Below are 1,153,433 nucleotides of genomic sequence, written 5' to 3'. Positions count from 1 at the left end.
TTTCCGGTGACTGTCACCAGATGAGCAGGGATGTATGCTTGGTAGTAATTGTCTTCGGCGTTCATTTTTTGCACCAACAAGTTGGCCTTGAGGAAGTTGTTGAGGAGTACGATGATCTTGAAGCGGCTGACATACTTCATGTCAATTATGTGGCCCCTGAGTCCCTGCATTTTGCGGATGGTTGCACCCAACGCGTACTTGTTGATCTTCGCATCTGGTTTCTTCTTGTCTGCCAACTCGACGTAAACTCGGTTTGGCGGAGCATCGGAAAATGTGTAGAGGATGTCATCAAACTGCTTTTTGGTGGAATTGTGTCCACCGTGTTGCTGGTTGTTGATTGTATTTGCCGGGTTTACATCCGTAATCATTTCATCGCTTGCCGCCGGGAGTGGTGTACCCCCAACAGCACCTTCGGAACCGTCAGGTTCCTCCATACTTCGTCGTCACACCTAACCTCACTTTTTAGTTTTCACTCCCTTCTTCGTAAAAACAAAATGGCTGCCTTAGGCAGGTGGCGTCTTTTTCGCAAAAACTGACGATTAATCACTTATTACTTTCACAGGCTGCTTATTTTCTCAAGTTTCCCCTACAACCTTCCCTCGGGAACACACCCACGTAATTCCGGCGACGATACCGCACTTGAAACTGTTAAAATTAGAAATCACTCCGTAGAAAAAAAAAAATTTTAACCGCACGCTACCGCTTTGCAATCGGGAATGATCCTGTAAGCTTCTGGCGGACCTGAACAAAAAAAGAAGGAAACAATTCAAGTGAAATGAGTCTCTTTCTAAGTTCTGTATGAAAAGTTTCACAATAAAACAACGCTCATCGAGCGACATTGCTAGCAGCACTGTCCATCGAGCAGCGCATTCTCTCTAAATGCTCTAGAAATCTCTCTCAGAAGAGAAAAAGAGAAACTTCTCTGTTGAGTTTTGGTTTTGAAAGTTTGAAAGAACACATTAGAATTGGGAATGTCTGTTAAATAAAATCGATACGAGAAATTTTTCACTATCACCCTATAGGGTCCTAAAATGTTTTTGTTCGATAACAAGAAGAGCGTGTTTTCGACACAACTTTGGCCTTGTTGGCTCAAATAACGGCTATTTTGTACATCCGAGTAAACTATACTACAGTATACACTGTAATACCAGAGTACTCTTTAATGGGTTAAAAAGCAATTACTATGAACGAAACTAGTTAAACTCAGAGTACAGCCCGCATAGAAAAATACAATTCGGCATACTTTCCGCACAGTATATTTCTTGTATCTGGTAATGTTAGTGTATCACAAACAGTTGGTTGTATGCTAAACAATATGAATCCGAAAGATTTTTACCGATTAGATTAATGTAATACAAATTGTGACAATACACTGAATGGTCTTTAATATGTTGAAATATATAAGAATGAAAAATCCTTAGAAATAGTAGCAATGTATGATCACCCTCTGCCAAATGATTCATGCATATTTTTAGGCAAAACAAATACACATGTATATTTTACTATATATTACCATTTTTAAACAGTTTGGTAAATATGAACACCAATCGGTATTTGTGCGATGGATTTCTACACGTCCATAACATACATGCTGAATAATTTTCACGCAACAATAAACCCAACATAAAACATTATTTTGTCTTATTACACAACTTCATTTAAATATTATTTTGGTTCATATATACAAATTCAAAAGAATTTATTATATATTCTGGTGGAGAAACGCGAAAAAATGTGTATATTGTTTGAAATAAATTCAGTCTCATAGCATTTTTTTAGCGTGTTTGTATCCGCACGCCCAATCTGACTGTCACTGAAGTCTGAAAAATAATAACAGAAATTCATAAGTTAAGCTAAGTATGCTGTTCCGCTCAAGAAAAGTAAAAATTTCTGCGCAAGAAATGGTGTGGTGGTCCACAGAGAGCTCCATTTGAATTGACATTTCTTTTCAACTGCATACTGCGATCAAAGAAAAATGCTTTTCTTGAGCATTTCTTGCAAGAAATTTCCCATGCATCGAGATAGGCGATTACTTTTCTGTAGAAGTGCATACTTCCCATTAGAGAAAACAGGTGAAAACCTAGGACGTAAAAACTTTTAACGTGATCCTGTTAACCGGTTTGCTTGTGCGATTACAAATTCTTGATTGATGACAATAAGTGCAACTCGCCACCCCAGCTGCCTCCAATAGCACGCTTTGGATTTCCTGCTGAGCGGACGGGACTGCAAATTGGAATATGATGGCCGGATCCGGAGCAACCGAACTCATCTTCGCTGCCGCCTTTACGTGCAACAAATTAGGTAGGTAAGCTACAAACAATTATGATCAAGACTCGACGTTTTTGTTCGCCGTTGTGTTCCTTTGGTATCCTGTAGGTTGTACTGGTCATCCCTCCCAGAATCGTGGCAGTAAGAACGCGTATCTGAAGTGAGAAGTCGCGAAGCTACTGGGATTTAACGGATTTAATCCATCAACAGAAATGTCGACGGTGGCCCATACAGTGCAACCTTCGTAAGTCGATATTTATAGGAATTATCGGAAAATTGTGCGAAGAAAAAAACAACAATAAAATTTATTTATGAATAAAAATAATTTACCTTTTGATAACGCGACACAATTGTTTTTTTTTGTTTCTAATAAAAGAAAAGAGCTACAATATAGGATTTGAATACCATACTGCACCGTAAATCAACAATTCAATAAACATTATTTGTTCTCTTTGTAATTTTATAGTTCACCTTTTTTTTGACAGTTTCTTCTATTGTGAATTAGGCAAACAATGGATAGTTTGCCAACTGTTTTGTAAATTGTAAACGAAAAATATTGTTCGGGAAAATCAGAGCTTTTTTATGGTTGCATAACTTAACCGCCTATTCCCCACATTGTTATTTTCCCAAATACAATTTATGGAACGGTCAAAACCGTTCCCGGTACGGTGGGTTTATTGTTAATTTTAATGTTAAATGAATCTGTTATGGTATTGTCGCATATGGTTGTGATTGTGAATAGTACAGGAAACAGTACAGATATAGTTCACGGGTATGCGGGAGGACTTTTAGTTATTAAAGATTAAAGGGCTTGTACGTCAGATCACCGAGTATTTTCATCCACTTTCCAAATAATATTTAATGGGAAAAAAGCATAAAATTTACCTTATTTTTAATACAACAAAAGATTAAATTCAATGTTATATAATCATAAAGAATAAAAATGCTTCAATTTGAAAACATTTGATAACCATTAGACCAATAATTAGACTTATTTATGATTTTGTTTTATGTCTTCTACGCACGTCCCACAGTGGCGCGCCGTCATATAAAGGTCGGACAAAATCTCAAATGCGTACCAAAGCGCTTGAAAATTATAATATTTTAACTTTCTTCGATAACCGATATCATCCCGATGGAAATAACCGATGGACAGGGCATGTTGCAAGAATGCCAAACAGCAACCCTGCAAAGATGATGTTTGCTTCGGATCCGGTTGGTACAAGAAGGCTTGGAGTGCAACGAGCTAGATGGGCGGATCAAATGCGTATCAATTTGGTGAGCGTAGGGCAGAACCGAGAACGCGATGCGACCACGAACCGAGTATTGTTGATGAATCAGTGTTATCTGTTTAGATGTTAATAATTGGGTCCTAAAATTTGTAATGAAATCTTGTTTTTATTTAATAACACGAAAAAGCATGTTACTGTAATTACTTTAGCAATTTTTCCCGCTCAAATAATGGCTATATCATGTTTAAACTTTAATTTAAAAATTTGGTCCATAAATGAACCTTGACACTTTTGATCATGTTTGACGTTCGCTTAGTCGACAAAAACACAACAGGGGTTTTAGTTCGACCACTGGGGTTGTTCCTATCTGACATTTCGTAAGGGACACGGAAAACAAAATACACCCAAAATTTGAGTTTAAGCCAAAGGATGTGACAAAATCTAATAAATTTTTTTTGGGCTTAAACCAACGGAAAACATTAGAAAATTGAGTAAACATGTGTTTTTGGCCTAAACTTAAGCGTTTGGCACTAAAATTGGGACAGGGCTTTAGGACCCAATTAAATGAATGAATAGCTGTTAGAAGTTTGATTTGTAAACTATACCCGCATAAATCCAAACCGTATCACAACACCACGAAAAATGGTTTATGGTCCTTATTTTACCATATTCAAAATGGTTGGGACAACCATAACCGAACCATTGTGGGGTAAAGTTTCGACCATTCCGTTTGAAGTTTTCACGAATCGGACAGTATCAACAACGGGTTGTTAAGAATGTTTACCGTTCCAAAACAGGCAACTTTCCATACGGATTTTCAGAGCCAACCACAATAAGAACATATTCGGTATGGTTAAAAATATTGCTACAGAAAAATTTGCGCAATAGTTAAACTAATGTTTTACCACAGAGCAGTACCCCAACTAACATTTAGTGCAATTTTAAACATTCTCCAGACCCTCTTTATACGGCTTTATGCTGAGTAAAGGCGCTGTACATACGAACGAAAGCTTCTATGCGATCCTTTTACCAACAAATCTGGCGAATCTACTCAGCTACTTTAAAGCTGTGTTGGCAGCTCTTATTCATACCGATGATTGCTCTATCTTGACAGTTATACGACAAGTAGCTGTGTAACATCTTCGGAAGGCGCTTTCTCATCTATTTCGCAACTGTTGAATAATTATTAAACAGCTTCGCTGTATTATCGATTAAATATTGTTTTCAAGCTGTTTCACAGCTTCCGGAATCCATATAATAAGTCAAGCCTAATTTTTCAAATCGGCGTATCTAACACTCGGATGGTTTCGAGAAAAATGCGATGCAACATATTGTAAAGAATTTTAAATCCTGTTTAAAATGTTTTGCATTTTTTCTATTGCTGTGTCTACTAGAAGTTGAAAAAAAGCACACTGTTTCGAACCACTATCAAACAATTCCGATTTGTTTTGAATTACATTGAAAAGCTGGTAAAATTATCGAATAAACCCTTTTGCTTTGTGCTGCTCACATACACCATGGATGGTTCGTCGATACCATACTTTGATTGATACATACACCTTGCTTGATGCGTCGATTTGACAGTTCGTTTTTCACTTGCGTCACGTCATATACACCAGTATTGTTTTGAAGTTGCACATACACCGGTTTGAAAATTCCCATGAAACTTAATAAAGTTAGTCAATAATTCGTCAGTTTCAACTTTCAACGACAACGAATGTTGGTTTACGAATGTTTCCAATTTCAACTAGACCAACAGGAGCACCGGACGGAGCCGTGAGTAACAAAAGTAGAAGGAGAACAGTTCTTGTGAGAAATTTTGTGAAAAATATTGGCTAAAACCGGATACTGATGATGTTCCACATCAGTTTGCCGATCCGTCAGCTAGCTGCAGCTGTGGAAATCCGAATCTCTCGATTTCCAACATGTTTAGTGATTCGGAAACAGTATGACGTATCTGATGTTTATAATTTTAGGTTTTGATTCTGCATATAGGTCGCTTTGCTATTAGCATATGTACGGTGTATGTGGTAGCATGAAAAATGTTGACAGTTGAGTCGCTGTGCAAACGAAGGGTGTACGTAGCCAAATTAAAAACACTGAGTAAAGTTGCACATAGGGCATAATTTAAATTTATTTTTAAAAATCAAAAAAATGATTGTAGGAATACTTTTTTAGACTCAGTACAGGTCCGTCACACTCGGACTCAGATTGGGTACCACTTCTAGTACTGCATTTGGTCCCTCGGTAGTGCAAAAGGTATCCAAGTTTGACAGATCGCAGTACACTTTTCACGGCATTCTAGATTACCTTACGAGCCATAAAATTTTGGGCAACTGCAAGGGACATGGAAGTCTTTAATTTGTCTTTGCTCAGTACGTAGAATATGCGTTTGTCAAGCCCACGCAAAGCAAATCTCGATTTGTTTATTTTTGCAGATACGTCGGATTGAAGAATTATGCTTGAAGTATCTGAATTTAATGTTCCCAACATTACAAATGGTAAACACTGAGCCGGCCGAAGAAAACTGTCATGACCATCAGGGTAATTGCATGGGCGACGGTGATCGAAAAGGGGCAGCGAAATTGAAGGCGAAATCTGAGAAAGATGAAATTCAGATCACTTAAGTCTAAGTGGTGAAAAAAATCGCAATATTTTTCACATTTTATAGGGTAATGCCGAGTTTACAGCGTTGAATGCTAGACTTTTTCTAGTAATGGAAAGTATGCACTTCAACAGAAGAGTAAACGCCTATCTCGATGCGTGGGAAATTTTTTGCAAGAAATCCTCAAGAAAAGCATTTTTCTTTGATTGCAGTACGCAGTTGAAAAGAAATGTCATTTCAAATGGAGGTCACTGTAGAAAATTTCTTGACCATTTCTACTGCAGAAATTTTTACTTTTCTTGAGCGGAACATATACTTACTTTCTGAGTGTTAGTCGTGTGACGTCTGTTTGTCTGTGCATAAACTTTAGTAATTCTGTGACTATTCTATTTCTGAGTGTAGCTTAAGATTTGCGGTTCCGTGTAGAAACTCGAAACATAATCGACAGCATCGCTCAATACTAACGTCAAAACTGCGTTCGGCTCTCTTTATGTTTCTCCTGCTCCCCGATTTCCGCACCACCCACCGCCCACACGTCTTTCCCATTCATCCATCATAATTTTCCACTCTCGCTCGCTCGCCCAAAACAGTTCGAGTGTAAAATCCGAACAGTGCGGTTCGTTCTCCGGGGCTGTTGAATGGTTGAATCATCCGCGCCGCGCGACTAAGCGTCGTCCAAAAAAAAAACGATCCAAATGCGCTTCCTTCGTCGCTAAAAAGCGCCCGCAGTCGGTGTTCAGGTTGGTTGGGGTGAATTTGAAATAGTGCGTGAAAATTCCTTCGCGAATTGCTGTGAACCCTCTCCATTTTGTGTCTGATGTGGGAGGAGGTGTCAAAAATCCGGAGGAATAAAAACGGGAAACACCCCTCAACAATGAGAGCAAAAACAGAAACATCACGACGACGACGACGATGATTCTCCGTTGCTTCCTTTCATTCCCTCGGCCAGTCCCCGCGGATTGTGCCACTGCCAGTTATTGTTGTTGCTTTTGTTTGGGTTCTTTTCATCTTGCTGTTCGCTGATGATGATTTTCGTTTGCTTCCAAGCTTGATATGGTGAAGGATTTTTGGTGTCGATGTCAAATTTTGAAAAATGTGGTCCGATTTTCTCGGGAAAGTGAAAATTCGATGCGATAGATTACGTAAAAACAATGAATATGGGTCGGCCGAGGGTTTGAGAGTGAAGGAAATTTTGGAGGAACACAGAAACAAAACTGCCATTCTTGCTTCATATTCTTCCATGGGCCTTTGTTACTGCAGTGACTCAATTTCATATTCGTACAGGCCACTGATTTCATATTAAGTTGGAAAATAAATTCAAAATGCTATACAGTACACTCTCCATAACTCGATATTGAAGGTACCATCGAGTTAAGGAGCTATCGACTTATAGAACACAAAACCAGAGCAAATGCAATGCAAGAGACTATCTAGGTAGCCAATTTTCTCTGACTCGATATCAAGGTATCGGATATCGAGCTAGGGAGAGTTGACTGTATTGAATTCAAAATACTTTGTCAATAATAAAAGTTATAGGTAAGTGTTATCTTGTTTTCGACAATCATAAATTTCTTCGGTTTATTTTCATCTTTAGAATAATGGAAAAGTATTGAATTTGAGTCCAAAATGGACTCAATTCCATATTCGTACACCTATATCAACTTTCAAACGTACACCGTTTGGAACGATTACATTTTAATGCTCTAAGTCCTTCATTATGTTGTTGAGATGTAGTAGAATGCATTCGGACAATTTATAAGCGAACATTTATGAAACTTAAGTTACATTATGAAAAATATGTATGACTTTCTCAATAATTTTTGCTAAAAAATCAAAAAAGTACATGTACTTGTACTGTTAAGGAACGTTAATTTTTGTTGATTGATCCATTGTAATGATGATATTCGTGAGCGCTGTTAGTTGAAATGTTTTCATTTTACAGAATTCCAAGGCTGCGAGTCACTTTTTATTGACTTGGTCGCTTTTTTCGACCATGTCACTTAAAAATCGCTATTTGCAACAAAAAGTCACTTATGTCAGTAAAATATTCACTAAAAATACTATTTTCGTAATCTGATGATAAAGACGCTATAGGCTTTTATCTTATAGAACTCGAACAGCAAGATAATAATATTTAACAGATTTATGTTATGCAAAAGTTTAATTTTGTTGTGATTTGGAAATTATATAAAAATAAATGAATTAGGGATTTCAGGCTAACTATTTTTCCAAATTTTTTTTTGCGGAATGTGGAAAACATTTTTGGAGGAAAATCCTTCAAAAAAAAAAAAAAACTATTTTGCGCTGAATTTTCAAGCTAAAATATTTGAAAAAAAATGGGGAAAATATTTGGCGGTTTTCGAAAACCATTGCAAGCGTACTTTCTACAAAAAGTTGTAATATACTTGTTGAAAGAATGCCAACAAAATATGTAGGGAAGGTATGATTAGGCGTCCGAGTAATTCCAACTAAAAATTATTGAAAGATTCCGTCAGAAACTCTTTCAGGGGTCACGCTTAAATTTTTTATACAAAAAAATGTCTATATAACGAGGGTATGAGCATACAATGTTGTATAATTAAAATTAAAATTGTTAGGTAATCAAAAGTGATATGATTTTTTTAACAGTTCAACTTTTGAAATGTTCAGTTGACATGCATTGCATATGTAAAAGTATACCGCAGTAGTAGAAACAAATTAAGCAATCGTGTCTCTTAACTTTTATGGAATTTCGTGTTCATAATTTTAACAGAAGCTAAACAAATTGATGATCCGCCGGTTTCTTTTTGGGCGGCCTATACGTTAGGTCACTTAAAGTTCTTAATAAACGTGAGCAAAATCAATGAACATTGTGAAATTAGCGAAATAATATGATGTGGCCCACAACAGAACATCAGTAAAACAAAATGTATCCGTTACATGACTGAGTTTTACCATCTCAAGGATATTTGTAATCAAGGATACGAGCCACACAAAATAATCAAAAAGGTTTCTCACGAGATCCTGGCGATCTTAAGTTCTAGTCCAGGAGTTTCCTAGCTGCATTCTAGATCCCTTTAGCATTACAGCTTTTTCTAGTGAGCTTCTGGGACTTTCGGAGACTGCCTTTTGAATGAAAAATAATAATAATTTGTATTCAGAGTAACAAATCCCAAACCATCCCTCCCCCCATAATCTCTTACGTAATTAATGAACAGCTCCTTACTAGGGATGCTGCGTGAAACCTAGGGATTCCACTTAAACTTCTGAGATTGATAGCATAATCTGTGAATATCTACCTGGATACTCTGAATTTCTAGTTATATCTAGTGTATTTCTAGCACAATCTTGAAGATTCTTAACAGGTGTCCATCAGAATTTTGGGATTTGAACATTTCCATTGGAGACTTGAGAATTTTCAGCAATATCGCAGCAGAATCTTAAGAATCTAAGCCAGTGATTCCCAAAAAGGGCGAATTCGCCCCCCTGGGGTCTATTTTCAAGCTCAAGGGGGCGAAAATTTGTAAAACAGAATTTGGGGGGCGAAAATCCAGAAACGGGGCGAAAAAGATAACATGGAAGCATTTGAAAATAATTACTTACAACCTTTGGAGAACACGCATCAGGTTAATAAATTCCAAACTTACCTAATTCCAGGACTATTTTACCTTGATCGTTATATCTCTTACTATGGTCATTTTAAAGAGTTGACAACATATGATGATTGTCAGACACAAAATGATAGTTTTATGAATTCAGGTGTTTTAATATCAAGTGAGTTTTGAGAATGGTCGGTATTTGAGATTCCAACGAAAAAACCGTTCGATGACGAAGACAAAAAAACAACACTATTTAAAAACAGATTTGGAGAATTATCAGAGAGGCGTCGAATTAGAACCTTCGGAGCATCAGAAAAGAATGAGTCGAAGCCTCCTAAATACGCACAATTGCAAATCAAATCAATGCAGTTCACCCAAATATGACATACCCATGTGATCAGAAGTGTGTTTGCTCGGAAAACATTCAATTTGGTTTAATTTTAGAGGGCATCCTCGCCAACTTCGTCAGAAGCTGGCGCCTATGCATTACAATCAAATAGTTGAAAATGGGCCGAGCTTGTATCAAAAACTGATTCATCAGCATGTAGGGCAAGTCGCCTAATGTTGAACGGCTAAAAACGTCGCCTATTGTTGAACAGCCCGTGTTTTCCTTATGGCGTGTTCAACAATTAGCGAGCATTTTGACCGTTCAACAATTGGCGATTTACCCTAATACACGCAAGATATTGTTCTAATTGAATTATAGTTCAGTAAACCATACAAAATAATTGTGGTTTATCGATACCCAAGAAAATATTTCCAAACGCACATAATATTTATTGTATTATGATTGTACAGATATGCGATTCGAATACATTTTTTAACGTACAACACTTAAAACAAATATTAGAATTACATATCAGAGGGGCGATTCTAGATAAATATTGCCCTCGAGTGGGCGAAAGTTAAAAAAGTTTGGGAAGCACTGATCTAAGCGATATTTTAAATTTCATAAGAACAGCTCGAGCCGCATCGACTGCAGTTCAAGCCACATGCACTTCGGCTCAGGTAATCAAACCACTAATATATCAGACGTGCTATTCTTTTGGACATTATAGGGCAAACGCGGACATCAAGCTTAATAGGGGGAGATCCCCCAGTGCCGGACAGCACCCAATACCGGACAAAGTTGAAACATTGAGAAATCATGGTCCAATCAAGATGGTGTATTAGTAGAAAAGAAAGCTATTATGTAGACTAATGTTTGGGTAGAATAACACATCCTTGAAATATGCATCCCTTTTTAAAAAAGTAGAAAAGTTTGAAAATCTTTAAAAAAATTACGTATCTTCTTAATTTTGAGCCTATTTAGTAATTATTTTGAATATGAAAAAAATACTTTGGATCCCGCAAGCATGATCGAACATAATCCTAATTTGATAGTATGAATGTATTTTGTACCATAATTGAAGTAAATATGGACAAATTACAATTTTGGTTAAGCACCTCCTGTCCCTCAGTTTCGGACAGCTTGATTTGTTATATGATATCTTTGTAATTATCGCATCAGTGTCTCAAAATACTTTCATTTTTCATGGGTTCCGTCGACCATGGTATCAAACATGCAATAAGATTAAGAAGAATGAACATTCATAACAACATCGTAAAATGTGCTATTTTTCATCATATATGAAAGAGGTTTTTGATAGGCATCTTGGAAACTAAGAAAAACTCAATATATTTTTGTAAATGTTGCAATTGCATTGAATTGGTAATTATAAACTATTTCTATAGTGTACACATTCAATGACGTTCAAATTTACAGAATTCGAGGCATTTCCAGATCGTGTCCGGTATCGGGTGCCACCTTTCAAGATCGATCAATTTGGTACTAAATTACATCATCAAAACACAATGTCAAAATTCATATTTATATTTTCAAATTTATTTTTGTACACTATAAAAATGATAATATTTATCATAAATGGGTAACACAAGCCCATAATATCAATATTTTTCGAATTATGAATTTAGTGGCTTAAGTGTCCGGTACTGGGGGATCTCCCCCTACATATTTATATTTTATTGTGTGTTGATATGGTTTTAATTAAAATTAAACGAATTTTACATGCTACAACACAGAAGTCCGGATTTCGATTCAAGTGTCCGGATTTAAAGACATCATTTGCATCAGGTGTCCTGATTTATAGACAAGACATGCTCTAATATTGGAATGATTTTCATGTTAAAATCATGTTTTTTACCAAAAAATCATCACTTTCGTGAAGATCTTATTTGAAATAATGTTTCGAACAATATTACATTAGGGCTTAAATAACTAAGCTAAAATAACACACTCATGTTCGAATTTGAACATTTGTGTCGACTTACGCGTTCGGGTATAGATGCATCACGGTATCATGTGATAGATTTTTTTACCGACTTGATGTGAAAACTGTCCCCAAATGAATATGGGTTTGAGTCACTGTACGTCTATTGCTTCTTATTCTGGGCCTTGTTATCCTGAATTTGTCAGTCAGTGTCCTTTTCCAGGGTACTCCGTGAGGATTATCAATGTGTGTCATTATTGATTCTTTCTAGTGTTAGAAAACCAAGAGAAAATACATAAAATTACTAGTGGAATAATTGAGAGCAGCTGCCGTCCAGCTTGCACAGTTTGGGCAGTTTGGGGATTGCATCGGTGGTGAACATATCCGGACAAACAGTAAAGAGAGAGAGGGGACACCGGAGGCGGAGGGCTCCACCAGTTGGGGAGCAGGGTGTAAAAAGCCTGTCTTCGAGGGAGCACAACAAGCAACAACCATGCAACAAATAGCCAACATCATTGGCTCCAATGTCTACTACGATGGCAGCCGGGTCTTCGCCTGGCTCGCAGATCTGTGCGGACTGTCGGTCGATTTGGTGAGTATTCAGCTATTTATAGATTTTAGAATAATTCTTGTACCTATTATATGTAATCCCTGTCTGTCAATGATTTCCTCCTACAAAGCATGGAGCAAAGTTTCCATTTATGAAAACGGATCGTGATATAAAACCTAACAATTAAAATATTTATTGTAACTCAAGCTTTATATGGATTCCCAGAGAATTTTTCAGCAGTTTATTCAGAGACTTCAGAGGATTACAGGATTCCTTCCAGATTCCTCCAGAATGACTAACAACAAATCCAAAACGCATAACTTCTCGGTAGGACAAGTTATTGGTTTGGATCACTCGATTGAAATCAGGCTGAATCGATTGGTGGCGAATTTCATTAACAAGAAACATCGCTCTGGCTAGCTGAAAGAAAGTTCCAAATCAATCAGAGTTGGGTATGGCAAGCGATTGTTGTATATATAAAGCGCACTTCTAGAGAGTTGGTCTCTGTTTTTAACGGAAAGTCTCTATTTTAACGCGACTGTTTGAAAGGTTTACTTATCTTCTCAGATTACTCGAACATAAGCTTCAGGAATTCTGCTAGAGATATCTTTAGATTTCTTCTGGCTTACTTTCAGCGACTTCTTCAGAGATCTCTTCAGCAAATCTTCAAGTACTTCCCCTATCAATTCTCATATAAATTCATCCAGCGGTATTTCAAGGGATGCTTGAAGGAATTTCTTCAAAATTTGCTCCATGAAATCCTACAGCACTCCAAGGGTTTTACCTTTAGAAATTTCATGAAGACTAACTTAGGATTTCCTCCACACATTTCATGACTAATTCTTCCGATTTCTCCAATAAAGGAAGATCATACACACATATTTATTTTGGAGCTTTTGAAACAATTTGTTTCGGGATTTTTTCAGGAAGATCCACCAAAATTCCTCCGCACATTTTTTCAGTTATGCTTTCAGGTATTTTCATACAAGAATTCATTCACATTTACTCCCAGGAATTGCTTCAAAAAATCCTCCAGTGAATATTTCGAGGAAATATATTAAAAACGCTTCCAAGGACTTCTTAATGTTTTCGACGAGGGATTCCTCTTGAAGTTGCTCTAGGAATTTCATTAGCATTTCATTCAAGCATTACTTCAGCAGTTCTTCAATACAATTTGTCGGTAATTTCTCAGACAAAATCTTCATGGATTCTTCAAAAGTTCTCTCAAGGCTTCACGCCAGCTAATATTACAGAAATCATTCCAGTAAATCGTCCGATCATTTCTACAGAGATTTTGTTATCTATCTAACCAATTGATTTAGGAAATCCTCCAAGATTTCCTCGAGAGTTTAGGATTAATATGGGGCTCAATCAAATGTAACTTTAGACCTCATCAGTTGTTGTTTTTGGATTTCTTTTTTAAAAAACTTAAAGAAAAAAATCAATAATTACTGAAAAAAAATCTTAGGCATTTTCCTGGAGACATATCTGTAAAATGACTAATAAATTATTAAAAGGCATCCTTAGGAAATTACTTAAATAATACCTGAAGGAAACTCTGACGTACTTCCTGGAGGTATTCTTAGAGAAGCTTCTGATGTAGATCTTGATGAAATCCTGAACGACAATTTTGTAGGAAATCCTATAAAATCATAAATCAAGATGAAATTTCTGAAAAATGCTTGCACAGAATGCTGGTGTAAATCCAAAAGATTCCAGAGATTCCTACATGACTCTCCCACTTTAAGAATTCCTTCACAGATTCCCCGAGGAAACGCTTCAGGAATGCTTTCGGATATTGTGCCAGTGATTCCTTCAAATATACTCTCAGGGACAAACCCAGGGATTCTTCTAACAGTTATTCGTAGACAAGTTCGGAGTTATCGCTTGGAATTTTTTTTTACTGGGTCACAGGTCAGGCATCTTTGGAGGAATTCCAAGGGGAATTCATGAAGTTAAACAAGGCAGAATCTTAGATAAATCAAATCTAAGAACTATATAAGAAAACAAAAAAAAATGTGTGTGAATACTTCATATTGGAATAATCAGTAGCTCTGCTGGCAGAATTCAGGCTTCTCGTTGTTCTCTTCCAATGGTGAAATTACTACGAAGGATTGAATATGCTACTGGTATCTTAATATTTTAAGCTGGCATTGGTCGTTTTTTTTGCAGTTTCTATCAAAATTATTCAAGCGACATCTTAAAAATATAAGTAGCGTTGACCTGTAACAAGATAATAGAACGGAATGATTCGTTACAGGTATCAAAATTATCAAGATCTAAGCTATGAAACGTAAACCTCTAAAACTTATGTTAGTACATGCATTGCACCACTGCCCATTATCTACTCGGCAACGCAAAGAAACGGCAGAATGGAACTTGTTCTCCTTGAGATCCGCTGTGTCTTGCGGTGGTGCCTGCAAACTGCTGCACTTCCTACCGTGATCCCCATATCGGTTCTCGCTCTAGCGCAGCAGCTGTGTTTTAAGTCAATCTCTTTTATAAAACAACGAAGAAGAAGGAGGTTATTGCCATTCTCAACGACACCGGCACATAGTGGTCCAATTTTGTAAAAAGCAGACAAAAAACAATTTCCAAAAAAGATTTTAGTTGAAAAACAAAGTCAAACATCAAAATCCCAGATAGTTAAGAACACACAAGAAAATTTTATACTTCTCGGACTTCGATGTTCATGTTCAAAAACCATTTATTGTTGCTATAAAATTCACTATCTTATGTTCATTCACCAAAATTCGTACATATTTAGATTTCAGCATAAGTTTCTCTGATCGGGAACTCTTCTTTTCCTATATTCAGCATTACGTCTAAGGAATCACTGAGAGAAGGATCCTCTAAAGAGTGTATCGAAAAGTAGTCGCAAACATTCAAAACGGTATATCTCAAAGCATAGTTCATCTTTTTAAATGCTTTTTTCACGCAAATCTTCATCATGTCATCAAATATTGAAGCAACTAAAAAAATATTGAATAATATGCAGTCTTAATATAAATATAACAAGGTTTATAAAGCATAGAAAATAAAATCTTGCACAAAATTACATTTTTGAAGTGTCTTCTGAAGATTCGATGACTTGTATTGAACAAAATGTATATTAAACAAAATAGGATGAAAAGCTTATTCTATCGGAAAACATGTTTATTTCACACAGCACGTAAAACGGATTTCAAAAAAAAAAAAAAAAAATAATTGCTCTAAGAAAATCCAATTATTGGAATAAGGTCGGTTTTAGAAAGCCACTTTTGTTTAATCAACTTTTGAAGCTCTGTCATATACAGCGGTAATTATATAGAGTACCATTTCTTGCTTACGTTACTTCATAAATATGCAAAGAAATTTTTCCAATCAAAAAACTATGTTTTATTCGTTACAATCGTTCGATATTACCATTATCGTGAAGAAATAAAAAATCAATAACCGAGGTCCTTAAAAATCGACTTTTTTAGATTTTTGCATTTGCTCTCAAATGCTTTTTAATGTATTTTTCAAAGTATTTTTTAGTTGAGAGTTGTGGCACAGAATATAGTAGCATAAACAAAAACCATTTTTTTTTTCTTAAAATTTAACACATTTATCAACATATAAATTTTTTCAGAGGTATGCAAGATTTTCATCGACATCTGTTAGTAATTTGCAAAATTATCATACAAAATGCCACTTTATTGAAACAATATCCCCGCATCATAATTTTTAAATACATTGTAAACCATTCCTGATCAAAAATTTTTTTGTAGATTCAGCCCAATATTTTTCAGACTGTTTTGAAAGTTTGCGACTACTTTTCGATACATTCCTTAGCCCAAGTTTGCCTAAAAATTCGATTTTTGAACAAATGAGAGCATCAAAATGCATTGAAAACAGCAATTTTGTTTAAAAAATGAAATCCAAAAGATGGTGACTATTCCTACAATAAGGTATGCAACTCTAAAAAATGTTTTACAACACTTGTCATATAGAGAGGCTGATCCAGTGGTACTGCGGTTTATAGCGTGTTACATGTAATTTTGATTTTTGTGTGTATTTTTATAGCAGGGCCCCTATCTAAATTAAATGGACGTGTAAAAAAAATCTTGGTATTTGGTAAGGAAATAGTTAAAACAATTAAAATCTTAACTGTGTTGCTCCTTTGAAAATATCACTATGTAAGACTGGAACATTTTCCAATAATATCACTATTACTGGAACATGTTCCAATAATGTAAGTAGTGCTTTTTTGAAAGATTCAATGATTTTATCATTCTAAAACTAGTTTTTACATGAAATGGAATAGAAAAGCTTTCGAATGACATGTTCAGATATGAAAAACGAGCTTCCGTTATCTTTCTATCGATTTTTTATTCCTCATCCCGTTACTACTGCCTCTCTGGCACAGACGCGTTATTGAGAATGCGTATTTTTTATATATTGTTTGTTGATCTGAACCACTGTATCACTACGCAACCTAACCGGTCATCGGCAGTTTAGTCATCGCTCGGTTTAAGGTGCGACTATCGAAGCTGACTCATTGTGATCTCAGCTGGTCGTTGCGATGAAGTCGGTTCTCCACGGACTGCACAAATTCAGTTATTGCGCATCGTTTTCAATTTGATCTTTTGCTTTTGAGCAAAGCTGGTTGATGCGATCCAACTTGTTGGTTGCTTGCAAGTTTCTACATAGCGACAGTTGACTTTTTGCACCGGTTCAAAACTTATTTCATTGTTTGCCCTTGAAATTTACGTGTATATTCAATACCCTCTTGTTGCATGTTCAGATGGTAATATAAATAAGTAAGCAACTCAGGGAAGCAACTTTTTTTTTTTTGCTGAAGATGTTCTTGTGATACAGCAATGATCATCGTTTAAAAATAAACTCTATTTTTAGAAAAGTAAAGGATTTCTAAAGTAATAGGCGGAAAACAAAGAGGTTGATAAATTTTCGAAGCAATGCAAATCATAATTTTGAACATCCCTTCGATTCAAATACCCTTCACAAAGTTCACCTTACACATTAAATAGATAAATAACGCGAGACAGCAGTTTTGCATATCACTTCATACAACTGTGAACCGTCAGAATTTGAATACAAAACACATTTTACGACGGTGATATCAATGGCAATGCCGGTTGGTGTGAATTAGTCGAGCTACCTAATTCCGTGCTTACCATTTATTGATGGAATTTTTGTTCAATAGCTTTGATTGTTTGGAGCAGACACCTGCAGAATGTTCATCAAAAAATCAATTACAAATGCTGTTTGAGGGAACATTCTGCAGTTATCAGCCGAAACAAAGATAATGACTGTATTTCTGAATGCTCAGAAATGGATCGATCCAAACATAACTCAGGACAATTGAATCCTTTCTCATCATATTCCAATAAAGCAGATCTGTCGGAACACAAAGTCACGGCTGTATAAATGAGTTAAGTTGACTTTACCATTCCATGCGGGTTGGATTTTTTTTCTTCCATTCGATACCTTTGTTTGTAGAGTAGTACCATACTTATGGCCTAGAGCGAACAAAAGCAGTAAACGCGAACAAAACCTTCGAAATGGTACACCGGTCGTGTATACATGTGGGGTTTTCACGGCCAATCAATCTGATTTCGTTCCGAAACCGATGATGAAAATACCGTGAAAAGAAGGTAACTTGCATATTGTTTTCGGAACAGTGCGAATTTCTTCTTTGTGATGTTACGTCCCACCTGGGACAGAAATTGGTTCTTTGCTTATTGTTCTTAAGAGTACCCGAGCAGAAGAAAAGTGATACTGAATACCAAACTGAGGTATTCCATACCAGATAATTTTCAATACTAACAACCTGAATGGGGTATGAATGAGCCCTGCATAAGAGGTAAAATACCTCAAATAATATCTCAAGCATGTTCTACTGGGGCCTTCCTTAGCCGAGTGGTTAGAGTCCGTGGCTACAAAGCAAAGCCATGCTGAAGGTGTCTGGGTTCGATTCCCGGTCGATTCATTTTGTCGATAGAATGTCTGCTGATCTTCTTCTTCTTCTTCTTCTTCTTGGTATTAAGTCCTCACTGGGACATAGCTTTTTTCTCAGCTTAGTGTTCCTATGTTATTAGCTTAGAGCTCAGTTTCCAAGGTTGCCATTTTCGCATTCGTATATCGTGTGGCAGGTACGATGATACTCTATGCCCAGGGAAGTCAAGGAAATTTCCATTACGAATAGATCCTGGACCGACCGGAAATCGAACTTAGACATGGCTTTGCTTTGTAGCCGCAGATTTCAATCACTTGGTCCCCGATAGCTACAGGCTTGATATCAAACCTGAGTTTCTTACAGTATGCGGTTGCTAGATTATAAAAGGTTCACACTTATCAGACATTATCCGAGGATTTCTCAAAGAATATTTCCAAACATTCTTCCAATTTTGCCCATAGCGTTCTACTAAATATTCCTCTAGGTTTTGATACAAGGAAACCTCCGAAAGCTCATGTGTAGATCCTTACGGAAATTTTGAAAGGGTATTGTTTGAATAACTCCTCGCCAAATATTCTTGGAAGAATGGAAAACATTTATATAGTAATCCATACGGATGTTATAAGCTGAATTTACGAAACAAGACCGGGACAAAGCAAATTAACTGTTATTCTTTTTTCTCGAGAAATCCTTCAAGAGTTCAAATGAATACTTAATTATAATAATTTTTCAAATATGAATCAAGGAATTTCACGTAAAAAAAAGTTTGTTGATGAAGATCCAGGAAATCTGAACACATCATTTCATAAAAGAAATTGTTTCGAATTCTGAAAGAATTCAATTGCCATACCTGATAATGAGTGACCAAGAGAAAATTTCTGCATGGATGTATGAAAGAATCATTGCACAGAATTATGGTTTAAATTATAGAAGCTCCAGCGATTCCTACGTGACGTGGAAGAATTCATGGATAACTCATCGGAAGATTTCCTAAAGATTGGAGAAATCCCTGAAGTAATTTAGAAAATTTCCTGAATGTATGGTATACTAAAAATCATGAACGAATTGCTCTGAAAGGTTGTGAAAGATTTCCGACTTATTGTGAGCAATATCTAAAGCAAACCATAAAAAAATACTAAGGGCAGGAATCACGATAAATGCCCAAAGAATTTGTTAGACATGGTCTTAGATAAATGCCTGAGGGTCGTGGGTTCGAATCCCGCTGGTCGAGGATCTTTTCGTAAAGGAAATTTTCTCGATTCCCAGGGTATAGAGTATCTTCGTACCTGCCACACGATATACACATGCAAAAATGGTCAATCGGCAAAGAAAGCTCTCAGTTAATAACTGTGGAAAAGCTCATAAGAACACTTAACTGAGAAACAGGCATTGTTCCAGTTGGGACGTAATGCCAGACAGGGCTGGTAGCAAGTCAGGGTGTCTACTCGTTTAGCAAAATGAAATTCCCTGATATTTCCAGGTTTTTTCCAGGTTTTATAAAAATAATTCCAGGTTCAAGAAATACTGTAATTTTAGTGCATCAGTATGTGTCTTCTTGAAAGTATTTTTTGTACAGATTATGTACCATTCATTTCTATCGGTCGTTTGGATAACTTAGACAGCTTCATGGGCGCTAAATTAAACTTTATTTGGATATGTGACAATATATCTACAATCTAAATTAACATAAATAATTCGTAAAACTTTTGGATCCCGGATCCATTTTTTTATGATAGAAACACGGATTATCAAGCCCCTGGGTAATCGCGTTCGACCGTATAACATTTGACTGTGGTAATATGATTAAATTATAAATGTTTGCATTTCATTCGAAAAAGTTCTAAATTAGTCATGATTGTTAAGAAATTTCGAATTGATTGTTGTTCAAGTTCCAGTTTACTTTAAAAAAAAAATTTGGCGTTAAATATTTTCCAATAATTTTAAAAATGAATGAGTTTCTTGAAAATATGAACTTTAGAAACCTCTTTCCAGGAAAGAAGAGATTAAAAAGTAACCAAAAAGAGACCGAAAAGAGACAAAACAGTAATCAAAAACCGAAACCTAACAGGAACCATGACAACATAGTTTAATCAGACCAGACATTTCTCTGAAAATATTTTCGAAACTTTTTTTTTTCAAATATTTTTTTTTGCGACATTACGACGACATACCAGCACATCTGGTATATGCCAGTAAAGGACAAACATTCATTGATGTATTATGACGACATTACGAAAGGGATGGATTCATATCTATATTAAAAATATTCACTCTCCAAAACTTTTCCTATGGAATTCCTCTAAAAATTTTGTTTTTTATATCTCAAAATAGAATCAAGATTTTTCCAAACATTATCACAAAAAATACCACATGTGAAAAAACCAGAAACTTCTCCAGATGCCTCCAAGGATTTCTCAGGATTTTCTACAAAATTGTTCTTTAGAATTTTTATAAGATTTTGACTACAAATTTCTCTGAGGATACCTTCAGGATTGCTCCTAGGATTTCTTCTCGGAAATTCTTCTATTAATTCTAAGATATTTCTCAAGGAAGTTTTCAAAACCTTTTTCTCAAGCATTCTTCCAGGAGTTTTCACCAAGCAAATTTGAATGTAATTTCCCAGAAAGCTGAGAAATTTAAAAAAAAAATCCCTGATGTAAATGTATGGGTATCTTCTGTTACAGTTACGTATGTAATTTCTTAGGCCACCCTTGATTAAAGAGGATTTTCAGGAAGACTTACTCTTGAAGAACTTTTAGAAGATTTCCAAGATTATTGCTACGATAATAAAAAAAAGAAAAATCATAATATCTCGCAGGATATTGCGCAGGATCTCCTGGAATACAGGACGAAATTACTAGAAAATTGTGTAGGAATAATCATTCCTACAGTCGAAGGATTTCCTAAAAAAAATTGCTGTGGTGTTAAATTGTGTGGAACCTTAAAAGAACTTTTCAATATTCCATGGGGATTTTTTGAGAAATTCATTGAAAAATGTTTGGATGAACTCCAGTGATCCTTGGATAAAATGCTGGAGAAATTCCTAGAAAAAAAACTCTAAAGAAACTTAATGAAACACAGATCGAATTGAGGGAATTATTTGAAATGTTCTCAATATATTGACTCGAATAACCCCTCGAGGAGCTTTTGGATCTATTCTTAGGAATAACCGTAGACAAAATGGCTTTGAACTTCTTGTCAAGTTTTCTTGAGAGAAATTCTGTTGGAAACTTTGGATATCTTTTTGATTAACGACTGTAGAATTCGGTTGGATAGTTAGTGAAAAAATATCTGGAAGAAGTTCTAAGATAGTCTTTGTTCAAAGTACTGCCTGAGAAAAATTTCTAGAGGTATTAACGTTGAAATGTTCAAGGATTTCCTGAAGCAAATTATGGAGGAACTCCTGTAAGCATCCTATGAAAAAAATGCTGAAGCTATTTCTTGAAGAATTCCACAAGGATATTTCCTGAGGCTGTTCTCGAGAAATACGAGAAGAAATTTTGCATCTCAGTTATCTGCAAGCAAGATAAGGAAAGAAAAGAGACTTTAGATACTATTTTTGGTTAAAATAGAGACTTCAGACACCTTTTATCAAAAATAGAGACTTTTTAGAGACTTGCAAAAAAATGGTACCTAAAAAGAAACCTGCTACCAGCCCTAGATATGTTAATCCTTTACCGAATAAATTTAGATACATTAAAAACATCAATCAAAAGCTGATGAAATTTCATACTCGAAAGAATTCTCACTGAACAGCTCATAAAGTTTTTGGAGAGCGGCGCAGCCGAATTTTTTTCGAATGAAGATAGTTTTCTGGCAATTAATGACAGCTCTGGGTTATAACGCAAAAATCCTTTGTCGTGAACATATTCTATAATTAATTACTGCTTCAAAATAATTTCCCTGATTGTGATCGAAATTCCCTGAGAATTCCAGGTTTTTTCCAGGTTGAATAAAATTCCCTGATAATTCCAGGTTTTCCAGGTTTTTCCAGGTAGTAGACACCCTGCAAGTCACTTGTCAGTGACTTGATCACTTTTTGGACCTGATCACTAAAAAGTCACTATTTTTAACAAAAAATCCCTAAAGTCACATTTTTCAGAAAATTGGTATTAAAATTTTGGGTACACAGATAAAAATATTTAAATTCCAATGTAGTGTAAACTGAGTCATAGAGTAAAAATAAACTAAATTCATTTATTGTTACGGCATTCCGTTTAATTTTCAACTCAAAATGCTTGTATGCTTGTAAAGTGCATTTGATTGAAGAATAAACGATTTATCGTTGACATTTCAGTTTATTTTGATACTCCAATATGTGCATTTACTTAAATTTACAACATAGTTTTAGCTGTGTAACTTATCAAACGATCCTATCTAACATTGAGAGATTATCTCCTCTCTCACTCTCTTTCGATTATAACAATGCAATAGTAAAGCTTTTGGGAAATTGTTCACTGTAGATCGAAATACAATGTCCTTGGCTAGCGATTTATACAAAAACGCAACAGAAGAGGTTGTTGTGGCTCAAGTTATTGATTATAGAAAAAGTAAACAAAAAGAGCCTCTAAATGTTAGATAGGTCAATTTGGAAGGTTACGCGTGAAGTCATTATTTTCGTGATTTTATGATAATGAAGTTTATGTCTGGTTTAGCTGTTCAAACACAAAGAGCAAGAAATATATATTTGTTATCATAATGACAAATACATGTAGTGTGATTTGGAAAATGTGAAGAAAAATAAGGTCTTCCGGCTAACTTTCCGGAAGAATTTATGTGAATATTTCGTATACATATCCAACGGATAAGGAAGAATTTTCTGAGAAAAGTTTTGGAGAAGATTCAGGCAAAATTTAAAAAATGACAGTAAGATACTTTTTGGGCCGAAATGTTTTATAAATTTTGGCGAAAACCAGGATCAATATTTGACAGATCTGCTGAATAAATTACTAGGGAACTTTCTGCAGCAAGCTAGGGGTATAGAAGCAATTATAAACCTGCCTTCTGATAGAACCTTTAGCCAGGCGGTTGGGAATAACAACCAAAGAGCTTGTCAGACACTCGTCCAGGACTTCTATAACATGTACTAATTTTGCTATAAATCATTTCAGAAAATACATTGGAACTTCCTACAAACTATACATTTTTCCATTGAATAACCTTTCATACTGTTTTTACACGCCTTTGGTCAACTATTTCTATACAAAAAAAAATCGCTTCTCTAATGAATGTTTGAACATTGTTGAACAATAATAATTAATCAATAGTGGTATCAGTTGCTATTCCCTAACGTCAAATCCACCTGTTCATTAATTTCAGAAACAAATATGCGATTTCATCGTTTACTGTTTGCTTTATAATCTAAGTATGCAAAATTAGCCATTTTCAGGGTCGCAGATGAAACGTGAGGTTACGAGTCGCTATTGAGTGATATGATTGTTTTCAATTATTAATTTATTGAAACGTTCAGTTGAAGTACCTATAGATATTTTAAGAACACATGTAATCATTTTCTTATTCCGTATCCCCAACATTCATCTAATTCAATTTGTCAAGTTGTGTTGTTTTCTGAAGTTATTGTTTATTTGGAAGAAAGGGTTTAATTTTACAGAAATTTTACCAACAAATTTAGTTTGTTTGGTTTTTGAATTTTGAATTCCCCCCAATTTTTTTTCAGAATGTTCTGAAATTCATTTTCGATTTTCGCCACAGTTTTGTCCACAATTAAAAAAAAAATACTCGATTTATTCCAGAGATTTGTTAACAAATGCTTCAAAGAATTCGTTTTGTACCTCTACCTAAATAATTACCCCCCTTAATCCCGGACAAATAACAGCTGAGAAATATTTCAAATTACTGTAGTTATTCACATTCTATATTTACACAGATCACTTTTTGGTAATTATTTAGTCACTATGTTAATCGTTTTGTTCAATAAAGTCACTATTATTTTGCTGCTGATCGCTACTAGCCCTGCTAACACGTTAAAAAGAGAGAGGCGATATAACATAACCATATAGATTTCGTCGTCTGAGTACCCCCATCACTCCAGCTTGCCAACTTCACTATACATTGGGCAAAGTTGACCCTGTTTTCACTTATACGTCAGCTATAAAGTATTCCAAATATTCCAGAATTATCAATTGGGTCAATTGGGCATACGGGTAGTCAACTTATCCAAGTATAATTTTCTTAGTGATAACAAATCACCCTCGTCTGCTGTACCGATGTAGCCACGCATCTTTAGATTTAGTAGCTTAGCTAACTTTGAGTGCATCTACTTGACTTTTTAGTAGACACTGCACCGTTTTGCAGGCGTTGTTATGTGTGGAATTATATGCTATAAACATCACAACAGTATACAATGAATGAAGTAATATAGTCAGTAAGCTTTCAGATCAGGTCCCGTCGCATTGCTCTATTCCGGGCAATGAGAAAGCGGGCGCACTCACTAAGATGGGCGCCATGGAAGACGAGGTTTATGACCGCCAAATCGCCTTTAATGAATTTTTCGCAATTGCCTGTCAGCAGTCCTTATTCATTTGGCAACAAAAATGGAAAAAGGGGATTTGCGCAGGTGATTACATTCCATTCTCCCTCAGGTATAAAAGAAGTCCTGGTTTAAAGATATGAATATGAGTCGTGACTTTCAAGATAATGTGTCGGCTGATGTCTAACCACTACTCGTTAGGCTCGCATTTCTATCGAATAGGGCTCGCAGATAGTAATCGATGTGGTTGTGGAGCAGGTTACCTAGCCATCAAACATGTTGTGTGGTGCTGTCCCAAATACGGAATTGCCAGATCAAGTCTAGGTACATCCCTCTGGGCCCGAGAAAGACATTACAGATGTAGATTGGACTTTGACTACATGTACCCTTTTTACAAGTTTTTGAAGCAAATTGACATTTCTGTTCGAAAACATGCTGTTTTGTTCCGTCCGCTTGTCCACTTCGTATACCACTTCCCGTTTTGGATGTCCAACTTGTTTCCTTCGACATCCGTTCGTTTGTACCGTTACAGGTTGTCGTCATGTCCACTTGATCAGCACCAATAACGCCTGCTGCTGTTGAAGATCAACGAGTGAACCCAAAACTCCCAACTCTTCCAAAAATGATTGTACTCCTTAACCTCGATCAAACAGCTAGTTTTACCGTTCCCCAAAACTAAACTAGTTCCATAAGAAGCAAATATGGTTTTGTAAATTAAATCGATAGATGCCGGCTCCGTAATGCCTAGGAGCGCTTGAGCCTGCTTAATAAATTATAAGATAAAAAAGCTTTTGGAGGCTTTGCTTCAAGTAATTCAAGGCAAGGACAGTTATCAGATGTCAAACTAAACTGCACTTCAAACTGTGTAGCTCAGAGCCAGCTCTTTCAGTATCCGAAGTGTTGGATGAAACTAACTTCAGGCACTTAAAACAATAGAATTCCTAATCCGTTGTGGTATGAAGGTACATGCTCTATTTTTACTCATAAGATTTTCCCTTTTAGGGAACCCTTCACGCAGTACTTTTGATCTCTCTTAAAAAGCCATTAGTAACAAGTGTAACTCGTTTTTTAAAGCAGATGAATGGACCAAGATAAATACTATCACCACTTATAGATAGAGGAGGATCTTTTCTTCATCATAGTATTTAATAACGTTTAATAACGTGGAAATCCATTCGTTAGCTCAATAACAAAAAAAATACACATTTGGCTACCAATTACTTTTAGCGTGAGATTATGAATTTAGCGAGTCATTCCTATTTCCTTTCATCTTTCCTTTTCATTCTGTATCCCAGAAAGATTATAAAATTTGTTTGATGGTGATGGCTCAAATCTCTCAAATACCGTAAAACGTGCCTTTGCAGCCGGCTCTCTGATATCTGACACCAAAAAAAAAACTATCTGTATTATGAATTTAAAAAAAGCATCGGCAAACGTCCAGGCAAAGCATAATGGTAAACTGGTTTGATTTGTTTGCAACCACAACACCGAACCATACCAGTTATTCCAAGTATGGCCGTTAGATTTGATAGGGTACGATTACGTAACGAATCGCCGGCTGGTATGGAAAACCAGTAAACTGGCCATGCAACTTTCGCCAATGTCAGCCACCTTGAAACAAACAGAAAAAACGTTGCATTTGATGGCCTTGACTGACTAACTGACTGCCTGTTACCGGCACAAAAATAGCATGGTTATTTTAACTGGGTTACTAATTCACTATTTGTCAAGCTACGTGGTAGAAAGAATTTGTAAACTTTGACATTGGAGCCTTTTTCAAACTTCAATTCGAGTGCATGACATGCGCCGAGAGCCGGTACCAAGGCTTCGAAGAACCGGTTTCAATACATAGATTAAGCTATTGGAACCGACGTTGGAGCCGGCTTATTGGGTCACATCTCGATTCATGCAATTATTGCAGAGCAGACGCCGGTTTTTTATTTCTCTATTTTTTTGCATTTTCACGTGTACCTGAGCGGAAAAACATGGCAAACGAATACCATATTTTGGTATTAAAATTAAATACCGGTATACTATAGTATGTTTTTTTCATAAGGTGGCAATGAGAGGCAAAATACCAAAAATCAATTCCATAAATTTCTATCAATAACACCTACATTATAACAACCTGAATTGATTCAATACTGAACGCATATCAGAAATGGGATCTTCCTTAGCCGAGTGGTTAGAGTCCGCGGCTACAAAGCAAAGCCATGCTGAAGGTATCTGGGTTCAATTCCCTGTCGGTCCAGGATCTTTTCGTAATGGAAATGTCCTTGACTTCCCTGGGAATAGAGTATCATCGTACTTGCGACACGAACTACGAATGCGAAAAATTGCAACTTTGGCAAGGAATGCTCTCAGTTAAAAACTGTGAAAGTGCTCATTGAACACTAAGCTGAGAATCAGGCTCTGTCCCAGTGAGGGCGTAATACCAAGAAGAAGAAAAAGAAGAAGATAGAAGAAATTTGTGTAAAATTTTCTAGAACCTAACGAGTTGTTGAGTATTCAATAACAAATTGATAGCAAAGCGTGTATATGAGATATTATATTCAATAACAAACTGTAAATTTTCAAGACCAAAAAATCAACAAAAAAAGTTTATTAGTAGCTAAATTTGTTTTAATAGCATAATATAGTCTTCATCGGATCTACATGCTTATCCATATAATAACTAGTCAAAAAGAAGTCAAGGTATTATACCTCTATTTGGTACGTGATTGGTATAGGCTTGCTATTTTTTCTGATCGGGTATGTAGAGCAAAATCATCTACAAAATGAAAAAATAGATTGCGTGGTTCTTAAAAGTGTGTTAAATATAACGCTGTGTAAGCATATTAGCGACTAACATGACACCCTTTTGTACAGTCGTGATTTCAGTATACGTGGTAGCTTCACGTCGTTACTTGAATCATTGCTGGACTTTTGTGTGTGTCACCGCGTGATCAAACGAGCGTCTATTTCACCATCACGTCATCGTCATGCATCACAACATCCGAATATTGTCAGTGATTCTACTTGCTGATGACATAAACACAACAAATCATTTCATTTCATCCACAGCTGTATTCGAAGATAACCCCAGATAGGTCGCATCGTGATTGATTGTTCCTTATTTTTTGATAGATTGAACAGAATACAATTTGGCCTACCTGGAAATTTGTTTGAAGATCAAGGACTTGTTCTTAATTCCAAAGTTTTGATTTTTTTTAAATACTATATAATATATTTGTCCATTTGGTTTGTTTACCCTCAATGCGATTTTTGAAAGTTTAATTTTTATCTAACATGAGCCCTAGATACTTAACTTCATCTGGTTATGGGTTTCAATAACCCCTCTCATCGTGACAACATGGCTTCTAGCAGGTTTTAGGCTTTTGGTTTTTGTGGGAATATTATAAGTTCAGTTTTGGAAGCGTCAGGAGAAATCTTCCATTTTATGGAAGTAAACTATCCAAACTATTTTGCACTACTACTACTACTACAGAATGCGTAGTCATTCTTTGTCCTTTGGCTGATGTTTAACTTTATTTTCACTGTATGGCAAATGTTTGATTTTTGTCGTATGTATTTTTTTCGAATCTTAGCGTGCACCGCTGTTTTGGTCACTATTGTCCACGTACTAAATTGATGGTGCACAGTGTGTGCGTGAGAGACCGTGGGACATCAAGGTTGGGTGAGCTTTCCGATTTTTGTTTTCGCTTTCCATATTTTGGTTCACCGCGTTGTTGTCGTCGCGTGTTGGCGTGAGCCCAGGAATTTAATTGAAGTGCGGCTTATGTTTGTGTTGCATGATGATTGCTTTGGGTTTGAAGCATTGAAGGATTATTAATTTGAACTGTACACCTTCTGACACTAAGGGTGTTAACTCGGTTAAAAAAAATAAATACATATGAAGTAATTACATTATTTGATGGAAAAGGCGATATGCACTAGTATTGACACAAGAATTTTGGAACTACTATGTCAATTAAGCCATCACGTAGGATCTGATCAAAGGTTGATGCTTTTACGGTTTTTTGACAATTTCAGACATCATATCATGCTGAGCTTTGGTGAAAATACATTTTCGAAAGTACTAGTCGTACTACTTATTAAGTTATGGAATCATACTTGAGATTCAAGGATTCATGTACTTAAAGAAATATTTCCTAGAACTGAACACCTTTAGCAGTTAAAATTAAAACTCCGAAGCTATTGGTATTATGCTAACTTATTTCCCATTCATGATAAATATTACAATCGCACGATCTCAAATGTTCATTGACTCCAATATACAACAATTTTTGACATCCACTTTTGAGTGATTGTTCACAATGTTTACGAGATTTATTTGACGTTAATATTTGTTTTTTTTTACATGTGATGTGATATGGTATGTAATAGATTTCGTCCTTTTATTAGTATGTTAGTCGTAATAAGTTTATGTAGACCATGAAGTCCGATAAACAAGAAAAAGAATAAATAAATAAATAAATAAAAGAAAGAAAGCTAACACTATAAACCGTTTGAAATGTTCCCAATAATTTCTCCGGGATAGCTATAGAAATTCTTTTCAGGTACCGTAAATCGGTGGCAAATTGATCACTATTTAACGACTTTTTTTGTATTGTCCTTAGCAATTAAGGTGTTGTCAACTTCATTTCTGTAGAGTCAGTCTTTCGTTGATTTCTATAAGTAAACGTAATCGCCGATGAGAGGAGACGTTTATCGCGCAGCTGGGGCAGATATATGACGAATGCTCGCCGCGTGATGTGAAAATCGTTGTTGTTGACATAAACGCACAGGTAGGACGAGAGGAGATGTACGACAACTGCCAAGCAAAATCCTTGTGAAAAATCATTTGAGGTTTGTAATAGATTTTTGACGGCTTACCTGACATATGCTGGAGCCTAACTTTGAAAACACAAACGTAAGAATAATCTTCGTAAATGTAGTTGGATCAACCCCTCCCACTCTTTGTTGCGGTTCCTATTGAAATTCCTCTTTATACTCAATAGAATGATATCATCGAATCATTTTTTCATTAAATGCCGTAGGCGCAAACAATAATCTAATCGACATTTTTCTTCTCTTTTCATCTTTCAGGTAAGTGCATCAGTTGATTGGTTTGAGAAATTAAATTTTGTCCTCTCGACGTCGTAAACCCAACGAATTGGCTCCACTTGGTGAATTGCCCATACGTACGTACATCGATTGCCGCGCCATCATCAGCGTCACCACGCCACGACCGAGGACCTGCAAATTGTAATTCTACTTGATTGTTTATTTATTTGGCGTTCGATTCGTTTCAACCCACACCACCGACTGCAGTACTTCAGCCCCAGCGCACACCAATTATGAATGCAACGGGCATCAGTCACCGCAAAAGTGGGTCCCGGTCACCAGTGTGAGTGTGTGTCTATTTATTCAAGCACACCTTTTATGTGGATTGGTTCATTTACTTTCTCCAAATGGAGCAACTAACGATTTCGGACATTTCTAGGATAAGCTGTTGGATAAGGGCCTAACTGCCAAACTTAAACATTTAAACAAAAATTCGCTTCAAAAGGTTGTTTTGAATACTCGAAAATCTTACTTGAAAGTGGCGAACTCGCCATGGGCAAAAAGGCACATAAATGAAAATGAATAATAATAAAAAATCCTATTTGAACGTTAGTTACTTGCTTTACATTGCTCCTACTAGTTGTCTAACGGAAACTGCTATTTTAAAGAAGTGAAACCAAGTTAGATTTCAAGCTTTTGTACTACCTAGTTGTAGAGAAATTATTGAAGTTCAAGTCATATTTATTGAAAATATATTTAAAAAAAACCTAATGTTCCATCCAAAAGTTCTAGTTAGTTTCTTTGGATTCAAGTTAGGCCCAGTTGATGATCTGATTCCAAACAGACTCTTTGATTAATAAAACAAAACATTTCAAGTGTGGATCACGGTAGAAATGATTATATAACAATGCTTTTGTCAACAACATCATGAAGTCTCATTGGCTTACATTTTGCAGTTAGGTCCTTGTCACATGTTACGCCAAGATTTTTTTTTGCCCAGTCGCTAATAGATGTTTTGAAATGGTAATCCTAATAGGTCAGAATTGGCGCTGGATGCAAATTAAGTACCCCTCGATGTACCTATTTGTTTTATTAGATGTATTAGTTAGAACCAACCGGCAAACGTTGGCTCCAATGATCGCACATCGTGCGCAAGAAACTAGTTTAACGCATGGAGCCGTCGCGTTCGGGTTGGTACCGATTAGCGTGTGCGCGCACGTTCTAATCTTGTTTGTTCAAAAACGTGACTTCTACGGATTTGCTCTCGTGATTCATATAGTGCATTCATTTGTTCGCTGCTGATAGCCGCCCCAACAGTGATATGGAACAAAGCATTCAGTCAATTTGTGAAACTAATTTGATATGACACGATTGTTTGAACAGTTTATTTGCACCAATAATTCGATTTGAATGATACGAATTCCATTCACTAGTTGAACGATTCTACTGTGCAGTGTGTGTTTCCAATTACCTATAAGAAGAGATCGATGAAATTTGAAAATGGAAACAGGTGTGTCGCTTGCGATCACATTATTTCGGTGGCATCTTGTGACTCACCATATCTTGGATTGTAGTGACCTTGTGTGTTGGTTGTGGTATTCGTCGAGAAACAAAAATAAATACAACGTAATTCCGACCAGGTTGGGGCAAAAGTAATCAAAACAAAACCTTGAGGAAGGGGAACCAAAACAGAGCGATTAAGAATTCGCGCTCGTGAGTGTGTTTGGTTTGTTAGAGGCATGTGCGTTGATTGGATTCAGACATTCTGGAAAGGGTTTCTGGAAAGAATTTTAATCATTTGGCTGTTATCAAGTTCGGTTTATGCTATTGTTATTTTTAAACTAAACTTAACGTGAGATTAATCATTATAGAAACTATTTTGTCTGGCTTTATCGTATCTAACTAATATAAGTCTAAGTCTCTTTCCAAGACTACTTAAAATGTTTATGCGAGATGAGATACTATCTTGCAAAGTGTCACATCTTACACAAACATTTTGACTTATCTTATAAAGAGGGTGTTAAAAAGGGTCTATCTTCCGCTTTCTTGAAAAACTCGACTAAGTTGAATTTCTCGGCTGAAACATTCTCGATTAGAAGAGGTGGTCGGATCTATATAGGTATATATTTCTGATGATATTTGATGGTTTACAACGATATTAAGAATTCCTTAAGGAATCATCCAGAAGCTTTACCAGTATTTTGATGACTTTTACTGAAAAAGCCCCCAATGATTTCTCTAGACATACCGCTTGAAAATGTTTAGAAAAGTCTTGCAAGAAACCTCTATCAAAAGTTATTCCAGACATTCCTCCAGATACTTCTTTCAGGTCTCTTCTAAAAAATTTACAAATTTGACAAAGTGTATTTTTAACGCTAGATTTTTTTTTAGATTTGACAGGGTTTTTCAGGAAATGTTTGTAAACGTGCTCAGATCGATTTTATATAGCAAAAAATAATACTTAGATCGAAAACAAAAGAAATGGGTCTTGGAGGGTTTAAAATGATGCTGCTTAGAAGACCACAGACCAAGCTCTTAAACCTCGGAAATGCTCTTTTTTGCGCACTTCTGTTTACTTGGGACGTTTTGTTAATATTTTGTTGTGTATAATGAAATAATTATTTAGAAACAATAAAACATTTAAAACTCCGCATTTTGTTTGCAGCTTCAACCGTTTTGCTGTCCTTATCATGAACATAACCTCTCAGCTGTTTAATCAATCCAAACGTTCAACTACCATGACAATTTGCGCTCATGCATCACAACGTCCTTATACCCATCCTCATCGGACGGGGGCGTAAATAGATGCAAAATAATCACAGATAATTGAACGGATAACGTCACATCCCATCAGTACACTCCGCCTTCCTCATTTCTACTTCCGTTAACCTGATTTTCCACATTCTAGTGCTGACCAGTGCGAGGGAAAAATTACTTTCCGCTTTTTAGCCTGCGCTAGTAGGTGAACTGGGTGTAAAATGCGCCGTTTGAGGTAAAACGCGCCATCGAAATATCTCCAAGATAAATGGTGTCTTAGTCAAATTAGATCATTCTATACGATGTCTCTATCAATTAAGAGGCTTTAAGGCTGAAGAAAAAAAACAAATACGTTTTTTTTTAGCATAGTATCTTTTGTAGAATTTGGATAAAAGCTAGATTTTTCTACACAAAAATTCCTTTTTTATCTGGGTTATACCTCGCTGTTTTGAAAATTGGACTGATTGCTTCAATCCAATGACTGTTTTTAGTAATTGCGAGCTTTCTTATGCGACTTCCCAGTGGGTTTAATTTCGACGACATTCACAATTAAAATTAAACTTTTCCTTAAAAGTCGCATATTACCCCATCCTTTCTCACTGGATAACTCAAAGCATGGTGGTAAAAAGTGTGAAAATTCAACATTCACAGTTGATACTAATGGTCGGCTGCTGGTGAAAAATTGAAATCGGGGGCTGAGCGGCTGATCGCCCGTCACCGTTGATTGATTTATGTGCTTGCTTTCGCTTGCCTACTAACTGCCACCAGCGGGTGCCAAAAAAAACCTGCTGGATACACCAAATTGATATCAACATGATGAACGGAGAGCCCATGATGCAGTACATGAAAAACAGGTAACTAATGGACCATTATCGCTTTAGTGTGGACAGTGAGCAATGGGATGTTGTTACCGCCGGAACGCAAAGCCAAATAAAGTAATTGTGTACGATGAAAAACTAAAAATGTAAATGAGACGTATAAAAAGTAGCACAACAGAAGAAAGCAAAAAGTATTCTAAACAAGGGCAACGAGGTCAGATTGCACCGTTTATTCAAATTAATTACTCACTTGCACAAAGAACACCGATTCCGGTAGTCATTCGGAATCTGTCAGACAACTTTATTGTTTTTGGTAATACAGTTAATGTGTTAATCTAAGCAAAAAAAATCTGATTTGCACATTCAATTTAATCTAGATATTACAGGGATTCCTTTGAAGATTTCTACTGCCGTGGGTTCAAAGATTTCTCCAAAAAGTCTTCCAGAGATAGCTCGAAGTGTTCCTCTAGATTTAGAAGATGTTCGATGAATCCCAGTGGGCATTTCTCAACGAATTATTCAAAGAGTTTATAAGAAAATTTCAAGAGATTCACCAGTTTTTTTCAGAAATTGCTGAAATTATTCAGAGTGTTCATTTATAGATATTCTTCAATCGAATGGATTAGTGAAAGAAATTTTCTGTAGTTGATCTACAAACATGATTGTTGAAACAAATAAATAAATAAATGTTTTTTCCTCACCAAATTTATAAGAATTTAATTTACGAATTCTTCTAGAAATCAGAGTTGCTTATTATCAATCATATCAGCTGATGGCTGATGGTCTAAAACTATCACTATCACTTGCGAGCTATCAATATCACTTTGATTTGACAACCAACAGCAGTGATGCGACATCGCACTCTAGATCAAAATCACTGCAGAATGAGTGATCACGTGGTTATTATCCATGCTATTAATATTTTTCAGTGACCAACACATAGATTCAATCTATTTGCAACCCTGTCAAAAATATCGTACTGAAAAAAGGCCATTTTATCTGCTTAATTTAAAGCTAAACTTAACCCATCAGTGATATTCATAGTCTATCGCCATCAATGCACTGGTGATGGAGTAGACAACATGATGGTGATGTGATGTGGAATGATTCGATTTGTATCGCAGTCGGCCTGTACAAATCAGTAAATTCTAAGCATTTATAGTGACATCGAGCAACTCTGCTAGAAATACAGGATTTTTTCCTATATTTTTTCTGGAAGTCTCCTATTGGAAAATTTTACATGAAGTTTTGAAGAGGTCTTTTCAAGAGTTCTTTGAAAGGTTTTTCCAAAATTTCTCCAGGAATATATCCAGCATTGCGCAAAGAATATGTCTAAAAAATCTTCGCCAAATATATTTTTAAAGTGATTTCTCCAAATTGTTCGAGAAATTTCCTTGCAAAGTCTTCTTTATATCCATGACATGAACGAAAAGTTGAAGGCACTAGGATGAAACGTTATAATGTGAAATGCATTTATGTGTTTTTGTATTTTTGTTAATTATAAATTTAGAATGCTCATTTTCAAAAAAAAGTTCATTTTTACATTTTTCATAAAACCGTTCGTATGAAAATATTCAGCGATACTGGGGCAATGGAGATTATGGTTTATCGAATTCTCCAGTAGTTTGTTTAGCAAATCTTCCAAAGATACTTTAAAAAATTCAAAGCGTCGTTTTAGAGCTATTGAAGAAATTCGTTACGGGATTTTTCCATAGATTCGTACAAGAATTCCTACACAGATTTTGTTCATAACACTGTGCGATCAAAATCTTTTTAGGAATGGTTCTTTGAGGTATCCAAAACTAGTCTACTTAGCTTATGAACAGCAATTTATAACCTCGTAAAAATGTGAATGTGAATGTGAAACATAATGCCGGCATTCACCTTTAAACATACCTCAAGGGATTTTCCTATAAATCTAGGACCGATCACTCGATGAAACATGGTAGCATAATGACTGGAAGCATAATCTGCAATATCTCAGAAAATATTGGGAATACTGATATATTGATAATCAGTTGTGGAAATATTCGCATCACGAGGCACCTCACGAGTGTAAACAAACGCAAAACTAAAATGACATGCTCGGTGTGAGTAAGTTCGCACTCGCCTGTCGAAGAAATAGAAAAAAAATCTTGAACATTTACTAGCTAGTAACCAAACAAGGTGTGATATAATATAGTTTTGACAGACAAATTAATTGTGTATTCATCAAATCGACAGTAAACTGTGCTTTAAAACTGATGAAATATCACTCAAATTGCTAAAACTTTTCCGCCTTGCATCAATAGTTGCGGTAAAGTGTTCCTGTAGTGGAGGACCCCATAAGAAAACCACGGATACCGCAACTATAGGAACACAAATAAAAAATATACCGCAACTAAAGGAACATTGTACCAATAGTGGAGGTATTATTTTTCACTGACATGCCGTGGGTTACTGCGATAAAATCATTTTTCTCATTGAGTCGATGGTCGTTGCTTCCCGTTACAACATTAACATGTGCATTAATTACGCTTCTTGAATTTAGGCGGTTAAATGAAGCTCAACCGTGCTTAGTACCTCCACTATTGGTACATCTACCCTACAATTTAAATTATAATGAAAGACTGCAATGAGCAGGAAAACCAATATGGAGATTGTAGGGCTGGTAGAGTATTGGTTTCTATTTTAATGTAAGTTTCTATTTTTAATGGAAGGTTTTCAAAGTGTCATTTAACATATAACATGCCCACACAGTTACGGATCACCTACAGTGACGGATCACTTTGGCGTTCAACATCGGATAACTCGCTCAAAACATAAACGTTGACGTAAAACATATTTTTCCCATGTTATACTATTTGTCTTCTACCATTTGTAATGTTAAGCACAACATTCAATCACTAAATAACGGTGTATTTGTCAAATGTTTAGCTGGTACCACACAGCTATCATTATATGGTCGTTTTCTGTAAGAAGTACCGTCAGCATTCATAAGCTCCCACAGGTGGTAAAATTCAAATGTTATAGCATATAACATGCCCAGATAGCCGTAGCGGTAAACGCACAGCTATTCAGCATGACCAAGCTGAGGGTCGTGGGTTTCATCCCACCGGTCGAGGATCTTTTCGGGTAGGAAATTTTCTCAACTTCCCAGTGCATAGAGTATCTTCGTACTTGCCACACGATATACACATGCAAAAATGGTCATTGGCATAGTAAGCTCTCAGTTAATAACTTTGGAAGTGCTCATAAGAACACTAAGCTGAGAAGCAGGCTCTGTCCCAGTGGGGACGTAACACCAGAAAGAAGAAGCATATAACAAGCTTGTTCGCTTCGATTTAGTATAAATTCATCTTTGGAAAACATGTTTCTTGATTGTTTATTCTAAACACCGAATATTAGCACTTCTAACCAGTGATCCATAATATGGATCAGGAAATGATTGTTTACCACGGTTATGGATCACTTCCAAAGAATGTAGATTTCTGCTAGTTCAAGCATTGGATTCGACATTTTCAGACAATAGCACTAAGGATAAAACTAATAAAACTTCAAGGTTTGTAAATTTCATTTTATAGCAGACAAAAATGGATGGGAAACTTGGTGTGGAGCGAAAACAGTCCATGTCTCAGTTACTACAATGCAGTATCACCAAAAGGGCATTTTACCCTTGTTTCCAGCTCTAATACTGTTATTTTTTGCAGTAATATGTGACACATTGTTAGCTTTCGCCAAATCATGCAATACAGATGTATTGAATGAAAAACCTCTTGATTTTTCGCACTGATCCGTAATATGTCACAATTTGATCCATAATATGAAAATTGATCCATAAAATGGTTTTCAGAAACCGATACAATTTTTAATTTTTATGCAATTCTATGCAAATATTACACTCAAAACAGTTTACTAACCGAAGCTCCAATTTGAAACGATTCAATTCGTGCTTTTAAATTACAATTTTACGTTTTCCATGTCGTTTTATTGAATTTTATAGGTTGGACTCCACACTATTTGATCCATAACTGTGCGGTCATGGTAGTCACTATTTCTCCTTGCAGTCAATCCTGATGCATAATTCTGGAGGTTCCAGAGAAACCTTCAGAGACTCTTATGTGATTATTCTTCAGGAGTTTATTTTCAAATTTCTCAGGAGAAGCTTCAGGAATTCTTTCACAGATCTCACACAAACTCTAATAGGAATTCTTCCAGATTTTTTTCCATATTTTTTTTTAGGAATTTAAGAAAATTTATTTAGAATTTCTTCACGAAATCCAACGCAACTACTTCCAATTATTTCTACAGGAACTACTTTGACAATTGTCCCAGACTTCCTCCAGAGACTTTCTCCAGAGATTTCCATCGTATTCTCCAGTAGTTAGTCTAACAAATGTTTCAAAGATACTTATTTTTTTTTATGTTTCATTTTAGATCATTTGAAGAAATTTGTTAAGGGATTTTTCCAGGAACCCCAACAAGAATTCCTCATGAGCTCTTCCAGAAATTTTTTATTAAATTAGACGAGGGATTCCTTATTAAGCTTGTCCTGCATTTATTCTAAAAAAATCATTTCAGCATTACGTCCATAAATTACTTTTGCACTTCTTCCAAACATTTCCGTAGTGATTTTTTCAAATGCAATCTTCACGTATTCTTCCAAATTGGTTTCAAGGTTTCACAACAGTAAATACTACAGCAACCGATCATTCCTATACAAATTTCTTCCGGTATTGCGTAGCAGAAATTCTTTCCGAGAATTCTGCACGATATTGTGCAAGAATTCGATTGATTATGTTTGCAGTAGTTTTTTGTAGTAATTCAAAAAGAAAATCCACCAAGACTATCGCAGGAATTAGAGAGTTCTGTCAGGGATCATTTCAAGAGTTCATCAGGAATTCTTACAGAAATTTCATCAGAAATTACTGTTGAATTTGGACAATTTCAAAAAAGAGACATGTTCGTATCAGTGGCGACTCGTAACCTCACTTTTTACCTGTTCTACGACTCTAAAAATGACTATTTTGGCAAATTTAGATTATAAATCTGAAAGTTAATGATTGAAATCATCCTTTCTAACAAATCTCTATCCATTAAATGCAAATTTGTTGCTGCAATTCAAGAATTTCTATTCGTGGAACAGGTAGATTTGAGGTTAGGGAATCGCCACTGGTTCGTATACATTTTGGATAAATTCTTTAAGTACTTTCCTGGGAAATTTATCAAATATTTTCTGAAGGAATTTTGAAAGGAGTCTCTAGAGTAGTTTCTGAATATTATTCACGGATTAAAGTCGATGCAAATATCACTTCATGAGCTCATGGAAGACCTAGAAATTTTTTAAAGAAATTATATATCTGGAGGAATTAGTTACAAAATTAATGAAGAAATTTCTGAAGTAATTTATGGCATAGCATAGCATACTGGACATGTCAATGGTTGCTACTCCGTGATTGATCGGAACCGGTAAGAATTGCACTTCGATCCAAATGAATAAGGGATGGACCTTCCGCTTACACTCGAAGTGCACATTTTAGCAGCTCTCATTTTGTTGATAAATAACGGCGCCATCCAAGTCCTTAAAGTCAGTTGGGATGGGGAAGGAATGTTAGTGAGTAATTGTTGCTTCTATATACCGAGAATACCTCTGCATGTACACAATCACCACGGGAAGGGTGTAAATTAGTGAAGGAGGAAAAAGATATGGGAGTTACCTTTGGTCGGTGATCCGATCCATGGAGGAAACATACGGCTCTTACTTAAAACTAATTTTGAATTTTTACCTCGCGGTGAAAATACGCGGTGAAGAAAGCTAGACTGCTAGTAGATTGAAAAAGTACGTCGACAATCATAAAATCGAACTATTCAAAGGTTATTTAAGGAATGACGAAAAAAGAGAAATATGTGTATATTTGGACTATATGAAACAAAAATAATGGTTTATGTCGAAATTTGTAGTGACAAACCATCCATAGTTTGTGTAGAAATTGAATTAACGTAACGTTCCACGATAAAAACGTGTTATTATAAGCATGAAATGAGCTCACTAGTTGCCAATCTATCCTCGATTGAATGTGAAGAAAGATATGTTGAATGAAACTCACGAAGGATCTCTACAAGAAGGCTGCTAAGCAATCAATAAATGAATTCCTGAAGAAATCTTCGAAGTAATACCTGACAAAACTTTAGGCAAATACCTGAATAAGTTTCTGATGAAATTCCTTGAAGAAATTTTGGAAGCGCTTGTATGGAAGAAAGTATGAAAGTGCTCGTAAGACAACTAGAGAATCAGGCTCTGTCCCAGTTTGGACGTAACGTCAAAAAGAAAAACATACAAATTGTCTGACCTAGTCATAAGGCCAAACGCATTAACAGAAGAAAAACTGAAGCATAGCAGGATCAATACGAAACAAAACAACCCCCACGTCCAATGGCGAGTGCTTTGCAAATACGGCTCAGGCCAAATAGCGCCAAAGGCCACCTTAACAACGTATGGTTGAATCCTTGTTCGAAAAATTCATTTCGCTACGAACGGAAATCAAGCACGATAAATGGTTTTCCGATCGCCGCTTTGTGCACCATTTTCCGGGCCCAGTCTGGTTCGGTACGGACCTTACCCTGTCAGGTTACCCGGTTGATGATGGCTATCGTTTCCTTCGGGCAACAACCAACACCACGCAGTTAAAATCATTTCGATTGCTGGCAAGATCGATAGTTAGCAATATCGGATGCAGTGGACGTTGTTTGCGAAGCAGACGGTACGGCTAATAGCTGATGGGACCGGTTAAGTGGAAGAAATTGAAGGTTCCTATTCCGGACTGAAAAGGAGCACGGAATTTCGTGCAATTTGGTATGGTAATAGAATCGTCCTTACGTAAACGAAATTACTGCATTTGGAATTCTTGTTTTGCTTCCACTTTTTTTTTTCTGTCGGCCTATAGCTATTGTCAAACTTATTCCTACGCCAATCGTTTCTGAGAAACCAGAAACGTTGTCAAATCACGCAAGCTATTCATTGGTTCTACCCTTTTAGGATAATCTCCACAATTCTGAATACAATAAAAATAGAGTTGTACATTACCCATCTTCCGGAATAAAACTGAACAACGGAATCGATTCAGTCAGCTTCAACCATCACCACCGGTTGATCATTTAACTAGCTCATGGCACGCGCTTGCCTCGTGTGGTCTGCTTAGAGGTTATACACGGTGTGTCCTAGCATGCTTTCTGTGAATTTGAACATGTCATCGTGAAAACCGTTTCGAACGAACATTTTTTAGCTCTAAATAAACAAATAATAAGCTGTAGAATGTTTTTATATATTGTAGTTCAGCATATGTGAATTTGGAATGCTTTAAAAAAATATGATTTAATTTGTATTTCGTTTGAATAAGCAGCCCCGGTTGTAGCCAGCCCGGGCGATCCGTCTTAAAGCACGTAGCTTAAGCGCCACTCCACAAGGGAGACCACATGCCCAATTTTAATTTGCCCGGTTGAGACTCTCCTGAGGGCGAGTCCATTTAATTATCCCGAAAGGAATTTTACAGATCGCTTCAGCTGACTTACGAACCAAACGACCGAACGGGGTTCACCTATTATCGCTACGCAACCACACAATCAAGAAGGCACTCAGAGACTCCGGTAAGAGAATCACTCATTCTCAATACGAGCCAACATATGCTGCCGCTCGCTCTTTCTCATCACGGGCAGACTCGTCGTTCGACGCGCTACGCATCAACAACTAGGAAGCGGACTGAGTACCCAACGATCACACTCCATAAGGAGGACGGGGACGATAAGGAAACGCGAAGTGACGGTTTACACATGAAAACAATTAAACATTTGGAATTACGGTTACAAACTAATCAGTGTTTATTGATTTAAGGACCACATGGTTGACGAACGAATAATTTATTTTCAATACACTAATTCATGATTTCCTTAATGCTAGCATTTTATTTCAACGTTTGTGTGTGTTCGTTCTCTCTATCTCCCTATCATGTGTGCGATTTCTCTCCCTATCTCTATCTGTTCTGTGCTCATGTGCTCTATGTGTTCTACGTCACCGTCGATGGCAGTGCATCTGCAGGCTAGTCTGCACTCCTGGTGACAATCGGATCTGGCGGCGGCAATTCGTCACGCACGCATCGTGATCCTCACTTCTCCCACTAGTAAGGCTTTAGTAGCGCATACTCTTCAGTCTAAGACTGGACAAAAAAAACACTCCGAGGCGCCCTCACCGGACGCCCCACTTCACTCCAAGAAAAGGTTCAAATTGGCTTGACTCACCGAGTTCGTTGGCTTGCCTTACGCTGTCGTTGACCTGTGACCCAGGTCAGTGTCCTCGTCTAGACGAGCGGCGATCTCCAATGGCGGTACTGTTGAATGACGCGTTCTTCACCGGAGCCGGGGTCTCGCAATGGCGGCGACAATAATCGAGCTTCGCAGTCGGTTGGATGGATTGGCCGACCTGCGAATCCTAGAGGTCCCCTGAACCTCACTCGGTCGATTTGGTGACGGATCGGCCGACTTCCAGCCGGTTGGGGGTCTGCTGGGAAGGTTTTCGTCCGTGAAGGGGGAAGACCACGCGCTTGGGTGCGGGTGTATTTGCTGCGAATAAACCAGCCTTACGGCTAAAACGAACACTGAGCACGACACTACATGGCACATATCGAGCACAATTACCTTGGATATTTGGCTATCACGCTAATTCGCACACAAATCCTAACTACGCACACTTTTCACGAACTAGAGAACGAATAAATATTTAATTAATTAACATGTACTTAACGTCACTAAAAGTAGCTTACTTCACTACGGAAAACGAATAGATTACAAACGCGCACACTTCTTGTTTGCTGGGTAGTCACGAACGAAATGAACGAATCTGTGACTCCTCAGATTAAGGAAAGTGAATCTCGGACAAACCGGAAATTCGTCATTTCCCGAAAACTTCCTCGTACACATTCGTGACCATACAGTCACGAAGGATAACTCGGCACGATGGTTATGCAGCTGTCCCTTTCCAACCTTTCGAACAAACCGATAAGCCCGCCCTAGGAGAGATTCAGCAAAGAGTTCGCAATTCGCGATTGCCTACGCTAAGGGATTTCTTATAATTTGAATTTACTTATTCTACTGTACATTTACTATATTAACATCTTAATTCATATCCGCATTTGGACATTATTTACAAATATTATAACGGAATATAATTACAAAATATATACAAAACTCCTGACCGCTACATTGCACCAGGGCTGTTTTACGAAAATTTGGTTTAAGGATTTAAACCAAATTTTCGTAGTGGTAAATTTTACTATTTATGTACAGAATTCATTCAATTCCTATTAGCTTTTAAATATTTCAAATTCCAACCGGGTCCTAACCTATTTTCCATATACATACTTCAAAAAAATAACAAAATCAAATAATTCATCTATATATTACACTCTAACTTTATTTACAAACATATTTACAAAACCTAGGTTCACCCCAAAGGAAGATTGAGCTGTTTGACGTTATCAATGTAGGGGAAATACCTAAACCAACAAAATCTCAAACCACAAAGAAATCCCAAACTGCATTACTGCTGGCAACTTTCATTCTCAGCAGAAGCATCGTCCCATCAACACGTCATTGATTAACAAATAACTGTCTTTCAATGAACTTAACCCAACACATAACAGGAGCACATCGAGAAATCAAACACTAAACCTAAACGTTGGTCTATTACATTCCTCCGATGTGACCACATATACATACACATACAGAACTGGATCATTCAGATTCGCAACTACACCAATCCTCATCGTTGGTAAAACTTTCTCCTCTGAAATCACCGCAACGATTCTGTCTCACAGAGAGCCACCGAGCCTGCTACCCGGCTTACACGTCTCTGTGTAGGACAAAACGTAAACATAAACCACACAACAAAAATTCGCGCCACAACACATGTTAACCCGCCACAGTTTTCTGTGCCCTACGCTAAAACGTGAGTGCGCACCCTTAATTTCACTCAAACAACATTTCAACAACATTTCAAACGCCAGAACTCCTCTCCGGCTCTCTTGAAGCATTATCAAATGAAAAATACACAAACCAACTCACTACTACGTCACTCAGAGAGTATTTTCTCCGGACACTCACGACACCCATACAGTGATACACCCACCCACATTGATAAACGTCAAACTAAAAGTAAACATTAAAAAGTGCAGTGAAACCGAAAATAGTGAAAGTTTTTAGGTAAATTCTACATTAAATACGGACGGAGAATGGCTTCGAATATTGAAAAACTAAAGACAAAGATACTATTGAACTGTAAGTAATGAAATTTTCTTTTAATTTGTGGTTTAGATTGGCTAACGATAGAAAAAGGGACTGGCTGACGGAGGCTCGAGGACACCGACGAAGGATATTCTCTTGCTGGCTGGAGTTATTTAAGATATCGGACGACCTATTTTTGAAGACCACCCCACCGGCCGGATGAGGCATCTTCCAAAGGATCGCATGACAGGGAAGTGTAATTCCAATCACCTCACAACATTTTTACCGTATTTTAATCTGATTTTTCTATTTTTAGGTACTACCGGACGAAAGAAGAAAACTTGAGACGAAATATGCATGAAGACGATACAGAGAGGGGTGGCCTAATTCGAGCAGAGGCCGAAAATTCAATTCATGTATATATTTTGTATTATGAAATTAAAGATATATAATTTAAGTACTAAACTAGATGTAAGAATTACTTTTGTGAACTACTTTACTAACATTATTTATACATTGCGGAAATTCTCCTTGATCGTCTTAATTAAGCGAAAATTTTTGAATTCATGAGGTGTAACCTCGCCCCTCCCACTTTCGGGCAGTACTTTCTTGGTACTTCCAAACTAGGACCATTTTTCGAAGTTGTTGTAGCTATCGCTCGATTGACTCGGGTTGCTCAACATCGTTTTTCCTTCCAGAAAACTTCTGAGTCTTTCTTTTCGATCAGCATCTGATACTCCCCAACATCAGACTCACGAATTCCACTTCCTTGGACAGTACTGCTCGTCATAACCCTTCGGCTCTGAGCTTTTGGCTTTGAGATCATCGCTCGGGAAGACTCCCAGAGCTCTCTCTGACTTCTGGTCGAGGGGATCATGAATAGCCACAACTACTTCTTCTTAATTGGTTCTATTTGAAAGAACCACCAAAATTCCTTTTTCCAGCACATTGCAAAGCTTCTTCTTGGACCGATTAACAGTCCAAGGATGCCCCTAGTAAGTAAAAAGGTTTTGTAGGGGCGGCAACTGATCCGAAGATCAGTGCTAAGCTTTGCAAAGGCGAAAATGTGTTTTATTTACCCGGGGCACAGCTTCAACGGAGTAATCGTAACTCTTGGGTTTAACTCCAAGAGTGTCATAGCTGGAAAAAGGTTCACTTCAAGTATTTTTGTGAGACCAGGCCTAGCACTGGTTCATCGTCGCTGTCCAAGACAGGTACATAGCTGAAGGTCATTCAGGTCAAATTATGGAGAGCCTGGCTTGGCAAGCTTTTTCAAGAACTTGCAATGGAAAATGCCAAGTCTTTTTCCATCCAAACCCTCCAAATCGTAACAATGACTGCTCACTACTCTCTTAACGACTGCCTCAATGTATTTCGGTGCCAGCTTGGCTGAAACACCTTTCCCCTTGTCCGATAGTATGGTGTTCTTCTTGAGGACAGACTCACCGACGGAATAAGTTGGGCAGTTCGCATTCGACCTCAGATTGTAGTAGGACGAATGTTTTTGGTAGGCGTCCTTCAAATTCCTACGCACCTCTTCCTGCAACTCCTCTTTTTCTTCGGGTGTGAGACCCACCTCATCTGCTGACCTCGTATCCCGCATCCGCCTATATTCCCTTCCATCGGATACTTGATTTCTTCTTGGTGCTGCTCAGCTTTTTGCTGAAGTAAGCAATAACCCGGGACTGCCCATCTTGCAGCTGGATCAATGCTGCTCCTACAGCGAGATCGGAGGCATCAGATTCTATGGTGAACGGCATAGAGAAATCTGGATTGCCTAGAATAGGCGCAGCAATCAACGCTGCCTTCAATTCTCCGAATGCTACTTCCGCTGAGTCCGTCCAGACGAACCTCTGTCTCGACTTCTTGAGAAGGTCGGAAATCGGTGCTACTATCCTGCTATAGTTTCCTATGAAGCGTTGATAGAAGCCCGCTAGACCTAACAACCGCCTTACATCCTTCACGTTCTTCGGTCGAGCGTAGTCCAAAATCGGTGCAATCCGAGAGTTGTCTATGGACACTCCCTCCTCGGTCAACAAGTAACCTAGATAGGACACTTTCTTCCGGCAAAATCTGCTTTTGTCCAACGAAATCGTCAGATTGGCCTTCGCGAGTCTTTCCCCTACAATACGCAACAGTCGAACATGTTCGCTGAACGTATTTGTCGCAATCACAATGTCGTCCAGGTATACAAATACATAGGGTTCAAGATCGAACCCTATAACTTTGTCCATAAGACGACACATTGTAAAGGGGGCATTCGTCAACCCGAAAGGACAGACCTTAAAACGATACAAACCCTTCGGTGTTCGAAATGCCGTGAAATCTCTACACTCTTCTTTCAGGGGGATCTGAAAGTATGCATCTTTCAGATCGACCACCGAGTAGTATTTCGCTTTCCCCAATCGATGAAATATTTCTCCCATATTCCTCATTGGGTACGAATCCTTTTTCGTAAGAGCGTTGATCCTTCGAGAATCGAGGCACACACGTAGCTTCCCATTCGCCTTACGAACTGGAACTAGTGCGCTCGCCCATTCACTGGCACATTCCTCAATGGCATCCATCTGCTTGTATCGCTCCAACTCGGCATCCATTTCGGCTTGTATCGCTGGGGAGCACCGATACAGTGGTTGGCGCCTCGGTTTTACTTCCTCGTTGAGTACGATTTCGTGTTGAATCACCGATGTCCTTCCCAGACGATGCTCCGTCGTACACGGAAATGCCTTTATGGCCTCTGACAACTCTTTTCTCTGCTCCGGAGACAATAGATGCTCAGTCTCTACGGTTTCTGGCGTAGCCTTCGAAGGTTCTGGCAGTTCTAAAGCTGGAATATCCAACGACTCGTCTGGATCAGCTCCCTTGAACACCGGCAGTGATTCAATCGGTAATACAGCCAGCTCAACTGTTCGACTCAAATCGGCTCGCTGCCTAATATCCACCGTGGCAACTTGTTCGAAACCATCTGTACCCTTGATCATCGGTTGAATTCCGAAAGTTTTCCAAAAGTTGTACCCCAGAATCAAGGTTCTTGCTACTTGTGGAACTATTAAGGTTGGGATCACTTTCGTTATTCCCCGAAATTCCATTGGCAAGTTAACGTACCCCAAGCTTTTGTGCACCGTTTTGTCCGCGGTCACAATTTTGACCGGACTTTGATGTACCTGAAGACCATTTTCTTCTGCCAAATGCTTCAAGCTCGTTACGCTCATGCTTGCCCCTGAATCCAAAAGAGCGTCAAAATTCTTGTCGAAAATCTTCACAACTACGTGTGGACACATGTCCGTGTGAATTTTCACTTCGTATACGTCTTGATACGGATCTACGAAAGGAACATCTGTATCGTTGGGAACTGTAGAGATTGGAATGCTGTCGTTCCCCAACTGGCATTCCAGATCTAGTTTCCCGAGTTCTCTACCTGATTTGTTCTTCCGTCCCCCGAATGTTTTTCGCAAGTAGTTACCGTTTTGCCTTGCGCACCACACAGGTAGCAAAACAACTTCTTTTCCTCCGGACAGTTTCTCCACAAGTGACCGCACTTCCTGCAGTTCCAACACAACGGAGTTTGTGTGGAACTTGAAGTCTCTCGCGTATTCCCTGTACCTCTTCCGTTAGTCCCTCCTGACCTTTGGTCTCTGAATCTCTTCTCCTTGTCGAATTTACTTCCTATCGCGTTTACGTTCTCCGACTCTGACTCTGAGCTATACGATTCCTCATCCTTTTGCTCCACTTCGATGTTGTGAATCGCTCTACTCGGTCCTTCTCGAGTGTTCCTAAAAATCGGATCGTTAGCATCGATTCTGTACGCATAGTACTCCAGCTTACGCAAACTATCTACCGTCTTGCACGCCAGTTTTGAACGGTAATGAGGGCGCATGTTGTCCCAAATTACCTCGAAGATTCGCTGAGGATCCAACGGAGTGCTCAATAGTTTATTCAGCCGCTCTATTTCCATCTTGAAACTCAAAAATGTTTCATTTCTGTTCTGCTTCCTTTCGTAAATTTTCTGACGATTCCCTTGGTCCTTATTGGGGTTGCCGTACATGTACCGGATTCTCTCTTCGAACTGCTTCCAATCATGAAACTCATCCGCATAACAGAGGTACCAGTCGTAGGCTTCCCCTCGCAGAATCGTGTGAATCCTCTGCATAAGAACATCGTCAGCGATTCGATCCATCGCCGCAAGACGACGCACCTTCAGTAAGAAATCTTCCAGCGATCTGCTCCGCGCGTCCCCGCTGAAACTCAAGTGCCATTTCTCCATTCTACGGTCAGCGTCTCTTATCTCCGCCTCGGTGATTCTTCTGAAGTTGCGCCTCGGTCTGAACTGCCTTCTAGTCCATCCATCTTCATCGTCCGAAAACTCATCTGAACTGAAGTCCAATTGCGCTCTCGCGTTGACTCCAGAAGATCGTCTAACTCGTTCGCCTCGATCCCAAACTCGCGCTCCATTTCCTTCGAACCGACGCTGTGCAAAGTCTGCCTGCAAACTCGGTCGATGCCTCCATGTTCGGTCTAGTCGATTTCCCTCGTACGGATTTCTAAACTGTTCGTTACGGAACGCAGAACTGTCTCGTTGTTCTTCGTAGCTGTCCCTGCCATCGTACTCCTCTGCTCTACGCGGCACACCACCTGGTGCTCGAACTACGTATTCCGAAAATCGCTGCTGTTCGAAGCCCACATCTACGCCTCGTTGACGCCGCATCTGTCCACCTTGACGTTGCCTTTCGTCCACTCCACCGTAGCGGTCCTCATCGAGTCTGTCGCAGTTCCACTGATCACGCCGCCTATCCCAGTCCTCGTACCCCTCATTTCCTCGATATCTACTCCCTCTGTGCGTGTTTGGGTTGGCAGTTGCCCTATAGTTTCTGCTCTTGCGCTGGTAGTAACAATCTCTCTCATAGCTTTCTCGATCTCTATTGTACGCTCCGCCTTCCCGTTCAACATTCCTATTGACCACATTCTCTTTTGAGCTTTGACCGCTTAATGAAGCCCTACAGTCCCTGTCTACCTTCTCTCGCTGATCCCGACTCTCATTATGGCTCACCAAACCCGCGTATCCTTTGCTACCATCATTTGCATCCGCCAATTTTTCGCTCTCCATGCCGCTACTCTCGTTTCCACCTGTGGCTCCCTTAGATGCATTCAACAAAATTTCTAACTTCCGTTGCAATTCCTCTACCTGCGCTTCCAAAGCCTTCTCCCTCTCACTTACTACGCGCTCTGCCTCTTCCTGATTACCATTCTTATTGACCTGCTCCTTCTGCTTTGTGCCCGTCTGTATTGATTTATCCGCACCTTCAAAGTCAAACGGATCTGGCCGTTTCTCATACTCCTTTCGTCCTTCAAATCTACTCAACTCTGCCCTTATGTCTTTCAACAGTTCTCTCCGCATCCGTTCCGACTCCCCATCTTTCGTCATTATCCGGTAAACCCTACCCCAATAGTGCTTCAACCGGGATAATAATCTATCATCCAAACCATTCGCCAATTTATTACGCAACTCCGAAATTCTAGAGCAAATTAAATCATACTCTTGATCGATCGTGAACGGAGATTCATACACTCTGCCTTCCTTTTCGTCCTCTTTAAACAAGTATCTCAACAGCCGATATTTTGCCTCAACGTCATTTTTAGTCTCTTCAAACTTCCCTCGTATAGTAAGCTCATAGTCTACTTCATCATTTATCAAATGGTCCGCATATGGAAGTTTGACAGCCATGTTAATAGAAAAATGTAATCTTAAATCAAAGGAAAAATATAAGAAGAAAACAAAACAACAAATAAACTAATTCTATATATAACCAATATATTTCACTGTACTAATTCAATATTTCCCAAATCTCAAAACCTTCCAAAATCTTATAATTTACCAAATTCACTATATCACTCAAAGAATCCACACAAAACCCAAAATTACGGAAGAAACATTACTCCGAAACTATCAATATGTGAACCTAAAATTATCCATAAATATAACGCAAATATTTTCCGAAAAATAATTCCACATCAGAAATTTCATAAATTCTCAAAATATTCCGAAGACCTTAGTTGGGCGCCAATTTGTAGCTAGCTCAGTCGGTAGAGCATGAGACTCTTAATCTCAGGGTCGTGGGTTCGGGCCCCACGTTGGGCGCCAATTTGTAGCCAGCCCGGGCGATCCGTCTTAAAGCACGTAGCTTAAGCGCCACTCCACAAGGGAGACCACATGCCCAATTTTAATTTGCCCGGTTGAGACTCTCCTGAGGGCGAGTCCATTTAATTATCCCGAAAGGAATTTTACAGATCGCTTCAGCTGACTTACGAACCAAACGACCGAACGGGGTTCACCTATTATCGCTACGCAACCACACAATCAAGAAGGCACTCAGAGACTCCGGTAAGAGAATCACTCATTCTCAATACGAGCCAACATATGCTGCCGCTCGCTCTTTCTCATCACGGGCAGACTCGTCGTTCGACGCGCTACGCATCAACAACTAGGAAGCGGACTGAGTACCCAACGATCACACTCCATAAGGAGGACGGGGACGATAAGGAAACGCGAAGTGACGGTTTACACATGAAAACAATTAAACATTTGGAATTACGGTTACAAACTAATCAGTGTTTATTGATTTAAGGACCACATGGTTGACGAACGAATAATTTATTTTCAATACACTAATTCATGATTTCCTTAATGCTAGCATTTTATTTCAACGTTTGTGTGTGTTCGTTCTCTCTATCTCCCTATCATGTGTGCGATTTCTCTCCCTATCTCTATCTGTTCTGTGCTCATGTGCTCTATGTGTTCTACGTCACCGTCGATGGCAGTGCATCTGCAGGCTAGTCTGCACTCCTGGTGACAATCGGATCTGGCGGCGGCAATTCGTCACGCACGCATCGTGATCCTCACTTCTCCCACTAGTAAGGCTTTAGTAGCGCATACTCTTCAGTCTAAGACTGGACAAAAAAAACACTCCGAGGCGCCCTCACCGGACGCCCCACTTCACTCCAAGAAAAGGTTCAAATTGGCTTGACTCACCGAGTTCGTTGGCTTGCCTTACGCTGTCGTTGACCTGTGACCCAGGTCAGTGTCCTCGTCTAGACGAGCGGCGATCTCCAATGGCGGTACTGTTGAATGACGCGTTCTTCACCGGAGCCGGGGTCTCGCAATGGCGGCGACAATAATCGAGCTTCGCAGTCGGTTGGATGGATTGGCCGACCTGCGAATCCTAGAGGTCCCCTGAACCTCACTCGGTCGATTTGGTGACGGATCGGCCGACTTCCAGCCGGTTGGGGGTCTGCTGGGAAGGTTTTCGTCCGTGAAGGGGGAAGACCACGCGCTTGGGTGCGGGTGTATTTGCTGCGAATAAACCAGCCTTACGGCTAAAACGAACACTGAGCACGACACTACATGGCACATATCGAGCACAATTACCTTGGATATTTGGCTATCACGCTAATTCGCACACAAATCCTAACTACGCACACTTTTCACGAACTAGAGAACGAATAAATATTTAATTAATTAACATGTACTTAACGTCACTAAAAGTAGCTTACTTCACTACGGAAAACGAATAGATTACAAACGCGCACACTTCTTGTTTGCTGGGTAGTCACGAACGAAATGAACGAATCTGTGACTCCTCAGATTAAGGAAAGTGAATCTCGGACAAACCGGAAATTCGTCATTTCCCGAAAACTTCCTCGTACACATTCGTGACCATACAGTCACGAAGGATAACTCGGCACGATGGTTATGCAGCTGTCCCTTTCCAACCTTTCGAACAAACCGATAAGCCCGCCCTAGGAGAGATTCAGCAAAGAGTTCGCAATTCGCGATTGCCTACGCTAAGGGATTTCTTATAATTTGAATTTACTTATTCTACTGTACATTTACTATATTAACATCTTAATTCATATCCGCATTTGGACATTATTTACAAATATTATAACGGAATATAATTACAAAATATATACAAAACTCCTGACCGCTACACGGTATATTCCGTAAAAATGATTAACTTTGCTTACTACATCGCTAACTACGTTTCGATATATTTTTTTAATCTTTCCTCTACTTTTCGAACGTTTCACTAACTGATTTTATTCAAAGTTTTTAATCAAAGGTTTATAAATTCTTTTGGATGATTTTGGCACTCAAACATATTGTATTGAACATTTTCTTTAGTTACTGAACATTTATACCACATTTAATCCGGATATGTATTCTTGAATACAGTCCTTTATTTGTTTAGAGTCTCTAGTGTTATTCGAGTCTTTAGTATGTCATTTTTCATTTGCTTTAGTGCAATGGTTCCCAATCTTTTTTTTTTTTGAGTTCTTCAAACATCCCTAAATAGATGGCCAGTTAAAAATTAAGTCTTGGTACTTTGGAACAATCCAATAAATTTCTTTACTTTACTTGATGGAACATTTCCAAGTTCACGGATGGCATTATGGGATATCATAACTTTCGAGTAGTGTGTGCAGAATTTGACGATCATTTTTTTTCGTTAATCACGGTCTCAGATACACCATGTTTTACCATGAGTGGTAGCGGGTGGCGAAAGCCCAATTATAGAAACACCGGACGACGACGGCGAGCGACTCACTGAAATAACTTCAATCATCAATGAGCAAATGCCCCCGCCAAGGTCGAAACAATGAGCGCGACTTCTTGCAACGCGAGCTTCTGCTGCCTGTAGCCGCGAGAAATTGAAGACATTCAACATTTGCCCTCTTGGCGTGCGGTGAAGTTGGTGGGCAAACAGAGTATGTATGAGCGATGATAAAAGCTTCGGTTCGCCACGCACCGGTAGCCATGAAAAGCTTTAAATTCACTTGACTTTCACGACTCAACGACGTCACTCTGTCCCTTATCGCTTTCAATGGAAATATGAAGAGGTGTGATTGAAAACCATCGATAGATTGTAGAGAATTTTCTTCTGAGCTATTTCTCAGAAAGCTGACGGTACAATAGGAACACGGTTCTTGTATGGGACTTACAATGTGAAAAGAGGACGCTTAAACGAAAGTGCAAGCTTTGATTAATGAACTTCGCTTGTACAGACTACAATACATTTTATAAACACTTTCTCTTGACCATGATTAATGTTTCCTGATTAGATACATTTAAAACGACGGCGTTAAATTGATGCAACTATTTGAGTTTTTGCAGTCCTAATGCTTGAACGGTAGACCCTAGAACCCTTTTCTCAAAATGCTGTTCCCTAGTGTGTACTGTTTCTCAGAGATCCGTTTATCAGAATGACCCATTTCCAAGAATAGGATATTTCCCAGATCGCTTTGAAATATCTCGTGCATGCGATTTTGAAGTTACTTTAAGGTGGCATGATCTACTATTGTCAGACTATTGAAGGATTCGAAAATCGTCGTTCTTGAATAGAAATTTGGTTTTCTAGTACATTTAACCAACTAGAGCTCCCAGATACTACCTGAATTCTTCATATAACATAAGAAAATAATTCCAACTTTTTCGTGGTCTGGTCACTTCGATTCATGTCACCTATTTATTATTTCGTAAGCTTTGTCTCTCTTTCGTTTCTGCTTTCGTACTTTTCATGATCGAAAAGTTGCTCTGAATACAATTATGCATAGCTTCTGAAGAGCTTCGATTCCGACTATGCTCCACTACCAAAGTTTGACGACACTCACGGCATAGCAAACATCCGTTCCCGAATCCAATCGCCTCCGTGTTTACTTGTTTGCCAATCTCGTTTCGCAACAGTCCAATAGTTTTCCGTCGCTGCTGAGCAAAAGCTCAACAGATGTTACTTCATAAAACCACCATACTAATGATGGTATTAGTTTAGTCGTGCGGTGGTCACAGCATAACCACCACAATCTGTTGCGTGGATTTTGGCTTTTCCATGCAATCCCAAAACCATGACACAAACCCCCCAACAGGGGCCGAGAATCCTCGAGTGGGGCTGTCACGTGTATGTTGTTCACGCGTTGTATAATCTACGCCGTAATGCATATTAATAAATTGTTGACTCAAGTGGTGTCCCTTCGGTAGTGACTTCTCCAGCTCCAACATATCCAGCTTGTTGCATTCGTTGAGGTTTGATTGCTGCTTTTATTTATTCTGACCGGGGACCATTTCAATTGGTTGTAATTGATGGTGAAATGAATTAATTTCGCTCAGCAGTGTTGCACCGCTGACCACTTCATGAATTGGGAAACAGTTCCCTTGGGTTCCCCGGGTACGGTTGTAATCGGAGCACCTAAATTGTGCAACTGGCCAAATCCGTACATTCATACGCCACCTGTACATCAAAAAGGGATATTCATGTGTTTTTTTTTGTTTTTGCTTCGTTTACGATGCCGAGAGTACCGTCAGTATGGTGTGCAGTAAACTAAATGGGCTGTAGAATGTTCATATATACCTAACTACACATATTTGAATAAAGTTAAAACGACCGGAACTGGGTTTAGGATTTATAATCCAGTCGGTACTGGTTGTGGCTTGGTAGCACATTCACTATAATAGTGACAGAAAAAAATGATGGCACTCGAGGGAAAGCAACAATAACTGTCTATTCGTAGCCAATTTTAGCGTATCGTGGAAAGTTGATAAAAAATGTTTGGTCCCTATCCCGTTTTTCATATCGTGACTTATTGGTGTATTTCGTGGAACCTTGTTCATCGTAGTGATAGTTGAAGGTAGCATAGCGAACTGTGTGCGCGTTTAGGGAAATTAAACTACTGCTTTATTCGGAATGGAGCGTGGATGGCATGAGAAAACTACAATGAAAATGAAGCAATTCATCATGATTAAAGTTTATTTGGTGCTGACCACAAGAATGCCAATGTTAAAACCAAGAATGCTGAAAGCATGCCATTCTGCATCGGGAGTTACATTGTACCGGTTATGGTACTACGTTCATGTAAAACTTTCTTGAAAGGATTGAACAGCTATCGCTGATGGAATATGAAATTACTAGCTCGAAAGGCAGAGCTGGTCCAACAAGTGAATTCTAGAGTTTTAGTAAGAAATTTACATGTAACAAGTAGAGAATTACTAGAAAAGCCAAATCGAATTGTTTACTGTATCCTTGATAATTTTAACCCCTCTACTGGCAGCTTCATTTTTTACCACCAAAAAAATATTCAAATCGCGATAACTTTTTTGTTTCTCGATATTTTTGCACCATTTTTTTACAAGATCCTTAAAATCTCGTCTAGTTTAAAAAGCCGTGTCGATATTAATCATTGGTGATCTGGCTTTGAAGATATTCTGATGTTCCTTGGGGGACCGACCTTTTTTATATAAAATGTCTTTGGCGGCCATTTTGTTTTTGGTCAATTTATCAAAAAAATAAAATGCGTACTATATTATACCAGGTAATATGGAACTACTCTGAAAAAATCATACAAATCGGTTCAGTATTCGTGAAAAATCTGAAAATTGCTGTATGAGGTTTTTTTGAGTTTTCAAGATCTTTATTTGTCCAGGGTGGTACCTGAAACATAAATGCTCATTACTCAAAGACGGCTGCTCCAAATTGCTTCATATTTTCACAACATACTCACATTAATGTATCATTTCGAGAAGTTAATATCCAAATACGATACAAATTCCGCAGCCTGAGATATTTACGTGAGCTATGCGTCGGTCCCTCAGGAATTTTGGAATATCACTGGATTTCGATGACCAATTATCAATATCGACACATATTCAAAACCCAGAAGAGTTTTTTGAGAACTTGTGAAAGAATGGTGCAAAAATATCGGAAAACAAAAAAAGTTATCGCGATTTGAATATTTTGTAGTGGAAAATGAAGCTGCCGGTAGAGGGGTTAATATCACAAAGTTGCAATATTTAGATTTGTTGAACAAGTAGTGAAGTTACGAGTCGCTACTGATTCCTCCACAAAGAAAAGCTTCAGTGATTCTCCAGATATTGTCCAGGAATCCGACCAGAGATCTCTGTAGATTTCTTCCACTGGTTGGTTTTGAAATCACTGTAGTGATTTCTCGAGCGATGCTTACATGATTGCCTCCAGAATTTGTTCTAAGGAATCTTTCAGCTGATTTCAAAGGTTTGATTTTTCCAGGATTTCCTTCAGAGATTATTTTCAGTAATTCTTCCTCCAGAAATTCCTGCATAAAATCTCTCTTTACAAACGCTTCTCAAATTAATTTTTGATGGCTTCTTTAAAAGTACATTTATGATTTCACACCAGAAAAATACTACAGGCATTATTCTTGGAATTGCTCTGGTTATTTCCACATAAATTGCCTCAAGATAATCACCCTAGGGTTTTAAGGGATTACTTCAGAAAACTCTGCAGGGTAACGTTATGGTATTCTTTTGGTTATTTTTAAAACTTTTATTTTAGCATTTTTTCTAGAGAATCATCCGAGGGTTTCGTACAAACATGAGATTCGCAACATGATTTTCAATTTTCAACAACAATCAAAAGTTTCCTCCTAAAATTCCGTCAACTTTTTGATAGTTTCCCTTTGCCCAATCCATGTCAAAGTGCCACAAATGTGTAACAATACAGACATTCATGTTAGGAGCACATACTTTCCAGAAATTTCAAAGTTGTTTCTACTAGAATTCATATTGCGACATCTGCCCCTAAATAACAGACTCTCGGTATACTTTTGAGTAAATGATAGTTTCTGCTGCCTTTCGTCTTTCTTTCGATTGCGTGTTTCGGCTTTTCTGGTTATCGTTTTGTGGTTTTGTAATTTTTTTGTAACATACTCTATAGAGAACTTTAGAAGATTAAATATGTCAAATGTATTTCCCCATGCACTCTACGACTCTGAAATTTGAAAGGACTATGACCCTATGATCCTTTTTGTTAATACGATTTATTCCTGATTATCGGTATATATGAAAACTAATAACAAACTTTGAAAAAATACCATTTTTTCTCCCTAAAACAACATCAGTTTGACGGTCTTTTCGATCTATTGACAATAGAGCTGATAGCGAAACACTATTTAGGCTTGGCCACTATTTTCGAGCAAGTCACTTTTCGAGTAAAATAATCACTAATGTCATTTAGTGATTTATCACCGCTTCGTAGAACAAATGGAATCACTGTGCACTGCACACAAATACTTAGTGCTCGATTTTACAGAATAAACGGATCATGATTTATCTGTTGTTCTAAGAGATTTCTATTTCTCTCAATATCGAATGAATTTCTAGAATGGTTCTTCAGACTGTTTTCAGATATTTCTCCAGAAATTTATCGATAAGTTCCGTTAGCAATTTATGCAAGATTTTCTCCAGGATCAGGAGCTCCTCAAGGAGTTTATTTTTTCCAGAAATTTCTTCGACTGATTTCTACATAAATTTTTCTACCGATTCTTTTGGAAATTCTTCCGGGAAATTCTACAGAGATTTCTTTAGGAACGTGCATTTCATTAGAAATTGCTCATCAAACGCAACAAACTCGAAGTGTAAAGGTGCATTAGTTTTAAAGTAATCATTATTTGAATTTTACAAATCAAGTTCGTCACGACGGGGTTGGTGGTCTAATGGCTACCACTTCTGCCTCATATGCAGAAGGTCGTGGGTTCAATCTCAGGCCCGTTCCATTACTCGTATTTTGTAGTTGTATCTTTCACTTGCTTCTATGTCCACTCTCAATCTATCTCACTCACACCCTATTCGTTCATAGCAAACGCTAGAACCAGAGACGGACAAGAAACTGTTTCCCTACGCTTCCACTCTATCAGCATTATAGCACGCCTTTCCTTACGCCTGATACATAGGCAGTCTGCTAACCGAAGAGCAAACCTCTCTGCCATGCCTTTCCCCCAACCCATACACTCCCGCATGAACTGGCGTAGACGCAGTGGTATATACGGTCTACTGTGGGAGCCTTTCCCTTCCCCTCATTGGCATGCATTCTGACGTGGCAGGCGCCATTGTTGCCTAAAAATAGAAGATCACTAGCACTTATACACTGAGGGTGTCTGTTAGTCCCAAGCAGTCATTCAGTTGGTTCCTTGTGTAAGTGCAGCTGATCTAGCGATACTGGAGTAGCAACCACGGGCGGCCAATCAAGCTCAAGCAAAATCAATTTCGTCACAGTCCATACTTGCAGAATTTTTCTTCTTAATTTGGGATCTGCTATAGAAAAACCTCCTGGATCCCGAGATCCCAATAATTTCAGGCAAATTTATTTGGCAATTCCCAGTTTATATTATTGAAGAATTTTTAATTCTTCGAGCACATCTTTGGAATATTTGTGAAAGAATCTGACGAGTTTTCGTCCTACACAGAATGCTGAGGACATTTTTGAGAGATTTATGGATTTTTATAAGAAAACCTGAACGTATCTCTGAAAAAATGTCCGAAAAAAAAATATTTCCTAATTAACTATAATCTGGTAGGAATTACTCCAAAGAATCGCAAAAAAAAATGCTTAGTAGCTAGAAAGGGGAAATATCTGTCTGTTGGTGAAGAATGTACTAGTTAACCCCATCTACTATATCAGTTTTAAACCAGTACATTTTTACCAGACATCCAAGGCATCGAGAGAAAGGGGAAACACGAATTATGCTGACTATAGTGCAACTACAATAATTTTCTACACAGTTTCCTTAGATTTAATCTATTCCAATTTATAAATAATTTAACTTATTTCAAAGTATAATGTTAGGAATTAGCCCGTGATGGTCATGTACACGGTGACATTGAAATTGACGCTGCAAGCGTGCCGAAAATTACATTAGCGCCAATGATGGAACAGAAAGCTTTTGGTTTGTAAATTGGTGGTAGCAGCCTGATTCAATTCGGCAAATTGTGAATTCAATTACCTGCATATTGCATGACGAGCCCAAAGTGTACAATAGCGTGAGCTGAACTTCTTAGCGAAGTGCTTCCATGCGGGCTCGGAAAACGTCTGTAACAATGAACCACCTTTTCCGTCGTCCTTTGTCCTGATCATTTACCTTTCCCTTTCGAACTTAGTCTGTGTGAGAAATACAGTCACGCGTAGTTGACTCCCACGAGGCATATAGTTTATTTTCCATCGCATCTTGACTGGGGTTGGGAGGCAATGAATCTCAAATATATTTCATTCCCAATAGTGGCATTAGCACGACGATGACTACGGCAACGTCTGCAGCAGAACGATTGTAGTCAGTGCTCGGAGCAATACCGTGCGGGTTCGAAATCTGTACCCATGTGGAATAGGTCAAAATCGTATACTTCTTCTTGCGAGCGCTACGTCTCAACTGGGACAGGGACTGCTTTTCAGCATAGTTTTCTGTCGTAAATCGATAGCTTTTATTCACCAATTGACCATTTTCGCATTCGTATATCATTTGGCAGGTACGAAGATACTATATACCCTGGGAAGTCTAGAAAGTTTCCTTTACGAAAAAAAAATCTTCGACAGGCAGGATTGGAACCCACGATCCTCATCTTGGTCTTGCTTTATGCGTTTACAGCTATGGCTATTGCCTATCTGGGCAACAAAACATCTTACAAACCACCTACTTGTTAGTGTGTACGAATTTCGGTCCTCCACACTCTGCCGGCGAATGATTCTTTTGGAATTTTCGCACGGCGTACCATCTCGCACATAGTTTTCTACACAGAAATTTTATTTCGGGTGCCGCAATAGCGACAGAGATGGCAGTAATAAAAACCTTTGGCAGCTGAGTAAAAACACCATTAGCAGATCTTACCGAAAATGTCCATCGCGCGACAGCGCCTGCAAGAGGCATATGACGGCAAACGTTGAACTTGTCGAAAACATCCGAAAGAAGGATGCACCGTACCGTGACCGTTGCGATGGCAGTAGGTAGTAGCAACAACGGAGATAAATCTTCATGTTGTTCTTTTTTCATTATTTATTTCTATTACGTTTGGGTTCCGACTGTGACTGTCTGGGAAGAGACGCTTTTCGACATAAAAGCAGTTCAGAATGTGAATACAGTTTGTATATCCCAACGTATTCATAGTTTCGTGAAGTTCTAAGCCAGCTTGTCAAACCGTAATATTGTTTTAAATAAGACTTTGAATTTGGTGGATCTCTTACCGACGTTGATGTCTTCTTAGAATTATACCAGCACTGAAATAGATCCTGCTTCTTAGCTTCTGAGAGCATTTCCACAATTATTACCTGCAAGCTTTCTTTGTTAAATTTACCATTGTCACTTTTGTATATCGTGTCCAATCAAGTCAAGTCAGCAATGATACTGGATCATACTGTGTATCACTTTGACTGTCTGGCATGAGAAGTAACCACTATCCCGCGTATTCGCCTTTTTAGAATTAAAGGGCCATTATACGGCTAATATAGGACATGTCAGCTGTATAATAGCTCTATATTATCACGAAGCACGAATAAAAGTCCTATTTGGTTCATTGGGTAGTTTAGACTTTCATCAAATTGAAATTTCAATCGAAAAAAAAGCTCTCATTCAATAACTATAGAAGTGCTCATAAGTACATTAAGCTGAGGAGCAAGCTCTGTCCCAGTAAGGACGTTATGTCAAAAAGGAGAAGAAGAAGGTTTAATTTTGATACCTACGTTTACAAAATAAGTTCAACAAATAATCAATTATAATCGACTAAACTTACGATTTTCATGGTGGAAACCATTTATCAAATCTAAAACATTTTTATCTCGGAAATATTCCACCATATTTTGTTAATGTAGTTTTGTGCAATAATCCATCATATTTACAGAAACTTATTCAACAATGCAATTTATTTTATTAAACAATCATTCAAACGAAACATTAATTTTTAAACTTGGCCGTAAATGAGAAGATATATGAGCTTTTAGAGTTAGCATGTTTTTTAAGAGAATACCCAAAACTTTGAATCGGGAGTATATATTTGGCAATACCAATGCGGTATCTCATCACCACGTGAGAAAATTCAATGCTATCAATTCAAGCTACGTCATGACGTGAAACTGATAATTTTAGCCATTTTATTGCGAGCGGTATAATTTCAGCGATTGCATGTCAACGATTCAACGATAGGCGCTGATTGTGAATTATAAATTACCTTTATCTGCACGAAGATAAACGTGTTTGTGCTGCTTATTCGGATTTCAAATATACCTGACTTAAAGCTTTGTTCCATTATATTATTGTTCAAAAATGTTTTTTTTTTTATATTTTGAATCGAAAAAAAAATCCGCAAACAGGAGCAGCATCACGAAACAGCGATTTTCAATGGGAATTCCATCTCGGATATCATAAAACTCAAGCCGCAGTCTCGCATTCTGCACTAGATAACGCCAACTACCGTCGATCCTTTAGAGTGATTCAGCGAAACTCGTATTGTATTGTGTTTGGAGGTAAAAGTTCGCCCCGATGAGCACATCCCCATCCGTGTCTATCTCAAAACCATCATAATAATAGCCCCGAAAAACGGTACTTTGTCAAACATGATTGACTTTCTATCGAATTGCCCCAAAGAAGAACAGTGACTCGGTAGATATTGCGTCTATCTGTCGTCATGCTCTCTCTTCCTTTATTGCGAGGATTGAGATAGATGGTTTGTTGGTTTTACGATCCTGGTGTCTACATCTATCTCCCACACAACGTCGGGTTTTCCCTATTCCACGTAATTGTATACAGATATGTACTCACCTTACCCAAATGTCATTATAATTTGAAATGGAATTTAGCTGGGACTGTATTTGGTTACATTCTAGGAAAAGGCTTCATTCGTTGTTCGCTTTGTTTGACTCGATTCGACTAGGTTTGTTACTGTTTTTGTGAAAAATGCTAGAATTCTGAGCAATGGATTAGTCACTAGGTTCCCAAACATTTTCTGTACGTGACTCAGATAGCCGTCTGGCTGATATTTCGCAAGGTTTTACGTTTACCCAATGCCATAGTTCTCAATTTTACAAATGCCGCGATTTTCAGTATTTGAAGTCATCTTTTTTTACTTACTCTCCCAAAATAAAGAATTACTACCCACCAAAGGCATGGAATCGTAGCAATACCGAGTATTGCAGCACTTTTATGTTTAGCATCTCCTAAAAAATAAAAGTAATAAAAGTAATAAAAGTTTTTTCAACAAAAATGAAAATCGCGGGGGCTCAAAGACGTATTTTTAAAGATGACCTCAAAAATACATTGATCTAGCACCTCAGAATCACGAAATAATATTCATTTTAGGTGATGCTAAACTTTTCAAGATGCTGCAATATTCAGTATGAGTGTTACAATACGTTATTCCATACTTATGATGGGTAATGTATTTAGACGTGCTCCTTTCTGAGGAGGATTAAACTCTGATAACTAGTAGTTTATTTTCAGGAACAATCTATAATTCACGTTGATCACCAATACTTGAACAAATTAAATAATAACCAATGTTGCAGTTGAAAGAGAGTTCAGGAAAATCTTAAACATTTCAATACTGAACTTTCTCGATAAAAGAAGGAAGTAGGGAATTAAACTTTAAGCATATCTTTTATGTAGCTATCTATATAAATAAAAATGAAATGGAGTTTGTATGTCACGAAATGGCTTGAGAACGAGTCAGCGGATATACCTGATTCTTTCACAGCAATTTTTTCCACCTGATTCATTCATTATTCAAGTCAAGAAATTTGCCACCAGGTGACGCTAGTAAGCATGAAACTCTTGTTTTGCTGGATCTCAAGAACCTGACCACTTAGAGGGATGGCGTCTTCGGTAGAGTTGTTCAGTAGCTCAAGGGTTATCATTAGTCTAGCCAACAGATTCGAGATTTGACTACCAGGCGGTGCTAGTGTGCATGAATCTTTTGTTTTGCAGGTATCTCAGAATCCTGGCCATGTTCCAGAGTTGTTATGTAGTTTAAAAGCTATATTTATTTAAACTTTGAAACTCTAGATTGGCTTAAAAAATGATAGCATTTGACCTACTGAACAACTTTGCGCAAGATACCATCTTTCTAAAGGATCCTGAGATATCCGCCAAATAAAATTGTCATGCTCACTGACGCTGCCTGGTGGCAAAATCTTGAATTTCTTGGCTGACATAATGATAGCTACTGAACAACTTTGCCGAAGATGTCATTTTTTTCTGATCATGAGTGGTCGTGAGATCTGCAAAACAAAACTTTCATCCTCACTAGTGCCGCATGGTGACAAATTTATGAATCAACTGGCTAAAACAATGGCAGTCCTTAACTTACTGAGCAATTTTGCCGTCAACACCATCCTCCTAAATATTCACAAAACAAAATGCTTACAAGCGTCATCTGGTGGCGAAATCTCGAATTTCTTGGCTCTAACAACATAAACAACTGTGCCAAAGACGCCAAATTTCTAAATGGACAGCGTCCTGAGATATCTGCCTAACAAAAGTAAAAGTTTCATGCTCACTAGTGCCATCTAGCCATCAGTAGCACTCCAGAACCTCCATCGATTAGAAAATGTACTTAAGATTTGAAAATCAACGAAGAACTTTGAAACATTTGAAGTATAGTGTCAGAAATGTCAAAATACATTGTAAGGCAAAATATTCAATATTCATTGGCAGATCAATAGTTCAAGAATAGGAACAGTCATAAGCCAAAAACAAATAAGAACAAAATACACATTGGCTATTTTTCCTATAAAACGGTAAAGTTTGTAAGCACAAAAGTTTGATTCTCATCGAGAAGACGCGAAACTTTTTAGCCAATTTTACATCAATTTGTCCATCTAATCCAATTGCAAAATATATGTAATGTTTAGTTTTTCGGTAGTTGTTAAATCTTAAGTTGTTTCAGAGCTGCGATAAAAAATTCTAGGTCAATCGGATTTCTAAAAGCCGAGAACCAAACCTTCAAAATTCATCGAGGAGTTTTTACCTAGCATTGCTCGATTACTTTTTCAAATCAACGTATGTAACTTTTACACGGCTTTGAGAAGAAATAATACACTATTTCTATATACATTTTTATAGTGACATTTTTTCTTCATGAGGATACAAAATGTTACATGGAAACATCACACCTCGAAAAATTTTTCTATCATTTTCTTACAGAATCCAAATGACACAATAATACATCGCTTTGTTCAATTACTTACAACATTTTTGTACCAGTGTAAGATCCTCTCCATATAGTAAACAGAGCGCTGAAAGCAGTAGTTAGGTTGTGAAAGTTTAAAATCTTACTTTTGTCGTTTTGTAAATCCGAAAATCAAACGTCATATATGAGAAAATCGAATTGGTTCAGAGTGAAATGTGTACAATTTCGCCTATGATAAAACAGGTTTGTTTACTCTTCTGACTCAACATACGGAACTAGTAAGGCAAGAGAAGAATTCATGAGAATTTAGAATAAATACTCCTGAAGAAAAAGATCTAAACGATTCTATGACATTTCCCGGAAAACCATTTCCCGGAATGCCGTTTCCCGGAATCCATTTCCCGGAATGACCAATTTCCCGGAATATACCAAAAATAAACTTTCGCGGTTTTTTTTTTGCTATGGGAATGTCAGAACTGAACAGCTTACAAGAGCCCTACACGCAGCGAACGGGACTATGGGAAGTCATATATTTTGCCTTATGAAAGATGAAACAATTATTGAAATACGAACACTTTATGTCTTTATGTATACTGAATAGAGTGTCCATACCGGGACATCCCAGGACAAAAAATCCCGGGATTTGTCAAATTTCGGGATTTCCCGTTTCCCGGGATTTTATTTCTGGCATCCCGGGAATCCCGGTATTCCCGAAATGTACGTAGAATTTGATGAAAACCACTAAATTTCAATGAAAAACAATGTCATTTTTCCTCACTATCAACCTTATTTGATAAAGTAGTAATGCATAATGGGAAAGAGAATAAACGAACAAGTGTTTTCATGAAAAGATTAATTTACCAACTGGTCAGTGTTCAGACAGACCGGACTAAATGATATTTTGGCCTTGTAAAGATATGCCAGGAACTCCGCCGATTCTCATTTGCCCGATGCTATTTTGATACATATGTTTTATCAAACAGATAAGTTCCATTATTATAGCAAAAAATGCGAATATATTGTTATTCTGGACGCTTGGGGTACGTTTTCCTGAAATCATTTAAAAACCGACCAAGTAAGAAACACATATTTTTATTTGTCTAGTTGCAAAGTTTTAATGCTTTTCTTTCCAACATTAGCCGTTTTTATAAGCGTATGCTGAGATAAAAAATTGGAAGTACACCTAAATCGCATGTCAATATCATCTGTAAGAAGTAGACATTGCGAAAATTAACTGAGAAGTTTTTAATCTCGTTTTCCATACAAATATTCAAAAAATTCCGGGAGATTGAAACATGTTTCGATCTCAATGAAACTTTTCCAAATCTTTCCAAGAAAAATATAAAGATGACCAAATAACGATTCATTTTTGTGTAATACGATGCGAAAATCTGCAGTGGTACTAACATGCGTTTACTTTTCATTATGGGACAATTCGACTTGGTGTTTTTCCTAATTTTACTGAACAAAAAGTGATTTCTCGTTAGTGCAGTTGAAAGATCATTAGAAGATATAATGAAAACTATAATGAAATATCAACTCAGTTTTGACCAAAATGCAGATAGGACTGACTTGCGATTCACAGCAGTGAACTTCAGTCAATAATTTTCAGTAATTAACTTTTAGCATGATCTAAAATACCTTCAATGATCTTTAATCGCTTCTTTTGTTTTAAAGTTTTTATGACTTTTCAAATGTTTGAAGCAAATTGCTTTAAAATTGTGACTTTTGTTTTGTTATTATCATACTTCTATTCATATGTGTTATGAATAATTTAAAAAAATCCATAGAAAATCCGTAATTAGTCAAGCTAAGTTTTGATTTGTGTTAGATTATTTCATCAGAATAAAAAAGTCTCTGAAATGTGGTTTGCTATAATTAACATATTATTTTGAAAAGTTACATTATCTGTTTATTTCATTGAAAAAATATTTTATTGTTAAATTTGTACTTCCATTTCAACCAAAATGCTAGTTTTATTGAAAATTTGATAAATCCCGGGATCCCGGGATTTCCCGGGACGAGCATAGATTTTTGTCCCGAATCCCGGGACGAGCAAATTGGCCGGGAAATGGACACTCTAATACTGAACATCGCTCCATATCAAGGCGTCACGACACACAGACCTATCATTCGCAAGGTCCTTGAGTCGATTCCTGGATATCGCGAAATCATTTTTTGTTTTCAAATCTTGTATTGATAGGGCAAATGTATTAATTTCAAGCCGATATCTCGAGGCGAATTTTCCTAAGGGGTTAGTATGTATTTCGGTAGTCCATATGCCTGAGTGTGATATTTGTATAAATTTACGCACAAGACACAGACCACAGATAATAGTCACGGGTTCCGATCTCATCGATCGAGAATCTTTTCGAGTTGGAAAATTCTTCTACTTTCGAGGGCATAGAGTTTCCCAATTGGAGTAGAATATTCTCAATATAATCACTATGGGAGCACTAATATGAACATTGCAATACATTGAACCGAGAAGCAGACTCTGTCCCAGTTAGAACGTCATACCAGAACAGAAATAGAAAGATGATACCAGTTAAAAACCCACATAACAGCATAAATTTCATGCTAATATCTCATTCCAAAAGTTAGGAAGGAGTTGTGGGAAGCGTCACAAGCCTTACAAAATTGCGGCGGTTGGGGGGGGGGGGGGGAGAGGAGGCTTTGGTCGAATATGTCAAATTTTTGCAAAAATAATTTGTTTATAATCCAATGACTCGACGGAACAACCTTAGTTTGAAAGAAGGGAACATTTATGATGGTTAATATAAACATCCTTCTGGCCAAACATTTTTCCGTAGGTAAATACCGGAAGAACGGCAAATGTTCAAAAGAAGGGTGATTCTCTGTGAAAAGGCAGTAGCTATACTTGGAGTTCATGTTAATGGATTTGTTTATCAGTTTGAACATTGCTATACCAGGCCTGGTAGCGAGTCACTTTTTCGTGGCTTGGTCATTTTTTTCGACCTGGTCACTAAAAAGTCACTATTTGCAGCAAAAAGTCACTAAAGCCCCTTTTTTCGTGATCTAAAGCGAATATTTTTCAACAGCTATAAAGTGTATAGAGAGGTAAATATTCTTTGGAAGATTTCAGTTAAAAATTGCACAAACATATCTGGCAGAATATCTGGAATATATTTGTTAGGTTTCGTGATAAAAGTTCTGGAGATGTTTTGATACTCTTTTACGCTTTAGTTCCCTCTGAGCAAAATCTGAATAACGAGAATCAAAAAAGAATGTTTGAGTATTATACCTTTTTATTCCGCCCTAATTAATGTGAACCTTCCTGAGTTTATTTAGATGAAATTCTGGATAAATCAACTAAGAATAGCTTGATGGGACCTTTACCCTACCTTTAGAAGAAAGCTAAACCAAAGTCTTTCAAGAAAGTAGCCTGATATTTAACTATAATTTTACCCAAAAATTATTTATTAAATTTGTCAGAAACTTGTGTAACCCATGATATTTTATCAAGAAACAAGTTTAGAAATTTATTAAGAAACGAATTGCAAAATTTTACAAGAATTTCTACAAATCCGTTGATTTAGCCTACCCTTTTATTCTTTAAGATATTTAATACGCGCTTTGGAATAGAAATAGTCGTTGGGTGCATGTGCTAATTAATCAGAAATTAGTTTATTTATTTATTATTTATATAAGTCTTTGGTAATATGATTGTTTTGGATACTTCGAGCTCTAAGTAATTACTAATTACTTTTCAGTTTGTCTCGAGTTCATCGAAAACAGATAATGCTTCGAAGCTACCTTGTGAGTTATTACCCAGATAACATTAGTAGCTCAATAACAGTGACATTAATGAAAAAGAGTTTTTCCATAATGTCTTTCTTCAGAGTAGAGAAAAACCTCCCGGAAATTCAAAATGCATCAATTTTGAATTTCTGGGAGGTTTTTCTCTACTGACTGGAATCAAGATTTAAAGTTGTTGCGTATGCCTAGCTCTGCAGCCAACATTTTATGCGCCTTACAAGATTCGCCAGATTTTATATTGCACACTATGTCCCTCAATAATGTTTTATATCTATTGTAATTCGGTGAAGTTATCTGTATATGTTAAAAGCAATTATCTGTTAAGACATATTTCGAAATACTAATGGTAATTTCATTTTAAATGATGTGTAGACTTGTTAATATGTTTAATTATAAAGACCTATGAAGACCATATTTTTGATTCTGAACTTTTATGCTTGTAGTCATTATTATTTTACTGTTTGACTGCTACCAGCCCTGCTATATGTTTTCATGGCATTACATCAAAGAACAGCCCATGTTTGAAAGAAGTGCAATTATCCTATGAAAATATAGACAGTATGAACAATAGTAAACGGAATAAATTCCTCACAGACTGCATGTAATACTATAGTAGAGGTTTAACATGTCATGAGATTATTTAGTCTTAAGGTAAGTCTACAATTGGGAGGGATTTGAGATCTAGAAATTTGGTCTACATGACAAATAAATAGACTAAACTATGCTTGCAATCGGATTGTTTGGAAAAAAATCCTACCGTTCAAATTCTCGATCTAATAACAAATCTAGCCCAATCCTTAAGCCCAATCAAAAATATGGCGGATAGAGTCCTTATAACTGCAAATATATAATAATGGTAAACAAGAATAAGATCCGTAAACTTTAAATAAACTATCTTTAAGGCTATGTAGCCCGTCATTCGTTTTGGCAACAATGATGACTTTTCAGCTTGCATTTCAAAGTGATAAAACTCAGTCTTGATAGTTTATATTGACCTGAAAATGTATCACTGTACGCGCTATCATGCATAAAGTATGTTGATACTTTTTCATCAGTGTCAGTGCAAAACCAACTTATTTTCTTTGATTCGAAATCGTGAGATGAATTAGCAACAATCATCAACGACGCGTACAAATTTCAATGATGGCCTACTTCGCCTTAAATCTACTTTCTAAAGACACATAAATACGTAATACAACAAATAAATGTTTAAAGCTTACATTAGCAAAAGTGTGAAAAATACCAAATAAGATTTTCCTCCAGACCTCCCTGAATGGTATTGCAGCATCCCCTTAAGGCCCAAGTCAGTGGCGCGTCTGAAATGCGCGCGGGCTACTTTGATCGCAATTTTAACAAATTTGACCACTTTTTTCAAAATTCTAAACTCACTTGTCTCTTCGAAATTAAATGGAGATTATTTCTTGTGAAGAAACCATGTTCATAAAGTTATTAGATTTAGCTGGAATGTCTTTTGAGTGGTAAATGAAATGCCGAAAATATAAGACATTGCTTGCTATTTCATCTGATAGAAGCTGTTTGGGGGCATATTTTGAAAATTGGAAAACATCCATCGATAGATATTTCCTCAAGGATTATTCCTGTAAAAAAATATTTCCAATAAAATTAGGCAGGAATACGGGAATGTCTTTTAAACGCGATTTAAAAATCATCATTTTTCTCATAAAATTAGCCATCAAATTGCCAACGATAGCCATGCAACGATCGATGAATCAGACATAGTTCATCCAAGTGGGCAAAATGAATTCTAGGAGTAATCCACGTTGCAGCTAATGGGAAACTTTCTGGTGGTTGATGAGTTTTGATGATAGAGATATTTTGATTCCTGGATAAGTACAATTTCATGGTGAAAGTTCATAATGATACTTATTTCACTACTGGACTATCGCAAAAGTTTTTACAAGTGCGGGAACGCTAATGAAAGTGCGCGATGGCATCAAATCGAGTCAGTTACTTCAGCGGGATTATTCATCGCAGTCCAAAGAATAAATGATCTGAAGACACCACTTTGAATCGAAGCAATCTCGCACTTTTATTCCCAGTTCAGCAGTGAAAAATATATACAACAACTTGATAAAACTTTTGCGCGAGTTAGAATTGATTTGACGCTTCCACACTAATTATGATTTGCATGAGGGAACATATGTCAACAATATATAAAATTATGTTTGATAAAACCTGATAAGGAGGTGTTGTTATGTTCCATGCTTATTTGAAAATGATGAGTAAACTACCTATCTACCTGATGCTTTTCTGAAATAAATTTGACTGCTCCAATTGCAATATTGAAATTATATGAAAATTCGCATGCCCACCCTAGCCGTTGAAGAAATGAACCGTTACTCTTTGAACGTGGCAAAGGATGGTATTACCATGGATGGTGGGTGCGCTCGTAAGACATGCAGTTGTTTGCCCCAAGATTATTTGGTTTTCTAATATGAAAGCATACATTTTTTTATATACCAATGAATTGCTGAGAAAATTTGCAATCTATTGGTGCTAATTATAAGGCTGAAAAATAAAATTCATAGCATACTTTTTCAATTTCCATTTCATGCGCAAACGATTTCCGCTGCAACAGCAGCGGGCCGTGGGAAGAAGGAATACGAAAAACCGACCAACAAGCGATAAATGAAATGTGTTCATCTAACTGTGAGTCATTTTGCTAATGATGTAGGATGGGTGATCTGTTGATATTGATATTGGTATCACGTGTTGATTACTTCGAGCCTCGAATTCTTGGATCAATTTTAATTTTATCTGCAAATTGTTCTGAACAAATCTTCTTAATTTTGTTGAATAAAATATATTGGGGGATTAGAGTTTTCTAAATTAGTAAATAATACGTCATAAGTCATTTTTAATTTCAGAGCGGTCGGTTCTCAGCTTGCTCCTGGCGATCAACATGCTCGTGCTGTATGTATCAAGCGAGCGTGCTTGTGCGGAATGTACTAAGTATACGATGCAACTGATCTTGAAATAAATATTTCATATTACAATTGGCATTGGAAATTCCAAGTAAATATTTGTATCTCATGGCTTTCTAAGTGGGATGCCCGAAATTCATTGAAAATTGTTTGTTATGTCTAATTGTTTGTGGCTGAGAACTTTGGACAGACAATTTGAATGTGATTATTGGGAATTTGTTGAATATTTTCCAATTACTGGTAGACACTGAAAAAGGCTGCAATATGAAAAGATGATTGCTTAAAAAGTCTTTGATAAAGTGTACAATATTTTGAAATACATCGAGTTGAAAACAAACAAAGCTATGACAAGAACACTATTTGTATGACATGTTAGTTTATTAAAATAAATCCTAATAATATTTGAGATTTTTATGGAATAATTTGAATATTTCCGAATACCTGATGACAAATGGGTATTCCAGACAAATATTTGAATGAGATGAGGAGCTTTACCAACATTTTGAGTAATACATTACATTCAAATGAAATAAGGGTTTCTAAAAAAACGGTTCAATGTATAAACGAAATGAGTATTTTCTAGTAAACTCTCGAATATTTGAATGCTCTCTCGAAACATTCGCATTTTTTCAGCAACTTAGAAATACTTGTGTTTTGTGGAATTCTTTAAATTATTCTGAATATTTGATGGCGATTGAGAATTTCTGACTTATATTTGAATGAGATTAGAATATTAGAAAATTTCTGAAAAAATAGAGTATCTCGTCAGTGATATTTGCATAAAAGGAATGTTTTAGAAGAAATTCTGAAGTATGCATGATTGAGATAAGTATTTTTTTAATGCAATTTTAAATAAGACGTCTCAATATTATATGAATATAATTAAATAAATTATTTAAACAATATATGCTCCTTTTTTAAGAATTACCGCTGAATGTTTGACTGAGATGAGAATATTTTGAATGACTCCGGAATAATTCAGTTATTTATGAAAATTTTGAATATTTCTGAATATTCGATGTTATTTGAGAACTTCTGGCAAATATTTTAATGCGATGAGGATTTTGAAAAAAAATTAAGTATGACAAAATATTTAAATGAAATGAGTTTCTCGTGAATAATATTCATATATGGTTTCTGAATGAAATTTTGATAAATGTATGAATAAGATGAGTATTTTTATTTCACTTCAATATTTGAAATATCATGGAGTTCTTTGGAAAAAATCCGAATTATCGATGGCAATATAAAATTTCTGACAAATATTTTAATGAGATGAGGATTTTTACGAAAATTCTGAGAAATATAAGAATGCGATAAGTATCTCGTAAACAACATTCGAATAAGACTGAAATTCTAAAATAAATACGGTATCTTGCATGAATGATACGAGTGTTTTCTAAATAACTCTCGACTATTTGAATGATCTCTGGAATCTTCCGCATATTTTCGAATATCTGCGAATTTCAAAGATTCTGACAACTTTTTCAATAAGATAAGAATATAAGAAAATTTCTGAATAATAGGAGATAAACATCTCGAAAGTAATATTTGCATATAAAGAAGTGTTTCAAAAGAAATTCTGACGAGAATGGGATAGATATTTTCTCAATATAATTTCAAATGATATGAGTGTCAGAAAATTTCTTAATAATATATGAATAAGATGAGTATCTCATGAATGACAATTGAGTTATATGCTTTTTACAGGAATTCCGCTAAATGTATGACTAAGATGAGTAATTTTTTAATTACTCCGGAATACTCGAATAATTTATGAAATACTTTGAACAGTCACGAATTATCGATGCCATCATGCCAATCGAGAATTTCTGACAAATATTTTAATGAGAAGAGGATTCCAAAATATTTCTGAAAAATATATAAATGTGATAGGAATCTGTAAATGATATTAAAATTATAGAAAGGTTTCTTGAAGAAATTCTGAGAAATGTGTAAATGCGCTGAGTATTTTTTCAGTAACTTCTAAATTCTTGAGTGTTTTGTGGAATTCTTCATATTACTCTGAATACTTGATGGTGATTGAGAATTTCTGGCATATATTTGAATAGAATATTAGACAATTTCTGAAAAAAAAATTAGAGTATCTCGTCAGCGATATTTGCATAAAAGGAGTGTTTTTAAAGAAATTTTTGAAGAAAGCATGAATGAGATAAGTAGAGTATTTTTATAAATCAATTCTAAATAAGACGAGGATACTAGAAAATATCCATATAATATATGAATAACATGAACATCTTGTGAATGATATTCAAACAATATAAGTGTTAAATAACTTCCGCTGAATGTGTGACTGAAATGAGAATCTTTAAATTGACTCCGCAATATTTTTGTAATTTATGAAAACTTTGAATATTTCCGAATACTCCATGCCTGTTTAGTACTTCTGTTAAATATTTTAATAAGATCAGGATTCCAGATAATTTCAGAAAAAAATATATGAGTGAAGGGGCCTAGATAGCCGTAGCGGTAAACGCGCAGCTATTCAGCAAGACCAAGCTGAGGGTCGGTAGTTCGAGGATCTTTTCGGGTCGGAAATTTTCTCGACTTCCCAGGACATCAAGTATCTTCGTACCTGCCACACGATATACGCATGCAAAAATGGTCATTGGCATAGTAAGCTCTCAGTTAATAACTGTGGAAGTGCTCATTAGAACACTAAGCTGAGAAGCAGGCACTGTCCCAGTGGGGACGTAACGCCAGAAAGAAGAAGAATATGAGTGAAATTTCTCGTGAATGTTATTTATATACGATAAGGGTTTCCTGATGAAATTCTGATGAATGTATGAATGAGATGAGTATTTTTAATTGACTGTAATATTTGAATAATAATAAAATTTGTTGAAAAATCCGGTCTTGATAGCAATTGAGAATTTCTTACAAGCATTTGAATAAGATGAGGATTCCAATATCTGAATAACATATAAATGAAATGCGTGTCTTGTTATTTGAATTACATAATGGTATCCTAAAGAAATCCTGAAAAATACATGAATGAGATGAGAATTTTATCAATGACTCTGGAATACTTGAGTGTTTTATGAAATTCTTTCAAGTGTTCCGAATACTTGATGCCAATTGAGAAATTCTGGCATATGTTTGAATGATATTAGGATATTATAAAACTTTTATTTTATGCATAAAAAAAGTGTTTGACAAGAAGTTTTGAAGAATGCATGCATGAGATAAGTATTTTTTGTTTCATTTAATTTAAAAAAAATTCTAGAAAATGTATTGATACTATAATAAAATAAATATCTCGTGAAAGATATTCAAACAATATAAGTACTTTTTTTTAGAATTTCCGCTAAATATGACTGGGACGAGAATCTTTTCAATGACTCCGGAATATTTCAGTAATTTATGAAAACTTTGAATATTTCTAAATTTTTGATGCCAATTGAGAACTTCTGGCAAATATTTTAATGAGATGAGGATTCTAGAAAATTTTAGAATACAAGATATATAAATGAGATCGTGAATGATACTTATATACGATAAGGGTTTCTGAATGAAATTTTAAATTAACTTAAATATTTAAAATGTTCTGGAATTCTTTAAAAAAATTAGAATTCCAGATGGCAATTGAAAATTTCTGACAAATATTTGATTGAGAAATGTAAGAATAAGATGAGTATTTCGTAAATTGCATTTGAATAAGATAGAATTTCTGAATTAAATACGAAAGAAAATATTCTAAATAACTCTTGAATATTTCAATGCTCTCTGGAATCTTTCGCATATTTTTGAATACCTGGGCAGTTTTTGAAAATTTTCTGAATAAGACTATGACATGAGATAATTTCTAATAAGCATTATTAAGTAATATTTGCACACGGGAAATGCAAATTCTGAAGAATGTATGAATTAAATAAATATTTTTTTAGTTTAAATTAAATTGAACCGAGGATACTAGAAAGTCTCTGTTCAATATATGTATATGATAAAAATCTCGTAAATGACATTTGAACAATATAAGTGGTTTTTTAAAGAATTTCCGCTAAAATATATGACTGGGATGAGAATCTTTAAAATGACTCCGGAATATTTGAGTAATTTATAAAATGCTTTGAATATTTCCGAATACTCGATGCTAATTGAGGGCTTCTGACAAATATTTAATAAGATGAGGATTCAAGAAAATTTTAGAAAGAAAAAACAATAAATGAGTTGAGTATCTCGTGAATGATATTCATATCGACAGGTGTATCTGGTTGAAATACTAATGAATGTATAAATGATTTAAGTATTTTTAAATTACTTTAATATAAGAAATATGGAATTCTTTGAAAAATCCGAATTATAGTTAGCAATTGAAAATTTCTGACAACTATTTGAATGAGATAAGGATTCCAAAATATTTCTAATATATAAAAAATGAGACAGAGACGAGCCTACCAACGACTGAAAGCCTTTTTAATAAAGATAGATAATGAAAGTCGAAATGAGGTTTCCACCTTATAAATTATATTTGAATTATATAATGATTTCTCATAGAAATTCTGAAAATTGTATGAATTATTAGTGTTTTTTCATTGACTTCGGAATACTTGAGTGTTTAGTGCAATTCATTGAATTATTCTAAATACTTGATGGCAATTGAGAAATTCATGTTTTGAATAAGATTAGGATTCTAGAAAATATCTGAAAAATTGGAGATAAGTGTGAGTGATATTTGCATAAAATAAGTGATATAAAACAAATTCTGCAGAATGCATGAATATGACAACTTTTACCTTAATTTAATTTCAAATAATACGGGGACACTACACAACATTTTAATAATATATTAATAAGATGAGTGAATGACATTTAAATAACATAAATACTTTTTTTAAAGTAATTCCGCTGAACGTATAACTGAGATTAGTAATGATTCCGCAATATTTAAGTAAATTATTAACTACTGTCAATATTTCCAAATATGCCTGACGCCAATTGAGAACTTCTGAAAAATATTTGAATAAGATGAGGATGAAAGAAAATTTGAGAAAATTATTATTGAGATAAGTATCTCGTGAATGTTATTTGAAGAGTTTCTAAAAGAGAATATGACAAATGTATGGATGCGATTATTTTTTTAAGACTATGCAATGCTTAAAATGTTATGGAACTTTTTGAAAAATCTAAATTCTCGATGGCAATTGCGAATTTATGACAAATTTTGAATGAGTTGAGGATTCCAAATAATATTTCAATGAAATGTGTATTTTGTTAATGACATTTGAGTGATATAATTGTTTCTAAACGAAATTCTAAAGAATGTATGAATGAGATGCAATATGTTTCAACGACTTCGAAATACTTGAGTATTTCATGTTTTTTTTTTTCAAATTTCGTACAATTTTTAGCAATTGAGACATTAGAACATATATTTGTATGAATAACTATTGTCTTAATTCAATGTCTATGAGAAATCATTATATAATTTTTTGTTTTCTTTATTAACGAGATTTTTAGCCCTGGGCTAGTTCATCTCGGGACCAACGGCTTTACTTCCCTTCCGAAGGAAGTCGTCACTATAACTTTTATGTCATAAGTGACTATCTCGGGGATGGGATTCGATCCCAGGTCCTCGGCGTGAGAGGCGAGTGTTCTAACCGCTACACCAGGTCCGTCCCCTACAACATCATTATATAATTCAAATGAAATTTATAAGGTGGAAACCTCATTTCGACTTTCATTATCTATCTTTATTAAAGAGACTTTCAGTCGTTGGTAGGCTCGTCTCTGTCTCATTTTTTATACATTAGAAATATTTTGGAATCCTTATCTCATTCAAATAGTTGTCAGAAATTTTCAATTGCTATCGATAATTCCGATTTTTCAAAGAATTCCATAATGATTCTTATATGAAAGTAATTTAAAAATACTTAAATCATTCATACATTCATTAGTATTTCAACTAGATATACCAATCGTATATGAATATCATTCACGAGATGCTCAATTCATTTATTTTTTTTTCTTTCTAAAATTTTCTTGAATCCTCATCTTATTAAATATTTGTCAGAAGCACTCAATTAGCGTCGAGTATTCGGAAATATTCAAAGCATTTAATAAATTACTCATATATTCCGGAGTCATTTTAAAGATTCTCATCCCAGTCATATATTTTAGCGAAAATTCTTTAAAAACCACTTATATTGTTCAAATGTCATTAACGAGATTTTTGTCATATACATATGGGGATTTTTTTAATTACCGTACGGGTTTGGGCCGAAGGGTCTCAGATTTTCATGAAACTTTTTCCACAGGCAGGGCTCATGGATATATGAATAAAAAAAATTTGAGAAAAATTCAGGGTCGCCTATTTTTCCGGAAAACTCAGGTGGAAATTTTTTGTTTTCCCTTGACACTACTTACTTTGAAAAATCATAACTCAAGAACGAAGCATCGTAGAAACAAAGTTTTTAAATTGAAAATTTAAACAAATTTTCTCAAAAATCCAAAAAAAAATATGAACTGGAAAAAGTTCTCCACAAAATTTTCCACCGTTGGGAAAATTTGTAAAGAAAAGCCGGAAATTTTTGGAATGCACTTTTTTTTCGTTTTTGAGTTATGGCCAATTTTGTGAAAAATGTCCAGATGTGCCATAGGGTAATTTGCCCATTATTGCGGTATTCCCTATTATTGCGGTATAAGAATTAAACCCTCATTATTAATCGAAAACTCTATTTTCTATGGATATTATTGATGATGATGAAAGCTTATAGTATTCCCAAGCTGTACCAGATGAATGCTTCAAAAATTAAACGATTTTGATCGTTGGAAGAACAGTTTTAGATGATGCATCAAGCAAAGCCTATATCTTTAACCAGTCTTTCTATCTACGGGCCTGTTTTCATAAGCTTAATTTTTTTAAGTTTATAACCAAAACAATTATATGTAGCGGGTATATCAGTTCAGTATAGATGTAGTTACATGATAGATATTGGATTTTGAATAAAAGTTCTATATTTTTGAGAAAAAGCATATACCGCAATAATAGGACAATGAAAATAGCTTTTTGTCTATTATTGCGGTATCTGTAAATCTCATTAAAAAATTCGACATTTCAATGGTCATTTTAAATGTAATTGCTGGAAACATTAATTATATTATTAGGATACTAATTTGGGACATAATTTTGAGTTATTCATACATTTATTTAGTCAAACAAAATGTTTATGTTTATTTTTACCCTGTAATTCCTCTTATTTACAAATATTTTGCAAATAAATACAATGTTTTACCAAAAAATCACGTAAACTGGCTGAAAATCGGAACAAATGCCAAAAATATGTTAAAAAACTAAGATATAAGATGATCGCAAGGAAGCAATTCTTTAAAATTGTGTTGCTAGTGGAAAATACTTTTAAAAGCATCAAAATTATAGGTTATATTTAATTCAACAAATTCATTTCTTATATAGCGACTAGTGGTCTCAGATGGAAGAACCTTGTCTATTCAGTTTAACATTGTCCACCTACGACGAAAGAGGAGACGAAACCGGCAGAAAATCATTCAATTCTGTTGATTTGTTTTCGAATCGTGACATAAAGTAATGAATTAGTTTTCCTCATAGATATGTCCAAAGTCACACAAACCGACAGTACCGTGCAGTGTCATTAACATGGAGGGAGCATAATTTCAATGCTCGAACATTGTGTGGTATTGAATGTATCTTGAATGTAATAAAATCTATGATTTTTGGTATACCGCAATAATAGGACGGCACTACCGCAATAATAGGACAAAATACCGCAATAATAGGACAGAGGAAGAGCTTCAGATTCATGTCAAAAAAATGTATATATGATTCCAAAAATTACTTTTTTACTTCACTATACTCCACATAAAGGATAGTTTTACCACTTAACATTGCAAAATACTATAAAAATTAGATTTTGGACACTGAAATACGATTTTAATTTCAACACCGTGCTTAAGTCCTCCATAATAGGACGGATACCCTATAAGACTTTTCTTTGAAAAATCATAACTCAAGAACGAAACATTGTAGAAACAAAGTTTTTATATGAAAATTTAAGAAAATTTTCTTAGAAATCCAAAAAAAATATGAACTGGAAACAGTTTTCCACAAAATTTTCCACCGTTGGGAAAATTCGTAAAGAAATGCCTGAAAAACTATGCCCGAACTCGTGGAAAATTTTCAAAAAAATATTTTCGAGAAGGTAATTTTATAAGCTTTAACTACTGGAATTTTTTGAATGCACTTTTTTTTCGTTTTTGTGTTATGGCCAATTTTGTGAAAAATGTCCAGATGTGCCATATAAGACCTTTCTTTGAAAAACCATAACTCAAGAACGAAACATTGTAGAAACAAAGTTTTTATATGAAAATTTAAGCTAATTTTCTCAGAAATCAAAAAAAAATATGAACTGGAAAAAGTTTTCCACAACATTTTCCACCGTTGGGGAAATTCATAAAGAAAAGCTGGAAAATCTATGCCCGAACTCGCGGAAATTTTTTAATAAAATATTTTTAAGAAAGAAACTTTATAAACTTCAATTCTGGTGACTTTTAGGATGTACTTTTCTTTAGTTCCTGATCTATGGACAATTTTGTGAAAAATAACCATATTAGCCTTTTCTTTGAAAACCCATATATATATAGTTCAATTTGCTTGTCAGGTTCGGCTTTTGTAACAGCTGGGTTCAAATTTAAATGCACGAAAAAAAAGTGCATTCCAAAAATTTCAGTGATTAAAGCTTATAAAATTACCTTCTCGAAAATATTTTTTTGAAAATTTTCCACGAGTTCGGGCATAGTTTTTCCGACTTTTCTTTACGAATTTTCCCAACGGTGGAAAATTTTGTGGAGAACTTTTTCCAGTTCATATTTTTTTTGGATTTTTGAGAAAATTTGCTTAAATTTTCAATTTAAAAACTTTGTTTCTACGATGCTTCGTTCTTGAGTTATGATTTTTCAAAGTAAATAGTGTCAAGGGAAAACAAAAAATTTCCACCTGAGTTTTCCGGAAAAATAGGCGACCCTGAATTTTTCTCAATTTTTTTTTATTCATATATCCATGAGCCCTGCCTGTGGAAAAAGTTTCATGAAAATCTGAGACCCTTCGGCCCAATTTGTACGATAATAAAAAAAATCCCCATATATTAAAAAGAGACTTTCTAGTATCCTCGGTTCAATTTAATTTAAACTAAAAAAATATTTATCTAATTCATACATTCTTCAGAATTTCTTTAAAAACACTTCCCGTATGCAAATATTACTTACGAAATGCTTATCTCCTATTTTTCAGAAATTATCTAATAGCTTAGTCTTATTCAGAAAATATTCAAAAATATGCGAAAGATTCCAGAGAGCATTGAAATATTCAAGAGTTATTTAGAATATTTTCTTTCGTATTTAATTCAGAAATTCTATCTCAATCAAATGCAATTTACGAAATACTCATCTTATTCTTACATTTCTCAATAATATTCAAATGTCACAAATTTTCAATTGCCATCTGGAATTTTAATTTTTTTTAAAGAATTCCAGAACATTTTAAATATTTAAGTCAATTTAAAATTTCATTCAGAAACCCTTATCGTATATAAGTATCATTCACGATCTCATTTATATATCTTGTATTCTGAAATTTTCTAGAATCCTCATCTCATTAAAATATTTGCCAGAAGTTCTCAATTGGCATCAAAAATTTAGAAATATTCAAAGTTTTCATAAATTACTGAAATATTCTGGAATCATTTAAAAGATTCTCGTCTCAGTCGTACTTAGCGGAGATTCTAAAAAAAAGTACTTATATGCTACTTGTTTTTAATTATGAATCGTGGTTTACGGCTAACCAGCCGAGTGGAAGTTTAATAACTACCGAAAAGCTAAACATTACATATAATTTACAATTGGATTAGATGGACAAATTGATGTGAAGATTTACGAAAAAGTTACACGTCTTCTTATTTTGTTTGAATATCTTTCACGAGATATTAATTGTATTCATATAATATCAATACATTTTCTAGAATTATTTTTAAATTAAATGAAACAAAAAATACTTATCTTATGAATGCATTCTTCAAAACTTCTTATCAAACACTTCTTTTATGCATAAAATAGAAGTTTTATAATATCCTTATATCAGATCAAACATATGTCAGAATTTCTCAATTGGCATCAAGTATTCGGAACACTTGAAAGAATTTCATAAAACACCCAAGTTTTCCAGAGTCATTGATAAAATTCTCATCTCATTCATGTATTTTTCAGAATTTCTTTACTAAACCATTATGTAATTCAAATAACAAGACACGCATTTCATTTATATGTTATTCAGATATATTTTGGAATCCTCATCTTATTCAAATGCTTGTTAGAAAATCTCAATTGCTATCAAGATCGGATTTTTCAACAAATTCCATTACATTTCAATTAAATATTACAGTCAATTAAAAAAACTCATCTCATTCATACATTCATCAGAATTTCATCAAGAAACCCTTATCGTATATAAATAACATTCACGAGAAATTTCACTCATATATTTTTTTCTGAAATTATCTGGAATCCTCATCTTATTAAAATATTTAACAGAAGTACTAAATAGGCATGGAGTATTCGGAAATATTCAAAGTTTTCATAAATTACTAAAATATTGCGGAGTCAATTTAAAGATTCTCATTTCAGTCACACATTCAGCGGAAGTTATTTAACACTTATATTGTTTGAATATCATTCACAAGATGTTCATGTTATTCATATATTATATGGATATTTTCTAGTATCCTCGTCTTATTTAGAATTGATTTATAAAAATACTCTACTTATCTCATTCATGCTTTCTTCAAAAATTTCTTTTAAAACACTCCTTTTATGCAAATATCGCTGACGAGATACTCCAATTTTTTTCAGAAATTGTCTAATATTCTATTCAAATATATGCCAGAAATTCTCAATCACCATCAAGTATTCAGAATAATTTGAAGAATTCCACAAAACACTCAAGAATTTAGAAGTTACTGAAAAATAAATTAAATAAATTAAATTAAATAAATTCATAAATTATTCGAGTATTCCGGAGTAATTAAAAAATTACTCATCTTAGTCATACATTTAGCGGAATTCCTGTAAAAAGCATATAACTCAATTGTCATTCATGAGATACTCATCTTATTCATATATTATTAAGAAATTTTCTGACACTCATATCATTTGAAATTATATTGAGAAAATATCTATCCCATTCTCGTCAGAATTTCTTTTGAAACACTTCTTTATATGCAAATATTACTTTCGAGATGTTTATCTCCTATTATTCAGAAATTTTCTTATATTCTTATCTTATTGAAAAAGTTGTCAGAATCTTTGAAATTCGCAGATATTCGAAAATATGCGGAAGATTCCAGAGATCATTCAAATAGTCGAGAGTTATTTAGAAAACACTCGTATCATTCATGCAAGATACCGTATTTATTTTAGAAATTCAGTCTTATTCGAATGTTGTTTACGAGATACTTATCGCATTCTTATATTTCTCAGAATTTTCGTAAAAATCCTCATCTCATTAAAATATTTGTCAGAAATTTTATATTGCCATCGATAATTCGGATTTTTTCCAAAGAACTCCATGATATTTCAAATATTGAAGTGAAATAAAAATACTCATCTTATTCATACATTAATCAAAATTTCATTCAGAAACCATATATGAATATTATTCACGAGAAACTCATTTCATTTAAATATTTTGTCATACTTAATTTTTTTTCAAAATCCTCATCGCATTAAAATATTTGCCAGAAGTTCTCAAATAACATCGAATATTCAGAAATATTCAAAATTTTCATAAATAACTGAATTATTCCGGAGTCATTCAAAATATTCTCATCTCAGTCAAACATTCAGCGGTAATTCTTAAAAAAGGAGCATATATTGTTTAAATAATTTATTTAATTATATTCATATAATATTGAGACGTCTTATTTAAAATTGCATTAAAAAAATACTTATCTCAATCATGCATACTTCAGAATTTCTTCTAAAACATTCCTTTTATGCAAATATCACTGACGAGATACTCTATTTTTTCAGAAATTTTCTAATATTCTAATCTCATTCAAATATAAGTCAGAAATTCTCAATCGCCATCAAATATTCAGAATAATTTAAAGAATTCCACAAAACACAAGTATTTCTAAGTTGCTGAAAAAATGCGAATGTTTCGAGAGAGCATTCAAATATTCGAGAGTTTACTAGAAAATACTCATTTCGTTTATACATTGAACCGTTTTTTTAGAAACCCTTATTTCATTTGAATGTAATGTATTACTCAAAATGTTGGTAAAGCTCCTCATCTCATTCAAATATTTGTGTGGAATACCCATTTGTCATCAGGTATTCGGAAATATTCAAATTATTCCATAAAAATCTCAAATATTATTAGGATTTATTTTAATAAACCAATATGTCATAGTGTTCTTGTCATAGCTTTGTTTGTTTTCAACTCGATGTATTTCAAAATATTGTACACTTTATCAAAGACTTTTTAAGCAATTATCTTTTCATATTGCAGCCTTTTTCAGTGTCTACCAGTAATTGGAAAATATTCAACAAATTCCCAATAATCACATTCAAATTGTCTGTCCAAAGTTCTCAGCCACAAACAATTAGACATAACAAACAATTTTCAATGAATTTCGGGCATCCCACTTAGAAAGCCATGAGATACAAATATTTACTTGGAATTTCCAATGCCAATTGTAATATGAAATATTTTTATTTTATTTCAAGATCAGTTGCATCGTATACTTAGTACATTCCGCACAAGCACGCTCGCTTGATACATACAGCACGAGCATGTTGATCGCCAGGAGCAAGCTGAGAACCGACCGCTCTGAAATTAAAAATGACTTATGACGTATTATTTACTAATTTAGAAAACTCTAATCCCCCAATATATTTTATTCAACAAAATTAAGAAGATTTGTTCAGAACAATTTGCAGATCAAATTAAAATTGATCCAAGAATTCGAGGCTCGAAGTAATCAACACGTGATACCAATATCAATATCAACAGATCACCCATCCTACATCATTAGCAAAATGACTCACAGTTAGATGAACACATTTCATTTATCGCTTGTTGGTCGGTTTTTCGTATTCCTTCTTCCCACGGCCCGCTGCTGTTGCAGCGGAAATCGTTTGCGCATGAAATGGAAATTGAAAAAGTATGCTATGAATTTTATTTTTCAGCCTTATAATTAGCACCAATAGATTGCAAATTTTCTCAGCAATTCATTGGTATATAAAAAAATGTATGCTTTCATATTAGAAAACCAAATAATCTTGGGGCAAACAACTGCATGTCTTACGAGCGCACCCACCATCCATGGTAATACCATCCTTTGCCACGTTCAAAGAGTAACGGTTCATTTCTTCAACGGCTAGGGTGGGCATGCGAATTTTCATATAATTTCAATATTGCAATTGGAGCAGTCAAATTTATTTCAGAAAAGCATCAGTTAGATAGGTAGTTTACTCATCATTTTCAAATAAGCATGGAACATAACAACACTTCCTTATCAGGTTTTATCAAACATAATTTTATATATTGTTGACATCTATTCCCTTGTGATAATATTGCTAATAGTGGGAGTTCATACCCGGAGGACAGCGAGATCTCTCTGTCTCTGGAAGTTGGTATTGAACTGTGGTGGTCGTGCATCAATTTTGTATTCGTTGGAAATTTGCAATAGAATTATTTACTGAATATTTTTGAATCCTTGTAATGCAATTATGAAGTGGCATTATCCTATATTTGCATTCTTTATATGATAAACCATATCATGCATGGTGACTTGGATTGCTATATAGAGGGATTATAAATAACGAAAAGTTTATTATTTTTAAAGCTAAGTGGTACTGGTAGATTTTTAAATATTGTGGATAAACATTCATAATATTATCGCATTTTCTCATGTGGAGGATAACAATACTTTTTCCGGTAGAGAAATATTCCCTTGCGCATGTGGTAGTAATTAGTTCATTTCGGTAAAGATGTTCATTCAATAAATTTCAAATTGTCGGTTGATTCCAGATCCTCCACTGACTTGGGCCTTAAGTACACGGCCAAGGCGACCGCCACGCTTTAAGTGGATGAATTTCAATTTCCTCCCACGCTTCGGCTCTTTTTGCATAACTAGACCATGCTCTAGGCATTGGATACAGTAGTGTATTGGCAATTCGTTCATGTACGAGCTTCTACTACTGAAGAAGGCTTCCACTCTCGCTCTCTCCAGTTGTACCTACCTATACGATTTCAATGGAGGCTCTTGGTACCCTGTCTGTGAAGCAGGGTGGTTTCGGACCGGCCAATGATGGTGATGCTGTAGCCACATAGAAACGAGACATATTGGGCCGTATGAATAAAATGTAGTAAAGTTGAGTTTACTACATTCTCGGTAGTAAACGCTATATGTGGAACACGAGTGGAACATGTTTGTGTCATTTTCCTTTCTACACCTTTCGAACATACTACAAACAACGCATTGCTATGAATAAAGGTAGCATTTACTACAAAGCTACTGGTAGTTAGCTTCAGAGGTTGCTACACATGCTTTGAATTTGCGGAATTGAATGGAATAATTTACTTTTGAGTAAAAATCATGGGAAAACGATATGAGTTTTGATATATTGGAAGGTATTTTGAGTTTTGCAAAGGAATTCTGAGGTTACGAAAACTTTCGCTTCGCCAATTCTGAGATTCCGGTAAGATTACCGGCAGTAGCAATTTGTAATATCCGTGTGAATTCTGGCATTACGATAATTATGTTATTTTCTAGGAATTTTAGGATGTCGGTAGGAATTCAGATATTGATAAAGTAATTCTGAATTTTACGTGTAAATTCTGACATCTCAGATTTCCTTTTGAATTCCGGAATTCCTGTAGGAACTTTGAGATTCCGATAGGGATGTCGTTTTTTTTTATGATAATTCTGAAAATTTAAATACCATTCTAGGAATATTGCGGAAATATTAGGAATCTGGTAAAAACTCTAGAATTGGGGTGGGAATGGGATTCCGAATATTAATCTCTTGGAATTCTGTGGGTATCTTTGAGACGGTATTTCTGTAAGAATCTATGAGATTGCGGTGGGATTCCTGCGAATTATTGTGTGAATATGTGTAATTCCGAAAATCAATCTTTGTAATTATTGTAAAAACCTTTAAGATTCCGTTGATCTCCAGTTCCGTTGGAATTTCAAAGTAAAGCTTTAATATAAACGTTTTGAATGTCGGTAAATATTTTATAGATTTCAATGGGATTTTTGTGGAATCGTTAAGGGGACACGGGAGACCGTGTTATTTTCCCTATCTTTTGTCTCACTCTAACAATTATCATCAAAACTTTGCCGAAGCAAATCTCGAGTTTTAGTGAACCGATGAAGCTGAAAATTTAATCGATTGTGCACCACATATATAGAATATAGTGATAAATTTTTCACATCCATATATGGAGTGGTACTTGAGATCTGCTTCTTCAAATGGATAGGATGATTATAATGACGTCCCGTGCGGCCTTAAGAATTTTAATAATTTCAAAGGGAACCCTGGTGTTTTAGGGGAGATCCTCATTGAATTCTAACGACTACCAATGGAATCACTACAATTCTCATAAAAATCTCTACATTCTAAGTTCTAGACATTCCAAGGATACTATCAGAAACCCCACCAAAATAACGAGAATATCACAGAAACACTTAGAACATCGGAATTCAACATGCTGTTAAGAAAACACACGAGGAGCATCAAAATTCTACCGCAATTTCACCAGAATCTCAGTACTGGTGCTAGAAAATATGTGGTTCCAAATTTGATAGCTGTAATCTCAAAATCTCTTCATAAATGTTAAGCTAGTATTCAAAAAATCATCGGCGTTGGCGAAGGCCGAAAACCACCCAGAAAATTCTTTGATGTACCATCATCATAAAATCATAGACATAGAGAGAATACCAGACTAATCGCAAAATTACACTACAAATCTTGTCAAATAACAGCACCTTCATGATTTGTGCAAATTGTCGCGTAATCGATTAGATTCCATGCATTTTCTTCATATGCATGATTGTATTAATTTTAAGCGTCACTCTGAATAGATTATTCTTTACGTGCAGAATCACCCTGCACTCTGAATGGAAATTTCTTAACGTGCAGCTTCAGTCACTGCTCATGTTCGAAAGTAGTAAGTACTACATGTTCGAAAAGTTTTTTATTCATACCAAAAGTGTAGTAAACTTTGTGGATTTTGTTTTTGAGTAGATGCTACATGTAGTAAAGTTCAAAGTTTTTTATTCATATCACCCATTGCGTCGCCCAAGGACTTTTTACCGCCTTCAACTTCATCGGCCAAGTTTTCAAGCGGAAAACGACAACGGCGAGCGAACGTGAATCGATTGACCTATTTAGTTAATCGATTAGATGCTACTAGTTGGCCGGTTTTCCCCCTTCATCATGTTTCGGGTGCTATAAGCGGTAGGATTATAAGTGGTCAAAGCCGCTCCGGGGTGGTCTTGAGAAGATTAGCTCTATCCCCAGTCCGTTTGTGGTCGAATACAACAAAGTTCGTTCAAGAGTTGCAAAAGAAGATTACAAGTGTGGAAGTTTTGCTGGCAAAACTTGGATGAAAAGGATTCCAACCCATCCGGTCTTGGCACATGTTCGAGGATTGTTTCATCCAGTTAGGACAGCTTGAGATGGATGACGATTCTTGCGGATGGCCGGTCAAGGCTTTGGCTGCCAACGATGTGGCAATAATTTGAAAACTACTAATTGGTTCGTTTGCTTCAATTAGCTTGTAGTAACACTCTCTTCGCAATGGAAGCATGGGGTGTAACTGAAGCAGGAGTGTACGGGATGCTGGTAATTGGAAGTTATCTTCGCCGGACAAGTAGGGTCTCACCCATCACTTATCTTCCGTCTGACGGTAATCCACTCGATGTTGATCCTTTTGTGGAACGAAGTACACATATTTCGTGCTTTGTTCTTTGAAGAGGTTGTGGTTTAGGTATAAGAAGAGGTTTTTCTATTATCTTTCTAGAATTTTATTCTTGAAGGAATCAACCATGTTGACAAATTCTCAGCTTCGTTTACATAACAGAATCAACACTATATAGATAAACATATAGCTTCTTCTTCTTGGCATTACGTCCTCACTGGGACAGAGCTTGCTTCTCAGCTTAGTATTCAATGAGCACTTCCACAGTTTTAAACTTAGAGCTTACCAAAGTTGCCATTTTCGCATTTGTATATCGTGTGGCAGGTACGATGATATTATATACCCAGGGAAGTCAAGAAAAAGATCCTGTATTGACCGTGGTAATCAACCCAGACAAAAACTCGAACCTAATCCCGATGATGTGTTATCACAAGGATTGTATTCAGAGCAGTGGATGAAAGAAGTACTTTGGTGAGGAGCTGTACCAAATCAGAGGTATGATTATCATTCACGTTTACACAACCTGTCTCGTGCAATCTTCAACATTTTGAATAATTAATGTCTTCGCTCAAAAATGTTTTCTTACATTTACATCACAACCCTACCAACGCACATACTTGAAATTCTGCCCGAAAATGGGTCTGACGCTAGGCTACTTTACAATGCTAAACAAAATTCTGAAAACTACGCTTTCATTCCACTGCAGTGTTCGAGGAAAATCCATCCCCAGAGCCACCTACACAAGTCACGCAGTCCGCCGCATGAAAACAACATTATGCTCGAATAACAACTGCGGGACATTGCCATCCACATGGTGGTAGATGGTAGAAACAGCAAAAAACGTAAACCAAAACCCATAGACTCGAAGCGAAATGAGAGCACTGGGAGGTCGTGCGTGCGTGAACTGTGAATATATGCTGTAGTCATTTCATGTTTTATTCGCAACCTTCTCTGAAAGTCGGTGGGAGCCATATGCTTTTTTGTTTGTTTCGGAAGATATCAACAGACAGGTAAGGCGACCATCGTGTCTTTTGATTTTCTTCGTCGTCATTCGACATGGGAAACTTCGAAAACTTTGGACGGGGATCCGAGGGAGACTTTGGAAGTGGGGCTTGGAAAGCACTATTCTGCGATTATTGCATAGCATCATGTGCTTTGGTTGGGGGGATTGAGAGGTTCTGTAATACGCTGTACTTTGTAATCAAGACTTTTTCTACGACTTTTTGTTATTGTCATCTATATCGCTACATGCGTGAGTTCAACAAAATTAGCATCAGGTGAGGGAAAATCGATTGCGCTTGGGTTTATAGTTAGGAATTTTCCTTCTGGAGACCTTTTTCTATTCTGGAATCAGAACGTATATATTTTATTTAGCCATTCCTTTCCGTGAGTTTCGATCTACGATGCACATTGAACCCAGCTTAATTTTATATTCAAATTAATGTGCCATCATTACCAGCAGACCGCTTTGTCCTAACTGGTTCAGAGAGAAAAAAAGAAATGCGCAATAATAAACGTTCAATTTACCCATCCGAACGGCAATGGCGACGTGCTCGGATGCCTTTTAAAACGGACGAGCTTTTCGCCTGCCATTGATGCTTGCGCGGAAAAAACTGGCAAGCAAATGGCAGAAATTAAATTCGCTTATCGTGTCTTACTGCTTCCCTGGGCAATAACAATAACAGGAGATATGCGCGCTCCTTTTGCCATAATCCTCTCAAACCGGGCTCGGGTTACACCCGTTGCGTCGTGGTGTATCCTTTCGTTGCCGTTTTTCTTCTTCTTGACATTACGTCCCCACTGGGTCAGAGCCTGCTACTAAGCTTAGTGTTCTAAGAGCATTTCCACTGTTATTACCCGAGAGCTTTCTTTGACAAAGTTGCCTTTTTCGCACTCGTGTATCGTGAGGCAGGTACGATGATACTCTATGCCCAGGGAAGCGAAGAAAATTCCCATTACAAAAAGATCAGGGAATCGAACCCAGACAGCATGGTTTTGCTTTGTAGCTCCGGAGGTCACCACTAGTCTAAGGAAGGTCCCTTCATTGTGCTAGCATTAAATCATTTTTCATCGCCATGAGACCCGGGCACAAAGTCAACGAATCGATTCGAAATTGACGACAGTTTTAGACTGTGAGGAGTGATACGTCGAGTGCCCTTCGGGACGGTTCACATAAGAGATTAAGTAAGTACTTTGATTGATTGAATTTTCAGCTGTGAATCATTCTCTATACCAGTGAGCACAATAGCTCTTGGCAGTATGGTGATTTCAGCTGGCGTAGTGAGTAACGTTTGGAAAGCAGGGTTCTGAATTTTCGTATCAATGATGCGAAATCTACGATTTTTCGCACGTAAGGAGAATGCTTTTTTCGCTTCCTCACGTGAAAATCTTTTATCGCTCACACTAATTTTCCCTGGAGCTACGATGGTGGATAACCGAAAATCACTCCACTCCGGGGATAATATATTTTTCACTCCATCATATTTTCGCTCACCAACTGCTCCCGAGAATTATCACTATGTGGATAAACAAAAACTAGTGCCGGCGACGGGATTCGAACCTAGAACATTGCTAAAAACAACCGCGATGCGTGCACGCTAACCATGCTACCACACCAACTTGACGAAAGGAGTGGTTAATTTGGTGCATAAAAGCAACTGCTGCTTGTGGCGATGCATACAGGAAAAGTTCTCCATGGATCGGAGAAAGAGAAAACAAACTTCTCACAGCTGCGGAAATGTGCAATTATCTATTTTCGCTTTGTTTTGTGGACGGATAAAATCGCAAGGCAGCTAATCGCTGAAAATTGCTGTGAGGGATAAATCCATTATCGTGAGAGTGAGTGAGAATTCGAAAGCCTGTTGGAAAGTAAAACTTTCTTTACACTTCCCTTTCTAAAATTTCTTCTGGAAATGTCAAGTGTTCGCTGAAAAGTACTTATTCAGGTATTTACCAAGACGATTATGAAACATCAACAATCTCAATGGGATAATGGGAATCTGTCGAGGATTTACTCTAGAACCCAATACAGCATTATATTCTACTTACAAAGAAACTTACCAGAAATCTGCCAGAAAGTCCCCAAGGATTTCATAGAAAATTAACAATCCTTATCTCAAGGACAAATTCGGGTAAAAAGTTAGGCCCTTTTGAAATGATAGTCTAGGTAAATTTTGTGAAAACTAATAGGCTAAGGCCTACACAAAAATTTCATTGAAATCTTAGAGGGTGCTGCCAACATCTGTTCAAGTTGGTGCAAAATGCATCTTGGGTAGTGGCCGGGCTGGTAGCGTATGTCTGGAAAATAGTATTTTTAGAGATCTGAGGAGGCAAAAAGAGATCTGAGGAGGCAAAAAGTCGCGTAGCTATTTAGCAAGACCATGCAGGATCGTTGGCTAAATTCCCTTCGTCGAGAATCTTTCTGGATGTGAAATTTCCTTGGCTTGGCATAGAGTATCGTCGTATTTTACACCACGATTCCCAAGGCATTCCTCCAAGACTTGCGCACAGGATACCTTCAAGAATTTATCCACAAAATTTTTTAACGACACATCCAGATGTTACTCCATATATTCCATCAGATTTTTCTTCAGTAATTCTTCCACAGATTATGCCAGGTTCCCGAGGAGGAAAGAATAACTCGCAATAACTTATGCATACCATATTTTGGTATCATACCATAATTAGGTATTGTTCAGTTGGCAATACCTCATTTTGGTATTATAACGGTATTTGAAAAAATGTTTAAAACAATTAAAAATACTTCATTTTGGTATTCGATAGCTATTGAGGACTGCTGGAGGCATTGAAAAAAATCACTTTTATATGAAAATCTATCAAGTATTATTTAGGTATTCAGCCATTCCATGAAAAACCGATCTAGTGGGTCACCGAATTCCGTGAAAATTTGCTATTTTGTTCCTTATCCAAAATAAAGATACACGTGCTTTTGGATTTTTTGATTAGGGTGACCATTTCCGAAATAGGGTAACCAGAAAAATCGCGATTTTACGTTTTATGTTTCTTCGTGTTTTGAAGGTCTCGGGACCAAAGGGGCTATTGCTGTTCTCATTTTTTCTTGAAAGTTCAGAAAATTTTAAGTTTACTGTCAAATTTTCAGCGATGTATGTTTTTTAGTTTTTGAGATATATTTTTTTGAAAATAAAAAATCAGTCATTTTTCATCGGCACACACTGTAAGTCTCGACGCATTAGATTTTTTATTTTTCAAAAAATTATAACTTTTGAACAGCTAAACCGATTTTCAATATTTTTTTATGTAATGAAAGATTTCTGAAAGAGCTGAAAGCTGAAAGAGTTTCTCACAAACACCTTATGGATTCGCAATAGTTTATTTAAGGTTCCACACTTGTTGATATCTTAATATATTTGAAGGAATTCCAGATGAAATGTTAAGGTTATTTAAGCATTAGCATAAGCATAAGCATAGATGACCGTACTATTCGTAGTTGCTACACCGTGATTGACTAGAACAATCGAAGTTGCACAGTGATTTAATGAATGGGATTAGCTTTCCATTCTTCAATGTACACAAATCGAGAGTTCAAATTTTATGAGTCAATATCGGCGCCGGCCACGTCCTTACGGTCATCGGGGAAGGGAAGGAATGTTAGTTCGACCGTTGTTACTAGAGATCGAGATCACCTCTGCATCTCCATAGTTGTCATGGAAAGGATAATGGGATGGTGGGATAAGGTAAAGATCTGGGAGTCACCAATGTTTGGTGATGCGATCCATGATATAATCACGCCTAACCGGATTCGCGAAATAGTTCAATAATCGCATTTTACGGAAATCTATGGTTAATAATCACCAAATGAACTCCTGAAGGAATCTTCGGAGTAATATCTAAATCTTTGGGCAAATACCTAAATTAATTTGTGATGGAATTCTTAGAGAAAATCATTGAAAATGCACACAGTAATACGGTCAGTATTATTTGTCGTTACGTCACGAAGAATTCCCAAACAAGGTTTTAGAAATGTTGTTTGAGAAATATCTTATCAGATTCTATTAGGAATCAAACTCTTATCTCCTGGTCCCTTTTGGGTTTTCAGGCAAGAGGTCTCCAAAGTTCTTATTATCAAGACACTTAGTCGGTATCAGCCCTGGAAGTTGTAAAACGATATTTTTTTTCAATTTTCTAAACCTTTGCTTTATTTAATTGATAACAGGCTTGTACACACATAGGTAAGATTACCGGGGTCGGTAAAATTTTAATTCCGAAATAGTCAGCAAAGCTTAGCTTAGCTTAGACTGACTTAGGCTTACCAGATGGTATCCCTTGGGAGGACATGTCCTCCTTTTCACTCATATGTCCTCCCGTCCTCCTTTGGACTGAAAATGTCCTCCTTTTTCAAAGTGAGCGAATTTTGTATTTAATTTGCTTCCCTTTTTCGTGACAATATCTTGACATATCTGTTTGCAATTATGCTCTTTTGAAGTTCGATTAGTATGATTTAAATTCAAACGATTTTTCGGTAAGTTTTTTAAACCCTTGTGCTGTAGGTATATTGTTTGAATCGCTTACATTAATTTTGAATCAAAATTGTCAAGATGTTTTCAGCCTCAAAGGATTGTGCATTGGTTTGAAAATATTATTATATTTTTTACGACTAAATTATCCCGAACTATAATTCATCAAACATTCTTTACCTAATATACAGTTATCCTAGATTTTATTATATCTGGAGTACTATTACCCTGTATGACATTATACAGAAGTAGTAAAATTTCCAATAATGGGTAATTTTAGCTTATATTTAAGTCAAAGAGCTGGAATTTGGTACGGGCCCAAATAGCGGTAAACGCTTAGCTATTTATCAAGACCCAGCTCAGGGTCATGGGTTCGAATACCACCTGTGGAGGAACTATTCGGGTTGAACATTTTCTGGAATTTGGTACGATAACATTAAGATTTGAAACGGACTGGCGTTCGTGGTTTTAGAGAAGAATCAATGTTAAATGTATCAGCTAACTAAACGTAAGCCCATGAATTTAACCCTAGGATTCGACATTTACGAAAAAAACGTAATTGTTTACCAAACTTATTCTAAAGCCAGCTGTCGCAAGGGCGTGGCCAGAGCACCTGTTGATTTTGTACAAATTTAAATGTCCTCCTTTTCCAGTGCCAGTCACTCGAAATGTCCTCCTTTCCAAAAATTTTATCTGGTAAGCCTAGACTGACTACACATATCAAAGGTTGCTATTCCGTGATTGACCAAAGTCAGTGAAGATGCACAAAGAATCAACTAGAAGTTCGGTTTGGATTTGCCATAATCTTCTTCAGTGTGCACAATTCAGTGCCTCTATTTATACATGGTCAATAACGGCGCCGGCCACGTCCTTGCAGTCAGGTGGGATTGAGGGAAGAAATGTTAGTGTGTAACCTTTGCTATTTGGAGACCGTGTTTTCCTCTGCATCTCCACAAAGGCTACTGGGAGGGATGGTTGTTAATGGGGAGGATCGTTGGGTCACAGGATTCACTTTGATAAGCGATTAGACCATGATAAACGATTATTTGTGAGATATAAACATGCTTAGGAATATAATATTTTCAATTGACATGGAAAATTTCCAAATATTATTTAAATGTCGTTACTTGAAGTGACGAACCATTAAAAATGAACAAATAGCTAAAAGCAACATTCCTACAGCTGTTAGGACGAAAGCATGTGTAATAATATTTTACTCAAATTGAAAAAATAAATCGATTAGCTGGACCTTCACATAATATTCTTATGCCAACACTTACAGTGGCGAACCATTCAAAGTGTTTTGAATAAAATGAACGTTTTGCAAGTCTATACTTCTAGCACAGACAAACAGACCGAACCATTCAAAGCTTTTTTTTATAAAAATAAAGGTAAAAGGCAAGCGATTTTATATGAAAACATAAAACAAAAAAAATGAATTAGAGTTTATGCCGACACTTACAGTGACGAACCATTCATAGTTTGTTGAATAATCATATTTATGTTCCACCGTTGTAACGATTAAATGTGCGGTCATATATATTTTATAGATTAAAAAAAGCATAAAACGAGCTCACCAATTGATCCTTTATCCTCGATTGAGCAGCCACAATTTTCAGTTTTATATGAAGCATACATACTAACTGAGAAACGCGAATCTTTCTTCGCACTCGCGCCACGCGGACCGAAAACAATTAGTCTTGATTCCGTCGCTCGCCCTGCAAGAGCACGCCATGGAATCGGAAGACCACATACTACTCTTTACTTCCGAAATAGTCAGCAAAATGGAAATAATCGCCATGAGTTAGTAAATCGCCACACTCTTGAAAATAATGTAAATTACTGTGGACGTATTTCTCGTTATGACTAAGTGCCACATGATGTAATGATTGAACAAAAAATTTAACTTCACATTTTATAGGACTTGAAAACCGATGGAACTGTGATCGACATTTCCTGAATCACACACTAACGTATTTATAATGCGACACAAATTTACGTCATTCAGCTTGCTTCTTTTATGTGCATCCGAAAGATGTAAAATCATATATTTTTGGGAGTGTGCCAAATAAACATGTTTTATTTTTATCTGTACACAATATTTATTGTGTAATTGTCAATGTGAAATCATTGTTTAGTGATGTTTAATATTTTTTCACAGTCTACTAACAATTGCGGTAGTCCAAGAACCCAGTAAATTTAATCGAACAGTTGAAGTATGTATTGTTTTCAAAACCAAATGACCGAACATGGTGTTGCTTTGAATGCTTTACTGTGACTAAGAATAGTCCAAATTTATGAGTATAAAATCATTTTGCGCCAATTTTCACCATGTACGCTTTATCTCACAGTGTTCATCTCCACTGAAGATAAGAAGACTGTATTTCTATTGCTATAGAATCACTTACTTATTCATGCTTTCTAAAAATGCTTCTTAAGATGTTTCATTTCCAGATCTTTCAAAACCATTCAAATGATGAACAATTTTTTCCTCCTCTCCATGTGAAAAATGCATTTTCGCTTTCTCTAAGGCTGCTGGAAAAGCATACTACTTTGTTGCAAAACACACCGAGACTCTGTTTGATGTTTCCTCCGGTCCAGTCCTCACATAGCATGTTGGGAACTCCAGTCACCAGTCGTTTGTGAAGTACTCTCGCTTTGTCATGCACATGGGACGGACAGGAATGTGATTATCATCATTTATCATCGTGTCGCCCCCGCGTATTCATTGCAACCACAAACTCGAGACGCGAAAGCTCTTGTATACATACGGGCCATTTATTCCAGTGGCAGCCGTATCTAGATTGAGACTGCACTATGCCATTTGGTCCCCGTGATGGCGCCACCATCGACAAACACCCTCCCTCTCGAAGGAGAAATGCTCCATTCAAAGGACCGGAACCTCGATTTGCGTCCATAAGCTCGAACCGATCCTGTTGATTCAACCCTGACGAGCAATGGCACCGTTCCGAATCAGTAAGGATTTCTTCAGTCTGCCATAATGAACACAAAGTCTGGTGTTTTCCATCCTTGCCGATTTCCTGCCACTTTGCCACTGGAAAGAGGGGGGACCCCTGCAAACCCAATATCTCATCCAAAAAGTCAATTTACTTCACCGTCATTTGTCTATTATGTGCTGCTTCTGCCCGTGGGTGGTAATGGTATTAAACTGTAACCGAAGAGACGACACGACAATGGCGTGAAAATGGGATGCCTCATAAAACTATCCTAGCGTAGATTTTCTCTGGGACTCCGTGGAATTTCTTTGTTCAAAGTTGTCGCTGACGGGGTAGATAGCATTACGGTGAAATTATTCAGGAGGAAAGTGATGGCATTACGTTGGATTTTCCAAATGAAAAAGTGGGAACATCTACCTGTGTTCCATCTACTTTCTACTTATAAATCTTAGTTGAGGTTGATTCTTAGCAAATCATAGATTTTGCTGTCCACAATCAGAAAGATGAGTAAAATGTTCTGCAAAATCGCCTGATACTAATTCGTTTTGCAAAAAAGTCATTCGCAGTTAATCAAACTCAAGATTGGCCAAAACATGCAAGTAATGACACTTCATATCAATTGTTGCGCAAGCTTATTGCCCCAATCTTCGTCATCGGTCAAAGCCAATTTCATTCATGAAGAATCACCCGTGCGCTGACTCTTCGCCACGAGATGGATGTTGGGATTAAAAATAAATTTGCGCATTCACTGAACTGTGGTGACAGAAAGGCATCCACTGCTCCTCATGAATCTAGGTGAATGACATTCGCTACTTGGTACCAACGGGATATTTTGTCAGTAGTGTTACAGATAGCACGTGGTACATTCAGACTTTCAGTGTTACTGTTATTCAATTACATTCGCATATAAATGTGACAAGATTTCGAATTTTATAGAACAAATTTCATTTATTTATTTATTTTTAACTTGAAATTTTGGAAAAGGGAAAACCCCTTTGAGTGATTACTTACCGAAATCTTTCTCAAAAAGGCACAAAACCTCTTCATCTTTTCTAGAACAAATTTCATTACAAATGCTAAATGCATTCATGATTCGGTGACTCTTAGGATTTAATTCGAAATAGACAAAAATGCAAATGTTACACTTATGCGGTATTGGCAGTATATTGCTTATTCAAAAAGAAATATATTGATAAACTCTGTAAAACAGATGTTGAATAACTGCAGATTAGAATTTGAAGCGGCCCATAGATGTTCAAAGTTGAAAAAATCGATTTTGCATCTATTGAAATTTAGCAGTTTATCTCTCAAGAAATGCACATTTTCAATAACGTTTAACTAATTCAGGTTTAGTCAACTATGTGTAATGTAATCTTCATTTTAAATTTAAAAACCTACGATTTCCACAGCTAACGGAATCGCAAATACCAAACAAAATCAGGTCTGTATCGAAGAAAAGCACTTTTAAAACATTATCGTCGTCAGGAACAATGGCGTTAATATCGCCTCACTGACCGCTACCTAGTAATGGTTAAATTCCACCCAAAACATTCTGTCGTTGACAACGTACGGTACCGACGCCAAGACAGATATCAAGGTTCTTTTTCAGAGAATTTGTCACTATTCTAATGCTAGTCTCTAGAAAGTATCTATTTTTAATTAAGAGTCTCTAAAGTCTAAGTAGATGAAAAAACCGAATTTAGTACTATACCATTTAATTCCACTAGAGTTTGTATCCTTTGACAGATACGCGTATTTCGACCTCAACTGTAAGACTAAGTCGAGTCTAGTACACGACACTGAAGACGGCTTTACAGTTGAGGTCGAAATACGCGTATCTGTCAAAGGATACAAACTCTAGTGGAATTAAATGGTATAGTACTAAATTCGGTTTTTTCATCTACGTCTCTCGATTTTTCCATCAGCTACTACAGGAGATTTCACAATGATGTCAACAGGAACGTTTCAAGTAAATTCTATATGAATTCATCAAGGATTTTTTTTTCGACTAAGGATTTCTCATGAAACTTCTGCAGGAAATTTATCCAGAGATTGCTCCAAGAATTTCATCAGTGTTTTAATGAAAGTTTACTCCAACAGACTCTTACGAATGTTTTTTTCCTAATTATTTCATATATTAGGTTTCCATATAAATGCTCGTACATATTGTTTTCATAAATCCTTGCGATTACTCCTACACAAATTTATCCAGGAGTTTTGCCCCAATTTCTTCAGAATTTCTCCAGAAATCCCTGCATATTGTATTTGGAGTTTCGTTTGTAAATTTTGCTAATGATTATTCCAACAATTTGACTATAAAACTGTCTAAGGGCCAATTTCTTCACCTTCGCTTAAGTCTTAAACCACGTTTACCCATACGATTAAACCAGGCTTAAGGCCTAAGCTGTGGTGAAGAAACCGCTTATAAGAGATATATAAGTTATAGTAATTTAAGAGACTCTTGCAAAAGTTAGAGAAGCTGGAAAGCTTCTCTTCCAGAATGCTGGAAAGCTTCTCTTCCAGAAGCTGGAAAGCTTCTCTTCCAGAAGCTGGAAAGCTTCTCTTCCAGAAGCTGGAAAGCTTCTCTTCCAGAAGCTGGAAAGCTTCTCTTCCAGAAGCTGGAAGGCTTCTCTTCCAAATGGAAAGCTTCTCTTCCAGATGGAAATATTCTCTTTCAGAAGCTGGAATGCTTATCTTCCAGAAGCTGGAAGCTTTTCTTCCAGAAGCTGGAAAGCTCCTTTTCCAGAAGCTGGAAAGCTGCTTTACAAGAATCTGGAAGGCTTTTATAGAATATAGAAAGCTTTTCTTCCAGATGGAAATATTCTCTTCCAGAAGCTGAAAAGCTTGTCTGCCAGAAGCTGGAAGGCTTCTCTTCCAGAAGCTGGAAAGCTTCTTCTTCAGATGCAGGAAAGCTTCTCTTCCTGATGCTGGAAAGCTTCTCTCTCAGAAGCCTTAAGGCTTCTCTTCCTTTCTCCTCCCAGATTTATTCTGGAATTCCTCCAAAAAAAAACCTTGTTCAATCCATGGAAGTTTTCCGTAATAATACTAGAAGAATTTCTTAGGAATTTCAGAAATCTCTAGTTTAATTTCTGGAGGTTTCTTTAGAGAGATTTCTTGTTAAATTTTAAATTAGTAATGATGATAATAAATCTTCGAGCTGTTTAGTGGAATACTTGTAAATAAATCAAATAAATGAAAACCCGAAATTGGTACTTTACTTATTATCATCATGGCTACCAAGCGGACAGTATTTTAAAGTAATCCTAAGTGAAAATTTTGATGGAAATATTAATGTAGCTCATGAAAATTTCGCCCAGAAAATCGATAAATGTCTGGGTGTATTCCTAGATATCTCTGGAGTGACTTCTGAAGGTATCTTCAATCCTGGTTTAATTCATGAAGGAATCATGAACAAAACTTCAAAAGGAATTCCACCATGCAAATTCTCTGGAAGCATCCATACGAAAAATTCTAAAAGCATCCCTTTTCGAAAGTTTCGTATAAAATCCTAGGATAATCTAACAAAGTATTAACGAATGAATTCCTGAAGAAATCTTCAGGGTAATACCAGACGTAAACTTTGGTATAATGTCTGAAATTAATGTGCAAAAAAATCATGAAAAAATACTTAGCCAAAACCCTCAGCGTCTGGCGGGATATCTGATCGTATTTTCCAAGGAATCCTTATACAATCGTTCTGAAAGAAAGTTCTTGGTATATTTTCTGATTATTGCATGCGGAGTGTGAATAAATATAGTTTCTCTTCCAAAACCAAGCAATGCAGAAGCTTAATGCATTTTCGTGCCTCAATTCAAAATATGCAGGAAAAATGGGAGCATTTTGTTGAACGGAAGTAAAGTGATTGGAAGGTGGAAGCAGCATTTCAACGAACATCTGAATAGTGATGAGGGCGCAGACAAGTTTAAGGCAACAAACGAGCTCCCACTTTCCGGGAAGTCGAGGATGATCAAGATCAACAATCGGTCATGATGGTATCGGACCGGAACTCATCAAGGGGTCTGTAGAAATGGGTCGCTTGTCTGCATTGGCTGGAAGAGAAAATCTGAGAGACAGCACAGCTTCCGAAGAAGTGGAAGCAGGAAGATATGTGTCATATCTACAAAAAGAGCGGCAAACTGTAATTTAAGAATTATCTAGTCACTACTATTTCAAGGATATCTATCCAGAAATTTCATTTGCACACTTGAATGCAGCTAAAATATAATTTGAAAAACAATCTATTTTAGTTTGAAATGTAGTGCTAGGAAAAGAAAAACACAGTACCGTATTAATGATTTTACATGGTTTTAATTTATTATTATTTAATGGTATTAATGATTTTACATGGTTCTTTGTCACATTAGCTTACTTGGCTTACTGGATAAGAATCTAACCATAACTGTAAATAAACACAAACAGTGACTGACTGAGTGCCGAGTTCGAATGAATCTTTCTAACAATGTTTTTAGTTCTCAGACTACATGTAGCCTGGTGAACAGTTATTGTACGCTTTCACCCCCTGACAAACAACCATCCCACTATTTGAACAAAGTTTTCCCGGTGCAGTACATTCACCGACACAGTTTGACCGTCTATGACTCGCGCTTTTGTAGTTTTAGCTTGCTGTTGCAGTCGTCCTGCCAGTTGGTAGCTTATTCGAAAACTGTTTCCCCGACGCGAATTGAGTGTTTTCGTTAAGGCTTCGCCGAGTAATTGCTATTTGTTCTAGCACTAGCCAGCACAACTCAATTACGGTCAAAAGCTTATCGAGGATCGAGGCGAGGCTAATTTTTCCGACAACTGTGCGTTATTGATGAATGGTTCCTATAGATTTTCCATTGAAACGGAAAAACGGAAGATATTGAGATCAGTGAACCGCACAATTTGTCCGGAGTTTTTTTTTGCTGCCTGACGGGTCCAATTACCCTTCGGGATCAAAACAATCTAATCAAGTCGGATGGGATGCGTTCAAACGTGATTGAAAGCTTTGCTTTTTTTTCGGGTTAGTGTCTGTTGGTGGAATGAAATCAATTTCCCGGCAAAATGATTTGCGTTTGGTAAACCCTGATAAGGGTTGTTTTGTTTTAATTTATCCCAGGGAGGAGATTGACAGCAATCCAAATTTGAGATTTTGAAGATGCTTCACTTTAAGGGATAGCGTGTGATTCATCGGATAACAATTTACCTGAATATGTCTAGGAATGCAGTTTTGTTCCAATTTCTCTTATCTAGTTATGGGGCTTATTTAGATCTATTTTCTCGATGTGATAGAGAAAAAAGTTTATAATATGCTCAACCTTGACATGTTGTAACCTCATTTCCATGTGAGCAATCTACATGCAATTTTGACAAAGAACAACAAATATGCTATCACAAAAAGTTTTTTGAAGTACCTGTTTAAAAGTTAAGCTCCAGATGAAAACTATGGAAGCAAATAGTCTATGACCGGTAATTATGGTTCGCATGAAGCTGATTAGCAGAATACTCACACATAGCAAAATTCGAATCCACGACTTGTGTTTGCTAGATAAGTTTGAATTCGTAGATGCTAGATGATTTTGAATTCGAATTTATGTAAATTTAACTTGTTTGGTCGGCAATACGATCATAAGGTGAAGATGAAACGAAGCCAAACCTCAAATTTGCAAGAGCACACATCTGGAGAACCAAACATCCGTTTGAACTGAAAACTGAATTGCTTGGTTACTAGCTGGTGGTGACCAATCGATTATGTTTTCAGCTCAAACGGGTGTTCGGTTCTCCAGATTTGTGCTCTTGAAAATTTGAAGTTTGGCTTCAATTCATCTTCACCTTGAAGACGGCAATTTTTCAACACGTTTATAACACACAACAGCATTGGATTCTTCCAGAAGCTCATCTAGAGATTCATCAAATAATTCTCCCATGAATTAACCCAATTATTCCTTCATCGATTTCTTAAGAGATGCTCAAAGGTAATCTTAGATTACTCCAAAATTTCCTCCAGAAGTGATTCCCTTCAGAGATTCTTTCAGTAATTCTATTCCTAGGTATATTCTAGGAAGTTGAAACAAATTCGTTTAAAGATTTTTCCAGTAAATCCTATAAAACATTCTTAAGAGTTTCTCATTTTTTTCTACCAGAGAATCCTCACTCCTGCAGGAAATTTATTCAGAGATCGCTCCAAGCATTTCATCAGTGTTTTTGTAAAAGTTTACTCCAACATACTTCAGAAGGTTTCTGGAATTATTTCTCATGTAAAGTTTCCATGGACATGCTCCTGAAAAAACTACAGATTCTTGTTTTCAGAAATAACTGAGATTACTTTTACACCAACTTATCCAGGAGCTCCGCCCAAATTTCTTCACAAAATCCTGCATATTGTATCTGAAGATTCGTTCGTGAATTTTCCCAATATTTATTCCAACAATTCTCCAAGTGACCTACATGTTATAGTTAATTATGAAACTCTTGCAGAAGTTATTCAGGTATTTCTCAAAGAAATACCCCCTAGATTGGTTTCAGGAACTCCTCCCTCAAATCCTTGTCTAATTCCTGGAAGATTTCCTAAATGAATTATTTGAATAATTCTAGAGGAAAATTCAAGAAAAAATCCGTAAAGAATTTTCTGGAGTAATTGCTGGAGGTTTCCTTAGAGAATTTCCTGGTTAAAGTGGTTCTGATTGAAAATTTTATAGGAAATCCTAAAATAGTCCATGAAATCTCAGGAAGACTGCCTTAAAAATTCACTTAAAAAGTTTCGATAAATTTGTGGAATCTCTGAATGAATTCCTAGATATATCTGAAAAGGATCTCTATATATATCTAGAGGTACCTCTAATCATGGTTAAATTCTTGAAGAAATCATCATGGTTTCTAAATGAATTCCGAAATAAATGTCAGGGTGTCGACTACCTGGAAAAACCTGGAAAGTCAGGGAATGTCAGGGAATTTAATTTTTGACCTGGAAAGTCAGGGAAAATCAGGGAATTTCACTAGAGGTCAGGGAAAAATGTAATTACTATAACATCAATCAAGTTGATTGTCTGCAATTTAAAACGAATAATGGAAAAAGATGGTAATCCATCTTTCAAAAATGCAGTGCATCATAGAGCAAATGCTTAAATGCATTGTAGAGTGAACTGTACTTTACTACTTATACTTATCCTCAAAATCTAAATTTTTCTAAAATGAAAAGCATCAACAGTACTCTTCGAAGTTGGCGTGGACCGCTCCAAAAATATTTAGTTCTAAAGTTTCCTAAATCAACTCGTTGCCTAGTTTCGCTTATTTTTCTCAAAATCTTGAGAAAAAATGGAGTTCACTTCATGAAATCATGTCAATTTTGACGAGTTTGCTCAATATTTTAGTAAAACTGGTAAAACCATAAATAGAGGAAAAACAATAAAGCATCTCATTTGAAGAGAACAAATCTGTAGAACAGGATATTTACTGTTTTTTTTTCTATCAGGTTGTTGCTGGAAATAGTACGTATTAAGATAATATCGCAAAGTGCTCTTATACTGATATTTTTTCATTTGGCTATCTCTTTCAATTTCAATTTTTCCTTTTTGCTATATTTCAAATTTCCAAATTTTTTTTTAAATTTCCTGAATTAGAATTCAAACGTTACTTCAGGATTTTTACAGCTTACTAACAAATATGTCCAGTTTGTTTTTTTTTTTCTAGGATACTCATGAAATTATCCAGATATTCTTAAGATCCTTCTTCAACCGAAATTCTTATGAAATTCCAGAAAATGCTTGAAAGCTAAAATTTGCGGAATTTGTTTTCAAGGAATATGTGTCTTGACAGTTTGACAGATTACGTGGAGATACTCATAGAAAAATTCTTAGAGGAGTTTCTCCGAGCTTTGCTAAAGATACGACAAACTCAAGAAGAGTATCTGAAAACTTATTATTGGAGCGTTATTCAATCCCAAAATGCATTCTGTTAGAAATGTCTTGATGAATTCTTCAGGGAAAAAAAATCCGATATGATATGATCCGATCCTAAAATATTAGGTAAAATAAATAACCTGTAACGAACCATCGTGAAATGCTGTTGGCAGTATTCTATGAAAAAATGAAAACATTATCCAAAAAATTCTTTGCGGCTCCTGAAAAAAAAAATCTTTTGACGTATTCTTGTAATAAACCTAAAAGATTAATAATGATTCATTTTTCAAATTCAGAAATCCTCGGCTAGTGTTCAAAATTTATATAAGTACGACGTGCTGCTTTCATTCACGGTAATGATAGTCACACTAAATGTCTGAAAAACTAGTTCGAAAATGGATCATTGAAGGTAGATTTTGCAAGTGCTCACCGCACAAAACAAAGGCGCCACTGTATATGGAATTTAACATTCTGACAGCATTGATGTTCTGTCAAACACACGAGGCTACGGTGGCGCTATCTATACTTTCCATAGCGGCCGTTTTAGTTATTTCAATGATCCATTGGGACGAAATAGTATCAGGCAACATGAACACTTTCGTGAAATCTAGTGAATTTTGAATGGCTGACAATCGTTCTGATATGTAAAAGGACTCTTCCTTGATCACACTAACAAGAAAAAACTTCTCTGGTTTTGTTACATTGTACAAAAATTAGATTCTTCCACCAAAAAAAAAAATAAGGAGTTTATGGGAGAAGTGAAGAAAAGTCCCTGAAGAAGTATATTTTTATATGAAGACACAGAGACCGTCTTCAGTTATTTAGCTGGACAGACTGTAACTTAACACTAGACAACGGACAAGCAAGCTCCAGTAGTAGTTTAGTATCGGAGTACTTCTTTTTTACAATTTTAAATGTATATTTTGCGCTTGAAAGTTCCAAATGATATGGTCAATACGTGACTCAGAATTTTCTGAGCTTATACTTAACTTTTACTGCTATGAATTACAGTGGTCCAATTTCATATTCGTACAGGATACTGTTTCCACATCAAGTTAGTAAAAAACTATTAAATGAAGTATTGAGCTAGAAATACTTTATCCACATTGAAGGTAACAGGTGTTATCTATTGTTTGCCAATCACAAAATGTTTCCATTTACATTCATCTTTGGATTAATAGAAAAGTATTGAATTGATGTCTAAAATTCACCCAATTCCATATTCGTACACCTACCAAAATTCATACGCACAACGTTCAAAACTAAATTAAGAAGCTCTATTTGATTACTGAAATGCTTTATTATGATGTTCAGATGTAGTGAAATACATTTGGACAATTTATTAGTGGACATATATGAAATTTAGGTAAAGTTATGAAAAATGCCAGTTTTCGAATGATTTTTGCTATTAAATCCTACAATTCGAACAATAACGTTTATTTTTGTCATTGGATCCAATCTATAGATTATACTCGTAAGCTCTGATAGAAATTTAGTTGAAATATATATAGTTTACAGAAATCATAAACAGTTTTTATCCCTTTTGAGTTCAAAAAAATGTTGTGCCATAAGTTCAAAACTCTTCTAAAATGATATTTTTAATCAATGTAAACCAAATGTTCATTCTAAACAACAGGTAAATGTTAATTTTAAATTTGCCTGTAAAAATAATTTGAACTACGAACTTCGTTTTACAATAAAGTACCCTAAACTACGCTGTACATACCTCCACATAATTGATGTCATCGTAATATTCAATTATCTTTGAAATAATATTCAAATTATATTCAAAATAGCACCCTATTTTGCAATTTATTGATTTTATAAGAAAAATACAAAATAACTTGAATGAGCAGAGAGCATTGATATACTATTTAATAGAATATATCCTGTTGTTTTCATCATTTTAAAAAACGTTTGTGTTGCGGTTATGGCAATAATATTTATTCTTTAAATCTCTATAATCATGTTTGGTAGTAAAATGTAAATTAAAAATGATAATTACGCAATGTTTTGATTGGAACATTAACTATGGATTATGTATATACATTTAGGAGCCAAACATAAAGAAATTGACTAAAATTTTTGGTTTTGGATTTGTTATAAATGTTATACTACCTAAGATTCAAAAGTATAAGTTGTCGATATCCACTCCTAGCTACTCTAAAACTGATTATAATTTTTTGAAACTTGTTCAATATTCGCAGTTATCCATATTAAGGAAGTGATGTTGAAAAAAATGCAATTTATTGTTCGACTTATCGAATATTTTAGCAAAAAACATGGGAAAACCGGTATTTTTCTTAAATTTACTTAAGTTTAAAATATGTCCGCTTTTAAATTTTCCAAATGTATTCTACTGCATCTGAACAACACAACGAAGAGCTTAAGTAATCATCTAGTCCATTAAAAATTAGTTTTGAGTGCTGTATATTTCTGTTTTGTTAGGTGTACGAATATGGAATTGGGTCAATTATAGACACAATCTCAAAACTTTTCCATTATTCCAAAGATTTATGCAAATGAATATAGTTTGTCATTGCCAAACAATAGATGGCACCTATAACCTTCATTATTGATAAAGTATATCGAAGTCCATGCACCATTTAATAGATTTTTACCAACTTGATATGAAAACAGTGCCCCGTACGAAAATGAGATTGAGCCACTGTATGAAGTTTAAAAGTAAATAATCAATTATCATATCATCTTGAATAAACGCACGAGAAAGTTATCTGACATGTGTATTTAAGTAAAAGCTTTTTCTCAGTTTCATACGATCTAAAACATACCAAACCAACAAATCAGCATGGTCTGGAATTTTTCTGGAAAACGACTGGAAAGTCAGGGAAAGTCAGGGAATTTTATTTTCAAAATTGAGTCGACACCCTGAATGTGATTTTTGTTTTGAAGGAGTTTATAGAACAATTTCTGAAAGTATCCATAGGGAAATTTCTAAAAGTATTCCTAACCCTCGATTTGTGTTTGTTAGACGAGTACTGAGCCACTTGGTGACTCAATATCTCAGAATATTACAAATTTTGAAAATGAATTTATGTAAATATATTATCATAGTTTACTCCATTTTCATTTACACGTCCTCATAGGTTCAAAGGCATAACGTAATTTCTGAACGATCTCCTAGTGCAAAAATGCGCCCACTTGCTTATCGATTGAATAAAAAATCAGATAACTCAACCTTTTTTCTTTTGTTTGGAACAGTCAGCCCGATTTCCGCTTATCAAATGTTATCTTGTTATTGTTTTTCGTTATCGAATTCACCGATATCAGTCTCATCACCCCATTTCAACTTCCGTCAAAACTCTTTTGCTGCATTTTTTCGCTATCTAGCTCTAGTCGATCAGTCGCCCTTTGCTGACATGCAAGCAAAACTATAGTGCAGTTTTCGGTTTCCATTTGCAACCTGCCGTTCCAACATTGTTTAGTGTGCCTGGTGCCGAAAGGTTCTCTAATTTTGAATCTTGTCAAAACTACCAATGTGAGTTACCGCTTGATGGTGCAACGACAGCAAAACCAGTGATGTGATGACGTTCTGGAAAATGCCAAAATGTGCGCAAAGACCGCGCGACCAATTCGCGGTTTGATGATGGGGATGTGCTTCACACTCGTGCCACATAACTGTTTGCCCCGTAAATGAATGCACATTCGAAATTTAGTGTGTGATGTGCATATTAAAAATAAATCATGCCAGGAAAAATTAGCCAAAGTTGTACGATATGTCAAATGAATCAACGTTCGAACTGCATTTCCCCAATGGTTTGGAAGGTGTGGAAATTGCTCTCATTGGAATTTCAAAGCATCGAACCGTGAACCGACCGTGAATCCTGATTAGGTATATAAATTTTACCGAGGCATGCTTGAATCAATAAAAGGTCGTTTCCAATCATGAACGGTGCTAGTGATATCACTTCCAGCAATCGCGTGCAAAAATAGATAGATTGTTTTAGATGTACATAATCCATCTACGTTGGACCGTTATGATTTTCGGTAATCCGTTTAGCAGTTTGAATTCTTTAGTAGGAAAATTGGTTCATTAACAAAACATTTCTAATTCCAGTAAAATGTTGTTTTCATATTTCCATGCACTTCATTTGCGTAGGAATCATGAAACATATAGTATTATTACAGTACTATACCGTTTTTGGTACTCTCTAATTTTTGCAACTGAACATTTATCTTAAAAAACAAAATTTGGATTTCGTTGTAAATATCATCATGATTATTGTTATTGTCATTTGAATAACAGCTCAGCTCACCACGATTATATCTCAGAGCCCCATGTCTGTTAATATTCTCTCGAACATTTTAGAATCTCTTTACGTAGTTTTCATTTACGTTTTCTGCAACTGAAATTTTCTATGTTTTTGCCAAAAACGGAATCCCACTGTACTGATAATTATTTCCCGGAAGCCATCGTGTTTATACCGGAATTTGCTTTATCCGGCCAAGCAAAAACTAATCTCTACCTGAGAAAGAGGAGACAGCTGGCTTAGATTGCATGCTCCCAAAAGTCATGGGAACCTGTCATCAACTGTCACTGGAAAACCGCACATTCGAAGGGCAGAACGTGAAAAACCGTCAAAATTTAACCAAACATAAACTGAATGTGATTGAAAATTTAGGTTGTTTCCATGTGCTATCGCATATTAAATAGTTGAATATTTAAATATTGTCGATTGGACTCCAATTGCTATTGAATTTTTTTTTAATTTTATGATCTTTTTGATAACAAATGGGATGTGAAAATGATTTTGACCCAGTTTGTGCTCTCTGAACCATTGTGCACAACCCAAACATGAGAAGAAGAAATCAAAGAAGCCAAGAAAACAAGCCAGTTGTCAGTGAGCTGTCTCCTCTCTCTCAGATCTCTACGAAAGGGACACATTTACAAGCAGCTCAGCCAAAACCAGTAGGCTGTGAATTTGCCCTGCTTTACTATGTATGTATTAGGCTAGGCACTCTTATTTCGTCGTAATCTATCAAAATTTTGTATCCGTTTTGTTCCAGTTAAAAACTAATCGCGATGTATTACCCGTATGTTAAATTGGCTGCTGCACTCATGATCAACATACGATGTTTTGCCAATTAACATGGTTTGTTTATTTTTACCCCAATCGCGTCCGGAGAAAAATAGATTTTCGCTTTACAAACCCGCAGGTGGCTTGTGTTTATCATGATCTAAAATAGTCATACGGTACCAGCATTAATGTGTGATATTCCCTCTAAAGGCAGAAACGGAACATAAAACATCTGTTAGCCGACAACTGGTGAAAATGACTCGATGAGTTCAAGTGACAGTAAACAGTTATGAAAAAAGCATCTAAGTGCTAGCACAAGAATAAAAGCAGCTAAATCAAGCCGGAAATGGATTACCTGTCGGATATTTCGCACAAGGCCCGTGGCTATCTGGTTGACATCGGAGCAATCAAATATGTAAGTAAGAAGGCCACGTTCGACGACCTGGCCCGGTCATAAACATTCCAAGTGGGCACACTTCCATCTTCCGTTAAGCTTCAGTAATCCTCTTGAGAAGTCTGATGACGACATGAAGTTCTTTGAAAACCGTTCTTCTCTAAAGGAAAATCCACCGACAAAGCACTCCATCCCTTCCACATTCATAAATTGTCCCTTTCGGTTCCATTTATCAACAGTCAAGCACGTTTCTATGTAATATGTATGGACGGATCTGCTTTACAGCGTTTCCCAGCCGGTAGAAGTCATACATAAATTACGTCACATCGTCGAGAGTTGTTGGTGAGCGGCTTGAAAAATGTGTCTCCTGATGGGAGCCAAAGCTCATCCACAAAGAATCAGTAAAGCCAATGTTTATTTGATGAGATTACTCTTCCAGACCGTCGCATCTACCGAAATGTCTGTGCGGCCTTTGAAGAAATAAGACATTTCTTTTCGTTACCGATGGCGGAAATATTGTCCAGTCATATTGCACTCTATCTCTTTTAGTTTGTGTTCGTATTTACGTTTATTGCCAGAAACCCCGAAAACCCCGACAAGAGAAACTGTCTTGCTGAGCGACTATTTTCTTTGACAGTGTCGTAGGTGGCGATTAATGTCGTGTTTAGACAATCGTGCTTTCCTCTGGCCTGTGTCAGATAAATGATTCACGATTAATCAACCACTTGAGCAAAGTCTGGTCCTGCGATGGAAAGGGATGATTGATGTCACGATTTCACGGGCTTTCCTATTAGCCTAGTGTCTAGAGTGTCAAAAGACCCCATTTAGAACAAAAAATGAACAACCATGCGTTTCCATGGATTGGTCTTACGTCTTATGAAGTGAAGAAATGCAAACTTGTCGTTATACATTTTCCAATTCCAAACCAGGGAAACAAATGAAAACTTAACCTATATTTATTCCCTTTTCACAAGTATCACATCATATCAAGGGACAAATGTGTTCAAACAATTTGACGGGATATGAAATGAAAATAAATCAAATAAGGGGAACCTATAAAGTAGTTCCGTTTTGAAACATTCCTATTTATTGTTTTTCTCGCCAAAAATTGGTTTGTCGATATACAGGCGGTATTGGTGGTCTAATGGCTATCGCTTCTGCTTTACATGCAGAAAGTCATAGGTTCAATCCCAGGTCCGTCCCTTTCCTTGTACTTTGTAATTGTTTATGGACAAAATGTCGAAAGTCAAAACGTCGAAAAGACTAAAGGTCGAAAATGATTTACTTAATGGGATTTTTTTCCTTCTTTGATAAAAGATTTTCGACTTTTTATCATTTTGATTTTTTATCAATCGACCTTTTGTCATAGATTCATCACCACAACCAGAGACGGACAAGAAACTGGTTCCATTTTTCATCATTATTTCTAACGCTTGATTCATAGGCAGTCTGCTAACCAAAAGCAAATCTTTCTGCCATAAAATTGCCTTACCCCATCTGGCGTAGATGCAGTCGGACTCCGCGGTCTGCAGTGGGCCAGTATAAGTACACATCTATTCCTCCCCTCCCTCTCAATGGTCTGCAACCTGACGTGGCAGACGCCACTGTTGCCTAAAAATACAAGATTACCAGCACTTTACACACTGAGGATGCCTTTTAGTCCCAAGCAATAGTCTAGTCGGTTGCTTGTGTAAGTGAAGCTGATCTGGCGATACTGGAGTAGCAACCACGAGCGGCTAATCAAGCTCAAGCTCAAAAGTTGGTTCTGTTATGGTTATGGGATTGGTCATCATAACGTAAGACGGTTTTGATAAAAATGAGGATTGTTAGTTTTCATTGTTTAAAAATCGAAAGACGATACTATTCGTGAAGGAATTGTTACACTTGTATATCCTCATGATTATCCTTGTTACAAACGAATGGCCCTTCTCTATATATTTGACTTCTTTACTCTTGATAAAATTATTAATAATTCTTATTTCTTTCATTTCCAGGTACGTATCAAATTACTCAAATAAGCTGGAGGAGGTCGTAAGTAGGTTAGATAATAATAAAGAAATGTTGCTAAGTTTTTGAACACACAAATTAATTTGATAAATTCTCGCATAACTTATGATCTCGCCCTGAATGCTATTGATAATCGAGTGTGTAGCTCGTTGTTTTTAAGCAAATGACCACATTCAAAAATAAAGATAAAAAACTATCACCATTGGGAGATAGAGGAGGATCTTCTCTTCATCGTAGCAATGTTGAATAACGCGTAAATTCATTCCGTCCGCTTAGCTACAACACTCCGCTTCCGTACAATAAGCTACACTCTTGGTTACCAATGGTTTTTAGGGCGAGATCATAAATCAAATCAGAGTTATTCGTCAAATGGCCTCGTTGAGTTCAGAATGCCTGAGCAGGATTCTCACACAACTAATCATCATTCCCTTTTTATTTTTAAAAGATTTTTTTTAAAGTCCAAGTTTTTGGTAGAATTTTAAACTCTTAATAAAAGCATTCTTACAGAGACTTGGGCTGAGTGTTTTCAAAAAACCATGTGCATCGTAATCGTGGACATAATTTTCACATAATATTTTTTGATTTTGTTTCCTGAGTGGTCGGCGTTAAGTCAGATTATTCTCTCATTAGATGCGAAATTACCTTACCTCTATTTCACTTTGATCAGATTTGATGAATGTTGTAAACTGCGAGAGATATGTAACAAATTTACTTTGGATTATCAATAAAAATCGATAAAAGTATGCAGTCAGAGTAGACCAAGTGTTTATTACCATTACAGCGAAAATAATCAGCGCGCTGAGAATTGCCAGGAAACGAAAGACATTTCAAGAGATTTGTCCGATTTTTCTACTCATCCAGCAATAGAAATTCATAAATATTACTTAATTCGATGCATTTGATTTTGATTTTTGACCATTTACCATATTTGCATGGGTGGTCAGAAATTGCAACAATGTCGCTGCAAACAGAGCGGACCAAGTGTCAAAAAGCAATAAACTGGTTGATTATTACATTTTTGAATAGATTTCATAGTCCGATAAGAGGTTTATGGTAGTTCTATGGTGTATGTATGTAATGTCCTAGAACCCGCTTATTGGACCAGTATATTTTGGTCGGTACTCAAGATTTTCACTTGGTCCACTCTGACTGAATGCATATTTGAATATTTCCGGTCTTCAATGACCTAATTCTTCAAAAACTTAATTTTTTAAGCTATCGCAATGCCACTAATTTCGGAATAAAAGATATGAATTATTGACAAATTTTCGATATTGATATAAAAGGGTCTTGGCAATCTGTTTATGTTTGAGTTATGCACCCAGTTTGACCATGAAATTAATAAATGATTGTTATTTTTCTAGAAATTATTCAGTCAAAGTGAACCAAATAACTGAACGTAGATGTTTAGTGCAGTGCAGTGGACCAAGTGCACATAGTCCATCAAAAATTGGAGGCCCAAGTAAAAATGGTGCAAAAGTCAAATATGAAAAAGCAGTTTTCTCGAAGAAAATAAAAACACAGCTCTTTTATTTCCCAAATAAAAAGAATGTGTGTTTTTTTTTTATCAATTTGTTGTTTTAAAAAGAGAAAACTGCTTTTTCAGTTCTGACTTTTGTGCTATTTTCTCTTGCGCCTTAACCCCTCTACCGGCAGCTTCATTTTTTACCGCAAAATTGAAATTCAAATCGTTATAACTCTTTTGTTTTTTAATATTTTTGCACCATTTTTTCACAAGCTCTCAAAAAACTCTTCTAGTTTTAGGATCTGTGTCGATATTGATCATTGGTCATCTGGTTTTGTAGATATTCAAAAATTCCTTGGGGGACCGACCCGTAACTAGAACCCCCCGTTAATTTCTCAGGCTACAGAATTTTAATCGTATTCGGATACTCACTCTTCGGAACAATACATTAATGAGAGTATGTTGTGAAAAAATTAAGCAATTTGGTGTAGCCGTAGATCGTAGATTATTATGTATGGTTGGATGAAATACTTTACCTAAACATCTAAAAGTAAACTTTGAACCCATTTCGGATTGAATTAAGAATTTACTTTCAAAAAATAACCCTAGACTCCATTTTCAACCGGAATGATGCAACAGGAATGATGCATTTACATATCTACTTTTGAGGAAAAATATTCAAGGGATCAATTTGGACTTTCATGCTAGAATTATCAAGGGGGTCTCCTGGGTCAAACCGGGGCAAAATCGATCAACTTCCTCTTAATCGCTGATAATTGAAGCAGATTATACTTATAACTTGATGCGACAGTCATCTTCATCAACTTCTCCTCAAGTCAAAAAAGTAAACAAACTTACTAATCAATCCAACGTGTTTCGCAAACTATACGTGCCGCTCTTAATAAACTCCATTTTTCACTTATAAAACGTTTAATTTCCAGATTTCTAAAACGATATAAGTCAGATTTTTTACTTTCGCAACCTAACTTTCAGCGCTTCGTTGTATGGTGGACAAAGTGACAAAACGTCGTAAGTAACTGATTGAACGGGTTATCATCTTCTTTCTGGCGTTACGTCCCCACTGGGACAGAGCCAGCTTCTCAGCTTAGTGTTCTTATGAGCACATCCACAGTTATTAACTGAGAGCTTACTATGCCAATGACCATTTTTGCATGTGTATATCGTGTGGCAGGTACGAAGATACTCTATGCCCTGGGAAGTCGAGAAAATTTCCAACCCGAAAAGATCCTCGACCGGTGGGATTCTAACCCCTGACCCTCAGCTTGGTCTTGCTGAATAGCTGCGCGTTTACCGCTACGGCTATATGGGCCCCGTGAACGGTTATCGTTTTGTCATAAAATTGTTGTGGGAAACGATACAAACTCCCTAGTTTTTGAAAGCGAGCTGACTGTATGCAAAAAATGTTAAAAAGGTATTTCATTTTAAAACAATTTTAGCAGACACAATTTTCTTATCAATTACAATGAATATGATGGAGATTTACCTTTACAGTACCGGGTGTCTACATCGATGTTTAAAAATACTGTAATTTCGTAATTGTTTGATCGATTTTGATTATACTTTCAGGAAAAATTACAAAGGATTTTTAATTCAGGCTTTGAAAATTTTGATTTTGGTGATGGTTTCTGATTTAGGTCCGAATTCGTTGGGATACCTAGGGTATTTCATAATGAAACCCGGGCAGACGGAAAAATCAAAATCACATCTCGAAACGAACAAATTATGATCGCATTTTTCAGTTTAAAGATGTTCGGAAATATTATAAATATCAGCCCTATAGCTCAACATCTGAAAATATGTAAACAAGATCAAAATTAGTTCTTTGACATGAAACAAAACACATTCAACAGCAAATGGCGGGACTGAACAGTGTGACGTAAGGACAACCTCTAGAAGCAAAAAGTAGTATCAGAAATCGAAGAAAATGTTGCTCCTATTTCCTTGATCTTCCATCTGATAGGCATAACCGAATATTATGCATATCTGTGTATAGATTTGAAGGTCGAGGGTTCGATCATGGTTGCCAGCTTTTCAATTATTTTTATTGTTTGCCATCTGTCAGATCATATTTTGATATTAATTTGTTGGTCAATCAGTAAACTTGCCAGATATTGTATTGATCTTATAGTATCTTAACAAGATATTGTTTAATATCTCTCAATATTATTTTTTGATATTATTGTTGATATTTTATCTCTTATCTCCAACAAACCAATAGCTGGTTATGATCGTAAGATTATGGTTACCGTAATCCGGGGTAACATTGATCATTTTTTGGATATTTCTTAAAAATTTCATTTGAAAGTGCATATGTTACACGTTTTATATATTTAAAACAAGTACTGACACCCAATGCTCGTGTCTATATAATGTATTTTGTTTTCTGAAAGTTTAAAGTAGCTGATATGGGGTAACATTGATCACCCATGAAAATAACGTTCTGTAATATTGAAAATATCATTACTTACTAAAACCATGGTCCCTGAAGCCGAATATGAAGGCCAACCTCTTACAAGTCATTTACTTTTTGAGTTATTTCAAAATTCAAAACACCTTTAATTGTGAAATACGCCTAAATATAGACAATATCCTAAGAAATTTATGCATTCTTTAAAGTACTTTGTGAATTATGCTTAACTGAACATATTTATAAAAGTTTTGGCAACTGAATCGATTTCAGCGATGTCATTTTTAGTAATAACTGCATTTCTTCTGCTCATATCGTTTTCAGACTTCACGTGAGGCATGATTCTTTGAGCGTGTCATCCATTATCATGAAAATCATTGTTTCCAAAAGTTGAAAATTTTACACATAAACACAACTCAGATTTTGCAAAAACTTCAAACTTCATTAGGTCAAGAATAGAAGGAAGGGAATCACGATTCAAGCATTGAAAATATCTTATCAATAAATGTTGAATTAAACTTTATACAAGGAGGGTCATTGCGTTCAATGTTGCCCCGCCGATTAATGTTACCCCAAATTACGGTACTTTAGAACAACAAATTATGATCTTGGTCAGCTTTTTCCAGGAATAGGATAGGAACTGACGCCTTTCGACGGCTCAAAGTTCATGATTTTCTACCCAGAAGTGAATAAATGTTCACTTTTGGCATCTCTAGTGCAGTTAACGTGTGACGGCTTGTATAGCATGATTTTTCACACATTAATTGATATTATCTCTCTCATATGCTTCCTTTTCTGTTTGGCCTTATGATCCAACCGGAATAGAGCCTTCTTCTCAACTTGGTGTTTTATTAGCTTTTTACATTAATGACCTTAGAGCTTTCTTTGCCAATTCACCATTTGTCATATTTATATACAATATTCTCCAAACTCCAAATAGTTGATGAAATTCTGCAAAGCAGATAAACTTTACACTAATTTAATTGATAATGTTTCTTGAATTTCCACATACCAATACCCCAAAAAATTTGGACCCAAGTCAAAAAACCATCACCGCACTCGAAATTTTCAATGCATTAATCAAAAATATAACTCATTTCTGTTTTTTTTTCCTGAAAATTTCATTAAAATCGATCGAACAATTACGAAGTTACACAATTTTTTAACCTTGATGTGGACATCCAGTACTGTAAAGGTTAATGTACATTTTTAAAATAGTATTTACCCTTTTAAAAGTGTGATGTTCTACAGTGACCGGTGTTAAAAAAGATCATTTTACCGTTTTCAATCCAAAATGGCCAAGTTTGGAAACTTGGGTCTTGAATCCTAGTGCTCCGATTGATCTGAAATTTCTACCGCCACTAGGAAATAATTTGAAATTTGTGCAATAAAAAACTCGCACCATTTTGATCATTGAAGTTATCGCAAATGTCCCATATTGAAAGAAATGTGAAAATTTTGTTTTTGATATATTTTGAAAAGTATTAATGTTACAGAAAAATTTTGTTCTACATATTTGTTTTTCTAGTTAAATCAAACATTTTTGCTAAGGGGTATATTGCTTTGAAACCTTTCGTTTCAAATATAGTTCAAAATAAAAAAATAGCATCATACTGTTTACAAACTATTGATATTTCCAGAAAACCATTCGCCATACATAAACCATGCCCCAAAGATATTCGTTAGAATAACATCTGCCAGAAAACTTTTAACCGGAATGTACCATTTGCCAGAATGTATTTATTATTCCTCTTTTTCCAAACCAATCAAGTTTTATATCGCTGTATATTGTTAGTAAAACAACTAGTAACTATCAAACTTTGGCAAATGATTTTGGTAAACGATGCTTCCTGACGAAAATCTTGGTAAATGTCATTCTAGTGATCTCATTTGATCTCATGTGATCTCATTTTGGTGCTTAGAACAAACAAATGTTCCGCTGTGTAATTATTTCTCTATAGGATGATCAAAATTAAAATTAAAAAACTATAGAACAATTAGATGATGTGAAACGCAACTAACTAAACAAAAGGAGCTAACATATACTGCTATCATAGAGTTGTTAAATTTGGTACAACACTGGTTGAAAAATCTCGTTTGTCGTACACAGCATCAACGGGATGATTCTGGCGTTGATGACACGCGCGACAGCCGAATGGTTAATTACTGTACAAGTGTTTTAGAACACTAAGCTGAGAAGCAGGTTCTGTCTAAGTGGGACTTAATGCCAACAAAAAGAAGAACAATATCATCACCAAAGCACCAGCTCTACATTTTAATAGCATGCTTTCGTGACCGTAGCTTCGAGACCTATTTGAGTCGTTTTGCTCTCTACTTGGATGCAGATCGCTATGATAAATTAAGATCGATGCTTATCTGAATTTTATTTCCTCAAACAATTTGTCACCGGAACGCCGAACCAAACAGCAAACATACTCACTCGGACAGTTTATAGATAGTCGTCGATTTCAATATGTGGTATCGTACAACAGGCTTGTACTGCACACATCAGACATCTCAGCTGACAGTCAGGGCCACGGTCATGACTAGGCGGTAGTACCGAGGGCACGTGTAGAGCTTGTACTTGCGGTTGCGTTGCATCACTTGATCCGCCGCGGTACCGGTTCGTTGTCTAGCAGCCAGATATCTACCAGTTTGTGCGCAGTACCTAGTCTCTACACTTGATTCGAAACCAATTAAAGGTGAGGTTCACCGTGAACACATGCAAAAGTGGTCATGCATATCCCCGTGCCTTCTAGGTGCGAATAGTGGATGCACAGTAGGGCGGTTCAAAACTCAGCAAAGTTTGAGAATCCGATCTCTCACATCTTACTGTCCTTACGACAAAAATAGTGTTGTGTGAAATTTTCAGCTTTTTCAGTGGTGATTTTAAGGTGGTTCAAAGATGATGTAGGTTTATTGGAAAATTACTATTGAGTTTTTTTTTTAAATATTCCAAACACGTTAGTACTGTAATGTAAGTACGTATAATCTAATAGTAAAAACTCATTCCTCAAACCTTAACAAGAAGAAGAAACAAATCCTTTTTGAGGTATTTTTTTTTTGTTTTTGGTTGAAGTTTTGCAGGGGATATAATCCCATGCTCCATGAGATGATATGTTTATACTTACATTACAATACTACCTTTAAATCATCAACGAAAAAGCTGAAGGTTTTACAGAACACTATACATAGCGTAAGAATTGCGATCAAATCTCCCATATCTGATTTGATTTTCAAACTTTATGAAATTTTGAACCGCCCTATTGTACATACACATATGATTACATCTAGCAATTTGGATTTTTTTATATCTCTACTAAAACAGCACTTCAAGCGTGACTCTTTCAGAGCAGTCTACGTTCTCGCAGCACCTGCACGTGCACCTGAAGTGCCCTTCTCCAAGTCCAATATGGCTTAACATTGCTGCAAGTGTTTCCGCTTATTCAATTTAGAAAATTCTACCAACAATGGAATTCCGGCACCTGCTGATGTTGTTGTTATTCCTTGGGGTGCACATCATGGATTTTTTCACCAACCAAAAAGACGAAGCGCGCTTTCACTTGCCCGAGCAATTTGAAACTGTCAAACTGCCAACAAAGTTGTTCACTGAAACCTGACTCGAGGAGCGACCACTGCTGACGTGTTGTTGAGCTTTATTTTCTTCCCCTGATGATTTGCCCAATCTCGAAAGCACTTTGCCATCTCCAGAACACGGTCAGGGAGCCAGAGAACAAAGCACGGTATTTGACACATAGCCTTCCAATTTTGGTGAAAAGTTACACCACATGTTTGGAGATTTTTATTGCCACCCTCTAACCTTTGTCGGTGCTCTTTTGGTGCTGCGAGTTGAGAGGAACATAGTTCACCGTAGTCCACACACAGCTATTCATCATGACTTAGTATGGTGGTCGGTTCGAATCCCGTCGATCGAGGATCTTTTCGAGTTGGAAATTCTCTCGATTCATGACCTGTCCCAGTTGTGCCGTATCGCCAGAAATAGAAAAATTTCAGTAGTTCCAGTATGGCGCTTAATCTGGAGACTAAATTGCTTTTACTAGCATAATCCATGTGCTGCAAAATACATATAAACGTACTGTATTAGACAATATATTAGCAACCTTTTTTTGTTTTCTATACAAACATTCAAAATAGATCTGAGTTATTTATGAATCAATTTTAATGATTTTTTATGTTTTTAGATATAATTTTCAAATCCAACATATATTTTTGAGTGTTTGTTTTAATCACCAATTAAAAGTAACAATGATTTGTCTGAAGACTACCTATATTTTTAGACAAATTTTAATAAATGATATAAGGTTAAACAAATTGAAATATTGGCTTCATGGTATTTTCAGTAAAGTTGCTGTTTTAGATGCGACGAACAAGTTGTCAAAATCAGTTTTTGTGTAAGGCTTCTATATTTTCAAATAAATCTTTTAATAATTTTCGTCAAAAATGACTCTTTACTCAAATCATTATTATTTTTAAAGTCGTGGTTGGAAAAAATACTCAAACATATATATTGAAACTCAAGTTATGTCTGACGTTCCGTGAACACTGCATTCAAATCGATTCATAAATAACCGAAAGTGTATTGTTCAATACTGTAGTGTAGGTGATTGAATCAATCCTTCCTTTAACGTGAGTTTGCCCTTTTATCGGTTCAATTGAAAGACGTGTAGGCGTGATGGTTGTTCACAGGCGTCATATATTGAGGCTGATTGAACTCTACCTCTGTTGACTCCTCCAGCAATCCTACAGCACTCCCTTGTGAGAAGCACAAGCAGCCGTAAAGAACCAAGCCCGGAAAATAAACAATCGAGCTGAGAAGCGAAATTTTTAATCCACTCTTTGCTGGTTTCGAGCAAGTTACAATCCAATTATGGTGGGCTCAGAACAGAGCTGTGAGATTGGGCCAAGTAATTTAATTTTCTGCACCGTACGTAAAACAGAATTTTATGAGAGGTCTTGCGCTGCGGCAATTGATTTGAGGAGTGCATGAAGTATGAACCATCTGGAGGACGTTGCAGCAATAAAGAAGAGCTTCGACAAAAACGTCGTAAATCGTTAATCATTTATCATTTGTTCATGTAGAACTTGATTAGTTCAAGGGATGTATTCTACCTTGCTCAATTTCAAGTAGGATTGAAATATCTTTTAAAAGCGTTTTAAGTGGTATTTCGTAAGTTTCGAGTTGAAAACACTATCAGTGTTGGTTGCATATCGTTGTTCATAGATTTACAGGATATAGATATTTTCATCAGTATCGGTGGCACATCACAAGTGTTCAGAAGCAATCACATTTTTCAACGATTTTTAAAATATCTTAATTTTTTGTAGGATTCGTCTGTAGAGTCGTACTCTAGCTTTCAATTAGAGTGTCCACCCGGGATTCCCGTTTCCCGGGATATTAGTTTTGACATCCCGGGTAACCCGGGATACCCGAAATATACGTTGAAATTTAATGAAAACCACTTAATTTCAATAAAAAAAAAAACAATGACGTTTTTTCTTATTATAAAGCCTTATTTGCATTAAAAAGCATCATGAAAAAAAGGTCAAACGAGTAATTATTTTTACGAGATTCTGAAGCTGGATCAGAAATAACAGAAAGCTACAGAAACCCAAAGAAAACCAATTGGGATCTCTATCGTATTTATGTAACGTACAAGAATTCGTATAACGGCGAACAGGTCACGACTGTTTTACAGCTGGAAAATTCCTCTCATTGACCAAATGGTATCATCTTATCATGCTAGCTGTCCTATTCAACAAAGATCATCTAACAGGGATGTTCCTTGGTGGAATGGCAAGCTGGCAGGATTGAGGGAGAAATCCAGGTGGTTGTTCAATAGAGCGAAGATCACTTTAGATTGGGTTGAATACACAAAAGTCCCAACAGAATACAACAGAGAACTAAGGCACGCCAAACGTAGGGACTGGAAACGGGTATGTGAAAGCATCAACAACGCTCCTGAAGCTGCGAGACCATTCAAATGGTCTAGGTAGCCTTGAGAAAGAATGCGAACAGTTTTACCACAGATAACAGATGTAACCTGTGTAAATATTCAAATTTAAACTCCTTGTAATAACTAGCGCCACCACACAGCGGATTGCGTCAATCAGTGGTGAATATCAGTATCTTGAAATATTTCATATTCACCACTGACATCGTCATGGGATCTTCGCCGATTGTCCCGGTTCGTATTCTCTCGTTGATTATTCGTTGCTCGATTTTTTTACGGCTGGCTTGCAGGGCCTGACACCAACCCCCTAGATTTCCGGAGGACCATTCCCCCTAAATGTTCGGAGGACCATAGTGCGCAGTTTAGCTTAGAGTCCTTCTCTGGCACTCGGACGATGATCAGCCGCCCCTGACATGGGGAACAGACGCTCAAGGTTTGCAGAAGCAAAAGCAAAAGCAAACCCCCCCTTCCCTGTCAGCATACGACCAAAGTTCCCACCGGGGGTTGGTTACCCGATCTTCCCTAAGGTTACTCGTACCCCGGCCAGTACCGCGAGGAGGTAGGGATAGGAGTTGCTGGGCAAGAGGCTAAGGACCGCACAAAGAGGTCTATTTTATTCCTTCAGCTACGCGAGGTACCAATGGTACGCCATGCCCAGCCATTTACCAACCTTTCCCGGGAAGCTCACGAGACTGATAAGAGCGACGATGGAAGGTGTGCAAAATTGTGTGAAGGTTTCAGGCGAACACTCCAGTTCGTTTGGATCCCACCGGGGACTACGACAAGGTGATGGACTTTCGTGCCTGTTGTTCAATATTGCGCTAGAAGGTGTTATGCGGAGAGCCGGGCTTAACAGCCGGGGTACGATTTTTACGAGATCCAGTCAATTTGTTTGCTTCGCGGATGATATGGACATCGTCGGCCGAACATTTGAAAAGGTGGCAGACCTGTACACCCGCCTGAAACGCGAGGCAGCAAAAGTTGGACTGGTGGTGAATGCGGCCAAGACAAAGTACATGCTAGCTGGTGGGGCCGAGCGCGACAGGGCTCGCCTAGGTAGCAGTGTTACGATAGACGGGGATACGTTCGAGGTGGTCGACGAGTTCGTCTACCTTGGATCCCTGCTGACGGCTGACAATAACGTTAGCCGTGAAATACGGAGGCGCATCATCAGTGGAAGTCGGGCCTACTATGGCCTCCAGAAGAAACTGCGGTCAAAAAAGATTCACGCCCGCACCAAATGTACCATGTACAAAACGCTCATAAGGCCGGTTGTCCTCTACGGGCATGAAACGTGGACGATACTCGAGGAGGACTTGCAAGCCCTTGGAGTCTTCGAACGTCGGGTGCTTAGGACGATCTTCGGCGGTGTGCAGGAGAACGGTGTGTGGCGGCGAAGTATGAACCACGAGCTCGCCCAACTCTACGGCGAACCCAGTATCCAGAAGGTGGCCAAAGCTGGAAGGATACGATGGGCAGGGCATGTTGCAAGAATGCCGGACAGCAACCCTGCAAAGATGGTATTCGCTTCAGATCCGGTTGGTACAAGAAGGCGTGGAGCGCAGCGAGCTAGGTGGGCGGATCAAGTGCGTATCGATTTGGCGAGCGTGGGGCAGAACCGAGGATGGAGAGATGCGGCCACGAACCGAGTATTGTGGCGTGAAATTGTTGATTCAGTGTTATCTGTGTAGATGTTAACTAAATAAATGAATGAATCGTCATGGGAACTTAGCGATGACAGCGCCACCACGATGTTGCTACTTGTGTTGCCATTCAAAATTACAGTTAATTGTCTTACACAGTTTTACAATCGGACTTCAACGTCTGTTATCTGTAGTTTTACTGTTGACTCTTTTGAAACACTGGAAGTAATGATGAGAAATCATTTCCCTGAATCGATCCCATTTCGGGTGAAGAACAGGTCTTAGATGAGGCAAGACATGTATGGTCGATAACCCAAGTAGCAAAATTAATGTTATGCTATTTTTGAAGTGTTCTCTAACATTAATTCTATAAAACCATTAATTCTTCAAACCTACGCCAACTCAATCATAAACCTCCCATAAGACTGAAGAGGCCCATACTTAAGACGGTGTTGGAGAGCAACTTTCAAGTATCTCTTAAAACTTGTAATCATGCCCCTATGCAGTACTAGTTTACGATATTGTCTATCATAAATAACAAAATGCATATAAAATCATCTTTGATGATAACTTTTCGTTTTTTTTCGATACCGTCGTGCGGGGTGACATTGGTCCATAAGGGTGACTTTGGGCCAATATTTTCTCAGCAAGCTAATGGAATAATAATGAAAACAATGTGCCAAGCTTCAAGATTACGTTACAAATAGTCAATAGATGGTCATAGATTGGTTTGTTGGCGTTCCTACTAGTCATGAGATGCATCGAAAGAGGCGGTCAAAGTCACCCCCTAGGCCCAATGTCACCCCGCACGGCGGTACCTGTGTGTTTACGATTATCATGCTTATTGTTATTACATCGTGATGATATTCACGAAAAAACACCCAAAACGTGCAATGCGCTGCATTACCAGGGAAACAATTTCATTAATTTGGGGCCCGTTAATGTTGAACATTGCAGCATACGTGGATTCTCCCATCATGGCTTTCATTCTTATCGATTCTAGTAGGAACGAATTTACATTGTACTGAGTGCCCGGCCATTGTGGAATTGAAGAGAATGAAATCGCCAACAATCGCCAACAGGGTGCAGCTTCTAGCTTTGTCGGCCCTGAACCGTTCTTTGGTGTTCCTGAGTGCACTCTCAGGATAATACTGAAAAACTGGGGAATGTCTATAGTAGAACCCATTTGGAACGTCTCGGATACATCCAAGCAAGCGAAAAGATTCATAAAACCCGGTTTTGCAAAATCCCGGGCTATACTGAATCTTAATAAAGAAAATCTTAGGGTAATAATCAAGGATGGAATTTCTTCCATCGTCTCTAGCGACAAATAACACAGTATTCGGATGATCTAAGAGGGCCGTCGTTCTTGCAAAAGCATGATTGCGATACATTATTCCGCGCGCGTTGAACCGATATATGGAGCATCAGATGAACTGTTTGTCGTAGGACAAACTGTTTTTTCGGATGTTGTAACATGTTGCGATTAACGTGCATCAGAACGCATTTACGATGTTAATTTTTACTCAAACCATTCCCGATTGACTGTTGGATCAGATATGGTATGCTAGAAGTCATATCACAAAGTGAAAGCGAGAAAATCCTCCAAAACATATGAATTTGGTTTGCTAACAATTGATCGCTAGCACACATGCTGAGCGATTCATTTTTCGCGGAGCGGTGTTTGTTGTGAGGACTTGACGACCAATGGTTTATCGTTGTTGCTTATGATCGCATGATAAAGAACAATCGCGATACATCATGGATTTTGTCATGATCACTAGATTTCCATCCTTGTTAATAACTGTTCTTATGACCGGTCACTGCCCAAGTAGGTATTATTCTAAAAAATATAGGAAAAATCCAATCTTTTGAATGTCGTTTTTGCCAAGCTAAAAACGAAACTGCTGAGCATTTACTCTGCAACTGCAAAGCAGTGCCTTATCAAAAAATGATAACATTTGCAGAAGCCCTTGGAAATTTGGCAAGGGTAATAGACTTCATAAAATTAGTTGTGCCCAGTTGAGACAGTGTGTCACAGCAACCAATGTCTTTTTTTTTTCCTTCTAAGCAATGGGGGGATAATCTGCTCAACAGACTCCGGACCGAGGTCCGGGAGTGTGGGGTTGGGGACCATTTACTACGTACAAGCAGTAAACAGGACTACACCCCCGACCCACTAAACCATTTCCATTGCCGCCAAACCCTTCGTCTCTCCGGGACCACCAAGAAGGCATTGCTTCGGAGAGGGGCTATTGCACATCGCATCCTCCAGGTTAGCTGCGTAGCCATGCAGCAACGAACATCGATGACACGCTTATGGGGGTCCACCAAGGTAGCATGCTGGCGCATTGCCAGCTTCCCGGGTGGTCCTCACCTCCCGTTGTCCGCTGAAGGCGGGCAGGGTCGACCACTAAGCCCGCGCCCAGCTGCACCGCAGGTATCAAGAACTGATACTGCGGGCTTCGCAATTTGACCTACTGAAGGCTCAGGCCCTATCAGCTAGCACCAGCTGGAATTGCTGACGAAGGGGCCTCCACCTGCCCCGAACAACCAGAGGCTCGTATCCACCCAGTAGGCCGGCGCCACGACAGCAGCGCTACCAGGATGTTCTCCCGCGGCCACTTAATCGCTGTAAGGGTCGATCTCGACCGTAGGGCACCGGTATGACCTACGTAGCCGACTGCGAACCCTTGGACCACCTGTTGATTAGCGTCTGCACTAGTCACTCCTCGAGTCCACACGCCACCTCCTTTGGAGTTCCGAGACGATGTGGGTGATAGCCGATGAAACGGCATTCCAGCCAAACTCGTCTGCACACATCCTCTGGACCAAATTGTCCGGAGTCGTGTCCCGACCGCATGTGGCAAACATGCGGTCACGCATTGTGCGGAAACGCGGGCACACGAACAAAACGTGTTCCGCCGTTTCCTCCAAACCTGCACAAACTGGACATTCGGGAGAACCCGCATGACCGAAACGGTGTAGATATTGTCTAAAGCATCCATGACCCGAAAGGACCTGTGTTAGGTGGAATGTTAGTTCCCCATGGCGCCTATTGACCCAGATATCTAACCTCGGAATCAACCTGTGAGTCCACACTCCCTTGGTGGAACTGTCCCACGCACGCTGCCATTTGACCATGGAGGTCGTTCTGGCAGTCCTGCGTATGCCTCTTGTGCCGCGCCTTTCGAAGCACTCTATGTCTTCCATGATAAGGATACCAATAGGCATCATACCGGTGATGACACAAAGTGCATCGTGTGACACGGTACGGTACGCGCTCGCAACCCTCAGGCACATTAGCCTATAAGTACTCTCTAGCTTGCTACGGTAGCTATCGGTACTCAAAGCCGTGCCCCAAGCCGGGCCACCATACCTCAGTATGGACGAGGCGACACTGGCCAGAAGCTTACGCTTGCTGGCGTACACCGCAGAGCTATTGGACATCATCCGGGACAGTGCCACAATAGCTGTGGAGGCTCTCTTGCAGGCATAATCGACATGGCTACCGAAGGTAAGCTTGTCGTCGATCATCACCCCCAAGTGTTTGACGGAGCGCTTCGAAGTGATTGTGCAGTCGCCTACACTGATCACCGCTTGCTGCACCGACTTTCGGTTGTTGACAACAACAGCCTCTGTTTTGTGATGAGCCAATTCCAGTTTCCTGGAGCTCATCCACTCCTCCACAATTGCGATCGAGTGGGCTGCAGTCAATTCCACTTCTTCGATCGATTCACCGTAGACCTCCAGCGTAATATCGTCGGCAAAGCCAACAATGACCACACCCGCCGGGAATTTTAATCTCAACACCTCGTCGTACATGACATTCCATAACACCGGACCCAGGATGGAACCTTGCGGGACTCCTGAGGTTATGTGAAAGCACTTCCGACCCACCTCTGTGTCATAGACTAATACCCGATTCTGGAAGTAACTTCCGAGAATCTTGTACAGGTACTCGGGTATCCCCAGACGCAGGAGCGCATCAGCAATAGCCGCCCAACTGGCACTATTAAATGCATTCCTTACATCCAGAGTCACTACTGCGCAGTAGCGAATACCCCTCCTCTTACGGTGGAGTGCTATCTCGGCGGTTTTCTTAACCGTCAGAATAGCGTCTACAGTGGACCTCCCTTTCCGGAAGCCGAACTGGTTGCCTGAGAGACCATTTACACCCTCGGTGTACCTCGACAGTCTGTTGAGGATGATCTTCTCGAGCACTTTCCCCACCGTGTCAATCAAGCATATTGGTCTATACGCCGACGGGTCACCGGGTGGTTTCCCCGCCTTTGGTACCAGGCTCTGCCTCTTCCACGCATCTGGAAATACTCCCTCGTCCAGGCATATCTGCATAGCAGATCTGAACATACCGGGAGCCTCCAAGATTGCGACTTTGAGGGCCAGGTTTGGAACTCCGTCCGGACCTGGTGCCTTCCCCATGCTTAGGGATTTTGCAATCCCTACAAGTTCCTCATCAGTTACTCTATCCTCATCGCCAGCCCCAATCCCCGGCTGTCCTACAAAAGGAGGCCATGGGCTAGGGTTGTGGCGCGGGAAGAGCCCCTCGATGATCCCCTCCAGCATCTGTGGAGATTGCTCCGTAGGAGCAATTGCACCTCTTGTCTTCGCCATTACGATCCTGTAGGCATCACCCCACGGGTTCGCGTTGGCGCTCTGACAGAGTCCCTCGAAGCAGGCCTTTTTGCTTGCCCTTATCTCGGACTTCAGCGCGACTTTAGCAGCGGTGAACACCGCCCGTCGTTCTTCACGCTCCTGCTCGGTACGTGCTCGCTGCATCCGTCTCCTGGCCCGTAGGCAGGCAAGGCGCAGGTTCGCAATAGCTTGAGTCCACCAGTATGTCGGTGGTCTCCCATTCCTAGGGTGGACTTTTCTAGGCATGGTCGCATCGCATGCACGCGTAAGCACCGCTACCAGTTCGTCCCCGCTTAGGCCGAGTTAGAGTGTCCATCCCGGGACATCCCGGGACGAAAAATCCCGGGATTCGACAAATTTCGGGATTTCCCGTTTCCCGGGATTTTATTTCTGACATCCCGGGAATCTCGGGATTCCCGAAATGTACGTAGATTTTGATGAAAACCACTAAATTTCAATGTAAAACAATGACATTTTTCCTCACTATCAACCTTGTTTGATAAAGTATAAAAGCATAATGAAAAAGAGATTAAACGAGTAATTATTTTCATGAAAAGATCAATTTACCAAGTAAGAAACACATACTTTTATTTGTCGAGTTGCAAAGTTTTAATACTTTTCTCTTCAACATTAGCCATTTTTGTAAGCCTATGCTGAGATAACTAATTTGAAAGTACACCTAAACCGGCGCAAATCGCAAGTCAGTACCATCTGTAAAAAGTAAGCATTGAGAAAATTGACTGAGAAGTTTTCAATCTCGTTTTCTATACAAATATTCAAAAAATTCCAGGAGATTGGAACATGTTCCGATCTCAATGAAACTTTCACTCCGTTACCCTTTCAAGAAAAAATATAAAGATGACCAAATAACGATTCATTTTTGTGTTACACTTTTGGGAAAATCTGCAGTGGGACTGACATGCGTATACTTTTCATTATGAGATTTCTCGTTTTTTTTTTTACTTATCTTTAGATTTTATTTGGCAGGCTCAGGCGCCGTAGGGCATAACAGAGCCGAAATCTTTTATTTTATTTAAATTTTGAAATTTTAACTTATTTTAAAAACTATGTTAGTTTGCGGAAGTTTTAAGGTTAGTTAATACATTTGTAACAGGGAAGGAAAGGATTTATCGGGATTTCTTAAGCTATAGAGATTTCTCGTTAGTGCAGCTGAAAGATCATAAGAAGATATAAAAAAAACTGATATCAATTCGATTTTGACCAAAATGCAGATGGGAATGACTTGTGATTCACGACAATTCAGCCACTAATTTTCAGTAATCAACTTTTGATCTACATGATCAACAATACCTTCAATAATCTTAAATCGTTTCTTTTGCTCTAAAGTTTTTATGACTTTTCAAATGTTTGAAGCAAATAACTTTTATATTATGACTCAAGTTTTTGTCATACTTCCATTCATAAATGTTATAGAGAATTTGAAAAAATCCATAGCAAATCCGTAATTAGTCCAGCTAAGTTTCGATTTTTGTCAGAATTAGAAAGTCTTATCTGAAATGTGATTTGCTAAAATAAATATATATTTTTGAAAAGTTACATTATCTGTTTATTTCATTGAAAACAATTGTATTGTTAAATTTGTACTTCTATTTCAACCTAAATAAAAAAGACAATTTTACAAGACAATTTTACACCGTCTTCAGCCATAGGCTGCACAGACTGAACATAACTAACATTAGACAACGGACACACGGAACGACCAATGGACCAGTGAAGAATTTTTCGTTTGACGAAAAGTTTTCTCCGACTGGGGCGGGAATCGAACCCACACTACGTAGCACAATACGCCTAAACGACTGGCGCCGCTAACCGCACGGCTACGAAGCCCACGAAAAATGCTAGTTTTATTGAAAATTTGATAAATCCCGGGATCCCGGGATTTCCCGGGATAAGCATAGACTTTTGTCCCGCATCCCGGGACGAGTAAAATGGCCGGGAAATGGACACTCTAGGCCGAGTAGGTTACGCTCACGGCGGAGCGCCTCCCTAAGTACTTCATCATTGAAGTACGATGTCTTCCACCTACGAGGGCTTGGCCTTGACCTAGCCGCTTCCTCAACCCGCTGCCTGCTGTTGTTGTAGTCGATACTGTAGCGAACCGCCAGGTGGTCGCTGTGAGTGTAGGCATCGTCTACCCTCCAGTTCGAACTACTCGTTAGGCCAGGACTACAAAAAGTAACGTCGATAATCGACTCCGCTCCGTTACGGCTGAAGGTACTTTTGGCACCAACATTAGCCAGATCGACATCTAGCACGGCCAGTGCCTCTAGCAGGATTTGACCTCGCTGGTTCGTGTTACGGTTTCCCCATTCCACGGCCCAGGCATTGAAGTCACCCGCTATTACAACTGGCCTTCGCCCTGTCAGCGCGGTCGTCATACAGTCCAGCATCTGCGTGAACCGCTCGGTCGACCAACTCGGAGGCGCATAGCAGCTACAGAAGAGGACCCCGTTTACTTTGGCGATCACGAAGCCCTCGTAGGTAGTAGACACCAACTGCTGGACAGGGTATTTACCCGTTGTCCATATCGCCGCCATTTTTCCGGATCCATCCACGACCCAGTTGCCGTTGCCGGCGGGTACTCGGTATGGGTCCGATATGATGGCGATGTCCGTCCCCCACTCAGCAACTGACTGGTACAGCAGTTGCTGAGCTGCGTCACAGTGGTTCAGGTTCAGCTGCGTTACCTGCACTGTGACTTTTCGTTGATGGCTCGTTTGAAGGTCGGGCACCTTGAGCCTCCCGTTGGGTGATTGTTGTTCACGGACTTGCCGGAACAAATCAAGCACTTGGGAGGGTTCTTGCAGCCTAGTGCCTTATGACCTTCCTCACCACAACGCCTGCAAAACTTAGTCCTATCAGGGCCTTTACAGCCCCAGGACTTGTGTCCAGGTTCCCTGCACCTAAAGCAGATCACTGGTTGCTCATATATGTTCAGTGAACATACTGACCAACCAACCTTGATCTTACCTACCTTAGCGGACTTATTTGCGTCTGCCACAGGTAGGTGTACTAAGGCCACCTGAGTACCTGCCGGACCTTTCCGTAGCTGAACGGCGGTGGTGGGCACCTGCACTTCGCACTGTTGCCGCAGTGCCGTGACGAGCTCTTCTGCGTTAGTGATCTCGTCAAGGTTCATCACCTTCAGAGTCACTGACTGCGTCAGAGCCCTCACTTCAACACCAGCGCCAAGGACCTCTTCCGCCAAACTTTTGTAGGCGGCGCCCTTGCGCTCCTTGTCGCGCTTAAGCTCGAAGATCATTTCACCTGTACGAGTGCGTCTGACACTGCGTACGTCGGCTCCTAGATCCGCAAGCTTCGCGTCACTGCGCATCGCCTTCAGGACTTCCGAGTACTTGGACTCTTCCGTCTTGATGATGATCGCATCACCCTTTTCGCGCTTGGCACCTACCCTCCTACCTTTCTTAGGTCTGGTATCCCTGCGCTCCTGATTCTCCTGTTTCTTCTTCTTCTTCTTCTTCCTCACTACGGTTGTCCAGGGGGCGTCCCCCCCCCTGCTCCGCCCTGACCTGTGGTGATGGAGGACCTCTCAAAGGTCGCAACCCCCTGTTCCCATCACTCCGTGAGGGGCCAGCCTTTTCGGGCCCACCCTTCTCGGCTTTCCGGGACGCCTGGCTGGGGTCCGATTTTCCGGCACTTCTGCCGGTTTTCGGGGTCAGTATCCGCCTGGCCTTACGAGCGCCGCCGGGTAGCTCCTCCCCTGACGGCTGCCTCGCGCGCTTCCGCGATTGCTTGCTGTAAGCATTCGCTTCCACGCTTTTGGGGCTGCCCGCGAAAACGAAGGGTTCCGTCTGGGTAGACTTCGGCACCTTCAGTTCCACGGGTTCTGCCGCAGCCACAGTCACCATGGGTTCAGCATGGTTCTGCTTGGCCGCCAACATTGACTTACGAAGTCTAAGCAAGGCCTGCTTGAGGTCCTTGCTGATGTTAGACTTCGAGGACACAAAGTCAATTATGGAGTCGAGCTGCTGTGCAGCCACTTCCATCGCAGAGAGCCCATCTCTACTTTTATTGATGGCCCTCATCAACCACGCTCCATCCATAACTTCACCCGATGCGTTAGCCGGGGATGAAATATGGGTTCCAGCACTGGCACTACGTGCACTGCTACCTCCTCCTGCTTCTACTCTCCTCAACGGAGATCTAGCTAGCCCACTTCTTGCGAAGGGGTTCGCTTCCCTACTACTGCTACTACCTGCACTTCCACTACTAATCTGATTGTTGTTTGAATTTGTACTCATTTTGGATCCCACGAGTAGCACGGGAAAAGAGGTCAACCACGCCAGAGCCCTGCATTAACGCGGTAAGGGACAAAATACTGTGAGGGGTGCCCAGGTGCCCCACAGGCTCCGTTAATGGCCGAACATCTTTTTCACCCCTTCGACCATTCATTCCTCAGCACGGTTTTTCGCATCACACCTTGAATTGGGGTTACCCCGTTTGGTGGACTCTTACCACCGGAACGGGTTGTCCGTAGTTCTATTCTGGACGCCGGAACTACACGGCCTAGCAACCAATATCTATCACATCTCAATTGTGTAAGGATATTTGACGAGCACAAAATTAAATATGGGTCATACCACAATGGGCTGCAAAATGGTGAGTCGACGGAGTCCTCACAAGTTCCTACCTCATGCTTCCACGGGTCGACGGATGACAAATTACCGCCAGCTAAAAGTTGCGTGCTTAGCTGGTAGTGCAGCCTGGACCCTGTAGTCCTTCTGACTTCAGCTAGACTGAGGAGGTACGTCCACCGAGCGTCTGTTCACCAAGAAGGTGTGGCTCAAACAGCGTCTGTTTGTCTGTCTGTGGAGTTGGCATTCTGCTCAGCGCCCAAGCTTACGCCGCGCTGATGAAGTGGGAGCCTATAAATGAGAGAATAATTGTCGCCAGATTTAGAACACGGGTCCGAAACCTTACCATAGTCCAATGTTATGCGCCAACCGATGCTGCCGCATTGCAGGACAGAGAACTTTTAAAGTCAACTCAATGCTGTCGTGGATAAGATTGCAAAGGGTGATATCAAGATCTACATGGGCGACTTCAATGCGAAGATCGGATCCGACAACTCGAGCTATGAGTCCGTCATGGGACGCCATGGTCTCGGAGAAATTAGCGAAAACGGAGAGTTGTTGGCAGAGTTTTGTGGCAATAACAACATGGTGATCCGGTCCCCCATCGTCCGGTTCACAAGGTCACGTGGGTCTCCCGTGACGGCTTTACCGAAAATCAAATTGACCACATCTGTATCAGCCGAAAGTGGAAACGGAGCCTTCTTGATGTGCGGAATAAACGTAGCAGCGAGGTGCGTCTGCGTATTGCGCGGATTCGCCGACAGGAGGAAAGAGTCGGACGTCGATTTAACACACGCCGACTGGAAGATGCCACAGTGAAAAGGTCATTCGTCGAAGAACTGGAGACTCGTGTTGCTAATATTACGGAAGGTGGCAGCGGAAGAGCAATGGAAGAAGAATGCTTTCATCACTACCAGCGAAAATAATCTGGGTGAGCTACGCACTCGGAGAAAACAGTGGATTACCGATGAAACCTGGAGGAAGATAAAGAAGCGGAGAGAAGCCAAAGCCGCGATAGAGCGGGCGAAAACCAGTGGAGCTAAGGCACTTTCCCGTCAACGATACTCGGCTCTAGAAAGGGAAGTTAAGCGCTCATGTAGGCCGGACAAACGAGCGTGGGCGAACTCCCTTGCTAACGAAGGTGAGAAAGCCGCAGCAACCGGCGACATTCGTCTTCTCTACGATATCTCACGACGCCATAGCGGGGCAAAGACGAATACGACGATGCCCGTGAAAGACACGACTGGACAGCTGTTAACCGATCCCACTCACCAGCTAAAACGCTGGTTTGAGCACTTCGAACAACTTTTCCAAGTATCAACCCGGCCACCAACACCTCAGCATGATCCGTTTAGGGTTCGGCGTATTAGTCGCGTTAACACCGAAGCTTCATCACTGCATGAGATAGAAACAGCCATCCAAAGTATGAAATCTAACAAACCCCCTGGGGTCGATCGCATATCAGCCGAGATGCTCATTGCAGACCCCGCAATATCCGCTCAACTGTTGCATCAACTATTTCGCAATATCTGGGACACCGCGACTTTTCCGGCCGAGTGGATGCAAGGCGTGTTAGTGAAGGTATCCAAAAAGGGTGACCTCACTATATGCGATAATTGGCAGGGCATCATGTTGCTATGTATTGTTTTGTTCTCATAGTTCTATGCAAACCGGATCCAGGAGAAGATCGATGCGACTCTCCGTCGGCAGCAAGGGGGATTCCGTGCCGGACGATCCTGTGTGGACCATATTGTCACGCTCCGTATCATCTTGGAGCAAGTCAATGAATCCCAAGAGTCCCTGTATGTGGTATTCATTGACTACGATAAAGCTTTCGATCGACTCAATCACGAAAATATGTGGGGTGCCCTGAGACACAAGGGTGTTCCTGAGAAAATCATCGGCCTTATCGAAGCGCAGTACGAGGCCTTTACGTGCAGCGTATTGCACAACGGAATCTTGTCTGAACCCATCCGGGTTGTAAGGGACTGTCCATTAATTACGTAAGACAATTTTAGCGGTTTTTTTTTTCAAAAATATATAATAATTGTTGGTGTCGTAATGTTATATGTCCAGTAAGTGGTCATATTTCATATTTTACCCTATATAGTTGTATTCAGAATAAATGTAGTGAATCCGATTTAGATGCAAAATACTCATCTTGGTATGCTGTAAGTTCGCTATTAGCAATCAGCATATAATTTCAACAGAAATCTACTAATATAGGTACTCAATTTCATGATCATCTAAAATATAATTTTCCAGCTACGAAATAAATTGTCCGTTCAACAAAGTAGTTTGCTTCATTATATTGATGTCCAGTGGTTCTTATCATCTAATTTAACGATATACATATATGGATTTTCAAAGATTCCTTCGTTGTATGTTAATTACCGTGGAATTTTTCACCAAACGGATTAATCTGGTCAACAAAAAACGCACATTACCGTCAAACGGGGTGACTTGCAACACTTTTCAACTTCAATCAACCAAAACCATGATCTAAACGTCATCTAAAAATCTAAATTCCTTGTAGAACTTTGAATGGCCAGTGATAGCCTACAGAATGGGATGGTAGAAGTTTGAATCGAATCATTTTGTCATATCAAAAGTCATCAAAAAGGTGAAATTTTTTGAATGTCCTTGTGCGGGGTGACTTGTAAACACTCAATGCTGATTTAGTTTTATCCAACAAAAAGTTGGTATTTTTTATTAGTCGCACTTGTTTAGTATTGTTATTCATGTATTTAAAGCATTCGAACTAGTACAAGAGCATTTTGAATATATTATTGTAAGAAAAAAATTGAGCTATTTTTGGATGGGAAAAAATGCGTTAAATCATCAAGGTCCAATATCTTAACTGAACAATATTTTTAACGAGTGTTTGTAGTTGGTTGATGAATTATTACTCTTTTGACTATAAAGAAGACCTAACAAAAAAGTTTTTAACTTTTAGAAAACTTTAAATTGCTTAGAAATAAAGTGTTGCATAGGTACATTTAGATAAAAAATATTTTTAATAAAAAGTTGTTGCTACAATTTCCTAAAATACAATTCGTCATAGTATCACTCATTAGTTATAGAAACAACATGTAGAGTATTAGTTTTGTAAATTAAATCTATCTCATGTTTTCAGGTCACGGTTTTGAACCTCCATCAAGTATCAGTTTTCAAGACATTTAAAAGAATTATGTTTATTGTATAAACATATTTATAATAACAGCTTTAATCGAGGTTTCTTCTTGAATTGTGAGTCACACGTGTTGAAGCACCGGTTTAAAACAAATTTTCTTTCGCAATTTGTGTTTTATAGTGAAATTTAGTTGTAAATTACAATGTGTTGCAAGTCACCCCGTTTGACGGTACTTATTTATGTTGGTGTCGTAATGTTCTATTCCAGAAAGTGATTATTTTATCATATTTTATCCTATAGAGATGTGTTGAGAATAAATGTAGTGAATCCGATTTTCGCACAAAATGGGAAACTAAGTTACAACGTGCCAAAGTTGAACATATTGTATGAAAATCGGCTTTCTCCACTCTTATTCTGAATACAATTGTAGGTATACGGTCTTGAAAACAAGGCACATATTTAAAAAAGGTACTTATTTGATTGTGTTGTGTTTCAGATATTAGACAGTTTCTTCCATTCCATATAGCAAAATTAGAAAAAAAATACGTCTAATTGCAATTTTTCTTCCGTAATCATATTAAATTTTTCGTATGACGTACAGCCCAGCCCATTCGATTCCTTATCATATCATACGATACCTCTCCTTCGTCATGTCTTGATAAAGCCATTAGATAGTAGCTAATACACTCTCGCTTATGTCTCAATAAAAAATAGCATGAGTAAAGCCACCACAGCCAGGTGTGCACTGCCGTCAAATACAGTGATAGACAACAGTTAGTAGCCAAATACTGTTTTCCTAATAGTCTAAACTGGCTGGAATTTACATGACGACCTATAAATAGGTTGAAATTAATTCAGTAGATTGCAGTCAGATTTCAGGTTATTGTAAGATAGTTCGACATTTTGTATGGAAAACAGCATTTGCTCACCAACTTTTGTCACTTACTGTATACTCCATCCCCAGTTCCGATTAGTGGCGGTCGTAATTTACCCCTCACTTCTTTCATGATTAACTCTTTATTTGCATGGTAATCAGTCTCACACCGTATCTCCATTGTAACTGTGGCGGGCCAACACAAAAGGTGTCAAGTGGCAACTTGAGCCGCAGGATTTTATCGCCTTTTTTCACTCAGTCCCACCTTGTAAATAGGCGTTTACCAGTGAGGAGGTTAGGTTAGGTGGCGCTTAGGTTCTGAAAAGAATTCCGAAAGCGCAAGGTGAACCGAACGACAATAAACGACTATCGCGATAATGGAAAAGGGGTTCAAACCAAGAGTAGATGCCTCCTTTCAAGCTGCTTGAGGATGTCTTCTGTGTCAGTAACAGGTAGCTTTCGAACCGGGGGGTTGGATTTATTTATCAAATTGTTTTCCAATCTGCATTTGAAGGTGATGGAGAGATTTTTAAATTTAAGCTGAACTCTATGGGAAGGATTACTGTTAGCGAAATTGAATCACGATAGGCGCATGGAATTTTTTTCTTCACATTGAAACTCGGTCTGTCTCATCATGGGGTATGCAGAGTGTTTATTCGGAAAAGATTCAAGAATGAAGCTGCGAACGTCGACCATGCAAACATGGGCAGTGCAAGTGTGTAACAAGATTACAAGAACGACATTACTTGACAGTAACACACGTATTCATTAGTAAGGTTGCGACAATATCCTTCCGGTTTCCACAAGTTGTTCGTGTGTCGATTGAAGGAACGTGTTCTTTTGCAAAAACATTGATTTGCTAAATATTTGTACATTTTCTCATGTACCAGGTGATTGAAAATTATCAACGCCTCATAAGAAACGCAAATTCAAACATACTTGCATGACCTTGAAAATATTGTTATCTTCTTCATTGTTCACTTTATCAAAAGGCACATTGAAGCAATCGACATAATTGGCCTAAATGGTAGATTGCCCTAAAAATTTATCAAATGCGTCCGTTGAACTGCAGCGTTTTTGCACCCCGCAAACAGTGTTATCTACAGTGCCGAGTAGGTACACGTTTTATGGCGCATCAGACATAACTTCGCTGAATTGATTGTAATTTGCAAAAGTAAAATGATAACGACACTTAAGTAAGCTCTAGTGCCGACCCAACAAACACCATGCAATCTCAGTCACAGCCTGAGATGTGTTTCTTGAAAGCGGTCATCATCGGTCTTCATGGGTTACTGCATTTGTTGAGCCTAGATCTGTCCATTTACGTCTGTATACAATTTGAACGCGAACCTCGCAATTGTAAATTTACAATGATGCGTTTGCTCTTAAAACTGAGATACAGATAACCCTCTAACCTGGTCAATCTACAATACGGTCCGAATGAGAAACGAGATTAATTTACTTCGTGGGGTGTGGTTCTGATTACAATAGCAAAACAAAACGCATTCATGGTGAACCCCATACCATTTTTGTCGAAAAAATTGATATTAAACAGTACTTACCAGTTGTTTTCTAGGCCCGCTTACACAAGTTAAAATATGCGCATAGATGACCGTACAATTCGTAGTTGCTATTCCGTGATTGATCAAAACAATCGAAGTTGCACGAAGATTCAATGAATGGGATTTGAAAATCAATAGCAACGCCGGCCACGTCCTCATGGTGGTCGAGGAAGGGAAGGAATGTTAATTAGACAACCATTGTTACTAGAGACCGAAAGATCTTCCGCTTCTCCACAGTTGTCATGGAAAGGATATTGGGTTAGTTGGATAAGGTAAGGATCTGGGAGTCACCTATGGTTGGTGATGCGATCCATGATATAATTATGCCTAGCCGGATTCGTGATATTACTCGATAAACGCATTGTACTAACGCGATCCGCGAGACTTTTGCACCGTGCTACGCAACAAAATTGATCCTGATCGCATCACCTGTCCCCGCAGGAGTAAGCGACGGGACCAAAGGATCGAACACTACAAACTCGAAGATTCTCTATGTGTTGGAAAATCAAGAAAGTCACCTAATCAGTGGCTGCAAGGTTATAATACAATTATGCATGAAATCTTTTGAACATGGTATAATATCGTCACATGTACAAGAAATATAAGTTTCTCATACAGTCTTTGTATTGAAAGCTTACATTTACTGTTTGAATCCTTACATTTTTTGTATATGTAAGGATCTAATACAGATTTTGTATTAGTACTTGTTTTGGGTGTATTGGGAAAATTCTTACAGCTATTATCAGAGAAACTTCTAAATTAATATTCTTGGAAGAATGGAATAATGGATTTTGTATCCACGAAACACTGGAAGATTTTTTGTGGGATCCTCGGAGACTTGGGTAAATTTCAAATGAAATCTCAGATCTAATTTATGTTAACATCAACGGAATTTTAAGAGAGTGTGGGAAACTGCTGTTATTTTTTCATAGATATTTCTCAAAACTTCAAGGTATCTCAATTTAAAAATATCATAACAGAAACTGAGAAACGTCTACGAAACTACGTGAAAATCCTAGGGAAAGCTTCAGGATTTCTTCTAGTTATTTCTTTGGTAACATATTTTGCTTCTTCCTCCAAGCCATGGATTTCGCTCAATTTTTCTTCAGGAATTCCACCTGGAATTTATATAGGCTACTCTCTAAGTGTTTCGTATGATATTTTCTTACAATAATATTATTTCAGAAGTTAACCTCCAATGCTTAGATATTTTTATTTCTGTTTTTTTTTATACAAATTAGATACACGTGCCTATTATTTTATTTATTTGTCGAAATTACTTAAAAAAACCTTTGAGAATTTTGCGAATAAAAATGTTGACGCACTGATAGATAAATTTTGAGGCTACATGAATCGTACCACTTACCAGGATCAGAATCCATCATGTAGCTTTTGAACCCTCCCACTAAAAAAACTCCTTCCTGTGAAAACCATGGTGATACAGAGGTGATCTCGGTCTCTTGTAGTAATGGACGTCACACTAACATTCCTTCCCTTCCCCGATTACCGTGGCCGGAACCGTTATTGACATTATTATGTTTGGAATTCTTGAAATTGTACATCGAAGATGGTATGTATGGCTGGTAGAAAGTCAATTTTTAGTGACTTGGTCACTTTTTTCGACTTAATTACTAAAAAGTCCCTATTTCCAACAAAAGTCACTTAAGTCACTTATTTCAGAAAAATGGTCACTACAGTCACTTTTATCGTTATGGAGTTAAGACTGGGTTAGCTTTTCAAACACAAACAGAAAGAAATAGATATTTGTTTTTATAAAGGCAACTGTATGATTTTGAAATCAAAGTGTCAAGATTCTCTACTCAATAAAAATAAGGACTCCCGGCTAACATTCTGGAAGAATTCAGGTGAACTTTGGTATGATTTTTTTGTCCGAAATATGTAACCAATTTTGGCAAAAACTAGGACCAATATCTGACAGACTGAATAAATTACTGGTGAACTTTATGCAGTAATCTACGGCTATAGACGGAATCCTAAACCAGCTTTCAGAAAGAACATCAGTAAAACACACCGGAAGATAAGTCAGAGACGGTTAGGAATAACAACCAAAAAAAATCAAAGAGTTTGTCAGAAACTCGTCCAGGACTTCAAAAGTGAATGATAATAACTAGACATTATTTCAAAAATTACATTGGAAATTGCAACTATAAACTATACAATTTTCCACAGATTAGCCATTGACGCTGTTTTTTTACACAACTCTGGTCAACTATTTCTATACAAAAAAACACGATTCTGTAATTAATACTTGAACATTGTTGGAGGATAATACTCAATCAATAGTGATATCAGTGGCTATTCCCTACAGTCAAAGTCACTTGTTCATTGCGAGGTTACGAGTCGCCACTGATTTTTTATATGATTGTTTGCAATAATTGATTTATTGAAACGTTCAGTTGAAATATATAAAGTATGCATGGGATCATTTTATAATTTTTAATGAAAAAAATATCTAATTCGGTTTGTTACGAGTTTGTCGATAATTCATTGTGTTCTGAAGTTATTATTTATTTGGAAGAAAGAGTTTAAGTTATCAGAAATTCTGCCACAAATTTAGCCTGTGGTTTCATTGTTTGTTTGTTTTTTAATTTTGGAATCTGTCAGGATTTTTTTTCCGAATTTCTGAAATTCATTCGCGATTTTTGACACAATTTTGCTTGCAACCCTGTTTTTTCTCAATTTATTCCACAGATATGTTAAGAAATCCTTCAAGTTATTCGTTTTGAACCTCTACTTCAAAATCTTCAATTAATTTTTACCAGTAAGTTCTTCATGAACAGGATTTTTGATAGGCCAGTCTTCGAAGAGTCTTCGATAGGCCACCTAACCAGGGTTGCGCTACCTACGTCGTGTTAGAGGGCCTGCCTTCTCAGTGCTGACACGATACAGCATTGTCCGTTTGTTATTTACATGAAGACCACGGTCATAGCCATTACAACCATCCTTCTTTATCAGTGCTTTGGACCTGTCGATCTGGTCTCAATAGTTTCAAATTCTTTCGGACATGCTACCATGGTGAGCCTTCATGTGCTAGCGGTGTATTGAATATGTAGATGGAACACATAGAACGTATTTTAATTTCTAGTCATTTTTATGATCCGTACCTTTAGTTTTGATGTCACTATTTTGATCATTAAGGTTAGTAAAGTTACTATTGTTTTGCTGCTTTACCGCTACCACCCAAGTAGCGAAACTTCTTCCAAAGAGATACTTCTCAAAAATGGTTTCAATCGCGTATCAATAAAAGCATCTGTAACTTACCTGGTTCTAGTTCGGTTGCATATCAATATCAAGGCTCATAAAGTTTCATTGCCGTTCCAATGAACATGCATTTCACTCCTTGTTTGACGTTCAACATTTTTGAAACGACATGATCAACACAATTTATCAAGATGTCAAAGTCAAGTCAAATTTATTAAGATGTTTTCAGCAACTTTTCAAACAAACTCTTGAAACTTCTCCCAAAATGCCGGTTTTAATTTTATGTTTCAAATCACTTTCATTAAAAGCATCCGCAACTTGCATTCAATTTTCATTCCCATACCCACAACTTAAGAAGATTCATCCCAGTTGCGAGAAAGTTGCACTAAACTACGTGTATGACAGCTAGAAGTTTGTTTGTTTCAATCCAGTTGCAATATGGTTGAGTTGCACCTTACGTATCATCTAACAACGAAAACATGGTCTAGCAACAGTTTGTTTGTTTAAAATGTGTTTTTCATGAGATGCGCAGAAGTTTTTGCGAAAAGTTTAGATTATTTCAGGCGTGGCCTAATTTCGCCGGTAATGAACTTGTATCCCAACAGCCCTGGGTATGCTACTCCCAAGCTACATCTGTTGATTCCCTGTGCAATTCAAAATTTTCTGGAGGAACTGCTTATACAAAATCTAGTAAAATGTTAAAGGAAACGTGAACGAAAATTCAGAAAGATGAATTTATGAAGAAGTCTCATGAAGAGTTCCTAGACAAATTTACTAAGAAATTTTTTGTGAATCCATGGAAAAATCTCTGCAAATAATCGTTAAGGATATTAGGGGAAATCAGGGTAAAACCGACACTGTGGGTAAGCGACACCCTTTGGGTTTTCATGTTTTGAGCAGATTTTCATACAGTTTCCACCACGCTCTATTAACTAGTGAAGTGTTGTGTTTCGAATGACACTAAAACTGGCGCTACCAATAAACTGCCAAAATAAACAACAAAATCATATTGGATAACATAGAAGCAACAGCAGTTGCAATATTTCGCTATTATTCTTTAACTATTTCGCATGTGAAATTTTTCAAATGTCATTATTTGTTCTGCATCGTTGATACAACATGAAGGAGAAATTAATTTTTGGTTTTTTGACAGCTGAAAACGCTATTGAAAAATAAATGTCCACTCGGGGTAACATCGACACTTTCATTTGGGGTAAAATCGACACCTTTCTTTGCTTCATAATCTAACTTCAGGGAATCTTTGTAATCGGAAGACTATCTCTGTAGTTTATGTGAGTCTTTATTTTTGAATTCCAGTGAAATTTACGAATGGCGAATTTGTTAACATATAAAATATGACACTTTATGACTTGCCACAAAAAATATTTCTATGTTATCACGTTTCAACTTATTTGGTGAAGCTTGAAGAAATTTTTCTCATTTAAAATTGCAGAATTAATAGAATTTGAAATGTTTTTACATAAAATAATCTTATTGTTTATTTACAAACAATGAGGTTCGACAGTTTCAGTAGCGCAACCAGGATTTGGCTCTAGGGGGGGGGTTTTGCAAATTTTGAAATACTTATTGAGAAGAAATTTGTTTAGGGAAAAAATTGTTGAAAAGTTCAAGTATGTTTTATTTTCTGCATGGTTAAAATTAATTATGAAAGATTACAATAAATTAGTGTGATGCCATTCAACAGCTCTTCTTCTGTGTTGTTATTTAAATATGTTTTCAAGTTTTTCAACAATGAGAATGACTTGGAGAATAAGCTTTATGCGCAGCAATTTACAATAGAAATCATTACCACTACTGTTGCAGTAGGTCGAAAGCAGATCAGCATTGCAAAACTCAACTACCGGTAAAAAGGTAATTGAAACATTTTCAAGAATTGACATTCTAGAAAATCGAGTCCAAAGGTCAAAAATGAGTTCTGCTTTCATGTTATGACTAAATATATGATAACATTTCAAAATGTTCAATATGATCATTAGAATTTTTTTCTCGATGACTTAGTAATTAGATTGATTTACTTTTTTCATGTTCTACTCAAAAACTAGATTGTAACTCATGATCTACAACTACAAAATCTCAAAATTGTTTACATTCCTGATGAAGCCGAAATTCTTTTACCGGTAGATAAATACTTCATCAGCATTCGCAGACTTTTTTCTCCGTAATCTTTGATAGTCATAGAAGTCGGTATAATGTTGAAGCAACTATAAGAATTTTGATATTTCAGATGATGCACCAATGAAAAGTTTCCAATATATATAAAGGTTCAACAAACTGTTGATAGAACGCCATCAGTTTGTTTTTTATACAGGCTAGAAAATTTTGTTATTTATTAGCTTGTTGTAGTAAAAATATTGTTTTTATTATACTCCCTGAAAAGGTTAAAAGTTAAAAAATGCAACTTAAAACAATATAACTGTGGAAGACTCTGGTATTCTCTGTGTTAATACGAATTAAACTAAGTTACTGCTCTGTAGTTGTATCGTTGTATAATGTCTAGTGCTGAATTTAAAAAATATACTTGGCAAGCCTTATACTTCACAACCAATCATTCGCTACAACTTCATCTTCGTAATAATTCGAGTGAAATTTGTGAAAGAATGAATTAATAAGAAGTATTCTACGTTGCAAATACAAGAATCGTTTTTTTATTGAAATTCATGGTAAATGAAAAAATACCCAATTTTACCGGAACCATCATACGAAGTGAATAATAATCAATGAAAATGATTTCTCAACGACTGTTCATCAAACTTTTTGCTTTTCCGATTAGTTAAAAAAAAAACATTTTAATTTCCGTGGCTACAGTTGGTCTATATTCTAAATAATCAAAAGTGTTATTTTGTTTATCACTAAATCTGTAAAAATTAATACACATTGTACCTTTTTTAAGCAGATGGGTCATGCACACTTAAAGAAAGTTATTCCAAATTGAGTACAATTTGCACAAAATCAAGCTCTTCTGGACCAACATGTGTGTAATTTCGACACAATCTAAAAAAAAACTGATCATTTGTGGATTTATTTTACTGTTTTCGGAAAATATGGAGATGCTTCGCAATGTGGGGCACCTTAGTATGAAATGAATTTTATGAAAATGAAGCATAAATCAGCACAAAATCGATTTTTCTGCATGGGTTTCGAACCCACGACGCTCAGCTTGGTCTTGCTAAAGAGCTGCGCATTTGCCGTTATGGCTATCTAGGCCCTGAATTAAAATGCTAGCAATATTAAGAATGCTCAATTTTTTGCAGAAATTTGTGAGAAAGTTATTTAAACCAAAATTATTATTTCGTTAAGTTACTAACAATAGCTCAAGTGAAAGCTTCAGTCCTATACGTACGATTATCTTCAAATAATTTTGATAATACCGCACACTTCTCTTCTAAGTGACAAGCTCATTAGCTACAGCAATAAACAGAAAAGAAGCTGTAACATAAGTAAAGCAAGTCATCGTTCTTCGTATAACAACCTATTTTATGCTACGCGTGAAGCCTCGTTAGGAAGTGATTACCCTACAGTAAGAACACTTTGTTGCTTTTCTTTTTATCCGTCACGGTTAGCACGTGGCAAACTGTTGGGGATTTTGCTCCATTGATTGATTGATTTATTTTACAGACTGGATGTATCGCTAATCATGACTTTTCCCTTTTTCTCTCCTTCTCTTTCTTGGTGGATAATTAATTACTTTGGCGCGGTGTAGGTCAACTTCCTTATCACACAATTTTTGGCACTGATCCTAGCGTCAGTCTTCCGTTCCTATTTGCACCCGTCGAAGGTGACAGCCAGCACACGCCATGCCATCGGACTCGTCATCGGGCTTTTCTTCGGGTACTTTTGCTTTGGCCAACAGGCCATCCACATCGCAGGACTTCCAGCTGTTTGCTATGTCGTCATACGCACACAAAACCCACAGATCGTGCAACGGTAAGATATGAAGACTTACATTTAGTGACAATAATTCGTAAACGGATGCTGTTTCCCATACAAAATGCCTATATTTGAAGATCAGTTTTTGGTAGTCCAAATTGTAGAATCTTAACTTCTGGTAGTTCGAATTGTCTAAAATTTGAATGACTGTATGTAGTTGCAAATAAATTGTAATTAAAAATACCTCGAATTCTGTGTCTATAGTTACTTGGCAGTCGTTTTTTAAAGAGTTTCAGAAGGTTATTCAAGAACAGAAGTAAGTAACCAAGAGCTTTTGAACAATCTCTTGAACATTTTGAAAAATGACTGCATTAGAGTAAAGTGACTGCAATGTAATTACTTAACTATAGACACAGAATTTAATTTTAGCTTAGTTCATTGAACTTTCAGGCATTTCGACTACTGGAAACTAAGATACAGAGCCCTAAACTTGGGCATTTTGTATGGGGAAACAGCATTTGGATTCTAACTTTTGTCGCGTACGTATCACAAATAAAATCCGATTAGCAACAGCTAATTTTCCCTTCCATTCCAGACTCGTCATGGTGGTCGCCTTGGCGTACCTCTCGTGTATCCATCTGCACCGGCAGTACTATGACTACGGTTCGTATTCGCTGGACATTACCGGACCGTTGATGATCATCACCCAGAAGGTGACCAGTCTGGCGTTCAGCATCCACGATGGTTTCACCCGTGAGATGAAGGATCTCACGCGGAGCCAGCAGGAGCACGCTATCAGAAAGCTTCCGTCGGCGCTGGAGTTTTTCTCCTACACGCTGCACTTCCAAGGTCTGATGGCGGGCCCGCTGGTGTTCTACAAGGACTACATCGATTTCATCGAGGGCTACCATATCCTCAAGCAGACGGCCGTTTCCAACGTAAGTGTAAGGATTTTGTTAAGGTGACAAATGTTTTTGACTCAAAATTTCCGGTTGTGTTTCAGGGAAAGTATGATATTGAAAAGGAAATTGTCCACGAACCATCGCCAGTGAAGGTTGTCGTCAAGAAGGTGATTGCCAGTTTAGTTTGCGCGTTGATCTTTGTGAAGTTTGCAACAATATATCCCATCAAGGCTATGAAAGGTAAATATTTTAGTTATAAACTGAAATAGCGGTACAAAATTGTACCTACTTAAGTGAATGAAGTACATAGTGGAGAAATTTACTGCTGTAATGGTTCTATTCAAAAGTTGCATTACACAGGGTTTTGACAAAAGTACTCCCTTCAAAATACTTCGATGGAAAATTGTGAATTTTGGTTGTTTTGTGATGAAAATGTTGCTTTTTGTAGATTACTCGAATTAGCTCACTTTCCTAAGTATTTATAACAAAATTTCAAACGCTTTCAAAATGATATATGAATATATATTGATCTTATAAATTATAAGAAAATATTTTAATCAGATACCCTTTATCATGGTTATGGTCATGGTAATGGTTTTCATCAGAGAATAAAATGGCTATGAGGTTTGGCTTATGACCTCGAAGATATAATTCATATAGTTTTCACAAAATTACAATTTTTGACACTTATCGTATCCTTTTTGTATGGTTACTTCAGGTATTTTTTAAAATATTCCTCCGAGAACTTGTGATCATCGTAGTAAAAAAATCACGGTATTCCAAAAAAGGTATTGTTTTCAAAAGCGCTCGATATTATTGCATGAGTTTTCCATAAATTTTAGCAAGATTTTTTTATTCTAGAAATATTGTCTATTTCTCAAGGAATATTTTCATAAGTTCATCTTGTCTTGAGATATTCTCATATTTTTTCACACATTAGATACTCCTGATAACTTACTGATCAGGTGATGCTCGATCAAATGCATCAAGGTATATCTCTGCAAACATATTTAGATTTCAGGTAAACCCTAAATCCTGAATTCTTTAAGAATTAATAACATACCCTTAAGGTGAAATATTACGGAATCCAAACATGGCTGTCAAAATGGCTTACTTGTGCCCCTACTTACGATTTCAAAAGCACTTATCTGCAGAAATAGCGAACGTACGCGGTCGATATTTTTTAACTTTGTGAGAATTGTGCCTTCAAAGTTTTGGTACATAATTGAATTTGGGTTCCAGCTGTTTCACCTTGATACTTCTACCAAATTACCAAAATTCCTTCAAAGATTTATCTAAGAATTTCCCCAACGATACCTTCAGAAGTTCCTTCAAAAAACGAACAGTAATTTCCTCAGAAACTTCTCTTGGAATTCCTTTAAGCATTTCTTCAGTAACTCCACAGGCTCAGAGATTTTTTGGAACATTAAAGAGAACTCCCTAAATTTTTTCTCGGCGTTCCGGTTTTTTTTTTTGTATTACTCCAAGTTTTATCACAGTTATTTCTAAAGTATGTTTTATGGAATCGAACAAAAATTATTCTGACACAATTTCTAAACTTGTCCTATTCTTAATATACCTCTACATGAACTCATGTTTGTGGGATATCGAAAATAAAATAACATAAATTTATAAATTGTCCCCTAAAGAAACCTTTGCATCAAATGCTGGAAGATTTTGGACATAAATCATATACAAAATTGGAAAAATACCTAAAAAAGAATTTCTGAACATATTCCTGGATTGTTTTCTAGAGATACATTTGAACAAAAAAAAAAAACAATTTGAACCCTTAAGGCGAAGTAGGTCGTCATTGAAATTTGTACGCGTCGTTGATGATTGTTGCTAATTCATATCACGATTTCGAATCAAAGAAAATCAGTTGGTTTAGCACTGACACAGCTGAAAAAGTATCAGTATCCTTTTGCATGTTAGCGCGTACAGTGATACATTTGCAAGTCAATATGAACTATCAAGACTGAGTTTTATCACTTTTAAATGCAAGCTGAAAAGTCATCATTGTTGCCAAAATGAATGACGGGCTACTTAGCCTTAAAATCTCTTTTCGAATTTCTTGAAAAACGATTCGTCATGGTCATCATCAAAACTTCAAAAGCATTTTTTCTGTTCAAACTGGAATATATTCAATGAAAACTTGTTCACTGTTTTTCTGTTGGAGAATAGAATACAGTAAACATTTTTTCGTGTAAATTTTCTCGATTTTGAACGAAAAAACTGCGAAACCAATGACACATCCTGTCCTCTTAAGATGTCACACATTTTTTTTTCATACAAAAATCGTTACGGACGGGGAAAGGGGGTCGAAAATTGTCGACTTTAGCGTTACGTAATAAATGGACGCTGTCAAAGCTATTGAAGATGATCTTAGTAAATTACTGGTAGTAAAGTACTGGTAGAATCTATAAAAAAAATTCTAGCAATACTTCAAAAATCTTCAAAATTTTGAATCTATTGAACTTATTTTCAGAAAGTATAGAGGATTCTATTGCAAACTGTTTTGAAAGAGACTGCTGTGAAATGATTATTTGCCTAGTTTTATGTTGTATTTTTTGTGTTAGGCTCATGGAAGAGTTTATGCCACGAAATGTTATAAAAATCCAGGCGAAATTGCTCAAAATCCAAAATCCAGAAACAAATAAGTTGTATTTCTGAACTAATCTCTAGAAAACTTGAAGATTGCTCAGAAGCATCTCTGGAAGAATTGTTGATCAGTCACAAGTTGCATTTAATTTTAAAAAAATGGAGGAAGTGAATTTTAAAAAAAACATCTTGAGGAATTATTGCAAGAAAAAAAAAGTGTTATAAACTTCTAGAAATTATTTGAAAACTAGAGGCGACATTAATTAGTTAGTTAGAGTTAGAGATAACATTAGTGGAATTCCTAGACAAATACATGAAGACATTCTTGTGCACAGTAGAAACATTCATGAAGTAATTTCCTTGTGTTTTTGAAAAAAAAATCATCCACGAGGCCCTAGATGAACCTTTAAAAGAGTTTTCGAGCAAATTCCATGCATTTTTTTGGTAGAAAAATTATAAAGAATATTTTGGGAATTCATGGAGTATTTTGTTAAAAAATTCTTTGATGTGTACCTGTGACCTATGAGTTTCGAAAAATATACTAAACAAATTGGAAAATTCTTGAAGGAATTATTATATAAGTTGGCAAGATCCATTGCAGAGCTCTAAGAATAAACATAGTACTCGAAAACTTATTCAAAAAGTCTCAAATCAAAAAAGTAAACAAACTTACCTTATCGGTCCTACGTGCTTCGCAAAAGAAATTCAACACGTTACGCTCTAAACCAACTCGATTATTTACTTTTAGAACCTTCCGAGTTTCAAAACGGCTCAAGTAAGCTTTTCAACTTTCGCAACCTAACCGGTACTTTCACCGCTCCGTTATATGGAGAGACAAAGTGACTTAACCACGACTCAAAACAAAATACTAGTTATGGACATAGTGGTTCCTTATTTCGACATACGGGATTACTTGAATGTTTTCACGTTTTGAAATATTTTGTGTGTTGTAGTAGTAAGATTTAAGTTGTTTAAACATTCAAAAAGATTTGAAATGTGAAAGTTATCGAAATTGCACGTATGGCCAAATAGGGAATTACTATGGCCTAGTACACTATCCCTACTTGAGTCGATTTTATACTGGTATAAACACGTCGCAAGTAACTAAATAAAACGGCTTATCATTCTATCATATTTTTTGTGAGAAATAAGAGAAACTACCTAGTTTTTGAACGCGAGCTGATTGTATGCAAAATTTAAGCGATGTACACGACAAAAAATGTTATAAAGGTGATTCATTTTAGAAGTTTTAAAAAAACAGGTTCTTCTTAATTAATTTTTTTTTCAAAACCGTATGAAAGTTAATTACGTCGATTTGAAAAAAATAATGGAGAATAATATTTTTGTGCCAATTTTTTGAAGGATTCTGTGGGGATTTTCGACGACATCTTCGACCGACTCCATATAAAAACTTCAACTAAAGCCTGCTTTTTAGTTTGACTACAATAATTCTTCAAGAAGCATATCATGAAGTATTCTTTCATAAATGTGTCTGTTAGAGGCAAGCTTTGAAAAACAAACCTTTGTAGCAAACCAGTGATATCAGATTTTTTTGGCGGCAAAACGTGTTTCAAAAATAGTTTCAAAGCATCAACAATTTTTAAAATTTGGGTTTCTGGTTTAATTCTTAACGTTGATTTAGCAAGTGTAATTGACTAGATAGGTATCCCTAATAGGGAACTAAGCATTTGCTTTATTGCCATTTGGCCTAATGGTCATTTAGCATAATGGCCATTACCAGAATTATATCCATTATTTCAAAAGATGATGGAACTATGTAATGCCAAATGACGTCATGTCAAATTGTTTTATACCAAATGACCCAGACTCTTCCTAAACAACCCCATTTATTTTTTATAATCAATCTCAAGCTTCCATCTTCAAAGTTTCTTATTAATACAATTTCCCTTTTTACCGTTCTAGATGATGGCTTCATAACAGCATCCGGCTTCATGTACTCGTTCTGGTACATGATGATGGCCACGACGGCCGTTCGTTTCAAGTACTACTTTGCCTGGCTGATGGCCGACGCCATCTGTAACAATTCCGGGCTCGGGTTCAATGGTTACGAGAAGGATGGCGTGACGCCCCGCTGGGACATGGTGTCCAACATCGATGTGTGGGCATTCGAGTTCGGAACAAACTTCCGCAACAGCATCAATGCCTGGAATACCGGTACGAACCGGTGGCTACGCATGGTGGTATTTGAGCGCGTTCCAAAACGGTACGGAACGGTGCTGACGTTCAGTTTGAGTGCCCTGTGGCATGGATTTTACCCCGGATACTACATGACATTCGCAACAGGAGCGTTCATTGTGATGGCGGCCCGAGTCGCTCGGAAGTTGTTCCGCGAACCCTTCCAAGATACGGCATTTAAACGGATATTTTACGACATTCTGACCTGTCTCGTAACGCGTGTTTTTATGGGGTACGCCACATTTCCATTCGTTTTGCTCGAGTTTAAGGCTAGTCTTCGTATGTACCTGAATGTTTTTATGTGCCTTCATCTAGTCGCTTTGATCACTGTATTTATTTTAACGAAATTTGTACCACGCGGTGAGCGGAAACGAACTTCCGTTGCCACCGCCGTCAGCGCTACTTCCGGTGCTGTCACATCGCATGACACGGTCACCGATACCGCATGTAGACAGTCGTCGACCAAATCTATTAGCGCTGGCGAAAACGGCTGGCAAAAGCTCGTCGCAACAGCCGACAGAAACGGAACCACCGTCAATGGCTGTGCCACCGCAGCCGCTGTTACCGTCAATGGCCACCACGCGGAACGGAACGAACAACCACAAACTGCAGCAACTAGTAAGACTGAGAGGGAAAGTGATAATCTATCAAATCTGATCAAGGAGAAGATTGAACAAGAAACGCGCAACATCGAAGAGCTGATTGATAAAACCGTTACCGGTATTGTCGAGTTAAAGGACGACCTGATGCGTATGAATGAGAACAACGAGATATTCATCTCGGCCGAAACGCTTCGCAAACGCCAGCAGAGCAAGGCCGAGATTCACAGCGGCTCGGATCACGTCGGAGGAGGGGTCGATGCCTTCCTCAAGAAGGAGATCGACGCACTCAACGCAGCCGTGCAGCAGGTTAACGTTTTACCGGCTGTCCTCAGTAATGGCCATGCCAAATAATATTCTTCCAGCCATCGGCACCACCAAGTCGAGTTGGAACATCTTTAAATCACTACTAAGATTTTTGAACATCGGTACGCGGTGTTTCAGTTTTGCGCAAAATAAATTCCCAGAACCCAGAGATCGCACGGACAAAACCGATTCCTTTGTAATTTTTGCGAGTGGAGGTAATTTTTCCTCTCTTCCTTTTTATTAAAAACAAGATTTAACAATTTGCTAGTAAAGTACACACAAACACACACAGATACACAAACAACATACAAACTATGAAGCAAACCTAATTCAAGTGAGTAACTTCGATAAGTGTGCGCATAATTTAAGATTATAATGATAATGGTAACTAGATATTTCCAAAAAGAAACAACAAACGTTATAACGTACTAAAATAACTATTGCAAACCAAGAAAACTAAGTAAAAAAGCACACACGCTCGATGGAGAAATTTAGAGGACGATGGTAGATGTAAGAACAACTGGAAGGAATGTGTAATTTGAACTCATCAAACAAACCAAAACAGATTTTAATTGATATGAAAAAAAAAACGGACGTGACATGAGGAGCAAAAACAAAAAAAAACCTAACGAGATAAGCGAATACTTACCACAGTCAAGGAAAATCAGCAAAATCACACAAAGAAAGAACTCAACACAAACTATTGTTGTAAGAGAGATTAAAATAACAAAGAGGAATAAAACTGTTGCGTGACTAAGCGAGAAAATGTAGAAAAGGGCTTTATCTGTTGGGGAACTAAAAAAGAACCATTGTCCCTCTACTTGATCGATACTAATGTGGAGCATTTTTTCTGTACATGGACGAGAACTACTTCTAATTCCGAGGAAACTTCTTCGAGCAGACGAAAGGAGCCCCCATGGAAAACCCTCTTTCCACGTTTTTTTGTGCTCTATGCATGGCGAATCTCGAAGAAGATTTAAAGAAACAAGAAGTAGGGCAAGACGGGGCAGTATGGTCGTACCAGGTCCGTCACACTCGGATTTAGATTGGGTACCACTTCTAGTACTGCATTCGGTCCCTCGGTAGTGCAAAAGGTACCCAAGCTTGACAGATCGTAGTACACTTTTCACGGCATTCTAGATTACCTCATGAGCCATAAAATTTTGGGTAACTGCAAGGGACATGGAGGTCTTTAATTTGTCTTTGGTCGTACGGGGCAATATGGGCCACCTTTCAGTTGAGCCGAAATCATAGCCGGTCAAAAGTATCTTATCACGAAAATATTTTATTGCCATTTTTGCAGTTTAATTCCAATTCAATGTTGTCGCCGCGCGTGATTTCGATTAAAACTAGCATTTTTGACTGGTTGAACTTATTTGAACGTCAATGTTTAAAAAATATTCTTTTGTAACCAATGGTTACAAAAGACTATTTTCTAAACATTGACGTTCAAATAAGTTCAACCAGTCAAAAATGCTAGTTTTAATCGAAATCACGCGCGGCGGTTACTAACCATGATTGAGCTGTCGGCAAAACATTCAATTTCATTATTCAAATCAGAATTTAGCCCAGGTTTTGTAAAAAAAAACCTTAATATGTATTTTTTTCTCCTAATATTATGTCTTTCCAACGGGCCTAGAAGTCCAAAAGGGTCAAACAGGCTCATGATGATTAGGAGAGCAATTCGCTTTGTCGAGTGCTGTTTTCCGGAAACGTAGGGAATCAGTTCTGTTGAAAACGTCAATGTGTCCGAATCGGGATGCCACAACATTCCTGAAATTCGTTCCCATATTTGCTCCGGGCTTGTCTGTTGTAGACGAGGTTCCATGGACGAATTTTCCCCAAGTTTTTGCAACACTTCCTCACTGTTGCTTCACTCAAAAAAATTCAAACGTCATTGCTACGTGAAAAATCACGTAGATCATTCCAAATTTATTTTACCTCCACTTCACCTGACTAAGATAAAGATCATTAAACCATTCATAACCACCAAATAGTGACTCGGTAATTTTTACTGAGGTTACCTATCGCACTTGCGTGAAATTCACGTAGGTGCCTAAGTTAATTTTGACATCTGCATAGTGTACGTATATTCGGCGTTGAGCTCAAATCCTAAGATGGCGCCCGCTTGATTTTTTAAGAACTTCAGAAGCTGCTGCTGCTTAAACACTGTGTAAGATTGATTTCAAGGTAGGGTAGGTGTACCAGTTATGGCCATAGTGGTTCCCTATTTGGCCATACGTAATAACTTGAATGTCTCCACATTTTGAAAAGTTCTGTGTGTTTTAGCTGTAAGATATACGATATATCTTGATGTTAAAACATTCAAAAAGATTAAAAATGTGAAAGTCATCGAAATTTCATATATGGCCAAATAGGGAACCACTATGGCCATAACTGGTACACTTTCCCTAAATATGCTTTTAATACCGAAGAATCCTTGCATTACTTCATATTTTCTACCTGATTTAACCTCTATCAATTATAGCACGCGAAGGCTACAACAAGACAGAACAAACTCACATTTGAGAAGCAGGATTCACAATGCTCAGATTGAATATAAAAATATCACAATCTTTTAGATTTGTTTTTGATTTTCCAGTTGGGAATTAGTTTTCTTCCAAAGCCTACTAGAGATAAGGTTGGTCTTTATTCCAGTTAACCTTAGTAAGATACTGGGGTCATAATGACCCAAAATCGAATTTCAACCTGCAATATCTCTGTTGTTATCAAACGGATCTTTCTGAAATTCCCTGACTTTTAATATTTTGTGGAAACGAAGCGCAAGACCAAAAAATTTTTTTCTTAAGGTGATTCTAAGATGGCGCCACAAAAAAACAACTTAATAAGATACTGGGGTCATTATGACCCAGAAATGTATACCACTATAAATCAGCGAAATATCAACCGAATAATGAAATTTATGCCGCATTCGAAAGATATACTCCTCAAGATTCTGATCACTACCTGGAATACCGGTTCCGGATCCTGTGGCCACCGGGAATCGGCTACGAAGGGGACCATGTTGGCCACGTGGAATTTCAGTACACTCAGTCCAGAAATCTGCAGTCATAATAAAATTGTATAAGATGCAGGCCATATAGGAATGTACTGTCTTCAGCAAACTTGCTTCGGGGACCAAGAACTTCCACATGGGATACAATTTAGTTCAGAACTTGACCACCGCGTGGCGCTAGCGTCGATATGAACTTCCGGTAGGGGCTAATTATGCGATAACTCGAGATTGCGAGCACATAGAAGGATGCTGTCTTCTGCAAAGTTGCTCAGGAGGATAAGAACTTCCTCATGAGATACAATTTAGTTCAGAACTCGACCGCTGCGCGGCGCTAGCGTTGATGTGAACTTCCGGTAGGGGCTAATTATGCGATAACTCGAGATTACGAGCACATAGAAGGATGCTGTCTTCGGCAAAGTTGCTCAGGAGGATAAGCACTTCCTCATGAGATACAATTTAGTTCAGAACTCGACCGCTGCGCGGCGCTAGCGTCGATGTGAACTTCCGGTAGGGGCTAATTATGCGATAACTCGAGATTACGAGCACATAGAAGGATGCTGTCTTCGGCAAAGTTGCTCAGGAGGATAAGAACTTCCTCATGAGATACAATTTAGTTCAGAACTCGACCGCTGCGCGGCGCTAGCGTTGATGTGAACTTCCGGTAGGGGCTAATTATGCGATAACTCGAGATTACGAGCACATAGAAGGATGCTGTCTTCGGCAAAGTTGCTCAGGAGGATAAGCACTTCCTCATGAGATACAATTTAGTTCAGAACTCGACCGCTGCGTGGCGTTAGCGTCGATATGAACCTCCGGTAGGGGCTAATTATGCGATAACTCGAGATTGCGAGCACATAGAAAGATGCAGTCTTCGGCAAAGTTGTTCAGGAGGATAAGGACTTCCACATAAGATACAATTTAGTTTAGAACTCGACCACCGCGTGGCGCTAGCGTCGATATGGACTAATTATGCGCAAAGGGCTAATTATGCGATAACTCGAGATTGCGAACACATAGAAGGATGCTGTCTTCGGCAAAGTTGTTCAGGAGGATAAGGACTTCCACATAAGATACAATTTAGTTCAGAACTCGACCACCGCGTGGCGCTAGTGTCGATACGAACTTCCGGTAGAGGCTAATTATGCGATAACTCGAGAATGCGAACACATAGAAGGATGCTGTCTTCGGCAAAGTTGCTCAGGAGGATAAGCACTTCCTCATGAGATACAATTTAGTTCAGAACTCGACCGCTGCGTGGCGTTAGCGTCGATATGAACTTCCGGTAGGGGCTAATTATGCGATAACTCGAGAATGCGAACACATAGAAGGATGCTGTCTTCGGCAAAGTTGCTCAGGAGGATAAACACTTCCTCATGAGATACAATTCAGTTCAGAACTCGACCGCTGCGTGGCGTTAGCGTCGATATGAACTTCCGGTAGGGGCTAATTATGCGATAAGTCGAGATTGCGAGCACATAGAAGGATGCTGTCTTCGGCAAAGTTGTTCAGGAGGATAAGGACTTCCACATAAAATACAATTTAGTTCAGAACTCGACCACCGCGTGGCGCTAGTGTCGATACGAACTTCCGGTAGAGGCTAATTATGCGATAACTCGAGAATGCGAACACATAGAAGGATGCTGTCTTCGGCAAAGTTGCTCAGGAGGATAAACACTTCCTCATGAGATACAATTCAGTTCAGAACTCGACCGCTGCGTGGCGCTAGCGTCGATATGAACTTCCGGTAGAGGCTAATTATGCGATAAGTCGAGATTGCGAGCACAAAGAAGGATGCTGTCTTCGGCAAAGTTGTTCAGGAGGATAAGGACTTCCACATAAAATACAATTTAGTTCAGAACTCGACCACCGCGTGGCGCTAGTGTCGATACGAACTTCCGGTAGAGGCTAATTATGCGATAACTCGAGAATGCGATAACTCGAGAATTCTATGTGTTGAAGGATGCTGTCTTCGGCAAAGTTGCTCAGGAGGATAAGCACTTCCTCATGAGATACAATTTAGTTCAGAACTCGACCGCTGCGTGGCGTTAGCGTCGATATGAACTTCCGGTAGAGGCTAATTATGTGATAACTCGAGATTGCGAGCACATAGAAGGATGCAGTCTTCGGCAAAGTTGTTCAGAAGGACAAGCACTTCCACATAAGATACAATTTAGTTCAGAACTCGACCACCGCGTGGCGCTAGCGTCGATATGGACTAATTATGCGCAAAGGGCTAATTATGCGATAACACGAGATTGCGAGCACATAGAAGGATGCAGTCTTCGGCAAAGTTGCTCAGGAGGATAAGCACTTCCTCATGAGATACAATTTAGTTCAGAACTCGACCGCTGCGTGGCGTTAGCGTCGATATGAACTTCCGGTAGAGGCTAATTATGCGATAACTCGAGATTGCGAGCACATAGAAGGATGCAGTCTTCGGCAAAGTTGTTCAGAAGGACAAGCACTTCCACATAAGATACAATTTAGTTCATAACTCGACCACCGCGTGACGCTAACGTTGGTGTGGCCTTCAGGTAGAGGCTAATTGTGCGATAATACAAGAATGCGAACACATAGAAAGATGCAGTCTTCGGCAAAGTTGCTCAGGAGGATACGGACTTCCACATAAGAGACAATTTAGTTTAGAACTCGACCACCGCGTGGCGCTAGCGTCGATATGGACTTTTGGTAAGGGCTAATTATGCGATAACTCGAGATTGCGAGTACATAGAAGGATGCTGTCGTCGGCTAAGTTGCTCAGGAGGATGAGGACTTCCACATAAGACACAATTTAGTTTAGAACTCGACCACCACGTGGCTAATTTTTATTGAAAACAAAGAAATAAATTGCTGGAAGAAATTCGTGAGAAACTCCAAAAAGACCTAAACAGTAATTTAAGGAGTTATTTTTAAAATCATTGGATAAATAAATAAATTGATAAACTTACGCCTTGAGGAGTACTGGGGGTGTCTCTCCTAGGAAATAATTTATAAGGATGTCCCCGAAAAAAATTATGTGGCGTATCCCTAGAAGAAATAAGAGATAGAATTCCGAAAGAAGCTCTTGAGCACATTTCGTAAGAAACTTCCTACATTTTCTTACCCCTACTTAAAAAAGTGCGTGTCATAAACTTTAATTTGAACGTAATCTTCTGCTTGAGTTGTGATTATCTAATCACTTACACTATTCTTCGCAAGTTAGAGTAAGTAGATTTGCGAACATGACTTGAAGTATAAAGATGTGAATGTGTTCAGATAGTGATAATTATCAATATTATTATTGAGATAATTAAAAGTTTATAGTACAGTGAAACCTCCATGAGTTGATATTGAAGGGACCATCGACTCATAGAAATATCGAGTCATGGAACAGCATTCCTTTGGATAGCTGCTTCTAGGGACCATCATAGTAACCATGAAAGTTTGTTTTTACTATGGTCCCATGAGTCGATATCGAGTCATGGAACATCGACTCATGGAGGTATCACTGTAAAATCAATAGAGTGTGTGAATTTGATTTAACGTAAAATTTAGTGCTGAAGTAGTTGATTTGATTCAGAATCAATTATTTTTGAGTAAGTAAAAATAATCAACAGGATAGTAACGCCAACATAAAACATTCTTCTCCGTTAACTTCTGGACATTTCTTTAGAATCAGCTTCTGCAGAAATTTCAACAAGAATTTGCATAAAGGTTTTGTATTATAACAATATTGCCAGGATGAACTCAGAAAAACTTCGTCAGATTATCTTGAAAAAAGATTTGTAAAAAATAATTAAGCAATTTCGCAAACACCAATAAAAAATCCCAAAAATCAAAATTTCTCGTAGATTTCTATATTAAAGGATTAGAAGAATCAAATTAGACTCATGTAGAACTTCGAGGAGACCTTCAGTAGATTTCTGGAACAATTGAATAAATGACCGTGGAGGAATTCATACATTAACTCGAACGAATGTTGGAAATATCATATGGACTAATACTAGAAAGAACAGCTGGAGGAACTTCAGAAATAGCTTCATTGGGATGCATTATTAAAAAGTACTCTGAAGTGTTTTTTAAAAATCCTCTTGAGAAAATTCAAAATTATCCTTTAAAAAAAATCAGACTATTATTCCGTCAAATCCAAAAATAATAACTTGAGAAATACCGAAAACAATTTTAAAATCAGATCGTAGAAGAATTCAGCCCAGATAGCCGTAGCGGTAAACGCGCAGCAATTCAGCAAGACCAAGCTGAGGATCGTGGGTTTGAATCCCACCGGTCGAGGATCTCTTCGGGTTGGAAATTTTCTCGACTTCCCAGGGCATAGAGTATCTTTGTACCTGCCACACGATATACACATGCAAAAATGGTCATTGGCATAGTAAGCTCTCAGTTAATAACTGTGGAAGTGCTCATAAGAACACTTAGCTGATATGCAGGCTCTGTCCCAGTGAGGACGTAACGCCAGAAAAGAAGAAGAAGAATTCAATTAAAAAAAAAGACCTGTGAGGGAATTGCAAAACCTCTGAAGAATTCACTCCAGATAGATTTCTCCGGGAATTAATCCATCCTCAGGGAACTTTTCCAGGAATTATTGCATAGATTACTTCAAGCACTTCTCCAGCGATTCTTCCAAAGATTCTTCAAGCGATTTCTCCTGACATTCCTCTAATAAAAAATAAGAGATTCTCCTAAGCATTCCTCCAAGAAGATCTCTACAGAGATTTTTGCAGAATGTCAGAGGTTTCTCTAAGTAACATATCTTCAAGGATTACTTAAAATATTTCCACAGTGAATTCTCCAGACATTCCGCTGGTAGTCCTCTCAAGATTCCTCTAGGATTTATTTCTAAGATTTCCTCCAGGGATCGCTCCAGGAATACTATAACGAATTATTCCAGAGATTCTACCATTCAATTGGGGATTTTACAAGAAATTATTTTATGAGTTCTTATAGGGATCGCTGGAGAAATTCTTGCAAGAGCCCAAGAAGGGCTTCTCGAGGAAAGCTCTGGAGGAATTCCTTACAAAAATACCCGGAACATCATATATGCTTTTCAGTTACGCAGTCTATTTTTTTCAACGTTCTATTTATAATGAAGACTGCGTAGACGAAACTCATATTTCATTTATATATACAGTCAAATCTCTACCAGTTCATTCCTGAAACGATATCTACAGGAAACCATGTAGAGATTTTTCTGAAGCGATCCTTGGAGAAATTCCTGAAGAAAAAGCTGGAGAAATCTCTGCATGAATTCCTGTAAAGATTTGTATAGAGAAATCTCTGTAGGAGTCTTTGGATAGACTCCTGTACTGCCCATAACTGCATATTTGTAACATTCGACAAAAGTAGGCATTGAGTAAATGGAATACCAAGAGTACATTTCATGGCAGTATGGGAGGAAACTAAAATTTCTAAAAATTACCAGGAACTCAAAAGTGCTCATTTGAGGCTGATATTTTGTACAACTTATATCGCATACTAGGTGAATAGTCAAAACATAATTCTGGTAGAAATTTCATTGCTGTTACATTACGAGGCTCATTTATAATCTCAATGTTACTGTTATACGGTTATAATTACCAATGTCACAAAACAACTTGGTATTTTTCGAATTTTCTAGAACAATCTCACATATTTCAGTAAGTTGATCGAAAGTATTTATCATTTGATGACTCTCCATGGTATTAACTTCAATTTGTCAAAAATGTCGAATGTGACAAATATGCAGTTATGGGCAGTGTAGACATCCATGAAGGACTCTTGGAGACATCTTTGGAGGAATCACTGATGAATGGAGGTATCCCAGGAAGAATCGATGTAGAAATTATGCTGGTGGTATCGCTAGAGAAATCCCTGGAAAAAACCCCTGTAGATTTTTTGCTGGAAAAACCCCTGTAGATTTTTGTTGGAAAAATCCCTGAAAAAATCCTTATAGGAATATTTAAATAGAAAAATTTCTCGAAAAATCTAAAGTAATCCATGAATAGATTTCCAAAAAAAAATAAAATTTTAGAGATTTTACTGTAGGATATGTAGAGATTTTTTTTAATGAAATCCATGGAGAATTTTTTAGCATAAGTTCTGATAATAATTAATAGGAGAATCTCTAGAGAAATTTCAAGAAGAACACTTGGGGGAATCCATGGAGTATTATTGAAGACCCAGTACCAATCCCTGGAGAAATTCTTGGGGAATCCCTGGAAGATTATCTTGAGAAATTCTTGAGGCGTTTCATGTAATTTCCTTGAGGAATTCCTCGTAGAATCATCCCTGGAGGAATCCCGGAAAAATTTCTGAACGAATCTCGAGAGAACTACTTGGGGATATTTTTGTATGTATCCGTGGAGGAATCCTCGGAAAAAATTCTGTAGATATCACTAGAGAAACATCTTTAGTAATACTTGAAGAAATTGTTTTAAGTGTTACTCCTAGAGGAATTCCTGGAGAAAGCCTTGAAGATATCTGTGCAAGAATCCTTGAAGACACTTTCCTGGAGAAATCCTTGCAAAAGTCTGTGGAAAATTTTATAGAGGAATACCAGAAGAAATAACTTAAAAAATCCCTGGAGAAATCTCCGGAGAAATTTCGAAGTATTCCTGAAACGAATCCTGGAGGAATCCTTGGAATAAATCCTGAAAGAATATCAATAAAGATTTTTCTGGAGGAATCTACGAAGGAATCACTTAAGACATTTCTGCTGGAAACCTTTGCGAAGTCTCTAAAGAAATCCTTATACATATTTTTTCTTGTAGGAATCCTTGTAAAAATTCCATGTCAACTCCCTGGAGGAAGCTATTCCATGCATGGCGAACAAAAGTTCTTCCTGAAAAAATCTCTGGCAAAAGTCCTAGGGAACCCCAGAAGAAATCATTGTAGGGATTAAGGTACAGAATAGCTTGGATTATTTTCTGGTAAAATCCTTGGAGGAATCTTCGAAAGATTTCCTGGAAAAATCTTTGGGGGAATCTCTGGAGATATTTCGAGAGGATGAGGACAGAAGGGCATGGGTTTGTATTCCATCGGATGAGCTCTCGGTAAATAACTGTAGAACCCATCATACAAATCATTTAAGATTACTGGACTAGATCCTTTGAATAACTCCGATGTGAACTACGTCTTGAGATCCAGATAACTTTTTGGAGGAAATCCAGAAGGAAATACTGGTATAAAGTCATAAGATTCCAATTAAAAACTAAAGTGCACAGTTACTGCAACAACTTCTAAAGAAATCTAGAAGTAATTTTTTTTTGCAACTTCATGACGTTATCTGTATCTGAACTCTTGTTGGAATTTTAGAAGTGACTACAATATAGTTCATATCATATCATAGAGCTCATTTTATATTATATACAATTGACTCTCCACAACTCAATATTCTATAACCCGATATACTCTTGACTAGATGGATTTTCCGGTTCCTTCAAATTTCCATACATTGTGCTCTCCATAAGTCGATATTTCTGTACCTCGATATCTCCACAAGTTGATGTTACGTGAGATGTGAATTTCTCTCCATAACTCGATATCTATTTTAATTTTTTTGTTTTTGGGGAAACGTGATCTAATTTTTGTTTGAAGGTGAATAAATACTTACAAGTTGTAATGACATGAAAATGATAAAAACTATTGTCAGTAAAAATAACGTGATTTTTCGAGCACTTCGAAAAATATTTTCAAACAATAGTTTGTAAAATACTATCAACAAAATAATATTGCTTTCTTACAAAAATGATAATAAAAATATTGGCAATACAGAAATTTGTTCCTTCGATTTTGTGTCGGTATATTCTAATATACCATAATTCTATAAGTCGATGGTCCCTTGAATATCGAGTTATGGAGAGTCGACTATAGTTTATATCGTAACATATATTTCATGTCGGATCGTGTAGTTCATATCATATAAGAGCAATATAATGACGCAGAATTAAAAAAAATGAACAACTTTGCTGAAGATAAAACCTTCAAAAAAGAATTCCTTCTGGAAATACATATAGACGCCAGCACCACATGCTGGTTAAATTTTGAACGTATGTTCATGACTGATTCCATATTCTCTCGAACAATTTTACCGCATACAGCATCCTTCTATAAGTCGGGTCTTGGGTTTTCAAACCCGAACTCGAATGGTTCGGGTCGGATTTGAAGGCTAGAAATTTTTTTTCGAGTACGTCGGAATCGGGCTTGTAAAAATTCAGATTTAGGTGGACTTTAGTAAGAGTTATGGTAAAAGTAACAACCAGAAAGCTTCCTTATGCATCAGAAACGATGAATTTATCTATTTTTAAAACTCGGTCTTTTCTTACAAACAATGTTTAGGTTTCAAGTCAGATTCGGATTTGAACAGCGGATTTTTGTTTCAGGTTCGGGTCAGGTCTGAGTACGAGTCGGGTCCGGGTTTAAAAAAATAAAGTAAGTCGGGTACGGGTCGTGTTTGGGCTCAAAAAATGTGAAACCCCCCTCTAATAATTAACCTCTATCGGAAATACAAATCGACGTCAAATCCACCGGGTGGCCGAGCAACTTTGTGGAAGACAGCATCCTTCTAAATGACCCATAACGCAGGTACGTCACAGTTTCGTGGTGCGTTATGGAGAAAAGATATACCATTGAACCCTAGTCCTGACTGCTTCAAATGAAGAGAACAGGATGTTCGAGTAATGAAAGGAACACCTATTAGTCCTTGTTACATTTTAAACCTTGTTGAAAGTGACTAGTCTCGCTTTTCCCAGTTGCAGAGAATGATCTGACAATGATCGAGACAAGGAAAAAAATGAAGTCGAATTGAACAATTTGTTTCATAGTCCTTCATTCATTTGATTCTCTTGTTTGAAGAAGTAGGGACTATGATTCTGATGCACGGACAATATCTGTGTAATTTCTACCGAAAGCCCATATCGATGCTAGCGCCACGCGGTGGTCGAGTTCTAAACTAAATTGTATCTCATTTGGAAGTCCTTATCCTCCTGAACAACTTTGCCGAAGACAGCATCCTTCTATGTGCTCGTAATCTCGAGTTATCGCATAATTAGCCTCTACCGAAAGTTCATATCGACGCTAGCGCCACGCAGTGGTCGAGTTCTGAACTAAATTGTATCTCATGTGGAAGTCCTTATCCTCCTGAGCAACTTTGCCGAAGACAGCATCCTTCTATGTGCTCGTAATCTCGAGTTATCGCATAATTAGCCTCTACCGAAAGTTCATATCGACGCTAGCGCCACGCAGTGGTCGAGTTCTGAACTAAATTGTATCTTTTGTGGAAGTCCTTATCCTCCTGAGCAACTTTGCCGAAGACTGCATCCTTCTATGTGCTCGTAATCTCGAGTTATCGCATATTTAGCCCCTACCGGAAGTTCATATCGACGCTAGCGCCACGCAGTGGTCGAGTTCTGAACTAAATTGTATCTCATGAGGAAGTGCTTATCCTCCTGAGCAACTTTGCCGAAGACAGCATCCTTCTATGTGTTCGCATTCTCGAGTTATCGCATAATTAGCCTCTACCGGAAGTTCGTATCGACACTAGCGCCACGCGGTGGTCGAGTTCTGAACTAAATTGTATCTTATGTGGAAGTCCTTATCCTCCTGAACAACTTTGCCGAAGACAGCATCCTTCTATGTGTTCGCAATCTCGAGTTATCGCATAATTAGCCCTTTGCGCATAATTAGTCCATATCGACGCTAGCGCCACGCGGTGGTCGAGTTCTAAACTAAATTGTATCTTATGTGGAAGTCCTTATCCTCCTGAACAACTTTGCCGAAGACTGCATCTTTCTATGTGCTCGCAATCTCGAGTTATCGCATAATTAGCCCCTACCGGAGGTTCATATCGACGCTAACGCCACGCAGCGGTCGAGTTCTGAACTAAATTGTATCTCATGAGGAAGTGCTTATCCTCCTGAGCAACTTTGCCGAAGACAGCATCCTTCTATGTGCTCGTAATCTCGAGTTATCGCATAATTAGCCCCTACCGGAAGTTCACATCGACGCTAGCGCCGCGCAGCGGTCGAGTTCTGAACTAAATTGTATCTCATGAGGAAGTGCTTATCCTCCTGAGCAACTTTGCCGAAGACAGCATCCTTCTATGTGCTCGTAATCTCGAGTTATCGCATAATTAGCCCCTACCGGAAGTTCACATCAACGCTAGCGCCGCGCAGCGGTCGAGTTCTGAACTAAATTGTATCTCATGAGGAAGTTCTTATCCTCCTGAGCAACTTTGCAGAAGACAGCATCCTTCTATGTGCTCGCAATCTCGAGTTATCGCATAATTAGCCCCTACCGGAAGTTCATATCGACGCTAGCGCCACGCGGTGGTCAAGTTCTGAACTAAATTGTATCCCATGTGGAAGTTCTTGGTCCCCGAAGCAAGTTTGCTGAAGACAGTACATTCCTATATGGCCTGCATCTTATACAATTTTATTATGACTGCAGATTTCTGGACTGAGTGTACTGAAATTCCACGTGGCCAACATGGTCCCCTTCGTAGCCGATTCCCGGTGGCCACAGGATCCGGAACCGGTATTCCAGGTAGTGATCAGAATCTTGAGGAGTATATCTTTCGAATGCGGCATAAATTTCATTATTCGGTTGATATTTCGCTGATTTATAGTGGTATACATTTCTGGGTCATAATGACCCCAGTATCTTATTAAGTTGTTTTTCTTAACATCCGCGGAAGGTTAAATTTAATGCAAAACCATCTAGGTGCTATTGAACCGCTGCATAAAGGCTACCGGAAAATCCACGTAGCTCTTACGTGTAGCGCCGGTGGAATGGACGAAGTTCAAAAGTTCATGCGCAAGGTATATTGAAGAAAGGTACAGCAATCTAAGCAAGTGGATGCGGGGAGTGCTGAACAGCGAGGGTAGGAAAATGACAGCTGGCGAGTCGGCGAGCTGGCCAGTTTGTTGATGCATTTTTCCCCTCCAATGGTTGATATCGTATCCATGGGGCCGTAATGTTTATTATAACGGATTGGAAAATGAAAATTTTCTGCTGATACAAACGACACTTTCAGGATACAGGTACAAAATAAATGTAAATACAAATCCTTTTTTAGGTTGTGCATTCCCATCCGGATCATACATGGACCACTCTAGGAGCGATTTTACTACGACCGGTTCTCGTTGTCTGCCAAGGCAACAATTCAACGGCGCAAACAGACTAAGATTTTCTAATCCTAGAAGAATCCTGGGCTCAGCCTCGGTGTATAATGAAACAGAGATGTTTCGAAGGTGTGGAAATCTCTCGGATAGTAGTGTGCGCGTTTTTCAAAATATATCGCTGGGGCTGTCCTTTTCCGGAAATTTCGAAATCTACTCATTTCGAACTGTTCTTGTTTCTCTTCACGCTTGAGGTCCACCTCAACTCCAACGGTTCTGAAATGCCTGTTGCTCCAAGCTGCCGTGCTAGACTTGATTCAATGAGCGTCAAAGATGAACCTTCGTCTAGAAAGGCAAAAGTTTCGCATTTTCGGTTCCCATTAAGGTGAAGATGCATTGAAGCCAAACTTCGATTTTGAAAATTCGAGGCTTGGCTTCGATGCATCTTCACGTTAAACAACGTTACCGGAATGACAGAACCGATCGCTGTGACCGCTCATAAGTGCTGCATTCTGAGGCACGGAATTGGGGGAATTGAGGCTCAAAGGCCGGTTCTTCAACTTCAGCATAATAAACGTGCACAGCCCTCACTGATGATGATTAAGACGCTTTTTACGCGCAGCTCGAACGCGAGTACGACAGCTGCCCAAGCCACGACGTCAAAATCATCATGGGAGATTTAAACGCTCAGGTTAGCCAGGAGGAGGAGTTCAGACCGACTATTGGAAAGTTCAGCGCCGACCAGCTGACGAACGAAAACGGCCTACGACTAATTGATTTCACCGCCTCCAAGAATATGACCATTCGTAGCACCTACTTCCAGAACAGCCTTCCATACCGATACACCTGGAGATCACCACAGCAGGCATAATCATTCTGATTGATGATTCTCCGACATTATCGACGTCAGGACCTATCGTGGCGCTAACATCGACTCTGATCACTATCTGGTGAAGGAAAACTACGCCCAAAACTCTCGTCGTTAACAACGTACGGTACCGACGGTCGCCCCGGTATGACCAAGAGCGGCTCAAGCAATCGGATGTCGCAGCGGCGGCATACGCGCAGCACCTCGAGGCTGCATTAGCGAAAGAGGGTGAGCTGGATGTAGCCCCTCTTGAGGACTGCCAGAGAACAGTGAAAGCCGCCGTGGGACGGAATCGACGGAACGATTGGTTCGTCGAAGAATGTAGGCAGATTCTGGAGGAGAAGAATGCAGCGCGGGCGGTCATGCTGCATCAAGGGAACCGGCAGAACGTGGAGCGTTATAGACGGAAACGGCAACAGCAGACCCGCCTCTTTCGGGAGAAAAAACGCCGCCTGGAGGGGACGGAGTGCGAGGAGATGGAACAGCTGTGCCGGTCTAAAGAAACGCGTAAGTTGAATCAGAAGCTCAACGCATCTCGCAACGGCTTCGTTTCGCGAGCCAAGATGTACAGGGATAAGAATGGCAGCATTTTGACGTACGAGCGTGAGGTGATCGAAAGGTGGAAGCAGCATTTCGATGAGCACCTGAATGGCGCTGAGAGCACAGACAACAGGGCTGGTAGCAAGTCACTTTTTAGTGACTTGGTCACTTTTTTCGACCTGGTCACTAAAAAGTCACTATTTTCAATAAAAAGTCACTAAAGTCACTCTTTTCTGGAAAATGGTCACTAAAGTCACTTTTTAGTGATCTGATGATTATGAAATTAAAGGCAGGTTAGCTTTTCGAACATAAACTGACAGAAAGAAATATTTTTTATTATAAAAGCAACTGTAGTGTAAATTTGAAATCAATGTGTCAAGATTCTTGACTAAATAAAAATAGAAACTCTTGGCTAACTTTCTGGAAGAATTCTGGTGAATATTCCGTACACATTTCCAATAGGAAATGTAAAATTTTTCTAATGAAAAATTCTGTCAAAACTTAGAAAGCGACTTAGAAATAAATTTTTTGTCCGAAATATTTTGATAATTTTGACAAAAACCAGGGCCATTATCTGACAGACTTGCTGGATAAATTACCAGTGATCTTTCTGCTATAATCTACGGCTATGGAAAGAATCCTGAACTTGCCTTAAGGAAGAACATCATCAAAACTCATCCGAGAATAAGCCAGAGACAGTTAGAAATAACATCCACAAAATTCAAAGAGTTTGTCAGAAATTCGTACATAACCTAAAGCGAGTACTAATTTTGCGTGAAATCATTTCAGAAATTATATTAGAAATGCCAAAAAATAAACTATACATTTATCCATTAATAACCCTCTCTTTCCCATGGTAGCACAGGTGATCCACCGATTTTCAACGAAAGCTAGCTAAACCGAATTGTGAACAATTGAAACATCGAAATAAGTGACCTAAGGGTCTAACTATTGAAAAAAAAACAATCAATTTTTTTATTGTGATTTTGAATAATATAGCTTACTTGCAACAGATTTTGTTCAAGCACTTTTTTAGAAACGCCATTTTGATAGTTAAATTGTCGAACAAAGCTGTGGGAAAGGAAGCGTTAATTCTTGGCACTGCTTTTCATACGACTTTGGTCAACTTTTTCTATACATAAATAATGTTTCTATAGTGAATGCATGAACATTGTAGGGAAATAATAATTGATTACAAGTGATATCAGTGGCTATTTCCTAGCATCAAATTCACCTATTCACCTATTCATGCAGTAATAAATAAGCGATTTCTATCGTTTACTGTTTGCTTTATAATCTAAGTATGCAAAATTAGTCATTTTCAGGACCGTAGATCAGATAAAACATGTGGATACGAGTCGCCACTGAGTGATATGATTGTTTTCAAAACCTAATTCATTTATTGAAACGATCAGTTGGAATATTTCAATTATGCATAGAATCATTTTCTAATGCTTTGTGCACGACATTCATCTAATTCGCTTAATCAGTTGTGTTTTGGAGTTATTGTTGTTTATTTAGAAAAAATAGTTTTTTTTTTCAGAAATTCTGCCACCAATTTAGCGTTTAAACTTTGAATTCATTCAGGATTTTTTTTTCAGAATTTTCTGAAATTCATTCACGATTGTCGTAACTTAAAATTTTCCCTCGAATTGTTCCACAGATTTGATAAGAAATGCTTCAAGTAATTCGTTTTGCATTACTACTTTAAAATTTTCAATGGACTTTTGCCAGTAAGTTTCTCATTAACATGAGTTTGTTTATCGTAATTCATGTATTTGAAATCAGAAATTTAGAGTAATAGTAATAACCTATATCAAGCTAATGTTCATCTCGTAAAAATAATCTACAATGCGCCATCTTTTTGTCTCATCCCGAACAGATAATTGTTAGGATTTGAAATTACTGCGGATCTCTACATTCTAAATTTACTTAATATGTAAACTTTCGATAACTGCATGTGTGTAACATTCGACAAAAGTAGGCATTGAGTAAATGGAATACCAAGTGTGTGTGTATTTTATGGCAGTATGAAAAAAAAACTAAAACTTCTAAAAATTACCAGAGTCTCAAAAGTGCTTATTGGAGGATGAAGTTTTGTGCAGTTCATACCCAATATTAGGTGAATAGTCACAAAAAAAATGTTGATAGGAGTTTCATTTCTACTACATTACGAGGCTCATGTATAATCTTATTGTGACTGTTATGCGGTTACTTGTAGCAATGTAACAAAACTTGTTTTTTTTTCTAGAACAATCTTACAGAAATCAGTAAGTTGACCGAAAGTGTTTATCATTTGATGACTCTCCACGGTATCAACTCGAAATTGGTTTGTTTAGGGGTATCCAGTTTCTTACATATTCTGAATCTACGTTAAAAATTGAACAAGACTCCAAAGTTTTACAATTTTTCGTGGCTTGGAACTATTTTCAAAACACGTTTGAAATTAGCATGGAATATTTTGAATCACCCCTGGTGTTCGGTTTTCGCGTTTTGCTGGGCAGTGCGAATTTGAAGCCCAAGAATGCAGTTTTGTTTTTATTTTCGCATTAAATTTTTCATTCACGCGTTTTGCTGAACTACGTTTTGCTACGGCAACCCAAGCCATCAGGATCGTTTACACCACCCCGAGTAAAGAAAGTTTGTTTTTGCGATGGTCGATTGAACGTTGAACTGAAGAGAGGTTTCAAATGCAGAATTTAGTGAGCTTGTTCCAATATGAACCAATGCCAAAATATTATTCATAGGTGCCAGAACGTCTGCCAAACGTATCCAATGGTCGTCCACATCCCATTAACATTCCACAAAATCCCATAACACCTATGAGAGGTCATAGAGTTCTCTGCATCTTTCTCAAGTAGGTGTTCAATTAATCATTCCTTCCCATTCCTCAGCATTCGCAAGAAAGTGGCCAGGACAGCTCTCAACTGTTGGAGGATGCGTCAATCTTGTCTAAGAGTCAAGAGTTAGTCCCAAATCTTTAACTTTGGTAACGGACGGGGAGGAGGCAACCCTCATACAACGGTTTAGGACTGTACCACCTACGAATTTGTGCGAATTGCTTAATGCTAATGCTAAAATTCACTTTTGAATCACTCCTCGGCATGTTTTACTTCGGGGCGAGCTGTCATGTAAATTGAAATGCCATTGAGTCGACGGATTGAAATCTTCATTAATCATTTCTGATATCAACATTAAGATATTGAAGTGCAATTGAATCGTGTCATACTTAGAAAAATGTGTTCTTTCGATCAAGCTACAAAAAACCGTGAATTTTTCTTCACTAAACCAATTTAAAAAATTGTCGAATGTGTCAAATATGCAGTTATGGACAGTAGAATGGTTTATATACAAATAGAAAGTATTTTCATTTCTAGCCATTTTTATGACCAATACTTGTAGTTTTGAAGTCACTTTTAGGTCACATTTTGGTCACTATTTGGTCTCTATTTTGATCAATTTGGTCACTAAAGTCACTGTTATTTTGCTGTCTAACTGCTACCAGCCCTGAGACAATGAAGGACGGGACAACGAAGGAAATGCATGAAATGTGGACTTGCAAGCACTTGGAGTTTTCGAACGTCGGATGCTTAGGACGATCTTTGGCGGTGTGCAGGAAAACGGTGTGTGGCGGCGAAGGATGAACCACGAGCTCGCCCAACTCCACGGCGAACCCAGTATCCAGAAGGTGGCCAAAGTTTGAAGGATACGATGGGCAGGTCATGTTGCAAGAATGCCGGACAGCAACCCTGCAAATATGGTGTTCGCTACGGATCTGGCTGGTACAAGAAGGTGTGGAGCGCAGCGAGCTAGGTGGGCGATCAAGTGCGTATCGATTTGGCGAGCGTGGGGCAGAACCGAGGATGGAGAGATGCGGCCACGAACCGAGTATTGTGGCGTGAAATTGTTGATTCAGTGTTATCTGTTTATATGTTAACTAAATAAATGAATGAACCACACCACATCCGTCGCATGCCACCATACCTACGTCGGCGGAGTTCGGCGCATCGCAGGCCCCACACTCATGGGCATCGTTTTCAGCTCGCATCCTGGTGCCAAATGTTTGAGGTTGGAGTACAGAAAAAAAGGTATTTTAGCAGCGTTTATTTTGCGCAGCTCAAAGCTGGAAAAGATATTATTTATAATCGAATTCAGTAGGGTGCCGGTGCCATTAGTGGACTACCTAAGCTATAAAAATCATAACAAAATAACGAAAAGCCTTAGCATAGATCTTTTGGCGTCAACAGAAAGATTTCAACCTCTACTATATGGGAAAAATATAAAAAGAGTGATAAAACTAATTTTTTAACATAAAATCGCTTGAGCCACTATTGGTACACGTGTTCTAGTAGTTGCGCTAGTGCTCCAGTAGTAGACGTTTTGGAATTATACAAGGAATTTTATACAAAAAGGCAAACTTTTACACAGGTTTAACATTTTTCCCTTCGAACAGCAACTAATATCTTACGAATGAAGCATTAAGAACATCTCTGGGACTTTTCTTCATTTTTATACATCCATTTTAAAAACTGCTTCCATCCGTTGATCCACTACTGGAACACGACGGCAACTATTGGTGCAAGGGAGCAAATTTTTTGCGTAAACTTAATTATTTATATGACTTTTTGATGAAATAAAAAGCTGAAATTTGGCAAATCGACTAAACTAGAGACGATCTATCCACCAAAAATAGCACATGTCGTTTTTATCAAAAAATGTACGTTTTATTCCATAGTCCAATCTACTGGTACATTACAACCATTGGTACCGGCACCCTAGGTGAAAAAGTCGCAATTCATACATTTTGTTTTTTGCCTACCGGTTGAGAGCCCTACCGTATGATGCTTACAGTGCGTAGTTTTATTGTCGCTATTGCCTGCTGCAAGGCGACAACCATTTAGCAAATTAGGAAGCATAAAATTATGATATTCATACTTAACCGAACCGATCACACAGATTAATATTTAGATTGATATTTGAGACAAATCTGGTGGGTAATTTTGATATCTGTCGTTGAGAATGGTAAATTTTACTCATCAAACTCAAAAAAGAAAACGTAATTTTTCGGATCCTTACCGAACACTTTGATCTGGGAACTTAAGAGATCGAATAGTTGATCAATAAAGGGTTTTGCACTAAAGTAATAACTTCTAGAAATAATTATAGCACGATTATCATCAACTAAGGCGCATCATAGAAATTGAACAATTATAATGCACGTTCTATCAGTTTCGTTTTGAAGACAACAGTCATTGTCTCAATCCTCATGAGCCTCTCGTTTATTAGGATTCTGCACTTCGCCGTCGTTCATGCTACCTTAAAACTATGCTTTCGCTTAGTTGGACCATACTGCCCCTATAGACTATTACCGGATATATGGTGGAGATACGTCGACCACGTTTTCAGCGTTATCAATCGGAAGGATTAAGGGGTAGTCTGGGCGGTTTGGCCAATGGGGTGGAATGAGCACCCCTTGAAAACTGCATAAATTCTTGAAATTTCATCAGAAATAACATGCAACCCCAAAGCAGACAAGGAAATAAAGCAATAGACACGCTACAATTCAGTGTTGTAAACTCAAAGAAAAAGAAATGAATGAAGTTCGAAAAAACTGCCCATATTGCCCCGAATAGCTCTTTCAAATTTCATCATTTTGAATGATGAAATTTGACTGTTAGAATGCTTTCTAAAATTTAATCTTTTTGCACTGAGTGTTTATAAATACTAATAACTTTCAAGTGTAGTGAAAAAAATAATTGAATTTCTAGATTATATGAGATAATTTAACGACCAAAAATAGGGCGTTCATTTCACCCCATCGGTACAAAATCGACTCAAAAAATGACAAATTTTGAAAAATCTCTCATTCATTCGGGAACTCTGTAAGACAACAGAAATCACACAGATCTAGTGTATTGATTTAAGAATTGTCGGAAATCACGCGAAAATCCAAACTTTCCATAATATTTTCAGCACTTTTATCGATTTTTTCTTAAAGTGGCCAAACTGTCCCCCTTTCCCCTACCTAGGATTTTGGATACAATATGAACAGCGTACACAAAGATATCAAGATCATCCACAAAGAGGAGAAGGAAAGAACACTACCGTTTTTGGATCACCTTGTCATTAGGGAAGAAAGTTCATCGTTCAACTTCGAAATCTATAGGAAGCCTGTGCCAATCGATATATACATACAAAAATGGTTAATAATTGTGGAAATGCTCATAAGAACACTAAAATGCGAAACCGGTTCTTTCTCAGCTGGGACGTAATACCAAGAATAATAAGAGGGAGCTTAAACTTATTATTATATTATTTTATTACTCGATCATTCAGCATCGATTGAAAACATATGCAAATTAACCTAATCCAGATTGACACGTTTTGTACCTCTCTACTTCTTGGCCGCTTTCCGTGCTGGCCGCGTTGGGGTGGATGTGCTTCTGGTGGCAATGGCACTTTCTCCACTCAATGGCGTCACGGCCACCCTTTTCGGTCGCACAGGGCTCGTTACCGTCGAGGAATCGGAACTAGCGATGGAGGAAGCCGAAAGGGTTGCCGGTGGGGAACTGGTGATGCTTCCCCTCGATCCCCTGGTGGATATGGTGCGTTTCACTGGGTTTTTTGTACTGCTACTTTGTGATTTGCTGGTGGGGGTGGACGTGGATTCCTGTACGGCGTTCTGGCGGGTCAGTGATACTCTGGTGGCGGGTTTTCCTGTAGCAGTGGATGGAACAGACTTGGACGCCGAGCGAGTAGGTCCTTTCTCCGTCTTGTCACTGGAAGGGGTGTTTGGTTTTTCCAAGGATTTCCGAGTGGTTCGTGAGGGCGCAGAGGCCGCTGCAGGGCTTGGTTTATCTTGAGCAGATTTTTTGCTATTTGCAGGAGTCTTCTTCTCAGTGATTTGCTTTTCAATACTCTTTTTCGTTGAGGAAGTGCTAGTGGCATCGTCCTTGTTCAAATTTCTTCTGCTCGTTCTTATGGCGGGTGAATCAGTTTTAGTTTCTTCAGCTTTCTTGGCTGCACTCGAAACACTTTTACTGATCGATTTTGTCTTTTCAGCTGTTTTCTTTTCCTTAGTGGATTCTGCTTTTTTCGCCGAGTCAGCTTTCTCCTGAGTAGCTGCTAGTCGCTTAGAAGTTTTTGCGACAGCCGCCGTTGGTTTATCATCCTTTTTCGTGGATTTCTCCAAACTTTTGTTGCTCTCGCCAGAGCTGCGGTCTTTCCTTCTTACTGGGGGGCTTCTTTCCAAAGGTTCAATACCGGTAAGACTGCCTCGTTTGGAAGCTTTAGCGCCGCCGGTTATGTCCGTGAGAGATTTGCGAGTCATCACCTTGGTATTGATGATTTCCTTTCGAGCAGTATTGCGTGTACGTGGTTGTTCAATCTTGCTAGTGCTCTGCGATTTGGCAATCGATTTGGCGGAAGCTGCTGGGCGTACCATTGATCGATCTCGACGACTCGACTGAAATTAAACCATAATTATTGCAATCTCTGCTAATTATGCAATCTCGATCATAAACTAGAGTGGCCATTCAAATTAAAAAAAAAATCAAGTTTCTCCCGATTTTTTTTATATTTTCTCGATGCCTAAATTTTGTAGTTTTGTTGGAAAAAAAACATGGACTTTGTGCAACTTTGCAATTGTATAACAGCTTTTCGTTTTGTTATGTATAACGTAAATATTTTGTCTTTTGGAATGTTAAATCCAACGTGATCAAACTTTCTTCACGAATTCTTAACCGTGCTTTCAGGTTTGATATGTGCAATTTATGTTTGGAAACGTAAATTGGAAAAAGAGCATTAAATGGATTACAAATACTACAACAAATGCATAAATCCACGTAATTTCACAAAATGAAATTTAATAGATTCATGTATGTATTTGTTGTATTATTTGTAAGTTATGAAATTGTAGATATTCTTGTTAATAATATTGATCATAAAATATAATAACATTATCACAAGAGAAGTCACAAAAAATAAGCGCAAATTTATAATAATAATCAATAAAGTTAGAGAGTCCATATTCATACTTAGACAACACACACTTAAAATGCACACAATAACGCAACCTATATGTTTTCTCGATTGGGTGGCCACCCTGATACAAAAGAACCAGGAATATTTAAACTTACCACAACATTAGGAGATGAATCGACTATCTCTTCCTCCTCTTCTTCGGTACTACCGTGGGAGATCTTCCGCTTGGTCGGTGTTCGTTGTATAGGCGTACTCTGCCCGTCAATAGGGCGTTGCGTCTCCGGGATCTCCAGATGCAGAATGGATCTATCCCCATCGATGGACGAAACGCCGGAAATGTCCTGCGTTGAAGGAATGGCGAATGATTCTTCTGCTGCCGGATCAGCTTCTTCGCTCTCCGGTGAATTAGGAGATTCATCGCTTTCGTCCTTTTCGGGTTGCTTATCGGGTTTCTTTTTACCAGCAACCTTCTGCTGTTGACGTAGCTTTTTAGTAGCATTGGCATCCGGGACCTTGAACACGTTTCTGGCTGCACTTCTGTCGGAAACATTCATCGACTTGCGCAGAGATTTCATTCCTGAGGTGTTGTCAGCCCCGAAAGTGGTTGGCGTTTGCGGAACGGCGGGCGAAGCTGGAGCAGAAGCTGCAGCGGGTTTGGCGGGAGATGACTGAGTGAGCACACTGTCGTCCTTCTGAAGAGATGATTTGTTGATTTGAGGCACTTCCTTTGGATCTTTGGGAGGTTCTTCTTCGTCTAAAGCCACTTCTGGGGGCTCATCGGGGTCAGAAAGATGATCGGGATCGTGCCCTTCGGGTGCGGCTGCTGGCGGCGCACGAGACGAGGAGAAGGTGAGAGATTCCCGGTACGTACCCTGGAGCATCTCCTTGAAGTCATTGAGATTCTTTACTATCTTGGAATCGAGAGTTTGTTCTTGCAGAATCTGATCGATGCAATGGGTGATGTCATTCTTGAGCACCGCATCGTCTGAGATTTCCAGAGTCAGTAGCTCTTTGCTGAGCAATTTCAACAGATCTTTGTAGTTGAGGTTATCCAGCATGACCTACAAATAATGAGAGACAGTTGAAAAATCGTTCAAAAATCGAAGTGTTAGTCTCTGTTCTGGAGTCAATATGTACTTTGGGTTCGGATTTACATGTTTATAATTGTTTTGTAACATGTTTTTTGTTTACTTTTGATACCAATTAAAAAAAATAAAAAGGTCTAAGCAAAGGGATATTTTGATATTTGGACGCTTATATCTCAGCAACAGCAACATATAAAATCATATACATTCTTCCAGTTTTTCAACAGCGAGAGGGGTACTGTAATAAACATTACCTAAGTAACATTAATAGCTGAACAACAGTTTATTCAGCTGAAATATGCTTCAGAGCGATTTGTTCAGCTCTTATTCGACTAAAATGTGTATTGGGAAATTAATTAGGAATTTCATCTCATGATGCCGCTAGCTTAAAAAAGGGTTACTTTATGGAGCCCAGATATGAGTTAAATCTCAAGATTCTTTAGATTAGGATGGGAAGAATGATATCTTCAGCTAAAATGATTATTGCCCTATTCAGTCTAATTTGAAAATATTTTTTATTACACGGGATGCTAATTTAAACCAATATCCCGAAGACCTATGGACACGCCTCTTAGAGGTTTTGATCGTAATTTTTGAACTATGTCCCTTTCCTCGCACATTGTCAGCTGACTTTATTATTATAAAAAAATATTGGCCTTTCTCCGTGAACTTGCCCCTTTTTTCAGAGTGAAAGGGAGTAACGAAAGTAATGAAATGACAAGATGGATAGAATCGCAAGCGAACGACGAGAGAAATGAATAAACTGAATAACTTCAGTTATTCGGCGCGGTAAATGGCTGGGCATGGCGTATTGGTACCTAGACCCCTTTGAGCGGTCCTTAGCCTCTTGCCCAGCAACTCCTATCCCTACCTCCTCGTGGTACTGGCCGGGGTACGAGTAACCTTGGGGAAGATCGGGTAACCAACCCCCGGTGGGAACTTTGGTCGTATGCTGATAGGGAAGGGGGGGTTTGCTTTTGCAAACCTGGAGCGTCTGTACTCCACGTTAGGAGCGGCTTACAACAGCGTCTGTTCCCCATGTCAGGGGCGGCTGATCATCGTCCGAGTGCCAGAGAAGGACTCTAAGCTAAACTGCGCACTATGGCCCTCCGAACATTTAGGGGGAATGGTCCTCCGGAAATCTAGGGGGTTGGTGTCAGGCCCTGCAAGCCAACCGTAAAAACACATCAGCACAGGAACGTCAACGAGAGAATACGGACCGGAACAATCGGCAAAGACCACAGCGACGAAAATGGACTAGCGATTGGAAACTCGGTACGTGGAACTGCAAATCTCTCAACTTCATTGGAAGTACTCGCATACTCTCCGATGTACTGAAGACCCGCGGTTTCGACATCGTAGCGCTGCAGGAGGTGTGCTGGACAGGAGCATTGGTGCGAACGTTTAGAGGTAATCATACCATCTACCAGAGCTGCGGCAACACACGCGAGCTGGGAACAGCTTTCATAGTGATGGGTGATATGCAAAGGCGCGTGATCGGGTGGTGGCCGATCAATGAACGAATGTGCAAGTTAAGAATCAAAGGCCGATTCTTTAACTTCAGCATAATCAACGTGCATAGCCCACACTCCGGAAGCACTGATGATGACAAGGACGCATTTTACGCGCAGCTCGAACGCGAGTACGACCGCTGCCCAAGCCACGACGTCAAGATCATCATAGGAGATTTGAACGCTCAGGTTGGCCAGGAGGAGGAGTTCAGACCGACGATTGGAAAGTTCAGCGTCCACCGGCTGACGAACGAGAACGGCCTACGACTGATAGATTTTGCCGCCTCCAAGAACATGGCCATTCGTAGCACCTATTTCCAGCACAGCCTCCCGTATCGGTACACCTGGAGATCACCTCAGCAGACAGAATCGTAAATCGACCACGTTTTGATCGATGGACGGCACTTCTCCGACATAACCGACGTCAGAACCTATCGTGGCGCCAACATTGACTCCGACCACTACCTGGTGATGGTGAAACTGCGCCCAAAACTATCCGTCATCAACAATGTACGGTACCGACGCCCGCCCCGGTACAATCTCGAGCGGCTGAAACAACCGGATGTCGCCAATGCGTACGCGCAGCATCTTGAGGTAGCGTTGCCGGATGAGGGCGAGCTCGATAGGGCCCCTCTTGAGGACTGCTGGAGGACAGTCAAAGCAGCCATTAACGACGCTGCCGAAAGCGTTGTCGGATATGTGGAACGGAGCTCAAGAAACAATTGATTCGACGAGGAGTGCCAGGAGGTTTTAGAGGAGAAGAATGCAGCGCGGGCTGCAATGCTGCAGCATGGTACGCGGCAAAACGTGGAACGATACAGACTGAAGCGGAAACAGCAAACCCGCCTATTCCGGGACAAAAAGCGCCGCCTGGAAGAGGTGGAATGCCAAGAGATGGAGTTGCTGTACCGTTCTCAAGAAACGCGGAAGTTCTATCAGAAGCTCAACACATCCCGCAAAGGCTTCGTGCCGCGAGCTGAAATGTGCCGGGATAAGGATGGGAGCATCTTGACGGACGGACGCGAGGTGATCGAAAGGTGGAAGCAGCACTACGATGAACACCTGAATGGCGCAGAGAACACAGGCACAGAAGGTCAGGACAGCGAAGGCGATGGCTACGTCAGCACAGCGGACAGCGGAAATCAACCAGCTCCCACGATGGGGGAAGTTAAGGATGCCATTCAACAGCTCAAGAACAACAAAGCCGCTGGCAAGGATGGTATCGGAGCCGAACTCATCAAGATGGGCCCGGACAGGTTGGCCGCTTGTCTGCATCGGCTGATAGTCAGAATCTGGGAAACGGAACAGCTACCGGAGGAGTGGAAGCAAGGCGTTATATGCCTTATCTACAAAAAGGGCGACAAACTGGAGTGTGAAAATTATCGTGCAATCACCATCCTAAACGCCGCCTATAAAGTGCTATCCCAGATTCTCTTCCGTCGTCTATCACTTATAGCAAACGAGTTCGTGAGAAGTTATCAAGCAGGTTTCATCGACGACCGCTCGGCAACGGACCAGATCTTTTCCGTGCGGCAAATCCTCCAGAAATGCCGTGAGTACCAGGTCCCTACGCACCATTTGTTCATCGATTTCAAGGCGGCATACGATAGTATCGACCGCATAGAGCTATGGAAAATCATGGACGAGAACAGCTTTCCCGGGAAGCTCACAAGATTGATCAGAGCAACGATGGACGGTGTGCAAAACTGCGTGAAGATCAGGGCGACAGGGCGACGGACTTTCGTGCCTGTTGTTCAATATTGCGCTTGAAGGTGTCATGCGGAGAGCCGGACTTAACAGTCGAGGCACGATTTTCACGAGATCCGGACAATTTGTTTCTTCGCGGACGACATGGATATTATTGGGAGAAAATTTGAAACGGTGGCAGATTTGTTCACCCGCCTAAAACGCGAAGCAACAAAAGTCAGGCTAATGGTGAATGCGTCGAAAACAAAGTACATGCTGGTTGGCGGAACTGAGCGCGACAGGGCCCGCCTAGGAAGCAGTGTTACGATAGACGGGGATACCTTCGAGGTGGTGGACGAGTTCGTCTACCTCGGATCCTTGTTGACGGCTGACAACAATGTTAGTCGGGAAATACGAAGGCGCATCATCAGCGGAAGTCGTGCCTACTATGGGCTCCAGAAGAAACTGCGGTCAAGAAAGATTCACCCCCGCACCAAATGCACGATGTACAAAACGCTCATAAGACCGGTAGTCCTCTATGGGCATGAGGCGTGGACTATGCTCGAGGAGGACTTGCAAGCTCTTGGGGTTTTCGAACGCCGAGTGCTAAGGACGATCTTCGGCGGCGTGCAGGAGAACGGTGTGTGGCGGCGAAGGATGAACCACGAGCTCGCTCAACTCTACGGCGAACCCAGTATCGTGAAGGTAGCTAAAGCTGGAAGGATACGCTGGGCAGGGCATGTTGCAAGAATGCCGGACAACAACCCTGTAAAGATGGTGTTCACCACGAATCCGGTCGGAACAAGAAGGCGTGGGGCGCAGCGAGCTAGGTGGATTGACCAGGTACACCAGGACCTGGAGAGCGTGGGTCACAGTCGAGGATGGAGAGAAACGGCCATGAACCGAGGAAATTGGCGAAATATTGTTGGCGAGGCTTTATCAAGATAATTGATGTAAAGCCAAATAAGTAAGTAGTAACTTCAGTTATATACTTGGGTTTGAGGCCCCAAGTTTTACCAAAGGTTCGCCGGCATTGACCGAAGGCCAAGCAAGCTTTTTTGACTCTGAAATCAATGTGAGGTGTCGATGAAAATTTGGAATCTAGAATGATTCCGACATACTTAACTTGATCAGTCACATTAAGCTCAGTGCCGAAAAGACGTAAAGGTCGAATTCCATCGCGGTTTCGGCTTTCCGTAAAAAAGAACAATAGATGTTTTATTCGGGTCAACCGAAAGGCCATATTGACGACACAAATTCGCGACTACCTGAAGAGCATTTTGCATCAGGTCGAATAGGGTGCTTATACACATACCTACTATCAAAGCTAGATAGTCGACGGCAAATCCATAAGCTGAAAAAACCGCAATCATTGAGTAGCCTCAACAGCGTATTTACTACGAGATTCAACAAAAGTGGTGATAAGACTCCCCCTTGGGGGCATCCGCAAACACTCAATCGCTGCTCGCGAAGAGATGTCGGTTTTTGAGCATTTTAAGAATCCAATTGGTAATCATATTGTAGGTAGCCCATGGTTTCGTGCATCTACCAATGTAGCATCGAAATACACGTTGTCAAAGACTCCCTCAATATCCAAGAAAACATTCACACAGGATTGCTTCTGAACGAATGCTTTCTCGATATCGTATACAACTTTGTGTAAAAGAGTCACAGTGGACTTTCCAGATTGGTAAGCATGTTGATTCACATGGAGAGAGGCATGTTTGCAAAATAAACATCACGGATGTGATGACCGATAACGCGTTCCACACATTCCAGGAGAAAAGAGGTCAGACTGATTTGTCTAAAACTCTTCGCTTTTTCAAAACATGTTTGATAAACTCAAATCCCTTCTGGAGCAGAACGGGATAAATGCGATCTGCTCCTGGAGATTTGAAAGGAGCAAAACTATTGAAAGCCCATTGAATCGATTTAGTAGTTACGATACTGCGAGCCGAAGCCAGAGACTCATAACTACATGAAAAGACATTTGGTCCATCCGTAGATGCTATGTCCACACATTCGGGGAAGTGTATAATGAATAAACATCCTAAGACTTCTTCATCAGAAGATGTAAAGTCATTTTTAGGTAAGCGAATTTCGTTCACTTGGGAATCCTTAGATTTTGCAAGGATTTTGTTAAGCAGACTAACTTCACTCAAATTGGAAACATTTGTACAAAGATTTTTCCAGCCGGATCGTTCAGCAGAACGAAGAGCCTTCTTGTAAGCCTTGCGAGCCAACTTGAACGACTCTGATCCAGCTAAACGGCGTCTGTTCCAACTCCTGGGTTCCCTCTTGTAGTCTTCACAGATCGCAGAGGACATGCTTCTTCAAAAGCTTTCATGATGTAGGATGTAGTAGTATCAACGGCATCGTACAAATCACTTGGATTTTCAATCGACAGAGAATATCCATGAAATTTGGTCGCAACCAATTCAATATGGAGTTCCCAGTTTGTTGACCGAGGATTCGTAAAACGCAAAACAGTTACAGTTCAAAAATATGTAGCGATGATCATATAATGATTCCTCATCTGATACATGCCAATTCGTCAACTCGTGACTAATTCTATTCGAGCATAGCGTTATGTCTAACACTTATTCTCTAGTAGATACCATGAGGGTTGGGCGATTGCATATGTTAAGTAAACCAGGATAAGTACTACTAAGTAAGTATTCCATCAGAATGGAGCCTCTCAGATTGATATCTGAGCTGCCCCAGATGATGTGATGAGCATTGGCATCACTGCTCACAATCAGCGGAAGGCCTTTTGTTAAGCAGGGGACGACAACTCGTTTGAAATCATCCGTTGAGGATGGTTCATCGGGTCTACCACAAAAGGCCGAATCACAAAAGGCCGAAAGCACAGACGGCCGAATCACGGAAGGCCGAAATTTTAAAATAAATTTTTGTGACAGCTACAAACATTCAGCACATTTTTCTACAATATTATAGACATTTTTACAGTAGGTTAAGGTGAAGATGAATCGATGCCAAACTTAAAAATTTTCAGAGCACAAATCTAGAGAACCGAACACACGTTTTAGCTGAAAACTTATTCGATTGGTGACCACCAGCTAGTAATCAATCGATTAAGTTTTTAGCTTAAACGGATGTTTGGTTCTACAAATTTGTGCTTTTGAAAATTTAAGGTTTGGCTTCGATTTATCTTCACCTACAAGATGCACAAGTAACATTACTAGCTGAATAAGAGTGTATGGTTAGTGTTTCTTAAGTGTATCAGCGCCAGCTTAGCTGACAGACACAAAAAAAATCTATAATTGGAGCTTAAGTAGTCGCGCTGTTGTGTTTTGTACAACATAAGTATAAAAACCTCGCGAAAAAAAGGGTATACAGTGCGTGTTCGATTTTGGCAACATGCCAAAAATTTGTATGTTGCCTAAGTTGAACCGTTCCAAAATTTAATGATTGTTTTTATTAAAACTTGTATCACCGTAATAATGACCACGAATTAAATTAACCTATTTTGAAATGGTAAGTCATAAATAGGCCCACAGAAACATTAAGATTGACAGGATTTGTGACTGACCATGATCCATTTTTAAGTACATGGATTTCCGTGTTGCCAAATTCAAACCGAGTCAAAATCGAACGGGCATTATACGATGAAAAGTATTCTTAGTAAACTTAGTCACGCAGAGAAAACAGACGTTTTTGTTTCAAAAATAAATATTATTGAAATATTTTTTAAAAATTACAATTATTTTTGTTGAATACAAATATTAAATTTTGTTGTTCCAAAAATTTTAATTGTTGTTTTTACACCAAACTGATGGGAACATAAGTTGCGTAGATTCAATAAAATATTTTTTTGATTGTTGACATAATCTGTTTTGTTTTCAAAAAAAGTTTTTTGGTTTCAAAAAACCCTAATATTTACACACATACATATTTATTATATGAGTGTGTATGTTTTTTTCGATATTATGTACGCACGGCTTGTCAGACGCCATTTCCATGATTTCAAACAAAACTCAAAATGGATTCAACATAAGAAGAAGTTTTGGTAATGGAAGTTGAGGAAGTTAGTGACGGTGAATTTTTTGCTGAGTTTTGGAATCTCTGAAGAAATTATCAATCGTCTTCAGGGTAAGAAATTGTCTTGTTTCCATGTAACCATCTGATATACGAACTTATACGCATTGTTCGATTGTTTTTCTCTAGAAAATCAATACTATCTATAAATTCTGAAAATCCTGGAACGGAAGGAAATTCAAGAATTGATACCGCCGCCATTCTTGGCTGACCGGACGAATTGCATGCATAGATTGAATATGATTATTTGTAAATCAGATATAAATAAAATCTAAATGGAGAGAAAATAGTCTTTTTATTTATGATCATTTCAAATTAAATAGAAAATAATGAATAAATCCTACATAAATAAAAATTAAATATTGAATCAAAAATGTACTTTTTTGTTTTAAAAAATACTTTTTTTGTTTTAAAAAATACTTTTTTTGTTTCAAAAAATATAAATTTTAAATGCAACACAGTTATTTTTTGTTCCAACATAAGGTATTGTATAAACAAATATATTTATTATGAATTCAAAAAAACTATTATTTGTTTGTGTTGACGACTGATTTTAGAAACAAAAAAATATTTTTTTTAAAACAACAAGGTTTGGTGTTGAAAAAATATATTATTAGCCGAGAAATGATAATTGTTTCTGTTGATTTCAATACAGAATATTATTGATTCTAAAAATCTTTTCTCTGCGTGGTATTCTTATGATCACTTAAACACTTGTTATACCCTATCTCAGAAATCATTCTTCTGCTTGTTGTGTAAAAGACTATATTGGCATTATACCGGGCAAAAGCTTGCTGTCCGAACTCGCTGTCGCTCGTCGGACCTAAAAATGGAAAAACATCGCCTGCTTGCATTATACCGGGCAAACACCTGGGTTTGCTGTTTGCATGACACCGAATAGATGCTATACAAAACGTTCAGATATCGGAGACATCGGCGGCCTTCTGCCGCCTTAGTGCCTCTATGCATGTAAATTTTGCACTGTTTACTAACATGACTGCATTTAACAAAGCATGGACTTGTTCTTTTCATATCCGAGCTTTATTCTTTAGGTTTGTAACTTTAATGCGGCCTTCTGTGATTTGGCTTTTTGTGATTTGGCCTATCATGATTCGGTCTTTTGTGATTCGGCCTTCTGTGATAATCCCGGTTGATCATGTGGTAAGTATACCGAACAATAGACGTATTTCCTATTGAGGTCACCAACAGAAACATCGATTGTGACAGCACATACATCTCTGGTAGTTAACTCAGAAATGAGTGTAGCAACGATTGCGTTATTAACGAGTACGCATGTGCGGGGCATGGAGCGAGAGTTTGCCATTTCAAGTTTGCTGAAAGTAGCAACAACTGGGTCCACAAGGTTACCTAAATAGAAGTTCCCCTTACGAAAGTAAGGTTCTTAAAGTAGCGTCACTTGGGCTGTACAATTTGCAAGAGTCTGCAAAGATTGATCGTTGCTGTTCTTTTATGCTGAAGATTGATCTAAGCTATCCTAACCGAAGCCACTATCCAAACTAGGCAGGAGCTTTTTGCAATCTCAGCACGAAAAAGACCAAAGACCAGCAGCGAAAAAACAGATAGGTATCTATTGAAAGTCGTCAAAGGCGAAAAAGCACAGAATACACTGTGTAAGACGCATAATGCGAAACCATATAGGTGATAATTTAAATTGAATAGCAACATATTTATAATACCACCCTTATTTAGCCTCAGATTAGAGACTGAAGAAGGGCAGCCGATTATCTCGGAGAAAGACAAAATCACCTGCGCCATTGCTCCGGGTAGCATAGAAAGGGCACAATACTACAGAGGGCGCCCTGGTACTCCACAGGCTTAGCGGTTAGGTTTTATTTAAGCCCTCACAATCATTCATTCCTAGGCACGGTACGCATCACACCATAAATTAGGGGTCACATGTGAGATGGACTTTTACCACCGGAACAAGCAGTCTGTAGTGTTAATTCTTAGCCAATTGAAACAATCGCTACCGACACTACGCGGCTATCTAGGCTGCTCGAAAAAAAGGAGGTTAATACTGATAATTAACTCCTGACGTGCCCAAGCTGCCGCCATATGTCCGAACAGCTATGTCACGATGTGACCTGTTGTACTTCCGACTCTATTTTGAAAACTAAAGTCAAATACTTATTCAAGTTATGTTTGATATGCTGTGACAATTAAGGTCTAGTTATTGTGTATAGAAAATTGTGAAAGTTGCAAATGTATAAATTGTTCAATACAGTATAAGTTTAACGTTTTTGTAGCTCACTAACGCCATCTAAATAATGTTGAACCAAGCAAACATGCACCGTATAGCTCATGAACCAACCAATTTTTGCCGAAGACACCAATTTTCTAAATCATTATAACAAAGAACCTTCCTAAGATCTATAGATTACAGCATGTCATAGTTGTTTTCTGAGCTAGTGCCATCATGCGGTGAAATTCCCATCTAATCAATGTGTAATAGAGCAGCTCTTGCTTTGTTGTAAATCTGTACTGAAGGAAGCATATTTTTTAAACTGTTTCTGTTCCATTTTTGTTCATAAACTGTTTCGTCCAAATTTGCAAAATTTTGCTATACTTATATGAACTTTTTTCCACAATAATTGCTTCTCACAATAAACTATTTCCCTTTATCCCTTTATCTTAGTATAACTGAATTAAATTTTCTTTCCAAAATAGCATCAACATCGCGAATTATTCGAATTTGGGGGACGTAACCCCAAGGAACAGGCAACGTAACTTTGTTTGACACAGACAGAAGGCTAATAAGGATCAAAACTGAATCTCACCTGCAGAAACGATATCGCAATCGTGTTGTGCGGATTCAAGCCCGGGCTGCAAAACACCGGCTTGGTCGAATCGATGACAAATTTCACCACGTGTTCCGGTTTCACCTCCTGAAGAGGGCTGTCGTTGGGCGCCTCCAGAATCGTGAACAGTGTGTGGAGCAAAGCCTTCTGTAGGATTTCCTGGCGCTTTTTCTTGATCAAACACTCGAAGAAAATGCCCAAGATTTGCTGCGTCTTCGGTTCGGTGGTGGGGTTGAAATATTTCAGCAGCAACTTGGACATGATATCCTGCGAGGTGCAGTGACCGTGGAGTATCAACCGACAAAAACCGTCAACGATGGCCGAACAAATTACATTGTCTTCGCAGGTTTCGAAAAAGTGGGTCATCATTCGCATCAGATCCACACCCGTTCCGGTGCTGGACGTGTTTGCATCATCGTCCTGGTCTAAATAGTCCATCGTGTTGAACAGCTGGCGTGTGTTCTTTCTGGACTCATCTTTCTTCGATTCGACGTCAAAATGCTCAAATCCGTAGTGATCCATGAGCTCGAAGATACCTTCGATCGAAGTTTGCCAAATTCTCGTACAATGGTTCCGGAAGAACTGATGATACAGTAGCTGGAAAGTTTCTTTCGACAGCCCATCGTACAACATGCTGAACGCAACGGAGCAACGTAAAGCCCAATCTCTGGTAGCAATCTCAGCCGATTCCACATAACGACTGATGAAGGTCTTGTACAATTCACACACGATCGGTGTCAAAGATAGCACCGTTGAACTGTTCACTAGATAGAACGATATCTGCAAGCACTTGTTGATGGTTGCATTGGTGATCTTTTTCGGTTTTAGCATGGATTCTCTAAACAGCGAGCTTCCTTCACTGGTTGACGAGACCTCCATCAGAATTGGCTTCAACAATGCAGCATACTCTTCGTTTGCAACGTTCAGTTCTTCGGCAACCTTCTGTGCTCCGGCGTAGTCTTTTCGGTTGACCTTGTCCATTTCCTGTTCCTTTAGGTCCATGATCGTAAGTCTCAGCCGAGTGATCTGCATCTGGAGGCTCTTGTCCGGGTTCTTCTCCAGATACTCCTCCACCAAAGAACGAGACGAATTGGAAACATCAGTTCGGGACGGCTCAAGAACGCTGTTGATCAAATCAACGAAGAACTTGAACCTAGTTTCAACATCCCCGATCAGGCGCTCGAAGATCGATAGAATAATCTTTACGTTGTCCTCGTCCAGGTCGCAACAACAGAGCACATCCGAAAGGATCTTCTTCAATGTCTCCCTACCGAATTCGTCACCGAAGTCGTAAGAATCGACGATCTCCAGCAGGATTTGCAGCATCGACTGGAAGTACATTTTTTGCAGTTTGTCGGTTATCATCGAAGGATCTTCAGCTAGCAGACGGATATAGTTGCAAGCAGTCGGGGTTTCCGCAAACCTGTAATAGTCAGAAGATAAATATTTTGTACGAAAGCAAAAAATCTCAGATTTGGTAGTAGTCTTTAAAATAGGAACTTTAAGGACCACATGTCTGAAGGACCAAATGTGATCAAAAAGGATCGTTAAAGAAACCAAAAAGAGAACAAACAGAAACCAAAGAAATATCAAAACGAAATCAAACATAAACCAGGAGACAAGAGTGAGATGACTCAGCTGTTCAACAAGAAGGTATTACCGTGAAGGCCCCATACTCTGCGCACTTAAGGCTTTTCAAATTTCAAACAGCTGTAATTAATTGAAAACAGAACGCAATACTCTGAAATTTTGGGAGAAAATACTTATTGATCTTATGTATAAGGAAAAAATATAAAAGCATCACTTAGTAATGATTTTTATCGCAAATTTTTATTTTTTCTCGCGGGTGTCCGTGTTCCTAACTCTGCGCACTCATTTTTGCAATGCTCCTTATTCTGCGCATTTAGGTTCCTAACTCTGCGCACTCGATAAATTGTTTATAACAGTTGAAATATTTTACTAAAAGCATTACTAGCATTTAAACTCTGAATTAATCTTCATTTTCTTGCTTTATGCGGCTTTACGTCCCCAGTGGAGCGTGGAATGTCTCTAACATAGAAGTTTACTAGGTGAAGTGAATTTTATCTATAATTCAATCCAACTCTCAAAATAATCGAAATCATCATATGATTTCCAAAACATGTAATAAACTTAGTTTTCTAAAATCTAAACGAACCTACAAAAAGGGTACAAACTAAGTCTTTTTTGCGTTCACCCTTGGCGTGTAAAGGACAATTAGCTTTGACTGTTTATGTATTTTCACTAGAAATTATGAAAACCAAATTTTCTTCGGTTCAGTTCGGGTCCGGGTTTGGCATTAAATAATTTTCCCAGATTCGAGTTTGAAGAAAATAAATAAGAAGCAGGTTCTGGTTTGTTATATGTGAAACCCGAACATTTCTACTAAATGCGAAGAGTAGTTTAAGCGAAAGGGTATATTCATTCTTAATGTATTGTTCATCACTCAATCGAGAAGTATCGCCGCCCTAGCGTGACGTAATTATTGAGCGATTCCTATTGCAGATCAATAACAGTATGTAGGTATTTTATTGGCGTTTCAATATAGCAAAGACGATTAAAACCTCAATGCTCAATTACTCGATATTGATTCATGAAACTATACAAAAAATCAAAATTATTTGATGGCATGGTTAGGGATCATTGAAAAGCTACGTCCATCGTTGAGAGGATGAAGAGGATAGAAAAATGTGACAATGCATGCATTAGGTACTGTGAAAATCACGATCCTTCAGTTTGTGAATGATGGACGTCATTTTTTAATCTTCCCTTACTATGATGGTCCCTTCAAATAATTTCCCAAAGCATTTCTATTCCATATCTCGATGGTATCGACAAGTCGATGGTTCCCTTCAATATCGACCTCTGGAGGGTTGATTGTATGTTGAAAATAACGTTTTATAACTGCTGCGCATAGTAAGGAACATAGTTGAAAAATGGTTCCTTACTATGCGCACTTAAGAAGAATAAGAAAATGAAGAGAAAATAAGTTGCATTTTACCAGTGATGATTGCTCGATAAACAAACTAGTGCCTACATACTAAAAATCTGAATTATATTCTCTTTAATTTGCTTCAAATGACTTAAGTGATGAGGTACTCCCTTAGCATTTTTGCTAACGGGCAGTCAATTTGGACGTTTTTCAATATTTTTAAAGCTATTTTATTTTTTATTAAAGTAATAAACGTAAATTTGCCAAGAAAATTCTTCGCATGCTTTTTTATTACTATTGTAGCAATATATCAAAAAACAAATTTTAAACAAAAATTAAGTATTTTACCAGATTTTGGTGGATTTTGGTAATAGTGCGCAGAGTTAGGAGCTGCGCAGAGTTAGGAGCCCTCACGGTACTCTATGTTTTTTCATGATTTTATCCAAGAATTCAAGACACTTTAATGAATTGTACCATGAACTCTCCTAAGGATACCCAACTTTATAGATTTCACTAATAATATCTTCAAAGGTGTCTTTGACAATATTCGAAAAAAGCCTTCAATTCCTTATGCACTGATTCTGTTATAGATATCCTTAGAACCTCCTCCGTTTAAAACCCCATCAAGAATTCAAACAGTATTTCCTTCAGATTTGTTTGAAGGGATTTCTTAGAGTTTCCTGCAATACCTACAGGTTTTCTTCAAGATTTCAACCAGGAATTTCTCTTGAATACCATCAAGAGTTCCAGAGATTCCTTCAGGAATTCCTCCAGAAATTCCTAAAAAGTTTCCCAACGAAGTCTTCAATTATTTTTTACAGGAAATTCCAGGAATGATTCCAGATAAATTTGAAGGTAGCTTCTAAACAAATATTAAACAATTGTATGAAAAAAAACAAAATAAAAAAAATCCGGGATCTCTGGGAAAACACTAGTAGAATTCCTCAAGCTTTTTCCCGAGGAATCCGATAAAACCGTCCTGGACAACCTCTTGAATAAACACGTAATAGTCTTTGTATATTTCTTTAGAGCATCACGAATTTTGTAACAGGATTCACTGTTCTGCATGCAGTTAAAAAAAGTGACTTTAGAGATCGTTTTGATTAAAATAGAGACGTCAGAGATCTTTCATTAAAAAATGTAGACTTTCTAGAGACTTTCCTCAAAATAGAGACCAAGACTCCAAAAAGAAACCTTTTTCACAAACACTTACACTTTAATGTAGCTACAGAACGTGGACAGGTCCACCATCAAACTATCCAATTCGTCCGATTCGGTCTTCTGCAGAAATTCCAACAGCGCCTGCCAGCAAACTGCAGTCTCGATGGTTAAATTTTCCAACGGAACCGTCTTGTCATCTTCTCGCATACCCAGCATGGTCATAGCGTCTGCAATTCCGTATTTCCTAAAATTATACAACATTTAGAACTCAATCGCTTTTTCCACGAACATTTTCCACAAACTACGTACGAAAAAATCTCAAACAGCGCCAGTTTTCCGGTATTACGGAACCGCACCAGCTCCTTCTCATCGGCATCGATCTTCAACGCTTTCACAAAGGCCACGTAATCTTTCTGGTACGATTCGAACCACTGGGGAATCATCACGTTCTTCACCACCTTCCTGACCGCCTCCGAGTGATCGTTCAGTCCTTGCTCCAAAAAGGTCAACCGCTGGGCAACCTTGTACTGCTTGACCGGATAACTGCTCATCTGTAGATATGTATGCCGGCGGACACGTTCCTCAACATCCCATAGGCGCTCGATGATGTACGGAATGGTACGGTAGTTTCGCCCTAGCGACGATATGATCGTTTGGCGAACCTTCGGCGAAGGATCCGTATCCAAGTGGTAGATGTACGTCCTGAAGACGCAATCTTCCGTGTCGTCCGGATTCTGCAGCCGCTGCAGGGCCAGCACAGCCTGGACACGTACATTCGGTGCAACATCACGCATTCGTTCCAACATGTAGCGTAGGATCTTGTCGCAGATGTCGTCGTCCAGTGAGGCTTCCGGTCCCATTGCGTTCAACACCAGGTTAACGAACTGACAAATACGAAACCTGACGATTGCTGCCGGACTGATCGTATTCAGCAGCCAATCGAAGGCAGTGATAATGATCGGATGGGTGATCTCCTGTTCGGTATGATCAGGATCCGCAATGAACTTGGCACACAACTTGAGCCGATTGTTCGCGTACTCGTTGGTTTCGTCATGCTGCATGGCACCTTTCAGCGATTGGATGAAAGACTTCATGAACGACTCATGAGTCACCTGTGGAAGAAACGTTGGAAATTTGTGATTTGTAGGTATTGCATGCTTTTTTTTCGGAACGACGAACAAACTGATTCGATTTTGAATGTTGTACCTTAAAGACGCCATTCACTGCTCATTGAATTTAAAAAAAAATATGAACACATTTTCGCAATAAAAGTAATTAAAACGTATTAAATAAACTGTATTAGTGTAAAATTGATAGAATTTTGTATTATAGAATTTTTAAGAAAAAAAAATCAGGCTGTTTACGGTGGAAAGCATATGTTTATCAGATTTATTATAGCAGATCGGCTTTTACGTCATGGTTAAAAATGGCATACAACCAAGCATACAACAAAAGAAGACTAGCGATTTTCATCAAGTATGCCTTGATTGTCGTTGGCAAGCTGAAGTTTTCTTGCAATTAGAAATAACTTTGTGTCATATTTTGTGTGTACAAACAGCGAAAAAATCATGTGATTTTACGTCTTTTGGATGCACATAAAAGAAGCGAGCCAAATGACGTGACTTTGTGTCACATTTTAAATTCGATGGTGTCTGATTCGGGAAATGCTTATCATAGTGGCATCGTTTTCATGTCCTTCGACATGTGAAATTACATTTTTCGTTCAATACCGTGAGGGCTCCTAACTCTGCGCAGCTCCTAACTCTGCGCACTATTACCAAAATCCACCAAAATCTGGTAAAATACTTAATTTTTGTTTAAAATTTGTTTTTTGATATATTGCTACAATAGTAATAAAAAAGCACGCGAAGAATTTTCTTGGCAAATTTACGTTTATTACTTTAATAAAAAATAAAATAGCTTTAAAAATATTGAAAAACGTCCAAATTGACTGCCCGTTAGCAAAAATGCTAAGGGAGTACCTCATCACTTAAGTCATTTGAAGCAAATTAAAGAGAATATAATTCAGATTTTTAGTATGTAGGCACTAGTTTGTTTATCGAGCAATCATCACTGGTAAAATGCAACTTATTTTCTCTTCATTTTCTTATTCTTCTTAAGTGCGCATAGTAAGGAACCATTTTTCAACTATGTTCCTTACTATGCGCAGCAGTTATAAAACGTTATTTTCAACATACAATCAACCCTCCAGAGGTCGATATTGAAGGGAACCATCGACTTGTCGATACCATCGAGATATGGAATAGAAATGCTTTGGGAAATTATTTGAAGGGACCATCATAGTAAGGGAAGATTAAAAAATGACGTCCATCATTCACAAACTGAAGGATCGTGATTTTCACAGTACCTAATGCATGCATTGTCACATTTTTCTATCCTCTTCATCCTCTCAACGATGGACGTAGCTTTTCAATGATCCCTAACCATGCCATCAAATAATTTTGATTTTTTGTATAGTTTCATGAATCAATATCGAGTAATTGAGCATTGAGGTTTTAATCGTCTTTGCTATATTGAAACGCCAATAAAATACCTACATACTGTTATTGATCTGCAATAGGAATCGCTCAATAATTACGTCACGCTAGGGCGGCGATACTTCTCGATTGAGTGATGAACAATACATTAAGAATGAATATACCCTTTCGCTTAAACTACTCTTCGCATTTAGTAGAAATGTTCGGGTTTCACATATAACAAACCAGAACCTGCTTCTTATTTATTTTCTTCAAACTCGAATCTGGGAAAATTATTTAATGCCAAACCCGGACCCGAACTGAACCGAAGAAAATTTGGTTTTCATAATTTCTAGTGAAAATACATAAACAGTCAAAGCTAATTGTCCTTTACACGCCAAGGGTGAACGCAAAAAAGACTTAGTTTGTACCCTTTTTGTAGGTTCGTTTAGATTTTAGAAAACTAAGTTTATTACATGTTTTGGAAATCATATGATGATTTCGATTATTTTGAGAGTTGGATTGAATTATAGATAAAATTCACTTCACCTAGTAAACTTCTATGTTAGAGACATTCCACGCTCCACTGGGGACGTAAAGCCGCATAAAGCAAGAAAATGAAGATTAATTCAGAGTTTAAATGCTAGTAATGCTTTTAGTAAAATATTTCAACTGTTATAAACAATTTATCGAGTGCGCAGAGTTAGGAACCTAAATGCGCAGAATAAGGAGCATTGCAAAAATGAGTGCGCAGAGTTAGGAACACGGACACCCGCGAGAAAAAATAAAAATTTGCGATAAAAATCATTACTAAGTGATGCTTTTATATTTTTTCCTTATACATAAGATCAATAAGTATTTTCTCCCAAAATTTCAGAGTATTGCGTTCTGTTTTCAATTAATTACAGCTGTTTGAAATTTGAAAAGCCTTAAGTGCGCAGAGTATGGGGCCTTCACGGTACATCTTTAAGAACACATGTTTACGTCTGGGAGGGAGAAACCAATACAAAATGTCTGTACGTCATAGTGAGCCGGGATTCCGCTGTCACGAACTGTCACTACACGGGAAAAAAATCTGTAGTAAAAATAACTATTTTAGCTGACTACGCCCATTCTTAAAACTACCATGGAAATTCAGACCAATTTACTATGTTTACGGTACACCCCACCGCATTACCGGTACATTTGACAGAAATAATTTACAACAATATGATTCCAACTACAGACATGGTAAAATCAAGCGCATTTCTGGTCTGCTGAAAATTGCCGGTGTGAGCGCTTAAGTTAACCCCCTAAAATGGTAGTTTTTACCGCACAATTTTTTTGCGTGTAGGATTCCAGATCTCAAACATTGGACTAACATGGAAAAAGCGCGTAACTGATTAAAACACATTTTCGCATTTCATCAAAAGCGACAAAAATCGAATGAAAATCAATTCATGCACACAATGCAAGTAATGTCACGTGAGCACCTTTCAATCTGATTGAATATAAAGCATTGAAAAACGTATCGTTTTACTTTTTCCAATGAAAATGAATATTTAGTGCATAGAAAACTGTGGCCCTTTTTCCATGTTTGTCAGGAAAGATCGAAAGTACACAACAAAAGAAAACTAACGATTTTCCCCAAGCCTGCCTAGATTGTTGTTGGCAAGCTGGAGTTATCTTGCAGTTCAAACAAACGTTGTTCTATATTTCCTGTGTAGTATCTGTGCCTCCCTCCCAGGTTTACGTCATTCCATCACTTACATCATGTGTCATTCAATCATAATATGAATTACGTCCGCAGTGTCCGCAGTAATTTACATAATTTTTAAGAGTGAGTATCTGTGCCTCTCTCCCAATGTCCAACCATTACTCGCTAGACGCACATTTGCATAGAATTAAACTCGCGCTGAGCAATATTTGTAATAGGTGTGGTTCCGGTTATGATGACATCGATCACGTAGTTTGGCGGTGCCCGGATATGGACGTCTCCAGAGCTCAACTTTTGGATACCCTTGCAGTCCGAGGTAGAGAACCCTATGTTTCAGTTAGAGATGTGTTGGGCTATCGCGATCTCGTATACCGTGCGGGATCGAAATTCGTACACCTAAAAAATGAATCTAATTCCGTCCACTTCATACAAAACGCGTACTATTTATATGACGTGTACGGATTTCGGTCCCTCGTATATGTTGTCTATTTACGATTTTCTTCGCTTGTGTTGTATACAAGTTTAATGCTCTTGCGTTCTCTTCCCAATATGCCATGATACGACAACAGAGCAAGCATGACATACCTCCCGGATAAGCTGCAGAGAACCCTGTTATCCAATCCCACCCTAGCCCATCCTAAAATATGTGTGTCCACTAACCTCGAGTTGCCACAAGTACCCTGGCTCCACCTCATACTAAACTTGGTGCTTAAAAAGCTTTTTAATTGTAAACAAATACAAAAATTAATTTCGGCTCAGTAAAGTGTTAAACGCGATTGAGCCTCAAATAAATCAATTGGTAAAAAAATAGTTTATAAATAAGATTTTAGCGACGAACCGTTCATAGTTTTTTCATAGATTTTTTAACTAATCATATTTACGTCTCTCCGCTGAACGATTAAATGTGGAGTCATACTAGAGGCGCGTCCACGTTCGAAGCCATGGGTAGGACAAACGTTGGCAAATATTTTGTGTACAGTGAAGCCAAGAAAAATTTTAACCTTATGGATTCCTAAACTTGAAATTGAAAGTTACTATATTTAAGGGCCTCAAATGTATCTCAAGAATTCAGTCTGGATTTTCCCAAGAAGTACCAAAAAAATAGAATTTCTTCAAAGATTATTTCGGAAATCATAAGAATTTTGTAATTTGTAATTGTAATTGCTCAATCCACACCCTGGCAGACAATTATCCGCCCATCTAGACACGGGCTGGGTGAGGACCTACCAAGCCTCCCCCGTTAACATGTCCTATACCGTTTAGTACACCGGGATCTTCCACAAGCAGGCGCCGGAATTAAAGCGGTCCCACAAGCTTCAGATACATTAAATAGATATAGTCCCTCTGGCACTAAACCGAATAGCGGCCTTCATATCATCACTAGCACTGCCTATCCCGCACGCCAAACAAAATGCCGGAAGTAGCGTGCCGTGTAGAACATCCGATGTTCTACACAGCACATCACCTCCGACACCATGCTCAACGTACAGCAAAGACATCGCTAATAAAAAGCGGAATGCGTCATTCGATTCAGTGCCAGAGGGACTATAAATGTAACGAAGAGGAAATGAAAAGATAGTAGAGATGGTTTGGTTGTTGGATTGCTGAAACGAGAAGAAATAAAGTCATTACGTTAAAACGTGGTTTTTATAGTTGAATAAATGTATCGATAGTTTCTCATCTGTTTCTTTTCCGTGTCGTAGTTGCGTCGATTCTATCCACCTCGAGTTTTGTCGTCTCCTCTCGAGCAATGAGGACCGCGATGAAATGAAAATATAAAAATATGACCATTAGTGTTTATCTATTCTCATTTGCTTTTAACCCTCTAATACCCAAATTTTTATTTTCGATTTAAGTATTATTTTTCGTTATCTAAAATCGTTCTAAACACGTTTTGGGCATTTATTTATTTTTATTCGCAAATTTTTAAATTTTGGTTTTTGATTTTTATAATTTTTATTTTTGAACATCCCTAGCTTTTTTTTATTTTTTCTTGAAGCCTTTTCTAGTTGTTGATTTTTGGCAATAATAAAAATTTAAATTGTTACGGTATTTTTAAAAATATTAAATTTTGAATTTTTTTTTCGGAGCGTATTTTATTTTCCGTGTAACTAACGGAAAAATAGGTTTGAAATGATTTTAATACCACCAGGCTCTTCGTTTGTGATAGGTTAATCGTAGAAAAATATAAAAGGTACGATTTTTTATATTACACGTTAAATGAAGCCCAGGCATTTGTAGGTTATATAAGAATGCAATTTTTCAAACAATTTCTAAAAATACAAAAAAGTTTCAAAAGTCATAAAAAACTTTTCTTATATGCGTGTTATGAGTCAAGGTATAAGCCAAAAATAAAATCATTTTGATTTTCGAGCTACAAAAAAATACACAAAATTCCAAAGTGTACCCCGTCTAAAGGCGGGGTTGGGTATTAGAGGGTTAAATACCTAAGTAACATGTGAACTCTGCCTATATCAGAAAATTCTAATGAATTATATTTTATTCTCCTGCACTTTCCCTAACACAAAGTATTCCTATTTAGTAAGACATTTACAAGTGCAAAAGCGCAAATAAAAGTGTGGGACCTCATCGAATCATGTTGATGCCCTCAGAGCACTCATTCTTCGATTTGCGAAAAATGAGTCCGCTGAAAACACCGACCCGACTCGACGCAATCGCGCACCTCTACCAACGCCTCCGCACATGTAAAAACTTCTGCGATAAACCTGTGGTGTGAAAGAAATGCGCAATATTATTTTAATTTTAATCCTAACTGCATGACCCGTAGGCTCTATGCGTATGATTGTTCATTATTTTAGCTAAATATACCAGTTATTCCTGTACATCAGAAGAAAAGAAAAACGATTAAGAATATCTTGCAGCGTAAAGTTTAAGTGATCAAATATTAATCCTTTCTTCGAACCTAACTTCATTATACATTGGGTTATGCTATGCTTCGCGTGTGATACGCTTAGATTTATCAATATAATGCATTAGCATCCAAACAAATACCCTAGAAAATTTTCTTATTGTCCGACAAACATTTCCAAACAATTACGAACTGCAAAAATTCAACGGTAACTTTACTCAACAAAGCTTTCATTCGATCACCCTTAAAATACACAGTCATCAGTAGACCATGCACTATAATATCCTCCTAATATAACGCAGAGCTAAAAATCCTCTCTTGCGTTACCCAATCTGAACAAGAAAACATTTTCAAATACTTCCCATAATTTGTGCACGGCAAAACAGATTCCACTTTCTACGTAATGTAACCTAGTATGAACAGCTGCCCAACTCTCCAGACCTGCGCCCTCCAAGATCCAAGGTGCTGCTGCCTTACTTTCAAAACTTCTTTCCTCAAAGTCTGTCTATCAATTCCGAACTCTATTGCATACTACCATACCAATCAGACCCTATTCCTGACAAGACACAGAGTTATAACCCCAATGTGATGGATTTACCCAGTAAATCCACAACCTTGTCCTAACCCCTCTTACGTTTCGCTATCCTCGAAAGTCACCCATATTGATGCTTGGCAAAAAATATCAGTATTCAATCCACAAATCCCAAATTACACCACATTACGTTGGTCCGTTTGGCGTCGCCGGTGGATACCTGTTCTGACATTCGTTTCTTTTAAACTCCATTTCAACCATGTCCCTCCACTTTATCAATACGAATGTTGACGAATCACGATAATCTGAAGATCGTGACCAGAACGGAGGTAGGATAAATCACTAGGGACCAACTACCACCAAGATTATTTCGGAAATCATAAAAATTCCTCCAAAAATTAAAATTCCCTAAGATATCCTGCAAGTTTGCTGGTTAAAACATCTTCCAAAATTCAATCTATAACTTCTCCTGAACTGCCTCCAGGAATTTCTAGGGATTTCCTTTAAAATTGTCTTTCAGGATTTATATAAGATTTCAACTAGAAATTTATCTGAAGATACCTTCAGCAATTGCTCCAGAGATTCCTTCTAAGATTTCTGTAGAAATTCCTGCACTAATTCTATGAGATTTCCTAAAGTAAGTCTTGAAAGTTTTTTTTTTGCGATTTTTTCCAGAAGAAAGGACAAGACATTTTTTCTGAAAAACAAATACGTGAGGTATTTTTGAAAAAATAAAAACCTAAAGTAACCTTTGATAAAACCTATGTATGTTTTAAACTCCTGAACTTTCGAGGAATTTTTGGAAGATTTCAGAGATAATTTGCTGAGATAACCGAACATGAAAATCGATCATATTTCTGGATAACATTTCGCAGTATTTAGTAAAAGAACTTCTCGAAAAACATTGGACAGAATCTCGAAAGAATTTTGTTCATGAACGATTGGAGGAATTATTGGGAAAATTGCTGTAGTATTAATTGGTGTAAAAACTTAAACAGACTTTTGAAGATTTTATGGGAATGTTTTGAGAAACTAGTAAACTCACGGTACAACCACATACAAACCGACTTGATACGGACGAAATTTCCATGGACTACACATTTAACGATCATTTCAAATTCGCTATGTTTTCAACCTCACCACACTACCGCCATCTGCAGGTCTTGTTGCACAAAACAGTATTTCGTGCAACATGCTAACCAGATTATGATGGTGTGAACTGGGGATGAATTAGTGTTACGTCTATTTGGCTGTGGTAAAACCATTATGCACTCTGAAAACATTATTACTGAGACTTTTATGAAGAAAACTTCAGCATCGAAGCTGCATTTTTTTTAAATAAATTATGTGTGGGGTTTTTGTGAACTATACCATAAATGGAATTGAAAAAATTGCTTACGAATTATCGCCCGTCAAATTTGTCTAACATTCTTCATTACCATCCATCCAATGGTATGAAGAAAAAGTTTAGACTTAAACTTGATAAGATATACTTGTATAAAAACACTTCCGTCTTTCAAACATTTTTTTTTGTTTCTTTATAGAAATTTTCGTAGAAGCCTAGATTGTACTTCGGCCACCTTTAAATCACCACTGAAATGGCTGAAAAACTTACAGAACTATATTTTTATCATAAAGATTGAACATTTCCATCATTTTTCGGTGACGATAAATAATGTGAAAGTTCCGGCAGTTGATACCCTCAGAAGAAGTTGGTACCAACGCTACTATACGACAATTGGGTTGCCTCGAGATACCTCCCGGATGAGCTACAGTGAACCTCGACACCTATTCCCCTTCCTGCTCATCCTACACAAAACATATGTGACCATTAACCTTAGGTTGCCACGAGTTTCGTGATGCTACCATATTTCGCGCAGGCTCCTAATTTCGCTCACTGTCATTTTATACATAGTTATTAATAGAGCTTAGTGACATTTGAACACACGAATACTAGCATATGCTAGTCATACACAGTTTGTTTTTGTATACCTCAAAGAAACATGCACACGCTTTCCATACTCATCAAAATGCATATGGAAATATTACCCAATTTGAAAAATTTACACCCAGTTTCTGTGTGGTTTTCGAGACTGAGTGCGTATTGTTTTCCTCTAAGGTTCACAACTACATCTACACTAGGGCACCCATACCATTGGGCGTGATAACCACTATACATAGAGCTTGAGCTTGAGCTTGATTGGCCGCCCGTGGATGCTACTCCAGTATAGCCAGATCAGCTGCACTTACACAAGGAACCAACCGAATGACTGCTTGGGACTAACAGACACCCTCAGTGTATAAGTGCTGGTGATCTTCTATTTTTAGGCTATAATGGCGCCTGCCACGTCAGAATGCAGACCAATGTGGGGAAGGGGGAAGAAATGATGTTGCACTTATACTAGCCCACTGTAGACCGTGGAGTCCGACTGCATCTACGCCAGTTCATGCGGAGTGTATGGATTGGGGAAAGGCATGGCAGAGAGGTTTGCTTTTGTGGTTAGCAGACTGCCTATGTATCAGGCGTAAGGAAAGGCATGGAAGAATGGAAGCGTTAGGGAAACGGTTTCTTGTCCGTCTCTGGTTCTAGCGTTTGCTATGAACGAATAGTTTGAGTGCGATAGATTTAGAATGGAAGACAGAAGCAAGTGAGAGATATACAACTACAAAGTACGAGGAAAGGGACGGGCCTGGGATTGAACCCATGACCTTCTGCTTATAAAGCAGAAACGGTAGCCATCAGACCACCAACGCCGTCTCATTTGGCGTGATAACCACTATACGTATTCGATTAACACTTCAATCGTCGCGCTGTTGTATTTTGTACAAAACTAGTGAAAAAAAACTCGCTTTTTTCACAACAGCAGCGTGATGGTTCAGACGGACCGCGCGACGACTGGAAGGTTAAGTACAGTCGAAGTTTGTAATAACGACATCGCAAGGAACCGTCGTAAAAGAGAAAAGTCGTTATAAAGAATAGATATAACATCAAAATATTTTTTCAAGGGACCGAAAAATGTCGCTATAGAGAGCTTTTGTCGCTATAAAAGTTGTCGTTATAACAAGCTTCTACTGTAATTGCATGTTATGTTATCTTGACTGAAGCAGAATTATTCAAAATACTAGCCAACAAAAATTTCTTTGGCCAAACATGTTCAAAACAACAGTGAGCGAAATTAGGAGCGCGCGCGAAATATGGGTACTTTACGGTACTAAGACTTCTAAGAAGTTATAAAATTGTATACAAAAAATGAATTTCGGCTTCGTAAAGCGTCAAACGCGATTGAGCCTTAAATAAATGAAATAGTAAAAAAGGAGTCCATTAATTTGAGAAAACCGAAACAACCACCTTTTAGTTGTAGCATGTACAAGCGATTAGGGAGATGCAATTGTAATTTAATGCGAAGTAGGCTGTCATTGAAATTTGTACGCGTCGTTGATGTTTGTTGCTAATGGATCATTGAAGGTAGTTTTTGCCAGTGATCACCGCATCAAAACAAAGGCGCCATTGTATATGGGATTTAACATTGTGACTGCATTACTGTCCTGTTAAACACAAAAGGCTACGGTGGCGGTATCTATGCTTTTCATAGCGGCCGTTTTGGTTATTTTAATGATCCATTCATCTCACGATTTTGAATCAAAGAAAATAAGTTGGATATGCACTGACACAGCTGAAAAAGTATCAGCATACTTTATGCATGTCAGCGCGTACAGTGACATCCCTCATTCATGCTAGGTGAACCACTTCCCCTAGCCTATTCCCTCAGAAATTGTCAGATTTCATTAAGGAAAATTTTTTCTCAATTCTCTCACCTTCAGAAAATAGTTCACAGATTGCTCAGAAGGTTCTTTCAGAAATATCTTCAGAAAATATTTTACAAATTTTCCAGAAAACTCCTCAACGAATAAAAGATGTCTTGAACGATCTACTAGGGTCGATGTACCAATAGCCGCATAGCTAAGAACAAATATTCGTATAAAATCGAAAAATAACGCTAGCGTCATTATTTTTACACCATCTGAAAGCTTTTTATCTTGGTTTTGTGTAAAAAATATGAAAACTACGAAAACTCATTTGTTTGTATTTATTATCGCTTGTGCCACTATAGGAATACATGTGCCTATAGTAGCACTATTTCTAATTTCTGTTCCTATAGTAGCACTAGCATCACGGCATTGGCAAAATACTAATCAAAACCGTATTTTTACAAAGCTTTAATATTTTTCCTTCGAAGTGTGGATCAAAAGCTTTCGTTTGATGTAAAAAAAGTTCTTAATTCATTATTTATTTCGTATAATAAAACATAGTTTCTCTCAGTAGTGCTACTATAGGAACAATAGGTTTACTATAGGCGCAAGGGAGCTCAAATTATAAGCAAAACTAATTATTTCGATCATTTTTTTTAACAAAATCAAGCTGTGTATCAATGGTACTTAGATAAATAGCTCCTGATCTTCATGTCAAAAAATATTTTGAAAAGATTTATAGCCAAACAGCCGTAAAAAGCCACTAGTGCGACTATAGGGGACTGTCCACTAAGGGAACACTGACCCTAGATAAATTGCTAAGATCTTTATTGCAAAAATAATAAACGAAACATCGGACGGAATCCCCCGGAAGATTTGTGGAGGAATGATCGGAGGAATAGCTCGAATAATTGCTATAGTGTTGACTAGTGTGAAACCTTGAATTAACCTTTAACAAATTCATGGATTTTACTTTTTGAAATATTAGGGTTGCTAAGAAGAGTTGTAGGAGTAATCCATAGATGAAAAGCTGATGCATCTGAGAGAATTCCATGAAAAAATTCTGATCAAATTTATATTTTGGAAATAGAGACTTGTATCAATAATGTGGTCCAGGCATTGAAGGCGTGAGCGATCGTAGTGAGCATGAGCTTTTCCCAATCATAGCGACCATGGTCTGTGAGCGAACTGTGCCACTCAGTCAAACTCCAGTTTGCGATTATGAGCGATCACTGTTGAAGTAAACAATGAGCTTGAACATATCACTTAGCAACAGTGATTTAACACCAAAGCGCATCAGTACCATGAAAGCAAACCAAATGTCACGGTAAAAATTATTGCAAGGAGCATCATTGTTCGACGTTTGCAAAAATCTATCTAGTTAAAATGGTATCAACAAGTTTACCTGGGCAGTGGTGTCCTCTAGAACCCTCAACAGCACCAGACGGGTGCGGCAAGCATATATTTCTCAGACTGCGTGTACAAAAAACGCACGGTCATCAATCGATATTACTCCGTGCCTTCAATGCAATTGCGCCCCATTTTCTACAGCACGACGCAAAGATATACGCATCACATAGGGAGCCGGATCCTATTCTTGGCACTTTGGATTTACTGCGGCAGGGAAGTTTTCGAAATCTTTTGGGTTCATGTTTGGCCACAAAATGCGTCGTACAGATGTGCTTTCTATTGCAGAATTTAAAATAATTCGGCCGAGAAATACCCCTTGCCAAAGCGAATCACGTGCCCAAGTAGGATTCAGTGTTGCCACATTTTTTCCGAATCTCATCTGTGTTTTCGGCCGAAAAAATCTTTTTTATCTCGGGTCAACTTCCAAAAATCTTGGTACAAATCTGTGCAAAAATCAAAAATTCCAAAATTTATTTTGTATGATAAAAAAGAACCTTTGCAATCGTATTAAAGCTGTATTTGGCAACAATTATTAATTTGAACTATTTCTACTGAAAAAAAATGCATAATTTTATCTAAAATTTTTGAAAAATTTAAGTTTTTGAGAAAAAAAACTAAAAAGAGTAATAGCATTTCTGCTTTATATCTTTCAAAGTGGTGTCCTAAACTTGTGTAATATACTCAAATCTAAAAATATTTTTTATCTGAAAAGTCTGTGATCTGTGATCACAGATATCTGTAGGCAAGACCAGGAAAAAAATCTGTGTAATTACAGATAAATCTGTGTATGTGGCATAACTGGTAGGATTGTGTTATCTACCACACTATGGTCTAGAAAACATTAATAAATGTATTTAAGCACTGTTAAACCATACAGCAACGAATACACTTTGATTCGGTCAAAAAACTGCCGTGATCAGTTGATTTATGTTGCTGATTTACGCTGATCACACAAGGTTCAATCAATGATCGTCAACGCTCAATGAGCTTGATAAATCACGGCCTACCCCTTAGCTGATCATCAAGTGCGCCTAAAATAGGCTGATTTTTGCTCATGAGCTGAGCATTTTCAATACCTGATGTGGTCAATTCTCTAAGAAGAGACCTGCTGGTTAATGTTCAACGTCGGAAATGAACTATTTGAAGAAGTTCCGTTGGAGTCACTGATGAGCAACGAATTTGTTAAGCAATTAGTATTGCTTATTCCGTGTAAACCTAGCTTTTTATGGAATTCAATCCAGAAACAAAATTAGGCCATAACGATTCCAGCACAGAAAACATTGTTCGACAGTTTTATCCGTAAGAGTTGAGTGTCGGCAACAAAAAATCAAAAATTTCGTAATAGTAATGCTTAGGTAATGCTCACCGTCGGATAGATGTTCTTCAGCTCTTTCATCAGCTTTGCGTGGCTCGTTTCGTTCTCCTGCGCGTTCAGAATGGTCTGTATGACGACGACGCTGAACTTGGCCTTTTCCGGCGAACTGGACGGGACCACCACTTTTATTTTACGCTTACGCGGTGCCATTCTGCTTCCGTGTGCTTAAACCACTTTTTGAATCAACTTTTCGGGCACTTTTTCACTATTTTTTAGAAAACTATTTACGAGTGACGCCGTTAGCGGTAAATTTTTGTTGGCATCATTCACGGCTTGTTTTGACAGTTAGTTGTTCTGTTGGCAGCGGTTTATTGATATTTTTTGAATTTTGTTTCTTGTCAGCGGCACGCCGAGGGAGTGGTACGCTGTGCACACCGCACGTGTTTTTGTCTTGTTTATTTACCTCCGAACTGAAGATTATTTCTGATATCCCAGTAAAAAATCAATTTTTATTGAATTTGTGTGAAAAATAGTTGAAAATTAATCATGAAACCCTCATCTGGTAAAGGCGCAAACATGCACGTTCCGAAGAAACTAACCGAGCGGCAAAAGATCGAACGGAAAGAGATGAAACGGAAGAAAAAGCAGGACCGTCTGCTGAAACGAGTACAGCGTGAATTTGAACAAGTCGAACGCGATAAAGCCGCTGAAGTTGAGGTCAAGGTAGAAGCGGTTCCGGCAGCGGAACTAGTTTCTACTCTGAGCATTGCCGTCCCTGGCTCGATACTGGACAATGCCCAGTCGCCGGAACTGCGTACGTACCTGGCGGGGCAGATCGCCAGGGCCGCTTGCATCTTCCAGGTAGACGAAGTGGTGGTCTTTGACGATTGCGGAACCGGCAATCAGGCGACGGAAAAATTGGGAACTGTCGGTAAGTGGCAGGGTTTTGTGTGTTCCCAAGAAAAATAATTTTGAACCACAGCGTTAATGATTAAGGGGCTGTCCATTTATTACTTAAGATATTTTTCGAGGTTTTTCAGCCCCCTCTCCCCATGGTAAGATATTTTGTAAGAAAATTAAAAATAAATTATTGCTGTGTGCATTTCAAATGCAAACATCAAATGCGGGAACACCAAATGCGGTAAGATTTTTCACAAGAAATGCGATGTCAATGATAGATTTTTCTTGCTAGGGCGGCGGTGATTTCTATAATCGTTGCTAGGTGTCCTTCGATTGTTTTGTGTTTCCGCATTCGGAGGACTTTTAGTCAAGGTTTGCATCTCAAATGCAAACAGCAATATAAGGCGCGTAAGAAATCTCAGAAACTGGATGACTAGATTGTAGAACTACGGTAAGGGCTGATTGCTGCTAGGGTGCACAGTGACCATTTGAACGACATTGTTTATGAACGTCTGTGTGATGGATGCAATAGAGGCATATAAAAGCAAATATTGGGAAGGAGCTTAGGGCATATTAAAAGTCTACCCCTATCGCTACTTACAAAAAATATTGATATCCTCTGATCATTAACGCTCTGATTTGAACATGTATATTTTCAGATACGTCCGAGGGAAGCACATCGGCCCGTCGCTGCTGCGTCCAGTTGGCTCGGATACTGCAATATCTCGAGTGCCCTCAATATTTGAGGAAATTTTTCTTCCCAATCCACAACGACCTCAAATTTTGTGGTTTGCTCAGTCCGCTCGATTCCCAGCACCATTTGCGCCAAGCGAGTGAATTCCAGTTTCGTGAGGGAATCGTTACTAACAAACCGACCAAAAACGATAAATCCTCCTTCGTGAACGTGGGCTTGCTGAACGACGTCCTGGTAGATACACATCTGGACCCGGGAGTGCGAGTCACGGTGAAAATGCCACCGGGGGTGGATCTGAAATCGAAGAAGATCCGAGCAAAAGTTGTACCTCCGGCGCAGCCACGCCAGGAAACCGGAATCTACTGGGGTTACACCGTGAGGATTGCCAATTCCCTGTCACAGGTGTTCACCAAGAGTCCCTACAAGGGTGGATATGACATGACGATCGGTACATCCGACACGGGTACCAACGTCCAAGAACTGGAACCGCAAAGCCTTAAGTACAAACACGCCCTCGTGGTATTTGGGGGAGTGCTGGGTCTGGAACCGGCTCTGGACAACGACAACAAGCTCAACGTCGACAGCGTCGAGCAGTTGTTTGACCAATATTTGAACACGGTTCCACGTCAGGGATCGAGAACCGTTCGAACGGAGGAAGCCATTCTGATCTCGTTGGCAGCCCTGGGAGAGAAGCTTGATCCGACGGTCAAGCCGAAGGAATTCACCAGTTTTGAAGCGATTCCTCAAAGCCAGGATACCGGAATTCAGCAATATGCTTTCAACGAGAAGAAACGGAAGCAACCGCCGCCAGTCGTAGAATCAGTTACGCTGCCAGAACCACCGCAAAATGTGGAAGCCACATCGGCGTCTGATGATGATATGTCCAGGTTTGATTGAATCCAATGAGTAAGTACACAGAATTTCAAATTTCTATATTATTCAACAATTTGCATTACAATTAAAGGAAAGAACGCTCCCTTTCTGCTACTTTGAGAATTCACTGGTTGTCCGTTTCGAGTGCTGCCATTTCGCGCCGAATCTGTGTCACCACTTCGGCCAGGGCTTGCGGGTGGACACCCGTTTCGAGCAGCTTCACGCAAAGGTCCAGCGCCTCGGGGCTCAGCCCGGTGTTGAGCATCTGCGAGATGTTCTGAATGTTGGCCCGGATGGTTTGCGATTGCTGCAAACGCATGTAGAGATTCGAGTTGGAACCATTTTCGCCGTTTGGTTGCTGTGTCATGGCGTTGATGTGCATCTGTGAATGAATATAAGAAAAATATTTGATATTCTTCTTCTTTTTGGCGTTGCGTCCCAACTGGGACTGAGTCTGCTTCTCAGATTAGTGTTCTTATGCGCACTTCCACAGTTTTCAACTGAGAGCTTTCTTTGCCGATTGACCATTTTTGAATATGTGTATCGTGTGGCAGGTAAGAAGATACTCTATGCCCTGGGAAGTCGAGAAAGTTTCCGATACGAACAGGTTTTCGACCGGTAGGACATTTCACAAGCAAACGTACTTAATATCGTTCACAAATGGGTGGAACATCTTGGAATCCAACTTGTGGGCTTCGTAGCCGTGCGGTTAGTGTCACCAGGCATTTAGCCGCATCGTGCTAGGGAGTGTGGGTTCGATTCCCACCTCAGGCCGGTAAACTTTTCGTGAGGACTGTTTTCTGACTGTGCCACTGGGCGTTGCATGCTAGTCCATTGTCTAGTGTGGTGCTTCCTTCAAAGGGCATAAATGCCCACTGGAAGCATTAACGTGTCAGTGTCTTTAAACTTCAATATTGCACCGAAACTTTTTGAGATTAGTGGTCCCTTTGAAAACGCGATTAGGGCCACAAGTTGGCCATTCCGACGGCGATCTTTGGATTCTGAGATGTTTCACCTTAAGTCACTGTACTTTGAGTGTTTTCAATACAAAACAAATTACGAAGGTCGGCGTCGTAGGAATTTTGGATTCCTTCACTTACTAGAACAATAATTAGTTCACTAATACTTACATTTTTATTAGTTTCAAAGCAAATATTCCAACTATTTATTGTTTATTTCATGAATTTCACGCATTAACATTCAATTAATTTACATCTGTTGTATTTGCATCTAAATGCACTGCATTTTCTAATCCAAACAGTTCAAGAGAAAACAAAACACTGATGACATTTTTGACAGTTTCATTTGTTTCTTTGCAGCGGTAAGCTTAAAATTTTTCGGTTTGTCAATTTCGATGTGAACTTTGCAAAGGGCGAATTTTAAATGATGATTAGGAGCACAGGGATGTATCGCTCAATCGGCTTGTTTAGGAATATCCATAGTTTTTACATCACAGCAAAAAATAATGTAATTTGGCTCGATGTAATACCGTTGATGTAAAAAAATTTCGATGTAATCGTGTTTTCCAGATACACAATCACACCGGTTCGATGTTATATTACATCATTCTGAAATTACACAAAAATTGAATTAAGTTTTTTTCATTATGTTGGGAATATGTAATATTTACATTAAAGGAATGTGAATATTACACACAAACAGCTGCAACCAAGTGGTTCCGACTAAGTTGGGTAGAATTACACGAAATCGATGTATGATCGCATATTTTTGAAATGCGATAATGAATCTAGCAACACAGTTCTGATTTTGTTGTGCTCGGACGGCTCGGACTAACAAGCTGCCATTTTTATTTTACCGCAACCGATGAATGCTGTTTGTTTGGTAAGTTTTTGCATTTTATGTTGTTATTTCAATTAATTTATCATTACTTTGCAGGAAAATCATTGACGGCAATGTTATACATTGTAATCAGGTAAGTAAATAGTATATAATTTATTTAGAACATTGAAATAAATCTGCCGTAGTGATGCTCCCCCTTCCTTCATTGGGAATATGTTGTCTAGAAACTTTTTTCTTTTAAATTTCAGCATTCTTAAATAAAGAAACATCTAAATCAGCCTACAAGCCATAGAGAACGCCGTCAGGAATGAATCTGCGATAATCGAGAATCGGGAAAATGCCAGATCGAGCGAAAGGAAAACGGTTCGAGAACGAAAAACCGCCACCAACTTGATCAGCAGGTAGTCCACCAAATGCGTTGGCACCAACTACGTCCCGCCTGCTGCACTTCGGACCAGCGATGGATCGGAGATCGTGCTACGGTAGCCGCTCGCTGTACCATGTTGCGGTAACAAATTCTCGACCTCGAATCATCCGGAAGAACAAATAAAAAGAAAGTATAACTGGAAGATGGAGATATCTATGTACACAACTTCCCCCACAGCAACGTTCCGTCAACAGATACCGGGAAACTCAACCTGTTTGGATGAAGATAACGATTCCATCGCAATAGCACCGGTCAAAGCGAATCGTAGAATCAAGGCGGTGGTTCCTGCTGACTGAAAACCTTTCATCGGGATGGATTCGGAAAGAAAACCACAACGGGATTGCTCCGACATACGTGCCCGAACGGAGACCGTTACCAGGCAGGAGAATCAGGAATCCAGCCGAAGTTTATATACCATTCCGGGGCCCATAAGGACATCTTGTCATATAGATCCACCGAAACGCCGAGTGGATGTTGCAGCGCGAGTTGTTCGGGTTGGTGCACCAGTCGGACAAGGATCCACGGTTTAGCGCTGCGGATATGGCAGAAGAAGTACCATCCCCGACCGTAATACCGTTTTGCATGGGATGTCGCGAGACACCTTTGGTGTATTGGGTAAGCAAGTCAATTTTATAACATTCTCCAGATTTCTACTCTTATCAAGGATTCTTCTTAATATTATCCTCTATAGTTGATTCCAGAAATTATTTTTAAATTCTCTAGACTTGTGCTCTTGAAAGTTCTAGGTTTGGCTTCAATGCATATTCACCTTAAAGCTTCTTACAGTAAATCTTAGGTGTCGGCTAGAGTGGACGCGACACGCAAAGCTAATCAAAAATCCATTGGAGTTTGACGATTTTTTTTTGTTTTGTTTGAAGAGACTTTACCCAGAAGAAGCATTTTTCTTATAATTCATTATTAATCATTGTTATTCGTTCCCATGCAATTTACGCTTTGCTATGCGTTTCGCGTCCACTCAAGTCGCACTCTTAGATTTTCTAACGTAATTCCTCTAAAATTCCTAATGCAATTCATCCACAATTCCGCCCGAAATGATTTCTTTTAGATTCTTTCAGAGATTCCTTCAAGTATTTTTTAAGTTGATGTTTAAGATTGTTAGTTAAGAAAACTCAAGAACTGAATTCGTTGGATGCTCGTCAGAAGAAACCCTTAAAAGAATTAACCACGATGTTTTTTTTTTCAGAAATCCCTCAAGGAATTTCTAAAGTAAAATTTCTCCTTGGATTTTTCAAGTTATTCTTCTAGAAGTCTCTTAAGATCTTTGTTTTGTATTGTTGATTTTTGCGTTTTTTTTTATTTTCAGATATCTTTTGATAGATATTCTAAGGATATCTATAAAAATTGAAATAATTAAGAATCTTTCGAATTCAAACAAATATTTCTCACATAGAATCCTTTTGGAAGGTCCATTCATTTGAGGATTTGACCAAAAAATAAGTTCTTCCAAAAATATCAACAGTTTTCTAATGTAGTTATTTTCAGGATTCTTTCAGTAATTTTTAGCTTTTCTACCACAATGCCTCTAAAATTCCTAACGCAATTCCTCCACAGAGTTATTAAATAAAGTTTATGAATTCCACCAGGAATGATTTCGCAATTTTTCCCTAGATTCTTTCAAGTATTCTTCCAGCTGTTTTTAATGCAATTTTTTGAGGAAAACTCAAAAATTGTATTCATTGGATACCCGTAATAAAAATGCCTAAGATAATTAAAAACGATTTTTTTTTTTTTCAAAATATCTAAAGTAATTCTAGCAAAAAATAATTCATATATTTCTCAAGTTGGGTGATCAAAGTATATTGGGCAGGCCGTTACGCGTATATAATTTGGACATTTACGGCAAAATCAAATGGAAGTGGCTAAATAACATACGCGTAACGATCTGTCCAAAATACTTTGATCATTCTAACTCTTCTGGAAATCCCTTATGATTTTTAACGCCTAGAAATTGCTGCAAGGCCTATTTTTCATTTTTTTTAATAAATGCTTCAAGATGTCTCTTGAATTTCTATTAAAAATCTTTCTATCATCTTCGGACGAAAACTACTCACAGTGAATCTTTTTGGACATTTTTCCAGGATAATCCTGTAGAAACTCATTTGAAGATTTTTTTCCAAAAATGTCATAATAGTTTGATAATGTCTTTTTCCGGATTATTTCAGTATCTTTAGATTTTCTTCTGTAATTTCTCTAAAATTAGTAACGCAATTCCTACACCGAGTTGTTTATAAATTCGACTAGAAATGATTTCGGCAGTGTTGATAGACTCACACTCAAAATCTCAATCAATACGCTCTCCCGTGAGAGCAAACTCATTAGAGATCTGCTTCGCAAATCTCACGCTTGAGATTTTGATGCAAAATCAACTCAATTAACTCAAACCGTAAAAAATGATTCAGTCGCAAAACCCGGAAAAAACTCGTGAAACCCGAATGTTGTTGTTTACGTTCGAAATGATTAACATAATTTTACCAGACTAACAACAAATTATTGCCGTGTGTGAGTAAACTGTGGAAATACGAGACAATGATTTAAAAAGGTAAGCCAACTCATCCATGATTTTTTGACTGCTGAGTTGCATGATTGACAACTCACGCATGAAAAATCTCAAGCGTGGGTTGTGAGAAATTGAGTTTTTCACAACACTGGATTTCGGGAACTTATTCTATAGCTTCCTCCAGCGATTCATTGGAATATTCTTCTGGTTGTTTTTTTTTATCACGTCTGTACTGCCGTGAATCGCAAGTCAGTCCCATCTGTAAAAAGTAGGCATTGAGAAAGTGGGTTGTGATCTTGGTTAAACTTTCACAACTTGCTTTTCACTACAATATCTTTCCGAGAAAAATATAAAGATGATCAAAACAAGTTACATTTTTGTGTTCCACGGTTCAAAAGTCTGTAGTGGGACTGATATGCGATTACTTTTCATTATGGGACAATTTGACTTGCTGTTTTTTCCTAATTTTTCCGAACAAATCATATTATTTTATTGGTGCAGCTGAAAGCGCATTGGAAGAGATGTTGAAAACTGAACTCAACTCAATTTTGACGAAAATGCAGATGGGACTGACTTGCGATTCACGGCAGTGTAGACGCGCTGTTGTATTTTTTGTATTTTGTGCAACACTGGTAGAAAAACCTCGCGTGGCTTTTATTGCGGATACACGTAAGAAAAAATCTTAAGAGAATTATCCACGATATTTTTTAGAAATTTTTCAACAAATTTCCCAAGTATGTAATTTTTGCAAAAAAAATCTTAGGTTTTTTTTGTTATGTAAGTCTTCTAGAAGTTGCTTAAGAATTTTGGACAGGAACACCCAGAAATTTTTTCAATGGTTCATCTTAAGATCTCTGATATTGGTTCCAGGAATTATTATTTTTAATTACATAGATTATTTTCTTTAGATCATAATTTCTAAAGATATCTAAAAAAATAAAAATAATTAGGAATCTTTCAAAAATCTTAGGAAAGTTAAACAAAAATTTCCCACAGAGAATCCTCTTAGTGATTTCTTCGGTATGGTCCTTAAGAAATTAATTTCGGAATTAAATTCTTCCAGAAATGTTATAACAGTTTGGTAATGCAATTATTTTCTGGATTCTTCCAGTAGTTCTTAGATTTTACCGCAATTCATTCAAAATTCCTAACGCAATTCCTGCACAGAGTTTGCAAATTTCTAAATTTGTAGATTTCTCCAAAGATTCTTTCAAATATTCTTTCATTGTTATTTTTTACATTTTTGTAACGAAAACTAAAGAATTCACTTTATTTGATACTTGTAAGAAAAATTCTTAAGAGAATTAAGACGATTTTTTCCCGAACTCCCTCAACAGTTATTTTTACGAAAGCACATAACATGTCTTAACTAAGCGGAATATTGTGCACCGATGGTAATTTTCCTAGTCTACTCTTCTTGTCTCTAAAGTTGATTCCAAGTAGTGTTGTAAAAACTCAATTTCTCATAACTCACGCTTGAGATTTTTCATGCGTGAGATGTCAATCACGCAGCTCAGCAGTCAAAAAATCATGGATGAGTTTCTCATATTTTTGACTCATTGTCTCATTTTCTCACACACGGCAATAATTTCTTGTTAGTCTGGTAAAATAATAGTAATTCTTTCTAACGTAAACAACAACATCGGGTTTCACGAGTTTTTGACGGGTTTAATTTCACAGATTTTGTCGGTAAAATAGTAGATTTCACAAGAAAATCTGTATTTTTATTGTTTACAGTTCAAATTCGGTGATTTATTTCACAGGATACTGCGAATTATTTTAAGTGTGTATAATCTATAGGTATACTAGAATTTAAACAAATATTTCTTACAACACAATTCCTGCACATAGTTGTTCATATTCCACCAGGAATGATTTCTTCGAGTATTCTTTCAGTTGTTGTTTTAAGGTATGTTTTAATTAAAACGTTAAACAAAAAACACTAAATTCTAGCAAAACAATATTTTTATGTATCTTGAAATTGTTGTTTCAGAGCGCCTAGCAATTGCTTCATGAATTCCCCTTAGTATTGGTCAATAAAATTTGTTCCAGGAAATATATTTTAATTCTCTCAGATATCACCAAAATTTCTACTGAGTAATTTTAGATTTTATATCGTAATATCTCTAAAATTTCTCACGCAATTCCTCCTTAGAGTTGATAATAAATTCCGCCAGGAATAATTTCAAAAATTGTTGTTTTAGAGTTCGCTTCAGGTATTCCCAGTTGTTAATTTTTTTAAATGCTTAAGCCTGATTTGCTACTGAAAAGGAATCGCTAAAGAAATTTCTCGCCGATTCCTTGCAGAAATTTTCTACAGCGACTCCCATTTGAACTGACAGTTCTTTTCAACTGCGTGCTGCGATCAGAAAAAAGCGCATTCTTGATCAATTCCTTGCAGAAATTTCCCATGCATCAAGATAGGCCGAGAAATTACTTGTCAGCAGCGAATCAGGCTTTAAAAGAAAACATAAGAATTGCGTTCATTGGATACCCGTAAGAAAAAATCTTCAGACAACAAAATAACTTGAAACGTTTTTTTTACAAATTACAATGGAAAAATGTTAAGTAACTCTTGCAAAAATCTTCAGTTAATTCTTAAGTTGTTACTCTTCTACAAGTCGCTAAAGATGTTTGTGTCAGAAATTCTAGAAATTGCTTTAAGGATTCCTTATAAGATTATTCTTTTACGTTTTCTCAGATATCACTAGAATTTATATTCAGAATCTTTAAAAAATAAGAGTATTCGAACAATTTCTCAGACGGAATCCTTATAGTGATTTCTTCAGATTAATCATTCAGAAATTCCTCCTAACTTTCCGCCAAGAATTAAATTCTTCCTAAAATGTCATAATAGTTTCGTGCAATTCTTTTCAGGCTTTACTAGTATTTTTTAGATTATCTACAGTAATTTCTCTAAAATTCTTAACAGAATGTATCAACAGAGTTCTTAAAAAATTTCATCAGGAATGATTTTAAAAATTTTATTTATTTTGGGCCTGTTCACAAATTTCATAACGCTGAAGGGGGTGGGTGGGTGTCCTTAAAATGTTACAGCTCATACAAATTTTGTAAAACATTCATACAAATAGCGTTACGAGGGGGTGGGTGGGTATCAAAAATGCTCATTTTTGGCGTTATGAAATTTGTGAATGAACCCTTTGAGAAAAAACCTACCAATTGAACTTTGACACTTAACTTTTGCAAAAAAAAAAAAAAATACTAAAATCACTACTAAAGCGAGCTAGTGATTTAGTTTTTTTGGAAAAGTGAAGTGTTAAAGTTCAATAAGTAGTTTTTTTTCGATATTTCTCACTAACTTTCTGAGTAATTCTCTCAAGAATTTCGTTTAAGATATCTTCAACAGTTCAATCTGGAATTTTTCTATGGATATCATCCATCCCATTTATTTTGTATTGTTTCCCTATGACTTCAACCAGGCTTCCCGTTTAGAGCATCTTCGAGAATTTAAAATTCCTTCAGGTACTCCTCATTTTTTTTATTTCTCCATGAAGTCTTCAAATATTTTTGCTTTGTTCATTTAATTCAAATTCATCAAGGGAAATTTCAAGCAAATTTTTTAGATTGTTTTGCAAAAACTGCATGGAATTTTGAAAGAAATTCCTAGAATAACCTCAGATTAAACTTGTGCAAGTTGTAAGTACGCTTGAATTCCTACAAAGATCTCTGCAAGACCTTCTAAATTTTTGATGAAATTCTTCCTAGAATATTCTTGATAAATTGCTAAGATAACTAAAACAATAGAATCTCTAAATAATGTCCTACAAGACGTTTTGAAGAAATAAATAGAAGAAATTTGGACCGAATCTCTGAACCTTGAATAAAGTTTTGACGAATCCATGGTGATCAAACAATTTTATTCGAAACATTATTAGAGAAATTTTTGAACCGCAGTAACAATATGTTAATAAAATGCTGAAGAAATTCCAAGATAAATTTCTGGAAGAATTTATTGAGGAATGCTAGGTCAAATTTATCGAGAAATTCTTGGGAATAGTTTATAAAATATATCATCGAACAATGTCTGAAGGATTGTTGGAGCAATTTCTAAGAGTAATCGTGGATTAATATTTGAATGAATTTTTATGAAAATGTCTAGAATAAATAAAAAATCGACTTAGGAATTATTGTAGAATTTAGTGCAAAAATGTCGAAAGGTTTTTTTCAAAAACTCTAGAATAAATTTTCATGGAAGCGTTGAAGTGCTCAAGGATTCAGAAGAAATTTTTATAGGCATCCATTGAAAAATCGCTGGTAGTATCCCTGGAGAAATTCCTGAAAGCATTCAAGAGGAAATCTGGAAATTACTAGAATTCCTGAAACATTCCTCGAGATCTGAGAAAAATTTTATAACTTGTGGAATAATCGCGTAATAGTTTCTGTAGATTTCTCTGGAGCAACTAGAACTTTGCATCAGATTCAAAAAGTAACTTTAGAGATAATTTTTATTTAAACAGAGACTTTAGAGAGCTTAACCAAAAATAGAGACTTGCATTGAAATAGAGATCAAAACTCTAAAAAATGCGCTTACTTAAGAAACGTACTATTTTTCGTGCTTGTAGTGTTTTTTTGCTCTATTCCTACAGAGTTTATTATATTTGTAAAATAGACGAAAAAACATTAAAAAAAATCTGAATGTTTTCAATTTATCAAATGCTTATAAACGACATTCAACTGGAAACAACACATTTTTTGCATTGAAATAAAATTTTCCTTAAAAAAACTAAATACTCTATTTTAGATGTGATAATGTTTTTGTTGGAAATGAAAGCACTTTTTTGTTGGTCCCACTTCTCTTGAACTTGTTTTTCCTTTTAGAAAATAAACAACAATGATCGCTTTAGAACAACTTTTTTACTTTCTTTTTATGTAAAAAGAAGTACAGGGAACTTGCGCCAATCCATTTAACAGAAGAATGTTATTTAACCGCGACAAAGTAAAAGGTCATCAGCTATTGTAGAAGTTGATTACAATACTGAAAAATACTTAGGCAGCAAAAATGGTCAAAACTTACTAAAATTAATTATGATCGTAGTTTCGAATACTCCAAAACTGTTACGAAAAATCGATGACCTAAACTGCCCTTCTACATCTACTTATCCCATGTTCTATGTAAATCTTATGGACCGCGGGACAAATATGCGTAGAACGGCAGTGAACTTCTGGAACAAAATTTATCCTAACGCCATGTACTTCAATATAATTTAGTGTAACGGAAATATTACATTTTCCACCGTTTTCTACTGAGCAACAAACAGGCGGGACAGTTTTTATGCTACATGCATAATTATTAGAATCAATAATGCAGGAAATCAAAACAAATATACTTTTCTTTGACGTAAAGCTTTTATCTTGTTGTTCCAAAAAAAATCTAGTTGAAATTCATCGCTCCCTGGAAAATATAATCTCAAGCCCAGGGAATCACGTGCGGTTATGTAATATTGCAATGAAACTGCAAAAAAGCCATGTATTGTCTATTTTTGTGATAAGGTAGCTTTCACTGGGTATGACCATATTGCCCCGTTCCTACATGTTTTATATAAGTTCTGTTTTTTAGAATCCAATTTAGTGAATACAATTTCGTGCACATCATGCCTATATATAGTGGAAGAGTGAACTGCTGTGAAAAAATGAAAACAATAGACAAAACTTTATGCAAAGCTTATTTTAACATCCAAAATCTTATAAGATTTTCGTAGTAGTATAAGCATTTCAGATTTTCCATATGAAGAATAAAACAAGATTTTTGCACGGTTTTCACAGTTGTGCCTAGTTGAAGCATAATTTATGAGGTTCAAAGGTATCGGGATCCAAATCGGTTTTTAAGCTCAAATGAAAGGTGGCCCATAATACCCCATATGACCATACTGCCCCGCCTTCCCCCTACATATCGTTGAGTCTAATTTTCAGATTATTGCAAAATCATGTATTTTAGAGTTTTCAAGATTATCAAAATTATGTATTTTAGAGTTTTAAGATTAGTAGTTGGTATAGGAGAAAAATAAATGCTCAAAATAGATGATACCAATTTGATTCATTTTCTCACAATTGTCTCATATTCCACTTTAGTTTTGAAAAACGAATAACCGAACATGACAAAAATTTTGTAGCCTGAGATGTTTATAGTGAAACATCTCGAAAACCAAATATGGCCGTCACAATGGCCAACTTTTACCCTTATTTACGTTTTCCGAAGCACTGAACTGATTAATCCGTTAGCAAATGGACTCAATCTTCTTGTTTTAACCTCTCTACTAGTGCACAAAGCTAAAATAAGAAGTGCACTGTTGGATTATGGATACGCGTCGATCTCCAAAGAAATTAAAAACATTTTGCATAATTATATTAAATACAATTTCATATTAAATATCACATTTTACACTTAAAAAAATACCAGGCAGTACATTTTACTAACGTTATATTTTATTTTTTTTTTTGTACAGGCTCAAAAGACTTGTACGACCAGCTCACAATGGTTCACAGTCTACTCAGGAAGTCAGCACACAAGATCGAGCGTCTTCTCGCTATCATCACTCTGGTTATCAATACGAAGGCCTATTACTGTTAAAACCGATAATATATAACAAATAAATACAATTTAATACTTTTCGTTTAAACATTCTTTATTTATATCATCAAATTCTTTTCAATGGCTGATCAAATTACCTTTTATCCATTTTTGAATATGCAAAAAATACTAATTGATAACTCTTGCTTCCGAGTAAAACGCGTTTTATATCATAAATGAGATTTAGGTGCAAAAATGAATAAAAAGGCAATTTGATCAACCATTGAGCAGAATTTGCAATCATTTTGTTGCTTAAATCGTTTTGATTACATAGCTTTCATATTACATCGCATCGATTACATCATATCGTGTACGTTGAATATATTACATCGGAAAAATTACATCGATCACATTTATTACACCAATTGCCCGCGAGTACGTCGAGCCGTGTAATATTCCACAACCGAGGGAACGACTTGGTTGCAGCAGTTTCAATGTAATATTCAACAACTTTTTTTGCTGTGATATATTATGATTCTACATTAAAAATCGAGCCAGACCCCAAAACTTCATGATTTTCCGTACCCTTGAACCACAGACAAACAGACGTAACACTTAGAACAAATTTCTTCAAAATCAATCGCCCAGTTTACATCATCATCATCATCTGGTGAGCATGTTGCACAAGAAGGTGTTTCGTATAACAAGACCGGCAGATGGCGGTAGTGTGAAACGTCGAACGCGAAGAAAAACGATACGCACGCCTCTGGTTGTGAGATTTGTAACATAGTAAAATTGAAATGATAGTTAAGGTGAAACATCTCGAAATCCAAAGATGGCCGTTAACTATCATAACATGCTGCACATTATGAGAGACTGTTTATCGTAAGCTGCTACAACTTTGATCAGATTGGGGGGGATAGTAGTGCATGATAAAAACTCTCTAAACATGCTCCAAGCCTGGGGGACACTATTGCTATTGGAAGTTCGTCGATTGTTTATCGTGTCGCTAAAGAAAAACACCTATCCCCAACGGTAAACAAGCGAGAAAAATGGATTTTATCATCGCTCTCTCTTTGGGGCTCTCGCTCGCTGCTTCCATTTATCAGACTTGTTACACCTTGCGATACAATGACGATCGTGGACCGCAACAGATGGGATGTTTTTCTTTACTTGCTTTGATCGTGCTTCGTACTCAAATGAGAGCGAATTCTGCAATGCCTGGCATAGACTATTCGGAAATTTTGCCCAATTTTGTTATTATTGTTATTTCTTTACGTGTTAATCAACGTCGCCTTGATAATAAATCTTCGAGCTGTTTAGTAGAATGCCTATGAGTAGATGAAAAAACCGAACCGCGTATCTGTCAAAGGATACAAACTCTAGTGGAATTAAATGGTATAGTACTAACGTCGCCTTGCCATGGTTTGGCGGTGCCGAATTCACTCGTTGCCATGGACACGTAAATAACACGGCACCGCTCAAATGTCAGATACCTAGTGAACTCGTGCATCGGTCCATAGACCAGGGTTGAGAAAAAATCTGAAATTCATTCTACAGTAGCCAAACAAAGCCAATCGCAGTCAGCGAAGCCAGTGAAACTCACGCCTATCGCTGCTGTAGGCAAAGGCCTTGAAAATTGCAAAACACCCGTTGCTAAGGGCAACCCAAAATTACTGTAGAAAAATGTTCTATTTCCCACTGAATTTCCCGCATTTAGAGCCTTCAATAACACTAACGATTTAGAAAATTCATGCACCCAACATAGGCTACTTGATGAGATTCACTTTTTTGAACTACTGTACTGGGAAAGCCGCGTGATTTTCGCGAAATTCAAGCCTACTAGGGAGACGGATCCTATTCTTGGCACTTTTGATTCACTTCGGCAGTGGGGTTTTTTGACTTGCTTAGTGCAATGTTTCAGACAATTCGGCCGAGAAAACCCCCCCGTGCCAAAGTGAATCATGCAAGTGCCCAAATAGCTCTGCACCCTACTATTACCATTTCCAGCACTGTTATAGACTGGCACACACCACACATCCTTCCCCTTCTCTGTAAACAAGAAGCTGGTTATGTATTATTATTTTGTTTTTTTTTTTTCTGAATATAATATGAAAGAAAAACAATGATGATATTGAAAATAAACGCCATTGAAGTTTTATTTTAGTTAATTTCACCAACTATCACTTTTAGCGCATCTTTACTTCTTTCAAATTCACTTTTGTCAAAGCCATTCTTATTCATACTTTGCCGTTCCGGCCAACAACTTCGGATTTTCCTTAGACAAAATTGATCCATAGCATGATCGTCGTGAACTACATACTATTATTATTCGTACGTAATCGCTCCAATTAACACGCGTCGGTAGCTGAAGTTATAGAGAGCATGGACAATATGGTTGGTATGGTATGGTACACTCAGGCAAATGGACTATCGATAAACATAGGGGAACCCCTTATGAAAATTCGCCACAAGGAATCGGGTTGAAATTCATAAATTTGCCTTATGAAACCGAAATTTGAAAACAAAAATAGTTTTCGTGGCAACCTGGAATCGAACAAAGGACCTTGCGATCGATAGGCTCGTGCGTACACCCCGCGCCTATCGACGCCTTGGTGTGGAGTGATGCTAAAACGATACATAAAGCGTTCGTATTGCGATAATCGCTCCATCTTTCATAAGGCAAAATGTATGAATTTCGATAGTCCAGTTCGCTGCGTGTATGGTTTCACACAAACCTTCATCACTATCGCCCTTCTGCGCACTCAGTTCTGCTGTCACAATCTATCTTTAAGAGGGCAGGATCCGTCATTGATTTAGGAATTTTTAAAAGCAGTTTTTTCGTTCAAAATCAAGAAAATTTACAGGAACATGTGTTCACTGTATTCTACTCTCCAACCGAAACACAGTGAACACATTTTCATCGAACAATTTTCAGTTCTGAACAGAAAAACTGCTTTTGAAGTTTCGATGATGACGATGATTACAATGACGGAGCGTTGAACGTTAATGCCCCCGGTTACCGCAGTGGGGGATAATGGGCGAAATTGTCTTCAGAATTCGTATCGAAAGAGTATTCGCTCTTAAAACGACAATTCGTCCGCTGGGGTGTGCTGCTGTCGTCATGATTATGGTTCACGAGAGCATTGTCAAATCCAATCATGGTTTCAAAACATTCGCAACAAAATATTTATTTTTGCCACTTAAGTGAAGTAATGTATGAAGTTGAATCGAATTCAATGGTAGAGACTTCATTTCTCAACCCAATGGTATTTGTTATAAGCAGCGGATAATGTTTCGAAACGTGTTTTATTGCAAAAATCGCTCCAGCGAAAGTTCCAATGAAACTAACCTCACATATTCTGGTTTTCTAACCTCAAAATAGTGCTCCTACCAGCCGGATCTCAATTTTTATGAAACTAGTAGATTAATTTAAAAAACAAACGAATGTAGAACACAGAACATGGATATTTCTACCTTTTCCACTTAACCGTTCCACTGTTGACTGTCTTTCATCAAGAAAATAAAACATTTTCCACCACAGAGGCATGTGAGGAATGCGTGAAAAATCAGATCTCTCATCCACTGACTAGTTGCGCTACCAAAGTAAAGATGGCTAACAGTATGTTGCGTTTCGCGATTGGAGGCGTATATCAAATGCGCCTTTGTGTTTTTCTCACTTATTTCGTGAAAATCGTTATTTTTAAGGAACAGCTGTGTATTATATGATTGTAATTTATCAAATAAACTATTAGGTGAATAAAACTCAATTTGTTTACATTTGTCAGTTAGGCCGTAATTCTGGGACTGTATTGAATTAACAAGCTGTAAAGAGTATTAACATTTAGAACAAATGGTTCGAGGAAATGGAAATTCGCAAATTCGCAGAAGCCCGAAAATCCACGAAATTTGAACTTCATCGCAAAACGAGTCGAGGGTTTATCAAAAAAAATTTGAAACATTCAATGTTATAATCGATTAGTTTCAAGTTGGACGTCTTTCTGGCTGGCATCGTATAAGACGTCATCCAAATTGCTTAAAACTAATAAGGGATTCAAAGGAATAAATTAAAAATAAAAACTTTCAATAAGAAATATAACTACCCCTGCCCTTGGGTGATGGGATTGACGGTGATTAATCAAGTTGGCATTACATATTGTTGATATTGTGAAATTACTCTAATGTTTATTGATCGCGAAAATTAATCGTAATTATAACTTATAAAATGTAAGTTAATCTAGTAGTTTAAGTTATATAATGACATGTGTTGCAATGCTTAAATATATTTTACATACACATGAGTTTAGTTACTGTCGCATGATCTAACACCAGATAACTACGCGTAATGCTGGAGGGACCGGCAGGGCCTACTACCAGTCTCTACTAACACTCAAATCACTAACAAGACTGGGAAACCAACGATCACCTTCATCAGTAGCACTATTTCTAATAGTAGTATTAGTTCAATATACACAAGTCGTTTTCAATAGTCCACGAGAAAGCAAAAGTGGGTGCGGGTGGTCTCTGCGTCTCACACATTGAAAATAGACTTTTATATTAGGTTTACTAACAACGTAGTAATACTTACCTTGGTATAAGACCAATACTGTGGGTCGCCCTAATTCAGCGCATCGCCTAAATCCGATGCCCATACCGCTATTTGTTTTTTGTATATTCATAATTGCAATTAAAAACATCATAAACAATAATTTCCAATGTTTGAGAAATATTCCAAAATGTGCTGATTTACGGCATTTTACAATATTGCGTTATCTAGTAAGGTTGTAGCGGAATTAGAGAAGTATTACTGATATATGTATAATAATTAGAAAACTAATGGCGCTGTTGTTACTGAAATGTTTCATTCTTTACTGTCTTTTTTAAAATAATATAATATTTTTGAACAGAATGCTGTAATTTATAACTTATTTAATTCTCTAAACATTTTTGCACTACCTTGCATCCACACCAACACTGGCGACATTAGCGTTCTTTGGGTAGTATTTCTGTTATGTAGGAGTAACCTCTACCGTTTTTATTCTAACGATCATAACATAATTATCGTGAGCGTAGTAGTGGAAATAACATAGAAGTAGCATTTGTATTTGTAGTTAAGGTACCATGATATGAGTTGAATCCTGTCCTTTGGTTCAGAATGGGGTACGGGCGCGTTCTGCCAACTCGGCAGAACAGAGGCAGATTTCTTGTGTGAACAAGTTACAACATGGACGTTCTAAAGTGCCAGAATGAAGTGTTGGGCTTGTGGGGAGCACTTGAAGATGGAGTGGAGAGTCATTACTTCGCGTTCGTGCTATATTTCTCCATATCTATAAAATTATATACAATAACCGACCCTTAGCTTAACTATTTAAATTATCAGTTGCAAATACAATAATCTTTTTGAGCTAACTAACATGTCGTCGCGTTAATTTTATCATAATGATCTTTTATCTACATTCGTCGAACCATTCTGAATGGCCGTTGTGAGAATATCATCAAGAACTTCTCACATGCAATAAAGCTGGATTGTCCTACATTGAAACATTAAGATTTTTGCTCTATCGGATAAATTTTATGTGGTTCATAATCAGTTTCAGGGATTGTTATCGTGGGAATCCAAAGAGCGAATTTTGAATGACTTCAGTGTAGGCCAATACTGCAATAAAGCATGTTACAATCACTAACATTTCTTCTCTCCCTATCCTTGTTTTCATATTTATCCCGCCACTACCACGAGCAACAATGCAATGTAAACAGCGTAATGGCCGAGGAAACGCGGATACGGGAACGATCGTCGGAACCAACGGACCAACGAAGGATTGCAGCAACCTCCAGCTAAATGAGAGAAGTATCCAATATAACAGTCTAATTTGGTTCAGACTTAAAAACTATTTACACCCTGACAGAACTGCCTATCTCAAAAATAGGTAGAAGGGCGGGACGATGGTGCGAGCCTACCCACTCTGTCATCGGTGGGCGTCGGGCGTGCTAACTGGTATAGCATGGCCTATGGGGCTCTGCCTGTACAAATCATGTTTTCTTTCTCTTTCACTTTTTTGTGAATTGCTAACAACAATGCCATTAAAGTAAATCCAATACAAGAATGCAGTGCAGAACCTCATAACGCCTTTTTCGGTAAACGTATTTCCCAGCGTAGGGTTTATAGGGATGTTTGTGTAAACAACGCAGATTGGCCAGAATAAGAAATATAACTACGAGACATTTGAAAATTGCGTCTACTATTGAAAGTTGCATTATATGGTGGATCGTTTTTTTTTTACTGAAATACACATTAAAACTCAATTGCCAAATTTGTATTTATAATTAATTTTAACGATTTGTGCAAATCAGTGCACAGATAATCAAATTCCTCACGCTATAATTCTAGCGGCCTATTTTTGATAATTTCATAAGACATAGTAAGCAACCATGTAATTCTAGTATTAATTGCGACACTTGGTTCACCCTATTTTCTAGCAAAGTATTCCATTTGTAATGGTGCACCAAGATGACTATGCAGTAAAAAAATAATTTAGTATATTTAGGCAATGAATTTTTGTGTTTTAACTATCGTTTTTCTAGCTTTAACTTTGATGGCTCATATTACCCCGCCCTTCACTTTTTAAATAATATTATGTTTTCTAATAATTCTGTATACGAACAAATCTAGTTTCGCACACGAATTGTTTAGTATTATCAGAAGTTTCGATGGTTTGGTAAAACTTACGAGAATAATAAATATATGTAATTGTCTTATAAGCTTAATTAAAAACTGCTAAAATTATAAGCTTTTTATGACAAAGGACAAAATCGAACATTTTTATAAATATTTCGAGTGTTGGAACGAATTTTCTTACGGTTTTTATTGTGGTGTCTATTTGAAGCATCCTTTAGCAGATCATAATGACATTATAAAACATTGTTTTCGAGGTCAAATCGGAGTGGCTAATATTTCCCCGTATGTTTATATTGCCCCCATTGCCCCTAAGCATAATTTACCTTCCATCTGTTGCATCAGCCGAGTTACAAAAAAAAACAACGAACTTCTCATTCATTAAATTTACATCGAATATTATGTTTACTGTCACTGTATGTATATTTACAAGTCGTTACGCCAGCGCCTTATAACATGCAAGTTATATGTTAGGCAGATGGTTTGTCCAACAATGGCAACCACTTTATTTTTGGCTTTATTGCAAAATCATAGCGACTTGTTCCGTCTAACATGGCGATCTGAAACGATTTCAACATTTTGAATTAAATTACTATGAAACAAAATCAATTATATTTAACTTATTCTAATTACGAACCTGTTTCCGCACGTATTTCACCAACAGTTCCAACTGTTCGTAATCCTTACAGTGGCCGGAAAAGAACCGTCTCCACAGGGCCGAAGCCAGCGCCTTATCGTCAAAGCTGACGCCCTCGTCGTAGGAGATCAGCGCCGCCTGGAACTGTTCCGAGAGCAGCTGAATCTGCGGCCGCACCACCGAAGGATTGTGCGCGGACAGTTGTTTCGCTCGGGTCGTCACGTCGTTCCACATGGTTTCCACAATGCAATTGCGCAGGAAACGTCCGGCATCGTCCTTCTCGGCACCCTCGGCCATCGAGCGGACAAGTAACATCCACACGTGCAGTTCGGTGATCAAAAACCAGGTGTTGAATGTGTCTGGCATTTTGAAGTAGGTGAAAAACTCATCGTAGTTGATGTTGTCCGCTACGGATTCGTATAGGGTGCAACTGGAAACTCGCAGCCGGACGCGGGAGTTGTCTATCCAGCCCATCTTTTTGATGAACCGTTTGATGAATCCTTCCTTTCCCTCATCGGATGCTTTGGCTTGCGCTGGTAATGTACTCGGGGAACCGTTAGAGTACTGCGCCTGCTGTTGGGCCAGGGCAAAGTTTGGCTTTAGGAAGTGCTGGTTTCTTCTAGCGTGACTGATACTGGTCCAGTTGGATGAAGCTCGAATGGCAGTGTTTCGTAGTAAGAGATGAGCGAATTCGACGGAGAGCTGTCGGGATGCAGAAAATGTAAACATTGATTCGAGACATTATATTTTTAAGGCCGCACGGGACGTCATCATAAGCACCATATCCATTTCAAGAAGCAAATCCCAAGAACCACTCCATATATCGATGCGAAAAATGTATCACTATGATTCTACATATGTAGTACACAACTCAATCAATTTTCAGCTTCATCGGTTCACTAAAACTCGAGATTTGCTTCCACAAAGTTTTGATGATGATTGTTAGAGTGAGACAAAAGATAGGGAAACTAACACGGTTTCCCGTGTCCCCTTAAGGAAATTACTTACCACGGGGACTCTTCCGGATAGTGAACTCAACATTGTTCGTTATTCGGACGATTACTCTTGCGGTTCAAGCGCAGAGTTTCCAAATTAAGCCGCAAATTCTCGACGATTTCCTGCAAAATTCTGAAACTTATTGCATTGTGTTATATAAATCGGAAATTTTTGACGTTTGACTTGTGTGATAGCGTGCGGCTGTTGGCAAGGGGGAGGGGATTTTCCTAACAGATGTAAACAAATCAGTGGGTGGTATTTATTTTATAAATTTTGTTGACGGCGGCTTTGGCTCTGAGGCTTGGGTGGGATGGTGAAGAGGTGAAAATGGGGAGAACGAGTGGATGGATTGACAGTGCTGAGCGCCACATATCGCACAGTGGCGCATGGTCGGACAAAACCTTAAACATTAAGGTTTTCAAAATAGCTTTTTAAATATTTCTTTTACATTTCTATACAGTCGGTGTTCAGACATACTGGTTATCAATGGTATCAGATAAACGTACCCCAAAGTATTTAAATTATAAAAATTACTGCATTATTTACTGTTATAATGAAATCTAATAAGTGGAGAAAATGGAAATTCGCAGCAGTTCTTGAAATATCGCGAATTATCAAGGCGACACAACCAAAATTTCGCGGCTTTGTCTGTGTCCTAAACTTTTTCTTAGGGTCACCATCCGTAATGATGTAGCATGACATGTCCTGATTTTCAGAGTTTGCTTGTTAAACAAATCCAATGAGTTTTGCACAGAATTGCACAATATCAATCATATCAACTGATGGCTGATGGACTTAAACTATCAATATCACTATCGAGCTATCAATATACAGTAGACCTGTTCATATTTAAAAAATGTCTGGAAATCTACCGGTCAAGCAGTATTCGGAATTCCAACGCTAAGAACAATATCTGGTCAAATTTTCAGCTCATTTGATCATGTCATCATGTCTGGAATTAAAAAATCCGAAATTTCCATGCAGGCATGCTGTTCAGTGAAAACAATTCGTGAAAAAAGAGATTTTCAAGAACCTCGAGATACAAACCTCATCCAAACTATGTTAAAACTTGCTCCAATCATAAAATTGTGTTCGGCAAAAGTTCGTAGAATTGGATAAACTACTATGTAGAAGTATTTCCGATAAAGTTTGATGTTTCGTTCGGTAGTTATGATTTTTTAAAGCTTGAAAATAGCGCAAAAACACATAATTGATTTGAAGCACAACTAAATTTACTCTAAATTGAGTGAAATTTTGGCCAGAAGTTCATTTTGCAATGAAAAATCAAAGTGTTGGTTGACTGGGGAGTTTCCAGACATTTTTGAAAATATGAATAGGTCTACTCGATATCGACTCATGGAACCATACTAGAAACAAAATTTCATGGTAACTATGATGGTCCCTTGAAACAGCTTTCCAAAGGGTTGCTGTTCCATAACTCGATATTTCCATGAGTCGATGGTCCCTTCAATATCGACTCATGGAGGTTTCACTGTAATTTTGATTTGACAATCAAGAACAGTGAAGCCACACCGCCCTCTAGATCACAGTCACTGCAGAATGAGTGATCACGAGGTAATTATCCAAGCTATTAAGGCTAAGTAGTTCGTCATTCGTTTCGGCAACAATGATGACTTTTCAGCTTGCATTTCAAAGTGATAAAACTCAGTCTTCATAGTTTATATTAACTTGAAAACGTATCACTGTACGCGCTAACATGCATAAAGTATGCTGATACATTTTCAGCAGTGCCAGTGCAAAACCAACTGATTTTCTTTGATTCAAAATCGTGAGATGAATTAGCAATAATCATCAACGACGCGTACAAATTTCAATGACGGCCTACTTCGCCTTAATGTTTTTTGGTGACCAACAAAAAGTGTCCATCCGTCCACAGCACCACGGTATACACAATAAGGTAGGTATACCCACGTGTAAACAATGATTTTCCAGCAAAACATGTGTCGTCATTCCTATCGTCAAGCATGAGGCCTGGAGGATAGTAAAGGAGAGCAGGCCTTGCTTTCTTTTGCACGCGTTCGAGTTTGCTATAGGAATGACGTCACTGCCAAATGTCATTTTTCGGAGCATAATACCTTGCTTCTTTTTACCGTGCACAGCACTGTCAAAAATATCGTACTGATAAGTTGCCGTTTTATTAGCTTAATTTAAGACTCAACTTAACCTTTCAGTGATATCCATATTCTATCACCATCAGTGCACTGGTGATGGAATAACCAGCATGATGTTGATGATATACAGAATGATCTGAGTTGTATCGCAGTCGGCCAGTCGAAATCAGCAAATTTTGAGCCTTGATAGTGACAGCGAGCAACTCTGAATTTTGCACGAGGCTGGCCCCTTGTAACATTGTTTAAGTTGGCTAGGAGAAGCAGTTTGTCAAGGCTACTTCGGCTGCATGTGTTAAGTGCTATATGCACTGGCCCCTCCCCGAAGTTTGCCGATTTTTTCTCTGTAAAAAAATAACTTCTCGCATAATTTCTGATCTCGCCCTAAAAGCCATTGGTAACCAGGTGTGTAGTCTATTGTTACTGATGAAACGAATGGATTTACATATCTCGCATAACTTCTGATCTCGCCCTAAAAGCCATTGGTAACCATGTGTGTAGCTCATTCTGAGCATTTGAATGGATTTTCATGTTATTTAACAACGCTGTAGGGAAGAAAGGATCATTATCTACCTGCCCGTGTTGTTGGTTTGGATGCTTATTCCACAGACAAACAGACGTAACACTTAGAACAAATTTATTCAAAATCCATCGCCCAGTTTACCCCATCATCATCTGGTGAGCATGTTGCACGAAAAGGTGTTTCGTGCAACAAGACCGGCAGATGGCGGTAGTGTGAAACGTCAAATGCGAAGAAAAACGATGCGCGCGCCTCTGGTTGTGAGATTTGTAACATCGTTAATTTGAAATGATCGTTAAATCAGTGGTCGATGGAAATTTCGTCAGTGTTACGTCTGTTAGTCTGTGCTTATTCTTTCATGACTCAGAAACAACGAGCTACACACGTGGCTACCAATGGCTTTTAGGGCGTTATCTCAGGGTATGCGAGATATTATTTTACAGTCCTACGAAGAAGAGAAGATCTTTTTCTATCTGCCAGTGGTTGTAGTTTTTATCTTGGTCCATTGATTTGCTCAAAAACAACGAGCTACACACTCAGTTACCAATGGCTTTTAGGGCGAGATCAGAAATCATGCATGACTTGATTAATTGTAAAATAGTTAAATAAATAAAATTAAAATTTATTTAATACGTTTAGGTATATTTGTTTCATTTAAAATTAATTAAAGTTGTGAGGTTTTGACCGACATTTGTATGTAGCCGCGCCACTGTGTACCGGATTAAACATATTCGTATGTTATTTACTGCGTAGAAGTTGAGCTGTGCGTTGTAATTAAACTTCAATAGAAAAGTGTTAAACTCAATAAGATTGCTTGACCCGAAGTGTTTAGAAGCAGTCGACGAGATGGATGTGATGTCACCGCAGTTGATGTGGATCGGCACCAGGTGTTACCGAGTGAACCAAACGTCTTCGGAACACCGGTGCGATCAGCAGGCCGAGGAAAGCAAGCCATACGTCGAAGAAGGTATGTTCTGGAGGTGGGGGTCTTGGGGGGCTGGGTGAAATCAAAAAGAAAAGGTATACCTACACGGAAAATATTTCTCTTTTAAATATTTTTTGCTTATTAATACTTCACTGTGCTCCTTAGACCGTTATTATCAGACAAAAAAAACTGAATCAAAATTTATGAACACCAGTCGCTTTCTATGACTAAGCTGCATGTGTGGGGGAATGGTAGAATCAATTCTCCCTAACTAAAGGGACCATCGATTTAGGGAGGTATGTAAAGCACACATTTATCGAACATATCATTATTTTTAGTTAATTTTTTTTGACGAAATACATTCAGAATACAGCTGGTAGCCGTCAGTCAGGTAAATAATAGTGACTTTATTGACCAAAATGATCAAAATAGTGACCTAAAAGTGCCTTCAAAACTACAAGTATCAGTCATAAGAATGACTATGATAATATGTTCTATGTGAATATTAACAAATCTACATATTGGGTAAATTTAAAATGCAGAGAAGTGCAGTAATTTCAAATATTTCTTAACAGTTATCTATGGATAAGACTTGATTGTCATAAATGGTCAAAAACCTGGCGCATTGGAGATTTTCCTCTCCTTGGTTTTGCGGCCTTGCCGCGATGGGAGGGCATAATCCATTAGCCCATATGATAAAAACCAAAGGCGTAACCTGTAGTGGTGGTATCACATTTTGGAATTTTTTGCTTGAAGCCGCGTCATAATTCATATGGCATAGAAGCAATAATATCTCGGATGTGATCCAACGAAAATTCTGCGTCATTGATAGAATTGATGCCCATTTCAAATATTATCTATTCGAAGTGGACATTAATACTATTGGTGACAATCAGTTTGCCTTTTGCTAACCGGAATGATCCGTAGCCACTCTTACTATTAGCTAGCTAAACACATCGTTATTATATACGAGGTAGGGAATATTACTCTGAGGAAAATTACTAGTAGATTCACTGAGTAGAAATAAGTGACGATACACTTATTTTAATATGGGTTTTACATTTCCATAATACGAAATACCGTTTGACTCATATTCCGAACACTTAAGGCCAACAGTGACTTCAAATGCATCTTATTGGCATAAATCGGCTGATATTTGTGTAAATTTTATTTTTCTTCGCAAAGTCTAAATGTTAGCTGTTGGGTGTACCGATAATAATGTTGATTTAGTTAGTTTTAGTATTGTTTTTACGTAAAAGTATGGAACAACATTTTGATTCAAATGCCGAGTTCATTCTGTCTCATATTCCGAACACCTTGATTCAAATTCCGAACAGCACGAATAAATCGTATTCAAATCAATAATTTCGCAAATAAGTTTATCTGAGCATGTTCTACTGGTCTCAAACTAGAGAATCATCACTACTCCCGCGGAATAAATTATATTGGAGACGTTAAAATTGAATTGCAATTGACTACCATTCCCTTGTTATTTGGTGACATATTTCAGCGAAACATTTCAACCAAATCGCCATACAAAAACCGAGTGTTCGGAATATGAGTCTGTTCTGAATTTGAGACAAAACGGTACCGTCAAACGGGGTGACTTGCAACACTTTTCAACTTCAATCAACCAAAACCATGATCTAAACGTAATCTAAAAATCCAAATTCCTTGTAGAACTTTGAATGGCCGGCTCGCCTACAAAATGAGATGATAGAAAATTGAATCGAATTATTTTGTTATATCAAAAGTCATCAAAAAGGTGAAATTTTTTAAATGTCCTTGTGCGGGGTGACTTGCAACACTCACTGCTAATTTAGTTTTTTCCAACAAAATGTTGATATTTTTTATTAGTCACACTTGTTAAGTATTGTTATTCATGTATTTAAAGCATTCGAACCAGTACAAGAACATTTAGAATACATTTTTGTAAAAAAATAATGGAGCTATTTTTGTATGGGAAAAAGAGGCGTTAAATCACCAAAGTCCAATATCTTAACTGAACAATATTTTTAACGAGTGTTTGTAGTTAATTGATGAATTATTACTCTTTTGATTATAAAGTAGACCTAACACAAAAGTTTTTAACTTTTATAAAACTCTAAATTGCTTTTCTCAGAAGCAAGGGAATATGGGTATATTTCAAAAACTACCACGTCACAATACGAATAAAAAACAGTGTTCATGTGGGCACCATAGCCTAGTCCGTCTGAGTATTGGTCCTGGTAGAGGGGAAACTTGGTAAAAGCCAGACCGAGGGTTCAGCCTTGACAAGTTAAGCTGTCAGGCAGCTCCAACTGAATACCATTCAGAAAAAAAAGGCCTGGCGCATTGGAGATTTATCTTATCATATTTTTTACGAGACGAATATTAGCCTTTTTATTTCTGAAATAACTCAAAAAAAAAAAAAATAAATTCATGAACTCTGATAAGGGGTCATTCAAATGGTCGGCGTTAAGTCAAAGGGGACCAAGTACAAAACTTGGGAAAATTGGATTATTCTCTCATTAGATGCAAAATTTCCTTACCTCCGGTTCACTTTGACCAGATTTGATGAATGCTGTAAACTGCGAGAGATATGTAACAAATTTACTTTGGGTGATCAATAAAAATCGATAAAAGTGTGCAGTCAGAGAGGACCAAAGTGCTCATTACCATAACAGCAAAAATGATCAGAGCGCTGAGGAATGCGAGGAAATGAAAAACATTTCAAGAGATTTGTCAGATTTTTCGACATAGAATGATGCTTCGGCTCATCCATCAATAGAAATTTATAAATACTACTTAGGGTAACCAATATATTTTGGACCCCTATATATTTTGGACCTCCTGGGCCATTTTCCTGCAAATTTCCCAGTTTAAATCGATAGAACAACTCAATTTGCATACCATTTGGAAAGATAGGACTATTCCGCACTTGCCCCAACCGTTTGTACACAAAAAATGTGTTTATTTTATCTGAAATTAATTTAATTTAATCGGTTTATCCATGCAACCGTTACAACACGTTACACAGAAAAATTGAAGCCGTCAGAATTTTTGCAAATTTAAACAAATTTTTTTTTTCAAATTTCTGAACTAAAAGCGTAGAATTTCTTCGGTTTTCCATTGGCAATCGAATGATTAGACTATGGAAAAGCATATTATACAACCAGTGTCGTGGACTTTGTCGTCAAACGATAAAAAATGCCGAGGGTCCAAAATATACACTTTGAGGGTCCAAAATGTATTGGTGTGTCCAAAATGATGAAAAACAGTGCTTCACAATTTGATTATTTTCGACGTTTTGTGGATCCTACATGACCGTAGGGGCATTTTTATCTCGTAGAGGAAGTTTTTCTCTACATTTTAGCATGTTCTTTGACTTGGTTACGCTGTGCAATTAATTGATTGTGAGCTTGAGCTTGAGCTTGAGCTTGATTGGCCGCCCGTGGATGCACTCCAGTATTGCCAGATCAGCTGCACTTACACAAGGAACCAACCGAATGACTGCTTGGGACTAACAGGCATCCTCAGTGTATAAGTGCTGGTGATCTTCTATTTTTAGGCAACAATGGCACCTGCCACGTCAGAATGCTGACCAATGAGGGGAAGGGGGAGGAATTGATGATGCATTGAACTGACACCCACGTAGACCGTATATTCCACTGCATCCACGTCAGTTCATGCGGGAGTGTATGGATTGGGGGAAAGGCATGGCAGAGAGGTTTGCTTTTGTGGTTAGCAGACTGCCTATGTATCAGGCGTAAGAAAGGCGTGCGCGTGGAAGTAGGAAGCGTTAGGGAAACGGTTTCTTTTCCGTCTCTGGTTCTAGCGTTTGCTATGAACGAATAGTTTGAGTGTGATATATTTAGAATGGAAGATAGAAGCAAGTGAGAGATATACAACTACAAAGTACGAGGAAAGGGACGGGCCTGGGATTGAACCCATGACCTTCTGCATATGAAGCAGAAGCGGTAGCCATCAGACTACCAACCCCGTCAGCTGTGCAATTAATTGATTGTGGCAAAAAACTAAAATCACTTCCTTAGGGGGCCCAAAATACGACCGTTACCCTAATTCGATGCATTTGATTTTGATTTTTGACCATTTACTATATTTGGATGGGTGGTTAGAAATTGCATCAATTTCTGTGCAGACAGAGCGGACCAAGTGTTGAAAAGCACTAAACTGATTGATTATTGCATTTTTGAGTTAATTTCAGAGTCCAATAGAAGTTTATGGTAGTTCTATGGTGTATGTATGGAATGTGATAGAACCCGCTTATTGGTCTACCGGGTACCCCCGTTGGTTTGACCACATTTAATCTGAACACTTTTTAACCTTCGGGCTGTCGCGCTGTTGTACTTTGTACAACAGTTGTGATTTATACGCTATCATTTTACAACAAAGATATCTATCGACACCAAATCAAATTGTATTCCTCAAGACTCTTCTTAAGAACAGTACTCGACGGTTTTCATTTACAGTATGACCCTTTATAATGCGGTAAAATCAACAAATGTACATGAAATTCGCATAATAATGAACGCACTATATACGGTTCGAGTAAACCACAGTTTTAAATCGGTATATCTCAAAATCCAGATAATATAGAAACTTGGGGTCTTTAGTAAAGTTGTTCTGGAGGCGAAGCGCTATCTGATGGTACCGCATTTAATTCGGAATTTGACCGCTAGGTGGCACTAGTGGGCATGGAAGTTTTACTTTTGTTTTGCAAATATTTCAGGATCCTGATCATTTAGAAGGATGGCGTCTTCGGCAAAGTTGTTTAGTAAGTTAAGGACTATCATTGTTCGAATCAACTAAATTCAAAATTTTGCCGAATCAACTAAATTCAAAATTTTGCCACAAGGCGGCGCTAGTGTGCATGAACCTTTTGTTTGCAGATATCTTAGGAGCCTGACCACTTAGAGAGATAGTGTCTTCGGCAAAGTAGTTCAGTAGCTCAAGGACTATCATTATTTGGGGCAAAACATATGATATTTGCCACCAGGCGGCGCTAGTGAGCATGATTTTTTTGTTTTGTGGATACAGCAGGCTCTTGACTTTTTAGACAGGCTCCTTCAGCAAAGTTGTTCAGAAGCTCAGGAACTATCATTATTTTACAAAATCTCGGACTTTAAGGATTAAACAAAGAAATAAACTACTGAGCAACTATGTCGAAGACGCCATCTTTCTAAGTGATCAGACTCCTGAGATATTTGCGAAACAAATGTTTTATGCTCACTACCGTCGCCTGGTGGCAAAATTTTGAATCAACTAGCTCTGACAATGATTGTTCATAAGTTACCGAGCAACTTTGCCGAAGACGCCATCTTTCTAAGTGGTCAGGATCCTGAGATCTGCGATACAAAAGTTTCATGCTCACTAGCGCCGCCTAGTGGCAAAATCCCGAATTTCATGGCTAAAATAATGATGGCCCTTGAGCTACTGAACAACTTTGCCGAACACGTCATCTTTCTAAGTGGTCAGACTCCTGAGATATTCGCAAAACCAAGGGTGTTGTACAAAGTACAACGCGCGACTACTCGCGTTACAAAAAATCGCGCGACGACCGAAAGGTTTATTTGTACCCCGCTAATTTGCACATTGTTCAGATTAAAAATGGATGTTCAAATTGAAACTGAACCCCGATGGTTTGCATGAGGTATCGTTCAAATCAACGGGGGTGTACGGTAGTATATTTTGGTCGGTATTCAAGATTTTCACTTGGTCCACTTTGACTGAACACATATTTGAATATTTCAGGTCCTTAATGCAATGACCCTGCAAAACCTTACTTTTAAAGCAATCGTAATACCACTGATTTCGGTATTGACGATATGGATTATTGAAAAAAATACGATACTGGTGTCGAAGGGTCTTGATAATCTGCTTATCATAGAGATATGCACCCGGTTTGACCACTGAAGCATTAAATGATTGTTATTTTCCTAGAAATTGTTCAGTCAGGGTGAACCAACTCACTGAACGGTGATGTTTAGTTCAATCAGAGTGGACCAAGTACACATAGTCCATCAAAAAATCGTTCTATCAGAGGTTTGGATTTTGATTTTTCATGATTACCACTTCACATTATGTTGTTTGAAAGTAACACAAAGATGTGTAGAAATATTGAGCTAAAATTTAAACGAGTTTAAAAATTACAAAGCGTTAGAATTTAAACCCATTTTTCTCAAAATATGAAAATTGGCACTTGGTCCACTCTGGCTTAACGCCGACCAAATATGAAGTCCACCATTTGGGGTCGGGCGGGGGTTGGTCTCGAAACAATGGACGTCATATTTGAATCTTCCCTAAACTAACCAGATAGAATTTTTTAGTAAAATTTCTGTTCATGAAGAACTTACTGGCAAAAATTCATTTGAAATAGAGGTGCAAAACGAATTACTTGAAGCATTTCTTAACAAATCTGTGGAATAAATCGAGGGAAAATGTTTGCTTGTTTAAAAAATAGTAGCGAAACCCGTGAATCAGGGTGACACATGTCGAAATCCAAACATAACTGGCACAATGGCCGACTTGTGCCCCTACTCTCGATTGCAAAGGAACTAATCTGCTAAAATAATAAACGTACAAAGTCGATCTTCATATTTTAAACTTTCTAACTGTACACAAAGGTAAAAGAGAAATTGCACTGTAGTTTCTTTCTGTTTGTGTTTGAAAAGCTAACCCAGCATTAAATTCCATTTCCATCGGATCACAAAAAGGTGACTTTAGTGACATTTTTCAGAAAAAAGTGATTTTAGTGACTTTTTAGTGATAAGGTAAAAAAGTGACCAAGTCACTAAATGTGCCCTGGAAATAGTAATTTCGACGTAAAAAATAGTAAATTATGAACATATCTTCCTACATGAACTTTTTGAACAGTCTTCAAAAATTTTAAATAAAATATCCCTCAACCATGGTCAACCTTCATTAATATAGTGGGCCTCGTGGCTGTGCGGTTAGAACCGTCAGGCATTTAAGCGCATCGTGTTATGGGGTGTGGGCTCGATTCCCGCTTCAGCCATTGAAAATTTTCGACAGGAATGCCACTGGAGCATGCTTGTCCGTTGTCCAGTGTTAAATTACAGTCTGTGCAGCTAAATGGTTGAAAACGGTGTCCGTGTCTTTTATGTACTACATATCAGCATACGTTCGAGTACTCTTTCGATCGAAAACCATTTTTCGTACGAATTGAATTCGATCGAAAGTTGGTTGAATAACAGGATATTAAATTTGAAGTCCCATAACCAATCTGAATATTTTACCTTACTAGGTATACCGAGGAATTTCTACTATTACGCTTGAACCTTAAGCCTTCTATCATTTTGATTTTCACATAAAGATGGGCTATCTTATTACATAACTTCTTCATTCTTCCACAGATCTCTATGAGGAAGATGATCGCGACCTTGACTACAATATTCAACCCATTGATGGTGGTAAACTTCAGACTTCTTTTCATGTTCCATCGTAAGTTGTTCATTGGAAATAACAGTCCTTCCCCTTAACTTTCTAACACCATTTCAACCCGCCAGGGCCTTCTTTTCGATGATCATTGGCAACAAGGGAACCACTCGGCGCCGTTTGGAAGCGGAAACCAAAACACAGATCGTCGTACCGAAGCAGGGCACCGAGGGCGACGTGGTCATCAAGGGAACATCGGCCAAAGCCATCACGGCATGCCGTCAGCGTATCGAGCTGATGGTCCTGGCTGCACGCAATAAGCAACATTTCACGCATTTCCTGTCCGTTCCGCTGACTTCGGACGATATCAAGTCCAACTACCTAAAGTTCCGGGAGAAAGTCCTTACCGAACTACCCAGCGGGTTCCATTTGGACGAATCGTTGTTCCAGAAGCCGGAGAAGCTGCACCTGACGCTGTGCATGATGAGTCTGATGGACAACGTGGACCGAGCCCATGCGGCTCAGCTGCTGCAGGACTGCCGGGAGTCGATCATTGAGTGAGTGATACTAATGACACACTACTGTGATTTTTTTTTGAAATTGCAAGGCTATTAGCAGGTCACTTCTTAGAGACTTGGTCTCTACTTCGATGCAAGTCTCTATTTTTAACGGAAGATCTCTAATGTCTCTATTTTAAAGGGAAGATGTATAGCAGACCAAATCACAAATTTTCAAGAGCACAAATCTGGAGAACCAAAGGTCTATTTGAGCTAAAGACTAAAGACTAAAGCTAAAGATCTCTGGTCGTTACTAATCGATTAAGTTTTTAGCTCAAATGGATCTCCGATTGATTCTCCAGATTTGTGCTCTTGAAAATTTGTGGTTTAGCTTCGATTCATCTTCACCTTAACCAAAATGATCCCTAATATAAGGCCCTTTTTTCTTATTCTGCTTGCAATGAATACTGTTGAAAAATTTTAGTGGTTCCTGAGAAACTTTAAGAGACTATTAGACGACTATTCCACAGCTCTCTAAAATAATGTTATACAAAATTGAACAGTTCTGGCCCAACAAAAACATGTGTAATTTTAACACATGCTAAAAATTCTATTTTGTGCTGACTTCTTTATTTTACAATTTCTCAAATTTACTAACAGAAATGTTTAGTTTTGCTTAGTTTCTTGATGTGTCATCTTATTCTTCTTCTTGGTGGCATTACGTCCCCACTGGGACAGAGTCTGCTTATCAGCTTAGTTTTCTTATGAGCACTTCCACAGTTATTAACTGAGAGCTTTTTTCTGCCAAACTTGCCATTTTCGCATTCGTGTATCGGCAGCAGTGTCGTAAAATTTCAGCCGAATGATAACCGATCAGTGTGAAAACGAACAAAAACAAAATCCGCTGGCACGACTATGAGAGCGAATGCGACGAGAAAGAGAGTGGGTGCAAATCACGCACACATTCAGTTTCACCCACTGTTGGTGTCATTTCAAAATTGAATTTCACCCAGAGGCACTGAAATTTAAAATTGAATATAAAAAATTACAAATGAATTTTATATTACTGGTGTAAGAAAACGGCAATGTGAAGCCACCAGTTGATAAGTCATGTTTGTCTTTTAATAAATAAATACATATTTTGCAATTTGCGGATGTTTTTGTGGGGTATTCTGATGGAAATGAATTTTTGCACAAGCGAAATTGAATTTGCTGCCACCGAATGTCAGTAGATGGATGAGAACCAGTGTAGAATAAGTAATTGAAAGATTGAATGCATGTTCTACCAGATTCGTGCATGTTTTGTCAAAAAACCATTCACACAAAGAAGAATTCAACGATGACGGATCTAACTGAGAGTCGCAGTTGCTGACTGTACATTGAAATATGCAGACACTGATCGGCAGGCACGATGATACCTTATGCCTAGGAAAGTCCAGGAAATTTCCATTACGAAAGGATCCTGGACCGACCGGGAATCGAACCCAGACACCTTCAGCATGGCATTGTTTTGTAACCGCGGACTCTAACTATTTGGCTAAGGATGGTATTTTCGAATTCGAATCTTTTATTCTTTCAGGTTTCTTTTTGTTTTCTTGGTTTTCATTTGATTCCTTTCTTTATTAATTCCAGAGCTGGTAGCAGGTCTCTTTTTAGAGACTTGGTATTGTTAAACCTCCATGAGTCGATGTTCCATTACTCGATATCGACTCATGGAACCATACTAAAAATCAAATTTCATGGTTACTATGATGGTTCCATCAAACAACTTTCTATAGCATTGATGTTCCATGACTCGATATTTCCATGAGACTCATGGAGGTTTGACTGTATTTTAATACAGTGATACCTCCATGAGTCGATGTTCCATGACTCGATATCGACTCACGGAACCATTTTAGAAACAAAATTTCATGGTAACTATGATGGTCCCTTGAAACAGCTTTCCAAAGGATTGCTGTTCCATGACTCGATGTTTCCATGAGTCGATGGTCCCTTCAATATCGACTCATGGAGGTTTCACTGTACAAGCATCAAAAAAGTCTATGTTTATTTGAAGGTCTCTAAAGTCTCTTTTTTACCAAAATGTTTTTTAAAGTGACTACCATCAGTGCAGCAGTAGCCGCTCATCAAAAACATATTTGATGCAGCTGAATGAGTATAAAGTTCGCTAATATTTTTTCTAGTTTGTGTCGTTGCAATTGATGAATAAGTGCACCATTTGTAATTTAGCAGTTTCAACTTATTTAACATAATGGTTAAATACCATACAAAAGGTTTAATAAATGTAATCTATTGAAGTTTCTATTTCCTTTCACCTCAAGAAATAAAGCGAGGACATTTATTCCAAAAACTATCACGATTGGCTAAGTAACGAGTTGATATAGAGAAGAATAAATTCGGTTCCGTAATGCTATATACTGCATGAGCCCTCAGTTAAAAGTAATAAAATGTTTAATTTGGTTTTAGTCTTGTTTACTTCGTTTTAGATGTTTAAAGCAATTCAAATATCAAGAGTAATGAAAGGTATTCACATACTCTGTCTGATGGGTCGTCCAGCTAAGACTTTTTAAATAAAATATTTAAACAGGAATATTTCAATTTTTCACTGATACAATACTATGGATTTTCTGAAAGGTCAGACTATAAACTATAACCCTACGATGGAAAATTTTAGGTTCATTTAAGTTTGATAATATCGCGATCAGTGTTGACCAGACTCATTTCCCCGAAATTCGAATTATGAAGCCATGAACTGTTATGACTGTGCGTTGTATTCCTGAGATGGAGGGGGAGGTGGTTGGGCTTGAGTGTTGCACATGGGATCCGACAGTTTCGATCTCGGTGGGCCGCAATTCAAGTTTCGGTGAAATGATTCGCACTCACTCACTCTTTCATTTCATTTCACCGAAACTTGAATTGTGGCTCTCTGGAATCAAAATTGATCGAATTTGTGTGCAGTACTCAAGCTTAACCATCTGTTTTTTCTATCTTAGGAGGATAGAGCATGGTTGTAGTAGTTCGTGGCTTCGTAGTTCGGAAAATGTTATTTTCGGGGAAATTAGTCTGAGCAACACTGATCGCGATTCCAGGTAATGCATCAAGTAATTTCTTAAAAATTCAAACAACACGTTATTTAAAACGAGGTTGCTAAGATATTTCGAATACTTGCTGTTAATTTTTAAGTTTTTATAGATAGAGATGTATTTTTGTTTCTGAGCAAGTTTTTTGGATAACGGTTGTATTTTGAAGTCACATTTTAGTGACTTTTCGATGATTTTAGTCACTAAAGTTACTATCATTTTACTATCTGGCCGCCACCAGCCCTATCCTCTTTATTTCAGTTTGGACTATTTGGCTATTATAAAACGAAGCCAAACATCGAATTTTGAAGAGCACTAGTCCAGAGAACCAAACAGTGCTCTGAGTTTAAAATTTGTTCAATTGATTATCACCTGCATGTAACCAATCGGTTAAATTTTTAACGCGGTTCTTTAGACCTGTGAACATCGAAATTTAAAGTTTAGGTTCGTTATATAATCATTTTATAGTCTCTTGTTGGTTATCGTTTGGTCTTTTAATATTTTTTTGCTCCTGGTCGGTCTCTTTTATACAGGCAAGAGGTATCTGAAGTTTATATTCGGCAATTACTTAGTTGCTACGAGCTCTGAAGATTTCCAATCTTACTACTTTGCAGAATAACCCTGGCGGAGTTTGGCCCCATCGATGTGCGTCTGCACGGGTTGGCTTACATGAACGATGATCCCAGCTCGGTGGACGTTCTTTACGCCAAGGTGGAATCGGAACCGCTCCAGCGCATTGCCGACCAGTTGATGGAGTACTTCATTGCGAACGGGTTGATCAAGAGAGAGTATGATCACGTCAAGCTACACGCAACGTTGATCAACTCGACGTTTGGCCGGCACCATGCTCACAGCAGCGGTGAGGAAGGGGGCGATGACAAAAAGCACCACCATCACAAGCGCCACCGAAGGGAGAAGTTCGATGCCACGGAAATTTTACGGGAGTTTGGCGATTTCGATTTCGGAGTGCAGAAGGTTTCGGAGATACACCTGTCGCAGCGTTTCTCAACGGCTTGCAACGGGTTCTACGAGGCCACAGCCATGGTAAAGTTGTGAACAATAATTGATGTGTTTCTGGTTTTGTTGAATAGGCCGATGTTTTAGAGTGGCTAGAATTTCTCGAAATCCTGCTGGCAAGGGTATTTCTCTACAATTAACACACAGTGCACGTAAATATGGAAACATTTATAACATTCGAAAACGTTCGAGTACATTCGACAAACGGTTGACTTTAAGGACACTTATTGAACTATTTTGGCAATTATATGAATAATTTTGTTAACATTTAAAAAATATCGTTATTTTTGTAAAAAACGCTTGAAATGCAACTGCACTGGAAATTGTTTCGTTTCAGATATTTGAGCTTAAAGTTTCTTTAGTATATAAACTTTAGGAATTAAGTATAACTGGTAAACTACATGATACCGAATAAATGTGCTTAAAACAAGAAAAAAGAGAGAGAAGCTGCTATGGATAATACTTGTTTGTTCTGTGTTGCACTGAGGGAAGACATTTGGATTGATTGGTTTGATGCTGTTTTGTTCGGTTGGGTTCGGGGTGTCACTGTCAGTAGTATCGTGTTCAACGACTATTTGCGCGTTTTCAGTTTGAGTGCTGTGGTGTGTAGATCCCATTCGTAGTTTTCCAGCGCTTCGCGACTTTCCTGCAGCGAGAGGTTGCATGCGGAGAGGATGTTTTGCAGCTTGCACAATTTTATCGCCTTGTGAATATCCCAGTCGATGAAGTCCAGCGTTACTAAGCACTGCTCCGGTGGAATCTGCGAAATTGGAATAACAAATGAATATAGTTTTCAGACTTAAAAGTACATAGCCTAGATGGCTGTGAATTTCAAACAGTAGGTAAAGTAAACGCATTGATTCTAAGAAAATGCCCTAGCCTTTATTAGCCTAGTGGTAACGTCCGCGGCTACAAAACAACGTCATGCTGATGGAGTGTGGGATCAATTCCCGGTCGATCCAGGAGCTTTTCATAATGAGAATATCTATTGATTCCCTGAACAGTCATTGCAGAATTCGTTCTCACCGGGGTAGATGTTTGACTCTACTGGCATGATAAACAATCTCCAAACATCCGATAGCAATAATGCCCCCCCCCCATACAAGCAGTGCTGTAACAGTAGGCAATAAACAGACTCTCATGATGTGTAGTGGATCATGAATGTTACAGAGAGCGATAAGTGAGATATACTTTCAATTTTCTCAGAATTCAACCTCTTACGCCTGAAAAAAAGTCTGAAGAAATTATTTGAGAAATACCTGCTACCGTGACCTGCTCTAATTCCGTGTGTTGCCTAATACCGTGTATTTGGGAATTATGTGGGTTTTTAGCATATTATATTATTTATTTTTCTTAATGATTGCCAAAAACGTTAGCATATTAAGTAGTCTTTAGAAAGCCATGAAAGGTAATAGAGCATGTCACGGTATTTGGCTCTCGAGAATGTTCTGGAGAAATCGCCGAAGTAATTGAGAACAGGAGATACTAGAAGTGCTAGGAGACTTCCCTAGCATTGTGGTAAAAAACGCGGCCACAAAGCAAAGCCATGCTGAAAGTGTCTGTGTTCGATTCGCGGTCGGTCTAGGATCCTTTCGTAATTGAAATTTCTTTGATTTTTATGGTCATAAAGTATCGTGCATGCCACATGAAAAGAATGCAAGAGTAAATAACCATGGAAGTGTTCTTAGGACACAAAGCTGACAAGCAGCCTCTGTCCCAGTGGGGACGTAGATGAAAAATAGGTGTGCTAGTTGGAGACCTTCTTGAGGACTGCTGGAGTACTGTGAGAGAAGCCATTAATGATGAAGCTGGAGTACGATCGACAGAGTCGACAATCGATTGGTTCGACGAGGAGTGCAAGCCGATTGTGGAGGAGACGAATGCATTATGGGTTGTCATACTACAGCAAGGAACTCGGTTGAATGTACGCCGTTAAAGACAAACGAAAACAGCAGGTTTGCATCTTTCTGAAGAATATAAGCCGCCAGGTGGAAGCGGAGTGGGAGGACATGGAACAGTACCTAGGAACACGAATGTTTTTTAGAAGCTCAACACATACCCAGGGTGTCGATTCAAAATCAGTTTTCGAATTCTTGAATTTTTCCCGAGAGCTTAAAAAATTGAAAAACTGATCCAGCGATATGAGATTTTGATATAGATTTGATAGATAGTTTTTTTATACCGAAGTTTGTGATATATGATTGAACTTTCAAACTATGGATTCTGAGGCAGTATAGGCAATAGAGTGATGTAAATTTTAAAATTTTTGTTCTCCTATGCATAAACGATTCAAAGTATAATAAAAAGCATCCTCCCAAAGTATGAAATGATTCAGAAGAAATTTGATTGTACAAACGCCATTTGAAGTTTATATGAAGATTACTATGGAAAATGTCAAACTTTTTTGTTTGGCCCTCTATCTCTTCGTCATAATATTTTATGGAAAGTGCACACACTCTTCTCATGTGAAATCCTTCCAGCTACAATTTTACCAAAGATCACATTTTGAATTAGACGTCAGGATAAATTGCTATTCATATTTATAAAATTGGTTTGCATGTAGCATGCTTCAGTGGTGCTCTTGATGGGAAGAATAGATCAAAATAATCCAGGCTATTATGATCTACAGCAAAAAAGCAGTGTTGCTCTGAAAGTAGCTGAATGATCATCTCAGCATGATTTAGACTTTGTTATCAATATTATAACAAATTATCCTTACGTTCCATCAAAATGGAGCTTCGGCAAAGTTGTACCCGGAAAGATCTCACATGGGATGTGTTTGATCACTTTTCCATAGATTATCATGACGAGCTGTTAGAGGACTGAATATAAAAGTTTTGCTTTTTTCATAGTGATTTCCATGTGAAGTGTTCGTGGAAATGACGTAGGCACAACCAATTTTCAAAACATCGAAATTTGCATCAGTCCAATATGCAAGCACATATTTTTATACAATTTTTATAGTAATGGACTGTTTTACGTCAGGCCAATTTGTCTTGAGCTGACTACACCGAATTATGTGTATTTTAAGAGTTCATTACCTGATAATATATTTTGCTATGTTAGTTCTTTACGCAACTTATTTGAGTTGCGCAATGGTTCATAACACGGTTCAAACAAAATAATAAAAAAATTACAACATACTAACTAAATTTGGAAGTTTACGAGATTGCGGTTACGCAACTTGGTGCAGAATGACTATTTTATAACACTAATAATAATGTGCATAGGGTCCTGAAGCCCTGTTGCAATTTTAGTGCCAAACACTTAAGGTTTGGTCAGAAACACGTGTTTACTGAATTCTTAAATTATTTTCGTTGGTTTTCGCGGTTTTTGAGATTTTGTCACTCTCCTTGGTTTAAACTCAAATTCTGGGTATACTTTGTTTTCCGTGTCCCTTCCGAAATGTCAGATAGGAACAACCCCAGTGTTAAAACTAAAACCCCCGTGGTGTTTTTGTCGACAAAGTGGACGTTTGTTACCTTCTTTGAAATCAAAGTTAATATGTTATAGCCGTTATTTGAGCTGGAAAAATTGCTAAAGTACCGTCAACGTACCAGTACCCGCTCATGTTCCAGTAGCCCGCTCACGAGTTCAAAAAGTAAGGTAATTTGAGTAAATACACAAAAAAATGTCCACAGTATGATTCTATTTGTCGATTAGAATTGTATAGCGGCTAAAGTTTTCAAACTTACTTTGTATAAACTTGTCTTTTTTCAGTGTGAGCGGGCTACTGGAACATGAGCGGAAACTGGTGCACTGATGGTAGTTGCAAGCAGGGCAGATAATCGTCAGATTCGTCACAGTGCGATGACGAAATAAAAAAAGACATCGTCATTTAGTATAATAACTCTGGCAGGTCGTCGTCTCGCCATCGACGAAAGAATGCACGACGAACATCAATCCAAAATCGTCAACGAACAACTTTGTCTTCATTCCGTTCGCTCCCCTTTCTCAAACGTAGGGGGCGTTTATTGTATATTCGCTTGCTATGCACAAAACGGCTAATGCCATCCCAGAATTGCTTGTATTGGAGATTTAACCCGTACTCCTCAAGCTTCAACAAGAGCTCTGTTGGTAAGCGCGTGACGGTTCAGAGATCGTTTGGTCAATTCCGACCACGTTTTGTTTTTGTTTTATTTTTTCAAAAAAGGCTCAATCTATCGACGCCACGGTTCATATTTTTAGTCGGCTCAGAGCTCCCGAACGAAGTTTCGACCATAACGAAGGAGGCTTATTTGTTCGTCATGACGCCGAGCCTTCGAGGCGGACCACTGCAGGAAATCGTCATCCAACGCTGGTTGAGTGACGATGACGATTCATTTTTAGTTTCATCGACTTTTTCCGTTTGACGGTGACGATTGTCTACCCTAGTTGCAAGAACTTGCTCTGTAGTGCTATTGAATTAAAACAAGAATTCAATAACAATCTTAGGACCCAATTGTATAAAATCTGGGATGCCGTGAACTCTATAGAGTTCATAGTAAATGGTTTCCGAAGATTTTGGAATTCTATGCAAAATTTCCGCTCTGTCAGATACTTAGATTTGGGCCATGCTTCCACTAAAGGGTAAAGTTTAATAACCAAATCATTGTCTTTTAACAATGCTTTTAAAACTATGCATCAGACATCGCTCATGACTGGGATTTTTTTTTTGATCTGGTGTAGCTCTCGTTAGATCAACGAAAAGAACTTTTTGGCAGAAACGATATCTCACTAAAAACCATTTCTTGCGTTTAGTGTTATAACGGCGTATCTGAAGTAATCGATTTCTTCTCGTCGAGTTTCTATTTTACCAAAAACTATTTCAGGCGAAAGTATTTTTAACTGTTTTTCTTGTTTCAATAGGGAATTTCAACGTCTTTCTTCATACTGCGTTGCAAAAACCGACTGAATTTTGCGTAACAAATCGAAGAGAAAATCGATGAAAACCATTCGATTAATGAAGATACGCCGTTATGATACTAAACACAAGATTTCACTGTTGGCTAACCTAAACGCAAGATTCATTGCTGTCGTCAAATCCTGGACAACAATCTGAAGGAGCAAACGAAGGACCTTATATTTATTTATCTAGCAAAGTTCTCGCCATGATTTGATTGCGGATGGCGGAGAATGGCGGAAAGAATACGCAATATATCAAATTCATACAAAATCTCGTCAGGGATTACATAATAACTTCTCCATATATCAAAGACTAGTCACTCTAGTAATCTAAACGAGGCTTCACCGAGAATACGCAGTATTTTCTCCAGGAATCTACCAAACAGGAATTTTTGAGAATCTGTCAACATCTCGTCAAGTATTTCTAATTAATCTTAAGGGGAAATCTATTGAACATCTCATCCAGAATTATGCCAGTAATCCGTAAGTACCATTTTGGAAATTTTAATTATGTTTCAAAAGACATCATTTGAACATGCTGTAAGAAAAACTGCAAAAGATCTCTGAAGGACATCAACATTTTTTCATAGTTTCAGCTAAATGTTTCTCTGCCAACTCATTATAACTTAGTCAAAGTGAGAGTTGTCAGGCAATCGTGCACCCCATCACACATTGTTTAATTTTATCCATAATGCTTAAAATTAAAACAAAACGATATTCATATGTTTGAAACACAGTTTTCCCGGTATGTTCTACAGTTTCCCGGGTATTTTTCTTATTTTTCCCGGTCATTTGGAATTCCAGGGGTTTTCCCGCTTTTCCCAGATTGCCCGGTTGAATGGACACCCTGCATACCGAGAGCCGAAATGTGCTTGGATGATTATGTGAGCATCTTGACGGATAAGGTGGAAGTAAGATTTCGATGAACACCTGATTGGTACTTAAAGCGAAGAGAATAGGAGTCAAGACAACACAGGAAATCTTTACGTCAGTGTTGCAGACGATGGAAATCAGCCAGCCAATAATTTGAGGGATGTTAAAAATTCCATTTACCAAATCTAGAACAATAAATGAGCTGGTAAGGGTTGAATTTATCAAGATGGACCCGGAGAAGCTGAGGCTACCGAATGAGTGGAAGTGTTATCCCAGATCATATTCCGTCATCTGTCACCTGTAGTAAACGAGCTCGTGGAAAGTTATCAAGTCGGCTTTGTTAACGGCCGATCGACAACGGACCAGATCCTTACTGTACAGCACATCCTCCAAAAATGTCGTGAATACTAGGTCCCAACGCATCACCTTTAGTATCGACCGGTAGAGCTATGGAAAATCATGGACGAGACTGATAAAAGCAACGATGCAAGGTGTGCAAAATTGTGTGAAGGTTTCAGGTGAATATTCCAGTTCTTTTGAGTTTCGCCGGGACTATGAAAAGGTGATGGAATTTCGTGCCTGTTGTTCAACATTGCGCTAGAAAGTGTTATGCGGAGAGCCGGGCTTAATAGCCGGGGTACGATTCGCACGAGATCCAGTCAATTTGCTTGGTTCGCGGATGATGTGAACATTGTCGGCCGAACATTTGAAAAAGTGTCAGACCTGTATACCCGCCTGAAACGCGAGGTAGCAACATTTGGACTGATGGTGAATGCGTCCAAGACAAAGTATATGCTAGTGGGTGTAGCCGAGCGCGACAGGGCTCGCCTAGAGAGCAGTGTTACGATAGACGGGGATACGTTCGAGGTGGTCGACGAGTTTGTCTGGATCTTTGCTGACGGCTGATAATAACGTTGGCCGTGAAATATGGAGGCGCATCATAAGCGGAAGTCGGGCCTATGTGTGGACGATGCTCCAGGAGGACCTGCAAGCACTTGAGAGTCTTCGAACGCCGGGTGCTTAGGACGAACTTTGGTGCTGTGCTGGAAAATGGTGTGAATTATTGATGAACAACGAGCTCGCCTAACTCTACGGCGAACACAGTGTCCAGAAGGTGGCCAACGCTGGAAAGATACGATGGGCAGGGCATGTTGCAAGAATGCCGGACAGCAACCCTGCAAAGATGGTGTTCCCTTCGGTTCTGTTTGGTACAAGAAGGCGTGCTACGTGCTAGAGCGTTATCATAAGTTACTAGAATATTCCGCTAGAAGGTGTTATGCAGAGGGCTGGCCTAACAGTCGAGCAACAAATCCAGTCAATTTATTTGCTTCGCGAATTACATGGACATTGTCTATCGAATATATGCAAAATGGCAGACCTGTACACCAGCTTAATTGGCTAGACTAGGCTGGAAAAGGGCTTGTAAGCACTTGGAGTGGTGTGAGGTTGCGGAGAATAAACCTTGAAGTAGATGGTGAACCCAATATCCAGAAGGAGGCGAAAGTGTAAGTTCAGCTGCCATTGCAGGTAAGTTCACAGCGCTGAAAAATAAGAGTTCGTTTCTGAAATCGAGAAATGTAGAGTGCAACGAGAATGATAGCTTGATCAGGTGCAAACGGATTTAAAAGACAGTGGATGAAAACTGAGAATAGTGAGACACGTTTCTTGATACAGAAACCTAGACTCAGTAACTACGAACACGCTGGTCGCATAAAGTGAAGCAGGATTTGATAATAGATTCTCAAAGTCGGTAGGAACTAGAGGGCTAAGCTGTAGCTCCCAGTTGGACCACTGATTAATCAATTCATATTTGAGTCAAGTTTCTCACGCTAGTCACTAGGCTGATTCAATTTTATGATATTCGTTAACTTTTTAAAATATGAAAAACATCAATACTTACATTCTTCCCGAGCACCTTGGACATAATCCGCACTTCATCCGACTCCAGCCCGCGGGCTCGACCTTTTGGCTTCTCGGCAAACTCCAGCAGATCTTCGCAGCTCACGTAGTTGAGCGATTTCTTCAGGTCACCCTCCGAGACGGATGCCGGCGATGTCGGCATGCCATCGATTTCGTCGACTGCCACCGGCGCGGCCGCCGTCGCTGTTGGCACCGGAACCGCTACCGGAGGAGGCGGCGGAGCAGGTCGCGACAAACTATTGCTAAAGGATTCCACCATGGCCGCGTTCAAAGTGGGCGCTGGTCCCGCCGGAGGTGGTGGCGATCGTAGCAATCCTTTCTTGTCGATCGTTTTCGTGTCGACCATTGTGTCGACATTGCGCAGTACATCGTCGACCAACTTGGTGGATTTTTTGTTCTCTATGTCGTACAAGGCACTTGCGAAGCTGTCTACCACGTCAATCGACGACGATGGAGACGATAGGTCGGCCACCTTGTCCGAATCGCTTTCCAGAATGGATTCGCAGTGTAGGGATGCGGTGTCGACATTGAAATTGTTGTTGTTGAATTGGTGGGTTTGGTAGATGTCGAGATTTTCGTAGGTTGGATCGCGAGGGAGAGATTGCCGATTGGCGGCATCCCGTTCTATGCGACGCCTTGTGAGAATTGTACTTGTTGCAGGGATGGTTGCCGGGAGGGTCGTAAGAGGTTTCACACTGGAGAAACTGTTCTCGACAAAATCCTTGCCGTAGGATTTCTGAGACAACAGTTGATTGTTGTTGTTGACATAGGAGTGTCCGATTTCGTTCAATTTGGAGGAATCCGACGAGGATTTCTGGAGTACGTTATTGGAATCGAGATTGACGGAATCGTCGGTTGGCACAATGAATACGTCGTTTTTCTCCTCAACGGGGGTGACTTGGGTCACCTTATTGAGGGTTCGCTGTAGTCCTGAAGCGGGGATGATCAATGGATGCTTCCGGACATGGCGCTTTGGATTGGCAGCGATAACTTTGTTACGATCGCGAGGCGGTAGGGGAATAGGATTAGCGTTGGAGGAAGCTGTCGAGTCCTGTTCAATATCTCCACCACCGGCAGCTGCGTTATTGTACGTGTATTCCGGATTCGTTAGATAGCTGGGGCTCTCACATGGTCCGTCCTTGTCATCAAGCGATACCAGATGTTCTTCGACGCTGTTTTGGGTTTGGATCTTGAGGCGCGGACGAATTACAGGGAAATTCTTACTCCGTAGCATGCGCAAAGGGTTCGACTCGTCTCCTTGGTTGCTGTCTGCGCTACATGGCCCAGGTGACTTCGGAGCAGGATGTGAAGGAGGCGTTGTAAGGTCGATTTCCTTGAAGCGGAAGCTGCCCGTTGTGGACGAGAAAGAGCTGCCTGTGTTGAATCTTGACCGCGGTAACGTAGACGCGGTGAAACACTTCAGATCAGGCGGGAAACTGCCTCCTCCGTGAGGGTTCTCCACAAGACTGTTGTAGGCCTGACGATGCTCTTCGGTGATGGTACTCTGTGAAGTGGATAGAATTTTCCCGGGAACAGGGACGCGGAATAGGAGCAGGAATATAGGACAGAAGGATAGGGAGCCAAATCAAAGCGCGTTCAGCAGCAAAGGTTCAGTGTTTTGTGTGTTTGTTTATTTTCAGGTTAGAGGCCGAGGAGAGCAAGGATTAAGTCGAAATCAAAGTATGAACGTAAAATTAATATAGAAATAAAAAAAACTTAAGCCTACAAAAAGTTTAAAAGTAACTGAAAGCTAACATTTCCTTTTTTCTGTGGGGTTAGTGTGGGTTAGTTGATTGGCGACGAATCGGTGAAAAGCGTAACGATAAGAAGCGAACTGAAAATGTTAATGTAGAAACAAAAGAAAAAAAAATCGTTCTGATTTCACTTTTTGAAACGATTCATTTTTTATCATCTAAGTGAAATTAGAAATTTTTATACTTTCAGCGATCCAATGACTTCAAGTTTGCCTATAGCTGCAAACAAACCCTTAAAGAAAAAGGCTCTGGCTCTGGTAACAATCGAAACGAAATACCCGTCTTTCAATAACTTGCATTTTCCACCATTATTCGATACAATCGTAATTAAGTTTTGATCGATAGTTTACAATAGTAATCATGCTTAATATCGTAGTGTTTTTTTTCTCCTTCGAACATTGTTATGTCGAAGTTTTATAAGTTTAAATATCACTTTTAGCCAGTTTCGAGAATAACTGATTAAGTTATTTCTTCGCCTTCTACGGTATTTTGAAACAAATTCCTGAACTGGTTGGTTTGTAACTTGTTGCCTCGCGTGCGCTAAAGTTGAGTTTCGATTCGAAACATCAGAGAGTGAGAGTAAAGTTTATTTTTTTCTGAGTGTTTTTTAAGAGGAAGAATCTATTTTCATCTTGGAACAACCGAATGCATTTAATGCGCTATCAACACCGCTAAAATGAAACTCAAACTGTTGAAGATTACTAACGAATGTAAACATCATAAGAGCATGCATTTTCATTTCCATTATTTTTTTCGGAACTAATTTCTTTTCTGCTTTGATTGCTTGACGAGGTGATGTGAAAGCAAAATCGATCTGATGTTAGGTTTGCCTAGCATTATCCACATCGGTTTCTAATGTTTGTAAGTGTAAATAGTTGGCTAAAAGAATTCTACAAACTTACTGAGCAACGAACGATTGCTAAACGTTGTCAACGGTTCAAATTTACGTATTTATTACATCGCACAACAAAATGGAAACTATTCTGGCTAGCACAAGACCTCGCATTTATACCACTATTGTTCTGAATTGTAAATAGAGATTTGTCTCAGTGTGTGCCATTGTGTTCGCGGGCTATTTGTTCGGCGGCCTACTGCGTCCTGTGTTGAGAGTACAACAGCTTTGTGCGCATTCGTGCGATCGATTTGTTCTGATTGATTTTTGCATCTCACTTTCATTGCAGCGTAATTTAAAAAAGGAGCTATCCAGACTATGTTTGCAGTTGTTCCTGTTGTCGGTTTCAATAACTTCGATTGTTTACTTTGTTAGAAAGAACTCTAGTTGAACTGAGCGGATAAGTGTATGTGAGTGTACGTTTGTATTTTCATTGAGTGTAGTATTCGCTTTCAACAATTGTTACAATAAGTATAGTTTATGACCCTGCAGCAGTTAGTGATTATTCCTTTCTCCATATTTTTCGTGTTGAGTTCAAACCAATCCAATCTTTAACAATAAATATGCATCTATGAGAGTGTTAAAATTTCAGTTTGTGTCACCTTTTCAATTTCATTGTTGATACATTTAAGTCAATTTTTATTTGTTTGCCAAGCGACTCAAAAAAAAAAAAAAAACGAAAATGGTACTCGATGTAGTGCAGTATTTGATAAGTTATTTCATTGATTTATCACTTGCCCTCCTTAGTCAAGGACCTTTCTCAGCCGAGTCGCTAAAGTCCGCGGCAATTAAGCAAAGCCATGCTGAAGGTGTCTGGGTTCGATCCCCGGTCGGTCTAGGATCTTTTCGTAATGGAAATTTCCTTGACTTCCCTGGGCATAGAGTATCATCGTACCTGCCACACGATATACGAATGCGAAAATGGCAACTTTGGCAAAGAAAGCTCTCAGTTAATAACTGTGGAAGTGCTCATAAGAACACTAAGCTGAGAAGCAGGCTCTGTCCCAGTGAGGACGTTATGCCAAGAAGAAGATAATTTGCTTTATCTGCAATACTGACATCCTTTTTCCACAAGCATTAAAGAGCACACGCAAGGCCACGGGGGTATTCAGGTGTTTGAAGAAGTACTGCTTTCACTTCTAGATCATTAGACGTCTATCTGCTAAAATGTTTACATACAAAGTTCTTAACATCTCGGCTGGGCCCAGATAGCCGTCGAGGAAAAGAATTTCCAGTGTAAAAATATAGTAATATAGTAATATAGTAATATAGTACACCGTGTGTATGAATTACCCCGGGAGTTCGTCAAGGTTCAATCCTGGGCCCGATGTTATGGAATGCGATGTGCGATGACGTACTGAGGCTGCCCCTTCCGACGGGTGTTAAGGGGGCAGGATCCGTCATTGATTTCAGATTTTTCACAAGCAATTTTTTCGTTCAAAATCAAGAAAATGTACAGGAAAATGTGTTCACTGTATTCTATTCTCCAACCGAAACACAGTGAACACATTTTCATCGAATAGTTTTTAATTTTGGACAGAAAAACTGCTTTTGAAGTTTCGATGATGACGATGATTACGATGACGAAGCGTTGAACGTTAAGATTGATAGCTTCGCCAACGACATCACCCTATTGGTCTTGGGCGAATCGATGGAGGAAGTAGAGTTGACAGCAGCGCACGCTATCTCCATAGTTTAGGAATGGAAGTCTAGGAAACTATAACTGGCCGTCACAAGACTGAGGTGGTGGTGGTCAACAACCGTAAGTCCGAGCAACCGGCGCTTATCTCGGTAGACGATTGCACCTTAGAGTCCAAGCGATCCCTTAGGCATCTTGGGGTAAAGCTCAGCTTCACTAGCCACGTTGAATATGCCTGAAAAAGGGCGCAGCTATAGCCGTAAGCGGAGCTTTCAAGGATGATGTCTAACAGCTCTGCGGTAATTGCCAGCAAACGCAAGCTCTTGGGTTGATACTATCATGAACAGAACTTTAAAATACTGCACTGATGAACATAATATAGGAATTCACTTGTAAAAACCGCTATTACCTCGACAACTCATATGGTTCTACTGTAACAAAATTATATAAATTTGGACGGACATGGGTAACATAATCTGAGGTCTAATAAAAACCACAACTTCCTAAAGAAAAACAAAACTTCAACCATGTCACCTACAGCCGTCTACAATCCCTATCCCTATCAAACGATCCTAATGTCGTCTGCTTTCCGGCACCCTCACGGTGCCGGACTCGGCGGCATCATCGGTACGAACTCGCGCCGAAAATCAACCGAATCCGTCTCCGTGGAGGACGTCTCGCTTGAGTAACGGGTCTCCTTCGCAGCGCCACCACCTCCAGCTCCACCACCGCTGCCCAAACCCGGTGCCACCAGGCCCGAACCGACCGAACCGCCGAAGAGCTGTTTCTGACGCCACAGCATATCGTTATGCTTCACAACGGCACCGTGGATCTTCTCCGGCCACTGGAATCCAGGTTGGGGCTGCGATTGGGCAACCGTTGCCACCGAACCAGCGATTTGAGCCGGGAGACCACCACTGCCGGTGGATGATTGCTTTTGAAGTGTCTGAACGTTTGGTGTGCCTTGCTGGGCGCCGAAGTAGCTTTGGGTGGTTGGACTCTTGCCGGTAAGCTTGGACACGTCAAACTCCGAGAATAGGTAGTCCCGTTTTAGGGTCTTGTCTGAGTATGCTGGTGGAGGAAGCGGAGGATCATTGGCGTATTTGGCTGGAGGTGGTGGAGGCGGAGGTGTTCGACCAAAGTCGTAGATGTTCTCTTCGTCATCATTGTCGGCAAAGTCTGTGTAGTTGTAAGGGTGATTGTAGTACTGTCGATCGCTGTTATAGTTATACTGGGGAGCACTCTTGATGCTGGCGTTCGATCCGTACAGTTTGTCTTGACTACTGGCACTGTTACTATTGGAACGTCTTTGCATATATTGGCGTCTACGTCGAGAACTGAGCTTCGATCGGATGTCACATTCAGATTGGGCGTGGTTTCGATCCAGCTCACTTTCGCTACTGGAAGACGAACTGTCGATCATACTGATCGGGTTATAGCTAAGTCTACGTAGATTTCTAGCGCGAATACTTTTCGGTTTGTAGGTCAGTACTTTTCGCGGAATAGGCTTAGGTTGACTTTGTGCTTGCTGAATCGATTTCGGTTGGCAAATGTTTAGTAGCTGACCTTCTACCGAGACGGGAGACTTTAGTTCATAATTTTCGGTGAAAGACAAAGAACGCTGCCGGTTCTGGCTAACAGCGTTAACTATTAAGCTAGGATCGTCGAACTTCCTGCTCTGCATTGGTGTATTGTATATCTGGTACAACTGATTGATCGATTGATTGCTCGAGTTTGCAGTCTTTTTAACCGGCGACGAGGACAGCACTTGGTTCTGCTGTTTTCTCGTCAGATCCGATAAGTATTCATTTTTAAGATTGTAATAATCCGATCGATCCTTACACCGGGAGTCGATCGTTTGACGGAATTTGAAATCCCTTATGGGGATGCCTTTCGGCGAGCGAACACTACCTCCACTGCCGTTCAACTCAGAATATAAATTCATCTCGTATTGCTTTTTCGTCGGTGGACTCTTCCCCGTTACCGATGAGCTACCACTTCCCCCACCACCCTTTTCGCTTAAAACTGAGCTTATCTTTGTGCTACTTTCCAGCGAAGAACCCCTCATTAACGAACTCGCTGGAGGACTCTTTCTATACGGAGTTCCACTGCCATAGTTCTCCCCGAAAAGTGTCTCCGCAGAGTCCGCCTTCTCCAGCTCTTGGTAGGTTTGCAAGAAGTCTAAATTCAGCGCATTCAACGTCTTCTCGATATCCATCAAGTTTTCCCCAATCAAGTCACGTGTCTTCTTATCGAAATGGCGCCCATCCAGGGTTGCAGTCGCTATGTCCAAACCGAACGGCTTACTCAGCAGTTCTCGGCTCTTCTCGAAACAGAAATCGGACGATTCCTTATCGAAGAGCGGGATTCGGATGTCGTTGCTTCGGTAGCTTTCGATACCGGTTAGTGAACGGTAGCGCTGTATCCGTTGTTACCAGAAAGCCAGATTTTTGAATCGAAAAAATAGTAAAACGATACACAAAAATGTACGGAACGAAATTCAGGTGGAAAAGTGTAATTTTTTAGTGTGTTTGTGTTGTTGTTGACGACAAAGTTGAGTATTACGTATATTTATTACGATCATTTCAGAGTGGGAGTAGTATACACAAAAAGAGCACAGTACAAAAAACAAGTTAGTAAAATTTTCATTTTATGTTTTTTTCTGGTGGTTAAGATATAATGCAGGCTGAGTGAGTATATGATGCATGGTGATGAATTACAAATCGATGGCATCGAATTCATAGTGATCAAATTGTGATAATTGATGAGTTAGGCCATCGATCGCACACTGATAGTTGAGAGTGATGTTGGATTATGTAATAGTTTTGCAAAGATAGCAACGATAGTGTGACCAAATTGAACATAAAATTTGATTAAACAAAATCAAATTTAATACAGTACATAAACACGGCAACCAAATCAAACAATGTCGATCGATTATTTGTCATTAGTGATGGGTTAGTGAGAATGTAGAAAAAATCATGAGAAAAAGTGGTAGAGATTTAGAGACAACAATACGAAATAAAACCAAGCAAATCAAGGAATGAGATAAGTGAGATTTAAAAAAAAACAAAGTTTGAGTGGGAAGTGATTTGAACGTACGTAAATTTTACCAAGAAAGGAAAACAAATATACGATATGAATAATTCTTAAGTATTGGTTATGGACTAATTATGGGTGGAATGATGCTAAAAAGCTACTGGATACGATAAATGATTTTGCTCTATATGATATACTACAATGATTAATGGCTAGCATGTTTCAGTTTACTAATGATCTTATGTAATTATATACTAATTATTGTTTTCGAAATTATGGCGCAGCAATAAGATTGGCTTTCTAAAAAAAAACAAAATTGTAATTTGCTGAAAACTAGCAAACATATTCTCATTGTACAGATCATAAAAACATCATAAGATTGCAGGAACTCAGGTATAGGGTAAATGTTCCAATAGTGGAGGTACTAAGTACGGTTCAACTTCATTTAACCCCTCAGAACTCAAGAAGCGCAATGAATGTACATATTATTGTTGTAACGGGAAGTAACGACCATTAACTTAATGAGAAATATTTTTTTCTTCGCAGTAACCATCGACATGTCAGTGAAAAATAATACCTCCACTATTGGTACACTGTTCCTTTAGTTGAGGTAAATTTTTGATTTGTGTTCCTATAGTTGCGGTATCCGTTGTTTTCTTATGGGAACCTCCATTATAGAAACACTTTACCGCAACTATGGTACAAGTGAAAAAAAAATTCAAGCGGTTTTTGGTGGTATTTCATCAATTTTGAAGCAATTTGAACAATGTTTTCAGCTATTTCCTGTGTCAATAACCCAATAATTCGATTGGCGGTGCCGGATCTGTGGCTTATTCAACTAAATCCGTGTAAATGGCACTACCGCAACTGTAGGAACACCCACAACTAATGGATCACTTACCCTATTTAGAGCTGTTTCTGAGATGATAAATGCACTTGATTCCTCATTGATTCCCGATAATCATTTAAATGACCAACATGCAGAAACACAGAAAAATTTGTAATGATATGAATGATCAAATTTTTAAGAACATTATTGCGAGAACAAAGACCAGGGTTTTATCAAGAAATTATACTAAGAGGGCCACAAAACAATTATTTGAAATCCGTTCGTAGGCCGCACACAATCTTCTGGAGGGCCGCAGCTACAGAACATTAGCTCTAGATTTTTTTCTGAAATACTCCGATATCACATGCCGTTCTTGTCATAATGGCATAGCGCCCATCGCTTCAGTTGATTTTCCGTGCAAATCACCTTTCTGTGACCCGAAGATTTTGATCTTCTGGCGCTCCTTATCGAACTAATCGCTCTTGGGTCATCTTGAGCAGTATCTATCATTAAAGTCCAATGAAAAACCAAGTAGGTAGTTGAAAGCAATGCAACACAAACTGTTGCAAGTAATTTTTCAAAAATTTGTTAGCAGTACGATGAAAATTTCAACACTTTCTTTAATAAGAGTATAACTGACATAATAAAATTTCTCTTCACCAATCCTTTCCTTCTCTAATAATTTCGCCAAATTAAGAAAATTCGTAATATTTCTCATTCATGAAGCAAGATGTAGTATTTTTTTATCTTACTGCACAAAAACATGTTATGAAAAGTGAATCAGTTTTCTGCAATCATGAAAAGATAATAACTATGAAAAGAAATCGATCAATTCAGCTATGCCTATATGAAGCATCAATGTCGATTTCTCCAAGGATCATCCCCAAAGGTTCTCACTTTTTTGTTGATTTTCTTCGGATATTCCAACAGAATCCGCAAAGTTCTCGCCAAGTAATTTTCGAAAGATTAGTGAGGTGCAGTGAATCAATTGTCACCCAACACGCAGCAACAAAGACGTTGCCATCTTCTATTCTTGTTGCAACAATTTTCTTCCGCAACATCAGTTTATCACCACTTGAACAGAATATGACAATGATCGATCACCACGTGCGCAGCGATTTTCTGGGCTTCGCATTGCAAGTTTCGAGAACTTTCTCCGTGTTGGTAAACTTTGACACATTATCGATCAGCATCCATACATAAATCAAATTTGTTTTTTTTTGTTTAAAATAACTGATTAATCGCGAGTTAAAAAGGTTGCAACAATATTGCGGTCTGTGATTGTCAAGACAATTTTGCTTTTGATTGTATCCTTATCCGCAACAGTTGGGACCAGAGTTGCTCGCTGTCACTATCAACGCTTAAAATTTGCTGATTTGTACAGGCCGACTGCGATACAATTCGGATCAATCTACATCATATCAATATCATGCTGTCTACTCCATCACAAATGCATTGATGGCGATAGACTATGGATATCACTGATGGGTTAAGTTTAGCCTTAAATTAAGCAGTTCAAATGGCAATTTATCAGTACGATATTTTTGACAGTGTTGCAGATAGGTTCAAACTATATAAACTATATTTGTTGATCACTGAAAAATAATTACCACGTGATCACTCATTTCGCAGTGATTATGATCTAGAGTGCGATGTCGCATCACTGCTGTTGGTTGTCAAATCAAAGTGATATTGATGGTTCGCAAGTGATAGTGATAGTTTTAGACCATCAGCTATCAGCTGATATGATTGATATTAAGCAACTCTGGTTGGGACAAACGGTTGTGAGCGAGCTCGCTTTGTTGTTTGTTTTTGTCTGTTTGATGACAATTTGATTCACTGGTGAGGTGTCTACCAAGTTTAACTACTGTAAACTGCATTGGATATTTAAAAAAAACTAGCTAACGATTTTCTAACGGCCGTTGCAAGATGTGGTCAAACCAGTGAATCAAATTGTCATCAAAATAGACGAAAAACAAGCAACAAAGCGAGCTCGCTCACAACCGTTTTTCGCAACTGTTGCGGGTAAGGACACAATCAAAAGAAAAATTGTCATGACAATCACAGAGCGCAACATTGTTGCAAACTTTTCAACTCGCGATAAATCAGTTATTTTAAACACAAAACCAAATTTGTTTTGTGGATGCTGTTTGATAATGTATAAATGTTTACCAACACGGAGAAAGTTCTCGAAAATTGCAATGCGAAGCCCAGAAAATTGCTGCACACGTGGTGATCGATCTTTGTCATATTCTGTTCAAGTTATGATAAACTGATGTTGCGGAATAATATTGTTGCAAAAAGAATAGAAGATGGCAACGTCTTTGTTGCTGCGTGTTGGGTGACAATTGATTTACTGGGTCAAACAATTTTCGCGTTGAGTATCATAACGACGTATCTGCAGTGATCGATTCCTCTTTGGATTATTACACGAAGAGTTGGGCAAACTGATCTAATTTCGGGAGTGAATTGTAGACGACTCACTCACAAAAGTAAAGCGACTCTTTGGATTGATTCAGTGACTCATATAATTAAATAAAAAATATGGCACCGTTCACAAATTACGTAACGCTCGAAGGGGGGAGAGGGAGGAGGATTAAATACAACAAAATTTTGCAAATGTTCATTCAAAAAGCGTTATGAATCTTGCTCAAAAAACGAAACAAAATTTGAGGGCGAACATTTTTATATAGACACTTTATAAATGTTTAGTGTGTCGTACTATGATAAATCCTACTCAAAATCGTGTTTGCTCCCTTATGCCTAAACGGTGTCAGTTATAATACAAATCAATCTCTCAAAGTTTGTAATGAATAGGAAGAATTTAAGCAGTGCATACGACATTCAAAGTTAATATGAAATCATTTTTGTGTCCAGCCATATAACACTTCGTCGTAATCTTTTAAGGAAAAGTTGACAAACTCTTCTCAAGTGAACCCAGCTACATGTTGAGTTGAACATTTTTAAATTCATCATTACTTTCATAGCAAGATTGCTTTTTTGTACAATATAGTAGCCTGGATTGCTTTTAGTTATTCTTCCCACCAAGAACTCGATTGTTGCCTGCTGAGCAGCATTTTACATGCAAGCCCTCTTTATAATGGTGAACAACAATTCAATACAGATCAAAAATAAGGGCGAATGTGAAAGCTAATATATTCTCAGTAAAGTTGATTCAAAGTTTCAAACCTCTATCGATTCTTTTTACTTATTTTGTGCAAAACGTTATTTCTAAATATACCTACGCTGCGGTTGTAATTTCAGGGCAGGTAGCAAGTCACCAGAAATTCACTATTTCCAATAAGAAGAAAATGTTTAAAATTATCTGGGAAACATTTTGGAGAAGATTCTAGAAAAACTGAGAAAGCGACTTTGGGATGATTTTTCTAGGCGAAATATTTCAATAAATTTTGGCAAAAACCAAAAACTAAAACTTGTACCAATATCTGACAGACCTGCTGGATAAATTACTAATTAACTTTCTACTGTAATCTGCTGAATATTAAACCTGCCTTCAGAAAGAACCTCATCAAAACTTCTCTGGAAGATTTGTCAGAGACGACTAGGGATAACAACCAAAAAATTAAAAAAGTTCGTCAGTAACTCGTCCAGAACTTCAAAAGCGAGTATTAATTTTGCTGGAAATCAGCAAATTCCAACGAATAAGCTATACATTTTTTCCGTGATTAACCCTTGATAATGTTTTTAACACGACTTTAGTCAACTGTTACTGTACCAAAACACGTTTCTATAATCAGGGAATCCATCGGGAAAAAGACGGGAAAACAAGGAATTCGAGATGGTCACCGGGAAAATCATTTTGAACGAACATGTTCAAGCTCTAAATCTACAAACCACCAAAAATAAGCTGGAGAAAGTTTATATGGCTGATGATATTGCAACTGTATACTTGGACAAATAACATTCGAACAATAATGATTCAATTTTTTGTCTACTTTGCAACATTGAAATGTTTCACTTATGTCATTAGTAGGCAATGTTTTAAAATATATTATAATTTTTTACCTTTTGAATTTTTCTCTAATTTATCAGACTCAAAGTTTTGAATCAGAGTTTCAAAACTTCTTGCAGAAAGTTTAAGCAATCAAACATATTGGATTCAGAATTTTCTTAAGTTACTGAACAATAAATCAATAAATCTGAATATTTTCGACAACAATGCTTTGTTTATGAGGATCTTCCAATGTATCGATATTTATCTAATCGACTGAAACTTAATTAAGTAAGGTCATAGTCGTAGCGGTAAACGCGCAGCTATTCAGCAAGACCAAGCTGAGGGTCGTGGGTTCGAATCCCACCGGTCGAGGATCTTTTCGGGTGGGAAATTTTCTCGACTTCCCAGGGCATAGCGTATCTTCGTACCTGCCACACGATATACGCATGCAAAAATGGTCATTGGCACAGTAAGCTCTCAGTTAATAACTGTGGAAGTGCTAATAAGAACACTAAGCTGAGAAGCAGGCTCTATCCCAGTAGGGACGTAATGCCAGAAAGAAGAAGAAGAAGAAGAAGAGATACATGCTTCAACATGTGTGGCTTTGTTTCATCCTTATCGTAAACTAATTTGCTTTAGTGAACTCTTCATTTTTATGCAGAAAAAAAATCTAAAGATGAGGAATTCAAATAGGGTAGTAAGATGCACATAAAAGGCATATCTATATAAATGAAAATGGAATGGTGTTTGTATGTCCCGAGTTGGCTTGAGAACGGGACGAGCAATTTGAACCATTCTTTCTTTTTTGTTTTCCTCGAGGGCTCCGATGTGTTTGTGTGGAATAATATTTTTTCTGTGGGCTTCGTGGCCGTGCGGTTAGTGTTACCAAGCATTTAGCCGCATCGAGTCAAGGAGTGTGGGTTCGATTCCCGCTTCAGGCCGGAGAACTTTTCGCGCGGAATGTTAACCGACTGTGCCACTGGGCGTTGCATGTTAGTCCGTGGTGCTTCCTTCAAAGGGCAAATCGTCCACTGAAAGCATTAACCTGTAGGTGTCCGTTTGTTATTTTTGAAAGTTGAGAAAACGTGAGATGCAGATTTGACATAAACTTCGGAATTATTTTTTTGATAGACTCTACGCCCTATTGGGCAATACAACGTATGCCGGGACAGCTAGTTGCTCGTAAATACAGGGTGTCCATTCAAAATCAGTTTTCCAACTCCCGGATTTTTCCCGAGTATCCCCAAGAAATTAAAATACGGATGACAATCCTGGGGATGTCACTTGCAAAAAAAGTGAACAAATTTGTCAAATCGTTAAAATTGTCTTACGTAATTAATGAACAGCCCATTTGAATAATGCCTTCGAAATAATGTGTTAGACATGAGCCAGGACTGGTTCCAGGAGAAATTTTTGATCTAGTAAAATTCAAATTGGATTCAAGGAAAGACTTTTTTTTAACAGAAACGATATCTTTAAACATATTTTATCGTTATCCTATGAAACTGGCGAAACGGTTGAAATAATTCTAAGACTCCATCTTTCAAGTAATCTTTAAAAGATTTGGTCAAAAATCTCGTCAAAAATTTAACAAACAAATAACTGGTCAAGAGTACATAAAAGACCTTGCTGTTTATTTATTCATCGATGATTGGAAGAATTCGTTGTTAATCTGCAGAAATCCATACAAAATCTCGTCAGGGACCTCATAAGGGGTCTACCCCGTTTGCAATTATGCCTTTTGGCATAATGCCGTTTAGCATAAAGTCGTTTGGCATAGCAGTTGTTTGGTATAATAGTCGTTAGGCATAATTCGGAAATGAAAGATGTTGCGGTGGTACAGTAATATGCGGAACCATAAGATGTGTCATGTGTTTTTTCCAAATGATATGGAATAACTTAGGCGTTGGATACATTTTGATTGAAAAAGCGTTCGAATAGAGCTTTATTGTATATTGGTTTCCTTGAAAAATGTCCTATCAACGGAATGTACAATAAATACTTAAAATTTTACAGTACTTTTGAAATTAATTTTTCATTTTTTTTCTGGAACATACTAACTGTAACTAACGGAAACACAGGTTTCAAATTAATTTTTTTAAATGACACGGACACCGTTTTCAGCCATTTAACTGCACAGACTGTAACTTAACACTAGACAACGGACAAGCATGCTCCAATAGTACAGCCGAGAAACATTCTTGACAAAAAGTTTCAATGGCTGCAGCGGGAATCGAACCCACACTCCCTGCGCTCATTGCCTGACGACACTAACCACACGGCTATGAGGCCCACCAGGCTCTTTTTCTGTGATAGGTTGAATGTAGAAAAATATAAACTTTTTGCATTACACGTTTAATGAACCCCAGGCACTTGTAGGTTATGAAAAACACAATTTTCCAAACATTTTTCAAAAATACAGAAAAGATTCAAAAGTTTAAAAAAAAACATTTCTTATATGTTAAAAACACACACAAAATGCCAAAAAGTACCCCGTCTAAAGGCATGGTTGGGTATTAGATGGTTAATGGAAGGAAATTAATAAAATTTAATGTTTTTCACAATTATGCCAAACGGCTATATGCCAAATGGTGGTTATGCCAAACGACCGTTATACCAAACAGCTATTATGTCAAACGACTGTATGCCAAACAGGACAGCCCCTCATAAGAACTTTGTTATAGTCAAACTAGCACCTAATACAGAAAAGGCTTCATCAAGAATCAATTTCATAAATAATCCCAGAAATACGCCAAACGGAACTTTTCATGAATCTGTCCAGGATTTCAGAAGATCTCCCTAGAAATAAGCTATATTTATTTTTTCGTTCAGCTTTTCACCAACCTCGACGAATCTACTAACAATTTTAAGTAGAATCTGCCAAGGAAAGACTTTTCTAGAATTCACTAAAAACCGTATTAGCAATCTACTAATAACAATTTAAGATATATTTTAACAAGATCTTTCAAGAAACTGGCCAATTATCGAATCCATTCCCTATAGGATTCCAGCAAAGATCTCATTTAAAATTGTCCATGAATTTGAATAGAAATCTAACAAAAATCTAACCAAGAACCTCGCTAGAAATCACTAAGTACCCTTCTTGAAATAATTCATAGATCTTAATCGTTAACTATCTTTCTATCAACTCACCAAAAGTTAGTGATAGTGAGAAGTACGAGTGGTAGGCAGACGTGCACTTTCTGAAAGAAATTTCTCTCATAGTGCTTGAAATTTGAAGAAATCGTTAGTTGAAATACATATTTTTCCGGGTCATTCTTTAAATTCCCAGGTATTTCCTGTATTTTCCCCGGTCATTTGTTATTCCCGGATTTTTTTCCGCTTTTCCCGGATAGATGGACACCCCGTAAATATGCGGTTTTGTAGCTTTTAAAACAAACTTCTATCGAAGTGAATCAATAGTGTCATGAATAGAAACCAAGGGCAAAGGGGTGTAAGGGACAGATACCTAGATTTGAGAAAATCGATTTTTAAGTATTTTTCAGCAATTTTTCATTCCATACTAACTGTATTAGTACAAAAAAAAAACAAGTCATTCTTCTAAAAAAACACCAGATATTATTTTTCCTATTGGACGAATTAATTACCTAAAAATACCGTTGAAAAGCTTGAACTAGACTTTTTCAATCTATTCAATAAAAAATAACTTAGATGCAAAGAAATATTTGTTTTATGAAAGTTTTTCAAATTCGGTGTTGGTGCTGATTACCCATACTTGGAGCTACAGTATCGGACACATAAATGCACCAAAGCCGTTTTCCATACAATATGGTAAACTTTAGAGAGCCTCTGCCGTTTCTCACCCGATTCTTCTCATTTTTTTCTGTGACTAACTAAAAATTACCTCGATTTTTCATAACTATTGAACTGCCCATACTCACAATACAGTCCCATTTGGAAAATCATCATGTCGAGAAAAACGCATCTGAACCTTATTGCAAAATTTTTCGTAACGCCGCTAGTGGCAACATAAAATTCTGGTGGCATTACTCAACACATTATCATTACAGTATAAGAAAATGCTCAACTAATAAAATATTGTTGATGCAGTTGATTTAACTGTATAAATCCAAGATAATAGCAGGTGGGACTCGTTATCCGAGTACTTTTCTCATCAAATGCAAATATACCCGCATACCAGTCCCATTACTTGGGACTCGCTTACTTTGTTATCGCGCACATTGACACATTTGTTGGCAAGTTTACTACATCTTCCAAAGCACTTTTCCTTTTGCTATAATTAGTGCTATCATCTTTTAATTGCAATATTTCTTTTAAAATAATCAACTATACGGTGGAGGTGGTGACAGTGTTCAAGATATTCCTGGGCTAGATGGTAGTGTTGCGGCCAGCCAATATGAATAGTACCCCCTAGATTCATCAGCAGTACGTTTATGTTGGGTTGGAAACATAGGTAATACTAATAGCTATCAAGGCATAAAATCGGGCAAGCTTTGGTAAGCCTGATATCGGCAAAGTTGTTAAAAATTTCTAAGATATGCCTTCTTATTTCTCAGCATTAGTTATCGTATCGCTAAAACAGAGTTTGACTAGTCGACGATACCAGTGGTGATGTGCGTATGCCCATGTAGGCCTAAAAAGCTTTCCCCTCCATGTCGTTGAAAGATGAACCTACCGGAGGCGGAGATTTCGTTACTAATTGGCCAGAGGACGAGAGATGTGACAGGTATAGCTTTGACTTGGAGGAAAGCTATTTGTTTTATGTTTTGTTTAAACTTTCTCAAGTATTATAAACTTAATATGTTTCGACCATTAATATCACCAGAAGCATTCTGGAAAAATATGAAGTCATGTAAAGCAAAAACTACATTTTCATGGACTAAAGTTGACTTGCAATACTCAAATTAGTAGTATTTCTTTTTCTTTTGAAATGAAAACTACGATGCAAGATTACAGGAATCATAACAAGAAAGGGTTGGCTTGAATTTCATCGTAATCTACCAGTGGGACTGTTATGCGGGTACTTTCAATATGGGACGCACATAGTTTGGTATTTTTTTCGCATTTTGTCCATACAAAGATACCATTTTAGATATGCTACCAAGAAGTACACTAATAATAAGTACGATTCATGAAGAAAACTGAAAAATGATGAAAATTCAAATGGGACTGTTATGCGAGTATGGGCAGTGAACAAGTTGTGTGAAACCTATTGGTTTAAAAGTTACAGATAGGTTGAATTGTGACATAAAAAATGCACCACAACGAAAAGTGATGTATCAGACAAACTATGCGTCGAATCCTTTTGGTGTCTTCAGCGGATTGGGTCCTTATCACTCAATGAACAAATATGCTAAAGACACCAATAGGCTAGGACGCGTAGTTTTTCTGCTACATCACTTTGTGTCATGGTGCATTTTTTATGTCAAAATTCAATATATCTGTAACTTTTGAATCTACAGTTTCCACACAACTTTTACAAAAGTTATCGAAAATTGAGGTAATTTGTAGTTCATCACAGAAAAAATGAAATGAATCGATTGAGAAACGGTGGAGATATAGCTATCTGAAGTTGACCGGGAAAACGACTTTGGTGCATTTTATATGTCCGATACTGTACGTTGTGACATATAAATAGTATTGATCGACTCTTGATCTAACTTCTTCAAGCTGGAAGAAATGTTTTAATACCAATTTCATTACTGCGCCATAAATTTGTTCATTGGTTAATACTAAAGTTTCAAAACTAAACCAAAAATAGAAAATGGTACTTACGTGCAAATCAGGCACATTCTTGGCCTCCTCGGAAAAGTTTCGCCTCTCACGGTACGCACTCGACAGCGTACCGGACAGGTGGTGATGGCTGGATGACGACGACGACGCCAGGTGGTCCTTATCGGAGCAGCTCCCACCCCGGCTGCCTCCGGCCGATCCCCCTCCGCCAACACCACCACCACCCCCACCACTGCCCAGGCCCATCGAACCCGAACCGGACGAGTGGTGATGGCTGCTCCCGGCACTGCCACCGCTACCACCGCTGCCTCCCCCAACCACACCGTGAATGTGCGGAAAGCGGAAGCTAAACTTTCGCTTGGGACTCGATGTCTGCTGGCTCGAATCCGATACCAGATCGGTCATTGATCTGCGGCGTCGACGGAAGGCGAGAAGGGAAACGGAAATTAAATGATATGAATTTTTTATGTAGTAGGAGTGTGGCCTAAACTGCCAATTAGGGTGGGCCCATAATGATCAAACTACAAAATCTTAACCTTCAAATTTGTTCAATTGGATCCCCAGAAGCTACTGGAAAAATTGAGCGGAATCCGTCAGCTATAAGGGGGTACGTAGAGCATATAGAGGGTTGCATTTCTTTGGAACGCTCTCTATTAAGTTCTACTATAACTAGGCTATCCAAGGTAAGTGACGAACTCTTTGAAATTTTATCAAATTGTGAACGTTGCACAGATTGTTTATAAGTGTTTCATAAATGCTAACATGTCATCATTTTTTTATATTAGAATATTAGAATATAAAGCCTCAAATCTCGCGTACTCTGAGATAACGCCCTAAAAGCCATTGGTAGCCACGTGTGTAGCTCGTTGTTTCTGAGCACAAGAAACAATAAACATCCAAACCAACATCGCAGGCAGGTAGATAATGATCCTTTCTTTCCCATAGCATTGTTAACCTTCCTGTTGCATTCAAAAAAAGTTACACTTAAGGCATTCCGGGTCATATTGACCCGGATTTGGCACAGTAATATCGCAGGCATTTTTCAACCAAATTTCAATGTTTTTATACTCAAAATAATCGTTAGTTCATAAATTTTTCGAATCGGGGCCGGACACAAGGATTGACCGGGTTTGGCCGCTCAGAATCGACGCCGAACAGATCAAGGTTTGGCCATTTTTGTAAGGGCATGCTTTTCACGATAGGGGTCGTGAAATTTATCTGTATTTGTTTATAAATGGATGTATATGTAGAAGCTTCCTATCAGAACTGAAATTATTGCTACTATCAATCATTTGGAGCATCTAGAACTGTCTGATGGCCACGGAGTAGGACTCAGAGCCCCCAGACAGACACCAGAGATATCCGGATATGTGGTCAATTTACACTTTCCGCAGAACCCAAACATGCGACATATCAAAATTTGCAGAATTTTATGAATAAAAAACATCTAAGGGAATCTTAGCTGTCATAAGCCATATTGACCACGTTGTTGCCACAGAACCGGTTCCAGAGGCCCCAGCGAAGTGGCCAATTTTCGAATTATGTACAACCCAGCCATGTGACATATCAAAATTTGCAGAATTTCACGAAAAAAAAATCCAAGCAATAATAGCTATCCTGAGCCAAAATGACCACCCTGTGGCCACGGACTCGGTTCCAGAGGCCCCGTTAAGCTGGCCAGCTTACGGATTATGTACAATCTAGCCATGCGACACATCAAAATTTGCAGATTTTCTTGTAAAATGTACTTCAGGTAATCCTAGCTGTCTTAAGCCAAAATGGCCACCCTGTAGTCACAGAACCGGTTCCATAGGTTCCGGTAAAGTGGCCAGTTAACGGTTTATGTACAATCGAGCTATGCGACATATCAAAATTTACAGAAAAAACACTTCAGGTAATATTGTGTATTTCTTTCACTACTGGACTGCGAAATGCGGCTTCATAAGTGCGAAAATGCAAATAAAAGTGCGGGATTGCATCGAATCATGTTGATGTCTTCAGAGCACTTATTCGTTGGACTGTGAGGCATAACCCCGCTGAAGACACCGACTCGATTTGCTATAATCGCGCACTTTTATTAGCCACGGCCACTCTGAGGCCACGGATATGGTTCCGGAGACCCCAGTGATGTAGCCAGTTGACGGATTGTGTACAATCCAGTCATGCGACATATCAAACTTGGCACCACTCATAAATTGCGTAACATTTTTTGGCCAATTTCGACACCAAGTTTGGACAAGTTTGGAACTCGCTTGGCCATATATATTGGCCACCGAGTGCCAGAGATGTTTCCGGTTCCCTGAGGTCATTGCCAAATGACATTTTTCATGTCGCTTGTTATTTTTGTGTAGTGTGAAGTTGTATAGATGTTTACATTTTCCCTAGAAACTAGAACTTTTTTTTTCTATCTTTATTAACGAGATTTTTAGCCCTGGGCTAGTTCATCTCGGGACTAACGGCTTTACTTCCCTTCCGAAGGAAGTCGTCACTGAAATTTTTAGTGACTATCTCGGGGATGGGATTCGATCCCAGGTCCTCGGCGTGAGAGGCGTGTGTTCTTACCAAACTAGAACTTATAGAAAGTTAAATGCCAGCGGACGCATACGGATTCGTTGGAAATCTTCCGAAATATGACCATTTCCGTAAAACTTGTTCCGGAAATTATGGTCAGTCATGTATTTCCAATCATGTATATATTATCTGGAGCTTTATCCATGTAAGCATCGAGCTTCAAGATGATGCTCCATTGCCACTGTATAGTACGTTCGAGGTACCCCGATAGAAGTGGCCAATTTCACCCATGCACGGAATAATATCAAAATGGGGAACAAACTTGAATATTTTTAAAATTCATGCTTCCGGAAGCAGTTTTAGAATCACGTCTACCATGAACAGTAGGTTTCAGGTGACCACTATAATCCATAATAACCATTCTATAGTAGATTCCAGAAGCTTCTACACAAATTTCCAATTCGGAACATGGCCACATCCCCTGGGGCTCTTGAAACCTGCTATAATGTGGTCTAGCAGGCTGTGATTTTGGAAATGCTCACCTTAAAAAATCTTGAAGTTTGATACCCATATTGATATGATTCTAGACAAATTGCTAATTGGCCACTTCCCCCAAGGCACCCGGAACATACTATACAATGGTTAAAGAAATAAGTTGCTTTGTTAATACTTCCAGAAGCATCAACCTCAAAAATCTTGATGTTTCATACCCATATTGATGTGTTTTCGGACATGTTTTGAATTGACCACATCCCTCGGGGCACCTGGAGCCAACTATACAATGGTCGTGGCAGCCGGTGGTAGTGAAAATGGTTCAGGAATCATCAGCTTTGAAAACCTTGAAGTTTGATGCCCATATTGATATTGTTCCAGATATGTTCCTTATCGGCCACTTCCCCTGGACACCTGTACCCTACTATAGAATGATCAGTGCATCTGATGGTTCTAAATATACTGCTGGACACATCATTTCAAAGTTCGTTGCCCACTTGTATATAGGTAGCTCCAGATAATATTTATATGATTGGACATACAAACATGACTTACTATATTTTCCGGAACCAGTTTCACGGAAATTGTCATATATCGGAAGATTTCCAACGAATATTATTGCGTCCGCCGGCATTCAACTTCTCATTAGTTCTAGTTTCTAGGAAAATAGTAAACATCTGTATAACCTCACACCGCACAAAAATATCAAGACACATGAAAAATGCCATTTGGACATGACCTCGGGGAACTGGGAACATCTCCGGCGTCCGGTCGCCAATATACATGGCCATTGGCCAAGCAAGTTCCTGAAACTAGAACAAATTTGCGGTCGACTTCTTCCACATGCATCCAATTTAATCAATTTTCCATAAGGTAATAAGCATTTGAATTTAGGCGAAATTTTGCCTATCTCAATCATTTTGCCTATCCTATGTACCTTTATTGAACATGGTTAGCCTGCAAATTGGCCACATAACCGGGATCCTTGGAGTCTCCGAAATCCATTATATGGCCACCAAGTATCCAAGACTGCTAAGTTTACCTCAGCTAATTTATTTTATGAAATTCTTCAAATTTTTATATGTGGCATAAAAACGACTCTCCAAAACTCGATGTTCAAGAGACCACTGATTTATACAGTGAAACCTCCATGAGTCGATGTTCCATGATTCGATATCGACTCATGAAACCATACTAGAATCAAAATTTCATGGTCCCCTCAAACAGCTTTCCAAAGCATTTTTGTTCCATGACTCGATATTTCCATGAGTCGATGGTTCCTTCCAATATCGACTCATTGAGGTTTGAATGTAGAATTATCGAGTTATAGAATATACCGATACAAAAGATCACAAAATCGCAAGAACAAATTCTTGTTCAGTGGGATTTGGTTTTTGGCATGCTCCATGTTTGAATCACTTCCCTCCCGAATGAATGAATCCGTTTATGGAAACATTTTCGAATGCCATTAAAAGTTATATTTTTTGGTAAATATTATTATTTCTTTTTATTTAGTCATTTGAAAAGCAAGCCAGCTTCACGCTTACCGCATTTCAGAGCTCAATTTCCGCCGATATTCCCCCAAATATCACTAACTTTTAGGAGTACCTTACGCGCTTATTTAATTTTAGGTAGTCGTATGTTCGCAACGTTTCACGAACTCATTAATCTCTAGTATCTCCACTAGAGTTCCAACATCTTTACTCAGGCATTCACGCTGTATTACAAGCCCACTTGAGTATGCCGGTAGGTGATACAGTTAATATAAGTATGTTGGAACAGCTCGTTTGAACAAAGCAGTATTGTCATAAGAGGAACAAAATGTATATAACTCACAACTTCAGCTCACTGTTATTTTTATTGTGCAATGACATATATTGCGTATGTAGAAGCATAACAGCATAACATACCAAGAGCAATAAATGTATAAAAGTACTGTGGATATCCAGTTTTATCTATCTATCTATCTTCTATATAAATAAAAATGAAGTGGTGTTTGTATGTCACGAAATGGCTTACGAACGGGTCAACGGATTGCCGCAAGATTTTCACTGTTGCACTCCTCAAGGGATGCGACGTGTTCGTGCGAAGAAAAAAATCAGGAAAGTCGCCGGATTTATCGGGAAAACGGGAGAAGACTAAGGTGTAATTTGTATGGGGGTTTCTTGAAGTTTTCCAACAGCCTACTTGATGGCAAAACGAAGTTTGCCGGGACCACTAGTTTTCAATATTTCTGACAAAATCTTGAGGATTCTGAATACCCGACCAGACGGAAGAAACAAGATTATAACAGAATGTGTTTCCCTGATATGATTTTTTTTACATCACCATGACAGCTGGTGTTAACATGTACCGTTTGTAGTTAAAATAACAAAAATTCTAACAAAATTTGCACCACAATAAACTAAAATATAACAAACCCTGTTACATTTATATCAAAATTATTACAGAATGTGTTGCAAGGATGTTACAAAATAACAAAATTATTGCAAACTATGTCACTGTTCATGACATCGGATGTTATTCGCAACAAGCTGTTAAATTCGATGTCAAAAATAAAAGAAATGTTAATAAATCTTCGAGCTGTTTAGTAGAATACCTATAAGTAGATGAAAAAACCGAATTTAGTACTATACTCGAAGTCGAGTCTAGTACACGACACTCAAGACGGCCTTACAGTTGAGGTCGAAATACGCGTATCTGTCAAAGGATACAAACTCTAGTGGAATTAAATGGTATAGTACTAAATTCGGTTTTTTCATCTACTTAAAAGAAATGTTATTATAAATGTGTAACTTAAAATATAACAAGTTGAGAACAAAGCCATCTTAGTAACACAATTTTATCAACTTCTGTTATTTTTAATTGCTGCTGATAGGAATGTGTTATAATCTTGTTATGTGGTTCTGGTCGGGTAGGTTTACAGCGAAATTCAGAGATTGCTGGAGCCTGGAAAGACCTTATGAATTTTTGAGACTTGAGAATTTTCCGCAAATTATAGTTTTTCTGTATTCTAACACTATTTTCACGATTTGTTCATTTCTTGAATAAAGATCACTTATGCGATTATGGTTTTCACATGGTCCATGTGTACAAATAGTATACATAAAGCTTATAAAACATCATTTAAAATATTTCAGCAATAAAAAGTGTATGAAACGCCTGTCACAATTCTATATGATGGGTCTTTAGCTTTATAACATAGTCCTTGATAATAAAAAATTGGGTTCCGATTTTGGCACGGTTCCGTTTTTGACAACTGAAAATTTGGATTTTGCCAAAAAACGGAATCCCACTGTATTTCCAATACATATAAGATCACTTCTGTAAGAAAGCAATATTATTTTGCTGATAGTATTTTACAAACTTTTATTGTTTATGACAACATATTTTTATATGCATTTATTTTTGAATTTCTTAACTTGCAAGTATTTATTCACCTCAAAACAAGAATTTGAACCATTTACCCCAAATAAGAATGATTTTTAAATAGATATCGAATTACGGAGAGAAAATTACCTCCTACGTGACCTCTTGTGGAGAAATCGATTTATAGAAATATCGACTTTTGGAGAGCACGATGTATGGAAATTTAAAGGTACTGAAAAGTCCATCGAATATCGAGTTGTGGAGAGTGGACTGATAACATCAGGTGATTCTTTCATAAAATCCATCAAATATTGATATACAGTTAACTCTCCCTTACTCGATATTCTGTATCTCGATATTTCCCCTAACTCGATGGAATGCGCGGTCCCTTCAATATAGCATACTTTGATCCCTCTGTAAGTCGATACCTCTCTAACTCGATGTTCCCTAACTCGATGCGATCTGTTTCAGTTTCCTATACAAGTTTACCTCTCTAACTCGATATTTCCATGAAAATTTTCAAATATTCTCCAAATGTTAATTAGTTTCATAAATTTGATAATTATGATTATAGTGACAGTAAAATGAAGGATGACATGTCATTTCAGGGTGATCAAAAATTGAATTTTTGAAGACTATGCAAAAAGTGTCACGTTGCTAAATGTACTAAAAATTTACTATTTTTCACATTGAATTAACTATTTTGAATGTACTTTGTCGAAATAATCAAAATTTTAAAAATTGAAAAAATTGTGTTCTGTATCTCGATACCTCCCTAACTCGATGGTCCCTTCAATATCGAGTAAGGGAGAGATGACTGTATCGCATGGGTGAATTCTATGGAAAGTATAAATTGACTACATTGCCGGGACCTCTTGAAAATACAGAACGAATTATATGGCCACAGAATGGCTGTTACATGGCGCATTACTGCTTAGATTAGCTTAGATGATTTTTTCATAAAATTCTGCAAATTTTGATATGTCACATGGTTGGATTCTATGGAAATGGAAAATTGGCCACATTACCAGGACCTCTGGAACCTACGGAACCGATTATTTGGCCACCGAGTAGCCAAAACATGGCCCAGGGCTGCTCAGATTACCTCGGATGTTTTTTTTTACATGAAATTCTGCAATTTTTTATATGTCGCATGGCAGGATTCTATGGAAATTTCAAATTGGCCACTTTACTTTGACCTCTGGAACCTACGAAACAGATTATTTGGCCACCGAGTAGCCAAAACATGGCCTAGGGCTGCTCAGACTAACTCGGGTGTTTTTCACACGAAATTCTGCAAATTTTGATATGTCGCATGGCAGGGTTCTATGGAAATTTCAAATTGGCAACTTTACTGGGACCTTTGGAATCTACGGAACCGATTATTTGGCCACTGAGTAGCCGAAACATGGCCCAGGGCTGCTCAGATTACCTCGAATGTTTTTTGTATGAAATTCTGCAAATTTTGATATGTCGCATGGCAGGATTCTATGGAAATTTCAAATTGGCCACTTTACTGGGACCTCTGGAACCTACAGAACCGATTATTTGGCCACGGAGTAGCCAAAACATGGCCCAGGGCTGCTCAGATTACCTCGGCTGTTTTTTGTATGAAATTCTGCAAATTTTGGTATGTCGCAAGGCAGGGTTCTATGGAAATTTCAAATTGGCCGCTTTACCGGGACCTCTGGAACCTACGGAACCGATTATTTGGCCACCGAGTGGCCAAAACATGGCCTAGGGCTGCTCAGATTACCTCGGATGTTTTTTGTATGAAATTCTGCAAATTTTGATATGTCGCATGGCAGGGTTCTATGGAAATTTCAAATTGGCCACTTCACCGGGACCTCTGGAACCTACGGAACCGATTATTTGGCCACCGAGTGGCAAAAAAATGGCCTAGGGCTGCTCAGATTACCTCGGATGTTTTTTGTATGAAATTCTGCAAATTTTGATATGTCGCATGGCAGGGTTCTATGGAAATTTCAAATTGGCCACTTCACCGGGACCTCTGGAACCTACAGAACCGATTATTTGGCCACCGAGTAGCCAAAACATGGCCCAGGGCTGCTCAGATTACCTCTGATGTTTTTTGTATGAAATTCTGCAAATTTTGATATGTCGCATGGCAGGATTCTATGGAAATTTCAAATTGGCCACTTTACTGGGACCTCTGGAACCTACAGAACCGATTATTTGGCCACGGAGTAGCCAAAACATGGCCCAGGGCTGCTCAGATTACCTCGGCTGTTTTTTGTATGAAATTCTGCAAATTTTGGTATGTCGCAAGGCAGGGTTCTATGGAAATTTCAAATTGGCCGCTTTACCGGGACCTCTGGAACCTACGGAACCGATTATTTGGCCACCGAGTGGCCAAAACATGGCCTAGGGCTGCTCAGATTACCTCGGATGTTTTTTGTATGAAATTCTGCAAATTTTGATATGTCGCATGGCAGGGTTCTATGGAAATTTCAAATTGGCCACTTCACCGGGACCTCTGGAACCTACGGAACCGATTATTTGGCCACCGAGTGGCAAAAAAATGGCCTAGGGCTGCTCAGATTACCTCGGATGTTTTTTGTATGAAATTCTGCAAATTTTGATATGTCGCATGGCAGGGTTCTATGGAAATTTCAAATTGGCCACTTCACCGGGACCTCTGGAACCTACGGAACCGATTATTTGGCCACCGAGTGGCAAAAAAATGGCCTAGGGCTGCTCAGATTACCTCGGATGTTTTTGTATGAAATTCTGCAAATTTTGATATGTCGCATGGCAGGGTTCTATGGAAATTTCAAATTGGCCACTTCACCGGGACCTCTGGAACCTACAGAACCGATTATTTGGCCACCGAGTAGCCAAAACATGGCCCAGGGCTGCTCAGATTACTTCTGATGTTTTTTGTATGAAATTCTGCAAATTTTGATATGTTGCATGGCAGGGTTCTATGGAAATTTCAAATTGGCCACTTCACCGGGACCTCTGGAACCTACGGAACCGATTATTTGGCCACCGAGTGGCCAAAAAATGGCCTAGGGCTGCTCAGATTACCTCGGATGTTTTTTGTATGAAATTCTGCAAATTTTGATATGTCGCATGGCAGGGTTCTATGGAAATTTCAAATTACCACTTCACCGGGACCTCTGGAACCTACGAAACCGATTATTTGGCCACCGAGTGGCAAAAAAATGGCCTAGGGCTGCTCAGATTACCTCGGATGTTTTTTGTATGAAATTCTGCAAATTTTGATATGTCGCATGGCAGGGTTCTATGGAAATTTCAAATTACCACTTCACCGGGACCTCTGGAACCTACGGAACCGATTATTTGGCCACCGAGTGGCCAAAAAATGGCCTAGGGCTGCTCAGATTACCTCGGATGTTTTTTGTATGAAATTCTGCAAATTTTGATATGTCGCATGGCAGGGTTCTATGGAAATTTCAAATTGGCCACTTCACCGGGACCTCTGGAACCTACGGAACCGATTATTTGGCCACCGAGTGGCCAAAACATGGCCTAGGGCTGCTCAGATTACCTCTGATGTTTTTAACACGAAGTTCTGCAAATTTTGATATGTTGCATGGCAGGATTCAATAGAAATTTCAAATTGACCACTTTACTGGGACCTCTGGAACCTACGGAACCGATTATTTGGCCACGGAGTAGCCAAAACATGGCCTAGGGCTGCTCAGATTACCTCTGATGTTTTTAACACGAAATTCTGCAAATTTTGATATGTCGCATGGCAGGGTTCTATGGAAATTTCAAATTGGCCACTTCACCGGGACCTCTGGAACCTACGGAACCGATTATTTGGCCACCGAGTGGCCAAAACATGGCCTAGGCCTGCTCAGATTACCTCTGATGTTTTTAACACGAAGTTCTGCAAATTTTGATATGTCGCATGGCAGGGTTCTATGGAAATTTCAAATTGGCCACTTCACCGGGACCTCTGGAACCTACGGAACCGATTATTTGGCCACCGAGTGGCCAAAACATGGCCTAGGGCTGCTCAGATTACCTCTGATGTTTTTAACACGAAGTTCTGCAAATTTTGATATGTTGCATGGCAGGATTCAATAGAAATTTCAAATTGACCACTTTACTGGGACCTCTGGAACCTACGGAACCGATTATTTGGCCACGGAGTAGCCAAAACATGGCCTAGGGCTGCTCAGATTACCTCTGATGTTTTTAACACGAAATTCTGCAAATTTTGATATGTCGCATGGCAGGGTTCTATGGAAATTTCAAATTGGCCACTTCACCGGGACCTCTGGAACCTACGGAACCGATTATTTGGCCACCGAGTGGCCAAAACATGGCCTAGGGCTGCTCAGATTACCTCTGATGTTTTTAACACGAAGTTCTGCAAATTTTGATATGTTGCATGGCAGGATTCAATAGAAATTTCAAATTGACCACTTTACTGGGACCTCTGGAACCTACGGAACCGATTATTTGGCCACGGAGTAGCCAAAACATGGCCTAGGGCTGCTCAGATTACCTCTGATGTTTTTAACACGAAATTCTGCAAATTTTGATATGTCGCATGGCAGGGTTCTATGGAAATTTCAAATTGGCCACTTCACCGGGACCTCTGGAACCTACGGAACCGATTATTTGGCCACCGAGTGGCCAAAACATGGCCTAGGGCTGCTCAGATTACCTCTGATGTTTTTAACACGAAGTTCTGCAAATTTTGATATGTTGCATGGCAGGATTCAATAGAAATTTCAAATTGACCACTTTACTGGGACCTCTGGAACCTACGGAACCGATTATTTGGCCACGGAGTAGCCAAAACATGGCCTAGGGCTGCTCAGATTACCTCTGATGTTTTTAACACGAAATTCTGCAAATTTTGATATGTCGCATGGCAGGGTTCTATGGAAATTTCAAATTGGCCACTTCACCGGGACCTCTGGAACCTACGGAACCGATTATTTGGCCACCGAGTGGCCAAAACATGGCCTAGGGCTGCTCAGATTACCTCTGATGTTTTTAACACGAAGTTCTGCAAATTTTGATATGTTGCATGGCAGGATTCAATAGAAATTTCAAATTGACCACTTTACTGGGACCTCTGGAACCTACGGAACCGATTATTTGGCCACGCAGTAGCCAAAACATGGCCTAGGGCTGCTCAGATTACCTCTGATGTTTTTAACACGAAGTTCTGCAAATTTTGATATGTTGCATGGCAGGATTCAATAGAAATTTCAAATTGACCACTTTACTGGGACCTCTGGAACCTACGGAACCGATTATTTGGCCACGGAGTAGCCAAAACATGGCCCAGGGCTGCTCAGATTACCTCTGATGTTTTTAACACGAAATTCTGCAAATTTTGATATGTCGCATGGCAGGGTTCTATGGAAATTTCAAATTGGCCACTTTACCGGGACCTCTGGAACCTACGGAACCGATTATTTGGCCACCGAGTGGCAAAAAAATGGCCTAGGGCTGCTCAGATTACCTCGGATGTTTTTTGTATGAAATTCTGCAAATTTTGATATGTCGCATGGCAGGGTTCTATGGAAATTTCAAATTACCACTTCACCGGGACCTCTGGAACCTACGGAACCGATTATTTGGCCACGGAGTAGCCAAAACATGGCCTAGGGCTGCTCAGATTACCTCTGATGTTTTTAACACGAAATTCTGCAAATTTTGATATGTCGCATGGCAGGATTCTATGGAAAATTCAAATTGGCCACTTTACTGGGACCTCTGGAACCTACGGAACCGATTATTTGGCCACCGAGTAGGCAAAACATGGCCCAGGGCTGCTCAGATTACCTCTGATGTTTTTAACACGAAATTCTGCAAATTTTGATATGTCGCATGGCAGGGTTCTATGGAAATTTCAAATTGGCCACTTTACCGGGACCTCTGGAACCTACGGAACCGATTATTTGGCCACCGAGTGGCAAAAAAATGGCCTAGGGCTGCTCAGATTACCTCGGATGTTTTTTGTATGAAATTCTGCAAATTTTGATATGTCGCATGGCAGGGTTCTATGGAAATTTCAAATTACCACTTCACCGGGACCTCTGGAACCTACGGAACCGATTATTTGGCCACGGAGTAGCCAAAACATGGCCTAGGGCTGCTCAGATTACCTCTGATGTTTTTAACACGAAATTCTGCAAATTTTGATATGTCGCATGGCAGGATTCTATGGAAATTTCAAATTGGCCACATTACCGGGACCTCTGGAACCTACGGAACCGATTATTTGGTCACCGAGTGGCCAAAACATGGCCTAGAGCTGCTCAGATTACCTCGGATGTTTTTTGTATGAAATTCTGCAAATTTTGATATGTCGCATGGCAGGGTTCTATGGAAATTTCAAATTGGCCACTTTACTGGGACCTCTGGAACCTACGGAACCGATTATTTGGCCACCGAGTAGCCAAAACATGGCCCAGGGCTGCTCAGATTACCTCGGATGTTTTTTGTATGAAATTCTGCAAATTTTGATATGTCGCATGGCTGGTTTCTACGGGAATAGCAAATTGGCCACATTTCCGGGGTCTTCCAAGAATGGCTAAACCTTGATCCGTTTGTCGCCGATTCTAAGCCGTTAAACCCGGTCAATCTTAGTTTACCGCTCAAATTCATAAAATTCATGAACTGACGATTCTTTTGAGTATAAAAAGTTTGAAATTTGGCTGGAAAATACCTACAAAATTGCAATGTCAAATCCGGGTCAATATGACCCGAATGCCTTAAGTGTCACTTTTTTTGTGGCGCCCTTCAGAAACATGCTAGAAATTTGATTTTTTGCCAAAACACAGTTTACCAGAAAATAGGAAAAGTCACAAAGTTTCAAAGCGCTAGGTGATTCCGTTTAAAAGTTACAAGCGCTCTAAAGTCGGTTTCGGGTCATATTGACCCGAATGCAACAGGAAGGTTAAATAACATGAAAATCCATTCAAATGCTCAGAAACAACGAGCTACACACATGGTTACCAATGGCTTTTAGGGCGAGATCAGAAGTTATGCGAGAAATGAAAGAACGTGCAGCTAACGCTCTAGAGGTCGTGAGTTCGATTACCGTATAGATTTTTTTTTATATTAGCGAACATGTACTCGATTGCAACGAAAACAGCTTTGACATAAATTGTTATTCTAATACTCTTCACTTTTGCATGCGTTTTGCATAACTGATAAACATAAATTATGTAATTTCGTTTAATATGTCGTGGGTCCCGAACTATCAAAGTTACCTGCATTACCAAACATGCCATGGGCAAAAATCCTTTTAAATAAAGATAAAATATGTAATGATAATAATTTTCAAAGATTTCTCGTTTTACGGTATAGCTTTTTTGTTACTAAACGAAAAGACTTCCGGTTTGTTGTAGTCTCTCCTATATTAATGGGAGAATCTTCAAATCAGTAAAGTGAGAAATCCATCGATTACAGTGCCATCTATGGTCAACAATGTAAAAGGACCCTTTTTCTTATATATTTGGTCGATTTTTTCCATACAAACTTCAAGCTCGTTTAGCCCCCTTACGGATTTCGCTAAAATTTCCACAATCGCTTCTGGGGGTCCAAATCTCGTATAACTTGAGATCTCGCCCTAAAAGCAATTTTTTTAGCAAATTAATGAACCTGGATGAAAACTATCACCACTGGGAGGATGAGGATCATCATTTCTTCGTAGCATTGTTGAATAACGTGTAAATTCATTCGTTTGCTTGGTAGCTATAAGCTACACACTCGATTACCAATGGCTTCTACGACGAGATCACAAGTTATGCGTGAATGAACAATTTTGAGAGGTATAACTTATGATTTTTACAGTTTGTTTTTCTCATATAAAAATGGACCACCTTATTGCCCATACTCACTTTGCACTGATTTCGTTGGCAATTTCGATGGCTTGGTTCAGCAACTTTTCGTCCTTCATGGAGATCGGTTTCACGGTGCTGGTTTTCTTTTTCGATTTGCTTCCTGTGAGAGTCGTTCGAATATAAAGGCAGATATCCAATCAATATATTTACAAGCAAACAATAAAAATAGCAAGACGGGAAAAAAGGAAAGTTTTGCGATACGGACCTCCCTTATTGCTGACTGTTCCGGAGCTGGAACTGTTCTTACGATTTAGTTTGGAAGACAGTTCGGCCAGCTCGTTTCGCTTGTTGATGTTTTCTACATCCGGCGACAGCGGTGGTTGAGATTGCTGGTGGTGTTGATGCTGCTCGGTTGCCGTCGACATCGATTTGAACATGTACTCCATCTCGTCCAGCAGGGAAGTTCCGTGGTCAAACACCTTCTCCGTGGGGATGTCATCGTCGGAGATTTCGTGATACTCGTGGGGGTCCTGAGTGTCAGAAGACTTTGACTCCTGTAGAATGTTGGAAAGTGTTTGAAATTGAAACAAAAAAGATTGATGACACAAACCTTAGCCTGATTGTGCAAACCAGAATCTCCATTCACGTCCACGTTGATGAATGGATTACTATCCTTAAATCCGCTGTTTCGGAAATCGAACGCACTAGCCAATCCACTATCCACAGTGGAGCGGTCGTGATTCTCACCAGCATTGACGAAGCTCTGATGTCCGGTTTGTAACGTTTCGGAGAAATACCCGCTCGCGGTTTGAATCGAGTCCGGACTGGTTGGAGTAGGCGGCAGAAGAAGCGGCGTTTGTTCCAGATCTTCCGATGGCTTATAGGGTGTGACTATTTGACGGGGGAGCTGTGGACAGAGAAGATTCAATTTTGAAAAATTTATCACAGGATTTTACAAGAAAGCTTACATTCTGCGGACTGGCGAGGAAGGCAACGTCGCCGAAATATGCGCCATCGATTCCAACGTGGCCCGTGTGTTTCAGATCATTCTGCGGTCGGGATATCATATCAGTTCTGATTTTACGCTTACTGGTTCGTTCCGATGTCCTGCTAAAGCTATCCCGATTGATGGACGATGGGAGACTATCTAGATAGGCAACCGTATTGGCCGGATTGAAAAGACCGGTTTTACCCGAGTTGAGCACCCCTTTCCAAAAGGGAGAGTTGGTACTTTTGTCCAGTACCGTTATGATCTCTCCTTGTCGATACATCAGATGGTCCTTCTTGGGTTCACTGAACGAAACTATAGTCTTCAACTGTTCCGGTTTCATATCCGGAAGAAGTTGATAGATTTCCGTGAATTTGGGTCGTTTCAGGGCATCATGTTGCCAGCACTTCAACATGAGCGAGTAATACTCTTTTGGGCAGCACTCGGGTTTCTCCAGTCGCTGATAGTTGGGTTCGTCTATGGCTTCTAGTATCTGATGACCGGTTAGAGCAGCCCATGGTTGGAAACCGTACGAAAAAATCTCCCATAGACAAACTCCATACGCCCATACGTCTGAGGCGTTCGTAAAACGAAGAAAGTTTATACACTCTGGAGCGCACCACGCTATCGGAAGCTTGAGATTCACATTAAAGTTTGTTTGGTAATAGTCCTTTCCGACTCCAAGTGCTCGAGAAAGACCGAAATCGGAAATTTTTACCTTGTTTTTGCTAAAAACTAAAATATTTCGTGCTGCCAAGTCTCTATGAATCAGTCGTTTGTTCTCGAGATACATCATTCCGTTGCATATTTGCGCAGCGAACTCACACAGCGTTGGGACCGTTAAAAAGCTGACCCTCAACCCAGGGTCTTTCAAGCACTCCAGCAAAGACCTTAGGTGAGCTAGCTCAGTAACTAACATAAGAGATTCCGTATCTAATACCACTCCATATAATCGCACGATATTTTCGTGCTCAATCGAGTGCATTATGGCTGCCTCCTTGAGGAATTCCATCGGATTTGACTGCATCCGTTCCCGACAGAGGCACTTGATGGCCACCTGAATCCGTTCGGTGCCATTAGTCCACACGCCCTGTTGAACGATACCGAACTCTCCGGTGCCGAGCTGCTTGTTCACGGTGATGGCATCGGCCGGGATGATGTGCTTGTTGTTGGGAATCTTGCTCGGCGAGGGACACGTTTTTAGCGGTTCCACATTGGACGTGGGGCTGCTCACTCCGTTGTCGTCCTTTTTCGGTGTCTGCAGCAGCCGTTTGATTTTGTTCAGATAACCGTGTGGGTAGTACTTTTCGTAGTACTTCCGTAACCGACGGATCTCGGGTCGTGAGAGGCCACACATCTGTCGCAGGTCCTCGTCCGTTGCATACTTGAGGTGAGCGATGGTGGTGATTTTGAGATCGTTCCTGGGAAAGGTGGATGAGATGTTTTTTTGAACTCAGATAAGGACTGCTTAACGAGCTTAAAATGAATAACATTTAACAAACGATTTTATATAACACTTATTGTGCAATAGATAGAGGCGTATTCTATTTACAGCACTTTTGATTTACTTTAAAGAGATTTCTCCAAGGTATTGGGCTCACAATTGGTGACAATAATATCGTTCATCTTATGCTTAAATTTAAGAAAAAAATCGGTCATCAAAAACTTTATCACGAAAAAGGAAATTTTGGAAATACCGAGTAAACATTTTGAATCAATAATCTGATTTATTCCTGTTCACGATTCGACAGACCAATACGTGATTAACCCTTTGTCTGTGTTTGGGGTCAATACGATCCCAGAGCACTTTGAAGGGATGTAACTTTTTTGTTAGTATACCGATTTGTGCAATTTTTCCACACGTTGATGCATTCCCGCGAGATTTTTATTTGCGCATAGATTCTTTTCAGTTATCTTCAAATCTTTTCTTACGTTCATGAAAATAGTACGTTGTCTGTGCCCTGGGGTCATATTGACCCCAAATTCAAATCGCTATAACTTCGCGGATTTTCGATTTTTCTGCAGTTTTGGAAAGCAAATTTAATTGAGTTTTACTAAAAAATATGAGACGGTTCAAAAGGGGGCTGGTTTATCGCGGTGAGGGATTATTGTGAAAAAGGGCCAAAACGGCGACTTTTTTTTTTTTTTTTAAGAACAGTTTTATATAATATTAAACTTTCTTAGGTGAAGATTTTCAACAGAGAAAGGAACAAAATTGCCAACTAACCAATGTGTACTATTTCCGCAAACGCCACCGCATGATGGCGCTAGCTTAGAAAATATTACTATATGGAGCTTATATATTATATTTGTCATGACATTCTATATCTCAAGATTTCGAAGAATAATTACTTAATAATAATAAAGACACGGACACCGTCTTCAGCCATTTAGCTGCACAGACTGTAACTTAACACTAGACAACGGACAAGCATGCTCCAGTGGCACAGCCGAGAAAACATTCCTGACGAGAAGTTTCAATGGCTGCAGCGGGAATAGAACCCACACCTTATGACACGATGCGATCAACTGCCTGACGACACTAACCGCACGGCCAGGCAGCCCCACAAGCAAAGTTGTTCATTGCATCAAGGGTTTTAAGTTGGATGTCTGCTTATAACTCCAAAAACTGCTACTAGGAGGCGCTGATGAGCATCGGACATTTGAAATTCATAAATCTAATGTTTGAATTATGTTAGAAGACTAGTGTCTTTGGCAATGTTGTTCCTTTGTTCGACAGCTACAAAAAGCTTGTTCAGGCGGTTCCATATGTTACCAGTAGGAGGAGCAAGTGCGCATTAAAATTAAATACTCATATATTTCAGGATGAAGATCAAATAGCAGGCTGTGTTTTCAGTAAAGTTGCTAGTTAAGCCAAGAGCAATGATTAGCATATCTTATTAGTATGGAATAGTGTCACTAGCTGGCATTTATGAGCATCAAATATTTCAAACCCATATGTTTCAAGATTCTCAACTTAAACTTGAAGACCGGTGTTTTCGGAAAAGTTGTACTCTCGCTTGCCACTATCGAATTAAATCAGGTTCATTAGTGGTTTCTCCTTAATCTGGCATGCAGCAAATATGGTGAAGTAAACGAACACCACAGGTTTCTAAAACAGGAAACACGAAATTCAATGATTCCCAACTGAGAAGCAACAAACAATTTTGTCAACAACATCTACAAATAAGTTATCAGCATTTCGATACACAATATTTTGAAATATTCAACTTACTAGTTTCCCTCAGTTGCCAAAAATCGAACTAATCAGATATGTACCGCAAGGGCTGCCTATCAAACAACTTTACCGAAAAGACTTACCTTCTCAATGATCTGCATTTTCAGATATAAAAGATATAAACTTTCAATGCACACTAGCACCACCAGCTTGTTAGATTTAGGACTATGTAGCGGAATGTTGTAATAACCAACATGTCCATTCAAAATCAATTTTCTAATTCCCGGATGTCCAAACAATTAAAAACGAATGAAAATGATCCTGGGACTTGATATTTTTATTTTTATACTTTCATTCAAATGGTCATCCATGACGTGATTTATCTTGTTTATAAATTATTTTTGATTAAAATTACAAAAAACTGTGAGCTCAAAACGGTTAGAGAGAGATTTGGGCAAAAATATACAATTTTTTTTGAAATATCCTAAAATAAAAATTTGGTAGAATATGAGCAAATATTTTCTCTATATTTCTAAATTTAAAGTATATTTTCACACAACGACCAAGTTCAACAGCCAACCCGTTACCCTCTAAGAATGCCATCGGAATTATGTGTTAAACATGGCCCATTGCTTCAATTAAAATTCTTCTGCTGTCACCCATGTTGAATCCAAGGAGAGATCTTTGTAACTCACTGAAAAACATTTTACTGTTAGCGTTAGCGTTAGCGTAGTTACGGTATACTTCGTAGATTGGATACTAGCAACATTCATGTTTTTTCTTTTGATAATCTCATCTAGAATGCCTTCAGGACCACGGCTAGGGAATAAGCCTTGATCCAATCTTAAATAAAATGTTTATCATATTAGAAATGCGGTATATAGCCATTGATTTAATGTATTACTTTAGCAAAAACAACAACTACTATCGGAATTACATTGACCAATATTTAAATTTTAAATTTTCAATGCTTACTAGTGCCTCCTAGGTACAGAATACCGAACTAACCAAGCATGCAGCACATAGTCTCAAACCTAACGAACACCTTTACCGCATATGCCGACTTTTTAGCTGTTCTACATCGTTAGATATATGAGTTTGAAATATTCATAGCTCACTAGCGCATCCTAGCTGTAAAATGTTGAACTAAGCTAACATGTAGAGAATAGCCTTTACACTAATAAGCAACTTTGCGAAGACATCAATATTTCAAATCATCAGAAATCAGAACCATCCTAAGATCTAGTTACAGAGCGTCATAGTCGCTTAGAGGAATCAGAAAACCATTTTTTTAAGCTAGCGCCATCATGCGGTGAAATTCTCAACTAATCAATGTGTAACATTGTAGCCCTTTCCCTGTTGCAAATCTTCACCGAAGAAAGTATAATTTTATATAGAACTGTTTTTTCACAATAATATTTCCCCGCGATGAACTATCCCCTAATTTTCTTACATTTTTAGTAAATCTCAATTACATTTGCTATCCAGAACTGCAGAAAAATCGAAGATCCGTTCAAGTTTCGAAGTTATCGCGAATTGAATTTGGGGCCAATATGACCTCAAAACACAGACACCGTAACTTTTTTTTCGCATAGACAAAAGGTTAAAAAAATCAGCAATATTGTTTTTGAGAGATCCTAGATTATTATTGACCCTATGACACTACCCCGGGGGGCCTTCCTTAGCCGAGTGGTTAGAGTTTGCGGCTACAATGCAAAGCCATGCTGAAGGTGTCTGGGTTCAATTCCCGGTCGGTCCAGTATCTTTTCGTAATGGAAATTTCCTTGACTTCCCTGGGCATAGAGTATTATCGTACCTGCAACACGATATACGAATGCGACAATGACAAATTTGGCAAAGAAAATTTTCAGTTAACAACTGTGGCAGAGCTCATAAGAACACTAAGCTGAGAAGCAGGCTCTGTCCCAGTGAGGATGTTAATGCCAATAAGAAGAAGAAAAAGAATAAGAAGACACTACCCCGAATGTCATTACCCCGAACGCCATTACTCCGAATGTATAACATTTTGAAACTAATTCTGATTAGAAGGTGGGGATATAATTATACGATTCCTTATGAGTACTAGACGAGTTTGGCTCAACAAAGTATTTTTCAAATATTAGGAGATAAAAACAGGAGCAAGCTTTTAAGCAAATGATTATTACATACTAAGTTTTGTTTGGATTTGTCCTCTAATTTTGATGAGATTTACACAGCCACACTGCAATGCTCTGAAGAACCGCCTATTTCGAAAAGAAGGGTGAATTTATTATAAAAAGGATAGCTATAATATGCACAAAATTAGGGGATGTAGTAAAGTCTCCTATTGGACGCTGCTACCCACTTCCTTAACATATATGTTACAAAAACGGAGGCCTTTGATCGCCGCTTCAGTAAAAACATTCATTGATATGAAGAATCATTCATCTGAATTTCGAGATAATCACAAAAATTAGTTGTGTTTTATTCAAAACAATGGAGAAATGATGATGGCAGAAAAGTGGTGTCCAGTTCTATAAGAGACCTGAATGTTTTAATACAAGAAGATAAAAGAAGAGAAAGATTCTGAATAAATTTATTGCAGGATTAACTTCAACGAATACCTTAAGAATATTCTGCTTTCAAAAAACTTAGCTGTTCTATACAAAAATGATAGTGACTAGCTTGTCCAACAAAAACTTGAAAGAACATCCTATTTAAGAAAAAAGGGCCAATTTTTGGTACAATGCTTGCTGCTATGTCGTGAATAATCACTGTAACACCGTGATGCTATGGTTCAACTTATGTTCCTAAGAAAGGGAAATCTTTGTTAAAAACAAATTTGGAATATGAACACCATCAAGGAGTCCAAATACCGGAGAGCACGCAGCTGTTCAGCAAGACTAAATTGAGGGTTATGAGTTCGAATTCCTACGGTAGTGGAGGACATTGATTTCATTCACAATTTCCTTGACTTCCCTAGGCACAAAGGTACGTGTACAAGAATGGTAAATTGACAAGGAAAGCTCTCAGTCAATAAAATGCTTGTTTTATCAAAGGCCCATTCACACATTTCATAACGCTAAACATGGTGGGTGGTGATATAAGTGTTATAAGGGGGTGAACCCTTGGATTACGTAAGTGCTCTCTGAACTGAGAAACACAAAACTGTCTCACAAAAAAGAAGACGACAGAAAGAATAGATGACAAATGAAAGAAGGGAAAATATATGATGAAAATTCTACCGACGAATTTAACGCACCATTAAGTTTACATTCGACCAGCATTATAACGGTATGGCCAACATGTTGTGCCCCCTAAACATGATACTGCACTGTATATCATACTATTCGAGGTAATGGCTCATTCGGGGTAGTGGCGTTCGGGGTAACGACCCATTCGGGGTAATGGCTTTCGGGTAGTGACCCTTTCGGGGTAGTGGCGTAATTGCGGGGTAATGGGATGGAGCCGATATTTTTGATTTGGAAATTATCTTTTATCATCATGCTATATACAAATTATATACCAATGATGATATTTACAATGTAACCTCTCAATTATTAAATGCAAAAATGTCCTCAGAACACTATGTCGAGAAGCAGTCTATGCTTGCCCTGGCTGTGATATTATGAGTCGAGAGGGTTGGGTTACAGGGCTAAGTTCAAGTTATTTTTGGGAAGCACAATGATGAAGTACACAAAGTAGGAAAAAAATGTTTCGCCAAAAACACTCTGGCTCTGCTTTTTTCTTCGAATTTCTGATGAAAACTACTGGAGAAATACCCGAAAAACTTTTTAAAAGAAAACTATTGTAAATATATCTGAAGGAAATTATGGATGTCTTGAAGGATTTCCTAGATAAGTTGCTAAAATGAACAATCAACAAATTATTCAATACTGGCTATTTTGCTGAATTTTGTAAAAGCATCCCTTAAGAGCTTTAAGTGGATTGCGTGCAAAAACTGTAGGTTGGAATAATCGGAGGTGTTCCAGTATTGGTATAGTATTTCTTGATTGGTAGATATGAAAAATAAAATTTATAAGATGCGAAAATAACTATATAAATTTTTAGAAGGGGTGGCCAGAATAATCCCTAGACGAAATACTGGGGAAAATCGCATAGAAATATTTGAAGAGACTTCAAGGTAAATCCTTGGACGAAATTATTGATAAACTGTAGAGCAATTTAAGTATCAATTCCTGAAGTAATTACTTAAGGAATCTATTGAGATATTGAAAAATGGGTGGAGGAATTACTGCAAAAATCGACATAGGAACTTCTAAGGGAATTCTTATAGAATTTCCAGAAGAAAATCTTAAACGATTTCCTTGAAAAACCCAGGAATAAACCTTTGTGGGTTTTCCTGGCAAAGAAATCGATAGAGAAATAACTGATAAAAAAAAAATCTCTGGAGGAAATAACTGCAGGAATTTTTTAAAGAAATATTGGGAGGATTTTCTCACCAAACTGTGGAAACTACTGAAGGTATCAGCGTAGGATTGGTGCAGGAGGATTCTCTGCCGGGATCCGTAGAGGAGTCCATGAATGTTTTTCTGGAGGAATCACTGGAAGATTGCTCTAAGCTCTGTTTTCGAAGAATCTGTGAGGTCCAAAGTATTCGCGTATTTGCTAAAAGATTCAATGCGCGAGTTTTTTTTTTACTAATTCTTGATGATTTTATCTTTATTGCTTATAGAATAGGGAATTGGAACGGAAATATGTTTTCTTAGTCCGGATGTTTTGTGGATCTCGCTCATTATATCTGCAATATTCTACAGATGTGTCCCGTTTCTCCAAGAATAATCGTTCAGGAGTTATTATAAGAATATCTTCCAGAAGTTTCCGTCTGGCTCTATACGTGAGTGTTTGAAAGAACTGTATTTATAAATACAACTAAATTCACGATAGCTCTTAATAATTTGATTATATAAGTAAAAACATACTTGAGCGAGTTGTAGTAGTGTTGCAGTTCCGATTCCACGAGGAATTCGTACAGATCCATCGTTTTGGGTTCTGAAAAGAAATAAAATGTATACGGTTTTAGTTTAGGTTACAGTACAATTTTTTGTTATATCTCAAGTTAAATTTTCTATCAGTATGTTTTCCCATGAACTAGTTCCAACACATTCTTCAACAAGAGCCTACTCGAGCATGCTTTTCAAATTAAAGTTCTATGAGTTCTTTAACAAAAATTATCCAAGTTGTGTGATGCACAACTTTGCGTTTATCACCACGGCTATTTTGGCGAGTGATATTTGTATTTTTTTCATGCCGCTGTAAATTTTACAGTATGCAATCTGAAGCTAACTGTAATTTTGAAAATAATTAGAAAGATGTGTACAATATAATGGAAACCATTTTAATACACAGATTCGATTTTTTTTCGATAATGAAGAGAAAACAAACAAACATAATCTTATTCTATGTGCGTTGAAACGCTAATAAATATTTCAGCATTTACAACTCCACTCATTCGACTAAAATTCGGGTTTGGCTTTGGGACCTTCCTTTATAACGGCGCGGGAGTACAAACTAAGGAAACATTATCATCGTGCCATAATTGCATTCCTTTAAAACGGTCCCAAAGTGCTTCTGCCCCCGTTGCGTTGATGAAGACCTCAAGTGTTATTACTCGTGAGTTGCTAATGGCAGCCTTAAATAAAAAAAAACCTGGGACAAGCAATATCGGTGACGACGGAGACACATTATTCTGACGTCCTCTCCTCTATGCTGCATTGCCATCGGTTGGTGGCAATAACTTGTGCACCTTAATTTCCACAGAGTAGGTACGTAGACTAGCAAATATTCATATTGCATAGCTTGTTCCATCGTAGGGTAGAAGCACCGGTTTTGGCCGTAACGCTAATTGTAGTCATAATGGATTACATTCTTTTTTATATAGCAAATCAGCGTGAATCATAAATGTATTTTAAAGAATACTTTCACGTAATAGAGTTACAATAATTTATTCTAACGAATTTATTCAAATCTAATGTAAACAACTCTTTTTTCAAAAAACAAAATTCTGGTTTTTGTACGCTTAATTTGACCGAAGTGTTCTTAATTTGGCTACTCTCATCAAAAATCAATGTGATTGGCAAATTAAATGTGAAATGAAGAATTGACCATCGCGATTTTCTATGCGAAAATAAGGTTTCTATCGGTTGAAGGCTTTCATTTGACGTATTTTCGGCTATATGTACCGCATACCAGATATTTTCTCTCAGGCTGACCAAAACCGGTGCTTCTACCCTAGTCGTTACTGTCACGGTGTAGACAAGAGCCAACAACACACTTTAGCCGCCGTAAACAGAGATTTACTTCCGCTCGATATATGTATGTCGTCGTTTCCGGCAGTTTGAACGGCACGGCGGAGACCCTCGTGTCTTTATTCTGCCCGTTGGCGTTATTGCCGTCATCATCGCGTGCCGGAGCTTCTTTGGTGTCGCTTTCCGTTTTGCCGTTCCTAGAGCCCAGGTAAGACGAAGACGATATGTCATATGGTATGGACGAGTAAAACAGTAGCTGTACCAGTGAAGCGATCGTTCATGTTTTTTTAGGTTTTTTGTCGATGCCGCCACCGCCGGAGAATTTTATGCCAACCGAAGTGAAATGAAGAAGTTATACTAATAGCGACGCCGGGCTATCATCGTGATAACCTTTTCGGAAATGTCGTTCAATATTCCAGAGAAGTTGTATGATGAATCACTATTGTGTCGATAATCAATAGTGGTTGAACCTACTTTATTATATTATCAGTTATACTTATATACTATTTGGCAAAGAAAGCTCGCAGTTAATAACTGTGGAAGTGCTCATAAGAACACTAATCTGAGAAGCAGGCTTTGTCCCAGTGGGGACGTAACGCCAGATAGAAGAAGTTATATACTTATATCCAGTATCCAGCTTAGTAATTCCAGAAAATCATAAACAAATTACTATGTATAACTAGTTGATATTTTAAACCAGTGATTCCCAAAGTAAGCGAATTCGCCACAAATGATAAAATCAACGTTCAAATGATAAAATCAATGAATGCCACATACATAAATCACTTAGCTTAAAAATAGGCCTAAGTAACATCAAATTGCATGGAACAATGGCTTTAGACAAAATCTAAATTACACAGAACAAAAATAAAACATTTTTATAACTTTTTAGTTTAGTGAATGAAGAGTTTTAAACTAGTCTGGGTTTATTATATATTTTTATATTTTGTATTTCGATTGGTATGTTTCCAGAACAGCCAAAACTGTATTACCTTATGTAGGGAATAAGATAAAAAAAAACGAAAAATAATGTTTTAATGAAATAGGATCAATCACAGTAATCGAGACAATAATAGATTGTAGGAATCAAGCATAGTAAGACAAGTTTAATAAAGTAGTCTAAAAAGAGATCTTGGAGAGGAAAGAGCTGAAACCAAATTATTATTGAAATACAAAGAAGTTCTGTCCTTGAACTGGTTATTGTCTGTGCACCGAAAAAACCGAAAAATCTCACTGAAGCTATAGTTGTCCAGTCAGCCGTCTGTCTTGATGCACGTCTCGCTGTCAAGTTCGTATGCCAAGCCTATAGAGGTCCCTGTTCCGTATGTTATCTGTTGGACATCAGTCAGTTGAACCATGGAAGGTCACTACTCCTTATATTTCGTAAATTTATTTCAACAACTTACATTAAAATCGAAGAAGAAAAAAACTGTTTCGGTAATCGCACACATTTGAAGGATACTAGATTTGTTGATACATAATAAATCATGCATATGATAGATATTGCATGACTTTTTTATGGATATACAAACAGAAGACGTTCTTTCTGGGGTATTTTAATTGGATCATCATGATTGACTAGTACACCCTTCAAGTTTGTCAAATTTTGGTATACTTACGAAGAGATATTGATTAAAACTTCAACGTACCGTCAGACGGGGCTACTTTTGATTCCGGGGGCTACTTTGGACACTCACGTTTTGGATTGATTTCCAGCATAAATATTAATCTGAGCCATTTTGTGTCTTCAACACATTTATTAACCAATTTATGTGCAACAATCAGGCATGAATTTGGAACAACATCAACAATAACAGGATAAATAAGAAAAGATATCAAAAAAGTCCAAACAAATATTCACAAGCTACAAAACATTTGCTATGTAAACATTGTATGAATTTTCCACATATCGTGGAAAGTTTTTGGGAACATCACAAAACTATCGAATCGTCATGATTCAAAGAAATTTTTGATAAGTTTATGTTGAAAGTTGTTTTTTTTAGAAAAATAAATCATCAAATGTCTCAATTTTACGACTCATATTTAATTATAAAGTGTTGGTTTCTATATTTTACAACACAATAAAAAATAAACAAAGGATTAAGAAAAGTAAATAATTGTAAAACATATATATTTCAACTCGTATAAACGGTAAACTCACAACATAATCCTTAAAACATATTTTTCAGTCATATTTTACATGGTACTGCTATACAAAGCAATGACATCCTTCAACTGCTAAAATAAATTACTCTTACGCCATCTCAAAACTATTAAGAGCCAAAATGCATCTAACATAAGCAAACTTTTATTGTTTATGATCTTGTGAACCATTATTCTTATACTTCATGGATTGTATTTGGAATAAAAATTACTTTTAGTTACAAGAATTAATTAGATTCTTCTACATATCGTTCATGTAACATTAAGAATCAGAACGAATATTTCTGTACAAAGCTAATTATTCATCGCAGTACCTGGTAATTACACAATTCGTTTGCATCAACTTGAACAATCAGCATAAGTCGCTATTTATTAGCTGACATTTAAAAGGAAGTAAAGTTGACATATCATCATGCAAACTAAAAATTTATGAATAGCATGTTTTTGTAAAAAGTATTGTATAGGTATGTGTAGTTTTTTCAAGCTTTACAATTTTCTAAATTATGTATATCATAGAAAAACATTCGAAAACATCACAATGAACGATAATCAATAGAATCAGTTTGAAATTTATGATGAAAAATCATTTTACTATCAAAACGTATTAATTTCTAAAAGTGTCCAAAGTAGCCCCTTTTTTGTCTTGAAGGACACATTTTTTTCGCTATTCAAGCAACTTTTTTATTTATTGATGGATTTGTCTCATATTTTGCACATTGGTTACTTACAAATACAACTTAAATATGCGCAAGAATTATCGAAATCTATCCATTATTCACAGAGCTACAAATCCTCAAAGTTGAAGAATGTGGGATTAATGTCAAAAGAAGCCCCGTTTGACGGTAAGTTTATCACTTAATGCAACCATTTAAATTCCACAATAGCTGTTGAATGCTTGCAGTATATTTTGTAGTTGGTTGAGAGGGATCGCAGTTATCATATCATCAACAAATTTGCTGAGGAATGGTAGTTGAATATCCAGCCCACTTATTACCGAACTTAGCAGGCTTTCCATAACCCAATCGGCAATCGAAGGGGAAAGCGAGTTTCCTATGGCCGTGTCAAAGATTTGCTGGTAATACTGGCCATCATAACGGAAACAGCTTGAGTCGATGCAATATTCAACTACTTCGAGAAATAGATCGAGGTTTATGACTCAATAAGACTTGTGTTTCTGGAGGGATGCTGACCTGGGAACCGTTATGGATGGCCATTATCGTTAGATAGCTCTTAAACAAGCTTTTGTGCGAATAAGCTTTTATAGCTTCAAAACACAGTGCCGCACGAACAAATCGCAACGCAGTGAGCAATGAAAAAGGCAAATTGTAAAAACTTTAATTTTAAACTTCAATTTATTTGTAGCCATAGAGGATGCCGTTACACAAATTACACAAATTACAGATAACCAAATGTGTAATGTCACACAATAACAAAAACACAAAATCCTTTAAGTAAAGTAGAATGGGGCAAAATAAGGAGAAAGGGAAAACCGGAAATTAACATTTTGTAAATTTAAAATTTTAGATCACTTTGATGAAGGTTAAATAAAATAACCGAAAAGTCGGACGTAGGAGCAATACACGTGATAGCTTATTATTAAGACTGCAGTGCCGAAAACATTTCAAGCAACAAAACTTCAACAGCGATTTGGAATTGTTTTCCAGACATTTTGGCATTCGAACTTTTGGAATTTGACGTTTTGTCACCCAACTTAAGTAATCAGAACCTCAATGATTTCAAATGAGTCGAAAGAAAGAAAGCCCGAGCATTCGTCAGTTGTTTTCCCTCTCGGGTAGCGCGACTATTTTCTCTGAGTGCTTTTATATAGCCGAGCAAACGAGTGAAGCTGAAAGTGGATTGTTGCTGCTCAGTCAAGGATGACGGATCTATTGGTGAGCTCGTTTCATGCTACTATTTCTAATCTATACAAGATGTATGACTGCACATTTAATTGTTACAACGGTGGAACGTAAATATGATTTTTTCAACAAACTCTGATTCATGAATTATTTATGTTTCACATTTTTTTTTTCAAAACACCCCTTTCTTTTTGTAATTAAAAAAAAACTTTGAATGGTTCGACAAAATATTAGACAGTGCAATATATGTTTCCAGCTTTTCAGTACCCAAGATTCTGACAATCAGGCGATGCAGAAAAGCGTCCAACTTCTTCTTGATGAGTTCGGCTCTAATACCATCATTACCAGCTGTCTTGTAGAACTTGAGCTTTTAAGTGGCATCCTTGAGCTCATCGTCGAAGTAGGTAGTTTTCTACATTCCGTTGTGCTGCATAACCTTCGCTGTCTGTCTGTGCTCTCTGCGCCGTTCAGGTGATCATCGTAGTGCTTCTTTCACCTTTCGACCACTTCGCGTTTGTCCGTCAAGATGTTCCCATCCATATTACTGCGCATTTCGACTCGCAGCACAAAGCGTTTGAGGGATGCGTTGAACTTCCGTCTTCTATGGCCATCTTCTGAAGCTCTACGTACGTTGCATCGTCAACCTTGACGAGTAAGGTATCCCTTTCCGTTAAATCAATCAAGTCTAAGATGCAATGATTCTAATTCGCACGAACGAGACTCATTTTGTAGACAAGACCTTGCTGTGCAACTCACGAAAGCATTAGTCTTTAATTAATTTTATTGTCATCGTTGGAAATAAAACAATTCTGAACCATGGCCAATAGGCACATTAAAAAGATTTGTGAACAAGTGCAAATGGTCCGGAAAAGTGCTACCACTAATACTCATACTTTCACGGCAAAGGCGATGGGGAAGTATATGGCGATCAAGTGCCATAACTTACCTTAATCTGTGCCACCACCGCCGTCAAGAGACGACATCTAAGCTCGTCACCACTCAATGCCGGCTTTGTGACTTACCGAGAGCGAGATTTCAAATCCGCTCGTCACATTTCTTTAGCACCCTGCCAGCTATGGCTATAGTCTCCAGCTGCTTCACGCTGAAGAGTATATTAAAACAAACAACCCATAAAACCCAAAACTGATTGCGGTGCGGCGAATCGAGCGACGCGGTCCGGAAAATCAATGCCTGTGAAAAAGTGAAGTGGCGGTGTGCGGTGGTGAAGCCAGCTGGAGCAAGAACGATGGCGTGTAACGAGGTACACTTTTAATAGAATGGTTTCGAAATCATTAAAAACTTTAAACTATGCAGAGGGGGTTAAACACGATACGGTTGATGGGCGATTGAATGGCTTTGATTAAGGTGCTAAATTCAGAAGTGACCAAACAGGAACCAAGAAAAAAATTAAAAAAATGATCCAGGGGAGAAAAGATTTTATAGGAATTTATCAAAGAAACCCACCAAGCATTTCAATAAGCATATTTCATAGATTTTTTATTGAACTCTGCGACATACATATAGTATTACAGCTAATGGCAGCTAAAAAGCTAAACAGAAATATTTTTTGATGCAAAGTTCTGTAGAAATACGTCTATTGAAAAATCGCTAGTGGAATTTCTGGACGAACTGGTTAAGGAATCTTCAGAGAAATTTCTGGAGTGATTCATTCTTTGAAAGTACGCTAAATAACTCAGAGAATTTGTGAAGCTTTTTCTCAAGAAATCTGAGATAAATTCCAGAAGAACCTATGTAACAATCGCGTAAGAGGATCTAAAAGAGCAATAATGTGCCTTCAGAGACTATTTTTGAGCCAAAATTTACCAAAATGTTTGAACCAAAAATATTATTAAAATAAAGACTTTTTTGAGACTTGCATTAAAATAGTTCGCAGTGACCAAGTACCTTAAAAAGAGAGATGATACTAGTCCTATGCCAATTTTCATCGTCCAGCACTTCACGGGAAATTCAAGTAGGAGAGGAATCAAAAATGTTGTATTGTGACACGTCAGCGTACTCATTTTATTCTATAATTCATTTGAGAAAACATCTCTTAAATAGAATTACACGTTCCGTGCATTTTTAGCCTCGCCAATTTCAATTGAATGTGGATAAAAAGTCAAGATATGTTCAAAGAATTTGAACTGACACAAACCACTTTTCCCCACACTCCAGAATATGTCACAATGTGCGAGTCAACAAAACACTTTTAAACCATGGCAGCATCAGACCGAATTAGTGTTACTGATGAAAGCGACCGGGAATCAGGAAAAGCTGTGTCATGTCAACGTCATCATAAGCTGTACAGTTTTATCGTCATCTTCTGGCGTGTGTTCACTTCCGATTTGCAGCCTGACCTGAATCAGTCGAACACCATTAGCTAGACAAGACGAAACGGGAAGAATGTGGTACGGTAGGGATACCGGTATTCGCCAACTCAGGTTAAATACCGTTTTATGACACAAATTATGAATATTTGTTTGGTGTTCATTGAATTACTTTAAAATTAAATGGCAACTAATAAACACCCTTCCCGTGGTTATTGTTGAAATGCAGAGGTATGTAAAGTAAACGCGAAGGCCCATGTCTTATCCATTTGGATCGAAGTGCAATTCTTACCAGTTCCAATCAATCACGGAGTAGCAACCATTGATATGTAAAGTCAACCCATACTATGCTATATTGGTATGAACAATATTTTTCTTCAGGATGGGGACTACCGGTACACTTCCCCTACTGGAAGACAGTTTGCTGTGTATTTTACGGAAGCTGCTGGGGGCTCTTTCGAACGTGTATGAAATCTTCATACCACAGGAAGAAGCGGATGCTGTCGCTTCCTCCATGTCGTCGTCGGGTGTTGTTGGCCCAGTTTGGGTGCTGTGCATTTTCTATCTAGCTTCGGTTTAATTTTCTAACGTGTTTAGCTTACAAGTCGGCAATATTGTAAGAGTTGGTAAAGTCTCCCGTTGAGCACAGCATGATAGGTTCCTAGAGCGAGCTTTAGTGTGATTATACCGTACTGTTATTTTTGTCGTTAAGTTGCTGCTTTAAATTGGGCAGTTCTGCCAGTGCACCAGAGGGCAAGTCTCGTTTGTGAAATTCATCAGATACGCAGATATTTTTTGCGAATTTCCCAAAAAAAAAATCAGAAAACAATTCTCCCAAATAATTATGCAAATATTGCAAAATGTTCCTAGCACCTTTTTGCTAGAATTACTGACAAAATTCTGGGGAGTCAGTGGGAGAATTGCTGAAAAAATTCCAGGAAATATTCATGAGGGGTGAGACATTTCGTATAAAGACGTTTCGCATAAGGACGTTTGGCATAATGGACATTTGGCATAATGAGAATTATATTCCTTCTTCAAAATGCTACCTGTTCTTCTACGAAACTGCTTTATGCGAAACGTCCATTATGCCAAACGTACTTATGCGAATCGTCTATATGCGAAATAAATCACCCCCATATTCATGAAGGCAGCGAAAAAAAAATCATAAACAAATATCTCAAAAACCTCATTTTCTAGAAATTCTGGAATCTGGAAAAATTCTCTTAAAAAATTGTGAACGAATAACTGAAAAAAATTCTATATCCTTTTCAACCAGTGGTTGCACAAACCGAACGATCACTAACGTTAGGAAACGGGGAGAGAATCGTGAAACTTGTTCATTCTGATTCCCAGATCCACCTTAGTGAACATACAATCAAAGTGTAATTGAAATTTTATGTGCACTAATTTGGAAGAAACAGACACTGTTCACGCTGAAAATTCAATAATCTAATCAATCAGATTTTTAACTCAGCGTTCTTCAGATTTCAGCGTTTGAAGATTTGACATGTGACTTCGATTTATCTCCACCTTAACTGACGATTTATTAAACATGATTTTAGTCTTCATACAAAATTATTCGTTCCTCTAATATGGCTAAATACAAAACTTTTCTAAATTATCAAACAATAACTTTTGAGTATCAACAGTATTATCAACTTTGTTCGATGAGTATTGTTTAACACATGAAGTTTGAATTTTGTGGCAAATTAGGCAAATAATAGGTAAATAAGTGTCATACAAGCTGGTAAACTTGCATGCAAGTTGGCTGACATAGTCAAATTTGGAATTTTCAACAGTCAATATCTCAAAAAACAAACAAAGGATTTGGCAGCCTTTTAGTATTTAGCCCTGCAGTATTTTGGTGCTTTAGACGAAAACGTGTTCCGCAGTGGTTTTGATAACTGTTGGAAAAGTTGTGTAAATGCTATTGATTCAAAAGATACAGATATGTTGAATTTTGACCATAATCATTAATGAAAATATGATAAATTCGTACAAGAGAGAATTTCTCATGGATTCTTGAGAAAATCTTGGATGAGTTTCCAGAAAACTTAATGAAAATGACATTGAAAAATTTCCCAAACCTAAATTTTCTAGAGAAAATCCCTCGAGTGGAACTTTTTGAGGAAATGCAGGAATAATTGATGTAGAATTTTGTGATTTTATGTAGGATGAAATTCAAAAATATTCGAGAAATCTTTGAAAGAATTCCAAATTTCTGGAGAAATTTTTGCGGAATCCCTGATTGAATTTATTGTGGAATTTCTGGAAAAATTTCTAATATTTTTTGTGGAATAATCCCTGATGAGATTTATGCAGCAATCCCTGGGATAATCTGTCGGGAAAGTTTTGATAGATTGGAAGTATTGCTGAAAAATTGCCATAAAAGCTTTTCGAGGAATTCCTGTATGATTTCTCGAAATCATTTTTACACGATTTTTCCAATGCTAGAATAAACTTTTGTTTTTTTTTTCCTGGAATAATTTGTGCAGCAATATTTTCTAGATAACAAAGTGTAATTTCTTAACTCAGAGACGGTACAAGAATTTCTAATGGAACCTTTCTAGGAAATCCTGTAAGAATTTCTAGAAGAGTTTTCGATGTTATTCTGTAATTGGTAAACGATTTTCTACAGCAAATTCCTAAGGAATTCCACAAGGCATATATTGAGGAACTATTTGAGGGATATTTGTCCCGGCTCTCAAAAAGTTTTCGTACCTATTCCTGAAAAAATCAAAATGAATCTCTTGAAGAATTCCTGAAGATGAAAATCTATGAACTTATGGAGTAGAAGCTTAGTAATCTCTGGAATCTCAAGAAATTCCATCAACAATCATTGCAATGCATAAAAAGATACCTTAGATACTGTTTCATGTAAAAGGAGATTTTAGGGGCTTTTGTACACCTTTGTTCGTATTATCGAAATATGGTTTGGTACTTTTCAAGAATGTATAACATATTGTGTACAAATATTCATTTTGGCTTTTCGGCTTGGTTCAGGATATGGCTCATATCAAAATATTCCTAAACCACTATCTGGACTTCCCAGACTCAAGTTATAGAGGGAATAAATGAGAACAATGTATTTTTGAATCCAAAATCACGAAGTTCTGTTAAAAAGTACTGTTCTATAGCGTTGATATACGCTACCTTTATCAATACACTGGATGTTATAGGGGCCCTTTCCCGTTACCAATTCAGGTCCCCTCAAACCCTGATTTGACTTGACCCTATACATTTTATTTTGTTAAAAACTTTATTTTGTATGATATGAGAAATTTACACCATAATTTCGGGACCCTAAAGAATTGGGGGCCCGGTGCGAACCGCACTCACCGCATCCCCCTAGCTACACTACTGCATTTTGCGTCTACTCTGGCCGCCCCTATTAGAGCATGAAAAATCATGAAGAAAGAGCTATCACATGACGGGTTTTGATGTGGAAATGAAAATGTCATCTAGCAAAGGATTCCTAAGTGCACTCTATTCATTGGAGAAACGGATAACGTGGCCAATGATCCAAATACTGTAGATGTCTTCTCATAAAAAATCATGAAGGAGAAGCTGTCGCATGACCTGTTTTAATGTGAAAATATAATTGTCCTTTCAAAGCAGCTCCCTGAGGGCATCCCGATGGTTCCAGAAATGACCAATGAGGCCCAACGCTGGCTCACTGACCTATTTCAAATAATTTCGATGCATTTTCATGAAAAATCATGAAGAAAATGCTGTCACATAACCTGTTTTAAGTGGAAACGAAAATGCCTCCTGACACAGGTTCCCTGAGAGCACCTAAGTAGTTCCAGAAACGGCCAATGTGGTCAATGATCCTTTTCAAATACATTGAAAGCCTTCTCATGAAAAATCATGAAGAAAAAGCTGTCATACAACCCATTTTGGGGCGAAAATTTAATTGTCCCCTCTTACAGGTTCAACCAGGACACTTCGGATAAGTCTGGGGGCACATGGGAAGATTTGAAAATTCAATACTATCGGCTGTTGTGACCCGTCTTAGGTAGGATTGAATATATGATGTTGTTTCAGGGACGTTGCATAGGCAAAACCATAGTAATTATTGCAATGCCTCAAATGGCCATAGGTAGATATTCCAAGGGAATCTGGAATAATTCCGTAACCATCCGGTATTCGAGACTAGTCATTCATGCCATCAAAACTAGAATACAAACTGGACCATGTCTGATAATTTCATATGGATTGGTTTAAAGTTACGTGAGTTATGATTTTTTTTAAATTTGAACATTTGTGTCCTTAAAGAACTTAGCCTTCAGAGTGTTAACATAGAGCAGTATTTCCCGAACTTCTAAGACTATTGTTTCTTCTTCTTCTTCTTGGCATTACGTCCTCACTGGGACAGAGCCTGCTTCTCAGCTTAGTGTTCTTATGAGCACTTCCGCAATTATTAACTGAGAGCTTTGCCATTTCGCATTCGTATATCGTGTGGCAGGTACGATGATACTCTATGCACAGGGTAGTCAAGAAAAATTTCCGTTGCGAAAAGATCCTGGACCGACCGGGAATCTAACCAAGACCTTCAGCATGACTTTGTTTTGTAGCCGCGGACTCTAACTACTCAACTAAGGAAGGCCTCTATTGTTTATTCAATGCTAATATATTTTGGAATCGCCCCCTGATATTGTTGAAATTTTTGAATATATCTAATGACCTATGTTTTGTTTATGTGTTCTGTTCAAAGAATCGTTCAAAAATGAGATAAAAAATGTGAAAAAAAACTCTTATTACTTACTTTCCAAAATAATAGAAAGCAATAGTTTTGTTTTTCAATTTTAAGGGACGAACTCTCAATTTTTATTAAGAGAACTTAAAAAGTGAAGCGCTTTTTTAACAATGTTGACAGTTGATTCATTAGGGGAAAAGTACCAATTTTCATCCGAGCACCAATTTTCGACCCATCCATACGATTTCAGCCTGCTTTGTATGAAAAGCCGAAAATTGGCACAGAATTCTCGTAGGTCGAAAATTAGTTTTTTCCCTATCATACTGCAGTATGAACAAAATGTATTTTTGTTTTCTTGCAGAATAACTGTGCGGAACGTTTTTTTTCGTACGACAAGTGACATCTCTATTTGATTCTGAATAAAAAACTAGTCAATCGTGTTTGATCGTTTCGTGTCCTTTCTTTTTGCACAATGCACTTGGATATCTTTCAATTTTCAATTGGTCGACATCAATGACTCCATCAACTTGGATTTTTTTTTCTATGCAATTTTGATGCAGATGTTTGATCGAATATGTAAATGTCAATATTACAGCAAATAATGAAAATATTTGGATTACGTTTCCTAATAACTGGAGTTTTCCTAATACCATTAGAAACACTTAGTCCAGTCTGACTAAACACTAACCAATTTTAAAAGAAAAATCGCCCGCTTTGGGAATCACTGTTAGAGTGATCCAAAAGAGAGCGTGTTCTTAATATTTATTTCTCATCGGGGACGGACCTGGTGCAGTAGTTAGAGCACACGCCTCTGACGCCGAGGACCTGGTATCGTATCCCACCAATGAGACGTAGACCTTATGACATAGAAAGTAATATTGACGACGAAGGGGCGAAGGGAAGTAATGCCGTTGGTTCCCAGATGAATTAATGAATTAAGTCTGCGCTCCAGAATAAGATCATTAGATCATAAAAAATATCTGAAAATTTTCAATAATGGCTGCAATAAATATTAATGATTGCGGATCATGGAAAACATGAAATATCCGACAGTTTGATTGCTTTTATTGAACCTTTTCAGGGATTCCAAAAAGAGAACCTTCACAACCTGCTTCTTGACTTAGTGTTTATATGAGTGCTTCCTTGTCACACTGTTAGAGCTTTAATTATTATAGTATTACTAAACTTATCGTGAAATAACATTTGGGGCGGTCCATTAATTACATAAGACAAATTTCGGGATTTTCCAACCCCCCCCTCCCCCCATGGTAAGATTTTTTGTATGAAAATCAAAAATAAATTGTATGGCGCGTAAGAAATCTCAGACCCCCCCTCCCCCCATAAACCCTTACGTAATTAATGGACAGCCCCTTTAAATTCGAATCAGTCCTGAATAAAGATTGATCCGATTACCGGCTGGAAAATTTGACAATCTATATTTTTAATCTTCAAAAAAGGCATGTTCTTCGGAAGCACCATCAATCAGAAGTCTGCTGAGAAATACCAAGTTATTTTTTGAGAAACAATTTTCCAGATATCATAAATTCTTTTTTCACCGATATTTTTTAGAGAAAGATATTTAAAATTTAAATAGAATTGATGTGAGTAGAATGTTTAAGTTTAAAGTACGTCCTAGCGAAAGTACTAATATAGTATTGATATGAAAAATAACCTACGCCTTCATAGAGTTGCTTATTTAGTCCCCGCGTCACATTTGAAACACAAAAGAAAAACAAATGCTTTATTTTCAGATTAAAATGAGGATTTTTATTATGCAAAAAATAATGCTTAACTTTGACAATCAGTTTTTCTTAGGAGTTTTTGAAAAAAACTACATACACCCGATTCTGTTTTTGCACGGATTTTTTTTACACGGCCGTGTAAAAAAAGTTTCCATACATTTTTTTCCGCCAAAACCTTATTTTTGCATGAAACGTCGAGAAATGATGTTACTTTTTTTGCACGGTTTTGAAATTTTGAACTGAAAACTTACACGGTACGGTTTTTTGAATCCATTCAATCAATGAAACTTTATCACGTTACTGGACACGAAATATTCCATGCTATTTTTTATGTAACATCCGCTATGGCTACAACTGGCGATATGGCAAAACCGGTGCTTCTACCCTTAGATTAAAATAATTTTAACAAAAATCATTTGCCACTGTTCAAATGTCTCCAATTTTTTATGTCACTCATACACACCTCATCTTCCTTGGCCGTCCTTGACGAGACTTCCATCTACCCCAAACCCAAGCCATGTCATATCATCACACTTCTCTCTCGGTGCTGTTGCTTTAGGCTTGTTGCCAAGAAAAAAAAGATCCTGAAATCTATTTCAACCGAGTTTTCTTCATGCTCAACAACGTGCGGTGGTATTTTTATGGCACACCGTCCCCTTGATCCTGGCTGGAAGCAGCAAGCAAACAGTCCACAGCAGCTCGTCAGGCAAGATACCACCAAGGCCTTCGACATTGGCCTATCTGGTCGCTTTAAGTGGGTTACCCAAAAGAGGTCACCGTACAGAGCAGATTGGAGAGGCAATTTCTCCTATTTCAATCGAGCCAGTATGTGGAAGAATTGCGGAAAACGGCGAAAAAAAGGATAACGTCGTTGCTGTTTGCCGTGAATGCAGTGACATTTCTCTCCGTTTACAAGCAGCACAGCAAAAGCAACGAACGAATGTCCCATTAATTCTTGGGCTTTTCATTTCATCACGAACTGCCAATGAGCGCTTTCAATGGATAAATGGATGGACGTAAGCGGAAACCCGGAGATACAGAAGTGAACGTTTTTCTAGTTTTCCTTTTCATAGACGGGGTCGTTTTTTTTTCCTTGTGTGGTTTTGTATGTTTTATGCATGGAGCAACCTAAAACTGTCATAATTGGTTTTACAAAATTGAGGAAATTTTGTTTACGGTTTTGATCTTACATAATTTGGGATATTTGTTGGAAAATGTTTTAGCTTCTTCTTCCTATTCTTACAAGGATCACCTTGAAGTATCTTTTAAACATTTCAACATTCAATATTTCAAAACATCGTAAGTAGAAAACGCAAACGAAACGCCTTTTTTGTCAGTAAATGACGCAATTCATTAAGAATTAAATTTGTTGCACTCATAATGTGGGTGCGAAAAAATGCCACAAATATGCATTTTGTAAGAGTTGCTATAGAAACTTGAACATCTTCTCCGTCTATGACTTTGGTTGCATAGAGTGTTTTCAAATGTTTGTCTAGAAATCTGTTTCAACAAAATGCGTTTGGACTTGCACATTTTCTTCAATTTATTCGAAAATTTTATCATAGATTTCGAACGCAATCAACTATGACTATGTTTTTATATAAAAAACATTCCGAAGGTTTTGGCCACATGAAATTTTTCGAAGTGTCAACATTTTTTTACACACAAAGGTTATCATGAGGCACACAGATTTGACGCGCTCCATGCATCCCATTAGAACATATCTGGATCGCCGTGAATGTCACTCGAGTGGTTTTTCAAGCCAGTGCCAGTAGTGCCAACAGATGAACTGGTCCCACAAAATGTGCCAAGGCTAGCGTTGTTCGTAGGCCATATGTGCTACGTTTTCTAATCCTCCGGGCTGTTATACAGGTCACGAAGCTTCGTGTGGTCTCTTCGCCGCGGAAGGCTCGTCGGAAAACGTGGCAATATAGATCGAAATAGTTAATCCAACCAGAGGGAAACGACGACGGTCCCTTGTGTAGGAGGCAAGGGATTTCTCTACATCGGCTGGCCATTGAAACCACTTTCCGGCGAAAGGTGATTTATATTTATTTGGTGAACAACGTCCAAGATATGTATATTTAATCCATTGCTATGGCGTTGCGTTGATGTCTCTTGGGAGTTGTACACACAAGTCCGTTGCTCTAGAAATACGTGTGTATAAATCGATGAAAGATTAATTTTGATCAATGGTTGCCACGGGGATGTGACACACGCGGTGGTATTGCATTTCATTTCAGTTGTGCCCCTCGAACTCTACATGTGGGGTCTGGTTCTAGGGTGTTCATTCGATAGCCGGTCAGTTGTATCCTCTGAAGAGTAGTCAGCAGCAATGAAAGCTAACCCGAGACAGTGATAAATTTATAAGCCTCAATTGGCGTCTATTCATTCTTGTTTCATTTTATTCTTGGGCATACATTTACATTCACTAGATGTGAACTGGTCTTGTGGAATATGGTGCGGCTTTTTTTCGAATGTTCTCAAAACCTAAAGTTAGTGTGCTCTTGTGAATTCAAATCACATAAATAAGAACTCAAAGCTTTAGCCAAGAATATTAAGATTAGAAGGTGTTGCAAACGTACTTTCAGTAGAGCAATTAAATTTAAATTATATTTTTGGGTTTTGGATTTAATATCTATGTTTTTTTATATGCAAAGTTATGTTATATTCAATCTAGTGACACAAAAAAAAAACAAATGTTGCCAACCCACGCGCAAGCAACGTTGCCGGATGAGCGCGAGCTCGATGGGAGTGTGAGGACGATCTAGACCAAACCTCAAATTTCAAGAGCCCAAATTTGAAGAAACAGACGGACGACAAAGTACTATTCGCGAGATTTCGTCAATTTATTTGATGTAGAACTAAGTAACTAAAGTAGCCTTCAAGTATTCGACCAGGAATTTTCTAGAATACCTCTCTTCAGAGTTTCTTCCAAAAATTTTATGTTGAATTTCATCCAAGATTTTTTTATGAGATTTCTCCATAAATTCATCCGAGACATCAAAAAATTGAGCCTAAGACCGTCCAATGCACAACAAACGCTTACTTTATGTATAAAGTGCACGGATTTTTATCTGTACCACATTGTACTCCACCACAAGATATAGGCACCGCAACCCTGGTTAGGTGACCTATTAAAGACTCCCCCTCAACTATAATTTGTGAAAGTAGAGCAAACGGATTGCTTTTTTCTGTAGCAATCAAAGTTAAGTAAGTATTCCTCTAGATAATCTTCCATCTACTTCCAAATAATGTCTCTAAGGAATTTATTCAGACCTTCCAGGGAATAATTAGGGACTAAAATTTCAGAATTTTTCGTAGGAGCTCCTGAACACACCCTGAAGGTATTTCTAAAGGAAATGTTAATGTAATCTTTATATCGTATATCGGAAATGTTAATGTAATATTATATCGTTGATGGGATCCTTAGAGGATTTCCAAAATATATTTCGAATCGCGGAAAGAATTCTTGAAACTCTTCCTCGGAAATCTGAAGTCTTAATTCCTATTACAATTGTGAAAGATCTATACCAGACCAGACTACTTCCACGAATCATGCAGAAATTCTGTAACCTAGGAATTGTTATAAGTCTTTTCAAATTGCTCCTTGCTTTGATGCTGCGGTTTTTTTTTCAATCCTGAGGCTGAATTAGGGGGCTTGGTGGTCCAATGACTACCGCTTCTGCTTGATAAGCAGTTCAATCCCAGGCCCCGTCTGTAGTTAGACTACTTTGTAGAAATGATTCTTGGTTGTACAATCAAAGCTTTTTAGACTAAGATTGAATTAAAGGGGCTTATTGCCATTCTGGTGTTATAGCTCAGTGATTGTAGGCTTATTTTTGTATTACCAAGTAGGTAAATTGAAGTTCAGAACATATTTTTCATATTTTTTGGTAGGTTAAAAAATTAGAACGGATCAACAAAGGCGATGATTAAAGCGAAAATTCAACAATTTATATCTAGTCTAAAGCAGTCAAAAAATGCTCTGCAAACTTCTACATCATGTCAAAATCTGCAAACTTTTTCATGTTTTAGAGGATTTTCGTGTTTGAAGTAAGTTCTACTGAACTTTGTACGGTACACCATACTACATAAGTTATAAAATTTAAATATTTATGGATTACTACAATCAATTTCCAAGTCGTTAAAAAATCAATTCAGCTCATTTTTGAAAAATATTCTCACAAGAACGACGCTAGCAAAGAAATTGACTAACTGCTAATTCAAAAAAAAAAAAAAAAACGGAAAAATTGCAGAAAATAAATACGTAATAAAAACATTGTAGGGAAAAGAGCTACTTTCACTTGGCATGGATTATTTTTCTCGGCCGAATAGCGTTAGCGTAGTTACCTAACCACATGGATTATTTTTCTCGGCCGAATTGTCTCAAACTTTACAATAAGAAGCAGTTCAATACGACGCATATTGTGGCCGAATATGAGCTCAGTAGCTTTTCAAAAACAACTTGTAAAATTAATGAAAAGTGCCAAGAATGTAAACCGGCTCCCTACCTGACTGATTTAAAAAAGTCATACAGTAATGTTCCGATTTTGTCAGCCCCATGTTTCATTTAGGGTTGACAAAATCGGGAAAGAGCTAAAATCGGGAATTTGGTTTTGGACTGTTTTCAAGTTTTATGATTTTGCTACTATAAAAATGTTTTTTTACTTCCATTTTCTATGTACCGTAATCCAAGGTAACATTGATGAGTTTCTTGGATAATTATTAAAAATTTCAAATTTCAAAATGTCGGTCTTTAGATGATTGTATAGACGTGGCCAAGGTCATAATTGACTTCATACATCCAATATTGCCAGTATAGACGTTTTTACTCTGATCAACACAAATATAAATTTTAGGCTGACAAAATCGGGCAGAAATGGATGCTAAAATCTGGGGTAGACAAAATCGGGTCAAAAAGGGTCCTAAAATCGGGGGTAGACAAAAACGGGGGCTGACAAAATCGGGTCATTACTGTATACAGTTCAAATCTAAATATTAATGTTAATTTTAGTAGCTTGATATACGTTTATGATATCAATAAAATTTTTGATAAAATCAGCTAATTATACTTGAGACGGATCTTTTTTTCCAGTTGCAACGACATGGCCAAGGTATTTCTAGGCCATACACCAAAATGAAGCATTTTCCCGGTATTAATTGGAATTCCCGTATATTTCCCGGTTTTCTCCCGGTGATATGAAATTCCCGCATATTTCCCGGTTTTCCCGATTTCCTGGTTCGCTGGTCACCCTGCATTACACACATATATTTTCAACCCTGAGGCTGAATAAGGGAGGGCTAATAAAGATGCTGTAATTTAGTTTAAATGTTTACCTTTATGGTTTCGCATAATGCATTTTACGCAGTGTATTCTGTGCTTTTTCGCCTTTGGCGACTTTCAATAGATACAGATCTGTTTTTATTCTGCCTAGTTTGGGTAGTGACTACGGTTAAGTTAGTTCAGATCAAACTACAGCATAAAAGAAAAGCAACGATTAATCTTTGCAGACTCATGCAAATTGGTACAGCCCAAATGGCGCTAGTTCATAAACCCTACTTTCGTAGAGGGAACTTCTAGCTAGGTAACCTTGTGGACCCAGTTTTTGCTACTTTCAGTAAACTTGAAATGGCAAACTTACGCTCCATGCACCGCGCATTACACTACACGCGGTCTGTGAAGGCTACAAGAGGGATCCTATGGTGGAATCGACGCGCAGTATCGTAACTAATGAATCGATTCAAAGGACACTCAATAGTTTTGCTCCTCACAGCTAAAAATATGTTGTAAATTTCAATTTATTTTTATGCACATATTTGGAGCATCAAAACAAACTGAAATGTCAACCTCAAATCACTTATTTTTCAATCGAATGCACTCTAAATTTACACGATCATGTAGCATTCAAGCATCTTTAGTTGAAAATTAAACGTGATGCTGTAACAATAGGTTAATTTAACTTACTTTTACTATACTTCTGTTTACGCTACGTTGAGATTTAAATATTTTTATCTGTGCTGTTTTGCTCTAGAAGGGATTGAGTTTATCAAGCATTTTTTGAAAAAGCTACTTGTTAGCAGTTTTGCTAATGGGTATATTCCCAGATCCTGGCGTGACATTACTGTAAAGTTTATCTCGAAAGGAGGACGTGCATCGTATGAAGAAACGAAGAGTTTTAGATCAATCAGTCTGACCTCATTCCTTCTGAAATGCCTGGAACGCATTATCGATCATCACATCCGTGATGTTTATTTGGCAAACATGCCTCTTCATGTGAATAAACATGCTTACCAATCTTGAAAGTCCACTGTGACTGTTTTACACAAAGTTGTATACCATATCGAGAAAGCATTCGCTCAGAAGCAATTTTCGTGGATATTGAGAGTGCCTTTGATAACGTGTCTTTCGAGGCCATATTGGAAGCTGCACGAAACCATGGGCTACCTACAATGATTACCAATTGGATTCATCAAATGCTCAAAAACCGACATCTCTTCTCGACATTGCGTCAAACAGCTATTCGAAAATTGAGTGTTTGCGGATGCCCCCAAGGGGGAGTCTTATCACCACTTTTGTGGAATCTCGTAGCAGATACGCTATTGAGGCAACTCAATAATAGCGGTTTTCTAACTTATGGATTTGCCGACGACTATCTAGCTCTGATAGTTGGTATGTTCATAAGCACCCTATTCGATCTGATGCAAAGTGCTCTTCAGGTAGTCGAGAGTTGGTGTCACCAATATGGCCTTTCAGTTAATCCGAATACAACAGCTATTGTTCTTTTTACGGAGAGACGAAACCGCGATGGAATTCGACCTTTAGTCTTTTCAGCACTGAGATTAATGTGACTGATCAAGTAAAGTATGTCGGAGTCATTCTTGATTCCTAACTTTCATGGACACCTCACATTGATTTCAGAGTCAAAAAAGCTTGCATGGCATTCGGTCAATGCCGGCGAACCGTTGGTAAAACTTGGCACCTCAAACCCAAGTATATCCAATGGATTTACACAACAGTTGTTCGACCAATATTGACATATGGATGTCTCGTGTGGTGGCAAAAGGGCGAAGTGACACCTATTTCCTCCCATCTTTTCCTTCCCTTTCCTCTCTCATCGGGTAGATGATGAAATAGGCACAAATATGACGATGGCACATATCTCCCAACTGATGGGGAACGTGCCTTTGGGGCCGGGCTTCTGATACCTGATATGTAACTGTCCAGTTTTCAAATGGTGATGATGATTTACTGGCAGCAAAATCTGAAAAATCTTCTGGAAAACTCCATTACAAGTATGAAACTCACGCGCTCCTGTTTTCCACTAACTGAAAAGAATGTAAAATCAAAATATCGTAATGGAATTTTCCGATTTTACCGCATCGGAGTAGGTATGAATATTTAAAAGGAAGCAAAAAGCGAGTGTACGGGAATATAAATGATGGCGATGAAAAATGCGAAAACAAACACATAAGGCCTTATGGTTGCGATATTTTTCCTTCGCTCATCCTACGTTTTTGCTTCACAGACCCACCTAGACAAGTGTCGACACCGCTAGAACACTGCTAGACTTTTAAGAATTCCTCTTCCTCGGCGAGAGTGCGAGCTAAGTGGATGAAAAGCAGCATCGCGTTTGGTTTCGGTTTTGCTAAGCGGCTTTGGAGCCCTCCAGAAAATTTCCGTCCGCCACTCACCTCGAATTATAATACGGCTAGTGTAGCTAAATGTGGAAGTCTGGTTCCGAGTCGAAAACGTGAGCACGTGAAAACGCGATGGAAAACCCGGTGGAAAATGGTTCGACGGTACTTTTCTGAAGCGTTTTTGGAGTGGAATTTCGTAACGACGACGACGATGTTGTCAAAGCAGGAGTGGGTTGCCTTTTGGTTGCAAAGGAGAACAAGAATTTCGACAAACCTCTAATGCGTTTCGCTGTCGCAACCGACCGATGAACTAAGGGGTATTTGGACAATCTAGCTGGCCAAAAGTGTTTCGAAACATCTCACGTTTACGTACTTTTATGCAGCTAAATCTAGTAGCACATCCCACAGAGGATTAACCACTATTTATTATGAGCTTCAAAGACTGATGATTTTTGGCGTATCAAAACTGCCGATGTATGTTTGTTGATTTTTTCCCTTGGCAATCACATTACATAAAACTGAAGTCAACTCTCTATAACTCGATATTGAAGGGACCATCGAGTTAGGGAGGTGTCTGGTTATAGAAAACCAGTTCAACAGCACTAACATAGACGTGAACTGAGTACAGTCGAAGCTCGTTATAACGACAACTTTTATAACGACAAAAGCTCTCTATAGCGACATTTTCCAGTCCCATGAAAAACATTTCTATGTTATAACTATTCTCTATAACGACTTTTCTCTATTGCGACGGTCCCTTGCGATGTCGTTATAACGCGCTTCGACTGTATAAGGCAATATTACAAAAATGTTTTTTGCAATTTCTCATCGTAATAGGCTGTTTTTCCTCACGCCAATCTGTCATGAAACTGCCTACTTTCCTGCACTGAAGTATGCAGTGCGGGAATAGTCATTACGCAACTGAAAACAGTGCTGTAATGATTCATTACGCAACGCTTTCTCATTACGCAACTGTTTTGAGTTGCGTAATGATTAACAACACAACAATTTTTCAGAAATTGTAAAATAATGGCGAATGTATTCCGATATAATTTCTGATACCCTTAAGTGGTCTTACGAAATTGCAAAAAATGTTGTACGTAACTCGTTGCAGAACTCGATTTTTACAGCACTCGTCGTAATTATCCTACTCGGCAAGCCTCGTAGGATAAATTTACGACTCGTGCTGTAAAAATCATCATTCTGCAACTTGTTCCGTAAACTACTATTGTGTCATAAGCAGAACATTATTTCAGTAGTGCAGTGAAAGAACTATCGCGTATCGCGAATCGGTTTAGTAATGTTCGATCGCGTCGCTCACTCCTGAAGGGTCGAGCGATAAAAACTTGATCAGCGTACAATGCGGTTATTGAATAATATCGCGATTCCGGTTAGGCGTGAATATATCATGGATCACATGACCAATCATAGGTGACTTCCAAATCCTTACCATATCCCACTAACCTAATATCCTTCCCATGACTAACATTCTTTCCCTTCAGCGATGACCGTAACGACGTGACCGGCTCTCGATTAGTACACATAGAGAATGGTAGCTAATTCCAAGCACCATTCATTGAATCTCTGTTCAACTTCGATTGTTCTGGTCAATCTCGGAGTAGCAACTACGAGTTGTACAGTTATCTATGCTTATAAGCAAAACATTATTTCGAAATATGAGCAAATTTTAAAAATGACTTTTGGCCAGCTAGTTTGCCTAATACCCCTTAGTGCGTGAGGAGTGCCGTTGGGTAATTGGGTTCTGATGAGAGTGGAAAAACGCGCCACTTTTTATGTGGTTGCTCACTGGTTGACGGAACAACCGAGTATTGAAAGAATGTTTCAACAAAAATACCATTACATCAGACGAAATTAGCTTTGGTGGAAAAACATGAGCGGTTGTGAGACGTTTGGAACTGAAGTGGTGCGCGTTGGAGAATCATCGTACGTCTTCCGACTCATCCCTGATTCCAGTCTGTTTGTTTTAATTAATTTCTCCAACGCTTTTTCCCCCGGAGGCTATTTTCGCACCGTGTATGATGCAGTATGGTCGTTAAGACTGACGTTGCCGGGGACGCATTTTGATTGAATTATTCGAGCCAACGCCAGACAGGAATATCACAGTCGTGGGATGATGTTGTTGTTCCGTAGGATAGGAGCTAACCGCACATGTGTTACTTGACAGTCATTCATCCGCGCGAGGGGTCATACGAAGCCATTCAGCTGTAGTGCGCGTGTGTGTGTGTGTGTGGTGCACATCTGATGGACAGACGTTATACGCCCCCAAACCAACCAGTAGAGCAACCATGCAGATCAATTTGTACGCCGACCGCCGGTCAGTCCAGCCATATCCATATATGTGCACCGCATGTGGTCAAGCGTTTCCTGTTGGACTACGCGCGCAGAGTTCTCGCTCGATTCACTACAAAATTGCAAAATCAAATCTAGATTTCGGGCAGTTCCTGCTTTCGGAATCAGATTTCGTTTTAACAATGGACCGGAGTGAAGCTAATTGGTGCTGGCGTTGAAAGCGGCTAGTTCTTGCTCTTGGAATGACGTCCCTATCGGGACGATTACAATACGACATTGATTCTTCATAAGGGCTTATTTGCATCGAACGATTTCTCTTCATCGTTGCTCTTTTAATTCAGAACTCTGATTCACTTTTCGTAACAGGTTTTCGTGCTTTAGAATAAATAATTGCTATCTCTTACTTCATGTTCAAGAAATATTACGGATTTCTTTAATTCAGCCAAGTTATTAGCGAAAGAGGAGATCTTTGAAGAGAAATTGTTCATGGCAGTTAAATTCTTATGAAGAAACATTATCGCTATACTTTAAACCTTTTACCGATTTACGGAGACATGGCTGTAGCTTGAAGTATAATCAAAGATGATTCAATCAGGATGTAATATAGGTTGTTTAGTTGCACGTTTCGTACCATGTAACGTATCATTCACTCACGCACGAAATCTAGCATGTACTTAGCTTATAAGACCGGTAGTCCTCTATAGGTATGACACGTGGACAATGCTCGAGGAGGACCTGCAAGCACTTGGAGTCTTCAAAAATTAGGGTGCTTAGGATGATTTTTGGCGGTGTGCAGGAAAACGGTGTGTGTCGGCGAAGGATGAACTCCGTGATCATTCAACTTTACGGCGAACTTTAGTATCCAGAGGTTGTTGCCTAAGTTGGAAGGATATGATGGGTAGAGTATGTTGCAGGAATGCCGCACAACAACTCTGCAAATATATGGGGGGTCCCGTAGCCTCGAGGTTACGCTTTCGCTTCGCAAGCGGAAGGTCATGGGTTCGATTCCCATTCCCCCCACACAAAAACTCCGTCCAGCCACCAGAAGACGCCGCACGAAGGACCGTGTATTGGGGAAGAACACATCCATCCTTCGTCAGTATCGAATGGTGACTGAGACAACCTGACCCTCTTTGTAGGCTGTTGCCTCACACGACACGGAAACATGGCAAAATGAACCACCGCACACCAATGGACTTCGATATGAATATGGATTGGACCAACGAGAGCACTCTCCTCTACCTGCTCGGTATGAGAGAAATAGCAATAAGAACTATAAATAGATTCTGTAAATATGATATTCGGCATAGTAGTGGCCAAGTGCACGGAGTGCCTAACAAATAAAAAATAAGGAAAAAAAAAACTCTGCAAATATGGTGTTCGCTTCGGATTTGGTTGGTACAAGATAGAATGGAGCGCCGCGAGCTAGCAGAACCGAGGATGGAGAGATGCGGCCACGAACCGAGTATTTTGGCGTGAACTTGTTGATTCAGTGTTATCTGTTTAGATGTAAACTAAATAAATGAAATGAACACCGAAAACACGTTTTTGTAACAGTTTCAAATTTCGCTTTCCATGTTGCATGTTGGGCGTGGGAGTTTCAAGGTCCTTTGAGCAAACACAGTTGTTTTGTGTTAGTTGTGTGAGCTAAAATCTGTAAATTTTTAATAATAAATATGCTGAACAGTGGAGCATCCTTACTTCATCGGTCTCTCTCTCTAAGTCCCAACAATCTATCTCTCTCCTAATGTCCCAACAATCTATCTTCTATCCAGTCTTGGGAACTGTGACCACAATTCACCACAGTTCATCGATTCTGCCATTCCACCAAAACACAAAGCAGCAGCAGCATCAATACCATCAGGCGTTGCGCTGCCAACGGTTCACACACTGCTTGACTGTTTTTGTCTCTCCACTATGACCATTTTCGGGCAGCCATTCCAAGCTGAATGATTGAAAAAAGTGTTAAATCATTCAATCGCTAATATTTTGCTTGTGTTTTCAACTAATTGAAATCTATTAGCTCTAACAGAAAGACCACAATCATTCCGTTACGATACATATAAACAAGTTCAATTTCATACTGCCTTTATCGAGCAAAAATGCAAAACCCCGAAAACCGCAAAAATCGTGTCACCACTGTGCTCGAGTCATTTCGCATTCGGGGTTGAAAAACGTTAGGAAGAAGAAGATTACATTTTTGAAGAGCCGTGACATTTTTTTGTTTTGAACCGTCATGGTTTGCTTTGGATTTTGATGGTCGTGTGGAAAGATGTAAATGTAGAGGCGGTAAATGTTTGCTCCAGTACTTTTCTCATCCCTGCTTCTATCTATCCAACGATCAGAAGATCTTTCGATTGAGCTAAATGGGCTATAAATAATAGTTAAATCATTTAAAAACTCGTATGTTTAACATTATTTCAGCTTACTCACGATTATCTAACCTCAACCTGTCAAACTAATCTCAAATAACAAATTCAGAACGGTTGTTTTACAGCAAATACCACCTAAAAGAGGTTTTTAACATTCATTATAAGCAATTCAGAAAACAAATATATTCAACTTACTGTTGTACGAAATATAGAAAATAAATCATTTAATTAGCTTTAATTCAGTTTAAGAGAAAGATGTTTATCAATTCTGAGCCTTCCTATTTGATTTTATGTCATTTTCCTCTTCTTCCCTTTGACATTTCTCATATTACGCGCTCGATGACAACCTGAACTGTCATCTATCGCCTTCTCCGGAGGGGTGCTCGATACGGGATCGGTGCGATATTCCGTAAATTTGCACAAATGTTTTTTTTTAAGACTTCAGTATATTTGAACCGTATACTTTTGGGAACTTGTAATCAGAAGACACAGTGCACACTGGTCCAGGAAGCTAATTTAGGCGGACATGAAGTTTTCGTCAAGATTTATTGATTTTAGAGCCATAGTATTTTATTTTAACGAATCATAAGTTGGTATGTTCAGCAAAGTTGTAGCAAATGGTCATAGAAACAACTTTGCCGAACAAACTTTATCTCGGTTTTGCTCAAGAGCCGAGATAAATAAGTATTTAAAAAATCGTTTTTTGCTATTAGGTGTTTTATTTTTTAGTTTTATTGGTCTACTACAGTGAAACCTCCATGAGTCGATATTGAAGGGACCATCGACTCATGAAAATATCGAGTTATGGAACATGTATTCTATGGAGAGCTGTTTGAGGGGACCATCATAGTAACCTTGATTTTTTAAATTTAGTATGGTTCCATGAGTCGATATCGAGTAATGGAACATTGACTCATGGGAGTTTGACTGTATGTTCTACAAAGTTTTTAAACTCATCATTTGCTACAACATTGCTGAACATACCAAAGTTGTATTTCTTAAGGCTTTCATGTTATTTGAGTTTTTTATCTTAAAATTAGCTATTTTGTATGCCTTGTATCTCAACTATGAGCACCTCAAAAAAATATATCTTTCCACCAAATGATTTTGCAGTCTTTCAAGTACCTGTGAGCAAAATTTGGAGGAGATGATATTTTTCTACCTCGTTTAAAATCGATTTTACTAATAGACTATATGAGACAAATCCATATTTATTGAATATTCATACATGTTCAACTCACAAAAGTCATGGTTACCTATGCACATCAAACCAAAGGTGGCACTGCCCACTGGTCCAGGAAGCTAATTTAGGTGGACATGAGGTTTTCGTCAAGATTTATTGATTTTAGAACCATAGTTTCTTCTGAGGATAGGTTCAGAATTTTCAGTTCTACAAAATGTACGGATCAAAAAATTTTTTACGGTGATCGCAAGAATGACGTATGCGCCAACTTTTTTTTATTTTATCGAATCGTAAGTTGGTATGTTCAGCAAAGTTGTAGCAAATGATCATAGAAACAACTTTGTTGAACAAACTTTTTCTCGGTTTTGCTTAAGAGCCGAGATAATTAAGCATTTTTTAATAAAAAATCGTTTGTTTGACAAATTGTGACATGAATTTGCGAAAAAAAAATACGCGTTCTAGTGAGACTCGAACTCACGACTCCGTGTACGCTAGACCGGCGCTTTAACCCGTACCCTACGGCGCTGACACACAATATTCAAATTGCTCGTATTTGAATATAACTCAATATTTTTTAATGAAATTTTGAGGATTGCTTTTAGTTGTATTTTCATGAGTAATGGGGAAGTATACAATCGGAGTATTGTTGACAAAGTTATTAGAGAACATTTTTGGTTCATGTAGGGTAAGGATCAAGGATTATGTTCGATCATGCTTGCGTGATCCAAAGTATTTTTTCATATTCAAAATAATTATTAAATAGGCTCAAAATTAAGAGAATACGTCAATTTTTTAAAGATTTTCAAACTTTTCTACTTTTATAAAAAGGCATGCATATTTCAAGGATGTGTTATTCTACGCAAACATTAGTCTACATAATAGCTTTCTTTTCTACTAATACACCATCTTGATTGGAACATGATTTCTCAATGTTTCGGCTTTGTCCGGTATTGGGTGCTGTCCGGCACTGGGGGATCTCCCCCTATAGGTATCGCAACAGAATGATTAAGCTTTTGCTATTAGTATTAATAAATTTCAATTAATTGAAAACACAAGCGAAATATTAGCGATTGAATTATTTAACATTTTTTTTTTCAATCATTCACCTCGGGATGGTTGCCCGAAAACGATCATGGTGGAGAGCCAAAAACATTCAAGCAGTGAACCGTTGACAGCGCAACGCCTAATGGTATTAATGCTGCTGCTTTGTGTTTTGGTTGACTGGCAGAATCAGTGAACTGTGGTAAATTGTGGTCCCAGTTCCCAAGCCTGGTTCAGAAGACCTTAAGATTAACAATCTTTATAGTAGTATACTTTCCGAGCCATAAAAAGCTTCATGGGTAGGCATGAGAATGTTTCGCAAGAATTGGGTGAGTATATACCAAATCTACTGGTAGATCAGAAGGACCTGAACTCCAGGACGATTTGGATTTTTTCCAATATACATATCATGCCCAAATTTGGAGTGTTTTGGAAAGCCCAAAACAAAACGCTTCGTTTTCGGGACGCCGGGAGTTTGGTTTTCGTAACGCGAGTTTTGCTGGGCAGTGTTTTGGAAAGCCCAAACAGATATAAAATCATCTCCTGGCTCCTGTTAGGTATCTTTTTGTTTTCTTTGCTCCTGTTTGGTCTTTTTTCGGCAGTGTTTGGATTTTGATCCGAATAAACCTATCGAGCCATATTCGGAGAGTGTAACAGTTCGCGAACCATAACAGTTCGTGGCACATCGCATTCGAAGAGCGCTATGAGAGGATCAAACATGTCGCGCGTCGGTCTCGTAAGTGAAAAAGTGGCGTGATCGGTGAGTTCGGTTGAAGAAAGTGAAAAAGTGCCGCGATCGGTTAGTTCTGTTTGATCTTTCGACCTTGACACTTGCTTTTCCCGGGGCAAGCGACGAGGGCAGGATCAAACATGTCGCGCGTCGGTCTCGTAAGTGAAAAAGTGGCGTGATCGGTGAGTTCGGTTGGAGTAACTGAAAAAGTGCCGCGATCGGTTAGTTCTGTTTGATCTTTCGACCTTGACGCTTGCTCCTGGGCAGTGCGTCAAGAAAGCCCGAACAGTTTTTTTTTTATTCTTTTTGGGTCACGCGCTTATTTTTTTTTTTTTTTTTCCTGAGTGCTTTTTTATAGCCGAGCAAACGAGTGAAGCCGAAAGTGGATTGTGGCTGCTCAGTCAAGGATAACGGATCAATTGGTGAGCTCGTTTCATGCTACTATTTCTAATCTATATAATATGTATGACTGCACATTCAATCGTTACAATGGTGGGATGTAAATATGATTTTTCAACAAACTATGGATGGTTCGTCACTGTGAGTGTCGACACAAACTCTGATTCATGATTTATTTATGTTTAACTTTTGTTTTTTCAGAACACCTCTTATATACCTTTATTTTTGTAATGAAAAAACTTTGAATGGTTCGACACTACAAGTGTAGACTTGCGAAAGGTTCACTTTATTCAACAAACTTTGGATGGTTCGCCACTGTAAGTGTCGGCATAAGAATAAGAGTGTTCTATGATGTCCCAACCAATCGAGTTTTTTGTTTCTTTTCAAATGAGTAAAATATAATAACACATGCTTTCGTCCTGACAGCTGTAGGAATGTTACATTTAGATATTTGTTCAACAAACTTTGAATGGTTCGTCACCTCAAGTGTCGGCATAATTTTCCTCTACATAGAAATTGTTCATATCAAATGAAAATATTATATTTACGTATAAGCATGTATATATCTCACAAATCATTGTTTATCATGGTCTAATCGCTTATCAAAGTGAATCCTATGACCCAACGATCCTCCCCATTAACAAACATCCCTCCCAGTAACCTTTGTGGAGATGCAGAGGCAAACACGGTCTCCAAAAAGCAAAGGTTACACACTAACATTCCTTCTCCCAATCCCACCTGACTGCAAGGACGTGGCCGGCGCCGTTATTGACCCTGTATAAATAGAGGCACTGAATTATGCACACTGAAGAAGATTATGGCCAATCCCAGCCGAACTTCTAGTTGATTCTTTGTGCATTTTCACTGAATTCGGTCAATCACGGAATAGCAACCATTGATATGTGTAGTCAGTCTAAGCTAAGCTAAGCTAAGCTAAGCTATACATATCATGCCCAAATTTGTGGGCACGTCTGTTAAGGCTTAATTAGTGCTGTAAACCTATACGTAGACATCACTCGCTTAAAATGATTTATGAACCTGTGTAGATTACGGTCGAAGCTTCATAATGTTCTGGAGGCCTTTGCATTATTCTAGGTTGATTATACATTTCAACTTATTACAAATAACTGGTATGTACACTTTTTGTATGAAAACATTTGGTTTCTAAACAATAAATGAGTTCTAAAAGGAAGTTTATGTGATTTTTCTCCAGACCCAGAAATTTTCTGGAATAACAATACTCCGAATGTATAATCCTCAATATTTCCTAGAAAACTATTGAGTTATGCTCAAATACGAGCAATTTTAATTTTGTATGTCAGCCCCGTAGCCTACGGGTTAACCAACTAAGCTACAGAGTACCTTATGATTCTGCGGAATAGAAAGCCAAACTGAATACGAGTCGTGAGTTCGAGTTTCACTAGAACGCGTATTTTTTCGCAAATTCATGTCTCAATTTATCAAACAAACACACTGTGTCTTTTGATTACAAGTCCTCAAAAGTATGTTTCAGACATACCAGCAAATCAGGTATATGCCAGTAAAGGGCAAACATTCATTAATGTTGAACCGTATAGCTAGGGAAAATGAGGAGTTGTTGTACCTGTCAAACAGATTTTCTTCTTTTATTTATGCACTAAACATGATTGCAACTACGAACAAAAGGAAAAATGAATCTCTGAATTCGCAACTTCCATCCAAACAAATGGGGTTTAAAACTGTCACTAAACGTGGCAATGATGGAAGAAAGGGTGTTTCTGCGAAATGCGTGCTTTTTCCAAGGGTTAAATGGTTAATGTTGAAAATTGCATCGAAATGAGCGACCAGTTCGATACTTTAGACAAAATTTTCGAACACCAAATCGAAGCAGTCTAGCCCAGGAGATCGCAGTAGGCGTTGCCCGCGAACGGTCGTGTTTTGTTTTGCTCCACGCGTTTTATTCGTGCTCTCGTTTTTTCCGCGATGTTGCCGGTGAATTGGCTGGTGCTACGCCATCCAGATTTCAATTCGGAAGTGAATATTGGAAAAACGCCGATATTAAACAGTGATTAAACTTTCAGACGCGTTTAGTGTGATATTCTTTGGCTGGTTCTAATTGGTTTTGATAAGATTTGTGCGCCCACGTGATATTTTTTTTTTTAGATCTGCGCTTGTTTTCCGGCCGACGCTACTACGACACCCGGACGAATGGTTCCGAGAGTATAAAAAAAATGTTTTTGTGAATATGCTAAGTGGTTACGTTATACAAAAGATTTTAAAGTAAGAATTAGAAATGATAGTGATAAAACATGCACGCAATGTGGTCTAGAAATGACAAATGTCATGCGTCACATGGAGAAGCAATTGGATGCCACCCAGATGAGAGGAATAAGAAGAAGGAAATTGATTACTGATTGGATTTACAACACCGCCTTAGATGGATTTTGGTGAGATTGTTCTGATTTCATATTTATTTGTACCTAAACATCAAATACGCGCCAGTTTCAAAGTAAACATCTTTGAATCAGGAAGTGTGTATGTATTATCGTTATCCATTTGATAACGGTAATGCATACATGCGGGGCTTGTTGTTAGAGAAAGTGACTTCTGAATGGACGTGTCTCTCCAGCCATTCTGAAATGGGTCACCGGATCTGCAATAGAGCTATCACCTTCTAGCTCCTGGACTGAAGCTTTTTGCAAAAATGTACATTTTTGCTGAAAACTTTTTTCCATAATACCACTGCCAGACAGTGGGGGTTAGATGGATCACACACACACACACACACACACACACACACACACACACACACACACACACACCAAATCGAAGCAGTCTAGCCCAGACCCTTTGATTTAAGTGAGGAAACAAAGAGTGCTTCGAGACGTTGTAAGTTATTCTGATTTTGGAGAATTTGGGTAGGGGGGGATCTTAAATTTCATGAAGGGAATCAAAGTTTCCTTCCGAATCACAAAGAAAGGAGACTGTCGCGTATTGCCGAAAACTCTTAAAGATCACGAACTTCTTCTCAAACATCTTGAAGAGAAGAACCACAATTTGTTTATTTATGACGGCAAAACTGAACTTTTTTTTAAAGTCGTCTTGATTGGTGACTACGAGACTTGAAGAGATCAAAAAACGGATAAATGATTTACTTGAATTTTCCCCAGTCCAAGTAATTATTACGAAAAAAGAGAACACAATCTGGCATTCTTCGGCAAGGGCAAGAATGTTATTTGATTCACTTTAACAAAAGTGATCTAAATAATATAAAAGCTTAAGTAAAAGCAAGACTTATGTCTGATGTTCGTGTGAAATGGGAACAATTTCAGAAACTTGGAGGAAATTTTCAGAACCTCACTCAGTTCCGTCGGTGCCAAAAGTGGGGTCATGGTACAAAACATGGATGCTAAATGCGTGATTTGTGGAGGGTCTTCTAACACTGAAGACGTCTGTCATGTGGGATTTCCCTTTGCGTAAACCAATCGTTGAGGCCCGTACCAGACATATGAATGGCAACGTTTTCCATAGCCGGAATTCCCCAAGCAGAATCACCAAAAATTCGCAAATTTCAGTTAACGCTCGCTTACTTAATAATCATACCCATCAGAAAAAAAAATATAATCGTGCTCATTCTCATGGTTATTTTCTTTCGTCGGGTAACCGTTCGAATCTTTTCAGTTTGAAGGGAAATAACTGAGTTAATTCCTATTCCAATGTTGTCGCAGGTAATTTGAGTTCCTTCCAGTTTATTTATACGAATTTATACGGACAAATGGAACCACCCTGCTTATGACGCCACAGGGAACTATTATTTTGTCTCTTCATTAACGGAAAATCCCAACGAAAATCTTTAGAAATGTACCTACCTCTTGTAGCATGTAACCCTCTGATTTTGATTTTCAAGCTGAATAATTGAATCAAATGATTGATGCAATGTTCAAAACCATCACTATGGCTGAAGTAGTCCAAGATGGTGTAAAATTTTCTAAAAAAATTGTAATACGTTTCTCTAATAATTCTAAAGATTTTTTTTAATATTTTAAAAAGGACGAGCTGTTTAATTTTCTAACAGCTAACAATATAGATATAGCAGTTATTACTGAAACTTTTTTGAAACCTGAATGCAAACTGAAAAGAGATCCAAGCATCGCTCATTCGCAAAGCAATTCCAAAGGCAGAATTTTATTTGATGAGTGTAGTTAACTTCCTAGAACGTAACATACAACAGTTTGAAAACGTTCTTCATGGAAAGTTTACTAGATTGAAGTTGAAATCGAATTCACACTCCTAAACACAACGCACATAAAAGCCTGACAACACAGAATCCTCAAATTGGAAAGTGTATACCGAAATCCATTTGTGATAAACGAATTAGAATTTTTGAAAGATTCGCGTAATATGCAACCTAACTGATAATAAGAAAGAATGATAACTGATGTCACTCAATGAACCCAAGGCCATTTCAGTTTAAAACACCATCTGCTGGTACTCTGTTAAACAATATCGCTAATTTGATTATAACGGACAATCTAAAAGCAGCCAAGAAAGCTGCTACAACATACAGACCAACAAAAGCATAAAACTCCTCACATCACTTCAGCATTCCAAGTTGCGCCTATACGGAGAGTGTTTGTATTACCACATCATTGTTGTCATTCCCACCACAAAACCGCTCGAAAAGCAACCAACAAAATTGTATCATCAAACGGAATCGGCCCAACGGCGTACATTGAAGGAATTTTAAATGATTCGCTCGATTTAATTGCGATTTTAGCATATCTGCAAACACGCTTGCCAGCCGCCCAGTACAGCCGGGTCGACACAGCGTACGGTCCACATATACAGTATTGGGCAACATGTTTGCAACTATTACGATTTTCCATACAAAAAGGTCAACTTTGGTAGCGTACATCTCAATTATTTATGAAAAGACAAACTTGAGTTTCAACATATATTTTTAAGTATTTCTTTCCGATTTGACTAAAATTAAATTTTTGACGAAAAATTATAAACGATAGAAAAATTACTCAAAAATACATGTTGAAATTCAAGTTATCTAAAGTAGACCATTTTGGATAGAAAATTGAAAACGTTGCAAATGCATTGTCCAATGCTGTATGCGGGTGCTTCACTTGAATAGGGGCGAGAAATTCCTTCGCTCCTGACTTGATGCTTCCCCGTCATCATACTGTATAGTCTCATTCCATGTTACGAAATTCATGCGAAGCAGTTTTGCACAGGATTCCTCTGCGTGATGAATCATTTATGAGCACGAACCACACATACAGGCTGTACAGCTCTGGCTCTAACTCTGTCGAACTGTAACGCATTCGTGACGTTTAATTGATTAGCATTCTCCAGTAATATGGTGTGATTACTTTCTCTGCCAATTGGCGATAATTCACCAAACCGACAACCCGCCAGACGTTGTTTCAGTTGGCCATTTATTGGCCAATCTATTGTTCGGTAAATCAAGTCACGAACTAGTTCAGTTGGCTTCGGACTTTGGTTACGAAATATAAATCAACTTTGTTTTTCGATAAGGATGAAACTAATTTTCTTAATCGGCAAAACGAAACCAACAATCTAAATTGCTTTTAAGAGTTCAAATGGAATAAACAGTTCGAATCCGCATGTTGGGGTCTCCTTGGTTTTTGCTGGTTGGATCATTTATTTGTGTAAAAGACACTAGAGCGTGCTCAATAAGTTTTTTCTGGATAGGACAAGAAATCTACATTTATGCTCAGCTTGGACAGATAGACTGCACATTTCTATTATATATTCTATATAACAATTTGTTGCAAATAGCAAATTTTGTTCGATTTTTGTCAAAAGCACTGTGATTTAGTGGAAGGAATTATAGCACAACTAAACAAAATCAGATAAAATAACAAAGGCTGCTTTAAATTTGTTTCAAGTGGAAGCATCATTACACGGGTAACAAAAAAATTAGTGTTCGTAATTATTTTTTGGACAAATCGACAATATTTTTTCTCCTTTATTGGATTAGATTAATTTCTGCTATTTCGACCTACAAAAATATTTTTTTAACATAGTGCATATCAACAAACTTTTAATATGCGGTCTTTTATGTAAGAGCCGGTCATTTTATCACCTACATTCTTAGCAAGTTAGATATAAGTATATTTGTTGGCGTGACTTGAATCGAAAATATGTCAATACTGTCGAATGTTAGTAATTATCAAAGTTACAATTGAAATTGGAATGCTCGTTTTGAATGATTAAGAGGATGCATTGTTAGCCTAATATTTTTTTCTAAGAGCTAATAAAACACATAAAGCAGATATTACTGAAACTTATTTGAAACCTTTACCCAAACTCAAAAGAGATTCAATTTTTTTTTGTTTATCGCAATAATCGACTGGATGGAGCATGTGGTGGACTTGCTATCACCATTTATAGGCGAATAAAACATCAACTTTCTTGGTCACATGAAATCAAAGTTTTTGAAACTTTAGGTGTTTCTGTTAAAACACAGCTTGAACAATATAATCTCATAGGTGTCAATTTCCCTTTTGAATGCCGCAAGTTAATTTGTTTCAAACTGACTTGCGAAAATTGACTCCGAATAAGTCATTTTTTTGTCATCGGTGACTTCATTGAAATGCGACGTTTCGCAAAGCAATTCCAACGGCAGAATTTGTATTTATTAGTTCTCATCAGAATATTTCTTAATTCAATGTCCTGATAGCCCAACTTGTTTTTCCTTTTCTAGAATCCCTTCTACAATTATTTTTTTCTTGACTCTAGGCACCTTTGTAGCCAACTTGTTATTCACGCTGATTTTGATTCTGATCATATCTCTGTTACATTTCACAGGACTCCATTAAGAAATGAATGGAATGCTTGATATGATACTAATAAAAAAATAAAAAGAAGAAAAAGAAAAATGCCCTTACTTTTCTCTTAGGATCTTCCATAAGATTTTCAACATCATTACAATGGAAAAGACCCACGCTTTCTGGTGGTTGCTGAAATATTAGCCACCAGAAGAATACGTATACCACATTTAGCTATTGCAGTGAAAACCATTCGACAGTGTAATCTCGCAATGTTTGACGAGCTGGTTGGTGGCTGGCGCTTTTGTTGATTTATGGCTTTTACGCAAACCTTTTTTGTTTTCTTTGGTTTATCCGATTGTTTGTCGCGTCTGACTGTCGTCATATTATAATGTATTGTCGGAGTTATTATCGGAAAATCTCTTTTTCAAATATGCTGAGAACAGTTTGCAAACGCGTTTTGGTACCTCTATTGAAAACGCACCTCTTGCGTCAAGTGTCAGTACATAAAATTTAATCGATTTTTGTAACAATGATGAAGGACGATGAGTACTTTATACTGAATCAAAAACAGCAGTAGTAAAACGTCGCCCAGTAAAGTAATCAGATATAGAGAAAATCGATCACTTTAGTTACGCCGTTAAGATACTGTACGCGAGAACTCTCTATAAGCAGATCATTTTGAGTTGTCGCTGGATGCCACGAGCTGTCCAGGATTACAGTACATCTTCCAAGAAATAGACCAAATATTTTTTTGGCTTAGCTTCTCGACAAACTTTACTAATGTACAAGCAAAATAAGTCATGGATCTTTTATGGAATCCACAGAAAGCCTTAATAGCAATCTATTAATAACCATTTTAGTGATCTCTCAGAAAGAACTTTCAAGAAACTGATTAAATGTTGTTTCGATTCCCTTTCGGACTCCAGCAAAGATATAATTTTTCCATGAATTTAAATGGAAATCCAACAAGCATCTCGCTGAGAACCTTGCCAAGCATTCCTAAGTACCCTTCTAGAAGTTTTTCAAGGACCTTAATCGTTAACTGTCTCTCTATCCAATCACGAAAAGTTTGCCATGATGCGAAGTACGAGTGACATACAGTGGTGCAACTCCTGGAAAAAAAACTAGTGTTTGAAATTTAAACAAATCGGTAGTCTAATGTTTGAAATACAATTTTCCCGGAAAGTTCTGCAACTTTTGGGTATTTCTCGCATTTTCCTATCATTTGTAATTCTCGTGTTTTTCTTGGACCGATTGACACCCTGATAAAGGAATTATCTCAGAAACCATCGGAGGAATTCCTGAAAATGTCGGAAAATTGTTCTATTTTTTTAAGTAATCCCAAAGTTATCTGTAGACTTCGGTAGAAATTCCTATCGACCACCTGCAAGGATCTCCGCAAGGAATGCTAGAATCTTGTGAATATCTTGTATGATCCTCTAGATAAATAGTTTAGATTGTTATTGAGAACAAAAAATAACTAGACGAGTTTACTGTCGGATTAACTGTAGTAAATAATCGGACGGAACCTACGAAGATTTTTGTGCTGAAATGATCAGAGGAATCACTGAAATATTTACTTTATTATTTGCTGATGTGAAAAATTAAATGAACTTTTGAAGAATCCATGGAGAGCTGATTACATGAAATTACTCAAGAAGTATCTGTAAAAAAGAAATGTTTCAACTAGACGAATCACTGGAAGAATAACTGAAAGAAATCTGGGATAAACACTGATTTTTTATAGAATGATCGCTGAGAAAATTACTAAAGGTAGCTGCTTCGGAAGGCTGAAGAATTTCCTGAAGCCATATTTTTTTTGTTCGTTAACTTTATGTTTTATTAAGCCCTCTGGTAAAAGCTAACCATTGTCGCATTTTTGTCAAGAGTGTAGAATCCACCATAATCGCCCGATTACCGCCATAAGCCTTTTATCGCACCGATTAACAACCTTTATTCCACACTTATTGGCATGCAAATGCGTTGCCATCGCCATTTTTTTCCAAATCAATAAATTCCTCTCTAATCCGCATACAGAAAATGCGTGCCGTCATGTGATCCTGTCGAATTACCCTTCAAGTGCCAAACCGGCGCCGTGTGTCTCCTTAGCATCAAAAGCGCCTGCCGACCAATCGAACCGGTACGGGCCGGCGTCAGTTACGCTCCCTACCCGTACACAGCAAAAAATAAATTGTAATATCACGTTAGTATCGTCGTAAATGTGTTGTTCAATTAAATCTTTTAAACGTATAAAACTACAGTGAAACCTCCATGAGTCGATATTGAAGGGACCATCGACTCATGGAAATATCGAGTCATGGAACAGCAATCCTTTGGAAAGCTGTTTCAAGGGACCATGAAATTTTGTTTCTAGTATGGTTCCATGAGTCGATATCGAGTCATGGAACATCGACTCATGGACTCATGGAGGTATCACTGTATGATCGGTTTTAGAAATTGACAAAAATAGGTATAAGTTTGAATAGGATTTGAACCCAGGTGTAGGGAGTGAGAACCGCTTTCGATACCCCTCGGTCATCACGATAGATGAGAGATCTTTTTGTTACATGTTTTGGTGTTGCTAGTCGAAAAGTATTTCTTGGCATTTTCGTCAATGGAATTCGCAAAGCTCAAATAATGCGGATTCAGCAATCCTAAATCCACTAGAGACACGTGATTCGATCCTTGAGACACGCAATAATGTTCTTTTGTTACTTTGTGTTATTGATACATAGCCAGGAATTACGTCGGTTCGTATTAATTTTTTTTTTGCTGTGACGGCGCGTGACGGCTTTGCATGACATGCACGCAACCAGTAGGTAGGTCTCACGCGCCCTCGATTGCGCTTCATATCATAATTATAAATTCCAACGCAAAATTCCCCCTTGGAATCTCGACAATCGACGCAATCCGTAAGAGAGGGGAAGAGGACGAATACAACGGCTTACAACTCTCGGGGCCCAAATGAAAGACCTGTCCATCAAGCACAAAGCACAGCCATTGAATGGTAAGTACTTTCGCTCAAGCAGTGCTGCCGCAAATCGACCACCGCCCCATCATCATGCAGCCAGTCAGTCGGTGGCGGAGTGTGTGAGCTTGAGAGTGAGATTAAAGCGAGGGTTTTCAGGGCTACAGGGCTGGTTGCGACTGCCATAAAGCCCTTACTCCTGTACATTCCCGCATGAATTGGCCTAGATGCATAAAAAAATCATGTTTTTGGGTAGTTTTTGTTGAACCACTGAGTCAAACCCATTTTTTAGAAAAATGTATTGTATGAACGGTTTAAAAACAACTGAATTGGCATCAAAAACATGTAAAAAGATTTGGAATCGATTGAGTATTTATGAAGTTAAGAGGTCAAATAAATATGTTTTTTTTTGTGAAACGGGTAAACACTAGGAGAACACTGTTTTTAACTAAGACTAGTTTCGATTTCAGACAGTTTTGGAGATCACAATTTTTTCATAAATTTAATTTTGAAGATACTGGTGCTAAAAGTTTCAATATTAGTTGAAAAATAACGAAGTTATGTATACTTCACTGAAGGACATTTTTTATAAATTGAAAATTCACTTTCAAGTCACTTGCGTCACACCTCTAAATGTTAGTATTTTTGGCTCAAATTTTGAAGTTTCACTTTTCATGTGATTTGAAAACAGACGAGCACACGAATTTTTGGTTTTGAGAACTTTTGAAAAATAAGCTAGTGATGCTTAATTTGAAGATTTTTCTATATTTTTTTTCAGAAAATGTATACTGAAGTAATATAATTGTTCTATATCAAGATGGATTAACAATGCGATGTTCAGTGTTGGTCGACATTAAAAACTCAATCATGGACTTCTCCCGCTAGAGTTAGTTAACTTTTTGAGATATGCACGACAAAACTCACGATATGAGATATGAGATTTTCACAACGCTGGCGATGATTATTATAGGGTCCAATTCTGGTAAATTAGAGTAAGGAAACTTCATTAGAACATGAAAACTTAATTGAAGAATTTATAATTTAAATTTTTTTCTCCTGAAAGTTTTTCATATTCGTTGATTTCATATACTCTGAGCAACATTGTGACATAAAAACAGTATGAATCAATTCAATAGTAAATTTTTAATAAATGTTTGAACTCCAAATTTGTCTTGAATGAGCGGAATGTAGGAGTATCCTAGAATGTTATATAATTCCTTTATTGTTGAAGAAATTCCTAGAAAATTTTCTTGAGAAACTTAATAATGGTAGAATCTATTGAAGAATTTCTGGCAGAATTTTAAATCAAATTCTTGTTATTACACTTAAAGAAATTTTGGAAAAATTCGTGAGACAAATCATGGATAAATTCATAAAGAAAATATGTAGTATGAGATTCTACCCCATTACCTCGAACGCTACTACCCCGAATGTATCATAACTTGTAATAATTACTTCGAATAGCATTTCTTCGCGAATATGGAATTCTGGGTCATAGGTCGTTCGAGGATATAGAATTCGGGGCGACGGCCTTTGGGTTAATGTCATTCGGGATAATGAGATAGAATCGTAGTAGGAACTACTTAAGGAATTCTTATACAGTTTCCTGGAAAATCCATTGACAAATTTCCTAAAAAAATTGGAACAAAGCTTTGCGGATTTTCATGGAAAAACTGTAGGAATCATTGGCAGATCTGCTATAGTACATAACTACTGGAGAATTGTTGGAAAAAGCGCTGCAGAAAATTTTGGAATAGGGTGCAGAACCACTTGGGCACTTTCATGATTCACTTTGGCATGGGGGGTTTTTCTCGGCCGAATTATCTGAAACTTTGCAGGAGCGCTTAAGTATGACCCATATTGTGGCTAAAAATGAGCTCTGTGGCTTTCAAAAAACCCCACTGTCGAAGTGAATCAAAAATGCCAAGAATAGGATCCGGCTCTAGTATGTTGGAAAAATTTCAGAGTAATTCCTGTGGAAATTACTGGAGGTTTTTGCGTTGGATTTCCTAGAGCAATTTTTGGAGTATCTTTTTTAATTATATGTAGGGACGTTCCGATATTGCAAAGTATCGATATTTGATTCGATACGATTATCGAATCAAAGTATCGATACCACCGATATATTGAATCAAAATGTCGATATATCGGAATATCATATGATATATCTGAATGAAGCGAAATGCCTAAATCGCTCAGAGACATGCCGTTTTGTTTCCTAAGATTCGAAAAAAAATCTTTGCATACTTGAATATCATTGGTATTTTGGCCGATTTGGACAAACACATCTTCTGTTCAGGTATATAAAAGTACAATTCAAATGGTAGGTAACTATTTTTTTAAATACCGTAATCCATGGTAACATGGATTAGCGTAGCAACGTTGATCGCAATGACTCTCCTCTTAAAAAGTTCAATATTTTCAATGTATGAATGGTGATTTCCTTCCTTCTATTCATGAGCTTATACACATTGAGGTTTTTGCAAAAATTGAGTTGTTTTCATGCGTAAACTATTGGATACAATGATTTTCATGATTATGGATGACACGCTCAAAGAATAAAAGCTTTAATAAATATGTTCAGTCAAGCATAATTCACAAATTACTATAAACAATGCAGAAATTCCTTAGGAAATTGCCTCATTTAGTCGTATTTCACAATTCATGGTGTATTTAATTTTAAAATAACTTAAAAAGAAAACGACTTGTAAGAGTGTGGTCTTCATATTCGGCTTCAGGGACCATGATTTTATTAAGCAAAGATGTTTTCAATATTACTGAACGTTGTTTTCAAGGGTAATCAATGTTACCCCATATCAGCTAAATCAAAATATAACTCAAAACATTTTTTTAAACATGCTTTTAACTTTCAGAAAACAAAATACAGTATAAAGATACGAGCATTGAGTGTCAGTAATTATAAAAAAAAAAATTGCGACACATGCACTTTGAAATTATAGGTCTGAGGCGAATGAACTGGCTAATCAAGTTTAAAGCCTTATTTATGAGGCTTTAAACTTGATTAAAATATTATATATTTAAGAAATATCCAAAAAACTGATCAATATTACCCCGGATTACGGTACATAAAATGATTATGAATGTAGAAATTGAATGTACAATTGTTTTCTTATATTAATGTACGATATATCGGAAGAAAATATCGATACCACCGATATATTGAATAGGAAATATCGATACCAAAAAATAGAATATCGAAAGCAAAATATCGATACTCCGATATATCGGAAGTATCGGAACGTCCCTAATTAAAAGTGGAAAAATTTCGATGAATTTCTGCACGAACTCCTGGAAAAGTTTATGTGAAATTTGGAGATAAATTTCTGAACGGATGCCTGAAGCAGTCTCTGAATGGGAACATGAGCATTATTGACCGCCCTAAGTTGTTACTTCATTTTTGCGAGAATGGCTGAACTAACAGGGAACCAACAGACGCTACTCAGGTTCATTAGCATCCTCAATGTATAAGTACTGGTGCTCTTATCATTATAACAAACAATAACGGCACCGGCTGCGTCCGAATGCAGGTCAATTTAGGAATGGAAAATAAATGTTGACGTGTTACTTGCTGTACGGAAGCCACGGAGTCCTCTGCACTTCCACAGAAAACGTTAGACATGGGTCATGATTCATTTACAAATCATGACTAGTCAAAATAGTAAGCCAGACAAGGCTTCACCATGAATCAGTATCATCAGTAACTCCAGTAATCCACCAAATGGAATTCTTAATTAATCTATCCAAGATTTCAGTAGACCGCCCAAAAAATTTGTCATTTTTTTTTAATTCAGCTTTTTGTCAGCCTCAAAGATTTTCAAGAAAAATCACCCAAGGATCTTTTCTACAACCTATGAAAAAGCTTATATCAATCTACTTATAATCTTTTCAGTGATCGCTTAAAAAAATTTCATCAATCTGGTCAATTATCGCAACGATTCGCGTTAGGATTTTGTCAAAGATCTCATAAAAATTACAATGAATCTTACTGGAAATCTATTGAATATCTCATCAAGAACTCATGTTTCAAGGATTTTCTTGATGTTTTATAAGATCTCCTTTGAATTTGTTCAATATTTTACCACCAGAAATCTAAAAGAAATCGTTAACTCTACCAACTCACCAACCAGTCATGATGCATAGTACGAGTTGACAGGCAGCCGTGTACTCCTGGATAAAAAATTCTAGTACTGCCCATAGTGCTTGAAATTTAAACCAAACCGGTTTGAAACACATATGTTCCCGGTGTGTTCTCCGAATTCCATAGTATTTCCCGTATTTTCCCCGGCCATTTGTAATTCCCGAATTTTTCAAGGGATTCGTTTTGATAAACGATAAAGATATAATTGGAAATTAATGAATAAGTCAGATTCGCGATGTTACTGGATAAACACATTGTACGCCGGACAGGTGTTTATCGCTCGCAGGATTCGCGATTAAAGGATTAATCACTACTTCCTGGAACAGTCCCTGAATTTATTCTGGAACAAATCTCTGGAGAAATATATAGACGAATTACTAAAGCATTTCTTCGAGAATTAAGGAAAAAAAAATCCTGGAGAATAGTCACGTAAGAGTCTTTGAAGGTTTCTATGGAATTTATAGAATTCAAGGAGGAAAGCAGTGACTTTAGAGACCATTTTGTTTAAAAGACCTTTCATTCAAAATCGAGGCATTTCATAGACTGGCATTAACATATTAACCAAGTATCTAAAAAGAGACCTGCTACCAGCCCTGTGTCTATCATCGAGCGCCGCCAGAGCTAGACGTATGAACAACTAACCCGTCGCACTGGTCAGCTGGACAGAGCTTACACGGTGGTGTGGCGCAGCGGGAACAGTTTAGAACACACTGCACCGCACTGCAGAATGCAACGGCGACAAGTGGGACCAAGCTGCTTTTTCAAGTGGAAAACCGGGAAGCGATTTCATTTATTTCCATTTATATCCATGCTTGTAGTAAGCCGTTACGAGCTGGCTTGTTGAGAGTTTGAAGGATGGACGGATGGAATGTCCATTGGGAGCGTTCCGGGAGTATGACGGTGGTAACACGTTACAACATACATGCAAGTTTTACAACACTGATATTGGTTTTCGCCGGGATGATGGTATTTAGATTTACAGCTCTATTTGATGTACGGTTCACCGCTTCAGACTTGGACGGTTTAATTTGTCAGGAGGGGTGGTTTAGAGACGGAAAAGGTTAAAATGATATACGCTTGGTTTGCTTTTTCTTCTTCATCTTCTTTTGTCTGGTATATCGTCCCAACTAAGGCGAGTGTGCTTCTCAGCCTAGAGTTCTATGACTAGCACTTCCAAAGTTTTTAAGTTAAATTTTTAGCTAGCATGAGCCCTAGATACTTAACTTCATCTGATCAATTTATTGAAAACCCTCTAATTGTGACAACATGTATTCAAATAAAGAGCTTTTGATTTATGTGGGAATATTATTAGTTGAGTTTTGGAAGTATTAGTTGAAATCTTCAATTGCTGCAAGTATGAAGAAAAAATATCCAAAATTTTTTGCAATGTACTACAGATGACACGCAGGCTTCGTCCTTTGGCAATTTGATTTGACAGATAACTTTGGATTATTCTAACAATGTATGTTGGATTTTTCTTTTATTTTACAATCAAGCTATCATGCCAAACACTGTCGAATGCTTATTCTATGGCTAGAAGAGCAAGACCAGTAGAAAAGCCTTCAGATTTGTTGGAACGATTCAAATTTGTTACACGTAAAAGTTGATAAGTGTTCGAATGTCCATATCGGAATCCAAACTGTTCATTGTCAAAAACTGAAATTTTGTTGATCATCACTCTGTTCAAAATTACCTTTTCAAAAATATTACTGATAGAGGAAAGCAAGCTGATTGGACGATAGCTAAAAGCTTCTGCAAGACATTGTCCGGTTTTAGAATTGGTACAATTTTGGCATTTTTTCCTTTGTCAGGAAAATGGGAATAGGTTTTTTGAACAAACCTCTATAAAAACAGGAATCTTGTACTGTGAGAGTAGGGCGGTTCAAAATTTAAAAATGTAATCCAATCTTTCATATGTTCCTTATCATTCTTACCATAAGAATAGTGTTCTGTGAAATTTTCAGCTTTCCAGATGGTGATTTAAAGGTGGCCCAAAGACAATGTAGGTTTATATGGAACCTACTGTGGAGAAATTTTGAGAAATGTTCCAAACACGCTGGTACGGTAATGTTAGTAGAAACGTATCATCCCATATTGAAAACTCATTCTTCAAACCTAAATGAAGGATATTGCTGAAAAGTGAAATTCAATCCGACGAATGGCAAAAGTGACATTCATAAGTTTGTATGTTATTATTTAGTTTAATATGAGATTATGGGTGCACGACGTTAGGCATAAATACGTTAGGCATAAGGACGTTAGGCATAAGTACGATAGGCATAAATACGATAGGCATAATGGACGTTTGGCATAATGGATGTTTGGCATAATGGTTATTAGGCATAATGGACGATAGGCATAATTTCCAAAATGAAAACTGAAATTGGTAAAAAATGTAAGCTGACTTTTTTGGTAATTGTAGAGGGCTCCAATGATAACAGTGTGTTCTTTGAAATACGATTGTCTTGCAGTCAGTCGTCTCATAGTTGTGAATCCTTTGAGGTCACTTTCTAGGACAACACTTGATTAAATGATTAGCATGTGGTAACTTCTGTTACCATAGAGTCAAGCCATGCTGAAGGTATTTTAGTTCGGTTCCAAATAGATCCATGGTCCTTGGCCATGAATAATCGTGCTCATGTATCGTGCACAAATAAGAATGAAAAATTATTACTTTGCCAAAGCAAACTTTTGCTTAATAAGAGATGGTACACAAATTATGTCACTTTTAATTTCGACTTTTTCGATCCCCTCACCCCTTTTGTCACGTTATTTGTATGAGTCCTTCGAAAATTTTGTAAGGCTTGTCACTCTTGGCTTGACCCCCTCTTCCCCTTGGAGCATAACATAATTTGTACATGACCCCTAACTGTGGAAGTGCTCCTAGAACACTTAACTAAGAACTTGGGTTGGGGCGTAATGCCAAGAATAAGAACGACACTGTAACTGCTGCTCATCTTTTGAGTTTGGTTGTACACATATTATTGGCAATTTTTTCATCAGACATTATCCCTTCTTTAAATTGAAGGCTGTTCTTCATAGTTATACTGTCGCCAAAATTACTGGAGTTAGTGCTGCTAATGTTTTAGTCAGCATTTTTTTTCTTTTATACTGTTCATTCGAGACATACTTATTCAGTAATTAAAGTCATTATTACTCTTAATGGGGCCCAGATAGCCGTAGCGGTAAACGCGCAGCTATTCAGCATGACCATGCTGAGGGTCGTGGGTTTGAATCCCACTGGTAGAGGATCTTTTCGTAAAGGAAATTTTCTCGATTCCCAGGGCATAGAAGTATCTTCGTACCTGCCACACGATATACACATGCAAAAATGGTCAATCGGCAAAGAAAGCTCTCAGTTAACAACTGTGGAAGTGCTCATAAGAACACTAATCTGAGAAGCAGGCTTTGTCCCAGTTGGGACGTAACGCTAGAAAGAAGAAGATTACTCTTAATATTTCCATCATAAATTATCCCTTCTTTGAATCATAGGCTCTTCTTTATAATTATACGTTTAATTTAATATCTGGAAGAGAAGGCTGTTTAAAAATCACCTTCTTCCAATAATATGCTGTTTTGTGGATTCTTGCTGTTCTAATAGTTTTTGGAATTGTAGATGTAAATATTTCCGTAAAAAATGCACGTCATGCTAAGTTCTGAATACTATGCTATGTTAAATTTGAACTTGACTGATAAATTGACTTTGAAATCAAATTTTACTTTTCAAACTCGAAGAATTTCATATATGTTCAAGGTGCTTAAATATGTGGTTGTTCAAAATTGTTTGAAAATATCGAAAATTGTTGGCAAAAGAGGCAAAGGAACTGTTTTCACTACATTAAATTGATGAGCAGACTCGGAGATGGAATGTAGCGCTCTTCTTGGTGTCACACTACCAGAATATTATTGTTGAAGTTCATAATATGAATTTTTGACTTAACTCTAGATTGCTGTCTTCAAGCTAATCAAGTACTAAAAATTATATGGAAATCTTCTTTAGAATTAACGCAATTATGTAAGAGAAATATAACAAAATATGGCATATACTCACCAAAACGAACATTTCTAGAAATTAATAACACTTGCACATCGCAAACATGAATGCATACTTACAATAATGGATTAAGCTAGACTTTAGAATGACAACAATGACCATGACAACAATCTTATTCCATATCTTGCGATAATGGAATAATTGTCAAATTTCAAAACACCGAAAAAAGTAATTTATAACTAATTAATTAATTATGGAATGTTCACTTATGAGCTGTTACATCTTAAGAACACCCACCCACTCCCATCAACGTAATGGATTTTGGAAATGGACCCAAACAATTTTCGAAATGACAAGAGTTTTGAATGGCACACACGCAAGTAATTTTATGCCAAACGTCCATTATGCCTAACGTATTTTATGCCTAACATCCATTATGCCTAATGTCTTTATGCCTAACGTCCATTATGCCTAACATACTTATGCCTAACGTCCTTATGCCAAACGTCTTTATGCCTAATGGGGTATACTCTGAGATTATAGCCCATTAAATGTAATTTCCATATAAACCTACATTGTCTTGGGGCTACCATTAAATCACCACCTAGAAAGCTGAAGACTACACAGAATACTATTTTTATGGTAAGAATATGGGAGATTGGATTTTGAAACATTTTTAAAATTTGAATCGCCCTACTGTGAGAGTAGATAATATTATATAAATACCAACAGACATCAAGGACATAACTTATGCATAACATAAATTCAACTAATGTTATGCAACCACAGCTGATTCAGCAAAAACGTCAATCGGACATCGATCTCTAGGTTGAGCTTTAATCACGACTCCAACACACCAGCTGGTCGAGTCATATTTCACAAAGAACAGAATCGTCCAACCGAATCATGGGAATGTAGATAACTTTGGAAATGACTATCCAGTCAAAGTCCGACATTCCACGTTACGTACAATGCAAGAGCATCAACGAACGATGAACACCGTCTCAATTGCGAAACGAGGCAAATCTATTAGTCGTGATTACTTGTGACGACAACGGGTATCTATCGACGAGTATGCAATCAATAATGCACCGATCATCGGATTCCTATTGAGGCAATCAATATGTAGAAAAATACCTCCGCACAATTATATCAAATCCCGAACGCATTTTTCTGCTGACGCAGAGTTGGGTGGCAGTCAACAACATGACACTTTTTCTTTTTGGCATCACGCCCCACTGAGACAAGTTCTGCTCCTCAGGTTAGTGTTGTTATGAGCATGTTATGTTATTATCTGAGAGCTTGCCATTTTCGTATCTGTATATAGTGTGACAGGTACGATAATACTGTATGCCTAGGGAAGTCAAGGTAATTTTCATTAGGAAAAGATTCTACACCGACCGGGAACCGAACCCAGCAAACTTCAGCATGGCTTCGCTTTGTAACCGCGGACGCTACCACTAGGCTCTGGAAGGCCCCCTCAACAGCATGACACTCCGATTGAAGTATATTTATTTTAGCGTAATCGAACTGGTTGTCCAACAGTGAAGCCCGTTGACGAGAGAACAGTAGTTGTTGACTCATAAGCAAATACTGTCGTTGGAAGGACAATGGGAAAACTATTTCCACACAAACAACATTTTTCTCGCATTCCCACACTTTAATGAGTTGAACAGACGTAGCGTTTTATGAGAGATACGCACATTTATAGCTTTCAATCCGGGACGGGACAGTCACCATCCAAGAGGACAGTACAGACGATAGAACGGATGGTTGATATGTGTAATAAACTTGAAGAAGAGTATGCTGGCGTAGGGGTGCCAGATTGGTTTATACTAGTTTGATATAAAATTTTGCCCTGAGGACTTGTATGATATTAACAAATAGCTCGTAAAATGTAAATTGGCACTTTCAATTTTTCAGCTGTTTTAACATAGTCTTATATTCTATTGGACAAATATTCTATTAGACATCACTTTATACAGCAACATATTATAATGTTGCACAAGGGTGCTCGATGCATTTGTTATAATTACGTTTTCTCACTTGGCTCTTCGGATAGCATGTCACCACACATTCACCGACCGTTTCGCGCTTCCTTGAACATTACAGCTCAAGTGCTCTCAAATATTTGAACAAGGCTCCTGTGCCTACATATGACTGCTGGCAGAAGAAAACAGAAGGAACATGTAATGGTATGGTACGAACAGTATTCAAGGGCGTAACCAGGATTTCTATCAATTGTGGAATCGACAAACAAAACAAAATAGCCCAGATAGCCGTAGCGGTAAACGCGCAGCTATTCAGCATGACCATGCTGAGGGTCGTGAGTTCGAATCCCGCTGGTCGAGGATCTTTTCGTAAAGGAAATTTTCTCGATTCCCAGGGCATAGAGTATCCTCGTACCTGCCACACGATATACACATGCAAAAATGGTCAATCGGCAAAGAAAGCTCTCGTATAACTGTGGAAGTGCTCATAAGAACACTAATCTGAGAAGCAGGCTTTGTCCCAGTTGGGACGTAACGCCAGAAAGAAGAAGCAAATTGTAAACGTTTTTCTTCGAATATTTCAATTGGTAATCTCGGAATAACACGTCACAATTTTTAGCTACAGGTCGCCAAAGTACTATAAAACACTGGTTTAAGTGATGTTTACATGAAATTTAAAGTATGATTACTCAAACTTTTTTGTGATCCAATACAGCAAACATGCAAAATAGGACCTAAACTTTCATTTTGAATATAATTTGGTAGAAATTGCACGATAAAAATTAGTCTAAATCGATTTTTTTTTTTGAAATTCTTACAGTCTCTATTAAAAACTCTTTGTTTCTCTTATATGACAAAATACAATACTTTTCTAAAACACCAAAAAACAACTGTCGAGCGTCGACAGTATTATGAACTTTGCTGATAAGTATTGTTATACACATGAAATTTGAATTTGAAATTAAGCAAATAAATTGCCTTACAAGCTGGCAAACTTGCATGCAAGTTGGCTGAAATAGTCAAATTTCGCATATTCAACTGCCAATATCTCAAAAACTAGACGTGCTGTGATATTTTTGAAAACGGTAATGGATTCAGCAACCCTTAACTAAGTAAATAATGGTATTTTGATGCTTGAGACAACAACGTGTTCCGCAGTGTAATTGATTTTGATAACCTCCAAAAATCGACCGTTCTAAACGTTGTTCCATATTCGTGTGAGATTTAATCATTTTGTATATTTTTTTATTATCACAACATTGTACAATACTAGTCGAACGATGTACAGAAAACCGATTGAAATTTCATTGATAAATTAATACAGCATACACAAAGTGTCTTCATAAAATGAACAGTCCTTAGTAGGCTTGATTTCGCAAAAATTTCCCTCAGCAATGAGTGTTTTGCTATTTTCAATACATTTTGCCTACAGCAGCGATAGACTTGAGTTTCACCGGCATCACTGACTGTGCTTTGCTACACTTGCCTACTGTAGTGTGAATCTCAGAACTTTTCCCAACTCTGACTGTAATAGATCAACTGGGAAGGCAAAAGCAAGTGAAAGATACAGCTACAAAGTACGAGGAAAGGGACGGGCCTGGGATTGAACTCATGATTTCGTTACTCAGTTATTGAAATGTGCTTTGTTGAATTGATTGTTCTTACAACATGTCATCGTTCTTTATATACTCACTGTTGATCTCTATCTAATGACAACTTTCAGTGTAAGTTCACCTTTATTAAATATCGTTCTACAGCGTACGAACGTGGGTAAGAATATTGAATGCGGAGACCAGACTTGAGACGGTTAGAAACATTTGGTCACCTTGAACTGTTTGCATATTTATATGTAGAATATAGGGGTCAATTTTAATGGTCATTAAAAAGCTTTTCGGAAGTGGTTTTGACGAAGTGCATCAAAAGGACTTTTTGGAGAAAATAATTTGAAAATAAGATTAAACAACTTCCTGAAATTTCAATAGAATTCTTTGTATTCATTGACCATTTTTTTTGAGCACTCCTACTTGTAGAGCTCTCAAAATGAACTCCTGCTAACATTTTTGGAGCAAAGCTTGCATAAATTTCCGAGCTTTCTAAACAATTTCCTGTATGTATCGCTGGAAGAGTCCATAGCAGTGATGCCTGGAGCAGAGGCGACTCGTAACCTAACTTTTTACCTGTTCTGCGCATCTGAAAATGCCTTTTTCGACAAATTGAGATCATAAAGCAAATAGTAAATGATTGGAATCTTCACTTGATAGATGCAAATTGGTTGCATAAAATTAAGAATTTCTATTCGTGAAACAGGTAGATTTGAGGTTAGGGAATCGCCACTGGCCTGGAGTACTGTTTCTGTTCAGGATGAACCACTGCGACCAGTTTAGATGTTTTGTAGCGTACTCGTGCCTTTCGTTTAAGGAATATCCAAGTTCGGCTACTAAGCTGGTTGAATCGGTATTCTAGCGTATTAAATTAATGCTTCTAATTGCAAAGCTCTAAGCCTTTCTTTTGCTGTGAACCATCGGTTCCATCTCATTAGGCATTTCTTACCATATTCCAGGAGCAGAAAGCTCATTTTAAATGGTAGGATGTCCACAATTCCACTAATTCGCTAATCGCTAATCGCTTACTTCCTAGCTAAGTGAAGATAAGCATTTAAACTCGTGATATATTGGTCTCATGTTTTTTTTTCGTCAATGAAAATCTAAGACAAATACATGGGTCTTAGTGGCTTGTTACTCTCTTATACTCTTGCGACCTTAACTTATGAGTATTAACAAGAACAATCTTAACCTCTTAACACGCCATGAAATCTACCCTCAAGTCCTGGAAGAAATCTAGGAGGGATGTTTGACAAAAAAAAAAACGACGAATTCATATGTTTTGTCAAGTTCTTGGAAATTAAAAAAAATAAATAAAAGAATTCTTGTGAGTAACTCAATATATTCGCAGAAAGAGTTTCTTGAGTTATACCAGAAGAAAAATGCATTAATGTGTCCTTAGTGTAATTTAGAGTCGAATCTTTGAGAAATCCTATAGAAATTCTTTCCTTAAAAAATACTGATCCAAAAGACATTTTATGAATATTTGTTTCATAAAAAAATCTTAGCCTTTCGGACGTCACGCGAATTTTAGTAACGCGAGTAGTCGCGCGTTATACTTTGTACAACACCCTGGAATTTTCATATTCAATATATCGCGATCTATATTAAATATTTAAAAATCATCTTCGACAAAGTTGTTTAGGAGATCCAGGGCTGACATGCGGTGATATTCAGGACTGATATTCAGTTTCGGAGTATCACTATCATGCGGCGCTAGTGTGCATGAAAGTTTTGTTATGCAAATTTCTTAGGAGCCTAAGCACTTTGAAAGATGGCGTCTTCGGCAAAGTTGTTCAATATTTCAATATTTGAGCCAAAAATTCGAAATTTTGCCACCAGCCAGCGCTAATAAGCATGAAACTATTGTTTTGCGGATATCTTACGATCCTGACAACTTAGATGGATGCCACCTTCGGCAAAGTTGTTCAGTAGCTCAAAGACCATCATTATTTTAGCCAATAAATTCTAAATTTTGCCACTAGGCAGCGCTAGTGTGCATGGAACTGTTTTACGGATATCTCAGGAACCTGACGATTTAGCAAGATGGTAATTGGTCGGTGTTCAGACTAACAAGACTAGATGATATTTCAGTGTTTTGAAGATACGTAAAGGTCTCCATCATTTCTGATTTGTTCGATGCTATTGTGATACAGATGTATCATTAAATAGATAAGTTCCATTATTACAGCAAATATCGCCAATATTTTTATATTTGGAATGTCTGGGGTACATTTTCCTGAAACCACTACAAAACACTTGGTCCAGTTTGTCTGACCAATTGTTTGAGGCAGTTGATTCAAAAGTTTGCCATCATGCAGCGCTAGTGGGCATACAACTTTTATTTTGCGGATATTTCATGAAATTTTGAACTAACTTACTCGAGCAATGATAGCCCTCGAGTTACTGAACAACTTTGTCGAAAACGCCATCTTTCTAAATGGATAGGCTCCTGAAATATTTGAAAAACAAAAGTAAAAGTTTCATGCACACTAGTGCCATCTAGCGGTCAAATTCCAAATTAAATGAGGTACCATCAGATAGCGCTTTCCTCCGAAACAACTATTATTTTTAAGAAGATTCTTGAGGAATTATTTTTTTTTGGTGTCGATAGATATTTGCGAATTTTGCACCAAGCTGTTTGTGAAACATTGTTTTCTTGTGCTTTTTATGCTCATGGAAAGTATAGTAATTGTTGGAAATCAAGAATTAAAATCGTATACAGTCAAACCTCCATGAGTCGATATCTGAAGGGACCATCGACTCATGGAAATATTGAGTCGTGGAAACGAATTCTTTGGAAAGCCGTTTGAGGGGTCCATCATAGTAACCATGAAATTTTGTTTTAAGCATGGTTCCATGAGTCGATATCGAGTCATGGAACATCGACTCATGGAGGTTTCACTGTAGTAGGCTGCGACTAATTTCTCGAAATCAACAGTTCGTGCGCTCATAACTACGTTTTTAACAACCAATCTTTTTGCTTCATTCTCTTCAAAATTATATGTATGACAAGTTTGTAGAACATCATATGTATATGAAACTTTAACAACCATTTCACTCATTTTTAAGATTTTGTGCTAACGTAAGAACCATAGTACACTCACAAGACGCGACGCGAGACTGGACACAACACTTATTGTTCTTACAAACATATAAAGGATTTAAACATTTACCTTTTTCGTCGACCGGTTTCGGGCTCGATGTTGCCCATCTACAGGACGATGTCCAACCCAAAAGTAATGGTTGGACATAGTCCTGTAGATGGGCAACATCGAGCCCGAAACCGGTCGACGAAAAAGGTAAATGTTTAAATCCTTTATATGTTTGTAAGAACAATAAGTGTTGTGTCCAGTCTCGCGTCGCGTCTTGTGAGTTAACAACCATTAGTTAAAAAGTAGTTTTCTCCAATCGTTCCAATTCTCTAAATTCCACTAACCATAAGTTCGTCAATGTACTACCAAGAAAAACTGTTCGTCAAGTTTAAGCATTATTTTTCGCATGAAAAAAATCCTAAATTTAATGAACAAATTGTATGTTGGTATCCTTTACTATTTAACTTAACCCTCTAATACCCAACCCCGCCTTTAGACGGGGTACACTTTGGAATTTTGTGTATTTTTTCGTAGCTCGGAAATCAAAATGATTTTATTTTTGGCTTAAACCTTGACTCATAACACGCATATAAGAAAAGTTTTTAATGATATTTGAAACTTTTTTGTATTTTTGAAAATTGTTTAAAAAATTGTATTCCTATATAACCTTCAAATGCCTGGAATTTATTTAACGTGTAATATAAACGATCGGGCCTTTTATATTTTTCTACTATCAACCTATAACAGAAGAAGAGCTTGGTGGTATTAAAATAATTCCAAACCTGCTTTTCCGTTAATTACACGGAAAACAAAAATATTTCAAGAAAAATATTTAAAATTTATTATTTTTAAAAATACCGTAAAAACTTTAATTTTTATTATTGCCAAAAATCAGTAACTAGAAGAGGCTTCAAGAAAAATATGAAAAAGAATAGGGATGTTCAAAAATAAAAATTATAAAAATCAAAAACCAAAATTCATAGATGTGCGAAGAAAAATAAATCATTGCCCAAAACGTGTTTAGAACGATTTTAGATAACTAAAAATGATATTTAGATCGAAAATAAAAATTTGGGTATTAGAGGGTTAAGGTAGAGCTTTTAAAAACATCAATAATATTCCATCAGTTCCTGACGCTGAGTCACTTTAGTGATTTATTCCTTATGGTCAAATTTGCTGATACACCATCTTTTTACTATCAGCAAAAAAGTAAAGTAATAAGCGTGTTCAAAACTGGTTTAGATTACTAAAGAAACTATATATGTATAAAAAAAAAGCAAAATCTTGAGTTTTAACCGCATTTTTGGGTACCAAATTTACTCTTTATGGTCGTTTTATTGAAAAATCCCAAACTTTTCAAAATTATATACGCATGTTTATCGATCTAGAGCAAACTGTAAGCGTTTTTCTCAAAATATTTTTATAGGTAGTCTCAGAATAACACATTCTGAAAATAATACATGCAAAATAAATTTGATTGAATTCAAGCAGTGTTCCCAATCTTGATGATTGTCATTGTGCTTTGAGTGGTCTTCTGAAAATAAATTATTTGTTTTTCTATTGTGCTTAAAATATGACGTGGGGACTAAATTAGCAACTCTATGAAGGCGTAAGTTATTTTTATTATAAATACTATATTATTACTTCCGTCTGGACGTACTTTAAACCTTAAAATTCTACTCATATCAGTTCCATTTAAATTTAAGATATTTTTCTTTAAAAAATATTGATAAAAAATGATTTTATGATATCTGCAAAATTGCTTCTCCAAAAATAACTTGATATTTTTTAGCAAGCTTCTAATTGATGATGCTTTCTAAATACAACCATTTTTTGAAAATAAAAAATATAAATTGTCGAATTTCCCTGCCGATTTTTAATAATCCTTGATTTTGATAACCTCCAAAAATCGACCGTTCTAAACGTTGTGCCTTATTAGTGTGAAATCATATTATTTTGGTAACTTTTTTATTATCACAGCATTGTACAATATTAGTCGAACGATGTACAGAAAACCGATTTCGATTTCATTGATAAATTAAAAAGATATTGCATGTCCAAAGTGTCCACTTTATAAAATGAACAGTCCTTATTTTCAAAATAATTTGATTGTTTTTAAGCAATATGAATACAATTTTTTGACTTAGTTAGGCTAATACAAATATTAATTTTCTTTTATGTCACCCCCCTCCCCCTTCAAAAATACAAAAATTTTGAGGGGGAGAAAAAAAACAGATTCATCATTTTTAGGACATCAGCTAGATATTTTTAATTTTTACAGTAAAAACCAGGTAAAATAATGATCCAGAAACGGAATTGGAAAAAGTTTTACAACAATCGTTAAAAATAAAAATTCGAAAAAAAAACTTTTTATTTTCATTTTTAATTTTTTGTTCCTTATTTATTTTTATTCCCCCCCTCGTACCTTCCAAGTGGTCTCGGACATAAAAGGAAATTAATATTTGTATCAGCCTTATTTTGCAAAAAAAAAAAAACTACCCAAAAACTAAAATTTTCAATCATAATTTCAAATGTAAATGATATTTTTGTAGCTTTTTACCTGAAATTTGTTTTTTTACTATTCAATCGATGTTATTAAATCATCTTATGATAATTACAAATGAAATAATGCAAAACACGTTCTAACTAGGAAAAAAATTGATTTGAAAGTAAATTGAAAATTATTGCAATGACCTTTCAAACAATTGAACAGAGTAGAATAACAAGTTTCATCCTAAATTTGACGTTCAACTTGTGAAACTTTGGAAAATATTACATTTTACGTTGAAAAATCATATTTTTATTGTAGTTTTTGTTGGAACTAAATCAAAACGTTTTATTTTGACTTTATATTTTATTAACATTTTTTAAAAACAATATCATTATTTTCAAAGTATGTAAAAAGAAGAGTTTTGGTAGTACATTGACGAACTTATGGTTAGTGGAATTTAGAGAATTGGAACGATTGGAGAAAACTACTTTTTAACTAATGGTTGTTAACTCACAAGACGCGACGCGAGACTGGACACAACACTTATTGTTCTTACAAACATATAAAGGATTTAAACATTTACCTTTTTCGTCGACCGGTTTCGGGCTCGATGTTGCCCATCTACAGGACGATGTCCAACCCAAAAGTAATGGTTGGACATAGTCCTGTAGATGGGCAACATCGAGCCCGAAACCGGTCGACGAAAAAGGTAAATGTTTAAATCCTTTATATGTTTGTAAGAACAATAAGTGTTGTGTCCAGTCTCGCGTCGCGTCTTGTGAGTTAACAACCATTAGTTAAAAAGTAGTTTTCTCCAATCGTTCCAATTCTCTAAATTCCACTAACCATAAGTTCGTCAATGTACTACCAAAACTCTTCTTTTTACATACTTTGAAAATAATGATATTGTTTTTAAAAAATGTTAATAAAATATAAAGTCAAAATAAAACGTTTTGATTTAGTTCCAACAAAAACTACAATAAAAATATGATTTTTCAACGTAAAATGTAATATTTTCCAAAGTTTCACAAGTTGAACGTCAAATTTAGGATGAAACTTGTTATTCTACTCTGTTCAATTGTTTGAAAGGTCATTGCAATAATTTTCAATTTACTTTCAAATCAATTTTTTTCCTAGTTAGAACGTGTTTTGCATTATTTCATTTGTAATTATCATAAGATGATTTAATAACATCGATTGAATAGTAAAAAAACAAATTTCAGGTAAAAAGCTACAAAAATATCATTTACATTTGAAATTATGATTGAAAATTTTAGTTTTTGGGTAGTTTTTTTTTTTTGCAAAATAAGGCTGATACAAATATTAATTTCCTTTTATGTCCGAGACCACTTGGAAGGTACGAGGGGGGGAATAAAAATAAATAAGGAACAAAAAATTAAAAATGAAAATAAAAAGTTTTTTTTTCGAATTTTTATTTTTAACGATTGTTGTAAAACTTTTTCCAATTCCGTTTCTGGATCATTATTTTACCTGGTTTTACTGTAAAAATTAAAAATATCTAGCTGATGTCCTAAAAATGATGAATCTGTTTTTTTTCTCCCCCTCAAAATTTTTGTATTTTTGAAGGGGGAGGGGGGTGACATAAAAGAAAATTAATATTTGTATTAGCCTAACTAAGTCAAAAAATTGTATTCATATTGCTTAAAAACAATCAAATTATTTTGAAAATAAGGACTGTTCATTTTATAAAGTGGACACTTTGGACATGCAATATCTTTTTAATTTATCAATGAAATCGAAATCGGTTTTCTGTACATCGTTCGACTAATATTGTACAATGCTGTGATAATAAAAAAGTTACCAAAATAATATGATTTCACACTAATAAGGCACAACGTTTAGAACGGTCGATTTTTGGAGGTTATCAAAATCAAGGATTATTAAAAATCGGCAGGGAAATTCGACAATTTATATTTTTTATTTTCAAAAAATGGTTGTATTTAGAAAGCATCATCAATTAGAAGCTTGCTAAAAAATATCAAGTTATTTTTGGAGAAGCAATTTTGCAGATATCATAAAATCATTTTTTATCAATATTTTTTAAAGAAAAATATCTTAAATTTAAATGGAACTGATATGAGTAGAATTTTAAGGTTTAAAGTACGTCCAGACGGAAGTAATAATATAGTATTTATAATAAAAATAACTTACGCCTTCATAGAGTTGCTAATTTAGTCCCCACGTCATATTTTAAGCACAATAGAAAAACAAATAATTTATTTTCAGAAGACCACTCAAAGCACAATGACAATCATCAAGATTGGGAACACTGCTTGAATTCAATCAAATTTATTTTGCATGTATTATTTTCAGAATGTGTTATTCTGAGACTACCTATAAAAATATTTTGAGAAAAACGCTTACAGTTTGCTCTAGATCGATAAACATGCGTATATAATTTTGAAAAGTTTGGGATTTTTCAATAAAACGACCATAAAGAGTAAATTTGGTACCCAAAAATGCGGTTAAAACTCAAGATTTTGCTTTTTTTTTATACATATATAGTTTCTTTAGTAATCTAAACCAGTTTTGAACACGCTTATTACTTTACTTTTTTGCTGATAGTAAAAAGATGGTGTATCAGCAAATTTGACCATAAGGAATAAATCACTAAAGTGACTCAGCGTCAGGAACTGATGGAATATTATTGATGTTTTTAAAAGCTCTACCTTAACCCTCTAATACCCAAATTTTTATTTTCGATCTAAATATCATTTTTAGTTATCTAAAATCGTTCTAAACACGTTTTGGGCAATGATTTATTTTTCTTCGCACATCTATGAATTTTGGTTTTTGATTTTTATAATTTTTATTTTTGAACATCCCTATTCTTTTTCATATTTTTCTTGAAGCCTCTTCTAGTTACTGATTTTTGGCAATAATAAAAATTAAAGTTTTTACGGTATTTTTAAAAATAATAAATTTTAAATATTTTTCTTGAAATATTTTTGTTTTCCGTGTAATTAACGGAAAAGCAGGTTTGGAATTATTTTAATACCACCAAGCTCTTCTTCTGTTATAGGTTGATAGTAGAAAAATATAAAAGGCCCGATCGTTTATATTACACGTTAAATAAATTCCAGGCATTTGAAGGTTATATAGGAATACAATTTTTTAAACAATTTTCAAAAATACAAAAAAGTTTCAAATATCATTAAAAACTTTTCTTATATGCGTGTTATGAGTCAAGGTTTAAGCCAAAAATAAAATCATTTTGATTTCCGAGCTACGAAAAAATACACAAAATTCCAAAGTGTACCCCGTCTAAAGGCGGGGTTGGGTATTAGAGGGTTAAGTTAAATAGTAAAGGATACCAACATACAATTTGTTCATTAAATTTAGGATTTTTTTCATGCGAAAAATAATGCTTAAACTTGACGAACAGTTTTTCTTAGGAGTTTTTGCAAAAAACTATTTAGTTCTTCAACCGAAAGCATTTTGTAAGTTTCTGTATTTTCATAACATTGAAGAATAATAGTTGAACGATACACAGAAAACCGTTTACGATTTCATCAATAAATAAAAAAAAACGTATAAATTGACGCTTATATTGAGCTATTCGGTAATTTCATCCGCATGGTTATTTAATTAAGTAACTCATTACACGTGGTGAAGATGGATAAATTATGGGTTAAATTATGAAATAAATCCACGTACTCGGCTGGGATTCGAACCCAGAACTCTTGTATGCTAGACGAACATACAAGCATTTCACCCACAATTTATCCATCTTTACCATGCGCAATGAGTTGATCAAATTAAAAAAAAACGGATAAATATTCATGACGTCAAACAAAGATCAATGGAATGAGAACAAAAAAATATGAAAAAAATACTAATGCTATACTGCTTTTCATAATTATATGGCCATCCATATTTTTTCGTTTCAAGTTAATATGAACAAAATATTAAAAATCTCTTACCTAGTTATAGTTAAGGATCATGAATGTAATTAGTCACGGATATAGTAGACATATGTGACGAATAAGGCTTTTTAAAAATATATAATCATATGGCCAAATGATAGAACAAAGTACAACAGCGCGACAGCCCGAAGGTTAAGACAACTTCAAGAGTTGTCCACAGAGGAACTACTAAAAATATTATTACCAACTTTATTGAAGTGAAGTTTCGCCAAAGCAAGTTACCCACCTAAACTCAAAAAAAAAATCAAAAGCAATTCGGTGGATTTGTTTAGGAAGATTTATAAATATTCTTCAAGGAAGCGTTCTAGAGTAGATGCTAGTGTGAATTCTGGAAAATCATCATTAGAAATACACGAAAGAATTTCTACAGGAATCCTTGAAAGATTTATTGGAGATGTTTGGTGTGATTCGAATATAGGAAGAATTATTAAGAATTATTGTTGTTTTTCTTCCGATTTCTGGAATCACGTCCCAACTGGGACAGAGCTTGCTTTTCAGCTTTCTGTTCTTATTAGCATTTCATCAGTCGTTGACCTTCATTGGGCCTTCCTTAGCCGAGTTGTTAGAGTCCGCGGCTACAAAGCAAAGCCATGCTTAAGGTGTATGGGTTTGAATCCCGGTCGGTCCAGTATCTTTTCGTTAAGGAAATTTCCTTGACTTCCCTGGGCATAGAGTATCATCGTAGCTGCCACACAATATACGAATGCAAAAATGGCAGCTTTGGCAAAGAAAGCTCTCAGTTAATAACTGCGAAAGTGCTCATAAGAACACTAATCTGAGAAGCAGGCTCTGTCCCAGTGAAGACATAATGCCAAGAAAAAGAAGAATCAGTCATTGACAGGCCAGTTTCTCAAGCTTATGTTGTGTGTCAAGCACATGCCGTTTTGATTCATATTACGGCCACTTAAGCCCTTAGTGAAGTGTAACTCATCAGAGAGCGTTTTATACGCTCATTCTGTATTATTCATCAGTATTAACGAGCGGAACGTGAATAATTAAAAATAAATAGAAATGTGTGGACTTTTCATGACTCTTATTCCGGATGCTTGCTCAGAAATCATAATTAGAAATATCATCAGACGCCAGAAAGAAGAAGAAGAAATCATCAATTGAACTCACCCAATTCTCATCCCAAGAGAGACGTCTAAGTCAAGTGGGCATTTTTAATTTCAGTTGATGTTTATGAAATATGATTTATAAAATCAACCTTGAAAGTACTAACTTTTGAACGGCAAATATTGAAACAATTAGTGTGAAATGTTTCCCATACAAAGTATATTGTCCGGAATTTGAATCAGAATGGTACACAAGATTATTTGAGCTTCCTAATTGTTGTTGTTGTCCCCATGAAACAATTTTGACGGTTTTTTTTTAGAATTTAATTGAATTAATATGACTTTTGAACAATTGTTAGCATGTTTTCGGAAATAAATCCTGGAGAATTTCAAAACTAGAAATACCTAAAGAAGTCGAGTCTAGTACTCGACACTGAAGACGGCATTACAGTTGAGGTCGAAATACGCGTATCTGTCAACTGGAAGATTTATTGTCTAAAGAAACTGTTTGCTGGATATTTTGAGATATTTTCGAAGAGATACCTCATATTCACTGAGGAATTACTGAGATCACACGGTGATAATTTTCAAGGAAACATCAGAATATTTCCTTAAGAGGATTTATTTGAAATTATTGGAAGTTTCAGTTTCTTCTTCGCATAGTGATTAGTTAAATTTGTTTCCATTGAATAAGAGGGAGATTCGTAGCCCTTTTTGCCTCCTGGCTACACTCATTAATATCGAGATGATTTCATGAAGGCGAATGCCGAGCAGATCAGTCAACCATGTTTATGATGTAGGTAGTGCTGCCAATTTTACTGCCAATCCTGATGAAAATAGCAATCATCGAAGTGTTTAATCTTTTCGTGTTTTGCTTTTGAATTAAATGTTTTTAAATATATGTACCATTTTCTTGGGGCCCAGATAGCCGTAGCGGTAAACGCGCAGCTATTCAGCAAGACCAAGCTGAGGGTCGTGGGTTCGAATCCCACCGGTCGAGGATCTTTTCGGGTTGGAAATTTTCTCGACTTCCCAGGGCATAGAGTATCTTCGTACCTGCCACACGATATACGCATGCAAAAATGGTCATTGGCACAGTAAGCTCTCAGTTAATAACTGTGGAAGTGCTCATAAGAACACTAAGCTGAGAAGCAGGCTCTGTCCCAGTGGGGACGTAACGCCAGAAAAGAAGAAGAAGAACCATTTTCTTTATTGAACCAGGGATCATCCTAAGTGATATTCCAGGTTGCGTCATGGTTTCAAATGATGGTTTTAAATTCATAAGTTGGTCTGTAAAGCCGCAATAAAATCAGAATTGTTACTAAGGATGCTAACCGGATAATGACAAATCTGAGAGCACTGCCACAGGAAGGTCCCCTCGGTCATTAATGCTGTTTTACATCAAGAGTGTGCCTGGGGTAATATGCTTCATGTTTTGTCTAATAAATATGCATTTTGCATCGGCAGTGCAATTTACCCCTCATTCCTTCGTTGCGGAGATGCGGTATTCGACTGTTATATGCTGGTTTGCCCAGAGAACGACCCCTACTGCATGCTGTTTTCAGATTCAGACCATTTTTTTGTGCTCAACTTACACGGTAAAAACCGTAGAAACAACAGAAACGACACGGGTCTACTACACAATAACACATGGCACATGTGGGTGTGGGTGAAGTGGCGCGGAAGAAAAAGAAAAACCCCGAGGCGTCTGAACGACGGCATCGAAGACGAAAGTATGTATCTTACACGTATAGATCATGATGGTATTTACCGTGAAATAGGGAGAAGTTGATCACTTCAAAGCTATTCTATTCTAAAAAATCTAGTAGAATATTTTATTCTCTTCTGAACATCATTAATGTTAATGGAATTGTAGCTCCCTTGGCAGTCCATACACTTTAGTACAGGAGTATGTCAACTTCTCCCCACTGACCACCAACACCCCAAGTTACGGTATGTGCTGAGGAAAATGTTCCGGAGGTTTTTGTTTGCAATAAAGGAGACACAAGAAGCAGCATCCCTCTCACAAGTGCGCCCATGCAAGTGCACGAGATGGAATTCGTAATGTTTCTGGTGTTTTAATACGGACAACGCCCGCCAGCAGTTTCGAAAAGGATACGATGTGAGGTGGCTTGCTTATGTCCTCGTTTCGCGCTTCTTGGCGCATTGTGAATGCAATTTTCACGCATGCCTGCATAGTTTGTTGAAAAAGACGGTGCATTATCGTGTGTCGAAGGCGTTGCAGAAAGTGCATCTTTTCAATCTGAAGAAAAATAAAAAAAAAATCTATCTCTTTCGCAAAAAGGGTTCAGTAACTTGTGAAGGATTTCTTTTGTGCACATTGGGTAGTTGTACGCATTGGACCAAGCAGAATTGTACACTCAGTTGATTTTGAAAAGTATAGAATACCAGAACCCAATTGGGGCCTTCCTTAGCCGAGTGGTTAGAGTTCGCGGCTACAAAGCAAATCCATGCTGAAGGTGTTTGCGTTCGATTCTCGTTCGGTCCAGGATCTTTTCGTAATGGAAATTTCCTTGACTTCCCAGGGCATAGAGTATCATCGCACCTGCTACACGATAAACGAATGCGAAAATTTCGGTAAAGAAAGCTCTCAGTTAATAACTGTGGAAGTGCTTTTAAGAACACTAAGCTGAGAAGCAGGCTCTGTCTCAATAAGGACGTAGTGCCAAGAAGAAGAAGAAGAACCCAATCATAAGCGAATATTAACTGTTAAGAGAGTTAAGATATAATTCCAATTATCCAAATTTTTATGATGTCGCATTACCTGATAGCTGCTCTTCATGTTCCTAAATTTAGTTCGACATAATTAAATAATAAGACCATGGAAAAAAACAGAGTTTTAGAAAATGTTCGATGAACTGTTGAATGGTTCTTCTTCGAACAATCGACTATTACCAAGGCTATTTTAAGACACTATCTAAATAAACTGTTTGATTTATTCCAGGTATGTTCTGTGAACCCAGTTTTGATTTTGCCCAACAAAATTATCAATGGATTTAACTTTTATGGTATGACCCTGTTTAGTAAATTTAATCATAAAAATAGAAGCTGGCTACTATGAATTAAGTATGAATAAGTGCTTTGAAGCATTGTTTCCCAGTCATGCAATATAGAGTTAAAAAATCAGTAATCGCGCTGTTGTATTTTGTACACCGTATCAGCTTAGTGGTTCTGGCGATGATCAACCGCGCGGACCGGAAGGTTAACAAAACGGATTTGCAGTCCAAATTTCATTAGCTTGTAGCTGATCTATTTTTGCGCTTGCGTTAAGCAGATGTACCAAGGTTTCGAGTTTCATAATACAGAAACGACAGAAATTTACATTGCCATAACTCGAGATCCTTATGATTTGCAAAGAAGCGCAAAGTTGTTCAGCGGATCAAGGACATCCGGAGGCCAAACTCGATTCGCAATTCTGCCGCTAGGTGGTGCTAGCAATAAAATAAGTATATTTCTCATTATACAGATGAGATAGAAAGTTTGAGTCTTCGACAAAGTTGTTTTAAAAGTCAAAGATATCCGGAAGCAAACAGTTTGGTTCTGCCGCTAGGTGGCGCTAGTAAGCATGTGAAAATGAGCATTTTAAGCAAGTCCTTTTGTGATCTATGTACATGAGATATAAAGCTTAAGTATTCGGCGAAGTTGTTCAGAGTGTCAAGAACATCCGGAAATCAGACCTTTTAATTCGAACAATTTCCGCTCGGTGCCACTAGTGAGCAAATAAAAATAAGTATTCCAAGCGAGTTATATCTTCCTTCTGATTCAGATAAGATAGGATATCGGAGTCTTGAATATCCAATGATTTAAACCTAAATAACTAGGAAATAGAGTGGATCAGGACTGAATCACAGGAATATAAAGAAAAACAGACCTGAAACTCTTGAATATGATGTCAAACCTAAATCATGAGATGAATCTAACATGATTTATTAAAAAATAAGTTGATCAATCCTCATCAAGAATCTCATGAAAATTAAGTGAGTCAGTCTTAAAATATTTCAACATGAAGTGAATTAGACACCTGCATCATTAGAAAATGGAGTGAAACAGTCCTCAATTGCTTTTAAGACATGAATCACTGGAAAGTGATGAGTTCAGTATGAAGTGAATCAGTTCTGAGACACTAGAATATGAAGTGAATCTGTCCTGAATCATTTGAATATAAAGTGAATCAGACTTGAATCACTTGTATATGAAGTGCATCTGACCTGAATCACTTAAAATGAAGTATGACAGACCTGAAACATTTAAATATAGCGAATCAGTCTCGATTAGAATAAGATTTCATTCTAAATCATTTTAAATTAAAAGCATCAGTCCTGAGTCACTTGAACAAATATTAAAACATAATTTAGTCACACACAAATGAAGTAAATCAGACCCGAATAACTAAAAAATGAAATGAATGAAGCTTGAAACACTTAAATATGAAGTAAATCAGACACGAAACACTTGTAAATAAAGCGAATCAGAGTTGAATCACTCAAAGATGAAGTGAATCATTAATGATATCCTCAAATATTATCAATCGTACCTGAATATAAAGTGAATCAGACATAATCACAGAATCACAGAATCAGACATAAGACATAAGAAACAAAAATTTTGAAAATAAGATTCCTCAATTGGACCCTGGCTCTAAGCCCTTTTGGAAATTATCTAAAATTTTGAAAAAACCTCAGAAGCCAATACCGGCATTGAAAGAGGAAAACAAATTATTACTAACTAATTGTGAAAAAGCTCAAAAACTTGCTATGCAGTTTGAAAGTGCGCACAATTTTAATTTAGGACTTACTAGTCCAATTGAAAATCAAGTTACTCAGGACTTCGAAAATATTCTCAATCAAGAGAACATTTTCGAAAATGGCTGGGAGACTGATTTGGAAGAAGTGAGAACTATTATTAAAAAATTCAAAAATATGAAAGCTCCTGGCGATGATGGAATTTTCTACATCCTCATCAAGAAACTTCCAGAAAGTAGCTTATCATTTTTAGTTGATATATTTAATAAATGTTTTCAATTAGCATATTTTTCTGACAAATAAAAAAAATGCTAAAATTGTTCCAATTTTAAAACCAGACAAAAATCCTGCAGAAGCTTCTAGCTATCGTCCAATCAGTTTGCTTTCCTACATCAGTAAACTTTTTGAAAAGGTTATTTTGAACAGAATGATGGCCCACATCAGTGAAAATTCATTTTTTGCCAATGAACAGTTCGGATTCCGCCATGGACATTCGACCACTCATCAACTTTTCAAATTGAAAAACTTTAATTTTCCAACATACATTGTTAGAATAATTCAAAGTTATCTGTCAAATCGTACACTTCAGGTTAATTATCAGAACTCCAGATCTGAAAGACTTCCTGTAAGAGCTGGTGTTCCCCAAGGCAGCATTTTGGGACCAATATTATACAATATTTTCACATCTGACTTACCTGAGTTACCTCAGGGATGTCAAAAATCCTTGTTTGCGGATGACACAGGCCTCTCCGCCAAAGGACGAAGCTTGCGTGTCATCTGTAGTCGATTGCAAAAAAGTTTGGATATTTTTTCTTCATACTTGCAAAAATGGAAGATTTCTCCTAATGCTTCCAAAACTCAACTAATAATATTCCCACATAAACCAAAAGCTTTTTATTTGAAACCTTCAAGTAGACATGTTGTTACGATGAGAGGGGTTCCAATAAATTGGTCAGATGAAGTTAAGTATCTAGGGCTCATGCTAGATAAGAATTTAACTTTCAAAAATCACATTGAGGGCATTCAAGCCAAATGTTTTAAATATGTAAAATGTCTCTATCCTCTTATTAATAGAAAATCAAAGCTTTGTCTTAAGAACAAGCTTTTGATATTCAAAAAAAATTCAGGCCAGCCATGTTGTATGCTGTACCAATATGGACTAGCTGTTGTAATACCAGGAAGAAAGCTCTGCAGAGAATTCAAAATAAAATTTTGAAAATGACTCTGAAGCTTCCTCCCTGGTATAGTACCAATGAGTTACATAGAATATTCAATGTTGATACATTGGAACAAATGTCAAATAAAATAATTAATAATTTCAGGCGAAAATCGTTACAATCTTCTATTGCCACGATTAATGCGTTATATGTTTAGGTTAAGTTAGGTTAAGTATATTAAAAACTTTTTTTTTCTCTTATAAGCAGGTGAAATCAACTCACCACCTGTAAAAAATCTGAACTGCTACGGCAAATGAAATGTAATATGTTGTTAACAAAATGTTAATAAAATCTTAAATTTGTTTTACCAAATTAGGATGATAGTGTTGCCTAATAACACAGAACACCTAGATATAAGAAATGAATGTAATGTTTGGAATGATACTAATAAAAAAAAAAGTGAATCAGACATGATTTACTCGAAAATTAAGTGAATTAGTCTTGAATCATTTGAGCATGGAGTGAATTCCATACCTAAGCAACTAAAAATGCAGAAAAAACACTGAATTACGTCAATTTTAGGTGAATCAAACCTGAACTACTTGAATATCAAGTATTTCATACTTAGAACAGGTGAATATAAAGTAATGCAGACCTGCATCACTTGAATATCAAGTTGGGCCTGAATCATTTGAACATGCAGTGAATGCGACATGAACCACTTGAATAGGGAGTGAATCTAACATAAATCACTGGAATATGAAGTGAATCAACCCTAGATTACTTGAATAAGAAGTGAATCCTGAAACACATGAATATAAAGAGGATCAGACATTAATTTTTATTTTTATTTTTTTTTTATTTATTTTCCTAATTCATCTGACATAAGTCTCAATGAATGTTACTGTACTAATTTAAACAAATCTAGCTCTCATCGAATCTAAAATTTTTCGTCTGAACACTGTTGACGACATTCCAAAATCAAATAGGTACGCTACATCGTTGAATGCTCTCATTACGGAAGACAATGGTTCGTTGTACCCGAAAAGCGAACGGTGGAACTGTGGAGCAAGCATCCTTTCCAGACTCCTGCGTTGAATCCTGTTTGGAGCGTTCAGAGCTAGCTTTGCTAGGAGATTCGGACAGTCTATCTCTCCGTTCAATACCTTGGCGGCTGTAACAGCTTGTTGGGTGATTCGACATTGTTCAAGGGTTTCCAACCCAAGCAATCAACACCGGTCAGCGTATGGTGGAAGATTTGAACGGTCCCTCCACGGAAGCAACCGTAGAGCATAGCGCACGAACCGTTTTTGAATACGTTCAATCCTGTCAATCCAGTTCGCCTGATACGGACACCATACAATGGAAGAGGATTCCAAAATTGAACGAACAAGCGAGGTGTAGAGTGCTTTCAAACAATGGACATTAGTAAAATTTTTGGTCGTCCGCATAACAAACCCCAGCTGTCGATTTGCTCGATCAATGATTTCCGAACGATGATCGTTGAAGGTGAGTCTAGAGTCGAGTAATACACCCAAATCTCTTATGTGGCTAACACGCTGAATTGTTGTATCGCCAATTGTGTAGTCCATACGAAGTGGTACTGCGGAGCGGTGGAAGGTGATCACGGAACACTTATTGATGCTGAGCGTCATGCGATTTAGTTCACACCAACGGACGAAAGTGTTCAGTAACGACTGCAGCCGTTCGCAGTCTGCTAGGCTTTCAACGACGACATATATTTTCAGGTCATCGGCATATATCAACTTACACCCGACACCCAGTAGAGCCGCAACATCGTTGAAGTAGAGTGCGAAGAGAAGCGGTCCAAGATTACTCCCTTGCGGTACGCCAGATAAGTTTTTAAACCAAGCGGAAGTATACGATCCAATCTTGACGCAGAGCTTCCTGTCGCAGAGGTACGATTCCAACCACTCTACCATAGCGGTCGACGCACCCATCCTAGCTAATTTGTGCAATAGGATACGATGATCGATTTTGTCAAAGGCGGCCTTCAAATCGGTGTAAACGGCATCTACTTGTTTCCCATCCTCTAGCTGGTTGATGCAACTTGAGGTAAAACGAAGAAGATTTGTTGTTACTGACCTGCCAGGGTAAAAACCATGCTGGTCGCTGGAGATGAACGCTTTTGTTTTGGCAAAAAGGTAATCATTGATGACTGTCTCAAACAGTTTGGAGCCAGCGCATAATGAAGTTATTCCTCGGTAGTTCCGAACATCGCTTTTGTCACCGGTTTTGTAAACTGGGAACATGAAGGATTTTTTCCACTTAGCAGGAAATTGCTTTTGCTGTAGCGAGAGGTTGAAGATGTAACACAACGGAACGGTTAGGACGTCGATGCATTTCTTGAAGACGATAACAGGAATCCCATCGGGCCCAGGAGTGATAGACGATTTCATTTTCTTCGCAGCTTTTCGTAGGACTTGATCAGTAACGAGTGGCAAACCAATGTCGCATACGTTTTCTGGCACTGTGGAGCTAGCACGCATCGCATCATTAACAGTTGCACAATCAGCATTAAAAACACTTGAAAAATGCTTAGCGTAGAGTTCGCATTTTTCCGGTGCAGTCGATGCTACTTCGTCGACAAAAGATACCGAGGCAGGGACACCATCGGTTTGCTTGCGCTTAGAGTTAACGAAATTCCAAAAACGTTTTGGATATCGACGGAGGCCGTCTTGCATTCTATCAACATACTGCGCGTAAAGATGTTCGTTGAGCGATTTGTATGCATCACTTGCATCTTGAAAACGCCGCTTATGAAGTGGCGTCCGCTGCTTGCGGTAGTGGCGTTGACATGAGTTTTTCGCGCGCTTTAGCGAACGGAGTCGAGCATTCCCCCATGGTGGCTTTGCAGGTGTACGCATCTTTGGAACGTTTGACGAAAGCCAATTCATCACAATATCGGAAAAAATTCTTACAGCATCGTTCACATCAGAGCAGGTGAGAATTTCGGTCCAGTCTAGACGCGCTAAAAAGCCGTGTAGCAATGTAAAGTCGATGCGTTTGAAGTCCAATTGAGGAACATCTTCGTGATTGAATAAGGGCTCGCTATCAGTAGAAAAAAGCGCAATTTCTAATGGAGGATGCGGGCGATCAATTTTGACCAGAGCGACAGCGGCTTCAGTTACAACGCATGAGTCGTCGTTGGCGAAAACTAAATCCAGGGTATGATTCCAGGGATTTGATACTCGGCAATACTGCTGCAAGTTTAACATTGCCATGTTGTCAAGTAAACCTGCACTCGCCGGTCCAACACTGCTGGGTTCAACAGTAACATAGAACGGCTCACTTTGTTCCCACACCAGGTTAGCTTGATTAAAATCGCCACAAACAATAATTGAATCATCATCGCATGCGCAGTCAAGGCTGTCCCTGATAGCATCGGAGAAGTATTTTACAAACACAATGTTTGAACGCATTTCTGGAGGAATGTATCCAGCGCAGATGAACAGAGACGATTCTGCTGTTCGGATACGGGCCAGTACGAGCTCAAGATCATCCACGACACACTGAACTGAAGAAGAGTGAAGTTTGCGATGAATAGCGATAATCACTTGGGTATAGAATGAATCAATACGAATCACTTGAATATAAAGTGTTTAATCCAGAATCACTTGGATATGAAGACGTTCTGACTTGAATAATTTGAATATGATGAATATGATTTGAATATGAATATCCAATGGATCAGACCTAAACCATTTGAATACGATATGATTCTGACCTTATTCACTTCCACTTCCAAATGTCTGAATAACATCCTAGACATTTTATCTTATTAAATCATGAGATTAGATAACAGTCAACCCTCCATAACTTGATGTTCCATATCTCGACAAAGAGTTGAAGAACCAGAGTAAGAGTTGGTTTTCGTGGCTACCTCGAACCGCAGTAACCCTGACCATGTGTTTTACGGGATCATCCCTTTGATTTCGAGTTAAATATGCTCACTGGTTCCACCAAGCGGGAGAGTAACGGATCAAACTGTTTGCCGTCCGATTTTATTTTTGACTGTCTAAACAACTTTGCCGAATACTCGAACTTGCTATTCTCAATTCAACATGTTCACAACCGCCACCTAGTGGCAAAATTACAAACTAAACTGTTGGCCTTTCGGATTCCCTTGATCTTCTGAACAACTTTGCCAAAAACTTGAATTTTCTTTCTTACCGAAATTATAAGACAGATATTGTATGAACTTGAAAAAAAATATAAATCAATCTGTTTTCCGGATTCCCTTGATTTTCTGAACAACTTTGCCGAAGATTCGAACTTGCAATCTCATATGGTTCCCAAGAATTTGTTTGATTAACCCATATCCGCCCTGCGTCCTAAAATAGGAGAGAAGCCCCGAACGCCCAGTGTCCTATAAATAGGACAATACTTGTAGTGGACAAGGACAATATCTTGAAAATGCATACGTTTAGTAGAAAACTTTCTTCTGAAAAGTTGACCACAGGACTGCTGACTACCATTTCGTATTTTTTTTTTAATTCAGAATTATCTCACCAGGTGGCGCACAGACACCAACAAATATCGCATATAGACGCAACATATGAGACAACTTTTCGGCGTACAAATAATTGATCCGTTTATATCTCAGTCCAGTGATGAAATACAAAATTGGTGTCTTCGACAGAAGTGTTCAACTAAATGGGATCTATTCGCCCAAAAACATAGTGGTTTGGAAAACTCTCTCACGGTGACACAATCATATTATTTGCCTATATCTCAATCCAGGGATTGGATACAAAGTTGGTGCCGTTGACAAAGTTGAAGAACTAAATGAGACCTATTCGCCTGGAAACTTATTATTTCGGAAATCATATTTAATTCGCTTATATATCAGTCCAGTGATTAAATCGAAAGAACGCTATTCACCTGAAACCTTTTTAGTTCGGAGGTCTCTCTCATGATGGCGTTAGTCGGTAAACATTTTGTTGGCCTATATTGAAGTGCAGTGTTGAGAAATAAATATGATGTCTTCAAAAAAGATAATCAACAAAAGGAGACATTTTCGCAAAAAAAAAAACTTATTAGCTGGAAATTGATTTGGAGTCCAATATTTGACTGTTATTGGGCTGAAGGACAAACTTTTGATGATGATGATATGATGATGATATGATTCTACAATCTATTGTAGAAAGGCATCTGCCTAGGAATAATCTGAAAAGCGATTTGATCAATATTGCACTTTTGTTTGTGAGCAGTCAGTCTTCTGTATGAAGGGCCAAAAATGGATGTGCGGACCCACAAGCAGAGACACTTGCACGAAATCCGCGGCAGGGGAAAAGAATCTCCTTCCAGAAGAACAACTGTAATATCAAGCCCTCGATTGACAGAATACTCTCAATAGATGGGGTCGAAGATGCCCAAGGACAAACTTTTGATTAGCATCAACGAAATTCTGATATTGCCAAATATATATTTGGATCGCTGTCAGATCCGAGCCCCATCGTGTACTAATAACTTGAATCAGAAAAAATATTAGTTATGTTTCTATTATCATCCATATAATATATTTTTGGGAACTTTTCTGAAACATTTGTAGGTCTTTTTTATAATCAAATTTTTTGACGTAAGATTTTATTTTGTTTTTGGTATCAAGGGTGTAAGTGTGTATCTTACTTACGTGGTAGAGCAGAAAATTGAACTGAAGTCACTAAATGATTTAATGCTGGCATGCATCTTTCTTCTCTGAAATTTTAATTCTTTATTTTTCAATATCTTTATCAGGATCCTCCGGAGCCCTGGAGTCCTGGAGGACAGAGCTGAATTCCAATTGTGAGATACCTTGGACGTTAACGATATTTACCTACTAGTGCTACTGAGCGGCAAAATTATGGACCAAACGGTTTGCTTTTCGGATGTCCTTGACTTTCTGAACAACTTTTCCGAAGACTCGATCTTTCTATCTTATTTGGATCACAAGATAAAACTAGTTAAGAATGCTCAATTGCACATACTCACTAGCGCTGCCTAGCGGCAAAATTTATACTAAAACTGTTTGCATTTCGGATGTCCTTGACTTTATAATCAACTTTGTCGAAGACTTGATCTTTCTATCTTATCTGGATGATGAGATAGATGCTCATTTTTATCTGCGCACTAGCGTCACCTAGTGGCAGAAGTCCTTGACTTTCTGAAGAACTTTGCCGAAGACTTGAACTTTCTATCTCATATGGATTACAAGACAGAACTGGATTAAAATGTTCAATTTTACATGCATACTACCATTACCTGGCGGCAAAATTTTGATACAAATAGTCTATCTTCCGAATGTAATTGACCTTCTGAACAACTTTGCCAAAGACTCGAACTTTTTATCTCATGTGGAATACAAGATAAAACTTGTCTAAAATGCTTAATTTTACATGCTCACTAGCACCACCTAGCGGCAAAATATCGAATCATAAATGTGCTTGTTTGGAGGAAGATCTCTAGAAGGATTTCTGACAGGACCTCTGGTGTGTATTTCATAAGAAATATCTGTGGCAATCTTCAAAAAGATTCTGAAGCTTTTTATTGAGAAAACTGGGAAATATAAATCCGGCAGCCCTGTGGAGTAGTCGCGTTACGAATACGAACAGGTAAAAGCATACTTGATTTTGGCGGTGACTGGATGTTAGAATCCTTGCCAACATTTTAAAAGATTTTTTCCCATTTTCTATAAGAATCTAACCATAATTCTGTGTGAACTTTTCCAAGATTTGTGTTAGTCAGAAGTTCAGTTCGTAATTCAGTAAGATTGGTTTGATAAGAGTAGCATTTGGGTAAAGGTTATTAGAGCTCTTGGAAATTTAGCAAAGTAATCCAGTAATAGGGTAATAGACTTCATAGAACGAGATGTGCCCAGTTGGAACAGTTTGCCGCATCAACCAATGTCTGTCACACCTTCTTCTTCTTGGCATAACGTCCTCACTGGGACAGAGCCTGTCTTTCAGCTTAGTGTTCTCATTGAGCACTTCCACAGTTATTAACTGAGAGCTGTCTTTGCCAAATTTACCATTTTCGCATTCGTATATCGTGTGGCAGGTACGATGATACTTTATGCCCAGGGAAGTCAAGGAAATTTCTATTACGAAAAGATCCTGGACCGACCGGGAATCGACCCCAGACACCTTCAGCATGGCTGTGCTTTGTAGCCGCGGTCTCTTACCACTCGGCTAAGGAAGGCCTAAGGAATGTCTGTCTCTTCGGTCACTTCTCAATTGTGAAAGGATATTTGATGAGCACCATATAAAATATGGACCATTTCATTTATTTCCGTAATTATCATTCTAACGCACATACCGTTTTGATTCATATTACGGACAGCTTCTTATTCCGGACACTCTACTTTGTATGGGAAACATTTCACACGAAACGTTTCAATTTTTGCCGTTCAAAAGTTCACTTTTTCGAGGCTCGTTTCAATAAGCTATTTCCATAAATATCTATGCAAAATTATAATGCCCAACCGCCATAGACGTCTCTTTAGTGGTTTAACGATTTCAATTGATGATTTGACCTTTCTAACCATGATTTTCATGAGCTGTCCGGAATTCGAATCAATGTGTCCGGAATATGAGGCAAAAGTGAGGAAGCGTCCGGAATAAGAATCATCAAAAGGCCATACTGTTGTAGTGGAAACGGAAATGGTCAGAGTAGGCTGCTAATGTTTAATGTCAGTAATTTGATTAGGAAATATACCTCATTCATGTTTGTTCGTTCATTCTAACCAGACGTGTTTTAATCACTGCTAGTCACTCTTTACAAGAGGTTATAGGCCCAGAGTAACGGTTAGAAATGGCGAATTCGAACTTCGGAATCGAGCCATTGGTCGGCAGAGAAAATTGGACAACTTGGAAATTTGCCGTCAAAACTTATCTCCAAGTGGAAGACCTGTGGCAAGCCGTTGAACCAAATAAGAAAGCGGATGGAACGTTGGAAGCGGTTGACCCTGTGAAGGATCTGAAGGCAAAAGGGAAGATTGTTCTGTTCTTAAAACCGGAGAACTATTACCATGTCCGTGAAGCCAAGACAGCTCGGGAAGCTTGGACGAAGCTCAACGACGCGTTCGAGGAAACTGGCCTGACGCGAGAAGTTGCTCTGCTTTACAAGCTCATTCGGACCGATCTGGAATCTTGCGGAACTATGGAAGCCTACGCCAACAAGATGATTTCAACGTGCCATCAATTGAACGAGATTGGATTTCCGATCCCGGAACGTTTCGTAGGGGTTCTTCTGCTGGCTGGCCTACCCGAGAGGTATCAACCAATGGTGATGGCTCTAAAGAACTCGGGAGCGGCTATAACTGGAGATTCCGTCAAGACGATTTTACTGCAAGAAGAATCAATGCCAAGTGAAAAAACGGCGTTCGTAGCGAAGGGAAAATTCAAGCCGAGGCCGGAAGTTTTCCATAGTAACGTGAAAAACAAGAAAAATTCGTCGCAGTCCAAGGGTCCACAGTGCCGGAAGTGCAGCAAGTTCGGCCACATAGCGAAGTTTTGTCCGGATAATCAAGCCAATAAGAAAGCAGATGCCTTCTGCACTGTTTTGTCGACGATTCAAGGTCAGGGCAAGAACCAGTGGTATTTGGACTCAGGTGCAACCAGACACATGACCCGAGATTTGGAGTTGCTGCAAGACGTGCGTCGTGAAAACGGAATCGTTGTAGCTGCGAACAAGGAAACGATGAAAATCGAAGCGTGTGGTACTGCTACCCTTCATCCAGTATGTCAGGATAGTGACGATGGAATTTCAGTTCATGACGTGCAGTACATTCCGGATCTGTCCACAAACCTTCTGTCGGTGGTTGAGATTGTCAAAAAAGGCTACAAGGTGGTGTTCCAATCGAGCGGATGTGAAATCTTCAACATGGAAGGTAAGCTAGTGGCAACCGGAATAATCGAGAATGACTTGTTCAAGCTGGCGCAGTCGGAAGCAGCTGGTAAAGTAATGTTGAGCTCCGCTTGTGCATCGCTAGAAACTTGGCATAAGCGGATGGGGCATCTCAACTACAACAGTGTGAAGAAACTGGCTGACGGTGTGGCGTGTGGAATGCGAATTTCAAATGAGAACCATGGCGATTGTACCGTGTGTCCAATGGGGAAGCAGACACGAATTCCATTCAGCAAGAGCGGATCAAGAGCAGAAGAGCTACTAGAAGTGATCCATTCGGACGTAGCGGGACCAATGGAGGTACCATCACCGTCAGGAAGCCGTTATTATGTGTCCTTTATTGATGATCGATCCCGCCGGATGTTCGTGTATTTTTTGAAGACCAAATCTGAAGAAGAGATCCTTGCTCGGTTCAAGGAATTCCACGCTCAGGCGGAGCGTCAGAGCAGTCGGAAGATCAAGATCTTGAGGACAGATAATGGTAAGGAGTATATGAATAAAGGATTTCAAAGCTTCTTGAGACAGATGGGAATACGACATCAAACCACCAACGATTATACACCGGAACAAAATGGTCTGGCGGAGCGTGCAAATAGGACGATTGCTGAGCGGGCACGCTGTATGTTATTTGAAGCTAACCTTCCAAAATCGTTCTGGGCGGAGGCAACGGCAGCGGCGGTGTACCTCGTTAACCGCTCTCCCACTCGCGGTCATGGACTGACTCCAGAAGAGGTCTGGAGCGGAAGGAAGCCCGATATCTCTCATGTCAGGGTATTTGGAACGAAGGCTATGGTGCAAGTGCCCAAACAAAAGCGACGGAAGTGGGATCCGAAATCAAGACCGTGTGTATTGACCGGATTTGAGGAGGAGACGAAAGGCTACCGTTTATACGATCCAAATACGAAATGCTTCCTGAAGAGTCGAGAAGTGTGTTTCATCGACGAGTGCACAAGTAAGTGTGCTCTACCAACCAGACAGCCACGAACGGTGATTCCAGTGGACTTCGAAAGCGTTCCAACCACAGTTTCAAGTGATCCTTTAGTTCCAGAAGTTGAGGAAGCTGTGCACGAATCCGACGAAGAGGTCACTGAAGATAAAGACATCAGCAATACCTCTACAGATACCGTAGTTGACGTGACAGAACTCCCATCGCGACATTTTTCAAATCTACCTCGGCGGAGCGAAAGAAAGCGTACAGTTCCGAAAAAGTACTTGGATTTTCATCTAGCAAGCAAGAGTCTTCCCGTAAGTATTGATTCCCAGGACAGACCAGATCAAGAGTCAGACGAATCAAGTGACTTCGAAGGCTTCAATAATGAAGGCAGCGATCTCGATCCTGACCAGTGCTTGGCTTTGAACTCCAATCGTGGGAAAACAGCAAATGATGGGAACAATGATCCGAAAAATTACAGGGAGGCGATGTCTTCGCCTTACGCCGAAAACTGGAGAGAAGCAATGGCTGAAGAAATGGAGTCGATTCACACCAATAAAACATGGACATTGGTTGATCTCCCTCCAGGACGGAAGGCTGTTGGAAGCAAGTGGGTGTACAAAATCAAGCGACACATCAACGGTGAGATTGTACGATTCAAGGCCCGCTTAGTTGCCCAAGGATATAGTCAACAATACGGAGCAGACTACGACGAAGTATTTGCTCCAGTGGGACAGCAAACCACTTTTCGGACGCTAATGGCAGTCGCTGCGAAGAAAAACATGACTATGAAGCAATATGATATCAAGACCGCATTTCTGTATGGCGAACTTGAGGAGGAGATATATATGCGGCAGCCATGTGGATTTGAACAGAAGGGAAGCGAAAACAAGGTGTGTCGGTTACGTCGGAGCTTGTATGGTCTGAAGCAAGCGGCTAGAGCGTGGAATCAGAGACTACACGAAGAACTAGAACGGCAGCAATTTCAGCGATGTCTGTCCGATCCGTGCTTGTACCGGAAGCAGCTCAAAGACCGATGGTGTTACGTGCTTGTTTATGTTGACGACCTGGTTGTGGTGAGCGAAGATCCGAAGATGATCGAAGCACTTGTCATAAGCCTGAAGAAATCATTTCACATCAGCGAACTGGGTGATATCCGATATTACCTTGGAATGGAAGTCGAAAAGGATCGTCATGGTGATTACTTCTTGAGTCAGCGAAAGTACATTCGAGAGGTGATCGAAACAAGCGGTTTGATAGATGCCAAAGTTTCGAAGACTTCCTTGGATCCCGGATATGTCAAGAACGTAAGCGACGGAACCCCTTTAGCAAGCAACAGCGAATACCAGAAGTTGATCGGGAAAGTTTTGTACATAGCTGTGAACACTAGGCCCGACATTTCGACAGCTGTATCCATCCTGAGCAGGAAAACAAATCGTCCAACGCAAGAGGATTGGAACGAGCTTAAACGTGTAGTACGGTATCTCAAAGGGACAATCAACTATCGACTTCGACTGAGCAAAAAAGGGGAGACCGGGACCATCATCGGTTATTCGGATGCAGACTGGGCAGAAAATCGAGATGACCGGAAATCGCATAGTGGGTTCGCGTTCAAGGTGAATGGAGGAATGGTAAGCTGGGCATGCCGCAAACAAACTTGTGTAGCTTTATCAACAGCGGAGGCAGAGTTTATCGCATTAGCTGAGGCGGCACAGGAAGCTGTATGGTTGAAACTCCTACTGCAAGAGCTGAATGATGGACAGCGAGTAGTCATTAATGAAGATAACCAAAGTTGTCTGAAAATTATAGAAGGAGAGAAACTAAAGAGGAAAATGAAGCACATTGCAACAAAGTTCCACTTGATACGACTCTCTTTGGTCCAGGTATATTTGCGAGCTCCCAGAAGGGGACCTGCCAAAGCCCCAAACTGCTGGTCTAGAGCCAACGGCAACTTCCGGGGTGGGCGCTCAAGGCCTCTTTTGTATAACCTGGATCTCAGGGTCGTTTTAGGAGGGTTCCGGGAGAATTTCCGAACTGAGTGGTGAAAAGGCGGACAATACAACAATGGAATGACAACGGAAAACAAGATTTTTTCTAAATAACCTTAAATTTAATTAGCTGTGGTTCAGACGGGCCATACATCAATTTTAAACAGAAGAAAACAGACTTTTTACAATTAACAACTTTTTATTTAGAGACTTGATAGAGGGGGGGGGGGTTACTATGGATTGAGCTCACCGGTACGTTGCGGCCGTTACTGCTTCAGATGTTCTTGTAGGCGATCGTTTCTGGAGTTCTTATGGGTCTTCTTCTTAATCGTTTTCATCTTCTTCGTGCTTCTTCTTCCACAGCTACAGCATCACACATAATAGACAAAAAGGGGGGGGGGGGTTGACGGTATAGGCCTTTGTAGCGTTTGGCCTTTGTTCCAAAGGGTCCGGGAAATGGTACACTGCGCACATTTTGGGTTTGTGGTCTTCGAGCGAGTAACACCTTTTCTTTGACCGACACCAACAGTCTTGGCGTAATACCACGAAATACAAAATGTCCGTCGGTCACCACAAAATCTTCTTACTGACGTCACAATTATGTTCATTAGCACCACGTACTCGCTCGGCATTGATTGCACGTAATGGCCAATGGTGCCTAACTCGACCAGCACTGACTTTGCGATGACTTATCATCTTTCAGGTGCACTTTGCTGATCGTCCGTGGTGCGGCACAACACTGACCCGTACATTTTAACTTTCAACGTTTTTTACGGTATTATCGCTGTTGGGTTTTAAATTCTATTTAGTACGTAAGTTTTAATCACTGTATTCTAATAACTCGTGGAACTAAACCGGCTTGTATGGTAGCGGACAAAACCGGACCGTCACTTCCATCATTTCTCCGGACCAAACTTAAAAGAGAATTTGACAAAATCTTCCCATCCCCTTTATAGTAGTCGTAAAAAGGGGGGGGGGGTCCTTCCACTACCCACTACCCTTATCCAACTCCCATGTCCTTGATGACAGATATCAAGAACTCGTCTTCCTTTCTAATGATGAGTGGGTCTTGGTAGCGATGAGTTCCTTACACTCTAAACAAGTTTTAGTTATCAAGGTGTCTTACAAAACTTTTAAAAATAAGATTCCGATTGGGCTACATGCGAAGCCTTAACATTTCCTAACCTTACACTTGTTTTCCTTTTTTTTGTAAATAACGCAATATGAAATTTATGTAATATGAAAAATAAATAAACAATCTGAATAATAATGTAAATAAAAAATCTGGGTAATACATAAATTTGTAAATACAAAAATGAATGAATAAATAAATAAAAATCAATAAATAAATGAATAAATAAATAAATAAATAAATGAATAAATGAATAAATAAATAAATAAATAAATAAATAAATAAATAAATAAATAAATAAATAAAGAACAAATCTGCAATCGGAATCAACAACAAAATAGATAAATAAAGACACCTTAAGCTACTAAGCGTAAAATAAACATCACTCAAACACTGAACCGTGGAGACAAACGTTTATCAAACACTTAGACATTTAAACAAATAATTTATACAATACAACATAAAAAAAAATATAACAAATCAATTAATCTGAACCATCAGCTTGCCTTTCCACCACACAAATTCATTGTTACCCAAACGATTGGTAACAATTTTCCCCGAGTCGGGTTAAAAAAAATCGAAGATTTTTTTTTTGTTGACTTCCAATGCGACTACTGCTCCACCAGTACCAGTTACAAATCGCGAAATGATTTTTCATGGAGACCAGAGGAGCTCTTTCCCACGATTTGTTTGGCACTAGTGGAGTGAGCCTGTCCATCTTCCATCCTAAACGGTCAAAGTCAATATCGGATGCATCCATTGGCCTTTTTGCAAATCAAATCCAGAAAGTATCAATGTCGAGATCTCTTTTTGCGTCAGAATAAACAGCTTTGGCCTCTCCGTCACAATCGTGGAGAAAAAATAATAATTAGGTTGATTTACGTCGAGCATTTCGCTGACTAGAATATTTTTATAAGCGGCAAGCATTGTTGCCTAAACTACTTATACTACTTATTACTAAGGAAAGAGACAAGAATACTTTCAACTGTCTCAGTTCCACTATAACAACGTCACAAGTTCTTGACTTGGACCAGAAATGTTCAATTTTCACACGTAGAACAACACTCATACACTCACTCATTCATCAAACACACCATTCATTATATGCTACGATTAAAACTTATTGATAGACGGGCCCATTAAAATAATATAAAAACGTTTTATGCGTGAGGTATCATTATCAACTGTGAACTCCCACGCAAGAGTTACAGAGATTGATACCGAGGATTCATGAATCAGCTCACTCAATACGTATTTCTTTATTACTCTCTCGCACATGGCGAGGGAAGACTGTAGTGAAAGTACGATGAGTGAAGCTGTTCAAAATTTAGCGTGAGATGAGTTGTCTTCTCGACGGACGACATAAATTGGGCTGCGTACTGATGTATGACAGATCCCTACGAGCAATTGACGTTTGCTTGTCAAAAAAAAACTCACAACGATGAGACGGCAGATTGGCACAAATCGTAAACATGGCAAGAGATCTCATAATGATCTTGTGCAATGATTGAGGTAAATTTTCATTGAAATTAATATATTCTACTTTTCGTTTTAGGGAATAAATTGCTCTGATGCAATGAACACTTCGAGGAACTAGTAGGAAACCATTTTTTTGAACCGATTTTGTGATTAGTGATAAACATCTGTGAGTGCGTAAAGCAACAAAATGTTGAAGTTTTGTTTGTCGTTTGATGCAGTATCGACTTCCATCGTACGTCAGAAGTGGTGACCGTTTGTGTCGTGGCTCCACCAAAAGTGTTGTGGGTGGTTTTGTCGCTGATGGTGTTTACATGCATCATGCAGTGAATGAAATGCATCATTCTAAAATTTTTTAAAGAAATATAGTGAATGAAATTGAATTTGAAAGAAATAAAACATTAACAGTTTTTGTTTACTTTATTGGGGGAAAGCTAAGGAAGCAATTACTCATTAGGAAATAATCATGCAAAATATTGAATATGGTTTTAGAGAAAGTTTGTATGTCAAACAATTTATCTCGAAAACAAAACATCAGCTTTTGGTGTTTATTTTTTTTGAAACACATCAAACGAATTTATACATAGGGCGAGTTTTCAAAAGTCAATCGTTTCACAACGATTTTTACTCAATCTCACAAACAATTACACAACACTTCTTCTTTTTGGAATTACGTCCTCACTGGGACAGAGCCTGCTTCTCAGCTTAGTGTTCTTATGAGCACTTCCACAGTTATTAACTGAGAGCTTACTATGCCGAATGACCATTTTTGCATGTGTATATCGTGTGGCAGGTACGAAGATACTCTATGCCCTGGGAAGTCGAGAAAATTTCCAACCCGAAAAGATCCTCGACCGGTGGGATTCGAACCCACGACCCTCAGCTTAGTCTTGCTGAATAGCTGCGCGTTTACCGCTACGGCTATCTGGGCCCCCAATTACACAACACACTGAACACTTTAAAACTTTAGTGAACTATTTAGATAACCTAATGCATATTTCTTTTATCACAGATTGTTTGAGGGTATAAAAATCAAGGTTATCATCACTCGCAAGGATTCGCATTTCGCTCCCCGGGATCTTCAAAGCAAATTGATCTCCGAATTGCATACCGACCTGACGACCAAGCTAATGATTTCGCGAATGTGAATAAGTGGAATTTTCTCCGGGATACCGTGAGAAAAAGGGCTTCACTTCAGGCCAAAAGGAAAGCACTTTTTCAAGATTTTACACTGGGCGCCAATTGATACGACTCTCTTTGGTCCAGGTATATTTGCGAGCTCCCAGAAGGGGACCTGCCAAAGCCCCAAACTGCTGGTCTAGAGCCAACGGCAACTTCCGGGGTGGGCGCTCAAGGCCTCTTTTGTATAACCTGGATCTCAGGGTCGTTTTAGGAGGGTTCCGGGAGAATTTCCGAACTGAGTGGTGAAAAGGCGGACAATACAACAATGGAATGACAACGGAAAACAAGATTTTTTCTAAATAACCTTAAATTTAATTAGCTGTGGTTCAGACGGGCCATACATCAATTTTAAACAGAAGAAAACAGACTTTTTACAATTAACAACTTTTTATTTAGAGACTTGATAGAGGGGGGGGGGGTTACTATGGATTGAGCTCACCGGTACGTTGCGGCCGTTACTGCTTCAGATGTTCTTGTAGGCGATCGTTTCTGGAGTTCTTATGGGTCTTCTTCTTAATCGTTTTCATCTTCTTCGTGCTTCTTCTTCCACAGCTACAGCATCACACATAATAGACAAAAAGGGGGGGGGGGGTTGACGGTATAGGCCTTTGTAGCGTTTGGCCTTTGTTCCAAAGGGTCCGGGAAATGGTACACTGCGCACATTTTGGGTTTGTGGTCTTCGAGCGAGTAACACCTTTTCTTTGACCGACACCAACAGTCTTGGCGTAATACCACGAAATACAAAATGTCCGTCGGTCACCACAAAATCTTCTTACTGACGTCACAATTATGTTCATTAGCACCACGTACTCGCTCGGCATTGATTGCACGTAATGGCCAATGGTGCCTAACTCGACCAGCACTGACTTTGCGATGACTTATCATCTTTCAGGTGCACTTTGCTGATCGTCCGTGGTGCGGCACAACACTGACCCGTACATTTTAACTTTCAACGTTTTTTACGGTATTATCGCTGTTGGGTTTTAAATTCTATTTAGTACGTAAGTTTTAATCACTGTATTCTAATAACTCGTGGAACTAAACCGGCTTGTATGGTAGCGGACAAAACCGGACCGTCACTTCCATCATTTCTCCGGACCAAACTTAAAAGAGAATTTGACAAAATCTTCCCATCCCCTTTATAGTAGTCGTAAAAAGGGGGGGGGGGGGGTCCTTCCACTACCCACTACCCTTATCCAACTCCCATGTCCTTGATGACAGATATCAAGAACTCGTCTTCCTTTCTAATGATGAGTGGGTCTTGGTAGCGATGAGTTCCTTACACTCTAAACAAGTTTTAGTTATCAAGGTGTCTTACAAAACTTTTAAAAATAAGATTCCGATTGGGCTACATGCGAAGCCTTAACATTTCCTAACCTTACACTTGTTTTCCTTTTTTTTGTAAATAACGCAATATGAAATTTATGTAATATGAAAAATAAATAAACAATCTGAATAATAATGTAAATAAAAAATCTGGGTAATACATAAATTTGTAAATACAAAAATGAATGAATAAATAAATAAAAATCAATAAATAAATGAATAAATAAATAAATAAATAAATGAATAAATGAATAAATAAATAAATAAATAAATAAATAAATAAATAAATAAATAAATAAATAAAGAACAAATCTGCAATCGGAATCAACAACAAAATAGATAAATAAAGACACCTTAAGCTACTAAGCGTAAAATAAACATCACTCAAACACTGAACCGTGGAGACAAACGTTTATCAAACACTTAGACATTTAAACAAATAATTTATACAATACAACATAAAAAAAAATATAACAAATCAATTAATCTGAACCATCAGCTTGCCTTTCCACCACACAAATTCATTGTTACCCAAACGATTGGTAACACACTTTACAAAAGATCTTATTCAAAAACAAGAAATGGAGTGTGTCTACTGCCCATCTGAAGACATGGTAGCGGATTTATTGACAAAACCATTGCAGCGCGTTAGATTGGAGAAATTGGTCAAGATGATAGGACTGGCTATTGCCGTTTAGGAGGAGTGTTGTAGTGGAAACGGAAATGGTCAGAGTAGGCTGCTAATGTTTAATGTCAGTAATATGATTAGGAAATATACCTCATTCATGTTTGTTCGTTCATTCTAACCAGACGTGTTTTAATCACTGCTAGTCACTCTTTACAAGACATACATTTCGATTTATTTTAAATTATTCAAGTAGCGGAAGCGTATTCTTTACCCATCATTCGAAAGTTAAAGGTTTCCGGCGGTCGATAACGTTGAGGAATCATACAGAATTATTTATTATGTATGCTCTATGCTGTGTTATACTTCCCTGAGGCCTTAAGTGTCCGTAATATGAATAAAAACGGTATAATGTTACAAAGATTAATATGTACAAAACCTCGCACAAGCGTACCTACTCGCTTTTGGTCAGAGTTCAGCGAATCATTCTTTAGTTTAGCATCGCACCTTCTCCATCGCAGCGCAAAAGAATACCAAAACTCTAATCCACTTTCCTCTTCTTTGTTTGTGTTCCCATCTCCGTAGTTCTGTCCAGCACAGATCTGTATGAGTCCCTTCATCACATCTCCCAGTTCCACCTTCCACTCTCTATGTCAACGTTTCTTCCCGAAAGGGGTTCAATGAAACTTGATGTGACTTTTCCCCTCAGGGAGATTGCCATATTCTAGGGATGGAGCAATTCCTTATTTGGACAGAACCGGAAAATGTTTGATCAGATCGAAACTTGATTATGCTTCTAGCTTCTATGTGGAATGTTTCCCAGTAGGATATGATGAATATGTTTCAAAGTAAATACACAATCTAAATGTTGGCCATTAGTGAAGTGGTTCAAATTAGGCTTACCCATTGCGTAGCAGCTTTCTGAACTATTCCAAACCCCAAATGCGTTCTCCGTTGCCTTCGTATGTTTAGGGCGCTTAAACCGTCAATACAATCATCACCATCATCATCATTACAGCCATCATCCGGATGCTATTTTTGTGTGTTGCGTTTTGCTGCACTCTCCCCCTTCTCTCCTACAGCCTCTGCTGATGATCCGACTGCTGTTCAAGTTTTCTTCAGGCGTTTCACTGGAATCAAGATTTTTCTGCTTTTCACCACAAGAACGCACTTCAAACTGAGGAAACTACTTGGTACGATACAATTTAATTTCAGCCGTTTTCCAGCTAGCCAGACACTGTCACACGCCCCAAATCCCCAACAAGCACAATTTTCACTCTTATCCAGCGGAGGATGGCAGCGAAATCTCGGTTCGCCTCCGAAAATACACTCGTCGATTCCGTACTTTCAGCTTTTCCGGATGTTTGCCGGGCACTTAACACTTAGTATTTCACGCCAATCACAAAACGTTTTCCACATCAATAATCCCGGGGGACATTCACTTGCTTGGTTGGTTGGGACCCAAAGGGAATTCCCTTTCCTTTAAAGGAAAATATCGCGCACCCGAAAACCGATACACACCCGACGGCGACGGATTTTCGATTCAATCTGAATCGCTGTTCGTTGACGTTCTCCGTTCGTTCGTTTCGTTCCCCGCTCCACACACACAAACACAAACGTCGATGTTCAACACGCTAACATGAAAGTACCCATTAATGGGTAAAATAATACCCATTTTCAAGAAAAGTGGTTTAACTCATTAAAAGAGTAAAGTCGATTTACTCATTAAAGAGTATTCGCATCGAACGTCAAATAATGGGTATTTTTCACTCTTGACCTTTTTAAAAAAGTGCGTTTGACAGATTCCTTAAGAATTCTCTGACAGTTTGTTTTGGTTTTGGTGTTCGTCAACAGGGCTGCCAAACACTGCAGATTTTTGAATAATTCGCGTAAGGATTCAAAAGGACCTATGTGGCAATGAGAAATTCAGGGGGGTGAAATGAGCCAATAATTAGCTACCCAACATTGATTCAACATGGCGTCCAGTGTCTTTGTTTTGATTCTTTTGGGACTAACAAAACATATGATTTTTTGGATAGGAGACATCAATGATACCTCACTGATGCGTAAAACATTCAACAAAATGTTGAAAAGAGGCAAAGCGTCATCAAATATGACAATGTAACGCAATATAATTAATTGCCAGAAACTAGCACTAGCAGCACTTGAGCCGTATACTCGAAAATCAGGAGCAAGTTAGGGCAAACCGACCAGAAAGTGGGTACCAAAACGCGAAGTACCAAAAACGATGTGAGGAAGAGCCAAAATGTATGCAGGATGACAGCGGTGTCAGTCCTCTGGAGAAATTCTCTCCTCTTTGGGGCCGTTCAAATATTACGTAACGCAACAGGGGGAGGGTGGGGGTCTTACATAGTGTTACGGTCCATACAAAAATTAAAAAAAATTCCATACAAAAGCTATAAACAATAAACATGCACTTCCAGTGAGAAATAATTCTCTTTGAAGGGAGTGTGGTAAATCTAATTCAATTAAATAATTAACTTCCTAAATTAATACATAATTACTAATTTACACGGCTACAAAAAATTTTAATTCAAAAAATAACAATAACGAATGATTCTTTTTTCGTTTTGTTCGTCAAGGGTTCCGACGTGTTTATGTGTATGTTTAAAAAATTCCAGGATATTCACTGGGAAAGTTGGATAAACGAGTCCGAACGAAACTGTCATTTTTTATGGGCGTTTTTCAACAGCCTACTTGATGGCAAGACGAAGTTTGTCGGGGCTTGAGAGAGACTCGCGAAGAGGAAAAATATCAACGTCATATGCAGCCCAGATTCCGCTGTCACGAAACGTCAAATGCAGCCCGCCGTTTTTATGGCTGCAAAAGTGAAAAGTATTGTATTCACAATAAACTGTTATTAAAAACCTCAGTCGGGGGAGCAGTTTTTTTTTCCGAAGTTGCTAAAAATCTAAACACAAGATAAGTTATTTCTAATGTCTGCAACGTTGGCAGGCTTGAAATTTCACTCAAAAGGCTATTTATCATTCAGTGTGATGCAAACGCAATCATTTTTTGCTGAGATGTTCATGTGAAAGCTTGAACGGCTTGCGCATGATTGGTATAAACACAAAGTGGAATAAGAAAAAACTCAGCAATCACAGAAAAAGAAGACCGTCTTCGCGAGTCTCGTGTCAGGACGGGGCCACTAGTAGAAAAATAAATATTCGATTCTTCTTTTTATAAATATTGTGCTCTGCAAGATGAATCCACGTAATGCGATTATCTGAAAATGTCGATATACCGTCGCAGTGATAATGAAAATCATCAAATGTTTCAGATTTAGCAAATTTGAAACATTTGCGTCCTTGAAGAACGAAAAAATCCATGCCTACTTGAATTTTGACGTTGCGTTTGAATTGCGCGCATATCTTCTGCGCGTTACCGCGGCCGCTGGATGTGGATTTAATATAAGCGCCGCAATAATAATAATAACGCAGTCAGACGTTCAAGTTAGACTCAGTCACTTGTGTAAAAACATGGCTACCACAAATCGCCAAAAGGGAATAGGCAAATTTAATGCGCCACCAGCATAGAGGTCGCTAGGGAGGACGGAGAGAAATGTCATTGAAAATGTTTGTTTAAGTCCAAAATTCAATTTTTCGACCCAAAAATTAGCTCATAAACAATTTATTATTGAACTACTCTCCATTGGCATAATCATTTTGACCCTTTATCCAGCTTTTTAAAAGCGATAATGGCTGCCGCAAACAGGCTCGCTTTCTGGTAGGGATCGGTCAATTTGACGTTTGGCTTGGGTCGTTTTATATTGAGCGGACCCAAGCCAAACGTCAAATTGACCGATCCCTACCAGAAAGCGAGCCTATTGGTGGCAGCCATTAGCGCTCGTAAAAATCTGGATTCTTGCGATACGTGTGATTTCACAACAAATTTGACCACAAACAAAGAATCCGGAAGTTTATAAGCTATGTAGCCATACACCAATAGACCATTTCCGTGAAATGTTTTTATTGGCTTATATGCTTTCTCTCAATAGACCATTTCCGTCAGATCTAACCCCCAGTTTTTGTATTTTTCTTCGAAAGATAATCATTTTTAATGAATATTAACGCTTTCAGATTTTGTTTATATGCACTCCCGATTTTCTTACAAATTTTTGAAAACATGGATACTCACCACATTTTGAAAAATAATTCGAGATGCGGCACAGTTTGTTCAACCCTATGGGTATCAAGGCCCAAGCACAATGTGAACGGCAACGCGGTACAACGGCAAAACGGCATGCCCATCTTGATCTACACTTAAGTTATCAATCCCATGTTGACTAAATCCTTTTCAACATTGACTTGACAAGTAGGGTGTAGCTCAAGATGGGCTTGCCGTAATGCCGTTGTACCGCGCTGCCGCTCACATTGTGCGTGGGGCTTCAGCGTGGTGATTTTGCAGCAGTTTTTTGATTCGACCCCTGCATTGGGATGCTTGTTTACATTTGCAAACGTCAAATCAGGTGCGCGCTCAAACTGACCGTGATCCCGGTCAGGGCGCCCCAAACAGGAGCGCCACCGAAACTACGCATACAAACGTTTTTAAACCAGGTTGGAACTGGCACAACCCGTTCTGAATCACAGTTCCAACTCCAACCCGATTTAAATTGCCTGTATAATTTCACATTTTCCGCATGTAAGAAACCTTCCTTTGAAATAGCTGGCTGGTGTCGGTCCACATTAGGTGATATCTTAGGCCTATCAAGAAATTTTATGAAAAAGATAGCTATCATTTAATTGTTCGGCATCATGGTGAATGAAGTGGAGGCTTACCTTCAAGTAGTTGAAATTTGTCTATTTTGTTACTCCTTCCTTGAATCAATCTCACAGAAGTTGAAGTTGTCCCAGTTACTAGAAGATACGCTGTTATATTAGTTTTAATTGTGAAAAAGTCCCATGAAACTAGTAAAAACCTTCTTTTTTCTGAAAACGTGTGAGAGCCTGCAACAGAAACTATGAAAAAAATCGTCAAGTCCAAAGTATAACACAAGGTAGACTAAAAATCAAAATCATATTTTCTGAAAATGCATGGGAAATAATAAAATAATAAGCTATGGAATGCCTAAAATCCAAAAAAGTGACAAATGTAATAATTGTTACTCTAATTAGCATTTCCAAAGTTCTCCGTATAGCCATACACCAATAGACCATTTCCGTGAAATGCTTTTATGAGCCATTTTACGAAGCAGATGAAATGACAGGAGACCTGGGATTTTTCAATCATCGTCATCAGTTTTCGTGATAATGATGGTTGATGACTGTGCGCATTTCTAGCGTAGCTTTTCATCCAGGCGAAAACTTAAATGGAGAAAAATTATTCAAATATTTCTGTTCACAAAAGTGCTTTTTTATGTGCAATATGGGTAACAAAGAGGTAGCTGATACAATAACTAGGTGTAATGTTGCAGTAACGAACATTTTTGGATCTCATTTTTGTCATTTTCTCCATGTCCTCGTTTGGTAAGATGAGGCGTTGTTGAAAATCACGCTGGATTTAATCCCAGGTCTCCTGTCAATTGACGCCGTTGTGGCGATCAGCTGTTCCGAAACGTCTCGTAAAATGGCTTAGCTTTCTGTCAATTTACTGAACAAACTTTCCTAAGGAACTGATATGTTTTGAAGCCTTTAACTATTAGAAAACGATGAAAAACTTGCGGCACGTTAGTTCACCACTCGGTCCCCTACAATTTGTATCACCTCGAAAAAAGGCAGACTCCTTTTTCTCATATGGTTTTGCCACCACATTGTGATGAATTTAAGATCAGCAGGCATAACCAGATGATTTTTGTTTATGTTTTCGTTCATTATAATGGGTTCCGCTGGTTTCGTTCCCTCCTTCCTTCACGGTTCCTGAAGTCTTCGTAATCACCGCGGAAACCACCTTCACCGCTTCGGCCGGTTATGACCGCAACACTACACGGTTCTGTAACGCAAGGATTGTAGTCGACAGCTGCCTGATCTCTCTGTTTTGTGTCGACGAGGATTGAGTAAGCCGGAAGATTTCCGCCTATAGGCAGCAACAGCCGCTCAAAATTTCCTTGTGCGGCAGTTGCTGCCTCAAGACGGAAATCTTCCGAATCAACAGCCAACAGATAGATTTAGGCATTTGTCGATATGAATAGTAAAAATAGCCTCTAATAGAACTAGCGGTACCGTAACTGTTGGGTGGATGAGTGATTTGTTGTTAGGGGGTGGATTTAATTTTTGAATTTGTGGAGGAAAATGTATTTTCCTAAAGGAAGACCTGAATAGGCAAATATTTTCAAAGCTAAACGATCACTCCGACATCTGGTGGCTAGTAGGAGAACCGGCAAAAAAGAGGTTGGGTTGAGAACTTACCGTGTGCAGCATAGGAAGGACCACACAATTTACACTTTGTCTAGGAATAGGTGTTTTGTAGACGATCAGAGATCATTGATAAACAGAATAAACTTTTTTTTCCGTTGAAAATGTACAGATCCGGTCACTGCTTATGTACAATTAGTGGGATAAAATTGGAAAATTGGTGTTTGGCAACATAGGTTTTAAACTTCCGGATTCTTGGTTAGTGGTTAAATTTGTTGTGAAATCACACGTATGGCAAGACTAATGGTACAAAATGAGTATGTCAATGGAAAATAGTTCAATAAGGCCGTCACCATCCATCAAAATGTGTCGAGGGGGGGGGGGACAAAAAATAATAAAATAGAAATTCAGGGAAATTCATCATTTTTTATTCTCATATGGTGAAAAACCATGTTTTGTCACATATATCCGTCAAATCAAAATGTTTGAATAATAAACACGACATGTTTTTAAGTTCGTAACATCGATCGCACAACATTTTTCATAAAACGGCTTTCAAATTGTACTCTAGCTAAAAACAATTTCAAGAAGACTGCGAAAATGTTGCACTTATATGCAACTTGAAATCATATTTAGATTGTATCAATTTGGTCCAACATGTATGTAACATTAAGGCGATTCAAATTTTAAAAATGTTTGAAAATCCTATCTCTCATATTTTCCTTATAATCTTCACCATAAAAAAAATGTTCTGTGAAATTTTCAGCTTTCTTGGTGGTGATTTAAGGTTGGCCCAAAGACGATGTAGGTTTATACGAAAATTAATATGCAGAAATTCTGAAAAATGTTCCAATTGCGTTAGTACTGTAGGTACAAACATATCATCCCATAGGGAAAACTTGTTCTTCAAGTCTTAATGAAGGAACTTGCTTATGAAACAAATCCGTTTTGAGCAAATTTTGTTTGGGATTTTTGTAGATGGTTGAAGGAGTGGGAAGCTAAATAATAGCTAACAAACTCATGAATATCTTTTCTCCTATCGGTCGGATTGAATTGCTCTCTTCAACAAACTTCTTTATTATGATTTGAAGAATGAGTTTTTACTATGGGATGATAAATTTGTACTTACATTCCAGTACTAACGTGCTTGGAACATTTTTCATCATTTCTTCATAGTAATTTCCATATAAACCAACCACTACCTTCAAATCACCACCAATAAAGCTGAACATTTCACCGCACTCTATTTTTATGGTAAGGATTGTATAAAATAGATGGGAGATCGAATTTTCAAACTTTTTTTTAATTTTGAACAGCCTTAATGTAACATTCCCGGTCGGTCCAGGATCTTTTCGTTATGGAAATTTCCTTGACTTCCCTGGGCATTAAGTGTCATCGTACCTGCCACATGATATACGAATGCGAAAATGGCAACTTTGGCAAAGAAAGCTCTCAGTTAATAACTGTGAAAGTGTTCATAAGGACAATAAGCTGAGAAGCAGACTCTGTCCCAATGGTGACGTAATGCTAAGAAGAAGAAGAATTCATGTAAATCATAAAAAAAACTATTTTCATAGGCCACACTGTTACAGCAACACAAACAGATTGAGGACTTGTTATCCAATAACACCTGTTATCTCATATAATACAGTAAATACGAATTAAAAAGCTTGCTAAAAACACGAAGAGTAATGAAAATCTACACTGAAAATAAGATGTTTTATTTATTTTCCCCTTCTGACTTTTTGAAAATTTTGGAGGGGGGGAGACAAAAGTAAAATTTCAAATTTGTTCCGGCCTAATCGATTGATTATGAAGAAATTTTTGGGTTGAAGAATTGAATTTTGGACGTAAACAAACATTTTCAGTGACATTTCACTCGGTCTTTCCCCAGCGACCTCTATGACGGTGGCGCATTATATTTGCCTATCGGGTTGGGTTGAAACTGTGATTCAGAACGGGTTGCGCAAGTTCCAAAATTCGAAAAATGTTCATACACGGAGAAAACGAAGTACTCAAATTTGGGTTGTTTTGACCCAACTCGGCACGTTCGTGCGTTACCCTAAATTTGAGTAAGTAGCCTAGTACTCAAATTTGCTGCATTGAATTATATCAGTGGGTCTTTTTTACCCAATACAACCTCGGGTGAAAAAACTCAAAAATGGGTAGTTTGTTAATGTAAAAGCTTTGCTAATGAAAAATATAGTCAAAATATATGAATGTAGTCATGGTTTTGTAATTAATTGTAAACGAATAGAGCTAAATCCTATATTGTTTTATTTTACCTTAACATCATGATCACATTTTTCTTTTTATTTATTTCATCACATTTGAATCATATTTGCTGTAATCAGCTTGTCGATTCCGGCAACCATCCACCGGGAACCGCTGCAGGACAGTTCCGGAAGAAGACAACTATTTTTAACCGAAACATTTGCTGATGGATTATGGCGGATGGGTGGTTGGAACGGCAACAACAACAATTGGAACGGCCGCCTCGTTTCTTCATTGTTCATGACGGGTGGCAACTAACGGAAACAGCCCAGTAATGTTTAGCTGAGACCAGGACCTTTTTAATTCCGGCAATCCTGCACCAAGAACAATTGTAGACTCAGGGCAATGGAACTCCTGAAAAAGAAAGGAACCATTGAACATTATTTGTTTCTGCACACCTAACTCTTCAGTGCACTTTACCTTTAATCAATTCGGAACATTTTCTAGCTGGCTTCCAGAGCTTTCTATAAAACGACGTCATGCACAGTAATTCCACCAACTTATTTAACTTTGGACTTATTTTAAATGAAATGTTGGTTGTTCAGCTGCTATGTCTAACACGTCTAACACCGACGACGACTAATTCAAGATGATCAGCGTTGACGTTTCAAAATGGCTGACACATTTTTTCAACCAAAATTGAGTTTAAACAACTCAACGGCTTGTACGCAACCTAAATGTCAGACGTTGAGTTATTTATACTCAACTTTGGGTTTTCGAAGTGTTTGGCAAATTAATGATCCATTTACATAGTTTTGTGATTTACCGGTTTTGGGGAAGTTTAAAATACGCTGAATACCATCAGTAGTATGTATAAACAAAACAATCAAGGTTTTTTTTGTAACTCGGACAATACACTAGTTCAAAATAGTAATGTTTTGTAATTAGGAGTCCAATAAAAAAAACAAGTATTTTTTTACTCAAATTTGAGTTTACATTAAACAACTCAAAGGTTGAGTTCAATGTACGTATTTGGCAGAACGAAAATTCTCGATTACTTTTTCAAATCGACGTAAGTAACTTCCATACAGTTTTGAGAAAATTAATTCAGAAGAATCACAACCTGTCTTCTAAAACTGTTTTAAAATGAATCACCTTTTTCACACTTTTTCGCCGTGTACATTGCTTAAATTTTGCGTACAATAAGCTCGCATTCAAAAACTAGGTAGTTCCTGTTATTTCCCACAAAAAATTTATTACAAAATGATAAGCCGATTTATTCAGTTACTTTCGACGTTTTTGTACCAGTGTAAAATCGGCTCAAGTAGTGTTTTGTTTTGATTCGTGGTTAAGTCACTTTGTCTCTCCATACAGCGGAGCGGCGAAAGTAGTGGTTAGGTAGCGAAAGTTGAAAATCTTACTTTCGTCGTTTTGTAATTCCGGAAAGTAAACGTTCTAAAAGTGAAAAATCGAGTTGGTTTAGAGCAAAATGTGTAGAATTTCGTCTGCGAAACACGTAGAATCGATAAAGTAAGTTTGTATACTTTTTTGACTTGAGTCTGTTTGAATAAGTTTTCGAGAATTACCCAACTATTCAGTTCGACTGCCTTTACTTAATTTTGAGTATAAAAAAACTTATTTTTGAGTACTTCGTTTTCTCCGTGTACAACATGCGTTACAAGGGGGTGCCAGAGAATTTGTTTATATAAGAGAAGCGCGAATGCTGAAACCAAAGGTTCCAATCGAACCGTCAAACGTGGTTCCAATCGAGCAAATTCAATGAGACTGCGAAAGATGTCACGCAGAAGAGACGATGGGTGTGTGTGAGTGAAAAGCGGTACGAAAGTGACGTCATCGATAAGATTGGTTTCTCATGGCGACTGCCGGGATGACACGCACACTACAATATTGTTCGAATCACCTCAATTATTGATGGTTATAGCTAATGTTGTTTATAAACAGAGTCAAAATGCTCTACGCGCTTCTCTAGTATAATAATTTTCTCTGGGGGGTGCATGGTTGTCAAAAAAGACTATTTTTGACGTTATGAAATTTGTGAATAAACCCATACATGCACATTTTTGTTCTACACATGGAGACGTCCGACGTCGAAGTCAATTTGACATCTACTCTGATATTCGAGTGCTTTTTAGTTGGATTTTTTTTCCAACCAGCGAATATCAAACCATCGAGTCATTCCATGCAGCGGAGCTCCAACGAGCAAATCCTCACTGTAGTAAAAATACTTCAAATTCTGACGAAGACATCCTTCAAAATTTGTAATTATATTTTAATGGCAACACTAGCTCACGAGTTTTGTCGATGATTGCATGTGAATGCGTGGTTCGTCGATTAATCCACGCAGAACCTTACACCCTGAAATATTTCTACTTGGAACCCGAGTAAGGCTTGAAAAAAACTTGTTATTTATCTCATTTTTTTATCAAAATAGAAATAAATAAAAATAGTGAGTTGTCATACTTCTAATACAAAATGTGTTCTATAACAAAAAAGCATAGTAATAATTATTAAATCATTTACTAATAAGTGTATCCTACGTATATTAAGTAGAAACAATTAGTGGTGTAACAGTTTCACCTATTCGATAATAGATGGCGCTTCAAATTATTCATCAACTAGTGCCTCGCCCTCACACATGGTTTTAACAAATATGAATGAATTCATATTAAATTCTAGCGTAACATTTGAAAAGGGCCTAACTGCAAAATGTAAACAAACTTGATTATTCATTATTCGTATCATTTTTTACGTAAATTACTCCTACATACTCTGACGGGCACGCAAAATGCATTATTAATGGTAATTTTATTCAAATTTTTGAAGGGCCTATCTGAAAATGGTAAAACTTAGAGGGCCCAACTGGTCATAAAAGGGCCTAACTGAAAATTTTCATCAAAATCAGATTGGCCCTTTCGTGCATTTTCAATTTTCCCCAATATTTTTCAATATTTAGCCACATAATGGAACCTAGTGAAATATTTGAAAAGGGTCTCTCAGCATAACGTAAAAATTGAGAAATGCTCGAATGAAGATTCTGTAACATATTGATTGTTACTTTTTAAACCCATTGCCATTTAGTAGTTTTAAACTTTTGTTCGACACTCATAGTCTATTACTGGGCCACGTAACGTCTTAAATCTTATATAACATAAAAACTAGTAAAAAATGTTGAATTCAAACATCATCGGCAGTTAGGCCCTTTTACGAGTCTTCAAACCAGTTAGGCCCTTTCAGTTAGGACCTTTGATTGAACAGGGTTTCAGTTAGGCCCCTCCAGTTAGGCCCTTTTATTAAACATAGTTCCAGTTAGGCCCTTTTGGAATTTGTTAATTTTATTGATTATTGAAGTTATTTTCAAAGTTTTAGAACAAAATCAATCGATTATGTGAGAAAATCAACATTGAATATTGAAAATACTTTATTGAAGATTTAGTACTATATTGATTATTCATATTTCAACCCCTTTCTCCTATTTACTAGTTTTATGCTTGTGTTCGACACTCATAATAGTCTACTAGGTGGCCCATAACGTTTTAAATCTTAAATAACAAAACAACTCGTGAAAATGATTGAATTCAAACATCATCGGCAGATAGGCCCTTTAACGAGTCTGCAAACCAGTTAGGCCCTTTCAGTTAGGCCCTTTGATTGAACAGGGTTTCAGTTAGGCCCCTCCAGTTAGGCCCTTTTATAAAACTTAGTTCCAGTTAGGCCCTTTTGGAACTTGTTAATTTTATTAATTATTGAAGTGATTTTCAAAGTTTATGAACAAAATCAATCGATTATGTGAGAAAATCACCATTGAATATTAAAAATTTTTTATTGAAGATTCAGTACTATATTGATTCCTATTTCAAGCTCATTCTATTTTTTACTAGTTTTATCATAATCTTAATGCGAAGTTAGTAGAAAAACTGTTTTTTTTATCCTGAAAAAAATTTACATTAAAAATTTTGAATAATTTTTATTTGTTGCCTCTAGTGGTGGATCGATTTTCAAAAGTCGCGATTTTCACAAAAACAAATTCGTTTGTGTTTGTATCAGCCCTGCAAGAATTCTTCTTATACTTCTTCTTGGAATTACGTTCTCACTGGGACAGAGCCTGCTTCTAAGCTTTGTGTTCAATGAGTACTTTCACAGTTATAAACTGAGAGCTTTCTTTGACAAGTTGCCATTTTCGCATTCGTATATCGTGTGACAAGTACGAAGGTACTCTATGTTCAGGAAAGTAACGGAAATTTCCATTACGAAAAAATCTGGACCGACCGGTAATGGAACTCAGATACCTTCAGAATAGCTTTGCTTTGGCTAAGAAAGGCCCCAAAGTATAATACAAGTAAAAAAATGAATGGGTTTGAAATATATATAATCAATAAGATACTGAATCTTCAACCGAGAATATCCAACATTTAGCTATTACATTGTGTTTCTCTCGCTTGATTTTAAATATTTAAGAACTATGAAAATCACTTTAATAAGCAATAAAATCAACAAACTCCAAAAGGGCCTAACTGGAACTATGTTTAATAAAAGGGCCTAACTGGAGGGGCCTAACTGAAACCCTGTCCAATCAAAGGGCCTAACTGAAAGGGCCTAATTGATTTGAAGATTCATTAAAGGGCCTAACTGCTGATGATATTTGAATTCAACCATTTTCACGAGTCGTTATGCTATTTGAGATTTCTAACGTTCTGGGCCACGTAATAAACCATAACACAAATATAAAACTAGTAAAAAAAAGTGAATGGGTTTGAAATATCAATAATCAATATGCTGCTGATTTTTATAGAATAGTTTCCAATATTAAGCTATTATGATATTGTGTGTTTTTCTCACATAATCATTAAATTTTGTCGAAGAATTATGCAAATCACTTCAAAAATCAATAAAATTAGCAAATTCAAAAAGGGCCTAACTGGTTAAAAAATTCGTAAAAGGGCCTATCTGCGGATGATGTTTGAATTGATCTATTTTTACAACTTGTTATGCTATTTGAAATTCAAATCGTTGTGAGCCACGTAATAGACCATTATAGGTGTCGAGCACAAGGAGTTATCCGAAAATGACGTCCATCAATTGGGGCCTCTTCCAATGGGGGGATGTACGAAAATGTGACAAGTGCATGAATTGGGTATTGGAAAAAGGGTAACAGAGGGGGTAGGAGAGTTCTAGAAACCTCAAAAACGATGGAGATCATTTTTGGATCTTCCCCAAGTATGAAACTAGTAAAAAGCGAATGGGTTTGAAATAGGAATAATCAATATGGTACTGAATCTTGAACCGAAAATTTCCAATATTTAACTATTATATAGTGTTTTTTACATAATCGCTAAATTTTGTTCAAGATTTATGCAAACCAATTCAAAAATCCATAAAATTAGCAAATTATAAAAGGGCCTAACTGAAACCACGTTCAATCAAAGGGCCTAACTGAAAGGGCCTAACTGGTTTGAAGATTCATAAAAGGGCCTATCTGCCGATGATGTTTGAATTCAACAATTTTTACGAGTTGTTGTATTATTTGAGATTTGAAACATTATGGGTCACGCAACAGACTTTAATGGGTGTCGAACACAGGTATGAAACTAGTAAAAATGCTAATGGGTTTAAAATAGGAATTTTAAATATGGTACGGAATCTTCAATTGAGAATTTCCCAATGTTTACGTTTTGCAGATAGGCCCTTTTCAAATGTTACGCTAGAATTGGCTTTCGCCCAAGTTTCAACCTGATCCTGCGCAACCTTTTTGAACTGCGACCCAAATCATCGTCCATTTTTCAGGAATTCCACAAGTAATTTCTGTATAAATTGATCAAACTATTTTTGCATACCTCCTGAACCATGAAAGATTTCCGGAACTCCTTAAAATAAAGTTATACAAAGTTTATAATGCGCCCAATAACTTTGCTGAAGAAAGTAAGCTGCTAAAACGTCTCTAAAAAGTTATTATCATTTGGGGCCATTCACAGTGTATTTTGGCATGTTCTAGAAAGTGAATTTTCATGTTTGAAATTCCGTCGGAGGATTGGCATTAATGAATATGAGCTTTGTACGAGTTCCTTAAGACTTCAACAATGATTTACAATGAGAAAATAGACGAGCATAATGAAAATATATCATGTTTGGTGCATATCACTTTTTCGGAGTCATTTTTGAACTATTCTTTCACCGGCAAAGTTGTAAGGCACATTTATGCTTGGAAGAAGTATTTCAATAATGTTGGGAGCCAAATAACAAAACACGAAAAAAAAAATGGTTACGACTCCTTTGAAACAGTCTCCAACATACTTGATTCATAAAATCTTGAAGATGAGTTCATCACAGATCCGTTTATGGACATTTTCCCGAGAAAACCATGAGACCGGAAGATTTCCGAATCGTGGCCAACGTGACCAAAAATGTCCAAAAAGGTTCTACCAGAAGCTCAACGCTACTCCCGAAGTAGGCTTCGTAGCATGAGCCGAACTGTGCATGGATAGTATCATTCTGACGGACGGACGTGCGGTGATCGAAAGGTGGAAGCAGCGCTACTAAAACACCTGAATGGGTTACATGCATGGCCTGATTCGCTACTCATCACATAGTAATGCACATGCGCTAGTGTCTATGCACGAAAAATCGCTAGAAGGTAACGCAAAAAATATTTGTTTGGCGAAGTGCATCTAACGAACTATTTCTCAAAATTGGGAATTTTTTTCGAAAAAATATGTGGTACCGGTTGTACGTAATGACTATCACGTCTACCAAATATTTTTTCGATATTAATGCTATCCAAATACTAAATAAAACGAGAAAACTTCTGCTGATCAACTGTGGACAAGAGCAAAGCAGGTAATCTATTGAAGATTGGTAGGTAGATAAATTCTGAATGTCATCCCAATAATTCATAACAACTTAAATTGATGATTTCTATTTGCCTTTATTTTCTCGAACAGAATCGTAGTGTTTTTTAAGTGGATTGACTTTTCTACTAAAACAGGGGAAAAACCTACAAATGAGTATGCCGTATGTGCAGGTGTGTATGTGTGTATCCGTGTGAAAAGTTTATAACCATTAAGTAATGAGTTGTAATCGTGTATCGCGTATCAAGTGGTCAAACAAAACACGTGCTAAGATTAGAGCGTCTGCTACTGAAATGGGTAGTTTACATCCCTATTAGTTAGACCATTCTTCTGGATTACAAGTTAGTGGTTATGTTTTAAGTTCCTCTTCATTTGAACGCAAAAGGTCATCGGTGGTCAAATAAATAAATACCGATATCAAATTAATCTGTCAGTATAAGAAAATTGGCGTGGCGAGCAAATTTTAGAGATTATTAAGCTCTTGAAATCGCAAACAAAAACGTGGTAAAACGGTCGCACGTGGTGCGGAGGCCATCAGACCTCTTCTTTCATTGACGAAGGAGTTTTCTAGTTCAACACTTAGTTAGGCACCTTTCATTTGTTTGCGTTGTTGAGAGGAGATTTTGCACTTCGTTTTCGGCATTGTTTTGGTATTTTAGCTGTTTTATATCATATCAATTTTCAATGAGTACCGAGTCGGGTACTAATGTAAAGGAAGTCACACACAAGTTAAAATATTTATCAAAAGTCAAGATATCGGCCAGTATTCTTGGTTGATAATTTCGAAGGAGGGAAATCAAAAAGGCACAATTTCCTAAAATCTATCCGAAAATATCTTCAATTCTACATACATCGAAGGGAAGGCAATTAAGTGGATCGTTTTGATTCTGTTTCAGACGTTTCCTACTCGAGGCTTGTATCGAAAATGTTTGACAATTTCTTTTTTAATAGCTCATTTTATCTGTGATGTTTAGTATGCTTTCAATAGTAACTCAATAAATTAAGAATATCTTTTTGTGTATTCTATCGTTAAAAATAAAATATGAATAATAGCAACACGTAAACAATTATTTTGTGACAAAAAGAAAATATAAACAATAGATTTCAATGGTAAATAAAATTATTGATACGGAACACGGTGCTTTCCGTTATACGTTTAGTACGGGATCTGAATATCTTTTCTACGCTTGATTGTAGTGTGTTAGATTAGCTGTAAACTCTATTTGTATACTCTCATGTAACGCAACAATTAACACTATTTGTTTCTGGTTTCAAACAACACGGTTGTACGGCTGTTGTTCTATTTCCTCTATCGGTTGATGTTTTTTTTCTATCTGATTTTTATTTGTTTACATACATGTTTTGGAAGGATAATGACTAGCAAACATTTACTTCTGTTACTCCCATCTGAATTCTATTGAAACGGTCGCTTCTCTTGTTTTTTTTGGTTTAGCTATCACCTCTTAAAACATTATGTAACAAAGGAGGCCAATTGGCGGCGCCTCCTGCGATTTCCACGCGGTTCTAGAATTACTTTTTGGTTATAATGATTTGAGGGCCTTCTTTCGCATGGCTGCTGTTAAGCTGACGCTGTTGTACTGTTTCTCATAGCTAAGGCACCCTAGAATACGCCAAGGAATTCGACCTTGCGTTTCATTGTGGTGTTCGAGGGATCCAGCGGTGGTCGATTCGCTGGTTGGGCTGTCGATGATGGTCCGATAGGCTGGTCAACTCGGCGCTGATGATGACGTTGTTGGCTACTGTGGTGCACTCTTTCAACGGTAGATGGCGGTGGCGGTTGCTTTCCGGAGGATAGGTTGAGTTTATCTCATAATTTCTTCACGTAATTTCCGGGGAAGGTTCCGAAGCAACCGGTTCGGGCCGAGGTGCCCACGTACCAGCCGTCGTCGCATTTTTCCAACACGTACACGACGTCTCCCTCGAGCAGTTCCAGTTCGTCGGAGTTCTGCGGCTTGTAGTTGTAGAGGGCGCGGTAGCTGAAGAGAAATGTAAAGCGAATTATTAATAAATTGTAACCTAAGCAATAAGTCTAGCACTTGAAAGAACTTGAAACTTCTAGGAATCAGAGTAACAGGTCCAAAGGCTTGGAAAAGCAGATCCCTTAGCATGATAGGTAGCGTATCGAAGATTTTTTACAAATTAAGAAAGTCACACTAAGTCTGGAGCAACAGACGTATATCCGGAAACGAAAAGAATATCGATTGGAAAGACGGATCTTGGAACATGAGAACCTCGATGAACTGGCACGTGTTGATTCTTACAAGAATATTTCGAGAATTCTTTAGAAATCATTAGAAATCCATCAGGATCCTTCGGGAAACTTCATATATTTTTAAAGAATCCTTCAGGAATCTTTCGGGAATCTATCCAGCTCCCTTCAGGAATCCTTCCAGGATCCTTTATAATTATTCTAAGAACTCTACAGAAGTTCGGGAATCTATCCAGGTTCCTTCGAGAATTCTTTCGAGATCCGTCCGGAGTCCATCCAAGCTCCTTCAGGAGACCTTCTAGAATCCTTCGGGAGGCCTTCCAAGATCCTTCGGAAGTTTTTTCAGAATCCCTCAAAAATCTTTCCAGGATCATTCGAAATTTGAAAACTCTTCCAGGATCCTTCGGAAATCTTTTCAGGATTCTTTTTAAACACTTCGGGAATTATTCTAGGATCCTTCAGAAATCCTGGCGAAAGCCATAGAATATTTGCGGAATCCTTCCGAAACACTTTGGAAATCCTTCTAAGATGCATTCTGAAACTTTATAGGATCCTTTTGGAATCTTCAGATAATCCTTCATAAAACATTCCGAAATATTTCGGGCATCCTTCTAAATTCCTTCAAAAATTCTTCACGAATCCTTCAGAAATCAGAAATCCATCCAGGGAGTCCTTTAAGCATCCTTCGGGAGTTCTTCCAGTATCCTTCGAGAATTTTTTTTTCAAGTCCTTTGGGAGTCCTTCTAAAATTCTTCGGGAGTCCTTTCAGGATCCTTCGGAAGTTTGTCAGAACCCCTCAAGAGTCTTTCCAGGATCATTCGAGAATTCTCCTGGATCCTTTGAAAATCTAGCCAGGATCCTTCGGAATAGGGGCCTTCCTTAGCCGAGTGACTAGAGTCCGCGGCTACAAAGCAAAGCCATGCTGAAGGTGTCGAAAATGGCAACTATGGCATAGAAAGCTCTCACAAGGGAAGGTCACGATGGTGTTACACGGGGTTTTCAACCGGACTATTTTTGTTAGATTCTACATGTCAAAATATGAAAAACCCCAAAGCCTTTCGGGTGATGGAACAGTGGTGTAGCCAGGAGGGGCTCTGAAAGGGGCAATTTTGTACGTATATTATACTATTAGGCTAATTGGAAATTTGACAAAAATATTTTTTCAATATCTATTGTGATGGTAGAGAACAAAATTGACATTAATTTATGTTTAAAATGTATTTTCCATGCCATAGGCGCAATCGGGATGGGTTTAGTATTGGTATACTATTCTAATAAAACCAAATTTGTTTTGGTGTCCATATTCCATGATGGTTACGCCAATGGCATGGAAAATACATTTTAAACATACTTTAATGTCAATTCTGTTCTCTACCATCACAATAGATACTAAAAAGATATTTTTGTCAAATTTCCAATTAGCTCAATAGTATAATATACGTACAAAATTGCCCCTTTCAGAGCCCCTCCTGGCTACACCACTGGTCCATCACCCGAAAGGCTTTTGGGTTTTTCATATTTCGACATGTAGAATCTAACAAAAATAGTCCGGTTGAAAACCCCGTGTAACACCATCGTGACCTTCCCTTGTCAGTTAATAACTGTGGAAGTGCTCATAAGAACGCTAAGCTAAGAAGCAGGCTCTGTCCCAGTGAGGACGTAATGCCAAGAAGAAGAATATCCTTAGGAAATTCTTCCAGGATCCTTCGGGAGTCTGTCCAGGATCTTTTTTAAACACTTCGGAAATCCTACTAGGATCCCAAGCAACATAAGTAGCTGAACAATAGTTTATTAAGCTGAAATAAGCTTAAGGGAGATTTGTTCAGTTCTTGTTCAGCAAAATTGTTTGTTGGGATCCTTTCGAACTAGTTTTATAAATCCTTGCGGAAGTCTTGGAGAATGCCTTCCGAAATATTTCGGGAGTCCTTCTATGATGCTTTCTGAATCCTTATAGGATCTTTTGAGAATCTTCAGAGAATCTTTCGTGAATCATTCCGAAATACTTCGTCAATCCTTATAGGATGCTTTGGGAATCTTTCCGAAATCCTCCAAAAATTCTTCCGAAATCCATCGGAATCATCCCAGGCCTCTTCGAGAATTATTCGGAAAATCCTTCCGAAAACCTACATGATCCTTTGGAAATCGTTCCAAAATCGGAAATCTTTCCGAAATTATTCAGAAATCGTTCCATAATCCTTCGAGGAATCCTTGCAAAGTCCTTCAGAAATCCTGCCGCTATGCCGTCTACATTCTACTTTGGCGATAGGCTCTCGGTGGTTTGTGAGCTGCGGAATATTGTGCTCTGCAAGATAAATCCACGTAATGCGATTATCTGAAAATGTCGATATATCGTCGCAGTGACAATAAAAATCACCAAATGTTTCAGATTTAGCAAATTTGAAACATTTGCGTCCATGAAGAACGAAAAACTCCAAGCCTACTTGAATTTTTACGTTGCGTTTGAATTGCGCGCATATCTTCTGCGCGTTACCGCCGCCGCTGGATGTGGATTTAAAATGAGCGCCGCAATATGTGAAGCATGATGTGACGAATAGAGTTGTTATAGATTGAAATATAAAAAATAGAGTAAATTGATTTCGATTTTACTTGTATTATGCTAAGCGTGTACAAGAGATGTCAAACAACGAGCGAAAGAAAACGAAAAGTGGATTAGGGGAACGGGCGAAACGAGAACTGTAGGAAAGAAACCAGTTTTGAAAACAACTCGATCAGTTTGGTGACAACTTTTGTAGCAAACGGACGGTGTTTGCAATAGTGTGTTTATTTTTCGGTTCGGCTCAAGTTTGGCCGATCAGTTGGTTTTAGGTTACTACACATGGCAGAGTAATAGGCACTCTAAATTGGACATTGGATGAACATTCGCCAGATGTCATAACCTTTACCGTTGTCTAATAATATTAGAAAGCGGTTATCCAGCGTCATGAGTTCCATATGTAACCAGAACTATGCGATTCGATTTCAGGGCTTGACAACGGATGGAGTATCCCATTAAGGTGGTTCAAAAAATCGATTTTGCTCCACACCGCTCATTCGATTCTAGATCAATTTTTGAGTGAGAATTACTATGGGAAAAGCAAGCAATTCATTCAATCGGTCAAATAGTGTTCGTCCATATGCTATTAAGGGTTAGAGCTACGCTGATACTGGTAGATACATTCGTCAGCCACAACTTTGCCGAAGACCGTATTAAAATGGACGACTCAGTAATTAGTTATTAATTTATATCCTTATGGAAATTCTTCAACAGTGCTCATTTATCTGTTGAACAGGCAACATTGTTGCATCTTGCCCGAAAGATAGCACATACAAATTATAGCTACTTTGATTCACTGCATATATCCAATGATGCCAGCAGAGTAGCTCAATTATTACAGCCAAAGATTTGCAACTCATACAGAACACAAAAATTAATTATGTATCTAACAGTATCAGCGTAGCTCTCAGGGCCTTCAAATGTCTGTGAATTTCAATTCAAATGACATTTGAAATTTGAGAATTTCATTGCTCCCTGAAAGAAATATAATTGGTGAGCCTGACTTTACAATTCTGATGTTCGATTACTGTATTTGGCAATGCTTTCCAAATATAAATCTCCAATAGAAAATGTGAAAATCAATTTTCGATTTTGACACTTTTTTGACATTGTCCGACTCTGGTAGCTCTAACCCTCAAGAATACATGGATGAACACTATTACCGATTGAATTGCTTGCTTTTTCCATAGTAATTCTCATACAAACTTTGAAGGGCTTGTGCAGTTTCACGTTTCATCCAAATGAGCCCAATTTTTTGGAAGACATTCAGAAATTGATCTAGAATCGAATGAACGGTGTGGAGCAAAAACGACTTTTTGAACCACCCTAGTATCCCATCCATGGAACTGGACATGGCGCACTGGTCAACCACGAAAACGATACGCCCAGTTAGACGAGGAGTGCTAAAGAGTGACAAATGTGAAGAATGTGAACGAATTAAAGATGTGAACTGAAAAACTGCTAGTTGTGGAGAAGAACGAGAATCCGGTTGAGCCTCTCAACAAGAATTCAACAAGAAAGTGCTCAAAATTACGAAGACAACCAACTCCATGATCGCACACGGCAGGACTGCTGCTCCTATGATTCTGTCTATAATTCTACAATCCTAGCACTCCTCCTTAGTGACGTCATCGAGATTGCTTATCTAACAGCCAATCACCAGGTCTATGAGGCTCCTATTGTCGTCAAGGTAATCGACCAGATCTACAAATTCTATATCCTCGTCCATCACAAAGGTCTGTCGTAGGTCACGAAGCTACTTCTAGATTAGAGACATGTACAAGTGATCCGACTCGGATGCTTGTACTCCCATTCTAATGCTAAAGAAAACAAGAAAGTCGTTTTCAACGCAATTAGCTACTGACTGATATCTTACAATCTACCGTCAGCTCGTTTTATCCCTGCCAGCTAGCTACAATTCTTCAGACCTATTTAGCAAAACATACCTCCAAAAACCACAGCCAGCGACTATGAACATTTTGTTCTACCTATGGGTACAACACTTCAATCCCAATTCAACAACCGGATGTCTCCTCCAGTCTCCAAACTTCTCGTCTAGGACCACAAAGATCACAATTTCCTCGTCCGTGTAAGAGCCTTGTAGTGGACGAAAAAGTTGATCATGGAGTAGTCTTACAGGCCACGTCCATCATAGAGCTCGTCCAGCTTCTGCCTCTTGGGGATCACAAAGCTCCTCAGCCCTGTGCAAGTGGTACGAGTACTATGCTTGAAAAGCAGCTAATCCCATTTCGGCGCTCTACGACTTACCTGGTCGACAATTCTTCAAGGTATACTTGCAGTTGAGCCGATCATGGATGATAGTATATTAAATACCACGAAGTTAACCTACTGCATAATAGCTCACTCTACCCACAAAGAAAACTAGGAACTGGATATGGGAATTGGATAGCAGATAAAAGCAAAACAGCGGCAATTTGGACTGTGGGAAGATACCCCTTTCAGGAAGCGGTGGAATGCGCAGAAGGCTTCGTAATCGCCAAGGAAGAATTCAACCGTATGTTAGACGGACGAGCTTATCGATCCTAGACCAGTTGTCATAGCCGGAAACTTCAACGCTTGTGAAATCGAGTCACCAGCGCAAAAGGATGCAGCCCGTTAGAAGGGTTAGCACAGCTGGATGTCCATCTTGCCAACTAAGGTACAATCAGCACATTTCGTCGGTAAGGCAGAAAGTTCACTATCGATCTCACTTTCTGCAGCCCGGGGATAGCAAGACACATAAACTGGAGAGTTCGCAGAGAGTATATTGGAAGCGACCACCAAATTATCCGGTACCGCGTTGGGGGCAGGTTCCAGCCAGTATATTGCGAAAGGCAGACAGACGTACGAAGATGAAAACGGCAGACTTCAAGAAGGACGTGTTCATCGAACCGCTTAGACTTGAGCATATCACTTTAAACCTCAGTGAAGACGAGTTAACGGCAGCACTAACTCATGCATATGATGGAACCATGCCGAGAGTTGAGAAACCAGCTAATGGTCGCCGTCCAGCCTACTGGTGGAACTCGACCATTGCCGATCTGCGTGGAAGCTGCCTCCGAGCCAGAAGGAGGCAAGATCCGCGAAATCAGGCTTTGCAAGAACAACCTGTCTCCAAGAACTTTGCGACAAAGCAAACGCGATTCCATGGGGCGACGCGTACAGAGTAGCCATGGCGAAGTTAAAAAGACCAGCCAGCCATGCCACTGGAAAGGTGCGTGGAGAGAATGAAAGTCATTATTAACGGACTGTTTCACGAAGGACGAAGCTACACCATGGCCGTCCACCCCTTGCAGAGTGCAGGATGAATAGTATGATGAATCTCTTACAACAAATAAGGAGTTGATCGGTATGGTTAAAGCCTTGGACACAAAAAAGACCCCAGGACCAGGCGGAATCCCAAATCTGGCTCTGTAAACAGGAATCCTCGAGAACCCCGATATGTTTTCAGGACCACAATGCAGAACTGCGTTGACGATGGCAGCTTTCCAGACTTCTGGAAGCGACAAAAGTTGGTACTGCTGCCAAAGCCGGGGGAACTGCCTACCGAATCTTCAGCGTATAGGCCGATATACTTGCTGGATACTGCTTGAGAGAGTAATCCTGAACAGGATTACGACGCATGCGGAGATAACTCAGAAACAAAAAAGGAGAGGAAACCGTTATCGCACGAATATCACAATAGACGTGAAGAACGCTTTCAACTGAGCTATCCGAAAAGCAATTGCCTACTCGTTGAGCATGAGAGTACCTGAGTACATCTTCTGGATTTTGGAGAGTTACTTTCAGAACCGGTTACTGATGTACGACAGGCGAAGGAGTAAGAAGTACTCTAATTACAGCGGGCGTTCCTCAGGGCTGTATTTGCGGCCCGATTCTGTGGAATATTATGTACGATGGTGTCCTGAAATTTAATCTTCCCAGAGGCGTAAGGATCGTTACTTAAAAGCGGGGTTAAAAATAGAAGCCCCCGTCTCTCAAAGTAATACCAACCATGGGGTAGTTCCGGGGACACATAGACTTCTTTCCAAAGCCAAATAAATATGGGGTGATTGAGTTTTTCTACTTATTTTTCCTCTTTCACAACAACTTAAGCAAACCGGAGTAGTCATAGTAGACATATGAATGAGAATCACAGGGCCAAATCCCAATCGGCACCCAGACAGCCGTGAATGGTGAATGTTTCTAGCTTTTGCTAGAAGTGCGTGAAAATTTATATAAAAAGCATTTAGTTTACCAAGAGTATCTTAGATGAACTCCACTTGCCGTGAGAGTGCTGCCGTACAGAAGAACGGTGCTATTATTACATACTCCTAGGCATTTCTGGGGATATCGACCTCGTTGGAGTCGAAAGCATGGCCGTGGAATCTTTATACCTCTGAAGAAAAGGAAAGCAAGAATAGCCATCACTACCAATGGATCATTAAAATAACCAAAACGGGCGCTATGCAAAAGCATAGATAGCGCCACCGTAGCCTTGTGTGTTTGACAGAACAGCAATGCTGTCACAATGTTAAATCCCAAATACAGTGGCGCCTTTGTTTTGATGCGGTGAGCACTGACAAATACTATTTTCAATGATCCATTCTACCAAAAAGTACATGCCCGCATAGAAAAATACAATTCGCCTTATGTTTCAAACAGTATGAAGTAATTATCTGTTAACGTTAATGTATTGAAAACAGTTGCGTTTTTGTTGTACATTATCAAACCAAAAGCCTTGAACAATAAAAAACGGTTTCAGTACACCATTCCGAAAAGTGACAATGTTATAAAGTATTTTCAAATTGTTCAACAATATAGCGTGAAAACTTGCGAGAAATAGTAACAACATAAAATCACGTTTTCAGAAATAGTGTTTGCCTCTGTTTGTGCAACACATGTACAAATGTCTCTTCACTATATGTTACTTTTTTTCAACAATACGGCAAACAGTTCAATCGTACACGCTAGTAAATTAACACTTTCATCAAAGTGTCTGCATATTATGAAAAAGTTTGACATAATGGTTCAAAAATCACATTTCACCCTCACAACTCAATACAAATAATGAAACATTAAATTTAAAATAATGCTCTACTGTTGAAGTTGAACAAATTAAAACTTAAAAATATATCTATTATAAAATTAATACTTTTTCTGTGTTGAATTTTTTCAGCGTGTTTGTTTTTCTACTGCTGGTGAAAGAAAAAAAAAAAAAACATCGCGAGTTCGAGTTTGTCTGTTGTTTCAGTTTCAATTATTTATTTTCGATTTGGAAATACGTGTTTGGCTGGTTTAGCTCCGTTGCTGGATCCATAATAATTGGTAAGTAATCTGATTCGTGTTTGATTTTATCAATCAGCCAAGTAGTATTTTTTTTCTTAATAGATATAATCAACTCAACCGTAAACTCTGCCGTTTTTTCCTCAACATACTATCATCGGGAGAACCGGAACTGGAAAGTGAGCTGAATCGTGCGAATAGAATGCGTCGTCCCTATGCCTGCTTGCAAAAGCATCGGTTAAGGAAACCGGAACTTTTTGTACTTGTTCTGTTGAGGTTGCAGCTGCTGGTGAAGTTGAAAAGGCGTCGTAAAGCTGTCGGCTTGGAATCCCCTACTCAGCGGTTCGTGGGTAAAAAGATGAATTTCGGTGATACTTTGCAAAGAATATTAATATCTGTGAGTAATGCGCTTATGTGATCAATAATAAAATTAATTATAATAATAAATGCAGTTTTTTTTGACACGTATCTAAATGTTTTTTTTTCTAATAAAATAATTTTCATCACAATTTCTTTTATGGTATTAATGTAACAGAAGAGTACAGTATGTGGTTAAAATACTGTATAGCACAATAAACCAATAATTACACATACATTATCTGGGTTTTGAAAATAAATATGGTTTTACTGTTCATGAACAGTTTGTCTTACATTGGAATTGGCCAAAAATGGATGGTTTAGCTATAATTTGGTAAACCGTTCACGAAATGTTTTGTTCGAGAAAATCTTTGTTTTCAAATGGTTACATAACTTAACCGCCCATTCCCCACATTGTTATTTGCTCATTTACCGTTCACCGAACTGTGAAAACCGCTGGCCATATGGGTGATTTATTGTTATTTTGCACTTTAAACGATATTATAATGATGTGGTCGCAAATTGTTGTTGACACTACGGGAAACCGTTCTGATATGGTTCATAGTTATGCGGGTGGTACCATGAACTGACGCAATGACGTTTTATGTGAAGTGAAAATACAAGTTGCGGCTGCGATTGGGGCCTTTTACGGACCACGTTATCAGCTTTAAGGCGCAAGAAAAAATGGTGCATAAGTCAAAACTGAAAAAGCAGCTTTCTCCTTTTAAACCGACAAATCAAAGAAAACAAAAACACAGCTTTTTTATTTGCCAAATAAAACAGCTGTGTGTTTTAATTTTCTTTGATTTGTTGGTTTAAAAGGAGAAAACTGCTTTTTCAGTATTGACTTTTGCACCATTTTTACTTGGGCCTTTTAACCTCGTAATTTGTAAATATGAACAAAATTCACCATTACAAAAGTAGACCAGGAAACCTCAAATGTTTTCGTACGTAAAGCGCTACGGACAATACTCAATTGGAAATAAGACAATGGTTTGTGTTACAGACAGATGAACTACAAGCCATATCAAGCGTTGGTTTTACGCGGAGAGATTCTTGGAGACCTTAACGTTCAAGGCAATTGGACAAATATCAAGTTCAACGCCCGACAAAAGCTTGCTGCTTCGTTATGACCGTCTAGGAAAAAAACATTGTTGGTACTGCTTCTAGCTATCAAACGACCAAGTACTTACGAAATCGGCTCGTTCGTGGTGTCCACGTGCAGCACCTCCGTCTTCTGGACCGTCTTAGTCTCCCGGATGATTCCCGGCGATACTCTTCCGTTGGTTAGGCCACCGTCGTATCCACCGGTCGTCAGCGTATGCGTCTGTATCGTCTGTAGGTTCGGTTTCACGATCGGTTCGATTTCGTAGCTCTCCTCGCCGCCAATGTCCGTTAGAACCTGCCAAAATATATGTAACGCTTAGTTTGAACTCTGGTTAGGTCATCTACAAATCCAAACCTCTACATATGACACGGGGAAAATTCCTTTCTTGTTGCCGATGCGTCCCTCGAACCAGTTCTCGTCGACCCGTCTGGTTAGCGTGACGAGTTCTCCCTTTAACAGCGACAGCTCAACCGAGGTTTGTGCGGTGAAGTTGAACTTGGCTCGTGCTTTTCCTTCGCGCTGGGGCTTCTTCGGCAGGGGTTTGGCACCTTCCCGTGGGAGGATCTGCAAAGATGAGATTATAGGGCGGTTCATACTCCGATCTACACTGTTCGATCGCTTACTTCAATGTAGTTGGCAGGCAAGAGTCCAATCATGGCATTGTGTTCACCTTCGTACCAGTTCTTGTCGATTTGCCTCCGCAGGTAGATGATGTCTCCCTTTTTGAAAGACAGTTCTCTGAAAATATCCACCGAATTAATATAAAAGTTTATAGCGAAACGTTGACCTTATGAACAATTCGAACCTAGCGGATTGACCCTGGAAGTTGTACAGCGCCCGGGCGATGGTTCGCGGCATGACCACATTGCCCGCCGGCTTCGGCGAGAGGTCCGCCTCGAAGTCTTCGTAGCGGTTCAGCGGGATCGGTGACTTTTGCGAGGGCGTAAAGTTGTCCGTGTGCCGCCGGTTGTGCAGATCTTCGAGCTCGTGCATGTACTTGCGGCGTCGTTCCTCCTGGTAGACGCGGCGCATGTGCTCGGCCTGCCGGTACGCCAACTCGTCGTCCGGGATGGCTTCCTTGTACTCGTACCGGATGGGCGTCTTGTAGTGGATGTTGACATCGCTCTCGATGTAGCGACGGGGAGACTCTGAAGGGATGGAGAGAATACGAGATGTTCAGAACTATGGTGGGTGCTTGGCGAGTTAAAGACTGTACTCGGAAAAAAAAGGGAGACGCAATGAATAGCTTGTAACTTTTTAGCATGTGGGTAAAACTGTGGCTGGAACTAGCTAAGAGTGTGATGTTCACGTTGACAGAATTTCATCACAATCTGTCAAGTGTTTATTAACACAGCATTATCATAAGAGGAGATCCACTAAAACTTATGTGCACCGTCGTTGTAAATCTGACTGCGTTCCACTATTGTCGTTTTCGTTTTTAGGAACTGGGTCGGTGATCAACACATAAACAAACAAACGTCAAGCAAATTGTAGTTCGGTCGAACCTGAATCGGGTTGGGGTTGAAACTGTGATTCAGAACGGGTTGCGCCAGTTCCAACCTAGGTTCAAAAACGAATTCGACATATGTCTCGAGAGGTAGAGTTACTCAAGAGGACCCATCAGTCGTGAACCGACATACATATGCGAAAGAAAACCGACTGCTGATCTGGTAAAGTTAAGAAAGGGATTGAATCTGTTCAAGTGTCGATCAAATCTTTCAATCCTCGTTATGACGAAGACGTCGGAGGTTTCTATCAGGTTTGTCGAAAATGTGATGAAATTAATTTAAGCTCTATGGCTTAAGAGCTGTGCCTTAGGTACTTGAGAGCAAACTGCCTTTGAAGACACAGTGCAGTGTAACAAAAACAGTGCCGATAATATTATAAGTCGTTATTAGAGTAAAATATGGTGCTAAGCTAAGATTGTGACAAAAAGAGCTCGACAAAGATGACATCAATTGCAATGTCTCTCACTCACAATATGTAGAACCTTCAATTAGTCCAGTGTGCACATCTAAATATGGTAATTTTCATACAGTTCGTTCGACAGTTCAATCGAAGATATTTTCAGTAAGGACATTTTTAACGTACCCGCCTTTTTTTGCTATTCAGGTGTTCATCGTAGTACTGCTTCCACCTTTCAGTTATGCTAAATCCATCCAGATAAACTTCTTAACAATATTAGCTCACTCCCTGCCAAGGGAGTTGAACGGAAGAGTACCTGATGAAGTCAATTCAATCAAACATCACCACAAGGAAGTTGTGAAACTCTACAAACACAGCTTTCACTAATGACGCCAATTTGTAGTCCGCTGTCATCGATCGCACTAATCAATGGCCAACTAAAGCTCATTTCAAATTCCAACCACCAAACGCAGGTGCAAGCGCAACTAAATCGTATCGAAACGATCCAACTAATGTAATACGTATCGATTAGTCCACTTTCTGCCTTTAATCTTTATGGCTGTCTGTTCCTTGGTGAACCGAATCAAGTGCCCACCCGAACCCAATCAAGCCATTGCATGGGAAAATGCAATCATTTTGCAACGAGTGGTGAAATCGATCCTAACCCCCGCTTACAAAAAGTCGACCTTCCTGCATAAAGCCAACCCCCTTCCCTCCCCAACGATCAGGAATGTTACCAAACTTGGCGACAGATTATCATAGTTTCTTGTGTGCACCATTTCACCCATTTCACCGCGGCTAGGGAACTAATTGAAATTCAGCTTGCAATTTGTAGCAAATCTTTCATTCACTTGATGGCTTTTGGTCGGTACTCGTGGTAGTGGCTCCCGAGCAGAAGAAAATGTTTGCTATTAAAGTCACCAATGACAATTTATTTGACTTATTGCGAGTCAATTCCTGCAAGCCAGTTTGAGGCAAATTAACCTGCTGCCCAATAAAAATAGGCATCTATGAAAGTGTGTTTACCAAGCTGTTTACCATATACACCCAAAGTTTCTTTGAGTTTGGATTCAGGTTTCAAATAAGTTTCAGTAATAACTGATTCCAATACAAAATATTGAAAAAATTGGATCCTTCAGAGAAAAGTAATCCAATTTTTGCAATCCCTGATCCAATTATCTGTTTGGTGTTCGTAGAATGTGCGTGAAATATTAGCTTCTTATGCAGAACTCTTTCGTATTTTATTCAGGTGATAAGTATTGAAATTTATCTGTTCTTGAATATCTCAGTTTGGTATTTTGCAGCAACTTTTTTCTGCTGGTAGTTATTCGTTCCTGCTCGGGTCAAGCCTAGCCAAGTGCAATGACAATTATTGCGGTTGGAGGAAATTACTGGCAAATCAATTGAACGCGCGCGCATGATGCTAATGACTTTACATCCAGAGGAGTGCGCGCGCAACCTACGGTGTGTGAAATTGGAGGTGTTTATTGCTGGGAGTCACAGACAAACGAAGATGATTCGCAGTGACTGACTGTAAAGGGATTACTTGATTGATTGATTTTTCTACTTTGCATAATTCTTCAGCAAAAATGAAATATCCAGAATTAAAAAATAGTTTAGATGTGTTATTTTATAACTGTTTTCAACTATTTATGTTGCTTCAATTCTGCCGCTGTAAACATATGCACTGTAGATTATACAGCAAATTAATTTTTGATAAAAATTATCCTGAGCCCAGTCATGGCCAACAAAAAATACATAACCAACTATATATAACTATATTTGCACTAATGTTAGTTGGGTAGTCTGCTACGAAGGTTAATGTTTTAGAATTTTTAAAGTATTTTCTCAGTTTTCATGTATAAAATTGCGTAATGAGCAAATTTTTAGATAATTCCTAGAGCTCGACTAATAATCCGACTTCTGCTAAAGATTTTAACAGAAATCATTGGAAAATTTTACTAGCATTCCGCAATAGATCTTGCGAGGAATCTGTCATAATTCTGTTATGGAACTCAAATGGTTTGAGTCAAGCATTTGTTGAGTTACCTTAAAATGAATACATCCTGGTATTCTTCAAATAATTTACCACCAAGAATTTCTTCATGGATTCCTTTTCATTTTCTTCTAGATTCTTCAAGATATTTCTTCAATAATTATTCTAGGTTTTTTTAACAATCGTTCCTGGGAGGGCATCGACATTTTCCAAAGAAAACTCATGGATATTACAAAGTAGTCATCTCTCCCTTACTCGATATTAAAGGGACCATCGAGTAATGGAGGTATCGACTTACAGAACACAAAACCAGTACATCTGCAATCCAAGGGACTATCGAGTTAGCCATGAAAACCAAATTTTACTATGGTTCTCTAACTCGATATCGAGATACGGAATATCGAGTAAGGGAGAGTTAACTGTATTTACCTATGAAATCCTGGCAGAACTTCCTTCAAAACACAAAGAATCGCTCCATGAATTGTTTCAGTAATTTTAGCAAAGAACACATTGGAAACTTTCCTGAGGATTTTCTTCAAGTATTCGTCTAAGATGACAACTTTGGGTATTCTTCTACATATATTCTAAGAAATTTCGTCATCTTCTCGAACTCGGTCGGGTGTTGCTCTAGAAATTTACCGTAATAACTCTCTGGGTTGCTACCATGGCAAACTCCATGAAGTCCTACAAAGATTCCTTCAAAAATCCATTTTCTTAATCTTTCTCTGGAAATCCTTGATGAACCTGCGACTAATCTACAAGTTTGTTCAGAGATAGCTTTGAGAAATTATCAAAGAATTCTTCTATAGATTCTTGTAGAAATTTTACTGATTTTCCTTCTATAAGTTTTCACAAATTTGACACTAAATCATGAATTTAACTAAGTACATCTCCAAGCATTGCCTTTTCGGGACTATGTACCTGAAAAAAGTAATCGCCTATCTCGATGCTTGAAGAATTTCTTGCAAGAAATAATCTAGATTGCAGTACGCAGTTGAAAAGAAATGCCTTTTCGAAGGGAGCTCACTGTAGAAAATGTTTTGACCGTTTCTCTCGAAGAATTTTTTAAACAGCATACTTAGTTTTAGGCAAGCATTCCCCAAGAAATTTTTCCAATAATAAGAATTAGGTACATCATTGGAATATATAAAATGCACAAAAGCCGTTTTTTCCATACAAAATGAAAAACTTGAAAAAGCTAAACTGCTACTTGTTCAATGTTCTGTGTAAACCTTATGGACCTCGGAACAAATATGCGTAGAAAGCGCAGTACATCTCCATCGGTTCTCAGCCGATTCTTTTATTTTTTTCTGTGATGAACCACATTTTAATAACTATTGAAAAAGTTTTATGATAACTATCTGTAGTATCCGTATCGAACTAAAACTAACTTTCGGCCGTCTCCACCATCGGAACAAAATCCTTCACTAAACTGACTTTTCGATCACGCAATGAAGTTCAAACTAGTTTTCACGCTTATATTGCCTTTCGAGCTGTCAATTGAGAGTACGCTCAAAAGATTCTTACCAGGTGAAATATATTGTACACTGACAAACGAATCATACATACTGAAATGAATGCATAACATAATAATGTGTAATCTTTACTTGCATAAATTATTCAACATATAAACTCTAGCTACTATACTATCCATTCAAAAGTTACAGATAGATTGAATTTTGACAAAAAAATTGCTCCAAAATAAAAAAAAAAAATAAAAAAAAAAAACTATGCCTCGTATCAACATGGTGTCTTCAACAAATTTGTTAATTAAGTGATAACGATTAAATCCGCTGGTGACATGAAGGTAATGTGATGTATAGTTTTTCTGCTAGATCACTTTTTGTCTTGATGCAATTATCTTTGTCAATATTCAGCCAATCTATAACTTTTGAATCAGTAATTGTTATACTACACGGAGAAAAAAAAAAGTAATTCCAACCAATTTTCGGTTGTTTTCAAACTAAATTTTAGGTTGAATTTTGCCCAAACAAATTATTAGTTTGAATTTACCACTTCGGTTGTTTGAAACAAACTACGATTCAAAGTTATTTTCAAAACAACATGACAATTAAAAACAACAAAGAGTTGATTTGAAACAACCATAAAATTGGTTGTTTATTTGACAGCTGCAAAATCAACCAATTATTTAGGTTGTTTCAAACCAACTGAAGTGATTTGAAACAAACAAATTTCATTTTGAAGTAAACTAATGCGTTGTTTGAAACAAACGAGTGATTTGGTAGTTTGTCTCTACTTTCTTATTTTTTTTTCTTCTTATTATTAATTCAAAACTTCTTTGATGTGTTTATATGTACTTTATTGGTATTTTAAGAGTAACTTCGCATTTTTACCACTAAAAGAAATAGAAATAATGGTTTTGATTGAGCGATAAAAATCCCCGAACTCCAATTTCCGCTTGTTTCCGTTTGTATTGCTTCCATTGCAGCTATTTTCAAAAAGAGAAATCTGATTAAATAATCCAGTCGAATCGGCGAAAAAATCATTTTGACGGTTGTTCGATTCCTTTTACTTTATCTGCAAGAAGTTAAATAGAAATAAAGTAACATTACGCAAATTATGACAGCTATTAATACCTATAAATATGTCTCAGATGGAGGGAATTCAGTTTCCGATATATATGATACCACTGTAAAGGAATCATCTAAAATTTACGGAGTCTTTTCAAAACACCATACGGCTAGCTAGTTGAATAAAAAAGCATAATTATTGAACTTTTCACTGATTATTTATGACAATTATTTTACCGGATAGAACTTTACTAGATAACGACTGATTCTAAATATGCTCAACAATTTTCTCAAGATGGCTGGCTCTTCAGCCCAAATAAATTTAGTACTAATGAACCGCTGCTGAATGGCGATTTCCAACAACCCAAAGAATGGTAAAAACAATGCACACATTTGTTAGAAACTACAAATATATTTGTTTATAACAACAAAAATCTGATTATAATTAAACATATATTTCAGTTTGAAAATATCTAAGAAAACAATTTGTTTCAACAAAAAACTTCAGTTAGGTTTAACAAAAAATCAAGTAAAAACAACTAATATTTTACTTCGAATTTCAACCAAAAATTTGGTTGTTTCAAACTACATGGTTTTCTCTCCGTGTACTTTTGCAATAGTTATAAAAAATTTAGGTAATTTTCATTCTAGATATCTGAAGTTGACCCTTTTCTATGGGTTAACGGATTTGGGACATTTTATGAGTCCGATACAGAAGTTTTAGAAATTATTCTAGGCATTTCTTCAGAAATGCTTATTATGCTTCTTTGAGGATATTTGTAGAGCATCTTTGAAAGTTGGAAATTGGTTTAGGAATATTCCCTGTATATGTTTCAAAGTTTTCTTTTTCGGACAATTCTAGGAATTACTGCATGTATTACACAAAAAAGAAACAATAACGGTGTTTACAAGATTTTCTGCAGGTAACTTACTATCAGAGAATTGCCTTAATATTGAATCTTAAAATTTTACCTGAAGTCGTTTTAAACTCTTGGGCTTACATATTCTCCTAAAGGTTTAGGAAATTTCCAAGAGTTCCAAGAATTTAACCAGAAGTACACCAAGTTTTGTATTTTGATTTCCTCCAGGAATTATTCCTGTAATTTCCCTAGGAACAACTCAGACACATTTTTTAAGAATTCCTTCAAATTTTTGAACAGGACTTCCAAGGATACATTACAAATCAGTTTAAAAGGAGTTTCCTCAAAATATTAATTTTTGGATTCTAAAAACGTCTGTGTAGTAAACAGAGCTATTTTTGCTTTTCAGCAGAATATACACTTTCCGCGTACGAAGAACTCAATCCGTATCATGCTAAATAAACAAACGTCCAACACTCTCAAAATTACAATCGCAGACAGACGTTTAAACAGGAACAAATTTATTCAAAATTCCTGTGTAAATTCTACCGTGGTGTCACCTAGGGAGCAAATTGCTGCAGTACAGTGACAGTTCGTAAAAGCACGTGGCTTCATCTTCTCGCTTACCACCCAGTCCACCACCCACTGAACAAAAATATCAAAACAATCACTTTAAAAATGATTCACACAATTGTGATATTTTCACGCCAATTTATTTTACATGAGTTACGATCATTCAAGGGTGTTATACTAGCATGAATCTGTGAGTAAATTAAATGCTAACTTGTGGTAAAAATTACAATGGATTTAATTAACTTTTACATGCGAAATTAGAACCAAAAGGGAACATCACCCACACAGCGCGAAAAAAAATGTGCATAGTTTTTAGCGTTGAGCACGTGGACTGTGGGAGCGGTTGTGTGTCATGCTGTCAACGAAATGTGATCAGGATGGTGGCGGGACGCATACGCCACTAACGCCATCTGTTAGCTTATTGCCACTTGGCGATTTGTGGCGGCCATGTTTTTACACAAGTGACTGAGTCTAACTTGAACGTCTGTCTGCGTTACAATCTAGACTGAAGACCTACTTCCCCATCTCCACGACAACAATCCTACGCGCAGCTCACAAGCACACTTAAAATGTTTCAAGCTGTATATTTGCAGCTCATTCACTACAGTCTGCAATAGATATTTTAAGAAAAATTACTCAACAAACTCTCAGAGAAGTTTGTGAAAAAAAAACCGATGGCGTCCACGCCAGTTCATGGCAGAGAGGCTTGTTGTTTGGTTAGCAGACTGCCTATGTATTAGGCGTAAGGAAAGGCGTGCTATAACGATGGAAGAATGGCGTATGGAAACGGATTTTTTTGTCCGTCTCGTGTTCTAGCAAATGCTATGAACGGTGATAGATCAACTGAAATATACAGTGCTGTTCTGAATAATAGCAGCGCATGTTGATTTTCATACAAAATGCTCAACTTTGACATGCTGTAGTTTTGTTCCCTTTCAAGCAATCGAGTTGAAATTTACTCCACAGAACTACAAATATGCCCAATTTTGTAAACACAAAATTTCAAAATTTTCTAAGCCCCTGCCGGAAAGTGAGATACTAGGTGAAATTGTTCGAAAAAATAGCAGTTTTAAAAATTTGAATTTCGGCTTGACATTATAGTTTTAAATTGTATATCACTTACCATTGGAACAATCTCCTCCTACTTATCAAACCTACACTTAAACCGAAAATGTTTAAAATATTTGTAGAAAAAAAATTTTAAAATGAAAAACTGCTATTTTTTTTTTTGAAAAATTTCACCTAGTGTCTCACTTTTCGACAGGGACTCAGAAAAAACTGAAATTTTGTAGTTACAAAATTGATCATATTTGTAGTTCTGTGGAGAAAATTTCAGCTCGATTGCTTGGAAGGGAACAAAACTACAGCATGTCAAAGTTGAGCATTTTGTATGAAAATCGACATGCGCTGCTATTATTCAGAACAGAACTGTACACACTTAGTTTTTTTCACGAGCTCGGATGTGCGAATCTCGGTTTTCGAATTTTAACCGAGACTCAGCTAACAAATTGTATGGTTGCTTAACAACGAAGCACGATTTACTGATACTCGGCTTGTATTTACTGAGATCTCAAGAAATGTATTTCGTGACTACTACTTGGCTGTGCGGTGCGGATCTCGGTTAAAATTAGTCGAGATTCGGCATTCCAAGTCAAGTGTGTATTAAGAGTGGAAGACAGAAGCAAGTGAAATATACAATTACAATGTACGAGAAAAGGGACGGGTCTGGGATTGAACCCATGACCTTCTGCTTATGAAGCGGAAGCGGTAGCCATTGGACCACCAACCCCGTCACAAAAGAACAGCTTGTGCTCCTTGCAATTGGCTGCAGGGGTATCGTGTTTTGTACATATTCTGATTCTCCGTTAAAAAGTGAGCCAGAATCCAAAGTTTCATAATTTTCCGTGCCCTGGAACTATTTTTAAAACACGTTTGAAGTTAGTATGGAAATCGCTTTTGAATCACCTCTCGGCAAATTTTACTTCGGGACGCGCTGTCATTATGTAAATTGAAATGTCATTGAGTCCACAGATTGAAATTTTTATTGATAATTTATAACGTCAAAAATTAGATATTGATGCGCAATAAAACTGTGTTATAATTAGAAAAATACTCTCTTTTGATCAAGCTGCGAAAACCTGTAACTTTTTCATTGCTAAACAACCCAATTGCCCAAAATTTTATGGCACATAAGCTAATAAAGCGAAATCTGGAATGCCGCGAAAAGTGTACCGCGAACTGTCAAACTTAGGTACCTTTTGCAATACCAAGGGACCAAATGCAGTACTAGAAGGGGTAGCCAATCTGAACCCAAGGAGGAGGACAGCCTTGCTCTGAGCAGGCTATGTGTATTGAGGAAACTCTGAGTGACTCACATTTGCTCAGAAATCAGCATCCACTTTTCATGCTGTCAGATATGCTGCGATGTTGCGCCAACAAATGTCGGGTGTAGGAGATTACTTTTCTTCAGAATTTGATAAGTGCGGATCATAGAGATTATCGTTACTAAGAGGATAATAGTAGTCCTGTTTATTTCTTTGACATGTTAGCAACTGGATTTCCCAACATATAAGTACTCAATGATATACCTTCCTAACTTCATTCTTATCCAGCTTTTAAAAAATACGTGTTCGTATTAATAACTAACCACAGTAGTAGTAGTTCATGAAATGTTACACCTTCTAACGCTTGAGCTTATCACCTCACCACCCTCCCATCCTTCAAGCGCTAGGTAATTTGTGGACGACGCCCTATAACGAATCAGTGGCAGAAACACTGGAGCAGAATTATAACTAATTTCGTTCAATAACAGATTACAAAAAAAAAACTTAACTTTTACGGTTGCTAAGTGCACATGGATGTGCATGGCACATGAGTTGCTGAGAGTTGTTCAAAAGCAACTCATGATCGAGCTCAAGATTAATAGGCTGTCCCGCCCCTAGTCTTAATCCGACTACTGTTTCTATTCGTCTCTGCTTCAAGCAAAGCGTTTATCTTGAAATACAGTAATGACCCGATTTTGTCAGCCCCCGGTTTTGTCTACCCCGATTTTAGCACCCTTTTTTGACCCGATTTTGTCAGCCTAAAATTTATATTTATTTTAATTAGTCTGAACACGTCTATACTGGCAATATTGGGTGCATAAAGGCAATTATGACCTTTGCCACGTCGATACAATCATCTAAAGACCAAACCAGGAAGCTTATCAATGTTATCTTGGATTACGGTATATAAAATTAAGTCCTTAAGTTAAAATAAAACTTGAAATCAGTTGAAATTTTTTTCCCGATTTTAATTCTTTTCCGATTTTGTCAACCCAAAATGCAGCATGGGGCTGACAAAATCAAGACATTACTGTATTCCTTCTTTTAATATTGGCTGTTCTTCATACTTATAATTTCTGTTCCCTTAAAAATTAGAAAAACAACAAAAATTTTGAAATGAACATTAAGAAAAGGCTAAATGATTTCATATAACTTAGATATCAGTGCTCAATGGTAATGTAAAGGGAAAGGAACGGTGGAATTAGTACTACGATGCACATCTGAACGGTATATAGAGGATACAGGCACAGAGGACAAAAGATGTGTTGGAAAATAATCTATGTCTAAGGAAGTGAAGGAAATTTCCATTATAAAAAAAAGACCGTCCAGGAATCAAACGAAGCCAAGTTTGCCTAACAGTCGCGGACATAACCACAAGGCTCAGGTAGACCGTCATATTCCTTCAGCAAACTGTTTTCCCACTATGTGCCGCTGTAAACAAGGGAAAACTCCCCATCTAGCAACAATGTTGCTTTCCAAGCAGGCTCTGTTCAACAGTCGATGCTTGATATTGAAAAATCAACCACCATGCTTTGTCGGCAATTTAAATCCTCACAGCTCATATCGCATGTTTGCACGATAACGATACGGGTAATGATTGTTTGTAACCACTGTCATCAGCGGTAGGTATATCGCCTTCGACCGACCAACGCTGATTGGAACCTATAGCATATATGCATTAGGGTGGATCAAATTTCAAATAGGTTTCGTAATTCCGTTTTCCATGTATTTTTTTATAATCCTTATTACATGAATTGAGCTCCGACAAATTTTTAGCCATTTTAACGAAGTTTCAAAGGAGATTAGGGCTTCCGTTGAAGATTTATATGAAATTATTTCTTTACGTTCCAACAGGGGACAATGTCTGCCTCTCAGCTTAGTGTTCTTATGAACACTTCTACAGTTATTAACTGAGAGCTTTCTTTGCCAAAGTTGCCATTTTTGCATTCGTTTATCGTGTGGTAGGAACAAAGATACTCTCTATGCTCTGGAGAGTTGAGCAAATTTGTTTTACGAAAAAAAACTTTGACCGATGAGATTCGAACCCATGATTCTCAGCTTGGTCGTGATGAGTAACTGCATTTTCATCACTACGACTATCTGCACCCCTACAACAAAAAGTCTAACACCGGTAAAATCCCCTCAGGCATTTTTTATTAAAAAGATTGTTAGGAAGATATGATGGAAGTCATCATTATCCGAGTGATTAGAGTCCACGGCTACAAAGAAAAGCCATGCTGAAGGTGAGTGGGTTCGATTCCCAATTGGTCTAGGATGTTTTCGTAATGGAAATTTCCTAGACTTTCCTGGCATAGAGTTTCGTCGTACTTGCCACACAACATACGAATGCGAAAATGGCAACTTAGGCAAAGAAAGCTCGCAGTTAATAACTGTGGAAGTGCTCATTGAGCACTAAGCTGAGAAGCAGGCTCTGTCCCAGTGAGGGCTTAATTGGGTTCTGCACAACAATGTACCCCTCCCTTTCACTCTTTCATGAAATTTGTAAATAACAAGGCCAGTAAAAGTCAAAATCCCATACAAAATCAAAACAGTGCAGAGGCCTATGCCGAGAAGATGAAGAAGAAGATGTGGTAGATTAAGTTTTCAAACTTTCCATAATTTGAATTACCCTACTATACATACAGTCCTGCTCGCAGCAATGCACTTTGATTATTTTTACACGCGTTAATAATTACACGCTTCGACGGATGGACACATAAACAGTCGGTCTTCTTGGTGCACTGAGATACAGTGCATTATTATGGGTAGTCGGCTTGTCAGCAAAGTACTTCTGCTTTTCTCGTATTGGGTGGTAAGCCATGCAGAAAATCTGTACTATTCCGAGAGGAATTAATTTCTCACCTTCTTAATGTCAGTATGCAGGTACTTTCAAATGAGTTAATTACAGTTGATGACTGATTTTCCTTTCGTTAGTAGCGAGATTTGCAACTGGAGGATAGTTCTTCGTGGAATCAAAGCTTTTACTTCACTTTAAAAGTAGGTCATCAGTGACTGTCTCGGAAATGGAATTCTTAGTAGATATTAACAACTTAATAAGGTTGATCTGTTTGATGTTCCAGTGGCATTGAAATTAGGTAAGGCACCTTTTTGAAACTGGCAGGCAGTTTGGTAGCTATCATTTCTGATTTGCAAGAGTAGGAGGCTATGGGTTCACTCTCCTTCTCTCTTTCGTCTATCATCTGTAGAAAATGAATTCGTTGAAAGTTTAGAGTCGATTCAATGGAAGGCTTCCTGACAGTGAATGTTATTCCAAGTTCCAATGCATCATCTTTCTAACGATAAGTTCAAGACAAGATAGAATTGCAGAGAAATGAGCGTTTCCTGTTGTGCAATATAGTGCTAAAGGTACGAGAAGGAGTGTGCACCACTCGGCAAACGGTTTTCAACAAATCCAGTAAATTTGTTTGCTTCGCGGATGATGTGAACATTGTTGGCAGAGCATCTGGATAGATGACTGATCCGTACTGTCTATACCTCAAAAGACAACTGGTGATTAATACGACAAAAAGTTTAGTTTCCTAAGATTTATTTTAGCTTAAAGGTTCTATTGTAAACTTAAAAGCACATTTTTCGATTCTGAAAACGCGCCAATCTGAAATGCATTTTAACTGCAAACAAAAGTTAACCATCCTAGTGGATAGCTGCTATCAATTCACTGTGTCAATTCAACGCAGCATCCGTCATCTTTTATAACGGGCTGTTATGAAATCCATCCGTAATACCAAAATCAAACAGCACCAAAGCTGTTTTTCTGCTCGAGACCATAGTTGAGTAGTGTGCCACTGTTTGCTGTTGATTTTGTTGTTGTTGTTGTTGTTGAATGCTACTCTTAGCCGTCATTTAGCTCATTATGTAGCCACCATCTATACACCACTACCCTACTACTGCACAACGTTCATATGGGCAAAAGTTATTAAACTTTCACTCTTGTTTATCGTGCACCGCGAGTGCGATGCTGGAAGCGGGTATATCAACTTAACTCAACCTTTCTTCTCTCATGCCACCAGGCGCAATACCTATATGCGATTATGCTGGAAGTCGTATGGGTATAATTGTTTTTCTTCGAGATTGGAACATTACTGCAACACTTCCGAGTTGGTTCGGAACGTAACTTAAAACCTTTCATATGTGACTGAACAGGCTCATAAGAGGAATAGTCCTAATCGATGCGTTGAAAGAAATAAGGGAGGGCCACAAAAATTGGATTTCCAATTAATTCCACTAGAGTTTGTATCCTTTGACAGATACGCGTATTTCGACCACAACTGTTAGGCTGTCTTCTAACTAGGCTCGACTTTATAAAAGTTACTTACGTCGATTTGAAAAAGTTATCGAGAGATCTTCTATTATCTTTTGAAAGCAATGGCACTGTTCAACCCAAACGGTTTTCCAGTTCCATAATCGAAAATCTAAGCGAGCCTGACCACAGAAATACCGCTAAGCCACCACGCTTCAAGTTCATAAAAATCATCCAAGCACGATAGTGAGTTATGCGTTCGCCGCTTTGTACTACTATCTGACTGAATTGAGAGGCGCATCGGGGGTCATCGGACGAACAAACAAGTTGTCCTAACCAACAGTAAAGCACACTCTCGATGACGTTGTTCACTCCCATAACCTTTACACACAGAACCGTGTTTGCCGATTGGTAGGAGAAGTGGTGGTAAAATGAAAACCTGGAGGATTTCATCTTAATTCAGATAAAAAAAAAACGATGAATTTGTAGGGTTCTATCGCACTACTTCAAAACTAGAGATTATTTATAAAGCAGTAACACGAATTTAGGCTAATATAGTTCAAATTTTACATGGATGAATCCATTTAGCTAGGTGTTCAGTTTGTCACCACTTCCGCTAGCGTTTCGTTGTATAAACGTCGCGTTTACGCTTCCAAATCGCCGGAGATTGAGGTTAGGTCCAACGTATTTCGTAATAACTTGCAGTTGGCGGTGCGCAAAATTATTCAATAAGAAGGTTCCTTTACTAGCCGAAAATCTCGGCGTTGATAGCTTGTTCAGTTGAACCAATTAAGGACCCAGGCCTTCACCACTGGAAGGCGGGGTGCGGTTTGAGAATGAATGAGTCGTCGGAAATGATTTAGACTGAAGCGTAAAACGACACCGGACACGAAGCCTTATCGGTGCGACTCACCACCACCACAAGTCACAACCTAAGGCAAATTGGATAAGAGGAGCAAATAGACGAGCACCACGGTGATAATGGAGCTCGATTACATGCACGATTTACTTGATGGTCATTTGTCACAGGGGGGACTTATGGTTGAAAGCGTTGCTTCCGCAATCGGAGTGGCTTCATCACTAGGGGTGCAATTTCACAAAGTCAGGTGCAAAGGATAGTTTTGAAGAATCTGGCTTAGTCGACGAGCGCTATAGATAGGTTTTCCGGTAATAACTTTTTTTTAATTCTTTGTTAGTATCATTCTGAAGATTACATTCATTTCTTATATCTAGGTGTTCTATGTTATTAGACAACACTATCATCCTAATTTGGTAAAATTAAATTGAGCATTCATTAACAGCATTCATTAATTCATTTATTGACAGCATGTTACATTTCATTTGCCATAGCAGTTCAGATTTTTTAGAAGTGAGTTGATTTCACCTGTTTATAAAAGAAAAAATACCGTTTTCAATATTGGATATCCTATGTAACGAATTAGTTCTATACCAGGGAGGGAGCTTCAGAATCATTTTCAAAATTTTATTTTAAATGCTCTGTAGAGTTTTCTTCCTGGTATTACAAAAGCTAGTCCATATTGGTACAGCATACCACATGGTTGGCCTGAAAATTTGTTTGAAAATCAAAAGCTTGTTCTTAAGACAAAGTTTTGATCTACTATTAATAAGTGGATAGAGACATTTTACATATTTGTTACATTTGGCTTGAAAGCCCTCAATGTGATCTTTGAAAGTTAAATTTTTATCTAGCATGAGCCCCAACTGAGCAATTTATTGGAATCCCTCTCATCGTGACAACATGTCTATTGAAACGGCTTTTGGTTTTTGTGGTAATATTATTAGTTGAGTTGTGGAAGTGTTAGGAGAAATCGTCCATTTTTGCAAGTATGAAGAAAATTTATCCAAACTTTTTTGAAATCTACTACTGATAACACGCAGGCTTCGTTGTTTGGCGGAGAGGCCTGTGTCATCCGCAAACAAAGACTTTTGACAACCCTGAGGTAACTCAGGTATGTCATATGGTCGGCGTTAAGTCAGAGTGGACCAAGTGACATTTTTGATATTTTGAGAAAAATGGGTTCAAAGTCTAACGCTCTGTAATTTTTGAACTCGTTTAAATTTCGGTTCAATAATTTTACACGTCTTTATGTTAATTTCAAACAATATAATGTGAAGTGATAAACATGAAAAATCATAATCCAAACCTCTAATAGAACGATTGTTTTGATGGACTATGTGTACTTGGTCCACTCTGACTGAACCAAAGACCACCGTTCAGTGAGCTGGTTCACTCTGACTGAACAATTTCTTGAAAAATAACCATCATTTAATGCTTGCATGGTCAAATTGGGTGCATATCTCTAAGATAAACAGATTATCAAGGCCCTTCGACACCAGTATCGTAAATTCTTAAATAACCCATATAGTAAATACCAAAATCAGTGGCATTATGATAGCTTGAAAATTAAGGTTTTGCAGGGTCAGGGCGTTGAAGATCAGAAATATTCAAATATGCGTTCAGTCAGAGTGGACAAAGTGAAAATCTTGAGTACCGACCAAAATATGCTGGTCCAATAAGCGTATCGTAGGACATGCCATACATACACCATAGAACTACCGTAAACTTCTATCGGACTCTGAAATTGACTCAAAAAATGCAGTAATCAATCATTTTATTGCTTTTCAACACTTGGTCCGCTCTGTCTGCACAGAATTTGTTGCAATTTCCGACCACCCATCCGAATATGGTAAATAGTCAAACATCAAAATCAAATGCATCGAATCATGTAATATTTATAAATTTCTATTGATGGATAAGTAAAAGAATGATTCGATGTAAAAAAATCTGACAAATCTCCTGAAATGTCTTTCATTTCCTCGCATTCCTAAGCGCGCTGATCATTTTCGCTGTTATGGTAATAAGCACTTGGTCCTCTCTGACTGCACACTTTTATTGATTTTTATTGATCATCCAGAGTAAATTTGTTACATATCTCTCACAGTTTACAGCATTGTTCAAAGTGTAACGGAGGTAAAGTAATTTTGCATCTAATGAGAGAATAATCCAATTTTCTCAAATTTTGTACTTGGTCCCCTCTGACTTAACGGCGACCATATGTGAAAATATTGTATAATATTGGTTTCAAAATGTTGCCTTGGGAAATACCAGCTCTTATGGGAAATCTTTCATACTTGGAGTTCTGATTATTAGTTTGCAGTGTACGATTTGACAGCTAACTTTGGATTATTCTAACAATGTATATTGTAAAATTAAAGTTTTTTATTTTACAATCCAGCTTTCATGCCAAACACTGTGGAATGCTTTTTCTATGACTAGAAGAGCAAGACCAGTAGAATAGCCTTCAGATTTGTTGGAACCGATCCACGTAAAAGTTGATAAGTGGTCGAATGTCCATGGCGGAATCCGAACTGTTCATTGGCAAACATTGAATTTTCGTTGGCGTGGACCATCATTCTGTTCAAAATGACCTTTTCAAAAAGTTTACTGATGGAGGAAAGTAAGCTGAATGTGCGATAGCTGAAAGCTTCTGCAGGATTTTTTTTTGTTTTAAAATTGTTACAACCTTGGCATTTTTCCATTTGTCAGGAAAATATGCCAACTGAAAACATTTGTTGTATATATATATATATATATATATATATATATATATATATATATATATATATATATATATATATATATATATATATATATATATATATATATATATATATATATATATATATATATATATATATATATATATATATATATATATATATATATATATATATATCCCCCAAGAGTGATAAGATACTGTCTGGAAGTTTCTTGATGAAAATACATTTACCAAGCTGTGTTTCAACCAAAACACCAAAAGCTTCAAAAACTTTGGATTCAAATTACGAAAAAAGTTGATGTTTTATACGCCTATGAATGATGATTGCAACTCTCCCACATGCCCGTAGATCTTTACGATAAACAAAAAAGGTTGGATCTCTTTTGGGTTTGCATCCAGGCTACAAATAAGTTTCAGTAATAACTGCTATATGTATTGCCATCCATGGCTGTTGGAAAATTAAACAGCTCGTCCTCTTTACCACTCAAACAACCAGCATTCCAATTTAAAATATTTAAAAAAAATATTTGGATCCATTAGAAAAACGTAATTTGATAACAATTTGTTTACTAATTTTTTGTCCATATGTACGAAGACAATTTGAAGGGGAGTAGCTGAAACTGCCTGCTACAATGTCGCCATACGAGTTTTCTTGGGTAAATTCATTCGAAATTAAAAGATTCGAACAATTTCCTGACTGAAGAAAATTAGCTTGTGAAGAGGGTACCCAGGTAACAATTTGAAGCTGCTCAAACGCTTTTATAACTAAGGCAAATCAGCTTTTGTTTGAACAAAAGCTGTTCATAAACTCCTCACACTTTTAATCAGCTTTTCTTTCTTCTATTTCTAATTCTGGCGATTTTATTTAGTTAGTTCTATTTTTAGAACAGATGGCAACTTTCAAAAGCCTAACAATCGCTTATTCATCCATTATTCAACAATAAATTAAAAAAAGTTGAAATATTTACAGGTGCATATATTCAGATTTTATCAATGTCGCTAACCATTTCAAACACATAGTAGAGATGTGAGCTGGAATTTAAAGACGAAGATTAATAATGATGATCAATTGAGAATGGAACTTACATTGACTGATTTATAGTCACTTACCTTCACAACTACTCCACATGAGACTGTGTGAACATCATTCAAAACAAGAGAATAACTTGTCAACATGTCTGAATAAGGGCTATGTTAAAGGTTGCATTGAGGCTGGAGAAGCGATTTTAGTTTTATGCGCAAACATTTCAATTAGCTGTCAAAAGTGTGTTGTGATTTTTGTTTTAAAATAGAATCCTCGATAATTTTTAATCTGTTTAATTGTTATCATCTAATTTTGTGATGGTTATAGTGAAAAATCAAATATTACTACCGCTTTGTTCAGTTAATGAAAAATATCTACGTAATCGAGTGTAGTACCGTAAGGACGCCATTCACCGCTCATTAAATTATTTAAAAAAATCTGAACGAATCTTCGCAATAAAAGTTGTCAGCATGCATTAGTATACCAAAATGGATTGTATTGAAATGAAATTCATCTGATTTCATTTTATATATTATTAATAAAAAATTTTTTAGGCTGTTTAAGGCGGTAAATATGAGTTTAACAATGATTTTATTATGGCATTTCGAAAAATGCCTTTTATCTGCCACGGTTTAATATGTTGTCGTACTATAGTGCAAAGATAACAACCTGCTAATGAAAATTAATTTTATAGGACCTCATACTTATGATGAGCGGTGAATGGCGACCTAAACATGTATCATTGACATACATGTTAATCGGTACCATTATACATTTTTAACTTTTCAACATTTTTCCAACAAAAACAAATGTTTTATCTTGCGTCTAGTGCAAGAAGTTGTGAAAAATATCGAACATCCGATTTTTGACAATTTTTATCATGTTAAACATTTTTAAATGAGCGGTGAATGGCGTCCTTATGGTATTTCATCTTGTTGTCACGCAAGCTCATCGATGCCGAATTCAGGTGTTTTTTATTCGAGAAAATAAATGCCTGTGTGCGTTTAAAGTATGTCCGTTTCGTGATTGGAAGATTTGTTGTCTAACAAGTTTAATGAAACGGTTTTCAAATAAACAGGACGTACTTACATGAACGACCCAAACTTTAGTTGACATTTTTTCGACAGTGGATGTTGATTTGATTAAAGCTTTAAATAACCTTTAATCAATGTAATTAATGCTTGCTGAACAAAAGTAAAAACTGTAGATGGAAAAAAGTTTTTTTCAACTTGAAATTCAGCTTTGAGTGTACTGCTGGAGAAGAATGTTCTATAAGCTTTTCTTCAAAATATTGTTCAGCTGTCACGGTGTTCAGCCTTGTACACCATTGTTCAATAATCTATCACTTTTTAGAAGACACTAGGGTGTTTTGATTTTTTATTTTGCTAGGTATCTGACAAATATTTTCTCAAGATTATTGTTTGAAGTTTGCCAAAAACAACGGTAGGGATTCTCTTTGCCAGACTTTTGCTTAAAATTAAATCAAGCACTTTGTCAGGAATTAAACAACAGGATCCATTTAAGAATCTATCGAGGGTCTCAAAACATCCAGTCCAGGAAATCCTGCAACAAGCAGCAATTTACCGATGATTTTAACAGAAATCTGCTCAGTGCCTGATCAAGATCTCTCTAAGAAATTACAAAGAATGTCAAAAAACAGCCTAATCTACTTAAACTCTTTTCGGAAATTAATTACAGATCTCCAAGAAAAGGCCGCTTGGATTTTTTGAATCATAGTTTCAGAAAAAAAATCTGCTAAGAATCTCTTTAAAGTTTTCCAAGGAAGGTTCTTTTTCATTGAGTTCTCGTGATAATTCGCAATAAATCTCGCTAGAAATTCATAAAGAGTCCTACAAAATATCAATCAAAGTTTTTGGGAGAGTATTGGCAAAGATCTTCACTGGAAACCAACTGTAAGTTCAACACGATTCTGAGAGACATTTGTTGAGGATCTTTCCAAAAACTCAGATGCTAGTCGGTCGTGCTCCCCTGGTTTAAATTTGAAAATAGTTTCGGTCATGTTTTTTTTATAAATTTTAACTCCACTGAAAGATCAACCAAATGGCCGCAGTGTAATACGCCTAACACAGGAAAAAACTCCATTGGAATTGCAAATTGTGCCCTTTAAGAACATTTTCAATAATGGCAGCAATTGTACAAGCCTTCTTTTTTAATATTTTGTTGAGTTACAAAAATAATGCAAAATAATGAGAGAATGTCTCATTGCGATGCATCAAAACATTGCACAAAGATAAGAAACATATTTATTGCTACCATCTGTGGTGAAATTAATAATCGGACTTTCAAAGATCTCTTTCATTCTTATAGCGATAGAATTATGCGAAAATACACTAAAAATGATAGTTTGTGTTTCAGTACGAGCTCAAAGGATTTTATAAGCAACATCAGAATCGTCAGACATCGACTGAACCTGAAGGTATTGCAATACAGTATGAAACGCATCCCAAATTTTCTATGCAGCTAGTTTTTAACCACAAAACTTAAAATGGATTTTTGGATAGATGTCATTTGAAAATTCTAGCTGTTTTTCGATATTGGTATAGCTTTTCCTAATTCGAAATATCTCTGACATCCCACGTTGTTCGCCAAGCAGGAAAAACCAGGAACAAACTTGAAATCTATATAAATAAAAATGGAGTGGTGTTTGTATGTCATGAAATGGCTTGAGAACGGCTCGACGGATTAGAATGATTCTTCCATAGTTATGTTCCTGAAGTGTTCCGACGTGTTTGTGTATATAAAAAGCAAAGGATATTTAACGGGAAAGTTGAAAAAACAGGAGTGAACAGAACTTCCATTTTGCACGGAGAGTTCCATGGCGTTTTTCAACAGCCTACTTGATGGCAAGACGAAGTTTGCCTGGACCACTAGTGAAAAATAAATCAGGACACCTCAAAAAAAAAGGCTCAAAATTAGGACTAAATAAGGACGGATGGTAACCCTATTTGTGAATAAGCATGCTTATAATTTACCTGATAGGTATGATTCGTAAGCAAGCGATCATTAAGGGGGCAGGATCCGTCATTTATTTCGGAATTTTCGAAAGCAGTTTTGTCGTTCAAAATCAAGAAAATTTAGAGGAAAATGTGTTCACTGTATTCTATTCGCCAACCGAAACACAGTGAACACATTTTCATTGATTAATTTTCAGTTTTGAACAGAAAAACTGCTTTTGAAGTTTCGATGATGACGATGATTACGATGACGGAGCATTGATCGTTAACTGAAAAATTAACATTGTTGGAGACTCTGCCTGGGGAATTCTGGAAACGAAAGACATTGCCGTTTATCTGCCTGGTACGAGCCTCGTCGATTCGTTAAAGCAAAAGATAGATATAGGGTTGTCCCCGAAATTTGCACATACAAACATTTTAGTATCGCTCTTCACAGGATAGACGTTCTTAGCGTGAGAAGAATATCCGCAAACCATAAATCTAGCATCCATGCGGTAATGTTTAGTAGGGGGACATGGGGCAGTATGGACACTCTAAGGAATTTGCCATTTTTACTGGCAAGACATAATATATTGTTGATATATTGCCATATTGTTCTGTTTTTTTAAATGTAGTATGCTTTTTAGAACATTTAGGCGTTTGTTAAACATTGTTCCATAATTAAAAACAATGTATTTTGTTTCCGGAAACATGTTTTAAAATTTTATATTTGATAGTCAGCTTTTAGCTTGCGGGTCAAAGTGGACACCCCTGTGGGGCAGTATGAACACCTTAACTTTTATGAGGATTTTGTTCCACGACAATTCATAGGACCTCGAAAAAAGGATTACACACAGGCTTTCACCATATGTCAGCGTGTCACTCAAGGACGATTAAATCCATTCGAAGCCTTTTTCGTAGTAATGCTTTCAGTGTTGCTTCCAGGAAAGTTATAATTCACAATTGACGATTATCAACCGATTTTTGGTACCGCAATATAATTATTACTTTGAACATTGAATACTTTAGATTCATTTCGTATTTTAAGTAATATTTTTTTCATTTGAAAGTGTCAGATCTACTCTGTCAGCCGGTGTCCATTTTGCCCCAACATAAGACGATCTTTTTATTTTAAGTTTTTTTTCACTGTTTTTAAAATCAACTGTATTTTCGAATACAACATAAATAATAAAAGATTCATTCAGAAGCTAACGGGCAATTTGCAGTCGTTTGCCTTTCAAACTTTATTTTGTGAGGCGAGAATATTATATTTTTTTCGATTAAAAACCAATGATAATTATACAATTGTTTCAGTAGATAACCTTTTACTGATAACTAAAATATTGGTTGCATCTAAAGTTTAAAATTATTTGTGTATGCAAAGATACAGGGGGTGTCCATTCTGCCCCGGGTGTTTATACTGCCACGATACCCATGACCCCACTTTTGGCACCGACGACACTGAGTGGGGTTCTGGAAATTCTTCAGGTTTCTGGAATTGTTCCCATGTCACAAGGACATCGAACATAAGTCTTGCATTTTCGTAAGCTTTAATATTATTGAGATCACTTTATTTAAGTGAACTAAATAATATTCCTGAGAAAGTCCTTTCCGACGAACTCCAGATTGGGTTCTCTTTTTCTTAATGATTACTTGAACTGGGGGAAAATCCAAGTAAATCATTTATTCCATTTTGGATCTCGTCAGGTGACTTATAGTCACTTGAGACACCTTTCAAGACGACTTTGAACAAACGTTCAGTTTTGTCGTCATTAGTAAAACATTTGTGCTTCTTCTCTTCAAGATGATTGAGAAGAATTTCGCGATCTTTAAGAGTATCCGACAAAACGCGACAGTCTCCTTTCTTTGCGATTTGGAAGGAGACCTTGATTCCCCTAATGGAGTTCAAGATTCCCTGCCTAAATCCCCCAAATTCGGAACAACTGACCACGATAGGTGACACTCTTTGCTTCCTCACTTGAATCAAAGAGCCTGGGCTAGAGACTGCTTCGATTTGGTGTTCGGGAAATTTGTCTAGAGCATCGAACTAATTGCTCATTTCGATGCAATTATCAACATTATCCATTTCACCTTTGGAAAAAAGTTCGCATTCCGGAGAAACGACGTTTCTTCCATTCTTGTCACGTTTAGTGTCAGTTTTAAATCCTACTTTTTTGGAAGGAAGTTGTGAATTCAGAGATTCACCCTTCCTTTTGTTTTTCGTTGCAAGCATGTTTAGTGAATAAACGAAAGAAGACGAGACTTCCTAAGAGGTTTTTTCCAAGACGGTGTCCAAGAAGGATTACTACGCTAGCTTTTGCTAACGGGTCCAATGGAAAATCGAAGGCACGGATCCAAACAAGGATCGTAAAGGGACCAATAGTAGAAAAAATAGTACTGAAAAGTACCGTTTTTAATTTTAGCACTGAAAAGTACTGTTTTATTGCTTTAAAAAAACTTCCAAGAGCAGAGAGAATTCGTGTACGTACCGCACGAACCCAGTAAACACGAATTCGTATAAGATAGCGCATAAGAGTACAAATGTGGAGGCGATATACGTACATGCACCATAAGGCTACATGCAAAATGTACGTATATCGCCTCCACATTTGTACTCTTATCCTATCATATACGATGGTGTGTTTACTGGGAAGGTACGATGCGCGCTGTTTTATTCTTCTTTTTTTTTCTGGCGTTACGTCCCAACTGAGACAAAGCCTGCATCTCCACAGATCTTAACTGAGAGCTAACACTGTCGTTAGGTCTCACAGGCTAATGAACCACATACACGGCCATCAACTGTATAATGGAAAAATATCGCATATTTTAGTGGCTATTGTAGTGACACGCTCGCTTGTCGATAGCACGTCATATTTTTCTGATGCTATCTACACACTAACGAAATAACATTGTCATGAACATCTCACGCTCAGCATGCAACCATTCAGTCACCACATTAAATTTTGTGGGCCAGATTTTCAGCAAGTGATCAACGCTTTATTGGCCACGCGTTATGGCTCTACTCAATCTAGCGACGGAAAACCCATCATTTTACCACCGAAACTGCCACACAAACCGCAGAAAGCCTCGTCTGCATGCGAGTCCAAAATGGGCCATTTCGGGTGGTCCAGATGACCAATTTTTATTATATTTACAGTTCATTTTTTTGTGAGTGCCGGCAAAGCCCTTGTCAAGTTACGCGGCAGTGGTTGCGCTTCGATTGTTGAGGTCACAGAAACCGCTATTCATCATCATTATGTGCACAATTGATACTGCTCTGGCATGTCCGCGACTGCGTGTGTTACTAAATAGGTACATCACACACACACGTGGCCTTCCGACCTACGCTTTTCCCCCCGTTCCAGATCCAGAGCATAGCCGGGAATAATAGCGGACGAATGCTTCCGTCGCCACACAGGAGCAATTTTGGTCAATCAAGGCTAAAATTATTTCGATGGTCTTTTCAATACGATTTATTGTACTACTTTTCCCCAAGTGTCAGTTCTCCGAATGTTATTTTTTGCAATATCCTCACAGTTTATTAATGTTTTGTAACGTCTCCTACATATGGACATGCGGCAATAGCATTGTTTTAAATTATAGCGTTATCAAAAATCTATTTTTTTTTTCTTTTAATTATAGTCATGAATTTGTTCTAGTTACTCCTCTGTGCGTCGATGCATATCGTGCTTGTTCATCAGCGTTCCAGCAGTGATCCAGTGTCGGAACATCCGTTGTTTTCCCAGACAGTGCTTTAATTTTTTTTAGAATGCCGAGTTTTCACAACGGGAAACATGGATTAACATGCTCATGCTCTCGCGGTCACTGGTTTTCCCCAAAACATATTTCGAACGGACCTACTTACAACAGTGCAGTGCATAATTCAAAAGTGTCGGTGCTTGTCAAGCGAAACAAAACATTTGGCGAAATCATAAAATTCATATTAGCTACCGAAATTTCCGACTCACCCCTAGCCTTGCGCCGGGTGGCATTAGTTATGCTAAATGTAATCCTCATCGTCACGTCTCTGGCGCGGTCGAAGTTGTTGACCGGTGGCACTCACAAACCAACTGTTGTCCCACACAAACGACCCTAACAAAGTACCACTTTTCTTATTCACACCTCTTGCCGTAGTCGTTGAGCTTTCCACATCTAGTGTGGCTGGCAGATATGCACTTTTCTCCCTGCACTTTTGTTTACGGCTGCTCACGCTAATGACTGTGTAGTACCCACTGTTTGTACTGCGGTGACTTCGTTATGCTTTCACTCTATGGATAGCTGAGAAGTAAGTAGTTACCTAGTCACGGAACACACGTGTCTCTGACGAATTGTTACTCGTTGCCGTCTGACTCAGTCAACGGATGTAATCTGTTGGGTGCTGTGAGATTGGATTGACGCTGGTTTGCAATTGACAGACATCGACGGGGATCTTATGAAGAGAGATATGGGGGAATAAACGTACTCTCGGCAGTCTATGCCGACAATGCGCTTCTTTTGTAGTTTTTTTGGACATACACAAATAAATTACGTTTCTGCTTGTTCACATTTATGCGCTGCCTAATCGTCTACTTATTCATACCGACAGAGTTGTCGAATGTTTTTGGAAAGCTTTTTACAATGCTTCGAACTTCTCATGTCAATGCGACTATTGTCAGCAACATGATTTTCTTCGGCAGCATTTCCCACAAGAATTGTGAGTATACCTGTTGTTCCATTATCGGCAACTCGAAATCAGCAAAATTGAATCGTAATTATTACAACTTATTCAAATTCTGGGGAAATTGTTTGATTAGTCTCGATAATCTTATCAAAGAAAAGCTTACAACCAAAAAGCAATACTGTAAAATTGCAGTTAAAATTTTGGTTGCCGAGAATAGTCGAATCCGAAGCCGTAATTTACCCTGAATAATTGTTACTTAAGACTAACAAGTAAAACTTTCCTAATCATTAGGTAAGAAAACGGAAATAATTTTTTAAGGGTAATTATAGTGGTTCATTGTAGTGGTTTTATATAAACTAATATAAAACTCTTGCATTTTTCATTAATACACGTCCCAATTTTTTGATAGCTTCTTCATGTAGTAGTACCGTTTCGGCTCATATGCCGAACACTTAAGGCCAACAGTGACTTCACATGTATCTGATAGGCATATATTAGCTGATATTTGTGGAAATTTCTTTGCATGGTCCAACAGTTAGCTGTTGGGTTTGCCGATAAAATTGTTTATTTTAACTTGTTTAGTATTGTTTTTACGTAAAAGTATTGACCAACATTTTGATTCAAATGCCGAACACTGTGTTTATTCTGACTCATATTCCGAACACCTTGATTCAAATTCCGAACAGCACGAATAAATACTATTCAAATGAATAATTTCGCAAATAAATAAATCTGAGCTAGTTTTACTGGTCTCGAACTAACGGATCATCACTACTCCAGAGGTATAAAATAGATTAAATGACGTTTAAACTGAATTGCAATTGACTGCCATTTTCTTGTAGGTTGATGACATATTTCAGCGAAACATTTCAACCAAATCGCCATACAAAAACCGAGTGCTCGGAATTCGAGTCAAAACGGTATCTTAATCTTCATAGAATTTCAACAGAATCAAGCTGAGGGGCGTGGGTTGGAATCTCGCCGGTTGAGAATCTGTAAGGGAATTTTTCCTGAACGCCTAGAGCACAAATTATCTTCGTGCTTGCCGCATGATATTCATATGCAAAACTTAATAGATAGAGAACGGTCGCAGTTAACGTTCAACGCTCCGTAATTTGGTTTCGATAATCAGTGACTGATATGTTGTTGTATTGGTATGTCTGAAGAAAATCAGTGCAAGTGTGTATGTGAAAGAGGAGTATAAAAATCACGTGCTTTACTTTTCGCAGAACGGGGACCGCTTGGAAAGTATTGAAATTTCAAATTCATTATGTTACTCGTTTTTCGCAATTAAAAAAATATTTCTGGCTCTGCTTTCCAAATGACAGATTTTGCTTTCGCCAAATTTCTGCAATGGCACCAGCAAATTTTATTTTGTTGAAAATTTGACAAATTGTGCATTATAATCATGCTATCTCACTAACTAAACAATTGAAAAAAAGCTCACTCATGATAAAATTAAAGCTAGATGCCTTTACCCATACAAAATAAAATGATATTTAGTATTTTAGTATCAATTGTGAACATAGGCAAAGCCGATAATTCTCTAGCATAAAAGGGTGGTTATGAAATCTTATGAAATCGATAACGATTAGACGATCTCTTGCAGTGGAAAAAAAAATCGTAATGCAGTAGTGAAAAAAAAATATTGGATGCTATATTCTGCAAGTGTCTATTTTTGGTCAACTCAATTAATATGCTGATAATTATTGAACTTTTCAGACAAGGAAGATGTACAGTTATTTGATTCCCCTGTCTCTTCCGTCGTTGCTTAGTTATTCGGCTTAATTTTAGAATCCTCCCCGATAGATTCAAACAGGATCACATCCACATCATTTCAAACACTAACCGTGGATTTATTCACTTTGATTCTGTGACATTCTGAAGCATCTATTCCATAACATTATTTTGCTCATTAGAAAAAGTCATGCTCAATCTTACAAAAAGTTTGTTTACAAACGGTGGGAGAAAATGGGGAGGCATCAGGATAACAGCTGACGAGCAAGGATGCCAGCTGGTAGGATGATGATCATTTGTAAATAATGAACTTAGCAGTAAACCATAATAAGCGCAAGATTTCTTCCTGCCAATTTAATTGGAAAGATCATCATGTATACACTAATGATTTGCAAACTAAACCATGTTATAATTTTATAGTTTTCTATAACTTTGTGAGTCGGAATCTCGACTCTTCTAGCAAAAATAAGTAAATGATGTTGGCAACCATCGATTGATGATGTTAGCCCGATTTGTTTGCTGCATGGTGTGTGTACGGTCAACTGTGCGGGTTTTATTGCGACGCATTTCGGACTTGGAATGCGATAGTTTTTCCTGGCAATTTCTACTTGATGCGTAGGTCTCGTAGTGAGTTGCGATATTTTTTGCTTGAGCAATATCAACATCAAGTTCGCCCCAGAGTTTCGTGTTTCAAAAAGTAGTTTACGAAGTTGAAAGAGTTAAGAAGTGAGAAATGTTAGTGTAGTTTGGAAGAAATATATATCTTACAGAAGCTGAACAGTTTTTCAAGACGTGAAAAGTTTGAAAAAGGTGGAAAATTCCGATTGAAAAATTCGACTTGCCGGTTTTTGTGCATGTAGCTGTTGAAGCAAGTACGTATAGTCATGGTGTTAGTGAAGACTATCAATTATAGCGAGGAGTGAAAATAAGCAGATTTAAGTGATATAAAGCAGTTCTATGCGGAAAACCACACTGTAATGCAATTATTGATTATCCCATAACCCTGTGAACATAATCAATCGCAGGTAAGTCGTGATTTACTACAATAAAAACCTAAAAAGGGAAAATAGTCAGTGCTCACAAACACCAATGCAAATCATCATCGACATTACAAGGATTCATGACGGATCCTGCCCCCTTAAGAACTGATAGAACACTAAGCTGAGAAACTGGATATGTCCCATTGAAGCCGTAGCGCAAGAAAGAATAAGAAGAGGTATGCAATTCTCTTATTCCAGGATGTTATTTATTTCTTTTGCATTAAATTTGACTGTTCCTGATGCACAAACGTATTCAGTATTCATAATATTTTACTTAACACTTCAGTCGTCGCGCTGTTGCATTTTGTACAACAGTGGTGAAAAAACCTCGCATATCGTACACAGCATCAGCGTGGTGGTTCTGACGGTGGCAAACCGCGCGACGACTGAATTAACCCTTCATTTTGAAAATGTATAGCAACAGATTAATTTGGCTTCTTAAGATTTTTTTTACATTTTTGTTTTTCAAAACGACCTACACATAACGCACGAACCTTGTGTAGTGGTTAGAACACACGCCTCTCACACCGAGGACCTGGGATCGAATCTCATTTCCGAGATAGTCACTTATGACAAAAAGGTTATAATAACGACTTACTTCGGAAGGGAAGTAAAGCCGTTGGTCCCAAGGGCCAAAAATCTCACTGATAAAGATAAAACAAAAATGACCTACATAGAGCTACATTGTCAAATATTATTAACTCTCTAATACCATAATTTTTATTTTTGATCTAGATATTTCGTTTCCTAAAAGCACGTTTTTGATTTTAATAATTTTTATTTTTGAACATCCCTATCCTTTTTCATTATTTTTCGAACACTTTTCTGGTTACGGATTTTTGGCAATAATAAAAAATCAAGTTTTTACGGTACTTTCGAAAATATTCCATTTTTGTTCCGGTACAAAATTTATTTTTCGTTTAACCAACGGAAAGACAGGTTTCAAATTATTTTAATACCATCCGGCTCTTCTGTGATAGGTTAAACGTAGAAAAATATAAAAGGTACGTTTTTGTATTACACGTTAAATTTGTAGGTTATAAAACCTAAACCAAAAATAAAATCATTTTGATTTCCGAACCACGATAAAATACATAAAATTCCAGAGTGTACCCTGTCTAAAAGCGGGGTTTGATATTAGAGGGTTAAAATATATTTAAAATCATTGGATTAGCTAGGACTTTTCTGGAAGGGGCCTAAGGGGCCTAACAAATTATTATTTTACAGAAGTAATAGCGGTCGCAATAATCACAATTTTCACAAATTTCGTAGTTTGCATAGATTTTATTTGTTTTTTAGTTTGGCTGACATCGCTGCACAATGTGCAGTGCACATAAATGCTATTTGTAAATTTTTATTTTCAGTACAGAAAATATTTCTTTTTCGTCTCATCCAGTAAAACAATCCTTCAAGTGTTCTTAGAAAGTACTCACGATGAATAAATGAATATTTCTTGTGATTCTTCAACGAATTTTCAAGGTATTCAACCATGTGTTTTAAAGAGATTCCTCTGAGAATTCCCACGGGGATTTGTTTATGAATTATTTCCGTGCTTTTTCAGCGCTTTCTCCAAGAACTCCTTAGCCAGTTTTCACTGAGCTCCTCCTGGGATTCCCATGGAAAATCGTTTTCAGGATTATTAGTTATTATTTAATAGATTTTTTCCTGAAGTTTCTTCAGGGTTTTTAACCTTCCAGTCGTCGCGTGGTTGACCACCGTCAGAGCCACCACGCTGCTGTTGTAATAAAAAAGCGAGGTTTTTTTCACCAGTGTTGTACAAAATACAACTCGCGACGACTGAAGTGTTAAGCTAATTGAAGGAAAACTTAATAGGTAATATGTTGGAACCCCTGTAGCGTTTGAACCTTTTTTTAATAGTAATTTTTAACAGAACCTCGTGTCATCGAATATCCTGGGGTTTTCTATAACTTGAGCCTGAGGAAGCCAGGAATTGTTCTGGGAACATTTCTATTAGGATCCATTGTTATTTGGGTATTCTGAACCAAGCCAGTCTTCAAGTTTTCAAAAATAAAGGTTCGTACTCCAAAGATTACTACGCGTATATTCCATAGGTTTAAAGATTCATCATGGAAGAGCCTCGGAATTCTAGAGCTTTGTTCAGGAATACATTCAAAGACTCGTCCAGAGATTATTGTAAAGATTCATCTAGTGATTCTCTCGGGAATTAAGTTTGAAAACATTCAAATGATTTCTAAAGCTATGCCAGAAGAAATGTCTTCGCAATTCGCTATAGAAAATTGTTCCAACAATGGGAGGACTCTGTTAATTCTCCCTGAAATTCTCACAAGATTTCTTAGAAAGCTTATTTCAGTTTTACCAACTTCTTCAATAGAGCTAATATTCCCACAGTAATTCTTTTCAAAAAATTACACACTGGTTATTCTGGGGTAGCAAAAAAAAAAAAAATCGGGCTATTTTTTTTTACAAGCCAAACAAGAATTCCTTGAAAAGCCCTGATTTTTCAGTGTACCCCACAGATTATTACAGGAATTGTTCCATAAATTATACAGAATTATTCCACACAATCTAACAGGAATTCTTTCAAAAATTAAACATAAATTCAACCGGGGATTTCTTATACATCTCTCAAAAAAAAAAAAATTTATTCTTTCAAACATTTCGTGGATAATTTTCGAAGTAAATTCTCAATGTTGCCAAATCAAAATTAAACACCACAAAATGGTACAGCAATGCTTCCTGTTATTCCATCAAGAGTTCCACTCGAGATATACCAGGAATTTAATTTAGAAAATTCTACAGGAAATTATGAGATTCGTTGATCATCAGCTTTTTCGGGGGACTTATCCAAGACTTTCTCAAGAGTGTAGAAGAAATCCAGAGATCTTTAAAAGACTTCTCTATTGTAGGAAATTATCATCCACTTTACCGGAATCGGTGATTTTTTTTACTTTATTTGTGTCAATATTAACTCATCCGGTTAGTTTTTCACTCACCAGAATCAGTGATAGTTTTTCGATTTAGTTTAGAAATATCCACAGGATTTTTTTTGGGGATTCTATCTAATTATTTCTGGTTAATTTTCTTAGCATCTTCTTGGAGAACTTTTTCGGAACATTTTTGGAAGATAAATAATGTTGAAGAATTCCTGAGAAAAATCTTTTAAGGTTGTATTGAGATAAGTTCCTAGTTATAATATTGAAGAAACTCCGATTGGAAATAAGAAAAAAAAACTCCCCGCAGTTATTTCTGCATTGTATGGAGAAATCACTGGATGAGTGTCGAGAAAGATCACTTCCTTAAGGTGAAGATGAATCGAAGCCAAACTCCAAATTTTCAAGAGCACGGATCTGGAGAACCAAACATCCGCTAGAGCTTAAAACCTAATCGATTGGTCACCACCAGCTAGTGATCAATCGATTAAGTTTTCAGCTTAAACGGATGTTTGGTTCTTTAGATCCGTGCTCTTGAAAATTTGGAGTTTGGCTTCGATTTATCTTCACCTTAAGAAACGAATCATTGAAAAAAAAATCCTTGGAGTGATTTATGAGGGTATCTGTTGAAAAAAATCCTGGATGAATTTTTCATCTTAACAAAAATATGGAAGGAATTCTTTGTGCAATTTCTGTAGTAATCGCTCAAGGAGGGGGGGGGGGCTCCGTAACGCGAGAAGTTACTCACCCCCTCCCCCTAGAGCGTTTGGATTATTTTTTAGAAAGACCCTGTTACGGCAGTAACGTCAGCGAACTATATCCGGGATTTTTAACTCGTTTATTTAACTGGAAAGGTTAAATTTTTCCTACAATAGTAGTTATAAATTCCATTAGTTCAATCCAGTCTGGGTGTGTTATTAAAATGGGTGCTAGCAAATTTGTTTTTTTTTTTCAGAAATAATACCAGTCGTAATAAGCACGATTTCCAAAAATTTCGTAGTTTGCATTGATTACTGATTTTATTTTTTGTTTGTCATTTTGTCTCATATCGCTACCCATCAGGCTATTTGTAAATTTCAGTTTTCAATATAAAAATATAGAATAGTAAAAATGACGTCAACAGTCTCTCCAAAGATTTCACGAGAAATGTCCTCATTCTGTTCGGCAGCTTTCCCATAAGAGCTGCAAACGAATCACTTCGGCAGCTCCAAATCAGTCGCATTTTGAGGTGTGTGCATTTGAATTGCTGACATCTTTGGCGAAATCTCGGAAATCTCGTTAGTGGATAGGTGACAGAACGAAGAATCATCTGAATGTTTTCATTGGTGTGTTTTGATAGTAAAATACTGTGTATTTGGCGTTTGAAATTTGGTTGCCGATAATAGTCGCAAGGTGCCGAAGCCGTAAGTCTCCCTACTAAGATTTCTCTATAAATGAAAATTCTTTTGAAAATAACATTACCTTTTTTTTTTTTTTTTTTCAAAAATGCCCCCAGAGAAAAAAAAAAACCAGAAATTCGTGTATACAGTCGACTCTCCACATCTCGATGTTCTACATCTCGATATCTCTCCCTATGTCGATGATTTCTTCATAAGTCCCTTCAGTCTGCATACATTTTCACTCTCCATATCTCGATGTCCTCCTTATCTCGATATCTCCATATCTCGATGTGTTTCTGTTGATTTTTGGTTCTCAATTTTCTCTCCGTATGTCGATATGACCAATATCGAAGGCTACTAGACCAAAGTTTTGGTATTCAAAACAAATTAGGAGCGCAAAATGACATCTGTTTGTGTATTACTTTCTTGGCAACGGAGTGTTTTTCAATCTAGTATTCATCGAAAATTGTTCTTTGTCGCGATCTCTCCCTATCTCGATGGTCCCTTTGATATCGAGATGTGGAGAGGCGACTGTAGTTTCTAGTGGAATACGTTCAACTGTTTTCAAAAACTCTTTCACAAAAATACTCACAAATTTCCCGAGCAATTTTTCAGGGTTTTTTTTCAGATAATTATATTATTATTTCCCCTGAGATGGCGTCCTAAGATTCTTCCGAAAAAATCATAAGAGATTCATTCAAATATTATCGCGAGATTTGTTTTCTTAAATCAGCACTAGTGACCCTTCTGAGGATTTTTTCAAGAAAATTTTCAATAATTTTATTTAAGGATTTTGCAATTCATTTTTGAACTTTTCAAAAAAAAAAAAAAAAAAAAAAAAAAAAAAAAAAAAAAAAAAAAAAAAAAAAAAAAAAAAAAAAAAAAAAAAAAAAAATATATATATATATATATATATATATATATATATATATATATATATATATATATATATATATACATATAATATATATATATATATATATATATATATATATATACACACCCGATTCTGTTTTTGCACGGATTTTTTTTACACGGCCGTGCAAAAAAAGTTTCTATATAAATTTTTCCGCCAAAACCTTATTTTTGCATGGAACGACGAGAAATGATGTCACTTTTTTTACACGGTTTTTGAAATTTTGAACTGAAAACTTTTTTTGCACGGTACGCATCCCCCGAGCAAAAACAGAATCGGCTGTATCCAGAAATTCCATCAGCTTTTGTTTTAGGTTTAATAAATTAATTAATATTTTTTCCTGAGTGAAGGCGAAGTAGGCCGTCATTGAAATTTGAACTGGGCATCGATGATTGTGACATCACGATTGCGAATTGAAGAAATCACTTGGTTTTGCCAAACCATGCTGAAAAAATATCACCATACTTTCTTGATGTAAGTGCAAGAAGTGATTCTTTTCTGAATAAGTATTACTTAAGATGACTGAGTTATGTCACATTAAAATTGCAAGCTGCAATTTACAAGGAAATATCTTGTAGAACTTTCAACGAAATATTTCAGCATAAGATCTGACAGAATGAATGAATTTTTGGAGGAATTGCGAGGGCGAACTTTGAACTTTTGAAAGGTTTAGTTAATTTTGTATTGTTGATTCCGGGAAGATATTCCGTAATCAATTCTTGAAAAAAGTAGATATAGAAGGAATTTTTTGTTGTCCAGGAAAAAAATATGTTGAAAGTACCGTTTTGATTCATATTACGGACAGCTTCAAATTTCGGACACTCAACTTTGTATGGGAAATATTTCACACGAAATGTTTCAATTTTTGACGCTCAAATGTTCTTGCTTTCGAGGCTCACTTTAATAAACATTTTCCATAAATATCTATGCAAATTTATAATGCCCAACTTCCTGATACGTCTGTTTAGTGGTTTACCGATTTCAATTGATGATTTGACTTTTCTATTTATGATTTTCACGAGCTATCCGGAATTCGAATCGAAGTGTCCGGAATATGAGGCAAAAGTAAGGAAGCGTCCGGAATAAGAATCATAAAAAGTCCACTCATTTCTATTTATTTAAAATTATTCATGTTGCGGAATCAAAATCTTCACCCACCATTCGAAAGTTAAGCGCTTTGAAGGCTCAATAACGTGGAGGAATCATACAGAATGATTTATTTTATATGTTTTCTGATCAGATACTTCACTGAGGCCTTAAGTGTCCATAATATGAATCAAAACGGTATGAAAACATCTGACAATATTATTTGACTACCGTTTTGATTCATTTTCCGGACAGCTTCTTATTCCGGACACTCTACTTTGTACGGGAAACATTTCACATGAAACGTTTCAATTTTTGCCGTTCAAAAGTTCACTTTTTCGAGGCTCATTTCAATAAGCTATTTCCGTGAATATCTATGCAAAATTATAATGCCCAACTGCCATAGACGTCTCTTTAGTGGTTTAACGATTTCAATTGATGATTTGACCTTTCTAACCATGATTTTCATGAGCTGTCCGGAATTCGAATCAATGTGTCCGGAATATAAGGCAAAAGTGAGGAAGCGTCCGGTATAAGAATCATCAAAAGGCCATACATTTCGATTTATTTTAAATTATTCAAGTAGCGGAAGCGTATTCTTTACCCACCATTCGAAAGTTAAAGGTTTCCGGCGCTCGATAACGTTGAGGAATCATACAGAATTATTTATTATGTATGCTCTATGCTGTGTTATACTTCCCTGAAGCCTTAAGTGTCCATAATATGAATCAAAACGGTAATTTCCAAGAGGTTTGTAGCAAAAGTTTCGATGCCATGCTGTGATATTCCATGAGAAAATTGATTATAAAACTCTTAAGGGAAAACCGAAGGCTAGCTTCAAGAACTTTGCTACAAATCTGTTGGAAAATGAATAAAGTAAAATCAAGAAACAATTCATTGTTGTAATAGAAAACTATGGTCGGTTTGTAAAACTTTTTCATACCAGGTTTCTGCCTCCATCTAAAAACCATAACCAGGTTGAAGTTCTTCAAATACATTCTGGCCCCTCTGTTCCTACGCCAATATGACTATGAACATTTTTACACCCAATAAAAGCTTTTGGTCTTTTTCTTAGAGGAACAATATGAAATTTTTGTTAAATACTATTTTAATTTGTATTTTGCCTCCGCTGTGAAGCTAGTGCTATTGTAGGAACAATAATTAGTGTTACCATATGCACCTGTGTTCCTGTGTATATACACAAGTGATATTGAATACATTTTTTCGTAGGATTTATATCTTTCTTACGAAACCAGGGTAAAAAGATTTCAGATGACGTAAACATTTGCTTTATTTTTTATTTAATTCGAATATTTGTTCATTATTGTACGGCTATTGGTACACCGACCCTAGTGAGTTCAAACGAGATTTTTATTACCCATCAATTCTTGTTTCAAGAGTTCGAGTGATTAGGAATAAAATGTGTGAATGTGAATCGAGTTCAAGGTTCAGAAAGGAAGATTTTTAGTAAGATTGCTCATGAGTCGTGAATAGTGTTAGGCGATTTTGAATCGATGTTCCAAAAATCGATGTTTTCCTTCCGATTAACCGATTTATTGAATCAATGTTTGGAGCACCCAAAATCGGGTGAAATAGATTCTTATTAATTAATGGGTTGATAAAAAAGGAACAGGATTTTGTACCAACCATAAGGTATTTAGTATGTGCTATAGAATTTCAAACTCAAAATATGTTAAATACAAAAACAAATGCATTTGGTCGAATTTCTAATTAAATGAATTTCAATTTGAATTCGTTTCGAATCGATTCAAAAACATCGATGCAAAGGATTCGATTAAACCAGAGAATCGATTCAACTGCTTAACACAGACAAACAGACGTCACACTCTCATCATTGTCCATCGACCACCTTTTAAACGGTCGATTCAAAAATATGACGCATAGCTCGCATCGTTTTTGTTCGCGTTTGACGTTTGCACACTACCGCCACCTGTTGGCCCGTCGGCCAAATACAATAATTTTAGCATTGCGCACATGCCCTCGTGACTATGATTTTAATTGAGATTTGTTCTAAGTGTTACGTCTGTTTGTCTGTGAGCTTAAATTAGAATCGATTCAGTAACATCGATGTTAGGGGCAAATTTGCCCAACGCTAGTCGTGAATATAGAATGCTCAGTTCGCAGACCTTGGATAAGAAGTGCGTATTTTTTGACAAGCACAATCAACGCAGACGATTTTTGCAAGTTTTGTGATCCAAACCTCAATTTGAAAATTACATGGCAAGCCCTATTCTTAAACAACGTCAAACACCTGCCAAATTCATGATTTGCACATTCTTCACCCGAAAGATCCTAAAATGATCAGCAGTTTGTTACCAAATCAAAGTCATCGATTCGAACACTGTGCTTTCAATCAAATTGTTGTGTTGCAGCAATTCTACGTCGTCATAATTGAACTTCAATTGAACATCAATTGAATTCGATGATTGGTCGCCCGTAGCATTCAGCAGCCAACGTTTGCAAGAGTAACTAGGTCCATAATAGAAGCGAATACAAGACGCAACTCATCTGTTGAAAATTACTTTGAATTTCTGCAACGGATCGAACTACGGTCTTGTTACCTGAACAGATCCGAGTATCACTTCTGAAACGGGTGTAAAATTTGGCAAATTGTCACGCACTCTCAATTGCCCGATTCGGGTACGTGCCAAATCAATTTTCCAATCGTGATCGATGAAACCCACCACACTACCAATCGAATAATTTCACAGCGGTTTGAATTGGTTGGATGGTTGGTTGGTGCCCGAAATAATTGCTAATGATTGATTGATTGGCGAGAGGTGTGAACAGCTGCTGAAAGCAGTGGCAAAGGAAGGAGCCTCATAAAGAGATGTTTCCATCGATTGTAATTTGTAGCAATCAATTTGGAGGAGCCCGCACGCACCGTCTCCGCCAATTTCGCTCGTACTTATTTGGTGGTAAATTAAATAATGACCACCAACGATCGATGAGTGGCATTTGAGCTCGTAGCTGGCATAGAGTTTCGTCGTACTTGCCACACAACATACGAATGCGAAAATGGCAACTTAGGCAAAGAAAGCTCGCAGTTAATAACTGTGGAAGTGCTCATTGAGCACTAAGCTGAGAAGCAGGCTCTGTCCCAGTGAGGGCTTAATTGGGTTCTGCACAACAATGTACCCCTCCCTTTCACTCTTTCATGAAATTTGTAAATAACAAGGCCAGTAAAAGTCAAAATCCCATACAAAATCAAAACAGTGCAGAGGCCTATGCCGAGAAGATGAAGAAGAAGATGTGGTAGATTAAGTTTTCAAACTTTCCATAATTTGAATTACCCTACTATACATACAGTCCTGCTCGCAGCAATGCACTTTGATTATTTTTACACGCGTTAATAATTACACGCTTCGACGGATGGACACATAAACAGTCGGTCTTCTTGGTGCACTGAGATACAGTGCATTATTATGGGTAGTCGGCTTGTCAGCAAAGTACTTCTGCTTTTCTCGTATTGGGTGGTAAGCCATGCAGAAAATCTGTACTATTCCGAGAGGAATTAATTTCTCACCTTCTTAATGTCAGTATGCAGGTACTTTCAAATGAGTTAATTACAGTTGATGACTGATTTTCCTTTCGTTAGTAGCGAGATTTGCAACTGGAGGATAGTTCTTCGTGGAATCAAAGCTTTTACTTCACTTTAAAAGTAGGTCATCAGTGACTGTCTCGGAAATGGAATTCTTAGTAGATATTAACAACTTAATAAGGTTGATCTGTTTGATGTTCCAGTGGCATTGAAATTAGGTAAGGCACCTTTTTGAAACTGGCAGGCAGTTTGGTAGCTATCATTTCTGATTTGCAAGAGTAGGAGGCTATGGGTTCACTCTCCTTCTCTCTTTCGTCTATCATCTGTAGAAAATGAATTCGTTGAAAGTTTAGAGTCGATTCAATGGAAGGCTTCCTGACAGTGAATGTTATTCCAAGTTCCAATGCATCATCTTTCTAACGATAAGTTCAAGACAAGATAGAATTGCAGAGAAATGAGCGTTTCCTGTTGTGCAATATAGTGCTAAAGGTACGAGAAGGAGTGTGCACCACTCGGCAAACGGTTTTCAACAAATCCAGTAAATTTGTTTGCTTCGCGGATGATGTGAACATTGTTGGCAGAGCATCTGGATAGATGACTGATCCGTACTGTCTATACCTCAAAAGACAACTGGTGATTAATACGACAAAAAGTTTAGTTTCCTAAGATTTATTTTAGCTTAAAGGTTCTATTGTAAACTTAAAAGCACATTTTTCGATTCTGAAAACGCGCCAATCTGAAATGCATTTTAACTGCAAACAAAAGTTAACCATCCTAGTGGATAGCTGCTATCAATTCACTGTGTCAATTCAACGCAGCATCCGTCATCTTTTATAACGGGCTGTTATGAAATCCATCCGTAATACCAAAATCAAACAGCACCAAAGCTGTTTTTCTGCTCGAGACCATAGTTGAGTAGTGTGCCACTGTTTGCTGTTGATTTTGTTGTTGTTGTTGTTGTTGAATGCTACTCTTAGCCGTCATTTAGCTCATTATGTAGCCACCATCTATACACCACTACCCTACTACTGCACAACGTTCATATGGGCAAAAGTTATTAAACTTTCACTCTTGTTTATCGTGCACCGCGAGTGCGATGCTGGAAGCGGGTATATCAACTTAACTCAACCTTTCTTCTCTCATGCCACCAGGCGCAATACCTATATGCGATTATGCTGGAAGTCGTATGGGTATAATTGTTTTTCTTCGAGATTGGAACATTACTGCAACACTTCCGAGTTGGTTCGGAACGTAACTTAAAACCTTTCATATGTGACTGAACAGGCTCATAAGAGGAATAGTCCTAATCGATGCGTTGAAAGAAATAAGGGAGGGCCACAAAAATTGGATTTCCAATTAATTCCACTAGAGTTTGTATCCTTTGACAGATACGCGTATTTCGACCACAACTGTTAGGCTGTCTTCTAACTAGGCTCGACTTTATAAAAGTTACTTACGTCGATTTGAAAAAGTTATCGAGAGATCTTCTATTATCTTTTGAAAGCAATGGCACTGTTCAACCCAAACGGTTTTCCAGTTCCATAATCGAAAATCTAAGCGAGCCTGACCACAGAAATACCGCTAAGCCACCACGCTTCAAGTTCATAAAAATCATCCAAGCACGATAGTGAGTTATGCGTTCGCCGCTTTGTACTACTATCTGACTGAATTGAGAGGCGCATCGGGGGTCATCGGACGAACAAACAAGTTGTCCTAACCAACAGTAAAGCACACTCTCGATGACGTTGTCCACTCCCATAACCTTTACACACAGAACCGTGTTTGCCGATTGGTAGGAGAAGTGGTGGTAAAATGAAAACCTGGAGGATTTCATCTTAATTCAGATAAAAAAAAAACGATGAATTTGTAGGGTTCTATCGCACTACTTCAAAACTAGAGATTATTTATAAAGCAGTAACACGAATTTAGGCTAATATAGTTCAAATTTTACATGGATGAATCCATTTAGCTAGGTGTTCAGTTTGTCACCACTTCCGCTAGCGTTTCGTTGTATAAACGTCGCGTTTACGCTTCCAAATCGCCGGAGATTGAGGTTAGGTCCAACGTATTTCGTAATAACTTGCAGTTGGCGGTGCGCAAAATTATTCAATAAGAAGGTTCCTTTACTAGCCGAAAATCTCGGCGTTGATAGCTTGTTCAGTTGAACCAATTAAGGACCCAGGCCTTCACCACTGGAAGGCGGGGTGCGGTTTGAGAATGAATGAGTCGTCGGAAATGATTTAGACTGAAGCGTAAAACGACACCGGACACGAAGCCTTATCGGTGCGACTCACCACCACCACAAGTCACAACCTAAGGCAAATTGGATAAGAGGAGCAAATAGACGAGCACCACGGTGATAATGGAGCTCGATTACATGCACGATTTACTTGATGGTCATTTGTCACAGGGGGGACTTATGGTTGAAAGCGTTGCTTCCGCAATCGGAGTGGCTTCATCACTAGGGGTGCAATTTCACAAAGTCAGGTGCAAAGGATAGTTTTGAAGAATCTGGCTTAGTCGACGAGCGCTATAGATAGGTTTTCCGGTAATAACTTTTTTTTAATTCTTTGTTAGTATCATTCTGAAGATTACATTCATTTCTTATATCTAGGTGTTCTATGTTATTAGACAACACTATCATCCTAATTTGGTAAAATTAAATTGAGCATTCATTAACAGCATTCATTAATTCATTTATTGACAGCATGTTACATTTCATTTGCCATAGCAGTTCAGATTTTTTAGAAGTGAGTTGATTTCACCTGTTTATAAAAGAAAAAATACCGTTTTCAATATTGGATATCCTATGTAACGAATTAGTTCTATACCAGGGAGGGAGCTTCAGAATCATTTTCAAAATTTTATTTTAAATGCTCTGTAGAGTTTTCTTCCTGGTATTACAAAAGCTAGTCCATATTGGTACAGCATACCACATGGTTGGCCTGAAAATTTGTTTGAAAATCAAAAGCTTGTTCTTAAGACAAAGTTTTGATCTACTATTAATAAGTGGATAGAGACATTTTACATATTTGTTACATTTGGCTTGAAAGCCCTCAATGTGATCTTTGAAAGTTAAATTTTTATCTAGCATGAGCCCCAACTGAGCAATTTATTGGAATCCCTCTCATCGTGACAACATGTCTATTGAAACGGCTTTTGGTTTTTGTGGTAATATTATTAGTTGAGTTGTGGAAGTGTTAGGAGAAATCGTCCATTTTTGCAAGTATGAAGAAAATTTATCCAAACTTTTTTGAAATCTACTACTGATAACACGCAGGCTTCGTTGTTTGGCGGAGAGGCCTGTGTCATCCGCAAACAAAGACTTTTGACAACCCTGAGGTAACTCAGGTATGTCATATGGTCGGCGTTAAGTCAGAGTGGACCAAGTGACATTTTTGATATTTTGAGAAAAATGGGTTCAAAGTCTAACGCTCTGTAATTTTTGAACTCGTTTAAATTTCGGTTCAATAATTTTACACGTCTTTATGTTAATTTCAAACAATATAATGTGAAGTGATAAACATGAAAAATCATAATCCAAACCTCTAATAGAACGATTGTTTTGATGGACTATGTGTACTTGGTCCACTCTGACTGAACCAAAGACCACCGTTCAGTGAGCTGGTTCACTCTGACTGAACAATTTCTTGAAAAATAACCATCATTTAATGCTTGCATGGTCAAATTGGGTGCATATCTCTAAGATAAACAGATTATCAAGGCCCTTCGACACCAGTATCGTAAATTCTTAAATAACCCATATAGTAAATACCAAAATCAGTGGCATTATGATAGCTTGAAAATTAAGGTTTTGCAGGGTCAGGGCGTTGAAGATCAGAAATATTCAAATATGCGTTCAGTCAGAGTGGACAAAGTGAAAATCTTGAGTACCGACCAAAATATGCTGGTCCAATAAGCGTATCGTAGGACATGCCATACATACACCATAGAACTACCGTAAACTTCTATCGGACTCTGAAATTGACTCAAAAAATGCAGTAATCAATCATTTTATTGCTTTTCAACACTTGGTCCGCTCTGTCTGCACAGAATTTGTTGCAATTTCCGACCACCCATCCGAATATGGTAAATAGTCAAACATCAAAATCAAATGCATCGAATCATGTAATATTTATAAATTTCTATTGATGGATAAGTAAAAGAATGATTCGATGTAAAAAAATCTGACAAATCTCCTGAAATGTCTTTCATTTCCTCGCATTCCTAAGCGCGCTGATCATTTTCGCTGTTATGGTAATAAGCACTTGGTCCTCTCTGACTGCACACTTTTATTGATTTTTATTGATCATCCAGAGTAAATTTGTTACATATCTCTCACAGTTTACAGCATTGTTCAAAGTGTAACGGAGGTAAAGTAATTTTGCATCTAATGAGAGAATAATCCAATTTTCTCAAATTTTGTACTTGGTCCCCTCTGACTTAACGGCGACCATATGTGAAAATATTGTATAATATTGGTTTCAAAATGTTGCCTTGGGAAATACCAGCTCTTATGGGAAATCTTTCATACTTGGAGTTCTGATTATTAGTTTGCAGTGTACGATTTGACAGCTAACTTTGGATTATTCTAACAATGTATATTGTAAAATTAAAGTTTTTTATTTTACAATCCAGCTTTCATGCCAAACACTGTGGAATGCTTTTTCTATGACTAGAAGAGCAAGACCAGTAGAATAGCCTTCAGATTTGTTGGAACCGATCCACGTAAAAGTTGATAAGTGGTCGAATGTCCATGGCGGAATCCGAACTGTTCATTGGCAAACATTGAATTTTCGTTGGCGTGGACCATCATTCTGTTCAAAATGACCTTTTCAAAAAGTTTACTGATGGAGGAAAGTAAGCTGAATGTGCGATAGCTGAAAGCTTCTGCAGGATTTTTTTTTGTTTTAAAATTGTTACAACCTTGGCATTTTTCCATTTGTCAGGAAAATATGCCAACTGAAAACATTTGTTGTATATATATATATATATATATATATATATATATATATATATATATATATATATATATATATATATATATATATATATATATATATATATATATATATATCCCCCAAGAGTGATAAGATACTGTCTGGAAGTTTCTTGATGAAAATACATTTACCAAGCTGTGTTTCAACCAAAACACCAAAAGCTTCAAAAACTTTGGATTCAAATTACGAAAAAAGTTGATGTTTTATACGCCTATGAATGATGATTGCAACTCTCCCACATGCCCGTAGATCTTTACGATAAACAAAAAAGGTTGGATCTCTTTTGGGTTTGCATCCAGGCTACAAATAAGTTTCAGTAATAACTGCTATATGTATTGCCATCCATGGCTGTTGGAAAATTAAACAGCTCGTCCTCTTTACCACTCAAACAACCAGCATTCCAATTTAAAATATTTAAAAAAAATATTTGGATCCATTAGAAAAACGTAATTTGATAACAATTTGTTTACTAATTTTTTGTCCATATGTACGAAGACAATTTGAAGGGGAGTAGCTGAAACTGCCTGCTACAATGTCGCCATACGAGTTTTCTTGGGTAAATTCATTCGAAATTAAAAGATTCGAACAATTTCCTGACTGAAGAAAATTAGCTTGTGAAGAGGGTACCCAGGTAACAATTTGAAGCTGCTCAAACGCTTTTATAACTAAGGCAAATCAGCTTTTGTTTGAACAAAAGCTGTTCATAAACTCCTCACACTTTTAATCAGCTTTTCTTTCTTCTATTTCTAATTCTGGCGATTTTATTTAGTTAGTTCTATTTTTAGAACAGATGGCAACTTTCAAAAGCCTAACAATCGCTTATTCATCCATTATTCAACAATAAATTAAAAAAAGTTGAAATATTTACAGGTGCATATATTCAGATTTTATCAATGTCGCTAACCATTTCAAACACATAGTAGAGATGTGAGCTGGAATTTAAAGACGAAGATTAATAATGATGATCAATTGAGAATGGAACTTACATTGACTGATTTATAGTCACTTACCTTCACAACTACTCCACATGAGACTGTGTGAACATCATTCAAAACAAGAGAATAACTTGTCAACATGTCTGAATAAGGGCTATGTTAAAGGTTGCATTGAGGCTGGAGAAGCGATTTTAGTTTTATGCGCAAACATTTCAATTAGCTGTCAAAAGTGTGTTGTGATTTTTGTTTTAAAATAGAATCCTCGATAATTTTTAATCTGTTTAATTGTTATCATCTAATTTTGTGATGGTTATAGTGAAAAATCAAATATTACTACCGCTTTGTTCAGTTAATGAAAAATATCTACGTAATCGAGTGTAGTACCGTAAGGACGCCATTCACCGCTCATTAAATTATTTAAAAAAATCTGAACGAATCTTCGCAATAAAAGTTGTCAGCATGCATTAGTATACCAAAATGGATTGTATTGAAATGAAATTCATCTGATTTCATTTTATATATTATTAATAAAAAATTTTTTAGGCTGTTTAAGGCGGTAAATATGAGTTTAACAATGATTTTATTATGGCATTTCGAAAAATGCCTTTTATCTGCCACGGTTTAATATGTTGTCGTACTATAGTGCAAAGATAACAACCTGCTAATGAAAATTAATTTTATAGGACCTCATACTTATGATGAGCGGTGAATGGCGACCTAAACATGTATCATTGACATACATGTTAATCGGTACCATTATACATTTTTAACTTTTCAACATTTTTCCAACAAAAACAAATGTTTTATCTTGCGTCTAGTGCAAGAAGTTGTGAAAAATATCGAACATCCGATTTTTGACAATTTTTATCATGTTAAACATTTTTAAATGAGCGGTGAATGGCGTCCTTATGGTATTTCATCTTGTTGTCACGCAAGCTCATCGATGCCGAATTCAGGTGTTTTTTATTCGAGAAAATAAATGCCTGTGTGCGTTTAAAGTATGTCCGTTTCGTGATTGGAAGATTTGTTGTCTAACAAGTTTAATGAAACGGTTTTCAAATAAACAGGACGTACTTACATGAACGACCCAAACTTTAGTTGACATTTTTTCGACAGTGGATGTTGATTTGATTAAAGCTTTAAATAACCTTTAATCAATGTAATTAATGCTTGCTGAACAAAAGTAAAAACTGTAGATGGAAAAAAGTTTTTTTCAACTTGAAATTCAGCTTTGAGTGTACTGCTGGAGAAGAATGTTCTATAAGCTTTTCTTCAAAATATTGTTCAGCTGTCACGGTGTTCAGCCTTGTACACCATTGTTCAATAATCTATCACTTTTTAGAAGACACTAGGGTGTTTTGATTTTTTATTTTGCTAGGTATCTGACAAATATTTTCTCAAGATTATTGTTTGAAGTTTGCCAAAAACAACGGTAGGGATTCTCTTTGCCAGACTTTTGCTTAAAATTAAATCAAGCACTTTGTCAGGAATTAAACAACAGGATCCATTTAAGAATCTATCGAGGGTCTCAAAACATCCAGTCCAGGAAATCCTGCAACAAGCAGCAATTTACCGATGATTTTAACAGAAATCTGCTCAGTGCCTGATCAAGATCTCTCTAAGAAATTACAAAGAATGTCAAAAAACAGCCTAATCTACTTAAACTCTTTTCGGAAATTAATTACAGATCTCCAAGAAAAGGCCGCTTGGATTTTTTGAATCATAGTTTCAGAAAAAAAATCTGCTAAGAATCTCTTTAAAGTTTTCCAAGGAAGGTTCTTTTTCATTGAGTTCTCGTGATAATTCGCAATAAATCTCGCTAGAAATTCATAAAGAGTCCTACAAAATATCAATCAAAGTTTTTGGGAGAGTATTGGCAAAGATCTTCACTGGAAACCAACTGTAAGTTCAACACGATTCTGAGAGACATTTGTTGAGGATCTTTCCAAAAACTCAGATGCTAGTCGGTCGTGCTCCCCTGGTTTAAATTTGAAAATAGTTTCGGTCATGTTTTTTTTATAAATTTTAACTCCACTGAAAGATCAACCAAATGGCCGCAGTGTAATACGCCTAACACAGGAAAAAACTCCATTGGAATTGCAAATTGTGCCCTTTAAGAACATTTTCAATAATGGCAGCAATTGTACAAGCCTTCTTTTTTAATATTTTGTTGAGTTACAAAAATAATGCAAAATAATGAGAGAATGTCTCATTGCGATGCATCAAAACATTGCACAAAGATAAGAAACATATTTATTGCTACCATCTGTGGTGAAATTAATAATCGGACTTTCAAAGATCTCTTTCATTCTTATAGCGATAGAATTATGCGAAAATACACTAAAAATGATAGTTTGTGTTTCAGTACGAGCTCAAAGGATTTTATAAGCAACATCAGAATCGTCAGACATCGACTGAACCTGAAGGTATTGCAATACAGTATGAAACGCATCCCAAATTTTCTATGCAGCTAGTTTTTAACCACAAAACTTAAAATGGATTTTTGGATAGATGTCATTTGAAAATTCTAGCTGTTTTTCGATATTGGTATAGCTTTTCCTAATTCGAAATATCTCTGACATCCCACGTTGTTCGCCAAGCAGGAAAAACCAGGAACAAACTTGAAATCTATATAAATAAAAATGGAGTGGTGTTTGTATGTCATGAAATGGCTTGAGAACGGCTCGACGGATTAGAATGATTCTTCCATAGTTATGTTCCTGAAGTGTTCCGACGTGTTTGTGTATATAAAAAGCAAAGGATATTTAACGGGAAAGTTGAAAAAACAGGAGTGAACAGAACTTCCATTTTGCACGGAGAGTTCCATGGCGTTTTTCAACAGCCTACTTGATGGCAAGACGAAGTTTGCCTGGACCACTAGTGAAAAATAAATCAGGACACCTCAAAAAAAAAGGCTCAAAATTAGGACTAAATAAGGACGGATGGTAACCCTATTTGTGAATAAGCATGCTTATAATTTACCTGATAGGTATGATTCGTAAGCAAGCGATCATTAAGGGGGCAGGATCCGTCATTTATTTCGGAATTTTCGAAAGCAGTTTTGTCGTTCAAAATCAAGAAAATTTAGAGGAAAATGTGTTCACTGTATTCTATTCGCCAACCGAAACACAGTGAACACATTTTCATTGATTAATTTTCAGTTTTGAACAGAAAAACTGCTTTTGAAGTTTCGATGATGACGATGATTACGATGACGGAGCATTGATCGTTAACTGAAAAATTAACATTGTTGGAGACTCTGCCTGGGGAATTCTGGAAACGAAAGACATTGCCGTTTATCTGCCTGGTACGAGCCTCGTCGATTCGTTAAAGCAAAAGATAGATATAGGGTTGTCCCCGAAATTTGCACATACAAACATTTTAGTATCGCTCTTCACAGGATAGACGTTCTTAGCGTGAGAAGAATATCCGCAAACCATAAATCTAGCATCCATGCGGTAATGTTTAGTAGGGGGACATGGGGCAGTATGGACACTCTAAGGAATTTGCCATTTTTACTGGCAAGACATAATATATTGTTGATATATTGCCATATTGTTCTGTTTTTTTAAATGTAGTATGCTTTTTAGAACATTTAGGCGTTTGTTAAACATTGTTCCATAATTAAAAACAATGTATTTTGTTTCCGGAAACATGTTTTAAAATTTTATATTTGATAGTCAGCTTTTAGCTTGCGGGTCAAAGTGGACACCCCTGTGGGGCAGTATGAACACCTTAACTTTTATGAGGATTTTGTTCCACGACAATTCATAGGACCTCGAAAAAAGGATTACACACAGGCTTTCACCATATGTCAGCGTGTCACTCAAGGACGATTAAATCCATTCGAAGCCTTTTTCGTAGTAATGCTTTCAGTGTTGCTTCCAGGAAAGTTATAATTCACAATTGACGATTATCAACCGATTTTTGGTACCGCAATATAATTATTACTTTGAACATTGAATACTTTAGATTCATTTCGTATTTTAAGTAATATTTTTTTCATTTGAAAGTGTCAGATCTACTCTGTCAGCCGGTGTCCATTTTGCCCCAACATAAGACGATCTTTTTATTTTAAGTTTTTTTTCACTGTTTTTAAAATCAACTGTATTTTCGAATACAACATAAATAATAAAAGATTCATTCAGAAGCTAACGGGCAATTTGCAGTCGTTTGCCTTTCAAACTTTATTTTGTGAGGCGAGAATATTATATTTTTTTCGATTAAAAACCAATGATAATTATACAATTGTTTCAGTAGATAACCTTTTACTGATAACTAAAATATTGGTTGCATCTAAAGTTTAAAATTATTTGTGTATGCAAAGATACAGGGGGTGTCCATTCTGCCCCGGGTGTTTATACTGCCACGATACCCATGACCCCACTTTTGGCACCGACGACACTGAGTGGGGTTCTGGAAATTCTTCAGGTTTCTGGAATTGTTCCCATGTCACAAGGACATCGAACATAAGTCTTGCATTTTCGTAAGCTTTAATATTATTGAGATCACTTTATTTAAGTGAACTAAATAATATTCCTGAGAAAGTCCTTTCCGACGAACTCCAGATTGGGTTCTCTTTTTCTTAATGATTACTTGAACTGGGGGAAAATCCAAGTAAATCATTTATTCCATTTTGGATCTCGTCAGGTGACTTATAGTCACTTGAGACACCTTTCAAGACGACTTTGAACAAACGTTCAGTTTTGTCGTCATTAGTAAAACATTTGTGCTTCTTCTCTTCAAGATGATTGAGAAGAATTTCGCGATCTTTAAGAGTATCCGACAAAACGCGACAGTCTCCTTTCTTTGCGATTTGGAAGGAGACCTTGATTCCCCTAATGGAGTTCAAGATTCCCTGCCTAAATCCCCCAAATTCGGAACAACTGACCACGATAGGTGACACTCTTTGCTTCCTCACTTGAATCAAAGAGCCTGGGCTAGAGACTGCTTCGATTTGGTGTTCGGGAAATTTGTCTAGAGCATCGAACTAATTGCTCATTTCGATGCAATTATCAACATTATCCATTTCACCTTTGGAAAAAAGTTCGCATTCCGGAGAAACGACGTTTCTTCCATTCTTGTCACGTTTAGTGTCAGTTTTAAATCCTACTTTTTTGGAAGGAAGTTGTGAATTCAGAGATTCACCCTTCCTTTTGTTTTTCGTTGCAAGCATGTTTAGTGAATAAACGAAAGAAGACGAGACTTCCTAAGAGGTTTTTTCCAAGACGGTGTCCAAGAAGGATTACTACGCTAGCTTTTGCTAACGGGTCCAATGGAAAATCGAAGGCACGGATCCAAACAAGGATCGTAAAGGGACCAATAGTAGAAAAAATAGTACTGAAAAGTACCGTTTTTAATTTTAGCACTGAAAAGTACTGTTTTATTGCTTTAAAAAAACTTCCAAGAGCAGAGAGAATTCGTGTACGTACCGCACGAACCCAGTAAACACGAATTCGTATAAGATAGCGCATAAGAGTACAAATGTGGAGGCGATATACGTACATGCACCATAAGGCTACATGCAAAATGTACGTATATCGCCTCCACATTTGTACTCTTATCCTATCATATACGATGGTGTGTTTACTGGGAAGGTACGATGCGCGCTGTTTTATTCTTCTTTTTTTTTCTGGCGTTACGTCCCAACTGAGACAAAGCCTGCATCTCCACAGATCTTAACTGAGAGCTAACACTGTCGTTAGGTCTCACAGGCTAATGAACCACATACACGGCCATCAACTGTATAATGGAAAAATATCGCATATTTTAGTGGCTATTGTAGTGACACGCTCGCTTGTCGATAGCACGTCATATTTTTCTGATGCTATCTACACACTAACGAAATAACATTGTCATGAACATCTCACGCTCAGCATGCAACCATTCAGTCACCACATTAAATTTTGTGGGCCAGATTTTCAGCAAGTGATCAACGCTTTATTGGCCACGCGTTATGGCTCTACTCAATCTAGCGACGGAAAACCCATCATTTTACCACCGAAACTGCCACACAAACCGCAGAAAGCCTCGTCTGCATGCGAGTCCAAAATGGGCCATTTCGGGTGGTCCAGATGACCAATTTTTATTATATTTACAGTTCATTTTTTTGTGAGTGCCGGCAAAGCCCTTGTCAAGTTACGCGGCAGTGGTTGCGCTTCGATTGTTGAGGTCACAGAAACCGCTATTCATCATCATTATGTGCACAATTGATACTGCTCTGGCATGTCCGCGACTGCGTGTGTTACTAAATAGGTACATCACACACACACGTGGCCTTCCGACCTACGCTTTTCCCCCCGTTCCAGATCCAGAGCATAGCCGGGAATAATAGCGGACGAATGCTTCCGTCGCCACACAGGAGCAATTTTGGTCAATCAAGGCTAAAATTATTTCGATGGTCTTTTCAATACGATTTATTGTACTACTTTTCCCCAAGTGTCAGTTCTCCGAATGTTATTTTTTGCAATATCCTCACAGTTTATTAATGTTTTGTAACGTCTCCTACATATGGACATGCGGCAATAGCATTGTTTTAAATTATAGCGTTATCAAAAATCTATTTTTTTTTTCTTTTAATTATAGTCATGAATTTGTTCTAGTTACTCCTCTGTGCGTCGATGCATATCGTGCTTGTTCATCAGCGTTCCAGCAGTGATCCAGTGTCGGAACATCCGTTGTTTTCCCAGACAGTGCTTTAATTTTTTTTAGAATGCCGAGTTTTCACAACGGGAAACATGGATTAACATGCTCATGCTCTCGCGGTCACTGGTTTTCCCCAAAACATATTTCGAACGGACCTACTTACAACAGTGCAGTGCATAATTCAAAAGTGTCGGTGCTTGTCAAGCGAAACAAAACATTTGGCGAAATCATAAAATTCATATTAGCTACCGAAATTTCCGACTCACCCCTAGCCTTGCGCCGGGTGGCATTAGTTATGCTAAATGTAATCCTCATCGTCACGTCTCTGGCGCGGTCGAAGTTGTTGACCGGTGGCACTCACAAACCAACTGTTGTCCCACACAAACGACCCTAACAAAGTACCACTTTTCTTATTCACACCTCTTGCCGTAGTCGTTGAGCTTTCCACATCTAGTGTGGCTGGCAGATATGCACTTTTCTCCCTGCACTTTTGTTTACGGCTGCTCACGCTAATGACTGTGTAGTACCCACTGTTTGTACTGCGGTGACTTCGTTATGCTTTCACTCTATGGATAGCTGAGAAGTAAGTAGTTACCTAGTCACGGAACACACGTGTCTCTGACGAATTGTTACTCGTTGCCGTCTGACTCAGTCAACGGATGTAATCTGTTGGGTGCTGTGAGATTGGATTGACGCTGGTTTGCAATTGACAGACATCGACGGGGATCTTATGAAGAGAGATATGGGGGAATAAACGTACTCTCGGCAGTCTATGCCGACAATGCGCTTCTTTTGTAGTTTTTTTGGACATACACAAATAAATTACGTTTCTGCTTGTTCACATTTATGCGCTGCCTAATCGTCTACTTATTCATACCGACAGAGTTGTCGAATGTTTTTGGAAAGCTTTTTACAATGCTTCGAACTTCTCATGTCAATGCGACTATTGTCAGCAACATGATTTTCTTCGGCAGCATTTCCCACAAGAATTGTGAGTATACCTGTTGTTCCATTATCGGCAACTCGAAATCAGCAAAATTGAATCGTAATTATTACAACTTATTCAAATTCTGGGGAAATTGTTTGATTAGTCTCGATAATCTTATCAAAGAAAAGCTTACAACCAAAAAGCAATACTGTAAAATTGCAGTTAAAATTTTGGTTGCCGAGAATAGTCGAATCCGAAGCCGTAATTTACCCTGAATAATTGTTACTTAAGACTAACAAGTAAAACTTTCCTAATCATTAGGTAAGAAAACGGAAATAATTTTTTAAGGGTAATTATAGTGGTTCATTGTAGTGGTTTTATATAAACTAATATAAAACTCTTGCATTTTTCATTAATACACGTCCCAATTTTTTGATAGCTTCTTCATGTAGTAGTACCGTTTCGGCTCATATGCCGAACACTTAAGGCCAACAGTGACTTCACATGTATCTGATAGGCATATATTAGCTGATATTTGTGGAAATTTCTTTGCATGGTCCAACAGTTAGCTGTTGGGTTTGCCGATAAAATTGTTTATTTTAACTTGTTTAGTATTGTTTTTACGTAAAAGTATTGACCAACATTTTGATTCAAATGCCGAACACTGTGTTTATTCTGACTCATATTCCGAACACCTTGATTCAAATTCCGAACAGCACGAATAAATACTATTCAAATGAATAATTTCGCAAATAAATAAATCTGAGCTAGTTTTACTGGTCTCGAACTAACGGATCATCACTACTCCAGAGGTATAAAATAGATTAAATGACGTTTAAACTGAATTGCAATTGACTGCCATTTTCTTGTAGGTTGATGACATATTTCAGCGAAACATTTCAACCAAATCGCCATACAAAAACCGAGTGCTCGGAATTCGAGTCAAAACGGTATCTTAATCTTCATAGAATTTCAACAGAATCAAGCTGAGGGGCGTGGGTTGGAATCTCGCCGGTTGAGAATCTGTAAGGGAATTTTTCCTGAACGCCTAGAGCACAAATTATCTTCGTGCTTGCCGCATGATATTCATATGCAAAACTTAATAGATAGAGAACGGTCGCAGTTAACGTTCAACGCTCCGTAATTTGGTTTCGATAATCAGTGACTGATATGTTGTTGTATTGGTATGTCTGAAGAAAATCAGTGCAAGTGTGTATGTGAAAGAGGAGTATAAAAATCACGTGCTTTACTTTTCGCAGAACGGGGACCGCTTGGAAAGTATTGAAATTTCAAATTCATTATGTTACTCGTTTTTCGCAATTAAAAAAATATTTCTGGCTCTGCTTTCCAAATGACAGATTTTGCTTTCGCCAAATTTCTGCAATGGCACCAGCAAATTTTATTTTGTTGAAAATTTGACAAATTGTGCATTATAATCATGCTATCTCACTAACTAAACAATTGAAAAAAAGCTCACTCATGATAAAATTAAAGCTAGATGCCTTTACCCATACAAAATAAAATGATATTTAGTATTTTAGTATCAATTGTGAACATAGGCAAAGCCGATAATTCTCTAGCATAAAAGGGTGGTTATGAAATCTTATGAAATCGATAACGATTAGACGATCTCTTGCAGTGGAAAAAAAAATCGTAATGCAGTAGTGAAAAAAAAATATTGGATGCTATATTCTGCAAGTGTCTATTTTTGGTCAACTCAATTAATATGCTGATAATTATTGAACTTTTCAGACAAGGAAGATGTACAGTTATTTGATTCCCCTGTCTCTTCCGTCGTTGCTTAGTTATTCGGCTTAATTTTAGAATCCTCCCCGATAGATTCAAACAGGATCACATCCACATCATTTCAAACACTAACCGTGGATTTATTCACTTTGATTCTGTGACATTCTGAAGCATCTATTCCATAACATTATTTTGCTCATTAGAAAAAGTCATGCTCAATCTTACAAAAAGTTTGTTTACAAACGGTGGGAGAAAATGGGGAGGCATCAGGATAACAGCTGACGAGCAAGGATGCCAGCTGGTAGGATGATGATCATTTGTAAATAATGAACTTAGCAGTAAACCATAATAAGCGCAAGATTTCTTCCTGCCAATTTAATTGGAAAGATCATCATGTATACACTAATGATTTGCAAACTAAACCATGTTATAATTTTATAGTTTTCTATAACTTTGTGAGTCGGAATCTCGACTCTTCTAGCAAAAATAAGTAAATGATGTTGGCAACCATCGATTGATGATGTTAGCCCGATTTGTTTGCTGCATGGTGTGTGTACGGTCAACTGTGCGGGTTTTATTGCGACGCATTTCGGACTTGGAATGCGATAGTTTTTCCTGGCAATTTCTACTTGATGCGTAGGTCTCGTAGTGAGTTGCGATATTTTTTGCTTGAGCAATATCAACATCAAGTTCGCCCCAGAGTTTCGTGTTTCAAAAAGTAGTTTACGAAGTTGAAAGAGTTAAGAAGTGAGAAATGTTAGTGTAGTTTGGAAGAAATATATATCTTACAGAAGCTGAACAGTTTTTCAAGACGTGAAAAGTTTGAAAAAGGTGGAAAATTCCGATTGAAAAATTCGACTTGCCGGTTTTTGTGCATGTAGCTGTTGAAGCAAGTACGTATAGTCATGGTGTTAGTGAAGACTATCAATTATAGCGAGGAGTGAAAATAAGCAGATTTAAGTGATATAAAGCAGTTCTATGCGGAAAACCACACTGTAATGCAATTATTGATTATCCCATAACCCTGTGAACATAATCAATCGCAGGTAAGTCGTGATTTACTACAATAAAAACCTAAAAAGGGAAAATAGTCAGTGCTCACAAACACCAATGCAAATCATCATCGACATTACAAGGATTCATGACGGATCCTGCCCCCTTAAGAACTGATAGAACACTAAGCTGAGAAACTGGATATGTCCCATTGAAGCCGTAGCGCAAGAAAGAATAAGAAGAGGTATGCAATTCTCTTATTCCAGGATGTTATTTATTTCTTTTGCATTAAATTTGACTGTTCCTGATGCACAAACGTATTCAGTATTCATAATATTTTACTTAACACTTCAGTCGTCGCGCTGTTGCATTTTGTACAACAGTGGTGAAAAAACCTCGCATATCGTACACAGCATCAGCGTGGTGGTTCTGACGGTGGCAAACCGCGCGACGACTGAATTAACCCTTCATTTTGAAAATGTATAGCAACAGATTAATTTGGCTTCTTAAGATTTTTTTTACATTTTTGTTTTTCAAAACGACCTACACATAACGCACGAACCTTGTGTAGTGGTTAGAACACACGCCTCTCACACCGAGGACCTGGGATCGAATCTCATTTCCGAGATAGTCACTTATGACAAAAAGGTTATAATAACGACTTACTTCGGAAGGGAAGTAAAGCCGTTGGTCCCAAGGGCCAAAAATCTCACTGATAAAGATAAAACAAAAATGACCTACATAGAGCTACATTGTCAAATATTATTAACTCTCTAATACCATAATTTTTATTTTTGATCTAGATATTTCGTTTCCTAAAAGCACGTTTTTGATTTTAATAATTTTTATTTTTGAACATCCCTATCCTTTTTCATTATTTTTCGAACACTTTTCTGGTTACGGATTTTTGGCAATAATAAAAAATCAAGTTTTTACGGTACTTTCGAAAATATTCCATTTTTGTTCCGGTACAAAATTTATTTTTCGTTTAACCAACGGAAAGACAGGTTTCAAATTATTTTAATACCATCCGGCTCTTCTGTGATAGGTTAAACGTAGAAAAATATAAAAGGTACGTTTTTGTATTACACGTTAAATTTGTAGGTTATAAAACCTAAACCAAAAATAAAATCATTTTGATTTCCGAACCACGATAAAATACATAAAATTCCAGAGTGTACCCTGTCTAAAAGCGGGGTTTGATATTAGAGGGTTAAAATATATTTAAAATCATTGGATTAGCTAGGACTTTTCTGGAAGGGGCCTAAGGGGCCTAACAAATTATTATTTTACAGAAGTAATAGCGGTCGCAATAATCACAATTTTCACAAATTTCGTAGTTTGCATAGATTTTATTTGTTTTTTAGTTTGGCTGACATCGCTGCACAATGTGCAGTGCACATAAATGCTATTTGTAAATTTTTATTTTCAGTACAGAAAATATTTCTTTTTCGTCTCATCCAGTAAAACAATCCTTCAAGTGTTCTTAGAAAGTACTCACGATGAATAAATGAATATTTCTTGTGATTCTTCAACGAATTTTCAAGGTATTCAACCATGTGTTTTAAAGAGATTCCTCTGAGAATTCCCACGGGGATTTGTTTATGAATTATTTCCGTGCTTTTTCAGCGCTTTCTCCAAGAACTCCTTAGCCAGTTTTCACTGAGCTCCTCCTGGGATTCCCATGGAAAATCGTTTTCAGGATTATTAGTTATTATTTAATAGATTTTTTCCTGAAGTTTCTTCAGGGTTTTTAACCTTCCAGTCGTCGCGTGGTTGACCACCGTCAGAGCCACCACGCTGCTGTTGTAATAAAAAAGCGAGGTTTTTTTCACCAGTGTTGTACAAAATACAACTCGCGACGACTGAAGTGTTAAGCTAATTGAAGGAAAACTTAATAGGTAATATGTTGGAACCCCTGTAGCGTTTGAACCTTTTTTTAATAGTAATTTTTAACAGAACCTCGTGTCATCGAATATCCTGGGGTTTTCTATAACTTGAGCCTGAGGAAGCCAGGAATTGTTCTGGGAACATTTCTATTAGGATCCATTGTTATTTGGGTATTCTGAACCAAGCCAGTCTTCAAGTTTTCAAAAATAAAGGTTCGTACTCCAAAGATTACTACGCGTATATTCCATAGGTTTAAAGATTCATCATGGAAGAGCCTCGGAATTCTAGAGCTTTGTTCAGGAATACATTCAAAGACTCGTCCAGAGATTATTGTAAAGATTCATCTAGTGATTCTCTCGGGAATTAAGTTTGAAAACATTCAAATGATTTCTAAAGCTATGCCAGAAGAAATGTCTTCGCAATTCGCTATAGAAAATTGTTCCAACAATGGGAGGACTCTGTTAATTCTCCCTGAAATTCTCACAAGATTTCTTAGAAAGCTTATTTCAGTTTTACCAACTTCTTCAATAGAGCTAATATTCCCACAGTAATTCTTTTCAAAAAATTACACACTGGTTATTCTGGGGTAGCAAAAAAAAAAAAAAATCGGGCTATTTTTTTTTACAAGCCAAACAAGAATTCCTTGAAAAGCCCTGATTTTTCAGTGTACCCCACAGATTATTACAGGAATTGTTCCATAAATTATACAGAATTATTCCACACAATCTAACAGGAATTCTTTCAAAAATTAAACATAAATTCAACCGGGGATTTCTTATACATCTCTCAAAAAAAAAAAAAAATTATTCTTTCAAACATTTCGTGGATAATTTTCGAAGTAAATTCTCAATGTTGCCAAATCAAAATTAAACACCACAAAATGGTACAGCAATGCTTCCTGTTATTCCATCAAGAGTTCCACTCGAGATATACCAGGAATTTAATTTAGAAAATTCTACAGGAAATTATGAGATTCGTTGATCATCAGCTTTTTCGGGGGACTTATCCAAGACTTTCTCAAGAGTGTAGAAGAAATCCAGAGATCTTTAAAAGACTTCTCTATTGTAGGAAATTATCATCCACTTTACCGGAATCGGTGATTTTTTTTACTTTATTTGTGTCAATATTAACTCATCCGGTTAGTTTTTCACTCACCAGAATCAGTGATAGTTTTTCGATTTAGTTTAGAAATATCCACAGGATTTTTTTTGGGGATTCTATCTAATTATTTCTGGTTAATTTTCTTAGCATCTTCTTGGAGAACTTTTTCGGAACATTTTTGGAAGATAAATAATGTTGAAGAATTCCTGAGAAAAATCTTTTAAGGTTGTATTGAGATAAGTTCCTAGTTATAATATTGAAGAAACTCCGATTGGAAATAAGAAAAAAAAACTCCCCGCAGTTATTTCTGCATTGTATGGAGAAATCACTGGATGAGTGTCGAGAAAGATCACTTCCTTAAGGTGAAGATGAATCGAAGCCAAACTCCAAATTTTCAAGAGCACGGATCTGGAGAACCAAACATCCGCTAGAGCTTAAAACCTAATCGATTGGTCACCACCAGCTAGTGATCAATCGATTAAGTTTTCAGCTTAAACGGATGTTTGGTTCTTTAGATCCGTGCTCTTGAAAATTTGGAGTTTGGCTTCGATTTATCTTCACCTTAAGAAACGAATCATTGAAAAAAAAATCCTTGGAGTGATTTATGAGGGTATCTGTTGAAAAAAATCCTGGATGAATTTTTCATCTTAACAAAAATATGGAAGGAATTCTTTGTGCAATTTCTGTAGTAATCGCTCAAGGAGGGGGGGGGGCTCCGTAACGCGAGAAGTTACTCACCCCCTCCCCCTAGAGCGTTTGGATTATTTTTTAGAAAGACCCTGTTACGGCAGTAACGTCAGCGAACTATATCCGGGATTTTTAACTCGTTTATTTAACTGGAAAGGTTAAATTTTTCCTACAATAGTAGTTATAAATTCCATTAGTTCAATCCAGTCTGGGTGTGTTATTAAAATGGGTGCTAGCAAATTTGTTTTTTTTTTTTCAGAAATAATACCAGTCGTAATAAGCACGATTTCCAAAAATTTCGTAGTTTGCATTGATTACTGATTTTATTTTTTGTTTGTCATTTTGTCTCATATCGCTACCCATCAGGCTATTTGTAAATTTCAGTTTTCAATATAAAAATATAGAATAGTAAAAATGACGTCAACAGTCTCTCCAAAGATTTCACGAGAAATGTCCTCATTCTGTTCGGCAGCTTTCCCATAAGAGCTGCAAACGAATCACTTCGGCAGCTCCAAATCAGTCGCATTTTGAGGTGTGTGCATTTGAATTGCTGACATCTTTGGCGAAATCTCGGAAATCTCGTTAGTGGATAGGTGACAGAACGAAGAATCATCTGAATGTTTTCATTGGTGTGTTTTGATAGTAAAATACTGTGTATTTGGCGTTTGAAATTTGGTTGCCGATAATAGTCGCAAGGTGCCGAAGCCGTAAGTCTCCCTACTAAGATTTCTCTATAAATGAAAATTCTTTTGAAAATAACATTACCTTTTTTTTTTTTTTTTTTTCAAAAATGCCCCCAGAGAAAAAAAAAACCAGAAATTCGTGTATACAGTCGACTCTCCACATCTCGATGTTCTACATCTCGATATCTCTCCCTATGTCGATGATTTCTTCATAAGTCCCTTCAGTCTGCATACATTTTCACTCTCCATATCTCGATGTCCTCCTTATCTCGATATCTCCATATCTCGATGTGTTTCTGTTGATTTTTGGTTCTCAATTTTCTCTCCGTATGTCGATATGACCAATATCGAAGGCTACTAGACCAAAGTTTTGGTATTCAAAACAAATTAGGAGCGCAAAATGACATCTGTTTGTGTATTACTTTCTTGGCAACGGAGTGTTTTTCAATCTAGTATTCATCGAAAATTGTTCTTTGTCGCGATCTCTCCCTATCTCGATGGTCCCTTTGATATCGAGATGTGGAGAGGCGACTGTAGTTTCTAGTGGAATACGTTCAACTGTTTTCAAAAACTCTTTCACAAAAATACTCACAAATTTCCCGAGCAATTTTTCAGGGTTTTTTTTCAGATAATTATATTATTATTTCCCCTGAGATGGCGTCCTAAGATTCTTCCGAAAAAATCATAAGAGATTCATTCAAATATTATCGCGAGATTTGTTTTCTTAAATCAGCACTAGTGACCCTTCTGAGGATTTTTTCAAGAAAATTTTCAATAATTTTATTTAAGGATTTTGCAATTCATTTTTGAACTTTTCAAAAAAAAAAAAAAAAAAAAAAAAAAAAAAAAAAAAAAAAAAAAAAAAAAAAAAAAAAAATATATATATATATATATATATATATATATATATATATATATATATATATATATATATAATATATATATATATATATATATATATATATATATATATACACACCCGATTCTGTTTTTGCACGGATTTTTTTTACACGGCCGTGCAAAAAAAGTTTCTATATAAATTTTTCCGCCAAAACCTTATTTTTGCATGGAACGACGAGAAATGATGTCACTTTTTTTACACGGTTTTTGAAATTTTGAACTGAAAACTTTTTTTGCACGGTACGCATCCCCCGAGCAAAAACAGAATCGGCTGTATCCAGAAATTCCATCAGCTTTTGTTTTAGGTTTAATAAATTAATTAATATTTTTTCCTGAGTGAAGGCGAAGTAGGCCGTCATTGAAATTTGAACTGGGCATCGATGATTGTGACATCACGATTGCGAATTGAAGAAATCACTTGGTTTTGCCAAACCATGCTGAAAAAATATCACCATACTTTCTTGATGTAAGTGCAAGAAGTGATTCTTTTCTGAATAAGTATTACTTAAGATGACTGAGTTATGTCACATTAAAATTGCAAGCTGCAATTTACAAGGAAATATCTTGTAGAACTTTCAACGAAATATTTCAGCATAAGATCTGACAGAATGAATGAATTTTTGGAGGAATTGCGAGGGCGAACTTTGAACTTTTGAAAGGTTTAGTTAATTTTGTATTGTTGATTCCGGGAAGATATTCCGTAATCAATTCTTGAAAAAAGTAGATATAGAAGGAATTTTTTGTTGTCCAGGAAAAAAATATGTTGAAAGTACCGTTTTGATTCATATTACGGACAGCTTCAAATTTCGGACACTCAACTTTGTATGGGAAATATTTCACACGAAATGTTTCAATTTTTGACGCTCAAATGTTCTTGCTTTCGAGGCTCACTTTAATAAACATTTTCCATAAATATCTATGCAAATTTATAATGCCCAACTTCCTGATACGTCTGTTTAGTGGTTTACCGATTTCAATTGATGATTTGACTTTTCTATTTATGATTTTCACGAGCTATCCGGAATTCGAATCGAAGTGTCCGGAATATGAGGCAAAAGTAAGGAAGCGTCCGGAATAAGAATCATAAAAAGTCCACTCATTTCTATTTATTTAAAATTATTCATGTTGCGGAATCAAAATCTTCACCCACCATTCGAAAGTTAAGCGCTTTGAAGGCTCAATAACGTGGAGGAATCATACAGAATGATTTATTTTATATGTTTTCTGATCAGATACTTCACTGAGGCCTTAAGTGTCCATAATATGAATCAAAACGGTATGAAAACATCTGACAATATTATTTGACTACCGTTTTGATTCATTTTCCGGACAGCTTCTTATTCCGGACACTCTACTTTGTACGGGAAACATTTCACATGAAACGTTTCAATTTTTGCCGTTCAAAAGTTCACTTTTTCGAGGCTCGTTTCAATAAGCTATTTCCGTGAATATCTATGCAAAATTATAATGCCCAACTGCCATAGACGTCTCTTTAGTGGTTTAACGATTTCAATTGATGATTTGACCTTTCTAACCATGATTTTCATGAGCTGTCCGGAATTCGAATCAATGTGTCCGGAATATAAGGCAAAAGTGAGGAAGCGTCCGGTATAAGAATCATCAAAAGGCCATACATTTCGATTTATTTTAAATTATTCAAGTAGCGGAAGCGTATTCTTTACCCACCATTCGAAAGTTAAAGGTTTCCGGCGCTCGATAACGTTGAGGAATCATACAGAATTATTTATTATGTATGCTCTATGCTGTGTTATACTTCCCTGAAGCCTTAAGTGTCCATAATATGAATCAAAACGGTAATTTCCAAGAGGTTTGTAGCAAAAGTTTCGATGCCATGCTGTGATATTCCATGAGAAAATTGATTATAAAACTCTTAAGGGAAAACCGAAGGCTAGCTTCAAGAACTTTGCTACAAATCTGTTGGAAAATGAATAAAGTAAAATCAAGAAACAATTCATTGTTGTAATAGAAAACTATGGTCGGTTTGTAAAACTTTTTCATACCAGGTTTCTGCCTCCATCTAAAAACCATAACCAGGTTGAAGTTCTTCAAATACATTCTGGCCCCTCTGTTCCTACGCCAATATGACTATGAACATTTTTACACCCAATAAAAGCTTTTGGTCTTTTTCTTAGAGGAACAATATGAAATTTTTGTTAAATACTATTTTAATTTGTATTTTGCCTCCGCTGTGAAGCTAGTGCTATTGTAGGAACAATAATTAGTGTTACCATATGCACCTGTGTTCCTGTGTATATACACAAGTGATATTGAATACATTTTTTCGTAGGATTTATATCTTTCTTACGAAACCAGGGTAAAAAGATTTCAGATGACGTAAACATTTGCTTTATTTTTTATTTAATTCGAATATTTGTTCATTATTGTACGGCTATTGGTACACCGACCCTAGTGAGTTCAAACGAGATTTTTATTACCCATCAATTCTTGTTTCAAGAGTTCGAGTGATTAGGAATAAAATGTGTGAATGTGAATCGAGTTCAAGGTTCAGAAAGGAAGATTTTTAGTAAGATTGCTCATGAGTCGTGAATAGTGTTAGGCGATTTTGAATCGATGTTCCAAAAATCGATGTTTTCCTTCCGATTAACCGATTTATTGAATCAATGTTTGGAGCACCCAAAATCGGGTGAAATAGATTCTTATTAATTAATGGGTTGATAAAAAAGGAACAGGATTTTGTACCAACCATAAGGTATTTAGTATGTGCTATAGAATTTCATACTCAAAATATGTTAAATACAAAAACAAATGCATTTGGTCGAATTTCTAATTAAATGAATTTCAATTTGAATTCGTTTCGAATCGATTCAAAAACATCGATGCAAAGGATTCGATTAAACCAGAGAATCGATTCAACTGCTTAACACAGACAAACAGACGTCACACTCTCATCATTGTCCATCGACCACCTTTTAAACGGTCGATTCAAAAATATGACGCATAGCTCGCATCGTTTTTGTTCGCGTTTGACGTTTGCACACTACCGCCACCTGTTGGCCCGTCGGCCAAATACAATAATTTTAGCATTGCGCACATGCCCTCGTGACTATGATTTTAATTGAGATTTGTTCTAAGTGTTACGTCTGTTTGTCTGTGAGCTTAAATTAGAATCGATTCAGTAACATCGATGTTAGGGGCAAATTTGCCCAACGCTAGTCGTGAATATAGAATGCTCAGTTCGCAGACCTTGGATAAGAAGTGCGTATTTTTTGACAAGCACAATCAACGCAGACGATTTTTGCAAGTTTTGTGATCCAAACCTCAATTTGAAAATTACATGGCAAGCCCTATTCTTAAACAACGTCAAACACCTGCCAAATTCATGATTTGCACATTCTTCACCCGAAAGATCCTAAAATGATCAGCAGTTTGTTACCAAATCAAAGTCATCGATTCGAACACTGTGCTTTCAATCAAATTGTTGTGTTGCAGCAATTCTACGTCGTCATAATTGAACTTCAATTGAACATCAATTGAATTCGATGATTGGTCGCCCGTAGCATTCAGCAGCCAACGTTTGCAAGAGTAACTAGGTCCATAATAGAAGCGAATACAAGACGCAACTCATCTGTTGAAAATTACTTTGAATTTCTGCAACGGATCGAACTACGGTCTTGTTACCTGAACAGATCCGAGTATCACTTCTGAAACGGGTGTAAAATTTGGCAAATTGTCACGCACTCTCAATTGCCCGATTCGGGTACGTGCCAAATCAATTTTCCAATCGTGATCGATGAAACCCACCACACTACCAATCGAATAATTTCACAGCGGTTTGAATTGGTTGGATGGTTGGTTGGTGCCCGAAATAATTGCTAATGATTGATTGATTGGCGAGAGGTGTGAACAGCTGCTGAAAGCAGTGGCAAAGGAAGGAGCCTCATAAAGAGATGTTTCCATCGATTGTAATTTGTAGCAATCAATTTGGAGGAGCCCGCACGCACCGTCTCCGCCAATTTCGCTCGTACTTATTTGGTGGTAAATTAAATAATGACCACCAACGATCGATGAGTGGCATTTGAGCTCGTAGCTCGATCATGTGCGAAAAAGACGAATCGTGCTGGGAGAGGTTGCCATTATTCAAGTTTTTATTGAGGGTTTTGTGGGGATCTCTGGGGATCGTGAAAGATTGGAATTAAGATGCGAAGAGTTGATATACTCAGTTTTTGTTGGTGCAGTAATGTGTGAGTGTGAAATGCTCCAGCAATGATACCCTAGATGCAGATATTTGATATTTTTGTTGATTTGGGTTTGAAAATATTATTTTGGCTTAATTTAGGCTCAATTTAGATAATATCAGACGAAGTAAAGATAATTATATCAAAATGACGGATTAAAGAATCTGTTTTATAATTCATGATCTAATTCAACTAACCAGACACATAAGAATTTACGTAAAAAGTCGATAAATTTTACAAATTACATTACACTTGCACAATACGGTGAATGAAACAGGTTGATTGAAGAGTACCATCGTATAAAAGTTATTTCCTGAACTAGCGGTGGTAATCCTTCTTGTCACTCCGTCACTTCTTCTTTCATTTACTCACTAGACAACCACGAACAAAAGGAATCTCTGTATTTACAACTTCTTTACGAAAAAGTGGGGTCCCAAAACGTGGCAAAAATGTAAGAAAGGTCGAATCTCGCTTTCTTCTGAAATGGATAATGTTGTTAATTTTATCGGAATGAACTATCAGTTTGATGCTTTCGACAAATTTTACGAAAACCAAATCGAATCAGCCGCTAGCCCAGGCTATTTAATTTAAGAGAGGAAGCAAAGAGTGCTGGCTATCGTGGTCAGTTGCTACAAATTTGGGAAATTTATACAGGAGATCTTGAACTCCATTAGGGTAATCAAGGTTTCCTTCCAAATCGAATTGCCGGAAACTCTTAATAATCGCGAATTTCCTCTCCAAACATTTTGAAGAGAAGAAGCACAATTGTTTTATTTATGACGACAGAACTGAACATTTGTCCAAGGTCGTCTTGAAAGGTCTCTCAAGTGACTATAAGTCACTTGAAAAGATCAAAAATGGAATAAATTATTTAGGTACTTGGATTTTTCCCAGTCCAAGTAATCATTTTGAAAAAGAGAACCTTTTCTGGCATTCGTTGTAAAGGGCTTTCACAAGAATATTATTCACTCTAACTAAAGGGATCTAAATAATATTGAAGCTTCAGAAAAAACATGAATTATGTTCGATGTCCGTGTGAAATGGAAACATTTCCTGAAACCTGTAGAAACTTTCCAGAACACCACTCAGTGCCGGGGGTGCCAACAATGGTACTTAACATTGCCGCATGGCTGCTATGATGTATGATTTGTGGAGGCTTTTCTCACGCTAAGGGCCGCATCGGTCCTATGAAGGAAGATATTAAAAACTTTATATGCGCAAATTGCGGGAGCAACCATAAGTCTAACTTTTGGGTTTGCCCTGTGCGCAAACGAATCATTGAAACTTGTAGCACGCAGATGAACGGTAATATTCCAGGAATTCTCCAAGCAGAATCTCCAATAATGCTCATTATTCAGTTAACGATCACTTGATTAAGAATCATACCCATCAGGTGGATTATAATCATGCTCATTCACAAGCAAATTTTCTTCTTTAAATTTCAAATGAATTTGCTCAAGGAAACTCCTATGCCGATATTATAGCAAGCAGTTTCAACTCTTCTCCTTCAAATGGTCTTCCAATGAATAACCGTTCTAATTGTTTCAAATCATATGGAAAAACCCCTGCAGTTGCACCAACCTAAACCTAAATCATTAACAGTAATCCCAAAAAAATCATCAGAAGATAAGGGCATTTTCTGATGATTTTTTCTTGGGATTACTTCTAGTGAAATGTCTACCTCTGATTTTGTTTTTTAACTGAACAATTGAATCAAACGATTGATGCTTCGTAGCCGTGCGGTTAGTGTCACCGAGGCATTTAGCCGCATCGTGCTAAGGAGCGTGGGTTCGATTCCCGCCTCAGGCCGAAAACTTTTCGAGAGGAATGTTTTCTGACTGTGCCACTGGGCGTTGCATGCTAGTCCGTTGCAGCGTTGCCAACCTTCCAGATTTGTCTGGAATATTCCAGATTTTTGAGGCCCCCATTTTCAAAAATCTGGAAGATCCAGATAAAATTTTAAATGAATTTGTAAGGTTTTGTAAATAATTTGTAAGGTTTTCCATGTACGATATAAGCGATCCTGACTTTTCCAGACAAATTTTCAAAACCTTCCAGATTTTTGAAAAATTGACTTGGCATCCCTGGTCCGTTGTCTAGTGTGGTGCTTCCTTCAAAGGGCAAATATCCCACTGGAAGCATTAACGTGTAGTGTCTTTAAAAAAAAAAAAAGAAAAAATGTTCAAAACCACTACAATGGCTGAAGCAGCCCAAGTTGGTGTAAAAGTTTCTAATAAAAATGTTATCGGACTACTCTAATCGATCCAAATTTTTTCTTTTTAATATTTTAAATTGGAATGCTCGTTCTTTGAATGGGAAAGATCGCCATTAAATAATTTTCCTACTGTCAACTCCTTAGATTCTGCTTACCGTGATCGACCTAATATAAATAAATGTATATATTTAAATTTAAATGACTTTACATACAGTTATTTAGGTTGTTCTAGCAAATGTACCTTTTTTCGCTTTCTTTACCATATACATATCGGTCAATGGTGAATATATCGTAAAGTGTTAATTTGTTATGAATTCTTGTATTGAACACATTCACTTTTTCAATTTTGCACATTTTTGCCGAAGTCACCTGTTGCCAGCGCTCGCTTTAGCTGAGAGGCAATCGACAGGCCTATCGCTAGTTGACAACTGTCACGATGACAGCGATGCAGCTTGAGCTGACGTTTTGGGGAGAAGAAAAAAATTGATCAAGAGTTCGGTTCGTGGGTTTTGCTGGGCAGTGTTTTGGAAAGCCCAAGCAAGACGCTTAGTTTTCGGGACGCCTGGAGTTTGGCTTTCGGTTCGCGTGTTGTGCTTGGTAGTGTTTTGGAAAGCCCAAACAAGACGCTTCGTTTTCGGGACGCCGGGAGTTCGGTTTTCGGTTCGCGGGTTTTGCTGGGCAGTGTTTTGGAAAGCCCAAACAAGACGCTCCGTTTTCGGGACGCCGGGAGCTTGGTTTTCGTTACGCGGGTTTTGCTGGGCAGTGTTTTGGAAAGCCCAAGCAAGACGCTTCGTTTTCGGGACGCCGGGAGTTCGGTTTTTGGTTCGTGGGTTTTGCTGGGCAGTGTTTTGGAAAGCCCAACCAAGACGCTTCGTTTTCGGGACGCCGGGAGTTTGGTTTTCGGTTCGCGTGTTTTGGAAAGCCCAAGCAAGACGGTTCGTTTTCGAGGCGCCGAGAAGTTTTACTGTTCGCGCTGTGTGAGTGCGAAAAGATATTCGTGTTCAGTCGAGGATGGATTACCAACTGGTGAGCTCGTTTCATGCTTATGATAACACATTTTTTCATGTAAACGTTACTTTTTTGTAATATTCAATCAAACTTTGTATGGTTCGTCACTACAAGTGTCGGCATTATGCCTGTTTAATACAATTCTAATAAACATAGAAACTTTTTGACATTACTTAAAATATTTTTTGAATTGTTCGACATTATGAATGTCGACGTTTATTTTGAAACTTCTACCAAAGACTTTTCTTCTTGAGGCATAAATGTTCAGTAATACTTTTATGTAATTTTCAAACAAACTATGTATGGTTCTTCACTACAAGTGTCGGCATTATTCCTGTTTCATATCATTTAAAATATACGCATATATATTTTTCTTTTCGCCATTAATAAAATCATTGAATGGTTCGACATTACAGATGTTGACGTTTATTTCAAATCTTCTAAAAAAACTTTTTGAGACAAAACTAAAAACTGGCTTTAAGTATAAATCGTATTTTTCCTTCTTATCCATGGATCGCATCACCGACCAAAGGTGACTCCCAGATCTTTTCCTTCTCCACTAATAAACACCCTTCCCGTGGTGATGTAGAGGTATTCTCGGTTTTAGAAGCAACAATCATTACACCCTAACATTCCTTCCCTATCCCAACTGACTGTAAGGACTTGGCCGGCGCCGTTATTGATCAATAATATTAGATTTGCTAAAATTGCACTTCGAGAGTAAGTGGAAACTCCCATCCTTTATTCATTTGGATCGCAGTGCAATTATTACCAGTTCCGATCAATCACGGAGTAGCAACCATTGACATGTACAGTCAGTCTATGCTATGCTATGCTATGCATGTTACATAGTGCACATACAACAACAAGCCATATAATAACAATATGTGGCGCAACTACACAGCTTGTTGGATGTAAACATTGCGCTTGACGTTTCACGCTGTGAACTGTTATCGATGTAGAAGAAAACGTCGTTTTTTCTTTCCCTTTTACATATACTGTGGTGGCAACAAGGACAGCATCGAGACTTGTGAACGCAGAGACCAGGAGTTCGAACCCAAGCTGTGGCGGGTATTCTAATTGTGTAATGTTGGGAACATAAATATACTTATGAATTGAGTTCCGGAAGCTGTGTGGAACAGCTTGAAAATAATATTTCATCGGTAATACAGTGAAGCTGTATAAAAAATATTCAACGGTTGCGAAATGGTTCAAAAAGCGCCTTCAAAGATGTTATACAGCTACTTGTTCTATAACAGTCGAGACAAAGCAATGATCGGTATGCATGAGAGCTGCCAACACATATCGGATATTGGAATTCGAAAACAACCACTTTTTCGAAGAACATCTCTGATAACTCTGCAACCATAAGAATTAGAATAGCAGTTTCATTGGCAAAAAATTGCGCAATTGAAAGTTCTAAAGTCGTTCGGAACAACATTTCTTCGAGAAATTATGGTATAAAAAGTTATCAAGCAAAAACTGATTTTTCAGGACCACCCTAACTTATTTGTTCGTCATAACATAACTCGCGTACCATAAGAGATAGAAATTTGAGTTTTTCGGCAATGTTGCATCAAATTGATTGTTCTAAAATATTGTCGAACATTGTACAGGGCTAAATGCACCATCAAAGTAGTTTGTATTCTGATCTTGTAAACCATTCGATGAGGAGAGAAGTTGGCAACACCAGCTCAGTGCACATGTGATTTTGCTCGTGTCCATCGTTTTATATTGTTTTTGTACGACATTGTGTATTTTAATTCGTGAATTTTAGTGAATCCAGACCAGGAATTCATTTCCAATGTAACTTGTTTAAAATCTTGCCCAGTGCTACAGTTTTAAGTGTTAAAAATTGCTTTGAAAGTGTTTCAGTGGCCGCCGGCAAAAATGGCTGTCAATGGATCCGAGCATAAGGAAGTATATTTTCTTTATTCGTATCTCCCTCTCTCTCTTCTTACAAACAAACTCAAGCATACACACATCAATTTCTTTAGTCTCTCACACTGTGTACCCGGTGTACCAGCTTGAAATCAGGGTAGTGTGAGTGTTCTTTGGCATAACGATGACCGTGAGCAGTGCAGTTGTAGTTTTGTGCCATGTGGAATGAAAGCGGAGGATATGGCTTGCGCTGAAAGTTCAACAAATGAAGGTTCGGTTTTCGATGTTTTTGAGGTGGCTTAACATTCTCTTCGCGCAGCTGTAGCAAACATGCTGCTGAAGTGTACCTATTACTTCCTATCGTGTTGTAATAATCCCCTTTGTAACCACATTAATCACACATTTAAATTGTTCTTTCAATGACCATCATGAGTGACAGGTACAGGGTGAGATTGTAAGAGTGGTAGTGTACTATGGTCGTGAATATGCTGTGTGAGGTGTGTATGCGAGTGTTTGATTTGTGAATGGGAGCTGTTCAACTCCATCGTTTATTTACTGTGTATTCTCTCCGCTAGTATATGTGTTAGTGGGGTCGGTGCGTGCTGTACGTTTTACAACTGTTTCATATGAGACGTTGAATCATACCGTCGGAATGAAATAACATGTGGAATAGCGGTGATTCCAGCTCGGTGCCTTTTGACTTATCCACCGCGGGTTCAATCAGTCCGGCAGTTTGGGCATTTGAGCGGGATTTGAACACGTGGGGAGCATTTTTGCGTGCCCCACTAAAGCGTCATAACCCCTTTTTATTCGAGTGAGGTCGGTTCGCCGGTGGATGGGTCAATATCAACAAACTCTGCTCGCTCACTTTGGCGTTCACCGAAATGAAGGTTTTGCTTACGCGTGATGGTTCATTTTTTTGCAATGGTTTCCTTGAGCCCCATGGGTTGTGGGTCTATATTTCGCACTGAAAAACGCGAAAATGAAATGTGTCTTACATGTGGGAATCACTGTACACTTCCTGATTGATGTTGGGATCAGAGCACATGAATAAAATGATCGATTTTGCATCTGTGGGTTTTTTTTTCTCGGCAGCAACCCTCCCACCTGCCAATCTGAGAGAGAGAGAGACGTTTCGGACATCTCTCTCTCTCTCTCTCTCTCTCTCTCTCTCTCTCTCTCTCTCTCTCTCTCTCTCTCTTCTTACTCTCGTATCGCAATGAAAGTGTATGAGTAAATGTGTATGTGTTAATCCCGAATGAACAGCAAGTACTCGTTTTCTGCTTTTTTTTTGTATTTGGTGAGTAAGATTTAGGGTATTATGATTGGATTTTATGCTGGTTGACACTGTGTGCGAGGTACGAGAGAATTCTTATCCACTGTGTTCTGTGGTATACACGCTTGACTTCAGTAGCGTATTGGATGTGTAGGTGTCTTACGACTCCTGAAACTTCCTTTGTCTTTTTTACGCAGTTTTGCGTTACCGTAGCGCGGGATTTCGTGGGGCGAGAGACTTCAAACTCACAGGAGGAGATTGGAGAGTCGTGAGAGACTTGCACGTGTATCAAGCGAGGTTAAGCGTGCGATAACCAGTCTGTTAATAAGTTGAAGCGTGTTCGTGAAATGGAACATTGGGTGTTTGAATGAATAATTCCGGCCGTTCAAGGGAGAACACATGGGATGCGTTGAGAACACTCGTGCGGTATGTGTTAGACGCGTGCGTTAAAAGGAATATGCTTAGCCTCTGCCATGGACAGTATAAGGGATCGTACCGCGAGGACAGAGTTACGCGTAAAACGCCGCCGTGCAGTTCGATTAGTGTACACAATCGGTTTCCGTATTTCACGACTTTTCTCTTATATTTTTATTTCTTGATATTTGATTTTATTTTTTATGTTTCGCTATTCGTCTCTCTTTATATTATTTTTTTAGCTTCTACGAGGTATACCGTAACTACGCTAACGCTGGTTGGATACTTTGGAGAAAAAGGTTTCTGAGTCCTTTTGTCTGCTCCCCTAAAAATTCTCTTTTGTTCGATACCTGCAAAGTCATGAGCGGAGACTTCACCATCTGAGAGAAGTTTCCGAAGATTTTAACGAAATTATTGGAAAGAAATATAGTGAAACGTTTATCATATTTTGCATGCTCATCCAATTGAACCATTTTTGAATTTATCTGAAAGCTGTGAACAGTTCGTCTCATAACAAATGACGGGATTGCATTATTGCTTCTTTTTATATGTTTATACTTTCATAAACCATTGTACAGTTCGCCACCAAAGGTGACGGCACGTTTTTGATTCGAATAATTTTATAACTTAATACTTATAATACAGGTACAGGTACAGGTTGCATGGATCACATTACTTACCAAGGTAAATCCTGAACATGTAACTTTTTATCCCTTCCCACTAAATCCCCCTCCTGTGACAATCATGGAGATGCAGAGGTGATCTCGGTCTCTAGTAACAATAGTTGCCACACCAACATTCCTTCCCTTCCCCGATGACCGTAAGGACGTGGCCGGCGCCGTTATTGACTTTTTAAAAATTGAACTCTCGAATTGTGCACATTGAGAATGGTTCGCTAGTCCCAAGCCCCATTCATTGGTTCTCTGTGCAATTTCGATTGATCTAGTCAATCACGGAGTAGCAACTACGAATTGTACGGTCATCTATGCTTATGCTTATGCTATGCTTATGATCTTGTAAACCATTCGATGGGCTACCGAAAAAATGTCTGAAAAATATGTAGAAACGATGACACTATATATCTAAAATTGACGGTTTAGGCGCAATCATTTTTGACTTCCTAGATATGGCTTTGGGTCCAATGTGCATTGGAATAAATGTCAAATAAAATTATTAATAATTTTAGACAAAAATCGTTGCAATTTAGGTTAACTATGGCTGTTTGTTAAAAAGCGTGTTTGCTCTTATAAGAGGTAAACCTAGAGGTAAACTCAATTCATCTGTAAAAATTTTGAACTGCTACGGCAAATAATACACAAATCACCTAGATATGAAAAATGAATGTTATGTTGAAAATAATACTAATAAAGTAATTGAAAAAAAATCTGTGTGTTAATTCTTACATATCTCAATAAACCACTTTTTTCGATTCTATTTTACTTATGCTTCTCACTGACATCACCTCTCCACAATTATGTGCTCATCATCGGCACCTCCCGTGCATATTATCGTGCATTACGAATGCCCACTGCAGCAGCAAGCAAACCAAATCGACCGTGGGAAAAAGGTTGCAAATTTTCACAGGTCATTATGCAGTAGCAGCCCAAGAGGGTAGCGAATCGCATCGCACCCAACACCAACATATTTCGGTCAAAAAGTTTAAACACTAACTTCTTATCCACGGGGCCGTCGTCTTGCATGCGGACGGACAAGGGTGACCCATAATGAGCCAACTACAAAAACTTTAATTTGCATCCCTCAAATTTGCTCACTTCTAATTTAGATTTCCCCAGGTATAACTTTTTTGTTATTTGATTAAAAGATTTCCATTTGGTGGCAGTCTCTTCTATATAAATTCGAGAATCTTCAAATTATTATTAACTAGTGGTCCCGGCAAACTTCGTCTTGCCATCGAGTAAGCTGTTGAAAAATGCCCTGGAATCCCTCACACAAAATGACATATTAGTACTCCCCCGTTTTACCAGATTTTCCGACAACTTACCTAAACTTTTTCGTCACACGAACACGTCGGAACCCTTCAAGAAGACAACAGTGAAAGAATTGTGCAAATTTTGTTCCGTTCTGAAGTTATTTCGTGACATACAAACACCACTTCATTTTTGTTTATATAGATGAAAGAAAGTATTCGACTAAAGCGCCATCTCTGATCGAAAATGTTATTGGAACCATTTTCCCATATATTTGGTCAATTTTCTCCATAAAAAAACTTCCAGTTCATTTAGCTCCCTCTTAAAGTAGACGGATTCCACTCAAATTCTGGAGTTTCTTGAGGTCCAAATAAATAAATTTAGAGGGTGCAACTTATGGTTTTTACAGTTTGATTTTTCACTCAAATAAAAATGGACCACCTTAGTGCGGACTATTGGTGCCATACTACCTTTAGCACTACGAATGCCAGTGGTGGCAATGTTGCGTTAATTATAATGATTATGGTTATGATGTGGTTGTTGGGTCGCATCATCATCGTGGTTGGTTTGGGTTTGGTGGCAGACGCGCGGATCGACCAGAGATGAGTCCTCCTCGGATGGAGTGCGAAATAATGCCAACTTCCCATCCATTTAATCTATTTATTTTAAGTGGGCTTGTGTGTGAGTGTGAGTGCACGCTTTTATGCAATTATTATGCGCTTATGGGGCTGAAGACGAACGCCCATTACGTAACAATGGGTAGCGGTTTACGGGTCAACGATAATTACTTCGGCGGACCTGGACGGGGTCGGGAATCGGTTTCTGAGAGATGGGTACCCTTCTCGGATTGGGCGGCAATTGTTTGCATTGGGAAGAGATTCGAATTTTGTGGAAATTGGGTCATTACTTTCAATTTAATAGTGTTCTAATTGTCACTTGCAATTCAAGGTGTTTCTGAATCCATTGTAACAATTTAAGATTTTTGGGCTCCATTAACTAATCTGAAGATTGACTTCTTTTAATTTTGATATTCTTGATAGCACCGGGCCCACACATCCGTAGCGATAAACGCGCAGCAAGACAATTTTGAGGGCCGCAGGTTAGAATCCAGCTGTTGAAGTCTTTTTTCGAGTTGGAAATTTTCTCAACTACCCAGGGCATATAGTATCTTCGTACCTGCCACATGATATACACATGCAAAAATAGACAATTGGCAAAAAAAGATCTCAGTTAATAACTGTAGAAGTGCTCATAAGTACACTAAGCTGAGAATTAGACTGTGTCCCAGTAGGGACGTAACGCCAGAAAGAAGAAAAAGAAGATTTCGATATTGGCCTTTAATTTGAATTTATTCCAGGAAGGCTGATCGTATGTTTAGAAATTTTCCAATAAACAATTCGTGTGAAATGTCCCGTATCTGTTCAACCTAAAAATCTTGATTCTGATGAGATGAATTCAAGTGGAAGTTACGCAATATCAAGCTTGTAAATTTATCAAACTCAGTTTGATGGTTTGCATTAGAACAACACAGGTTTGGCTAGCTTCACGATTACGTGTAACAGGATTGGTAACTTTGTGGACAGGTGTGTCGCCGCTGTCATCACGCGGTATGATATTTTTGCACAGATTGACATGTCAACGACATGTTTGGATTCCTATCGATTTCACTCGACTTGACTTTTGGCGTCCAATCAACCAACGCGGCGGCGGCGGTAGTTGGTGTGAAAAAATGGTTTTATTTGGTGGATTGCAGCTAAAAATAGAACATTATTCCATTCGTTCTGCTAGTGGAGCTCCTATCGCTCGATAGATAAATGAGTTTATCGATTTTTGATTCGCTCGTCTCGATGTTGATATCTGTTTTCCATCGACTTAATCAGTATGAACAGGGATTTGCAGACTTTTTGGCTCGCGGAGCACTTTTTTTCAAATAAAACTGTTACACGAACCACTCCGACCAGGGGACAACAGACTTTTAACATATTTTGTTACGCAGTAAGAACATTTCTCCTACAAAATGCGTTACAATATGGCTGGTGTTAAAACTAATAACAAAAACTACTCCAAAATTTTCACAATAAATTTAATTTTGTTGTAATCTACTAGTATTTTGTTTTAATCCACTGGTCGGGATCTGCTTAATGTTGCGACTACGTTCAAAATCCTCTGAAATGCTACGTTATTTATTTACGGTTCCTTATTGCAATAAAAATCGGATTCAAATCCGAAAGTGCTATTTGATTAAAAAAAACTGTTTCATTACAGGCTCAATTTGGCATAAATCGACATTCAAGGAGTGCAAGTAGTATCCGAACTTAGACAATGCCAAAATAAAAGGTAGCCGACTAAATACAATGGCAAATTTGTAGATCTCTAAAGACATGGTCTCTATTTTAATGCAAACCAAAAACACTCCTTCCTCCTTCATGCAAATTTGTGCCTGGATTTGTGCAAAAATCGATTGATCGACAGGTTTTTCAGGAATTTCTTTTCAGATTCCTCTAAGAAAAGCTACTGTATTTTTTTTTGTGATTTCTCCAGAGATTGCATCTGGAATGCTTTCAGGAACTCCCCCAAACATTCCTACAGTAGTTTTTCTAGAGTTAACTCACTAATTCTCCCAGAAATTTGTCCAGTGTTTTTAAAAGGACGCATACAGGAATTTGCTCAAGGGAATCTGCTGTAATTACCTCCAATAATATTCCCATACAATATTCCAAGATTTACTCCAGAGAGTTTTCCACCTTATTTTATATCAATTTCTCCAAAGAATCCTATAGGAATATTATTTATTTATTTATTATTTGGTTTTATGACCTTTTAACTTATAAAAGTCATTCAGGTCGTGTTTCTTAGATTACATTAAATTTGATAATACATGTTGATATTTTTGAAAAACTCAATACATTTTTTCACTTCATCGACATTATCTCCTAGGGCGATGTATAACGATTCTGCAATACCGCTGTCTCTTCTGGCTTGGACATATTTTCTGCAGTCAACTATAATATGTTCTATAGTAACTGGAACTCCGCAATTGTCACATTGTTCAGGCTCCACATTGGCCATCAGATGGCCGTGAGTTAGTGCAGTATGGCCGATCCGTAATCGTGTCAAAACTCGACTGTCACGACGTTGCAGACTCCTGGACGTTTTCCACTCAAAAGGCGATGATTTGATCCGGCGAAGCTTAGTTGTGCTGTTGTGCCAAATAGTGGATCGCATGTTCCACAAGTAGTAACGAACCATTCGCTTGAAATCGGGATAAGGTATACTAGGAGATGCTTCTAGCATAGGACGATTCGTAGCATTTTTTGCAAGTTCGTCAGCGCGCTCATTACCAGCAATCCCACTATGTGCTGGGACCCAGCATAGTTTTAAATTACCATTGCTTTCCGCTATTAGGCGCCGAATTTGTGTAATCCAAGGATGATTCAAACTGGTACCAAGTACAGCTGTAAGTACACTTTGCGAGTCACTAAAAATCATTGTGCTTCTTTCTTCGGAATATTTTTCTAAGGCGGTTAAAATTGCCCACGCTTCCGCACTGAATATTGAGAGTTCTTTTGGTAAACGTATACTCATGTCTTGATGCGGACCATGAATTCCACAGCCAACACCTGTCTCACTTAATGAACCGTCCGTATACACATGAAATTGTTCGTTGTATTCTTTCCTTACTATTTCTTCAAACTTGCATTTCTTCACAATTGAAGGACCTTGGTCAAGTTGCGGGATTCTTACGTGACCAGGATGGCGCATCCAATCTCCTTTAAACGGAATCCCTGCCGGGGTGACAGAGGGAATCTCTAAGCCTAGCCAGTCGGCTGCCTCCATTGCTCGAAGATAAACAGGAGAGTCGTCATCTATACGTTGCCTTTCGCGTTGACGTACAGCATATAAGATCATCTGCTCTTTCGCATAATAATCCAATGGCAACATTCCCGATTCCGCTAACACACTTTCAATAGGACTTGAGCGAAAGGCTCCAGTACAGCACCGAATCGCTTCGTGGTAGATTGGGAAAATAGGTTTCAAGTCTGCAGCACTGGTTATAGGGGATCCGTAGAGTAGCTTAGGGAGGAGTACAACTTGAAGAATGCGAAGCATTAATGATCTGTCAGCACCAAAATCTCGATTTCCCAGACATTTAAATAGATTCAATACTTTTCGTCCTTCCGTACGCACTATAGCGACGTGTTGTTTGAAAGATAACCGAGAATCCAGCCAAACTCCTAATACTTTATGTGCTGTAACAAACTCAACGGTTTTGTCTCCATACTTGAGTGGGGGCTGCTGACGTTTATGAAATCGTTTGGTGCAAATATGCATGGCAACTGTTTTGGATACCGACATTTTAAACCCAGTTCTTTTGCACCATAATTCAATCTGCTTCAAAACCTTCTGCAATTTGTGACGAGTATGAAGAACGTTCGAGCTGGAAACTCCTATGGTTATATCGTCAGCAAACATCTCTAACAGGGCTGCATCCTTAACATATTTTCGAATAGAGTTGACCGCGAGCAAAAAGAATGTAACCGCTAAAACCGAGCCTTGGGGGACTCCATTTTGCAGTATTCTTGCTGATGACGTAAATCCCTTGTAACAAACTCTAAATACGCGTTCGTCGAGGAATTTGCGGCAGAATTTTGCCAATCGCCCACCGATGTTCGCTTCCTGTAGTCCTTCAAGGATAAGTCGACGCCAAGTTCTGTCGTAAGCTTTTTCAATATCCAGGAGAAGTAGTTCTGCGTGTTGTTTTTCTGCCACCGCATTACGTCCAAACTGTTCTATTTTTGTCAACGTGTCCAAGGTTTGCCTTCCTCTTCTGAAGCCAGCTTGCTGTTGACCAAATGCATTCTGCTCTTCAAGTGCTTCTAACAATCTTCGGTTTACCATGCGTTCGAAGAGTTTGAGCACACAGCTGGAGAGATGAATGGGCCTTAGATTGTGAGGATCATTCAAACTTTTTCCAGGTTTAGGGATTGGGATAAGCAAAGTTTCTTTCCATGTTGATGGGAAATCATTTGCAGCCCACAAGTTATTGTAGGCGTTTAATAGTTTTCTTTTAGCATAGAAAGGAAGTCGTTGTAGCATTGTATTATGTACTTCATCTGGGCCAGGAGATGTACCCGTGAGTCGATCTATTTGGTAAAGAAGCTCATGAATGGTAAACTCCTTTGTGTATTGCGATTCTTCATCAGATAGGTGGACTGGTTTCATATCAGCTCTGATCTTCCTTCTACGAAATTCGTCATCAAAAGCTTCGTCTGACGACGCCTTTTCGAAGTGGCATGCCAGGTATTCCGAAATATGTTTTGGATCAGTGATAGTCACATTGTCAACTTGTATCCCTTGGTTAATATTGTTTGAACGTTTGCCACTAATTGCACGGACCTTGGACCACATTTCTTTTACAGGAGTTGATTCGTTGATTGAAGACACATATTGTTCCCATGACTTCCGTTTTTCTTCAGCGATAACTTTGCGTGCTTCATTACGAGCTTTTCGAAATTCTGAGTGGATAACGGCAAAATCTGGACTATCTTTATCTATACCTTTTCTTTTGCAGAGTCGTAGATATTTTTTTCGTTTTTTAACAGCTTCCTCTACTCGATCACACCACCACGGGACAGCACGATTCGGGATCTCATCGGACGATTTCGGAATGGATTTCATCGCTGCACTAATGATGCACTCAGTTATTTGTTCAATACTGTAGGAGCAGTCATATTTAATATTTTTCTCTATTTCCTCTTCGTATTTTGACCAATCAGCTTTGAAAATTTTCCAGCAAGGACGCCGTTTTTGCTTTGCACATAGAGAAAATTTCCCGACAAATATGGGTGCATGGTCACTGCCATGCAAATCATCGCCTACCTTCCAGTCTAATTTGTCTGCCAAATCCGGGCTACAAACGGAGATGTCAGGAGTTGAGGGATTATATTCTGTTTGGTGAGGAAACAGCGTCAAACTACCATCGTTGAGTACTACAAGATTCTGTTCTTCTAAAACTGATGCTATCATTCTTCCTCGCGAGTCTTCTTGATCACTCCATAATCCGTTCTTAGCGTTGACGTCTCCTAAGATTATAGCTGGTCGCGGTAACTGCTCGAAAAGTGTTTCCAATTCTGGCTTGCTCACCTCGGTATTCGGAGGAATATATAATGAGCAAACTGTTGCATGGTAAGGAAAGTTGATATTTATGGCTATTGCTTCAAGGGAAGTTTGTAAGTTTACGGGTCTAACCACCGAACCTTCTAGGACGAAGAGGGCCACGCCCCCTCCGTGGGCAGTTCTAGCGTTGACGAATGTGTCATATCCTTTTAATTTGAAATTATGATTATTGCGGCTTAGTTTGACTTCTTGTAGAGCTATTATGTTGGGATGATGTTGATTCACTAAAAGTTGTAGTTCAGCGAGCTTGGCTCGCGCACCGTTACAATTCCATTGAATTATGAACGCGCTGGAGATGGAGGACCGAAATCTCCAGTGATCATAGATTCTTCATCCAGATAAACTAGCTCGGACTCGGATATTTGGGACGGGGAAATTTCAAGAAGCAAAGTTTTAGTAGTTGGTGACGTTGAGTCAGCAGAATCTGATTCAGAGCTGATGACACGGTTTTCGGGTATCGCAACCGCCTTAGAACGTCCTTTCCTTGAGCGTTTGAGTTCTTGTCCAGCAGTTGGGGGATCTTCTTTTGATTCAACAGATGCGGTAATTATTCGCTGAGATCTAATTTTGTTTTCCAGGGCTTGGATGTAGCTGTCCTTGCTTTCGATCTGTTTAGTTAACTTCTCGATCGTTTTCAGCTGGCTTTCCATCATTTCCTCCATATTCTTCAATCTTTCTTCGATTTCGCGGTTCTTCTTATTTTCACTTTGCTTCATGTTGCTTCCTTTTTCTTCTAACAACTTGATTCTCTTCTCTAAATCCACTTCTCTTCTTTTAATATCTTCTTCCTTCTTTTTTAACTCTTCTTCTTTTTTCGAAAGTTCACTAGTCAATCCAGTTGTTACGACGCTATTAAACGTCGCAGATCCATTTCCTTCGATCAGTCTACGGGCAGCCGTAGCAGATATGTTTTTATCGATCTTCAACCGTATTATGCTTTCTTCTTTCTTCCAGACTGGGCACAGGCGACTTGTAGACGGGTGTTCTTGTACACAATGTTTGCACTTGGTAGGATTCGGGCACGGAATTTCTTCACCATGGTAGATTTCGGCACAGTTAAAGCAACTCTTCGGTTCCTTACATTTGGTTGCAACATGTCCATACGCAAAGCATTCATAACATATGGTAGGGGGTGGATAGTACTTGCGTGTAGGAATTCGTTCGTAGCACGCAACTTTTACTTTTTCTGGGGGCATGCTTTTGTTGAAAGTGAGAAGCACAGATCCAGTGTCTACTCGTTCTTTGCCGTGTCTACGCTTAAAATGTCGTGCTAAGACAACACCTTGGTCCTTCATTTCCTCGACGATTTCCTTTTCTGGTATTCCCTTCAAATCACGACATGTGATAACAGCTCTGGACGTGTTCTTCATTGTGTCTTCAGCAACCTGCACAGGTGTTTGGTCAGCAAGCACGGTTAATTTTTTCAACTGCTCAGCTTGACGCATTGACGCTACTTTGACCGTGTACGTACCAGCGATGAAATTTTTCGTTATTTCTTGCACCGTTGCACATGCTCGGATAGATTTGTCGACAAGAAAGATATTCTTGTCGCTGAGTGACCCATTCGGACTACTGACGGTCAGGTACAACGATGTACCGTCATGATTCCCCGATGCCAATAACGGTGGGAAGCCATATAGGCCCCCGCTGCTGGAGGCCATCCTAGGAGAAGATCAATGTATCGGCGATTCTTTCCCACTATCCCAAGAGTTGTTTAACCTTCCGCGGATGTTAAGAAAAACAACTTAATAAGATACTGGGGTCATTATGACCCAGAAATGTATACCCCTATAATTCAGCGAAATATCAACCGAATAATGAAATTTATGCCGCAATCGAAAGATATACTCCTCAAGACTCTGATCACTACCTGGAATACCGGTTCCGGATCCAGTGGCCACCGGGAATCGGCTACGAAGGGGACCATGTTGGCCACGTGGAATTTCAGTATACTCAGTCCAGAAATCTGCAGTCATCACCAAATTGTATAAGATGCAGGCCATATAGGAATGTACTGTCTTCAGCAAACTTGCTTCGGGGACCAAGAACTTCCACATGGGATACAATTTAGTTCAGAACTCGACCACCGCGTGGCGCTAGCGTCGATACGAACTTCCGGTAGAGGCTAATTATGCGATAACTCGAGAATGCGAACACATAGAAGGATGCTGTCTTCGGCAAAGTTGCTAGGGAGGATAAGCACTTCCTCATGAGATACAATTTAGTTCAGAATTCGACCGCTGCGTGGCGCTAGCGTCGATATGAACTTCCGGTAGAGGCTAATTATGCGATAACTCGAGATTGCGAGCACATAGAAAAATGCTGTCTTCGGCAAAGTTGCTCAGGAGGATAAGGACTTCCACATGATATACAATTTAGTTTAGAACTCAACCACTGCGTAGCGCTAGCGTCTATATGAACTTCCGGTAGGAACGAATTATGCGATAACTCGAGATTGCGAGCACATAGAAGGATGCAGTCTTCAGCAAAGTTGCTCAGGAGGATAAGGACTTCCTTTTGAGATACAATTTAGTTCAGAACTCGACCGCTGCGTGGCGCTAGCGTCGATATGAACTTCCGGTAGAGGCTAATTATGCGATAACTCGAGATTGCGAGCACATAGAAAAATGCTGTCTTCGGCAAAGTTGCTCAGGAGGATAAGGACTTCCACATGAGATACAATTTAGTTTAGAACTCGACCACTGCGTGGCGCTAGCGTCGATATGAACTTCCGGTAGGAACGAATTATGCGATAACTCGAGATTGCGAGCACATAGAAGGATGCAGTCTTCAGCAAAGTTGCTCAGGAGGATAAGAACTTCCTTTTGAGATACAATTTAGTTCAGAACTCGACCGCTGCGTGGCGCTAGCGTCGTTATGAACTTCCGGTAGAGGCTAATTATGCGATAACTCGAGATTGCGAGCACATAGAAAAATGCTGTCTTCGGCAAAGTTGCTCAGGAGGATAAGGACTTCCACATGAGATACAATTTAGTTTAGAACTCGACCACTGCGTGGCGCTAGCGTCTATATGAACTTCCGGTAGGAACGAATTATGCGATAACTCGAGATTGCGAGCACATAGAAGGATGCAGTCTTCAGCAAAGTTGCTCAGGAGGATAAGAACTTCCACATGAGATACAATTTAGTTCAGAACTCGACCGCTGCGTGGCGCTAGCGTCGATATGAACTTCCGGTAGAGGCTAATTATGCGATAACTCGAGATTGCGAGCACATAGAAAAATGCTGTCTTCGGCAAAGTTGCTCAGGAGGATAAGGACTTCCACATGAGATACAATTTAGTTTAGAACTCGACCACTGCGTGGCGCTAGCGTCGATATGAACTTCCGGTAGGAACGAATTATGCGATAACTCGAGATTGCGAGCACATAGAAGGATGCAGTCTTCAGCAAAGTTGCTCAGGAGGATAAGAACTTCCTTTTGAGATACAATTTAGTTCAGAACTCGACCGCTGCGTGGCGCTAGCGTCGTTATGAACTTCCGGCAGAGGCTAATTATGCGATAACTCGAGATTGCGAGCACATAGAAAAATGCTGTCTTCGGCAAAGTTGCTCAGGAGGATAAGGACTTCCACATGAGATACAATTTAGTTTAGAACTCGACCACTGCGTGGCGCTAGCGTCGATATGAACTTCCGGTAGGAACGAATTATGCGATAACTCGAGATTGCGAGCACATAGAAGGATGCAGTTTTGAGCAAAGTTGCTCAGGAGGATAAGAACTTCCTTTTGAGATACAATTTAGTTCAGAACTCGACCGCTGCGTGGCGCTAGCGTCGATATGAACTTCCGGTAGGAACGAATTATGCGATAACTCGAGATTGCGAGCACATAGAAGGATGCAGTCTTCAGCAAAGTTGCTCAGGAGGATAAGAACTTCCTTTTGAGATACAATTTAGTTCAGAACTCGACCGCTGCGTGGCGCTAGCGTCGTTATGAACTTCCGGTAGAGGCTAATTATGCGATAACTCGAGATTACGAGCACATAGAAAAATGCTGTCTTCGGCAAAGTTGCTCAGGAGGATAAGGACTTCCACATGAGATACAATTTAGTTTAGAACTCGACCACTGCGTGGCGCTAGCGTCGATATGAACTTCCGGTAGGAACGAATTATGCGATAACTCGAGATTGCGAGCACATAGAAGGATGCAGTTTTGAGCAAAGTTGCTCAGGAGGATAAGAACTTCCTTTTGAGATACAATTTAGTTCAGAACTCGACCGCTGCGTGGCGCTAGCGTCGATATGAACTTCCGGTAGGAACGAATTATGCGATAACTCGAGATTGCGAGCACATAGAAGGATGCAGTTTTGAGCAAAGTTGCTCAGGAGGATAAGAACTTCCTTTTGAGATACAATTTAGTTCAGAACTCGACCGCTGCGTGGCGCTAGCGTCGATATGAACTTCCGGTAGGAACGAATTATGCGATAACTCGAGATTGCGAGCACATAGAAGGATGCAGTCTTCAGCAAAGTTGCTCAGGAGGATAAGAACTTCCTTTTGAGATACAATTTAGTTCAGAACTCGACCGCTGCGTGGCGCTAGCGTCGTTATGAACTTCCGGTAGAGGCTAATTATGCGATAACTCGAGATTGCGAGCACATAGAAAAATGCTGTCTTCGGCAAAGTTGCTCAGGAGGATAAGGACTTCCACATGAGATACAATTTAGTTTAGAACTCGACCACTGCGTGGCGCTAGCGTCGATATGAACTTCCGGTAGGAACGAATTATGCGATAACTCGAGATTGCGAGCACATAGAAGGATGCAGTTTTGAGCAAAGTTGCTCAGGAGGATAAGGACTTCCACATGAGATACAATTTAGTTTAGAACTCGACCACTGCGTGGCGCTAGCGTCGATATGAACTTCCGGTAGGAACGAATTATGCGATAACTCGAGATTGCGAGCACATAGAAGGATGCAGTCTTCAGCAAAGTTGCTAGGGAGGATAAGCACTTCCTCATGAGATACAATTTAGTTCAGAATTCGACCGCTGCGTGGCGCTAGCGTCGATATGAACTTCCGGTAGAGGCTAATTATGCGATAACTCGAGATTGCGAGCACATAGAAAAATGCTGTCTTCGGCAAAGTTGCTCAGGAGGATAAGGACTTCCACATGAGATACAATTTAGTTTAGAACTCGACCACTGCGTGGCGCTAGCGTCGATATGAACTTCCGGTAGGAACGAATTATGCGATAACTCGAGATTGCGAGCACATAGAAGGATGCAGTCTTCAGCAAAGTTGCTCAGGAGGATAAGAACTTCCTTTTGAGATACAATTTAGTTCAGAACTCGACCGCTGCGTGGCGCTAGCGTCGATATGAACTTCCGGTAGAGGCTAATTATGCGATAACTCGAGATTGCGAGCACATAGAAAAATGCTGTCTTCGGCAAAGTTGCTCAGGAGGATAAGGACTTCCACATGAGATACAATTTAGTTTAGAACTCAACCACTGCGTGGCGCTAGCGTCTATATGAACTTCCGGTAGGAACGAATTATGCGATAACTCGAGATTGCGAGCACATAGAAGGATGCAGTCTTCAGCAAAGTTGCTCAGGAGGATAAGGACTTCCTTTTGAGATACAATTTAGTTCAGAACTCGACCGCTGCGTGGCGCTAGCGTCGATATGAACTTCCGGTAGAGGCTAATTATGCGATAACTCGAGATTGCGAGCACATAGAAAAATGCTGTCTTCGGCAAAGTTGCTCAGGAGGATAAGGACTTCCACATGAGATACAATTTAGTTTAGAACTCGACCACTGCGTGGCGCTAGCGTCGATATGAACTTCCGGTAGGAACGAATTATGCGATAACTCGAGATTGCGAGCACATAGAAGGATGCAGTCTTCAGCAAAGTTGCTCAGGAGGATAAGAACTTCCTTTTGAGATACAATTTAGTTCAGAACTCGACCGCTGCGTGGCGCTAGCGTCGTTATGAACTTCCGGTAGAGGCTAATTATGCGATAACTCGAGATTGCGAGCACATAGAAAAATGCTGTCTTCGGCAAAGTTGCTCAGGAGGATAAGGACTTCCACATGAGATACAATTTAGTTTAGAACTCGACCACTGCGTGGCGCTAGCGTCTATATGACCTTCCAGTAGGAACGAATTATGCGATAACTCGAGATTGCGAGCACATAGAAGGATGCAGTCTTCAGCAAAGTTGCTCAGGAGGATAAGGACTTCCTTTTGAGATACAATTTAGTTCAGAACTCGACCGCTGCGTGGCGCTAGCGTCGATATGAACTTCCGGTAGGAACGAATTATGCGATAACTCGAGATTGCGAGCACATAGAAGGATGCAGTCTTCAGCAAATTTGCTCAGGAGGATAAGGACTTCCTTTTGAGATACAATTTAGTTCAGAACTCGACCGCTGCGTGGCGCTAGCGTCGATATGAACTTCCGGTAGAGGCTAATTATGCGATAACTCGAGATTGCGAGCACATAGAAAAATGCTGTCTTCGGCAAAGTTGCTCAGGAGGAGAAGGACTTCCACATGAGATACAATTTAGTTTAGAACTCGACCACTGCGTGGCGCTAGCGTCTATATGAACTTCCGGTAGGAACGAATTATGCGATAACTCGAGATTGCGAGCACATAGAAGGATGCAGTCTTCAGCAAAGTTGCTCAGGAGGATAAGAACTTCCACATGAGATACAATTTAGTTCAGAACTCGACCACTGCGTGGCGCTAGCGTCGATATGAACTTCCGGTAGGGGCTAATTATGCGATAACTCGAGATTGCGAGCACATAGAAGGATGTTGTCTTCGGCATAGTTGCTCAGGAGCATAATGACTTTCACATGAGATACAATTTTGTTCAGAACTCGACCACCGCGTGGCGCTAGCGTCGATATGGACTTTCGGTAGAAATTACACAGATATTGTCCGTGTATCAGAATCATAGTCCCTACTTCTTCAAACTAGAGAATCAAATGAATGAAGGATTATGAAACAAATTGTTCAATTCGACTTCATTTTTTTCCTTGTCTCGATCATTGTCAGATCATTCTCTGCAACTGGGAAAACCGAGACTTGTCACTTTCAACAAGGTTTAAAATGTAACAAGGACTAATAAGTGTTCCTTCCATTACTCGAACATCCTCTTCGTTTGAAGCAGTCAGGACCAGGGTTCACTGGTATATCTTTTCTTCATAACGCACCACGAAACTATGACGTACCCGCGTTATGGGTCATTTAGAAGTATGCTGTCTTCCACAAAGTTGCTCGACCACCCGTTGGATTTGTATATCCGATAGAGGTTAATTATTAGAGGGGGGTTTCACATTTTTGAGCCCAAACACGACCCGTACCCGAATTGCTTTATTTTTTTTAAACCCGGACCCGACCCGTACTCAGACCTGACCCGAACTTGAAAAAAAAAATCCGCTGTTCAAATCCGAATCTGACTCGAAACCTTAACATCGTTTCTGATGCATAAGGAAGCTTTTTGGTTGTTACTCTTATCATAACTCTTACTAAAGTCCACCTAAATCCGAATTTTTACAAGCCCGATTCCGACGTACTCGAAAAAAATGTTCTAGCCTTCAAATCCGTCCCGAACCATTCGAGTTCGGGTTTGAAAACCCGAGACGCGACTTATAGAAGGATGCTGTCTGCGGTAAAATTGTTCGAGAGAATAAGGAATTAGTCATGAACATACGTTCAAAATTTAACCAGCATGTGGTGCTGGCGTCTATATGTATTTCCAGAAGGAACTCTTTTTTGAAGGTTTTATCTTCGGCAAAGTTGTTCAGTTTTTTTTAATTCTGCGTAGTAAATATATGTTACGATATAAACTACAGTCGACTCTCCATAACTCGATATTCAAGGGACCATCGACTTATAGAATTATGGTATAATAGAATATACCGACACAAAATCGAAGGAACAAATGTTTGTATTTCCAATATTTTTATTATCATTTTTGTAATAAAGCAATATTATTTTGTTGATAGCATTTTACAAACTATTATTTGAAAACATTTTTCGAAGTGCTCGAAAAATCACGTTATTTTTACTGACAATAGTTTTTATCATTTTCATGTCATTACAAATTGTAAGTATTTATTCACCTTCAAACAAAAATTAGATCTCGTTTCCCCAAAAAATAAAAAAAATTAAAATAGATATCGAGTTATGGAGAGAATTTCACATCTCACGTAACATCAATTTGTGGAGATAACGAGTTACAGAAACATCGACTTATGGAGAGCACAATGTATGGAAATTTGAAGGAACCGGAAAATCCATCTAGTTATAGAGTATATCGGGTTATAGAATATCGAGCTGTGGAGAGTCGATTGTATACAATATAAAATGAGCTCTATGATATGATATGAACTATATTGTACTCACTTATAAAATTCCAACAAGAGTTCAGATACAGATAACGTCATGAAGTTGCAAAAACAATTACTTCTAGTTTTCTTTAGAAGTTGTTGCAGTAACTGTACACTTTAGTTTTTAATCGGATCCGGAGGAATCATATGACTTTATATCAGTATTTCCTTCTGGATTTCCTCCAAAAAGTTATCTAGATCTCAAGACGTAGTTCACATCGGAGTTATTCAAAGGATATAGTCCAGTAACCTTAAAAGATTTGCATGATGGATTCTACAGTTATTTACCGAGAGCTCATCCGATGGAATACAAACCCATGCCCTTCTGTCCTCATCCTCTCGAAATATCTCCAGAGACTCTCCCAAAGATTTTTCTAGGAAATCTTTCGAAGATTCCTCCAAGTATTTTACCTGAAAATAATCCAAGCTATTCTGTACCTTAATCTCTACAATGATTTCTTCTGGGGTTCCCTAGGACTTTTGCCAGAGATTCTTTCAGGAAGAACTTTTGTTTGCCATGCATGGAATAGCTTCCTCCAGGGAGTTGACATGGAATTTTTACAAGGATTCCTACAAAAAAAAATTATGTATAAGGATTTCTTTAGAGATTTCGCAAAGGTTTCCAGCAGAAATGTCTTAAGTGATTCCTTCGTAGATTCCTCCAGAAAAATCTTCATTGGGATTCTTTCAGGATTTTTTCCAAGGGTTCCTCCAGGATTCATTTTAGGAATACTTCGAAATTTCTCCGGAGATTTCTCCAGGGATTTTTTAAGTTATTTCTTCTGGTATTCCTCTATAAAATTTTCCACAGACTTTTGCAAGGATTTCTCCAGGAAAGTGTCTTCAAGGATTCTTGCACAGATATCTTCAAGGCTTTCTCCAGGAATTCCTCCAGGAGTAACACTTAAAACAATTTCTTCAAAGATTACTAAAGATGTTTCTCTAGTGATATCTTCAGAATTTTGTCCGAGGATTCCTCCACGGATATTAACAAAAATATCCCCAAGCAGTTCTCTCGAGATTCGTTATTCCGGGATTCCTCCAGGGATGATTCTACGAGGAAATTCTACAAGGATTCCACAAGGAATTTCTGCAGGTGTTCTAAAATTCACGAATTCCTCAAGGAAATTTCATGAAACGCCTCAAGAATTTCTCAAGATAATCTTCCAGGGATTCCCCAAGAATTTCTTCAGGGATTCGTACTGGGTCTTCAATAATACTCCATGGATTCCCCCAAGAGTTCTTCTTGAAATTTCTCTAGAGATTCTCCCATTAATTCCTGCTAGAATATTATCAGAACTTATGCTAAAAATTTCTCCATGGATTTCATTAAAAAAAAATCTCTACATATCCTACAGTAAAATCTCTATAATTTTTTTTTAAATCTATTCACGGATTTCTTTAGATATTTCTCCTTAGATTTTTCGAGAAATTTTTCTATTTTAATACTCCTATAAGGATTCTTTCAGGGATTTATCCAACAAAATTCTACAGGGGTTTTTCCAGCAAAAAATCTACAGGGGTTTTTCCAGGGATTTCTCTAGCGATTCCACCTGCAAAATTTCTACATCGATTCTTCCTAGGATACCTCAATTCATCAGTGATTCCTCCAAAGATGTCTCCAAGAGTCCTTCGTGGAAGCCTACACTGCCCATATCTGCATATTTGTCACATTCGACATTTTTGACAAATTGAAGTTAATACCATGGAGAGTCATCAAATGATAAATACTTTCGATCAACTAACTGAAATATGTGAGATTGTTCTAGAAAATTCGAAAAAAAATACCAAGTTGTTTTGTCAGATTGGTAATTATAACCGCATAACAGTAACATTGAGATTATAAATGAGCCTCGTAATGTAACAGCAATGAAATTTCTACCAGAATTATTTTCTGACTATTCACCTAGTATGCTATATGAGTTGTACAAAATATCAGCTTCAAATGAGCACTTTTGAGTTCCTGGTAATTTTTAGAAATTTTAGTTTCCTCCCATACTGCCATGAAATGTACTCTTGGTATTCCATTTACTCAATGCCTACTTTTGTCGAATGTTACAAATATGCAGTTATGGGCAGTACAGGAGTCTATCCAAAGACTCCTACAGAGATTTCTCTATGCAAATCTTTACAGGAATTCCTGCAGAGATTTCTCCAGCTTTTTCTTCAGGAATTTCTCCAAAGATCGCTTCAGAAAAATCTCTACATGGTTTCCTGTAGATATCGTTTCAGGAATGAACTGGTAGAGATTTGACTGTATATATAAATGAAATATGAGTTTTGTCTACGCAGTCTTCATTATAAATAGAACGTTGAAAAAAATAAAGACTGCGTTACTGAAAAGCATGTATGCTGTTCCGGGGATTTTTGTAAGAAATTCCTCCAGAGCTTTCCTCGAGAATCCTTTCTTGGGCTCTTGCAAGAATTTCTCCAGCGATCCGTATAAGAACTCATAAAATAATTTCTTGTAAAATCCCCAATTGAATGGTAGAATCTCTGGAATAATTCGTTATAGAATTCCTGGAGCGATCCCTGGAGGAAATCTTAGAAGTAAATCCTAGAGGAATCTGAGAGAATTCACTGTGGAAATATTTTAAGTAATCCTTGAAGAAATGTTACTTAGAGAAACCTCTGACATTCTGCAAAAATCTCTGTAGAGATCTTCTTGGAGGAATCCTTAGGGATATCTCTTAATTTTTATTACAGGAATGTCAGGAGAAATCGCTTGAAGAATCTTTGGAAGAATCGCTGGAGAAGTGCTTGAAGTAATCTATGCAATAATTCCTGGAAAAGTTCCCTGAGGATGGATTAATTCCCGGAGAAATCTATCTGGAGTGAATACTTCAGAGTTTTTGCAATTCCCTCACAGGTCTTTTTTTTTATTGAATTCTTCTACGATCTGATTTTAAAATTGTTTTCGGTATTTCTCAAGTTATTATTTTTGGATTTGTCGGAATAATAGTCTGATTTTTTTCTAGAGGATAATTTTGAATTTTCTCAAGAGGATTTTTTAAAAACACTTCAGAGTACTTTTCAATAATGCGTCCCAATGAAGCTATTTTTGGAATTCCTCCAGCTGTTCTTTCTAGTATAAGTCCATAAGATATTTCCAACATTCGTTCGAGTTAATGTCATTTATTCAATTGTTCCAGAAATCTACTGAAGGTCTCCTCGAAGTTCTACATGAGTCTAATTTGATTCTTCTAATCCTTTATTATAGAATTTTACGAGAAATTTGGATTTTTGGGATTTTTTCATTGGTGTTTGCGAAATTGCTTAATTTTTTTTACAAATCTTTTTTCAAGATAATTTGACGAAGTTTTTCTGAGTTCTTCCTGCCAATATTGTTATCATACAAAACCTTTATGCAAATTCTTGTTGAAATTTCTGCAGAAGCTGATTCAAAAGAAATGTCCAGAAGTTAACGGAGAAGAATGTTTTATGTTGGCGTTGCTATCCTGTTAATTATTTTTACTTACGCAAAAATAATTGATTCTGAATCAAATCAACTACTTCAGCACTAAATTTTACGTTAAATCAAATTCACACACTCTATTGATTTTACATACCTCCATGAGTCGATGTTCCATGATTCGATATCGACTCATGGGATAATAGTAAAAACAAACTTTCATGGTTACTATGATGGTCCCTAGAAGCAGCTATCCAAAGGAATGCTGTTCCATGACTCGATATTTCCATGAGTCGATGGTCCCTTCAATATTAACTCATGGAGGTTTCACTGTACTATAAACTTTTAATTATCTCAATAATAATATTGATAATTATCACTATCCGAACACATTCACATCTTTATACTTCAAGTTATGCTCGCAAATCTACTTACTCTAACTTGCGAAGAATAGTGTAGGTGATTAGAAAATCACAACTCAAGCAGAAGATTACGTTCAAATTAAAGTATATGACGTGCACTTTTTTAAGTAGGGGTAAGAAAATGTAGGAAGTTTCTTATGAAATATGCTCAAGAGTTTCTTTCGGAATTCTATCTCTTATTTCTTCTAGAGAAACGCCACAGAATTTTTTTTCGGGGACATCCTTATAAATTATTTCCTAGGAGAGACACCCTCAGTACTCCTCAAGGCGTAATTTTATCAATTTATTTATTTATCCAATGATTTTAAAAATTACTCCTTAAATTACTGTTTAGGTCTTTTTGGAGTTTCTCACGAATTTCTTTCAGCAATTTATTTCTTTGTTTTCATTAAAAATTAGCCACGTGGTGGTCGTGTTCTAAACTAAATTGTGTCTTATGTGGAAGTCCTTATCCTCCTGAGCAACTTTTCCGAAGACTGCATCTTTCTATGTGTTCGCATTCTTGTATTATCGCACAATTAGCCCCTACCGGAAGGCCACATCAACGTAAGCGTCACGCGGTGATCGAGTTCTGAACTAAATTGTATCTCATGTGGAAGTCCTTATCCTCCTGAGCAACTTTGCCGAAGACAGCATCCTTCTATGTGCTCGCAATCTCGAGTTATCGCATAATAAGCCCCTACCGGAAGTTCATAGCAACGCCAACGTCATGCAGCGGTCGAGCTCTGAACTAAATTGTATCTCATGTGGAAGTCCTTATCCTCCTGAACATTTTTGCCGAAGACAGCATCCTTCTATGTGCTCGCAATCTCGAGTTATCGCATAATAAGCCCCTACCAGAAGTTCATAGCAACGCCAACGTCACGCAGCGGTCGAGCTCTGAACTAAATTGTATCTCATGAGGAAGTGCTTATCCTCCTGAGCAACTTTGCCGAAGACAGCATCCTTCTATGTGTTCGCAATCTCGAGTTATCGCATAATTAGCCTCTACCGGAACTTCATATCGACGCTAGCGCCACGCAACGGTCGAGTTCTGAACTAAATTGTAAGGTACCGTGGGGTAAGTGGATACAGAAAAATCAATAGTTAACTTCATTATTATGTACAGCCAACGTGAATAATGTAACTCAAACTTTTTTCTGTGGATAACAAATAAGGGACTATTATACTTCAAATCGTCATTTATTTCGATTTTTCTAATTGTTATGTATTGAGTATGAGAGACATAAAAATTTGCGGCAAATGACATACTTGCCCCACCATGGTGGGGTAAGTGGATCACCTTTAAAAAAAATCTGTTCTCGAAACAAATGTAGTGTGATTATGTTTAATAAGAATGATATTACCCTCGCTCTTGTTATTAGTGCTACTTATGTTACATTTAAATACTTTAAAATTAAAAAGTATTTTTATTAAATCAAAATATTATAAAAAGTATGTATATATTAATTCATACTAATTTGAACAAAAAAAAAAAACATTGTAACTAGAAAAATTTGGAGAAAATTCTTCCTTTTATACGCATAAGTTATACAGAAGTATTGTAGGATTATTCTTAAAGATATTTTCGTAAAACACTCATGGTTTAAAAACATTAGTTACATTTACTTTTGAATAATAAACTGAAATCCTTCTATTTTATTTATGAATATATGTGTATCATCTGTCTAGAACAATTTATATGGTCAAATAAGGTACGATACTATGCTTTCGATTGGAAAATAAGTATATTTTGCTCTTTTACAATTCAGCTTAGATAAACCACGAAAAGTTTCGTGTGAATTTTGAAATTATTATTCTTTTAATATTTTTTTATACAAGAAAGGTTAAAAAAACTTTTAGGTGGATTAATTCAAATTTTCTATGGCCAATTTGACAAATTCAAGCTGGGAATGGAACAAAATAAAGGAAAACAACATTTGCGGATATTATAGCTTATTAAAATTCTCGTAAGCAGTCTGCCAATAAATGATAATTATTCTTGATCCACTTACCCCACCCCATCAAAAAGTAGGGGTAAGTGTACCATGTCCAATATATTTGTATTTATTTATAAAAATCACATATTCTTCATTGTGATTCATTCAATTAGAACTGAAATGCTCACCATGTGTCGAAAAAAATAATAGAATTCGATTTTAGACAGAGATACAATGAATTTTTGATTGATGGAAAACAATTTTCAAATTGATTACTTTTTGCAGCTAACAAGTTTGCTTGTGTTAGTGTACGTGTAGTACCAGTTTTGCAATAGTTTCAGTGTGGGCGTAAGAATATAACCTAAAACGAAGCAATGGTGCGAAAACATTCAACATATTCAAGTATTTATGCTTTATATTGACAAATGATCCACTTACCCCACTGCTACACTTCCCCCACTGTACCTTATCTCAAAAGGAAGTTCTTATCCTCCTGAGCAACTTTGCTGAAGACTGCATCCTTCTATGTGCTCGCAATCTCGAGGTATCGCATAATTAGCTCCTACCGGAAGTTCAAATCGACGCTAGCGCCACGCAGCGGTCGAGTTCTGAACTAAATTGTATCTCATGAGGAAGTGCTTATCCTCCTGAGCAACTTTGCCCAAGACAGCATCCTTCTATGTTTTGTATATTATGTGGAAGTCCTTATCCTCCTGAGCAACTTTGTCGAAGACAGCATCCTTCTATATGCTCGCAATCTCGTGTTATCGCATAATTAGCCCTAACCGAAAGTCCACATCGACACTAGCGCCACGCGGTGGTCGAGTTCTGAACTAAATTGTATCTTATGTGGAAGTCCTTATCCTCATGAACAACTTTGCCGAAGACTGCATCTTTCTATGTGCTCGCAATCTCGAGTTATCGCATAATTAGCTCCTACCGGAAGTTCATATCGTCGCTAGCGCCACGCAGCGGTCGAGTTCTGAACTAAATTGTATCTCAAAAGGAAGTTTATATCCTCCTGAGCAACTTTGCTGAAGACTGCATCCTTCTATGTGCTCGCAATCTCGAGTTATCGCATAATTAGCTCCTACCGGAAGTTCATATCGACGCTAGCGCCACGCAGCGGTCGAGTTCTGAACTAAATTGTATCTCAAAAGGAAGTTCTTATCCTCCTGAGCAACTTTGCTGAAGACTGCATTCTTCTATGTGCTCGCAATCTCGAGTTATCGCATAATTAGCTCCTACCGGAAGTTCATATCGACACTAGCGCCACGCAGCGGTCGAGTTCTAAACTAAATTGTATCTCAAAAGGAAGTTTATATCCTCCTGAGCAACTTTGCTGAAGACTGCATCCTTCTATGTGCTCGCAATCTCGAGTTATCGCATAATTAGCTCCTACCGGAAGTTCATATCGACGCTAGCGCCACGCAGCGGTCGAGTTCTGAACTAAATTGTATCTCAAAAGGAAGTTCTTATCCTCCTGAGCAACTTTGCTGAAGACTGCATTCTTCTATGTGCTCGCAATCTCGAGTTATCGCATAATTAGCTCCTACCGGAAGTTCATATCGACACTAGCGCCACGCAGCGGTCGAGTTCTGAACTAAATTGTATCTCAAAAGGAAGTTTATATCCTCCTGAGCAACTTTGCTGAAGACTGCATCCTTCTATGTGCTCGCAATCTCGAGTTATCGCATAATTAGCTCCTACCGGAAGTTCATATCGACGCTAGCGCCACGCAGCGGTCGAGTTCTGAACTAAATTGTATCTCAAAAGGAAGTTCTTATCCTCCTGAGCAACTTTGCTGAAGACTGCATCCTTCTATGTGCTCGCAATCTCGAGTTATCGCATAATTAGCCTCTACCGGAAGTTCGTATCGACGCTAGCGCCACGCGGTGGTCGAGTTCTGAACTAAATTGTATCCCATGTGGAAGTTCTTGGTCCCCGACGCAAGTTTGCTGAAGACAGTACATTCCTATATGGCCTGCATCTTATACAATTTGGTGATGACTGCAGATTTCTGGACTGAGTATACTGAAATTCCACGTGGCCAACATGGTCCCCTTCGTAGCCGATTCCCGGTGGCCACTGGATCCGGAACCGGTATTCCAGGTAGTGATCAGAATCTTGAGGAGTATATCTTTCGATTGCGGCATAAATTTCATTATTCGGTTGATATTTCGCTGATTTATAGGGGTATACATTTCTGGGTCATAATGACCCCAGTATCTTATTAAGTTGTTTTTTTGTGGCGCCATCTTAGAATCACCTTAAGAAAAAAAATTTTTGGTCTTGCGCTTCGTTTCCACAAAATATTAAAAGTCAGGGAATTTCAGAAAGATCCGTTTGATAACAACAGAGATATTGCAGGTTGAAATTCGATTTTGGGTCATTATGACCCCAGTATCTAACTAAGGTTAATAGGCAGATGCGTATAACAGTTTATCCGTGAACGTACTCCAACGGCTTTTATACACGAACAAAAGCAATGTCACTCGATGTTGATGCTTGTGTTATGATTACACCCTTCACCAAGATTTAATCAGTCTTACTAGCTCTAGTAGTAGATCTGATTAGATTCACTTCACTACGCACTGCAATATTACAGTCTAGTCAACCGTTTTACGTCGGGTAAGACGATAACAGAGCTAGAAACACAATAGATTTCGAGCGAAGTTTGGCGATAAAGCTAAGCACAAGTACGCGAACCGGCTGTCACTTCGGGTATGCCTATAGGAATATAGAAGTTCGTTTATGGACTGTTCAAGGAAAATCTATTAGAATTCTTTCAAGAATTGCGACGTCAATTTTTGCAGCTATTCTTTCAGGATTTTTTTTCCAGGAAATCTATGAGAATTATGTTAAAAAAAATCTGAATAAATACGACCAAGGCAAATTTCTTCTACGAATGCGAAAATTGGAACTATTGAAAAAATAAAGTTTTCAGTTTGTGAAAGTGCTCATAAGAATGCTAAACTGCAGGCTACCAAAAAGAGGAATAAGTAGAAGACAGACGTTCAAGAAACATACACTACCCGTCATAAATACAGACTCGCTTGATAAAGTATTGCAACACGCAGCTGAATATTGAATCACCTTGAAAAATTTAGCATCACTTCAAAACAGGAACATTCATGATGATCTATACCGCACCATTATAGATCTTCAGCAAAGTTGTTCAGTAAATCAAGGACATTCGAAAGGCAACTAGTTTGCTTCGCAATTTGGCCGCTAGGTGGCGTTAGTCAGCATGTAAAATTGAACATTTTAAGGGGGCAGGATCCGTCATTGATTTCAGAATTTTCAAAAGCAGTTTTTTCGTTCAAAATCAAGAAAATTTACAGGAAAATGTGTTCACTGTATTCTGTTCTCCAACCGACACACAGTGAACACATTTTCATCGAATATTTTCTAGTTTTGAACAGAAAAACTGCTTTTGTAGTTTTGATGTTGACGATGATTACGATGACGGAGCGTTGATCGTTAAGCATGTTCTATCTTGTGATCCACATGGGATGAAAGTTCGAGTCTTCGTTTTTCAGAAAGTCAAGGACAAACAGATGACAGGCAGTTTGGTATGCAATTTTGCCGCCACGTGGCGCTAGTGAGCATGCAGAATTAAGCATTTTAGGCTTGTTCTATCTTATGATATAGAAAATTCGAGCCTTCGACAAAGCTGTTCAGAAAGTCTAAGACATCCGGAAGACAGACAATTTGGTTCAAAAATTTGCCGCTAGAAAGCGCTAGTGAGCATGTGAAGTTCAATATTCTAAACTACTTTTATCTTGAGATCCAAATAACATAGAAAAATCGAGTCTTTGGCAAAGTTCTTCAGAATGTTAAGGAAATCCGAAAGGCAAACCGATTGGTTCTAAATTTTGCCGCTAAGTAGCACTACTAAGCATATCCAATCAAACATATAAAACAAATTCTATCCTGCGAACCAATGAGATAGAAAGTTTGAGTCTTCGGCAAAGTCGAGGACATTGGGAAGACACAGACAGTTTGATTTATAGTTTTGTCGTCAGGTGGCGCTATTGATCATGAATAAATGAATACATTATACTAGTTCTATTTCATAATTTTGATAAGAAAAAAATATTCAAGTTTTTGGCAAAGAAACCCGAAGGCCAAAGAAACCCGAAAGGCAAACAGTTAAGTTCGTAGGTGGCAGTAGTAAATATGTTGAATTGATAATTTTATGCTAATTCGGTATTGTAATTCTGATGAAATGAAAAATTCGAGTTTTCGGAAAACTTATCCAGACAGTCAAATAAATCCGGGCGTCAAAAAGTTTGATTCGTTATTCTCCCGCTGGATGGAGCTAGTGAGCGTGTGAAATTGAGCATTTTGATATTATAATTAAAGGGATCATCCCGTTTTTAAACACATAATCAATGTAACTGCGGTCCACTGCCATTTGTCATTTGGAAATGCATTTGGCGTTCGGAAGAGGTAGTGATTAATGTCAGAATCATATCATATTAAATTGATTCAGGTCTGATCCATTGTATATTCCAGTGTTTCATATTTGATTCATAGCTTAGTGTTTCAGGTATGATTTACTTCATGTGCGGGTGATTCAGGGCTGACTAACATCATATTCAAATTATTCAAGTCATTTATTCAATTGATTGACTCTATATTAAAACGATTCATGTTGATTCACTTCATACCCTGGTGAATAATGTCTGATTCTCTTTATATTCATGTGTTTCAGGTTTTATTCACTTCATATTCAAGTAATTTAGGTTGGATGGATATGAGTATGAATGGATGGATGAATGGATGAATATGGAGAGACCATATTTAAAAAAAATCATGTCGAATTTATCCCTAGCTCAAGTGATTGAGGACTGATTCACTTCATATTCAAGTGATTCAGATTTGATTCACTCCATATCTAAGTTATTCACGTCAGATTCACTTCATTTTCAAGTGATTCAGAATTGATTCAATTCGCTTATTTACTTCATATTCATCTGTTTCAGGTTTTATTCACTTAATGTTCATGTGGTTGCAAATGATTCATGTCTGATTCACTTAACTTTCAAGTGTTTCAAGTGCTATAAATTACTTGCTATTCAAATGGCTCAGGTTTGATTCATTTATAATTTAGGTCGTTCAGTTTTGTTTCACTGCATTTTCCAGTATAGAAAGTTCACTTCATGTTCAAGCAGTTCAGGGCTGATTCACTTTATTTTATATTCAGTGTGTCAAGTGTGGTTGACTTCATTTTCTAGAGATTAGCCCTGATTTACTTCATATTTTAGAAATTCATAACTGATTCACTTCATTTTCTTGTGATTGAGTTATGTTTTAATATTTTTACAAGTGACTCAGGTTTGATGCTTTTAATTTTTAAATGATTTGAGATGAAGTCTCTTCATAATCAAAACTGATTCGCTTTATATCCAAGTGTTTCAGATCTGTTATACTTCATATTTTTGTGATTCAAGTAGAATTCACTTAATATACAAGTGATTTAGGTCTGATATACTTTATATTCAAGTGATTCAGGACTGACTCACTTCATAGTCAAGTGATTTATGTTAGATTCGCTCCATATCAAAGTGATTCGTATCGGATTCATTGCGTTTTCAAACGCATCAGGTCTGATTCACTTGACATTCAAGTAATACAGGTCTGCATTACTTTATATTCAGGTCTGATACATTTCAAGTTTAAGTTTTCGTTTAACTGCATTTTCCAGTGATTCATCCCGAGCAGAAGTAAATAACTACCGAATACCAAATTGAGGCATTGCATACCAGATAATTTTCAATACTTACAACCTGAATGAGGTATGAATGAGCCCTGTATAATAGGTACCTCAAATAATACCTTTTGCATATTCTACAAATACCAAGCTGATAATTAGATCAGGTATTGTAATACCTAAATAATACTTGATGGATTTACATATAAAAGTGATTTTTTTCAATAATAGTTCAATACCTCCAGCAGTCCTCAATAGCTTTCGAATACCAAAATGAAGTATTTTTAATTGTTTGAAACATTTTTTTTTTCAAATACCTTTATAATATCAAAATGAGGTATTGACAACTGAACAATACCTAATTATGGTATGATGCCAAAATATGGTATGCATAAGTTATTGCGAGTTATTCTTTCCTCCTCGGGTGGTGTGGCTATTATTTGCGTTATAGCTGCTTTAAATATCATCATAGATTATCCCTGCTTGTAAGGGGCCGTCCATAAATGACGTAGCATTTTTTCACTGATTTTTTACACCCCCCTCCCCCCTCGTAGCATTTCGTCACAATTGCTGACACCCCCCTTGGAAAATACGTAGCATATCCATCAAGAAAATTGAATGATAGAACAATTTCGATAACACTCGAATCTGTTGTCCAGGCTTTTCCATCTAGTTTTATTCAGACTATTCCATCAAGAGCACTGATATATCAAAACAAATCGATGAGTATCAACTGGGTGGAGATCTTCTATGTTTTTTTTGAGAAATAAGCTCTAACAGAAAATATGAACAAAACTAAAACTTCCTTTCCAAGTCGTTAAAGCCTTGATTTGCAATTAATGAATTTATTTTTCAATTTATATATTTATAAATTAATTTATTAATACAGGAATATAATGTTCACATAATTATTTGAGCTTGCTTGAGCTTGAGCTTAATTGGCCGCCCGTGGATGCACTCCAGTATCGCCAGATCAGCTGCACTTACACAAGGAACCAACCGAATGACTGCTTGGGACTAACAGGCATCCTCAGTGTATAAGTGCTGGTGATCTTCTATTTTTAGGCAACAATGGCACCTGCCACGTCAGAATGCAGACCAATGAGGGGAAGGGGGAGGAATTGATGATGCATTGAACTGACTCCCACGTAGACCGTATATTCCACTGCATCCACGTCAGTTCATGCGGGAGTGTATGGATTGAGGGAAAGGCATGGCAGAGAGGTTTGCTTTTGTGGTTAGCAGACTGCCTATGTATCAGGCGTAAGAAAGGCGTGCGCGTGGAAGAATGGAAGCGTTAGGGAAACGGTTTCTTGTCCGTCTCTGGTTCTAACGTTTGCTATGAACGAATAGTTTGAGTGTGATATATTTAGAATGGAAGATAGAAGCAAGTGAGAGATATACAACTACAAAGTACGAGGAAAGGGACGGGCCTGGGATTGAACCCATGACCTTCTGCATATGAAGCAGAAGCGGTAGCCATCGGACCACCAACCCCGTCTAATGTTCACATAATTATTTAAAGCACTAAACAAATCTGTTTGGTTGTGCTACAGAAAATCTAAAATTTCTTAGATTTTTTTCAATCTTGTCATATGAATGTCTTGAAGCTGACTCATCATTTTAGAACCCAACTTTAGTCAAACAAAGAAAAACGATGTTTGATAAAAAAAATAATTGTATGCCATTTTTTTCAGCGCCTCTCATTTTACCGACGTGATTCAAAATGCTACATCCACTAGTTAGGACCCCTCCCTCCCCCTCGTCACACATGGTCACAAATTCGTGAAGACCCCCCTCCCCCCTAAAAAGCTACGTCATTTATGGACGACCCCTAAACAAATGTTGATCTTTTAATTATTGCCATTACAATTGCTAATATTCAGTAAGATATTTTTTATTAATTTAATCATAAGATTTTCTTACGAGTAAAGCTGGGATAGTGATTGTTGACATTATGAATTCTAATCTTTGCATGGTTTAAGTTTTAGTTTAAAATATTTTGGAGCGAGGTTGGAGATTTTATGAGCACCAAGTGCTCCGGGGAGCGTGATCTGAGAACCGCTGGGTTAGACTTTTGTTGTGGTGCAATTATGATGCTTGCGTATGATTATTTACCCATTTATAGATTCTTGCAATCGTTCCTTTTCCTTTCGTCGTTGTTGTGCCAAGCTTAAATCACACACGCCCAGCCGGTTGTTTAATCAATTTTGCGTTGCTATCGCAAACTGTAGTCTTCTGCGAAGTTCCCGAACCCCCACAAGTCGCACTAAACACTGACTTTCTTCTTTGTTCCCAACCCTAAAGATATTCCGTCGCAGAAGTATTCAATCATAAAGCGCCAATACGCTGCTGTTGCACGTGCACCTAATCACTCTCTAGTGCAGAAAAATCACTTTCTTTTCACCGCAATCTATCACTCCAGTCGCCACCGATAGCCCTCCGTAGTTTTCTAGTAGCCACTTCTTCGGGAGCTCTACAGACCACTCTAATCACGTAACACGCACGCTGCAGCACACACCCCCATTTGACAATAACTATAACTCACTAAACGCTCACTGTCCGATGAAGGTATGCAATGCTCAATTCGAATGTATGTATGATGGGGCTCTTAGGGTATCGCAATCCCAGCCTCAACCAAACGAAATGATTGCTTCAATCGCAAGCTGCAGTGCCAACAATAATGATCTCCGATCTTGGCAATTAATCATCACACACGAGCGATTCCGCGCGCGCGTTTTTTTTTCTTGTGTCTCTATTCGGCAAAACTAATTTCGCGATCAAGATCGATCAGTTTTTTTTTTACTAGACGCGAAAACGTCCAACGCCAACTAAATCTAGCGAGTGACTAACTCTGGACGGTGGTGGTACGAGCAACGATGACGCGGGAACCTCGAAGCGTCGTGATGCCCTCCGAGGTGGTGTGGTCGCTCAGTTTAGTACGAGTTCCTCTGTTTGGGTTAGTAGTTCTCACTCTCTTCATGGCAAGTGGCGTCGACAGCGCTGATAAAACACCTTTCAGGTGAGTCACTTCAGCGCTTTGGTGGGTAAGACATGGACGTTGCCAGGATTACCATCATTCTATATAAACAGTTTTTCAAACTTCTCATTAAGGCCCAAGTAAAAATGGGACAAATGCCAAAAGTGATAAAGCATTTTTCGCCGTTAAATCGACAAATCGAAAAAAAAAATAAAAACACAGCTTTTTATTTGCAAAATAAAAAGGCTGAGTGTTTTTATTTTTTTGATTTGTTGATTTCAAGGGCGAAAACTGCTTTTTCATTTTTGACATTTGCTTCATTTTTACTTGCACCTTAATACTAACAGGAAGCTTCTTTGGTGATTTCTTTGAACATACTTCCACAAAATTTATCAGAAGTTTGTTCAGAGATTTCCAACTATATTTTCCTAAGAACTCAAATATTCGTTGTTCTAATTTCTCAAAAAACTACGCTTATGGAATAAGGCACCTCCGGCCGGTGTGGCGTAGTAACCTCGCTCACAACAACTGATAGCAGCGCCGGAGAGCCACAGCCACTCGTGAGGCAAGGTGGTGCTCATTGATGCATCGCGGAACGAATCCATAGCTCGCTAAGTGGAACGAAACCCGGCGTGCGGCGGCAACGCGGAGCGCAGTGACTGTTGTGTTGTTGTCTCGGGTATTTGATAAAAGCTTCATAAAGACTTCTGCAGGTCCCGGGACTTGGTACAGCAGTTATCTGCCGTCATGCTTGTTTATCCAATACATGGATCGGTGTCTTGATCGTCGAATACGATGACGATGGCCGTTGTGCGTTGTGTTTACACCCAGGTATTCGCAACAAAGCGCACATTGACGAAAAACGGGTTTGTTGCGCAATGACGGTGAAGCCGGTCGTTTTTTCTCCCTTTCGATACGATAAGGGGGACACGATGACGGATGGACACTGCTGGATTGTTATGTTGCGGAATTTAAAGGGGACGTTGTTGTAAATAATGATAAAGACTTTTTTTTTTTGACGCAGAATTACGTTTACGTTTTTGCAACACGATATTCATATTTTTACACATTTTTTTTCACAAGTTCTCAAAAACTCTTCAATGTTCAGAATTTGTGTCGATACTGCCCATCAATTCCTGGTTTTGATAATATGTATTCGAATTTGATAATATTCTGAACTATTTTGGAGAACCGACACTTCCCATATAAAACATCTTAAACATCCATTTTGTTTTAACCAATTTATAAAATAAACAAGATGTGATCTATACAATGTTGGGTAATGATGAGCTTCTCCGGAAAATCATACAAATGGGCGAAATTAAATTTAAAAATTACAATAAGTTTTTTGTTTTAAATTTCTCAAGATCTTTTCGGGCGAAGTGGTACCAGAAACATAAACGCCAATTACTTATATACGGTTGCACCAATTTGTTTCATTCAACAGACTCTCATCAAAGTAGTGTTTCGAAAGCGAATAGACAAACATGATAAACATTCTGTTGCTAGAAAACCAATGATCAAAAGTTTTTGCGATTTTGCGAAGACGTAGTGCAAAAATATTGAAGAACAAAAAAGTCATTGCGATTAGAATATTTTTGTAGTGTAAAAATAATGCTGCTAGTAAGTAGGTAGAGGGTTCAATTATTGTGGAGTGCTCATAACTTATTGTATTATGGGTCACCTAGTCCAAATTATTCAAATGTCTATTCTGCAATTCAAATGGATATGATGCATGAAGGTGGGTGACCCGTAATAATGTGACCACTGTATATACTAGCGTTGGGCGATTTTGAATCGATGTTCCGAAAATCGATGTTTGCATTCCGATTAATCGATTTTTTGAATCGATGTTTGGAGCACCTAAAATCGGGTGAATCGATTCTCTTCATTCGATTTTTTGATTCGATTCATTTTGTTCAAATCGTTAAATATTTCTTAATAAGTTTGTGGAGAAGAAATCATATTTTGAACTAGTACTGGGTCTTCAATAATACTCCATGGATTCCCCCAAGAGTTCTTCTTGAAATTTCTCTAGAGATTCTCCCATTAATTCCTGCTAGAATATTATCAGAACTTATGCTAAAAATTTCTCCATGGATTTCATTAAAAAAAAATCTCTACATATCCTACAGTAAAATCTCTATAATTTTTTTTTAAATCTATTCACGGATTTCTTTAGATATTTCTCCTCAGATTTTTCGAGAAATTTTTCTATTTTAATACTCCTATAAGGATTCTTTCAGGGATTTATCCAACAAAATTCTACAGGGGTTTTTCCAGCAAAAAATCTACAGGGGTTTTTCCAGGGATTTCTCTAGCGATTCCACCTGCAAAATTTCTACATCGATTCTTCCTAGGATACCTCAATTCATCAGTGATTCCTCCAAAGATGTCTCCAAGAGTCCTTCGTGGAAGCCTACACTGCCCATATCTGCATATTTGTCACATTCGACATTTTTGACAAATTGAAGTTAATACCATGGAGAGTCATCAAATGATAAATACTTTCGATCAACTAACTGAAATATGTGAGATTGTTCTAGAAAATTCGAAAAAAAATACCAAGTTGTTTTGTCAGATTGGTAATTATAACCGCATAACAGTAACATTGAGATTATAAATGAGCCTCGTAATGTAACAGCAATGAAATTTCTACCAGAATTATTTTCTGACTATTCACCTAGTATGCTATATGAGTTGTACAAAATATCAGCTTCAAATGAGCACTTTTGAGTTCCTGGTAATTTTTAGAAATTTTAGTTTCCTCCCATACTGCCATGAAATGTACTCTTGGTATTCCATTTACTCAATGCCTACTTTTGTCGAATGTTACAAATATGCAGTTATGGGCAGTACAGGAGTCTATCCAAAGACTCCTACAGAGATTTCTCTATGCAAATCTTTACAGGAATTCCTGCAGAGATTTCTCCAGCTTTTTCTTCAGGAATTTCTCCAAAGATCGCTTCAGAAAAATCTCTACATGGTTTCCTGTAGATATCGTTTCAGGAATGAACTGGTAGAGATTTGACTGTATATATAAATGAAATATGAGTTTTGTCTACGCAGTCTTCATTATAAATAGAACGTTGAAAAAAATAAAGACTGCGTTACTGAAAAGCATGTATGCTGTTCCGGGGATTTTTGTAAGAAATTCCTCCAGAGCTTTCCTCGAGAATCCTTTCTTGGGCTCTTGCAAGAATTTCTCCAGCGATCCGTATAAGAACTCATAAAATAATTTCTTGTAAAATCCCCAATTGAATGGTAGAATCTCTGGAATAATTCGTTATAGAATTCCTGGAGCGATCCCTGGAGGAAATCTTAGAAGTAAATCCTAGAGGAATCTGAGAGAATTCACTGTGGAAATATTTTAAGTAATCCTTGAAGAAATGTTACTTAGAGAAACCTCTGACATTCTGCAAAAATCTCTGTAGAGATCTTCTTGGAGGAATCCTTAGGGATATCTCTTAATTTTTATTACAGGAATGTCAGGAGAAATCGCTTGAAGAATCTTTGGAAGAATCGCTGGAGAAGTGCTTGAAGTAATCTATGCAATAATTCCTGGAAAAGTTCCCTGAGGATGGATTAATTCCCGGAGAAATCTATCTGGAGTGAATACTTCAGAGTTTTTGCAATTCCCTCACAGGTCTTTTTTTTTATTGAATTCTTCTACGATCTGATTTTAAAATTGTTTTCGGTATTTCTCAAGTTATTATTTTTGGATTTGTCGGAATAATAGTCTGATTTTTTTCTAGAGGATAATTTTGAATTTTCTCAAGAGGATTTTTTAAAAACACTTCAGAGTACTTTTCAATAATGCGTCCCAATGAAGCTATTTTTGGAATTCCTCCAGCTGTTCTTTCTAGTATAAGTCCATAAGATATTTCCAACATTCGTTCGAGTTAATGTCATTTATTCAATTGTTCCAGAAATCTACTGAAGGTCTCCTCGAAGTTCTACATGAGTCTAATTTGATTCTTCTAATCCTTTATTATAGAATTTTACGAGAAATTTGGATTTTTGGGATTTTTTCATTGGTGTTTGCGAAATTGCTTAATTTTTTTTACAAATCTTTTTTCAAGATAATTTGACGAAGTTTTTCTGAGTTCTTCCTGCCAATATTGTTATCATACAAAACCTTTATGCAAATTCTTGTTGAAATTTCTGCAGAAGCTGATTCAAAAGAAATGTCCAGAAGTTAACGGAGAAGAATGTTTTATGTTGGCGTTGCTATCCTGTTAATTATTTTTACTTACGCAAAAATAATTGATTCTGAATCAAATCAACTACTTCAGCACTAAATTTTACGTTAGATCAAATTCACACACTCTATTGATTTTACATACCTCCATGAGTCGATGTTCCATGATTCGATATCGACTCATGGGATAATAGTAAAAACAAACTTTCATGGTTACTATGATGGTCCCTAGAAGCAGCTATCCAAAGGAATGCTGTTCCATGACTCGATATTTCCATGAGTCGATGGTCCCTTCAATATTAACTCATGGAGGTTTCACTGTACTATAAACTTTTAATTATCTCAATAATAATATTGATAATTATCACTATCCGAACACATTCACATCTTTATACTTCAAGTTATGCTCGCAAATCTACTTACTCTAACTTGCGAAGAATAGTGTAGGTGATTAGAAAATCACAACTCAAGCAGAAGATTACGTTCAAATTAAAGTATATGACGTGCACTTTTTTAAGTAGGGGTAAGAAAATGTAGGAAGTTTCTTATGAAATGTGCTCAAGAGTTTCTTTCGGAATTCTATCTCTTATTTCTTCTAGAGAAACGCCACAGAATTTTTTTTCGGGGACATCCTTATAAATTATTTCCTAGGAGAGACACCCTCAGTACTCCTCAAGGCGTAATTTTATCAATTTATTTATTTATCCAATGATTTTAAAAATTACTCCTTAAATTACTGTTTAGGTCTTTTTGGAGTTTCTCACGAATTTCTTTCAGCAATTTATTTCTTTGTTTTCATTAAAAATTAGCCACGTGGTGGTCGTGTTCTAAACTAAATTGTGTCTTATGTGGAAGTCCTTATCCTCCTGAGCAACTTTTCCGAAGACTGCATCTTTCTATGTGTTCGCATTCTTGTATTATCGCACAATTAGCCCCTACCGGAAGGCCACATCAACGTAAGCGTCACGCGGTGATCGAGTTCTGAACTAAATTGTATCTCATGTGGAAGTCCTTATCCTCCTGAGCAACTTTGCCGAAGACAGCATCCTTCTATGTGCTCGCAATCTCGAGTTATCGCATAATAAGCCCCTACCGGAAGTTCATAGCAACGCCAACGTCATGCAGCGGTCGAGCTCTGAACTAAATTGTATCTCATGTGGAAGTCCTTATCCTCCTGAACATTTTTGCCGAAGACAGCATCCTTCTATGTGCTCGCAATCTCGAGTTATCGCATAATAAGCCCCTACCAGAAGTTCATAGCAACGCCAACGTCACGCAGCGGTCGAGCTCTGAACTAAATTGTATCTCATGAGGAAGTGCTTATCCTCCTGAGCAACTTTGCCGAAGACAGCATCCTTCTATGTGTTCGCAATCTCGAGTTATCGCATAATTAGCCTCTACCGGAACTTCATATCGACGCTAGCGCCACGCAACGGTCGAGTTCTGAACTAAATTGTAAGGTACCGTGGGGTAAGTGGATACAGAAAAATCAATAGTTAACTTCATTATTATGTACAGCCAACGTGAATAATGTAACTCAAACTTTTTTCTGTGGATAACAAATAAGGGACTATTATACTTCAAATCGTCATTTATTTCGATTTTTCTAATTGTTATGTATTGAGTATGAGAGACATAAAAATTTGCGGCAAATGACATACTTGCCCCACCATGGTGGGGTAAGTGGATCACCTTTAAAAAAAATCTGTTCTCGAAACAAATGTAGTGTGATTATGTTTAATAAGAATGATATTACCCTCGCTCTTGTTATTAGTGCTACTTATGTTACATTTAAATACTTTAAAATTAAAAAGTATTTTTATTAAATCAAAATATTATAAAAAGTATGTATATATTAATTCATACTAATTTGAACAAAAAAAAAAAACATTGTAACTAGAAAAATTTGGAGAAAATTCTTCCTTTTATACGCATAAGTTATACAGAAGTATTGTAGGATTATTCTTAAAGATATTTTCGTAAAACACTCATGGTTTAAAAACATTAGTTACATTTACTTTTGAATAATAAACTGAAATCCTTCTATTTTATTTATGAATATATGTGTATCATCTGTCTAGAACAATTTATATGGTCAAATAAGGTACGATACTATGCTTTCGATTGGAAAATAAGTATATTTTGCTCTTTTACAATTCAGCTTAGATAAACCACGAAAAGTTTCGTGTGAATTTTGAAATTATTATTCTTTTAATATTTTTTTATACAAGAAAGGTTAAAAAAACTTTTAGGTGGATTAATTCAAATTTTCTATGGCCAATTTGACAAATTCAAGCTGGGAATGGAACAAAATAAAGGAAAACAACATTTGCGGATATTATAGCTTATTAAAATTCTCGTAAGCAGTCTGCCAATAAATGATAATTATTCTTGATCCACTTACCCCACCCCATCAAAAAGTAGGGGTAAGTGTACCATGTCCAATATATTTGTATTTATTTATAAAAATCACATATTCTTCATTGTGATTCATTCAATTAGAACTGAAATGCTCACCATGTGTCGAAAAAAATAATAGAATTCGATTTTAGACAGAGATACAATGAATTTTTGATTGATGGAAAACAATTTTCAAATTGATTACTTTTTGCAGCTAACAAGTTTGCTTGTGTTAGTGTACGTGTAGTACCAGTTTTGCAATAGTTTCAGTGTGGGCGTAAGAATATAACCTAAAACGAAGCAATGGTGCGAAAACATTCAACATATTCAAGTATTTATGCTTTATATTGACAAATGATCCACTTACCCCACTGCTACACTTCCCCCACTGTACCTTATCTCAAAAGGAAGTTCTTATCCTCCTGAGCAACTTTGCTGAAGACTGCATCCTTCTATGTGCTCGCAATCTCGAGGTATCGCATAATTAGCTCCTACCGGAAGTTCAAATCGACGCTAGCGCCACGCAGCGGTCGAGTTCTGAACTAAATTGTATCTCATGAGGAAGTGCTTATCCTCCTGAGCAACTTTGCCCAAGACAGCATCCTTCTATGTTTTGTATATTATGTGGAAGTCCTTATCCTCCTGAGCAACTTTGTCGAAGACAGCATCCTTCTATATGCTCGCAATCTCGTGTTATCGCATAATTAGCCCTAACCGAAAGTCCACATCGACACTAGCGCCACGCGGTGGTCGAGTTCTGAACTAAATTGTATCTTATGTGGAAGTCCTTATCCTCATGAACAACTTTGCCGAAGACTGCATCTTTCTATGTGCTCGCAATCTCGAGTTATCGCATAATTAGCTCCTACCGGAAGTTCATATCGTCGCTAGCGCCACGCAGCGGTCGAGTTCTGAACTAAATTGTATCTCAAAAGGAAGTTTATATCCTCCTGAGCAACTTTGCTGAAGACTGCATCCTTCTATGTGCTCGCAATCTCGAGTTATCGCATAATTAGCTCCTACCGGAAGTTCATATCGACGCTAGCGCCACGCAGCGGTCGAGTTCTGAACTAAATTGTATCTCAAAAGGAAGTTCTTATCCTCCTGAGCAACTTTGCTGAAGACTGCATTCTTCTATGTGCTCGCAATCTCGAGTTATCGCATAATTAGCTCCTACCGGAAGTTCATATCGACACTAGCGCCACGCAGCGGTCGAGTTCTGAACTAAATTGTATCTCAAAAGGAAGTTTATATCCTCCTGAGCAACTTTGCTGAAGACTGCATCCTTCTATGTGCTCGCAATCTCGAGTTATCGCATAATTAGCTCCTACCGGAAGTTCATATCGACGCTAGCGCCACGCAGCGGTCGAGTTCTGAACTAAATTGTATCTCAAAAGGAAGTTCTTATCCTCCTGAGCAACTTTGCTGAAGACTGCATTCTTCTATGTGCTCGCAATCTCGAGTTATCGCATAATTAGCTCCTACCGGAAGTTCATATCGACACTAGCGCCACGCAGCGGTCGAGTTCTGAACTAAATTGTATCTCAAAAGGAAGTTTATATCCTCCTGAGCAACTTTGCTGAAGACTGCATCCTTCTATGTGCTCGCAATCTCGAGTTATCGCATAATTAGCTCCTACCGGAAGTTCATATCGACGCTAGCGCCACGCAGCGGTCGAGTTCTGAACTAAATTGTATCTCAAAAGGAAGTTCTTATCCTCCTGAGCAACTTTGCTGAAGACTGCATCCTTCTATGTGCTCGCAATCTCGAGTTATCGCATAATTAGCCTCTACCGGAAGTTCGTATCGACGCTAGCGCCACGCGGTGGTCGAGTTCTGAACTAAATTGTATCCCATGTGGAAGTTCTTGGTCCCCGACGCAAGTTTGCTGAAGACAGTACATTCCTATATGGCCTGCATCTTATACAATTTGGTGATGACTGCAGATTTCTGGACTGAGTATACTGAAATTCCACGTGGCCAACATGGTCCCCTTCGTAGCCGATTCCCGGTGGCCACTGGATCCGGAACCGGTATTCCAGGTAGTGATCAGAATCTTGAGGAGTATATCTTTCGATTGCGGCATAAATTTCATTATTCGGTTGATATTTCGCTGAATTATAGGGGTATACATTTCTGGGTCATAATGACCCCAGTATCTTATTAAGTTGTTTTTTTGTGGCGCCATCTTAGAATCACCTTAAGAAAAAAAATTTTTGGTCTTGCGCTTCGTTTCCACAAAATATTAAAAGTCAGGGAATTTCAGAAAGATCCGTTTGATAACAACAGAGATATTGCAGGTTGAAATTCGATTTTGGGTCATTATGACCCCAGTATCTAACTAAGGTTAATAGGCAGATGCGTATAACAGTTTATCCGTGAACGTACTCCAACGGCTTTTATACACGAACAAAAGCAATGTCACTCGATGTTGATGCTTGTGTTATGATTACACCCTTCACCAAGATTTAATCAGTCTTACTAGCTCTAGTAGTAGATCTGATTAGATTCACTTCACTACGCACTGCAATATTACAGTCTAGTCAACCGTTTTACGTCGGGTAAGACGATAACAGAGCTAGAAACACAATAGATTTCGAGCGAAGTTTGGCGATAAAGCTAAGCACAAGTACGCGAACCGGCTGTCACTTCGGGTATGCCTATAGGAATATAGAAGTTCGTTTATGGACTGTTCAAGGAAAATCTATTAGAATTCTTTCAAGAATTGCGACGTCAATTTTTGCAGCTATTCTTTCAGGATTTTTTTTCCAGGAAATCTATGAGAATTATGTTAAAAAAAATCTGAATAAATACGACCAAGGCAAATTTCTTCTACGAATGCGAAAATTGGAACTATTGAAAAAATAAAGTTTTCAGTTTGTGAAAGTGCTCATAAGAATGCTAAACTGCAGGCTACCAAAAAGAGGAATAAGTAGAAGACAGACGTTCAAGAAACATACACTACCCGTCATAAATACAGACTCGCTTGATAAAGTATTGCAACACGCAGCTGAATATTGAATCACCTTGAAAAATTTAGCATCACTTCAAAACAGGAACATTCATGATGATCTATACCGCACCATTATAGATCTTCAGCAAAGTTGTTCAGTAAATCAAGGACATTCGAAAGGCAACTAGTTTGCTTCGCAATTTGGCCGCTAGGTGGCGTTAGTCAGCATGTAAAATTGAACATTTTAAGGGGGCAGGATCCGTCATTGATTTCAGAATTTTCAAAAGCAGTTTTTTTCGTTCAAAATCAAGAAAATTTACAGGAAAATGTGTTCACTGTATTCTGTTCTCCAACCGACACACAGTGAACACATTTTCATCGAATATTTTCTAGTTTTGAACAGAAAAACTGCTTTTGTAGTTTTGATGTTGACGATGATTACGATGACGGAGCGTTGATCGTTAAGCATGTTCTATCTTGTGATCCACATGGGATGAAAGTTCGAGTCTTCGTTTTTCAGAAAGTCAAGGACAAACAGATGACAGGCAGTTTGGTATGCAATTTTGCCGCCACGTGGCGCTAGTGAGCATGCAGAATTAAGCATTTTAGGCTTGTTCTATCTTATGATATAGAAAATTCGAGCCTTCGACAAAGCTGTTCAGAAAGTCTAAGACATCCGGAAGACAGACAATTTGGTTCAAAAATTTGCCGCTAGAAAGCGCTAGTGAGCATGTGAAGTTCAATATTCTAAACTACTTTTATCTTGAGATCCAAATAACATAGAAAAATCGAGTCTTTGGCAAAGTTCTTCAGAATGTTAAGGAAATCCGAAAGGCAAACCGATTGGTTCTAAATTTTGCCGCTAAGTAGCACTACTAAGCATATCCAATCAAACATATAAAACAAATTCTATCCTGCGAACCAATGAGATAGAAAGTTTGAGTCTTCGGCAAAGTCGAGGACATTGGGAAGACACAGACAGTTTGATTTATAGTTTTGTCGTCAGGTGGCGCTATTGATCATGAATAAATGAATACATTATACTAGTTCTATTTCATAATTTTGATAAGAAAAAAATATTCAAGTTTTTGGCAAAGAAACCCGAAGGCCAAAGAAACCCGAAAGGCAAACAGTTAAGTTCGTAGGTGGCAGTAGTAAATATGTTGAATTGATAATTTTATGCTAATTCGGTATTGTAATTCTGATGAAATGAAAAATTCGAGTTTTCGGAAAACTTATCCAGACAGTCAAATAAATCCGGGCGTCAAAAAGTTTGATTCGTTATTCTCCCGCTGGATGGAGCTAGTGAGCGTGTGAAATTGAGCATTTTGATATTATAATTAAAGGGATCATCCCGTTTTTAAACACATAATCAATGTAACTGCGGTCCACTGCCATTTGTCATTTGGAAATGCATTTGGCGTTCGGAAGAGGTAGTGATTAATGTCAGAATCATATCATATTAAATTGATTCAGGTCTGATCCATTGTATATTCCAGTGTTTCATATTTGATTCATAGCTTAGTGTTTCAGGTATGATTTACTTCATGTGCGGGTGATTCAGGGCTGACTAACATCATATTCAAATTATTCAAGTCATTTATTCAATTGATTGACTCTATATTAAAACGATTCATGTTGATTCACTTCATACCCTGGTGAATAATGTCTGATTCTCTTTATATTCATGTGTTTCAGGTTTTATTCACTTCATATTCAAGTAATTTAGGTTGGATGGATATGAGTATGAATGGATGGATGAATGGATGAATATGGAGAGACCATATTTAAAAAAATCATGTCGAATTTATCCCTAGCTCAAGTGATTGAGGACTGATTCACTTCATATTCAAGTGATTCAGATTTGATTCACTCCATATCTAAGTTATTCACGTCAGATTCACTTCATTTTCAAGTGATTCAGAATTGATTCAATTCGCTTATTTACTTCATATTCATCTGTTTCAGGTTTTATTCACTTAATGTTCATGTGGTTGCAAATGATTCATGTCTGATTCACTTAACTTTCAAGTGTTTCAAGTGCTATAAATTACTTGCTATTCAAATGGCTCAGGTTTGATTCATTTATAATTTAGGTCGTTCAGTTTTGTTTCACTGCATTTTCCAGTATAGAAAGTTCACTTCATGTTCAAGCAGTTCAGGGCTGATTCACTTTATTTTATATTCAGTGTGTCAAGTGTGGTTGACTTCATTTTCTAGAGATTAGCCCTGATTTACTTCATATTTTAGAAATTCATAACTGATTCACTTCATTTTCTTGTGATTGAGTTATGTTTTAATATTTTTACAAGTGACTCAGGTTTGATGCTTTTAATTTTTAAATGATTTGAGATGAAGTCTCTTCATAATCAAAACTGATTCGCTTTATATCCAAGTGTTTCAGATCTGTTATACTTCATATTTTTGTGATTCAAGTAGAATTCACTTAATATACAAGTGATTTAGGTCTGATATACTTTATATTCAAGTGATTCAGGACTGACTCACTTCATAGTCAAGTGATTTATGTTAGATTCGCTCCATATCAAAGTGATTCGTATCGGATTCATTGCGTTTTCAAACGCATCAGGTCTGATTCACTTGACATTCAAGTAATACAGGTCTGCATTACTTTATATTCAGGTCTGATACATTTCAAGTTTAAGTTTTCGTTTAACTGCATTTTCCAGTGATTCATCCCGAGCAGAAGTAAATAACTACCGAATACCAAATTGAGGCATTGCATACCAGATAATTTTCAATACTTACAACCTGAATGAGGTATGAATGAGCCCTGTATAATAGGTACCTCAAATAATACCTTTTGCATATTCTACAAATACCAAGCTGATAATTAGATCAGGTATTGTAATACCTAAATAATACTTGATGGATTTACATATAAAAGTGATTTTTTTCAATAATAGTTCAATACCTCCAGCAGTCCTCAATAGCTTTCGAATACCAAAATGAAGTATTTTTAATTGTTTGAAACATTTTTTTTTTCAAATACCTTTATAATATCAAAATGAGGTATTGACAACTGAACAATACCTAATTATGGTATGATGCCAAAATATGGTATGCATAAGTTATTGCGAGTTATTCTTTCCTCCTCGGGTGGTGTGGCTATTATTTGCGTTATAGCTGCTTTAAATATCATCATAGATTATCCCTGCTTGTAAGGGGCCGTCCATAAATGACGTAGCATTTTTTCACTGATTTTTTACACCCCCCTCCCCCCTCGTAGCATTTCGTCACAATTGCTGACACCCCCCTTGGAAAATACGTAGCATATCCATCAAGAAAATTGAATGATAGAACAATTTCGATAACACTCGAATCTGTTGTCCAGGCTTTTCCATCTAGTTTTATTCAGACTATTCCATCAAGAGCACTGATATATCAAAACAAATCGATGAGTATCAACTGGGTGGAGATCTTCTATGTTTTTTTTGAGAAATAAGCTCTAACAGAAAATATGAACAAAACTAAAACTTCCTTTCCAAGTCGTTAAAGCCTTGATTTGCAATTAATTAATTTATTTTTCAATTTATATATTTATAAATTAATTTATTAATACAGGAATATAATGTTCACATAATTATTTGAGCTTGCTTGAGCTTGAGCTTAATTGGCCGCCCGTGGATGCACTCCAGTATCGCCAGATCAGCTGCACTTACACAAGGAACCAACCGAATGACTGCTTGGGACTAACAGGCATCCTCAGTGTATAAGTGCTGGTGATCTTCTATTTTTAGGCAACAATGGCACCTGCCACGTCAGAATGCAGACCAATGAGGGGAAGGGGGAGGAATTGATGATGCATTGAACTGACTCCCACGTAGACCGTATATTCCACTGCATCCACGTCAGTTCATGCGGGAGTGTATGGATTGAGGGAAAGGCATGGCAGAGAGGTTTGCTTTTGTGGTTAGCAGACTGCCTATGTATCAGGCGTAAGAAAGGCGTGCGCGTGGAAGAATGGAAGCGTTAGGGAAACGGTTTCTTGTCCGTCTCTGGTTCTAACGTTTGCTATGAACGAATAGTTTGAGTGTGATATATTTAGAATGGAAGATAGAAGCAAGTGAGAGATATACAACTACAAAGTACGAGGAAAGGGACGGGCCTGGGATTGAACCCATGACCTTCTGCATATGAAGCAGAAGCGGTAGCCATCGGACCACCAACCCCGTCTAATGTTCACATAATTATTTAAAGCACTAAACAAATCTGTTTGGTTGTGCTACAGAAAATCTAAAATTTCTTAGATTTTTTTCAATCTTGTCATATGAATGTCTTGAAGCTGACTCATCATTTTAGAACCCAACTTTAGTCAAACAAAGAAAAACGATGTTTGATAAAAAAAATAATTGTATGCCATTTTTTTCAGCGCCTCTCATTTTACCGACGTGATTCAAAATGCTACATCCACTAGTTAGGACCCCTCCCTCCCCCTCGTCACACATCGTCACAAATTCGTGAAGACCCCCCTCCCCCCTAAAAAGCTACGTCATTTATGGACGACCCCTAAACAAATGTTGATCTTTTAATTATTGCCATTACAATTGCTAATATTCAGTAAGATATTTTTTATTAATTTAATCATAAGATTTTCTTACGAGTAAAGCTGGGATAGTGATTGTTGACATTATGAATTCTAATCTTTGCATGGTTTAAGTTTTAGTTTAAAATATTTTGGAGCGAGGTTGGAGATTTTATGAGCACCAAGTGCTCCGGGGAGCGTGATCTGAGAACCGCTGGGTTAGACTTTTGTTGTGGTGCAATTATGATGCTTGCGTATGATTATTTACCCATTTATAGATTCTTGCAATCGTTCCTTTTCCTTTCGTCGTTGTTGTGCCAAGCTTAAATCACACACGCCCAGCCGGTTGTTTAATCAATTTTGCGTTGCTATCGCAAACTGTAGTCTTCTGCGAAGTTCCCGAACCCCCACAAGTCGCACTAAACACTGACTTTCTTCTTTGTTCCCAACCCTAAAGATATTCCGTCGCAGAAGTATTCAATCATAAAGCGCCAATACGCTGCTGTTGCACGTGCACCTAATCACTCTCTAGTGCAGAAAAATCACTTTCTTTTCACCGCAATCTATCACTCCAGTCGCCACCGATAGCCCTCCGTAGTTTTCTAGTAGCCACTTCTTCGGGAGCTCTACAGACCACTCTAATCACGTAACACGCACGCTGCAGCACACACCCCCATTTGACAATAACTATAACTCACTAAACGCTCACTGTCCGATGAAGGTATGCAATGCTCAATTCGAATGTATGTATGATGGGGCTCTTAGGGTATCGCAATCCCAGCCTCAACCAAACGAAATGATTGCTTCAATCGCAAGCTGCAGTGCCAACAATAATGATCTCCGATCTTGGCAATTAATCATCACACACGAGCGATTCCGCGCGCGCGTTTTTTTTTCTTGTGTCTCTATTCGGCAAAACTAATTTCGCGATCAAGATCGATCAGTTTTTTTTTTACTAGACGCGAAAACGTCCAACGCCAACTAAATCTAGCGAGTGACTAACTCTGGACGGTGGTGGTACGAGCAACGATGACGCGGGAACCTCGAAGCGTCGTGATGCCCTCCGAGGTGGTGTGGTCGCTCAGTTTAGTACGAGTTCCTCTGTTTGGGTTAGTAGTTCTCACTCTCTTCATGGCAAGTGGCGTCGACAGCGCTGATAAAACACCTTTCAGGTGAGTCACTTCAGCGCTTTGGTGGGTAAGACATGGACGTTGCCAGGATTACCATCATTCTATATAAACAGTTTTTCAAACTTCTCATTAAGGCCCAAGTAAAAATGGGACAAATGCCAAAAGTGATAAAGCATTTTTCGCCGTTAAATCGACAAATCGAAAAAAAAAATAAAAACACAGCTTTTTATTTGCAAAATAAAAAGGCTGAGTGTTTTTATTTTTTTGATTTGTTGATTTCAAGGGCGAAAACTGCTTTTTCATTTTTGACATTTGCTTCATTTTTACTTGCACCTTAATACTAACAGGAAGCTTCTTTGGTGATTTCTTTGAACATACTTCCACAAAATTTATCAGAAGTTTGTTCAGAGATTTCCAACTATATTTTCCTAAGAACTCAAATATTCGTTGTTCTAATTTCTCAAAAAACTACGCTTATGGAATAAGGCACCTCCGGCCGGTGTGGCGTAGTAACCTCGCTCACAACAACTGATAGCAGCGCCGGAGAGCCACAGCCACTCGTGAGGCAAGGTGGTGCTCATTGATGCATCGCGGAACGAATCCATAGCTCGCTAAGTGGAACGAAACCCGGCGTGCGGCGGCAACGCGGAGCGCAGTGACTGTTGTGTTGTTGTCTCGGGTATTTGATAAAAGCTTCATAAAGACTTCTGCAGGTCCCGGGACTTGGTACAGCAGTTATCTGCCGTCATGCTTGTTTATCCAATACATGGATCGGTGTCTTGATCGTCGAATACGATGACGATGGCCGTTGTGCGTTGTGTTTACACCCAGGTATTCGCAACAAAGCGCACATTGACGAAAAACGGGTTTGTTGCGCAATGACGGTGAAGCCGGTCGTTTTTTCTCCCTTTCGATACGATAAGGGGGACACGATGACGGATGGACACTGCTGGATTGTTATGTTGCGGAATTTAAAGGGGACGTTGTTGTAAATAATGATAAAGACTTTTTTTTTTTGACGCAGAATTACGTTTACGTTTTTGCAACACGATATTCATATTTTTACACATTTTTTTTCACAAGTTCTCAAAAACTCTTCAATGTTCAGAATTTGTGTCGATACTGCCCATCAATTCCTGGTTTTGATAATATGTATTCGAATTTGATAATATTCTGAACTATTTTGGAGAACCGACACTTCCCATATAAAACATCTTAAACATCCATTTTGTTTTAACCAATTTATAAAATAAACAAGATGTGATCTATACAATGTTGGGTAATGATGAGCTTCTCCGGAAAATCATACAAATGGGCGAAATTAAATTTAAAAATTACAATAAGTTTTTTGTTTTAAATTTCTCAAGATCTTTTCGGGCGAAGTGGTACCAGAAACATAAACGCCAATTACTTATATACGGTTGCACCAATTTGTTTCATTCAACAGACTCTCATCAAAGTAGTGTTTCGAAAGCGAATAGACAAACATGATAAACATTCTGTTGCTAGAAAACCAATGATCAAAAGTTTTTGCGATTTTGCGAAGACGTAGTGCAAAAATATTGAAGAACAAAAAAGTCATTGCGATTAGAATATTTTTGTAGTGTAAAAATAATGCTGCTAGTAAGTAGGTAGAGGGTTCAATTATTGTGGAGTGCTCATAACTTATTGTATTATGGGTCACCTAGTCCAAATTATTCAAATGTCTATTCTGCAATTCAAATGGATATGATGCATGAAGGTGGGTGACCCGTAATAATGTGACCACTGTATATACTAGCGTTGGGCGATTTTGAATCGATGTTCCGAAAATCGATGTTTGCATTCCGATTAATCGATTTTTTGAATCGATGTTTGGAGCACCTAAAATCGGGTGAATCGATTCTCTTCATTCGATTTTTTGATTCGATTCATTTTGTTCAAATCGTTAAATATTTCTTAATAAGTTTGTGGAGAAGAAATCATATTTTGAACTAGGCTTGAAGTAATAAATCGGTTCGATTGATTTTCAAAACTGATTTGATTGAAAAATGTTGAAATCGAATACAAATGCATTTGATCTCATTTCAAGCTTAATAAATTTCAATTTTCATCCGATTCGAATCGATTCAAAAACATCGATGCAAAAGATTCGATTAAATCGGTGAATCGATTCGACAGCTCAAATGTGAATCGATTCAGTAACATCGATGTTCTGGACAAATTTGCCCAACGCTAGTATATACTTCAGCAAAGTTTTGGGTCAACAGGTTTTTAGCTCTTGAATCGCTCATTAGAGCTTTTAAACTATGTTGACAAAGGGTGATTCATAGAAAATATGATTATGGTGGCTAAAGAGTTTTCAATTCTAATACCTCATGAAAGTAAGGAATAATTCATTTTATAAAGTGGACACTTTGTTAATGCTTTTTTTATTTGTTAATGAAATTGTAATCGGTTACCTGTGGATCGTTCATCTGCTATTCTACCATGTTATAAAAATATAAGATCTAACTTAATGTTTCTGGTTGAAAATCTAAGTAGTTTTTCCAAAAAACTTCTAAAGGAAGCTGTTCTTCAAAGTTAAACATTCTTTTTGGCTCAACAAAAATCCTAATTTTTAATAATATTCCTCCAATATTGGACACAAGGTCACTCTAGGGATTTATCCATTCATGGAAAAAAATAATGAAATACCATTCTTTTAATCCCAGCAGAAAAATAAAGTGAAGAGCATTTTCAAAACTGGTTTAGATTACTAAGGAGACTATATTTGTATAATAGAGTGCTAAATCGCGAATTAGAACCGAAATCTCAAGTTTAAATTTTTCTCTTTTTGATTGTTTTATTAAAAAATCTTTTAATTTTAAAATCATGCACGCATATTTACCGATCTACAGAAATTTGTAAACTTTTTACTATAAATATTGCGATTGGTAAGCTAAGAATAACATATTTTTAAAATAATACTTGGAAAATAGGTTCGATTTCATTACAGCAGAGCTGCCAATTTTGATGATTTTCATTGTGCTGTGAGAGATCTTCTGAATATAACACATTTTTTCTCTATTGTGTTCAAATATGACGTGGGGACTGAATAATCAACTCTATGAAGGCGTAGGCTATAAAAACTTTCAGTTTCCTTTAAATTTTCAACGTTTTTTTTCCAAAAAAATCGATGAATATGGCTTTTACGATATCTGAAAAATTGTTGCTCCTGTTTTACAACGCTCCTTATTAATGAGGCTTTTGCAGAGCCTGTCTGCCATTGTCTGTAGACTGTCTGCCTTATTCGAAAATCAAAATCATTTTATTGTTGGCTTAAACCTTGGCTCATAGCACGCATATAAGGGAAGTATTTTATGACTTTTGAAACTTTTTTGTATTTTTGAAAAATGATTAAAAATGGTATTTTTTATATAACCTACAAATACCTGTTGTTAATTCAACGTGTAATATAAAAAATCGAGTCCATATTTTTTTTTCTACAATTAACCTATCACAGAAGAAAAACCTGATGGTATTGAAATAATTTCAAATATGTTTTCCGTTAGTTACACGGAAAATAAAATATGTCCCAGAAAAAAAAATTTAATATTTTCAAAAGTACCATAAAAACTTGAATTTTTATTATTACCAAAAATCAGTAATCCAAAGAAACTTAAAAAAAAAGAAATGAAAACAGAATAGGGATGTTCAAAAATAAAAATTTTAAAAATCAAAAACGAAAATTTAAAATTAGCAAATAAAAATAAATTATTGCCCAAAACGTGTTTAGAACGATTTTAGATAACAAAGAATGATATTTAAATCGAAAATAAAAATTTGAGTATTAGAGCAGCATCGTCAATTAATTATGATTTCCCAAATTGTTAGATGTTGCCCTGCTCAAGGTGTCCGGTGATAATGATTTCCCTTATTAGAATTAGAACCTAGCAAGATTTTATTCCGATGGACCTTGGAGTGAAAAAATATTCCTGAAAAAAAAAAATTGTTTAAGTAATTTCGTATGAATGAGCTGAGAAAACCATCTCTGGAAGCTCGTCGGTAAATATATGAGAAATATGTAACTCTAGTAATATCAATGGGTAGCTCCAGAAATTGTGCTATAGTTTTCTTTTGGAAATTAGTCAAATAATTTTGTAAGATTGATTCATACTTTCAACGTGAATTCTTCCAGGAGATCCTCTATTTCCTCTATTTATACTTTTCATCCACAAAAAGATTTTGGAATTTATCAGATTCAACTAAAATATTATTTAACCTTTCAAATGTTCGACGCAGTTCCTACAATTCTTTGAGTTTTGTAAAATCGTAACGAGCTATTTTGCTTACAGATCTATCAGAAAATTTTCTTTGTATTCCTTCAAATACTTGTCCCACAAGTGTTACTAGAAATTCTTTGGCGAAGTTTACCAAAAGCCTCCTAGATTTTGAGCCATAATACATCCTGAATTCGTCAATGGATTCTATGGTAATTATACTTCAAATTCTTTCAAATATCATCAGTTCAATCTACCACTAGAATTTAATAAAACACATCATGGTAAAAAATGCTAAAACCCATGAACTGATCATGGTAAAAAAACGCTAAAACCCATGAACCATCTGAGTTGTTGATCACGGAGCAGCAACTACGAAGTGTATGTTCCATCATGCCGTTTTCTTTATTATCTTAAAAACAAGCCAATCTTGTACGAATTATGATTATTTTTTTAGACGGAAATACTGACTAAAATACTTTTGGAAAGGCTGAAACATTAAGGCAAATATACTGCACACTACAGACAGACAAAAATGATTAGGCTTTCAAGCCATTCTACTTTATTCTATTCTAGTGCTTGAACAGCCTGTGCAGACAAATGAAGTACTTTCTGATTTTCCTCTGATTCTGATTATTTTCCGAATTAGTACTTTCTGATTCAAAATTAGAAATCCCAAATTTTCAAATATTTCGATGTGTTTCAAAATTTGGGTACATTTAATCGATTTCTAATAATTCTATAAGGTGCTTAACTTTTTAACCGGTACTGTAAAAAATATCGAATTTTATGATAATAAAATTGAGGATATTTGTAGTTCTCTGCCAAAATTTCATTCCGATTGCTTATTGGGAACAAAGTTACAGCATGTCAAAGTAGAGCATCTTGTATGAAAATCGGCTTTCACTACTATTATTCTCAGGGTCGCATTTAAGGGGGGGGGGGTACATTTTAGGGGTTCCCCACAAATCTCGACAAAAATATTTTTTGTTGTACTTTTTCGAATAATTAGAGTCTATGTAACAGTACATACTTTTCGGAAACGCATTGAAAGATTATTTTTTTAATAGATTTGGAAAAATGTGCGAAATTTTTTTAAAATAAACTCTAATATGTAAAATTTGAGGAACAAAATATTCAAACATTCAGAATGGGATTTTGTTACGAGAAACAAGTAAATCAAGGAAGATTCAAAAACGATTTGTATAAACAAGTGGAGTGCCATCCTTTTGCGTAGATTTTTAACGATTCTTTAACATGACTTTTCCAACTACAACGAAAGCTTTCTCAACGAAGCTTAAGACTAGGCTCGAATGCAATTTATACATCTGCAGATCAAGTAAAAGAACTTAATGATATAATTATTTATTTGGAAAATTACTCTATCGATCACATTGCAGACCAGGTAGCGTTTAAGTGCTTTGAATTTAGGAACTTTAACAAACTCTAGCTTGTAAAAATGGACCAAAAAGAGACCAGACAGGAAACAAAAAGAGACCGAAAATGGATCAAACAGGATACAGAAAAACAAAACATAACCTAATGAATGAACCAGACGGAAAGAGAATCAGAAGAGAATTTTCTGTTTATGTCTTGGAATACTTCATTACGACATCACGGCAGTGTTACTGCTCGTATTACTGTATGTATTTTTCATGATTTTTCATAGGATTTTCTTGAGAATTTAGGTATTTTCCAAAGATTCAGAGATAATTCCGAAGATTCATTTATTATTTCCTGTGGAATTTCTCCGAGATTTTTTTACGGAATTTCTCCATGAATTTTGTTTCAGATATCTCAAGAATATAACCTGGAATTTAACGTCTTCATCATGAAACTTTGTCCCAAACATCTGTTTACTACCAAGATTCTATGGTGAAAATTTAAAAATATTAAAAATGGGGTAGAACTTAAAATTTTGTTTTTTTTTTTTTTTTTATGAAAATAAATAAAATATTTTTTCAGTTTATATTTTTTCATATCGTCCAAACGGTTCACTACAACTCCGTCATACAACATTTTTCTCTAAAATCAACAGTTTCGGAGTTAGAATTTTTCAAATAAGTTGCATGCAAAAATTTATAGGCCATTTCCAAAAGTTATACTTGAGTCAAAATGATGAATTTTTCTATGGAAAACACTTATTCTGCCATACCAAAAACATGTGCAAAATTTAATCCAAATCGAAAATGGTCGAGTTCTGTGACTGACCTATTTGACATGGAATTTGTCAGAACCTGCTGAAAAGCTGCATTAAGGTCCCCCAGAACATGATGGCCCCGGGCCCCCACATTTGTAAATCCGGCCCTGATTGTTCTGAACACAACTTTAGGTATATGAAGAATTTTGTTTTAAATGAACCCAAGGAAAAAATCTTGTTACAATTTGCAAGATGCATTGTAGTAAGAATTCCTGGAGTATTTGTAGGGAGATCTTTGGTGAGGTTCAAACAATTGATCAGTTCATTCTTTCATAAAACCCTGGAGACATTTTTAAGGGAATTTCCGGAAGACTTCTGACATAAATTTCTAAAAGAATTCTTGCAAACATAATTGGAAGGGTGAAAGTCGTTAGATCGAATGTCGTTAGGCCGAATGTCGTTAGGCCGAATGTCGTTAGGCCGAAATAACATTTGATCGTTTACTACTATTCGTCAGTGTTTTTTCCTTCTTTTAATCAAACACTTCTATGGAGGTTTCTATGGAGTAGGCACTCTGTGAAACACACTTTGGTTCAAATTACACTGCGGAACACGGTTTTGTCTCAAGCACCAAAATACCGCTATTTACTCAATTAAGGGTTGCTGAATCCATTGCCATTTTCAGAAATATCACAGCACGTCTAGTTTTTGAGGTATTGGCTGTTGAAAATGCTAAATTTTACTATTTCATCCAACTTGTATACAAGTTTGTCAGCTTGTATGGCAATTTATTTACTTAATTTGCCTCAGAACTCAAACATAATGTGTATAATTATCTACAAAGCTCATCATACTTCCGATGCTCAAAAGTTATTTTTTGTTGGTTTAGAAAAGTGTTGTATTTTTCCATATAAGAGAAACGAAGAACTTTGTATGGAGACTGCAAGCATGTTGAAAAAATCGATTTAACCTAAATTTAACCATGCAATTTCAACCAAATTATGTATGAAATGAAAGTTATAGTCATGTTATGCATGCTTAGTGGATTAGATCACATTTTTTTTGATAAATCTTTGTTTAAATTATATCTAAACATCAATGAAACCAATGTTTAATCAATGTTTAATGCAACTTTGGCGACCTGTAGCTAAAAATTGTGACGTGCTAGAATATTTCTGAGAACGGCATCAGATTTAGCAGCCCCAAATCTACTAGAAACACATAATTTGATCCTTGAAAATGTAATTATTGTTTCGCTGTCAAGTCCGATCGGGGAAATAAAAAGTTAGATCATCTGGGGATAGAGTCATAGTTGGTCAAACTGCACTGTTATGTATTTTGAAGGAAACTTTATAGGTCTTAAAATTCGGATTGAATACATCGAAAGGTATACATATATTTGAAGTTGTATTTTTGGTTGAAAGTTTGCCATTTATGCTTGCAGATGGTTGGTAGATGTGCATTTAAAGTTTGCATAAACAGAAACTTGAACATGGCTTGATGGGCTGCAGATTATGCTGCTTGTAAGCGAACTTTGATGACCTCTAGTTAACAAGCAAGGGATAGGAAAAAGCAAATTCAGCGTCAAAAACCCGAGCAGAAATCAACGATCTATTCACTGGATTTCATGTTATGCCAAATTCATACAAATCTGATAACATTTTTGTAGGTGTAGGATTTAACAAAGTTTGAAAATCAAATCGATTTTAGTAAAATTTAATACATTTTCCATTCAACTGTTTACTCGGGTACCTCAGCAACATTGATGCTGTGCCTCCGACGACGTACCAAGTACCTAGTGCAATGCAGTTGCAAATTATCATCCGTGAAAATGAAGTGACAAGTGCTAACTTCCTCCTTCATGCAACGGGTCGGGCCTGAAGATGATGCAGTCATTGCACTTTTGCTTTCCGCAAAACTGGATATTTATCGGAGCGGAAGCGAACGAGAGAGGCTGCTGATCGAATCAGACCTAAAGCAAATATGACCGGCCGCCCAGACACACGGGTGTTAGGTTTAGCATTAGCTCGTGAAAATCTTATGATTTGGTAACGTCCTCACGTAAAAAATGTTAGAGAAGTTTACTATAGGGACATCAAATTAGCAAAAACACAAAAGTTGAAAACCAAACTTACTGATTGATTGGTCAGTCGTTGACGATGACGTTTGTCTGGCATGGTAAATTATGAAGGAATTATGAATAACGAAGATTGGAAATATGACTTCAATTAATCTTCACCCTTAATCTCAAATATGGCAAAATTGTTTTTCCTGGTTGCCATTAGAAATAACTTCATTCCCGATTCCTGGATAATGAAATCTTATTCAAACCAAAAGTTGCCCAATTTATAATAATAAAGTAGTAATAAAGCTTCTAATATTTTTTCTACAGAAACTTCTCTTCTCACTGACATCAAAAAAAAAAACTTAGAAGAACAAAGTTGATATTTTCTTGGGATATTCGTTTTACATATTTAACAGAGCCGCTGTATTTCTATCCTACCCATATAAAATAACATCACTAAATAGTGAAAAGCTGTTATAAGGTTGTGACGTTTTGAAGTTAACATGTACACGACGAAACACGTGTCAAATGTACACATTGAAATTGAAACTGCAAAAAGAAACCACATGTTCCGGTGGGGTTCGAACCCACGACTCCATATTTGTTTGATGGGTGCTTCAACCTACAAGCTGTGGAGCCGCTTGAGAGACCCCGGCACTCGAAGGCAAACTGAACTCGATTACCCCAAAGCACATGGGATGATCAACTTCGTTCGGATATATGAGATGTACATTTGACACATACATGATCCCATGTGCTTTGTTGTAATCGAGTTCAGTTCGCCTTCGAGCGTCGGGGTCTCTCAAGGGGCTCCGCAGCTTGTAGGTTGAAGCGCCCATCTAGCAAATAGGGAGTCATGGATTCGATCCCTACCGGAGCACGTGGTTTCTTTTCGCAGTAACAATTTTGATTTGCACATTTGACACGTGTTTCGTCGTGTACTTGTAAACTTCAAAACGTCACAACCTTATAACAGCAAGATTCCTTAAGCGGGAATTGCCTTTAACTTGACCATTAACTAACTGTACAAGTGAAAAGTTTTGTTTTCAAATTTGCTAAATAATCCAACAAAAAAGTTGTAGAATAGTGATTATATATTCTATAACGAGTTTTCCTAGTTCTACCAAAAACTCATGCTTCATATGACCATGCTGTTTGATTTGAAATGCTTTTACTCACATATTCATAGGCGGAAGCTTGACTGCCATGATGTTCGATGTGTATTAGAAAAGTATCTCCCACAAACTAAACATTCTTGGCTTACACTCTAGCCAGAATTTCCCAACGGGACAAACGTAAACATTCAATACAGAGTCGATCAAAGGGTTTGTCTACTCACCTGGTTCGTTCGAGCTCTTCGAGTACGGGGAGGAGGAGTTGGGCAGTGGCGTTCCTTTCATGGGAGGCGCTGGAGGCACGTTACTAAATTCTAAATTATGGGAACATGGGAAGGTCGGTCGAACAAAATAAATGAGAACTATGGCAACAGAAGAGGCTACGGATACTTAAGTGCTATTTTGAAACATCAGGAATAGAGAGAAAACTTAGAGAATAGATGGATAGGAGTCGGAAAGGCTAGTCTGTCGTTAAGCAGTTAGTGTCCACTCCACGAATGCTTTCGGTCAGTATGAAAGCTTCGAATCTTTGTCCATATTTTTGTATGAAACAAGCATGTGATTTCTACAGATGGAAAATGTAGGGTGCAACTCGGAAGCTAGAGAATATAAACAAAACTGTCAACCTTCAAAGGTGACGGAAGCCTTGGCAGTACAACCACCTCCGCCGCTACCAGTCATAGTCTGGATCTTCTTCCAGAGATACTCCGCGTTCAGCTGCCGGTCCGGGACGTAGCGATACTTGGGACGATGAATACTCGGATCGAACTTCTGATCGGCGAAGATGTCATAGAACTGTTTAAGAAAAGCGGTCCCGTCCGATTTGTCCTTGTGCCTTGGCGGTGAGGTTGAACAGGAGCGAAGCTTACTGCTCCGGTGTCGGTGTCGACGGCCAGGCTTCTGCCCCGGTGGTGACTGGTCTGGTGCAGTGATCGAGCGTGCATTGTCCGCGGGCTTGGGATATTGGTGGGCTACCCAGGGACCGGAAAGGTAGTTGGAGATATCTTTAAGCTCGCGAATGTCCGGAACGGAAGTATACATCTTACCCAATAACGACAGGTTCTCCACTGTTTCGAACTTACTTTTGATCTTCTCGACCTCTGGTCCGCTGCAGCCGCCACTCGTTGATCGCTCTCTCGGCGGGGAACGTGAACTCTTAATTTCCCGCTTCAGGGATGCCGTCTTGCTGATGACGTTGATGTGCGGCATGAAACGATCATCCCTACGGATCGGATTTTTTGGAATTGGTGAATGAACCCGCTCCTTCCTTTTTCGACTGCGAGCTCGTGTTGATTGTACTTCGTACTTGTGAGTCATCCTCGATACATCCCCAGTTTCGTGCTGCTTAACGGTGATCTTCCTGTTTACTCTGGCAATTTCCCTTTCTCCAAACGGCCGATTTAGTTCGGAATCGCTTTGATACTGTCGAGGACTCGTATCTCTTGATGGTTGCTTCCACATGTTTGCATCTAAACTCTCAAACTTATCCTTGATCTTCTTTACTTCTCCGGTCTGAATACACGTCGCGTACTCCGGAGTAGAACTACGCGAACGAAACGTGAAGTTTTTTGAAGGCTGTTTGCTTTCCTGGTAGCTGTATGCGTAAGTCATGGACGGCTTTTCACCGAAGAGATCCTTCAAATCCGTGTACGACTGGGAGTTCAATAGCGGCGATACTCCTTGAGATGTTTTCACCTCAATGGTTCTTTCCTCGCTTACTTTGGCGTTATCGTCCTCGTCCGTTGATGACTCCCTCGCATGGTAAACAGTAACAGCGGGCACATCTTCTTTACGTCTCTCCTCAAAATACTTGATTTTGCTCTTGACGTCATCGGAAGTGTTTCGAAAAATTACCGTTCTGTTGCTAGTCTCCGAAGATACACTTTCTGTTTCGCAGTACGAATGTGGTCTTTCTCTATCCAGCGTCCTTGACTTTCGCATGATTACCTCCTCGCTAGCTTCCTCAACCTTTTTTCCACCGTGCGTCATCCGATAGTCTGTCTGAAGTGAAAAGTACTCTTCCTTTTGAGGCAAAATCGACGGTCGCTCCTTCTTTTTCATACTGGGCAGTGTGTGGCTTGCGTGCTTTTCCAAAATCTTGTTCTTCAATTCCTGGCAGAGAGCGTCCTGTTTATTCTTTTGTTCAAACGACTTCTGGATAGCTGCAACCTTACTTTCTTTTTCGATGCGCGGCTTGAATTGCGCTTCGTTCACTTGATCCTTCGTCAACACGGAATTGCTCCTGACCTTGAGCGTACTTGAAGCTGACTTGCTTCTTTGCTCTGGAACGTGAATCACATACTCCTCTTTGGCAGTAGTCTTCACTTCATCCTTCTGGCAGTAGATTTCACTGAGTTGACTCTTCAACTTCTTCATTTGATCACTGGATAGCGTACTCAGTAGGTTATTACTTATTCCGTACCGTTTGTCCGCTTCCAGTGACATCGAACCGCTGTATTTCTCTGCCATCTGGGAAGCTACGTCCACAACCGACGAACCTCTCCACAATGGTTTGTAATGGTCCTTCTTCGTATCCAGCTCCCTCTTCGTAAACTCTTCAAAGTGCAACACCTTTTTGCTCAACTCTCCCTTCAGATCCTCAACGGACTTTTCCTTGTTCCTCAATCCAGTGTCCAAATCGCTCTTCCAGCGAATTTCATCCGGATCGTGTGCCAAAAACAGCAAATCCTTATCCCGCTGATCCTGCTTCAAGCGATGCAGAAGTTGATTCATCTCTCGTTCCACTTTCTCCTGATCGCGAACCTTTCGCCACAAATCGAAATCAATGATTTCCTCTTCCTTGCGGCGAGGGCGCAAATCTGTGGACGAGGTCACCTTCTCCAGCTGGCCCAGCCGTTCCAAGCTGCAGTAGAAGTCGTTCAAATCCTGGAAACGATCCGACCGTCTATGGCGACAGATCGGTAAGTGCTTCTCGTAGCTACCCAAGTTCATCGAATGGCTTCGCACCAACTCGTCCGCGTGTTGATTCCCGTTTCGGTCGGTAGTGCTCAGACTACGTGCGCGTACAATCTTTTTGACCGTTCCTTCCCCCTTGAGGTGCTGGATTCGCCGGCAAGACGGCGATCTAGAGGAGCGTTTGGTGGTCTGTGAATATTCGATCGATTTTCTTCCTAGAATAGTCCTAGGGCCATCCGGTTGAACGACCTCTGCAATCAACGTCTGTACCGGTGGCTCACTTTTGCTACGTTCATGGTAGTTGTAGTCTATCTTCATGCTACGTCCTCGCAGGTAGCCGAATTCTTCCTCCTCGTCGGATAGATGAATCAGTGATTCATACCGTTGAACCTGCTCGATGACTTCACCGGTTGCGATGGTACCCCGGGTTGGGCTTCCACTACGGCATGTACCGTATTCGGTATCCATGGTTTTGAACTTCGATAACGATACGGGTTTGGCCTGGGTGAGATAGTAGTTCGGTTGCTTCAACGAGGGTTCGGATTTCGCCGATAAGCTGTTCCACAAGCGGGCCTTCTCCCGGACCGAGCTCTGAGGTGGATCGGCTCCGGAGCTGTAATCGGGCGGTACCGGCGAGGACTTCCTCAGGAATAGATTCTGGAAAAAAGAATCGGTACGGACGAGGTCATTCTGCTGGACGATACGCTCGCTGTAGCTTTCGACCTTTTTCGATTTCCGGGATGGTTTAGCGGGGTCTTTTCTGGTAATGGGAACAATGGTGGAAGGTTTTTTGGAGGTGAAGGAAGTTGGGATGAATGAGGCGCGGGATTTGCGCTTGGAATTGGTCGAATCGATTGAGAAGGTCGAGTTGGTGCGAGCCAAGCTTTGGGTGGATGGGGTTTTCGATTTGAGGCCGAGGCTCTTTGTGACTTTCTGGATGTTGGATTTAATGGTGATTGTAGGCGAAGTTTTGCCTTTGGTCTTTTGAGGCTTCTGCGTGGTTGACGCACGGACAAGTTCTTTTCCGCGAGATGAGACGGAAACTGTTACTTTGAGAGCTTTGTCTTCCTTTTTGCCTGCTCCGACAGAGGAGGTGCTTGCTTTGCTGAGACTTTGCTTAGAAGAATAAATGCTAGAAGCGCTTTTGAAGTTGGATGAAATGCGGCGGAGTGTTCTGGAAGCTGTGGCGAATCGTTCGGGTCTATCGATGACCAACGGCAGATATGAACTACGAAGAGCTTTCTTGACTTCGTTCGGAGATTTGAGTTCTGGATTACGGAGGATACTCGTGGAGACGGTAACTTCCTTACCGCATACCTTAGGAAGCTTCTGTTCCAAACGCTTTTTCTCTTCGGCAAATGTCCTTTCTTTGGAGATTCCTCTGCCAAAGGCAACCGGGCTCGGACTAGCCTTCCGTACAGGACTGCTGGAGCTCGCGCGATAAGTATATCGCTTGGCTACACGAGTACTGTTCTCCAAATTCTTCTCCTCTTTGATTGAAGAAGCCATGTAGGAGGTCGCAAAGACAGGTCCAGCAGATTTAGATCTGTACTGATCTATTTTACGAAGAGTTTTTGATCCAGCTATGCTACTGCTGCTTGCTTCCACCACAGTTTTCTTATCGTAATTCTTCGTCTTGATCTGGGACATAATTTTCAGGGTGGAATTGCTGCGAGAGGACTTGCGATTTGGAGGGGCAGGTGGCGCCACCGGTACAAATGATCGAACTTCTTTTGGGAAGGGTCCGAACATGTCTAGCGGACGTGAGATGCTGGTGATCGGATAGCAAGTGATCTCCTTTGGAGGAACCAAAAACGGATTGGTTGCCATGGTAGGTAGAACTTCCTGGACAACTTCCTGAATCTGGACCTGCAGTTCGCTGTCGCCATCTGTTGGAGAATAGAAGGATGTTCGAACGCTGAAGATTTTCTTGTAATAATCGTTGCATAGTGCCACCTGAACCTTGGTTGAAGACCGCTGCTGCACGTGACTCACTCATTGTTATAAAATCATTCTATGCTGCTCGGTGTAGACGCAAAAACAATCACACGCTTTGGTGCCATCAAACGGGTGTGCTGCTTAGTAAGGGCACTGTAGTCAAGTGAACCACCCCGACTGCCGGCGGGATGGGATAATATTATATGAGAACCTTAAGTGTAAGCAAACATCTATTTTGCTATCTCTATATGTGCTGTATTTCATGCATGTGAAAGGTGCGGTGAGGGCGTAAAATGTGCAAATGCTGATCGGGCTATTGTAAATTGACCATCTTGGACCACATACCGATACAAGCTATTATCGTTTACGATTCCGATAAACCGAGCTGAAATGCAAACATGCCAATTCATGCGATATAGTGCTGCAGTTAATGTTAGTCTACCTTGCAGGCGCTTGTATATAAACCCTTTTCCCTTTCATAGACAAACAGACATATGATTTAGAAAGATTGAATAATTGATTTTTGGAACTGGCGCCATCTGTTGGATAATTTGATTATTAGAGGGCTCCCAACAGATGTCGCTTTCCCACCAAGCTCAAAGACTGCACAAGTTATATCTCTTTGTCTGTTTCCCCGATAAGAGCATACGTATCGTATATGCAATGTGGATTAGTTGCAGAAAATTTATGACAACAACCGTAACACCTGCCGGAAATCATCGGATAGAGTAAATATTGAAACACCACAACCTACGACACACAACTCAGCCGGTCGCTTTTGTGCAAAATTTCTCCGGTCAAGAAATGTTTATTGCGTGTGGAATTATTAGCAATAAAATGCGGTTCAACCAGAATCGGATAAATCTCCCGACAATGGCAAATTGTTGTGAGAGATGGAAAGACCGAGCAAAGGGAGACAGATTGTAAATCGGATAGAAGCGTTGTTTCCTTTCCCATATCCGGGAGTTGTAAGAAGAGATTGCCTTAGAGTAATAAGCCTGTTTAATCCTCCACCGTTCAAAAGTGAGGGGTGAGTAAAAATAGGTCAGTATCGCCACCTGACCCAGTGTGCTGATGCACTTGTTGGCAAGTTATTTCAAAAGCGTTCATTTAATTCTGGACTAGCTTACCTTTGGGCTTTTCCGGTGCAGGCTTGCGGAATCCTTGAACGGGAATTTCACCACCTGCCTGCATGTTCTTGTAGTACTGCTTCTGCTCGATGGGGCTCAGGGCTGCACTGGTTGGGGGCTCCTTCTTGCGGAAGATCAACGTCGTATCGCTGTCGTAGCCGCCTTGCTCCTTGCTGAGGGCTCTGCGGATGGGAAGAGATTTAGTATTTCGGATGTTGATGAGTATTTGTGAAAGTTTATACTTAGAGTTGGTTTAAGGCTTGTATTTGTAGGTTTCCTCAAAAATTTAGATTATTTGAGGCAATTCTTCGGGAATGATTTATTACCGTTCATAAATAGTCTATTTGTCAAAATTGTTGCAAAAATGTCCCTCAGGATGTTCTATAGAGATTTCTCAATGCTTCATATAAGAATCACCCAAAGGATTTCTGGAGAAAGTTCCAGTTCCAGTCACCGGTAGGATTCCTGGAAGAATCTCCGGAACGATTCCTGGAAGAATCTCCAGAAGAAATCCTGGATGAATCTCCGGAAGTATTCCTGGGAGAATCTCCAAATGGATTTCTGAAGGAATCTCCGGAAGGATTGAAAGAAACACCTCCGGGAGGATTCCTGGAGAAATCTAGGGAAGAATGTCTGAAGGAATTCTTTGTAAGGATTCCAGGAGAAATTCGTGCAGTAATTTTTGGAAGGATCATTTGAGAAATCTTTGGTTTCTTGGACGAATTATTCCTTCAACTTTTGGAAAAGATTCATCTCTAATGATCTTGAGGTTATAGTGACAACTCTTTTTGAAAGGGGAGTAAAGCAGTTGATCTCAAAATAAACTGCCCTGGGGTAAAATAAATGCTGACATCTTTGAAAACGTTCCTGAAAAATTCTTCGAAGAATGGTCGTAAAGGAATCTTTGAAGGATTACTGAAGGATCTTTGATAGGTGGGACGGAGGAATCTTACGAAGGGTTTTTAACGAAATCCTTGGAAGGAACTATAAAAATTGAATCTCCTGGAGAATTTCTCTAACAAACCTTCGAAAAATCTTTAGAGCAGTTTATGGAGGAATCTCTTGAAAATTTTTTGAAAAAGTACCTGAAAGGCTTACTGGAGAATCCTCTGAGAGGATTTCTGTAGTAATCCTGAAGAAATTTATGGAAGGATTCCATGATGAATATCTGCAAGGACTTCACAGGAAGCAATGCTGGAGAAAGATTTGAAAGGATTCCAGAAGGAATCTGTGGAAGGTTTCCTGAAGTGTTTGATAGGATTCCTCAAGAATCCACTGGAATAAATCCCAAAGGATTTTTTTAATTCTACTGAAGGAATCTCTGGAAGAGATTCTGAAGGGAATTTCAAAATATTTTTTTGGAGGAATCTCTGAAAAGAATGAAAATATGTTTTAACGAACAGCAACGGAACCCTTTTACGTGATTTTCGAGAATGTCTTACAATATTTCTTAAAAATAATCAAGTATTTTTTTCAAATATTTCCATTTATCATGATTGTAAAATTTCAATCAGGAATGCTTTATGCCACAGTTCATGGCAGTTGTGACATAGCGACTAGCTATGAAATTCATTCGATCACCCGAACAAAGAAGATAAGCTATTAACAAAAAGTTGAAAAGCTTAAAGCTAGAATTTCTCCAACTCTAGAAGTTTCAAGAAGCTCACTGTGTGTTTAGTAGAAGAACATTAAACTAAAAATATGAGTATCTTCGAGTTTTATTAATTCTGATGTTGATAAGTAGTTTTGGAAGGTTATACTTAAAGTTGGTTGATGGCTTGTGTTTGTAGTTTTCCCCAAAAAATTAGATCATTGGAAGTAATTCTTCTGGAATTATGACCGTTTATAACAAAATTAGTCAACTCCCAAGAATTTTTGCGAAAATCTCCTTCAGGATGTTCTATAGAGATTTCTCAACGATTTTTCATATAAGAATCTCCGAAAGGATTACTGAAGGAATCTCCAGTAGAATTCCAGAAGGAATCACCGAAATGATTCCTGGAGGAATCTTTGGAAGGATTCCTGGAAGAATCTCCAGAAGAAATTCTGAATGAATTTCTGGAAGGATTCATTGATGGATCTCCAAATGAATTTCTAGAGGAATCTCCAGAAGAAATCAAAGAGGCACCTTCGGAAGGATTTTTGGAGGATTCTAGAGAAGAATGTCTGGAAGAATCTTTGTAAGGGTTCCAGAAGGAATATTTGGAAAGTTTTCTGAGGAAATCTGCGGACAGGTTCTTGTTGAAATTTCCTGAAGAAATCTTCATAAAAACTCTTGTAAAAATCTCTGGGAGTATTTTCTGGAGTGATTGCTGGAAGAATCTCTGGTGTAAATCTTGAAAAAATCTCTGGAAGCATTTCTGAAGAATCTGAGGAAAAACTCCAAGAAAAATATCTTAAAATATTTCTGGAGGAATTGCTGCAATTGCATTTAAGTAACAATTTCTGGAGAAATATCTGAAAACATTACTGAAGAAATCTTTGGATGTATTTATGAACCATTTTTTGAAATCTTATTCTGAAAGATCTTTTGGCATGCAATCAAATGTACATCGGATTCTTCTCGCTAGAATTCAGTATTTAGTATATTTCACTATCGGAAGTTTATGAAATATTCTATATGAAATTTTTTTTCCATACATTTTGTATGGATTGAAATACGTCAAATCACGTGATTGTATGTAAAATAGTTAAAAGTGGAAAATCAAAATCTCTAAAAATATAACCCAAATACTAAACTCTAGTGAGAAAAAAATCCGATGTACGTTCGATTCTAATAGTCTTCTGATTCAGACATATCGTGCTTGAGAAATCTTTGAATTCTTGGAAGGCATATTGGCCAAATTCCTTGAGGAATTTGGAAAATGTTCATCACGAATAATTTTGAGGATACAATGACGATTTCTTTTGAAAAGAAAGTAAAGCCGTTGCTCTCAGGATGACAAACACATTGTTAAAAACATTCAGAATGCATCTTCCAGTTGGTTTCTGAAGAAATCTTTATGTGAATTTCTGCGTTAAATCATGCACATAAATGGAATGCCAGGATTGTCGCAATCTTGCATTACACATCGTGTCATCAACATTTGTGCGAACAGTCACGTAATCGATTACAGTCCATGCTGAATTACGCGATCTATAGTGGAAATTTACATTATAATTATGTTATTTCATACGATGTGTAGAGTAAATTTACGACTAATCTGGAATTACCTTCATGTGAATCATTTTACGCTGAAATTCATAAGGATTTTGTTTCCTGTGTAGGATGAAGAAATTTTTAGTAGGATTTCTAATGAAGTCCTTGAAAGGATTCTTTAAATAATTTTAGGTATTGAATCTGTTGTTGAATTTCTCGAAAAATTCGTAAAAAAATCTTCGCAGTGATTCCTGGAGGAATCTCTTGAAAGATTTCTGAAGATATGTCCGAAAGGTTTTCAGAAGAATTCTCTGACAGGATTGGCGTAGTGATCTTGAAGGAATTTCTGGAAGGATTTCAGGAGGAATATCTGAAAGGATTCCAGAGGGAATCTCCGGAAGGCTTGCAGGAGAAATCTTTGCAAGGCTTCCTAGAGGATCATCTGGAAGAAATCCCAAAGGAATTTTTAGAATCATTTTGAAGGCAACTCTGGAAAGAAGGTTTCTGAAGGAATCTTTGGAATGGCTCCTGATGAATCTCTGGGAGAATTCGTGGAGAAATCTCTGAATGGAAAGGAAATATGTTTTAAAAAACATCATTTACGTGATAAGAATGTCCTGCTAAGTTTCTGTAAAATAATCAAGTAATGGGATGGACCTAGTGTAGAGGTTATAACACTCGCCTCTCACGCCAAGGCCTGGGATCGAATCCTATCCACGAGATAGTCACTTCTGATGTAAAAGTTATAAGAAGATAAACTAGCTCAGGGCTGAAAATCTCGTTAATAAAGGTAGAAACAACGAATATTCTTATGCGTCATCATTGTAAACATATCTCAACCAGAAATGCCTTCAATTGGCTTGTGGCTCAGCTTGCAAATTGTGGCTTGGGGCAGTGCGAAGCTATAAACAAAATGTTAGGGAATTTTCATACGTATTTTGAGCAACAATTACTCAAAATAAATGGTATTTTCTTGAATTTTTTTCTAGAAATTGCGAAAAAAAATTAAAATCGTTCTAGATCCCCTAGATAGATCAGCACTAAATACAAGAAAATCGTCCAATCTTTCATTTGATGGGTATCTTAAATTATGTTTTTGGCTAATGATTGTTTCCAAAGACAACGTGAGTTAGAAGCTAGAAGAAACTAGAAGCTTGAAGAAGCTAGAAGCTTGAAGAAGCTAAAGCTTGAAGTTTGAAGAAAATTGGAACCTCAAGAAGCTAGAAGCTGGAGAAACCTAGATGCTTGAAGAAGCTAGAAGTTTGAAAAAGCCAGAAACTTGAGGAAGCTAGAAGCGTGAAGAAGCTAGAAGTTGCTTGAAGCTTGAAGAAGTTAGAAGCTAGAAGTTTGAAGAAATTTTAAGCTTGAAGAAGCTAAGCTCGAAGAAGTTAGAAGTTGGAAAAAGCTAGAAGCTTGAAGAAGCTAGAAGCTTGAAAGAACTAAAAAACTTGAAGAAGCAAGAAGCTTGAAGAAGCTAAGCTCGAAGAAGTTAGAAGCTTGAAAAATTTAGAAGCTTGAAATCAACTTGAAAGAAGAAGCTTAAAGGTAGAAGAAGCTAGAAGCTTGAGCGAGTTAGTAGCTTCAAGGAAGTACAAGCTTGAAGCAGCTAGAAACTAGAAGAACTACAAGCTTCTTGAAGAACCTAGAAATATGGAAAAGCTTGTAGCTTGAAGAAGCTTGAAACTAGAAGAAGCTTAAAGGTAGAAGAAGATAGAAACTTGAAGATGCTAGAAGTTTGAAGAAACTAGAAGTTTTGAATTAGCTAAAAGCTTGAAAAAACTTGAAGAAGCTAGAATCTTTCAAAAGCTTGAAGAAGCTAGCAGCTTGAAAGAACAAAAAACTTGAAGAAACTAGAAACTTGAAGAATCTAGCAGTTTGAAGAAGTTCGCAGCTTGAAGAAGCTAGAAGCAAAAAGGCACTAGAAGCATGAAGGAGCTATAAATTAGAAGAAACTAGAGGCTAGAAGCATAAAAATACTAGCAGCTTGTAGATGCTAGAAGTTTGAAGAAGCTGGAAGTTTGAAGAAACTTGAAGAAGCTAAAAGCTTGAAGAAGCTAGAAGCTGAAGAAGCTGGAAGCTTAAAGAAGCTAGAAGCTTGAAAAAATTTAAGCTTGAAGAAGCTAGAAGCTTGAAGAAATTTGAAGATGATGAAGCTTTAAGAAGCTAGTAGCTTGAAGAAGCTTAAAGGTTGAAGAAGCTAGAAGCTGTAAGCTTGAAGAAGCTAACAACTTGGAAAAAGCCAGAAGCTTGGAAGAAGCTAGAAGTTCGAAGAAACTAGAAGCTTGATAAGCTAGAAGCTTGAAGAAGCTAGAAGCTTTGAGAAGCTATAAGCTTGAACGAGTTAGTAGATTCAAGAAAGTACAAGAAAGAACAAAAAACTTGAAGAAACTAGAAGTTTAAAGAAACTAGAAGTATGAAGTGGCCAGAAGCTAGAAGACACTAGAAGCTTGAAGGAGCTTTAAGCTTGAAGAAGCTATAAATTAGAAGAAACTTGAAGCTAGAAACATGAAGATACTAGCAGCTTGGAGATGCTAGAAGTTTGAAGAAGCTGAATGTTTGAAGTAACATGAAAGAACCAGAAACTTGAAGAATCTAGTAGCCAAAATTCTGTTGGAATCCATGACAGGATTATGTTGGAATCATTGTCAGGATTCAGTTGGAATCCTTGTCAAGATTTTATTGAAATCCTTGACCGGATTCTCTTGGAATCCTTGTCAGGATTCTGTTGGAATCTTTGTCAGGAATCTCTTGGAATCCTTTTAAGAATTCTGATAGAATCCTTGTCAGGATTCTGTAGAAATCCTTGTCAGGATTCTGTAGGAATCCTTGTTAGGATTATGTAGGAATCCTTGTCAAGATTCGGTAGAAATTATTGTCAAGATTATGTGGGAATCATTGTCAGAATTCTGTTGGAATCCTTGTTGTCAGGAATCTGTTGGTATCCTTGTCAAGATTTTGCTGGAATCCATGCCAGGATTCTTTTGGAATCCTTGTCAGCATTCTGTTGGAATTCTTATCAAGATTTTGTTAAAATACTTGTCATGATTCTGTTGGAATCTTTGTCAGGATTCTGTTGCAATCATTGTCAGGATTCTGTTGGAATCCTTGTCAGGATTCTGTTGGAATCCTTTTCAATAGAATTTCATCCTTGTCAGGATTCTCTCTGAATCATTGTCAGGATTCTTTTGAAATCCTTGTCAGGATACTCTTGGAATCCATGGCCGGATTCTCTTGGAATCCTTGTCAGCATTCTGTTGGAATTCTTGTAGGTTTGAATCCTGTTCCTGATTCCGTTGGAATCCTGTTCAGGATTCTGTTGGAATCCATGTCAGGGTTATGTTGAAATCCTTTTCAGGATTCTGCTGGAATATTTGTCAAGATTCTGTTGAAATCCTTGTGAGGATTCTGTTAGTATGCTTGTCAGGATTCTATTGGAATCATTGTCAGGATTCTGTTGGATTCATTGTCAGGATTCAGTTGGAATCCTTGTTAGGATTCTGTTGGAATTTTTGCCTTGTTGGGATTCTGTTGATTCCTTGTAAAGATTCTGTTGGAATCCCGTTAGAATTCTGTTGGCATCCTGTTCAGGACTCTCTTGGAATCCTTGTCAGGATTTTATTGGAATCCTTGTCATGATTCTACTGGAGTACTTGTCAGGAATCTGTTGGGATCCTAGTTCACAAGCTTCCGAAAGATTACACTTTTCGCTTGTAGATCTCATGGTTCATGCTCCAAGCTGTACTTGGATAACCTTGAACAGTTCTAATACTTGAAATACGACCGAGTATATCTTCATGAGCCAACATGGCTATAATTTTAGCGTATAATTTTCTGAGAGATCGTTGGAAGGGATAGGGTGCAACTCGAAACTCTTTCGGTGCAGCACGCGCTGCTGGGAGACAGCACGTTTAATTTGAAAGAGACGTGCAGGTGCAATATGAATTGTGTTGCACCCATTCTTTTTTGTGTGCTACAACTCCCATGTGCCGTTTCTATTTTGCAGAGAATCTCTCTGAGCATTAGGCAAAGCACTTTCTAATAACATCACTTTGCATTGGTGACGGAGTTCGGATGGACGCCACTCTACAAACGAACCACACAAACGAGTGTTTACATCATACATATTTCGATAATTTCGACGACTTCGGTATACTTGAGATTCAAATTGCAACGCGGCGAAGTTGATCAAAAATCAAACTTCGCACGATTACCTTTTAACCCAATTTTCAACTCGAAGCAGTATACAATTTTCACATGATTGCTGTGTTTATGTTATTGTTGTGTGCACTTGAAACGCAAATACAGTTAACTCTCCCTTACTCGATATTCCGTATCTCGATATCGAGTTAGAGAACCATGCTAAAAGTTGGTTTTCATGGCTACCTCGATTGTCCCTTGGATCGCAGTTGCACTGGTTTTGTGTTCTTTAACTCCATATCTCCCTTACTCTATGGTCCCTTCAATATCGAGTTATTGAGAGTTGACTGTATCAAATACGGGAAGACCAAAAGTGGTAAGATTTCTTACAGGGAAGGCTTAGTCAAGGATCGCTTTTCTTTGCTTGGTTGGCGGTGAATTTGATAATGATTGTTGAGTGTCCTTTGATTATTTAATGCTGCCGCATTTGAAGCCCATTTGAAGAGAATTTGCACAACAAACCCAAACAGCAATATTGTACATCTAGCACTAAATTGCATTCATGTGACGGTTAATGCACCGCACTGCGTGTGACAATACAGTTCACAAAGCATTAACATATTCACTTGTGCTTTTAAGAATAGTATCACATCTCGCCCTCGACAGCAAAATATGAATTGAGGATTGTTCATCTGTTTCGCCAAGAGGAGACGCGGAAATGTCAATAATTTTGTCCGTTTTTTTGACAACCCGCTCTCCCGTGGGAAGATTTTTTGTACAAAAATTTGTCTGACACGTAAGAAACAACTCCCTCCACTTAACTCCTTACGTAATTAATGAGCGGATTCTAATTACAAAAGAATTTTTGATCATTGTATTGTATGAAATGTACGTCCTAGTTTGAAATCCACGTGCTTGCGTGAAATGTGTTTGAAGTGTAGAGCAAGCAAAAATATGATTCGACACCGCCGTCAGTCACATTCGTTCTCGAATATGTCTTCTATGAAAAGCACCAAACGAAGCACATTGTGCTTTACTCTATGAGTTTTAAAGAGTAGAGCTGGAGCTGTGTTTTGTCTCTCACATAGTTGCGGCAGTACTCGCACCTTCATTTGTGTCACTCAACAAAAAAAGGAGACGCACGCAAAAGTCGGGTGCAGCACATGCATATTTTGCACCGCTCCGAGTTTTCTGCCATTCTCTGCGTTGGTATTCCTAGTAGATCTGAACCTTTGAACTCGCAGGAGTTTTAGGATAACATAAAAAATGAAACATGACATTTTTTTAAAACTAGTGGTCCCGGCAAACTTCGTCTTGCCATCAAGTAGGCTGTTGAAAAACGCTATCGATCGTCCCATACAAAATGACAGTTCCGTTTACTCTCATTTTTCCCTATTTTTCCGGTGAATATACTGGGATTTTTATATATACAAACACATCGGAACCCTTGAGGAACAAAACGGAGAAATAATCATTGAAATACGTTGACCCATTCGAAAGTTATTTCGTGACATACAAACACCATTCCATTTTTATTTATATAGATGTGTATGTGCATGTTTTGACTTCTAACTTTTCCACAGATTTCCTATAAATGATAGAAAATACATTATAATTTTACTAACCTGGACAAGTTTCCTTCGGTGTATGTTTTACTGGTACTGAGTTTCTGATGCTCCAGTTGCTGTGAATTCGAATGTAGATATGTGAAGTAAAGGAATAAAAATGAAAAAACAAATTAATTTCTTTTGGTCTTTCTATGATGTAGTAGTACTGATAGTGAGCAGTATTTTTGAGTTCAGTGTTATGTTTGTGACTGTGTCGTCGTTAGAATGTGTAGCATCTTCAACGTTTCGATCCTTGGATCGGATTGTGAGTCCTGACGAAAGTGTCCTTCAAATAACCGAAACATCGTTGTCGAGTACACATTGCACAAACGAAGAGTTTTCTGTTGTGTATTGCAGTGAATAGATGCGAGTTACACAAGTCCTTAATTGTGCACTAATGTAGCATGTAAGTATCATTGTGTTCCACACAGATTACAATAGGTGTTGTATTGCTGTTCAGTGTGAACTGTACTCTGAGGTTAAACATCTGTTTGTGAGCTTGAAACCCAAAATCCAAAACGTGTAGCTGATCACAGTGTTAGGTGTACACAGAAGTTATTCACAATGAAAGAAAGCAGCAAAACAAGCAAAATTGCAACCAAGGACTACTAAAGGTGCTGTGGTTCCCAAGACGTAAGGTCCTGGTTGACAAGAAGAAAATTAATTACGTAGCATGGACAAGTTATAACAGGGGCGGAGGTAGTGGGGCAGATTAGAACGAGCAAACCCATAATTGGTGATAATTTGTTTTGGCACACGTTGAAACATGCTTTTGCTGTTATTTTTCCGGTTGGTGTACGAGAGTAGGGTGTGGTCTGAACTGAATCCAAAGGGGGGTGGAGGGTGTTTCAAACACTTACAAACTTTTGCACCTCTCGGGCAAACACAATGCAGAACAGGGGCACGGGGGAGTAGTGCTCGTCTAGCCACTGAGATGAATTCAGCCGTGTGATGATTAAATTGTAATGTGATTTGAGATTTAAGATTTTTGCAAGGGTCGATTGAGCACAGATGCGTCAGGTGTTGTCATTGTCGATGCGAGGATTGTTGATTTCGTTGTCGGTGATGATGCGTCCAAGAAATGCGGCGAGCGAGAAAGAGTGAGAGTTGGATAGTGAAGCGCAGAATAGATAGCATAGGATAGATATGTTTGGAAAAGTTACAGATTAGACTTGTTGGCATGTGACTTCGGTGGGGGGGGCGTATCTGATATGCTCGTGCTGGACTGACTGGGGAAGAGTGCAAGAGGTGATTGATTAGAGGATTATGGAAATGAATATTGAACACATGTACCCTAGATTCATGGAAGCGATAAGGGGATAACTAGTTGATAGAGAAAACAGATATGGGAAAGTAATTTCTGGAAATGTATTAAGGCTTAATCAGAAAACTGATTGGATAAATGCATGTCTTCTTCGTTTATGGTTGATTTGATGCGAGAAAATGTCTTATGCTTGTAATTTACTTGTTCTTTTCAGAATTCTGTTTGAGAAATTTGTACAGAAATCCTATCGAGATGCGTGGGAAATTTCTTGGAAGAAGTTTTTCAGGCGATAACTTTTGACAGTTCTTAAAGATTTCCTTCAGATATTCAAATTGAACTTTCATTGTGATTACTTCAGTAAATTTTCGATTTTTTTACCAACGGTTGATACTTCAATTGGACAAAATAATTTTTCAAATAATTTCTCTAGCAATTTCAACATAAGTTTCCTAGAAAAATACATCCTAGAATATAGATTAGTTTACTTGCTGAACTCTAATTGAGCAGGTTTCTTAATCCTGAGCAAGTTTCTTCCAGAATTCTGTACAAAATAAAAACAAATTTTGGAGCAAGATTTAAAATGTGCAGGAATCTTTTGTTCCTGTGCAGGATACTGCCGGTATCCTGTACAGGATTCTATTGATATCCTGTTCATGATCCTGTAGGAAACATGTTCGGGATTCTGTCGGAATCGTGCTCAGGATTCTGATGGAATCTTATTCAGGATTCTGTTGGAATCCTGGTCAGCATTGTGCTGGAATCGTGTTCAGAATTCCTGTTCAGGATACTATTGAAATCCTGGTCAGCATTCTGTTGAAATATTGTTTAGGATTCTGTCGGAATCTTGTTCAGGATTCTGTTGAAATACTGTGCAGTATTTTGTTGGAGTCCTGTGTGGGAATTTAAGAAATTCCTTTTCAGGATTTTTCTGGAATCCATGTAAGATTCTGTAGGAATTCTGTTCAGTACTCTATTGGAATCCTGTTCAGGATTCTGTTGGAATCGTTTTCAGGACTCTTCTGCAATCCTTTTCAGGAATCTACTTGATTCCTGTTTAGGATTCTGATGGAATCCTATTCAGGATTCTGCTAGAATCCTGTTCAGGATTTTGTTGGAATCCTGTTCAGGATTCTGCTGGAATCCTGTTCATGATTTTGCTGGCATCCTTTTCAGGACTTCGTTGGAATCCTGCTCAGGATACTGCTGGAATCCTGTACAGGATACTGTTGGAATCCTGTACAGGATTCTGCTGGAATCCTGTCAGGATTTTGCTCGAATCCTGTTCAGGATTCTGCTAGAATCCTGTTCAGGATTCTGCTAGAATCATATTCAGGATTCTGCTAGATTCCTGTTTAGCATTCTGCTAGATTACTGTTAAAGATTCTGCTAGAATCAGGTTCAGGATTCTGCTAGAACAGGTACAGGATTGCAGCAGAATCCTGCACAGGATTCTAGCAGAATTCTGAACAGAATTCTAGCAGAATCCTGAACATGATTCTAGCAGAATCCTGAACATGATTCTAGCAGAATCCTGAACATGATTCTAGCAGAATCCTGAACGTGATTCTAGCAGAATCCTGATCATGATTCTAGCAGAATCCTGAACATGATTGTAGCTGAATCCTGAAAAGGATTCTACCTGAATCCTGAACAGGATTCCAGCAGAATCCTGGACAGCATTCTAGGAGAATCCTGAACAGGATTCGAGCAAAATCCTGACAAGATTCCAGCAGAATCCTGAACATGATTCTAGGAGAATCCTGAATATGATTCTAGGAGAATCTTGAATAGGATTCTAGTAGAATCCTGGACAGCATTCTAGGAGAATCCTAAACAGGATCCTAGCAGAATACTGAACATGATTCTAGGAGAACTCTGAACATGATTCTAGGAGAATCTTGAACAGAATTCTAGCAGAATCCTGAACAGGATTCTAACAGAACCCTGAACAGGATTCTAGCAAAATCCTGCTTAGGATTCTGATGAAATCTTATTCAGGAATCTGCTGGAATCCTGTTCAGGATTCTGTTGGAATCCTGTTCATGATTTTGCTCGAATCCTTTTCGGAATTTTGTTGGAAACCTGTTCAGAATTCTGCTGGAATCCTTTTCAGGATTCTGTTGAAATCATGTTCAGGATGCTGCTGGAATTCTGTTGGAATCATGTACAGGATTCTGCTGAAATCTTGTTCAGGATTCTGCTGAAGTCCTGTTCTGGATTCTCCTAGAATCATGTTCATAATTCTCTTAGAATCTGCTGGAATCCTGTTCAGGATTCTGCTGGAATCCTGTTCAGGATTCTGCTGGAATGCTGTTCAGGATTCTGCTGGAATCCTGTTCAGGATTCTGCTGGAATCCTGTTCAGGATTCTGCTGGAATCTAAGATCCTATTCAGGATTCTGCTAGAATCTTGTTTAGAATTCTGCTAGATTTTTGTTCAGGATTCTGATGGAATCCTGTTCAGGATTCTGATGGAATCCTGTTCAGGATTCTGATGGAATCCTGTTCAGGATGCTGGTAGAATATTGTGTCGTATTCGTCGGAATGTTTCTCAGGATTTTGTTGGAATCTTTCTCAAGATGCTGCTGAAACCCTTCTTCAGGGTTCTGTTGGAATCGTTTTCAGGATTCTAGTAGAACTCATTTCAGATTTTCGGTTGAATGTTTTTCAGGATCCTGAAAGAATCGTTTTCAGGATTCTGGTGGAATTCTTTTCAGTATTCTGGTCGAATTGTCTCGGTGTCCTGGAGGAACCCATACGGAGATTCTTGTCGATTCTTTTTCAGGATCATGGTGGAATTCTTTTCAGGGTTCAGGTGAAATTATTTTCAGGATTCTTGTGGAATCCTTACATAATGCTATCTACATACATCTACAGTGCGCAGCTGAAATCTATTTGAGGATTTTGTTGAAAATCTTCTCAGGATTCTGTGGGTTATTCTGATAATCTTATTCAGAATGATTTACCAATCTTGCTTCGAATTCTGTGAGATTTGTGATCAGTAAACAATTGAAATATTGTTGAGGATTCTGTGAGCAAGATTTTTTTTTTTTCAGAATTTTGCAAACATTTGTCTCAGTGTTCCGTAAGAATCCTTTTCCTTTTTCAAAGAGACCTACAATTTAAGAATTCTCAGAATGCAATAATCGTTCTCTGGATTCTGTAACGATCCTTCACTGAATTATTGAAGAAACCATCGCAGGATTCTGCAAGATTTCGTGTCAGAGTTATGCAAGAATCAGATTTAGAATTATTGACGGAATCTCTCTATGAGTTTCTGGAGGAATTCTTAGAAAAACTCTTTTGAATCAGCTCTGTTGGAGCTCTAGGGAAATACCTTTGCAAACTTTTCGTAGATTCCTGAAAGGGATCCTGTTGAAATTCAAGGGGATTCTCTGAAATATTTCCTGGAGAATCGCTTGAGTACCGTCGATGAAATTTATAGAAACATATCTTTTTGGATAGACTTGCGGTACTTTATAAACAAATCGCTTCAATTATCACTGTATCATTGAAGAAATCCCTGATCACAGGGAGCGCCTGTTGAAGATATATTTTTGTTAATTTCTGGCGAAGGGCCTGGAGAAATATTTGGGGAAATACTCATACGAATTCGTTAGAAAAATCCTGGTGAAAAAAGTTGTAAGTTTTCTTAAAGGTATTATGTGTGAAAACTTCTTGAGAAATCCTTGGGGTTATTACGGTAAAAATCACAAGAAAAATCTTTGGAGGAAGCCTTCTTTTTCCCGTTGGGAAATTATGGTACAATTTCCTGGATGAGGTTTCGTATGAATTCCTACAAGTTTACCTCGAGCAATTTCCAAAAGTCTTCCTCAAGAAATCGCTGAGGAATTGTTGAAGTAGGGATTTCTAAAAATCTCTTCAGATATCACGAGATACACTATAATCTTATGCAAGGGTTGTTTTATGAATTCGACTTTTCAAAGACTTTTCCATAAATCAAAATTTTTTCAAGGATTTCTCAAAAAAAAGTCCTCTGGAATGTCACTAGCCTTGGAAATTTTGTCAAAAGACTAGTTTGAGTGTTCCGAAAGAAAGAAAGAAAGAACTCTTTTGGATGGTTGAAGTGTTCAAATAGTCAGTCATACAAATATTTTAGTCACAAACCAAAATCTAGCTGTTAGTCACTCATCATCAGTTCAGAAACAAATTGAAAACCCGTCCAAAAGAAAGAATAGTATTAATAAGGAAATGGATAGCAAACAAAGGAATATCGGGCAAAAGGGACCGTTTCCGTTCCCAGGAAAGGTTCTGTCGTCGAATGTGCTTCTACACTCAATAGCATTCGATCTGGGATCTGGGGAACGGTGCCAGGGACCGAAGTACAGAAAAACCAACGAGCAACACAGATTACTGCGGGAGTGAACATCAAACGAGGGCTATATTAGGAGGGGAGGTACTATTCAGGAAAAATCGTCTCGCGTACCCCGTTGAAGATATCCATCACTTCGTCCCACCACTTGCAATTTCCGTAGTCGTTGTTGTGCCAAAGTGGAGTTTAAGGTGCAAGTGGGTGGTTGGTGGGCGAGTGCAGTATCAGACATTGATTACATTAGATCAGAACGGAATCGGAATCCCGAAGCGGTGGTGCGGATGGAAAGAGAGAAGATGAGTCCATTATTAGTTTTGAAGAGGACCTGATTATGCGTGATTCAGGATGGAGCATCCGTTTTGAACGACGGCTATGAGTGACGGTGGTTGCGGTGGGAGTCCAGGGCAGGTGCTAATCCTTGCATGATCAATTATTCGCCGCCGGTGATTAAATTTTGCATCTGCTTTATGTGCCGGTGGTGGTTGCGATTGGTGATTAATTGACTATGTTGGGAGGATTAAAATAGATGTCATCGACCGGCTTGGGATTGTCTCGGGAGATGACTTCTAACAAAGGAACGATTAGATACCACCAAGTTGGTGGCACCAACTGCAGAGCAGTTGTAGGATGAAGAAGGGGTGTTCGCAAATAGCTTTGGTCGGATGATGCATTGACTTTTGCTGGACAAGAGCTAAAGGTCCACGATATACGTCCGCAATTAGGCTAATAAATAATTCATAAGCTTTCAGTTATGCACATTGGCAGTAGGCGGCTGGTGAAACTAGGATTCCTAAGGGGGTACACTTAAATATCATCGACAGTGTGTCCGTTTACGAATATCTCATCAAAAGGCTTATAGATGAAATCATTCTATGTGACACCCATGTATTATCATGCTTTGGTAACACTTTAGTTTTGAATGATGGGTAACTATTTTGGTTGTGCAGCTTCAGAATTGAATAGGCGAAATTTATTTTTATTCTGGGCGCTTCCTCACTTTTACTTTGATCGTATTAACTAGATTCAGGATCCAAACAGAACAGATTAACTAGATTTCCAAACCATTAATGAGAAGCTAAGCTAATTGGTCATTGTAGATTTTAATAGATATCCATGGAAAAGGCTGATTGAAAAGAGACACCTAAGAGAGAACTTTAGAATGGCACATTTTGAATCATTTCAAGCATAACGTTATCCATACAAAGAAGAATATACGGAATTTGTATCAGAGCTATATCAGAAGTCGCCTTGGAACGGATTTTTTGCAATGAAATCCATCTTTGCTCTTAGGATGAAACTGAACGTCATCGATGTACACATTTTGTACACTTTTATCACTCTAAACCAGGCCTGTCCAACCTTTTTCAACCGCGGGCCATATTTCAGAAATAATAATGCTCGTTGGGCCAAAATATTTCCAACATTTTTTCTCGAACGAATAAGAAAAACAAAATTTTGTTTGGAAAAATTGACAAAATAATAAATTTTGAGTATCCTACGAAGGATCCAGTATTATCCATTTCACTCAGTATTATGAACCGATCTTGCAAAAGAGCTGTTATCAGTTCAGGAAACGTTAAAAATCTTGCACTAAATTTTGTATTAGAAATATGTTACAAGAATCCTACTTAGAATTTTGGCACAATCCCATCCATTATTTGAAAATCCTGCCTAGGGTTATATGATTATCCAGCTTGACATATTGCAAAATCCAACGCATGTTTATGTGCGAATTGTTTTGATGCTCTCAGAACATCCATTCCAAAATTATATTCTGGATTCGACAAGGTATTTATCCAGGATTTTGTGAGAATCTTGTTAAGAATTGGGTCAGAAATACACCCAGAATTTCGTGCAAATTTGATTCTGAGGATTCTGCGAAATTCTGCTAATGGTTGGGCTAAGATTTTTGCATAAATTGTCAAAGATCTAGTATGAATCAAGCCTTTGCGGTTATATTTTCTCGACTAATTTAGCCTTTTCGGATCATATTTTCTTTCAGTTTTATTAAACTTTAGTTTTTCCTATCAAATATTGAAGCAGATCATGGCTGAGTGTACTTACAATTGTAATAATATTATTTTTATTACAAAAAAGTATGATTTTTTATTGTGAACCTGATATCGACTCTCGCATGCGAGATTCATGAGTATAACGCTTAACTTCGAAGAATAGTGCCGTAAAATTATCCAGTATTATCAAAATTTGAAATCGGACCAACTTGATGATTAATTAAACAAAGTAAATTTAGAAGAATTTTAAACTAACGTCATGAATCACTATAATGGAATATGAGTATTGATAATGATCCTGGTTATGCTCTAACTTTGAATGATTTGTCAACGGGCAAGACATGAGAAATGTCCTCAAACTCTTCGCAGGCCGTATTTTGGGCAGCTCTGCTCTTAATCAAAACAATGTTTAATCGTCAGCTACAATTATAGATTTTCATGATGGATCCATTATATTTGAACGAATAGAATTGTTTTTCAAATTTTGATGATTGCAATGATGGACTCTTGAGCCTTAAACTCATAAAAAAGCTTAAAACTCTTAAAAAGGATTGAAAGAGCCCTAAAAGACTTGAACAGTCCTAAACAGAGTCAGTGTTGATAGACTCACACTCAAAATATCAATCAATACGCTCTCCCGTGAGAGCAAACTCATTAGAGATCTGCTTCGCAAATCTCACGCTTGAGATTTTGATGCAAAATCAACTCAATCAACTCAAACCGTAAAAAATGATTCAGTCGCAAAACCCGGCAAATACTCGTGAAACCCGAATGTTGTTGTTTACGCTAGAAAGGATTAACACAATTTTACCAGACTAACAAGAAATTATTGCCGTTTGTGAGTAAACTGTGGAAATACGAGACAATGAGTTAAAAAGGTGAGCGAACTCATCCATGATTTTTTGACTGCTGAGTTGCATGATTGACATCTCACGCATGAAAAATCTCAAGCGTGAGTTGTGGGAAATTGAGTTTTTCACAACACTGAACAGAGTTGACAATCGTTAGATTTGTCACCGACTGGTGACGATATAAAGAAAATCATCGTCACCCATATAATAACCCTCACAGGTTGTCGTCTCGTCATCGACGAAAGAATCCACGACTAACTTCAATCCAAAATAGTCAATGAAAAAAATTTCCTCTTACTCCTCTTTCTCAAAAGAAGAAAGCGTTTTACTTGCTAGGTACCAAACGACGAATACCATCACGAAATTGCTTGTATAGGCGCTCTCCTTATGGTTCTACAATAACTCTTCGTTTTGTTTTTATATAATGTTTTTTTTTTCGAAAAAGGCTCATAATCTGTCGACAACACGATTAATCTTTTTAGTCGGATCAGAGCTTTGAACGAAGATTCGTACGAAGCTTATTTGTCGTCATGGCGCAAAGCCTTACTGACGGATCACTGCAGCAAACAGTCATCCAAAGCTGGTGGTTTACAGTTTCGTCGCCGAATTTTTCCATTTGACGGCGGAGATTGTCTACTCTGGCCCTAAATAGCCTTCAAAGAGATTTAAAAAGTAATAAGATTTTCAAATGGCTTGACAATGCTTTAAAAGTCAGTGAAAAGTTCAAAAGGGCTAGAAATGCTTATATAGCTTCATAGTTAGACAGACTTAAAATGCTCTAGAAGATTTAGCAGGGCTTAAAAATGCTAAACAAGTTTTAAAATGGCTTCCAAATGCCTTAGAGGATAACGAAGGTCTAGAACACACCTGCCCAACCTTTTTGATCGGCCGCGGGTCAAATCTCAGAAACAATTTCGTGTCGCGGACCACATTTTTAAACGTACAGATATTTGCATGAAGTCTAACAAAAGTAAGTAAATGAAGTTCATGAAATCGGACAAAAATCAGTGAATGAAACAAATCGAAACACAGTTAATTGCTACTAAGTACCCTGCTGGATATTGTATAAGCCATGTAATTACCTAGTACAGAATATTTTGAAGAGTCCTCAGACATTTTGAAACCTGTGAGAATAATGTCCAGGATTTTATAAAAATCATACTTCGATTTATGTCTGAAAATAATCCGACCTAGTGACCCGAATGACCCGGGATGTTTGAAATCCTGATCAAGCTTTTACGAAAAATGTTGGTCAGAATGTCCAGGATTTGACAAGAATCGCGCCTACGATTCCTTCAGAAACTCACCCAATAATCATTTAAAAATGCTACCAAGTAATGTATGAGAATACCAACCAATATTTAAAAAGAAACCTGTTAAAAATTCCATTATAAATTCGCTTGAGATTTTGTAAAAATCTGTGATCTTGCCCACAGCTTTGGAAAATTACGTGTTGAATTCGTTGAAATTCCTGACTAAAAGTCTTTGGAATCCTGGTGAAGATTCTTTGGAAATCTTGCCTTGAAAGTTACGTCCAGAATTCCTAAAAAAATCGTGTTCAAGATTTTGCGAAAAGTCGTCTTTTAATAATCCTGCCAATGATTCTGCGTGTATCACACCCAGGTGTTGATTTTTTTTCCAGGATTCTGTGAGAAATTCAGTGAAATTATTTATGAAAATTTAGTCTTTTGTCAATGAGCCTGTTCAGGCCTCCTGTTTTGAATGTTGAAAGAAGTCAGAAAAACTATTAAAACGCCCAGTATTTGAAGAAAGTTGAAAAAAAAATCAAACAATTTTAATAATTACCGGGCTAAAACATTAGGTCGAAACTAAATTGAAAACCAAATAATATTGGAATGTACTAACTCTGGGTTGGTGGAATAGTCAACGGGCCAAATATGAGAAAATTCTTCGAACCCTCTGTGGGCCACACAAAATGAGCCGTACGTTGGGCAGCGCTGATCTAGAGGATCAAAAAGGCTAAAAATATAAGCCTTTGTGTGACATTTTAAATATTCTTGATATAAACATTTTTAAATGTTGTCTGACATCTTAAGTCTTTTTAGGTATTTACAAATGTTTAGATATTTTAAAATGTTTTTAGGTCTTTTTGAACCTTTTAGGCCTTTTTAGGACTTTTTTAGCCTTTTATGTCCTTATAAACTTTTTCGACCCCTTCTCAGCTTTGTTAAGGCTTAAATGCTTTCTTGAATCTGATCAAGCCTTTTATAACCTTTATAAGATTCTGTTGGCTTTTTAAAACCTTTATTGGCTTTTCCAAGCGTTGTTTTACCTTATTAGCCATTTTGGCCTATGTTATCCATTTTAAGCGTTTTCAAGCTTGTTAACGCATTATTGACTATACGCCATTATAAACATTCTTGGGCCTTGGTTATTGTTTTTTTATAGTATTTTTGCCTTTTGATTTTTCTAAGCCTTAAATGTTAAATCTTTTTTTTTTTCTTTGCTGTCTTTAGAGCTCGGACCTAGTTGATCCATCTCGCTCAAATGTTAAATCTTATTATTCCGTTACGCATACTGGGGCAGATCGCTGTTTTCGACGGCCACAATCTCTAGTACTCTGTATATGCATCCTTGAGGTTTGGTGTCTCCGAACAAGTACAGTTAATTCTCCCTTACTCGATATTCCGTATCTCGATATTTCCCCTAACTCGATGGAATGCGCGGTCCCTTCAATCTAGCATACTTTGAACTCTCTGTAAGTCAATACCTCTCTAATTCGATGTTCCCTAACTCGATGCGATCTGTTTCAGTTTCATATGCAAGTTTACCTCTCTAATTCGATATTTCCATAAAAATATTCAAATATCGTCCAAATGTTTATAAATTTCATAAATTTGATAATTAATATTATAGTGATAGTTAAATGATGGTTGACAAGTCATTTCAGGGTGATGAAAAATTGATTTTTTATGTAAAAAGTGTCACGTTGTTAAATGTACTAAAAATTAACTATTTTTCAGATTTAATTTACTATTTTGAATGTACTTTAATAAAACAATGAAAATTGCAAAAATTGAAAAATATGTGTTCTATAACTCGATACCTCCCTTACTCGATTAAAAAATCAACTAGAACTCAATTCAACATTTACTAGCAACATTTTCAGATTCAATGATATTTTAACAGTGTTAACAGTGTTTTACAAAATACTGGATAGTTTATGAAGCGGCAGATGGTGGCAACTATTTTTTTTGTCTAGTCAAGAACACGTGGAGATTTTTGCTAGAAAAAAATTAGGATTAAAAAAAAAGATTTCAAAATGTGATTTAAATTAGAAGGTTTACCATTGATTCTGTTTTCAGGTCTAGTGAATAATTAGATTTATAAAAAAAAATAATAAAGTTCTAAAAATTGAGACGTTTCTCATTTATTTGCATCGTATACTATGATTTTTATTAAGCACAACACATATGGAACGTATTATCTTGAATTACGCTCAAAAGTGTTTTGAAATATATTTTTAGTGATGATTTCTTGAAAGCACTTTGTCAAATTCAATAAGTTCTTTGTGTACATTTTAATGATATAAATAAACTAAAATCTAATCGAATACAAGTATTTTTAAATGTTTCCATCAAAACTTTAAGCAATCACTAAAAAAAGCCCAACGCGGCCCCACTTTTCTTTCTTCGCTACAATGAGACTGATGATCTTGGCTAAACGTAGACAAACAATTAGCAACCGCCATCTACCGCTTCATGAGCTATCCAGGGTTATGTACAACATTGTTTTTAGACTGTTTTTACTAAAAGTATCATAAAATTTGAAAATTTTGCTGGTAAATGATGTAAATGTACTTCGTTGTTGACAGAACGTTTTTTTGGCTGTTTTTGATAAAGTGTCTTACAGTGCTATCCACGCCATCGATACACTCGTAGGTACTCTCGGAAGAAATTGTTGAAAATGCCTTAATGAACAACTTTTTTGCTGAGCGCTCCTGTCAAAAGATAAAATTAATCTAGGTAAGTTTTAACTTATCTAGATCAAATCCGAAGGAGTCAAAGTGTAGTACAAAAAAATCCAAACTACTTTGTCGAAGACATCAAACTTGCATATACATATACAGAGTATTAGAGATTTTGACCGTCGTAGTGAGTGATCTATCTCAGTGTAGCACAAGTCTCTTCCAACTCGTTTGAGAATTATTTTTTTTGCATTTAAGTTTTCTTAAGGCTTTCAAAGCATTTTAAACTTTTGAAGTCTTTTTTATGGTTTTTAATGTTTCTTAAGGTTTATTAAATTAATAAGTTTTGTTCAGAAAGTCTTTTTAAATACTCTCAGAGCCATTTTAAACTACTGAAGCTTTTTAAAACTTTATTGAGTCTTATTAGCCATGCTTAGCCTTTTAACTTTCTTACGATTTTATAAAGGTTTAAGCATTTTTTTAAACTTTTTGAAATCCGTTTCTAGCACTTCATGCTTTTTCGTTCACTTCCAAGGCTTAGGCCTTTTAAAATCCTATTTAAGCCATTCAAAACCAAGCACATGTTTTTTCAAGTATTCTTTAGTCTTAGACATTAAGTTTTTTTTAAGATTTTTCATCAATTTTAAAGCTTCGTAAAGCGTTTCTAATTTCAACCCTTTTCAAGCTTTGAAGCCGTTTTAGGTTTGTTCATGCCTCTTTCATCTGTTTTGAACGTTCTCAAGCTTTGTGGAAATTTTTAAATTCGTATTGGCCTCAGTGAAAAACAAAAAAAAAACACTTAAACTCTATCAGTATTCTCGTTGTACCTGAAACTGGCCAGATGGACACGGGAATGTTCCTGTGGCAGGAGTCATTCCGGTGGGGGTCACTAGGTCAGATCGGATAGAAAAGGAACTGTGTTAACCGCCCAGACAACCAAAATGTACGGATAACCAAATCACCTTTTGCTTTATGCGATGCTTATATGTGCAAAGTTTCACGTATAAAATGTCGCGAAAAGGCCTTATGCGTACAAAAGTGGAGGCGATTTACGTACATATTTTATATGATGAAACATGACATGCAATGCGAGTCTGTAGATTTTCTTGCGAATTGGTCTATACTCTTATGCGACTTTATTTATGATAACAAAGTTTATTTGACAACTGCTACGGATTGATCCGACTTACTTTGTAAAACTATGCGGAACGAAACGAAATGTACATATGAACTCATAAAAAGCGTTTTATGCGAGGAAACTCATCGATCAAACGATTTCACCCACCATTTAGTGCGGGAGTGATGCAGTTTGCACAAATAAATGACTTTCGTCGTATACTGCTATGCGACTTCTGGTTGTCTGGGCGTGCTTTTGTACCCCTGTAGGTAGGCAATCGGCTATGAGAAAAATTGTAGAAGACGTCATAAATGATTGAATACATTTTGGCGGCCTGATCGCGAGCAAGTGATGATCCATCAAAATCTCATGCGTGAGTATTTCAAAGCAGATTCCAAATGATTTTGCGGGAGAATTTTACGATTATGATTTGAGTGTCAGTCTACAAACATTGGTTGTTTAATTGATCGAGAGCCATCAAAGGTGGAAAACTGAACAACAAATAAGCATCCTCTGTATGGTGCTATTAACGAATTTTCTCCATTCTTCTGTATCTGAAGATCCTGAATAGCTAGAAATTTGGCGTTTTTACCAAACAGTTCAGAATTCCAATGTTTGCCTTAAAGGAATCTATGACAAAGGATCGAAAGACAAAAGGTCGAAAAGCAAAAAAAGAAGGGTGAAAAAGTCGAAAATCTATTTACAAAGGACAAATTTCTCATTATGCAAATCGTTTTCGACATTTTGTCCTTTCGACCTTTTATCCATAAACCATTTCAAGCACATGATAAGCTTGAAGGTTAGTTTTTGGGCGAATAAAATTAGATGGCTCTATCAACATTTATCAACATTTAGTTCAAGTCGGTTTGAATTTTATTAGCTTAGTGCTTTGAAGAAAATCTCAATCCCAAAATCTTCAGAAGCTATAATATCAGTCTTTCAAGCAGTTTTTAGACGACAAAAATCTTTCTCATAATCATCCAATTGATTCAAATTTTGTGTGCCAGGTTATCTGGTAATCTTTCAACAATAAAAAAAACGTTCAAGAGAAACGAAATTGTTGTGTTTAATTTGAATGTAAGTGTTACAATCGTCGGTTTAGATGCTCAACTAGCGTTCAATAATGTTTAAAGTTTAACCAATCTGATTTGAAGTTAAGGTAACATATAATGTCATTGATTACAAAACATGTTGAAAATTTTGTTTGTTTGAGTTATTAAAAACTTCAAAATATAGCAGATTGAAGAAAATTTGTTACTAGCACCAGCAAGCAAATGAATTTTCAACCGGATTCTATACTACCAGATAGCCCTTGATTTTTAGAACAAATTCGCCGAAGGCACCTTCTAGCTCATCAGTATCTCGAGACAAACAAAGTTGAAGAAAATTTGTTATTAGCGCCACCTAGCAGATTAATTCTCAATTAGATATGTCACTGCCGACTAATCCCTGATCCGCTGAACAACTTGTGGAAGCCCTAACATTCAGCTTTTCATGATATTGATGTTTTCGGATAAATGTTCAACCAGATAGCCTTTCAACTACTGAACAATTTTTCCGAAAACACCAACCTTTCAGTATATCAGGATCACGTGATATAGAAAATTGTAGTAAATTTGTTACTAGCGCCATCTAGCGGATACATTCTTAATCACTGCCAAAGAGCTTTTGATCTGCTGAACAACTAAAGATATCTGTGGAATGGATGATTTGGCCAATTTTGGTACCCCAAAAACAATCCGGAATAACTCCGGAACCACTTAGACCATATTCCCACGTTTTCCGGATCATAAACTAAAAGAGTTTTCCGGGGAGTCTTGATAATTTCAGCAAAGTCTATCCAGCAACAAAATAGTTATGCACATTTTAGTGTGTTTTTCAGCGCGCTAAAAGTATGTTGGCTGGATGAAGGTTAATCTTTTATGTGGCTTTGAATTATTCTATGTTGGCCTGAAATGTTATTTGGGGCAATTCTAGTTTCATCCATGCCTATAATTTTCGTGAAAATCTCCATGGAATCTCTATGGAAATTTTTTGCCCCAATTCGTAAACCCCCAGTAGACCTTTTGGGAAGGACCGCCGGCGAACTCTTTGAGAACTGCTGCAAATTCTTTGAGAAATGTTGCGAAACATAAGCTAAATTTTTGAAGAAACAAATTTTGATGTAAGCTAATCATATTATCAAAACTTCACACAGTGTTTGTGGATAATTTCATGTAAAGAATATAATAGAACTCCGAACCAAATTTCCTCAATGCCTACTTTGTTCCTATTAAATGTCAATAGGTGGATCTAAATATGGGGCTTTACACAAAAGTCTTTCTCTTTACTCTTTCATAAGATTTGTAAACAACAAGGCCAGTAAAAGGCCCCATTGAAGTCCAGCTCAGATTGTTGGAAGTTCTCAATTCCATAGGGTAGAACCGCCGGATGGGGCCATAGCGCTTATTGAAGCCATGGTGAATTATTTAAATTTAAATTTTCACTGCAAATTATAGTTTTAACTCCTGTACACCTGATTTTAAATATCGATCACTCACAGATTTAAGCTCAGTTCCGATGCTTGCTTTTTTCGTATTTGCAGTGCTACTGAACAATAAATATCGTTACACTGAAACTTGGAAGAGATTACTGAGTAAATCATGTTAGCGTTCACATGTTGTTTTTTTGGAAAAGAAATAATCGAATAATAGGGGGGGTGTATTTGATTTTTTTTTAAACATGGGAACTTTGCCCACAAATTGTAGTCGCTCACAATTTTTATGTTTCATGTTTTTATATGTTACTAACCTGGGAGGCAATGTTGCATTTGAACGCGTTCAGTTTGCGTTCCAGTTCAAATGTTTAAACGAGGGATCAAGTAGGCTTGCACATTGAGCAGTTCAAACATTTGAACCCGTAGGAGCTGAAATCTGAACGCGTAAAGAGCATTGATATTATTACGGTTTCAAAAGATTTACAAAAGATATTATGGAACGTTTTAGGTTCCATACATTTTGAGTGATTTGAACTCAATACAGTTCGATGTAGTTTTTTCGAGTTTTGAGCATTGTTGTTGCATTTTGAATTGAACGCGCCGTTCATGAGCAGTGCCAGAATCTCGTGCAAAATTGGAACGCGTTCAGTTCAGTTTTGGCTCGCGTTTAGTTTGAAATGCATCACTGCTGGGCAGTGAATCAAATTGTCATTAAACCGAACGAAAAACAAACAACAAAGCAAGCTCGCTCACAACCGATTGTCCCAACTGTTGCGGATAAGGATACGATCAAAAGCAAAATTGTCATGACAATCGCAGAGCGCAACATTGTTGCAATCTTTTCAACTCGCAATTAATCAGTTAGTTCAAACACAAAACCAAATTTGTTTTATGGATGCTGTTCGATAATGTGTCAATGTTTACCAACACGGTGAAAGTTCACGAAAATTACAATACGAAACCCAGAAAATCACTGCGCACGTGGTGATCGATCATTGTCATATTCTGTTCAAGTGGTGATAAACTGATGTTGCAGAATAAAATTGTTGCAACAAGAATAGGAGATGACAATGTCTTTGTGGCTGTGTGTTGGGTGACAATTGATTCACTGCTGATGGGAGGGAGGCACAGATACTACACACGAATTATGAAACAACACTTTTTCAAACTGCTAGATAACTCTAGCTCACCAACGACAATCAAGGCTTGGAGAAAATCGCTAGTTTTCTTTTGTAGTGCACTTTCGATCTTCCTGGACAAACACGGGAAAAGGGCCATAGTTTTCGGAGCATTTTATTTTCATTTTTATTGAGAAAGAGTGAAAATATGCGTGTTTCAATACTTTATATTCAATCAAAATAAAATGTGCAATCGTGATATTGCTTTTGGACGCGCAGAAAATGATTTGCATCGATTGATATCAATTTCGATAAAATGCAAAAATGTGTTTTGCTCAATTACGCGCTTTTTTCATGTTTGTCCACTTTTATGATCCGGGCTCACTGTGACAGTTCGTGACAGCAGAAATCTCGGCTCACGTTGACGTACATAAATTTTGTATCGGTTTCTCCCTCCCAGTTACTAACTATCCTTATGGCGATACTCCTTCATACTAAATCAACCCATATTGAATTTCAAGTTGCATTGAATTTCATTTTCAATTACAGTGACCCCACGCAGTTGAATCACCCACAATTTATGAATCAGCTGACTTCAAAAGACAAAATTATTATCAAACTTGTCACAAAACATCACAGAATTATTTTTACACACAGTTTTTTATCAGTAAAAATAATTCTGTGATGTTTTGTGACAAGTTTGATAATAATTTTGTCTTTTGAAGTCAGCTGATTCATAAATTGTGGGTGATTCAACTGCGTGGGGTCACTGTATGTACAGCAAACGAGCGGCTGAAATTGAATTCACACTTTCTACAAACACGAACCAGCTCTGTTAATTCGCAGACAACATCCATTACACAATCGCTTTTAACACTAATCGCGTACTAGGTAATCAAGTGCTGCGCAGCTTTGCCTGCCTGACCAAATAGACCTATTGAAATGTTAGAGCGGTGCATAGAATGCCGTTAGGCTCGAACCGTACCTCTTTGGATTCCTTCTCCGAAATGGACGACCTTCCGGGGGTGTAGTTCTCGATGCGACCCGGCTGATTCCGGTACTGCTGCGTCCCGGATCGGATGGCCGATCCGTGCTGGAGGGTGCTGAACCTAAAATGAGAGTTAATGAGATTAGAGCCGGGGATATGGAGCGTTAGGGCGGTTCATATCACAAAAAAAGAGTTTGGAAATCCAATCTGATAAATTAGCGGGGGGATTTAAAGGTGGCGAAGTAAAGACGATGTTGACTTATATGGTAATTACTAAGGAGAAATAAAAAAAATGATTTAAACGCAATAGTTTTAATAGCTTCGTATACTTTTACAAAATTTTGATCGTGAAATTAGCTCATAATGGGTGTGTTTCTTTAGCAACTTTCTTCATTAAAGCTTCAACAACAAGGATTCAAAATTTATACTAGAATCAATATTAATATGACAGTTCTACGATATCGGAATTATTATTTTAGTTATTCCATATAAACTTTCATATAAACTTTCAACGTCTTTGGGTCACCTTCAAATTTGCACCAAAATGGATGAAAATATGACACAACTCTATTTTTATCATAAGATAAGTTAAGAGAAGAAGAATTGTAAGATAAATATAAGAGATGGAATTTCAAAACTTCTTTTACAATTTGAACCACCCAAATGGAGGACGCTCCCTAGAAGGCACAAGTACTTGGAGTAACTGGTGGGATTCAAGGCCGTTGGCGTTCGTCTCCGGTCGAGGGTGCTGTATTTGAAGGTGTAATCCGAATCGTAGTTCGGCTCCGGTTCCGACTGGTATCCGCTGGTTTTGTAGGGGAAGTTGCCTGCGGCGGGTGAAAAGATTCAGATAAGTGAATTGAGTTAAGGGAGTTGTCGTTGGAGTTGCGATGGGTCCCAAACACCCCTGATTTGCATGCAAAAGCGTGATTTATGAGTGAAATATGCGAGGGCAAATGTTAAAATTTTCTGGTGAGCGCAACATGCAAGCTTCGTGGTTGTGTTAAGGTATGCTGTGATGTGTAAATTGTGAATTTCTTATTGTTCTGTAATATTTAAAACCTGTACACCCAATCTCCCTGAAAAAAGTTGGAAGTCAAATTTTGACCATGGACATTCGTATAATTTTCTAAGATGTAGTATCCTCAGCGTAGTGTATTTGAATTCAGTCCCTTTTTCATATTGCGTTCGCAAAGAATCTGACACATCTGGTTTGGGATAATCTGTCAACGAATATAATTTTCAAAAGATAATTGTATCTTGCTTCAAAAACAAACAAATCAAACTATTTTTGATTACTTATAGAGTAGAAGCACCGGTTTAGCCATAGCACCAAGTTGATTATAATCTGTTCTTCAAAGAAAATCAACATCAACTTCATGTTTAGTAGACCACATTTATCTTGAATAGAGTCCGGTTCCATTGAAGAAAGATTTTTGAGAATCGTTTTGAAAGCTACAGCGATATGCATAATCAAAGTTGAACTTCCATTTTTTTTTGGATCCTTGATATTTGGCTTAAGTGTTCACCCCGTCGGTAGTAGAATAGTTAAGGAATACTGTTGAAGGCCGGTACCCTGGAATCGCTCCAATCAAGATTGATGAAGCCCGCAGATTGCATGAGCATGAGCATATATGACCGTACAATTCGTAGTTGCTACTCCGTGATTGACTAGAGCAATCGAAGTTGCACAGGGAATCAATGAATGGGGCTTGGGATTAGCTAACCATTCTTCAATGTGCACAAATCGAGAGCTCAAATTTTAAAAGTCAATAACGGCGCCGGCCACGTCCTTACGGTCATCGGGGAAGGGAAGGAATGTTAGCTAGACAACCGTTGTTACTAGAGACCGAATAATCTTCTGCATCTCCACAGTTGTCATGGAAAGGATATTGGGTTAGTGGGATAAGGTAAAGATCTGGGAGTCACCAGCGATTGGTGATGCGATCCATGATACATTCACGCCTAACCCGTTTAACGCCACTATTTATTCATGCCGCGCGAGCGACGCGCAACACGATTGATCCTGCTCACATCATCTGCCCCCGCAGGAGCAAGCGACGCGAGCAAAGGATCAAACACTCTCAAGATTGATGAAGCCCGCAGATTCACGATTTACCTAGGTATACGCGCGAAGTTAAGGAAGCCAAACTGTCCAGACGACATAAACGACAGTATAAGCTTCCACCTGTCTGGATGATGAAAGCGGGTTTAGATAAATTGAGTTTTGCAATCTCTTGCGAAGCTCTCCCAGTGATGACGTTAGGACTTTGTTGTTTACAATCTCATTCCAACTCCGACGGCAATGCTGAGCTGTATCGAAATAAATCTTCCTTGGAAAGCGTGGCTGGTAAATTGGATTCCTCATTGGATTGACGGCAAAATGCGAAAGATTCCTGGGAGAGATGAGAAAACTTTTCGCCTGCCATCATCATCATCCGGTGGGTATGCAATTCCCTGTTACTTGGACTTACACAATTCGATTGATTTGCCACTACGTATTGATTTATTTGATTGCAGCACCGACAACATGGCGATTCCGGAATGGACAAATGGCAGTGGTGGGATCCGAGTGCACTCAAATTGCATCGGAATTGATTTGGCCCAGTTCGTTACTACGGTATACTATTGCAATCAATGGTGTAGCCAACTTCTCCACGAGGGTCGATTGATAACACCATGGAACACGTTTTTATCCCAAGCACCATAATACCGCTATTTACTAAATCAAGGGTTGCTGAATGGCAAAGGATTCAGGATTTTAAAAATATCATACCATGTCTAGTTTTTGAGATATTCACTGTTGAAAATGCAGAATTTGACTATTTCAGCCAACTTTCATGTAAGTTTGCCAGCTTGTATGGCAATCTATTCGCTTAATTTAGCAGATAATTCACTTTATGTGTATAACAATTACACTGCGGAACACGATTTTGTCTCAAGCATCAAAATACCGCTATTTACTTGATTAAGGGTTGCTGAATCCATTGCCATTTACAAAAATATCATAGCACGTCTAGTTTTTGAAATATTGGCGGTTGAAAATGCTAAATTTCACTATTTCACCCAACTTGCATGCAAGTTTTCCAGCTTGTAAGGCAATTTGTTTGCTTAATTTGCCTCAGAACTCAAACTTCATGTGTATAACTATGCTTATAAACAAAGTTCATAATACTTTTGATGCTCAAAAGTAATTTTTTATTGGTTTACAAAAGTATTGTATTTTGCCATATAAGAAAAACGAAGAATTTTGTATAAAGACTGCAAGCATGTTGAAAAAATCGATTTAACCTCAATTAAATCGTGCAATTTCAATCAAATTATATTTAAAATGAAAGTTAAAGTCCTGTTTTGCATGCTTGGTAGATTAGATCATAATATTTTTTGATAAATCATTGTTTAAATTTTATGTGAACAGCAATGAAAACAATGTTTTATTCAACTTTGGCGACCTGTAGCTAAAAATTGTGACGTGCTGGAACATTTCTGAGAACGGCATCAGATTCAGCAACCCTAAATCTACTAGAGACACATAATTTGATTCTTGAGCCACGCAAAAATGTCATTTTTGTTACGCTGTGTTATTATCAACAATGTTAAAATACTTTCGATGCTTAAGAGTAATTTTTTGATAGTTTCGAAAAGTATTGTATGTTGCCATATAAGAGAAACGAAGAATTTTATATGGGGTGTGCAAGCATGTTGGAAAAATCGATTTAATCTAAATTTAATCGTGCAATTTCACCAAATTATATCTTAAAATGAAATTTAAAGTGCTATTTCGCATGCTTGGTGGATTATTTAGATCTCAAAATGTTTGATAAACCATACCTTAAATTTCATGTTAACATGAAACAATTAAAACAGTGTTTTATACAACTTTGGCGACCTGTAGCTAAAAATTGTGACGTACCGTAATTTCGGGTGAAATTGATCACTTTTCACGGTTTTTCTTGTCTGATTTCTATAATGTTGACAATGTCAAACAACTGAATGCAGGAAAACAAGTATGAAAGTGAGCCTCATTGACTCAAGTACCGAAATTTCCTAACAAATGTAATTTTAGTGCTAAAAAATATCTCTAAAATAAAAAATCGGGGGATCTTATTTCGGGGTGAAATTGATCATTTATCAATGCGATTGTTGTTAGTTTTCAAAACAACTCTACATAATAAATTTGAGCTTCCTGAATCCGAATATGCTTGCCGAATTCTTAACAATACAATATTTATAGAAACAATGAATATTTAAATTTCAAGAATAACGCAGAAAGCGCCTAAAAGTATGCAATTTCCTAAGGAATTTCCTGATATCTAACAGAAATTCATTTATTTCAACCAAATCAGCGAATTGTTACGAGTTTTGGTTATGCAATCTAGTTAGGGAATATATCTTAAATATCCTCACAAACTTTCAGGATTATTCCATGTTCAAATCCTTGTCTAGAATCAGAAGATTATTGATGTTTGTCAATACTGCACCGTACATGATTTTGAAATTTTACATTATTTTCATAGAAATGAACATTTTTGAACGCAAAAAACTTCACAACACACAATTTGGACATACTTACTACAAACAACGTTCATTCACTGCAGGTTACATTGATATTTGTGCTCCATTAGGAGAAATAAAATTGAGGGACACAGTGATCAATTTCACCCTACTGATCAATTTCACCCGAATTTACGGTACTGGGACATTTCTGAGAATGGCATCAGATACAGTAACCCCAAATCTACTAGAGACACATAATTTGATCTTTGCAATATGCAAAAATGTCAGTAAGTACGCTGTGTACTTAAATTATTAAAAATAACGCATTAACTTTTGAGTTACAAGTCTATTTTTTAGATGGAACAATTCCTAATTTTTTTTACTGTTTCTTAGGTAATTTAAATTTGGAGTGTAATTACAAAATTCTATTCCTATTCAAAAATGTTCACTTGACTTTTTCAATCAAATTAATGTCAGAAAACAACAAATCATTGCCATATATTTTTACTTAGAGGCAAATAATTTTAAAAATTGAATTTTTCTTAGTCTTTGAGGTAAAATATATTTTGAGTGCAATCGAAAATTATATTATAATGAGCCATTTTACGAAGTAGGTGAAATGACAGGAGACCTGGGATTTAAAAAAAAAATTATTAAAATTTTTCTGATCACAAAAGTTCCTTTTTATGTGCAACATGGATAACAAAGAGGTAGCTCATACAATAACTAGGTGTAATGTTGCAGTAACGAACATTTTTGGATCTCAATTTTGTCATTTTCTCCATGTCCTCGTTTGGTAAGATGAGGCGTTGTTGAAAATCACGCTGGTCTCCTGTCAATTGACGCCGTTGCGGCGATCAGATATTTCGAAACGTCTCGTAAAATGGCTCATACCTCAACATGGTATCATAAGTTCTATAAGTAAATTTATAACAAAAATGATTCTATACTATTACCCGGAATACCATTACCCGGAATGCAATTTACCGGAAGACTACTTACCGGAATGTACCATTACCCGGAAAACCCATTTACCGGAATGCACCATTACCCGGAAAACCAAATCTTTCATTTTCGACGACTTTTGTCCGAACTGCTCCTGCTGTTGTTTTTCTTGCCGGCGTTACGACTCAATTGGGACAAAGCCTGCCCCTCAGCTGTTCTAGGAGCATTTCTACAGTTATTATCTGAGAGCCAATGTCAAATAATCATTTTTGCATTCGTTTATAGTTTGACAAGTATATAAGTTCTGGAAAATCGGCAAATTTGCCAACCAGAAAAAAAATGAATAGGTGGTATTCAATTCTACCAACCTCAGCGTGATCTTTCTGAATAGCTGATTTTAACTGCAACGTAGGTCCTTAGCTATGAACGAATATTAAAAAAAAAATATTGAACATGTATTTTTTGTGATTTGATTACAAACGAATCGCTTGATAAAGATCGAAAAACTATGTCTTCAAATTTATGCTATAAAACGAAACATTACGGGCAAGGATAGAATGAATGAAAACAATTATTTTTGTAATACATATTTGATGCCATCTCAGCATTTAAAAATGTTTGGAGTTATAATGGTTTTCTTATTCTCTTAAGTCAAAACTGTTCTGAATCCAATTTTAATATTGTATAAAAATACACTAATATTGCGAGAGATGCAACAGTGCAACATACAACAGTGCAATTCGCATTTTAGCTTTATGATTTGAGGTAAGCTAAAAATGAAGTACTAGTTTAGTGCCATGTTAGTCGAGAGTAGGGACACAATTCGCCATTGTGACGTCCATATTTGGATCCCGAGGTATTGCACCTCCATAGTTCAACTTTTCTCTTGAATTTGCTTTTTTTCACTGAATGTCAAATCTCTGAATGCCTGTATCTACCCTGAATTCAGTGCTAGGGTGATAAACTAGAAAGAACAATTAGCATTCATAAGAAGAAGAAATATGGTCATTTTCGACTAAATACATGTTGCCAAAAATGCCGCCGAGATCGATGGAACTTAAAAGAGCCAAATAAAGAAGGGTGAATATCAGATGGCCCGAAAAGGGTCATTCTAGGAAAAGGGATACTCAGGGGCTTTGCATTCGGGTGATTGACGTTCGCGGAAACGACATTTTGTGAATTGACAATCGGTGAAAAGTAGCACAACTAAAATTATAATCATTGTTTATTTATGCTTTATTTATTCATTTAGAGGCTTGGACAACCGATCGTCGAAGTTGTAGCCATATTTAGCTGATTCAGTCAAGACAAGTTGAAAGAAGGGTGAATCATCAATGAAATGCAAATATTTGAAGATGGTGCATATCTACATGATCAAGTATGAAGATATTTTAGAGTCCTCTTCAATGCTTATGTATGTTGAAGAAAGAACCTCGCCTACCCCTTATCTTTCATTTCAACTACTTTTAAGTCAAAATACTGACATGAATGACCGTAAAACGGTTAAAAGGACGGTAAAAGAAAAAAAAAAATTGTAGAGAAATAATTTTCCGGTAAATGGTCATTCCAGGTAATGGTTTTCCGGTAAATTGTTCATTCCGGTAAATGGTTTTCCGGTAAATGGTCTTCCGATATATTGCATTCCGGGTAATATCGGAGAACCACAAAAATAAATAAATGTCATCACTTTGAATTATGATTTACAGGCTAATAGGCTCATGATAGAGGGTTTCTCATGTGAAAGAAATTTCGAGTGTAATCAAAAATTTGCATTACTTCTCAAACATGTTTGCTAAGCTTCTACAGTCAATTTGAAGTTGAAAAAAAAAACAAAATATTATTGCTATGATTATTTCTTCACTAGCATAAATGTTTATTGAACTTATTTTCACGCGGTATTTTGCGTAAAATATTTTTTTGTGTAAGCAAAAATTTGTATTACTTTTCAAACATGCTTACTTGCCTTTTACAATCAATTTTATGTTGGAAAAATGACATACAAATGATTTGAATTATTCACAAGCATATACACACTCAGTTTAGCTCGGCTAATTTTAATTATTTTACCGAGTTCCGCACAGCTGAGCTTCACCTGTTGATATCATAGATTGCGAACGTTTGTCTAAATTATTATTTGATGCAAATGGAATTTCGAAATATGTTCATTCCAATAGTATAAAAATTACCTTTTCAGGGTCTGTTTTACCCGATTTTGTAAATATTGACAATGTGTTTTTTCGCGTGAGGCTTTATTTCCCGAAGCTCATGCATTGCAACCGATGTCTTCTATTTAGGCATACATCAAATTTTTGCTCAAATAAGCAAAAATGCTCAAAATGTGGAGATCTTCATTCTGCTGCTGAATGTAAACTGAAATCGGATATTTGTATCTACTGTAAACAAAAGCATAATTCACTAAATAATTGTTCAGTATACATGTCCAATCAAAAAAAACTTAACGAAAAAATTAGAAACCAAAATAAATATTCATATTCGGAAATTTTGAAAACTAAAACTTGTGGTGATTTTAGTTCACCTAATCCATATGAGTCTTTATCAGATATTGAAAATAAAAATGCATTAGATAATAGTGATACATTTGTTTACAAACCTCCAAGTAAAAGGAAACGATCTAATATTTCATCTTTTCAAAATGATACTCGTTCTTCAAAATTGTTTGAACAAAATTTTCCTCCTCTGAACATTGCGTCAAGTTCAAAAAATATTCCCGGATTTAAGAAAATAAATGATAACAAAGATACAAATAATGATAACGATATTTCAGACAGTGAAAAGAATGATTTTTCCATTTTAAGCATTTTAGAAGAAATATTGAACTTATTAGGTATGAGCGATTTTTGGAAAAATATAATAAAGAAAATTTTACCCTTTCTTGTAAATCTTTTTGAAAAACTTAACTCATTTGAACCCTTTTTGTCTTCATTATTTTCGTAATGGATTTTCAAAACTTCGAAGGTTTGAAAATTTTGCAATGGAATTGTCATAGTATCTTACCAAAAATTGATAGGCTTAAAGCCATGTTGATAAATTATGATTTAGATATATTTTGCTTGAATGAGACTTGGCTCACCTACGATAAATTTTTTCGTGTTCCATCATATCATGTGGTTCGTTATGATAGAAATGTACCATTTGGAGGAGTGTTAATTGGTATCCGTGATAATATTGAATTTAAATATTTGGATATACCACTTAATACAAATATTGAAGTTATTGCTATTGCCGTCAAATATGATGGTTTTGAATTTTCAATTTTATGTATGTATATTCCTCCAAATGTATCTTTTTCATTATCCGAAATTAAAAATATTTTGGAAAATGTGCCCACTCCTTTTTATATTCTTGGTGATTTCAATGCACATAATTTTGCATGGGGGAGTGATAAAATTGATGGTAGAGGTTCATTAATAATGGATCTGATAGATGAATTAAATTTGAATGTTTTGAATGATGGATCATTCACAAGAATTGCAGTTCCTCCGGCTCATAATTCAGCTATTGATTTATCATTTTGTTCCAGTAATTTGTCTTTTATTTCGTCCTGGAAAACAATTAATGATCCCAACGGTAGTGATCATTTACCCATACTTATTCAAATGCATGGTTCTAAAAGTAATTCTAAATTTTCTTCAATAAATTCCCCTGACTTGTGTAGAAATGTTGACTGGATTAAATTTTCTGATTTAGTTTCATTTTCAATGTATTAATTTTGATTATTCTACAACTGCACTAGAAAATTATAAAATGTTCTTAAAGCTTCTAACAGAAGCATTATTTAAATCACAAACGAAAAAACATACTTCTAAATCTTCTGATAAAAAACGTCCGACATTTTGGTGGGATAATGATTGTTCATTAGCTTTAAAAAATAAATCTGAGGCATTTAAGAACTTTCGAAGATTTGAATCTAGAGAATATTATTTTTTTTATTGCAAAGCTGAAGCACAATTTACTAGAATTATCAAATTTAAAAAAAGAAATTATTGGAAAAATTTTGTTCAAAATCTTGATAGAGAATCTTCATTATCCACTTAATGGAGAGTTGCAAAAAAAATGAGAAATTATGAATTTTCCACTCAACCTATTTTGGAATATTCTATAGATTAGATAGAAAAATTTGCATCAAAAATTTGTCCTAACTTCGTTCCTCAAAATATTAATTTCAAAACTCGTCAAACATTTAATTATTTTCCTGAAGTAAGTACATTATTTTCTTTGGAAGAAATGAATTTGGCTTTATCTGTGACTCATAATACTTCTCTGGGAATTGATAGAATAAAATTTATTGTATTGCATAATTTACCATTTGAAGGCAAAATGCATTTACTTTCTCTAAATAATTCTTTTCTTCTTCAAAATACATTCCCACCAGAATGGCGTTTTGTTAAAATTATTAGTTTATTGAAGCCAGGCAAAAATCCTTCTTTGGCTGACAGTCGAAGGCCTATAAGTTTATTATCATGTGTACGTAAACTCATGGAGAGAATGATTTTGAATCGTCTTGAATTATGGGCTGAGAGGAATAACATTTTATCTTCATCACAATATGGTTTTAGGAAAGGTTGTGGTACTCGTGATTGTACTGCTCTTTTAGCATCTCAAATTCACCTCTCTTTTTATAGGAAACAAGACATGGTCTCCACCTTTCTTGATGTTTCTGGTGCATATGATTCTTATTGATTTATCATATGAAAAAATGATAAATTTCAAAATTCCAATTGTTTTATCAAATTTTATATGTAATTTATTTTCTTTCAAAATCATGAACTTTTTTCACAATGGATATTCTAAAATGGTTCGTTATAGCTATTTTGGTCTACCTCAAGGATCTTGTTTAAGTCTTTTTGTATATAATTTATTTACAAGTGATTTAGCATCTATTATACCAAATGGTTGTTATTTTTATCAATTCGCTGATGATAAGGTTGTATCTATCAGTGGTAAAAATAGAGAAGTGATTCGTCATTATATGCAATGTGCACTAGACAATATTTGTAATTGGGCACATAATAATGGTTTTACTTTTTCAGTAGCAAAAACAAAATTTTTAATTTTTTCACGCAAACACTCTTTTCATAATATTCATTTATATTTTAATAATATTGAAATTGAACAAGTTGACGAATAAAAATATCTTGGTATATGGTACGATTCTAAATTAACGTGGAAATATCATATTCAATATATTCAAAAAACATGTTCAAAAATAATAAATTTTCTTAAAACAATTACTGGTACTTGGTGGGGAGCTCATCCTTCTGATCTAATAACACTTTATGTAACTACAATACGTTCTGTTCTAGAATATGGTTGTTTTACTTTTGGAAATACTGCTTCCACACATTTTTTCAAAATTGAGAAAATTCAATATCGTTGTTTGAGAATTTGTTTGAAACTAATGAATTCCACTCACACAAAGTCAGTGGAAGTTTTAGCAGGGATTGTTCCGTTGAAAATTAGATTTCATGAATTGAATTGTAAATATATTATACAATGTATTTCGAATAATCACCCAAAAATTGCAATTTTAAAATCTTTAGCTGAAATTAATCCAACATGCAAAATTTTAGATTCTTTCAATCATTGTATAAATCAAAATATTATACTTGTTTTTAATTATGAAACGTGGTTTACGGCTAACCAGCCGAGTGGAAGTTTAACAACTACCGAAAAGCTAAACATTACATATAATTTGCAATAGGATTAGATGGACAAATTGTTGTGAAGATTTGCGAAAAAGTTACACGGCTTCTCAGTGAGAATCGAACTCACGACTCCCCGATCTCTAGTTGGGGCGCGTTAACCACTACGCCATGAGAGGACTCATGAACGCAGAAGTTAACCTGAATTCGATTTCAGCTCAATAATCACGTGGTTCTTTTTCGCAAAGTGGACCTCTTTCGGAAGAATTAGATGCCCATCCAAACACAACGCTTTCTATATATATGCATTGTTCCGTAACCGGTCGTTTGAGAACGTCGCGACCCATTGGAAGCCCACACAATAGATACCTCAGCCAGCGCAGTTGCTGGCTAGTGTAGTGTGCTATTCTTATACCTAAAAAACAATGCGCTCTCGGGCTAGGCATTGGATATATATAGAAAGCGTTGTGTTTGGATGGGCATCTAATTCTTCCGAAAGAGGTGCACTTTGCGAAAAAGAACCACGTGATTATTGAGCTGAAATCGAATTGTACCTGAGCGTAATCTTGGTGGAATTACTAGATCATTGGAGTACTTCCTAAAAAAAGCGGCCGTCCATAAACCACATGGTCACAATGGCTAGACAATGATCACGGTTTATATATATTTTGAAATTTTTGTATGGACAAAAGACAACGAGGGGAAAGAGGATGGGGATCCAAAAAAGGGCCATGTGATTTTTGGATACCACCTTAGAAGAAATACCAGGAGGGAATATTACTGGAATTCAAGGTGAACATGACTCGAAGCCATACTTCAAAATTTCAAGAGCACAAATCTAGATAACCAGAAGGGCGATACAAGCTAAAATTTTTATCGTTCGGTCACTTGCTGGTGATGACCAATCGATCAAATTTCCAGCTTGAACTGCATTCTGGTTCTCTATATTTGTGCTCTTGAAAATTTGAGGTTTGGCTTCGAATCATTTTCATGTTAAGTAAAATTGTTCAGAAAAATCTCTCCCTGGAAATACCGTAAGTGCATATATGTATATTTTATGATAATTAGTAGTTTTTCTTTCCTTGGTCTTGTTGTCCGTCTTTTTTTATAAAGCAAAATGCCAGTTTGACACTGGAGCAGTCTGGGTTTGATTTCCGGACGTTGCGTATGATCATTCCGTAATGGAAATTTCTTTGACTCTCATGGAAAACAAGTATCATTGTGCCGACACATGGGCGGTTCCACAGAAAATGACGACTTTTTTTTCCCAAATTTCATTTTTATATTTTTTGATTTGGATGAAATTTTGCACATGCTTTCTTTATGCCCAAAAATGCCTTTTTGCATCATCGGATCGCCATTTTGACTCTAGCCTTACTTTTGAGAAGGGCCTAAGAAAAAAATCCTTAATAATTTTCAAAAAATTATAACTTAGAAACGGTTTGTCCGATCAGTTTGGTGCCTTCCGCAAAGTTTTATGTTATTGTTTGGACTATCTGGAAAAAATATACACTGTAAAAAAAAATGTTGTAATTTTTTATATATCGAAAATAAAGCTTAAAATTCAATTGGGTCCTAAAATTTGTAATAAAATTTTGTTTTTATTTAATAACACGAAAAAGCATGTTACTGTAATTACTTTAGCAATTTTTCCCGCTCAAATAATGGCTATATCATGTTTAAGCTTTAATTTAAAAATTTGGTCCATAAATGAACCTTGACACTTTTGATCATGTTTGACGTTCGCTTAGTCGACAAAAAAACCACAGGGGTTTTAGTTCGACCACTGGGGTTGTTCCTATCTGATATTTCGTAAGGGACACGGAAAACAAAATACACCCAAAATTTGAGTTTAAGCCAAAGGATGGGACAAAATCTAATAAAAATTTTTTTGGGCTTAAACCAACGGAAAACATTAGAAAATTGAGTAAACATGTGTTTTTGGCCTAAACTTAAGCGTTTGGCACTAAAATTGGGACAGGGCTTTAGGACCCAATTTTCTCAAAAATCGTATTTTTGATTTTTTTTATATACAGTGAAACCTCCATGAGTCGATATTGAAGGGACCATCGACTCATGGAAATATCGAGTCATGGAACAGCAATCCTTTGGAAAGCTGCTTCTAGGGACCATCATAGTAACCATGAAATTTTGTTTTTAGTATGGTTCCATGAGTCGATATCGAGTCATGGAACATCGACTCATGGAGGTATCACTGTATGTTAAAATAGACAAAAAAATTACGTCTTTTGCACAGTGGGTCAAGATGGAGAAATCATGGACAAAAAAGTTATGATTTTTTTTTAAAAAAGGTTGATTTTTCAATATGGTCTAAATAAACTTTTTGAATGCTTTTCGACCCGATTTTATGAAAGTACGCAAAATTTTCAACAAAAAAGGTATATGAGAAAATTTTGCTAATTGCTACCGAAACATTTGAAAAGTTTATTATGACCATTTTCAACAAATTCACCTTTTTTTTAAATCATAACTTTTTTGTCCATGATTTCTCCATCTTGACCCACTGTGCAAGAGACTTCATTTTTTGTCTACTTTAACATATAAAAAAATAAAAAGAAATCAAAAATACGTTTTTTGAGACAATTGATTTTTAAGCTTTATTTTCGATATATAAAAAATTACAACATTTTTTTTACAGTGTATATTTTTTTTCCTGATAGTCCCAACAATAACCTAAAACTTTGCGGAAGACTCCAAACTGATCGGACAAACCGTTTCTAAGTTATATTATAATGACCGAAAATTGAAAATTATATCATAATTTTGTATTAAAATCGCTGTATCTTTAAAACGGTAAAAGTTAGCCTGATTTTTTCGTATACCTATTTGTTGTAAATTTTGCGTACTTTCATAAAATCGAGTTTAAAAATATTTAAAAAGTTTATTACGACCATTTTCAAAAATTCACCTATTTTCAAAAAATCATAACTTTTTTGTCCATGATTTCTCCATCTTGACCCACTGTGCAAAAGACTTCATTTTTTGTCTACTTTAACATATAAAAAAATAAAAAAATCAAAAATACGATTTTTGAGAAAATTGATTTTTAAGCTTTATTTTCGATATATAAAAAATTACAACATTTTTTTTACAGTGTATATTTTTTCCAGATAGTCCTAACAATAACCTAAAGCTTTGCGGAAGGCACCAAACTGATCGGATAAACCGTTTCTAAGTTATAATTTTTTGAAAATTATTAAGGATTTTTTTCTTAGGCCCTTCTCAAAAGTAAGGCTAGAGTCAAAATGGCGAGCCGATGATGCAAAAAGGCATTTTTGGGCATAAAGAAAGCATGTGCAAAATTTCATCCAAATCAAAAAATACAAAAGTAAACCGACATTCGAATTCAAATGGAACCGCTCACATGATATACGTCGAAGATATATGAATAAGAGGTGAACCCGCCTAAGGCTGACAGCCTCTATAATAAGGAAAATCAAAATCAAATCAAATCATGATATACGAAGTGCTTATACGGGCTCTGTACCTGTTGAGACGTAATGCCTGAGAGAAGCAGAAGTAGTGACGTAATTTTAGTGAATTCTTTCCACCAAGGATTGCCGTCAAAATCTACATCCTTGATCATCTGGCTACGCCCTGGGAGGGAGAAACCAATACAAAATTTATGTACGTCATAGTGAGCCGGGATTCCGCTGTCACGAACTGTCACTGTGAGCCCAGATCTCAAACATTGGACTTACATGGAAAAAGCGCGTAACTGATTAAAACACATTTTCGCATTTCATCAAAAGTGACAAAAAAAGAATGAAAATCAATTCAAGCATATAATGCAAGTAATGTCACGTGAGCACCTTTCAACTGATTGAACATAAAGCATTGAAAAACGCATCATTTTACTTTGAAATGAATGAAAATTTATATTTAGTGCATAGAAAACTGTGGCCCATTTTCCATGTTTGTCAGGAAAGATCGAAATTACACAACAAAAGAAAACTAGCGGTTTTCCCCAAGCCTGCCTTGATTGTTGTTGGCAAGCTGGAATTATTTTGTAGTTCAAACAAACTTTGTTCTATACTTCGTGTGTAGTATCGGTGCCTCCCTTCCAGGCAACGCCCATGCTTGCAATTACTATCGTTTCAGACATTGCAATTTGATTTGCTCCCACCTGTAACGAAGACCATCATGGAAAATCTTGTTCTCCCGGTACAATAAAGAGCACCGAGTACCTAATTGGCTCTGCTGTTGAGATGGGACATCCTTCCCATCGACCGTGGACGGTATCGATAAAGCTTTATCGGATGTTCATCAGATCAACTGAGATTGATTTCCATTTGAAGGTTCATAACCCATCGCCAGTCATCAGAAGTTGCTTCCAAAATATTTCGATATCCACGTAGCGTAACGCGTCAGAATGAGCCGCCAATTTTCCAGTAATTTTCCGTCAATCTCTAATTAGAAATAGATCCTTTTCCGGTGCTTACCTTCCACTTTCCCCTCTCCGTTCCTTGATTAAGGATACAAACAGACGCACCCACTCAGCCGTAAACACGGCAAACCCGGAAAGGAATCGGAAGCGAATAATTAGATTCACTACTTCCGTTACGGTCATCATCATCTCCGGAGTGGGTTTAGGGGCGGTCGCCGCCAGGCGGGTAATAGAAACCGATAATCTTCTCGGGCTCCACCGGTCGGACGGTGGCTCGATTGATTGCAGTTGCTGAGCCAGGCCAGGTTGCTACACTGAAGTTTCCATTTATATCATTTTTATTTATATAAATTCCATTTACGGGAAATAATGTAAATGAAATTTGTGTCCACTTGAGGCTTCGTAGCATCTGTATATCACATACCTTTAATTTTTTTTAGTAAATTCGAAGCATTGAAATTTGATCTTTAAAGTAACATTATCATCCGTGATATCTTCTTGAATTCACTAACTCTTAGAGTGATCATTGAGAGTTTTATTATTGCAACTCATTCACACGCAGGATCAACCAACTGTGATCTATCATCAACATCAGTCTAACGATATTCACGTTGACGTGAACTCACATTTGAATATATAACTTCTTGTATAATCTTATATGGCCGTGAAACTAAAAACTTGACAAATACATTATCATGATCCTTTATGGATATGAATGTTGTTCATAAAATTTCTAGAGAGTATCATTTTAGACAAAATATTCATTCTTATTTCTAGTTCATTTGATATCAATCTACAAATTTCCGGTCCTAAATTTACGTAAATAGGGCTTTCAGTGTACACAGCTCCTTGCCCGAATGAGTAGCAGTAGCAGCAGGGGGTGAAACCGAACGCAAATCAGAAGTGCACCGGATTGTTCTCGCTGTTCGTCAGCGTAGAAATGCAATCTGCATCCCATTAGCGACTGATGAGAGGGCTCCATCCATAGCTATATCTACGGAACGCGACAACCTGCGCAAGATGTGGAGCAAATCAAGGTGCGGAAATGCTGATTGAGTGCAATTTTGCGGGCAATGTAACGCCATATGGTTTGATTGTTGAACGGTGCTGCGGAGCTTACGAGTATAGTGGATCGTTGAATCAGAAGATGATAGTTTGCTTTAAGGGGGATGGGATATTCTATGATGCTCAGATCATTTTCTCGTAATTTCACATTGCTCCTAACTAGAACATTTTGACGACTGGATGTTGACTGGACTTTAAACTGCCGGACGCTTGACTCTTCCATTTGTCGAAATTCCGTAAATTTCGAGCGATTAGCGCTTTAGATATCGGTTTCAATTGTCGAAGCCAACTACCTCTATACGTCCATTATCATTAGTTGATAATAAATCTTTGAGCTGTTTAGTAGAATACCTGTAAGTAGATTAAAAGACCGAATTTAGTACTGTACCATTTAATTACACTAGAGTTTGTATACTTTGACAGATGCGCGTATTTCGATCTCAACTGTTAGGCCGTCTTCAGTGTCGTGTACTAGACTTGAAGTCCAGTCTAGTACACGACACTGAAGACGCCCTTACAGTTGAGGTCGTAATACGCGTATCTGTCAAATTATACAAACTCTAGTGGAATTAAATGGTATAGTACTAAATTAGGTTTTTTCATCTACTTATATCATTAGTTACTTAATTTAGGATTGCTTAAATGTCTTTTCAATTCTGTCACCAATGATGCACAAAAAACGACCGAGCCATCGATGCATTTACAGTATTGAACAAAACATTTGCAACTTTTTCGTTTTTCCATAAAAATGACCAACTTTGGTGAGCTATATTTCACCAAAGCTATAAACCGATTTGAATGAAATTTTGGTAGAACATCAGGCATAACTTGAATTTTAACGTATATTTTTGAGTGATTTCAATTTCAATTACAAGTTAAAAAGTAGTAACGGTTTGATTAAAGTGAAGTTTTTGGCGATTTTTTATAAATTACATAACTAAACATATTGAAGGAATAGCTTCATGGTATCTTCAGCAAAATTGTAGATTTTAACGAGATGAACAAGTTTGTTGAAGACAGTTTTTGTATAGGGCTATAAGATTTTGAGATAAATAAATGTTTTGTGAAAATTTCATTCAAATTGGTCCATAAATAACTGAAATCTAGCTTACCAAAGTTTATCATTTTGTATGGAAAATCGAAAAAGTTGCAAATGTTTTGTCCAATACTGTATGATGAATACTTGCAAACAGAGCATTCTCGTAAGCAATTTCACTTTCAAGATGTAAGAAACCGTGCAATATAAGTGAAATCATGAAATATTTCCGTTGCACTCATGATTGCAAGCATTTTTAAATGCGATGAGGCAGTTCACGTTACTTATCGTTGAAAATGCATGTGTACCGTTTAAATTACAAATATAATTTGATCCTTTGAGCAATTCTCGCTGAAACCAGGCCGCCATCGGCACCCATCGTTAGAATTCCAATTTTATGTCACTGATCGCTAGTTTTCGATAAAACTTAAGGGTGGTCCTTTCTGTTTTCTCAAATTGGTGGACCCCTCGTACGCCAGCTAGCTGAACAGTTTGCGAAAAAGCCCATTTTTAGATAAATCTAGGGTATTTCTTCACGGGATATGTCTCATATTTCGCTTGGAACACATAGCAAACTTAGTGGCATCGTTTAGGTAAATACCATTGCTCACCTAGTTTCTGTAGCCTATCTTACGCAATTTTTTCTCAGCTTTCTGATGATGATCTCAGAGTTCAAAACTAGCGGTGCGCTAATGGTGAAAAATCGATTTTTCTAACAAAATTCAAGATGGCCGCCAAAATTCTTTCAAGTTAAAATGAAAGCTATATCCTTTCTCTATACGATGCCACTAAGTTTTCTATGTGTTCAAAGCGAAATATGAGACATATCCCGTGAAGAAATACCCAAGCTTTATCTAAAAATGGGCTTTTTCGCAAACTGTTCAGATAGCTGGCATACGAGGGATCCACCAATTTGAGAAAACAGAAAGGACCACCCTTAAGTTTTATCGAAAATTAGCGATCAGTGACATAAAATTGGAATTCTAACGATGGGTGCCGATGGCGGCCTGGTTTCGACGAGAATTGCTCCTTTAGACTCGCAAAAAATGTTATTTTTGTTATTCAGGGTTACCATTTTTAGTGTACCATTTCCAGAAATCCAAATAGGGCGCCCGCCCGCCATAGATAAAGACTGAACATAAAATTTGTTTCTTTGGTAACGAGTCATTAAAATGTTTTATAAACACAAAATAGGATACGTGTGTGATATATGCATATTACGAATAAAATACGGTCACTGGACAAAGGAAAGTATACCTCTGCATACTTAAGTAACATTAATAGCTGAAAAACTGTTCATTCCACTGAAGTTAACTTGAAAGTAATTTGTTCAACTCTTATTCAGCATAAATGTTTGCCATGACTATCATAGAAAAAAAGATTCGTTTAGTAGAGAACGATCAAGAGTTACATCATATAGATTCACCCTAGTAAGCGATTCGAATCATAAAACATAAATTAAAATTGTTTTCTGTCATTCTGTGAAGAAAACGTCGTCATTTTTAGTGATTAAACATTCCAAGATTTTTTTTTGTAATTGCAAAAATAAGAGTAAAGATAAATATTTTACGATCACGGGTTTTGATGAAAAAATTATTAGTTGAGTTTTGAAGCGAAAATTTAGGTCCAATAATGTGCAGCTATTTAACAACTGAACATGTAGAAAAATGGTTTTATTTTTAAATATTCTTGTGCATTCTTAACAATCTGAACTAACAGCTTGGGAATTTAGTTCATCGCGTTTTGAATAAAAACGTAAACTTGGCATTCATACCGTTGTCACGAGAAAGATTATTGTTAACATACTCTACCTATTGAAATCGAAGCATGAAACGAGCTCACCAATGGATACTACATGTTCGTTGGGGCAGCTATATACACCCGATTCTGTTTTTGCACGGATTTTTTTTTACACGGCCGTGCAAAAAAAGTTTCCATACATTTTTCTCCGCCAAAACCTTATTTTTGCATGAAACGTCGAGAAATGGTGTTACTTTTTTGCACGGTTTTTGAAGATTTGAACTGAAAACTTTTTTTGCACGGTACGCATCCCCCGTGCAAAAACAGAATCGGGTGTATTACTTTCAGTTTAGACTAAATAGCCTAATGTGCAAAATATGATATATGATTGCTCAAGTTCTTTATTGGGTTGAATAGTTGAGTACATTTGGACAACTGAAAAAAACGACATATTTGAAACTGATTGCTTGGAAAATTGGAATGTTTTTGCTGTAAGTCGCACAGTAGTAACTTTTTGAATATAATTTTCTTAAAAATTATAATTGTGAATACTGAATAAGCTTTAAAACTTATAACCAATTTTAGAGTAGCTACGAGTGTATACAGGCATCTTATACTATAGGCAAATATAATGCGCCACCGTCATAAAGGTCGCTGGGGAAGAACAAGTGAAATGTCACTGTAAATGTTTGTTTACGTCCAAAATTCAATTCTTCAACCCAAAAATTAGTTCATAATCAATCGATTATTGAACTATTTTTCATTGGCATACTCAAGCATGGGAAACATTCACTCGAATATTGCATTTCTCTCGCTCACATCCACAAGCGGTTAAGAGCGAGATTGCCGTTTCTCCGACCAAGCTGAGTGTTTCAATTTCCAATGCGATTTCTTCTTGTTCGCCGAGTGACAAGTTAGACAAAAATGGCAATAGAATGTTTCACTACCGACTCCTTGTGCCGAAGGCATACGATTGCTGTAGCGAATGATTCTTTACATTCCGATTCCGCACGAGTGGCATCTCGCTAAGCCTGCTCAACGCAGCGTATGTGTAAAAACTACACAGAATGAGGCAATCAATGCAGGACTCTCTGGCTGAGTGAAAATTCTGTGTAAGTCGCACTCATGCTGTGTGTAGCCGATGTGTAGGCCTTCGGCTGTGCGGGGATCGATGGAAATGGAACTGTCAATCTCTCCCGCGCGGCAGCAAACAGTTGGCCGTTGGTAAGATGGGGAGTTTTCAGGGATTTTTTCAGGCGAAAAGCCGGAAGATGGTCGCAAATGTGGAAGTTTTTTTCCCATTTGCTTCCGCTTCAGCTATTCGAATGTAAAAATATCTGAAAACTTGAAAATTTGAATGTTTTTTTTTTAATGTTTTCAGAAGCAAAACAAAAATGGAAGCGAATTCCGCATTCCAAGCGTTCCTCCTCTGTGCGCATTTCACTCATTCGGTTTGTTTACCACCGTTTGCACAAAACTGTGTACTGCCCCCTTTGCACAGAATCTGTGCTGCATGAAGAGAGGCTGATTTTGTGTACTCGGCACTCATTTCTGAGCGTGACAAGTTTAGCGTGATTCGTATTTGAGAGTTGAAGAGCGTTCACTGACTGGTAATACACACACGCTAAACTTGTCACGCTCAGAAATGAGTGCCGAGTACACAAAATCAGCCTCTCTTCATGCAGCACAGATTCTGTGCAAAGGGGGCAGTACACAGTTTTGTGCAAACGGTGGTAAACAAACCGAATGAGTGAAATGCGCACAGAGGAGGAACGCTTGGAATGCGGAATTCGCTTCCATTTTTGTTTTGCTTCTGAAAACATTAAAAAAAAAACATTCAAATTTTCAAGTTTTCAGATATTTTTACATTCGAATAGCCGAAGCGGAAGCAAATGGGGAAAAAACTTCCACATTTGCGACCATCTTCCGGCTTTTCGCCTGAAAAAATCCCTGAAAACTCCCCATCTTACCAACGGCCAACTATTTGCTGCCGCGCGGGAGAGATTGACAGTTCCATTTCCATCGATCCCCGCACAGCCGAAGGCCTACACATCGGCTACACACAGCATGAGTGCGACTTACACAGAATTTTCACTCAGCCAGAGAGTCCTGCATTGATTGCCTCATTCTGTGTAGTTTTTACACATACGCTGCGTTGAGCAGGCTTAGCGTGCAAGGCGAAATGTTTCAGTGAACGCAAAATCTGTATATTTCGCAGGAAGCTTTCAGTGATCGAATGGCGAACGCGTTCTTTCGTGTCTCCAATTTAAGAGAGGATAGGTGCTCTCTCCGCTTCGTACATCTTTTCATTTTCGGTTTATCTCAATCGTTTACGATTCGTCGGGATTGCGCTCACCCTAGTAGCGTTCGTCAGTCATTGAACATTCGGTGGCAGCAGATACTTTGCAGATATTTTATCGGTAGCGTTCGGGTGAGTGAGTGAACTTTCCCATGCTTGGGCATACTCATTTTGTACCATTATTCTTGCCATACGTGTGATTTTACAACAAATTTAACCACTGACAAAGAATCCGGAAGTTTATAACCTATGTTGCCAAACACCAATTTTCCAATTTTATCCCACTAATCGTACATGAGCACTGACCGGATTTGTGCATTTTCAAAGGAAAAAAAGTTTATTCTGTTTCTCAATGATCTCTGATCGTCTACAAAATAACTATTCCGAGAAAAAGTGTAAATTGTGTGGTCATTCCTATGCTGCACACGGTAAGTTCTCAACCCAAGCTCTTTTCTGCCGGTTCTCCTACTAGCCACCAGATATCGGAGTGATCATTTCACTTTGAAAATATTTGCCTATAGAACCTTGGTTGGTATAACATTTATAACGAATAAAAAAAAAGTCAATTTTGCTCAGTTTTGCTCTTAAATTGACATATGTGATCTTTAGTTAATGTTCGTATTGAAACAAAGCCTAACTATTTATATTATTTTATATTTTACTACCAAACACTAATGTTTACATTAAATGTAAAAAAAATGTCGTAATCGTAACACATACGTTTTTTTAAATGATTTTAACAACAGGATATATTCTAGTTGAAAGTTTTTCAATGCTCTGTACTCATACAAGTAATATTGTATTATATAATCAATAAACTGCAAAATAGGGTTTTAATTCATATTCAAATTGTGGGTAGATTGAATATGAATTAAAAATAATTGAATATTGAGATAACATACAACAAAGTTCGTAGTTTAAGTTCTTTCTACAAGTAAGTTCAAAATTAACCTTTACCTATTGTTTAGAACAAAAAATTGGTTCAAATTGATTAAAAACAAAATTCGAGAAAAGTTTCCAAGTTAAGAAGTAAAAATTTCATTTGAAAACGACTTAAGATTTCTCGGTAAACTGAATATATTTAAACTAAAACTTCCAGTGATCACGAATATCTTTTCAAAAAATGCATCCATTAATATAAATAAACAGTTCTGTTAGATTTATCAGCCATTCAATGAAAACCCGATCTAGTGGGTCACCGAATTCCGTTAAAATTGGCTATTTTGTTCTTTATCCAAAATAAGGATACACGTGTTTTTGGATTGTTTGATCATTTCCATTTGGTGACCATAAAATCGCGATTTCGCAATATTTTTATTTTGTAAAAAATATAACTTTTGAACCACTTGACCGATTTTCAATTTTCTTGGACGGAATGAAAGCTAAAGATTTTAACTTTTCAAGAAAAATAAAAAAAATCACAAAAATTGTTTTCTTACATGAAAAATATATCAAAAAATTTCGTTTTTTCGTGTTTTGAAGGCCTTGGGGCAAAAGGAACTATTGCTGTTCTCATTTTTTCTTGAAAGTTCAAAAAATTTTACGTTTACTGTCAAATTTTCAGCGATGTATGTTTATTAGTTTTTGAGATATATTTTTATGAAAATAAAAAATCAGTCATTTTTCATCGGCACACACTGTAGATCTCAGCGCATTAATTTTTGTCAATAAAAAAATCATAACTTTTGAACAGCTCAACCAATTTTAAATCTTTTTTATGGAATGAACGCTTCAGATTTCAACTTTTCAAAAAATGTATAAAACTCTGAGAAAAAAATATTTTTTTACATGAAAAAAATTCTAGGATATTTTTGCATGTAAAAAAAATTTTTTTCGTGAATTTTTATATTATTATTGCAAAATCAAAATCTTCAGCATTCATTCCTTCCAAGAAAATTGAAAATTGGTCAAGCGGTTCAAAAGTTATAATTAAAAAAAAATGCAAAATCGCGGTTTGTCTGGTTATTTTATTTCGGAAATGGTCACCCTAACAATTAAAATCTTAGAACACGTGTATTCTTATTTCGGATAAGGTACAAAATAGCAAATATTCACGGAATTCGGTGACCCACTAGAGCGGTTTTTCATAGAATGGCTGTTTTAGCTGAATTCATTTAAAAGTGATAGTTTTCATAGTTCTACGTAAGTTTCATATTTGTCCACTAATAAACTGTCCACTGCACTACACCAAAACAATGTAATGAAGGACTTGAGCAATCGAAAAGAGCGTTAATGTTTAGCCTGAAATTTTATATTTTTGAATTTTGATTAGTGTGCGAATATGTACGAATTAATCCAAAAATGAATGTGAATGGTAATATTTTATGATTGTCGAATAACAGATGACACCTCTGAGCTTCATTATTGATAATGTATAAACAATTAACAATTAAACAATAAACAATTAAAAACAATGTTTTGGACGAATATGAAATTGAGCAGCTGTAAATGGAATGAAGAACTAATTTTCCTTAACTTCGATTTTCTTCAATTATTCCTTCTGAGACTGATCTGGAAGATTCTCACATGAAATCTATCATAAGGAAGAAAAACAGTGATATTTCCAAGGCTTCCTGGCAGAAATATTTCGAAACTTCTGCAAGACTTTTTGAGAGTTTCTTGATTTAATTACATTTTTACGAGAAGCTTTTGATGAAATTCCTATGATAGCTTTTCAAAAAGTCTATTAGAAAATTATATCGCCAAAGAAGTGTTGTGTAGAAATTTAGAAAACCTACACCAGTCCCATGTAAGAACCACAAAAGCTTAAGAAGGTGTTTGGGAGCATATCTTTTCGGGTAATTTTGATACTTTTCAAGACCATATCTGGAGAAATTTTACTTTTATTTCCCCGAACTATTCTCGTAGATTTGATTCTCATCTTTTTTCAAATAGGTTTTCAAAAATTTCTTCAAGTAGTTCTCCCAAAAATACTCATAACTGTAACCTAGAGGTAGTTTGAAAATTTCATCAGGATTTTTTTTATTCAACCTTCGCTTATACTAGGAATTAAATTGTGAGAAAATATCTCTCACTTATCGCTCTCTGTAATAATTATGATCCACAACTCACCATGAGAGTCTGCTAATCATCTTCTACTACAGCTCTGATTTGGTGGAGGGGATAACAGTGCGTGATAAAACCCATCTAAACAAGCTCCAAACCCCAATAATAGTAGATTAGCGAGAAAAATGGGTTTTATCATCGCTCTCTCTCTCTTTGGAGCTCTTCTTTGCAGCTGCTATTTATCAAGCTTGTTAAGCGAAACATTGCCGATCATGGATCGATACAGATGTGATGTTTTTCATCGCTTACTTTGGTCATACTTCGAATTAATTCGAAAACGAATTCTACAATGCCTGACTAATTCTAAAAGAAAAAAAAAACTTATTTTTTCAAAAGCCATTTTAATGGAATTTAAGGTTATCTTTATGAAACTTCAAGATTTTTTGAAACTCTTTGTGTTGGTTTTCTATTTAGATATGTGAAGTCAAGATGTTATGCGAATTTGAATTTGAGATAATATTTTTCAATAGAACAATCGACTTGAAAATTCAAGTGAACTTCACTTTTTTAACACGCATAGTAAAAATTGTTTTACAGTACATTGACACAATACCGTCGTCCATCCGTGTTGTTCTTGAAATATGTTTTCAAGTTTTCAACGATGAAGAATGATCTTCAAGCGCAAAATTTGCAATAGAAATCATTGCAACTATTGTTACAGCCGGTCGAAAGAGTACCAGCATTGCAACACTCAACTTCCAGTGGGAGCATAACTGTCTTGACATTCCAGATAATCGAGTGTAAAAGTCAAAAACTAGTTATGCTTTCACTGCAGTGTACTGTGAAGATTTCATGACCTAATATATGTGAACCATTAATAAGACCATCCAATTTTATTTTGGATGATTTCGTTATCTGATTGATTAACTACTGTTGTTAAAATTATTTATGGGATAGATTTACTTCGACAGAATTCTGATTTTTCTATAATCTATAAACGCCAAAGAATGACTTATACGGTATTCTCTAAAAATAGTTGTAAAACTTTATTAAATACAGGGCTAATTGAAACATTTTCAATGCTTCGGATGTTGCATCTCATGTTAACCTTCCGTTGACTGCTGATGCTGAGTACAAAACGCGAGGTTTTTCCACCTGAGTTGTACAAAAAACAAAAGCACCATTACTGAAGTGTTAAAAAGTTCCCAATATATCTATAAATATTTGACAATCTTCTCACACAAAGTCCAAAATTTATTATTTTCGCCAAGAAAATTTTATTATTTTCGAGCTTTTTTTTTTATTAAACTCTTCAAGGTTCAAAGAATTGAAAAAAAAAAACACAACTTTACAGGGGCAGTGAAATAGGTTTGACCGGCTATGACCATATTTCCCCGTACCTAGATGATTTATGGAAGTTATGTAATAATGAAAATTTGAGTTATTGGTGTTTAATGAAATAGAGTATGACTAAATTGAGGCTCAATGTACAATGGTTACACGGGAAGCATGAGGTTATATGTTATATGTTAAATGAATGTAGAGTAAGTTAACACAGCCCACTAAAAGGACTTTCGTCAGCATGATTATCTGCCAACAGCCTTTCAGGCTGTAAGCCACCTATAGAAGCATTCACGGATCCGCGGAGTGAGTAATGCACTAAGCTAAAAAGTTATGCGGCAGCATGAGTGGATTTTTCATCTACTTTTCCTATGAACAGGCAAAATAAAAGAATAACGACGGCGAACTTGTGTGTTAAAAAGCCTTTTGTGAGTGTAATAAATGTTCGGTTGTGTAAGCGAGCTGAGCTGAGGCGGGTTTTAGCTGAGTTTGAGAGAAAGTGTGTAATTTATCACCTCGACGTGTTTTGTATCGTACGGTCACGAAGTCATCTGGAAAAAGTTTGGATATAGAAAGAAAAAAAAAAACATGATCATTTAAGGATGTTGAGGATGGGTATTTGTTGTGTTGTATTGAATTGTTTTCGTCGGAAACTGAAAACTGTATTATTTCGAGTATTTCTATGTATTGGCTTTCTTGCGAGAACGATTCCTTCCGAGTAAAAACGATCAGATATCTGATAATGATGGGCCTCCAATCAACATTTCAATCGCACCGTAATATTCCATTTCCCGTTGATCTTAAGCGTACAATCTCGTTAAACGACATCCAGCAGTAACACCCCACCACACATGTTCGGTCCCATATATAGAGGAAGACAATGTAGACGCCATTTCTTACCGGGAAGGATAATGGAACCACGGAATCCCACTTGATTGCGATTGTGCTTCGCCAGAATAAACGTACCTCCTACCATTTCCATGGGCGTAGCCATGTATCCTCTCGAACTTGGTGGTGGAATCACACCCGCAAATATGCTTTAGAATATAGATTTTATTGCAATCAATCTTCTTCTAAACTTTATAAAATTTGGAGCTATTCTTTCTTCAGATATTATAAGAAATTTATCAGGCCTTTGATAATTTTGAATTCTTTTGCGTGATGCGATGCTTATTTGAGCAAAATTTTTTGATGTCGTGAAAAGGCCTGATAGACAAAGGAACTTGGAGGTCATTGTTGGAAATCCTGACTACGCCCATGGACCACATCTCCTTGATAGCGCCAGTGATTTTGTACTTGTCGTCTTAACCTATCCTCACGTACTGCCAGAGCGAGTTCCCAGAATTCCGCCCAGATTGGATTCAGTTTCCCCGGGTTACCATCTGGTAGCTCTATAGAAAACCTCCTAGAATCGTCGCACATGTGTATGCGATTTTTATGTCGATGGCGTTCTTTTGGCATTTGCCGTAGCCAAATACGAAAAGAGATAAATTGCATTCCACGCTTTCCCGAGTTGACGCAACCACACTGTTCCAGAGTGTAGGTGTGGGTAGTGGTAGTGGAGGAAAAATGATGTTACTAAGAGCAAAGTACTACCGAAGACGAGGACCAACTATACTAACGCCAACGAACGAACGATGCTCATCATCATGCAAAACGAGTTACGGGTGTCCCTTGCAGCAGTGTTTCTGGAATCAATTGATACGAACCGCTCTATTTTTCAAATTATTTGAACATTTTACAATTATTTAAAACGTTGTTTGAAATTATATCCCTTTCAAATGTAAACTAAATGCGAATCTTAGAATAAAGTTACAAAGATAATTTGGGGCATATATTGCCTTGAAGAAAAAGGGCAGCGATGAACAAGGCTTTGGCTGAAAATCGCACCAATCAAGAGTTTCCATATTCTGTGCTTGAGATACCTATGAACATTTGTTGTCATTTGATAACCGCTTTCTTATTTTTTTTTTGCAATGTTCTGGATTGTAAGTTTGTTTCGAATCGTATATATAATGGACAGCAGTATTGATAACATTTGAAGAATTTGACAATTTGAATTTGAAATGATGGGAATAAGAGGCATAGGGGTGTAAGTGACACACAGCAAAAAAATCTTAAATTCACATGGCACGTTAACTTCTATTACAAACACGTAAAACGAGATATAACTGAATATTCAACGATACATAATTTAAATTGTCTCACTGCGTTCGAAAATGCTTGCAATCTTGAGTGAAATTGAAACATTACATGATCTTGCATCCAACATTCGCCAATATTGCATGTTTTCTTGCAATTTGAAAGTGAAATTGCAAACAAGAATGCTCGGTTTACACGATTCTATGCAAAATAACGTTGACCATCGATCGGAAAGAAAACATCCAAAAATGGATTTCGGTATAGTGTTAAGGATCACAAATGCGTAGTTCAAGAGGAATCCCAACAGCTCAGCTCAAGATGTGGCGAGGAAACTAAATCCATCCAGAACTTTCATGCAAGATGCGAAAAAACGTACAAAGTCCAAAAGGCGCCCAATCGCGAAGAACGGCACAATACGGTAGGTAAAACACGTGGACGAAAGCTCTACACCCAGATGTTGACGAAACCACATGGCCTCGTTATGAATGATGAGCCTATGTAAAAGCAGACTTCCGGTAGCTTCCGGGGATCCAGTTTTTACTGCTCATAATAAATTCGATGTCCCTAAGGACTTTAGAAAGCAGAAAATGTCAAAGTTTGCCAAAAAATATATGATTTGGCAATCAGTGCGCATCGTACCTTCGTGCTGTGAGTACACGAATTCTCTCTGCTCTTGGAAATTTTCTTAAAAACTACCTAAAGCAATAAAACAGCACTTTTCAGTGCTAGTGAATCTCTGAATTAACTTCTTCCTTCCAAAAAAGTGGGTTTTAAAACTGTCACTACACGTGGCAAGAATGGAAGAAAGGACGTTTTCCCGGAATGCGAACTTTCTTCCAAGGGTGAAATGAATAATTGTATCGAAATGAGCAATCAGTTCGATGCTCTAGACAAATTCTCCGAACACTAAATCGAAGCAGCCTCTAGCCCAGGCTCTTTGATTCAAGTGAGGAAGCAAAGAGTGCCGCCTATCGTGGTCAGTTGTTCCGAATTTGAGGGATTTAGGCAGGAGATCTTGAACTCCATTAGGGGAATCAAGGTTTCCTCAATCGCAAAGAAAGGAGACTGTCGCGTTTTGCCAGAAACTCTTAAAGATCGCGAACTTCTTCTCAAACATCTTGAAGAGAAGAAGCACAATTTTTTTACTTATGACGACAAAGCTGAACGTTTGTTCAAAGTCGTCTTGAAAGGTCTCTCAAGAGACTATAAATCACCTGAAGATATCAAAAATGAAACAAATGATTTACTTGGATTTTCCCCAGTCCAAGTAATCATTATGAAAAAGAGAACCCAATCTGGCATTCGTCGGAAAGGGCTTTCTCAAGAATTTTATTTAGTTCACTTTAACAAAAAATAACTAAATAATATTAAAGCTTTAGAAAAAGCAAAACTTTTGTTTGATGTCTGTGTGACATGGAAACAGTTCCAGAAACCTGGAGGAAATTATCAGAACCCCACTCAGTGCCGTCGGTGTCAAAAGTGGGGTCGTGGTACAAAAATGTTTCGCATGTATGATAAATGCATGATTTGCGGAGGTTCTTCTCACGCCAAAGACGTCTGTTCAGTGAAGGAAGATACCACCAAGTTCATATGCTGTAATTGCAGGGCTAATCATAAGTCAATTTTTTGGAATTGTCCTTCACGCAAAAGAGTCATTGAGGCTCGTGCCAGGCAGATGAAAGATAATATCCGTTACGATAACGGTAGTTTCCGGAATTTCCCTGGTAGAATGTGTGTGTGTGTGTGTGATCCATCTAACCCCCACTGTCCGGCAGTGGTATTATGGAAAAAAGTTTTCAGCAAAACTGCTTTGGCATAACATTTTTGCAAAAAGCTTCAGTCCGGGAGTTAGAAGGTGATAGCTCTATTGCAGATCCAGTGACCCATTTCAGAATGGCTGGAGAGACACGTCCATTCAGAAGTCACTTTCACTAACAACAAGCCCCGCATGTATGCATAACCGTTATCAAATGGATAATGATTATGCATACACACTTCCTGTTTCAAAGATGGGTTACTTTGAGACTGGCGCGTATTTAATAATTGGGTACCGATAATAATGTAATCAGAACAATCTCACCAAAATGCACCCACGCGGCGTTGTCATCAAATTGAATCAGCAACTAATTGGGTATTCATTCCCTTCTTCTTGTGACGCACATACCACAGGTTCATTCTAGACCACATTTTTATGCCTTATTTCACACATTTTCATGTAATACAATAAATTAACAAAATCACTTTTTTTTTCATGAATCTATCCGGTGGCGTTGTACTGTCGGCCATAATACACAGTCGCGAAAAATGTCACATGGAAGCAAAATTAATGAGCAAAGCCAATTGAAACCGGTCTTAAACATCCCAACACACGACATTTTTGATCACATGGAAAGCGCTGAAAGAATTTTTCATTGCTTATTTTCAATATACACCTCCGAACTACAATCCGGGTGGCGTAGCACCAGCCAACTCGTCGGCAAAAGCGAGGAAAACGAGAACACGAAAAAAAGGTGGCAAGCAAAACAAAACACGACCGTTCGCGGCAACGCCTACTGCGATCCGGAATTTCCCTGGTAGAATATCGAATAATACTCATTTTTCAGTTAACGATCGCTTGATCATGAATCATACCCATCAAGAAGATCATAATCATGCTCATTCACAAACTAATTTAATCCGTCGGGTAGCCGTTCAAAACTTTCAATTTCGAATGTATCTACCCACGGAAAATCCTTTGCCGATATCGTAGCAGGAAATTTGAACTCCTCCCTTGTTCGTACTATGAGTACCCATTCTACTTGTTTCATATCAAATGGAAAAAACCCCTACCGCCACAGGTAACTCCGCTTCTTCGTCTACCGAAAATTCCAATGGGAATTCATCTCTTATTTTAATTTTCTAACTGAACAATTGAATCTAATGATTGATGCAATGTTCAAAGCCACCACTATGACTGAAGCAGTCCAAGTAGGTGTAAAATTTACAAATCAAATTGTTATTGGATTACGTTTTTCTAATGGATCCAAATAATAATTTAAATATTTTAAATTGGAATGCTCGTTCTCTGAATGGTAAAGAGGACGAGCTGTTTAATTTTCTTACAGTTAATAACGTGCATATAGCAGTTATTACCGAAACGTATTTAAAACCTGGATCTAAACTCAAAAGAGATCCTAGCTTTTTTGTTTATCGTAATGATCGACTTGATGGGGCATGTGGGGGAGTTGCAATCATCATTCATAGGCGTATAAAACAGCAACTATTTTCGTCATTTGAAACTGAAGTTTTTGAAACTTTAGTTATTTCTGTTGAAACACAGCTTGGTAAATATACTTTCATAGCTGCCTATTTGCCTTTTCAATGCTCTGGACAGCAAGTTAATTTGCTCCAAACTAACTTGCGAAAATTGACTCGCAATAAGTCAAAATTTTTTGTCATTGGTGACTTTAATGCCAAACATCGGTCATGAAATAAATCTCAAAGTAATTCCAACGGCAGAGTTTTATTTGATGAGTGCTCTTTAGGATATTTTTCAATTCAATACCCTGATAGCCCTACATGTTTTTCCTCTTCTAGAAATCCATCTACGATTGATTTAGTGTTAACCGACTCTAGTCATCTTTGTAGCCAACTGATTACTCATGCTGGTTTCGATTATGATCATGTCCCTGTTACATTTCAAATATCCCAAGAAGCGATTCTCGATCCTATCAGCTCCACTTTCAATTATTTACGAGCCGACTGGATTATATATGAAACGTATGTTGACTTTAATCTTAATGTTAATATTCCCTTACAAACAAAACTTGATAATGACAATGCTCTTGAAACTTTAACAAATTCCATTGTTGAAGCCAGAAGCATTGCAATTCCAAAAAGTGAAGTAAAATTTGAATCCGTGATTATAGACGATGATCTTAAACTTTTGATCCGTCTTAAAAACGTGAGGAGAAGGCAATTTCAACGCACTCGCGATCCTGATATGGAAATTATATGGCAAGACTTGCAGCAAGAAATCAAGAAACGTTTTTCACAATTAAGAAACAAAAATTTTGAAAATAAGATTTCTCAATTGGACCCTGGCTCTAAGCCTTTTTGGAAATTATCTAAAATCTTGAAAAAAACCTCAGAAGCCAATACCGGCATTGAAAGAGGAAAACAAATTATTACTGACTAATTGCGAAAAAACTCAAAAACTTGCTATGCAGTTTGAAAGCATGACTTACTAGTCCAATAGAAAATCAAGTTACTCAGGACTTTGAAAACATTCTCAATCAAGAGAACGTTTTCCTGAAAGACTGATTTGGAAGAAGTGAGAACTATTATTAAAAAATTCAAAAATATGAAAGCCCCTGGCGATGATGGAATTTTCTACATCCTCATCAAGAAACTTCCAGAAAGTAGCTTATCATTTTTAGTTGATATATTTAACAAATGTTTTCAATTAGCATATTTTCCTGACAAATGGAAAAATGCTAAGGTTGTTCCAATTTTAAAACCAGACAAAAATCCTGTAGAAGCTTCTAGCTATCGTCCAATCATTTTGCTTTCCTCCATCAGTAAACTTTTTGAAAAGGTTATTTTGAACAGAATGATGGCCCACATCAACGAAAATTCAATTTTTGCCAATGAACAGTTCGGATTCCGCCATGAACATTTGACTACTCTTCAACTTTTTCGTGTAACAAATTTGATCCGTTCCAATAAATCTGAAGGCTCTTCTAGACATAGAAAAAGCATTCGACAGTGTTTGTCATGAAGGTTTGATTGTAAAATTAAAAAAACTTTAATTTTCCAACATACATTGTTAGAATAATTCAAAGTTATCTGTCAAATCGTACACTTCAGGTTAATTATCAGAACTCCAGATCTGAAAAACTTCCTGTAAGAGCTGGTGTTCCCCAAGGCAGCATTTTGGGACCAATATTCTACAATATTTTCACATCTGACTTACCTGAGTTACCTCAGGGATGTCAAAAATCCCTGTTTGCGGATGACACAGGCCACTCCGCCAAAGGACGAAGCTTGCGTGTCATCTGCTGTCGATTGCAGAAATGGAAGATTTCTCCTAATGCTTCCAAAACTCAACTAATAATATTCCCACATAAACGAAAAGCTTTTTATTTGAAATTTCGCGGAAGCCGCGAAATCCGCGAAATTTAGCATTTGCCGCGAAATTTGTGAAATCCCACAAAATACCGCGAAATCAGTCAAATTTGGAGAATCTATATGGAAATCACAGAGAATTCCAGTTTTTTTTGTTTATGAAAATGGTTTACTCATCTTGAAGTCGAAGTCCATTTAAAATTTCATAATCATTTAGTTTCAACTTTGACTTCTTTCTGGCTTGCTATTTTCATTTTACATTTTGCATTACCATTCTGATATAAAACTTGTCACCTAAATTTGTAGAATAATAATAATAAAACAGTATAATTATATATTTATTGAAATTTCACGAAAATGTGTATTTTTGGGTAAAACATATCCAAAAGTATGGGACCGCGACAAAGCTGCGAAATTCTGAATTTTTCAACTTGGTCAAACGCGAAATTTCAAGAATTTTGCCGCGAATTTCCATTGTCCCTAGTAATAAATATATGAAATGTCTCTATTCCCTTATTAATAGAAAATCAAAACTTTGTCTTAAGAACAAGCTTTTGATATTCAAACAAATTTTCAGGCCAGCCATGTTGTATGCTGTACCAATATGGACTAGCTGTTGTAATACCAGGAAGAAAGCTCTGCAGAGAATTCAAAATAATATTTTGAAAATGATTCTGAAGCTTCCTCCCTGGTATAGTATCAATGAGTTACATAGAATATCCAATGTTGAAACATTGGAACAAATGTCAAATAAAATAATTAATAATTTCAGGCAAAAATCGTTACAATCTTCTATTGCCACGATTAATACGTTATATGTTTAGGTTAGGTTAAGTTAGGTTAAGTATATTCAAAGCGTTTTTTTTCTCTTATAAGCAGGTGAAATCAACTCAGTCAGATAGTGTTGTCTAATAACACAGAACACCTAGATATAAGAAATGAATGTAATGTTTGGAATGATACTAATAAAGAAATTAAAAAAAAATATGATTTGGCAAGCAATTTGCTCGCGTAGAATACGGAGCACCCCATTCGTGACAACTGGAACGGTCAATGGGCAGCTGTACCTAAAGTAGTGCCTCCAAAAGCGTCTACTTCATCTTCTGAGGTCACACAATGATCCTACGTTTTTCTGGCCGGATTTGGCCTCGTGCCATTACTCGAAAGAGGTTTTGGAGTGGTACAAGGCTGAGGAGGTCAATTTCGTGCCGAAGCATCACAACCCCCGAACGCACCGGAACTGCGACCAATTGAAAAGTACTGAGTCATTATGAAGCAGGCACTTCGCAATCATCCTACAGAAGTGAAATCAGAGTAAAATATGATGAAAACATGGACTGCCACGCCAAAAAAAAATGTTGGTCCAGGTGTTGTACAGGGCCTAATGAGTAGAGTGAAGAGAAAATTACATGCATTTGGATATTGAATTGAAATTGAATAAAACAAACATGGGAAAATCTTCGTAACATGTTTTTTTTACTCCCTGAAAGTTTGAAGATGATTGGTTAAACGTGCGAAGTTTGACAAATATTTGTGTGTGTCGCAATTTGATTCCATACACCCTTTTCTCTTCTGGCTCTTCGGCAGGAATTCTGCTAGAAATATTCCTCCAAAAATTCCACCGAAAATCTTTTCAAGGAAGTTCACAGCAATTTTGAAGTATGGCAAAGTCATTTGGAGCTTTTTGTTACAAGTGAAGATCGTTATGAATCTTTCTATAATCTTCTTCAATAATTCCTCCACAGATTTTTTTAAATGAAATCCATCATTTAATATTTCAGAAATATTTTCAGCAAAACAAAACAAAGGGATTCATGCAGTGATTTTTACCAAATTAATCTAGAAGTTCAAAACACGCAGTAGGGTGATGGGCTTTTGTGAGTGCTCACATCAAATCCTGTTAGAATAGATGTCGAGTCACGTAACCATCAAGATAGATTGGTTTGGTTGCACAGAATATGGAAACTCTTGATTGGTGAGATTTTCAGCCAAAGCCTTGTTCATCGCTGCCCTTTGTCTTCAAGGCAATGTATGCCCCAAATTATCTTTGTGAATTTATTCTAAGATTAACATAGTTTAAACCAAATACCCATGGTAGTAATAACTGTGACAAACCCAAAATTGTTGCTAGAAGCAGCATCCGATAATAATCGTGAGCCTATTGAAATGTGGAAGCTGTATTACAATGAACACCTGAAAAGCGCACAGGACACGGCCACAGTTTCAATTGAGAACCACTACCCTGAACCGTGCATCGAAGGAAATATGCTGCCTGCCAAAGATCCACTCGAAGCATGAAGCAGGCACTTCGCAAGCATCCTAAAGAAGTGAAATCAGAGTAAAATATGATGAAAACATGGACTGCCACGCAAAAAAAAAAAAATTGGTCCAGGTGTTGTACAGGGCCTAATGAGTAGAGTGAAGAAAAAATTTCATGCATTTGGATATTGAATTGAAATTGAATAAAACAAACATGGGAAAATCTTCATAACATGTTTTTTTTACTCCCTGAAAGTTTGAAGATGATTGGTTGAACGTGCGAAGTTTGCCAAATATTTGTGTGTGTCACAATTTGATTCCATACACCCTTTACTCTTCTGGCTTATCGGCAGGAATTCTGCTTGAAATATTTTTAGGTTTCCTTCAAAAATTCCACCGAAAATCTTTTCAAGGAAGTTTACAGCAATTTTGAAGTATGGCAAAGTCATTTGGAGCTTTTTGTTACAAGTGAAGATCTTTACGAATCTTTCTATAATCTTCTTCAATAATTCCTCCACAGATTTTTTTAAATGAAATCCATCATTTAATATTTCAGAAATATTTTCAGCAAAATAAAACAAAGGGATTCATGCAGTGATTTTTACCAAATTAATCTAGAAGTTCAAAACACGCAGCAGGGTGATGAGCTTTTGTGAGTGCTCACATCAAATCCTGTTAGAATAGATGTCGTGTCACGTAACCATCAAGATAGATTGGTTTGGTTGCACAGAATATGGAAACTCTTGATTGGTGAGATTTTCAGCCAAAGCCTTGTTCATCGCTGCCCTTTTTCTTCAAGGCAATATATGCCCCAAATTATTTTTGTGACTTTCTAAGATGTGATCTAAGATTAACAGAGTTAAAACCAAATACCCATGGTAGTAATAACTGTGACAATCCCAAAATTGTTGCTAGAAGCAGCATCCGATAATAATCGTGACGCTATTGAAATGTGGAAGCTGTACTACAATGAACACCTGAACAGCGCACAGGACACAGCCACAGTTTCAATTGAGAACCACCACCCTGAACCGTGCATCGAAGGAAATATGCTGCCTGCCAAAGATCCACTCGCCCTGCTGGTGGTGACGACTGCTTTGGGCCATTCCTCGGAAGAGAAACGCGCGTTCTGCTTCGGATTCCGAGCTGCCGAGAAAAAGCTCAGATCCCCATCCGGGGAGTTTGGTTTCGTGCTAAAGCTACTGGTGAAAGCACGCGCGGTGAGGAGGGTTCAGAAGAAGAAAAATAAACTTTTTCCCCAAATTAAATTTGAAGGAAGAATGATGAAAAAGGTATAAGAGATGCTGCGAGACCCAAGTGGAGTAGATCTTATCCCTTTTTCCACCGAAGAAGAGAAGCTATGCGAAACGAAATCAAACAACAATTGAAAACATGTTAGACATTTTACGCTCGAATGGATGATGATGATGATGCCGTTGTCGTCGTCGTTCGGTTGGGATTCCGGTTGCGGTTCGGTAACCTCGCTTTGCTATTTGGGTTCTAGGGTGGAAGAGTTATGGGTGAACGTTGCACATTGCTTCATTGGATAAGAATTGTTTCAGAGGTTGAGCGTCACGGACGTTTTTGATGAGATGTGTTTGAAATTGCTGTAGCTAGATTGTTGTTGAGCCTTATGGATGTTATATATGAATCTGAACCGAAATTTGTAGACATTTCGAAAAATGCTTCTGTCTATTCGGGTGAAGTTGATCACCGATGCACATAATTTGAGGAAGCTTGAAGAATTTTCAAAAGCAGTTTTTTTCGTTTAAAATCATGAAAGTCTACATGAAAATTTATGATTGCCTTTTCGTCGAATAATTTACAGTTTGGAACAGAAAAATTGCTGTTAATTTTGAACGTTATTTTCTTCAAATGGAGTAGGCCATTCCGATGCCCCATTATACGGTACCAATTTGGTTTACCAAAGCCAAACCCATTCCACTTAGAAAGTCAATCTTTTATCTGTTAACCCTGGTGTCGTTCCACTGTATTTTAATTAGGTTCGCTCGATTCCTTGATGATTGTAGTAAAGTTACATCCCGCAGCATCCCGAAGTTGCAGTTTGAGTTTGTCGCGCTGCTGTTGAATTGTGGTTTCGTTAGCTTTTGGCAGCTGTTTTGCGCTGAAATTTAAATAATTGATTGCTGCTGGCTTAATGCTGATGAACGGTTTCGAACTTATGTAATTGATTGGTTTGTTAACTCGCTGAAAGCTTTCTGGCGGTGCTTTGAAGTTCACGGCCCCACAGGGAAGAAATCGTTCTCGCAAGAATTTGTGTTTGCTAGCTAAGTTGTTGGTAACCTTCTCGGATGGAGCAATGAGTTCGAAAGGCGGTGAAATCTTTGATTTCAACTGGGGAAAAGCTTGGGATAAAGAGACGGATAGGTACCTCGATGACGCGGGGAAATGTAAAAGTGGTAATCTTCTCGATTTTGATTACATACAAATTCAGAAACAGAAGATATTAGTGGTTGATTTCTCTTCAAACCACAGTTATATTTACCGTCATTTTGTGCTTTGTGAAGGGTTTGGTACATCTTCTTGTACCATTTGGCTTGGTTGTTCTCGTCGATTTCCTGTTGGTTAAAATGATAAATTATTGCTTTGGATGTATCCATTGTCCTGTATGTTAAATCGAATAACATTTTTCTGGTAGTTCTGTACGTTATCTTCAAATCGAATTTAACAAATAAAAAACTATTCAACGGGAAATCGGCTCTCACTGTTTATAATATCATGAGGATTGAAAAATGTAGCATAGAAAAGTTGTATAAAAGATTCATATAGATACTTCCTAAAATGTTACCGTAAGTTATTTCAGGAGAACGCCAAGTGTTGGCATTATTCGACACATCAGCTCAGGAGACAATTAGACCTTGTAATTAGCCTCTGTATAATTGTCTCGTAAAATGCAAACCAATTCAACGCACAGAACAACCAAAATTAACGTCATATGGGACTTTTATCTCAACACTTACAGATCTCAGTGTGAGCGGCATCCCTTCCCGCGTGGTTGGTCCAATTCCGTCCAATTTCTTTGGCGACAGCTGTGCCATCGCCGCCCACCGGGGACTTTCCGTAGTTGATTCCGGCTCACTGAGATACTCGATCTTAACTGGGGTACCTGTACGGGAAGAAATTCAAGGAAAACAAAAAAAAAACGCCACGGTGTGGAAATCGTGCATATTGTGTTAAAAACGTGCTTCCATTCGAAAGGATGTATTTTTCGACGGTGGTAATAAGTACTTATGTCCGATGTCCTTCCACCCAACCGGGTTCCACTGCTGGTCCTTTGGTACTGGTGTTGCTGCTGGTGCTGTTGCTGTTGATGCTGTTGAGTAACAGTTGTTCTGCTTGTCGAAGTCTGGAACACATTGGACTGCTGCTGATGCTGCTGTTGCTGTTGTTGGCTGGCACTGCCTGAAGATTCGAACGCGTTCACCTGCTGGCTAACTTTGCCATCTGAAGGTGGGTTCGAAAATGTAAAATTAATTACGCTTTAGCGTTCGACAACGGAAGAGAAAAAAACTTGGAGCGGGATGATGCGAGAATTTGATAGAGTTCACACGTTTTTCTCACTTTCTCACTCTTTTGTTGGAAGAGGGATGACTGGTGAAGGCCATAACTGTACTCATGGGCGTAGTCAGGATTTCTTACAGCGGGTGGGCGTTGGCTAAAATATTAACGTCCCATAAAAAAATATAAAATTTCCATAAAAAATGCAAAATTTGCCAGCAAATAAACAAGGGTAAAATCAACAGAAAAGTTAAAAATTTACATAAAAAAATAAAGAAGTGCATAGAAAAAACAAAATTTTCCATAAATAAAAAAATTTTGAGCAATAAATGGATTCAAAAGTGCAGTAGAATCGACAAAAATTTCACTAAAAAATATCGAATTTTACATTTAAAAACCTCAAAATGTCCCTATTTTTTTTCTATTTGACAGGAAATATTTTTTTAAACCCGGCCAATCTCACAGCTCTCCCCTCCACTAAATTCTTACGTAATTAATTATCGAACTCTAAAATGCAAATACTACATCTACATACGACGACTAATTAGCTCCAATTGTGAAAACAATGCTTCAGTTTGACTGAAAATTTATGAAATCCATTACACACATTATTACTCATTATTGGAAGATTACGTTATTTTTATGGGAAGTTTTACTTAAATATTGGAATTTTCTACAACATTTTCATGTATTGATTGTCATTTTGAGTTGCTCAGTTGGGTTTGTTTATTGCAACTTTGCATTTACTGCTATTGCTCTTTTTGATTTTTTGAATGGAAATTTTTGATTTATTGTGGGCGAATTATTAATTATTTATTGCAAATTTTGGCTTTTTTGTGGAAAATTTATAATTATTTCTTGCTTTTTGTGAAGAAAATAGGGACATTTTGAGGTTTTTAAATGTAAAATTCGATATTTTTTAGTGAAATTTTTGTCGATTCTACTGCACTTTTGAATCTATTTATTGCTCAAAAATTTTTTATTTATGGAAAATTTTGTTTTTTCTATGCACTTCTTTATTTTTTTATGTAAATTTTTAACTTTTCTGTTGATTTTACCCTTGTTTATTTACTGGCAAATTTTGAATTTTTATGGAAATTTTATATTTTTTTATGGAACGATTAATTGTCTGCCGGTGGGCGTTGAGGTAAAGATGAATCGAAGCCATACCTCAAAATTTCAAATGCACAAATCTGGAGAACCAGCTAACCATTTACGCTAAAAATTTGATCGATTTGTCACCACCAGCGAGTTTTAAGTTCAAATGAACGTCTGGTTCTCCAGATGTGCGTACTTGAAAATTTGAGGTATGACTACGGTTCATCTTCACCTTAAAGGCATTATATAACAATGCCTCTGACAATATGACAATTTTCGACAATTCATGTACAGTAATACCTCGATATAACGTAACCTCTTTATAACGTAACTCGATATAACGTCATTTTTACCTCGATATAACGTAACTTTTTTTAGCACCCATTTATTTTTCAATTTTTTAATAAAAACATGATTTATGAGCTAGAATAAACATTTTTCAAGTTTCAAACACCAACCAATAATAATTCAAAGCAATGCAAGCGTTTAAACGCTTAATACAGTCATAATATCGAGTGAGCTATAAGCTCAATGTTAAGAACAACATTTTGTCATTGCTGTACATATGCTTACATCATTGTTCTTTATTTTTGCTGCATTTACGCTCCAACTGGATCCAAGCCTGCTACTCACTTCAATTTTCTACGAAAACTTTTATGATTTTTTATTTAAACTTTGCAGTCAAAAAGACTACATCAAATTCAGATTACACTTGTGTGTCGCCGGGTCGGTTTGCTCAATATAAACTTAACGGATTTCCGTCTTAAGAATTAATTAAGGAATTTCTTCAGAATGTTCTCATTGAATTTCAACAAAAAATGGTTCAAATATTCCTCCAGGAATTTCTCCAGAACATGTCTAAGGAATTCCGGATTCTATGCCTTTTAAATTCAATGATTGTGAATTTCTCCAATAGTGTTTTTTTAAATATATCTTTGAATTTTACTGTACCTTTGATCAAAAATTACACAAAGTAATTTTTCTATAGATTGTTTTTATTACAAAAATATATTCAGGAGTTCAATCAAAAACTGAGCCAGTTCCCTCGTTACTCCAGAGAATTCTCCTACAATACTGCCGATAATTCCACCACGTATTGATTCAGAAACTTTTCCTGAAAACCCCTCAAGGATAGTTCTTGTTTTTATTGGAGCGTTCTTTGGTTCTAGTGACTTCTTCATGAATTCTGAAAAAAGTCATGTGTTCTTGGGACATTCATTCTAAAATTCGGTCAAGAAATTACCAAAGAATTTATTTTTAGAATTTTACCACAAGCTCGTAATAGCAAAATTATTGAATTTCCATAATTGCCTGCTAAAAATATTCATGGACTGCTCCACATTAGTTTGTTTAAAGGTTTCTGAAAGATCTCATTTATGAATTTATTTCAGAGATTCTCCGAGTATTCAAGGATTCCTTTAAAGATTTTTCCTGAAAAAAATTCCTAAGGATCATTGTAATAGAGACGTAAAAATAAAAAAAAATGAAAATGAAAAGAAAAATATAAAAAAAATAGACACGGAAAAAAATCGAACAACTATGTAGGAAAGACTGAAAATGCCTGCTAGGTCAATAATATCAATTCAAGACCCATTCTTTGTCAAAAAATACATATTGAACGGAATTAAGAAAAAAAAATATTTTGCTTCGATATAACGTAACCTCGATATAACGTAACGAAAATAAAAATCGAGTTACGTTATATCGAGGTACTACTGTATTCCTTTCTTGTGTTTACCCTAAACCAGGGCTTCTTAACCGGTGGTCTACGGACCGTGGAGACAACTCAGAGGCCCCGTGAAGCCATTGTAGTTAAGTGTCGTTTTTCATTAATAATCAATACACGTGACGAATGATTCTACCTTATTACCCCAAATCCCATTACCCCGAATTCCAAATCCCCGAACTACCCATCACCCCGAATGACATTTCCCCAAATTCCAATATCATGGGGAAATGTCATCAATATCATCATGTTAAGGTGAAGATGAATCGAAACCAAGCTTTAAATTTTCAAGAGCACGAATCTGGAGAACTAAACATCCGTTCAAGCTGAAACTTAAACGATTGGCACTCGTTGGTGGTGACCAATCGATTAGGTTTACAGCTCAAACGGATGATTGGTTCTCCAGATCTGTGCTTTTGAAAATTTGAACTTTGGCTTCGATTCATCTTTATCTTAAGATAATTGTAAATTCGGGGAAATGGCATTCGGGGTGATGGACTTCGGGGTAATGGAATTCAGGGTGACGGCATTCGGGGAAATGGCATTCGGAGTAATGGGGTAGACTCGTGATGAATTCCTGGTTTCACTTTTTTAATTTTGAAATAGGCACCTACTTAAAAATTTGTATATATATTTTTTAATCTGCACAATAAATGACAAAATCCGTTCAATAGCATTCTGTTATTAAAGATTTTAAGTCAAACTTGCGCTCACATGGTTTTTTTTCATACTATCGTACCATTATTCAAAAACAAAATTCAAATCTCCATATCCCATGCTTGAGATCATACACGCATGTGATGTCGTTCACGCAACTCAACGGTTAGACAACCGATGATTTCATGTTTTTCAGACAGAATTACAATAAAGCTTTCTGGCGTTAGCAACAGCGTTAGATTTAGAGGAATTTACAACGGATTTTGTGACAGCATCTTTGTTGTCGGTATAAGCATGATGAAGAATCATGTTGCATGAAAATCAGATTCGCGAGACGAGGTGAAATGACTTTTTCTATTGAGCGAGAGTTCATTGATTAAGTTTTGAGTGTAAGTATACCAATACTGTCCAAGATATTCATAGAAAATTTTATCATGTACTTTAGCATGTTTGGCATTCGTCAAAATTCTAAGCAGATTTCCCCGGTTTCCTAGATTCTCTCAAATTAATTTTGAGTTGTGTTCCTGCGGAAATTATAACCAGAGAGTTACGTTTGATTCCACAATTTATTTCAGAGTAATTGTACATGATATTTCTTGTCCGGTTTATACTCCACTCTTCCCCACCGTATTGCATACAATGTTGTATGCAACAATGTGTTGTGGTTCAACTGTTATACTGCTAATTAATACCGCAGAACCTTCTATAACTGTCAGAGAATTAATGCTATATAATGCAAAATCTCAGTTAGCTGAGTATCTAATGTATTGTGTATTTCACGTATGTTGTATGAGTATTGAGTTAGCAATGATGAACAGGTGAGTAGACTGTGTTGCTGGTTTGATGGAGAATTTGTGTACTGTTTGTGGCTTTAACATGAGGCTTATTCATCTTGACTGGTGCGGAATTATATATTTCCGTACTTTTTCAGTGCTGAACATAAACTAATTTACCAGTGTTTACTGAGTTCCTTCTGGAAGTTCCAAAGAAAATCATTCCCGGAATAAGTAGTTAATATTCAACAGATTTTTACTGAAGTTTCTCTATTCTGATCTAAAATTATTTTAAACATTTCTACAAGAAGGTCCTCAACGGACTTATTACATACACATTTCAATTGTTAGTTTAAAATTACATCCAATGGATTACCTGCTTTGCTCTTGTCCACAGTTGATCAGCAGAAGTTTTCTCGTTTTATTTTGTATAGGGAACGGCATCTAACTTCAGATTTCTCGTAAATAAAAGCATTAATCGAAAAAAATATTTGGTAAGCGTGATAGTCATTATCAACACGTACAACCAGTACCAAATATTTTTTTCTAAAACAGTTTCCAATTTCGAGAAATAATTCGTTAAATGCTTTTCGCCACACAAATATTTTTCGCGTTACTCTTTAGCGATTTTTCGTGCATAGACACTAGCGCATGTGCGTTACTATGTGGCGAGTAGCGAATCAGGGCATGCATGTAAACCATTGTTCAAAAGTAATTTGTTTAGGATTTTATGCAACTACTGAGGATTTATCCAGATATATTACAAGAAATTCTAGGAATTTCATCGAAATTCAAGACCATCAAGCAAAAATTCTTTACATAAATTTCTTAGAGAGTTCACCACCAGTTTTTCCAGCTTTTCTCTCGAGATTCTGCCTAAAATTTCTCTGCAGCTTCCTTTAGCAAATTTTTCAGAAAATCTCTCGGAAAATTTTCAAGGATTTATTTAAACAATCGCAGCACAAATTATCCAGGACTTCATGTAAAAAAACATCAAATGATTCTGCCAGGTCTTATTCTAAGATTCCACAAGATTGTTATAAGCAATTGAAAAGGATTTAATAGTGAAAATGTTCTTAGCGATTTCTCAGATAAGTTTTCCGTAAACCCATCTGCATGTTTTTCATAGAAAATTATTTATATTTCTCTAAAAATCAATTTGATGTTGCTACCTTTTTTCCTTCAAAACTCTCTCGAATATAATATTTAAAAATTTCTTAAAAATATCTACGTAAGAAAAATAAAAATAATCAAACATTCCTTTAATGTTTATTGCAGAATATTTCCAACTGTTCCTCCAATCATTCTTCCGTTCATTCATTCTCAAAAGCTTCTCTAGCAATTAGTTCAAGCACTTCTTCAGAGAATTAAATTATTGTTTGTCCTATGATGTCTTCACCATAGATTCATGCAAATAGTTTCAAGTGATTTTTTTTTTCTTCAAATAGTACGATTCTTCTAGTTATTTTTAAAGAAATGTCATTCTTTCAAGTTCTAGAAATTCATCCAGTCTCTATTTTTGGTTGAAAAGCTACTCCAGGAATACCTCCATTTGTTGCGATTTCTTTGCAAATTACTCTACGAATCCATATCCATATACAATTTATATTAGATTTCTAGAGAAACGCGTATTTACTAATTTCTTGTCGGAAAATTCAAGAACTCACTGCAGAATTTTGGATACTTTATGGCAAAATTCCTGAATACATAGGTGCCTCACAAAAAAGCGTTAGTAGTTTTTTTAAGATTTTTTTTTTTGCAAAAATTGTTGTTCTCTTTCTTCTCCTTTTCTGAAAGACAATCATTGGCGTAAAAACGGATAGAAATTTTACTGACGATATTTGGTTTTAACATCTTAGGAAATGTTTATCATGAACTTAGAAGTTTCATGATAGTATTGCGAACAGATTGATGTAGATACAAATTTTTACCTTCTTACAGAAATCACAAACAGACTTTTTTGAAAAGACTATTTTATTCATTGAACTGTAAAAGTTGAACGCAAAAATATTGACGATATTTTTTTAAAACATTGCCAAGGATGTTTAATGGTATAATTCGTGACGTACGTTTTAACTGAAATCAAATCTTGAAGGAAATTTTTGCATTACTTTGCAAAATTGTTCAAGAATTCCTTATTGATTTTCAGCCGTACGTATACAAATTTTGCCATTTTTCGAAATTTATACAATTTTTGCGTTTTTTTTTCTGTTGTAGTTGGTTTGTGCAATTCCAGGGTGGAATTCTTAGAGGCTTTCTGCTAGAATTCTGGGAAGTACAGAAATCAAGGACTGAGTTCTGATTGATATCTAGGGTAATTTCTAAACAGTATTCTATTGGAGATTATAAATAATCACTTATCTTTTCCGACACGAATGCCCTGACGAGGCTTAAGTGTCGTTAATAAATAATAATAATAATAACTTATCTTCTGTTGCCTATCTGTTGTTTCTACTAGCTTCAAAATTTTGTTGTTTCTCCTACATCAGAATATTTTTGAGAAATTAACCTTGACATCTCTCAGAATTCCGATCTTAACTTCTGGACTCCCCAGAGTTCTGCCAGAAAGCCTCTAAGAATTTCGCCCTGGAATTGCACAAATGTTCAATTCCAGAATGTTGATAAAACCTTTTCCAAAGAAATGTTTTGAGGAAGATTATTATTCTTACTGCTTCTTTTTGAATATCTTAATAATTCTAAATGTTTCTTCACAAATTCTTTAACCGCTAAGTTGATCTTGGAAGCAAAAGTATTCCTGGGGTTCTTCAATAAATTTCCTCTGGGGATTCCAAGGCAAGAGACATTTTAAAAACACTTTTCATTGATAATTCTTGAAAAATCTGGGCAGAAACGTAGATAATTCTTGTATAATCAGGGGAAAGCAGAATTTCCGTATAAAAATATAAGCGTAATTTGTGATGTATTTCGATAACATTTCTGGAAAACTTTCGATGATCTTCGCGAAAGAATTTATATTAAAATTTTATTTTTTCTCAATCAATTCTTTCAAATTAGCATATCTTAGGATAGAATTTGACAGAAGCACGAACCGCTAGGAAAAACTTTGAACTTTTTGAAGGTTCAGTTGTTTTTTTGATTAGTCCCGGGAACATATTCCAGAATAAATTTGTGTATAAAAAGTAGGCATAGAAGGAATGGCTGACCTCAAGGAGGAATTCACGTTAAAAGTATGGACAATAGTGTGGGACAAAATTTAGATTCTCGTTTCAGTCCTTTTTTTTAGATTGCATTAAGGTCCCATAACAACTATGCAAAATTTCAACTCGATTGGTGAAACTATATTTTAGTGCAAGCCGTTCGTACCCCAGTGAATATCTTAGATTACTCGCTGGATTCTCAACTACCTGCACGGCGTGTATATAGGGAAGGTTTATCACAAAAAATAGGCGTCGCCAAATCTTTCACCATTCGAGAATACAGGGTTTCAGCTTTCATTTGGCGTGTTCCCCAAAAAAATCCACCGAGGGATCCCGAACATTTTTTAATAGGACAGTTTTGTCTATAACGACATGCAACCTCATATATCTTTGATCTATCCACTCTCATTTGAAATTTAAGCTTTCATCGAGCTTGAGTGAAATTAAACTGCCTTTTATCAAGACTATATTCAAAAATAATGTACTGTACAGAACAAACATTTAAATTAGAAAAAAATATTCGGGATCCCTCGGTGGATTTTTTTGGGGAATAAAAGCTAAAACCCTATATTTTCGGATGGTGAAAGATTTAGCGATGCCTATTTTTTGTGAAAATATTGTTCTCCCATACACCCCGTGCCTGATTTGTTTGTTAGATTTTGATAAGTGCTTTTTGAAAGTTTCTTATGGAACCCCTAAAAGATGTTGAGTAAACTCCTGGTAAAACTACAAGTGAACTCAGTGGATCAAGATGATCTTGGTTTCTACGATAGATAATATGCGTGACGTTTGGGTAGCCTACCAATAAATAACTCTTGATTTATAGTGAGATCTGTGCAAACTTCATTTCGATAACATCAAATTATAGTGGTCCGCGAGACGTAAGCAGAGCGTAAAGAAGCTTTAAAAAGGTTCGGAACTACTCAAAACTTTTGCATCCAACATAACAGTATGGAGAACCTGAACCTTCTTCATTCTATTAGAGTAAGCCAATTCAATTTCTTTACAAGATCACGGGTTTGGACTGATTGGAAAAAATCGAAACATTTGATCGGTGGCAATTGAGGCCAGAAATCAACCCGTCAAGAGTATATTCAGGGATTACATCAGATGTTCTTTTAGTCATTACAGCAAGAGTTTCTCCAGTGGTTCCATCAGAAGTTCTTCTAGGGATTTCGCCAGGAGTTCCTCCAGGGGTTCCATAAGGAATTTTAATTCAGATTCTACCTGAAGTGCCTACAGGAATTCTATCAAAAGTTTCTCTAGGGATTTCGTCAGGAATTCTGCTATAGATTTCATAAGGTTTTTCTGCGGGGACTCCATCAGAAGTTCTTCCATGGATTCCATTAAGAATACTCCTAAGATTCCATTATGAAAACTTCCTGGGATGCCATCATTAACACATTCTGAGATTTTATCAAAAGATCTGTCAGGGATTTCATCGCGATTTTTCTAGGTTTATTCTAGGAATTTCTCTAGGGTTATCCTGAGTTCCATCAGGCTATTTACTACGGATTCCTCTTGAAATTTATTATGGGAGTCACCCAGAAGTTTCGTCCAGAGGTTTTTGTAGTAAATTCAAGAGATTCCTCCAGATATTAGTGGATTCCTTGGCAAATTTCTGCAAGAAATGTTGGAAGGGATTGATGGATAAATTCCTTCAGAAATCCTTGGCGGAGTTTCTGGTAACTTCTTAATTTTAGGAGTTCCGTCAGGGATTACATCAGAAGTTCGTTTAGTGATTTCAGCAAGAATTTCTCTAGGGATTCCATCAGAAATTCTTCTAGGGATTTCATCAAGAGTTCCTCCAGGGTTTCCATAAGGAGTTCCTTCCTGGAGTTCGTACATGAATTCTATCAAAAGTATCCCTAGGGATTCCATCAGTAATTCCTCCAGGGATAACATCAGAAGTTTTTCGGAGTATTCCATCAGAAGTTCTTCCAAGTATTCCATTAGGAATACTTCTAAGATGTCATTATGGAATCATCCTGGTATGCCATCAATAACTCCTTCTGAGATTTTATCAGAAGTTCTGTCAGGGATTTTATCGGGAATTTTCCTAAAACTTGTTATCAAGAATTCCTCTAGGATTATTCTGAGTTCTATCAGGCTATTTACTACGGATTCCTCCCGGAATTTATTAAGGGATTCACCCAGAAGTTTCTTCCAGGGGTTTTTCTAGGGAATTTAAGAGATTCCTCCTGGAATTAGTGGATTCCTTGGCAAATTTCTGCAAGAAATACAAGAAGGGATTGATGGATCAATTACCTCAGGAATCCTCGGAGGAATTTCTGGTATATTCTTGAAGTAATTCCTGGTGAAATCCTAAGACGAATGCCTCGTAGGGTCAATTCCGGGATACCAGGAAGAATCTTTGAAGATAAAATTAGAGGAGTTCATAAACGAATTTATTGAAGATTCCATAGAAGAATCCTCGAAGGTAACCGTGTCCAAAAAATTTCCAACAGAATCTCTAAAGAAGTTACTGAGGGAATCCCGTGGAGGAAATTTGGTGAATTTGGTTGCAGTATTACTAGTGAAATCATTAAAGGCTTCCCGGTGAAATCGTTGGAGGAATTCTTGGTGAAATCTCATGAGCAATTCCTTGATGAATCCTTGAATAAATTTTGTAAGAATCATTGTAAGAACTCCTGGAGGAAATCTGTGCATGTATTTTTGTAGGAATTTCTTGAAAAAATCGTGTTGAAATCCCTGAAGCAATCCCTGGAAGAATGTTTGTATTAATTGCTGAAGAATTTTTTGGAGGAATCTGAAGTGGAATTCTTAGGGAAATCACCGGAAGATTTTTGAATTTCTGGTAGAATTATTTATGGAATTCCTATAGTATTTCTTTTGGGAAGGATTTCTTGAGCAATCTAGAGGAATTGCTAGTGAAATCGCAGGAAAAGAATCCTGAAAGAATTTGTTAAGGAATTCGTGAAGTTTTGTTGGAGGGATTTAAGAGGAATCCTAAATCAAAAGTCCTGGTAAAATTCCGGGGAAATTTCTGTTAGTGTATTTCTTGAGGTACTCCTGGAGAATTTTCTGATAGAAGTGATGTGATTCCTGGATGATGCGAAATGAATGAACTAGTTAATTTTCGTGTCTTTTGGAAGAAAATTTGTCCAGATGAAAGTTTTGGAGAAATCTTTGGATAATGTTCTTCATAAATGTATAAAAAGTTCCACGGAAATCATTTAATAAATTAATGGGAGATTTCCTGGTAGAGTTCTGAAATGTAAGAATGATGAAATAACTAGATTAATCACTGAGAGATCTCCGTAGAAGTTTCAAATATCTTCAGGATAATAAATCAAGAATCCATCGTTCATTCTTCATGAATGAATTTATTTTGAAATACCTTGTTCAGTTCTGTGAGTAAGGTCCCTGACAGAATTGTGGCGAATTTCCTAATAGCAATTTTCACCAGAATCCTTGCAATACTGGCTTGCTAATGAAATCTTTGAATGATATTTGACAGTTCAATTGCATCATTTCTTGCATGAATATTAAATTGAATACGAATACCAACCTTCGCAGCTAACTAGTTTATTTTTTTCCGTCGACCAACGGCTGTCCCTCGCTGGCAACGCCCATGTCCAAACTTTAAGATTCCTCAGGAAGAACTGGCCCATAAATTTCACATCGCCTTCGAAGTTATCCGTTCCGTTTTCCAACTAATGCTGGTCGCCTCAGTAGAGAAGCATTCTCCAGCTAAGCATCTCCAGGAAAACTCAGAAATTACTGCAATGCGGAAGCCAAACGGGAAACTTGTAACCGACCGAGTAAGTTTCAGTCAGCCAAGGTGGATGGAAATTCCGGTGCTAACCCCGAGATATGGGGCAAATCGAATTTTTGCGGAAATTCACAACTTTTGTGGGAAATACGGGTACCTACTAGGTTGGAATTTATCCGCCTTCATTCTTTCCCGAAAACGGACGCAAAATTCCGTCGAACGCCCCGGATGAATAATGTCTTTGTAAGTGCAGGGAAAGTTTTCCTCCTTGCGCTTTCTTCCAGATGGTAATGGGTGGAAAGTTTCCTGCCTGCTTTCATCGACAAGTGACGGAAAAGTTGGTTACAAAGTTCTTGTGCTTTTACTTGAATTTTTCGATGGATGTCTTTAATATTGTAATAAAGGTTTGCTTAACCTTCCAGCTGTCGCGTGATTTATCTTATTCAGTGTTTCCATAGCAGAATCGTGAGTACGTTGATTTGAAGACCAAATCAATCGTTCCATTTTTGATCTCTTCAGGGACTTATAGTTACTTGAGAAACCATTTCACCCTTGAAAGAAAGTGCGCATTCCGGAGAAATGTCCTCTCATACATTTTTGCCCTGTTTGATGACAGTTTTAAAACCCACTTTTTCGGAAGGAAGTTGTGAATTCAGAGATCCACCCTTCCTTTTATTTGTGGTAGCAGCCATATTCAATGAATAATCGACGAGACATTCTAAGAGGGTTTTTTCCAAGACAGTGTCCACTGTTAGCTTTCGCTAACGGGTCGGAATCAAAACAATGTGTCCCAATCCAAGCAATGGGTTGAAACAAGGATCAGATATAATTAAATTTGGTGCTCTCAATTTAAGTGTTCATCATGGTGCTTCTTCCACCTTTCAATAACCCCATGTTAATATTTACATCAAGGTACTATAGCCTTCAATCCGACATTCTTTACATTTTTTTGACAGCTCAATTATTCAAAACAGTGCTTTTTACTTCAGGAAAAAATTGTGATAAGTACTTTATGTAAGTCTTATCTGGACAATATGTCAGACAAAACAATGTTGCATTCAATCCAACAAATGAGACTTTGCAACCATCAAATCTGTAAACCCGAAAATCAAACGATTTTTTGTTCGGAATTGGAAAAGTTAATCTAGATTCTCTAAAAATAAGAGCTGCAAACTTTTCCCATCAGCCTGCAAGCACAACGTCCCTTCCTTCTGACAGTCCACCTATGCGGCTAAAACACAAACAACTATTCTCCGTTTCCTTCCGGAGGAAAAACCAAACCACTGAACGGGATTCGACATTGTGATAAGCTTCCCATTTCCACACATTTGGCACATATCCGCCCCAAAGTATTCACGAGAAGTTTAACGCTTCCCGGGACGTGACTATTTCAAGAAGTGCCAGCTTCTTGCCTAACCAAACTAAGATGTACGAAGTAGTTTTCGGGTGGCCAGTAGCGAAATAAGGTAGAACTTTTTCTTCGCCTCGCACTACCTTTTCTTGAGATTGGCCCTCACTCCAAGCGAAGAAGTACGACGGACCGACCGGAACCCGCTAAGTGTGAGTGTGTTTGCTTTTCCGGTGAACGAGCTGCTCCGGAAAAGTGTAGGACGAAAACTAAACATTCTTAAAATAATTTGTTTGGGAGGTGGTTTGCGCCGTCGTCCTTGACATATCCTGCTTCGAGACAGTGCTGCAAATCCATCCGGTTTCCTCCGATCCAGCAGTAGTAGTAGCAGCAGCAGAAGATGGGGAGATTTTGATGGAAAACTCAAACACTTGGGCCGGAAAAGTCCCGGGAAGATAAGGTTTGCTTACCTTTCGCTCGTTCATTTTTCTTGAGCAGGGAAAACTTTCTGAGTGCTGACAGGTATTGGGGCAAAAACTTGTAGGAAATTTTATCCTATCCCGTTAGAATTACTTGTCAAAGTATTGTTGATTTTCTCTGGGTTGAAGATTGAAGTGCTTTTGCTGTGAATTCAATTTTGTCTTTATGATTTGAAATATACTATTGAATATTTTCCGTTCATGGTTTTTGAAGACTTTGTCGAGTCAGGGCCTGATTTGTAAATTAAAGGATCCAGGGGTCATCATTTTAAAATTTAACTGATTTGTGATTTTTCCCTTATATAAAAATCGAACAAACGATGGTGAAGTCTGAGATTTCGATGTCGGCACACAGTACAGTAAATTTATAATTCGTTATTCCAAATGCTTGGAAAATGTTTTCTCGAAGTAATTTAAAGGTGCTTGGCCCAGAATACTATTATTTAAATTAGACTAAATTACTATAATTCAGAAAAGTACAAAACATTTTGGAAAAAAACCCTATAAACTAAGTAGAAAATATTTACGAAATTCTTGATTCAGAAATAATTGTTTTATCTGTCTTTAGAAAGCATTTGAGAAAAGAAATTGTAATTTCCATATTGTACCAATATTCCATTTCCGTAAATCTACCGAGAATTACATACACAGCGTAACAAAAATGACACTTTTCAAAAAAGACAATTTACACCGTCTTCAGCCATGAGCTGCACAGACTGAACATAACTAACATTAGACAACGGACACACGGAACGACCAGTGAACCAGTGAAGAATTTTTCGTTTGACGAAAAGTTTTCTCCGGCTGGAGTGGGAATCGAACCCACACTCCGTAGCACAATACGCCTAAACGACTGACGCCGCTAACCGCACCGCTATGAAGCCCACACTTTTACGTATCTTAAAGATCAAATTATGTGTCTCTAGTAGATTTTGGATTGCTGCATCTGATGCCTTTCTCAGAAATGATCCAGCACGTCACAATTTTTAGCTATAGGTCGCCAAAGTTGTATAAAACACTGTTTTCATTGATGTTTACATGAAATTAAAAGTATGATTTATCTTACTTATATGTAATCTAATTCACAAAACATGCAATAGAGTCAAATAATACCTCAAAAACTAGACGTGCTACGATATTTTTGAAAATGGAAATGAATTCAGCAATCCTTAATTTAGTAAATAGCGGTATTTTGGTGCTGGGGACAAAAACGTGTTCCGCAGTGATATAGATCTGATATGACTGCGTTAAAAGTGAAACATACATTGTATGTAATATGAACAATGCGAACAACCATTGAGGAATAGAAATACAATCCATTGCAAGTGCTGGCAAAACAAACGTGTTCTTTTATGTAGTTGTGAAATTCTAGTCCAAAAATACTTGGTGCAATAAGGGCCCACAAACTAACTGATTGAAATTTATTCACGCACAATGCAAACGACAACGGTGATTTGTGACAATTTGCGGCAAGATTTAGAGCCCATATCGAATAGCTTTATCTCAGCACGCACATCTGAACTGTGCTCCCTGACCTGAATGTGAAACGCATTACACAATAAGTGAAACACAACCCTCAATTCCAGTACCGAAAATAGCCTTGATGGCAGTGCCTTGTGTCGTTTACCGATTTTTGCATCCCAAACCGAGTGACACGGTGCTTCGTTTATCGTTACTAATAGGAAAAATTATCATCACAACACTAAACATCGATTTGTTTATGTTAACAGTTTTCTATACCTCCGAATATATTTTTCAAAATTATCAGACAATTTTTTTTTTTGTATGCCATCAAAATAATTGATTTGTAGTACATTATCGATGTATTTCAATGAAAAACGTCTAATAATGTTTGAAATTATATTGAATTATATTGAAATTATTTTTATCAATGCTCACAATAAGTAATTGTTTATTTTCAGGCTCAAACCTTGTGGAGCACTTCGAAGCCGTTTCAATTTTATGATTACCGTAAAACGGGGTAACTTTGATAATGCGGGTAACTTTGATAGTGCGAGACCCACAACTTCGTTATTTCGTTTAATAAATAACGAAGTTTCTATCAATCAGTTTAGAAAAACGAATGCAAAAGTAAAGAGTATTAGTATGACACTTCATGTCAAAGCTATTTTCGCTGGAATCAAGTGCATTTGAGGATTTATATGCAAATATTGAAAATTTACAAGATTTTAGCATTTTTGCAACGCTTACAAGCAATCTGTTCTACGATCACTATTTGATAAAGTCATAATGAGTTCGTCACTTTTTCATGACAGCCTAGTTATAGTAGAACATGAATTGAGTCTCAAATCTCTTAGCGAAAACCATTTTTACAAACTGGGACTATTTTTGTGATCTAAGTCAGATATTTCCATATAGCGTTAAACGCCTAGACGTATGCAACGCCCTATAAATGTTTCATAATTCATTCAATTTTGTTCGATTTATACTCCATTATCAAAGTTACCCCAAAACAGAAAACCGACTTTCGATTATATGAAAAATAATATATCCATTCAGAATAAATCTTTTGGCAATCCATTAGGTGCAATCGATTGCTAGGATGTCAGACTTGTTTTAAAAATATAAATTGTAATTTTTTGAAATAGCATGTATAAGTATTGAAGTTTTCTTCGAAAAAACTATCAAAGTTACCCCGTTTTACGGTATATACAAATACTAGTGTGGTATGTTATTTCAATACCTAAGAAATAATGCGCTCTCGGGCTAGACATTGAATAATAAATAGAAAGAGTTGTGTTTGGATGGGAATCTGATTCTTCCAAAAGAGGCGCAGTTTGCGAAAAAGGACCACAGGATTATTGAGCTGAAATCGAATTCAGGTTAACTTCTGCGTCCATGAGTCCTTTCGTGGCGTAGGAGTAACGCGCCCTAACTAGAGATCAGGGAGTCGTGAGTTCGATTCTCACCGAGAAGACGTGTAACTTTTTCGCAAAACTTCACCTCAATTTGTCCATTTAATTCAATTGCAAAGTATATGTAATGTTTAGCTTTTCGGTAGTTGATAAAAATACTGTTTTTCTACATAAACATCTTAATGGTTTTGTGGATATATCATATATTATATTATATTATGTATATGAATATACACAGAACATAAAAAAAACTACAAGCCCTATGAATTGATTGTGTTTGGGAACCGAAATCATCAATTAATGATTGATTTTTTGTTTTCGTTTCAGTTTACTTTTTTCTAAATATTCAGTGTTTCCTTGGAAAACTGTCAATTTCATTTTTCGCAAAAGAACGCTATGAGTAGAGCACTTTACACTGATCTACAACTTGGGATTTGACGTTTTGTATATAGAAAATTTGTTCCCAAATCGCAGTAAGAATATGCATGAGCTTACAATAACATTTTTTACAAATTTCATGTTCTGGCTGTTCACCTTACATATCATATGAGCTGTTTCAGGTTTATGTTTTTATATACTTAAACCTTAATTTTCATAGAATCCATTTACGTTAATTCCATTACGTATTACAGTCAAATCTCCATGACTCGATGTTGAAGGGGCCATCGAATTAGGGAGGTATGGAGTTATAGAACACATAACCGGTGCAACTGCGATTAAAGGGACCGTCGAGGTAGCCATGAAAACTAGCTTTTACTATAGTTCTTTCATTTGATATTGAGAAAAAAATTTTAGTAAGGGGGAGTTGACTGTATTATGTAAATGGAATTTGAATGGAACATTTGCATTTGCATCAAAATTTGCAGAATTTTATAACAAATTGATTCAAGACGTTGCTATCTGAGTATGGCAACATTGTCCATATGAGTTTCCATGTCAGATTCTTGGGTTTCCTGGGGGTTCCTGAGAAAGTGGCCATTTCATTCATTTGATAGAATATTCATTTGACAATATTCATGGAACCTAACAAAAAATTTTCGAATTTCATACATAATTCATTGGGAATACCTTCAGTTATCTAAGCCAATGTTGGCCACCTATTGTTTCCGTAACAGGTTCAGGGATTTCTGGAGAATTGGTCAAATAATTCATTTGAAGTAACCATATCAGGCGACGCATCAAACTTTTCAGAACTAAACTAAATGTAATAATTGCTAAAAAAACTTTTTTAACCGTTAGGAAAACAAATGGAGCAATTCTCTATGGCATTTCTAAATTAATCACACAGTTAAAAATAATGAAGATTACACGTCATGTAAACTTCATTTATGCCATGTAAACACGACGTCATGTAAATTTAATTCTGAAATCATGTAAAAATGTGTTATATGTCATGTAACCACTGCTGAATTACATGACATATAATTGAAGTTTACATGACATATCATGTAAATATCCATTACATTCCACGCTCCAATTATGTGCATTTTATGTCCCAGAAATTTACACGTTTCGTTCGAACTGTGCAATTAAGGATTCCTTTATGATATCTACGGGCAACCCTGTCTATGAAGAATCTTTGGATGAAGTAATGGATTATTCTAATACCAGGCGCATCGTGCCATATACAGCACGAGTGAGATGGTGCTATCGATTTCTGAACATGCGACTATCAAAGCATTGCAAAATCTCTAGACGATTTTCAGAGCAATTCATATAGAACTCCCACAGCACACTTTCTAGAAGGCTTTGGCTGATTCAGAATTGCCGTAGTAATTTCTAGAAGTAGTTGTTAGTGAATCCCTGAAAAAAAAATGATCAAATTCCTATTGAAAATTTGAGGTATCAATCATTAAAATATTTGATGCAGATTATGGCGATTTTCTGTACGATTTTTTTTTTGTAGAATTATTTAAAAAATTCCAGTATATTTCACTGGAGTTTCTGTGCGATAAAACATATTCCAAGCATCTTCTGTTTCTTCTGAAAACTTTTGCAATTAATCGGGTCATTTCGGTGCAAAGAAAAAAAAAAAAACTACACAAATTCACAGAAATCAATACACTTAAATTATTTTACGGATTCCTGTGAAATCTCAACAGCTGAACAGTTCGGTGAAATAAATAAACGGAGTACGGTATTTTTTTTACAGTATTCGGTAAAAAATCACCGTAATCCGTTAAATTCCGACGAAATACGGTGTTTTATTTCACCGAAATGTTCAGCTGTTGAGATTATAGTGAAATTCACCGTAGTGTGTTTAATGTGAAGGATATTCATGTTTTTTTTTTTAATATGAATGATAACGAAAGTTGATCCAATGATGAAAATACAGTACTGGTAGTAGGTATTTTTAAAGCAAGTCTCTAAAAAGTATCTGTTTTTAATGTGTTTATTTTCACCAAAATGGTTTCCAAAGTGTCTTTTATCCTTATTCCGCTTGCATTGAATCTTGATACAAAATTGTACAGGAACCAAAAAAAACCTTCCGAGACTTTAACGGGTTAAACAGGCTCTTCAAGAATTTCGCCGCAGATTCTCCGAGGAAAAGATTCATGGAATTATCATAGTAATTTTATTTAGAATACTTTCAGGGTCTGCTACTGGGATCTTTACAGACATTTTTCTAGAGATCTCTCGCCAATTTTCCCAAAAAAATCTTTGAAAACTCCGAAGCTATGTCCTCCAGCAATTTTCCATTGCACGATGACGTCATCAGAAAATCGCTCTTCCTCCCTCCATCGGGAAATCTGAAAACAACGATGCCAGTACCTGTAACTTTGACAGGTTGTTTTCAAGTTTTAATGAAGAACGAAAGAGAGAGAATTTCGCCGTGATATGCCTAATTTCCTCATTTCCACGAGCGTAGTCAGGATTTCCACCAGGGAGGGGCGAGCAACCTTAAAAGTTCATTCACAAATTTTACGCATAAACGATCATTATACACAAGCTCTGCATCTTTCTGGGAGAATTGGCAGAGAGATCTCTATAAGAATGTCTGTAAAGATCCCAGTGGCAGACCCTTAGAGTATTCTAAATTAAATTACTATGATAATTTCATGGATCTTTTCCTCAGAGAATCTGAGACAAAATTCTTGAAGAACCTGTTTAACCCGTTAAAGTCTCGGAAGGAATTTTTTGCATGAAACGTTGAACTATGGAAGACATCCATGCTCTTTTTTAATTTACAGAGAGCAAAGTGGAGTTCAAAATATGTTTTTGGTTTCTGAGTAAAATGATTATAACTGGTTTGAGAAATTTCAGATTTGAAAAGAGATGGGCAGAAATCCTAATGATCAGCAATTTTACTCTGAACTGGGGGGATCTAAGGATAGACTAACAATTCTTCCAAAAACAACTCCCGGACTTCTGCAGTCTTTGCTGCATTCCTTCTGCATTTTACCAATGATTGTTGGATACTAAACCGTTTCAATTCTCGAAAAGTTGAGTTCAAACAAAATAGTTCACTAAAATGCGTTCCCATAAGCTTGGCACATATGTTAAGAAACAAATTGGCCACTTTATCGTAAATTTGAGGTTTCCCGGGGACCTGAAAATGGTCATTTGTAGGATCAATCAAATGCAGGACTCATGGTTTCCCAATTCAATGGTTTCTTAAAAGGTGTACACTAATGCGATTTTCTTAAAATTCCTTGATATATAGTAGCTACATTATAGCCAGTTCCGGAAATTATCTGTGACTTGAAATTGGCCTACTTTCAGGGGGATAAACGCACAGCACTCTTTTCACCCGACCTGACCCAGTGACCCAACGGAATAACTCCGGCCACAGGAAAATTTCTGAGATCCTCTACCAATTTTTCGTAATTAGATATGTGTAATAAATACGGGTTAAGAACACAAGGCCTGAGTTCATAATTTTTGATGCGCTAACATTTGTTGCAAAGATTCCTTCGTAAACAACTCCAAAGTTTTCTTAAGCATTTTTTACTGGATTCCTGTAATGATACATTTAACATCTCAACAGAATCAAATATTTCCACTTGAATTTCTTCAGGAATTATACTGTGGATTTCTTTGGAGATTGTTTTATGGGATATTATCGATGCATATTTCAACAATCAATTGAAAACAACTTCAAGCATTTCTTACAAATTTTGTTTTTTTTTCTGTTTTTTGTTTCGTTAAGATATGTCTCAGGACATTACTTCTAGTATTTTTATGGGAATCCGCCATATATGTTTCAAGATTCTGTTAAGAATTACTACATAGTGGAGGATATTCTTTAGAGATTTTAAATGATATAAGGATGTCAAAGGATTTCTTCAAAAGTATTTTAAAAATATTCAGGCTTTCTTTTCAGTATACTTTCTAAGATTCTTGCATAATAACTATCAAATAATCAAAAAAATACTCATAGATCACCAGCATTCCAACAAAGATTAATATAAGAGCATCTCTGTGGATAACTTTAGACACTTATAACAGGTATTTTCTCAGGAGCTCGTCTACGCATTCCTTTGAGCTTAATTTCACGAGATTTTTTTTAAAGAAGTCTATATAAATATTCACACTAAATCCTAAAAAATCCATCCAGCGATCTTTTTCAGGAATGTCCTCTAAAATTACTTGATATATTATTTCCCAAAGTCCTTCAAGGATTTATCCATGTTTTTTCCTAAAAAATCTCTTGCATATATATGAAATCTATGATGTAATATCTTTACAAATTTCACTTGGATTCAGCATAACAGTTTTTGGTATGGTTCCTTAAGACATTCAAGATAAATTGAAGTAAAACCCGAAAAAAGCACTAAAGGAAAAAATCGCTGAAGTATTTCTATTGTATCCAAAAAATCCCTAAAATAATTTCGGGGAAAATTTATAGATAAAATTGCCTGGAGAAATTATTGCATAAATTATGATGATCTCTTTTTTGTGAATTACTATCCCAGAATAATCACAGAGGGAATGCTTGGAAAAATAAACAGGAAAAATTCCTAAACAAATTCCAATTATCGAAAGAATTTCTTTGAATAAGCCAAATCAGCATTCCAATAAAAATTGCCAGAATAGAATTTGAAAACAACTCAAGGGAAATGACTGGAGAAATTTTGAGTATTTTTTGGCAAATTCCTGCCTAAAGCTAAGATCTTCCCAATTAAATTTTGGTTCGGAGTAAGTTCTGTATCAAGTCCAGAGGGGGAATCGAATTTCTGGAAGAATTTCAAAAAAAAGCTCAATGAAGAGTTTTTAGAGGTTTCTTGGAACAAACTTTTTGATTAGATTTGATCAAGAATTTCCATAGATAATTTTAGGAAAGTAATTTTTGACGGAACGGAGGAGCTTTTGAAGGACTATGATGAGTCATTCAATGTAAAATTTCGATAGAGTTATCAGGATCAACTTCTAAAAAAATATTTCGAGGGATTTGAAGATATCTGAAGAAAAAAATGAAGCGAATTTTATAAAGGACAAAATAAAAAGATTCTAAAAAAATATATTTCCTTAAACATATTCAAGGGTGTAATTTCCGATCAAGTTAAAAAGGGAATGCATGAAGAAATTAAAAAAAAAATAAAACATGTAGACTAATATTTGGAGAAACCCACAAAAAAGGTCAGTTTAACGTAGATGAATTTTTGAAGAGTGTGTACTTCTTGTAGGGATTTTCTAGAAATTTTCGGATGAAATTAAAGATTATCTTCTGAACAAAATTTAGAGGCAAATATCTTGAAATATTGCTGAGGACTCTATGGATTAATTCGAGCTACTTTCAGGAAAGATTTCTGAAATTATTTATTGAAATTAATAATGAAGAAATTCTTTGAAAAATATATGAAAAGAAATCCCAGAGAAAAATTCTGACGTTCATGTGAAGTTATTCCTTATCGAGTTCCAGGACGAATTCTTTGGAGAACTCCTGGATGAATTAATTTCAAAATAACTTAACAGATGTTTGCCAAAACCTTTCGAGTTTCTCAATAAAGTTTTGGTAGATTTTTCACAAATCTGTTGTGGACTATTGATAAAACCTTCGAGTGATCATTGGCAACAATCTGATATTTTGTTGGACTCCATAAATTATTCAAAATGTTACAAAAAAAAATGAATGCTGAAGACCATCTTTTAAAAATTCAAACAACATATTCCCCTTTGTAGCAATCCAGTCGATTTTTTCCATCGGCTTTGCTACGGACTCTGCCTATGCTCATGGGTATTACCTTGGTTTTTTCTTCCAAAACTATCCTACAATTTCCTACAGATATTTTTTAACTAATCGTTCAACCGAATTCTGCAGTTGTTACCTTCCGAAGGTTTCTACAGAATTTCTTCGGAGGAAATCCTCAAGGTTTATTCCAGAGTTTTCGAAAATAATTTCTTAAAAAATCCCGAGCAATTTTCCAATGTTAATTTAAGTTTTTAAACCGATTAACTGCCATTTTTCCAATGATTCTTCCGATCATTCCTACACAAATTTCTATAGAGATTCTTTTCAATGTTTTTGAGAATTTTTTTTTAGAAAATCTGCGAAATACTATTCCGAGAATAGAATGTTTATTTTTTAATTATCTTGGTAAATTATATAGAAGATCTTTTAGAACTTCCTCAAAAGCTCAGGAGTAAGTTCAGAAATTGTAGTTCATTAAGGGCGACTTTAAATTTTACACAAGTTTTATCGGAGTTTACTTCAGGATTTTTTTTTATATCCCTCACGGATTTTTTTTTCAGAAAAAAAAAGATCTTTAGCATTTCCCTGGAGGCATTCCTGGAAGAATTTCTGAAAACAAACCTTCAAGACATACTTGAGAAAATCTCAAAAAAATAAAAAAAAGGAATCTCTGGAGCGTACAAAAATCCTTAGTTGATATCTTATATAAATACTGTTAGACAATTTGAATGAAATCGTTAGAATTTTCTGGAGAAGTTCTTGATCTCCGGGAATCTTGGATGATGTCTGGCAAATCGATGGATGAATCTCTAGATAAAATCTTGGTGAAGTTAGAAAAATTTCTCTAAGAATGTTTTGATGAATTCAGATGATTTCTGAAAAAAATCTTTGGAGAAATTCCATTTATGTGGTTCTTCCAGGAGTTCTTGAGATAACTAAACATATTTTTTTGAAGAAATTTCCTAAAAAATCGTGTAGAAAATCCTTGGACAAAATCTTAAATGAACTCAACATTGTTTTGTTTTGTTTTCTTGGTTCCTATTTGGTCTCTTTTCGGCTTTTTTTTTGTTTCATTTAGTTCTTTGTTTCGATCTTCTTAATTCAGGAAAGAGGTTTTCAATTTCTTAATTTTAAAGCACTCAGTCGCTACCTACCCTTTAAAGGCGAAAAGCTTCCCTTGTCTTGTGGGAACGACTGGCATGAAAATGAGGGGGTTAAAAGCAATAGGTTGTCAGTGACAGAAAGCTAGTTAAAAAAAAACTATTTTGAAGTTTTTTTTGGAAATTTTTTATTCTACACAATTTGTACGGGAGTTGAAAAGCAAGATTGATGTCATTTTTCTCGAGTAATGAAGTAAACGACACTGAAGACGGCGTTACATTTGAGGTCGAAATTCACGTAAACAATGTATTTCGATAAGTTAAAAAAATCAAAATAATTTCAAATATTGAGTGATGTCATTGAAATACATCGATGAAGGTTATGCATTCAAAAGGGCGTAAATCAAAATTTCGTTTGAGGTCTGTTTAAATCGTGAGCTGCAGATAAACTTTTTCAACAGATTGGTGTTTAAATTTTTGATGTTTTTTTTCCTATTAATGAAGCACCGTGCGTGAGAGTGGAGAAAAGTAGGAAAAACGTGAGATCGTGTCCGAAAACCCAAAACCATCCTTTTCCAAATAATGGCAAAAAATAAGCCAGAAACTCACCCTTGGACTTGAGTATCGTATTGATGGTCGGACTGACCGGACTGGCCGGCACCGGTTTAACGTGCGGTGCAAATCGGACCGTGTGCGACGGTGCCGGAGTGTGGTCCCGCGGTCCAATGGTGGGCAATGAGTTGGAGTTTTGCAGTTGATGCAGTTGCCTTCGAGAACTCTCGACGGACGTCGTCTCGGTGGAGCTGCGAGCTGCTGCTACTGGGGGAGTGGCACTGAACTCAACTGGTCGTTCGTAACCGGAAGATGTGGTCCAGGGGGCAGGCACTTGTGGCGTTTCGGCACGGGTCGTTGGTGCAAGGTTACGTCTCGTCGGAGTGGGAGATTCGAAACCGATCGGGCGGAACTCACGGCGCTCGCTGACTGGAGATGGAGGAGCGCTACGTGGTGTCCAAACGGGTTGCACCGGTTCCTTACTGGTTCCGTCTTTGCTACGTTCGGCTAGTTCGGCCTTGGTGAGAATCTCGGTTGAGCGGTTGTGTGGTGACCAGACGCCTATGGGAGGGAAAAGACAAGAAACGGAAATCCAAATAATCCTGAATGTAAACAGAGTGGTAGCCGGCCTCAATGGGTGGTCAATGCTGAGGGCCGTCGAAAGGGATGACGATGAAGTGTGAACAATGCGGTATAAGGATGATCCATTATGGGTTACGTAAATTTATGCAAAGATGATGTCTAGTTTTTCAAAGTACAGATTTGATAACACTGACATTTACAGTTGATTCTTCAAATCCTATAAATGAATAGAAATCATATAAAAAAACAATTATCTACTTTTATAACACATATTGGGTATCATAATTTCGGTTGACATTGATATTTTTTACAATTTCTCATGCCTGGTTTCCATGAAGTTATCATTTTCTTTCAAAAGTGGTTTTAATGCATCTTTGAAATAGAAATTCGATTTATCTTATTCCAGGGCGGATTTTATGATCCGTTGAATTGATGATCATTTGTTTCAAAAAAAAACAAAACTTCTAAATTAAGGTTCCTGATAACAAATATAATATACCATGCCCACACAGTTACGGATCACCCACAGTGACGGATCACTTTGGCGTTCAACATCGGATAACTCGCTCAAAACATAAACGTTGACGTAAAACATATTTTTCCCATGTTATACGATTTGTCTTCTAGCATTTGTAAAGTTAAGCACAACATTCAACCGCTTAATAACGGTGTATTTGACAAATGTTTAGTTGGTACCACACAGCTACCATTATATGGTCGTTTTCTGTAAGAAGTGCCGTCAGCATTCATAAGCTCCCACAAGTGGTAAAATTCATATGTTATAGTATAAAACATGCTCGTTCGCTTCGATTTAGTGTGAATTCATCTTTAGAAAACAGTTTTCTTGATTGTTGATTCTAAATACCGAATATTAGCACTTCTAACTAGTGATCCATAATATGGACCAGGAAATGATTGTTTACCACGGTTATGGATCACTTCCAAAGAATGTAGATTTCTACCATTTTAAGCATTAGATTCGACATTTTCAGATAATAGCACTAAGGATAAAACTAATACAACATCAAGGTTGGTAAATTTCATTTTTAAGCAGACAAAAATGGGTGGAAAACTTGGTGTGGAGCGGAAACAGTTCATGCCTCAGTTACTACAATGCAGTATATCACAAAAAAGGACATTTTACCCTTGTTTCCAGCTCTAACAATGCTATTTTTTGCAGTAATATGTGACACATTGTTAACTTTCACCAAATCATGCAATACAGAAGCATTGAGTTTAAAATCTCTTGATTTTGCGCACTGATCCGTAATATGTCACAATTTGATCCATAATATGAAAATTAATCCATAATATGGTTTTCAGAAACCGATGCAATTTTTAATTTTTATGCAATCCTATGTAAATATTACACTCAAAACAGTTTACTAACCGAAGTTCCAATTTGAAATGATTCAATTCGTGCTTTTCAATTACAATTTTACGTTTTCCATGACGTTTTATTGAATTTTATAGGTTGGACTCTACACTATTTGATCCATAACTGTGGGGTCATGGTACCTTAATTTTGAGTAAAATTGATCAGTTTCAAAGTTATTCTAGTCTTTTTTTTTATAATATTGAAAATGACAACTAATCGAAAAATCTATCAACTTCTTGAAAATATTATGCAAAACGTTCCTTTAACAGTGTTAATTGGACGTAATACCTATACAAAACCGAATTGAACCTTCCTATCGCCATGACGGAGCAATGATTTCGGTTATAGCTATTTCACATGACAACGGTAGGGCTAAAAGGTGTTGATGCGAAAAACACATGTTGAGGTAATACAGCTGCGAACCGAACAAACAAGCGAATGTTGTCGCAGATGGTCGGCGAAAGGATTAAACTCGCTTGCTTGTTCCCCTACAGGGAGACAATGTTGGCAATGATGACTTCTCGGTTCGAGTTTGTGTGATGGCGGACAATGATGGGCTGGAAAAACATCAGCAAACACCACATGCTAACCGAAATCCAATAGCATGGTATCCTGTCGGCCTATTTGGACGAACGATGCGAACTGAACAGTGACAATAATTGACAACATTGTCGTTCCAATGGTGCCTCTTGACGGTTTATATCTACATCTAGGATGGAGCAGGATTTGGTAGATTCGGAATTCGAACGGTCTCCTGTAAGATACTGCCACTTAGTTTCCTTATATCGCAATTTTTCAGCGGTTTTCAATGGATTAAAGCTGATTTTTTTTATTTATGATTGACACATAGTATGATCTTGTTAGCCACCGTATTTCACCTCAAGCGATTGAACGAATTGAGGTGGATGTAAAGTGGATGACAGCGTCTCTGAATATCATTGCCTCGAACGATAATTTATGTAAAGTTTGTTTCTCTATTTTAACAAAATAATAGAGTCTTTTCTGAAGTTTTCTGTCTAAATTTTGAATTCTTACTAATTCTATTTATTTTTTATTCGTTTTATTTGTTTTGCATTCGTGAATCGTGTTGGAAATGCCCTTGAGAAATACTTATAAGTTGGCTCCTTTACATTACTGAACGACTGTGACACTTTTTTTACAGTCAATAAAATTTATAGCTAGCACGGGATAGCATTCTAGAAGATGGTTTTAGCCTATGCACCCAAAGTGTTATTCGGTTGCAGTTGATTGATCCCTGCTCCACTTACCTTGCCGTTCACTCGACTGAACTAGCAACCCAGCTAATCCATCAAGAGTGGCCATAAAAGTATAGACAGACACCATCGGTAATAGTTTCAGCTCCCGAAGACCCAGACTCAAAGGGCTCCACAAAGTGCACCAGGTTCGACAAGTGTCTCCCTGGACTGAATCTAATTTGAGTGGTTCCAGAGCTGTCTGTTGCTTCTTGCGGTGAGTGGAAGAGCTGTCGTTTGACACTCCAAAGAAAATACCCATTCGCTTAAGGTTTTCCCCATTCAGGTGGAAAATTGTACCGACAGATAGAACGGAACCATTCATCCGAGCCGTGGTGTCGTTTGAAAAGTGGAGCAAACCCCGCACTCCATATAACGCTTTTCCGAATCAAATTACTGCGACGATGAGCAGCCCATAGCTGTCTGCTTTGGATCAAAGTGTAAGACGAGAGAATCAAAAGGTTGGGCGATGAAATCGTCTTTGATTGATTTATCGTCACCCTCAGAACGACACACGTGTGTCAGAAGCTAATATGTAGCTTCCATTTTCGAGTGTCTATTGATGAATGAAGATCAAAGTGTTTCGTCTCCATTGAAAATAAGGAACTCAAGTTTGAAAAATGAGTAGTCAAATCGAAATCTTCAAGCAATGATATGGAAACAAAAACAAAGAATTGTATTTAAGAATTTTGTTTTCATTTGCTTGCACAAATTATGTATCTTTTTTATTTCTTTTAGTATCATTTCAGCTTTTACATTCAGTTTTTATAACTAGGGATTCTGTTTTGAGCAATACTATCATCCCAATTTGGTGATACTAAACTAGGTTTTTATTAGGGATAATGGAAATCCGCAAAATTTGACTTCCAACGTGAAGTTTAGAAAATGCAGCAAAATTACTAATTTTGGAGAATTTATATGACAATCGCAATAAATTTCAGATTATATGGAACCGCACGAAATTTTGGTTTTATTGCCTTGGTCACCTGCGAAATTTAAAGAATTTTGCTGCGAATTTTCATTGTGATATTGACACATATAGTTACATACCAGTTCTTAATATAAACGGCATATTTCAGCGAAATATTTCAACCACGTCGCCATATAAAAACAGAGTGTTCGGAATATGAGTCTGTTCGGAATTTGAGACAAAACGGTACGTTGGTGCGGTACTTTGAATCAAAATTCGGACACCTTTATTGCTACATGAATTATCAGAATAAAATCGGAAAAGGTGTACCGTTTTGTCTCAAATTCCGAACAGACTCATATTCCGAACACTCGATTTTTGTATGGCGATTTGGTTGAAATGTTTCGCTGAAATATGTCACCATATAACAAGGAAATGGCAGTCAATTGCAATTCAATTTTAACGTCTCCAATATAATTTATACCGCAGGAGTAGTGATGATTCTCTAGTTTGAGACCAGTAGAACAAGCTCAGATTAATTTATTTGCCAAATTATTCATTTAAATACGATTTATTCGTGCTGTTCGGAATTTGAATCAAGGTGTTCGGAATATGAGACAGAATGAACACAGTGTTCGGCATTTGAATCAAAATGTTGTTCCATACTTTTAAGTAAAAACAATACTTAAACTAATAAAATCAACATTATTATTGGTACACCCAACAGCTAACAGTTAGACTTTGCGAAGAAATGAAAACTTGTACAAATATCAGCTAATTTATGCCAATCAGATGCATTTGAAGTCTCTGTTGGCCTTAAGTGTTCGGAATATGAGTCAAAACGGTATGTATTCAAATTATTCCTTATGCTTAATTTATGATAATTGAATAAAAAAAATTATGCAAGCATTTGATTTAGGAACCAAATAAAAAAAAAAGAATACTACTACTGGCTCAGGACTCATGCGGACACATCAAGATTAAGTATTTTGCGTTTAATCAGTATCAAATACTTAGTCGCACTGATTGCTTAGAATTTAAAATTACTCGTGACTCTTTAATGACAGTATTTTCTGTGCTTTCATTACATTTATTTTCGAGCTATTAATTCACAAAACAAAACACCGTGCTTTGGAACAATGTCCGGAAATAAAAACACTTGTCTGCAATCCCGGCCAGTGTATTTTCACGTTATTTTAGAGGTGTAGTGCTTCAGGACTTCTAAATATTCGTTTAATTCACTGTTGTATCTAAAACAATTATAGAATAATGAAATTTAAGCATATAATTGTTAACTGAACGTTGTGGTGCGTTCGTAGAGACTTTTTTAAATTACCCACACCGTAACAAAATCACGTCAAACTGGAGCAACATTTTTGTTTTTATTTTTACTAGAGACGGGCAAAACGGTTCATTTGAGTGAACGGATCCGATGCGATCAAACATTCTAGTGAACCTGATTTTTTGAACAGTTCAGTAGGTCAACCAGCGGCTCGCAAAATAAGAGCAAAGTGAACCAAGCGAACGGAAAAAGAGGCACTTTTTCTCTCTATCTTACATCTTCCTGTGTGCAAGTGGACGCGGCAAATCTGTCTGTCTATGCCGAGAGCGCAGAGAGTACGGTGAAGCAGAAAACTAGCATGTGTGGCGTGGCGCGCAAAGCAAGGCACGTGTCAAGCGTGTTAATAAAGCCGAGAAACGAACGTAGGAAATAGGGGAAGAGAATCGGTTCGTTCTTTTTCCGGGTCACTTTTTGTCTGATCCGTGCTGATGAAATGAACCGATTCTCGCCAAAAAAGAGCCTCGGATCACTCGTTCTTTTGAGTGATCCGGATCTTTTGAACGGCTCCGATTCTTTTTACCCATCTCTAATTTTTACTAATTATTAGGCAATGCTAACTAGATTTCGAATGAATCTAAAATGAATAACAAGGTTGAAGGTAGAATTAATGTATAAAATTAACAAATGATAATTTAAGTTTTACATGCGTTGATTTTAATCTAAAAAGATATTTTTCGGTTTTGTAAAATGTCCCATTTCAAGCTTAAATTGGGACATTGAATTGGAAGTATTTTGGTTCCCAACAAAAATTTAAAAATAAGGATTTTCTGACATTTCCCCAAAACAATTTCACCGAATGCAATTTTCCCTAATGACGTTTTCCCGAATGGACTACTACCTCGAAAACTGTTTTCCTGAATTACTATTTCCCCGAAAAATCGTTATTTATTTTACATAATTGACAGCTTTTAATAAATCTGCTGCTAAAAAGTGTTCAACGTGCTAACGAATATAAGATTAGATTCGGACGCTATTACTTCCATAATAGTTATCCATAATCAATTGGAATAAGAGTGGTAAACAGTGTTTGGATTTTGATTCAAATAAGCCGATCGAATCATATTCGGAGAGTGTAACAGTTCGTAAACCATAACAGTTCGTTGCACATCTCAATCGTAGAGCCCTACATGTAGACGAGATTCAACTTAATTTTGGGTTGTTTCATCGCAATTCTGTAGTTGAGCCCAACTACTTAATTTTGGCTGAATTTCCTAGGGGTCCCACTAGGTACTTTGCCTTGAATTCCTTTAGAAAAATATACTCAATTTTGAGTTGATTTATCGCAAAATTGAGTTTTTTCAACCAAAATTTGCCTTTACCCAAATTTGGCTTATTGGGCTAAAGTACCCCCATTGGATAGATGCAGCTCTCTCTATTTTTGACAATATTCGTGTAGGAGAAAGAGAATACCGAGAGATTTTGGGAAATACAGTCGATATACTTAATTTTGGTTAAAGTAAACTCAAAATTTAAGTATATTTTTTTCTCCGTGTGAATGTTGATGTTCATGTTCATATTCTCGTTTGGTACGTGTCGAGAGAGCATTCAAGAGCAAAAACTTCAACAAACTACAACGGTATAGAGCTATTCGGATGATTTATGTTTTAATTGGTAATAACTTTCATATTTTTTGGTAAAGCAACCTTAAACAACTAGATATCTATAGGATCATCAAACAATTCTTTTGGTTGCAAACATAGCACTGAAAATGGAAAATATTCGCCTCTATTTCTTGATCAGAATGAGAAAATATCAGCGAATGTTACAAGTGGTGACACACAGTGATCGGCGCTAGACAGGGAAGAGTGTGTGTCTGTATTTTTTTTTTCTTCCGTGGCTCTTTATCGCGAACGATACATGTCATGCGTGTTGTGTTAATGCAGGCGGATAAATGGACTCGTGTATCATGGTTTAAGGACAAAATGTCGAATCCCAAAACGTCGAAAGGAGTGATTTTTTTAGCGAAGGTGTTCGTTATTGAAGATAACTAGCGTTATTAAGTAAGAAATGATTGCGATGCGTAAGGCGTTGGAAACAGAAAAAAAAATCAATTTTCATCAAAGCATCGAACAAATTTTCTGACAAATGTCAATCTAACATCCTTTTCTGACTGAAGAGGAAACAGTGCAGCACTTCAAGAAGCTGATTGAAATTGAAGCCTGAAATGTGTTGACTGCATCAGATATTCAGATGTTATGAAGACGAATAGCCTCTGGAGTCACGCAACAACTGAAGAAGACGCCACTCGCAGAATAAGCTCAGTTTTCCTTTTCTACTAATCGTGGGTCTACAAAATTTCTTATCCACCAAAGCGATATGTATTTGGAACGTAAGAATTTCGTGATAGCTTATTTTTTTTATTACAAACGAGGTCTATTAACCTTAATTAGAAACTTCTCAAAAATCGATGTAGTAATTGCGTAAGGTGAGTTTAATTTACTGTTGAAAAATAGTGTATTATTTATTCTTTTAAAATACACTCATTCTTAAAACAAAATAGTGACATGAATTTCGTCAAACTTTGACAAACAGTCTATTTTTTATTCTTAAAAAACTAATTTATTATTTTACTGAATACGTACAAATGAATTGATTTATCGATCAACATTTTGGAATAAATATCTACATCAGGGTGTCCTGAAAGTTTTTAATATGTACTTTTGAATAGTCCTCTCTGCATTGAGTTTTGTGTGTTAAAAAGGTATACAGTTTTATCGTACAGACACTAAGTAGTAAGAACAATACAAGCATCAACTGAATGTTTTATTTCAAAGCACATGCCTCCCAACCCTTTTTAAATGTTTGACTCAAACTTGGTGAGAATTTGTGAAATTGATAAGAGACTCCGAAAATTGTTTTTTAACCCAAAGATTGAATAAGAATTTAAGCAACTCCGACAAGTTTAAAGTATTTTCAATTTGATTGTCGTAACATTTTTATCGATTTTCTTCGTATTCCGTATTAATCAAATTCCTTATTGTCGACGTTTTGTCATATATTATCACATTTTTTTTCCTTTTCGATTGCTTGTCGTACTTAACGTTTTGGCATTCGACGTTTTGTCATTCAACATTTTGTCTTTCGACGTTTTGTCCATCCAACTCAAAACAGTTGCGTAATGAGAAATCGTTGCGTAATGATAATGAATCATTATAGCACTGGTATCAGTTGCGTAATGACTATTCCCGCACTGCATACTTCAGTGAAGGAAAGTAGGCCATTTTATGACAGATTGGCGTGATGGAAACAGCCTATTACGATGAGAAATTGCAAAAAATAACTAACTACACGGTAGTAGGGTGCCGGTACCAATGGTTGTAATGTACCAGTAGATTGGACTATGGAATAAAACGAACATTTTTCGATAAAAACGACTTGTGCTATTTTTGGTGAATAGATCGTCTCCAGTTTAGTCGATTTGCCAAATTTCAGCTTTATATTTTATCAAAAAGTCATATAAATAATAAAGTCTATGCATAAAAATTGCTCCCTTGCACCAATAGTTGCCGTCGTGTTCCAGTGTAAAATGGATGTATAAAAATGAAGAAAAGTCCTAGAGATGATCTTCATGCTTCATTCGAAAGATATTAATTGCTGTTCCGAGGGAAAAATGTTAAACCTATGTAAAAAATTACCATTTTGTTTAAAATTTCTTGTATCATTCCCGAACGTCTACTATTGAAGCACTACACAGAAAAAAATATTTAATTTTCAATGTGATGTAAACTGAAGTCTACTGTAAAAATAAATCAAATTCGTGTGTTGTTACAGCATCATGTAAATGTAAATTAATATACATTCCATTTTCAAATAAAAATGGTTGAATTTTACATGATCGTGTAAATTTAAAGTGAATTCGATTGAAAAATAATGGATTGGTCGTTGAGATTTAGATTTATTTTGATGCTCCAAATATGTGCATGAAAATAAACTTAAATTTACAACATATTTTTAGCTGTGTAGGGCAACTACTGGAACACGTGTACCAATAGTGGCTCAAACGATTTTATGTTAAAAAAATAGTTTTATCACTCTTTCTATATTTTTCCCATATAGTAGAGTTTGAAATCTTTCTGTTGACGCCAAAAGATCTTGGTTAAGGCTTTTCGTTATTTTGATATGATTTTTTATAGCTTGGGTAGTCCACTAATGGCACCGGTACCCTAAGTATGTAATCCACAAAGTGCACCCGATTCTGTTTTTGCACGGATTTTTTTTTACACGGCCGTGCAAAAAAAGTTTCCATACATTTTTTTCTGCCAAAACCTTGTTTTTGCATAAAACGTCGAGAAATTGTGTTACTCTTTTTGCACGGTTTTTGAAATTTTGAACTGAAAACTTTTTTTACACGGTACGCATCCCCGTGCAAAAACAGAATCGGGTGTACTCGTTACTAGGCAACGCAACGCATAAAGGACTGTAATAATAGTAAGTTAGTACGTCAGACTAGGAATAGAATCTATTATATGTTGCATTCCTACATAACTGAACCTCCAAAGTTTTCCTTTTCCTTCAACTTTCCCTGACTTGATATTTTGTATCTCGAATCGTCCATAAACCACGTAGTCATTTTTAGTGGAGAGAGGGAAAACGCTCTGTTTGTGTGGACAAACCACCACGAGAGGGAGGGAGGTTTCTGAAAACCCAAAAAAAAAAAAAAATGACCGCCTCTTAGAGGTTGGTTTTTATGACTACCTCGATGGTTCCTTGGATCGCATTTGCATTGGATTCGTGTTCTATAACTCGATACCTCCCTAATTAGATGATCCCTTCAATATCCAGTTATGGGGAATTGACTGTATTTAAAAAAAAAGCGACATCATTTTTTAAATTTTCTTACTGGCAATATTAGTTTTCCAGATAAATCTCGCGTTAAATATTATACAGGCGAATCTGCATTGATCGATTTCTGTTCATCGACTTTTTTTATTATTACACGAATTTAAAGCAATTTTTTAACAATTCACGATGGAACATAACGAAGGACGATAAGTGTTTTCTACTGAATCAAAAAATAGAAGTCAAAAACACCTGGCCAAGTTATTATCTAAAGATAAAATCGAAGAAGAGAAATCGATCACTGCAGTTACGCCATTATGAAACTGAACGCGAGATTTGTCTTTTTATGCCTTGGTTAGAAACAATTTTGCCGAATGGCGTTTTCCGAAACGGGTCATCTAGCAGGAAGCTTCAAATAATGTGAGCCCATAAGAAATGAGTTATCAAAATATCAATAATCATTACTTAAATAATAAAAATATACTTTTTCAAAAAATCTCCTTAAAGAGTAGATCAAAAGCATTGACAATGTAGGATCTGTGTTATTTACTCTGACACTAAAATTGAAAGGAAAAGCATATAATCAGTAGAAAAATCTGATTACAATTTCAATAGCTCTATCAATGTTTACTGATATATTTATCGATAATGAACAATTTTCTAATGAATGAAGGGAAAATTTCCGTTGAAATCGGTGGCAGCTTCTGAAAAATATTAACACAGCAAAGTTTCAAAGAACTGCCTACGACTAAAAGAAGGCGAGCTAAACTTTAAAATTATTAACTAATTCGATTCCAATGATTCAGACCAGTAGGGGGATTGGAGGCATAATGGACACCCGGGGCGAAATGGACACCCCATCAATTTCTGAGAATATGCATACTTCATCAAAAGTTCATACACTGCGCGAAACCTGTATTGCATTTAACATGTTTGGCGGAAGAAAAGTTTATGTTTCCTGACATATATTATTCATTTCTGACATATAATATAATTTTTATTACCTTGAATGAATGTAGCACGTCGTACTCATATCAAACTTGAAACTAGCCGAGAGTAAATTGAGAAAAAAAATGTCATTGCATGGTCTTAAAAAAGCATTTGCTTTTGCATCCCATGTTCTAGAAAAGGAATAACAAGCCACTTTTGCTTAATCAACAACAAACATTGGCAAATATTTTGTGCACAGTAAAGCTAATAAAAACATTAACCCTATAGAATCCTAGACTGGCAAATGAAAGTTACTATATTTGAGGGTCTCAAGTGGGTAATAAGTGGCATTTTGGTCGGTTTGAGTTTAGTTGAGTTGAAGAAATTCTACTGTTTCTAAGCGTTTTAACGACATTTGCAGGCGATTTTTCCGCTCATCAGTAAAAATAACATAATTTTTGGAAGACTGGCTTGTTTTTTGCCTTCCATACAATTTGCATATAATGAAAAATTGCTAAAAAAAACTTCAAAGTAGATTTTCTCAAAACATATTTTTTGTCACTGACACCCCTTTGCTCATAACCCCTTAATTTTAATTATGATACCTCAAAAATTCAATTTGGATTTTTTCAAAGAGAACCACTAACTCGAATTTCTCCAAAGATCATTTCAGAAGTCATCTAAATTCCTCCAAAAATTGGTTGACATTTTTTCAAAGAAAGTCCTTTATCCTCTAAGATTTTATTATTCATCCATCGATTTCTCTGGGACACCTTCCAAGATTAGCGGTCAAAATATATTCAAAAATTCCAGAAGTTTCTAGGGATTTCATTAAAAAATGGTCTCAAGGTTTATATAAGATTTCAGCTAGGAATTTCTTTCAAGATACCTTCAACTCTTGAGCAAGTTCTTTCAAACCTTTCTGAAATAATCTTTTGTAGATTTCTTAGGAAAAAATCTGTAGAAATCTTTGGAAGATCTCCTAGAGTAACAACTGAAGAATTTAGTTGAAGGATTAGTGCAAAAATATCTGAAGGAAATTGTAGGATAGTTTTGAGGAAATTACTGCAGGTACTGTAGAAGAATTTCTGGAGCGATCCCTGTGGGAGACCCTGAAAGTATTATAAACAAATCAGTATGATAATTTCTGAAGCTTTTCCTCTTAGAACCTGAGACAAATTTGTGGAAGAGCCTGTTGAACCCATTATAAGGAGTGTATCGAAAAGTAGTCGCAAACATTCAGAACGGTATACCTCAGAGCATAGTTCATCTTTTTAAAAGCTTTTTTCCCGCAAATCTTCATCATGTCATCAAATATTGAAGCAACTAAAAAAATATTGAATAATATGCAGTCTTAATATAAATACAAACAGGTTTATGAAGCATAGAAAATAAAATCTTGTACAAAATTACATTTTTGAAGTGTTTTCTGAAGATTCGATGATTTGTATTGAATAAAATGTATATCAAACAAAATAGAATGAAATGCTTATTCTATCGGAAAATATGTTTACTTAACGAAGTACGTAAAACAGATTTCAAAAAAATAAATTATTGCTCTAAGAAAGCTCAATTATTGCAATAAGGTCGGTTTAAGAAAGTCACTTTTGCGTAATCAACTTTTGAAGCTCTGTCATATACAGCGGTAATTATATAGAGTACAATTTTTTGCTTATTATATTTTCCAATCAAAAAACAATTTTTTATTCGTTACAATCGTTCGATTTTACCATGGACGTGAATAAAGAAAAAATCAAAAAACGAGGTCCTTGAAAATCGACATTTTTCAATTTTTGTATTTGCTTTCAAATGCTTGTTAATATATTTTTCAAAATGTTTTTTACACTATGTCATGAGAATTGTGGCACAGAATATATTAGCATGAACAAAAACCATTTTTTCTTAAAATTTGACACATTTATTAACATATGATTTTTTTCAGAGGTCAGCAAGATTTTCATCGACATCTGTTAGTAATTTGCAAAATTATCATACAAAATGCCACTTTATTGAAACAATATCACCACATCATTATTTTAAAATACATTGTAAAGCATTTCTGATCAAAAAATTGTTTGTAAGTTCAACCCAATATTTTTGAGACTGTTTTGAATGTTTGCGACTACTTTTCGATACACTCCTTAGCCTCTGAATGTTTCTTAGTTGCCTGTACAATTTTGTACAGGCTTCAATGCCAGCAGAATAAGGAAAAAAGGCTTTAGAGACCATTATAATTGAAATAGATACTTTAAAAACCTTCCATTAAGCATACAGATTTTTGGACACTTGCATAAAAAGTCTCTAAAAAGAAACTTACTTCCAATTCTGTGTTTAGGATCTTTCATTGGATCAACTTTTGTTAGCATTCATATTAAAAAATATGAATATCCTTTATATATTTATATTCTTTTTAAATAAAATTTATTAAACAATTTCGACAAAAATAAATCAAATTGTTTGCCTTTACAACTAGTGAGGCTGTTCTAATTTTTTCTTCTAGGGGAAAAGCACTAATTTTCGACCTACAAGAATTCTGTGCCAATTTTCGGATTTTCATACAAAGTAGGCCAAAATCGTATGAATGGGTCGAAAATTAGTACAGGGTCGAAAATTGGTGCTTTTCCCCTACTTCTAGATAACAAATGGTTAAATAGCAAAAATGTTGTGAATTTGTGTTATTATTTTTTTTCTTTGCACCGAGGTGACCCGGCCAATCGCAATAGTTTTCATGAAAACTAGAGATGCTTGAAAAATTGATTGTCCTATTGATTGGGTTTTGTGCGTAGTACATGTTATAACCGTCCTACCCACTTCCCGCGCCACTGGCAAGAGACGACTTTAGCGTAGTTAACATCTTGATGTGTTTTACCAATTTTCGGGTAAATTGAATCGATACGTTGTTTTATTTAAGGTAAAAAAAAAAAAGAATGGTGCAAAAGTCAAAACTGAAATAGTAGTTTACGCAACAAGGTGTAGAATGAAGATTTTTACAGCACGAGTCGTATGTTTTGGATAATTACGACAAGTGCTGTAAAAATCGAGTTCTGCACCGAGTTGCGTGCAATATTTTTTGCAATTTCATGAAAGGTTTTTTTTTTTTTCTTTTGTTGGGATTTGAACCACTGCGACCATTAAGTTGATCTATTGTGGTATACCCCTGTTTATTTTTCGCATATTTTCAGGACGACAAGTTACTATTGAGAGTAACTGCAGTTGACTGATAGTGCGACGTACCCCAATCTGGTATGATTCTTAAAATGAATTCAACTACCTTATTGGGATTTCCTTGCCAAATTTCAAAAGGACTCAGTATGCCCTTGTTGAAATACTGTCTTCTTTGCGCAAATAGTGCTGAGCATTCACAAAGCAAGTGTTGAGAGGTCTCTATCTCACAGTCGCAAAACCGACAGATATCAGTTGGACTTCGACCCATCTTCTTTAAATGATATCTAGCTGGACAATGTCCTGTAAATAGTCCAATAACTATACAGAATGATTTTTTATTTAAGTTTAGAAGTTTTTCTGTAATTTGTTTATTTGGAGTTATAAACAGTTTAGACTGTCTTGATGTATTTGTACCAATCCAGTTCGACTGTATCATATTACGCTCCCATTTTTTTATTTCCATTTGTATTACACATTTTGAAACTCCACAAAAGGGTTCTGGTCCTAAAAACTGAGTATTCGATCCTCGTCTAGCCAGAAAATCAGCTTTCTCATTTTTTTTTGATTCCACAATGGCCTGGTACCCAGTACAGGGACACCTGGTTATTCATAGCCAGTTGCTTCAATACTTGTATGCATTCCCAAACCAGTTTTGATTGGCATGTATAGGATTTTAATGCGTTCAGAGCCGCCTGGCTGTCTGAAAATACGCAAATCCTTGCATGTCTATACTTTCTTCTAAGACATATAGAAGCACACTCTAAGATGGCGTATATTTCTGCAAGGAAAACAGTTGTCCAACGTCCCATTGGTATTGAAACATTAACTCCTGGACCTGTTATTCCAGCCCCTGTGTTATCACTCATTTTAGAACCATCGGTGTAGAACATAATCGATCCTGGTGAAATACTAGGCCCACCCGATTCCCACATTTGGCGGTCTGTTTCAACCACCTTATATGGTATATCTAGGTTTAGGGTTCTTTCCATCCAGTCTTCGTTCATGACTACTAATGGATTAATTTGAAAATCTTTCAGTATACTTAGATGTCCGGAAAGATTTCCTTCAAGAAAGATATTCGTTCTTCGCAGTCTTAGTGCATTCTTTTCAGCTTCCATTTGCACGTGTTGATGAAGTGGAAGCTTATACAGAACTGCCTCTAAGGCCTTTGATGGCGTACTACGCATTGCTCCTGTCATAGCCATGCAGGCCAAACGTTGCAATTTTTCTAGCTTTTTTTGGGCTGTGCTTTGCTTTGTTTTAGGCCACCATACTAGTGCGGCATAAACGCATGAAAGGTTACTTGAGGAATAATTTTAAAACTACTTCTCATCAATCCGCACATAGTCGTCCGTAGTTATGTTTCAGAAATTCTGATCATAGTAGGTTGTACTGAGCGATTGTCACAACATTTCAAACAACCGTCCGGATTGCATCATTATTAGAAGCAATGAGCGACTCCTATACTGATGTACCGTTTAATATTGAGTCGGCAGCGAAAGTGGCCCTGGATGGTCTCCTACCGGAGAAATCCAATTTAGAATATTTGAAGCCACCATCACCAGCAAATTACACAGGACACTGCTTTCGTCGATCGTCCGCATCTCTAGTGGAAGATTCAGAAGTAGATATTTATGTTCTGAAAAGGCATGGATGATAGAAATCTTCAACTGTTTCTGGAGGATACGTCGAAATTTCATTGCAACAATGAAATAATGATAATTACATAAATCCTAAGAACGAAAATTCATTGACCTCTTCGTTTTTCTAAGAATGATAGTTATATAAATCAATAATTCAAATGTGCTTCATTGCGTTACTAAAAAGCGTTGCGTAATGAGCCATTACGTAGCTAAAATGCGTTGCATAATGAGTCATTATCACACGCTTTTCAGTTACACGGTCAAAAATATATATGCTTAACAGCATAGAAGTCATACTAAAACCATATTCGGTCTATTCACCCCATGTTATGCATTTTCCAACATTATGATTTGCTAGTATAAATGGCAATTATATTTCAGCATGCATAATGAAAAAGTATTTACGAAATGCATAAAACGATAAAATTCATTATATCAATTTAAAAGTTTGTTTTCGATTTCTTTATTTATTATTATTTATTTATTTATCAATACTAAAACGCAAATTTGTGCAATGGATATGAATTTACTAAAAATATCATAAATCTCTCACTATAGTGAAACTTATATTCCTTTTTGACGATATCCTCGTAGTATCACTCAATCATTTCGGTTCCGGAAGCTCTGCAGATCGTACATAATACATCGATTCTGGTTGGGCCATTGCTAATCTACGGAATCTGTTGGCAGGAACGGTAATGATCCACGCCATTTGATGAGCTTGATTAGCTGCCAGTTGTAGTGAAGATCCCGGCATACCGTTTCCGGATCGTAAAACGGAGACGTCCGTGATTCGTTCTAATGAGAGGTCAGTTAGAACGAGATTGTCGACTGAGGGAGAAATAATGGAAAGATAATGACATTCGGAACAGCGTTATCAACTGACTGGAAAACTTACCGTGAATTTATTATCATGATTCATGATTACTTTCAGGCGAATTATCGCGACATTAAACTTGAAAATTAATTAGATACAAAGACGTGAACATTTGACGACTTTCGCGATGGCTTCGGTTTTGGCCAGCAAAGTCCCCAGAGTATCATCTCCTATGCAATATGCACAGCCGGTAATATCTCTCAAATAAGATTAGTAAAGTATAAAACAAATTACAGCAAAGCATAATTGTTATCAGTTGCAATGATTAAAACTGACTTATATCTAGAATGTCATATATAATATGTTAAATAGAATTTCCCGTTTTCACCGTGTAGGTAATATACTCATACGACAATGCGGGAAAGTAGGCCATTCCATGACGGGTTGGCGTGATGAAAAACAGCCTATTACGATGAGAAATTGCAAAAAATCAGTTTTCACTTCTGATGTTTTTTTGGCAAATAAAAAGGCCAACCCGAAAAGATCCTCGACCGGTGGGATTCGAACCCACGACCCTCAGCTTGGTCTTGCTGAATAGCTGAATAGCGAACGCGGCTACGGCTATCTGGGCCCGTATTATTATTTTATTTTTTTATGATTATTTATAAATAAAGTCCGTTACGACAAAATCGATCATAGAAAGGTTTCTAGAAGTGGAAAAACAAGTATAGATATGAGGGTATTTAATTGAGGTAGGAAGAGTACCTACTCGTCGAACAAAATCCTACCGTTGGAATTGCTTTGAGAATCCAAGAAAAGTTTGTTAGTCTTCATTGACAAAAAATAGGCTTACTGCGAGCCTATATATCTATTAAGATTGAAAGTATCGTTTTCATCTCTCTTGGAATATCCTTTCATTTAATTAAAATTTCAAGGCTTAAAATATATCGAAGCTCTCTGATATCATTCGACTTGTAGCATATGATTCAATTTGTTGCAAATGGATACCATTTCATAACTTGCACTATATAACTTAAAATTTCGCCAAAGGAAAGGGCAGTGAACCAAACTACAGTACTACACAACATCAATTTTGCGCTTACACAAGCTCATCTACCCCACATTCAACGTAATTAGCTCCCAGGGTAAATAATCTACCGAAGCAGGTCTTTATGCAAATAAACTCACCAAATCTCATCTCCCCGGAGCATCATTCCTGCTTCAGTCAACAACAAGGAGTAAATTAGTTACAATCTGCCGCATCAAGGTCCTTTGCTTTTGCACACTAAGCTCATCTGTTCAAGCAAGTGCAAAAGTAAGCTCATCTCTTATCGCCACCATCTTCTTACCCCGTAAGACGGCACTTTTTGCCAACCCCCTTCCGAAAAGGATTCCCCACCATCGCAAACCACCGAGCAAACTCTTCCGTCGGAAAAGGGGCGGGTGCAATTCAGCGCCCTCCTATCCACCATGAACAACAATTCGAGTGATGGACGGCGAACGTCCCCGTACTTAGTAAACCGGTACTTCAGAGGTGAATTAAATTAATCTAATTATAAACAGTGCAATCTCATCAGCGTGAGTCATCTCATCGTCTGGCGTCTTCTCTGAGCACCGAGATGAAGGTAAATTTCGTTTGAAGCAATCGTGACAAATTGAAATCCGCTTTCTGTTCGACATCATTCTTTCGTCATAGTCGTCGTTGGCGTCGTCGTCCATCTCTGTATAGGGTAAGATGGTTTGAAATGCGATAGCAACTTAGGTTCAATTTACAGCATGTTACAGAGAAATTGAAAAGTTTGGTAAAAATAAACTTATAATGTATAATATAAACTACTATATGACTACAATATTTCTTTTTACGGAATCAAATTAATTTTTTAGAAAAAAAATCAGTGTTTTCGACATAAAAAAATGCCGTTTAAATGTCAACTTAAGGCAAAGTAGGCCGTTTTTGAAATTTGTACGTGTCGTTGATGATTGTTGCTAAATCATGCCACAATTTAGAATTAAAAAAAATCAGTCGGTATTACACTGATGCATCTGAAAAAGTATCAGTGTAATTTCTGCATGTAGTGATACTTTTCCGGATTAACATTATCTTTGAGGACTGAGATTTATCACTTTGAAATTGCGAGCTGCTATGTCAACATGGCTGCCAAAACGATTGACGGGCTACTTAGCCGTAAGCTCAATTACATTTTACAAAGAAAGTTCAAAGAAAAAAAAAATAATTACATGGTGTTCTGTAGCTCAATTGGTTAAAGCGCTGGTCTAGCGTACACGTACATTTTTGCAAATTCCTGTCTCTATTTGTCATCCAAACTCACACTGTGTCTGCGCGAGATGGTGCAGTAGCGGTGTAACAGAATATCTGAACTTTATTAGGACATTTGATAGTGTGGACGCTTATTTTAAGAATACAATTCAAATATAATGAAAGATTGCTGAAAAAACTTCAAAGTCATTTTTCTCACTTACACCCCCCTAAACTGTATTTGATTTGAAATCATCAAAAATTGCCAATTTCTGTAATAAGTTTTCATTTCAGTGTGGTAGCAAAATTTTAGAGTTCAATGAATGCTATTATACTACAGATGGAGTGAACTTAAGTGTTTGTAACCGGTGAAACTGGGAAAACTGGGCCATTTTAGCCCATGAATGCATTTTGATCCACTTGCCCCTACAACGAAAACGGTCATAGTTTCTCTATTTTGCAAATGGCACCCAACGGATGGAAAACAAACCCCCGCCAATCGTGGCGTTCGCCAGAAATTTCAATTTAAGACTTTCGACGTTAATGGTTAGTTTTTATGATTAATCTATTTTTAAAACATTACATAAAACGGCAAATGGCGAAACGAAGCGATGACGACGCCCACCATTATTTCACCCAACGCCCACAAAACCGAATCGATCGAGTTCGTTCGGCAAACCTTGACCTCGGTGGTTTCGTGTAGTGAGGGGTGGGGTATGGGGAAAAACACCCGAATTCAATAGGAAAAATATACACACGAGACGCGAGACTCATTGTGTTCTGGCCCACTTGATGCGTTAAAAACAAGCACCATCCCCCAAGTAAGAAGAGGGGTCTCCGGGATTAATCGGATAAGGCCGGTGTCTGGCAACATCAACAGAAGATACATTTTACTCGAATGGTGTTTTCGTTGCTGGCTGTTTGGCACGAGTTGCTTCTTTTCGACGGAACAAGATGTTTGCTTTCGACCTTTTTCATATTGTTATCTCCAGCTGTTTGCTTTCTATCTTGCTGCGAAGCGGTTTATTTAGCTTTGAAGTTTTGATACTAAATTTTCCATTTTGCGAGGTCGTGTATTGGTTTTAATCTGCTGATTTTCCTTTCTTTCGTCGCTGTATCATAAACATGTTGCTCAAGGAGTGAGTAATCAGTGGGTATTTAGCTTAGCTTATAGAAAACATATTTTTTAACCCGTGTCTGCCCAACAAACGGATGTATAGTTTTTCGGTTTTTGTCATTTGAGGAAATATTCATCGATTGGAGGCTATATCGGTACTGATCTGGTTTTAATGCCCCCAGCTTGTATTTTCATCAATTTTTGTCTAAGTAAACTGTATAAATATAACTTCAATTTAACTTGTTTTTACAGTTTGGACTATGGATGTCATGTGAGTACTTAACCTGGAGCGTTTGTACTCCATGTAAGGCGCGACTCATAACAGCATCTGTCCCTATGTCGGGGGCAGCTGATTATCGTCCGAGAGCCAGAGAAGGACTCTAAGCTAAACTACGCACTATGGCCCTCCAAACATTTAGGGGGAATGGTCCTCCGGAAATCTAAAGGGTCAGGCCCTGAAAGCCAACCGTAAATACATATGCACAGAACGTCAACGAGAGAATACGGACCAGAACAATCGGCAAAGACCACAGCGACGGAAATGGACTAGCGATTGGAAACTCGGTACGTGGAACTGCAAGTCTCTCAACTTCATCGGAGGCTGACGCATACTCTCCGATGTACTGAAGACTCGCGTTTTCGCATCGTAGTGCTAGACAGGTTCGATGGTGCGAACGTTTAGAGGTGATCATACCATGTACCAGAGCTTCGGCAACACACGTGAGCTGGGAACAGCTTCTTTCAACGAAATAATGTGCAAGTTGAGAATTAACCCCTCAACTGGCAGCTTCATTTTTTACCCCAAAAAATATTCAAATCGCGATAACTTTTTTGTTTCTTGGTATTTTTGCACCAGTTTTTTCATAAGCTCTGAAAAAAACTCTTCTAGTTTTAGAATATGTGTCGATATTGATTATTGATCATCTGGAATCGGAGATATTACAAAATTCCTTGGGGGACTGACGCGTAGCCATAACCCACGTAGATATCTAAGGCTACTGAATTTTTATCGCATTCTGATATAAGAAAAATACATTAATGAGAGTATGTTGTGGGAAAATGAAGCAATTTGGTACAGCCATCTTTAAGTAGTGAGCATTTTTCTGATTACCACGCTGACCAAATAACGATATTGAAAACTTCTAAAAACCTCGTATCGTAATTTTCAGATTTCTCCAAGAATACTGAACCGATTTGCATGATTTTTCAGAGTACCTCCTTATTACCTGTATAGTCCACATTTTATTTTCTTGAAAAATTGACCAAAAACAAAATGGCCGCCAAAGACATTTTGTATGGAGAATGTCGGTTCTCCAAGGAACATAATATCTTCAAAACCAGATCATCGATGATTAATATCGACGTGGGTTCTTAAGCTGCTGAGTTTTTTGAGAACTTGTGAAAAAATGGTGCAAAAATACCAAGAAACAAAAAAGCTATCGCAATTTGAAATTTTTTTGGGATAAAAAAGAAAGCTGCCGGTAGAGGGGTTAAAGGCCGATTACACAGCGCAACAAAAATGACATTTTTGCGTGTCTCAAGGATCAAATTATGTGTCTCTAGTAGATTTGAAATTGCTGAATCTGATGCCGTTCTCAGAAATTTCCAAGCACGTCACAATTTTTCTGTAGCGTCAAAGTTGTATAAAACATTGGTTTTATTGATTTTTACCTAGAATTTGAAGTATATTTTATCAATCTTTTTTGTGATCTCATATATGGCAAATTACAATACTTTTCTAAACCGATCAACAATTAACTTTTCCGCATCAAAAGTATTACACTGTTCGACAAAAAAAAAATTGGCTGGATCAGGGACGCGGTTATATGAGTCTTGAAGTGCCGTTTTCAAATGATTTTCAGCACTCTTGGATTAGTTTTTGACAAAGTTTGAAAATTTTGCATTTTTCATCAAAAAAAAAAAGCGTAATAAGCAAAATATCAATATGTTTTCAAATTCAATTATTCAACCATTGAATTAGTCAAATCAATAGTTTTAGCCCTAGATCGCTTCAGGGAAACGTGCACCATTTCAGAAGAATATTGGCATCATTTTTATAAATGATTTTGGATTGTTAACGATCATTAAACAAGCATATGAGGATGTGCACCATATAAATACTACTTATTTTTCTGTTCCACATATCTGGTTTATTATATAAAACATATTATAGGTTCAAGAAGACGCTTGATTAGGATTTAATTTTTTGCTCCATTTGATAAAGCAATGAGCAATGCAATCCAGTAACATTTGATTACAACAAGGATACGACTACGGAAAATTGATGTATCTGTTATGTTTATATGGGCTGGTTGATCTAATAAACTCTTGGCAGTAATACAAAATAAGGTTGGACACTGACATGTAAGTGGTCTTACATGAGCTAGTCGGTTTATCAGGAACCGATGGTGAAGTCTGTGAAAAATGTGTAGTTGTTAAACTTCCACTCGGCTGGTTAGCCGTAAACCACGATTCATAATTAAAACAAGTATTTATCGAGCAACGGACTCATGTTCCGTAACCGGTCGTTTGAGAACGTCGCGACCCATTGGAAGCCCACACAATAGAAACCTCAGCCAGCGCAGTTGCTGGCTAGTGTAGTGTGCTATTCCTATACCTGAAAAACAATGCGCTCTCGGGCTAGGCATTGGATATATATAGAAAGCGTTGTGTTTGGATGGGCATCTAATTCTTCCGAAAGAGGTGCACTTTGCGAAAGAGGACCACGTGATTATTGAGCTGAAATCGAATTCAGGTTAACTTCTGCGTTCATGAGTCCTCTCATGGCGTAGTGGTTAACGCGCCCCAACTAGAGATCGGGGAGTCGTGAGTTCGATTCTCACTGAGAAGACGTGTAACTTTTTCGCAAATCTTCACATCAATTTGTCCATCTAATCCAATTGCAAATTATATGTAATGTTTAGCTTTTCGGTAGTTGTTAAACTTCCACTCGGCTGGTTAGCCGTAAACCACGATTCATAATTAAAACAAGTAGTGATAACAATGTTATTTGCGATTTCCATAGATTTTGATAGGTACTCATTAACCCGTATAGGCCTGAGTGAAAGAAATATTTAACGGATTCCAATTACTTTTTGTCAGTATACTCGTACACATACCTTGTTTCTAAAAGTGGTCAAAGAATCTCAGGAATGTTCCTGTGGCCGGAGTAATTGCGGTGGATCACTGTGTCAGGTCGGGCGACAAGGGTTCTGTGCTTCTGTGCCCCTGGAGGTAGGCAAATTTCAAGTCACAGATAATTTCCTGAATCGGCTATGCTATAATATGGTCACTCTATCAAGGAGTTGTAAGAAAAACGCATCAGCGTTATGCTCCTGATAGTCGACTAAATTGAATTGTTATGTCAATTGCATTTGATTGATCCTACAAATGACCATTTTCGGGTCCCCGGGATGCCTCAAACTTATGATAAAGTGCACAATTTGTATCTTCACTTCTGTGTCAAGCTTATGGGAACGCATTTTAGTGAGCTATTATGTTCGATCTATACTTTTAGAAATTTGTAACGGTTTAGTACCTAACAAATCTAGAGCCGGTTCTTCAGGTCGTTAAGTCCGAGTGGCCTCATCTGGTACACTCTAAATGGTGCAAAACTATTCATTTATAATGTTGAATATCAGATCTTAATGATTTATGCAAAATAAAATTAATGCCATTGGAAATAAATAAAGATAACTTGGCATGTCCCAAAAAATCACCTTTAACTACCCGACTTGACCCAGTGACCCACCGCTATAACTCCGGCTACAGGAGTATTCCCGAGTTCCTCCGGCCACTTCTAGAAACTAGATATGTGGGCCAGTATACTGACAAAAAGTTATTTGAATCCGTTAAGTATTCGCTAAGTGGTAAGGGTTTTAGTATTTTTGCTTTCACTCAGGCCTATACTGGTTAAGAATAGATTACCTATCGTGAGGTCTATTGTTATCAGAATATCCCTAGAAATTACAGACTAACGTAAAATAGCAACCAATAATTCAGTAATCAACATTTTCATATTTTTTGTGACACCATTTGACAGCCACTCAGGCTGGCATGAGATCTTTTTGATTCAGTTTGTGCACAATACTAATCATTTGTGAAAACTGAGTTCTGTTTGATCTTTCGACCTTGACGCTTGCTTTTGCCGGAGCGAGCGACGAGGGCAGGATCAAACATGTCGCGCGTCGATCTCGTAAGTGAAAAAGTGGCGTGATCGGGGAGTTCGGTTGGAGTAAGTTAAAAAGTGCCGCGATCGGTTCGTTCTTTTTGATCTTTCGACGACCTTGACGCTTGCTCCTGGGCAGTGCGTCAAGAATGCCCGAGCTGTCGTCCGTGTTTTTTTTCGGGTCGCGCGCCTATTTTTTTTTTTTCTGAGTGCTAGTCTAGCAAACGAGTGAATCTGAAAGTGGATTGTGGCTGCTCAATCAAGGATAACGGATCAATTGGTGAGCTCGTTTCATGCTACTATTTCTAATCTATAAAATATGTATGACTGCACATTTAATCGTTACAATGGTGGGATGTAAATATGATGTTTCAACAAACTATGGATGGTTCGTCACTGTGAGTGTCGACACAAACTCTGATTCATGATTTATTTATGTTTAACATTTTTTTTTCTTCAGAACACCCCTTATATACCTTTATCTTTGTAATTAAAAAAACTTTGAATGGTTCGACACTACAAGTGTAGACTAGCGAAAGGTTCACTTTATTCAACAAACTTTGGATGGTTCGCCACTGTAAGTGACGGCATAAGAATAAGAGTGTTCTATGATGTCCCAACCAATTGAGTCTTTTGTTTCTTTTCAAATGAGTAAAATATAATAACACATGCTTTCGTACTGACAGCTGTGGGAATGTTACATTTAGGTATTTGTTCAACAAACTTTGAATGGTTCGTCACCTCAAGTGTCGGCATAGTTTTCCTCTACATAGAAATTATATGAACAATTATATTTACGTATAAGCATGTATATATCTCACAAATCATTGTTTATCATGGTCTAATCGCTTATCAAAGTCAATCCTTTGACCCAACGATCCTCCCCATTAACAAACATCCCTCCCAGTAACCTTTGTGGAGATGCAGAGGCAAACACGGTCTCCAAATAGCAAAGGTTACACACTAACATTCCTTCCCTCAATCCCACCTGACTGCAAGGACGTGGCCGGCGCCGTTATTGACCTTGTATAAATAGAGGCACTGAATTATGCACACTGAAGAAGATTATGGCCAATCCCAGCTGAACTTCTAGTTGATTCTTTGTGCATTTTCACTGACTTCGGTCAATCACGGAATAGCAACCATTGATATGTGTAGTCAGTCTAAGCTAAGCTAAGCTAAGCTAATACTAATCATTTGTGAAAACTGATTTAGTGGTAACATGTCGCTTCTTACTTGTAAGATGATACAATTTCTGGTTAAACCAGTTCCGATTTTTTTTGTTGGTTCTACAATTTACATATTTTTCGGCAATTTTAATCAAACTTTCAAATGGAGCGTTAGTTTCTTGTTCAATGGGATGTTTCCTTCAAATGGGTTTAGTTGTAAGCAAATTGGAAACATAAAGAAGTCGACCATTAAGGTTAAGTTTAAACTCGTCTCCCATATAAGGACAAACGTGTCCATTTATGAGCCCCCATCCCCATATCCTCGAAACGAGTAAAAATGCTTTTCAATTAAGTGAAGAAACAATTTATCCATAAATTTATGATAAACAATTTTGCGAAACTTCACGTAATTTCTATTTTTCTTTCTTTAAACAAGAAGACATAGAAAAACAAGTGTTTTACTTATTTTGAATATATCGCAATTATTTGTCAAATTCATTCCAAATCTCAATACTGAAAGTTTGATTAAAATTGCCGTAAAACATGTGAAATTTAGAACCGAAAAATAAAAAAAATATTGGAAATGGTTTAACCAAAAATTGTTTCATATGATGGCTATATTCTTCTGAAATGATACACGTTTCCCTAAAGCGATATAGTGCTAAAAATATTGAATTGAATAATTCAATGCTTGAATAATTGAATTTGAAAATATATTGATTTTTTCCTTATTACGTTTTTTTTTTATAAAAAAGGAAATTTTTCAAATTTTGTTAAAAAATAATCCAAAGGTGCTGCAAATCATTTGAAAACGGCCTCTTTCTACACTTTTCTTGCACTTCAAGACCCATATAAACGCGTCCCTGATCCAGCCAAAAAAAATTTTTTTGTCGAACAGTGTTATAAACGTTGATGATACCTATTGTTATACACATAAAGTTTGTATTCTGTGGCATATCAAGCTAAAAAATTGCCTTACAAGCTGGCCAACTTATATGCAAGTTGGCTGAAATAGTCAATTTTTGCATTTTCAACAACAAATATCTCAAAAACTAGACGTGCTACGACATTTCTGTAAACGGCAATGGATTCGGCAACCCTTAATTAAGTAAAAAGAGGTATTTTGATGCTGGAGACAAAAACGTGTTCTGCAGTGTTATTCAACTTTAGCGTAATCAACGTGCATAGCCCACACTATGGAAGCACAGATGATAACAAGGACGCATTTACGCGTAGCTCAAACGCGAGTATGACCGCGAGCATCTTGAGGCAACGTTGCTAGATGAGGGCTAGCGCGATGGAGCCCCTCTTAAGGACTGCTGGAGGACAGTCAAAGTAGCCATTAACGACGCTGCCGAAAGCATTGTAGAATGCGTGAGACGGAGTTCAAGAAACGAGTGGTTTAATGAGAAGTGCCAGAAGGTTTTGCGGGAAAAGATTGCAGCGCGAGCTACAGTGCTGCAACATGGTAAGCGGCAGAACGTGGAACGATATAGACTGAAGCGGAAACAGCAAACCCGCCTATTCCGGGACATAAAGCGCTGCCTGGAAAAAATGGAATACCAAGAAATTAAATTGCTGTACCATTCTCAAGAAACGCGAAGTTCTATCAGAAGCTCTACGCCTGTCGCAAAGCCTTCATGCCGCGAGCTGATATGTGCAGGAATAAGAATGGTAGCATCTTGACGGACGGAGAAGTGGTGATCGAAAGGTGGAAGCAGCACTACGGTAAACATCCTAATGGCGCAGAAGACGCAGACACAGAAGGTCAGGACAGCGAAGGAGATGGCTAGCTCAGCACTGCGGACAGTGGAAACATACCAGCTCTCACTATGGCGGAAGTTAAGAATGCCATTCAACAGCTCAAGAACAACTAGGCCGCTGGCAAGGATTCTATAGGAGCCGAACTCACCAATATGAGCCCGAAGAGGTTGACCGCTTGTCAGCATCGGCTAATATTCAGAATTTTGGAGACGGAACAGAAACCGGAGGAGTGGAAGCAATACCCCATCTACAAAAAGGGCGACAAACTGGAGTGCGAAAACTATCGTGCTGTCACTATTCTATACGCCGCCTACAAAGTGCTATCCCAGATCAACGTCTATCACCCATAGCAAACGATTTGGTGGGAAGCTATTAAACAGGTTTCATCAACGGTCGCTCGATATCCGACCAGATTTTTTCCATGCGTTAAATCCTCAAGAAATGCCGAGAGTATCAGGTCCCTACACACCACATGTTCATCGGTTTCCCAGTGGCATACGACAGTATTGACCTGTAGAGCTATTGAAGATCATGGACGTCATGCCGGGGACTACGACAAGGTGATGGACTTTCGTGCCTGTTGTTCAATATTGTGCTTGTAAATGTCATGCGGAGAGCTGGACTTAACAGTCGAGGCACAATTTTCACGAGATCCGGACAATTTGATTGCTTCGCGGACGATATGGATATTATTGGGAGAAAATTTGAAGTTATGGCAGATTTGTTCACGCGCCTGAAACGTGAAGCAACAAGAGTCAAGGTGAAAGCGTCGAAAACAAAGTACATGCTGGTGGGTGGAACTGAGCGCAACGGAGTCTGCCTAGGAAGCAGTGTCACGATAGACGGGGATTCTTTTGAGGTAGTTGACGAGTTCGTCTACACCGGATCCTTGCTGACGGCTGACAACAACGTTAGTCGTGAAATACGAAGGCGCATCATCTATAGGTTCCATAAGAAACCGCGGTCTAGAAAAGATCACTCCCGCAACAAATTCACGATGTACCAAACGCTCATAAGACCGGGAGTCCTCTACGCGCGTGGACTATGCTCGAGGAAGACCTGCAAGCTCTTGGGGTTTTCGAACGCCGGGTGCTTAGGACGTTCTTCGGTGGCCTGTAGGGGAACGATGTGTGGTGGCGAAGAATGAACCACGAGCTCGCTCAGCTCTACAGCGAACTCAGTATCCAGAAGGTTGCCAAAGGGGATTTTTTTTTATTATCGGACAATTTGGGCCGAAGGTTCTCCAATTTGTATAAAATTTTCACCAGAGGTAGAGCTCGTAGATATATGACCAAAAGTAAAATTCAAAAAATATTATAGTGGCCTATTTTTCCAGAAAATTCTAGTTGAATTTTCACAATTTCCTTATATACCTCAAACTTCAAAAATGCATATCTCCTAAACTATGCATCGTAGAACAGAAGTCTTTTAGTGAAATCGAAAGGAAATTTTCACAAAAAGAAAAACATTTCCCGGAAAATTTTTCACCATGGAGAAATTGTCGAAAAAATATTATTTGTATCATTAATCCATATTCTAACTTTTGTCCATAGAAGCCAAAGTGGTATCTTTTACCGTTTAGGGGACAGAACTTAAAAACCGATCACCACCCGTTTCCCATAGAAAAATGTGCTCTATTGTGGGCCTCATAACCGTGCGCTAACGGCGGCAGTAATTTACACGCATTGTAAGTGTAACGGATTGTAAGTGTAAGGGGTTCAGAAAGCCGTAGCGGTAAACGCGCAGCTATTCAGCATGACCATGCTGAGGGTCGTGGGTTCGAATCCCACTGGTCGAGGATCTTTTCGTAAAGGAAATTTTCTCGATTTCCAGGGCATATAGTATCTTCGTACCTGCCACACGATATACACATGCAAAAATGGTCAATCGGCAAAGAAGCTCTCAGTTAATAACTGTGGAAGTGCTCATAAGAACACTAATCTAACGCCAGAAAGAAGAAGAAGAAGTGTAACGCAGTAAACCATCCTTCCCTTTCCAATCAGAAGAAGCTTTTCGTCAATTGAAGCACTCTCCATTGGTCTGTTGGGTGTTTTGGGTGCATTTTTTTTTTTAAATTTCACTTTTGGTCATGTATCCACGAGTTCTGCCTCTGGTGAAAATTTCATGCAAATCGGAGAACCTCTGGCCCAAAGCTGTCCGATAATTTAAAAAAAATGCCCCAAAGATAGAAGCATATGCTGGGCACGGCATGTTGCAAGAATGCTGGACAACATCCCTGTTAAAATGGCGTTCGCGTCGAATCTGTTCGATATATAGTTAATTAGGTTATATCAATTTGATTGATGTAGAACCAAATAAATAAATAAATAAATCAGTTCCGGTCACATGCTTAATCTCGGTTCTCAAATTGGCCAATCACATTGATTCATATGAGGGTGGCTAAATAAGGAATACCCTGGTAATATTATGTGTATCGTAAATTATGTTTTTCTTATATTAAAAAAAAAATGGACGAATAAATGAATCTACCAAGCATGGCATATTTCATGCTAATTGGCTGTGTAAAACGGCATATGATATAATTGGCCACAATTTTGGCTGTGGCCAAAACCGATGCTTCTATCTTACTGGCAAAATTCGAAAGGTAAGCCTACCCAGCGTGAGTAGGAAGAAGATAAGCTTGTTGTTGAGCATGACTAAAAATTACCCGGCGATGGATTTGATCAGGCGATCGAGGAGTGTGGGTTCGATTCCCGCTTCAGTCCGGAAAACGTTTCGTCAGGAAAGTATTTCGACCGTGCCACTGGGCGTTACATGCTAGTCCGTTGTCTAGTGTGGTGCTTCCTTCAAAGGACAAATCGTCCACTGGATGCATTAACGTGTGGTGTCTTAAAAATAAGTTCCCGTTCATCTTAACTTCATTATAAATCTATACAAATAGTCGAAATCATTGAAACTCTGATTGAACCAAAATATACATATGCCGTGGGGACCACCATATCCCTTTATATGCCAATGCCTCCACAATCTCTGATCAAAATTCCTATCGCAACGTGCAACTTTTCAGACTTCAATTTTCAAGTTGAAAATAGTTTTTACCCCAACCCGAAGAAACAACGGTACAACCTTAATACCAATGTAGCACCGATTTGTGACAATCGAGTCGTCGGCTGTTCTCTCCCTGTTATTGGAACAAGTTGCACAACTTGTTTTCGCATTATTCTCCTCTCCAGATTACACAATAGTGCAAAGACTATCAGGGATATCGTGACCCTCCCGTCCAATTTCGGGAAAGCAAAAAAAAATCCACAGCATCTTGTTTACTCTCGGATTTGTCGGACTGTCTTGACTATTGCACAGCCAGTTGGTCAACCGTCAGCACCGGTGGTTGACTGCTTCCCGGAAGAGTTTATCCGACGAAGGCTGAAAATTTGTTGGATCCGGCCCAAGGAAACTCCAAGAACGTGAGGAAGGGATCGAAAACTCGGGCAAAAAGTTTTCCCGTTTCTACCGGACTTTTCCTTGGGGATTTTCTTTTTTGTTTCAGCCTGCCACTGTTGACCAGTTGATGCTACTGTACACAAGAAAAAAGTCGGTTTCCTTGAGTTTGCTTTTTCCATTACTGTAAATTTTGGGCCGGCACGAGTTGGTGATGGTAGCCAACTGTCATCGACAGACCCAAACTGGATTACGGTTGTTGGCGTATCAAGTTTATCAAAGTTAACGAATGGGAAAATTGTGAATTGAGCGCCGTTGATGAATTTATGACAATGGATAGGGATTGGTTTGTTAAATTGAATGGGAATTGATTTCGGCATAAATGCAGACGTGTAACGAATTTCGATCAAAAGTTTTTGGAGAATTTGAATCGTTCAATTTGGAATGTTGGTTCAAATCTGTAGGAAAAGTATTGAAACGCTCGGAACACAATGAGAAACTTCCGCTCGGTATAATTCCATCATAAATTTATGAACCAAAGCCAAAGAGCTCCTGACTGACTTGAGGTTGAACTGTGTAGATATATAACCGGTGGTCGTTTGGCTATCCTGTATCAGCGGCAAAGCAGGTCAAACCTCTCGACAGCCATTAATAATGCTCTGCACTGTTGGCTGTTGATACAAGGTTAGCCGGCTACATTCAGCAGAGAGATACAGTGACTTAAATTCATATTCGTACGCAGTTCACATCAAGTTGGTAACAAAAAAAAATGAAATCTCGAATAACTTACGATCTCGCCCTAACAGCCATTGGTAACCGAGTGTGTAGCTCGTTATTTTTAAGCAACTCAATGGACATAGACAGAAACCAATACCACTAGAAGATAGAGGAGGATCTCCTCTTCATTGTAGCATTGTTGAATATCGTGTAAATCCAGTCGTTGGCTCAGTAACAACAAGCTACACACATGGCTACCAATGGGTTTCTGGGCGAGATCATAAATTAAGTGAGAAATGGGGATTTTTTTTTTATTTCCGTACGGGTTTGGGCCGAAAAGTCTCAGATTTTCTTGAATTTTTTTCCACAGGCAGGGCTCATCAATATATGAATAAAAAAAATTGAGAAAAATTCAAGCTCGCCTATTTTAATGAATGTCAAATTTCAAAAATGTATGCAACCATGAAAATGATTTTAAAATTAAAGCAGAATGGCACTTTTTCCCAACCTCACATGGAAAAGGTCCTTGTGATGGTATCGGTGGCAGCATTAAGCGAATAGCTAGAGATGCTAGTATTAGAAAGCCAGCAGAAATTAATAACGCTTAACAATTTTTCGACTGGGCTGTGTCGCAAAAGGTGAAAGACCAATTTAAAAAAGATTGGGAATTTATCTATGCAACTGAAAATGACTATTCAGAGGCTGAAAAATTTCTTCATGAAAGATTTTCTAACCTTGTTCCAATTCCTGGAACAAAAAAATATCATTCATTCATACCAAAAGACGAACGAAGCATTTTTGATAGTGAATTCTCAGATGCACATGAAAACCAAAAAAATACAGCATGCTTTGTTCTTAATAATACAAATAAACGAAAATCTTCTGGTGTTAGCAACCAAAGACTATCTTCCCAGTTGAAAAAATAGATAGTATTAAGATGAAAATGTAAGTTATATACTGAATAATTGAATAAATAAGTAAAAAATAAAATAATAATAATCTTATTTGTTCCATAGAAAAGAAAGAATCCTTTTTCAGTGTAATGAAAAATTGAGGCTGAAACAGTTTTTTTTCAGTTTTTCTTAGCGGTGTAATTTTTCATGAAAAATATCATCCATTCCGACTTATACTTCATTAAAACCAATCCCATATTTTTTTTTTTTCAGATGTTTTAGAAAATTGGATAAAAAATCTTTATTTTTCCGATTCTTCGATTGAAATATGGGTTTTCGAAGAAAAGGCTTATATGATCATTTTCCACAAAATTGGCCATAACTCATAAACGAAAAAAAAGTACATTTCAAAAATTTCAGCGATTAAAGCTTATGAAATTACCTTCTCAAAAATATATTTTTGAAAGTTTTCCACTAATTGGAACATAGTTTTTCCGGCTTTTCTTTACGAATTTTCTCAACTGTGCAAAATTTTGTGGAAAACTGTTTCCAGTTAATATTTTTTTTATTCCTGAGAAAATTTGCTTTCATTTTCATGAAAAAACTTTGTTTCTACGATGCTTCTTTCTTGAGTTATGATTTTTCAAAGAAAAGGCTCAAAATGGCACATATGCACATTTTTTACAAAATTGGTCATAACTCAAAAACGAAAAAAAAGTATATTTTAAAAATTTCAGTTATTAAAGCTTATGAAATTATCTTCTCAAAAATATTTTTTTGAAAATTTTCCACGAGTTGGAGCATAGTTTTTCCGGCATTTCTTTATGAATTTTCTCAACGGTGGAAAATTTTGTGGAAAACCCTGAATTTTTCTTTTTTTTTATGCATATATTGATGAGCCCTGCCTGTGGAAAAAGTTTCATGAAAATCTGAGACCCTTCGGCCCACTTTGTACGGAAATAAAAAATAAAACCAAATGATTTATTGAATTTGAAATACATTTTTAAAGAATGAAAGTCATAAGTATCATCTATAATCCTTCCAACGCTCTACCCAGCCTTGTTGTTTGTTTTTGTACCTGGAAAATCATTTTTAGTTGTGGTTAATAAGTAGGACCATACCACGCATATCAGGAAAGCTTTCCATTAATTTTCAAAAAAGATTTGTTATTTTCAAAAATGCTTAGAAAGCAGTGCCCTGTACTAATATGAATTCGACTCACTGAATCTATCGTCCGTTCTTGAGTTTGGTCGTCATCGTCGTTGTTATTGGCTGCCGTCGTCATCTGAATCTTCCCAATAAAGTGCTTCACCCACCATCCACTAGGGCAGAGTGGAAAACTGCTACATAGTAGATATCTGTCCGTCCTGCTGATAGTACCGAGGTACTTCTGGTGGACGCCGAAGACGATGATGCCTTTGCCGGAAAGTTTGAGATAAAGCACATTCCCGGTCGTTTTGTTGGTTCGACAGCAGCGGTCGTCGATGTAGAATCCGGCTCAACCGACGAAGGGAGGTAGGAATTTCATATTGCTTCTTTTGGCGAATGAAGCTATTGAAATTAGAAGAGCACTCATTCTTTTTTTTTTTTGCTCTCCACTAAATTGTGTGGGTCTTCGAGCACTGCTAATAACAAGGGAGCAATTTCAGTTCAATTGATGAAGGTAGCATCCCGGGGTCGCTTGCAGTGATGGTCATCCGAGAGGATGCTCCGAAATAAATTGTGAAATATAATAATCGGACGCTTGCTTTCCAGGAGCGAAATTGTCGATTCTGATCTCCAATGTCGAGGAAGAGTTAGGGGAAGCACGAAAAGGACGACTGGGAAAGGCGTTCGGCAAATTATTGTTCGAGCTGTGTGCACAGAGCTTGATCAGAATTTGGAAGCCAGCTGGGAAATGCCACAGCGACGATGAAGGGGCAAATATTGAAATAGTTCAATTAGGGAAAGTTTTCCAATTTCATTCATATTTATGACTTCGGGAGTCTTTTCGAAAGCTATCGAATGGTAGGTACCTATTGTTCAGTTGAAGGTCATGCGCTGTTCATTTGATAGTTCTATTTAATTTAAATCAAATAAAATCTTTTAGCAGTTTAATACCTATGAGCAAAAAGAGAATTTAGTACATCACCATTGAAAATTGAAATAGATTTTTATTATTTAAGAATCACAAATAAAAAAATATAATAAAATGAGATCCAAATGGCGATTGTGAGGGACTTATTGCAATTTTAACAGTCTGAAAGATAATTTTTGAGAGTTTCCCCAAGAATTATTTCAGAATTTACTTATATTGATTATTACGTCTTACATGGAAGACACATGCAGAGAAAACGTATTCTTAATTTATTTAAAGAATTCATATACATATTCCCCAAGATTTAGTTCCAGGAATGCCTCTATAAATTGTTTAGGAGTTTTTTTTTTGCATTTCCCTGAAAATTTGTCTTAATCATCTGAATATCTTTTGATACCGAGACTGTGACTGTACAGTCGAGAATGGATTATTAATTGGTGAGCACGTCTCATGCTTGTTATCATCTGTACCATGACAACGTTTTTTATGTATTTGTTAAAGAAACTAAGGATGGTTTGTCACTATAAGGGTCGACAGAAGCTCTTATAATGCCTTTGTTCTTCTCCCTATAAAATACCATGTGTCCCCATGATCGGTCTCTTTTACCCAGTAATTCCCAAACTGAGCGCCGTAGCACTTCTTCAGGGACGCCGCCGCAAATTAATTTGAAACTAACTCGGAAATGAGCTCATAATATTAGAAATCTTTTACAAAAATAATCGATTACAAATCATATGTGACATATATGATTGTTACCCAGTTTAACTTGTATTCAACGATATAATTTTTAATAAATCGTTGAGACAACCGTTAAGTATGCTGTTCCGCTCAAGAAAAGTAAAAATTTGTTTAGCAGAATTGGTGAAGAAACTTTCTCGAGTGAGCTCCATTTGAAATTTAATGCTATAAAAAACTTTTTTGTTTATATTTTTTTATTTTTTTTTTGTCTAAGTGTCCAGAATTATCGACAGTTTTTATAACCACATTTTCTTCAAAAGATAATCATTTTAAATGAACACTTTTACAATTTTTAATATCCACTTCAGGAATTTTTTTGAAGGTACATTGAAGAGTTTTGTGAAATTTGATATTTTTAGCCCCCATTTGATTGATTCCAAAAAAAAAAAAAAAAATATGGACGCATGTTGAAACATTGTGTATTTTTAGGAGTGCGTACATGTAAAAGTGAGTGCCACACAAATTAGCAAAAGACAATCGATTCAAAACATAAAACCAAACAATGCCGTTTTCAACATTAAATGAATTTTAACCTTTATTGATGGTAAAACTTGTAAGCTTGCTAACCCTCCAGTACAAATAAGATAAAGATGAATCGAAGTTCACGAAACGCGACGCGAGACAAGACATAACACTTATAGTTCTTACTATCGATAGTAAGAACTATAAGTGTTATGTCTTGTCTCGCGTCGCGTTTCGTGAATGTCGTGTTGTTCTTACGTTAGCACAAATCACACAAATTGATAATGAATCGAAGGCAATCCTCAATTTTTCAGGAGCACAAATCTAGAGAACCAGATAGCGGTTAAAGAGGAAATCTTGATCGATTGATTAGCACCAACGAAAGCTTGTGGTTTGGCTTCGAAGCATCTTCACCTTAATCATTTCCAGTGATACTTCTTGGCTTTAGTCAAGTATGAGCTATAGAGAAAACAAATAAAAAAAAACATATTTTATTAGTTATCATAAATGAAAAGGCTTTTCATATTTCGCGTTTTCTATTTTGGTGCGCCGCGCCATTTCCAGAAAACTGGTAAGTGCGTCACGATCTGAGAAGGTTTGGGAACCTCTGCTTTTACCGATACATGGTCGAGTAAGTTTCACGATACATCAGTGAATAGTGAAAGTACGGTGTTTCATTTCTGCAAGACATACCATGCAAATACCTACGAAGTAAGATTAATTCATTTGACATGTCAATTAGACGTGTTACTTTAGAGTTATCAATCAAACGGTGCTGAACAGAGATGCCCCTAGGAAAATCGACGAGAAATTCTTAAAAAGCTTCATTAGAAATTTCTCATGATGAATTTGAATGATGCTACTAGATTTTTAGGAGATTCCTCCACAGATCACTAAAAAAATCATTATGGAATTATTCAAAAGTTTCTTGACTAAATCATAAAAATACCTGGGGCTTTTGAAATTCTATACCAATTAGACATAAAATACTACCAATAATTTCAACACATATTGTTGCTGGAAATTAAGGAAAATGCTTAACCCTCTAATACCCAACCCCGCCTTTAGACGGGGTACACTTTGGAATTTTGTGTATTTTTTCGTAGCTCGCAAATCAATATGATTTTATTTTTGGCTTATACCTTGACTCATAACACGCATATAAGAAAAGTTTTTTATGACTTTTGAAACTTTTTTGTATTTTTAGAATTTTTTTGAAAATTTGCATTTTTATATAATCTACAAATGCCTGGGCTTCATTTAACGTGTAATATAAAAAATCGTACCTTTTATATTTTTCTACGATTAACCTATCATAAACGAAGAGCCTGGTGCTATTAAAATCATTTCAAACCTGGTTTTCCGTTAGCTCCGAAAAAAAATTAAAAATTTAATATTTTTAAAAATATCGTAACAATTTAAATTTTTATTGTTGCCAAAAATCAACAACTAGAAAAGGCTTCAATAAAAAATGAAAAAAGCTAGGGATGTTCAAAACTAAAAATTATAAAAATCAAAAACAAAAATTTAAAAATTTGCGTATAAAATTAAATAAATGCCCAAAACGTGTTTAGAACGATTTTAGATAACGAAAAATAATACTTAAATCGAAAATAAAAATTTGGGTATTAGAGGGTCAATTTTGAGACTCATTCATCTCTGAAGTTTCCCAGAAAACTTAATTCGAGTTTTCCTAAAGTTATTCATCCAGGAATTTCTGAAGAGAATCATTCACTAACTAAAACAATAAAACTATAAACAATATCATCAAATTAGTTACCACCAAAGATGAAAAGAAGGAAATCTGTATAACTAATATTTCAAACATGTGTCAAAAACAAAAAAGTCAAAAAAACCCTCCAGCGATTTTTCTGGATTAAAAGATCTACTACTTAGTTATACAAAGTTCCTACAAGAATTTTCCCAGGAAGATATATCAGGTTCTTTCAGGTATTCCACTAGGGATGCATTCAGATACTTTTCATAGAATTCAAAATAATCTACCAACAATTCTTCAAGCAATTTCCTTAGGTAGCGGGTACCCCTTCTGCTTTTCAACTGAACACGTACAAATTTGCATCCCGCTAAGGTGCACATTTTTTCATATTAAATGAGGTTCAGACGTTATTTCACTCATTGAACGATGTAAAGCAAATTAACATCGGTTCCGCTTTTCGTTGCGTTGCGTTTGGAATTTTCGTCTTTACAGGGATGGTAGCGACTGAGGACCTTAAAAATAGGAACTTAGAGGCCTCTTGCAAGAAAACAAAATGAAACCTAATAGGAGCCAGGAGACAAGAGTTTGATTCTTGTCTAGGAATTTCATCAGAAATTATTTCATGTATTGCTGTGTGCGTTTGAAATGCAAATATCAAATGCGGGAACACCAAACGCGATAATATTTTCCACAAGAAATGCGATGTCAATAATACATTTTTCTTGCTAGGTCGGCGGTAATTTATATAATGGTTGCTAGGTGTCCTTTGATCGTTTTGTGTTATCGCATTTGAAAGACGTTTAGTAAAGATTTGCACCTCAAAGGCAAATAGCAATATGTTCAGATTTAGGAAATTTCTAAAGGAGTACATTTAGTAATTATTTTCCAAAGACTTCCTCTACGAATATTCGTAGCGAATTTCTCCATGAATTTCGTTTAGGATATCTCAAGAATTCAACTTGGGTTTTCCTAAGGAGTACCACAGGAATGGAATTTCTCCTAAAATTATTTCAAAACCCATCGGAACCCAAAAAATATTGTGATTTTTTAAAGAAAGTCCTCACTCATCCAACATTCTATCCAATTATTCATTCATCGATTTCCCTGTGACATCCTGAGGACAAAACATCTTCTAAAATTCAAAGAAAATGCAAAGAAATTTTTTCTGAAAAATAAATCCGTAAAGAATTTTTAAAGAAAATCCTAAAGTTACTTCTGATAAAACCTCTGACAGAACCTGGAAACAAGGATCTCTGAATGAACTCCTGGACATTCGAAGAAGGTTAAGATAAAATCAATCGAATCTCGGGAGAGTATTCCGCTGGATTTTCTAAAAGAATTTCTCGAAAAACATTGGACAGAAAAAAAATGTGCAGGAATGATCGGAAAAATTATTTGAATTTTTTTTGTAGTATTAACTTGTGTACAAAATTAAATAAAGATTACATGGGAAGTTTTTGAGAAACTTTTGAAGGAATGTTTGAAACAAGAAACCGCAGGAGTAGTACTGGCATGAAATTGAAATTCTTATATTAAGAAATTTGTTTTTTCGAAAAACCCCTTAAGGATTTTTGGGAGGAAACGAATTCTTGAAATTCTCAAAGGGTTTCTCTTAAAAAAAAAACCTCTAAGCTATTTTTTCTAATTCTGCAATAGAACCTGGAGGAAGTACTAGGATAGTGTTGGAAAAAATCGAAATAATGCTTGAGGAAATTTTTGGTAGAAAAGTATCTTTGGAAAAATTCCTAGAAAATATAGATTTGTTCGAAAAATCCCTCAATTTCGGATTTCTGGGAGGAAACGTTGAATGAATTCTTGAAATCCATACAAACAGGCTGAAAAAAAATATATTGAAAGGTTTCTCGAAAAAAAAGCCTTAAGCTATATTTTTCAAAAACTCCGGAACAATCTTTTGTGGATTTCCTCGGGAGAAATTCCGGAGAAATCTCAGGAAGATCTTCTAGAGTAACAACTGAAGAAATTGGTTGAAGGGTTAGTGAAAAATTATCTGGAGGAAGTTATAGGATAGTTTTGGATAAAAAAAACAAAATAATACCTAAGGAAATTATTGGAGGAAGCAGCTTTGGAGTGCTCATGGATTTCCTGGAGCAAATTGTGGAAACAATATTCTAAGCCTCCCTTGAAAAATCGCTGGATGTATTTCTGAGAAAATAGGAAGAGTAGTCTCTAGAGAAATTTCTAGGAGACCCTGAAAATATTATTAATAAAATCACTATGATAATTCCTGTTGGTTTTCCTTGGGGAATCTGAGACGAAATTCAAGTAGAGGCTGTTGTATACGTTATGGTCTCTGGAGCTTGTACAATTTTACACTTTTATTAATAACTAGTGGTCCCGGCAAACTTCGTCTTGCCATCAAGTAGGCTATTGAAAAACTCCATGTGACTAATAACTAACTAACACTAACAAACTAACACGTCCCATACAAAATGACAGTTATATTCACTCTCATTTTTTCGACTTTCTCGGTGTATATTTAGAGTTTTTTTAACATACAAACACGTCGGAACACTTCAAGAATCTAACTGTGAAAGAATCGGGTAAATCCATTGACTCGTTTCCAAGTTATTTCGTGACATACAAACACCTCTCCATTTTTATTTATATAGATGCCACAAAATAACAGTTGGAATTTGATCCAATAAATTTCTTCCAGAAATCTCTTAGGCAATTCTGAATCAGCCAAGAACTTCTTGACACTCTGGAGTTAAATAAGAATTGCTCTGAGAATCGTCATAAAAGATTCAGCAATCATTTGATAGAATATATCAAGTGTGATAGCACGTTCAGAAATCGCTAGAACTATCACACTCGAATTGTGTATAAAACGACTGCGACTGTTCCTAGTTGAATCCATTACATCTTCCAAATATTCTTCAAGAATCTTTTGATAATTTTCTTTATTTCTCTTTATTTGTTTAATCTCTCAATTTTCAAAAATTACATCCAGGAATAGTCACGGAAATTTGTCTCAGAACATATACAGGGTTGGGCGTGGATATTCTTAAGAAACCATCCATTGAGAAATGCCATAGAGGATTGCTCCAACGTTTAAATAAGGTTCTTGTAACAATTCTTAGAGTTAGCTCCCAAAGATATTTACTGTAGATATTCTTAAACGTTTTTCACACGAGCCAGAACTTTTGGGGGCCATTTACAGATCCTGTCACGCTTCACTAGGCAAGAGAAAACAAAGAAAAACCATATCGTATCAAAACTACAAATGAACTTTAACACTTCACTTTTTGCAAAAAAAAAATGCATATCGTATCGTTGATATATTGAACAGATGATTTTATTTTTCATTTATTTTTAAAGCTCTCTGCTGATCTTTTTTTTTTTTGCTTTTGTTGAATCGTGAGTAAGACTCTCCTAACCAGGTATTTTTGTGCATAGTTCATGTTCTACCAGTCCTAGCCACTTCCCATTGGTTCAAATAAGTAGGGTGCACGATACATCTTTATGAATTTGTGGTGGAATTCCTAGTAGATTCTTTAAAAAATTTCAGGTTGAATCCTAAAAGGAAACCTTGGATGTTAAACAGGAGGAATCCTTTGAGGTATCACAATAGGGATTCTTGGAGGTATTTTTGAAGGAGTTCCTGGAGATATCCTTGAAAAATTCTCTGGATGTATTATTGAAAGAATCCTTGGAGATATTCCTGGAAAACTTTTTATGGTATTCCTGTAAAATGCCTTGGAGATATTTTTAGAGGAATGCATAGATACATTCCTGAGGAAAAAACCTGGTGGTATTCCTGGAGAAATCTATAGAAAAGATTCCTTGGAAGAATCCCTGAAAGAGTTGCTGGAGAAATCCCCGGTTAAATTTGCTTGAAAATCTTTTAAATTTAAAGCTCACACTGTGGAACACGTTTTTGTCTTAAGCATCAAAATACCGGTATTTTCCCAATTAAGAGTTACTGAATCCATTGCCGATTTCAAAAATATCATATCACGTCTAGTTTTTGAGATCTTCTTCTTCTTTCTGGCGTTACGTCCCCACTGGGACAGAGCCTGCTTCTCAGCTTAGTGTTCTTATGAGCACTTCCACATTTACTCACTGAGAAATTACTATGCCAATGACCATTTTTGCATGTGTATATCGTGTGGCAGGTACGAAGATACTTTATGCCCTGGGAAGTCGAAAAAATTTTCAACCCGAAAAGATCCTCGACCGGTGGGATTCGAACCCACGACCCTCAGCTTGGTCATGCTGAATAGCTGCGCGTTTACCACTACGGCTATCTGGGCCCCTGAGTTTTTGAGATGTTGGCTGTTGAAAATGCAAAATATGTTCATATTAGCCAACTTGCATGCAAGTTTACCAGCTTGTATGGTAATTTATTTGCTTAATTTGCAACGGAATTCAAACTTCATTTGTACAACGACACTTATAAACAAAGTTCAAGTTGTTTGGTAATGTAGAAAAGTATTGTATTTTGCCATATAAGAGACACGAAGAGTTTTGTATAATGGGTGCAAGCATGTTGAAAAAATAGATTTAATCTAAATTTTATTGTACAATTTAAATCAAACTATATTTGAAATAAAAGTTAAAGTCCTATTTTGCATGCTTGCTGGATTGGATTACAAAAAAGTTGGATAAATCATACTTTAAATTTCATGTAAACAATATAGAAAACGGTGTTTTGTACAACTTTGGCGACCAGTAGCTAAAAATTGTGACGTGCTGGGACATTTCTGAAAACGGAATCAGGTTCAGCGATCCCAAATTTACTAGAGACACATAATTTAATCCTTGAGACACGCAAAAGTGTCATTTTTGTTACGCTGTGTTATCAATTTATCTGAATGATATTTTGTTAAATCTAGTTTTTATGCTTGGAAGATTACTAGGGGTCAGATTCCTTTTGAAAATATTAAAGATTCTGTGAAGTTTCTCAATGTAGTTTTGATGAGACCATTTGAATATTTTTAGAGGGATTTTGAGTGAAATTTCCCGGCAATTTTTATGTAGATTCCCATTAGAATCCAAGATAAATTGATGACAAAATTCGTGGCAGAATGTTTTATATATTTCTGGGAAGGTCTTGATGAATTTCTTGTAAGACGTTTTATAGATTGCTGAACAAACTCTTGAAAGATCATTTATATCTGCGAATCAGATTACTCACAATGTTCTTGATAGACCTATCAAATGTCTCGTCAAAAAATTATTTAAAATATGTCAAAATCTTCTTACGAATCTGCCAAAAATATACCAATAATCGCAACGAAAATCCTCCAATGAATATTGTAAACTACCAAGGTGGGCTTTGTGGCCGTGCGGTTAATGTTACAAAACATTTGGCCACATCGAATCCGGGAGTGTGGGTTCGATTCCCGTTTCAGTCCGGAAATTTTTTCGTCAGGAACGTATTTCGACTGTGTCACTGGGCGTTGCATGCTAGACCGTTGTCTAGTGTGGTGTTTCCTTCAAAGGGAAAATCGTTCTTTGGAAACATTAACGTGTCGGTGTCTTTTTTAAGGGTATTGTAGAAGATTCTTTTATCGTCTGATGTCAATTGACAAGAAAAACAGGAGCTATCGGATCAGGACAGTTTTAAGGACTCATTCCACAAGTTCGTCAACTTGGAAATATATTGGCTACAAGTATCTACGACGAAACAAAATCAACTCGTTTTCTACAAATGTGAATATTAGGTTTGAATTTTAAAATAATAGTTTTCAGAAAATTCGTCAGGAGTTCCTCTTTATATTGTTCAAGGAGTTTAAAAAATGTTATTTCCAATAATTCATCCCACAGATTGGTTTTTAAGAGTAGCTCTAATTTCTCCATCTAGATCTCACCAAAAACTCAGGATATTTTTCTGAATTATCAACAGTATATCCTTGATTTCATTGGGGTATTTCTATGAAATGTCTACAAATATTTAAAAGAAGATTTTTCCTAAAACACCTCCGAAAATAAAATTTTGTTTGTGATTTGTTTTACAATACTAGGATTAACATCATGAATTGTTTCAGTAATACTTCAGTAATACTTCAGCAAAGGGAATACAGAAAAGTTTATAGATTTTTTTCCCCATTTGTTCCTCGAAAGTCCTTGAAATATTTTTTTTCTTCTGATATCTTCCCAAGTGACATTAGTAGCTGAACAACAGTTGACAGTTGAACAGTTGGGTTTAGTAATCCTTCAAGATATTTTTTTAGAAATTGATCCTAGATTTTTCCTGAAAAAGCTTGACGAAATGCAACCTGTAACTAATCAAGAAGCTTGTTCTGATATACCTGTGAGAACTTCTCTAAGAATTATTTTTAGAATGCTTCCAGAAATTTAATTTGCCTGCTGATAATAACATAGAATTCACAACATACCAGGAGTTTCAAGCATTGTAAAAAATAATCCAAGGAATTTCCCAGTAATTGGCGTAGATTTTTTTTCAAGATTCGTGAAAATCTGAATCAATTTCTACAGAAACGCTGACTGGGCTTCTTGAAAGATTTTATTTAGTTCTTAAGGTTTGAAGTTCAGGAGTTTTCCCTGTATATTTTTCCAAGCATTCTTTCTCGTATTATTCTAGCAATTACCTCACGTATCGAATAAAAATGTTATAATAGATCCGGCAAGAATTGCACCAGCAGCAGCAATTACTCTAGAATTTTATTAGGGATTCTTCAAGAGTTTAATAAAGAAGTTTTTTTTGGAGTTACTTTAAGTATTTTTTGAAAAGGTCATCCAAAATTTGAGATTTCCGAAATTAACCAATTAATTTCCTTCATATATTTTTTATACTAATATTCTCGTATTAGTTTCTTCTGGAATTGATCCTGTGACTTCCCGAGAATATATTTTCCCAAAATTGGTTCAAACGTGAAACAGGAATTCATCCAAGGGTGCATCTGAATTCCTGGAGTATTTTGAGAAGAAATTCAGAAACTTCTGGATGGATTTTTGGGATGATCGTTGATTGTTTGGAAAAATGTATATAGAAATCTCTGGATAAAACTTAGAATGAATCTTTATAATTCAAGCGTGTGCTAGAATAAGAGCGTAAGTCGCATAATCAATTTCTCTTCATCGATCGTTTCTTCTGTGAATAAAGGTGACAAGATGTTTGTCAGCATTTTTTCATCTCAGGACGCAAGATCGCATCGCAGCCTAGCGTCCTGGGATGAAAAAATACTAACAAACCCACTTCTTGTCACCTTTATTCATAAAAGATAGGATCGGTAAAGAGAAATCGATCTTGTGATTTATGTCCTTATTCTAGCACATGCTTGAATTGTGCTCAAAAGAATGCTAAGCGGTGATCCTGAAAAAAAGATGTCTTGAGTTTTTGCAGAAATCCGCAGAGAAGTTTTTTTTTTATTAACCTTTGTTAGAATATTGAAGATCCAAGAAAATTTCTTGATTCTTGGAGTAGTTGTTGGAATTGATTTTTAAATTACAGAAATGTGTAAAAATAATTCTGTTGTCTATCAATGACACCATTGAAAGAGCTTTTGTAGAGCTCCTTAGATGCATTTGAATATAAATTCTCAGTAAAATTCCTACAAAGAAGAATCGTAGGTAGAATTCTAGAGAAATACTAGGAGCAAAAGCTAAAGAAACATCTTGACGATATTCCAAGAAACAATCATAAACGAAACTTATAAGAAATTATTGAAATAATTTTGGATTCATTCTTATGTTTTGTGTTTTTGAAGTTTTATATAGAATACATAATAGGGGGAAAAACTAAAATAAAATCCTGAAGAAATCTTCCAATCTGAATATTACTCATCGTTCAACCATTTCACACCCCCATCAATTCGTTGTCCTATGTGCCATGTGGAAGTATCGGTGCAAATTCTTCTTCCATCAGATACCATCAATTTGCCCATGTGCCATGTGGCAGTATCGGTGCAAGTTCTTCTTCTATCTGACACCAGATGTTTCAAGTGAAGATTCAAACAATTCATTGAAATGTTTAGCTTCTAGCAGGATGACCAAATCCCCATCAGACGGAAAGCGTGACAGTTGACCTTCATCTGTCATCTGCTTTGAAAATTGTGATCCGGTGGTAAAATGTCGATAAGAATCAATCGATCAACGGTGCAACTGCTATAGGATATAGTTTGAAATTATGTATTCATTATAGATTTTTTGTAGTATTTGTTTGATTAAATTAATCAGAGGCGTTTTTCGCATATTTGGGCAGATGTGGTCCAAAAGAGAAGGTCATATTTTGTACAATTACTTACGTATCTTATCTTAAAAAAAAAAATGAAATATAACGCAAACAATCTTAGATATACAATATGCAGATGCTGAAATAATTGTTTGCAAATGCCTTAGTTGAAAACTGTGGAAGTGGTCATAAGAAAACTTATCTTAGAAGCAAACTCTGTCCTACTTGAGAAGTACAGCCAGAAAGAAGTAACAGTGGTAGGTGTGTAACAGTTTATAGCATAGCATAGCATAGACTGACCGTACATGTCAATGGTTGCTACTCCGTGATTGATCCGAACCGGTAAGAATTGCACTTCGATCCAAATGAATAAGGGATGGGATTTTCCGCATATTCTCGAAGTGCAACTTTAGCAGCTCTCATATTATTGATCAATAACGGCGCCGGCCAAGTCCTTACAGTCAGTTGGGAAGGGTAAGGAACGTTATTGTGTAATGATCGTTGCTTCTAAAGACCGAGAATTCCTCTGCATCTCCGCAATCATCACGGGACAGGTGTGGTTAGTGAGGGAGGAATAAGATCTGGGAGTCACCTTTGGTCGGTGATGTGATCCATGGATTAGGAGGGAAAATACGAAACTTAAAACTAGTGTTGCATTTTTGTATCGCAGTAAAAATATATTGAAAGAAATTATAAAAAGTCGACATTCATAATATCGAACTTAGTAGTAGTATTTTTAGTAATGACGAAGACAGAAAGGATTGTGTATTTTAAAAGTGTATGTAACAGAAATAAGGGTATTGTCGACACATGTAATGACGAATCATTCAAAGAATGTTTGAAAATTAAAATAAAATTAAAAAAAAAGTTACGTTGCAACAAAAAAATGTCTTACGTCGACATTCATAATGTCGAACTATTCAAAGTTTATTTTGACCAATAACGAAAACATAATGGTATATTATGTTTAAATGAAAAGAGAAAAAGTCGACACTTGTAGTGACGAACCATTCATAGCTTGTTTGAAAATAAAACAAAAGCTTCTTATAGCAACGATAAAAATGAATTATCGTAAGCATGAAACGATCTCACCAGTATTTCATCCTCGGCTGAACACGAAGTTTTTCGCACTTGATCAACACGAACCGAACACGATTGGTCTTAACTCCGTTGCGCGTTCCAACGCATGCCACCGAATCAAAAGACCATGCACTCTGCTCTGGCCTTTGCAAAGCACTCAGTGGTAGGTGTGTAATAGTTTATTCAACTAAAATGTTGTTTATGCAGTCATTTTCAGCTGAATGAACTGTTATTCAGCTACCGGTAATATCTGGGAAATTCACTTTGAGTTCATTGCCATGTTTTATTTTCTCTATAACAACTCTGAATCATTAGACGAGTTGAGCTAGTCACAATATTTAACCAAAAATGTTCTGAAAATGCAAGAAAAATACACATTTGGGGGATTTAAAGGTCCTTTGTCTTCCTGTCCATAAGCTCCAATACCATTCATGAAGGCAACTATGGCCTGCCCAGCGATGTATGTTAATAAATAAAATCACTGGCCAGTTGGATACAGCTCGCCGAACCCGATCACAAAAGCATGACAGAAAAATAGCTCAATATTATCAGAGCTTGTTATTTATACCATCACCTGTTAATTTTATGTATTTCGCTGAGTACTGATCTAAAAATCTTTATTAGGCTGACACAAATATTAAATTTCTTTTATGTCCGAGACCACTTGGAAGGTACGAGGGGGGTCGGTGGGGGGATAAAAATAAATAAGGAACAAAAAAACAAAAAAGGAAAAAAAAGTTATTTTTTCGAATTTTTTTTTTAACGATAATTGTTAAACTTTTATCAAACGTCCTCTGGTTAATTATTTTACTTGTTTTTAACTTTAAAAATTGAAAAAACCTAACTAATGTCAAAAAAATGATGAATCTTTTTTCTTCTCCCCTTCAAAATTTTCGGATTTTTGAATGGGGGGGTTGACATAAAAGATAATTAATATTTGTATCAGCCTTATAATATCATTATTATTACACGATTAGTTATGATTCACATAAAAATTTAATATCAAATTTATAAAAGCCTTTGTTTATTCTAGATACAACTTTATCATGGCATATTATAATTGTAATATCATTTCTCTATTTTTTTGTTATTTTGACACCTAACTGGCTATGATTCTTGATTTTGATTTTCCTTCCTGATCGGGAGGACATCGCGTTCAGCAGGGGGGATGGCGCGTTGGCCAAACGTTTACATCATTTTCCGGCTAGTGGACGTCCGCTGATTGGCACTGTGCATGTTCGTGCGTATAAATATTCAATTATTATTAGCATGTGAGCAAAATTAGCTTGGGCCCACCATTTCCGCTTACCGACTGCCACAGATGGGCCCTGGGACCGAGAAATGTACGGCACGAAATTTTACGGGCAACCATTACGTCTCCCCCGGTGAGGAATTACTCTCGGTTCAAAATTAGAACATTTTGGTGACTTTGGTGTGGGTTTCGACGCACCTCCGCTCCAAAAATCGATATATGAAGGTAGAATGCGAAATTGAATTATTATTGTGCTCACCAGTTGGGTAGGGGATAAAGTAGACGTTTCAGCGGAAAATTGAACTGTGTTGCACACGATAAATCATGATTATTAAATGGAAAGAACATGCACAACTTTTGAAATTATGTGCTATGCTGTTTCACCATGAATGGTGTACACTGTAACCTCAATTTACGAACTAGATCGGGGGTGCGCAAATTGAGTTGGTGCGTAAATTGAATCAGTGCGTAAAACGAGGGAGCTCAGTTCGTAAAACGAGGTTTTGCCAATTTATCATTTCTGTGTAGAAGAATGTCTCACAATACTGGACCCTAGAAGATTGTTATATTTTTAAGAAGCGTTTGTTTTGTCAGATCCAAGTTTTGGTAATTAAGTGAGTAGTGATGTGTTCTAGTTTATCCAAAAACTTCCTGGAATATATGCCTGCAATGTACTGGCATATTTAGCGATCCTTTGATGTTTTTTTATATGGCACAGGCCCTTATCTATTCATAGTAGTAAAATGAGTATATTTATAATTTGTGCCGATGTACTAGGTCCTCCAAGAACTCCATTGAATATAGGCCTTGGGATCTACGACCGTAATAAGAGATTAGAGGTTACTTTTCAATTACTCCACAGGCCCCTAACCATTCATGTGAGTAAACGGTGCATTGTAATAATTTGTGCGGATGTCCTAGGTCCTCCAAGGACACCATTGAATATAAGCCTTGGGATCTACGATCGTAATAAGATATTAGAGGTTACTTTTCATTTACTCCACAGGCCCCTAACCATTCATGTGAGTAAACGGTACATTGTAATAATTTGTGCGGATGTTCTAAGTCCTCCAAGGACACCATTGAATATAAGCCTTGGGATCTACGATCGTAATAAGATATTAGAGGTTACTTTTCAATTACTCCACAGGCCCTTAACCATTCATGTGAGTAAACGATGCATTGTAATAATTTGTGCGGATGTCCTAGGTCCTCCAAGAACTCCATTGAATATAGGCCTTGGGATCTACGACCGTAATAAGAGATTAGAGGTTACTTTTCATTTACTCCACAAGCCCCTAACCATTCATGTGAGTAAACGGTGTATTGTAATAATTTGTGTGGATGCCCTAGGTCCTCCAAGATCTATATCGAATATAGGTCTTAGGATCTACAAGTGTACCCAATTATCAATAGATGCTTTTTTATATGGCACAGGCCCTTATCTATATGTAGCAGTAAAATGAGTATTGTAATAATTTGTACCGATATCCTAGGTCCACCAAAGACTTCATTGAATAGAGGCCTTTGAATCTACAAACGTGATCAATGGTTTATAGGTAGTTTTTTTTTAATATGGCACAGTCTCTTAACCATTCATTTAAGTCAACGGAATATTTTATTAATTTATACGGATGTTTTTGGTACTCCAAGGACTCCATTGAATAAAAGCCTTTGGATCTACGGCCATAATAAGTGATAAGAAGATAGTTTTCAAATACTCCAAAGGCCCCTTACCATTTCTGTGGGTAAACGGTTTATTGTATGAATTTGTGCGGATGTCCTTGGTCCTCTAAAATCTCTATCGAATATGGGCCTTAGGATGTACAAGCGTAACCAATCATCAATAGATAGTTTTTCAATATTGCAAAGGCCTCTTACTGTCCATATTTGCAAACGAAGTGTTGTATTGAGTTGTGTCGATATTTTTGTACTTCCGAGGACTCCACGATATATAGACCTGAGTATCTACAAACTAAAGTAGTTGTACATTGATGATACTTATTTATAGCATAAAATATTAACTCTTAAGGCTAAGTAGCCCGTCATTCGGTTTGGTAGCCTTGTTGATTTTCCAGATTGCAATTTCAAAGTGATAAAACTCAGTCATCTTAAGTAATATTGATTCATAAAAGTATCACTACTTGAGCTTACATATAGAAAATATGCTGATACACTTTCAGCAATGTCAGTCAAAACCTAGTGATTTTCTTTAATTCGCAATCGTAAGACGGTTTGGCCACAATCATCGATGCCCACTACAAATTTCAATGACGGCCTACTCCGCCTTAATATAAGCAAATGGATCAATGTACTGATCTGTACTGATGTTCATGAATTTACTTCGTTAAACAAGTGACGTCTATTGAATTTGCGTAAAACCAGACTTCGTTGATTGAGGTTTAGGTGAATTTAATTTAAAAATGGCGTTGGACATCGATTTTCGTCAACAATATTCTCCAAACGTAGGTCACCATCTTGGATTCCAAAATTGCCCGTTCTGGAAATACCCATATTGCATGGGTTTCCAATTAATTTATTCAACCGGAGGTCACCATCTTGGATTTCAAAATGGCGTCGGACAACGATTTTCGTCATCCCCTCGTCGTGGCCATTCCGAAAATACCTATATTGCATGAATTTCAAACGATTTTCTGAAACCGGAGGTCGCCATCTTGGATTCCAAAATGGCGTCGGACATCGATTTTCGTCATCCCCTAGTCGTGCCCGTTTCAAAAATACCCATACTGTATGGGTTTCCAACAATTTACCAAACCAGAGGACGCCAACTTGGATTCCAAAATGGTGTCGGAAATCGATTTTCGTCATCCCCTAGCCGTGCCCGTTACAAAAAATGCCCATATTGTATGGGTTTCCAACGATTTTCCCAAACCAGAGGTCGCCATCTTGGATTCAAAAATTGCGTCAGACATCGATTTTCGTCATCCCTTCGTCATGCCCGTTCTGGAAATACCTATATTGTATGGGTTTCCAATGATTTTATCCAACCGGAGGTCACCATCTTGGATTCCAAAATGGCGTCGCACATCGATTTTCGTCATCCCCTCGTCGTGGCCACTCCGAAAATACCTATATTGCATGAATTTCAAACGAATTTCTGAAACCGGAGGTCGCCATCTTGGATTCCAAAATGGCGTCGGACATCGATTTTCGTCATCCACTCGCAGTGCCCGTTCCGAAAATACCCATATTGCATGAATTTCAAACGATTTTCTGAAACCGGAGGTCGCCATATTGGATTCCATAATGGCGTCGGACATCGATTTTCGTCAGCCCCTAGTCGTGCCCGTTCCGAAAATACCCATATTGTATGGGTTTCCAACGGTTTTTCCAAACCAGAAATCGCCATCTTGGATTCCAAAATGGCGTCGGACATCGATTTTCGTCATCCCCTAGTCGTGCCCGTTCCAAAAATACCCATATTGTATGGGTTTTCAACGGTTTTCCCAAACCGGAGTTCAATGATTTCCCACAGAATTGTCAAAACTCAATTTACGCACTGCGTAAAAAAAGTGACTTAAATTGAGTTTACTTCGTAAAAAAAGTGACTTAAATTGAGGTAGCGTAAAAAAAGACTTCGTAAATTGAGGTTTTAGTGTATTACGAGTAATGATTATCTATTTTTGGGCAAAATGGAAGGGGGTCCTCCAGGAATCCCTTCAGGGGTTCCTCCAGGAATTACCATTTTTCAGGATTGTTTTCCCAATTTTAAACAACATTACCATTATACTATCCATTTGAACGTTCGTGACACATCGCTAACTTTCATCTCAATATTTTGTATATTCGGCACCACCCACTATCATCCCCAAAAACGAAATGGACACATCAATCGCACGTCTCCGTGCGCACATCTAGATACATATGTGTCTCCGAATCATAAATTGTACACAAATGTTACGCAATAATAATGGCTGACAGCAGCGGGAGGACATCACGCTCGCTGACTTTCGTTGACTGGCGGCATTCGACGGACGGTCCGCGTGCACGCGATCCATCTTTTTTTTTCTCTCCTTTGGCACACGCTCAATGTTGTTTTCTAGACCGATTGGCATGGTGGCGCGTTACCGGAAAAATCCTCAAAAATTGGGGTTTTTTAAATTATCTGTCCATCCATGCTATTAAAAAGGTTGAGCCTAAGCTTTTGCACGATGGCTTTAATAACTTTTTCAATGATTTTGATTAGTTTTTAGATTTATTTGCCAACATTTTGCAAATGCTCTTCAAAGATTATGAGATTACTACAGAAAATACAGTTGTTGTTATTGCAGTTTCAGTTGATTTTTAAGAATTTCATTCAAATTTTATGTTCTTAATGCCTTCTATCTTAATTGGTAAAAATAATCAACTGGACAAAATACGATCGATTTTAGGCAATTTTTAAATTTTATCCAGACGGCAGACCACTGTGCATCACCTCCGTGGTCATCATCCAAGGAGTACGTATTCTTAGAGTAGCGCAGACACTAAGTAGCTGGTCCCGAGCAGAAGCGAAATTCTGACCATCAAATCGAGATATTGATTTGATTGACATAAGAGATAAAAGATCTGAAGATAATATCTAAATTTTAATCCTGGAACTTCTAAGCCATATCAAAATTTGATGTTTGCAGATCAAATGAATAGCTCGCTGATATTGGTTAGATCTTACAAAAGCTAAATATGATATGCTAATGATATTCTAGGAGTAAATTTTAGATATCATTTTCAGATCTTTTATCTCTTATATCTATCAAGTTAATATCACTTTTAGATGTCCATATCAAAATTAGCTATTGCTGAGCTTTTTTCACCTGCTCGGGGTGGGACGAAAGTAGCCTCGAGTAAACCGTTTCAGGATGACTCAGGTGAGCATTGCCGTCGACGTCACATCAGTTCTGCTCCCATTCACCTTCAACTGCACCAGTCAGTGCACCAATTTGTTTGGGTGGAACGACGACATGGGTTGAGATTCGCGAGTGGGACCATTCGAAATAAATTTGATGGAAGGAAAGCTATTTACGGAAGACGGGATAATTTTAGGAGCACATTTTCCAGCGTAGGTGTTTTGTGTTCGGGAGTCGATTGAATACGAATTATTAATGAAATAAATTTCAATTGCCATTTCAGCCCAATTACCGTTGAACATCTGCGTGGTTAAAATTCCCCCCCCCCCCCCGTTAAATTGTTAATTAAAACGAATTGCGCAAATTTCATCAGGTGACTCGTTAAGACAGTCACCACTTCTCAACTTAGTCACAGTCTCGAAAGTTTTCGAGCATAAGTAGCTTCTGGGGGGTGCGTGTCTAATTGAATTATTACCTCCAATGACGATTACTTCGTGTGATGCCAACACAAGGTAGAGACACATACTGCTCGCACGCACCCGAACTAAGCTCGTTTGATCTACGTGGGTCGTTATTTTGCCACTACACACGTACTCCGATGACTTCGATGTGTAAGGACGAAGCCAGGGTTATCACCAGGTGGGAGGGGGTGCTCTAGCATTTTTTTCCCCGGGATCACCCTGAGTTATATTATATAAGGACTTCATACAGATAATTCTCTAAGAAGCCAGCATTTTTTTCCTGGAATATGTTTAGAATTTTTCCAGGCATGATTCAAGGAGTTTTTGGAAGTATTTATTCCAACAGTTCAAAAACAAAAAATCTCTTAAATCGTAAGAAATGTATCAATGTTGATTCATGGTAAGTTTAAAAGGTTTGAGGAAAATTCAATTATAAAGCAGTGAGAAACAAAAGTTCTCCGCAAAAAAAAGATGACAAAATCAGGTCATACTGTATATTGTTTCGATACTGTAGCGTAGCTAGGGGGTACGGTGAGTGCGGTCCACACCGGGTCCTGTATTTCTAGGAAATCATGTTTGGAAGGAAACTTAATTGATAATGAGTAGTGATCCCTGTAGCATCCATTTATATTGATAAATGTTGCGATATTGAACATTGATTTTTAACAGAACATCAAGTTTATGAATTTAAAAAACTGCTTTGGAACCATTTCTTTTATGAGCCATGTTCTATACCAAGTCTTTATGTCTTTAAATAGAATGTTTGTACCTTAAAGATTACTATGCGACTATTCCACAGGTTCACAAATTCATCATTGAAAAGTTTCAGGAATTCTAGAGCTTTTTTTCAGGAATGAGCATGGGTATGATTGATCGCCTGCAGTTGCTACTCCTTTATTTCAAAAACAGCTGCACTTTTACAGGGGATCAACAGACGCTACTCAGGACCAGTAGCATTTTTAATGTGTAAGTATAGGTGCTTTCTTTATGATAGAAAAACAATAACGGCGTCAGCTGTATCCGAATGCAGGTCAGTTTGGGTATGAGAGGGAAATGTCGACGTGTTACTTGCTTTATGAAAGTCGACGAGTCCTCTGCACTTTTACAAGAAACCACTAGGTGTTTGAGTATGGGAGAGGGATTCATTTTGGTAAACGATAAAGAGATAATTTGTAATGAATACTTGAGCACAAACATAGATGACCGATAATCTTTGATTGTACGACATTTCCAGAAATCCATTCCCCAGAATTACGTTCCCCACACAGTTCGAACGAAACGTGTAAATTTCTGAGACATAAAATGCACATAATTGGAGCGTGGTACATAATGGATATTTACATGACATGTCATGTAAACTTTAATTATTTGTCATGTAATCCAGCAGGATTCTGAGTGATTACATGACATATAACATACATTTACATGATTCCAGACTTTAATTTACATGACGTCATGTTTACATCACACAAATGAAGTTTACATGACGTTTAATCTTCATTATTTTTAACTGTGCAGAACGCCATTCCTCAGAATGGGACATTTCCCAGAAAAAAAATATAAGAGATTTTTGGACTGTTAAAATTCAGATAAATGGTAAATAGTAGATAGGGAACACAATTAACTGGAAAATTTAGGGAAACCCAAATTTCAGTTTTCATAGGATTCATAGGGGATGGATGCTGCTCAGCATCCATCCTCTAATTAATTAGAGTCGTGGGTTCAAATCCCACCGGTCGAGGATCTTTTCGGGTTGGAAATTTCCTCGACTTCCCAGGGCATAGAGTATCTTCGTACCTGCCATACGATATACGCATGTAAAATGGTCATTGGCACAGTAAGCTCTCAGTTAATAACTGTGGAAGTGTTCATAAGAACACTAAGCTGAGAAGCAGGCTTTGTCCCAGTGGGGACGTAATGCCAGAAAGAAGAAGAAGAAGAAGAAGTAGTTTGCTGTAAAAGGAAATTATCAAAGACAAGGGAAATTTTCTAGAGTAGGGTGCAGAGCTACTTGGGCACCTTCCATGATTCACTTTGGCATGGGGGGTTTTTCTCGGTCGAATTGTCTGAAGCAATAAGAAGCACTTCCATACGGCGCATATTATGCCAAACATGAACTCAATAGCTTTAATACAACCCACTGCCTAAGTGAATCAAAAGTTCTAAGAATAGGATCTGGCTCCCTATTCATATTTCATTATTCTTCATAATTACGAAGACAATGCACCTAAAACGATCAGTCAATGTTTAAAAGAAGGGATAATATGCTATTATTTTGTGAATATAAAGAACAATTTTAAAAGAAGGCAGAATAACTATGAATAAATAACAAATAATTTTTTGAACAGCTTAAGTCAAGTTTAATCATAAAACATAGTGTGACATATGTAAGAGCAGTTTATCTTAAACAGTTTTGCTACTTTTCCCCGAAAGTCGGTTCCCCGAACGCCAGTTCTCCAAATACTCCGTTTTCCCGAATAGCCCAGTTCCCCGAAAAGTTTCTAGCTCTCATAATTGTCATAACTTTTTGTGTTTCAAGGTGATGATCTGATATGCACCCTTCTTTACTTGTTTGGCGAGTTCAATCGTCCTTGGCATTTTTGTCAAAATGTGTTTAGTCTAGAATGATCTTATAATCTATCGAATCTCCTTCTTTTTATTGCTTATCATTCTTGCTAGTTCAGCACCCAGTCCCTGAAGTCTATTCTTTCGAGGCAACGGGTCTTTCGGAGAAATGGCTTTCGGGGAAAAATAACACAACCATGGTAAACAGCTTTTAAACAGCATTTTCCCTTAAAGATTTTGGTTGGGTCTGGCCATGAATCACGTAGTCATTTATATTGGTTTTTCAAGACCATCTCGTTCCCGCTGCGTGATCTTTTGTCCATACAAATGTTTTAAAATTCATATGGGCCATAGCCTTTGGCCAAAACCTTCCCACTCCCATATATGACCAAGTTTATGGGCGGCTCCTTAGATGGTTTGCCAGAAGCAAGGGAAGCAAACACTGTGCTTTTAAAAGGTTCTTTTAAAGTACCTTTTTTTTCAACGACAAGAGACTAAATAAATGCAATTTTTTTTCTTCCTGTTCTTCAAAAATATATAAAATTGATTCTGGGGAATGTCTCATTCTGGGGAACGTCATTCTGGGGAATGGCGATCTGGGGAATGTCATTCTGGGAAATGTCCTACAACCTAATCTTTTTGTAATCACAATACACGAGTCGGACACGATCTTGAATTCGTGGCTCACACCTCAGGAGCATACAACAGAGTTTGCGATCAAATACAATCTCTGGAGCTTCCTTCACGAATACATATAAAGACTCGTCCAGAGTGCTCTCAAGAAATCCTTTTAAAGATTCCTTTAGTGATTCTTTCAGAAATTCATTTCAGGCCTAACCTCGAATTTTTGGAAGCACTGGTCTGAAAAGCCGGACAGCGGATCGGGCTGAGGGCTTGATTAAATGGTCAATCGATCAGGTTGTCCTTGGGGATTTGAGAACTGGTCCCGTTCAAGGGGTGGATCACTTCTTCAATGCACATTGAATGTTCATGTCTCGTTTCATTTTCATCAATAAAATCGATTTTTTTGCGTTGTCTGGTCGTCGGGTTTTTTCTCGTTTTAGTTGTTTTTAGAGTACTGATAATTGCTTTTTTTTAAACTAAGGTTCCATGCATCGCATCACTAACCGAGGTGAATCCTGATCATGCAGCTTCCTACTGAGGGATTCCACGGAGGCATGCAAGTCGATTCTGATCGACCATTTCAAAAATATCTGAAACTTTGCACAGTTTTTCAGTTCCATCTAAATCGTCATTTTCCGATATCAAATCTTCAAGTTGAGTCACGACTAACTTTTCAAAAGGGTGTATGTGAAAATGGTTCAAAAATATTCTAAAAGCTGCACAGCAAAAACGGTTCGTTCGATTGTTAGACAACTAAAGAAACAAAGTTAGACAACTAAATAAAGATTCCAAAAAAAATACACACAGTAAAAAAAAATTGTTTTTGCATTAAAAAACATCATTTTTGTCACAAAAACTCAAATATCTCAAAACCCTATCGGAATACCAACGTAATTTTTTGAGGGAAAACGGTCCATTATATTAGCTATCTACCATAAAAATTTGGTGATGGTAAGCCAATAAACAAAAAAGTTATGACATTTCAAATATTTCACAAATTTGACACTTAGTGAAAATTTTTTTTTTCATTGTTAATTTTTTTTTAGGACCGCAGTTTGTTGCTGAATTTTTTGTTAAGGGTACCACATGAGGTTAACAAGTTGTTTTCATGATATTTTATTTAATTATTCATAACTATTATAGCATCTATTAGAAAGTTAGACGCGATCCAGTGTAGTGATCTAAAGTCTTGATAGTGTCATATTTTTTATTGTACGTAACTGAAGAAAAATTCTCTCAATAGTGTTGAAACCTTTTGATAAAAGAAACCTATAAGAAATCTAATATTGAAGACAAAAGCTACAAAAAAAGTTTTCTATACAGGTATACGACTAGTTTACCTGCAAAAAGTTTACCTCGTAGAGAACAAGGCGGGTCTATACCCAGGTGATCTAGTATACGTAAAGCAGGTCGGTTTTCTCGGCGCTGGTTTTCTCCACAAAGTTAAAATCTGATTACACCTGGGTATAGACCCGCCTTGGTAGAGAATAGACTTTGTTAATCATATTTGGGAGAAAGCGAGTAACTTCAACAACATCAAAAACATGATAGGTACATACCATGAACATACTCACGAAAAAGCTAAAAATATACTACCACTATGGTTATAAAAGATTTAATTGTAAAATTTTTCTTCAGTCAAGCAAACGACACCAAACTAGTCAGTAAAAACTTAAAAGTGATTTTGTTTATTAAAATCTAACGAGCAACATGAGTAGTCGCTTTCTCAACTGTTGCAGGCCGTTTGCAGAAAAAAAGTGTTCGAAAGAGCTACGAAATCTCACCGAAAGCACCATAGATAAACTGAAAGCGGCTGGTTATGCTCCAATGTCTACATTGAATACAAATTTACGCATTTGTACGTCCTGCCGTTTAAACGTTGACAAACGGGCAATCTGTCTTGCCATGGTACCATCAGCGACATCTGTTTCAACAAATCAATCAGAAGATGAGTGCATCCAGAAGGTGAACATCGAACGCTTCAACGAAGGGATAGCTGGAATAATAGTGACTCCGATTAAATGGACGAAGATGGGTTACGTCAATTATCCCGAGAAAAAATACCGTGAAATCAAAGAAGCTGTACGAAGAAACCTCTTCAAATTAGGACCTGAGGATGTGGAAAATACAGACTACGATGAGGTAATTATGAATATGAAGGAAAGGTTCTCGAATCTAGCCACGACAAGGAAAGAAAAATTATTGATTTTGTCGATGCTGCCAAGCTCGTGGTCTATTCAAGACGCCATTGATGAGTTCAAAACCAATAGAAATACAGCAAAAGAGGCAAAACAATTCAAAAATAACTGTCTTGCAACCAAAAATGCTAGGTCGAGTACTTCCTTAACAGATGAGACAAAAGAAAAAATAATTCAATATTTTGAAGACGATGAAGTAAGTAGAGCTATGCCTGTAAAAAAAGATGGAAAGCGTCAAGCAATCCAAAAACGATTAATGATGACTACTTTGAAAGAAGCGTATACACGCTTCAAGGAAATTAACGAAAATATTAAGGTAGGTTTTTCCTCATTTGCAAGCCTTCGTCCAAGGCAATGCAAGCTTCTATCCAATTCAGGAACACATAATGTTTGTGTGTGCACAACACACGAAAATATTAACCTAATCTTACATAGTTTGAAAAGAATCAATTTATGAAAGGATATCAAAATGTTAACTGGTAGTCTTTTGTGTGAAAATACAACATCAAATTGCTATCTACGATCTTGTTCGGATTGTCCAGATTCTTCATCATTGGAAAATACTTTATTCGCTGAGTTTGAAGAAAATTATATTGATCAGTTATCATTTGAGCAATGGGTGACCACGGATAGGTGTGACCTAGAAACTATTGTAAAACCTGTAGATGAGTTTGTGTCATTTTTTTGCTTGAAATTAGAAAGTTTAATTCCTCATGACTTTATTAAAACAGAGCAATCCCGCTTTTTAAAAAAATACGAAAAATACATTACAAGATGGTGAATTTTTAGTCATTTGTGATTTTTCTGAAAACTATAGCTTTGTATTGCAAGATGAAGTGCAGTCCCATCACTGGAACGTACAACAAGCTACAATTCATCCATTCGTTATTTATTTCAATGGAAGTACGCAAATTGAACATTTTAGTTTTATTGTAATTTCCGAAGATTTAAGACACGACTCAGTATCTGTAAATTTGTTCATTGCCAAAATGATTAACTTTTTACGCGTTGATAAGGATAAAGAAATCAGAAAGATATATTTCATGTCTGCATATTTCAGCAGCATCGCAGTACAAAAACCGTAAGAATTTTTCGAGCCTATGTCAATTTAAATCAAAGTACGGAATTGATGCAGAATGGCATTTCTTTGCTACGTCACATGGCAAAGGTCCTTGTGATGCTATTGGAGGAACCATAAAGCGCATGGCCACAAGAGCAAGTTTAGCCAAAGAACGTGAGCATCCAATTAAAACTGCAAAAGAACTATTTGATTGGGGGAATCGCAGAAAAGAAGAAGATTTAACCAAATTATCATTTTGTTTTACTACTACTGAAGAGTACGAATTAACGGCATCAGAGCTCAGCGAGCAATATAATAACGCGAAAACGATCCAAGGAACCCAAAAATTTCACTGTTTCATTCCATTGTCAGAAAATAAAATTAAAGCAAAACTATACTCGAACTGTACTGATAATGATGCAAAAGTGTTCGATATTGTAAAAAAATTTAATAACAATAAATAAATAAATAAGTATTAATAAAATGTTTTCATGATCTCATAACGCATACCCAAATCCAAAACTTTTAAAGTTTATATATAACATTTAGAAACTCATCGATCATACTCTAAAAAAAAATATCCTGGTAAAATTTTTTTTTATTTTCGTGTAATCTGTTAATTCATTTTAATTTATACATATATACATATACATATAATATTTATACATATACATAATATTTATACATATAATATACATAATACTAATGAATACATGAAAACGACTTGTTTAATTCACGCAAGGCCCTTAACAATAAAATCAGCAACAAACTGCGGTTCCCGTAATAATTTACACCGAAAAAATTTTTTTTTTTTCTACTAAATGTGAAAATTGTGACATGTTTGAAATGTCATAACTTTTTTGTTTATTGGTTTACCATCACCAAAATGGTAGATAGCTAATATAATGGACCGTTTTCCCTCAAAAAATTACGTTGGTATTCCGATAGGGTTTTGAGATATTTGAGTTTTTGTGTCAAAAATTATGTTTTTTAATGCAAAAAAAAAATTTTTTTTAATGTGTGTATTTTTTTTGGAATCTTTATTTAGTTGTCTAACTTTGTTTCTTTAGTTGTCTAACAATCGAACGAACCGTTTTTGCTGTGCAGCTTTTTGAATATTTTTGAACCATTTTCACATACACCCTTTTGAAAAGTTAGTCGTGACTCAACTTGAAGATTTGATATCGGAAAATGACGATTTAGATGGAACTGGAAAACTGTGCAAAGTTTCAGCTCAATAGAAAAAAATGAATTAAAAAATTTACCAAATTTTGGTGCTGTTGCTTGGAATCACTCTACTAACAAAACTCCATCCCGTGACAACCATGGAAATGCAGAGGTGATCTCGGTCTTAAGTAGCAATGGATGCCACACTAACATTCCTTCCCTTCCCCGATGACTGTAAGGACGTGGCCGGTGCTATTATTGACTTTTTAAAGTTTGGAGTTCTCGAAAGTGTACATTGAAGATGGAAAGCTAGTCCCAAGCTAAATCTCTTGGTTCCTTGTGCAACTTCGTTTATTCTGGTCAATCACAGAGTAGCAACTACGAAATGTACGGTCATCAATGCTTATGCTTATGTTTTGAGAATCACTCCTTCAGGAATCACCCCACAGATTTCACTGGAATTGTTCCATAATTTCTACCAGGGGTTATTCCTCAAAATCTATTAGACCATATTTAAGAAATTTTACTATAGATTAAACCGGGGACTACTCATACATTTTTCTAGAAATTTTTTTCTTTTAAACATTTCTTCAATAAATTTTGAAGTTCAGTACAAATTAAATACTTTATTCTATTTAATCTTGTATTTGCATCAATTCTTCATGTAATTCTTTCAAGAATTTCAGTCGATATTTTCTAGAAAATCCTGCAGGAAACTATGGTTTTCGTTTGGTAAATTTTACAATACCTAATTACTTTATCAGTTTTTCGGAATACTTATCCAAGACTTTCTCAAGAGTCTAGAATAAATCCGGAGATCTTCAAAAGACTTCACTCTTGTTGGAATTCATCATCCATTGTACCAGAATCAGTGATATTTTTCGGATTTAGTCGAGAAATATTCACTGGATTTTTTTCAGGAATTCCATCCAATTATTTTTCAACAATTTCCTTAGCATCTTCTTGGAGAAGTTTTATGGAAATCCTGGATGAATTGTTTGAGAACTTCTTTGGGATTTTTCTCGGAAGAACCTGTTGATGTTGAAGAATTCCTTAATAAAACTTGAGAAAAATCTCTCAAATTTCTAGTTTCAATATTACAGAAATTCCTTATGAACATAAGAGAAAATTTAATAAAATTCGGAGAGCGGATCTCTAGAGTTATTTCTGAATTATATGGAAGAATCGCTAGATGAGTGTCATGAGAGATCACCTCCTTGAGAAATGAATCTTTGAAGAAACCCCTGAAGTATTTTCTGAGGGTATCTTTGGAAAAATTCCTGGATGAAGTCTTCAGGAGGATACCTTGGAACGAAAATCTGAGATGATTTTTTTTGTTAAATTTGAGAAGGTTTGACTCAATAAACTCCTGAAGAAATCTTTGAATTATTAACTGAAGAAAACTTTAAGGGAATACCTGAATTTCACTCTTAGGAAATCATTAAATACATATTTATATATTGAGTGTAACGTCACGAGAAATTCGCACAAAATTTTTTGAACAGACCCTCTAAGAGATGATTGATGAGATTCTCTGAGGATTTTTTTTTATTGAAAAGTAGTTCTTGATTAGCCTCTTTCTGATCACGTTTTCAGGCTTCAGGTCTCTAAATTCATATTTTATGATAGTTAGTCGTTATCAGCCTTTTTGACTAGACGACATATGTCAATTGTATGTTAGCATAGAGCCCCTATTTTAAAAAGTCCCCTAATTTTACTCTGCACCGGGGCTCAAAATCCTTAGCTACGCTGGTTTTCAAGAATCAATATTCGAAACTAAAACCAAACTTTTTTCTTGAGATGTTTGCAAGATATTTCTTTAGATATTACTTCACGTGATTTTTCTGAAAATCTGCCTTATATATTCCATTAATAGCACCAAGAATTCTCCCCTTTCCGTCGTTTTTTTTTTGATGAATTTATCAAATTATTCTTAATGAAATATGTATCCTTACATATAGAAGTACTTTCAGATATATCTCTGAGAAAATCTTTTAGAGATCTCCAAGTATTTCTTCAGCAATTCTTCTTGGTGTAACATCTAGGATTACAACGAACAATCACTCCAAGAAAATAGATATTATTCTGAACCATAAAAAATTCTAAAACAGTTTCTATAAGATTTTTTCACAGATTTTAATAGAAACTCCTCCTGAATAGTGAGAATAAATTTCTTAGAAGCTTCCCTAAGATTTGTTTAGGTATAATTTAAACTGTTTCTCCAGATATACCTTCAAAGTTTTCTACAAAAACATTTCCAAGAGTTCTTCGAAAGTTCATCCAATTTCTAAGGGAACTTCTTCAAAACAAACTTTAGAAATAAAACTTTTGAATTCCCCAGAAGTTGTAAAATTTGGTTTCCCCATGGTAGCTGAGTTTTTGATCACAACAGTATACCTTTCAATTTTTTTTGCATCTTTCGCTCACTGAACGACGGATAACAGGCCTAAGTTGTCTGAACGAACATGGATGAACTTTTCAGTCTAGTTTGCAGTTTGTTCGTGATATGTTGCCCAAATTAAAAAAAAATCAAATCGTTTCTTGAAATAGTTACGCGATCTATAACTTAATATTAATCTGGTTTTGGAGTCAAGTCAAACAAATCTGAAAATGAAATCATCTCAACACCCCTTAAAAACTCAATTCTTTCCTCCTACAAGGATTTTTTCTTAGTATATCCGTTGCTGTAACTTGTACTATCTCAAAAGTAATATTTTAGAAAATAACTTTGGATTCCGCAGTATATTTTTGTTGTGCCCTTGAGGAATTCTTGAATAAATCACAGCAAGTTCTGGAGTACTGAAAATTTCTAAAATAATTTGTTATTTTGTTTGTTACTTATCCAAGAGGAAAATCAAATAAATTTGTAACGTCATCTTCAAAACATATTTTGAAGGAGTGTTAAGAGATATCTCAAGATTTATTGTTATTTTTTTTACGGAAATTACGTTTTTGCTGTTTCACTAAAGTTCATAAAGCATCTTTTTATAACTACAAGTTGAATAGTGCATGTGTGTTTCAATAAGTGCAAAAATGTTGTTGTTATTGAATATAATTAAAAATTGTTATTGAAACCAAATGGGCAAACCCTAGCTGAAGCAGTATTATTGTTTAGATGGCATAAATTCGAAAGATTAAGTATTTTTCGTTAAAAAGTCAAAACAATTTTTAATTAAATGTATTGTTTACCCAGCTTCAATATAACTGTATTAGCTTCAAGAGCATGTAAAAATATTTGGAATCGGTTAAGTATTCATGAAAATGTGGTGAAGCAAAGATGATTTTTTAGTAAAATGAGTAATAATTTGGATTAAAACTTTTTTTTTTTTTTTTTTTCTTTATTTGAGTGTATTTTAACACACGAGGGCTAGTTCTACACTAGGATTAAAACTATTTTTAACTGAAAATAGTTTTGGTTTTAGAAAAAGTTGATTTTCATAAATTTATTTTTTAGAGAATGATGCTAAAAGGTAAGGACTTGGTTAGGAAATAACAGAGTAATGAAAACTTCACTGAAGGTTTTGTTTTATAAATTGAAAATTCACCTTCAAGTCGCTTGCGCCACCTCTAAATCTTTATACCGTTTTGATTCATATTACGGACACTTAAGGCCTCAGTGAAGTATAACCCAGCTTGGACCATACAAAATAAATCATTCTGTATGATTTTTTAGCGTTATCGAGCGTCGGAAGCCCTTAACTTTCGGATGGTGGGTAAAGAATACGCGTCCGCAACTTGAATAATTTTAAATAAATCAAAACGTGTGGTCTTTTCATGATTCTTATTCCGGACGCTCCCTCACTTTTGTCTCATATTCCGGGCGCTTTGATTCGAATTACGGACAGCTCATGATAATCATTAATGGAACAGTCAAATCATCAATTGAAATCGTTCAACCACTTAAGAGACGTCTAAGGTAGCTGGGCATTATAAAATTGCAATGATATTTATGGAAAAAGCCTAATAAAACGAGCCTCGAAAATGAGAACTTTTGGACGGCGAAAATTGAAACATTTCGTGTGAAATGTTTCCCATACAAACGAGAGTGTCCGGAATTTGAAGCTGTCCGTAATATGAATCAAAACGGTATTTTTGGCACAAAATTTGAGGTTTTGTTATGTATTCGAACTCAACGGAGCAACTGATTTTTTGTTTTGAGAACATTCGAAAAATAGATTGCATCCTAATGTGGAGCTCTTCTGGGATGGATTATTTGACCAATTTTTCAAACCATTCCCTAATGAATTTATTTTGATCTGCAGACAAGACCCTTTGCATTTCTGATAAGACTTCAAACAGAAGCGAAATTTATCGTAATCCAATGCCGTTTTGATTCATATTACGGACACTTAAGGCCTCAGTGAAGTATAACCCAGCTTGGACCATACAAAATAAATCATTCTGTATGATTTTTAACGTTATCGAGCGTCGGAAGCCCTTAACTTGCGGATGGTGGGTAAAGAATACGCGTCCGCAACTTGAATAATTTTAAATAAATCAAAACGTGTGGCCTTTTCATGATTCTTATTCCGGACGCTCCCTCACTTTTGCCTCATATTCCGGACGCTTTGATTCGAATTACGGACAGCTCATGATAATCATTAATGGAACAGTCAAATCATCAATTGAAATCGTTCAACCACTTAAGAGACGTCTAAGGTAGCTGGGCATTATAAATTTGCAATGATATTTATGGAAAAAAAACCTAATAAAACGAGCCTCGAAAATGAGAACTTTTGGACGGCGAAAATTGAAACATTTCGTGTGAAATGTTTCCCATACAAACGAGAGTGTCCGGAATTTGAAGCTGTCCGTAATATGAATCAAAACGGTAATTTAATAATATAAATGGTGTAAAGCTAGATGGGACAATTTTTGAAAAAATCGAATGTCGGCCAGGAGGGGAGACGTTCTCCTCCCTTCCTCCTTCTGAATACGTCCATGTCCGTGTGTGGTGGAGACATTTACTAGACATAAGGCACTTGATCCACCACCACTTCAGCCACCGCCATCGCCGGTACCTTTAAGACACTAATGAGAACAAACGGCGACAGATGATGAGACGTGTCAGTTAATTTGTCGTTGGCGCACCTTCCGAAACCACATCGGAGGCCAAACTGTGGCAAAATCCTTGCGATGCGATATGAATGAATGAACTCTATGATTCTCACAAAGAATCAAGTGGTGGAACGACGATGAAACCCGCAATTTCTACGATACCCGTTTGTTTGAAGTCACACGTAAGATCATTAGAAATAGAATGGTGGCAGTCAAATTAGCAAGCATTGAAAGAACTCAATAAACTGAATAAAGAGTATAATACTAGTTCGATTACCTGATCCCGGGGCCCGAGCTTTGAATTTGGGCGCAATCTTGAACGGCTGCTGTTGCGATTCTGCGAAATTAGAGATGGGTACGCACGGTTACTTTCGATTGCACTTCAGGGGGAACAGGGAAAACAAGTTGGCACACAGTTGTCACTTTGTTGTTGCGTTATTTTCGTGGTACGGTTGTTGGTGGTTTTGTTGGATTGTGGTTTACAACCGGCTGGAGGCTCGATTTGTGCCGGTTGAATAGTAGATTCCGATTTCTTCTTGGCGTCTGGCACTGGGAGATTGTGTCGGTGTACCGTCAAACGGGGTAACTTGCAACACTTTTCAACTTCAAATCTATTTGGACAAAAAATTTAAGGACTTAGATGAACCAAATACAATCTGGTATCTTAATCGCTACGTAAAGAATGCCATGTGGTATTTATTTTATTATAATTTGGTTTCCTGGGATCAGGAGAGGCTGAAAATATGCATTTTGCATGCTACCCCTGATGTGGGGTAACATGCAACACACAATGCTGACTGAAGATTCCTTTCAAAAATGTTATCAATACCGTGTTTTATATCATTAAATAATTAACTGCAGTTAAAGTATGACAATAAAAAGAAAGTAGGTACCATAGTTTTTGAAAAATCATTATTATTGATTGAATTATGAGTATTGACCCTATCCGATTAATAAATCAACTGATTTTGTATTTGATTGGTTCCACAAGTGGAAATTCTAGCAAATCACAAGTCTTGACGGCTAGTAGAAAGCCATTCAAAAGTTTTAGTGTTACTTTTTCATCAACTGCAATGGTTTTGAGGTTTTGCTTCACATAACTTGTTTTTTATTCATAATGCAACCAGAGCAACGTATTATATATTGATAGCATGTCTTGATATGGCCTCCGTTGGTCATTGAAAATAGCTATCTTTATATTACATGCAAAAAGTTCACAATGACAGATCTGAAAGTTACAATCGAAACAGATTTTTAGAATTGATTATAGTTTTCACAAAGAAAAAATAATAAATTCCAACAATAATGCAATTATTGTTACTTTTCTAATATTTTATATCACACGTGTAATAAGTTGGTTGTTGTGGTTCAACAATTTTAATGCAATTCTACAAATAAATAGTCAATCTTGCTTTTTCAGATGTTTTTGATGACAAGCGGCAGAAAACATCTTGCCATTGAGATTTAAATTGCTGTTGCAAGTTACCCCACAAGAGTAGTCAAAAATATTTTTAATTATTTTCAGTGTTTAAATGTGAAATAAGCAAAACTTTTTTATAGTCCTTTTTCACACTATTAAATACTGTAACGAATTGCTAATACCTAGAATAATATTTATATTCCGTTTGTGTGGTACTAGGAACGATTTTCAGTCTTGTTTTTATACGATCAAATGCGTGATTTGATTTTCTCCTCCAGCAAACCAACCAAAGTAGAAATAATACCAAAATCCTCACCAAAACCTCCCTTTTTATACCTAAGGGCATTAACCGGTGTAACAAATTGGAATAATTTAACTTAATGCCTTAGAAAACGTCAATTCAGTTACATGTCGTTGTGTTGCAAGTTTCACCCCTGTTGCAAGTTACCCCGTTTGACGGTACATTAGTTTTCAATTGGAAATCGGTTATCTCTGGTGAAACAAAACACTCGGATCAGCACTAGTCTGGCTGGTCTGGGATTGACAGTAGTAATCTAAGCCGGTGTTACGGGGAGGTTAAATAGTTTTACTACTTGAGAGTAAAACTGGAGCTTCACTGCGTATGTCTACAAATGCACGAATCTTTTCATTGTATTCAATTCATATATTTATTGAAGGTTAGAGGAAAAACATATAAAGGCACCACGTCAAATATTTTTACATTTTTAAGATGTATTTAAAAAGATAAGGTTATGGTTATCAAAGAAGTGTTTCATTTTATTATGGCAGTAGGAGTTTATCTATGAGCACTGACTGACTGACAAATACAAGATATTTGCTAGGAATTTAATGCAACTACAACGACAACATAATTAAAGTTCGATAAAGACAGTTGCAATTTTAAGTACTCAGGGATCCCAGGAGAATTCTAAAGGTTTTGGGATGTGAACCGTTTGGTGATATATTCGGAGACCCCTTTGGAAACCATATTAACAAAAAAAAAAAAAAGACTTAGTAGTCGGGCTCGAAATGGGTTGGTTTAATTTACTCTATTACCACACGCGTCTTAACTTGTAGGTAACTATAAGGGACATAAACGTTTTTATTTCATCTTTGATGCAAACCTCTTTGACACCTTCAAATTTCCTAGAAATCTCATAAAACTTCCATGAGTACCGCTGAGAACCTAATTCATAGACTTCTTTTAGAACTACTGACTATTCCTTGATTCCCTTGAGAAGCTTTTCAAATTCCCTGAGTAACTTTTGAATTTTTCTAAATTTTCCACTAAGAATTTTAAACCATTGTCGGTATCTTTAGCTAGTTTTCAACAACTTAATATTTCGGTGATTTTTTTTAATTACGTCATTACCCATATCATTGTTTACCAAGAAAAAATAATGTAATGTGTGCCATCCCGAGCAAAGCTGGAGACCATATTGAAAACTAATTTTGATGTTGTGATGTCGCGAATTTCGATAACTCAGTTTGCTGTTATTTTTGTCGTTTGAACGGTTAAAATATCAAAACTGAGAGCAAAAAAATGTTCCCATGAAATCAAATTGAAAACTATTTTTGCTCTCAGTAACAGCATATTGAAAACTGTTTCTGCTATCAGATTGAGAACTCATTGAGATATACAGCCATTCCATGAAAAACCGATCTAGTGGGTCTCCGAATTCCGTGCAAATTTGCTATTTTGTCCCTTATCCGAAATAAGGATACACGTATTTTTGGATTTTTTGATTAGGGGGACCATTTCCGAAATAGGGTGACCAGAAAAATCGCGATTTTGCAAAATTTTTATTTAAAAAAAAATTATAACTTTTGAACCGTTCGACCGATTTTCAATCTTTTTGGACGAAATGAAGGCTAAAGATTTTGACTTTTCGGAAAAAATATATAATTTCACAAAAATTGTGTTTTTTACATGAAAAAACTCAAAAGTTTCCGTTTTTTCGTGTTTTGAAGGCCTCGGGACCAAAGGAGCTATTGCTGCTCTCATTTTTTCTTAAAAGTTTAGAAAATTTTACGTAAACTGTCAAATTTTCAGCGATGTATGTTTTTTAGTTTTTGAGATATATTTTTTTGAAAATAAAAAATCAGTCATTTTTATTTTTCATCGGCACACACTGTAGATCTCAGCGCATTAGATTTGTAATGTTTAAAAAATCATAACTTTTGAACAGCTCAACCGATTTCCAATCTTTTTTCATGGAATGAAAGCTTAAGGTCTCAACTTTTCAGAAAAAATAGAAAAAATAGAAAACTTTGAAAAAAAAATTTATCACATTAAAATATATGAAAATTTCTAAAAAAAAAAACTAGAAATTTTCATATTTTTTCACGTAACATATTTTTATCAGATTTTTCAATTTTGTCTGAATAGTTGAAATTTTAAGCTCTCATTCCATACAAAAAGATTGGAAATCGGTTAAGCTGTTCAAAAGTTAAACATTACAAATCTAATGCGCTGAGACCTACAGTGTGTGCCGATAAAAAATGACTGAATTTTTTATTTTCAAAAAAATATATCTCAAATCTAAGAAACATACATCGCTGAAAATTTGACAGTATACGTAAAATTTTCTAAACTTTTAAGAAAAAATGAGAGCAGCAATAGCTCCTTTGGTCCCGAGGCCTTCAAAACACGAAAAAACGGAAACTTTTGAGTTTTTTTCATGTAAAAAACACAATTTTTGTGAAATTATATATTTTTTCCGAAAAGTCAAAATTTTAAGCCTTCATTTCGTCCAAAAAGATTGAAAATCGTTTAAACGGTTCAAAAGTTATAATTTAAAAAAAAATTTTTTGCAAAATCGCGATTTTTCTGGTCACCCTATTTCGGAAATGGTCACCCTAATCAAAAAATCAAAAAATACGTGTATCCTTATTTCGGATAAGGAAAAAAATAGCAAATTTTCACGGAATTCGGAGACTCACTAGATCGGTTTTTCATGGAATGGCTGTATACATATTTTTAATTGATATTGCAACGAGGCTGCGTGTAAATAGATGCTTAATTTTTAAATTCTCATAGTCTTTATACATGTAGCACGAATGAATTTATAATTATATAAAATGGAAACATTACCAAAAATTTTAAATGGTAGCAGAACGAAAACAAAATATGATATCAAATATTTCAATGACGAATTGATAGCAATTTTTGAATTCAATTTGATGCTGAAAACAGAATATGTTTTCGACTTGCTTTCTTTTTGATGTTGGACTTTACTCGGGATAGCATCAACTATGAATTGATTCCAAACTGTTGGCTGTAGGAAGTTCTATATCAAAATCCTTGTGAACTACACATGTGAACTCTTAAGAAATTCCTAAGAATCTTTGTGATCTGTTTGAATACGTTTGTAAACCCGTTAGGAACACATTAGAACTCAAAATGGAAATCCCTTTAAGCACCCATAGTTATTCTTATAAACCTCTGAACCCTCTTGGGTAAATGTGAAAAACGCTTGGGATACCTTGAAATTATTTGAAAATCATAAGTGAAGTCAGAGAAATACACAGGCCTGATGGCTGATTTCATTTGTTCAAATAATATGATTAATATCAAAGTAAATGCTTGGAGAATTCTAAGCACACAAGCTAGTGTAAAAATTCTTCATAGAAATTTTTATTCAATTTAATGATATGTTGGTTATGTCAAAAATTAGCAACGGATCTTTCATGGAATATGTAAAAAATCAGCATTGAAACTTATAAGGTTTCCGTCAATGTTTTTTTTTCTGCATCCAGAAATTCTTTGAAAACAAACGTTAATATATTCTTGTGTATGTTGATGCTTTCGATTAATTGTAGTTCACATCGAAGATTTTTCTACGTCCGACGTTTCAATGGGCTATGTCATCTTTTTCAAGGATTTTATAAGGTTGAACAAGTCTTAATTTAAAATTACAAAAACAAATAAGAACCATACATACCAGCAGAATAACGCAATAACGTGATCTACAAGGCCCCACATGAAGACTGAGACTGCGCGGCAAGCTACGTTGGGCTCACTACAACAACAAGAAAGAGGACCACGTGATTATTGAGCTGAAATCGAATTCAGTCCATGAGTCCTCTCGTGGTGTAGAGGTAACGCGCCCTATTTAATGAACAGGCTGTCGTGAGTTCGATTCTCACCGAGAAAACGTGTAATTTTTTGGCAAACTTCACATCAATTTGTCGATGTAATCCAATTGCAAAGTATATGTTATATTTAGTTTTCCGGCGCATATCACAAATCCGAACAAACTTCTTCTTCTTTCTGGCATTACGTCCCCACTGGGACAGAGCCTGCTTCTCAGCTTAGTGTTCTTATGAGCACTTCCACAGTTATTAACTGAGAGCTTACTGTGCAAATGACCATTTTTGCATGCGTATATCGTGTGGCAGGTACGAAGATACTTTATGCCCTGGGAAGTCGAGAAAATTTCCAACCCGAAAAGATCCTCGACCGGTGGGATTCGAACCCACGACCCTCAGCTTGGTCTTGCTGAATAGCTGCGCGTTTACCGCTACGGCTATCTGGGCCCCGAACAAACTAAATAAGCTTATTACTGATATGGACGAACAAACCAAAGACAATTATAACAGCTCTGAAGGCGGCCATAGGCCTAAAGGAGAGAAGGGCTCTCTTTCTTTATTCGGCTGATAAAACAAGCATAGTTTTGGTTTGGATAAAACGGAGATACTTTTTACTTATAGTTGGTACTCCGCTCTCACCATCTTGGAAATGTGCCACATCATTAATACGGACAAGACGGAACAAACGGGGCGACTGTGATAGTTTGAGTACAACTTATGCAGGGATTTTACACACATTCAAGACGAAAATCAAAACAAAACACATAGACAGACAGGTATCTTATAACCAGACTAATACAACTAATACCGATAATCATACCTAAACGCTGAGTATGGCCTACTTAACTTGCAAGCAATATATTACCCTCAACTTTTCTTTCCTTTAATCATAAAAAATTTACTGTTTTAACCTACATGGTTAAGTGGCGAGTAAGATCGATTAGTTGTTCAGTGCTTGTAATTTTCAGTTTTCCTTTGTCCAACTGTACAGTTAGTATTTTTCTAACTTTTTTATGATTAAAAAATCTAAATGTGTGTAATTTGACTTTTAGGAAATTGATTAGCACTGATAAATCGACGATTTTCTGTAAAGTTGTAATGTTTCATTTGTGCTTTTGTAATTTTACATTAAGCCTTGTTTAACCTTATAGAACCCTTGAAAAAGATTGCATATCTCATTGAATCGTCAGGCACATATCATACACTGATAGGCAAAATAAAGTGCCCACCTCACCAGTTTTCGAATTTCTCTCATTGATTCGGTTCAAATTAAAGTTAACACACTTAAATCTTTTTTGATGTTTTATTTTTGATATTCTTTTAAAGTTGCACTTACGAAAATTTGATAAATAAAAAGAATTTTACCCAAAGAAAAAAAAAATCAATTTGTATTGAAAAAAAAGCGGTTTAATCCGACAAGACCGGAAGAAAGACTTGGTCTTCTTGGCAGTATGCTTTGGGTCGTTGTTCTAGAGAAATATGAATTTCTCTTCAAGGCCCGTCTGGATCAGCGAAACCTCCAGATTTTCCCGCAAGATGTTGATGTAGGAATCTGCCGTCATTATTCCGTCGGTTTTAACGAAGCTTCCTACTCCACTCCATGAAAAACAACCCCAAACCATCACATTTCATCACATCACACCTCCATGCGTCACCGTTCCTTGGATGTAGCGCTCCTGAAGCTCGATCTGTTTAACCAGAAGCGGCATGCTCGAGTGTGGTGCCGAGCGCCACATCCAAGGAACGGTGAAGCATGGAGGAGGAAATGTGATGGTCTGAGGGTGTTTTTCATGGAGTGGAGTAGGAAGCCTCGTGAAAACCGACGGAATAATGACGGCAGATTCCTACATCAACATCTTGCGGGAAAATCTGGAGGTTTCGCTGATCCAGACGGGCCTTGAAGAGAAATTCATATTTCTCTAGAACAACGACCCGAAGCATACTGCCAAGAAGACCAAGTCTTTCTTCCGGTCTTGTCGGATTAAACCGCTGGAATGGCCTCCACAAAGCCCAGACCTCAACCCCATCATGGATTTTTGGGCGATTCTCGATGCCAGGGTTGACAAAACTAGTGTTACCAACAAAAATAATTATTTTGAAGCCTTGAAGCGCGCCTGGGAAGAACTAGAACCACAACACCTACAAAACCTGGTGAAAAGCATGCCGAAGCGCCTCCAGTAAGTCTTTAAAGTCAAAGGAGGACACATTAACTGTAAATTTGCTTTTTATTTTTCTTAAATCATCTTTTCTGGGGCCAAGAAGGAAGTGGGCACTTTATTTTGTCACTATTTTTTTCAATACAAATTGATTTTCTTTTTCTTAGAGTAAAATTCTTTTCTTTATCAAAATTTTGTAAGTGCAACTTTAAAAGAATATCAAAAATAAAATATCAAGAGAGATTTAAGTGTGTTAACTTTAATTTGAACCAAATCAATGGGAGAAATTCGAAAACTGGTAAGGTGGGCACTTTATTTTGCCTATCAGTGTATGTGCAACTTAGAAGCGAAAGTAAGTTGAAAGCTTGTACCTACTTCCAGCAGCTAGCAAGTGGTATATCTAGTATAGAAGACATCGAACTGTCATTGGTAAACAAGACCATAGGATTGGAGCAGTAGAACAGTTGCGGATTGCAGACATTAAGATCGAGGATGTTCGACAACGTTGGGAAGCAATGTCTGAAGACAAAACAATTCGAACTTATAAAATGGTAGTTATAGCTTAATAGAATACTAGAGCTTGAGCTTGATTGGCCGCTAATGGTTGATACCCCAGTATCGCCAGATCAGCTGCATTTACACAAGGAACCAACCTTGGGACTCACCAGACACCCTCAGTGTAGAAGTGCTGATTGTCTTCTATTTCTTCTTTTTTATTCTCCCACAGTAGACCGTATATACCACTGTGACTACGCCAGCTCATGCGGGAAGGTGTAGCGTTGGTATTATTTTTATGGCAGAGAGGCTTGCTGTTTGGTTAGCAGGATGGTGGAAAAAGGAAGCGTCGGGAAACGGTTTTTTTTTCGTCTCGGGTTCTAGCAAATGATAGATCAACTGTGATATTGATATTGAGAGTGGAAGACAGAAGCAAGTGCAATATACAACTACAAAGTACGGGGAAAGTGACGGACCTGGGATTTAACCCATAACCTTTTGCTAATGAAGCTGAAGCGGTAGCCATTAGACCACCAACCATGTCTTGTAGTAATAGCTTAATGGCATACTGTAGTAAATCTTACTACATTAAGATGTTTGTCTTGCCTAACACAGAACACCTAGATATAAATGTATTACTGACAGACAGACATACTGTCACAACTCTTCACCCTGATAAAAAGAAATTGAAAGGATAAGAAATGTATGATTTGTTGAAAATTAGCAAAGTAAATGAATGATTTGTTGGTTATTAACAAAGCATTTAAAATAATTTGTTACAAGTGATGTATGTAGGTGACACTCGTAAAGGTCGGGTATCAATGCTGGAAGACATTTACCTGGAGTTTAAAAGAATCTTTCAAGAAAAGTCCTTAAGGTGAAGACGAATCGAAGCCAAACTTCAAATTTTCAAGAGCACGGATATGGAGAACCAAGCATCCGTTCACCACCAGCGACTGACCAATCGATTAAGTTTTCACCTTAAATGGATGTTTTGTTCTCCAGATTTAAAATTTGAAGTTTGGCTTCGATTCATCTCCACCTTAAATCTCAACATCATCTTACAGTTCGCTACGAAAAACAGGTTTATTTAGGGGGCCTTATTGGTTAAAGCAACATAGGATTATCAAGAATTTGTGATTGTCACAAAAAAATCCGCTTGCAAATGGAAGCTCTCAGTCGATAACTATGGAAGTACTCATAAGAAAACTATGCTGAGAAGCAGGCTATGGTAGGATATAACGCCAAAAAAATTATCATTCTCGAAGAGATCTATTTTTTAAATTTGTTACTCTGTATCACCTAGATTTACAAATGAACCTATCTACGGCAGAAAACCTCTTCAATGAAAGGTAATTAAATTCAACTCAATTTGATCTATCTCAGCTATAAAAATGTGCTATCAAATGAAACATAGTTGCGATATACCGTGTTCCCTTTATTGATTTTACGATTTTTTTTTTTTTTCATCTGAAGATTCTCAGTTTTCTCGTATTGAAGTAATCCATTGTTGGCGCCCATAAAAAATCCCCTAAATCCCAACGCCACCCGAGTGAAGACTCACTAAACCACGTCAACAATCTCCCAGTTGAGCCAATAAATCTTCCTATCCATTATGCAACACCGCACATTTCTCCACAATTTTTATCTTCATCTGGCATAGTGTCAGTTAGTCAGTCAGTGGCGGCAGCACAGCTCATCAGCTCCACCATCGCAGCTTCTATAGTCCCGACCAGAATCCAATAATAAGATTATAACAGATGTATATCAATAGCAGTTACAAATAACAGAAGTCGATATAATTTGATTATCAAGATGGCTTTGTTCTGAACTTGTTATATTTTTTATTAACACTTGTTATGTTCTTGACATTGAATTTGTTAGTTCGTAGTTTGTATTTGTAGATGACATCCTAAACTATAAACAGAAATATAATTTGCAATAATTTTGTTATTTTGTTACATACTTGAAACAAAAAATCTTTAATTATTTGGTTACACATAATTTTAATTTGATTTGTTATATTTTTGTTTTATCTGGTGATAACTTAGTTAGACTTTTTGTTATTTTAACTACTAACGATACACTTTTTATAACAACTGGTGATTTGAAATTATCATATCAGGTTATCACATGCTGTTATAATCTTGCTTCTTCCATCTGATCGGGACAAACTAGACAGCTTTTTCCAACAATCCGAAGCTGCGTGAGGTAGGATTCAAAACTAGGTTCCCTCGCGAATGCCGGCAGCCGCAGTCCCAAATGATGACGATGACGATGATGGTCCAAACAAAACCGCATCGCAGTCTAGCACATTTCCACCGAAACCACCACTGAAAACAACACTCATCGTGACTTATGTTGTATAGAGCACGGAACACTAACCCTGACCCATTTTATTTTCTTTTCTGCGGATTCACGATTTTTTCTTCTGCCTTCACTACCACGGCTTATGCTCTCCAGGCCTTTTTTTTCTATCGCCGCAGTGGATTCACTCTTTTCACTGAATGGTTGCGCTTTTCACACGTTTTCCTCTAGATTCGGTAGCACTGAACTGGGACTGGGGAAAGATGAAATGTGATGTTTACTGACGAGGATTCCGGCGATCTCCGCGCGACTTAATTTTTCATCGGCACATTTTTCCACACAGCTGAAAGTTATTACAATCTTTCGGGGAATTTTCACAGGAAGCGTGGGCGGACGCAAAGGTGGTGGTTGGTTTGTTGGTTGGCAGACATTCACTACGCGTCATTGCACGAAACTATGCTACAACTTTATTTACGACGGGAAAGAAGACACTTGTTTGTGATGTAAATTACGAACCGTGGATGATGTGATGGGTTTCATTATGTATCAGTCTAAGGAGGGGTTACACCAAGTCGATCCGTTTTTAACGGAAAGTCTGAATCCCCAAAGGAATGATTGAATTTTCATTCTTTTTTCTTCGTTACCACGGAACGTCACCCACGACCCACCCACAATTTCCCCACAAGTTCCGGGCGGAAACACGCACGACGTATCAGCTATTAGAATGCTGGCTCCAGAGGCACGTTCCCCGTCAATTGAGTGATTTGTGCCTTCACTATATTTGGGCTATTTCAACATCAACCCGATGTAGGCTTACCAGACGGTATTCTTTGAGATAACATGTCCTTCTGTTTGACCACACGTCCTCTCGACCTCCTTTGGACTAAAAATGTCCTCCATTTTCAATGGCGAAATTATAAACCGTGTCTGATGAGATAGATTTCATTCTGCACCAGTCTATGGAGTATTTCCTTCAATAGTCAAACCTCGCGCCCATCAGTCGTCGATGGAAAGTCAAAATCCCCAACGAAAAAACCATTTAGCTCTGATTGAATTTTCATCTTCCTTCCTTCCTTCCCTCGTGGCGCCACCCACGACCCACCCTCAATTTCCCACACAAGTTCCGGACGGATGAACGCACCAGTCAGCTAAGGCAAGTCAGTCAGCTAAGGCAAGTCAGTCAGCTAAGGCAAGTCAGTCAGCGTCCGCGCCCCGAAATGCTAATTAAAAATAACACATATATTTCTCGCCTTGAGCAAAGGCAAAAGACGATTCCCGCTGCGCCGCCCGGTATTCGCCCTTCTTGGAAGTTTTTTCTTCGAACGACGACAACGATTGGTGTCCGCGAATTTCGGTTTCTTTTCGGCGACCTGACCGGGAATTGGTTGGACAAACAAACATCCGGAACCCAAACACCACGCGCCGTTTTTTTTACGGGAAGAGGGACGAAGTTTCCGCATCATCGATGATTGCCTTCGCATTCGTGTAGGGGAAATGGGTGTGAAATGCGCTTTCGGAATAAAACGTGTTTATTGAATATTTCCAAGATTAATAGTTTTTAAGTCAAATTCGATCAGTTCATTCGATGGCTCTACCAATTAAGACGCATCTCACGAAAAAAAACTGCACAATATCCACATAAAAAAGAATAAAAAAATCAAAAATTATTTTGACAACCTTGAGAACATTTGACGTGGCGCAAAATGCGGCATAATCAATGGTCTCTCAACAACCATTGGTGAAATTTAAACTATGCCACAAAAATATCATACTCAAAGGAGACATATGACTGTATAGAATCGGAGGCAATACGCTAAAATTTTGAAAATAGCTGGTTTTTTTTTCCTAAACAATCCTTTTTCCGAGCTGGTAGCGGAACCGAAAAGAGACTAAATGGGAATAAAAAAAAACAGGAATTAAGACATAAGAGTTATATCACAAAGAGAACTAAGTAAACATTTCTAGAAAACTTTTTCAACCATAAATCTCTCTGAGAATACCTTCATAAATTGCTCAGAAGATTCTTCAAAGAATTTTTCCAGCCATTTTCTAGGGATGTCTTTAGGAAAATGTCAAGGGTTACCAAGTTTTCTAATCCAGTTTGATGTCTTCGACAAAGCTGCTCAGTAGATCTAGGGCTATTTGGCGGTGAAGAGGCTGATAAGGAATTCATCCCCTAGATGGCGCTAGTTAGAAGAAATCCTGCATCTTCTCTATCTCAAGATCCTAACCAGCTAGAAGGTTAGTGTCTTCGGCAAAGATATTCGGTAGATTGATTGCTATCTGGAGGTGAAAACTCTGATTGAGAATTTATTCGCTAGGTGGCGCTGGTAACGATTTTTTTACGATATTCTGTTTCTCAACATCAGCTTATCAGCTAGAAGTTTGGTGTTCTCGGCTAGACCGTTCAATAGATTAAAGGGCTATCTTGTGGTGGAAAATCTGGTTCGAAACACATCCAATACGTAGCGCTAGTAACACATTTTTTTCAATCTTTTGTATCTTAAGATCAGATGATAAAAACTGATAAGGATTGTCTGGCCAAGACAAATCTAATTAAAAGTTCAACGCTACACACTGGGGCAGCTCGGTGTTTTCGACGGCCAAAACCTCTAGCATGCATATCCAGAGTAATGGAAATTTTGGCCATCGAAAACAACGATCTGCCCCAGTGTGCGCTGGTAAGCAATAAGCTCGATATACTAGAAAATAAAGATACGTGTCTAACGGTGGAATCCATTTGAGGAATAATCTGATAGATGGCGCTACGGTCCTCTTATAATAGATTCATAAAAAGAATCTTCATATTGAATGATGGGGACGGACCTGGTGTAGTGGTTAGAACACTCTCCTCTTACGCCGAGGACCTGGGATCGAATCCCATCCCCGACATAGTCACTTATGACGTAAAAAGTTATAGTGACGACTTCCTTCGGAAGGGAAGTAAAGCCGTTGGTCCCGAGATGAACTAGCCCAGGGCTAAAAATATCGTTAATAAAGTCAAACCAACCAACCAACTATTGAATGATAGTACTACATTTAAAGTTAGTTTTCATGGCTTGCTAAATAGTCTTTTAAAGCGAACTTGCATTGATTTTGTGTTTAATCTTTCAATATATCCTTTATTTTGTTTCTTGAAAATCGAGTTATAGATAGTTGACTGTAGTTTGATGTTAATTCAAACTTCTGTATCTCAGGACAAACTGTATGGACTCTTTGTATTACAATAACGAACTAGCCTCGTTAGGGTCTTCATGGTCTTAGCAGACTAGCTCTCAACATTTTTAAGTTAATCTATAAGTAATTACAATTTTTGTTACTGATGACTTACTGAACACTTATAGAAACATGTTCGATTTTAGAGTTACGAAAACCTGCATGAATGATGTTCACTAAAATTGTGTATTAAGATACATTTAACTATTTTTAAATAATCGACATGCAATAGGATATATGCATCGCATGATTTGCTATTCACCGTATGGTGCTTCTGTATATATATTTGAATTATTCGTTATTTTTACGAATTCGCCAATACAGTATTTTGACGTAAATATAAAAATAAAAAAACATTTTTTCGCCTAGTTATTAATTTTCAATCTTCATTTCAATATTTTAAAGGAAGACTTCAACCTTCTAACTGACCAGGACCTTCTTCTATGTGATTGTGAAGCAAAATTTCATAGCTTTTCAAGATCTTGGGATGCAGACTGTTGGAAAAAAAAGTAACCATGATCACCTCACGGATGAATTCCCAGTCAGATTGACTACCGCCAGATAGCCCTTGATCTGCTGAACATCTTTGCCGAAAATACCAACCTTCTTGCTGGTGAGGATCGCGAGATGATGAATTTCTACTGCCAAATACCCATAATTTACTGAACAACCAAACAACTGCTGGCTAAACAGGTTTTTGAAATATAGAGGGATAAAGATAAAGGATCCACCTAGTGGATGTGTTTCTAATCAGATTTTCCACCACAAGGTAGCCTTTAATCCATAGTTTCCCAAACTGTGGGTCGCGATCCACTGGGGGGTCGTGAGCCAGTACTAGGGAAGTCGTGAAAAGAAAAAGTATCGACTATTTGTTGCTTCTTAGAAACTTCTCAATTGTTTCTCATTAGTAACCAACACAATAATTTGAAATTATTCAGAGAGCTACAGTGAAAATTCCATGACTCGAAATCGACTCATGGAACCACACTAGAATCAAAATTTCATGGTTACTAGGATGGTTTTCTCAATCAGCTTTCCAAAGAAAATCTGTTCCATGAGTCGATTGTCCCTTCAAATGTCGACTCAAGGAAGTTTGACTATAGTTAAGTATGAATGGAGGAAGTATAAGTATTCAAGTCCTGACATAACAGATTTTAAAGATTCTGAAGCATTCTTTTTACTTTAACGCTTTGCAAAAATTTATTTTTCGATTCTTGACAGTTCGGGTTAAAAACGGAGTATTCTTGAAAGCGAAGCGCCAGCTACAAAAAAAATATGAACCAAAATATACTCAAAGCATTTCCAACAATTTTAGTTGCTGAAAACATTTTGTAAGTATTTGTCGATAAATCAAATAATATTTAAGGTTTTCAACAAATATCAATGCTTTTGGTAGGCTAAAATATTCTTCAAGTCAATTCTTCTTAATGCCCATCTTAACACTTTATAATATTGTTAATTATCCGTTATATTTAAGCAATTTTCTGCCCTTAATTGCATGTCAATTCTATGTTTGTTGGATCTTCTATACACATTTGCGATTGGGGACAGTTTAGTTGGCTGAAACATTCTTCAAAAATCTGAATGAATGAACTAGGCCGATTTAGTTCAAAGCCTCATTAATAAAAATATGTTCTCCAAAAAATCCACAATAGTTATCGATTTATTAAAAAATATATGCAAAGAATTTTTAACGTGCTCAATAGTTTTAGTCGACTTAACCATTTCTCCAAAAACTCTAATAATATTTGTCGATAAACAGAAAATTATCGAAGAATTTATTATATGCTAAATTTCAATTGGATGAGTTTGAATAATTTTCAAAAACTATCAGAAAATTTATTCCATTAAATTGGTAGAAATATTATTCAACAAATTTTCAGGTACTATCAAAATTCCAGAGATTTTACACTTTGATACTTTTTCTTTAAAGCTGTACCCTTGTTTCTAGTAGAAAAACTCAAATATTTTACTGTTATTACGGATGAATTCCGTGTTAAATTTTTAACCTCCAGATAGCCTGCTGCAAAAATCGATTCAAGCTTTTACAAAGAACTCTTTAAAATTTCTTCTAACATTTTTCTCAAGATAATTCTTTAAAAAATTGGGTTCTGCCAAAAATTTTCCAAGAATTCTTCAATCAAATCTTTCACTGAGCTCTTCCCCGAGGAATTTCCCTAAAGACTCCTAATGAAATTTATACAAGCAATTTATCATTATTTGTTTCAAAGATAAATTTGAGACAAAACTAAGGTTTTTTTTTCTGATCGCCAATATTCCTACATACTTCACGGATTAATTTAGAAACTTCTGTTAAATAGTTAGAATAAACTTCCTCAAGAGCTTTTGCACAAATTTCCCAAAAAGTAATTTGAAAGAATTCTCATAGAATTTCATATACATACAAGTTTCAAAATAAGTGTACACAAGAATGCTCCAAAAATTCATCGAGGATTTTCTTATGCAGTCGCTTCTATATATAAACCAGAATGTTTTTCACGAAATCCTTCAAAAATCTATCTAAAAAAAATCTAAGAATATCCCTTGCAGAAACTTGTTGAAGGAATGAAGCAATATTCTGAAATAACTCCTACGAATTTTGGACAGTGTTTGGTTTTTAATCCAAATAAGCCGATCGCACCATATTCAGAGAGTGTAACAGTTCGTGAACCATAACAGTTCGTAGAACATTGCATTCGGAGAACCTTATGAATGTTGATATTCACTCTCTCGTTCGGTATGTGGCGAGAGAGCATTCAACTACAGCGGTATCGAACCATTCGGGTGATTTATGATATGCATTTGTAATAACTTTAATATTTTCTGGTAATGCAACCTTGAACAACTTGATTTTAATCTATCAGATCATCGAACACTACTTTAGTTGCAAACATAGCACAGAAAATTCAAAATATTCACCTTTGTTTGAGAATATATCAGCGAATGTTACAAGTGTTGACACACATTGGTCGACGCCAAACAGTGGGTTGTTTATGTCTGTATTCTTTTCTTTTTGTGGTTCGTTACCTTGCTCGAACGGTATATGTCATGCGTGTGGTGTGAATGCAGGCGGATAAATGGGATGAAATTATGGCTCGTGTGTCAATGAGCCTCTGTACGTGCCATAAATTCTTTTCTTCTTCTGACTTTTATTGTGCGCCGTGTGTTGGTGCTCTGTCGCTTGCTCTCACGGATAACTTGAAAACCGGGCGCACAGTAGAATTCTACTGCTAGGGGGACTGGGGGTAGTTTGCCCACGTTAAGGAGAACAGCGATTTTAGATGTGAAAAACATTATTTTATGCTCTTTTTTTATTATGGTCGGATAGACAAACATGTTTTCTACCAAATAGTAGAAACAGCTATCCATTTTAACTTTTCTGGGGTTTATAAATTAATTTTTAAAAAATGCTTGCTTAAGTGCATATGTATTGTTTTGCGGGGTAAAACGGCCCGCTTGAGTTCGGCGTTAGCCATGCTGTAAACGAACGCACACAATCATGCATGTATATGTGTTGCATACATCCGGGCGTTTGTTCAGATGTTATTGTTCAATAATAGTATACATGCTGATGCGAAAAAAATACATTTGTAAGGTTCCAATTTTTGTGTAACTTCAACGTAACATTACGTTTGGTAGAATTTGAATTCAAACGGCTGTTTTGGTGTTATGATATAGGGGTGGGCGTTTTGCCCCCAGAGTTGATTAAAGTTTAGGTTCTTCAATAAGCTTTTTGAGGGCAAATTTAACATATATTTTGCACGTAATACAAACTATGACAGTGCACAAGTTGGCTCTTGGCAATAGTTTCAGTAATTTGCTTATTTATCGGCCTAAAAAATGACATTGAAAATCGCACAAAATTGCAACGAAAACAGCGAAAAACGTTTTTATACGATTTTATCGATTTGGTTGAGAAAAACACATAAACACATATTAGGAAAAGCATTTTCATCCATTTTCTATGATCTAGGGTGAAAAAAAGCATTGTAAAACTCATCGTTCGCCCAAATCGATGGTGGCGCGTTTTGCCCCCTATGGGCATATTACCCCCAGTTCCCCTACTGCTACTGATCCTCTAGAAAATTCGTAATCAAACGTCAACATTTAACCGGAAAATCGCTAGCGTTTGGAGGTGATGTTTACTACAAAATATCGAAATCAACATCTCCTACTTAGTTATAATACCCTCTTTCCACGAATTATTGTGGCGCGTCGATCGTTGCAAGTTTCTCGTTAAACAGTCAATCCCTGTGTTTTGTTTTGTTTTGTGTTTTGTTAAGCTTAATTACTTTAAGACGAAAGCAGTCAGTGGCTGTCTTCTTTGTTGAAATTTGTTCTGGGATTCCAACTCCCACAGGGTCCACTTATGCACTGTCATAGTTTGTATTACGTGCAATAAATATGTTAAATTTGTACTTGAAAAACTTATCGAAGGACCTAGACTTTAATCAACTCGTGGGGGCAAACCCCCCCCCCCCCCATAACACCAAAACAGCTGTTGAATTCAAATCTACCAAACGTAGTGCCACGCTGAAGTAACGCGCAAATTAGAACCTTACAAATGTAAATCTTTCGCATCAGCATGTATCTATTATTGAACAATAACATCAATACAAACGCCTGTAGGTATGCATTATATATGCAGAATCGATGAAAAGAAATCACTCATGTCAGATAGGCCCTATTGAAGTGACAGCACAGAAATGCACAAGGGGCTACTATTAGTAACGCGGTTATTTTTTTCCCAATTTTAGACCCACCTTCCCCCTAGTAGTCATTTGTCCATACACAAAATTTACAATTTGTATGGACCGTTGTCATTGGGCAGAATTTCTCCCTTCCCCCAATAAATGACTATGTGGTTTATGGATGACCCATAAGCACGCATTTTTTCAATTGATTTATTAACCCTAGAAATACTCAAATGGATGGATGTTGTTTCTACTATTTGATAGAGAACATATTTTTATATCCGATTATAATAAAAAATCATGTTTTTCATATCTAAATCGCTATTTTCCTTATCATGGCCATATTACCCTTAGTCCCTAATATTGGCACAAATTGATCAATTCTTAAATTTAATTCGTTGTTTCACCTCAGGACGCAAGATTGCATGACTTCCTAGCGTATTCTAGTGAAAAAATGTTAACAAACCCGCATTTTGTCACCTTTATTCACAGAAGAGAGGATCGATGAAGAGAAATCGATCATGCGACTTGCGCCCTTATTATAGCACACGCTTGAATTTACCTTCTTTCGAGCTATTTTGAGCCATTTGAGCACGTCACATACCAAAGGCCAGGAGAAGTGGATGAACTTGTCATTCATTTTCCTGTCAAATCTCATACAAAATCTACTTTTTCTCTGCTATAAATTCACGCTGGGTGAACCACTTCCCCTAGCCTATGTGCTTACTTGGATGGAGCATTTAATTTTCAAACTTTTGTAAGGTTCCAGTCAATTGGCTTAGGGGATTTTTGCACATTATTTGATGATTTATCGCAAATTCATCGTTTTTCCCATTAAGGGGACACGGGAGACCGTGTTATTTTCCCTATCTTTTGTCTCACTCTAACAATTATCATCAAAACTTTGCCGAAGCAAATCTCGAGTTTTAGTGAACCGATGAAGCTGAAAATTTAATCGATTGTGCACCACATATATAGAATATAGTGATAAATTTTTCACATCCATATATGGAGTGGTACTTGAGATCTGCTTCTTCAAATGGATAGGATGATTATAATGACGTCCCGTGCGGCCTTAAAAGCAAGACGATATCATTTAGGTGTTCATTTTAATACCCTTTCCCCTATTGACAGCAGTGTAATTTATTGGCGGTTTCAGTGATGTGTAACTATCAGTTTCAAAATAACCTAAGATTTCTGGGTTACTAATGTGTAGCAAACTAGTAACTTGCTGACATTGATTCTGGAATAAACCTTGGAGTGATTATTTATGAAATCTTTGAAGAATCGAAAGAAAAGCATCTGAAAAAATCTGAGGAGGAATTCTATAGGAATATGTGGAGCAATCTGTTATCCAATTTTCATGACATATTCTTTGATATATTTCCGGAAGAATTCGTTTTAAGATAACTTGGAAAATATTTTTAAATTTCGTAAATCTCAAGATACGGTGAACTCAAGTCTAATTGTTTGGTGAAGTTGAAGAATACTTCAAGAAGTCAATCAGAACGCATTAAAAAAAAAAGAATGCTGAAGGCAACTTCTTAGAAGTTCAAACATAAGTTCATTTTTTACGGCATTTTTTTCATCCATCAGAGAGAGGCAAGGCAAAGTCAAATTATCTAAATGATTTCTGGAAAGATTTTTGACAGTCTGTTTTTGAGAAGGACTCTTAGATTTATTACTTACTAGTGGTCTTGGCATACTTCGTCTTGCCATCAAGCCACCAAGTAGGCTGTTGAAAAATGTCATGGTATCTCCTATACAAAATGACTTATTAGTACTCCCCCGTTTTACCAAATTTTCCGATAACTTCCCTAAACTTTCTCGTCACACGAACACGTCGGAGCCCTTCAAGAAGACAACGGTGAAAGAATTGTGCAAATCGGATGACCTGTTCTCAAGTTATTTCGTGACATACAAACACCACTCCATTTATAAAGAAGATAGATTATTCAATTGGTGCGCAATTTTCTATGGATATGAATGCTGAAACCAATCTTTGGAAAATTAAAACAATATACTATCCTTCGTAGCAAACTAGTTGATTTTGATTTGGTTCTGTCAGCCAAGGGGCGGCCTTTAACTGCCCCTTCCTCTGGCTACGCCCATGGCTGTAAGAATTTTTGGCAGACTAGAGGAGGAATTTCTAGTGACATCTCTAGAGGACTCCCTGAGAGTATATTAGAAGAAATCTTTGTAGAAATCACAAGAAGAATTCCTGATGCATTTTCTCGTGGAATAAATTAATGAAGAACCTTTGAAAAAGTCACGGAAAACTCTCTGAAGGTTTCTTTGGAACCTCTAGAATTTGTTAGCAGGATTGACTGCAATCAAAATAAAGAAAAACGTAACTTGAAAGTCCTTCCATTGAAAATAGAGACTTTTTTTAGAATAGATACCAAGTCTCCAAAGAAGAACTGCTACCAGTCCTGCTTTTGGAACAGGGAGGAGCGTTATTCCCCGCTGTTACGAAAATCGTATGCTATGGTATTATTTCTTATAAAATTAATTTCTTGAATATAATTGCCTCAATCTAATGACTAATATGAAATTCCCCACAAATTCGTGGTTAAAATTTAGTTTGTCAGCGGATGTGCATATTACCCTATTATCCCCAATAGTTATTCGATCGGACACGCAATGAGATTAGACGGGTGACGACTACGATCCGATAGACGGGGGGAAAAGAAGACACGTAGAAAATAAAACTCGGAGTTCGCGTTGTTACACTTTTCGCTTTTCTGACGAAACGGAGGCGATATGGTTGTTTGTTTTGGTAGGATTTACGCGCGTTTTTCCGCCCATTCTGCGTGGGTGCTGTTGTCTTCTCGATTCATTATTCATCGGTTTTTGTTGCGATGGAGCAACGACGTTGGCTTAAAGTTTCTCGGAAGTTGATTTACCAGATGGACGGAAAGTGTTACACCTTCGCGTCACATTGAGCGCGTTTGAGTTGTAAAAATTGAGGAAAATATCGGTTTTACGCATCGTTTATAAAGAAAAACTATTTCAAGTGTATCTTAGAATTAGGGCGTAAGTAACATGAAAGATTTCATCGATGTTCTCCTCTGTGCATAAAGATGATAAGATACAAGTTTGTAAATATTTTTTCACCTTAGAACGCATGGCAACGATCCAATCTTGCATCCTGAAGAAAAAATGTTTACAAACTTGCCTTTTTTCCTTTTTATTCATAGAAGAGAAGATCGGCTGAAAGAAATTGACCTTGTTACCTAACCTTGGAACGAGCATTTTTCAAATCTAAAAACTTCCCAAGCAATTCAAGAGTCTTACTAGATTACTGGATATACTGACGAGGTTGAATGTTGAAAGATCTCTGTTCTTATAATCAGTGAATTTTATGTCACAAGCTCATGCTGAATGGAGTCAACTATAAAGTATCAGTTTCCAAAGATGCTTATCTACCTAAACTTACAAACGTGTATTAGCATCCAACCACGAAATCCAACGCTCCCCGACATAAATTGTTATTAGGTCTGGAATCAGATTACCGAGCAGCGAATCGTCTGATTGACCCATGGCGCAAGAAAACTCGAGAAATGTAACACAACAACGATAGAAACACCCCAGCAGAATTAATTGAAAATTCTTTCATCGCATATTTTTTCATTTCTGTTGCGACCGTCTAGTAAGAACTAAGAGAAAAAATATATAAAGCTACGATATCTGCGCACGATACCAGCCATGAATGAATGGCCTGGAATAAAAAGAACAAAATTAGAAAGAAAATTAAATTTTACAACGCCCTGTGCGCTCTATGCGCCGCGTTCTCATCTATGCAAAGTTCGTTTCCCGCACTGCACTGCATTTCACCCCGTTGCACATTGCGTCGCCACTCCTAGGAAGCGTCCAACAACGGCGTCGATTTTCACGTGCACCAGGTTCTGGCAAAGAAAAATACTTTTTCCATTTCGTTATTTTTTTTTCTTTCTGCTAGCTAACAAATGCCCATTTGTTTCATTTGCACTTTTCACTGCAGTTGGTACCGATTGCAGGTTGCAGGCAAATTTCTTCCACTTGGCGCAATTTTTTGCACCAAATGTCACCTCACGTTGTTGGATGGTTTTCCCCCCACTTGAAAGCTCGGTTCTTTTCGGGTCAATTCACTTGAATGAAGCGGCGGGAAAATTGTTTTCTATTAATTTAACTTCTTTCCATCCACCGTTCTGCAAAAGAGCACTTGAAAATACAACACAATGAACACAAATATTTTCCGCTGTTTTTCGTCGTTTCCATCCCGCCGTCTGCCAACCAACCAATCGCGATCACCTTTTGCGGAGAAGTCAAATTTTCCGCGCGACAGACGACGACTCGCACGCGCTTCGCACACGCTCCCGTCCTAGTGCTTACCACACGGCGAACAAAAGCAAAAACGGCCGCGATCGAAACGGCTTCCGACTCAGTACTGAACTGCCGCCAAACCGAGATCGGGGGCGATCCTTCTAGCGAGAGAAGCGCGCGAAAAATTTTCCCTCGACGAAAATCGAAGCTGCGATGCGACGGAAAAACAATCATCACGACGCGACGATGATCGATGATGGTGATGATGATGATTGTTAACAGTCAGTGCCCGATGACCGTGAGGAAAAACACACGCTGATCGTTTGAGAAAAGTCCTCAGTTGATATGGTGAAAATTGCGTCGATTGATGATCGCTCTGTGCGCTTGCGGAGTTGCGGTATATTGTGGCACCTATACAGATACAGTTTCTCTCATGTTGGACGTCTGCCAAAATGCGAATCCGTGTAGGAATAGAAGCAGACTGTGGACTAGAGACCGCAGCATGACGGATTAAGAGCGAAAAACTGAAACAATCTAATTAGTGGTTGCAATAGGTCTGAGAGAGCGATGTAGAACAGTAACATCAATCGTTGACACGTAGATCAGACCAATTCACTATGATTCGATTTAGAATAAATGTCGGACAAATTCTCAAATAATTATTTAAATAGTTAATATAGTCGTAATGTTGTTTACCTTATATAATTAAAATATTTTGTTACTACACTCCCGTGCAAAAGTTTGGGTTCACCCCCTAAAAACATACGAAAGTGTTTTGTCTATATCTCTGTGATTACACATCCAATTGAAACTCTCTATGGTACATTCGCAAGACAAAGAGTTCGTATTTATCCAAAAACATTTCGTATGTATTTATCCAAAAACATTTTTTGAATTTTGTATGCTAAATTTTTAACCTAAAGTCGTGACATTTTTCAAAAAAACATACTGAAAGCACATGGCTGATTTCCTCGACCAAAATTTAAAATCAATGTGCCATTAGAATCGTAATCTTATATTCCTTGAAGAGCACTCAAAAAATTTTGGCGGAAAAATCTGAAAACTATTCAAAATAAATGAAACAGTCATTGAATTCATCGTGCAAAAGTTTTCGTTCACCTGCACCTACTTTGAACACGGAAATTCTGCGAAATTTCCAACCAATCATGTACGCGCCATTATTTGCGTTTGAAAAAGCTATGAATCATTAAAATCAATTAAAAAATGAGAGAGATATGGACAAACATTATTTGCGTGCTATGACTTGAATAACTGTTTCATTGATTTTGAATAGTTTTCAATGTTTTCCGCCAAAGTTTCGTGAGTGCTCTTCAAGGAATATAATATTATGAATCTAATGACACATTGATTTAAAATTTTGATTGATCCCATGCTGAGGAAATTAGCCATTTTTTTTCAGTGTTTTTTTTAAAGTCACAACTTTAAGTAAAACTTAAGAGTACAAAATTCAAGAAATATTTTGGAAAAATACATGCGAAGTAAGATTAATTCTTTGTTTTTAGAATGTGCCATAGAGAGTTTCAATTGTACGGGTAATCACAGAGATATGAACAAAACACTTTTGTATGTTTTAATGGGGTGAACCCCATTCAAGCATTATGGATTCTACTCTCAAATATTCCTTTTTTTTAACTAATAATTAGGACATCTTGCTCAAAACATACACGTTGACGTAAAATATATTTCTGCCAAGTCATACTAATTGTCTTTTATCATCTGTAATGTTAAGCATAACATTCAATCGCGAATAACGGTGTTTGAGTCAATTATTGAGTTGGTTTTACAAAGCTATCATTATATAGTCGTTTTCTGTAAGAAATGCCTTCAGTATTCATAAGCTCCCACAGGTGAAAAAAAAACTTAAATGTCTTAGCATAATAATTACTAGTTCGCTTAGATTCAGTTTAGGGGATTTTTTTTATTTCCGTACAGATTTTCATGAAACTTTTTCCACAGGCAGGGCTCATCAATAAAGGAATGAAAATAAATTGAGAAAAATTCAGGGTCGCCTATTTTCCCGGAAAACTCAGTTGGAATTTTTTTGTTTTCCTCTGACACTACTTACTTTGAAAAATCATAACTCAAGAACGAAGCATCGTAGAAACAAAGTTTTTTATGACAATGAAAGCAAATTTTCTCAGGAATAAAAAAAAATTAACTGGAAAAAGTTTTCAACAAAATTTTCTACCGTTGGGAAAATTCGTAAAGAAAAGCCGGAAAAACTATGCTCTAACTCGTGGAAAATTTTTAAAAAATATTTATGAGAAGATAATTTCATAAGCTTTAATCGCTGAAATTTTTGAAATGTACTCTTTTTCGTTTTTGAGTTATGGCCAATTTTGTAAAAAATGTGCAAATAACTCAAGAAAGAAGCACCGTAGAAACAAAGTTTTTTTTTTTAATGAAGGTAATTTTCTCAGGAATAAAAATAAATATATTAACTGGAAAAAGTTGTCCACAAAATTGAGTTGAGAACAAATTGTTTGGCGTTATTAATTTCTGCTGACTTTCTAATAGTAGCATCTCTAGCCATTCGCTTAATGTCAAATTTCAAAAATGTATGCAACCATGAAAATGATTTTAAAATTAGAGCAGAATGGCACTTTTTTCCAACCTCACATGGAAAAGATCCTTGTGATGGTATCGGTGGCAACTTTAAGCGAATGGCTAGAGATGCTAGTATTGGAAAGTCAGCAGAAATTAATAACGCCAAACAATTTTTCGACTGGGCTGTGTCGCAAAAGGTGAGAGACCAATTTAAAAAAGATTGGGAATTTATCTATGCTACTGAAAATGACTATTCAGAGGCTGGAAAATTTCTTCAGGAAAGATTTTCTAACCTTGTTCCGATTCCTGGAACAAAAAAATATCGTTCACTTATACCAAAAGACGAACGAAGCATTTTTGATAGTGAATTCTCAGATGCACATGAAAACCAAGAAAATACAGCATGCTTTGTTCTTAATAATACAAAGATACGAAAATCTTCTGGCGTTAGCAACCAAAGACAATCTTCCCGGTTGAAAAAATAGATAGTATTAAGATGAAAATGTAAGTTATATACTGAATAATTGAATAAATAAAATTAAAAAAAAAATAATAATAATCTTATTTGTTTCAAAGAAAAGAAAGAATCCCTTTTCAGTGTAATGAAACATTGAGGCAGAAACAGTTTTTTTTTCAGTTTTCTTAGCGGTGTAATTTTTCATGAAAAATATCATCCATTTCAACTTATACTTCATTAAAACCAATCCCAATTCTTTTTTTTCAGATGTTTTAGAAAATTTGCAATTGCTTTGATAAAAAAATCTTTGTTTTTCCAATGCTTCGATTGAAATATGGATTTTCAAAGAAAAGGCTTATATGGTCATTTTCCACAAAATTGCCCATAACTCAAGAACGAAAAAAAGTACATTTCAAAAATTTCAGCGATTAAAGCTTATGAAATTACCTTCTCAAAATATATTTTTGAAAGTTTTCCACTAATTGGAACATAGTTTTTTCGGCTTTTCTTTACTAATTTTTCAACATTGGAAAATTTTGTGGAAAACTGTTTCCAGTTATAATTTTTTTTTCATTCCTGAGAAAATTTGCTTTCATTTTCATAAAAAAAAACTTTGTTTCTACGATGCTTCTCTCTTATGATTTTTCAAAAAAAAAAAGGCTCAAAATGGCACATTTGCACATTTTTTACAAAATTGGTCATAACTCAAAAAAGAAGAAAAAAGTACATTTCAAAAATTTCAGCGATTAAAGCTTATGAAATTATCTTCTCAAAAATATTTTTTTGAAAATTTTCCACGAGTTGGAGCATAGTTTTTCCGGCTTTTCTTCACGAAATAACAGGCAGTGGCGTTCGGGGTAATGACCCATTCGGGGTAATGGCTTTCGGGGTAGTGACCCATTCGGGGTAGTGGCGTTCGGGGTTATGGCGTTCGGGTTAATGGGATGGAGCCAAAATTTTAAGTTTAAACCCTCCATGTTAACTACAGTTTACATATGTTAAGGTACATTGGAGCAAGTAAGCATACTGGAAAATTAAGACCCTGAGGCATAACTTCTATGAAATAAATTACCAGAGGACTCTATGACACTACCCCGTACGCCAATACCCCGAATGCCATTACCCCGAACGTCATTACCCCGAAAGGGTCATTACCCCGAACGCCACTACCCCGAACGCCATTACCCCGAATCCATTATATTTTGAGATTTATTCTAATTAGAAGTTGGGGAGAAAATTGTGCAATTTCTTATGAGAACTAAACAAGTTTAGCTTAACAATGAATTTTTCAAATATTAGGAGATGAAAAAGGAGCTAGATTCTCATAAAACAACTTTAACATACTATGTGTCGTTAGGGTTTGTCCTCTAATTTTGATGAGATTAATACAGCTGTGCTGCCATACTCTGAAGAACAGCCTATTTGGAAAAAAAGGGTGAATGTATTATGAAAAGGATAGTTGTAATATGCACAAAATAAGAATGTAGTAAATTTTCGTTTTGAACGCATCTGCCCACTTCCTTCGCTCGATTTTTTTAAGATGTCGATCACTAGAATTGAGATCTTCTAGAAGATTTTGTTTCATAAACATTGGTAATTGAAGATCAGCCTGATATTATCGCTGCAAGTGTTGTTGTACAGAACCCGTTTATAGACCAACCTGATAGACAATCGTTCTGCGGTGGCATAGAAACGCTATTACATTTGTTAGAAAAACCTTGCAGCTATGACGTGAATAATCACTGTAACATCGTGATGCTATCGCACAACCTGTATTCATAAGAAAGAAAAATCTTTGTAAAAAACAAATTTAAAATATTAACACCACCAAGAAGTCCAAATACCGGCGAGCACGCAGCTGTTCAGCAAGACCATATTGAGGGTATGGGTTCGAATTCTTCCAATCTTATTGCATCCATACAAAATGGTTGCGCGGGGTGGATAGGTGTCAAAAATGGCAATCTTTGGCGTTATGAAATTTGTGAATGATCCCTTGAACTGCAAAAGTGCCCACTGAGCTGAGAAACAGGCACTGTCCCATAAATAAAAAGAAGAAGATAGTTGCCAATAAGACATTTAGAAAGAATAGCTGACATACGAAAGAAAGGAAAATATATGATAAACATTTTACCGACGAATTTTACAAACCATTGATTACCAGTTTACATTAGAGACGCATACATGAATGGTCAATCCTCTATAACAGTATAGTTATCATTTTGGCACGCAAAACAAGATACTGCATTGTATCTCATACTATTCGGGGTAATGACTCATTCAGGGTAGTGGCGTTCGGGGTAATGGCCCATTCGGGGTAATGGCTTTCGGGGTAGTGACCCATTCAGGGTAGTGGCGTTCGGAGTAGTGGCGTTCGGGGTAATGGGATGGAGCCTACCAGAGAGTGTCTTACAAGCTGGATGAAAATGTACCGATATAGAGGATTAAGGGCATAGTGGAAACATTCAGCAATTTCTTATTTTTAGATTAAAAAACGATAATTCTTTGCAGTTGCCCTCTATTAGATTTCAAGTTTAAAATAAGTATGCTGCACTCATTCATGGTAAAATAAATTATATTTCGCGTTTAGTGTCTTAAGTACTTCACTGCAGTGATCGATTTTTCTTTATAGATTTTCGCTTCAACAAATTATTTAGTCTTGTGAATGTTTTCGACTGCTATTTTTGATTCAGCAGAAAGTAGTCATTGGTGGAAAAATTCGCGTTACGAAGCACCTCACGAGCGTAAACCAACGCAAAACAAACATGACAGGCTCGTGAACAGGCTTGATGTGAGAAAGAATTACTTCAGCTTCGTTTACTCGCGAGCACGACAGATGTGAGTAAATCAGCATTCTATTGCTCGCGAGCATTTTGTTTTTTATTCTTGTTCTGGTTCAGCTGACATATTCGCCACTTTCCATCACTGCTCATCGTCCTTCTTCAGGCTGTATTTTACGAAAACCGATTGAACTTCATGTACTAATCCGAACAGAAAATCGAGGAAGAGAAACCGATCACTGCAATCACTCTTGTATGATACTAAACGCGAGATCGATAATTGGTTCAAAAACAAGACTGGGGAAAAGCTATCGAGGTAATATGAACACTTTCGTGGAATTGTATGAATACAATATTATTCATGGTTATTATTCTTATTTTAGGAATCACGTCCTTACAAACTGAGACAAAGCCTGTTCCTCAGCTTGTTGTTAGAGCACTTGTCACATTTCTTAACTTAGAGCTATCCTCGCTAAAGTTACCTTTTTTGCCTTCGTATTAGGTCTAAAATAATACCTTACAGTTATCGATACTTTTATTTTTTTTTTTAAAGACACCGACACGTTAATGCTTCCAGTGGGCCATTTATGCCCTTTGAAGGAAGCACCACACTAGACAACGGACTAGCATGCAACGCCCAGTGGCACAGTCGGAAAACAGTCCTCACGAAAAGTTTACCGGCCTGAGGCGGGAATCGAACCCACACTCCCTAGCACGATGCGGCTAAATGCCTGGTGACACTAATCGCACGGCTACGAAGCCCACAAAGTATTTGAAAGTAGTATCGGAGAAAAGTATCGAACCTACAAAATATCGAATATAAAGAACCGATACCTACTTCAATCATATAAGTAGTTTTTATTATAAAGGAATCATAGAACTTAAACGAAGATAGCGGCTTTTAAATAATCGCATTTATAATTCATTCATAAAATAAATACCTTCATAAACCACTTAAAAATCTTTTCGTAAACCATTGGAAATGTCTAGGAAATTTAAGAAACTCCTCGAATACTTTATTTCGGGTAAATTGATTGCAAACAGCATCCAATATGCACAATCTTGTTTAACTAACTAATTCGCTTCAATGCCGAAGTTCGTAAATGGAGGCTCCAGTAAGATACACATGTACAATGTATTAATAACTACTGACTTGCTCCATTGAATTGTATGTCTGTATTATTTTGGTGAGGAACAACGAGAGCAATGACATCATAAATAAATTTCCTTACAATCTTAGCAATTATCCAATCATTACAAAATTGAGTCTCATGAGTCAATTACGTCAATCTAAATTGCCCAAAATAAAACAAAGGGACGACGCTCATCGTCGTCGTCGTTGCAAAAACAACATCAAAATTGGGCCCTCGACCAACTTAAACTACAATAAAAATCTGCACTCCTTCTTGTTACTGTGTGTAGACGACACGAAAATCCTACACCTTTGGTGACCCCGAGGGAAACACCCCTTGCTCCGCCCGAACCGAGTTTTCTTTCGGTTGGCAAACAAAAAGGTGTTCTGTTACGAGTGTCGCGCCGCCATCGTGGATCGTTCTCGGTTCCCGCGTGTGGGCGGGGGCTGAGGGCGGAAAAGGCATTATTTAAAAATATCGCCCCCAGGTTGGGTGCAGTAAATCACTTCCCAGAGTGTGGTGTGTTCTTGGTTGCCATTCGTTTCGGTTACTCTCTCGGTTTGTTCAGGCGGAGCCGGCAGACCAATTTATTGGACGTGATTCAAGACTGGCGGACTCGTTAGACTGACGGGTTGTGGGATTGTTTTCCTTCGTCCATCATCGGTAGATCGGTAGATCGTCAAAAAGTGACATGATGATACGATCAGAGGCGTGAATTTTCATTGATCGTTCTTGTCGAATGTATTAAATTTCGATTCTATTTTTGCGATTAGTTTTCTATCATTTAAACTTTGTTACTGAGTGTTTATAAAATAAGTGAACTGCCTGTCCTACACGAAAAATAAAATCTAATTCCCAAATCATGATTTACAAGTCGTGAAATTCATAAATTGGTTAGGTCATGACATCAGGACCACAAATCATGATTTCTGGAATTTTTAATTATGATTTTTCATAAGCGTAACATCCAGAGTGACAAAACTAAGCGGTTCGCTTTGCTTCATCTTATTCGTGTCAATCACTGGTGAAGTAGTTGCGAATGAAAAATGTGAAGAATGTGATGGAGGTTATTTGGTTACATGCAACCTCGATGCAACAATTTTTATCTGTATGTTTCAGGTGAATCTAGTTATTGTTAATAATGATTCTGTAGTGATTGCAATACATCACATAATGCATAGACAATAAAACAAACAAATAAAATATATTAAAATTCTGTTGGTACAATGATTTTTATTAGACTTTTAAACATTTGAACGGAGCTGTATTTTGTAGGGTGAAGCCATATTCTTCGAACATCTCTCATCCCCTTGAATTACGCACTAATTTTCGCTTCTTATATAAAAGAAAAACATCTATAATTATAATTCAAAAAGCTGTCAGCAATATCAACACCACACAACACACGCAAACATAAATTGACAAACCACAGCACACAAATGCTACATTACCCTTAGAGAACAAGAAATCTTTGGCAAGCACTAGCGCTCGGTCTATCTCAAGCAGCAGGTCAGCTTCGGAGAAGCTTCTCCGATTGTTAAGGTCGGTAACGCAGTGACCATCGCTGTCATTGCCGTTGGTGTTATTCATAGTTTGGTTATGCTCAACTCTACAAGCGCTATCACCAGCATCGGTCAGTGTGTTACGCGCACGGTTACTGTCACGATCACCCAAAAGTGCACACAAATCATCATCATCTTGTTTGGAATAGCTACCGATGCGACGCTGACTATCCGCCGTTTGCTGACTCGTTCCACCACCAACTTTAGCAGCCGAAGACAAACTGGTAACACTTCCACCACCATTTTGGACGAAACTTGACGACGAACCATTCTTCACCGGACTCGGCACGGGTCTACGGCCTTCACAACTAGCACTACGCTGAAGCCTACGTTCGAACTCTTGACACTTGGCACTGACGGACACCGGAGCCGGTGGCTCTTCATCCGCACCAGCGCCATTTTGAGTGGAGACATTCTCAACCGAAGAACTGGCAGCACTTCTAATGGCCGCTTTGTAACTGTCCTGCCTCAGCAGTTCCCTTTGTTTTTGCTGATGCACTTCGATCAGAGCACTCACTTTGACGGGTTCTTCCAATGAGGTGCCATTGCTGACTTCTGATGTTGGTTTGGCAACACTGGTTCTACTGTGTCCATTAACGAAGCCACTATTTGCAACGACGGGTTGGAAGCTTTTCGCTTGATTTACACCCTGACGCGACCGTTGGTTTTGTTGGTGCTGCTGCTGTTGCAGATGACTTTGAGCTGATAGTAACGATGATGCGATGGAAAACGAAAGAAAATGGAAAACTTATTTAAGTAAATAAGTAGCTGGATGGAGGCGCAAGCGAGAGCCACGGTGGGTCTGAAATCGTTATGTTAGTTAAAAATGTACAACTCAAGCAATAGTTTCCGAGCATCTTTTTCATGAATATTTTCAAATTTCAACGGGAATCGAAACTTCTAAAACTTCAACGTACTCTGGTTGTGCTGTCACTATTAGAGAATTTTCTAAATTATGTGAATATCGCTTCAAAATGGTCCAAAACCTTCGAATCGCGATAACTTTTGATTCCCTCGTTGAAATACGGAAAAGGTACTAAAATACTATATTTTTCGAACGATGGTTGCCAAATTGGAGGACATTTTGATCGTTATTAATGGTTTCAGACACACCGTGGGCCGAAAAAAAAACGGGGAAAACTCACACAAACACACGAACACGGAACGGGGATGATGCAAGGACGGCACTCTTTTCTTTCGTATCTCTTTTTCCAAGGCGAGACTTTCGAAACGCACTACTAAAGTATGAAACTCTATTGCTGTTCTGATGGGGTGGAATAACGAAGCCTGTTGCTGCACTTTGGCGAAGTGAAATTATTATGAGACGAGCTCCAAGGTCGCGGAGATTGTTTTTAATGGGGCCGGTCGTAGGAATCATGATGGATGTGGAAAATAGTTGGAGAAGGATGGTTTTATCAGATTTATTCGCAACATTGTATCGCTTTTATGGAACATGAACAGACATTATTTTGCGTTGTTATTTAAGTTTTATTTTGTTTGCATTTATAAAAGATAGTCTTCAGTATTCATATATATTTTAAATTGAGTTATGAAGTTGTTTTTGAATAATTATCAGCAATCTAGATCTTTCGATGAATCAGCCAAAAATCTCTTTTGAAACTCAAAAGGTTTTAGCCGAGTATTTGAGAATGTATCTTGAAATGGATTCATCCAGGAAATCTTTGAAAAAATAGTCAGGTATCCGATGAGGAATAACTCCACATATTTGTCAGTATTTTATTCTAAGATTCCTCTTTATTTTTCACTATATATTTTCCTCAATTCTTAAAGGAATTTCTGCAACTGGTTATTTGTTCCAGTAATCGTTTCTATGAATAGCTAAAACTTCTTCACAGAGCCCTCAGCAGTATCGCAAGGTTTTTTTTAAGCCTTAATGCATATTTCACTGGAAAAATCGAATGATTCTGTATGTTTCATAAGCGTACTATGAAGTAAAAACGTTGAATTTGTTGTTAGATTCCACAAAACGTATATGCGTCTGAGATATCATTGCGGAAGAGCGTCGTGAATGAATTTCAGCTACTAAGGGGTCCATTACTAGCATTGAAACCCTACATTTTTAAGAATCATTTCAAGAATATTTTTCTTTCGTTCTTTGTAAAAATCGTCCAGTTTCTTCAAATACCTTCAGTAATGCTTTAATATATATTTTTTTAAATTGGTTCAGATAACTCATTCGGAACTTGGCTTTCGATGACTCCATAAAGACCTTAAAAAGTTCCTTCAAAAATCAATTTTCTTTTATTTTTTCTGGCAATCCTTCATGCAATGCAACCTGCGACAATCAGACTCTAAAAAATCATCCAGGAACTTATTTAAAAATGCTTTTATAAATTTCCGTTCTGGAATTATTACAGAATTTATACTAAACCAGAAATTTCACTGAGAATATCTCCAAGCATTGGCATAGGCTGGGATTGCCCAAAAAATACTCGACCGATTTTAAAGTAATTTGATTTGAACAGTTTTTGGGATATTATCCAAGTTATTTCTCCAAAAAATGCTGATTGGGCTTCTTCAAAAAAGATTGCAGAATTCTTCAGATAATTATGATTTGTTCAAGAGTTTTTCCTGTATTATTTTCGTAGCATTCCTTTTCAGATTATTTTAAAAATTTCAGTAGGTAGGTGGGTATCACATAAACAAATCTCACAATGAAAGAAAGAGTTTCTCCATATTTTTGTCTAGTTAGGGTTGATTTCCATAAATGTTCCAGAAAAATTTGTGTAGGGATTTGAAAATAATTTAAAACATTATAAAAGTTCCATTAACCAGAAGTATCTACAATGTTATGTTCTGATTTCCTGCTGGTAGTATAACAAAGTTAATCTGATTTATCAATATCTCGCATTGAATTCTCCAGGAATTAATCTTGTGACTTTGCTAGAATAGTTTTTCTCATAATTGAAATAAGAATTAGAAGGATACATTGGAAAATAGGTCAGAGATTTTTCCAATACCTAATTTATCTATGAATATTTCTAAGAATTATATCAGAAATTTATCTGAAAAATCCAAAGGAAATTTCTTAAGATTCCATAAATTTCTACAAGAGACAATTTTAGAAAAATACAAATAATGGATTGATTCTTGGACAACTTTCTGAAACATTTTCTAAAGTATTGTACTTGTGGATCGATTTTTCGGGGATTTTTGGAAATATTTATGTTGAAATCTCAGGATAAAATTATGGAAGAAACCATTGTATTTTGCTCGAAAGGATGCTTAGAACAGCTCCTGAGACTAACTATGTGAGTTTTTTTTTTTTTTAAATCCACAGATAAGCTTTTACATTAATTTCAGTAGAATTTATTATGAACTAAAAAAAATTAGATAAAAGTTCTTGATTCTTAGAGTAATTGTTAAAGAGCATGACCGAAAGAATTTCTGAAAATAATAAGACAATTTTTACAGTTTTTTTTCTACCATATCTTTGAAAAACCTTTCGAAGAAATCCATTAATATATTTCATTAAGAACCTCTTAAAAAATTTCTTCTCGATTAAAGATTCCTTTCAATATGACAAAGTCCCAGAAAAATGCATGAAATTTGAGAAGAAAGAAATAATTCTTTAAATAGGAAGAGAAGAGGAATTAGGAGAGTAATTCTTGAAGGCATTTGAGAGGTAATATTCGATTTAATCTGTTGATATATTGATATATTGAGTAATGCGTGCATTTTTTGTTCTTATATAGGTTTTACACATAAAATCCATAACTCTCTACAGGAAAATATCGATTTTTTTTCTGGGGAAATTCCGGACTAATAATTTTGTAGAAAAACTTGGACAATTCATTCTAGGGAAATCTGCGAAAATCCGGGAGCCAGTTTTGGAAGAAATCATGGTGGAATCTATCTGAAGAATTTTTGAAGGAACTGTATAAACTTGTTATATCCTGTGTTAATAATTTTTGATGGTCATATAGTTGGTCATTTGGATCTCTACCAATCAAACTTTCGAACTTTTTGAAATCTATAATTTTCCAAGCCGTTAATGGACCTGTTATTTATAAAACAAATTAGATTTAGACTTATTTCGGACTCCACTTTGCACAATATGAATGAAGAAGGAGCATAGAGCCTTCATAGTTTGACGTTTTATGTGAAAGAGTTCAGAGGTTGTATCTTTTTTTTGCGAAAAATGAATTTTTGAGGACGCTCGCCCCCCTCTGTTGGAAATCCATAAATAATGCAAGTCATTGCATGCATTGTGCATGTCACATCTTGTGAAACTTGAGTTTGTATGAAAACATCTCTAAAACACCTACCTACTGAAATCTTTTACATAAAGTTCTGGATGATGATGGGCCCTAATAGCCGTAGCGGTAAACGCGCAGCTATTCAGCATGACCATGCTGAGGGTCGTGGGTTCGAATCCCGCTGGTCGAGGATCTTTTCGTAAAGGAAATTTTCTCGATTCCCAGGGCATAGAGTATCTTCGTACCTGCCACACGATATACACATGCAAAAATGGTCAATAGGCAAAGAAAGCTCTCAGTTAATAACTGTGGAAGTGCTCATAAGAACACTAATCTGAGAAGCAGGCCTTGTCCCAGTTGGGACGTAACGCCAGAAAGAAGAAGAAAGTTCTGGAAAGTTTCAGAAATTGGTAGCACCACCTAATCAGAAAAGAATAGAGTTTTTTTTTATTAATGACACTTTACACCATAGTGCATTTGTGTCAGAGACATAGTAGTCAGGTTCAGTCTTCTAAGATCATCCTTCTGCTCCCAGATTTAAACAAGCATGCTTTAAAATCATCTCAATGCACGGGATCGTTTTGAATCCTGATTTTACTAATCTCATCGTGCGTGATTTATGCAAGGATTCAATCTTATTATTTATGAGGAAAATGAGAAATGAGGAAACCATCATCGTTGTACAAATTTTCAAAACCAGTTTTTTGCTCAAAATTGAAGCAACGTTCAGGAAAATCTATCATTGCATTGCATTTGCTATCTGTAATACGATGACAGATTTTCATGAGGATTTGTTTGAATTTGAGCGAAAAAACTGGTTTTTAATTTATGATGATTGAATGATGGATTCTTGAGCCTTAATCGCTGTCATCATAGGCAATCGAGTCAAGGTAAAATGCTCTTCATCTGGAATATTTGACGTTTCAAAGGGGATTGCGATAAACAAAATCTGACTGCCGAACAAGAGACCAAGTAAAATGGAAGGCAATGAAATTATGCAAATAAAAATAGAGTAGAAATGGTATCATACCACTGCGAATTGCGACTAATTGTGGTTATTTTCACTCAAGGAGAAATTCATTTAAACAAAAATTTGAACTTCGGAGTTTCGTTGAATCCCGACTTTTTTCAACGGAAATTCAATCTAAAACTCATAAAAGTCCCTTCTAAATAAGGAGTCATTAGCTACGTCAGGACAAAGTGCTACCAATAATTGTCGCTAGTTTCCAGAAACTGTTCACTGGAAACAGCTGTGCATGATAAAATCTTTCAGACATATTTCAAGTGTGTCCTGTCAGACAAAAGTTTCCATCCGATATGCAATGAAATATCAATACCTACTCGAGAGTGAGCATGATTCACTGCATGCCTGGATTTGAACAAAAGATGCGCGCGAAAATCAGAGGAACTTGCTCTGATGGAAATCGATCTCAGCAGCTCTTGGAGTGGGGATTTTTTAAAGACTGGTTCAGATTCGGTACCACTTCTAGTACTGCATTTGGTCAAGGAAATTGCACGCTAATTAGAAATTTCTAAGTGTTTGACGTTTCACGGCCTTGTTGTTTATGGTTCGGGCTTCGAAAATTTCAGTTCAAGTTTGAAGAGCAGCTTACCATGCATCGGCTTATTATGCCATGTGTTGTTTACCTTCCATAAGATTTGCCCCTCTCTCGCTTGTTGCATGCAAGATGATTATTCCGGACCTGACTTCGACCTTCTTCGACATTTCGACCTGTCTTCAGTACAGTTGTACCAAAGACAAATTAATTGTACAGGACAGTGCTTGCTGCTTTTAAGAATATGTCATGGTAAAAAATACACCACTTAGCAGCGGTAGTGTACAACACAACTTCCGGTGAGATATCTCGGAATCTGAACGAGGAATGCTAACAAAAAAGATGTTTTTCTCTTTGAGAAAATTGTCCAAAGAAAAAAGAGTTTCATCATTCGAACCTACAAAGTTCCAAATTCATCCAATACATGGCATTAGAGTACGTTAATACTTCTGGTATGATGCAATTGAAAAAAAATCCTGTCACAATTTCTGTCTTCGAGAAAGTGTTTCAGATTGAGCAGAGCTTTTCCGATAGAAATTACGAAGTTCTAAATTTATGGATGCGGTTTTTTTTCCTAAAGAAGTTCTAATGCTATTCCTGGATGAAGTCCTGAAATATCCTGAAAGTATTTGAACAAAAATCCATAAGAGAATTCTTGAAGAAATACTTGAAAGACTTCCAAATTTAAAGCTATTCAAGAAACAAATTCTGCAGGACCTCATGAGAGCTTGCATTGAGGCATTTCAGATTTCCTGTTATTCACTCAGGAATCTCTGAAGGTATCTCTGGAAGCGTATCTATGGGAAAACCTGTGGAAATTCTGAAGAAATCCATGAGAAATTTCCAGAAAGAATGCTTGGGAGTACTCTCGAAGGGATCATTAAGAGGATTACTGAGAAAAAAAACTTGCGAGATTCCTAATGGAATCCTCTTAATTTTTTTGCAGAACTTGTTTTATGGAATTCTGTAGGAATCCTTGGGAGAACTATTGTAAGAACATTGGGTTATTCCTGAAGGAATCTTATATGGAATTCGTCAAGTAATCCCAGGGGGAATTTTTAAATAATCCCATGAGGAAATTCATGAATAAATCAATTTGGAATATTGATGAAAACTTTGGGGGAGTTCTTGAAGGAATCCCTAGGGACATTTATGAAGGAATCGCTGGACAACTATTTAAAGAAATCTCGAGGAGCATCCATGAAAGAATCCATAATGGGCATTCTTGGAGGAATACCTGAAGAAATTTATGGAGAAATTATTACATGAATCCGTGGTAGAACTCCAAGAAGATATTCTTAAGGAATTTCTTAAAGAATCCCTAAAGTTATACGTTAAAGCATCCCTTATCAAATTCCTGAAATAATCTTCAAAGGATTTTCAGAAAGAATTCCTAGACGAATTTCTTGATGTATGCCTGGAGCAATATCAAAAGAAAACTTTGAGGTTATCTTTTATGTGTTTACTGGAAAAATCAATGGAAGAATTCTTCAACGAATGCCTGGAAATATTCATTGAGCAATTATGAAAGATCCCTGGAACAACTCAGAAAGAATTCATTGAGAAAACAATGGAAGTATTCCTAGAGAAAAATAGGATTCTCATGAGGAATCCTTGAAAACAAATACTTCAAGGGTGCCCGGAAAATCCATTTTGGACCTTATACACGAAATCAGGGAAAAATTTATTGTTTTGAAATTTTTGAACGAATGCAAGGAAGATTTTCCTTGATCATAATTTAAGATATTCTGCAAGAATATCTTGTATAAATTATACCGTTATGTCCATTTGACAACGCCTTGTTCCAATCACACCAACCAAAACGAACGGAATTTTGTAGGGTCCTTTGATGAAGTCCTAATCACGTAGTGGATAACTTTTGATCTTTGCAGGGTCCCTCGGGGACTGCTCACTGCTCATTCTGAACAACTTTCTCGAAGACAGGAATGTTCTAAGGAGTGTGCTAAATCTTGTGGCAATCTGTTCGGTTCTAATCCATGGTTTCATAAAATTTGCATGAAAGGTTGATGCATAGTAAGCTGCTCTACAAGTTCAAACAGAAATGTTCTTAGCCCGAACCGTAAACAACAAGGCCACGAAACGTCAAACACTTAGAAATTTTTACCTGTGTTTTCGACTTAGTAGGCGTGTAATCGCCTGCTGTAAAAGGTACCCAAGTTTGACAGATCGCTGTACACTTTTCACGGCATCCTAGATTTCGCTCCATTACGCTATGAACCATACAATTTTGGGCAATTGTAAGGAACATGGTGGAAGACTTTATTCCGTCTTTGATCTTATGGCTTTTTCAAAGATTTCATAAAAAAAAGTTTAATTTAATTCCCTGAAAAATCGAACTGGGATGTCTCGCGTAACTTTTGAAAAGGACCTATCAAACATTGAGAGTAGTTACTGTGCACGTGCTGTAGCCTTAGGTGCAGGAGCCTCATTGCTTGCAAGCGCACAGGCGCGACGTTCTCAAACGACCGGTTACGGAACATGAGTCCGTTGCACTTTGCGAAAAAGGACCACGTGATTATTGAGCCGAAATCTAATTCAGGTTAACTTCTGCGTCCATGAGTCCTCTCATGGCGTAGGGATAACGCGCCCTAACTAGAGATCAGGGAGTCGTGTGTTCGATTCTCACTGAGAAGACGTGTAACTTTTTCGCAAAACTTCACATCAATTTGTCCACTTCATTCAATTGCAAAGAATATGTAATGTTTAGCTTTTCGGTAGTTGTTAAACTTCCACTCGGCTGGTTAGCTGTAAACCACGATTCATAATTAATTAAAAACAAAAACTTTAGTAAAACAAACTCGTATAACGGTTTGTGGAAATCTACCAAAAAATTTAAAGATGACTTTCTCAAGAAAAGCGTTGAAAGTATGTATTGAGGATAATTTTAAAAAGATCAATCTAGAATCTAGCAAGTATCATAAAACAAATTCGTAATTGGATTTGTGAAAAATCTAACAAACGTTTCACATCTCTTTTTCACAAGAAAAGTGTCAAAAGATTTTACATTGTTGGTCAAATTCATCAAAATTTTAATTTCAAATGCACGTTCAGCGTCAGTCGTGCACCTACTGTCAAATTGTTGTTTTGCCTATAGTGGCATTGTTATTCTATCGCCAAGAGAATTGAATAAAAAGTAATCCTAATCCATATTGTCATGTCAGCTCATTTTTTGCTGTTATGTTTTCATTGCAGTTTCTTGTTGAAATCTTACGCCTTCATTACAAACTAGTTACTTAGGACGTAATGTAGATCGCGATGGCCAAAACTTAAGCTAATTACCCACGACCATGCTGCTCCATTATTTTCCGCGTCGGCCATAACATTTCAACCCAGATGTGGCAAGCAAGTACCACAATGACGACGATGACCAACTCCGGCCAAAGATTTATGGAAAGGGGTTCAAGTTTTCAGTAGCCCTACTAGCAAGCAGCCTGAACCTATCGGTCTCCAAACCGCAAAAACAACACATTTTCGAAACTGTGGATAACGATCATTAATTGCACTCTAAATAAACGCAGTATATTAGCCATTAAATCAACACGATTCATCGCAGCGAATGTTCGCCACGGCCGCGTGCCGTATGTTCTCTACTTCTACTAAATCATGTTCCGTTGTTTTGAGGTGCGAAGAAACAAGGGGGTGGATTTTCGGGTGGAACAGACATGTACTCGCTTTGATAATGACCACATACTTCGACTACTCGATTATTGTTCTAGATGCAGTTGCGTTCAGAATAATAGTAATGAAGGCTGATTTTCATACAAAATGTTAAACTTGAGCATGCTGTAACTTTGTTTGCGCATGAGTTATAAACAAGAAATTTCAACAGTGTTCAACTACTATTGTGTTAAGTGATTTACACTGGTGCTGAACTTTTGTAACAGGTGCCTCAAAAAATTTAATATTTATTGTTAATAAAGTTGAGCGTATTTGAGCTTCTATGTTAAAATTTCAAGTCGACCGCTGGTAAAGAAAAATGTTGGGGCACGATAAATTTGAGCATTTTTCTGATTTTACTACTACTATTCTGAACAGAACTGTAATCCCCGTGCGGCAAATCCACAGGTCCGCGATGAATCAATAATAAATGAGTCGGTGTTTTCGAATAAACGTGAACAAAAGTGTGGCGGCTAAAGTGTTCGAGAGAAAAGGGGAACATCATTTGTTAATGTCATCTACAGTTATAAATAAATGGACTGAGGTAGAATGAAAAAATCATTTGATTGCATGCTATTCAGGAGGGGAATATCGGAATTTAAGTCATTGGGTAGGTTTATTTTAGTTCGTTTGTTGGGGGTTGGTAACACGTAGCACGTGTGGCAGGGAACTACAATACAAACGCTTGCTTATGGAGATCAATATCCTTTATTATAGGTTGAACAGTGGAGAGATTATCATTAATTAGGTACAAGGGTGTTATCATCAATTGGATTTTATTGGAGTGGAGCAACTGAGCGGAGCCAATATTTTGAGGTAATATAGTAGTCTTTCAATTTCATCATACTGACACTACTTTTATATTTGTACATGTATTTAAAAATCCTATTCATTTTGTAGATTACACAATTATACAAAATTCAGTCCAGCAATCGCTTCTGTTTTGTGATCAAGGTATTCTGCCTGTTGTGCATCTTTTGCAGTGTTTCTTTCTTTTTGATTGTAGCCAGAAAAGCAGTTTTTGGAAAATAGAAAGCATTTAAAAATATAATAATTAAAAGGGGTTCAGTACATAGGTACTATAAAACGTAAAACCAATGAATGATGCGAATTGCGCAAAACAATGCATTACAGTGACCTATTAATACATCTAACACATAAAGCTTTAGTAAGTTCGTATGACCAAAGAGTGGAATGTATGTACATTTGTTACAATCTTTCGTATTCATGATATCTTTTTTGGAATTGTTTAGGATTTATTAGGATAAAAAGCGTAATTAATCTGAGTCGAAACATTATTAAAATTAAGATTTTACAAAATCTGAAAGGTTATTTTTAACGTTGTTCCAGTTTGCTATCCAAATTTTTACAAATTCCCCCAAAAAATATTCATTAGTTCTCCCACGGGTTTCAATCAGAATTGATCTACCGATTTTACTTGCAATTAAACTTAGAAAACTATTTTAGAAGATTATTTTAAAAATAACTTAGTAAATAACACGCATCTTGGGTTGTCATGTCTATTACGGCTCAAACCATCCGTCGGTATTAAAAAAAACGTGAAGTTCGTAGACACCAGAGTCAATTTGAACAAATTGAGATGTAAAATTGTGAAAAATAATGGAATCGTTCTGGTGGGTTTCGATCCCTCGACTCCCACAACGCTAGACAGGGCGCGTTAACTAACTACACCTCAGAAAATAATTTGAATTACTTCCTTAATCCTTGAAAACCCGGGACGTACTTTAAATTTTCAAAAGGAAACCATTTGGAGACCGCTAGATCAATTAATTTGATTTTTTTAAAGGTAATGCGGTTGGTTGGTAAGTTGGCTAAACATAATCCGGAACTTCCGGTACCGGTTCCATTGTGGTATCAGGCAAAACTAACATTGTGTCCAAAAACCCACTCTAAACTGAGCGTTTTGATATAAGAATATCTAAGATAAACAATTGGTATTCGAAAAATACCCTCGTGTCCACGCTTTTTTCGTTACCCAGAAAAGGAGAATTTGTTTCGAATTCATTGATCTAGCGGTCTCCAAATTGTGGCCATTTTCAAATTGAAGGTACGTCCCGAGCTTTTAAGGCGAAACAGTTTGGAATCGACTTCTAAGATTGCACTTAAACTTCTAAAGCACAAATCTCACGAAGAAGTATCCAAAATCAGCAAACTTTTTATTTGTGCACTAGCAGAAAGCTTAAGATAGGAAGATCAGAAACGTTTGCCGATTATTTCTCCAGTTTCGTGCCTTTGAAAACGTGAGTAGGGGTACAAGTCGGCCATTTTTGGGTTCCGAGATGTTTCACCTTAAGGGTTAACAGAATGTCTAACTTTTCATAGATTGTTATGTTTTTTTTTTAATTTTCTCAAAATTCATCTATGGATTTCCTCATAAACTTCTTTTAAGGACTCCTTTGAGAACCCCGAAAAAGAACCGTCCATAAACAACGTGATCATGTATGGGGAAGGGGAGAGAGGTTATGTTCTGGTCAATAACCACGGTCCACCCAAAATTTATTTTTTTTTGTGGAGGAATCGACGTGTTATAATGGAATTTATAGCTACGCAGTCTTAGAATGATTGAAATGAATTGTATCTGTGGATTGTATCTGTACGAAGGGAAATTAATTTATCGATCGATACATTAATTTATTCTAAAGAAGGTACATCCCCGTGTCGAAACGTTGGGTTAACATAAAACTCTTTCCAATCATTGTAATACGCAATCTTACCACTTTTGTATTGTTTGTATAGCAAAAGACCACGAGAGGGAGCAGGGAAATCTGTTATTTTAAAACAATAACCACATGGTTTATCGGTAGCCCATAAGGGTTTTTTGTTTTATTAATTGAAAAGACTTTTGAAATTTTCATATTTCTCCAAACATTTCATCAGAGATTTTTCAAGACGTTTTTCTTGGATTTTCTTCGGATGACATCCCTCAGATACACTTCTGGATTCCATCAAAGATGTCTATAGAAAGTTCCCGACGTATTATAGTAGGGTGCAGAGCAACTTGGGCACTTCCATGATTCACTTGACCAGTATTGAGTATTGAACCATATCTAAGATATTATAAAATTAACAATATCTGGCAGGTTTTTTGATTGACTTACAAATTAATATTAACATTTATTCTGACAGATGGCCAGGAATAAAACTCAAATTCGTCAATCATCTTTGAACCCTACACCTTCAAGAACTATACACTAAAATGCTGACCATTCGAATATGCCGTACAGCTGGAAACTAAAGAAATAAGAGCATCAAGTTTTTTGTTTTCGAATTTTTATTTGTGACAAGAATTGTTAAACTTTTTATAACAGTCCTCTAGATCATTATTTTATCTGTTTTTACTTTAAAAATTTAAAAAACCTAACTGGTGTCAAAAAATTGATGAATCTTTTTTTCTCCCCTTCCAAATTTTAGGATTTTTGAATTGTGACATAAAAGAAAATTAATATTTTTATCACCCTTATGGCCAATTTTGTGGAAAATGACCATATAAGCCTTTTCTTTGAAAACCCACATTTCAATCGAAGCATCGGAAAAACAAAGATTTTTTTTTATCAAAGCAATTGCAAATTTTCTAATACATCTGAAAAATAGATATGGGATTGGTTTAATGAAGTATAAGTTGGAATGGATGATGTTTTTCATCAAAAATTACACCGCTAAGAAAAACTGAAAAAACTGTTTCTGCCTCAATTTTTCATTACACTGAAAAGGGATTCTTTCTTTTCTATGGAACAAATAAGATTATTATTATTATTATTTTAATTTTATTTATTCAATTATTCAGTATATAACTTATATTTTGCCACCGATACCATCACAAGGACCTTTTCCATGTGAGGTTGGGAAAAAGTGCCATTCTGCTTTAATTTTAAAATCATTTTCATGGTTGCATACATTTTTGAAATTTGACATTAAGCGAATGGCTAGAGATGCTAGTATTAGGAAGTCAGCAGAAATTAATAACGCCAAACAATGTTTCGACTGGGCTGCGTCGCAAAAGGAGAGAGACCAATTTAAAAAAGATTGGGAATTTATCTATGCAACTGAAAATGACTATTCAGAGGCTGGAAAATTTCTTCAGGAAAGATTTTCTAACCTTGTTCCAATTCCTGGAACAAAAAATATCATTCATTTATACCAAAAGACGAACGAAGCATTTTTGCTAGTGAATTCTCAGATGCACATGAAAACCAAGAAAATACAGCATGCTTTGTTTTTAATATTACAAAGAAACGAAAATCTTCTGGTGTTAGCAACCAAAAACAATCTTCCCGGTTAATAAAATAGATAGTATTAAGATGAAAATGTAAGTTATATACTGAATAATTGAATAAATAAAATTAAAAAAAAATAATAATGATCTTATTTGTTCCATAGAAAAGAAAGAATCCCTTTTCAGTGTTATGAAAAATTTGAGGCAGAAACAGTTTTTTTAGTTTTGCTTAGCGGTCTAATTTTTCATGAAAAATATCATCCAATCCGACTTGAACTTACAAAATTGGCCATAATTCAAAAACGAAAAATAAAAAATAATTTCAAAAATTTCAGCGATTAAAGCGTATGAAATTATCTTCTCAAACATATTTTTTTGAAAATGTTTCACGAGTTGGAGCATAGTTTTTCCGGCTTTTCTTTACGAACTTTCTCAACGGTGGAAAATTTTGTGGAAAACCGTTTCCAATATTTTTTTTTTTATTCCTGAGAAAATTTGCTTTCAGTATCATAAACAACTTTGTTTCTACGATGCTTCTTTCTTGAGTTATGATTTTTCAAAGTAAGTAGTGTCAGGGGAAAACAAAACATTTCCAACTGAGTTTTCCGGGAAAATAGGCGACCCTGAGTTTTTCTCAATTTTTTTTATTCATATATTGATGAGCCCTGCCTGTGGAAAAAGTTTCATGAAAATCTGAGAACCTTCGTTCCAAACCCGTACGGAAATAAAAAAAATCACCACAAAATAGTTAGAAGATAAGCCATGTGAATACTTTTATAGTCGATTAGAGCTTGTATCAATCACTTGTTTCGAATCTGGAATAATTTGGTAGCTCTGGTCGTCAATATCAGAATGAACTTACGCGGAACTAACGGGACCACTGACCTTCGCCTGAATGGTGCAACTTTTTCTTCCGGCATTTTCACTAAATTACCAGCTCATTGAAGTTTGCCTATTTTATTCGTTCCTGATCTCAAATAAATGTACTTAGAGAGCCAAGAATAAGCGTTTCACACAGGGCAAATTGACAATGGTGTTTCATTTAGGCATGCTTGTATTCATCGTTGCTCTGTTTGCATTATTATTGAGAACTGATTTAGTTTTTGAAACACTTTTCAGGTGAAGATGAATCGAAGCCAGACCTAAAATTTTCAAGAGCACGAATCTGGAGCACCAAACAACCGTTTAGGCTGAAAACTTAATCGATTGGTCACTCGCTGGTGGTGACCAATCGATTAAGCTTTCAGCTTAAGCGGGTGTTCGGTTCTCCAGATTTGTGCACTTGAAAATTTGAGGTTTGGCTTCGATTCATCTTTACCTTCAGTGCTGTGCGATAAAGGATCGCGAGGTGTTTTGGCGAAGTTGTAACGAAATAATGGATCTATGAAATCAGATAAGCCTTTAAGTTGTAAGTCCCTAAGCTGGTTACGCAATCCGAAAACGGAGATATTCACAGCCAGTACACGTGTGTTATCATTATTATCATACGTCACAAGTGTTATATGACTCTTCAACAAAATCATCCACATCTCCATCAAGCACTGCTTCAGCACCAACAAATCTGAACTTGCTTCTTTCTCTACATGCAACCATATACGTATGAGTAGAGTGAATGTCATTACGAATATCCTAGTTTTCCATTTTTAAAATAGTGAAACCCTGCTTTACTGCACTGCGATCGATTTCAATAGTCATCGTCTGCAAAATCAAGGATGCAACAAAACGCAATATTGAACAGTAAATTCAGAAATTCATCTGCTTTTCATTCCATGTCATTTTCCAAAAAAAAAAAATAGGCTCCTCGTCTACAATTCTTACACTACATTGTACTTGCCAGCTTAATCAGCTTTAAGTCTTATTTTTCAGCCTTTGATATTATCTGCTAGATTTTCGTAACTGAGTCGAACGTGATCTAGAAATCAATAAACAGATTGACGATGAAATCCGGAAAAAATAAAACGAAGGTGTATAGAGTGGAATTCCTAGTGATGTTGATACTTAAGTAGTACTTATTGGGGATTTGTTTGAAGTTGTTAAAGACTTTGTTAATCTTCGAACACTTGTGACATATGTCATTCATGTTTCCCGTGTTCTTATAATCCTGCTGTGGCTGGAATGTTGAATAGGATCCTGTGCTTAGATTTGATGGACATTTTTTTTTGCATAATAACGGTCTGTCGGGCACCGTGATTGTTTTTGTGTTACCCAAAATTTGTGGTTATTTTTGAATTATATATGATAAAAAATTAAATTACTTTTCAGTGTACATTTTTTTTCGTGTAGTCCAATTGCTATGGATTTTTTATAAAATCAACAGTTTTGAAACAAGAATTTTGCAAATCAATTGCATGCAATAATTTACATGCTAGATCATAGGCAATTTTCAAAAGTTATCTTTGAATCTAAATAATCGATGTATCTAAGTAAAACAATTATTTTACCATACTGCAAACATGTGTAAAATTTAATCGAAATCAAGAATTATTGGGCACGATTTATAATTTTTTCGACTCATACTGGATGGAATTCGTCATCTTCATTAAACATTTTATGATTGTCAGCTAAATGCTTGAAGCTGGCAGTAGGTGGCGTCAAACACACTCCTGTGAAAAGGTTTGCGTTCACCCTATCAAAAACATACACAAGTGTTTTGTCCATATATATATGTGATTACACGTTCAATTGTAACTCTCTATGGCGCATTCGAAAGGCAACGAGTTAATTTTACTTCAAAAGTATTTTTACAATGATAATTGCTACTAAATTTTTATTTGAGGTTGTAACATTTTTCAAAAAACCGCATATGTCAATGTGTCATTAATCATTGAAGATCACTCACGAAATTTTGGAGGAAAAATCTAAAAACTAATCAAAATCAATGAAACTCGGAAAACTTTTGCACGAAGTGTATTTGATTGATAGGAAACCAAACATTATTCTAGAACTAAAAAAATATCTTGAGAGTCAAACAATTATTTGTCCTTTAGCCTAATTGCAGTTTCAAATGCTTGAAATTTTCATCCGGATTTGTGTTTTGAAATATTTTCAGAATTAAATCTTGTCCTGTGCTTTGGAGAATTCAAAATGTATCCAAACGTTATATCCTGAAGAGAAATATATCAATATTTTAAGCAGAAATCTTTTGAGAACTTCAACCACGGAACAATCGTTAAAGAACTTGTTGATGAAATTTGTTGAGATATTCTGTAAATTTAATAAAGCTCGTAAATGTCTGGAAAATTCTTGAAAGGCCGTCCCCGAAGATTTAGTGCATCACTAGTTGAATCAGAAGATATTCTTGATGTAATCATCGATAATCCTAATAGAATCACACCTGAAAAATCCTGTACCACTTCTTGAGTGATTCTCATAGTAGTTAGAGAAGACTCGAAAGATTTGCATTACGAACGCCAAGATTTTTGTAAAGGAATTTCCAAATATATATGGTGTGTAATTCTTGAAGCGATTCTTCGTGAAAACTTTGAATAGCTTTTTGAAAAGTAATATCCATTGAAAACTAGTATAGGATTTCCTGGACAAATTATTTAAAGAATGTTTCAACAGATCCTTGAGAAATATCTAGAGGATTTTTTGAGAAATCTCTGGCAGAATTGTTAGAAAACTCCTGACGAAATTTCTTTAGAAATGTTTTAACAATTTATGAATTATTCACCAGGGAAATCCTTGGAAGGATTTTATGATTTTCGTGGAAATCACAAACAATAAAAAAAAAGAATTCAGTACTCTACCATTCAATTCCAATAGAGCTTGTATCCTTTGGCAGGTACGCGTATTTCGTCTTTAGTACACGACACCGAAAACGACTTTAAAGTTGAAGTCGAAAAACTGTGGTTATTCTTCCATGGACACGCTGAGTCTTTCCTGTATCCCCCAGAAACAGTAGTAGCTACGCTAATGGACGCGGATCGAGTCAATCAAACAAAACATTTTATATTCATTCGAGTATTCACTACTTAATATATTCTATTTTGATCATTTGTCCAGAATGAAATTTACAATCTTATGATTATTAACATTGCACATAATATGTCTTCCTCTCTTTGGTCATGTCATACTCTTTTACATATGCAAACTAGTGTGTTATGTAATTTTTATGGTAACAACATCGATTCAACAATGAAAACACTTATACAATCAATAAAAACAAGTTAACAAAAGAAAAGAACAACTGTTAAATAATAAAATAATATCACTTTCTGCCAAACAGCACACGACAAACACTCCAAACAACGATCCCGATGGCGCTGGCCAGCACCAACAGCCCGGAAGGCCGCTGGGCAATCGTCCCATCGCCAGCAGGTGACTCACCGGAGTTTTGTTCGGTTGCCTTGACCTCCTTTTGCTCCAGCTGCTGCTGCTTGCGAATCTCCGCAAACTGGGCAAATTCTGCCTCGATATGTTTGGGAACGGGTTTCCGACCTGCCACCGGAGTGGCCGGGGCACTACTTGGGGTATTGGAGGCACCGTCACTATCCTCGGAACCACCAGCCGCAGGGAAGGTGAACTTTCGGCGACGATCTTTAACTTTCCGCAGGAATTCGTCTTCGACGTGTGGATCTTCGGGTGGGGTTTGAGGAGGTGCGGGAAGGGGGATGGGTTGGGAGGGGGTGGGGTCATTGGGAGTTTTGGACAATTGGATGACTTTGTGCAAGCGGCGCGCTTCACGCTCTTCCATTTTCTGCTGCCATTCGTTGTAGAGCTGGTCGTTGGAAGAAGATTTGGCAACACTGGTAGGAGAAGGTTTCGGTGCAGTCGAGGGTGCAACAGGTGGCGGTGGTTTACTGCGAGGCGGAGGAGGTCGTTCCACCGCAAAGTCGTTCTGTTTGGAAACGTAATAGGTCAGGTTTTCAGGGTGAGGGGGAGGCACGGAGGAAGTCGGCATTATGGTGCTGATCTTGTCGAGCTCCTCCTCGAATCGAGCCGCTTCGAGTTCGAGCTTGCGAAACTCTTCTTGCAGCTCGGCGTCCTTGATGCGGCTAATTTCGTTGCGTAGATCGTGCACCAGGGCGGCCTTCTGTTCCGGTGATGGTTCCTTGGGATGCGACTCGGACGGTTGGCGACTTCCTTGATGACGGCGTAAGATCACCTCACCCGTAGAAGTGTGGGTTGCAGCAGTAGCAGTGGTCACAGTTTCTTCCCTTAGCACGCGATGATCTTGAACGATTTCATAATTCAGCTGGCCGTTTTTCACCGTGCGTTCTATTTTTGTTTTCACCGCTGGTAGATTTTGCTGCGGCTTTTCGTCACCGAAAGTGGGACGATTTTCCGGCGGCGGCTGCGAATCTTGAAGAAACTTCAACAAAACACTCGAATCACTTTCGCCATCGGTGGCGGTTTCTTCCACTACTGCATCGACACTATCTTGCGCACTATTCTGATCAGCATTTGCAGAATCAGTTTCACCAGTATCACTGCCACTATGAATTTGAGCATTTTCGCGCGCCGCCACCGTCGATGCAGAGCCGCCGCTAATGTCGTCCTGACCTAAATTAGTCACTTCGTCGATAGGTGGCGATGGCGACGGCGGCGGCGGTGGAGGCCGCGATGGTGCAACCGTTCTTGTAGGCGCTGCCAAGGCGGCTGGCGGCGGTGGCAACGGAATAGGCGGCGGCGGTTTTGGCACTTGTTCACTTTCTTCGGTCATTTTGATTGTTTTGGGATCAACCGCACCGGAATCGTCGATCACCTCCACCGGATGACGATCTTCACCACTGCTACTGCCGCTGCTGCTGCTCTTTCGATGAGTCACACAATCACAATCGATCGGTTCGTCTTCGGTGCACTCTTTCACCTCAATGACATTCCGAAGCTGCTGCGTCACGACGCCAGCACGATCAACATCCGCGGATAGACTAGCGATAGCACGATCGTCTTCGCAGTCACGGTCCGACTCGGTGCGATCATTTTCGTGAAACTCACCGTCATCGTCATCATCATCACTATCATCATCTGCGCCATCATTCTGCGTAGCTGCGTGCGTCTGCGTGAAAATTTCACTTGTTGCGCTCTCGCGCTGATCGGCGTCGGAGTCCACGTTGTGATCGTAACGGTTGTTGTCTTCCTCGCTGTAGAGCTGCTCCTCTTCTCCTTCTGCCGCAAGTTCAGCCGCCGTTGCACTCGATTCTAAATCGATTTCATTGTCATTATCATCTCGATTTGGCGGGTCGGTCGCCGTATTGCGGAACTCATTAGCGTCGTCCCCGCGGAAAACGCCGTCGGAAACCGTGCCGTTGTTGTTTATCTTATCTTGGTCACGCTCAGGTTCGATGACGTCACCAGGGAAGGGGTCGACTTCGGTTGGGTTTTCCTCAAGGTCATCAATTTCGGTTAGATCGGCCAGGCTGCTTGAATTCGATCCCAGATCGATGACCTCCACTTCGAGGATTTCTTCGGGGACGACTTCCGTGGTGCAAACGCTGCGGTATTCTTCCGGTGCGGACTCGGCGATTTTGGCGTCCACCAGAACGCAAGTTGTCTGTTCCTGTTTCGGTTGAAGCAAACTTTTCAGCAGGTTCCGGGATTTGGCTTTCTTGAAGCGTGCCTTCGGTCGTGGAAAGCAGAGATCCGGTTTCAGTGGAACCGGTCGATTCTCAGAATCGCTGATGTCGCTGGTCTCCTCGGTTATGACGTCCAGAGGGCGCAGCAGATGCGAACTGCTGCTAGGGCTAGGGCTGTGCTGCTTGTCCAGGGCGATATCGTAGACTCGTGACGACTCGCCGCGGTAGTCCGGTGGAACTTCAATTATGGAAACCGAGGGAAGTCCTCTGGAGGTCGATGGCTGTTCCGGGATTGTGGGTGGCGACTCGACACGGTATTCCTCTTCTATCTTGTCCATGGTTCTAGCGGGACTGGCGGCTATCTCTGCGGCTTCGTCCTCCTCGTCGTCGTCGTCGCTTTTGGTTCGGCTACTGACGCACGAGGTGCACTTCATCGCGGCGATGTCTCAAATCGAAGATTTCCGTTTTTATCAATGTGTAAATCGTCTCCGACAACCTGCCGCCACCTCCACCTCCCAATGTTGCTTGTTCCCGAGTGTTGGCGTGGTTGGGAAAAAGTTTCCTCCACCATTCGCAATTGATATGCGCACACTAATTGAGAGCTGCAGCCGCTGCCTGGGCAGTTGTTCTCCTACGACGAGCATGTAGAATGAGCAAGTGCGCGCCCGAGAGAGAACGAGCGGGACGCGTCGCAAAATTACGAAAACACATGTACGCGTTAGGGTGGGTCATGAATATGAGGGATTGGTTCAACGTTCAACGTCATTTAGATGTAACTTATTTTAGTTCAAAAAGATTGCTTTCAAGCTCCCTGTGTTGATTATCTGTAGACAATCTAATCAGTTGTGCGGTTTTATAGGCATAGGTCAGACTCGATTATCCGGAGTATCGATTGTTTTCACTCCGGATAATCGAATCATTTAAAGAAAAAATAAAATCCGCGATTAAAAAACTAAAATATTATCTTTTTTCGTTGTTTTATTGATTTTTTTTATGATGCAATGGTGTAACCAGAATTTTTTTCTAGGAGCATTAGGGATCTTGAGAAGAAAAAATAATTTTTGACCGGCATTCACAAAAAAAAAAACTCTTTTTTCAAACCCCCTTTTCTTACCTTAACTAAGGTCCAAACTGCTAAACCATTCATATTGTATATTGCAATACTAAAGTATCTCAAATCTATGCATAAAAACTAAAAAAAAGAATAGCAAACAACATACTCCGAATAATCGAGTCTCCAAATAATCGATTTCGACCTGTATTAGGGTTATTCAGATTTATTTCTGTGAAGTCTAAGAGAAAATCTCTGAATTCTCATGAAATCATTCTAAAAGTATTAGATATTGTTATCATGCTTGTCATTTTTTCCAAGAAAACCCTACAAAAATAATAATAAAGGAATTCCGGAAAAAGTTACTTTGACACAACTGTTATGAAAAGCTTTCGAATGCGTACCTTTCTTGATAAATTACTTTTGAGGTAAACCATCAGTATCCTCTAAACTCTATCACAATTCTTGGATATAGAAACGCATTGGAAGGTCCTGAAATATTTTGCTTTTTTTATATTAGGAGATGTTATACCAAATCATCGACGGTTTAATGATTAGAAACCTAATTATAATAGATTTTCTTAGAACAATTTAAAGAAAGAATAATTGAAATTAAAATAGACATCGTTTTCAATTATAACTACAACAATTCAATGCAACATATTATAAATATTGGAGAACAAGTTTGAACCCAACTCGATGATTATTGTTGTTCATTTTTTTTAAAGATTGCTTGCTGGACTCTATGATAAATATTTGAAAAATGTTGGAATGCTTGATTGTGGAAGATTTTTTGTGGAAATTCTCAAGAGGTGACATTCTCCACTGGTGACATTATTCAGCGGGTTTCTTGAAACTAATTTTTGATTTAACTTTATTTTTTATGAATTTGAAAACCATTTGGAAATGATTTCTGAAGAAAAGAAATATTATTTTGAGACCTTTTAAATGATTTTGGAATGAAAGTCTAATGAAATTATCTGAAAAAAATCATAGATATTTTTTGAATTTTTGATTATTTGGAATGTACTTTCCCTTAAAGTTAAGAAGAGCATACAGAAGAAAGCTTTCTTTACCGGCCCTATATCGAACATGCGCCCATATCAAATGATTGAATAGAATCATACCTAGAGCACAGGAGACTAAAACATATTTGGTAATAAACGGCTCATTCTGGAGACCCACGGTCAAACCTTTATATAAGTGTGATAGACGGCTATGTTTTGCTAGAAACCTATGAGCTAGTATTGGTCTATGTTGTTTCTAACCGAATGAACAAATTTCCTTCTAAAAAAACTTTTATAGACCTCTGTGTTTTTATTTTTACTAGACATCAACAAAAAAATAAAGGCACATTAAACCCATAAGATGCAAATGCTCCCAAAACAATGGTCCTGGTAAAATATTTTATTATGACCATGAAATGCTCTCTAAAAACTCCTCCATCTTTTGATACCAAACAAACAAATATTTTCAAAAATTCAGTAGGAATTTCGAAGGTGGAAAGTTGAACATCAAAGTATACGACGATCAAACGCTTTTTCTGGCTTTTATTGAATAAAACCTTCAAACTTTTCTGCCTTAGTATATGTTTTAGGTTACTTTGAAAAATATGACAAAAATGGTTCTAGATAGCGAATTTGTGTTAGAATATACTACAGTTATCACAAATTACATTCAGTCACGAAAACAATGAAAATAATGCTTGTGAATGATAAATTTACATTCAAACAATTTTCGCATTTTTTTATGGGCCATACTGTACACGCCAAATATACTGTATCGTATACACACAAATTATTTTACAGGATTCCGTAAATTTCACCGTAATCTCAACAGCTGATAGGTTCGATGAAATAAATTAACGGAGTACGGAAATTTTTTACGGTTTTCGGTAGAATTTCACCAAAATCCGTTGATTTTCGACGGAATTACAGGGTTTTTTTTACCAAACTGTTCAGCTGTTGAGTTTACGGTGAAATTTACGGATTACGGTAAAATAATTTAGCTATATATGGTATGGCTTCTTTAAAATATAATCAAATTTCTAGCACTTTTTGCTCACGGTTTCTATCCATCTAGTTTTTATAGCTTTTTTCAACACGCTGCTTTTCATTCAGAGAAAAAATACTGACCCTTCTAGAGATTTCTATCTGTATCCTTCCTAAGATTTCATTTTAGATCTCTCCAGCGATTCCGTTCGGAGTGCTTCTAGTCCTCTCGAAGTATTTACAGAGATTCCTACCGAAATCCCTCTAGAGAATTCTTGCAGAGATTCCTTTCGAGGAACCTTCTAAAGATTAATCTCAGAATCATTCAAGAGATTGATATTCAAATGTTTCCAAGGATTTCTCTCTGAGTCTTTCCGAAGATTCCTCTAGGAATCCTTCATAGGATTCTTCAAGAGATTCTTCTCAAAATCCTTGCGGTGTATTTTATGGGAATTCTTTCAGAGATTTATCAGGAAATCTTGCAGAGATCAGAGATGAACCAGCCTTTGGCTGACAGTCTCTTTAATAAACATAAAAAAAAAAAATAAAAAATTATGAATAGATTCCTTTAAGTGCTTTGCCAAGATTCTACTAACAATACTTGAAGAAATTCATTCAGGAATCCTTGCAGGAAAAAAAAAACGTCGGGAATATTTGAGAGATTTTTTTCAGAAATCCTTGGCAGCTCCAAGCGAATATTCTATTAGTAATCCTTGTAGAGATGCCTTCAGGAGTTCTTGCAGATATTCTATTATGAATTCTTGCAGGAATTCCTTCAGGAATACTTGTCGAATCCTTTGGAAATTCTAGCAGAGATTTCTTCAGGGGTACTCTCCAGAGATTAACTGTGTCATTTAGTATGGCTTCTTTAAAATATAATTCAATTTCTAACAGTGTTTTCTCACGTTACCTATCCATCTTAATTTTATTGTTTTTTTTTCTTTACATGCTGCCTTCCATTTAAAGCAAAAATACTGACTCTTCCAGAGATTTCTTTCCGTATCCTTCCTGAGATTTCATTTCAGATTTCTTCAGCAATTTCCCTTAGAGTGTTTCCAGAGATTCCTACCGAAATCCCTCCAGAGATTACTCTAGAGAACCCTTGCAGATATTCCTCTCGGAAATCTTTCTAGAGATTCCTCTAGAGAATCTTTCCAAAGATTATTTTCCAAATCCTTTCAGAGATTGCTATTCAAATGTTTCCCCTGGAATTTCCTTTAAAATTCTTTCGTAGGTTCCTCTAGGAATTTTTCATAGATTTCATTGAAAATCCTTACGGTGTATTTTATGGAAATCCTTTTAGAGATTCATCAGGACACCTTGCAGAGATCAAAGATGAACCAGCCTTCGACCAAAATATTGTCTAATAGAGAAAATAAAAACTTTCAGAGATTGCTTTAAGCATCCTTGCCGAGATTCTACCAGCAATCCTTGCACAAATTCATCCAGGAATACTTGAAGGATTGTCTTCAAGAAGATATGCAGAGATTTTTTCAGATATCTTTGCAGAAATTTTTTCAGTAATATTTGGAGAGATTTCTTCAGGAATCCTTGCAGAGATTTCTTCTGAAATATTCCTTCAAGAATCCTTGCAAAGATTCAATCATTAATCCATGAGATTCCATCAAGAGTTCTTTCAGAGATTCCATCAGGAATTCTGGTCGGGATTCCTTCAAGAGCGTGCCGAGATTTCTTTAGGAATCCTTGCCAAGATTTCTTCATAAGTTCTCTCCTGAGATTTGTTTTGAAATTTCCAGAGATTTTTACCGAAATCGCTTCAAAGATTCTTTTCTCAAGATACCTTCCGAAATCTATGCAAAGCTTCCATTGAATGATATCACCATGAAACACTCAAGAAACCCTATGGAAATTCAGCCAAGAGTTCTTCCAGAAATATCTCCAAATATTCTTCCTTGCAGAAATTCATTCTGGAATCCTTGCAATGATGTCTTCAGGAATATTTGCAGAGAATTCTTCAGAAATCCTAGCAAAAATTTTTTTCAGAAATCCTTGCAGTGATTGTATTAGTTATGCTTGCAGAGATTTCTTCAGTAATGCTTGAAAAAACTCCTTCAGGAGTTCTTGCAGAGATTCCTTCAGGAATGCTTAAAGAGATTTTTTTAGGAATCCTTGCAGAGAATTCTTCAGGAGTTGTCTCCAGAGGTTTATTTCGAAATCTCTTTGAACGGTTTCTTAACAATCTCTCATAGAGATTTTTTTAATATCTTCAATTTTTTTTCCAGAAATCTCTCCAGAGATTTTTGCAGAAACCACTCCAAATATTCTTTTCGAGAGGTTCCTTCCGAAATCCATGCCAAACTTTAATTAAGTGATACCAACAGGAAACTGATTACAGTTACACTCAAGAAATCTTACGGAAATTCAGTCAAGTATTCTTCCAAAGATTTCCCCGAAAACCCTTCCAGAGATTCCTTTAAAGATTTCTACATAAAACCCGTAAAGAATTTCCATTGGGACTCTTCAAGGAACTCTTTCAGATACTCCTTCAGGAATCCCCCATGCGATTCTTCAATTCTTCCAGGAATCTCTCATGAGATTTCTTCCTGAAGGATTCAAGAAAAAAATTATTGTCTTGCAAAAAAACCATGCAGAGATTGTTTAAGGGCTCCTCTGTATGTTTGCAAAAATTGCTTCATGAGTCCCCGCAGAGAATCATCCGAAAAAGTTGCAGAAACTCATTCAAGAATCCTTTCACAGAACCCTTTCACCACAAATATGTCCAAAAAACTCTCCAACAATTCATCGGGAATATCATTAGATTTTTTGTTCGGGGATCTCTCGAAAAATTACCCCAGGTTTCTGTCCAGAGATTCCTCCACAAATTTGGCCTGAGATAGCTCCATAAAACTGCTGAAAAATGCCTCCAAAAACATCTCCAGAAATTTCTTCAGGAATCCCTCAGTCACCGAAATCTGATGATGTTGAAGAGTATCATCAAGTCTGCTCGTGATTTTTAAAATGAATGTATCAACAATTGCGCAACAGTGAACTATTTTGTGTTTTGTAATCCTTTTACTACATGGAAACAAAAACAATCATCCGAAAACTTGAAGGTGAAACCTCACCGAGAGTATTTCAGAGATCTGACAAAAAGGCTTCCATTGCCAAATAAGCAACGATTTGAAATACCAGCGAAGAACTCTTGAATGTTATTGTGATGGTGAACATTGTGGTTTGTCTTGCCGTGCGGTGTTAATTAAATTTTAATTTACGTGTGAAATCAGCAGAGTGCCGCGAAGAAATTACAATCTGCGTGTGCCTAAAAGTGTTTGTGATCAGGATAAGTAGAAGACAGTAGTCTCTCCGTTGCCTGTTGTGTTTAAATTGAATTTAATTTCCCTCGCCACGGCTGCAAGTGACGGTGCCATAAGGCAATTTCGTCAGCAAGCTGTGGTTGAGTTTGTTTGTGCGGTATTGTTTCGCTGTTTGTCTCTCTGTGTATCGTTGTGCGCTTTAACTCCTCGGTAGTCATTGCGGGGGGGATGGAGTGCGGGGCATGCAGGGGGGGGATTGCGATCAACGGGCTGCCATTGTTTTGTTTCCGATGCGAGAAATACTTCCATGCGCAGTGTTCCTCCGTTGAAAACAAGGCAGCAGCAAGGTTGATCACAGATAATGCAAATGTTTTTTTCAAGTGTGATGATTGCCTATCTCGTCCGAGTTGTGGTGAGCAGAACAGTAGCGTGTTTAATATCGGATCAATGGAAGAAGATATGAAGAAAATTTCTTCACTTTCGGATTCTATCGATGATATTCGAAACCAACTGGCTGCTCAGATAGGCAACGCGTTAAAGTCCGGTATGGAAGAATTGGTACAGAATGTTAACGGCTCTCTTAATGAGGCTGTAAATAATATTGAGAAATTAATTAATGGCAAAATGGAAAATATGACAAGTTCATTTTTTCAATTTAATGCGGATAAAATGAAATTAGCTACAATGAAAAGTACGCGTGATGCATCTAGGTCGGTTCATTTGGAATCAACCTCTAGTGCACGGAAAAAACGGAAAATAAGTAATACAGATGAAATTGATGATTTTGATAATGACGATGTTTTTGAAGACGCGAATCCTTTTGTTACAGTAGTTAATAAAAAAGCTCGGAAAAGTAAAAGTAAAGGTCCTAAACCAAATTCACCAAAAAAAAGTGCGACTCGTCCGGTTATTGTGATTAAACCAACGTCCAATCAGAGCAGCGAGGACACTCGCAAATTTTTGTTTGAAAAACTTGATCCAAAAATACACAAGATAAGTAGCTTTAGAAACGGGAAAGATGGCTCCGTAATTGTGAAGTGTGCAACAGGATATAATGTTGATCTTGTGAAAAATGGCATGCAAAACGATCTGGGTGAAAACTACAGCGCTGTTGTCCCAACATCGGTGCCAAGATTGAAAGTGTTGGGTATGAGCTATAAATATTCCTCCGATGTCATCATTGACTATTTAAAAGGTCATAATGAAGATATCGCGATTAATGATGTGAAAGTATTAAATGTTTATGAAAATCCACGCTTCCGATACAAGCAATACAATGCCGTAATCGAAGTAGATGTTGATACGTATAGCTGTCTCTTAACTGCCAAAAAAGTTAATGTAAAATTTGATCGGTGCCTTGTAGTTCCCGCGGTTAGTGTATTAAGATGCTTCGAATGTGGAGAATTCGGGCACATGAGTACGAAGTGCAACAACAGCACTGCGTGCTCTAAGTGCAGCGGAAGTCACAAAACATCGGAGTGTACGTCAACCGTATTGAAATGTGTAAATTGTATAAAAATGAATAATGAACGTAACATGAACTTGAATATTAATCATCCAGCTTTCAGTAAGAATGAATGTATGGCATATAAGAAGCTATTTGATCAGAAAAAAAGCAGCTAGCATTTCAATAAATAGCAAACAAGTTCCAGTAGTAATGTGAACCAATTAGACATTTTGTATTTTAATATTGCTGGATTATCTACAAACTACGTTGCATTACGTCAGATTGTAGAGGAAAAACGTCCATTTTTGGTACTTCTTGCGGAAACACATATTGTAGACATTGACGCATTTAATCAGTATAATATTCCGGGTTACAATATTGCTGCTTGTTTGTCACATTCAAGACACACTGGCGGAGTTGCTATTTATGTCAAAGAATCAGTTCAATTCAAGCTTCAATCAAACGAGGCGCATGATGGTAATTGGTTCTTAGGCATTACGGTTGTACGTGGCATGAAGACGGGTAATTATGGTATTTTGTATCATTCTCCCAGTTCAAGCGACCAGCGTTTTATTGAAATTTTAGAAAACTGGTTTGAGACATTTATAGATCCTAGTAAACTTAACGTACTTGCTGGCGATTTTAATATCAATTGGAGTGATGCGAATTCGAATCATTTGAGGCGTTTGGCTGAGTATTTTAATTTGAAACAAAAAGTTACCGATTACACTCGAATTTCCCGGCACAATAGAACAATTATTGATCATGTTTATTCTAATTTCGATACAGTAAACTCAGTCACATGTTCAGATTTGAAAATAACCGATCATGAAACTTTAGTTATAAATATTGAAGATAACAGTAGTATTCGAGATAATCTTGTAAGAAAAAAGTGCTGGAGGAAATATTCAAAACAGGCGGTATCAAATCTTGTTGAAAGAAGTATGGGTTTGCGTAATAGTGCGGGCAGTTTGGATCATAAAGCAGCTGTTTTAACGGAAATATTAAAAACCAGTACCAATAAGTTAGTTGAACAAAAGTTTGTATCTCTAGGAAACTCAAACAGCTGGTACAGTTTAGAGCTACTTCGTCTTAAACGCAAGAGAGATAAACTGTACAAAAAGTTTTTAAGGAGAAATAATGATAATAACTGGAGAAGGTACAAGTTAGCGCGAAATATATATTCACAAACGTTGAAAAAGACCCGCTGTGAATATATTCAGAGGAAAATCGATCAGCATCAGAACAACAGCAAGGAGTTATGGAAAATTTTAAAGTCTTTATTGAAACCTAATAATTGTAATCCGCGATCCATAACTTTCGATGGCACATTAGAACAGTCAGAACAAGAAATTGCATGTAATTTTAACAAATATTTTGTCGATAGCGTTTCATCGATCAACCAATCTATTGAGTTGGTTGCTGAACCTGACGAAATTAAACAGCCGGTTAATAGTAGATGTAAACTTGAATGTTTTCACCCGATTACATTTGATGAATTAAGAAGTATATGTTTTTCTTTAGATAAAACGGCTGGAGTAGATAATGTTAATGCTAGAGTTGTGCAAGATTGCTTTCATGTCATTGGACACAATCTGTTGGACCTTATAAATGAATCTTTGAGAACCGGGCACGTGCCACAGGTTTGGAAGGAATCTTTAGTGATTCCTATACAAAAGGTTGCTGGAACGATTAAAGCCGAAGAGTTTCGTCCCATCAACATGTTGCACACATTAGAGAAAATTTTAGAACTTGTTGTTAAAGGCCAACTGATAAAATATTTGAATAATAATAACTTGCTGATACCAGAGCAATCGGGATATCGAGAAGGACATTCTTGTGAAACCGCATTGAACTTGGTTTTAGCCAAATGGAAAGAAAAAATGGAGTGTAAAGAAACTATCATTGCTGTATTTCTGGATCTGAAACGCGCCTTCGAGACGATTTCTAGGCCCTTATTGTTGAAAAAAATCGAGCGCTTTGGAATTTCGGGTTCTGCATACAAATGGTTCGAAAGCTATTTGTGTGGAAGAACTCAACGGACTGTTTTTAATAATTCGGTTTCCAGTCCCGTGGAAAGTAATCTTGGTGTTCCACAGGGAAGTGTATTAGGGCCCATTTTATTTATTATGTACATTAATGACATGAGACGAGTTTTACGATTTTGTGATATTAACTTGTTTGCGGATGACACCGTGTTATTCATTGCAGCTAAAAATTTAGAACAAGCCGTTTCAAACTTGAATGAAGATTTGCGTTATTTAAGTAGATGGTTGAAGTTTAAACAACTGAAATTGAACATAAGTAAAACAAAATTCATGATCATTTCGCGGAATCGTAATAATGAACAAGTCTCTGTTGAAATTGACAATGAGGCAATTGATCGCGTTCGAGAAATTAAATATCTTGGCGTGATTATTGATGATAAGCTTAAATTTGCCACTCATATTAACAATGTCATCAAGAAAATAGCCAAGAAGTACGGTATTCTTTGTCGATTGAAAAACGAATTAACCATTGCTAGTAAGATATTGTTGTACAAATCAATCATCTCTCCTCACTTGGATTTTTGCCCTTCCATTTTGTTTTTGGCTAATGAAACACAAATATCGAGATTGCAGCGCTTGCAAAATAAAATTATGCGCTTGATTTTAAGATGTGATAGACTCACTTCCTCACTTTTTTTGTTAGACGCTCTACAATGGCTGTCAGTGAAGCAAAGAATTGTTTATTTGACAATGGTGTTCGTTTTTAAAGTAGTCAACGGTTTGCTGCCTCGATATTTGTGTGACAGAATTGAAAGAGGAAGTGACATTCATAGATATAACACAAGAAACGCGGACGAAATCAGAACACCCAATTTTCTGCATGGTGCTTCACAAAACTCATTATACTACAAAGGAATAAATGTTTTCAATTCTATGCCAATACAAATAAAGCGTGCAACGACTCTGTCACAGTTCAAGAGACTATGCATTTCACACGTAAAAGCTGTATTTTGAGCAGCCAAATGGTAATTTTTTAATAATGACTAATTTTGTATCTTGACGATGTTTTTATAAACAGATTATTTGATTGCATAATTTATTTGTTTTATTTCATTAGGGTATAGACAAACTATTATGTTCACCCTGATGATGATGATGGATTTTTATATTGTTGACGTAGCTTTAGCTTAAAACCTATTTTTTTGTGAAGTCTACAAAAGTTTGAGTCTCGCGCGCGGTATACAGGTATAAATGACTATTTTATGATTTGTAAACAAAATTGGACAATTGCACTGTTGAAGGATTCTTTGGATTATTAGTAGGCTCGCTGGTTGAATGTCGGAAACTTCTTGAAAATGCGAATGTTGTCGATAGTTTTGAAATCGTCTTGCGGAGTTTTCAATCCTGACAAGGTTTTGGATTTTGTTGGAATTTCATGATCACTGGTTATGCTTATGAACATCTGTGGTTAAGATCAATGGTGTTTACAAAATTTATTTGTTGCTGTATAGCATGAAAATTTCTATGTTATTTATATCTGTAAAAAATAATCAGACCGTTTCGTTTTGCAATATCTGATTAAATTGATCATAATAATTATCTTAAAGATATATCGTCTAGCTCAAACCTTTGTAGGGGTATGTGGCGGGACCATCATCATCATCATCATGTCGTCCCCTTAATGCTACAACTAGATAACTCGAAAATCAAAATTTTGAGATGTGCAACTTTGGAAGTATGACCGTTTAACAAGGTGATGGTTAATCGCAGAGATTATGATTGAAAAATAATCTTTAACTTGTATATTTTGAATCACACGCTTAAGACCTGTGGATATTTTGCAGATCTAATTAAGAAAAATGTTTTGACATATTGAAGTCAAAAATTTCAAATTTTGAGTTATCTAGTTGTAGCATCAAGGGGACGATGTATTTCCTAGGAGATATCACTGGAAGACATCTTACAAACTCTTTTGATCTTTTTAAGTTGGATAACGTCTTACGGCAACATACTGGGGTACAATTTCGAAAAACGAAAAATCGCTCGCGTCACGAAAGGTGGTTAGATTTTGACTGTTAATAACTTACTAACGCCCGGATAGATTTTCAAGATTCTTGCACCAATCGATTGGAAATCTTTCTACGAATCTACTCCAACAATGAAAACTATTGATTCTCATGACTAAACTCATGACTAAACTATTGAAACTTTACAAAATATATAACTCTTTTTTCCCACTCTTTCAGAGTCAACAACGAATTCGTCCTGTCGAGTCATCTGATGGGCCGCGACCTTCCTTCGGTCACACCGTCAACATCATCTTTCACAACAAACGGCCTATTTCAAGGCCACCAACATTTTGATAAAGAGTTAGCTTAAACGATATTTCCTATTATATGTATCACTTTAATCGTCCACTTCGACGAGGAGAATGGTTTTGGTAAAATTGAAAATAGGTACCTGTGGCTAAATCTATATATGCACTCAATTTAAATAAAAGATCGTCAAATTTCGGCTTGTGAGAATTGACAAAATACACAGGGTTGGAAAAGTTTTATACTCTTTGTACCATTGGTTTCCCTAACACAGACATCAAATCAATATATCCAGCCAATTAATGAACCAACATCTAATATTCAAGTGGCTTCTGTACTGCATTCTGTACTTGTGAACAATCATGTCCGAAGTTTGGGAGAAGGAACCGTGCCCTTCTGAGGTCTTTGACATCCTGGAAATCTTTGAGACCATCGAACGCTGCAAGTCTGCTTGCAGATTGATGAGCTTAAACATTCAAAACCTCTTGGAATACGCATCCGATATCTCTGCCGATCCTGTGCTGATGATGGTGGATATCCTGGACTTTTCCGAGGCATGGGATGGTGCTCAAAGCCACACGGTATTGAATGGATTCACCTGTATCACAACTGCTAAGCGTAATAACGTTAGAGTTGCAGGTGTCGCTATACATCAAAACAACTCTGCAGCAACGATAGCTGTGCCGCACACGATCCGCAACTCTGCACCAGTTATAATGTAGAGCTGGGCTTGTCAGATGATTATGGTGACATCTGCGCTGCCGAGATCACTACAATGAATTGTCGGGCACTACTGGTTTGTCTCTACATTTCCCCGGATACAACAAAGAAGCAGAAGAAGTTCTTCATGGCGCGGAACTTGTTCAAGTATCAAAAGGAGACTATGCCAATCATCGTGACAGGCAACTTCAACATCGATATGAGCAAAGAGAAGAACATGGAGTTTGCGAATTTCATGGAGAAGTACCTCAACCTCAAACTGGCTTCGGATCCCACTGAAGCAATCAATCTTAGTGGATCATGCGTGGACCTAACGTTCACCCGGAATATATGTTTGGAGAGCAAGATTTACCGCTCAGGCTTCTTCTTCCATCGACCAGTTCTATCGGTGTTGAAGTGTTAACCAACCAACAAACAAACCAAACGGCCCTTTTCAGGACCACAAAATCAATGGAATAGAGTTATTTTGAATTAATCGCACCAAATTAGCAATGATGAAGTATACACTTAAAAATCAATTCTTCAATATAATCGCCTAAGTTTCTGAATACATTCAAAGTGATTATATTGTATTAACACAAAATAATAACACACAATGTATATAATAAATCAGAATTGACATGCAACAAATAGTGTGAAAATTATTTGGATTTTTAGCAGTAGAAATGTTTCATAAGTTTGTGACGGTCTCAAGCCAGGAAATAGAAGAGGCTAACGTTATCCAACGTCAACTTAATAATCGTGTCTCGGAAACAACCTCTTACTTTTTTGAAATAAAAATCTGAAGTATATGGATAATTGCTGGAAAAATCTCTAAAGTCCTTGCAGAGTTTATGGAGAAATTTATATAGGAATATTTAAACGTGTTCCTTGAACGATCTCTGTAGGAATTCATGTGGATCTTCTTCTTCTTTCTGGCGTTACGTCCCAACTGAGACAAAGCCTGCTTCTCAGATTAGTGTTCTTATGAGCACTTCCACAGTTATTAACTGAGAGCTTTCTTTGCCGATTGACCATTTTTTGCATCCTATATCGTGTGGCAGGTACGAAGATACTCTATGCCCTGGGAATCGAGAAAATTTCCTTTACGAAAAGATCCTCGACCAGCGGGATTCGAACCCACGACCCTTAGCATGGTCGTGTGGATCTTTTAGACAAATTCCTGTAGAAATTCCCAGAAGAATGTTTAAACTCTATATTTTTGGAATTGCATCTATAATTACGAAAGTTCAAAAAGAATTTCTATAAAAAAATCTTTTTTTTCGTAAATATCTCTTTTTTGATAAAGAAAGCCTGTATGAGTGAACAAATGTTTCTTCTTCTATAGACATAAAACTCTCAAGCCTAACTTTACTTAGGCTTTTACTAATAGTGGATAACTCAACAGTAATTACCAAAGTAAAAAAAGCAGTGATATAATTGACTTTGTTTAGATTCTTCAGTATGGCCCATAAAAAGCGAAAATCATCATATCATGTTATATGGTAGTTATAATATGGGAAATGGAAACGAAACAAAATAGTTATTCATTTTTTGTATTGTTTAATCTGTTTAGACTTTGTTTTTCTCCTTGAATATGATTTGTATTTGTTACTTTCTCCTTACTAGAGAGGAATTGGAAGCATACCTTCAAAGTTCATCATGCAGTCATTAAGTTCAATGTCTTTGTGATGAAAACTTTTAAAACGTCAACAATAGGGTGAGATTCTTCACAGGCTTTGTCTCGAACATTTGCCCATGTCAAATGATACAATTGATTTATACATGGAGCGCAGGAAACTTAAGCATAGTTTAGAATAAACGGCTCTTTCTGGACAGCCCTGGTTGAACCTTCATATAAGTATGATAAGCGGCTCTGTTTTGCAAAAAAAATTTATAAGCTAGTATTCATCTATGTTGTCTCTAACTAAAACAACAAACTCCTCCCTCATAAAACTTTTATAGACCTCTCCAACGTATTTTGAACGAAAATCCTGAGAAAAGTGCCCTGGTAAGCTTGTGATGAACTCCGCTGAAGGAAATCTTCGAATTAATAGTTGAAGAGAAATTTAGACAGATACCTTAATAACATTCTGATTTAATTCTTTTTCAGTATCATTTTAAAAATTACAATGAATTCTTATATCTAGGTGTTCTGTGTTAGAAAACACTATCATCCTTATTGGGTAAAACGTAAAACTAAATTAAGATTGCTACAATTTTTGCCTAAAATTTTTGATAAATTTATTTGACATTTGTTCCAATTTTTCAACATTGGATATTCTTTGTAGCTCATTAGTATTAGGGAGGGAGCTTCAGAATCATTTTCAAAATTTCATTTTGATTCCTCCGCAGAGTTTTCTTCCTGGTATTACTCCAGCTAGTCTAAATTGATACAGCATACAACATGGCTGATCTAAAAATTTGTTTGAAAATCAAACGCTTGTTTGAAGATCAAACGTTTGTTTGAAGATCAAAAGTTTGTTCTTAAGAAAAAGTTTTGATTTTCTGTTACAGTTACATACATTTCATATATTTGTTACATTTGGCTTCAATGCACTCAATGTGATTTTTGAAAGTTAAATTTATACCTACTATGAGCGCTGGATACTTCTTCATCTGACCAATTTATTGGAATCTCACTCATCGTGACAACATGTCTACTTGAAGATTTCAAATAAAGAGTTTTTGATTTATGTGGAAATATTATTAGTTGAGTTATGGAAGCATTAGGAGAAATCTTCCATTTTTGGAAGTATGAAGAAAAAATCTCCAAACTTTTTTGCAATCGACTACAGATGACACGCAGTGCTTCGTCCTTTGGCGGAGAGGCCTGTGTCATCCACAAACAAAGATTTTTGACATCCCTGAGGTAACTCAGGTAAGTCTGATGTAAACATATTGTAAGATATTGGACCCAAAATGCTGCCTTGAGGAACACCAGCTCTCACAAAAAGTGTTTCAGACTTGGAGTCTATTTTTTTTTAAATATGTTCTCTACTACCCAAGGTCTTCACAATGCCATAAATGATTTGAAAATAAGACATGTCAACCCATCGAACATCCCTGCCAGTTGAACGCTGAACCAGTGACCAAAAAAATGTCCCACCCTAATGTGCAATTTAAATGGTACCTCGCACCGCTTATTCTCAAATAAAACAAAACAATCTTTTCTATCTCTCACCAACACTACCCTGATAAACGAAACACTCTAGGCAGCGCTAGACACACGGCCCATATGCGCAACTCTTGCCCGGCACGAACGATATCGGTTTGCGTATTGTCACCTTTTCGCGCACCACACGTTGCGTTGTCAACCCTGTTCCCTTCAATATCTGCGCTCCGCTTCTGAACTGTAGATCCACGATTTGTTTATACGGTAGCCTCGCGCGTACCCCACCCCCAATTGTGGGGGCGCTAACGATAACGCGAAACCGTCGATAAATCACCGGTCCGAAAACTGTCACTTACGCCCGAGTATACACAGACGCGACGACATACGCCCCTTCCGAGTGGCGACCCTTCGACGGCTAGAATCGCGGCCTTACTGCACCTATCTGGCGAAATTTTGCACAATTCGGGTTTGCTCTCGCGGGCAAAAGGTTTTTGCGACTGTAAGAGAATGAAAATGCTTCATAGAAAATCTAAAACTGCATCATGATAAATGAAGTTATATGCCAATGCATATTTTAGCATATTACATATATAAACGAAATTGATCTATAAATAACATTGCAAGTTTTTTTTAACTTAAATTGAAAATTGTACCACTAAATAACTTTCCTGATCGCTAGTCTATGCTTCTTAAATTGGTGAACCTCTCGTTCTTTAGCTAGCAGATTGCGAAACAGCTCATTTTTGTTAAATCTAAAGTATTTCTTTGGGCGATATGTCTCATATTTCCCTTAACACACATAGCAAACTTAGTGGCATCGTATAAAGGAAAGATATAGCTTTCATTTGAAGCTCAAAAAATTTCAGCAGTAACTTTAAATCTGGCCGCCATTTTGAATTTTGCAAGAAAAAAATATTTTTTCACCATTAGCACACCGCTCGTTTCAAATTCGGACACCACTATCAGAAAGCTTAGGAAAAACTGAGTGAGATTGGCTATAAAAACTAGGTGAGTAATGGTAACATAGGTAACCCTATGAAACGAACAATTTTCTAAATCATGTTCTACGATTTTGGCGTATATGGCGAGTTCAATCTTATTTTAAACAACAAAATACATGTTTTCTATCGTTGGTGCTTTCTCCGAGTGAACAGGAGTATTATTTCGAGTGAATAAATCTGGTGACCATCTTGGATTGTTAATTTAATGTGGCGATAAGATTTGATATCTTTAAAAAAAAATAGGGGACCTCATTGTTATGGTGAATTAGTTTTTGATTTTCTATGAAGCAATTTTCAATTTTCTATTGGTGTTCTCAATATTCTGCCACTCTCGCGACCGACCTTGTTCTTTCTCTCCTGCTCACTCACTCTTTGCGCCGCGCGCGCACTTGATGATCGTTTAGCGTCTCTTGATTAGATGATGCACGATTTACCACTTGAGAATTGAACCGGCGCGTAACTTTCCCGACCCGTCGTCGTCGTCGTCGTCGTCATTTTCCGCCTGCTTCGATTAAACGGCTTCGTAATACTAAACCAAAGGGGAGTCTCACAAGTCCTCGCCGCATGGATGAGATTTATGAAAACTGAAAACACTCGCCTACTGCTCCACAAAAAAACAGATGCCCTTGCGTTTTAGCTATTCGTGGGCCACTCCAACTCTACGCGAATAGCTCCATATCGAATGTGACTCCTGCTCATGCCGCACTTCCGGTTCCGCTCCATCCAATATAGCCTGCTTTGTTGACTAAACTCGACTACAAACACCTTCAAGGAGCCCCGCTATCTAGATGTTACGCCTCTCCGAAAAAACGAGCCTAACTGATAAGATTCTACCGCTCTTGCAAGACTAGTTCTCCACAAACCGTCCAGCAATGTAAACAGCTATGCACTACACCCAGCTCTGACAAAGTTTTAGTTCCGTTCGGTTACTGCACTTATCAGATATCGACGACGCGACCAGTGAAAGTAACGGAGAGAGGCGCTAACGGAAGCACGTGACCTACTCTGCGCTCAGTCGGTCGTTCGAAGGAAGCTCCAAAAACGCACAAATCGAAATATCAATTAGGCAAGGTGCCTCGCCGACTGGTAGCTATACTATCATTTGATTTCCCATTTCGAATCGAATGACGAAGTTTCTCTTGCCTGTCGAACGAATCAGTGTCAGTGTTCTATATTTATTGAGGGTATGCGGCATTTGGAATGGTTCCGTGAAATACGGTGGAAACGAAATTCTGCGGAATACCGCAGAATTCATTGCGGCGAAATTATTCTTTTTCGATTGCGTTTCGTTTCGTAAACCTGCATGTACACACCAAATTTTCTATCAATCTTCTATCAGTGTTGTTTGCCAAAACTTGTTTAGTTATACAGGTCGGACTCGATTATCCTCATCCGGAAATTTAGACTCGATTATCCGGAATATGTTTTTTTATATTCTTGTTTCTCAGTGTTTATGCATAAATTTGAGATAATTTAGTACTGCAATATACAGTTTGAATGATTTAGCAGTTTTGGATGTTTTGGATTTGAAAAAGGTTTTTTATTTGTATATGCTGGTCAATTTTTTTTTTTTTCAAGACCTACTGTTCCAAGAAATAATTTCTGGCTACGCCACTGCATCATATAAATAAAACAACCTGATGACAACAAGATGAGGTATGTTAATTTGAAACAATAACAAGAGTTTTCGTCGATACTTATTGTGACAAACCATTCACATTTTGTTAAAAAAAATACATAAAAGTGAGTTTTCTATCGTTGTCATGATTGAAATGTGTTCCATAATATAATATACATTAAAAATGAAAGCATGAAACGAGCTCACCAAATTGATTGTTCATCCTTGACTAAGCAGCCACAAGCTACTTTATCAACATACTTGATATACAAACACACAAAAAAAAATCACTCCGGCGACCGAACCGGCGGCCTTTGCCCCGATAAGCTGCTTTGCTGAAATTAAAGCACAAAAATAAGCATAAATGGATCATTGAATCACAGATAGCGCCATCGTAGCTTTGTGTATTTGATAGAACATCAATAGGTTTTTTTTACGAGACGTTTCAAAACTGCTTACTTGGACACTACTCAACAGTTCTTCTATGGAAATGACAAGCTCGTGTATGCAACGTTACTCCACCAACGTAAACAAATGCATACACGAACCCGTCATATGAAAAGGCCAATGCTGCCACAATGGCGCCTTTGTTTTGATCAAGACGGGTTCACTTCACTAAGGTGATACATTATGCTCACTTTGTGGAGAAAACCAGACAGGGTAAATGAGGAAGGGCTGGCCGTTTTGCGTTATGCGATGTTTATATGTTCCAAGTTTCACGTATAAGATGTCGCGAAAAGGCCTTATACGTACAAAAGTGGAGGCGACATACGTGCATGTTTTATATGATGAAACATAACATGCAATGCGAGTGTATAGATTTCTTGCGAATTAAACTGTACTCTTATGCGACTTAATTTATGATAATAAAGTTTATTTGACACCTGCTTCGGGCTGATCCGACTTACTATGTATGTACTTACAAGCATACGGGACGAAATGGAACGTACATATGAACTCATAAAATAGCGTTTTTGCAAGGAAACTCATCGATCAAACGATTTCATCCATCATGTAGTGTGGGAGTGATACAGTTTGTACAAATAAACGACTTTGTTCGTATACTGTTATGCGACTTCTGGTTGTCTAGGATCCTTATCTGGTCGTATCTGCTTCTTGTGTGCTTTACTCTTTTCTTTCTTTTTTGACAATTTCGTTCACACTGATGGCAACACAGTTAGTTTTAGTTTCAGCATCATCGTAGCCAGGCAGTAATGACTTCTGATTGGTTACTTTTATTTCTCTTTTTACAATTGTGTCCATTCTAAAGGCCGCACGGTTAGTCTCAGTTTCAGCATCATCCAAGCCAGGCAGTAATGTTTAGAAACAGAACGGCCAGCATGTTAAAGATGAGATGAGATGAGTACACCTTACTCTGGCTTCAAAGTACAGTGCACATACCTTGGTTTTGATGCGGTGAGTTCCGAAAAAAAATGCCTTCAATCATGGGCGTAGCGGGAATTTCCATCAGGGAGCGGCGAGTGACCTCAAAAATATTTACGAATTTCACGCAAAACGATCATTTTATGGATAACTTCTTTACCCTTTTTGCATGGAACGTTAAAGTTAAGATGACACGAAGCCAAACCTCAAATTTTCAAGAGCACAAATCTGGAGAACCAAACATCCGTTCAAGCTGAAAACTTAATCGATTGGTCACTAGCTGGTGGTGACCAATCGATTAAGTTTTCAGCTCAAACGGGTTTTCGGTTCTCCAGATATGTGCTTTTGAAAATTTGAAGTTTGGATTCGTTTCATCTTCACCTTAACCTATGAAGGTCATCAACATTCAATTTTTTTCACAGTTAGCAAAGTGGAATTCGTAAAGAGTCTTGATTCAATTCGAGTCAATGAAGGCACGGTGCTGCCATCTGAAAAAAGTTTACTCGATGCGTGAAGCGGCAAGTAGGAAGTGAAATGTGAAATGTTTATATAAAATTAACCCCACTACTGGCAGCATCATTTTTTACCGTTAAAACAATATTCAAATCGCGATAACTTGTTTGTTTCTCGATAGTTTTGCACCATTTTTTTCACAAGATATCAAAAAATTCTTTTTGTTTAAGAAACCTTGTCGATATTAATCATTGCTGATCTAGTTTTGAAGATATTCCGATGTTCCTTGGGGGACCAATATTCTCCATATAAAATGTCTTTAGTGGCCATTTTGTTTTTGATCAATTTATGAAAAAAAATAAAATGTGCACTGTACAATGTCAGGTAATAAGGAGCTACTCTGGAAAAATCTTAAAAATCGGTTCAGAATTCTTGACGGAATCAGAAAATTACGAAATGAGTTTATTTTTTAGAATTTTCAAGATCTTTATTTGTCCAGTGTGGTATCAGAAACATAAATGCTCATAACTCAAAGGGGGCTGCACAAAATTACTTCATTTTTTCACAGCATACTCGCAATAATGAATCATTCCGAGGAGCGAATATTCGAATACGATGAAAATGCTTTAGCCTGAGATATTTACGTGGGTTATGGCTACGCGTCGGTGCGCCAAGGAATTTTGTAACATCTGCGGATCCATATGACCAATTATCAATATCGGCACATATTCTTAAATCAGAAGAGTTTTTTGAGAGCTTGTGAAAAAATTGTGCAAAAATATCGAGAAACAAACAAGTTATCGCAATTTGAATATTTTTTAGCGGTGAAAAATGAAGCTGCCGGTAGAGGAGTTAACAACAATAGCTATTAAAAATATTTTGATGGGCTACAATACAGACACATTATTTTATTTTTTAGATTTTTTCCTCAGTACTCTGCGGATTATATACCTTACCATAAGTCTAACCCCGTACACTTAACAGAAATTAAATTAATTTATGTTTTGAATTTTTAAGAAGCATTTGAAAATCGACTTCTTATGCTTTGCCATGTAAAGAAATCGGAGCTTCACGCATAGTGTCAACTGTGGTAATTACGTTCGTCATCGCGAATTTGTTGGCTGAGGGACGGGCTCACTAACGCCTTAGAAAATTCCAGAATGAAAAAAGTATGAAAATTTGACTGGTTAAGGTCCCATTGACCGGCAGTGAAGCCAGTAATTGAAATGGGATATGAAGATTTCATAAAATTTATCAAAGAATTCTCAAAAAATATATTCCTTATGCATTTTATCCACGAATAACTCCCAAATTTCTCTAGACATCTCTACATTTATCTACGGATTTTTCCTTGTCCCCAATTATTTTTTCCTGCATTCTTAGTATTTTTTTTAAACACTTTAACTATCAATTCATCCAATTTCTCAACAAATGCCTTAAAATAATTCCTTTCGAAATTACTTATTTGAAACTCATTTGTAGATTGATTTCCTTCTAACATTTAGCTTGAGATATCCTGTTGGTATCCTGTTTGCTGGGGCTCTGACATAAATATCCTATGAGTTCTATGAAAAATTATTTCATCAATTTCTTCCCTGAGGAATTTTCCCATTTTTTTTAATGAAATTCATACCATGAGTTTATAAAAACTTCATTCAGAAATATCTTTGAAAAAACACCAATACATATATAAAAAATTCAGATCAACACTAAATATATAAATCAATATATCTACCAAAAAAGAATCACTTCACTCATTTCTTTAGAAACTTCTTTAAAATAGTAAAAAAGAGCTTAGCAGCTTTTTTTTAAATTTCTGCTTTCTGCTTTCTGCTGCAATTTTTTTTTTTTATTTTCTTAAAAATATCTAAATATAGAATACACAGAAAAATAAGATTAATAAATAATAGTACGCTGCAGACTTTTTCACACTTAACAGTTATTTATGGGGAAATTATTACGATAATATCCAAGAACTCTTTACATTTTCAGGGACTATTCCTGCAGGAATTCTTTGATAGTCTTAACAGTTTCTTGCAATTAAATTGCTCAGGATGATCATAAAAAATGAGTAATAGAAAATTCTTGAAGGAGTTCTAAGAGGTATTCCTGAACATCTTTTGGATTAGTATAAGCAGAAAATTTTTAATCAGAATCGGATTTTTAAGAGATTCTTGACGGAGTTCATCAAGTTAATAGTAAATCTCAAGCAATCTATAAACGAATATCTGGAGGAATTACTAAAAATATCTATAGAAAAAAACTGGATGAATTTACTAAAGAATAAAAGAAAAAATGATAATGATTCTGTAAAAACATGTAATCCCTTAAGCGGTCAAGTTCTAGTGAAAACGAAAAATGAAAAAAAAAAAAATACAGACGAATTTCTCAGGAGAATTATAAGATGAATCCATACAAACTTCCCCGTAAGTTCTCTGTTAGCACTCTTGAAGCAATTTATGACGCCTTGTGTTTTGAAGAATGTTACAAAGATGCATTCCCAAACAAAAACCTTGAGTTAATGCTGACGACTATTTGAAGAAACTCGAGGTTTTACAAGATATGTTTCTTGAATAAAATCTGGAATAATGATTTCTGAAATCCTTGAAGAATCGGAAAAGGAAAACATCTAGAGAAATCTCAGGTGGAATTCCAGAGGAAAATGTGGAGCTATCTTTAATCATTTTTTGGTCATATTTGATGAATTAATCATTTAAGATAATTTGATGAAATCGTTTTAAAATAACTTTCATATCTTTTTGAATCCGTAAAATTCTGTACTCTCAAGAAATAGAGCAGGCTGTTTGTAAAATCGTAAAATGATTTCTGATAAGATCTTAGGCAAAAAACTAGTTATTTGGTGAAGTCAAAGAATTTTACAAGAAGTCAATCAGCAAGCAATTAATATTAAAATTCGTAGCGAACTACCGTGCACCGTCGCTAATTTGAACGATACCTCACGCAAACCGTTTAGGTTCATTTTTAATTTGAATTTCTAGTCACCCAACAAACTACAGAATATCTTACTTTTGGTTACCCCTTTCACTGTTTTGTTATGATTATGCGTTCCGTTCCATAGCGTTCCATTGCACTCTACTCCGTTCCATGAACTAAATGACGTTTAAACCATTTTTAATTTGACTTTGAGAGCTGGATTTGTTTATCAAACAAATTACAGTTATGAGCTCCGAGTAGTTCCACCATAGTTGACTCTGTTTGATCCTGAATAACTTATTTTTAGTCTTCCGGAAGATCCTTAACTTCCGTAAATAAGAACATATCCTGACAATTGTCCTAGAGTGCTGCAATTACTTCCAAACGATTTGAATTCAAAGCCTCGGAATCGTATCAAATGACATCTCTATCGACTGATCCTGAATAACCGCATTAGGGTCCCAATCCGGAATAGTGGAAGTTTCCTGAAAATCGGCCTAGTTTATTTGTTTTTATAATGTTGTTTAAAAAAAACGAATTCTTTTGTTGTCTGAGGTTATGCAACGACACCCCCACTATTGGCAGTTTCTATATAAACTTGCAGCCAAACATATTTTTACTATCTCATGTCATATTTACGAGTGTTGAGATTCAAATTTGAAGGTTTGTTTTCATAAAACATGTTTTTGAGATGAGCTTTTAAATAGGGCCTAAAGTGAAATAATAAGTAATATGATGTATATAGGCTACTTGTGTGATTCACGATGCGAAAACTTTTATAGTGTTAGAACTTACATAGTAATGACGATATAAATCATTTTAGAATATTCAATTATCCCCTGTGGTAATCTTTAGTTGTTACACGGATAAAAATCTGATCCCCACACCATGATTTACAAATCATGAAATTCATAAATTGGTTAGGTCATAATATCAGGATCACAAATCATGGTTCCTGGAGTCATAATCATGATTCCTCATAAGCGTAACATCCAGTGTGAAAACACTAAGCGGCGCACTTTGCTTCATCTCATTCGTATCGATCACTGCTGATTCAAGATGACGAAGCGGTTGAGTGGTAGAGTACGTGGCTTACAATCGGAAGGTTCTTGGCTCGAATCTCAATGTATGCTATTTTTAACTTTTTTTTTTATTTTGTCGATCATAAACGGATACGCGACTCAGCATTTTTGGCATTTGAATCATGATTCCGAGCAATCAGCTACAAAAACCTAACGTGTGTTGCGTTACGGCAATCTGACTCATGATATCATGAGTCCAAATAATGGTGTACACTCTTAAAAATAATGAAAATTACTCTAGACGTAATTCTGGTTATGACTGAATGACACATGATGTAAGTGATGGAACGACACAAAAACGTGTCTTTGAAGATGTATTGAACAAAAAATGTAATTTTACATGTTAAAGGACACGAAAACTATGGAACTGTGATCGACATTTCCCGAATCAGACACTAACGTATTTGAAATTGGACACAAATTTACGTCATTCGGCTCGCTTCTTTTATGTGCATCCCAAAAGACGTAAATCACATTATTTTTTGGTACTGTGTATTTTCATAAGACGAAAACACGCTGGAATCATGATATCATGAGCCATAATCTAGTTTTTGAATTCTGATTTCAACCCGTGTATTACGGGAAAATTGTTGAGAAAATTGACAAGAAGCGAAAGGCTAAAATAAAAAAGTGCAAATATGTGCAGCCAAATTATTCACTATTCATATAGTTTACATCTCAAATTGCCCTTTGGAAACAAATTTTAGATTGGGACAAAATAGTATAAGATGTTTAAAATTTCGATAAGTAAATGATTTTTTTTCGGAGTGGTATTCACGTTGCAAAAACTAAAGTAGGGTAACTCGGTGTAGTACGCCCCTCTTCGTTTTCACGGGATTGAGGCATCTTCCAAACGTAAATATGATTACATATCTTAAATATTCGCGAAAAAATGATGTTGCGCATATATGTTCTTTGAAAAGTATAAACAATCAATAGAAATTCTAAAAATATCGAAAATCAGGTTTTTGGTTTAAAATTTTGCTTTTGATAAGCAAACCTCAGGTTGGGGATGAAGCCCATTCTTTACTATTGTACTTAATACAAAAACTTTTACCGGAAGACGACTGCTAATGGACCCTTTTAAGATTAGAAGGTGGTGGAATTCTCCTTGGAAACATTTCTACAACGCTGTGGACCTTTTTTTATGGGAGGGGCATATTGCCCGGGCTGTTTTGAAACGTAAACATTGGGACCGTTCACAAAAAACATCGTGTACACTTTTTTGAAGCAACCTGGAAAGAGAAAGTTGCGTGCAGAGCATGGCCAACTAAGTAAGCAACACATTGACATAGAAAACTTTAGAAGTGATGCATTTGCTACTGCGATAGAGCAGTTTTTCCTTAAGGGGGGGGCGTACTACACCTTTTTACCTTATACATTTTGTTTGTTTTGTTTTTTATTTGTTTACTAAGATAGGTTTTTAAGTAATCACATTTTTATTTAAGTTTTATTATGAATAAGCATTTTTTATTTAAGTTTTATTATGAATAAGCAGTTATTTGAGCAGAATAACAGCCAAGGTTGTCGGTTTCAGTGATATTTAATAAAAACAAGATATAAGGTTAAAAGGTGTAATACGCCCCCCCTTACGGAACAACTGCCCTATCGCAGTAGCAAATACATCACTCCTAAAGTTTTTTATGTCAAGGTGTTGCTTATTTAGTTGGTCATGGTCTGCATGCAATTTTATCTTTCCAGCTTGCTTCTAAAAAGTGTACAAGATGTTTTTTTGTAAACTGTCCCAATGTTTACATTTCAAAACAACCCGGGCAATATGCCCCTCCCATAGAAAAAAGGTCCACAGCGTTGTAGAAACGTTTCCAAGGAGAATTCCACCACTTGCGTAGCTTAAAGGGGTCCATTAGCAGTCGTCTTCCGGTAAAAGTTTTGGTAATATGTGCAATAGTAAAGGAAGGGCTTCATTTACGGCAAGGCTTGCTTATCGGACGCATAATTTTACGCCAAAAACCTGATTTTCGATAGTTTTAGAATTTCTATTGATTGTTTTTACTTCTCAAAGAACATATATGCGCAACACCATTTTTTCGCGAATAGTTAAGAAATGTAATCATATTTACGTGTATAAGAAGCCTCAATCCTGTGAAAATTAAGAAGGGCGTATTGCCCCGTAGGGGCGTATTACACCGAGTTACCCTAATTCAAAATTGTAGGTCCCTATTGTATCAATGTTATCGCCTTCGTCAGAATCTGAATGGCCATTCTTTAGTCCTAGAGAAGATCCGGAAAAGTGGTGTGATCCTGAAATTCAGCATGGGGAGCCAAAAGGTTTTGTTACAAACGATCAAATTTTGGTTTCTGGCGTGAGAACGGGTCAGCGGGATTACACATTTTCTTTACTGTTGCATTGTTCCAAGGCTAATTTGTGTGAGGAGTAAGTTTGAAAAGTCTCTGGAACGATCGAAGAATGAGACCAGACAAATCTCTCGCTTTGAATGAGTAATTTCACAAGACGCATTGATGGAAAAACATAGTTTGGATGGATTACTTAGTCTATTTACTAATAATAAGTGCTCAAAATGCGCTGAAATCGATTTTAGAAAGTGAAAGGTATTGATTGTCTAGAAAACACTACCAGAACCAGTTTCTGCCAGAAATTTAGTTTTGGTCCCCAAATTGGCCAATCTCAAAGCCATGTTAGGTGCATGGGAGTTCAAATTAAAAAGAAAATGAATTATTTTTCTTATGTATTGAATCAATTTGAATGAGTAAACGAATGTGGCTCTATCATGTGAATGTGCTATTCTGGACTCAAATGATTTCATACTAATTGGTTATGTAAAACGATGTATACTAAGGCTACGACTGGCTCTTGGCCAAAACCGGTAACCCGTAAAAACGGAAGAAAACTGTCATTTGGTATGAGAGATTGCATTTCATTTTTCTATAGCCTAATTGATGACAGAAAGACGTTTGCCCGGAACCACGGCATAAAAAATAACAAGGCAGGCTCTTTACTGATGTAAATATCAAGTTTCATTGTAAATATGTGACGTCACTCCTATCGTACCATATACCTTTCGGACCACTAGATCATATTTTTTTGCAAATTTGTTCGAGGTGGATAGGAATGACGTCATCAACCAGCTGTCAGTTTACGGAATATACCACCTTTTTAATATAGTACACCGTGCCCGGAACACTATTAATGAAAACAAGCAGACATTGCACTATGGGCCAGGGACGCAATCTGGCGGGACAAAATTAATAACTCGGTAACGAAGCGTTTCCGGTATTTGGTGTCTTCGGCAAAGTTTTTTGTAACAACGAGGACCATCTACTGACATAAACGGATAGTTCGTTAATCGTCCGCATAGGTGGCGCCACAATCTAACTTTTTACTTTGACGCTCTAGAGGCTTAGCATGTTCGGCAAAGTTGTTCATTTTGATAAAATAAACAACTCTCTCGAAGACGTCAAAATTCCACAGCCTACTGTTTTCGAGTAATTGGCGATATTAGAGAAAATTGGTGAAAAACCGATTTTTTTAACTGAATTTGACATTTTTCCTAAGAATCATGTCATATAATATTTTTTGCTGATAGATATACAACGAACGCAAGATCTGGTGGAAAAAAAATAATAATACGACGCATAAAAATTAAGAAATTATGAAAAAACTTGAAAAATAGAGCAATTTTTAAACCTTAATATCTACAAAAGCGCAAAAAATCGCAAGCTCAAATTTTCAGGCAATATAGAGCAATACTTGATGAAACGGATGTCAAAATTCCAGAGAGGTATATTTTGGTGTTTTTGAGATTTTTTAATTTTTTTTTCGGATTCCTTCCCATTACGCGATTAATATTGTCATGGCAAATATTTAAGTGTATGTTTAAATTATCGGAAAAATATATTTTATTATTTCATGAAATTATTATATCTGCTCACAGCACAAGCTGGCTTTGGATTTCATCTCGAATTCGTTGTCACAGTTTTCCGGAAGCTCAAAATTTAAGCAAATCCGGTGATTAAACAGATATTTAAGGTTAAACAACCTAACAGTTCTCAAAATCGAAGGAATCTCCAAATTGATATCTTTGATCTGTATCCTCTGTTTAGAAACATCCAAGAATCAACGCTCTTTCCGCTTTAAAACAAATCTACAAGCTCCGGACAAGAGATCGTGCGCTCTGAAATTTTAGTATTTGGAGATATCACATGAATATGCTTTAAAATTTTATTTTTCGTGTTAAAAGTAACACATTCACAAAATAAATTGCTCACCTCGAACCATGATGACAACAATTAACTGACACATGATCAAGTCTTTCATGGCATACTACATAATTTGAATTATTGAAGAAAAACAATTATGTACCCAGTTTTAATCTACACTTTCATCTACATAACTCGATATCAACTCAAGGAACTGCTCTTAAACTGAATTTCATGGCTACTATGATGGCTTTTTTGAACAGTTTTCTGAAAGTTTTTGTTCCACGACTCGTTATTTCTTGAAGTCGATCGTCCCTTCAGATTCCTCATGGAAATTAACTGCATTGGAGAAATATAATCACAGTAAGAAAAAATGATAGATCTCAAAAACACCAAAATATACCTCTCTGGAATTTTGACATCCATTTCATCAAGTATTGCTCTATGTTACCTGAAAATTTGAGCTTGCGATTTTTTGCGCTTTTGGAGATATTAAGGTTCAAAAAATGCTCTATTTTTCAGGTTTTTTCGTAATTTCTTAATTTTTATGCGTCGAATTATTAAAATGTTTCCACCAGAGCTTGCGTTTGTTATATATTTATCAGCAAAAAATATTATATGACAAGGTTCTTAGGAAAAATGTCAAATTCGGTGAAAAAAATGGTTTTTTCACTAATTTTCTCTAATATCGCCAATAAATCGAAAACAGTAGGCTGTGGAATTTTGACGTCTTCGAGAGAGTTGTTTATTTTATCAAAATGAACAACTTTGCCGAACATACCAAGTCTCTAGAACGTCACAGTAAAAAGTTAGATTGTGGCGCCACCTATGCGGACGATTAACGAACTATCCGTTTATGTCAGTAGATGGTCCTCGTAGTAACAAAAAACTTTGCCGAAGACACCAAATACCGGAAACGCTTCGTTACCGAGTTATTAATTTTGTCCCGCCAGATTGCGTCCCTGTTCCATAGTGCATTGTATGCCACGTAATAAAAATTATATTGAGGTTTTTTTTGAAAAAGTTCGTGCAAAATTGTATTTTGTACCCAGTTATATGAAACATTTCCATATTTCGTTCCATTTTATAAAAGTGTAAGAAATAAGGGGTCCAGATTGCCCTAGTGGTAAACACGCAGATATTCAGCAAGACCAAGCTCAAGGTCATAGGTTTGAATCTTATTGGTCGAGGATCTGTTCGGATCGGAAATTTTCTCGACTTCCCAGGGCATAGAGAGTCTTCGTACCTGCCACTCGATATACACATGCAAAAATGCTCAATTGGCAGCTGTTCTCAGCTAATAACTGCGGAAGTGCTCATCAATACACTGAATAACAGGCTCTGTCCCAGTTTGGACGTAGCGCTACGAAGAAGAAGTGTGAAAAATGTCATGCTTCGTTTCGATCCGTATCGACATGAAAAAAATATATATCGCATACCCTTAAAAAACATTGGGGCGCGGTGTGGAGCTCGCAAGCCACACGAACAGAAGGGAAACTTTCCACCCATTCATTTCGGTTGCTCCTTTTTCGGCGGTCAAACTACGATAACCGCGCGTCGCGTCGATGACAACGACGACACCGCTATCAGGTTACTGCACAACAACAACAGAAAAAAAAACAACGGTGTGACATTTCAAATTTCATTCTCTGTTTGTACTGTGGCGTGGTTCAGTGCTGGTGGTGGTTGCAATGCCCACCGCAAGTTCAAGATTGTTACAATCCTCCACCCAATTCTCTGCTTCAGGTTTTGCGTCGCAGCAGGCCGGCCGGCTTCTACAGCTCGCAGCCGATCAAAGTAGGCCTGTCGGTAAACACATGGCTCCAAGTTGAATGAAGGGGGGACAAAGACCAAAAACGAGGTTCTCCTTGTAATGCTTCTCGATTTCAACGACGATCGGTATCGGTTGGGCCGGATTACCAACTTATATTCTGCCCATGAAAGTATAACCGTCTCATGTGAATTTTCGAAACAAACCCTTTTCCAATCGCAAAACATTTGTTTTAAGGTGAAGATGAACCGAAGCCAAACCTCAAATTTTCTAGAGCACAAATATAGAGACCAAACAACGGATCAAGCTGCAAACTTAATCGATTGGTCACAACCTGAGACGAGACTCGCGAAGACGGTCTTCTTTTTCTGTGATTTCTTAGGTTTTTTCTTATTCCACTTTGTGTTTATACGAATCATGCGCAAGGCATTCAAACTCTCGTATGAACCTCTTAGCAAAAAATGATTGCGTTTGTATCACACCGAATCATAAAAAGCCTTTTGAGTGAAATTTCATGCCAGCAAACGTAGCAGACATTAGAAATAACTATTCTTGTGTTTAAATTTATCAACAACTTTGGAAACAACTGCTCCGCTGGCTGAGGTTTTTAATAACAGTTTATTTTGAGTACAATACATTTCACTTTTTCAGCAATAAAAACGGCGGGCTGCATTCGCTTTGCGAGTCTCTCTCAGGTCACCACCAGCCTGTGACCAATCGATCAAGTTTTCAGCCTGAACCACTGTCTGGTTCTCTAGATTTGTGCTGTAGAAAATTTGAGGTTTGGCTTCGCTTTATCTTCGGCTTAATGTATATTATTCATTGCATTCGAAAATTATTGTGCAAAATTTTACTTTCTATAGAGTCTCATATTTTTCTATCTATCTATATAAATAAAAATGGAACGGTGTTTGTATGTCTCAAGTTTGCTTATTAACCCATTTTATTAAAATTAAAAAAAAAATCTTGCGCTATTCCATTTGGTAAGGACTCAATATATTCGTGTGACATATGAATATGGAAGAAAACTGGCGGTAGTACTTAATAAAATTTACGTGCAGAAATGTACTAGAAAATTACGAAGATTTGTATGAACAGACAAACTTCAATCTTTGAGCGACATTTTTTCAATGCCTATGTTTTCCATATGTGACAGTTATTCTTTTATGGGAGGCAGCACGGAAAGGGTGTTGTATGGATTGTTGCGGATGGAAGAGGGACGCGTTGAACACAAATGTCAGAGGGGGGTTCGATTACCCACCGCATGTCCGATCGTAAGCAAGAGGTGAAGTCTTCTTTATTCTAGAATGGGGGATAAGTGAATCACTGCAAATCGTTCGTTGGACCAACCGATGTCGCTTCGGCCAAAATCGTTGCTTGGGTGCAACTGTTTTGGTCTTTTGTTTAGGATTCACGGTCACAGAAAGTGTAAACATTTCTTTGCGAATCAAGGTCTGGGTAAAGCGATAAACAATGAATCATCTCTCAGTTGGACTCGATCTTCATTGTATTGGTAAAATTTCTTAGAGTTCATCTTAAAGTTCATTTATGTATCTCTATAGTTTTATCACGGGAAGATCCCCCGGTATCAGACACATAAGCCGATTGATTTATTACTTCAAATTTAGTGGTTGTATTGTTATCCGTCATGTAACAAGTCAAACTTTTCGAAGCTGGGGGACAGGAAGTGCTAGACCAAATTTGTAGTTTGACCACATTTACTTAAAATTTTACTAAATATTTCGATTCAAAATCATTATTAATTGTTTTCAAATTGAACGCGATACGTCAATTTATCGGTTTTCAAAATGCCCTATTTATCAAAAAGACGTGCAAATTTCTACACAAACATTTCTCTTCAAAATAGCTTTCTTTTCTTCAAATATGTCATCTTTATTGGACCATGATCGCTGCATGTTTCGACGATGCCTTATACTGAGTGCTCTCCCTGTCGAAACTCTCCCTATAATCCCAAAGATTTCGGTAAATATATCAAAGGTTTTAAGTTTTGAATACGAGTCAAATATATTATTTGTATGAATGCAATTTCTTCGTCTTCAAAAGAATCTAAGCATTTCTCACTGAAAGCAGGCCGCCATCGGCACATTAGAATTCCAATTTCATGTCACTGATGGTTAGTATCTGGGAGGGAGGCACCGATACTACACACGAAATATAAGACAAAGTTATTTTGAACTGTAAGATAACTCCAGCTTGCCAACATCAATCAAGGCAGGCTTCGAAAAAATCGGTAGTTTCCTTTTGTTGTGCACCTTCGATCTTTCCTGACAAACATGAAAAAAGGGCCACAGTTTTCTATGCACTCAATATTCATTTTCATTGGAAAAAGTAGAACGATGCGTTTTTCAATGCTTTATGTTCAATCAGATTAAATAGTGCTCACGTGACATTACTTGCGTTATGTGCATGAATTGATTTTCATTCGATTTTTATCACTTTTGAAGAAATACGAAAATGTGTTTTAATCAGTTACGCGCTTTTTTCATGTTAGTCCAATGTTTGAGATCTGGGCTCACAGTGACAGTTCGTGACAGCGGAATATCGGCTCACCATGATGTACAGAAATTTTGTATTGGTTTCTCCCTCCCAGGTTAGTATATGCTAGAACAAAAAAGGTGGTCATTTTGGTTTTCTCAAATTGGTGGATCGCTCGAACGCCTGCTAGCTTAACAGTTTGCGAAAAAGCCTATTTTTTGATAAATCATCGATACATCATTACGTGATATGTGTCTTATTTCCCTTGGAACCATAGCAAACTTAATGGCATCGTATAAAGGAAGAATGTAGCATTCATTTGATTTAAAAAATAAATGGCGGCCATTTTGAATTTGGCCGCTATATTTCGTTTCATCAGATAATGGTGAAAGACTCATTCTATTAAAATTATTATTCTACTTAAAATCAAGATGGCGTCAAAATACAAGATGGCCACCAGATTTTTTCACATAAAGTAATACTCTTATTCTTCAATCGACCCAAAGAAAACATCAACGATTGAAAACTGGTTTCTTTGTTGTACAAAAAAAATGACGTTTGCATTGATGGCACTAGTCATATATGTCAAAATCGAAGAACATGTTTTCAAAATCGTTAATAACATGAAGTAAATACAATTGCTCACCTAGTTTTTGTAGCCTATCTTATTCAGTTTTCTGATGATGGTCTCAGAATTAAAAAAAAAGTTTTGCTGACGAAATTCAATATGCCGCCAAATCTAAAACGGCCGCCATTTTTTTAAAGTTTTCAATGAAAGCTTTATCTTTTTTTCATACAATGCCACTAAGTTAACTATGTGTCCCGAGGGAAATGTGAGACATATCACGCGAAGAAATACCTATGATATATCAAAAAATGGGCTTTTTGGTAAAATGTTTTGCTAGCTGGGATACGGTAAGATTCGTAGCATAGGGGAGATAGAGCTCTGAAATGTTACTTTTATACTGATTGATGCAGTAGTTTTAAGTTCAACATTGCTATAAACCTGAAGAAATTTGTTTTGAACTAAAATAAAAAATCGTAGTGTAGCATTCCAAAAGCTCCAACCTCACAAATAAGAATTTCACCAGCAATCCATCATAGTTTCTGCCAAGGATCTTGTTAACAATACAATTTTTTCATAAATAATTCCCCTGGAAATTTTAATTTTTTTCAGGCATGTCTTCAAGTATTTTTCAACAGCTACCTAACACTGATAGAGAGATAATACAAGATCATTCCTCTGTATAGGTTCTCTCACATTGCTTAATTTACGGCAATGAAAAAGCAGACCCTCTTTGGGAAAGCTGAGCGCCGAGGAAGTTGTGATTTATATTATTTCATACGGTGAGCCTTTTTCATGTAGTGGTCACATTCCATATCCTATGGCTTCCTTGCGAGGAAAAGTGGAAAGGTTTGGATGTTAGTCGCGATTTCATTCGCGTGATCTTCGACCATTGCACATTGGGGAAAAAAGGTAACAAACCGATGAAGAATTCTGCATCTTCTGAACGCAACGAGTAATCCTTGAGAAAATACCTGTATTTTATGTAAAAATGTCTAAAGAGTTGAATGAAAGTGGATCTGATGGCCGCACGGATTGTTATCATGCCCATTCTATCCAAATTATTGTTATTAGGGTTGTTGATAGGATTTCTCGTATTATATTCAAGGAAACTGTGCATGAACTATTGAAATAAATTTTTTTAGACGATAGGAATAAAAATTAATGCTATTGCTATTTTTCAACTTGAAGTTTTGCAGAACAATAATGAGTTCTGCTTGATCTTCCGACCTTGACGCTTGCTCCTGCGGGAGCGGGTGACGAGGGCAGGATCAAACATGTCGCGCGTCGGTCGAGTGAAGTGAAAAAGTTCCGCGATCGGTTAGTTCTGTTTGATCTTCCGACCTTGACGCTTGCTCCTGCGGGAGCGGGTGACGAGGGCAGGATCAAACATATCGCGCGTCGGTCGAGTGAAGTGAAAAAGTTCCGCGATCGGTTAGTTCTGTTTGATCTTCCGACCTTGACGCTTGCTCCTGCGGGAGCGGGTGACGAGGGCAGGATCAAACATGTCGCGCGTCGGTCGAGTGAAGTGAAAAAGTTCCGCGGTCGGTTAGTTCTGTTTGATCTTCGACCTTGACGATTGCTCCTTGGCAGTACGTCAAGAAAGCCCGAGCAGTCGTCAGTTGTTTTTCCTCTCGGGTCGTGCGCCTATTTTCTTTGAGTGCTTTTATATAGCCGAGCAAACGAGTTAAGCTGAATGCGGATTGTTGCTGCTCAGTCAAGGATGACGGATCAATTGGTGAGCTCGTTTCATGCTACTATTTCTAATCTATAAAATTTGTATGACTGCACATTTAATCGATACAACGGTGGGACGTGGATATGATTTTTCAGCAGGCTATGAATGGTTCGTCACTGTGAGTGTCGACATAAACTCTAATTCATGAATTATTTATGTTTAACATTTTTTTGTTTTCAAAACACCCCTTTCTTTTTATCTTTATTTTTGTAATTATAAAAAGAAACTTTGAATGGTTCGACACTACAAGTGTAGACTTGCGAAAGGTTCACTTTATTCAACAAACTTTGGATGGTTCGCCACTGTAAGTGTCGGCATAAGAATAAGAGTGTTCTATGATGTTCCAGCCAATCGAGTTTTTGTTTCTTTTCAAATAAGTAAAATATGATAACACATGCTTTCGTCCTGGCAGCTGTGGGAGTGTTGCGTTTGGATATTTGTTTAACAAACTTTGAATGGTTCGTCACCTCAAGTGTCGGCATGGTTTTCCTTTACATGGAAATTTTTCATATCAAATGAAAATATTATATTTTCATAAAAGCATACTTATATTTGACAAAAAACTATTTATCATGGTCTAATCACTTATCAAAGTGAATCCTTTGACCCAACGATCCTCCCCATTAACAAACATCCTTCCCAGTAACCTTTGTGGAGATGCAGAGGCAAACACGGTCTCCAAACAGCAAAGGTTACACACTAACATTCCTTCCCTCAATCCCACCTGACTGCAAGGACGTGGCCGGCGCCGTTATTGACCCTGTATAAATAGAGGCACTGAATTATGCATATTGAAGAAGTTTATGGCCAATCCCAGCCGAACTTCTAGTTGATTCTTTGTGCATTTTCACTGACTTCGGTCAATCACGGAATAGCAACCATTGATATGTGTAGTCAGTCTAAGCTAAGCTAAGCTAAGCTTGAAGTTTTGCAGAACAATAATTCAGGTAGCCAGTGGCGCAACCAAGGGGGGGTTTTGGGGGTCAAAACCCCCCCAGAGCAGATTTTTTTATAATAAATTTTAAATATATTTTTGAAACTCAACACCAAAGTCCACAAACACTGGACCAGTAAGTTGTATTGACAATTATGTTGTTTTGAGTTGTGGATCTCTAATTTGAAGACTTTTTAAGGAGTTAAAAACGTAGTTTACTAGCTTTTTCTGATAAATTAGCCACAGATTTTCGAAGAGAAGTTTGTATCAAACAAACATGCAAATATATTTGTATATCTATACCGTTCAAAAAGCTGTTTGATGCAAAATTCGATGCTTTGAAAAATCTTTTAGTTGGCTCAGCATTTGGCAAATTTCAAGATCTCCAGATAGCACGTGAATTTCCGGAGAAGCAATTCTTTAGTTTTAAGTATATGATTACAAATAAAAACCCTAGGAAAGATTATGGAAGATGGTGATTCCATTGCTAAGCTGAAAATTCGTCTACAATATGGAAATGCTTCAATATCTACAATGCTGATTTGCCCTCGACAAACTGCTATTGACAGTCGCAATGCTTATTACTGCGACTTGTACTTGAAAGATTCTGATAGTTGAAAAGTGTGTATAAAATGGGATTTCGGATGGACGGAGAAACTCGATTAAAAATCCAGATATTACTTCGGGAGATAACATAATCTTGTAATTCGCGGTTGGTAATAAAAGAACAAAGTAAACACATTTGACATTAGCAAAATACAGCCAAGTCGTTATAAAAGTATGCATACAGTATTGGGTATTCATACAGGCCTGGTTGCCAGAGGTTGATCCTTTACAGTGTATGTGCGCGCATCCATATGTAGCTTGGATAAACTTTCGAACAAACTACGCGATATGTAATACGCATTTTGGAAAACTTCACCAGGTACAAAAGATTTCCTTTGAATAGAGTTGTAAATTTATATAAAAATGTATGCCCAGAATGGAAGAGAAAAGCTTAAGTTTGCATTTGGTGTTATTTTTTTCTTATGGTAATCTCGCAATAAGGCTGATACAAATATTAATTTTCTTTTATGTCCGAGACTACTTGAAAGGTACGAGGGGGGGGGGGGATAAAAATAAATAAGGAACAAAAAAATAAAAATAGAAAAAAAGTTATTTTTTCGAATTTTTATTTTGAACGATAGTTGTTCAACTTTTTTCAATCGTCCTCTGGACCTTTATTTTACCTGTGTTTTACTTCGAAAATTAAAAAATCCCAACTGATGCCAAAAAATTGATGAATCTTTTTTTTTCTCCCCTGCAAAATTTTCGGATTTTTGAAGGGGGGGTGACATAAAAGAAAATTAATATTTGTATCAGCCTAATTTTAAATTATTCAGCCCGAAAGTTTTTACACCCGTTTTATTTTACCAAAAACACATAATCTTCAGCTTCACAAAACCCCCCCTAGAGCCAAATCCTGGTTGCGCTACTGGTTTCTATAGTAGCACTACTATTTGTTACTAAACAAAATCATTGATGGCTTAAGCACTTTTTTACATCAACCAAAAGCATTAGAACCACACTTTAAAGGAAAAAATATAAAAAATTGTAAAGATCAGGTTTGGATTTGAGCAATTCTCGCTGAAACCAGGCCGCCATCTGCACCCATCGTTAGAATTCCAATTTTATGTCACTGATTACTAGTTTTCGATAAAACTTAAGGGTGGTCCTTTCGGTTTTCTCAAATTGCTGGACCCCTCGTACGCCAGCTAGCTAAACAGTTTCCGTAAAAGCCCATTTTTTAATGAATCTTGGGTACTTCTTCACGTGATATATCTCATATTTCCCTTGGAACACATAGCAAACTTAATGGAATCGTATAGAGAAAGGATATAGCTTTCAATTAAAGTTAAAAAAAATGGCGGCCATTTTTTATTTGTTAGAAAAATCGTTTTTCACCATTAGCGCACCGCTCATTTTGAATTCTGAGATCACCATCAGAAAACTGAGGAAAAATTGCGTAAGATACGCTACAGAAACTAGGTGAGCAATGGTATTTACCCTATGAAATGAACGATTTTCTAAATCATGTTCTACGATTTTGACGTATATGGCGAGAGCAATCAATGCAAACATTATTTTTTGTACAACAAAGAAACAAGTTTTCAATCGTTGGTGTTTTATTCGAGTCGAGTGAAGAATAAGAGTATTATTTGGAGTAACAAAATCTGGCGGCCATCTTGGATTTTGACGCTATCTTGGTTTAAAGGATTCTACCCCATTACCCCGAATCCCATTACCCCGAATGCCATTAATCCGAACGCCAGTACCCCGAATTCTAAAACCCCGAACGACCCATCACCCCGAATTCCAATATCATGGGGAAATGTCATCCATATCATCATGTCAAGATAATTGTAAATTCGGAGAAATAGCATTCGGGGTAATGGAATTCGGAGTAATGGAATTCTGGGTGATGGCACTCGGGGAAATGGCATTCGGGGTAATGGGGTAGAATCCTTCTTCTTGTTTTTCTTTTTCCTGACTTTACGCCACTAATGGAACAGAGCCAGCCCCTCAGCTTAACTAGCTTCAAAAACAAACTATCAAGTAGGATTTTTTAACGCTTATTTGCTACCTGCAGTAGCGCAACCAGGATTTGGCTCTAGGGAGGGTTTTGTGAAGCTGAAGATTATGTGTTTTTGGTAAAATAAAACGGGTGTAAAAACTTTCGGGCTGAATAATTTAAAATTAGGCTGATACAAATATTAATTTTCTTTTATGTCACCCCCCCCCTTCAAAAATCCGAAAATTTTGCAGGGGAGAAAAAAAAGATTCATCAATTTTTTGGCATCAGTTGGGATTTTTTAATTTTCGAAGTAAAACACAGGTAAAATAAAGGTCCAGAGGACGATTGAAAAAAGTTGAACAACTATCGTTCAAAATAAAAATTCGAAAAAATAACTTTTTTTCTATTTTTATTTTTTTGTTCCTTATTTATTTTTATCCCCCCCCTCGTACCTTTCAAGTGGTCTCGGACATAAAAGAAAATTAATATTTGTATCAGCCTTATTGCGAGATTACCATAAGAAAAAAATAACACCAAATGCAAACTTAAGCTTTTCTCTTCCATTCTGGGCATACATTTTTATATAAATTTACAACTCTATTCAAAGGAAATCTTTTGTACCTGGTGAAGTTTTCCAAAATGCGTATTACGTATCGCGTAGTTTGTTCGAAAGTTTATCCAAGCTACATATGAATGCGCGCACATACACTGTAAAGGATCAACCTCTGGCAACCAGGCCTGTATGAATACCCAATACTGTATGCATACTTTTATAACGACTTGGCTGTATTTTGCTAATGTCAAATGTGTTTGCTTTGTTCTTTTATTACCAACCGCGAATTACAAGATTATGTTATCTCCCGAAGTAATATCTGGATTTTTAATCGAGTTTCTCCGTCCATCCGAAATCCCATTTTATACACACTTTTCAACTATCAGAATCTTTCAAGTACAAGTCGCAGTAATAAGCATTGCGACTGTCATTAGCAGTTTGTCGAGGGCAAATCAGCATTGTAGATATTGAAGCATTTACATATTGTAGACCAATTTTCAGCTTAGCAATGGAATCACCATCTTCCATAATCTTTCCTAGGGTTTTTATTTGTAATCATATACTTAAAACTAAAGAATTGCTTCTCCGGAAATTCACGTGCTATCTGGAGATCTTGAAATTTGCCAAATGCTGAGCCAACTAAAAGATTTTTCAAAGCATCGAATTTTGCATCAAACAGCTTTTTGAACGGTATAGATATACAAACATATTTGCATGTTTGTTTGATACAAACTTCTCTTCGAAAATCTGTGGCTAATTTATCAGAAAAAGCTAGTAAACTACGTTTTTAACTCCTTCAAAAGTCTTCAAATTAGAGATCCACAACTCAAAACAACATAATTGTCAATACAACTTACTGGTCCAGTGTTTGTGGACTTTGGTGTTGAGTTTCAAAAATATATTTAAAATTTATTATAAAAAAATCTGCTCTGGGGGGGTTTTGACCCCCAAAACCCCCCCTTGGTTGCGCCACTGATAGAAACAATAGGTTTACTATAGGTGCAAAGGAGCCCACAAATTTAAGCAAAACTATTTATTTCGATCATTTTTTGAATAAAATCGAGTTTTTATCTATGGTACTTAGATGAATAGATCTTGACCTTCATGTCAAAAAATATTTTGCGACGATTTATAGCCAAACGGCCGTAAAAAGCCACTAGTGCTACTATAGGGTACTGTCTACTAAAGGAACATCGACCCTAAGAATTTTTGGGAACTTTAGAAAAATATGCCACACCACTAGGTTAAACTAGGTCCAAACAAGGGATTAACAAATTCTTATCAAAGGTTTCCAAATCATTCTCAATGGGTTTCAAAAGGTATCCGAAGGGGTTTCAGAGGTCTTCAACGGGTTCTTAAAGGGTAACAAAACGGTTCCAGAGGCTTACAAACGATTCCCAAAATCCCCCCGCTGAGAACGGTAAAACTCGTAAGAACCGCCAATCAAATAAAGAAGGGTGCATATCAGATGACCAGTACGTTCACCTCCCTGAAATGTATAAAGTTATGACTAATATGAGTGCCAAAAACTTTTCGGGGAAGTGGGCTATTCGGGGAAAATGGGATATTCGGGGAACTGGCGTTCGGGGAAACGACATTCGGGGAACCGACAGTCGGGGAAAAGAACACAACCAAAATGGTCAACTTTGGAGGTTTATATCTCAGTTATTTGTAGACCAATTTGAATGAAATTTTCAGAGCACGTCAGCTATAACTTGAATTTCAACATATACCGTTTTGATTCATATTACGGACACTTAAGGCCTCAGTGAAGTATAAACCAGCATAGAGCATACAAAATAAATCATTCTGTATGATTCCTTAGCGTTATCGAGCTGTTTGGGGCACGTCAGGAGTCAATCATCAATGTTAACTTCCTTTTTCCGATCAGCCTAGATAGCCGCGTAGTGTCGGTAGCGGTTGTTTCAACTGGCTAAGAATTAACACTACGGACTGCCTGTTCCGGTGGTAAAAGTCCATCTAACAGGTGACCCCCGCAAACGGAGCCTGTGGAGTATTAGGGCGCTCTCTACAGTATTATGCTCTTCCTGTTCTACCCGGAGAAATGGTGCAGGTGACCTTGTGTTTCTCCGAGATAATCGGCTTCCCTTCTTCAGTCTTAAGCCTGAGGCTAAATAAGGGTGGGATTATTAATACGTTGTAATTTAGTTTAAATTTTCACCTTAATGGTCTCGCACTATGCGTTTTACACAGTGTATTCTGTGCTTTTCTGCCTTTGGCGACTTTTAAGAGATACCGATTTGTTTTTTTCGCTGCTGGTCTTTCGTGCTGAGATTGCGAAAAGCTTAATCCTGCCTAGTTTGGGTACTGGCTACGGTTAGGATAGCTTAGTTAGACCAATCTTCAGCATAAAATATCAGCAACGATGATTCTTTGTAGACTCATGCAAATGGTACAGCTCAAGTGGCGCCTTGTGGACTCAGTTTTTGCTACTTTCAGAAACATGAAATTGTCAACTCACGTGACATGCCTCGTGTATGCGTGCTCGTAAATAGCGCAGACGTTGCTACACTCATTTCTGAGTTAACAAAATTGACCATAACTCAGGAACAAAAAAAAAAGTACATCCTAAAAGTTTATAAAGTTTCCTTCTCAAAAATATTTTAATAAAAAATTTCCGCGAGTTCGGGCATAGATTTTCCAGCTTTTCTTTATGAATTTCCCTAACGGTGGAAAATTTTGTGGAAAACTTTTTCCAAATCATATTTTTTTTGGATTTCTGAGAAAATTTACTTAAATTTTCATATAAAAACTTTGTTTCTACAATGTTTCGTTCTTGAGTTATGATTTTTCAAAGAAAAGTCTTATATGGCACATCTGGACATTTTTCACAAAATTGGCCATAACTCAAAAACGAAAAAAAAGTGCATTCCAAAAATTTCAGTGATTAAAGCTTATAAAATTACCTTCTCGAAAATATTTTTTTGAAAATTTTCCACGAGTTCGGGCATAGTTTTTCCGGCTTTTCTTTACGAATTTTCCCAACGGTGGAAAATTTTGTGGAAAACTTTTTCCAGTTCATATTTTTTTTTGGATTTTTGAGAAAATTTGCTTAAATTTTCATATAAAAACTTTGTTTCTACGATGCTTCGTTCTTGAGTTATGATTTTTCAAAGTAAGTAGTGTCAAGGGAAGGGGGCTCAGATAGCCGTAGCGGTAAACGCGCAGCTATTCAGCAGGACCAAGCTGAGGGTCGTGGGTTTGAATCCCACCGGTCGAGGATCTTTTCGTGTTGGAAATTTTCTCGACTTCCCAGGGCATAGAGTATCTTCGTACCTGCCACACGATATACGCATGCAAAAATGGTCATTGGCACAGTAAGCTCTCAGTTAATAACTGTGGAAGTGTTAATAAAAACACTAAGCTGAGAAGCAGGCTTTGTCCCAGTGGGGACGTGATGCCAGAAAGAAGAAGAAGTGTCAAGGGAAAACAAAAAATTTTCACCTGAGTTTTCCGGAAAAATAGGCGACCCTGAATTTTTCACAATTTTTTTTTATTCATATATCCATGAGCCCTGCCTGTGGAAAAAGTTTCATGAAAATCTGAGACCCTTCGGCCCAATTTGTACGATAATAAAAAAAAATCCCTTGATGTCACAATTGATATTTCTGTTCATATATTTTATATTCAATAGGAAATACGTCTTTCGTTTTGTGGTGTATTTACCACATGATGAACCATCTCCAATGGATGATTTCAAACGAGTTGTCGTTCACTGCCTATGAAAAGGCCTTCTGCTGATTGTGGGCAGTGATGCTGATACTCATCACATCATCTGGAGCAGCTCGGATATCAATTTGAGAAGCTCCAGTCTGATGGATATGATGCTTATGTAGTTCAAATCTTGGATTACTTATTGTAGGAACCTTCATGGCATCTGCTAGAGAAGAAGTATTAGACATAATACTTCGCTCGAACAGAATCAGTCACGAGTTGACGAATTGACATGTATCAGATGATGAATCATTATCTGATCATCGCTACATCTCAATATGAACATATGAATGTAAATTTTCAGACTTTGCTTTTGTTATACTCCACAAACTGGGAATTGGTTGTGACCAAATACCATGGATTCTCTGCGTCCATTGGAAATCCTAGTGATTTGAATGTTTCCACTTCCGGTGAATTGGGACACAATTGTCCTTGCTTCGAGTGAATTCCACAGTTGCTTGTCACTTTGTTCCTCACAACTCCCTTCGCTTTATGAGTTGACATCTGGCTATTTGTAAATGAATATGTCAGATAGTCAGACTGCCTTTAAAGCTCTTGCTTCGGCCAACTCAGGGTCTAAGCTTATTATCGCACGTCGAACTCAATTTGAGGAACTGAATTCATTGAACTCTGTAAACCTTGTATGGGTCCTTGCTGGGAATGAATTGGCTTATGAATTAGCTCGCAATGGAGCATCGCATGACTTCATTGGCCCTCAGGCAGCTATTCCAATTTCGAAGTGCTGTGTGAAGCTCCAGAAATTCTTTGGCGGCAAATCAGCACAAGCAATATTGGAATAGTTTGGAGTCGTGTCGTCAAACAAAATTGTACATTACTGAGCCATCCCAAAAATGGCTAAGTATTTAACAAATCTGTCAAAGCAGAATTGCAGTCTCATGGTTACAACCTTGACTGGCCACTGCCGACTCAACTATCACATGGTAAATATTCAGCGTGCTGATAAATTTGTGTATGATAGTTGTGATTCCGATTATGAAACTTCTTATCACCTGATATGTAACCGTCCAATTTTCGCGTAATTGCGATTCCAATTACTTGGTAAACATTGATTTCAGAAACCTGAATCTGCAGGACATTCTGTCATTTTTAACCCACTGTGGTAATGAGCTATAGGCTCTCTTTACGCTCTTGCGTTTTGCAGTGCCCTTTTTAGGGCGCTGTTCGAACCCATTGTGGTATGGAGCTACATGCTCTCAATTCGCTTATGCAATTTTCCCTTCTCCACTCCTATTTCCTCCCATCTTTCCCTTCCCTTTCCTCTCCCATCGGGTAGATGATGAAATAGGCTCAATTATGGCGATGGCACAAATCTCCCAAATGGCGGGGAACGTGCCTCTGGAGCCAGCCTTCTGATACCATATTACGGACACTTAAGGCCTCAGTGAATTATAAACCAGCATAGAGCATACAAAATAAATCATTCTGTATGATTCCTTAGCGTTAACGAGCGTCGGAAGCCCTTAGCTTTCGGATGGTGGGTAAAGAATACGCTTTCGCAACTTTAATAATTTTAAATAAATCAAAATGTGTGGCCTTCTCATGATTCTTATTCCGGACGCTTCCTCACTTTTGCCTCTTATTCCGGACACTTTGATTCGAATTCCGGACAGCTCATGATAATCATTAATGGAACAGTCAAATCATTAATTGAAATCGTCAAACCACTAAAGAGACGTCTAAGGTAGTTGGGCATTATAAATTTGCAAAGATATTTATGGAAAAAGCTTAATAAAACAAGCCTCAAAAGTAAGCACTTTTGAACGGCGAAAATTGAAACATTTCGTGTGAAATGTTTCCCATACAAAGGAGAGTGTCCGGAATTTGAAGCTGTCCGTAATATGAAACAAAACGGTATTTATGAGAGATTTGTCCAATGATGAGTTCAACAGCAATGACTAAAGCGATGTTTTTCACATTTTTTTTATAATTCACCTTACTTAAAAAAGTTGAAGGAATATCAATATGATGCCTTGAGCAAAGTTGTAGATTTAGGTAATTTGAACAAGTTCGCTGAAGAAAGTTTATGTTTAGGGCTTTCCTATTTTCAGATAAATCGTTTATAATTTTTCGTCAAAAATTTCACTTTAGTCAAACCTTTATTACTTTTGAACTCGTGATTGGAAAAATCTCTCAAAAATATATATTAAAATTATATCTGTCGTACTGTGTAAATTTCATCCAAATCGTACAAATATTTAACTGAGATATGAGCCTCCAAACCATTTTGTTGAAAAAAAAAATCTAAAAAGTTGCAAATTTTTTTGTCCAATGCTGTATATCTTCATGAGGGCTCTAAAGCAGTTCAATAAGGCTTCCTCAGAAATTTTCAAAATAATTCCATAAATTACCAATGTATAACCAGGCTTTATTTTGCTCAACTTGATCGGATAGATGGAGCAAACTCGTACGCTCACAATAATTATGAGTCAGCACTCGATGTGCCTTGAACAATCCGTGGCTGAGAGAGTAGAGAGGAACGTTGGTTATTGCCAAATTCACATATTTCATTTGACCGCTTTTGCTTACCGCGAAGCTCTGCAAACTCATCATCATTTCTTTTGGGATGAACTGACGTTCGTTTCTCCGTCAACGCGAGAGCATGATTTCGCTTTCATCTTCGCCCTTTTTTTTGCTGCAAAGAGACGACGAAGCGCTCTGGAAATAATCTACCCCGAACTGAGAAATGGGAAAAAATGCTCTCCCTCGAACTGAGAAAGGGGAAAAATAATCTCTTTTTCTTTGGAGCACTGAGGTTGTCAAATCAAACTCTTCACTACTGTGGGAATGAACAAAAGCAAACACAAACGTGTAAACTCTTCATTCCACAGGGTACGGACGCTCAGTTTGGGTGTGTGGGTAAAAGCGCTTCTCTTTTGTAGTTGATTATTGAAAGGAGGAGAAAGAGGTTAAATCAAGAGCAGAGAATAAGCCTGTGTATAACAAATCCATTGGAAACCTTGATAATTGAATTGTGAATGAAAATATTGGATGACTTCTTTTTACTGAAAAGTCCAAGGAACCTCCTGGAGCTATTGGAAATACTTGAGAACTCAGTGAAACATTTTGTTAATTACTGTTTTATCATTAGGGATCCCAGAACCTCTTAGAAATGCCATGAGTATCACTAAGAACCTTTAGGAATCACTGAAGTTCAAATGAAAAACCCTCACATTTTACAAACCGCTCAAAACGTTCTGAGAATCGCTTTATAATTTTGAAAAATCTCGAAGGCTTAAGTCCTCTGATGTTGTCATAGTAGAAACAAGAACAATTTGTATCGTGTTATTGATTCAAAACAAGATTTTATCCTAAATTTAGGACCATTTATCCATAGAATCAACTTTTCTACTAGTGTATTTTTTATTTTTGTCAAATAATTTCTCAAAATTTTGCTAAAATTAATTCTTTCTTCAATGGATTTTTGTATCCAAACTTTCTCCAGATCTCTTCCAGTTTGTCTTTCAGTACAATCAGATAGTTTTCACAAGTGTTATATCAAACACTACATCAAAAACTTTCGAATGCAACTCCTTGTAGAATTTCTAATGAGAATCTCAAAAAAGCCTTTGTTCTTTAGAAATTCTTTAAAAATTATCTATAAGAATTGTCTTAACTTGAAAGCTAGTCACAAATTAATATTCATCTGAGAAATCACCAAATTGAAAACATTTTCGAGCAATCGTTCCAAGTCGAAAACCTGGTCTTGAATTTCATGGATTTGCTTGTCACTAGTTACAAAGATATTTTCCTTTTCCCAAGATTGATCGTCCACCTTAATAGCAGTTTTCTCAAAAATCCCGAAGCCTAAAGATAGTTTTGACCTGGGAGGGAGAATCCAATACAAAATTTCTGTACGTCATAGTGAGCCGGGATTCCGCTGTCACGAACTGTCACTGTGAGCCCAGATCTCAAACATTGGACTAACATGGAAAAAGCGCGTAACTGATTGAAACACAATTTCGCATTTCATCAAAAGTGACAAAAATTGAATGAAAATCAATTCATGCACATAATGCAAGTAATGTCACGTGAGCACCTTTCAACTGATTGAATATGAAGCATTGAAAAACGCATCGTTCTACTTTTTCCAATGAAAATTAATATTTAGTGCATAGAAAACAGTGGCCCTTTTTCCTTGTTTGTCAGGAAATATCGAAAGTACACAACAAAAGAAAACTAGCGGTTTTCTCCAAGCCTGCCTTGATTGTTGTTGGCAAGCTGGAGTTATCTTGCAGTTCAAACAAACGTTGTTCTATATTTCGTGTGTAGTATCGGTGCCTCCCTCCCAGGTTTTGACAAATATGTATTTAGATAAATTTTACACCCGAAATCGTGTTGAAATCATCAGGATCGAGAACGAGTATAATCACATTTTGACAAAAATAGTGTCAATTTCATGTAGATTCAAAAGCCTTCACATATCTGAATCATCTTTTATCGACCACAGATTAACTAGCACTCTCATTGTGAGCCAATCGTAGCCAAACCAAACCGATTGACCGATAAGGCTTCCTTAAATTTAAGTTAAATCATTTCTTCCATATAAACCCGTTAGGGCTTCACCTCTAATCTGCCCCCATGTACTTACACGGTCGTCAGCTTATGAATGATTACTTTTTTGAAGAATCGTATAACGGGGTTACATTGATCGGAAAGATTATCCCCGTAATAAGTTCGAATAATATTTTTAGTTGAAAGATTTTGAATTCAATAATGGTGTTTCTCTTTCTATATTCATGAGCTTGTGAAAATGTTTTTTTTTTAATTGAGTGTTGTTCAAACAATGGTTTACATGATTTTGGATAACACTAACAAGATTCATGCCCGCTCACATGAATTCCGCAATTATAATTTTCTTTTTGAATGTAAGTGCCGAATACGACTACGTTATCAAACTTTACCCCGGATAACGGTACCCACGGTTGAACGTTGCGGTTAGTTTATTACTATCTGCCTGCAAGCACTCATTTCTAATATGTTAGTAGTATATACATACACACTATTTATAGTATAAACGACACACTGTTTAACTCGATCGGCTTCATGCTTCATTGGAATGTTTCCCATACGGGCGCTAATTAATATGCGATAACGTCAATCAAATTCGGTATGGATACGTCATCATGACTTTGAGTATAGCGCATGCAAAAAAACAATTCCCGTAAGATACTGTATGAATGATAGGTTTGAAAATCGTGAATTGAATGTCGATCTAGTCGAAAGGTGATTGAAGTTTGCACTCACCACTGTTGTCGTAGATGCTCTCCGAACGCACACGAGGGCTCTTCTTGGGTGATTCGGTTTCTGCGAATAAAGAGAAAACAAATTCAATGGGTTAAAAACCGTCGATCTGTGCAAACAGTGACCAGATAAAATTGAAATTATTATATCAATAGCATATCACATGGATGTAAATAATTGCGGCTAATTGAATTGTAATTAAATTAATTATTCGACTCGTTGCAAATGCAGATAACTATGTTCGGGAAAGTGATCAATCGATACGGGGTTATAGAGTGCCTCTGGGTGGCTGCCAGTAAAATAATATATTTAAGCGCGAACGACTTTTCTGTTAATTTAATTAAGCATGATGCCATTTGAATTCCCGCCATCATCATCATTGGAATGACACAAAATGCAAGTAAATAAATTAAACTTTGTCCATAGGTGGACAGCTGACGAGCTAATTAGAACGAAATAGGTTAAATATTTTCGGTGAAATATATTTTAGAATTTCTAATATATCTGACAAGAATTGATTGCAGTTGGACTAGAATTTTTTTTAATAATATCCATTTTTTAATTCTTTTTAGTATCGTTCCAAACATTACATTCATTTCTTATACCTAGATGTTCTGTGTTAGCCAACACTATCATCCTAATTTGCTAAAACATAATTAAGCTTTTATTAATATTTCGTTAACAACATATTTCATTTCATTTGTTGTAGAAGTTGAGATTTTTTACAGGTGAGTTGGTTTCGCTTGCTTATAAGAGAAAAAAAGCTTTTTATTTACTTAACCTACAACAACCATATTGGATATTCTATGTGATTCATTGGTACTATACCAGAGAGGAAACTTCAGAATCATCTTCAAAACTTTATTTTGAGTCCTCTGCAGAGCTTTCTTCCTGGTATGACAACAGCTAGCCCATATTGGTAGAGCATACAACATGGCTGGCCTGAAAATTTGTTTGAAGAACAATAGCTTGTTCTTAAGGCAATGTTTTGATTTTCTATTAATAAGTGGATAAAGACATTTTACATATTTGTTACATTTGGCTTGAATGCCATCAAAGTGATATTTGAAAGTTAAATTTTTATCTAGCATGATATTTAACTTCATCTGACGAATTTATTGGAACCAATCACCCCTTCCTAGCGACCACCACTGGCTGTAATCACAAATTTAATTAATATAATAATTATCCAATTCACTCGTCGAGCAAACACTCCCCTTTTCCGGTAAACCTTCCACCTCGCTGTCATGTTCCCATCAATTGCAGTGTCATTTATTAACGTGGAAAAACATGACAGAAATTATGAAAACATCGAATCGATAAATCGCTCGAAAACGTCAACGAGAAAAATAAAGGAAGAAACCTAACAACACTCGCCAACCTACTGATCGGATTATTTTATATTCGGTTATTAAATTTTCATTGCAAATTTGATTAAAGCACTCTCGCATGCGATAAATCCTGCAAATGAAAACCGAAATCGAAATCTGTTCGATTGAATTATGAATCCGAGTGCTGCACGCGATGTCCTTCCCGGGACAGCGGAAATGGCGGACGCGAAAGGGACTCTTTCTGTAGCGCCACAATGTTATTTTGATTAAAATTTATTTTTATTCAAACTGCGGCCTCCGGTCAAGAACTGAGCCAGGAAAGCCAGAAATGTTGTTAGGTATACTGCATTTCGAGGTAAAAAGGAGGGGGGAGCGAACGGAGCGCAATTTCCATCGTTCGCTACGTTTGTTGAAGTGATACCGTAACCTGGGGTAACATTGATCAGTTTTTCTGATATGTTTTAAAAATGAAATTTGAAGTTGCAAATTATACGATTTCCTTTTACTTAGCTTACGTGTTGTAACATTAATCACATATGTAAACAATTATAGGTATTATTTAAAATACTGTTACCTACTAAAATTGTTGCCCCTGGAGCCAAATATGAGGGCCATGCATTCATTCATTTTTTGAGTTTTTTTTATTAAAAACAACTTGAGAGTAGTGTGTGGCCTTTCGACTCCGTTGCATGTTAGGTGAGCGACGGAATCAAGATCAATCGTAATCGACTCGCGTTATCTGAATGCAAAAAGATATTCGTGTTCAGTCATGCCAAAATCTAACGTCTCCGGAGATTCCTCTAGGAAGTTTCCTCTAAAATCCTCCACCTCGAGATGTTCATCAGAATAGTTCGTGTCACTATCAGCCCAGTAAACACATGATCGTATATGATGAGATATAAGAGTACAAATATGGAGGCGATATATGTACATTTTGCATGCAGCCTTATGGCGCATGTACGTATATCATTCCCACTTATGTACTCTTATGCGCTATCGTATACGAGTTTGTGTTTACTGGGAGGTTTGTAGTTCCATCAGGAAGTTCCTCCAGAAGTTTTTTTAGGTAGTTTCTCCAAAATTTCCTTCTGGCGGTGTATAAATGAGATTGTTCTGAACGCTCTTAAAGGCAATTCCATCGAAATTTCCTCCAGGAAGCCCTTTCGGTAAGTTTCTTCCTAAAATTCCTTCGAGAAGTTGGAATTTTCTTCAGAATTTCTTTCGGAAAGTCACTTTAGGAAGTACATCCGGGAAATTCTTTCGTAAATTCCATCAGAAAATTCCTTCAAGAGATTTCTTCGGAAATTCGTTTTGATTTTTTTTTTTAATTTCATTCGAAATTTCCTATGGAATTTTCTTCAAAAATTATTAAAGAATTTCCTTTGAATTTTATTTCGGAATTTCTTTTGGAGCTTCCTTCGGAATTTAATTTGACATTTCCTTCGGAATTGAAGTATCCTTCGAAACTTCCTATCTAATATTCTTTTGGAATTTTCTTCGGGAAGTTGCTTCAGGAAGTTCCTTTGGGAAGTTCCTTCGGTTCTTTCGGTAAGTTCCTTCAGAAATTTTCTTCATGAAGTTTATTTGGAATTTCGTTTGGAATTCCTACAGAATTTCCTTTGGATTTTTTTTTGTTTTGAATTTCCTTTGAAATTCCTTTCGGATTTTCCATCCATATTTGCTTTGAAATTTCCTTCGGAATGTCCTTGGAGTTTCTTAAGGAATTACCTTTGGAGCTTCCTTCGGAAGTTATTTGAGAATTTCCTTGGGAATTCTGGAATTTCCTGTCGAATTTGCTTTGAAGTTTCCTTAAGAATTTCCTTTTGAATTTCCTTGGAATTTTTTTCGAAATTTCGTTTCGATATTCTTTTGGAGCTTCCTTTGGAATTTTCTTCAGGGTTTTTTTTTGAATTTCTTTTGAAGCTTCTTGCGGAATTTCTTTTGAAATTTCCTTCGTATTTTCTTTCATTGAGAATTTCCTTTGGAATTCAGGAGTTTTCTACCGAATTTCCTTTGGAGTTTCCTTTGGATTTTCGTTCGAAGTTTCCTTCCAAATTTGCTTTGGAATTTCCTTCCGAACGTCCTTGGAGTTTCTTTGGGATTTTCTTGGAGAACTATCTTTGGAGCTTCCCATGGATTTTTTTTGAGAATTTCCTTTGGAGTTTCTTTCCAAATTTGCTTTGGAATTTCCTTAGAAATTTTCTTTTAAATTTCTTTCAGAATTTTCTATAGAATTTTCTACGAAATTTCCTTTGAGCTTCCTTTGGAATTTCTTTCGGAATTTTCTTTGGATTTGTTATTCGAAATTTTCTCTGTAATTTTCTTCGGATTTTCCTTTGAAATTTGTTCCGAAATTTCATTTGGAGTTTCATTCAGAATATCCTTAGGGATTGGCTTAAAAGCTTGCTTTGGAATTTCTTTTGAAACTGTCTTCAAAATTTAACTTGGAATAAACTTCCGAATTTCATATGGAGTTGCCTTCGAAGGAAATTTCAAAGGAAAAATCCAAAGGAACTTCCAAAAGAATTTCCGAAAGAAATTCAAAAGGAAATTCCGAATAGCTTAGCTTAGCTTAGACTGACTACACATATCAATGGTTGCTATTCCGTGATTGACCGAAGTCAGTGAAAATGCACAAAGAATCAACTAGAAGTTCGGCTGGGATTGGCCATAATCTTTTTCAATGTGCATAATTCAGTGCCTCTATTTATACAGGGTCAATAATGGCGCTGGCTACGTCCTTGCAGTCAGGTGGGATTGGGGGAAGGAATGTTAGTGTGTAACCTTTGCTATTTGGAGACCGTGTTTGCCTCTGCATCTCCACAAAGGTTATTGGGAGGGATGTTTGTTAATGGGAAGGATCGTTGGGTCACAGGATTCACTTTGATAAGCGATTAGACCATGATAAATAATGATTTGTGAAATATATACATGCTCATGTGTAAATATTATATTTTCATTTGATATGAACAATTTCTATGTAGAGGAAAATTATGCCAACACTTGAGGTGACGAACCATTCAAAGTTTGTTGAACAAGGACGGAAGCATGTGTTATTATATTTAACTTATTTGAAAAGAAACAAAAAACTCGATTGGTTAGAACATCATAGAACACTCTTATTCTTATGCCGACACTTACAGTGGCGAACCATCCAAAGTTTGTTGAATAAAGTTAACCTTTCGCAAGTCTACACTTGTAGTGTTGAACCATTCAAAGTTTTTTTTTTCTAATTACAAAAATAAAGGTAAAAAGGGGTGTTCTGAAAATAAAAAAAATGTTAAACATAAATAATTCATGAATCAGAGTTTGTGTCGACACTCACAGTGACGAACCATTCATAGTTTGTTGAAAATTCATATTTACGTCCCACCATTGTAACGATTAAATGTGCAGTCATACATTTTTTATACATTAGAAATAGTAACATGAAACGAGCTCACCAATTGATCCGTTATCCTTGACTGAGCAGCCACAATCCATTCTCAGCATCACTCGTTTGCTCGGCTATATAAAAGCACTCAGAAAAAAATAGGCGCGCGACCCGAAAAGGAAAAATAACTGACGACTGTTCGGGCTTTCTTGACGCACTGCCCAGGAGCAAGCGTCAAGTTCGAACTCCGAAAGAAATTCAAAAGGAAATTCCGAATAAATTCCAAAGTAAATTCCGAAGGAAAATCCAAAGAAAATTCCGAAGGCAATTCCAAACGAAATTCCGAAGAAAATTCCAAAAGAAATTCTAAAGGAAATTCCACAGGAAATTCCGAAGGAAATTTCAAAGGAAATTCCGAGAAAATTCCGAAGAAAGTTCCTAACGAAATTCAGAAGAAAATCTGGATTTCGTTAGGAGATTTCCTCGGACCTTTCTCGGAATTTCCTTTGGAATTTCCTTCGAAATTTGCCAAATCGTTTGGAATATCCTTTGCAATGTCCTTCGGAATTATCTTTGGAATTTCCTTTGGAATTTCCTCCGGAATTTCCTTTGGAATTTCATTCGTTATTTTCTTTGGAATTTTCTTTGGAATTTCCTGTGGAATTTCCTTTCAAGTTGCCTTTGAAATTTCCTTCGGAATTTCCTTTGAAACTTCCTTCGGAATTTCTTTCGGAATTTCATTTGAAATTTCCTTTGAAATTTCCTTTGGAATTTCCTTCGGAGTTTACTTTGAAAGTTCCTTCGAAATTTCCTTTGAAATTTCCTTCGAAATTTCCTTTGGAATTTCCTATGCCAAATCGTTTGGAATATCCTTTGGAAGTTCCTTCGGAATATTCTTCGAAATTTCTTTCGAAATTTCCTTTGGAATTTCCTTCGGAATTTCCTTCGGAATTTCCTTTGGAATTTTCTTTGGAATTTCCTTTGGAATTTCCTCCGAAATTTCCTTCGTTATATCCTTCGGAATTTCCTTTGGTATTTGCTTCGGAATTTCCTTTGGAATTTCCTTCAAAATCTCCTTCAAAATTTCCTTCAAAATTTCCTTTGGAATTTTTTTTGGAATTTACTTAGGAATTTCCTTCGGAATTTGCTTTGGAATTTCCTTCGGAATTTCCTTTGGAATTTCTTCCGGAATTTCCGTCGTGATTTCGTTTGGATTTTTTTCAGTATTTTCTTCCGAATTTTTTCCAGTATTTTCTTTGGATTATTTTTCTAAATTTCCTAACCAATTTCCTTCGGAATTTACTTTATAGTTTATTCCGGAATTTCATTTGGAGTTCCTTTCAGAATATCATTTGGGATTGCCTTTAAAGCTCGCTTTTGAATTTCTTTTGAAGTTGCCTTCGGAATTTCACTTGGAAATAACTTCCGAATTTCATATGGAATTGCCTTCGAAAATTTCATTGGAATTTTTTTCGGAATTTTCTCGGAATGTCCTTTGCAATTTCCTTTGGAATTTCCTTTGGAATTTCCTTCGGAATTTCCTTCGTTATTTCTTTTGGAATCTCCTTCGGAATTTCCTTTGGAATTTCCTTCGGAATTTCCTTTGGAATTTCCTTCGGAATTTTCTTTGGAATTTCCTTTGGAATTTCCTTCGGAATTTCCTTTGGAATTTCCTTCGGAATTTCCTTTGGAATTTCCTTCGGAATTTCCTTTGGAATTTCCTTCGGAATTTCCTTTGGAATTTCCTTCGGAATTTCCTTTGGAATTCCTTTTTCCTTTGGAATTTCCTTCGGAATTTCCTTTGGAATTTCCTTCGGAATTTCCTTTGGAATTTCCTTCGGAATTTCCTTTGGAATTTCCTTCGGAATTTCCTTTGGAATTTCCTTCGGAATTTCCTTTGGAATTTCCTTCGGAATTTCCTTTGGAATTTCCTTCGGAATTTCCTTTGGAATTTCCTTCGGAATTTCCTTTGGAATTTCCTTGGAATTTCCTTCGGAATTTCCTTTGGAATTTCCTTCGGAATTTCCTTTGGAATTTCCTTCGGAATTTCCTTTGGAATTTCCTTCGGAATTTCCTTTGGAATTTCCTTCGGAATTTCCTTTGGAATTTCCTTCGGAATTTCCTTTGGAATTTCCTTCGGAATTTCCTTCGGAATTTCCTTCAGAATGTCCTTCGGAATTTCCTTCGGAATTTCCTTTGGAATTTCCTTTGGAATTTCCTTCGGAACTTCCTTTGGAATTTCCTTTGGAATTTCCTTCGGAACTTCCTTTGGAATTTCCTTCGGAACTTCCTTCGGAACTTCCTTTGGAATTTCCTTTGGAATTTCCTTCGGAATTTTCTTCGGAATTTCCTTTGGAATCTCCTTCGGAATTTCTTTTGGAATTTCCTTCGGAATTTCTTTTGGAATTTCCTTCGGAATTTCTTTTGGAATTTCCTTCGGAATTTCTTTTGGAATTTCCTTCAAAATTTCCATTGGAATTTCCTTCGGAATTTCCTTTGGAATTTCCTTCGCAAGTTCCTTCGGAATTTCCTTTGGAATTTCCTTTGGAATTTCCTTCGGAATTTCTTTTGGAATTTCCTTCGGAATTTCCTTTGGAATTTCCTTCGGAATTTCCTTTGGAATTTCTTTCGGAATTTCCTTTGGAATTTTCTTCGGAATTTGCTTTGGCATTTCCTTCGGAATTTCTTTCGGAGTTTCCTTTGGAATTTCCTTCGGAGTTTCCTTTGAAATTCTTTCGGAATTTCCTTTTGAATTTCCTTTGGTATTTCCTTCAGAAATATTGCTGATAAAAATTTCGGAATTCGTAATTATAGAAGGTTTCAGAGGAATCTGTAAAGGAATTTCTATAATAAGTCTCTGGAAAATTCGTGGAATAATTCTATGAGAATTCTCATAAGTTCCTGGAACCATTACCTGACGAGTCTTCGATCGAAATCCGATCAATCATGGAGTAGCAACCATTGACGGTCAATCTATGCCATTTTTAAATTGAAAAACACCTTGAACTGCGGAATACCCGTTAAGATAGGTTTATGGTCCTAAGAAAATTCTGCATTCTTCAGATTCGACAATTTATGTTAACTGAAAATATTTTTGACAATTTTGACAACAAAATCGGTTTCGGCAAAGCCATTTTTAGTAAAAAACAGGTTTTGATTGCTTGCTCATTTGCAGAACTGATGTGAGACATGAATATTTAAAAGTGTCCTCCATAATCATGGAAATCATTGGTTATCGATTAGTCCATCGATAAATGTTGATTCGAGCTCTTACTAGGAGGAACATTCCTACCAATATTACCCCGCTGATCAATGTTACCCCGTTCTACGGTACTTGCAGTTTGGTCGGTCGACGAAAAGTTGGAAAATTCTAATATGCAAACTTTGCGAAAAAGTCAGTAGAGCTGTTGAATGCTATTAAAAATGCAACGGGATGCACGACCAGAATAGTGTAGGCATACGTATATAGTACTAACTAGTCCTAGCTTAAGTGGTTTAGTTTAGTGCTTTGATAATGACGGTCATTGGTTGATGATGAATTTGGTTTAATTCATATATCAATACACGAACTGTAGATTTGTAGAGTAAACTGGGGCAAAAGTTCGAGTGGGACGAGAGTTTCTTTTCGAGGTTTCTATCTCAATTCAACGAAACAATGCTCTTCAATTTCCAACGCTTGTTGACGGATGATGTTGCTGCACAACAGTACCGCCAGCAGCAACTAGACGAGCAACTAGAAAGAATCAATGTTTCTGGAAACGTCAACCAACAGTCTATGGGACCCTTTCCATGAAGCTGTAACCACAACGGCACGGGTAGTGATTGGCGCTGCTCAACGACAAAAGCACAACGACTGGTTCGATGAAGAGAGCCAGAGAGTGACAGTTGTGAAGAATATCGCCAGAAGACGTATGCTCGTAGAAAAGCAAATCCACCGCATGCAGAAAAGGCAGCACGAAAACAGTGTGGTAGCTAAAGTTCAAGGTAGTATGAACCGGACAGATATGAGGAGATTTTATGCTACAGTTAATGGCGTGCGACAAAATGCCGGGCCTGCCAGGTGCAATGAACGATAAGGGAATTTGCTGACGAACAAAACTGCGGCGGCTGCCAGGTGTAAGGAGCATTTTCAGCAGTCGTTTAACGACGAAAATTGTGATGTAGCGAGAAACAGATTGAATATTGATGAAGAAAGTCAAGCTATCTTTATTTATTTTGTTATTTTTTATTTTTTATTTCATTTCATTCTCGTTGTATATCAACAGTCTATGGGACCCTATCGACTTAGAAGGAGGATTGAAAGTTCTGTCAGCGAGCTGAAGAACTGTTTGGCAGCTGGGAAGGTCAAGATACCGGTCGAGCTTCGCAAGCACGAAAGTGAGCAGATTTACCAGTCAATCCACCGAGTTCTTCTGAAGGTAAGGGAGGACGAAGAGATGCCTACCGGCTGGTTGGATGTCCTCATACGCACAATGTACAAGAAAGGACACAGATTGAAACGTGCCAATTGCAGAGGAATTATCCAGTTGAATTCGGCCTATAAAATACTGTCACGCATCCTGATTAACAGACTGAGACCACTCGGTGAGTTCTTCGCCGACGAATACCAGGCTGGCTTTCGTAAGGATCGATCGACAACGGACCAACTGTTTGTGTTGCGAATGATCTTAAATAAATTCCGAGAGCATAACTTGCAGACCCACCATCTGTTTATTGGTTTCAAGGCACCGCACGATTCAGTGAAAAGAAATGAGCTGTGGCAGATGATTTATGAAGATGGTTTTCCGGCGAAACTAATTAGGCTGATACGTGCTACGCTGCATGGTTCAAAATCACAAATGTTCGTGAAGTAGGGAGACGCACTTCAACATTGTTTAACATTGCACTCGCGGATGCTATTAGGAGGTCTGACATCATTGGCGTAGCTAGGGTTTTCGCGGCCCGGTGCGGAGTTGAATTTGGGGGCCCTTTAAAATATGTGTGTGCGTCGCTAGGCCAACATACAATTGACATGTGACTAAGTCAACGGGGCTGGTAGCGGCTAAGTATTTTGAAATATGAATCTAGAGACCTCATGCCTGAAAAAAGTGACTAAAAAGAGATTGATCAAGAACCACGTTTTAATAAGGATTCCTCAGAGAATCCAACCAGTCATCTTCCAGAGAGTCTTTACAAAAATTCTGTTGGGGATTTCAAGTGACGTTAGAAGTGTTCATCCAAGGTTTTCATTTTCCAAAGAAACTCTCTGACATTACTCCAGGGATTTTTTTAAAGATTCATTTCTGAAGGAAGTTCTCGGAATCAATCCAGCGGTTTTCCAATCTGAGATTTTTTTTAGTTTTTTCTTATTTTTGTTTAATATTGCAACTAGAAATTTATCAAAACCACCTTCAAAGATTTTTCTGAGTTCTTCATCAGGCTTTTTCAAAAAGAAGTTCTCAACGAATTCATCCAGGATTTTTCTAAGAACGCCTCCAAAAATATGCTAAAGATATTTTCCTGAAATAGTTGGAGGAGATTACAAAAAAAAAAAAAAAAAACGGGTGATATTTATAAACCAAATCCTAGAGATATCACTGACTGTGGTAAAATAGATGACACATTCCTTTTTAAAGATCCCCGGATTTCTTCTAGACTCTTGGGAGAGTCTTGAATAAACATCCCGAGGAGAAAGTGATGAAGTAATTATTGAAAAAATATTCAATCAAAACCCTGCATAATTTCCTGTAGGATTCACTAGAAAATTCTCTGGAAATTCTCGAATGAAACTCTTGAAAGAATTACAACAATAGTAGCTGTAGTATTGTGTGGTCTTTAACCCTAAATGAACTATTAAGAATATATATAGAAATTCCTTCACAGTGGTTTTAAAATAACATAAAGTGATACTGAAAAAAAAATTGACATGAGAGCTTTTCTTTTTTGATTTCTCTAGAAATTTTCTGCACGAATGTTTTCGAACCCAGAATAAACCCGTGTATAATTTCTCGGAAGTATTCTTGTAGGAGGAATATTTCTGTAGTTATGACGCTGAGATAGTTTTGCAGAAATATCGGTAAAACTAAAAGAAAGCTTCCAGGAAATCCTTGAGAATTTCTGGAATAATTAGCACATTGTTGGACTGATGAACAGTGATCACATTGTTTGAATGCTGAAATCATTTAAAGTTTTTCAAATCAAATTTATGAGAGAAAAATTAGAGAAATCTTTATACTAATCCCTGGAGGAATCTTCATATGCATTCCTGAAGAAAAGGTTCTAGACAAATCACTAGCCAGGATTTGCCTGAAGCTTTTCCACGATGAATATGTAAATCTTAGGAACACAAACATTCATTTTGAAAGGCTTGCCGACCGGCTTCGTTTAGAATATGGCTTACAATATAAATATTTCTAAGGCAATTCCTGACTTCCAGCTCAAATTATAGAGGGTCCCCGGATATTTTTTGATTAACAGAATGATGTATTTTTGAATTTAAAAACACATTGTTCTGTCGAAAATTACTGTTCCATATAGTTGAAATCAACGCTTTTTATCAATAACTGGTTGCTACAGGGGTCCCTCCAAACTATTTTTTTCCTATTTGTACACATTTTAGTTTGTTAAAGACTCAATTTCTACTGCTATAGCAAATATTCACCATGATTTTAGGGCCCCTAGGAACCCGTGGCCCGGTGCAGACCGCACCTACCGCATCCCCCTAGCTACGCTACTGTCTGGCATGCAGAAAAACGGTTCTATCATCAGATGCTCTTTGGCTTTGTAGACGATATAGATCTTATATGAATCGTTCGCAGGTCAGTGGAGAAGGCCTTCGTGTCTCTGCACAGGGAAACAACGATAACAGGCCTTACCAATAATGGGTAGGAATGGAGGTATGCTTAGTGGTGTTGGTGCTGAGGTAGTATTTGATGATATGTGTTTGAAGTTGTTAAAGAGTTTGTTTACCTTGGAACAGTTGTGACATGTGACAATGACGTTTCCCGCGACGTGTTGCGGCTGCGAATAGGACCCTTTACGGACTACGTAACCAGCGTAGGTCTCGCAACTCGCAAACGGAAAAGAAATCCACCCTGCATAAAACATTGATTTTTCCGGTGATGTATGAATCATGAGTTGTATCAAGTGTATAAGAAGCCTTCCTTAGTCGAGTGGTTAGAGTCCGCGGTTACAGAACAAAGCCATGCAAAAGGTGTCTGGGTTCGATTCCCGGACGGTCCAGGATCTTTTCGTAAGGGAGATTTCCTTGACTTCCCTGAGCATAGAGTATCATCGTACCTGCCACACGATATATGAATGAGAAAATGGTAACTTTGGCAAAGAAAGCTCTTAGTTAATAACTGTGGAATTGCTCATTTAACACTAATTTGAGAAGCAGGCTTTGTTCCAGTGAGGACGTAATGTCAAGATGAAGAAGAAGGTCGAAATTTTACCCCATCTTACTCCATAGAATAGTGAGGCACTGTTTTGCATAAGAGAATCTGCTGGAGAAATGATGTGCTCGTTTTTTTCCTTCCATAAACTTCTTGACAGAAATCAAGAGTGTAAGCCCTGATTTCCGGTGTACACCTCGTACACCCCGAGCTAAACAAGACGACAACCGGTCCATCTATAAACTTAAGCCGTAAAATGTTCATTCGTTAAGATGTGTTTTGTCAGCTTTGCTTTGGTTCAGAAAAGTTTACTTTTTTCCATCGACAGTTTCAATGTAAGCCACAGGCGTGAATACCATGTGACACAAAGTTCCTATGCTAATGCACATCTCGTTATGGCAGGAAAAGGAAAGAATTTATTGGAAAAGATACCGTGTCGCGAGCATTTTTGTTTCGTTCTCCCGTGGGATTTGTGCTGAAAGAAGCATGTTTGGAAATTGGGTGTGCTATTCTTTGGTGATTGACGAGAATGGAGACGATATGATTTGGCACATCTTTCGAGGAGAATGGTGTTGGAAGAAAGATGACAGGTTTTCATGTTAGCAAGATTTTTATAAATGACATTTATCAATGGTGAACAACTCTCGGCTAACAGTTCAGGACGTAATCATAGTGTTTAGAGTCCATGGTTATAAACCAAAACCACGCTGAAGGTGTCTGGGTTCGATTCCCGGTCGGTCCATGATCTTTTCGTAATGGAAATTTCCTTGACTTCCCTGGGCATAGAGTATCATCGTGCCTGCCACACGATATACGAATGCGAAAATGACAACTTTGGCTCTCAGTTATTAACTGTTATTAAGCTGAGAAGTAGACTCTGTCCTAGTGTGGACGTAATGCCAAGAAGAAGAAAACAATTAATTTCCGGCATGGCTTCAAGAGATAAAAGCTTGTTTTCGTGTTGAAAAAATAGATATTTTTCAAAAAAAGTAGCTCAGTTCATCGCATTAACTCTGCAACACGTTCAACACAGTCATCTCTGATAATCCGATAGCTTTCGCCAGTTTGAATTAAATAACGAATATAAGTCATAACAAATCCTAGCAAAAATACCACGCGTCCCCTCTCAAACAAAAAAATGCTCGTTCCGCAAAGTTTCCAACGAAAGCACTTGTTCACCAGCCTTATTAGCCAAAACAGTAAAGCGAAGACGAACAACTCGTAATCCGGTTAATCGTTTCGTCCATCCGTCCACTCGTCCATGTCAGAACAAAGTTTCCGGCCGCGGTCTGTTTTTGGCGGACTGCAAATCGTAATTCCGCGTAACATTAATGCAACGCTGTTCCCTTTTCACGCTTATTTTCCCCCTCACAATTTACGAGAGTTTTTAAATGTGCACCATCCCCCGTAACCAGGTGTTCGTGGCATTTTGTAGTCGGAAGGTTCAAAAGCTCTCGCGAGAACAAATTCAGCTGGAAAAGCACACCCAATTCACGCATCCAACCAAAGGGCCGTTTCCTGTTGTGCATGTTGAAGCAGAAGAAGCGCATTGGGCCTGCGGTGGGGTGATCCGATGACGACGTCGAACGGGAAAATATTTACGTTCGCGGTTGTAAAGTTTTATATTATGCGCCTAAATGTATGTAATCGGCGGCGTGGCATTCGTTCCATGCTGCCGTTCATGCGAGTGCGGTTGGATTGAACTCGAAGAGCAACGGCATTACGCCGTGCTTGATTATCGTACCGTATACGATAGTTTACAAGCGTTGGTGCTAGGGATGTTGGAAACCAATCGGTTAATTTAATTAATCGATTAATCAGCTCACAAATTGATTCATTTCTAAATGTTAGGCTCTCTGTAATCCCGACTTAGAATGGCTTAGTATAGAAATTTAAAATTCCAAATTCTAAGTTCCAAATACCAAATGCTACATGTCAAAATATTATTTGCAAATACTTTACTAAAAATAACAAATTCCAAATTCTAATTTCCAACATCTGAATTCCAAATCACGAATTTCAAATTCAAAATTCCAACTTCCAACTTCCGACTTCCAAACTCCAACTTCTAACTTCCAACTTTCAATTTCCAACTTCAAACTTCAAACATACAACTTCCAACTTTCAACTCTCAACTTCCAAATTCCAAATTCTAACTTTAAACTTCCAACTAATCAACTTCCGTCTTCCAACTTCCAACCTCCAATTTTCAAGTTCAAACATCCTACAACTTCCAACTTCAAACCTCTGACTTCCAACTTCTCACATCCAACTTCCAACTTCCAAATTCCAATAACTGCCCCTTTCAAACTTCCTACTTACAACTTCTAATTTCTAATTACAGGTCGGACTCGATTATCCGGGGACTCGATTATCCGGGATTCGATTATCCGCAATTTTAGACTCGATTATCCGAAATTTGTTTTTTGATGTTCTAGTTTTTCATTTTTTATGCATAAATTTGAGATAATTTGGTATTGCAATATACAATATGAATGGTTTTGCAGTTTTGAACGTATTTGAGTAAAGGGGGATTTGAAAAAGTAGTTTTTTGTGTATGCTGGTTAAATTTGTTTTTCTTGTAAAGTCCCCAACTGTTCCTAGAAATGATTTCTGGCTACACCACCGCATCATATAAATAAAACAAAAAAAAAATATTAATGTTCTTTTATCGAAGATTTCAATTTTTTCGATTATCCGGAGAATTCTATTATCCGGAGTGAAAAAAAATCGAAACTCCGGATAATCGATTCCGACCTGTACCACCTTCAATATTCCTCAATCCAATTTTCAACTTCCAAATTCCAACTTCCGATTTCCAACTTTAAACTTCCATATTCTAACTTTCAACATCCAACTTCCAACTTCCATCCTCCCACTTCCAACATCCAGCTCCAAGCATTAAAATTTTAAATTCTAAATGTCTCGAAAAGGCCTGAAATAGCTTGAAAATTGAAAATTAAAAATTGAAAATTGAAAATTGAAAATTGAAAATTGAAAATTGAAAATTGAAAATTGAAAATTGAAAATGAAAATTGAAAATTGAAAATTGAAAATTGAAAATTGAAAATTGAAAATTGAAAATTGAAAATTGAAAATTGAAAATTGAAAATTGAAAATTGAAAATTGAAAATTGAAAATTGAAAATTGAAAATTGAAAATCGAAAATTGAAAATTGAAAATTGAAAATTGAAAATTGAAAATTGAAAATTGAAAATTGAAAATTGAAAATTGAAAATTGAAAATTGAAAATTGAAAATTGAAAATTGAAAATTGAAAATTGAAAATTGAAAATTGAAAATTGAAAATTGAAAATTGAAAATTGAAAATTGAAAATTGAAAATTGAAAATTGAAAATTGAAAATTGAAAATTGAAAATTGAAAATTGAAATGAAATTGAAAATTGAAAATTGAAAATTGAAAATTGAAAATTGAAAATTGAAAATTGAAAATTGAAAATTGAAAATTGAAAATTGAAAATTGAAAATTGAAAATTGAAAATTGAAAATTGAAAATTGAAAATTGAAAATTGAAAATTGAAAATTGAAAATTGAAAATTGAAAATTGAAAATTGAAAATTGAAAATTGAAAATTGAAAATTGAAAATTGAAAATTGAAAATTGAAAATTGAAAATTGAAAATTGAAAATTGAAAATTGAAAATTGAAAATTGAAAATTGAAAATTGAAAATTGAAAATTGAAAATTGAAAATTGAAAATTGAAAATTGAAAATTGAAAATTGAAAATTGAAAATTGAAAATTGAAAATTGAAAATTGAAAATTGAAAATTGAAAATTGAAAATTGAAAATTGAAAATTGAAAATTGAAAATTGAAAATTGAAAATTGAAAATTGAAAATTGAAAATTGAAAATTGAAAATTGAAAATTGAAAATTAAATTGAAAATTGAAAATTGAAAATTGAAAATTGAAAATTGAAAATTGAAAATTGAAAATTGAAAATTGAAAATTGAAAATTGAAAATTGAAAATTGAAAATTGAAAATTGAAAATTGAAAATTGAAAATTGAAAATTGAAAATTGAAAATTGAAAATTGAAAATTGAAAATTGAAAATTGAAAATTGAAAATTGAAAATTGAAAATTGAAAATTGAAAATTGAAAATTGAAAATTGAAAATTGAAAATTGAAAATTGAAAATTGAAAATTGAAAATTGAAAATTGAAAATTCAAAATTGAAAATTGAAAATTGAAAATTGAAAAACTAAAATGGCTTAATATGGCCTAAAACGGCTTAAAATAGCCTAAAAAGCTTAAAATGGCCTAAAACGGCCTAAAATGACCTAAAATGGCTTAAAATGGCATAAAACGTCTTTAAACGGCTTAAAATGGCTTAACACTGTTTAAAATGGCTTAAAACGGCTTTAAACAGTTTTAAATAGCCTAAAACGGCTTAAAATGGCCCAAAACGGCTTAAAAGGGCCTAAAATGGCTTAAAACGGCTTAAAATGGCTTAAAACGGCTTCAAATGGCCTAAAACGGCTTCAAACGGCTTTAAATAGCTTAAAATGGCCTATATCGGCTTAAATGACCTAAAATGGCTTAAAATGGCTCAAAACGTCTTTAAACGGCTTTAAATGGCCTAAACCGGCTTAGAATGGCTTAAAACGTCTTTTCGCGGCTTTAAATAGCCTAAAACGGCTTTAAATAGCCTAAAACGGTTTAAATGGTCTAAAACGGCTTACAAGGCTTTAAATGGATTAAAATGGCCTAAAACGGCTTAATATGGCTTAAACCGGCTTAAAATGGCCTAAAACGGCTTAAAATGGCTTAGATTGGCTTTAAACGGTTTTTAATAGCCTCAAATGGTTTAAAATGGCCTAAAACGGCTTTAAACGGCTTAAAACGGCTTTAAAAGACTTCAAATAGGTTAAAACGGCTTAAATAGCCTTAAACGGCTCAAAAGGGCCTAAAACGGCTTAAAGTGGCCAAAAACGGCTTAAAATGGCTTTAAACGTCTTTAAACGGCTTTGAATAGCCTAAACAGCTTAAAATGGTTTAAAACGTCTTTAAACGGCTTTAAATAGGATAAAATGGCTTAAATAGCCTAAAACGGCTTAATATGGCCTAAAACGGTTTAAAATAGCCCTAAACAGCTTAAACGGCATAAAATGGCATAAAACGGCTTAAAATGGCTTAAAACGTCTTTAAAAGGCTTTAAATAGCCTAAAACGGCTTAAATAGCCTAAAACGGCTTAATATGGCCTAAAACGGCTTAAAATGACCTAAAACGGCTTATAATGGCTTAAAACGGCTTTAAGTAGTCTAAAACGGCTTTAAATGGCCTAAAACAATTTAAAATGGCCTAAAACGGCTTTAAATGGATTAAAATGGCTTTAAATAGCCTAAAACGGTTTAAAATGACCTAAAATGGCTTAAAACGTCTCTAAACGGAAATAGCCTAAAACGGCTTTAAATGGCCTAAAACGGCTTAAAATGGCTTAGAACGGCTTTAAACGGCTTAAAATGGCTCAAAATGGGTTAAAATGACTTATAATGCTTTTTAATGGCTAAAACTGACTTGGAGTGGCATTAAATGGCTTAACATGGTTTTAAATGGCTTAAAACGGCTTTAAATGACTTGCAATGGCATCGAATGTTTTGAAATGGGATAGAATAGCTTCAAATAACCTATTCAAATAGAATGGCCTTTAATGGCTTAAAATGATGTTTTCCTGATATGGTTTAAAATTACCTAACATTGTTTAAATTGCTCCAGAAACGAAGTAGATTTTTGAGTCGGTTTTTCGAATGCGTAAAAATTGGCAAACTAAAATTTCGATACTCAACCTGGACTGTTATCGACTAGAAACTAATTATCCAACTCAGATTTTTTGACATCTCTAGTTACTACTAGATGAGTTTGGTTATAATCACGACGATGGGGATGTATGCTGCGATGAGCAGCATGGTGCACACTTATTCGTATGCTCATTTGTAGAAAACACGCGTCTGCAAGCATGCTCCCGTGCAATTGTGGTCATCATCAAGCTGCACCACCTGCACGGAGCTATCAGATTATTGCAAAACCAAAATCATCATGCTTGGCGCGAAATGGATAGAATTTTCGGTTGATCGAAACATATACAGTTGGGTTCAGAATAATAGTAAAAAAGTGAAATTTTTTGAAAAAAAAACTTGTTTTAAAGTTAGGTGATATCGCCTAAAATAATAATATTTTATATTTCAGTTGTATTTGTAACTTTAGGATTTTTCTTTACTCATTGTTCCAACAATTTCTATAACAACATCTAAGCTACTGATCTATAAACAAATATTTTTTTATTACAAAATTGTTGCTGAACAAAAATGTTGAAAACAAAACTGCTATTAATTTAATCGATTGCACCTGATGCTTAACTTTTTAACATGTGCTTCGAAAATTTTCAATGAACTTGAGCATGATTCTTTGTAAAAAAAAAATCATGCTGATTACTGATAACTGATGTCAAATTTGAGCATTTTGAACGAAATTCGGCTTTCACTGCTTTTATTCCAAACACAACTGTAGGTTGCTAGGTTCACTCCAGAGAGCACTTCAGATTCCCGAACTCATGATGATTTCATTTCGGGAAGACCCGTGACGCTTCCGCACGCTGCAAATTTGGCAGGTAGGTATTTGCTATCCGATAGTCTCCTCATGGAGCGTTGTTTTGACTCGATGGATTTGGTGGATGGATTATTGCGATACCGATTCCACAGCATGTTAGTTTTTGGCACGGGATGTAACTTTCGGTTGATGAAAACTAGAACGGAAATATTTTCCACTGCGCTTCGTGGAATTTGGTGGATTTGCGGTCGATGTTATCGGGAATCAGCCGGCTGCTCTCGTGAACAACATTTGCGGTGGATGTTTTTCGATAAACAGCGCTGTCGGAGATATCCTGGATCTGTGCCGTTACGTGATATCATTGAACAAACAGGATTTGTTGGAAAATTCCAGGAAGCATATTTGAACATATTTTATTTGATTTGTCATCGGATTAAAAGAATTGTGTCAACTTTTTCATAATTCAACTTGAAAATCAACATTTCAGAATAAAGTTTTCACATTGTGGTACTTGTTCACTTGTGAAAAAAAATCACAGATCAAAAATAGATAGGGGAAGTGGTGGTAAAATGAACACCGTGTCTTCTACAGAGAGAAAACAAATGGCGGTGATTTTTTATCACGCACGGACGATTAAGAGCATAAATGAGAGTGTTCGAGTTGATACGGAGGTCAATTCAAGTGAATATATCAACGAAAATTAGGATTTAAGAAAACCACCGTTGAAAATTGGAACTTACGTAACTTTTAGCTCGGAAGTCATGAGGTTTTTCAGTGATGTCAAATTTGGTACTTTTGAAATTCTTGTTGAATGGGTTTCAATCATTTATATATTTTCGGAAATGCAATGAAAATTTTCAAACATATTTGTTTTGCTCGCGTATTTTGTATGATGTTCATTTTACCACCAACAGCTGTTCGTTTTACCCATATAGTGCAGGTAAAATGAACATTTGCATCGTTTTTTTGGTAGCGATAAAAAAAACGTGAAAATTTATCTATTTTAGTCCAATTTCATGTCGCGGCTTTTGTTAAACATCCCTATTTTTGATGTTGTTCTAAAGAACTAAACAAATTCGTCGTTTTAATATCAGAAACAAGATGATATCCATAAGGTGTTCATTTTACCACCCCTTCCTCTATTTTTCTGTGTTTTATCGACAAAATCCATGAAATTTACTGTAAACCTGTAAAATAATAACGACCAGTTAGGTGATAGTATTGTTTTACCGAACTTTTGTGAAAACATTTAACAATCGTTTTGCAGATCGTTCAGTGATTTTTCACCATCTGTTAAGCATTTTTTATAATTTAGACTTTTTTTTATTTAGCTTCTTTTCTCCCTTTTCAAAATTGATAGACCACAGAGTTGGGGTCTTCCTTAGCCGAGCGGTTAGAGTCCACGGCTTCAAAGATGTCTTTTAATGATTTTAAACTATTTGAAAAAGGTTAGCTTTGCATATACAGTTTCTGAAGATGTTTGTGAACATTACTATTGGAACACTCAGTACAGTACTCATTCTTTAAGTCATACAGCATTTGAAACATAGGCCTACCTAATATTTTTGACTGCGGTCCGAATCACAGAAACAATTTTGTGTGGCGGGCTATATTTTCAAATGCATTTGCATGAAATCTGACAAAACTAGTGGTCGTGGTTATATCGTGACCTTGCCCAAAATGTTTAAAAATTACGCATGGAATTTGTTGAAAATCCTGGCTAGAAGTTTATGGAATCCTATTAAAGATACTGTGAGAATCTTGACTACGTTATTCATGAAAGTCGCGTCGACAATTCTTATAGAACCCTACCCAAGACAATTCTTACAGAACCCTGTCAAGTTTATATATTATAATCCTGCTAAAACTTTTGCATAAATCACTCCCATAAGTGGATAAGCTTCATTTCTAGTAATTCGTGAGAATATTTACATGTGATCCAGTGAAATTATGCCAGGAAGTTTAGTCTTTCGGCAATTATATTTATTCATGCATTATTTATTGAATATTGACGGAAGCCAATAAAGCCCACTATTCTGCCATTTCGGACTTCTTCACTCAATAATAAGATTTGGCCAGTTAAAAGAAAATATTTAAAAAAAATATGTATGAAATGCTTTATCTATACTGCGAATATGTCAAATTCATGGTTTCAATCCGTATTATGAATAAAAAATATCGGGACTGAGCTGAAACCATTGTTTTGCCTTAAAACTCTAGTTGGTCAGTATAGAGTTGTGTTTGATCGTTCGACCTTGACGCTCGCTCCTGCGGATCGGTAGTAGTATTTGATCTATTGATCGCGTCGCTTGCTCTTGCGCGGGCGGGTAATGAACACTTGTTCGTAGAGTGTCCATCCCGGGACATCACAGGACAAAAAATCAAAAGATTTGACAAATTTATTTTTATTTCTGACCTCCCGGGAATCCCGGGATTCCCGAAGTGTACGTAGAATTTGATGCAAACCACTAAGTTTCAATAGAAAACAATGACATTTTTCCTCACTATCAATCTTATTTGATAAAGTAGAAAAGCATAATGAAAAAGAGAATAAACGACTAATTATTTACATGAAAAGATCAATTTACCAAGTAAAAACCACATTTTTTACGGATTGAGGTTTTTTTTCATGAAGCTTCATGTTACAAAATACAATGGGTGTTATCAATTACATTTTTCTTATCAAGCCTAGAATTCGCGAAGCTCCATCTATGCACAACCAATTCTCTATTAATCTTAGCTTGAAGTCCATCCACACGATTTTATTGCTAAAATTATGATTTAAGCATCCTTATGATAATTTTATTTCAATCATTTTAAGGAAGCAACGTATAGTCAAGTTCACCTAGCTTTTCCAAAACATTATTTCTATGAATTTGACAAACAAATATAGATGTACCAATGCTTCCTTTTGGAATTTTGAAAAATATATTTCCGAACATATTTGGAATACTTAAACTTATGGTTGTGGTTAAGGATTTGATATTCGTTTCTTGGTAAAAAATATTATAAAACTCTAATCTGTGTTATTTTGTCAGAAATAATTGATAACATAATGCTTTATGAATTTCCATGCCGCTGAACGAAATTTTCAACAATTGATATACATTTTTTTTAGATGGCTGTGGCTGTTTTTAAAGCTATAGTTTATTCAAAGGTTGGCTAGATCATCATACTTTTAATTAAGCTAAACATTATTCATAAAAATAATTAATTCCACGGTTAAGTTAAGTTTGCTGTTCCCGTCAAGAAAGGTATAAATTTCTGCGAGCTAAATTCTAAATGAAATTTTACCTCAACTGCGTACTGCGTAGAAAAATGATTTATTTTGTCATTTCTGAAAAGAAATTTAAAAATCGCGGCAACAAATCTGATCTTTGTTTTTTTTTTTGGATTTACCCAAATAGTAATGCTTTAGTGTATTGCCGAAAAAAACTTGTACTTGAAGTTGTTTAAAATGGTAAACGGTTTTTTTTTGCATATAATGAAACCGGGAATATTTTTGAAATTCCGGGAAAAAATCGGGAGAAAACCGGGAATTTGAAATTGACTTTTCGCTGGCCACCCTGTAGTTGCAAAGTTTTAATGCTTTTCTTTTCAATATTAGCCGTTTTTATAAGCCTGTGGTGAGATAACAAATTTAAAAGTACACCTAAGCTGCCGCAAATCGCAAGTCACTACCATCTGTAAAAAGTAGGCATCGAGAAAATTGACTGAGAAGTTTTCAATCTAGTTTTCCATGCAAATATTCAAAAAATTCCAGGAGATTGGAACATGTTTCAAACTCAATGAAACTATTTTAATTTGTTTTTCACTCCATTACTTTCCCGAGACGAGCAAAATGACCGGGAAATGGACACTCTACTTGTTCGGCGTACAAGTCGATTATCTAATTATATCGCGAATACGGTTAGGCGTGATTAAATCATAGATCGCATCATCAAACATTGGTGACTCCCAGATTTCTACCTTATCCCACTAACCCAATATCCTTTCCATGACTACTGTGGAGATTCAGAGGTATACTCGGTCTCTAGTAACGACGGTTGTCTAATTAACATTCCTTTTCTTTCTCAATGACTGTAAGGACGTGGCCGGCGCCGTCATTGACATTCAAAATCTGAGCTCTCGATGGTGCACATTGAAGAATGGTAAGCTAATGCCAAGCTCCATTCATTAAATCCCTGTGCAACTTCGATTGCTCAGGTCAATCACGGAGAAGCCACTACGAACTGTACGGTCATCTAGGCTCATGCTCATGCTCAAGCTCTTGAATGGCATAAAGTAGCCTTTAAAGGCTTGATATGACGTGAATAGCTATAATTTGTCAAAATGGCTTAAGAGTCTTAAATTGGCTTTAAATGGCAAAAAATGGCTAAAAGTAGCTTAAAATAAGTTTAAATGACTTCAAATTGCCATATTGATTATGTGTTTCATATGTTAATATTTTAAATATGCCATTACTTAACAGTTTGTTAATGTAAAGCTCTGAGTTTATAGCTTAGAAAATTTGAAGTTATTTCCAAGCTGTGGTGAAAATTTCAGATCAAGCGGAGCACTGGAAGCTGAGATACATGTTTTCAAACTTGACCATTTTGTATAAAAAAGACACATGCGAACTTTTTTATAACCAGTACTATATTTGCTGAAAGAATCTTATGAATTTATGACCAAGTTTTTTATATTTATCTAAAAAACCGTTTCGCTTTTTCATAGAATGATCAGTTCTTCTATGGTTCAAGTTCCCCACGTTAAAAAGTTGTGAAAATACCATTATTATTACCATTAAAATCTTCACTTTTTGGAATATGAATCATGTTTGGAATTAGAGACAAAATTTCACAACAAAATGGAATATTGAAAATAAATACTAATAACAAATCTATTCAGGTTTGGAAAACGTTAGATAATTGAAGGGCAAAAGAGTGTTAATGTTATGCTTACTAACATTTTTTTATTTTTTTAAGCTTTCCAACTGTATTATCAGGCGATTTACCATCCAAAAATATAAAAGTATTTTGAAAAAATTGACTTGTTTTCGTAAGCTTCTATACAAATTGTGTGAAATGAAAAATTGCGACAAAAAAACTAAAAGGTCGGTTGTTTCACAACGTGTTTTTTATAGCTTCCACCTCTTTGCTTCTAATACTAACAACTGTCTACTATTTAGTTGTTATATCTGGTAGATTTGAATTAAATCAACTGTACGCAGTCAGGCATTGCAGATTTCGTCCTCAATTGATTTCAAAGCACGATAAAGGCAAGCATGATAAACAATTTCCGAAGACCAGGTTTGGAGCTTGTTAGGATGAGTTTATCAAGCACTGTTATTCTCCCAATATAATCCGAGCTGTAGCAGTAGACGATAAACAGACTCTCATGATGTTTTGCGAATCATGATTACAGAAATTACAAAGATTGATAAGTGAGAGATGCTCTCCATTTTCTCAGGATTCAGCCCCTGTACGCAATGTTTTCAGCTTCGCAAAAGATGTGTTAAACATTTAATATTTGGTATTATTTACGTACCTAAATATACATACATTCCATTTTGTTATTCTTCTTGTCAACTGGCCGCATCTTTGCAAAACCTGGGAAATCATAAGAGGGATTTTTTTCAAAATCCTACTAAAAGAAACTGTATTTAAAATGTTTCTAACAAATACTTCTGAAAGCAGTTTGTCAAAAATATTCTCAAGATTATTATGCAAATTTCTCCGAGAACCATCTGAACAAATGTGCACTAGATTTGAATTTTTTTTTTTGGAGTCCTCGAGAGTGCCACTAGTATTCGCCACTCTCATCATTTCAAAGATAAGTTAGTTATCCCCTACGAACTGCGTTGAAATTTTCGAGAAATTCATTGGTAGGCTTCTTTTGCGCCAGATAATAGCAGTTGGAAGAGTTTGTTAAAAATTTCACCAGAAACTCTTCTAAACCCTTGTTAAATATCCATCAATAACCTTTACTAATTTTTTTCAAAGATCACAACTGGAACACACAGTAGGAACTTCCCAGAAATTTTTCGATGCTTTAGCCAGGTCGCTGAAGAAAGCAGATTTCAAGGATTGACCGAATGAATAGAACCAATTTCCTATGCATATCTTTAGCAATGATGTTTGTTAAATGTACAATTTCACTTAGGAGATAGTTATGTAATCACAATGGCTCCGGAGGCCCCTTGAGAAGATGTCACGGCTTCCTAGGGATCCACAGACCACCGGTTTGGAAACCCTGCATTAGGTCATTCATTTCATTTGAAGTGATGCCATCAACAAGATTTTCTTTTTGCACACTATCTTAAAAAAACGTTACACAGAATCGGGCTCTTAGGGACCACCACAGCTGTGCGTAATTTTCACAAAAACTGTAGAATCAAGTTGGGTCTGATTTTCGCATCATTTCCACAATTTTTATGTCACATTCATATGCTTCATATGGCGAATCATCTTCATGTGTCAAACACTTTGCGAAAAAGCAAAAGAAATCAACAAAGGAGCATTTTTTCAGAATGTGTTGAAATTACACACACACACACACACACACGCACACACACATGAGGTGTTGGTCCAGAAGAGCTTGATATTGAGCGAATTATACTCAATTTTATGTAACTACGTTTAAGCGAGTAGTTATGTGTAACACAGGATGATCCATAACGCATATTTAAACTTATCTGAATAACTGAATTGTTTAGCTTAAATGAAATTTAAGAATTTTCGCTTTCTTCGATTTTACTTTAGCGGTGTTTCCAGCTTCTAAAAAACGTTTTCTCACAAATTAAACGTTAGATGAAGATTGTGGCTCAATACGATTTCGTCCTCACCGTGTCTTGTCGTCAATTGAAGATATTCAGTTTCTATTAGTTTCGTTTGATAAGTGTTGCCAGCGTCAAAATATGGTTTTCTTTCATTGCAACATATAACTTTCATTATAACACAATGTGCATGCTTCCATTTCGCTGAAAATATTATTTGAATGACATGCATCAAATTTGAAATATTGTTTTGAAATATTGAGCCTTATTAACTCTTTTACCGATTTTATTTGAAAAGTGTTGTCAACTTGTGGGCTTCGCGATCATGTGGTTAAAAAAGTCCGGCATTTAGCTACATCGTGTCAAAGAGTCAGAACTTGAGATTATGAATGGTCATTTTAGACAGTTCGCTAATCATCAGGGTGTCCATTCAAATCCGGTTTTCCAATTGCTGGATTTTTTCTGGATGCCTACAAATTTAAAACAGTATGACATAACGGTTCTGCGATTTCATATTTTACCGACATTTTTGTGAGAATAATAAAAAATATTCACTATTACTTTAATATTATGGATTTTAAAGCAGTATTCAAATACCCCAGGGGTTCCTGAAAAGATCTGACCAAGAATTTGCTATGAACTGTAATAGAAATCTACCAAGCATCTTGTCAAAAACCTTACCAGGAATCCCTAAGTATTTCGCTAGGAAATGTTCAAATTTAACAATCATGTTGCATTAGATTTCTCATAATACTACTAAATATTTTCAGCCAGAAAATAAAAAAAAAATTCTCACCTGCCGAAGATCTCTCCAGGAAATCAACGATTGCTACAAAATACCAGAAATCGTTAACTTTCTATGAAGTAACCAATAGTTAGCCACGATGCAAAATGCGAGTTATCGAGCTGTCGAATAGCCTCTGGAAAACAAAGTTCTAGTTTCGCTCATACTACCGTTTTGATTCATATTACGGACACTTAACGCCTCAGTGAAGTATAACCCAGCTTGGACCATACAAAATAAATCATTCTGTATGATTTTTTAGCGTTATCAAGCGTCGGAAGCCCTTAACTTTCGGATGGTGGGTAAAGAATATGCGTCCGCAACTTGAATAATTTTAAATAAAATAAAACGTGTGGCCTTTTCATGATTCTTATTCCGGACGCTCCCTCACTTTTGCCTCATATTCCGGACGCTTTGATTCGAATTACGGACAGCTCATGATAATCATTAATGGAACAGTCAAATCATCAATTGAAATCGTTCAACCACTTAAGAGACGTCTAAGGTAGTTGGGCATTATAATTTTGCAATGATATTTATGAAGAAAACCTAAAAAAACGAGCCTCGAAAATGAGAACTTTTGGACGGCGAAAATTGAAACATTTCGTGTGAAATGTTTCCCATACAAATGAGAGTGTCCGGAATTTGAAGCTGTCCGTAATATGAATCAAAACGGTACTTCTGCCCGGTGCGATAATTGAAAATTAAAAAAAAAAAAAAATAACCACGAGGTTAATGGACAGCCCCTAATAGGTTTTTTCACGAGTGCGTTGAAATTGAGGTTTTCACGCACGTTTTAAAGACGGATCAAAACTTTAAGGGGGCTGGATCCGTCATAGATTTCGCAAATTTTCAAAAGCAGGTTTTTCGTTCAAAATCAAGAAAATTTACACGAAAATGCGTTCATTGTATAGTACCGAAACACAATGAACACATTTTCATCGAATAATTTTTAGTTTTGAGCAGAAAACTGCCTTCGAAGTTTCGATGATGACGATGATTAAAATGACGGATCGTTGAACGTTAAGATCATCGTCTATGATCAGGTATTGGAGTTTTACTTCACATTTAGGTATTGTAAGGAGAATTTCCTTGCTTCATTTTCGTTAATGCTTCGAGAGCATTGTCAGTATTACATTTTGTTTGAAAAGAAGTAAATGTTAACATAAAGATTATTATCGAGTTTGTTTCATATGTATTCCAGTCGGCTCGTAAATATTTGTTGTCGAAGTGGAGCTAATAGGATTAAGAATTGCTTCATGGAATATTTCAAATGTAACAGGGACATGATCAGAATCAAAATCACCGTGAGTAGCCAGTTGGGTACAAAGGTGACTAGAATCGGTTAGAACCGAATCAATCGTAGAAAGATTTAGAGAAGAGGAAAAACAAATAGGGCTTTTAGGGTATTGAATTGAGAAATATCAGTTTTCACAATCAACTCTTTCGGTCGTATTCGTGTTGTGGTTCTACCTAGAAAATTGACGTTTACAAATTATTCACACTACTCGCAAAACCTTTGCATTTAACGTTGAGGGATTCGTCATCGTAATCATTGACATCATCAAAACTCCGAAAGCAGTTTTTCCTCGAAATTTTCTTGCCTTTGAACAAAAAAAACTGCTTTAAAAATTTCCAAAAATAATGATGGATCCTGGTCCCATAATGATACTAGAAACATAATCAACAAATTAAATGGCACAAAGCAAGTAGATACATTTTAACTATTCTGACAAACACTCGCCCATAATTGTAGAGTGGCACCAAGAGCAGTCCATCCCCAAGCATACGGCTCTCCAAAAAATTCCCGCGAAAGCGCAAACACGAGAACAAGACTATCAGAAGCAATCAAGCGGAGCGCACACTACTGCTGGATGGAATCGCTCCTTAGAAATACATCAAAAGTCTTCGTCAAACGACACGTCGTCTTGTCGGCTTTCGGTCTACGGAGAGGCACAGTATTCCACATAACCAACCGTCACTCTTGTGCAGAAAAGACAATGTTTGCATTCATAAGTGCCCCCTCTCGATTGCGATTATCCGTCTCCGTAAACAGACAAGAGAAGCCTTAGACTTAGTAGTTGTCTTCAGCCGTACAAACGATGCAGGGGCATCGGCAAACGTTGTGTCGCAGACAACAGACGCAACACTTACAAGAATTTCCTTGAGAACTCTTTGCCCACTTTACACAATCGTCATCAGTACGCTTAAGTGCGGCAATGAATCTCGTTAAAGGAATTGCCGGAAATTCAATCCTGGTAAAACTTTTATTAGGATCTCGGTTAATATTTCCCGTCTTCAGTGAAAGTTCATCGCGGTCTCGTTAAAAAATATGGTTTGCCGACATCTTGATAAAATAAGTACCGAGATTCGGTAACTTTAAATTATTGAATTCTCGATGAATCGTTTTGCTGAGGTCGATGAAACAATTGATAGGTGTGGTGGCCACGTTGCAGAAAATAAGATTATGAGCAAGAGAAGGCGCAAATGAGAAACGTTAAACGCGAAGGAAAACGACGGACGTATGGTTGTTCTATTTAAAACATAGAAAATTTGAAATAAAGGTTTAGAGCGTAGTAGTTACACTTTTCGTTAATGCTACGTATGTTTGTCTGAGATCGTGTGTTCCCTGGAATTTGAAATGGCCTGCAACAGCAGCGAGGCGAAAACGACGATCCGATTCACCCGGACGGAGAAGCAGAACGACAACGACGATGATGACGACGACAACAACTATTTGTGTCAGTCTCAATAAAAAAAATCTTCCTGCTTGATAGTTCCGAGTGGTGCTCGCCTTCTAGTGGGAGTGGATAAAAGGCGAAAAAAATATGTCGAGCATACATGAGAGCCTCCTCGTGCTTTGGTGGCGCACAAACTCATAAAATTCTGCATCAATCATGCGAAAAACTATTTCCATACACGTAGAACGAGTTCGCAGTTTGTTGCTTTTCTGGGGCAAGACAAGGAATTTTATTTCGACGAGAGAAACAATTTTCCAAGATGTCTTGGGAATTGCTAGCTGGTGATGTATCGTTTTAACCCGTGAATACTCAGGACTATCTTATTATACTAAAAATGGTATATCTTGGTGCTGGTCTTTCTGAATAGCTGCGCGTTTACCACTACGGCTATCTGGGCCCCTTATGGAACCAATTTTGTTCTGATATTTTGAAGTGACATGCTCGTTCTTTGAATGGTAAAGAGGACGAGCTATAAAATGTTTTAACAGCAGTGCGCATCGTACCTTCGTGCTGTGCGTACACGAATTCTCTCTGCTCTTGGAAGATTTCCTTTAAAAGTTACAGTACTTTTCAATGCTAAAAAACAGTACTTTTCAGTACTATTTTTTCTATTATTGATCCCTTTACGATCCTTGTTTGGACCCGTGCCTTCGAATTTTCGTTGGACCCGTTGGCGAAAGCTAGCGGTGGTAAACCTTCTTGGACACCGTGTTGGGAAAACACCTCTCGAAAATCACGTCTCATTTCGTTTATTCACTAAACATGGTTGCAACTACAGACAAAAGGAAGGGTGAATCTCTGAATTCACAACTTCCTTCCAAAAAGTGGGATTTAAAATTGTCACTAAACGTGGCAAGAATGGAAGAAAGGACGTTTCTCCGGAATACCAACTTTCTTTCAAGGGTGAAATGGATAATGTTGATAATTGCATAGCAATGAGCAATCAGTTCGATGCTCTAGACAAATTTTCCGAACACCAAATCGAAGCAGTCTCTAGCCCAGGCTCTTAGATTCAAGTGAGGAAGCAAAGAGTGCCGCCTATCGTGGTCAGTTGTTTCAAATTTGGGGGATTTAGGCAGGAGATCTTGAACTCAATCAGGGGAATCAAGGTCTCCTTCTATATCGCAAAGAAAGGCGACTGTCACGTTTTTTCGGAAACTCTTAAAGATCGCTAACTTCTTCTCAAACATCTTGAAAAGAAGAAGCACATTTTTTTTTACTTACGACGACAAAACTGAACGTTTGTTCAAAGTCGTCTTGAAAGGTCTCTCAAGTGTCACCTGAAGAGAACAAAATGGAATAAATGATTTACTTGGATTTTCCCCAGTCCAAGTAATCATTATGAAAAGAGAACCCAATCTGGCATTGTTCGGAAAGGGCTTTCTCAAGAATATTATTTAGTTCACTTTAACAAAAAAGATCTAAATAATATTGAAGCTTTAGAAAAAGCAAGACTTATGTTCGATGTCCGTGTGACATGGGAACATTTTCAGAAACCTGGAGGAAATTACCAGAACCCCACTCAGTGCCGTCGGTGCCAAAAGTGGGGTCATGGTACACAAAATTATCGCATGGATGCTAAATGCATGATTTGCGGAGGTTCTTCTCACGCTAAGGACGTCTGTCCAGTGAAGGAAGATACCACCAAGTTCATATGCTGTAATTGCGGGGCTAACCATAAGTCCAATTTTTGGAATTGTCCTTCACGCAAAAGGGTCATTGAGGCTCGTGCCAGGCAGATGAAAGATAATATCCGTTACGATAACGGTCGTTTCCGGAATTTGCCTGGTAGAGTATCGAACAATGCTCATTTTTCAGTTAACGATCGCTTGATCATGAATCATACCCATCAGGAAGATCATAATCATGCTCATTCACAAACTAATTTTAATCCGTCGGGTAGCCGTTCGAATCTTTCAATTTCGAATGTATCTACCCGCGGTAAATCCTTTGCCGATATCGTTGCAGGAAATTTGAACTCCTCCCCTGTTCGATCAATGGGTACTAGGGTGATTCAAATTTAAAAAATGTTTGAAAATCCTATCTCCCATATGCTCCTTACCATTCTTACCATAAAAATAGTGTTCTGTGAAATTTTCAGCTTTCTAGGTGGGGATTTAAAGGTGGCCCAAAGACAATGTAGGTTTGTATGGAAATTACTATGGAGAAATTTTGAAAAATGTTCCAAACACGCTAGTACTATAATGTAAGTAGAAACTAATTATTCCATACTGAAAAATTATTTTTCAAACCTTAATGAAGGGTGATGCTGAAGAAAAAAATCCCTTTTAAGCTAATTTTGTTTGGGATTTTTGTACATGTTTGCAGGGCTAAAATCCCATATCAAGCTAAATAATAGCAAACAAACTCATGAATATCTCTTCTGCAATCCGTCGGATTGAATGTCTCTCTTCAGCAAATTTATTTATTATGGTTTGAAGAATGAGTTTTCACTATGGGATAATAAGTTTGTACTTACATTACAGTACTAGCGTGTTAGGAACATGTCTCAAAATTTCTGCATAGTAATTTCCATACAAACCTACATTGTCTTTTTGCCACCTTTAAATCACCACCTAGAAAGCTGAAAATTTCACAGAACACTATTTTTATGGTAAGGATGGTAAGGAACATATGGGAGATTGGATTCTAAAAACATTTTTAAATTTTGAACCGCCCTAATGGGTACCCATTCTACTTGTTTCAAATCAAATGGAAAAAACTCTACCGCCACAGGTAACTCCGCTTCTTCGTCTACCGGAAATTCTAATGGGAAATCACATGACATGTCTGCCTCTGATTTTAATTTTCTAACTGAACAATTGAATCTAATGATTGATGCAATGTTCAAAGCCACCACTATGACTGAAGCAGTCCAAGTAGGTGTAAAATTTACAAATAAAATTGTTATTGGATTACGTTTTTCTAATGGATCCAAATAATAATTTAAATATTTTAAATTGGAATGCTCGTTCTCTGAATAATAAAGAGGACGAGCTGTTTAATTTTCGTACAGCTAATAACGTGCAGTTATTACTGAAACATATTTAAAACCTGGATCTAAACTAGAAAAAGATCCTAACTTTTCTTTTTATCGTAATGATCGACTTGATGGGTCATGTGGGGGAGTTGCAATCATCATTCATAGGCGTATAAAACTACAACTGTTTTCGTCATTTGAAACTCAAGTTTTTGAAACTTTAGGTGTATCAGTTGAAACACAGCTTGGTAAATATACTTTCATAGCTGCCTATTTGCCTTTTCAATACTCTTGATAACAAGTTAATTTGCTCCTAACTGACTTGCGAAAAATGACTCGCAATAAGTCAATTTTTTTTTTTGACATTGGTGACTTCAATGCCAAACATCGGTCATGGAATAATTCTCAAAGTAATTCCAACGGAAGAATTTTATTTGATGAGTGCTCTTCAGGATATTTCTCAATTTAATACCCTGATAGCCCTACATGTTTTTCCTCCTCTAGAAATCCATCTACGATTGACTTGGTCTTAACCGACTCTAGTGATCTTTGTAGCCAATTAATTACTCATGCTGATTTTGATTCTGATCATGTCCCTGTTACATTTCAAATATCCCATGAAGCGATTCTCAATCCTATCAGCTCAACTTTCAATTATATGTTTCATAGATATTCCAGTCGGCTTGAAGACTGGAATATCTATGAAACATATATTGATTTTAATCTTGATATTAACATTTATTTAGAAACAATGCCTGATATTGATAATGCTCTTGAAACTTCAACAAATTCCATTGTTAAAGCCAGGAGTATTGCAATTCCAAAATGTGAAGTAAAATTTGAATGTGTGATTATAGACGATGATCTTAAACTCTTGATCCGTCTTAAAAACGTGAGGAGAAGGCAATTTCATCGTACTCGCGATCTTGCTAAGAAAATTATATGGCAGGATTTGCGGAAAGAAATCAAGAAACGTTTTGCAGCGATAGATTTAGCTCACAATTTCGCGCATGTTTTCGTCGCCGGAGTTTTGGAGCGTCTTGCTGGGTAGTGCTTCGTGAAGCCCAAGCAGGACAGTTTTTACATTCAGAAATGGAATAGTGAAAAGTGAAAAATGAAAAAGTGATTTGTTTGATTTGTGTTTTGGTTTTTGGCTACCCTAAGTTCACCGAACCATCCGGAAGTGACATGCAGCACATAAATTTAGAGAATCAATCCGGTGAGTTTGTTCCAGTATGATACTTTTTCTTTTGTGAGCCTTCCGGATCGTTTTTGTCCGCGTCGTGGAACTTCTGATCGTTTGAACGGAAAATGTTATTTTCGGAGTTTGATAATTATGTTCAGATTGCGCATTCTGTCCGGGCGGGTGTTACGCAACTAACAATCGGTTGTGGATGCTTTTTAACCGTTCGATGACCCTGGAGGAATCGATTCTGCTTTTCGTATAATTTTGAGCAGAAAAACCGACTGTGTTATCCTAGGGTGTTTAGTTCGAACGCGCTTCCTTTCGTTTTTCGATTATCTAAAAATACAGTACCACCCAGTACAGTTTTTCAATGGACACAGTACAGTTTTTCAATAGGCGTGATTTTTTTTTACGCGTATCGTTATTTTATACAATCCGATGACCCTGGAGGGATCGGTTTTGCTTTTTACTGGTTATTGAGCAAAAATATTACTGCACAATCGACAAGCATTTCGCGAAATACTATTTATACTATAAATAAGCTATTGTTTTCTCTTTTGATTGCCGGCATTCAAAAGATTAATTTGAAAACGCTTAAACAACAAATATTTATGGTCTATCGCCAGCTTTCTAGGCGAATCCTGACAATATACCTTCCCCAACCTCCAACTCCGTAGCACTTATGAGGGTGTCGCTGAGTCGGTGGCCTCTCATTAAGTAAGTGCTACATCAACATTTCCTTCCCCTATCCCAAGTTACGGTAAAGATGGGCGTGGCCGGGAATAGCGATATTCATGCTTTTACTTTTCTTGTTTATGATTTGAACAAGGTATACTCCCCTGCCTTGTTCTTGAAAGTAGTCAGGATGAGATTATTAAAATGAAACATGAATGTTGCTAGTATCCAATCTACGAAGTATACCGTAACTACGCTAACGCTAACGCTAGAAATCAAAAAACGTTTTGCACAATTAAGAAACAAACATTTTGAAAACAAAATTTCTCAATTGGACCCTGGCTCTAAGCCCTTTTGGAAATTTTCTAAAATTTTGAAAAAACCTCAGAAGCCAATACCGGCATTGAAAGAGGAAAACAAATTATTACTAACTAATTGCGAAAAATGTCAAAAACTTGCTATGCAATTTGAAAGTGCGCACAATTTTAATTTAGGACTTACTAGTCCAATTGAAAATAAAGTTACTCAGGACTTTGAAAATATTCTCATTCAAGAGAACGTTTTCGAAAATGCCTGTGAGACTGATTTGGAAGAAGTGAGAACTATTATTCAAAAATATGAAAACTCCTGGCGATGATGGAATTTTCTACATCCTCATCAAAAACTTCTAGAAAGTAGCTTATCATTTTTAGTTGATATATTCAACAAATGTTTTCAATTAGCATATTTTCCTGACAAATCCTGCAGAAGCTTCTTGCTATCGTCCTATCAGTTTACTTCCCTCCATCAGTAAACTTTTTGATAAGGTCATTTTGAACAGAATGATGATCCACATCAACGAAAATTCAATTTTTGCCATTGAGCAGTTCGGATTCCAATATGGACATTCGACCACTCATCAACTTTTACGAGTAACAAATTTGATCCGTTCTAACAAATCTGACGGTTATTCTGCTGGTCTTGCTCTTCTAGACATTGAAAAATTATTTGACAGTGTTTGGCACGAAGGTTTGATCGTAAAATTAAAAAACTTTAATTTTCTAACATACATTGTTAGAATAATTCAAAGTTATCTGTCAAATCGTACACTTCAGGTTAATTATCAGAACTCCAGATCTGAAAGACTTCCTGTTAGAGATGATGTTCCTCAAGGCAGCATTTTGGGATCAATATTATATAATATTTTCACATCTGACTTACCTGAGTTACCTCAGGGATATCAAAAATCTTTGTTTGCGAATGACACTGGCCTCTCCGCCAAAGGACGAAATCTGCGTGTCATCTGTAGTCGATTGCAAAAAATTTGGATATTTTTTCTCATACTTGCAAAACTGGCAGCTTTCTTCCAGAACTCAACTAATAATATTCCCACATAAACCAAAACCTCTTTATTTGAAATCTTCAAGTAGACATGTTGTCAAGATGAGAGGGGTTCCAATAAATTGGTCAGATGAAGTTAATTATCTAGGGCTCATGCTAGATAAGAATTTAACTTTCAAAATTCACATAAAGGGCATTCAAGCCAAATGTAATAAATATGTAAAATGTCTCTATCCCTTTATTAATAGAAAATCAAAACTTTGTCTTAAGAACAAACTTTTGATCTTCAACCAAATTTTCAGGCCAGCCATGTTGTATGCTAGCTGTTGTAATACCAGGAAGAAAGCTCTGCAGAGGATTCAGAATAAAATTTTGAAAATGATTCTAAAGCTTCCTCCCTGGTATAGTACCAATGATTTACATAGAATATCCAATGTTGAAACATTGGAACAAATGCCAAATAAAATAATTAATAATTTCAGCCAAAATCCGTTGCAATCTTCTATTGCCACGATTAATGCGTTATATATTTGGACTAAGTTAGGTCGAGTAAATTGGAAGCGTTTTTTCCAACCAACACACCAGTAAAAAATCTGAACTGCTAAATGCAAATGAATAATATGTTGTTAACAAAATGTTTATAAAATCTTAAATTAGTTTTACCAAATTAGGATGATAGTGTTGTTTACCACAGAAAACCTAGATATAAGAAATGAATGTAATGTTTGGAACGATACTAATAAAGAAATAAAAAAAAGCAATTTCATCCTCTCGCGATCCTGATATTAAAAGTATATTGGAAAATCTGCATAAAGAAATCAAAAAGACCCTCAGAGACTATTTTTGGCATTAAAAGAAGAATACAAACTTTTATGACCTGATTCCTAAAAAGCTCAAAAACATGCTACACAGTTTGACAGCGCGCACAATTTTAATTTAGGACTCACTTGTCCAATCGAAAATTAAGTTACTCAGGATTTCGAAAGCCGTCTCAATCAAGAGAATGTTTTCGAAAATTCCTGGGGGATTGATTTGGAAGATGTGAGAACTTTTATATGGGTTAAACCAAAGCTCAAAAACGAATCAAATTAAATTCCAGCCAAAAATACTAGCTCGAATTTACCTTGATTATCGTACATTGTTGTCATCCGTCCACAAAATCTAGCCAGACTGACCCCGTAATTTGTTCCTTGGAGCGTGAAGTACACTTTTACCCTCACTCTCACCCATTTTTTCCAGAGCAGACCCTCCCCGCCCAGAAGCCACCGTATAAACTTGATGATGGTGATCATTTGGTTCGAAAATGAAAATGACTTCACTGTGTGCGGGTATGTATTTGTGTAGAACACACAGAGATTTAGTAGAGCAAAAAACCACCAACAAAATCGTTTATCACTAATGGACCGCACATAAGCCAGAATGAGATAGTGAAAGCAACAACAGCGTGCATAAAATTATAGCAGCGCCGCAGCTCAACATCATCATCGTTGTCGTCGTAGTGCTGCATACTGACTGTCGGCTTATGCAAATTGATGGTCCCCTCGTAGTCGTTGTCGTCATCGGGTTGTGCTGGAGCCGTACACGGAGAAATATTTTTACCTAATTTTTGAGTTTACTTTACCCAAAATTAAGTATATCGATTATAGTTTCAACCCAAAATCTCTCGGTTTTCTCTTTCTCCCACACGAATGTTGTCAGAAATAGAGAGAGCTGCATCTACCCAATGGGGGTACTTTGACCCAATAAGCCAAATTTGGGTAAATGCAACTTTTCTTATGTTTGGGTCGAAAGAACTCAATTTTGCGTTAAATCAACCCAAAATTGAGTTTATTTTTCTAATGGAATTAAAGCCAAACTACCTAGTGGGGACCTTGGAAATTTAGCCAAAATTGAGTTATTGGGCTCAACTACGGAATTGCGTTGAAACAACCCAAAATTGAGTTGAATTCCGTCTCCGTGTATGCTCCCTCCTACATCACCATCATTGCGCATATGGAGCATTTCCAGCTCAAAACGCAAATCGCGTAAACGCTACATTTTTGAGAATAAATAATATTACAATAAATTTCGGTCAACCAGAATAGTTGGTTTGACTATTCTGTTAGTTGATTCAACAATACAAAATAGTCTAATCTACCGTAGGTATTAATAATCAATATAGAAATACAATTAAAGTAACGGTATTATTGTTGATGAATATGGGAGTAGGAATACAAACGTCTACCCTTGGGAGTGAGAGTCGTATAACTCCAAACATATTCATTGGCGATTTTTCTTGGATCGGATAATAACGATTTAAGTTAATAATGCATAGAAATCAGATTCAATAATTGTTTAATTGAACTATTTACTGAGCTGGTAGCAAAAAATAGTACCGAAAAAAGTTATTTTAGTGACCAGATTGGAGAAATAAGTGACTAAAAAGTGTCTTTCTATTCTCGAAAAAGTGATTAAAAGTGACTTGAAAATCAAACCACAACTAGTTTTATTTCAATTCTATTATACTGTTTTACGGTCTATATCCAATATGAAAGGGAATATCTAATATGATCTACCGCAAGTAGCAGGTTTTTGAGTATCATATTTAAAAAAAAATATTTCACTTTCAACATTTCAAAATATTGCATCCTTTATTTACAGATTTTCAAAATTGTGTGTCTTTTATATCACCCTAAGTATTTTATTTAGTAAATTTAAATAAGAATTTGGAACATTTGTGAAATCAATTTTTTTTTCATTATACATTTCCATCCAAACTCTCAAAAAACGACATTTTAAAAACCGCTAAAATTAAATTCATTGTACCGTTTTGGCTCATATTCCGAACATTTAACGCCAACAGTGCAAATGCATCGGGGGGTCATAAATTAGCTCATATTTGTGATAATTTAAATTTCTTCGCAAAGTCTAACTGTTAGCTGTTGGGTGTGCCGAGAAAAATGTTCATTTAAACTTGTTTAGCATTGTTTTTATGTAAAAATAAGGATCAACATTCTCATTCAAATGCCGAAAACTGTGTTCATTCTGTCTCATATTCCGAACACCTTGATTCAAATTCCGAACAGCAAGAATAAATCGTATCCAAATGATTATTTTCGCAAATTAATCCATCCGAGCTAGCTTTGCTGATCTCGAACTAGAGAATCATCACTACTCCCGAGGTATAAAATAGATTGGAAGATGATTAATTTTAATTGCAATTGGCTGCCATTTTCTGGAAATTTGATAACATATTTCAGCGAAATATTTCAACCACATTGTCATACAAAAACCGAGTGTTCGGAATATGAGTCTGTTCGGAATTTGAGACAGAACGGTAAACTGTGTAGATCCCAAAACTTTTCCATGGCTTTAAGTTGATGAGAATTTAGGATTCAGTCTACAAAACTTATAAGCGTGTAGATTAAGTTCCGGAAAATGTAATATTCACAAAAGAATACTTTATATGTAGTTTTATTAGATTCTACTTTAACGCTTCTACCTAATGAGGTCAATATTTTGTGTAACTAGATCAATATTACGGAAAATGAAATACGGATGATAGAAGATCGAATATGATTGAAATACTGGTTAAAACCAATGCACTATGGGCCGGGGATGCAATCTGGCGGGACAAAATTAATAGCTCGGTAACGAAGTGTTTCCGGCAATTGGTATCTTCGGCAAAGTTTTTTGTAACATCTACTTTCATAAACGGATAGTTCATAAATCGTCCGCATGGGTGGCGCTACAATCTAACTTTTTACTGTGACGTCCGAGGGACTTGGCATGTTCGGCAAAGTTGTTCATTTTGATAAAATAAACAACCCTCCCGAAGACTTCAAAATTCCACAACCTACTGTTTTCAAGTTTTTGGCAAAGTAAGACCAAATTAGTGAAAAAACGATTTTTTCCATCGAGTTTGATAATTTTTTTCAGAACCATGTTATATAATATTTTTTTGCTAGTAGAAATATGACGATCACAAACTCTGGTGGGAAAATTTAAATATTACGACGCTTAGAAATTAAGAAATAATGAAAAAACTTGATAACTTGAGTAATTTTTAAACCTTAAAATCTTCAAAAGCGCAAAAAAGCGCAAGCTCAAATTTTCAGGCAACTAAGAACAATACTGGATGAAACCGATGTCAAAATTTCAGAGAGGTATATTTTGGTGTATTTGGGATTTTTTTCATTTTTTTAGGTTTTCGTCTCATAACGCGATTAATATGTTCGTCGCAAATACAAACCACGTGGTCTTTTTTCGATTTCCAGACCCTTTATCCTCTTGTGGTCTATTGTCCTTACAAAAACTTTGAAATATTTATGGACTATGGTCTTATGGTAGAACTCCCCCCTTCTTCTTTCAATATGTTACCACGTGATTTATGGATGGCCCCTTGGGAGTTTTCCATATTTTGAAAAGCGTAGTTTTGAAAAACACTCATAGGTCTCTCTTCTTTTGCCAGAACAAACCTTCAGGTATCAGAAGGCCGGCTCCAAAGGCACGTTCCCCACCAGTTGGGAGATTTGTGCCATCGCCATATTTGAGCCTATTTCATCATCTACCCGATGGGAGAGGAAAGGGAAGGGAAAGATGGGAGGAAATAGGAGTGGGGTCCCTTGAAGAGGGAAGATCGCATAAGCGAAATGAGAGCATGTAGCTCCATACCACAATGGGTTCGAACAGCGCCCTAAAAAGGGCACTGCAAAACGCATGAGCGTAAAGAGAGCCTATAGCTCATTACCACAGCGGGTTAAGAATAACAGGATGTCCTGAAGATTCAGGCTTCTGTATTCAGTTTCACTTAATAAGTGTTTACCAAGTAATTGGGATCGCATTTGCGCAAAAACTGGACAGTTACATATCAGGTGATACGAAGTTCCATAATCGGAATCACAACTATCACACACAAATGAGTCAGCACGCTGAATATTTGCCATGTGATAGTTGAGTCGGCAGTGGCCTGTCAACGCTCTGACCAAGAGACTGCAATTCTGCTTTGACAGATTTGTTAAATACTTCGCCACCTTTGGAGATGGCTCAGTAATATACAATTTTGTTTGACGACACGACTCCAAACTATTCCAATATTGCTTGTGCTGAGTTGCCGCCCAAGAGTTTATCTGAAGCTTCACCCAGCACTTCGAAATTGGAATAGCCGGCTCAGGGCCAATGAAGTCATGCGATGCTCCATCGCGAGCTAGCTCATCAGCCAATTCATTTCCAGCGATGGAAGAATGGCCAGGTACCCATACAAGGTTTACAGAGTTGACTGAATTCAGTTCCTCAATTTGAGTTCGACATGCGATAACAAGCTTCGACCTTGAGTTGGTCGAAGCAAGAGCTTTTATAGCAGCCTGACTATCTGAACAGAAGTATATGACTTTACCCATTACGCGCTGTTGAAGTGCTGATTGCACTCCACACATAAGAGCAAATATTTCCGCCTGAAAAACGGTGCAGTTTCTACCAAGTGAGTAAAACTGATTCAGCCTTAGCTCATGAGAATATACTCCTGCACCAGCTCTACCTTCAAGAAGGGAGCCATCAGTGTAACATACTATATTGTTTGATATACTTCTTTCCAAATAGCCAGACGTCCACTCTTTCCGTGAAGGGAATTGTGTGGTAAATGTCCTGTAAGGAAAGTGACAAGCAATTGTGAGATCACTTGGAGCAAGGACAATTTTGTCCCAATTCACCAAAAGTGGAAACAACGAAGTGTGTGTAGATCTACGATTCACTGGATTTTTCTCCAGTAGATCCAGTACCCATAAACGGTAAGAGCAAAAAAGTGCTTCTTGTTTAAGATATATGTGTAGTGGCGCAACGTCGAAAAGGGCCTCGAGCGCTGCTGTGGGAGTTGTAGAGAACGCACCAGACATCGCCATCAAGCACATCCTTTGGAGATGGCCCAATTTTGATTGGATTGTTCTCACTTCGCCCTTTTGCCACCACACAAGACATCCATATGCCAATATTGGTCGAACAACTGTTGTGTAAATCCATTTGATATATTTGGGTTTGAGGCCCCAAGTTTTACCAAAGGTTCGCCGGCATTGACCGAAGGCCTTACAAGCTTTTTTGACTCTGAAATCAATGTGAGCTGTCCATAAGAGTTTGGAATCTAGAATGACTCCGACATACTTTACTTGATCAGTCACATTAATCTCAGTGCTAAAAAGACGTAAAGGTCGAATTCCATCGCGGTTTCGTCTTTCCAAAAAAAGAACAATAGATGTTTTATTCGGGTTAACCGAAAGGCCATATTGGCGACACCAACTCTCGACTACCTGAAGAGCACTTTGCATCAGGTCGAATAGGGTGCTTATGCACATACCAACTATCAGAGCTAGAAAGTCGTCGGCAAATCCATAAGTTGGAAAACCGCAATTATTGAGTTGCCTCAATAGCGTATCTGCTACGAGATTCCACAAAAGTGGTGACAAGACTCCCCCTTGGGGGCATCCGCAAACACTCAATTTTCGAATCGCTGCTTGACGCAATGTCGAGAAAAGATGTCGGTTTTTGAGCATTTGATGAATCCAATTGGTAATCATTGTAGGTAGCCCATGGTTTCGTGCGGCTTCCAATATGGCATCGAAAGACACGTTATCAAAGGCACCCTCAATATCCAGGAAAACACCCAAGCACGATTGCTTCTGAGCGAATGCTTTCTCGATATCGTATACAACTTTGTGTAAAAGAGTCACAGTGGACTTTCCAGATTGGTAAGCATGTTGATTCACATGAAGTGGCATGTTTGCCAAATAAACATCACGGATGTGATGATCGATAATGCGTTCCAGACATTTCAGAAGAAAAGAGGTCAGACTGATTGGTCTAAAACTCTTCGTCCTCCTTTTGGGATAAACTTTACAGTAATATCACGCCAGGATTTGGGAATGTACCCGGTAGCAAAACTGCTTACAAGTAGCTTTTTCAAAACATGTTTGATAGACTCAAATCCCTTTTGGAGCAGAACAGGATAAATCCCATCCGCTCCTGGAGATTTGAAAGGAGCAAAACTGTTAAGTGCCCATTGAATCGATTCAGTAATTCATGAAAAGACATCCGGGGAAGTGTGTATTGAATAAACATTCTAAAACTTCTTCATCGGAAGAAGTAAAGTCACCATTAGGCAGTGTTGATAGACTCACACTCAAAATCTCAATCAATACGCTCTCCCGTGAGAGCAAACTCATAAGAGATCTGCTTCGCAAATCTCACGCTTGAGATTTTGATGCAAAATCAACTCAATCACCTCAAACCGTGAAAAATGATTCAGTCGCAAAACCCAGCAAAAACTCGTGAAACCCGAATGTTGTTGTTTACGTTAGAAAGTATTAACATAATTTTACCAGACTAACAAGAAATTATTGCCGTGTGTGAGTAAACTGTGGAAATATGAGACAATGAGTCAAAAAGGTGAGCCAACTCATCCATGATTTTTTGACTGCTGAGTTGCGTGATTGACAACTCACGCTTGAAAAATCTCAAGCGTGAGTTATGAGAAATTGAGTTTTTCACAACACTGCCATTAGGTAAGCGAATTTCGTTCACTTGGAAATCCTTAGATTTTGCAAGAATTTTGTTCAACCGACTGACTTCACTCAAACTGGAAACATTTGTACAAAGGTTTTTCCAGCCGGATCGTTCAGCAGAACGAAGAGCCTTCTTGTAAGCCTTGCGAGCTGACTTGAACGACTCTGATCCAGCTGAACGGCGTCTGTTCCAACTCTTTCTACATTGTTTCCTGAGTCTAGTCAGATCGGAATTCCACCATGGGGTCCCTCTTGTAGTCTTTACAGAGCGCAGAGGACATGCTTCTTCAAAAGCTTCCATAATGTAGGATGTTGTAGTATCAACGGCATCATCCAGATCACTTGGATTTTCAATGGACGGAGAATATCCATGAAATTTGGTCGCAACCAATTCAATGTAGAGTTCCCAGTTTGTTGACCGGGGATTCCTAAAACGCAAAGTCTGCGCAGTTACATTTGAATGTTCAAAGAAGATGTAGCGATGATCAGATAATGATTCCTCATCGGATACATGCCAATTCGTCAACTCGTGACTGATTCTATTCGAGCAGAGCGTTATGTCTAACACTTCTTCTCTATTAGAAACCATGAAGGTTGGGCGATTACCTATGTTAAGTAATCCAAGGTCTGTACTACTTAAGTATTCCATCAGACTGGAGCCTCTCAAATTGATATCCGAGCTGCCCCAGATGATGTGATGAGCATTGGCATCACTGCCCACAATCAGCGGAAGGCCTTTTGTTACGCAGTGTACGACAACTCGTTTGAAGTCATCCGTTCGGGATGGTTCATCATGTGGTAAATATACCGAACAATAGACGTATTTCCTGTTGAGGTCACCAACAGAAACATCGATTGTGACAGCACATACATCTCTGGTAGTTAACTCAGAAATGAGTGTAGCAACGATTGCTTTATTAACGAGCACGCATGCGCGGGGCATGGAGCGCGAGTTTGCCATTTCAAGCTTGCTAAAAGTAGCAAAAACTGGGTCCACAAGGTTACCTAGATAGAAGTTCCCTCTACGAAAGTAGGGTTCTTGAACTAGCGCCACTTGGGCTGCACCATTTTGCATGAGTCTGCAAAGATTGATCGTTGCTGTTCTTTTATGCTGAAGATTGATCTGAGCTAACCTAACCGTAGCCACTACCCAAACTAGGCAGGATTAAGCTTTTTGCAATCTCAGCACGAAAAAGACCAGCAACGAAAAAACCAGATCGGTATCTATTTAAAGTCGCCAAAGGCGAAAGAGCACAGAATACACTGTGTAAAACGCATAATGCGAATCCATATAGGTGATAATTTAAATTAAATGTCAACATATTCATAATCCCACCCTTATTAAGCCTCAAGATAGAGACTGAAGAAGGGCAGCCGATTATCTCGGAGAAACACAAGGTCTCCTGCACCATTGCTCCGGGTAGCACAGGAAGGACTCAATACTGTGGAGGGCGCCCTGGTACCCCACAGGCTCCGTTTGCGGTTAGGTTTTATTTAGACCCCCCTAACCATTCATTCTTAGGCACGGTACGCATCACACCATAAATTAGGGGTCACCTGTGAGGTGGACTTTTACCACCGGAACAGGCAATCCGTAGTGTTAATTCTTAGCCAGTTGAAACAACCGCTACCGACACTACACGGCTATCTAGGCTGCTCGGGAAAAGGAGGTTAATATTGATGATTAACTCCTGACGTGCCCAAGCAGCCATGAATTTCCAGACCCTTTATCCTCTTGTGGTCTATTGTCCTTACAAAAACTTTGAAATATTTATGGACTATGGTCTTATGGTAGAACTCCCCCCTTCTTCTTTCAATATGTTACCACGTGATTTATGGATGGCCCCTTGGGGGTTTTCCATATTTTGAAAAGCGTAGTTTTGAAAAACACTCATAGGTCTCTCTTCTTTTGCCAGAACAAACCTTATTTCCATATCTTCTACATTGCTAACATTGCCTTTATCTATGTTTTTCCTGACTATACTATTGGAGATATCATGTGGTCTTTCTCCATTTTCGCGGTAAAGGTGGAAACAGCATCCAGGGATTGAAAATCTATACCAAAAAATGCAGGTTATTATAAAATGGTACCCACGAGTTTTCACCCTGAATACACCTTTGGTATAATAAATATACATTTTTAATATAGATAATTATACATTCTGACCGAAATAACTGCAATCAGCCTTAAAATTATAGTTTTAGTTGAATAAGAAAATATAACTGTAATATTCGATATGCGAAGTTTGCACCTTTTACAGCCCCTCCAGGATACATCACTGGCCCATCACCTGAAAGGCTTCGGATTTTTTTATATTTTGATATATAGAATCCAATAAAAATAGTCCGGCTGAAATCCTCGGGGGGCGCTATTGTGATCCTCCCTTGTAAGCAAGGCTCCTTTAGAGCTATGCAATTTGTTAAATAAGAGTAATGACGAACATCTCGACCACTTTGTATACTAATGTAGGTTTATTAAGTATTAACATTTCCTATGTACAGAAAACAAAATTGTTTCTATTAAATTTGTTTACATCAAGCTTCCAATCAATCAGATTGGTGAAAATACTATGGGAGTATGAAACATAATTTATGATAAAATATGCTCTAAGAGAACACATATTCGTAAAACTATGTTTTATAACATGTGAAGTAATTTAACACATATTCGTAAAACTACGTTTTATAACATGTGAAGTAATTTTATCAATACAATAACATCCGAATTTTTCTTATTACTGTATTTTTTCCTGTCCAAAGCTAAAGTCCTTGCTCAAACTCCAGGATGGTTGATCAATAGCATGAACAAAATAAACACAGTGCAAACTTGTACACCTCCAACAACATTCGAAAAGGGCAAAAATGTCGAAAAAATGCATTCTTTTTATTCTTAAGTTATGGAAAACTAGAAAGAAAATTTTGCGTGGAAACTAATTTTATTTGCTACTTCGATCGGTTGAACTTAAAAATTATACTACCAAATGCGTATGGTCCGATTATTAGTCCAAAGATAGGGCTAGACTTAAGCTTTCTACAAAAAATGTAGCATAATGTGGGTAAAGTTTGGAGAAAATCGACTTTTATTTTTTGATAGTCCTTATTATTTCCTAAAAATTCATAGATGAATTCATTTACCTTAATGAAATGCACTGTTATTGAGTTACACATTTATAAATTATGAAAATCTTTCTATTAAAAAGGTATTTTTTCAAAAAAGGTAAGTAGGCTTTGACCGGCTTGGATGGTCTTTTTTCTGCTTGTCATTTTTTTCAATTTTTCAGAAACGATTTTTTCAAGAATTTCCGATTGTGAGGATTAACGTGTAAGGAGGTGTTTCAAGGACCGTATTTGGATCGTTTGGATTCGTTAAAGAGTGGTTGTGCAATCTTGAGACTTGCGTGCGTGTGGGGTCTGATTCTCGGTAGATTTGAAGACTACGTTCCTGGGACGTTTGTTTGTACGTTGATTTGGCGGTGGCTTTCAAGTTTGTTTGGCGTATTGACAAGAGTATTGCTGTTCGAGTGGCACGATTTTTGGATTATATAAGATTCCTGGATCTTCAATTTGGTGGTTCCAACTACACATTCTCTTTGTTGAAAGCTCGATAAGTATCATTATTATATTATTATAGTATAGTACAGGTTTCTTTTTCTCTATTCCTATCCTATTCTATATTTATTGTTTTGAATTTATCTACAATTATGGAAACTGATTCAGGTGAAGGAGATTCAAATGAAAATGATCATTCTATAGAAACCCCTTCAGTTAAACCTTTCCGCATAAAAATTTATCCATCCACTTTTCCGGGTCCATATGTAGTTTATTTTAGAAAAAAGGAGAGACCTATTAATGTTTTGTTGATTTCTGCTGAGGTTTACAAAAAATTTAAATCAGTAAAAGAAATCAAGAAAATTTCTCTCGACAAATTAAGAGTAGTTTTTGCATCTCGAGAGGATGCCAACTCTCTTTTAGAATCAAAATTATTTGTAAATTCTTATCGTGTGTATGCTCCATGTGATTCTTGTGAAATCAGTGGAGTTATATACGATGAAGATTTAAATTGTGACGACAATAGGAATAATGGTACTGGTATGTTTAAAAACAAATCCATTGCTCCTGTTAGTATTTTAGATTGTAATAGTTTATCAAAATTAATTTTTAGTGGTAATGAATAAAAATATGTTCAATTTAATTGTATAAAAATAACATTTTCTGGATCTGTTCTCCCAGATTATGTTGTGATTGATAACGTCATTTTTCATGTTAGACTTTACTACCCTAAGCTCATGCACTGTGAGCGTTGTCTCCTTTTTGGCCACACATCTAATTTTTGTTCGAATAAATTGAAATGCTCCAAATGTGGAGATCTTCATTCATCGGAAGATTGTAAGAAAAATTCTGATGTTTGTATTTATTGTAGACAAAAACATACTAGTTTGACAGAATTGAGCATCAATCAAAATTGAATAAAAAAATTAAAAACAAAAATCTTTTATCATATGCTGACATAATGAAATCTTCTGATAATATTAGTACTTCAAACTCATTTGCATTATTACCTGATGTCGATGATAATGATTATGACAAACAACATAATTTTCTTTACAATCCTCCGAACAAAAGAAAACGAACTTATAATAACTCTTCAAGAAAATCTATTCCTACTTTTGAACCTCAACCATCTACTTCTTATGAGTCACATTTTCCTTCACTCAATGCTTCCAATACCCCCAAAATCATTCCTGGTTTTCAAAAAGTTGATAACTCCTCTAATAATGTTGATTCAAACACTAATAATACTTCAGGAGATAGAAAAAATGAAGGTATCGATAGTTCCATTTTGAATATTTTAGAAGAATTAGTTGAATTTTTAGGTCTTAGTGATTTTTGGAAAAAAATTATTAAAATTATCTTACCTTTTGTGGCTTCTATTTTGGATGAATTGAAAAATTTTGGACCACTCATTACATCTTTATTTTCATCCTAATGGCTTCAAAAAATACAAATAGTTTGAATATTTTACAATGGAATTGTCGCAGTATCATTAACAAACTCGATAGATTAAAAGCATTGATAAATAGCTTAAATACCGATATTTTTTGTTTAAATGAAACTTGGCTAACAGAATCTAAATTTTTACGTGTTCCACAATTCAAAATTTTTAGAAAAGATCGTTGTGATTCATATGGAGCAGTTCTGATTGGAATACGAAATAATATTGAATTTAAATATTTGGATATATCAATACAATCACAAATTGAATATATTGCCGTTTCAATTAGAAAAGATGGTTTTGAATTTTCTATTGTTTGTTTCTATTTACCTTCCAACGTAAGTTTTTCTTTATCGCAAATTAAATGTATATTAAAAGAAATTCCTTCTCCTTATTATATATTGGGTGATTTCAATGCCCATAATATAGCGTGGGGTAGTCATAACTCTGATGGAAGAGGTTCTTTGATATTGGAATTGATTGATGAGTTAAATTTAAATATTTTAATTGATGGATCTTTTACCTCCTTCTCATTCATCATGTATTGATTTATCTCTTTGTTCTAATAGTTTATCCATGATGTCGTCTTGGAAAACTATTGATGATCCAAATAATAGTGATCATTTACCTATTTCAATTGAATTTCAAAATCCTATGCATAACAAAATGCCACAAGAAGTACATGTTCCTGATCTATGTAACAATGTGGATTGGATTAAATTTGCCGATTATGTATCATTTTCTTTGTATAATGATGGTAATTCATTTTTGCAATTTCTCATCGTAATAGGCTGTTTTTCATTATGCCAATCTGTCATGAAACGGCCTACTTTCCTGCACTGAAGTTTGCAGTGCGGGAATAGTCATTACCTAACTGAAATTAGTGCTGTAATGATTCATTACGCAACGCTTTTTCATTACGCAACTGTTTTGAGTTGCGTAATGAATCATTACATAACGATTTTTCGGAAATTTTAAAATAATGGTGAATGCATTCCGATGTAATTTCTGATACCCTCAAGTGGTCTTCTACGAAATTGCAAAAAATGTTGTACGTGACTCGTTGCAGAACTCGATTTTCACAGCACTCGTCGTAATTATCCTACTCGGCAAGCCTCGTAGGATAAATTTACGACTCGTGCTGTAAAAATCATCATTCTGCAACTTGTTCCGTAAACTACTATTTCTGTGTTGGAGAAGTACAATCATTTTTCAATACTTTTAACTGATTGTTTACATAAAGCTCAGAAAATAAAGGTTGTTCCAGGTGTTTTTAAGAGAAAGCGTCCTTCTTTTTGGTGGGATAATGAGTGTACTATTGCTTTAAAAAATAAATCTGCTGCATTTAAACTATTTCGTAAATCTGGTTGTAGGGAACATTATTTTTCATATCGGAAAGCTGAAGTATTATTCACTAGAATTACTAAATTCAAGAAAAGAAACTATTGGAAAACATTTGTAGAAAGTCTCGATAAAGATACTTCACTTACAAAATTATGGTCCGTAGCTAGAAATTTGAGGAATTATGATTGTACTTCTCCAAATGTGTAAGAATATTCAGAAGAGTGGATTGATCTATTTGCATCCAAAATATGCCTAAGTTTTGTTCCCAATTTTGTAAATTACAAAACAAGATGTGTGAATCATTTTCCTGATTTGTGTATTCCATTTTCTTTAGCGGAGATGAATTTAGCCTTATCACTAACCAATAATACTGCTCCAGGTATTGATAATATAAAATTCATTGTTCTTAAAAATTTACCAGATGAAGGAAAAGAATATTTACTTTCGATATATAATTCATTTATTTCTCAAAATATTATTCCTTCTGAGTGGCGTTTTGTTAAAGTAGTAAGTATTTTAAAACCTGGTAAGGATCCATCTTTAGTTGATAGTCGTGGACCTATAAGCTTACTTTTATGTTTACATAAGCTTATGGAACGTATGTTATTAAATCGTTTGGAACTGTGGGCTGAGAGTAATAACATATTTCTTCTTCTCAATTTGGATTTCGAAAAGGTCGTGGTACTCGTGATTGTACTGCGCTCTTAGCTTCTCAAATACAACTTTCGTTTAACAAGAAACAAGATGTTGTTTCTACTTTTCTTGATGTTTCTGGTGCATATGATTCTGTTTTGATTGATTTGCTTTTCGACAAAATGAATAATTTAAAAATTCCTAACATGATTTCAAATTTCATTTACAATTTATTTTCCTTAAAAATTATGCACTTCTTCCATAATGGATCTTCAAGAACTATTCGTTATAGTTGTTTTGGACTTCCACAAGGTTCTTGTTTGAGTCCATTTTTATATAATTTATTTACTTCAGATATGGCTTCTATTATTCCTAATGGTTGTTATTTAATACAATTTGCAGATAATAATGTTATATCTATTAGTGGGAAAAAACAGAGAAATCATACGACATTTTATGCAACTTTCCTTAGATAACATTGATACCTGGGCACATAATAATGGTTTCACATTTTCTATTTAAAAACAAAATATATAATATTTTCTAGAAAACATTCAATCACTAATATTTGTTTATATTTAAACGGCTATGAAATTGAACAAGTTTTTGATTATAAATATCTTGGTATATGGTTTGATTCAAAATTAAATTGGAAGAATCACATTTCATATATTCAGAAAGTATGTTCGAAAAGAATAAATTTTCTCCGTACTATTACTGGTACTTGGTGGGGTGCTCACCCTTCTGATATGATAACCCTTTATAAAACAACTATTCGTTCAGTAATGGAATATGGATGTTTCACATTTAGTAGTGCTATTCAAACTCATTTTTCAAAACTAGAGAAGATTCAATTTCGATGTTTACGAATTTGTTTAAAATTAATGAGTTCAACTCATACTCAATTCATCGAAGTTTTAGTTGGCATTGAACCTCTTAAAATTCGTTTTCACAAATTAAATTGTAAATTTTTGATTCAATACATTTCATACAATCATCCAATAATTAATACCTTGCAAACTTTATATGAAATTAATCCCACAAGTAAAATATTAAGTTCTTATATTTATTGTTCCGCGTTAAATATAAATCCTGATAATTCTATTGGTTTTCATAATTACAATATAAATGTTCATACATTTCAACCACTAATTGATTTTTCTCTATATGAAGAGATGAAACAAATTCCAAAACAAGAACATTCTCGTTTAGCTAATTTATTATTTGAAAGGAAATTTGAAGGCATTAATCGCAATCAGTTTTATTTCACGGATGGTTCTCTTATTCAAAATGTTGCAGGTTTTGGAGTATATAATACTGTGTTAGGTCATTTTTTTAAACTACAAAATCCTTGTTCAATTTTTATAGCTGAATTAATTGCTTTATACTATGCATGTAACTTAATTAATGATTGTGAACCAAATTTATTTATAGTATGTTCTGACAGCATGAGTTGTCTACATGCATTGAATTCCATTAATTTCAATTTCAAATCACATCATATATTTTTAGCACTCAAAAAAACGTTATTTGACTTATATTCTCGAGGATTTTTGATAAAATTTGTTTGGGTACCTGCTCATTGTGATATATATGGCAATGAACAAGCTGATTGTTTAGCAAAACTGGGTGTTGCTCGTGGTATAATTTATAATCGTAATATTTTTGCTTCAGAATACTATTCTAAACTTAAATCATTTTGTTTAGATGAATGGCAAAATTCTTGGAATTCAAGCGACAAAGGTCGATGGTGTCATTCTATTTGTCCTGTAGTTAATTATTCTCACTGGTTTAAAAATATAAGTTTTAGTAGAAACTTCATTTGTTGTTTTTCAAGATTGATTTCAAATCATTATATTTGTAACAGTCATTTATATCGTATAAATTTGAAGGATTCAAATTTATGTGATTGCGGTGATTTTTATGAAGATATTGATTATATTGTATTTGTATGTTCAAAATATGTCCTACCTAGAATTAAATTTGAGAATCGCTTAAAAAACATTATGAATTGTATTCCTGGATCTGTTCGTGATATACTTGGTAGCAAATGTCCTTCTATTTTGAAATTATTATTTGACTTTTTGAATGAAATTTCATATATTGTTTGATACTCGTGCATTTTTTTTGTTTGTTTATTTTCAGATTAATACCATAATTTCGTAATGACCCTCCTTTATCCATATGATAATGTTTCCCCTGGAAATTCATGCACTTGGCCCTGTTATGGTTTATGTCCGTTGGAGCCTATAGATTATATATTCATATTATAACGTTTTTGAAAAGATGAAGAGGTTTTGTGCCTGTTTGAGAAAGATTTTTATAAAAATCACTCAAAGGGGTTTTTCCCTCTTCCAAATTTTTGTTAAATAAATAAATAAATAAATAAATAAATAAATAAATAAATAAAAAGGTATTTTGTCTCGAATTAAAAAAAAATAATCATGGGAAATGTCATTTAGTTTCGCTACTAATACATGTCTAAAGTTTCATAGAGTAAGGCGGGGCAAAAATTCGACTTAAGTGGTAAATATTTTCAGAAAACTTAAAACAATTAAAAATAATAAATACATTGCAATGGACCTTCAAAATTTTTTGTTAATGTGCGAGCTTTTTGTAATTGCTAAGTTTTCCCGGGATCCCGGAATTAACGTAAAATTTGATAAATTTGATGAAAACTACTAAATTTCGATGCAACACATATTTTCTCGGACTCAAATTTTATTTGATAAAATGGAAAAGCATCATTGAGAATAGTTAAAAAAATATGTAATTCACTGTTCGACAAAAAAAGTCGATCTGAATGCACAGAGACCGGACACCCCGGGCTTGAAAGTATAAAAATAAACAAAAATAATGGCGTTTTCAGAATGTTCGTGTCTGCCCCAGGTCATTTTTAAAATATACTTGAACTTTTTGCATTTTTTATTTAAAAATCTAATCTGATCAATAAACCGACACAGTGTTTTATATTCAGGACAGCGGAATTCATGCACCATATAATGTTTAAAACGTTAAGTCCAATATGAAGAGTTGTAATAAGATTTGCAGGAAGCCCTCCCCCCTTTTTTTGCACACTCCCCATTTTTAAAGTATCGCAAATGATGGAATATTTGATATACAGGGGGTTGTCAAAATAACTGGGACAGGCGAAAATTGGGCCAACTTTGGAATGCTGTAACTTTGACAAAAATTGACCGATTTCAATTCTTTAAGAAGTAATGGACGGGTCAACTAATCTAGTTTTGAGGTGCATCCACGGAGATGAACTATGACCACCGGATACCGGTGATAATCCGGATTCCCGGAAGCATGTCTTATGCAGTAAAATTATGACGTGTTTTTAGCAAAGGTCTCGGCTAAAAAGTCTTGCACAGATTTGGCCACTCATGGCGCCACCAAGTGCCTCCCCGTGAACCGTCGCACGATATGTATTGGAGTTCAATTTCAATTGTCCCCAATGACAGGTTCCTCCGGGAAATTACGGTGGTCCCAAAAGTGGCCACTGTAGTCAATTATCCATTTTGAGTCTACAGTTGCCCTATTTACGACAAGACAAGAATGAGCCGTCGCATGATATGCTTTGGTGTCAAAATCGAAATGTCCCCTATGCAAGGTTCCCCCGGGGCACTTGGTGGCGCCATGAGTGGCCAAATCTGTACAAGACTCTTTTTCAATTTATAATAGGGTATTTTATGATAAGCTAGGGCTGAAAACAATATTTCGCGACACATTTTGAGTGAATAAATTGTTTGATCCCAATTCGGATCTACTACCGGCACCGATTCCGGGGAAATGGTCATACCTTGGTTGTTTCTGGACCGATCTTAATACTTGGCGCACCAATCGCTTCAGAATTTGATCTTCTATCTTCACGTGTAAAAAAATTTTGATTTTTTAGCCGAGACCTTTGCTAAAAACACGTCATAATTTTACTGCATAAGACATGCTTCCGGAAATCCGGATTATCACCGGTATCCGGTGGTCATAGTTCATCTCCGTGGATGCACCTCAAAACTAGATTAGTTGACCCGTCCATTACTTCTTAAAGAATTGAAATCGGTCAATTTTTGTCAAAGTTACAGCATTCCAAAGTTGGCCCAATTTTCGCCTGTCCCAGTTATTTTGACAACCCCCTGTATATCAAATATTCCATCATTTGCGATACTTTAAAAATGGGGAGGGTACAAAAAAAGGGGGGAGGGCTCCCTGCAAATCTTATTACAACTCTTCATATTGTATTTAAAGTTGAAAACATTACATGGCACATGAATTCCGCTGTCCTGAATATAAAACACTGTGTCGGTTTATTGATTAGATTAGATTTTTTAATAAAAAATGCAAAAAGTTCAAGTATATTTTAAAAATGACCTGGGGCAGACACGAACATTCTGAAAACGCCATTATTTTTGTTTATTTTTATACTTTCAAGCCCGGGGTGTCCGGTCTCTGTGCATTCAGATCGACTTTTTTTGTCGAATAGTGTATTGTTATGAAAATTACCAGATAAGTGTAAATTTGTTTGTCTGAAAAAGTTATTAATTGTGTTAATCTTCAACATTAGGTTTTAAATGCTTTAGCTGAGAAAGCCAATCTGAAACTTGACCTAAACTTCAGTCAAAAATTTTCAGTTATTATTTTTAGCATGATCTGCTATAATACCTTCAATGATCTTATTTCATTTTGTTTGTTCTCCAAAGTTTTGAAGTAAATTGTATGAAGTTAATTGTTTCAACATAATGACTTGTTATAATTAACATTTTGTCCTGGAACGTTAAATTCTCTTTATATTTCATTGTTAAATCATTGTATTCAAGAATTTTTACTTGCATTTCAACAAAATATACTGGTTTTTTTGGGAATCTAAGAAATCCCGGGAATAGCTTTGAATTTTGTCCCGAAACCCGGGACGAGCAAAATGGCCGGGAAGTTGACACTCGAATTCGAATCAACTGTGGGGAAAAAGTTCGCTGACGGAAATACAAACCCACGCCAATCGAATCCCAGCCCCAGATAGTCACTTCAATAAATATAGAAAAAAAACCTGTCAACTTGATGGTTGCATAAAACACACAAGACTTTTGGATCAGAAATTTAAACAAATTGTTATGGTTTTTTTTTCACACGATCAGGTATATTTCGCTAAATGTAAAGGTACTAGGTTTTAAAAATGTTGCAAGTTTTTTGTGCGACAGTATAGGCCTCGAACCTTTACTCCGCTGATTCGAACTTTTGCCCCATTATGAGCCAAAATTGGTTTCCAAACATGTTGAAAAAAAAAAAAACTCAAACATCGTAAAGCTTTTTTACGATAGGCCCAGCTCAAATCTAACATGAAAAATCTAAAAATATTTGTTTTTTTTTATGCAATGAAAGTTTGTTAAAAAAATACAATTTTCACGTCACCACTATAATTTTCCTGAATCCTGATCGATTTATATGATGTTTGGAGTCAAAGTCCCTTGCTTTGATTATAATTGAGCTAGAAATCTTAAAAATAAACTTTTGTTCCACTTTGCTTCATAGATAAAAAAACGTCAATCTGAAAATGCCATTTTATTTACGATTTGTGTTGGAACTGACTTATGATGTCGTATATCATTGAACCATGCAGGGGGACCGATAGTAGGAGAACGGCCCCAGAGATGATAGTGTGAACCAAACGATAATCGTCATCATTTGCAAATGAAGATGATAGAGAAAAAACAAAATGAAAAAAATATGAGAATTGCTTGCCTTGATCAAGGCCCCAGCCAAACTGGCAGAAAGGCCACGACAGAGACTTGATGGTGCTGACCGGTTGCATTTAATTTGTCATAAATTTGAATTTAAAAAATTAGCATCGTTATCGGACGATGCCGGGTCCCCAGACTGGCCATACGATGAGACGATGTGGCCTTTTTTGTAGGTAAATTGCACATGAGCTAGGGTGCCAGGGCTGTTTCTCGGCAGAAAGCTAAGAAGGCAAAAAACTTGTTTTGCTAATTCAACATGAACAATAACAGCTGTTCTTTCTTTCTTTTTCTTGGCATTAACGTCCTCACTGGGACAAAGCCTGTTTCTCAGCTTGGTGTTTTTATGAGCACTTCCACAGTTATTAACTGAGAGCTTTCTTTGTCAATGTTGCCATTTTTGCATTTCATATCGTGTGGCAGGTACGATTATACTCTATGCCCAGGGAAGTCTGGGACATTGTGGGCTTCGTAGCCGTGCGGTTAATGTCACAAAGGCATTTAGCCGCATCGTGCTAAGAAGTGTGGGTTCGATTCCCGCCTCAGACCGACAAACTTTTCATGAGGAACGTTTTTCGACTGTGCCACTGGGCGTTGCATGCTAGTCCGTTGGCTAGTGTGGTGCTTCCTTCAAAGGGCTAATAGCCCACTGGAAACATTAACGTGTAGTGTCTTTTAAGTCAGGGACATTCCCATTACGGAAAAATCCTGGACTGACCGGGAATCGAAGCCAGACACCTTCAGCATAGCTTTGCTTTGTAGCCGCGGACTCTTACCACTCGGCTAGGGAAGGCCCCTAACAGCGAAAACTACCGAACAGAATAGTTGAAAATTTGAACTGCTACCCTTTGCTCAGTAAGCAAAAATATGCGAGCATTGAATTATAGGATGGTACATACTTGCGTTAATTGGAAGAACTGATCGTCATACTAATGTAAATCAAAATTAAATTGTTCAGCATGACTTCGCTGGAAGCTAAAGCTAGAAGCAGCAATTATCTTCTTACCACCTGTTTCGTGGATACACGTTGTTAATGGCACGCGTCACCAATTTAAATGTGGCTTAGGTCAACATTCAAGCATGGGACTAATGCAGTTTGAAGATCATTAGCGATACCAAAACATATGGCGCCCTCTAATGATGGTCTCAATTTTGTTTTTTACTTCTTTATTTGTATTATTTCAAACATTTCATGATTTTCTCATATCTAGGTGTTCTGTGTTACGCAACACTATCATTCTAATTTGGTAAACCTAAATTAGGGCTTCATTAATATTTTGTTAACAAAATATTACGTTTCATTTGCCGTAGCAGTTCAGAATTTGTAGAGGTGAGTTGATTTTCCCTGTTTATAACTGAAACAAAAAAGATTTATGGTTGCTCCTGCAATTTGCGCATCTCCTTAGCGTGAGAAGAACATCCGCAAATCATGCATTTAGCATCTATGTAGCAATGTTTAGTATAATGACCCCACTTTTGGCATCGACGGCACTGAGTGGGGTTCTGAAAATTTTCACCAGATTTCTGGAATTGTTCCCATGACACACGGATATCGAACAAGAGTTTTGCTTTTTCGGAAGCTTTATTTTTATTTAGATGACCTTGAACAAATGTGCAGTTTTGTCGTTATAAGTAAAAAAATGTGCTTCTTCTCATCCAGATGTTTAGGAAGTTCGCGATCTTTAAGAGTTTCCGGAAAAATACGACAGTCTCCTTTATTTGTTATTTGGAAGAGATTCTTGATCCCCTAATTGAATTCAAGATCTCCTGCCTAAATCCTCCAAATTCAGAACAACTGATAACGATAGGCGGCACTCTTTGCTTCCTCACTTTAATCAGAGAGCATGAACAAGAGACTGCTTCGATTTGATGTTCGGAAAATTTGTCTAGAGCATCGAACTGATTGCTCATTTCGATGCAATTATCAACATTAATCATTTCATCCCTTTGCTTCTAACTCTCTCAATTCTTAGGTATGATCACCCAGCTGTTTTACCCAAACAACATCCAGAGAAGAAACGAATCAATATACCACCGCGATCGCCGATAATTTATTCCTAACTTTCCGACCCTTTCCCTCTCCTCTCCCCACTCATTAGAATCAATTTACTCACTTCGGGTTGACTTGAGGCGGCTTCGCTTCTGCACGACTCTCCTTCGTGGATTATTATCACGTCTTCGGTCGACGAAATCCACACCGTATTATCACTCACCGTCACTCTCACTCACACAAATCTCTCTTCCGATGATTTTGCTGCTTATAGGATGCCACTTTGGGGATGCTGCTGAAGCTTAGCTTTGCAACTTTCAACCTTTTTCTGCGGTCACCACTAAATTATTATTACCGATCCGGTTTCTCACCGACCACAACTACTGTTATCGATCGATTGCGGTTTCCGCGACAATTTTCGCCGGCAGCTACAAACTTGCTAATTATTCACGACGTGTTGTCACAATTTGCATAAAACAGCATCACAGAGACGAGCTCACACACAACGATCGTTTGGTGACATCATCCCACGTGCACACGCTGAACTCACTTTCTCACTCACTGTACACTAGCGATTCGATTCGTCTAATCAGCTGCTCGGCTTCGAGTTTTGCACACACAGGTCGTCGTACTTGACGCTAGTCGCAATTCGCATCAGTTATGAATCGTTATGATATTGCACACGTTGCTGTCAGCTAGCTATGGGATGACCTCTACGGCAAGATCACCGGGCGCGCGTTGCATTCTGCGATTGATCAAGAGCAAGATCTGTCATAAAAGGGCACGACACATGGCGAAGCGCACCGTCACCAACCGCCGCCACATGCAATCAATTAGGGGGAAGGCTGTTCTCGCGGCGCGATTGCGGCTTGTGAAAAGGCGAAAGCTGCACGCACGGTGCTTTATTTACCGTTGATATCGCAAAAAAATCCGTCCTAACTTTGAACGCCAGTAGGCGACTCTCCACATCGCGATGTTCTACATCTCGATATCTCTAAATATGTCGATTATTTTTTCGGTCCCTTATCGTCGGTCTATCTGTATTGTTTCAAGTCTCGCGAAACATTACTAAAGGACCTATGTACAAATGAGAGATTCTCTCCTCTCTCGTTCTCTTTCGATTATAACAGTGGAATACTAAAGATTTTGGGAAATTTTTATAGATCAAAAGTCAATTTCCTTGACTAGCGTTTTATACAAAAAACGCAACAGAAGAGATTAATGTGACTCAGTTATTAATGAAAGAGAAAGTAAACAAAGAGAGCCTCTCAATGTTAGATAGGTCCTTTAGTAATGTTCCGCGAGAAGTGTTAACATAGGAGAAAAAATCAAAAAATTGATTATTTTTATTTAATTGCCACGAAAATCAAGAATGTTTATCAAATGATCTGAGTGTGCCTTAAATCATCATAGTCAGATTTGGATCTAAACCCAAAAGAGATCCTAACTTTTTTGTTTATCGTAATGATAGACTTGATGGGGCATGTGGGGGAGTTGCAATCATCATTCATAGGCGTATAAAACCGCAATTGAAACTAAAGTTTTTGAAACTTTAGGTGTTTCAGTTGAAACACAGCTGAAGCTACATACAGTTTAAGTAACAATATACAGCTTAAGTAAATTCAAAGCGTGTTTTTTTTCTCTTATGTACAGGTGAAATCAACTCACCTGTAAAAAATCTGAAGTTACGGCAAATCAAATGTAATAAGTTGTTAACAAAATGTTAATAAAATCTTAAATTTGTTTTACTAAATTAGGATGATAGTGTTGTTTGGAATTACACTAATAAAGAAATTTAAAGCAAAAAAAGTCTATTAGATCTTAAATGAGGAAGACACCGACACGTTAATGCTTCCAGTGGGCATTTTGCCCTTTGAAGGAAGCACCACACTAGACAACGGACTAGCATGCAACGCCCAGTGGAACAGTCGGAGAATATTCCTCACGTAAAGTTTTCCGGTCTGCAGCGGGAATCGAACCCACACTCCTTAGCACGATACGGCTAAATGCCTGGTGACACTAACCGCACAGCCACGAAGCCCACAAGAAAGATTATATTTTCCCTTTTTTTTTGTTTTTTTTTTTCTATGGGAAAATCAGGACTGGTGGTATGACCGTAAAATAAATAAGAAATTTATAGACCTTTTCCTTGAAAAAAAAAAACGAGGAGGAAGCTCGAGATGAGTGCTTGGTTCCTAAGTTGAACAGATATTTTTCTAAGGCCGCTCATGACATTACGACAAGTTTTTTTTTTTCAAGTAGCTGTAAGTTTTCGAAATATTTCACCTTATCAATATAGTACACCATGCGTATGTCGAAATGCCCATTATCAAAGGTTACTAGTCTAGATTTTAGGGATTCGAAACAATTCGCATAGACGAAATGACGTCTGTTTGTTTGTAATTTTCCTGATAACGGAGAGATCTTTTTTAATCTAGTATTCTTCGATATCGAGATGTGGAGAGTCGACTGTATAATTATTTTGAACGTCTAGACAATAGAGAAATTCGTTAAACCACATTATTTCTGCAATTGAAAAAAAAAAAAAAATAACGAAGTATGCTGAAAACATCTTTGAATATTCTCTAATCTGATTTCTCTGTGTGCGATCAGCTGGTTTTTTGTTTACCATGAGCTTTTGACGTTTCGCGATCGGAGTGACCGTTCGAATACAAAGGAAAATGTAAGCTCTGGTAAAACTCGCATGTTTTGTTTACCCTTTTGTTTCACACTTTTAGCTGTCAGTCCTATCGCGGAAAGACCTTATTCGCTCTAACGAAGATACGGTGCTGCCATCTGGAAAAAGTTACCTCTATGCGTGAAGCGTTGAAAATTTTACCCGGCAAGGTATAGGAAGTGCAATTTCAAATGCTTATATAAAATTAACTACAATAGCTATTTAAAATCTTTTCAGTACACGTTGATAGACTTTTGATGGGCTACATTATAGACACATTATTTTGATTTTATGTATTTTCCTCAATATTCTGCGGATTCAATAGCTTATCAAAGATCTAACCCCGTACACTTAACAGAATTTAATTAAATTATGTATTGAATTTTTCAGAAGCATTTGAAAATTGACTTCCTATGCTTTGCCATGCAAAAAAATCGGACCTTCATGCATAGGGTCAACTGTGGTAATTGCTTTCGTCATCGCAAATTCGCTCTAACGAAGATACGGTGCTGCCATCTGGAAAAAGTTTACTCTGTGCGTTAAGCGTCAAACATTTTACACGGCTAGGTATAGGAAGTGCAATTTCAAATGCTTATATAAATTTAACTACTATAGCTATTTAAATTCTTTTCAGTACATGTTGATAAACTTTTGATGGGCTACATTGAAGGCACATTATTTTGATTTTTATATTCTTTCCTCAATATTCTGCGGATTCTATAGCTTATTATAGATCTAACCCCGTACACTTAACAGAATTTAATTAAATTATGTTTGGAATTTTTTGGAAGCATTTGAAAATTGACTTCCTATGCTTTGCCATGCAAAGAAAACGGAGCTTCACGCATAGGGTCAACTGTGGTAATTGCTTCCGTCATCGCGAATACACGGAGGTATTGACCAAATACAGGTGCTGTGTGAGGGATGATGAAACAAACGTCAAAGCTGACTACCAACGAAAGCCAGAATGGGAGTTCTAAACCGGAAAAAGAAATTTGTTTCGAAATACAACATTTGACAGGCCATCAGCACTTGTGGAAGGCGAAGTGAAATTTTCGTCACAACAGGCACTATCAATGATTGAAATTTACAACATTGAATGCCTTCAAAAACGTCTCTTGCCATTTTTGGTGTAGCAAAATGAAAAGTCACTATTTTGGCCGGAATTAGCTTCAAGCCATTATTCTAAAAGTGTTCTAGGTTTGAGACTGATTCAGTGCATTTTTTACCCAAGGACTGAACTGAAAACCAAGTTGGCGTCAAAATCCAAGATGGCCGCCAGTTTTTTACACTTTCAAGGCTGGTTCGCTGCTGACAAGAAAAGTAATCGCCTATCTAGTTTCGTGGAAAATTTCTACCCAGAAATCGCTAAGAAAACCACATTTCTTTGATCGTAGTATGCAGTTGAGAAGAAATATCATTTCAAATGGGGCTCTCTGTTGGAAATGTCTTGACCCATTACGGAATTTCCTTACTTTTCTTGGTCGAAACAGCATACTTAGCTTAAATGAGAGGTCGATTCATCATTTGACTTAGGAAAAGAATCGAAAATTTGTTACTTTGTTGTACATAGAACATCAATTTGCATTGATTGCACTCGTCATATATGTCAAATTCGCCAGGTATTTTTGTTGTTGCTCTTACTCACAATCACTTTTTATTTATCGTTCCGATGGCTGTAGATTTCAAAACGAGCGATGCGCTAATAGTTAAAAAAATGGGTTTTCTGATAAAATTAAAAAAAAAGACCAAATTCAAAATGGCTGCCAAAAAAGTTTAAACTTCAAATGAAAGCTAGCGCTTTCACAATGTGATGTTATTGGATTTCGGCTTCTTTATAAATCATAAACGTGGATTAAACGGCCCATACGCACTATGGGCGATCAGGTGGCCAACAATCGAAAAAACGACTTGTTCTGATAGTTTTTTCTTGTACATCATTCCATAGTAATCACTTCTATTAAGATATTCCTGGAATATAAGGGCAAGATCTTTTATAGTTTAATTGATACAGTATGTCAAAGTTAGAGCTTTCAAGAAGTATCAAATATTAAGTGTAAACACAAGGTACACATGGAATACGATATACTGCATAATTGTAATATTTTATACAGATTTTTATACACTGTCCGAATGTTTATTCAAAAAGTTATCTTAGAAAAATAATATGAAATAAAAATTCGTACTTTAGATCGAAAAATGCGGGGAGTGCACTGAAAAAAAATATATTTGTTTTTCTAAGGACACTTTACACATCCCATACTTGTTTGTCCCAAGTTGTCTCAGGCTAAAATTTACTTCTAAGGGTACTTTGAGATGTAAACTAAAGGATCGTAAAGAATTTGGCTGCATAAATTTGCACCTTTTTTGATTTGGGGCTTTTTGAATTTTTCCAATATTTTAAACCATTTTCTATTAAAAACAGCTAAAAAATAATTTAGAGGATTACTGAATATCGCTTAATTATTCATATCATCATTTCTAGATAAGATCTAATATTTATGATGATTTGCACAGCGTTAACCAAATAAATGGCTTATATTAATGATGCATAACAAAACTTATTATTTTGTTATAGGCCCTATTCAAAAGTTAGTCTCGAAACCTTATTTTTGAAAATAAAACATCAAATTTGTATCATAAAACTCATAAATACGACATAAGATGGAAAAAATATTTTTGGCCGCCAGTCTATATGGAAACCGCCCACAGTGATACGAAGCCACTAAGTTCTATATGTGTTTCAGGAGGAATATAAAATATATGACGAGCAGAAATACTAAAGTTTTTATAAATTGCCTTATTGCGAACTGTTTAGCTTGCTTGCGCACGCTTGGTTTACCAATTTGAGTTGATCAATACGCTTTTCTTCTGGTTTCATTCATATCCCAGCGAAAAGCTACAAGAAAATTGAATTCAAACGATATGTGCCGATAACGGCCTGGTAAAGTTATTTGTAGACTTTCTTTAGTATGCTCTGGAAGAATATTTACAAAATACATATATTTAATTCTCGAATACTTGGAAAAACACTTCAAAAAAATTTGAATGATGTTTTGTAATAGATCCTTGATTGGTGTATAAAACAATAATTTAAGAACCTGGAGAAATTCTCGCAGGAATATTTGAAGGAGATCTTCCAAAAATCTTTGAAGGATTCACTGGCGACATTATTCAATGAATGGCTATAAGAATTACTTCAATTGATAAAAAGATGCTCTGTGAAAGTAATAGCCGTCGAATGTAAGCAAACGGCTGGAAGATTAGTCCACAGAAGATGGTCGAAAGCCAGCAAATCGACCGAAACGCCCGGAAAGTCTGGCAAATAAAATTTGCGTTTATTTATCGCCGGAAACCAATCGGTTCCCCAGGTTGCCCTAAATTCATTTCGTGGGGTAGCTCTTGAATAATACTTGGAAGAACACCCCAAAAATATCTAGATCATGTTTGGAAATAGATTCTTCATGGATCCGAAGCACAATCATTGCAGAACCTGGAAAAATCCTCGCAGGCATAATTGAAGGAGATCTTCCAAAAATCTTTGAAGGGTTCACTGGCGAAATTATTTAATACATTGAAATAAGAATCTGCAAAAATATTTTCGCAAGACTTGTTGCAAGAATTCCTGGAAAAAAAAAACTAAAAAAAATGTTCTTTGCAATTCCCGATTAATTCCTGAAGAATTCAAGAAAAAACAGAAAAAAAAACAATAAAGAAAATATGAAGAAATTCATTGGAGGGCTCTTTGAATGATCTTCTGGAAAAATTATCATTTATTCGATGATAACAAGAATATTTTCTCCTGATATTTCTGAAGAATAATAGAATTCTTATGAGCATGACTTGCAATATTATTGAGGAAGTGCGGGGATAAATTTTGAGGGGTATGCAGAGGAATTCGTAGCAAAACTTCCTCCAAGGAATGCATAGAAAGATCAGAACTCCTTGCAGAACTTTCCAAAGAAACGTATTGAAGTTTTCATGAAAAATCCCTTGAATAACTAGCTAAAAAAATTCTGGAGTGATTGAAGAACAAATCTCTGGGAATATTTCTAGAAGGAGACAATTGAAAGATTTCTTAAAACATCTCTTGAAGAATTTTTGAAAAAAAAAAAATACTTGAAAAAGTTTTAGAGAATTTTGGATAAGATTTTTCAGCCACATTTGGAAGAATCAATCATATGCAAATAAAGAACCGTCTTTATACATTGTGTTTGTTTATTTTTGACCAATTCCACATTCAATAGCGAAGCGGATATTTTCCTGAAGCATATGTTTAATAAATCTCAGGACTAATCCCTGAACAACTTGTTGGGCCCGTGTATTTGCATGCGCATAATATTTGTAGAGATTTTTGGGAAAACTACTTAAAGCATCCATCCGGATAGTTTTCAATTAATCTCTATAGGAAGGAGGATTTCCTTCAACCTAAATTCCATAAAGACATTTAAGTCTCCCATATTCGAGTGATAATTAGAGGAATCTCTTGGGAAATTTCAAAAGATTCCTTCGAAAAACGCTAGGTAGAACCATTGTAGAAATTCTTAAAAGGTTCCCAGGGTAAATCCTTCAAGGAATCTTAAGCGTAATTCCAGGCAGAATCCTTAAAGAAACATATTGAGTTATCTCTGAAGATGTTCTTGGAGTGATTCTTGGATAAATTCTTGCAGAGGTTTATAAAGAAAGTTCTGAAATTTTTTTCCCGGTTTTTAGAAAATTAAAGAAATTTTATAATAAACAGCCGGTTGCAGGAAGTATTCATTTAAGAATTTCTGGTGAATCCATTCTGAACATTCGGAAAGAATCGTAGGAAGAATTGCATAAAGAATTAAAAGTACAATCCTTTGAAAATTCTGTAGAAAATGCTCGAAGGAAATCCTGAAGAATCCGCCAGAGAAAGTGAATAAAACTGAGAAGCAGTTCTTGCAGAAATCACTGGAGGAATTCTCGCGTAACTTTAAAAAAAGACCTATCTAACATTTAGAGGCTCTCTCCTTTTCTTTAATCAATAACTGAGCCTATTCTGTTGCGATTTTTTTTTGTATGAATCACTTGCCAAAGACATTGTCTTTCGATCTTAAGTGGAAAACTTATCAAAATTTCTTGTATTGCACTGCTTTAATCGAATGAGAGCGATTTACACGATGAATCCATCAAGGATTCCTAGGAGTAATTTCTGGATGATCAATTGAGTTGTCTAGTCTAAATCAAAGATTGTCACGAATACGCCTTCAAAAGGGCGTAACTCAAAATCACGTCCTACGATGGGTTTCTGATTGGTATGAAATGTGTAAATAACTTCATAATCAAATTGGCGTTAAAAGCCTTGACGGATATTTTTTTTTTATAAGAACGATAAATGAAGCACCGTGTCGCGGAGAATTATGGTTATGCCGATAATGATCTTCTAATTGGCGATGATGGATGGGAAGCTGCGCTGTCGTTCGCTTGGAGGGCCTTTTCGGGAGATGTTAAACGCATTGCGCGCCTAAACTTCCAATTCTCATCTGTCAAAACGCACTCACTCAGTAGGCTTTGGTTTCAACTCTTTTTTCGGGGTTAGATCAACAAGCGATGTGTACTAATGATATTTAAATTTATTCATTCACTCTTTTCTTCGCCTTTCCGAGTTTTGGAGGGAAGTGTTGTGAACACACATTTGGAAAATATTTGTATTGATATTTGTTTTCACTGCGAGAACAAAAGCAACAACCGAAATGTTACGGCTAGCTGCGATGGAAAGTCCGATTCTGAACTGACAACGTGTTGTCTACTGATAAGAAATCACGACAATGATATACACACAGGAGAGAGTACTCTCGGCAGCTTATAGTTTAAAGCCGCGATAAGATTCGACACTCCACAGGTTGTCGAATATTCCATCCGATGCACGCCGAGGAAGATAAACGCCAATGTAAACAAATCTATCCGAACGGAAATGTCCTAATCGAAAACACGAAACGCGACTTTCTCGATTACGACGACGACGACGACGAAGTTAGGCTTAGGATAGATCACTACCTAGAAAGAGAGTTCGGATCCAAGCAGCACGCGACTTCGGCAAAGCGCGATCATCCAGGCAGAGGAGCCAGCAGAACACGGAACAAAGCAACCGAAGAGTGTGATTATAATAGCGCGGGATCCGCGGGAGATTGATGCTTGTGTTTATCGTTCGAGCGGTAACGCGGTACTAGCTCGCTGTTGGTGCGCGACTGGTTTTGGGTCCGGTCGCAGCAGTAGGCTCGCGTCTCTGTTGATCGCTAGCTCTAGCGCAACGACAAAAGCACTGGAAGCATGCGGCGCGGCGATAGCAGCGGGCAGCGTGGTGGTGCGCACAGTGGTTTGAAATGGGATTTTCACGCTGTTAATTAATGGCACCCTGGATGAGCACCTCGCTCTACTAAGGTACGACACTTAAGATTTTTTTCAGAATTGTTCTCAGTAACGTAGCTGAGGAGGTGCAGTCCGCACCGGGCCCCGGATTCATGGCATTAGAAATTGAGTTTTCAACAAATTAAAATGCAAAGAGGCAAGAAAAATCAGTTTTGGAGAGGACCTGAATTGATTATAAGAGCCCCTATATAATCTAGTATATTGATAGTGTTTACGTTTATTTTAACGCTATAAAACAGTACTTTTTAACAGGACATTGTGTTTTGGATTCAAAAATACATTGTACTGTTAATCATCGAATATCATGAAGCCCTCTTAGGAAGCTAGGAACTGGTTTAGAAACATTTTATTATGAGTTATGTGTGTGTGTGTGTGTGTGTATATACAATCCACCTCCCACTGACCGGCAGTGCTTTTATGGAAGAAAATTGTATGCATGTATTTATTGATACCCTTCGATATCTTCATATCTGCAGACAATTTTAGCCCAGGAGATGAAAGGTGATAGCTCTACTGAAATTCCAACGACCCATTTCAAGAATGGCAGTAAATACACACACATTCTGAGGTCATTTTCATATACAGTAAGCCCGGCATAAAAACACCCAGATATCAAATGGATATCTGAAATATTTTTACACTTCCCGAATCGAAAATTAAATTTTCGACCCTGGCACGTATTTAGTTTCATATGGAAATAGGTAGGTAAATAATGATTTTACCAGGATGTAATGTTGTTTCTTTCGTCGCAACACTGTGCTTACCGCAAAATACAACACACTTTTTCACTGCACTGCGCGCGAAACACCATTAATCCTGCTTGACCGCTTCACCCGCCCCCGCAGGAGCAAGCGTCACGGTCAAAGGATCACACACTACTAAATAAGTCCGCGAATCACACCACTCTTCTCCCCCCCCACTGCACTGCGCGCGAAACACGATTAATCCTGCTTGACCGCTTCACCCGCCCCCGCAGGAGCAAGCGTCACGGTCAAAGGATCACACACTACTCTGCATTGATTGCACTCGACATATATGTCAAAATCGTAGAACATGAGTTAGAAAATCGTTCATTTCGTAGGGTAAATACCATAGCTCACCTAGTTTCTGTAGCCTATCTTACGCAATTTTTTCTCAGCTTTCTGATGGTGATCTCAGAATTCAAAACGAGCGGTGCGCTAATGGTGAAAAGTCGATTTTTCTAAAAATAATCAAGATGGTGGCCAAATTCAAAATGGCCGCCAAATGTTGTTGGTAGCATTTTCTGGCCGTCTCAAGGTCGCGGTGTTCGGCGGGCAGATTCTTTTTAGACCTTTTGAAGGCACGTAGGGCCTTTCTGTGAGTATTCGTAGCCGTCTTCGTTTCGGGAGACCACCAGTGGAGGATTCGAGTTGTGGGTAGTCTTCGGGATGGACTTTTGTGTCGATCCGGTAACTTCATTATTTTAGCATACGCTTTACATTAGACAAGACATGCAGCCTATACCCTCTCGTCTTTACCGTAAACACCAGCCTTCTTTCTGACATGTATGAGTTCAAAATATCCAATGCTCACTAGCGCCTCATGGCGGTAGAATATCGAACAATCAAAGCATGCAGCGCGTGGTCTCAAGCCTAATGAATATTAACGTTTATTGTGGAAAACAACATCGACCAAATCAAGCTGTGGATATTATGCGATCCACTGTATCAACTGCTTGTAGTAGTCTTCTTGATGTGTTCTGTTTGAATGGGCTTACTCAAATCAACCACGTTTTCAATCGGAATGGTCGTCTCCTTGATTTAGTTCTGGTCTGGAAATTGCACTCTTTCAGAAGCCATTGAGCCTCTTACAGCTTTCGACAATGATCATCCTGCCTTGGAAGTTGAAGCATACTTGCCTGACCCCATGAAATATAACGAAGCCACACCTGTTCCTGGTATTGACTGCCGTAAAGCAGATTTCGATGGTTTAAATGAAGCTATGCTTCGATATGATTGGAGTTTCCTGGAGACAGTTAATAGTATTGGCGATGCTATTGAAAACTTTACACGTATTTGTAATACTACCATGTCCAACTATGTTCCTTTACGTAGACCTCCCGCTAAGCCTTTATGGGGTAATTTTCGTCTGGAACACCTCAAGTGAAAAAGATCAAAAGCACTTCCGAAATACTGCAGAGCCCATTGCATGCTTGCCAAACAGGCATTAATCGGTTATACAATCGGCTTCTATACAAACGTTACACTTCACGAATGCAAGAAAATTTACGGAAAAACCCAAAGCAGTTCTGGAATTTTGTGAAATCTAAGCGCAACGAAACAGGCCTACCCACGGAATTGTTTTTGGGAGATGCTTTCGCTTCTTCAGACCTAAGTAAGTGCAATCTATTTGCTAGACATTTTCAGAATGCATTCAACGACACTGCATCTGCTGATGCAGGGCTCGTCTCATCCTGGACGAAACACTGCTATTCTCGTTTTTTGTTACGGACTTTTCCCGCCTATTACCATCTGGATGCAAGTTGTTCTTTGCCGACGACGTGAAAATCTTCATGACCATTTAAAGTTTCAACGACTGTGAAAAACTCTAGCAAATGGTTGACAAATTTTCGCATTAGAGTTCGAGAAACATGCTTACTTTAAGTATCAACAAATGCAGCGTCATATCGTTTCATCACAAGCAAAGACCTATTGTCTATGATTATGCAATCAACAGCATTCAGCTACAGCGAGTCTATCAAGTACGAGACTTAGGCGTTACGCTGGATTCAGCACTCAGCTTCCGGGTTCACTTCGAGGAATCATCTCAAGAGCAAACAGACAGTTGGGCTTCATCTTCAAAAAAATTTTTTTTTTGTACTGTATTCAGTTGGAGCTGCCTGACAGCTTAACTTGTCAAGGCTGAACCCTCGGTCTGGCTTTTGCCAAGTTTCCCCTCTACCAGGACCAATACTCAGACGGACTAGGCAATGGCGCCCACATGAACACTGTTTTTTATTAGTATTGTGACGTGGTAGTTTTTGAAAAGTACCCATATTCCCTTGCTTCTGAGAAAAGGAAGCATTATGAAAATCAGCAGCTCCATTAGAATTTGTTTGAAATAGTAGTGCATTACTAATAGTCTAGTCGAAATGGTTTTGAATAATTTGTCATACAAGTGCTATTCTGATTACTATTGTCTTTTACGTAAGATTAGAGTCTTAAATGTCAAGTGTCGTCAAATCTTAACAAAATTAGGCTGTTTAGTAGTAGTTCTAGTTAATTTCATTTTTTGTTGTTAAAAGTATTTATTGGTCATTACGTTCATATATCCTTAAAGAAAAAAGTCGCTTTCCTTGTCTGTTCAACAATTTTTCGAAACTAGCAAGTGTACCCTAATGATCGATCTCAGCGTCTTACTTTCCATAGTCATTTTTATAGTGAATATTGAAGAGTAAAGTTACCTTAGGCTTCTATTACAGTCTCCTACAAGATTCACTTTTCGGTGGCAAATGCAATGCTTCACAACGCCTACTTTCTACTTGTAAATTTTGCGAAAATGAAGCTGAAATTAGATTATTTATACCGCTGTTACAAAAGAGGTATTTCTTATTATGGCAATGTAAAAACCATATTAAAATAAGATTGTCGCCACTTATTTCTACTCAGTGAATCTAATAGTCATTTTCCTAAGTATTCCCTACGTCGTATATGATAACGATGTATCTAGCTAGCTAATAGTAAGAGTGGCTACGGGTCATTCTGGTTAGCAAAAGGCAAACTGAACGTCACCAATAGTATTAATGTCCACTTCGAATAGATTAATTATTTGAAATGGGCATCAATTCTATCAATGACGCAGAATGTCCGTTGGATCACATCCGAGATATTATTGCGTCTATGCCATATGAATTATGACGCGGCTTTAAGCAAAAAATGCCAAAATGTGATACCACCACTACAGGTTACGCCTTTGGTTTCCATCATATGGGCTAATGGATTATGCCCTCCCATCGCGGCAAGGTCGCATAACCAAGGGGAGGGCAGTTGGGCTTCATCTTCAAAAATTGTGGCGAATTCACGGACCCACTTTACCTCCGGTCATTATATTGTGCACTCGTGAGATCTTTATTAGAATCCAATGTTGTTGTATGGCACCCATATCAACTGACGTGGATAAATAGGATGAAGACAATTCAAAGACGATTTGTAAGACGTGCTCTACGTAATCTACCGTGGCGTGATTCGATGAACTTGCCACCATACGAGGACCGATGTCGTCTTCTTGGTAATTGATACCCTTGTCAACAGAAGATTTATCCAACAAGCGGCTTTTGTGACAAAAGTACTCACCGGAGAGTTGGATTGGCCTGAAATTCTGTCCCGTTTGAATATCTACGTACCTCAACGAATTTTGCGGCAACGTGATTTTTTAACAATTACACCCAGTAATACGGTTTATGGCCAGCCAAAATGATCCAATAAGTGCCATGTTCACTGTTTTCAACGAAGTTTACGTATATTTTGACTTCAACGTGCCTGCTGCAGCATTTTCACGAAGGCTTCAACAACTCAACCGATCATGATGTCAGGACGAAAAATCAGGCGAGTTCCGTTCCCAAAGTTTATTTTGGAAAGAATCAAGCTACCCATTTTTCATTTTCAGCAGTGTTTCCAACTTGGACAGCTAGAGAGAGTAACGTCGTTGTTATCGTCCATTTGTTGAAAAACTAACTATTTTCAAGTAATGTGCTTTGTTTTAATGTTGACTTTTAGCTTGTAATTGGTGCAAAATGGTAAAGCATTGAATTATAAATGTTATTTTGAAAAGATGCGGGGTTTTTTCGCCCTTTGGAGAATGGCAGTTACAGTGCTTGTCAACTCCAACGGGCTTTTCCTCACCACCTTCATTTTTTTTTTTTTTTTTTTTTTTTTTTTTTTTTTTTTTTTTTTTTTTTTTTTTTTTTTTTTTTTTTTTTTGTCGGTAGCGATAGTGGTGGTACTGGCACTCTTAATCTGCCCTAAGCTCCTTCCCAGCATTTGCTTTTATAAGCCTCTATTGCGTTCATCACACAGACGTTCCAAAGCAATGTTGCTCAAATGGTCACTGTGTACCCTAGCAGCAATCAGCCCTTACCGTAGTTTTGCAGTCTAGTACTTTAGACTACTATCAAACTATGATAATGCCTGAAATGCTACTAGAGTGGTTAAAGTGAAGAACGAAATAGTTTTATTAAAAGGTCCTCATTTCCCATTTCATTTCATCACTCACTATCGTCACTTTTATTTTCGACACTATCACGTTTATCACCGATTATCACTCATCAACTTTTGTAATACACTTCAGATATGCATTCCATTGTATCACTTTTCACATCACACCATTTTCATATGAATTCATTGTTACTAGCATTTACCATCTGTTAGCATTACTAAGTAATCAAAAAATATTCAATTTAAATGTTTCATTATTTTTGTTGCTGTAGAGTCATTACTATTCAAACTACAATTTAGCACTATCAACAAAATTACAGTAAAACAAAATCACTTCGATCCATTTTTCTGCACTCGCTGTCATTGTCATTATTAACACTTTTATCATGCATGTTTGAAGAACTAGGCAATAAAGATTTTATATTTAGAGAAATGATTGCAAAATGTATTATGGCCTTTATTAAATAATAGAGTTCACATCATTATACATCATCATTTATATTATATTTCTAACAAAACTATCAGAATCACTTCCAATTTCATTTTCAAATTTTCATCACCAACATAATCACTAAATTTAATAACAACAAGTGTTACGCGCAGTTCCACCAAACACCCATTCTTATGTTGCATTATAAAACGATTGATCACACGTTAGCTTCGAAACTTAACAACCATTACTGATTAGTACAAAGGATGCTACAGCTCGTGGTAAACGAACTGAACCATCAACAACCAGCACTGGTTTATAAGTAACTAATGAGCCCTGGCGGTCCCTCCGTTCGAAGAGGACCTGATAATATGCCGAAACATATTAACAGATCCTCCGCCTGAATGCAGCCGTTTCATGATAAATCATGAACCGTTAGAGGTGTGCCAAAGTATTGGGAAGGTGATATGTTTCACAGACGGGTATTATTATGGTACACCTTCTACTTTGGCACCGTCAAACCCTGTGATCGTGGCCAGGGAAACATTTTATTATGAGTTATATCCTGAAATTAGTCGAAATGAATATATGTGCAAAATATTTTATACATTCTTGAAGAGTGCCAAAGCATATTACGATAACGCGAAAAAAGGTAATTTTACTCTACTCTACTCTACTTTGTATGGGAGACATTTCACATGAAATGTTTCAATGTTTGCTGGCCTACAGATCTCCATAGATATCTATGAAAATGTATGATGATCACCTACCTTAGATGTCTCTCTAATAGCTTGGTGAGTTAAGCTAATGATTTGATTCTTCAAATTATGATTTTCCTGTGCTGTTCAGTGTTCGAACCAAAGTGTCCGATATATGAGACAAAAGTGAGGCCTTGTTCGGAATAAGAATCATGAAATGTCACACTTTTTGATTTATTTAAATTTATTCAATTTGCGTAACCGAAATCTTTACTAATTGCTTAAGTGATTTCAAATATTGATAACACTGAGGAATTATACATAATGGTTTATTTTGCTTGTTCCTTGACGAGTTGTACTTCACTGAGGCCTTAAGTGTCCGTAATATGAATCAAAACGGCATTTCCAGTTGTTTTCATAACCAATTCTTCTAGAATAACCGTACAGATCACCCCAGGAATTGCTCCTTAGATGCTTCCAGTGATTATTCTACAAAATCTGTAAGGAATTCTTTCAGAATTTCACAATACATTCAACCAGGGGTTCCTCACAAACTTCTTCATAAATGAGGAGTTCTTGCGAATATATCATGTACCCTTATCCGGGGTATCATTGATCAGCGGGGTAAAATTGATCGGAATGATTCATCTCGTGAAAAGTTCATATTATCATTTATTGATGGAACATTTCCAACTCATGAATGGTGCTCCTCTTTTTTATATTCAAGAGCTATTGAGAGTAAAGATTTTTGCAAAAATTGCGTTTACCTTATGCGTAAATTTGGCAACTTTTCGAAACAATGATTCTAATGGTTAACCGAAGATTCATGTCTCACATAAGTTCTGCAAACGATATGAGCAAGGAAAATGCGATTCTTACTAACAATTGCATCGCCGAAAACGATTCCGTTGTCAAAACTTTCAAAAGTATGCTAAATTAGGCAACACTACCGAATTACTGTGAGAAAGGTAAAATTCCCTTATTCCGTAGTTAGAGATGTTTTTAATTTTAAAATAATTTAAAAAGTAAATGACTTGCAAGCATTTTGCCTTCATATTCGGCTTCAGGGGCCATGTTTTGAGTAAATAACGAAATTTTCAATATTTCCGAATATTGTTTACCATAGGTGATCAATGTTACCCCATATCAGCTTAATAAATAAATCGCTTAAAACATTTTTTGCTTGATTTTTTCTAAAATTAAAATACAGTAGAAAGCCACGAGCCATGGGTGGCAGTACTTGTTTTGAAAATATTAAATTTGCAACATTTGCGTTTTCCAACAAAATATTTAAGAAATATTTAAAAAAAAAATGATCAATGTTACCCCGGATTAAGGTACTACTTTTGAAGTAAATTTTACTTGAATTCTTCGAGTTAAAATGTATCCAGTCTTCAAAGCTACAAAATGCTACATCACTTATTCCTGTAGCTCCTCAAATAGTTCCACTCAAAACTTTCTCATTAGTCCAGAAGAAATTGGATTGGTAAATCTTTGAAAGTATTCTCTTCTATAAGAATTCATCATGTTTCAGTGCTATCTTTAGGATTTAGTTTAGAAATATCTCAGGATTTTATTCAGGAGTTCTCTCTATAGAGCAATTAAAAAAATCCATAGTGCCTTTTTTGACTAATTCCTATTGGAATCTTGTAACAATTCTTTGAGAACTCCTTTGGGAAATTTTCTGAGGATATCATTGGAAAAAAAATCTAAGGGTATCAAAGAACAATGTAAGAATTGGTAGAATTCTTCAAGATACTTCCAATGACAATCCTTTGGGAAGTCTATGGAAGAATCGTTCAATGTACTTCTGAAGTAATTGTTACGGTGGATAGCAACGTCCCTTTGGATACCCCTCGGTCTGACACGAACGTAGTGCGCTAGCTTTTGACATCTGTCATTACTCACGAATCTAGGTAGACGTATCAAAGAATGAAAATAGATATCAACACCTCTATGAATCAGTTGTAGCTAGCGAGAAGTTATTTCAACGTTTAATTTAGTTTAAAAGCAGTTTTTGGCAAATAATATTGAATTTCCTTTATTGTAAGTAGTAATATTAAAAATATGAATATTTTGAATTCAATTCCGAATCTTATGTAGATTTTTGAGCACCTATAAAGACAGCAAGTTAACGAGCCTGGTTGTAACCTAAAAGTATATATTGTACACCTATTAAATGACCAGCAATTAATAGATTGAATTGTAGGGCGACACTCAGCAGAATAACTAAAACTATATTTTTTGTTGGCCACAAGTGGGATAGCGGATCAAGTATGTAAGTTTACTGCGTAATTATCCTAAAAATGTAACCAAGAATTAATTAAATGAACTTAGCTTTTAGCGCTTATATCACCAACATCATCGGTGTTATTGATTAAAAGAAGGCTAGCTAAACCGCTGACTGTTCTTATAAAATACTTCAAATTAGAGCTCTTATGAATATCAAACTCTTTTACGTATTCGAACCCTCTGAGAAGAATATAAAAAAGAGACAATCAAAGAAGTATTTTTGAGTATTATACTTGTTGATTCCGCCCTAATTGATTATCTTTGACAGATACGCGTATTTAGGCACTTGTAGCCTTCTTCACTTCTCACTTGTAGCCTTTTTTAGTGTCAGTTACTCGTATCCACTGTAGATAATGGATATGCTACATATCTATCAAATACACTCAAATAGGGCGAAGTCAAAAGATACAATACTCAAATCTACTGTTTTGATTCTGTGTAATATCATACTTTTTATAATAAAGCTACACAAAATCGGGCTCTTCTGAAACAATCAACACACCATGTGTGTTATTTTTGCATGTTAATGGTTCGATTCCTGGTTGAGACTGTTGGTTCATTCGCGCAAAAAAAAATGCATAAGACATCTTATGAAGAGTATTTCATAATAATTTTCATACCGAGAAGGACGTTGAATTAAGGCGTCTGTGTCGGAGAATAAAGGTAGTAGTAACAGGTTGGAATGAACATTGTTAAAAATAACGAAAGGTCGTAATGTTCTAGTACTAGTGGTACTCGCTAACTCCTTTCCCTATAATAGTTGTTTTCATTCATTTCGCATAAAACTCATTGTCAAAGAAACGTAGTACTAGGGGATCTGGATCATATGGCATAAAGGCCAAATGGCTTAAGGTCATTTGGCATACCACTTTTTGATGAAGAACAGGCATCTTTTGAAAATAGGGTTAATAATTCTAGTTATGCTTAGTGACCATTATGCCTAATGGCCGTTATGCTGAATTACCATTACGCGAAATGACCTTATGCCAAATTTCCCGCTCCCTTATTAAGAATGGTGCAAACGTACATAAAAGTTAATGTTCTTAATTAAACATTAATTTTTCATTAGAACTTACTTGAATTGACCGATTTTTATTCATTGTTGGTCTCTTCGTTAAGTTACAGAAAACTGATTCGCTTTTTGATCTTGCAACGAAAGTTAGAAACATTTCGGAAGTTTTTGTTTTTGCGTATTGATATGCGAAAGAGTTGATCGATGAGGACAAATCGATGGTCTGATAAACCCTCATGAAGCAACAGTGTTGAATTATTTTCGGCAAAACTTTTGAATACGACGTAAAACATTTACGAAATATTACAGAGGTTAAAGTGGAGTTCAACATGCGATCTTATCACATTTCTCGACAAACTATTTCAAGGATTTGGTTTGGAATTCTTCAAGAAATTATACCCAGCGGATACTCAGATCTCATAAATTCATCCGAAGTTTCGATTTCGTTTAAAAATTTATTAAATTTTAGCTCAAGGAAGTCCTCCAAAACACTACTATAAAGTTGCTCAGAATCTCCTCTTCAGATTTTTTATAATATACTTCTAGAATGTGCAGAGATTTTTATATCAATTTTCTCAAGAACTCCTAGTGTAGTTCACAAGGAGTTTCGAAACAACTTTTCAAGAATTGCTCCAAAATTTCTGGAATAACATTTTATCGAATCCAAGAATCTTCTTTTGTTCTTCTGTTGGTCTGATCCTAATGTATCTCAAGGGGAATCTCCGGTTGAATTCTTTGAAGAATCGTTGAACATATACAATTTAAATTCTTAGTGAAATCACTAGATTAATTTTTGAAGAAGTTTCTGTAACAAATATGGTATGTACATTTAAGGAAATCATGAAACAAATTTTCGGATAATACCACAAAAAAAACTTCTTACTGTTACTGGATCAATTTCCAAAATACAACTCTAAATCAAAACTTGTGACTGAAAAAGAACTAAAGTAATTCCTAATATTCTTCTAAGTATTTCTTGAGGAAATTTTCAGGAATTCCATTGTAGAACTTCAGTAAAAATTGTTAGATGAAAAAAAAACTTTTGGTGTGATTACTGAGAAATATTAACCGAATTTCCTCCATAAACAGCTGTAGAACTGTTGTAATGTTGTCTGTAGAAATGTTTGTCCTGAACAGATCGGAAAAGATGCAATTTTAGATATATTCAATAAATTTCCAGAAATAATTTCTGAAGAAATTCAAAAGGTGATACCCATGAAATTCCTACATAATTTTCTGGAAGAATAGCTCCAATGATTCTCAAAGCAATTCAAGAATAAACTTTGAAAAAAATCTGTTGCTAACCCTTGGAAATTTTTACTTTTAAAGATGCTTGAATAAAACAACGGAGAAATTTTTAGTGGTACCTTTGGCGAAAAACTACTTAAATAAATATGAATAATAATAATATTCAGGGAACTTCTTTAAAATTTAATGTAAAAATAAAAATGTTTTCGGAAGAATTGCTCATTGATTTTCTACAAACTGAGATTTATTACAAAGTACTCTAACAAATTGATGAGATATCCTTAATGTAAGTAGTTTAAGATTATTATGAGTTTTATAAAGTTTGTGTTTTTGTCCCTATTTATAAAAAAAATTCAAAATTCAAAAATACTTGTGAAATAGTTCTGTGAAATTGCTCCGAAAACTTTTGAAAAATCCACTAGCAAAATAAGTAACACTTCTAGAAAGTTCTTCAGAAGATATCTAGGGTTATTTTGCACAGTAGAAAGTGGCTTAATTTTCGAAACTTCCCCTCAAGTTCAAATAACATAAATAGGAAAACCTCTAATTTTGAGCCAAAAATATTAAGATTTAAAGATAGCGCAAGCTACTTGAAGATGAATTCACAAGTTTTGAAAACGACCTTCGGTGAAGTCTGCAAAAATTCTCCTCGAAATTAAATTTATGAAAAATACGTAGAATATCAAATTTGTCTAATATCAAAACTAGTATTAGTTAAAAGTAGTTCTCTTAAAAATTTTCCTCATTTTACTAAAAATATTATTTCTGTTTGATCACAACTTCATGAATTCTCATCCGATTGCAGACCTTTTTACACGATTTTGAAGCCAATTTTATAGGATTGTGGGGACCACACATTTATACAAAAATTATGTAGACTTACTTATCTAACAAAAACTGCTCTGCATGGAGTAAATCTAAAGTTATAATAACTAGAAGTCATTAAAAAATATGGTGATTATTAAACTAACTTCCAGTTGTTCATTCCTAGGTCCGGTTTGACAGGAAAAACTTGAAACAAAATTGTAAGTAATCTGTAAAGAAATTCCATTAGCGGAGTTTCAAGACGAATACTGAGAAGAGTTGTTAAACGAATCATAAAACATTTCGAAGTAATCTTTACATACATTATTGGATAGCTTCTTGAAGTAACTCCCTTGAGTCGTTTAAGAAAATATATTTAAGAATATTAGATAAATTCCTTGCATAATTTTTAAAAACATGTCATACTTATTCTCGAAGGATTTCATCAAAGAAATCAATAGGGACTCTTGAAAAAAAAAATCATAATATAATTGATGTCGCGAATCTTGTTTTGAAATTTCAAGAAAAAAAAACTAGAGTCACGTCTTAAGGAATTCCTTTGATAAATTTCTCGATAAATCCATTACCCATCCTTCCTAAATGGATCTATTTTGAGTTACTTGTAGCCCTACATAACTCTCAACAATACTAGAGATTTCATAATGCTTATAATCTTTTGCAGATTTTGTGCAAGATTTGTTGTGGATACTTAACGGAATCAATTTCATTATTTCAATAAAAATTTCTGAGAAAAGCCTGATTTTTATTTCGATTTCAACGAATCAATTCAGACCCGAATGATCCTTACGGATTAAAAGGTCTTTAATAAAATGAAAAAAAAAACGAACCTCTGAATTTTCAAAAAGTTACGTATATCATGACTTGATTTTCTATATGAATGCCGTAATCCTTGAAAATTTATCCCGCGTACCAAACCTATCGATTTTTTGCCTGCCAGGGGAGCAACGACCTGATGGATGGGGCCCAGATAGCCGTAGCGGTAAACGCGCAGCTATTCAGCAAAACCAAGCTGAGGGTCGTGGGTTCGAATCCCACCGGTCGAGGATCTTTTCGGGTTGGAAATTTTCTCGACTTCCCAGGGTATAGAGTATATTCGTACCTGCCACACGATATACACATGCAAAAATGGTCATTGGCATAGTAAGCTCTCAGTTAATAACTGTGGAAGTGCTCATAAGAACACTAAGCTGAGAAGCAGGATCTGTCCCAGTGGGGACGTAATGCCAGAAAGAAGAAGAAGAAAAGAGCAACGACATATGCCTGCCCCATTTATTTACGTCCATGCACTTAAACCATTACCACTATCATTAGACTATCCTTGGATCCTTGGAACCACGAACAAATTATCAATTTTATGAAACAGCACGAACGTCTAGCATTACACAGTCATGGATAATATAAATATTCGTGCAGGATAGACTGTAACTCGCTATTGAAAGAGGTTTTGGTTTTCAGTCTTTAATTCTTTATTAAAACATGCCTTTTCTACTGCTCAACGTTTTCACAACGGTATCTTGGCGTTTTCAACGGGAAAATTCTGTTACATCGGACCAGAGGCGCGTTCACGTTCGGAACCATGGGTAGGACAAACGTTGGCAAAAATTTCAACCCTATGGAATCCTAGACTGGGGATTTAAATTGACTATATTGGAGGGGCTCAAACACAAAGGGGTGTAAGCGTCATTTTGGGCGATGTTGAGTTGAGGAACTTTTACTGGTTCCAAGCGTTCAAACAATATTTTCAGGTGGTTCTTCCGCTCAACAAAATTAGGAAATTAGAGACCTCTTACCTGAAAACGGAGACATTAAAAGAATCATATGGAACGAAGGAAATGAAACCTTATAAGAGCCATGAGATAAGAGTTTTATTCTTCATAGTGTCAGAGCAAACTGTTCAAGACCTGACACAATCTGAATTCCATTTGAATTTTTTTCAGATAATATTTTCAGATATTACTCCGGAAAATTCTAAAGGAGTTTGACGAATTTCGCTAGAGAGTTTCTCCAAGAACTTTGTTTTGGATGCCTCAAGAATTTTACTGGTTTTACCCAAGTAGAACCACAGACATGGAATTTCTCCAAAGATTGATTAAGGAATCAGCAGAATTCCTCCAAAAAATATTTATGAAAGAAAGTTTTAACTTCTCTATGATTTTATGTAGTGATTAATTCATTTATTTCCTTAGGATATCCTGCAAGGTTTCCGGTCAAAACATCTTCTTCAATTGAATCAATAAATTCTCCAGAAATGCCGCCAAGAGTTTTTAGGGATTCCCTATGAAACTGTCTCTTGGAATTTATATAAGATTGCAACTAGAGATTTATTTTCTAAAAATACCTTTAGCAATTGCTCCAGAGTTATCTTTTTAGGTTTCTGCAGAAATTCCTCCTGTAACACTTTGAGATTTACTCAAGTAAGCCTTGAAAGTTTTTTTTTTTCAAAGAATGAAACAAGTGGAAGCTTCAAAGTCACTCTGTATGAACAATGATCCTGAATCCTGAAATAACTTCAGGATTCTTGGAAAAGTTTTAAAAGATTTTCCAGTTAATTTGCTAAGATAATCTAAACAATCAATCGAGTCACGTAATAGTATTTCGCTGGGTATTCAAAAGGAATTTCTCAAAATGTAGGAATGATCAGAGGAATTATTGGGAAACTTGTTGAAGTATTGGATGGTGTGAAATCTTAAATATTCTTATGAAATTGCAAGGGAAGTTTTTGGGAAACTAAAAAAAAAGATTGGAAAAGCTGTATTAGTAATATTTGGATAAATTGCTAGAGGTATTCATAGAAAAAAATAGATTTTTTCGAAGAACCTCTTGAAGAATTTTGGATTTCTGGGAGGAATTGTGGATGAATACTTGGTAGAATTCACATGGACCTGAGGAGAAATTTTTGCTGGGTTTCTTGAAAAACCCCTCAGCTTTTTTTAAACTCTGAAATAAACTTTTGAAGATTTCCTCGGGAGCAATTTCGTAGAAATCTTAAAAACATCTTCTGGAGTAACAACTGGAGAATTCAGTTAAAGGATTAGTAAAAAAAAAAAATATCTAGTGAAAACTCTAAGATAGTTTGGGAAAAGAAAATTAAGATAATACATGAGGGAATTAATGGAGGTAATAGTTTTAAGGTTCTCAAGGATTTCCTGGAGTAAATTCTGGTGATTTTTTTTCTGAGCATCCTTTGAAAAATCTCTGGAAGAATTTCTGGGAAAATTGGTAGAGAAATATCTAGATGAATTTCTGGAAAGATCCCTGTGTGAGACCCTGGAAAAAAAATTAAATAAAATCACTATGATAATTCCTGAAGCTTTACCTCGGAGAATCGGAGACAAAATTATTGAGGAGCCTGTTGAACCCGTTATAGTCTGTGACGGTTTCTTAGAAGCCTGTGAAATTTTGCATTAGGATTCAATGCGAGCAGAATTAGGAATTGATTAAACAAATTTGACAAAAATAGATCAAACTGCTCATCATTACAACCAGTGAGGTTGTTCTAATTTATTAGATAACAAATTGATAAACAGCCAAAATTCTGATAATAGGGTCCTAAAGCCCTGCCCCGATTTAAGTGCCAAACGCTTAAGTTTAGGCCAAAAACACATGTTTACTAAATTTTCTTTTGTTTTCCGTTGGATTATGTCTAAAAAAAACATTATTTTTTTGTTTTTTTTTTTAGATTTTGTCACACCCCTTGGCTTAAACTCAAATTTTGGGTGTATTTTGTTTTACGTGTCCCTTCCAAAATGTCAGATAGGAACAACCCCAGTGTTAAAACTAAAACCGCTTTGGTGTTTTTGTCGACTAAGCGAACGTCAAACATGATCACAAGTGTCAAGGTTCATTTATGGACCCAATTTTTAAATTAAAGTTTAAACATGATAAAGCCTTTATTTGAGCGGGAAAAATTGCTAAAGTAGTTGAAGTAACATGCTCTTTCGTGTTGTTGAATAAAAACAAGATTTTATCAAAAATTTTAGGACCCAATTTGTGTAGTTTTTTTTTCTTTGCTCCTAATCAAAGTTTTCAGAAGAAACTGAAGATTCTTGAAAAATGTGCCATCAAGCAGTAACTCTTTCAAATATTTCACTGGAACTTCTTCAACAATCCTGAAAAAAAAACATTCAGAAATCAGCTTTGAATATTTTTTATGAATAACGCAACAAAGATTAATGGGAATTTCATCAAATCATTTTTCAGAAACTAATTATGGGAGTTTAAAACGAATAGTCTTGAAAATCGTCAAGAAATTCAGCATTACTTTGATAGAATATATCAAGAGTGATCGCAATTTCAGAAATCCTTTTCGCCATCACACAATGGGACTGGTCTTAGAGTAATCCATTACTTCATCCAGAGATTATTCAACAAATTACTACGGAACGCTCATAGCAATTTGTCTCAGAACATTCATGGCGGGTTTTCCGTACATATTTAAAAAAAAATCCATTAATGCACTCAGAAATGCCATAAAAGATTGCTTCATTTGTTTTTCGAGTGGTTAAAAAAGTTTCTTGTAACAATTCTTACAGTTAGTTTTCTATTGATATTCTCAATCGTTCTTCACACAGTACATGTCCTACTTGTCCTACCCACTTTCCGCGCCACTGCATCGGACAGTAGAAAAGGACTGTTTTAATAAGGGATTAAAGTCTAAAGGCTCTAAATAATCGTGTTTGCGATTTCGTCACAGGCCATAGCGATGGAAAAAAATGAGAGAGAATTTGGAGAAAATCTCTGTCAATATCTCGCCGTCGTATGACAGTGAGAAAAACATTTAGGTCAAAGTCGCGCAACACCCTTTATTTACCTCGACGCTTTTCTGACCTGATCATGTGTTTACTGTTTGTCAGAAACATTCGTTGCTAGATGTAAGAACAATCAAACTGTAATTTTATCTTGCCATAAGCAAATAAGAAACTGTATCTTCAAGTTTTGCTTATCTCTGACGGACTTTTGAACTTCAACGCGTATTTCTACATCAACTGTAAGGCCGTCTTCTGTGTCTTCAGTGTATTGGCAAAATGGCAAATATGGATCTGGCAAAAACAAGGACACACAGTTTTTCTTAATTTTTTTTTTTTGAATCTCTAAGCATAGCAACTAGTATTTGAATAGTGCGCTTTGTTTATAAACATCGTAAGAATGCAGCGCCACACTTCAAAACTGATTTTAAAAAGCGGCGAGTTGAGGCGCGTTGCGAGTCACTCTGGCGCGTTTCGGTTTGGTCGCGGCGCGACAATTTTAGGAATAGGATGGTAATGTTCAAACATAATAATTAGAAAAATCAGAAATCAAAATTCTTAAATTCGAGAATGTAACTGGATTACTGAAAAAGTGCTGAGATCAATTTTTATAGAGTAAAATGACATTTAGATCGACAACAAAAGTTTTGATATTTAAGGGTTAAGACGTAATGACTCTCATTCCTTGGGCCTATTAAAAAGCATGAAAATGGCATTCTAAACCACTGTGCGCCGGCGTGAACTCTATGGGAATATGTTCTGGGCTCTGCCGTTTCTCCGTGTCGTGCCATGCTATGATCCCACTACTAACACATCACGTCGGAAGCGGGGTGCGGACCACGCAAGGGGACGTTTGTTTTCATTTGAGCTGGACTGAGCCGGTCGTAGTCGTCGTCGTGCAGTGCGCGGTGCTCTCGCTAAGCTTGACTCTGCCGAGCAAAGGGTTTAGCCAGTAGGGTTAGTAGCGAGCGTATGCGATTCAATGTGCGACAACGACTCCCATAATGGCATTTATTCATGACTTTGGTGGTCTTTCTGTAGAGGAATGACTATCGGTCCAATCGGAACATGTTTGGTGGAGAAGAACGACGATCAGTGCGATGTATGGAGAGGAAAATTCTCCAAGCACGCAAAGGATCGTTGACACGTGATTGTGACCGTTATCGGCTGAATCGAGCAATTTGTAGGAAACCATGTCGCGCAAATTTTCAATAAGGTCAATACACTTAAAAACTTGAAAAAAAAATTCTACAATAATGAAATTTATAGATCACAAACAAATTTGGTGAGTGAACTGAACAATTGGGCGGTTTCGTTTACTAAAAGTTAGTAAATCAATCTGCAATTTATTATTACCTTTTTTATTATATATAACAATAAAGTTCTGTGAAGACTTTTTGTACGCAGACCGATCATTTAGCACCCTAGTGAAAAACGAGCACAACTTTAGTGTGAGCGATCGCTAGCGTGTGGCTAGCTTTGAACAGGTGGAAGTGGGAACGATCGGATGTGTGCGCTGAGCCGATCGTTTCAAATCGAATTCGGTTTAGACTGACTTGTTGGAAGGTGTGTGCGGATCAAGTGGGTGCGGTTGGTCATTGGTTCGATTGTAATTGCTTGATTCGTGCATATGTAGCTTGGATGGGATCTCCGTCGCTCTAGGTTGGTCATTGTTACGTACAGAATTCGGATGGGTGAGGTTTGTCACCGGAAGGAACGACTGACAAATGAGCGAAGGGAAAATTGCTATTTTCTGGATGTAGATTAGCCCTTTAAAGACCTAATTGGGGGCAAATGCTTTGACAAATTGAAATTGGCTGTTAGCTATTTGCATTACAAACTCACAGAAGTCGATCTGTATTTTCTGTGTTTAAGATATGGAAATGTAGATGAATAAAACAGTTATTATTCACGCGAAAGAAAAATGTATACCTACAGTTGGAACATTTTTCGTGAAAATGTAATGATTTTTTGCATAAAATTATATACACGGAAAAAATCTGATTCTCAAATCATGATTCACAAGTCATGATTCACAAGTCATGAAATTCAAACCTGCCACACGATATACCAATGCGAAAATGGCAACTTAGGCAAAGAAAGCTCTCAGTCAATAACTGTGGAAGTGCTCATAAGAATACTAAGCTGAGTAGCCGGCACTGTCCCAGTGGGTACGTTAACGCCCAGAAGAAGAAGAAATTCAAATATTGGTAAGATCATAATATGAGAACAACAAATCATTATTTCTGGAGTCAAAATCATGATTTTTCATAAGCGTAACATCTAGAGTGGCAGCATTGCATCATTTCATTTGTTTCGCACACCTTCATTTCAACATGAAAATAGTAGTGTGGTACGGCACGGCACTCCCATTCAGAAGGTTCTTGGTTCGAATCTCGCACTAGTTTTTTATATTTTTTTTAATATTATCGATCATAAACGGAAGCGCGACTCATGATTTTAGGCATGTGATTGTGATATGGCATGTGGTGGGCTTCGTGGTCGTGCGGTTAGCGTCGTCAGGCAATTCGCATCGTGTCATGGGGTGTGGGTTCGATTTCGGCTTCAGCCGTTGAAACTTTTCGTCAGGAATATTTCTCGGCTGTACCACTGGAGCATGCTTGTCCGTTGTCTAGTGCTAAGTAACAGTCTGTGCAGCTAAATGGCTGAAGACGGTGTCCGTGTCTTTTGATTCATGATTCCGAGCGATCCGCTACAAAAACATAACGCGTGTGTTGCTTTACGGCAATCTGACTCATGATATCATGAGTCTAAATCATGGTGTATTTTCATAAGTTGAAAACAGTCTGAAATCATGATATCATGAGTCATAATCTTGTTTTTCGATTCTGATTTCTACCCGTGTACTCCTCAGTATGAGAAAGGCATGACGTTTAGGTATTTAGACGTGTTGAAATTGGTTGTGCAACGTTACCCCAAATGTCGTTTCCCCGAACGCTAGTTCTCCGAATGACAGCTCTCCGAATACTCCGTTTCCCCGAATGGCCCATTTCTCCGAAAACATTGTGGTATTCATAAATGAGGTAACTTCATACATTTCGGGGTGGTAAACGAACTGATCATCTAATATGCGCCTTTCTTTATGTAATCAGCGATTCTTTTGAGTTTCACAGACCTCGGCATATTTGGCAATATGTGTTTATTCGAGAATGACAATATATCACCTTCTTTTCGCTGCTCATCAGTCATTCTAGTACACCACGCAGTAACTGACGACTGTTTTTTGCACCTTTTTGAACTGAATTACTTTTCGGGGAAAAGGGAATTGGAGAAAAATGTCATTCGGGGAAATGACATCCTGGGAAACGACATTCGGGGAAAAGTAGTACAATCGATAACATTGAATCTAATAGTCTTGATCATATCTACCTTGAACTCCAGAACTTCCTGAAACACAGTTTCCAGATCACCGATGGAAATAAGCTTCAGGATTCATGAAGTTAGGACATTGAATTCCTGAACAATTTGAAATATCTTTACAACACGATATTGAATGAGTTTATCTTCAGTTTATGCTGGTAAAAATACAGAGGATCAGTCACGCATGTTGATCAGAAGAAGGCTTTCACTTTCTTTAAGTAACTGTCTGAAGAATTTAATGCAAGACGATTATCCTTCTATTGTGCCTCTGGAGTTTTCATTCATATCTGAACAAACTATTCATTTACTGTATGCTTTGAATTTTCAATATATTTTTTTTATTTTATCAATAATATGTTCGAAAATGTGAAAAACTCTATGAAATTTGCATAAATCGAATAGCCACAACTTATTATTCCATTAACTTCCTGTTTAACAAATATAGAATACATCGGTGTTGAACAATTTTCCTTGTTTTCACTGTTGTCAAGAATGATCAATAGACAAGGAACAGAATTTTGTATTTATTTGCTCGTCTTGTTTGAAAAACCAAGGGCTAGGATCCTGATACATAAACAATACCAGTGTCAATTCAAGGAATTCTATTAAACTCATAAATGGCCGCTCCTTAGGAGAGGGTGCTTTCACTTTTCGAATAGCGGATCCTTTTAAATAGAATCTTTTCCTGAGACCATGCTAGAAATGACTACTTTGAGAACATCAAATCGAAAATTTTGTCTATGACTGATTGTGATTAAGAAACACGACATGTACTAAATAAAGAACACGGGGTATTAGTGTGGAACAAAGTTTAAATTCTCGCTCCAGTCCATTTTTTGGGTAGCATTTAGGTCCTATAACTACTGTGCAAAATTTAAGCTCGATCGTTAAACTATAATTTAGCGTAAGTTGTTCAAAGTTTGTATGGGATTTCCCATGAGAAAACTTACTTTTGCATAGTAAGAATTTCGATAGAGTTCAATGGGCGGCCTCTGGCAATTGTTCTTTGCAAAGGTAAGTTTTCCCGTATTAAATTCCATACGAGCTTTGAGCGGCGCACGTTATGTCTAAACCAATAGATTATGGAGATCGAATGTACCTCGGATTTTTTACTACTAGAGATCAGTATGTGATCTCTAAATTCATAATCGAAAGGTTTTACATTTACATTTTGTATGGGCTGAAATGCGTAGGAAAACGTGATTTTCATGGGCTATATATAAAAAGTGGAAAGTGTAAAAAAACAAACTTTCACCGATAGAATATTTTAAAACCTTCCGATTATGGAAATATTACCCAAATACTGAACTCCAGCGGACAAAAATCCGAGGAACATTCAATTTTCATAATCTGCTAATTTGGACATAGCGTGCTTCAAGTGCTAATTTATAGTTTTATCAAAGTTAAATTTTGCACTGTTGTTATGGGTCCCAAATGAAAACCAAAAAGTGGACTGGAATGAGAATTTATATTTTTCATATGACCGCCCAAGTAACAATTCCACAGCAATTTGGCATTCATGTGCATTTATTAATGTTTTATTATCGTTACGTGAATGCTATAATAGCTAGAGGTGACATTAAACGTTGCTAGAAGATGATATGTTGTAAGTCAGCCCTTAATTGTTTTCAAAACCTTTTTTTTACCTCTTAAATCAGTATTAGGGCTTTCAAGATGTTATAACACCAATAGAAATGCGAATTTATTACTCACTACATCAACACAACATCATTAACATTGCGTTGTACTCAAAAACATTTTTTCCTGATAGAATAACGCCAAATCAATGTCCGTTTTCTTTTATTTTGCGTATATTCTTCAAAACAGCACCCTCAAAGTGTCCAGCTTTGTTGAATGCTGCTTGGTTACCATTAAATGCGAAAAAATAAGCTGAATCATCTTCGATCAGCATTTTTTAAGGCAATTTCACATCCACAAATGCCGAATCACAATAGTATGCCCTTATTTGTTTATTTATTATGACAAAACAGCATTTGTCGATGACAATCTATTATTAATGGTCCCGCCATATTAATTTCACTTTGGTTACCACAATTTCACTATTTTTTATATCATATTATCTCCATGAATTCGCACCTAATATGCTATGGTATGATGATTAAACTAACTATATATACTTAAAAGCATAATTACTGCCCAATTAAACAAAGAAATGTTGAATATGTTTTATTCTTCACCTGGCGGTTTGTTTTAGCAAATACTAGATAACTAGAAATATGCCACTTTGAGAGGGGACAAACGCTTCTTCTTTTTCATCACATTTCACAGTAAATCCCACTCGGCACTAAAAATATGAGCCCTATATCAAAATAAATCACTTCAAATATATGAGAAGCACTTTGAAACGAATTCTCACAGACGTGTTTTCGAACTTATTTTGTTTGGCTTGCGTTGGAATAAATCCGGAAAAATCGACGTTATGATAAAATCATTTTCAACATGAAGCGACGTTCATCTAGAACAGGTGGCCTCAAAATAGCTCTCATTAATGCTATTTTGCTTTATTTCTTTCAGAGTGGGCCAACTGGTCACGTTCTAGTCTACAAGAGGTTTTGGGGGATGCGATGAAGGGAAAAGTACCTTGGCCGTGGTTTTTTGGACGTCTTTTATAAGGAATCGGATCCAATTTTTGGCACTTTTGATTCACTTCGGCAGTGGGGTTTTTTAAAAGTTACTGAGGTCATATTTGGCCACAATATGCGTCGTATTGAAGTGCTCTATATTGCAAAGTTTCAGACTAATTGGTCCAGAAAAAAACCCCATGCCAAAGTGAATCATGGAAGTGCCCAAGTAGCTCTGCACTCTAGCACTCTGGAAGTAATTCGTAAATCTAAAATTGTTACTTGGGCGTGTCCCTGGCCTATGGGATATACTAAGGTAAGTCAAATGTACACACTTAGATTTTATTTCGTTGTTCGGTAAATTTTGTTACCGAAAACGTGCTGTAAATAAATGTTCAACTGATGTTTCGGTATTCCAAACAAGCTTTACCGAAAAACCGTACACAATTAGAAAAAATCAAAGGATGTTGCTTGTTTTCACCGAAGTCGTTATTTCATTTACCGAAAAACTTGTAAATCGTTTAGATTCACCGTAGTCAGTAAAAGTTTACCGTACTTCGGTATCTAGTGCTACAGCGCTTTACCGAACAAATGGTAATTTGAGATTTTCAGACCGCCATGTTTATTTGTGCAAGCAAGAACTGTGAGAATGGAAAATGCACTGTCGAGCATCGTCCAAGGTAAATAAATCGAATAATTGTTATCGCAGAATTATCTAAATTGTAATTTTTCTAGACTGAACCCATCCAAAATGGAATCGGCACCATTGTTGTCCGCTAGAAGGGCTGAATAACGGCAACCGTCCCACAAGATTCGGCGGTGGAGTGGCGATAGAGTGGATAATTATGGCGGTGAATTTGCAGCTTGCCTTTGGATTGATCGTGGCTAACAGTGAAATTATATTGATAAAAAAATGAACATGTTGAACCGAATAAATAAACGATCTAGGAATGAATTAGGTTATTTCATTATTAGAATGAATTGTCATAATAATTTTGTTTTTGATCATCCTATCCAATTCTGACTGCCTGCAAATATGGACAATGCGTTCGGTAATTAATTTCACAAATCCTTCGGTAATAATTAACGAACGATTTGTAATATTTTGACAACTGCGTTTTGACTCCAATTACGGATTGCTCGGTTGTTCTTAACTTTACCGGAAGCATTACCGAACGCTCAGCGGTTTATATTTCGGTACAAAAATTACCGGAGTCGGTGATATTTTCTAAGTGTGTAGTCGCAGTGGTTTATGTCCCGAACAGATTTTTACTGTACTTTCCCTTTAATATCGATGCAAAGCAGCTGATTGAGCTTAACCATGTTTTTTATGGATGGTAGTGGAAGACATTCACAAGCTGTAAGTTAGGCCGTCGCTTATTTTTAAAAGAAGCGAAATGTTATAAGTTCATTGTAAAGCGCTCGTTTTGGTAAAAATAATCAGGTAAAAATTTGAAGTCCGTACGTGGACGCTAAGTGGTCCCCCAACGACCCTAAAGGTATTAGGTGTAGATGACCCCCGTGCGTCAAATCGAGAAGTGTACGCAACATGAGTACGTAAATTATCTAAATATAATACCTTCAGTAGTGTCTTAGAAACGTAGTTCTCTTTGAGTGCAATTGTTTTTAATCAATAAAATCTATGGGTCCTAGCAGATAACCTAAAATTGAATCTATGACATTTACTCGAAAGACATTTGGTCGAATGGACATTTCGTCAAATGGACATTTGGTCGAAAAGGTTTAGTTGCAACAGAAAGCATAAGATATTTGGTCGAACCGACAATTCATGGAAAGAATTGGGCTCGAATCTAAATAGTATGGAAACAGTTTTACGTTTAGTCTGACTACCGTCAAAAGTAGCATTTTGTCGCTAATTCAAGAGTAATTGAATAATTGAAAAGGTACCAGCCATTTTACCAACAATCTATATGCGATTAACAAAATTTTGATATTTAATTTAATGGACGCTCTTCCAACGTTAACTACCTCTTGCGTTTTTGACGTTTAATGCTACTTTCTCGTTCAGGTATGTTCTGAGGTTCGAGATAAGCTGATCTTAATTGGCCAACTTTTGTCACCTCAGTCAACTCGTCTTCCCTTACCCGATACATAGAATTAGCACAATTTTCATTTTTAATAATCCAAAGCTTCTACTGCAAACACTGTTCTTCACCCGAGGTCATCAGTACTGTCAGCAACACCATATATTTGCTTGAGGAATGTTATTAAGCTGGAAGTCACAATAAGTCAATTGGTCTTAAGTAGAGTTACCGACACATAACATTCACTTTGCTATAAAGGTTTTCCTTAAAGCAAAGTTTCCCTGCCGTTTTCATTCTAATTTCCGCATTCAAAAATCTTCCAACGTCCGTGACCTTCAAAACCCGGCATGCAAAGAATCTCGAGCACTCTCTCCGAATGCTTCCATCAGATGAGCTGATCTTCATTACGAAGAACGATGATATTTCAAAAGAATAATAATTGAACGAAACATTATGTTCACATCGTTGAGTAAAAAAGTAACTTGTTGAACAGTTTTTCAAAGAATCATGATATTTTAGAAGAATGATAAATTCACTAGAGCCAAGTATTTCAATCATTGTACAAAAAACCACTAAAAAGTTCATTTGAAGAATCATTGAAATTTTAGATTTTGGCATATTTTTAAATTACTAATAAAAAAGAGTATTGAATTTAAAAATAAAACTACATAAAATATTCTTTTTTTTTTAACAACAGTTAGTGATTCAGATTATTCAAAAGAATGCGTTATTTTATCTAATTTGCAAAACTTAGAAAACAATAATCAATTTTCCCAAATGATCTTTCAATAAACCATTCCAAAATAAGCTTTCAATCGTTCAACTAAACACCATTTGACCAAAATAAGTGTTCTAAAGCCATTCGACCAAATGTCCTTTCGACCAAATGTCATTCGACCAAATGTTATCCAACAAAAAGTCCTAAAGCCCCTAACATTTACAGTGAATTTAATATTAAACAACGAAATTTTGTGACAGTTTTCAGTTTTTTGAATGAAAACGTACAACAACAATCTGGATAATTACTTTTTACATAAATGCATGAATTTTTTAACAACTAATTTTGTTTAATAAAATACATATTTTTATGAATAATTTACAACTTTTTGAAAAAAAAAATTTTTAGGTGAAAAATGTATTGACCTGTTATTAGTGCTCAATTTCAATACTAACGTATTTGTTTTAAAATAATTAGATCTTTCGTTATTTTGAGTAATAATAATGTGATGGTTTTCAAATGAGCTAGAAAGCAGGGAATTTACTGTATTAAATCCAATATTTAGGCTTTTATATTAAAAACTTATAAAAATGCTTTGAAGAAACAACTAGCACACACCATGTCACCACCGTTGCAAACAACCCCTCTAACGAGTATGAAACTAAGAAACCTGCCGCCCGTTTATCAATTAAAGAACCAGAATCGATTCCTACCGAGTCCAAATGTAGCTCCCCAAGTCTCTCAACTAGTTCCAGCAAAACACCAAAGAACTGCGGCTCCCCAGTTCAGGACATCCTTGGTTTAGATGGCATACAATGTTACTATCAGAATCTCGGTGGTATGAACTCTATTCTTTCTGGCTATAGACTCGCTTGTTCTGATTCAGCCTATGATGTGTATGCATTCACTGAAACCTGGCTCGGTGAAAGCACACTTTCTCAACAAATTTTTGGCAACGAATACACTGTTTTCCGTTCAGACCGAACCGAACGCACAAGCTGCAAAAGCTCTGGTGGTGGAGTTCTTCTAGCCGTTCGTTCCAATATCAATTGCAATGTTCTTCAGCCACCTAATAGCCCAGCGGTCGAACAGCTTTGGGTCGAAATGAAAATTGTTGGACATGCCTTGTTCATTTGTGTTACCTACATTCCTCCTGATCGCATCAACGATCCATCGATAACGTTTTCTGATACGTTGTTATGGATTACATCACGCATGGCACTAAAGGATAAAATATTGGTATTGGGTGACTTCAACTTTCGATCTGTTACATGGCAACTCAGTACTACGGGTTACTTTTATCCCAGCCCTGCTCTTTCTTCACTTAATTCGGTTCAAAAAACAGCTACTTGATGATTTCAGCACTGCGGGACTTGTACAAATCAATCCAGTTTTTAACTCAAACCATCGGTTGCTCGACCTTTGTTACGTACACCGTGTCCAGTATATTCTCATACAAATTCGAGATAACATTACTTTGCGCTTGTTTAACTGACATCATTGGTGATAATATTTGTTGAAAGTGGTTATAATATCGATTCACTACAGGAAATATTTTGGAAATATTTCAATTATAAACTAATTTTATCAACTTAAGAATTTACAAAAAATATTTCCAGCGGCACGCTCATAGGCAGAGCCCAATTTCAATCTGCAGTTATCGCACATATATTTATCAAATTTTATCAATATTTATCTATTCAAAACGCATTATGATTAACTTAAAGTTTCTGAAACTTTTTTGTGAATGCTCTGATTTTCACTTTGTTAACCAGACCAATATGAACAAAAATTCATTTTAAGTGCAAAACACGACTTCAATGGACATTTCATCACTTATCATAGCAATTATTTTTTCTTATTCTTAAAACAAGCTATTCTACGTTAGTATAATACTACCAGACTACAATGAAATACTACAACATTGGATTATCCTACATTCAGTAAAGTTATACTAAAGAAAAGAAAAAGTGTATGAGAATATATTGGACACGGTGTAAGTCAAGATATCACGCTAGACGTATCCGTCTCTGAAGCACCTGCTCTGCATATTTTCATTAAGAAATACGTTCCTTGTAAGTTTGTTCCTGCCAGAGAGAAAACTCGTTACAAATTCTGGGAAACCGACTTTGAAAAAATGAATTGTTTCTTGAGTACAATCGATTGGAGCACCATATTTCACGATCTAGATACCAATACAGCAGTAGAAGTATTTACCTTTGTTGTTACATACGCCATCGACCAATTCACTCCAAAAGATGCTTCTTATGCGCCATTAAACCCACCTTGGTCAAACATTGCCCTCAAAAAACTCAAATCTCGCAAAAGATCGGCTCTCAAAAGGTACTCTAAATATCGTAGCAACTCTGCTAAACGGATTTACGGCACTTGTAATAGCAAGTATAAACGCTTGAACAAAACTCTCTTCCATGCTTACTTAAATAAGATTCAGCGTAGTCTTAAGAAAAAATCCAAAAAAGTTTTGGTCCTACATCAATGACCAACGGAAAGAAAGTGGTCTTCCATCAACCATGAACCTAGGTGAGAGCCAAGTGTCTACTATACACGACATTTGTGATATTTTCCGTCAACAATTCTCTGCTGTCTTTGTGAACGAGAACCTGAGTCCACAGCAAGTCGCCGAAGCCGCCTCAAATGTTCCTTTTTATCCAACTATCGGTCCCCATTCTGAAATTACGGTCACAGCCATTGAAACTGCTTGTAAACAACTGAAGTCTTCCTCAAACCCGGGTCCTGATGGAATACCGGCCGTTATCCTAAAGAAATGTTGCACTTCGCTTGCCCTTCCATTGGCCGTTATCTTCAACTGCTGTGTTAATTCCGGATGCTTCCCTACTCCTTGGAAGAAATCATTTGTTTTTCCGATTTATAAAAAAGGTAAGAAGACTGATGTCATCAACTACCGCGGAATCGCTGCTTTGTGTGCTACGTCGAAACTGTTTGAGTTAGTTGTTCTAGACTTTCTCAAACATAATTGCTTAAAACTCGTCTCGGAGACCCAACACGGTTTTATTGAAAAACGTTCGACATCGACTCACCTTGTAGCCTACACGTCCTTTATTATAAAATCAATGGAAGCACGCAAACAGGTTGATTCCATATACACCGACTTCTCGGCCGCATTTGATAAAATCAACCACCAGATTATGATAGCTAAACTGAATCGTCTGGGAATATGCGGAAGTCTCCTAGCCTGGCTTCAATCTTATTTACTCGATCGAACTATGTCCGTTAAGCTAGGCGATACTACGTCTTCTGCATTCCGTGTCACTTCCGGCGTACCGCAGGGTAGCCACATCGGACCCTTCTTATTCCTGCTCTATCTAAACGACGTCAATTCACTACTCAAATGTTTCAAATTGTCCTATGCAGATGATTTCAAGCTGTTTTATGAAGTAGTGTGTCATCAAGATGCCGTTTTCTTACAAAACGATCTGGATATCTTCACTTATTGGTGCACCTTGAATCGCATGTCTCTGAACCCTTCTAAATGCTCGGCCATCTCTTTTGGAAGAAAGCGCTCTCTAATCTGCTTTGATTACTCTATTGCTGGGGAGACTTTAAAAAGAGTAACAGCGTTCAAAGAATTGAAAGGATTCAACACAAATTCATTCGTTTTGCACTCCGTCATTTACCCTGGAATGACCCATTTTAACTTCCTAGATATAAAGATCGGTGTTCATTGATCGATCTTCCTTTATTGGAAAACAGGCGTAACATCTCCAAAGCATGTTTTATTGCTGATGTGCTACAGTCCCGTATTGATTGTCCTTGTGTCTTGAATTCATTGATCATTGATATTCACCGTCGTACTCTACGTTCGTATCAGTTTCTTCGTCTACCAACCTCACGTACTAATTATGGACACAATGAATTTATTGCCAATATGTCTCGTTTGTTCAATAAATGTTACCATGTTTTCGATTTTAATTTGTCTCGTTCAGCGGTAAAGAGAAGTTTTAGTGAGATTTTTCGAACATAGTAGGTTTATTTAAGGTAGAGCTAGCTTAATTTAAGAATTTATGTTAGTTTTAATTCATCATTTGGATTGTATTATTCTGTTGATGAGAAAAGATGAGAAGCTTTTGCGCCCATTTGAGAGAGAGCTAAAATGATAGCTCTACTCAAACGGGCTTTTCCCTTCTCCTAAATAAATAAATAAATAAATAAATAAATAAATAAATAAATAAATAAATAAATAAATAAATAAATAAATAAATCAATAAATAAATGATCTACAGAAATAAAAGCAATAAAAAGAAAAATTAGCAATCAATAGAATCTATTGATCATAACATTAATATTATTTTTTATTTTGGAAGTGTTAATCATACGAACCGGTTCTTTTGTTAAAAAGGGAAAATTTGTAATTGAAAGAATCATATTTCGAGCATATTTCGAAAGAAAACCCAGTAATTCTAAAAAATAAATGTGTGTTGAAATATTAGCATGATTCAAAGAAATAGTTATTCTGACGGATAGGATTGCAATAATTATTCTCAAACAGCGAAATGTAAAAATGTATTAAATATGGCTTAAAAAATATTGTCATATAACAGTATGACTCTAAAGAACTATCTATGTGTAAAAGAAGAATTTTGCCTTCATAAAACCCCCAGCAACACACATGTTATAATTGTGTATTATCAACTGATATATGACCAAAATTAGTGTTGCTCGGGACAATAGCAGATTGGACGCCAAAACAATTACAACATGAGAAAACGGACGAATAGTTGAAATTGCGTTTACTATCATCGGAGTAACTGCAGCAATCGATTTCTTTTATTGATATTTCTTGCTGAACAGATTAATGAAAACGGGGCCTTCCTTAGCCGAATGATTAGCGTCCGCGGCTACAAAGCAAAGTCATGCTGAAGGTGTCTGGGTTCGATTCCCGCTCGGTCCAGGATCATTTCGTAAAGGGATCATCCAAAAATGACGTCCATCATTAGGGGGAGGGGGGGGGGGTCTACGAAAGTGTGACAGTACGTGTAGAAGGTATTGGAAAAAGCGTGACAGAGGGGGGAGGGGGGGTCTAGAAATCTCAAAAAACGATGGACGTCATATTTGAATCGTCCCAAAGGAAATGTCCTTGACTTCCCTGGGCATAGAGTATCATCATACCTGCCACACGATATACGAATGCAAAAATAGAAATTTAGGCAAAGGAAGCTCTCAGTTAATAACTGTGGAAGTGCTCATAAGAACAGCTGAGAAGCAGGCTCTATCCCAGTGAGGTTGTAATGACAAGAAGAAGAAGAATAATGCACACTTAAAGTATTCGCTTTCCCCGATGACTGTTAGAATTGCGTTATTGTTATTGCAATGTTTGAAATCTAAGAATGTATAGTTTTAGGACATCAGGTTTCTCCTAAGCTTCTTCTGCTTCTTTCTGGCATTACGTCCCCATGAGGACAGAGCCTGATTCTTAGCTTCAATATTATTGACTGAGAGCTTTATTTGCCCATGATTATTTTTGCATGTATGCCTTGTGTGGCAAGCACGAAGATACTATTATGCCCAGAAGGTCGAGAAAAGATTCTCGACTGGCGGGATTTGAACCCACGACCCTAATCTTGGTTTTGCTGAATAGTTGCACGTTTACCGCTTCGGCTGTCCGGGTCAAACTACATCTGTTGGTGATTTGTGAAATTTCGATTATATTGGCTAACGACGCAAATAGCAACAACGAATTTCACGGGCATCATGTTGTCACTCATGCTCATTTCTCGGAAGCTTCATGAGTGCTCCGTAATAGAACCACAGTAAGTTGTCTATCCCACGCTTAAACACGGAGTTCATCTATATAACTTAAATCGATCCTCGTATCAATCAGTATGCCAACGGCATACATTTCAACGAATCTTTCAACAATCGTACTCCACCAAAACTGAATGGGTTATCAAAATTCCAAATCGCTCGTATAATGGACTCTAATAGTCGCAGTAAAATTAAAGTATCCAAACATTACCGGAGAGTGTGGACAACGACAAAGTCATTCGGCCCCAGCAGGCGATCTGCATAAAAGAATGGCTGGAATCTATTAGGCACTTTTTTATGGCAAAAGCTTTCATCATTCCCATGCAAATCTTCTTCTTCGGCACCACCAGCTTGTAACCGCTGGGCCGGGAAGATTACTCTTGAGCCACGTGGATTCCGTTGAGAAGATTTCTATTCCGCTTCCTACGATGAGACGAATCTACGCGAATGAATTCATCTTAATAAAAAAAGTTGTTCCACCCCGAAACGACTAAACTATTAAGGCAATAAAATTGTGCTTAAGCAAACAGTCCCGGATGGGGCCATATGGGGCTTCTGGATATGGGCAGATGGATTGATGGATGGAGGATGGGGAAATGTCAGAACCGTCTTTTCGATTGCTATCGCGACACATGTTCCTTTAGGGTCGAAATTTTTGACTGGAAGATGTCACACTTGAGTCGGAGGAAATATGAACCGCTTACCATATATACCGACGCAACTGATTGCTGTTCTCTCGTTGAGTCCCATCGTGAGTTTAATGTTTGTTTTCCCTCAAAATGTTTGCACCAATCAATGTAGAGAAATACGCCCCGTTCAATCAATCCAAAAACCCCGTCCAAGCTGTGAACCATTTCACTTGTCAACGTCGCATTCGTCGCGGTGTCATACCTTTTGGGCTCCGGATATGACTTGCCTTCATACAAACTAACTAAATCACTCTCCGTCAACTGTCAATTATGTCAGATTGAATTGTGCACCTTTCCATATCGATAGGCTCGATTCATGACGGAGACATAGAAAAAAAAAACAAACATGGCAGTTCCATTAAACCTATGTTGCGTTGCGATTCGATTCGGGCCATCGTCGTTCTTGCAATAAGGGAAAATTGACGAATCTAGCTAGGTCAAAAGCCATGTTTGATAAAACAATTGATATATGAAATATTTAGTATTTTTTATGTAATATACATACCAATTGCAAAAATTGACGCACAAACATCTGCGGTTTTCAAACGTCAGAAACCATCAAGCTTAAAATCTCAGAATTAAAATTGTTGGATCATTTATTGAATTTTCTTTTTTTTTCATAGTAGTTTATGAAGTATTAAACATCGAAATTTTGATAGATGAAAAGAATGAAAAGAATGCGACAACTGTCTCGAAACACTTTTGGCCACCTGAATAGTCCAAACAACCCTTAGTCCCTCGTCATCGGCCGTACAAACGAGAGCACTCGACAAATTGAACCAAATTGCTCACCCGCTCGCTCGATTTGGGAATCCATCATTGTCGCTGACGGACTATACAACGACAACGCGATGCGACGGACACGGTTCGGCCTGATCGGAGATCAATTCATGCGCCAATCCCAGTTTTTTGAGCATCTTTTTTTTATTATTTCTATCACAAAAGGGTTTCTATTGTTCTGCTCAGGGGTTACAGTGCGAAATGATTCCGATTTTTGCGTTAGGCACAAAGCGTTTCGAGGGGAACCTAGCCATGAGGGTGGCCCATTTTATATATTAAAAATCAACCAGTAAAAATTTGTATTCTTGTCCCTCGTAATGTGTTCATTTGGACCCTCAGAGCCTACTATATAAGTTTGAGCGCAATCCATCAACTGGAAGGAGGGCTGAACGAATTTGAAGTTTGTATGGGGAAAATATATGGGAAAAACTGTTCCAACTACTTTTTGGCCATAGGGTGTGCTGTTGTTGATTGTTACTATGAAAAGACTTCTGTTTTATGTAGTCTCTTCTTCATGGATAGAAGAATCTTCAATTTACTAATGAACGATTTCATTGGCTACAGCGCACCCTATGGCCACAAATGTTGGAACAGTTTTTCCCATATATTTGGTCGATTTTTTCCAACCCTTAGAGTTGATGGATTCCGTTGTAACTGAACTAATCTGGGCAGTATAACTTATGATTTTTGTAGTTTGATAATAATCATGGGCCACCCTACTGCCAATGTTTAGGGCATTGTGCATGGGCATCTGCCACTTGTTAGTGACGGATATCTAAAAGGCGGGAATAGGCTACACTAACAATGCGTATGGGTACTGAGAATCGAACGAACTTACAAATGACCACACACGGATAGTGCGCTGGGCGGAAAAAAAATCAAACGAATAGCATTCCAGAGAACAACGAGGCTGAGCGGGGGACAGCCCGAGTAAAGTTTGACGCGTCGATCGCGGTTTTGCTGAAGGTTACGATGAGCAATTTTAAAATGTTTAACGATATTATCGTAACAATTAATCTCTTCGTCACAACCAGTCTCAGCAATTTTGAGAAAGCTATCATTATCAGTAGTAGAAGACTTCTCCGAACTGGAGATCTCTACTTTTTCTGGCGTAATGTCCCAACTGGGACAGAGCCAGCTTCTCAGCATAGTGTTCTTCTGAGGGTTCCAGTCATTTGACCGAATGCCGTTTGGCCGAATGCCGTTTGGCCGAAATTGAAAGCCAATAGTGAAATGCAGCTAGCATTTATTTGTAATGAATTTCCAAGCCGAATTTCAAAGAACTTTTTCAGCTTATTCTGAAAGAAGCTTAACTCATCATTGATATACAGAAAATTAGCTTTTTAGTGTTAGTTCAAGAAACAGTCAGTGCTGAAAGAAGAACTTCCTAAATGTAAAATTCACTTCTCTTAGCGGTAATAGCTTTCAGCAGAGGTTTTCACATTGCGTTTGTATTTAGTCAGCATTCGACAGTAACTAAAACGGTTTATGACTTCTCTTGAAAAAACAGCCTATGATCAAAAGATTTAAGCAAGTATCAGGCAAATAATCATTAAATCAGTTTAACTAAAAAGAATTGCCGATGATTCAAATAAGGTAGAATTCCCAATCAATATATAACCTAAGAAATGGAGCTGTTGCACCGCACTCAAGAAACGCGAAAGTTCTATCAAAAACTCAACGCATCCCGCAGAGGCTTCGTGTCGCGAGCCGAAATGTGCAGGGATAAAGATGGGAACATTTTGTCGGACGGACGCGAGATGATCGAAAGGTGGAAACAGCACTACGACGTACACTTGAATGGCGCTGAGAGCATAGGCACGGAGGTTCGAGGCAGCGGAAGAAATGACTACGTCGGAATGTTGGACAATAGCAACCAACCATCTCCTACTTTGAAGGAAGTTAAGGATGCCGTTCAACAGCTCAAGAATAACAAGGCAGCTGGGAAGGATGGTATCGGAGCCGAACTCATTAAGATGGGCCCGGAGAAGTTGGTCGCTTGTCTGCATCGGCTGATAGTCAGAATCTGGGAGACTGAACAGCTACCGGAGGAGTGGAAGCAAGGGATTATATGCCCTATCTACAAAAAGGGTAACAAGCTAGAGTGTGAGAGCTATCGAGCGATCACTATTCTAAATGCCGTCTGCAAAATATTATCCCAGATCATCTTCCGTCGTCTATCACCAATAGCAAATGAGTTCGTGGGAAGTTATCAAGCCGGTTCCGTGTACGGCCACTCGACGACGGACCAGATCTTTACAGTACGGCAAATCCTCCAAAAATTCCGGGAATGTCAGGTCCCTACGCATCATCTGTTCATTGATTTTAAGGCGGCATACAACAGTATTGACCTATGGAGAATCATGGACTAGAACAGCTTTCCCGGGAAGCTCACAAGAATGATTAGAGCGACGATTTCGGGCGAACACTCCAGTTCGTTCGAGTCCCGCCGGGGGCTAAGACAAGGCACGATTTTCAAAAGATGCAGTCAATTTGTTTGCTTTGCTGATGACATGGACATAATCGGAAGAACATTTGAAACGTCGAAACCAAAGTACATGCTGGTGGGCGGAACCGAACGTGACAGAGCTCGCCTAGAAACCAGCGTTACGATTGACTGGGATACCTTCGAGATGGTAGATGAGTTTATTTACCTCGGATCCTTGCTGACAGCGGACAACAATGTTAGCCGTGAAAACGGAGACGCATCATCAGTGCAAGTCGTGCCTACTATGGGCTCCAGAAGAACCTGCGGTCAAAAAAGATTCGTCTCCGACTTGCAAGTACTCGAAGTCTTCGCACGTCGGGTGCTGAGGACGATCTTTGGCGGTTTGCAGAAAAACGGTGTGTGGCGATGAAGGATGAACCACGAGCTCGCTGCACTTTACGGCGAACCTGGCTGGAAGAATGCGTTGAGCGGGGCATGTTGTAACAATGCCGGACAACAACCATGCAAAAATGGTGTTCGCTTCGGATCCGGCAGGTACAAGAAGGCGAGGAGCGCAGCGGGCACCGATCAGGTGCTGCAAGATCTGGCAAGTGAGGGTCGCAGCCGAGGGTGGAGGAGACAGCTGTGAATCGAGTTGTATGGCGTGGAATTGTTGACGCGGTTTTATTGTAATATCAATGTTATACCAATAAATGTAATGTACAAATTATTTCCAACAGTCGTAAATCCAATATAACTCGAAAGAATATTCTAAGTTTTAAGGCGAATTGGGCCGTCACTGAAATTTGTACTGAGCATCGATGATTGTGGCTAATTCGTGTCGTGTTGAAGAAAATCACTCGGGTTTGCACTGCCATAGCTGAAAAAGTATCACCATTCTTTCTGCATGTAAGCGCAAGTAATTTACTAAATCAATATTACTTAAAATGACTGAGTTTTATCACTCTAAAATTGCAAGCAGCAAAATCAACACGGCTGCCAAAACGAATGACGGGCTACATAGCTTTAAAGAAGGAAAAAATCCGATGAAGTCATTAAAAACACTTGGAACCCTAGCATGCCCTTGGTAACCCAGAGACGAATCAACCATCAGCTCTAAATCGTGACGCAATGTGCGGAGTTCACAACTTTGTCCTGCTTTGGTTTTATCATTTTCTTGGAAAACTTATATAGCGACAAACATGACGTCCCGTCACATAATAGAAATAAACAAATTGATTTGCTGGGCCAAACTTATGAAAACTAATGAATTATGAGCAATTTGATTATTTTTTGTTCGTAATTCGACCAAACGACCCGTTCGGCTAAATGGCGTTCGGCCAAACGGCATTCAGCCAAACGGCATTCGACGAAATGGCCGGAAACCTTTCCACAGTTATTAACTGTAAGCTTCCTTTGCCAATTGACCCTTTTTAAATTGTATTCTATACTTGGGAAATCGAAAAAAAAAACCATCACAAAAGATCCTCGACCAGTGGGATTCGTACCCACGACCCTCAGCATAGTCTTGCTGAATAGCTGCGCGCGTACCGCTGCCAGTATCTGCACCCCCTGAACCAAAGATCTTAGCCGCTATATTAAATATTTCAAAATTGTTGGTTTGCTGCCATGTTGTAATTTATGATAGCTATTATCGCATATGGGGAAAATAAATTGAAATTATAAATATGGATTTTAACACTGCACTTAGATGTCGTCATTTGGTATCAGATGAGCCAATCAGGTTTTGGAAACTTGTCATTTCAGATAAACGAGAGAAGAGTAAAGTGGGGCACATGTTTCTTTTCGAGATTTCAAGCTCATGTCAAACATGCTAATCTTAAGCAATTTAGAAAAGGGACTTTTATTCCAAAAAATAGAAAAAAAGATTGAGATTTCAAAAAGTTATAGCTGATATATTGGGGATTGCGAAACGTAAATTCTTGGTTGTCAGCTACCTCAGTCTTAATCTGCGAACGTTTTTATTTATTTTACCCGACGCTTCGGCCATTTTTTGTGGCCTTTTTTTTAATGGAAAGCCTGTTTTGTACAAACTGACACAACATCAACTTGAACCTCCTGGAAATTATAGAATTGTGCGTCAACAATTAATACTCCTGCTTTCGAGGCAAGTTCTATGAGCAAACACTTTGAACAGCCATGGAGAGTCCGCTTTCTCCAACATTTATTTTTATCCGTGGGTAAAAAAATATGAAAATCTGGGTATAATTAGATAGGAGTGTATTGTTTATATGTGCAAAATTTTATAGCAATCGGTTCAGTGATTATTGAGATGGCATCCAAATAAGAAGAAAATCTACGGAGAATTTTGCGCGCCGTCATGGGAAATCCGACTGCGAGCATAACGGTCGAACGGAAGACAACTGGGAATCACCTATACAACAGTCTCTCGGGTAGTTAAATCTTTTAAGAAGTCCCAGACGACCGAGCGGTAGGCCTGTGAAGGCCAGGAAGGTGTTGAGTTATTTCAAGCGTAATCCGAACCTTTCGATTCGCAACGTGGCTCTGAAGGCCAAGTGTTCCGCCTGGTTCATTCAGCAAACCATGAAACGAGCTGGGCTTCGTGTCTTCAAGGTCCGGAAGGCACCGAACCGGCGTGATCAACAAAACACAGGGGCCAAATCCCGCGCAGGAGGCTGTATCGAGAGCGGTTAACGAAACCGAAATGTGTAGTTATAGATGACGAAACCTACATCAACGCAGACGCAAAGCAGATACCGGGGCTAGAGTTCTACGTTGCCAAATCACGGTTTGATATTCCGAAAGACATAAGGAAGAAAAAATGTACAAATTCGCCAAAAATTACTTGCTCTGGAAGGTAAACTGAGTAAACCATACATTTCAACGGGTACCATCAACAGCGGAATTTACGGCACCGAGTACCTCCAGAAGCGTCCTGCAGGCTCATGGAGGCGAGACATTATTTTGACCGGATCTGGCATCATGCCATTACGCGCGATCGACGTTGGATTGGTACAGAGACAATAACGTCGTTTTTGTACCAAAAACCGCCAACCCCCCAAACTCACCAGAAATTCGTCCGGTGGAAAGATTTTGGGCTATAATGAAGGCCAAAGTTCGAAAATCGTCCAACGTGTTTAAAAACGAGCTGGAATAGATGAAAGTGACCAAAAAGGTTGGCTTCACCATTGCACAAAATGTAAAATTAAGGGAATGATACTTACTTACTTTTGCTGGCTCTAGGTCCTTCAAGACATGACCTGCGCCACAATGTTACGCCAATGAACTCGGTCCAGGCCTGCTAACGGGAATGATGCGCACGTAAAAAAATCCGTTCTGATATTCGTGAACAAAATATCACAAGATATAGAACACACAGCTTATTCCTATTTATGATTTAGTTCCCGTAATCTTGATTCAACACTTCTTGTTTCCGTGATCTGTTTCACTAGTTTGAGAACAAAAGTCCTCTTTCTGTACAGGCGTCTTCATTTCGTAACGCTTTCTATACCATGATTCTGAAATCACGATACCGAAAACCCCTAAATTTATATTTGTTATTTGGTTCCAGATAGCGCGAACTTAGTTCACGCGCGCTGTCAATAATAATAACGCATGCGCAAAACCTAGTAGTCAACAAAACAGACCCTAGTACGAATCTGCCATTGATTTTCTTCCAGAAACTTCCATTTTTATTGCAATTTGTTTGACTACAGGTGGAATTTCATTCAAATGGATACCAAAGATGGATTATTTAGTCGTTGCTCCTGCTTAAAATGAAGCCTGCTGGTCAAATGGACCGAAATTGCAGCTGATAGTATGCTTCCTTGACAGCGTAGCAGTTTTTTCAACCAAACGAACGACGAAACTTTTTTCTGTTGGTACTCTTTAAAATCATGTAGTTTTCTAGGAAATTATTAGATGTGCATCTAGTGTATAGTCTATTGAAAATAAGCGGCAGCATCTCAAATCTTAGTTCATTTAAATTACTCTTTAGAAAGTGGGAATGAAAGGTTCTCAAAATTTGTCATCTCAGTCACGGATCACCAACGCGATTCAGAACTGTGTTCTTGAATTCGTGAAAATAGTTCTTGTTTACCGGAACAAACTTCACGTTTCCTGATGTCTTCATGCTGTCGGTGATCATTTCAGCAGGCGTTACGAATGATTTGTGGAACTTTGTTCCCGAATCCATGAGTTTTATTCATGGTGCATTTTCATAAACCGAATATCGTGACTAATAGTGCCCATTTGAGAAACGGTTTTACTTGCGTGCGGGCTTCCAGCGAAGGAAAGGGCATTGAATAAAGTTCATTCTCAGAAAATTTCAAGAAAATCCGACATAAAATAAATTTTTGGCGAACCATTTTTTCTGGTGCATTTTTTTCGAGAACAGATCTTATTAGCAGACTTGGTCATGGACATGGACACACTATTATTCAGTTTACAATAGAAACAAAAGACCACCTACAGTTACCATTCCTCGACATGCTCATCAAACGGTACCATGATCAAACAATCAACACAAGTTGGGACAGCAAACCCATTACCTCAGGACGATTGATGAGTTTCCATTCATTTCATCCGACGGCGATGAAAATGAACGTAGCATCTAATTTCATTAACCGGGACACAAAACTTTCGACAAACAACAACGTAGAGCATCAAACGAAGGTCATCTTTCAGCATTTACGCCGAAACAACTATACATAAGCTTTAATCAATATAATTATATACCGCATCCAACCATTGTGCCTGCAAAATACCAGAAGCAGTCATTATTCTCCAATAGCTATTACACCACCCCTTTCGAACACCATGCAACCATCAAACCAAAATGTTCTGCAATATGAGCAGTTTTAAATATATAGAAATGTGTGGTATTTCACTGATTCTTATTCCGGGCGCATCCTTACTTTTGCCTCATATTCCGGACACTTTGATTCAAATTTCGGATAGCACAAGGAAATCATAAATATAAAAGTCGAATTGGAATCTTCAAACCATTAAAGAGACGTCTAAGGCAGTTACACATTATAAAGTTTCATAGATATCTGTGAGAAAAGCTTATTAAAACAAGCCTCAAATGTGAGAACTTTTGAACGCCAAAAATTGAAACATTTCGTTTAAAATGTTTCCCATAGAAAGTAGAGTGTCCGGAATTAAAAGCTGTCCGTAAAATGAATCAAAATGGTACAATCAAAACCACAAAAAGCTTTCTAAAACCAGTTAAAGACCCAATTCCAAAAACACAACACTCTAGAGTAATATACAGCATCTCTTGCAAAGTTTGTGATAAAACATACAAAGGATGACCAGAAATCAATTCAAATCTAGACTAAGTGGACACTAAACCCACATTAAAAATCGTCAAAGATGAAAAGAATTCGACACACCACAAGCACAAGACGGGATAAGCAGACTCAGGGAAACAACTGCATTGATAAACCATACTATCGAAGAGGGAAACGATTTCGTTCTGACCAAAACAACAATTCTTGATCACTCTCGGAGAGCAACAACTCTCCCAATTTAAGGAATATGCCATATTATTAATAACACCAATACAATCAATTATAGATCAGACGTAAACAACCCAAATACAACATAAGAAAGCATACTACACACTCTCAAAAACAGACGAAATAAACGAAATCTACAAACAGATACAACAACCCTACACTCACCATAAACAGCTCAAGTTATCATAAAAAGTTAGACAATAAAAATTCACCGTTTTCTTATGAGCACTTTCACAGTTATTAACTGAGAGCTTTCTTTGCCAAAGTTGCCATTTTCGCATTCGTATATCGTGTGACAGATACAATGATACTCTATGCCCAGGGAAGTCAAGGAAATTTCCATGACGAAAAGATCCTGGACCGACCAGGAATCGAACCCAGACACCTTCAGCATGGCTTTGCTTTGTAGCCGCGGACTCTAACCACTCGGCTAAGGAAGGCCCCATCCAACCTATTGCAGTTGTAATTTAAACAATAGTGACAAAGGGACTAATATTAACTGTTTCAAAATTAGTACAAATGTATGTTCAAAATTATGAAAATGATGTAAAAATTCACACAAAATATTGTAAAATTTCCACAGAACAAATTATGAACACTCGACACGAAGAACAACTAAATCAATAGGGACAAAAACGATTGACCATGTAAAACAAATAAAGCTAGACTAACAAAATTTAAAACTAATTATATATTTGTACAAAACAATTTTCCCTTGAAAAAGTCCACAACAACTTGCCGAAACGTCGGCCAAAATAAATTAAAACTTTCGCAGATTAAGACTGAGATAGTAATGGCTGATAGGGTGCGGAGTAGAGTGATGCAAATTTTGAAATTTTAGCTCCCCTATGCTTAAACGATTTTAATTATGGTAAATAGCTTCTTCTCAAAGTTTGAAGTGATTCGGAAGAAATTTGACTGTGCACACGCCATTTGAAGTTTATATGGAGATTACTATGGAAAACGCCAATCTTTTGTGTTCAGCCCTCTATCTCTTCGTCATAACATTTTATGAAAAAGTGAACACACTCATCTCATGTGAAAACTTCCCAGCTACAACTTTGCCGAAGACCACTTTTTGATTGGACGTCTGGATAAATTGTTATTCATCATCATAAAGTTGGTTTGCATGTAGCATGCTTCACCAACTGTTCGGCAGGCAACAGTGGTGCTCCTGGCGGGAAGAATAGATCAAAGTAATCCAGGCTACTATGTTCTATAGCAAAAAAGCAGTGTTGCTCTGAAAGTAATTGAATGATCATCTAAGCATGGTTTAGACTTTGGAATCAAGAATAGCAAATTATCCATACGTCGCATCAAAATGTGGTCTTCAGCAAAGTTGTAGCTGGGAAGTTTTCACATGAGATGAGTGTGTTCACTTTTTCATAAAATGTTATGGCGAAGAGATAGAGAGCTGAACACAAAAGATTAGAGTTTTCCATAGTAATCTCCATATAAACTTCAAATGGCGTGTGCACAATCAAATTTCTTCCGAATCTCTTCAAGTTTTGGGAGGATCATTTTCATCATAATTGACATCGTTTAAGCATAGGGGAGCAAAAACTTCAAAATTTGCATCAGTCTAGTGCGGAGCTATTTGGGCACCTCCAGGATCCAGGGGGGGGGGGGGGTGGATGGGGTGTTTCTTGACCGAATGTTCTGAAACTTTGCAATAATAAGCGCTTTAGTACTACCAGAATTGTGGTCAATTAATATTATGAGCTCTGAAGCTTTCAAAAAACCCCTCTGCCGAAGTGAATCAAAAGTGCCAAAAATAGAAAAATAGGCTTCCTATGTTGTTGTGATTTGTTTTTTTTTGAAAGGAAAACTTGTTATTTTTATTCTAATTTCCATTGCATGGAGCAAAATATCAGCTCAATCAATTTTTTATATATGGGATTATAAGCGCCAAATATGTGGGAGGGGTGTGGCGAAGCACTTTTTGTCCCTCAACAATTTTTCAGAGGGGCAAAGTATTAATTCGCTCCCCAATAATTCAGACAATACCTTAGTACATACAACAAAAAGATTGCCTTCAACTTCCTTGGCAGGATGAATGGTGTGTGTTTTTGTTTGCCATAAGGAGACTTGTATTATTTTCGGTATTTCGTTCTCTTTCTTTGCCATGGGGCGTTATTGTTGGCCAAATCGTGTAAAATACAACAGTTTGACTATTATTTTAAAAACCAGTATACAAAACCTATGACTAACTAACAAATCTAAGGTTTTTACAATCTTCTAAAAGTTATTCAACTTTTAGTTAGAGTATCATGGGGTTTGTAGGTAATAACCGTCATCATCTTACAGATCTTTGGAACCAGTTGCAATTACTGTTTAGAATGCCGTGGAATATTTTTTATTTGAACTTGTTTTCTATTTTCTGATAATTATTGATGACTGAATGATGGTTTCTTATTTCTCAATCTAAATAGGGGAAGTTTTTGGCACTCCTAATCGACAGCGAGCTTTTCTTGTATTTTTATATTACATGCGCTGCCTAATCCTTCATCGATTAACACTAGAGTGTTCATTTCCCGATCGTTTTGCTTGTCCCGGGATCCGGGACAAAAATTGATGCTTGTCCCAGGAAATCCCGAGATCCCGGGATTTTTAAGATTTTCAATAAAACATGCATTTTTGTTGAAATGAAAGTAAAATTTCATCGATACAATGTTTTTGAAATCGAATGTAAAGAGAAAAAAAATTCCAAGATAAGAAATTAACATATTGTATTTTATACAGTGAAACCTCCATGAGTCGATATTGAAGGGACCATCGACTCATGGAAATATCGAGTCATGGAACAGCAATCCTTTGGAAAGCTGCTTCTAGGGACCATCATAGCAACCATGAAATTTTGTTTTTAGTATGGTTCCGTGAGTCGATATCGAGTAATGGAACATCGACTCATGGAGGTATCACTGTACATGCCTTTTTCGATTCTGATGAAGTAACTAAAAACAAAAATAAAGGTTAACTTTGACTAATTATGGCTTTGTTGGCGATTTCTTTCAATTCTATATAATATAAATGCTAATATGGTGAACATTCGAATCATAATTTCGAATGAATTTTAAAAACAAAAAAAAGTCATCAAAACTATGAATCACAAAACAAAAGTTTTGAGATCATTGTTCACATATTGTAGTAGAGCATGCTAAAAGTTAATAAACAATTTGTACTTTCAAATATGCTTTCTTAGTCAAGGCTTATCAAAATTGCTTTATTAGAAAAGAAAAACAAACTTTTAAAACTGGACAAATGAAAATATGTTTGCCTTATTTTTTTAATTTGGTCTCTTCATGATATAAGTACCTATTCAATTGATTCACTTCTTTTTATGGTACTTTTCTATTTTAAGCTAAATAGACTGTTTTGTTCAAGAAAAGAAAAAACATTCCTTATCTGAATGGTTCCAGAAATTTTCTACAGAAAGCCCCGTTTAAAATGATATTGCTTTCCAACTGCGTACTGCGATCAAAGAAATGTGATTTTCTTGGCCATTTGTGAGAAGAAATTTTCCACGAGATAGGCGAATACTTTTCTTGTCTACAGCAAACCAGCATTTACCGAATTAGCTTGAGTATGAAGAAAAACTTCATTGTTTTGCATTTAACTTAAGTGGTTTTCATCAACATTTTTATATTCATTTCGGGAATCCCGGGATTTCCGGGACGTCAGATATTATATCCCGGGTAACAGGAAATCCCGAAATTCGTCCAATCCCGGGATTTTTTGTCCCGGGAAGTCCCGGGATGGACACTCTAATTCACACCGACAGAGTGGTCAAAAACTTTTTGAAGATATCTTCACAGGGCTTCAACCGTTTCATGGTCATCGCATTTTGATCTGTCCTTTTTTTCATTTTATAACAAATCTGGTGATATTGTTGGTTTTTTCTCGAAAAAATAGTTCAGTAAGAAGTTGGCAGACCATAAAATCATCTAAATGTATTTTAAAAACAACATCTATCAAATCGTGAGAAAAATTTTCCTAGTACAATGAATCAAAACTACTTAGCAGCATCTTTCAAAACTCGCAGTATTCAAATTATCTAAATTATTTGAATTGTATGAAACGTCATATTGAAACACAATGTAAAAAAACTGGTTGGATTAAATTTGAGAATAAATGTAGGGTTTTGTTCTACTTCGTCGTAAGCGCTACTATTCGTCGTATCAAACTTTAAATGTTCCACTTCGGCGGATATTCAAACTTACCTGCAACATAGATTCATTATCCAAGTGTAATTTTGTGAAAGCTGTTATGGTGTGTACACTTGAACACCAAAAATGCAATAAAACTACTGTATTTCGGTAAATAACTTCAGTTCAATTATCCATTTTGCACTTTTTCACCGAAATCGCATGGACGAACACGATTTGAGAATTTCCTCAACCGCCGCGTATAATTGAGAATGTAAACAAAGTTCAATCCGTCGTACTTAGAAAAAAAGCTTGTGCGCATCAATGTGTGCGCGACGCTCGACGTAAAAATACGGTTCCTTTGATGGGTTGTTTTCGCTGTACTGTGAGCAAATGCCATAATTGTACGGTCAAAAGGAATTGTGTTCATATGTTTGAGCTGAATTTTGATGACGAACAATTAATTTTAAAGGAAATTAGTATGTTCCATCATGCTGAAGGAATGGAGGGAGATGCCCGTAGATCTATATATTCTAGTAAAACATTTCATTACAGCATTGACATGTTGTGTTTTAACCACTCAATACATCACAGTGAGCCGTAAGTTGTGAGACGAATCTGGAAACTGATTGCGACGGAGTTGAAAACGATATGACGGATTGAAAATACGGTACGATGCATTTTTTTGCATTATTTCCAAAAAGAGATCAAGATTTATCAAAATGTTATTGTACAATGCTAAAGCCGTTTTGAGAAAGACTTGTTTGGCATCGGTTTGTATCAGCATCATTCACTGCAATACTGGGAAAATTGCAGTTCTCACTGATCACTGCTTAATACGATGGATACTAGCACATCACCCTAGCTTTATTGGAAATAAAATAAATTTTTCAATTCACTTTCTCAAAAAGCAAGTTAATGCTAGCTACATAAATTTATTTTTCAGAATTTCATAAATAACTCTCTAAAAACAACTACAGTAATGTCCCGATTTTGTCAGCCCCATGCTGCATTTTGGGTTGACAAAATCGGAAAAGAGCTAAAACCGGAAAAAAAAATTCGACGAGTTTCAAGTTTTTATTTTAACTTAAGGGCTTAATTTTATGATTTTTGTAGTATGAACATTTTATTACAATTTCATTTTATATGTACCGTAATCCAAGGTAACATTGATCAGTTCCTTGGATAATTATTAAAATTTTTAAATTTCAAAATTTCGGTCCTTATCATAGTCCAAGTTTTACAACTCATTCAAAAATCAATAACTAAATACTGAGACATTTGAAAACGGTCTTCGACAAAGTTGTAGCTGATGAATGTATCTCACAGTGTCAACGTAGCTCGAATTCCCAAGAGCACTTGGGCAAACACTATGACCGATTTAATGTATTGCTTGCTTTTCCCATAGTAATTCCCATATAAACTTGAAAGGGCTTGTGCAGTCTCCGTTTGCATCCGAAAGAGCTCAAATTTTGGAAGGACACTCGGAATTTGTTCTACAATCGAATGAGCGGTGTGGAGCAGAACTGATTTTTTGAATCACTCTAATGGTTGCCTTCGAATTTAGTGAAATATGCCCAATTATGTGAAAAAGCCCCAAAAATTTCACGTGTTTACTTTGTTTTGTGGAAAACTTCTTTGGGCATTTTTTAATGAGAAATTAGTATGAACTGTTCTGCAAACATAAGTTTCAAACTGCTATATCTAAAATTTTATAACATTTTGACACAAGTTTTTTCAGCAAAATTGTAGTCGAAATGTTGAAGGTTTATTTTTAATGGTATTTTTTTTTTCAACTTTTAGAGTTTTTCTGAAAATATTGAAAGTTCCGCTAATGTCGAACCTTTTCCCCATTTAACTCTAGGTTAAAAAAAATTCGCCCATTTGTTTCAGAAAATTTTTATCGGGTTGCCCCTGGCTTCAATTGAATAAACTAGAATCAATAGTTGGCACCAATGATAAGCACCACTAAACCGTCTAGATGCTCCGAGATGCAGTTCATCCAAACCAACCGTATCAATTGAAATCTGCACATATATGAAGTGCACCCACCATGATGGTTCATCAGGGCTTGATTTGGAACAATCCTCTTTGAAGTTGTTCAGTTTTTTTTCATATTGCTGGGTTGGACGGCACAACCCAGTTGGTTTGGAATTTCCGATTGATCTTAAAAGACTTATTGGTTGAAAAGATAGTCTGGCCTACCATGCGTATTTTGGAATCGGTAAACTTACATGAGAAGAGAATCGCGGAAGGATTATGGTTTTTGATGCAGACGGAATTTGGTATTGAAAATGCTTCCGAAACTTTTACAAATTCCTTTGTTGAAATAAAGGGCATTGCAATACAAAAATGTGAAATGAAATTCGAATCCGGTATTATAGTCGACGATCTTTACATCTTGATCCGTCATACAAACCAGAGAAAAATACGATTTTGACATTCTCACGATCCTGCTATGACAATAATGTGACAGGATCAGCAAATCAGATAACTTTATTTATTGAGAAACAAAAAAATAGAAATAATATTTGTCGATTGCATTCTGGCTCTTATGTTTGAAATAATACTAATTAAAGTCTTCAGATCAATTAGAATCGATTCACTTCGATTTACTGGAGGAAACAAGTTTTTTGCACTTTCTCAAAGCAAGATTCATAATCTAATTGATATTCATCAATCAACCCGCACTTTATTGCCCTCCAACACGTCCACAGTGTCGACACGGACCACAACGACGATGACATGGTTGTCACAGCAGTCGTCATCGACAACGTCGCCGTCAATGGATGTCCTCAAAATACTGAAATCAGGAGAAACCATTGCACAGTTGCTCAAATTCGGAAACATTGGGCAAATTTCTTCACTGGTATTTTGTTTCGCTTTATTTAATAGGGGAAGATCTCCCAGTACCAGCACTTAATACCGGATAACGTCGAAGGATTGAGAAATCATGCCAATTCGTCAGCTCGTGACCGATTTTGTTCGAGCAGAGCATGTTTAACACTTCTTTTCCGTCAGATTGTTCAAGATTGAACGATTGCTTTTATTAAATAATTCAAGATCTGTACTACTTAAGTATTCCACCAGACTGGAGCTTCTCAAATTAATATCCGAACTGATTCAAATAGTGGTGATCAATAGCATCACTGTCCACTATCAGCGGAAAGCCCTGTGTTTCGCAGTGTTTGAAAAATTTTGAACGTTTTGATCAATTTTTGTACTTTTGACCTACATCTGTGTGTAGTGCAACCACTGTGCCTTACGGTGGTCGTTTGTTCAAAAATCCAAACTACCAGCTCGGTAGCTATCACACACCCCCGATCTCCAGCCAACTTCTATCGGACCGCGTCAATCACCGCAAGTAAAGCGACCCGAGGAATGACAATCACGTCCACGAGTTTAACTGCACATATTTGCATACAAATGGAACCCGTAGAAGAAGGTGGCGGCATTGCACTGTTGACTGACTGTTGCCTTCTGTCGTCGTCGTCGGTGGACTTTTGTGGTCATATTTTGTTTGACTGTTTGGATTGGTAAATTGGTTTGGTAAATAGCGCAAAAATGCGATTCGAAATTTCTCACTCGCGAAAACGGGTAATGAATTTCACGGTCAAGAGCATGAGCGCGAGGAGGAATGCAGTTTGGATTATATTTACGGTAGATCGATGTCAGTTATGCAGATACTGTAAGCTGGACTCAGTGCATGATTTTATTGAAGAAATCACATAGATTCATGTAAGAACCTCGAGATTTACTGACATAACAAAAGATCTCTCTGAATATCCAACAAGGCCATGCTGAGGGTCGTGGATCAAATCGACAAGGCCGTGACATTTTGGTTTAATTGTATATGCCAGCCGCGAAACTTCAAGATTTTTGCCGCGAATTTCCATTGTCCCTACTCATTTCCCTCGCGGCCCACCAAACCACACAAATTACTCAAAGCGCTCATACAATATTCATATACGTAGCGCATATAATATTCACGTATTGACATTTTAGTTGTGGTGGTAGGAGGCTTTCGAAAATTACTTATAAATTCTTCCAGAAATACAAGTGGGATTCTCATGGAACTATCTCTAGGAATCTTCACAAAATATCTCTCTGATTGCACAAAAAAAAAAATAATAAAATGGGATTCTTCTGAAATCACCTTTATAGCTTTTCCGAAAATACTCCTGGAAATTTTCTGCAAGTATCTCTGTGATTCTTCCGATATACCTACTGAGAACCTTCCGGATATATTTCTAAAATTCATCTGGATTCATCTGGAAATATCTCTGTAATTTTCCCGGAAATCCAACTGGGATTCTTACGGAGATTTCTTGGAGATTCTACCAGAAATCTCTCTGGATTCTTTTAATGTTTACTCAGAGGAAATTCCTCTGGGATTGTAAATTGAATCCCTCTGAGTTTCTTCAATAAAGTTTCTGTGTTTCTTCCGGAAATCTCTGAAAAAATCATTAAAAAATCCTGTCGAGATTTTTCCAACATTTTCTTTTATTTGCCCCTCTAAATCTCATTTAGATTCTTCCGGGAATCCCTCAGTGATTCTGTCGTATATTTCCCTGGTATTTGCCTGGAAATCCCCCTGAGATTCTTTCGGAATTCCTATCGAAATCTTTCAGGTAATTCATCTCAGATTCTTCCAGAAATCCTTTATTTTTGTTCTTCCAGGAATTCTTCTAGAATTGTTCCGTTCGGAAATCCTTTTGGGATTCACCTTGAAATTTCTTTAGGTTTCTTTAAGCTATGCTTGTCTCTCGGATTTTCCAAAATAACTCATTCCGGCCATCATTTTGGAAATTCGTCTAATTTTTGGAACTCTTCTGGAAATCCTCCTTATATTATTCCGGAAATCTCTCTGAAACTATATTATTTAAAAAATTTCATTCTTTGGGATTATTTCGGAAATCCTCCTGGAGTTTTCCCGTTTGAAATACTTCCGGAAATCCTATTAGTATTCTTCAGATATTTCTGAAGTTGTTCCTAAAATTCCCCTAAACTATTTGGAAATCGTTCTGGTACTTATCCAAAAATCCCCTGTAAATTCTTCCAGAAATCTTGCTGGAATCGTTCCAGAAAGCTTTCTACGATTACTTCTATTATTCGTCTAGAATATTTCCGGAATTATCTCTTGAGCAAATTTTTCTAAGATTGTTCCAAGATTTGTTTTTCGGAAATTTCTCTGGAATTCTTGAAACAATCCCTCTGGTATTCTTCTAAAAATTCATCGAAAAATTTCCGGGATTTATTTTTTGCTTATGGGAACCCCTTAGAAAATGTTCCATAAAGATTTCCTTAAGGATTCCTTAAGGATTCTCCCGTATGTCCCTTTGAGATTCTTTCGGATTTTTTCTGTAGCTCATCTTAAAAATGTTGTGGAATATTTACGGAAATTCCTTTTGAAATTCTTCTGGGATTCTGTCGGATATTCCTACAGGATTATTCCGAAAATCCCTCAAGACTTATTCCAGCTCTCTTACAGCTGGAAGATTCACAGATTATTAGTCGGACAAACACCGAGGTATTTTTGAAATAATCCTAGTGGCATTTCCAGAAAAATCTCAGAGAGGGCAGTGGACTCCAAAAAAAACCCAGAAGGGTTTCAAGAAGAATTTCAGAAAGATTTTTAAAAGAGTCCTAGAAACATTATCAGGGATCTCAAAGCAATTTCCGGAATAATTTCTAGAAGTATACGAAACAGTCACAGAGGGATGTCCGGAAGCATCTCAAAAAGGTTTTCAGAGGAATCCTTGTACCGTAAGCCGGGGGCAAATTGATCACTATTTTACAACTTTTTGTTGTGTTACTCTTCGGAATTCAATTGTTGTCAAATAAATTTTGACAGAAACAGTACTCCATGGATCTTTATCAGTTTATGTAATCGATTTTTCACGAAAGAATGTTTAACATATCATAAAAATAGTTTTAATATCAAAAAAATAAAATGACACATTGGGGCGAAATTGATCACCATATAACAAAGCAGGAACAAGAATAAAAAAAATCCCTATCAACTATATTTGGGTCCCCTGAATCTGAAAATGATGTCAACATTCTTACAACTCGTGTTTTTGACCATTTTATTGCAAAATTAAACTTCAAAAATCTGCCTAATACGCCTAAATGTAGGCAATTTCCCTTGAAATAAGCACATTATTCGAGAATAAACAGTTTTATGAGCAAAAAACTATACTTGCCATGCTGTATGACATCAAAACTGAGTTCAGTATTTCATATTTATGCTTACAAAACATTTTTAACACTCAAAGTTAATATGTAGGCATAGGACCAGTGGATTGTTTAGTACCGATATTTCCTACTGTATTGCTTACACCTTGAAAAATTGTAAATATTTCTGTGCAAAACTGACCCTAATGAAAATTAAATAGTTCAAAATCATCATTAGACTAGACTAGTCTAGAAAACATGGAATGTTTGTAGTGCCAACGAAACCTTCAGCATCTTTGGGAGGAAATATTTTTTGGTACCGACCTGATCAAATTCGCCCCAGTGATCAATTTGCCCCCGGATTACGGTACTATTGGTTATTGACTCATTATTATAGGGAAATTCAGTCCAACGCTGGATCATCCCCGTTCCTTGTAGAATAATCGAAATACAATAGTATTCAGTTTTTGGCAACACACTCGAAATTATCAATTGCCAAAAACGGAACCATGCCAAAATTGGAATCCATTTTTTCAATCTAAAAATATCATTATGGTGTTGCTACATTATGATTATGCAACCAAATGATGGTCACTCTTCAAAACAGTACAAAACTGGGCGATTTTTAAATTTAATGACGCTGAACAAATTAATTTGCCTTCAAGCCCTAACAGTTATTTGGAAATAGCTCTTCAGAATTATGTTTTGCACAGTAAGGCATCTCATATCGTACGGTTGACTGCAGTTTAAAGGGCGCACAGTAAAAGCTGAAAACAATTGATCTACACAAAATTTTGACTAAGCCATCAATTGGATTTACCATTGTAATATGGATGGTATGATGCATTCCAAGAGAAATGAATACAAAATGCTAGAATCTACAGGATCTTGTTTAGAAATCTCAGGATCTTGATCTTGAAATTCTCCAAAGTATGGTAATCTCCAAATTCATCTGGAAACCTATTCAGAATCCTCAACATTCACCAGAAATACTCAAAATACCACTATGAATTCACAATATTCCACTAGTAATTCACAGGACGACTCTGAAATCTTAGCAGTTTACTGAGAATCGCCAGATTTCGCACAGCATCCGCAATAACTAACTATACATTCTCAGGAACCCGCAAGAAACCTCTAATGTCCGATAGGAATACCCAGATTTCGCTCAGTATCCTCCAGAATCTGCTCTTAATCTCTCATGCATAAGCCCACTATAAAGACATAACATCTCGAGAGAAATCTCTAGGATTCACTTAGAATACTACTATACCTAGATAGGAATTACCAGGATCTCGTAGAGAGAAATTTAACTATTTCTTGCGACCAACACACTTGATTAAAATAATGATATAGAATGGTGTATACTCCAGCATGATCACTCTTGTTGTGGAACGTTGGATCGTTTCTTAAAAAACCACCTTTCTACCCAAGGATGAAACCCGAATTATGGTTTTCCAAGATATATTGTTTTTTGTTTCTATACGGAAATACTTCCGATTTGTTGCAGTTTCTTCTATATTGATTCAAATATTCAAATTCAAATACATCAACTACAACGCCATCTATGGTTGAAAGAGTAGGGAAAGTGTACCAGTTATGGATATAGTGGTTCCCTATTTGACATCAAAATATATTTGATATCAAACTATTTAAACACACAGAATGATTAAAAATTTGAAGATAATCAAATTATACCGTATGGTGAAATAGGGAACCATTATGTCCATAACTGGTACACCTACCCTAGTTAGAACCGTTTCTCCTATATAGTTTGCAGATTTTCTTCATACAAACTTGGAGCTCGTTTAGCTCTATCCTCTTGGATTTTACGCTCAAATTACAAAGTTATGGATTAAAACTTATTCAAATAGACTACAGTCAGAAAAGTGAACAAACTTAGGGGTCGTCCATTAATTAGGTAAGGGTTTATGGGGGGAGGGGGGTTTTGAGATTTCTTACGCTAAAAATCACCAAAATTGTCTTATGTAATTAATGGATCGCCCCTTACTTTATCAATCCTACATGTTTCGCAGGCGAAATTCCACACGTTCCGCTCTTATCCAACTAGATTTTTCACTTTTAGAACGTTTAATTCCGGAATTACAAAACGGCGTAAGTAAGAATTTAAACTTTCGCAACCCAACCGCTACTTTCGCCGCACCGTTGTATGGAGAGACAAAGTGACTTAACCACGAATCAAAACAAATCCCTACTTGAGCCGATTTTACACTGATACACAAAGGTCGAAAGTAGCTGAATGAAACGGCTTATCATTTTTGTGAGAAATAATAGAAACTACCTGTTTTTTGAACGCGAGCTCATTGTATGCAAAATTTAAGCGATGTACACTGCGAAAAAATGTTAAAAAGGTGATCATTTAAAACAGTTTTAGAAGACAGGTTGTGATTCTTCTTAATTAATTTTCTCAAAACCGTATGAAAATTACTAACGTCGATTTGAAAAAGTAATCGAGATATGTTGACCATTCAGAAATTTACTTGAATAACGTAATTTATTTAAAAAAAAACATAATAAGTTTAAAGACATGATATTTTACTTGATTTGTTTCCATTATTGCGGAATGCTTCTTCATACGATTCTACCCTATTACCTCGAATTCTAAAACCTCGAATGACCCATCACCCCGAATGACATTATCCAGAAATGTCATCAATATCATCATGCCAAGATAATTGTTAATTCGGGGAAATAGCATTCGGGGTGATGGAATTCGAGGTGATGGCATTCGGGGAAAGTGGGGATGGGCTAGAATCCTTCATACGCATTGCGAGACGAAATTAGCGATCAAAACTCTATTGCAATCATATACTTTTTTTGTGAAAACTTGTAGTTTGTTCAAACGAGCTGCTTCAAATTTGAAAAAAAAAAGTTTTTTATTGACTTTATTGGACTAATGTGGGCTGGTCACAAAGTGTGAATACCTAAGAAAATAATTTGAAACCCTAGTTGAGATACTTATAAATGGTTTCATGAAACGTTGCGAACATATGAGCATATCGAGTTAAATAAGCACGCACGGGATGGTGAATATCGATGAAGATGGAGCTCTAGAATGCAGTAGGAGTGAAGCTGGCTTGCTTTTTAAATGATTAAAATAAAAGACACAATGACATTAACAAAAGTTTACAAATTTTGATGTTATTCAAACAATCGTATCTTTTTTTTTGTCAAAATCAGGGGGTGCCAAAAATGGAACATGCCAAGAACGAAATCCCACTGTATAACCTGAATAATTCCAGCAAGATTTCTGGGAAAATCTTAAAGCAACAAAACCCAGAGAGTTGTTCAGAAGAATTCTCGAAAGATATTCCGAACAATTTCAACATAATTCACGTAAGAACTTCAGAAGAATTTTCAAAAAAAAAAAATTTCTCTGAAGGTTCTGTGTAACTTTCTTAGAAGGAATTTTTTAATAATACGGGAACTGTTATCGGAAGAATTCTCGAAAGATATCTTGAAGAATTGCAGCAGGATTTTCCAGATGAAACATTTTAGAAAGATATCCAGCCAGAAAAATCTCAGAAGTAATTTCGGAAGGTTTTCGGAAGCATCTCAGATGGATTGTCTGAAAAATACTCGAAAAATATCTGAAAATATTCTAACAGAACTACTTAAAAAATCTTATAAACATTTTCGGGAGAATCCCAGAGGAATTTCCGGAATAAATATTAGAAACATTTTAAGAAAAATCGCAGAGTTATTTTCGTAGGAATTCCAGTAAGATTTTGTATCATAAATTCAAAAAAATAAATGAATAAATTTATAAATTTAATTTAGGTGAATCCAAAAGAGTAAAACCCACTCCCCTATGTTTCGAAGATATAGATGTATTTTTTATTTAATATATAACTACTTGGATTATATTGCATCGAAATTTTAAAATTATTTGTAAAAAAGAAATAATATTTATTTGGAAGAAGTTATATAATTCTCATTTCTTCCCACAATTAAACGTCCGTGTGGAATTTGATTCTTTTTGAATAATAAATTATTACACATAACATTTCGCAGTGTTTCAGAATGATATTATTGATAATAAAAAACCTTACAGATACTTGTTGAATTGCATGTTTAGTAAATCAATATTTTAAATTACAATTGTTAAGTTTAACATGTCAATACAACGACATTATCCCACAGTTGAAAATATTACATGAATGAACATTGTCAAAAGAACATTGTATTCAATTTTGCATGATTTTTTTCATAATACTCAATCAGCGTTTCTCTAAGAACGTCTTTGATCATTCTCCATTTATTTATGTACTTATAAGAATTCTGAATAAATTCGATTTAATTTAGTTTCAAAGTCAACTTTTATACACGGCAACTCAGCACGATCCACCTCGGAATGGATTGGTGAGCTGTCTGGTTGTTGCAGATGAAAAAATTAGGATTCATTCACAAATATCATAACGCTAAACTCAACCATTTTTGACACCCACCCACCTACTTGTAACGTATTTTGTAAGAATATTTTTTCTATTTTTGTATGAGCTATAACAGCTTGAAGACATCTTTCAGCGTTATGAAATATGTGAATGGGTCCATTATCGTGTAGCGCGACATCGCATCTCAACTCACCAAGGAAACGGCCAGTTGAAATTAACAACACACACGGAGAAACCAGACTACTTAAAAAATATGTTCCTTAAACTTAAATTTGGGTAAACTGCATTTAATTTTTACCCACGGTTGGGTTGTTTTGCCTCTCTCGCAATAGCAATGTTGTCAAAAACAGAGAGAGACGCACCGACCCAGCGTCGAAGTTCAATAGAAAATTCAAATTTGGATTCTTTCGAGTTTACCTTACTTGAGGTTGTTTTAAGACTTCGAATGCTAACGCTGGGTAGATTTTTTTGCTCTACCTAATGATAGCATATGTCAGTTAATCCAAATTTGGGTTATCCCTCGGAGGAGTCAAATTGAGTCAAACGAAGTCAAAGTTGGGTTGATTTGTGGCTACGTGTAGAGTACCTTCGTCTCTGTCACACGGTACGCATATACAATAATAGTCAATTGGCAAAGGGAGCTACCGTTCTGATTCGAATTCCGGACAGCTTCAAATTCCGGACACTCAATTTTGTATGGGAAAGGTTTCAATTGAAATGTTTCAAAATTTGCCCTTCAAAAGTTCCCAATTTGAAGACTCGTTTTAATATGATTTTTCCATAGCAATCCATGAAAATTTACAATGCTTTACTAGTTTTGACGTTTTTCTAATGGCTGGTAGTGTTTATTTTACGATTCAACTTTTCCTACTTTGCTTTTTACGAGCTGTCCGGAATTTGAATCATAGCGTCCGGAATAAGGAGCAAAAGTGAGGTGGTGTCCGGAATAAGAATCATGAAGAGGACACACCTTTCTATTTATTCAAATTTATTGAAGTTGTGGAATTCAAATCTTCAACTAATATTCGAAAGGTAAGTGTCCTGATAGCATGATAACACTGAGGAATCGTATACATTGATTTAATTTTTATGCTTTTAGGTGGCTCACACTTCAAAGAGGCCTTAAGTGTCCGTAATATGAATCAAAACGGTATTCACTATTTCAGTTAAAGTCTACTTTAGTTATTTTCTAAACATCCGTACAATATACTCGTACCTATTAATTACATAAAACATTTTCAATTGTACTTTCGTATCACGTACATTTTCCATTTGTTGAACACTAGCATAACATGAAAGTCTTGGTTTCATGGACAGTATTGCCAGATTTTTTATTTTCGTACCAAACAACTAAATTGAAATGGAATATTGCATTACACAATGTAGTATTGTTTATTGCTTTAAATATCTGTTGAATAATTATTATAAAAATCCTACAATGGTGTCTGTTGCAATGGTGAAAAACGCGATTCAGTAAAGTATAATTAATTGCATCCCTGGTTGTATTCTGATTCTTTTTTCGAATTTCACTATCTTCACTATGGCATCAATGCCATCACCGTTTGTTTGTTGACATCATGATTGGAATTACGCATCGGCTGCCGATTTATCCGGAGTATAACCTCAATCTCGCGATTAATGCTGTAATGTCGAAAATAATGTACATTAGGAGAAGTCGCTAAATTCTATGGAGTGCCGAAGCGGACGATTCTCTTCCGTTTCAGCCCAGAGTGGTCAGAGAAAGTGCTTCGCGGATCTAACCCTGCCCTCACAACCGACGAGGAGCGCGAACTTGCAAGTCGAATGAATGCGGGAGTAAAACGGTCAACATTTAGCGACAATCGTTCAACATTAGGATAAGATGGGTTATGTACGTGTTCAGCAATTGAGTATAGAACTATCTTTTTGAATATATATTTTTTCAATTAAAAATTGACATTACAATGCCAAAAATGTAACAGAAATAATGTTAAATGATCGTTTACGGTGTTGAATGCTTTTTTAGCAACCTTTCTATTAGAATTTCCATGAAAATCAAATAACAAAAAAACGTCTATCTTAACCGTTCAAAATTTGGCGATTTACCCTAATTTATAGAAAAAATATCTATGTAGTCGTGTAGATAATAGATCTCTGAAGTTATCCAATACGTACTCCCATCATTTGTGTTTGCATTCGCAATTGATGAACGTTATTGTCACTTTACAATAACTTCGGAAGCGATGGCTTTGGGTAGGGCCAATCAGTCGCCCTTCCACTACCGTCCCCTCCCGTCTCGCGACCAAGTCCATCTCGTTCATTTACCGACAGCAAAATTCGAAATAATAAAAAACGGCTCTAAAACAAACAATGCCATTCGAAGTGGGGTCATGTCGATTCGGAGCCGAAGAGCAGTGCAAATAATAGCTCGCGCGCATGCTAGAGACGCCCGGGGTCGCGCAAACTCGCCATGGATCACTGGTTTTTCGTTCCGTTTGCTTCGCAATCCAGCTCTGGTGAAGTGAGCTCAAATAACCGGCCAAGCCCTTTACGTTTGGCTCCGATTGGTTCGGATGCCGATCGCGATGGATGAGGCGGCCGCTGCGAGGTTCGGTATTCAATATACATCAGTTGATACATGTACGTTATGCTCCAAAACATATGTTGAACGGCGACAATAGATGATTTGTTTGAACTGTGATATGCGGGTGGCTGTGGAATCGAACAAAATATGTTACAGTAGAAAAATTGAGCGATATTTGAGAACAGTAGTTCCTCCCTGCAGGCTTAAAATCAAAATAGCATCAAAATCTAGATGGCCGCCAGATTTTTTCATTTAAATTAATACTCCTATCCTTCACTAAAACATAAACGATTGAAAACTTGTTTCTTTACACCGGAAGCGACTTGTGAAGCTTTTTCAAATTTTAAGGCATTTTACAAATTAAACCAGTCGACGAAGTAATTTCTAATGTTATCTACACAAATTTTTATGACAAATTCTTAGAGAAACCCTTGAACAAGTTTTGAAGGAATTCCTAAAACAAAAAACCTAGAGAAATGTTTGAAATCATTTCCCGAACAGCGCCAAAGGCAATCTTGAAATATTTGTGGAATAATTGTTGGAGCACATTTTAAGGTAAAGATGAATCGAAGCTAAAACGCAAAATCTCATGAGCACAAATCTATAGAACTAGACATCCGACAACTGGACAATAATCAATTAGTCCAGCAAGTGATCAATCGATCAAGTTTTCAGCTTAAACGGATGTCTGGTTCTCCAGATCTGTGCTTTTGAAAATTTTAGATTTGGCTTCGATTCATCTTCAACTTACAATAAAATCAGGAGCAATCCGCGACAAATATTAGAAGGTGTTTTTATTTGAAAAAAAAATAAGAGTAATTTTTGGAGGATTTCCTTGAAAAATATTTATGGAACAATGTCTAGCAGAACTCTTAAGAGAAACTATGGTGTTGTTTTTTTTTCTTGTGGCTACGCTAAGGAAACTCTAAGCTAATAACTATAGATAGCTCATCAGAACACAACCTAAACCAGTTGGTAGAAAGTGGAAAGAAGGGACGTAGAATACATTACATACTAGTCGTTATTAATTGAAGCAACGTCATGTAAATAATTCTCAGGTGACCCTTGGTTCATCATCAATTCAAATCGCCAAATCATCCAACCGAAAAGCCAAGCGCAAAGTTCAATATGCACATGAAACGATTAGTTTCATATGCCCAGGCAAAACCTATAGAAGCTCACACTGTTATCGGTACCAACCCATATCGCCTGTCGCATTGTCGTCGTAACCATTGGTCGTTGGTTGATATCGAGCGATCAACCACCAACACAACCCAGAGGAAGTTACATTTGCCGAGAACCATAAAAACTCATCTGCATCCACACTATCCAATCAGCCAACCTTCCGACAGACTACAATACGAGATGGTTACAGTCGATTGGCTGCCGACAGCAGCGGTGATGATGATGGACTCCACACGGTGTCATAAAATCCCATCGGCTTTGTATCTAGATAGACAGGAATGGAGATTCCGATGTTCATTCAAAGGTGATGATAACCTTCTAGGCAGTTTGCCGTTCGCCCAACTAAAGGTACCGCAGCCGTTGATGTGCATGTAAATCCGTCCTATTTTTATGGTCTTCCCAATGCAACAGTAGGGGATACTGGGCAGAAGTGATTCACTATTTTCTCGGAATCTACAACAATTTATTCTAAAAATATTTTAGTGCAATATTTCATCTGTACAAAAGAAAATGTCAGATCAAGAAATTCATCAGATAGTATGAATAATAATATTTCATGAGCAGATTGGACGTGAGCTTAAATGGTTGTACAATTCGTAGTTTCTGCTCCATGCAATTAAAGTTGATTAGCTAACCATTCTTAATGTGCACAGATCGAGAACTCTAATTAAAAACACGATAACGGTGCCGACCTCGTCCTTACGGTCATAGGTGCAGTGAAGGAATATTAATAAGACAACCATTGTTACTAGAGACCGAGTATACCTCTGCATCTCCACAGTTATCATGTTAAAGATGTTGGGTTAGTGGGTTGATGATGCTATCCATGATATATCTACACTAGGGCGATTTAAAATTTATTTCAATTATTATGAGAAATATTCCAAACACGTTAGTACTGGAATCTAAGTACAAAATAATCATCCCATACTGAAAACTCATTCTTCTAGCTACAATAATGAAATTTTCTGAAGGGGAAAATTCAATCCGACGGATAGGAGAAGAGATATTTATGAGTTTGTTTGCTATTATTTAGCTTCATATTGGATTATAGAACTGTAATTATACACAAAACTTAGCTCAAAAGAGATTTGTTCCTTCAGCAACATCGTTCATTAAGCTATGAAAGGTTTATACACACATGCTTGGAACGTTTCTCAAAATTCTCAACACACGGGTAAAAATGCGGCACTCGAAATAAGGAGAATGAATCATGATTTCGGGAGGAAAGTGTGTTTTCATGTTATGAAAATATACCATGACCAAAAGTCATGAAATCATGAAACATTTTACCGTAACGCCAGCTGTACGTTACGTTTTCAATTTAAAGCGAAGAAAAATGTCAGCTGGAATCCTCAAATCATGAAGCATGTATGCTGGAACCATGAATAAAATTCATGGAAACATAAGCACTATTCATGGATTTAGTCATCTGTCATTTATGATTCCTTTTTTTGACACGAAAAGTGGCAATTTCGGTCATGAAATCATGAAGGAAGATCTGATACCATGAACACAGGTCATGAAAACATAAGCAGTATTCATGTATTTAGATAGCTGTCATTTATGATTCCGATTTTGGTGCTGAAAAGTGGCAAGTTGAGTCATGAAATCATGAAGCAGGATCCCTGAATCATGAACTCATTTCATGAAAACGGAACATTATACGTCAATTTAGATCCCAGTTTATATTTACTGTTGGTAAACATATAAAATGAAAATTAAAATCGTTGCGACTTTTGTGCCGGTAGTTTCGTAATAAACCGCGAACGCATTCCACAATTGTCAACCTAACGAGTGCCAAATCTTTAGCAGGAACGCGAACATTCAGTGGTTAGGTTTGTACGCAAACTATTGTTTCGAACATCAGTTGATTTAACAAATGGTCCCTGGGCTCACAAAATGCTGGTGGATTGCGTGAGTAATGGAACACTCCTTAACAACACTGTGGATGTGGAAAGTGAACTGGAACATCCGGCTGCCGAAGGCTTTTTGTGAGCTGCTCTGCTATAGGACATAGGGAAGGCATCACATCCGAACAGTTACAATCGCCGACGAGTTTGTGAAGCGAAATCTTCGCTCAAAGTCAAACATTACCTGGTTCTACAAAATCAGAATGAAGGCTTGTAAGTATATTTTGGAACATCTAACAGCTCCGGCAGATTGATTGTGTCGTGACACAATGTGGAAACTTACGGAAATCTCGCCAAGAATGCCATCGATACGATGGCACGGTTCCGAAGAGCAGTGTCTTCAATTTAAACTTTTTCAAAAACAAAACTTTTTTTTATAATTTCACTAGAAAAAATCACCGATCGCCATGAGATGCGTCGACTAAGAAGAAGAAGTGACAGTTAGATTAGTGTAACGCCCGGAGCATACAAATTCTTGCATAATACTCACGATTTCATGATATCATGAAACATAAAATTTTATGAATTCATGACTTTTTGTTCATGAATTCGGCAACCCGTTTTTTTCCGTGCAGTAATTTCCATATAAACCTACCTTCAAATTACCAACTGCGCTAGTGTAGGTGCTATTTCAATACCTAAAAATAATGCGCTCTCGGGCTTGGCATTGGATATAAATAGAAAGCGTTGTGTTTGGATGGGCATCTAATTCTTCCGAAAGAGGTGCACTTTGCGAAGAAGGACCACGTGATTATTGAGCTGAAATCGAATTCAGGATAACTTCTGCGTCCATGAGTCCTCTCATGCCGTAGTGGTAGCGCGCCCTAACTAGAGATCAGAGAGTCGTGAGTTCGATTCTCTCTCTCTCTCTCTCTCTCTCTCTCTCTCTCTCTCTCTCTCTCTCTCTCTCTCTCTCTCTCTCTCTCTCTCTCTCTCTCTCTCTCTCTCTCTCTCTCTCTCTCTCTCTCTCTCTCTCTCTCTCTCTCTCTCTCTCTCTCTCTCTCTCTCTCTCTCTCTCTCTCTCTCTCTCTCTCTCTCTCTCTCTCTCTCTCTCTCTCTCTCTCTCTCTCTCTCTCTCTCTCTCTCTCTCTCTCTCTCTCTCTCTCTCTCTCTCTCTCTCTCTCTCTCTCTCTCTCTCTCTCTCTCTCTCTCTCTCTCTCTCTCTCTCTCTCTCTCTCTCTCTCTCTCTCTCTCTCTCTCTCTCTCTCTCTCTCTCTCTCTCTCTCTCTCTCTCTCTCTCTCTCTCTCTCTCTCTCTCTCTCTCTCTCTCTCTCTCTCTCTCTCTCTTCATTTAGACAGAAATTTCTACTAAATTTCTCGGTATACGATTTGTCAACGTTAATTTTTTTGGTAGGTTTTGTGAGGAAAACTTTTAAAAGGTTAATCACTTACATTGTTTGACAAACAAAATCGATCTGCATGCACAGAGACCGGACAACCCGGGCTTGAAAGTATAAAAAGAAACAAAAATAATGGGGTTTTCAGAATGTTCCTGCCTGCCCCAGGTCATTTTTAAAATATACTTGAACTTTTTGCATTTTTTATTTAACAATCTAATCTAATCAATAAACCGACACAGTGTTTTATATTCAGGACAGCGGAATTCATGTGCCATATAATGTTTAAAACGTTAAGTCCAATATGAAGAATTGTAGTAACATTTGGAGACAGCCCTCCCCCTTTTTTTGCACCCTCCCCATTTTTAAAGTAACGCAAATGATGGAATATTTGATATACAGGGGGTTGTCAAAATAACTGGGACAGGCAAAAATTGGGCCAACTTTGGAATGCTGTAACTTTGACAAAAATTGACCGATTTCAATTCTTTAAGAAGTAATGGACGGGTCAACTAATCTAGTTTTGAGGTGCATCCACGGAGATGAACTATGACCACCGGATACCGGTGATAATCCGGATTTCCGGAAGCATGTCTTATGCAGTAAAATTATGACATGTTTTTAGCAAAGGTCTCGGCTAAAAATTCAAAATTTTATTACACAAGAAGATAGAAGATCAAATTCTGAAGCGATTGGTGCGCCAAGTATTAAGATCGATCCAGAAACAACCAAGATATGGCCATTTCCCCGGAATCGGTGCCGGTAGTGGATCCGAATTGGGATCAAACAATTTATTCACTCAAAATATGTCGCGCAATATTGTTTTCTCCCTAGCTTATCATAAAATATCCTATTATTAAATTAAAAAAGAGTCTTGTACAGATTTGGCCACTCATGGCGCCGCCAAGTGCCCCGAGGGAACCTTGCATAGGGGACATTTCGATTTTGACACCAAAGCATATTATGCGACGGCTCATTCTTCATGTCTTGTCGTAAATAGGGCAACTGTAGACTCAAAACGGATAGTTGACTACAGTGACTACTTCCGGGACCACCGGATGTTCCAGAGGGAACCTGTAATTAGGGACAATTGAAATTGAACTCCAATACATATCGTGCGATGGTTCATTTTTCATGTTTTGTGCTAAATAGGGCTATTGTAGACCTTAAGTGGATATTTGACTACAGTGGCCACTTTTGTGACCACCGGATATCCCTGAGGGAGGCTGTGATGTCCCCAATGACAGATTCCTCCGGGAAATTCCGGTGGTCTTAAAAGTGGCCACTGTAGTCAAATATCCACTTAAGGTCTACAATAGCCCTATTTAGCACGAGACATAAAAAATGAACCATCGCACGATATGTATTGGAGTTCAATTTCAATTTTCCCTAATTACAGGTTCCCTCTGGGACATCCGGTGGTCTCAAAAGTGGTCACAATATTTAAATATACACATTGAGTCTACAGTTGCCCTATTTACGACAAGACATGAAGAACGAACTGTCGCATGATATGTTTTGGTGTAAAAATCGAAATGTCCCCAATGATAGGTTCCTTAGGGAACTATAGGAGGTCCCCAAAGTGGCCATTCTAGTTAAATATCCATTTTCGGTCTAAAGTTGATCTATTCATGACTAGACATGAAGAATGAGCCGTTGCACGTTACTTTATTTACGACAAGGCATGAAGAAAGAGCCGTCGCATGATATGTTTTGGTGTAAGAACAGAAATGTCCCCAATGACAGGTTCCTCCGGGAAATTCCGGTGGTCCCAAAAGTGGCCACTGTAGTCAATTATCCATTTTAGGTCTACATTAGCCCTATTTAGCACGAGACATGAAAAATGAACCGTCGCACCATATGTATTGGAGTTCAATTTCAATTCTCCCTAATTACAGGTTCCCTCGGGGACATCCGGTGGTCCCGGAAGTAGTCACTGTAGTCAACTATCCGTTTTGAGTCTACAGTTGCCCTATTTACGACAAGACATGAAGAATGAGCCGTCGCATGATATGCTTTGGTGTCGAAATCGAAATGTCCCCTATGCAAAGTTCCCCCGGGGCACTTGGCGGCGCCATGAGTGGCCAAATCTGTACAAGACTCTTTCTCAATTTATAATAGGGTATTTAATGATAAACTAGGGAGAAAACAATATTGCGCGACATATTTTGAGTGAATAAATTGTTTGATCCCAATTCGGATCCACTACCGGCACCGATTCCGGGGAAATGGCCATATCTTGGTTGTTTCTGGATCGATCTTAATACTTGGCGCACCAATTGCTTCAGAATTTGATCTTCTATCTTCATGTGAAATAAAATTTTGAATTTTTAGCCGAGACCTTTGCTAAAAACATGTCATAATTTTACTGCATAAGACATGCTTCCGGAAATCCGGATTATCACCGGTATCCGGTGGTCATAGTTCATCTCCGTGGATTCACCTCAAAACTAGATTAGTTGACCCGTCCATTACTTCTTAAAGAATTGAAATCGGTCAATTTTTGTCAAAGTTACAGCATTCCAAAGTTGGCCCAATTTTTACCTGTCCCAGTTATTTTGACAACCCCCTGTATATCAAATATTCCATCATTTGCGATACTTTAAAAATGGGGTGGGTGCAAAAAAAGGGGGGAGGGCTTCCTGCAAATCTTATTACAACTCTTCATATTGGACTTAACGTTTAAAACATTATATGGTACATGAATTCCGCTGTCCTGAATATAAAAACAGTTTGTCGGTTTATTGATCAGATTAGATTTTTAAATAAAAAATGCAAAAAGTTCAAGTATATTTTAAAAATGACCTGGGGCAGACACGAACATTCTGAAAACGCCATTATTTTTGTTTCTTTTTATACTGTCAAGCCCGGATTGTCCGGTCTCTGTGCATTCAGATCGACTTTTTTTGTCGAACAGTGTTATTGCTGAATCTGGGAGCACCCAGTATCAAGTTGTTGAGGCATTGAAGGAATTCACGTTGGAATGGTGAAAAATCTAACGAAATTATTCGGTTAATTATCGCTACATTTGTAGCCAATACCCAATGAATTTCTCAAGCCAACGTTAGATATCCCTAGAGAAATTTTAGTATAATCTGTTGTTAATTTCTTAAAATTTTAAACATAACAAAATTTATTGACAAAAAATTAGTTTGAGTTTCAAGCAATAAGTTTAATCGTGGAAAATAACTTAAATAATTGAAGCCAATGAGTGTAATAATATTCTTATCTGTTACTTATTTTTTCTTAGAATTGTTATTTTTTTGGTGATGAAATGTGTTAAGTAATATTCACTTTGCTTGGCTTTCGTGCAAAATTAAAGAAGCGGGATCAAGGCTTCCCAAAATAAAAAAAATATGACTATTTTCGTATTTTGAAATATACGCATTTATTTTGAGCCTTGAAAAGTATCAAAAAAAAAATGTAACGCTTTTTAGATTTTAATAATCCTTATTTTAGTAAGGTATACCGGGGCAAGTTGAAACGGAAGAGGCAAGATGAAATGCATAGTTTTCAATAGGATATCAAAGAATGTTCTTTTTAATAAAAGTTTGTTTCATCTGTTGCCTCAATGTTTTTGGAATTGACTCATCATTATAAAATTTCACTTGTCCCGTTCACTGTGTACCTTACATGTGTTCGAAAGAAATCAAGCTTAAAACTTTCATCAAAAAAGCCCTAGAAAGATCGAAATTTTGAGTACTTTCAACGTACTTTGCCGCATTCATAAAAAGAGATCAAGTCCCCACTCTTCCCTATGGTTGTCACTTTGTGATGCAATCAATGCAACTTTGCCGGAGGGAAAAAGATCTTGAAACTGACAAGCTCTACGCGCTTCCACGTCGATTGTTCTTCTACGCAGCCGCTTGCCAGGTGTGAACTGTCAAATCTCCGGGATCCGCACCCATCAATCTGAACCGAGCTGGTAGTCGTCATTGAAGTGTAACGAAACGATAGATAAAGCCACCAACCGGAAGGACGTCCATGGGTTTGTCAACGGCGGATCGGACGTCACATTCCACAAAGGGCGGGACGCGTGGTGAGGGCAGAAGAGTCACGCCCTTTTCTTTCCAATTATGTACTTGTGAACCGGAGCTAAAAACCACGTTGATGAGTCGATGCGAGGGTGGTGGTGGGATGCTGGGGTAAATGTCGGTGCGTTATTCAATAAGCGACACTTGTTTCGCATCATTAAGTACACACACAGGCTATTTAAATGAGAAATCTAATGATTGATTGATGGTCACGTTTGGAGGTTAGTTTCAAAATTTTCTAAAATTAAAACATGTTCTTATACTATTAACACCAAACTATTCCATTCGACTATTTTTGACACAATTTTTAATCTCTCAACGCTGCTGGTTTGACTGCTCTAAGCATTTGGCCTTCTGATACCTGATACTAAACTAACTAAAGCTATCACTACTCAGCGAATACTTAACGGGTTTCAACTGTTTTTTGTCAGTATACTCGTACACATATCTAGTTACTAAAAGTGGTCAAAGGATCTCGAAAATGTTCTTGTTGTCGGAGTTATTCCGATGGGTCACTGGGTCAGGTCTGATGAAAAGGGTGCTGTTAATTTGTGGCCCTGGAGGTAGGCAAGTTTCAAGTTACAGATGTGGCCACTATATCATGGAATTTTAAGAAAAACGCATCAGCGTAAACCTTTTTAAAAACTATTGAATTGGATAACCATGTGCCCTGCATTTCATTGACCCTACAAATAACCATTTTGGGGTCCCCAGGATGCCTCAAATTTACGATGAATTGGCCAATTAGTATCTAAATATCTGTGCCAATCAAATAATCAACGAGAGAATACGAACCGGGACAATCGGCAAAACCCACAGCGACGTAAAGGGACTAGCGATTGGAAGCTCGGTACGTGGAACTGTAAATCTCTCAACTTCATGGGGAGCACACGCATACTTGCCGACGCACAGTGCGTTGCTCCATAGACAAAAATCAAATTTCAAGTTATTTTATCCGGCGATTATAAGTATCCACAAGTGTTTATAGATAGCATCCGTTATTGAAACAAGTATTTATGAGCTATACAAAGCACTAAAACTACTACAACAAGCGGCGTAAGTGACAGTTGTCGGAGTGACAGAAAAACTAAATTTTGTCGCATGATTTCAGCTATCCTTTCAACTAGCACAGAGAGTGTTGAAACCAATCTATTCATTCTAAATCTAAAAGAGAACATGGCAAGGTTTGTAAAGTATATTTGATGTGACAAAAACAGCAATTTTTACTTTGAATATAAGAAATCGGCACGTTGAGTTGGCTATGAAATCAAATTTATGAAATATTAACATGTAATTTTGATTATCGATTAAAAAAAAGTTCCAACGAGTTCCGCCCTAAATCACGCATAGACATGTTTCTTAAAGTGTCCCTTAAGAGGTCTGAAAGATACAGCTGCAACCCCCTGAAACTCTTCGAGATTTTTGACTATTTTTATGTATACTCCTTATCCAGCACAATTATGAAAATGTTGTTTGTGATATAAAATACGAAAATCTTGTAACTTTATGTAGTCTTGGCTCAACCAGACATTACACCAAAGCAAATTAATGCTTTAAATAATATATTTTAAATTTGCTTTCCATGATTTTATTCAAATTTTATATAAAAAACTGATAAATTGAAAAAAAAAATCGATTTCTTGCATGAAGGCGTATAAGTCACTTTTACAGCTACGAGTGAGAAGAGACATATTTGCAAATAACTTCTTACATCATTATAAGCAATGAAAGTACAAATTGCAAGGTTTTATTTGGAAAATATTGAAATTGGCGCTTAGGACAGTTTTGCGATTATGCGTATATTATATGTCATTTATGCAAATTGTAGCTCTTTTGACCAGGAACAATTTTCCCTTCCATATCAAGGCTCAAATGGCTTGATCTTCCAGTTTTGATTTTTGTCCCGTATCTCCATACATTCAACGCACTGTGCGACGTGCTGAAGGACCGCGGATTCGGCATCGTAGCAGGAAGTGTGTTGGAAGGGATCAATGGTGCGAACGTTTAGAGATAATCATACCATCTACCGGCAACACACTCGAGCTGGCAACAGCTTTTATAGTGATGGGTGATATGCAGAAGTGCGTGATCGGATGGTGGCCGATCAATGATAGAATGTAGAAGTTGAGGCTCAAAGGCCGGTTCTTCAACTTCAGCATAATAAACGTGCACAGCCCTCACTCCGGAAGCACTGATGATGAAAAAGACGCTTTTTACGCGCAGCTCGAACACGAGTACGACAGCTGCCCAAGCCATGATGTCAAAATCACCATAGGAGATCTAAACGCTCAGGTTGGCCAGGAGGAGGAATTCAGACCGACGATTGGAAAGTTCAGCGCCCACCGGCTGACGAACGAAAACGGCCTACGACTGATGGATTTTGCCACCTCCTAGAACATGGCCATTCGCAGCACCTACTTCCAGCACAGCCTCCCGTATCGATATACCTGGAGATCACCACAGCAGACAGAATCGCAAATCGACCATGTTTTGATCGATAGACGGCACTTCTCCGATATAACGGACGCCAGAACCTATCATGGCGCTAACTGACTCCGACCACTACCTGGTGATGGTGAAACTGCGCCCAAAACTATCCGTCATCAACGATGTACGGTACCGACGCTCACCTCGACACAATCTCAAGCGGCTGAAACAACCGGCTGTCGCCAATGCGTACGCGTAGCATCTTGAGGCAGCGTTGCCGGATGAGAGCGAGCTCAGAAAGGCCCCCCTTGAGGATTACTAGAGGACAGTCAAATCAGTCATCATCCCCTCTACCGGTTGCTTCATTTATTACCCAAAAAAAAATATTTCAATCGCGATAACTTTTTTGTTTCTTGGTATTTTTGCACCAGTTTTTCACAAGCTCTCAAAAAACTCTTCTTGTTTTAGAATATGTCTCGATATTGATTATCTGGAACCGGAGATATTCCAAAATTCCTTGGGGGACCGACGCCTAGCCATAACCCATGTGGCTACAGAATTTTTATCGCATTCGGGTATTCACTCCCTGGAACAATACGTTGATGAGTGTATGTTGTAAAAAAATATAGCAATTTGGTGCAGCCGTCTTTGAGTAATGAGCATTTATGTTTCTGGTACCACGCTGGCCAAAAAAAGATCTTGAAAACTTCAAAAAACCTCATACCGTTATTTTCAGATTTCTCCAAAAATACTGAACCGATTTGCATGATGTTTTCAGAGTAGCTCCTTATTACCTGACAGTGTATAGCCCACATTTTATTTTCATGATAAATTGACCAAAAACAAAATGGCCGCCAAAGACATTTTGTATGGAAAATGTCGGTCCCCCAAGGAACATTGGAATAACTTCAAAACAAGATCACCAATGATTAATATCGACATGGATTCTTAAACGAGAAGAGTTTTTCTAAAACTTGTGAAAAAAAAGGTCCAAAAATACCAAGAAACAAAATAGTTATCGCGATTTGGTTGTTTTTTGCGGTAAAAAATGAAGCTGCTGGTAGAGGGGTTATCAAGATCAAGAAACGATTGGATCCGGGACAAAAAAAACGCCGCCTGGAAGAGGTGGAATGCCAAGAGATGGAGTCGCTGTACCGTTTTCAAGAAACGTGAGAGTTCTATCAGAAGCTCAACACATCTCACAAAGGCTTCGTGCCGCCAGCTGAAATGTATCGGGATAAGGATGAGAGCATCTGAACGGACGGACGCGAGGTGATCCAAAGGTGGAAGCAGCACTACGATGGACACCTGAATGACGCAAAGAACACAGGCACAGACGGTCAGGACAGCGAAGGCGATGGCTACGTCAGCACAGCGGGCAATGGAAACCAACCAGCTCCAACGATGGGGGAAATTAAGGATGCCATTCAACAGCTCAAGAACAACAAGGCCGCTGGCAAGGATGGTATCGGAGCCGAACTCATCATAATGGTCCCGGACAAGTTGGCCGCTTCTATGCATCGGCTGATTGGCAGAATCTGGGAAACGGAACAGCTACCGGAGGAGTGGAAGCAAGGCGTCATATGCCCTATCTACAAGAAGGACGACAAACTGGAGTGTGGAAATTATGGGGCTCTGCACTGTTTTGATTTTGCATAGGATTTTGACGTTTACTGGCCTTGCTGTTTACAAATTTTATGTAAGAGTGAAAGAGATAGGAAGATTTTTGTGCAGAGACCCATCGTGCAGTGACTACCTTAACGCCGCCTACTAAGTGCTATAACTGATTCTCTTTCGTCGTCTCTCATCTATAGCAAACGAACTTGATAACCAGGTTTCATAGACGCGCAGCTATTCAGCTAGACCAAGCTGAGGGTCGTGGGTTCGAATCCCACCGGTCGAGGATCTTTTCGGGTTGGAAATTTTCTCGACTTCCCAGGGCATAAAGTATCATCGTACCTGCCACACGATATACACATGCAAAAATGGTCATTGGCATAGTAACCCAGTCAACACAAACTCGTATACGATCGCGCATAAGGGTACACAAGTGGAGGCGATATACGTACATGCGCCATAAGGCTGCATGCAAGATGTACGTATATCGCCTCCACCTTTGTACTTTTATATAGCATCATATACGATGGTGTGTTTACTGGGAAGCCCTCAGTTAATAACTGTGGAAGTGCTCACAAGAACACTAAGCTGAGAATCAGGCTCTGTCCCAGTGGGGACGTAACGCCAGAAAGAAGAAGAAGAAGACGGCCGCTCGGCAACGGACCAGATCTTTTCCGTGCAGCAAACCCACCTGAAATGCTGTGAGTAGTGGCCCCTACACACCATCTGTTCATCGATTTCAAGGCGGCATACGACAGTATTGCCCGTGTAGAGCAGTGAGCCTCAGCCCTGTTTTTTTTAACCATTTTTGTTCCTGATAGTGAAAATTTTTCGTAATAATTTAATTTCGCTTTCTTGATAACTTAGGAAGTAGAATAGCTTCCCGAAGAAAAATATTGCGGGACAGATTTAACAGATACAGAGGTCGGAAGTATGAAGAAGGAAGTGAAAAATTGCGCGGTCCGTTAGTAGTGTTTGATCTATTGATCGTGTCGCTTGCTCCTGCGTAGGCGAGTGACGAACACTTGTTCGACGTACAATGCGATTATTGAATTAATTCGCGAATCCGGCTAGGCGTGATTGTATCATGGATCGCATCACCAAACATTAATGAATCCCAGATCTCCTTATACCACTAACCCAATATCCTTTCCATGACAATTGTAGAGATGCAGAGGTGATCTCGGCCTCTAGTAACAACGGTTGTCGAACTAACATTCCTTCCCTTCTCCGATGACCTTAAAGACGTGGCCGGCGCCGTTATTGACTAATTAAATTTGAGCTCTCGATTTATGCACATTGAAGAATGGTAAGCTAATCCTAAGCCCCATTCATTAAATCTCTGTGCAACTTCGATTGTTCTGGTCAATCACGGAGTAGCAACTACGAATTGTACGGTCATCTATGTTTATGCCTATGCTTATGCTTGTTTCTCTCAAGTATTTTGCAACAAATAAGAAATTTCGGTATAACTTAAATACCGTAATTTCGGGTGAAATTGATCATTTTCACTGTTTTCTTGGTATGCTTTCTTAACTGTTATAAATATCATACAACTAAATGCAGGAAAACAAGTACGAAGGTGAACCTCATTGGCTCATATACCGAAATTTTTCAACAAATGTGATGTTAGTGCCAAAAATCTGGTCTAAAATTAAAAATCGGAGTATCCCATTTCGAGGTGAAATTGATCACTTGTCAATTTTATTATTATTAGTTTCGAAATCAACTTTACATACTTAATTTGGGCCTCCTGAATCCAAATCTGCTTGCCAAATTCTTAAAAAGACAATATTTATGGAAATAATCAATAATTAAGGTGAAGATGAATCAAAGCCAAAGTTCTAGTTTTCAAGAGCACGGATCTGGAGAACCAAAAACCCGTTTGAGCTGAAAACCTAATCGATTGGTCACCACCAGCTAGTGACCAATCGATTAAGTTTTCAGCTTGAACGGATTTTTGGTTCTCCAGATCCGTGCTCTTGAACATTTTAACTTTGGCTTCGATTCATATTCACCTTAAATATCAAGAATACCGCGAAAAACGCTTTAATGTAGGCAATTTACAAAGGATTTCCCTACTTTGTTGCAGAAAATTGAATTTTTCAACAAAACGAGCAAATTGGTAAGAGTTTTGATAGTAAAATCTGTTTTGGAGATATATTGTTAGCGTCCTCAAAAACTTTCAGGTTTACACCATGTCCAAATCCTTGTTTAGAACTAGGAGTTTATAGATGATGATCAATTTCATACGAAACTTGAAGGCGTGGACACAGCGAGCTAGGTGGATTGACCAGGTGCACCAGGATTCGGAGAGCGTGGGTCGCATTCGAGGATGGAGAGAAGCGGCCATGAACCGAGTGAATTGGAGAAAAATTGTCGGCGAGGATTTATCAAGATAATTGATGTAAAACCAAATAAATAATAATTATTCTTTAAAAACATACTCTTTCTTTATCTCGAATAAGTACAATTGAATAGATTGATTGATTTATTTTTCAGAATCACTTATGTAGAAGCCAAGATCTGCAGCAAGTTTCTTATCTGTACTACTGAATTGAGTTTGAACATTGATTTATTTTTTGTGTAGAGAATTTATATAATTTTATCATTTATACGGTAGTGAGACAGTCCCAAGTAAATGAAAATCAAATTAAGTATGATACCATTTAATTTCAACTAGTTTTATTTTATTTTTTCAAAGCGGGCCTTTTGCATTTTTCTTTCAATGTTTGACTAAACTTAACACTTTGATGAGAGAATCCTATAATTTTATTTGTAACCTAAAGTTAAAAACATCTTGAGCAATTCCAACAACATTTGGATATTTTTAATTTGATTTAATACCTTCCTTCCCAAGACCAAGTAAAAATTACGCTATCACGGTTAAAACAATGGAATAGTAGTTTACGCAACAAGTTGCAGAATGACGATTTTTACAGCACGAGTTGTACATTTATCCAACCGAGGCTTGCCGAATTGGTTAATTAAGATGAGTGCTGTGAAAATCGAGTTCTGCACCGAGTTGCGTACATTTTTTTGCAATGTCGTAGAAGACCACTTGAGGGTATCAGAAATCATATCGGAAAGAATTCACCATTATTTTACAATTCCTGAAAAATTGTTGTGTAATGATTCATGACGGAACTCTACAGTTGCGTAATGAGAAAGCGTTACGTAATGAATCATTACAGCACTGGTTTCAGTTGCGTAATGACTATTAAAGCACTGCATAATTAAGTGCCGGAAAGTCGGCCTTTTTTTGACAGATTGGCGGGATGAAAAACAACCTATTACGATGAGCAATTTCAAAAATATATTTTTCACTTCCTTAGGTTTTAAAGCATTGTTCAATAATTCAATTTTACGCTACATTTTTATCGATTTTTTCATATTCCTTCGATGAATATTGAATAGATCGGCGTTTTATCAGACATTCGTATTTATTTTTCTTTTCGGCATTTTGTCCTTCCGACGTTTTATTGTTTGACATTTTGGCGTTCCACATTTTGTCTTTCGACGTTTTATCACCCAAGCTTTGAAGACCACTTGGCGTCCATGTACGGACTTCAAATTTTTACTTGATTTTTTTCTTATCAAAACGAGCACTTTAGAATGACGAACTTACAACATTTCACATTTTCGAAAAAGTAAGGGACGGCCTAGTGAGCAGCTTTACCAGTCGATCCACTGAGTACTTCTGAAGCTATGGGAGAACGAAGAAATCCCCACCACCTAGTTAGATGGCCTCATCCGCCCAATCAACAAGAAAGGGCACAGAATACACAGAAGAATTACCCTACTGAATTCGGCGTACAAAATACTGTCGCACATTCTGTTTAACAGACTGAGACCGCTCGAGGAGCCCTTCGTCAGCGAATACCAAGCAGGTTTTTGTGAGGGGCGCTCGACAACGGACCAGATTTACCTTACGAATGATCCTAGATAAATTCTGGGAGCATCACTTGCAGACTCAACATCTGTTTATTGATTTCAAGGCGGCGTACAATTCAATGAAAAGAAAAGAGCTGTTGCAGATTATGTCTGAGCATGGTTATCCGGCTAAACTAATTAAGCTGATACGTGCTACGGGTTCACAGGCGCGTTATAGGTAGACCAGTGCATTTTATTCTAGGGTCCACTAATTGGAACTAGACCTGTCTACCGTAGGATATCAATTATATTATGCAAGGCAGTGTTCTAATATTATAGATTGTTTAGCGTTTAATTGTAAAAAGTTGTATTGTATTAAAATAATCAGCTAGGTAATTCATAAAAAGTGTACACCTTGATTCGTATTTGTGGACATGTTTTTTGCCAATGCATAAAATGTGGTTTTAGAAAGTATGCAAATAAAACATTATTAAATACGATGTAGGTACCGTGTTGTCTCAAATTCCAAACAGACTCATATTCCGATCACTTGGTTTTTGTATGACAATTTGGTCGCCGTTACGTCAGAGGGGACCAAGTACAAAACTTGAGAAAATTGGATTATTCTCTCATTAGATGCAAAATTACTTTACCTCCGTTACACTTTGATCAGATTTGAAGAATGCTGTAAACTGCGAGAGATATGTTATAAATTTACTTTGGATGATCAACAAAAATCGATAAAAGTGTGCAGTCAGAATGGACCAAGTGCTTATTACCATAACAGCGAAAATGATCAGCGCGCTTTGGAATGCGAGGAAATGAAAGACATTTCAGGAGATTTGTCAGATTTTTCGACATCGAGTCATTCTTCTACTTATCCATCAATAGAAATTTATAAATATTACATGATTCGATGCACATAGTCCATCAAAAAATCGTTCTATTAGAGGTTTGGATTATGATTTTTCATGATTATCACTTCACATTATATTGTTTGAAAGTAACATAAAGACGTGTAAAAATATTGAACCGAAATTTAAACGAGTTCAAAAATTACAGAGCGTTAGACTTTAAACCCATTTTTCTGAAAATATCAAAAATGTCACTTGGTCCACTCTGACTTAAAGCCGACCATTTGATTGTATTGTTTTGCTGAAATATGTTATCAAATTACCAGGAAATAGCAGTCAATTGCAATTCAATTTAAACGCATTTTAATCCATTTGATACTCCTGTGAGTGATTATTTAGAGAATCAGGTCAGTAAAACTAGGTCAGAAAACTTTTTGCGAAATTTTTCGTTTGAATACGATTTATTCGTGCGAAAAAAAAAATTCGCAAATGTCAGCTAATTTATGCCCATCAGATGCATTTGAAGTCACTGTTGGCCTTATGTGGTCGGCGTTAAGTCAGAGTGGACAAAGTCACATTTTTCATATTTTCAGAAAAATGGGTTTAAAGTCTAACATCCTGTAATTTTTGAACTCGTTTAAATTTTGGACAAATATTTCTACAAATCTTTGTGTTACTTCCAAACAATATTATGTGAAGTGCTAGTCCGTTGTCTACTGTGGTGCTTCCTTCAAAGGACAAAATGCCCACTGGAAGCATTAACGTGTGGGTGTCTTTTTTTTAAAAGTGATAATCATGAAAAATCATAATCCAAACCTCTGATAGAGCGATTTTTTGATGGACTATGTGTGCTTGGTCCACTCTGACTGAACTAAAGACCACCGTTCAATGAGTTGGTTCACACTGACTGAACAATTTGTAGGAAAATAACAATCATTTGGTCGGCGTTAAGTCAGAGTGGAGCAAGTGACATTTTCGATATTTTCAGAAAAATGGGTTTAAAGTCTAACGCTCTGTAATTTTTGAACTCGTTTAAATTTCGGTTCAATATTTTTACACGTCTTTATGTTACTTTCAAACAATATAATGTGAAGTGATAATCATGAAAAATCATAATCCAAACCTCTAATAGAACGATTTTTTGATGGACTATGTGCACTTGGTCCACTCTGACTGAACCAAAGACCACCGTTCAGTGAGCTGGTTCACTCTGACTGAACAATTTCTTGAAAAATAACAATCATTTAATGCTTGCATGGTCAAATTGGGTGCATATCTCTAAGATAAACAAATTATCAAGAACCTTCGACACCAGTATCGTAAATTCTTAAATAACTCATATAGTAAATACCAAAATAAGTTTTGTACTTGGTCCCCTCTGACCATTTAATGCTTGCATTGCCAAACAGGGTGCATATCTCTAAGATAAGCAGATTATCAAGACCATTTGACACCAGTATCGTAAATTCTTCCATTCTATTCATTCTTCAATACCGAGATCAGTGGCATTACGATAGCTTGAAAATTAAGATTTTGTAGGGTCAGGGCATTGAAGACCAGAAATATTCAAATATGTGTTCAGTCAGAGTGGACCAAGTGAAAATCTTGAGTACCGACCAAAATATACTAGTCCAATAAGCGGGTTCTAGCACATTCCATACATACACCACAGAACTACCAAAAGCTTCTATCGGACTCCAAAATTGACTCAAAAAATGCAATAATTAATCAGTTTATTGCTTTTCAACACTTGGTCCGCTCTGTCTGCGCAGAAATTGTGCAATTTGTGACCACTCACCCAAATATGGTAAGTGGTCAAAAATCAAAATCAAATGCATCGAATTAAGTAATATTTAATAAATTCTATTGATGGATAAGTAAAAGAACCATTCAATGTCGAAAAATCTGACAAATCTCCTGAAATGTCTTTCATTTCCTCGCATTTCTCAGCGCGCTGATCATTTTCGCTGTTATGGTAATAAGCACTTAGTCCTCTCTGACTGCACACTTTCATCGATTTTTATTGATCATGCAAAGTAAATGTGTTTCATATCTCTCGCAGTTTACAGCAATCATCAAATCTGGTCAAAGTGAAACGGAGGTAAGGAAATTTCGCATCTAATGAGAAAATAATCCAATTTTCTCAAGTTTTGTACTTGGTCTCTTCTAACTTAACGCCGACCATGTGTCCGGAATATGTCCATACTTTACCATTTGGTGTTTTCAATTCTAAATATTAACTATATTGTTGCCTGAATAAAGTAAACTTCAGAAAATATTTTTAACCTGGAAGCATTCTGGATTACCCAACAGTCGAGCCGAATTTCCCATGATCAGGTTTGCCTTCACTACAGCTACCCTAACTCGTGCATCTGTTTTTGGCTATCCTCGCTGGCACGTTACATTTTCCCACACCTTCTCTAGCATGGCACGAACACATTTCACGTGCCAAAGCCGCGACGCGCAGTCTAACTTCGCAAATACACTACGACTGGCTTGCATTAGACTGATACAAAATTTCTTAGCAAGTTTAAGCATAGGTTAAAAATTCAAAATTTGCATCAGTCTAGTGTGCATAGTGCATACTCCTAAGTACTTACCTTCGCTCTGCAACCGGACCAGGTCACGTTTCTTGATTTTGTGCTTTCGTTCAATTTCGTACTTTTTGCAAAAGTACGGCTGTAGCGCATAGACGGGTGCCCGATAGCGATACTTGGCGGCGGCACTATTGGTGGATGGTTTCACCATCGATTCCTGTCGCTGTTCATCCGATGCAATCACTTCCCGCTGCTGATGCTGATAGTCGTAGGCGTGATAAAACTGCCTCGGGACTTCCTCGGCGCCCCCCGATCCACCTTCGTTATGCACCGACATTGAACCGGACGGTCCATAGTTTAGATTCTGCAACAGATTGGTACCGATTCGTTTGAGAAGTGAAATCGATTTCCCACCGGTGCCACTCGTCGTCCCAACCCCACCACCACCATCCCCCACGAAGTGCTGCTTCAACCCGACCCGATAATCGTCGTCCGATTCGGACGAGAAACACAACGGCGAAGGACACTTGAGCTTCATCGCGATCTCATTCCCCGGCGCGTTCACCACGAGCGAACACTTGTAACCGCGAACTCCGTTTCACGACCCGAAGCTTTTGACGCACAGAAAACTTTCCTCCTGCTAATTTTGTATAGGGAAATTCACCTCTGAAAATCGCACTTTCGATCGCGTTCGTTCAGACCGATCCCACCCGAGTCCGCACTTTCAATGGCAACAGAAGCGGAACTTTCTCAGCACCGAAGCTGGATTGGGTTGGGAAGGCGGCGCGCTGTGTCCGTCGTCGGTAGGATTGCTGTTGCGTCGGGACTCCGTCTTGCAAGACGAAGCCATATGGCGTGTGCTCGCTGGTTGCGGTGTAGTGGTTCCCAAACTTCTATCTTTTTACTATACTACAATTAACCTACACAAATGGTTTGGGCATAATTTTGACCAAAATTTAATACTTGTTTTTAAATATGAATCGTGGTTTACGGTTAACCAGCCGAGTGGAAGTTTAACAACTACCGAAAAGCTAAACATTACAAATAATTTGCAATTGGATTAGATGGACAAATTGATGTGAAGATTTGCGAAAAAGTTACACGTCTTCTCAGTGAGAATCGTGGGGGGAGTCGTGAGTTCGTGGAGGGAGTGAGAATCGTGGGGGGAGTCGTGAGTTCGATTCTCACTGAGAAGACGTGTAACTTTTTTGCAAATTTTCACATCATTTTGTCCATCTAATCCAATTGCAAATTATATGTAATGTTTAGCTTTTCGGTAGTTGTCAAAATTAAATGTTTTTTATGCCAAAATGTTATTAAGACTAGCAAAAGATATTCTTGGCACGAAACCATCGATGTTTTGTGTTTAAATCAGCACACTTGATTCGAACTGTTGCCCCAGCGAAAGTTTGTTTAGAACAGTCAATTTTGTAACTGTTATAACTAAAAAGGGGTAATTATTTTAACACAAGTTAGTTCAGCAATATTGTGACCAATTTGATGAAAGTCCATTGTAATGCTATTATTACTTTTCAACTGTTATTGTTTTTCTGAAAATATCAATTTTAACTCTAAGGTTGAACTTTTGCCCCACCTTACTCTATAGGCAAATAGTCAATCTTCTTGTCATAAATTTCGATGGAGCTTGTAAGAAACTTTCAGTGATTCAGTCATCAAAATCCTCTTGGAATCCTTAAGAAATTCCTCCAACGATTTTTTTTTCTCCAAAAGTTGAATGTTTCCACAGTGATCTTTTTAAGGTTGTTTTCAGGTAATCCCTTAGAAAATTTTCCAGAAATACCTCCAGGAATTCCTTCAAAGATTTTTTTCAAAAATGGAACAAAGAATTCCTTCAGGAATTCCCTAAGGACTTGCTCCATAGATTTCTCAAGATGTGCTTTCAGAACTTCTTAGGAGAACTTCTAAAAAAAATTTCTAGGAGTTCCTCAACATCCTCTACTTTTTAGTGATCCTACAGGAAAATCTGTTAGGTATAATTTAAGGTATTTCTCCAGGAATTACTCACAAAGAAATCTCCAGAAATTGCCCTTCAATTTTCTATAAGGATTCCTCCAAAAAACCCGTTACAGCGATTTCAACATGGATAACTCCAATGATTCCTACAAAGATTTCTTCAGTTATTTGTACAATGGTTCCTCTAAGAATAGTTCCAAATGTTTTAACAGGAATTCCATTGGATATTCCTTAAAAATTTAGGTTGTTTATTGATGGAAAGGTTACGGGTTATCAGTAGTTATTTCGCTAGTTCAAAAAGTTTTTTCCTAAGTATGACACCATTTATAACGCTCAGAAATTCAGGAATTCATCGAAAAATTCTTCCAGAACTTTTTTTTTAGAAATTTATTCATCGTTTCATTTAAGGAATCCTTCAGAGATTTCATCCAATGGATTTTTCCGAAAATTGCGTTATGGATTTCTCCAGCAATTTCTGCATAAAAATCGTTACAGTACAGGGGATTCAAAAATGCTTATTCATATTACTTTGAGCACGCTTTGTACATATTTGTAGGGTACAGGTACTTACTTACTTATTTGGCTTTACATCAATTATCTTGATAAAGCCTCGCCAACAATATTTCGCCAATTCCCTCGGTTCATGGTACAGGTATGTTCCGTTTTTATCAACACGATCGGCAGTTTTCAGTTGATAAAATCGGAACCGTGACAAAAACGGAATAATTTTCTTAGACAAAATATTTTACAAATTTTAAAACAAAATTGCAGTTTTGCCAGGATAACACACAATTTCATCATATAAATGCACAGTATTGATGTTTTGGAGCTGTGATTGGTATTAAGATTGTTCATTCGTATAATATCGTAAATAAAGTTGATTGGGTCTGCAATCATTCAATATGATTATTTAATGCGATAAATCTTTAATAGTTTAAGTTTTGTTGGTTAGATATTCATTGTATTTAATATGGAATATTAAACTGATAATCACATAAATGTGCATTACATAATGAGATGCGTCATATTTGTAAAAATAACTACAAGGAAGTGGGTCGAGCTGATAATTGTCTTTTCTTTCGAGAAATATTTGACACGAATCAATTTCTTTTTCTTCTGTCCATGCTCATCCTTTTGCTTTTCATAAGAACAGTAATCTGAAAAAAGACTTTTCCTCAGTTGGGATGTAATGCCATACAGACATTACATCCCAACTGAGTTCCGCAGTTATCAACTGAGAGTTTTTTATTTTGCTAAGGTACATTTTGCACACATTTGACATCCGATCGGTGATTAAATGTGGGGATATGTTGCGATAGTTTTGCAAGCTTAAATGAATATTTACGGTTTCCTGTGCTTTTCATTGTCAAAATCTATTCTGTAGAATGATTGGGTAATTTTTCTTCACTGATTCGACTGGGATGCATTAATCGCCATTCTAGAACAGCGCCACCTTTACCGTTTATCGTTGAATCACGAATTGGCTAGCACTAACCTAAATTAAAATCCTACTATATTTTTTTGGAAAAACTATGTTGAATAGGTTTATCAAAAACACAAAGTGTACAAACTCCAAAACAAGCATGACCAAAATAGAACGTTTTGGTTAGAATGTCTTTTGCTAAGGGTTATGAATAAGCGTAAGGTAGTTGTTTATTAATTTGTTGGTCTCCACGATGAGGTGCGTGTCCGCTCAAAAATCAAGATCCCAAAAAAATTGGGATGGGAACGTGCGTGACGTGAGACGATTCAGTATCAACCGTTTCTCAAACTGTTAGCCATCAGCCTCTTTCTATTTTCCCTGATGCAAACTTATTGTATGAAGATTCCAAATATTTCAATAGATTGTTAAGTTTTGCTGGAACTCTTCCCCTACCCTTGAAACAGGACCTAATCAATGGCTAATGCTATAATCTGTGTAATGTTATCGATTTTGAGAGATGGAAGATAATGTAAAAAATATGACGAGATCGACAGTCTTAAATAAAATGAGCTCGATAATGTTCCTTGCCATTGCTTAAATATTGTTAAGTTCATACCCAGGTACATTATTTATAACAAAGAATTGATAATTCTCATTACTATACGCCTATCACATTTACATAGAAAATTATATGATGCCATGTTATATAAGAATAAGTAGAGGTCTCTGCAACACGAATTCCAGACGATACTAGCATGCTTGATTATACTCCTGTACATCATCAGAGTTCAGTAACATACTCTAGAGCAGCGTTCTCCCGTTACCTTTTTCCGAGCGACTGAAAAATAATAAGCAAAGAGTTATCGAAAAATCAGCGAGAAAGATGCAGAACAGAGCAAAATTCAATGACACAAGTGCCATAACAACTCCGCGAGTGCTGTTTTGTTCGGACGGGACACTCAAGAGTTCTTTCAAAGTGTGGGTAAATGTGACCTTAGCAACAAGAGAGAAAGAGAACCAGAAAAATATCCTCGTACTTTTTGCACTCTCATTCGAATCGTTTGAGGATCTGTGTTGAAAATGTTGAGTGCAATTTTTGCTCCTCAATAAAACATAAAAATCGCCTCATTTTTGCATCGTAGAGGAGTTCTGTCAAACCTGGTTGCTAGGACGTGGCCAGAGCAACTCTCGAATATTGAAAGATGCATCAATCTTGTCCATCAGCCCATGCTAAATTTGAAAACTTCAATTAATTAGCGGATAGGAAGGAATCAAACCATATTGAATCGTATATGACTTGACACCTACCATGTTTCATAGGTGATCAACACCAACATAATGTCGAAAATTCGACCCTGAGGCTAATGAACAACATTTAAATAGCTTTTAATAAGTTTTGAGTTTATATTCCAAGCATTTGAAAAAACTAAGAAAAAAACATTTTTTTGTGTTGATAAAAACGGAATAAATTGGTGACGAAATCGGAACGTGACAAAATCGGAGCGTGACAAAATCGGAACGTGATAATAACGGAACATACCTGTATAACAAAATTTTAAAATTCTGGATTCAGATTCAGAATACGTATAATCCTGTAGAAGCTCGCAAGTTGATGAGCAGGCTCTGCGCCAATGAGGACGTTATGCCGAGGAGAAGAAGGGAAAAGGAAAAATCTAGATACACTCTAAGTAATCCTATTGCCCACGTACTCCTCCAAAGATCCCTTCAGGACTTCCTTTAGGACTTGAATAGAATCGAAACGTCGGGAAAAATCTAAATCTATCGTTTTAATTACCCCAGGCGTTTTGCAGCGCCCTAAATAAATAGCTACATACAATTTAACAATACAATAGTTACTCAATTTTTTCTTGGCTGCTCCAGGAAGCATTCATCCGGCGATTTCCCAAATATTTCTCCAGGGATTTCCCCATTCCTGTAGAAGTTTCTTCAGAGTAGGAATACTTGAAGGAACTCAAGGATGGATTTTTAAAATTATTCCTGAAAGAATTACAGAAGGAATTCCCAGAGTTACCGGTCTTGAAAATCCGGCCGCGATTGTAAGTTCATTCTAGAAAAATTACTGGGAGTAATCTTTGGAAAAATCCGTGGATGAATTCGTTATGGTTTTCATGATTGGATTCCTAGATTGGGAAACTATCTGGAAAAATTCGTGCAAAAGTCTCTAGATGAACTCCTGGAGGAATCCGTAGAGGATTCCTGTAGAAATTCCTGGAGGAACCATTGAAGAAATCCCTGAGGGGAACATCATAAGAAATTCTTGGAGAAATTTGGAAGAAGCTAAAAAAATGTGTTTCAGCACCGAAAAAAAAAATTGAGGCGAGCTCATGTATGGCAAAAAGCCATTTGAATAAATACAACAATGGAAAAAACAAAACCTAATTTTTCCTCTTTCTTAAACATGATCTGCTGTGCTTAAAAAATAAACGGCCTAAAGATTTGTGTATTATAATTATGACGTTTTGAAAATATGGAGGAAGTGTTGCCACATTTCTCTATACACCGTAGACTCAAAAATCCTTTTTATCTGAACAATTCTGTACCACATATGGTCGGTGTTAAGTCAGAGTGGACCAAGTGACATTTTTCATATTTTGAGAAAAATGGACTTAAAGTCTAACACTTTGTAATTTTTTAACTCGTTAAAATTTTGGTTTAATATTTCAACACATCTTTGTGTTACTTTCAAATAATATAATGTGAAGTGATAATCCTGAAAAATCATAATTCAAACCTCTGATAGAACGATTATTGGATGGACTATTTGTAGATGGTCCACTCCGACTGAACTAAAGACCATAGTTCAGTGAGTTGGTTCACTCTGACTGAACAATTTATAGGAAAACTACAATCATTTAATGCTTACATGGTCAAATCGGGTGCATATCTCAATATAAACAGATTATCAAGACCCTTCGACACCAGTATCGTAAATTCTTCAATAGTCCTTATCGTCAATCCTGAAATCAATGGAATTACGATAGCTTGAAAATTAAGGTTTTGCAGGGTCACGGCAATGAAGACCAGAAATATTCGAATATGCGTTCAGTCAGAGTAGACCAAGTGAAAATCTTTAGTACCGACTAAGGTATACTAGTCCAATAAACGGTTTCTAGCACATTCCATTCATATATGTACCATAGAACTATCATAAACTTTTATCGAACTTTGGAATCGACTCAAAAAATGCAATAAATAATCAGCTTATTTCTTTTCAACACTTGGTCCGCTCTGTCTGCACAGAAATTGTTGCAATTTGTGACCACCCATCCAAATATGGTAAATGATCGAATCAATTTATATTTATGAATTTCTATTGACGGATGAGTAAAAGAATCATTCGATGTCGAAAAATCTGACAAATCTCTTGAAATGTTTTTCATTTCCTCGCATTCCTCAGCGTGCTGATCATTTTCGCAGTTATGGTATTAAGCACTGACTGCATACTTTTATCGATTTTTATTGATCATCCAAAGTAAATTTATTACATATCTCTCGTGTTTCACAGCATTCATCAAATCTGATCAAAGTGAAATGGAGGTAAGGTAATTTCGCATCTAATGAAAGAATAATCCAATTTTGTACTTGGTTCCCTCTGACCTAACGCCGACCATCTTTAACATAGAATGTAAAAGAAAACCAAAAAACGTCCATAATTTGGAAAGTAAACGTAGTATTTATTGAAGTAACGTCCATGCTTGGCAAAGGTTGGGTTGGAAAGCTTTTGGAAATACTAAGTATTTAAATAATAGTTTTGTGAAAATTAGTATGGAATTGCCTCAATCAGTTGGATACTTGATTTCAAAAATTGTTCAACCCAAAAATGTTATAATTATATCTCGCGTTCAGTACCATAAGAGAGTAACAGCAGTGATCGATTTCTCTTCATCGATTGTTTCCTAAGCTAATTACTTGCCGGGTGAATGTTTTCGACTACTACTTTTGATTCAATAGAAAGTACTCATCTTCCTTCGCCATCCTGTAAAAATGTTCAGAAAATCGATTCAGTTTAGTATACTTCTCCAAAGAGAAAGTCGATGCAAAGAATACTGTACATAATCTGTATCAAAAACTATCGACAAATTTGTACCATCCCAGATAAATATGTGCTTGTAGCTTGTAGGGTTTTTCTAGAAAATAATACCGTTTTTTGAAGAGGTGTTAGTATGTTTTAATTTAAGCGTGTATTACCTTAGTATTGGTTACATAGTACTAAAGTGTCTTTAAGAAAAATTATATGCGACATTGTTAGAGGAGTACACACTAATAAGACTAAAAATGCAAAAAGACGAAATCTGATCATTTTGAAAATAAGCTAGCAACTATGCCAATGTTTCCAAAAATGGTGTTGAAAATTGATCTGTCATGTTTTTATCGTCTCCGCAAATTATTATATTCGGCTGATGAAACGGCTAGTGCCGTTTGTTTAAAAAAATATGTCTAAAGCGGAAATAAACCGGTTTATTCTGCACGCGTACAGCTGGGCAGTGCTTCGTTAAAACCCAAGCAGAAGGTGAAGTTGCCTTGAGGCCAAACTTCAGATTTTCGGGAACTGGAGAGCCGGACAGGGGATCCGGCTGGGGGCTCAATCGATTGATCACTCACTGGTGGTGACCAAACGATTAAGTTTTTAGCTTGAAAGTTTGAATTTTTGCTTCGTTTCATCTTCACCAGAAAAACATTTTTTTGTGTAGTCGGCGATTTTTTTTCCCTTTTTAGTTTGTACGAGTGCTGATTGCATTCTAGTTCCAGGTTTTCGCGTCGCCGGAGTGATATTTTGCTATTGTGAAATTAACACGCTGATTAAAGTAGCTTCAACCAAAGTAGCTGCGAGCTAAGCTGCTCAATCAAGGATGGATGATCCATTTGGTTTGCTCATTTCATGCTTTTATTTTAAATTAAAAAAAAACCGTATTTTTATCATGACAACGATGGAATTGTTACTTAAATAAATTGATTCAACAGAATATGAACATCTAATTTTATCATTATAAAAAACAGCCTCTGAATGGTTCGACGTTCACGTTGTCTTGAGAGTATTAATAGGTGATTTTTTTACCTGAGGCTGCATGAATTGCATCGCTTACCAAGGTGAATCCTGATCATGCAGCTATGATCCCTCCCCACTAACAAAACTCCTTCCCGTGACAACCATGGAGATGCAGAGGAGATCTCGGTCTCTAGAAACAATGGATGTCACACTAACATTTCTTTCCTTCCCCGATGGCCGTAAGGACGTGGCCGGCACCGGTATTGACTGTTTAATTTTTGGAGTTCTCGAAAGTGTACATTGAAGATGGAAAGGTACTCCCAAGCTTCATCTATTGGTTCCTTGTGCAACATCGATTATTCTGGTCAATCAGGAGTAGCAACTACGAACTGTACGTTCATCGATGCTTATGCTTAATTTCAGATGCCCTTGTTTTCAAAAATATGTAGGATTTGTACAACTAAAAACATGTTGTCAATTTAAGTTTATTTCCATGCACATATTTGGAACATAAAAATGAACTGAAATGTCGATGTTTTATTTTTTCAATGGCATACAAAATGCACTTTAAATGTATTAGATCTTCTTCTTCTTCTTTTTCTTCTTTCTGGCGTTACGTCCCTATTGGGACAGAGCTTGCTTCTCAGCTTAGTGTTCTTATACTCTATGCCCTGGGAAGTCGAGAAAATTTCCAACTCGAAAAGATACTCGACCGGTGGAATTCGAACCCACGACTCTCAGCTTGGTCTAGCTGAATAGCTGCGCGTTTACCGCTACGGCTATCTGGGCCCCAAATTTATTAGATCATGTAACGTTCAAGCACCGTTATTGAAAATTGAACGTGATGCATTTTAAATACTTTTATCTGTGTGGTTCTGAGGTTTCATAACTATTCTTCTTCTTCTTCTTGGCATTAACGTACCCATTGGGACAGAGCCGATTTCTCAGCTTAGTGTTTTTATGATCACTTCCACAGTTATTAACTGAGAGCTCTCTTTGCCAAACTTGTCAATTTCGCATTCGTATATCGTGTGGCAGGTACGATGATACTATGCCCAGGGAAGTCAAGGAAATTTTCTTTACGAAAAGATCCTGGACCGACCGGGAATCGAACCCAGACATCTTCAGTATGGCTTTGCTTTGTAGCCGCGGACTCTAACCACTCGGCTAAGGAAGGCCCCATTTCATAACTATTATTAAGGCTAAAAGAACGGAAATCGGTTCGAAAATGCATTTTTAGAGCTTTTCAAAGGTATTTGCTAATAATAATAATAAATGTGTTTGCCATTGACCACCTTTTTGTAGCGCCACTTCTAGAGGTCACTGAAAGCTGTTTCAAACACGAACAGGTATGTTCGTTTTTGAAACGAAGGAAAGCCCAGAAAATTTCCGATTTCAGTCTCTTTTCTCTACAAAGATAAAGCTCAATTACAGTGTCGATTGGCCAAAAATGACCCATTGTAAAACGAAGGCTAATTGGATCACATTCAAGTTGAGCACCACTGGCAGTGTATCGATCATGGCACGCGAGTCTATTTTCCATATAGGAACATCACCATCGCCGAACCCGACGACCCCCGCTGCACCCACATCCAACCGACGCGCCGAGGAGAAGGTATAGATTTCGATACTCCGTGGCAATATTTAGTTGTGTAAGACGAGGACGGAAAAACCAAACGACAACAAAACCAACAAGTCTCGCCTCGCGCCAGTAATGAACGAAAAAACAAAGGGATCCGGAATCCGGATGACACTCGACACGGAAAAATGTATTGCCCCGGGAGGTTCCCCTCGAAGACGTTGTGATTTAGTCCAATAACCGAAGGAAGGGGGAAAGGTATTACTGTCTCTAAGTGATGAATGCTCGTTGAACTTTTCTAAAAGACTTATGTAACATTGCCTCACTTTGTTTACATCTTCCGTTGCATTTTTGTATGAATCGCTGGCCAAGGATACTGTCTTATGATCAACTTTCACAAACCCTTAGTATTACATTTTCATAATCGCAAGAGAACGCAAGATAAAAGAATCTCCCATTGTTACTTAGGTCGTTTGGAAAAGTTCAGCGAGAGTGCTAAAGGACCTATGTAACAACGAGAGACTCTCTCTTCTCTAGCTCTCTTTCGATTATAACAGTGCAATACTAAAGCTTTTGGGAAGTTTTTCACTATGGATCGAAATACAATGTCCTTGGCTAGCATTTAAGTAATACAAAAAACGCAACAGAAGAGGTTAATGTAGCTCAGTTGTTGATTGAAGAGAAAGTTAATAAAGAGAGCCTTCCAAGCATAAATCCTTATGAAAAGTTACGCGAGCTGGTCTTTGAATCCGGCTACGGAAATACAATTCGTGGAAATCACTTCTAGGGAGATCGCTACATCTGGTTTTCTTTCGCAGTCAAATGTGTCAACCAGGCAGCCAGCAAAGCAAGCAGTTTACGCTTCATTTGGCGCGGTAATGATCCCCTCCAGAACAATGCTGGAGAACTTGAAACCGATTCGAATTGCACAGTGAATGCGATTCCTCTTGCTACGTTGCTTGGAGTTGCTACAATGGCTGTATGATATTTTGTTTGGAAGAATGACACCCAAATACGGTTTATGATGGATGGTTCTAGGCTACTGAACAGTTGAAACTACTTACCAGCTTCGAGAGTACAGGAATCACTCCTTACGCCATCTGTAGAAGATGCTCTGTAAAAGAAACAGAAATTATGTAAAGAGGTTGTCCATTAATTACGCATAATGCAGCCCACAGACACTTAGACGGTTTGACCAACATTGACTCCGCCCCCCACGTTGGTGCTCATGTTGGTGCTATGTTTGACCGTTTGTGATGCTGCTTGACGAACCAATTTGACAGTTTGTGAAACCGATTTGACGGTTGATGAATGGGTCGGCCAAAATCAAACTCGTTTGATTTTGCTCAAACCAACGGTGGGTGGAGCCAAATGTTTGACGAACTGATCGTACTGTCTGTAGGGATGTTGCACGACGTCAGCATGTCAAATTGAAGCTTCGACGTCCCATGAACTGCTGATGCAGATTGGTGGAAAGTAAAAATGCGTGAATCTAGCAAATGTGCGCTCTTCATCTGGACTTCCTCCAGAGATTCCTTCAGGAGTTCTTATAGAGATTATATCAGAAGTCCCTCGAGGAATTCTATCAGTATTTTTTCAAAGCATATCATAAGGAATTCCTCTACGAATTTTATCAGCAGTTCCATCAGAAATCTTATCAGGAATTCATCCAGGAATTTCATCAGGAGTTTCTGTAGGGATTCCATCAGGAACTCTTTAAGGGATTTCATCTGAACTTCTACCAATGATTCAATCTGGTATTCCATCTATAATATCTCTAAGAATTCCTTCGAGGATTCCATCAGGAGTTCCTATAGGGGTTCTATCAGGAGTACCTTTAAGGCTTCCGTCAGAGTTCTTCTGAGGATTTCATCAGGGGTTTCATCATTAGCTCCTTCTAAGATTCCACCTGTAATTCTTCCAGAAATTCCATCAGGAGTTCCTCCAGAGATTATAACAGGAGTTCCTCGATAAATTTCATCAGGATTTTTCTAGAGTTATCATACAGAAATCCTCCAGAGATCCTATCAGGAGTTCCATAAGGAATCGTATCAGGAATTCCTCCAGGGATTCATCAGGAGTTCCTATAGAGTTTCCTTCAGGAGTTCCTCTAGAAATTATATCAGAAGTTTCTTCAGAGGTTCCACCTGGAACTCCTCTAGGAGTTACATCATAAGTTCTTTAAAGGATTACATTATGAGTTCTTCTATGGAATGCCTCATGCGTTCTTTTACGGATTTCATCCTACAAGAATTTCATTGGAAGTTCCTTTAGATAATCCACCTAGAATTCTTCCCATGATTCTAACAAAAGTTTCTGTAGGAAGTCCATCAAAAGATCCTTTAGAGTATCCTACTGGGATTCCTACTGGAATCCCTACAGGAGTTCTTTCAGAAGTTTATTTATGCATTCCGTCAAGAGTTCCTTCGGAGATTGCACCTTGAGCTTCTCTAGGGAAATCGTCAGGAATTCCTTCCATCAGGTTTTCTTCTTAGGATTTTATAAGGAGATTCCGCAAGGCATATTATCAGCAATCCCTTCAGGGGTTTCATCAGGAGTACCTATAAGGATCCCGTCTGGAGTTCCTTCAGAGATTCTATTACGAGTTTCTCCAGGGATTACATCAGAAGTTCCTCTAGGAATCCATAACGAGTCCTTCTAGGGATTTTGCCAGGATTTCATCCAATGAGTTCATCAGGAGTCAATTAAAAATATCATAAGTTTAAAGGAATTCCTTTAGGAGTTCCTTCAGATATTCTACTTGTAATTCTCAAAGGAATCCTATCAAGAGTTTCTCTGAGTATTCCATCATAAATTCCACCAGGAATTATATCAGAAGTTCTTCCAAGGATTCCATCAGAACTTTCCCTTGGGATTTTATCAGGGTTCAATAGATTTAATTAGGGATTTCACAGGGATTCCATCAGAAGTTCTTCCTTGGATTCCTTTTAAAATACTTCTTAGATTTTATTATAAAATCCTCCTAAGGCTCCATCATGAACACCTTCTAGGATTCCATCAGAAGTTCTGTTTGAAATTCTATCAGGAATTTATCTAAAGGTTCTTCAAGGAATTCTTCTAGTATTATTCTAGGTTCTATCAGGCTATTAATTATGCATGCCAACCTGAATTCATGAAATGGATTCTACCAGAATTTTCTTCCAGGGGTTTCTTTTTTGAGAGAATTGTTTAAAAGACTCCTCCCGGAATTAATCAAGGGATGCCTTCTGAAATTCTCCAAGGATCCTCAAGGGTTATCTGGAGTTACTCCTGAGATTTCACTAAAAATTTCTTATAAGAATTTTATCACCGGAATTATTCTACAGATTCCTTCCGAAATTTCATAAGGAATTTTTCTTTAGGGATTCTCGGAGGTTTTCAGGATTTCATCCAGCAATTTTACCAAAAATTTCTCTTAAAGATTTCACAAGTAATGTGGGAATCTACTAATATATACTCCAGTGACTATGAGGAGTTTCTCCTAGGATTCAGTAGAGGAATTCCTCTAAGAATACCTTCAGTGACTCCACCAGGAATTCCTTCCGCTAGGATTTCTTCTAAGGATTCTAACTAAAAATCCTCCAGGAATTTCTCTAAGGATTCCACTAATTCCACTACAGGTTTATTTATGCATTGCATCTGGAATTCGTCCAGGTAATTCTCTACGATTTCCATCAGGAAAATCATCAACAAAAATTCAGCTGAAATTCTTATAGGGGTTCCACTAAAAAAACTTTCAGAAACTTCATCAATATTTTTCCGGTGATTTTACCGGGAATTCAATAAATCCTCTAGAAGTGGTTCCAAAACATTCTGAAAAAAAAACCTTCAACGGTTTCACCAGGATAATCTCATTTTTGATGGGATTTGACCACAATTTCTTTCAGAGACTTCACCAATATTTTCTCCAATTATTTCACCAGGATTTTTTTTAGAGTAGATTTTTAAAGGAATTTCGCCAGAAGTTCTTCCAGGGTTAACACTGGGAATATAACCAAAGTTTTGCTAGAATGTCCACCAGAAAAAGCTACCACTGCTTCGGCAGAAGTTCTACCAGAAAACACTTCAATGTTTTGACTACGATTTCCCTTCTTAGAATTTTTCAGGGTTATCAGAAATTCCACACAATTCCAAGTTCTCAAGATTTTTTTTCCTAAAAAATCACCAATTTTTACGCGAAAGAATCGACTAGAGATTGAACTAGAAATTCTTTCGTTCTCTACTCTACACACTTAAACGGATGATATCTCGGTAATAATTTGACGATTCTCGGCAAAACTTCTACCGAGATGTCGGTAAACGTTTACCGAATCTTGGTAACGTTCGCCTAGATCTCGGCAAAAATTTTGGATTGCCGAAATCTCGGTAAAATAATTACCGATATCCGGCATAGAAAATAACCGAATTCTCAGCTGGTGGGTTCTCGGTGATTCTTTTTACTGAGGTCGGTGAAATAACACGCAGAAGAATTTCTGTATGTTAAGATTACAATCCTGTCAATTTCTTTAACTTGCGCACAAATAGTTGTTTCGAAATAAAATTAACTTACGCCAACACTAAATTAACGTCAAATCAAATACACACACTTCTTTGATTGAGCTATCCACTTGTACTTATAACAATTATAATTTTGATAATTATCACTATTCGGAAACATTCACCTCCCTAGACTTCAAGTCATGCTCACAAATCTTCTTACTTCTAACTTGCAAGGAATAGTGTAGGTGCTAAGATGATCACCTCTCACGCAGGAGACCACATATCAAGTTTGTCGACTAGCCCTTTGTTTTCATTTTTGCAATGTTTTTTTTAGATCGATAAAGCAGCACCGAATCTTTTCAGATATGTTGATAAAGCAGAACAAAATGCTGAGTAAACATTGCAAAATATTGTAAACTCAATAAAATTCACTTTGAGACAACTAAAATATAGTTAAATTTTGATGTTTGACGTTTGTAAATTCAATCAAAAATATAGTTGTCAACAACTATATGGTATAGTTATAGTTAACAATATACTGTCAATTCAACTATATTTTTAGTTATCTCCAAATCAACCTTAAAATATAGTTTAATTGACCGGAAAAATGATTACGAACACTATATTTTGTTCTCCGTGAATTTAAGTGTGTAGGTATTCCATTAGGAAGGAATCTTCAAATTTCCAAAATATTTTTCATTCAGAGATTCCACTGATATTTACGCAGAGGATTAGACAAAGCATTTCTCTGAATCCCTTGAAGGATTTTTAAAAAATTTCTGGGAACAATCATGGAACAATTCACTGTGAAATCCTTGAAGGAATCACCAGAGAATTCCCTGGAGAAATTCCTTCAAACATCTCTGCTAGATTCTTGAAGTAATTCCTTCGAAAATCCTAGGTCGAGCGCGCGTCGTAGGTTCCTTTAAGAGATACAGGGAAGAGTCTTTGAAGGAAACACTGGTGAAAGTTTTTTTGAATTCTGTTGCAGTATGTTTTGCTTAACCCCCAAAACCTTCCTGCTGGAATCCCTGGAGGAATTTCTTTATGAATCCTTTGAGAAATTCTGGGTAGATTACTGTAAGTTATTCTCTGCATGTATTTCTGTAGGAATTTTCGAAGAAATTTCTAGCAAAAATCGTGTCGAATTTTTGATGGAATTCCTGTAATAATTTCTTAGAGGAAGGGGTTCATTGATCAATCTCTTTAAGAATTTCTAGAGGAATTCCTGGTGGAATCGCAGGAAAAGAACCCTTATAGAATATGTTTAGAAATTCTTGAAGTTTCGCTTTAGGAATTTTTGAAGGAAGCATTGGATGAATCACTGAATAAATCTTTTGGGAAGTTTTTGGATAAATCCCTGGAGGACTCTGTAGAAAAAATACGAATTAAAATAATTCGTTATATGATTCCTGAATAATGTATGATGGGATCCATGGATATAACTTTTAGAGGAATTCCTAAAGAAATCTTTGAAGAATTGCTACAGCATAAAGAATTAAAATATTAATATTATCAATCGTGTAAAATACGGCAGACTTCAGTGGGCTGGTCACTTAGTGCGAATGTCGGAAGAAAGAATTGCGAAAATAATATTCAGCAGGGAACCAGGTAGAGGTCGGCGGCTTCGGGGAAGACCACGAATACGCTGGCTGTACGCAGTGGAAGAGGACCTGGCGACCCTAAACGTTCGGGGCAACTGGAGAAGTTTCGCCCAAGACCGACGAAGATGGAGCTCTACAATACGCCCGGCAATGGCGTGATGCTACGCTGTAGCCATCAAGGTATCAAGGTAGGTAAAGAATTAAAAAAATAAAGAATTCTTAGAGGCAGCTTTGGACTAAACTATGAAAAATTACTGAAGAAATCACTTGAGGATGTTATTTAACTTTGAAGGAATCAGTGGAGGAATTCTTGAATAATTAGTAGAGGAACTGTTGAAGGAATTTCAGGGTTAATCTGTTGTTACATTTCTAGAAGAATTGTTGATAAAAATCCTGGTTGAATCCCAGGAATAAATTCTGGTAGAATCCCTAGTATAACCTAGTATGGTATCCTGAAAATACCTCAAAGTAGAATAACTAGAGAAAACCACTAAAGATTCTGGAAAGAGTTTCCATTTCCATATCGATGACTGTTCAGAATAACCTCCCACAAAGATCTGTCATAATTTTAGAGTTTTGCCGGAATACTTCGTGTGAATTTTAACTGGAATTCCTATTGATGAGGAATGATTGATTTCTTTTGGGTCTTAAATTCTGAAAGTTCAACTTTCCCTCACTATGAATATTGCGGTAAACATATTAACTCTCACCGACATATTTCGAAAAAAATAACAATCACTTATTCACTAGACTTGCCGAGAACATTCAAAACATGCGAAGAAATATAGTGTTGTTGCAACGAACTTGGACAGTCAGTCAAACGGTTGCAGCAACATAAACCGGTTTGACTAACTTGGGGGCGAAGTCAATGTTGGTCAAACCGTCTGAGCGTCTGTGGGCTGCATAAGGTTATGGGATTGTACTACGTTTTTTCCAGATGTCGTTTCAACAGGAATGTTCTAATCTAAAGGAGCATGGATAGTCTTTAGCGACTGAATAGTAAGCTAGAAATAACATGAAGTAGTCGAAGAAAGATATACATGTAATTTTTTGACTGAACACTCAATGCAAAACAATCCTAGGACAATATAACTTGAAATAACCATCTGTCAAATAAAGAAGAGAGGATATCAGTATATCGGTTGAAAAGTATAAAGTTATTACAATTATAAGTTTCGCTTTTATTTCGGAGAAATGGACTATTCAGTAAAGCGGGATGTTCAAGAAACTGTCTTTCGATAAAATGGATAAAATGACTTTCGAGCAACTGACAACTGGGGGGAGCAAATGATTTGAATTTTCTACGCACCATGCAATTTACTTTCATTTATATTCATTTGAAAAATATTACTTTAGGGCAAAAACAATTTAGTAAGTTTTTACCCAGTCTACAAAAAAACTGAAGATAAACTTAGATACTGAAAATACATAAAATAAGAGTTTTAAAGTTACATTTGAGTACAACAATCAGCAGAGCAGCCTTTCTACTGATAAGAGTTAAGCGAACTTTTGACATATCATCAATTATAACCTTTGTTTAACAAACACCGAAACATCAAGCTTCCTCAAAATTCTCAGAAAGCATTACCATCAAATCTCTCCGGAAGCTTACCACGAAAATTCAACCACTAATTCCACTAATGAATTCAACCAATCAACATCATCACGTCACACATGCATTGCCGACCTCACTTCTTCCCAGTATCCACGCAGAACCAGATATGCACCAATAATGCAACGCACAAACATTTAGTCGGATTAAACCATTAGCACACTTCCATATATGCGCCCAGGGCGGTTCAAATTTTAAAAATATTTGAAAGTTTAATCTCTCATATTATCTTTAAAATCTTTTATAGAAGAATCCTATCAAATTTTCAGCCATTTTGATTAAGATTTCAAAGTGACCCAAGCCCACGAAAATTATATTTCTGCCTATAAACAGTTCGGATTCCGACATGGACATTCGACCACTCATCAACTTTTATGTGTAACAAATTAGATTCGTTGTAACAAAGCTGCAGGCTATTCTACTGGTCTTGCCCTATTTTCATCACAAAGATTGCAAAGAAGATACGGAATATTATATTTTTGAACTTTCCGGTATTTTGAACCACCCTAATGCACATATCTGCCCGCTATTATCACCATCAGCAGCACTATCCTCCATTGGCCCATATATCCAATGCCCACAGGCCCAATATCCCATTTGCGACCTTCCATCGGGTGCCGGTCTCACCTTTTAAGGAGATTTACAGCGGAGCTTTGCGACCCAGCGGGCTTCACAGCCGTAATCCGTTTCCGGAACCGGGCCGATTGGCGCCGCAGGAAATACTTGAATCCACCCTCTCCGTTATCGTCGTCGTCGTCGCCTTCGTCCTGTTGGAGGTCACTTTCGGACGAGGTGGTCAAAACGCGCCGACGACTGGTTCCCGCAAAACCGTCCGGACTTTTCCCGTCACCATCATCACTTGGCGTCGTCGTCGATTTTCGCTTCGATGGACGACAGAATTTTAGCATTTTTAGGAAGATTAGAACGGGGCTCGCGACGAAACTACGAAAAGCGGAATCACTTTTACTGCGTGCAGAAGATGAGAAACTACTGAACCGAAATTGAGGTCGAAGTGATAGCAGAAAAAAGGAGGCGTTGAATTGGGATGGCGATGATGATGATGTGAGAGGAAGTGTGCTTTGAAATTTCGAAGTGATGGGTTCGAAGTAAGCCATGAACTTCATTACATAGAATGGAGTTGACGAAACTAGAACAAAATTATTACATGTCTTAGGGAAGGACTTGTCAACCTGTTTGACTTTTACAAATGTGTGCCATGTGACCATTGCTGTAACTTTTCATTAGGATCAGCTCAGTACACGGTGTCTTATTAGGCGCTAGACTTGAAAAAAAAAATTGTTTTTAATTCCGTTGAATATCAGCCTACTAGGGGCCTTCCTTAGTCAAGTGGTTAGAGTCCACGATTATAAAGCAAAGCCATGCTGAAGGTGTCTGGGTTCGATTCCCGGGCGGTCCAGGATCTTTTCGTAATTACACGATATACGAATGCGAAAATGGCAAATTTGGCAAAGAAAGCTCTCAGTTAATAACTTTGGAAGTTCTCATAAGAACACTAAGCCGAGAAGCAGGCTCTGTCCCAGTGAGGACGTAATGCCAAGAAGAAGAAGAATCAGCCTACTTTTTATGAGAAGAATGAACAACTCAACGGCCTGCTTTACATATCAACAAAAACAGTACTGAAACTGCTACTTTTCAGCACTGTTATATAATGGTGCTGAAAAGTAGTACTTTTCAGTTTTATTTTGGGATTAATGGCTAAATGCACACATACAAAGCCATAGCGTGGTGTCATTGCGCCCTTGGTGAACCGGCATTTGTGCGCCCCTTATTCATTGTAAAGCTTTTATCTGTGTTGTGTCAATTTACTTTAAACCATTGAGAACAGCAACAACTATTCGTTTTCAAAGCGTTGCATGAATTTTGTAGGAAATATCCATCAAAATTCTCCAAAGTTTCATAATAATGGTTGAACTTCTGCAAAAAGGCACACAAAATATTGCAATGCTCTTATAAAGGTGAACTTCTTGATAGGAGGCTATCTAGAAAATGTTTCAAATGATTGTACCCCGTTTGGCATGAAGTCGTTTGGCATAAGGTCGTTTGGCATAAAGCCGATTGGCATAAAGTCGTTTGGCATAATGGTCGTTTGGCATAATGGCCGTTTGGCATAATGGTTGACTTAGAATTAATATCGGCATTTTGAAGCTTTTACCGAGATCAACACCACCGAGCCCATAGCAAACAATTTTGGTAGGTTCTCGACAAGCGTGGTGTTCGCTCAGAGATTTTCCAAGCTATGAATGTCAAACATTTTTGTGACATTAAAGAGCATTACTAAATAAAGCATGGGTCTGGTGGATGATCTTTTCGGAATAATATTTTTTTTTCTACATCCCAGAACATAGAGTATCTTGGAAGTTGTTGCGATATACATATTTTAAAATAGTAAATTGGCAAAGAAAGTTCGCAGTTATTAATAAAGGGAACGCTCATAAACTATATCGCTGTAGATCAAGCTCTGTCGCAGTTTGAACTTAACACTTGATGAAAATTACTTGATAAAAGAAGGGAAAATTTATTTGCAAAATATATAGAACAACATATTTTTAAAAGAAGGCAAAATTCATGATTAAACCAATAGAAGATTGGACGCCAAAAATTATTGCAGCATAAGAAAACGAAAAGACATCAACACTTGCGTTCAAAATCATCGAAGTGATTGTGCTAGTTTTCCCCGAATGTCGTTCTCCGAATATCGGTTCCCCGAATGCCAGTTCCTCGAATGATCTTTTTCCCCGAATGACCGGTTTCCCCGAAAAGTGGTGCTGTGTAAATAGGTGCTATAATTGTCTTCAGTCCAGCCGATAGTGAACGAGAAAGAACGATAAGCAATCAAAAGAAGGAGGTATTAAGTCATTCTCGGCCATAGACATGTTGGTAAAAATGCCGAGGACGGTAAAACTCTAAAGAACTCTAGTGGAATTTAATGGTATAGTACTAATCGGTATTTTCATCTTCTAAAGAACTGCCAATTGAATAAGGAAGGGTGCATATTAGATGGTTTGTTGACCACCCCGAAATGTACGACAATTAGTGGTTAAAAGTTTTCGGGGAAATGGGCTAATTTTGAAAACGGGATATTCGGGGAACTGGCGTTCGGGGAAACGACATTCGGGGAAAAGTAGCACTACCCATCGAGGTAACTGCAGTAATCGATGTCTCTTGTCGCTGATAACTTGAACAGATCAATGTTATCGAATGCGGCCCTTTTGTCAGTTGGAGACAATGAAAAATTTAAAAAAATATAGCTCCAAAGCCTATCAACAGTTTTCACACCTATAATTATGGTTACATTAAAAAAACAGAACGTGTGAAAGAAGGGTACATTTGTGCTAAATATATCAAAATCTTCTGTGCAAAAATTTATTCCAATAGCGAAACTCAAAAGAAGAATTAATATTTGAAAGAAGGGTAATTTCTGGCTCCAGACTCATTATGCCAAACGACTATTATGCCAAACGACCATTATGCCAAACGATTTTATGCCAAATGACCATTATGCCAAACGACTTTATGCCAAATGACTTACCACCGTTTAAAATAAATTGTTAGTGGAGTTTATGTTTTTACGGTCATAGATAAATTTGCAGAAACAATTGGATTTTTTATTTAAATCGTTGATTGAAATTGTAAGTGGTTCAAAAAGTCGTTTTGGCTCCACACCGCTCAATTGATTTTAGATCAAATTCTGAGTGTCCTCCCAGAATTCTGCTCATTCGGGTGAAAACTGAGACTGCACAAGCCCTTCAAAGTATGTATGGGAATTAATATGGGACAAGGAATCAATTCATTCAATCGGTCGTAGTGTTTGCCCATGTGCTCTTGGGGATTAGAGCTACGTCCTTAATCATTAGGCATAACGGAGCCGAATTCATTTGATTTTTTTATTTACAAAATCACATTTGCTTCTTAACGTTCTACCGTCCAGCCACCATTCACCGTGCATTTAAAATAAATCTGCACTTAAAATTTTTTCCAAATCATTTGAAACAAGCTAGAATACCACTATGAAGCGTGCAATTATACCAACGTAACGATTTTGTCAAAAAATATTAACAATTTTATTCGACATTTGTTCCAAATGTTTCAACATTGGATACTCTATGTAACTCATTAGTGTTATACATAAGACTTACTTATTTTTTCATTGCAAAGTGATTCTAGGGAGCACACCGTGACTACTCAGTTATCCCGTTTTGATTGCATCGTTACCATCGCATCGTCGTTGGAGCTCTTTTCGTATTTTTGTTTGTTTTTCTCTCCTGTTTTTATTATGTGGAGATGTTAGATTTTCATTAGGGAGTTCCATCACCATGAGTTACCGAACCCAATGCGCTCTCCGTCGCTCCCTCTGAAGGAAATCATAAAAGTTTCTGTGTTTGTGGCTTGTGGTTGAGGGATATGTTTACCAAGGGCATTGAAACTGATGATGAAAAGCTGCGATGTGACCATAAATCGATAAGAAAGGAAATCGGGTCAGGCCGTAGAGGAGACGGCTTTTCCGATTTTGATACTGAGATTGAACACGTTAAGGCTCAAGAATCCATCATTCAATCATTAGCAATCATCAAAAATCAAAAACCAGTTTTTTCGCTCAAAATTAAAGCAATCCTCATTAAAATCTATCATCGCATTACAGATAGCAAGTGGAATGCAATGATAGATTTTCATGAGCATTGCTTCTACTTTGAGCAAAAAAACTGGTTTTGAAAATTTGTAAAGCGATGATGGTTATTTTCCTCTTAAGACGAGCTGAAATTTTTTTTGTTGAATTGTGAATTTATTTTGTTATAATCCGAGGCGCGTCCACGTTCAAAATTATGGGTAGGACAAACGTTGAACACAGTGAAGCTATAAAAAATTTTAACCCTATGGATTCCAAAACTGAAAATTTGAAGTTACTATATTTGATGGGCTCAAACACAAAGGTAACAGTCGTTACCACAAAACTAAGAAAGCTTTCCGTCTATACAGGGCTGCGACTGAGTACCCGAGCAACACACATGTTATAATTGTGTATTATCAACTAATATATGACTAATTTTGGTCATATATCAGTAGATAATACACAATTATAACATGTGTGTTGCTGGGGTACCTCAAAAATAGGATATTAAAGACCTGTTGCCTGAAAAAGAGACCTAAAAGGAATCAAAAAGAGACCAAATAGGAAGCAAGAAAACAAAACGAAACCTTATAGGAACCAGGAAATAAGTTTGATTTTGATTCTATATACCATCAGAGTAGATATTCTCTAAGTTATATGACTTTTTTGAGAATTCCTCGTGGCATTACGTCTTGTATTACTGCTCATATTACTGTATGTGTATTTTCTTGATCTTCTCTAGGAATTTCATCAGATTTTTTCAGGTGTGTTGAGGAAATTCCTAAAGGTGTACATTTAGCTAGTATTTTCAAAGAAATATCTCCAAGAATTTTGCTTAGGATGCCTCAGGAAATCAGCCTAAATTTTTCCAAAGAGTACTACAGAAATTTAATTCTTTTAAATATTTCATTCTGAAATTTTAAAAAATTCTTTTAAAATTGTTTAAAAAAATTCCTAATTCATCCAAGATTTTATCCAGTGATTCATCCATAAATTTCTCTGGGGCATCCTCCAAGATTCCTGGTCTGAACATCTTCTTAAATTTAATAAATAGCTTCGCTAAAAATACCTCCAGGGATTTCTAGGAATTTTCTACGAAATTGTTTTTCAGGATTTACATAATATTTCCACTAGACATTTATCTGAAATAACCTTCAAAATTGCTCCAGAGATTTCTTCTAAGATTCCTCCACTAATTCCATGGGATTTTCTAAAATAAGTGTTGAAATTTTTAATTTTCAGGAATGTCTCCAGGGAAATGCCAAGGTTTTTTTTCTGAAATATAAATCCGTGAAGTTTTTCTGTAGAAAATCTCAAAGTAACCTCTGATATAACCTATGTAAGTTTCAAGGTCATCCTTAATTAACAAGGACCTCTGAAAGAACTCTTGGACGTACTAGGAAGCTTTAGAAGATTTTATTAGATAATTTGCTGAGATAATAAAAAATAAATCAATCGAATCTCGGGATAGTATTCGCAGGATTTTCTAAAGAAATTTCTCAAAAAACATTAGACAAAATCTCAAAAGAAATTGTGCAGGAATGGTGTTAGAACTTAAATAGACTATTGAACATTGCATGAGAATGATTTGAGAAGCATTTTAAAAACTGCAGTGGTAATATCTAAATCAAATGCTGGGAAATAAATGAATGAAATGCTGGAGGAAATTTTAGATACAAAAAAGATTTGTTCGAGGAATCCTTCAAAGAATTCCTGGGTCTCTGGAAGGGGACGTGGTTGAATTCTTGAAGGAATCCACATGAACGGGCTGAGGAATGCTTGCAGGTTTTTTGAAAAAAAAAACCCTTAAGCTATTTAACTCTGGAATAAACCTTTGTGGATTTACTCGGGAGAAATTCTGGAAATCTTTGGACAATCTCCTACAGTAACAACTGGAGAATTCGGTTCAAGGATTAGTAAAAAAATATCTGGAGGAAATTCCAGGATAGTTATAGAAAAAATAAAAATAATATCTGAGAAAATTACTGGACGCAGTAGCTTTTGATTTCCTGGAGCAAATTCTGGATAAATTCTTCTAAGTTTGCCTAAAAATTCGCTGGAAGCATTTCTGCGACAATTGGCAAAGAAATCTCTAGAAGAATTTCAGGAGAGATCTCTCCAGGAGTCCCTGAAAGTATTCTAAATAAAATTACTATGATAATTTCTAGAGTTTTCTCTCGGGGAATCTGAGACGACCCAGACAACTAGAATGTACGTATAACGGAATCACTTTTTGTGTTATGCGATGCTTATATGTGGAAAGTTTCACATATAAGATGGTGCGAAAAGGCCTTATACGTACAAAAGTGGAGGCGATATACGTGCATTTTTATATGATGAAAAATAGCATGCAATGCGAGTGTATCGATTTTATTGCGAATCAATTTGAACTCTTATGCGACTTAATTTATGATAACAAAGTTCATTTGACAGCTGCTACGGATTGATCCGACTAACTTTGTACGAGTATACGGAACGAAGAAAAATGTACATATGAACTCAGAAAATAACGTTTTATGCGAGGAAACCCATCTATCAAACGATTTCATCCACCATGTAGTGCGGATGTGATGCAATTTGCATAAATAAACGACTTTGTTCGTAAACTGTTATGCGACTTCTGGTTGTCTGGAGAAATTCATGAAGAGCCGATTGAACCCGATATAATCTCTGAAGGTTTCTCTGGAGCCTGTACAATTTTGCATCACGATTCAATGCAAGCAGAATAAGAAAAAAAGAGACTTCCGAGATGATTCTTGTTAAAAAACAGACTTTTAGACACTTGAATTGAAATAGGGACCGGAAAATGTCAGTGGCAATTTGATGAAATCATTTTTCACGAATTACCCAAAACCTATTTTCAGATATTTCTGAATGATCTGAAGACCTTCTTGACGCTCTGTAAGTTCTATAGGAATTGTTCTGAAAATCGTCAAGAGGTTCAGCAATGCTTCAATACATTATATAAAGAGAGATACACACTTAGATTAAATTACTGGGATCGGTAAAATTTTACTAGGTTTTGGAACTACCGAAAAAGTGAGTAAAATGAAAACTGTCACCACGCGTAATTCAAAAGCAAATTTCACCATGTATTATTTTTTATCAAAATATGATATAAAAAGAAAGCTCTCTGCAAAATTTCAGTAAAAAATCTCTGTTTTTCGATTTTTGGCATTTTTTTTTAGTTTACTGACTTTTTCGGTAGTTCAAAAACTCAGTTATTTTTACCGAACAGATTGAGTGTGTAGCATGTTCAGAAATCTCACACACGATGCGACTGGTTAATTCATAACTTTTCCCAAAGATTCTTCAAGAATCTCCTGATAATTCTCCATGAATGTTCCAAAAACTTCTTATGAATTACTTCCAGGTATGCTCTCGAAAATTTGTCACGGAACACATGCAGGGTTGGCCGTTGATATTTAAAAAAAATCCATTGATTCATTCAGAAATGCCATAGAGAACTGCTACATTAGTTTTTCTAACGATTAAAGAAGTTTCGTGTTACAATTCTTACAGTTAGTTTCCCAAAATTTTCACTATAGATATTCTCAATTGGTCGGCGTTAAGTCAGAGGGGACCAAGTACAAAACTTGGAAAAAATGGATTATTCTCTCATTAGATGCGAAATTACCTTACCTCCGTTTCACTTTGACCAGATTTGATGAATGCTGTAAACTGCGAGAGATATGTAACAAATTTACATTGGATGAACAATAAAAGTCGATAAAAGTGTGCAGTCAGAGTGGACCAAGAGCTTATTACCAGAATAGCGAAAATGATCAGCGCGCTGGGGAATGCGAGGAAATTAAAAACATTTCAAGAAATTTGTCAGATTTTTCGACATCGATTGATTCTTCTACTTCTCCATCAATAGAATTTATTAAACATTACTTAATTCGATGCATTTGAATTTGATTTTTGATCATTTACCATATTTGGGTGAGTGGTCACAAATTGCACAATTTCTGTGCAAACAGAGCGGACCAAGTGTTGAAAAGCAATAAACTGATTGACTATTGCATTTTTTGAGTCAATTTCAGAGTCCGATAGAAGCTTCTGGTAGTTCTGTGGTATATGTATGGAATGTGCTAGAACCCGCTTATTGGACTAGTATATTTTGGTCGGTACTCAAGATTTTCACTTGGTCCACTCTGACTGAACACATATTTGAATATTTCTGGTCTTCAATGCCCTGACCCTACAAAATCTTAATTTTCAAGCTATCGTAATGCCACTGATCTCGGTATTGACGAATGAATAGAATGAAAGAATTTACGATACTGGTGTCGAATGGTCTTGATAATCTGCTTATCTTAGAGATATGTACCCTATTTGACCATGCAAGCATTAAATGATTGTTATTTTCCTAGAAATTGTTCAGTCAGAGTGAACCAACTCACTGAACGATGGTCTTTAGTTCAGTCAGAGTGGACCAAGCACACATTGTCCATCAAAAAATCGTTCTATCAGAGGTTTGGATTATGATTTTTCATGATCATCACTTCACATAATATTGTTTGGAAGTAACACAAAGATGTGTAGAAATATTTTTCCAAAATTTAAACGAGTTCAAAAATTACAGGTTGTTAGACTTTAAACCCATTTTTCTAAAAATATGAAAAATGTGACTTGGTCCACTCTGACTTAACGCCGACCAATTGTTCTTCATACAAACCAAAATTTGTTGGGTGTCATGCACAAACCATGTCACGCTTCACTATGCATGAGAAACCATGAAAAACCTTATCTCCATAAGAATAAGTAATACGTTGATCGAGTTTCTATGTATATTGAACAAATGATAAAAAGTTTAATTTATTTTTCAAGCTTTCTGTTGATCTTGTTTTGATTTTGTTTTTATTGAATCGTGGGTAGGACAATCCTTCGATTGTCCTACTCAGGTTTTTTTGTGCGTAGTACATGTCCTACCTGTCCTACCCACTTCCCGCGCCACTGGTTATAATCTATGTTTGTGAAATAGCTTCTTAAGATTCATAGTAGATTGAAAACTCAATGAGGTATAACTGGTGTCATGATATCCGATCATGAAGAACTTCATATTTATATCATATTCGTGATATCCGGAAGGATTTTCATGCTTGTTGTCACACGAAAACGTGTTTTATCTGTCTTTTTTTTATTGTGCCTCGTTATTTGCAACAATTGAGAATATTGTTCATGCATTCTCAACACAATTCGTATTTCACTTGCATCAGCTGCCAAAGCGTACCCAACCGGTATCGACACCACCGATTAGAAACAGTCATTTCCCCACCATTAATCACACTTTATCAATCAGTTCCACATTTTGCTGTTAATTGACTTCTGCGTCAGGTTCCCTATCATCCCGATTCATATCCCACGCCATAGCGAGCGAGTGGCGTAAGACAAGTCAGCTTACCTACTCATAGCACAGATGAACAGACGTAACATTGACGAAATTTTTATCGACCACTTATTTAACGATCATTTCGAATAAACTGTGTTTAAAACCTCACAACCAGAGGCGCGCGTATCGTTTTTTTACGTTTCACACTAGCGCCATCTGCATTTCTTGTTGCACGAAAAAGTGTTTCGTGCAAAGTTTTTCTTGTTGCACGAAAAAGTATTTCGTGCATCTTGCTCGCTAGATTACTAGATTATAACTAGCCAATGTATCTCAAAGAAATTTGTCCTAAGTTTTTCGTCTGTTTGTCTGTACTCATAGGTTGTGCATTTCCCGCTTAACACATTGTCTTAGCTGCTCACATCAAGCCTCGAGTCGAGTCGAGAGTGAAACCTTGTTAGTCATTCAATTTAATTCACCCCATATGCGGCCACCCCCGCTCGATCAGAAACGTGCGAGTTGCGGATCATAAGCTTCCGATTACAATGCAGCCCGTTAATTGGATTAATATGGAATTTTGTACTGTGCAACTGCGATTGCACCGAGTGGGCGACCGACCCGCTAATAAAGTTCTTTATTGAGCTCAATCAATTGGACCAATTAAATCCAGATCGCAATTAGAGAGAGAGCTATGTTTCACAGTCAGTCCGATTTTGAGGAAGCGAGATTTTGCGAGACGATCGACTCTCACTAGTGAGCCGATTAGGCACGGTCAGTTCTAATCAACAATTAAATGGCAAATCAAGGTCTGCCCCCGAAAATTTTCGACGTTCTGTTCCAGTTGGGATGTTTCATTCAATTTGAGTCAAAATTACGCATGGAATCGCCCAATTAACGATGCACAGTGGTGTCACATGTTCAGCTGAGCGGTCATGAATCATATTGTACAATATCTGGGGCCTTCCTTAACCGAGTAGTTAGAGTCTACGGCTGAAGGTGTCTAGGTTCGATTCCCAGTCGGTCCATCTTTTCGTAATGAAATTTCCTCGAATTCCCTGGGCATAGAGTATCAGCGAAAATGCCAACTTTGGCAAGAAATCTCTCATTTAATAACTGAGGAAGTGTTCATTGAACACTAAGCTGAGAAACAGGCTCTCTCCCAGTGAGGGTGTATAATGCCAAGAAGAAGAAGAAATAGAAGGTAATGGAATGTAAATGGTTGTCTTCCAAATTTTCCAAATTTTGACCTATAAACGTTGCCACTGTGCGATTTGGCCTAGATCTCAAAGCACAGACGGAAGAACACACAAACGCGCGCGCACAATCGCAGTCACCGTGGATGGCTAATCAGTGGCAGAGAGTTCTATTAAAATCGGGCTAAACCATTATCTGCCGGGGCGTTATTGGAACAATATAAGCCACTGGAAAGGGGTAACCCAGGGTACGGAGGGATGTGGAGATACGCTGCCGCAGCAGCAAATGGTTACGCGTTACGTAATTTGGATGTCCGCTCCGTGCATGGTTCTGAATATGGGACGCCAACCAATATGTTTCGAATGAACAATCAGCTTGCGTTGTGGAGAGCTTGTACCCTCGAGTCGATGAGTGCAGTGGATGGGCGGGATGATGAGCGTTCGAGTTTGGATTGCATATGTGCAAATTTACACACGATTTTGTTATGAATATGTTAACGGGTAGTTTCGGGACGCTTCCTATTATGATAAAATAGTTAAGCCTGAACAAAAACGGGTTCTGAATGTCAATGTTCAAAATCTAGTTAGAGCTTGCTTTTATCCTATCTTTTGGGAATGAATAATTTGTAAAATAATGTAGGTAATAAATAGTTTTTGGTTATACAGACAATTCTCCGAAATTCGTTATTAAAGAGACCATCGAATTATGGAGGTGTCGAGTAATAGAACACAAAATCAGTGCAACTGCGATCAAAATGACCATCGATGTAATGAAGGAAACCAGCGTTTACTCCTTTCACTTACTTTACACTTAATCAGTAGGTACAGCTTCTTAGCGCAGGATTTGGGCACTGTTTTCTGTTACTCGGTTCGGTTAGGCACTTTCCTTAGCTTGAAGACATTCAGTCCGGCCCGCATCATTGTCTGCTGGATGAACGAGACATTCGAATTGCGTTTCAAGTAATATCTAATCTTCTTGGCCTTCACGTCGCAAATTTTATAAGAGTTGTCACAGGATTTTTCATAAGTTCCTCCAAGAGTTTTGAGTGTTCTCCAAAAAAAAATTCCAGTAGATTCTTCTGAAATTCCTATAGAGTTAACTTCTGGATTTCCTCCAGGAGTTGCTTATGTTATTCTTTTTGAAGTTTATTCTAAAATTCAACCAGGGCTTGTTTCCGAAATTCCTGTAGGAGTTCCTTTTACAATACGTCCAAAAATTGCTTCCTGGAGTTTCCTTTGGTATTCCTGTAAATAGAATCTTTTTGATTTTTATTAAGAGCTCCTTTTGTATTTTTTTCGGAGGTTTCTTCTGGAATGTCTCTGAGAGTTGCTCTTAAAATTCATTCGAAAGCTGCTCCTGCAATTCATCGAAAAGGTGCTTCTGTCATTTGCTGTCTGTTCCTCTTGAAGCCACTTCTGAAATAATCCAGAAATTCCTCCTTCACGCAAATAAAACCGTTCCTAAAAATGAGCACTATCAGTCATTTTCGCTTTACGAAAATACACCAAGAAAAGAAATCACGAATCCGGGAACAAAGTTTCACAAATCGTACGTAACGCCTGCTCACTGATCACTGACAGCTCAGAGAAATCATGGAAACGTGACATTTGTTCTGGTCAACGAGAACTCCTTTCACGTATACAAGAACACTGTTCTGGATCGCGTTCTGTATATCTGTGATTATAATGACAACTTTAAAAACCCCATCATTTGGCCCACTTTCTCAAAAAAAGTATTGGGGGATTTTCTTCCGAAACAGGAAGAAGCTATTGTAAATTTTCATTACGGTATCATAGCAGTAAGTTCACAAGTTGCACATCTGAAAACCTCCCCAAAACTGCAAAATTTGGTTGAGTTGCAAAAGAAAAACTCCCGTCGTTCGCCCCGTTGTAGAAGCAGCTACGCTCTCTAGGAAACATATCGGATATCAGTTGCATATTCAGTCCGTTTGAGCAGCAGGCTTCATTTTTAGCAGAAGCAACGTCGGGATAGAAGACCAATTCAATTAAAATCCACTTGCAACTAAACAATCCGCTGACAAACAAAAAGATTTTGCCAGAAAATGAATGGCATCTTCGCCCTCGAGTCAGTTTTGTTGACTACTACTGCGCATGCGTTAGTATTATTGACAGCGCACGTGAACAGAGTTCGCGCTAGCTGGAACCAAATCACAAATATGAAATTAGAGGTTTTCGATATCGTGATTTCAGAATCATGGTATTGGAAGCGTTATGCAGCCCACAGACGCTCAGACGGTTTGACCAACATTGACTCCGCCCCCCAGGTTGATGCTCATGTTGGTGTTATGTTTGACCGTGTGTGATGCTGTTTGACGAACCAATTTGACAGTTTGTGAAACCATTTTGACGGTTGATGAATCGGTCGGCCAAAATCAAACGAGTTTGATTTTGCTCAAACCGGTGGGCGGAGCCAAATGTTCGACGAACCGATCGTACCGTCTGTAGGGATGTTGCACGAACACCGACGTCATCATGTCAAACTGAAGCTTCGACGTCCCATGAACTGCCGATGCAGATGGGTGGAAAGTCAAAATGCTTGAATTTACGCAGCGTCGGTGCCATAGTCATCTATCAAATGCACGCTCTTGAGTTGTTTCTATATATATCACTATCGTTTCCAACTATCTCTAACCGTTTTCTTTAGCAAATTCACCAAGGATTATTTAATTATTCCTCAACCAATTTCTCAAGAAATATCTTCAGTGAATCCATCTGCAGTTTCACCTATGATTCAAAAAAAAAAACATTTATGGATTGTACCTGGATTTGTACTACAAGGATTCCATCAGGAATTTTACCAGGAATTTCTCCAGGTAATCCTTTAGGAATTCTTCCAAAACTGCTTCACGATTCCACCAGGTGTTCTTCCAGAAATTTAATCAACATTTTGTCCAGTGATTTAACAAGAAAATCCTGTAAGAATTCCTTTATAAATTTCTTCCGAAAGTTCACCTGGAATTCCTCATGGGATTCTATCAGGAGTTTCTACAGGGATTTCATCAGTGATTCCTCTGAGAATCAGGAATTCTTCTTCTTCTTGGTGTTACGTCCTCACTGGGGCAGAGCCTGCTTCTCAGCTTAGAGTGCAATGGGCATTTCCACAGTTATTAACTGAGAGCTTTCTTTGTTAAAGTTGCCATTTTCGAATTCATATATCGTGTGGCAGGTACAATGATACTATGCCCAGGGAAGTCAAGGAATTTCCCTTACGAAAAGATCCTGGACCGACCGGAAATTTAAATCAGAAACATTCAGCAAAGTTTTGCTTTGTAGCCGCAGACTCTGATCACACGGCTAATGAAGGCCTCTAGAATCAGGAGTTATTGTAGGGAATTGAACACGATTACATCCAGGCATTCCATCAGGAGAACTTCTAAAGATTCAATCATAAATTTCACGTAGGTTTCTTTCAGCAGTTCCTTCAGGGTTTTTATCAGGACTAGCTCTAGGGATTCCATCGGAAGTTCCTCTCCGGATTCCATCGGAAGTTCCTCTAGGAATTCCATCAAGAATTCTTCTGGGGGTTTCATCAGATGTTCGTCTAGAGATTCCATCAGGAATTTTTCAGGTATTCCGTCTGTAATTCCTCCAGATATTCGATCAGGTGTTCTTTCAGGGATTGCACCTGGAACTCAACTAGGTATTTCATCAGAAGTTTCTCCTGGGATTCTATCAGGAGATATTTCAGAGATTCTACCTGGAATTTCTCCATGGGCTCCGTCCATCGTTGCTCTAGGGATTCTATCAGGTGTTCTTCTCGGGATTTTAACAGAAATTCCTCCAATGATTCCATCCAGAGTTCCTTCAAGAATATCTTTACAAATTCTTCCAAGGATTCATTCAGGAGTTCCCCCAGGGATTTCATCAGGAGCTCCTGTAGTGATTCTATTGAGAGTACCTTTAGGGCTTCTGGAGATTTCATCAGGAGTGGAAAGCCAAAATGCGTTTTGATCCTCCAGGAATTCCATCAAGAGTTCCTTCTGAAATTTCACCCGGAATTCTTCTTTCTCTAGGGATTACATTAGGCGTCCTTCTAGGGATTGTATCAGGAGTTCCTCCAATGATATCATCAGAAGTACCTTCAAGAATATTATAAATTTTTGTAGGGATTCCTTTTGGAGATCCTTCAGTAAGTCTACCTAGTATTGCTACAGGAATTCTATCAAAAGTTTCTCTGGGGATTCTATCATAAATTACACCAGGGATTACGTCAGAAGTTCTTCCGAGGATTCCATCAAAAGTTTCTCTTTGGATTTCATCAGGAGTTTTTCAATAGATTCCATAAAAAGTTTCACAGGAATTCCATCAGAAGTTCTTCCATGGATTCCTTTTGAAATACTTCCATTACAAAATCCTCCTGGGACTCCATCACGAACAGCTTCTGGGATTCCATCAGAAGTTCTGTTAGAAATTCTTCTAAAGCTTCCTTCAGGAATACCTCTATGGTTACTCTAGTTTTCAACAGGCAATTTGCTACGGGTTCCTCCCGGAATTTATGAATGGATTGTATCAGAATTTTCCTTCAGGGGTTTTTTTTAGAGAATTCTTCAAGGGATTCGTCCAGGAATTCTTCAAATGAGTCCTCCCGGAATTGATCAAGGGATGCCTCAAGCAATTAATATCTCTCAGAATCGTCATGGGTTATCAGGAATTCCTCATGAGATTTTACCAGAAATTTCATATAAGGATTCTATCATCGAAATTACTCTAGAAATTCCTTCCGGTATATCTCATGAAATTTCTCGCGGAACATCTCCAGGGATTCTTGGGGGTTTTCAGGATTTCATCTAGCAATTTTACCAAAAATGTCTCATAAAGATTTCCCAAGTAATTTGGGAACCCCCCAGTACATCCTCCAGTGACTCTATGAGTGACTCTACTTCAGGGATTCCTCTGAGAATTCCTTCATTGATTCCACCAGGAATTCCTTCAAAAATTCCGCTAGGCTTATCTCATAGGATTCCAACTAAAAATCCTCCAGGGATTTCTCTAAGGTTACCATCAGAGGTTCATCCATGGATTGCATCTGGAATTTGTCCAGGTAATTTTCCATGATTTCCTTCAGGAAAATCTGGAAGGATTTCAGCTGAAATTCTCATGGGGATTTCACTAAGAATTCTTTCAGAAACTTCACCAATATGTTTCAGTGATTTTACCGGGAATTCAAAAAATCCTCTAGAGGTTCTTCCAAAACATTCTGGAAAAAAGTCCGCCAAAGGTTCCATCAATATAATCTCTAATGATCCTTTAAAAACTCCATCAGTAGTTTTTATCATAGACTTCATCAGTAATTTCTTTAATTATTTCACTATTTTTAAATGAATTTCGTCAGGAGTTCTTCCAAAGTAAACACTGGGAATGTCACCAGAGTTTAGCTAGAATTTCCACCAGAAAAATCTACCACAGCTTCGTCAGAAGTTCTACCAGAAAATACTTCAATGGTTTGACTTGGATTTCCCTTCTTAGAATTTTTTAGATTTATCAGAAATTCCTCCAGGGTATTAACCAAATAAATTCCACAAGCTAACAAGATTTTTTTTTCTGAAAAACCACCAATATTTCCGCGAGATAATCGACCAGGAATTCGACGAAAGATTGAACTAGAAATTCTTCTTTTTTCTACTCTAGGTATTCCATTAGGAAGGCAGCTACAAAATTCCAAAAGATTATCTTCCAGGGATTCCACTGATATTTACTCAGAGGATTAAACAAGTCATTTCTCTAAATGTCTTCAGGTTAAATCCCTTGAAGATTTTTTTTTTAATTCGTGAACATTTTACTGTGAAATCCTTAAAGGAATCATCAGAGAATTCCCTGGAGAAGTTCACTGACTAATCTCTCTAAGAATTTCTAGAGATATTCCTGGTGGAATTGCGGTAAAAAAAACCTTATAAAATCTAAATAAAAATTCTTGAAGTTTAGCTGGAGGAATTCCTGGGAATGTTTGGAGGATATTTTGGTAGAATTCTTGTTAGAAGCATTGGATGAATCACTGATTAAATCCCTTGGAAAGTTTTTGCATAAATCCCTTTAGAAAAAAATAAAGAATCGCTGAAGAAATTCCTTTTGGAATTTCTGAGGCAACTGCTGGTAGAGTTTAAGGAGATGTCCTGAAAAAAGTTCTGGTGAAATCTTTGTGGGAATTTTTGGTGATATAATTATTGAGAAGTATCTGAAAGAATTCGTTATGTGATTCCCGAATAATGATAGAATCCTTGGATATAACTTTTAGTGGAAATCCTTAAGAAATCTTTGAAGAATTTATTATATCAATCTCTGGAAGAATTCTTTGAGCCAGCCTTGGACTAAACTCTGAAAAATTACTGAAGAAATCACTTGAGCATTTTGTTGATCTTTGAAGGAATCAGTGGAGAAAATCCTGAATAATTAGTAGAGCAACCTTTGAAGGAATCTCTGGAAGAAAGCCATCTGCCTTAAGAATTTTCCCCGGAGGAATTTCTGGGTAAATCTGTGGATAAATTTTTAGTTCATGGAAATGAGATGTGCTAAATCACGCTTACGAGAACTAAATCACGAATCGGCAAACGTAGTGCGTTCCGTTTCCTATGACATTTTGTTCACGTATATCGGAACAGATTTTTTTGCGTGTTCTGAAATTCAGAGAAGCTGAATCTGAAGTTGTTTGTGAATTTCTCCAGGAGTTCCTTCTGTGACTCCTCTTGGATATTTTCATAAAACTTGTAAAAAAGTTTTCCTAAGAGTTGTTTCAAAAATTCATCAATAAATTACTTCTGATTCAATTCCAGAACTTCCTCCAATTTTATATGGAAATTTTCCAGGAATTTTTACTTGTATTCCTTCTGCGGCTGCTTAAAGAAATTATTTCAAGTATTTCTTCCAAAATTCTTCAAAGGAGTTTTTTATTTTCCTGGAATTCAACATTGATTTTTTTTTCTATATATTTCCTCTTGGAATCTTGCCAGAATTTTCTTCTGTAATACTCACAGAATTGCTCCTAGAATTTTCTGGCAGTTGCCTCTGAAATTTCTCAGATCTTCTGGAATTCCTCAAAGAGTTATATCTGAAAGACCATAAAGAAATTCCCTGGAATTCTTACAAGAGTTGCTAAAGAAATTCTTCAGAAATTTTAGATCTAAATATAATTTTTCGTTATCTAAATTCGTTCTAAACACGTTTAGGGAATTTAGTTTTATTTGCGAATTCATTTACTTTGGTGTTTGATTTTTATAATTTTTATTTTTTAACATCTCTATCCTATTTTTATTTTTTCTTGAAGCGTCTTGTGATTACTGATTTTTGGCAATAATTAAAAAAAATCCTGTTTTTACAGAAAAAAACAAGTTTGAAAGTATTTCAATACTACCAGGCTCATCTTCTGTGATAGGTTGATTGGAGAAAAATATGAAGAAGTACGATTTTTTTTAATTACACGTCAAATAAACCCCAGGCATTTGTAGGTTATATAAAAACACAATTTTCAAACATTTTTTAAAATACAAAATAGTTTCAAAAGTCATAAAAAGCTTCCTTCTTATGCATGTTCTGAGTCAAGGTTTAGGCCAAAAATAAAATCATTTTTATTTCCGAGCTTTGAAAAAATACACAAAATTCTAAAGTGTACCTTGGGGCGGGGTTGGGTATCAGAGGGTTAAGAATATATATTTGAATTCTTCAGAAGGTATTATCTATAATTGCTCAAAGTGCTACTTCTGGGATTCCTCCCAAATTTTCTCCTCGAATTCCTCCGAGGATTTATTCTATGAATTCTCATGGAGATGTTCTTGGAATTTTATCAATAGTTGCTTCAGGGTCGAGGAGAGTTCTCACTGGAAAATCCTCCCGGAATTGCTTCTGGGATTTCACAAGGAGTTGCTTCTGCAATTCATCAAGTTTTGCCTCTGGAAATTCTCAAGGAATCACCTGTAAAATATATCAAGAAGTCCTACTGGAATTCTTTCGAGATTTGTTTTGGAATTCCTAAACGAGCTTCAACTGGAATTCCTCCGGGAGTTGCTTATGGAATTCCTAAAGTTGTTTCAAGAGTTGCTACTGAATTTTTTACCGGGAGTGCTCTTCCATTTCCTTCAATTTCTCCAGAAATTTCTTGTTGAGTATATGTTTTGCGATTTTTTCCAGAAATTACTTTAAGTGCTGTCTCTTTGATTCTTTAAATTGTTTCTCTTAGAATTCTTTAAATAATTGCTTCCGGATGTCTTTCAGAAGGTCTCCCCACGAAGTTGCATCGAGAATATTTTACAAAGTTGCTCTTGGAGTCCATTCAATGGTTTCTCCTGGAATATCTTTAAGAGGTAATTCTAAAAAATTACTTCTGAAATTCTTTCAAGAATTTCTTCTGGAATTGTTCTAGAAATTCGTCCTTTAATCCCTCCAAGAGCTGCTTCTAAAATTCATAAGAAATTGCTTCTAGGAATCTTTTAACATTCCAGTCATCGCGCGATTTGCCATCGTTAGAACCACCACGCTGCTGTTGTGAATGAAAAGCGAGGTTTTTTCAACAGTTTTGTACAAAATACAACAGCGCGACGACTGAAGTGTTAAGAGACTTTTTTGAAGTCCTTCTAGAAACTATTTTTGACGTTTTTCTTTATGAAATTTCCTTATGAGTTTCTCCAGAGTTCTTTTAAAAATTGAAATTTCTTTAATTGAGTTTCACCTGCAATTCATCAAGAAGTAGCTGCTGGAATTCCTTTAGTAGATACTCCTGAATTTTCACAGGAAGTTGCATCTGGTCGTCCTAGAATCAATCTGTTCTCAGATTTCCTTCAAAAATTGTTCTGCAATTCTCTCGGGAGTTCCTCCTGGAAATCTTTCAGGGAGTTGCTTCGGGGATTTCTCATGGAGTTGTTTCGGGAATTCCCTCAAAAGTCCCTTCTAGAACTCCCTGTGGATATTTTTCAATTCTCTAAGGAATTACTTTTTGAATCCTTTTAGAAAATCCTCCTTGTATTCTTCCGAGACTTGCTTCTGAAATTTCTCATGGGATTCAACCATGCTTCTGAAACTACTCATTGAGTTGTTGGTGTTGCATTGGAATTCCTTCAAGCGTTCTTTCTAGAAACCTTCAGGGAATGATTTCTGGAATTTCTCAAGTAGTGGCTAATCGAATTCCTTCAAGGCTTTCGTACAGAATTCCTCAAAGAGTTTTTTGGAGTTTCTCATGGAAAAACTAAATAAATTGCTTCTGATGATTTTTATGAGCTCTGCAATACATCTGGGAGAAGCATCCATTTCTTCTTTCTTCCATTATTAGCTTCATGAATTTGCCACTGAGATTATCTAATAATTCCTTCAAAAGTTGCTTCTCTTCCACGAATTACTACTGGAATTTCTTCAAGAGTTTTTTCTGATATTTACACAAGGGTTTCTTCTGGAGTTCTTCGAAAATTTGCTTCTAGAATTCCTTCAATAAAATTCCTACGCAAGTTGCTTCTGACATTCTCTTAAGATTCAAGAATCCATCATCTAATCAGCAGCAAATATCAAAAATTAAAAAAAAAAAACAGCTTTTTCTTTCAAATTTGAAGAAATACTTATGAAAATTTTAAGTACTGTTTTGAAATTCTCCACGTAGTTCCGGAGATTCATCAAGGAACATTGCTTGTGGAAGTCCTCTGGAAGGTGTTCCTGGAATTGCTTTAAGAGTTTTCTTCTGTTGTTCTTTCAAAAATTTTCCCGGTAATTTTGTCCAGGTTTGCTCTCAAAATTCATCTAGTTTAGAACATTTTTTTTTTCTTAGGAGGCCATCAGCATTGCTTTTAAGTATAATTTTTTCCCCAACTGGGACAACGCTTGCTGCTTAGCTTGGTGTTCTTATGAGCACTTGCACAGTTATGAACTGGCAGCTTTCTTTGCCATTTGATGATTTTTGCATCCTGGAAAGTCAAGACAATTTCCATTGCGAAAAGTTCGTCGGCTGTCGGGATTCGAAACCACGATCCTCGGATGGTCATGCTGAATACGGCTTCCTGGGTATATTTAGCATACTATTTGGAATGCCTCCATACCACTTAGGATAGCTACAAAAAAATCCCAGAGATTTTTTAAGAATCCCGGCCTAGTTGATTCATGAATCTTTTAAGGAGTTTATTTTAAGTATTTCTTGGGGAGCCATTTTAAGAATTCTTTGCAAAATATGGAAAAAGATTTCCCCTAGAGTACATGATTACCTATGAAACCACATCTAATAGCTTCCATTAATCATTCGTGAAATATTTCCAGGCATATCCGCTGCAATTATTGAAAAAAAAAAAAAAAATCCCGGCAATCACTCGAGGAATCTCTCGAAAGGTAGGGGAACTGGGTATAAAATGCGCCGTTGGGGTAAAACGCGCCACCCTTGTTTTGAACGAACGACTTGCTTTGGGTCGCTGTTTTTCACCCGAGATAATGGAAAATTTATTAAGATGCTTCTCTATATATATTTTGAAAGTTTTCCTGGCAAAAATCGTGAAAAACTCGAAAAAAAAACGTTTTTCGCTGTTTTGCTTGTAATTTTGTGTGATTTTCTAGGCTATTTTTCAGGCCGACAAACAACAAAACTTTTGAAACTATCACCGAGAATCGACTTGTGCACTCCCATAGTTTTTATTCCATGCGAAAAAAGTGTTGAATTTATCCTTAAAAAGCGTATTGAAGGGCTTGAACTTTAATCAACTCGTGGGGCAAAACGGCCACACCTATTTCATAACACCAAAACAGCCGTTTGAATTCAAATTCCAGCAAACGTAATGCCAAGCTGTATACAGTTACGTGGCAATTTGAACCTTACAAATGCACATTTTTCGAATCAGCATGTATACTATAATCGAACAATAACATCTGTTCAAACGCCCTTATGTATGCAACGTATTTGCAAGTATGATTGCGCATGCGTGCGCGCGAACGTCTAACGCCTACATTGATACTTGCTGGGTAGAATCTTCGTTGATTTTTATTTGTTTTTATCCTCACCTTGACAACACAACACAGATTGGCAAAGCGCTTGCGCAAGATTGTCAGTTTCCTCTTAACCTGCTGCTACTCAACCGCTTTTTGATAATCGGAAACAAAAAATGATATTCATTCTAACCAGCTTGACTTTTTTACATTCCGCTTCGGGAAGCGGTAATTTTTGCACGAGACACACTAAAGACGCGTCAATATAATCCATTCCGTGCATCGGATCCTTCATTACTTCATCCATTCATGCTGCTATACGGGCATATTTTTTAATTAATTTGAACCTCATTGATAATCAATTTTCTAAAACTGACACTCTTTTGCTTCTGATAATCAAAAACTCCAATGCCATACGGGCATCGTTGTTTGTTTTGCCCATCTACTTTTGTGCCATCTTCATTGGTACAATCATATTGGTGGTGGTGCGGTTACTTTGATGGTGGCATAAATTCAGTGAATTGAGTATAGTGAGCATGATTTTTTTCGTCCCTGCTCCAGATAAATAAAATGGATGGCTGTTTCTACTATTTGATAGAAAACATGTTTGTCTATGCGATAGACAGGAAAAAAAGGCTTATAATAATATTATTCATAGCTGAAAACGCTTCTTTCCATAGAGGGCGCGTTTTACCACCAGTTACCCTACCATCGTGTGGGGTGACTTTAATAGCCCTTTTCGTTACATCTTATTACTAGCCATGGAAACTAGTCTATAACCATCTAGTGGCTATTTAAAGCATATTCTTGAAGCTTGCCACCTTGTTTTCATTATTCTAGTATTGGTTTGCAGGAAAAATAGTGGCTCAAAGTCACCCTTGTACGATGGTTTCTAATCTGTTGGGCCAGTACGTTTTTACGGATCAGTTCTAAGAATCTTTCGGATCAAACGGATTATTGAACGCAAACTCAAACGCAAACTGCTCCGGCCTTTATTCGATTAGAAGATGATACTTAGGAATCTCATTAAAAAAAAAAATCCATGAAAATATCAAAAGATCTTCACATAATGTTGACAATACTCTGTCAACAATTTTCCAAAAAAAAAACGTTTGGGTTTTGGTGGCCGCCAAATATTTTCTTCAATCTAAAATTCTACGTATAACAAAGAATTAGCAACTCTGAACATGGATCTTACAGTGATCACTTCAAGAATCATTCTGAAATTCCGTCAGGATCTTATAAAGAATCCAATAGGAATTTCTCTAGCTCTCAAGTCTATCATGGATAATCATGATAAATCTGTTAAGGATTCCATTTGAAATGATTGCAATCCAGTCAAAAGAAATCCACCAAACTATTTAACGATGACGCCGGCAAAAGAGTCACTTTCGCTCGATTATGAGCGAATTCTACTCGATGATGTGTAACTTTTTCTGAACGTGTTCATTCAGCCGTATTTTTCTAGGTTTTCAATGCTTGCCGGAATGAAAGCATGATTTCGTCCGTTTTCCCCTCTTCATTTTCTGTTTGTGTTCATCACCCAAAAGCACGTGGCAGGTTTCAGCCTAAATGCAGGCAACTGCGGAACATTGTGTCTATCACACCGTCTCTTATTAATGAAACAGTTTTCATTCATTCGCTTAGTTTTACTATTTCAGAGTTTCAATTTTGATAAAACGATTCAAAACAGAGAAAAACAATCAAAAATAAAACTTACAGCCTGTCAGTAGCCAAAAACCATGCTAATCATCAGGTTTAGCATCAGCCGGATTTCACCGTCTCCGAAATGTCACCAACACAAGCACATCACTTTATATTCACCACAATCCCACACAAAACTCACCACATCAACACAGACAGTCTGCTCTCAGCTTAGCGGCTCAACTCCGTCGTCCGTTATCGTCGCCAGTCTGTCTGGCGAACTCACACTCCTCTCTTTATTCGGAACTGATTCTTCTTCTTTCACATGAACATAAATCAAGGACTGTCCTCCAGCCTGACATTACTATTACTCGCTGAAAAACATATCTGTTGGTTCACCTTTCCTTAGGAATCCATACAACTTCCCTAAACCCCTATTTGACATTTGATGTGCCCTTGCACTTCAGCGACACGAAGCTCCAACTGTCCGTTTGTTTACTTATTCATGGTTTAATCGACTCACTTCCGCGATAAGCTATCTCCATTGGATTGCCACAGGTACCCCCCATAAATGGTGTCTATTTTCTCACTTTCCGGCAGCACGAACGTTGAAACAATCCACACAAATCACGCACAGAGTTTCATGAAATTCCAGGAATCGTCGTCGGGCAATCCTTCCCTCACGAATGCCATCACACACAATCCGGCACGCAACAGAATGGAAAGTACGAGCTCTGGAGACGGGGATCGCTGCACACAATTCGAGGCACGGTTTTGTTTGGTTTGACGGATTGGCGAGGACAAGTGACGGCCTTACGGGTGGCTACAGCTGAGAGCATGCAGGAGGATCAGGACCAGGGGAAATGCTGCGTCTGCGCTCTGTGAACCCAGACAGATATAGAGATATCTACGGACAATACGTGTTGGCCTTACTAAATGCCTGGTGTCACGACGTTGGTCCTCATTCGAAGTGGAGGTGTGAACGCGGAAACTCAGAAGGTCAACCGGAAGGATACGCGAGGGTGGAGGTTGGTGGTGGGTTGTTTAGGAAATGTATGTCAGCTGTTTGGCTAATGGCCGCCGGATAGCGGTTAGTCGATCAACTAATGGGATAAACATTATTTCTATTTGTAGATACAGCATTTTGCTAGTGTTGATGGGCGTCCGAATAAGGGTTAAACTATGAAATCAATCTATTTGCTGACAGTCGAAACCACATTTCGCACGTTTTACATTTTAACGGCTCATTTACATCGTGTCGATAGATAAACCACCTGACAAGGCTCATTGCTAGTAATGGTCCCTTTGGTTGCTGAAAATCATTCTCGAAGCTTTTTTGCAATAATATCTTACATTTTCACATTTTCACTGCTTTACTGGATAGTACGCGTCTATCAAACTAATTTCGAAAAAGCTCAAAAACTTGCATAATTTCAAGTAACTCAGTATTTCGAAAGCATTCTCAATTAATATAACGTTTTCGAAAATGTCTTAGCGACTGATTATGAAGAAGTGAGAGCAATCATTAAAAATAAATCAAAAAAATGAAAGCCCTTGGCAATCAGGGATTTTTTTCATATCCTCATCAAAAACATCCTGAGAGAGGCTTATCATTCTTGGTTTATATATTTAACAAATGTTTTCAGTTGTCATATTTACTTGACAAATGGAAAAATGTCAAGGTTTTACCAATTTGAAAACTGGACAAAAATCCTGCTGAAGCTTCTAGCTATCATCCATTCAGTTTGATTTATTCTATCAGAAAACTTTTTGAAAAACAAATAAACATGATAATGGTTTAAATCAACGAAAATTCAATTTTTGCCAACGAACAGTTCGGATTCCGACATGGACATTCAACCATTCAACAACTTTTATTTGTAACGAATTTGATTCCTTCCATCAAGGCTATTATACTGATTTTGCTCTTCTGAACATAGGAAAAGCACTTTATTTGAAATCTTCAAGTAGACATTGTTGTTATGAGACTGAAAGGAGTTCCAATAAATTGGTCGGATGAAGTTAAGTATCTAGAACTCATGTTAGATAAAATTTTAACTTTGAAAAATCACATTGTGGGCATTCAAGTCAAATATAACAAATATTCTTACGGCAGATAAATGTAAAACTGTACCCGTCAGGCAAAACGGCATGTTTCCTCCGTTTCGGGGACAAAAACTGCTCCTTCGTGGGCAAATCAAAGCTCTTCAGTGAGACAAACCTTTGATCGTCACATTATACAACACATACTCTTGTTCAACTGATGTGGCTATTATAAAATGCTAGTTAATCAAACATGATTATCAATTGCCCGGAATTGTTTCTTGGGTAACTGCTCTCCCTTCCAGAGTAACAGTTTCGTAAAAATCTGGAAGAATAGAGGTATTGAGGTTTTCAAATCAATTCCTCTAAGCTCGCAATCAAACGGAGCCGTGAATAGGCAAAATGAAGGAATAAAGCGTGCTTTATAAACCTGGAAACAGGTCTTAAACAAATACGTACACATATATCATAAAGTTCGACTACTTACTCGATTGGGGGTAACTGTTAGTCGGCTGGAAATTCAGGGGAACATTCACTGGATTTTGGAAAGTTGACTCATCACAAAAGCTCGATCGAGAAGGTATTAGAGACGATGCGTTTTCAAAGCTCGAAAGCAAGAAGCATGCCGATTTTCCAAGAAATGCCAAAGAATTTGACCTCTTCGTTAAGCATAAGCATAAGCATATGTAAAATTCGTAGTTGCTACTCCGTGATTGACCAGAACAACCTAAGTTGCACAGAGATTTAATGAATGGGGCATGAGATTAGCTTACCATTCTCAATGTGCACAAATCGAGAGCTCAAGTTTCAAAAGTCAATAACGGCGCTAGCCACGTCCTTACGGTCATCGGGGAAGGGAAGGAATGTTAGTTAGATAACCATTGTTACTAGAGACCGAGAACACCTCTCCATGGCTGTCATGGAAAGGATATTGGATTAGTGGGATAAGGTAGAAATCTGGGAGTCACCAATGTTTGGTGATGTGATCCATGATACCGTTTCAATTCATATTACGGACACTTAAGGCCTCAGTGAAGTATAACCCAGCTTGGACCATACAAAATAAATCATTCTGTATGATTTTTTAGCGTTATCGAGCGTCGGAAGCCCTTGACTTTCGGATGGTGGGTAAAGAATACGCGTCCACAACTTGAATAATTTTAAATAAATCAAAACGTGTGGCCTTTTCATGATTCTTATTCCGGACGCTCCCTCACTTTTGCCTCATATTCCGGACGCTTTGATTCGAATTACGGACAGCTCATGATAATCATTAATGGAACAGTCAAATCATCAATTGAAATCGTTCAACCACTTAAGAGACGTCTAAGGTAGTCGGGCATTATAAATTTGCAATGATATTTATGGAAAAAAAACCTAATAAAACGAGCCTCGAAAATGAGAACTTTTGGACGGCGAAAATTGAAACATTTCGTGTGAAATGTTTCCCATACAAACGAGAGTGTCCGGAATTTGAAGCTGTCCGTAATATGAATCGAAACGGTATAATCAAGCTTAACCGGATTCGCGATATAATTAGATAATCGCATTGTACGCCAAACACGTGCCCATCACCCGCCCATGCAAGAGCAAGCGACGCAATCAATAGATCAAACACTACTAACGATACTCGGCGCTACGCGAACGACGTTGAACGCGAACAAGTTTGAACCTTCCCTCATCACCCGCCCCCGCAGGAGCAAGCGTCAAGGTCGAAGGATCACAAATTACACCCAAAGAATCTGACCTCTTTGTTGGTGACTATAAGTGATCTTAACACAAGTCAAGTGTAATAAGTCAAACCCCCCTTTCAACCATTAGACGTACAAGGTAGTAGCCCGAAATGGAGCGAAAATTGTTGTGGATAGTAGCCGAGGGGTTATATATTCAAGGAACGTAGCAGATGTGAAGAAAAGCGTCGAAAATTACGATTGTCACAATGAGGAATTTTCTGATAGTCTTTTACTGCCGGATCACATAAAGTTGGTAAGATAATTTAATGTAATAAAATTGTTCAAAATATTTTATCTATACTTTTGGTTTTCAAGTTAATCACAACACGGATGATGTGGGAAAACGCAATGCAGCACGAAACGAAGGATCACCGAAGTAGCGGACCGATTAAAATATTCCCGAAGCTGTATTCCTTGCATAAATTTTCTACAGCGACTCCTGGTTAAGCTGACATTTTTTTCAACTACGCACCGTAATCCGGGGGTAACATTGATCAGTTTTTAGGATATTTCTCAAATATTTCATTTAAAAATTCAAATGTTGCAAGTTTTATATTTTTAAAACAAGTACTGCCCCCAAAAGCTCGTGATCATATACTGTATTTTGTTTCTTGAAAGATTTGAGCATCTTTATAAAATATTTAAGGCGATTTTTTTATTTAGCTGATATGGGGTAATATTGATCACTTATGTAAACAGCGTTCGGTTATACTGAAAATGTCGTTACTGACTTGGATCATGGCTTCTGAAGCCAAATATGATGGTCAAACGTTTACAAGTGTCTCTTTAATGAATGTTCGAATCCTCTGAGCAGAATCTCAAATAGAGAAACTTTAAAGTAGATGGAGTACCGTGTACCTTTTAATTCCGCTCCTAAATGCTTATCTTTGACAGATACGCGTATTTCGACTACCACTTGCAGTCTTCTTCAGTGTCAGTTACTCGTATCCACTTTTTCTCTATTTTCTCTGTTTACAAGTGATTTACTTTTTGAGTTATTTTGAAATAAAAAAACAACACGAACCGTGGAATACGCCTAAAGGTAGACAATTTCCTAAGGAAATTCTACATTCTTAACAATAGTTCGTTAATGTTAATGTTGTTAAGTTAATCGAACATTCTTATGAAGGTTTTGACAACGGAAACATGAAATTTCGGTAGTGTCAACCTTAACCATTGAAATCGTTGTTTCAAAAAGTTGTTGAAATTGCGCATGAAGTAAACGCAATTCTCGCAAATATCTCAATTTTCATTAGCTCATAAATATAAGAAGGAGAAGCTCAATTCAAGCATTGGAAATATTTCATCAATAGATGATGATACGAACTTTTTACGAGATAAGTCATTCCGATCAATGTTACTCCGCTGATCAATGAATTTCTCATGCATCAAGATAGATCAAGAAATGCTTTTCAGTAGCCAATGTTTCGCTGTTTCGCTCAAGAAAAGTAAAACAAAATCTTGACTGAATGGGTCAAGAAATTTCCTACAGAGAGCCCCCTTTCAAATCACATTTCTTCTCAAATGCGTACTTCGATCAGAAAAACGTGACTTTCTGAACCATTTCTGGGAAGAAATTTTTCACGCATCGAGATAGGCGATTCCTTTTCTTGTCAGTAGCAAACCAGCCTTAAATTATTAATTTTATTAAACTAAAAATAGTAACAAAATCTAAAAAACCAGGAAAAATGTTTTCTTTTGGCCCTAAACCAACGAAAAACATTTTTAAATTAAGTAAATATGTGTTTCTGACCTAAATTTAGGCGTTTGGTACTAAAATTGGTACAGGACTTCAGGATCCAATTGCCATTTGCTTATCATTTAAAACTAAAGCTAAGTAAAAAACGAAACCGCTAAAAAAAACGAAAATTTCTTCGCAAGAAATGGCCAAGAAGTTTTCTACAGTGAGGTTCAATTGAAATTACATTTCTTTCCAACTGCGTAGTACGTTCGAAGAAAAGTGCTGTCCTTAACTATTTCTGGAAAGAAATTTCCCACGCATCGAGATAGTCGTTTACTTTTCTGTTAAAGTGCATTTTACCCACAACACAACAGCATTTGCCAGTTTTACACACGGTGTCTTTTTCATGTAGCTTTATAACAAAACAGTCTCAGATTTGGACCAATGATAGTGAAGACCTTCCTCTTTCATTTGCTGCTAAAATCAAAATAATCCATCGGGGGGTCTAGTGCAACTTTTTTTTTTATTTGTTGTTTGTAATATCATTTTAAATACACCGTAAATCAATAAATTTAGGTAAGGTGAACTGTTTAAACGGATTCAGATAAAAATGATGCAAAAAGTGTCAATATCTTGTAGATTACACTCAAGACCTACAAATTCACAAGCATGGGTCTGAGTAGCTATCCTCTCCTTTGCTTTCACACATTGCTGAAATTTGTATTGCTTTCACAACTAAGTATACCAAACAATCTCTTTTTAAATTTGGTTTGTAATTCAAAAGTAATATACATCTTCTTGGCTTGGTTAAGGGACAAAAAGTTGAAAGAGAAAAGGTCTTATCATTTGTGACAATGACAGCCGCAATACAAAATTACATAAATTCAGTATTACAACCCAATTTCCCGTATAATAGTGCAATGTTGGCACAATTATCTGTGTTTGTTGTGGAATTTACAGAATATTGCTTTTGCCTGCTATGGAAAAGAAAACACAAACAGAATTGCTTACGAAACACACTTCCTTGTTAAATTTACGTTTGAAACGGTGCAAATGAATTCTAACAACTATCGATATGTTTCATTCATAGAAAATCTACCGACATAAGAGCTATCGTGTGATAGTTTTCGTAATATTTTGCTTGGAGACCTCAATAAGATGCTGTAATGTTTAGTTCTGCCATACCTAACAAACATATTTTCTGAACAAGAGCTGAAAGAATCACTCTTAAACTTATTGCAGTTCAATAAACTAATGTTCAGCTACTAATGTTACTTGGATAGTTTTAACAGGGCTGTACGAAGTTAAAATACTATGAGCAATTCTCGCTGAAACCAGGCCGCCATCGGCACCCATCGTTAGAATTCCAATTTTATGTCACTGATCGCTAGTTTTCGATAAAACTTAAGGGTGGTCCTTTCTGTTTTCTCAAATTGGTGGACCCCTCGTACGCCAGCTATCCGAACAGTTTGCGAAAAAGCCCATTTTTTGATAAATCTTGGGTATTTCTTCACGGGATATGTCTCATATTTCGCTTGGAACACATAGCAAACTTAGTGGCATCGTATAGAGAAAGGATAAAGCTTTCATCGATATCGTAAAAATTCAGCCGAATGATACCCGATCAGTGCGAAAACGAACAAAAACAAACTCCGCTAGCAAGAAGCCAATCTGACTTCGAGTGCGAATGCGACGAGAAAGAGAGTGGGTGCAACACACGCACACATTCAGTTTCACCCACTGTTGGTGTCATTTCAAAATTCAGTTTCACCTAGAGGCACTGAAATTGAAAAATGAATATAAAAAATTACAAATGAATTTTATATTACTGGTGTAAGAAAACGGCAATGTGATGCCTCCAGTTGATGAATCATGATTGTCTTTTAATAAAAAAATACAACTTTTGCAATTTGCGGATGTTTTGTGGGGTATTCTGACGGAAATGATTTTTTTCACTAGTGAAATTGAATTTGAATGTCAGTAGTGGATGAGAATTAGTGTAGCAAAAGTAATTGAAAAACTGAATGCACGTTCTACCAGATTCGTGCATGTATTGTCAAACAAACATTCACACAAAGAAGAATTCAACGATGACGGAGCCTACTGAGGATCGGCGTTGTTGACTGTATATTGAAATATGCAGACACTGGCTTTCATTTAAACTTGAAAAAAATTTGGCAGCCATTTTGAATGTGGCAGCCATCTTGAATTTTGTTAGAAAAATCGATTTTTCACCATTAGCGCACTGCTAGTTTTGAATTTTGAGATCACCATCAGAAAGCTGAGGAAAAATTGCGTAAGATAGGCTACAAAAACTAGGTGAGCAAAAGTATTTACTCTATGATATGAACGATTTTCTAAATCATGTTCTACTATTTTGACGTATATGGCGAGTGCAATCAATGCAAACATAATTTTTTGTACAACAAAGAAACAAGTTTTCACCTTGTTAGCACTCAACATGTTGAATTTCAATGCTACCGTTACACTTATTCTTCTTCTTGTTCTTCTTTTTTATCACGTTACGTCCCTACTGGAACAGAGCCAGCCCTTCAGCTTAACTAGTTTTAAAAACAAATCATCAAATAGGATTTTTAACGCTTATTTGCTACCTGAATGATTCTTCTGCAGTTCTAAAATTAGCATTATTTCTTACATTTATTTGGTCTAAAACCATTGATACAAATGAACAATCAGTTGAACAGCTGAGATAAGGTAAGAAAGATAGAATCTGATTGTTTTTTTTTTTTGACGGATGCCTTATAATTCAACATGATGAGCACTGAGATGGTAAAATAGCTAAAAACCAAGATGGCGTCGAAAGCCAAGATGGCCACCAGTTTTTCTAACCTCAAAATTATACACCTGCCTTTCGGCATTACGTCCACATTAGAACAAAACCTGCTTCTCATCATTCAATTTCGCTATTTTTCACATGCATGTTGGGCTAGGGTGGGGCTTATTTCCAAAAATCTTCCGTAGTCAGGATTTACAAAGTGGAAAATGATCATCAGTTCCAAAATAACATCCTGTGAAAAAATGAGAATTTTCGATGAAGGTTTAGAGGTGGCGCAAAGGGTGTAAGTACAATTTCCCCAGTTAAGTGAACTCTGAAAAAATTGGGTATGCTTTTCAGCTTGTTTTGGTGATTTTAGGATCCATAAGGGCAAAAAATCACCTCAAAATTGCGATATCTCTACTTCTTTAGATGAAATTTGACGAAATATATTTATGCATGCGATTTTTGGCCCTTGTATAGGTTACGCTGACTGATTACTATGAACCCGAATAAGCATATGATTAGCTGCTGAGAATTCCTATGCTAGTAAAATAGAGCGAAGAGCAAAGAAGAATGAGAGAAAGAACAAAGAACATAGAAGAATGTAAGGTGGGATGGGTTAAACAGTTGGGAGGGTGAAATTAGTGATGTGTTACACTCAACACATCACTGAGGAATCTTGTAAAATCTCGATTTTACGCAATGGAGAAAAGTTCCAGTAGAAAACGATTTTTATATTGACTTCTATTTAACATTACCTACTTCAGAAATATTTCGAGCAATGTTTCTTCAAGTAGGGTAAGAGCACCAATTTTTGATCCATCTCTAGTTTTCGACCCATGCATACTCTTAATAGAAAAATTGCAGTAACAGCTAAAATGACCTTAACTCCATGCGAAGTTTCATCATTATTCTCCTGGTAGGTATAGATAAATGCATGTCCACTTCACTGCTTTAGTTCAATAATCGTTCGGTTTTTTATTGATGTTGATAGCAATTTATCGAAATGGACCGTTGCAAAATATACATCCTGGAAATTCAACCTCACACAGTATTAATTAAATTCATAACAAATTTATATAAGCATTTATATATACATAGGACATCCTGTGAAAATTCCTTCTGTCGCAATTCCTAAAAAATATATGTTTCAGAACTGTGAAGCTTAAATTTTGTTTTCATTCGAGAGGTTTTCAACCTGAAGTGCTTTATCTCTTGCACCCTATAGAAGCTCGTGCAGTAATTTGAATTTTGACTACCGATTTTTTCCTTCTGTTGTTGTTTATATACATCAATTTTATATACAGATGTTGAACGATGTATTGAACTTCAACTTGTCCGAAGTTATGTTGAAGGTGTTGTGGCAAAAGTGAAGTATTGGAAGCCCAAACGCAATTAATTGTTGAAATGGCATCATAATCCAGAAATTCCTGTGGAAATTCTAAGAGGAAGTGTTACTGCTAGAAAGCAGAAATCGTTTATGAATTTACCTAATAAGGATATATCGTGCGGGATCAAAATCCGAACACCTATGAAATGAATCTAAACCCTTCCACTTTATTTAAAGCTCTTTCTATTTGTATGCAGTGTACGGATTTTGAGCCTGTATGGGTTTAGGCCCCTCTTTAATTTCTTTCAGATTATAAAAGCAATTGCTGGAGTTATATTAAACGGGCATTCTAAAATAAAAAAAATAGTGTCAAACTTGCATATAATCACATCTCATACATCCAACCGAGATATTTTCACGGTTTCGTAGTTGATTCTAATATAATATCATCAGTTACACCTTCCCTTGTTTAACTCACCCCACCTTACATTCTTCTGTGTCCTTTGTTCTTTCTCTCATTCTTCTTTGCTTTTTGTTCCATTCTTCTTGCATAGGACTCCTCCCCAGCTATTCATATGCTTATTCGGGTTCATAGTAATCAGTCAGCGTAACCTATACAAGGGCCAAAAATCGCATGTATAAAATATATTTCGTCAAATATCATCTAAAGGAGTGGAGATATCGCAATTTTGAGGTGATTTTTTGCCCTTAAGGGTCCTAAAATCACCAAAACAAGCTGAAAAGCATACCCAATTTTTACAGAGTTCACTTAAATGGGGAAATTGCACTTACGCCCTTTGCGCCACCTCTAAACCTTCACCAAAAAATCTCATTTTTTCACAGGATGTTATTTTGGGACCGGTGATCATTTTCCACTTTGTAAATCCTGACTACGGAAGATTTTTGGAAATAAGCCCCACCATAATGTTGGGCGGTACTAAAAACGATACTTTATGACTTAGAAAATCAAGGATGTTTTTTGCTTCAAAATTTAAGACTTTCATTATAAATTAATGCACTTTTGTCAATGTTTTACGTTAGAACTACATATATTACCACAAGGCTTACTAATGTCCCGACACGCAATCTACACGGGTAGAAATCAGAATCCAAAAACAAGATTATGACTCATGATATCATGATTCCAGCGTGTTTTCGTCTTATGAAAATACACCATGATTTGGACTCATGATATCATGAGTCAGATTGCCGTAACGCAACACACGCGTTAGGTTTTTGTAGCTGATTGCTCGGAATCATGATTCAAATGCCAAAAATGCTGAGTCGCGCATCCGTTTATGATCGACAAAATAAAAAAAAAAAGTTAAAAATAGCATGCATTAAGATTCGATCCAAGAACCTTCCGATTGTGAGCCACGTACTCTACCACTCAACCGCTTCGTCATCTTGAATTGAGAGTGATCGATACGAATGTGATGAAGCAAAGTGCGTCGCTTAGTGTTTTCACACTGGATGTTACGCTTATGAGGAATCATGATCATGACTCCAGGAACCATGATTTGTGATCCTGATATCATGACCTAACCAATTTATGAATTTCATGATTTGTAAATCATGGTGTGGGGATCAGATTTTTATCCGTGTATAAACTTCATACAATGAACAACAATGCATAGGGAAAAAAAGGTTTGTTTAATACAACCAATGTATTTTTACGGTTTTCATTTATTGAATTTATTTATTCATTAAAACTGAATTCAAAGATATGTCGAAGAATTATTCTGTAGTCGGAAATCGCATTAAAAAAGAAAATTCCTGTTTAATAACCTGGATTTATAACTAATGAAGCTGCACAGCAAAAATTTATGAATATTAAACAACACGCAATTTGGACATCGACGGAAAATTGTGGCAGGCATTTGAAAATTACAAGTGTTAGCCAACAGCTGAAGCAAATATGACCATCTGTCAACCAATCAGGGCCCTTCCAACTATATTTCAGTTAAATCCGCTAGAAATTTACATGAATCTGCCACAAAACAAACCCAGCCACGCTCAACAATCACGCGACCGAGAGAATGCTCCGCATTGTTGACTGCTCTTTCAATCACTTCTCGATGAGACCGCCAACCGTCGAAGCGATTCTATGATACACTCATTTGACGCAGAAGGTTTTCAACTTTTGTTAGCCATTTGCCAAGGTGGTGAGACAGCCGAAAGAGCTCGGGCGTGCTGCTGTTGCTCCAGAGGTCGCGAGTTCATATCTGGTCTAGATCTTTTTTTATATATATATTCTTGTTTGGAAGCTTTTTATAGCTCACTTTCGAAACCAGCAGCAATGTAATTTTAAGATCGCACATAATTTTCTATCATATATGATGGAGTCCTTTTGTTACATTCGACTCGCTATAATTTTACAGGTTTCGTTCGTACTGTGATGGGCTTTTTCGCTGTTCAGCTAGCTGGCGTACGAGGGGTCCACCAATTTGAGAAAACAGAAAGGACCACCCTTAAGTTTTATCGAAAACTAGCGATCAGTGACATAAAATTGGCTTGAACAAACATCTCATGAGAATCAGAAAAGTTTCCGATCACAAAAAAAGGAGAAGAAACGGTGAATTTTAGTGCAACAAAACTTGTTTGTCATTTATATCCAGCAGATCTCTACTACTATGTTATGCTCAAAGCGCCAACTCGAACATCTTTTGATAGGAGATTAAGCCTATTGAAAACAAAATAAAAATCAGTTCTGGTCTTAAACAACGAGGAAAAAAGAAATACATATTTTGTTCATTCAATTTAGCTTAATATTTGCTATTATATTTAATACTTGCAATTGCATAGCCACGATTTGAGTTAAGCATGCACTGTTTGCACTCTTTTATTCTGTGTGAACTACTTTGAAATGTAACAAATATAAGTCGAGCTTTTTTAAAAAAATAAATAAGCTATGCTCATTTAAATTTTGTACTAAAATTAGCATTTTTGAGTTGTCCAATAAAAAGTGTGCACTAGTAAACGACTGGATTTATGAAACAATTATACGCATATCAATAAAATTCATCCAGAATCGTTCAATAATGACAATTTCAAATCTCCCGAAGCATCTTTGAAAAAGAAGGAAATTAGAAACACTAGTTATTATTGTAAAATCTACTTGTTCGTGCATTATATAAATGATTGCCTTCCATGTTCATCATTGATCAAGTAAATGAAATAAATGTCCAACCCCTAAATTACAAATACTTACAGAGTGCTTCGTGAAGCCCAAGCAGGACAGTTCGGTTTTGCGTCGTCCGATAGATTTAACTCACGGTTTCGCGCATGTTTTCGTCGCCGGAGATTTTTTTTTTCCTGTTTTGGAGCGTCTTGCTGGGTAGTGCTTCGTGAAGCCCAAGCAGGACAGTTTTTACATTCAGAAATGGAATTGTGAAAAGTGAAAAATGAAAAAGTGATTTGTTTGATTTGTGTCCTCAGTACTGTTGGTTTTTGGCTGCCCTAAGTTCACCGAACCATCCGGAAGTGACAGGCAGCACATAATTTTAGAGAATCAATCCGGTGAGTTTGTTCCAGTATGATACTTTTTCTTTTGTGAGCCTTCCGGATCGTTTTTGTCCGCGTCGTGGAACTTCTGATCGTTTCTTGAACGGAAAATGTTGTTTTCGGAGTTTGATAATTATGTTCAGATTGCGCATTCTGTCCGGGCGGGTGTTACGCAACTAACAATCGGTTGTGGATGCTTTTTAACCGTTCGATGACCCTGGAGGGATCGATTCTGCTTTTCGTATAATTTTGAGCAGAAAAACCGACTGTGTTATCCTAGAGTGTTTAGTTCGAACGCGCTTCCTTTCGTTTTTCGATTATCTAAAAATACAGTACCACCCAGTACAGTTTTTCAATAGGCGTGATTTTTTTTTACGCGTTTCGTTATTTTATACAATCCGATGACCCTGGAGGGATCGGTTTTGCTTTTTACTGGTTATTGAGCAAAAATATTACTGCACAACCGACAAGCATTTCGCGAAATACTATTTATACTATAAAAAAGCTATTGTTTTCTCTTTTGATTGCCGGCATTCAAAAGATTAACTTGAAAACGCTTAAACAACAAATATTTATGGTCTATCGCCAGCTTTCTAGGCGAATCCTGACAATATACCTTCCCCAACCTCCAACTCCGTAGCACTTATGAGGGTGTCGCTGAGTCGGTGGCCTCTCATTAAGTAAGTGCTACATCAACATTTCCTTCCCCTATCCCAAGTTACGGTAAAGATGGGCGTGGCCGGGAATAGCGATATTCATGCTTTTAGTATTCTTGTTTATGATTTGAACAAGGTATACTCCCCTGCCTTGTTCTTGAAAGTAGTCAGGATGAGATTATTAAAAAGAAACATGAATGTTGCTAGTATCCAATCTACGAAGTATACCGTAACTACGCTAACGCTAACGCTAACGCTAACCCCTAAATTACAAATACTTACAGCTGTTTGACTAAATGCATTGTTTGCTTGTTGGGCTTTTCGATTTGGTAGATCTTCCACAATTTATATAACGATGAAACTAGCTACCATGATTTGCCTGCTTGTCTAACATAAGTATTTCTTGTGTTTTTTGTTTATCGTATTTTCTTTACCTGCTAACTGATCACGTACTTGTTGTTGCGGTTCTAACTATTGATGCACCGAATATTGGGTCATAGTATTCGGTCAGATATGGAATGGTTTTTGCAGAAAAAATGTTGCAGGTTTTATGTCGGAACATAATCGCTAACTAAACATTTTTATTATAGAAGTGACGAATACCAATGTTCGGCGCATCAATGTTTTTATTTTTGTTTACTTTAAAACACCTAAACATTAATACTTTCAGTAGACGTTTTCCCATTTACGGAAGCACCACACTAAAAAACGGTCCTGTATGTAACGCTCAGTGCCATAGTCGTAAAACATTCTTCACGAAAAGCTTACCGGTCTGAAGCGGGAATCGAACCCTTTCTCTTTGACATGATGTGACTAAATTCCTGACGACACTAACCGCACGGGCATAAACCCCATGTGACCAGTTTTTACGATTAAATTTGGTTGATTTTTTACAATTTTTGAAGCACCTGAACTTTAGAGCACGTTTCTTCCAGTTCCAATATAAAGATTTATTCAAAATTCCGTAAAAAATTTGAAAACAAAAATATTGCACTAGACCCCCCGACCGATTATTTTCGTTTTGGTTGCTAATGAGAGGGGACATTTTTTTGTTTTGAAATAGCTCTACAAAACACACCGTGCTACATACTTTTGCAGAAATTCCCGAGACTCACAAAAATATTCTGGAACTTTGGTCACGGTATTCCCGGGACAAGCCCATCTTGTTACAAATATCATTAGACAACGAACACGCTGATGCAAGAGATCTTCGGGGTACAAGAGCATCGAAACGCTATATTTCAGACGGTTTCAAAGGGTGGTTTGAATTTCGGATATGATACCAAATACACCAGAGGGTTGGGTTTTGTTTTAATGTTTTATTCAATGACTTCCATTCACTCTTATTCACACTCAATCCAAATATTTTAGGTTTTTTTGTGGTTCAAACATGTTATAAGTTAGTATATTTTTGTTGCTTAACTATTAAGATTATTCTTATACAATGAAAAGCTTAAAGTAAATATGTTATTTTTAATGTTAGTTGAATGAATGACAAAAATGGTTAAGAATAAGAAGAAAAATTTAGAAAAATTGAGAACCTAACGCCAAAAAAAAAATCTTGAAACATTACACTCTAAATCGAACCTAGCCTACTAGAAAGAAAGATTCAAAATTATCCTGACCACGTAAACAACGGCTCGTGTCTTCGCTAGAACCAAAACAAACATAACAATGCTGATTTGAACGGATTCATAACAAGAAAACTTTAACAAACTAACAATCTTTCGGTAACGATCGGGTTTTGTATTTTGTTTTTGTACGGGTAACGAACGGGGATTTCTGTAACAAACTTTTCATAATATAAACATAACCTTAACAGCGCGCGCGGGTTTTTCTTCCTGCTTTTGGCTTCTCACCTGAACGGGTAACTATGGTAACGAAAACAACGAGAAGCACGTGGCTCCTCCACTCACTCAACTGTCAAAAGTCACAACGATATGTGTTTGTGTGTGTGCTCCTTTTGAGGGGGGCGAATAAAACATTCTGTAACACTTAGGAAAACTAGTTAACAAGTTCGGGTATCGCGCGTCTCGATCTTAAAACTAGATAACAAATATAGCAATAACAAGTGTAACAACCTGAATCAACAGACAACAATTATTGGTGGGTTGGGGGTTTAGTGCGGGATTGATGGGGATGGGAAGGTAACGGTGACAAATGCGTCTTGGTATGTGTTCAACTTTTTTTCAGTCTGAAGCTCTTCCACGGGAGATGGTTGCGAAATTGCAAAAGTTTTGCAATTGCAGTTTTTCTACTACGGGTTTTTCTGGTTTGAACTTGTGATTTGCTTGTTGTAGGGTGGTGTCAAAGAGAAAGTTTTATCGGGTCTTGTGGTTCGAGGGCATGCGATAGATCTTGGCTTAATCTCATCTGACGGGGGATTTTCGCTTCAGTTTGAAGCGTTTGCACGTTGTGATTGGTGTTTTTTCGGTTTTCTTTTGCTGACAGAGTGGTTTTTGTGGTATGGTCTCAGTTCGCATTTGTCGGTGAAATTTAGGAGCAAAACAAATATTATTGTCAAAGTCACGCAAGGCGAAATTGGTAGAATTTTTTACGTATAGAAGGTGCAGCAGAAATTTAGCACAGATTTTTTTTATCCTAACCTAAGCACAATAAAGTTGTAAGATAAAAGAGAGGAGAGCAATGCTTGCCCACTGACAGCTCAGGCAATAACAGGTTGAGGTGAAACTTAACAAAAACTTGAACGGAAACTTAAGAGGGTGAACAGAAACGGAACAAGAATGGGAATTTGGGAAAACAAAGCATGCGAAAGTAACAAATAAATACAAAACAGAAACACAACAGTTTGACAACGTTCTGAACGCTAACGTAAACAGGCAACTACGTTCAGAAGCGTGTCAAAATGTTAACAATAATCAACAAAAAACGGAAACAAACAAAACGGTATTCCCAAGCAGCACTCATCCGATTCCGCAACATCCCGAAAGATGGCGAAAAAGGTTGCGTAACGCTTGAGCATAGTAACGCGGTGACTCCAACAAAGAACAGATCGAAAACAGACAAGGTGTAACAGAAACAAAAACTTAACGGGCTACTGTGATGCCACAACCGACGCAATGGATTCCAAAATCGGAGTATTCAAAACCGACATTCGCCAATCGTTGGAATCCAACGGATTCCACCAATCGGCGAAGGAGTTTTGAAATTTAGTTCAACAAATAACAAACACTTCCGAAGGGGATCCATTGCGGGTGGTTTCCAGTGGTAACGGGGTGAGGGGCAAACAAAACAATAACAAAACGAAAGTGCGGTAACGAACGGTTAGTGTCGGCGTGGATAACGAGTAACGGGTAACAGGCATAACGATGCTATAACAAACGCTTGAACTGTCAGTCAAAAGGCATTGCGATCCAAGAAAAAGTTAGAAAAACGTAATCAGTAATAGAATTAAAGGTAAAGTAGAAAGGCACTCATAAAACGCTTACATCTAGGGTGAAAGTGAAAAGTAAAATACTTAATCTAGTGAAACGATGGGTGAATTAATCCTTAACAGCTAAAAATTTGAAAGCCAAACCACACGAAAACAAGATAAAGCAAACTCCGACAAACGACAAAATGCGCTGATTCTCGTACCATCGAGCAAACCACTCGCCGTAATGAATTGGAAAAAGATGAAATATTTATGGTTGGAAATTGAAAAATGTCGTCAAGTTGCCGCAGTGAACCAATTCCGAGCAAAACAGCTCTTTGTCCCAATCGATTCGTTCGTTCGTTCATCTTTTTTCCCGCAGCTCTCGGTTGCCTGCCGAATCCAGGAGTCAGGAAATCGAGCCATGAAAAATGGCATTCCGTTGTTCGATTTGGCACTTCCTCCTGGAATAATGGTGCATACATTGGCTGTTGCCTTCCCGGAGCCAGCCGGAGAGATGGGAAAAAGTGCAGTTTCAGCTAACTTCCACAAAACGATGATAACTGGGACCGGGAGCTGGGACCCGGTTCGACTCCGACAACTACGGGGCTGGAGCGCAGTAAATTGAACTGTTGCTGACATTTCACGTATTCCTTGTGCTGGCGCACACAATTGTGGGATCTTTTGTGCTGGCGAAGCTTCTTCCTTCGGATCCTCATTGTATGAGGGGGGACAATCACAATCGAAAACGATTACGAAGCACGTTTTTCTCTCGTATCGCAAATGCATGCGAAAGGGGAGAAAAAACCCTGGAATGTCGGAACAGACTAAGCCTTTTGTTCGACGACGATTGATCTATCACCTTAGTAGTTTCGGGAACCGCAGAAATTAGACCGTTTAGCTCCTGCTGACACCGGCGGTATCTGTTTCGTTTATCGGCGCCAATAGCCCTGCAAGCACCCCGGATCCATGGGGCAGAGCGTTCCAAAGCTGTCCCGCGTTGAAGTCTTGGGGATGCAAGGCCGGAGGCAGCCGCACTGAAGTTGAACATTTGTAGGTGAACCGTGTCCCTTGGCTCTGTGACGGGGGGGTGGGTCGGTTGATGAAGAGGCCCCTCGGTTCGCCAAATCGCAGTAGACCGGCTGACGTAGGAGGGCGGGGCTTCCCCAGAGGATAACTCGGCGCACCGTCTGTCGGGTTGCTTCGATGGCAACTCGCCGCGTCGCATCTAGTTACCTGGAACGAAATGGATCAAGCCGAAATGCACGCGCGTTAGTTTAAGTAGGTCTTTGGCACCGAAATGGGGGGAAAGGTGGCGGCGTCGGCGGAAGGGTTGAGGTTAGGTTAGCGTGGTGCATCAGTGTGTGTGTGTTAGTGGTTCGGAAGCGAGTGAATTTTGAGCATTTCGTTCCATTTTTTTCTTTTTTTGATACAAAATTCATGTTTTGCAATATGTAAGACCTATCGGAATGTGCGATTGACAGCTATTTAAAGCGAGGTTATACTTCAGTGTTTTGACGTTTTGTGCGCGGGTTGCATTGTGTAAAATTGACTTTAGCGGGGATAGCCTGAGCATCGCCCGAGGGGAACAGGGTGCGGCGGGTAAAATCAATTTTAAACAATAGCCATGTCGCTCGTTGGGAGCGATACTTTTTCTAATCATCTTGTGTTCGTTGGAAATGTTTGTAAAACGTTTGATTCTGATTGAAGTTGGTGTTTCATCGAAGAAACTCATCGCAAAATTGTGAAGCCTTGTGTGTGTGTGAGTGTGTATGTGTGTGTGGTCCGGTCATCCCTCTTCTAACCCTCGAGATGGCAACGGATTGTAGTTGTAGTAGCCGAATGGATGGGTGGTAGTTGCTGCGATTGATTGATTGGTTTGAATTTTGAATGATTGGAGCCAGTGTTGCCAGTATTAATAGAATTATATCTATTTTTTCCAATTTTATTTTCCAAAATTTATTTAATTTTCTCTGAAATGTAATTTGAATATAATTTGACAAATTTCATATCCAAAGATTGAAATGTTGGAAAACTTTTAGGGATTTTGGAATTTGGCTTCGAATGTTCTAAAACTGTACAAAAGTCGATCTCAAGATTTTCCTGGGATTGGAATAAAGTTGCTTTATGAAAATGTCCGAAAAATATTTTTAGATTTTGTTTTGAAGTTCAGTGTTGCCAATTGTCTGCATTTTCCAGCTTTGGTCTGCTCTAAAGCAATGATTTGTAAGTGTGTGATTTGTGCGATTATGATTCTCGTAGCTGTATTACTTAGATATCATTCATAGAATTCATAGAAGAAAGCTCTGAAATAAATTCACTAGTTTAAGAATACACTTTGGAAGGCTGCGTTTTTTAGGCGGTTTAAGGTCTTTTTTTCTGATTAAGGGTGACTTAATACATACATAACATATAATCAAGAGTAAATATGACAATTTTGATAGAAGTCGTTGGTGTTACCAACAAAAATGATCGAATATCAATGTGATTCACGTCTTAAAAGATTCTCGAAAACTATGTGCCGGTTGTTCGTTGCATATATATTTTAATTGCTATTTCCAAGACTATAATTTGGAATACCAAACAAATATTCCCAGAATAAAATTTAAAGTTTTCTTTTCATTGGGCTGAAATATATTGAATTAGGTTTAATTGTTCAAAGCCAGTGGAACTAATTTCTTAAATTTTGAATAAGTTGTTCTGTCGGATCAGAAAGTTTATACCATAACGATTCAATTGTTTCTGTAATTTCTCAATTTAAGTTTATTGTAGAGTCATTTCAGCAATTATTGAGATATAAATAATTCATATGAAAACAAAAGAAATGATTAATAATCCTGAATGTAATATTTTGAATTTTATTGTCAACGAAAGTGATTCGAAATGAATATAAAGAACATGAATTCAGTTTTGAATTTTGATTTGTGTGAAGAAAAGGGATGCCAGTTTTCGAAAAAATCATCCAGATTCGTTAAAAATTTTGATGGACTCTGAATAATTAATTTAGTGGTATCCTAACTTTCGATAAATGTCAGAACATTTCATTTATTTTGTGTAAATTGTCAGTGCTGCCTGGTGTTCGCTTCTTTCAGAAATATTTTAAGATTTCTAATGAATGGAGTTTGGTTTAATTTGGAAATGAACATTTAGGCCATGTTTCAAGAAGATCATCCAGATTTGTAATTGTGCGAGCTTTATTTCTACTCAATTTAGTAGCCGTATAAAAGATTTTCACGTGAGGAAATGATTTGTTGTCCAAAGGCCTTAAAATGTAAAATGAATTGAGTTTTGTTTTCAAGATTATTTATTTAGAATTCACTTATATGTATATTGTATGTATTTTGCATTATCAAAAATTTCAAATTTAAACTGAGCGCCAAAGAGTTTTCAAATAGGCTTTTGTTACAAGTCTAATTAAATTGTTTTATTAAGTCAATTTCATTACGTCTTTTTCAGTATTGCCAAGAGTCATGGAAATATTTTTAATACTGATTTTGTGGTTTGAAGTTAAAAATCATAAGCATCACAAGTAGTCAATTGCAGTTTTTTCAGTTTTCTGAATTGAATGGTTCAACAGGCATAGGAATTTCGTGATTTTAATTGACCCATTTTAAATAATTTGTGGATTTTCAATGGGGGGAAAAGTTGAATTTTCTTTTTGACTTTCGTTTTTAATTCGCCAAATTCTTGAAGTCTTAAAAGGTGAGGCTAAATCTGATTTTCAAAACAATTTGTTTTTTGTACCAAGTGGTCTAACATCCGTTTTATTAAAGTATCATTCTGAAATGTTTTACAAATGTAAAAATTCCAAGATGGAAAAATGTCGAAAATTTAATGGTTTTTCTAATAATAGCGTCTGTTGACTGTCGTGTTCTTTTGTTTTTTTTTTAATTAAATATTTGTTTTGGGAGTTTCATTGATGAAACAAAAATTTTGGATGGAAGTTGATTTCGATAGTTGTTTTCTAAACGCGTTGTTTTGATTTGTCCTGGTAATTGATTCAAAAGTACATTTTAGATATGATAGATGATTTTATCAGCTTTTTTTTTTTGTATTCAATGGATGTTCGACTGAAATGATTTTTTTTTGCAGATGAATGTCACAAAAAATTGATTGGAATAGGCAGATACGTCGTTTTTGGTTAAGGATAATTCTTTGCCGCCGGTTGATAGTTTTGTTCTCTGATTTTCGTTATGGAGATAGTTTGGATTTTTTTATGTTTCAATTTATTTGACAGAAATCCATATTTTGAGAAACGCATGCAGTGTTGCCAGAAGTTAACTTAATTTGGGGTTTTTCATTTAATTTCTTGAATGGCTCAATGTTCGCGTTGGTGTTGCCTGTGTTGCGATAGGACTAAACATATTTTGTGCAATTTCGATTGTAGTACCCAGTGATGCCAGAATTTAACACAATTGCTCTGTTTTAGTTCTGGATGGCTCATTTGAACCGAATCGACGTGTAAGCACAGTGTTGCCAAATATGTCGAATCAATGATTTTTTCATGCTTCGGGATTTGTTAAGTGTCCAGTGCTGCTTAGTCGGATTTGTGATTTGTTCTGAAATGTCCTCAATATATCAAGCGATCAATGCGCAATGTTGCCAGTCAGATGTCCTATTTTCCTTTGAGGGATGTGGGCTTAGGCTTTCAGAGTTGTGCACGGATTTTCTTCAGCTATATGATCTGATTGGAGTTTGTATCATGTTCTGTTTCAGTCATGCAATTAATTGTATTCCTTCTGGATGAAAATTTATATTTTGATTGGTTCAGTCGATACTGCCAGAAAAGAATTTAAATTCATAAATTTCGAATTTATTTTCAGCAATGTCTGAGTTTGCATTATGCTCCAAAAGCTGCCAGATAGGCAACTGTATTTCGTGTTAGTTCCAATTTTTTTTACAAAAGCATACAGTTCTACGTTTTGACGGAACTCCAGTGTTGCCAGAAGTGAACTCGAATTTGATCCGAAATTATTTGGGTTTTAGAATTTTTTTCAGTGTGATTTTCGTTACATGTTAGCTTCAAATTTCAACAGAAGTACTCAGTGATGTATCTATGTTCTTTCAGACGAAAGACGTTTCGTTCGGGCGTTTTTGTTTGACACTTGCAAGGCTGCCAGGAGTACTGTTAAATTTCGAAACTTTTTGGTTTATTTTTTAAACCGTCTCAGTTGTTCTCATTGTTTCTTCAAAGATTAAAATTTTGACAGAAGTACTCAGTGATGCCATCGTTTGGTTTAAGACTGATTCCAGATTTTGATTGGAACAATCAGTGCTGTCGGAAGAGTCATGAAATTTTGTGTTAATTTTTTCAATTTACTTCTCAATGATTCCGAGTGGTTTCGTTCTTCTCCAGTGATGCCAGATAAATACGCAAATTTCCTATTTGGTTCAAAATTTTGTCTAAAATGACAAAAGCAGAATCGAGCTTAATTAATCTGTATTTTGTGTAAGCTTCAGATTTTGACGAGAGCATTGATACTTTCTGATGGATATTCAGATTTTGATTTAATCAATCAGTGTTGCCAGGAATAAACTCAAATTTGGCTTCTCCTATTGATCTTCATTGTCATTTTCGTTTCATGTAGTTTTCAAATCTTGACTCTTTAAGACGAAAATTCCGTTTATGTATCAACATACCAAAGGCTGTCAGAAGTACTGTAAAGCATCGTTTTATTTTAGACGGATTTCAAATTTCGATCAAAATGATCAGTGCTGCCAGAAGAGATATGAATCTTTGTTATTTTTTTCACTTTACTTCTGAATTATTCTGATTGTCTTCGTTCTTTTCCAGTGATGCCAGATAAACACGCAAATATTTTTGGTTCAAATTTTGTTTCAGAAGTACCAAAGTCAGCTTAATTGAGCTTAATTTTGCGGATAATTCTCTCAATTTATTCCTAGATAATACTTTAGGTTGCAGAACTAACTGGTTAGTGTAGCCAGGGCATAAGATTCGTTTATTGCAGAATGTTGCCAGTTGTGCATTACGTTTTCCGTGTGTGTTGGCTTTTGGATTTCGTGCTTCATAATTTGCCTGGGGCTTGTGTCTAAACTTTTCGTCCGGAATTCAAGTTTGGTTTCTGATCTCCAAAGTGTTGCTAGAGGGTATAATTTTCCTTTGCAAATATCAAATTTGCAGGGACATTTTTTCTTGTGAACGTTTGCTTGTCATTTACGAATCTTTACGAAAATTTTTGGTAGGCTGCATTATTATTTGCTTGCAGACACAGTGTTGGCATTTTTATTTTTCGTTTAAGAGCCCAAATTCAAAACTTAGTTTTACTCTTGAAATGTTCAAATCTGGATCATGATTTTCATAACTTTATAGTGATGCCAGCCATTTGTCTGCTTTCATACGTTAAGTAATGATTTCTCGATTTTTTTTCAAGTAAACTTAACAAATTTTCAAGTTGATGATTCATTGTTCAATGTTTTAAATAATAGTGTTATTCAGCATTTTAATGGTTGAGTCTTGTACAGATCAGATAATTTGACCTGTGTTTCTGTTTATCTCAGAAAATCAAAAGCTTACTTGATTACTTTATAAATTTTTGGTTGTGTTTAAGCTCCATTGTGGTTAATTTAAATTGTTCCAAAAAGGAAAAAAAAATGGAATCCTTGCAATTATTTTTGGATAAGAGTAAGATCTTCTTGATTTTAAATATCAGAATAGAATGGATGGAAAATGGATTTTGAAATTGTTTCGAGCAGATTTTAGTAAATAATGAAATTAAATATCAATTTTGAATCAATAGAACAGGAATAGATTTAAACGTCATCAAAGCGATTTCAACGTCATTTGCAGATTATGAAATTTGATAGAATTGGACCAGTTTTTGTGTCTATAACAGTGCTGCCAGAATATATAAAATCATTTGATTTTGTGTAATTTTTTTCTTGAACAAGAAAAAACAGATAAAACGTTCACTCAATCGAAGTTTTTTTGGGATTATGATTTTAGGTTTTCCGTGATTTCAAATTGATGTCAGAAGTTATTCATGTTTTTGATGTACATCCATTTCAAAATTTTGGAAATAGTTGTAATTTTGGATCTAATTGATTTTGATTAAAACGATGGAAATGATCAAGTATAGTTAAGGGTTTTGAAGACTTCCAAAATCAAAGATTCATTCCTGAATTAGCGAACATGAGAGTTGACCAAGTATTTGAATTTTGACAGGAGTGAGGGAAGTCAAACAGTGTTGCCAGAAATGTGTTTTTGTGATCAAAATAACTTTTTGGGGTTGGTGATGCTTGTTTGAACTTGAAAGTAAATACTATATTGAGACCAAATATTTTTTCATATAAGTGATATTTTGAACTTGTGAACAATTGATTGTTTAATGCAGATTTTGGATTGTTGAATGGAATCAGAAGGCTATCTTTTGTCTTGTCGTGGAGGATAGAAGAAAATTGAGATCAATATAATTTGAAAGCAGTGATAGAAACTACAATCTACTGATTCAATGTTGTCTTTAGAAATTCTAATGAACGAAACATTTTTTAATAATTTAATACTGACTCAATGTGAAATCAACGTTTTTCTCGAAGTAGTGTGTTTTTAAATTCCACAGGAAGCTCGCTTATTTTGTTATGTTTTGTCTGGGTATTATCGAAATATTTATTTCAATTTTCCACAATTTTGAGATCAAACAATCGCAGCATTAATTTCGTGATAACTGTCTGAAATTTTGTTTCAGTGTTTTGTTTTCATCGTCTAGTTGTTGTTTAGGGTGCATGAAATTTGTGCTCATAAATATTATCAGTGTAGGGAATTATTTACAAAAAATATAAACGAAACCGCGTTTTCATGTTTTTCGATCGTACGTAATGAATTCAAATTCTAATCTTCTTTTCGCTTCTCAGTAAGCTTTTACAGTGAAAGAAAATATTTATGAAACAAATTTCAGCTAAGTGATGGGCAGCCACACAAAAGTAGAGAGGTTATTTCGATCAACAATTGAAATATTAATAAGTTCCGAACAATAAATTTGAAATTCGAAATTTTTAATAAACTTAAGAAACTGAAAAATATACAATTTGGAATTGAAAAACCAGAGAATAATCTATATAAATAAAAATGGAGTGGTGTTTGTATGTCACGAAATGGCTTCCGAACGGGTCAACCGATTTGAATGATTATTTTTCCGTTTTGTTCGTCAAGTGTTCCGACGTGTTTGTGTGTATAAAATACCAGGATATTCACCGGGAAAGTCGGAAAAACAAGCGTTAACGGAACTGTCATTTTGTATGGGACGATCCATAGCTTTTTTCAACAGCCTACTTGATGGCAAGACGAAGTTTGCCGGGACCACTAGTTTTAAATAGTTTTGATTCAGTGCCAAAGTTCAAAAAATAAATTAAAATATTTCTAAATCATAAGTAAAAATTTAAAAACAATAAGCTAAACAAAAATGTTGGAGAATACAAGAAAACTAATTAAATTGTAATTTTAAACTTAAACTAAAACATTTACACAAAATAGTTTACGAACCGTCTCTACTTTAGCGTTGACTGTAGTCCATTCTTTAATCTGCAGAAATCTGCAGAAGGTTCGAAACGTTTCAACCGGCCTCCGAGCCGAGGAGCTCCCTCCAGGTGCGTTCCTTGATTGCCGGAGCAAACCCCGCGGGCCCAAGCAACCCGTCGAAAAATACGATTCCGAAACTCAGAAAACCGTTCTACAAACATTTCTCCATTATTCATCGCGGACTTTGCTGAACTTTTTTCGATTTTCAACTTTCGACTTTTCGACTCTAATCTTAATTAAGGCACTTGATTTTCCATTTCAGCAAAAGTGAATTTTGAAAATAACCTACCTCTTCGTGAGTGGCGGATACGTGACGTCGCTGAGCTCCTCTTTTCGAATCCCAGCGGCTCCTGAAGAGACGTCCTTGCGAATGCGTCCCCGGTAGGGCACTCGATCTTTCCTCGATTGAGGCTCCCCAAATTTTTATCGCTTATCACTTGGCACTGGTCGAACGGTTTCACACTTCCTTTTTGGGACGTTCCCACTTCAGAACAGATCCAACAAACTTTCAACAAGTCACAAACTTAGTAGGAGCTTATCACTTCCATCTTCCTATCTTGAACTATTTCGAGCTACCAAGGGAGCTCGAAGGCTCCCTTGTCGAACACTGCTCAACCGCTCTTGACGATCTTCACTCACCGAATGCTCACTGAACTGTGAATGGTTTGTGAGTTGCGTGAGGCGCTTTTATAATCGTTCCTCCCTTCGAAGGCACCGCCGCAATCGGGAACGAAAGGAAGAGACCGATAATGCGTCACCGGTTTTCCATTGTTCGCTGGGCCGAACCGATCCGACTGAGACTGCGCTAGCTCGCCAGTATTGGTGACTTTCTTTTGTTCGCCGATTCGTTTTCCCCCTCTGTTTCTAAACATTCCCATGCTCGCTCGTTTGGAAGGACTCGCCGTCATCGTCGTAAAGCCGTTGCGCCAGGGCATTGTTTGCCATGCGTCATCGTCGTAAGCTACCATCGCCGCGTCGTCAAGAAAAGGGATCGGGAAGGATAAAGGAATCTCTGCTGGCGATTGACTGTGATGAGGAGTGGTTTGAGGAGCGGGGTTTATGTGTAAGCGCACGCGAGCTCGTTCCCAAGGACTTTCTCTGTCCGTTACCGTCGTCGACTTGTGAGGGAATCCAAGATTCGGTTTAGGGGACGACTTGGCTTTTCTTAGTTTGGTTGAATCTGGGTTGGGAAGCGCTAGCTATTGTTAGCGGCTTTTGATTTCGTTTCGATTAAATTATGCAGCTGACAGTTGGGTGATTGGGTAAAACAGCATTGGATTCTTTGGGAATAAGACGTGCCACTGTTCAGAGAGGGACAGTTTCATGGGAAAGTGAAATTGGTGCAACACGGGGGAAAATCACTGTGAGGCGATTCCGGTTTTTGGTGGGGTTGATGGATTTTTCCTGAAAGATTTCTACTGGTCATATAATTAAAGCTTCGAATATTTCATTATGCGAGGAAATTAATCATTGAAAATTTATCGTTTAGTTATCCCAGTATGAAACTATTATATAATCATATTCTTTGTTTTTCATTCATTGGAGACACTAGATCACTTCTAAAAAAAATGCTTGGTTTTTCGTTTTAATTATTCTGAATGTCAACATATCATTCTCAAAATTCAAAATGTCGTATCTTTATGCTGCTTAGTTCCGTATAAGTGCGATTTTTGAATTGAAATATCATCAGTTCATTTTCTACAATACAGGTTGACGATTTCTCATCAAGAATCTAGTGCATAAATATTTAGATGAGTATCTTTTCAGATGGTCTAGAAATCATTCACATATCGATGGTCAGCTCATGTCAAATCGTTTAAACTAATGACACTTAAGGTGATTATAGAACGAAGCCACACCTCAAATTTTCAAGAGCACAAGACTTGAGAACCAAACAGAGCTCCACGTTGAAACATTTATCCCGTTGGTCACCAACAGCAAGAAAGTAATTTGATTGATTTTCAACGCGAACCATTGTCAGATTCTCTAGTCTTGTGCACTTGAAAATTCAAAGTTTGGCTTCGTTTTATAATCACCTTAATATTTCGAATATCGTTCTGTGAAAGACACGAGTTGTTTCTTATGTTAGAATCATCCAAATGATTTAAGTCCAATGTTGAATGGTATACTGAAACTTAAATGAAATACTTCATTCATTATGATGCACTAGTTTTGCACCATATGCTTTCGAATTGTTTATAACATTAGTGAAAATTTTTATGGATGACACGGTCAATATGCAACAAGCTTTCAATTCATTTTAAAGAACAGAATAAAAAATATTAACGTTTATTGGAAAACATTTAGGGAGAGATCTCGTGTACCGGAAAACACCAAATACCGGACATTGTTAGAAAATTAAGAAGTCATGATCCGATCAAAGTTTTAGAAGAAAAGGAAGCAACTACAAAGTTAATTTTGCCTGGAATAGCTCGTCTTTGGGGCTATCCATTAATCACGTTGTCATTTATTGGACTTCCAGACCACCCCGTTCCCCTCGTGGTCTTTTATTCATACAAAAACTTTCAAATTTGTATGGACCTTTGTACCTTTGTTCGTCACTATCGAATTGAATCGAATCCATATATGCTTTGTCCAGAATCTGTCCTTACAAAAATGTGTTTTCTAAAACCAAAAACACAAAACTCAATAGTTCCCAACAGAGTGGTCACGTCCTAAGCATGCATGATTCGTCACTTACATTCACCAACATTCACCATAGCAAAATAGTAGTCTCAACATAAATAAATTCTTCTGCGTGTTAACTCAATAATTTTGGAGTTTATAATTTCAACGGCTTATATGTCCCACGGTGCTCCCCGGACCGTTATTATCAGAAAAAAAATCTCCATCAAACCTATGCTCACTAATCATAATCTATAGCTGTGCTGCATGTCTGCGCAAAATTTCAAAAAATCGTAGGGCCCGTTTTGAAGTTAGTCTCGTTTGATTGTCTAGGACCAAAAATTCAAGAAAATCTGGGCTTTTAAAACGGGTTTTTATTATTAATCATAAAATATTGTTAGAGCCCAAACTGCTGCCTCCTCGGCTGTTCCGGCATTTTTTTTTACTGCCCCAGAACTTAAGCTTCTATTGCTGAGTAATGCACTATTGACCAAACTATGGAATTCTAGACCATTGTCAATGCTCGGGTTAACGCCATCCTAAGAACTGGAACTCAAGATGATGGTCTTCAGATTTATGGCATTCGTGGTGATGGAGTTCGGGATTATTAATACAAGTATAAACATATATATAAAATTTGGTAAATACAGAGGCAAAAAAACCGTAAGTGCTACAGTTTTTAATTCAACTAAACAAAATAATAACGTGTGCTCTATATATTGCAATATATTTCTTTTGTAGAAAGCCGCCTACGTCGTTAATTTTATTTTGTTCTATACACTTATTCTTCTGATAAACTTAACCAAACTTAGCGGATAGAATAAGTAGCACTATAACAGAAAACTCAAATCTGAAAATATTCTTTGAGGTATACTTGTGTTTGTATGCAACAATAAGTTGAATGTAAAACAATTTGACTCATGAGTACACAAACTATTTAGAATATTGTGCTGCAAAAATTCTTTTGGTTACATGATGAAATTGGCTTCCCAAAGCCTTAAAGCGCTTGAGCCTATGAAAAAAATAGTTGTTTGTGATAAACTTTTATGGCATGTTAGTGTAATGTGTCATTGAAACCATTTTATCATGCTTAACAGCATCATAATGCATTAATAATATATTTAAAATTAATTTTGTATTGGATACACCTCAAAAAGGGCGAAACTCAAAATTTGATTGATCTCATTCAAAAATCCGCCCAGATGTTACAAAAAAAAAACAAACAAAGTATGAATTTAATTTTATTTGTATATTTATTCTGATAATCACGTCGAATGAAAACCCGTTTGGATATCTCAGATTACCTTCCAGGCTCTAATAGATATATTTGCAATATTCATTTATATCGCATTAATATTGTAGATTCTAATTTATGTAACTATGGCGCCAGTTTTTTTGTGATATCAAGATATTGATTATTTTATTTTCCATTGCATTATGTTGCCTAGAAACAAACATTTTAATAACTGTCAAACATCAGGTCACTCTGAACCTACATCCATTCGTGAAGTAAATCTCTTGTTATGACTATTTATGAGTGAATTTTAGTTCTGTCTCATTGAAGAGTTTTATTTTGTCTCACTGAAGAACTTTGATTTGCTTGCTAGAAGCAGTTTTTGTCCCCGAGATGCAAGGAACATGACGTTATTTTTGAGTAGTTAAATGAAAATGATGTTTGATACTCCTTTTTTCGGCTGAAAGTCTCTTTAATGAAGATAATAATAATAATAATAATAATAATAAAAACCCCTTTTTAAATTATTTTATCCGAGTTCCAGAAACCTATCTCATCGTTTGTCTGTTGACTACCAATGATTGGCTCTGTTATGGATTATTTCCGGTTGAGCGTTCATTTTTAAGAAGTCTTATTTTATAACGTTCTTTGCGCCAGACATGTAGCACAGCAATAGAAAACGACTGGTGAGCACAGATATGATGGAGTTTTTTTCTGATAATAACGGGCAGGGAGCACCATAATCCGGTACTTTTAGATTTCTCAACAGCCATACAAAAATATTTTATAGCAATAAAATATGATAAAGTAATAAAGTTCACGCTTACTCTCCCTTCAACTAGCAAGCCAGAAATTAAAAAAAAAAACAATGCCAACAAATTGATTATCAACGGTTAAAGACACATTAACTGACAAGGAGTGCAATTTTTGTGAAGCTATGCTTGAACTTGAACTCACGATTTCAATTCAGCTTATGCAAACACAACGGATTATTATATCCTTTTTTTTTTAATTTCTTTATTAGTATCATTCCGAACATTACATTCATTTCTTATATCTAGGTGTTCTGTGTTAGCCAACACTATCATCCTGATTTGGTAAAACAAATTCAAGATTTTTTTAACATTTTGTTAACAACATACTACATTTCATTTGCCGTAGCAGTTCAGATTATTTACAGGTGAATTAATTTCACCCGCTTAGAAGAGAAAATAACACGTTTTCAATTTACTTGACCTAAATATATAACGCTTTAATCGTTTCAATAGAAGATATTAACGATTTTTGCCTGAAAGTATTAAATTTTTTATTTGACATTTGTTCCAATATTGCAACATTGGATTTTCTATGTAACTCATTGGTACTATACCAGGGAGGAAGCTTCAGAATCATTTTCAAAATTTTATTTTGGATTCTCTGCAGAGCTTTCTTCCTGGTATTACAACAGCTAGCATACAACATGGCTGGTCTGAAAAATTGGTTGAAGATCAAAAGTTTGTTCTTAAGACAAAGTTTTGATTTTCTATTAATAAAGGGATAGAGACATTTTACATATTTATTACATTTGGCTTGAATGCCCTGAATGTGATTTTTGAATGTTAAATTCTTATCTAGCATGAGCCCTAGATACTTAACTTCATCTGACCAATTTGTTGGAATCCATCTCATCGTGACAACATGTCTACTTAACGGTTTCAAATATAGAGCTTTTGGTTTATGTGGGAATATTATTAGTTGAGTTTTGGAAGCATTAGGAGAAATCTTCCATTTTTGCAAGTATGAAGAATAAATATCCAAACTTTTTTGCAATCGACTACAGATGACACGCAGACTTCGTTCTTTGGCGAAGAGACCTGTGTCATCCGCAAACACAGATTTTTGACATCCCTGAGGTAACTCAGGTAAGTCAGATGTGAAAATATTGTATAATATTGGTCCCAAAATGCTGCCTTGAGGAACACCAGCTCTTATAGGAAGTCTTTCAGACTTGAAGTTCTGATAATTAACCTGAAGTGTACGTTTTGACAGATAACTATGCATTATTCTAACAATGTATGTTGGAGAATTAAAGTTCTATAATTTTACAATCAAACCTTCATGCCAAACACTATCAAATGCTTTTTCTATGTCTAAAAGAGCAAGACCAGTAGAATAGCCTTCAGATTTGTTGGAACCTGAGAGAGACTCGCGAAGAGGAAAAATATCAACGTCATATGCAGCCCAGATTCCCCTCTCACGAAACGTCAAATGCAGCCCACTGTTTTATGGCTGAAAAAGTGAAAAGTATTGTGTTCAAAGTAAACTGTTATTAAAAACCTATGTCGGCGGTTTCCAAAGTAGCTGATAAATCTAAGCAGAAGATTAATTATTTCTAATGTCTGCTACGTTTGCTGGCATGAAATTTCACTCAAACGGCTATTTATGATTCGATGTGATGCAAACTCAATCATTTTTTGCTGAGAGGTTCATGAGAGAGTTTGAACAGCATGCGCATAATTGGTATAAACACAAAGTGGAATAAGAAAAAAACTCAGCAATCACAGAAAAAGAAGACCGTCTTCGCGATTCTCGTCTCAGGTTGGAACGGATCAAATTTGTTACACGTAAAAGTTGATGAGTGGTCGAATGTCCATGGCGGAATCCGAACTGTTCATTGGCAAAAATTGAATTTTCGTTGATGTGGGCCATCATTCTGTTCAAAATAACCTTTTCAAAAAGTTTACCGATGGAGGAAAGCAAACTGATTGGACGATAGCTAGAAGCTACTGCAGGATTTTTGTCTGGTTTTAAAATTGGACCAACCTTAGCATTTTTCCATTTGTCAGGAAAATATGCTAACTAAAAACATTTGTTGCATATATCAACTAAAAATGATAAGCTACTTTCTGGAAGTTTCTTGATGAGGATGTAGAAAATTTCATCATCGCCAGGAGCTTTTATATTTTGGATTTTTTTAAATAATAGTTCTCACTTCTTCCAAATCAGTCTCCCAGGAATTTTCGAAAACGTTCTCTTGATTGAGAATATTTTCGAAGTCCTGAGTAACTTGATTTTCAATTGGACTAGTAAGTCCTAAATTAAAATTGTGCGCACTTTCAAACTGCATAGCAAGTTTCTGAGCTTTTTCGCAATTAGTTAGTAATAATTTGTTTTCCTCTTTCAATGCCGGTATATGCTTCTGAGTTTTTTTTTTTTAATTTTAGATAATTTCCGAAATGGCTTAGAGCCAGGGTCCAATCGAGAAATTTTATTTTCAAAATTTTTGTTTCCTAATTGTGAAAAACGTTTCTTGATTTCTTTCTGCAAATGCTGCCAAATAATTTTCATAGCAGGATCACGAGTGCGTTGAAATTGCCTTCTTCTCACGTTTTTAATACGGATCAAGAGTTTAAGGTCTATAATCACGGATTGAAATTTTACTTCACATTTTGGAATTGCAATACTTTTAGCTTCAACAATGGAATATGTTAAAGTTTCAAGAACATTGTCAACATCAAGTTTTGTTTGTAAAGAAATGTTAACATCAAGATTAGAGTCAATATAAGTTTTTAATTATTATTATTATATCCTTTCTTTTTCTCATCTTTAGATTACGTACCTGGCCTCATAGCACCCTTGATAAATTTCCATTTCTCCGTTTCTTCAAAAGTGCTATAAATATTAAAAAAAAATCTTAAGCTAAGAAGATTAGATGTTGGTATAAAATTCTGCAAAAGTAGATGCAAATTGTATTTTTTTTTTCAAATCAGTACTATCTGTAAGCTATTGACAATTATTTGAAAGGTACTTTTGAATAATCCAAACAAATATATAGTTCATAGTCAAATCAACAGAATCTACTAGATGTTTGCAAACTTTTGGCCAAATATGTTCATATTTTTAGAGAATTCTCGCAGACATCTATTAATCTCTTCGTTTCAAGGTATAATTTTATTATTTTTTTTGCCTGGAAAAACTCAAAATATTTGAAAAGATTACCTCAAATTGAGCATGAAAATTATAACTCTCTTAAAAAACTTATGGAAAAATAAAGAATGGCTTTCCTAAACTTATTTTTGGTAAAACAAAATAAATACCATACAGTGAACCTTCAACATATTGGCTACAATTTTGCTGAACAAACTTGTGTCAAAATATTTACTCATTTTTAGTTATAACAGTTTCAAAATTGATTGTCTTATTCGAACTTTTGCCCCACCGGTGGGGCAAGAGTTCGAATCTAGTGTGGGGCAAAAGTTCGCTGGCTAAAACACAAAATATCGATCCTTTTATGACAGGCATACTTTACACCAGCCGTAAACTTAAGTTTAACGAAAAATACACACTATATTTTCATCAAAAAATTGCCCAAAACCGACTCAATTGTAATATACTCAAAAATAGCAGTTTTTCGCAAAACTAAGTGGAAATGTAAAATTTTGGTGACAATTTTCACACGATCAGACAAATTTAACTAAATTTGAAGAAAATATGTGGATTTTAGACAATTTGCAATTTTTTCCGTGATTTTATACATGGGTCGAACTTTTGCCCCGCTGATTCGAACTTTTGCCCCACTATGGGCCAAAAATTGTTTCCAAGCATTTATGCAAAAACTAATACACCTCAAAGCAACCTTATGATAGGCCTAGAAACGCCCTTACATAAAATATTGAAAAAGATTTTATCTTCAATTGGTTCCATGCAACGAAATTTTGACCAAAAATTACAATATTTACGTCGAAAAACAATAAATAGCCATAACTTTTTCAAATCTCAATTGATTTTTATGATATTTGGAGTGAAAGTCTCTTACTTGAATAGCATTCGAACCACCATGACATTTATAAGATTTGTTTTGAATTGAGCTAGAAATCTTAAAAAGAAACTCTTACCCCACTCGAACTTTTGCCCCACTTTACTCTAATGCTAAGAAGAAGAAGGCTTGAATTCATATTCGATCAGTGAGCTTCTCTAGACGAAACCAAAAATTATTTTAGGAAAAAAATCGACGGCTTTCTAGTGCCTTAGAAGTAGTCCAGAGATTTTTTTTTTGAGAAATCATGTTGACTCGTGGATACGAGTATCTGACAATGAAGAAGACTGCAAGTGGTAGTCGAAATACGCGTATCTGTCAAAGATAAGCATTTAGGAGCGGAATCAAAAGGTACACGGTACTCCATCTACTTTAAAGTTTCTCTGTTGAGATTGCTCAGACGATTCGAACACATTAATAAGAATCATATATTGATTATTTCAATCCATACCGTAATGTACTCATTCAATTGTAAATGCCAGTACAACTATGGACAGTGAAAATTTCCCCTAGTTTTTAAACGAAAGCGATTCATAAAGAGGTTAAGTAAACTTATCTCTAGCAGAAAAAAAAATCTTCGTAAAATTTTCAATGCGTATTTTATTTATCATCATTAAAAAAATCATACAGATTCTTTGACGATACATATCCGCTGATACCTATCATTTCCTTAGCTTAGGTTACATACAGAGAGAGAGAGAGAGAGAACCAACTATCAGGGGTTTGTTCTTTTCACACGCTGATACACATAGTGCTACCAATGTGTGACGTAATTTATGCACCCCTTATTTATCAGAAATAAAAAATTCTAGCGAAAAGCTAAATGCCTCCACTGCTTCACTTTGTCGACCGTGGGAATCTGCTACCTATGCGCTAGAGGAATACGTATCACACCCTAGATCTAGTTCCGGAGAACGTGCTTTTCGCATGAGTTTGGTACCTTCCGCCAGTTTACCCGTACTGGCACTGCATCAAACAAGTGTTGGTTGGTATAAGCCGGTGTGTGGTTTCATGAATATATGATTTCTGTGGATGACGAATGCTCAACAGGAAACACTCTAATCCCAGCACGACATCTCCATTGGTAACATCCGAATCTCCCTGACTCAGCTCTGTTATCATCCATTCGTGCAGTTTGTAATATCCACTCGATCCCGAATGTCCTGCACAGTGCAAAGGATAATTGACTCTCCTGTCATGCATCCCGTATCAGCAAAACAATTTTACAACTTTCTTCCTTCCCATGCGGTGCCAATCTTCCGCAAGGACTCTACCCGGACATAGTCGTCGAACAAATCGCATCAGTTTCATAATTACTACCCCATGTCAATCAAAGGACGGCTTCGGAAATCGACTGTCTGACGCTGTGGGATGGTGGCGGCGAGTTTGTGAGTCGTGACCAAATCCATTAGGTGCACGCTTGTTCTTTCATCAATGGAGCATTTTCGTGTGAAAGAGGAATTCATGCGGGCGCCGGGCGAAGTTGACGCTCCCTGTGAATGGTGGTTTGCTTTACATACGATATGCATCAGTTTCAGAAGATTGTGGCAATACCAGCAGCAGTCAGGATGTGAACCCGAGGTCGAGAGGCTGATTTTTTTTACCAATGAATGAATTTTGATTTGAGCTCATACCACTCATTGACTACGGTCGGGTACTGTTATTGATACCGAACATCAAGTGGCACGCGTCAGGGAGTTGTGCTCCGATTTCATCTACCGATTTTGGTTTAACTTTCTCATACGGGTACAATGTTATGCATGTATTGAAAAGTGCATTATCGATATTTGAGCTACATATCGAAGCCAAGCTGAAGCGGCCTAGGTTGGATTCACGATCAGGTTAAGATGTTTTAGCAATGGAAATTTTCTTAACTTATCTGGGGAAAAGAGTATCGTTGTGCCTGCCACACGATATAAACATGTAATAACTATCAATTGACAAAAAAAAAAAACTCTCAGTAAATAACTTTGGAAGTGCTCATAAGCACATTGAGCTGAGAAGCAGATTTTGTTGGGACATAACGTTGAAAAGAAACACTTAAATAATTTTTCGCAATTAATACACCATTTTAAATTTTATGGACGATGCTAACTTTTTCAAAACTTTCCGTATCATTTTGTCATAAATCATATTTATTACTGTTCCATTAATTCTAACTAGCAATTTGTATCCTTTGACAGATACACGCATTTTGTCCTCAGCTGTAAAATTGTCAAAGTTTTTTCCAGTTCAAAACAGTTATAAAATATAACACATAGGGTAATTCACCAATTGTTGAACGGTCAAAATGCTCGCTTATTGTTGAACACGCCATAAGGAATACACGGACTGTTCAACAATAGGCGACGTTTTCAGTCGTTCAACATGAGGCGAATTGCCCTACATGTGTGAGGCCTAATGTAAAATGTTTGACCAAGATAAACTTCAGTGCATGCATTGCAAAATTGACTTCGAAACACGATCAAAACATGCGAAGAAAAACATCTCATCTGTATCGGCCCACGGTAGACACAACACCGTGTCTTTTTACCGTCTTTTTATCGTGAATCGGCCCATGATCGGCAATGTTTCGCTAGTTGCAACAAGCTTGATAAATATCAGCTGCAAGCGAGAACCTCAAAGAGATAGCGATGATAAAATCCATTTTTCTCGTTCATTTACCGTTGGTGTTAGGTGTTTTCTCTGGCATAATGGGGGTGTTGCAATCATCATTCATAGGCGTATAAAACATCAATTGTTTTCGTCATTTGAAACTAAAGTTTTTGAAATTTTAGGTGTTTCTGTTGAAACACAGCTTGGTAAATATATATTCATTGCTGCATATTATTTGTCATTGGTGATTTTAATGCCAAACATCGGTCATGAATTAATTCTCAAAGTATTTCCAACGGCAGAACTTTATTTGATGAGTGCTCTTCAGGATATTTCTCAATTCAATACGCTGATAGCCCTACATATTTTTCCTCTTCTAGAAATCTATGTACGATTGACTTGGTCTTAACCGACTCTAGTCATCTTTGTGGCCAACTGATTACTCATGCTGATTTTGATTCTGATCATGTCCCTGTTACATTTCAAATATCCCATGAAGCGATCAGGGGCCCAGATAGCCTTGATCCGTCTTAAAAACGCGAGGAGAAGGCAATTTCAACGCACTCGCGATCCTACCATGAAAATTATATGGCAGGATTTGCAGAAAGAAGTCAAGAAACGTTTTGCACAATTAAGAAACAAAAATTTTGGAAATAAGATTTCTGGCTCTAAGCCCTTTTGGAAATTGTCTAAAATTTTTAAATAACCTTAGAAGCCAATACCGGCATTGAAAGAGGAAAACAAATTATTACTAACTAATTGCGAAAAAGCACAAAAACTTGCTACGCAGTTTGAAAATGCGCAAAATTTTAATTTAGGAATTACTAGTTCAATTGAAAATCAAGTTACTCAGGACTTCGAAAATATTCTCAATCAAGAGAACATTTTCGAAAATGCCTGTAGGACTGATTTGGAAGAAGTGAGAACTATTATTAAAAAATTCAAAAATATGAAAGCTCCTGGCGATGATGGAATTTTCTACATCCTCATCAAGAAACTTCCAGAAAGTAGCTTATCATTTTTTAGTTGATATATTCAACAAATGTTTTCAGTTAGCATATTTTCCTGACAAATGGAAAAATTCTAAGGTTGTTCTAATTTTAAAACCAGACAAAAATCCTGCAGAAGCTTCTAGCTATAGTCCAATCAGTTTGCTTTCCTCCATCAGTAAACTTTTTGAAAAGGTCATTTTGAACAGAATGATGGCCCACATCAACGAAAATTCAATTTTTGCCAATGATTAATTCGACCACCTATCAACTTTTACGTGTAACAAATTTGATCCGTTCCAACAAATCTGAAGGCTATTCTACTGGTCTAGCTGTTCTAGACATAGAAAAAGCATTTGACAGTGTTTGGCATGAAGGCTTGATCGTAAAACTAAAAAAACTTTAATTTTCCAACATACATTGTTAGAATAATTCAAAGTTATCTGTCAAATCGTACACTTCAGGTTAATTATCAGAACTCCAGATCTGAAAGACTTCCTGTATGAGCTGGTGTTCCCAAGGCAGTATATTGTGACCAATATTATACAATATTTTCACATCTGACTTACCTGAGTTACCTCAGGGATGTCATAAATCTTTGTTTGCGGATGACACAGGCCTCTCCGCCAAAGGACGAAGCTTGCGTGTCATCTGTAGTCGATTGCAAAAAAGTTTGGATATTTTTTCTTCATACTTGCAAAAATGGAAGATTTCTCCTAATGCTTCCAAAACTCAACTAATAATATTCCCACATAAACCAAAAGCTCTTTATTTGAAACCTTCAAGTAGACATGTTGTCACGATGAGAGGGGTTCCAATAAATTGATCAGATGAAGTTAAGTATCTAGGGCTCATGTTAGAAAAGCATTTAATGTCTCTATCCCCTTATTAATAGAAAATCAAAACTTTGTCTTAAGAACAAGCTTTTGATATTCAAACAAATTTTCATGCCAGCCATGTTGTATGCTGTACCTATATGGACTACCTGTTGTAATACCAGAGAGAAAGCTCTGCAGAGAATTCAAAATAAAATTTAGAAAATGATTCTGAGGCTTCCTCCCTGGTATAGTACCAATGAGTTACATAGAATATCCAATGTTGAAACATTGGAACAAATGTCAAATAAAATAATTATTAAATTCAGGCAAAAATCGTTACAATCGTCTATTGCCACGATTAATGCGTTATATGTTTAGGTTAAGTTAGGTTAAGTATATTCAAAGCGTTTTTTTTTCTCTTATAAGCAGGTGAAATCAACTCACCTGTAAAAAATCTGAACTGCTACGGCAAATGGAATGTAATAAGTTGTTAACAAAATGTTAATTAAATCTTAAATTTGTTTTACCAAATTAGGATGATAGTGTGGTCTAATAACACAGAACACCTAGATATAAGAAATGAATGTAATGTTTGGAATAATACTAATAAAGAAATTACGTACGATTCAGCGAAGAAAAATGAGTTATGGCAGTAATGATAGAATATGGTTTTCCGATGAAACTTATTAGACTGATTCGTACAACGTTAGATCGAAATCAAGCGTGGGAGTTGCAGATAAGATTTCGACCTCCTTTTTTACCTTAGATGGATTAATTCAAGGAGATGCGCTTTTGAACCTTTCGTTCAACATTGACCTCGAAACAGCTATTAGGTGAGCAGGCGTGCGAAGAAGCGGTGCCATCGTCTACCGGTCGCATATGCTCCTAGATTTTGCGGACGATATCAATATAATCGCAATCGATCGTCAAGCCGTGGATACAAACGTGCTTTTTAATAGGGAGACAGCGATGATTGGACCTACCATCAATAGCATCAAAACAAAGTAAATGATCGCCGGTAAACAGCGCGTATCCAATAGTGAAGTATTGCTGGGTAGTGAACAACTTTAAGTAGTGGATGTTACCCGCGCTGTCCAAAGTTGTCTTGCAGCTGCGAATAAGGAATTTAACGGGCTCCATTAGGGACTATAGCCTGCTGATCAAGATGAAATTCACGCTCCACAAGACACTGATACTTCCGGTTGCTCTATTCGTCCATGAATCCAGGAAGATGAAAGAGGTCTGGGTTTTTGAAGAAATCAGACAGGCAGCGGTTCTAGCCAAAAGCTTGAATAGCTATCTGGTACTCAAAATTTGTACTCTTGATAATTTGTGGTGCGCATTGGATATATTATTATATATTGGATATATAGAACCTCAGGCCAACTGAAGACATATATCTTCAGCAACAGCAGCTCTATATAGGTCTAACAAGAATTTAGAAACAGTCAACTCTCCCTGACTCGATATTAAAGGGACTATCGGGTAAGGGAGGTATCGAGTTATGTAACACAATACCAGTGCAAATGCATTCCAAGGGACCATCGAGGTAGCCATGAAGACAAATTTTTACCATGGTTCTCGAACTCGATATCGAGATACGAAATATCGAGTAAGGGAGAGTTAACTGTACATCAAAAAGTAGTTCAAATCAACTTTCTCGCAATGGAAGGAATGCGTTTCAAACATCCATACAAATATTCAATGGACTGATTTTATAGGGATCACCATAAGAATGCTGCCCTTCGATTTGAATTTATGTGAATTTTTCTCCGATAATCTGATTACCCCAGAACGCCCATTACAATAAATGCTGCTCCGAGCGGAACCGAATGTAGAACACCTCTTTTACCCCTTATCCTACCGCCATTCAGCTTGAGAACCGGCTTCCTTTTAATATTTATTATTGTTGCATGTGTCGGTGGAATAAATTAATTCGATTTTATTTTTCCCACTTTGTCACAAACCGACAAACAAAATAGCCCGAATTCGACAGCGGTAGGACCCGAGAAATGGAATGAATTCAAATTTCACTCCACCACAATCGATAAGTGGTGAGGGGGAATAAATGCATTCCATATTTTTTTTTTTATTTTTGACAGTAGCTTTATGTGATTTCGGTTGTTCTGTTGCATTATCTCCCGGTTCCGAATGTTACAAGAGCCAAGGGATTTCCTGTCTGCCTGTCGTTATTTCTCCATTCGTTATCGCCTGTCTCCGGTCCCGTCTCTCTCTCTCTGATTTCATGTTGACGACGATTACAATGCGCGAATGTGTTTTCCCCAGTGACGAACATAAGTAGCAACATTCCGATCCTGACCATGTTTATGCTCTTTTGGAAATGCGATTGCAATATCAGTTGTGGCATAAATTACCATTCGTTGATGGTCTTGCAGTTGTTTTGAGTAGATTGGTTTGAATTTGGGTTTAAATGATTCAAGTAAGTACCGTCCAACGGGGTATCTTTGTTCATAATACTCATAATTGATATCATATCAAGCATTACATTAATTTCTTATATCTGGTTGTTTTGTATCAGGCAATACTATCATCCTAATTTTGTAAAACTGAAATAAGCTACTATTAACATTTTGTGACCAACATATACGAATCATTTATCGTAGCAGTTCAGAATTGTGACAAGCGAGTGTATTGCACTTTGCCTAATTGATCAACTGGAATTATGTTATTTACTTTAGTATGTTGTGGATCCCGCACCTTCAAATCTACCCACATTACCAAAGATACCCCGTGTTACGGTGCTTCCCGCCACACAATAAGTACACGTGGTGGCGGCGAAGTAGAGTAGCGCGACGACGCAAGGGTTTTACATAACGACATGGTGTATTTGAAGCGCTATTGGCAATGACAAGGGAGACTAATTGAGCAGGTTGCAAATTTGGCGTAGGTAAATTAGAGTATAACGAGTGGCACGAGTTTGATTGCTTCAACAGGTAAAACCAGCTGGCGCACTTTTATCGGGTCTAGACCAAAATATTAGCCATTCAAGTGAATCGTCCATCGGAAACAATATGCATAAATGACGGAGAATTGATAGATTTGGGTGATGAAATTCTTCAGCTGTGGAAACATGTCCGGAATCTTGAGGTCATAAGGGGTGAATAGACAATCGTCGTGGTGGCTTTGACTGATTGGCATTAAGGAGGTTCACGAGAAATTTTTGATATTATGTTTACAATTGTTTGGATATTACTCTTATTTTTACAAAACCCGTTTGGCTCCACGTCAGTTGACTACAACATTTATTAAGAGTTATTGAGATACCATAATGGTAACTTAACAGCGAATCGTATTATATAACGTCTCTATTTCCAAACTGTAACTACCGCAAACAGACAGTTGAAAAAAACTCGAAAAGTTCCTCCCATTATCATTTCGAATAGTTCTCGAATTTTTTGCATACCGCACTACAATAAGCCTGCAGACAGAGAGTGTAACAACCATCAAGAAAACATTGTTCACATTCGAGCATATTCTCCAGCCATTATTACCAGCTACTGACACTCAGCCGGGACCGAAGCAGGATAGTTTTTCCTGAGACTCATCCCATTGTTCGATTTTCGTACCCTCGAAGCATACCGAAGAAAAATCATGTATAAGGAAATCCTGTAGTAGTTGGTAACAAGCTCTAACTTTCCTCCCTGTCAGCTTCAAGGATCTCCCAAAGTACAACTTTTTTTTTTCTCATACCAACTTGCATGCCTTCATTCTTCGGTGGCACAGAAGAACTAACGGCAGCAGAACAGAACAACCTCAAATATGGGGGAAATTTTCAATTTCATTCAATAGCTTAGAATCGCATTATTTTTTATAGCACTCCACCACAACCCCTCCTGCCGGAAGATTCCACAGACCGAACGGGAAGATCTTTTGCATCGCTCTCTTAGGAAATGAGTACGTACAGTGTTGGACAATACGTTCGCAACTTCTTTGATTCTTCATTAGAAAATATCATAGTACATGAGACATAGCTTTAAATTCAACATATATGTTTGAGCAGGGATTGAATCCTGAGAAAATTGAGAGAATCGCTCACGTATCGCTCTCTGTAACTATCATAACATGCTGCACATTATGAGAGACTGTTTATCGTATACTGCTACAACTTTGATCAGATTGGGGGGATAGTAGTGTATGATAAAACCCCTCTAAACATGCTCCAAGCCTGGGGGACACTATTGCTATTGCAAGTTCGTGGATTGTTTATCGTGCCAGTAAAGAAAAATACCTATCCCCAACGGTAAACAAGCGAGTAAAATGGGTTTTATCATCGCTCTCTCTTTGGGGCTCTCGCTCGCTGCTTCCATTTATCAGACTTGTTACACCTTGCGATACAATGACGATCGTGGACCGCAACAGATGGGATGTTTTTCTTTGCTTGCTTTGATCGTGCTTCATACTCAAATGAGAGCGGATTCTGCAAAGCCTGTGTTTGAGTAATTTTCCAATCAAGTGTTCAAATCACCTTTTGCCTTATTTAGCCAAGTGATTAGAGTCCGCGGCTACAAAGCAAAGTCATGTTGAAGGTGTCTGGGTTCAATTCCCGGTCGGTCCAGGATCTTTTCGTAAGGGAAATTTCCTTGACTTTCCTGGACATAGGAGTATCATCGTACTTGCCACACGATGGTAAAGAACGCTCTCAGTTAGTAACTGTGGAAGTGCTTATTGAACACTTAGCTGGGAAGCAAGCACTGTCCTAGTGACGAAGTAATGTCAAGAATAAGAAGAAGATGAGTCATTCATTATTTTTCGTCTAATATTTCACTTTAGTCCAATTATAATATTATTATTTTGTTTGAGCTCCTGATTGGAAACATTTTTCAAAATTATATGTTTCAATTCAAGTTCTGCCTGAAGTGCTGTGAAAAATTAATAATAAATCTTCAAGCTGTTTAGGGGAATACCTGTAAGTAAATGAAAAATCGAATTTAGTACTATACCATTGAATTCCACTAGAGTTAGTATCCTTTTAAAGATACGCGTTTTTCGACCTCAACTGTAAGGCCGTCTTCGGTGTCGTGTACTAGTTCAAAATTCGGTTTTACATTTGCTGATATCTAGCCTACCAAAAATGATAATTTTGTATGGAAAATCCCTGAAAGTTACGAATGTCTTTTCCAACACTAGTCGAAATATATGGTTTTACAAAAAAAAAGTTAAGTTGTTATTATGTTTGAACTCGTGATTTGAAACATCATTCAAAAATATATGTTGAAATTCAAGTTCGGCCTGAAGTGCTGTGAAAAATTCATTTAATTAGGTCCTTTTAACTTCTGAGATCTAACTTACCAAAATTGATAATTTTGCATGAAAAGTTAAAAAAGTGACAAATGTATTGCCCAACACTGTTCATCTCTACCCATACATATACTGTTATTCGCCTTTGATGATGACGATGATGTTGGTACCGCGTGGCTTCCAAACGACCAGCAAAGATCTTCATGAAAGTGCTGCTATGTGGAAAGTTAGTTTCTTTTACAACTTGTTGGAAAACTGAGTTGATGGGTTATTCTAGAGCCAGTGCACCGGAACAATGTAAGCCATTGAATTACTGCAACGAACATGGGAGGGGGTGGGGTGCTGAAAGGAAGTTACTGAATGGTGAACGTAACATGAAGCTTCCACAATGGATAACCGCTCATTGAAAACGAACTTTTCCAAAGTTTTCCTAACACGCAAATTTTATGTCCTATAAATGCTCTTCATTTGATGTGAAAGGGAGCTGAAGGAAAGATTTCTTTAGAATTCACAACATGGTTTCGAATTTACCAATCATACAGCGAACGTGCCACGCTGAAACCTCCGTTTACGCTATGGGTTGGGAGTACGTAAATGGAATTGGGAGATTTGTGCCATCGCCTCATATCCCGGTGGTAGGTCATTTGGCATAAAGTCGTTTGGCATAAAGCCGTTTGGCATAATGGTCGTTTGGCATAATAAGTCTGAAATCAAGAATTTCTAAAGCTAACATTCGTTTTTACGTTTCTATAGAATCTTTCTGATGATATCACGCTTGTTTTTTGAGTCATGATACAAAATGATACTTTATTCAACAATCAAATGCTCTTGATTAAACTAAAGCATATTTTTTAAAGTTATTGTCAATAATATTTTATTATATACCCAGAAATTACCCTGCTATCAAATATTAATTCTTCTTTTAAGTTTCGCCATTGGAATATTGATAGCACAAATTCACCCTTCTTTCAAACGTTCTAATTTTTTTTCTTAATGTGATGAAACTTTAACTATAGGTATGAAAACCGTTGATTTAAAATTTAAATAAATTTCACCTTTTTTTATACATAGGTTGTTCTTTTTTAAATATTTTATTGTTTCCAAGTGACAAAAGGATGGCATTCGAAAACATTGATGTACTCAAGTTATCAGCGAATGAAGACATCGTTTACTGCAGTTTCTTCGATGGGTTGTGCTACTTTTCCCCGAATGTCAGTTTCCCGAATGTCGTTTCCCTGAACGCCAGTTCCCCGAATATCTCGTTTCCCGAAAAGTTTTTGGCACTCATAATTGTCGTAACTTTATACATTTCAGGGTGGTGAACGAACTGGCCATCTGATATGCACCCTTCTTTATTTAATTGGCGGTTCTTTCGAGTTTCACCGTCTTCAGCATTTTTTTCCAGCATGTGTATAACCGAGAAGGACAGAATACCTCCTTCTTTTGATTGCTTATCGTTCTTTCTCGGTCACTATCCAGCCACTGAAAACTATTATAGCACCTATTCAAACTGCACCACTTTTCGGAGAAACCGCTCATTCGGGGAAATGGCGTTCAGGGAATAGGGTAATTTGATGAACAGGCATTCCTGGAATCGACATTTCGAGAAACCACATTCGGGGAAATGTAGCACAAACACTTCGATGTTCTGAACGCAACTATTGATGTCTTTTCGTTTTATTATGCCGCAATAATTTTTGTCGTCCAATCTTCTATTAGTCTAATCATAAATTTTGCCTTCTTTTAAAAATTGGTTGATTTTTATATTTATACTGTTTTAAATTTTATTATTTTGTAAAGCTAAATGTTAACCATATTTATATTTTGCTGGTCTATCAATTTTTGCAAGACGTGCTGTTTGCAAACGAGATTTTTTTTGCAAACGAGATCATCCTTTCGAAATATGCTGGAAAAATATTATCTCAATCACAAATTTCCTCTTCTTTCGATAAAAGACGGTGTTTTTGATGTACGCTTCAAAAATTAATAAATTTATATTGAATGGTTGAAAAGTTTTGCCACAAATGTTTTCTTTTAAAAATGCGTTGTTCACATTTCAAACGAAAAATAATCTGCTCTCATATATAGGCTATTTTTTCATTATGCTGCAGTAGAAGATCCTTTGAGGCTTTTTATATTTTGCAAATAATTTTTCCCTTCTTTTATCAAGTAATTTTCATCAAGTGTTACGTCCAAACTGGGACAGAGCTTGATCTGCAGCGAAATATTCTATGAGCGTTTCCTTTATGAATTACTGCCAATTTACCAATTCAAATATGTATATCGCAACAAGCTCAAAGATACTCTATGTTCTGGGATGTAGAAAAAAATAATATTTCAAAAAGATCTTCCACAAGACCCGTCACGAGTTTTATTTAGTGCTATCCCATTTCAAATCAATTTTTGCCACGCATTGCTTGGAAAATCTCCGAACGAACACAACGCTTGTTGAGAACCTACCAAAAATGTTTGCTATGGGCTCGGTGGTGTTGATCTCGGTAAAAGCTTCGAAAATGCCGATATTCATTCTTAGTCAATGATTATGCCAAACGGCCACTATGCCAAACGACCATTATGCCAAACGACCATTATGCCAAACGGCCATTATGCCAAACGAATTTATGCCAAACGGCTTTATGCCAAACGACCTTATGCCGTAATCTTATATTCGTTGAAGAGCACTCACGAAATTTTGGTGAAGAAATCTTAAAACTATTTAAAATTAAAGTTGCCAAAGTTTGGCACGATAACATGAACGACTGTTTTCGTTCATGTTATCGTGCCAAACTTTGGGTTCACCTAAACTTACGTAAAACACGAAAATTCTGTAAAATATTATAATAAACATAGATAAACATGTACGCGTCATTATTCGCGTTTGAATTTGCTATGATCTTTGAAAACTGGTTGAAAAAGCAAAGATATTGCCAAAAATGATTTGCGTACGGCTTCAATAACACGGTGCGTGCATTGCATGAACATTTGTGCAAGTTGCACGAATGTTTGCGCGACCCGTGTAATATGTGCACGAACTACTAGCAAACATTTTGTAGGAACATATTCGTGCATTAAAACATGTTGCTTCGTCGAACTTGCGTTGGATAGCAACCGTAGAAAGTTGTGTAGTAGGAAAGGAAACCAAATCATTCATTCGTCCTTGTCTAGGACATGACGTGCTAGCGCAACTAGTCGAAATTCTTGACGATACAAAGGCCAGTGCTACCAGTATCCTTTTTTAAGCAAATTTATGAACTAGCAACACGGCCCTGGCTAGCATCAAAGTGCCCTGTTGCAATCCAATTTAACGGTGCGAAGCTAGGCTTTTGCCAAAACGACCAATTCGAAGTGGTCTTTTTTGACAGGCAATTGGTTTCATTTTTGTACTTTGACCTGACACGTCTTGTCTTAGGTCCTGATCAGGTTGATAATAAAAACATTGTTTTCGGAAGAAAATTTCTCCAAAGACTCTTCCAGAGATTTCTCCAGGGATTTTATCACAAATTTATTCAAGATATTCTCAACAGTATACCGACATTTTCGACAGAGATTCCTTCACAAAGAAGTTCTGATCGCAACCATATTTTCTAAGACCGGAAACGATAGGGCTCCAGGAGCACCTTCAGCAGTTTCACCAGAAATTCTTCTAGGAATTTTTCCAAGGATTCCTCCAGAAAAATCTCTACAGGGATTACTTTAGAGATTTTACAAAGAGTTTCTTGAAGATTTTAAACCAGAATAATATTTTTAATAAGATTATTTTAGGATTATCACCAATAATTCCAACATGAACTTTTTCAAGGATTGGTCCAGGGATTCCTCCAGAGATTCTTCCAGGTTTTTTCCAAGCGATTCCTCATGATGCTTCTTCAGAGATTTCCCCAGAAATTCTTCCAGAGACTTCTCCAAGCATTCCTTTAGAAAATTATTTTTTGGGATTCTTGCAGATATCTCCCTCCAGGGGTTACACTAGGACAACTTCTTTTAGGATTACTCCAGATATTTCTCCAGAAATTCCTTTAAGGATGCATTCAGTGTAGTGCAAGTAGTCCCCTCAACATTCCTCCAGGAATTATTCCGGACATTTCTTCAGTGATTCTCAACAGATTGCTCCAGACATTCGACCAGGAATTCCTGTAGGGATTCCACAAGGAATTTGTCCTAGGATTTTACAAGTAATTTCCTCATGAATCCCAAAAGGGACTCCTTAAGATTTTTCTCCAGAAATTATCCTAGAGATAGCTTTGGCTAAATCGCTACAGGTAGTAATTTAAGGAATTTTATAACTACACATCTATTTTAACAAATCCTCCAGGGATTTACCTAAAAGTTTATCTAGAATATTGTTTCGGGCATCAAAAAATACCTTCGGGGATTTTTCCGAGAATCTCTTTCAGAGATGAATTCCATCATTTAATCCTCTAAGAATTTAATTAATTTTTGCAAAAACTCCTTCCATGAAGAATTTTTTGGAGAAATCCATAAATAAATTCCTGGAAAAATACTTGGAAGGATTGCTGGAGCAATTCCAAGAAGAACCAATAGAAAAAATATTTAGGATTCCCTGGAGGAACTTTTGAGAGAAATACAATACTGGAGAAATCTCTGGTTAAATCCCTGTAAAAATCCCCTGCGAAACTTTTGCCTAAAATTTCTGGAGGAATCCCTGAAAAAAAAAAATCCTTTTGGAGGAATCATATAATGGGTTTTCTTGAGTAATCTCTGGATAAATTCCTTGAAAAAATTGTTGGATAAAAATCAGAAGGATTACCTGAGTAAGCTGTTGAAGGAATCCTTGGAAAAATCCCTGGAGAAAATTCCTGGAGTAACATTGAAAAAAATTCTGGAAGAATAACTGTAGAAATTTTGCTGAAGTAATGTCTGTCTATATTTTTCCAGAAAAAAATCCTGAAATAATCCTTGGATAAATTGCCAAATTTGGAAATTTTTCTGGAGAAATCACCGGTAGAGTCTCTGGAAGAGCTCTCTAGAGAAATTCCTGGAGTAATGGAATAGAGCTTTATTGGAACTGGTCTAGAAAATACGGTTGTGATTGAAAGTTCCTCCTAAGGGAATCCCTAGAGATTGTACTGGGTTGGGTGGCAATTCAACGTTAGCCGGGTCAACTAGTTGAAAATGAAATCCCGGCGGGGTTTTGCTGTGAAAGTACTCAATAAATTTCTGGAAAGACATTGGACGAGATCTGAGTGAGTTCCTGAAGAAAAAAATCCCTGCAGGAATGCATTAAGAAAAAATTACACATTATGCATTAAGGGTCCAAAAAAGACCCGTGACTTGGAAACGCTCTCAAAAATCGCATGTATGGTACGACGGTTCAAATTTCATGGTTTTTCATTCCGATTTAGAAGAACATCAAGAGGACCAACAACTAGAATTGGCCGAATTTGGACGGAGCATTTTAGAACCGGTCTTAGCAGGGTGTAATGTGCACATTTTAGGACCATCATATAGTTCCATAACAGACAAACAGACGTAACACTTAGTACAAATCGCGATTAAAATCGTTGTCGAGAGAACATTTACGCCCAATGTTGAAATCGTTGCGTTGGGCCGATTTGCCAACAGATGGCGGTAGTGTATAAACGTCAAAAGCGAACAAAAACGATGCGACCGTTGCGGGTGGTGAATTGACTGCCTGCAACACATTTGAACCGGCAGTTGTGACGTCTGTTTGTATGTGGTTCCATCATGTGACAGCTAACATAAAATTCTCCTTCTTATTTCTTACGTTACGTCTCAACCGTGATAGAACCTGATTCTCAGCTTATTGTCCTCATGAGAACTTCTAAAATAATTTGCTGAGAGTTTCCTTTGTTGATTGACCATTTTTGCATGTGTATTTAGTGTGGCAAGTACGAAGATACCCTATGCTCTGGTCAGACTTCCAATTCAACAAGATCATCGAGCGGTGTGCTTCGAAAAAAAAAAAAATGTAAGGAATCGGTATCATTCGCCAAGTCATAATTCATATCATTTTTATCTATGAGTAAAGCGAAATTTTATCGCTGACGAATAATAACTTGTGACAACAATCAAATAACCAGTTCAAATGGGGCTCCAGGTTCAGGAAAACCTCTAGGGATTCCATTAAAAATTCCTCTCAAAATATCTCCAGAGATGTCACCAGGAATTCATTTGAAGATTCCTCCAGGGGTATTACCAGAAAATCCTCCAAGATAATCTCTCCTGTAATCTCTATAGAAATTTCTCAAGGGATTCCACCAGGGCTTTTGCCAGAGATTTCGCCATGAGACATTTGAGACTGTTTCTGATAGAGCTCTAGGATTACCTTCAGCAATTCCTCCAGGAATTTCTCAAAGGATTATTCCAGGAATTTTTGCGGGGATATTTCTACAGAGATGCTTTTATTTAGAAATTTTGCAAGCACTTTCTGCACGAATATCTCCAGAAATTCCTTTATAGATTTCTGCAGTAAAATCTAAACTGGGATTCTTCCAGGAATTTTTCCAAAGATTCCTCTAGGATTTGTATCAGGAGTACTCCGGATTTCTTACGGAGAGTTTTCCAGGGAGTTTTCAAGCGACTCTTGTATGTGTTCAGAGGATTTTTTAGAAAATCTTTCAGAGGCTTCTCTAAGGATTCCTATAGGAAAATTTTAACGAAGATTCTTGCAAAGATATCTTCAAGGCATTTTCCAGGAATTGTTTCAGGAGTTACACTAGGAAAATCTCTTTAACCATTACTCAAGATATTTCTCTAGTGATTTCTCCAAAGTTTCCTCCGAAGATTCCTCCACCGATATATAGACTTGCACCAAAGATTTAACCAAGGATTTCTCCAGGTATTTCATCATAAATTCCTCCATGTGTTCTACAACTAACGAATTCTACAATGAATTCCTCAAGAATTTCATCCAAGAATTGAACCAGAATTACTACTATAAAAATCGCTGCATGACTAACTCCAAGGTTCTCTTCAGGTAATCCTACAGAGATTTCTCGAGACATTCATTCTGGGCATCCAAAAAATCATCCAGGGACTCATCTTAAAGTTCCTCTTGGAATTCTTCCAGAGATTCTCCCATGCATTTCTGCAGGAATTTTATCAGAAATTATCCTAAAATTTCTCCAGGGAAAAAGATGTGAAAAATCTCTTCATGGATCCGATGATTTCATCTGGAATTTCTACAAACATTTCTCAATGGATTCCTCTAAGGATAATTCCAGGGTTTTCTTCAAATAAATCTCTACATGGGGATTTTTGGGGATTTCTCTTGAGCTTCCACTAGAAAAATGTCTATAGTGATTCTCCAAGGGTTCTCTAGGTATTCCTCCAAAGATGCCTCCAGGAGACCTTCAGTAACTAACTTAGATAATTCGTCCTACAGGAGTTTCTCCAGAGACTGCTCCAGGGATTACTCTAGCAAAATCTCTAAAGGGATTCCCGCAGAGATTTCCCCAGCTTTTTATTCATGAATTCCTCCAAGGCTTCAGGAAATCTCTAATGGTTTCCTCTAAAAATTGTTCCAGGGATGGGCTGGTAGAGATTCGACTGTATATTTTAATAAAAAAAGTGATTTTCTTCTACCCATTCTTCATCATAAAAAACGTTGGAAAAATAATGACTGCGTAGCCGAAAAGCAGGTTTTATATTCCAGGGATTTCTTCAGGAATTCCTCCAGAGATCTCCTCCAGAATCACTCCATAGGCGAATGCAATCTCCCGGATTTTTTTTTCCATAAATATGACCGATGATTCCTTTAGAGATTACTCTAGATTTTTTTTCAAGAGGTTCCTTCAGGGATTGCTCCAGGAACTTATCCAGGGTTTTTTTTAAGGCACTCTGTGCTCGTGGCCAATACTGTGCCGGAATCAGTTGATCTGTAGCTTCTTTGTCGATACGATCTATTTTCAACTTATCTATATTTACATCTTCTTTCACTCTCTCCTACTCTTTCTCTCACCGAGCAGGTAGGAGAGAGCTCTGCCTGCGAAGAGGGTCAGTTTGTCTCAGTCACCATCTGATACTGACGGACGATGGATGTGCTCCCCAAAGCACGGTCCTCCGTCAGTCGTCTTCTGGTGGCTGGACGGGTTTTTTGTGGAGGGGCTGGGAATTGACCCATGACCTTCCGCTTATGAAGCGAAAGCGTAACCTCAAGGGTACAGACCCCCCTAATCCAGGGATTTCTCAAAAAACTTTTTCAATTCATGGGTGAATCTCTGTAGGAATTTATAGAGAAATCCCCTGAAGATTTTTTGGAGGCCCATACCGAAACTCTGGAGAAATTTCAAAGGGAATCCCTGGAGGATTACCTGAAAAAAATAATAAGAATAATTCATGTAGTGAATATTCTGGGAGAATTCCTGAACGAAATTCTTAAGTAATCTCTATAGGAATTTATGAAGTTATTTTTTATTCTTAGATAAATTTTTAGTGGAATCTCCGGAAAAATGTCTAAAGTGATCCGTTAAAAAATTGTCGTAGTGTAACCTGGAAAAAGCCTTGAGAACATCTTTGCAAAAATCCCTATAAAAATTTTCCTAGAGAAATTCGTAGGTGTATCTGGAAGAGTTTTTGGAGAAATATAAGGAGTAATCGCTTGGAAAATCTTTGGAAGGATCTCTGAAGGAGTAATAATTCTTGGAAAAGATCCTGAGGAATATTTTGATTTGATAAAAAAATAATTGGATGAAATCGCTGGAGGCGTTCGGCAGAAACTTCTGGAAAAATCGCTATAGGAATCCCTGTAGAAATATTCTTGTAAAAATTCCTGGAATAATCCTTGGAAGAATCTCAAAAAGAACTCCTCCCAAATTCCTGAACGAGTTGCTAGTGGTATTTCTGAAGCCCTATTGGAATGTATCTTACGTGAGTATAATTAACGTAAATCTAAACTTCAGTGTATCCCTTAGTGGACACTGCCCATTCCAACATCGACAAGGGCCCTGCCGATTCAATTTCCCCAACTCTCGGAACAACTCCCATTTCAGTTACATCGTTGGAAATTTTCCACACCGAGCTTTGCATACGGAATCCGGTGGTGGTCGCACATTTCCGTTGCCCTATGATTATTAAAATTTTTCACGTTTCTCTCCCGTTTGGATTTGGATGGAAACTATAATTTTGGTTCACGACCGACGACGACGACGTCAAAGCGCCGAAACGTGATTTGGTTTATTCACGTCCCACCACAACGGTTCTGACCGAGAAGAGTAAAATGTGATCTTGAAAAATTGATTTTGAACGATTGGACTGGTGCGGAAAGTGCATGGGAATAGCTAAATTTTTCTTGAGAGTTTTGAAAGACGTCAAACATGGATTTGTCTGATGTCAACTTATTTTGCGGATGCTGTCAGTCAAAGTTTTGAAGCAGCTGTTTGCTTAATCTGAGAAACATCCCAACTGGATAGTTTCGATGACTTTGTGACTCTCTTTTCTATGAATTTTCAATTGAGGTTTGAAATTCCATTCAGAGAATCGAGAAGATGATTTTCTATTTTCTATCGCTGTCCATAATAATGGGGAGAACGTGATCATCTTCTCAAACGTCTTCTATGAATGTGACTTAATTTGGATTTGTCACCATTACGGAGCACAATGCTCAGTGGTGTGGCCAAAACTACCAATAACTGTTTTGAGATTTTTATGTGTTTTTCTTATTCTTCTTTCTGGCGTAACGTCCCAACTGGGACAAAGCCTGCTTCTCAGATTAGTGTTCTTATGAGAACTTCCACAGTTATTAACTGAGAGCTTTCTTTGTCGATTGCCCATTTTTGCATGTGTATATCGTGTGGCAGGTACGAAGATACTCTATGCCCTGGGAATCGAAAAAATTTCCTTTACGAATTCTATACAGTGCACGAGAACCGTACACTTTATACAAAAAGTAGATGTTTTTTTTTAAATAAGGTTGCCAGGTATAAAACGTTTCATGTGTTCATTCATATATTTTCATAGATACGAAAACCTCTGTTAGGATATATCATAATGGAGCAGTATATTGAAATGTTTTATCATTCTCATAGTTTTGACCACCCTTTTGTGTGAAATCCGACCATTGTGCAGCGGCGCGAAAAGTTTTCCCCCGCATTGCTTGATTAAGCAAGCAAAAATAAACTGGGTGCGGTATTTTCCAATTTGAATACCACGCGACTTGGCCCGACTGGGAACCACTTCATCTTCATTTGTCATCGCGCGTCAGAGATTCAACCTCAGGAATGTCAATGTCGGTACTGGCGGGGCCAAACGGGCCAACAGTGGAGTGGAGCTTTTTATTAAGCACTTGACGACGACGATGAAGGCGAAGATTTCCACGAACAAGGTGGTGGATATGGAGATCCGAAAGATGATGGAAGCTGCGTCGAGATTAATTTCATAAGATTACAAACTTTCACGTTTCCACAAAATGACTATGACTCTGCGGAACCTGATGGACGACTTCTACTTGCGCGGAACTTATGGGACATACAAACTTTGCCGATGATATTGTCATCTTGGGAAAGCTTTGGAAAATTTTCATCCACTCCGGTGGTCCATGATACCTTTATTCTTCAAGTTGGCTTTTGAGAGCATTTGCCTGGGAGATGAGATTTTTTAAGTGGTCTTCAAATACCTCAGAGGAGCTTGAATGATCAAACATCAATAATGCGCAACATTTTCTTTGGTGCCAGTTTTTTAGAATTCACTTGAATATAACATTTGTTTTGTGTTTTCAGATTGGAATGAATCAAATTTTTTACACGTCAAAGTTCATAAGTGGTCCAATGTCCATTCCGGAATCTGAACTATTGATTGGCAAAAAGTTAATTTTCGTTTATGTTGACCATCAGTCTGTTTAAAATGACCTTTTCAAAAAGTTTACTGATGGAGGAAAGCAAACTGATTGGATGATAGCTAGAAGCTTCTGCAGGATTTTTGTTCAGTTTTGGTACAATCGGCATTTTTCTATTTGGGGGAAAATATACCAACTGAAAACATTTGCTAAATATATCTCTCCTGAAGTTTTTTTAAAAGTATGAAAAAAATCTATCATCGCCAGAGCTTTGATGTTTTTGATATTGAGAACTTCTTCCAAATCAGTTACCTAGATATGTTCTTAAACGTTATGTTGATTAAGAATGCCTTCGAAATTCTGAGTAACTTGAATTTCAAGTGAAATAAATGTAGGATTCAACATTTATGCGCGCTTTAAACTGCATGCAAGTTTTTGAGCTTATACGCAATCAGTTAGTAACAATTTGCTTTCCTTTTTCAATGTCGTTTTTTGATAATTTCCATCAGAGCTCAGAGCCAGGGTCCAATTGAGAGATTTTATTTTCCAAATTGTAGTTATTTTTTTCCAATTTGTAATTTCTGTTTGCATTGTGCATTGTGTTTTGTGATTTCTTTTTCCATATTCTGTCATATAATTCTAATGGAAGAATCGCGAGTGCGTTGAAATTGCCTTCTCCTTATGTTTTCAAGACATATAAGGGTTTAAAATCATCTTGAGTTTCATTTCACATTTTGGTATTGCATTGCCTTTTGCAATGGAATTTGTTAACGTTTCGAGAGCATTGTCAATATCAAGTTTTGATGACAAAGAAATTTTAACGTAATGATTACTATCGATGTATGTTTCATATGTACAGTGAGAGGCAAAATAAAGTGCCCACCTTACCAGTTTTCGAATTTCTCTCATTGATTTGGTTCAAATTAAAGTTAACACACCTAAATCTTTTGTGATATTTTATTTTTGATGTTCTTTTAAAGTTGCCACTTACGAAATTTTGATTAAAAAAAGAATTTTACTTAAAGAAAAAGAAAATCAATTTGTATTGAAAAAAAAGTAGTGACAAAAATAAGTGCCCACTTCCTTCTTGGCCCCAGAAAAGATGATTTAAGAAAAATAAAAAGCAATTTAATAGTTAATGTGTCCTCCTTTGGCCTTAAGGACTTGCTGGAGGCTCTTCGGCATGCTTTTCACCAGGTTTTGTAGGTGTTGTGGATCTAGTTCTTCCCAGGCGCGCTCCAAGGCTTCAAAATAATTATTTTTGTTGGTAACACCAGTTTTTTCAACCCTGGCATCGAGAATCGCCCACAAATTCTCGATGGGGTTGAGGTCTGGGCTTTGTGGAGGCCATTCCAGCGGTTTAATCCGACAAGACCGGAAGAAAGACTTGGTCTTCTTTCCAGTATGCTTCGGGTCGTTGTTCTAGAGAAATATGAATTTCTCTTCAAGGCCCGTCTGGATCAGCGAAACCTCCAGATTTTCCAGCAAGATGTTAATGTAGGAATCTGCCGTCATTATTCCGTCGATTTTCACGACGCTTCCTACTCCACTCCATGAAAAACACCCCCAGACCATCACATTTCATCACATCACACTTCCATGCGTCACCGTTCCTTGGATGTGGCGCTCCTGAAGCTCGAGCTGTCTAACCGAGAGCGGCGGGCTCGTGTGTGATGCAGAGCACCACATCCAAGGAACGGTGAAGCATGGAGGAGGAAATGTGATGGTCTGGGGGTGTTTTCATGGAGTGGAGTAGAAAACCTCGTGAAAATCGACGGAATAATGATGGCAGATTCCTACATTAACATCTTGCTGGAAAATCTGGAGGTTTCGCTGATCCAGACGGGCCTTGAAGAGAAATTCATATTTCTCTAGAACAACGACCCGAAGCATACTGGAAAGAAGACCAAGTCTTTTTTCCGGTCTTGTCGGATTAAACCGCTGGAATGGCCTCCACAAAGCCCAGACCTCAACCCCATCGAGAATTTGTGGGCGATTCTCGATGCCAGGGTTGAAAAAACTGGTGTTACCAACAAAAATAATTATTTTGAAGCCTTGGAGCGCGCCTGGGAAGAACTAGATCCACAACACCTACAAAACCTGGTGAAAAGCATGCCGAAGAGCCTCCAGCAAGTCCTTAAGGCCAAAGGAGGACACATTAACTATTAAATTGCTTTTTATTTTTCTTAAATCATCTTTTCTGGGGCCAAGAAGGAAGTGGGCACTTATTTTTGTCACTACTTTTTTTTCAATACAAATTGATTTTCTTTTTCTTTAAGTAAAATTCTTTTTTTTATCAAAATTTCGTAAGTGCAACTTTTAAAAGAACATCAAAAATAAAATATCACAAAAGATTTAGGTGTGTTAACTTTAATTTGAACCAAATCAATGAGAGAAATTCGAAAACTGGTAAGGTGGGCACTTTATTTTGCCTCTCACTGTATTCCAGTCGACTCGAAAATAATTGAAACTGGGGCTGATAGGATTGAAAATCGTTTCATGAGATATTTGAAATGTAACAGGGACATGATCAGAATCAAAATCAGCGTGAGTAACCAGTTGGCTGCAAAGTGGATTAAGACCAAATCAATCGTAGAAGGATTTCTGGAAGAGGAAAAAAAAATCAGGGGAATTGAATCGAGAAATATTCTTGAACAGCAGTCGTCAAAACAAAATTCTTCCGTTGGAATTACTTTGCGAATTATTCCATGAGCGATGTTTGACATCAAAGTCACCAACGACAAACATTTTGACTAACTGCGAGTCAATTTTCGCAAGTCAGTTTGGAGCAAATTAACTTCTACCCGGTGTATTGAACTTCAAATAAGCAGCTATAAATTTACATTTACCAAGCTGTGTTTCAACAGTAACATCCAATATTTCAAAAACTGTGGTTTAACGAAAAAAAAAGATGTTTTATACGCCTATAAATTATGATAGCAACTCCAGCACATGCTCCATACAGTCGATCATTAAGATAAGCAAAAAAGTTTGAATTACTTTTGAGTTTGTATCCAGGTTTTAAATAAGTTCCAGTAATAACTGCTACAAGTATGTTATTAGCTGTTGGAAAATAAAATTGCTCGTTTTCTTTATCATTCCAAGAACGAGCATTCTAATTAAACATATTTGAAAAATTATTTGGATCCATTAGAGACACGTAATTTATTAACAATTGTTCTGGCAGCACGGGTTCAGATGTTGTGCCGATTCCGATCTAGCGTGAGACACACAGCGGGGACTGATATGAGAACAAAAGTTATTGTTGAAACTGAGAAAGTGAATCATGATCGTAGACTTTATTGATTGTATCGGATATTTTTTGCTATCTTATGAATCTATTGCTTTGAAATTCTAGTTGTTTTATACATTGTTAACTTGTCGACTGCATTTGCTATTACTGTAAACTAATCAACTGAAGTATATCGGTAAGAATTCTTTGACAAGGTGAATTATTATCATGAGTCCCATTATGTTACACTAGGTTTTGTAATGTACATATACATAAATTACGCAAAATGGGTACTGTTCTACTTAAGATTACTATAATTAAGAGAATTGTTCTTAAAAACAGGGACTACATGTCAAAGCACAGAAGCGTCATCGGCTAGAGTTTTAAGCTGGTAGGCAATACCAAATGTTAGGGAACAAATATTTTGTTTATACGGATTCAAATAAAATTACGATCTTTCCAGCTTTGAGCTGAGCGGTTCCACGCCGTTTCGCAAACTCAATTATTTTTGTATTTTTTGAATCGCCTGAAAATTTGCGTACAGATTCTTAATGACCAAAAATGCCATTATGCACTTTCAGACCGCCATTTTGAACCTCGCCTTATTTTTGAGAAGGGCGTATCGGAAAATGCATGGAAAATCTTTAAAAAAACTGTAACTCGAAAACGGTTTGTCCGATCGATTTGAGATCTTCTACAAAGTTGTAGATATTGCTTAGGACTATATGGAGAAAAATATGCACGGTAAAAAAAGTTACAGATTATTTTTAATTTTAAAAACAAAATTTTAAATTCAATTTTCTCCAGAAACGCAGTTTTGATTTTTTTTTTATTGTTGGATATGTTTTAGGGGACAACTTATGTGATTTATTGCACAATGTTTCAAAATGGAAGAATTATGGACAAAAAAGTTATGATTTTTTAAAAAATTACAGATTTAAAAAAAAAAACAAATAGAGGAAAACAATATTTTTTTATGTGATTATTTGAAAGTAAAAAAAAATTGCAATCGAAAAGTACTTGGGTAATTTTTTTGTAGGTTGCATCAATTTCGAGACATACTCATATTTATATATAAAATTCAAATAAAAAAAAGAAAAATAGGCCCTTTTCAAGCATATTTCGTGTTTCTCCATTCCAGAAAAAAATTATTTTGATTGAGCGAATCGTAGCTAAATCGTTTATTGTTTGATCAAAACATTTATGCTTAAGTATTGAAAAAAGAGTGCACGGTAAGGTTTGAAGAATGAGTTTTTAATACATGATGATAAGTTTATACTTACATTACAGTACTAGCGTATTTGGAACATTTCTCAAAATTTCTCCATAGTAATTTCCATATAAACCTACATAGTCTTTGTCACCTTCAGAACACTATTATTATGGTAAGGATGCTAAGGAGCTAAGATGCTAAGGGAGATTGGATTTTCAAACAATTATAAAATTTGAATCGTCCTAATGTACATATGTTTGGATGTATATATAAATGAATGTACGTGTGTATATCTGTAAATAAATATTTAAGTATACTAGAAATACTGGAGAATCGATATAAGTCGAGATTTCAGTGCTTTTTCAAATGCGACTGGATTTTTTTTATAGAACTGTTATCCATCTATAAGTATCCACCTATTATAATAACAAATAAAGCAACTATTTCCAATAAAAAAATTAAATTATCAAGATTTGTAATTTATGTGCAAGTATATAATACATTCGAAAGGTTCTGGTATTTCACTTTTGTATCTAAGAGTTGAAGAGAAATCTCGCATAATATATGATCTCGTCCCAAAAGCCATAGGTGACCAAGTGTGTAGCTTGTTATTACTGAGCAAACGAATTGATTTATACTTTACTTCACAATGCTACGATGAAGAGAAGATCCTCCTCTGTCTCCCAGCGGTGACAGTTTTTATTTTTGTCCGTTTATATGCTTAATAACATCGAGCAACACACTCGGTTATCAATACTTTTTAGGGTGAAGATTCATAGAAGCCAAACCTCGAATTTTCAAAAGCTTAAGTTCAGAGAAGCAGACAACCGGTAACTCACTGGTCACTCGCTGGTGGCTACCAATCAATAAAATGTTCGACGTAAAGGTTCTCTAGATTTGTGCTCTTGAAAATTCAAGGCTTGACTTCGATGTATCTTCACCTTAGGACGAGATCATAAGCTATGCGAGAAATATTTCCTAACAACTTCCTACATCATTATGACCAATTTAAGTACGATTTTTAAGGGTTACGTTTAAAAAAATACACACACTGTGGGAGAGCTAAATCTTCCGAGTCAGAGCTTGGCCTATGGCTATCAACGATCTGTCCGAGACATTCCCACACCTCCAAAACCTCTTGTTTCGTCATATAGCAAGACTGTCCAAGACAGGATTCTTCTAGGTATGGAAAATTCTAGCCTGTTCGCACCACTGGATACCGTACACCCCCGTTAATTTGAATGGTACCTCATGCAAACCATCGGGGTTCATTTTTAATTTGAACATCTAGTCACCCTAGAAACGTGTTTCTGGTCACCTTTTTCACTGTTTTGTTTGGATTCTGCGTTTCGTTCCACAGCGTTCCATTCCACTTTACTCCGTTCCATGAGGCTAAACGACGGTTTTGAACCATTTTTAATCTGAATGACGTGCAAATTAGCGGGGTACAAATTAAAAAGTGTTCAGATTAAATGTGGTCAAACCAACGGGGGTACCCGGTAGTTGCATTGGTCAATCAAGAGAACCCATTGCGGTGGAATCACTTCTAGGTTGGTCAGTCTATGGTCCGGAAGCAAATGCACAACCAAGGAAAGGATTTGTGAACCTACACGAGTGCAACTGTGGCACGGACAAGGAATTGAACGATCTAGTTTTGGCAGCAATTCATCATGGAGAACAAGATAATTGCATCAGTTCCTTGCTCGAGTCAGAGGACGAAAAACTCGCCCGCGAATTGCTAGAAGACACTACCAAATTTGTCGACGGGAGATACGAAACCGATCTGGCTGGATGTGGCCGCGTCAGCGTGTAAAGACGAACACTACGGAAGAACTGCGTTCAAGCTACTTTCTCGCTCATATCTTTCTACCCGGTTGAGGCCTTTTGGTGCGTCATCACAAAATGGCTTCTTTCAAAATCATTAACATATTGTTATGATAGTATTGGTATTTGGCAACATCGATGAATTATAACTGCTTATCACCTGATTAAATGGATAATTGAGCGAAGAAAAATGCTTCAGGGGTGTATTTCAATATTTAATCAAACACTTTCAGATACAGGCATTTTCAATGAGCGACAGATATACATGAGATTTATATTCTCAAAAAAAATCTCCGATTTCATGCCGCATTTCATTGCCTCACACAAACAAAAATTGTAAATAGAAGGTGCTTACCTTTTCGATTGTAATTCGCGGCAAGCATTTTGTGTTTGGATTCCATATTCGTTCACTACACTTCCACTAAACAAATCTTTTATTCACTTCCTTAAAGGAACACATTTCCACCGGGATTTCAATATTTATAAAGTTTTATCAACCGCATCACTCAAAACCATTATGGCGATGGTTTTCACTTGTTGCGAATCGACGCTGCCACCGCACAACTGAGACAGGCCTGTGTTCATTAGTGTGGGACAAATTTAGATTCTCGCTCCAGTCCACTTTTTGGATTGCATTTAGGCCCCATAACAACTGTGCAAATTTCAGCTCGATCGGAGAAACTATATTTTAGCGCCAGCCGTCAAAAGTTGTATGGGATTTAACTATGGGAAAACTTACTTTTGCAAAGAAAAATCACCAGAGGTCGCCCATTGACCTCTATATAAAATTCTGAACACTTACCTCGATAGGTATTTTACGATGAAGAATATTGCCGAAGACCGCGAAACAATCCGACACTTGTGGAAAAAGTTATTCAATGAAAACCTATTGGCAAGGCGTCGTTGATTAACACGTAAAGGAATAACAATAATAACAAAATCGGGCAAAATTCCAGAATAGTCTATGCTCAATAACTTTTTTCACAAGCATCGGATTGCTTTGCGGTCTTCAGCAATGTTGTTTATCGTAGGAATACCTATCATGATATGTGTTCAGAATTTTTATAGAGGTCAATGGGTGACCTCTGGCGATTTTTCTTTGCAAAAGTAAGTTTTCCCATAGTAAATCCCATACAAATTTGAACGGCTGGCGCTAAAATATAGTTTCTCCGATCTAGCTGAAGTTTTGCACAGTATTACTGTTGTTTGCACAGTAACCGTGTCCCAGGCTAGTGTTCATAGTCTAAAATATTCAACTTTTTTTCTGTTGTATTAATTTTCAGTGCGGAAAGGTTTGGCAAAGCATAGAAACTTGAAACTCATACGTTGTTTGTTTTTCGATTCTCTCAAATTCCAGGAACCATCTCTACGAAGCATAAAATCATACCAACACACTCAAACAGACTTTATGAGTTCGGTAAATGAAATTACCGAAACTAATCTGTAATTTTGAAAAATACTGACGATTCGGTAATTGAGCAGCTTTTGACAGTGCGTCATAAGTGAAATTACTGAAATTCGGTAAACTGTAGAATGAAATCACCGAAAATTTTGTAAATCTACAGTATCACCGAAGTCTGTAAAATATTCCACTGACAAATCGGTAATCTATGAGTGAAATTACCGAGAGCTCAGTAATCTGGTCCGTTCGAAACGTCAAAACAACACTTCTGCAATTCAGCAGTGGAGTTTGATTTAATCTATCAGAACAAAAGTTTCAAACACTTGGATTTACTGCTGATATTACGTTAAGGTAAGTAAAGCAAAATGTTAAGTTCGTATTGAATATACTATTATAATTCATTTATAGCACATATTCACACCCGTCTGCTGCCGCTGCTTTTTTGCAGCACTACACCAAAGGCTCTCTATTACAGCTTCATCTTCTGCGTATAACCGAAACCGACGTATGCAGCAGCGGCATGTCATTTCTCTCCAATAGTAGAATTTCAACGACCAGCCAGGTGATAATAGTGAATTGCAATGTAATTGCCAAGTTTGTATTGCATTCAACATGAAATAAAGTTGAGTTGAATATTACAATGTGTTTGTTCTTATTCTTGTTGAAAACAGCTTCGTGGGGAAACGTCGCTAGTTCGAAGTTACAGTTATTCGGTTAAAAAAATTAACGATTGTTCAGTAATTTTGACAGCTACCATCCCAAACGCAAATTACGGATCGTTCGGTAATCTTTTCATTTACCGAATCGATTACCGACCGTTCAGCTGTTGAGATTTCGGTAAATAAATTACCGACTTCGGTAATTTGTTCTAAGTGTGAAGTGTTTATCAATTTGGACCACCCAAAATAATTGAAAAGCTCCACAGTGCGATGCGTCGGAACGCGTCTATCGTGTGTGCACAATCATCGCGATCGTTGAGCGCAGTGATGTCAGAGTTGCTATGCTATAAAATCATAGCATTTTTTTTGGATTGATCACAAAAATCATTAAAACTTTATTAAATCAGTGATCTTGTGATGGAAAACTATTTGCAAAATGATAAGTTTTTATAATATGCAGCAAATGTTCCGAAAACAAGCATATAACAATTGCTGGCAACACCGTCATCCCTTGCAAACATAAACCATACCGATGCATAACAAAAATATGCGATAAATCCAATAAAAAACAGAGAAATTCCGTTGCCTTTCATCAAATTGTAATGTTTTCTTTTGATATGTACTATTGAACAGTTGATTTTGATTTCCAATACTCGTCAATCTACTAAATTTTCCATGTGTTTACATAAAAATATGCTTAACACAAATGTTATATTTTTTGTTTGTTTGTTTTGAAAATATACATGGAAAGGCGACACTACTACTGTTACATCAATGATGATTATAATGATTCTTTGATTTACACGCCGCTTCACCTTAACGCCCAATCATTTTATCTTTGGTCGTTTGTCTGACCCTCATGAGCCGTTAGAACCACCAGTAGATCTGGGACAGACAATTCGCAGTAGTTTTTACGCTCACAACAACTAGCGGAATTCGCCAGGAAGCGGTGGTTAAAGGAATATTTCCCAGCAATCAATAGAAGAAGCAAGTGGTTAGATGAAATGGGATCTCAGAAGGTTGGTGACATGGTTTACGTGGCAGAAGGCAAACGATGATCCTGCAACAGAGCCATCGTGGATGCAGTCATCTTCTGTAAAGAGAGAATAGCGCGACAAGCAATTGTACGAACGGCGTCTGGTATGCTGAAACGGCCAGTCTTGAAGTTGGCGGTGACGGAGTTGGGTGGATCAACGGGGTATTCTCATTTGAATTCAAAAGATTTGAACGGTTAGCCTTCGGAAGAAAATAAGCTTGTAAATGAGCATCATTACAATTTACCGGATGGGTATGATTCTTGAGAAAGTGATCGTTAACTGAAAAATTAAAATTGTCGGAGATTCTGTCAGGTGCGTTCTGGCTACGACAAACATTGCCGTTCATTTTCCTCGTACGAGCTTCAACGATTAGTTTGCGCGATGGCAAGCCCAAAAGTTAGACTTATGGTTGCCCCCCCCCCCATTTGCGCGTGCAAACTTTTTGATATCTTCCTCCACAGAACAAATGTCCTTAACGTGAGATGAACCTCCGCAAATCATGCATTTAGCATCCATGCGGCAATCTTTTGTGCTATGACCCCACTTTGGCATTGAAGGCTCTGAGTGGGATTCCGGAAATTTTGTCTAGGTTTTAGGAAATCTTTCCATGTCACGTAGACATCGAACTTAAGTTTTGCTTTTTTCTAAAGCTTTAATATTATCTAGGTCACTTTTGTTATAGTGAACTAAATAATATTCTTGAGAAAGCCCTTTCCGGCAAATGCTAGATTGGGGTCTCTTTTTCATAATGATAACTTGGATTGGGGATAATCGAAGTAAATCATTCCACTTTGGGCCTCTTTGAGAGACTTATAGTCACTTGAGAGATCTTTCAAGATGACCTGGAATAAACGTTCAGTTTTGTCTTCAGCAGTAAACGAATTGTGCTTTTTCTCTTCAAGATGTCTGAGTTAAAAGTGCGCATTCCAAAGAAACGTCCTCTCTTTCATTCTTGTTACGTTTAGTGGCAGTTTTAAACCGCACTTTTTGGAAGGAAGTTGTGAAATCAGAGATTCACCCATCCTTTTGTTCGTAAGTGCAACCATGTTTAGTTAATAAACAAGAACAAGAAGAAGTGACCTTCTAAAAGATTTTTTCCCAAGATGATGTCCCAGATAGATTACTACTGCTAGCTTTCACTAACGGGTCCAAGTAAAAATCGAAGGCACAGGTCCAGTCAGGGATCGTAAAGGGATCAATAGTAGAAAAGTAGCACTGATTTTTTTTTTTATGAAGGATCACCTAATCAGCCATTTATACTGAGCTGTTCACAAACTATCTTACGCAACAATCTCAATTGCTTAATCTACCCCACCAACATCATGCCCTTTATGATAGATGATTGCCACCCACTGCCATTGCTCAAACCGACCACGAAAACCAATTACCGATTCAATATCAAATTATGCTAATGCCAATCCAGCCATCGACCAGCCGCTGTTGCCACGAGGCAGCATAAGCCAATCCAGCCGGGCGTTCAAAATCGTATCCGAATGGTTTTATTGCTCCGAAAAGCATGCATTCCTATTCAATCAGGCAAACTTCATTAGCGTATATTCTCTGTTGCTTCGGGGAGGGCAATGGACCAAGTTCCCCGGTCAAATCATCGCCAACCTTTCTCCCAAAGCAGGATACTCCTAGATATTGCCGCTAAGGTTAAGCATGTATTTTGGACAGGCTAGGGATGAATCTTGAAGCGGTGATCGATTAATTGCATGATGTTTCTTATATGTTCAATGGCTTTCACTTTGATTTTCTGTGGAAAAAACATTTGTAGAACCTGTCCAAATCATGTGCATGTCAAATTCATATGCATGTCCAAACTTTATGCGCTACCCTACTGCTGCTGTGTACCAGCCATAAATATCCAACTGAAACTGAACGCATTATGAAAATTTATTTCACAAGCGCGCACTTGGCTCGGGACCCCATTTGGAGCACATTCCTCTGCTCCCCATTAGGTGCAAGAGCAAGTTGGTCGTTCCCACTAGTTAGGAGGTTCCATGCAGTTCCAGCCGGCTGAAATTAGGCTCTATTTCGCTGTTCCAACAAACGCGCTTATTGGTAGTGTACTGGCAGAAGTGCCAACATCAGAAGTGCCCAACGTAGGGCTCGCGGGCCTCATCAGGTTCGCTGTTCTATTTTGTACGACCCAAGAAAACTTTGAGGAACAGTCCTATTTATGGCCCGTTGACTGATCCACTAACCTGATGGTAGAACATTCTGAAGCTAATAATAAGCAAATAATAATACTGAAGCTGTTCAAAGTTTGCTTTGATCTCAGACCAATTTGCCAGTTCGGTGGCCCGCCATTTAAAACCGTTGGCCATTCCTGACCCACGTTGTAGTGAGCTGGCCGACCAACCGTTGTTGTATGCAAACTAAGCCAAAGGCTTATAGTTTTCAATTTAGTCCGGTCAGTTTCCCCGGGGGTCCTCGCCTTGGTCATAACGCACCATCACGCAGCACCAAAACCACGACTATGAAGAGAAAAACTGTTAATTTATCATGAAAGAATGTGCAAGGAAGTTTAAAATTGCCGACAAGCTCAACCGAAAGGAATGAACCCTATTCTTGGTAGAGAATCCTTTGAGGCGGTAAGGATCGAGTTAGCTGACAACAGTTTCACCGAGCGGGAAAATCCGTTAAAATTATGATTATTTTCATTAGGGAAACCTGCTAGCGTTGCTTTCGTTGGCAGACTTTGCATAACCTGAACCGTACGGAAAGGGTGATGATAAATTGCGCAGTTTTCTGAGCTTGGTTGCGGCAGTGTGCGCTTCTTCGAAGGCTACTTTCTTTCGTTTCCAGTTTGCAAAGGAAGTCGACGTCTACATGGTTAGGGTTGCGGGAATACCATGATGGTATTATTGAGGAATGTTACTATATCAAAGTTTCCTCCACACAAACTTCAACAAAATTGATTATTTGACAAGCATATATTTCTATTTATATATAATATCAGCCATTCCATGGAAAACCGATCTAGTGGAGATTTTAACTTTCAAAAAAAAAAAAACTCAATATAAAATTTTCAGTACACGACACTGAAGACGGCCTTACAGTTGAGGTCGAAATACGCGTATCTGTCAAAGGATACAAACTCTAGTGGAATTAAATGGTATAGTACTAAATTCGGTTTTTTCATCTACTTATAGGTATTATCCTAAACATCTCGAATATTTATTATCATGTACAGGATGCCAATTGAATCTTTACCAGGATTCCACCGATTCCTAGCAAAGATTTCCATAGAATCCGGGTCGTATTTTCTAAAATCTTGACACGGAATCAACATTTCGATTATTATCGAAACTGGATATGCAAAACATTGACATCCTGAAAATTTTAAAATATTCTGTTGTACAAATAGAACCATTTTTTTTATATTTATTTATCGCATATCAACATTTAGATACACCCCAACCTCTTTATACGACCGGTATTCGGGGGTCGTAAAAAAATCAGGGTTATAATTATGTTGTTGAAAAATGCAACGTCTAGATGCGGAAATACTGATTCGAGATCTTCGGCAAAGTTGAAGCATGGGTTGAGAACTTTCCAAAATGGCCGTTCAAGTTTTCGTATTTTGGTAAAAGATGGCAACACTGCTCGATTGTTATCAAAAGAGCCAATTTTATGGGGGTGTGATTTGCAAATACCAAAAAAAATTTAAAGATAACGATACCGAATGTTCACCAAAGTCGAAGGAAGTGTTGCGTGCCATACAATCGGCCGAATCACAAATGTTCATTAGGCTGGCAACACTTTTTGAGAAGAATAAAGTGAAGATCATAACCATCAAACTTGAGCGGAACAGAAAAATATAAAGCTTTGCAACATAGCAATACTCTTCAACTGTTATCCAGTTTTTCATGAGGGGTTCAAATTTTTTTTCGTAGCTGGCAACACTGCTTAAGTGAATTGCGCCACCAGGCAGTACAAGTGTGCATGCAACTATTGTTTTGCGGATATCTCAGGATCCTGACCACTTAGAAATGGCGTCTTCGGCAAAGTTGTTCAGTAGCTCAAGGACTACCATTATTCTAGCCAAGAGATTCGAGATTTTGCCACCAGGCGGCGTTTGTGAGCATATAATTTTTGTTTTGTGGATAGCTCAGGATCCTGACCACTTAGAGAGATGGCGTCTTCGGCAAAGTTGTTCAGTAGCTCAAGGACTATCATTATGAACGCTATGAGGTTCAAAATTTTGCCACCAGCCGGCGCTAGTGAGCATAAATTTTTGTTTTGTGGATATCTCAGGATCCTGGCCATTTAGAAAGATGGCGCCTTCGGCAAAGTTGTTCAGTAGCTCAAGGACTACATTATAAACGCTATGAGGTTCAAAGTTTTGCCACCAGCCGGTGCTAGTGAGCATATAATTTTTGTTTTGGATAGCTCAGGATCCTGGCCACTTAGAGAGATGGCATTCGGCAAAGTTGTTCACTAGCTCAAGGACTATCATTATAAACGCTATGAGGTTCAAAATTTTGCCACCAGGCGGCGCTAGTGAGCATAAATTTGTTTTGCGGATAGACCAGGATCCTGGCCATTAGAAAGATGGCGTCTTCGGCAAATTTGTTCAGTAGCTCAAGACTATCATTATAAACGCTAAGAGATTCAAAATTTGCCACCAGGCGGCGCTAGTGAGCATAAATTTTTGTTTTGCGGATAGCTCAGGATCCTGACCATTAGGCAGATGGCGTCTTCGGCAAAGTTGTTCAGTAGCTCAAGGACTATCATTATTCTAGCAAGAGATTTGAGGTGTTGCCACCAGCTGGCGCTAGTGAGCATATAATTTTTTTAGCGGATATCAGGATCCTGGCTATTTAGAATATGGCGTCTTCGGCAAAGTTGTTCAGTAGCTCAAGGACTATCATTATAGCCAAGAGATTCGAATTTTGCCACCAGGCGGCGCTTGTGAGCATGAAAATTTTTAGCGGATATCTTAGGATCCTGGCCATTAGAAATGGCGCTTCGGCAGAGTTGTCAGTAGCTCAAGCTTATGATTATTTAGAAAGATTCGAAATTTTGCCACCAGGCGGCGCTAGTGAGCATAGAACTTTTATTTTGCGGATAGCTCAGGATCCTGACCATTTAGAAAGATGGCGCCTTCGGCAAAGTTATCATTAGCTCAAGCTTATGATTATAAAGCTATGAGGTTCAAATGCCACCAGGCGGCGCTAGTGAGCATGAATTTTATTTTGCGGATATCAGGATCCTGGCCATTTAGAATGATGGCGCCTTCGGCAAAGTTATTCATTAGCTCAACGACTATCATTGTAAATGCTATGAGGTTCAATGCCACCAGGCGGCGCTAGTGAGCATGAAACTTTTTGTTTTGCGGATATCTCAGGATCCTGGCCACTTAAAAAGATGGCGCCTTCGGCAAAGTTGTTTAGTAGCTCAAGCGCTACACTGAAAATAATCGACACGTTTGATCCTAATTATTTTCAACGTGGATCTGTCGTGTCGAATTGCAAGGTGAAATGACGTGTAAAACTTGTGATTATGTGAAGGATTGACTTTGGCTCGATAGCAAAGTATTTTACACATGATTTGAACGTTTTTTACAATGGCGATATCCATCACTAGTAGAACTAGTTTCCTATCATGACAAGGACTCACATTTGCCGTTCACGCGTGACAGGACATGTTATTTTTGGAGAAACCGGGTGCCCGTAATGGGTGTCTGGAATCAGAAAATCAAGCAATAAAATTTTGAAAATGATTCTGAAGGTTCCTTCCTGGTATAGTACCAATGAGTTACATAGAAAATCCAATGTTGAAACATTGGAACAAATGTCAAATAAAAATTAATAATTTCAGGCAAAATCATTACAATCTTCTATTGCCACGATAAATGCGTTATATGTTTTGGTTAAGTTAGGTTAAGTATATTCAAAGCGTTATTTTTTTCTCTTATAATCAGGTGAAGTCAACTCACCTGTAAAAAATCTAAACTGCTACGGCAAATGAAATGTAATATGTTGTTAACAAAATGTTAATAAAATCTTAAATTTGTTTTACCAAATTAGGATGATAGTGTTGTCTAATAACACAGAACACCTAGATATATAGAAATGAATGTAATGTTTGGAATGATACTAATAAAGAAATTATAAAAAAAAAAAAAATCAAGCAATCGCTAATAAATTCTACTGCAAAGTTTACGATAAATTGTAAATTTACGTGTTTAAAATTTGAATTTCGGGCCGATAGCGACTGGTTTTACACCATCGTTTGATGAGTTTTACAATTAGTGAAAATTCACGTGTGAAACACATTGATCCAGCTTGTAGAATGTTTTTCAGTGTATCATTATAAAAGTTATGAGATTTAAAATTTTGCCACCAGGTGGCACTAGTGAGTATGAAACTTTCGTTTTGCGGATATCTCAGGATCCTGACCACTAAGAAAGATGGAGTCTTCGGTAAACTTATTGAGTAGCTCAACTTTGCCCAAGACGCCATGTCTATGTAGTCAGGATCCTAATATATCCGCAAAACAAAAGTTTCATGCTCACTAGCACCACCTGGTGGCAAAGTTTTGAATCTTATAGCGTTTATAATGATAATCCTTGAGCTACTGAACAACTTTGCCCAAGCCATCCACCTTTTTGAATAGTCGTAATCCAGAGCTATCCGGAAAACAAAAATTCTATGCTCACTAGCGCTGCATGGTAGCAAAATTTTGAATCTCATAACTTTTATAATGATAGCGCTTGAGCTACTGAGCAACTTTGCCGAAGGCGCCATCTTTTTAAATAGCCAGGATCCTGAGATATCCGCAAAACAAAAATTCATTCCACTAGCGCCACCTGGTGGCAACATTTCGAATCTTATAACGTTTATAATGATAGTCCTTGAGCTACAGAACAACTTTGTCGAAGACGCCATTTTTCGAAATGGCCAGGATCCTGAGATATCCGCAAAACAAAATTTCATGCTCACTAGCGCTGCCTAGTGGCAAAATTTTGAATCTCATAGCGTTTATAATGATAGTCCTTGAGCTACTGAACAACTTTGTCGAAGACGCCATCTTTCTAAGCGGTCAGGATTCTGAGCAATCCGCAAAACAAAAATTCTATGCTCACTAGCGCCGCCTAGTGGCGGAATTTTGAACCTCATAGCTTTCATAATGATAGTCCTTGAGCTACTGAACAACTTTGTCGAAGACGCCATCTTTCTAAGCGGTCAAGATCCTGAGATATCCGCAAAACAAAAGTTCTAGCTCACTAGCGCCGCCTGGAGACGGAATTTTGAATCTCATAGCTTTTATAGTGATAGCGCTTGAGCTACTGAACAAATTTGCCGAAGACGCCATCTCTCAAAGCGGTCAGGATCCTGAGCTATTCGCAAAACAAAAATTCTATGCTCACTAGCGCCACCTGGTGGCAAAATTTGAACCTCATAGCGTGTATAATGATAGTCATGAGCTACTGAACAACTTTGCCGAAGACGCCATCTTTCTAAGTGGCCAGGATCCTGAGATATCCGCAAACAAAAGTTTCATGCTCACTAGCGCCGCCTAGTGGCAGAATTCCGCAATTCAATGACCACCATATGTTAGCCCTTGAACTACTGAACAATTTTGCTGAACATCATGATCCTCTATTTTGAATAGTTTTTAAGATAATGATCATTTATAAAAACGGTCGTTAATCTGAATTTCGGTCGTAAAAAAGTGGTCCGGAAAAAGAACCGTCGGTAAAAAAACGGTCGTAAAAAGAGGTTGGAGTGTATTTGCATCTACTTTAAATCTTTGCGTGCTTTTCAGTAGGACACAACTTTATAAGCAGCAAACTCACAATCATGAAACGACTCGCATTTATCAAGGAAATGAATCAAATCAGGAAAACACTAACAGAGTACACGAACGCAATTTTTCCAAACCATCAATACTCGCTGAGGAAGCGGCTTAGGTTAATTTTTAAATGACAGCAGGAATACAATCATCCACCTATTCTTATTTTGTTCGAACTGTGGTGACCGCTGAACGATAAGGATCAACCAATATTGGGTAATGATTAGGAAAAGAATGTCAAATAGAACAAGTACTGAACAAATAACATCTCCGGTTCAGGAATACTAAAACAATTCATCCCCAGAAATTTCACATGTTCTAGTATAATCAAATTAAATTTCATAAAAAAACTCTGATAAAATTTCTAGTAGGAAATGTCATGGAGGACAAATTACTGTAGAAATACCTGAGGGAATTTATGGAAGATTTCTTTACCTTGGGGTATCCTTGTAGTAATTGTAAGAAGAGTTCCGTGAGAAATCTCTGGATTAGGGATTAATGATAATTTCTGAAGAAGTCGCTATGGTGAACATGGAGTCCTGGAGAATTCTCTGGTGAAATTTCTGAGGAATTCTCGATGAGCCTGGAATTCTTAATACCCTGGAGTAATTCCGGAAATAACTCCATAAGAAGTCTCTAATGAAACCTCATAGAAATTTCTGAAGATAATTATACAAGAATCCTGAAGAAGTCCTTGTGGGGATTTCTGGAGGACTTCATGATAAATGCTTGTAGTAATCACTTTAGAAATTTATGGAGGAAACCTTAAGAAGGAAATCCGTGGTAGGAGTTCGGGATGAATCCCTAGATAAGTTCTTGAAGGAATCTCTGGGTATATTTCCTGGAGGAAATATTTTTTTGCCTCCTTCTTCTTCCTTCTTCTTCTTTCTGGCATTACGTCCCCACTGGGACAAAGCCTGCTTCTCAGATTAGTGTTCTTAATGAGCACTTCCACAGTTATTAACTGAGAGCTTACTATGCCAATGACCATTTTTGCATGCGTATATCGTGTGGCAGGTACAAAGATACTCTATGCCCTGGGAAGTCGAGAAAATTTCCAACCCGAAAAGATCCTCGACTGGTGGGAATTCGAACCCACGACCCTCAGCGTGGTCCTCCGCTGAATAGCTGCGCGTTTACCGCTACGGCTATCTGGGCCCCTCCTATGTAGAGCTTTTTAACCACTGCTTCCATTATTTAGGATTATTATGGTATGACCCATATTTTATTTCGTGCTCATCAAATATCCTTTAACACTTGAGATAGGATAGATGTGACATTGGAGGAAATCTTAGAGGAGTTCGTGGAACAATCGTAAGTAGTAGTTTCTGAAGCAATCACTGGAACATATCCTGGAGAAATACTTGGGACAATTGTAGTAGGAATCCATGAAAAAACAAATTAAAAAAATCTAGAAGAATCTCTGGAAATATTTCTATGAACATTGTCGTATGCATTTAAAAAAATGCACTCTGGGATCTTTTTCGAATTCTTGAAGGCATCTCCTGAAGGAGTTCCTAGAGAGAACTCTTTATAATTTCAAAAAGATATTTCTGAAGAAGTCTTCGTAGGAGAAACCAGAAGGAATTCCTTTAAAAAGTGCTAGAAGGAATTTATGGAGATCTTTCTGTTGGAATCTCTCCAAAGAGTTTTTGAAAAGTCCAAGGAGGAATGTCTGAATGTAAATCTTAATTTTTTTTTGAGGAATTCCTGGAGAAAATTGTGTAAAAAATCCTGGAGGAATACTTGAAAGAAAATGGTGGAATTTCAATACTTTAGATATATCACTTGTGGTATTCCTAGTCTTCTAAGGAAAAATTCTTGGTTTATGTTTTGGAGAAAACATAGTGGCGAATTACTGAGAAAAAATTACTTGACGAAATTTTTGAGATAATTCGTAATGCAATTTCTTGCGTAATTTGTGGAGGAATTTCAGAAACATACACAACTTTCAAATGAAGCTATTTGACAACATAATTCTTTATGTTAAAACATCCAATCGTGCAAAAACTTTTTTTTTATATATATATGTGTGTGTGTGTGTGTGTGGGTCACCGAATCCCGTGAAAATTCGCTATATTGATACACGTATTTTTTGGATTTTTTGATTAGGGTGACCATTTCCGAAATAGGGTGACCAGAAAAATCGCGATTTTGCAAAATTTTTATTATTAAAATAATTATAACTTTTGAACCGTTTGACCGATTTCCAATCTTTTGGACGAAATGAAGGCTAAGGATTTTTACTTTTCAGGAAAAAATATAAAATTTCACAAAAAGTGTGTTTTTTTACATAAAAAAAACTCATTTGTTTCCATTTTTTGTGTTTTGAAGGCCTCGGGACCAAAGGGGCTATTGCTGTGTCTGAAAAGTTGAAATCTTAAGCTTTCATTCCATGAAAAAAGATTGAAAACCCGTTGAGCTGTTCAAAAAGTTATGATTTTTTTTTAAACATTAAAAATTTAATGCACTGAGATCTACAGTGTGTGCCGATGAAAAATGACTGATTTTTTATTTTCAAAAAAATATATCTCAAAAACTAAAAAACATACATCGCAGAAAATTTTACAGTAGACGTAAAATTTTCTGGACTTTCAAGAAAAAATGAGAACAGCGGTAGCCCCTTTGGTCCCCGAGGCCTTCAAAACACGAAAAAAACGGAAACTATTGAGTTTTTACATGTGTAAAACACAATTTTTGTGAAATTTTATATTTTTCCTGAAAAGTCAAAATCTCTAGCCTTCATTTCGTCCAAAAAGATTGAAAATCAGTCGAACGATTCAAAAGTTATAATTATTTTAAAAATAAAAATTTTGCAAAATCGCGATTTTTCTGGTCATCCTATTTTGGAAATGGTCACCCTAATAAAAAAATCCAAAAGTACGTGTATCCTTATTTCGGATAAGGAACAAAATAGCAAATTTTCACGGAATTCGGTGACCCACTAGATCGGTTTTTCATGGAATGGGCTGAATTGCTTAATTGAGTTTTTACCAAATTAATACGGTAGTGTTGCGTAACATAGAACAATGACTAGAGATGTTCTAATTTCAAAGAATAAGTTCGGTGAAGTTCTCAGAAATTGTTCCAAGCATACAAATTTCATTTTGTTTTCTTTTTTTAGTGAGACTAAGACCAAAATCGGCGCACCAAAAATTAATACTCGGTATTAAATCGAAGATAATATCGTTCGATGGTTATTAAAATCGAGTATAATACCACATTGGCGTATAAACCTCGGTGGAGCTTACCAACCATAAGTATCTGGTAAACAAAATGAACTTTTCAAAATGTTTAGTGATGGAGGAAAGCAAACTAAAAATGTTTACTGATGGACGATTGCTTGAAGCTTCTTCAGTTCGGTTTTGAAATTGGTACAACCTTCCCATTTTTCCATTTGGAAGGAAAATATGCCAACTGAAACCATTTGTTTAATATATCAACAAAGAATGATCAGCTTTCCAAATTCCAAAATCATTCCCCAGGAATTTTCAAAAACGTTGTCTTTCTCTTATTAGTTTTCCTCTTTCGACTTCGGAATTAGCTTCTATGTTTTTTTCAAAATATTATATGATTTCTTAAAGGTCCAATTGAGAAATTTTATTTTCAATATCTATATTTTTTAATTGAATGAAACGTTTTTCAGTTTCTTTTTACAAATAATGCCTTATAATTTTCCTTGAGCATCCCGAATACATTGAAATTGCCTTCTCCACACGTTTTTTATGACAGCTCAAGAGTTTGAGATCATCGTCTATAATCACGGATTTGGAATTTTACTTCACATTTTGGAATTGCAATGCCTCTTGTTTCAACAATGGAATTTGTTAATGTTTCGAGAGCATTATCAATGTCAAGTTTTTGTTTTGCAAATAATATGGGAAGATTTTGCTTTACGACTGTCCAATAATCATGATAATGTTAAATGTTTTTACTTCCTATGCTGTTTTATTGATTAAAATACGACGTAGTATGTTAGTTGCTCTATCTGCTTGGTCCCAATTATTATTCACAACGCGTCAAACTTCTCCCCTGTTTTCGAAAATCCAAGGATTTCCGATCCCCCTCTGAGGTTCTGTTAACAAAAGGTAATGTTCATCAGATTTTTACGGTGGGAAAATTTTTCGCGCCAGCTGAAGTCTATGAATGGAAATGCTACGATTTAGCTCCCTTCGCCAATTTCTACGGGAGTCACGGAAATCGAGCAAGCACCCGTCCTCAAAGGCAATGCTGCTCTGATTAAAGAATAATATTCGCGCTCTCAACGTCGACACCGCACCGCACCAGGCTAAAAGCCTTCAGTGCTTTCTTGTTTCGAAGAAACCAATTTTCCTTTCCTTTGGTAGGGTCTTTGGTGCAAATAATGTCGTTTAAACTCTCCCGATGACTGCCGGTGGTCTACCGTCCTTTTGCGATGACGACGATGATGCAATGCCTTATTATTATTGGTATGTTCGTTCTGTTGTTTTTTTTTTTATTTCCCGAGTGGAATCTGATTTCGAAATAAAAAAAAAGTTTTAAAATTTCTACAATGCACATTACCTCTAAATTTGGCGAAATATGCTATCATCGTGAACATAAAGTTCAATACTATGTAGATTACTGAATCTAGATATAATCTGAATTTTATAATTTGAACACTACAATGATTATTTATTTTGTTTTAATTTTTATTTTGTCGCAATATTACAAAAAAACTGATTGATCACTTATTGAGATTCCTTGGTAAAAACATTGAGTAACTAAATAAAGGTTTCGCTTTGATATAGTGATACCAAAATGTACTATTCTGTTCTTACTAAATTTTGATCTAATATATTGTTTTGATTGTTGTTAACTCAAACAGAATACAGTTAAACCTCCATGAGTCGATGTTCCATGACTCGATATCGACTCATCGAACCATACTAGAAACAACATTTCATGGTTACTATGATGGTCCCTTGAAACAGCTTTCCATAGGACTCCAGTTCCATGACTCGATATTTCCATGAGTCGATGGTCCCTTCAATATCGACTCATAGAGGGTTGACTGCATTATCATTTTATTTTGTTTGACAACCACTGATATCACATTATCAATTTTCATTTAGTTTTTATTCCCAGCTCGGGTTCCCAGTTTCTAACTCTCTTTGCCAAAAAAAAAACCCGGGAGAAGGAAAGGCGCACACGCTCGGAGCTATTTAATTCCAGTTTCTTGGCGCACCCTCCTTGGTTTTGGTACGAGGATCGTAGGCACTATAGAGCGTGATCTATACAGAACGGTGTATGAGTTGTTCCTGGGGTTGTTTCGAATCGTGTGTTCTGCAATGTTCCCGAAGGATAAGGTAAAGGAAGGCAAACGAAAGGAAAAAACCACGGTAGCTCCTTTTGAACACCTGGTTTTGGGCGCAATTGAAGACAAGCTGCAACTGATTGTATGACTTGTATACTGACGTGTAACGGTCATCGAGAGAATCTTAATATTAAGAAGTGCGAAGGATGTCAAGAAGATGCAGAATGAAAAGCAACTGTTTTGCGCAACCAGAATCAGGGCATTTAAATGTAAGACAATGGAAGAAATAAGATTTGATGCAGCAGTTTTAGTGTTGAGGCTTAGGATGATTTTTTTTTCAACTCGCTAAAATAAGTCATATCATAATTCATATGAAAGAACTGTTCATTTTATGAAGACGATACCTTGGGCATCTTTATAATTTATCAATGAAATTATAATCGATTTTCTAACTATTATCAAATAATATCATGAAAACGAAAGAGCTGAAATTTTATCAGAGGCTGGTGGTATATTATAGAATGAAGTTTAACATTCAAAAGAATAACAAAAGACTCCGAATTATGAATCGTTCTTAAAATTTTTTTTTTGTGAAATGTAAAATTTAACTTTGGTTTACAGATTTTCTTAGAGATTTATTAAGAGCTAATGATTTCTTCGACCAAAAACATTTGTTGGATCTCAGATTCATATATCATCGTCGAATACTCAGTTTCTGAACGATTTGCAAAATATCGATTGCGATTTCAATAATAAATAAGAAGTAGGGTTTCCACTTTAAAAAAAGAAAAGCAACTCCAGATTTTTTCTTTCTGACGGTTTATTACTACTGAGACCAGGTCTGCATCTCAGTTCTATAACCACTGCCACAATAATCAATTGGGAACTGTCGTTACTATTTATTATTATTTAGTTGGTGTTACATCAATTAATTTGATAAAACCTCGTTAACGATGTTACGCCAATTTACTCGGTCCAAGGCTGTGTCTCTCCAACCTCGATTTTGGCCCACGTTCTCCAGATCTTGTTGCACCTGATCAAGCCACCTCGCTCTCTGTGCTCCCCGCCTTCTTGTGCCAACCGGATTCCGACGCGAACACCATCTTTGCAGGATTGTTGTCCGGTAGTCTTGCAACATGCCCTGCCCAGCGCACCCTTCCGGCTTTCGCAACTTTCTGGATACTTGGTTCGCCGTAGAGCCTAGCGAGCTCGTGGTTCATTCTCCGCCGCCACACACCGATCTCCTGCACTCCGCCAAAGATCATCCTAAACACCCTTCGTTCGAACACTCCAAGTGCTTGCAGGTCCTCTTCCAGCATGGTCCATGCTTCATGTCCATAGAGGACCACCGGTCTTATAAGCGTTTTGTACATGGTACATTTGGTGCGGGGGTGAATCTTTCTCGACCGCAGCTTCTTCTGGAGCCCATAGTAGGCGCGACTTCCACTGATGATGCGTCTCCGTATTTCACGACTAACGTTGTTATCAGCCGTTAACAAGGATCCGAGGTAGACGAACTCATCAACCACCTCAAAAGTATCCCGTCTATCGTAACACTGCTTCCCAGACGGGCTCTGTCGCGCTCGGTTCCGCCTATCAGCATGTACTTTGTTTTTGACGCATTCACCACCAGGCCGACTTTTGTCGCCTCACGTTTCAGGCGGGTATAGAGGTCTGCCACCGTTCCAAATGTTCTGCCGACAATATCCATATCATCCGCGAAGCAAACAAATTGGCTGGATCTTGTGAAAATCGTACCTCGGTTATTGAACCCGGCTCTCCGCATGACACCTTCTAGCGCGATGTTGAACAGCAGGCACGAAAGTCCATCACCCTGTCGAAGTCCCCGGCGGGATTCGAACGAACTGGAATGTTCGCCCGAAATCTTCACGCTATTCTGCACACCGTTCATCGTTGCTCTTATTAGTCTTGTGAGCTTCCCGGGAAAGCTGTACTCGTCCATGATTTTCCATAGCTCTTCGCGGTCGATGCATAAGCCACTTTGAAATCGATGAACAAGTGATGCGTTGGGACTTGGTATTCACGGCATTTCTGGAGGATTTGCCGTACAGTGAAGATTTGGTCCGTTGTCGAGCGGCCGTTGATGAAACCAGCTTGATAATTTCCCACAAACTCATTTGTTATTGGTGATAGACGACGGAAGATAATCTGGGATAGCACTTTGTAGGCGGCATTCAGGATAGTGATCGCACGATAGTTTTCACATTCCAGTTTGTCGCCCTTCTTGTAGATGGGGCATATGACCCCTTGCTTCCACTCCTCCGGCAGCTGTTCGGTTTCCCAGATTCTGACAATCAGCCGGTGCAGACAGGCGGCCAACCTCTCCGGGCCCATTTTGATGAGTTCAGCTCCAATACCATCTTTACCAGCGGCCTTATTATTCTTGAGCTGGCTGATGGCATCCTTAACTTCCCTCAATGTGGGGGCAGGTTGGTTTCCTTCATCCGCCGTGCTGACGTAGTCACTTCCTGCGCTGTCGTGACCCTCGTCGCCTGTGTTCTCCGTGCCATTCAGGTGTTCATCGTAGTGCTGCTTCCACCTTTCAATCACCTCACGTCCGTCCGTCAAGATGCTTCCGTCCTTATCCCTACACATTTCGGCTCGCGGCTCGAAGCCTTTTCGGGATGCGTTGAGCTTCTCGTAGAACTTTCGCGTTTCTTGAGAACGATGCAGCTGTTCCATTTCTTCACATTCCGCTTCTTCCAGGCGGCGCTTTTTGTCCTGGAATAGGCGGGTTTGCTGCTTCCGTTTTCTATTATATCGCTCCACGTTTTGTCGCGTTCCTTGCTGCAGCATTGCAGCCCGCGCTGCATCCTTCTCCTCCAAAACCTGCCTGCATTCTTCTTCGTTCGTTCACCATCACCAGGTAGTGGTCGGAGTCAATGTTAGCGCCACGATAGGTTCTGACGTCGGTAATATCGGAGAAGTGCCGTCCATCGATCAAAACGTGGTCGATTTGTGATTCCGTCTGCTGTGGTGATCTCCAGGTGTATCGATACGGGAGGCTGTGCTGGAAGTAAGTGCTGCGAATGGCCATGTTCTTGGAGGCGGCAAAATCTATCAGTCGTAGGCCGTTCTCGTTCGTCAGCCGGTGGGCGCTGAACTTTCCAATCGTCGGTCTGAACTCCTCCTCCTGGCCAACCTGAGCGTTTAAGTCTCCTATGATGATCTTGACGTCGTGGCTTGGGCAGCGGTCGTACTCGCGTTCGAGCTGCGCGTAAAATGCGTCCTTGTCATCATCAGTGCTTCCGGAGTGAGGGCTATGCACGTTTATGATGCTGAAGTTGAAGAACCGGCCGTTGAGCCTCAACTTGCACATTCTTTCGTTGATCGGCCACCAGCCGATCACACGCCTTTGCATATCACCCATCACTATAAAAGCTGTTCCCAGCTCACGTGTGTTGCCGCAGCTCTGGTAGATGGTATGATTACCTCTAAACGTTCGCACCATCGAACCTGTCCAGCACACCTCCTGCAGCGCTACGATGTCGAAACCGCGGATCTTCAGTACATCGGAGAGTATGCGTGTGCTTCCGATGAAGTTGAGAGATTTGCAGTTCCACGTACCGAGTTTCCAATCGCTAGTCCATTTCCGTCGCTGTGGTCTTTGCCGATTGTTCCGGTCCGTATTCTCTCGTTGACGTTCCTGTGCTGATGTGTTTTTACGGCTGGCTTGCAGGGCCTGACACCAACCCCCTAGATTTCCGGAGGACCATTCCCCCTAAATGTTCGGAGGGCCATAGTGCGCAGTTTAGCTTAGAGTCCTTCTCTGGCACTCGGACGATGATCAGCCGCCCCTGACATGGGGAACAGACGCTGTTGTGAGCCGCTCCTAACATGGAGTACAGACGCTCAAGGTTTGCAGAAGCAAAAGCAAAAGCAACGTTACTAGCGTTGGGCAAATTTGTCCAGAACATTGATGTTACTGAATCGATTCACATTTGAACTGCCGAATCGATTCACCGATTGATTCGAATCCTTTGAATCGATGTTTTCGAATCGATTCTAATCGGATGGAAATCGACATTTATGAAGCTTGAAATTAGACCAAATGCATTTGCATTGGATTTTAACAACTTTCAATCAAATCAGTTTCGAACATCAATCGAACAGATTCACTACTTCAAGATTAGTTCAAAATATAGTTTTTTGACGTTAACTACGTCTTATGGTAATGTACTGGGTGTCAATTGAAAATCTAAAATGTTGCGACCGTCACGATATTATGTTAGAGTTTGAACTAAAGGAAGGCTGCAACTATGAAAATCGACTAAAATTCAAATGCAAAAAATCACTTGGCGTAGTTAACGTCATGCGGTCGTGTCTTGTACACAACCCCCTCTGATTTTTTCTACAAACTCATTAAAAAATATTTAACGATTTCAACAAAATGAATCGAGTCAAAAATTCGAATAAAGAGAATCGATTCACCCAATTTCAGGTGCTCGAAACATCGATTCAAAAAATCGATTAATCGAAAAGCAAACGTCGATTTTCGGAACATCGAGTCAAAATCGCCCAACGCTAGTCTTTACCAGTTTAACATTTTATACATCGAAGCTGTTAGAAGATACTCTATATAACTTTGGAAGGCGACAAAGCCGCAAAGATCCTCGACTGATTAGATTTGAATTCTTCTTTTTCCCCTTCTTTGCAATACGTTCTCATTGGGATAGATGTTTTTTCTCAGCTTTTCCACAGCTTTAAAATGAGAGCTATCTCTGCCGAAGTTGCCATTTTTGCATTTTTGAGGCTCCGTTACGAAAAGATCTTGAACTGATCGTGAATCGAACCTTCAGAATGGCTTTGTAGTTGCAGACTTTACCACTTCGCTAAGGAAGGTCCCATTTGAACCAACCACTCTTAGTTTGGCTTGCTGAATAGCTGAGCATTAACCGCAATGGCTATTTGGGATTACGCTTACGATGATAATAAATCTTCGAGCTGTTTTAGTGAAATACCTATAAGTAGATGAAAAACCGAATTTAGTACAAAACCATTTAATTCCACTATAGTTTGTATCTTTTGACAGATACGCGTATTTCGATCTCAACTGTAAAGTCGTGTACTGGAAGTCGAGTCTAGCACACGACACTGAAGACGGCCTTACAGTTGAGGTCGAAATACAAACTATATTGGAATTAATGGTATACTACTAAATTCGGTTTTCATCTACTTATTACGCTTACGTGACCGTACTTTTTGTATGATTTTTGTCAACAATTCGGGCCTCTTGGGTAGAATAAACATATGTTATGAATAAGCCATCCTTTCAGGATCATGACACCATTTGGTCTGGATCATGAGATATCTTCAAAATAAAAGTTTCATCCTCTCTAGTACTGCCTTGCGGCAAAATCTCAAATCTCAAGATAGATTTACTGATTTTTTTTTGCGAAGGCACCACATTTCTAAGTGGTTAGAATCTTGAGATATCCGCGAAACAAAAGTTTTATGCTCATTAGCACCGCCTATTGGCAAAACTCGAATCTCTTGGCTCAAATAATGATAGCCCTTGAGCTACAGAAAAATTTCAGAAGACGCCAGATTTATAAGATACTAAGCTCCTGCGATATCCGCAAAACAAGATCCATGCTCACTAGCGCCACCTGGTAGCCAAATCTCGAATTTCAAAGTTTAAGTTTTTAAAATATTATAATTCCTAACGTTGATAGCCTAATGTAGGAGAAATAAAATTTGATATATTACTGATATGAATATTCCGTTCAAACGATAAGAATCGCAAAATAATCGTTTTTCTTAGAAGAATGACGTGTGTTACGCTGGTGTGTGCACTTTTGACGCCGCTACATTCAATTGGAAACGTTGTGAAGGATAATCTATTAGGTGAAATCGTTCAATTCAAATAAGACTAACCGGGAAAGTATTAATGTCATATCGTGGTGAATTCAGTACTTGATTCTTATTGGAAAATTCCTATATGAAATATGTTTGATTTCTACCAACGCTAAAAGCTGACTACATAAAATAAGATGAAATGCTTTTCAGCTATTTTTCTTTCACAATAAAAGCTATACGATCTCCAAGGATTCCATGATCTATGGTACGATCGCATGGTAGTCTGAATGATTTTAAAGTAATGATAAAATTATGGTACCGTTTTGATTCATATTACGGACACTTAAGGCCTGAGCGTGGTATAACCGATCGAAAAGCATATAAATTGAAACATAATATATGATACCTCGGCGTTATCATGCTTTCGACACACTAATCTTTCAAATGGCGGCCGAACATTCGCATTTTACAGCTTGAATTACCTGAAATAAACAGAAATTAGTGAACTTTCCATGATTCTTATTCCGGACGCAACCTCATTTTTGTTTCATATTGCGGACACTTTGTTTCGAATTCCAGACAGCTCACGAAAAGCAAAACTAAAATGGTTAAATTATAAATTAAACTTTCTCACCCGTTAGAGCAACGTCAAAACTAATCACGCATTATAATATTTCATGGATTGCTATGGTAAATTTATATTTAAACGTGCCTGAATGTTGTGAACTTTTGAACGGGAAATTTTGAAACATTTCAAGTGAAACCTTTCCCATACAAAGTAGAGTGTCCGGAATTTGAAGCTGTCCGGAATTTGAATCAAAACGGTAATTTACATTTACATAAAAAAATAGACTTTAAATAGATGTGCAACAAAAATGCGATCATGCTTTGGCAACAATTGTGAAAGGTCGATTCGGATAAGATTTTCATGGGGGTATTCTTCTAGAAAGTTGAAGACACAATGATACGAAATGTATTTAGTATGAAAGAATAAGGGGTATTCACTTAAACTTTCCTACAATTCTGCGTGACTTCAGCGATGAAACATTTCAAATGAAATATTGATCTTCTGATGTTTTGATATTGTCAAATTAGAGAATTTTAATCTAGTGTTCCACAGACAATGACAGCCAGTAACTCAAAAAATTAGTTGTCCGAAATCAGAGTTCTAAATTTAGTAGAAATTTGATAATATTGTTTCACGGCAAATCTATTACACATTAGTGAAGGATGACAATTCTTCGTGGCATATTTTTTTTAATTATTAAACTAGAATCCTTGCTTGAATCCCACCTAGGTAACTGCACTCAATGACAGACAATGCACTGTTAGTCTCCACTCGCGTTGATGGAGTTTTGCACAATGGATGAATTTTACATAAGGCAAAAATAAAACCTCTATATAATGTCATGTTACATTGCTCTTAACCCGTATAGGCCTGAGTGAAAGCAAAAATACTAAAACCCTTAACACTCAGCGAATACTTAACGGATTCAAATATTTTTTTGTCAGTATACTGGCCCACATATCTACTTTCTAGAAATGGCCAGAGGAACTCGGGAATACTCCTGTAGCCGGAGTTATTGCGGTGGGTAACTGGGTCAAGTCGGGTAGAAAAAGGCGATTTTTTGGGACATGCCAAGTTATCTTTATTTATTTCCAATGTCATTAATTTTATTTTGCATAAATCATTAAGATCTGATATTCAACATTATAAATGAATAGTTTTGCACCATTTAGAGTGTACCAGATGTGGCCACTCGGACTTAATACCCTGAAGAACCGGCTCTAGATGTGTTAGGTACTAAAACCGTTTCAAATCTCTAAAAGTATAGATCAAACATAATAGTTCACTAAAATGCGTTCCAATAAGCTTGACACAGATGTGAAGATGCAAACTGTGCACTTTATCATAAGTTTGAGGCATCCCGGGGACCCAAAAATGGTCATTTGTAGGATCAATCAAATGCAGTTGACATAATTATTCAATTTAATCGACTACCAGAAGGTTTACGCTGACGCGTTTTTCTTAAAACTCCTTGATATTGTGGCCACATTATAGCCGATTCTGGAAATTATCTGTGACTTGAAATTTGCCTACCTCCAGGGGCACAGAAGCACAGAACCCTTGTTACCCGACCTGACCCAGTGACCCACCGCAATAACTCCGGCCACAGGAACATATCCGAGATTCTATGACCACTTTTAGAAACAAGATATGTGTACGAGTATACTGACAAAAAATAGTTGAAATCCGTTAAGTATTCACTGAGCGATGAGAGTTTTAGTAATTTTTCTTTCACTCAGGCCTATACGGGTTAATATGAAAATATATTCTGTTATTATTAGCTGTGTTGTTGTATTCACCAAAATGGTTTTGATAAGTGAATCCCTGTGAGATTCTTCCGAACAACCTGGAATTCTTCCAGAAATCTCTCGAAAATTCCTCTTGGTTTCTTTCGGAAATCCTTCTGAAACTATTCTAGTTATCTCTCTGATCGCTCTGTGATTCTTTCGAACATCTTCCTTCTTTTGGATTATCTGGGGATTCATCTTGGATTTTAATTTATTTATTTTTTATTTATTTGCCTGGGCACTTACCAGGTGTAATTCAACTGACTTTATAGTCGTATTCAATATTCTTAACTATAACTAAGAGATGTAATTACATAAACACACATACCTTAACAATATACAAACATACATTTACAAACATTTTCAATGTTTTCTGAACATCATGTGAATACGAACATCAACGTTTGCATTTCATTTGCATTTTCAACATTACGTTTTCAACCACGAACAATTTATAAAGGACATTTAAATTGAGTTACGTATAAGGCTTCTATGTACACTTATTTGAGCTAATGAATTCCCTAAACTTGACATTCTTTGGCCACGTCGTAAGATTCATAACACGAGAATTGAATTTTAAAGCCACAATTTAAACGAAACAAAATCTAATCGCGAATGACTTTTAATTTTTGACACTAATTTTGTCACATCAATTCGTTCAGGATCAAGACCAACCAACCATCCATTGTACATCTCGTTCAGTGGCACCAATGTTTACATTTCATAACAACCCGGGCAATATGCCCCTCCCATAGAAAAAGGTCCACAGCATTGTAAAAATGTTTCCAAGGAGAATTCCACCACTTGCTAAGCTTAAAGGGGTTCATTAGCAGTCGTCTTCCGGTAAAAGTTTTTGTAATAAGTACAATAGTAAAGGAAGGGCTTAATTTACGGAAAGGCTTGCTTATCGGACGCATAATTTTACGCCAAAAACCTGATTTTCGATATTTTTAGAATTTCTATTGATTGTTTATACTTCTCAAAGAACATATATGCGCAACATCATTTTTTCGCGAATAGTTAAGAAATGTAATCATATTTACGTGTATAAGAAGCCTCAATCCCGTGAAATTTCAGAGCCTTCACTGCCGGACCCATCGAGGAGTTTGGACGAATCTGGCGTTGAGTGCAATAATCGTGCATCTATTTGAGATCCAGCAGGTACAGATTGACGGATCGTAGATAGTCTTCATGATGTCAGCTACTGTATTCTTCAGTTCGATCACTTCTTCTACGATCGTTGGCGAGAGATTAACATTGCTGGTTGTAGAATCTGAAGCGACATGATTTTTCGCTCGTTGAAATTCATCCATACAACTGTCGCACATCCAGACAACGTTTTTTGAGAGCACCCTTATGACGTTCCAATGTAGGGGAAATCAGGGTAAAACCGACACTGTGGGTAAGATCGACACCCTTTGATTTTTCATGTTTTGAGCAGATTTTCATACAGTTTCCATCACGCTTTATCTTAACTTGTGAAATGTTATGTTTCGAATGACATTACAACTTACGCTACCAATAAACTGCCAAAATATGCAACAAAATCATAATAGATAACATAGAAGCAACAGCAGTTGCAATATTTTGCTGTTATTCTTTAACTATTTCGCATGTGAAATTTTTTAATTGTCATTATTTGTTCTGCGTCTACATCATCATTTTCTATTATTACGTTGATACAACGTGAAGGAGAAATTATTTTTTGGTTTTACGACAGCTGAAAACGCTATTGAAAAATAAATGTCCACTCGGGGTAAGATCGACACTTTCATTTGGGGTAAAATCGACACCTTTCTTTGCTTCATAATCTAATTTCAGGGAATCTTTCTAATCGGAAGACTATCTCTGTAGTTTATGTGAGTCTTTATTTTTGAATTCCAGTGAAGTTCATGGACGGCGAACTTGTTAACATGTATAATATGACACTATGTAACTTGTTACAAGCTATCATTAAGTATTAAAAAAATATTTTTATGTTATCACGTTTCAACTTATTTGATGAAGCTTGAAGAAAAATTTCTCATTTGAAGTTGAAGAATTAACAGAATTTGAAATATTTTCACATAAATTAATCTTATTATTTATTTACAAACCATGAGGTTCGACAGTTTTTATTATCTAAAAATAATCACACTTTTCTGTTTTGTAAAAATAAAGCAGTATTTATTTTCACAACCAATCATTTGCTACAACTTTATCTACCTAAACATTACATGAACACAAATTAATAATATCCATGTGTATTCACCCCAACTTTATAATCTTAGCATGGAACATATGAAATTTTCACATTTATTTAGTGGATCTTTGGCCTCTCCTCAATAATTTACGTAATATGTGTATGATCCTTCAGAGGAAGGGGTCATAAATGTCGAAAGTCATGTTTAAAGCATTCTTTCGAATATGAAATGTGATGGTGATGTTTACAACGTATAAATTTTACTCAAAGTGCATGTGTCGGTTTTACCCCAACAGGGTGTCGATCTTACCCGCACTCTCAATTGTCTCACCTAAAAATGATGCAATATCAATTTTATTTAAATCACTATATAACCTTAATATATCATCCAGCGATTGCAAGTATTGATAGATTTATAACCAATATGTGATTCTACAACAATTTTGGGTTCGTTTAACAAGCTAAAGTACATAAATTTTATCAATAAGCTGTTGGGTGTCGGTTTTACCCCGAGTTCCCCTATATCACGCAGTCTGACACAGTTACAGTGGAATTTGCCACCACAACTTCCTTTGCAGATGATGAAAAATGTATCATTTGCATTGACACTCAGAGAGCATGTGCGACAAACTCTTCCACTCTCCATTTCAATTAGCAGAATGGCTACCACAATCAATTAATTTTTGTTTGAGGAACCACAAACAAAAAAAGAAAACAATTTATAATCGTCCACGATAATTTTGCACTACAACGATGTTTTCGATTTTAACACGATATCATCTGAATGATTAGAAACACTTAAAAACTGTTTTACGTGACACTTGTGTAGTTCAGTTTCGTCATCGAAAATAGAGCAACAACAACGACGTGCAATGATCGGTAGCGGTAACAGCAAATTGGAATCCTTCCGGGTTTCTCCGTAAATATCCCTGGATTATTCCGATTTTTTCTTTCTCCCAAAAAAAACCGTCTGAAACTATAGTATAATATCTATTCTTGTACTGTCAGATTATTCCGTTCAAATTCTTGGGATTCTTCCAGAAATCCCTTTGGAATACTTCCGGATATCATGTTAAAATTGTTATAGATATCTCTTGGGTATTTATTTGACAAACTTTTTTATGGAAATCCAAATAAAAGAATAAACAAACAAAATTACAATGGAGAAATTTTTAAAACAGTTTTCTCAGAATTTTTACCGAAAGCTCATCAGAAATTGTTAGGAAATCCTCCTGGCCCTTTTCTAGAAATTCTTCTTCAAACCTATTGGAAATCCTGTTTGAATTTTTCCACAAATCTTTCTGGGAAAATTTTGAATATCCTTTGGTATTCAAATACGATCTCTCTGTGATTCTTCGGGAAATGTTCTTGATTGATGAAACAATTTCGAAAGAATCTCATAAGGTTTTTCAAAAGATTCATCCAAAGATATCCGGAAGAATTCCAACAGGATTTTCACAAGAGTCCCAGAAGTATTGTTAAGAAATTTATGAAAAAAAAATACAGAGGCATTTTAGATGAATTCCAGAAGAATTTTCAAAAGTATCCTCGAAAGATATCTGAAAGTATTCTAAAAGAGTATTACCGGAATAATCTAAGAAAAAATGTCGGAAGCCCTAGAAAATATTTGGAAGAATTTTTTGAAAATATTTGCTAAAATAGCATCAGAATTTTCAGCTGTAACTTCCGCATTATTTCCGAATAAAAATCTAAGACCCTAATTTTCAGGGTATTAAAAAAAATCCCGAGAAGATACACGCAAAAATCACAGAGGGCTCCCAGAGTATGACCAGAAGAATCACAGAGGGACATCTAGAAGGATCCTAGAAGTAATACCGGAAGGGATCTTTAAAATTGTTTGGAAGAATCTCAGAGCGATATATTCAAAAATACTGTGGTTTCCAAAAAAAAGAGAGATATCAGACATAATCCCAAGATTTCCAGAACAATCCCAAAAGGGTTTAGGTGAAATTCAAGAGGAGTTGAAGGAAAAATGTCAGGGGAATTTCCCAAAAGATTCTAGAGTGATTTCCTCAAGAATAGTTATGGATGTTTTTTTATAATATGTATCACAGTATTATGATTCAAATCAATTTTTGTGTAACATTGGATTTCATTGTAGATGTAGAGGCAACATCAATACTGCATTAAATTTATGTATCATGTGAATTTTTGCACATGCTAACCAAATAATAGTTCAAAGAGTAAAATCCAATTATCATTAAGGATTTACATAAATTTGTTATTTGATGATAAATACTTAAATTACGATGTATCAAAAATTGCCAATTGAAATAAAAAAGAATATTGTAAAAATATGTGTGTATGGAACATTAACAATTTCAATTTCTCCCCATAATTGGAAGACATTTTTAATAAGAATGAGCCTCCTTCACATAGGAATGATTTGGTTGGTTCGAATGATTGTTCTAAAATGAAGTTTGTTTCCCTAGTAACGAAGTGATTTTCAATCCAGTGTTCATTAAATTAATGTTTTTTTATCTCATCTCTCCTTATCTCGATGATCCCTTCGATATCGAGATGTGAAGAGGCGACTGTATTAAGTCTTTTTTAATCAAATACAGCATAAACATCCTCCCCATTTTGTTTACGTATGTACTAATTAGAAAATTAAATCATGGTTATTAAATTAGTTTTGTTGTCTACTCTTCGACACGGCAACATGCTGCAAAATAAGTGGAGCTGCTTCTAAAACAAAAGCAGAATAATAAGTCTCGTTCTGTTCGGGTGCACTCTCTGCCGAGCCAACAAAACAGATTTTTATCAAGGGTGGTACTGGCGGCTCTTTATTGCTACCCCAACGTATCGCTGGTTCTAAAATGTAAACAATCATACAAAATAACTACCAAACAATGGTGAAGGCGTAATCAATTTTCTCGCAAACATCTATTTTGGGAATTTGGCAGAATTTTCTGATTCTGATTGTCAACAGCGCACTGCAGTTGCACGTAGCAAATAATTGCTTGCAAACAATTTCTTTCAAGCGCAATGATTACCTGTAACTTTACGAAGAATGATTCTTACTTTTCCGCGTTAAGCCTTAAAACTGGTTCTGGACTTAGGTTGGCGGCTTTTCAATTTTACTCCCAGTTGACAGCCGCCCTCCACCCTTGATTTTTATGCGCCTTCTTTCATTCGCTGTCCTTCACAACTCAGCACGATTTACCTCGGGCGGATTGGTGAGCTGTCTGGTTGTTGCAGATGAACACTTATCGTGTTGCGCGACATCATCATTGCAACCAAGATTGTAACTCACCAGAAAACAATTGGTTGGATTAACAACAGCCCTATTGTTACGCATGGCATCGAATTTGATCTCTGTCTTTTTTCAGTTTTAAATTCGTATTTAAAAAAAAACAAAAACATATATGGAAAAAAAAATATTTTCTCTTTTTCTCAAAATATCACGTGATTTGAAATTAATCTTTTTTGATAAATATCATTTGTTTTTATTTTTTAATGCTGCTTCCTAGGAAAATGTTTGAAACGTGTGGAAAAAGTTTTGATTCTGGTGTTTGTTTCGATAGGTCCCACTTACCCCGAGTATAAAAATATTTCGTGATAAGTTAGACCATTGGAATTTTCATATGAAATGAGAACAAAATACCTGTTTATCGTAAGCAGCTTCTAATAATACTTATAAATGTAGTTTATTGAAAGGGGTCTTCCTTATCCAAGTGGTTAGAGTCCGCGGCTACAAAGCAAAGCCATGCTGGAGGTGTCTGGGTTCGAATCCCGGTCGATCCAGGATCTTTTCGTAAAGGAAATTTCCACGATTTCCCTGGGCATAGAGTATAATCGTATCTGCCACACGATATATGAATGTGAAATTGCCATGTTTGGCAAAGAAAGTTCTCAGTTAATAACTGTGAATGTGCTGATATGAACACTAAGCTGAGAAGCAGACTATGTCCCCGTGAGGACGTTAATGCCAAGAAGAAGAAGAAGTTATTGATAGTAATTCGATTTAAAACACAATTATTTTTTACGAGTCAATGCAAGCCGTTAAAGGTGTCACAGTTTACTTTGCAAGTTTAAAATTGCGTTGAGTTGACAACTGTTACATGGAGCAGATGGTAAATAAAACAACAATATTTTTTGTACTAAATACATTTTAATAAACGAGCCATGACGGAAAGTCCTAGTTACCCCGGGAAAGGTCTCACTTGCCCCGGTGTACCTTACATTCAAAATGTACTCAAAATTTAAAATATATGCTTTATCAATCCTGTTATTGCAATTTTTGATTTACTGATAGGAGCAAGAGAAGCTGCTGAACATATCTCCCCTTACAACAACTTCTAGCGTTATGTTGAACAATAGACACAAAGTCTGCCATCTTGTCGTCGTCCACGTTAGGATTCAAATAAACTGGAATATTCAACTGAAATCTTTACAAAAAATTGCAAGTCGTCAATTTTTTTAGCTTCCCCGCTATGCAAGCTTTTGGCCTCCATGGCATCGTACATGGAAACATGCATGATTTTAATAACACATGTGTCATTCCTTCATTCAAATACTCGTTATACAATAAGTAGGGTTAGCAATCTACTTTCGACCCAAAAGTATCGCAAAGATGAGTAATCATCAATGGGCCATTCTATTCTTACTATCCTAAACAAATACTGCGATAATCATTTCTCTGACAATTAGGTGATAACACATTTGCTCTCGCTCCTCTTGTATGCTTGCCTTCAATTACCCTTACATACATCGCAGAGAAATAACCGTAAACACTTCACCCGAAATTATCGAACCCAAGCTCAGTCATCCGAATCGAGCCGAAAAAACGTGCTCTGCCTCACCATATCTACCCGATTGACATAAGCCATCCTGAGACGAAGCACCGATAGAGGAGCAGCTTGGTTATTCGATGTGCAACATAGAGGGTTGCCCTCGGCGATAACGAGCCTCCGAGGCAAAGACGTAGCAACCCAAAATTTATCGCTCCACGCTGTGCTGATAACGATGATGATAGGTAAACATACAACCAGCAGCAGCAGATCGTCATAATACATAAACTCACTTATCGGCAACAGCTATCAGTGTGGAAAGGAGCTGGAAGATGGGCCGTCGCACACTGGAGTAATTCGGGTCAATCATGGCCTAAATTATTTTCCATCCTTAATGATCTTCTTATGTTTTGATATTGGCCAAAAATTATTATCAGCGGGTAATTGTATCGAAAAACATTTTAAATAATCATTATATATCGTTATAATTAAAATTTGAAATTATGGCCACAAATTTGATCAAGATACTCCTCTGTGGCGCCGTTGAAACTTTGTCGAGTCTGAAACTGTTGTTTTTCGACTTTCCTCACTCGCAGGCTTGACGCATCCGAAGGAGCATGACTTAGCAGAGCTGTGAAGGAGATGAGATGAGTAATTCTTCGAAGCCCTGATAGCGGGGAAACTCATTCCAGCCGGGAATGTCTTTTTATGATTTATATGGGAAAAGTTGCTGCGCGCCATGTGATAAGTGCGGAAAGGTTTCCAAAAAAAGTTGATATCGGTTTCCCGTTTTTGTTTTGACGAAGGCAAATGGGCACTTGCCTAGAAGTCACAATGTCATGGTGATTGGAGGTTTCGGTTGACTTTAATGTCAGATTGAAAACTGTTTCTAAATTTAAATAATTTCAAATTGATGAAGACGAATTCTGTGAAGGTTAAGCTGTGATTAATGAACAGAAGGTATGGTATTCAAAGAAAGATAGTTCTTTCAATGTGGTGTTTCCATATTTTGAGTTAAGAAATCATAATATATCAAACAATTAAGTTGATAAACAGCACAGATTCTCAACTACTTCACTTAAAAAACCTTTCCATTGAAAGAAATATACTCAACACACAACATCAAAACAACATATGGCATTAATTGTAAAGGAACAAAATCATATTGTCGGAATGACGAAGTACGTTTCTTTGGAAAGGCTGAGTGTGATTAAAATTGAGATGTATGCCGTGTTTTGGAGCTTGGCCAAACTGATGATTCAACAGCTTTACTTTCATGAATATTTCGGCGTATGGGAAGATAAGACGTATGGCGTTTCTTTTTATGTATAATCGACCAAATCGATTATTTTTCCTTTATTCTCGAACATTGTAGGACTGGATGCTTACTTTGGCAGAGTTACCATTTCTTTTTTCATATGTAAGTAAAACGTCTAGTAGACACGATGATATTTTGCTCCAAGAAAAGTTTCCCGGAATAAAAAAAAAATCTTTGCCGTATGTGAAATCGAACCTCGAAGTTATACTTTTGCTTTATACTCGCAGACAAGAGCGCCAAGGTTAAGAAATGCCCCGCACATTTCATTTTTGCGCTAATATCAAGTAGCACGAACTGCTACTCCCCAACTCAAATACATTTTAGTTGCAGCACTTGCTAGGATTCATCCACGTTTTTCCTGAAGCGTATTTTTCGTACCTGCCTTTTCATCGGTGCTCGGGTTGTTAGCTGACTTTGTTGCATCACTTTACAGGTGTCCACAGTTTCCAATATGTTTAACTCTAGAGTAGTTCAAATTGCAACATATTTAAAACACAGCTGACATAGCTTTGCTGAATTTTATAACTCTACTTTATCAAGATAACATTTGAAGATGTTTTCGATTAGATGGACAAGACTAATTTAGATTTTTTGATGATTGCCTCAGGATGAAATTTACGTTCTTTTCTCCAATTCATTTATCCTATCGTTTTTGGGTTTCCATTTCTAGACGGGCTTTCGGCAATTCTAGTTTCAATGTGGGCTACCCTATTATGGAAGTACAGACATACACGTTAATTAGTTGCATGAAAAGAAAAATAATTCACCTTGTGCCATAACGTCTTTCTCGTACCTTACGGTTGATATAATAAATTGTTTAGCAGACATCTTCTCTTTCGATTAATCGACGCTTAGGAATACGTTTGACATTCAACTTTCAGCTTAATCCACAGTCGATCTAGGTAAATAGCATGCAGTCAAATTTCATTCGTTGCACTATCTTTAAGTGGGCTACGTTTTAATTGGGCTCCCGTTAGTTGGGCTATAGCCCATCTAAAACGAAGGCAAACGTCATTTTCTGACATTAAACACAATTTATCAATGTTGGTAGCTCTGTTTTTCCTTTGTTCTATGTTATTTAACAGCTCGAAACTCAGCCCGATTAGTGAAAGTCTTTCACTAAGTGGGCTACAGGTTTAGTGCAACGAACGAAAGATGACTGTATTTTCTTCTCGATTCTATGATCATTACAAATATCATCTCTCAAACAGTGGTGTTAGTTGACACGAGACTTTGACAATTGAATATTGCGAATATCTTCCCTATCCATGGAAAAAGTAAACGGAAAATGTTTTTCCTTGTGATCATTTCACAAAAACTATTGGTCATATTCGCTGTTGATATGTTCCGCGTGGGAGACAGTTACACTCCCGTGCATAAATTTGGGTTCACCCCCTTCAAAAACATACAAAAGTGTTTTGTGCATAACTCTGTGATTACACGTCTACTTGAAGCTCTCTGTGGCGTATGAGAAAGACAATGAGTTAAATTTACTTCGTAGGTATTTGAACATTTTTTTTTTTTGAATTTAGTTTACTAAATGTTTACTTAAAATTACGACATTTAAAAAAAAATCACTGAAAAGACTAATCTAATTTTTAACAGCATTGGATTGACCTATATTAATTCGTCATTAGAACCGTTATCTTATATTCTTTGAAGAGCACTCGCAAAATTTTGGCGGAAAAATCTAGAAACTATTCAAAATCGAGTCATCGTGCAAAAGTTTGGGTTCATCTGAGCCGCGCGTAAATCATTTTCGTCAATAATTCTGCCATTTTTCAACCGATTTTAATAGTTTATAGCCTATTCTTACTCAAATAATGCTGCGTACATGATGAGAATGATATTACACAGATTATTCGTGTTTTAAGTAAAGACTAGTGAGAAAACTTTTGTACTATGACTTGAATGACTGTTTGATTGATTTTGAATAGTTTCTAGATTTTTCCGCCAAAATGTCTTTAAATGCCTTCAAAGAATATAATACTACGGTTCTAATCAGTGAATCAATTGTCACCCAACACGCAACAACAAAGACATTGTCATCGCCTCTGCTTGTTGCTACAATTTTATTCCGCACCATCAGTTTATCATCACTTGAACAGAATATGACAATGAACGATCATAACGAGCGCGGCGATTTTCTGGGCATCGCATTGCAATTTACGAGAACTTTCTCCGTGTTGGTAAACATTGGCACATTATCGAACAACATCCATAAAACAAATTTGGTGTTTTGTTTAAAATAACTGATTAATCGAGAGTTGCAAAGATTGCAACAACGTTGCGCCCTATGATTGTCATGACAATTTTGCTCTTGATTGTATCCCGTTCCGCAAAAGTTGAGACACACGGTTGTGAGCGAGCTTGCTTTGTTGTTTGTTTTTCGTCTGTTTTGATGACTGGTTCTAATGCCACAATGATTTAAAATTTTGGTCGATCCAATGCTGACAAAATTTGTCATGTTTTTTAAGTGTGCACTTCACAAAATGTAAAAAAATGAGTAATACATCTGTAAACAAAATTAAAAAAATGTTTATGTAAAAGTACCTACGAAGTAAGAATAACTCATTGTCTTTCGAATGCGCCATAGAGAGTTTCAATTAGTCGTGTAATCACAGAGATATGGACGAAACACTTTTGTATGTTTTTCAGGGGGAGACACTAAACTTATGAACGGGAATGTACATATCAGCATATGAATTTTTCCAAAATAACGACATATAACAGCACAGCTAACAGCCAATAGAATGTTTAGCGTTAGCGTTAGCGTAGCTACGGTTTTTCTTTGTAGATTGGAAACTAGCAACGTTCATGTTTTTCTTTGATAATCTCATCCTGACAAGCTCTCAGGAACAAGGCCGATGAATAAATCTTGATCCAATCTTGAATACCAGAAGTATGAATATCGCTATTCCCGACCACTTGGGAAAGGGGAAGAAAATGTTGATGTAGCACTTACTTAATGAGAGGCCACCGACTCTGCGACGCCCTCATAAGTGCTACGGAGTTGAGGGTTGGGATATGTATATGGTCAGGATTCACCTGAAAAGCTGGCGATAAACCGAGGACAATTGTTGTTCAATGTTTTAAGTTTAATCTTGTGTCCCAGAAAAAAAAGTTAGAAAAATCGCCCTATATCGAAAGATATGCTTATTATTAACAACTCTTTTTACAAATTTTATTTCTTTAACATCGTACAGAAGCACAGTCAGATCAATTTATGAAAAATAATCATTTTTGATAAAAAAAAATATTGTCATAATTTGTCGTTTTACGCAGATGTTTTCGAAACCTTGTATTTTTTCTAGTATTTTATCACGGATAAAAATTAACAACACAGGCTGGTGTAAACATCGAATTTGGTTCTAAACATATGACGTCACTTCTATCGTACCATGTCCAGCTTTTTACGCTTGCATGCCATAAAATTTGGATCACCCCCTTTTACATTTCTTGCCTACACTATAATTTCTCGCTCAACTTTTCTAAAGGACCTATCTAACATTGAGAGGCTCTCTTTGTTTACTTTCTCTTTAATCAATAACTGAGTCATATTAACCTCCTCTGTTGCGTTTTTTGTATGAAACGCTAGTCAAGGAAATTGCCTTTCGATCTATAGTGAGAAACTTCCCAAAAGCTTTAGTATTCCACTGTTATAATTGAAAGAGAGCGAAAGAGGAGAGAATCTCTCATTTGTACATAGGTCCTTTAGTAATGTTAAGCGAGATTTGTTTATGGTATGATCAAAACACAGACAAACAGACGTCACACTCTCATCATTGCCCATCGATCACCTTTTTAACGGTCGATTCAAAAATATGGTAGGTGGCCAATCCGCCACCTACAGCGCTCGCATCGTTTTTGTTCGTGTTTGACGTTTACACACTACCGTCATCTGTTGGCCCGTCGGCCAAACACACCGATTTTAGCATTGAGCGTACATGTCTTCGTGACTATGATTTTGATCAAGATTTGTTCTAAGTGTTACGTCTGTTTGTCTGTGATCAAAGTAAGCTTCGTGGAATTGAAAATTTGTTGAACGTCAGAGGTTTTCACCAAGGTATCTATATGGGAGGTAATTCAATGTGTCATTTAAAGCAATCCACCATATTGGCAAAACATTTGACAGCTGGCAAGTTTGTGTTACTCCATCAGATCAGCAAGCCTTGAGATCCTAGCAACATTTTCCCCTCATTTTTATTTTGTTTCGTAAACGTCATTTAACAACCAAGAAGAAAACTTGATGCTTTCTATTGGTTTTATTCAAATGAAGACCCTAAATGATATTGAACCAGTTGACCCGTTAAATAAAACAAAGAAATAATAGATTACGGTGACAACATGATAATTACGCTGGAAAAAGTGGCTAGAAAGTCACATTCGACATTCTTTCAGCTGTCCCTTTGTCATTCATACCGCTAAAAAGGACGTAAAGAAAGTAAGGTTCTTTTATCAACCCCTTGCTTTTAAAGAAAATGTAGTGGATAGAGATCTCTTTCACACAATTCTGATAACTTAAAATTTCTTTCCGATCATATTTTTTTGTTCGTAAACTATAAACACAATTCATGACTATTGCTGGAATTTCACGGACGTACCACAATCCTACATGATATCCTTGGGCACCACGGTCTTGAGTTGCGCTATGCAATCGTCTGTATCACCATCACTTTAGGATTTCGTTTTATTTCGAATATTTTCTCCCATTGTGGAACAACAGCATCCTGAAACAGAACAACTGATAATAAAGACCCAATCTAAAAATGTGTACATTTATTTTGTACATGTATCCTGAAAGTGTCGTTTATATCAGCAGAAAATTTTCCTTTTCATTTTTCAATCCGTAATAATAAACATTACGGCCCCATGGATACGATAGCAACCATTGGAGGGGAAAAATGCATCAACAAACTGGCCAGCTCGTCGACTCGCCAGCTGTCATTTTCATCCCCTCACAGTTCAGCACTCCCCGCATCCACTGACTGCGTAGATTGCTGTACCTTTCTTCAATATACCTTGGTTTTCACTGTTGGTTTTTAAAGAATTGATAAACAACCAATTTATAATTATATTATTTCTATTGTTTTAGGTTAAGGCCTTTTGGTGCGTCATCACAAAATGGCTTCTTCCAAAATCATTAACATATTGTTATGATAGTATTGGTATTTGCAACATCGATGAAAAATAACTGCTTATCACCTGATTAAATGGATAATTTATGCGAAGAAAAAATGCTTCAGGTGGTATTTCAATATTTAATCAACACTTTCAGATACAGCATTATCAATTTAGCGACAATAAATATGAGATTTATATTCTCAAAAAAAATCTCCGATTTCATGCCGCATTTCATTGCCTCACACAACTACACTAGTAAATAGAAGGTGCTTACCTTTTCGATTGTAATTCAGCGGCAAGCATTTGTGTTTTGGATTCCATATTGCGTTCACTACACTTCCACTAAACAAATCTTTTATTCACTTTCCTTAAAGGAACACATTTCCACCGGGATTTCAAAATTTTTAAAGTTTTGTCAACCGCATCACTCAAAACAATTATGGCGATGGTTTTCACTTGTTGCAAATCGACGCCGCCACCGCACACTGGGACATGCCTGTGTTTATAGTCTTAAATATTCAACTTTTTTCTGTTGTATTAATTTTCAGTGCGGAAAGGTTGGGCAAAGCATAGAAACTTGAAGCTCATACGTTGTTTGTTTTTCTATTCTCTCAAATTACAGAAATCATCTCTACGAAGCATAAAATCATACCAAGTGTTTATCAATTTGGACCACCCAAAATATTTGAAAAGCTCCACAGTGCGTTGCGTCGGGATGCGTCGGGACGCGTCTATCGTGTGTGCACAATCATCGCGATCGTTGAGCGCAGTGATGTCAGAGTTGCTATCTGTAAAATCATAGCATATAATGTGGATTGATCACAAAAATCATATAAACTTTATTAAATCAATGATCTTGTGATGGAAAACTATTTGCCAAATTATAAGTTTTTTATAATATGCATCAAATGTTCCGAAAACAAGCATATAACAATTGCTAGAAAAATCTGTCACCAATACCCTGGCAACACCGTCATCCCTTGCAAACATAAACCATACCGATGCATAACAAAAAAATGCGATAAATCCAATAAAAAACAGGGAAATTCCGTTGCCTTTCATTAAATTGTAATGTTTTCTTTTGATATGTACGATTGAACAGTTTATTTTGACTTCCAATATTTGTCAATCTACTAAATTTTCCATGTGTTTACATAAAAATATGCTAAACACAAATGTTATATATTTTGTTTGTTTGTTTTGAAAATATACATGGAAAGGCGATACTACTACCACAGACAAACAGACGTCACACTCTCACCGATGTCCATCAACCACCTTTTTAACGGTCGATTCAAATATATGGTAGGTGGCCAATCCACCACCCGTAGCGCTCGCATCGTTTTCGTTCGTGTTTGACGTTTACACATTACCGCCATCTGTTGGCCCATCGGCCAAAAACAGTGATTTTAGCATTGGGCGTACATGTGCTCGTGACTATGATTTTGATCGTGATTTTTTCTAAGTGTTACGTCTGTTTGTCTGTGCTACTACTGTTACATAAATGATGATTCTAATGATTCTTTGAGTTACACGCCGCTTCACCTTAATAGGAAGCGTTTAACAACAGCAACTTGGAGAATAAGATTCTATTTATCATGAAGTTTACATGGTTATACGAACTGGGCTAAAAACATGATGATGAAATGGTTTCTTCAGCGAGACCTTTAAGTGGGAAACAGATTTTTCATCACTACTGAACGTTATGTTGTCTTTGTATTGAGCTCAGAGGACATTATCAATTTTATAAGGTGCCTAGTGATTTTCCACCAGAAAGAAGAAAAAGTGACCCTTGGGCCGCAGCATATCCACGGCTGTTTTTTTACATGCGATAGCTTCCATTCTACCGCGGTATTCTGCTGATATCCAAATTAAGCCGTGCTGTGGGGAAATCTTACACCTTTCCCTCTCTTTTCTTTTGTTTCACGCATTAATCTTATAATTAACTTTTTTTATTTCATAGACTTCCTCTTCTAAATTATACAGTAAACGTTTAACAAATCCATCAATAATATTTTGATTAAGCATAACTTAAAGCCTCATTGTAACAAAACCAACCAGGTACGACTGAAGGAGTTCGTACAACTCGACGTTTATCCATTTCCAAACATTTCATTTTCTGACCCCTTTTATCTCAAAATCCATGAAAAGCTTACGAACGGCAATCTGAAAATAAAGACGGGTCCATAAAGATAGACCAGAATTGAACATCAAGTAGTGTAGATACTCCAACAATAATGATCAAAACAACGTCTCCTTTGGCGTATTCTTTCATTCATTTCAGAGAAAGTTAAAGTTTTTTTTATTCAGAAATTGATACTCCTGTACTTACGAAGGAACGTAAACAGAAAAATTCTTGACAGCTCAATCAACAATCTTAAATCAGCCTACTAAGAGCAAGCTATAAAATTTGTACGCAAGAAATGTCAAATTCTATTCACCCCTCGTAGTTTTATGGCTGTTAAAAAGCTGGATATGTGGTGTATAATCAGGATCGGTGAAATTCTCTCGATCACGGATGCCAACGAGTGGCGGGAAGTATCCACAAAAGAAAATGTAGCTGATGGCGCAACCAAATGGGGAACCGGACGGGAGTTTTCTCAACAATAATACTAATATTTTTCGAAAATCTTAGAATTTTAAAACCATAAAGGAATCACTTGATCTTTACTAGACATTCTTTTTGAAATTCCTGAACTTTTTCAAATTTTCTTAACCTAAAAGTTTTAATTTTTTTTCGACTGATATAACTGCCTTTCGGTACAATACTATTATACGAAAATAGGTAACACAAGACAAACATTCACATGAACAAAATCAAGCGTTGTATTTCCACTTGTTCATTTTTTCCATTTCCTTGTTTTCACATTTCTTTTTTTTCGAGTTTCCATCAGTCGTGTCGTCGGTTGGTCAGTCAATCGGCAGGGCAGCGAAAGCTCTCAGTTAGTCAGTCAATTCGTCATTTAAATCGGATTGATGTTGTGAGTACGTACGCCATGAAGCTGTTGAAAATCCCTGCAGAAGAGGTGAAAAATTTTGTTGACTATTGCCAATCCACCGGGTCACCAAACCAGGCGAGTAAGTGACGATGTCGAGGTGCATTTTTTAATCAAATAATTTCGATGTGTGGCAGTTGCGAATTTGTTACTGCTCAGTGGAGGCGAGTATTTGCGATGGGGTGCCAGAGGGTGGAAGGAGCAATGAAATGTGATTATTCTGAAAACTTGCAAGTGAAGTCATTCGAATATGTGGATTGGAATGGAAATGATGTAGTTGGATCAGATTGAAATGGTATGGAAGGTATTTGCATTCGAAAATATATGAAGCTTAACCCGGAATCACTGATGGAAGCACAAATAGCTTGATATGAAATATCGAGATAATTAGGGAAACACCTATAAACAAATGAAAACCGAATTTACCATACCATTTAATTGCACTACAGTTTGTATCCTTTGACAGATATGCGTATTTCGATATCAACTGTAAGGCCGTCTCAAGTGTTGTGTACTCGCATCCATACGGCAGTTTTTATGAAAAATGATGATAACTTTGAATTTATATACCTCATATATATTAAAATATGAATCCTATAAACTTTGACATTTGGCGAATGAAATATATCATATTTACAGAAAACCTTTTAGAGTGAAATGATATTTAAAATAATATTTTTTTTAAATATCGTTCAAATGTTCCAATGAGTAATGGAGTAGAGCCTGTTTCTTTGTTTAGTATTCTTCATTTTTGAATTCGTATTTTGGTGTGCCAAGCAAGGTATAATTCTCTCTGCCCAGGGTAGTAATGGAAATTTCCCTAACGAGAAGATCCTGGACTAATCTGGAATCGACTCAAATACCTTTAGCATGGCTTTGGGCAGTAGTCGCGGCCGTGACCACTAGGCTAAGGAAGGTAAATAAAAGTTGTTTTCAGTTGTCCTAAATTAAAAAAATAATAATTATATGACTTCACGATTGAGAATACAACTGTACATGTATTAAAATAAATTGATAAAAGGTGAACTACTTCAAAGAACACATGTTCATCCCTCAGCTCCCGAAGCGGAAGTAACTTCATGAAACATGCCAATGATGATGTTGATGCACGATTCGATGTGTGCAGGTTTTTTTTCCCCGAACGTGTGAAAACGATAAAACATAATAATCATTGCTATTTTATTGGCACAGCAGGAGGCATTCGGCCTCCCACTCACTGCACTGCAAGCTGGTACTGCTGGGAGGGTGGTTCTTTTTTGCCTCAAAGCTTGCGAGCTTTTGATCAGGGTTTCTCAATCAAGGGTCCGCAGACCCCTAGGGCGATGTGATAACTTCTTAGGGGGTCCGCGAAGCCATTGTAAATGTGTGTCATTTTTCTTGATTGATGAAGAAATGTAAAGAATCTTTAATATAGTTTGCCCTACAATAGAGCATTTTTAGTATTGTTTAGATTTTTTGTATATCTCAAACATTGAAAATGGGTTTAGTTCTGCTTATTTTTTTTATGGTCAAAATGACGGATCAATACTTGTAATGTCTCCATTTTTTTGTTTACTAAGTAATTGAGAAGAGCATTTTTTATATTTCGTTTTGATACTGCCATATAATTTTCATATCGGACGAATCAAGAGTTTAAAGTTATCGTCTAAAATCACGGATTTAAATTTTACTTACTTACAAAAATGGGATTTTTTTTAGTTTCGAGAACATTGTCAATATCATGTTTTGTTTGCAAAGAAATGTTAACATCAAGATTACTATCGATGCATGTTTCATGTGAATTCCAATCGCCTTACAAATAATTGAAAACGGAGCTGATAGGATTGAGAATCGCTTCATGGGATATTCGAAATGTAACAGGGACATGATTAGAAACAAGATCAGCATTAGTAATCAGTTGGCTACAAAGATTACTAGAGTCGATTAAGACCAACTCAATCGTAGAAGGATTCCTAGAAGAAGAAAAAAGGCATTATCAGAGTATTGAATTGAGAAATATCTTAAATAGCACTATTTAAATAAACAATTTCAGTTGTAATTGTGCAAATTATTCTATGAGCAATATTTGGCATAAAAGTCATCACCAACGAAGAAAAATTGCCCACAGTATTGAAAATGCAAGAAGGCAGCTATGAAAGTATATTTAACTACACCACATGGAACAGTCGATCATTATGATAAACAAAAAAGTTTGGATCTTTTTTGAGCTTTGGGCCAGATTTCTTATCAGTATCTCTTGATTCATAATGAGATCTGTGGAAAGCTTCCATAGACTTTCATTTCGAGAACATCCATTTGTAGGAGGGATGTTTGTAGAACTTCAAAGGGGGTGGGAACCACTGGCTTACAGTAAGATGGATCGAATGCTTCCGCGTGCGACAGACGGGCAAATACACAGCGGGAGCAAAAAGCAAACAACGTTTGCAGAAACGCTCGGCATTCGATGAAGTGAAACACATAAATTGGCTACAATGCGTTCCTAGTAGTAGAGGTGGGCGGCGGTGGTATGGGTGGACATCGAGCTGGTCCTTGGAAAGTAGCAGTGTTCAGAAACAGCGAAATCATCAAATCAAATAAAAGACACTGACAGAAATGATTGGAGAAATGAAGTTTGGACAGCAGGACGGGATTTCGGTTGTGGAAAAATTTCAACGTCAATTTTTGAACATTCCAGATTGAAGAATGGCTCTGAAGCTACTGTTCTTGACTACAACAACTCTGATATGGCTGTACTGGCTGAAGGTTCCCGATGTGGCCGATTCGTTTTCATCCATCACGTGTCGCCAGTTCAGGCGGGTTGAAAGAGCTGTTTTGTATGACTTCGTGACCTACAGCGAGGTTAGTTGAACATTGTAGCAGGACATTTTTATGTTTTCGTTTGCTTTTCATTGCCGGGTAGTTATCGCCCGCTTGAATTGGGTGATAAATTTGTTTTCAGCTCGGGAAGGTGTCATTAACTACACTGTTATGGTGGATGTTGGTTAGTTTGTTTCGTATTTTCATTCGGTGTATACATCAATTTCCTTTATAATGACCATTTTCTTCCGACCAACATTCCGATTCACGAATGATTTCATGAACAATCAAATTCTTCACGAGATATCAAATAAGACCGCATGATGTTTCACAAAAATGTGGAGAAACTAAAATTGTGTTTTATTTTAAGTTGCCGTAAATTGTACATTTTATTGTCTTTATATAACAAGACTGTTCATTTAGATTGAAATAACTATCCAAATAGAAAGTAACCTAGAAATAGAATCTATTCCATTAAATACACGTAGAATTTGTATCCTTTGATAGATACGCATGATTCGATCTTATCGTCATGTTCAGTTTAGTGTACTAGACTGAAGTAAAAGAAATTCATCGCATTCACATTTTTGAACCTAATCCTTCCAACAGCAACATCATAAAAAAAACATTAAAATAACGATGTTTTTTTCGATACTTCTGCATTATTTTATTACGAGTTCCCCAACAATCTTGTAGTTTTAGAATCTTTGGACTTTGCTGATTGCTCATTTGGTTCCGCAGCTATTCCAAAATTCTACGTGAATATCTCAGGCCATATAGTTTTCTTCATTTTCGTTTATTTGCATTTTACAACAATATAGAAGGTCTGTAATCTCCTGAAAGCTTCAAAAACTTCATTTTGCATTTCTTTAATATTTCGTTAGAACTACCGTAAATTCGGGTGAAATTGATCAGTAGGGTGAAATTGATCACAGTGTCACACGATTTTATTTCTTCCCAATGGAGCACAAATATCAATGTAACCTACAGTGAATGCACGTTATTAGTCGTAACAATTGTCGAATTGTGTGTTGTGAAGTTTTTTGCGTTATATAATGTTTATATCTATGAAAATAATGTAAAATATCAAAATCATTTTCTGTGCAGTATCGACAAACATCCACAAACTTCTTGTTCTCAGTAAGGATTGGAACATGGTATAAACCTGAAAGTTTGTAAGGATGTTTAAAATATATCCCCAAACCAGATTTCATCATCAAAGCTCGTAACAATTTGCTCATTCGACTGAAATAACTGAATTTCTTTTCGATATCAGGAAATTCCTTAGGAAATTGCCTACATTTAGGCGTTTTCGCGTAATTCTTTAAATTTAATCATTCATTATTTCAATGAATATTATATTGTTAAGAATTTGGCATGCATATTCGGATTCAGGGAACTCTAATTCAGTATGCAGAGTTGTTTTAAGAGCTAACAGTAATTGCATTGACAAGTGATCAATTTCACCCCGAAATGGAATCCCCAGATTTTTTATTTTGGATATGATTTTTAACGCACAATGCATTTTTCACAATGCGTGTGTTGTTTACTTTTTTGGCAGTTTTCTCCTCTCTTCTATCGCTTCTCACGGACGTAGAAAGTTGCCATCAGTATGCATTTGAATTCTACAATCAATTGTACTGTATAATATTTTATATTCATTTTTGCTGTTAAATTGCGTCGTACACAACACTTGTGACATTGTACACCTTTTGAGTATTATGAAATTGTCAAATACGTGGTTGTAGCAAGTGTTTGAATATCCAAACAATCTTAATTCCAAACATAAAAACTGACATCACTACCAATCTGTGAGAGCGGCGCATCCGATTCATAAACAATGTTGGCTCAGTGAATTTGCGTTCCAGTGCTGTTCTCGAGCACAAATCGACGAATACAAGTGATTTATTGCTCCCAGGAGCATCGTGCGTGAAAAATCAAAGTGTTTCAAGTATCGCATTAGAGTTTTGAATTGCTACGGTGAGTAGAAATACGATAGAAAGTGAGTTTAAGAACGGGCACCGAAAAGCCACCAAACAATATCTCGGTGCGCGAAGAAGAAGTGATTCGGTAGTGCGTGGTATTTTACAACACAAATCACAGCAATAACTACGTGTTTATATTCAAAAACTGGTAATTTACGAAAAGCACATTATGGACTGCTTTCAGTTAAGAAGCCACCCCTCTACAATAAGGTTATTAACTTCAAATAATATTTTTTTTGTGATCGCTCTCGAAAACACTGTGAGAAGTGTGGGAGGAGAGAGCGGAATATGAAGGGGGGAGTAAGGTGCCATATTAGCGACCATTTTGGTACTCAAGGAGATATGTCCTTAAATGATTAAAAACAAAATGATTGACAAATAAATGTTATATGAAGAGCGTCGGTCCCTCAAGGAACATCGAAATATCGAAATAACAAATAATCACAATTGGAAGAGCACGGTGTCTTTTTCATGTAACTTTATAACAAAAAAATCGGCATGTCTCAAATTTCGACCAAAGAAAGACAAGACCTTCCTCTTTCATTTGCTGCTAAAATGAAAATAATCCATCGGGGGGTCTAGTGCACCTTTTTTTCAATTTTGTTGTTTGTAATATCATTTTAAATTCACCATAAATTAATAAATTTTGGTGAGGTGAACTGTTGAAACGGATTTAGATGAAAATGTTGCAAAAATCTAGAGTCAATATCTTGTAGACTATATTATATTAATATTATCATAATGCTGACGAAAATACACATCCTTTTTGAATTGATGTTAGAAAAAGAGTTAATGAATTCATACAAACATCGATAGGTTTCATTCATAACACCTGTGAAAGATTGATCGTGTGATCGTAACATTTTGCTTAGAGATCTCAATAAGTACTGTAATGTTTAGTTTTAGCATAGTTTAATTAGAGTGTACGGAATTCTATAGTAACTCATGAAACAAATAAATTCAATCAGCTTTGCCAATGTTACTCAGTAATTTAACGATTTTGTTAGGTTAATAATGAAATCATACGAAGCTTTATCAAAAATAACAGGTGAATCATAAAAGTCTCCGATTACACCGAAAAGGAGTCAAAAATGGTGAATTTTAGTGCATACAGACTTGTTTGCTACTTACATCAAGCAGATCTAAGATACTACACACTAAGCTCATTTTACCGGAAATCGGTGAATTTCACCGTAATCTCAACAGCTGAACAGTTCGGTGAAATAAAACACCGTTATTCCGTCGAAACTTTTACTGTAAAAATTTACCATACACCGTTAATTTATTTTATCGAACTGTTCAGCTGTTGAGATTTTACAGAAATCCGCAAAATTATTTAAGTGTGTATGTTTCGTATAGCTATGTTGTGCTCAAAACTTATAGAAGCGCCAACTTGAACGACTTTTGTTGCTAATCTTCCATCAAAATACGTTCAAGTTGGCGCTATAATTGAATTAGAAGAGTCACAGGGATTCAAAATCATAAAGTTTGAGCCGTCGCATGTATAGTTTTGGTGCTAAAACTTAGTGGTTCCATATGACGGGTTTTCAGGGGGTCATTTCGGTGTCCCAAAAGGACCAGAATAATCATCAATTCATTATTTTGTCAAAATACATTCAAACATAATAAATCGTTATGAGTTGGAGACAATTCATTTGGATTTTTGGCATGAATCCGAATAATTTCATCGAATGGTCCAGATTGGCCAGCTTCCAGGCGCCAAGAACCGGTTCCGCATGGACCATACTGGACCGAATTTTTCAAGGGATGTGCACCGGTAATTGGTTCCTTATAACAGATAAATTTTATGCCAAAATATCCATCAACCGAATAATACCGATGTGAATTACATATACGAGACTGCGATGGAAATCAATTTTTCGGATGTTCCGAATTTCTGGAACTGGGTATGGATAACTAAGTGATTTGAAAATCTCTTTTCATAGTCCACGTGAATACCTATTCAACAATATGAAGACGGTTTAGATTACTTGTTTAGTTACGAAAATACAGTTTGTCAAAGTAAGGGTCTCCAAAGGTACTTTTTCAGATGTAGCAGGTTCCCGGTGGCCACAGTGACGCAATTCCGGATCTCCGGAAGGGTTTCCAAAAATCGACATGTGTACCTTACATTTAAGTCCAACAGAACTAAATTCGGTCAACAGACTGATTTTTTCAAGCTGTTTGAATTTTCGGGTCGAAAACGACCCTAAGTCACAATTTGTAACTGTTTTTTTTTTCATGGAAGGGGGAGCTTCAAAATTTATGTTTCCGCAAAAATAAATGTTCCCACAAAAAATACCTAATTGTCAGAAAACCTCAAATTGCTAGGTTATTTTAATCAATCATTTGAATTTTGAATTTGGTCGAAAACGACCAAAGGTCCACACTAAAGTTAAGTTAAGGTACCGTGGGGTAAGTGGATACAGAAAAATCAATGGTCTACATCATTATTATGTACAGCTTAAGTGAATAATGTAGTTCAAACTTTTTTCTGTGGATAACAAATGAGGGACTAATATACTTCAAATAATCATTTATTTAGATTTTTCTGATTTTTATGTATTGAGTATGAGGGACTTGAAAATTTGCGCCGAACGATCCACTTACTCCACCATCGTGGGGTAAGTGGATCACCAATAAAAAAAATCAATTCTCAACACATATATGGTGTGATTATGTATACTCAGAATGATATTGCTCTCGTTCTTTTTATTAGTGCTGGTTATGTCATGATTTGATACTTTAAAAATTAAAAAGTGCCTTAATTATATGATTAAGAATATTAATACAGTAGTTCACACTAATTCGAACAAAAAAAAACATTGTAGCTAGAATTATTTGGATAAAATTCTTCTATATATTTACAAAAGTTATACTGAAGTATTGTAGGATTATTCCTAACGAAGTTTTCAAAAAACACTGGTAGTTTAAAAATATTAGTTACATATATGTTTGAGTAACAAACTGAAATCCTCTTATTCTATTTATGAATGTATATCTATTATCTGTGTAGAACTATTTATATGGTCAAATAAGGTACGATATTATGTTTTCAATTGGAAAATTTGTATATTTTGCTCTTTTACAACTCAGCTTTAATAAACCACGAAAAGTTTTGTTTGAATTTTGCAATATTCATTCTCTTATATTTTCTTCCACCAGAAATATTAACATAAATTTTAGGTGTATTAATTCAAAATTTCTTTAGTCAATTAGACTGATTCAAGCTAGTAAAGAGAAAAAGTAAAAACAAAACAATATTTGCGAGTATTCAAACTTATTCAAATTATCGTAAGCAGTCAGCCAATAAATTATAATAATACTTGATCCACTTATCCCACCCCATTAAAAAGTGGGGGTAAGTGTATCATGTCCAATATATCTGTATTTATTTATAAAAATCACATATTTTTCATTGTGATTCATTCAATAAGAACTGAAATGTTCACCATGCGTTGAAAAAACTAGTAGAATTTGATTTAAGGCAGAGACAATGGATGGGCCCAGATAGCCGTAGCGGTAAACTCGCAGCTATTCAGCATGACCAAGCTGAGGGTCGTGGGTTCGAATCCCGCCGATCGAGGATCTTTTCGTTAAGGAAATTTTCTCGATTCCCAGGGCATAGAGTATCTTCGTACCTGCCACACGATATACACATGCAAAAATGGTCAATCGGCAAAGAAAGCTCTCAGTTAATAACTGTGGAAGTGCTCATAAGAACACTAATCTGAGAAGCAGGCTTTGTCCCAGTTGGGACGTAACGCCAGAAAGAAGAAGAAGAAGAACAATGGATTTTTGATTGACGGAAAACAATTTTGAAATTAATTGATTTTTGCAGCCAACAAGTTTGCTTGTGTTAGTGTACGTGTAGTACCAGTTTTGCATTAGTATCAGCGTGGACGTAAGAACATAACCTAAAACGATGCAATGGTGCAAAAACATTCAACATATTCAAGTATTTATGCTCAATATGGACAAATGATCCACTTACCCCACTGATACACTTCCCCCATTGTACCTTATATCCCAAAATCAATAAAAAAAATAAAAAAAAATTGTTCTAGACCCCTCGACCGATTATTTTTGTTTTGGTTGCAAATGAAAGGGAACAATCATGGCTTTCTTGTGGCAAAATTTCAGACATGCCGAATTTTTTGTTTTGATATTGCTCTATGGAACACACCGTGAGAGAATTATAATGTAGAAGAGTTTTTAGAGAATTCAATCTTTTGCACCATAAATAAATTCCTCCGTAATTAGGCGGCATCCACAAATTACGTAACGCTCTAGGGGGAGGGGGAGTAGGCTCATGCGTTACGGCTCATACAAAAATTTAAAAATTTTCATACAAAAAGCGTTACGGAGGGGGGAGGGGGTCAAAAATTTCCAATTTTAGCGTTACGTAATAAATGGACGCTGCCTTAGCACAATCCGGATCTATCTATTCGTGCCATCAGCAGAAAGCTTGGAATAGTACATTCTACGGTGTCTCGTGTTTAGAATCGGTTCTACGAACGTTTGGATCTCCGTATAGTGGTATCACAAACGGGTAGTTCAAGCTTTCAAGAGGAATCTCAACAGTTCAGTTAGAGATGTGGCGGAGATACTGAATCTATCCAAAATGTTCGTGCAAGATTCGAAAAAAACGTGTACCTGAAGGAATGCCTCAAAAAGCGTCTACTTCTTCTTCCGAGGTCACACGATGGTTCTACGATTTTCTGGCCACATTTGGAATCGTGCCATTACTCGAAAGATGTTTTGGATTGGTACAAGTCTAAGGAAATCAATTTCGTTTTGAAGAATCTCAACCCCCTGTGTTCGCGCTCAAATAGTGGTCCCCTACATCATCACCAGCAACATCCAACCCACCCGAAGCCAGCAGCATTGCGCGGTCACTCACTGATGTAAACAATCACTCATGAGCGACGCGCGCGCACGCAACCACCGTTCGAAGTTGGGACATGTCCAGAATCTTCTAGTATCCCTCCGGCATGATATATAAAGCGAGTGGAAGTGTCGCTTCGGTGAATAGTATTCTCTGACCCGGCAAACGGTCAAGTGCTAAGTATAGGTAAGGGGCGGTCCATTAATTACGTAAGACAATTTTGGCGGTTTTTCGACCCCCCCTCCCCCCATGGTAAGATTTTTTGTATGAAAATTACAAATAATTTGTATGGCGCGTAAGAAATCTGAAACCCCCCCTCCCCCCATAATCCCTTACGTAATTAATGGACCGCCCCTAAGTGGAGTGAAGTAAATCCGAGCTGGCTAAAGCTCAAGTAAAGTGTGGTGTTCAATTGAAGTGAATAAAGTAGGGCAAACGCTCCCTTAGTGGAGGTAGCTCCAATAGTGGAGGTATTGTGTTTTGGCCTGTTTTGCGCTAATAAATGATTATGTGATATTTTTCTACTATGAACGATGCGAAAATGATGCAAGTAGTCGAATAATATTCATGAAATTTTACCGTGAAACTATTTAAAACAATTATTTTGCTTAAAACTTTTGCTCCTTTGTACCTATAGTGGTGCATCAGTGCCCATAGTGGAGGGTCCCATAAGAAATCAATGGATTGCGTCACTAGAGGAACCATTCTTAAAACATACCTCCACTAAAGGAACAGTGTCATCCTTTTATTGGTGCAAGGCTTTTTGTAAGGAAATTTCAAATGAATCGTGATGTTTATACATTTGAATGATAGAAGGATTTGAGATCTATCGAATGATACGTTGAAATCATATATTTCATGAATTTATCACCATGCTTTAGCAGTTTTCCCTTAGGTGCACATGGTACACTTGTCCTAGTGTTTAGTTGATTAGTCATTCCACCCCCGTGTTTCTTTCACCGAGGAAAGAAATTCCCGTTTGAGGCACTGCGGCGCCTCAACACCCCTAACGCACCGGAACTGCGGATAATTCAAAAGTACTGGCCCATCATGAAGCAGGCACTTCGGAAGCATCCTAAGGAAATGAAATCGGATTAAGGCAGCCTTACAGTTGTGCAGTTTGCTGATAGTCTTTTCAAACTCTACTCTGTTCAGTGAGTCCACAACTCATCCGTCATCATCAATGTTCACGCTTTTTTTCGCTATATGTCCAATTTTACCAATCAACAACTGCTGCATGTGCTTCGTCCCCCTGGCAGCCACCACTGTTTTATCGGTCAGCAATTTTACCTCCCGATCATGGCACTCTCTGGCACTCTTCATCAAACCAGTTGCCTTAGTCGGTGACCAGTGCCCACCAGATTCCGCACAACTTCGTGGATAGGGTCCCATAGGCTGTTGACATCTCCAAAACGTTGATTATACCCTACTGCTTGTCTATCTGCTTTTTGTATTTTGCAACTAGCCCATCGGTTGACAAGCGTTGGATATTAAAACGCAGCGTTCTGTAATTCTAAGGAACTCGTGACGCTAATAGCATGTGATCTATTTGGAAATATGCTTCATCATTCGAGTGTCGCCAAGTGTGTTTGAGATATTCTTGCATGCAAAGTAGGAACAGATGATTTCTATTCCTATAGCAGCAGCATTGGTAAAGGAAAGTGCGGCTTTCCGTTCCAATGACGGGTCAGAAGAAGTCTTCTTTTCCGATCTGCGCCCTTTCGTCGCCGATGACTATCTTGACATCTTGTTTTGTGAACTCTCCGTAGGTCTATCTAGGCTCTAATAGAACTCATTCTTCATGTCATCGGGCTTATCGTTCGTTGGCGCATATATGCTGATCAGGTTGTAGCTCCTGTTCTGTCGCCGCCGATATAGTAGATGAATGTAGTACTTGAATGAAATGTTTGCGATGGGATCTACGGCTCGGAATTCACGATCTCCGGTTTTGGGCCAGTGTATTTCCTGGATAGCTACCACGATCTCGCCGACATTCCGTAAATCACGAGCCAGGAGCCCAAAACGCGCGGGTTTATTCAAAGTTCTCAGTTCCAAGATCTGACTTTCCGTTCATTGTGCTTCATTCGTTGCCGGCCCTGTTGCCGCAAAATCAATTCGTTTGCTCTACGTTTGCCTTTCTTTATTGGTGAAGAGTTTTCGATAGGTGGCCAACCAGGGTTGCACTTCCTACATCGTGCCTCCTCGGTTCTGACACCGGTGGGACCTTGGTCGTATGCTGACAGGGAAGGCGGCTCCTCTCTTCTGAGAGTGCTCATCAGAGCGTCTGATCTCCATGTTAGGAGTGGCTGATCATCGTCCTAGTGCCAGCGTGGGACTCTAAACAGTAATGTGTATGATGGTCCTTCTGCGACACAGGGGGTTGGCGCAAGCCTTACAAGCCAGCTGTGAAATCATAAGTACAGGAAGCATACCATGTAAATTAACACCGAAACAATCGACAAAGACCCAGGCATCGAAAACGGACTAACGGTTGAAAATTCGGTTCATGGAACTGTAAGTCTCTCAATTTCATGGGATCTAGCATCGTAGCAGGAGGTTTGCTGGAAAGGATCGACGGTATAGGGATGGTGGAAGTGGCGCCCAAGCCATGATGTCAAAATCGTTATCGGGGATCTCAACGCTCAGGTTGGCCAGGAGGAGGAATTCAGACCGATCAGAAGGAAATTCAGCACTCACCAGCTTACGAGCCAAAACGTCCTTAGACTGGTTGATTCCGCCGTCTCCAAGAATATGGCCATACGTAGTATCTACTTCCAGGACAGTCTCCCTATCGGTATACCTGGAGATCACCCCAACAGACTGAATCGCAAATTGACCATGTTTAGATTGATGGAAGACACTCCTGGAAGGAAATTGAGGGATCAGACGAGTGCAGCAAGTCACCCGTAAAAACGTGGAACGATAAGAACAGAAGCGAAGGCAGCAAACCCATCTATTACGGAAAAAAGTGCCGCAAAGGCTTTGTGCCGCAAGCCGAAATGTGCCGGGATAAGGATGAATGGAGAATGGAGGTATCTTGACAGACGAACATGAAGTGATGAAAAGGTAGAAGCAGCACTGGTATGAACACTAGACTGATGCAAGTTTTGAAGTTTTTGCTCCCCTATGCTTAAACGATGTCAATTATGATGAAAAAGATCCTCCCAAAATTTGAAGTGATTCGGAAGAAATTTGATTGTGCACACGCCATTTGAAGTTTATATCCCTTTCGGGACGGACCATATTTGAGTGATTATTTCAAAATTTACCTTATAAACTCATCATCTCGTAGAACAAAACATTCTTTATTTTGGCTATTCTATCACTCCATGAACTTTTTAGGGTCAAATTCAGACCTCAGGTCCGTCCCCAAGGCGGTCGATGTTCGAAAAAAAAAATATTTTTTTTTTATTTTTTTAGAAAGTTGTTCAAGTCATGCCTTTTTAAAAAATTTTGGACCCGTATTTTTTTATTTCGTCATTAGGGTGCTCTTTCGTGAGATAGGGTGACCCAAAAATTCAGAAATAATTATGTTTTTTTAATGCACATTGAAATTTAAAAAAATAATGTACTTTAATTAATATGATTTTTTTTATAAATGGAACGAGAACAATGTACGAGAGATAAAAATACTTCATATTCTCTCTAAGATTCAAAGCATCACGTGACGATGACTTTTATCGAGATTATTCAAGAACTAGTCTACGTCATATAAAAATGGGTAAACATACATGTATGAATAACTTGAAAACTAATTGGCTCAATCAAATCGTCTTTGTTTTGCTATGTTTGTTTATATCCTCCTAAATTATGTGGGATTTTTCCTCAAAAATAATTATGCAATAAAAATTAAAATTGAAAATAATAATAAACCTTCGAATTGTTTAGTGGAATACCTATAAATAAATGAAAACCGAATTGAAAACTATATCATTTTATTCCACTACAGTTTGTATCCTTTGACAGTTACGCATAATTCGACCTCCACTATAAGGCCTTTGTCAGAGTCGTGTACTAGACTCGAAAATTAAATTATTTTTTTAGAGACTCCCTCCAACCTCTTTCACTCACTTTACCTAACATATACACTATCACTTTTGAAATCACATAGCCCTCCTTCAAATGATGCTTGAACGATGTTTTTGTTAAGGTTGGTAACATGGAACTAATTTATTTTAAATAAGTGGAATCATTCATTTTATTCCTAGAGCTAAAATGGAAACGTCAAAATATTCAGTCTGCGTAAGCAGCTTTCCTAAAAATTCATGTAAATTTACGTCATATGTGTCCGACAGCTTGGACGTTTTTAAGTGCTAATAATTACCATTAAATTTCTTCTTCTTCTTTCTGACGCTAAAGAAGCCTGCTTCTCAACTTCTCATGAGCACTCCCCAGCAACACACATGTTGTAATTGTGTATTATCAACTGATATATGACCAAAACTAGTCATATAGAAGTTGATAATACACAATTATAACATGTGTGTTACTCGGGCTTCCACAGATATTAACTAACAGCTCTCTTTGGCAATCGACCAATGTTGCATGTGTATATCGTGTGACAGGTACGATCATACTCTACGCTCAGGGAAGTCGAGAAAATTCCATTTACGAAAAGATGCTCGACCGGCTGGACTCTAACCTACGACCCTCAGCATGATCTTGCTTAGTATCTGCGTGTATACCGTTATGGCTATCTGGCTCCCAATATAAAATTTGCTTTATTTTATTTTTTACATCGAGTCTATTTGCTTAAAATGGAATTTAAGGGGTCTATTTTGTAAATCGAGCAGATTCATGTGACTCGTCTGTAATCACTGTCGATCAAAGCAAGCAGGCATATTTCAGATGTCACCCGTAGACTCCAATAGTAATCTAGTCACATAGAGTGACAATTGTCGAGAAACTCGAGTGACAAAGCCGTGTCGAGCGAATTTTTTGGTCGACAGTGACTCCAGTCGAGTCATTCTGATCGACTCGACTTATAAAATAGACCCCTAAGTCATTGTAATACAGTAGAGACCCGATTTTGTCAGCCCCCGATGAATTTTAGGCTGACAAAATCGGGAACCTGACAATTTTTTCTGTTTTTCAAATTTTAACGTGTTAATATTTGCTTATGAACTACGTTTAAGACCTACATAGCTTTTAAAGGGGGGCGAGGGACATGGGCGTAGTTAGGTTTTTTTTTTGTTTATCAGGGGGAGAAAAGCGGCCCTCACAATTTCATTCTCAAATTTCACGCCAAAGGATCCCTTTGATCGGCAATTTTGCTCTGGCCTGTAAGACAACCGGCATCAATCTGAATCTTAGTTCTACCTAACCGTTGAATTATCTAAGCATTTTTCTTAGGACACCGCAATTCCTAAGAAAAATCAATCGAAAATTTCTTTAGGTTTTTTTTTCAGAATTTCTTTTAAAATGGCATCAGTAATTGCCTCGAAGCTCTTCTTGCAATTTGTTAGGTATAATTAATAGAATATTTCAACTGGAGATTTCTATGGAAATTTTAAAACATTTTTAAATTCGTCCAGAACTGTTTTTAAGATTTTTATAGAATTGTTTTAAAAGTTTCATCAAGAATTTGACCTGGAATTGTTGTAAAAAAATTGTTTCCAGTATGAAAATTAAAAAAATAATATTTTAAGAAACTTTCTTTAGTTTGCCATTTTTTGTGCTCTTAGAGGTATTCATAAATGACATTCGATAAAGTCGTGAATAAATATCTGAAATTATTGCCATACCTATGGGATGATTCAATGCTTGAAAAAGATCTTCGTGAAATTCCTGGTCGAATTAATGAAAAATCTCGTGAGATGATTCCAGTAAGAATCCTTCATAATCTTAGTAGTTTTGCAAAAAAAAATAGAAGTGAAATTAAAAGAGACAATTTACACCGTCTTCAGCACGTAGGCTGCACAGACTGAACGATCACCAACATTAGGCAACGGACAACACGAAACACTCAGTAGCCCAGTGATGAATTTTTCGTTTGACGAAAAGTTTTCACCGACTGGAGCGGGAATCGAACCCACACCCCGTGGCACAATACGCCTAAACGACTGACGCCGCTAACCGGAATGCCACGAAGCCCACAATTAGAGGAATTTCTGAAGAAATTTCTAAGACAGTTTTGAGAGGAGTTTTTGAAACTATTGATGAGTCCTAGGCCAAACTACATTAAGAATACTGTGAGCAAATTTCATCAAAATGTTACTTTGAAGGGATACTTTCAAGAGCTTATAGAGTTATTCAAGGCAGAAAACAAATAAAACATTAGGAGGAAATTTTAAAGGAAATCTTCGAGATATTACTTAAAAAACCTGAAGAATGTAACAAAATGTGACTAATGAGTTAAATTTCCAGTACAAACGGTTCCCTGGTTCTCTAGATATGTGTTCTTGAAAATCCGAGGTTTGGCTTCGATGCATCTTAACCTTTAGAGAAATTTTTAGAGGAATTCATGAATGACCCTACATACCAAATTTCTTTTTCGTGAACTCGGCTGTGTTTTTCGGTTTTTCATTTTTAACAAATAATTGCCAGGTTGCCAAGTAACGAAGCACGATTTACTGATACTCGAGAATGTATGTAATTCGTTTGTCGACTACTCAGTTGTGCATATCTCCATTGCGGACTGTTGATAAAACCTTCGAACAATGTCTGGCAAGATGTTTTCAAAAAATCTGATGTTTGGTAGACTTTTTAAGTTTTGTAATCTACCATGACGTAACTACTGCATAAATACGAGTGCTGGAGACAATCTTTGAAGAATTCAAACACAAGATTAATTCTCATAGTAAAATTGTCTTTTGTACAGAAGAAGGATTGCCATTACCCCCTCTGGATACGCCCATGCGTACATGACATCGAACATCGTCATCAGTATTAATGTAAACGGGTACTACATGACGAAGACAATTTTTGGATATATTCAAGATAGGCTGACAAAATCGGGTCAAAAAGCTGACAAAATCGAGGGCAGACAAAATCGGGTCAGTACTGTAGTAGTTTTTAGTAGTGTGTAGGATTGAAAGAACTATGTCGGATAGCTTACATATAACAGGGAATTCAAAAACCCATTTAAAAAGGATTGACAAAATCAGGTCAATAACCATATTAAAGAATGAATTTGATTTTTGAAATTGTTATTCCAGCTAATTTAAAAATTACAAAGAACAATCAATTTTTTTTAATGTATTTAAATATTTGGAAGCTTCCAGATTTGAAAATAAAGACACTGACAATGATTCTAATAGTACAATACAGAAGACAGCTGCAAACAGTAGACTTTTTGATTTTCCATTAGCTTTTAAAGTTTCGCAATCGGTGTGACCGTTAGATTACTAAGGAAAATGTAAAGCTCGACCATACTCGTAAGTTTTGTTTTCCCTTTCGTTTCGGTTGCATGTACATTTTTAGCTGTCAATCCTACCGTAGAAAGTTTCCTGGAAAGCATTATGTACGATTATGGCCTTTAACCCGTATAGGCCTGAGTGAAAGCAAAAATTCTAAAACCCTCACCGCTCAGCGAATTCTTAATGGATTCAAATGACTTTTTGTCAGTATACTGACACACATATCTAGTTTCTAGAAGTGGACAGAGTAACGCGGAAATATTCTTGTGGCCGGAGTTATTCCGGTGGATCACTGGGTCAGGTCGGGTGAGAAGAGTACTGTGCGCTTGTGCCCCTCAAGGTAGGCAAATTTCAAGTCACAGATAATTTTCAGAATTGGCTATAATATGGCCACTACATGACGGAATTTTAAGAAAATTGCATCAGTGTATACCTTTTGATAAACAATTTAATTGGATAACTATGAGTTTTGCATTTGATTAATCCTACAAAAAATCATTTTCGGGTCCCGGAACGCCTCAAACTTATGATAAAGTGGCCAATTTATATCTGAACATCTGTGCCAAGCTTATGGGGACGCATTTTAGTGCAAAATTGTGTTTGATTTCTACTTTTCGAGAATTGAAACGGGTGAGTATCCAACAAATCTACAGCCGGTTCTTCCGGGCATAACGTCCTAATGGTCACATCCGATATATTTTAAACGGTGCAAAACACTTAATTTGTAATGTTGAATATCAGATCTTAATAATTTATGCAAATTAAAATTATTGTCATTGCAAATAAAGAAAGGTATCTTGGTATGTCCCAAAAAATAGTTCTTTTTCACCCGACTTGACCCAGTAACCCACCGGAATAACTCCGGCCACAGGAATATTTCCGAGTTCCTCTGGCCACTTTTAGAAACTAGATATGTGGGCCAGTGAACTGACAAAAAATCATTTGAATCCGTTAAGAATTCGCTGAGCGGTGAAGGTTTCTATATTTTTGCTTTCACTCAGACCTATACGGATTAAAGGAAGCATCACACGAATCAACGGACTAGCATGCAACGCCAAATGGCACAATCGTAATACGTATCTGACGAAAAAAATACTGCAGCGGGAATTGAACCTAAACTTCTTTGATCGATACTGCTAGTTGCTTTGCAAGTACAGATTTTTATTTTTAATATATCAGCTTATCTAAGTCTCAAAATTCCAGATTTAGACAATATATCTTTAAGCGTAAAAGGAATGAAACGATATTTTTTATATGAGCGGATAATCTAGACTCCATAACTTTATACATTGTTTAATAGTTAAGTAGACTATTTCAAACGCATTTCATACATCATAAACAACATATTTGCGAGTGATACCAGCAGGGGCCTTCCTTAGCCGAGTGGTTAGAGTCCACGACAAAAAAGCAAAGCCATGCGGAAGGTGTCTGGGTTCGATTCCCGGTCAGTCCAGGATCTTTTCGTAATGGAAATTTCTTTGACTTCCCTGGGCATAGAGTTTCATCGTACTTGCGAATGTGAAAATGGCAACTTTGGCAAGCTCTCAGGTAATAACTATGGAAGTGCTCATTGAACACTAAGCTGAGAGGCAGGCTCTGTCCCAGTGAGGATGTAATGCCAAGATGAAGAAGAAGAAGACTAGCATGGGCTGCATACATCAATAGTATGCCATTTAATAGACTCTGTGGTTCGGAAGCAAATAGTAAGTAAAGGTTTTCAGCTTCAGTTGTCAAATTTCATAAATATTATGGTAGATATTGAACCAGCATTCATTATAGAACACCAAAATGGATTATCGCGTCAACATGGTATTGATCGATTATCAAAGCAAGGGGATATTTAAAAATTACGTCCATTGTTTTTAAGTCAATCTAAATCCTCCCCATATCCACTATCACGCTTTTGCCCACATGCACTGTCGCACTTTCATACACCTCTACTCCCCTAAATGAATGACGTAATTTTTCAACGTTCCCCTAAACTTTTACTTTGTCTTAAACTTTGCTAAAGGAGATTTAAAATATTAAATGTGATTCCCAATCTATTTCAAATATGGACGTATAAAAAATAAAAGTTTTTAAACCAAAGCTATGAGTTTCTGTTACATAGTTTTCGAACGGTACATCATCCTTATGATTCGTATGAAATCACTCATTCATGTTTTAATGCAATATTATGCACTATTGTGGACATTAGAACCAGATTCAGCCACTTAATTCGATCATAATACTGAAAATGAAAATTGGTAGTCTACAACGAACATCGACCGGGTAAGTGCCGGCACCAGCACAATTGTGCTGGTCCCACTTTGTCCCTCCAGAAATATTTGCTGTGTGAATCAATTCTCATTTGGTCTTCACCATTTCAAAGAATGACTCTTTCACTCTCGATTCGTACCTGTGCATACCTAGAAAAAACGAATAGTTGAAAAGTTGCGACAGATAAAACTTTTTCAATTCTTACGGTGTTTGTTTACTTTTTGTTTACCCTGAGCTGGTGTTTTCTAAACACGATGTAAACAAAAGCTGTTGTGCTTGATTACAAGTATCAATGATAATTCAATAATCGAAATCGAAAAAGTTTAGTAAAACAATGATTTATTGGCTGAAATAGTCATTCGATGTCACGGGTGCCGAACAGCACAATTGTGCTGGTTCGTCCCGAAAGGGATATGGAGATTACTATGGAAAACGCCAATCTTTTGGGTTCAGCCCTCTATATCTTCGTCATAACATTTTATAGAAAAGTGATCACACTCATCTCATGTGAAAACTTCCCAGCTACAACTTTGCCGAAGATCACATTTTGATGGGACGTAAGGATAATTTGTTATTATTGATAACAAAGTCTAAATCATGCTGAGATGATCATTCAACTACTTTCAGAGCAACACTGCTTTTTTGCTGCAGAACATAGTAGCCTGGATTACTTTGATCTATTCTTCCCGCCAGGAGTATCACTGTTGCCTGCCGAACAGTTGGTGAAGCATGCTACATGCAAACCAAGTTTATGATGATGAATAACAATTTATCCTGACGTCCAATCAAAAAGTGGTCTTCGGCAAAGTTATAGCTGGGAAGTTTTCAAATGAGGTGAGTGTGTTTACTTTTCCATAAAATGTTATGACGAAGAGATAGAGGGCTGAACACAAAAGATTGGCGTTTTCCATAGTAATCTCCATATAAACTTCAAATGGCGTGTGCACAGTCAAATTTCTTCCGAATCACTTCAAACTTTGGAAGGATGCTATTTACCATAATAAAAATCGTTTAAGCATAGGGGAGCTAAAATTTCAAAATTTGCATCACTCTAATGAACACCTGAACGGCGCAGAGGATGAAGATCAAGGCAGGACGAATGCCTTCATTAGTACGGCGGATGAGGGGGACGTGCCAACTCCCACAATAGATGAAGTTAAGGATGCTATCAAACAGCTCAAGAACAACAAAGCAGCTGGAAAGGATGGTATTGGAACGGAACTTATTAAAATGGGCTCAGACAGGTTGGTCACTTGTATGCACCGATTGATTGATAGCCAGGATCTGTGATACAGATCAGCTACCGGAGGAGTGGAAGGATGGAATAATATACCCAATACCCAGACAACCAAAAGTCGCATGAAAGTTCACGTAATAACTCTTTGGTTCATACAAATTACATCGAACCCGCAAAACACGGTGAATAAAATCGTCAGATTGATGAGTTTCCTCGCATAATATGCGTTTTTTCTGAGTTCATTTGTATATTTTGTTTCGTCCCGTACACTCGTACAAGGTAATCCGTAGCAGCTAACAAATCAACATTTGTTATCATAAATTAAGTCGCATAAGAACACAGGTTAGTTCGCTAGAAAATTTATACTATCGCATTGAGTGCTTTTATTCATCACATAATATATGCATGTATATCGCCTCCACTTTTATACATAAAAGGCCTTTTCACGACATCTTATAAGTGAAATTTTGCACATACAAAGCCTCCCCATGATTTCATTATACGTACATTTTGGTTGCCTGGGTATACAAAAAGGGTGACAAGTTAGAATGTGAGAAATATCGAGCGATCTCCAATCTTAACGCAGCCTATAATGTGCTTTCCCTGATCATCTTCCGTCGTCTATTGTCACTGGCAAGCAGATTTGAGGGAATTTATCAACCCTGTTTCGTAGACGGGTGATCGACAACAGATCAAATCTTGATGTTGCGGCAGATCCTCCATCATTGCCGGAAGTCGTGCTTACTACGGACTTCACTAGACCTTGCGGTCTGGTAAACTTCACTTCTGTACTAAGTATACCATGTACAAGACGCTGATACGGGCATGAGACGTGGACAATGCTCGTAGAGGACCTGCAAGCGCAAGGAGTTTTTGAACGACGTGCACTTAAGGACTGTTCATTTTATAAAGTGGACACTTTGTTAATGCTATATCTTTTTTATTTATTGATAAAAATGTAATCGGTTTTCTGTGCATCGTTCAATTATTGTTCTACAATGCTATGAAAATATAAATTCTTAGAAAATACTTTTGGTTGAAGAGCTAAAAAGTTTTTCCAAAAACTCCTAAGAAAAGCTGTTTGTCAAAGTTTAACATTATTTTTTGCAAAACAAAAATCCTAATTTTTATGAACAAATAGTATGTTTGTATCCTTTACTATTCTACTAAAGGTATAGCTTTAAAAAAAATAAATATATTCCACCATTATCTGACATAAGGTTACATAAGTGATTAAGCCATTTCTGGCCAAATTTGCTGTTACACCATATTTTCACTCCCAGCAAAAGAGAAAAGTAAAAATTGAGTTCAAAACTTGTTAAAAATACTAAAGAAACTATATTTGTAAAAACGAGAGCTAAATAATAAGTTTGAACTACATTCTTAGGTATAAATTTCACAATTTTTGGTAAGTTCACTAAAAAAGTCTCATACTTTTAAAATCATGTACGCATATTTATCGATCTACAGCAAATTGTATGTAAATGATTTTCTCCAAATATTTCAATTGATAATCTCATAATAACATATTATGAAAACAATGTATGGAAAATGAAATCGATTTTAATACAGCAGTGTTGCCAATTTTGATGTTTGTCAATGTACATTGAAAGGTCTTCTAAGAATAAAGCAAATGTGTTTCTATTGTGCTTTAAATGTGACGTGGAGACTAAATACGTAGCTGTATGAAGGCGTAAGTTATTTTTTATACTAAAAGTATATTAGCACTTCCGTCAGGACGTACTTTAAACCAAAAAATTCTACTCATATCAGTTCCCTTCAAATTTAAAATATTTTTCTCTAAAAAATAGAGGGAAAAATGATTTTATTATATCTGTGAAATTGTTGCTCCAAAAATAAATTGTTTTTTTTTCCATCAGGCTTCTGATTGATGATGCTTTCGAAGAACAAGCTTTTTTTGAAAATAAAAAATATAAATTGTAGAATTATCCAGCCAACTTCTAACAAACATTGATTTTCATATTCTCCAAAATCGACCGTTCTAATCATTGTTCCATATTCATGGGAAAGTTAATAAATTTGGTAGCTTTTTTATTATCACAACATTGTACAACACTAGTCAAATGATGTACAGAAAACCGATTGAAATTTCATTGATAAATTCAAAAGTTACAGCATGCACAAGGTGTCCACTTTATAAAATGAACAGTCCTTAGCACGATGTTTGGCTGAGTATATGAGAACGGCGTATAAAGGAGAGGAATGAACCACGAGCCTGCGCAACTCTACGGTGAACCCAGTATCCAGAAAGTCACCAAAGCTGAAAGGGTAGGATGGGCTCGGCACGTTGTGAGAATGCCGGACAACAATCCAGCAAAAATGGTGTTCACCTCGAATCCAGCTGGTACAAGACGAAGAGGAGCGCAACGAGCTAAGTGGTTTGACCAAGTGGAGCAGGTCTTGGAAGTGTAGGGCGATAGAGGAACTGGAGGCTAGCAGCCATGGGCCGAGTTAGCTGGCGTAAATTGTGGCGCAGGTCATGTCGTGAAAGACGTAACGCCATCAAAAGGGAAGGACCTGTTGCTCTTATTCTCAGCGCTAGCGCAAAGTTCTGATAAATTCGTAGAATCAGATAGATCACTATAAATGCAAAAGAGGCTGCATGGTGGAATTTCGATTTGGCTAAGCTTAGGAAACAATACGGATAAAGTAGGTAGGTGTGATTTAGCAGGATCAGGGTCATTCGTGACGGCGCGCAAAGGCTACAAGACGGATCTTCAACTTTATGTTGAATGATCCTGCTGGAAAAAAAAAAATGATTCATATATTCTCTCGTTTGCGTTTGGTTTGAAATGAAATTTGTTGATAACATTAATTTGAATTTATTGATAAAATTAATGTAAACCAAAAAAATAAAACGTTTGCCCAAATACATTTAGGGTTTATTTTATCTTTTCTATTCTAGTCTATTTCCATTGAAAACACTACAGATCCATTTCCCTTGATTCAGCAAAAATAGCATCAAAACCTTTGGAAATAATTATTATGATATCATGTCTGAAATTATTTTTATTGACCTTTTGTTTTGTTGCTTCCGGACGGAAATGTTAACAAAGTGGATGAACATCGTAACGTTCGTCGCTAGTGATCACCACCCCATGGGCGTTGGTAAAACGTATAAGGTTGTTATAGGTAAGTTGAAAATATATCGATCACTTTGAAAAACCGAATAATGATAGATGTTTGATAGCTGATTTTTTTTTCATATATCTCTAAAATATTGTTAGGTCCCTTTTATAACCACACCAAACATATTTCACAAATCAAGTTTGATTCCATACAACATATTTTAATCCTAACAATAGTTCACAATGCAAATAAAAAATCCAAATTTATTACTCGATCATAATAATGAAAGGTACTTCTTTTTCAGATTCTTCTACAACCCTGCACCTCAACGTAACCGATTACATTCCATCCCGTCACATTGCACTGGAAGCACACACTGGTTTTCTTCGTCCACGCCTTGAATTTTGGTTTTTCAGCCACCGCAATCGAAGGCATTTGCCCGCCATCGACGATAAACCATCGCCGAAGCGACCTTCTGTGCCAAATGACCCAAAAAACACGACCATCATCGTCGATATCAGAAGTACCAGTAGAGTAAGGTGGGGTAAAAATATAATTTATATTTCACATTTTCCTTAGTTTTGCAAAAACTGGTATTTTTGGATATTAACCCTGCTTTGAAAAATTTTAATCAAAATTTAGCGTGTATTTCAATGCAAACATCACATTTGGATTGTTAAGAGGGATTTTTGATACAAAAGAATCAATATTTTCTGTTCCAGTCACCCAACTTTTGTCCAACGCTAGTTCCGAACTTTTGCCCTACGGGTAAAGACCGTTTACAACATTAAATTTTGGTCTGCTACATAGAATTAAAACTGGGTAAACATTTCAACACAAACTTGTTTAGCAAAACTGTAACCAATATGTAGAAAACCCACTGAGTGGTATTTATTTCCTTCCTAGTGTCATAGTATTCTCAAAATATATTGATTATTCCACTAAAGCCGTATTTTTGCCCCACCTTCCTCTAACAGCCGCAACCAAAGTTTTCCCATCGAACTAGAATCGCATCCGGAGTGGCCGTCGTCGTCATCCACGGAATTGCCACCGCAAACGGGTGTTCATAATGGCAATGGTGGTCGTCAGCAGCACCATCATCATCAGCATCCTCGTGGTTGCTGCAGTCGTAGTCGTCGCCGTTGGATTGGCCAGCGCAAGGTCATGGACGACAGGTGCGGCGAAGCGGTGAAACCAACCGCAAACGTCATTAGTGGCCATGTGGAACACCATCGTTGCCATCATCATCATCATCAGCATAAAGCGCAGAACTTTCAGCAGCCGGAAAATGGCCAGAGTAGCCTCGGTTTGAAGTTTTATTTCAAACATAACTCATTTTTATTTCAGGTGATTATGTGAATAATTTTGGGCAAATTTCCAAGCCTTTTAACTGCTAGGAAGGCTTGTCGGCTAGTTTGGTGGAATTTGAGTGGATATCCACTAGAGCAGAGCAGTAGTCATGTAACAGATTAGTAAGCATAGAAAAAAATAACATCGAAATCCGACGAATCCAACTTTAAAGAAGTACTTTTTATCCATTGCAATGTGGGCATGGAAGCACATGACGTCAAGAGGTCATTTCTACAACCTTTTTGCAGATTTTTATCAAAAATTCCTCCGTGATTTCATCAAGAATTACTCGAAATTTGTCTGCAAGAATTGGTCTTGATTTTGCAACAAATATTCATACAGGAGTTTCTAAAGAAGTGATAACATGAAGATATCCAGATTTTTTTAAGGAAACTCCAATTATAAGTAGATGAAAAAAACCGAATTTAGTACTATACCATTTAATTCCACTAGAGTTAACTAACTCTAGTGGAATTAAATGGTATAGTACTAAATTCGGTTTTTTTCATCTACTTATAGGTATTCTACTAAACAGCTCGAAGATTTATTATCTCCAATTATAATAAATCTTTATTCTGTTAAGTGTTAGTTTAGTACTTTACCATTTAAGGCCCTTACGCAATTAACCTTCGGGCTGTCGCGCTGTTGTACTTTGTACACCAGTTGTGATTTATATGCTATCATTTTGCAACAAAGATATCTACCGACACCAAACCAAAATGTATTCCTCAAGAATCATCTTAAGAATAATACTCAACGGTTTTTATTTACAGTATGACCCTTTATAATGCGGTAAAATCAACAAATGTACATGAAAGCCGCATAATAATGAACGCACTATATACGGTTCGAGTAAACCACAGTTTGAAATCGGTATATCTCAAAATCCAGATAATTTAGAAAAGTTGTTCTGGATGTGAAGCGCTATCTGATGGTACCGCATTTAATTCGGAATTTGATCACTAGGTGGCACTAGTGGGCATGGAAGTTTTACTTTTGTTTTGCAAATATATCAGGATCCAGATCATTTTGAAGGATGGGGTCTTTGGCAAAGTTGTTTAGTAAGTTAAGGACTATCATTGTTTGAGCTAGTTGATTCAAAATTTTGCCACCAAGCGGCGCTAGTGTGCATGAAACTTTTGTTTGCAGATATCTCAGGAGCCTGACCACTTAGAAAGATAGTGTCTTCGGCAAAGTAGTTCATTAGCTCAAGGACTATCATTATTTGATGGAAGAAATAAAATATTTTGCCACCAGGCGGCGCTAGTAAGCATAATTTTTTTGTTTTTCGGATACTTGACTTTTTAGACAGGCACGGATCTTGACTTTTTAGACAGGCACCTTTAGCAAAGTTGTTCAGAAGCTCAGGAACTATCATTATTTTACAAAATCTCGAACTTTAAGGTTTAAATAAAGAAATAATTTGAACTACTGAACAACTCTGCCGAAGACGCCATCTTTCTAAGTGTTCAGGCTCCTGAGATATTTGAGAAAACAAATGTTTTATACTCACTAGCGCTGCCTGGTGGCAAAATTTTGAATCAACTAGCTCTAACAATGATAGTCCATAAGTTATCGAGCAACTTTGCCGAAGACGCCATCTTTCTAAGTGGTCAGGATCCTGAGATCTACGATACAAAAGTTTCATGCTCACTAGCGCCGCCTAGTGGCAAAATTTTGAATTTCTTGGCTAAAATAATGATAGCCCTTGAGCTGCTGAATAACTTTCCCGAAGACGTCATCTTTCTAAGTGGTCAGACTCCTGAGATATTCGCAAAACCAAGGGTGTTGTACAAAGTACAACGCGCGACTACTCGCGTTACAAAAATTCGCGCGACGACTGAAAGGTTAAAGCGGAAGCGGTTCGCCAGCATGAACTAAAACATGCTTAAACTAATTAACTCATTACGCGTGGTAAAGATGGACAAATTATGGGTGAAATTATGAAAAAAAAACCACGTGCTCGGCTGGGATGCGATGAAATTAATCCGAGTTCACTGTCTGTTTGTCTGTGCTGTGGGATCACCTGTAAGCAAATTACGGCGCACAATTTCTTTGAAGAAAACAAATTTTCTTGCATAACTCACCAGTAAGAAAATTTTCTTTTCATCGAAGAAAATGTGCGCCGGAATCAGGGGTTTCTTGAGAAAATATTGCAAAATTCCATGGACTAATCTTGAGGACTAATTTAAAAAAACTTCTCTGAGCATTTGTTTATGAGTTTATGCGAACAGCTATCCGTGTAAGTCTTTGTTTACCTGGAAGAATCATCTGAAATCCTCTGGAAAGTATACCATAGAAAATTGCTGAAGTTTATTTTGATGGTAAAGTTACTGTCTTAGACTTTGGATTGGACTATGTAAATTGGCTGTAGATTACTGTTGATCAAAATAGAGATACCCTATCCTCACTTCGTAGAATTTGGTGAAATAAAACACCGTAATTTCGTCTAAATTTGACGGATTCCGGTGAATTTTTACGAATACTGTAAAAAATTACCGTTTTCCGTTAATTTATTTTACCGAACTGTCCAGTTGTTGAGATTTCACAGGAATCCGTGAAATAGTTTAAGTGTGAACACTTTTGTGGTTGTATGAAACCATCTGGCAAACCAAATTTTACAAATGTTGCAAAGAGAGAGGTGCATGAATGTCTCTAAACGATAAATCACAAATATGAATTGTTGTGTGGTTCTTATTGCATGGTAAAGTTTTTGACACATTCTAAGCCGTGTTTTTTTTATATTTTCTTTGATATGAAAAAGTGGCTCTCCCTAACCTAGTTAGTAGTTTCAATAAGTTTAACCCATTTCGAAATCGCTGCAGCATATATCTACTGAGAACGTTCTTCATTCAAGCTTATGACACGATTTCCATAGCTCAGTAGTGACAGATGTGCACCACAATATTTTCTAGCTGAAATACTGAAGCTTATTGATTGCAGAAAGCAATGGACCAATGCACGAGTTCACTATTTGACGTTTTAGCGGTGCCGTGTTATTTATGTGACCATGGAAACTAGTGAATTCGGCACCGCTCAAACGTCAAATTAGTGAATTCGTGTACTGGTCCATTGGGATGATCACAGTATTCCACCAGAACGCCAAGTTACAAACACTTCAGATAAGTAGGCCATGGAAAAGCTCACTGGTAAGGGATTCCACTTTACGCGGAACTAAAATATTTAAGCTCAACAGTCAAGCCCCTCCATTTCGCCCCTCCCACAATCTGAACCTACATCGCATTTGTCATTTTTTGCCACTTGTGCAGTCCTGGAATTTATTCTCCTTCCGGTAGAGCTTTGATTCTCGAGCCTTTTTGCTGTCACTTACACTGAACGAAAACTCCAGTCTTCTATTGAATGATTTGCAATTCACTTGGCATCAAATCTTCATATTCCTAATTTTGAATGAATATTGAAGAATATGATGCGTCCACCAGCTAATGAAGAAGAATCATCCAATTCTGAAATGATTTTCAGTTTACATCCGTATGACAGTTAGTTGGAAGTTGAGTCTAAATAACACATATGAATAACATGCAAGTATTGACAGATTTTATTATCTGTCATGTTCCAAACATAAAATCATTCAATTATCGTCAAAATTGTCATTTGGAAAGCGAATGATTCATAGTTCCAAATCATTCCTGATAATCTTCTCTTAGTATAAATATGGCGGCAGCGGTGTGGTTAGTTCTCCCAAAGATTTGGCATTTCTCTGTGGATTTTATCTTGGATTTTACAGTTCAGGTTGTGATGCATTTGTGATGAAACAACCCATTTTTACTCGTAGCAGATGTTTATTTTTTTGAAGGTTCCATATCCAAGGATTTTGATGTAGGGCACAGCAGTCGGTGGATGTTTGCTTCAGGCAGGCGTATTGCAGACAAATTGACATTTCCATTATAACAAGGCTTGACTTGCCAATAAAATAAATAAATTTATGAGTGAAATCATCGATAATCTGAACTTATTTCGCACAATTTTGAATTCTTTTCAATTATAAATAATATGCAAGAGGGATTGTTTACATTAGTGTATGATAATCATTCAATTCTACACATCTTTTAGAAGGATAGAAATCATTTGAAGACCGAATGATTTTCATTCGGTGTGATTTGTAAACAGATGATTTCAACGCAGATGAAAATCATCTTGAATTTGTCTGAAAATCGGTATGGGGCTCGGATGAGGCAAAAGTCATTCAATTCATGGCGGGGGATTTTGTTCAGTGTAGGTGCTTTTGGACGATGATGTAAAGATTTCTTTCCGGGAGCGAACAAGACGAACGGGCAGGAAGAAGAATGACATGTCACGTACAGCCAAAGGCGATTAGAGTCTGGCAGTCGGGAGCAAAAATAATGGGGAGAAGTTTTGTCTGGAGTGTGCGATGTGAGTGCGCATGATGGATGTACCGTACACAGTAAGGCTTCCATCTAAAGCGCTGTAGGGCATTAGAAAAATGCAGATAAAGCTTTTACCGTGGTTTGGCCTACATAGCCGTAGCTGTAAACGCGCAGCTATTTAACAAGATCAAGCTGATGGACATGGGTTCAAATCTCGCCTGTAGAGGATTTTCTAAGGTTGTAATTTTTTGTGCCTTCGCAGGACATAGAGAATCTTCGTGCTTGCTACACAATATACACGTACAAATCTGGTCAGTTGGAAAAAAGCTCTCATTTTCTAGCACATTGAGTTGAGAAACAGGCTCTGCCCCGGTGAGAAAGTAATGCTAAAAAGAAGAAGTTGAGGTTCGTAGTGAACGAGTTTTGAATTTATTGAGTACAATATGATTTCGTATGACATTTGCACGAGTTTAAACTGCATTTACATTGTATTTTCAACTTGATGCTTGATTAACCCTAACGTAAACAGCGCAAAAAATAACATTTAGCGCGGGGATTCACTGTTCTTCAAAAATATGCAATGAAGCTAGCATTCAATACTTGATGCACGTACATGTACAAAAATAAAGAGAAAAACATTTTGCAGTGCGATCCTTGAAATCAACTGTTTGTTCAATAAATGTTGCAACTCATATTTTTTAATTTGAAGCTATAGGAGCTGTAGGATAGTTCTTGTCGTACTTTAATCATTTTGAAAAATGACTCAGGGGCTGTTTGTAAATTGTGACAAATATTGGAAATTGAACACATTGTTCAACAACTTCGAAAATATCCCAATCATGCACATTGCAAATCCTCAAATTTGACTTGACTTAGATACATTTGCATTCTTATCGTCCTATGAAATATTGCTTTATTCACTATCTGTAACTATCATATAACATTAATTTCTAATAACAATTAAACATCTCAAATTTATCCATAGCATACACTGGGACGCTTGTTGCGTCACATGGTGGAACGACATTTCCGTCGGTCACTTCGGCACCTGGAGCTGATGCTAGACGACATGGACGTGCTTCATCGGAAACTGTACCGTTCGCCAAACTTCAAACTGGAATCCACCTAACGGAACATCAAATCCACTCAGCTAATGGATTCTCTGTCGGACGTTGAAATTGTTGCAGGAGGGGAGCGGTCGTTACGTTGAACATATGCTGCACCATATCGGTTACCATCTAAAATCGAATCGGATTGAGAAGTTTGTGTTGAAATTTCGCTGTTACTAGGAATCAAACCTTCACCAAACCCCCAAGATTGTCCATCACTGCGCTGGGATCCATTTGAAACTCGAAGTAATGGTGATTGTAATGCAAACTAAAGCGTTAAAGCATCAAACATGTACTGACTATATTCGACATGATATTTTAGCATTTGTTATGCATTGATTAACATCAACCATTTGGAATATACATTTCATGGCCTTCGCGGAGAAGGTCGTGAGCATTGGTTTGGGAAACACTCGAGAAATATAAACAGTTTAAAAGAATCTGTTATTAATTTTTTTTTTGGAAACTGATGACAACTAGCATCTCCGCAATCGTGGAATAAAAAAATCGTAAAATTCGGTAAAATAAACCACATATTCTGAACTGTGAAATATGCTTTTACGAATTCATCTGAGAAAAACAAATGCTTTCAATTGAACTTTTACAAATTCACCGAATGCGGAAAAATTACCAAATTATGTTAGGCTTTAACATATCATTCGGTGAAGATAGATTTTTTTCTACTTTCATCAAAAATCTGTGAAATCATTTGTCTGCCATATTAACAACCGCTGCTTGAGTCAAAATTGATGCTTTTTCAAGTGAAGAAAGCAAAATAAAGTAAGAAGCAGAGTGTCTTTTCAAAATGGAAAATAGTTCGAACTTCCAAAGCAAGCGAATGCCATTGATATTTTGTAAGAGTCAGTTCTGTCTTAATGAAAATGAGGCGTGTGAAAATGGAATCTGATTATTTGGCTTTACATCAATTATCTTGATAAAGCCTCGCCAACAATAATTCGCCAATTCACTCGGCTCATGGCTGCTTCTCTCCATCCTCGACTGTGACCCACGCTCTCCAGGTCCTGCTGCACCTGGTCAATCCAATAGCTCGCTGCGCCCCACGCCTTCTTGTTCCGACCGGATTCGTAGCGAACACCATCTTTACAGGGTTGTTGTCCGGCATTCTTGCAACATGCCCTGCCCACCCTCACCGTAGAGTTGAGCGAGCTCGTGATTCATCCTTCGCCGCCACACGCCGTTCTCCTGTACGCCGCCGAAGATTGTCCTTAGAACTCGGCGTTCGAAAACCCCAAGAGCTTGCAAGTCCTCCTCGAGCATAGTCCACGCCTCATGGCCGTAAAGGACTGCCGGTCTTATGAGCGTTTTGTACATCGTACATTTGGTGCGGGGGTGAATCTTTCTTGACCGCAGAGCCCATAGTAGGCACGACTTGCGCTGATGATGCGCCTTCGTATTTCCCGACTAACATTGTTGTCAGCCGTCAACAAGGATCCGAGGTAGACGAACTCGTCCACCACTTCGAAGGTATCTCCGTCTATCGTAGCACTGCTTCCTAGGCGGGTCCTGTCGCGCTCAGTTCCGCCAATCAGCATGTACTTTGTTTTCGATGCATTCACCATTAGCCCGACTCTTGTTGCTAGGCGGGTGAACAAATCTGCCACCGTTTCAAATTTTCTCCCAATAATATCCATGTCGTCCGCGAAGCAAACAAGTTGTCCGGATCTCGTGAAAATCGTGCCTCGACTGTTAAGTCCGGCTCTCCGCATAACACCTTCAAGGGCAATATTGAACAACAGGCACGAAAGCCCATCGCCCTGTCGTAGTCCCCGCCGAAACTCTAATGGAATCTCCACGAAGCCAACTGCCTCGTTCGGGTTCTCTACTGAATATTTTTTTTTTTTTGGCTTGTCGTTCTTCCAACATTTGTACCATGTGACCAGCCCAACGCAGCCTGCCGTGTTTTATGAGCTTGATAATATCCACTTCTTTATATACTTGTTACAGCTCATGATTCACTCGACGTCGCCAGATTCCAGTTTCTTGTTTACAGCCGAGTATTGTTTGCGCTCAAAAACTCCAAATGCTTTCCAGTCGACCTCTTTTAACGTCCAGGATTCATGGCCGTATAGAGCGAACGGAAGGATACCTGTCCTATACAGGAACGAAAATACTCAATTTACCCTCGCCTACATTGACACTTGCAGGGTAGAATTTCCGATGATTTTTATTTGTTTTTATCCTCACTTTGACAACACAACAAAGATTGGCAAAGCGCTTGCCGCAAGATTGTCAGTTTCCTTTTAACCTGCTGATACTCAACCATTTTGTGATAATCGGAAACAAAAAAATGATATTCATTCGAACTAGCTTGACTTATTTACATTCCGCTTCGGGAAGTTGTAATTTTTGCACGACGCACACTGAGGACGTGTCAATATCATCGCTTCCGTGCAAATGATGGAACGAATCGTTCATTACCTGTATAGCAGCATATTTTTTTAATTAATAAGAACCTCATTGATAATCAATTTTCTAAAACTGACACTCTTCTGCTTCTGATAATCAAAAACACCAACGACATACGGGCATCGTTGTTTGTTTGGTTCATCTACCTTTGTGCTATCTATCATACAATCAAAAAATAAGAAAAAAGGCAACTAATTTTCGACCCACAAGAAATCTGTGCCAATTTTCGGATTTTCATACAAAGTAGGCCAAAAACGTATGAATGGTGCTTTTCCCCATTTGGTGGTGGAGCGGTTACTTTGATGGTGGCATAAATGTCAGTGAATTGAGTGTAGTGAGCATGATTTTTTTTTCGTCCCTGGTCCTATACTGAGACGAGGCTTGTGAAGACGGTCTTCTTTTTCTGTGATTGCTGAGTTTTTTTTCTTATTCCACTTTGTGTTTATACCAATTATGCGCAAGCCGTTCAAACCCTCACATGAACCTTTCAGCAAAAAATAATTGAGTTTGCATCACATCGAATCATAAATAGACATAAGAAATAATTAATCTTCTGCTTAGATTTATCAGCAACTTTGGAAAAAACTGCTCCGCCGACTGAGGTTTTGAGTAACAGTTTATTTTGAATACAATACTTTTCACTTTTCCAGCCATAAAAACAATGGCTGATTTTGACGTTTCGTTAGAGCGGAATCTTGATTTTCTCACGGAATTTCTACAGGAATCTCTCCAGATACTCCATCGCTAATTACTCCACCATTTTGTATGAAGCTTTACCAGAAATTTCTATAAAGATACCTTCAACAGCCTCTATAGAGATTTTTCCTGGCACTCTTCCACAAATTTCTCCAGAGATTCTTCAGGAGTTTATCCATACATACCACTAGGAGTTCTGTCACCAATTTTCCAGGGATTACTTCAAATACTCCTCCGATAATCCCTTCAAAAATTCCCCTTGTGATCACCGGCAAATGGTAAACGTTTCTTTTGAAGCTTTTCCTAGAATTCCGTATACCTATAGGAATTCTTTCAAGAATTTCCTAAGGAACTTCTCCATAGGTATTCCAGGGATTTCCCCAAGATTTCTCCAGAAAGCCTACCTGAAATTCCTCCATGGATTCTAGCAGCAATTCTTCAGGGATTCCACCAGGAAGCCTAATGAGATTCAACAAGGAATTCCACTGGAAGCGTCCCTAGAGACTCTAGCGATCGTACCAGAAAAACAAATCAAACCAAAACTGAAAAATAAAACCAAAACTTTGAAGAAATCATTGGAAGAATTTCAGAAGAAGTTCATGTAAGAATTCTTGAAGGAATTACTGAACAAAAATTCTTGAGGAATCCTCGGGAGAGTTCTATGAGTATATTCTGGTAGAAATCGTGATGAAATTTCTACAGGAGTTATATGGAATCTCTGTAGTAGTTCCACAAATCCTCTAGGAATACTTGGAAGAATTTCTGCTGGGATCCTGTTTGATGTGGAATGCTTGGAGAAAATCCTTTTGAAGTCCATGACTATGAGGTAATGCCTATCCCTACAGGAATTCCTGATGGTATCCCTAGAGTGGGTCATAGTGTGTTCCCCGAAAAAAGTCTCTAAAAAAATCCTGGTGGATTCCTTGAAGAAATTTTTGATGAAATCCTTTGAGGGTATCTAGGAACCCACGACCCTCAGCTTGGTGTTTCTGAATAGCTGCGCGCTAACCACTACGGCTCTGGTTCCCTATGATGTTCATATCAAATTGTTGACAAAATCCTTAATGAGATCCTTCATAAATACCTAGTAGAATCATTATGAATTCCTGGTAGAATAAAAACCAAAACTTTGGAAATGCAGTGTTTAAGTAGAATTTATGTGGAATCTGATGGAATACTGGAAAAAAATTCTTGATGAATATCCTACGGGCGACTCAGTGGTATGAATCATATTGGAGAAATATCTCCAGTTGAGTTTGGAATCTACTATAATAGTTCCAAAATTCTCACATGAGAATACTTATGAAGAATAATTTTTTGGGTTGGAAACCTGTTTTGAAGTTGAATGTTGAGAAAATTCTTGATGTGGAATAGACCATGAGAATGCATATTTGAATTATTTCTCAGATTGCTACTAGAAGACATTCGTCCTTGACAGAAACTCCAATACTCCTCACAGATTTTCTTCCGTAACATCTCTCTAATTAATAAATTTTCAGAAGTTGCTCCCCAAAGAATGCTGTAAAATTCTTTTAGAAATTCTTCAAAGCTTTCTCCAACGGTATTCCTGAATTTTACTCCAAAAATCATCAAAGAATTATTTTCAGAGATTCCTACAGAGACTCTCCAGAGCTCACTCCCCAAGATACTCTGATTTTTTTAAGTGATTCCTCTTAAAATTCCACCTGGAATTCCTTTGGAAATTTCTCTAAGAACTTTCCAGGATTTTCTCCAAGGATTCCTTTTGACGTTCCTTTCCTACAGAAATTCGTCAATGGAATCATTAAAATATTCCTCCAGATATCCCAAGAAATTCTTTGAGGGATCCATTCAGAAATTTCTGTAGATTTTTTGCAGGAATTTTTCAACAGTTCCTCCAGAGATTCCACCAAAAATTACTACTTAAACTACTCAATAAATTCCTACAGGGGTTGCCCAGGGAACCATCAAAAACTTTATCAGAAAATTGTTGAAGAAATCCTCCAGAAATTCTTTAGGAGATTTTTTAACATTTCCAATAGGAATTTCTCTAGCAATTTCAACAAAAAATTCATCCCGGGTAATCACCAGTTTCTTCTCACTACGAAGACTGACATGAACTTATAAGGAATTTCGCCAGGAATTCATTTTTGAATGTATGATTCCATCAGCAAATCCATCTGAAATTTCACTGGGGAATACTCGCAGCGATTGAACTCACTACTATCATTTTCTCCAGAAAGACCCCCTGATATTCTTACAGAGATCATACCAGGAACTCCGAATATAATTACACCAGGAATTTTCCCATCCACCGGGATCTTCTTCGAAGAATCCATTGTTCCATAGATTCTGCTTCGGAAATTCCTCCAGATGTACTACAAGTGAAATCCTTCTACAAAAAAATATTTCACATTCAAGAGTTCTTCAAAAGATTCCACCAAGAAATATTCCAGAGACTCCTCCAAGACATTAAAAATTATTTCAAAAATGTTACTAGTTTTGCCTCAGGGTATTCAACTAGCAAATCCAACAGAACTTCGTAAGTATTCACGGCGAAAATGGCGTTAACGTCACTCTGTTTTCACAATTGTTGAAAAAAATCCTCCAGAAATTCTTTAGAAGATTTCTTTAACATTTCCAACAGGAATTTCTCCAGCAATTTCAACAAAAAATCATCCAGGGATATCACCAGTTTCTTCAAGGGTTCTCACTACGAAGACTGACATGAACTTCATAAGGAATTTCGCCAGGAATTTCACAAGTTTTTGAATGTATGATTCCATCAGCAAATCCATCTGAAATTTCACTGGGGAATACTCGCAGCGATTGAACTCACTACTATCATTTTCTCCAGAAAGACCCCCTGATATTCTTACAGAGATCATACCAGGAACTCCGAATATAATTACACCAGGAATTTTCCCATCCACCGGGATCTTCTTCGAAGAATCCATTGTTCCATAGATTCTGCTTCGGAAATTCCTCCAGATGTACTACAAGTGAAATCCTTCTACAAAAAAATATTTCACATTCAAGAGTTCTTCAAAAGATTCCACCAAGAAATATTCCAGAGACTCCTCCAAGACATTAAAAATTATTTCAAAAATGTTACTAGTTTTGCCTCAGGGTATTCAACTAGCAAATGCCAGACAGATACTTTCGTAACGTATTCACTGGCAAATGCGTTAACGCACCGTTTAACAACAATTTTGAAAAAAATACCCCATAATGGCAATGCATATGATTTTTTGCACGCTTATTCACATTTGCGGAAGATAGGTAGTAACTATTCACCCAAAAGTTTGGACCATCCACCGCGAGATCATTTCAAAGACTTCCCAGCTATATCTTCGTACCTGCACACGATAACACATCAAAAAGGTGCATCGCATAGTAGCTCTCAGTTAATAAATGTGGAAGTGCTCATAAGAACACAAGCTGAGAAGCAGGCTCTTTCCAGTGGGACGTAAACGCCAGATCATCAGCGTTTCCAATTTCTACCAGTAATTCCACCATATTTCCTTTAGTGGTTTTCACTGAAGTTCCTCCATGAGATTACTCCTCAGGAATTAACCCAGGATTTTTCAACGATTTCCCCAGGTTGTTACTCTTAATAATTCCTACGGAAGAAAACCACTTGGGAATTTCTACCAACAAGTTTTAACGGGAAGACCTTTCAGGGAATTGGCACCAGGATTATTTCCAGGCGATTTAACCACAAACTCCACAGGAAATTCTTCCAGAAATTCTACTATCCCTCGAGTACAACCGGATTTTTTACCAGGATTTATTTCAGAGATTGAACCACGAACTATTTCAGGAATTTCATACTTTCATGGGATTCGACTAGTGGATGCACCACAATATTCTTGAAAAAGCCCGAAGGGATGCCACCAGTATTTTCTGAATGGATTCTGTCAACAATTTCATTAAAGCTTTAACAAGAAATACTTTTAGGGATTCCAACAAGAAAATCTTCAAGGACTCAACCAGGAACCCTAACAGGGATTCAATCGGAAATTCATCCAAGTTTTCGAATAGAAATTAATCCAGGGATTCGATCAGATTTTACTTATATTTCCTCCAAAGACTACAAGTGGAATTCCATTAGAAGTTCCAACAATCATTTATTCAGGAGTATTTTGAGGGATTACACCAGGAAATGCTCCAGCCATTCCAACAAGTCTTTTTACAGATTATTTTACCAATTTCCTATCCCAGAATTTTCACAAGTATCTATTTCAGGGATACCCCTAGTATTTTCGTTGGAATTCCTCCAGAAATTAATTAATAGGTTCCAGTAGGAATATTCTTAGGGATTACACCAAACCTCCTCCAAAGTATTTTCTCAAGGGATTTCTTCTGGAATTCTTAAGGAGATTTAATCAAGATTTCCGACCGGGATTCGAATTCCTGATGGAATTCTTAGAGGAACTTCTGGTCACAGCCCTGGGAGAATTCCTTGTCGAATCCCAGAGAGAATCAACGGAAATACTTCTGGTGGAAACCCTGTTGGAATCTCTAGTGGAATCCCTGGTGAAAATTCTGGAAGAAATCTTGATGCAAATCCTAGAGAAAATCCTTGTGAGTAATCGAAATTTTTATCTGGAGATACTCCAGGTTGCTCTGCAGAAATCACTGGTAGAATCCTTTATGGAATTCCTGGTCTAATCCGTAGAAAAAAAACAGTAAAGTGAATTTCGGTGAAAACGCGATGGAAGAATTGCTGGTGGAATCCCTTATCAAAATTCTGAAGAAAAACTTGAAACTAGTTCTGATGTAATCCCTGTTATTTATTTTGTGCAATCTTTTCGTAATTCCAGGCGGAAATGTATGGTGGAATTTCTGTATGAAATCCTGAACAGTTTTCCTATAAAATATCTCGATGAACTCCTGGTGGGAATAATGAAAAATTTCCGGGGGGAGTTTATTGGAGTTTATTGGTGCACTACCTAGCGCATTTCCTGCTTGAATTTCCAGAATGATTCATAGTGAAATTTCTTGTGAAATCTTTGGAATAATTCATTTCAAAACCCCAAAAATATCATAAATGAATCCATGTCGATATACCTGACGGAATCTCTGGGACTGGATTTACTGGAGGAATCCCCAGAGGAAATACTGGACATTTTGGAATTACATCTGTAAAAGGTCTGCTAGATTTTCAAATGAAATCGTTCGATGATGGATATACTCGGACGAAATCGTTGATGGAATATATGGAATTAACTCAAAAGCGCGCATTCTCTACACATTCTCACGGCGACAACGCTACATAAATTTACGCAATGTGAATGACAACCCATGCGCATCGGTTGTTGATGAGGCGCCAAAGCTACAATTTGACTAGCTGACGCAGGTGTTCGTTCAACTGCCCCACAGACAGTACGATCAGAACATTTGGCTCCGCCCACCAGCGGTTTGAGTGAAATCAAACTCGTTCGATTTTGGTCGACCGATTCGTCAACCGTCAAACATGTCAAACACAGCACCAACCTGGTTAATGTTGGTCAAACCGTCTGAGCGTCTGTGGACTGCATAAGAAGAATGAGATAGGGTTTCGTTCTACTTTGTCCAAAGCGCTATTATTCGTCGTGTCATACTTGAAATGTTCCACTACGGCGGATATACAAAGATTCATTTTCCAAGTGTATTTTTGAGAAAGCTGTAATGGTTTGTACACGTGAACACCAAATATGCAATAAAATTACTGTATTTCGTTAAATAACTTCAGTTGAATTATCCACTTTGCACTTTTTCACCGAAATCACATGGACGAACACGATTTGAGAGAAATGTTTGACGATCGACACCAGTCACACCACTTTATGATACAAGTTTCTTCCCTCCCCCCTGTGTGACTTACTTCGCCAGGCACTCATTTTCACTATGGAAAACCTTCGTACTTCTTCACTGAAGGATTTCATTCCAATCACACGCCGCAAAAGTTCTCTAATTTACGAAATTTTATGAAATTTCCTCAACGAACGCGTAAAATTGAGAATGTAAACAAAGTTCAATACGTCGTACTGAGAATAAAAATCTTGTGCGCATCAATGGGTGCGCGGTGCTAGACGAAAAGATACGGTTTCTTTGATTGTGTTGTTTTCGCTGCACTGTGAGCAAATTCCATAATTGTACGGTCAAAAGGATTTGTGTTAATATGCTTGTGCTGAATTTTGATGACGAACAATTAATTTTAAAGGAAATAAGTATATTCCATCATGCTGCAGGAATGGATGGAGATGCTCGTAGATCTATATATTCTAGTAAAAAAATTATTATAGCGTTGACACACAACATGACTTGACATGACATGACATGTCAACATGAGTGACATGTTGACACAACATTGACCACTCAATATATCACAGTGAGCCGTAAGATGTGAGACGAATCTAGAAACTTATTGTGATGTAACAGAAATAAAAACGAAACGACGGATTGAGAATACGGCAAGATGCATTTTCTTTGCATTGTTTCTAAAAAGAGATCAAGATTTATAAAAATCTTATTGTACAATGCTAAAGCCGTTTTGAGAAATAATTGTTTGGCATCGGTTTGTATCAGCGTCATTCGCTGCAATACTGGGAAAATTGCAGTTCTCACTGATAAATGCTTAATACGATGGATACTAACACATCACCCTAAAAGAATCCATTCGTTCTTTTTGCGGGTCACTTCTTTTCTGATCCGTGCTGATCAGATGAACCGAATCTCGCCAAAAAAAGAGAAACGGATCACTCGTTCTTCTAAGTGAGCCGGATCTTTTGAACGGCTCTGGTTCTTTTTGCCCATCTCTAATCCTTACCAGCAGCTTTATTGTTCTTGAGCTGGCGAAAGGCATCCTTAACCTCCCTCGAAGTGGGAGCTGGTTGGTTTCCATCGTCCGCAGTACTGACGAAGTCATTTCCTCCGTTGTCTCGACCTTCTTTGCCTGTGCTCTCAGCGCCATTCAGATGTTCGTCGAAGTGCTGCTTCTACCTTTCTACCTAGATGGTACCTCTAAACGTTCGCACCATTGAACCCTTCCAACACACTTCCTGCAACGCTACGATGCCGAATTCGCGGTCCTTCAGCGCTTCGGCGAGTTTGCGTATGCTTCCGATGAAGTTGAAAAATTTACAGTTCCATATACTGAACTTCCAATCGCTAGTCATTTTACGTCGCTGTAGACTTCGCCGATTATCCCGGTTCGTATTCTCTCGTTGATTATTCATTGCATGATTTTTTTACGGCTGGCTTGCAGGGCCTGACTCCAACACCCTAGATTTCCGGCTGACCGTAGTGTGTAGTTTAGTTTAGAGTCCTTCTCTGGCACTCGGACGATGATCAGCCGCCCCTGACATTTCATATGTGGCCAACCGCCATGGCCAAAACTGTTACACATTTCCTATGTTCAATTTATCGAAATGACCGAACGACTTTGAAGAATGTAGAATTTTCTAATAAACTTTCCTACGTATTCCACAATTTACGCACTTCCCTATACAAAAAATAAGGGAGTGGGAAGTTTCGCATCAGGCATAATGGACATTTAGCATAAACAGAATTATATGCCGTCTTTGAGATTCTACCTGTTCTTGTATGAAACATAAATCAGTTTCAAGGCCAAAGGTCTTTTTGCGAAATGGGTCACTCCCTAAAAATAATTATAATAACTAAAAAGGAAAATAATTTGAAACAATTTGGAACTCATTTTCGACTTCAGGAGCCATCAATTTCACTTATTTTATTACGATGACTTAAATCTCGCGTTAAGTATCATAAGGGCGTATCCACAGTGAAAGATTTCTCTATATTGATTTTCTTCTCCAAATCAAAAAGAAAAGAGAGAAATTGATCACTGCAGATATGTTGTTATGACAGAAAACGTAAGAAATGGCGTTACAAAACTCGTTCTCAATTGACTTCGAAGCACGATTAAAGCACAAGCGAAAAATAAATCGCATCTGTATCGGTTCATGATCCACAATGATTCGCAAGTTGTAACAAGCTCGGTGAATAACAGCAGCGAAGGAGAACCTAAAGAGAAAGAGCGATCATAAAACCTATTTTTCTCGTTTATTTGCTTTTGGGGGTAGGTGCTTTACTTTACTGGCATGATAAACAATCTACGAACACCCTTTAGCAACAAAGCACCCCAGATGTGGAGCTTGTTTAAGGTGAAGGTGAAACGAAGCCAAACCTCAAATTTTCAAGAGCACGGATCTGGAGAACCGAACACCCGTTTGAGCTGAAAACTTAATCGATTGGTCACCACCAGCGAGTGACCAATCAATTAAGTTTTCAGCTCAAACGGATGTTTAGTTTTCCAGATCCGTGCTCTTGAAAATTTGAGGTTTGGCTTCGATTCATCTTCACCTTAAATAGGTTTTATCGTGCACTGTTATCTCCCCGAGATAATCAGAGCTGTAGCAGTAGACGATAAACAGCTCTCATGATGTGTTGTTGATCATGATTGTTACAAAGAGCTATAAGTGAGAGATACTCTCATTTTTTCAGAATTCAACCCCCGTTACGAAAGATGGCGCGAGTGATGTGTAACGAAATTGATGTGATATTATAAATCGTTGTATGCTGTATTCATATCGTGCAAGCAAGCATGAGGATACTCTAAAGATACTTTGTGAAACGTCGATTGTAACCATTCGACAATCACCGTCCTAATCATGCACACCTTGGTCAAATCAATCTCTTATCGGTCCCATAAAGTAACCCGAATCGTTATCTATCGGATGAAACTCAAACTGCGATAAAAAAAAGCGAACCGATTCAGTCATGCGTAAACACTCGAAACAATCGAAAGGAGGCCATTTGAAGTGACGTAGATATAGTGTGGCATCCGAACGAAAAGTACTCTAAACTGTGATATTATATCGGCGCAATGATTCGCTCAACGTCGGAAGAATCGGACCGTGACGCCGCGACGGAGATGCGCTCCCACATCCGATACCACCCGCTCAAGTCGCGCTCGAAAGCTTTCGTGCTGGCCAGTGCGGTGTTCTCGAATACCTTCATCCGCAAGTATGGCATTTTCAGTGTGATTCTGTGCCTGGGGCTGGGCTATCTGTTCTACACCCGGGTTCTGTACGTGAGTAAATTATCTGGAGTCTGGACAGGTAATCAGCAAAACGTGTTAATCGATTTCTGATTTTCAGCAACAATATATTTACCAAACCCTGCCTCTCTACCAAAAAAGCATTCGATTGCGATTGGGACACTCGGAAAACTTCAGTAATCAGATAGATCGTTGGAAACCTATTGGTAATCAATCGGATCGCCTTCAAATCTTTTCAGCGTTTTTCGATCCCCGATTGGAGATTGTTCGTGAGTGAATTCTTATCAGTCAGTGTTTAATCTGATTACAAGCCAGTTTGATTGCAGATAATTTTAGAGTTACTGATGGAACATTGCCATTCGGAAGCGTACGAATATTCAGCATTCTTCCATTGAGAATCAGACGCCAGGAAGTCTACTGTCACTTCAAGTGAGTGAGTGCTGAAGACGATCGATGAAACATTAGTCATCATTAGACATGTCGAATTCCAGGTATGCAAGCAACAGAACAGTATGGCATCGAGCCGACCAGGTGGAGTCTATCCATGAAAATTTCGGAATGGAATTTTCCGCTTCGTATGTGGTATGCAAACTGGTCGGCAATAAACACCAGGTTGATATTGAGGTACCGGTAGAAGTTGGAATAACCTACGGTCCGGAGGAGACTATGGTGCAGCCAACTAGTTTCGTTGGGATACAGTAAGTAGATTAGTTTTCAACGTATGGATCATATGGGATCTGAACAGTTTATCATAGGATTTCATTGTTATGTTGAGCAGCTGTCGACGTATAGTTCTTCGAACTTCATATTTCCGCGAACAAAATTGGATCGCTTTGTCACACCTAGACAACTGTGATTTGCTACTAATGATAACAAACCATTTCACCCAAATACGACTGTTTATATAGAAAGGCCTCAAGCATACGATTTTAGTCGTAAGACATACAAGAATGTACACATGAGTAATTTATTTTTTATCGATATCAAATATAAAACAGTCTACAATCGGAAGAATATATAACTTACAAAGATGTATATCGAAAGATGAATAATATTTAAACACGTATTCACCGAAGCATTCCACTGACTGAAATGATGAAAACATATATATCGACTAGAACACCTGCCAGTTTCTTTGTCCCTGGGTTCGGGATAAAACATGCTTGTCCCAGGAAATCCCGGACTTACAGGGCATACCGAATATAGAATATAGAATTTTCGTACTTTTAGCAAAGCTAGAACATTTCATCGGCTATCTGAGGTGCTCATGGGGTTCAGATTCAGTGGTTCTCACTCAATGGAGGGAAATAACTATGTACCTTTAGGGGTTGTACACAGATTATGTCACGCTTTTCGTATGATTCCTCCGATGATTTTGTAAGGCTTGTCACGCTTGTCTTGTGCACTTCCCGGTCCTCTTGGAGCGTGACCAAGTCAGATGCCCCCCATGAACTATCTAATGGTATTAATTCAGGGGGCTGAGGGTTTGTTGATGTCTCTACGCCTTTTCATCACCTCTTGCTTCATTCGATCTGACTGCAATTTGGTTCTTCAAAATCTCTCACGTTTTGGGGCCGATACGATAGATGCTACTCCGTTTTTTGGTGCGCTTGACTCCATTGTTCTGCTCGTCATGCTTTTCGGACAAATCGGTTGGATGCCGAGGTCGGTCTTGCGATTCCAGTTGAGGGGTAACTTCCGGTTCGCAAGCGCACCGACGACCCAAAGCCTGCGGTTCGTCGTGATCGATACTACTTGGCTTAGTTCTCGACGGAGAAGCTAGCCTACTCCAATGAAGATTTCCCCGATGGAGGAATATCTCCCGAAACCGGTCACGTTACGCGTTGTTCATACTCTAATGTTTGCCGATGCCAGAGTCTGTCCAGAGATTCCGCACTGGTACTCCGACGACTCAAGCCGGTGATACGCTCGTATTAATCAGAATAGCCTCCGACGGTGGATCTCTGACAAAGATTTCCTCGGCAGTGGAAGATCTCCTGAACCGATGCTATCCTGGCAGATGCTGAGGTCGGTCCTGCGATTCCGGTGGAAGGGAGCTTCTAGTTCAAATGCACCCCAACGGTCATTTACCGGTGCGACTACACGATCTACTCAGCTAGCTTCCGACGGTGGAGTTAGCCTACTCCAAAGCTGGCCGGGCAGGAAACTCAGTCTAGTCCTCGACGGAAGATCTAGTCTACTCCGATCGATTCCGATGGCCTTCTTGAGAGACTGACTTGTCGATTTCCGAAGTCGGTCCGACGATTCCGATGGGAGGGTAACTTCCGGTTCATCGGCTGGCATATTGGTTATCATATTCCAAAGACCGTTCGCTTATCATTTCGTGTGCCACTCTTTATACGCTGAACTATTCACCGAAAGCAGCCGCCACCGTATTTCATACTTTGTTGGCCCCCGGGCAGTCGAAGACAACATGCTCTAGCGTTTCTGCTTGAAGCAGTATCCGTGACCCGATAGGAACTGTGTCTGGATTCGCTAGATTCGGGAAAAGTCTGTAGATCCACCTTCCTATCTCGGAAGCATCCCAATCTTGTAGCCACTTAGCCAGCGAACGAATTCTTGCCAATTTCCTCGCAGTGTTGTGAAAATTCAATTTCTCACAACTCACGCTTAAGCTTTTTCATGTGTGAGTTGTCAATCACTCAGCAGTCAAAAAATCATGGATGAGTTGGCTCACCTTTTTGACTCATTGACTCGTATTTCCACAGTTTATTAGCACACGGCAATAATTTCTTGTTAGTCTGGTAAAACTATAGTAATCCTTTCTAACGTAAACAACAACATTCGGGTTTCACGAGTTTTTGACGCGTTTTGCGACTGAATCATTTATAACGGTTTGAGTTGATTGAGTTGATTTTGCATCAAAATCTCAAGCGTGAGATTTGCGAAGCAGATCTCTAATGAGTTTGCTCTCACGGGAGAGCGTATTGATTGTGATTTGAGTGTCAACACTGCTTCCTCGCCTGCCTGGTTTCTCTTCTCTGATAGCAGTCGATGTCTTCGGCCGCCTCCGACTCCGACGATATAGTCCTGTAGGCGCTGACCACTCTCATGGTAAAGAGTTGGAACAGTTCCTTAACTTTCCAGTCGTCGCGCGGTTTGTTGTGAACGAAAAGCGAGGTTTTTTCAGCAGTGTTGTACAAAATACAACAGCGCGACGACTGAAGTGTTAAGCATGGTAAAGAGTCGGAAGCCTTGAGAGAAGCTCAAACAGCTAATTCTGGAAGTTGTTAGCAGTTGCATATTTGTGCTCCGGGGGCTCGGGTCAGTACCTTTGACGGGTGCCCTTGCTACAAAATGAATGGGATTAGCGTTCATTGGAAAGTTTTGTATCATGAAAATAAAGTATCGGGAAAACTCCGAAAAAGTTGTAATATTGTAACTCGAAATTGCGTTGAATAAATCAGCTGTATAAAATACTTGGAAAAATATACTTAATGACAAATAACATGGAATTTTGAATGAATCTTTCTCAATAAAATCCTAAATTCAAAAAGCTCCCGTTGAAATCTAGACTATACAGTGGCACGGAAACTTAACTTGATAAAACCTTGCCAACAATATTTCGCCAATTCACTCGGTTCATGGTCGCTTCTCTCCACCCTCGACAGCGACCAACGCTCTCCAGGTCCTGGTGCACCTGGTCAATCCACCTAGCTCGCTGCGCCCCAAGCCTTCTTGTTCCGACCGGATTTGTGGCGAAAACCATCTTTACAGGGCTGTTGTCCGGCTTTCTTGCAACATGCCCTGCTCAGTGTATCCTTCCAGCTTTAGCCACCTTCAGGATTCAAAAAAAAACCCAAGAGCTTGCAAGTCCTCCTCGAGCATAGTCCACGTCTCATGCCCGTAGAGAAGTACCGGTCTTGAAAGCGTTTTGTACATCCTGCATTTGGTGCGGGGGTGCATCTTTCTTGACCGCAGTTTCTTCTGGGGTCCATAGTACTCACGACTTCCTCTGATGATGCGCCTTCGTATTTCCCGACTTATATTGTTGTCAGTCGTCAGCAAGGATCGGAGGTAGATGAATTCGTCCACCACCTCGCAGGTATCCCCGTCTATCGTGACACTGCTTCTTAGGCGGCCACTGTCACGCTCAGTTATACCTACCAGCATATAATTTGCTTTCGGCGCATTCACCATAAGCCCGACTGATTCGCAATTCAAGCGGGTGAACAAATCTACCACCGTTTCAAATTTTCTTCAATAATATCCATGTCGTCCGCGAAGCAAACAGATTGTCCGGATCTCGTGGAAATCGTGCCTCGACACCATCAAGCGCATGACACCTTCAAGCGCAATATTACACCTCCTGCAGCGCAATGATTTCGAAACCGTGGGTTTTGAATACCACGTACCGAGTTTCCCATCGCTAGTCTATTTCCGTCGCTGTAGTCTTTGTCGATTGTTCTGGTCCGTATTCTCTCGTTGACGTTCCTGTGCAGATGTGTTTTTACGGTTGGCTTGCAAGGCCAGACACCTACCCCCTAGATTTCCGGAGGACCATTCTCCCTACATACACGCAGAAAATTCTTGCACGATTGACATAACTTTTCCGATAGTTGCTTTATCATGCCTGGATACAATTGTTACAAGCATATTGTCGGTACTTCTAACCTGACAGTATGGTTTGCCCAATCGCTTTTGCTTTTGTTTCTGTCTTCTATCACATGAATATTTCAGTTATATTATTGTTGAATCAGCTTTCCGCACTTTATAACCTTGAGACGTTATGAGCTGTACCGCAAAAAACCGCTGTTTACCAACAAGCGATGTTGGAGTAGATGTAAGCTAATGCGCCCTCACTCACAAGATAGTGGTTTGTATTCCTGCTCCCATACTTATTTACGTTTTGACGCATTTTTGTAATGTCGATAAAGAAGATTCGTGCCAGTTTTGACAACACAACATCAACAATAATACCATTGTCATGATTGTATATTGACGGATTTCACGCCAACTCGACACGCGATTGGCAGCACCCCTTCAGAATTCAATAAAACTTTCTGGATGTCAAAAGTATGTGAAACTAAGATACTTTGCGTACTTTGTTTTTTTTTTCAAAATCGATCTAGACTGACATTTGGAAAGGGTCAAAGTTTTTTTTACGTATAACTCGAAAACGGCAAGACCTACAAAAAAGTGTTGTATGGGGGAATGTCGTGAAATTTCCTGAAGTTGGAGAAAACAATTTTGAAAAAAAAATAACAACACATTTTCTACACTAAAAAAAAAATATTCAAAACTTTAAAGTCGATTTAAAAGAAAATGGTCATTTCAGATTTTGATCGTCCTTAAGCAAAAAGTTTCGTAATTAAATTTACTAAAAGTCGTCCATACATTGCAAACTGGGCATATTCTAGAGAAAAAAGTTTTTCTAACTTCGAATTTTTTAAGTCCAAAACTGAATTTTTTTTTCAAAGATTTTGTTTTAAACCGTCAAATATGATCGTGTTTTCAAGTGATAAATGAGTTTGAATCAGAAAATAAATTGTATTTTTATTGAGAATAGTTAAAAACGAATTTATACAGTGATTATGTTTTATAAATGAAGGCAATCAATGGACTTCGCCTCTGCCTATGAGGAAATCAACTCCGTCTAACAATCCGACGGATTTTGATGGTTCGAAAGGCATCACAACAGTATTGCAAACATTGAAAAACAACCTTATCCATATCCCATTAAATTCTCTTCTAGAAAAAGTGTTGTAAAAAAAACTTAGTAAACGTACCTGCCTTAAACGCCAGATGAATAAAAAATAATGAAAAAAGTTGATAAGCTCATAACTCATGATTTTATTTGCAAATAACAGTCTTCTTTTCTACGAAACAAAAAAGACAAAAAAGCGTCAAGGACGAAGGTTAAATACTGGTAATTAGCAACTTTTCTGAAAATTATAACGCTGCTCAAGGATATCACTGGAATAATACCCCAGCAACGATACACCAATTCTAGATTTACCATAAAAAAGATAATAAATTGGAAAATGTTAGTTTTATTATAATATCAGACCCATGACACAGTAGCAGTTCAGCTATTTATTTCAAAATTGATAAATTTTGTTAAACAAATCAAAAGTTATTTTTAAGTCATATGGAGCTGCAGCTCATTATAAAAAAAAATGCCAGCTTATGTAATTTCAAGAAAATACATGGATTGGAAGCAGAGTGGCACTTTTTGCCTCATCCCACGGCAAAGCCCCTGTGACGCTATTGGTGGCACTCTCAAGCGAATGGCAAAAAGAGCAAGTCTTGCAAAATACTATGGAAACACAAACTGTCTCTGGTACCCAAAAATATCATTGTTTTATGCCAATTCAGAGGATGAACCAAAAATATTCAATTTATTCAGTAAAGCCCAAAAATAATGTAAATATTCATGTGCAGATACTACGATTTAGGATATATGGCAATAATAAAAATAAAAACAAACCAAGACTTTTTTTCATAAGCATAACATTTCCAGACACCTGTTAAGATTGGCTTTGACCAAATAAGAAATTAAATATTATTGTGATATCTTTCCAACCATAAAAAACCCATCGGATTTTTAGAAGGAGTTGATTTTCTCATAAGCGGTATGGTGCGAGATCAATTGAATTTAATCAAAAAAACTGTATAATTTCGTTTTATTTAGTAGTTAAACTCCCAATAAAACAAATATAATCTATTGTGTGATTAAAACTCATTTATCACTTGAAAATATGATCAGACTAGACTATTTAAAGCGAAATTAAAATTAAATAAAAAATTCAATTTGGACTTAAAAAATTCGATGTTAGAAAAACCTTTTTCTCTAAAATATGCCCAATTTGCAATGTATGGACGACTTTTAGTAAATTTAATTACGAAACTTTTTGCTTAAGGATGATCAAAATCTGAAATGGCCGTTTTTTTTTAAATCGACTTTAAAGTTTTGAATCATTTTTTTTTCAGTGTAGAAAATATGTTTTTATTTTTTCAATATTTTTTTTCTCAAACGTCAGGAAATTTCACGACAGTCCCCCATACAACACTTTTTAGTAGGTCTTGCCGTTTTCGAGTTATACGGGTTTATAAAAAAAAGAAATAAAAAAACTGGGACTTAAAAATTTCGATGTTATAAAAATTTTTTTCTCTAAAATATGCCCAATTTGCAATGTATGGACGACTTTTAGTAAATTTAATTACGAAACTTTTTGCTTAAGGATGATCAAAATCTGAAGTGGCCGTTTTTTTTTAATCGACTTTAAAGTTTTGAATATTTTTTTTTTCAGTGTAGAAAATGTGTTTTTATTTTTTTAATATTTTTTCTAAAACGTCAGGAAATTTCACGACAGTCCTCCATACAACACTTTTTTGTAGGTCTTACCGTTTTCAAGTTATACGGGTTTATAAAAAAAGTAAAAAAAAAACTTTGACCCTTTCCAAATGTTAGTCTAGATCGATTTTGAAAAAACAAAGTATGTAAAGTATCTTAGTTTCACATAGTCTTCACAGCCAGAAAGTTTCATTGAATTCTGAAGGGGTGCTGCCAATCCCTTTGACGAGTTGGCGTGAAATCCGTCATTAATAATGAGTCAATCATATCTATGATTGATTCAATATTAAGCCTGTTCTCCCTGACATGGAGAACAGACGCTGTTGTGAGCCGCTCCTAACATGGAGTACAGACGCTTCAGGTTTGCAGAAGCAAAAGCTAAAGCAAACCCCCCCTTCCCTGTCAGCATACGACCAAAATTTCCACCGGGGTTGGTTACCCGATCTTCTCCAATGTTGCTCGTACCCCGGCCAGTACGACGAGGAGGTAGGGATAAGAGTTGCTGGGCAAGAGGCTAAGGACCGCACAAAGGGGTCTATTTTATTCCTGCAGGTACGCGAGGTACCAATGGTACGCTATGCTCAGCCATTTACCGTGCCAAGCATATTTGGAAATATTCCTTCTTTTCTAGGCTCACGATTATTGTATTCAGCAATTTTTTTTGTTATTTCAATAACATTCTGCATCAGGTTTGTAACAACCCATGTTCGATAAAATCTTCATATCATTATAACATACGCTGACGATGTCATTTTAGACACCCATCTTAACTTTTATCAAACAATCAATACAGAATGACGATTGAAATACACGGCTTGTCTGGTAGAACAATATTATCACAAAAAATAGGCATCGGTAAATCTTTCGCCATTCGTAAATATAGGTTTTGAGCGTTCATTTGACGTGTTCCCCATGAAAATCCACCGAGGGACCCCGATAATTTTTTTTTTATTTTAAATTGTTGTTTCTTAAAGCACACTATTTTCAAATGTTATCATGGTTAAAGACAGCTTTTTTTTCTCTCAAGCTTGATTGCGTGCGTGCGTGCGTGTGTTTACAATCCACCGCCCACTGACCGGCAGTGCTTTTATGGAAGAAATTTGTTTGCACCTATTTATCGAGACACTCAGATGTCTATATAGATGCAGACAACTTTAGCCCTGGAGATGGAAGGTGACAGCTCAACTGCACCACACACTACTGTCGCACGATTCGCACTACTTATTAATCACCGTCCAACGCGCACAAAACATCTAAAAGCGTCTGTTTTCACATCACAAGTAACTTTCTTTACATTGTTTTCCGGGTGGCATAGCTCCATCAGTCGAATCAATTTTCCACCGGACGAACTTTTAAATGACGCGTAATCGAGATAATTCTCTGCTGAAACACATTTTTCTCACAATTCGATACTTTTCTTCTAAATATTTTCCGGGTGGCATAGCACTACCCGTCGTTTTGATATTTTCACCGGTCGATTAAGAAATAATGAGGACTAGAGATAAAACGCGGCAGCAAATACAAAACACATCCACCCGCGCGCACAGCCTGCTGCGATCCTCCTTTTTCTCTCAAGCTTGATTGTAGCCTAAATTTCAATTGAAAGTTGATTAAACAAACCTATATAAGGTTACATGTTGTAATGGACAAAACTGTCCTATGTGATCTTGTGGATTTTATAAGCCATAGGACACTTATCTGTACAATGGAAGTACACACTCAGTTGAGTTCAACTAGTTTTCATTCTTTTACCGAGATCCGAGTGGTCAGCAAATGAATTTTAACTGATATGTTAGCCATAAATCATTTTAATTTAAAGCAGCAACTTTTGTGTCGCTTACATCAAACGTCACTTTTACTGAGATGTCAGCAAACAACCTTTATCCGAGATTTGCACAGCTGAAGTCTGCATTTTGATTTAAGTGTGTATTTGATTCTAGCGTATAACTGTTCCTTTTCATGATTAGAATACATTAACTTTCTCTTTCTTCTGTCTTGAATTACACCCCTATTGAAACAAAGCAAGCTTCTCAGCTTAGAGTTCTTCGATTACTTATTAACTGATAATTTGTTTCGCCAATCGTTCATTAATGTTTTCATTGATGGATGTAAGAAAAATATTCTCGACTGATGATATCGAACAAACCAGCCTGGAAAAAATTCTACGTGATTCATAACCATTTTACGTAGCTTTTCAATGTCAAAATCCGTACAAATTCAAGCTGAAAACGATTGATACGAAATAGTGCTCTTTCAAACCATTTTTTCACATTAAAGAAACTTGCTGCTGTGATAAAATTTTCATATTTTTTCACAATTAACCCATATAGGCCTGAGTGAAAGCAAAAATACTGAAACCCTCACCGCTCAGAGAATTCTTAACGGATTCAAAAGATATTTTGTCAGTTCACTGGCCCACATATTTAGTTTCAAAAAGTGGCCAGAGGAACTCAGAAATATTCCTGTGGCCGGAGTTATTCCGGTGGGTCTCTGGGTCAAGTCGGGTAAAAAAGGGGTATTTTTTGGGACATGCCAAGTTACCTTTATTTATTTGCAATGACAATCATTTTTATTTGCATAAATCATTAGGATCTGATATTCAACATTATAAATGTAGAGTTTTGCACCGTTTAAAATATACCGGATGTGGCCATTCGGACGTAATGCCCGGAAGAACCGGCTCTGGATTCGTTGGATACTAAACCGTTTTAATGCTCGAAAAGTAGAAATCAAACGTAATCGTGCACTCAAATGCGTTCCCATAAGCTTGACACAGATGTTCAGAGACAAATTGGCCTCTTTATCATAAGTTTGAGGCGTTCCAGGACCCGAAAATGGTCATTTGTATGATTAATCAAATGCAAAACTCATAGTTATCCAATTCAATCGTTTCTCAAAAGGTTTACACTGACGCAATTTTCATAAAATTCCGTCATATAGTGGCCACATTATAACCGATTCCGGAAATTATATGTGTCTTGAAATTTGCCTAACTCCAGGGGCACAAACGCACAGTACCCTTCTCACCCGACCTGACCCAGTGATCCACCGGAATAACTCCGACCATAGGAATATTTCCGCGTTCCTCTGTCCACTTCTAGAAACTAGATATGTGTACCAGTATACTGACAAAAAATCATTTGAATCCATTAAGAATTCGCTGAGTATTGAGGGTTTTAGAATTTTTTCCTTCACTCAGGCCTATACGGGTTAATATGATACACAAAGATGCTTGATTTACTAGTTTGGTATCGGAAAAATGAAGGAGAGGATATAAGTCCTTCAGTCTGTTAAAAATTTGTTTTTTTCATTTTGTATAATGGTTGACTGCCGTTCTACGCATATTTGTCCCACGGTCTATAAGGTTTACAAATAACATGGGACATTAAGCGTTGAATGGCAGTTGATGTGCTAGTAGACTAGAGATGGGCGAACCGTTCGCGAACGGTTCAAAAGAACTAGTTCTGAACGATTGAGTCGTAGTTCTTTTTTTGAGAACAATAGTTCAACAAGAACGGATTACTGAACGTCAACTACAAATGAACGAACGCAACGAACGTGGATCAGAGAACCGTTCGGTATGCATTCTTCCATCGTTCTCGCCGATCGAAAGGCAAAGAGAAACGAATCGAATGAATAACGATTCACTCCACCAGGCTTGGGAGCTATGACCACAATTTACCACAGTTCATCGATTCTGCCAGTTAACCAAAACACAAAGCAGCAGCAACATTAATACCATCAGGCGTTGCGCTGCCAACGGTTCACACACTGCTTGAATGTGTTTGTCTCTCCATTATGATCGTTTTTGGGCAGCCTTTCCGAGGTGAATGATTGAAAAAAAATTAAATAAATAAATCGCTAATTGAAATCTTGCGATACATATGAACAAGTTCAATTTAATGCTGCCTTTATCGAGCAAAAATACAAACCCCGATAACCGCAAAAATCGTGTCACCACTTTGCTCAAGTCATTTCGCATTCGGGTTTGAAAAACGTTGGGAAGAAGAAGAATACAGTTTTAAAGAGTCGTAATTTTTTTGTTTTGTTTTGAACAGTCATGGTTTATTTTGGATTCTGATGGTCGTGTACAAACATGTAAATGTAGATGCGGTAAATGTTTGCTACAGTACTTTTTCCATCCCTGCACTCCACTCTTGGCATGCCACCTTTCGTCCATAAGACGCTGGTAACGATTCGATGCAGCGTTGCCAACCTTCTAGATTTGTCTGGAATATTCCAGATTTTTGACGACCCCCCTTTTTACAAAAATGTGGAAGATCCAGATAAAATTTGTAATGAATTTGTAGGGTTATGTTAATAATTTGTAAGGTTCTCCATATGCGACATAAGCGATGCCGACTTTTCCAGACAAATCTTCAAAATCTTCCAGATTTTTGAAAAATTGACTTGGCATCCCTGATTTGATGCGACGAATGAGGAATGATTGAAATGTGTTTGTGTGAGTGATGATTCCTCGTCGCTACGCTTCAATCATTCCATTCATTCAATGTTTGCCTGGAATAGCTGGATAAGGTGGTTAAGTATGGACGGACAAGGCTTGGCGCGCAAAGGAAAGCGTAATGAAAGAACTTATTTTTTCATTTAATAGTTTATCTAACATTTAATCGTTTATATCGCAGTTGTTATGAAAGTTTTCCTGTCTGTGGTAGTTCTATCGGAGACTCTTAAAAGCATTTTATCAAAGATTCAAAGATTCCTATCTTAGTATGCTTGCAGAGAAATAATAATTTGAAAATCAACTGAAAACAGTCATGATCGTGGAAATATCATTGAAGTTGATTGATAATGTTTCAGTGAAAATCAGTAAGGTCAGCTGCGGAAGTCTTTAATTAAACCGTAAATCGAAAAGTTTTATTTAAAATAACAATATGTACTAGTTTTTAAATAATGCATTTTGTTTAATTTTTTTAGCACACATTTTCCAATCAATAAAAAAATCGTAACTTAGTTGAATATTCTGACTTTGACTTAAAAATCTTTTATGAGTCGTAATACATTATTCTTAAGTCGAAAATTTAAAAAAAATATTTTTCAATAGAACGAAAGAACGGTACAAAAGAACTTGTTCAATTTAAAGAACGGAACGAACAGGAACTGTTCATTAAAGAGCACTGTTTTGCCCAGTAGACGATAGAACGGGGAAGGTGGAATATATAATTCAGTAATTTTTCCAATAAAATTTTCAATTCCAAATATTTTTGATATCTAATGGATCAGTAACCTTGTGATAGCATACAGGGTACGCCATCTTTTATGTCGGTGTGTAAACATTGAACAACTTTGACTTCTATGATCCGATTGATTTGGTTTGAAATATTTGGAAACGTCAATTCAGTACAATTTTAACGATAATAGCTTTATACCGAAACAACATGTCAAAATATTGACTCTTTGAATTGAAAATAGTCTTGCAGTTCTGTTAACTCAACAACTTTATATCCTTGAATATATCGTGGTCAACAGATACCAACTGGCTTCATAAATAAGCAAAAATGCCACATCTGAGCAACAGAAAATCTCTTCCTGATTCAAAAAACGCCATTTCATGAGCAAATAGTAACAGTTTGGATCAGCATTCACGTCAAAAAAATCATTGAATCATTTTTTTTTTTCCAAACAGTACGAAAAAGTTGATGGAATTCAATATCCTTGATAGATTGCTCATTATGTCTGCCTGCAAATTTGCGAAAAAGGTCTTGACTGTTACTGACTTCAATAAGACGGCGCTCTATGTCTCACTGCACATCAAATGTTTCAGTTTCTGCATCGGAAATTCCATGGACATCTGCTTTTAAAAAGAAGGGACATATGATTTGATTTGAGCGGTTCCACGCGAAATCGTCCATAAAATGCTGAAATCTGACATGTACCATTCCGATTTGGATGAAACTGCGCAGATGTATTAAGTATATGAGACGAAAATTATCTCATATAATTGGAGATCGTTTAGAATCGAGAGTAACTTCTGATACGGGCGTAAGTATTTTAAGCATCACCATTTAAAATAAATGTACCTCGAAAACCGTTTGTTATAGAGAAATAGTGTCTGAGGAGGGATGGTAGACAATCAAATAGGCTTTGTAAAAAAAATATACACTGAAAAATATATACTTTTATTTTCATGAAAAAATCAAAATTAAACCTTAAAACACAAATTGCAAAAAATAGGTATCTTCGTTTTTTTTTCAAATTTTTTCTGTAAAATTTCAATGTAAAACCAGATGTTTTAAGCACAGTTTCAACATGGTGCAATCTAAAATAAAAAAGTTTTTTTAAGAGCAACTTTTGGTGCATTTCTGAAAATTCAATTTCTGGCCGTAGAAAAGACGTTTTGATGCTGTAATATGATTCTTCATCCAAAAACAATTCAAAATGCTGATAACAATGATCTTCCTAAAACTAGCCGTTTTCTAGATATTTAGGATTCAATTATATTAATATCATAAAACTTAAGAAAATACGCCCGTTTCATAAGTTACTCCAGATGCTCCACCAACAATGTTACGTTTATCTCTTTCCACATTCATATCTCATGTTTTAAGGGCAGTTTCAACATGGTGCAATTTAAAATAAAAAAAAATTTCTAAGGGCAACTATTCTTGTATTTCTGAAAATTCAATTTCTGGTTATAGAAAAGGCGTTTTGATGCTGCAATATGATTTTTTTATCCAAAAACAATTCAAAATTCTAATATCAATGATCTTCCTATAAGTTACCGTTTCAAGATATTTGGGATTGAATTATGTTGATATCATAAAACTTAAGAAAATACGCCCGTTTCTTACATTATTCCAGATGCTCCATCAACAATGTTACGTTAATCTTAATGTATATTAATTTTATAAATGTTTACTGAAAGCCGCTAAGAAAATCCCCGGTGCAACTCATAACAGTCGAAAGCATCGAACTAAAGCATAAGATGGCGCGAAATGAATTCATTTACTTGGAATCGAAATGGTATTTTTACATTATCTTTTCCGTACAAATTGCCACACACTAGCGATGAAAACACAAATTTACATTCAGAGTTAAACCGCACATAAACACACACACATACATATACATTAGAATAAATATATTGTCACTTCAGTCCATTTTTTTATTCCATTTGGTCTTATAAAAACTGTAAAAAAAATTAGTTACATCGGTGAATCTATAATCAGCTCCAACAGTTCAAAGATTTTACTAGATTTTCTATGGGAAAACTTATTTTTGCAAAGAGAAATCGACAGAAGTCGTCCATTGAATTCCGAACACAGATGTCGATAGGATTTTTTACGATGAACATTTTCGAAGATTCCAATAAGCGCTATCGAGCGCCGCAACTATCGAACGTAATTATAGAGGTACTGTGCTGTATTCTAGCAACTGTATTTCACTGAGAATAATCATGATTTTTGTTAACCTTAATTTAGCATTGGATCCTTTTGCCACTGACTGGAGGCCAATCTTTTTTTACCGCGATTCCAAGAATCCTAATTGAAAAAGCCCATTCCTGGGATCAGCTGCACGCTTTCTCATTACACTCTCAACCTCTTCTCTAAACAAAACGGAGCTGAAACAAAAATGCACAATAAAGGCCCCCAGCGGCCAAGATAATTGTCGGCAATTTGCTCTTCTTCCGGAGCCATTTCCCTCGTCGCAAAACCCTGGTTCCCCGTACACAGCAAAAAATAAAATTATATTGGCTGACGTCCAATGTTAACTTGTGTTAATTGAAATATGATTGATGAAATAGCTTTAAAATTATGCGTTTTTATTATTAAAATCAACTACATTTTAGATGGACAAACATTAAGGCTAGGAATCGAAGCAAAACCTCAAGTTTTTGCTAGCACACATCTGGAAAACAGAACGTCCGTTCAAGCTGAAAGCTTGACCGATTGATCACCACCAGCGAGTGACCAATCGATTAAGTTTTCACATTGTGCGAGTGTTTAGGTCTCCAGCTTTGGGTTCTTGTAGTTTTACGGTTGACTTCAATTAATCTTCACCTTAAGGTGGTTCTAAAAAATGCGTATAATATGATCTGCATCTTTTGATCTTCCTCTTGTTTGATTACAAGCATGTCAAATAGTCTGTTTTGATATTTTTTTTGAAAAGTGTTGTATTTCAACTATATTAAAAAGTTTTCAAAACATTCAAAAACTTTGACATAGAAAAACAAAAGATAAGTAAAAAACAACTTTCAAGTGATTACTATAAAAAGTATACTATATCTTGGAAAGTGATGAAATTATGAACATTGTGTCTTCCATAAAGTTGTTTGAAACAGAATTATTACAGCGTGGTGAAAGAGTCGAAAGTGACTCTTTCTCACTAGTCAGGGTTAAAATCCCAGATTTTATTGTTAATCCCTCAGACTGGTTCTATCGATTGCTAGACTCCGATTTTCAACAGTCTTCGGATGATTTTGTACGTTTAAAACATGTAATTTACACCATATCTGAGACACGACTGATGCGCAGCTAAAATTACGTGATGAAACAATTTATTTTTTGCTGTGTATCCTTCGCACCATCCCGGCACCCTACAGCTGATTTCACTTAGTCTGTTAATTTCAGCTATCCCAGCCGGCATCAGGGCTTTCTGCTGCGGACGCCCCCCAGCCGGAAGTTGGCCATCTGCGTCGGCCCGGCCCATCACAATTACAGCAATGCGGCGCGAATCGTCGAGTTCGTCGAGTACTGGAAACTGCTCGGGGCAGAACGATTCTACTTCTACAATAAATCCATCACCGCCGAAGTGGACCGGGTGATGAGTTACTATCGGGAGCGAAACGTGGCCGAGGTGCTTCAGTGGAATCTGGAGGGTAAGTGTTTACTGCGAAATATCTAGGAAAGCTTTCTGAAGCCCCATTTGAAATGTTTGCAAATAATTACGCTTCAGGATTAGGTAGCACTTGATTTATTTTTGAAAGCACACGGTACAGCTGCCGTCAATTGTTCTCATTTTGATTTTCCATCAAATTTCCAAACCGAACAATCACTCCAGGCATCTCATTTCATACTTACCGTTGCAGGATATGAATTTGAACAGGAGCTGCGCTACGAAGGGATTTTCGCTGCCCTAAACGACTGTCTGTACCGGGCGACGCTGGTGGGAGATTTCCACTACACAGCTCTGGTGGATTTTGACGAATTTCTACTGCCGCTGTTTTTGCCGACCAACGCCACCACAGTCGAGGAAACACTGGTCCAGTATCTGGATCGCCGGGGGCGTTTCGATGTCCATTCGTTCAACTTCGAGACGGTATTCTTCTACGGGTTTTACGAGGAGGATTACTCGCAGCTTCCCGAATGGGGAAATAATACCTATCTGTACACGCAAGTTAGGACGCTCAGGACCAAGAAGCCACTGATGCACCACAATCGAAGCAAATATGTGGCGGTTGGGAGAAATGTAATCGAGGCAGGAAATCATTTCGTGTGGCAGGCGATGAAAGGTGAGTTAGAGTTAGGAACGTTAAATTTGAGGGATTCAAATGATTTTTTTAATTTTTTTAGACACCAGCGAACTACGCGTCCCGGAGGCAGAAGGTCTGCTGTTCCACTATCGGGAACTCTGCATAGGCTACGGCTGCGAAACGTTCGTGGAAGATGCACGTGCTCGTCGTTTTTCCAATGAAATTTACCACTCCGTTAACACCGTTTGTAAACGACTGTTCCCCGAAACGGCCGGTATCTGTCCGTTGGGGAGCGAATAACCTTCTGTCTGTGTAATTTTTCATTTTGAAAAGATAATTCAATTTACAAGGTTTTACTAAAAAATGTGTAAGAAAAATAAAAGAGGAGAGAATTTTTACGTGCCATAAAATTTTTGTTTTTGTATCTATACAAGAAGAGTTACTGGTCGAAAACTCCCAAACAAATTTTTACGTGATTATTGAACATCCCCTAGGGGCAAATATTTAAATAAATCCATCCAAAGAGTTTTTGATACTTTCATTGCCTTGAATGAAAGCTTTCAATCCACGTTTAGCAGAAAAAAGAACATTGTTTTTGTATTGAAAATTCGGATGGCGGACACTGGAGAACTTGCACCAGTATTCGCCATGGTTTCAATGACAATTCCACTTACGTTGATTTCTTATGGGGGTGACATATCAGGGGGTGACTAATCGGCTTCCTGAGCATGCAAGACTGTTGGGAAATCGCTCTTAGCGATGAGTTGGTTGAAATAACCATTTTAATTGTTAAAACGCACATCTGTGAGACCCCTTGTTCGAGATCAAAGGCTGGCCTCTCTGGCCATCTCTTCTCACCCTGAGATGTCCATCTGGTTTTTCTTGGGGTACCCTTCCGGTTCTCCCAGTTAGTTAAAGAACTATGTCAATGTACTAAAATTCACATTCAAAATTAATATAACTGAAGGGCTTAGAAGCGGGTGAAAGTGAGAAAAATCTAGTTTTGAGAAGTAGTTTTCTCGCAGGTATGTAATTGACATATCAAAAAAGTAACACATACAGCTTTTTTTTATTTGCAAAATATGTGATTTTCCCTTTTTTTTGTCGATTATTTTTTGAGCAATCTGTTTTTTGAATTGGTTTTGCATTTGTTCCAATTTTAGTTGGGCTTAGGTCAATTTTTTTATTATATTTTGTAATAATTTTGTAACAATGTGATGTACATCGAGAGCTCAAATTTTAAGTCAAATACGGCGCCGGCCACGTCCTTACGACCATCGGGGAAGGGAAGGATTGAGAGTTAGACAACAATGTCAACAATATGAGAAGTCTACCTACCTGTATGTATACCAAAATTATCACTACACAGAAAAAAATCGCGCAGTATTCAGAAAAATTTCGTTTTGTTTAGAAACATTTCGTGAGGATTTTAATTTCGTATCGGTTTTTACGGAATATTTCAATTGATCGTTTCGTTTCACTACGAACAGTTTTGAAAATTCGGCATATCTTTTCGTTTTGTATCGCCATGGAAAAAACTCATATCGCATACCCTTAGCATAAAGGGGACGATTTGTAATAAGTGTGGTTCCGGTTATGATAACATCTATCACGTAGTTTGGAAATATCCGGATATGGACGCCTCTAGAGTGCTACTTTTGGATACCCTTGTGGCCCGTAGTAGACAGCCCTATACTTCCGTTTTACGCATAATTGTCCCATGCTGCAAAATATGAAGACGAGAAAAATGTGATTAAAGATGTTGGCACATTTATGCTTTGTATTGATATAGGTTATGAAAAATTTGAAAAAAAAAGTTTCAGCGAAAAAAATATGAATATTGCTATTAAACTAAAAGTGGGACGGTTATGCCTAGAAATACCGTGTTTTGTAGGTAATTCCTACGCATAAGGGTCCCAATAACTGTAGCAGACTGATTTTAACCCAGCACACTGCTCTTGATGGTGGATTCACGACGTTAGGCATAGAGTTTTCAATTTTCCCGGGATTTGACTTCCCGGGAAACGGGAAATAAAATTTTCATTTCCCGGGAATTCCCGGGATCCCGGGAAATCCTTAAAACCTGTAAATTAAGCTAATTTGATGCAGTTCTTTGATTTTTTTTACATTTAATGTATATTATGGGCCCTCGACTTATAAGAGTCGATCGAAATGTCTCGACTGAAATCACTGTCGACCAAAAAATTCGCTCGACACGGCTCTGTCACTCGAGTTTTTCGACAGTTGTCATTCTATGTGACCGGATTACTATGGCAGTCGACGTGTGACTTCTGAAATATGCGTGCTTACTTTGATCGACAATGACTACAGATGAGTCACTTGAGATTGCTCGATTTTTAAAATAGACCCCTATATTTTAGAACAGTATATAAGCACGATTATTTCTCTTATTTGTGAGTAATTTATCTATGTTTCTACAAAAATTCTGTTGGCTTCGTTTTTTGATAGTTGAAGCCTTCATCAGGTCATGCTAGACAAATCATCCTCAATTCAAATAATACTTGCCAACATTTAGGAGTCTATTTTTGTAAATCGAACCATTTTATGTGACTCGTCTGCAGTCACTGTCGAACACAGTAGGCATGCATATTTCAGAAGTCACCCATCGACTACCATATTAATCCTGTCACATAGAGTGGACAGCTGTCGAATAATTCGAGTGACAGAGTCGTGTCGAGTGAAATTTTTTGGTTGGCAGTGACTTTAGTCGAGTCGTTTTTGATAGACTCGACTTATAAAATAGACCCCAAATCAATCATTTCAAACACTATAATAAAAACCAAATAGAGCCTTTCGCTAAAAATTGTGACTGTTACATTTGATAGAAACCGTAAGCGAGATGGATCAACGAGGTCCGAGCTCGTATAGAAAGCAACAAAAATATAGAAATCATAAAAAATCTATAAACCTACTCAAATCATGGAATAAATCCCTCGAAACCTCCTTTATATTGTATTGCATATGAACTTTCTTGGAAAAACATATCGTCAAAAATATATGCATTTATTAATAGCTATTTGATTACGAAAAAACACCAATAAACATCAAAACATAATTAGTAATCTAGTGGGAACATTTGTTGGTATGATGTGAAAACTAAATTGTGCGATAGTTTACTTGAATATATATGCTCAATTCTTCATTGAGACAGAGCTTCCCGGGAAATACGGGAATCCCGGGAAATAGAAAATCATTTCCCGGGAAACGGGAATCCTGGGAAATCTCATTTCCCGGGAAATGTTCCCGGGATTGAAAACTCTAGTTAGGCATAAATACGTTAGGCATAATGGACGATTGGCATAATAGACGATAGACATAATTTTCAAAAAAAAAAAAATTATCGGCGAAAACTATGAGAGTTTTATTGCTAAATAAAATCAAAGTGAAACCTTTTTTATGATTATTCATTGAGTTATGCTTATAAAAAAGATTTTTAATTTTCAGTTTTCAAGTTATATTGATGTAGAAATTATATGGTGTATACTCGATATATTTTTATCACATATTTTCCCTTCTTGAATGAAAGGCGGTTCTTCATAGTTCTAGTGGCATCATAATTATTGGCATTAGAGCTGCTTTTGATATCATCGAAAACGAAACACGAACGAGATGTGACATGAAACATGGGAAACTCGGAGCGTCTTGGGAGTATGGGTTGATTGGATAAAAAGCAAGAGACAGACATAAGTGATGTAGTATTTTGGCCCGATTTTCCTCATAACCCATCCGCATATTCAAACTTGCATTATTTTTGTTTCGAACAACTTGGCGTCTCCACCATTTTAAATTGTGTTGAACATTGGAACTAGACACATGTTGGTACAAATAAGCTGAAGTTACAAATTCCACTGGCTAACTGACGTGTGTAGCCTACCTAATATTTAGCGTCAAGAACAGAGATATATGTTCAACTAACAGTGCTTAGTCTCAACTTTGCTGCTATAACTGAACCACTAAGAGAAATTATACCCAAGTAGCACTGGTAACAAATGCAATATTTTAGAAAAATAAAACAAATTACATTACCGTTGCATCCCACCAGCAAAATCGCTAGTGTTTGGAGGTGATGTTTACTTCAAAATTTCAAAATCATCATCTCCAACTTAGTTCTAATACTCTCCGTTATATGAATTATCGTGTCGCGTCGTTTGTCGCAAGTTTCTCGTTAAACAGTCAATCACGTAAGGGTTCATTCAAATATTACGTAACGCTAAATTTGCCAATTTCAAACTCCCTCCCTCCCGCACGTAACAGCTTTTGTATGGATAATTTTATGTTTTGTATGGACCGTAACACTATGTAAGACCCCCTCCCCCTGTTGCGTAACGTAATATTGGAACGGTCCTTAATTGATTGTATTTTGTTTAGTTTGATTACTTTTAGTCGACAGCTTATCAGTTGCTGTCTTCTTAGTTAAAATGCGTTATAGGATTCCAACTCCCACAGTGTCTACTTATGCACTGTCATAGTTTGTATTACGTGCAAAACACCCACCCCCCTATTTCATAACACCGAAACAGCTGTTAAATTCAAATTCTACCAAACGTAGGGGGACTGGGGGTAGTTTGCCCACGTTAAGGAAAACAGCGATTTTAGATGTGAAAAACATTGTTTTATGCTCTTTTTTAGTTATGGTCGGATAAACAAACATGTTTTCTTTCAAATAGTAGAAACAGCTATCCATTTTAGCTTTTCTGGGGTTTATAAATTAATTTTTAAAAAATGCTTGCTTAACTGCATATGCATTGTTTTGCGGGGTAAAATGCCCCGCTTCAGTCCGGCGTTAGCCGTCCTGTAAACGTACGCACACAATCATGCTTGTTTATAGGTTGCATACATCCGGGCGTTTGTTCAGATGTTATTGTTCAATAATAGCATATATGCTGATGCGAAAAATGTACATTTGTAAGGTTCCAATTTGTGCGTAACTTCAACGTGGCATTACGTTTGGTAGAATTTGAATTCAAACGGCTGTTTTGGTGTTATGAAATAGGGGTGGGCGTTTTGCCCCCAGAGTTGATTAAAGTTTAGGTCCTTTGTAAAGCTTTCTTAGGACAAATTTAACATATTTTTTGCATGTAATACAAACTATGACAGTGCACAAGTTGGCTCTCGGCGATAGTTTTAAAAATTTGGTTATTTATCGACCTAAAAAATGAGCTTGAAAATCGCACAAAATTGCAACGAAAACAGCGAAAAACGTTTTTATACGTTTTTAACGATATTTTTGGGAAAAACACATAAAAATATATTAATAGAAGCATTTTTATCCATTTTCTATGATCTAGGATAGGAAAAAACATTCTAAAACACATCGTTCGTCCAAATCGAGGGTGGCGCGTTTTGCCCCCTATGTTCCCAGTTCCCCTAATGCCACGCTGAAGTAACGCGCAAATAAGAACCTTACAAATGTACATTTTTGCATCAGCATCTATCAGATGCAGCATGAAGAAGGATGATGAGTGCTTTCTACTGAATCGAAAAAAGTAGTTGAAAATAGTCACCGGCCGAGTAAAGAGCCAAAGAGAAAATCAAAGAAGAGAAATTGATCACTGCAGTTACGCCCTTATGATACTAAACGCGAGAATTGATTTATTAACCCTAGAAATACTCAAATGGATGGATGTTGTTTCTAATATTTGATGGAGAACATATTTGTATATCCGTTCATAATTTAAAAATAGCATGTTTCTCACATCTAAATCGATATTTTCCTTGCCATGGGCCTATTACCCTCAGTCCCTAATATTGGCTATTTGAGGCACGTCACAAACCATATGCTTTCTTGAATGGAGCATTTAATTTTCATACCTTTGTAGGGTTTCAGTCAGTTGGTTTAGGGATTTTTGCACATTATTGATTTATCCCAAATTCATCTTTTTACATTTGAAGCAAGACGATATCCTTTAGGTGTCCATTTAAATACCCCTTCCCCTATTGACAGAAGTGTAATTTATTGGCAGTTTCAGTATAGTTACACATCAGATTCAAAATAACATAAGATTTCTCGGTAACTGATGTGTAACAAACGAGTAACTTCCTGACAGTGGTCAACACTACATGCCAAAAGTTTTCATTTTATTTATTTGGCTTTACATCAATTATCTTGATAAAGCCTCGCCAACAATATTTCGCCAATTCCCTCGGTTCATGGCCGCTTCTCTCCATCCTCGACTGTGACCCACGCTCTCCAGGTCCTGGTGTACCTGGTCAATCCACCTAGCTCGCTGCGCCCCACGCCTTCTTGTTCCGACCGGATTCGTGGCGAACTCCATCTTTACAGGGTTGTTGTCCGGCATTCTTGCAACATGCCCTGCCCAGCGTATCCTTCCAGCTTGAGCTACCTTCACGATACTGGGTTCGCCGTAGAGTTGAGCGAGCTCGTGGTTCATCCTTCGCCGCCACTCGCCGTTCTCCTGCACGCCGCCGAAGATCGTCCTTAGCACTCGGCGTTCGAAAACCCCAAGAGCTTGCAATTCCTCCTCGAGCATAGTCCACGCCTCGTGCCCATAGAGGACTACCGGTCTTATGAGCGTTTTGTACATCGTGCATTTGGTGCGGGGGTGAATCTTTCTTGACCGCAGTTTCTTCTGGAGCCCATAGTAGGCACGACTTCCGCTGATGATGCGCCTTCGTATTTCCCGACTATCATTGTTGTCAGCCGTCAACAAGGATCCGAGGTAGACGAACTCGTCCACTACCTCGAAGGTATCCCCGTCTATCGTAACACTGCTTCCTAGGCGGGCCCTGTCGCGCTCAGTTCCGCCAACCAGCATGTACTTTGTTTTCGACGCATTCACCATTAGCCCGACTCTTGTTGCTTCGCGTTTCAGGCGGGTGAACAAATCTGCCACCGTTTCAAATTTTCTCCCAATAATATCCATGTCGTCCGGGACGCAAACAAATTGTCCGGATCTCGTGAAAATCGTGCCTCGACTGTAAAGTCCGGCTCTCCGCATGACACCTTCAAGCGCAATATTGAACAACAGGCACGAAAGTCCGTCGCCCTGTCGTAGTCCCCGCCGAGACTCGAACGAACTGGAGTGTTCGTCCGAGATCTTCACGCAGTTTTGCACACCGTCCATCGTTGCTCTGATCAATCTTGTGAGCTTCCCGGGAAAGCTGTTCTCGTCCATGATTTTCCATAGCTCTATGCGGTCGATACTATCGTATGCCGCCTTGAAATCGATGAACAAATGGTGCGTAGGGACCTGGTACTCACGGCATTTCTGGAGGATTTGCCGCACGGAAAAGATCTGGTCCGTTGTCGAGCGGCCGTCGATGAAACCTGCTTGATAACTTCCCACGAACTCGTTTGCTATAGGTGATAGACGTCGGAAGAGAATCTGGGATAGCATAGCATTTATAGGCGGCGTTTAGGATGGTGATTGCACGATAATTTTCACACTCCAGTTTGTCGCCCTTTTTGTAGATAGGGCATATAACGCCTTGCTTCCACTCCTCCGGTAGCTGTTCCGTTTCCCAGATTCTGACTATCAGCCGATGCAGACAAGCGGCCAACCTGTCCGGGCCCATCTTGATGAGTTCGGCTCCGATACCATCCTTGCTAGCGGCTTTGTTGTTCTTGAGCTGTTGAATGGCATCCTTAACTTCCCTCATCGTGGGAGCTGGTTGATTTCCGCTGTCCGCTGTGCTGACGTAGCCATCGCCTTCGCTGTCCTGACCTTCTGTGCCTGTGTTCTCTGCGCCATTCAGGTGTTCATCGTAGTGCTGCTTCCACCTTTCGATCACCTCGCGTCCGTCCGTCAAGATGCTCCCATCCTTATCCCGGCACATCTCAGCTCGCGGCACGAAGCCTTTGCGGGATGTGTTGAGCTTCTGATAGAACCTACGCGTTTCTTGAGAACGGTACAGCAACTCCATCTCTTGGCATTCCACCTCTTCCAGGCGGCGCTTTTTGTCCCGGAATAGGCGGGTTTGCTGTTTCCGCTTCAGTCTGTATCGTTCCACGTTTTGCCGCGTACCATGCTGCAGCATTGCAGCCCGCGCTGCATTCTTCTCCTCTAAAACCCCCTGGCACTCCTCGTCGAACCAATCGTTTCTTGAGCTCCGTTCCACATATCCGACAACGCTTTCGGCAGCGTCGATAATGGCTGCTTTGACTGTCCTCCAGCAGTCCTCAAGAGGGGCTCTATCGAGCTCGCCCTCATCCGGCAACGCTGCCTCAAGATGCTGTGCGTACGCATTTGCGATATCCGGTTGTTTCAGTCGCTCGAGATTGTACCGGGGCGGGCGTCGGTACCGTACATCATAGATGACGGATAGTTTTGGGCGCAGTTTCACCATCACCAGGTAGTGGTCGGAGTCAATTTTGGCGCCACGATAGGTTCTGACGTCGGTTATGTCGGAGAAGTGCCGTCCATCGATCAAAACGTGGTCGATTTGCGATTCTGTCTGCTGAGGTGATCTCCAGGTGTACCGATACGGGAGGCTGTGCTGGAAATAGGTGCTACGAATGGCCATGTTCTTGGAGGCGGCAAAATCTATCAGTCGTAGGCCGTTCTCGTTCGTCAGCCGGTGGGCGCTGAACTTTCCAATCGTCGGTCTGAACTCCTCCTCCTGGCCAACCTGAGCGTTCAAATCTCCTATGATGATCTTGACGTCGTGGCTTGGGCAGCGGTCGTACTCGCGTTCGAGCTGCGCGTAAAATGCGTCCTTGTCATCATCAGTGCTTCCGGAGTGTGGGCTATGCACGTTGATTATGCTGAAGTTAAGGAATCGGCCTTTGATTCTTAACTTGCACATTCGTTCATTGATCGGCCACCACCCGATCACGCGCCTTTGCATATCACCCATCACTATGAAAGCTGTACCCAGCTCGCATGTGTTGCCGCAGCTCTGGTAGATGGTATGATTACCTCTAAACGTTCGCACCAATGCTCCTGTCCAGCACACCTCCTGCAGCGCTACGATGTCGAAACCGCGGGTCTTCAGTACATCGGAGAGTATGCGAGTACTTCCAATGAAGTTGAGAGATTTGCAGTTCCACGTACCGAGTTTCCAATCGCTAGTCCATTTTCGTCGCTGTGGTCTTTGCCGATTGTTCCGGTTCGTATTCTCTCGTTGACGTTCCTGTGCTGATGTGTTTTTACGGTTGGCTTGCAGGGCCTGACACCAATCCCCTAGATTTCCGGAGGACCATTCCCCCTAAATGTTCGGAGGGCCATAGTGCGCAGTTTAGCTTAGAGTCCTTCTCTGGCACTCGGACGATGATCAGCCGCCCCTGACATGGGGAACAGACGCTGTTGTGAGCCGCCCTAACGTGGAGTACAGACGCTCAAGGTTTGCAAAAGCAAATCCCCCCTTCCCTGTCAGCATACGACCAAAGTTCACACCGGGGGTTGGTTACCCGATCTTCCCCAAGGTTACTCGTACCCCGGTCAGTACCACGAGGAGGTAGGGATAGGAGTTGCTGGGCAAGAGGCTAAGGACCGCACAAAGGGGTCTATTTTATTCCTGCAGGTACGCGAGGTACCAATGGTACGCCATGCCCAGCCATTTACCGCGCCGCCAAAAGTGTTCATACGTATTGTAAATTTTGATATAAGAACTTTGCTATTTTTAGACCAGTTATTGTTTTCATAGTTTTTTTCGAGTGATTTATTAAAATTGTTGGATTCACAATATGCAGCCTCACAAACAACTTTTAAATAATTGCCATTATTTTAGATTGACTGTCTTCAAAATGAAATTAAATGGCGGTTTATGATAGGCAATCAAGAAAATTCAACAGCGGTACACGAAAAAACGTGATTTTAGAATCACAAACAATAAAATACAAATGAGAAGCACTGCTGATTTGAGTTACAGTGTTAATTTCCATTTTGTATGGCATTTACAATGGCATATTATCTATCTAAGCAATCCAGGTATCATGTATAATTCAATTTAAAATTATAAGATATTTCATGAGCGCGTCAATTTTGAGCAAGTAAAATGATTGATTTCATCACAAATTTAAATCTGCATGTTAAATTTAATATGTACTTGTGCATAATTACGCGTTCGAAGATCATACGTATAACTTTTGTTGACATCCAACTCTAAAATGGTTGTTCGGTTTCAAAACTGTCAGAATGAAACAATAAATTCAACGCCGTTTCTATTATTTTGTCGCAGGAAAACCCATGCGTAACTAACAAATTGCATATCCGTCGCCTGCAAACTTCTTATGTAACGACCAACAAATTACATAAGGCTCGACTTTTTGTGCTTTTTCGGTTACATAGCAGTATTTTTCTATGTTACAAATTTTCCTAGTGTAACTATTGAACATGTTAAGTAGTCGTTGCTGATACTTACTTGTAACAATGTGTGCTGCTTGGGTACAACGATTGTGTAGCAAGATAGAAATAGTTGTGTGGAGCACAATGGGAAACCGAATAGCCAGTTAACAATACATGTACAATTATCAAGGTTAATGCATACACTCACCTAAACTACAACAATACAATACACAAATGTGTTTATTATTTCGACGCACAATATGCTTCCAATGAGGTTGATAAATCAGACTGGTGACCTCAGAATAACTTCAGTTATCAGTCAAGTGCTCAGTGGTAAAGTTGATCACCAGGATAGTGAAAATGGCAAACGTCAAGGTTGAGCTAATCAAATCGTCACGTGGAAATGAAATGCTGGCGATTGCCGGCTACGTTTTTTACTGCAATCGTAAAATAGTTTGTATAGTAAATACACGTTGAGGTAATATTACAATGCATCATTTGTTACGTTGATCCATTCAAGGTCGAGAACAACATTTATTATTGGGAATGTCGCGTACGCTGCCATGCTACCGGGAGTAATGCTAAATGTTCGGCCAGGGCAAGATCGACAATCGTGGATGGTCAGCATAAAATTCTGGGAATCTCTGAGCATAACCATCAACCCAACCCAATTAGCAGTCAAGTGATGCAGTTCCGGGATAAGCTGAAGAGATGTGCTGAATCGGATAATGGTGGAGTGGCCAAAGCCATTGAAGAAAACGTTATCGGATTATCCATCTGAAGTGCAAGACCAAATGTCCGAAGGAGCTCGCAGAAAAATTGTGGAGAGAGTTAGATCTAGAACAAAGCCGGATCGTACTAGCTTGAATTACTTTGTTGTACCGAATGAGTACCAAACGGACAATAATGGCGATCGTATGTTGATTGGAGATGTCGTTGAGAATCATGAAAGGGTAATAATTGTTGGAACTCATGAGAAATTACGGCGATTGGGACATGCAAAGTATTGGGTTGCAGATAGCGTTGTGCAAATTTGACTAGAACATCGATGTTTCTGAATCGATTCAAATTCGGTATGTCGAATCGATTCACCGATTTAATCGAATCGTTTGAATCGATGTTTTTGAATTGATTCGATTAAAAAGCTCATATGAAAATTAACAAAAACATGTTCTCATAACAAGACCAAAAGCAATAGCATATGTTTTTTTAAATTCCTTCAATTGAATTACGTTTGAGATTAAAAATTCTATAATGAAGACTGCAAGGTTTGTCCAAAACTAGATTTATAGGTCATCAGCTCACTAAAAATGGTTATCAATTTCATCCTTTTGAATCGAAACAAAAAATCGAATGAAGAAAATCTGCTCTTATCCTCGATTTACAAAATCGATTAATCGGAACGAAAAAATCGATTTTCGGAACATCGATTCAAAATCGCCCGTTGCAGATGGTACGTTTGCGACAGTACCTTCTTAGTTCCGGCAACTTGTTACCGTTCATTGAAGTATCGCTCCTACATATCAACAAACAGTCCTACTCATTTACGTTCTAATGACAACTAAAACCGAATCGTTGTACCGGAAAATATGGGAGGCAATTTTAGAAGCAGCAGGTATGTTACTAGTTAGATAGAAAAACATTTATCTCACTTTAGTTTGAATTATTGAAATTTACATTCAAATTAATAAATATTCTGTTTGATTACTTGTACTATAGTCGATTTCAACACAAATTGTTACTAGAAAATAACATTGCTGCAAAACATTATTTATTTTGATGAGCTATTTCTTAGATCCATATTACTTTTCTGTTTGTTAAAGTTATCCGTATAACAAATATCATTTTCTCGAAAAAGTAATAAAAACTGATTTCTGACCGTTATTCGTTTAAGATGCACTCGACATAGATTTGGAGCCAGAATATGTCATCACATACTTCGAGCAGGCTCTGATCAACTCAGTACAAGCTGAGTTTCATGATGCCAAACATTCTGGATGCTTCTTCCATTGGAGTCAAAACCTCTTCAAATTTATACAGCAGAATAAAATGTTGAACGAGTTCGGCCAGGATGCATCAGTGTACTTAACGTTCAAAAAAGTACAAGCATTAGCGTTCTTACCTCCTGGCGACCTCGCCGCTGCCTTTGAGACAGTGAAGCAGCAAGCGCCCGAAAATATGGCAGCATTCCTTGCTTACGCCGAAGAAACGTACATCTGTGGTCGAACGAAAAGGTCCGGTCGAGGAAAGAAAGCTGCAAAAATTTCCCCACTGTTTCCGCCGACTTTCTGGTCAGTGCTGGATAAGGTTTTTCGAACCAGCAATCAGGCTGAGAGTTGGCATAACCGCTGGACTACGATAGTTGGAGCAACACATGTGGGTGTAGTTAGGATTTTGGAAGAAATAAAAAGAGAAATCATATAGTCTGCAGGTTTGATTGCTGGGATACAATAAAGTTCATCTGTCCAACAAAAGAAGCAAGAAGATACAATTAAAGAAGCAAGGATATTAGATAAAGTTCAAAATTATGTTAATTATTTACTACCTACCGGATTACTTGGCCGCAATCGCTACTAATCTTAGTTCCAAGTAGATTCTGTGTATCCGCTGCTCAAATACTGAAGTCTGTTTCGATGCTGAGATAAGCAATAATATAGCTTTAAAATGTATTAATAAAAAATGTTCTTTTTATAAACAATGATATATTTGGTCGCAGTTTTTTCTCGTTTAAATCGTTTGTCAGAATTTTATTTTATGCCAATCGTCCATTATGCCTAATGTCTTTATGCCTAACGTCCATTATTCCTAACGTCCATTATGCCTGGGCGTTGCAATGCGTGACGCACCTTAGAATTTTTGGAAAACATATTTAGTGAGGGTGGTCCTGGAGTCACAGTACCGTTAAATCGGGTGTAATTGATCAGAAGGGTGAAATTGATTATCGTATCAAACGATTTTATTTATTCGTAATGGAGCACAAATGTCATTGTAAGCTGCAGTAAATGAACGTCGTAACTATTGTCGAATTGTGTGTTGTGAAGTTTTTTGCGTTAAAGAATGTTTATTACTATGAAAATAATGTAACATTTCAAAATCATGCACGGTGCAGTATTGCCAAACACCTATGTACTTCTATTTATAAGCAAGGGTTTGAACATGGTATAAACCTGAAAGTTTGTGAGGATGCTTGAGATATATCCCCAAACCATCACTAAAACTCGTACCAATCAGCTCATATGGTTGAAATAATCAAATTTCTGTTAGATATCATTGAATTCCTTAGGAAATTGCATACATTTAGGCGTTTTCCGCGTAATTCTTGAAATTTAACTATTCGTTATTTATATAAATATTGCATTGTCAGAATTTGACAAGCAAGTTCGGATTAAGGAAGCTTAAATTTATCATGTAGAGTTGTTTTGAAAACTAACAATAATCGCATTGGCAAGTGATCAATTTCACCCCGAAATGAGATCCCCTGATTTTTTATTTTAGAGATATTTTTTAACACTCAAATGACATTTGTTAGAAAATTTCGGTACATTAGTCGATGAGGCTTGCTTTCGTACTTGTTTTCCTGCATTTAGTTGTTTGGCATTGTTAATATTATAGAATATAGACTAGAAAAACCGTGAAAAATGATCAATTTCACCCGAAATTACGGTATCTAGAAAAACAACAGCGCTAGACGGCTAATGTTGCGTCACAAACAAAGTTCTATCAAATTGGCTCTATTCGTAAACATTGTAGATTTCAACTATTTCTGGAACGATTTTAACAAAATTTTTTGGAAGCATCACAAATGGTGTTGAATGATTAGTCAAAAGAAAAATCCTGAGATAAGGGCTTATCAATAAAAACTCATTAAATAATTTCCAAAACAGTTCTCCATAGCATTGATAAATCAGCTAATGCACATTGCCTACAATAAAAATTTCATAAAAAATACCACAAAACGAATATGTAGATTCTATCAAATGGTAGTTTAAATGAAAGATTCCACAGAATAGCTGAAGGATTCTCACATATTTCGGCACATAATTTCCACAAAAAAAAAATAAAAACTCTTAAAAAATAATACCATAAAATTATACAGGGCGGGTTCCAGACAGAATTCTAAGCAGGATTATTTTATATCAGCTAATGGTATTCTTCACAGAACCTCAAGACAGATTTGAATAGAATTCTGAAGAAATATTTGATTCAATCCTGGATGAAATTATCATACTAGCTCGAAAAGGATAATGTTGAAATAAGAACATAAGTGAAAAACGGGAGCGGGCCAATTGGCACGAAAAACTGATATGGCCAATGATCATTATGCCAAATGACCGTTATGTCAAATATCCTTTATATCAAATGGCGTTAAAACTGCTTGAAACTGACTAATGAATGTTTGATTTCGTACAGAACTTTTAGTAACATCCATTACCATTTCATTAATTGACAACAGTTGGTATTTAACTCTCTCTTGCTATTTTTAACTAAACTTCTATAACAAATCTTGGTAAGATCTCCTTTAAAATCGTCTTTTCGTCTATCTGAGTTATTGCTGCGAATAAAGTAACATTTTTTTACACAAATACATAGCTACAAAACTTCTACATACAAAATAATTGCGTTACTTTGACGAACATCCTTGAGAATTATTATTGTATGACGGAGTTGGTGGTCTAATGGCTACCGATTCTGCTTCATAAGCAGAAGGTCATGGGTTCAATCCCAGGCCCGTCCCTTTCCTCGTACTTTGTAATTGTATCTTCCACTTGCTTCTATCTACCACTCTTAATATATCACAGTTGATCTATCGCAGTTCATAGTATTTGCTAGAACTCGAGACGGATATAAATAAACCGTTTCCCTCCGCTTCCATTCTTTCACGCCTTTCCTTACGCCAGATATATAGGCAGTCTGCTAACCAAATCAGCAAGCCTCTCTGCCATAAAAATTACCCGGCCCCTTCACCCTTCCCCCATGAACTAGCGTAGATGCAGTGGTATATACGGTCTACCGTGGGAGCCAGTTGAATGCATCATCAAGTTCCGAGTAACACACATGTTATAATTGATGCATATTAACTCTTATATGACAAAATCTAGTCATATATGAGTTAATATGCATCAATTATAACATGTGTGTACCTTTGGCTCCTTCCTCTTTCCCTCATTGGTCTGCATTCTGACGTGGCAGGTGCCATTGTTTCCTACAAATGAAAGCTCACCAGCACTTTTAGACTGAGGGTGTCTGTTAATCCCCAGCAGTCATCTGGTTGGTTCCTTGTGTAATTGCAGCTGATCTGACGATACTGGAGTAGCAACCACGGGCGGCCAATCAAGCTCAAGCTCATCCTTGAGAATTATTATTGTATGATCCAATGCATCCAAAAACATTCAACGAATGATTGATTATTGAAGAATTTGATCAATCAATTTTTTGATTATATTCTACAACTGACCCTGGTTTTTCAAGTCAACAAAATATAGCATTAACGAAATTTATTGAATATTTCCTTTGACATATTGGACCACTAAAAACTATTGTAGAAATAAATGAATCAACAATGTCTACAATAACATTTCATGAGTATGCATTTCATTGAAACTTCAACAAAGGAACATAAAAGACGTGACGCCAAGTTCTGGGCAGTGTATCCAATAGCTCCGTTCGTCGCTGGCCATATAAACATTTAGAAATCTTCTAGAACAGGGCTTCTCATCCGGTGCTCCGCGGACCCCTAGGGGGTCGTGACGAGCTCTCAAGGGGGCCGCGA

General features: G+C 37.3%; 11 protein-coding genes and 2 long non-coding RNA genes across 43 annotated transcripts; 6 read left to right on the top strand and 7 right to left on the bottom strand.

Moving 5' to 3' along the window:
• Positions 1–6,684: 6,684 nt before the first annotated feature.
• On the top strand, positions 6,685–152,080 carry LOC5574290 (lysophospholipid acyltransferase 1). Of its 9 annotated transcripts, none has more exons than XM_021841017.1 (6): positions 6,685–6,845; positions 12,225–12,545; positions 144,540–144,763; positions 145,302–145,644; positions 145,710–145,848; positions 150,133–152,080. In XM_021841017.1, exons 2-6 carry the CDS (start codon positions 12,447–12,449, stop codon positions 151,356–151,358), a joined length of 2,031 nt encoding a protein of 676 aa, XP_021696709.1. In that variant the 5' UTR covers positions 6,685–6,845; positions 12,225–12,446; the 3' UTR covers positions 151,359–152,080. The 9 variants fall into 9 exon arrangements, with proteins under 9 accessions (XP_021696709.1, XP_021696710.1, XP_021696712.1 ...); XM_021841018.1 differs by having other exon boundaries at positions 12,177–12,545; XM_021841020.1 differs by having other exon boundaries at positions 12,164–12,545.
• Positions 152,081–173,119: 21,039 nt separating this feature from the next.
• LOC5574288 (condensin complex subunit 3) lies at positions 173,120–204,478 on the bottom strand. The gene is made up of 6 exons (XM_001661280.2): positions 204,179–204,478; positions 190,388–191,190; positions 190,131–190,322; positions 185,947–187,390; positions 174,963–175,868; positions 173,120–174,289 (listed from the first exon to the last, which is right to left on the bottom strand). The coding sequence occupies exons 1-6, from the start codon at positions 204,335–204,337 to the stop codon at positions 173,219–173,221; spliced, it is 4,575 nt and encodes a 1,524-aa protein (XP_001661330.2). The 5' UTR covers positions 204,338–204,478; the 3' UTR covers positions 173,120–173,218.
• An 89-nt stretch (positions 204,479–204,567) lies between these two features.
• On the top strand, positions 204,568–206,664 carry LOC5574286 (putative methyltransferase C9orf114). Its single transcript, XM_001661279.2, has 2 exons — positions 204,568–205,058; positions 205,687–206,664. The coding sequence occupies exons 1-2, from the start codon at positions 204,674–204,676 to the stop codon at positions 206,616–206,618; spliced, it is 1,317 nt and encodes a 438-aa protein (XP_001661329.1). The 5' UTR covers positions 204,568–204,673; the 3' UTR covers positions 206,619–206,664.
• LOC5574291 (mitotic-spindle organizing protein 1) lies at positions 206,629–207,886 on the bottom strand. The gene is made up of 2 exons (XM_001661278.2): positions 207,725–207,886; positions 206,629–206,976 (listed from the first exon to the last, which is right to left on the bottom strand). The coding sequence occupies exon 2, from the start codon at positions 206,974–206,976 to the stop codon at positions 206,719–206,721; it is 258 nt and encodes an 85-aa protein (XP_001661328.2). The 5' UTR covers positions 207,725–207,886; the 3' UTR covers positions 206,629–206,718.
• A 202-nt stretch (positions 207,887–208,088) lies between these two features.
• On the top strand, positions 208,089–217,977 carry LOC110675598. The gene is made up of 4 exons (XR_002499641.1): positions 208,089–208,436; positions 208,491–208,527; positions 208,643–209,436; positions 217,804–217,977. It is a non-coding gene; the product is annotated as an uncharacterized LOC110675598 (long non-coding RNA).
• A 5,611-nt stretch (positions 217,978–223,588) lies between these two features.
• Positions 223,589–226,402, bottom strand: LOC5574279 (ubiquinol-cytochrome-c reductase complex assembly factor 1). The gene is made up of 3 exons (XM_001661277.2): positions 226,187–226,402; positions 225,179–225,880; positions 223,589–225,101 (listed from the first exon to the last, which is right to left on the bottom strand). The coding sequence occupies exons 1-3, from the start codon at positions 226,217–226,219 to the stop codon at positions 225,012–225,014; spliced, it is 825 nt and encodes a 274-aa protein (XP_001661327.1). The 5' UTR covers positions 226,220–226,402; the 3' UTR covers positions 223,589–225,011.
• Positions 226,403–229,538: 3,136 nt separating this feature from the next.
• LOC5574289 (activating signal cointegrator 1 complex subunit 1) lies at positions 229,539–241,814 on the top strand. The gene is made up of 4 exons (XM_001661276.2): positions 229,539–229,790; positions 237,125–237,212; positions 237,278–237,703; positions 241,341–241,814. Exons 1-4 carry the CDS (start codon positions 229,670–229,672, stop codon positions 241,780–241,782), a joined length of 1,077 nt encoding a protein of 358 aa, XP_001661326.1. The 5' UTR covers positions 229,539–229,669; the 3' UTR covers positions 241,783–241,814.
• Positions 241,815–242,167: 353 nt separating this feature from the next.
• Positions 242,168–252,908, bottom strand: LOC23687490 (tyrosine-protein kinase PR2). The gene is made up of 2 exons (XM_021841014.1): positions 249,401–252,908; positions 242,168–242,503 (listed from the first exon to the last, which is right to left on the bottom strand). Exons 1-2 carry the CDS (start codon positions 250,652–250,654, stop codon positions 242,315–242,317), a joined length of 1,443 nt encoding a protein of 480 aa, XP_021696706.1. The 5' UTR covers positions 250,655–252,908; the 3' UTR covers positions 242,168–242,314.
• A 1,032-nt stretch (positions 252,909–253,940) lies between these two features.
• Positions 253,941–377,437, bottom strand: LOC5574280 (tyrosine-protein kinase PR2). The gene is made up of 8 exons (XM_021841013.1): positions 376,783–377,437; positions 290,512–290,581; positions 282,392–283,832; positions 282,034–282,330; positions 281,689–281,977; positions 281,481–281,583; positions 267,286–267,652; positions 253,941–256,124 (listed from the first exon to the last, which is right to left on the bottom strand). The coding sequence occupies exons 1-8, from the start codon at positions 376,784–376,786 to the stop codon at positions 254,304–254,306; spliced, it is 4,392 nt and encodes a 1,463-aa protein (XP_021696705.1). The 5' UTR covers positions 376,787–377,437; the 3' UTR covers positions 253,941–254,303.
• A 13,887-nt stretch (positions 377,438–391,324) lies between these two features.
• On the bottom strand, positions 391,325–946,085 carry LOC5576943 (sorbin and SH3 domain-containing protein 1). 22 transcript variants are annotated; one of them, XM_021841007.1, is made up of 21 exons: positions 946,041–946,085; positions 791,206–791,265; positions 723,011–723,559; positions 625,986–626,489; positions 602,023–602,238; positions 601,755–601,900; positions 601,280–601,352; positions 589,782–589,817; positions 563,961–564,093; positions 563,264–563,387; positions 546,041–546,109; positions 545,199–545,257; positions 536,298–536,479; positions 531,360–535,118; positions 530,940–531,284; positions 530,538–530,627; positions 403,587–403,929; positions 403,405–403,519; positions 403,136–403,345; positions 402,867–403,075; positions 391,325–393,264 (listed from the first exon to the last, which is right to left on the bottom strand). In XM_021841007.1, the coding sequence occupies exons 6-21, from the start codon at positions 601,830–601,832 to the stop codon at positions 393,096–393,098; spliced, it is 5,994 nt and encodes a 1,997-aa protein (XP_021696699.1). In that variant the 5' UTR covers positions 601,833–601,900; positions 602,023–602,238; positions 625,986–626,489; positions 723,011–723,559; positions 791,206–791,265; positions 946,041–946,085; the 3' UTR covers positions 391,325–393,095. The 22 variants fall into 22 exon arrangements, with proteins under 22 accessions (XP_021696699.1, XP_021696693.1, XP_021696684.1 ...); XM_021841001.1 differs by lacking the exon at positions 946,041–946,085 and adding an exon at positions 848,635–848,718; XM_021840992.1 differs by lacking the exons at positions 546,041–546,109; positions 791,206–791,265; positions 946,041–946,085 and adding exons at positions 550,891–550,923; positions 740,875–743,694; positions 758,963–759,387.
• Positions 946,086–991,391: 45,306 nt separating this feature from the next.
• On the bottom strand, positions 991,392–1,002,654 carry LOC110675596. Its single transcript, XR_002499640.1, has 2 exons — positions 1,002,288–1,002,654; positions 991,392–994,701 (listed from the first exon to the last, which is right to left on the bottom strand). It is a non-coding gene; the product is annotated as an uncharacterized LOC110675596 (long non-coding RNA).
• Positions 1,002,655–1,077,957: 75,303 nt separating this feature from the next.
• LOC5577556 lies at positions 1,077,958–1,108,921 on the top strand. 2 transcript variants are annotated; one of them, XM_021840989.1, is made up of 5 exons: positions 1,077,958–1,078,145; positions 1,101,664–1,101,739; positions 1,101,981–1,102,215; positions 1,102,654–1,102,851; positions 1,108,358–1,108,921. In XM_021840989.1, the coding sequence occupies exons 2-5, from the start codon at positions 1,101,667–1,101,669 to the stop codon at positions 1,108,428–1,108,430; spliced, it is 579 nt and encodes a 192-aa protein (XP_021696681.1). In that variant the 5' UTR covers positions 1,077,958–1,078,145; positions 1,101,664–1,101,666; the 3' UTR covers positions 1,108,431–1,108,921. The 2 variants fall into 2 exon arrangements, with proteins under 2 accessions (XP_021696681.1, XP_021696680.1); XM_021840988.1 differs by having other exon boundaries at positions 1,102,654–1,103,023.
• An 11,429-nt stretch (positions 1,108,922–1,120,350) lies between these two features.
• On the top strand, positions 1,120,351–1,137,805 carry LOC5577555. Its single transcript, XM_001663378.2, has 7 exons — positions 1,120,351–1,120,680; positions 1,120,748–1,120,916; positions 1,120,974–1,121,076; positions 1,121,139–1,121,345; positions 1,136,554–1,136,801; positions 1,137,012–1,137,434; positions 1,137,496–1,137,805. Exons 1-7 carry the CDS (start codon positions 1,120,474–1,120,476, stop codon positions 1,137,693–1,137,695), a joined length of 1,557 nt encoding a protein of 518 aa, XP_001663428.2. The 5' UTR covers positions 1,120,351–1,120,473; the 3' UTR covers positions 1,137,696–1,137,805.
• Positions 1,137,806–1,153,433: the final 15,628 nt, after the last annotated feature.

This window comes from Aedes aegypti, chromosome 2, assembly GCF_002204515.2.
Source record: "Aedes aegypti strain LVP_AGWG chromosome 2, AaegL5.0 Primary Assembly, whole genome shotgun sequence".
Classification (NCBI taxonomy): domain Eukaryota; kingdom Metazoa; phylum Arthropoda; class Insecta; order Diptera; family Culicidae; genus Aedes; species Aedes aegypti.
Note: the sequence above shows the minus strand (reverse complement) of the source record. Positions and strands in the feature narration are given on the sequence as shown.

Coding starts and splice junctions, on each gene's coding strand:
- LOC5577556 (XM_021840988.1), top strand. CDS start 1,101,667: ATGAACATCGTAACGTTCGTCGCTAGTGATCACCACCCCATGGGCGTT. Junction 1,102,216..1,102,653: donor AGAAGTACCAGTAGAGTAAG/GTGGGGTAAAAA, acceptor TTCCTCTAACAG/CCGCAACCAAAGTTTTCCCA. Junction 1,103,024..1,108,357: donor ATAACTCATTTTTATTTCAG/GTGATTATGTGA, acceptor ATTTATCCATAG/CATACACTGGGACGCTTGTT.
- LOC5574289 (XM_001661276.2), top strand. CDS start 229,670: ATGGATGTGATGTCACCGCAGTTGATGTGGATCGGCACCAGGTGTTAC. Junction 229,791..237,124: donor CAAGCCATACGTCGAAGAAG/GTATGTTCTGGA, acceptor ATTCTTCCACAG/ATCTCTATGAGGAAGATGAT. Junction 237,213..237,277: donor ACTTCTTTTCATGTTCCATC/GTAAGTTGTTCA, acceptor TCAACCCGCCAG/GGCCTTCTTTTCGATGATCA.
- LOC5574280 (XM_021841013.1), bottom strand. Junction 281,978..282,033: donor GTTTGCACAATCAGGCTAAG/GTTTGTGTCATC, acceptor AACATTCTACAG/GAGTCAAAGTCTTCTGACAC. Junction 267,653..281,480: donor GCCAACGAAATCAGTGCAAA/GTGAGTATGGGC, acceptor TCGACGCCGCAG/ATCAATGACCGATCTGGTAT.
- LOC5574279 (XM_001661277.2), bottom strand. CDS start 226,219: ATGTTGAGTTCACTATCCGGAAGAGTCCCCGTG. Junction 225,881..226,186: donor TATCCGGAAGAGTCCCCGTG/GTAAGTAATTTC, acceptor GCATCCCGACAG/CTCTCCGTCGAATTCGCTCA. Junction 225,102..225,178: donor TGAAATACGTGCGGAAACAG/GTTCGTAATTAG, acceptor AAATCGTTTCAG/ATCGCCATGTTAGACGGAAC.
- LOC23687490 (XM_021841014.1), bottom strand. CDS start 250,654: ATGCTACGGAGTAAGAATTTCCCTGTAATTCGTCCGCGCCTCAAGATC. Junction 242,504..249,400: donor CCAAGGTGCTCGGGAAGAAT/GTAAGTATTGAT, acceptor CCAATTTCGCAG/ATTCCACCGGAGCAGTGCTT.
- LOC5574290 (XM_021841017.1), top strand. CDS start 12,447: ATGCAACAAATAGCCAACATCATTGGCTCCAATGTCTACTACGATGGC. Junction 12,546..144,539: donor GCGGACTGTCGGTCGATTTG/GTGAGTATTCAG, acceptor GGCGCGGTGTAG/GTCAACTTCCTTATCACACA. Junction 145,849..150,132: donor TCCCATCAAGGCTATGAAAG/GTAAATATTTTA, acceptor TTACCGTTCTAG/ATGATGGCTTCATAACAGCA.
- LOC5576943 (XM_021840990.1), bottom strand. CDS start 743,497: ATGAAGTGCACCTCGTGCGTCAGTAGCCGAACCAAAAGCGACGACGAC. Junction 723,560..740,874: donor GGCAACCGAACAAAACTCCG/GTGAGTCACCTG, acceptor CGTTACTATCAG/CTCAAAGTCATCTGCAACAG. Junction 602,239..625,985: donor TACGATACTCAAGTCCAAGG/GTGAGTTTCTGG, acceptor ACCCACCTTCAG/ATGGCAAAGTTAGCCAGCAG.
- LOC5574286 (XM_001661279.2), top strand. CDS start 204,674: ATGAAACCCTCATCTGGTAAAGGCGCAAACATGCACGTTCCGAAGAAA. Junction 205,059..205,686: donor GGAAAAATTGGGAACTGTCG/GTAAGTGGCAGG, acceptor GTATATTTTCAG/ATACGTCCGAGGGAAGCACA.
- LOC5574291 (XM_001661278.2), bottom strand. CDS start 206,976: ATGCACATCAACGCCATGACACAGCAACCAAACGGCGAAAATGGTTCC.
- LOC5574288 (XM_001661280.2), bottom strand. CDS start 204,337: ATGGCACCGCGTAAGCGTAAAATAAAAGTGGTGGTCCCGTCCAGTTCG. Junction 175,869..185,946: donor TTGCGATATCGTTTCTGCAG/GTGAGATTCAGT, acceptor CATTATTTGTAG/GTCATGCTGGATAACCTCAA. Junction 174,290..174,962: donor ATTCATCTCCTAATGTTGTG/GTAAGTTTAAAT, acceptor GTTTAATTTCAG/TCGAGTCGTCGAGATCGATC.
- LOC5577555 (XM_001663378.2), top strand. CDS start 1,120,474: ATGATTCGCTCAACGTCGGAAGAATCGGACCGTGACGCCGCGACGGAG. Junction 1,121,077..1,121,138: donor GAAGTCTACTGTCACTTCAA/GTGAGTGAGTGC, acceptor GTCGAATTCCAG/GTATGCAAGCAACAGAACAG. Junction 1,121,346..1,136,553: donor ACTAGTTTCGTTGGGATACA/GTAAGTAGATTA, acceptor TGTTAATTTCAG/CTATCCCAGCCGGCATCAGG.